The sequence below is a fragment of the Symphalangus syndactylus genome, chromosome 2 (genome assembly GCF_028878055.3).
Source record: "Symphalangus syndactylus isolate Jambi chromosome 2, NHGRI_mSymSyn1-v2.1_pri, whole genome shotgun sequence".
Classification (NCBI taxonomy): Eukaryota; Metazoa; Chordata; class Mammalia; order Primates; family Hylobatidae; genus Symphalangus; species Symphalangus syndactylus.
In genome coordinates this window covers 122,080,612-123,163,692 of record NC_072424.2, presented here as the reverse complement: position 1 = coordinate 123,163,692, position 1,083,081 = coordinate 122,080,612, and the positions used below count along the sequence as shown (strand labels likewise).

The following is a 1,083,081-nucleotide window of genomic DNA, read 5'->3' as shown; positions in this document are numbered from 1 at the left end:
CATTCTTGCTTCCTGATTTTTGTTTTGGTTTTCAAATAATGCTCTCAGGAATCTAAATTGCATGCTAAAATCTATGAGGGATGCATGATTTATTTATTATATCTACTGTTATGACCAAACTACTCTAGTTCTTCTCACAGAGGCAATAATATTCTTAGCAACAATCAAATTAATAGAGGAAAATGGTAAGAAATCACTATTTAAAAATATAGTTTATTCCCAAAGAAAGTGTCTCAAGTGTGTGTGAATATATAATTACTCACCTGCCAAGATTGCCCATAAGATGTGTGGTGAAAATTAAGAAAATGACATCTCTAATGAGATAAACTCCTATGAAAATATTCCCTGACCTTAGCATTTTCATTGGGAAGGTTTTGCTAGTAAAATTCTTATTGATGGAGTTTATGTGACTTTACCAGGCCAAATTTGATGATATTCATATCATTAAAAGTTTAGAGTGATTGCTCTGTCATTAGACCTAGAATTGTTATAAGGCAATGATAGAAAATGCAGAGAAGAACACCTAGTAGACTTGTTGTAATCATAAATTTTCAATGTCCCTCTCCTCTCTGTTGGGAATTGAAAACCATTTTCCAGGCTGGGTGCAGTGGCTCATGCCTGTAATTCCAGCAATTTGGGAGGCTGAGGTGGATGGATCACCTGAGGTTAGGGGTTCAAGACCAGCCTGGCCAACATGGTGAAACCCCGTCTCTACTAAAAATACAAAACATTAGCTGAGCATAGTGGTGGGTGCCTGTAATCCCAGCTACTCGGGAGGCTGAGGCAGGAGAATCGCTTGAACCCGGGAGGCAGAGGTTGCAGCAAATCGAGATCACGTCATCGTACTGCAGCCTGGACAACAAGAGCAAAACTCTGTCTCAAAAACAAAACAAAACAAAACAAAATAAAACAACAACAACAAAAAAGGAAAACCATTTTCCTTGCATAATTTAATTAACTTGTCACTTTATTTTGGAGGCTTGCTAATTCACGATCCAAAAGGATTAATTTATGGAGCATCATGAGAACAAAAGCTAGATGCTGAATAGAATAGAATTAAGCAGCCTAAGAATAATATAAGAATAAAATTATTTCTGAATTGGCATCAATTATAAAATGAGTTCAAGAGAATATTTACTGCTAAAGCTGGAAAGTCTGTGGTTTATTGACCTGAATTTTTTTATCTGACTAGAGCTTCCTGTTACTTCTTACAGAAGAATTAAAATAATATTAAAAATAGCAATAGTAATCCTTTAATAATGCTGATTATTTAACAGATATAATGCAAGTTTCCATACATATTTTTCTATTATATAGTATATATATTATTCCATTTTATATTCTCACAGAAAATCACCAAATAAAAATTATTAATGATGATCAAACTATGTTCAGGGAATGCTGTCATTCCAACTTAGTTTGCAAAATTTGTTATGATACAAAAAAAAATGAACGTTGTGTGCAGAGGAATGGCAAAACAACCACATTTGGCTTTGAGAGACTCTATTCTCCAAAATATTTTAAGGACTAAAATTTGATTGAGAATGTCTTAAGTATCAGTCTCTTGAACAGTAGCTAAGAGATACCTTCTTTTAGAATATTAGGAAGTTATCTTAGAAAATATAAGAACACATGTCTTTTATTTTATTTATTTATCTTTTTGAGATGGAGTCTTGCTCTGTCGCCCAGGTTGGAGTGCAGTGGCCGATCTCGGCTCACTGCAAGCTCAGCCTCCCGGGTTCACGCCATTCTCCTGCCTCAGCCTCCTGAGTAGCTGGGACTACAGCTGCCTGCCACCACACCCGGCTAATTTTTTTGTATTTTTAGTAGAGATGGGGTTTCACCGTGTTAGTCAGGATGGTCTCCATCTCCTGACCTCGTGATCCGCCTGCTTCGGCCGCTGGGATTACAGGCGTGAGCCACTGCACCTGGCCAAGAACACATGTCTTTTAGTATTGAGAATATTTATAAGTGAATATTAATAAATTAATATTGGGAACATTTATAAATAAAAGGAGGAGACAGTGACACATGGAGAGGAAATGTTGGCACTGAGGGAAATAAAGGTGTAACTCTCTTGGTGTTTGAATGGTGGTCCTTTTCTTATTAGGCTTTTGGGGCTGGATTGTGTAGAATGGAAGCCTAGCATTTGAGCAGGAGTTAGTAGAGTGAAAGATGGATGGTCAATGGAGTCCTTTTGCACACTCCAGAAAGTTCCAGTGTTTTTGGTGTTCTTGCAAGAGGTCATTATGGGTAAAGTTAAGGGGTGAGCTACAGGTAGGTAGCCCACACAGTATGCTAAGGAAATTACTGGGATGGTGATATGGTTTGGCTGTGTCCCCATTCAGATCTCATCTTGAACTGTAGCTCCCATAATCCCCATGTGCCACAGGAGGGACATGGGAGGTAGTTAAATCATGGGGGTGGGTTTTTCCCATTCTATTCTCATGATAGTGAATAAGTCTCACGAGATCTGATGGCTTTATAAAGGGCAGTTCCCGTGCAAAGGCAAAGGCTCTCTTGCCTACCAACATGTAAGATGTGCCTTTTCTCCTCCTTCGCCTTTCACCATGATTGTGAGGCCTCCCCAGCCGTGTGGAACTGTGAGTCCATTAAACCCCTTCTTCTTTATAAATTATCCAGTCTCAGGTATTTCTTCAGAGCAGTATGAAAATAAACTAATACAGATGGTTAGATTCTATTTACACACAGCCTTTATCACTCTTAGAATTAGGAAATAGACATCCCAACCCTTGCCTCCACCTGACACCCACATTACTGAGAGCCCCTCTCCTGGCCCCCCTAGAGTAGGAGTTTGTGGAACTAACACCGCATGGTCACCAGAAGCCCAGACCCTCCTCCTTCAAAACTGTGCTTGGATACCCAGGAATTGAACATTCCTACCCAGTGTCCTGAGCCTGTTTCCAGGGCCCTATGAGTCTCTTCCAGGGTCTATTCCTCTGAGTATGGGAACCCACTCATGGGATCGCCTTTGTGCCTAGGAGATAACCAAAGGAGGGGCTGTATGCAGGCATGATGGCAGAGTCAGGGCTTGCAAGCATGTCAGGCACCTCTTGATGTGACACAAAGCCAAGGGTGAGAAGAAAAGCCTACCCCAGCTAGGGGCTGGGTGCTGGGACAGGCTTTTTCCTCACCTCTATGTTCCAGCACAGGATTTCAAGAATTCTAAATAAGATTCTGTCCTGGGGCATTATGAAAGTATATTTGTCAAACTAGGAGAATAGAACATATTTTACTTAACAGATTGTGAGCTTGGCCTATAACATTTAAAAATTCAGACAACAGCCTGTAGACTTCCATTTGTACTCCTGCCCCAGGCCCTGCTGATGTTAAGGGTGGGTGTGCTGAATATTCTAGATGAAAGTGTTTAAGTTTATATTGCATGACAGTAGAGGCTCTTTAATGCTTAGCATCTAGTGCAGTACCTGACATAATAGTAAATACTCAATTAATATTTTGGGAACGAAAGACTACATTCTTTTATTATTAATCATATATTATTTATTATTTATTCATCCTATAAGCACAGTGGTGAAAAATCGTATCTCTGGAACACAAGATCCTGGAATGGGAAGAGACAACATTTTCTACAACAACAGAGAGTAGATTATCTGTGTAGATCACTTAGCAATATCTCTGTCACTTAGTGAATCTACAGTAAATATTACTGACCCTTATTAATGATACAGTCTATAGATCATGAATTCTGGGTATTTCATCAGTCGACATTCAGTAAGTGTAGTTTGTGTAGTTGCTTTAAAATGTGTGATCAATTTTCTGACATCATGAAAGTATGAAAGTACCCATGAAAAGATGTCTTGCCACCTAAATAATTTAGTATTCATCCTAATTGGTGACTTCCAGGACTTGTCAAACTATTTATTTGATTAATGTCTAGAGCAGTCACATCGTCAGAGTAGATATAAATTTTATTTTGTGCTATCTTTTAAATGAGAGAGTTTTATTGCCTTCAAATTCTAATGTGCCTGTTAATTTTTTCCCCGTATTTGATTTTTTTTTTTTTGGAGCACTCATCAATTCATACTCAGCCTATGAATCCAAAAGCACTCATTTAGGATTTTTAAACATACTGCATGCTGAGACCATTAAAGGGTTTGATTAAGTTACAAGAATACTATATGTATTTGCTCAGTGAATATTATTTCTTAAGATAATCTGTCCAAAGGATACAGCATCTATTTATGAGTTTGTCTAAGTTTATCCGTGTATGAAAGAAAGTGACCCTAAAAACAGCTGAGCCATAATTATTTCAGGCCTCTACAAAAAACAAACAAAAACCCCTTGACTGGGTTAGAATCTTATATACTCCTTGCCTTTTAAAAAGTTCAATACCGCATTTGCCTATTTGAACAATGTTTCTGTAATAAAACAAGGATTACAATGACTCCCCTACGTTTAGTTTCGGAGAAACACTTGCCTTTCCAGAAATATTTGTGAGGCAGTGTTGAGGAAGAGTTTATTGGAATGTTTGACTATGTAAACATAAGTAAACCTCTTTTTATTTAGTGAGCCAAGATAAAGCAAGTCATATCACTTTCCAAAGAATAGTGATTGTATTAGCTCATTGGAGGGGGCAGGTAAACAACTATACATGTGTTTTTATTGTATGGTTTGTCATTTTTATTTTTAATTCTTCTCTTTCTCTCTTTGTTTCTCTTTCTTTCTTTTTACTTTGGCGTTAATCATACATACTACTCAAAATCCTTTTGGGAATAGGCAGGATAAAAATACTATGGAACCCGTAGTGTAAACTCATGAAAGTTGCTGTGTGTTTTCAGTACCTGTCTCAGGGTCTGATCCAGTGTGCAGGCAATATGTACATAGCCAATAAATGAATAAAATAAATAGAACATTTAACTATTTTAGAAGGATCCCAGATTCTAATAGCAGTTTGCAAAACCCACATGAAACTATAACTTGACAGGGAGAAATTATACCCTGAGCAAGAGAAATCAAATTTCAGCCTCCTAAGCCTGTGCCATCTAATAGCCTTACTGATTGAGTCAAGCTGGCTTACTTTGCTCGCAAAGCCCATTGCTTGGGCACAGGCATGGAGGATAACAATAAGGAGGCCAATTTTCTGGAAAGTACTATGTTCCGTGCCCTTTCTGCCACCATCTCTCACCAAAGAGGTGTTTAAATAGTTAAGGGAATTCAGTTCTGGATTATCACAATATTAATTTAAGCCAAGTGGGAAAAGCCCATTTGCCTCAATTTTTCCAGATGTTGTTCCTCGCAGCCCTAGAAAAACACCCATTCTCTCCGTATATGTTCTTCCATTATTCACAGGAGGGAGTTGCATTCTTGCTGCTCTGTTGAGCCATGTTGCCTCAGTGAATGACAGCTTGGCATCAGTCAGTTGGAAGAGCTGTTCATGGGCAACTGTACCATGCTCAACAACCTGCTGTCCACTGGTCACTGCAGCCCCATGGGACTATATTGACAAACCAGTAGCCCTTCTAGAATTGTTAATGTATGTGGGTGGAAAAAAAGTTGGGATTGTGACAATAATGCTATAAATATATATTGGTACAATACTGTATTTATACCTTTCATCATATTTCATTTGATCGTCACAATATCTCTGTGAGCTAGAAAGAATAATTATTAGTATATTCATTTCAGAGCTGAGCAAACTGATACTCAGAAAGATTCAGTAGCTGGTTCAAGCTTCATTGCTCACTTTGTCAGTAAGGCAGAAATGTGGCCCTGGGCCATGCTGTCTAGCTGTGTCCTATAGGACACAATTAAAATGAAAATTAGCCATAGGGAGAAAGGAGAGAGAGGTGCTTAGATTGCTAAAAGAAGATATTTTTCTGAAGATTCTGCAAGGATGAAAAAGAAGCTCCAATTTAATTAAAATCCTTAGTATAAATATCATCCAAGGCTTCTCCCAATTGCATAGTGTTGGAATTTGAAAGCTTACTTCAAATTGGATGCATTACATATATCATATGAACCAGTGCTACCGTAGATTAGATGAGTCCTTTTGTCAATAAAATAAAATAAAATAAAAAGCCTCCGTTTCAATGGAAACCAGGAAGAAAAGTAAAATTATTTTTTTATCTCCCTCCAAAACTGTGATCTCATTTTAGTAATGAATAGCTAAGCTAAGCTTATTTGCTGCTTCAGGTACTCTTCTATATATTTTAAATCACTGAGTCTTCACAATAACCCTAGGAACTTAGTCTGATAATTATGCCATTTAATAGATGAAGAAACTGAGGCATACACTGGTTAGAAAGTGCCTGAGGTCACACCGCTAGTGACTAGCAGAGGGAGAATTTGAACCTGTCCCACATCCTTTACTTTTAACACTAGGTTCAAACATCTCTGAAATAAATGGCAGACTAACATTTCTCTGGTAGAAAACTCATACATGATACAAATTCTTAGAGGATAGCTTCCTCTCACAAAAGTTACTGCCAAATATGAAATGCAGCATTTTATTTTGCATGCTTTTCATTCCATCAATAATAAGTGCAACAGTATGGTCATTGTGATTTCAGGATCAAATACAATACAGAAACACCAAAGTGTTTATTTTCACTTGAACTCGCAGGCACTCCAGATACTATTACCTATTGTTCTCTCATATATTTTTGATGTGAATCTCTAGAAGGAGACAAAATAATGATGAGATCATACTGACTGCCTGTGTTTTAGGTGAAGTGTGTCACGGTTTGTTAAACCCCTCAAAAATAGGGATTAAATTATCTATACAAGAAGTCACCACTTTCATCCAGAGAATGACTCGAAATTGTTCCATGAAAACACACACACACAGAAGCAGTATAATGTTAAATGTAAAAATAAAAGGTCTGAAAGAAAGTGTATCAACATAAAATAATAATTGTCTGTAAATGGTAGAGTGGCAATGAATTTAAAACAATACTAATGTTGCTTAAAAATCAAAATTAAGTATGTGTTGCTTTGCAAATTATTTGAAAAAGCAATATATATTACTTAAAAAATTATAGAAGATACATAGGACAATTAATAACAACAAAAAATTAATTACTATATGGAAACTTGCCATAAGATGACATGCGCCACCATGCCCAGCTAATTTTGTATTTTCAGTAGAGATGGGGTTTCTCCACGTTGGTCAGGCTGGTCTCGAACTCCTGACCTCAGGTGATCCGCCCGCCTCAGCCTCCCAAAGTGCTGGGATTACAGGCATAAGCCACCGTGCCCAGCCATAGTATAATTTTATAATTTGGGTTTGATTACTAACCAAGACTTAAGACATAGAGAATCAACTATTTTTTAAATGTATAACAACAACTATTTTAAACACGTATAACAATGGTCAGCAAACTTTTTCTGTAAAGGGCCAGATGATAATTATTTCAAGTTTTGCAATCCATAAATTCTCTATCACAACTATTCAGCCTGTGTAGCATAGACACAGTCATAGACAATATAGAAACAAATGAGCATACGTGTGTTCTAATAAAACTTTATTTACAAAAACAAGAAGCAAGCTGGACTTGGCCTATGGCTATAGTTTGTTGAGCCTGTGAAAAAATATTATTTTCCAAGTCATAGAGTTACAGAAATATTAATGCTAAAGAAAAGTAAAACATCCTCTAAACTAAACTTTCTCAATTTTTAGATTTTTCCTGGAGAAACAGAAGCAATATTGCCGAGTGGCAATAAGTAAGAATTTAAGTTTCAAACAGACATAGGCTTCAATTCTAAATTACTGAGTCTCTTTAAGCTTTAATTTCCTCATCTATAAAGTGAAGATTACAATAACATCTCATAGGATTATTGTATAGTCAGGTAGCAATTTAAGTTAATTGCTTAACTCAAAATCTGATGTAAAAGTATTCATTAAATGTTAGCTAGTATTAATATCTCTGATCACATGTTAAATGATGGCAAAGTCAGGCATTTACATCAAAGTTGCTGGAACTTCCTGACATGGCTTCAGGGCTACAAAATTAAGCCCTGGACAAACTGTGGAGACTAGAACAGATGAGCTCCCTGCTCTCATAGCTCTTACTTCATAGCAAGAAGACAATTGAAAATAAACATGTAAACAAATGAAAAAAATGAGATCATTTCAGATACTAAGGAATACTATGGATAAAATGAAACAAGGCAATAAGATACATAATTACTGCTTCGGGAAACGACTGGATTGGGGTTTGCTTTAGATCTGTAGTGATCAGTAAGGTAGCCACTAGCCACATGTTTCACACGCGTCCCTGTGAAGAGACTACCAAACAGGCTTTGTGTGAGCAACATGGCTGTTTATTTCACCTGGGTGCAGGTGGGCTGAGTCTGAAGAGAAAGTCAGCAAAGGGTGGTGGATTATCATTAGTTCTTATAGGTTTTGGGATAGGCAATGGAGTTAGGAGCAATGTTTTGGGGGCAGGGGGTGGATCTCGCAAAGTACATTCTCAGGGATAGGGAGAATTACAAAGAACCTTCTTAAGGGTGGGGGAGATTACAAAGTACATTGTTCAGTTAGGGTGGGGCAGAAACAAATCACAATGGTGGAATGTCATCAGTTAAGGCTATTTTTACTTCTTTTGTGGATCTTCATTTACTTCAGGCCACCTGGATGTGTATGCGCAGGTCACAGGGGATGCGATGGCTTGGCTTGGGCTCAGAGGCCTGACATTCCTGCCTTCCTATATCAACAAGAAAAATAAAACAAAATAGTGTTGAAATCTTGGAGTGGCGAAAATTTTTGGGGGGTGGTATGGAGAGAGAATGGGTGATGTTTCTCAGGGCTGCTTCAAGTGGGATTAGGGGTGGTGTGGGAACCTAGAGTGGGAGAGATTAAGCTGAAGGAAGATTTTGTGGTAAGGGGTGATATTGTGGGGTTGTTAGAAGAAACATTTGTCATGTAGAATTATTGGTGATGGCCTGGATATGGTTTTGTATGAATTGAAAAACTAAATGGAATAAGAGAAGGAGAAAAACAGGTATAAAAGGTCTAAGAATTGGGAGGACTTAGGACATCTGATTAGAGAGTGCCTAAGGAGATTCAGCATAGTCCTGCCAGCAAAGATTATTTATTTATTTCAAGAGTTAAGAGTGGCAGTTTGGGGATAGCACCAGGAGATACCAGCTGTGATGGCTTGGAGAAACAGTGTAAACCAGCAGTGTAAACAAGAGCAGGGCATGTATGAGTAGTTGAGAACAGAGAACAGGAGTATGACTAGACAGAAAATAGTAGGGATGACAGGTTTTTTTGGGGCACAGACTAAGTTGGTCCGGTGTCTGGAATGAGACTGGGGCCTAATAAAAAGGAGCTCAAATGGGCTGTACCTTGTAGCATTCCGAGGACAGGCCTGACTTCTGAGAAGTGAAAGTGGTAAAAGTATTGTCCAGTCCTTTTTAAGTTGGTTGCTGAGCTTGGTGAGGTGTGTTTTTAAAAGACCTCTAGTCCGTTCTACTTTTCCTGAAGACGAAGTACTGTAAGGGATATAAAGGTTTCACTGCTGGTCTGTTATCAGACTGTACAGAGGTGGGAAGGCTAAATTGAGGAATTATTTCTGACAGAAGGGAAGAAATGACTGCGGTGGCCTTCTCAGACCCTGTAAGAAAGGCCTCTACCTATCCAGTGAAAGTGTCTACTTAGACTAAGTGGTATTTTAGTTATCTGACTTGGGGCATGTTGAGTAAAGCTAATTTGCCAGTCCTGGGTGGGGGCAAATCCTCGAGCTTGATGTGTAGGGAAGGGAGGGGGCCTGAATAATCCCTGAGGAGTAGTAGAATAGCAGATGGAACACTGAGAAGTTATTTCTATGAGGATAGATTTCCACAATGGAAAGGAAATGAGAGGTTCTGAGAGGCGGGCTAGTGGCTTGTGCTACAGCATAGCCTGCCTTTGCTGGTGTGTGGCGATTAGGCCTGGTGGAACTGCCATCAATAAATCAAGCATGATCAGGGTGATGAACAGGAAAGAAGGAAATATGGGGAAATGGGGTGAATGTCAGGTGGATCAGAGAGATACAGTCATGGGGGTCAGGTGTGGTATCAGGAATAATGTGGGAGGCCAGATTGAAGTCTGGGCCAGGAACAATGGTAATTGTAGGACTTAACAAAGAATGAGTACAGCTGAAGGAGCCAGGGAGCAGAAAGTATATGCATCAGGTATGAGGAAGAAAATAGATCTTGGAAATTATGAGAAATGTAGAGAGTGAGTTGAGCATAGTTTGTGATTTTTAGGGCCTCTAAAAGTATTAAAGCAGTGGCAGCTGCTGCATGCAGACATAAGGGCTAGGCTAAAACAGTAAGGTCAAGTTGTTTGGACAGAAATGCTACAGGGTGTGGTCCTGGCTCTTGTGTAAGAATTCTGACCGCACTAACCATGCCTAGGAAGGAAAGTTGTTGTTTTGTAAGGGATTGAGGTTTGGAAGATTAATCGGACATGATCAGCAGGGAGAGCACGTGTGTTTTTATGAGAATTATGCCGAGATAGGTAACAGATGAGCGTGAAATTTGAGCTTGACTGAAGTAATGGGGGCTGTCTGTGAAGCCCTGCAGCAGTACAGCCCAGGTAATTTGCTGAGCCTAATGAGTGTCAGGGTCAGTCTAAGTGAAAGCGAAGAGAGGCTGGGATGAAGGGTGCAAAGGAATAGTAAAGAAAACATGTTTGAGATCCAGAACAGAATAATGGATTGTGTAGGGAGGTATTGAGGATAGGAGAGTATATGGGTTTGGCACCATGGGGTGGATAGGCAAAACAATTTGGTTGATAAGGCACAGATTCTGAACTAACTTGTAAGGCTAGTCTGGTTTTAGGACAGGTAAAATGGGAGAATTGTAAGGAGAGTTTATAGGCTTTAAAAGGCCATGCTGTAGCAGGCGAGTGATAGCAGGCTTTAATCCTTTCAAAGCATGCTGTGGGAAGGGATATTGGCATTGAGTCGGGTAAGGGTGATTAGGTTTTAATGAGATGGTAAGGGGTGCATGATTAGTCATCAAGGAGGGAGTAGAGGTATCTTATACTTGTGGGTTAAGGTGGGGGAATACAAGAGGAGGACGCAAAGGAGGCTTTGGATTGGGAAGAAGGGCAGCAATGAGATGTAGCTGTAATCCAGGAATAGCCAGGGAAGCAGATAATTTAGTTAAAGTGTCTCGGCCTGATAAGGGAACTGGGCAGGTGGGGATAACTAAAAAGGAGTGCTTAGAAGAGTATTGTCTCAGTCGGCACCAGAGTCGGGGAGTTTTAAGAGGTTTAGAAGCCTGGCCGTCAATACCCACAACAGTTACAGAGGCAAAGGAAACAGGCCCTTGAAAATAAGGTAATGTGGAGTAAGTAGCCTCCGTATTGATTAAGAAGGGGACGGACTTACCCTCCACTGTGAGAGTTACCTAAAGCTCGGCGTCCGTGATGGTCTACGGGGCTTCCGAGGTGATTGGGCAGCGTCAAATCTTCAGTCGCTAAGCCGAGAAGGAGTCAGTCAGAGAGCCTTGGGCCAGAGTTCCAGGGGATCTGGGAGTGGCTGTGAGGTGAGTTGAACAGTTTGATTTCCAGTGGGGTCACGCACAGATGGGACATGGCTTAGGAGGAATCCTGGGCTGCAGGCATTCCTTGGCCTGGTGGTCAGATTTCTGGCACTTGTAGCAAGCTCCTCGAGGAGGAGGTTCTGGAAGAACGCCTGGCCACTGCAGTTCAGGCGTTTGGAAGTTCTTGTGTGCTGGAGATGTGGCTGGGGTTCGTCTCACAGTGGAGGCAAGGAATTGCAACTTCTTTCTATTATTGTACACCTTGAAGGCGAGGTTAATTAAATCCTGTTGTGGGGTTTGAGAGCCGGAATTTAATTTTTGGAGTTTTATTTAATGTCGGGAGCAGATTGGGTAATGTATATTGAGAATAAGATGGCCTTTTGACATTTTAGGGTCTAGGGCTGTAAAGCGTCTCAGGGTTGCTGCCAAACGAGCCGTGAACTGGGCTGGATTTTTATATTTGATGAAAAAGAGCCTAAACGCTAACTGATTTGGGATAAAGAAAAGGGAGCATTAACCTTGACTATGCCTTTAGTTCCAGCCACCTTTTTAAGAGTAAATTGCTGGGCAGGTGGGGGAGGGCTAGTCACGGAATAAAACTGTAAGCCAGACCAGGTGTGAGGAGGGGAGGTGATAAAAGGATTATAGGGTGGAGAAGCAGAGGCTGAGGAAGAATTGGGACCTAGCTCAGCCTGGTGAGGAGGGGAGAGGTCAAATGGATCTGTAGAAAAGGAAGATTAGAAAGACTCAGCAACGCTTGGGGTTGGGACTGAGGGGACAGGTGGGAGGGAAAGAAGGAAGATTTGGGATGAGTTGCACTGGGCACAGAGACTAGGAAGGGACTGATGTGTAAAAGAATGCCTAGATGTCAGGCACCTCAGACCATTTGCCTATTTTACGATGAGGATTATTTAGATCTTGTAGGATGGAAAAATTGAAAGTGCTGTTTTCCGGCTATTTGGAACTACTGTCGAGTTTGTATTGGGGTCAAGCGGCATTGCAGAAGAAAATAAGACACTTAGATTTTAGGTCAGGTGAGAGTTGAAGAGGTTTTAAGTTCTTAAGAACACAGGCTAAGGGAGAAGGAGGAGGAATGGAAGGTGGAAGCTTGCCCATAGTGAAGGAGGCAAGCCCAGAGAAAAGAGTAGGGAGAAGGGGTGGGGGATTCTTGCCTTCCAGAAAAGCAGAGAAGGGATTGAGGCACAGAAATAAGGGATTGGGGCACAGAGATAAGAGGTCAGGGTGTGGAAATAAGGGATCGGGGCGCAGAGATATAAGAGGTTGGGGCGCGGAAATAAGGGGGCGAGATGCAGAGATAAGACATCAGGGTGTGGAAATAAGCGATTGGGGGTTCTTGCCTCCTAGAAAAGCGGGACTTGCTGCTAAGGGTGAAGGACCAAGGCAGGCGTCCCTGCGTGGTCTGACACCTTTGAAACGTGGGTGAATAATCGGAGAGGCATCTCTGCAATGATTAAACACCAAGGGAAGGCGTGACCGGCGCCGGAGTTTTGGGTCCACAGATGAAATGTGTCTCCTTTGTCTCTACCAGAAAAGGAAAGTAATTGAAATTAATAGAAGGGAGAGATTGAAGTGTGGCACCAAGATTGAAAGGAGAAAGAGGTTGAGGGATAGTGAGGGAGGTTGGAGAAGAGCGTAAAAAGAGGCCGCTTACCGGGTTTGAAATTGGTGAGATGTCTCTTGGGCTGGTCGGTCTAAGGACCTGAGGTTGTAGGTGGATCTTTCTCATGGAGCAAAGAGCAGGAGGACAGGGGATTGATCTCCCAAGGGAGGTCCCCCGATCCCAGTCATGGCACCAAATTTCATGCGCGTCCGTGTGAAGAGACCACCAAACAGGCTTTGTGTGAGCAGCAAGGCTGTTTATTTCACCTGGGTGCAGGTGGGCTGAGTCCGAAAAGAGAGTCAGCAAAGGGTGGTGGATTATCATTAGTTCTTATAGGTTTTGGGATAGGCAGTGGAGTTAGGAGCAATGTTTTGGGGGCAGGGGGTGGATCTCGCAAAGTACATTCTCAGGGATAGGGAGAATTACAAAGAATCTTCTTAAGGGTGGGGGAGATTACAAAGTACATTGATCAGTTAGGGTGGGGCAGAAACAAATCACAATGGTGGAATGTCATCAGTTAAGGCTACTTTTACTTCTTTTGTGGATCTTCATTTACTTCAGTCCATCTGCATGTATACGTGCAAGTCACAGGGGATGCGATGGCTTGGCTTGGGCTCAGAGGCCTGACAGCATGTAGCTATTTAAACTTAAATGGATTAAAATTAAATTTTAAAAATTCAATTTTTTAGTCATACTAAATATTTCAAGTGCAGTCACCACATATAGTTCCTGCCACCGTATTTTATAGCACAGGAAAACACTTTTATTATCCCAGAAAGTTTATTGGCTGGCATAGCTATAGATCCAGATATGACTGATAGATATATGATAGATAGAAAGATAGATTGATGGATAGGAGGGTGGAACAAGATGACCAAAAAGAAGTCTACACTGTTTATTCCCACCCTCAATCCTGCAGATGGATGGAGGGGTGGATAGATTGATAGATAGCTAGATAGACAGATAGATAGATAATAGATAGATATAGATAGATGACAGATAGCTAAATAGAGATAGATGATAGATATGGATGATAGATGATAGATAATAGGTTGAAAGAGAAACAGGATAGTAGTAGAGAAAAATATAGAGCTAGAAAAATATAAAGATATAGAAATAGACACACGAGTGACTGATTCTCTGAGGAGGTGATATTTGGTCTGAATAATGAGGAGATTACTATCTTCTCATGAAAAATACTGTGATAGAGAGTTCCAGGGAGAGGCAGGAACAAGCATAAAGGCTGAGACCTAGAACAAGCATAGTGTAGGAGAAGGACAGAATAGAGTACAGGACAGGGAAGACTTAGAGGAGACAGTCAAGGGCAGGTCATACAAGTTCTTATAAGTAGTTTGGATTTTAGGTTAATGCCAAAGAAATTCATTGGGGTGTTTGAAGTAATGGAGACCTTATTCTGATTTACATTTTTGACAGATAACTTTGGTACATATGTGGAGAATGGACTGTTTGGTTGGCAAAGTTAGAAGTACAGCATTCTTACAGAAGACTATCATAGTAATCCAGGTGAGAGATAATAGTGGCTTGGACTGGAGGTAGCAGAGAAGATAGGAACATGTTTAGATTAGATTTTGAAGGTAATGTCAACTAGATATGCTATTGAATTGGATGAGTAGAGAGAGGAAAAAAGAAATAGTAAGGATCACTTCTAGCTTATTTCTTGGAAATGGAAATGGCAACTAAGAAGAGAATAGGACTGGGGAGGAACCCGAGAGCTCTGCTTTAAAGCAGGAAACTAAGATGCCCATTGGACATATACATTAGATGTATTTAAAGATGCCCCTTGGACATATACATTAGTTTCCTAGGGTTGTAGTAACCAATTCCCACAAACTTGATGGCTTAAAACAACAGAACATTATTCTCTCATGGTCTTGGAGGCCAGAAATACAATATCGATTTCACTGGGCCAAATGCAAGGTGTTAGCAGAGACAGACTTCCTTTGGAAGCTCTGGCAGAATTCATTTCTTGCCAATTCTGTCTTCCAGAAGCTGTTAGTTCTTTTTGGCTCCGTGGTCACATTTCCTTCTCCTCTTCTTTGTGTCTTTTCTTCTGTCCATGTGAGATTTTGTCAGCCTCTCTCTTACAGGGACATATATGATTGTATTTAGGATCCACATCGATAATCCAGGATAATTTGCTTTTATCAAGATCATTAATTTTGTCAAATTTGCAGACTCTTTTTCCAAATAAAGCAACATCCACAGATTCTTGGATATCCTTTTCTCGGGGGTGAGGGTAGGAGGAGGCATTTTTCACTGTACCTCAATATCCAGGGGGAGTTATTGAACTGAATATGTGCATTTGAACTTGAAAGAAGAGAACAGGAACTACATACATGAATTCAGGTGTGGTATATAGATGGCAGATAAATAAATGGCAGAAGTGTAATCACTTAAGATGGGATGGAAGGGAAGGTTAAGAACCAGCCCCTACGGCAGCCCCAAATGTAGAAGTTTGACAGAAAAAGAAGCGTCTGCAAAAAAAGACTGAAAAGGGAAATCTAGTGGGATAGATAGAAAAACAAGAAAATGTGGTGCTTCTGACTCCAAAGTAGAAAAACTGTTTTAGAAAAAAAAAGGTTATGGAGTATAGCATAAAACAAATTTTATACAATTAATATCACAGAATCCATTAACTTTAATCACAGTACAACTAAGGTAGACATCTCTGAAACAAAATATCTATCTGGAAATTAAAAAATTCTTCTAAATAATTCATAGGTCAAAAAATAATCATAAGAGAAATGTCAAAATACCTAGAAGTCTTCAGAAACAAAAATGCAATCTAGCAACATTTTTGGAATAATAGATACAGCAATACTTAGTGGACTGTTTGAAAATTTATAAGCTATTACAAGGAAGAAAAGCTGACTAATCACTAAGAAAATAGAATGAATAAAGCAATAAAGTACAATAAATGAATTTGAAAACAAATATACATAGAATGGATCAAAAAAAAGCCAAAGCAGTTTTTTTGAAAAGGTTGAAAAAGTACTAAATCTTTGACATGGCTGAAAAAGGAAAAGCAAGAAATACATATCTGAAATGAGGAGGTCTGTAACTACACATGAGGGAGAAACTGGAAAGATAATAAAGAATGCTAAAAGAAGTTCAGGATAATAGTTGTGAAAACTAAGAGGAAGTAAATTTTTTCTAGAAAACTATAACTTACTAAGGCTAATTCCAAATAAAAATTGAAAAAGGCTTACAATCATTAAAGATTTGAATAAGCAACTTTAAATCTACCCATAAAAGCACCCAATACTAAGCCTTTTATTGGTGATACCTACTGAACATTCAAGTTATATATAATTTTAATCTATTCAAACCCTTCCAGGGAATAGAAACAGAAGAAACAGTCTGTAACTCATATGAAGTTGGTGAGTCTGATTTTCTAACAGAAGCTTCCCTAAAGAGCACATGCACAGGAAAGGAAATCACATATCATCACATTTATGAGTATAGATGAAAACATTTTATCAAACTAAATACACAATGTTTTTAAAAATAAATTCAATATAGCCTAATTGGGTTTATTCTGAGAGTCCAATAGTATTGATCTACCAAAAAACACCTGAGGCAAACTTAATATAAATAGAGAGTTGATTTGGCCCAAGCTTGAGGATTGCAAACTGAGAACACAGATCCAAATTGCCCTGAATATACACTCTGATTAGCATGAGTTGTAAGTGGATTTATGAAGGAAAAAGGGCAGTTTCTAAATTTTTTACCAATAATTTACATTAAAATAACATAAGCTATTGATTGGCTATACATCGTTCTTTGTATCACAAATTCCAGGACATAAAGCCAATGCAGGAGGCAGCTGGTGAGGAACAAAATGCCTTTAAACTACCCGCCCCAGGCATGGGTGTGTCAGGGAGGGAATGATTGAAGTCCCAGACTGATGTTTCTCTGGGCCTGATACATTTTGCTTACCTCACATAGCTCAGACTGCTGTGAGCTATTTTTCTTTTCTCAATAGGCAAACATTAGATTAAATAGTGTGACATGATAATAAATTAAAGGAGAGAATCCATAAGATCGAAATTGTTTGTAATAGGAAAAAAAAACCTCCACAATAACAACAACCTAAGGTCCATTAATAGAAGAATGAATGAATCAAATGTGGTGTATTTATTCTATGGAACAATGTACAACAAATGAGAATGGTGAAATGGTTGGAAATAGGTCCATATACCAACATGAGTAAATTACATAAACATAACTTAGATCAACAAAGACATTTCACAGAATATATACAGTATAAAACAATTCTTATAAAATCTAAAAACATGTTAAACAATTTTATATATCTTTAGGGAAACATACATATGTATTAAAAGTAGAACTGTATACTTGAAAATGATTTTAAAAAGATAATTTAAACATGAAAAAATATTCAGTATTGTGGTTACTTTGGAGGCAAAAGGGGTAGAAATGAGATCAAAAAGGAGTTTCATATTTTAGTTCAGATAATGAAAAAATGGATTTTCAGCACATTAATCTTTTTTCATCTTTTATGTTCGAAATATTATTACTGTAAATATTTTTTATGAGCGAGGAGAGGTAACAAAGAGAGGAGTAAAGGGAAGTAAATTTGATACAGTTGAGAGGCTGTATGTCCCAAAATGTTTGAAAGTTTTTTGGGCTAGCAATAGTAGAAAAAGGAAGCTAAAAATGTTATCGACCATGGGCTGTTAGGCTCTCAAGCAATAGATACTGAATTTATATGAGGCCAAAATTTTCCCAGACAAGGCTTTATTGGGGCTTATGCTTGAGCACAAGGGAGTCAGCATAAGAGGAAAAATTATCCGGCTGGCTTCCCAAAGGGAGCTGGAAGGACAGTATAAGAGGGGCTATAGCAGGAAAGGAGAGATGTTTTAGCATGCAGAGGCAGGATCTATCATCGCCTGTGCAGTTGGATAACATGCTTCTTCATGTGTTGCATGCCTCACTGGCATGTTAAATCTCCATCCCTGGATGTGATTTTTAGTATTATAATGAAGCTAGGGGTTAGAATCAGTCACTCTCAGGCTTTGTGCACATGTGAGCAGTAGGGGTACCAGCAAGAGGTGGAATTTAGACGTTGGATACCTGAAATTGAGTTTCAGAAATGCAAAACTTAGAGCAGTAACAAAAGTAGTAATGTATCCATGGAGTGCATAGTTTCATATGGAGTAAAAGATCATTGCTGTTGAAGAGGCCACAGAACTAATGGGTCAGTGTGTTAGATAAATTATCTACCTGGAATTTGAAATTGCCCAGAATTACAGCAAAAATAACAATGGAGAAGACAACAGTGGTCCAGTGTTAATATATAATGGCTATGTTCTGGAAGCCTCCACTGATAGCACGGAGGAGGGGCAATATGTCAGTCTGATTTTCAAAAGGCCTGGTTTCTTTCTTTGTTCTTTTTGTTTTGTTTTGATAAATAAGGAAGATAAAAGATTTTAAAACGTAAACAGAGAGCAAAGGGGTCATAAACTCAGCTGCTGATCCTGGTACATGGGTTAAGAGGTGAAGGCACGTGGAAGAGGCTTTATTTGGTAGTTTTTTTAGCAAGGCAATGTCTCCAGGAAGCAGCCAAATTCAGTTATAGCTAGATGATGAATGAAGGTAATGTTCAGAAGAGAGATTGAGGTTTGTTAGAGGCAGTTATTGTTGACTTACTATGTTCTACAGAGAGCACAATCCAAGCGTGTGGGAAAATGGCATGGGAGGGAGATAGATCAGGTCAAGTTAGGTGATACGCTCAACAAGATATATATACAGGTTGAGTATCCTTTATCTGAAATGCTTGGGATCAGAAGTGCTTGGACTTGGGATTTTTTTTTTCAATTTTAGAATATTTGCATTATGCTTACCAGTTCAGCATCTCTAATCTGAAAATCTGAAATTTGGAATGCTCCAATGAGCATTTCCTTTGAGCATCATGTCAGTGCTCAAAAGGTTTCAAATTTGTGAGTGCTTCAGATTTCAGATTTTTGAATTTGGGATGTTCGACCTGTACTGGGATGATGGAGAATTATCTGGGAAATTTGGGCTTCTAACAATCACTATAGGGCATGATGAGAACAGCTGTGGCAGTGTCTTATGGAAAGAGAGGAGACTGGTTTAAGTTAAACCTCAGAGTACTTAGGTCCAGAAGGTAAGCTTTGTCAGCTCACAATCCAATTTTTTTCTGCTTTCCTCAGTTCGCCTGTCATCATTCTTCAGTATGAACCTCCATTCAGATCAATCCACTCTCTTTTTGTACTTTGTTTCGGGTATTTCTTTCTTATCTGTTTTGTTTTCCCAACAAATTGTGACATCTTTTAGAGCTTGGTTTTTCTTTTGTATTCCTGATTCACCAAGCAAAGTGCTGGATACACAGTGCATATTTAACAAAGATTTGATTGAATGAGCTGACATTTCGTTTGTCTAGGTTATAATCAGTACTCAGACACTCAAGGTATGGCGATAAATTGGGAAGCAAAGGATTTGCACTTTAATTAGAAACATTTTCCGTGTTTAAAAGAAAATCTTGGCTTATAAAGATTTTGCCTTTACTCTTGCTTCCTCCCCATTTCATTGCAATCTGAGATTTACAAAAACATAAGTAGTTGCCGTGGAGACAATTGCTGGGCAATAGAGGAGCCATTTGGGAACAACAGCAAGAACAGCTATAATAGTCAACAGCAGAATTTTACATTAATCTTTTTGCTTTCAATAGTGGAAATGAAAATAAAAGACTAAAAAAAACCATTGGATACTGTGAACTCACTCTCTTTGCTGCAGGACTCATAAGCATCTGGTACATATGAGTAGACCCCACCACTTGTTAAGATATTGAAATGATTCCACACTGGTTGGGAAATAATCATTATCTCTCAGATTCACCTGAGTGCCACTCCATGGCCCCAGCTCCCCAGCCCCTGTCCCCACATCTTCCATAGCTCCTCATTATCCAGCAACTGAAGTTTAAGCCCTGGTCAAGCAGGGCCCAGCTGCTAAACATCGCGAATCTACCAGCGCTTAAATATAGTGAATACAATTTCTAACTATATTTATCAGACATCACAAACAGGTATCCTTCAGGCATGATTTGTGAGGCCTTCTCAGGGTTTTACATTCTTCCAAAATTATCAGGTAGCATTTAAAACTTCCATGGATTCATCTCATTTTTAGCTTCTCTTGAAAAATTGGAGGTCCTGACTACACTGGGCTTTCATTCCAAAAAATCAATGGAGCAGAGCAGCAATTGACCCCTTTGGACACTCCATGTGCTCTCTGTGCAGCGGTCTCCACCACTTATTGTTCACCCAAATGACTGCCTCTTTTAATGTGACTACTCTTATCCCTGTGGATGTTTAAGTTTCTGTGCCCTGCACTATCATATTCCAAATCAAATACCTGGGAGCTGTATTTGGTTCTAGACTTAGGGGTCATTTGATGTGACACAGGCTCAGTGTGGATCCACTCCTGCTCTGTCTCCTTTCTCACCTGTACATCATTTGCTTCTAGAAGTTACAACAGCAATTCAACCACCTTCACTTCTAATTCAAGAAGGCATTTCTTTGCAGACAAGAAAATCTTGTCAATGCCTATATTCCTGAAGTTTCACTGAAAATAATCTAGCATTAGAAGGAGCACGTACACTGGTCTTGATAGTAACTACCAATAAAAGATAGAAATGAAATTGTGACCTCTGCTGTATATATTTGCACAGTAAGTGAAAAGAATTGTGTCTTCCACAGGAAAACTGCTGGTGCCAATTATGCTGCTATTTATGGGAAGGAAGTGCTTTAGGAGTGACAGGTCCAGGGTTTCTACCTGCTCAGCTGCTATTTTCTGTCTTAACTGTGACTGCTACCTGGCCAGTTTGTGAATTCACAGCTACTTCTGATGATAAACAAGAAGGAATGATCTAAAACCACATTTAATCAGAATGCTTGGTTCAGTTCTCTATTGCTGCAAAACACACCATCCAGAACTTAGTTGCTTAACATAATGCAATTGATTTTCTTATACTTCTGTGATTTAACAATTGCCAAGTCATTCATGCCATTGTAGGCATCTGGAAGTTCAACTATGGCCCCTCTCACATCTCTGGTGATTTGCATAGGATGCAGTCAGGGAAGCTGGCTTCTCCACCACATGGCCATACGGTGTACCTTGACGTGGTCGTCTCAGAGCAGCATTCCAAGAGGGTGAGAGCAGAAGCTTCCAAATTCTTACAGTGTCACTTCTGCCACATTCTGTTGGCCAAAGCCAGTCACAAGACCAGCCCAGACTCAAAGGGTGGGGAAATAAGTTCCAACTCTCGATGGGAGAAGCAGTAAGTCACAGGAGAATACATGCAGGAATGAGAGGTGTTATTACCACACTGTGTAAATAATCTGCCACATTCCTGAAGCCAAAACTGACAGAGGGTTGGGCTCCACTAAAATAGAAGAGAGGAATTATGGTAGACAAATCCTTAAAATGTATTGGAAATCTTATACAGAAATTAGAAAGTCTCTAATGAGTGGAAACTGTAAAAATGAGGAAGATAGAGGAGGAGTTCCGATTTGGAATTCACTGGGACAGCTATGACGGTGGAAAGAAAGAAAGGAGGAGGAAATGGGGGTAGGAAAAAAATAGTGAGAGCCGAAGAGTCTGGGAGGAAAAAGCCCTGATGGAAGGACCCTCTTCCTGAAAGGGTTCCCTGCCTGCTGCCACAGCATGGCCCAGTTGCATTCCTGCCCTCGTTCAGTCCTCAAAGCCAGGGCTGTGTTTGCTGACCCATCCCGTCTACTCTCAATCCCAAGGGCAGGATCTCTTCATCTCAGACCTGATTACTATGATATCATCCAAACAATTCCTCCAGGTTTCCTTTTCTGGTGCGTCCTGCATATCACATCTGCTTGATTTGTTTTTTAAACATTTTTATTTCTTTCTGAATAAGTAAAATATGCTCACATTATACAATTTTAAAAGTATGAGGCTGGGAGGAATGGCTCACACCTGTAATCCCAGCACTTTGGGAGGCTGAGGCAGACAGATCACTCAAGGGCAGGAGTTCAAGACCCACCTGGTCAACATTGGTGAAACCCCGTCTCTACTAAAAATACAAAATAAATTAACCAGACGTTGTGGTTCATGCCTGTAATCCCAGCTACTTGGGAGGCTGAGGCAGGACAATTGCTTGAACCTGGGCAGTGGGGGTTGCAGTGAGCCAAGATCGTGCCACTGCACTCCAGCCTGGGTGACAGAGTGAAACTCTGTCTTAAAAAAGAATAAAAAAATAAAAAGGTATGAAAGGTACACAGACAGGAAAACAGATTCAGAGAGGTTAAGCAACTTGCCTCCTAAGAAGTGGTGGAGCCTGGACTTGAATGCTGGAGGACCGTATTCTTGGCCACAGCACTGTTGGCTTCTGGAATCAGGTCTCCTCATCTGCCCTGACCACACAAAAGTTTGAGATTACTTTTCCCACCAACTATCAAACCAGTACATTGACTTGGGTTAGTAACTGATAACTGTGGATCTGCACAATTCTTGGCTAAAAGAATAGAGACTAGGACAGCCTTATAAGAAGTCAGTATTATCACTGTCACAAAAATAATAAGTCATATGAAACAGACACCAACACTACTTGTACTATGACATAGTCATGATGTATTAATTTTTGCAACACTTGGACACCTTGTTATGCCAATAAATACATTGAAATTGAAAGCAGAAATTTAAAACTAGATGTCACCTGCATCTATCAGTGACCCAGGAGTCAGTAAGGAAGATGGAAGACAAGGGTTTTTGGGAGATACATAATTAGCACTCAGGAAGGAAGGAAAGTTCTGTTGCTTCTTGCCTCATGTCTAGCTTCCTTACTTGCAAAGTAACCTCAGGAGAAAGACCTTTTCCACTTGTGTTTCACCTTCTTGATTGAGAAAGGGTACATAAGAAGAAGCATGATTATTTAGTTTCTAAAACTCAAACCCACGGTGTTTGTATGATATATCTAAATATATTTCTGCTACAGTTGCAACATGGGCTGTGTCTGTTTGTGTATGATCATGAGGCATTTGCAGGGATGTGCACATTGGCCAGAACACATTTACCAGAAATACCTTCCACAATGTATACCTGCAATGGCCCACTGGGTTTTAAACACTGGTGTATGACATCGTGGAAGAGGAAGGTCATCTTTCCTACTGGGCTGTGCATAATTCCATCCTGCAGTCAGGTAGACTATCTGAAGCTGGATGTTCCAGCCATTCTTTACTCAGTTAAACCTCTGGCAATACCTTTCTACTTATCACACAGCAACCACTTTCTTAAAAGATCATTTGCACACTTCTGGCCATTCAGAGGCATCCTATAATAAGAAATGTTTGCACTCAGAAAGATGGATTTTACCCATTTCTTTGAAAAATCATTTGGGGCATTTTCTCATGCTACCTTTTTATCAGCTACCTAAGCCACCCAGACTTGGCAGGGGTAGATTGATCTTCCTGCTCATTGATGAAAGGAATGTTCCTCTAGCCACCACACACCCATGCCAGCCTGGACGTTGGGATTTTTAAACAAAAATATTTTTACTTATATAACAATAATTATCAAAGCTGCAGTTTGAGTCTTTTCTCTCTTTTCAGAAGAGAATTCTCTTTTATTTTCTCCCTTTCCTTGCATTTTATAAATAGATCAGTCTCAAAGCAAGTCTTCAAGGGGCACTCAGGTGAAGTTAATGGAGATTAATCCTTTTTTCATATGCTACACAAAATCCTATGATTCAACCACCAAAATATTACCTACCTGAACACCTTGAGTTCCACCCATTAGGGTAGATAAAGGGAAGGACATAGATAAAAATGAAATTTCTTCTTACATATGAGAAGCTGCCTGGATTCTTGAAAATACTTGGATACCTTACAAATTCCAGATTATATGCCTTCATAAATCATTATTCCATTTCATAGGATCAAGTTTTCTGGAAAAGATGTATGTACAATATTTGTAAAAATATAATTTGAATCTATAGGCATAAAATGTTATACAAATTAATTATATTAAAGTAAGAAAACTTATACCTATTGTTTTAAGTATTAGGCAAGAACAGTAAAATTGTATATTGCCTTTCTTATCTGTGTGTGCATATGCTAAAAAAATACAAGGGAAATAAAAATAAGGGTGAAAGGGTAAGTCTCCTGTTTGCATTCTGGGGATAGAAATATACCTTCTGTGTCTTTAGCAATAACAATCTGACCATGAAGTGCAAGAACATGACTCCCAGTGTCCTTTTTACAGTAACAGGACCATCAAGACAAGGGCAGACAGGTCCTAGAGCCAGGTACCTTGTAATCACAGATCCAAATCAAATCCCCTGTAAAGGAATATAAATCATACCTATTTATTTTGTATGCTGCAGTGTTACAGTGGCCTTGCGTTATGACATTTTTCTAGTACACAGGTGCTCAACAGAAGGCAAGTTTCTCAAACCAAGCATAATTTGAAGCATAATTTGAATGAGGGTGGTGGATTGCGAGGGAAGCTGGCCTCTTCCTGACTCTCGGGTCCCTCTTTCACAAGCCTGCCTTTGAGGCAGGTGATAGAGATGAACACATTTCTGGTAAGTCATTTCCAGTTTGGAGCACCACAGAGCATACACCATTTATAACCAAACTACTGAAGTCATCAAGGACAGTGGTTTGTGGACTGGGAGACAGCAATAACTCTCCTCTGATGGTCCCTTCTGGTGAGACCACTAAGATTGCTTTAAAGAAAGTCTAGGTATCTTTCAGAGAAGGGACAGGAGCGTGTACAAGCGAACTGCTTTGAACAGGTCTTTAATTAGTACCAACACCTGCCACTCCAATCTACCAGATGATTCCTACCCTATTTGCCAAATATATATAATTTTCTTTGACATCTTCAACTCACATATCAAGCTGCAAAGACCTAATGAAGTCTTCAGACAAGCAAACGATGAGGCTCTGCTGAAACCCTGGGAGGAGAAGCACCTGTTTGTCTCTATTGCTTCAGTGTGCAAAATTGCTTCCCACTGATCACCTCATCCCTGCTCTCAGCAAAAGCTCCTTTCTGGAACAATAATCTGGAACCAGTGTCAGAAGTTAATCCCCACTTAGCATGAGGGATGAGTTTAAAAGACCTGTTTCAGGAATCAAGATTCCCAGTACCCTTTTAGAATAAGGCTTGCTATTTACAGAGCACATTTCCCAAATGGGACATCTAGTTATTTATAGAAATGCCAGACTGAACATGTGTCTGGGTTACTTTTGTGACTGGCATATTGTGGGGAAAGTTGGTTGCATCAGTCAAGAGATGTTTATGGATTGTCTACTCTATGTAAGATAGTGCAAAAATGAAATTTGTACGTAAGATAGTGCAAAAATGAAATTTGTACACAAGCTTTACTTAGACTCTTGAGTAAAACAGAGGATTTGAAAATCGAGCTGTCTTTAAAAACCTGCATGATCACCATTCTAACTGGTGTGAGATGGTATCTCATTGTGATTTTGATTTGCATTTCTCTGATGGCCAGTAATGATGAGCATTTTTTCATGTGTCTGTTGGCTGCATAAATGTCTTCTTTTGAGAAATATCTGTTCATATCTTTCACCTACTTTTTGATGGGATTGTTTGATTTTTTCTTGTAAATTTGTTTAAGTTCTTTGTAGATTCTGGATATTAGCCCTTTCTCAGATGGATAGAGTGCAAAAATGTTCTCCCATTCTGTAGGTTGCCTGTTCACTCTGATGGTAGTTTCTTTTGCTGTGCAGAAGCTCTTTAGTTTAATTAGATCCCATTTGTCTATTTTGACTTTCGTTAACATTGCTTTTGGTGTTTTAGTCATGAAGTCCTTGCCCATGCCTAGGTCCTGAATGGTATTGCCTAAGTCAGGAAGGAACAGGTGCTGGAGAGGATGTGGAGAAATAGGGACACTTTTACACTGTTGGTGGGGCTGTAAACTAGTTCAACCATTGTGGAAGACAGTGTGGTGATTCCTCGAGGATCTAGAACTAGAAATACCATTTGATCCAGCCATCCCATTACTGGGTATATACCCAAAGGATTATAATCATTCTAAGATAAAGACACATGCACACATATGTGTGGCACTATTCACAATAGCAAAGACCTGGAACCAACCCAAATGTCCATCAATGGTAGACTGGATTAAGAAAATGTGGCACATATACATCACGGAATACTATGCAGCCATAAAAAAGATGAGTTCATGTCCTTTGTAGGGGCATGGATGAAGCTGGAAACCATCATTCTGAGCAAACTATTGCAAGGACAGAAAACCAAGCACCGCATGTTCTCGCTCATAGGTGAGAATTGAACAATGAGAACACTTGGACACAGGATGGGGAAGATCACACACTGGGGCCTGTTGTGGGGTGGGTGGAGGGGGGAGGGATAGCATTAGGAGAAATACTTAATGTAAATGACGAGTTAATGGGTGCAGCAAACCAACATGGTACATGTATACATATGTAACAAACCTGTACATTGTGCACATGTACCCTAGAACTTAAAGTATAATAAAAAATAAATAAAAATTTAAAAAATAAATTTAAAAAACCCTGCATGATATGGTCTTTGCATATCCACACTGTGTGTCAGAAAATGCTATTGAAACCTGTTGTCATAAGTAAAGGAGTGAAGACAAAAAATTAGTGCAAAATATATACTATGCCACTGTCATTCAAATAAGCATTTGCTTTAAAAAGTACACAATATGATATGAAGTAAGCACTAGACTAAGACTCAGGACTAGATACTACTTTAATCATGACCATTAATACACTGGACGACCTGAGCAAATTCCTCTTTGAATCTGAGTTTTGACTTCCTAATGGGTAAAGCTAGGCAGGTAGAACAGGATGATATGTTAAGTCTATTCCAGTATTGAAATTCTATGATTTTGTAATTCTACCTCAGTCACTCTTCCATTAACACTGAATTTCTTTGAACACAAAACATATTAAGCATCAAAACAGCAAAATATTCATTTTGCCTTTCATCGTTAATATATGTCTCAAAGCTTTTGAATCTTTAGTTCACCAAATTATATCACATAATTAATGCAACATCTACTGGTATTAGCCACAAATGCTATATTTTGTCAAGAGTCACTGTCAAGGAGTAATTAAAAATTCTGAATATTGAATTCATTACAAAGTACACTCACCAAACACTAATGATGATTCATTTTTGTTTTGCTGTGATTAACTCACCTTGTGTCTCATTATGATAATTTGTTCTAATTCCCTCATTCTTCCCTAGCAGAATAATCTCCAACAAACATTTGAGGGGAACATAAAAAAAAAAAAACTGTTATTTTTATAAGAAAAGACTGAGATGCACTTAGTAATTATTTTCCGGAATATGAAGCCACAGATTATGATCAGCTATTTTTCATTTACACGAAGGAGAGAAAACAAATCTAAGCAGGAAGCAAGGTTGTGATTACCAAAGGAGTTTTCGTCATCGTTCCTCTCTGGAATCTGATGCTAAAAACAATCGGCAAACCTATTGTTCTAGATGCATTTCAGAATATGGGAGATACATTTGTGGTGCCTAATGTTTTTTTCTTGTTTGAGAAACAGGGGGTAGGGGGTTGGGGGAAGCACCAATATTTTTCACAAGTTCTGTTTTATATTTTCCAGTATCACTTCACTACTTCCTACCTTCAAACTACCTTTGAATATTTAATAGGTAACCAAAAACAACTTTCTATTTACTTCTACAAAAGTTAAGTCTCTGCTGCTGTCTGTATCTTAAATAAGAATATTAAACATAGTTTCTACTAAGCTATATCTAAGCTCAGCCATGTGACTCATGTAAGCATTCCCCCCCAAAATTTGGAGCAGACCTATCTCTGTTTCAGTATGCCCATGGAAAAGATTTCTGAAAGATTTTGGTCCTTCTTTAGGGTTTGCTAAGTGCAATACAAATGATAGCACTGTTATCCATGATCAGCGGTCATTGCAGGGGGAGGATAACAGGATGAGCTAAAATAGATCTTTATAATATTAAACAATAAATTAATACAAATGACTGCTATATTCTCCCAAACCTTGCATATTCTCTCATATAACCCTCACAACAAACCCAAAGCCATATTCTCAGAAAAATTTACTTTCCTAGAGTTGCACAACCTATATATAAGAAGATGAGTAAGAATTTGAATCCAGGTAAATTTCTTTATGTTTAAAAGTGTAAAGAAAAAATCTATATGGACAATATTTTCAGGTAGATGATGTCCAGTTTGAAAGATTTTATCTGCAAGTTTCAACTGCATTCACTTACCTGACTCCATTAACCTGGGATCAATAACTGTTAGAATTTCAAAATAATGAAAAAATTATTATGTATTTGTTAATAAATGATATTGGATAGTCATCCAGGAGGGAAAAGTCAGTCAAATTCTTACTTATTGGAATCAAATTGTTCAAAGATTTTAATATAAATAAAAAATGAAACCATAAAAGTACTTAAAGAAATATGGGAAAAATATTGAATAATTGCGAGCAAAGAAGGCTTTTCCGAGAATGACACAAAATTCAGAAGATGTAATAGAAAAGTATTATAAATTAGATTACTTTAAAAATAAATTCAACATGGCAAAACCAACATAAGCAATATGAAAAGAATACAACCTCTCAGAAAAAAAGATTTGGTATTTATATGATAATTAAAATGTTTCCAAAATATAAAAAATCTAGAAATTAATATAAAAATACCCCACAGCAATTCAATAGAAAAATGGACAGTGGGTATGAAAAGGCAGTTCACATTTTTAAAAAAATGAAAATACTTAAGTTTAAGATAAGTATTTAACCTTACTCATAATAACAGAAAACAAATTATGGGATCATAATGATACCAGATTCTGTATATTAGACTGGCAATGATGAAAGCTCTTGTTAATACCTTATTAATACATGTTGAAAAGTGTGTGGAGGAATTGGCCTTTTCACAAATTTCTTAGGAGATTGATATATGGGGCAATTTGGCAAGATCTAGCAAGATTTTCAATGCACATACTCTTTCACCCAGCAATTTCACTCCCAGGATTTTATCATTTCATATTCATGACATTTTGTATGTACAAAGTTATTCATTTTTGAATGTTAATGTTTGTTACATTTTTGCAATAGGAAAAGATTGGAAGCACCTTAAATGTCTATCAATAAGTGACGATCTAACCAAATTATGACACATTTATAATGTTGAGGTTATGGGGGGATGTTATTTCCACTCTCTTTTGCTTCCATCAGGAAGGGGTTTTCCTAAACATTCTTATATTCTTGCCCACTGTTTACTAAACTGGGTTGCCTAATTTGTGAGTTTAGTGAGAAACTCTGTCCAGTACAGCTGAGCCCCCTTGTCCAGATTTTGCTTGGGATCTGCCTGCGGCGCATTCAGATCTGCTCCACCAGGTCATGAGCCCTTTAGGGAAGGCATCGTGTAGGAAGGCCTGTGGCTATTTGAGCTGCCTATGTCTGGGTTTGTAAATATGCCCAATTTGAGGGCTCAGTGTTAGGAAATCATTGCATTGTGCACCTGGGCTTCGTTCTCCAGTATAGGCTTTAACAGTAATACAAAGATTTTTATTTTCATCTTCTTTGCACTTAATCTAATCTCTCAGTTAATGCAAAACACAGGTGAGAAAAGCATCAGCACCACTTACTTTGCCTCTCTTAATACCAATATGCACATTTGAATCCTATTTACCCACAAAAATAAGAAATATCTCTCCTGGTACAAATAGGAAATCACCTCCAAGTTTAATCACTGGGAGAAAACATCAAGGTGCAGAACATTATCTGAAGAATGCTACCACTAGGTGGAAAGGCGGGAGAGAGTATATGTTCACGTGTATCTGCATAACATGTCTCTACAGGGAAATATTGGAAGCTGATAACATTGGTTGCCTCCAGACAGGGGAAGAGAGTGGCTGGGGATAGAGAGGAGGAGATTTTTTGTAGAATTCATTTTTGTACTTTTGAATTGTGAATCCATGGGGATGTATGATTATATGAGTTCATTACTTCACAGTACATTGTACATGTTTCTAAAATTACCTATTCTTTCCCTTTCTTGCTTCCCAGGAAACTTATATTTCATTAGTGCTGGTGTCAGTAAAACAACATAATTGCAAAACAAATAATATATGATTACTCTTGGGCTTTCTTACCTGTGACAACCAATGACCTTCCTTACTCAGTCTCTCCTTGGCCCTCCTCCTCCATGAAGGACTCTTTCCCCAGGGTTTAAATTTAGGCTTTCCTGATGCAACATCAGGAGACAAGGAGGAGGATAGTAGTAAGCTAAACAGGGAAGAAGCTGTAGAGACAAATTCAGGTTTTTTTGAATGTGACTGGTGCACTCCTATGCAACACAGTATTAGAAGTCCTTGCTAGTGCAATCAAGCAAGAGAAAGAAATAAAAGGCATCCAAAAAAAAAAAAAAGAGAGAGAAAGCCAAACTATTCCTGTTTGCAGACAACATGATCCTATATCTGGAAAACCCCATAGTCTCAATCCAAAAGCTCCTTAAGCTAACAAACTACTTTGACAAAGTCTCAGGATACAAAAACCATTTGCAGAAATCACTAACATTCCTATACACCAACAACAGTCAAGCTAACAGCAAATCAGTAGTGAACTCCCATTTACAATTGCAGCACAAATAAAATATAATACCTAAGAATACAGCTAACTAGGAAGGTGAAAGATCTCTACAAGAAGAACTACAAAACACTGCTCAAAGAAATCACAGAGGAGACAAACAAATGGAAAAAAAACATTCCATGCTCATGGATAGGAAGAATCAATATCATTAAAATGGCCACAGTGCCCAAAGCAATTTACAGATTTAATACTATTCCTATTAAACTACCATCGACATTCTTCACAGAACTAGAAAAAACTATTTTAAAATTCATATGGAACCAAAAAAAAGCCTGAATAACCAAGGCAATCCTTAGCAAACAGAACAAAGCTGGAGGCATCATGCTACAAGACTTCAAACTATACTACAGAGCTACAGTAACCAAAACAGCATGGTGCTTGTACAAAAACAGACACATAGACCAATGGAACAAAATAGAGAGACCAGAAATAAGGCCACACACCTACAGACATTTGATCTTTGACAAAACTGACAAAAAATAAGCAATAAGGAAAGGACTCATTATTCAATAAATGATGCTGGGGTAGCAGGCTAGCCATATGCAGAAAATTAAAATTGGACCACTTACTTACATCATATACAAAAACCAACTCAAGATGAGCTAAAGACTTGAATGTGAAATCCAAACCTATAAAAAGCCTGGAAGCATTCTGGACATAGGAATGGGCAAAGATTTCATAATGAAGACATCAAAAGCAATTGCAACAAAAGCAAAAATAGACAAATGGGATCTAATTAAACTTAAGAGTTTCTGCAAAGCAAAAGAAACTATAGCAACAGAGTAAACACATAACCTACAGAATGAGAGAAAAATTTTGCAAACTATGCATTCAACAAAGGTCAAATATCCACAATCTATAAGGAATTTAAACAAATTTACAAGCCAAAACAAACAATCCCATTAAAAAGTGGGCAAAAGACATGAACAGACATTTTTCAAAACAAGAGAAACATGCAGCCACAAGCATACAAAAAAAAGCTCAACATCACTGATCATCAGAGAAATGCAAATCAAAACCACAATAAGATACCATCTCACACTGGTCAGAATGGCTATTATTAAAAAGTCAAAAAATAACAGTTGTTGGCAAGGTTGCGGAGGAAAAGGAATACTTTAGTTCAACCATTGTGGAAAGCAGTGTGGTGATTCATCAAATAACTAAAAACAGAACTACCATTTGACCCAGCAATCCCATTACTAGGTATATACCCAAAGGAATATAAATCATTCTATTATACAGATACATGCATGCATATGTTTATTGTAGCTCTAGTCTCAATAGCAAAGACATGGAATCATCCTAAATGCCCATCAATGGTAGACTGGATAAAGAAAATGTGGTACTTATACACTGTATTAGTCTGTTCTCACACTGCTAATAAAGGCATACCTAAGACTGGGTAATTTATAAAGGAAAGAGATTTAATGGACTCACAGTTCCAGATGGCTGGTGAGGCCTCACAATCATGGCGAAAGGCAAATGAGAAGCAAAGTCACGTTTTACATGGTGGCAGGCAAGAGAGCATGTGCAGGGGAACTTCCCTTTATAAAACTATCAGATCTTGTGAGACTTATTTATTATTACAAGAACAGCAAAGAAAAGACCCGCCCCCATGATTCAGTTACCTCCCACGAAGAAGTTCTATTAACTTATATAAATATCATGGTTTTTGGGCTCTGAGATAGGACAATCTGGGTCCCAGCTATAATGGACTTAACAAGTATTATGACTTGGTGCTGAAACCTGAGCCATGATGGTGCCTCGCTGCTTCAGATGGCTCTCAATACCACCATTCAGCAGACACATAAAACAATTAAGGAGATTAAAATCCTCCCACAGACAGGCTTTTCTTCTACTGATTCATTTACTATAGAGAGGCATCACCTGCTATCTAAGCTGCTAATGAGTCATAAAACTGGCATCTGGTTTTTTTTTTTTTTTCGCCTTTCTGAAGAATATAATGGGGATACCAGTAGCCTGTCTTCTGGGAGCTCCTAATAAACAGTTTTGCTCATTGTTAAATATAAGATACATGCACTGGGCAGTCACTGTGGGCACTGGGCTAGTTTATCCAACACCTCCATGTTGTCATGTTGCGAGGCCCTGCAGAGGAGAAGGAAGTGAAGCACAGGCAATTCCCTCTGGCCGGGATGAGGGGAGGGTTCACTCAGACCTCTTTCCCAATTCTGCTGACTCTATAATCCATATCTCTCCTGCCCCTGACTTCTTTTCTTTCTTTTTGTTTATCTCAGAATTGCTTAGTTTACCTATTCATAAAAGATGTATTATCATTGATAGAACTGGCTTATTTTTACATAAAATATAATACTACACAGTTCATACATAGATCATTAAGGTGTCAGATTGTCTTTGTTACGAATTTTCTTCCGTCTCAATATGAAATCCTGTTCACATATTTTTGGTTGTCACAGTTTGTGGCTCACAAACCTCATAATTTAAACACACACACACACAGACACACACCCCAGAGGGAACCCTGAGCTTCAGTGTGATTTAGTAATACAGACCCCCTCTGCTGAGATTTGTTGGGATGTTTGTCAGGGTCCTTGAACTGCTGGCGTTATCATTTGTTTCTACAATGATGACAATGATGGGAAATAATCACTGGCAGGAACTCTGATCCCCTCGCCAGAGAGGTTTGGAGTATGAGGAGAAAGCAGCCTAGAAACTTGATTTAAAATTCTAGAAAAAAAAATTTGTTCGCAACAGTAAATGTTAACTGTCATTCAGATACCTAAACAGCAGCAGAATTCCCTACAGGACAGAAACTCTTCTGAAATACATAACAAAAAATCATTCTTAGACATTTTATTACTATATATGACAGCAAGAAGAACAAAGGCAGCAAAAAAAGGATGTGCTCTGGCTGTCTTTCAATGCTCTCCTTGTATAACGTTTTCAGCTGTATTCTCCCATTCATGGAAGTCAAATCATCCCAGCTAGATTCTATTTTTGTTTGGGAATATTGCTTACATTAGGAGGTTAACATCAAATGTATCATATATATATATATATATATATATATATATATATATATACTTTCAAAAACTGATTTCATTTTCCTACATTTCTAAATCACCAAATATTTCTTTCTTAATGGAATCATTAATTCTTTGAATCACTTATTAATTAATAAATATATTAATCTGCTTACACAGAACTGTGTTTTGTTTAAAAAAATATCACAAGCGAACTATCCCCTGTTGATATGGTTTGGCTGCGTCCCCACTGAAATCTCAACTTGAATTGTATCTCCTAGAATTCCCACATGTTGTGGGAGGGATCCAGGGGGAGGTAATTAAATCATGGGGGCCAGCCTTTCCCGTGCTATTCTTGTGATAGTGAATAAGTCTCACTAGATCTAATGGGTTTATCAGGGGTTTCTGTATTTGCTTCTTCCTCATTCTGTCTTGCTGCCACCATGTAAGTTCCTTTTGCTCTCCGCCATGATTATGAGACCTCCCCAGCCATGTGGAACTGTAAGTCCAATTAAACCTCTTTTTCTTCCCAGTCTTGGGTATGTCTTTATCAGCAGCGTGAAAACAGACTAATATACCTGTGTTCTCTAAACTTTAGTGAATTAGGGTGAATGACTGGGCAGATGGTCGCCTCTTCTTTTTCTTCAGTGTAGCCATAACACCATGCCATGCATGTGATGATGCACATCAGAGCTACCTCCTCTGATGCAAGGGAGAAGAAGGAGCCCTTACCTGGACAGAGCCCTATAGCCTGGGAATCCTCAAGATTGCCACCAGTGGAGAAACCACACTTCCTCCATATGCCAAGTAATCCAGAGCAATGGGAAGAACATTCCAGATTTGTGGCCAGAAAGGCAATTCTGAGAAAGATATTCTACAGCTCCAAGCTATTACAGTCAAATACTCTTCTGCCCAAATTCTACCTAAAACCTTCAAATCTTTCTGTCCTTCTCCCTTAGGACAATTGCTCCCTTTCTGCTGAAATTTTAAGCATTTCCATTGACTAGCATCATTGCAGCCCTTGAATCTCAGGTCATGGCTTCAACTTGAAACCTTGGTAGGCCCAACATTTATGGGAGTTAATCAATACCACAAGTGGGTTTTACTTATCAAACTATTGGAGGCAAATTTATTTCCATATTCTCAGGTGGCATCTAATTGCTGCCATGGTGTAGACAATATGTGGATTGATTGCAAGTGTGACTCAGAAAAGGAGGAATGTGTGCTAGTGGTAGCTACTGTAAAGAGATGCTGGTCATAATCAATCTTGGTTCTATTTTCTTTATGATGAAATATTAGACCAACTAAAATTATGACTCTTCTTTTTAGTTTATCCATCTGATTACAGAGTATTTGATGGTTCTCTTGTATTCTCCATCATTACCAATTTCGTTTTCCATTCTGGGATTTGACCATTACATTGTGTGAAAAGGACAGGCTGCAGGTATTTTCTCATACCAACCACATGGTTAAGAGTTGAATAATCCTCATGTGCTATTTTGTTGTCATAAAATTGTATGCATGAATAATCAGCCAATGAGGCCCTGCACTTAAAAGATCAACAACCTCCTAGCTCTTGGGTAGAAGACTGAAGCCATAATCAGTCTCTGCTTAATTTGGCTGCAAATGATTAATGATTACAGCAAAGTTTTATTACTCCAAGTGCAGGTCACTTCTTAAAGTTATGGCTTCTAGTAATAGAAAACTACTTTCCCACTGTATTTTAAACAGTAAGATTGCAGTCCTACTAATTAGGGTGATGGCAGAAATACTCTGAGATTTGGCAACCCAGCTTGCAGGCAAAATGAAGAGTTAAAAAGAATCTACATGACTTCTGTCTCTACATGAGTCAGTACACCACAGCAGCAGTTAGATCCTACCTGAGAGTATGGAAATAAATTTGCCTCCAATCATTTGACAAGCTAAATCCACTTGTGGTATTGATTAAGTGTGGGAGCAAATGCTAAGAGATTACAAAATAGGTGGCTGTGACACTTCAGTAAAATGTGATCTGGTGCTAATTTCAGAATTATTAGTCAGACTCTTTGAAGATGGTAAGAAGCAAAGACCTACTCAGGTTATCTCCAACAGTGAACAGTGATCATAAGAAATCACAGGGAAGGAAGTCAGGAAACATTCTCAGGAGCCTCATAACCAGGGATTAGAGAGCCCAGGAAGCTGCTGGGGATTCAACAGGGGCTTTTGTCTGAGACGTGACCCAACAGAATCTCTTTCTCCAGAATTGGAAACCCTTGGCTCCATCCTCCAAGCATTGCTACTGAGATGAATCTACAATTCTCCATTCCTGCTTCTTTTACTCGCAGCACTACAGACTGAGTTTACTCTCCCGTTTATCTGGTAGTTTCTTCTTATTTAAGGCTTTGCTGCCTCCCGACTTCTGCTCCTCACCATTCCTTCTACTGCCTCCTTTTTGCTGCCGTTGACCCAATTGCCAGACTCCTTCTCTTTGTGTCTCCTTCAAATGCTCCATGTGAGAGGATCTAAACAGGTTGGCAAAGTCACTGGTGCCCAGTATCATCTTGGAGAGGAGTCGCATATCAAGCTACCTAATAGGCCGCTGACCAGCACAGAAATCTCTGCCTTTGGGTTACAGGCCCATTAATTCTTGTTCTAATTAGCTGTAGCCAATGTAGCAGGAATGTGTAGTACAAAAATGATTCGCTATGTGTAAGGAGCATCTCAGGAGGGTGCAGCAGGCCCTCTAATGATAACTAGAGGACCTTCTTCCATGGCTGATCCAGTACATTAGGAAATCAGGGCAGAATTGTAACTGAGAAAGTGGAAGCCTAGTCTATTGTATTGTGCTGTGTGAATACAGGGATTCCTAGAGTGTGAAAGAGGAAATCCCTAATACCAGTGGTAGCCTATTCATTCTGCCCAGGAAAGAGCATGCCCCAAGCATGCCCAGATAGGGAAGCTCAGGTGTCAGTCCATCTGAAAAGTACATTTATTGCAGAGATGTGCTATTGTCATCAAACTCATATATTAACCCTCCTTGTTCTGAGCCCATGCAGGCCAAGCAGGCTTCGCATAAAGCCACTCAGTGTTGTCAGCCTACTGGGCAGGGATGTATGGCTCTGTCAATGTGAGTATGCCTGTCTACCTGATAGCCAGTCACAGTTGTCATTATAAATAAGCATTCTGGTATATATTTGCTAATGTAAATACATCCCCGAGAGAGAAGAACTCACAAAAATCAAGGTTTCTGGCCTTGCAAAATTGAGGACCAGCTCTGGAATGTGATAAATGCCTCCAAGGTAAGTTTCATCTTATGGGGCCCTAGCTTAGTTTCTGCAAACCTTCCCTGTACTTTCTCCTCTGCACCACCATGAATAATGAGCAATATATTTGAAACTTAATACAAAGTACTTTATTGACAAGTAAATCCCATTTGTATTCACTCAGCACTTAATAAGCATCAGTTTAATTTAACCAGATCATTGGCCATTGGAGAGCACGCTGGGTTCACAAAATGTTTTCCAAACTGAACCATGAAAGACAGTTAAAAGGAAAAAAAAGGTTTCTAATATGTTTATAAGAACAATCTAAACGTGAACAAATATACTATTATTTGAGGAATTAATTAGGCTCAAATGTGGCCTCTCAGCATCATCAGTTCTTAACCTTCATTTCTGCCTCCCTCCTGTTCATGGGGTCAGTGGACTTCCATTACTGACACCTGTCACACAAATACTGAGTTTCAACAAAGTGACATTCACATAGCTGAGGATCATTCTTTCATTATTCTGTATTACTGAAAGCTTCAGGGAGCACTGGCCACATTGTCTTCTATATGAATGGTACCCAGAGTTGCACAGTGTAGAACAACATGACCGCAGGTATTGATGCACACTTGCGTGTGGTAATATTAACTCTCTAATGTATAAACGTGTCTTCATAGGCAAAGAGTATGGATGAGAGACAGATGCAGATAATTTAAGAAGCAATACCCAACTTTGATATATGAAAATACTTTTCTGAAATACGACCATTACCAGATAGCTGGTAATTAAATTATTTAAATAATTTGGTTCAAATGTTGTTAAGAAAAGAATCTGAGTGTTAGGAGTAAAAGAAGCATTACTGAATTGAACAAATTGAATATTGAGTCAGGTGACATGAAACTTTATGTTTTGAGAACTATGTGCCATTAAGTGATTTGGAAGTAAAAGATAGTTTTGCTGGGGAGGGGAGCATGAGTTGTTTAAGTAACTAAAGCTTTCATATACGTGTTTTTAAGAAGCTTTGTCATTTATTTTATTTTCTTGTATTTGATTTATACACAGTCTAGGTTTAAACTACTGCTGTCTTTTCACTTTGTCTTTTAAGTTCTTACAGTGTGTGAAAGGGCTATAATTATGGACAATTAGGAAACAAAAGTCTCCAATGTACACACATTTATTAAGAACAATCAGTGATGAAATGTTAAATGTTCCAACTTAGTAAAAACCACAGGGCTAGGGGGCTTGTTTACAACATTCTTCAAGGTTTTGAAAGAAATAAACTGCATAAGGAGGAAATATTGCTTTGTGTCTAGGGCCAATGCTTGAGAAATGAATATTAAATGCAAGAAATTGCTTGAGGTGTTTCACTGTGGTCAATAATTCCAGAAAGCACACTATATCTTCATTCTCTGGAAACTGGCTTCCATGAAGCTCCTGTGTGTGTGTGTGTATGTGTGTGTGTACGGGGTGGGGGGGGTACACTTAGTTAAATTTGGATAGGCTAGTTATATGCAAGAATGTCTCACTTCCTTCAATCAGAAAAATCATTCTGAATAGAAATTGTTTGATTGCAGGGGTAGTTATGGGATCCCTTCAGCTTAAAAGCAGCAATTCTCCACCCCATTAATTCCTTATTCAAATTCTTCACTGTTTAAACACTGCTGTTTGTCTCTTGCCTCAGAGTTGCTGATTTGGAAAGAATCCTGTGATATTCATTACCCAATGAAACATCCAAGGCTCTTGTTGCATTATCTTATTAAATGAGTAGTTGTTTTTATGATGCATCATTAAAAAAGCACAAGAATTACTTCTTGTTATGAAAACCACACTGATTTAAAAATCAAATCCAGCAAGATGGCCTCAAAACTTGTTTATGCCAAATTGATGATGACTAAAAATTTTTAGGATTTCTGCAAAATAGCTTTAAGATGAAACACCACCAACGACTACTTTTGCTGAGACACAAACAGTACTAAGCTAACTAGTATGAGAAGAAGAACCTGGCAAGGTGAAATGGTCTGTATCATGTGCCTTAGTTTTGATATGCCTTGAAGGTTTTAAGGTAGTGTGAATTAGAGAACTAAGGAACTCAATACGAGCAAAGTAAACATGTCTCTTACTTGCTTGACTGGATTAGTCCCCCTTCCTCTAATGTCTTCCCGCCAGTACAGTCTCCAAATAACCAAAATGTTCTTTCTTAGATTTGAGTCAATTAAAACTCCTAAATATTTTCCTCCTGTGTACAGATGAAGTTCAAGCTTTTTAGCATTCTACCTGTTACCCTTATTATTTTTATTTTTCTGTCTCTCTGGATGACAATTGTCTCCTAGTCTCATTTCTACCAAAGGCTCTTGCTATCTCTGTTTTATACTGAGGCATAGACTGTTCTTTCTACCTAGTATGCACTTCCATCCTTGGACCCTCAAAATCAAATTCAGACATAACTCCCAACTGGGTTCTTTCTCGGACACTTTTCCCTCTTTTAAATCTATCGTTGCACCTATAACCCTGTGACGGAGGGAGAGGAGACATCTGGCAGACAGTTTGCTTGAAGTGGGTATTTGGAACTAGGATAATTACCTTTAGGTTGTAGTTGCTTGGCAAATACATGGACTTACCTAACTTATCTAAATTGGGTGATCATTTGGGTGGTTTAGAGATGCTGCTGGAGATTTTGCACTAGGGCCCATTAAAGCCCTCTAAGCCACCCTTTGTTATCAAACTGAACTGGGATCTGCTCGCCAGGCACAGTAAGGCCAAAACATCCACACTGAGGTTTGCAGAAGACAGGAGGGCATTTGTTTGCAGGGTGCCAAACAAGGAGAATCGGGCACCTCTAGTTTAAATCCCAAATGCCCTGATGGCTTGCATGTAAGGGTTTTTAAAAGCAGGAGTAAATTTCAGGAAAGCAGAAGTTATAAGCAAAACCATACATCAATATATAGGGATTACACATTGGTTTGACCTAAAAGGGCAGGATATCTTGAAGCGGGTGGCTTACAGGTAATAGATAGATTCAAATGTTTTCTGATTTGCAATTGGTTAAGAAGGGGAAGCTTTATCTAAAAATTTGGGGTCAGCAGAAAAGAACGTTAGCTCTGGCTCACGGGTGTGACCTTTTCCAGGTTCCTCAGGAAGAAATTTAGAACAAAGAACAGTGGTCAGAGTTCAATCCTCAGCTTCCCCTTTTCGGAGGTCTACGTGCCAGCAGATCCATTTGGCGGACATCCGGGTTTCTGAAAAGCAACTGAAAGACATATGTTAAGATATCATCTTTAGTTTCTGTAGGGGAACATCCTGTGATTCTAACTTCCTTGACTATTGCTTTAACTTATCAAGTCGTTTATTTACTTCTCAGGGCTAACTATGTGCCTGGAATCTTCCTTGAAGGAACTAAAAAATTTTCTTTTTTTCCATGCTTGAGGGGGCCTGCAGGCCCCTAGGAGAAGTTCCTCTTCCATCTTACCTTGGCACACCACAAACTGTACATGTTTCTTTACGTCTTCCATCTGTATCTGGATTTGTGTCTCTTTGGGCAGAAGCTTTTTCATTGCAGCATCCTACTGGCTAGCAGTGTTAGGCACCTCAGGAAATGCTTATTAAATTTTTTAGTCAATTGAAATAAATATATTATGAATAAGTCTTAATGAACAAAGTCATAACATCCCTGAGAAAATAAAAATAGCAAATAATAAATGAACCACTTGGGGATTTATAAGGATCTTGATGCATATTTTATTTAATCCACACATAACTCGATGAACACAGTTGAAGGCATAACAAAAGCTCATCCTCAAACACACCTGAGAGATTAATAGCTTTTGCTTTGCCTGTTTTCCCTTACTCTGACTTCATGCCTTTCATACCACACTGCCATCAGGCAACGGTTGTGTCACAACTGTGACAGGCTGATGGTGGGCAGCCAAGAATTCTCATAAAGTGACTTTTATAATAGTAACTTTGCCACAGTCAAAGGCCTAGTCCTTATTCTTGAGGGTTCAGAAATTCAGTTACTAACACTTCATTAGTATATTAATATCTCTCCTCAAGAAGGCTTTATCTGAATTCGGAAACATGGACTAGGTACCCTTTCTAAATGGTCCCACAGGAGTCTGTGTTTACCTCTGTCTAAGTGCTTAACTCTATACTGTTAATATCCATGATTGTCTTCCTTATCAGATTATTGATATCTGGAAGGCAGGGCTGGTCCTGTCTCATTATCTCTTCCTATAAGTAGGGTGATGTATAGAAGGGAAAAATTGCTTCCCTGTACCTTCCTAGATCCTTTGGCTAGTCTACAAATTAAATGGACATAAAACAGATTAACAGGAGAATAACAATTTACAGGTATGTAACTTGTAGCATGTTAATTCATACACAACAAGTATTATGTTAGTTATGTACTTACAGATGGGAATCTCACACACAGAAAAATGACACTCAAAGAAACGGCCAGATGATTGAAGGCTGTACACCATCCTGAGCTAGGAGTTTGGGGCTTCTGGTGGGTGGTGGAGACACATTATGGGAGTGTGAGGGGAGGAAATACGTGATAAGTTAGGACTGCCTTGTTATGCAGATAAAAGTCTCTCAGGTAGGCCGACTGCAGTGGCAAGCACCTGTAGTCCCAGCTACTGGAAATGTTGAGGTGGGAGACTCACCTGAGCCCAAGAGTTTGAGGCTGCAGTGAGCTATGATGGTGCCACTATACTCCAGCCTGGGTGACAGAGTGAGACCCTGTCTTTTAAAAAAAAAATAAAAATAAAAATAAGCCTTTCAGCTGATAAAAGTTCCCTCAGAGTAGCTCTCTTCCTGGTCCAGATACCTTTACTAATGAAAATTTCCTTTAAGTGTATGTTTCTCTGTATAAAAGGGGTTTCATACTTTATCTTAGGCAGTTGAGTGGGAGGTGAAGAGCTTTTCCTGTGTTGGCTGGTTCTCAATGTCTTTTAGCTCAAAGTAATCAATATGCCAGGGTGGCATGCTTTAGGGTGGTGTATTCTGAGCCTCCTCAGTGTCAATAAGTGTTTAATAAATAATGAATGAATGCATGCATTCACTTCGAAGATACTTCATCTTGTTAAAAAATGTCACGAGATTCTGAAACCTAAAACCATCTTGTCAGTTTCATAGTTTTACATTTGGAAATGTCACTGTCATGTTGCAGCACCTTCACTTCCTCGGTCACGAGGGTTGTGGCATCTGATCTGCCTGTGTCCGAGATGATCGCCTGCCATTTCCGCATTTAGTCCTGCAACTCTCCAGTTTCTGCTGGCTTTGCTGACCAGACCCTTGTTCTCCTGAACACATTATTTTCCAGTCAAATTCCTGTTGATCTTAGCAGTTCTGAACTCATCCTAGCTTCTAAAGATAGCCTTTATATTTCTCCCTGGTCCATTACACACTGATTTGTAATTTAACGCTCTAGAGGAAATCTCTGGGGACAAACCAGCTTTAACTACTCATTGTCAACCCATATAGTAGGTATAATTACTCTCTTATTTTAAAGATAAACAAGACCTAGAAAGGCCTTATTAATCAAACAGGTTATATAACTTTTAAGGGACAAGATTTGGGCTAAAATAAATGTCTTCTGCTTCCTAGTCCATGATGCTTCTCTCATTTAAAGAAAAATACGTGTTGTTGAAGTATAATATACACAGAGAAAACTGCAAATATCATACTGTATACCTAGATGAATTTATACAAATTGAACAAATCCATGTCATCACCAACCAGACTCAACATCATCACATTCCCAGCACCCCTGAAGGCCCTTTCAGTCTCTCCTCCAGTACTACACAATCTCCACCCAAAGTACATACACTATCCTAACTTCTAAGAGCATAGATTAGTGTTCCTTAATTTAATATATTATATCAATGGGATCATACATTATGCATACTTTTACATCAGGCTCTTTTCACCCTTTATGATGTTTATGACGTTTATCCATATATTTGCAGTTTGTTCATTCTCACGATAATATAGTATTACATTGGATAAATGTATCTTATTTTTTAGCCACTGTTCTTGATGAACATCAGATGACTTCTACTTTGGGGCTGTATGAATAGGACTGCTGTTAACATTTCAGTATCTCTCTTTTTGTGAATATCTGTATTCATTTCTATTTTATAATTGCTAGGTCATAAGGTACATGTATATTCAGCTTGTGTAGATATTACCAAACAGATTTCCAAAGTGATTATATCAATGTTATGAAAGTTAATACTGAGTGTCAACTTGATTGGATCGAAGGACTGATCCTGGGTGTATCTGTGAGGGTGTTGTCAAAAGAGATTAACATTTGAGTCAGTGGGCTGGGGAAGGCAGATCCACCCTTAATCTGGTGGGCACAATCTAGTCAGCTGCCAGCAAATATAAAGCATGCAGCAAAACATGAAAAGGAGAGACAGGCCTAGCTTCCCAGCCTACATCTTTCTCCTGTGCTGGATGTTTCCTGCCCTAGAACATCGGACTTTGCATTCTTCAGTTTTGGGACTCGGACTGGCTCTCCTTGTTCCTCAGCTTGCAGACAGCCTATTGTGGGACCTTGTGATTTTGTAATTAATACTTCTTAATAAATTCCCATATATATATATATATATATATCTCCTATTAGTTCTGTCCCTCTAAGAGAACTCTAACTAATACAAATGTATACTCCTAAAGCTATGGAAAAGGGTTATCCTTTCCTTTCCTTTCTTTCTATCTCTCTCTGTCTCTCTCTCTCTCTCTCTCTCTCTGTGTGTGTGTGTGTGTGTAGGGAGAGGATAGATAGATAGATAGGTAGGTAGGTAGATAGATAATGTGATTAGAATTGTTTGAATGAATGCTTTCTGGTTATTAGTAAGGATACATCCTGGCCATTATCTACCAATGGTCATTCAACAAAGATTAGTTGAGAGCACATTATATGCAAGATACTATGCTAAAGACTAGAGATGTGGCAAAAGCTGGACATTAAAAGGTCTCTGCTTTCATGGAGCTTATAGTCTGTAAGGGCAGACAGATGATCTACAAATAACTACGTAAAGTTAATTAATTAAATGTATAATAAATATGATAAACGAAAAATATAGTGTATGATAAAAGTATATAGCAGAAAAGTATATATGCCTTAGTTAAAGAAGCAGGTCAAGTTCTGGGCCTTAGCTAATAGAAACAAGAGAAATGGACAGTACAATGACAACATGGGTAGAGGTGACACACTTAAATTGCAACCGAGGTTAACTAAGAGTCTTCATTGTTTGCAGATTGTTCTACAGATTATAAAAGGTTCCAAATATCTTGGGGTTTTACTTCCTGTTCCTCGAAATCTTGATTGTGCACATCAAATGATGTCAGAGATGAAAACATAAATCCATGGCAGAATGAATCAAGCCATGCTGTGATCTAAATTTTTCTAAATGTTTGTGTTGCCACCGAAACTCATATGTTGAAATCCTAATCCCAAGGTGAAAATATTAGGAGGTGGAGACTTTGAGAGGTAATGGAGTCATGAGAATGGAGCCCTCACGAATGGGATTAGTATTCATAAAAGAGACTGAGAGACCCATTGTTCATTCTACCACATGAGGACGCAGTGAAAAGGCACTATCTATGAACCAGAAAGTGGGCCCTCACCAGAATGAATATGCTGGTGCCTTGATCCTGGACTTTCCAGGCTCCAGAACTGTGAGAAATAAATTTCTCTTGTTTATAAGCTACCAAGTATATGGTATTTGGTTACAGTAGATTGAACAGACTTAGACAAGCCATTAATTCTTTTTTTTTATTATTATACTTTAAGTTTTAGGGTACATGTGCACAATGTGCAGGTTTGTTACATATGTATCCATGTGCCATGTTGGTGTGCTGCACCCATTAACTTGTCATTTAGAATTAGGTATATCTCCTAATGCTGTCCCTCCCCCCACACCACAACCATCCCCGGAGTGTGATGTTCCCCTTCCTGTGTCCATGTGTTCTCATTGTTCAATTCCCACCTATGAGAGAGAACATGCGGTGTTTGGTTTTTTGTCCTTGCGATAGTTTACTGAGAATGATGGTTTCCAGTTTCATCCATGTCCCTACAAAGGACATGAACTCATCATTTTTTATGGCTGCATAGTATTCCATGGTGTATATGTGCCACATTTTCTTTTTTTTTGAGACGGAGTCTTGCTCTGTCACCCAGGCTGGAGTGCAGTGGCGCAATCTTGGCTCACTGCAAGCTCCGCCTCCCGGGTTCACGCCATTCTCCTGCCTCAGCCTCTCTGAGTAGCTGGGACTACAGGCGCCCACCAACACGCCCGGCTAATTTTTTTTGTATTTTTAGTAGAGATGGGGTTTCACTGTGGTCTCGATCTTCTGACCTCGTGATCCGCCCGCCTCGACCTCCCAAAGTGCTGGGATTACAAGCGTGAGCCACCGCGCCCGGCCTCACATTTTCTTAATCCAGTCTATCGTTGTTGGACATTTGGGTTGGTTCCAAGTCTTTGCTATTGTGAATAGTGCCGCAACAAACATACGTGTGCATGTGTCTTTATAGCAGCATGATTTATAGTCCTTTGGGTATATACCCAGTAATGGGATGGCTGGGTCAAACGGTATTTCTAGTTGTAGATCCTTGAGGAATCGCCACACTGACTTCCACAATGGCTGAACTAGTTTACAGTCCCACCAACAGTGTAAAACTGTTCCTATTTCTCCACATCCTCTCCAGCACCTGTTGTTTCCTGACTTTTTAATGATGGCCATTCTAACTGGTGTGAGATGGTATCTCATTGTGGTTTTGATTTGCATTTCCCTGATGGCCAGTGATGATGAGCATTCTTTCATGTGTTTTTTGGCTTCATAAATGTCTTCTTTTGAGAAGTGTCTGTTCATGTCCTTTGCCCACTTTTTGATGGGGTTGTTTGTTTTTTTCTTGTAGATTTGTTTGAATTCATTGTAGATTCTGGATATTAGCCCTTTCTCAGATGAGTAGGTTGCAAAAATTTTCTCCCATTCTGTAGGTTGCCTGTTCACTCTGATGGTAGTTTCTTTTGCTGTGCAGAAGCTCTTTAGTTTAATTAGATCCCATTTGTCAATTTTGGCTTTTGTTGCCATTGCTCTCGGTGTTTTAGACATGAAGTCCTTGCCACGCCTATGTCCTGAATGGTATTGCCTAGGTTTTCTTCTAGAGTTTTTATGGTTTTAGGTCTAACATGTAAGTCTTTAATCCATCTTGAATTAATTTTTGTGTAAGGTGTAAGGAAGGGATCCAGTTTCAGCTTTCTACATATGGCTAGCCAGTTTTCCCAGCACCATTTATTAAATAGGGAATCCTTTTCCTGTTGCTTGTTTTTGTCAGGTTTGTCAAAGATCAGATAGCTGTAGATATGTGGCATTATTTCTGAGGGCTCTGTTCTGTTCCATTGATCTATGTCTCTGTTTTGGTACCAGTACCATGCTGTTTTGATTACTGTAGCCTTGTAGTATAGTTTGAAGTCAGGTAGTGTGAGGCCTCCAGCTTTGTTCTTTTGGCTTAGGATTCACTTGGCGATGCGGGCTCTTTTTTGGTTCCATATGAACTTTAAAGTAGTTTTTTCCAATTCTGTGAAGAAAGTCATTGGTAGTTTGATGGGGATGGCATTGAATCTATGAATTACCTTGGGCAGTATGGCCATTTTCACAATATTGATCCTTCCAACCCATGAGCATGGAATGTTCTTCCATTTGTTTGTATCCTCTTTTATTTCATTGAGCAGTGGTTTGTAGTTCTCCTTGAAGAGGTCCTTCACATCCCTTGTAAGTTGGATTCCTAGGTATTTTATTCTCTTTGAAGCAATTGTGAATGGGAGTTCACTCATGATTTGGCTCTCTGTTTGTCTGTGATTGGTGTACAAGAATGCTTGTGATTTTTGTACATTGATTTTGTATCCTGAGACTTTGCTGAAGTTGCTAATCAGCTTAAGGAGATTTTGGGCTGAGACAATGGGGTTTTCTGATATACAATCATATCATCTCCAAACAGGGACAATTTGACTTCCTCTTTTCCTAATTGAATACCCTTTATTTCCTTCTCCTGCCTGATTGCCCTGGCCAGAACTTCCAGCATTATGTTGAATAGGAGTGGTGAGAGAGGGCATCCCTGTCTTGTGCCAGTTTTCAAAGGGAATGCTTCCAGTTTTTGCCCATTCAGTATGATATTGGCTGTGGCTTTGTCATAGATAGCTCTTATTATTTTGAGATACGTCCCATCAATACCTAATTTATTGAGAGTTTTTAGCATGAAGGGTTGTTGAATTTTGTCAAAGGCCTTTTCTGCATCTATTGAGATAATCATGTTGTTTTTGTCTTTGGTTCTGTTTATATGCTGGATTACATTATTGATTTGTGTATGTTGAGCCAGCCTTGCATCCCAGGAATGAAGCCCACTTGATCATGGTGGATAAGCTTTTTGATGTGCTGCTGGATTCGGTTTGCCAGTATTTTATTGAGGATTTTTACATCAATGTTCATCAAGGATATTGGTCTGAAATTCTCTTTTTTCGTTGTGTCTCTGCCAGGCTTTGGTATGAGGATGACGCTGGCCTCATCAAATGTGGGAATCAAAAAAGATTCCCTCTTTTTCTATTGATTGGAATAGTTTCAGAAGGAATGGTACCAGTTCCTCCTTGTACCTCTGGTCGAATTTGGCTGTGAATCCATCAGGTCCTGGACTCTTTTTGGTTGGTAAGCTATTGATTATTGCCACAATTTCAGAACCTGTTATTGGTCTATTCAGAGATTCAACTTTTTCCTGGTTTAGTCTTGGGAGGGTGTATTTGTCAAGGAATTTATCCATTTCTTCTAGATTTTCTAGTTTATTTGCATAGAGGTGTTTGTAGTATTCTCTGATGGTAGATTGTATTTCTGTGGGATCGGTGGTGATATCCCCTTTATCATTTTTTATTGCATCTATTTGATTCTTCTATCTTTTCTTCTTTATTAGTTTTGCTAGCGGTCTATTAATTTTGTTCATCTTTTCAAAAAACCAGCTCCTGGATTCAATTTTTTTTAGGGTTTTTTGCATCTCTATTTCCTTCAGTTCTGCTCTGATTTTAGTTATTTCTTGCCTTCTGCTAGCTTTTGAATGTGTTTGCTCTTGCTTTTCTAGTTCTTTTAATTGTGATGTTAGGGTGTCAATTTTGGATCTTTCCTGCTTTCTCTTGTGGGCATTTAGTGCTATAAATTTCCCTCTACACACTGCTTTGAATGTATCCCAGAGATTCTGGTATGTTGTGTCTTTGTTCTCGTTGGTTTCAAAGAACATCTTTATTTCTGCCTTCATTTCGTTATGTACCCAGTAGTCATTTGGGAGCAGGTTGTTCAGTTTCCATGTAGTTGAGTGGTTTTGGTGAGTTTCTTAATCGTGAGTTCTAGTTTGATTGCATTGTGGTCTGAGAGACAGTTTGTTATAATTTCTGTTCTTTTACATTTGCTGAGGAGAGCTTTACTTCCAACTATGTGGTCAATTTTGGAATAGGTGTGGTGTGGTGCTGAAAAAAATGTATATTCTGTTGATTTGGGGTGGAGAGTTCTGTAGATGTCTATTAGGTCCACTTGGTGCAGAGCTGAGTTCAATTGCTGGGTATCCTTGTTAACTTTCTGTCTCATTGATCTGTCTAATGTTGACAGTGGGGTGTTAAAATTTCCCATTATTATTGTGTGGGAGTTTAAGTCTCTTTGTATGTCACTCAGGACTTGCTTTATGAATCTGGGTGCTCCTGTGTTGGGTGCATATATATTTAGGATAGTTAGCTCTTCTTGTTGAATTGATCCCCTTACCATTATGTAATGGCCTTCTTTGTCTCTTTTGATCTTTTTCTGTTTAAAGTCTATTTTATCAGAGGCTAGGATTGCAACCCCGGCCTTTTTTTGTTTTCCATTTGCTTGATAGATCATCCTGCATCCCTTTATTTTGAGTCTATGTGTGTCTCTGCACGTGAGATGAGTTTCCTGAATACAGCACACTGATGGGTCCTGACTCCTTATCCAGTTTGCCAGTCTGTGTCTTTTAATTGGAGCATTTAGCCCATTTACATTTAACGTTAATATTGTTATGTGTGAATCTGATCCTGTCATTATGATGTTAGTTGGTTATTTTGCTCATTAGTTGATGCAGTTTCTTCCTAGCCTCGATGGTCTTTACAATTTGGCATGTTTTTGCAGTGGCTGGTACCGGTTGTTCCTTTCCATGTTTAGTGCTTCCTTCAGGAGCTCTTTTAGAGCAGGCCTGGTGGTGACAAAATCACTCAGTGTTTGCTTGTCTGTAAAGTATTTTATTTCTCCTTCACTTATGAAGCTTAGTTTGGCTGGATATGAAATTCTGGGTTGAAAATTCTTTTCTTTCAGAATGTTGAATATCGGCCCCCACTCTCTTCTGGCTTGTAGAGTTTCTGCCGAGAGGTCAGCTGTTAGTCTGATGGGCTTCCCTTTGTGGATAACCCGACCTTTCTCTCTGGCTGCCCTTAACATTTTTTCCTTCATTTCAACTTTGGTGAATCTGACAATTATGTGTCTTGGAGTTGCTCTTCTCGAGGAGTATCTTTGTGGCATTCTCTGTATTTCCTGAACCTGAATGTTGGCCTGCCTTGCTAGATTGGGGAAGTTCTCCTGGATAATATCTTGCAGAGTGTTTTCCAACTTGGTTCCATTCTCCCCATCACTTTCAGGAACACCAATCAGACGTAGGTTTGGTCTTTTCACATAGTCCCATATTTCTTGGAGGCTTTGTTCGTTTCTTTTTGTTCTTTTTTCTCTAAACTTCCCTTCTCACTTCGTTTCATTCATTTCATCTTCCATCGCTGATACCCTTTCTTCCAGTTGATCACATCAGCTACCGAGGCTTCTGCAATCTTCACGTAGTTCTCGAAACTTGGCTTTCAGCTCCATCAGCTCCTTTAAGCCCTTCTCTGCATTGATTATCTTAGTTATACATTCATCTATTTTTTTTTTCAAAGTTTTTAACTTCTTTGCCATTGGTTTGAATTTCCTCCCATAGCTCGGAGTAGTTTGATCGTCTGAATCCTTCTTCTCTCAACTCTTCAAAGTCATTCTCTGTCCAGCTTTGCTCTGTTGCTGGCAAGGAACTGCGTTCCTTTGGAGGAGGAGAGGTGTTCTGCTTTTTAGAGTTTCCAGTTTTTCTGCTCTGTTTTCTCCCCGTCTTTGTAGGTTTTTCTACTTTTGGTCTTTGATGATGGTGACGTACAGACAGGTTTTTGGTGTGGGTGTCCTTTCTGTTTGTTAGTTTTCCTTCTACCAGACAGGACCCTCAGCTGAAGGTCTGTTGGAGTTTGCTAGAGGTCCACTCCAGACCCTGTTTTGCTGAGTGCCAGCAGTGGTGGCTGCAGAACAGCGGATTTTCATGAGACTGCAAATTCAGCTGTCTGATAGTTCCTCTGGAAGTTTTGTCTCAGAGGAGTACCTGGCCAAGTGAGGTGTCAGTCTGTCCCTACTGGGGGGTGCCTCCCAGTTAGGCTGCTCGGGGGTCAGGGACCCACTTTAGGAGGCAGTCTGTCCGTTCTCAGATCTCCAGCTGCATGCTGGGAGAACCACTACTCTCTTCAAAGCTGTCAGACAGGGACATTTAAGTCTGCAGAGGTTCCTGCTGTCTTTTTGTTTGTCTGTGCCCTGCCCCCAGAGGTGGAGCCTACAGAGGCAGGCAGGCCTCCTTGAGCTGTGGTGGGCTCCACCCAGTTCAAGCTCTCTGGCTGCTTTGTTTACCTAAGCAAGCCTGGGCAATGGCGGGCACCCCTCCCCCAGCCTCGCTGCCGCCTTGCAGTTTGATCTCAGACTGCTATGCTAGCAATCAGCGAGACTCCGTGGGCGTAGGACCCTCCAAGACAGGTGTGGGACACAGTCTCCTGGTGTGCCATTTTCCAGGCCCGTTAGAAAAGCGCAGTACTAGGGTGGGGGTGACCCGGTTTTCCAAGTGCCATCTGTTACCCCTTTCTTTGACTAGGAAAGAGAACTCCCTGACCTCTTGCACTTCCCAAGTGAGGCAATGCCTCGCCCTGCTTTGGCTCGCGCAGGGTGCGCTGCACCCACTGTCCTGCACCCACTGTTTGGCACTCCCTAGTGAGATGAACCCGGTACCTCAGATAGAAATGCAGAAATCACCCGTCTTCTGTGTCGCTCACGCTGGGAGCTGTAGACTGGAGCTGTTCCTATTTGGCCATCTTGGCTGAGAACTGCCATTAATTTTTAAAATGTTTGTTTAACCAGAGAATGTCAAGGGTGGCATAATTTGATTAATACAATAATGACATTGAAAGTGTAAAAGGGGAAAAAATGATCATCTAAAGAGATACAGAATGTTTTCCAACAAAATTTACTTTCTAGCTCCAATTAAAATTCTTAACAAACTAAGAGCAAAAGGAAACTTTCTTAACATGTTAAAGGTCTAAAAACGTCTTACAGCAAAATGATACTTTTTTTTTTGAAATGTGGAAAATCCTTCCCTTTAAGATCTGGAGCAAGACAAGTTTGTTGTCTCTCATTACTATTCGTTATGCTGAAGGCCTTAGTAAGCACAATGAAATGTGAAAGAATAATAATAATAAGTGAAAGTTGCAAGGATAATGCAGAGAACATTTTTATCAAAAATGATATAATAAAACCTGTACCCATAAAATATTAAATGTAATTAAAATTTAACAAGTTTACCGGATGCAAAAAATTCTTTAAAAAATCTACTCAAACTCAACACATTAACAAAGACTGTTCAAAAATACAATTTAATTAAAAGGGTAGAATTTATATCGTATTTTAAAAATGAAGTATTTAAAAATAACTGCAAGAAAAGAACTCTTAAAAATTAATTAAAAAGTGACAGGAAAATATTGGCAAAAGTCTTATAGAAGCATTGCATTGAAGAAGCCTCTGTAGTATAGAAATAAACATGAGAAAAGATGTTCCATCTCATTAGTAAGCAAAGAACTGCATGGAAATTAACTACAACCCATTTTCTTCCTACCTTATGTGCAAAAATTAGATGTTGTCAACGTTATGGAGAAAATAGTACACTTAAAAACTGTCTGTTACTGTGTAATCACTTCAGAAAACAATTTATCAGATAAAGTTGATTTTTGTGCACTGAATGCAACTCAACCATTTCAGTCCTGAATGTATGCCCTAGAGATACACTTCCGCACATACCAATATCTATCCACAGTAGAATGGAAAAATATGGAATAATCATATGATGGATTACTTTATAAAGGGGAAAGAATGCATTTCAGATGCCTGTAAAAACATAGATAAATGTTAGCGACATAATATTGAACAAAAAAAGCAAAGTTGAAGATGATACATATATAGCATGATTCAATTTATGTAAAGTTTGAAAGCAGGAACAACTAAACAATATATTATTTAAACATAGACATGTTTGATTAGTCTATAAAGCAAAGCAAGGAAATGGTAAACACAAAATTCAGATTAGTCATTACTAATTAGGGAGGAAAGAATGGGATAAGATTTGAGAAAGATAGACAGGGAACTTGAAACTTAACAGCAATGACCTTTATTTTCTTATCTGCATGGTATCCAAGTAGGGCTGATATTCACCCGGCATAAACTGGTAGATCTGGGCTAATACATTCTTAAATTGTAAAGAGCTGCTTCTCTAAAACCTCTGATTGCTCTCAAAACCACTGGAATTGCCCCAACCTTGGGTTATTAATGTATTTACTGATATAATTACATTACATTAATGTAATTACTGATGTATTTGGATTTAGACCAATTATGTTCATTTATTTTCTACTTGTTTTCCCTATTTTATGTTCCTTTGCTCCTCTCTTCCTGTCTTCTTTTGGTATTCTTTATCATTTCTCTTCCATTGTATTTTTTTTTATTCTTTTGCTATACGTGCTTGTATTTTCCTCGTTGTGGCTACCCTAGAGAAAAATGCATGCATCCTTAACTCACCATAGTATACATTATGTTAATATTTTATCACCCCTGAAACAATGCGGAGAACCTACAACAGTTAACTGGATGGCAAACTAGAATGTTAAACACTTTAAGATGGAATAACACACAGCAAAAGCAGTTTGATACTTGTAAAATGTGTGCTTTCTCGTAAAAAATGAACAAGGGTTGCAAATCAACTCCTTTAAAATGGCCGAGTCAATCAACTGGAAGAAACAGTATCAGTGATGGAAGATCAAATGAATGAAGTGAAGCGAGAAGAGAAGTTTAGATAAAAAAGAGTAAAAAGAAATGAACAAAGCCTCCAAGAAATATGGGACTATGTGAAAAGACCAAATCTACGTCTGATTGGTGTTCCTGAAAGTGACGGGGAGAATGGAACCAAGTTGGAAAACACTCTGCAGGATATTATCCAGGAGAACTTCCACAACCTAGCAAGGCAGGCCAACATTCAAATTCAGGAAATACAGAGAATGCCACAAAGATACTCCTTGAGAAGAGCAACTCCAAGACACATAATTGTCAGATTCACCAAAGTTGAAATGAAGGAAAAAATGTTTAGCGCAGCCAGAGAGAAAGGTCGGGTTACCCACAAAGGGAAGCCCATCAGACTAACAGCTTATCTCTCAGCAGAAACTCTACAAGCCAGAAGAGAGTGGGGGCCGATATTCAACATTCTTAAAGAAAAGAATTTTCAGCCCAGAATTTCACGTCCAGCCAAACTAAGCTTCATAAGTGAAGGAGAAATAAAATCCTTTACAGACAAGCAAATGCTGAGAGATTTTGTCACCACTAGGCCTGCCCTACGAGAGCTCCTGAAGGAAGCACTAAACATAGAAAGGAACAACTGGTATGAGCCACTGCAAAAACATGCCAAATTGTAAAGATTGTTGATGCTAGGAAGAAACTGCATCAACTAACGAGCAAAATAACCAGCTAACATCATAATGACAGGATCAAATTCACACATAACAATATTAACCTTAAATGTAAATGTGCTAAGTGCTCCAATTAAAAGACACAGACTGGCAAATTCAATAAAGAGACAACACGCATCAGAGTGCTGTATTCAGGAGACATATCTCAAGTGCAGAGACACACATAGGCTCAAAATAAAGGGATGGAGGAAGATCTACCAAGCACATGGAAAACAAAAAAAGGCAGGGGTTGCAATCCTAGTCTCTGATAAAACAGACTTTAAACCAACAAAGATCAAAAGAGACAAAGAAGGCCATTACATAATGGTAAAGGGATCAATTCAACAAGAAGCGCTAACTATCCTAAATATATATGCACCCAATACAGGAGCACCCAGATTCATAAAGCAAGTCCTTAAAGACCTACGAAGAGACTTAGACTGCCACACAATGACTTTAACACCCCACTGTCAACATTAGACAGATCAATGAGACAGAAAGTTAACAAGGATATCCAGGAATTGAACTCAGCTCTGCACCAAGCAGATCTAATAGACATCTACAGAACTCTCCACCCCAAATCAACAGAATATACATTCTTCTCAGCACCACATCACACTTATTCCAAAATTGACCACATAGTTGGAGGTAAAGCACTCCTGAGCAAATGTAAAAGAACAGAAATTATAACAAACTGTCTCTCAGGCCACAGTGCAATCAAACTAGAACTCAGGATTGAGAAACTCACTCAAAACTGCTCAACTACATGGCAACTGAACAACCTGCTCCTGAGTGACTACTGGGTACACAACGAAATGAAGGCAGAAATAAAGATGTTCTTTGAAACCAATGAGAACAAAGACACAACATACCAGAATCTCTGGGACACATTCAAAGCAGTGTGTAGAGGGAAATTTATAGCACTAAATGCCCACAAGAGAAAGCAGTAAAGATCTAAAACTGACACCCTAACATCACAATTAAAAGAACTAGAGAAGCAAGAGCAAACACATTCAAAGGCTAGCAGAAGGCAAGAAATAACTAAGATCAGAACAGAACTGAAGGAGATGGAGACAAAAAACCCTTCAGAAAATCAATGAATCCAGGAGCTGGTTTTTTGAAAAGATTAACAAAATTGGCAGACCACTAGCAAGACTAATAAAGAAGAAAAGAGAGAAGAATCAAATAGACGCAATAAAAAATGATAAAGGGGATATCACCACTGATCCCACAGAAATACAAACTACCATCAGAGAATACTATAAACATCTCTATGCAAATAAACTAGAAAACATAGAAGAAATGGATAAATTCATGGACACATACACCCTCCCAAGACTAAACCAGGAAGAAGTTGAATCCCCGAATAGACCAATAACAGGCTCTGAAATTGAGGCAATAATTAATAGCTTACCAACCAAAAAAACTCCAGGACCAGATGGATTCACAGCTGAATTCTATCAGAGATACAAGAAGGACCTGATACCATTCCTTCTGAAACTATTCCAATCAATAGAAAAAGAGGGAATCCTCCATAACTCATTTTATGAGACCAGCATCATCCTGATACCAAAGCCTGGAAGAGACACGACAAAAAAAAAAAAAAAGAGAATTTTAGACCAATATCCCTGATGAACATTGATGCAAAAGTCCTCAATAAAATACTGGCAAACTGAATCCAGCAACACATCAAAAATCTTATCCACCATGATCAAGTGGGCTTCATCCCTGGGATGCAAGGCTGGTTCAACATATGCAAATCAATAAATGTAATCTAGCATATAAACAGAACCAAAGACAAAAACCACATGGTTTTCTCAATAGATGCAGAAAAGGCCTTTGACAAAATTCAAAAACGCTTCATGCTAAAAACTCTCAATAAATTAGGTATTGATGGGACATATCTCAAAATAATAAGAGCTATTTATGACAAACCCACAGCCAATATCATACTGAATGGGCAAAAACTGGAAGCATTCCTTTTGAAAACTGGCACAAGACAGGGATGCCCTCTCTCACCACTCCTATTCAACATAATGCTGGAAGTTCTGGCCAGGGCAATCAGGCAGGAGAAGGAAATAAAGGGTATTCAATTAGGAAAAGAGGAAGTCAAATTGTCCCTCTTTGCAGATGACACGGTTGCATATTTAGAAAACCCCATCATCTCAGCCCAAAATCTCCTTAAGCTGATAGGCAACTTCAGCAAAGTCTCAGGATACAAAATCAATGTGCAAAAATCACAAGCATTCTTATACACCAATAACAGACAAACAGAGAGCCAAATCATGAGTGAACTCCCATTCACAATTGCTTTAAAGAGAACAAAATACCTAGGAATCAAACTTACAAGGGACCTGAATGACCTCTTCAAGGAGAACTACAAACCACTGCTCAATGAAATAAAAGAGGACACAAACAAATGGAAGAACATTCCATGCTCATGGATAGGAAGAATCAATATCGTGAAAATGGCCATACTGCCCAAGGTAATTTATAGATTCAATGCCATCTCCATTAAGCTACCAATGACTTTCTTCACAGAATTGGAAAAAACTACTTTAAAATTCATATGGAACCAAAAAAGAGCCCGCATTGCCAAGTCAATCCTAAGCCAAAAGAACAAAGCTGGAGGCATCATGCCACCTGACTTGAAACTATACTACAAGGCTACAATAACCAAAACAGCATGGTACTGGTACCAAAACAGAGCTATAGACCAACAGAGCCCTCAGAAATAATACCACACATCTACAACCACCTGATCTTTGACAAACCTGACAAAAACAAGCAATGGGAAAAGGATTCCCTATTTAATAAATGGTGCTGGGAAGACTTGCTAGCCACATGTAGAAAGTAGAAACTTAATCCCTTCCTTACATCTTATACAAAAATTAATTCAATATGGATTAAAGACTTACATATTAGACCTAAAACCATTAAAATCCTCCAAGAAAACCTAGGCAATACCATTCAGGACATAGGCGTGGGCAAGGACTTCATGTCTAAAACACCAAAAGCAGTGGCAACAAAAGCCAAAATTGACAAATGGGATCTAATTAAACTAAAGAGCTTCTGCACAGCAAAAGAAACTACCATCAGAATGAACAGGCAACCTACAGAATGGGAGAAAACTTTTATAATCTACTCATCTGACAAAGGGCTAATATCCAGAACCTGCAAAGAACTCAAACAAATTTAGAAGAAAAAAACAAACAACCCCATCAAAAAGTGGGCAAAGGATATGAACAGACACTTCTCAAAAGAAGACATTTATGCAGTCAAAAAACACATGAAGAAATGCTCATCATCACTGGCCATCAGAGAAATGCAAATCAAAACCACGAGGTACCATCACACCAGTTAGAATGACCATCATTAAAAAGTCAGGAAACAACAGGTGCTGGAGAGGATGTGGAGAAATAGGAACACTTTACACTGTTGGTGGGACTGTAAACTAGTTCAACCATTGTGGAAGTCAGTGTGGTGATTCCTCAAGGATCTAGAACTAGAAATACCATTTGACCCAGCCATCCCATTACTGGGTATATACCCAAAGCATTATAAGTCATGCTGCTATAAAGACACATGCACAGGTATGTTTATTGTGGCACTATTCACAATAGCAAAGACTTGGAACCAACCCAAATGTCCATCAATGATAGACTGGATTAAGAAAATGTGGCACATATACACCATGGGATACTATGCAGCCATAAAGAAGGATGAATTCATGTCCTTTGTAGGGACATGGATGAAGCTGGAAACCATCATTTTGAGCAAACTCACAAGTTTGCGCATGTTCTCACTCCTAGGTGGGAATTGAACAATGAGAACACATGGACACAGGAAGGGGAACATCACACACCGGGGCTTGTCATGGGGTGGGGGAAGGGGGGAGGGATAACATTAGGGGATATACCTAATGTAAATGATGAGTTAATGGGTGCAGCACACCAACATGGCACATGTATGTATACATATGTAACAAACCTGCATGTTGTGCACATATACCCTAGAACTTAAAGTATAATCATAAAAATAAAATAAAATGGCATGTCCCAATGGTCTGGCAAACTGGTAGATTTCTTGAGAGCAAGAACAAGGCCTTGGATTTTCTTTAACTCTCTGTCACTGCACGGTCAGCTCATCATATATATGGTAGGAGTTCACTTGGTATCTGTTGTAAATATTCAAAACATTGAACGTTAACAAAAATTTCTATGCCACTTCAGAACATTAATGAATAAATGAGTGTCATCATCCACTATTTAGAGTAGCAATAGAAGCCCAGGAATGAGACTGCAGCATATATACATGTAAGGAAGAGAAATTTTCGGTTGCATCAGGTAAAACTGTTAAGAATGAGTACGCAGCCTCTTAATACACAGCATGGGTTCTAGTGCCCTTCTATAAGAAAATTCCAAGAAAATGTGGTTTGGATAAGCCACTTACTGAATATAATTTTAAAGACACTCAACACAAACAAGTTTTAAGAGAACATTGTAGTATTTGAGGGGAAAGGCAGGTATAAGTCATTAAAACTAGCTGATGTAACAGGCAAACTGAAATTACAAAGCCGTAATACAATAAGGAATTTTTTTTCTCAGTCAGTCAAAACCTAATATGGGCTGCATATCCCACTTCATTCTGAGGCTATGCTACCCAGGACACATGACCTCCAAGGCCACCAGGATATGACCAACTGGACTGGAGGAACTAGATGTTTTAGAGGACTGCCATCACTTTGTTCATTTTCCACTGGTCAGAACCCAATCATGAGGCCCAACCAACTATAAAGAGGGTCAGAAATCTAGAAGAGGAGCTGTATTATAAATTACTAAAACTCCATATTTTCCCAATTTCCCAACATTCCCCATCAATAGTCAGTGAGCACCTCAACCAGGTGACCAGGTGCAGTAGTGTGATAAGGCTGGTCCCTGTCACAGTGTGATAAGGCTATCCCATTCTTGCTCTCCCCGACTGTGACCTAATGACATTAAAACACACAAGTGAAATCCCCTCAAACCTTTTGCTTGTGTCCTCCACCAGTAAAGGCACTTGCCCACAGGTCCTCAGTCTCTCTCTTTCTCTCTCTCTCTCCTCCGCACCTGCTTGGTTGAGCTTGCTCACCAGGAGTTCCTCCCATTTGGCTGGCTCCATGTGTGGCAAGCCTTGCCATGCCTCCTGTCTCTGGGTCCTGTGAGTATAACATACGCGATATTTTTAAATATCATATGCCTCTCCCAGTGTCATTTCTGTGACTATGTTGGAGCGATCTGTAAAGACCTCAACAGGAGGACTTCCTTCCCCATTTACAACATAGGGACACATGGGCATTTGGTGATTGTAACAGTCTCTGTGAGAGGAGGAAGAGGAGAGGATATCTATGCTATGTCAAATTTATGTCAAATGTATTGCTTGGCCTGGATTTTTCACTCTTCTATTATTGGGTGAAAATAGAAACAGAGAATTCTGACAGTGGTGATAACAGAGGTGTAATGGTTAATTTTATGTGACAATTTAACTAGGCTACAGTGCCCAGATTTGTGGTCAAACTTTATACTAAATGTTTCTGTGAAGGTGTTTTTGAATGAGATTAGCATTTAAATTGTTGGATTTTGAGGAAAGCAGATTACCCTCCATAATGTGTGGATAATTCATCCAATCAGTGAAGGCCTGTCTAGAACAAAGACTGACCTCTCCCAGGCAAAAATGAACTCAGGCAGCAAACTGCCTGTGGGCTTGAACTGCAACTTTTCCCTTGGTCTCCAGCTTGCTAGGCTATGCTGCAAATTTTGGATTTACTAAGCCTCCACAATCACATAAGCCAATTCCTTAAAATAAATCTCTCTCTCTATATATATATATATATACGTATATATATACACACACACACACACACATCTCCTGTTGGTTTTGTTTTTCTGGAAAGCCTTGACTAATACAAAGAGTTTTAGAGGCTTCTAAAGCAAATATTTCTCCTTTATTCATTTAATAAGGTGTATTACAGAACTACTATATGCATCCACCACTGCAATATGATGAAATAAAAGTAAATGTTTTCCTCAAGGAGCAAGATGTCAAAGAGGGAAGATAAAGACATGTTGCAAAATGTCTACCCATTTACCATTTCTTGTATCTGTCTCCCCAAACTACTGGGTTTTTTTTTTTTTTTTTTCGTTTCTTAACAAAAGTAACCAAAAGCACATAAACATGATTTTGAGTGCTTCATTTTCTTTTTAAGTTAGAAATTATATTCTTGTCTGTATCTGCAGGCTGGATGAACAGTTGTCAAATTAGTGTGAAAAACATGAATATAGGAAGCTGTAATAATTTTGTTTTAATGCGGGGAGAGCATGCTGCCAGACATCAAACACTGGAGTTTTATTTTCCTTTTGCAACTGTGACCTTCATGAAGCCAGCTCGACCCTAAGGTGTTTGATTTTCCCACGTTAGGTGAATATGTTCTCCAATTTGTTTCTCTTTTCAGATTTGCTTTCACTATTTGTGCATTCCTCTTCCCTCCCTAGTAAAATAAGTTTCCTCTACTTCTGCCCATGAACCCCAGCTCGTGCCCCTGATGAGTTTGACGTCTCCAAACAAAGGCCCAGTCTCTGGACTCTGAATCTTCCTGAACCTCTTCTTGCTCTGCTTCAATGTTGTCTTAGTTCATTCAGGCTGCTATAACAGAATACCATAGACTCGGTGGTTTATTTTATTTTATTTTATTTTATTTTATTTTATTTATTTATTTTGAGATGGAGTTTTGCTCTTTTTGCCCAGGATGGAGTGCAATGGCACAGTCTCGGCTCACTGCAACCTCTGTCTCCTGAGTTCAAGTGATTCTCCTGCCTCAGCCTCCTGAGTAGCTGGGATTACGGGCACCCACCACCAAGCCTGGGTAATTTTTTCTATTTTTAGTAGAGACAGGGTTTCACCATGTTAGCCAGGCTGGTCTCGAACTCCTGACCTCAGGTGATCCTCCCACCTCAGCCACCCAAAGTGCTGGGATTACAGACATGAGCCACTGCGCCTGGCTTTATTTTATTTTTTGAGATGGGCTTGCTTTGTCGCCCAGGCTGGAGTGCAGTGGGGAGATCTCAGCTCATTGCAACCTCCGCTTCCCAGATTCTCCTGCCTCAGCCTCCCAAGTAGCTGGGATTACAGGCACCTGCCACCACGCCTGGCTAATCTTTTATATTTTTAGTAGAGATGGGGTTTCACCTTGTTGGCCAGGCTGGTTTTGAACTCCTGACCTCAAGTGATCCGCCCACATCAGCTTCCCAAAGTGCTAGGATTACAGGTGTGAGCCACCGTGCCTGGCCAACTGGTTGGTTTAAACCACAGAAATTTATTTCTCACAGTTCCAGAAGCTAAGTAGTCTGGGATCAGAGTACCAGTGTGGTCTGGTTTTGTTGAGGGCTCATTTCCTGGTTTGCAGATGGCCATCTTCTTATTGCATCCTCATGAGGCAGAGAGATGATCTCTCCGATCTCCCATCTTATAAGGACACGAATCCATTCATGAGGGCTCCCCCTCTCTCCACCTCCCTCAGGTTCCCAATACCATCATATTCGGGATTAAGGCTTAAATGCATACATTTTGAAAAGATATGAACATTCAGTTCATAGCAAAGGTATACCTGTCCTGTGGCTTATTCTCTCAAGATCCATTTTCTATTTCTAGACACTTAACTATTCAGTTAGATAAACTAATATGCACCAATGGAATAAAGAACCTGTTGCTTCTTTCCTATAGTAAGTAGCACACATGTAGGGAAATTTGTAGTTTTCTGGGGAAACAAACAAACAAACAAAAAAACACCTCACAAAGAGCACTGTTAAGGGGGCAAACATCAGGCTTCTTGTCTGATGAGTGGCTGAGAAGAGTGAAGCACCACCTGATTAATTAATTGTCTGTTCCAGTGACATAGAATAGACATGTCACTAAAGCTATTAATATTTGCTGTGGATAATTTCACAAGAGAATATGTCTTACTACATCCCCTCTCTACAATAGCACCACTCTATTTAGGCAGTCTTAATATCTTCCAAACTATGATTGCACTGATTATGTAATAGTGCATAAGGAAAAGGTGTTTAAATCTTATCAAATACTTTTTCATGTGTAAGGAGCTGATGATATACTTCCCTCTTCTATTTCATAACTGTGCTAAATTATGTCAACTGAGTTTTGAATGTTATGCCAAACTTGTATCTGGGAATAAACCCAACTTTTTATGATATATTACCCTTTTTACATATTCCTGAATTTGATTTGCTAATATTTTGTTTAGGATTTTTGCATTTGTAATTTTCCTTTCTTGTAATGTCTCTGAAAGTTTAGTATCTAAGTATCAAGTTATGCTGCACTCAAAAATAGAATTAAAAAAATTCTTCTATTCTCTGGAAAAATTTATATATATTTGGTATTATTTCTTACTGAAAAGTTTGTAGAATTCATTGCTAAAGCCACCTGAGAACTTTGTTGAATGATTTTTAATTACATATTTCTTTTGATTAATGTCTATTATTAAGATTTTATGCTTCTTGTCATTGTTAGTAAGCTGTATTTTCTTGAAGGAAATTTTTCATTTCATTTACATATTTAATTGACTAGCATAAAGTCAGTAATAATATATGTTTTTATTCTTTTGATATATAAAATATCTATAATGACTCATTTTTTATTCCTGGTATTTGTAATTTATATCATGTTCGTTTGTTTTTGTTGATCAATCTTCCCAGGAGTTTTTCATTATCATTAAACTTTTCAAAGAAGCAATTTTTGGCTTAGTTAGGTTTTCTCTATTGCATGGTTATTGCTTTCACTGTTTTGGATTTAGTTTGCTATTATTCTTCTGATCTGTATGAGTGCTTCGAGATTTGATTTTTAGTCTTTTTTCTTTTCTAACATATGCATTTAGAGATAGAAATTTCTAAGCATGGCTGTTGTGGCATCACAGATGTTGATACATCATATTTTTATTACCATTTAATTTAACATATTTTCATTTTTTATTTTCTTTTTTTTTTTCTTTTTTTATTATTTAGGTTTTAGGGTACATGTGTACAATGTGCAGGTTTGTTACATGTGTATCCATGTGCCATGTTATTTTGCTGTACCCATTAACTCGTCATTTAGCATTAGGTATATCTCCTAATGCTGTCCCTTCCCCCGCCTCCCACCCCACAACAGTCCCCGGAGTGTGATGTTCCCCTTCCTGTGTCCATGTGTTCTCATTGTTCAATTCCCACCTATGAGTGAGAACATGCGATGTTTGGTTTTTTTGTCCTTGCGATAGTTTACTGAGAATGATGGTTTCCAGTTTCATCCATGTCCCTACAAAGGACATGAACTCATCATTTTTTATGGCTGCATAGTATTCCATGGTGTATATGTGCCACATTTTCTTAATCCAGTCTATCGTTGTTGGACATTTGGGTTGGTTCCAGGTCTTTGCTATTGTGAATAGTGCCACAATAAACATACGTGTGCATGTGTCTTTATAGCAGCATGATTTATAGTCCTTTGGGTATATACCCAGTAATGGGATGGCTGGGTCAAATGGTATTTCTAGTTCTAGATCCCTGAGGAATCACCACACTGACTTCCACAATGGTTGAACTAGTTTACAGTCCCACCAACAGTGTAAAAATGTTCCTATTTCTCCACATCCTCTCCAGCACCTGTTGTTTCCTGACTTTTTAATGATGGCCATTCTAACTGGTGTGACATGGTATCTCATTGTGGTTTTGATTTGCATTTCTCTGATAGCCAGTGATGATGAGCATTATTTCATGTGTTTTTTGGCTGCATAAATGTCTTCTTTTGAGAAGTGTCTGTTCATGTCCTTTGCCCACTTTTTGATGGGGTTGTTTGTTTTTTTCTTGTAAATTTGTTTGAGTTCATTGTAGATTCTGGATATTAGCCCTTTGTCAGATGAGTAGGTTGCAAAAATTTTCTCCCATTCTGTAGGCTGCCTGTTCATTCTGATTGTAGTTCCTTTTGGTGTGCAGAAGCTCTTTAGTTTAATTAGATCCCAAAATGTGTCAATTTTGGCTTTTGTTGCCATTGCTTTTGGAGTTTTAGACATGAAGTCCTTGCCCACACCTATGTCCTGAATGGTATTGCCTAGGTTTTCTTCTAGGGTTTTTATGGTTTTAGGTCTAACATGTAAGTCTTTAATCCATCTTGAATTAATTTTTGTATAAGATGTAAGGAAGGGATCCAGTTTCAGCTTTCTACATATGGCTAGCCAGTTTTCCCAGCACCATTTATTAAATAGGGAATCCTTTTCCTGTTGCTTGTTTTTGTCAGGTTTGTCAAAGATCAGATAGTTGTAGATATGTGGCATTATTTCTGAGGGCTCTGTTCTGTTCCATTGATCTATGTCTCTGTTGTGGTACCAGTACCATGCTGTTTTGGTCACTGTAGCCTTGTAGTATAGTTTGAAGTCAGGTAGCGTGATGCCTCCAGCTTTGTTCTTTTGGCTTAGGATTGACTTGGCGATGCGGGCTCTTTTTTGGTTCCATATGAACTTTAAAGTAGTTTTTTCCAATTCTGTGAAGAAAGTCATTGGTAGCTTGATGGGGATGGCATTAAATCTATAAATTACCTTGGGCAGTATGGCCATTTTCACGATATTGATTCTCCCAACCCATGAGCATGGAATGTTCTTCCATTTGTTTGTATCCTCTTTTATTTAATTGAGCAGTGGTTTGTACTTCTCCTTGAAGAGGTCCTTCATATCCCTTGTAAGTTGGATTCCTAGGTATTTTATTCTCTTTGAAGCAATTGTGAATGGGAGTTCACTCATGATTTGGCTCTCTGTTTGTCTCTCATTGGTGTACAAGAATGCTTGTGATTTTTGTACACTGATTTTGTATCCTGAGACTTTGCTGAAGTTGCTAATCAGCTTAAGGAGATTTTGGGCTGAGACGATGGGGTTTTCTAGATATACAATCATGTCATCTGCAAACAGGGACAATTTGATTTCCTCTTTTCCTAATTGAATACCCTTTATTTCCTTCTCCTGCCTGATTGCCCTGGCCAGAACTTCCAGCACTATGTTGAATAGGAGTGGTGAGAGAGGGCATCCCTCTCTTGTGCCGGTTTTCAAAAGGAATGCTTCCAGTTTTTGCCCATTCAGTATGATATTGGCTGTGGGTTTGTCATAGATAGCTCTTATTATTTTGAGATATGTCCCATCAATACCTAATTTACTGAGAGTTTTTAGCATGAAGGGTTGTTTAATTTTGTCAAAGGCCTTTTCTGCATCTATTGAGATAATCATGTTGTTTTTGTCTTTGGTTCTGTTTATATGCTGGATTACATTTATTGATTTGCGTATATTGAACCAGCCTTGCATCCCAGGGATGAAGCCCACTTGATCATGGTGGATAAGCTTTTTGATGTGCTGCTGGATTCGGTTTGCCAGTATTTTATTGAGGATTTTTGCATCAATGTTCATCAAGGATATTAGTCTGAAATTCTCTTTTTTGGTTATGTCTCTGCCAGGCTTTGGTATCAGGACAATGCTGGCCTCATAAAATGTGTTAGGGAGGATTCCCTCTTTTTCTATCAATTGGAATAGTTTCAGAAGGAATGGTACCAGTTCCTCCTTGTACCTCTCGTAGAATTCGGCTGTGAATCCATCAGATCCTGGACTCTTTTTGGTTGGTAAGCTATTGATTATTGCCATCATTTCAGAGCCTGTTATTGGTCTATTCAGAGATTCAACCTCTTCCTGGTTTAGTCTTGGGAGGGTGTATTTGTCGAGGAATTTATCCATTTCTTCTAGATTTTCTAGTTTATTTGCATAGAGGTGTTTGTAGTATTCTCTGATGGTAGATTGTATTTCTGTGGGATCGGTGGTGATATCCCCTTTTTCATTTTTTATTGCATCTATTTGATTCTTCTATCTTTTCTTCTTTATTAGTCTTGCTAGCAGTCTATCAATTTTGTTGATCTTTTCAAAAAACCAGCTCCTGGATTCATTAATTTTTTGAAGGGTTTTTTGTGTCTCTTTTTCCTTCAGTTCTGCTCTGATTTTAGTTATTTCTAGCCTTCTGCTAGCTTTTGAATGTGTTTGCTCCTGCTTTTCTAGTTCTTTTAATTGTGATGTTAGGGTGTCAATTTTGGATCTTTCCTGCTTTCTCTTGTGGGCATTTAGTGCTATAAATTTCCCTCTACACACTGCTTTGAATGTGTTCCAGAGATTCTGGTATGTTGTGTCTTTGTTCTCGTTGGTTTCAAAGGACATCTTTATTTTTGCCTTCATTTCATTATGTACCCAATAGTCATTCAGGAGCAGGTTGTTCAGTTTCCGTGTAGTTGGGTGGTTTTGTGTGAGTTTCTTAATCCTGAGTTCTAGTTTGATTGCACTGTGGTCTGAGAAACAGTTTGTTATAATATCTGTTCTTTTACATTTGCTGAGGAGAGCTTTACTTCCAACTATGTGGTCAATTTTGGAATAGGTGTGGTGTGGTGCTGAAAAAAATATATATTCTGGAGGAAGATCTATCAAGCAAATGGAAAACAAAAAAAGGCAGGAGTTGCAATCCTAATCTCTGATAAAATAGACTTTAAACCAACAAAGATTAAAAGAGACAAAGAAGGCCATTTTGTCTTTGGGGTGGAGAGTTCTGTAGATGTCTATTAGGTCCACTTTGTGCAGAGCTGAGTTCAATTCCTGGATATCCTTGTTAACTTTCTGTCTCGTTGATCTGTCTAATGTTGACACTGGGGTGTTAAAATCTCCTATTATTATTGTGTGGGAGTTTAAGTCCCTTTGTAGGTCACTCAGGACTTGCTTTATGAATCTGGGTGCTCCTGTATTGGGTGCATATATATTTAGGATAGTTAGCTCTTCTTGTTGAATTGATCCCTTTACCATTATGTAATGGCCTTCTTTGTCTCTTTTGATCTTTGTTGGTTTAAAGTCTATTTTATCAGAGACTAGGATTGCAACCCCTGCCTTTTTTTGTTTTCCATTTGCTTGATAGTTCTTCCTCCATCCCTTTATTTTGAGTCTATGTGTGTCTCTGCACGTGAGATGGGTTTCCTGAATACAGCACACTGATGGGTCTTGACTCCTTATCCAGTTTGCCAGTCTGTGTCTTTTAATTGGAGCATTTAGCCCATTTACATTTAAAGTTAATATTGTTATGTGTGAATTTGATGATGTCATTATGATATTAGTTGGTTATTTTGCTCGTTAGTTGATGCAGTTTCTTCCTGGCCTCGATGGTCTTTACAATTTGGCATGTTTTTGCAGTGGCTGGTACTGGTTGTTCCTTTCCATGTTTAGTGCTTCCTTTCAGGAGCTCTATTAGGGCAGGCCTGGTGGTGACAAAATCACTCAGCGTTTGCTTGTCTGTAAAGTATTTTATTTCTCCTTCACTTATGAAGCTTAGTTTGGCTGGATATGAAATTCTGGGTTGAAAATTCTTTTCTTTCAGAATGTTGAATATCGGCCCCCACTCTCTTCTGGCTTGTAGAGTTTCTGCCGAGAGGTCAGCTGTTAGTCTGATGGGCTTCCCTTTGTGGGTAACCCGACCTTTCTCTCTGGCTGCCGTTAACATTTTTTCTTTCATTTCAAATTTGGTGAATCTGACAATTATGTGTCTTGGAGTTGCTCTTCTCGAGGAGTATCTTTGTGGCGTTCTCTGTATTTCCTGAATCTGAATGTTGGCCTGCCTTGCTAGAGTGAGGAAGTTCTCCTGGATAATATCTTGCAGAGTGTTTTCCCACTTGGTTCCATTCTCCCCATCATTTTCAGGTACACCAATCAGATGTAGGTTTTGTCTTTTTACATAGTCCCAAATATCTTGGAGGCTTTGTTCATTTCTTTTTATTCTTTTTTCTCTAATCTTCCCTTCTCGCTTCATTTCATTCATTTCATCTTCCATCACTGATACCCTTTCTTCCAGTTGATCGCATTGGCTATTGAGGCTTCTGCAATCTTCACGTAGTTCTCGATACTTGGCTTTCAGCTCTATCAGCACCTTTAAGCCCTTCTCTCCATTGGTTATTCTAGTTATCCATTCGTCTAATTTGTTTCAAAGTTTTTAACTTCTTTGCTATTGTTTTGAATTTCCTCCCATAGCTCAGAGTAGTTTGATCATCTGAAGCCTTCTTCTCTCAACTCGTCAAAGTCATCCTCCATCCAGCTTTGTTCCGTTTCTGGTGAGGAACTGTGTTCCTTTGGAGGAGGAGAGGTGCTCTGATTTTTAGAGTTTCCAGTTTTTCTGCTCTGTTTTTTCCCCATCTTTGTGGTTTCGTCTACTTTTGGTCTTTGATGATAGTGATATACAGATGGGTTTTTGGTGTGGATGTCCTTTCTGTTTGCTAGTTTTCCTTCTACCAGACAGGACCCTCAGCTGCAGTTCTGTTGGAGTTTGCTGGAGGTCCACTCCAGACCCTGTTTGTCTGGGTGTCAGCAGCGGTGGCTGCAGAACAGCGGATTTTCGTGAGACCACAAATTCAGCTGTCTGATAGTTCCTCTGGAAGTTTTGTCTCAGAGGAGTACCTGGCCGAGTGAGGTGTCAGTCTGTCCCTACTGGGGGGTGCCTCCCAGTTAGGCTGCTCGAGGGTCAGGGACTCACTTTAGGAGGCAGTCTGTCTGTTCTAAGATCTCCAGCTGCATGCTGGGAGAACCACTACTCTCTTCAAAGCTGTCAGTCAGACAGGGACATTTAAGTCTGCAGAGGTTCCTGCTGAATTTTTGTTTGTCTGTGCCCTGCCCCCAGAGGTGGAGCCTACAGAGGCAGGCAGGCTTCCTTGAGCTGTGGTGGGCTCCACCCAGTTCGAGCTTCCTGGCTGCTTTGTTTACCTACGCAAGCCTGGGCAATTGTGGACGCTCCTCCCCCAGCCTCACTGCTGCCTTGCAGTTTGATCTCAGACTGCTGTGCTAGCAATCAGTGAGACTCTGTGGGCATAGGACCCTCCAAGCCAGCTGCGGGACACAATCTCCTGGTGTGCGGTTTTCCAGGCCTGTTTGAAAAGTGCAGTATTAGTGTGGTACTGACCCGATTTTCCAGGTGCCGTCTGTTACCCCTTTCTTTGACTAGGAAAGGGAACTCTCTGACCCCTTGTGCTTCCCGAGTGAGGCAATGCCTCGCCCTGCTTTGGCTTGCACACAGTGCACTGCACCAACTGTCCTGCAGCCACTGTTTGGCACTCCCTAGTGAGATGAATCCGGTACCTCAAATGGAATTGCAGAAATCACCCATCTTCTGTGTTGCTCAGGCTGGGAGCTGTAGACCGGAGCTGTTCCTATTTGGCCATCTTGGCTCCACCTGAATTTAACATATTTTCTAATTGTCATTGTAATGTCTTCTTTGACCCAGGGTGTGCAGAAAAGAGTTAACACAGCAAGCTTGAATGCTATCTTTTGAAAATCCTAAATACAAGGTTGACCCTTTGAAGATTTACTAGAACTTGGATTTGGGGAAGGATCCCCCCATTCCCACAACTGATAAGAGTGGCTCACTATGCATAAACTGTACAAAGAATATGATGTATGCTGAATACTTGCTTTCCTTCTAGCAGTCTGAAATTTTGGCACATGCCAGGCAGAACCTGCCTACATGACCAGCCTCCAATATAAACCCTGGGTGCTGTCTTTAATGGGTTTTTCTGTTTGGCAACATCTCACATGTGTTGTCACAACTCGTTGGAAGAAATAAGTGTATCCTGTGTGTGATGGGTAATTTTATGTGTCAACTTGACTGGGCTAAGTAATGTTCAGATCGCTGGTAAAATACTATCTCCAGGTGTGTTTGTGAGAGTTTCTAGAAGAGGTTAGCATTTGAATCAGTAGACTGAGTAAAGAAGATCCCATCTTACCAATATAGACAGGCATCATCCAAACTGTAGAGGGCTAGAATGGAATAAAAAGGTGGAGGAAGACTGAATTCTCTCTTTCCTTTGGTGGGGGCATCCAGTTTCTCCTGTACTTGGACATCAGATCTCCTGGTTATTGAGCCTTTGAACTCCTGGACTTACTCCAGTGTACCCCTGCTCTCCAGTTCTTGACTCTTCAGCCTTGGATGGGAGTTACACCACCAGTGGCTCCCCTGATTTGTAGGCCTTTGGACTGATACTGGACTACACCATCCGCATTCCTGGTTCTCTACCTTCAGATGGCATAATGTGAGACTTCTAGGCCATAATCATGTGAGCCAATCCTGATAAGTTTCTTCTTATATATGTCTATATGTATTCTATTAGTTCTGTTTCTCTGGAGAACCCTAATACAATGTGTGACCCTCTCTGGGAGAAGATTCTGGAAGTTCGTACCTGTTTTTTCCCCTAGACTTCACCCCATCAGTTTTTCCCGTTGCTGATTTTACCTTCGATTTGTAACAAATCATAGCCATGAGTATGACAATGTGACGAGTCCTGTGAATCCTCATAGCAGATCACTGAACCTAGAAATTGCCCTGGAGACCCTCAACAAATGTAGTCTTAAGCACTTAGGAATCCCTCACTTTTTTGTGTGCATCTGTTATGCTTAATTCCACTGTTGCTAGAGAACTACACTGAATAATTCTAGTTAAAATATGTTGAAACTGACTGCATGAAAATCCAACTTTAGTAAATGTAAAATAAGCAATTTTAAAGGAGGTGTTTCTTGAAGTTGTGTGCCTTATTTATACATGCTGATTAGGTCAAGTTTCTTAATTGTATTTTCAAATATTTGTAATATTTAGTGATTTTGTCTGTTCCATCAGTTACTCAGAAAAATGCATTAAAGTGACGTAAAATAATTGTGAAATTTGAATATTTTTTCTTACTAGTTCAATCCATTTTTGTTTTACATGTTTTGAGGCCATATTATTATTTGCACTCAATTTAGAGTTGATACATCTTCCTGGTAGATTGACCATTTTATTATAATGAAACATCACTTCTTGTCACGAATTATATTTCTTGCCTTAAATTCTACTTTAATTGATAGTAACTGTGCAGCATTCATTCTGGCATATGTGTGTGCATGTGCATGTGTATGTGCATATGTGTTTTACTTAGGTTTGTATGGTATATTTCTGTGTCATTATATTTGGGTATATCTCTTGTAAACACCACGTACTTAGCATGTTTAATTCTTATTCAGTCTGAGTATTACATTCAATTGGATTACTATTTTTTAATTTAAGCCTACCATCTTGCTCTTTGTTTTCTACTTCTTCTACAGGAATAAATTTAAAAAACCTTATGGGAAAGTATGGCTATTCAAAAGCTATATTGACTGGAGGAGGTCAGTTGTGTCTTCAAGGGAGGATTGACACACTTTTTCTTATAAAGGAAGATAATTAATATTTTACACTTGCAGTTCATTCAGTTTCTAGTACAACTAGCCAACTCCACTGTTGTAATCCAGAAAACTTCTTAAATAATATGTAAATGAGTAGAAATGGCCATATTTCAATAAACTGTATTTACAAAAATAGGCAGCCTATTTATAGATTATGGTTTGTCTATTTTTGTTCTGGAATCAATTACTTGTAATTTTATTTGTGCCACATATGTTTCTTGCATTTCCTTATATATTTTTGCTTTTTTGTTTCTCTTTGTTGGGTCTTACTATATCCTATTGAGTTGTTTTCTATTTCACTAATCTTCTGTGTATCTAATCTTCAGTAAAACAATTTATTGTGTACTTAATTTCAAGTTTTTTTGTTGTTGTTGCTACATTTTGTTTTGTTTTCTTTCCTTTTTGAGATGGAATCTTAAAAATTGAATTGCTGAAGTGCAATGGTGCAATCTCGGCTCACTGCAACCTCTGCGTCCCAAGTTCAAGCAATTCTCCCACCTCAGCCTTCTGAGTAGCTGGGATTACAGGCATGTGCCACCACACCCAGCTAATTTTTTTTATTTTTAGTAGAGACAGCATTTCATCATGTTGGCCAGGCTGGCCTCAAACTCCTGACCTCAAGTGACCCACCTGTCTCGGCCTCCCAAAGTGCTGGGATTACAGGCGTGAGCCACCGGCCTATTGATACATTTTCTATTTAATGTTTCTATAGATTCCAATTCTCTGGTAAAGTGCTCCATCTAATCATCTCTTTTCTTTAACTTATTGGTCACGGTTATATTGAAGTCCATTTCTGTTAACACTATCTGAGTGGTCTGCGGTTCTATTTTTAATTATCTTTTCTTCTCCTTGGTTTTCAGTCATTTGTTTCTGTTTTCTAGTCTTCATGGTAGGCCAATAATTATGTATAAAAAGATGTGGAGATAACTGCAGGCTGAATCTAATTTTATGTTTTTCCAGACAGAATTTAATTTTGTTTTCTGTTAATTTTGTTTCTGCAGATGTTCAGAATAGGGGCATGTCACCTTAATCCAGATTGGGCTATAGCTAGATTAAAGATAGATTTTAATCTTTTGTATATACCGGTTAATTTCTTTGTAAAACTTAATCCCAGTGTACAGATATTCAAGAGTTCTAACTGGAAGGGTGGCCCTCGTCCCCTGACAGGCTTTGGTTCCAAGTTAGTACCATCACCTTTGTGAGACTGTTAGAAACTCAGTTGTTTCCCAGCTTCTTAGCCAAACATTTCTGCTCTGCCCTGTAGCCTTTGGTTCTGCTGTTTAGGAATTGGAAAATGCCTCAAGGAGAAAAGCAGTTCAGATTATTGGCTCACCTGAGTATGTTTTTCCTTTTTCTAACATCTTTTCTTAAGCCTTGATTGCCTTAGTAGCCCTGCTTTAGAGTTTTAGGTGAGACTTTTGAAAGATTTGCTCAAGATCTCAGCCCCCTATCTTCACAGATTCTCAGCTTTATAGACTTTTGTTAAAATGGCTCAAGGGGAAGGATTTCACAGAACTCCCGGTCTATAACAATTCATTTATCTTATTTCTTGAATCTTGGTGGTAACTCAAATCGTGACTACTTAAAGAGTTTTCCAATGTTTTCAAACAGGTGTGTGTGTGTGTGTGTGTGTGTGTGTGTGTATGGTGTGGTTCTGTTCATTTGTAAATTATTCTCTTTGAAAGGATTAGTCTGTAATAAGCTATGCCAACTAAAACAGGCAACTCAATGTATTCATTTATAAATCTAAGACTTTAGATGTTACCAGTTCAAACTGCAATGTGAGCTTCGTTTACAATGATTGGAATTCTGTCCTTCTATTAGTAAAATCTAAATGTATATTAGTTTGAAAGCTTCTACTCTGCCTTCTTACATTGAATCAGCAGCATGTAAAACTGGATTTTTTTTTTAAATGAGCAACTACTGAGCAGTGTTCTTACTAGTGTACTATATTTCTTTACATAGAATTGTATATTGAAATTAGGTCTTGTTAATTTAAATAATTCTTATTTATGGTAAAGAAAAATGAACCAAAATAGTAATTAAAAAGTTATGTTTATTTCATATTTATATTGAATTTCTTGATAAAACCATAAATCTTCCATTTTTGTTTTTTATTGCTTTTAAGAAAAAGTTTAAAGCCATATTTTAATTCCCTTAGCAACTCACTGAAAATTTATTCAGATGAAAGAGTGTGACTAACAAGTCTCAAATCTCCTTACACCTAATGGATAGTGCCTTTTATGTGGTAGATCTACTGAATTTTTCGAAGTTTCCGTTGATTTGGGTTTTTAGCTTTTTCTAATACTGTTATTATGCTCTATGCCCTTCTTGTATAATCATTGCTGGTTACATCACTCTCTTCTATTATTTAAGTGTCCTTTAAAAGTACAATTTTTTTATGATGGCTATAAATTCTTAGATGCCTCCTTTTTTCCTCCATGAATCTTTTTTTATTAGATTGCAAAGTTTTCTTTTTGAAAGATTTTCACAGTCTTGGGCTACTTCCCTCTCCAAGCCTGGTCATTGGATTATTTTTTTCCTGAGAATATAGATATATGCCTATCTAAGCTTTTGTTCACCTGTCTGTCCAGGCTCAGCATTCCCTTCTTTGGATACGAAAACTCTAAGATGAAAATGGTTCTTCTTTCTGAATCTAGCCTTACCTGGGTAGCATCAAACATCTTTGTTGATTAGAATTAAATATAAAAGAATAGCTCAGATTGTTTTATCTTTTCAAAAGAAAGAAAACTGTCAATAGAGTAAATCAAGAATTTATCAGACAGACTTCTTTGAGCAGAGAGAGATTTTCAGCAAATATGCAGCTTGTTGGATTAAACACAATTCTTAGTAAAACTTACCTCTTTAATAGTTGCTTGATTTTTATTAAATCACAAAATTTCAGCTTATGAAACAAACATGGGAATTTGCCAAAATAGAAAATCAAATCAGGAAAAAAAAAATGAAAAACAATTTTGCATACAAATGAGTAAATGGAGAAAAAACATAAACATATGTGAGCTTTAATTAGATGCTGATTTTTTTCTAAGTTGCACATCTATGATCATTTATTTAAACAGAAAACTGAAAATACTTAATAAATGATATTTAAAGAAAACAGAATGGGATTTAAGTAGAAGTTGACTTCAACTTTTGCACAAAAGCTGCAAAATCGAGAGGGAAAGAAGGAGAAACATCTACAAACTCAGCCAGCCAACTTATTCCAAAAGATGTACCAAAGTTGGGTACATAACTGCTTACTCTAGGCCAATGATGTCTGTACTTTCAGCTAGCCAACTCCAAGCAACAAAGGGATAAAGCTAGGTGGAACGGCTGCCTCCAGGAATTGGTCAGCTACCTCAAGACACATTCATATAGAACTTGGATGTTAATGGTTTTGGCAGTTAGCACAAAATTTTTAAATAAATATTTCTATTTCAGTTTGATCTCCAAGGGCCAGAAACTTCTTCTAAGGAGGCTGCAAGCTGTGCTGCCTGCCATTCACTTCAGGGTACAATGGAACATGCCATCTTGAAGTTGGCCAGATCCTGTTTTTTGGCTCTCCCTATGGACTGAATTTCACTGTATTTTCTTTTCCCTAAGCAAGTCTGGAACCAAGCTGAAATTCAAGAATAAACAAAGATGATCAAGTTTTTTTTTTCATCAACATTTTGTACGTCAGATTCTGTATGGAAATGATAGCTAGCTGTTCCCCCAAACATTTGTGTTCCCCTTCCATGATGCCGTTGTAGCTGAGAAGGGACTACCTAGCTCCACCAGTTGTTTAAAGTGATGTCATGGAACTATTTCTCACCAATGCAATATAAGCAGAACGGCAGGCGCCACTTCTAACTTGAAGTGGCTAGGATATAGGTAGGCATATTCTACTGTGTGTCTTATCCCATCTTCCGGCTAAATGCTGTTGCCCAGGGAGACCTCAGTAGCGCCTTCTTGGACATAGAGAAGTCTCCTCAGGCTGGGTTTCTAAATAAGTACAGAAAAAAACTGTGTCCTCTCCCGCAACAAAGAGAAATGCATTAGACTGCTGCAGAGCAAGAAAAATTTAACGTGTTAAATTACTGAGGTTTGTTTTAAAGATGTTTGTTCCAACAGCTAGCATTACTCTAACTTATAGTGCCTTTGTCTCAGTCATACACACACACACACACACACACACACACACAGAGGGAGAGAGAGAGAGAGAGAGAGGACTTTTCAGCAATTTATCTCCAGGGTCTCTTAGACCAGCTGTATCAATCAGGATTCAACTGGAGAAGCAGAACCAGCAGGAGGTATATATACATACATATTCACATGCATACATAAGGGGTGTGTGTGCATGTAAAAGATTTCTTACAGGAGTTTGACCTTGTGCAATTGTGAAAGTTAAGCAGTGTTGGTAAGGCTATTGTCTTTGCCACTGATGCTGGAGCTTGAAGTCTAGTGCACAGACTGTCAGAGGAAAGATGGCTATAGAATGAGGGAAAACTGGGACAAGCTAGAGCCCACAAGCAGATACTAGAACCCACAAGGACACACTGGAACCAGCCTCAGTTCTCAATGCTTCCCAACTTGCAGATGTGAGTATTCCACAGGGCACACCAGCACCCTTCATCATGGATTGACATACAAGCTGGAGAAATTCAAAGCGGATCTGGGGACAGGTGAAGCAGTTTCTGCCCTGGCTGCCATCTCATGTCAAGGAGGTGCAACAGCAGATTAGCAACAATGTTGGTGAGCTACAAAAGCATCTGATGACCTTGCCTCAAACTTTTGAGCGCTTAAAAGCAATATGGCTTCTGCTTCCTCTCTGCCCTCTGAAGCTTATACAGAATATTTCTCATGGATCACATGAAAAGAAAAATTTCAGAAAAAAAGGGAATGTTGTAAACATAGGTCAGTGTGGCCAAGTTGGCACATTACAAAACCTCCATACTAGTTCACTGATTAAATAACCAGCCAATTTTTGTTCTTTAAAAGGTTACTACTCATTTATTAAATGTGCGTTCAATTCTACTTATTTTCTAGCATTTAGGAAAGTACTAGAAATAAAAATTAAAATGTGAGTAAATATAGCTTGAATCTTTAGCAATGCACCATCTATTGGAATGAACAAACCTATAAACAGAAAAGTATAATATAATACTGTCATTGCAATGCTACCGCTATTCAAAGGGCATTGTATGAACATTGTCTGAGGAGGAGCAGTGCAGGCTATTGATGTTAACAATTACACCAGACTGCTCTGCCCACACCTACATTTACAAATACCTGGAAAACATCCTACTGCCCCAATACCAACCTCCAAGTCAGCTTTTTGCTGTCAGCAACATCCCCTACTGCCTTCCTAAGGTGTTAGATTGACAGTCATAAGTGTAGAAACAGGGAGCCTCATTTTAGCTTCAGAAGCCAGAGTTGAGGCTAAAAGCAGTCACCAGGAGAAAACAATGTCAATTGTTTTATTTTAAATGTAACATAATATATAGGAGAGGAAAACAAAGAGTAAACAAAGATTGGTAGACACTGCATAAAGTCATTTTTTCATATACACTTCACCAGGACTACACCATGGAAGTACAACAAGCCTGCAACTGACAAGAAATGAGAACTGATCCGTCCTTCTAACTCTGATGAGTAAATTCTGTATAGGTCCATCATCAAGGCATGGAACATACAAAGTGTTTTTCTCAAATTGTTGAAGGCATTTCACCAGCATTCTCTAAGCAACATATATCAAGAAAATAAAAAGCCAATTATTCTTTCACTTCTCAAGTGGGAAAACCGATGGAAAAGACACATTTATTCAAGGTCAGGAAGAATTTATGACAAAGCAAGAAACAGGGGCCGTATCTCTGACTCTTTTTCAGGATCCACATTGCTAATCTCGATCACTGGACAGTAACTGAAAGGCATTGTATAGTTCAGAGTACTTGTGTTGCACTTGAATTTAGTTGTTATTGCCCCCATTCTCCCCCACCCCAGGTATGACTGGTTGTGTTTATTCCAACTTGTTTAGACAAAGTGAAACATTATTTCCTGAGGACCCAAGTATGAGAGGTGTAATTTTGTGGGTCCCAGAATGAATTAAGCCTGAAAGTGACCCAGGGTCTGAGAATCTTAAATCTTCAATTCACTGCAGTGTCAGAGAGATTTTGCCTGTGATACTAGAAATTTTTTAAATCAAAAATACAGAAGATTAGTGATGAAGACGTATTTCACTAAGTGCTTAATAGTGCACATGGAAGGAGAATGGCCATAACTTATTATCCAAACTGGGATACTGTGAAAGTGAAAGGGTCCTGGTAGTTATTATGCCCAGAAAGTAAGTGGAAACCAGCACTCCCTGGACAAACTGAGGCACACCTTGTCAATCTATACCTCCCACATATTTAGTGATGATTGCAATATACCCTTTCATTAACCAATGTGTGGAGATGTTCGACACCATTGGTCAAATACCCACATCATGTATTACTGGTTTGTCTCTTCTATATGCTCACTGGCTTCTTGCCCCTCACTCCAGAGATTTAAATTTAGATAGTGTATTAGTTTCCTAGAGATGCTGTAACAAAATACTATTATACAAATTAGGTGGCTTTAAACAGCAGTAATGTATTCTTTCCCAGTTCTGGAGGCCAGATGTCTGAAATCAAGCTATTAGCAGAGCCATTCTCTCCCTGAAGGCTCCAGGGGAGAACTTGTTCCTTGCCTTTCTCTTAGCTTCTGGTATTGCTAGAAATCCTTGGTATTCATGGCTAGGAAAGCATCACGCCAATCTCTGCCTCTATTGTCATGTGGTATTCTCCTTGAGTGACCCCATCTGCCTCTTTCCTCTTCTTATTTATTATGTATTTGTTTATTTATTTATTTATTTTCGAGACTGAGTTTCACTCTTGTCACCCAGGCCGGAGTGCAATGGTGGCTCACTGCAACCTCTGCCTCCCAGGTTCAACTGATTCTCCTGCCTCAGCCTCCCAAGTAGCTGGGATTACAAGCACCCACCACCATGCCTAGCTGATTTTTGTATTTTTAGTAGAGATGGGGTTTCACCATGTTGACCAGGCTAGCCTCAAAATCACGACCTCAGGTGATCTGCCCGCCTCAGCCTCCCAAAGTGCTGGGATTACAGGTATGAGCCACCACGCCCGGGCCTTTTCTCCTCTTCTTATAAGGACATTAGTCATACTGAATTAGGTCCCACCCTAATGACCTTATCTTAACCTGAGTACATTTGCAAAGTTTACTTCCAAAGCAGGTCACATTCACAGGTACCTGGGTTTAGGACTTCAGCATATCTTTTTGGGATACACACTTTAACCCATAACAGATAGCTGTGGTATTGAGGAGCACATATTTAGAGTGAAAAAACAGTATCCCAGATGTTACAGCCATGGCATGGTTGCCTCTGGAGTGTACTTTTCAGTCCTTACTATTATTGCCCTTTCTTGAACAAGGGAACCTCTAGAGAGGCCAGAAACAAGTTATTGAAAGGGGACACTGGAGAACGGCAGAGCACAGAGGAAGTTATTCCACAGCATGATTCAATCCATCATAGAACAAATAGTGTTTAAGAATACAAAATGCCTTCAATAAAGGCATATGCCTTTATTAAAGAATATTCTCCACCCCTGCCCTTGAATAGAGAGCCTCAGTAAATTCAGGCAACAAAACCTTTTAAATATTTCTTAGTTTCTGTGGTAGAAAAAAAAAAGTCACATCTGTTTTAAAATAGCTCCTGGAAAGGCTAGTGATCGGATGCTGGTGGCTGTGAGCTCCAGTGATGCAAGAGGATCACTTGTCCCTGCACTCACTCACCTGCACAATGCACAGCTAAATGTATTTGCTGATGTATTTGATCCATTATTCATGTGATTTCTTTCAAAAAGCAACACTACCATTTAATGCTCATCAGATTTACTTCCTCCTTGCCACATTCTTTTTTCTTTAGACAAACACCTGAGAGAAATCATTACTATGTCTTCCTGAGGTATTGTTAGCAGCTCCATGCTGTCATTTCACAGAAATAAGTTATTTGTTACCCAGAAATAAGTTAATTGTTAGCTGGAATGAAATACATGGTATGATACAAAATCAGAGCTGAATTGTTATCTGGAAAAGTGAAAATGAATGAGGGAGAAAATATTCCTGCTTTCAAGCATTGTGTTTATGTTTATAGAGGTTTCACATTTTATTGTTCAAGTTTCTTCCACCAAGACGCTTTAGGTTTTGTTCCTGTAACTCATAGAATAGTGCATTTCAAGACCATTTGTTTATTGACGAAGAGTGACATATAGAAACCTTTCTCTCAAATGCCATTATTAAAATACCAGGGTGTGAGACCATTGTAGATTCATCATATTTTATTGGGAAAGCCAGTTATTATTATAAGCTCCATATATACAACTATTATTCCATAATATTTTTAGGTCTCGTTGAAATGGAATCCTCTTTCTTTTGACCAGAAGACATGCATCACACTTCCAAAGGATTTGTTGACTTAATGCAATGCAAATGGTTTCTGTATACTGCATGGTGATGTCTGAATGATGCATGCCTTCAACATCAATGGGCTTCTTGCCTTCGTACAGTGAGATTATATTTTATCTTACATTTTCACGTGTTTCCTTGCAGACATCCAGAGATAGATTAAGAACATTTCAAATGGCCGGGTGCGGTGGCTCATGCCTGTAATCCCAGCACTTTGGGAGGCGGAGGTGGACAGACCACCTGAGGTCAGGAGTTCAAGACCAGCCGGGCAACATGGTGAAACCCCGTCTCTGTTAAAAATACAAAAATTGGCCGGGCGCAGTGGCTCACGCCTGTAATCCCAGCACTTTCGGAGGCTGAGGCGGGCGGATCACGAGGTCAGGAGATCGAGACCATCCTGGTTAACACGGTGAAATCCCGTCTCTACTAAAAATAGAAAAAATTAGCCGGGCGCAGTGGCGGGCTCCTGTAGTCCCAGCTACTCTGGAGGCTGAGGCAGGAGAATGGTGTGAACCCGGGAGGCGGAGCTCGCAGTGAGCCGAGATCGCGCCACTGCACTCTGGCCTGGGCGAAACAGCAGGACTTCGTCTCAAAAAAAAAAAAACAAAAATTATCTGGGCATGGTGGTGGGCACCTGTAACCCCAGCTACTCTGGAGGCTGAGGCAGGAGAATCGCTTGAACTCGGGAGGCAGAGGTTGCAGTGAGCCAAGATGGTGCCACTGAACTCCAGCATGGGCAACAGAGTGAGACTGTATCTCAAAAAAAAAAAAAGAACGTTTCAAATTAAGGGATGGGGCACATATGAATTATTATAAATTTGAAAAAGGAAAATTTAGGGAATCTGATTAATAATAGAAACAATGATGTGGTTTCAGGTACTGCCATGACAAGTAAAACAGACAGTAATGACCTAGGCTAAAATGGAATGCCTAAAAATTGCAACAGACATTAATCTTTAAAAATCATCAAATGTCACACATTGTACTTAATTCATATTACAATTCCTTTACTCCTAAATGGCTTGGCACTTGTGGCAAAATGTATATCTCATTTTTTTTTTATTATACTTTAAGTTCTGGGTTACATGTGCAGAAGGTGCAGGTTTGTTACATAGGTATACACGTGCCATGGTGGTTTGCTGCACCCATCAACCTGTCACCTACATTAGGTATTTCTCCTAATGCTATCTCTCCTCTAGCCCTCCCAACTCCCGACAGGCCCCAGTGTGTGATGTTTCTCTCCCTGTGTCCATGTGTTCTCATTGTTCAACTCTCACTTATGCGCGAGAACATACGGTGTTTGGTTTTCTGATCTTGTGATAGTTTGCCAAGAAAGATGGTTTCCAACTTCATCCATGTCCTTGCAAAGGACATGGACTCATCTTTTCGTATGGCTGCATAGTATTCCATGGTGTATATGTGCCACATTTTCTTTATCCAGTCTATCATTGATGGACATTTGGATTGGTTCCAAGTCTTTGCTATTGTGAATAGTGCCACAATAAACATACGTGTGCATGTGTCTTTATCGTAGAATGATTTATAATCCTTTGGGTATATGCCCAGTAATGGGATTGCTGGGTCAAATGGTATTTCTAGCTCTAGATGCTTGAAGAATCACCACACTGTCTTCCGCAATGGTTGAACTAATTTACACTCCCACCAACAGTGTAAAAAGCCTTCCTATTTTTCCACAACCTCTCCGGCATCTGTTGTTTCCTGTCTTTTTAGCGATCACCATTCTAACTGGAGTGAGGTGGTATCTCACTGTGGTTTTGATTTACATTTCTCTAATGGCCAGTGATGATGAGCATTTTTTCTTATGTCTGTTGGCTGCATAAATGTCTTCTTTTGAGAAGTGTCTGTTCATATCCTTTGCCCATTTTTTGATGGGTTTTTTTCTTGTAAATTTATTTAAGTTCTTTGTAGATTCTGGATATTAGCCCTTTGTTAGATGGATAGACTGCAAAAATTTTCTTCCATTCTATATGTTGCCTGTTCACTCTGATGATAGTTTCTTTTGCTGTGCAGAAGCTCTTTAGTTTAATTAGATCCCATTTGTCAATTTTGGCTTTTGTTGCCATTGCTTTTGGTATTTTAGACATGAAGTCTTTGCTCATGCCTATGTTCTGAATGGTATTGCCTAGGTTTTCTCCTAGGATTTTTATGGTCCTAAGTCTTACATGTAAATCTTTGATCCATCTTGAGTTGATTTTTGTATAAGGTGTAAGGAAGGGGTCCAGTTTCAGTTTTCTGCATATGGCTAGTTGGTTTTCCCAACACCATTTATTAAATAGGGAATCTTTTCCCCATTGCTTGTGTGTGTCAGGTTTGTCAAAGATCATATGGTTGTAGATGTGTGGTGTTATTTCTGAGGCCTCTGTTCTATTCCATTGGTCCATACATCTGTTTTGATAATAGTACCATGCTGTTTTGGTTACTGTAGCCTTGTAGCATAGTTTGAAGTCAGGTAGCATGATGCCTCCACCTTTGTTCTTCTTGCCCTGGATTGTCTTGGCTATGTGGGCTCTTTTTTGGTTCCATATGAAGTTTATAGTAGTTTTTTCCAATTCTGTGAAGAAAGTCATTGGTAGCTTGATGGGGATAGCGTTGAATCTATAAATTACTTCGGGTAGTATGGCCATTTTCATGATATTGATTCTTCCTATCCATGAGCATGGAATGTTTTTCCACTTGTTTGTGTCCTCTCTTATTTCCTTGAGTGGTGGTTTGTAGTTCTCCTTTAAGAGGTCCTTCACATTGCTTATAAATTGGATTCCTAGGTATTTTATTCTCTTAGTAGCAATTGTGAATGGGAGTTCACTCATGATTTGGCTCTCTGTCTGTTATTGGTGTATAAGAATGCTTGTGATTTTCGCACATTGATTTTGTATCTTGAGACTTTGCTAAAGTTGCTTATCAGCTTAAGGAGATTTGGGGCTGAGACGATGGGGTTTTCTAGATTATAGATGGGGTTTTCTATATACAATCATGTCATCTGCAAACAGAGACAATTTGACTTCCTCTCTTCCTATGTGAATATCCTTTATTGCTTTCTCTTGCCTGATTGCCCTGGCCAGAACTTCCAATACTATGTTGAATAGGAGTGGTGAGAGAGGGCATCCTTGTCTTGTGCCAGTTTTCAAAGGGAATGCTTCCAGTTTTGCCCATTCTGTATAATATTGGCTGTGGGTTTGTCATAAATACCTCCTACTATTTTGAGGTACATTCCATTGATACCTAGTTTATTGAGAGTTTTTAGCATGAAGTGTTGTTGAATTTTATCAAAGGCCTTTTCTGCATCTATTGAAATAATCATGTGGTTTTTGTCATTGGTTCTGTTTATGTGATGGATTATGTTTATTGATTTGGATAAGTTGAACCAGCCTTGCATCACAGGGATGAAGCCAACTTGTTCGTGGTGCATAAGCTTTTTGATGTCCTGCTAGATTGCTTTGCCAATATTTTATCGAGGATTTTAGCACCGATGTTCATTAAGGATATTGGCCTGTAATTTTCTTTTTTTGTTGTGTCTCTGCCAGGTTTCAGTGTCAGGATGATGCTGGCCTCATAAAATGAGTTAGGGAGGATTCCCTGTTTTTCTATTGTTTGGAATAGTTTCAGAAGGAATGGTACTACCTTCTCTTTGTACTTCTGATAGAATTCGGCTGTGAATCCATCTGGTCCTAGACTTTTTTGTTTGGTAGATATTACTTACTACCTCAATTTCAGAACTTTTTATTAGTTTATTCAGGGATTCGACTTCTTCCTGGCTTAAACTTGGGAGGGTGTATGTGTCCAGGAATTTATTAATTTCTTCTAAATTTTCTAGTTTATTTGCATAGGGGTGTTTGTAGTATTCTCTGATGGTAGTTTGTATTTCTGTGGGATCGGTGGTGATATCCTCTATAACATTTTTCATTGCATCTATTTGATTCTTCTCTCTTTTCTTCTTTATCATTCTGGCTAGTGGTCTACCTATTTTGTTGATTTCTTCAAAAAACCAACTCCTGGATTCATTGATTTTTTGAAGGGTTTTTCATGTCTCTATCTCCTTCAGTTCTGCTCTAATCTTAGTTATTTCATGTCTTCTGCTAGCTTTTGAATTTGTTTACTGTTGCTTTTCTAGTTCTTTTAATTTTGATGTTAGGGTGTCAATTTTAGATCTTTCCTGCTTTCTGTTGTGGGCATTTAGTGCTATAAATTTCCCTGTAAACACTGCTTTAAATGTGTCCCAGAGATTCTGGTACGTTGTGTCTTCATTCTTATTGGTTTCAAAGAACATGTTTATTTCTGCCTTCATTTCATTATTTACCCACTAGTGAAACCCCTGCTCATTCAGGAGCAGGTTGTTCAGTTTCCATGTAGTTGTGTGGTTGTAAGTGAGCTTCTTCATCCTGAGTTCTAATTTGATTGCACTGTGGACTGAGAGATTGTTTGTTATGATTTCTGTTCTTTTGCATTTGCTGAGGAGTGTTTTACTTTCAATTATGTGGTCAATTTTAGAATAAGTGCGATGAGGTGCTGAGAAGAATGTATATTCTGTTGTTTGGGGGTGGAGAGTTCTATAGATGTCTCTTAGGTCTGCTTGGTCCAGAGTTGAGTTCAAGTCCTGGATATCCTTGTTAATATTCTGTCTCATTGATCTGTCTACTATTGACAGTTGGGTGTTAAAGTCTCCTACTATTATTGTCTGGGAGTCTAAGTCTCTTTGTAGGTCTCTAAGAACTTGCTTTATGAATCTAGGTGCTCCTGTATTGGGTGCATATATATTTAAAATAGTTTGCTCTTCTTGCTGCATTGATCCCTTTACCACTATGTAATGCCCTTCCTTGTCTCTTTGGATCTTTGTTGATTTAAAGTCTGTTTTATCAGAGATTAGTATTGCAACCCCTGCATATTTTATAGCCTTTTTGACTCACTTTCCTCTTACAACCTTTCTGCTTTAATATAGACTGAAGTATGAAGAACTGGCTAATTGGTGAAAATGTCTAGTTAATGAATCATTGTTTTTAGAATTCTTTCCTTTTTTATTTTTGTTTTTTTGTGACAGAGTAGGATTCTGTCACCAAGACTGTAGTGCAGTGGCATAATCTTGGCTCATTGCAACCTTCACCTCATAGGCTCAAGTGATCTTCCTACCTCAGCCTCCCTAGTAACTGGGACCACAGACGCACACCACCATCCCCAGCTAATTTGTTATTTTGTTGGTGGGGTGGGGGGGGGTTGTATTTTTGGTAGAGACAGGGTTTCACCATGTTGCAGATGCTGGTCTCGAACCCCTCAGCTCAAATGATCCACCTCACTCTGCCTCCCAAAGTACTGGGATTACAGGTGTGAGCCACTGCGCCCAGCCTTAGTAGTTTTTCTTTCTATTAATTTATATTTATATATTTATTCTCACCAAAGCCTCTTTAACTTATAGAGGTCTTTATGCCAAAGAAGACCACCTCAGAATGTTCCGCTAGAACATCTGTTTTGTTCATTTGCCAGTGTAGCAAGTCAATAATGACTTAAGCAAGGTTCAAGTGGAGTCACTGAAAAGAAAACTTTTTTACATTTTGCTAATTCTCTTTAACTAGCCTTTTCTTATGCCCTCTAATGTGAGTTCAATCTCTCAGGCAATTATTACATTAAGATCTACTGATAGAGGGGATGAGGGAAGGAATGGGAGTTCTGCATTAGGTTACAAAGCCACAGGGTTTGGTAAGGTGATTTTCACCATGCTTGTATTTATCCAGAGATTTCATCTGTACATGTTTCATAATGCTATGTAGATAACTTTAAGCTGTGTCATTTTTCTTTTGGTAACAACTCTCCTTGCCTCAACTAGAGGACTGTTCCATAAGCTGTTAACCCAAAGAAACCAGATCTCAGTGTAACCTGGCTAGGATTCCTACTATGAGCTCAGGATGTTGCATGTGAGTAATTATAATCAACTATTAGGCAGGAGGATACCTTTAACCCGGGAGGTGGAGGTTGCCATGAGTCGAGATTGCACCACTGCACTGCACTCCAGCCTAGGCAGCAGAGTGAGACTTTGTTTAAAAAAAAAAAAAAAAAAAAAAAAAGCAGAAAGAAAGCTACCATGAACAACCTCAAGCATGATGGTTGTTGTATAGACTGTCCAAAATCTAATGGTCTCTCATCCCCTGTCCATGAGGCCCCACAGAGGTTAAACATGCTGTGTATTTACAATTATCCCAGGCCAAAGGGATTCAGAAAACATTTGACCAAGCCTATAAAAATATATATATATATATTTGTTTATCTTTCTTCAGGAATTAATCCAATTCCTGCTGAGTTCAGAGTAAGGAATGAAGACAAAGATCATAGCATCTGAGAAATTAAACATTTATTAAAACTAGGAATGACCATTTTAAGTAAATCAGCTTTGCTTTTTACCCTGGAAAATAACCTGTAAATCAATGATTAGATTTGTCTTCCAAAATTTCTTGCAGGCTATTGAAACAATGCCTTTATATACATTATGATATGGTAGCTCAAGTGATTTTGTAAAGCGGAATCCTGGGAGCTCTGTGCACAAACGCTGTTGTTTGCTGACAGGCTGTGTTAGCGGAATCTCCAGAAACTACCTCAGACAAAGGCCTGAGGACCAAAACGCATTTAAAATCACTCTGTTCCCATTGTACGTTTACTTCCTTCTACTCTCTCTTCTTATTTGTGAAAATAAAAACCTGGACTCTAGCCCCGGAATCTAAATGCCTGAAATTAGGTACATCCTCAGGCTTCTGAAATGTCCTGTTTGTCCACAGATTTGTTGGTAGGTGCTGTGTTCTGAATGTTCGTACTCCTCCAAATGTCAACTGTTGAAATTCTAAAAGTGGTGGTGTGAGGAGGCGGGGCCTTTGGTAGGCTCCACCCTCAGAAATGGGATTAGTACCCTTATGACTCCAAAGAGCTGCTTTCCTCTTTCACCATGTGAGGACACAGCAGAACCAGGAGGGGGCGCCCTCATTTGACACCAAATCTGCCAGTACCTTGAGCACAAACTTTCCAGCTCCTAGAATTGTGAGAAATAAGCTTCCGTAGTTTGTAAGCCACCGGTTTATGGTAGTTTGTAACTAAGAGATTAGGGCCTTTCCGTGAGCATATTATTTCCAAACATAGGCTACGTGAGGAATAACCACCCTCCACTCACCCACACACCATGGCTAAGGCACATCAGACAGGTGCACTTTTCTCCTGCAAACCAGAGGAGTGAGGGAGACACTGTGGTAGACACTGAGAGGCACCGCCTGCTCCTTCAAGGAAGACCCACTGAGAGCCCAGGAAGGGTCACTGCCAACAGCCTGTAGCTGTCAGACCCTTCAGAGTTGCCTTCACCTGCAGGGAGCATCCTCAATCCAGGGCCACAAGCTCCCCTGAGGCAGCATCTGGTGGCTGGTGAGGAGAGTGTCTAGAGATGGCCCATTTCCACCCAGCACAGAGTGACTATCAAAGGAAATGTTTATGGCCGGGAGCTGTGGCTCACGCCTGTAATCCCAGCAATTTGGGAGGCCAAGTAAGGTAGATCACTTGAGGTCAGGAGTTCGGGACCAGCCTGGTCAACATGGTGAAACCCCGTCTCTACTAAAAATACATAAATTAGCCCGGCATGGTAGTGGGCACCTGTAATCCCAGCTACTCAGGAGGCTGAGGCAGGAGAATCACTTGAACCTAGGAGGCGGAGGTTGCAGTGAGCCGAGATCGTGCCATGGCACTCCAGCCTGGGTGACTGAGTGACTCTGTCTCAAAAAAAAGAGGAAGAAAAAGGAAATGTTTACTTTAAAACACAGCATGGCCAACATCTCAGTTGAACTTCTTCCCTGCTTCCTTTCACAGGTGTCGATCCTCAATAAATGAATGCATCTGATGCAAATTCCATCTCAGTATCTGTGGAAACACCTAACATGTCTGCAGCACTTACTGTGTATCAGAAAATCCTCCAAGATCATCTTACTTCTTTCTACTAACAATTCTACAGATTAGGTCCTATTATTACCCCACATTGCAAGTGAGAAAACCAATTTGGAAGTCACAGATTTAGAATTTGAGGCCAGGCTGCTTGACTGCAAAGCCTGGGTGTTTAACCATTGATTTTATTACCTCGATTTGAGGCACATTCGTTGTTTGCAGGTAGCTTGGGTATACAGGCTATACCTAAAGGGCAAGAACCTGAAGAAAGTTGATGAGGAAAGCAATTTAAAACTCAAAAAAAAAAAAAAATCTGAGAGGGTAAAGATTAAACTAGCAAAAATTCAGTACATCAGTACAAAGATGATCTTTTGGAATCTGTAGGGGAGAGCAAAGTTGTGAAGATTCCTGGGTTTAGAAACTGGGAGGATAAAGCAACCAGCTCTCAGTGTCAAGAGGCTATTTGGGAGATTTACTAGAAACAGATTGGGACCAAATGGGAACATAGTTGACATTTAGGTGAATTGGGATGGAATAAAGAAAGCTTCCTGAATATTGAACATTGCAACCCTGAAGAGTCAATAATTGCCTCCTTAAACACAGTTTGTAAGCCCTGAGATTTTCCCATACTTTTTGGCTGTCAGTGGGATGAGGTGGTGTACTACTGTGAATCAGAAAAAGGAGGTCAACTCTTGCCACTGGAATGTTTGAGCAGGGTTAATTAAAACCTGCAGTCCAGGGTCAAGAAAACCAAACCTGAATTGAAAGAGCTGTCACAAATAAAAATCAGGTTAACATCTGGGAACAGAAGAACAGAGATCCTGGAGTGAGAACTGCAGACAGAAATTGAAATTAGGAATAGAATCAGAGGAACCAGGCCAAAGTCAGAGCACAAAACAGAGAGTTTAGGTGAGAGAGTCTGCCAGCCACAGCAGTCATCCCTTAACCTTGGCTGTCCATTATAATCACCTGGGAAGCATTTAAATAAAAATACAGATACCTAAGGAACACCTCCAATGGAGATAGGCCAGAGCATCAGTAGTTTTTTTGGTGCATAATCAGGATTCTGATCTAATGAGCTAGAGCCAGAAAGTGTCACAAAATAACCAGCGTTCATACTTAGGCTAAAGGAGAATTGCCAAAAGAGTGGCCCCAGGGCAGCTTGGAGTAGAATCTCACCATCCTTGGATTCTGCTGTTGATAATGAGGCAAGTGGGTGTCTAAGAATTTCATCAGTCACCATACATTCAGTGTTTTGAAAACAGTTTAGGGTAGGTTATATAAATTAATATGTAACAACAAATATTTTTAATAGAAAAATCAGAGAAACATAGGAAAGCAAAATTAATTTAGGATAAAGTTACCACTAAAAATATAAAATACATTTCTATATAACTAGAAGCAATTTGCCCCCAAACCACTGATCTTTACACACCATCTTTACCCATCCAACATCCATTCCTCTGCTTCTTCCTTAATGCAAAATTTTGGGTTTGGAGGCAGAGTTCTTTAATCTCTGGAAAATTAGGTCCTTCCTCAGCCTTCTTTAGAGCAGAAGCAAGAGGAAGTTGGCTGGAGTGACTCAGAATATTTTTCTTTCTAGCCAAGAAGACAGACGGTGCAGAAGGAAGAGATATCCTTTGTTTTTCCCTTCTTGTCTTGAGTGGCAGGCACTAGAGCAGTGGTTCTCAAGCTTGGGTCAATAGTGGAATCATCTAGGAACCTGGTAAACATATAAGAGGCACAGGCCCTATTGTCTTTCAAGGAGCATGGGCCTCTGGGCACTTCCTCAGCTCCCCAAGTGGTTCTGTTGCACACTGAAGTTTGAGAATTATACCTGGAGCTGCAGCAGCCATCCTGTGTCTGAAAGAAATTCAGAGACATTTGTCCTCATATGAGATGTTGAACTAACCCCAGCAGTCAGTTACTTTTAGACTTGCTTGCTACAAAAAAAATAAAAAATTCACTTACCTTGGTTATTGTAAGTAATTGTAGCTAAAAGCATTCTCAGTAGATACATGGCCAAAGCAAAAAAGGAATTGCAATCAATTACAATATCCCCAATGCCTATAGAATCAAAATGTTCCAGTTGTTCAGAAGAAATTCAAGTTTATGCCTGAGGACAAAGACAAAGTACTTTCATAGGCCTGCACAAAAGAGGCAGCCTGCTGTGGTGAGCAATACCTTCAACAATATTCCTACACGAGATTAAAAGAGAATATTTCATAAATCTCTTTATAGTATCTCAATGCAAAATAGCAAAGCACAGTCCAGTAAAAGTGATTCTTGGCAATAAGATGCAACTTGCAAGGGACCTGACTTAACTCAAGGATAAAATTTAGACCATCTAGATGATGTGTTGCATAAAGTAAAAAGGTAAAAATTTAGAAGTAATTCTAAATATTCCTTAATTCATTAGCATAGGCTTCTCATAATTTGGTTTGACAATCTTTTCTGACTTATGATACCAACAGGAACTTCTAATTTGTTCATAATTACCCAGTCTTTACCAAATGTATGTAATAGCTTTACCTTCTTCACTTTATCACTGAAGTATAAATTAATTTCAAACTCAGCTTGTTCCAGTTGTAGTTTATTTTCACTTTGCATCCCCAGTTGTCTTCTCAGACTGTATGCTCACTTCTCTCAACAGCCTCCAAAAAGAGTTGGAAGCATTGCTGTTTTTAAAGAGTAGAAGCCACCGCAGCAGACCTTGGTCAGAACTGCTCATGGAAAGTCAATGGAGAGCAGCCATGCGGGGAGAAATGTTGGGCCCTGCAATGCAGATTCAGGAGAAGGAAGATTGCTCAGCACTGGACCAGCGATACTTACAAGGCTCAGATCTTGACCTGGTCTTGAAATCTTGCTTCAATACAAAAGTATTGACCTACATAGTCATATACATTCTGCTTGATGCTGACATGGCTCGGATATAATTCTCATCAAACCCACAGTTCTATGAGTCTCTGATCAGGCTAATATCCCCCTCTGTCTAGGCTGAAGGGGAAACACTGCACCCAACACTAGGTGCATTTCCATGAGACTCTTAGGATCAGCTACTTTAATTATCCTCCCCTTCACCTTGGATTTCCTCTGAATGGTACCCATACTTTCCACTGTTCATCCTGTCTCAGAGGAAAAATTACTTTGTCTTTATGTAAAATAATTATTCTACTTGTTATCTTGATGCCTTTCATCCTTCTGTCCTCTGGAACTTTGGTGCATCAGTCATCCCTGTTTCCTCATCCTCAATCCGTCACTTTCCTCTTGTTTCTTCTCTTCTGATTACAAACACGTTTATATATTCCCTATCTTAAAAATTCCTTTCTTGATCCTGCCTCTGCATTAAGCTACTGTCTCATCTTTTCCCTTTAATAAGGGACTTCCTAAAATAATAGCCTATGCTCAAAGACTTTACTTCATAACAGCTGTCACCCTCTACTTCAGTTTGCTTTCCAATGCTTTGAAAATGAGATCTTCCCTTAGCACCCTAATTTATCTTTTTTTAGAATGACTTCAATAAACAATTATCCAAGTCAATTGCATTTTACATTGTTATCTTTCTCTCCACACCATCTAACGGTGCTGATTATTCTCTGCTTTTGAAATGTTCTTCCTCCTTGGTGTCCATCATGACCCTCTACTTTTCTGGTTCTTACTGGAACTTCTACTTTCCTGACGATTTTTAACAGAAAAACCTATTGCTCTTCCACCTTCTTGTACACACACAGACACAAAAACACACAGAAACACACACATGTTCTCTAAAGCTGCCCATGGGAGAATGGCACCTACCTACTCTTGCCCGCAACTGAAATTGACTAGAGCCACCAAGTGGCAGGCTAAGTTAGTGGAGTAAATGGGGTGGGCAGGACATGGGGGTTCAGATTCCCCTAAAATATAGGCAAACTCAATAGCACGATTCTATTCCTGGGCCCATTCATTTCACTATGTTGATTAATCATAATTTCTATATAGATTATATTAACACCTATTCACATTTAGCCCTGCTTACTCTATGCAGACTCAGACCAGAATGTGTCTAATTGCCTGTTATACATAACCATCCTGACAACCCTTCAAATGCTTCATATCCAAAGCCAAGCCCATCCTGTTCACTCACAACACCCAGCACCTAATATAATCCTTTGTGAAGTAATGGAATAAATGTCTGTTTAATTGAATATATATTTTTATAGAATGTAAACAATTATATACCATTTAAATACGATTAATTTTTGAAGCATATTTGTGCAAGCTTCGACTAGTGGCTTATAATTTTTAAAGGCATGGAGAGGTTTTACCATTGAGCAGCATAGAGTGACAAGAGCCTAAGGTGTTTCTGGTTCTTTTCATTATTTCTTAAATATGTAATTTTCAGAGCCTTTAACAGCACAGCTGTCCCTCTCTGGCCAAAGTCTATCTTGTTAATGTTCTTTTTTAAAATATGACTCCAATATTGTTGGAATGAATTCAGGACACTCTTATAACTATGTAAGTTTTGTTGACACAGCTAAACCTAATAACCATTTCAACCTGCAGGTGGCTTTTTGCTTAAATTTTAAGTAATAACTGGAATAGCATGGACCTTCTTATTACCCATGTGTGAAGTGTGTAAGGTGGGTGTATGTGTGTGCCTGTAGGGGGTATATGAATGAAATAAAAAGTGAAGGAAGAACAAGAGAGTGAATTTGCTTCTTGTTACCTGTCCCAAAATTACCTTCCACGATAATATACGAGCCTTTGAAAATGGATCTATTGTTTTGTGGAAACAGATTTGGAAGTAAAATAAGTCTTTCTTTTAGCTGTATAAATGCTCTTCTATAATGCAATGATCAAGCAACAGATGGACAAGCACATAAACACTAAATAAGAAATATGTGCTAAATCCATGTTCCTGCATTTATTCATGAGCCTATGAAACTTGAAGACTCATGTGCAGATATGCATATTTATGAAGCTCAAAACAATGGTATATTATTATTTCCTAATCTACAGCCCTCTTCATTTTATGTGTGCATAAAATGACTATAATTTTGAGAGGCAATATTTGATGGGTGAAAGAGAAGAGCCCCAATGTCATACAGTTTCATCTAGAATCATGAAGTTAAAAGTGAATGCAAGACCTTATTTGACTGTTGGACATTACTCAGTTCTGCACTATTTGCTTTATTAAAGAGTTTAATGATTTCAGGTGGTCTGATAAGTCCCCACTAAAGGCCACCAAAGCCAGTATTGCCCATATGAGAAAGTGAGTTCAAGCTAATGCAGCAATAATCAGGTCTTATATTATCTCACAGTAACTCAGTGGGGTGAGATAAAAGTTGAACTGATTTCTCATATTGAATATCCAAATAAAAGTGACAGCAATTAACATTAAAGTGTTCCTATGCACCAGGCATTGTTCAAAGCACTTTACATGTATATTCATTTTAATCACACAATAACCCATAGAGATGGGCAATTATATTATTCTCTTTATATGGATGAGGAAATTTGGGCACACGGCAGACACATTGCTGGTAAATAGTGGAGCCAAATTTCAAATTTAGGCAAAAAATTTCCAGAGTCAACATTTAACTTTTTTGTTGTGTTGCCTCTTTTCCAAATAAGTCCAGCCAGCATTTTAATATAGTTCAATGCTATACATATTTAATTCTCTCATGAATCCATTCATACACTCTTTTATCTTCATAGCTCTGTTTAAAACTTTAACATGTTAGCATTCACTATCTGAAAAGTTGAAAGCAAGGGATGCCAATATTTCATTTTGCCCCAAACTCCCCTACCTCACAAAGTGTTTCAAGGAAAATATCTCAGATTTTCTGGGAATTGCCTCATGATCTCAATCCATAGATCTTAAACTACAGCAGCACTTTTGTAGCATGACTCAGTCACTAGGGCCACAGATTATTCCTGGGATGGGTGCATGATTTACACTGAGCCATGTGATCCTTGCTTTGAGAATTTGAGAACTGGGACTCTCCCTGGGTTCTTCAATGATGACATATAATACGTGGATTCTTTTTAAAAGTTATACTCCACTATGTGGACTTGGGGGCAGCACAAGGTAAGAAAAAAGTACATTTACATTCACAGGGAAAAGCCTAAACAAAAGATATAGAAGGAAGGTTTCCCAAGTTTCCACAAGGGCTCCATTTTTGTGGCCTATTTCTGAAGCCCAGTGGACTTTATACCCTCTGGATTCTATTACACGCTTTGGTGTTTATGTACATTTTGGGATAACTTTCTGATGTCCTTTCTCTTTTTGCTTCAGCTGGTTCCTATTGTGTTTCTATTACTTGCAACAAAAGAATCCTAGCTAGTTTGTAGAAAGATGCCATTATATTTAGAAAGTTTTTCTATATTTATGATATTTGTTAAGTAGATTTGGAAATCACTTTTTAAAAAGTTTTGCTGAAAGATTTGTTAAACACTTTACCAGCTAGATGAATCGCTGACAATTAACCCTCTAAAGGGAAAGATGAGAAATAATAGTCTGATTTTACCAGGCCATCATTGAGCTAAGTCCTTTATAGCCTTGTGCCCATGAGGGCATATAGTTTTTTTCATGTTTATAACTTAGGGTCATGAAATAGAATACTGAATGCACCATGTTTATTGTTGATCTCTTTATTTCCAGCTCCTGAGTCTAATGTCTCCTGATTTGGATATCTTTCCAACCAGGAGGTTGGCTTCTTGGCAGACAGAGGCTCTGAGACACTGGATGTGAGCCAGGCCTAAGAGGGGCAGAGTAATAAAACTGGCAGACAAATGAAAGGCCCTGCCCAGCTCCAAATCTTTCTCTCAGATGCCTTTCCGAGGGAGTGCTTTCATGAGAAAACGGAAAAAAGTAAGACCTCTAAACCATTCTACCACTGAACAACTATTCTGGTCAAATAGCAAGTCAAGAATAAAATGCTTGACATAGAATAAAAATGCTATAACTCAAATAAGCAGTGATTAACATGGTACATTGACTGAGTAGTTCAAAATTAAATCTGAGCCAACACTGTGGCATCAGTGCAGCCTGTATTTTACTTAACTGAACTATTCTCAAGATAGAAGTGGTACTTTATTATCAGGAGTCTGGTAGCTGGGATGTAATACTGGTATTTCATTTAATGAGAATATCTACTCCCTAATAGCTAATGAGTGCTCGGTGTTTGATACAAAAAAAAAAAAAAAAGAAGAGAAAAAAATTATCATGGCTAATCTAATTTTCAAAAGACATCATCGCAATTACAATTTGGCTGAACAGTAAGTTGTTCTCTCAAATATTTGAGAAAAATCATTTGCTACTCAATTTTATAGGTCCTGCCTATTTTTCTCAGGGCTCCTATATTCCTTGTCATAGATGCAGATTTAGAGTTTATCTACTGAGTGCTGACTATACGTTTACAGGAAAAATATGATGGAAAGGTTTTTGAAATCAGATCAGTTTTGTTGAAAACTCAGTAAATTTTGTTTGGCTCTTCACTTGTTTGGGTCATGAACAAGTAATAACCTGGGATTAATTTTCCCACTACTGGGATAACACAAATTTTATTTCTTCATTCCTAACAGCTTTAGTCGTGGAGTCAGAAGAATGTTTCCATGTTGAGGTGACCTGCATTTCCACTGTGTTGGTGCAAGGGATTCTCCAGGGTTCTCATGGACCAGAGGGAGCGAAAGGCTCTTCCATGTTAGAGGAATTCATCATGAGCCTATTCCAGATGACTGCATAATGAGCAGAGCAACAAAAGCAGCCGGAACCCGGAGGTAAGCGCCAAATTGCTGGGAAAAAAAGAGTCCTGAGGGCCTCTCAGAAATAGAGATGCTTTCTCTTGAGTCAAGAGAGCTGCAGGACAGAGGGCCCAGCAGAGTCCTCTGAAGAGCCAAATAAAGTGCCCCCAAGAGTGTCACCTGTCCACCGGCCCCAACAGCACAGGCCTATGTATAATATTAGTTCCAGCAAGACCTTTCCTGCATAGTTATCACTCCTCCCTCTCCAACTGCAACATGTGAAGTGTTAGAAATTGGGTAGTCAGCCAGGGAATGGAAGAAGAGTACAATGCAATAGAAAAGTTATCACAACTACATTTTCCACTGAAGTCTTCTACCCCAAAGCAGAGGCTGGGAGAAGACTTGACATTATATCATGTTGAGAATTTTGGTTATTATCTGGGAATAGGCCACCTAATTTCTGAATGAGAATATGTTTACAACTTAAAGTGATTTAGGTAGTACTCAATTACCTAACAATGAACAGAAAAGTCAGGGGCCTGTGAAAATTCCAACTGGGGGCTAGGAATGAATACGTTTTATGCAATGAAAATGGGAGAACTCCTTGTCCAAAAAAAAAAAAAAAATGTTGATTTCAAGTATTTCCTGAGCTTTTCCTGTTCACTAACTTGGTAGAATAATTATTATTTTCCAGGCAAAGTGCTAAATCATTTACGTGTATTATTTTATCTTAATACTCACAACACACTTACAAATTAGGTATAATTGTCTTTATTTTGCAAGTGAGACAAATGAAGCTTGCAGAATTTCAGTATTTTGCTCAAGGTCACAGATCTGGTAAGTAGAGGAGCTGGGATAATAGTCAGGTCTGTCTGATTCAAAGTCCATGTTCTTAACTCCTCTACTTTCAACCATTACCATGTACTGTTGGCAGAAACCATCCATAATTCATAATTCAGTAAAAAGCTTTGAGAGAAAGATATTTTATGAAACAGCATGCAAAATATCCATTTTGTAAGTAAAATATATATATATATTTCTATATATTTACATAAATGTGTGTGTATTACTATGTGTGAAATATTTTTAAATTGTGGATAAAATCTATTATTTTTAATTGGTGGTGGGAGGACAGTTCCTTCTACTTGCCTTTGCTTCTACTTTTTTTTACTATATATTGCTTTTCTAGCAAGAAAAGTAAGCATTTATTTTTTGTTAGTTAAAAAAAATTTTCTCTGTCTTGTGTTTTATTTCCTTAGGCTTAATTATGTGACTGGTGTGGAGTATTTCTATCACTGAACTTGGTTTTAATTGGTAAATTCTGCCCTCCCAGGCAGTCCACCTCCCCCAGGTCTGCATGTTTGTTTACAGTGCAGGTAGCTCTCAAAATAAATTCTTCCTGGTTAAGGATGACAGGTTTCTCTTTCAGGCAAGAATATCTGATCATTACAGAACGTATTGCAGAAAATCTACACATTAATTATGCTGTATTAAAATATTACTATTAAAATGACAACAAAACTGCATGACTTTATTTACAATAGATTCAGAAAAGGCAAAACCAGAAGAATAGAAAAGAGGTCAGGGTACAGTGGTATGCACCTATAGTCCCAGCTACTCCGGAGGCTGAGGCAGGAAGACTGTATGCGGCCACGAGTTCAAGGCCAGGCTAAGCAACATAGCGAGAACCCGTCTCTAAAAAAGAAAAAAAGAAAGAAAGAAATCAGTGATTGGCAGGGTCTAAGGGTGGAGGAGAGAGGTTGACTACAAATAGGAAGGCGGTAGTTTTTAAGGGGGTAACTACTATATGGTAGTTACAAAACTGTGTTTGTCAAAACTTGCAGAACTAGACACCAAAAAGAGTCCATTTTACAGCATGTATATTATATTTTAATTTCAGAAAGTGGGAAGTAATACAGTGTAAATGCAATCATTATTCCATTGTCAATTTTGTTTTAGTCATATGATAAAAATAAGATTCGATGTAAGATCTTATTACTCAAAACTATTTCCTCTTATCAACACCATTATATGTATTTTTTCTACTCCTTTTGGTCCCTTTTCTCTTTTCACAATTAACAAGTTTACTAAAGATAAGTATTATGGCCACACACAGGTAAAGGATTGCCCCTTACCACCAATCCCCAGTCTCCATGTATCCTGAATTAAAGATTATTATTTATTTTAACCTATGTTTTAAATGGTTTGCTCAATCTCTTAATTCTGCTGTGAGGATAAATAACCTTTATAAATGCTTCATGTTATTATCCTATTCATGCTGGAGGACATCCAGAGAAGTGGTTGTCAACCTTGGCTTCCCAGTGGAATCACCTGGGGAGCTTTATAGAAAGCTCTGGCTCCAAGGTTCTGCTTCCGGGGACTCACACATATTGTTGGGGTGCAGATTTGGTGCAAGGATTTAAAAATCTTCCCAGATTATTTTAAAGTGCCACCAAAGAACCACAATCTGAAGTTTCTAGGATGAACCTTTTCTAATAGAAACTTCTTTATTCATAGCAATTCTTTAAGAAGTAAATGCTTATAGTTAGAAAAAAATAAAAAACAAAACAAAAAATAGATACAAAAAGCCATCACGCTGTCATTTTTTCACCCCGATGAAGTTATCTGAGATGGTGTTAATGACTAATGAGGACTCGACATATTTCCTTCCCAGGTGACATCTGTAATCACACAGAAGCCTCAGCAGCACCTCATTTTGGTGTCTAGACTAATCAATCAAGGTGACGGGGTAAGACAGTGGGAGAATTGGATCATCAGATTTTCACATTGTACTTGGTGGGCAGCTACCTATTCCACTTGTACATAAGACTAACATGTCACATGGAGATCATTATAAAATCAGTCATAAAAGGGAACACAGAATCAATTCACAAGTGGGAATAAGAATAAAAACTGAACAGCCAACATAGTTTACGTTCACTAGATAAAAGGAAAAGAAATATGCACTCATTTTATTTATGAAAATATGTTTTGTTATTGGTGTCCAGTCCAGAATCATGGCTGGTCCTTTCCTGACTAAATTCCCCAAGGCTACACTAGGCATCCAACCAAAATAGACACAGATCTTTCTAGGAAGGTGGAGATGTCAAGTATCCATTGTGTACTTTTGATATTTATTGATTGTGAGTCCCTACTATGAGAGGTAAAATTATGGGCTGGACATAAAAAGGCATATGCAATGCTCCCACTCCAGCTTCATGGGTGAATTATGTGATTAAACTATTCTTGGCTTTAGTTATCACATACATCAAGTTACTCCAAATACGTACTACATCCTTCATGGTTCAAACTATCATTGCTTAGATAATAAGACATTATATTAGTGCTATAAAGTCAAGGTATTATCACCTCCATGGCGACCTCTTATTTCGACATGCAGAGAGTCTCATAATGCTTGAGCCCTCCACTATCGCGCTGATACTTCGGGTGTCCTTGCCACTGAAACCTCAATTTCTATCACTGAGGGCCCTTGGTCTGGGCCAGCTGATACTTATCAAACAAGGTTTCAGGAACTTTGCATGAGACTTACAGATTGTCCTGTGCCCTGGATCCTTAGTTATCTGAGTTCTGGATGTTTCTTCTCTTTCTTGAGTCCATGTCCTCATATTTTAAACACTAACATAATTTCTTCTGAATATTTGCACTATCTTACTCTCTCCAGTCCTCATGGGCTTTAAAACTTTGGTCCTGGAAATGTGTGGTCAGCCTGCCTTGAATTCTATCAGTCCCATGATTGGAGCATCCCAGGTTTCCCAGTCAAGTCCAAACTAATTCTTCTTCATTTCTGGGCTGACCTACCAAGGCTTCTCATCTTACCACCTATGCGCTAAGAACAGCTGCAGCCCACTGAGATTTTCTGAGGGCTAAGACCTGTGCTAGACACATTAGAAAGGATAATATTGTCATTGTTATTTTATATCTGAGGAAGCCGAGGCTTGGAAATCAATCTTTGTATGTGACAATGGCGTTTTGGATGAATAAAACTCAGAGGACTCCAAGAGTCTTGAAATATTTCCAACCCAATCTAACACTAGGCAAAATAAACCATCAAATAGGAAATCCAGAATTTAGGGCCCCCTATCAAAGTGAAGTCAGTATTTTTACTTGTTGTACAAACTTATTAGTCAGAATTAAAGAAAACTTTGGATTATTACAGGATAGTCATTCAACCTCTCTGGCATTGCATGATCACTAAAGAGTAAATAGTCACATAAACCTCAAGAACTCCTGGCACCAACTAGACAATTTTAAAAGTGTTTTTATGGAGAACTATAAAGGTAGTTAATTATTTTCTATTTGGAAAAATTTTTCATTTAGATTGAGCTGCAATCATACTTAGACCCAATAGATTTGCCTCACTCATTTCTGAGTTCTCACAGCCCATTCAATTTTTCATTTATTTACTATATGTTTATGGAATGCTTATGATGTATCATGAGCTATATTGGGGCTAGACGGGCATTGGTGAGAAAAACAGACATAAGTATAACCGTCTTGACACTTACATTGAGTAGAGGAGAGAGACAATAAATAATTTTGGATCATTAAGAATGGCTATTGAAACATAACCAAGGTACTTCACCAGAGATAATGGGTTAATGAAAGAAAGTAGAAATGAAAGAAGCACTGGTACTTTAGGTAGGATTATCAAGGGAGGTATCTCCAATGAAGAGGCATTTAAATTGAGACTAGAAAAGTGGGAAAGATCCAGTCATGACATGCGAAGCATTGGAGGCAGAGAAAGAGTGATTCCAGCCTAGGAGGTCAGTGAATATAAAAATACTGCAGCGGCCAAGATTTTGATGAGTTTCAGGAGCAGTCAGACCGGTGCTGTGGTTACAATAGAACAAGCATGTGGGAATACGGCCTGAGGTGAGGCTTGGAGGAACATGACCTTATGGATCATGGGTAGGAGTTTGAATTTATAATCAAGTGTTTTGGGAATTTGAAAATGGATTTATAATGGTTAATTTTATGTGTCAATTGACTGGGCCACAGGATGCCCAGCTACCTGGTAAACATTATTCAGAGTGTTTCTATGATGGTGTTTTTGAATGAGATTAACATTTAATTGGTAGACTAATTAAGCAGATTGCTCTCCCTAATGTGAGTGGGCCTCATCCAATCAGTTGAAGCCCTGAATAGAGCAAAAAGCCTGACCCTTCCCCAAGTAAAAGAGGATTCTTTCTTCCTAATGGCATTTAAGTTGGGACATTGGCTTTTTCCTGCTTTCAGACTTGAACTGAAACCTTGGCTCTTCATGGGTCTTGAGCCTGCTCAGCTTTAAACTATTAACAGAACTACACAACCAGCTGTCCTGATTCTCAGACTTTCAGAACTAAACTATTGGTTCTCTTGGGTCTCCAGTCTTCTCATTCACTCTGCAGATCTTAGGACTTGACAGCCTCCATAATTGTGGGAGCCGACTCCTTATAAGTTATCTATCATCTATCTATCTATCTGTCTATCTATCTATCTATCATCTATCTATCTATCTATCTATCTATCTATCTATCTATCTATCATCTATCTATCTATCATCTATCTTTATACACAAACAGAACTCCTTGATTCTGTTTCTCTGGAGAACTCTGACAAATACAGCATTGAATATTTGAAGGTTTTTTTAAAGGAGAGAATTGACATAATTCAATTTTATTTTAAGAACATCTCTGATTACATTGTGGAGAATAGGTGATAGAGAGAGGTTGTGGTAAGTATATTACTATTTTAAAATACTTCTTGGCCTTTTTTGTAAAAAGATACACCTCCTACCTATTGGCATCAATTGTGGCCCTCTGACCTACCTTGGCCAATAAAGTATAAGCAGAATAACTGATGCCACACTGGAGTGGCAGTGCAAAGAGCCATCATGGTGTCTTGCCATTATTCTTTCTCCCTTGACCATGAGAGCAGCACAACTCCAACAGGAGCTGCTCCTTCAGCCCAAGTCCTTCAGTAAAGATGTAACATTGAATACAGCCAGAGCCAACATGTAAAGTGTGCAATCAACAAAACCTTACCAACATAACGCACTGAGATGTAAGGTTTGCTTGTTACCATAGCATAAGCCAAAGTATGCTGACTGATAACAGAGCAGGTAGAATACTGTTGCATTTGTCCAGGTGAAAGAAACTGATTGTTTAAAAAAGAATAGCAACAGTAAAGATAACGAAGAGTAGAGAAACCTGAGATAGTTTGCATATTGTGATGATTAATTTTATATGTCAACTTGGCTAGGCTATCATGCTCATTTGTTTGGTCAAATACTTGCCCAGGTATTGCTGTGAAGGTATTTGTGGATGTGTAATTTACATCTATAATCAGTTAGCTTGAAGTCAAGCAGATTACCCTGCATAATGTAGGTGGGACTCACGTGGTCACTGGAAGGTCTTAAGAGCAAAAATCAGAGGTTTCCTAGAGAAAAAAGAATTCTGCCTCGAGATTGTAATGTATAAATCCTGCCTAAATTTCTAGCCTCCTAATCTACCCTATGGATTTTAGACTGGCCAGCCTCCACAATCATGTGAGTCAATACCTTAAAATAAATCTCAGTCTCTCTCTCTCTCATTCTCCCTCCAAAAAAGAGAACCAATGGGATATATATGTTCTCTGGAAAATCCAGACTGATATGGATACGAAGAACTGACTTGCAGAGCTGGGGGTGGATTTGATGTAGGCAGGTGTCTATATCTCTAGGTTTCTGTCTTGTGCACCACTGTGGGTGGGTACTTAACACATAGTACATGTCAGTGAATAGTATTTGCATTGGGTGGAATAAAATTGAATCTCTAATTCTAGAATAGCCTCAAACATTTTTGCTGCTCAAACTCTTAAACATTGCTTAAGAGAAGATTTGACAGCCAAAGGAATTTTATTGATAAAAATAAAAATGGCAACAAAGTATTATTGGTCTTTCTGAGCCTTATGGAAAATAAAGTCTGTGCCAGAACTGTGAGCACTGCAAGAAAGCCTTGTGAAATAAAGCAGTTCCTTGAAATGGATATTGATTTTTCACATTACTTAGTAATACACGTCAAGAGCTATTCATGGCATCCTAGTCACCTTAAAATACTACTTTTAAGATGGTAAAGGTGGAAGGAAGCCTTCAGGATGTGCTGAGTTTCAGAAACTTGCTGCAAAACAGTTGCATCCTCTCTGTACTTTGTCCCATCATACCATCAGCCAGGCGGGCCAGAAAGCCAAGGAAAGCCAACATCTGAAAAGATGATTTACAGCTCTTGGTGGCTGAGGGAATAACACAAAAAGAATTCTTTAAAGCTCTCCCACTGGGGCGATACTTCACTATAAACACCAGGAGCGCACAGCCGGTATAAACCAGCAGCCCTCATGCAATCACAGTGCAAAACATCGTAGGTCTAACCATGAGGCCAGTATAAAAGGGCACCAGGAAACCCTGGACAGAAAATATTGGGGCTCAAAAATTGTATGCTACCCATGCACTCCTACCTGAGAGTGACATTTCTGCTATGTTGAAGATAGAAGGCCACATGTACTATCAAATTGATTAGTTCAATGCAGTCCAATTTTCACAGGCAAAGGCAACACAAAGCTTTTCTTGAAAGGTGTACCTATATTTACAGTTGTAAATATTTATGATAACAACAATTAGAGACTAATTGTTCAACTTTACTCTAGCTTCTCCTGCTAATTTTTTGTTATCATTGTGGCCTTAAATCTTTTTAAAAAGTAAGGCTCTCTTGTAGCATCCACTTGACCTTTTTTTTTTTTTTTTTTTTTTGCACTGAGCTTCAGTAGTTACGTGTTCTTGTTTTGACAGTTCAGCAGCTCCCAGGAACCTTATCAGTAGAATTGTACTGGGACCCATTTGTTGTACTCACTTCTGCCAGTAGAAAGGGTTATTTATTATTTCAATGAATGGAGATTTTCATTTTTGGCTTTCTTTTAAAATGTGATGTCCAAGAATACTAGGCTTTTTGGAAAAAAAAAAACAAAAAACGGTAAATTTGATAGTGGGGACTAGATGTAGGTTACTGGTCCTTCCTTGATCTACAGGGATTTCCTTTTTCTTTTCCCCCATCCCAATTTAGCATGCAGTTTTTTTCTTTTCCCTTTAGACTTTTATAGTTTCTCCCACAGGGCTAGAGCTGCACTGCTGGCCAATCTCAGAATACCAATGCATGAACAAAAAAAACAGTGGCAGAGACCAATCAAAACAGCATCCAATTTATCTTTCTTTTCCCAACAGTTTCGAGATTGAATAGAAAACAATATAGAAAGAGGAATTTAAATGCCCCCTCCTCACCCTATAGCTGGAAATAACTCAGGGAAGTTCAATAGTAGAAACTGAGAATCACCAAGGAAAAGACTATATGTGGCATTTTAGATTGTTAGGATGCCATTTCTCTTGCCTCTGTGGACTCACCTTTCCCACAGTGTCTCCTAGGTTCCCAGGAGATAGGATTCAGGGAAAACCTCAGGCAAAAGGACTCTGTTTGTGCAATGCTAATGCTACTCCACAAAATCTCCAAGTATTTTCAGGAGCCTGAAAAAAAATATTAATAGAAAAGTAAAATCTTCAAAACTTCAAAACTCTCTTTTCCCCAGGGCTATACCCCCTCCCGCATTCCACACCCTCCAAGTTCCAAACATTCTCCTGAGCAGAGGACCCTCTTCCCCTCAGATACAGGGTCCCGGTTGCCACCTAGTAGAGAAGCTTGAGGAAGCATTTGGAGAAGGAGAACTTAGCTCTTTTATCCTTCTGTAGATGACTCCACTGCTACGCTGACCTGCTCTCACCCCATTGAACAGGGGTCTTATGTTTTTCTTGATGGTTCCCCCCACTGAAAGGGTTGCATATTGAAGGAAATAGTATTTAAACAGTTTCTTGGCTAACATCATAAGGTTGAAGCCTACCTCAGTAGTTTGGGGTGGATTCTGTTTCTATTCCCATCTTGTTACACAGATCCATCTGCATCCCACACAGGGAAGGAGCTAGTAGGAAGATGCCCCTTATCTCTCCTGCCTCTTTGTTGTGAGTAGGCATGCACTTTGAGAATTAATTTCAAGCTGGCAGCTCAGCCACCATAAGCGTAGAGGCTTTGATCCATTTCCTCTGTTCCAAAGGAAATATTAAATTGACATGTAAAATACAATCCTGAGCAAGGCAAGCAGGAAGATAAAGGGAAGGTGAAAAGAGAATTGTTGAGCATCAATTCTTTTTCAATTTTGCCATTACCTTCAAATATATTATCTCGTTAATCTAAAAATCATCCTGTAGACCAGGTATTAATACTCCAGGTGTGGTGGCTCATGCCTGTAATCCCAGAACTTTGGGAGGCCGAGGTGGGCGGATCATGAGTTCAGGAGATCGAGATCACCAGGCTAACGTGGTGAAACCCCGTATCTACTAAAAAATACAAAAAGTTAGCCAGGTGTGGTGACACGCACCTGTCGTCCCAGCTGCTTGGGAGGCTGAGGCAGGAGAATTGCTTGAACCTGGGAGACGGAGGTTGCAATGAGCTGAGACTGCACCACTGTACTCCAGCCTGGGTGACAGAGCGAGACTCTGTCTCGAAAAAAAAAAAAAATTCCCAATTTTAATATATGAGTAAAACTTAAGCTGACTGGTTATTTCCCTAAATTTAACTCAATGCCATGTGAATGATAGGATTTATTCACAAATATCCATTGTTTCTGACCAAACACAGTATCTTCCAAAAACGAGATACAGCAAAGGAGCACGGGAGTTTATAAAAGAAGGAGAAATTAACAGAGTCATTTTGCTGGCAATGTAGGCAACTCTTCAAGTGATTTCATAGGATCTGGCAATGCACAGATGATGTCCGTGGACAAAATTCCTCTAGTTTGATATAATCTCTTTATCTTAAAAATGATTCCTGTTTTTATGAATAAAAATCACAGAAAAAAGTACATCTTAAATAAGTTTTCATCTGTTATACTTTCACTGAAGGAATCCCCCAACCTCTGAAGAAGACAAGCTACTTTTAATTTCCTCCAAAGCTGTGAAAACCTGAAACATTTGGAACTTTTCTGCCAGAACTGTCTTTGGGGCCGATTTGTCAACCACACAAGGGTATCTGTTTCATTACATGTATTCACATATTTTTAAACCCATTTGTTTATCTGCTTCTTGTATTGGGCCCTAAATAACTTTTAATGATTTCCAAAACTAGAATTCAGTATGAAAGGGTAAAGATTGGCTACTTTGGGAAGAAAATTTTAAAAATTTATGTTAGATTCTGAAGACAATGCCAAACACATTTTGTGTAAAAGCAAAAAAGAGTGAAATAAGTCAACGACTTCCAAGAAGTTTATTTTGAAGGGGCCCAAACTTCTCTGATTGCAAAAGTGAGGATATGTTTGTGATCATTTTCATTACATTAAGAATAGCATTTACTATTTATAGCATACAATTAAAGAAAAATAAAAATCCTCTTCTTTCCCAGATTTAGGAAGCTGGACATGAACCTGTGTTTTTACAGAAGTACTTGGAACACTGCTTTCCTGTGGTATGATCCTTTGCCAGTGTGAAACTTATATGAAATGAAGGAATAGGTGTACTCAGAGGAATCTTGAAGGAGAAGAGGTGAGCATTACATAATCTGTAAAAATCCAAGAATGAAACAATCAAATGGTGCTGGAATCCTCACCTACTGAGATCTTATCAAACACACAGACAACCCAATTCATTAGTTGCAGCAGACGTTGGCAACACATAAACACTAGAGCTAGAATGTTCACCCAGATAGCATGGGACTGCAGCCCAAGAAAGAAGGAAAGATGGAAGAAAAGAGATCACCCCAATACAGTACATGTTTGAAAAACTATTGAGGTTGTTAAGGTCAAAACACAGAAGCAAGAGATCAGTGCCTCTGTACCAAGATTGATTTTTTAAATAAAGAAAGAAGGAAAGGAAAAAGAAAAGAGTGCTTATTGTTTGACAAGAGAACTTTGTGGAAACTGACAGGCAAACTAAATATTTACCCTTTGGGCTGTTAAAAATAAACATTTAGGACCTTATGTGCTCAGAACTACAGAAGCAAGTCCATAGTGGGAGACAAGGCTCAATAGTTCTCTCATATTTCTGCTGAAATGCACTGACAATATTTTGTTCTGGACTGTCTTTTCAAGGATGTATACAGAGCAAACAGATTTTTGGAAGATACAGTGTCTCTCTCTAGAGCAAAGGACAGAATTTTTTTTTTTTTTTCCCTGCTGTCCAGGATAACAAAGATAATGTCTCTCTGGGGCAAAGTTTGAGCATGTTTGCTAACAGCCCTTGTAAATGAATGGGTTTCCTCAGCTCAGGTTCATCAGGGCCAAAGACCTGCTGTGTGTGCAGCAGTCTGGGCTGCTCTTGCTGCCCTGCTTGGGACTAGGGGGACGGGGAACCGATGGGAACATGAAGCCTAAAAGGCCTGTTGTGCTGTGAATAACAAAGTCTTTCTTTTGTCTCTGATCCAAGAGTCTCATTTCTTCAGCTGGCATCCATGAAGCTGTGGTAGGCTACCCTTTTAGCTTGCACACAGGGTAAAATTTCAGACCTTTCATGGTTCTTGACACAATTTTGACAACTTCTAAAAAAAGAATCACGTAGAATCTCTTGATAAACTCTTCAAAGTAACAACTTTTTATCTGCTAGATGATAATTAAAACAGACATATTATCACTGAGAAAGACAGATAAAAGCACAAGGGGGTAAAAACACTATCACACGCAGAACAAAAACCATATTTTAGATGACTTAGAAATGAAGATAAATAGACAGATTTGTGGATAGATGACACGGTGACAGAGAGAGAACAAAGTGCATATTTGGAGGTGTGAGTGTATATGTGTATGTGTGTGTATTCATGTGTATGTGTGGAGACTGAGCTATGCACTATTATGTAAGTTCAGAATGTATGCACATAAGAATAAAAGCCCATTTGTAGCTCAGAATTTCTATTTTAAAAAGAGTATTTCTCAGGTGAGATATCAAGCCCTCCCCCTTCAATGAGATGAGTTGAAGGTGAAGTAAGTTGTTTTTCTCTTCGGTTTCTATCTTTGGTGGACCTTCAGGAGAAATGATGCTGTATGAAAATTAGGTTAAAAATTGGCTCATTCATTTCAATTTTATTGCTTGTTCCCTAAAAGAAAAATGGAAGAGCAATGAATGATCTCTTGCCTCAGCATTATCAATTTGAATTCACTGTGTTTTATATCTCCCATTCAGACATGGCTGTGTCCTGACCTTCCTTTTAATTTAGTTCCAATATATTGTTAGCATTTTATCTCATGGTCGGTCTCAAACACTTCTGGAGCATTTCACAGCTTTCTGAAGTTACATTTCATGAATACCTCAACCACTTAGTTTAGTTTTTTCACTCCACACCTAATCATAATAAAAAGTGTTGGCTTCATAGACTTCGGATAGTCTTAGCATAGTTCCCTTGGACTTTGTGCTTCTTCAGAAAGTTTTGCACATTAGCACTTACCTGGACAAGGAAAATATCTTGAGGCAAAATGTAGGGTATATCTAATCTCTAGAAGCCATCTCAGTACATGCACTAAATGAGAAAATCCTTAATCTCTCTTAAATCATTGACTGTACAAACAAGGCTCACTGCCTTTGAAGGTGCTGCATGTTTCAGTCGGAGCTCCAGAGATGAGCTTCCCATGGCACCCGACTCAAAACCTCCAACATGTTTCATCATACTCTCGTGGGTTTCTAATGCAACTTCTCCCACTTGCTTTTATTTATTTCTTCTGTTAACACTAAGTCTAGCAATGGTAAGGGCATTGGAAATCCATTTATCCTCCAAGTAGTCAGGGTTCATCAAGAGTGAGGTCCTGACATCCCTCACCACATCCTCTTTCATTCTTCATGCTGCAAGAACACCAAGCTATTTACATTTGTTATACCACCCTCGCTTTACTATAATATGCATACCTACATAATATAGTTTTAATTTTTTAATTAAAAAAAGTACCATGCTTACATTTCAGGTGGACAGTTGATCTCATTTCTAGCATGAAACTTCTTCAAAAAAAGATTGTTCTTTTTTCACTTTTCACTTTATTACTCTTTATTTAATGTTGGGTCCAGTTACATTTTCCAGAATAAGTGTTTTTATAAGTGATTGAAAAGAAGAACTATTTTGCTTTGCTTCATAAGAAATAAAGTTAAAATAAAAATTTTGCACAACAGAAGTCTTCATGTAGAAGAATTGATCACCCTTACTGGTTTTGAATTTCTCCTAACAAACAGTCTGTTTTCTGTTCTTTATAGATGCTCAGCTTTGGAAGCAAAACAAATGACAGACTGTCTTCTGGAGTTCATTAAGGTACAGCCAACTATCTCCAACATCATATCTCCACTTAGGGAGTATCCAGTCCTCTTTACTCTTTCTTTTCTTTAATCCTTTTTTCTTCCTACTTTGGATTATCTGCTTCTTTTCCCAAGTCCTCTGGGTTGCAATGACACCTAAAGCTTCCTAGTTTTCCTAAATGATAAACCCTTTTCTTAATCCAGTTGTCAGCTTTGTCACCTTCCTGAATGTTCCTTTGATGACATGTCCCTAAGGTACATGGACTTCCAGGAATCTATCATTGCAGTTTTGTCACGGAACTATTTTAAACATACATTAAGAGCATGCATGCTTTTAATTCCTTCTAATTCTTCACCATGTAATGTTTTCTTTAGGCATGCAATAAATATATCAAGTGTTCACTATGCACTAGATAAGTTGTTATGCATCAGGAACATGGAAATTCATTAGACGTGGTTCCTGCTTTCTTTGAGCTTACAACCTCTCAGATACATAAACAGATGTTTTCTTTTGTTGCACATAATCGATTACTAATACTCAAGCTTTGAAATGTCAAATGCATTAATCTATTCGAAGCTCTTTTCAACTTATCTATACTGCACATTTGACTGCATAATTTACATAAATTAAATAAAACTCCTTTAACTTTAACTTTTTAAAAAGTCTAGATATACCAGCCTCTTAACAGATTTTAATACTATAAGCTATTTAATAAAGAATCATCCTAGAGTAGAAATGAAAGAGCTCTGAGCCAACATTGAGAATGTCTAGGCTTTGTCACACACACACACAAAATCTCATGGCTTCAGAAAAGCCACTTAACCTTTTGAATTTCATTGCTATCATCTGTTAAATGATGGATGGGAGTAAATGTTCTCTTAGCTTTCTGATCTAAAATTCAATGATTCTAAATGTAAAAGTATTTCAGGTATGAAATACTGCTCTAAACACATTTTTCATGGAAATTCAGTGAAATGTGAAAATTCAGCCAGCGGATGCATGCAAATTTCCTGGATAGAGAGGCCAGAGGTTGCACTGAAATTCCCTGCTACAAACAGTCTAGGAGGCGAGCCAGACTTGTCCATGGGCATGGGAAATCAGCTCTCAATCTGCTCCATACATCAACCTCCTCTCTCTGCAAGGTCAGGCTCAGTGCCATCAAAGCATTATGAATGTGCTGTGGCTTTTCTTCTATATCTGGTGATCATCTTTCCAAATTTATCAAAATTTGGAATAAATTTTGTTGGAACAAAATTTCCAACAAAATTAGATGGAAAGAACTATTTGTGTTTGGATATGCATGACTATCACCTTCATTAATCAGATTAAGACAGAGGGGAATCCATATAATAATTATGTGCATATGATGAAAATTTATCTTTCCTGCATCCTGTGGGGATCTGCCATTCCAGTGACATAGTCTGCAGAGGGCCAAAAAATTAAATGTGGATTATAAAATCATAACATTTGCAATGCTGATGACTGTAGTATTGCCTCTCCCAAGGACAATGAAATGAGGGGAACAGTAAACATTTTCTCTATCCAATCTTAAATTTATATTGACTTAAAGAAAAATGTTAATGCATATAATTTATTTTCATGCAAAATTATCTTGGAGATGGATTTCTACTATTCATTTAATGATGAAATATATTTTTGGAGATGGAGTTCTACTATTCATTTAATGATGAAATATATTTTAGATGTTTGTTCTAAGAAAAAATATGATTTTTTTCTCTTTAAATAATCATTTTTGTTTATACTGGAGTTGTTGTTAGCAATTTATTTTTAGGACAAGCTCTTCTCAGCCTTTGATACTGTGCCTGCATACCACAATGCTGATATTTGGTTTGTTCCTTATTTTGTAATGGATAATGTCATAGCCTTGATATGCATACTAGTGTCTTCTGACTTACTTAAAGGACATAGAGTCAATGACAGATCTCGTTTTCTGGGTTTTTTGACAACACAAGAGTTTTTAGAATCAACAAATTTACCTTTATTAAACCTTGACCAAATGTGAAACTATGTAACAAATTATCCACAGACATATATGCTGTTATAAAATAATGCCACAGAGTAAGGATTACACTCATTTTCTACATTTTTCATGTTTTATTTAGCAACATAACACTATTCATCACAACAAAAATATGATTTAACTCACAACATTCCCAAAACTGTAGTCCCAGAAGGTGATTTCTAATGCTTTTACTATAAATGCATATAAAAACACTGCTTGTATTTAATATGTGTATTATCACACTTTGTTATTATTTCAACCTCTCAGGGGCAGCCCATAATGCTGGAATGGCTAGAGATGTACAGACTATCCATATCAAACAACAACAGCAATTTTCCTGGATGCTATGCAAGCCAAGTTAAAGAACACATTGGATAGAAATAAACCACTTTATTTTCTTTTTAGTGTTCTAATTACAAAAGTAGAATCAAGCCATGGTTATTAGGTTTCTACAAATTTAGTGTGTCGCAGTAAAGCAATCTAAAAGGGCAATAAATATTTATGAGTGTCTAAGTTAAATGAATATGTTTGCGTGTTTCCAATTTTTATTTGTTATGCAAAAAAGACCATATTACTTTAAGGTCATTTAAAGTTATCTTAAAATTTTGTTATCTGTGATTTCTCTTTTTTTTTTCCAAAGCTGTCTTTTCCTACTCCAGATCTCACACTCTCATAAATGTCTACTGAAAATTGCAGTGTGCTTACATAACTCATCTTGTGGATTGAGGCCATAAATATTAACAAATTAGCTGCAACAGCACTTGGCACCTTAAAGTTGTATCTCTCTTCTTCAAAGCTTGCTCAGTCAGAGCCCCTCAACTGATAAAGGTCAGTCAGGAGATATGAACTAATAACAAATTGTAATTTGCTGATTAAGGAAGGAACACTTAAGAATGTACAATGTATGCTTGAAACCAGTGGATTTTGAGAGATATATTTTTCATTTACACTATCTCTCCTGTCAAGAATGGCGATGTAATAGCTGGTATGTATCTCTCTAAGTCAACCAAAACTGGAACTAATTGGGAACTTCTTGATTTATTTTCTGCTAGTGACGACAGGGTATTAAAGCAGAAAGTGCATCTTGGGTTATCAAGTATGTATTGAAGTACATTGGTCAGAAACTATTTGGAAGAAGAGTCCATTTGTCTCCATTGGAAAGGAACTCCATTGAGGTAATTTGTCAGGGGGATTTGGCAAGAATTTGACTAGATAATCCTGTTTGAAGACATGATGTTTCTGTTAGTTGTCGTCCTGAAACCCCAGAAGTGCACTGTAATTTTGTCACTTGCAGCAAGTTTGGGGAATTTAAGAACTTATCGATGTCATAACAACTGGTTTATTCGGTCATATGTTCCAAACTAAACATTCAATTCATTATAAAACAAACAAACATACAAAATGATGCCAAACTATATTTAGTGAATAATTCAACTGAAAGAAAATTTTGTTTTTTTTTTTTTTAATGGAGAATTCAGGATCCTGTGTTGATATTGGTTAGATATGAATTACATAATGTCTCTAGATGGAGAAAATTGAAGAAATGATAGGGGTATTATTATTAAAATTTTAAAAATAGAATGATAAGGAATTAAAGCATTAGATAAAGAGGAACTATAAATGGCATTATACATATATAAAGCAAAAGTAGACATATATAAATTATGATAATCTAACTTTATATGTGTTTTTATCCATGGACTTTTAGGAAATCATGCTAAGTTTTGCACTATAAGAAAAACTTCTTAGTAACATCACACAAATTGATGCTTCTTATTTTATGTTTCAGCTATCCACAATATTTCAGCGATTTTTACCTGAATACACAACTTCAAATAATTTGACCTATGTCAGTAATGTACTCAAATTAAGCTGAAAGGTAATCATATCATTTATAGAAGTCCACTGGGGACTTCTGTATATAATGTATATAAAACTGTAAAAAATATAAATTTGGGCATAATGCTGAGATAAGTTTTAAACATTTTTATCCATTCTTCTTTGTGCCTAAAACTTTGATGTATATGGATATTACATTCATTTTCTTATTTCTCATGAACTATGCTTGATTCACACATTTTCCAATAGTGATTTTTTTTTCATAAAAATAGCTGTATTTATATTAGTCTCTATTTGAGGTAATAACAAGAGAAATAAGATGTCAAGTGAGAACAAACTTCTGTTGTAAAATCTCAAGGAGATATCTACATATAAAGGTATAATATACAATTTGGTCCTGTGTTGAGGCAAAGCATGGCTCAGACTCATCTTTGGAATTAATATTTATTCTGATTATCAGGATGTGAATGGCTTAAAATTCTAAGCCATTCTTGGTCCTGAATAATTTGTAAGCTTAATTATTATATTTTAAATTCATTATTTTTAGGTAGAACTTGGATTATTGTTATTGTTTTTGTAGAATATCATCTTTTCTTCCAAAAAAATAAAAGACTTCACATTCAACTTAGGTAAATTGAACTAGGAATTTTGATCTTATACAAGCAACTCAGTAGAATATAGTTCTTGAGTGAAGCCTTACACTAAGATTTTCAACCCAGTTGTAGGTTGGTGCCCAGAAACATGTTTTTTAGATTCTATCTCAAGGTAGAAGTAAAAAATTATGAAAGACAGAAATTTAGAGTAAGGGTTCCTAGACAGGAGAGACATTTCTCTGACTGAATTACTGGGGCGACCAGAATCAAAGGAAGAGTTGAAAGACACTACAAAGAAGGATCTCCTTGGGCTTAAATTCAACCATCCCACAGGTTTGGGTGTTTGTTAGGCTCACAAACCAGTCATTCTATGGGACTGATTGATAGGCATCTTAAGCACCTAATGGTTGAAGTTTTCATTTCACTCTCATGGAGAGATTTCCCCCATGAGCACCTCACCCATTGGACAATGAAAGTCAGTGGAAGATAAAAATTCTCTTTTTAAAAATCACTTTGGTGTGTATTTTGCAATTCAAGTAATAAAAAAATTAATACCTGTATGAGGGTTTTCATCAGACTTGCTTGGGCTGATGTGGGAGAATGTGTGCCTTTCCATAGTCCTGCTTCCTTGGAAGCTGCAGCATAAACTTGGAATGTCATCTCCGTGGAACTACACTTGGGCTGTGGGAGCCAAAGGTTGGCAGGCCTTGGACCTATGGGACAAGAACAATATAAAAGATATATGGGAAGCTCGGCTACTGTCTAGGGACACTGCAGATACTCTCAGTGGGGAAGGAGACAAAAAGAGCTGTGTACTTAAGTATCTGCTGATCCCCATGGGATGATGATGATGTGCCTGCTAAGGTTCCTGCCCTGTATCCTTCTATAAAGCTAAGGAAACACAACATTAAAGCTTACTTGCATCTTGTGGGTCTGATTGCCAATTCAGACCTCTGTGATTACATTGGTGCAATGCATATGCATTTCTTCCTATATTCATCATCCCTTCCACTCTGTTCCCCCAATCCTGCAGAGGCAGGGAATACCAAGAGATAGAATAAAATAGAATGCAACCCAATGAATATTTATTAAGTGCCTGCTATTTGAGAGGAGGAATGGGATTTTCAGCAAAATCTCCAGAGGAAGCTATTTTTCTTCATAAAAAAATGTACACACAGCTGCATTCTTACAGACATGCACATAGCCTATGTGTCGTCTCTCTGCACTGAGGCATAGTAACATATCGGAGAAAATGTCATTTATTACTCCAGGTTGTGACAATCACTGAAAAAATTTACTGCAGGAAATTAGCCAACAGTATTTCAGCAGGAGGTCCAAAAATTATCTATCAAAGATTCAGAGACTTGTGGAAACATTTCACTTCATTTATTCAAATGCTCTGGGCAAATAAAATTATGATGAAGCATCCAGCAACCTCTGCCCCATGCATTTTGACAAGCTTACTGCTAATTGATTGTTTGGGTCCTGCTCACACTGCAAGAGAAATAGATTACTATTGATTTTAGCTGACATTTCATATTAGCGCATATATTTTAATTTATTTTTATGAAACTGAAATCAGGCTCTGTAACATCACAGGAGGAAATGGAGGTGTCAGAATTTGGCTCCGTCCTGTGGCCTTTAAAAGAAAGGGATAAAGTAGCCATCCCATTAACAGTACCATAAATAAACAATTGATTTAGCATTTGTAAAGCAATGATGTTAATATTACACCATCTTAAGCAAGGCAATCATACTTGGCATGGAGAGGATGTTACACAAATAAGGACACAAACAAATTCCCAAATCAGTCTATTCTAGCATACCCACTCTCAACACCCCAGTTGGTCACTTCACCCTTCTTGGTCCTCATGAAACTTAAATATATTTTAGGAGATAGATATAACAGGCGCATTTGTAAAGAGTTCGTAAGGGCTCCCTACGTGCATCGGCTTTTAATGCACTAATAAAGCTATAATCTGGACGGCATATTACATCAACATAATCAACTGTTATGTTCACCAAACACTTATTGAAGATTTGCTGTTATCCTATGCTAGGCCACATGCAAACAACTCCACATTAGAAACAGACCCATCCTCAAAGAGTTCAAGTCTACTGAAGGAGGACAGATGAATAAAATCAGTAAAATGTGGTAAGGTAACAATAACAGTAAGCATGTGCTATGTGGGAGCTCCTAAAAGATATGCCAAGCCAATTTGCTCAGACCTGATTTCCTCAAGGAGGTGACTGGAGAATAGTACCACTGAATTGCAGAGTATCAAAACCAAATGGGAATTTGAAGGTCATCTAGATTAGTATCACGAGTCTCAATGTCAAATGAGGTGTGAGTGAGAACTATGTGAGGAGATATACATACTTTTAGAAAGTATTTTATGGGCTTTCTCAACATACAGAAAGGGATGACATTGCACTAGAGCCAGGGAAGAAAATTATTCCTAACCAGAAGACATGCTCTCTAGGAAGCCACTTGTGAGCTGAGGTCAAGAAGCTGAGAAACACTGATCTAGGCTTTGGTTTTACAAATAAGAAGACTGGAGCCAAAGAATAATAAATGTCTTTTCAGAAGGCATTTTCACTGAAACTTTACTGAGCTCCTACTACATGCACGAAGGCATTTTACAGATTGGAATTAAAACACATAGTTAAATCCATTCCATCCAAGGACAGTGAGAGGAAAAATTTGCCTTCCATTTTAAAGGAAGTTATTATGGGTGAGTATATGAACAATTAGACAAAGGAAAAGGAAGTTTTGATGGAAAAAGATAATCAGGTCATTCTGTACAATGGAGGAAGTCAAAAAGGAAGGAATACCAAATGATGTTCAAACAAACAGCACAAAAAAGAACACATATTCCCCAATGTACTGCTATGCAAGGCAAGCCAGATGATGATCGCTGCAATACTCAATGGAAATAAACACCTGAGACAGAAGGAGAGAAGAACTGACATCCTCTACCCAGCCAAGGCCTGTGGCCTACCAATGGATTTTTTGGTATCAGTTACCTCTTGGTAATTTTTACTTAGCTTATTTATTTATTTATTTATTTATTGAGACAGCATCTTAGTTGGTCACCCAGGCTGGAGTGCAGTGGCATGATCTTGGCTCACTCCAACCTCTGCCTCCTGGGTTCAAGCGATTCTCACGGCTCAGCCTCCCTAGTCGCTGGGATTACAGATGCACACCACCACGCCTGGCTAATTTTTTTATATTTTTAGTAGAGACGTGGTTTCACTGTTGTTGGCCAAGCTGGTCTCGAACTCCTGACCTCAGGTGATCCACCCCCCTCATCTTCCCAAATTGCTAGTGTGAACCACCACGCCCCAACATTTGCTTAGCTTCTTGAAAAGAGGCAAACACTTTAGCATCATGAAACACATCCCATTTTCCTTGTAAATGTTTTGTAATAAATGGGAAACTGTACAGCAGTTAGTTCAATATTACCTATGCAGGATGAATCCTCTGAGCAATTACCTTGTTTCCATGGCAACAGCCTATCTGCCCATCCTTCAGTGCAATACTGGGAAGTCACCAAATTGGGTCTGCCTAGTAATGCCAAGGAAAACTTGGGGGAGGAATGCAAGAGGATTGTAAATCTGATGCTAACTGCGTTAACAAACAAACCACTATCTGTACTATTTATTTACTGGTTCGTTTGAGGAGCTCAAAACAATCCACAAGGGAAGACCAGCAATGTTGGAAAACAGAAATGAAAAGCAAAATCTGTGGAAGAAAAGGAGGAGGAAAATGACAGCTAGGCTGTCTAGTGTCCTTGCCCCCACCTACTTTCTTGGCGGGAGACCTCTGAAGAATTCTAGGACATTGAGTGCAGAATGGAAACAAATCTCCAATAGACTCCTGTGTGGACCTCACACTCCATCCAGAGTCTGCCTGGGCCCAAAGCATGTACTTTTTATTTTTTAGAAAATCCTGAATAAAGCAAAAGAGGCCAGTAAGTGTGCCTTGGACATCTGTGGAAAACTCATTCTCTTATTTTGGCTGCTACACTCCAAGGAACTGCAAGAAAAAATAAACCAGAAGAATCACATCATGCATACCGAGGCATAACTCAAGTCCAAAAGCAGAGGAAGCTACTTTAGAGCAAGACTGCCAGGCCCACTGCAGCTACCTTCATAGAGGGGGGTTTAGACAGAGATTTAAAGTTGGAAATTAAAGATATGTTCCTCAGGGAAAAATGGACATTAAAACAATGCCGTGCTCCCTGTTATCACTCTTGATTATAGGCTCTCATGGGAGCTAGCTCCCAGACAGTTTTAGAAGTAGGATGTAATTTGGAGACATTTCCTTGGTAGGGATCATAAGGGAGGCTCTAAAAAGGGAGGTGGGAAGAGAATGTGGGAAAGGTCTAGGGAGTAGAGTAGCAGAATCATGACCTGAAATACTACTGGTTGATGAATATGACATGTAATTACATCTAATTACAGGCATCCCTTGGAACCTGGACCACTGGGTTGAAGATAATACCTGGGAGAAATACTCAGACTAATATAATAAAGGTCTTTATTCTATTTAGAAGGATAAATGTATTCATGTAAAATTTCTAAATCAAATGATTATGCTTCTGAGAAATTTGCTTATTGAAAATTAAAAGGACATAGCAATCTGGGATATTAAAGGGACAAAGAAAATAAAAATACTCAAGGGATTATTTCATTTTACAAACCACTCTGCTTTTAAAGTGCTTATCTTGAAGCAACTTGAAAGAAAAGTTAAACAAAAGGATAGAAAAAAAATCTCTGAATAATTAAGATAGACATGCTTTAAAAATTATCTTAAAAATAGGATCATAAAATAGTAACTATAATGTGGCCCGCAAACTCTGCTGATCTCTGTTCTACATAGGCTCATGGGAACAAATTATTTATACTTGATAGATTATATATTTATATTGCCCCATCAAAATTCACCAAGATTCTCAGCAATTATACCTATGAAAGTAATATTCAAATAAAAAATTTGAAAATACTGTTTTTCTATTTATAAAATCATATAGCTCATGTTTTACAATTAAAAATCTTATTGCTTGATTTAGTGTACAAGAAACAAATATATTTGATAACCTATGTTAGTGTAAACCCTGTAATATTTCATATAGAAAAACTGGCTAGCCATATGTAGAAAGCTGAAACTGGATCCCTTCCTTACACCTTATACAAAAATTAATTCAAGATGGATTAAAGACTTACATGTTAGACCTAAAACCATAAAAACTCTAGAAGAAAACCTAGGCAATACCATTCAGGACATAGGCGTGGGCAAGGACTTCATGTCTAAAACTCCAAAAGCAATGGCAACAAAAGCCAAAATTGACAAATGGGATCTAATTAAACTAAAGAGCTTCTGCACAGCAAAAGAAACTACCATCAGAATGAACAGGCAACCTACAGAATGGGAGAAAATTTTTGCAACCTACTCATCTGACAAAGGGCTAATATCCAGAATCTACAATGAACTCAAACAATTTACAAGAAAAAAACAAACAACCCCATCAAAAAGTGGGCAAAGGACATGAACAGACACTTCTCAAAAGAAGACATTTATGCAGCCAAAAAACACATGCAAAAATGCTCATCATCACTGGCCATCAGAGAAATGCAAATCAAAACCACAATGAGATACCATCTCACACCAGTTAGAATGGCCATCATTAAAAAGTCAGGAAACAACAGGTGCTGGAGAGGATGTGGAGAAATAGGAACACTTTTACACTGTTGGTGAGACTGTAAACTAGTTAAGCCATTGTGGAAGTCAGTGTGGTGATTCCTCAGGGATCTAGAACTAGAAATACCATTTGACCCAGCCATCCCATTACTGGGTATATACCCAAAGGACTATAAATCATGCTGCTATAAAGACACATGCACACGTATGTTTATTGCAGCACTATTCACAATAGCAAAGACTTGGAACCAACCCAAATGTCCAACAACGATAAACTGGATTAAGAAAATGTGGCACATATACACCATGGAATACTATGCAGCCATAAAAAATGATGAGTTCATGTCCTTTGTAGGGACATGGATGAAACTGGAAACCATCATTCTCAGTAAACTATCGCAAGGACAAAAAACCAAACACCGCATGTTCTCACTCATAGGTGGGAATTGAACAATGAGAACTCATGGGCACAGGAAGGGGAACATCACACTCCAGGGACTGTTGTGGGGTGGAGGGAGGGGCGAGGGACAGCATCAGGAGATATACCTACTGCTAAATGACGAGTTAATGGGTGCAGCAAACCAACATGGCACATGGATACATATGTAACAAACCTGCACATTGTGCACATGTACCCTAAAACCTAAAGTATAATAATAAAAATAAAAATAAAAATAAAGAAAAAATGCTCATCATCACTGGCCATAAGAGAAATGCAAATCAAAACCACAATGAGATACCATCTCACACCAGTTAGAATGGCATCATTAAAAAGTCAGGAAACAACAGGTGCTGGAGAGGATGTGGAGAAATAGGAACACTTTTACACTGTTGGTGGGACTGTAAACTAGTTCAACCATTGTGGAAGTCAGGCAATTCCTCAGGGATCTAGAAATAGAAATACCATTTGACCCAGCCATCCCATTACTGGGTATATACCTGAAGGACTATAAATCATGCTGCTATAAAGACACATGCACACGTATGTTTATTGTGGCACTATTCACAATAGCAAAGACTTGGAACCAACCCAAATGTCCAACAACGATAAACTGGATTAAGAAAATGTGGCACGTATACACCATGGAATACTATGCAGCCATAAAAAATGATGAGTTCATGTCCTTTGTAGGGACATGGATGAAACTGGAAACCATCATTCTCAGTAAACTATCGCAAGGACAAAAAACCAAACACCGCATGTTCTCACTCATAGGTGGGAATTGAACAATGAGAACTCATGGACACAGGAAGGGGAACATCACACTCTGGGGACTGTTGTGGGGTTGGGGGAGGGGGGAGGGACAGCATTAGGAGATATACCTAATGCTAAATGACGAGTTAATGGGTGCAGCACACCAACATGGCACATGTATACATATGTAACAAACCTGCACATTGTGCACATGTACCCTAAAACTTAAAGCATAATAATAATAAAATAATAATAAAAAAAGAAAACTACAATGTAAGAAATCTATGCCACAACTCACTGCTTTAAAATTATTCACATAATATTCAGTCTGTCCAAAATTAAATTAGTTCAGATATCTTACCAAGATATAGCTAAAGATATAACATTATCAATGGAAAATATTAAATAAATGTTGAATTAATGAACTAATAGGGAGTGCAAATAATCAGTTGTTTTAATTCACCATGTAGTTTGGGATCACAGGCATAACCACAGGTATCTCTAAACTGGGCGTCATGTATGAAGGGCCCTTTCTCTCTACTGTAATAGCATTCTCTCTTCTCCACCCCAAGCTCCCTAAGCAGGTTCTCCTTAACTTCCCTGGAATTATGGAATCCATTTTCATTTTCCATTTTGTTACCTGCATCCTGCACAGTTTGCCAGTCAAGATTTCCTTTGCTTTAGTGCATTATAAAATGCAAACACGGCCGGGCGCGGTGGCTCATGCCTGTAATCCCAGCACTTTGGGAGGCCAAGGCAGGTGGATCACGAGGTCAGGAGATCGAGACCACGGTGAAACCCCGTCTCTACTAAAAATACAAAAAATTAGCCGGGTGCGGTGGCAGGCACCTGTAGTCCCAGCTACTCTGTAGGCTGAGGCAGGAGAATGGCGTGAACCTGGGAGGCGGAGCTTGCGGTGAGCCAAGATCGTGCCACTGCACTCCAGCCTGGGCAACAGAGCGAGACTCCATCTCAAAAAAAAAAAAAAAAAAAAATGCAAACACAACAGATTTACTTAACATCACCTCTGTGCCCAGTGCTATTCATCACTGTGAGGTTTGGGCACGATTGCCATCCTAATCTACTGGGACAAGTAACACAGACAGATAAATAATAAAACTACAGTAAATTATTGGATAAGAGCAAATAAGTGGTACATAGCCAAAAATTTTTTGGTGGCTTAGAAAAGGACAATGGAATGGAATAGATAAAAACTCCGTAAGTGGAGAGATAAAGGGAAACTAGTATTTCGTAACAACTGGTTTTTATCAGGCCCCATGCTAGAGAGTTCACATGTATTATTTTATTTATTTCTCACCTCAACATGTTGAGATGTATCTCTGATAGGGACAGCAGGCAGAAAAATTCTGGGCAGAAGAGAGCAGGTCCCCAGTGAGGGCCCTACCCTCAAGCTGAAAAGCCTGGCTCCACAACCCAAAGTGAGAACCTACATCTCTGTTTTCCCACTCCAACGTTGCCTTTTCCAAAACCACCCATGGCCTGCCCTTCCCCCATCCTATGCCCATAAAAACCCAAGGCTCAGCTGGCAGAGAGACGAGAAGGAACTGGACATCTGGGACTATAGTTGGATGCGCAAGAGAAGCCGCTTGACTTCAGATGGACAGCTTGATGGAACAGCTTCAGAGAAGAGTCTGTCCCTGGCCAGACTCCGGGGGAAGATTACCTTCCCACACGGTCCTCTTTTCAGCTCTGCTTCCAGCTGAGAGCCACTTTCACCAGCAATAAAATCTCCTGCATTTACCAACTTCAATTCATCCAAGCAACCTCTTTCCTCCTGGATGCCGGACAAGAACTTGGGTGCCATGAGTGTCACAGCAAAAGGCTGTGACACTGACCCTCCAATGAGCTGTTAACACTTAAGCCATCCACAGACAGCAAAGCTAATAGGGCACTGTAACACTTCCTCTGGGGCTTCTGGGATCTCAGGCACCCTTCCCTAGATGCTGTCGTGGGGCCAGTATGGAGTTCGCTCTTGCTGGTGCCCAAAGGTTCTTGCCGCAGCTCCTGCACCCACTCACCTGCACTTCTCCTCTCATGAGGGGTGGAATTCATGGAATTCACCCCTGCTGGCATCCATGCACTCCAGTTCCTGCCTGCAAAAGGGTCAGGGAAACATCCTGCTTCATCTCTTCATAATTTCACAAGATATGAGGCCCAGTAGGGCTTCAAAACTTGCCCAGGACTATATTGCTTGCAGGTCTCTGAGCACACATTCCAATTCAAGTTAATACTATTTCCATTCCAGCCAGAAGGAATATGAGTGTGCACTAAAGCACCAAGCTAACATTATGCAAAGGTGTGTTTGACAGATAATGATTGCAGCAATCACCTAGAACAGAACATCAAAGGGGAGGCCATGAGTTTGCAAACAGTATATCTGGAGACACTCAAATTCTTTAACATGGCCTATAAGGCTCCATGTGATCAGGCCTGGCTTGTCTATCCTCATCAGAGCTGCTCACTGCTTTGCTCACCTCCAAACTCCAGCCACGCTGGGCTTCTTTCAGTCCCCCATTCTGGCCACCAAGCCAAAATGCTCGCCTATCAAGCTGATGCCTGGCTGACCTTTATATTCCATTAGGTCTCAGCTGAAATATTGCCTCCTCAAAGGCATCTTCCCTAACTATGGAAAGGCAGGTCCTCCCATCTCATACCCTCCAACTTTATCATTTTATTGTAACAATGCATGTTCTTTCATTCAATGTGCTGATCACAATCCTAAACTTTACATTTATTTGACTGTCTTGTTTACGATGGGTTTCCTGGCTAACAGGATTACCTTGAAGGCATTAAACTTGTAAGTTAAACTTAATCACAGTTTAACCAGAGCCCAGAGCTATGGCTCACACACAGAAGTTAGGCAATAGATAATTGTTGAATTAATTAAAGTGATAATAAATGAATGATTCCTTTTTTCAGTTTTAGTTTTAGCACAATTTAGTAAATTGAAAAGAATGTCCACTCCTATTAATATCTGTTGCTAAATGAATGTTGAATTTGTGACATATCTATTTAAGAATGGCAGGTGTTCACTCCCAGAGGATGAGAACATATGGCTGTTGATAAAAACAATAACTGTGACACATTAAGAAATTGTAATATAAGAAAACATGGTGTTTTGAAAGTTAAACGTGGCTGAAATCCTAATTAGCTGAGCAAGTAGTAAGTTACCATTGTTATTAATATTTACAGACATCAGTAACTCTAACGCTGGAGTTCTGAAATGAAGAAATGTTTGTTTCTCTGCCCTGTGAAGGATCTGACGCTAACAGAGGGTCTAACTGATCTTCAATTTTGGGTTCTTGTTCAGCTCTGGACTCAGATTAAACCTATCTCCTTTCCCTACAGATTATTTAAATCTATGCTTTCCCAGTGCCTATGATCCTTGCACTAAATAGCAGAATTAACATCAGGGTCACCAGCACTAACAGCTACAACCACCCTCAATGTGTGCATTGGGTGTGTAGAAAAAGAGCCCTCCAGAGAAATATCTGCATGGCAACAGCAGTTGCAGTTGGATGGTGGGGCTATGAGTAGTTTTAGATGCCCCTTCCATTCACTGTTTTCCAATTGGGAAAATAAAGTAAAATAGCTTTGTAATTAAAAAATAGTAATAAAGCCAGCATGATCTTTGAGCTCACTTATTGAGAAAATGAGCCTCCATAAGGCCAATTTCCTCACTGTTAAAGCTAATAATAGTGATGAGTGAAAAGAATAGACTCACGAATTACCCTCTTGATAACGCCAACCAACAGTATTACTAGTAGAAGCAGAAAAGTTCATTGTTGGTATTATATTGTCATATTTAGTGAGCAATTACTACATCAGGCACCATGCCAAGTGCTTTGCATAGTACTATCTTGTTTAATCTTTGTAAAAATCCTGTAAGGCGATTAATCTCATTATACTCATTTTGCAATAAGGAGAATAAAACTAAGAGAAGTGAAATGATTACATTGGCCCAGTGTTCAGTTTGACCTTGAGATATCCAATCCATGATTTTTATCTAAATCATTCCCTAATACATCCATTCGATGACACTATTAAGCATATATTATGTGACAGGCACTGCCCTTGCCATTGTTCTGTCCTTGGGTATTCAGATCAGTAGAAGAGACGGTTGTATAAACAGACAAATCTAAAGTTATGGGCTTTTACCAAATAGCTTAATTGGAAAATGATGAATGTGAGAACATTTAATATAGGAGGGTCTGAACACAGGCCTGGGACAGGAAACATCATGACAGATAAGAGGAACGGTGTCATGAGGAAAGGAGCAATAAGAAATGAGATGGAGAGACAGCAAGGATTTAAAGATGAATGAAATGTCATGTTTACATTATAGAGATATGACTTTAGCATATATTGAATAATTTGAGATAGACAACACAAAAGAGGCTAGAAGGTTTGTTGGGAAGCTGCTGAAATTTGATAAGCAACAGAAAAAAAAAAAGGGCCTTAATCAGGGTAGTATGGCAGAGACACAGTGAAAGGAGAGGAGTTGAGAAATATTTAGGAAATTAAACTTGCAATTTTGATTCGCAACAAAAACAAGGTACAGAAAGAAATAAAAAATAAATGAGTGTTAGCTTAAAACGTTGGGGAAATAAATGTTGGCACCCTCTGTCCCCTGTAGAGATAGAGAGAGCAGGAATAGAAGCTAACCAAGCAGGGCAGAGATGAACTCAGTTTCAGACTGTGGAACAATGGAATGAAATAGTCAATGTGTGGCTATCCTTCAATATTTGGAGTTTATAGATAGCTTTGAGCTGGGTGTAGATCTTTCATGATCTTTAGTATATTAGTAGCAAATACCTCACCAAGGAATTTGGTGAGATAGCTCAAGGAGAGTGGAAAAGATAGAATCTTGCACACAAAATACAGGAATTTTGGAGGTAGAAGCAGGAGAAGAATTCAGTAGGCAATGGGCAATGACAGAGCCTTTGGAAAGAGGCATCTTAAGGATGTACCAAAGACGAGGAGCACACAAAAAACACACAGGTAAGGGTCCATCGTAAAAGCATACAGAGACTCAAAAGAGAGTGGTGCTATGGAAGAGAAGAAGAAAGAGATTTTTCAGGAACTGGGGAGAAATAAACAGCAACAGAGGCAGATGCATGGCCCAATTAGGTAAAATTGAAAACTTAATTCATTTGGGAATTAGGTGATCATTGGTGACTGGGTGAAGTCAGTAAATTGGTAGGGACAGAAGGCAAGTTGCAGTTGTTAGATGAGTGAATGGAGAGGAAAGAAATGAAAACAGATAGATAGATGGAGGCACTTTCTAAAATTTTGATAAGAAGTAAAGAAAGAATGGAATTGCTAGATAGAATTCAAAGTTAAGAGTTTAGGAGAGATGTTTGTGTTTTTTAGTGAGGGAAAGAGAGAGATATCAGCTACATCTGAGAAGGTTTATGGAGTAAAGGGTAGAAAGGGGCAGGTTGACCTTGGGAAGGAAAAGAAGCCCATCCACTAAGACTGTTGGAAATAAGGAAGACTGGGTGTGTGTAGATACATTTGTTAATGGAGACAGAAAGTTGAATAATAAACATGCCCAATGACTTCTATGTTGTAAATGGGGCAGAAAAATCGTATAATAAAAGGCTCATAAACATATCAGGGAATAATAGTCCAGTGAGAAATCTTAAAAAAGTAAACAACAACAACAACAGAAAACAGGGGGTTGGTTGCTAGTGCCAGGACACCTATTCTAAAAAGCACTGACCTTTGAACAAAGATTATTAGAAGCTAAGGGTTGATCTACAATACAGAATTTTATATCAATGTCAGAAATCTTCAGTATGGAAGTTGGGCATGAATACCTATAACTGACCATTACAAATAAATTTAGATAAGAAAAAGAAGAACACCTTCCTACATCTTATCAATGAGACCTTTGCACTTGACTCAAAATGTTTTTCATTGGAGGAAGCTTGTAAATTCTTTCTCATGAACTACCACCATTTTGTGGCATTTAAGTCAACATCATAGCCCTTGAGTCTATCCCTATGTCCGGTATTAGCAGATGAGACATATATGAAAATTACAGAGATTTCCAGATATACATGTATGGAAGAAATTTTATTCACCGGAATTCATCTTAGTAAGGGCACTGCATTGTTTTGAATACTTGTATATACCATTTCGTACATAGGAAAGGTCATGCAGAATTCAAAAACTGTGCTCGCCAAAAGACAATATACATAAAAAGAGGAACTTATGCTTGAGAAATAAGTGGGGGAAGGAGTTCAGGGGAGAGACGTAGAATACAAAAGAGAGTCTGAAGAAAAAAAACAGCAAGATTGTTTAAAGGTGTGATGTCTCATAACCTTCACAGCTTTGGTAAATTCAACTAAATTCAAAAATATTCCAGTTCTGTGGAAGTACTTGAGAGAGATGTAAGGAGTGTGAGTTTATTGCCTGTACCCAGAGGATGTGTAGAAACCAAATATGTCACACAAAGATCCAGGGGGCAGAAAGTGAGATGAGTGTAGGATTCCCCCCAACTCCCAGGTATAGTTAGAACTGGAAGGAGAGGGCTAAGCTGTGGACTTTCACATGCTATGGAAGTGAGGATCTGAGCTCAATCTAACCACCTGCCCTGGGACAACACTGCCATCCACCCCACTCTCCCCAGCTCACATCTGCCAAGCACCAATATTCACTAGGGAAAAATTTAGGCAAAATATTTAGACAGAGCTGTTTGGTAGATAACCAGTAGGATGACAGAAGTGTAACATTGTTTACCCAGAGAACATAATGGGGAAGAAATATTAACTAGAACAGTTTTGACTCCAAACATTTGACAATTAAGCAGAGTCCAAAATAGACTTTAATGTGAACAGATTGCTCATAGAAAAATAAATACAAATAGCTCATAAACACATGAAAAGATAACCTTACTCATAATAAGAGAAATACAGATAACACTAGTGAGATGCCATTTTTCATTTAGCAGATAAACAGGCACCTCATTACTAGGAGGAGTATAAATTGGCACACCTTTGTGGAAAGTTACTTGGTGATATTTATCCAAATAAATTTTAAATGGTCATACACTTCAAATCAACAATTCCATTTCTAGGAATATCTTGTGGGCAGCTAGTATTCGTAAGAAATGACATATATGAAAAGTTTCTCATGAAAGAACTGTCTGTGACAGCCAAGAGTCCATCAGCTTGGGAGTGATAAGTTAAAGGTTGATGTAAGCAGACAAGGAAATATTATACAACCATCAAAAATAATGAAACATATCCCTATTCACTAATGCAGAACAATCTTCAAATTACAGCGTGCAAAGTAGGATGCCAGGCAGTATCTCTAATGTACTATCAAATGGTGTATACACACATATAAATGCTTAAAAACTGTTTATAGACACATATACACAAATCTATGTGCTCATATTTTACAGCATATTTCTAGGTGGATAGATAAGAAGTTTAAGACAGTGAGTATCTTCTAAACTGAAAACTGTCTATTGAAGGGAGAGATCCGAGGGAGACTCACTTTTCATTACACCTCTTTTTACCTTCAGAATTTTGATGTTGTTTAAGTTGAGAATCAAGATATGAGATCAGCCCAGATAATCGAGTTGGGGTCTGGACTGAGCAAACCAGAAAAACACCTTAGAGGAACTGATAAAATGTGACAAAACTGCAGTATCAACAGCCTGGAGGTCTCTAAGATACCAAAAGCAGCCACAATGGAGGATGAGGGTGGTAGGGTATATATTGGACAGTGAAAAGTGTCTGATAAAGCAGTTTTCAAGTGATGACCTGGTGCAGGTTGAGAGTGGCTGATTGCAGAAGAGATAAAGCTCACCTGAGCAAGGAGATCAGGAGTTGTGTTTTAGATGTTTGCAAAATTCATAAAAACACTGCATCAGTGGAAACTTTGTTTTTTTGAGACGGAGTCTTGATCTTTTAGTCTTGATATGTTGCCACGCTGGAGTGCAGTGGCGCAATCTCAGCTCACTGCAACCTCCGACTCCTAAGTTCAAGCGATTCTCCTACCTCAACCCCCCGAGTAGCTGGGACTACAGGCACTTGCCACCATGCCCAGCTAATTTGTGTGTGTGTGTGTATTTTTAGTACAGACAGGGTTTCATCATGTGAAGCAGGATGGTCTCGATCTCCTGACCTCATGATCTACCCACCTTGGCCTTCCAAAGTGCTGGGATTACCAGCGTGAGCCACCATGCCCAGCCGGACACTTTGTTTTCATGAATGTTGCAAACATCTAGAACTACTGGCAAAAGGTACAAAGGAACAGTCTATGAACCAGGACGCAAAGTTTTCTTTGATGGAGAGTAAGGGGTTGATCCTGGGGCTAGCATGTGATGGGGCAAGGATGAGGGAGAAGTTGTACAGTCAAATGACATGAACCCACAGGTTCTATAAGATCCAGGTTTCATTACCTCTAACCTCGCTCCTACCACTGTCTCAGAGTCACAGTTCTAGAGCCACACAATGAAGTCCTCTTACTCCCTGGAGAACTCTACCTTATAGCCTTGGCACTGGTCATTCCTGCTGCTTGGGGAGCTCTCTGTGGGTAGCTGCAAGTTTCCCTCAGGTTTTTGCTCAAATGTTACCCTCTCAAAGATGTCTGCCTGGACTACCCACATATAAAATAGTACTCTTTCATCAGATCTTTTTCCTTGCTTCCTTTTTACCCATAACACTTATCATGTTCTTAATCTTCTCTGTTAATTGTTTTCATTCTCTGGAATAGAAGCTCCTTGAGGGCAGGAAATGTATCTGGGTTTTTTTGTTGTTGTTGTTGGATCCTCAGTGCCTAGAACAGTGACTGGCAATAATATATACTCAATACATATTGGTGGAAAGAGTGGAATTCGTTTTTACATAGGGGTAAATGGATAGTAATCTCAAATTACATTTATTTTCTAAGATGTGTGCATTTAAACATAAAGTGCTTTGAATGACTCACAGATAAATCTCTTCTGTTTCACCAAATGTTTATTGAGCACTTGCCAGGTGCTAAGTAAGCACTGTACTGAAAATGCAGATAGAAGAGTCAGACAAGTTTCCCAGTCTCAAGGCTTTCATCAACTTGAGGGGGATATGAAGACATATAACCCCTAATAACAACTCAAGGCACAACCAAATAAGAACAAAGTACTGCATGAATCCAGAAAAATACTTTATTGGGTTCCAAAGTGGGAATTAAGCAATTCCCTGCCACGTGTGATCACCCTGGGGGTCGGGAAGGGATCATGAGCAACAGCATGAATGGTGTTGATGACTAACCTGCTCTCAGCACTTCGTGGGATTCTTTGCTCCAAGCACATTATAGACGTATCCAGTTCAACTCTTGTTAACCCCATGAGGGAGTTAACAAGATGAGGACATTGAGACTCAGAGAAGTGATATAACTTACTCAATAGGACTTCATTCTCTAGGCAGTGGAGAGCTGCATCATCTGTCTTATGTTTCAAAACAATAACTGATAGCAGTGTGAAAGAAAGGAGAGGGTGAGCGCCTACATCTGTTCAAAGGAAATGGAAAAGAGGGCCAGGTTGGAAGTATTTCAGAGGCATAAATGGTGAAACTAGATGAGGCCATGATGGGTTGACATATGAGTGTTCTATACAATAACTGATAGCAGTGTGAAAGAAAGGAGAGGGTAAGCGCCTACATTTGTTCAAAGGAAATGGAAAAGAGGGCCAGGTTGGAAGTATTTCAGAGGCATAAATGGTGGAACTAGCTGAGGCCATGAGGGGTTGACATATGAGTGTTCTATTCACTAAGAGGCAGCATGGAGGAGATAAACAGAATTATTAGAACTAAACAAGTTTTTATATTCACTTGTGTCAATCCTTACTATCCAGCAGCAAGGATAGGAACTGTAAGTATTAGTTGTTTCTGGGGAAGATATGGAAATTAAATATTCTTCTTCCAGCCTAACAGAGATTTTACCACCTACTGGTAAATGCGATTTATCAAATCCATTAAAATAACTGTAGTAAAAGGTGTGCATATGTTTTCCTGAAACTGTTTTAATGGCTTTTGGAGTTTTATGGAGATCTTTACCTAGGTCTAGGATTACAAATGGAAATTTTCACCAACTTTCCCTCTGATATTTGTCCCATAAAAGAAAAAAAAACTACATTCTGATAAAGTTATTTTTAGTTTCAATTTTTTATACTAAAATATTTAGTCCTCTGGATTTGGCTCACTTTTCCTTGGACTCCCAATCTCAACTATACACATCAGTGTAAGAGTCAGCGGGGATCCAGCAGATGCAGTGGGGTGAATGCAGCCCTGGAAGGCAAGAAGTGGATTATATGTCCTCCAAGCAAGGATACCTTGAAAACATTACTACAATCCTTGGAGACTATTTCCTCATCCGGAAATGAAGGCAGTGAATGAGACACTCTAGTGTTCATTCATTTCCTCATTTAGTCATGTAAGTACTAAAGGGCACACGAGCCCCCAAAGTGGGGCTTAGTCCAGGAAGATTCTTGGCTTTGCCCAGGAAAGAATTCAAGGGCGAGTTGGTGGTGTTAGACAGCAACTTTTTTTTTTTTTTTTTTTTTTGAGTTGGAGTCTCACTCTGTTGCCCAGGCTGGAGTGCAGTGGTGCGATCTCAGCTCACTGCAAACTCTGCCTGCCAGTGTCACACCATTCTCCTGCCTCAGCCTCCCAAGTATCTGGGACTACAGGCTCCCACCACCATGCCCTGATAATTTTTTGTATTTTTAGTAGAGACGGGGTTTCACCGTGTTAGCCAGGATGGTCTCGATCTCCTGACCTTGTGATCTGCCTGCCTCGGCCTCCCAAAGTGCTGGGATTACAGGCATGAGTCACTGTGCCCAGCCTAGACAGCAACTTTTATTGACGCAGCAGTGTATAGCAAGAGCAGAGGTACTGCTCCTTGGGAGCAGGGCTACGCCATAGGCCTTGGGCCCAGAGTAGCAGGGAATTGCTTAATTCCCACTTTGGAACCCTTTTTTCTGGATTCATGCAGTTCTACAGTCATATTTATACCCACTTATAATTATATGCAAATTAAGGGGCAGATTTTGCAGACATTTCTAGAAAAGTGGTCATCACTTCCAGGTATTCAGGTGGTTTTCATGGAAAGGGGCGGTAAATTCCAGGTGCTGCCATGGCAATGGTAAATTGATATGGCACACTGGTGGGCTTGTTTTATAAAAAGCCGCTTCCACCCTGTCCGTTTTAGCTAGTCCTCAATTTGGTCCAATGGCTGAACTCCACCACTGGGTGTCCAAGTCCCCACTCCTACCTCACAAGGATTCAAGAAACATACATTGAATGTTCATCATATGCAAGTCTTAGAGAGATACAGAGCTGAAAGAGCCAGATCCAGGTCTAAAGGAGTTTTCAGTTTAAGAATCCCAAGCTAAGCAATTCTGATTTTAAAAATTAATATAATATTTTAAAAGCTACAATGATATCTCAAGGAAGTGATCTCTGCATTGAAGCCAAATTAACCATTCCATTGAAACACGTTCAAAATTGTTGATATTTGTTTCCTAGATAATTTATGTTTTAGGCCTTCTTTCTAAAAATTGAATGACTCAGGGAACCAAGGGAACAAAAGCCAGACTGGATGAAGATTTGCTTTCTGTCTTCAGTATTGTTGTAACATACTTGTAAAAAGAGGTCTGAATCCCAGAAAGCAATGTGGAGATACTAGGAGACTCCCAGTTTTCCTCCAGCCCTAGCTTTTGCATTTGAAAAAATGAATTATTTTCCATCAGGTGTCATCTGGAGCAGCCTGTATCACTGGGAAAAAAACCTGTGCTTCTGACCCCATGCCCTCTATTATCCACTGTCTGCAGACACAGAGAAAACGCAGGCCTCCTGTGGAGCATAAAGGGTGTTTTCTATGAAACATCGCAGGAGGGCTGCATTGGCACGGATTCTCACAGCCTGCCTTACATGCATTTCCTTTCTTTCCTGGAAATGCACCGTTTCTAGAAAAAGCGTGTCTGGGGTCTGCTCCCAAGCACAGCCGTGACCACGGGAAGCCTGCTCGCTCATAACAGGAAAGTGCTCACTGTTCCCATTGACACGCAGGTCCACAGCTGTCAGCACAGTTCAGACAAAAATGCTTCTTCCTTTAGAGCTTCAGGGATCTGTGCAGAGCATCATTCCCCTGGGATAACACGACAACCAGTTCTATTGTGCTCTGTTTAGCTTACACAGAAAGAACCAAGATTTTCTTCAAGGCTGCTTCTGAATATGAATGACAGCACAGAAGCCAAGAGTCAGGGCTTCTGATTCATGGCAGCTGAGATTTGTCTTTTACTATCAACTAAGTCCAAGACTTGGAAAGTTGTAGATGCTTAATAAATATTTGTCAAATTAATTATGTGGTGATTTAATAAGCTAATTAATTTATGGGCCTAAGTCTAGCACAATGCCTGACACATGCTCAGTGAATGAACCAAGAGCAAAGTCTACAATGCAATTAAGTACTGGGCTCCAGGGCCAGACCCAAGGCAACATTATGAAATGGATGGCACTATTCCAGACTCTCCCGTCCTCACTTTCAGCTCCTGCATACACTTACCAGGGCCTGCATGGTTCACTCTGGATACAACTAACCTGTATTTCATTCTTTTAGAGTAATAAACAAGGTTTTAGACCCAGAGAAGAAGGGAAAATGGCAGATGCTACATTTACTTGTTTAATTCATTTGCTTAGAGACTTCCAGAAATATTTGTTGGGGGAAATTATGTGTAGTGGTTCCCAAAGTGTAGTCCCATGACCAGTAGCGGCATCATCTTGGATCTTGCTAGAAATGTAAATTCTCAGCCCAACCCCAGATCCACTGAATCAGAAACTCTGAGGGTGGACCAGTAACTTATATTATAATAAACCCTCCATGTGATTCTGAGGCACATTAAAGTTTGAGAACAACTGCTTGGACTTTTGTTTTTCTTTTTGTTTTTCTATTTCCAAATAACTAACCACATGAGACCCACCCAAGAGTGCTCCCTGAACACACAGTTTGGTCTCTCCCCTAGATTTTTATCTCTAGGATTACAGCCAGGGAATCTGCATTTTGAACAAATGATTCTTTTACACAATAGAATCATTTTCCTGGTGCTTTGCTTTCTTTCCATCATCTATTAGTTGATTAGTTTCAGCAAAAGTTTATAATTGATTAGATTTATTTTATTACCTTAACAAAGTGACAACCAGGGATGTTTTAATATTTGACAGATAACTAAAGGATCCTCTGTCCTAAAATCAAAATAATCACTAATGATGGAAATTCAGGTCCTGCTACAAGCAGCACAGGATTATTCTAGACTCGGGTAAGGGTCTCCCCTTTAAAATAAACAGCATCGATGGTTTTCTGTTCAGCAAAATGAAAGGGGAAAGGAGAAAAGTGGATTACATATTGGCTATTATGTTTTTAGAATTCAGCTATTAAAAAAGTTGAAGGCCACAGGCAAAATTCAGCCTGCATATATGTGGGATATTTTTTAACCATTAAAACGTTATAAACAAAAAACTGTTACTACTATATAAAAATCTGAATTGCCAGAATCTCTTGAAAGAATGAAACCTCTGGCCACATTGGTCATCTATTCCTACATGGTAACAATTAACTAGATCTGACAAGTTGCTGCTTTTTTAAATTCACCACAGTTGCCATCATTCCCTAGTGCTTCGCATAATCTCTCCAGTTTATGATAAATTGCTGTTCTCTATAGGTATTTGATTTTGTGACTTCTGCTTTACATGGATTCACTACCACATAGCCTCAGAGGGAAGCATTTAGGGAAGAACTGGAATTCCCTAAGGAACAAGAGAAGGGACTACAGCACCAGTATCCCAGTCACTCCACAGTTCTGGCTAACTCACTTAAAACAACAAAAAAGGCCCTGCGTGGTGGATCACGCCTGTAATCCAGCACTTTGGGAGGCTGAGGTGGGTGGATCACGAAGTCAGGAGATTGAGACCATCCTGGCTAACACAGTGAAACCCCGTCTCTACTAAAAATACAAAACATTAGCTGGGCATGGTGGCAGGCGCCTGTAGTCCCAGCTGCTAGGGAGGCTGAGGCAGGAGAATTTCTTGAACCCAGGAGGTGGAGCTTGCAGTGAGCCGAGATAGCGCCACTGCACTCCAGCCTGGTGACAGAGCAAGACTCCCTCTCAAAAAAAAAAAAAAAAAAAAAACAAAAAAAAACCAACGTAAAAGCTGCTGGTGCTACTGTTGCTGCTCCCTGTCGGTCAGGTGTATGTTCATGCAGTTTGATAACCATTCGAGTTTTAATGTGTTTTTCTTATCTCCTCATCTAGGTCAGGAGGATTTGCTAGCTTTCCAGTCCATTGAGAGTTCTTGACAAACATTTTAATGAATTTTGTCATATTGCGATATTTTTTCAAAAAAATTAAATAAGCCTTTTATTACAGACACTTTCATGTTTTAAAATTGCATCACAATATTTACTCGATTTGGTATTCATTCGATTATAAGAATGGTCATTTTTAACCAAGCATATAATCAGGCAAAACAAATTATAGCTGGTCCACTTAAAAGCATGTCCTCACACACCTATCAGAAATATTTTATGCCTTATACTGTTATTGTACTATGTATAATGCATGAATAACTAACCTTATACATTTACACTATCTGTCCTTACTACAAATAATTTCCCCCCAACACATATTTCTGGAAATACCTAAGCAAATGAATTAAACAGGTAAATGTGGCATCTGCTATTTTCCCTTCTTCTCTGGGTCCAGGACCTTGTTTATTGCTGTACAGTTATTTCATTAGCAATCTGGGAGTGAAAAGATTTAAATTCATGAGCTCCAGTAGCCACACAAAGTAGAGGTTAAGAAATGTCTTGCTCATGATAGAATAGGTGGATTGAAAGATATCATACTTTTTTCCAGCCTGGCACGGTGGCTCAAGCCTGTAATCCCAGCACTTTGGGAGGCTGAGGCGGGCGGATCACAAGGTCTGGAGACCGAGACCATCCTGGCTAACATGGTGAAACCCCATCTCTACTAAAAAATAGAAAAAATTAGCAGGGCGTGGTGGCAGGTGCCTGTAGTCCCAGCTACTTGGGAGGCTGAGGCAGGAGAATGGCGTGAACCTGGGAGGCGGAGCTTGCAGTGAGCTGAGATCACGCCACTGCACACCAGCCTGGGGAACACAGTGAGACTACATCTCAAAAAAAAAAGAAAAAAAAAAGAAAGAAAGACAGCATACTTTTTTCCAATGCTGATTTTTACAAGGTAGCCATTATTTCCCCCAGTGCTCCTCCATGTGGTCTTATGCTAAAATAGAAAAATGTTGCAGAGGAAGAAGAGTATAGAGATTTGAAACCATCCACACCCATACAAGTTACTGTCAACTTTTAGCAAGATTGTACTATTCCCTTGACTTCATCAACAGGGCTTTACTATTCCAAGAAACTCTGGCCCACAAAGATAAAAGCTGCAGATAACTTCACTGCTTATTTCAGAGACTTCTCCAAAATCCCACTTAATTTATTATCAGACTGCCCAACTTTTCAATAAATAGCATCAAATGACTGTTAACTCTCCGAGACTCTTGGAAATCCTACCCACCCATTTTAAATTAGTATGATTTTCACCCAATATTAACCCTTATACCATACCCCCAAATCTTATAAATATTCCAACTTTTTCTTCTCTTCTCCTTGACTTTATGAGCAATAAGCTTGGGTTTGCCTTATCATCAGGTATTTTAATGGTATTGTTCAGGGAATCAGCATTAAAACTCCAACACACCAGATCCATCAACGACTTAGTTAATATTTTTACCAACAAGCTGTTTTCCAAGCTCAATTTCACCAAAGTTTCTTACTCTATTTCCATTTGTTTGGTTCTTTCCTGCCGTGATGGGAAGTTGTTTCGAATTGGATTCCAATTCTGAAGCTTCCTACGCCTGCCCACGTTTCTGGTCCATGATGGCTCTCATTTCCATTTTAGATAGCATTTTTATTTTCCTCAGCTTTAACTTCTACTGAAAAAAGTTGCTTAGTCACAGAGTAAACCTAATTTTGGCCTCATCCCACAGATACTTCAGCCACACATTACTCACTGTTTTCATTTCCAGAATGTAAATCACAAATACAAAGCAACACTCATCTCTGGACCCTTAGCAGAATCCAGTGTTGTGATGCACAAGTCCAGCTTAGCAGGTTTATCCAAAGCCAAATCCCTCCGAAGGGAGAAATCCAACCCACAGCAGTTCTTATGCAAATGTTAAATGCTTTAAATATTTTATTTTAAAGTTTCTTGTAAAAATTGTAGCTCATTAGTCCAATGTGTTTTTGAAAAAGTACAACATAGATCCCAGAGAGGTCTTGGGTTCAGCCTTGGGGAATAGTGAGGAACAAGCTCAACATACTGTCTTCACCATGGAGCTCAGTCTAATGATAAGCAGCTATGAAGCGAGCATTGTAAAAATAATTGCTTGCATTGCAATTGTGCAAAGTTCTGTGGAGGGGAAATACAGAGGACTGCAAGAGTATATCACAGGGAACATTATGGAAGACAATGTGGTGATTCCTCAAGGATCTAGAACCAGAAATACCTTTTGACCCAGCAATCCCATTACTGGGTATATACCCAAAGGATTATAAATCATTCAACTGTAAAGACACATGCACACGTATGTTTATTTCAGCACTATTCACAATAGCAAAGACTTGGAACCAACCTAAATGCCCATCAATGATAGAAGGGATAAAGAAATATGGCACATATACACCATGGAATATGATGCAGCCATAAAAAAGAATGAGTTCATGTCCTTTGCAGGGATGTGGATGAAGCTGGAAACCACCATTCTCAGCAAACGAACACAGGAATAGAAAATCAAACGCCCCATGTTCTCACTCATGAGTGGGAGTTGAACAATGAGAACACATGGACACAGGGAGGGGAACATCACAAACCGGGGTCGGGGGGTTGGGAGCTAGGGGAGGGAGAGCATTAGGACAAACACCTAATGCATGTGGGGCTTAAAACCTAGATGATGGATTGATAGGTGCAGCCAACCACCATGGCACATGTATACCTATGTAACAAACCTGCACATTCTGCATATGTATCCCAGAACTTAAAGTAAAATTAAAAAAAAAAAAAAAAAGAGCATGTAACAGGGGAACCTAGACAAAACTGGGAAGCTGGGGAAGCTTGTTCTATGAAAGTGATTTTAACTGAGACTTAAAATTATTTCACCCCATTTGTCTCCACAAGGAGGTGTTGAATATTAATGACATTAACTGAAAGAACAAAACCTTTAAAAGGAAAATATTAGCTGTTTCGGTTTGGTTTGTTTTGGTTTGGTTTGGTCGAGATATGTGATATGATAAAAAATTTGCATATCTGAGAAAAAAGAGAAATTTGCTATGTTGTAAATTGACAGGTGAGGCTGCTTATACGGGTTACTGAACCTAAATGTGTCCAGTTATTACTGATGACTGCTTTTGGATTTTTATTTGCTTGTTTGCCAATATAGATATTCATATATACATACAAGACATATTGTGGTAATCCTCAAGTTTCAGGCCAAAGTTTTCTGTTCATCATCTGAAGTATTATAAAATTAAGTTTAGAAAGTAAAACACGACTTAGTAATTCCTTCTAATTTCTGTTTATCTGAAAAATAGTCTATTCAATTTTATTTATAATATTTTTACCTTTCATATACTGTTTTCCTTTTACTTATATTGGAGAGAAAATGTCACATGACAGGGCTCTAGAACTTCTTGGAGAGGTTAGACAGATTGTATTATATCTGTTTAGAAAGCATAAATGAGAATTCATGAATATAAATTGGTGCTTTATTTTTTCTAGTGTCACATAGAATAAATCAATTGCCTGACAAGTGACAGTGAAATAAACAGCAAAACATCTCCTCATTTCTATGCAAAAATACAAGACTTAATAAGATAAATAAAAGAAGTATTTGAAACTCAAAAGACAAATATTCTTTTACGTCTCTTAGAGCTGCAGGTGAGGATGGGTAACAGAGGAGGAGGCTTTCATTACTGTGTGATTCCCAGCTCACTATGGAAATCGAGCAATGCTCCTATTCAAGCCTGGCTTAGAGACAGTGGGTTTCACAAATATTTTGAAAGCCAAAATATTAAAATATTATTTTTGCTGAGTCAGTCTTATAATTCCCACCCACATCAGGCAAGCAATGTGACAGGAAAGAAGGAGGGAGGTAGGGAAGGAAGGAGGGAAGGAAGGAGGTAGTTGGGGTACAGCTTGGTTTTATGTATTTTAGGAAGGCATGAGACATCAGTCAAATACATTTAAGAATTACATTAGTTTGGTTTAGAAAGGCAGGACAACTCAAAGCAGGGGCTTCCAGGCTGTTGGTCAATTTACATATTTTGTGGTTGACAATTGGTTGAGGTTGTCTGAAGACCTGGGATCTATAGAAAGGAATATTCAGGTTAAAGATAAAACGATTGTGGACACGAAGTTTTATTGTGCAGAGGAAGCTCTTAGGTAACAGGCTTTAGAGAGAGCAAGTTGTAAATTGTTTTTTATTGGACTTAAAAGGGTGCCTGGCTTTTAGCTGATTATCTCCTGGATCTGGGAAGGGAGGAAGGAAAACAAAGAGGGAAGGGGATTCTCTGTAGAATGTGGATTTTTCCAAGAGATGTTGCAGGGCAATTTTAAAGTATGACAAGGAAATATATTTTGGAGTTAAATATTTTTTTCCTTGTCTCATAATGTTATGCCAGAGTCAGATTGAAAAGTAAGCCACAATATACAGGGTGAAATAAAACCCATCTGATGAGAATTTACAGTTTGTAGGGCATGACTCCCTAGACCCCTTAGGTAGGAATTTGGGTAAGATAAAAAAATCAGAGCTTAGTCCTCAATTTCCCAATCAGATACATTACCTCAACTTTAACATCTTCTATTTTTAAAGTTTGAATAACATTTTGCAGATGAATGCTAATGAAGAATTTTTTTTTTAAGAAAACACTAAATTGAACTCCGAGAAATTAAAAGAAACAATTTCAAAATGCCAAGATAATTCCTTTATCTCTTAACTGCTGCAATAGTTTAAAATGAGAGCCTAACAATTTTATCAAGGGACAAGGTATTCATCAGAAAAGGCTAGGTCCTCAATCCTGTCCAGGATCTCAGCCAGCTTCTGGGAAACGTGACTGAACACATTTCAAACACTCTCACCTTTGTCAGATTTCCCATAGTTCTTGAGGTGTGCTTGCAGCTAGAAAGACTGAAATGTCATTTTCCAAAGACACATAAATGATGGTAAACTTAACTCATTGCCCTGGAGCTGTATGGTTAGACCCCCTTTTCAAAGTTCATTGCCTTTTTTTTTCTTTTCTTCTTAAGATTCTACAAAGATTTTATCATAACAAATGAATTAAGTTCAATCATTTGCCTCTAATAAATTTGTTGTTGTTCTGTCACAGAATATAAAGGAATAGAGTAAATGCACGCTTCTGAACCAGTAGCCACAGGCACATGTTGCTATTTAAATTTGAATGTATGCGAAATAAAATTAAGTTAAAAATTCAGCTCCTCAGCCACATTAGCTACATTTCAAGTGCTCAATAACCATATGTGGCTAGTGGCTTTTGAATTGGCCAGTACAGAAATAGAACATCCCCATCTTTGAAAAAAGTTACATTGGACAGTGCTGCACTAAATGATTAAAGAAATTAGGAAATTAATTAGTGTCTTAACTGGCCTAAGATTCTTTTCCATAGTTGTTGGACTTTTTGAGGCAGGGTCTCACTCTGATGGCCAGGCTGGAGTACAGTGGTGCTACCTTGGATCACTACAACCTCTGCCTCCAGGGCTCAACTGATCCTCCCATCTCTGCCTCCGAAGTAGCTGGGACTACGGGCATGCACTACCATGCTCAGCTAATTTTTGTATTGTTTTTAGAGGCATGGTTTCACAATGTTGCCCAGCTGGTCTCAAACTCTTGAGCTCAAACAAATCACCTGTTGGCCTCCCAGAGTGCTGGGATTACAGATGTGAGCTGCCATAGTTGGCCTCAATGTATTTTTTAACTTTTCACCTCCTTTAGAATAAAGGCATGCTTTTGCAACCATATAGCTAGACTAGTGTCCAACTTGAGAGTTTAATTCAGTGTCCATTAAGGAGTTTATCAGGCTACATGAGCAGACATAGAAAGATGTCATTCAAAGAAGGACCAGTTGAATCAGGCTGTTGATCTGGAAGATGCAGGAAATCAGGTGATCAGTGGTCTTTTTCTGAAGCTGAAACCATGGAACAAGTCAGAGGACAGAACACTAGTGTTGGATGTAGATCATAAGGGAAGTTAAAGGCAAATTGCAGCTGCTGGCAAAGGAGCACAGAAGGATTCACAGATAATAGTTAGAGCTCAATGTCAGAGAGTAGTGATTACTGACAAATAAGGGCAAGTTGTACTGTCCAGACCATGTCAGCAGACCCCATCTTCCTTTGAAATAGACACTAGAATTTCTAGGTCAGCTGCTCCTTGGATCAAAGAGTCATGGTCATGCCAAGCTGAGAATAGACTGAACTAAGTACAATTAAAAAAAAATCCAATATCTGTGAATAGATGGCCCTTCTGGACCCTCGCACTTGAACTCTCTTCTAGTTTGTTCCCACCCTGTCCTCACAGACTCTTCTAATCACTAGTTGCAGTGTTCAATATGCTGATGTGTACCTGAAAAAAACCCTAGCTCTCTCAATTGTTTATTGTAATGAGACTATACACACACATACATATATATACACACACAGATACATTTATATATATAATATATATTATATATTTTATATATATTATATATTTATATATATTATATATTATATATATAATATATATAAAATATATATTATATATATATATGTCATTGATTCAGGGCTATTGTGCTATTGCTCTTTTCTCAGCAATGTTGCATTTTGCCCTTGGATGCTGAGTTAAATAAAAGTAGAGGTCATCTCGTTGACTGTTTCTTTGGCTTTGTTAAAAAATAAACTTAGCCACATTAAAATTTTAAAGTTTGTTTGAGCAGTGATTCAGGAATTGGGCAGCTCCAGACAGCAAGTGGTTGGGCTCCATCAGAGGGGTGTGAGGAAAATTTTTATACTGTATTCCCAGAAGAAACAGAAATATATATTGAGTCTGTTAAAGTGGAAAGTTGCTAATTAACAAAGAAAATATATTGGATTGGTTAAAGTGGAAAGTTGCTACTTAAAGGTTAGTTTGGTGGTTTCTGAGCTTAAGTGCTGTTTTACTGTTTACATTGAGCTGGGCTTTTGTTTGCTTATGTAGGAATTCAAAGTATTGGAGCCATTTCAGCCTAATGACCTCCCAATTAATTCTTTTTAACAGTTCCCATTGGTTTGTTGATGAGGTGTCTATTAAAAAAAAAAGTACTTACTCTTTAAGAGAATAATAATTTTTGTCCTTGTGAGTTTTTCAGAAATATAGATCAACTTGAATTCCCCAAATTCCAAATAGAGATTTCAGTCTTCTCAACTACTCACAACTTTTTTAAAAAGCTTTTTTAAATAGCCAGACATTTTACTATATGTTTCTATGAACACTCAATGAAACAGAAGAGAAGCATCCAAGATTTAAAAGAAAAGGAAATGGTCAAACTCAGGTAGGACCATTCTAAGCATAAGAGACCTGGAGTGATCCACTCAGTAATGCCCCCACACCAAAGCTATTTTTGTGTAGACTCCAAAGATCTTGCTTTATTCTGATTTTTCTGGACAACTTCTACATTTTTATCAGTATTTTCCTCTGTAGTTCTTCACCACCCTCCTCAAATTTGATCACAGGAATCAATCATTTGCTAAGCTAAGCCAATTGTTTTGCATTTTATTTCCAGGAGTAATTTTGAAACTATTTCCACCTTTCCTATTTAGGCTTCCTTCTCTTTTTGTGACCTCATAGTTCACAGGATAGACTGTTATTGGTTGAGTTTATGTGTTGAATTGTGATGTTTCCTGAAATTAAACCCAGTACTTGTGAGTGTGGCCTTATTTGGAAATAGAGTCTTTAAAGATATAACCAAATAAAGATAAGGTCATACTGGATTAGTGCTTTGGTCTGAATTATGTGTCTCTTCAAAATTCATATGTTGAAATCTTAATCTCTAAGTGATGGTATTAGGAGGTGGGTCTTCGTAGAGCTGATTTACGTCATGAGGGCAGAGCCCTTATGAATAGGATTAGTGCTCTTATGGAATAGACCTAAGATAACTCATTCACCCTTCCCAGCATGTGAGAACACAGCAAGAAGTCACCATCTATGAATCAGCAATGAGCCCTCACCAGGCACTGAATCTGCTGGCACCTTGCTCTTGGACTCCCCAGTTCTGAAGAACTTGGAGAAATAAATTTCTATTGTTTGTAAACTACCCAGCCTCTGGTGTTTTGGTTTTGCAGCATGAATGGACTAAGTCCATTAGAGTGGGTGCCAATCCAATGACTGGTACGCTTATAAAAGGAGAGAAATTTTGATAAAGACACACACACACACAAAAAAAGAATCCAAAAAGAAGAGAATAAGCAGACACGACCCTTGGACTAACTTGAGCTAATAAAGCATCCCTAGGGTTGCTGTTGTTATCACAAGAGAAAGATCTCAGACAGAGAAAAGAAACACTCTTACAACATGTAGGATGATGAAGGCAGAGATTGGAGTGGTGCATTTACAAGCTAAGAAGCACCAAGTATTGTGAGCAACCATAAGAAGCTAGGAAGAAGTGTATTAGTTCATTTTCACTCTGCTGATAAAGACATACCTGACACTGCATAATTTATAAAGAAAAAGAGGCTTAATGGACTTACAGTTCCACGTGGCTGGGGAGGTCTCACAATCATGGTGGAAGCTGAAAGGCACGTCTTACATGGAGGCAGGCAAGAGACAGAATGAGAACCAAGTGAAAGTTGTTTCCCCCTATAAAACCATCAGATCTTGCGAGACTTATTCACTACCGTGAGAACAGTATGGGGGAAACCAACCCCATGATTCAATTATCTCCCACTGGGTCACTCCTACAACAGGTGGGAATTATGGGAGCTACAATTAAAGATGAGATTTGGGTGGGGACACAGCCAAACAATATCAAGAGGCAAGGAAGGATCCTCGCCTAGAGCCTTCACAGAGAACATAGCCCTGCCAACACCATGACTTGAGGCTTCTAGCCCCCAGAACTGTGAGACAATATATTCCTATTGTTCTATGCCATCTGATTTGTGATAATTACAGAAGCCTTGGGAAACAAATACACCCAAGTACATGTTACACTTCATTCCCATTTTTGGAAGTGGGTCAGCAGAGAATACATCTTAAAAGAGACCAGGGATTGCACCATTTTACTGGAGTACCAGGTCAGTGTTGAGGTACATGCTCCGTTTAAGGCAGACTACTTTGCAATAGACAACATAGATGTTAGGTTGGCAGGACTAGCTGAGTTTTAGTGATCCCATATGGCAGCAATATAGTGAAAAACACAACAGTAAACAGGCCTTATCCTTGGACTATCTTGGGCTAAAAAAGCATCTCTGGAATTGCTGCGGTTATCACAAGACAAAGATCTCAGACGGAGAAAATAAATACTCTAGCAACAGGTAGAATGGGAGTTTAACATCATCTGATGTAAATACAAAAAGAGAATATGACGTTATTTGGTATCCCAGGCTAGTAAAGCAAGAAGTATTGGCTGCAGGAACAAATTCTCTTCTAACTAATGCGCTGCACGCCTGGGTGTTAAGCCCATCCCAGGGACATGGGGAGAGGATGTGGACTTTACTTTTCTTTAGGATCAAAAGGAGTAGGAACAAATCTAGAGGCCATTATCCTAAGTGAATTAACACAGGAATAGAAAACCAAATACTGCATGTTCTCTCTTATAAGGAGAAGCTAAACATTGAATACACATGGACACAAGGGAAGAACAGACATGGAGAACTACTTGAGGGTAGAGGGTAGGAGGAGGGAGAGGATGGAAAAACTACCCATCGAGTATGATGCTTGTTACCTAGGTAATGAAATAATCTGTACAACAAACACTCACAAAATGCTATTTGCCTATGGAACGAACCTGCCCATTTATCCCCTGAACCTAAAATGAAAGTTGAGGGAAAAAAGGAGTAAGAACAAAAAGCCAATATAAAGATGCTGTTTTAACTTACGCTAACAGTCATATTTCACTTTCTCTACATGTAATTTTTATGAGAAAGTATATAATTAATATATTCAAATCATTCCATAATAGCTGTATCAAAACAGTAGTTCTCTGGTAGCTACAACCCTGACCTAGATGCCGGCATCACCATCTGTCACTCAGGACTGGGCCCCTGGAATGTAGGTACTTGGGACATTAGGAGGCCTTCCAAGTGAGCAACATGACTCTGGAGATACTCCTGGGAATTCAAAAAGGAATGTTATCCTATGGGCATCAAACTAGACCTCCCCATCTACCCCACCTTCATAGTCAGAACCAGCCTCTGTGGTCTTCCACTAAGGTCTTTGGTTTTCTGTGACATTCTAGTTCTCTACAGGATTGGAGACCAGCCCTGAGGGCTCAGTTAGCAGGCTTGTGGGGCTGAGGCGCTTGGGCCTTTCTTCTTCCTGCTTATCTCTATGAGAACTCTTCTCACAGTTCCCTGCATCGGCTTGCACCATCTTTCATTATTAAGAACAAGGCAGGCTCTACTAACCCTGAAAAGAACTGTTCATAAAGGGAGTGAAGCTATGCAACAGCCTCACTCCCAGGACTGTGACACCTGAGTAGGAATTCCAGGTTGCCACACATTCATAGACTTGGTCTCCTGGTCCCTTCCCATGAGTGAGGAAGGAAGCAAGTAGCTTTGCTGTCTTAATCAGATCCGTACCCTGCCACCCAATATTCTGCCTCAGCCCACAGTCTTGTCCTGGTTTGCTTGTTTCTTCCCTAGAGGTTCTCCCATAATACAGCACAGCAGAGGGTCCACCATTAGTAAAAATGACAGGGATCTATTCTGTATGCGGAAATTATTGTTTAAATTAAACTATGTGTTTTGAAGGTATTTTATTAACGCTGATATTTCTCCTTTGTTTTAGTAGTTGAACAAAAGTGTCCATGATTAAGCATGTAAAGCCACCAATGAAATCTTGTACCTCCAAATAGTTAATGGTTTCTTTTATTTAATGCACTGAGATCTTAAAAAAAAAATCTGCAATGTTTTTGGCCAGAAAATTACTCATTCAAACTGAAGTGACAACAAGAATTGCATTTGCCCTGGAAATATTATTGCCATACTGAGGGATGATATTTCATATTTCATGTGCCACTCATATGTTTGAGTAGTTTTTAGAATATAAAAATATTCATCTTTCCTATTGTGATGTTACATCAACTTGCTCTACACAAGTCTCCCAATTCCAAGGTATAGTAATGTAAAACTACATGGAGATTATCTGAGACATCTGAAACCTCCAAAAATATCTCCACTAAAATTCAAAACTCTTCTACAAAATTCTTCTACAAAGCTTCTATAAAATTTCAGCTGCCTATCCAATGCATTATATTTTACTTTTATTCTAGACTACTGGCTATTTTACTTATTTTTCACCTTCTTTTTCCTAGGCTTCAATATCTGGATACTATTTCAGGTATAAAATATTTTTGTTGCTAATGTGGTCAAATAAGATAACTTTTTCTTTAAAACAATACACCTGGCCATCATAATAGGGTAAACTTTCCTGTTACACAATGACAGAATATTTCTGGCAGAGGTTCTGGTTAAATTAATCACTATTTTCTGCACAACAAAATCAGAAGTGATATTTCTGAATCCCTCTCAATTGCACTTCCCAGAACTTGACCCCATACTTCTTGTAAGCAATGTTCAGAGCACAGGGTATGACTACTGTTATGTAAAGGCTGACCTTAGTATCAAAGTAGAAGGTTAAAGAGTCATCCTCAGAAACTGAATCTAACAAATAGCAAGATAAAATGGATGCTGGTTTCCTGTGGAATTCTTTCTAGAAAGGATCCTATTCTAATAGATATTTTCTTTTAAAAGTATTGCTGATGAGAATAGGGTGTCTTCCAAAATCCATATGCTAAGACTTTTATACAATGAACATAAAGAAAGCTAAGCTTAACTATTTGATATGTGACTGCCATTAGATAAAGTTGGAGTAATAGGTTCTTTTGCTAGAATGTTGAAAAGAAGTAAGTTGGTTAAGTGAATACTAGTAAGTATCTACTGAGCATCAGCCAAAAAAACAAAAAGAAAATTCTGAATTGTTGAAGCACTAGTATTCTGATCACTAGTGTCTTTTTTTACCATCTTTTCTGATAACATAAGAATATCTCTTAGGAAGAAATGGTCCTCAAAACAACCACCTTATGTTCGCTTCAGAGACATGAGACATTAGCAGAGGGCATGAATATCAGCAAAGGACATTATAATTGATTTGCTTGAGAAAAGAATTGTAACGTGTGGGATTTGTGCCCAAAAGCAAATAGGAAAGATAAGTAAAGAGGAGTGAGAAAGGGAGGATGAAGAGAGGAGTAATGAAATCTCCAGGGATAGGATGGTCTAGATCTCCATTACACATGTTTTTCCCAGTGCTATTATGTGACCCTCTTCTCTCACTCATTTCCAAAAATCATTAATAAAGTCTACCAGGGCATGAACACTTTGTTTGAGAGTGTGTGTTTGTATGGGTAGGTGGGTGCTAAACTTGAAGAAGAGGATGAATTCCATACCTTGGTCATTGTGGTTCATAATCGAGGTTGCCAATGTGAACAAGAAAGAGAGAGGAAGAAAAGAAAGAAGGAAGGAGAGAGAGGGAGGGAAACAGGAAAGGAAAGGAAAGGAATACATTTAAAATAAAGTATCTATTAGATTAAGATTCTTTCTAGAAAGAACTCCACAGTAGACCAGCATTCATTTTATCTGGCTGTTGTTAGGTTCAGTTTCTGAGAATGGCTCTTTAACCTTCCGCTTTGATACCAAGGGCAGCCTTTACATAACAGTAGTCATACCCTGTGCTCTGAATGTTGCTTACAAGAGTAATTTATTCGGTCAAGTTACTTGGAAGTGCAATTGAGAGGAGAGAGGTGGTAAAAGGAAGGGAGAAGAAGGCAAAGGGGAAGGGTGGGAGGGGGAGGGGAGGAGGGGAGAGGAGAAGGAAAAGGGAAAGGGAAATAAAAAAGGAGAAGGAAAATAAAGGAGAGGAAAAGAGAAAAAGGAAAGTAGAGAAAGGAATTCAGAGAAATCTTGGGGTGTGACTTCCATAGGCTGAGAAACTGCGACCGGGTGCTGGGCTAATGTTATTTAGATCTCAAAATACAGGTGGCCCCCACAGATACCTCACTGGCCTTAGGAAGAGATGCTCTTTGTGAAGTTCAGTTACTTTCCTAAACTTTTCTAGAATCTCACTATTATTATTCAACGTCTCTTGCCGTGATGCTGACAGACCCTGCCTTGCCTCCCTGCCTTCATCTTTGACAGTTGCCCAAAGTTAGCCATACTGATGAGCAGGAAGGGTAACAGCTTTGTTTCCATCACACAGCGGGAATTGGAATTCAATGTCGGGACTTGGAACAGAAGCACCAGGGACTACCCTTCCCTAATAAGGGATGGCTCAGTGCACAGAGCTCCTTCTGAAAGTACCCTGGCTCCTCCGTTCCATGTTGCCACTCCTCCTCTGTCACTGGAACCAGACTCTGAACCCAATGCCATTTTATCACAGGCATGGTTTAATGTCTTGAGAGTTCCATTTTGTGAGGTAAAGGAAACTAAATTCTAGGATTTTCTACAATGAGAGCCCTTCTGATACTGCAATGATCCAACCACCAAATTGAGACCCCTGGTAATGCCCTAGCCTGATGAGTACCTAGACAGCTACTTCTCTGGGGCCCTGCTTCCTGGGGCACACAGCTATAATTGCTGGAGTCAGCCTTAGCATCCTGTGATGTTTTCCCCAGCCAGTATCCCTTGCCCTTGAGCTGAGTATTCCAGAGTCAAACTAACCTGATGACATTATATTATCTTCATTTCTCAGGGGAAACTGCAGGTTAGAGCTGTTAAGAAGTTGCTCAAGGTCATCTAGCTAAATGAAGTTCTCAGAAACTCTTTGGTCTAAATCTAGACCATATGTTCTCTCCGCATTGCCACCCAGCCTTCCATTATTTATATTCTGAACTATTCCACAAAGAATTTGAGGCTTTAAAAATTAATAACTGAATTCTAAATTATAAGTAACCTCCTGTGCATTTGGATAACATAAATAAATTCCACTGAGATTTATCCTCGTGAGAAGCTGGTCCTCAGTATTACAAATACAGAAACTAGACCAATGGTGAATTCACCAAAATGCCAGCCATCTCCATAAGGCTACCTGAAAGAACCCTGTGGTCTTTCCCAAGTATGGGAACTACTGAGGAAACAGCTGGGCCTTCACAGGTATCACCACAGATACTGGGGGTGATGCCACTTATAAGACTGTTTAGCACTGAGACTTGAGATCCAGTTGCAATTATCCTCTGCTCTTGACAAGTCGCCTTAACAGCAAATTGAGTTTAACGATCAAACCTTATCTTTAAGCTCAGAACAGCTGCACCGGGATGGGTTGAATGAGTCAGTCCTCCCAATACATTCTCATCTTAACCTGCCTTATTGCAGCGCTACCCAGCTGCTAGCACTGACATACCACCATAATTCTCCTCAGATTTTTTCGGCTGGATCTTGATTTTTGGGGGCCCAGTGGGTATTTTATGCCTAGTTTCCTATTTTCAAAGTGATTATTGCTGGGTTCTTATTAAAGAAAATTTTGAAATGTTCTTCCTTTTTGGTGGGCCCATTTTATTGGTTTTCTACCCTGAGAATGGCCTTTGGCAGCCTGGCTCCTAACATGATGCTTCAGCTGATTTAGCATCCCAAGCCAATATGTCAATTTCACTAAAAAGAAGGGATATTTTTTCCAAAATGGCAAAGGGTTTCTTTACTCAGCCTGTTCTTTAGTGCCCCAGTGGTTGGGATCTCTGGATTTACAACTGAGTGAAAATGCCAGCACCAGCATTTACCAACTGTGTGGTCTTGGGCAAATTCTTTAATCTGTCTAAACCTAATTCCTTGATCTGTCTACACCTAATTAGTTAATTCATTCTAAATCTCAGACTTTTTCAACCCTGTGATGATTAAGAAAATCTATATAAAGGCACTTAGAATACCCTCTTATGCATAATTAAGTGTTCAGAAAATACTATTTTTATTAAAATTATTGTCATTCATTACATAAAAAGTGAGAAAATGTGAATTACTCCTTGGAAGGTAGAGTAGAGAAAACCATTTGTGTATCCAAGATATTTATATGAGTTCATGGATTAGGGTTCCATTTAGCTTTAAGAGGTCTGTCTTCAACTTTTTCTCTATATGAATAATATATTTAGCAGGCAACTGACAGAGTAATCTCTCTAAAATTGAGCACTAATCTGGTTGCACACCGTTTAAAAGACATCAATGAATCATCACTGTCAAATAATTTAAACACATACTCTGTCTTGACACCCCTACCCTAACCCTACTTGAGACATTAACTATAAAGAGTCCAGAAGAGGGTTTGAAACATAATTAGTACTCATTAAGTCTCACTTTGCCTTCCTTTCCTTGAATATTATTGCCCAACTCAGCAATAACTCCCTCTACACTCCTGTGTGTAAGGACATTTCAGTGTTTCCTGAACGCAACCAGCATTTCCCAGTTCCCTCTATTTCTCATCCTATCAGTCAAAACCCCGCTTTTCCTCCAAGCTCAGGTCAAATGTAAACTTGTTTATAAATCTTTGCCTGTAAATTCTTATTTGAGGGAGCTCTGTGTGTGTCTGTGTGTGTGTGTGTGTGTGTGTGTGTGTGTGTGTTTTAGAATAACTTTATATTCTTGTATATTTTACTGCAGTCCCAGAACTATCCAAATATTCCACACCACTTTGGAAATGCTAGAAAATTCATATGCCACCAGAGAAAATGATGCTGGGAGGATGATCTATTAGGAATCCAACATCCTTCCAACCTTAGGACTTAGGCTTGGAGGTGTGAAACAAAGAGCGTAGGCTTCAAGGTTCAGCAGACCTGAGTTTGAATCTCATCTCTAGTATTTAATAATTATTTGGCCATGGACAATTAGTGAATATCTATGAGAATTAATCTGCTCTAATAGGATCATTAGTACCCACTTTTGAGGTTTTGTTCTGCAGATTCTAAATAATATAAATGAATTTCAGTGCCTAGCATGAAGTGTATGCTAAGTAAATGGCAAATTTTATCATTATTTAGTCAACTGGCAAAAGTATTGGCTCTGGTGGGTGAATTATTCAAGCCTAATCCTTACTTAAGCCTGTTAAACTGCTCAAGAAGTCCACTGAATTTTCCTAAGATGTAGATGCCATGTTTCAGTCAAGGAATTCAGTTCAGCTATGCCTGTGTATCCAACCCAAAATGGTACCTTGCTTTGAGAAGCCCAGTCAGATTCTTCCAGAGGAATATGAATTCCTTTCATAAATATAATAAACCACGAAGGGAATTGCTTTGACTCAGTGCCATATCCACATTTCCTTTTGAGAGAACAGAACTTAATAAAAGATGAACTGATCCTATGTCTTATAATTTAAGTATGAATTGTAATTGAAAACAACTCATTTTGTAACTGAAAAATGTGAGGTGAAAGCATTAATGTGTGTATTTTGTCCAACATCTCAAACCTGTTCAATGACAGAACTAGATCTAGAAACCAGGTCTTCTAACCCCTAACACAGCATAACCCACATGAGACTCATGAAAGGGCCCAGTACGTCAGTAGCATCCATTATAAGTATTTTTTTTTCTTTTCACCGATTCCAAGCTAAACCTCTACTAATTACAGTGCCTCCAAACTTATTTCAGTTGGGAAGTTTTTTGGGGGAGATCTAAAATGATGGCTATAAAGTGCTTTTTCCCATGGTGAAGTTATGTGCTGCTCATGCAATGGAACCAAGTTGGCTAATGATTGTAAATTGTTATTTGTTTAAACGCAGTCTCACTCTGTTGCCCAGGCTGGAGTGCAGTGGTGTCATCTCGGCTTGGCTCAGCTCACTGCAACCTCTGCCTCCTGGGTTCAAGCAGTTCTCCTGTCTCAGCCTCCCATGTGTAGCTGGGACTACAATTGCACACCACCACGCCTGGCTAATTTTTGTATTTTTAGTAGAGATGGGATTTCACCATATTGGTCAGGCTGGTCTTGAAGGAAATCTCTTCCTAGTGGGTAAGAAACAGGCATTCCTTCCTTTAGCTTAGAGAAAATTGGAGTACAAGGATAAAAGCTACGTCTAAAACCTATCAAAACCTTTTAAACTTGCATCTGGATGTTTTTGACATCATGTAGAGTCGATCAAAGTAAAATTCTGCAAGTCTTAGAAAATCAAAGTAGATGAATAATGAACAAGATCCAGAACTGCTGGGCCTCCTTTTTCATCACTTCATTAATTCAGCAGCAATGCTTCTGTATTCCTAATTGTTTCGAAGTATATCTATAGTTTTTTCTCAAAAATCACAGTTGCTTTGGAAAATGTTTATCATCTTTAAAGTCAATAGATTGCTTCACAAATTAATAAATTAAATTTATTCTTTTTTTCAGACAAAGTGGGCAATCATGTTAGATTACAATTTCCTCATTGACGAACATTCCAGGATGCCATTTACCAGTACCCACATGCTTGTAAAAAAAAAAATGTAATATTAGATCATTGGTGTTTGTGCAGTTTTTGATGAATTAGCATTTTAACTAGACATAATTCAGACTCATATTTTAAAGCCTTAGTAGGGGTAATCCACATGTTTCTCGAAGACAAGGAAACCCTCTTCTTTAATATTTCATAGGTCAAGATTAGGTGAGTCTGGACAAATACAGTCTGCACACTAGAAAGGCCTCAGCCATTCTATCACAGACAACCACTGCTGCACTCTTTCTTTAAAGTTTACACCAACAAAAAGCAGAGATTGCTGTAGAAATTATAGGATTATTATCAAGGTCTATGAAGATCCAAAACCTAACTAGGTTAAAACTTTGTATGTAGATCTGATGTCTTCAATAGGAGTCAGTCCATCAGCAAAAGCCCTCCATTGATTGCAGGGAGGAGAGCATGTGGCAGACACTCTCTTGCCTACTAAATACCCATTTCCCTTTATTCCTTACAATCAGAACCCCTATTGTTGCTGTAATATCAATGTTTCCAGATTAAAAACCAAAATCTCAGCCCACCTTGCAGGTGGGCATAGACAGTGACATCCTTGTAGCTAAAGATATGTAAGTGGAAGTCATGAAGTGTGACTTCTCAGAAAGTTATTTGAAAGCAGAATGACAAACACTTTTGGCCCTTTGTTCTTTCCATTACTCTTGCATGGAACACTGATGTGATGCTAGAGATGGAGCAGCCATTTTTCAACCTTGAGGAGATATGATTATGAACAATCTAGTCACAAGCTGAGTGGAAAGGTAGAAAAAGCCAGGCGCTCTGAGGCATCAAGGGGCCACTTGACCAGTTCTCAACTTTCTATCTCATGCATTTGTTATTCTAGAAGACAAACAAAAACAAAAACAACTTTAAAGGCTCTAGCTGGATACATCACAATAAATCGCATTTTCTGTTTTGTGCATTGAACTTAATTATTTTTCTCTTGAATGGGAACTTCATTTATCCTGTGGAGAAGAATATTGAAAAATAACATGGCTTCTTCCTGGTGAAGTCATTTTATGACAGGAATAGAAATCTTAATTTATCAGCAGCACAGATATTCCTATATTGATCATGCCTACCCTGGAAATGTCCACAACCCAAATTAAAATAAGAATTGTTTACTTACATCAGATCCAGCAACAGAACTGATTAAGTCAGCATCTATTTTACTGCATCTATTGAAATGCTTTATATTTTAGACTGTTAACATGGCAAATAGCATTGATTGATTTTTCCAGTGTTAAATCAACCCTGTATTGCTGGTAAATTTCACATGGTTCTGATTCATCCTTCTTTTAATATATAGTTGTATTTGATTTGTGAAAATTTTGTAAAATTTTTGTATCTATCTTTATGAGAAATATTGATAAGTATTGCTCTCTCTTTTAGTATTGTCTTCAGTTTTGGTATCAGGGTAATACTGGCCTCATGGAGTGATTTGGAGTCTTCCATTTTCAGGAGGGGTTAGTGCAGAATTAATATTATTTCTCCCTTAAATGTTTGTTAGAAATAACTAGTGACATTTTCCTGGCCTGGAGCAAGCTTTTGTAATTTGTATTTTACAAGAAACTTGTCTATTTCAGGTAAGTAACAAATATATTTCCACAAAGTTGTTCATTTTATTTTCTTATCATCCTTCTAATGTTTGCATAATCTGTTGTGACATCCTTTTAATCAGTCCTGTTATTGGTAGCCTAAATCTCTTTTATCTTCATCAGTCTTCCTATAGCTTTATAAATTTTATTGAACTTACAAATAACTAATTTTGGGTTTTATTGATATTCTATATTCTTTTTGTTTTCTACATCGATTATTCCTCAGATTTATTAATTCCTTCTTTTGGTTTTGGGGATTAATTTGTTCTTCTTTTCTTAAGGTAGACACTTTTACTATTGAATTAAGACTTTATTAATAAAGTACTTATTGCTGTAAATTTTCCTCTAACCATGGCTTCAGCTGCATCTCACAAATTTTGTTATGTAGTGCTTTCATTTACTTCAAAATATTTTTCATTTGACTATGTAAATTTTTTCTTTGACCCATGCTTTATTAAAAACTGTTTTATTTAATTAGCAAGTATCTGGAAATGTTTCTGATGTCTATTTTCCATTTAATTTTGTTGTGATGAGAGAACATACTTCTTGAGATTTCAATCCTTCCAAACTTCTTCCATCTTGTTTTGGGCCCCCCAGAAATGTGCATTCTGTTGTTTGGGTGAAGTGTTTCGTAAATGTCCATTAGATTAAATAGGTTGATTGTGTTGTTCAAGTCTAATGCATTCTTACTGGGGTTTTTTTGTGTGTGTGTCTTCCTCTTCTATTAGTTATTGAAATGGCATGTTAAAATTTCCAAACATAATTGTGTATTTGTCTCTTTTTTTTTTTGTTCTGTCTGTTTTTGCTTCAAGTACTTTGGAGCTCTCCTTTTAAGTGAATACACATTTGAGATTGTTATATCTTGATAATTTAACACCTTTTTTAATAAGAAATGCCCCTTGTTATCCCTGGTAATATTCCTTGCTTTGAAATGTATTTAATTTGATATAGTTTTCTATTGATTAATATTTTACGGTACATAATTTTTCTTCTTTTTTTCTATTAAACTACCTGTTTCTTATATTTAAACTGCGTTTTTTTAACTTTTAGTTTTAGATTTAAGGGTACATGTACAACATTGTTACATAGGTAAACTATATGTCATGGGGGTTTGGTGCACAGATTATTTAGTCACCCAGGTAATAAGCATAGTACCCAACAGTATTTTTTAAATCCTCTCCCTCCTCCCGACCTCCACCTTCAAGTAAGCCCTGGTGTCTGGTGTTCCCCTCTCTGTGTCCATGTGTTCTTGTTGTTTAGCTGCCACCTGTAAGTGAGAACATGTGCTATTTAGTTTTCTGTTCCTGCATTAGTTTGCTTAGGATAGTGGTCTTCAGCTCCATCCATGTTGCTGCAAAAAACATGATCTCCTTCTTTTTTATGGCTGTATAGTATTCTATGATGTATATGTACTATATTTTCTTTTTCCAGTCTATGATGATGGGCATTTAGGTTGATTCCACATCTTTGCTATTGCAAATAGTGTTTCAATAAAGATACATGTGCATGTGTTTTTATGGTAGAATAAACTATATTCCTTTGGATATAGACCCAATAATGAGATTGCTGGGTTGAATGGTAATTCTGTATTAAGTTCTTTGAGAAATCATCATCTTGCTTTCCACAATGGCTGAACTAATTTACATGTCTACCAGCAGTGTATAAATGTTCCCTTTTCTCTGCAATCTTACCAGCATGAGCTATTTTTTGACTTCTTAATAATAGCCATTCTGACTGGTGTGAGACGATACCTCACTGTGGTTTTCATTTGCATTTCTCTATTGATTAGTGATGTTGAGCATTTTGTTAATATGTTTTTGGCCACATGTATATTTTCTTTTGAAAAATATCTGTTCATGTCCTTTGCCCACTTTTTGGTGGGGTTTAAAAAAATTTTTTTAAGGCCATATGTATTAGTTCGCTCTCACACTGCTATAACTACCTGGCCAGGCGTGGTGGCTCACACCTGTAATCCCAGCACTTTGGGAGGCCGAGGCAGGTGGATCACCTGAGGTCAGGAATTCAAGACCATCCTGGCCAACATGGTGAAACTCCATCTCTACTAAAAATACAAAAATTAGCCAGTCATGATGGCAGGCACCTGTAATCCCAGGTACTTGGGAGGCTGAGGCAGGAGAATCACTTGAACCTGGGAGGTTGAGGTTGCAGTGAGCCAACATCATACCATTGCACTCCAGCCTGGGCAACAAAAGTGAAACTCCATCTCAAAAAAAAAAAAAAAGAACTATCTGAGACTGGGTAATTTATAAAGAAAAGAGGTTTAATTGACTCACAGTTCCACAGGCTGTACAGGAGGCCTGGATGGAGAGGCCTCAGGAAACTTACAATCATGGTGTAAGGGTGAAGGGGAAGCAAGCACATCTTCACATGTTGGCAGGAGAGAGAGAGAGGGACAGGTGAAGTGCTACATACCTTCAAACAACTAGATCTTGTAAGAACTCTCTATCATAAGAATACAGGGGAGAAATCCATCCCCTCACGATCCAGTTGCCTCCCACTTGGTCCCTCCCCCAACATTGAAGATTACAATTCAACATGAGATTTGGGGTGGGGACACAGAGCCAAACCATATCACCATATAATTGGATCTTGCTTTTATATCAGTCTGACAACCTCTGCCTTTTAGTTATACTGTTAACCACTTATCTTCATAGAATTATTCATAAAGGAGGGCTTAAATTAACATCTGGTTATTTTTTATTTGTCCCATCTAATTTTGAGGGTTTGTCCCCCCTTTTCCTGACATTTTGATACTAATTGAGTGTTTTTTAATATTTCATTTTACATCCATTGTTGGTTTATTAGCCTAGCCTCTTTGTAGGTTTTTTTGATGGTAGCTTTAAGGTTTACAATCTATATTGTTAACTTGTACATTCAAGTAATATTGCACAACTTTATTTATAGTATGAGAACTTTACAACGGTATGCTTGTTGTAGTTCCATGTCTCTGCTTCTGGCCTTGGTGCTATTTTGTCACAGTTTTACTTTTACATATGTTAGAAATGCCAAAACATATTATTATTCTTTGCTTATAAAAGTCTATTATCTATTAAATTGCTCAAAAATATTTTCATAAGCTTTAAATTTACCCATATGTTTACTCTTTCTGATGCTTTTTATTTCTTTGTGTAGTAAATTCAAATTTCTGGTACTATTTTCCTTTTTCATGAAATATTTAACCTTTTTTGTAGTAAAGATCTGATGGTAATACATTCTCTTAGCTTTTATTTATCTAAAAAAGTCTTTATTTTGATTTTATTTTTGAAAACTATATTGTCTGGATATAGATTTAGTTTTCTTTTTCTTTTCAGCACGTTAAAGATATTTATCATTTCTTCTTGCTTGGGTGGTTCCTGATATCACATCTGCTGCCATTCCTCTGTACTTGACTTGTCTTCTATCCTCTGGGTGATTTTAACATTTTCTCTTCATCACTGATATCAGCAATATTACAACAATGTGCCTTGTGGTGGTTTTTTCATTTTCTTTTTTCTGCTTTGGGTAATTTGGGAGTAATTTAGCTGCAATATTGAGACAATAGCTTCCTAAGAACTCTACCCAATGCCCTGTACATAAAAATATTTCTCCACTCTGACCACTGGAAATAATAACTATTTCTGATCCATTAATGAGCATTTCGGATTGTTCCGCCTGCTCCGTTCCGTGATTCTGTGATGTTTTCCCTTGAGTCAGGTAGTTTTCTTACCTGCAAGCCTGCATGACTATTTCACCAAAGAGTTTAGAGGATTACTTTGTATCCTCTGAAGATGCCTACCTCGATGTCAAATAGATAGGTAGACAGATGACAGAGGGATAGATTGATGATAGATAGATAGATCTAGATCAATATAGATATCATATATCTAAATATAGAGATAGAGATAGAGAAAAAGATAATAGAGATAGAGATATATGAAGTGTCTGTCTCTCTGTTCCTCTGCCTTGCAATGCTATCTTCCTTGGATTTCCAAATACCAAAATCTTTCTTCTTCCTTCAATAAGATCACTGGACTCTAGCCATATTTGTTTAAATACGTTACATTTGTCACTTTCCTAACTTATTTTCTAATTTCCCTTACATTTCCAGCCTCTTTTTTTCAGGCCTTCAGGCCAACACAGTTCCAGTATTTTCCCTTTACGTCCTCAGTGTATGATTTTAAAAAATATGTAGCCGTAATCATAGTATGATGGAGTATAGGGAAGTAACAATCTAAGCCTTCCAGGAATCAAGTTTCTGTATTCCAAAATTATCTAGCCCTCTCCCTCCAGCCCAAATCCCTCTTCCTTCTATGATAGATTAGAAAAAAATCTGGACCAAATACAAGAGGGCAGTAGTTAAGAGGGTAGGCTCTGGAATCAGACTCCCTATGTTCACATCCCACCTCTGCTTCTCACTAAATGTGTGACCATGGCAAGTCACTTAGTTACTCTGACCTCAGTCTCTCTATTTGTAAAGTAGGAATAATTATAGGTACTGTTAGAAGGCACTGTATGGATTAAATAACATCATCCAGTTAAAGAATTTAGGACTGTGACTAGTGTAAGAAATGCTGTAATGATATTAGGTGCTAGCATTATAGCTCAGTATGTAACTGATGAACCTCTTGGCACTTTCAAAAGACACTTTTATAGTTTTAGAGGGTGTTTATTAGTCCAGATAAACTCCAAATTGTTCAAATATATGACTATTTTTCCTTTGTATTATTCCACTTTCAAACAGCATGGATAGGGAACATTACATGGCAGGTCAATTTCTCCTGTATATCACTATGTTGCGTGTGGGGCCCAAGACCACAATCTAACTTGATGATTTGCTAGAGCAGCTAACAGGACACAGCATATAGTCATGCTCATGGCTATGACTTATTATGGTGAAATGATACAAAACAAAATCAGCAAAGCAAAAAGGCACTTGGAAAAATCCAGATGAAACCAAGCACAAGCTTCCAAGACTGGAGTCACACAGAACACACTTAATTTCCCCATCTTTGAAATGGGACAAGACGTATGTACTAGGCAGCCGGTTGAAGATTCAGTGTCCAAGGCTTTTATTGTAATCTGGTAATAAAGGCATTCTCTGCCTAGCATGTACCAAAATTTCAGATTTCCTTAAGGAAAGCAGGTGTTCAGAATAAATTGTATTGTTCATATAAATAACTTAGCGAGTAAGCACAGTGAGCCACTTGTTTCATTTAAGGAAGTTTTATTAGTGTAGAAAGCTGTTTGCCAGTCAAGTTCCCTGATACCAGACAAGGCTCAATCTTTCAAACAGGCCTTTCCAAGAAAAGGAGTATCAGGTCTACTATGTTAATTCTTTTCTCACATAGTCACCCTCTTCAAGCTTTTAAATCAACTTTTCAAGGCTTCCTGCCTAGCTTAAAATTCTCCCAAACTTCCAATGGTTTCAATGACAACAGGCTTTCTAATAGAAGGCAATGAAAGGGGAGAAAAGGTATAATGTCCAGGATTATTGGCACTATTTTTTTCATTATAATTCCAGATGAATACAATGTTTTTATGAACCATAAATTGCTGCAGATATATTGTATAATGCATTACTGTGTTAGGAGCAAGGTTTTAAGATAAGGCCTACTGAAATAAGATCATAATTGGTATTCAAGAATAATATTTTGGCTAGACAGCCTCTTTCTATCTCAATTGTATTAACTATCAGAACATGTTTATTTTTATAATTGCTACTAGAAATAAAAATGTTTACTGCTCAGATGATGAGTGCACCAAAATCTAACAAATCACCACTGAAGAACGTACTCATGTAATCAAATAACACCTGTTCCCCAAAAACCCATGGAAATAAAAAATTAAAAGAAATAAAAGGCCGGGCGCGGTGGCTCACGCTTGTAATCCCAGCACTTTGGGAGGCCGAGGCGGGTGGATCACGAGGTCAGGAGATCGAGACCACGATGAAACCCCGTCTCTACTAAAAATACAAAAAAAAAATTAGCCGGGCGTGGTGGCGGGCGCCTGTAGTCTCAGCTACTCGGAGGGGCTGAGGCAGAATGGTGTGAACCCGGGAGGCGGAGCTTGCAGTGAGCCGAGATGGCGCCACGGCACTACAGCCTGGGCGACAGAGCGAGACTCCGTCTCAAAAAAAAAAAAAAAAAAAAAAAGAAAGAAAAATGGTATTATGCTAATCACCTGAGGTTGAATATTTAGGCAAAATAACACCTTCATTTATTTACTTGTAAATACCACTACAGAAATAAGTTTTTTCTTTACCTTATTGACATACGATGAAGAAAGATACTTATATAATACATATATTTATTAGAGGGTTAGATCTTTGTCCATAGCCCTGATAGTAATACATATCTCTCTCTTACTGATTAAAGATGGGAAAATTGTAAGGAGTCATCTTACGCAGCACACTGAGATCTGTAACTTAACTAATGATGTACTAATTTGTATGATAATTTATCCCATGAAAATTCATTTAGAAAAAGAATATACATATTCTTGGATACAGCTGGAATCACATTCTGGTGGAATACAGTGGCATACCAACCTAGGTATTGACTTAGAAATCAAAAACAACAACTACAAACCTTATTTTTATACTTCATATGTATGGAAGTTTAAAACTGGCAAGTTTAAACAGTTCATAAGTTCAACTCAAAGCTCAAATTATTAAAAACGCTCAACTAAATAATACGTTAGTCAACATACGTACACACACGTGTGTGTATGTGTTTTAATTACTAAAAACATTGTAAATTGATACAATAATCCTGTTTTGTTCTGTTGTATTTGGGTTTTACTTTCAGTAGCTTATATTTTAATTTTGTTCCACTTTCTTTAATTTCCAAGGTTTCTACTTTTTCAATATATGTTTTAAGGCTCTAATATTTCCTCTAAATACTATTCAAAACTTTGCCCTATTTCTTCCAATGTTTAGCATTTTCATTAAAGTTTTGTCACTTTTATACTTTTCTTATGATTTCTTCTTTGACCTAAAAATTATTTAAACATCTGGTGGGTTTCACATTTTCATTCATATAGAGCAGTAAAATAGATTAGCGATTTCTGAATTAATTGCATTATGATCAGGACATTTTGTCCAATTACACTAGTTCTTTTAAATTTATTGACACTTGCTTTTGACCTGAATATATGGTCAATTTCATCCTCAAATTGTACCTTTCAGAAATACTGACCTAGTTGCCATCCCCTGAAAGTGTCAAGCTCTCCCACATGGAATTTTTATTCTTTTGCTTGAAATTGTAGACTCTCTTTTGAATTCATTCCTTCTCATGGTTTACTCCTTATCAACTTCTCTGACTCCTAATTGAATTAAATACACTTTCTTTATGTTCCCTTATACCTTGTGCTTACCTACTTTTATAACATCCATTTTTCATATCAAGTTTTCTTGTGTGTTTTATGTCCTACCACTTGTATCAGGATTACTTAAAATACTTCTGAAAAATACAGGTTTATGGCTTTACTTTTAGACCTATTGAATCAGAAGTAATTTAATTGTTTCAAGTAATCAGGCTCTATTAGAGCCCAGGAATCTACCAATTTATCAAATATTGCCAGTGATTTCTATAAACATTCAAGTTGAGGAACCACTAAGGTATGCTGTAATCATTTGTTTATTTCTACCTTCCTAATGTTGTTTGCTGATCTATTGTTTATGACTATAACTCCAGGAGCTAACAAAGACTCAATAAATGTAGATAAATAAAAGAAACATGTGTGGTATAAATTATAAGTAATAAACCAGGCAGTTGCCCATATGGCATCATTTAAGGAAAGGCTAATTGTTCAATCTAATACTAAGTCTGGGAAATTCTATCAGCTTTTAGTGCCCTGAATACAGTATTAACAGTTGTAGAGGGTTTTAACTGGTCAAATTCATTTAAATTTAAATTAATTTATTCATGACTTCATAGAGTCTCAGAATTGTAAGAGAACACTGAACATAAACAAGTCAATCCCTGAAATTATACAGATGTGTAATATGAGAATGAAAAGTGAAGTTGCTTTCCCAAGATGTTTAGCAGGAAGAGCACAAAACTGCGACCAGATTCTTCACAATTTGTTCATAAAAGAAAAAAAGGAAACTAATGTAGGATACTTTGGGAGAAAGGGAAGCTGAGGTGAGGAACGGCAAGGAAATTTTAGCTAGTTTGTCTTGGTTTGTTGAGATGTTAGATAGACCAAACTGTAGAACACAGATGAGAGAAAGAATCAAGCCAAAATCAGGCTGATTCACTAAGGGATACAAACAAACAACATTAATACAGAGAATCAAAGATAAAGAAAACGTAAGAAAAAAATTTTCTAGTTTTTTAGGTTTTTCTGACATTTGTCTTCATGTCTAAACAATCAAATATGAATTATAATCAGATTAGCATTGCCTCCTATGTTGGGACAATAAATTAATAACTAGACAAAGAAAATACAATTGAAGCCCATGTTTTTCTTTGGTTCAGATTAATCTAAGTTACATATGGGCCCAGATTAATTTTACATGGCTCCAGGTAAACCAGTATACTGACTCAGTGAAGAAATTTTACCTCTTTAGGTATTTTTAATGTTTTTTTTTTTTTTTAACTAATCTAGTTTCTCTTTCTCTCTCATCTCAAATATTCCACCAGGTGGCAGTAAATGCACCACCTATTTTTTTAAAAAATGGCAACAACCTGCTGAATTATATCAAATTTATCACTAAGTATTTTGCAGGGTTAAATTTTCACTGGTAAAAGAAAAAACTTGCAGAAAAAAAATGTGGGTTGGATATTTTGTGTGTTAAATTAAGGGTATAGTCATAAGACTAATGATGAAGAAAAAAAAATCAAAAGAAGAACTGAAATAGAGAATACAAAACACTGACCTTTGTAAAAAATCTATAAATTGAGCCACTAAAAGTGAAAAGGCCAAGTCAGCCACATGTTGAATATGTTTTAGTAAAGTTTTGCCCTTCTTTACTTAGTATTATGTTGTCTTTGAATTAGTTTCAAAGATTTCACTTGTGGATATTTTTGCTTTTCTGTAGTCCAACCAGAACACTTCAAATAGATAACAAAAACCATTAAAATTAACGCACATCTTCAATCTACTTGAACGGACTGAAACCAGTCAACAAAATTAAACTTCAATTCTACTCTGTATTACAGCAGCACATAGTAATTTATTTGACTAAACTTATTCTGGGTCAATAGCTTCTAAAGCTGTCAAAATGTGCCTGTACAATCACAGATTGCATCATTGGAAGAATAGGATTCAGAGCAAAAGAGGGGATCGTTCAGTTCTTTAGTTTACATTGGTTGAAACACCCTGGGATGTTAGGCTTTGGGCCTATGACTTTAGGGTAATTGAAAAACTGAAGAGCATCTAAAGAATGGCAACCACACTCCATCTCTACTGGACCTTTTCGGTGATGTCAGAATATAGCAGAAAGACCAGCAAGGAGAAATTACACTGAGAGGCCCATGTTAGTTCAATACAAAGCAGATGTTCTTTCACTGTCAGTTCTTACATTGAGAATTGAGATATCAAGTCACTCCTCCTACTATAAACAACAGAAACATGACATAAAACATAACTGAAAAACAAAGTAAATATAAATAGGCCTGTAAGAAGAAAGAAAAATCTCCATGGGACACAAATGAAAAAGAAAAGAATGCAACCTCAGGTGAATCTGAGATAAGCTGGAGAATAGAAGTGTTAGACCCAGAAATTGGCCCTGACAGCCAATGGCTTTAACCTTGAGGTGGTCATGAAATTTAAGATCTTGGGCTCCAAAGAGCCAGGGAGTTTGAACAGGACACCTTGCATAAAGCAGACCCTTGGAAAAGCTACACCCTCAGTTAAAATGTGGCTAGAGAGAACTCTGCCCATCAATTCAGAGAGAAGTTTGTCTCTGCTCTGGTGGAAGAAAACTCCTCCAGAGCCCCAGCTACCCAGACTTCCCAATGAAAGACTGACTTTTCTCTCAGCTGATATTTCCCAGCAATTGTATTTACTGCCATTTGTACTATGCAACAGGTGAGTTGGTGAGCTTGTAACCATTTGTACCATGGAAAGAAATCAAGTGAACAATAGCTTGAGCAGAGTCTTAAAACTCTAATCAGAATCTGGCAAAGAGAGACTTTAGATGGGATCCTTGAAACACATTCATAACTACACTTTTTAGTTTCTGTCACATCACACATCCCATAATATACAGAAGCTTTTCAAATTGTGTTAAACCTGTAACACTGCCAGAGTCAAAGCCTAACTTCTAAAGAAAAGGGAACAAAGCCAGGAGTCAATGGTCTGGAACATTTTTACTGTATCCTATTTTAAGCTGCACGTGTTACCCTTTGTAAAAAGAGGAACCTGGCTTTCAGGCCTACCTTGCTTTTAACTAAAGGCACTTTGAAGTTATGGTAAGTAACTTATTATCTTCAGCTTCATCTAATTAATTATGCCATAGTTGTAAAAACACTAACAAAAACAGCTCTCAGGTATTGAGTGAGATCTTAGTATGTACCAAATGTACCAACAGCACTTTACATAGCTTTTTTCTTTTTGTTTTTTTTTTTTTGAGACCGAGTCTCATTCTGTCACCCAGGCTGCAGTACAGTGGTGCGATCTTGGCTCACTGCAACCTCCACCTCCTGGGTTCAAGCAATTTTCCTGCCTCAGCCTCCTGAGTAGCTGGGACTACAAGCACATGCCACCACACCTGGCCAATTTTTGTATTTTTTAGTAGAGATGGGGTTTCACCATGTTGGCCAGGCTAGTCTCAAACGCCTGACCTTGTGATCTGCCAGCCTTGGCATTAAAAATTGTATTCTCAGCCAGGCACAGTGGCTCACGCCTGTAATCCCAGCACTTTGGGAGGCCAAGACCGGTGGATCACCTGAGATCAGAAGTTCGAGACCAGCCTGCCCAACATGGTGAAACCCCAACTCTACTAAAATTCAAATCTCTACTAAATCTCTACAAAAATTAGCTGGGCATGGTGGCATGTGCCTATAGTCCCAGCTACTCAGGAAGCTGAGGCAGGAGAATTGCTTGAACCCAGGAGGTGGAGGTTGCAGTGAGCCGAGATCACTCCTTTGCAATCCAACCTGGGCAACAAGAGTGAAACTCCATCTCAAAAAAAAAAAAAAAATTGTATCCTCAGAAAAACACTGTGAGGAAAGTATTATTAAAATGATCATTATGTATATGAAGAAGTTAAAGTTTAGAAAACTTGAAAAAGTTTATCCAAGGCCACAATATTAAATGGCAGCCTTGAGAAAGAGGAAGCAGGCTTGTAAGAGACTTTTCACTATCCAACATTGGAATGGAATGTTCCACAAACTAGTGGTGGTCACCCATTCCTTGACATACTCAAGAGGTAGCTGGATGACCATATTTCGAAATTAACTTGAAAAGGATTCTTGTAGAAGGTTGAGCTAAATAATCTAATTCTAGAAGTGTCGTCATTTTTAAAGAAATTGCACATTCTTTATAGAACATTTGCTATGGGCGAACTGATTAAATCACATCTCTAGTGGCTTTAATAGAATTAGTGTTGTCTAGTCAATGAAGCAATGGCATAACCAGATTGACTGCTTAAATATTCAGAGAGAGTCAGCGAGGGCTCCCCAGGATGAGGGAATTCTGCATCCCATTTAAACATATGCCCCATGCTAAATGAGTCTGCAAATTTCATTTCAATCGTTTAGCCATTTGACTACCTGACTGAAAAGATATCATAGGAGAATCACATGAACACCATTTGTACTTGAAAAAAGGTAAAACATTTAAATTGTCTATTTTTAAAGCAAATACAATTAAATGCTTATTAACACGTCATATTTCATGTGTTGGTGGAACATTGTCATATTACGTCTATCCTTCTAGGAGCATATTCTCTGTGTATGACAATGAAAATAAATGATTTGCAACTGGAGATATATGCATAAAAATCAGGATAGTCCATAATGTAAACAGTAGATGTTTTTGCATTTTATTTGCTAATGAATGAGTGATTGATTCGATTTTTGCAAATTGGGGTTTTTTATCAGTGATTTGAAGGAAATGAAGTCACTCCACTATAATAAACCTAGTTGTGCTACTTTGTTCAAAAACTGAAAAATTTGTGGCTGATCTTAGTTTCGACAAACACCTCTCAACAGACTTATAAGTAGAATATTGCAGTGGGATAAATTGATGGGGTTATACAAAGAATTAATAGCAGAACAAGGAGAAAATGCTAGGTTTCCAGAGCCTTATCTCTGGATAAATAATGCCTGTTATATTCTTAGTGAGTGGGTCTAATCTTTGTTTTTAAAAACTCTGGCTTATTTAGTATTTAATGTTGAGCCAAGCAAATAGAAGGCACCAAAATGTCACCAGTAAGAGTCAAAGATCCTAGTGAGGAAGACAAAAGAATATCAACAGTTATCAAAGCTATAAACTGTGATTGTTGGGACACTCTGAATGTGCTGGGGATGTGTTGAAGGACTTGGAAGAGAACAAAGGATTAGAGGTAAATGAGCTCCGTGAATGCACAGATAAGTCTCACTCCAGTTTGTATCTTCAAAATACAGGGAAACAGCAATAACTTGATACTTTTTTTGAGTAAATAGATGGACGATTATCTATTATTTATAATTTAAATGAGGAATAAAATACTTGGAAAAGATGATTAGCCAAGAGAAAAATTCAGCTGTTTATTAATAGAACTGAAACTGAAGGGAAATATTTTAAAACATGAAACGAGCATTTTCAGCAAAATGAGATCTTGCACGAGAGAAAGAGGAGCCAAAGTATGGAAGCAGAGAGAAGAGAGATATCAATTTCTTAATTTTTTCAGGCTATTTAAAAAGTTCAAAGTTATGACCTCTCTTCCCTCTCTAGTCAAATTAAAATAACCTTAAAAGAATGGACATCTTTTGAGGTACGGTAAGTCTGTAACTCTTTTTACACTAAAATTATATTTTCATTTCCATACTATTTTCAGAGGACTATGAATTCAGATTCCTTGAATCTGGGTTTTTGTTTTTAAATAATAAGCCTACCAATTTAAAATAAGTCAAATAAAATGGATGTAAATAAAATAATGAATTTGGAAAAGACAGTTTATAAAAATTTGACAAATAATGAAAATGTGTATCATTTCCAACTTGTTCTTTTCAAATGTCCATTCTATATAATCAATTATGTCTATAGAAGCACTATATCTTATCTGTCAAAATTGGAACAAGATTAGGACACACGCTAATAAATGGAATGGAGTATTTGTCAGACTTTCTATATTTGTTCTTTTTGCCATTGTCCAATGCCAATATCACATTGAACTAGACCATCCCAGAAATCAGGTACTACTAATTCAGAAACAAGAACCTTAGCTACTCGAGGACCAGGAGGTAGAGGCATTTGGATTCAGACTCTATTAACTGAATTTAAATATCAGTTTAGGAATTATTTGAAGTAAAAACTGAATGAATCAAAAAGGTTTTTAATAATATTCACCATCTATGAAACATGATCTACATAAGCAGCTTGCTTCCTGTTTGGAACAGCTCAGACATCTAGAGTTAATACCCCACAAAGTTTGAGATGGACGGGTGAGCTGAACCCTGCCCATTCTCTGTGTCCTCTGATCAAAATAGTTAATACATTCATGCCTGCACCCTATCAAATATAACCTTCAAGTATTGCCCCTCTTTGTCTTACTACGAAGTGAGACTTTTTTCCCATCTTCAAATTCTGCCAGTTTTAAAAACAAAAATAACAGTTTTTTTTTTTTTGTTTTTAGTATTTCCCATGTGTCAGGCACTGTGCTATGTATAGTAAATGCATGACCTCATCGGCTCTCCTCCCTTTAGCACTGCTCATAGATTATTGTCCCTGTTTTTCTGAAGAAATTGAGGCCTCAAAAGACTGCTATTTGTTTACTTGCCAGCACCTGTTTTTCTTTCCAAAATAAGTTTTGGGGATTGGTTTAGACCTTGGGAAATGTCTGTCTCTCTAAAGGAGAGTAGATTTGGTTACAGCAGAATAGACTTCATCCTTATTACTAAATAAGTCAACCATTTGACTTCAGTCTTGAAGGTGATTTGGCCCTCTCTTTACTGACTGTTCACTCTAGCTTATTAAGTCAAGCGTGGGTATACTTTAAAAACCAGAGTTCAAGATCTTTAGAATAAATATCAGAAATATAAATCTGGATGTTATACATTTCTCACCAGAATGGGAAAAACAAACAATATTTATTTCCATTTCACAGAATCAAGAATGTATCTGAAATCTCAGAAAGACAGAGGCAGAGATTACAGAAGCAACATGAGCTAAACCAGCGTCTCTCATTGCGGGGAGGTAGGGGCAGGACAGAAATGACAGGCACTATAACTTCCATTGTTATATATTGTTGATATGGCAAAATTACCTTGGATTTTAGGTTATTCCTCTCTTCCAATTGGAACTTTTTCATATTTGCTCCATGTGCTTGCATGTAGAGCTTAAGAATAGCATGTTATAATGGCAATGTGCAGGATAGGATGAGGGCTGAGGGATCAGGTCAAGAGACCTGGGACCAGTCCCGGGTCTGTAACTAAATAGCCTGGGAGACTGAGCAGATAACAAAATGTTTTCTATCTATCCGTATCTATATTGTTCTTGGATCTTACTTTTTCACAAATCAGTAAACATTACATCATCTTTAAGGTTCTTTCCAGATATATGACTCAAGAAATACATGGTGCTTGGATGGTATATATCAAATTGCTATCTGCTTTTACGCTGCTAATATTGGAAATGGTCACACATGTTGTGCTCACAGACCCTAGGAACTCTAAGACATATACCAATATAAAATGCCAAATTTTGCCACATATATATAGACCATATGAATGCATAAATTGATAGTAGACTAACAGTTATTAACTTGAGAATATTTCTTGGTTTATAAGCCATATCTTATGATTTCCATGATCCTGTGGAGTACATATTATCCCATTACCTAAATGAAGAAACTGAGGCACAGAGAGATTAAATTAAAATGCCCAGATTATTTAATCAATGGAGAATTCTTCTATTTGTTGAGCCATATTCTTCTTTTTTGTTGTTGTTGTTTTGTTTTTCTGAGATGGAGTCTCGCTCCATCACCAGGCTAGAGTGCAGCGGCGCGATCTCGGCTCCCTGCAACCTCTGCCTCCCGGGTTCAAGCGATTCTCCTGCCTCAGCCTACCGAGTAGCTGGGACTACAGGCGCATGCCACCACGCCCAGCTAATTTTTGTATTTTTAGTAGAGACAGGGTTTCACCATGTGGGCCAGGTTGGTCTTGATCCCTTGACCTTGTGATCAGCCTGCCTCAGCCTCCCAAAGTGCTGGGATTACAGGCGTGAGCCACCGCGCCAGGCCTGTTGAGCCATATTCTTCTAACCTAACAAATTCATCTTCTTTCACAACAGCATGATGCGTTTCAGTGGAACAAACATACGACATTTATTGAAATTTGGATGCAAGAGTGAAAGCTAGAAGAAGGGGACATGGAAGTTGTATTTCCAGGTTACATGAAGCCAGAAATTGTTTGCAGCCTGTGATCAGGGGAGGAAAGTGATGAACTTAAACTGGTCATCAAAAGGGTTTTCAAAAAAATTTTTTTCTGAAATAGCATACGATCCCTACTGGTAAAAGTTGGACTTATTTCCAACACAGTCTAGATAATAGACATTTCTGCTTTTCCCTGCTAAGACCCCAAGTGAGTGGTGAAAACTAGAAGATCTAAGAATGTGATGTTAGTGACACATTTATTAGTACCTGTTTAGAGTCCATCACAAGGCAATGAAGCAAGATGAAGGGGAAGCAGAAGCTCAATTAAGAGAGGAGATGAGGGAGGTGCCGACTGTTCAACAATAGAAAAACAACTGACCCACAGGGAAAAGCACATGCTGGGAGCTAAGAAATTCTAATTGCCACACCAAGCATCCTCTCACCCATCAGGGGCAAAACCAGCCCAGCAGATGTAACCCATTTAAAATGGTTGCATTTGCTTTCTCTTGTTAATAGCTATAAAGCAAAGTGCATTGCCAATCTTTCTTTGGAACTTTAAGAGCTACCAAATTTAAAGAGAAAGAGTATCCCTGTTAAATCTCTTCTCTGATCATGGAGGTTGGGTTGAAGTTGCCCTGGAAAATTTTGTAAAATAATCTCAGGAAAGGACACCCAAAATGTAGGTGGCCTGACCGCAGCAGACATGCCTATGAGTATCAGTTCACCACAATCACATTCTTTTTTTCTCACTGTTTCAGACAGAATTTTGGTGATCAGATTTATTTTTTCCAAGAAAAGGCAGAAAGACAACAAACCAAGTTAAGATGATGCAAGAAAAGCCCCTAAAAAGCTTCATAACTACAAAATTGGTCACGAGGAAGAAAATGTTGCTTTAAAAGTCCTGCATAGAGCTTCCTAGCTTGGGGCTATCTCATGGATGGAGATAATCACCTCCAGCTGACCCATAATTACCTCATTTGGACTGGATCCACTCCGATTATGTACCAGCAAATGGATTTCACTGAAATTCAGATTTTTCTAAAAATAAAACAGCCAAAGACCCAGAGCAAGTAACAGCCTCTAGATGATTCATCATAAAGACTAAACTTAGCAAGATTACGACGTCCGCTTGCCAGAGCTCTTGCTGTCTTGTTTTTGTAGACATGAAATCTTGTCTTCCTCTAAAATGCTTGAAAGTCAGTAATTCTGTTGAGAGCCACACGTACCTGGGAGACTGAAAGATGGCTCTCTGAACACAAACTGGCCCTGTAGCCAGGGGCTAGTGCTATGATGACAGCAAGCCGTGCAGATAGCAGATGAGGTCACTCAGCTATGCTACATTGAGAAGGAAAAACACCATTTCACTAATTCACAAAAGACTATTACCCACCAGGCGGATGACAGCACTTACTGATTTACCACTGTGTGCAAAGACTGTCAAATATGCCGGGAGGGAAAGTCGCAATATTGAAGATGCAGCCCTTGCCCTGAAGGACCTCCAATGGTAATTGAAAGGGCAAGGAGAATGGAGGAAAGTGTGGCTGTGAAAAGAGAACTAGGTGGAGGCTGTATCCACTACTTTCCTGCTGAGTGAATTAGGACAATTTACTTATTGACAAGTCTCAATTATCCCATCAATAAAAAGGGAATCATATTAGAGTAATAATATCCTTCTTAAATGAGAATTTCTTTCATAAACTATGCAAATATGAGTTTCTACTTATTTGAAAAGACGACAGAAATGTTTACTCAGGGCTTGAAGTCTCCTGTGTTTGAATTTCTTTTACTTCCCTCTCTCCTGGCCAGTTTCCTTTCCCTTTACTCACTCTTCCTCAGTCCACATAGGATAGAAGCATCTATTAGGGTGCCAAAAGGATCACAGTTACCAAAATAATGTCCTGTCTAGAGCAAGATGGTTGAAACCTTAAAGCAAACACGGTCACTAACAGAAGTGTTCTTGAAATGCATATACAGTCATTCTGCTCCTAGTCACTTGTGCTGACTTCCAAAAGTAAGGGGAAATGAGCAGATTTAATGAACAGGTGCTTGCATCAGAGACGAGAGGAGGAGAAGGATCTCAGTTTGGTATGCTGCCATTGCATTAATGGAACACAGCACACCTGCCTGCACTCACTGACCCAGATATGTCTTTTCAAGAATGGCCATCCTTGGTGAGAAAGTTCACTTTGCTGTTGAACCAAGGTTGAGATTAGCTAGCCAGTCCCTCACTGTCACAAGTAATGAGCTGACATCTACAAAGCTTGAGAGGAAAATCTCTCTAAAATTTATGAGATAAAGACCTAGAATAATGGAAAAAAAAACAAAGGTTTGTTGTAAGACAGAGGTTGTTTGTAAATAATCCAGTTATATATTATCATTTTATTGTCAATTTCCATATGTGAGAAGTAATAGCTTTCATTGCAAACATTTTTTGAAGTGGATTTCCAAAGCAAGGAACCACCTCTTACTTGGCTTAGGCTTTCAATGTCTAGAAAGATAACTTCTGAATCAGGGACAATTCTCTTCCACTTTATACATTTTTGTGCTTGAGATCTCACACAATCATGATTGTAATAAATAAACATGTTGAATCTGGTTGTTTATGTTAGTGGAAAACTAATGTAGTGGGAAGACATGGAGCTAAAACTCAAGTTGTATTTTTGCCTCTGTCAGTTACCCTATGACTAACAAATATTTACAGACTTATCAAGTATATCTTTAAATTACCTTAAACAAGACATGTACTCTTTTTGAGCTTCAGTTGCGACATTTATATGATGATGACAGTAATATTTATTCCATTCTTCTACCGCACAGGGCTGTTGTGAAGACAAATAGGAGGATATTTGAGAACACAATGTCCTTCAGAGTAAATGTTTTACTCTGAAGTGTAAAAAACCAAGTTTTGCAAGATTTTTGGTATAAAAAATGTGGTGTCTATCACAGGTAAAGGAAGCCCTTAGTCCGTCCTAGCCTGATTTTTCCAATTTGATATGCTTCTAATGTAGTAGGGAGGAAATGCAATTAAAAAATAATAAGTTCTTCTCTGAGAGCTCTAAACAATAAGCCAAAGGCTATGTGACCTTTCAGCCCTTGCAACAGCATGAGGAAAGGCCATTTTATAAGGAAAAAGAAACACAGTGTCACAAGTATATGAGTAATGACAGAAGCCAAGGACGTTTTATTTTCAATGGCACCATGTGCTCTCTCTGCTTTAGCAGAGGCCTATCACTTATCACTCTAATAGACTAAGTGAATTATTCTGCAAGACAGAACATCACACTGACATTTCCAGGAGGCTACAAAATGTGCAAGACAGAAAACAAGTAAGAAAGGCCCGGCCGGGCGCGGTGGCTCACGCTTGTAATCCCAGCACTTTGGGAGGCCGAGGCGGGCGGATCACGAGGTCAGGAGATCGAGACCACGGTGAAACCCCGTCTCTACTAAAAATACAAAAAAAAATTAGCCGGGCGCGGTGGCGGGCGCCTGTAGTCCCAGCTACTCGGAGAGGCTGAGGCAGGAGAATGGCGTGAACCCGGGAGGCGGAGCTTGCAGTGAGCCGAGATCGCGCCACTGCACTCTAGCCTGGGCGATAGAGCGAGACTCCGTCTCAAAAAAAAAAAAAAAAAAAAAAAAAAAAAAAAAAAAAAAAAAAAAAAAAAAAAAAAAAAAAGAAAGGCCCAACGTCTGAGGTGCCATGTCAACATAATTTACTGTAAGACTAATTCACCCTCCCCTTGACAATAACCAGGATACAGAGCTATATGTCAACCCCCTGTAGCTACCATTTCCCTGTTCTGTTTTTAAATGCCCAGGACAGTGCTGGAACATAGTAGGTGTTCAATTAAAACTCATTGATACTAAACCTGTCTTCTTCCACTCTTATTAGCCTTCTTCTTTGTGTTGAATAACCACTCTGAAGGATAAAATTTTGCCTCTCATTCAAAAAAAAAAATACATGCTAGAAAGCTGAGAATATGATAAGTACAAAGGGCATGAAGTTAACAGATTTGAGCCTAGAAATGACCTGTGTTATGGAAAGAAGAGCTGCAAACGGGAGCACTTCATCAGTCTGATGCTTCCACCTTATATGGAAGAACTTCTCTATGGATCTGAAAGAACAACCAGGAAAACAGTGCAGCTTCCCTCACTTCTCAAAGCTCTGAGGTCACAGTTCTTGACCATCCAGCACTCTGTGAGGACTGGGAACCTGCTGCGATCATGACCCCAAAATAGAAGTAGCAAGTGCCTCTGGGCGAGATGTAAAGCTGCTTTTTCTGGGTTAAGTATGCTCTTCTCAACAAATGCACAGGTCTTTCAGTTAGTTCAAAACATTGGCTTTAAAAATATATACACTTTGATTATTATTTTTATTTTCAGACATGGTCTCACTCTGTTGCCCAGGCTGGAGTGGAGTGGCATGATCACGGCTCACTGCAGCTTTTGACTGCGGGGGCTCAAGCGATTCTCCCACCTCAGCTTCGAAGTAACTGGGACCACAGATGTGCACCACCATGCCCTGCTAATTTTTTTTTTTTTTAATTTGTAGAGATGAGGTCACGCTATGTTGCCTAGGCTGGTCCCAAACTCTTGGGCTCAAATGATCCTCCTTCCTTGGCCTCCTAAAGTGCTGAGAGAACAGGCATGAGCCACCATGCCCAGCCTGTACCTGGATTTTGTTTTGGGAATTTTGCTGTTTTGCTGTTTAGTTGTGTTTTAGTTAGGTGCCATCTCTTATATTAATGATTTAATGAAATGACCATCTCCATGCCTTCTTTTTCTTATCAGTATACATGGTTTATTATTTTGAGTTTCGGGGTACTAATGGACATCAAAAATAGATTTTTCATAGAAAATTTCATGGTAACATCAAGTTCTGATCTTGATGTAAATAGAGAAGAGTGATCTCCAAAATCCGCAATGACATGATATAATTTGTCGGGGTAAAGTGTGAGATAACTATTCAAAACTTACGATAAATAAAGCACCAAAATGCCACTGCACTGTAGTCAGGATTCATTTGCAATGCACCACGGGCTGAGCTGACATTAGATGACCTTTCTGAACTGGCCGTCTACAACCCACATGCATTTCTCAGAGTGTCAAATGAAGATTAATAAAAATCACTGAGAAAATAGGGAACAAGACTTACCACTGCTCCTCCGTGTTTGCTAGCCTAAATAAAACAATGATATATTGGACAATTTAAGAGGTTGCTGCAAGTGGATCAGTGTGAGTAGTGGTAGTGACCTTGCAGTTCTCAGGAATCTATGGGTTGAAATGGGAATACTTGAACAAATTACCATCAGCATTTGACAAGGTGAGGAAGTGGGGTCTTGCTTATAAACCCATTTAAAAAGAAATATTCCCCTCAGTGTGCTATCACTACCTACTTTTATCCTATATTTCCAATTTACACTTTGATGGCTTTAGAAAAAGACAGTAACAGAGCTCTCCCTGGGAGACATAAGAAGGGCGGCCATGGCTCCAGGCTGCATCAGTTTTAACCTGGAGGTCCAAATAGCTCTCCATGCTTCACTTTTCCATTTTTCTCCCTGTTTTCCTGTTTATTTTTCTGAGCTACTTCTTTAATATCCCACTCTGTTAGATTCCTTGCCCTCTCTTTCCTTCAACCAGATGTTTACTGAGCACCTACTGTGTGCCAGGCACTGTATTAGACTCTGAGGCATAGAAAGGCGCAAATGACAAAATCCAAGCCTTCAAGAAGACATGGTTCAGAGGTAATGTTATCTTCTTTAATCCTCACCATAACTCTGGGAAAAAGATATATTTTTTTCATTCACAAATAAAGAAATGGGAGGTCAGAAAGTTTGGGAAATGTGCCCCAAGTAGCACAGCAAGGATGAGGCAACAGATGAAGCTGACCCAGGGGCAAAGCCCTGAGCTTCTCCACCAGGACTCAGCCACATGGATTCTCCTCCTCAGTCTGCCCTCGTTCCTCACTTGGTACTTCCCCAATCTTCCTTCTATTTTCTAACTACTAACAACTGCCCTTAACTTCTCCACTAGGAGAAAGCGATTATTTTTTTAATTGATAAAAGTTCGTTAGTTTCTAACAAAGTTATTGAAAGCCCAGTGAAAAGAACATGACTCGTTTGTCCAGCTTTCCACAGATGATGACGAAAACAAGACCTTGAAAGGAGTTAGAGAAAATTATATCCATTCCTTAAAGGACAATTTCTTGATTTTCTTTATGACTATCTGATTATTTTGAGGTTTATGCGTGTGGGGATTACCCTGAGTCCTAACCCAATGCTCTCCCACCTTGTGGTATCTTCTATGGCCCCATTATAAGAACTGAAATATGTTCTCCTGTAGCAAAGCTGGGAAAGAAGAAAGAAGAAGGAAGGAGAAGGAAGGAAGGAAGGAAGGAAGGAAGGAAGGAAGGAAGGAAGGAAGGAAGGAAGGAAGGGAGGGAGGGAAGAATGAAGGAAGAGAGGAAAGTAGGGAGGGAGGGAGTGGGGAGGAAGGAAGGAAGGGAGGGAAGAAGGAAGGAAGGAAAAGAAAGGAGGGAGGGGCTACCTTCCCCATGCAAAGAAAACCAGAACACCTGCTTTCATGTACCCTGCAAGTTTGTTGTTAACCAACCACAGTGTATTATCACTAAAATAACTTGCATGAACAATTTATCACTAAAAACAAGAAAGCGGGGGGTGGGGGGGGAACACAGAAGAAATGAATTATTTGCCACCAAATTACTATAGTAAATAAATAAATATAAAATAATAAAATAAAATAAGATCAGGGTACAATTCCAGAGGAAGGACAGGGGGAATAAGTCAATATCTTTGAATCAAACTGCATGAAAAAGCAATCCAGTTGGAAATAAACAAGCCTAACAGAAATTGATCACTTGGGAAACAGGACAAGAGGAAAGAGCAGAAACCAGAAAAGCTTACAAATCAGTGGAATTGCCATGTAGGGTTAACATTCAGGTCATCAATACCTAACAACTCAGATTAATGACACCCCTGGCAAGAGTCTAACTTTTCCATATCACTAATGCCCAAATGGGAAGGATGTGACTATCAATCAAAACAAGATAACAGTGTGAAACAATCAAATCTTGCCTATTCTCAGTATGAAATAAAAGGAGTTTATAGACAGAATTGGTGCCTGCCCACTCCTTTCCTCAAAAAAAAAAAAAAAAAAAAGCATTAATAAGAGTTAACCTGTGACACCTTCCTGCCAACATTTACAAACCATACTACAAAACAAGACTTTCTACCTAGAAGCAAAGAAGTCTAGAGGTGGTTTAAAAGAAAAATGCAACAACAAAATTTTACCTCTCATTCAGTCTGCAACTAAACAAACTATATAAATATAATACTTATTATAACAGATTGCAAAATTTTCCCCATGCTGCATAGCTTTTTAAAAAAATCATTGCTTTTCTGGCAAGTACTCTAATCTGATTATATATCTTTTATTTCACTTCTATTTGGATTTATCCTAATTACATTTATAAACAAATACAAATCAATCCATTTTATAGTCACAAATGATTAGACTAAGACGTTCAAAATTTTTAATAATTTTGATTCTGAAATATATTTTTGGTTAATAGAATTTGCAGCAAATTATACTTGGAGAGGAAAAAGTACTTTATCTCCATCAAATAATAGAAGCACATCCATTTGTTATTTTTTAAATGCTGACAGGAAAATCAATTCTTAGGGGGGAAAGGAAAATGAGATTCTGAATTTCTCACCATACCTCTAGTTCCCCTTGACACACTAATTAGTCTCCCGCCCTTCTTTTTAATGCCTTACAGGATGTTTGCCTGGAGGAAAAATGAAACTGGCAAAACAGAAAAGTGGCAGTGACTAATGAAAAGGACAATAGAGAAGTGACAATTTTTTTGAATGAAGCCATTAGCTACAACGTGTTTCCGCAGCTCCAGGCCTCAATAGTCAAGCATTTCCAGTGTTTACAAAAATTCCTGTGGAGGGGTATAGACTGTATATGGCCCCATCCTTGACAGTTTGGTATAGTCATGTGCTGCTTAACGACAGGGTTGCATACTGAGATTTCATCATTGTGTAAACATTATAAAGTGTACTTGAAGAGTGTACTTCATAGAGTGAACTTACACAAACCTAGATGGTATAGCCTTCTACACAACTGGGCTATATGGCATAGCCTATTGCTGATCAGCTACAAATCTGTGCAATATGTTGTGTACTGAATAGTGTAGGCAATTGAAACACAATGGTAAAGATTTGTCCGTCAAAACCTATTTAAACCTAAAACAGGTACAGTAAAAACACAATCTTATAACTTAGGAATCCACTGACGTATATGCATTCCATCACTGACCAAAATGTCATTACGCTGTTAATGACTATATTTGTACAATTAAGGAGGGCATATCTTTTTTGTTTTGCTTTTCAAGATTCTTACAGCTCTTCTCTGGAGACTTAAGAGGAGATTACTGTAAAGGACAGTATCAACTTACTACCGTTACGTTGTAGAACTTAAAAGAAATTTTTTTAAGTGTGAATATCAAGTATAGATGACAGTAAAATTCCCTGAAAATGATAAAAAACTGTTATCTGCACAGTGTGTGGCCAAAATTCAATATTTTAAAATGTATAAAGTTTGAATTTTAAATAAGGGGGATTATTTTAACACTTGTATTTTTAGGGAGTTTTTGACACAGTACAGAATTAGAGTTGGGATTTTACTAGAAATCACACATCGAAGAAAGCATGTGACTGGATCCAAAGTCATCAAGAACTAGTAAGTTACTAACACACGAGAAATGCCTTCATTATTGTACTGTTTCAGGCATGATACACCCTATCATACTTTTATTCAAATGCCCTGTTATACCTCTGAGAAAAAATAAAGAAGATTTAAAAGGAAAAACAACAATAAAATGTCTTTTAACTCTATTTTTATCATGTATTACATCTTCCAAAATGGACTAAGAAGTGCTAATTATTTATTTTTTCACTACAGTGAGGTCTGAGGTTATCCATATCTGTTAGAATTCCAAAATATTAGAAATGGTATTAGACTTAGCTAAGGTATGATTTTAAAATTTAGAGTGAAAACATCAAATTGACATTTAGGGATTAAGCTCAGGGGGGAGATCCTGTTGCTGTGGAAACAAGTATGAATCCGTCCTCTATATAACTTAAGTTTCTCTGTATCCAAGGGCTAATTCTGATTTAAGCTAATCATTGACACATACAAACCATTTATCCTGAGGGCACAAAACATAGCGCCCTTAAGTTAAATGGTTTGTGTGTGTAGATGCTTACACACTCACAAACCTAGTCTTTTCAACACAGATTGGGTTGAGAAGCAGCTTCTGTAGCTGAATTAGTCTCCAAAATATGCCTTTCTGGCATAAAGATTTTTAGGCAGTTATTATGAGACCCTTTTGCTAGGAAAAAAAAGAAATCAAGTGCAAGTAACTTCCTAGAAGAAGTCCCTTACCTATTCACCATATTCAAGGATGGTTTCTACTAGTTGGGAAAGAGGGGTGGATCCTAGAAGCCAATTCATTTCCTCAGGGAGCACCTGCCTGTGGATAGTCCTGTCTTCATCAAGAGCTTCTCTTGAATCCTCCCGTCCATGGCCTGTAACCCTCTAAAATTTAGGTGAATTCCACATGGGCAGAGGAAACACCAAGAACAGATCTAAACTGCTATAAAGATACCAAGAGCTGACAAACTGATTATGCATCTTGCCTTACCAACTTCATCTATGATAATATTGATGGACACTTTATTTCTCTCTGTACAGTTTTCTGTCTATAAAATTGGGGAACATTATTTTCCTACTGGGTTTAGTGTGAAAAACAGTGACTAATTTTTGTTAGATCTTAGAAATGGCTTATTAAAATTAATCCTGTTAACAGATGAGTTCAGCTGTATAGAGAAGGCAACTGAAACATAGTTCTTCCTTATTCAGAGAAAGTGCCTACAAACATATCTTTTAAATGTTCTTTTAAATATCCACATACTATGAATGTGTCGATTTTATTCTGACATGCAGATTAGAATAGCTATTTGTAGTGATACGGAGTTCGTTGCTTAGTTTACATTGCTTCTCTGTAATGAAAGAGTTGGGGGTCTCTTCTTACCAGAACAAATCAATCCATAAAGTGCTGCCTTATTAATTTCTACAATACCCTGGTTTCTCCAAATGGCAGAAGTAGAAAATCTAACATCAAAATACTCTGATCTTGTTTTGCTACGTGTTTATTTAGTTCTTTCCTTGTATGAGCTTCGGTTTGCTTTTAGTTTCCATTCTGCCTTTTCTATCCAGACAACAGATGAACAAATTAAAACAAAATACATTTCCATGCAATGGAGAATTGCTAATAAAAAGATATTGAGTTTTAACTCAGTATCTTTCTTCCTCACTTACTGGCCAGGTCTCTCAGGGAAAAATGTCAGTTAAAACCTATGTTTTGAAGTTTATTTATTTTTTTATTTGAGATGTTATACTGTGTCAGACAGAAACTGGACTGGGTGCAGTAGGGAGGTCTCCAGTGGGTAAGATTATAAGAAGACAGGGGTCATGGATTCATCTGGATCCAAGAAGTCTAGAACTCCTCCATGTGGAACTCTAGCCAATTTCATCTATAAGAACTATAGATCAAGAATATATGCTTTTCTAGAGAAATTGATGAAATTTACCAAAAGCAGCTCAAGAGTCACATCCACCAGAGCATGAAAGTCTTAAACTAGATAAAATTGTTGACTTGCAAGGTGTGCTAGAATAAAAAAAGGGATTACAAATGACACAGAAATAATGGAGAATGTGTGTTTGGCATGCAGAGCTTCTAAAAGACTAAATGAGAATATATGTATTCTCCAAAATCCTTACAAAAGACAAAAGTGTAAGCAATTAATCGATTAGAAGTAACAGTATATTGACTGACTTATCTCCAGCTACACTTTCTATTCTTCTCTGCCTACTCTGAATCTACTAACCTTTTAGCTTAGTTACCTTCTCACCCTAAAAATAAAAAGAAAATTAAACAAGTGCCTTACAAAGTTAGGCCTTTAGAACAGTCAGGTGTGCTTCTTTAACCACCTGTTTGTGTTGATCAAAATCTTGAGCACAGAGAAAAAGTAAAATGTTTTCCTGCCCCAAAGGAAACCTTCATAAAATTGCCAAGAAGTTTAGAATTCTTGTTGGAGTATATGATCCAAGACTATGACCTTTGGCAACTTACATTTACATGTTGCTGGGACCTGGTAAACCCTGAAAATAGATGGCTAAATCCAAATGGGAGGTACTGAGAAATATATCAAAGATTCAATTACTTAATCTTCCAAGATAGACAAAGTAAAGGGCTAAGAAAATAACAACCTCTTAAAACCCAAAGTACTTCCTAAAAAACTAAACAAACCCTAACTGGTCATTCAATCTTGTGAAAAGAAAAAGGATGGGCCGGGCTCAGTGGCTCACGCCTGTAATCCCAGCACTTTGGGAGGCTGAGGAAGGCGGATCACGAGGTCAGCAGATCGAGACCACCCTGGCTAACATGGTGAAACCTCGTCTGTACAAAAAATACAAAAATTAGCCGGGCGTGTTGGCGGGGGCCTGTAGCCCCAGCTACTTGGGAGGCTGAGTCGGGAGAATGGCGTGAACCCGGGAGGCGGAGCTTGCAGTGAGCGGAGACTGCACCACTGCACTTCAGCCTGGGCGACAGAGGGAGACTACGTCTCTCAAAAAAAAAAAAAAAAAAAAAGAAAGAAAAAAGAAAAAAAAAAGGATTAACGTGTTTCTGACTATAAGTAAAGGTTAGAAGCATTGTTTATAAAAGATTCTGGTCTATCCATGCTGAGTCCAGGAATAGAAAATGCTCTGTTTGCCCTACTTATTAATGAGCTCCATCCTGAACTCAGTAAGCTAGTTAAAGAAACACAGATTGGGTTAAGAAGCAGCGTGTGTAGCTGAATTAGTCTCCAAAATATGCCTTTCTGGCATAAGGACTATTTCAGCCAGTTACTGTGAGACCCTTTTGTTAGGAAAAAAAATCAATCTATAAAGAAAATCTCCATTTGTAAGTGTGGATCTCTCTCTGCACAAGAAAGGAAAAAAGGGCTAAATCACTAGAAACTCTTAGACTGGAGAGGTATCAGCTTAAATCTATAGAACAAACCTTACCTTTGTTTAAGTTGCTTTTTTTGGCCATCTTATTTTAACTGGGCCTTTACCTACGCCATTCTTTGTTTCTGAAAATGATGGTATTAAAGCACAGGTTTAAACTCTGCATTTGAGATGCAATTTTTTTGCCTTGTCTTACCTAAGAGCCATTCCTGGAACCCACATGTACAAAAAGTCAGCCCTCCATAGGCATGGGTTTTGCATCCCAGGAATACTGTATTTTTTATCTGCATTTGGTTGAAAAAATATTGGTGTATATGTGGACCTCCACCATTCAAACCTGTGTTGTTCAAGGGTCAACTGCATTTAAAAACTGCCAAATAAAAAATCTTAAAACCTCTTTTCACAAATAGTAGTAGAAAGTGTTAGCTATCAATGAAGAAAGTCTTATTTCATTGGCCAGAATAAAATTCTGATTCATATATTATTTTATAAACTACTAGTGAGTTTTTTATTATTGTACATGGTACATGACATAAATTTTAAAACAGAAGCTGATATGGTTTGAATTTGTTTCCCCACCCAAATCTCATGTCTAATTATAATCCCCAATGTTGGAGGAAGGGCCTGAGGGAGGTAACTGGATCATGGGGGCAGATTTCCCACTTGATGTTCTTGTGTTAGTGAGTGAGTTCTCATGAGATCTGGTTGTTTAAAAGTGTGTGGCAACTCCCGCTTTGTTCTCTTCCTCCTGCTCCAGGCATGTGGAACATACCCGTTTCTCCTTTGACTTCCACCATGATTATAGGTTTCCTGAGGCCTGTGCAGCCATGCTTCCTGGACAGCCTGCAGAACTGTGAGTCAATTAAACCTCTTTTTTTTTTTTTTTCAGATGGAGTCTCACTCTGTTGCCCAGCCTGGATTGCAGTGGTGCAGTCCATCAGCTCACTGCAACCTCTGCCTCCTGGGTTCAAGCGATTCTTCTGCCTCAGTCTCCCTAGCAGCTGGGATTACAGGCTTCCACACCATGCCAGGCTAATTTTTGTATTTTTAGTAGAGATGAGGTTTCACCTTGTTGGCCAGGCTGGTCTCGAACTCCTAACCTCAAGTGATCCACCCACCTTGGCCTCCCAAAGTGCTGGGATTACAGACATGAGCCACCACATCTGGCCAAACCTCTTTTCTTTATAAATTACTTAGTTTTAGGTAGTTCTTTATACCAATGTGAGAACAGACTAATACAGAAGCTATATGATATGTATTTACTTCTGTCTATGTGCTTATGCACATCTATGTATGTATGAAATCTACATGTGATATTCTTCTACCTCCAGATGGTATTGACAAAATTAACTTTTAAAAGAGCTTTATTTAATTGGCTTAAGGAAAACTAAGAGATTATATAAATTAAGTACAGTCATGTGTTGCTTACCAACGAGGATACAATAAGTTCTGAGAAATGAGCCATTAGATGATTTTGTCACTGTGCAAATGTAACCAGTATAGTCAGTTTGCTAGCTTTCTCTAAAAGTAACCCTTCCCTCCCTTCATGTAACCAGTATAGTCAGTTTGCTAGCTTTCTCTAAGTAACCCTTCCCTCCCTTCATGTAACCAGTATAGTCAGTTTGCTAGCTTTCTTTAAAAGTAACCCTTCCCTCCCTTCATTTCTTGCTACACATATATCTAACTACTTGTTCACTGGAGAACTCCAAAGGCTAATCTTAAAACAATCCAGGCAGGAAGCAGAGATGGCAGTTGCACAGTTGATCTATAACCTGATACCAACCAGGCCTCTGAATAGTCCATTACTCTAGATAGCCATTGGATGACAAGCAGATCTATACCCTACACCACTCATACACATAGTTTCCATGCCACTTTTCCCCTTAAAACCCCTTTAGTTAGCCTGAAAGTTTGCAATGGCTTTTTGAGACTAGAATATGGCTGTTTCCCAAGCAGCTACCACTTGAATAAACCCGCTTTCCTTCCACCAAACGTCACTTCCAGTGTCTGGCTTTCTGAGCAGCAAGCAGCCAAACATGAGTTTGGTTACACAAACATCATACAGTGTATTTACACAAATCTAGACAGCATGGCCTGTTACATACCTAGGCTATCTAGTGTAGCCAATTGCTTCTAGCCACAAGCCTATATAGGAGGTTATTGTACTGGATGCTGTAAGCAATTGTAACACAAAAGTATATAGAAAAAATATGCTATAAAAGATTTTTTAAATGGGGCTTTTGCATAGAGTACTTACCATAAATGGACCTTGCAGGATTGGAAATTGCACTGAGTCAATGAGTGAGTGGTAAGTGAAGGTGAAAACCAGGTCATCATTGTGCACTACTGTCGACTTCATAACACTGTACACTTAGATTACCCTAAATTTATATAAAACTTTCTTCAATAATAAATTAACCTTAGCTTACTCTTTTTACTTTATAAACTTTAAATTTTTTTTTTAACTTTTAGACTTTTATAGTAACAGCTTAAACCACAAACACGTTGCACAATGGTTCAAAAATATTTATTTTTAAAATCTTATTCTATAAGCTTTTTTCTATTTTTAAATGTTTTTAAACTTTTTAGATTTTTGTTAAAAACTAATACAAAGTACATACGTTAGCCTAGGCCTACACGGGGCAAGGATCGTCAAGATCACTGTCTTCCACCTCCACATCTTGTCCCACTGGAAGTTTTTCATGGTCAATAACATGCATGAAGCTGCTGTCTCCTATGATGATAAGGCTTCTTTTGGAATACCTCTTGCAAGACATACCTGAGGCTGTTTTACAGCAATTTTTAAAAATAAGTACAAGAAGTAGAGTCTAAAATAATGATAAAAAGTACAGTTGAGTATAGTAGGGAAGTAATGTAACCATGCGTAAGAAGGCAGGAACTAGGGAGGGGCAAGGAAGAAATCCACCTCATTGAATGTGGTGATCTGGTGAGTTTCAGGTATTTGATACTCTTTTTGAGAGGCCTGAAGGTTGTTTCCTGAGGAAGGGACTCAGATAAAACAAATATAAGTTTTAAACTTTAAGACCAGAAGGGTGGATTTCTATGTTTATTAAAAAAAAACTATGGAACTATTGGGTCAGTTTCCATTTATGATCAGTATCATGCATTATGTACTGTATCATGCATTATGTACAGTATCATGCATTATGTACATCAAACAATTATGTACATAATTGTTTGTGCTATAATTTACATGACTGGCAGTTCAGTTGGTTTGTTTACAAAAACACATAAACATGTATCATATAAGCATATGAATAATGCATTGCACTACAAACTATACTACAAAGCCATTAAGCAACAGTACTTTTTCAACTTCATTATAATCTTATGAGACCACTTTTTATACACAGTCCCTCATTTACTGAAATGTCATTTTGCAGCACGTCAATACTTTTCTTAAACTTTTGGAATTATAGAAACTAACCCAAAATGTGTTTCAAGTTCTCATGACTGGTAAATCTTTGGTAAATAAGATTAGTTTAATATTGTTGATTTATTAAAATAGCTGTGGCCAGGCGCAGTGGCTCACGCCTGTAATCACAACACTTTGGGAGGCCAAGGCAGGCTGATCGCCTGAGGTCAGGAGTTTGAGACCAGCCTGGCCAACATGGTGAAACTCTGTCTCTACTAAATATACAAAAATTAGCCCGGCGTAGTGGTGGGCTCCTGTAATCCCAGCTACTTGGGAGGCTGAGGCAAGAGAATCGCTTGAACCCAGGAGGGAGGCGGAGATTGCAGTGAGCCAAGATTGCGCCACTGCACTCCAGCCTGAGCAACAGAGTGAGACTCTGGCTCAAAAAAAACAAAAAAAAACAAAAAAAAGCTGCACCTTCTGAGTTATCAGTTTTAGGTATAATATGAGCTTGATATTTTTATTTTACCTGGGTTTACTAGTCAGATACATTTATCTCTACTAGATATTTAATATTATAAAGAAAATGTGTAAGTGACATGCAGTGTGCATTACTAATATATTTCAAGCACAAACAAAAAAAAAACAGTGTAGTTAACTTTTTAGGACTCTTGCTTTCATGATGGCTGCCTAACATGTGCATACAGTGAAAATACCTATAGGGAAATAACTTGCTGATGGCTAGCTTTGTTTGATGTTATGTCTATTTGAAAAGAGTTTTTGAAATCTCTTTGGTAACTTATTCCCTTGGAGTTTTACTCAGTTAAATTAAATAATGAATATTAAATTTGAATATCTAAATCACTTTCCAAATCAGATAAATACTGAAACATTAATTGTGGAACATAAGTTTTTCTATACTTGGCTTCTAATTACAGAAGAAAAAAAGATATTTGGATCTGTTAGTAAACATGAACTGTGCCACACTGAAAGAGAATAGGCAAAACTGAATAGATATAAGAAAGTTGGGCTGGCGGTGGCTCATGCCTGTAATCCCAGCACTTTGGGAGGCAAAGACGGGTGGATCATGAGGTCAAAAGATTGAGACCATCCTGGACAACACGGTGAAACCACGTCTCTACTAAAAATACAAAAATTACCTGAGCGTGGTGGTGTGTGCCTGTAGTCCCAGCTACTCAGGAGGCTGAGGCAGGAGAATTGCTTGAACCTGGGAGGCGGAGGTTGCAGTGAGCTGAGATGGCACCACTGCACTCCAGCCTGGTGACAGAGCGAGACTGTCTCAAAATAAATAAATAAAACTAAAAAAGAAAGTTGTAGGTTTGTGGAAAAATAATTACATAATCTTAGGAAAGGAATTTTATCTGTGGTCAAGGTGGCTAAGATTTGAATGGATTTGTTTATAAGTTATTTAAAAATAAAATCAGCCTTAATATGAAAAGTCCACTAAACTACAACCAGAATTTGATCTTCTCTTTTAAACTGATTGTGAAAGTTTTTTCTTTGCCTTTAAGTAACTTGCTTGGGAGAAAAATTCTGTGTTTTATTAAAATAATTTCCTGTGCTTCATGTTGTTAGGTCTTCAAATACTTAAGAAAACTGAGTCCTCTTTATTCAAACAGCAAAGGGATATTTTTCCCTAAAACTATGTAACTTTCTGCAATTGCCTTTGAAGTCTTTTAATTATCACTCTGGTTAAATTAATGACTATTGTTTCAAAGTGACGTGTGATTGTCTTTTAATCAAATGTTTTAAACCTTTGATATTTTTTATAAACTTTACAAAATTAAGTTCTAAATTAAGTATTTTTGACCTTGAACTAACTTTGAGAATTTCCAGGGATTTCTGGAATATATAAAAATTATTTTTTCTCGCTCTTTATAAAAAGAAAGGTATCACACTAATTAGACTTATTTGATATGTTAAATTTGCATGGGAAGCATTGTCAAATAAAAAATGTTGTTTAACCTTCTTTGAATTAGATTTACATGGATATGTTATGAATGTCACAGAAATTACATAAAATTTCTAAAAATTTGGTGTGTCCTGACACTTTATCAGGCATAATTTTGGTATTGTGTTAAAATGTTGTATGCCATAGAAATATCCAAATTTCCTTGTCAATTTTATCATTATTATAATGAACTCTCTCATCAGATCTTTAACCATGTCAATTTTAATCACTGTTGTCCATAGATGGTTACTTGTTTTACTCTGAAAGCTTTTGCAAGCATCTGTAGTCCTAAAATGTTTTGTCTTCAAGAAGATTCATGAAAAAGACTCTGACAAATACAGGTTTCCAACTTTAAGTTCACACCGTTGAACTAGGTAAATAATTTCCAGGACTCTAATGAAGAAAATGATTGGTTCATAAAACTGCTAACCCAACATCAAGCAGAACAAGAATTAATTACATGGGACTGAACAAATAGATTATTAATTTTATGGCCTTTTTGTTTGAAACATTGCTGGCTCTTTAGTGTTTTACTTTTTCAGATTTAAGGAAACAGTTTTCTTTTCCCTTAAGCTATCTATAACTTACAGCGATTTGATAAAGTATACCTCTGTGTAAAAAGATGAAACAATTACTTTTTCTTTTTACCTGATCCCTCTAGAATTCAAAAGCTATCTGTGAGTATTCTTACTTTATGGCAATATCATTATTTGCATAAATGCAATAGGAATCTGCTTGCCTTGTAACAGGAGACAACTGGAAACTTTGGTTATACAGTTATTATCAGGGCTTTGAATGCAACGTTACATTTGAGAATGTACATAGAATCAGATATGATCAGACAGTTTTAAAAAGCTAAGGTTGACTTTACGGAGCCAATAAAGGCCCTTGTAAATAATTGGCCTGATATCTGGCTTTAAAGGTTCCCAAGCCTCATGAAAGAAGGCCCAAGAACCTCAAAAATATTTCGAGGTTCTTAAGAACAGAAGAATTTCCCTAAATTTATAGATATTACAGGCAAATTCAGATGGCAAGTCTTTGGCTTACTAGCAGGGAGAACACTTTTAAAAGTCTAATCAGAGATTCCTTTTTAAAAGCAGACTTAAAAGGGCCTATATGGTTGATCACTGTTCTTGCTACACTTATGTAAATAATCAGGCCAAGTTTAATGAGACTAGACCTGTTTTGCAAACAAATTGGTCTTTCTCTGATTATCTGTGGCAGAAATGTAGGCATCTGTGGAGATGCATATTCATATAATCTTTTAAAAATATTGCATATTGTATAGCTAAAGCAAAGACTATCTTTTAGTCAAATAATCTAAATAGAAAAATTATAGTATTTGATGGACAGGCATCAATAAATATCCATTTAAAGAATAAATGAATGAGAAAGTTTTGACTTTTTTTAAAGATTAATAATTTTCCAAATTGCAAATTTAAGAACCACAAAATATATTTTGACCAAAAGTACTAAAACATTAATATTTTAATTTATGTTTTGACCAGAAAACAACTTTTTTAAATGTATTCTTCATTGAAATAAAATCATTTTTAAAACATTTTTATTATGAAACATATACCCATACTGCTATTCCTGAATTGTGTCTTTTACAACAAACTATGGAATGTAAATAAAGTGTTTTCCCAAGTTCTGTGAGCTGTTCTAGCAAATTATCAAACCCAAGGAGAGGGGGGTAGAAGCCTCTGATTTACAGCCAGTCAGTCGAAAGTACATGAGACCCAGATTTGCAGTTAGCATCAAAAATGGTGTTAGTCTTGCGGGACTGAAGCATTTAACTTGTGTGATCTGATGCTAACTCTAGGTAAATAGTGTCAGAATTGGATTAAATTGTGAGACACGAAGCTGATATCCAGAGAGATATAAAACTGCTTCACGTGGAAAAAAAAGCACATTTGCTATCAGAAGTGTTGTACGTGTAGAGAAATGGTGTTTATTTCAGCTATATCCCTCGGAGTAGTTGGGTCATAGGTCATGTGTGTACTCACATATTAGGTAATGCCTATTTTCCTAAAATTTATTATTTATTTATTTATTTATTTATTGAGATGGAGTTTCGCTCCTGTTGCCCAGGCTGGAGTGCAATGGCACAATCTCGGCTCACTGCAACCTCCACCTCCCAGGTTCAAGCGATTCTCTTGCCTCAGCCTCCCAAGCAGCTGGGATTACAGGCATGTACCACCATGCCCAGCTAATTTTTTGTGTTTAGTAGATACAGGGTTTCACCATGTTGGTCAGGCTAGTCTAGAACTTGTGACCTCAGGTGATCCGCCTTGGCCTCCCAAAATGCTGGGATTACAGACATGAGCCACTGCCCACGGCCCCTATTTTCCTAAAATTTACACCACCTAAAGCGGGTGAAAATTCTAATTAATCAATATCCTCTCCATAAATCTGACATTATTAAATTTTCATTTTTGCCTAATCTGATGGTAATGAAATATTATATTATAATTTTAGTTTAATTTCTCTTAATAAGCTTGAGCATCATGTTTCGTTAATCAGCTATAAGTATTTCTTCTTAAATAAAATACCTGCTTGTTTTAGTTCCCTACTGCTGCTTTAATTATCACAAATGTAATAGCTTAAAACATACATTTGTTATTTTATAATTCTTGAGGCTAAAAGTTTGAAATGAGCCTTACGGAACTTTGTGATATTATAATAATAAAAAATATGTGATATTATAAAATATAATAAGAAAAATATATATGATTTCTATGTACCTGTCCTCTTTTTTTTTTTTACACATAGCCCCTAAAACCCTGGGAATCTCTAAAGTGATTTGTGTCTTTTTGTATGCTGGGGGACTAGCTGGAGGATCCTGGATAGTCTCCTGATAGGACTTGTCAGGGGAACCAACCTAGTGAAGAAAGGTTTGCAATTTTCAGCCTCACTTTTCAACCTTTGGGGAAAGAAGAGGAGCTGGAGGCTGAATTAATTACAAATAGCCACTGATGTAGTCAATCATGCTTACATAATAAAACCTCTGTACAAAACCATAAAGGACAGGGTTCAGGGAGTTTCCGGGTTGCTGAACTCCTGAAGGTGCTGGGAAGGTGGAGCACCCTGAGGCATCATGGAAGCTCTAGGCGCCTTCCTCCCTATCTTGCTCTTGCATCTTTCATCTGGCTGTTTATTTGTATGCTTTTATAATACACGGGTAAATGTAAGTAAAGTATTTCCCAGACTTCTCTGAGCAATTCTGGCAAATAATTGAACCTGAGACGGGGTCATAGTACCTCTGATTTATAGTCAGTCAATCAGAAGCACACGTTAAAACAACCTAGGATATTGGCTGGCATTTGAAGTTGGGAAGGAGGCAGTCTTCAGGGTCTATTCAGGGACCACTTGGCTCCCTGGTTTCAGCCCCTTTTCCAGGGGAGTGAAGGGTTCTGTCCCAGTGGAATTCCAGGTGCCACTGAAGTACGAAAAAAAATCTCCTGCAGCTAGCTCAGTGTCTGCCCAAATGGCCGCCCAGTTTTGTACTTGAAACCCAGGTCCCCGGTGGTGTAGGCACCCAAGGGAATCTGTTGGTCTGTGGGTTGTGAAGACCATGGGAAAAGCATAGTATCTGGGCCAGAACGCACTGTTTCTCTTGGCACAGTCCCTCACGGCTTCCCTTGCCCAGGGGAGGGAGTACCCTGACCCCTTGTGCTTCCCAGGTGAGGCAACACACCACCCTGTTTCAGCTCACCCTCTGTGGGCTGCACCCACTGTCTAACCAGATCCAAAAGAGATGAGCCGAGTACCTCAGTTGGAAATGCAGAAATCACTTGCCTTGTGCATCGATCACGCTGGGAGCTGCAGAGCAGAGCTGTTCCTATTTGGCCATCTTGCTAGCCACTCCTCTCTAACTACCTTTTCATACCCATTGACTATCCCCACCTCCCTCTGCCCCTGCTACCCTACTTAGCTTCTGGTTTCCATCCTTCTGCTGTCTATGTCCATAAGTTCACTTGTTTTGATTTTTAGATCCCATAAATAAGTGAGAATATGTGATGTCTGTTTTTCTGTGCCTGGCTTATTCACTTAACACAATGATCTCTAGTTCTATTTATGTTTTTGCAAATGACAGAATTTCATTCTTTTTCATGGCTGAATAGTATTACGTTGTATATATGTACCACATTCTCTTTATCCATTCATCTGTTGATGGTCACTTAGGGTGCTTCCAAATCTTAACTATTGTGAGCAGTGATGCAAAAAACATAGGAGTGCAGATATCTTTTTGATATACTGATTTTCACTCTTTGAGGTATATGCCCATCAGTGAAATTGCTGGATCTTATGGTAGCTCTAATTTTAGTTTTTTGAGGAACCTCCAAACTATTCTCTACAGAGGTTGTACTAACTTACATTCCCACCAACAGTGTACAAGGGTTCCCTTTTCTCCATATCCTTGTCAGCATTTGTTATGGCCTGTCTTTGGATATGAGCCATTTTAACTGGGGTGAGATGATATTTCTTTGTAGCTTTGATTTGCATTTCTTTGATTATCAAAGATGTCAAGCACTTTTCACATGACTGTTTATCATTTGTCTGTCTTCTTTTGAGAAATGCCTGTTCAAATTTTTTTCCCAGTTTTTGATCAGATTATTAGTTTTTTTCCTTTAGAGTTGTTTGAGCTCCTTACATATTCTGATTATTAATCCCTTGTCAGAGGGGTAGTTTGCAAATATTTCCTCCCATTCCATGGGTTGTCTCTTCACTTTGTTAACTGTTTCCTTTGCTGTTCAGAAGCTTTTTAACTTGATGTAATCCCATTTGTCTGTTTTGGCTTTGATTGTCTGTGCTTGTGGGGTATCGCTCAAAAATTTTTTGCCTGGGGCAATGTCCTAGAGAATTTCCCCAACGTTTTCTTGTAGTAGTTTTATAGTTTAGGGTCTTAGATTTAAGTCTTTAATCAATTTTAATTTGATTTTTGTATATGGTGAGAGATAGGGGTCTATTTTCATTCATCTGTATGTGGATATCCAATTTTCCCAGCACCGTTTATTGAAGAGACCATTTTTTCCTCAGTGTATGTCCTTGGCACTTTCATCGAAAATGAGTTCACTGAAAGTGTGTGGATTTGTTTCTGGGTTCTTTATTCTGTTCCATTGGTCTATGTGTCTGTTTTTGTGCTAGTACCACACTGTTTTGTTTACTATAGCTCTGTAGTATAATTTGAGGTCAGATAATGTGATTTCTACATTTTAGTTCTTTTTCCTCAGGATAGCCCTGGATATTCTTTGTCTTTTGTGGTTCCATATAAATTTTAGGATTGTTTTTTCTATTTCTGTGAAGAATGTCATTAGTATTTTTATAGGGCCTTGCACTGAATCTGTAGATTGCTCTAGGTAGAACAGACATTATAACAATATTGATTGTTCCAATCTGTGAACATGGAGTATTTTTTTTCATTTTTTTGTGTCTCTTCAATGTTTTTCATCAGTGTTTTATCATGTTTATTATAGAAATCTTTCACTTCTTTGGTTAATTCCTAGGTATTTTATTTTATGTATGATTATTGCAAACAGGATTACTTTTTAAATGTCTTTCTCGGATTGCTCACTGTTGGCATATAGAAATGCTACTGATTTTTGTATGTTCATTTTGTATCCTGCACCTTTACTAAATTTGTTTATCAGTTATAATAGCTTTTTTGTAGAGTTTTTAGTTTTTTCCAAATAGAAGATTATATCATCTGAAAACAAGAATAATTTGATTTCTTTCTTTCCACTTCGAATGCCCTTTTTTTTTTTTCTCTTGTCTGGTTATTCTAGCTAGGACATCCAGTACTATGTTGAGTAACAGTGTTGAAAGCCAGCATTCTTGTCGTGTTCCAGATCTCAGGGGAAAGACTTTCAGTTTGTCCCTGTTCAGTATGATACTAGCTGTGGGTCTCTCATATATAGCTTTTATTGTATTGAGGCATATTCATTCTATACTCCATTTTTGGGGGTTTTTATTATGAAGAGATTTTGAATTTTATCAAATGATTTTTCAGCATCAATTGAAATGATATATGGTTTTTGCCCTTCCTTCTCTTGATATAATGTATCACATTGATTGATTTGCATATGTTGAAGCATCCTTGCATCCCAGGGATAAATCCCACTTGGTCATGGTTAATGATCTCTTTAATGTATTGCTAAATTTGTTTTGCTAGTGTTTTGTTCAGGACTTTTGCATCCATATTCATCAGAGATACTGTCCTGTAATTTTCTTTTTCTTTGTTTTGAAGTGTCTTTGTCTGTTTTGGTATCAGGGTAATATTGGCCTCATAGAGTGAGTTTCAAAGTATTCTTTCCTTCTCTGTTTTTTGTAATAGTTTGAGTAGGATTGGTATTAATTCTTTAAATGTTTGGTAGAATTCAGCAGTAAAGACATCGGGTCTTGGGCTTTTCTTTACTGGGAGCCTTTTTGACAGTTTTGATCTCATTACTTGTTACAGGTCTGTTCAGGGTTTGGATTTCTTCCCGATTCAATCTTGGTAGGTTGTATGTGTCTTAGAAATTGTCAATTTATTCCAGCCCAATTTATTGGTATGTAGCTGCTCATAGTAGCCACTAATGAACCTTTTAATTTCTGCAATATCAATTGTAATGTTTCATTTTTCATTTCTGATTGTATTCATTTGGGTCTTTTCTCTTTTTTTCTTAGTCCGGCTGAAGTTTGTCAAATTTGTTTAGCCTTTTTAAAAAACCAATGCTTTGTTTCATTTATCTTTTGTATTTTTCTTATTTATCTCAAATTCATTTATTTCTGCTGTGATTTTTATTATTTATTTTCTTCTGCTAATGTTGGATTTGGTTTGCTCTTTCCTAGTTTTTTAAGAAGCATCTGGCTAGGTACGGTGTTTCACACCTGTAATTCCAGCACTTTGGGAGGCTGACCTGAGGTCAGGAGTTCAAGACCAGCCTGACCTACATGGAGAAATTCCATCTCTACTAAAAATACAAAATCAGCTGGGCATGGTGGTACATGCCTGTAATCCCAGCTACTCGGGAGGCTGAGGCGGGAGAATCACTTGAACCCAGGAGGCGGATGTTGCAGTGAGCCGAGATTGCACCATTTCACTCCAGCCTAGGCAACAAGAGCGAAACTCTGTCTCTCAGGAAAAATTAAAAAAAGAAAAAAGCATCTTTAGATTGTTTATTTAAAGTTTTTTCTCTTTTTTGATGTAGGTACTTAGAGCTATGAAATTTTTAGCACTGCTTTCGCTGTATCCTGTAGGTTTTGGTATGTCGTGTTTGCATTACCATTTGTTTCAAGAAATTTTTCAGTTTCCTTCTTAATTTATTCATTGACCCACTGGTGTTTTTCTAGTTCTTCAAAATGTATCATTAGGTGACATTTTCTATGTTTTTGAGGTAGGCACTTACTGGTATAAGCTTTCCTCTTATAACTGCTTTTGCTGAGTCCCATAGGTTTGGGCATGTTGTATTTTCATTTATTTCATTTATTTTCATTTATTTCAGTAAAATTTTAAATTTCCTTTTTAATTTATTCATTGGCCCACTGTTCATTCGGGAGCATATTGTTTAATTTCCATGTGTTTGTATAGTTTTCGAAATTCTTCTTTTTATTGATTTCTAGTTTTATTCCATTGTGGTCAGAGAAGATACCAAATATTATTTCAATTGTTTTGAACTTTTTAATATCTCTTTTAAGGCCTAATGTATAGTCTGTCCTTGAGAATGATCCATTATTCTCCTGTTGAAGAGAAGAATGTGTATTCCCAGCCATTGGATGAAATGTTCTGTAAATGTTTATTAGGTCCATTTCGTCTACAATACATACTAGGTCCAATATTTCTTGTTGGTTTTCTGTCTGGTTAATCTGTTCAGTGCTGAAAATGGGTTGCTGACATCTCCAGGTATAACTGTATTGGGGTCCTATCTCTTTCTTTAGTGCTAATAATATTTGCTTTACATGCCTGGGGGTTCCAGTGTTTGGTGCATATATATTTAAAATTGTTACATCCTCTTGCTAAATTGATCACTTTATCATTATGTAATGAAATTCTTTGTCTCTTTTTATTATTTTTGTCTTAAAGTCTGTTCTATCTGATATATATATATGCTACTGCTGCTCACTTTTTTATTTCCATTTGCATAAAATGTCTTTTTCCATCCCTTTATTTTTCATTCTATGTGTGTTTTTATAAGTGAAATGTGTTTTTTGTAGGCATCAGATAATTGAGTCCAGTTTCTTAAATTCATTCAGCCACTGTCTTTTGATTAGAAAGTTTAATTCACTTGCATTCAATATTGTTATTGATAAGTAAGGACTTAACTCCTGCCATTTTGTTATCTGTTTTCTCTGGCTGTTTTGTGGTCTTCCCTTTCTTTCTTTCTGCCTTCCTGTCTTCCTTTTTCTGAAGGGGATTTTCACTGGTGGTATGTTTTAATTTCTTGCTTTATGTTTTTTGTGTATCTGTTATAGTTTTTTTAATTAGAGGATATCATGAGGCTTGCAAATAACATCTTATAACTCATTTTTTAAACTGATGACAACTTACTTAATTCTGCTTGCAAAACAAACAAGGAAAGACAAAGGTAATAAAAACTCCACAATGTAACATCATCTCCACTCCTGCTTTTAATCTTTTTGTTGTTTCTATTTATATCTTATTATACAGTCCATGCCTTAAAAAGTTGTTGCAGTTGTTATTTTTGATAGGTTTGTCTTTTAGTCTTCCTAGTCAAGATATAAGTAGTTTACACACCACAATTACAGTGTTATTACATCTGTATTTGTCTGTGTACTTACTGATACTAGTGAATTTTGTACCTTCAGATAATTTCTTATTGCTCATTGGGATTCTTTTTTTTAGACTGAAGGACTCCCTTCAGTATTTCTCACAGGTCAAGTCCGGTGTTGGTGACAACCCTCAGCTTTTGTTTGTCGGGGAAGTCTTTGTTTCTCCTTAATGTTTGAAAGGTATTTTCATCAGATATGCTATTCTAGGGTAAACGTTTTTTCCCTTTGGCACTTTAAGTATGTCAAGTCACTCTCCCCTGGCATGTAAGGTTTCCACTGAGAAGTTTGCTGCCAGTTGTGTTGGAGCTTCATTGTATGTTATGTGTTTGCTTTCTCTTGCTGCTTTTAGGATCCTTTCTTTATCCTCCACCTTTAGGAGTTTGGATACTACATGTCGGGAGGTAGTCTTAATTAGATTAAATCTGCTTGGTGTTCTATAACCTTTTTGTACTTAAATATTGATATTTTCCTCTAGGTTTGGAAAGTTCTCTGTTATTATCCCTTTGAATAAACTTTCTACCCCTATCTCTTTCTCCACCTCCTCTTTAACACCAATAACTCTTAGATTTGCCCCTTTGAGGCTATTTTCTGGATCCTGTAGGCATGATTCATTATTTTTTTCTTTATTCTTTTATTCTTTTTTTCTTTTGACTCTTCAGCCTATATTTTTAAATAGCCTGTCTTGAAGCTCATTAGTTCTTCTTCTGCTTGATTAGTTCTGCTGTTGAGATTCTGTTGCATTCATTCTTCAGCTTGCCAATCGAATTTTTCAGCTCCCAAATTTCTGCTTGATTTTTAAAAATTATTTCAATCTCTTTGTTAAATTTATCTCATAGGATTCTGAAGTCCTCTGTGTTATCTTGGATTTTGTTGCATTTCCCCAAAATAGCTATTTTGAATTCTTTGTCTGAAAGGTCACATAGCTCTGTCACTCCAGAGATGGTCATGATGCCTTATTCAGTTTGTGTTTTGAAGTCATGTTTTCTTGGATGATTCTGATAACATGTGGATGCTCATCTATGTCTGGGCATTAAAGAGTTATTTATTCTAATCTTTGCAGTCTGGGTTTGTTTGTGCCCACCCGTCTTGAGAAGACTTTCCAAGTATTCAAAAGGAATTGGGTGTTGTGATCTAAGTTTTTGGTCACTGCTGACTTATCTGTATTAGGGGTCACCCCAAGCCTAGTAACACTGTAGCTCTTGCACATTCATAGAGGTACTGCCTTGGTGGTGTTGGATACGATCTGGGGGAATTCCCTGGATTATCAGGCAGAGTCTCTGTTCTCTTTCTTAACATTCCCCCAATCAAATGGAATCTTCCTTTTTTTTTTTTTTTTTTTTTTTTTTTTTGTGATGGAGTTTCGCTCTTGCTGCCCAGGCTGGAGTGCAATGCTGTGATCTCGGCTCACCACAACCTCCGCCTCCCAGGTTCAAGTGATTCTCCTGCCTCAGTCTTCTGAGTAGCTGGGATTACAGATGCCTGCCACCATGCCCAGCTAATTTTTGTATTTTTAGTAGATACAGGGTTTCTTCATGTTGGTCAGGCTGGTCTCGAATTCCCAACCTCAGGTGATCCGCCCGCCTCAGCCTCCCAAAGAGCTGGGATTACAGGCATGAGCCACCGCGCCCAGCTGGAATCTCTCTTTCTGTGCTGAGCTGCCTGGAGTTGGTGGAGAGTTACAGAAGCACTCCCATGGCCACCACTGCTGGAATGTATTGGGTCACATCTGAAGCCAGCACAGTATTGGTTCTCATCCAAGGCCTGTGGCAACTATTTCCTGGCTATTACTGATGTTAATTCAAGGCCCAAAGGCTCCTTAGTCAGCAGGTGATGAATCCTGCCAGGACTGGGTCTTTCCCTTCAGTGAAGCAGGTTCCCTTCTGGTCCAGGGTGTGTCTAGAAATGCCATCCAGGAGCTAGGGCCTGGCACGGGGGGCTTTAGGAATCTACCTGGTGCTTTATTTTACTGGGGCTAAGATGATATCCAGGTTGCAAGACAAAGTCCTCTTTTCTTTTTCCTCTCCTTTCTTCAAGCAGAAGGCATGTCTCCCCGTGGCCATCGCAGCTGGGAATGTGCTGAGGTCAGCGTGCTGAAGCCAGCATGCTACTGGGTCTTACACAGTTGCCCATGGCAACTGCTGCCTGGGTTCTGCTGATGTTTATTCAAGGTCCAAGTGCTCTTTAGTCAGCAGTTGGAGAATTCTCTCAGGACTAGGTCCTTCCCTTCAGTGCAGTGGGTTCCCGTCTGGCCCATGGTGGGTCTAGAAATGTCATCTGGGAGCTCTGGCCTGGAATGGGGGCTTCAAGACTCTGCCTGGTACTTTATTTTATGGTGGCTGAGCAGGTATCCAAGTTGCAAGACGAAGTCCGTTTTTACCCTTCCTTCTCCTCCCAGAGCTGTGCTTTCTGAAGGGGGGAGGGGTGATGCAAGTACTCCCTTGGCCACCCCATCTAGTGTCTCACTGGGTTGCATGCACCCCAAGTCCACTGGCTCTGAATACATCACAGCACCAGGACTTGTTTGGGAATTGCAGTCCTTGTGGCGTAGACTGCCATTGCATTTATTTAGGACCTCAGAGTGCTTTAGTCCATATTGATGAGGCTAGCCAGAACTTAGGTTCCAACCACTGGGAGGGATGATTCCCCTCTGGCTAGGGCTGATCTAAATGCTCTCTCCATGGGCACCAGCCAAATTCTGCCCTGTATTGCTTTGCACTGTGACAGAGCAGCACTGAGTTCCGCTGCAAAGTCCCATGGTAACTTTGCTTTCCCTTCCCCAAGCACACAGATTCTCTCTCTATGCCACATAGCATTGCCAGGGGGCAGGGGAGGGGTGGTGTCAGCAATTCAAGACTGTGTTTCCTACCCTCTTCAGTGCCTCTTTCCTTGATACCAGGTTAAAACCAGGTACTGTGATTGCTCACCTGATTTTTGGTTCTTATGAAAATGTTTTCTTGTGTAGATAGTTGTTAAATTTGGTGTTCCTGTGGGTGGGTGATGATCACCAAAGGGTTCTATTTGGCCATCTTGCTATACCTCTCCTAGTTATTTTTTTAATAAGCTTTTTATTTGAAATAACTTTAGATACATAAAGAACTTATATTATTAGGGTCCAGTATTTTACATATTAAATATCACTATTATCATTACTATTATACATTTCATGTTTGTTTATACTTACCCACATATGCATTAATATATTTATTCATCTTTCATACATTTATTTTAAACACTCAACCTAGACATATCTTCCTTCTTATTGAAGTCGTCCTTTAGAATTCCTCTAGCATCCTCTGATGATAAATTCACCAGCTTTTGTTCAGCTCTGAAAAGTCTTTATTTCATCCTCATTAATGAAAGAAAGCTTTCCTGGGGATATAATACTAAATTGGCAGTGATTTTCTCTTGCAATGTTGAAGATGTTATTGTGCTTTCTTCCGGCTTCCATTGTTGCCTTTGAGAAGTCAGAAATCAGTGTAATTTTTGTTCCTCTGTAAGAGGTCTGTAGTTTTCTCTGTCTGCTTTAAAGATATATTTTTTTGTTGATATTCAGCTATTTCATGATGGTGTGTCTGTCTGCTGATTTTTTGTTTCTGTAAGTAAATCATTGGGTTCTCTACATCTGAAGAATTGTGCCTTTGTACTTTTCAACAATTTTGGTAAATTATCCTCCACTATTTCTTACACATGGCCTCCTCCATTTTATTTCTTTTAATTACCTCTGGAAGATAGATAGATAGATTAGATAGATAGATAGATAGATAGATAGATAGATAGATAGATTATAGATTATAGATTTTTACATAGATTTATATATAGAATATATGAGTCACTCCTATCCTTCATAAGCATAGGAGTTAATCTGTCTTCATTTCTTTCATCTTGCCTTTTTGGATGAGTATACCAAATTTTTTCAGACCTATATTCCAGTTCACTGAGTTCCTCTTCAGTGTATCCAATCTGCTATTTAATTCATCCATAAAATTTTAAATTTTGTTTGTACATTTCTGATTTCTAGAAGTTCTATTTGATTATTTTTCCAAGGTGTTAGGTTACTTTTTGTAATCTCTTGTTTGCCCAAAGGGCAAGTAGATTTTCAGTTTATTTAGGCATATTCCGTAGTTCCATATTTCATACTTCATTTACAATTCAATTTCTGATAATACCAGAAGTACTTGCAGATTTGTTTTCATGTTTCATCTCACTTGTTCTCACAGGACCTTGTGTGCTTTGGGATTTTCTACCATGAGCCTATTCTTTTTCCTTAGAATTATTTCAGTGAGAATACTTTGAGGCCTGGGTTGAAGTTAAGTTTCTCCAGAGGGATTTTATATTTGCTTGTGTCACTACCTTGGGGTCACTTTCAAACATGGACCAAACTAAATTTGCTGCTTGAAGTTTTTTAGACCACATAGATAGAATGAATCAAGATGATGTATCTTCATTAAGGATAAATTTAGTTATAAATTCTCAGGTGGGATTATTTTTTCCTCCAGCTCACATCAGAGTAAAAATAGTTAAGTCTTCTTGCTTTCCTCTACTAAGGTAAAGACTGTAATTCTCTGGAGTCGCAGCTTCAAATGAGTCTCCTGTCAGGTTCTCCATCGTATATACTCTTCAGGCTTCATATCCATCCCCTTTGCTTGTACAGCCTTCAAAAGGAAAGTTCAAGGTCTCAGTGCAGATAACCCCAGAGTAAATGCCAGCATCAACATTTGCTTGGCCCCCAGAATTTCTGTTTAACTTCGTTTTTGCCTCTCTGTCTTTCTTCCTTTTCATCAGTGTACTTAAAAAGCTTTTCAAAACATACTTTATCCAGAATTGTACCTGTTTTAGTCAGGAGAGTCATCAAGGTATCTAATTTGCTATATTGATGGAAAAACAATTCTGGGAACAAAAGTGCTTTAGTTCTATTTTTAGACTCTGTTTTGCTTCATGGGGAAGTTTCACAAGCTCTGTTACGCAAGTTCGAATAATATGACTCATGAATGTCCTACTCTGGTTTTATTTGTATTACATAATGTGTATAAACTGATGTCTGATATACAATAACACACAAACAAAGTGAAAAATATAGTCAACTAAAAGAAGCCCTGTAACTAGCCTAGCCAATTGGAAAGACTGCGTCACTGAGTCCTCATCAATCACAGGGTAGTGCCAGGACTAACGTTGATGCTATGCATATAACTTGTTGTCAACCCCAAATTATGTGCAAATTACTACAGCACTACCTGGCACAAAATTATTTGGAGTAGAATAATGGACAGAAATTGAGAGTCAGGCAATGCTAGACAGTGCTATAGTTAGCAATGCTATCAATGGTGTGCCTATATAATTTTATTAACATTATGTCCTTGTATTTTGGGTATTTATTTTTTAACATTATTTATGAAATTACACAAATAAACTTTTTATTTTATAAGTTTTCTGAATCAATGGCCACTTTAAATTACAAATTTTTTAGTATAAAATTTTTTAACTTTATGCCTAAACATCAGTGATTAAGCAGTTTGCTATCTAGTCTTATCAGTACTATTCTCTTTTTTTCCATTCTTTAAACCCATCTTCACTTTCAGCAACTGCTGACAACAGTTAAAAGTTTTCTTTTAAAAGTAAAGATGCTCAACTAAAATTTAAAACTCTGTTTCAGGTACTCTTTTAAAATGAAAAAAAAAAAAAACACTTCCTTGATAACCCACTGGTAAGTCTGCTCATAATTTTTAGCGCATCAGTAACCCTAGAACTGTGTGAACTATCTCGAAAACTCATGAAAGTGAAATTCTGGTCTTGTTGACAACAGATTTTATCATCTACATGAACCACTAATAGCATTCTAATATCTGCTCTCTGCAAGCTTTATTTTGCCTTGAAAACTAAAGTTACCAAATGACATTGAACACCTGGATTTATTTTAGAAATTAAGCATTAGCATATATAAATTGACCATAGGCATCCCACACTTAACTTCAAAATATCAAACACTTTTTTAAAGTAAGCCTATTTATTGAGTGACACTATAAGAAAAAGAGAAAAATACAGAAGCAGCACCAATCAGCAAGGCTGTGTTCACTTATTCTTGGTGTAAGATATCTTGTTCCTTTGGTGTTCTGCAAAATAACGTATCTATTAAGCAGTTTGATGTTGATGACTTCTCTGAACTATGATTTGGTGACTGTTGAGCCATTTTTCTAAGAGATGTTTGACCTTAGCACAAAGAAGATATAATTACTCAGTTGCGCCATTCTGAGTTAACTCCTTATTGGAAGCAGGCACAGTCATGAGTTGTCCATCTTACCTAAAGCTGGTTCTTTAAAAAGAGGGTTATTTCTCATTGATTTATTTTTTTCTAAGACTCACTCAGAGAATGAAGTATAATAATATTGGCTCAATTAATTTATAAAACTTAAGGAAAATCAAAATATTCTTCCAGGATATATTACTGGTATCACTGACTAGTAAGTACTATATTTGATTTATTGTACTTTTAAGCCAAAATAGGCTCAATATCTAATGTCAATTCAGTCTGCATTTTATGACTTTTTTTCTATAATCTTAACAATATTGAATGGAATTCTCCTTTACCTGATGAGAAGATCACAAACAGATTTTTAAGAAATCTATTTGAGAATGAAAAAGGCATGCAAGAAACCTAGAATGACTTGGAGATTTCAGACCCAAGTGACAAGATCAGGTGGAACTTTTTTTTTTTTTTTTTTGAGGCAGAGTCTGTCTCTGTCGCACAGGCTGGAGTGCAGTGGCACGATCTCCGCTCACTGTAAGCTCTGCCTCCTCGGTTCACGCCATTCTCCTGCCTCAGCCTCCCCAGTAGCTGGGACTACAGGCACCTGCCACCACGCCCAGCTAATTGTTTATATTTTTTAGTAGAGACGGGGTTTCACCATGCTAGCCAGGATGGTCTTGATCTCCTGACCTCATGATCCGCACGCCTCGGCCTCCCAAAGTCCTGGGATTACAGGCATGAGCCACCGCCCCCAGCCCAGGTGGAACTATTAATAGAAATAAGGAAGTAAACAGAAGAAAGTGAGTCTGGAGAGAAGGGGAAGAGGAGAAATTTTTTTTTTTGGCCTATTGATTTTGAATTAGAAATGCAGAAATGAAAGGAATCAGAGATCTCTATGTAAAACAAAATGAAACCAATACTGGTAAGTAATACAGTTAATTAAAAATCCAGGAGCAAGCTAAAATATTAATAAATCTGACAATCTAACCATGAAGACTTTTGAATGACAAGAGACACCACAAACAAAGTCTCACGACAAACAGAAGATTGAATATAATATTTTGGCAACTTATAGATAAGACTAATGTCATTTAATATATGCAGAACTTTTAAAAATTGAGAACTTCTTTTTAAAAAGCAACACAAGAAGTATGATTAAAAATATAAATAGACAGTTTACAGAAAAATTAATTCAACTGGACTTTAAACATAGGAAACAATATTTAGCCTCACTCATGGTAGGACAGATATAAATGTTGGCTCACTAAGAAACTACTTTCCACTGATCAAATTAGCAAAAAATCCATACTTCTCATTGATAAAACTGTGGATAAACAAGTACTGCCATGTATTGTTGGTAGAATGCAAAATTATATAACACACATGGAGGAAAATTTGATAAAATATAACCAAATTACATGTGTATTTATTTTCCATTGACCCAGTAATCCCACTTCTAGGACTCTATCTCAAAGATTAAGTGGGGGAAAATTTTATATATATAAGCTATGCATGAAAGTGTTGTTCATCATAGCAAAAGACAAGAAACAGCCAAATGTCCAGCAATAGCAGTCTTACAACAATCTTGTTAAATTAACTATGTTATTCATGTTCACTCAAGGGAGTACTATGCAACAGTAAAAAGGGACAAGGAATCCATCTATATGCAGGTAATTTCTAGGATATATTGTTAAGTGAAAAATACAAGTGGAGAATAACATTAATAGTTTTCTAATTTTTGTATAAGAAAAGAGAGAATCAAATTTTCATACATAGTTTTTAATATTTTCACAATGATTTAATGAAAGAATAAGGCTAAGATATGGTTACCAATGAAAGGAGGATAAGACAGGAATGAAAGCAAACTTTTCTGAATTTATACACATAATTTTGGCTGGAGCCATACACATTTTTAATTTATGTAATTTAAATAATAATTTAAAAGTGATTTTTAAAAATCAAAACCAGACCAAAGAAAATGAACCTACTGCATATGACCTTAACAGCACAATCAAACAGGGAAATAAATTACTTCATGAGCTTTTAAAACATAGTACCTTAACAGCAAATCTCTAATGGAATATATCCCATGAACCAAAATAACTGCAATAAAATTTGAAAGATTTTGTAGACTTGTTAACAAAACTTTGAAATTATTTTCAAATCACTATAGATGCTTTCAATGATAAAGAAAATAATTAATTATATTTATTTTCTTGTACACCAATCACAGACAAACAGAGAGCCAAATCATGAGTGAACTCCCATTCACAATTGCTTCAAAGAGAATAAAATACCTAGGAATCCAACTTACAAGGGATGTGAAGGACCTCTTCAAGGAGAACTACAAACCGCTGCTCAATGAAATAAAAGAGGATACAAACAAATGGAAGAACATTCCATGCTCATGGGTTAGAAGAATCAATATCGTGAAAATGGCCATACTGCCCAAGGTAATTTATAAATTCAATGCCATCCCCATCAAGCTACCAATGACTTTCTTCACAGAATTGGAAAAAACTACTTTCAAGTTCATATGGAACCAAAAAAGAGCCCGCATCACCAAGTCAATCCTAAGCCAAAAGAACAAAGCTGGAGGCATCATGCTACCTGACTTCAAACTATACTACAAGGCTACAGTAACCAAAACAGCATGGTACTGGTACCACAATAGAGACATAGATCAGTGGAACAGAACAGAGCCCTCAGAAATAATGCTGCATATCTACAACTATCTGATCTTTGACAAACCTGACAAAAACAAGCAATGGGGAAAGGATTCCCTATTTAATAAATGGTGCTGGGAAAACTGGCTAGCCATATGTAGAAAGCTGAAACTGGATCCCTTCCTTACACCTTACACAAAAATTAATTCAAGATGGATTAAAGACTTAACATGTTAGACCTAAAACCATAAAAACCCTAGAAGAAAACCTAGGCAATACCATTCAGGACATAGGCGTGGGCAAGGACTTCATGTCTAATACACCAAAAGCAATGGCAACAAAATTCAAAATTGACAAATGGGATCTAATGAAACTAAAGAGCTTCTGCACAGCAAAAGAAACTACCATCAGAGTGAACAGGCAACCTACAGAATGGGAGAAAATTTTTGCAACCTACTCATCTGACAAAGGGCTAATATCCAGAATCTACAGTGAACTCAAACAAATTTACAAGAAAAAAACAAACAACCCCATCAAAAAGTGGGCAAAGGACATGAACAGACACTTCTAAAAGAAGACATTTATGCAGCCAAAAAACACATGAAAAAATGCTCATCATCACTGGCCATCAGAGAAATGTAAATCAAAACCACAATGAGATACCATCTCACACCAGTTAGAATGGCGATCATTAAAAAGTCAGGAAACAACAGGTGCTGGAGAGGATGTGGATAAATAGGAACACTTTTATACTGTTGGTGGGACTGTAAACTAGTTCAACCATTGTGGAAGTCAGTGTGGCGATTCCTCAGGGATCTAGAACTAGAAATACCATTTGACCCAGCCATCCCATTACTGGGTCTATACCCAAAGGACTATAAATCATGCTGCTATAAAGACACATGCACACGTATGTTTGTTGCGGCACTATTCACAATAGCAAAGAGTTGGAACCAACCCAAATGTCCAACAATGATAGACTGGATTAAGAAAATATGGCACATATACACCATGGAATACTCTGCAGCCATAAAAAATGATGAGTTTATGTCCTTTGTAGGGACATGGATGAAACTGGAAAACATCATTCTCAGTAAACTATGGCAAGGACAAAAAACCAAACACCACATGTTCTCACTCATAGGTGGGAACTGAACAATGAGAACTCATGGACACAGGAAGGGGAACATCACACTCCGGGGACTGTTGTGGGTTGGGGGGAGGGGGGAGGGACAGCATTAGGAGATATATCTAATGCTAAATGACGAGTTAATGGGTGCAGCAAACCAACACGGCACATGGATACATATGTAACAAACCTGCACATTGTGCACATGTACCCTAAAACCTAAAGTATAATAAAAAAATTATATTCATTTTATTAGAATTCAAGATTTTTAGAATAAGAGAAGAGATTCAAGTATCAAATCCAATAATTTGAGTAGCAATCATGTAATCTTATATTTAAACTGGAAATATCAGTATAACTCATATTTTATTCTCTTTAAAAGAAGGAGGGTATTTTCTAGTTCTTTCCATCGAAAAGGCTGAAGTAATGACGCAGTAGAAAGAAACACTCCTACAGCTCACATTATGGTCTCTAAATACCAATTCTCTCTCAAGGAAACCAGGACTCCTTGATAAAAATTGCTTCTGGGTCTGATCAGGAAATATACAGGATTTGTTCAGCACATACCATCATGCTAGAAAGCTAGCACAAACAAATGGGATCATGTCAAAGGGGCACAAAAGCCCATTTTAAGAGAGGACCCCACAGCCTAATCTGCAACAATATGAGCAGCATAAAGATTAATGACTGCAAGGCTGGTTGCAGTGGCTCACACCTGTAATCTCAATAGTTTGGGAGGCAAAGTGAGTGGATCCCTTGATATCAAGAGTTCGAGACCAGCCTGGGCAACATACAAAACTTACCTCGGCATAGTGGTGCATGCCTGTAGTCCCAGCTACTCAGGAGACTGATGTGGGAAGATCGCTTGAGCTCAGGAGATAGAGGCTGCCGTGAGCAGTGGTCATGCCACTGTACTCCAGCCTGGGCAAGAGTAAGACCCTGTCAAAAGAAAAAAAAAAGAATGACTACAAAGAAATGAATGATATCAGATATTTTTTAAGAATTATGAGAATGTAATGACATGGACTCCTTCAGAAAATAAAACAAAATTAAAAATTTCGCTAATCAGTATTGAAGTTTGCCAAGGCATCAACTAATTATTCTGAAAATTCATAAATAAAGGAAACAAATCAAATATGTATATGGTCTTTCTTGTATGAACTGTATTTCAAGGTAACTAAACAGTTGATCAAGGAAAATTCTTATAAAATTCCAAGTAAATAAAGACAAAATAATATAATAAGGATTTTTAACCCCTAATGAAATAGTGGATTTAAATAAGGATTATCAAAGAGTGCCAAAATCGTTAGGTTGATGGTGAACTTGACAATGAATAGATCAGATTGGTGTAAATAGAACCCAACAATCAATATTAGCATTAATAACATAAGTTATCATGTGCCTAATTATGTGGCTCATTAGAAAATACACAGCACTGTCTGTGTATGATATATTCCTTCCTAATATAATTGAACTTGGATCCGGTATATGTAAAATCAAACTGGCAAAATATTGACAAGCTAGGTGATAGGAATGTGGAGATTCATGGTATTATTCTTATATACATATGAAATTTTCTATTAAGCAGGTTTTATTTAAGGAAATGTAGAGGAATATCTTGAATGAAAGTAATACCTATGGAAGCCACCTTCACATGAGTGAGGTAAAGAGACAAACCAAGAGATAAGAGATCCTTAAAGAGGTCGAGAAAAGAGAGAAGAGAGTCAAAGAAAAAGCTGCAGGGTAATACTGCATTAATGTCTGTTAGAAGAAAATGACCTAGAGAAATTAGGGAGTGAGAGAGACCCAGCCAGGAAGAAGGTGTATTACAGACGCTTAGATAAAAGGAAACAAGCCTAACTTGAGAAGGAGAAAAGAAAGAATGGTTGTCGCTGTTAAAAGTGGGCATTTCAAGGTGACTAGAATGGGAAAAAAAGAAGCTCAAGTTGGAGAATCTCAAATCTCTCAGACAATAGGAATCAAAGGCATCTCCTGAGACTGGGGGGTCCCAGGGAAGAATTCTTCTAAGTCATCAAAAAAAAATTTCATTTTTTTTCTCTGCCTGGAACCAATAAATGAGCAGCTTCCCTGACACTGAAGCATGAGTATAAAAATTGAGAAGAAACTAGTTTCATTTGACATGACAAGAAAAGCCATATCATTGACACAGAAATTCCCTTAATGGAGTTTTTATCTCTGGTAAGCAGACACACAAACTACAAAATCTGCCAGAAGAGGAATGGTTGATGGTTTAAAAATATCTTGATGAGAATATAATATCCTGCACTGAGAAAACACCATTTCACATTATACTCTACTGTGAAATGTACAACTAATACCCATTATGCTCCTTAATTCTTAGTCTAACGATACAAAAAATTCAATGTCTTTTTTCCAATTAGTGGAAGATTTTGACTTTAGGTAGCTCCTGGGTATAGGTACTAGAGATACAGGGTTGTGGAAACATTTTTTTAAAGGAAAAACAAAAACAAAAACCAAATTTCTCCTTCTTGCTTCATCCAGTTTCTTTTACAGTCAGGCAGCATTACCCCTAACACATTCCAGTTATACAGTGTTCTTTACCCAGCCTCCCAGGAATGAAATCCAGGCTTCTTATTGCTGAAACCTACCAGAAATATTAATTCCCAACATATTGCCTTGTATAATACATCTGGGAAGGCAAGTTACTCATGGCCATAATAAAATTTTGGCAGGATTTTTACTATCACACCATTAGTGCTTACGAATGGGGAGAACATATGTATTAATAATTAGAGAACTCTCATGTGAGATGACATCATCTACATATGAACTGAAGTGTATTCCCCTATAAAATTAAGCCAAATATTTTTCTGGCAGCAACCTAACTCATTAAGAATCCTAAATCATGTTGCCTGAAAACTTAAAAAAAAGTTTTTCCAAAAGCTAGCATACAGGTCAGCTTCATTAGTTCTCAGATTTGCTCATATTCCCTGTGGCGCTATGCAGTGTGAGGGTGTTTTAATACGCCACCAACAGGCCCAAGCTTCTGGTGCCCCAAGGATGTGGCTTTTATATATTTTGAAGTATGTTTGGTGGTTTAAGATTGAAGGTATTTCTTGGGGTAGGAAGAGGTCAAGCTGCAAATATGGGGGGAATTCCTAAATATAAAATATATCTCACTAGATGATAGTAACAAAATCAATCTGATTGCTGTTCCAGAGTAGATTTTAGACAGGACTAATTTGGTAATATAGGGTAAAATGCTTGAATTTTACCAGTTTGCTCAAATGTTGATCATACACCAAAATTTGAGTGCCACCCACCTTCAAACCATGGTAAAAAGAGAATACCCTTAAACCATAATAGCTTATGAATCAAAATTCAATTAACTGATCCAGTCCATCGCTCAACCAGTAAATTCCTTAGATGCTTGTGTTTCCATAGAGATGTGGGTAAAGCATGTGAGAAGAACACTGCAATTAGTCAAAAGATGTAGCTATATGATGTTGAGCAAGTTATAGTGAACCTCTTCATACATCCTTTCCGCTGTTGTAAAATGAAAAAACTACCTCACAGGATGAAATGAGTGAATGTATATAAACACTTTCCTCTATTCTAAACCAGTTGTTGACCAGAAATTTAGGCTTTGGGACCACTCATTTTCCTTCCAAGATGTTGACTCTTTTGTCATCCCCATTTCTTTCTACAGAATTGCTAATTAACTTGAAAATAATTTTGTTTAACTACATTTCATATTTTATTTACCTACTTCTGGCAGTTGCTTAAAAGTTAGTTCTTAGAAAGCTGTATCAGTCTATTCTCACACTGCTAATAAAGACATACCCAAGACTAGGTAATTTATAAGGGAAAGAGGTTAAATTGACTCATAGTTCAGAATGGCTGGGAGGCCTCAGAAAACTTACAGTCATGGTGGAAGGGGAAGCAAACACATCCTTCTTCACATGGTGGCAGCAAGAAGAATGAACAAAAGGAGCAAAAGCCCTTTATAAAACCATCAGATCTCATGAAAACTCACTCACTATCATGAGAACAGCATGGAGGTAACTGGCCCCATGATTCAATTACCTCCCACCAGGTCCCTTCCACGACTTGTGAGGATTATGGGAACTATAACTCAAGATGAAATTTAGGTGGGGAAACAGCCAAATCATATCATTCAGCTCCCAGCTCCTCCCAAATTTCATGTTCTCACATTTCAAAACACAATCATGCCTTCCCAACAGTCCCCTAAAGGCTTAACTCATTCCAGCATTAACAGAAAAGCCCAAGTCCAAAGTCTCATCTGAGACAAGGCAAGTCCCTTCTGCCTAAGAGGTTGTAAAATCATTAGGTGATCATTAGGTTACTTCCTAGATACAATGGGGATATAGGCATTGGGTAAATACACTAGTTCCAAATGGGATAAATTGTCCAAAACAAAGGCCCCATGCATGTCTGAAATCCAGCAGGGCAGTCAAACCTTAAAGCTCCAAAATGATCTACTTTGACTCTGTGTCTCACATCCAGGTCATGCTGATGCAATAGATGAGCTCATATGGCCTTAGGCAGCTCTGCCACTGTGGCTTTGCAGGGTGCACCCCTGCTCCTGGCTGCCTTCATTGGCTGGAATTTCATGTATGTGACTTTTCCAGGAGCACAGTGCAAGCTGTCAGTGGAGCTACCACTCTGGGGTCTGGAGGACAATGCCCTCTTCTCACAGCTTCACTAGGCAGTTCCCCAGTGGGTACTCTGTGTGGGGACTCTGACTTCACATTTCCCTTCAACACTTCCCTAGCAGAAGTTCTCCATGAGGGCTCTGTCCCTGCAGCACACCTATGCCTGGACATCCAGTCATTTTCATACATCCTCTGAAATCTAGGCAGAGGTTCCCAAACCTTAATTCTTGTCTTCTGTGCACCCACAAAACCAACACCACATGGAAGTTGCCAAGGCTTGAAGCTTGCACACTTTGAAGCCACATCCCTAGCTACACCTCAGACCCTTTTAGCCATGGCTAGAGTGGTTCACATGCAGGGCACCAGGTCCCAAGGCTGCACACAGCAGGGTGTACCCTGGAACTGGACCATGAAACCATTTTTCCATCCTAGGCCTCTGGGCCTGTCATGGGAGGAACTGCTGTGAAGGTCTCTAATATGCCCTGGAGACATTTTTCCCATTGCCTTGGAGATTAACACTTGGCTGCTCATTACGTATGAAAATTTCTGCAGCCAGCTTGAATTTTTTCTCAGAAAATGGGTTTTTCTTTTCTACTGCATTGTCAAGCTGCAAATTTTCCAAACTTTTATGCTCTGTCACCTCTTAAATACTTTGCTGCTTAGAAATTTTTTCTGTCAGATACCCTAAATCATTTCTTTCAAGTTCAAAGTTCCACAGATCTCTAGGGCAAGGACAAAATGGTGCCAGTCTCTTTGCATAGCAAGAGTGACCTTTACTCCAGTTCTCAACAGATTCCTCATCTCCATCTGAGACCACCTCAGCCTGGACTTTATTGTCCATATCACTATGAGCATTTTTGTCAAAGCCATTTGACAAGTCTCTAGAAATTTCCAAACTTCCCACATTTTCCTGTCTTCTTCTGATCCCTCTAAACCGTTTTAACCTCTGCCTGTTACCCAGTTCCAAATTCACCTCCACATTTTTGGGTATCTTTACAGCAGCACCCCACTCCTGGTACCAATTTACTATATTAGTTTGTTCTCATGTTGCTAATAAAGACATGCCTGAGACTGGTAATTTATAAAGGAGAGATGTTTAATTGTTTCACAGTTCAGCATGGCTTGGGAGGCCTTAGGAAACTTACAATCATGGTAAGAGGGGAAACAGACATGTCCTTCTTCACATGGCAGCAGCAAGGAGAACAATGAGCAAAAGGGGGAAAAGCCTCTTATGAAAACATCAGATCTCGTGAGAACTCACTCACTATCACAAGAATAGCATAGAGATAACCACCCCCATGATTCAATTACCTTCCTCCAGGTCCCTCCAATGACACATGGGGATTATGGGAACTACAATTCAAGATGAGATTTGGGTGGGGACACAGCCAAATCATATCAGAGACTTCTCTAAAAATAGCCATACTCTTTATTTTTTCCATGTTTAAAAAAATAACTTTTAAAATACCTATAGGATGGTTTCCTCATTTCTCTTTTAGAGTATTTGGAATTTATTTAATTATATAAGGGGCTTAAGCCCAAGCAATGAAAACTAATTGTAGGAATGTAATAGGCTGATGAGAGAATGATTTGAGATTAGATGGGCTTTTCTAGTGAACATAAAATAATTTTTATCAAACTTAAGGTTAAAAATACCTCTGAGTATGAAAGGCATGCATGCTTAGCTAGTATCTCAAAAGAAAGTTCCCCACAAGGAAGAATTATTTAGATCTGTCCAATATACTTTCTGTGATGACCAGTGTTCCATATTTGCTTTATCTTAGCCCACTTGGACTTCTATAATGGAACACTGTAGACTGGGTAAGCTTAAAAACAACAGAAATTTATTTCTTATTGTTCTGGAGGCTGGGAAGTCCAAGATCAAGGTGATAGCAGATGTTGGGTGTGGGGGTTGGCCCCCTTCATGGTTCATAGATGGCCATCTTCTCACTGTATCCTCACAAGGTGGAAGGAGTGAGTAAGCTCCCTTGCGCTTCTTTTATAAAGTCACTAATTCCATTCATGAGAGCTCCACCTTCCTGACCTGATCACTTCTCAAAGGCCTCACCTTTGAACACCATCACATTGGGAAAATTCATTTGGAGGAGGACATAAATATTCAGTGTGTAGCAATCCTATGCCAGTTATTTAGGCATTAAATTATAATTTGGTTGTGTGTATATGCCTTAACTCCCTAAATTCATCATAAGTTCTTGATAACATAATATCATCTTTTTTTTTCTTTTTTTTTTTTGAGATGGAGTCTCACTCTGTCACCCAGGCTGGAGTACAGTGGCACGATCTCGGCTCACTGCAACCTCCACCTCCAGGTTCAAGCGATTCTTCTGTCTCAGCTTCCCAAGTAGCTGGGACCACAGGCGAGTACCACCACACTGGCTAATTTTTTGCATTTTTAGTAGAGATGGGGTTTCACCATGTTAGCCAGGATGGTTTCAATCTCCTGACCTTGTGATCCACCCACCTCAGCCTCCCAAAGTGCTGGGGTTACAGGCGTGAGCCACTGCGCCCGGCCCAACATAATATCATCTTTTATTTTGCTTCTTACAGTGCCTACTATTTTCCCAGACATATAGTTGTTCAACATATTTTTGTTCAGTGAATGAGACTTTTTAAAAGTCAATTGGGTGAAATCTAACCACTAGACACTATTATATCATTTTAAAATCACTGTTTCATTTACCTGTTTTCCAATGCCTCCATCTAAGGTAAGGATAGCAGTGTTGGTGCCAAACAGCCTCATGATCCTTCTCAGCACAGCTAGCCAGGCAGTCAGTCTCAGTCAACCTAGGCTGCCCTCCTCGATCCAAGCCAAGAAACCAACATCAGAGCTACAAGTAATGCAGTAGAGGCACAAATATATTCCACATTCTCTCATTCATAAAAATAATTTTATTTAAATTATTATTCTACTTAAACTATAACCAACTTGCACTATCTTGCCCCCTTCACTTTTAGTCCCTCCAGAGTCAAACTTCCTGTAAGAATTACATACATACACCCTCTGTCTCCACTTTGTCCCCTCCCATTCTCTCATCGACCCACACCAATCTAGCTTCTTCTCCATTAAACCACTCCGTGGATTTTTGGCAAGGTCCACCAATAATCTCCAGGGAACCAAATCCAATAGACAGAGTTCTGGCCTCATCTCCCCTACCTCCCTGCATTACTAGACACAGTTGACCATTCTCTACTACTTGAAACAGTTTCTTTTGATCTCTATGACACATCTGTTTCCAGTTTCCCTTATATCAGGTGTATTAGAGTTCTACAGAGAAAGAGAAGAAGTAGAATTTATATACATAAATTGAGAGTCCCAGGGATTCATTATTAGAAATTGGTTCACATGATTGTGGAGGCTGAGAAGTCTCAAGATCTGCAAGCAGGAAACCCAGGAGAGCCCATGGTATAATTCTAGTCTGCTTCTGAAAGCCTGAGAATCAGGGGAAACAGTGGTGTAAATTCCAGTCTGAGTTCAAAGGCAGGAGAAGACAAATGTGTTAGCTTGAAGACAGCCAAGGAGAGAGAATGACTTGTCTCTTGCTCAGCCTTTTGTTCTATTCAGGGCTCCAACAAATTGGATGAGGCCCACCTACACTGGAGAATGGCAATCTGTGTTATTAAGTATACTGGTTTAAATTTAATCTCTTCCAGAAACACCCACACAGACACACCCAAAATAATGTTGAACCAACTATCTTGGTACCCTGTGGCCCAGTTAAGTTGACACATAGATTTAGTCATCACGTCACTCCAGCTACTCCATCTCGGTTACCAGTTCCTCATTTATGGGTGTTAGTGTCACTCAGGGCTTAGTCCTGTAAACCAAAAAGTATCTGAGACAGGCCTCAATCACTTTAAAAGTTTATTTTGTCAAAGTTAACGACCTACCTAGAAGTAATAAATTCAGAGTCACAGAAACAGTCTGTAGTATATGTGTTTCTCCAAAGATGATTATGAGGGCTTCAGTGTTTAATGGAGAAAAGCAGGCTGGAGGGGAAACAAGGAGGGAATGGTAATCCACATGTTCCAAGAGAAAAGGGGCAGGTAGGGGAATAGACAACTATGTATTCATCTCATGCTCAGTAAATCAGCATTTTACATAAGATAAGGTGAACATAGAGAAGCTACCTGTGGAGATATTTCACCTTTTATCTGTAGCTATCTGCTTACGAACAAAAGGAAGGCAGCTTCTTACATGACTCAGCTTCCAGCTTAATTTTTTTCTTTTGGCATAGTGAATTGGCATCCCAAGTTTTTATTTTCCTTTCATCATCCTGGGCCCTCTTCTCTTATTCACTCTCTCCCTAACAACATGTATATGGCAGGTGTATATGTGTATGTATACACGTGAATACATACAAACACATATACATACTTGGACACACATAGCTTACATTATCTATATAATGAAATTTCACTATATGAAATTTCACTATATAAATTTTACATATATATGTATGATTATAGATATATATATAATTTTGGTATATGTGTACATGAAATATATAAAATATATGTGTATATTTCAAATACACATATACCAAAATTTTATATATATACATATAGTGGAATAGAAAATATCAAAAAGAATTACATAGACTCATAAACTATTAATGTGTGAAGCTGCTAATTTCAGTATGTGTGTTTATACTGAATATGTGAATTTCACACTGAATATGTGAATTTCAGTATACACATATACTGAAATTAGCAGCTTCTCACAATAATCATTTATGAGTCTATATAATTCTTTTTGATATTTTCTATTCCACTATACTATATTCACTTCTACTCACTTTTTAAAAAATTTTAGTCTCAATTCACAAAAATGATGTAATATCACTAATGGATTGTGACTCACAGTTCTAAAAACATTGTTTTTCTCGTGACTTTAAACAACGTCTATAGGCTGAGGATTCCTAAATTTATCTCTCCTCTCAGCTACAGCCTTGTAAATCCAACTGCCTGCTTGCCACATTGTAAGAAAAGCAAATGTGACCTCATAAAAACTGAGGTCTCCATTTTGCCCACAAATCTTTACTTAGCAAATGACACTATCTTGCACCCAGTCAATGGAGCCTGAAAACTCTGTGTTTTCCTCATTTTCCCTCTCACTTTGGTTCCCATCCTCCCACCCTCACTCACACAAAAGCAACCTATGATTAGGTCTGGTCAATTCTACACAGGGTCTAAGACAACAATTAGGATCATTGTGACAACTGGGTTCTGATGCCAAACTGTAACTTTTTACGCGGAGTTATGCGAGGCCATCCTCACTTCAGTGTCTTGGGACAGCTGCTTAGTACCAGGTCTGTCAGGGAAGTCCTGCCCAACTTTCTTGTAGGTCAGGAGTTAATATGTTCCTCTCTCCATGAAGCCCCTGAGTCTGTTTCTGCTACCATTCTCTCTGGAGGGATGAAGAAATTCAACTGAGAACGCTACTGACTTGTAGTCCTCCAAGCCTGTGCGTTTAACTCATTCCTTCCTTCCCAGTTCTGAAACTGGCCTTTAGTCAGTATAATAGTTTGGTTGTTTTAAGAAAGAGAGGCTACAGTGTCTCACCCCAAATCTGCATCTAATAAATAATTCACTGAGCAGCAATGCACTCAAAGATCAATTCTTCAAAAAAATCAATTTTCCATATTTACATATATGTGTGTGTGTGTGTGTGTGTGTGTGTATATATATATTTTTTTTTTTTTTTTTGAGACAGAGTTTTGCTCTTGTTGCTCAGGCTAGAGTGCAGTGGTGCAATCTTGGCTCACTGCAACCTCCTCCTCCCGTGTTCAAGCCATTCTCCTGACTCAGCCTCCTGAGTAGTTGGGATTACAGGCATCCACCACCACGCCTGGCTAATTTTTTGCAGTTTTAGTAGAGATGGGGTTTCGTCATGTTGGCCAGGCTGGTCTGGAACTCCTGACCTTAAGTGATCCAGCTGCCTCGGTCTCTGAAAGTTCTGGGATTCCAGGCATGAACCACTGCGTCCGGCCGTTTTAATTCTTTATACTGCTTATAATATTTAATATCAACTAGACTGGCAGGGTCTAGGAGAATTATGGGAAGCTACAGCTGCAGGGTTTTGGAGCCTTCACACTGTCTCTCTGTCTCAGTCCTACTCTACTCTAAGGCTTCTCCTTTCCTGCGACTGGCAGCCTCCATCTTTTTACCAGCGGGAAGTTCCTTCGCTTTGCCCAGCTTCCAATAACTGAGGCAGCAGGTAGTCTGAACAGATGCAAATTGAACATTCTTTTAAAAGTTGTTATGAGCAGACCAAACTAATCTAGAGAGATAGAGGTCAGAAAGAGGTCTGAGATGGTTAAGGACTGGAAAGGGAGAGGGTCTTCAGATGCCGAAAATATTCTAGATCTTGATCTGGTTCAACAGGCATATATATATGTTAAAATCCATTGAGTATACCCTTAGCATTTATGCATTTTGCTGTGTTTATGTTATACCTCAATATGCAATAAAAATACCAAAATCCATGAAAAATGTTACAAATATTGCATGTCATACTAATTGTTATAAACTTTCTAAATAGTTAAAAGGATTTTTTTTATTAATTTGATAAATTTGGTCATTACACACACAGCAAAACCTGAACCCTAAAAATGTCAAAATACAAGACAAAAAGTGATTTCAAAAGAATTGTGAAAAAGAAGAGATTGAAACTGAAAACTTCAAAACAAAATTTGAAATGTTTAACTTGGGATGTTTCCTTAAGAATAATTTGTTTAACATATTCAAAAATAGTTTCATGAATATATATAAAGGAAGAATATATACATAATAAGGCTAAACTACCCTTAGCTTTTAACAAATTAAAAATCTCTTAAAATTTTGCTAACTATAATGTATTCCTATAATATTTTCATTGAATATATTCAAGAAAAATGCATCATTAACAGATTCATAAGGATACATTCCTATCCATTGCATATGTTTAAGAAAATTATTCTTTTAAAATGTTTTATAAGGTTATTTTTGTATATTCAAACAATTGTCATTCAACCAGTGGATGCTTCAGCAAATTGTTTTTTGGAGAATTGCTTTTTAAGGAATTGATCTGTTTTTGATTTAGATGTAAGACTGATTTTTTTTTTTTTTTTTTTTTTTTTTTTTGAGACAGGGTCTCACTCTGTCACCCAGGCTGGAGTGCAGTGGCACCTTCATAGCTCACTGCAGCCTTGACCCTTTTAGGCTCAATCAATCCTCCCTCAGCCTCCTAAGTAGCTGGGACTACAGGTGTGCGGCACCACACCAGCTAATTTTTGTATTTTTTGTAGAGACGGAGTTTTCCCATGTTGCTCAGGCTGGTCTCAAACTCCTAGACTCAAGCAATCTGCCCACTTCAGCCAAACAAAGTGCTGGGATTACAGGCCTGAGCCGCTGCACCTGGCAAGACTGATTTTTAAAGCCAGAAACTACTATGGTTGAGCAAAAATTAAAGCCAAATTAGGTAAAGGTAAGTGGCAACAGGTAACAGCAAAACCAATGGGTAGCCTCAAAGCAATTGAACAATTTTGAAAGAAGAGACTACAGGGAAAGAAAAGTAAAAAAAGGGGAGGCTGGACACCATCCTATCTAACACTGCTTAAAAATTTAAAAACAATAAAAAGAAGAAGAGCCTCCAAAAGACATAAAAATAAACCGTGTGATAAATTTGGGAGGGAAGGATCAATGGGAGATGCACGGAAGAGAGTAGCCTGGATCAAGTCAAGTAACAAATGTGGAGACCTCTTCAAGACCAGGGTTTGTAGGTAAACTTCTTCAGAAATTAATGAAGATACCCTGCTGTGGGACTGTGTTTCCATCTCTCTTCTGCACAGGTACAGGGCTTCTGCTTCATGCAAATACCTCTTCTCCTTAGGGGAACTCCCACCACAGGCTATCTGTTCCTGCTGTTGCGGACCTGGGATTTGCTCTGTTTCCCTCAGAGAGATGTGAAGAGCCAGCACTTTCAAATATAGGAGTCCTCTCTCTGTTTCCCTCCCCACACATTCCCTACTCAATTTCTGTTTGTTTTGGCAGCCCCTTTACTTACTTTGTATTCAGGTTTCACTTGGAATTTGTGCTTTTGTTTCATATCCTCCTTATAATATTTGTGTGATTTCCAAGAAAAGAAGGGGAAAATTCCAACTTCATCATCATTTTTAAGCCAGACATGGCTAAATGTTTGGTGAATTTTAATGAAAATGTAAAGTCAAAGGTAATTGTTTTTAATCTAAGGTAGCTTTTAATTTCTATAAAATAGACTTCTATGAGGGGAAAGCATTCCATGTTAAAGCAAGCGAATAAACAAACAGAATACCTGTTAAAGTTCGAGTGAAGAAGATCTGTAGGAGGAACACCTCCGGCAGAGGGGCAAGCGCCTAGTGAGTCTCCCTAGGGGCTTCTCTAACATTTCCTCTTCCACCCTCAAGCCAGGACCTAGGAGAGCACACCACCCTCCTTTAAAACCCTGCTCCTAGCTGACCCACCCTCTTTTCAAATGGGAAGATTCCAAAGATATGAAAGAAGCCCTGAGCAGGAAAGGGTATCTCATCAACTGAGACTGATGTCCCCTAAAGAATGAAACCCTGAGAGGGTGTCCTAACGTGGGGGACTGTGAGTGAGAGTGGGAGAAAAGAGGAGGCCTCAGAGCACGGACTCTCTGTGCTGCACTAGTGATTCAGGACGACTTGACTTACTCAGCCAGTTATCAGGACACACAGGCTAGACAATAGTTGGCTGATGGGTTCAAGCACTCTGAAGATATGCTGTGATCCATGACTCTGGAAATTTTCCAAGAACCTCTTAAGAATTCAGAACAGAGTAGACCGATGAAACTGACATATCATCCCTACAAGGGGACCAGCCTGTATTTTCTGTAAAAGGTGGGGAATCTGAAGGCTGGTCAAACTGGAATAAAATCTCCTCACTTTGGGAAGACATGTAATCCTCTGCAACCTCACCTCTCAGTAGCTCAACAGCGACTAACCTTTTATTTTTAATGAGACTTTGCTGTTTCCCTTTTAAAAGTTGTGGGGCCCAGCAACATGTCAAGTGATCAATCAATCAATAACACTGGCTCGAAAGTCACCAAATCAAAATTTTCCTTGTTCCCCTTAGCATAATTGAGAGAAGAATTTTCCAGAAGAATGTTATTTTAAAAAGTAAAGGAGCCCCAGATAAATTAAATGTACAAAGAAAACACAAAACGCATAAAATACCATGCTTCAGAGTGCAAATTTCTAATCCTGTGGTAGTTAACTTCCTAACAGTATCCACTCATATGTATGTTAAGCCTGATGAAGTGCCCCCCAACCCACACAGACGCACACATCAACACACATTATGTAGCCAACTGTGTTCACATTCATACTCTTGTGTTCTAAATTATTTTCCTCTATATGAGCAGGGCTGTCAACCTGGTTTTGACTTCTTGATTTATTTCCTTTCTCAGTCCTGCACTCAGCTCTCACGTCGGATTCTAGTCACTGACCACTGATCAGCTCCCTCATCAGACATGAGCCACAATTTGTCTTCAGATAGCAGAGCTCTCAGATCTACAGAAGCACCAGGAACCCGTCGGTGGTGTTCTCATGGCTTAAATTTACCTTGCAAATCTTGGAAGTAACCTAAACACATTCTGTTCCTTCTAGAAAATGTCAATCCTGAAATTTAAATAATCACCTGAAACCTTTCTACTCCATTCATTCCCATATTGCTTTCTGAGCCCTACCAAATTTCTTGCATTCCTAGCAGAAACAATGGAGTGCAAATGAATCAATGATTCTACCCATGTGTTATAAAGAAATAGTCAAAGCATAGAGGCTTCTCCCTTCCACTCTGCCAGCTCCCCCCTCTCCCTACCCTACCACTGGCAGAGTCAGGAGATTTTTCTTTCCCTGCTGCACAGTTGCAAGAGCAAAATGCCGTATAAAGTGAGCACTGGAAAAGCCCTAAGTGTAGTATTTATTAGGGGTTACATTGTTGGGTCTGCATCATATCTACTATGATGCTTCTTGAAAGTACAATGGAATCTAGGGGGGAAAATCATTGAAGGTGCATATAAACATATTTTCTCTTAGCATTTATTAAATTCATACTACATGCCAGAAACCACTAAGGATGAGGGATTCCAATAGGGAAAAGAAAAATTATCTGCATTTAAAGAAACCAGATAAAGGCACAGGTAATTAAAATAAATATAATAATAAATATAGGATTATAGGAGACAGAATAATTAATTTTGGTATGTTGGAGTAAGAATAACAAAAATTGTTCAGTATTTGAACTGTACCTTGAAGATAGGATAGAAATTGCATGAATTTTCATATTAATACATGTAACTAATCTGTAAAATGATATCTGTCTCAATTTTCTTAAACTATATATTTATATATGTAGTACTTAAATATATATGTTTAAATAGAAAAAAAAAACTTAAAACTACAGTACTCCTGAGAATGCACTGAAAAGAAGATTTTAAGGATAGAAGTAAATTCAAGTAAAAAGCCAAGGAAGGCACCAGGACTCACATCTGTTATACTAAAGAGGTTTGTCTACTGCCCTTCAGGGCACAAAAAGAAATATTGACCAGAGAGATCTATTGTACAGGACACTGGCCAAGGAGGTAGGTGACATCTATTCTCAGCTCTACAACAAATGTGCTCACTGACCTTGGGTAAATCTCTTGACTTTCTTTTGTTCTCTGATTCTCTGTCTGTTCCACTGACATTTAGTTTATTTTCTTTACGGGTAGCCAGCATCATGGATGTATCTTCAAAGTGCTCTCATTTCTTAATCAAAATGAAAAACACACATTCAAATGCTTTTGCCCAGAGTTGCATACCAAGTTCGAGAGACTCTAAGTCTGTGAAATAAAAATAGTTTCACTAAAGGATAACTAGTGCAATCAGAATAGATTCAAAAATCCCATGATGAAACCTGTAGAAAGACTGACTTTTAAGTGATGAATTTGGATACTCCTTGTTTTAATAGCAACAGTCTTCAAAGGGAACAAAACTTTAGAAAAAAAGAGAAAAAGAATGGATAGGTATAAAAAGGTAGTGAATAGAGCAGCCAAGATAGGTATACAGGAAATGCAAATGTAATACACAAGGGCCAGCTCTTGTTCGCATGAGAGCCAGGTGGAGCAGAAGAAAATCTTGAGCTGTGATGCAGGAGCAATGACAGCCTTGTCTGACTGCACTGGGTGCCCTGCAGCTACAATGACTCATCAGAGTTGTCCCATGTTGAACCAAAATGCCCTTGGGATATAACTATCCTTAAAGTACAAAGGGAAATTACCCCAGGCTATATTGACATGGTGCAAGTATTTTTATGGCAAATATTCTCTGGGTGTTTTCCTTACCATGAACTTGTATATGATCACTCATATGTCCTCTGCACATGGCTGATCCATCCTCATTCCTAGGTTTAGCTACAATTAGAGTAATAAGTTGGCATTCTTAACAATAAACGCAGTTCCTTGTGAGTCTAAAGAACTGTCTAAATTGATGGAAATAAGTTTCTGTGCCTATGTTCAGAAGACTACTACTGCTGGGCCATGTAAAAGGAAACACCCCCACTGCCCTTCCTGGGTTCATACAGCAGCCTTCATCACCCCAGTTAGCCAGGGACTGATGAGGCAGGAGATACTCTAGAGCTCTGTCTTTAACCATGACTATATTTAGGATCTATACCATATATCTACGCCTGCACAGGTCCAGATCTGGGTCTATGGCTGTCTCTCTGTCTGCCTACTTATCTACCTGTCATCCTTCTTGAAACACTTGCATTAAAAGTGATGGCAAAGCTTAGATGCAGATTCATGACAGCAAGTTATCTTAGAGTGTGACTTCTTTCTTTAGAAGGGGCCCAGAATCACTCATAGTCTTATAATTATGAAAAGAATATTCACTTAGTACTGTTGGGCAAACTAAAATGAGGGTACAGTAATCCAAATGTGTATGACTCAGATTGTATCATTAAGTATTTCTGATGTCATGTAAGGCCTCTTAGAGAATAAGCACAGTTCAGGGAGATGGGATTTTCAAGCTGCAGCTAGTCTGCAGGAGGTGAGAAAGCAGATGGGATGGAAACAGTGTAAGTGAAGAGGCTGAGCACTGGAGAATGAAAGGACAGCCAGCAGAGGTGACATGTGGTCAGAATGACAGATATAGAGTTCCCAGACACTGAGGTCTTGCTGTCTTGCATGTGGGCACTCTTCAGGGACTAGACATATGGATTTTGCTCACTTTACTTCATACTTCTTCTACTATACCGTGGTTCAATCTGACAGATTGGAGAGATGAGTGTGAAAGTAGAACAAGAATATATTGATTACATATTGCATGACTTGCTATATTTTAAGGAACAGCAAATGTACTGAATAGAATTATTGATTCTAATTTTTAATGCAATCATTATTATGTGGATAAAGGGATTCTATGTGCTGATGAGATGCTAAGGCTGTTATAGAATACTGCTTAAAATAAATCCTGGAGTAAGCATTAGTGTAAGAAAGCACTAGCATATACCCTACAGAAAATAAATAATAATAATTACTGTTATCCCACATTTTACAGGTGAGGAAATAAGGCTTAGAGGGATTACACAGCTTGCCCAAGGTCTCACTTCTGATAAAAAACAAATTTTGTTCTCTTGATTTACGCTCTTAATCATTATGTTCAAATGTATTCAATAAACTTATCACAAAGGAAATATTTTAGCCAAAAATACAATTGAAGAAATGCAGAGATCCACAAAGAAAGAAACGGCTTCAGAATCTTGTTTTCAGCATCCTTTCTCATCCCTACTTGCATGGGCCCAGCACGTAAGAACAGAACAAAGGAATCTAATCTATTAGAAAGTTCCCAAGAAAACTGCCATTTGTCTTCTATCCTATGACTTAATAGTTAATGGAGTTAACAGAGTCATTAATTAAAAACAATATTTTATGTGGTCATTTGCAATTTACAAAATGTTTTCATGGACATTATCTCTTCTTTCATCTATTTATGTTTAAATCCTACAAAGCTTATTAGTTCAACTCTGTCTGCATGATTCTAAATATTGGGTAAAATGCTTAGGATGAGAGGAAGTGTGAAAATTAGTCATTCAATCACAGCTAGATGCACATCCACATACATATGATTGACTGATTTTTCCCATTCTACCAGGATGTTTTGTTATATGCCTCAATCTAACCTTTAAAAAAACTTGAAAATATATTCAATATTTCTCATCTGGCAGGTTTCCCAGATATTTCAATTATATTTTATTTACTAGCATCAGAAGTTAAAGTAGGCTGATTCACAGTGCTATGCCATTCAATCACTTTTTTTTTTTTATCTATTCCTACTTGCCTTTTGAAAAACTCATTTATTCATCTGCCCAGATTCATATCAATAAAGACACATACATAGAAATACACACACACACACACACACACACACAAACACACACACACACATGCCTATTTTCCAAATATATAAAATACAGCTTGTCTTGGTGTAGTCCATATGATTCATTGATAAATATTCATATAGAAATCATGAGCTCTGATTTGTTAAATATAAAATCTATAATTGACATACTATTTGATTAACACAATTCATTTTATCACTATGCCATTAAACATATATTGATTGTTTTTTATCATCAGTATTGCAAAATCAAGTGGCTAGAAATTAGATAAAGGACATATCACCTGTCCCCAGCTTTCAACACGATGACTCTTAATCCCTCTGTTTCCACCAATTTGAGCATCTCAGAAATTATTTTTCTCACGTCTTGTAAGGCCATTCATGAAAATTAAAGCTGCTTATGTTACTATGCAACTGCAGAATTAAGTGTTTTAAAGCATTGGAAAGATAATTGTGTTTAATAAACTGTTATGCTTCCTTTCATGTTGTCTCTACCCTTGTGGTTGACATAGAGTTATGACATCCACAGTTTCTCTGTACCCTGATTCTCAGAAGAATCAGAGCTAAGTGTGGCCTCCATTAGCATCTACTGCTCTTCTTGATACTGATCTTAGGCTGGGTGCTTTGGGGACATATCCTTTACTATTTTTTACTGAGCTCCTACGTTTTATATTATAAAAGCAAGTGGTTCGAAATTTTTTTAAAGGTTCCAATATCTCAAGAGTGAATCTCTGTCTCAATTCATCCCTAATACATATAAAAATTCTGAATTTCCACAGAATTCCAAATTCCTTAATGAATTACCTTCCCATCCTTGAATGCAGGCTCTATGCATCCTGGCTGTTTCCTTCACAGCTGTGGCCATGGCTGCCATGACCACCTCCACTGGAGTCCCTGGAAGTTTACACAGCAGTACGGTCCTATGAGCTATTCTCACAGAGTGCTTTTCAGACACAAAATATCTACCTGAACATAAGGGTGGCATCTGATGCTCTTGCAATAAGTTAATGGCTCAAGAAATGCTCATGTCAGAAAGATGCCCCAAATATTCACTATTCAACCACCTCTGAGGCCTTGCAGTTCACCTCAGGGTATGCCAACTATTTGCCCACATTACAAGGCCCTGTAGGGGCTGCAATGCTCTTCTGGCTGTAGGTGAGGTCAGACATTCACTGTATCTCAACTGCCACTTCAGAGCCAGTGTCCTTTTTCCCAGGAGTGGAGTGATGTTGGGCGTTCCATTCCCCAACCTCTCTACCGACTTTGTTCAGAGGTTTAAAGGAAGTCTTGCTTTCCCTCAGTCTCCCCTTATTATTTATTAAATGGCCATTGACATTATTTTCTAAGCCTTCCAGAGAGTAGTCATAGCACAAGGCCTATCCCAATTTAAGCTGAATGCCAGGCAATCTCTCAATGGTACGCACCTGGCAAAGTGAATCCTGAGAGAAAGACATTTTGAAATAAATCCAACCAGAAAGGGAGAAGGAGGTTTGATTTAGGCAGCAAGACCACATCCTAGAAGTCTTTTTATAATTCATATTATCTGAAGGCAAGGATAACTGAAAAATAAGCCCAGTCATCTATTCTAGCAAACTAGTAAGATGATTTTCTTGAGGTTTGAAAAGTTCTGAAACAGGAAGCTAAATTTCTATTCTTACGTTTTTCAGAAACGGCATCATCACAGTTAGTCAGACCATCCTTTAAGTTATATTACAATCTTGAAGATCAGGACTTTTGATTGTAAGGAAATTACATTTCAAATGGAAAAATGAAAGAATATACAACAGAAAGCAAAAATCATACTACATCGTGAAGGGATCTCACAAATAACCCACTGAGAAAATAATTGGTCTTAGAGAAGCCTTGAAGGACATCAAATATTTCAAAAAAAATTTAGCCAATGACTCTTTTATTGACAAAAATTACAAAACAAACACTATTACTATGCCAACAATTTTGAAAAATTTGTAAGACTGAACTGCATGGCATCATCGCTAAGAGACAAGGGTTCCTAATTTTAAAGAGTTTCACTGTGTGCCTAAGTTTACTAATTATTTCACCAGCCAATTACACAAACTAGCAATTCAAGAGATTATAAAATCAATGTAAGATGAGAAAGGGAAGGAAAAAATGGTGTTTTTTAAAATGTACACAATTATTCATAAAGGACACATTGGCTATTTTCAGTAGAACATTAAATACATTTCTTTTGCTTATTGTAAAAAACTTAGTTAAAAACATCTGCCACTTTGCGTGAACCCAGGAGGAGTAGGTTGCAGTGAGCCGAGATCGCGCCACTGCACTCCAGCTTGGGCGACAGAGTGAGACTCCATCTCAAAAAAAAAATCTGCCACTTTGTTTTATTTGTTATGTATTTTTACGTGCTATTGTTAAACAAAACCTATCTGTTTAAAGACTTTGCAATTTCATTCTCATTAACTCTATATTATAGTATGAGCAGTTTTTATATTATCAGGTATATATAATCATCCCTCAGTATCTCTGGGGGACTTTAAGACTTCCTGTGGATACCACAATCCACAGATGCTCAAGTCTCTGATGTAAATATATATATGTATACATGAATAGTTTTTCATATAACCTGCACACATTCTCCTATATACTTTAAATCATCTTTATATTACTAATAATAACCAATATGATATAAAGCCTATGAAGTAGTTGTTATACTGTATTGTTTAGAGAACAAAATAAGAAAAAAAATCTGTATATGTTCAGTGCCAAAGCAATTTTTTTGAATATTTCCCATCTAAATTTTGTCGAATCTACAGATGCAGAACCCACCATTGACTGTACCCAGAAATAAGCAGGCAAAGGCAAACTGGCAGAAATGAGCAACTTGGGCATGACTGTCCAGCTCATCCCTTAGGCAGTTGAGTATGTTTTTGTTCTGATTTGTTCCAGGGTATCTTTAAGTGTTAGCTCCATATGATCCTGGCTTTAGAAAATTCTTTTATACCTACTGTCAAGTGCTAAATTAGGGGGAACATACAGCTAGAGGAATCAGACAGACCTGGGTTTATACTCCAGCTCTGCCACCAAAGGTCAATCTAAACAAATCATTTAGTGTTGGGAGGCCCAGCACCCTTATTTGTAAGAAGAATTAGCAGTGTCTGGCTGGGAGGAGTGTTGTGGAATCAAGTTAGTGTACTGACACATCCAGCTGTAGTGTCTCTCACAGACATGGTGCCCAATAAATGGTAGATTGTAGCAGTAAACATTGAAACAGGTTGTTCTCCCAAATTTACCTAGTTCCTTCATTCTAACTTCCCAAATGGTTATCTAAAATAAACAATTCTTCACCAGTCTCCTCTTGGCTTAGTCTCTTTCTTTTTAAATGAATGATATTATATGGGGGTTCCACACATGCATGGCCTGTGAACAAATGAATAAATAGAAATGCTGTTACTCGTACATTAATCTGAGCTTTTAGTATGCCCTTTCTCGAGTTCTTTGCCTCTAGCTTTTTGTATCGCTCTACTCACCATCTCGTTTGGTAATTCTTTATCCATTTGGATAAAAAACAAATCTGTATTCTTATTGGAGTCACCCATTACTAAATTATTTATGCATATTTCTTGTAAGTGCAAGAAAATGTCTTTATTTGGTGTTAATTATTTTAAAAATAGTTATTGTTATCCTCAATGATTTCTTGGTTATGTTAGAGTCTTTCAGCAATGAGATGATATATGTAAACTATCCAAGAAAGCGTGACACAGATTAGAAACTCAGGTGACAGTGAGTTGGTCCCTTCTCATGCTCCCATCCTACTCTACTAAATGAATTCTTACTCTGTACTTTTTTTTTTTTTCGGCTGATATTTCCTCCAATAGATCATGAGTTCTCCCAGGGCAGGGTCTTTGCATTTAAAGAGCCCAGAACAGAATCTAGCTCATATTAGGCTTTCAATACAAATTTGTTGAAAAAATCAAATGTTTTACCAACATTTTAATTACTATCCCTTTACTAATTTTACAAAAAAAAAACAAAAACAAACAAAAAAAAAAAAACAAGAGGAAGAAAACTCACTTCTGCCTCTCATCAGATTTCTAAATATCTAAACTGACTAATTCTACATTTGGCTGTTTACATTAAATTGATGAATCCCATTCATATACAGAGGTGAAACAAGATATTCATGCTTGGTCTAAAATATTCCACTTAATCAATGTAAAGGAGTGGTCACCTGGCCATGTCCAGCCTGAAAGAAAATTCATTTATTGTTATTTTAGTCAAGTTCAAAGCCCTGGGATTCACGACTCTCTGTATTCTGTCAGCAGAGGTAATTGCCCACTAAAAACAGCATTCCTACTGAGCTGCCTTTGGTGATGCCAACAGTGAAACTGGGGGAGTCAGCACTTCCCAACTGAACTAGTCCAGAGAACTTAGGTAAAAAATTAATTTAGAGAATCCTCAGTGAGCTGAAATAAACCAGGCAGAGTTAGGAGATCCATCCCTTTGGCAAAGGAGCAAACAGCCTCTGCCTTTTCACCTAGGTCCAAGCTTCCCCACCAAATAGAATCCCTGTATAAAAAATCAAATTTTGACCTAATGCATCAAATATTCCAGTAACACTAGAGCTGATTATCACCTAGCAACCGTGTGCACTGCAAAATAAATTACCAAACAGGCTGTTCTTGGGGATCCCTTCCCTACTTACAATACCAAATAACATATTTAAATGTATTTAAATAAAGCTCATTCTAGAATGAATTTAAGTACTGTACAAAAAGGCTATTTCTGTGATGACTGGCAGATGGACAGTTGTAACAATGCTTTACAGATTTGTTTCCTTGCGCATAAAAATTTTGTTCAATGACACTTTCTGATGAACCATTATCATAACTACTTCCTGACTATGTCAGAATTGGTCTCTGGAACGAAGACAATGTTTTCTTTCCTTCTCCTGATTTTATTTATTGCAAAAGCCATATTGTCACAATGGAAAAGAACACTATCAAATTTCCTTTTGGGAAGAGAGAAAAAGAGTCCTCGTGGCAAGTTTATATCAAGGTTTTCAAAAGGTCATGGTGTGCATTTTGTGGATAACCTGAAGAATCAATTGTTAGAAGGTAGAGGAGAAGTGATTAACTACTTCTCTGGAAGGAGTGAAATTGAGACGTGCCTCAGAGGAGGGCTACGAGAAAGTATCTTCCCTCCCACCACTTTGTAGAGTAAGTTGCATTAAAATGTTTCCTGACAGGCAAGACATTTTATGAAATATAAAACTAAACTTTTCAAATGTTCATGAAGTGAAGCAGGAACTTAGCATTTGTGAATGTTCATGCCCAGGAAAGGCAGTGTATCCTTCAAACAAACATTTATTGAGCATCCACTGTGTGCTGAACATCTTAGTCCCCGTGAATACATAACCTTGTGAGGAATATGCGAGCAAATACTGACAATGAACTACACCACTGGCAATAGAAGAGGTACATACGAGAGGCAATGGAATCACAGAGAAATTAACGCTTCAGGTTGCCCAAAGTAATTAGAAAAGATATTAATGGATTTTTGATGCAGTACTTCTTTTTTTTCTGTGAAATCCTGACAAACAGCTTGGACTCATATCTGTATAATCCTTGCCACCACCAAAATCATTTTGCTGTACCCTACATGCAGACCAATTCTGTGATAAGTATCGGGGTGGATTCTCCTCCTGCCTCTTCTTTTCTAGTCACTCCACGATAAGGACTCCAGTCCTTATCGTGGAGTGACTAGAGGCTTAACTCTCTGATTAACTTTAGGGCCTAAGATGAAGGGCCAAGGATGTCACTAAGCTATTTTTAGTGTATGCCAGAGGCCAAGGCCATCAGCGCATCTTTGCCATTCATTTATGGCCTAGCCCAGACCCTAGCCATTTGAGATCAAACTATTTTATTTGTCCTTTCAAGAGATATTTATTGAGCTCTTCCAGTGCTGGGCTGTATTCTAGGAGCTGAGGATAAAGTAGTAAAACTAACAGAGAAAGCCCCTGCCTTCCTAGGAAATTGAGGTGGAGATAGGTGAATTTATTTGCTGAAAGTCAGATTGATGTCACTGGCAGAATCAGGCTTAGCCCCCCTAGGTCTCCTAACTTACAGAAATCATGGAGGTATTTTTCTACTGTTATAGTTCTGTTACTTTCACGTTGATCTTGAACACTCAGGATCCTGAAAGTGTGTGTGTATGTATGTTTATGTATATTTGTATATGAAGGAGAGAGAGAGCACACAAGCACATGTGGTATACGCCCAGCTTCACGGATCCTGCCAGGCTTATTCAGTTCAGCCCATTGCTGATCATAATCTTATGTATGAGATAGTCTATGTCCTCAATAATAGTACCTTTAAACATAGTAAGTCCTTACTAAATAGTTACAGAATAAATGAATGGACACATGAAATGTGAAATGCCTGGGTAACAATTTACCATGACTATACTAATTGTGCAACATCATCCATTAAGATAAACAATTCACAAATGGTGAAGAACCCCAGAATGAGGATATGAGAAAGTCAACCCTCTAATTTGGAAATGTTCTATTTCCAAAACAGGCTCCCTTCTAGTTTTTCCACCAATTATTGAATTGGCTTGGCATAAATTGATATTGTTCCCAAACCCATTTTCAAATTTAGCTAGAGTTTCTCAAAGGCTGCTAACGCTCATTGTACACAGCAAGTGCACTCTCACCCCAAATGCCTGGACTGCTGCACAGCAGGAGACTCAATCACTTCAGCTGTTTAGCAATCAATGTGAATTACTCTCTGCCATCAGTGCTGATTTGGAAAGTGGCTGAAATGGTCGGGACTCATGCACACATATGCTCAGCCCAAATTTGCATATATTTTCCCTCTCAACGTGCCTCTCAAAGCTTCTTTGTTATTAATAATTAGTCTTTATTACAATCTGAGAGATTTCATGTGAAAAAATTTATTCCACTTGCTAAAATAAGTGCAATATTTTGAATTTCTAATACACTCTCCGTGGCATTTTTTTCCTCTCCTTGCCATGGTTCTGGGGCTAAATTATTTCTGTGATGTCTTATTTCTCTTGGGCCTCCTTTACTCATAAGCAGGCAAGCTTTAACTCAGACATCCACAGTGTATATTCAAGCCACAGTGAAAACTGTATCTAATTTATTCTCTGAAATGTAGAAAACAATATTGGGGAAGAAGCTAGAAATCAAAAGGTAATAAGGTCCGAAGAAAAATTCTGCCATGGCTGTCAGAATGCTGATAAAAGGCAGACTCTCTTCATAATCAGCCCTTTTAAAGTCAGAAGAAGGAAGAAGACAAGGGGCTAGTCCTCTACTTTGTTTTCCCAGTGACTGAAAGGAAACTCTAACAAAGAGACAGACTGAGGCTTCAGTGCTCAGGATGAAGGTACCTTTGTCATTTGTGATAAACCTCATGCTTAAGTGTGAAGAATTGGCATCCTCTTGAAGATCAGAGCCAGAGCCTCCACCATCCCACACCCTCTCAAGGATTTCCCTAATGACTGCAGGGCCTCACTGGAAGCAGGGGAAGAATGCTTCTGAAAAAATTTTCCTATGGTGAATAGTACTTGGAACAGAGTCTTTAACGCATTGGTGCTTTTGATAAAACATTGCACTAAATAATCTTTATAAATCCAAGGAATGTCCTTTTGTGCAGCAATCAGTAGAAACTTTTAACTTTATATTATTTAATTTTATTTGTTTTATGCTTAATATGTTTTGAACTATATGTTTATTATACTTATTGTATGGTTATTAATAAATATATATATTTATTATATATATATATTTTTTGGGGGTTTTTTTTTTGTTTGTTTTGTTTTTTTTTGAGACAGAGTCTCGCTCTGTCGCCTGGGCTGGAGTGCAGTGGCGCAATCTCGGCTCACTGCAAGCTCCGCCTCCCGGGTTCACGCCATTCTCCTGCCTCAGCCTCCGAGTAGCTGGGAGTACAGGCGCCCGCCACCGCGCCCGGCTAATTTTTTGTATTTTTTAGTAGAGACGGGGTTTCACCGTGGTCTCGATCTCCTGACCTCGTGATCCGCCCGCCTCGGCCTCCCAAAGTGCTGGGATTACAAGCGTGAGCCACCGCGCCCAGCTATATATATATATATATTTTTTATAGAGACAAGGTATTGCGTATTGGCCAGGCTGGTTTTGAACTCCTGACCTTAAGAAATCCTCCTGTAACACCAAAAGCAATGGCAACAAAAGCCAAAATTGACAAATGGGATCTAATGAAACTAAAGAGCTTCTGCACAGCAAAAGAAACTACCATCAGAGTGAACAGGCAACCTACACAATGGGAGAAAATTTTTGCAACCTACTCATCTGACAAAGGGCTAATATCCAGAATCTACAATGAACTCAAACAAATTTACAAGAAAAAAACAAACAACCCCATCAACAAGTGGGCAAAGGACATGAACAGACACTTCTCAAAAGAAGACATTTATGCAGCCAAAAAACACATGAAGAAATGCTCATCATCACTGGCCATCAGAGAAATGCAAATCAAAACCACAATGAGATACCATCTCACATCAGTTAGAATGGCCATCATTAAAAAATCAGGAAACAACAGGTGCTGGAGAGGATGTGGATAAATAGGAACACTTTTACACTGTTGGTGGGACTGTAAACTAGTTCAACCATTGTGGAAGTCAGTGTGGCGATTCCTCAGGGATCTAGAACTAGAAATACCATTTGACCCAGCCATCCCATTACTGGGTATATACCCAAAGGACTATAAATCATGCTGCTATAAAGACACATGCACACGTATGTTTATTGCGGCACTATTCACAATAGCAAAGACTTGGAACCAACCCAAATGTCCAACAATGATAGACTGGATTAAGAGAATGTGGCACATATACACCATGGAATACTCTGCAGCCATAAAAAATGATGAGTTCATGTCCTTTGTAGGGACGTGGATGAAACTGGAAAACATCATTCTCAGTAAACTATCACAAGGACAAAAAACCAAACACTGCATGTTCTCACTCATAGGTGGGAATTGAACAATGAGAACTCATGGACACAGGAAGGGGAACATCACACTCCGGGGTCTGTTGTGGGGTTGGGGGAGGGGGGAGGGACAGCATTAGGATATACACCTAATGCTAAATGACGAGTTAATGGGTGCAGGAAATCAACATGGCACATGGATACATATGTAAGAAACCTGCACATTGTGCACATGTACCCTAAAACCTAAAAGTATAATAAAAATAAAAAATAAAAAAATAAAAAAAGAAATCCTCCTGCCTTGGCCTCCTGAAGTGTGTTAATATATTTTTATATTAAAATATAAGAAATACATTGGGGAAAGTGGATTATTTTACATTGGGTTCTCCATAGGCAGAGCCAGAAACAAGGATTTGAGTGGAAATAGTTTATTTGCAGGGTGGTTCTAGGAATCACTGGCAAAGCAGTCAGAAAAGAAGACTGGGATAGGGAAGAAACCAATATGAATAGGTTAATGAGCAGGTACCAGTATGGGCAGCCAGGGCTCTGACTCCAAGGAATCCTCTAAGACACTTTGGAAAACATGGCTTAGAGTTCTTCTATTTAAAAGTCAAGGAAGTTGGGGTACTTACCCACCAACATCTCTGTTATTGGCAGAAGGATGCTTCCAGGGATATTAGCACCAAGGAAATTTGGATCCAAATTTCATACAGACTGAGTACACTCCTGTAGCAGAAAGCAGAAAGTCAGAGGTGCCACAGTAAGAAGCTGTGCGTGTGCATAGAGACATGAATACTAGGGAGAGATGGGCTGGGCATCAGTAGCATCCCCACAATAGGCTGGGTCCAACTCCTGGTTGGAGAATCATTTTCTGCAGGCCACTGACTGGATAGTACAGGAAAGGAAGAGTAAGAATTCCATCAAAGGATCAGCAGGACTGCAAAATTGCAACGCTCTTGTCCTCTGTCTTCTACAGTGATTATAAAAAGTGTGTCCCAAAAAAGAAAGAAAAACATTGACAATTGCATGTAAATAACAGAAATGCAAAGGCATTCTCCCAATATGTCCTGCAGACAACTTCCAGTTCTGCTGCCTTCCCAAGCAATTTGGCCCTAGCTCATAACAATAATGTATTGTTTTCTACCCTTTTACTTTTCAAAGTGTTCTCACTCTTATTAACTTATTTGACCTTGAGGGGGCAGTCTGGTCATTCTCATCTACATTTTCACAAGAGAGAGCTAAAAGCGTATAAATATCAAATGAATTTCTCAATAGAGCCGGGCTTAGAACTTCAGTCCCAATGAATATGTATGGAGCATCTATATTCCAGAAACTGTGCTTAGTTTGGGAGACATGGAAGTTAATAAGACATGGCCCTCATTGTTGAGGAAGTCACAGTCTACTGATGAAAACTGATGTATAAAGAATTTAATATAATGTGGTATTCACAAAACAGATGTTTATGCTTGTATTTATTTAGTAAAATGCTGTGTGAACACTGAGTTAGCAGGTAAATCTTCCAGGAGGAGTTAGGTATGTATTATCAGAGAAGGGATGCCTTGTATACTGTTGGTGTGGATGTAAATTAATACAACCACTATAAAGAACAGCTTGGAGGTTCCTCAAAAAACTAAAACTACAACTGTCATACCATCTAGCAATTTCACTGTTGGGTATATACCCAAAAGAAAGGAAATCAGTCTAGTGAAGAGAAATCCGTACAATTTTAAATAACTAAGAGTATAATTAGATTGTAACACACAGAATAAATATCTTAGGGGATGAATACTCCATTTTCCATGATGCGATTATTGCATGCCTGTACCAAAATATCTCATGTATTTCATGAAATATACACCTACTGTATATTTTATGTATTTTTATAAAATATTATAAAAATAAAAAAAGTTAAAGATAGAGGAAAAACTGGAGGTGAGGCCTAATAATAAAAGGCTATGTTTTCAGTGGCATCCAAGATAACTCTATTTGGAACTTTTGTCATCACAGGCCTAATTAGAAAATTGCATAGTATCAACTCAATTCTCTTATCTGTATTTTGTTTAAGCATCCTAGAGGAAGATGCACATTCTAGTGTGACTAAGCTCATAATTCAGTGGCTTATTGAGTACCATCATAGTAATGAGAGCAGCAGATATAGCAGGTCCTCTATAAAGAGAAGTGACTTGAACAAAATTATCTATTTATATTTCTTTCCTCGCTATACTATGAATTCCTCAAAGACAATGACTATTTCTTATGGACCTTTATATATCTCTAGGGCATAACCCAGTGCCTGGTACATTAGATGCTCAATCAATGTTGATTGAATGGAGCTGAATTGACCAATAACTACTCACATGTGATAATTGGTGCTACACCAGCCTATAAGAATTAACACATCTTGCCATTGCAGGTATAGATTTCTGTATAGTACCCAATTCAACCAAGTGAAACAGATCATTTGTTTGAAATATGTATCTAAAATGATAAGGGAGACAAGCTCCCAACTTGGTCTACAAATAAAATCTTAGCGAATGAGTACTTACAATCAGGGAGGGGGGAGAAATCTGTCTGCCCTAACATTCTCGGGCTGATTAAATATATTACTCTAATTCAGCTGCAAGCAGCACCCAGCTCACTTGCAGGAAAGGCATAAAAGCACCTCTTGTTGATTCTGGCCAGCCATTCTGCTGAGGACAAAGAGCCTAGAGTGTTGTTTTCTAGGGGCGACCTCATCCTTTTCTACCCAAATCCTGCACAAGTACCTTTGTGGGGTTGCCTTTGAGCCAAATACCCAATCAGGTAGCTATGCTAGATTTAACATCATCATCCTATGACATATGAATAGATGGAAACAGAATTCTCCAAATTTAGTAAATATATCTTTGGTGGCTCATTTTGTTGTTTCTCATGAATGTTTCTAACATTTTTGACTTCTATGCTTATTATATACCACTATCCTTAACACCTTTTTTTCACCAATCTACCAAAATCCTGTTGATTTCACTCAATTTTTAAGATTTTCTTTACTGTTTTCTTCTTCTACTATCACCACCACACACCTCCAATCTCTTCTTTCAGCAAGAATATTTTAAAGTTAAAATCTGATTATGTCATTCCTCTGCTGAAACCCTTTCTATGGTTTTTCAAAACCATGAATACAAGCCACAAGACTCTTGCTGTCACTACTGCCTGGGTCACTCACTCACCAACTTCAACACTCCTACCACAGATCACCACCTATGCTAAAATGCTTTCCCCTCCAACCCCAAATACACTTCCTTCTTTTGCCTTCTTAACTCCTACTCTTCCTTTGGATTTCTTGAATTTCATGTCTGTATTAGTCTGTTTTCACACTGCCGATAAAGACATACCCAAGACTGGGCAATTTACAAAAGAGATTTATTGGACTTATAGCTCCAAATGGCTGGGGAGGCCTCACAATAATGGGGGAAAGCAAGGGGCAAGGAGTAGCAAATCACATCTTACATGGATGGCAGAAGACAAAAAGAGCTTGTGCAGGGCAATTTCCATATTTAAAACCATCAGAGCTCGTAAGATCCATTCACTATCATGAGAACAGCACAGGAAAGACCCACCCCCATAATTCAATCATCTCCCACCAGATCCCTCCATAATGTGGGAATCATGGGAGATATAAGATGAGATTTGGGGGGGGACACAGAGACAAACCAGATCATTCTGCCCCTGGCTGCTCTCAAATTTCATATCTTTACATTTCAAAACCAATCATCCCTTCCCAACAGTCCTCCAAAGTCTCAACTCATTTCCGCATTAACTTAAAAGTCCACAGTCCAAAGTCTCATCTAAGACAAGGCAAGTCCCTTCTGCCTATGAGTCTGTAAAATCAAAAGCAAGTTAGTTGCTTCGTAGATACAATGGGGGTACAGGCATTGAGTAAATACAACCATTCCAAATGGGAGAAATTGGCAAAAGCAAAGGGGCTACAGGCCCCATGCAAGTCTAAAATCCAGTGGGGCAGTCAAATCTTAAAGCTCCAAAATTATTTCGTTTGACTCCATGTCTCACATCCAGGTCACACTGATGCAACAGGTGGGTTCCCATGGTCTTGGGTAGCTCTGCCCCTGTGACTTTGCTGGGTATAACCTCCCTCCTGGTTGCTTTCATAGGCTGGCATTGAGTGTCTGCAGCTTTTCCAGGTGCATGGTGCAAGCTGTCAGTGGATCTACAATTCTGGGGTCTGGAAGGTTGTGGCCCTCTTCTCACAGCTCCACTAGGTGGTGTCCCTATAGGGACTCTTTGTGGAGGCTCCAACCCCACATTTCCCTTCTGCACTGCCATAGCAGAGATTCTCCATGGGGGCCCTGCCCCTGTAGTAAACTTCAGCCTGGGCATCCAGGCATTTCCATACATCTTCTGAAATCTAGGCAGAGGTTCCCAAACCTCAATTTTTGACTTCCATGCACTTGCAGGCTCAACACCTCACGGGAGCTGCCAAGGTTTGTGGCTTCCATCCTCTGAAGCAACAGCCCAAGCTGTACCTTGGTCCCTTTCAGCCATTGCTGGAGTGGCTGGAATGCAGGGTACCAAGTCCCTAGGCTACACAGAGCAGGGGTGCCCTGAGCCTGGCCAACAAAACCATCTTTTCCTCCTAGGCCTATAATGGGAGGGGCTGCTGTCAAGACCTCTGACATGCCCTGGACACATTTTCCCCATTGTCTTGGGGATTAACATTCAGCTCCTCATTACTCATGCAAATTTCTGCAGCCAGCTTGAATTTCTCCTCAGAAAAAGGGATTTTCTTTTCTATTGCATACTCAGGCTGCAAATTTTTAGAACTTTTACGCTCTGCTTCCCTTTTAAAAGTGAATGCCTTTAATCACACCCAAGTCACTTCTTGAATGCTTTGCTGCTTAGAATTCCACCAGATACCCTCAATCATTTCTCTCAAGTTCGAAGTTCCACAAATCTCTGGGACAGGGGCAAAATGCTGCCAGTCTTTTTGCTAAAACATAACAAGAGTCACCTTTTCTCCAATTCCCAACAAGTTCCTCATCTCCGTCTAAGACCACCTCAGCCTGAACCTTATTGTTCATATCATTATCAGTATTTTTTTGTCAAAGCCATTCAACAAGTCTCTTTGAAGTTTCAAATTTTCCCATATTTTCCTGTCTTCTGAGTCCTCCAAACTATTCCAATCTCTGCCTGTTACCCAGTTCCAAAGTTGCTCCACATTTTCGGGGATCTTTTCAGCAACACTCCACTCCTGATATCAATTTACTATATTAGTCTGTTTTCACGCTGCTGGTAAAGACATACCCAAGACTGAGTAATTTACAAAAGAAAGAGGTTTATCTGACTTCCACATGGCTGGGAAGGCCTCACAATCATAGTGGAAGGCAAAGAGGAGTAAGTCACATCTTATGTGGATGATGGCAGGCAAGAAGCTTATGCAGGGCAACTCCCATTTTTAAAACCATCAGATCTCATGAGACCCATTCACTATCATGATAACAGCACAGGAAAAACCTGCCCCCATAATTCAGTCATCTCCTCGTGGATCCCTCCCACACCAGGTGAGAATCATGGGAGGTACAAGATGAGATTTGGGTGGAGACACAGAGCCAAACCATATCATCGTCACACTCTATATATCCTTGCGGATGTCTTTCCTATACACTCTCCTCAACCCTCAGACAAATTTACATCTCCCCGTTATCTCCACAGCATTCTGCACCTTTTCCTCACAGCCCTTAGAATTCTATTGCTGTGATTCTGTGAAAGAAATAGGAGGAGGACATGATCTGGGTCTATTTTTCCCCTATTGTATCCCCAGCACCAGGCATGAGGCCTGACCTTCAACATATGCTTGTATCATGTTGAAGAAATGAAGAGAGAGCCTCCTTGTTCATGAATGTATATGTGGAGTACATGAGGAGGTGAGAGAACAAGGCTCATTAAGGGAGCCTGCCTTATATGCAAACCATTTCTAGCAAGTTACTTTTGCTATTTTAGGGATCATTAGCCCTATTTCAATTTCCACATAATATTAAATTTTGAAAATCCAGGGTAGAATGTGAATGCACATTATTTATGGAATTTAAATTAGTTTTACATTGACCTTCCTAGTTGTATTTTTATTTAAAAGCTAATCCTTTTTTAACAGCCAAGTAAAAAAAGTACTATGTTGAATATCTCTATGTCTTCTCCTTCTATGTCTCAATCCATTGCAATCTGACTTTAGACTTGATTTTCGCATTAACCAATTCTTCTCAATTTCCCTTGCTAAAGATATTAATAACTTTCAAGTAGAACTCATTATAGTTATCTCATTGGACCCCAAAGGAGAATGTGACACAGTGAACCAAACTCTCCCCCTGCCAGGTCTGAGGCCCATTCTCCAACTCGTCTCCTATCATTTGACCCATTTGATCATGACCTTATCTCCATTTACCTGCTAGCCTCTTTATCTAAACTTGCACTTTAAAGTCCAGCACAAGGAGAAGAAAAAAGCCTTATAGATTTCCCAAAACACATCATACTCTTTCACATTTCTATTCCTTTGCACATACTGCTTCCTTTTCCTGGAATTCCATTCTCCTATTTGTTTACCATGGAACCTTATTTCATTCCTGCCTTTTAGGAAAGTCTTCCTCAACTCCCCAGGCATTCCATTGCTCCTTCAGCAGTGCACTCATTGCATGTTTTCTATTTCCCCATAGAAGTCGTTTTCTTGTTGTTTGTTTGCTTATCTCTTTCCCATTCTTTACTGTTAGCTGTGTGAGAAAAAAATCTGAGCTTTTCATCTTTGTCGCTGTAGTACTAGCACAATTCCTAATATGTGCCATATGCTTCATGAAATATCTGTAGGTTGACAGTTTAGGAGTACAGCTGGAGGATGGTTTTTTTTCTTGTATTGTAATTTAGATTCACATAGTGGGAGCATCTGGGGGATGTTACAGGATTAGAAAATGATTGCCCCAAAGCCAAGACTATGGAGAAGAATGAGTAGTCCCAGCTGCCATGTCTATGACCCTGGAACCACGTTGCCACATGTTTTACCTTATAAGGAATCAAGAATGATAGATTCTAGCTCTCTGTCACTAAGTATTTGTAGCATTTGACCAATTACGAGATTTCTACTTAATCTCTAATATTTTCCCCAGCTCAGAAGTTATTTGAGGAGGTGACTTATGCCTCTTGTGTGATAGAATATCTGAGTCAAATCAGCCTTCCCAATAAGAACACGTGTAAAAACTAAATAAAATGTTTTAAAAATAGCAGTTTTAAAAAAATGGGAGAGCAACTAAGGTAGCCAACATTTGAGACTGACAGATCCTGGAAAGAAGGGAGGCACATTGAGTGGCTTCATTTGCCCCACCATTTTTTCTTTCTGGGTATTTGTTGATTCATATGTAGTGTAATAGTCAGAAGCTGAGCAGAAACTTGTGGTTTTAGCTTTTGGAAGTCAAAAGTTTAAGTATACAAAAGCATTCAGTACTTGAGCAGCCAAGATCCTTAAGAAAATATAATGTCAGGCCGGGCACAGTGGCTCACACCTGTAATCCCAGCCCTTCGGGAGTTGGAGGTGGAAGAAACACCTGAGGTCAGGAGTTTGAGACCGGCCTGGCTAACATGGTGAAACCCCATCTCTACTAAAAATACAGAAATTAGCTGGGCATGGTGGTGTGTGCCTGTAATCCCAGCTACTTGGGAGGCTGAGGCAGGAGAATCACTTGAAGTTGGGAGGCGGAGGTTGCAGGGAGCCAAGATCGTGCCACTGCACTCCAGCCTGGGTGACAGAGTGAGACTTCATCTCAAAGAAAAAAAAAAGAGAGAGAGAGAGAGAATATGTAACCTCAAAAAAGTGAGCCTACACGCTGAACCACATTTTCCCTTAAGACATTAGCTTGTTTTTGAGCTGCAGGTGATAACTACGGAAATTAGATATTTTACCTAAATAATAAAGAAAAACATGACACAACATAGTTCATGTGATGCAGCTAAAGCCATATTTAGAGGAAAATGTATAACCTTAAATGCATATGTTATAAAAGCAAAAAATCTGAAAATTATATAAATACCTATCTCAAGCAATTAAAAAAGAATGGTAAATTAAATCTAAAGAATGTAGAAGAAAATAATGATGATAAGAGTAGAAATAACTGAAATAGAAGCAAATGTATAATAGGAAACAATTAACAAAACCTAAAGTTAGTCCCTGAAATGAATAATAAAATTGGTAAATCCTAATAGGATAGATAAAGAAAAAATAAGAGAGTAGGAACAAATTATAAATGCTAGTAACAGAAATGGTACATAATTACAAAGCTTATGGACATTAAAAACATAAGGAGATTGTACTATAAGTATTATGGCAATACATTTGAAAATGTAGACAAAATTTCTTAAAAACTACAAATATCAAAACTGACACAAGAAATATATATTTACATACATATGTGTGTGATATGCATATAAAATTCTTAATTTAAAACCTTGCCCTGTAGTCCCAGATACTTGGGAGGCTGAGGCAGGAGAATGGTGAACCCGGGAGGCGGAGCTTGCAGTGAACCCAGATAGAGCCACTGCAGTCCATCCTGGGCGAAAGAGCGAGACTCCATCTAAAACAAACAAACAAACAAACAAAAAAACCTTGCAACAAAATATTCAAGACTCAGATGACATCAGAAGTAAATTATTTATGACATTTAAGGGAGAAGCCACACCATCTTACAGAAGAAATCCTTGCAGAGTAGAACAAAAGAGAAAATACTTCAAAGCCAATTTTATGAGGACAGCATAACCTTGATACAAAAAGCTGGTAAAGATATTACAAGAAATAAAAATGTAAAGCCAGTCTCTGTCATTAATATAGATGCAAAATTTCTAAATGTAGAATTAGCCAATTGGATCCAGTGGTACATGAAATACATAATACATTATGATCAAATTCATGTTTTTACAAGAATACAAGGTTGCTTCAACATTTAAAAATCTATTAACTCCTTAATTTATTTGAATAAAACAGAAAGGCCATATGATCATCTCAGTACTTTCAGGAAAAACATTTAATAAGTTATTCTAAGTGAAGTAACACAGGAGCAGAAAACCAAAACTGTATGTTCTCACTTATAAGTGAGAGCTAATCTATAAATATGCAAAGGCATACAAAATGCTATAATGGATTTTAGAGACTCAGAATCGGGGTATGACAGGGGCCTAGGGATTAAAAAATCTACAGTTTAGGTACAAAGTAGACTACTCAGGCGACAGGTGCCCTAAAATCTAAGAATTCACTATATAATTTATCCATGTAAGCAAAAAAAACTATTAAAATAAACTTTTTAAATTTAACATTGATCATATTTTTAAAATAACTCTCAGTAGACTAGAAAAAAAGAAATTTTGTTTTATCCCAATAAAGATCATTTACAAAATAATCTCACCAAACATCATGGTTAATGATGAAATACTAAAATCTTTCTACCTGAGTGATCAGAAACGAAACAAAGATGACCCATCTCCATTTCCTTTAAACACTGTACTAGAAATCCTAACCAAAGTACTAAGGCAATATTTAAAATTTTTTAAATATAAGGACTGAAAAGGAAAAAACTAAGTGGTCATCATTTGTAGAACACATGATTCTATATGTAAAAAAATTCAAGGAAATCTACTGATAAAAATAGAAGTTAGTCATGTAATCAAACACTACCTGTTCCCCAATAACCTACGAAAACAAAAAGAAATTACAGTAGTAAGTTAATGTATTAGGCAAAACCAATCTATGGTGATAGAATTCAGAATAGTAGTTATACTTTGTGGGGGTAAGCTATTAAAAGTAATAAGTAAAGCTACTAGACTTAATAAGAAAGGACACCAGATACATGGTTAAAATTTCTACATTGTAGCAAAAAAACAAAACTAAAAATTTTTAAATGATATCATTGATAAGACAACTTTTTAAAATAAAATAATTATGCGTAAACCTAATGGAAGATACCCAAATACTTTACACAAAAATTATAAAACAGGATTGAAAAAAATTGTTAACGAGCTAAATAGTCATGTATATTGCCAAGAAAAGGCAAGACAATTTTGAAGTTGAAAAGTTAGAAGAATTCCGTAACAGATATCAAGACTTTTATAACAAAGCTTCTTTAGTTAAAACAGTGTGGTAATTGCTCAAATATAGACAAATAAACAAGTTTAACAGAATAGAGAACCATATATGATCGTTTATTTATAAGAAAGTTGACAGAGAAGTGTAATAGGGATAGAATGGTTTTTTCAATAAATAGTAAGTATTCCACTGGATATCCATATTATAATATCAGAATCTTGACCTCTACTTCACAAAAATATGATTTCCACACAAAAATATTATTTCCATGTAGACTGAAGAATGAAATATGAAAGGTAAAGCAATAAAAATTCCAAAGCAAACATAGAAGAATATCTTCTTTATTTTGAAATAAGCAAAGTTGTCTTAACAAAGCACAAGAAACACTAACTACAAAGAAAAAGACTGATAAATTAAATGCTATTGAAATCGAGGTCATCTACTCATCAAAAGATGCAATTTGGAGACTGAAATGGCAAGTCATAGAATGGGAGAAAGTATTTGCAATATATACACCCTGAAAAACTTTTGTGTCTAAAATATACAACTTTTCTAGAGGCCAATAAGAAAAAAAGTCTAATTTCAAAAGGACTACTGGCACTCTCATACACCTGTTGGGGGTATAAATTGGTGTAATTACTTTGGAAAACTGGTAGTGCCTGTCAAAGCTGAATATACATAGAACCTACAACTCAGCAATTCCACGTCTGTGTACTATGTGCTCCAAAAGACCAACAGACATGAATGAACACTTCACAGCAGCATTAACTGTGTAAGCCAACATCTAGAAACAACTCCATTTCCATCAACAGAGAATAAATAAGTGAAATGTGAAATACGCATATAAAAGAATATTCTGTGGCAATGATGAATAAATTATTGCTATACAATGTTTTAATCTCACAAGGAAAAGAGGCCAGACACCAAAAAATACACACTACATAAATCCAACTATGTAAGTTCAAAAATAGGCAGAAGTAATCTATAAAAAAGAAGTCACAATAGTGGTCTCCTTTGGTGGAGGGGATGACTGGGATGGATCATGAGTTAAGCTACTGGGTGTTCGTAATGCTTTATCTATTGATCTGAGCAGTGCTTACGTAGCTATATTTACTTAGGAAGAATTAACTGAGGTAAGTGCAACTTATGATTTGTGCGCATTTTCTATATGGATGCTACATTTTAAGTTTAAAGAATTATACTTAAAAATAATGTGATACTATTTTTCTATTTAGTAGTACACACAATCAAATGCAGAAATTTGGGACAGAAGGATGAGAGAAGCAGAATGGCATTCAGCTACTGAAAGCACTGAAATAGCTCTCCTTCATCAGAAGGTAACCCTGGGTTACCTGCTAGCCCCGTCTACACATTTTACGCCATTGTGTATTTGAGCAAGTAGAGAGAGAGCAGCCAGGCAGGCCAGCTAGACCAGTCTCCAGTGTAGACAGAGTATGTGGCCATATTTTGGCACCATTACAGTTTCCTGAAAACCCTCTGCCCACCCTGGTTAAAGCCTACTTCCCAATAACCTGCTACAATATCTGAAATACATATCGGTAGGTCAAAATAGCAGTTTTAAAATGTGAGTTTGAGGTTTCCAATCGAATTTTCTAACTTTGTTGTTTCTTAGATGTGGATAAAAATCTTTGAATAGTCTGTCATTATAAAGACTGTTACTCTTTTGCAGAGACTTTCTTAATAATTTCTTAAACTTGTGTTTGTGAATATATTGAAGTCAAGCTGCATAATTTCCAAGGTTCAGGCAAAACTTTTTACCTATAAAAAGACTATCTCTAGAATGCTGCAGCTAACATAAAAACAAAAAATTAAGTTGTCCAAGAAGGATAATTCCTTAATTATTAGCACTTATTATTAGCTTAGGTGAGCCAAGAGGACGGGTGAGCAAATTATTGTCCAGGGACCAAATCCTGGCCAATGCCTGCTTTTTTTTTCTTTTGAGACACAGTCTTGCTCCATCGCCCAGGATGGAGTGCAGTGGTGCCATCTCAGTTCACTGCAAACTCCGTTCAAGCAGTTCTCCACCTCAGCCTCCTGAGTAACTGGGATTACAGATGTGCATCACTGTGCCCAGTTAATTTTTGTATTTTTTGTAGAGACAGGGTTTTTCCATGTTCGTCAGGCTGCCCTCAAACTCCAGGCCTCAAATAATCTGCCCTCCTTGGCCTTCCAAAGTGCTGTGATTACAGGGGTGAGTCACCATGCCCTGGCCCAGTGACTACTTTTGTATATAAAGTTTTATTGGCAAACAACCATTCCCATTCACTTACATATTGCTCCTGGCTATTTTCAAGCTACAAGAGCAGAGTTGAGTAGTTATGGCAGAGAAAAGTTTCAGCCCACAAAATCTAAAATAGTTACTATCTAATTCTTTACAGAAAATGTTTGCCAACCTTTGGCCTAGATTTATATATGATCTTTCTCATCTCAGAAGAAATAACAGTCCTATACAAATAAAATACAGGATAAGTACCTTTTCCTAATGGCAAGATTAATTAGGTTGGCGATGAGATAGAGAGCTACCAGAAAGGTCTAGACAGAACAAGCAGTACAGCAAAGGCACTGTTCACATGGAGATCAAGCAAACCTGGTGGTCATTTTTTATTAGAAAGGATTGAGGTTCCTTTGCAGGTTTTTTTTAAAGGCACTGTCAAACAGAAGTATTTCCTAAGGGTATTTCCTCTAATGCCTTAGCTAGCATATTGAACAGGACAACTAAATGCAATGTATGATTTTTAATAGGATCTTGAATTAAAAAGAAACTGTACAGAATATTATTGAGATTGATGTGTAAATGTTAATATGGGCTATAAGTTAAATAATATTAATCACGTTAAATATATCAACTCGATCACTGTATTATAGTTTTGTAAGAGAAAGTTATTGTTCTTAGAGGATATTTATTGAAATATTAAGGGCTAAAGTTTCATGATTATCTGCAACTAACATTAAAAGGTATAATCAAGTAGTCAGAGAGACAGAAAGCAAATGTGGCAAAATGTTAACAGTTGGTAAGTCTAAGTAAATGACATATGGGTGTTGATTGTACTATTTTTGCAAATTTTCTGTAGGTTTGACAGTTTTTTTTCAAACTAGACTGTCAGAGGAACATTTTAAAACATAGATATTGAAAGATTTTTGGAGAAAACATGGAAGAGATAAAACAAAGAAAACTCTTTTTTTTTTAAACCGAGAAGCTAAACTCATTAGCAGCTAATTTATCTAGATATTCCTACACAATTATATTTCCTTCTCTCTTTGTGAGGTTTTATTTCAGACCTCTCTGCATCCCTAAAACTCTTCATTTGATTTTCTGCACATAAGAAAAAATTGTGTTGCATATTTTCCCTAGGAAAACATTATACATATTACACATGAGTATACCTAAAATCTGTGTTATAACCATATGCTTCAAATAAACATTTCCTCCCAAAAAACAAACCTCAGTTTCAAAATATTTTGCAGAATTTGCCACCTTGTATGATACAAAATAGAAGATAAACCAGGTTCAAAGGGATCTCAAACACATATCCCTCATTGCTTCTCGGAAATATGGCACCATGTAACCTTGCGAGATTGACGTAGTCACAGATGACAGTAGAGAATTACCAAGGGACCTGCAGCTCTGCCTGGCATCATAATATATGTTGTTGGTAACTGTTGACAGATATTCCATGTGGCATTTAGATATGAATCTTGAAGTGTATTTGAGAGTCTACAGCTCTGAGAAAAAGAAGAGGACTTTTCCCTAAGTTCTTCAAAGCAATTCCTAAATGTTGATGTGTCCACCAACATACGACAAATGTGTTTCAGCACCTTCGTGGATGCCATTCGTCTGTGAGAGGACAAGGCTAGTGTCCAGCTGACTCACACTCCACTTATCTTGTTACCAGGTAAAATAATACAGGGCCTCTGATTCCCACATCCACATCTGGTATGAAAAGCCAGGCCCCTCTATCTAGGTTCTAAATTTGAATTCATTTGTCTTGTGTGAAGGGATTTTACTTGTCTGACTTACAGAGTGGATCCCTGTATGTGCTAGTTCTAAGTTTCTTTTTTTAATTTTTTTTTTAACCCCAGGGCTTTTCAGCAGGCACCACTTTTCCTTAGAGTTCATAGTTGGAGCAGGGTCACACAGCAGCATTCATAGAGGAGGTGAAGACAAATTGTTACTGGGTGGCGGGGGGAAGGAACAATGGCAGAAGGGGTTTAAAGCGGAATTGAGTGTGTAACAAAAATTCTGTGCTTATCTAATAAGGCTGAAATTGAGAGGTTGCTTGAACACATCAAGTGAGCTAGTATATCAGAAAAACAAACTCTGTCCTGTCCTGTGTTATGACTGCAACACGGATAAATGGGGCCACAGAGTCATAACATCAAACTACCACAACGATATATAACCTCAAAGATATGATACTTCTCAGTTATCGTTCATGTCCCAAATATGAAATGAGCAATAATCCTAATGATAAATACCATTTTGATGACGTGGTCAGCAATGGGTATCCTTTCTGGGTCAAAATAATGACAATAATTCCAGGCAATTTACTCATTTTTAAGACAAAAGGATCAATCCTTGATCTTAAATATGAAGCTTGTGAATATTTTTTATACCTCCTAAATTATGTAGGTGAGATCTAAATGCTGATGATATGGATGTAGGTAACCAGCCAGGATAATTATAAAAGAGGCCATGTAACTTCAAAATTTTAGCTTATGCACCAGTTACACTGCAGGAAGAATAAAACAATGTTGGTTTGGAGCTCAGAGTTAATTCAAATAAGCCAAAAAATTATGTGGCTTTTCCAAAGTCCACATAGATGTCACAGTAGTTGAATACTGACTGCTCTTTTAAAATTCAAAAGAAAAAACTCTGTAAGTCAGATGGACACTAATTAGGAGAGAATCATAGAATATCATCACCTAAGTTTTCTTGCTTACTTTTCCAGTCATAATATCTAAGATAAAAAAAAAACCATTCCCCATTACCTCTACCTTGCCTCTTTTTGAAAAAGAGCTTCCAAATAGTGAATATTGTTTTATGGGTTTTAAGAACAAGCAATGAGATTAGAAAATTAGTCTGAAAGTCTTGGGAAAGCAAAAGAGGCAGGATATAAATGAAGCCCTTATTTTTCTAAAATGAATATTTTGAAACAATTGTTACCTCACTCAAAGAAATAAATATGAAATATGAAACTGTAAAATCTACATCAAAAGCATCTACACCAGAATGGCAGAGTTTGTCAGCAGCAGATGAAAGATCAGACCAAAATCTATTTGGAACTGCTTGCAATAGATAAATGTCTACTTCAAGCTAATTGTTCTCACAATTGGAGAGCAAATGAGAACTACCATAAAAAAGAAAACTGCAAAAAGGAGAAGGTTGGATTTTAGGGGTGGGCTGACACTGACTTACTTAACAAAATATTCTGTATGTTGTTTACAACCCAAGCTGATAGTGAAGGTTTTATGTTAGTGGCTTGCCACATGAATAACATTGGCTGCAGAATTCACCCACCCACAATATTCATACTCCATGAGACCATAAACTTCCCAAGGGCAGAAATCCTGTCGAATCTAGCATAAGCCTTGTACATAGTAGGCACTCATGAAATGGTTTAGTGAATTAAAGTGAGAGAGGAGTGAAAGTATGAATGAATTAAGAAACAAATACCAAGCTGATAGGAAATATGAAGGCTTGAGCAGAATCACTCACATTAACAAATTTCACAGCTTCTTTACTCATAAAGACTCGGATTCTCAATCTGTGAACTGTACAGCCATTTGCAACAGGAAGATTAATTGTGCCTGGTATTTTTTAAAATACATATGTTTTGTCTAGACTTCAGAAAAACACAGCTCCGGAAGCTGTGTGTATCATTGCTGTCAGTTCAGAAATTGCCTTGAGCAAAATCGAATGAAAATTTTCACAAACATTCATGAAAAATTTGGTTTGTATGACTAACCTGTCTCACCAGGTCAGATCATTGCCCTTGACATCCAAAGGCAATGCCGTGGGCATCATGCTCTGTAGAGAAGGCTGCTCAGATCAGAGAATGAATTCCATTTGCTACGGAATTTTTTATTTGGGGTGTTGCTGTTGTTATTGTTATTGTTTGGTTGTTTGGTTGGTTGGTTTGGTTTTTTACAGAGCCTTTTGTTCTTTTGGTAACCGGTGCTGATATTTTTGTCCAAGGTATCTTAAAATAGTTCCTACAATACTTTTTTGCAGCAATTTGCATTTCTCATCCTGAGCGTTGTCTGGTATCTTTTTCTTTGCCTGGTTTTTTTTTTTGTTTTGTTTTGTTTTTTTTGTCAAAGAAAGCAATCCCACATTCTGGTAAGCTGCTTAAGAAAAATAACTGAATTATCAACATTTTACTTTAGAGAATATACATATAATCAAATATGTTTTTGTATGCAATTTGGAAGAGCACTGCATCCAGGTAAGAAGGCTGAGGAACTCAAGCCTGAAGCTCTCACATCTTACATCTTTCTGACTTTGATTGATAACTTATTCTCTTGGAATCTTCTTTTCCTTCACTTCAAACATTTAGGACTGGTGAGGAGAGAGGAGGTGGGTGGCAGCTAGTTTCCTGCCTTATTTGTTTTCAGGGACTATTGTAGACAACAAGTAAACTGTGAAAGGGTTTCAAAAACAGGAAAAGTCCTTACCAATCTCAGTGGGGTTGGTTTCAGCTGTCAAGCCTCATTTGCTGATTGTCATGTCTTCTCAATGCAAAGGCCCATTTCTTTTCCTGTCCTAGACTGTTTATAGCACCGAAAAGGAAAGCTAGTGCCTACTGCTGCCCATCCTTTGCATTCTTAACCAGTCCAAATAGCAGAAATTCCCCCAAATTCACAGAGTGTCAGGCAGCAAGTCAGTAGCTTCTTTACTGGTCTGTGTTCTTACTTGAAGGGATAAAGTGAGGCCATGGACAGAGGTGGGCCATCTTAGAATGCCCTCAATAAGAGCCAGCATGTAATATTAAAACCCAGGTATGCAACTAAGTTTTGTGACTTTGGCAAAGGTTTTTTTAAAGCCCATTTATGACTTAATTTCCTAATCTTAATTCAGAGCCTTTCTTACTTCATTTTGGATGCTATAACAAAATATCATAGACTGGGAGGTTTATAAACAACAGAAACTTATTTCTCACAGTTCTGGAAGCTGGGAAGTCCAAGATCAAGGCACCAGCAGATTGAAAGTCTGAGGGGAGCCTGCTTCCTCGTTCATAAGGTGGTTGTCTTTTTGCTCTAACCTCACATGGCAGAATGGATGAGAGAGGTCTCTGGGGCCTCTTTTATAAGGGCACAAATTCTGTTCATGAGGTCTCCACCCTCTTGATCTAGTCACCTCCTCAAAGCCCCATCTCCTAATACCATGACACTGGAGATTATGTTTCAACATAAAGATTTTGAAGGGATGCAAACATTCCATCTCTAGCAGAACCTTTCTCATGGGGCTGCTGTTGTCATTAAATCAGATAACAAATGCAAAGCACTTAGAAGAGTGTCTGGCTATAGAGTAAGTGCTCACGGAAGGATGTGAACTTATGATCGTTTTTACCACTATTATTAACACCACTTGGGTTGACTGGCTGATGTCCTGCCCACTGTCTTCACAGGAGAGACTGAGAAATTGTTTTCTGAGACCAGCAACGCTTATGCAGTTCACAAATGGCTGGGTTTCCCAATGCTTATCTGAGGTACTATATGCAATAACTGATGAATGTCTGTTTGCACCTGCTTGCTTTCATAGCCAGGTACATTTAACTTGATTTCTCTCTGGAGTGAGGTAAGGGATTTGCTCACCCATGCATGCATGCATTATGCTGAAAATATTCAGAGTCCTCCTAGGCTCCAGGAGCTGTTTCAGCTGCTGATGATATAGCACAATGGCTGAGATTCCTGCCCTTAGGGATTTCTTAATGGGAGAAAGACAATAAACAAGTACATTTTAAATATGACAGATATTAGTAAGTGTTACCAGAAAATGAGACAGTAAGGAGAATGGAGATTGAAATGGGAGCAGGAGCTGTTTTAGTTTGGGCAGCACAGGCATCTCTGATAAAATGATATTCAAGCAGAGACCTGATTGAAGAAGGTAGGGAGTGGAATTCAGCTGACTGTGAGAAGTGTCTTCCCTGCAAAGGAAGCTAAAGTCCTAAGATGCATGGCTATGTGGTGTGTTCCAGGCACATCCAAGAGACCAGTATGGATAAAACTCAATGGGAAAGGGACAGAATAATGGAGATGAGGTCAGGGATCAAGAGGGGTCAGATCACTAAGGGCCTTCAAGTCTATGATAGGGACTTTGGATTTTATTCTGAGTGAGACAAAAAGTCATTGGAGTGTTTCCATTGGAGAAGGGACTGTTGTAAAAGGATCTAGTTTTTCTAGATCTGTTTCAGTTTCTAGAACTGTTGGGAGTTCTAGCTGTTGGCAGGAGAGTACAGCAGGGCAGAGGTGAGAGAAGGGAGGTCGGGTAGGAGGCACAAATCCAGGGGAAAGTGATAGTAACTAGAAATATGGTGGTCGTGCTGGAAGTAGTGAGAAGTGGCAGAATCCTGGATACTCACTGAAGAAAGAGCCAACAGAATTTGCCAATGAATTGCATTTGAAAGAAAGAGGAGGGTCAGCAAAATCATCCATTCTAAGATGTCTGTCAGAAATGCTTGTTCTTCAGTGCCATAAAGAAATAGCACTTGAACATTAATTTCTTCAGCAAGGCCATTGTTTTACTTTCTGCAGAAGGGGTACACTCGCCAGCAGTTTTGCCATGACAGTCCACTGAACAAAGGAGACAGGGTCATTTATAATTTGACGTGTCCACCTTACTGCTGTGTCCAGTTTCCATTGGCTGGAACAGGACCTCATATTCTGTATTTGTTCTGATGGGCTAGCAACTTAGAACTTTTTAAAAGAGGCAAAGGCAGAGGAGAACAAAGGAAGGAGGAAGTAACTTGTGGAATGCTGAGAAAGGTAAAAACACCTTCAAATAAGGAAGAGGAACAGGATGACCTAATGCTTGTTTGGACCAGTATAAGCATGCCAGGGTAAATATGTAGGGCTAAACTGTGGGAGCTAAGAACATAGAGTCATTGATTTCTTTATTATGGCTAGCAGATATTTAAGAATGTTAGCACAGGTCTTTGAATAAATTTTTCTTCTACAAGAAGTTACTATTTAGTCCTAATCAGATGGGGAGGAAAGTCTTTGAAGAGGAAACTCTACCTTACTTTTTACATGTCTAAAACAAATATCCCATTAACAAGTCTTCTTGGTTGCAAGGGATAGAAAACCAAGTCAAACTAACGAGTTTAAAAAAAGAAGAGAGAGTATGAAACCAAACTGAAAAGAACAGGAGTGATACTGGTTTCAGGACTATTTTCCAGTCTCTTCCATTTAGGTCTCTCTGCGGTCAACTTGTTTCTCTCAGAGTAGTTTCTCCAAATGGGGGTAGAGGGGCATAGCTACAGGCATTTCTGAGCCCAGGTTCTCACCCTTGTCACCTGGAGAGGATAGGAATGTCTTGGTTCTGCCGGGTCTGGAGAATCCTGGAAGAAGAGTCTTTCTGTTACCACAAAGCAGGCCCCCATCAGACATTGAATCTGCTGGTGCCTTGATTTTAGATTTCCCAGCCTCTGGAACTGTGAGAAATAAATTTCTGTTGTTTATAAACCTCCCAGTCTATTGTATTTTGTTACAGCATCTCAAACGGAATAAGAAAGGCCCTGAATTATATCTATTTAAGACTAGGAGATTAAGTCACAAATAGGTTTTAAAAAACCTTGCCCAAAGTCACCAAACGTAGTTGCATAGCTGGGTTTCAACTATTGCATGCTGGCTCACAAATTTAGGTTGTTAACCACACAGCCTTAAACTGCAAATGTTCTTTACCTACAGTTTGAGATACAGTTCTCATTGCCACTTACTGTATACACACACAAAAACAACAACAACAACTAAAGTAAAAGCTTTGTAAAACAATACTTTGCCCACTAATGAATTGTGATCAGCACTTCAAAAACTACAGCAATGGGCCCTGTTTTGAGGTCCTTTCTTCTGCCATTCACACCTCCACCCTCAATCCTGCCTTTTAAAAAAGGTTCTGAGGTAAATTACACTCAAGTTTCTGTTGACTGAAGGATCTTATTAGACAGCTAACTCTAGAAGGAAAGGGATGTCTGGGAGCAGCCATCTAGAGAGAGAGAGGGAAATGTGGAAAAGAGAAGGTGAACAACCAACACCAGCTTCACCTACTACACAATTTCACCTAAGGCTAGCCCTGCCCTTCAAGTTGGAGGATTTCTGCCCCTCTGCAGAACCAAAGGTGAGTCACTGCAGTAAACAGAATGCCGGAACCTACAGAGGCTTATTAACATTCTGCTAGTCTCATTCAGCCCAGCTCCCTTTCTGCCATTCAGAGGGCAATGTCATTATCACCTGAGGTGCCCTGCTGGGATAGGAAGTTTCAGCTATTTTTTTAACTTCAGTTATCTAATTGTGGGGTTTTTTTCCTGCTGTTTTTAGCATTACTACTAGACATTGAAAATATTTGTCTTTTTATCCCTTTTATTTGTGCCTTAATGCAGAAAAACACTGTTAAAAATATCTGAATAAATGATAAACCTCTAAATAGAATAACTCAACTTTTATACAACAACCCCTGATTTTCACTCATACTGTCATCATGTTCCCCAAGGTAGTTTAGAAGTTTGGTTCTGCTGGTTCTAGAAAAAAGAAGATTATTTTAGGATGTTTCAAGAGTAACATAACACACTTTATTTGTATGGCAGCTGTAAATGAAAATATTGGAACAAACTAGTTGTCTTTTATAATTCACCACCTAAAGCCCAACCCAAAAAATCAAATGCAGTTGAATCTGCTTGGACAAGTTTTATCTAGTTGCATTTATGGGTTCTGACCCATTTTCAGCTGATTTTGTAAAACTGTCACGGGACCTCCATAGGCCCTACATCCTGATTCTAGGTACTTTCCTAATGCTTCACCACCCATTTTTACATTCCCAGGGGCCTTTTTGGAAAACCAGTCCAGTCCAGGATGACCACAGCTCAGGGCTTGCCTCTGAGTTACAATTTACAATTACAGGCACCCTGGGAATCTAATCCTAAATTTAATTAGTAATTTCCACTGTGAAATGCAAAGCCCCTTGGAAAGTTTCTTTGGAAGCTCTAGAATTAGCCTTAAATTGTTCCTCCTTCTAAAATAGATCTTAGCACGCACAGTGAAAACTAAACATCTTAGCAGCACTAAACTGAGTCAAAGTTTGTGGTCTTGGAAAGAATGATGCTTATAATATCATAAAAACAGAATTAATGGCCGGGCACAGTGGCTCACACCTGTAATTTCAGCACTTTGGGAGGCCGAGGCAGGTGGGTCATGAGGTCAAGAGATCAAGACAATCCTGGCCAACATGGTGAAACCCGGTCTCTACTAAAAATACAAAAATTAGCCGGGCATGGTAGTGCATGCCTGTAGTCCCAGCTACTTGGGAGGCTGAGGCAGGGAATCACTTGAACCTGGGAGGCAGAGGTTGCAGTGAAAGGAAAAAAAAAACAAAAAAAAAAACCAGAATTAACATCCGAAATCTAAATCTACTACTTATGAGCTATGTGAGTTCTGGCAAGCCCTCCGGTCATGATAAGCCTCACAATCCTCATCTATAACATGGAAGGTGACAATACCTACTTCATTGCCATGATAGATATTAGCAAAATTGCATACAAGGCATCTGTACATGGTTGTCAGGCCTCTGAGCCCAAGCTAAGCCATCATATCCCCTGTGACCTGCACGTACACATCCAAATGGCCAGTTCCTGCCTTAACTGATGACATTCCACCACAAAAGAAGTGAAAATGGCCTGTTCCTGCCTTAACTGATGACAATGTCTTGTGAAATTCCTTCTCTTGGCTCATCCTGGCTCAAAAGCTCCCCTACTGAGTACCTTGTGACCCCCACTCCTGCCCGCCAGAGAACAAACCCCCTTTTTCCTTTACCTACCCAAATCCTGCAAAACGGCCCCACCCCATCTCCCTTCGCTGACTCTCTTTTCAGACTCAGCCTACCTGCACCCAGGTGATTAAAAGCTTTATTGTTCACACAAAGCCTGTTTGGTGGTCTCTTCACCCGGACGCGCATGAAATTTGGTGCCATGACTCAGATTAGGGGACCTCCCTTGGGAGATCAATCCCCTGTCCTCCTGCTCTTGGCTCCGTGAAAAAGATCCACCTACAACCTCAGGTCTTCCGACCCACCAGCCCAAGGAACATCTCACCAATTTTAAATCGGGTAAGCGGCCTCTTCTTACTCTCTTCTCCAACCTCTCTCACTGTCCCTCAACCACTTTCTCCTTTCCACTCTTCAATCTCTCCCTTCTCTTAATTTCAATTCCTTTCATTTTCTGGTAGAGACAAAGGAGACACATTTTATCCGTGGACCCAAAACTCTGGCGCTGGTCACGGACTGGGAAGGCAGCCTTCCCTTGGTGTTTAATCATTGCAGAGACGCCTCTCTGATTATTCACCCAGGTTTCAGAGGTGTCAGACCATGCAGGGATGCCTGCCTTGGTCCTTCACCCTTAGCAGCAAGTCCTGCTTTTCTAGGGGAGGGTGAAGTACCCCAACCCCTTCTCTCCATGTCTCTACCCCTTCTCCACCTTTCTGGGGGGCAAGAAACCCCCAACCACTTCTCCTTCACCCTTGGCAAGTCTTGCTTTTCTGGGAGAGAGGCAAGTACCCCAATCTCGTATCTCTGTCCCGATCCCTTATTTCCACGACCCAACCTCTTATATCTCTGCACCCTGATCCCTTATTTCCATGCCCTGACCTCATATCTCTGCGCCCCAACCCCTTTCCTGCTTTTCTGAAGGATAAGAACCCCCGAACCGCTTCCCTCCCTTTTCTTTAAACTTGCCTCCTTCACTATGGGCAACTTTCCACCCTCCATTCCTCCTTCTTCTCCCTTAGCCTGTGTTCTTAAGAACTTAAAACCTCTTCAACTCTCACCTGACCTAAAATCTAAGCATCTTATTTTCTTCTGCAATGCTGCTTGACCCCAATACAAACTCGACAGTAGTTCCAAATAGCCAAAAAACAGCACTTTCAATTTTTCCAACCTGCAAGATCTAAATAATTCTTGTCGTAAAATGGGCAAACGGTCTGAGATGCCTGACGTCCAGGCATTCTTTCACACATCAGTCCCTTCCTAGTCTCTGTGCACAGTGCTACTCATCCCAAATCTTCCTTCTTTCCCTCCCACCTGTCCCTTCAGTCCCAACTCCAAGCATTGCTGAGTCTTTCTAAACTTCTTTTTCTACAGACCCATCTGACCTCTCCCCTCCTCACCAGGCTGAGCTAGGTCCCAATTCTTCCTCAGCCTCTGCTCCTCCACCCTATAATCCTTTTATCACCTCCCCTCCTCACACCTGGTCCAGCTTACAGTTTCGTTCTGTGACTAGCCCTCCCCCACCTGCCCAGCAATTTACTCTTAAAAAGGTGGCTGGAGCTAAAGGTATAGTCAAGGTTAATGCTCCTTTTTCTTTATCCCAAATCAGATAGCGTTTAGGCTCTTTTTCATCAAATACAAAAATCCAGCCCAGTTCATGGCTCATTTGGCAGCAACCCTGAGATGTTTTACAGCCCTCGACCCTAAAAGGTCAAAAGGCCGTCTTATTCTCAATATACATTTTATTACCCAATCTGCTCCTGACATTAAATAAAACTCCAAAAATTAAATTCCGGCCTTCAAACCCCACAACAGGATTTAATTAACCTCACCTTCAAGGTGTACAATAATAGAAAAAAGTTGTAATTCCTTGCCTCCACTGTGAGACAAACCCCAGCCACATCTCCAGCACACAGGAACTTCCAAACGCCTGAACCACAGCGGCCAGGCGTTCCTTCAGAACCTCCTCCCCGAGGAGCTTGCCACAAGTGCCAGAAATCTGGCCACCAGGCCAAGGAATGCCTGCAGCCCAGGATTCCTCCTAAGCCGTGTCCCATCTGTGCGGGACCCCACTGGAAATCGGACTGTTCAACTCACCTGGCAGCCACTCCCAGAGCCCCTGGAACTCTGGCCCAAGGCTTTCTGACTCCTCCCCAGATCTTCTTGGCTTCGCAGCTGAAGACTGATGCTGCTCAATTGCCTCGGAAGCCCCCTAGACCATCATGGGCGCCGAGCTTCAGGTAACTCTCACAGTGGAGGGTAAATCCGTCCCCTTCTTAATCAATATGGAGGCTACTCACTGCACATTACCTTCTTTTCAAGGGCCTGTTTCCCTTGCCTCCATAACTGTTGTGGGTATTGACGGCCAGGCTTCTAAACCTCTTAAAACTCCCCAACTCTGGTACCAATTTAGACAATACTCCTTTAAGCACTCCTTTTTAGTTATCCCCACCTGCCCAGTTCCCTTATTAGGCTGAGACACTTTAACTAAATTATCTGCTTCCCTGACTATTCCTGGATTACAGCTACATCTCATTGCTGCCCTTCTTCCCAATCCAAAGCCTCCTTTGCGTCCTCCTCTTGTATTCCCCCACCTTAACTCACAAGTATAAGATACCCCTACTCCCACCTTGGTGACCAATCATGCACCCTTTACCATCTCATTAAAACCTAATCAGCCTTACCCCGCTCAATGCCAATATCCCATCCCACAGCATGCTTTGAAAGGATTAAAGCCTGCTATCACTCGCCTGCTACAGCATGGCCTTTTAAAGCCTATAAACTCTCCTTACAATTGCCCCATTTTACCTGTCCTAAAACCAGACAAGACTTACAGGTTAGTTCAGGATCTGCACCTTATCAACCAAATTGTTTTGCCTATCCACCCCATGGTGCCAAACCCATATACTCTCCTATCCTCAATACCTCCCTCTACAACCCATTATTCTGTTCTGGATCTCAAACATGCTTTCTTTACCATTCCTTTGCACCCTTCATCCCAGCCTCTCTTTGCTTTCACTTAGACTGACCCTGACACCATTAGGCTCAGCAAATTACCTGGGCTGTACTGCCGCAAGGCTTCACAGATAGCCCCCATTACTTTAGTCAAGCCCAAATTTCATCCTCATCTGTTACCTATCTTGGCATAATTCTCATAAAAACACACGTGCTCTCCCTGCTGATCGTGTCCGATTAATCTCCCAAACCTCAATCCCTTACAAAACAACAACTCCTTTCCTTCCTAGGCATGGTTAGTGTGGTCAGAATTCTTACACAAAAGCCAGGACCGCACCCTGTAGCCTTTCTGTCCAAACAACTTGACCTTACTATTTTAGCCTAGCCCTCATGTCTGCATGCAGCAGCTGCCACTGCTTTAATACTTTTAGAGGCCCTCAAAATCACAAACTATGCTCAACTCACTCTCTACATTTCTCAAGACTTGTAAAATCTATTTTCTTCCTCATACCTGATGCATATACTTTCTGCTCCCTGGCTCCTTCAGCTGTACTCACTCTTTGTTAAGTCCTACAATTACCATTGTTCCTGGCCAGGACTTCAGTCCGGCCTCCCACATTATTCCTGATACCACACCTGACCCCCATGACTGTATCTCTCTGATCCACCTGACATTCACCCCATTTCCCCATATTTCCTCCTTTCCTGTTCCTCACCCTGATCATGCTTGATTTATTGATGGCAGTTCCACCAGGCCTAATCGCCACACACCAGCAAAGGCAGGCTATGCTATAGTACAAGCCACGAGCCCGCCTCTTAGAACCTCTCATTTCCTTTCCATTGTGAAAATCTATCCTCATAGAAATAACTTCCCAGTGTTCCATCTGCTATTCTACTACTCCTCAGGGATTATTCAGGCCCCCTCCCTTCCCTACACATCAAGCTTGAGGATTTGCCCCCGCCCAGGACTGGCAAATTGGCTTTATTCAACATGCCCCGAGTCAGATAACTAAAATACCTCTTAGTCTAGGTAGACACTTTCACTGGATAGGTAGAGGCCTTTCCTACAGGGTCTGAGAAGTCCACCGCAGTCATTTCCTCCCTTCTGTCAGACATAATTCCTCAGTTTAGCCTTCCCACCTCTACACAGTCTGATAACACACCAGCCTTTATTAGTCAAATCAGCTAAGCAGTTTTTCAGGATCTTAGTATTCAGTGAAACCTTTATATCCCTTATGGTCTTCCATCTTCAGGAAAAGTAGAACAGACTAAACGTCTTTTAAAAACACACCTCACCAAGCTCAGCCACCATCTTAAAAAGGACTGGACAATACTTTTACCACTTTCCCTTCTCAGAAGCCAGACCTGTCCTCAGAATGCTACAAGGTACAGCCCATTTGAGCTCCTGTATAGATGCTCCTTTTTATTAAGCCCCAGTCTCATTCCAGACACCAGACCAACTTAGACTGTGCCCCCAAAAAAACTTGTCATCCCTACTGTCTTCTGTCTAGTCATACTCCTATTCACCGTCTCAACTACTCATACATGCCCTGCTCTTGTTTACACTGCCAGTTTACACTGTTTCTCCAAGACAGCACAGCTGATATCTCCTGGTGCTATCCCCAAACTGCCACTCTTAACTCTTGAAGTAAATAAATAATCTTTGCTGGCAGGACTATGCTGAATCTCCTTAGGCACTCTCTAATCAGATGTCCTAAGTCCTCCCAATTCTTAGACCTTTTATACCTGTTTTTCTCCTTCTCATTCCATTTAGTTTTTCAATTCATACAAAACCGTATCCAGGCCATCACCAATAATTCTACACAACAAATGTTTCTTCTAACAACCCCATAGTATCACCCCTTACCACAAAATCTTCCTTCAGCTTAATCTCTCCCAATCTAGGTTCCCACGCCGCCCCTAATCCCGCTCGAAGCAGCCCTGAGAAAAATCGCCCATTATCTCTCCATACCACCCCCCAAAATTTTCACCATCCCAACACTTTACCACTATTTTGTTTTATTTTTCTTATTAATATAAGAAGACAGGAATGTCAGGCCTCTGAGCCCAAGCTAAGCCATCATATCCCTTGTGACCTGCATGTATACATCCAGATCGCCTGTTCCTGCCTTAACTGATGACATTCCACCACAAAAGAAGTGAAAATGGCCTGTTCCTGCCTTAACTGATGACATTGTCTTGTGAAATTCCTTCTCCTGGCTCATCCTGGCTCAAAAGCTCCCCTACTGACCACCTTGTGACCCCCACTCTGCCCACCAGAGAACAACCCCCCTTTTTCCTTTACCTACCCAAATCCTGTAAAATGGCCCCACCCCATCTCCCTTCGCTGACTCTCTTTTTGGACTCAGCCTACGTGCACCCAGGTGATTAAAAGCTTTATTGCTCACACAAAGCCTGTGTGGTGGTCTCTTCACAGGGACGCGCATGAAAATGGTACAGTAGGGAAGCAAAAATATACTTTTATTCGCTACCCATCTGTAACTGAGGCCCTGTGCAATTAGATTGACAAAAGACAGATTAATAGGAGAAAAACAAATGGAAGTTTGTAACATGTGCATTGCACATATGCATGAGAGATCTCAGTGATGAGTAACTTGAAGGAGTAGTTAGAACTTGGGCTTTTATAGCATCTTAGCAAAAGAACAATAAATTTTAGAGAAGTGATAAGACAAAAGAAAAGGACTTTGAGTGTTTAGGGCAGCAAATTATGGAAAGGTAAATATATAGGAGTAACCAATGGATGATTAGTAAAGCTGATTAGTAAAGTCTTTTAAGTAAATTCCTCTGAGCTGTTAAGGGTTGAGAGTTTGTCTCTGGTGATTCACTTTCTGTCCTTCTTGATAGAGAGGGGAGTGGGGACAACTTTACAAATTTATGTCCTGCTTTTAGGCAAATGAGGAAGGACAGAGAGCTTTTCTTGTATCTGCTTCTTCTCACTTATGCTCAGCTCAGAATAATCACTACCTGGAATTGACATATTTGGGGTGGCCTCTTCTGCCACCAGTCATTACCCTGTAGATGACAGAGTGAAAGGTAGCCTAGTGGCTAAGAGGACAGGTTCTGGAGCAAGTCCAAGTTTGAGCTTCCTCCACTACTTAAAGATAGTAGAGCCTTGAACAATTATTTAACCTCTTTTTACCTCCATTTCTTCATCTATATAATGGAGATAATAATAATAAAAGCATCTCCTTTATAGAGCCTTTTTACTAAGAATTTAGAACATTTTTAAACATTCAAAATATTTTAAACAAATGTTGTCACATAATAAACGTTAAATAAATATTAACTATTAGATACTAATAATGGATAATGAATATCCCTTGATGTCTTCCAGGGACAACTTGAGGGGCTTGAATATTTTCTTCAAGATATAGAAATTGTATTTTTTCTCCCCAAACATGGCATTGAAATGAAAAACACTGAAGGAAAATTTCCTCCACATCTTGTTTATGTGCTTGTTTACTGAACATAAGGCCATTACAGTCATTTAAGTTTATAGAACATTAAAACATATATTAGGCCAAGGGAAATGCTGATGCTGAAAACATTTGCTTTCATTGTGTTGCTGGTTAAATAAAAGGCAAATCTCACTTGGCCAGTGAAATACTGCTTTCTCAGAGAACATGAGGAAGATTTACTACCCAACTGCCCTCAAATGATGCCTCTGCTCAAATCCAGCATATCCTAGGGGCATAACTGACAGCAGAAACAAACAAACAAACAAACATTCTGGCAGAAGCTGAGGTTAATGTGTGCTCTACCTGGCAATGAATAATTTAAGTAGTCTTCCAATTTGGGGGAAATATGAGAGGAAAAGTTTTATTGTGGGTTTGACAAGGTGTAGTCAAGCATGAGTGACAGCCAGAAATAGTTTCTCCTTTGGCAGTGATGGAAGTGTCTTGGGTTAACTGATTTTAGAACAACTGCGGGGACCTTTTTGTATTTGTGTACTAAATCAGCTTCACTTCCATCAATACAGTATACATTTAGGACTTATAAAATATATTGTGCACTGGCACGTTTTTGAGTAACAATAAATATTAGAGGAATCAAGCAAAGCTGAGAAGAATAATCTGCTGATAATACAATTTAAACTACTGCTCCTATGTGTTGTCAAATTATATGCTCACTATTATTAGAAGCACTATTACCATAAGTTGAAAATGACTAGACGCTGTGTTATAGACCAATATGCTGTTTCAACCTCTGTGTAGATTTGGTAAAAATTGCTTCAATCCTATGTGGAGCCCGTGGAATGGACTACATGATTTTGGAAAGTTTACTCCTGGCCCAAGCAGCCATTGCTCTTTTTATAATGATCAAGTTTGGAACCTAAAGAACAATCTGTGCATGAATGTTAGTCACTGCACTAGGGAAAGCCAACTGTGTCCTAAGCGCCATCTACCCTTAGAAAGCTATCCACAGCTATTTCCCACAGCTGCCTCCACACTGGTCTCAAATACCCTGCCACTTTTTCAAATATTTAGCAGAAGCATCTCTTCAGACCTGTCCTTGTGTACCTAATGATATAGCTGATACAAAGCTGAGACATTTGAGTAAGATTTTCTTAAAATCTCAGGCATAACCGAAAGAAAAAAATACGTTCTTACAGTGACATGACAGTAGATATTACTGCTAAATAGATGTAACCCATTTGCTGGGCTCACAGTATCAATATAATATTGTGATCTTACCACAATATTAATTATATATTATCAATATAATATTCAGATCTTAAGGACAAATTGAAATGATGTATGGGGAAGTACATTATTTATAAAGTACAAATTATGGCATGAATAGAGGCATAACATTCTAATTTTTGGCATATTATACACTCCATGCCTTAAATTTCAATATGTATTAACCATGACTAAAAATATGTGGAGGGTAAACCCTAGTGATTAAAGAAATATGACTTAGCATGATACACTTATGGTTAGCTCATGAAACTTTGCACTTTTCTTTAAGATGAGAAAGCTTTCACTCCAGATTGTGGTATACAGAAAATACCATTATATGATTATTAATACCACATGTACATGTGGTATTAATATGATTATTAATACCACAAGGGAAATGCGGAAATAATTTGAGAAAGAAAGCGGGGAAATGGGGAGAGAGGAAAAAAAAGAAGAAATAAATTCATAAGCCTTCTAGATTTGCTTCATAATTGAGGTATATTATTAACTGAATTGTAGTTTGCAGTCATCCCTTATTACTGCTTTGGTTCATTTATTTCTCGTTCATTTGCTTGTCATAAATTCTAGAGCCCCAGAGGTACTAGAAATGCATTGCTGAATAGCATCTTGCCCCCGTAACCTTTTATTTCACCACTTAAGGAATATATTTTATGATGCTGGTTTATCTTGGATAACATCAAGTAATTCTGACATAATGCAGGCTCAGTAGCACCCATTGAACTTTGTAGAATTCAGACAACTTCCTGCCATTGGCCCCACATTCTCCCTAAATCTACCACCTGCTCATTTTCTTTACCACCCCTCCTTGCCTTTCTTTGTCACCAACACCTTCCTCTGACTTGCATATTCCTTGGAGACAATGAAACTTACAATGTTCAACCAGAAAGAGAATGCTTGCTCATTTCCTTCTTCTGTTCCTCCTTCCCTTCCCTCTTCCTTCTATCTATCTTTGCTGCCATGTTCTTCATGCAATAAACAGTGAGAACTTCATTCAATAAACAGTAATATGACAGATACTATGCTATGTCTAATAGATACAGATATAACCATGATACAGTCCCCCAACCATCCAGGATGTTGCAGTCTGATGGAGATGACAGACACTCCAATATGTTGTTACATGAAAGTGAGAAATGTGTGAACATGGTGCTGTGGGTGCAGAGACACTGGACACACACCTGGAGAAAAGGGAGACTGCTTCCCAGAGTGTGGGACATTTGAGCCTGTAGAATAGATGAGGCTGACGTGGAGACCAGAACAAGAGCAAGGGAAGATCAACTGTACCAAGGAAACGAACTTCACCCTGTGGACGGAAGTCGGCAAACTAAGGCCCCAAGACCAAATCTGCATTCTGCCACCTATTTTTGTAAATAGTTTTATTGGAACACAGCCATGCCCATTAGTTCAGTGCTGTCTATTGCTACTTTCATGCTACAATGGCAGAGGTTAGTTGACACAGAGACCATATGGCCCACAAAGCCTAAATCTTTCCTATCTGGCTTTTTACAGAAAAAAAAAAATGCCAGCCCCTGCTGAAGAGCAATATTTTCCAACTGTTTTCCCCCACATCGTGGCGTATGAAGAAAATGATAACATCTGAACTGCAAGTTGAGTGAAACAGAGATTCTGTTGCTGGTCAGAGGCAACTAGACCCAGGGCCTGAGCTATCTAGAGCCCTATCTGTAGGGCCTTGGGCTGGGATGAGGGTCAGAATTTCAGTATGCCAGCATCCATCTTTAGCACATTGGTTGGCAAAGAACTCTCTGATAAAATAAGAAGTCACTGGAGAATATTTTAATCAAGAATTTACATATGTAATGTTTTAACCAGGAAAAAAAAGCACTGGAAAATACAAAAGTAACTTCCTTAGGGAAACCAGAGGTTTAAAGATGTATAGTTCTAAGCAGCAAATTGACATCGATCAGGCAAAAAAAAAAAAAAATCTTTTTTTAACAACTTTTATCTGGAAAATACTCTGCCAGGTTCTGATGGGAAATAAAGACATAGGTCTAATCATGGATCTGGAGTCAACTTGGTAGAGAAGATTGTGTAGCCGAATCCAAGCCCATACCACTCACCACACCACAACCAGTAAGTCAAGAGACAAGGTGTTGAGGCTAAGAAAGTGGTTTTATTCAAGAGTCAGCTGTTGTAGGAAGTCAGGGACCCTGAATGGAGGGACGGGCTGGAGCCATGGCAGAGGAACATAAATTGTGAAGGTTTCATTTTAACATGGACATTTATCAGTTCCCAAATAATACTTTTATAATTTCTTACACCTGTAAGAAATTACAGATTAATCTCTTAATCCTGTTGTCTTTGTAAACTGAGGATGTACATCACCTCAGGACCACTGTGATAATTGTGTTAACTGTACAAATTGATTGTTAAACATGTGTGTTTGAACAATATGAAATCAGTGCACTTGAAAAAGAACAGAATAACAGCGATTTTTAGGGAATAAGGGAAGACAACCATGAGGTCTGACTGCCTGCAGGGTCAGGCAAAGTGAGCCATATTTTTCTTCTTGCAGAGAGCCTATAAATGGATGTGCAAGTACAGAAGTTATCGCTAAATTCTTTTCCTAGCAAGGAATATTAATACCCTGGGAAAGGAATGCATTTCTGATGGGAGGTCTATAAACAGCCGCTCTGGGAGTGTCTGTTTTATGCTGTTGAGATAAGGACTGAGATACGCCCTGGTCTCCTGCAGTACCTTCAGGCTTATTAGTGTGGGAAAAGCTCTGCCCTGGCAAATTCGTTGTCAGACCAGTTCTCTGCTCTCAAACCCTGTTTTCTGTTGTTTATCAGTAGTTCTGCTTTGCCTTTGTCCTGTTCCCTCAGAAGCACGTGCTCTTTGTGCTGCTTTTTGCCCTTTGAAGCATGTGATCTTTGTACCTACTCCCTGTTTTACACCCCCTCCCCTTTTGAAACCCTTAATAAAAAACTTGCTGGTTTGAGCCTCAGGTGGGCATCATGGTCCTACTGATATGTGATGTCACCCCCGGCGGCCCAGCTGTAAAATTCCTCTCTTTGTACTCTTTCTCTTTATTTCTCAGCTGGCTGACACTTACGGAAAATAGAAAGAACCTATGTTAAAATACTGGGGGCAGATTCCCCTGATAGCCAGCAAACCAAGAAGTTGGCAGATGAGTGTCCTAAAGAACTGTCTTAACACGAATTTTAGGCTCCTTCTAGGTTGGGGGAAGCAGGAGAAGGGAGGGGATTGAGGTTAAGAGGTGACCAATGACCAGAGACATCTGGGCAGCAGTAAGGATCCAGGGGGGTTGAGAAATTTCTTTGTCCTTGATCAGGTCACATTGCTCCTACAGATATTTAATGTAACATAGTTACTTGTGTGTACATCCTCCTTATCTCCTTGGGAGCTAGTTTGGGGAAGGGACTATTATTATCCTCACTGCAAACTATAAACTAAATTCCTCCCATAGTTAGCTTAGCCTACATGCAGAAATAAGCAAAAGTAACTAACCAAAAGAGATCATTACAGAGGGTTGGGGGGTAGGAGCAAGATGGAGTTAGTCATGCTAAGCCTCCTTTTCACTGTTATAATTATTCTGGAGAAGAAGGGTGATTAGACACACGTGGTGGTATCAGCAAGGGGCCAGATTGCTGCTGAGTATCTTAGCATATGCTTTCCTCATAGGACTGGAAAGCGGGGCACCCTTTGTCTGGCCCTGGTTTACTCTGGAGCAGAGGAGAGCTGGTGGCAGCTGTGGCAGCCTTCTGTGACTGAATGCCCTGGATTGAGATAGAACCCAGAGTCCTAGAAATGCAGGAGCCGCCTTCTGCTTACAAACAATAGACAGTATAGGACATGACTTCCTCATTGCCAGGCAAAGCTAGCTGCTCCTCTTCCTGATGTGATGCACCACCCATCCTGTTGCCAGAAATTCTGTTATTAGAAGCTCTAGCTTTAAGAATGTCTTATTGAATTGTAAACACCTCTCCCTCCAGAAGTGACTAAGGCTCTTTTATCTAACATCTTATTGAAGCTTCCTTCACTCATGAAAGATTTATTGAGCACTTTCATGATTCCAGGTGTGGGGCTCTGTAGGAATAAGGCCCAGGACAGCTACAGGAGTTGGGGGGTGGGGGTGATGCACGTGCACGTGTTGGGAGGATGTTGGGGAGATGACAAGGACTTTAGAAGAGGAACAGAGGCAGGTGCAGAAAGATAATGTGATGACTTTTAGCCACTTCACACATTTAGTCTCAGGCTGTCCTTGTAAGAAAATTTCTTTTGATAACACAGGAGAAGCAGTACCACCCAAGCCTCATGTGTCTGTATGAAGTATTTACATATTTGTTTTCGTTTTATTCTCAGATGGCCACTTGCTAATTTTCCATTTAAAGGACCTGCTCATTTGGAGAACAAACCGGGAAAGCAACAGACACAAGAAACAGGTGCTTATCAGAACCAACTGATGCACAAAGCCAAACTGGCATTTTGATTGATAGCTGCCATGCTCCTCAGTGATACAATGGCCTTGGAGATACCCTTCTTCCTCCATCAGATGACCTATGACTATCTTTGATCCTTTTCACCTTTCCCTACTCCTGGTTTCAGGATGATCAAACTAAGCTGGCCCCCAAAAAAATAACTTCTCAAAGGATAATATTTCAGTAAGTTTTTTGAACAACCATTTGGAGACCTCAAAAATAATGTGTCAAATAATCTAGGGCACACTTTATTCAAGTCTTTTCAACTTTATCTGTTTTCATTCTTTCTTCACTGTCACAAGGCACATAAGATGCATTTTGATTCCCAGCCCATTTCTTTGTTGGGAATAAATCTGGTGTCACATTCTTAGCAGGTGTGGGTCATTAAGACTAGATTGTTTTCAGAATTATTTACCTGATAAATGACTTCCATCATACCCTAGCAATATAGCCAGTCCTTTACATAATTGCATGGTTACAAAGGGAGCAATTTAAAGTCCTTGCCAGCCTGGGAGATCATCCAGTTCAATGACTAAATTTATTCTATTAATAAGGCAAAGAGTGAAGCTTGGAAATGTCATCTGGTCTTAAGCCTTAGCAGATATGATCACATCTGATTAATCTGATGGGTACATTGTCCTATGCTCAAATGCTGATAGAAAATTGTGATGGCATTTACCTGTTTTGCAAATTGTTCTTGAGATATTGCTACTCTGTGGGGAAAATTCACTAAACACTCATTTCTGAGAACTTGCTTCTAAATATTCTAGTCAATTCAACCCATACTCTGGAGGAAACTACTATATTATGTGCCGGGTATTGGACTAGCCACTTGGAAGCCAGTGGTGAGCAAAATAGTCCTACTTCCTACCTTCAGGAAGTGCAGAAAAAAAGAATGAGAAGTCTGATAGAATTGCTATACAGAGGTTGCTGAATATTCTGTTTGTGTCCCCTCCCTTCTGATCCTCTCTCTACCTTTTCCAACCCTCCCTGCCCCTGAATGCTGACCTATGTGGATATTGCCATGGTTAATTTTATGCATCAACTTAGATAAGAATGGTTGCCAGATAAGAATGGTTGCCAAGATATACAATATCTAGATATTGCGATTGGCGAAGGTAGTTTTTTTAGATGTGATTAACATTTCAAATAGTAGACTTTGAGCAAAACAGATTATAATGTGGGTGGCTTCATCCAATCAGGTGAAGGCCTAAGGAAAAAGACCAGAATACCCCAAGAAGGAAGGAATTCTTCCTTAAGATTACCTTTAGACTCAAGACTGCAACCAGATTGGCAGGCTGCAGACTTCAGACTTGCCAGTCCCCACAGTCACATCAGCCAATTCCTTGAAATCTCTCTCTCTCTCTCTCTATGTGTGTGTGTATATATACACACACACACACATATATACACACACAACACACACACACACACACACACACACCCCATTGGCTCAGTTTCTCTAAAGAATCCTGAATAACACAGGCCATATTCATAGGCTCCCTTTTCTCTGGCTTTAGATTTGATCAATAGAAGGTGCAGAAAGGAGCTCAGAGAGAGGAAGGAGAAGGTCCCCTCTTGTGGGGCCATAGGTTAGCAATGACTGCATCCCTCCTGCTCAAGGCCATAGCACCTGTCCAGTGGTCCTTTCTTATGCTAATGTTCTAGGTCTCCCTCTGTGTACTGGTATCCACTCTGTCCTCTTACCCTTCAGTCCCAGGGTAAGGGACAGTTCCTAATATTGTTTATTAGGATGTCTACCATACCTAGTTGATATTCTTTAATCCTACATGTGTCTATGTAAATAGTTATTCCACCTAAGTTCTCCTAAATGTGTCCATTTGAATGTGCCAGCTATTTCCCATTGAGACTGTGATTCTGGTTCATAAACATTCAGCAAAACACCCTATCTTCTACTTCAACCAAAAATAGTTTGAGAATACATAGAATACTTGGATAGAGTAAGTGGATCACTTTTTCCTGGTGTCTATGAATTATTTAGGCAGAGGGGTAAATTCTCTTCAGTGTGACCTGAACTTGTTTACAAAGAATTTTTTTTTTATTTTTAGAGCTGAAGGGTAATTGATTAAACATCTAGTTCAGCCCTGATCCAATCCTATTTTCACACTGAAGAAACTAAATGCAAAGAGAGGAAGAGACTGCACAGGATTACACCAGTAGCAATAGAACTGGTTCTAGAACCCAGGAGAATTTAAAATTGTTAAGGTGGAATTTTATGACTCAGACCATGATTTTAAAAGTATCTTAGATAAGGAGAATTATTCTGAACAAACTATAAAACAAATTATTTAAAAGTTATTCTGCAAATTAAAAAGAAAAAGACCCATGGAAGAGCTCCTGCTCACTGGATAAGCCAGCATTGCACTTTATCCTCAATTTTCTCTAGTTATGGGTATTTACTCTCCAAAGCATTGGTGGAATACGTTCGAAGCATATATTTATCTGCACAAACACTTATGACTCTACCTAAATGCAGAGGTCTTTTCTTACTATGATAAATTCTATCAACAGATAATGCAACTATGCCTTTGATGGCAGTCAAGGATTAATGAATTAGTAAAACCACCCAACCGGTTTCCGTCTGAGCAAAGATCTGTGCCTTTTCTTACTTTAATATTGTTTATCATTATCAGAGGCTATCTTAACATTTGTAATGACCCCATTTCTGATAAACTGGATAAGCCTATCAAAATAAAAATTTGTTTATAAATACAGATCTTAATATATCAATAATAGTTTACATTTGGACAATTATCCCCCATCAATGTTTTTAGGACTTTGGAGTAAACACATATGAAACTATAGCATAGTCAAGAACCAAAAGTAGACTTTTGTAGGCTTATAAAAAGTGTGTCCAAAGGAACTTAGCAGCTACCCATATTCAATTCTCATAAGCCACTGAACAGCTGACAGGCATCCCTGAGATATTTCTAACTAGCTTGCCTGGATCCAACCTACTGAAGCTGAAGCTGCTGTGCTCCACTTGCTAATCCCCTGAACCTTGCAGCTCTCCCATACTATAGAAGAGAGGTCCTTTTCTGGCTTCCTGCAGGCTCCAGGGGGAAAAAGAGTTCATTTAGGTTTAGGAAGGCTGGGAATCCACCCGAGCCCCAACACCACAGCAGGCTGTCCCCAGCCAAGGGCTCAGTCATCAGTTCAGCATTTAAGTGCTTCTTGGAAAAGGAGCAGAAACTCTACCTGAGCTAAAATATTGCCTCTTCTCCTTCCTTCCCACCTCCAGGACCCTACCACTCCTGCCACACAGTTTTAAAATATAGATTAAAATTTTGTGATTCTATTTTTAGTTAAACTATATTTTGTCAGCTCCAATGTGGTTTTCTCCCAGACATCAGTGTGGAGGTGCTTGCGATTTATCATCAGAGTCACAGGAGAGCAGGAACATGAGTTTCTGAAGCACACCCTCTTCATCACAATATTTTAATTTGTTTTCCTGGGAAGAAAACGCACGTTCATTTAACATACGGGAAACAGGCCTTTCCCTTGGCATGTTTATCCTCAGACTCCACAGGAAATCTACCACCATAGGAACATGATTTGCCTGGATTGTGCAAAGCCCAACAGGTGTTCTAGAAGGGCAAAATCCTGTGCAGTTTCAAATGCTCTCAATCAGCCAAGAAGGAAGGGAAGGAAGGAGGGAGAAAGGGAGGGAAGGAGGGAGGAAGAGAGGAAGAAAAGGAGGAAGGAAGCTCACATTTCCATACACTGCATTTATCCAGCCTTTATCAGATTAATTGACCACTAGGTCAGGGTCCACCATATTAGAAGGGTGAGGGAGTTAACATGTTTTTGTTGTGTGCTGAGTCCTTTACGTAGTTTTTAATAAAAATATTAGTTTACCCTTCTTAAGCGCTTATGTCAGGCATTATGGAAAGCATTTTCTGTGCTTTCACTCATTTAATGCTTATAACCATCCAGAAACTATTTTTATTCCTGTTTAAAGAGGGGAAAACTGATGCCATCCTAGGACTTCAGTCAGTGCCTGAGCTGAAATTTGTACATGGAGCACTGCAAAATCTATCCTCTTTAATTTTTAAAATTCCTCACTCACTTAAAGTTTAAGACTGTTTTAAAACTAGAAAACTGAGATTAGATGTACTTACATAACTTGTCCAAAACTGGGCTTCTATTTAATGGTGGGCTTTGATGCCTAAAGCCCAAGTTCCATCCACAGCACCTTCTTACCTCTTGGCTTCTGACTGAAATCAACATGTTTATAGTGTTAACAAAAGACCACGAGATCTGTGAAGGAAAAAGGGAGAGAGCTTTGTTTTCTTAAAACAAAACAAAATCTAGAGATAGGGAAGACACAGCCTTTGGTGTAAAATGGAAGTGCACTCTAAAGAGGGGAGAGGAAGAACTGGCATTTATGTCTTTCAGGGGCTATCTTAGATGTGTATTTAGCAGGTTTGGAGGAAGTCTATGAATATTTATGATGGAAGTCAACCCCTGTGGCAGTAGGCAAACATACATAACAGAAATATTGTGCTTATTTTTGGGTGGAGTTTTAACATTAAAGAAAGGTGAAATTTTACGTCAAAAGGTGAACTAAATAGCATAAAGAAGTTTGCACATTCTCCATGAGCTGGCTGAAACTGGGTTGAAGTTTGTGGCTGTTTATCAGGCAAGAATGTTTGTAAGGTCAGTCTCCTATCCAATTGGAGTTGCTAGTGGGGCCACAAGGAGGGGTGGGGGCAGTTCAGTTGGCTGGAGCTGGGTGGTCCACCCAGATCAGCTGGGAAACTCCCAGTTGTAGCTGTTTTGATGGTGTTTTTAAGTGCTAGTTTTTGTTCAAGTACAGGAAAGAAGACCTTATGGCAGCTGGTAATATAGGGGTACCTGATCAACCCTTCTCCCTGCTGTGGGCATTTGATTCCATTTCTGGTGTGTCTCATTTTAGCCACAGGGTGTTCATTTGGTCTGTCAGCTGGGGTATATTTTAACAATAATAATCTAAACAGTGCTGGGTAGGTGGAGCCTTTGAATCACAATTTCTCTGCCTAGCCACTTTGCACCACTGCCACTCTTATGCAGTAGTCTTCACAGGAACTGAACTTCACTCTCATCAACACAGCTCGCACATGGTCACCATCTCCCTGCCTGTGTTCCTGCTAGTAGCCACACTGCAGCCTGATTACCAGGATCCAAGAAGGGAAGCTTCCATCAGTAATTCAGCATTTTTGCCCTACAGTAAAACTTCAGACATATAGCATTCTTGGCATTTGTTATGCATTCATTCTGCAAACATTTATTAGTATTCCAACATGAACGATGAATGCTGTTAAGTTTTTAGAGATGTGCATACTTCAGTGAGAGTCCTTATCCACAAAAATCTTAATATTGATATGGACAGGAGGCAGGGAAATACTGGGTAGAAGAGGGCAGTTCCCCAGCAAAGGCCCCACCCTCGAGCCTGGAAACACGTGGCCTTAAATGAGAACAGGCATTCCTGTTTTCATGCCCGTATGTTGCCTTTTGGCCCACCATGGCCCCCAATCGTGTGCCTGTATAAACCCCAAATCCCAGGCTCCATAAGCAGAAGAGCAGCAAAGCAGCAGAGTAACAGAGCGGCATGGTAGAGAAGGAGAGAAGAGAAGACGCATCTGAACTCTGAGAGGAGTTCAGCTGGGGATGGTCAGACAGAAGATCAACTGCAGGATAGCTGAACTCCAGGGGAAGATAATCTTCCCACTCTATCCCCTCTCCAGCTCCCCATCCCACTGAGAGCCACCTCCATCACTCAATAAAATCCCCATATTCACCATCCTTCAAGTCTGTGTGACCTGATTCTTCCTGGACGCCAGACAAGAATTCAGGGCACACTGGGTGCAGGAACCCAAAAAGGCTATCACACTGACTCTTCACTGAGCTGTTTAACACTTAAGTTGTCCCCAGACAGCAAGGCTAAGAAAGCATTGTAACACCCCTACGCACTGCCATAGGGTCAGACCCCAAAAGCGCTCACCTTGGCTCCTACACCTGCTCACTTGCATGTTCCCCTCCCATAAGAGGTTTGAGCATGTAGAGGCCAAATAAATGAGCCACACCCCTGTTTCACATCTCGCAAGGGGGTCAGGGAACTCTCCTGTTTCAATATCTATTGTGGAAATAGATATGTCAATCAAACATTTATAAATAAATTCCCTAGGGCCTTTAAGTTGAGATGCTATTAGTAGACTAGAAAGAAGTACCTAAGTTTTCTTAGGGAGTCCCAAAGGAGCTAACAACTGACCTGAGTCTTGAAAGAAAAATAAGTGTTTGCCAGGCCTAAAAGCTGGCACACTGTGCAGAAGCCCTAGCATGAACAAAGGAAAAGTGGGCAAAGAGCTCAGCAGATTCTGGAAACTCCACATAGTTCCATGATGGGAATAGAGGTGTAGGAAGTGTGGGAGATTTTGTTACGTAAAAAGTTTTGCACCATATTTTATAGGCCTCTGAGTCCTGAAAGAATCTAAGCTCCTGGTTGCAGTTCAAGCTAAATCCATGGCTTGCCTGGTTTAAGGGCTTGACGTTGGCTCCATTAGATTGAATGCTCAGTTGTCATGTCCACTTCATCTCCCTCAGATCTAAGCTGATGGAATGGGACCAGACTTTCTGTGACCTCCTGTCCTTCCAATATGGTTAGAACATCTCCAGCCAATGTGCTCACAGTCTCCCTGGCTCTGTGCTCCTCTCTCTTCCCTCCTCCCAGCAAAGCTTTGAATCTAAGATAAAACCACCTTCTGTCTTAGTGAATAATTACAATAATAATGGTGTTTCTAAGAGCTTTTTGTCTCTCTCTCCTCTTCTGTCCTGCGGAGGCCTCAGGAGACTGATAAACTCAGCAAATGTTACATGAAGTGGAAACTAAATCACACATCCAAAAGCTTCCTAATGCAGTTACGTTGGAAGGGAACATTACCCAGAAAGCAGAAATCAAAGTGCCAAGAGGCAAACAATATTCCAATCATTGCCTTTCTGATATCCAAAGCCAAAGGAAATCCAAGAGGACCAGCAATACTTGAAGTTAACAAAAATCATAATACATTCACAGAAAGCTGATCATCACACAGGTGAGAATATGAACAGGAATAATCCTTTACATTTGCAGAGCAGCATAGGACTCAACTTTTCCCCAAAAGCTTTCATAACTATCATCTCAGTTGAGACTCACATCTGTCGTGTAAAGGATGGATGCTCAGAGAAACTGGGGGCCAGGTGTTTGAATAATTCCCATGGCCATGTGACTCACAGGTGGTAAAGCCTGGAGAGAACCCAGGGCCTCTGTCTATGGTCAGTATTTACATAGTAAGCTGAATTTGACTTTTTTTCCTGGAAGAAATTTATATTATTTCACAAATATATGTTAGCATTGATTATGTACCATTCCACATTCTAAATATTTAAAGATATTGACTCATTTAACGTTGATACTAACCCTGGAGGCACAGAGGAAATAAGTAACTTGCCCAAGTTGCCACAGCTGATAAATAATAGGGCCAGGATTTGAACCCCTGATGTCTGATTCCAGAGACAAGGCTCTTAACCATCACATGCTGCTGCTGCCCTAAGTTCATTGATACATTCTGTTCATACCTATACTTTTAAAACAAAGAAAAATTATTCATCTCTGATCTGTATCTACTGACTTTCTAAAGACTGATTGACTTTTTAGAAGCTCACTCTTTAAATTTCTTTGAAGTCAGTGCATATCATTGGTGTAAACTGGGGGTTCTAATATCTGACACCTGGAGGTCTTCTTAAAGCCCTTTCAGGGGATCCCTGAGATTAAAATCAATTTTATAGTAATAGTAAGACATTATTTGCCCTTTTCACTCTCATTCTGTCACAAGTGTGCAGTGGAGTTTTCAGAGGTTACCTAATGTGTAATATTGCAGTGGATTAAATGCAGAAGCAAATATAATATAGCCCTTGTCTGTTAAGCCAACATTAACTTGCAATGGTACAAGACAATCCCACTCTTCTCATTAAATTGTTTTATTTAGAAAAGCAATTATTCTTTATTAAAAATATTCCAACATGTAATGGGCTTATTATTTTCATTTTAAAATAAGTTAAATATTTTAAGTTTTCCATTTTTAATTTCTAATAAGTAATTATCAAAGGCTATAACTCACATAAACAATAGCTATTTGGGGTCCCCAGTGATTTAAAGAGTGCATAGGGAGGGCTCCTGGAACCAAACTTTGAGAATTCTTGCCTTAAACTATTTTAAATCTAGCATAGAACCTAGCAATGATGAGCTCTAAGGTAGAATTCCAGAGATGCTAAATATTGTAACATTTTGGAAGTGACTTCTTCAATGTCATGTCCACTCCTACTCAATTCTTTATTAATAAGTCAGAAAACTGAGGCTCAGATTGAACATTTTAGTTTAAAACTAGTACCAGAACCCATATTTTCACTATAAATTAAACCGAATTTTACTCAAACTTTTGTTGAACAAGCTTGAAGACAGAATGGGAAATTAAAAATAATGATAGATAAAATGCCACATATTGATAGTATTTTAGAGTTTTCAAAGTGCTTTCATGTTCATAAACTCTGAGAAATCTTGCACTTGGAATGTGTGATTCCTAGGCAGGGTAGATATCCCCATTTTTATAAACTTAATTTTTATCAAATAAATATGAGTATTTAACTTTGAAAGTTAAATAGTGCTATAAGAGTTACAGCTAAGATCAGTGATCCTCTGTCTCACCTGTGCTTACCCTAGAAATCTTATTCTCTAGGAACAACCACTTTCATGTGTTTGAGTTTTTCTTATATTTTGTAGTATTTCCAGCTATGTTTCTAAACTAATATGCTTATGCTTCTATTTCTTGAGTACTTTATTTGCTGTTTTTTGACTTTCAATTATGAAAAATAGGAATTAGTACTTGTTTGGCTCCCCTATTGCTTTATAAAAATAGGTCCCAAAACACAAAAGCTTAAAACAACAATTAATTATTACCACTTCTCACAGTTGTGTGGTTCAACTAGGTGCAGCTAGACACGTCTAGCTGTCTCAGAGTTCTTCGTGTGGCAGCGGTCAGACAGTGGCTGAGTCTGGAATCTTCTTCAAGACTTCTGCACTCACACATCTAATGTCTGGACTGTGATGACTCAGATGACCGAGTACTGAAACAGCTGAAACCTGTGGGCCTTTATGTGGTCTTTCTCTGAGTGGTATCTCCAGCACTGTGGTCTCAGGGTAAACAAATTTCTTATGTGACAGATGAGACTCTAAAAGCAGGAGTTCCAGGAGAAACAGACATAAGTTGCAAGGCCTTTGCTAGCCTAGCCTCAATAGTCACTTAGTGTCAGCAACAACTAGGTCAGAAGCTTAGTCTAGATTCACCAGAAGTAAAATTGGACTCCATCTCTTGATGGGAGATTGATAAGGCCACATTAGAAAAGAGCATATGGATGGGAAGCATTGATAGGCCACCTTTGGAAAATACAATCTGCCATGGCACTCTTTGTTCAACCTGTACATCCACACTTCCCTTTCTCCCTCTTTTCAATATTCAGTGTTTACATCCTTATTACCTTGTAAATATTTTACATATTGTATATTATGCTGAGCCACATAATATGCAATGACAACATCATTTTTCTTTTACATAGTTTTATTTTTCTGGAAGTTAGGGATTGTACCTTCTCTCTCTCTCTTTTTTATTTTATTTTTTCCTTAATTTCTGTGTGTTTCTATCACTAATTCTTTACCAAATCTTCAACAGAATTGTAAAAATCACCACATCAGGAAATCTAACTACTATGTTTTGATATGATTTGTTTGGGCCTGCCAATTCTCATGTTGAAATTTGATGCACATTGTTGGAGGTGGGGCCTGGTGGGAGGTGTTTGGATCATGGGCGTGAATCCCTCACAAATGGTTTAGTGCCATTCTTATGGGAGTGAGTGAGTTCTCACTCTCAGTTCCCTAGGGAGCTGGTTGCTGAAAAGAGTCTGGCACCTCCTCCTCTCTTTCTTGCTTCCTCTCTTGCCATGTGATCTCTGTACACACTGGCTCCCCTTTTCTTTCCTCCATGAGTAGAATCAACCTGAGTTCTTCACTAGAATCGGAGGCAATGGAAGCATGCTTCTTGTACAGCCTGCAGAACGGTGAACCAAATAAACTTCTTTTCCTTGTAATTTACCGAGCCTCAGATATTCCATTATAGCAACACAAATGGATTGAAACACTAACATATCCATTTTTTTCTTTCTAGAAATTCTTCCTGAAAGCTTTGTCCTCCTGATCCAATGTGTGCCATCTAAGCCAGCTACTCTCTCTCCTTTATAACCAGGTGTCTTTAGAATAACTTCCTTTGGTCATTAGCTTTTTTTCTTTCTCTATATTGAATCCTCTGTTTTATGGATTTTATTTTTTTCCTTTTTATTAATTTATCTATTGAGCAACGGTTCTGTCAGCTTGATGAGAAAAAATGTGTGAAGATGAGGTAAAATTTTTGAAGAGCTTACCTATATGAAAATGAATTTATTCCAGATTTACACTCATTTATCTAGATATAGAATCCCAGGTTGGAAAGAACTTTTCCTCCACATTTTGAAGACATTATTTCATTATTTTCTAGTTTTAATGCATTGTTGAAAAGTCTAGTGTTAATCTGATCCACAATCTGATCACACAATCATTTGTGTGTCTCTTCCTTTCCTTAGTTCAAGGTGGAAATTACATGATGATGGAAGTTCCTCCTCATTGTGCTGGACATGCAGTGGGGCCTTTTGATATGAAGTCATACTTGATATTATCTCTTGATAGCCACCCCTAACCATCATCATTTTATTTATTGTTTATTTTTTAAAATTCTGCTAGTCAGATATTGTGCCTTCTTTCTTGTTCTTCTAATTTTTTCCCTCTTGCTTTCCACCTCTTTGTACTTTACTCCTACTTTCCAGGAGATTTTATCAAATTCTGTGTTTCATTTTTCTATTTATCTCTTTGAAATTTATACCATCATGTCGTGTTTTTAATTTTCTAAAAGCTCTTTCTATTTTCGGTACCAATTTATAGCATTCTCTTCTCAATTAATGGAGACAATACTTTCTCAGAAGAATATTATGAATGGGTTTTAAATGACTTTAGTTGTTTTTCTTACCTTTTTTCTCTCTGTTTATTTTGTTTATTTCATATTGGAAGCTTGCTTCAAATATCCAGGATGCTTAGTGTTTCATTCATATTTAATAATGGGGCACTAATAGTTTATTGCTACTCTATTGGTGATTAAGAAGAAATCAGACTGTTTTGGGTAAACTATCTGAACGACGACATCTGTTGGTCCTTTCTCCTTGGCCAATCAAGAAAAACTGAAAGTTATAAAGTTGGTAGCTAGCATTTGGGCACAGAGAAGGGGAGATGAGGTAAGAAACTCAACGACTTTTTTAGATTTTTACATAATCCTTTGGTTTTTAGCACTTTGCTGCTGCCCCTTAGTGTTTTTGGTGCTCCAAGAATACAGTCCTTCCAGTTACATTTCTCCAGAGGAGAAGCCGCTCCCCTTTTTCCAGGAGGAAGAGCAGTAGCTAACTGACTACATGGCATGTGGGATGGGGTTGGAAAGACTTGCCTGCTCTTTATACAACTTGGAACTGATTTTTCTGTTCTTTGCACCACCACTCACCTTCACCGTCCAGAAATGGATCATTCTAATTCCAATGGGATGAGCATGTACCTGCATCCTCTTGGTGCCCCATCCACATTTGTTTAGGTTTCAGCTGATTCTACACTGCTAAATTAGAGACTGCACATTCACATGCTTTTCTTTCTCTAGATAGTTGCTTCCATATCGATCCTGCTGTACTTCTTCCATTTTATTTGTCTTTGTGGGCTTATGCTTTATTTATTTATTTATTTATTTATTTATTTATTTATTTATATGTAAGTTGGCCCTCTGTCCCCAAAGATTCCACATCAGTGGATTCAACCAACTATGGTTGAAAAATATTTGGAAGAAGTCTCACAAGCAAAACTTGAATTTACCACACCCTGAGCCCACTTGAATGAAGCAATGTGTAGGCACTGTATTAGGTATTATAAATAACCTAGGGGTGATTTAAGTACACAGGAGGATGTGCATAGGTTATATGGAAATACTATACCATTAAATATAAGGGAATTGAGCATCCTCAAATTCTAGTATCCAAGGGGGTCCTGGAATCAATCCCCTATGTATATCGAGGGGCTCAGAGGGTTTAGAAGTTAATGAGGGCATGCGTTTATTCTTCTGGAATATTTAGTTATAAATTCTGTTTCCCCTTCTTTTATCTGATATAAAGAGTCATTTTTCCAAAGTCATAAAGATAGAAACTGGTCAAGTAGGTCCCAGAGACTGATATTCTATTTCATTCAGAATAAGGGCCACATCCATAGTCATTTGGAATCACATTCCAGTTACAGATTTCATATTTTGCATTTCTAAGGATCATGTGCAAGTTTAATTCTTTCTTGCAGAAATGTACCCCAGGTTAACAAATTATAATACCCCATTTGATATCATCAATACAAAAGGCTTATGTACCTTGAGAAATGATACTAAAGACTTAGCTTTATTTTTATTTCCATATGTTCCTGAATTAGTTGATGGAAATCTCTCAGCATCATAGGTCCAGACTTACCTGTGATGAAAACAACGTGTCAGGCAAGTGCCTATTTCAATTAATTAGTACTTTCCAGGTACTATGCTACTACTTTTTAAAATTCTTTTTATTTTCAGGGTTTTTTTTTAACGAAATGGTGTTTCACTCTGTTTCCCAGGCTAGGGTGAAGTGGCATGATCATAGGTTACTGTAACTTTGAACTCCTGGGCTCCAGCAATCCTCCCATCTCAGACTCCTGAATAACTAGGACTACAGGCATGTGCCACCACACTCAGCTACTTATTTTTTATTTTTTGAAAAGACATGATCTCACTATGCTGACTAGGCTGGTCAATATTTAGAACTCCTGGCCTCAAGTAATCCTCCTGCCTCAGTCTCCCAAAGCACTGGGATTATAAGTATGAACCACCTCACCTGGCCTGCTACTTCTTTTGTATTTAGTTTGGAAGGGTATTTTCTATCTTTTGCTTTTTTATGCTTGGTTTTTGTTTTTCCCTTGACTTATTCTTCAGATCAAATACACAGCTTTTTTTTATAAGAAAATAAATTTATTTGGCTCATGGCTCTGGAGGCTGGGAAGTCCAAGAACAGGGCACCAGCATTTAGTGAGGGTCTTCGTGCTGTTTCATGTTTCATGCAACTAGAAATAGTTTTAAATTATGTCAATTAAGTGCCCAGCAGTTCTAAGTAGAGATAAGAATTTGCTTGAATGAAAAATGTCACAGAGCTTGCACCTAAGTGATACTCTCATGAAACCAGGATGATAGCTAGTCAAACTAATGGGAAGATTTCTTTCAGAAAAGGGTTGCTATTGTTTTTGAGCCTAATAAATACCATTCTGGAAGAGCCAGATGATATAATGTGAAAGGCTATAGACAACACCAGCTTTAAGGGATAGGAAATATAGTATTTACAAGAGATTTTCCTACCAATGACTAGCAATAATCCAGCAGCTGAGTTGTAGCCACATAGCCAATTAGCCTTTGGTTCTATTTAATAATGTTCATTTGATAATATAATTATTTCTTTACTAAGCAGAAATTATCTAGCTGAGAAGTGGGAAAGAAAGAGGCATGAAATCAAGCATATTCATGTTTTATTTAACTATGAGGATACATTCTGAGAAATGCATTGTTAGGTAATTTCATCATTGTGCAATCATCATATGGTGTATCTACACAAACCTAGATGGTATAGCCTAATACACACCTAGGCTAAATGGTACAACCTATTGCTTCTAAGCTGCAAATCTATATAACGTGTTACTGAACTTAATATTGCAGGCATTTGGAGTACAATGGTATTTGTGTATCTAAACATGTCTAAATGTAAAAAAGGTACAGAAAAATACAGTAAAAAAGATTTTAAAAATGTATACACCTATATGGAGCACTTACCATGAATAAATATTGCAGGACTGGAGTTTCTCTGGTGAGTCAATGAGTGAGTTGTGAATGAATGTGAAGGTGTAGGACATTACTGTCACTACTGTAGACATTATAAACACTGTACACTTAGGTTACACTGAATTTATTTTTAAAATAAAGTAATTGCACTACTCTGTCACTAAGTGATAGAAATTTTTCAGCTCTACTATCATCTTATGGGACTATTATACATGTGGTCCATTGTTGACCAAAACATTGTTATGGGTTGCATGACTAGATTATCCTCTCTAAATACTGAGTTTGTTATTAGTTTTAAAAACTAGTTTTATTGAAGCATACCATACAATAAAGTACACTAGTTCTAAGTGCACAGCTCAGTGAACTTTTCATGCGTGTATGCCTGAGCAACCACTATGCTGTCAAGTTAGAGAACCCCAGGAAGTTACCACATGTCCCTTTCCAGTCAATACCTCACTCACGGGTGATTACTGTTATGACTTATAAATCTATAACTTAACTTTGCCTACTCTTGAACTTTATGAAAATATAATCATACAGTTTGTACTCTTTTGTTTCTGGCTTCTTTCGCTCTCACATTATATCTATGAAACTGATCCATTTTATTACTGGTAGTTGCAGTTTTTCTTCTCATTGTTTTTTCCTTGTTCCATTATAAGAATATTTCACAATTTATTTTTCTATTCCAACTGATGGAGATTTGGGTTGTTTCCAGTTGGGGCTGTTGTGAATAAATATACTATGAACATTGTTACACATGGATTTTTGTGGGTGTATGAACTCATTTCTCTTGGGCATAGATCTAGGAGTAGAAATGCTGGGTCATAGGTCAAGAGATCGAGACCATCCTGGCCAACATGGTAAAACCCCATCTCTACTAAAAATTAAAAAATTAGCCAGGCATGGTGGCAGGCACCTGTAGTCCCAGCTACTCGGGAGGCTGAGGCAGGAGAATCGCTTGAACCTGGGAGGCGGAGGTTGCCGTGAGCGGAGATCATGCCACTGCACTCCAGCCTAGCGACAGAGCAAGACTCTGTCTCAAAAAATAATAATAATAGAAATAAAAAATAAAAGAAATGCTAGATCATAGGTTATATATGTACTTAGTTTTAATAGATACTGTTATATCATTTTCCAAATGCAATTGCTATGCTCTTCACATCTAACTATTCACAAATTCCTAAATCAACTGACATTGCTCCATAAAATTTAAACTAAGACCAATTGACTGAAATGTCTGGTTTTAGGGATTATTGTAGAACAAATCTTCCATAAGGTACCATTCACTCTGACTGCTAACGTTACTTCTAATTCTTCCTACATGACTGGTAGGGCTTTTTCTAGGTTCTGGCACTTTCTATTCCCTCTTAAGCCATTTTCAATTTTGCTGTTAATTTCCTGAAGTATGCTTGAACACTTTCACTTTATGCTTTTTATAGAAGTGCCTTTTGAGACTGACTCACAGTCATCAAATCTAAATCACTCTTTCTTAACAAGCAGTTTCTTATTTACTTGGTCACCAAGGCAAATTTTTAAGTTGATTCAATTACTCGAAAGAATACAGAAGAAATTGTAATGAATTGCCCAAATGAGAGTATATAACTCAGGTTCACAGAGTCTCATCACACTCAATAGGATTGTTTAAATATTAAAGGGGAATCATTCTAGCAAAAAGAATTCTGCAAATTAAAGATCTGTTCTATTATCTGAGAGGGATTATCTAGTCCATGTCCAAATCTGTCTTGTCATTTCCATTGCCTTTTTTCTTCACTTTACATGTAAAGTTATAAACCTGAATTTGACTTGGAAGAGGCTGATTCTTTTCATTTTTTATTTAGGTTGGATGGGCTCACGAAGAGAAAGCAATTACCTGGATCAAATTAAAACTTTAAAGCATTATGTAGAAAAAAATTTTTGTTAAAGGTGAACTACTTTATCTTTTTTAGAAAGTACATTTCATTAATCTACTCAACATGTCCAAAATGGTCACACGGGTAATACTTCTTAAACCTATGTTAATAACTGTAAATATTGAAAGGAAAATCTCATGGCAATATCAAATTGCCACCAAAAAGTGGGCCTGGCTGTGTCTTTACAACGGCCCAACTAACTTGAAAAAATGTAATATGGCCCAGTTTGTGATGGTAACTTTTAAGTTCAGCAACTTGATTTTGTCAGCACATAGCAAATATGTCCATCTCTCAGGATTAATTCATAATAAAGCAAGCTCACAAAAGACTTGTGCACAAATCGGATGTATAATTTATTAATTAAAAATAAGAAGTATAACTCTTTCAATGTCTAGAACACACTGGCACACTGGGAGGGGATATGAGGAGTCTTCTGATATACTAAAAATGTCCTATCATGGTGTTAGGTCAATGAGTGTATCTGTATAAAACATACGAAATTCAGCTGGGCATGATGGCTCATGCCTGTAATCCCAGCACTTTGGGAGACCAAGGCAGGTGGAGGATCACTTGAGGCCAGCAGTTCAAGACCAGCCTGGCCAACATGGCAAAACCCCATCTCTACTAAAAATACAAAAAAATCAGCCAGGCATGGTGGTGCACACCTGTAATCCCAGCTATTTGGAAGACTGAGATATGAGAATCAATTGAACCCAGGAGGTGGAGGTTGCCATAAGCCAAGATTACGCCACTGTACCCAAGCCTGGGTGACAGAGCAAGACTACATCTCAAAAATAAATAACAACAAATAAATCAATAAATAATTTTAAAAATATAAAATTAAATATAATATTCACTGTATTAAGTATAAATGAATATTGTGTATTAAGTATAAGTGAATACTGTATATTCACTTAATACAGTGAATATTGTATTTAAGATTTGTGCACTTGATGTATGCTATAACTCAATTTAAAAATTATAGATGATGTGCAGAAAAAATATGATTAATTTGTAAGGGCTGGATGTCACTTCATCATGACCCTATATTTATTATTTATTCCTTGCTAAGTTGTTAGTGTTTATTTTCCCATTTGCCACTTTAATATGAAAAAAGTAAGTCGTGGAACATCTTTGGGTACATACCTTTTTCCATGGGAGACATTCTTGGAAGTGAAATCACCAGGCCAAACATGCTGAACATTTTTAATATCTTTCTGACCACATGGCAGCCCCAGAATCACTCAGAACCCATTCTGGTTCTGGGGACTACCTGTTCATGAATTATTCTTTGCTCAATTAAATTCTGTTAAATTTAATTTGTCTAAAGTTTTGCTTTCAACATTGCCTAAATGACCATATACAGTCCCAATGTTTGTTCTTTGTTTTTTTTTTTTTTTTTGAGATGGAGTCTCACTCTGTCGCCCAGGCTGGAGTGCAGTGGCGTGATCTCGGCTCACTGCAAGCTCCGCCTCCCACATTCATGCCATTCTCCTGCCTCAGCCTCCCGAGTAGCTGGGACTACAGGCGCCCGTCACCATGCCTGGCTAATTTTTTGTATTTTTAGTAGAGACGGGGTTTCACTGTGTTAGCCAGGATGGTCTCGATCTCCTGACCTTGTGATCCGCCTGTCTTGGCCTCCCAAAGTGCTGCGATTACAGGCGTGAGCCACCACGCCCGGCCAGTCCCAGTATTTAAAATACCAAGTTAACTCATGAGTTTTTTCCTCCAGGATTGACCACTCTTCGAAACTTCCTATTCAATTTTCCAGTGGCAACCTAACTGTGACACTAAAGAATCTTGAGCTTCAGTATCTTTTCCTTTTGCAGGCCCATTTAAAGAGCCTGTGTGACATATATCCAACTTGTCATCTATTTTTATAAAATGTGCAGAGTAATATATTTTACCTGTGGTTGTTTAATAAACCTATCGCTTTCCACTTCTCCTTCTCATCTGTCATACTTTCTCTTCTGTTGAATACAGTTGGAATGACCAAGGGTTATTAGGATGACCTTGTCAAAACAGAGTTAGTACTGAGAGAAATTTAATGTTTAGTTGAATACGTTTTTGTCATTTGCAGTTACTTGCAGATACAGTTAAGGTATTGCTAGCCAGCTTCATTTAGCAGTAACTTCCAGGAATACTCCTAATGTCCTGAGTGCTGACTCCCCCAGTCATTACATAAAGAGGTAAGACCACAGATAACATGTTTTACAGGCAGCTAGCATCAGATATATTTGGGTAGTGGAGGAGAAACAAGTTTGGAAATGTGTAGAGACAGCACACCCACTGGAATGACTAAAATATAAAAATACATCCAGTTGAACAACTGGATCAGATACATTTCTACTGAGAGTGGAAAATAGCACAACCACACTGGAGAACGATTTGGCAGGTTCTAGTAAATTTAAAAATACAGCCACCTTATGTTTTACCAATACCACTCCCAGGAATTTAATTAAGAAAAATGAAACTCTCTATCAAGAACAGTACTTGTACAAAATACATATAGATGCTTTATTCATAATAGCCCAAAACTGGAAAAATCAAAATGGCCATCAAAAGGAGAATGAAAAAATAAACTATGGCATATTTACACAATGGAAAATTACTCAACAGTAAAAAGAAAAAAAAAACTGCTGATACACACAAAAGACATGGATGAATCTCAAAAGCAAAAGAAGCCTGACACAAATTCCACACTGTGTGATCCCTTTTATAAGTTACAGAACAGTGAGAGTTAATCTAGAGGGATAAAATTCAAAGGAATTGTTGCTTCTATAGGGGTTATTGACTAGAAAGTGGCATAAGGGAAGTTTTTTGAGTGATGCAAATGTTCTATATCTTATTTTTAATAATGGTTTACAGGGGTGTATACATTGGTCAAAACTCATCAAAATACACAATATGTGCATTTTATTATCTGCAAAAAAAAAGCAATGAAAGACACGCATAAAGCCATCAGGCAGTCTATGGAAGAGCCTTCCAATTATCAAAATTTTAAGTGCAGGGTTGGTTTTTGTTGGTGTCTGGTCTCAATGAAAGTTCTTTTTTACCAGGAAAATCCTTAATTATGCAGTATGTATAACTATAAATGTATCATACTTTTTTTCTTTACTGATAGAAATTGTACAAATGAGAATTTATCAGAATTCTTGTATTTCTAAGACAAACTCTGTAGTACTACAAATAGGAAGTTCCTCTGTATTTGTGTATAAAGTTGCATGACTTATGCTTCCAGACCTTCATTAATGTTTTTAAAAAATTGAATTGAACATACTAGAGGAAAAAATTAACTGAAATGTTACAAACAAGAGACAAGGAAATACTGGGTAGAAGAGGGTGGTTCCCTGGCAAAGGCTCCACCCTCAAGCCTGGAGACCTACAGCCCTAAGTGGGAAGAGACTTTTCTGTTTTCATGACCAAAAAGCTGCCTTTTGGCCCACCACACCCCCCATCCTCTACCCATAGAAATCCTGAACCCCAGGCTCCAGAAGCAGATGAGCAGACAAGGAGGAAGCAAATGAGGAGACAAGGAGAAAGCAGATTAACTGTGCCATGGCAAAGCAGAGAAAGAGAGAATATGAGCATCTGAACACTGAGAAGAGTTTGGCTGTGGACAGTTGAAAGGAAGTTCGGCTGTTGGATGGTCAAACTCCAGGGGAAGATGATTTTCCCACTCCATCCCCCTTCCAGCTCCCCATTCATCCCACTGAGAGCCACCTCCACCACTCAATAAAACCCCACATTTATCCTTCAAGCCCATGTGTGACCTGATTCCTCCAGGACTCTGGGCAAGAGCTTGGGATACAGAAAGCTGTCACACTGGCCCTCTGCCCTTGTAAAAAGGCAGAGGATTAATTGAGCTGGTTAACACTTAAGCCGTCTGCAGATGGCAAGGCTAAAAGAACATTGTAACACTGGGGGCACAGGCACCCAGCCCTAGACACTACTACAGGACCGGAGCCCAGTGCACTCGCCCTGGCTCCTGCACCTGCCCATCTCTGTGTTCCCCCTCCCATCAGGGGTTTGAGCAGGAGCAACCGAACAGGCGAGCCACACCCTGTCACACATCCTGTGAGGGGGATCAGGGAACCCTCCTGTTTCAACACTATTTCATAGTTTCTAAATGTAGTGATATTTTGGTATTTGTCAGCTTTATAAAGTGTGAGGTTCATTGTGATTTATGTTCTTATTCTATGAAAGTATTTATATTTTTCTGCTATTTTTCATTTATAACTTAATATTACTTTTATTCAATAAAGCACCTCACATTGTCCAAAGCTTTAGATCTCACAAAACCTAAATCGACCTTTGCAACTGCCAGTTTGATATCTCAATGTGGAAATGTAATAGGCACTTCAGATTTCACATGGCCAACTCAGTACTCTTCCTGCCTCTCCTTCTCCAAAACCTGCCCATTTCACAGAGTCTCCTTTCTAGGAAAATGGCACCACTAACCCATAGTTGATCATGCCTCAAACTTGAAGTCATGTTAACTGTTCTGTTTCTCACACACCCACATCCAATCTATCGCAAATCCTGTCAGCCCTGCCTTCAAAACTACTCTGAAATGAATCATTTATAACCATTGCTACAGCTCCACCTGTGGCTTAAGCCACCATCCTCTGTGTTCTCGAATATTAAACTCACCCCCTCAACTAATGTCTCAGCTCCTGCCCTTGCTACACCCCAGTGCTTATCATTTTCTGGTTTCCCAGTCACACCCATGACAATACCCAAGTCCTTACATTGACCCATGAGGTCTCGTATAATCTGACTTCTGGCTTCCTTTCTAAATTTACTCATCACTCCTTTACTCACTCTGCTAAAGTCTGGGGGTCTTCATGCTGTTAGTCAAATATATTGAGCACATTCCTTCCTCTGGGCTTTTGCTTTAGTTTTCCCCTTAGCCTAGAATATACTCCCTTCTTCTCTTCCTCTCTCCCTTCCTTCCTCCCTCCTATTCACTCTTCCTTCCTGCCTTCTTCCCTCCCTTCCTCCCTCCTTCCCTCTTTTTCTTCCTTCCTTCCTCCCTCCCTCCTTTCCTCCTTCCCTTCCTCTTTTTCTTCCTCCCTTCCTTTCTCCCTCCCTTCCTTCCTCCTTTCCTTCCTTCTTCTCTTCCTTCCCCCCCTTCCCTCCTCCCTTCCTCCCTCCCTTCCTTCCTCCACTCTTTCTTCCCTCTCTTCCTTCTTTCCTTCCTCCCTTCTTCCTCCCTCCTTTCCTCTCTTCCTTCCTCCTTCCCTTCCCCAATCCCTTCCTCTCTTCCTTCCTGCCTCCATTCCTTCCTCCCTCTCTCTTCCTTTCTTCTTCCCTTCCTCCCTTCCTTCCTCCCTCCCTTCTTTCCTCCTTTCCTTCCTTCCTTCTTTCCTTTCTTCCTCCCTTCTTTCCTCCCTTCCTTTCTCCCTCCCTCCTATTATATAATTTGGGGCTTGGCAAGGAGAAGAACTCTTTGGTATTTAGACAAAAATAACCCTTCTTAAAACAGCTATTTTCTCCTATAAATTCTTCCTAAAATCGTAGAAAGAATTTATAGGAGAAAATATAAAAAGAAGTTATATGAACTTAAATTATACTAATGTTAGGTTAATTTAAGAAGAATTTATACCTTTAAATAGTGAGTTCTTCCATCTAGCTAAAAAATACTCCAATCTTCTTTTATATCTTTCTTAAGCTTTTGTCCTTTTCTTCATATAGAACCTACATATCTCTTTTTATGTTGGTTCATAACTAGCTATGGTTTGGAGGTGTTATAGTAGATGGATTTTTTTTTTCCATTACAATTGCTTACCAACAGTCACTGATATAGAGAAGTATTGATTTTTGTGCTTTTCTCTTGATTCAGGTACTTTTTGAACTCTCATTAATTTAAAATTCTTCAGTGGATTCATTTGGATTTTCTAAGACACTTTCAGATGCATTGACAAAGAAGGTAAGTCATTCTACCACTATAATCCTTGTTCCCACACCCATATTGAACACAGGTATGCATGTATACACACAGTCATGAAAAACCAATGCCCAAGGCATTTACAACATGACAATGTCAGGACTGTCCTTCATCCTCCACCATGACCAGTCCAGAATTCTTCTAGATGATGTAGTTAATGTGGGAAAAGTGGTTATTCCATTTAAAAGATATGAGACCGATTATAAATGGTCCATGATAAATAAAGCCAACAATAGTGACCTGGCTTTCAGGTTGTCTGCTTTACACAGTTCCAAAGCCTGAATAAACTATGAGCAATTATCTCAAGTATTCTAAGCACAAGCTGTTTAAAAGTATTTAGATGCCATTGTTTCTGTCACAGGTCATAAAGACAAATAAAAATGAAGAAAAGTCATGATGTTATTTAATATTCTTAAAATTTTAAACATTAAAATGCTTGAAATGAGTCATGAAGCAATTAAACAACATAGCTCACTTATTCTCATGTCTTACTCATTCCTAAGCAGTTTGTAATCCCTGCCACGTAAGCTCCGGGAGTTAGCAGGATGGAGCTAATTTTGTTTTCTTAACATCAGGTGCAATATCAATATTCTGGTTGCAAGAAATGGAAAATCCAACTCAACTTGTTTTAAACAAAAAAATAAATATAATGGCTCATTGAACATAAAAGCACAGACATAGGATCCAGCTTTAGGTAAAGCTTAGTCTAGTAGCCCCTCAATATCCCAAGGGCCTGGTCTCTCTGTGTACTCTGCCACAGCGTCTGCTTCACCCCAGCCTGCTCTGCCCCACCCCAATACACCTACTCCATCCTTTAGAAGCTCCAAGTTTCCTTCTGTGGAAGCCAAAACAAGAACCAATCAACACAAAATAAAAATAGTAACAATAAAAGACGCCATATTAGTTCTGGCCCTTGCTTCCTTACATTTTTCAAAGAAGAGAAAAAGAGGACTTTCTTCCTTATAGAAGAAAGAGGGAACTTCTTCTTCAGGGCTGCCCCAACAGACTTCTTCGAACATCTAATTCGGTCCACTGGTGTGACATGCTATCTCTGATCCAGTCACTCTGACTGAAGGAGAGAGACCCATTTATGGACAGTCCAGACTCATCCCTTGAGAGCGCAGTGAGGTCAAAGCCATGCACCCAGTGACTGAGAATGGGGAATGGTGGCCAAAGAAAATGTGGGAGGGGGAATGGGTGCTAAGAAGCAAGCTGCACATACTCACTAGTGATGGTAGGTGCTAGCTATGGTTTTGTTTAATTCCTGTGTTCTGAAAATCTGTACCTACACAGTTCACATGGTGTTAAGGCAGAGTCCCTTACAAGGATTAAAGTCTCCAAATTTGTGTTCAACCAGCATGAATTCATAGTTACTGCGATTTCAAACTAACCAGTCAAAATATTATGGTGTGTTTATAGTTTTCAACTCCTGTCTCCCCTCTTCTGGGGAGCTGAAGACAGACGACTTCATAACTATGAAGCCTGTAGATTTCCTCTATCTTAAAGCCTCAGGCTAAAGCACTATCCCTGGATTGCTACAGGCCTCAAAGAGCCTGGGAGGCAGAGGACAAATAATTCAGTGTAAAGTCATCACTTACTACTGAATTCCAAACTCACAGACATAAATAACCACCCTCTCCCCTACTCCTCTAAGAATATCTTTAGTCGTAAATAGGGAATTTGCTTTTAAACAAGAGTGCAGGCTTGATCATACTCATGCTTGATTTCTGCCACTACCCCAGAAGCTGCCTCCAGTTCCATCCAGATGCAGCTATTCTGTCTGTGACACAAGCCCCCACTCCTATGTGGACCCCACCTCATTTCCCATGAGGTGATGGAGCTGATTCTGGACAGGCCTTATCTCAAAACCCTTGCCTGATTCACTCCACAATCCTTTTGACTCTGCTATAAACATTTTATGTACTCAATAAATATTTTAATGACTTGATTAACTCAAAATCATTTTGCTGTGAGAATTTTATTCTTTTGGAAGAATTATATACCCCTTGAAATGGAACAAGGCAAGCTGAGACTGCATGTATAAATACACTCTTATTTCACATATATCTCTCATATGAGCAATGTGTCAGTAAACTCCCTTTTAGATTTTAGTATACAAACTTGACAAAACACATGTATCTTTCAACACACACACACACACAAAACAATGTTTCTCTGTTAACAATAAGGAAAATTTTTATATGAATGTCACCAAAACTCATTACAACATCGTTAACATCATGTGCGGATAGAAGTCTTAAGTTATACTCAAAGTACAGCATCACCAAGAGTATAAAGGAGCTGTGAGTGTCTCGGCTGTTACTGGTGCTGAGAGTAGACCCTAAGAGAGGATCAAACCACAGTGAATCATGCAGAGGCAGTGACAAACATTACACTGAAACATATTGGTGATATGACAATATTTCTGTTTAAAACTTTTTCTTTGAAGTAAGTAAAGTTGTTTGCTTTTAGCATTTTTTCATCCTAAAGCCTCAACCAGCTCCGCTGCAGATTGATCACAACCTCTTGTTCTGGAGCTTTTCAAATAGCCTCAGGAACATGGTGCCTCTTTATCAGTTCCTCTGATTCTGAGAGTTTGCCTAAAGTTGTCTTGTTGTTGCTGCTGTGGTCTGAATATTTGTGTCCCCCCAAAATTCACATGTTGAAATCCTAACCCCCAAAGTGATGGTGTTAGGAGATGGAACCTTGGGAGCTGATTCAGCCATAAGGATGGAAACCTCATGAATAGGATTAGCGTTCTTATAAAAGAGGTCCCAGAGAGCGCCCTCCCTACTTCCACCATGTGAGAACACAGTGAGAAGGCAATATCTAGGAACCAGGAAGCTGGCCTTCACCAGACACTGAATCTGGACTTGTCAGCCTCCAGAACTGTAAGCAATAAATTCCTATTGTGTATAAGCCACGCAGTCAATGGTGTTCTGTTACAGCAGCCCAAGGGGATCAACACAGTCACCCAGGCACAGCAACCCCTCATACCACCTCCTTCCATAACGCTTAACAAACCACTGCTTCAATCCTTCTCCCCAGCTCCATTCTCAACTTTTTTCAAGCTGTAGATGACAAAGAATTTATTACAAGAAACTAGCTTTTTATTGTAACTTTTTGTTTTTTCCCTAACAGCTTTATTTATTGATGTGTGTTTATTTCTATGCCTTGTCATAAACATAATATTCATGATGTGGCATAAAATCTGTACATGTTACTGTATACACAGTCATTACTAACAGCCTAATTAATTGGTGATTAGAAAGTGATGTTTAAGCTTTTTACTCCTAACATGGTAGTTACTTCTACCTAGACATTTTACTAGGTTTAGTTATCTTTTAGGAAATTGGTAGGTTGTTTTGTGTTGCCACACAAAAAATTGGTAGGTTGTATTATATTCTTTATCCTCTTCAAACAGTGGGCAAGAGGCTCTGGTTAGCATTTTCATGAAAAAAAGGCCTGATTTTCAGAAACACACTCTTGTAACTATCATTTCATTACATTAGACTGAACAAAACAATTTATTCAGCATTTATGAAGTTTCTACTGTATTCAAAGAACTGCACTAGGTGCTATAGAGAAACCAGGATGATCATTCTGTGATTCTCCACCCTCAAACAGCCCCAGAATAGTAGGGGAGATAAACGTCTATTCACCAGATCACAATGCAGGTCTAATTGTGGAAAGCAATAAAGTCCAGGCAGAAACAAAGCTCTATGTGAGCAGAGATGCAATCATTCCAATTGCAACAGAGGATGGGGACTTCACAATGAAGCCTGAAACCATCAAGTTAGAAAAAGAAAGTGTATAAGCACTTGCAAATGTGTTGATACATATTAATGACAGCATCAGAGTTCTAAAGACGACAGCAAATACATCAAATCCTTACTGATCCCAGCAGTAGTAGGGATGAGATACAATTCTGCAATGCTGGTGAAAAGGCAAGTTTATTTACTAAACAAATAGGTTAAATAAGAACACAAATGAAACACCTATTTCCTAAGCAAATGACGTCCTTGGATTATTTTTAAATTATATATTAGTCATATGATCTTGAGCAAGAACTTAACTTCTGTTGGCTTCATTTTCCTCATCTGGAAAACTAGGACTTGAATTAAGTGGTATCATAAGATTGAAAATGCTGTAATTATATCATTTGCATACAATTCACCAAATTTTTGAGTGCCTGCCCTGTATATAATGCTGTGTACACTGGAAAATAAAAAAGTACTGTAATGCATAGCCTCTGACTTCAAGAAACATAATCTTTGTGGAAAGGGCCATCAATATCAGGCAGTCTGTGCCTAAGTGTTGAAAGGAAAGGTCCAAATAATCAGCATTGTGGGAACTGAGCACATAGGGTCTAGGAGCCAAGGAAGGCTTCCTGGAGAAGGAAAATCTTGAAATATAACTCAAAGGAAGTTAAGATTTGAATAGGATATCCGAGGTGGAAGGCAACCACCATCTTCACCCATCTGCTACCCCCGGCCGAATGCATCTCCAAGTGGGTGTGCAGAAATCAATTCGGGCTCCAAATCACTGTTTGGAAAATGTTGTTATTTCATTTCAGCAGTTACCCACTAAATGTCAATATCTAGGCCATGCATTGGAGCAATTAGCAGAGACTGGTTTTCCAGGCTTTTGTAATGGATTAACTTACAAACATTTTATTACTTCTGTTGGCACTGTTCTTAGTTTTATGTAGTCATCAATTTGAACTTTGAAAACAAATCTACAATCTGTGCAATAGCAGTAGTGATGAAAACCATGTTACCTTATTCACAGAGTTTATTATTAATGATAATAATGCCTGTTCGATGATTCATCCTCCTTCCTCCCTGGAGTGCTCATGGCTGCTATTATCTCATCGTCACAGGTATTGTCACTGGGCATAGTATTCTATGAAGTGTAATGGTCTTGTGATTATTATATTGTGGCATATGAATAATGTACTTCATCAGTTTATAGACTATCCTTTGTGAGAATATGTTACTATTGTTTTGACTAAGATTTCTTAGGAAACAAGAATGAAATTTCAATACCAGAGATGCTTTCAGTTAAATACAATGACTCACTCACAATACAATCATCATACATAGCCAGTTGGGAAAATTAGAAAAAATGTAAAATTATTTACATCACTTTTTGTTTAAAAGATCGATTTTAAAACATCAACCAAAAAGGGAAACTAAATTATGCAAAGGTTCTGTAGGCTTTATACATAGTTACAAAGATAACCTCAATGCCATATTTTTTTCACTCACTGCCTATGTGGCCAGCTCCTTTGTCATCCTTCCCAAGATGCTCTATATACTTATGACTTATTCTTTCCTGTTAGTCCATCTTTTTTTCTGACTTCCTAAATGATCATCATTACACATACCTCTTGAGATTTGTAAGGTAAGGTAGGTTTTTATCATTTTTAAAGGGTTCTGAGAGCATTCACCTGTTCATGTGAATATATTACCATGCACTGTTTATGTCCAGTGAAATACATCAAATTCTACTTTGAGGGAATTTGTACCATGAGAACAATTCTGGCTAATGTCTGGATCACACTAAACATCATGACAGCTTCCCTCCAAGCCCTGAACTTAATTCAAGACTTGTTCCTGATTTTGAATCCCCAAACCATAAATCCACCTTAGGCAAGGTAGAAACTGATAACGAAGACTTCAAATGAGTGTATCCCTACTCCATCCCTTTATGGCAAGGATATTAAAAAACTCCAATACATCAAGGACTTGACAGCATCCTTGGCCATACTGTTTAAGGAATCTGTGTCTCATAATTTCCCATTTGGAAAGAAGCACTAAAATCCCTTTCTGTGCTAAAAGGATGAAGCTTGAGGACTAATGAGAAATTTGGAAACAAGATGCCATTTGTCAGAAATGCAAAAGCATTGTCAATTAATGCATGCTTCATTAAGATGGGAGGCTAAGGGTTGCCTGAAAAAAAGGGGAATCATGCTTTCGTATATAATACGGCCAAATTTTTCACTTTCATAAAAAATCACAAAGATTAGTTTTTTAACAATAGGAGTAAAGAGGAGTGTAAACACTGAGAGTAAGCATTTCTTATGTAAACTAAACTTGGGAAACTTTTGAAAGAAAAAATCAGTTATCATGGTCACCATACTATTTGTGTCCAGAATTTCTAGAAAAAAATGAGACCACAGCTCTGTTATTGGGCCAAGTTTGAACAAGAGAACCTTCCGTTATCTCAAACTCATCTTCCCTACGACCAGAAGGCCCCTTCAGCCATGAGGAGACAGTACCCGTTAGAGCAGACAAAGCTCTGCTGACATCCAGTCAAGCTACCTGAAGACTAGACTGGAAGTACACATGGGACTGAGCAAAGACTCTGGCGAGTTGGGTGTGTCCAGAGAGAGATGGTGGAAACACTGAATAGTGAAGGGTTAAAGAGGATTGCATGGGAGGGGCTATAAGAAGGATTGTTAGGAGAAGGCTAGCATCATGGAAGGCAGGGACATCCACCTGAGTCATCCTCTGAAGGAAGACTCACCACAGGAGAACCTATGTTCTACCAGGACTTAATTCCAGATACTCGAACTCTGCTCTTGTTCAGGACACTTAGAAAGAAATCAGTGAAAGGGCAAATTACACTTCCTTTGGAGACTAGTGTGTACTTACTGGAAGAAGATGGGAAAGGTAATAGCTCTTTGGTCCATGGTCATCTGAAGGGCACTTGCCAACTCCAAGTAAAGGAGTATGCCAATCTGTACCCATCTAATCAGCCTGGGAGATTTTGAATCTGATGCCCCAAACTCCTCCTCTTTCCCCTGCACAGAGGAGCTAGGAGCTACCTCCAAACTTCAAAAGCCCTGCTAAGCTGAAGTAACGTATCAGTCTATTTGGTGGTGTTTAAGCAAATCTTAAAACAATCATGTCTTAAAATGTTTTAGAATAAATTCACACAGTGGTAGGAGTTTGAACAGGAGAATTTATTTGAGTAACCATTTTGTAACTTTACTGGCAAAATTCAGGGTCCTCATCAGTATCTCCATTTCAGAAAAAAAAGAGGGGTAGAAAGAGGAGAATCAGGAAAAAACAAAGATAGGGAAAGAGGAGAAAAACACAGCAGACAATATAAGAGTTCTTTATGCAGCCTCAAAAAACCCCAGTGTTCTAAAGCCTATAAATATTATGATTTTCTTCTCCAGGCAAGATGGTATTTTGACTCTTATTTATTGCACTGAGCTGGAAAAATCCAGAGTACCACGAGATAGCCATAAGGGTTTCACTGGGCCTTTATTTCCTATTAGATGCAGAGCCAATTAATATCCAGACAAAACTTTCACTGCTTCCCACTGCCTGAAGATTGGGTTCTGTAATTTTCCAAAACATCTTGAACCCACTTAGGGAATCTTCCCACAAATTTGATACAAGGGATAGCAAAAGCACCAGCAGTCTCTTTCCAGAAATCTTTCCTAAGTCCAGTGTGCTGTCTTAACTGGCTTTGGTGGCTTGGAAGGAAGGATAGCAATTATTTCTTTCCTCTGTACCTCTCTCGACTGTGGTTCTGTAGATGACTGAGTCAATTTTAAAATAAATGCCACATTTGGGTGCTGATAGGTTGTCACAAAACGGGAAATGATAGGATGTAGAAATGTCTACAGCATCACACCCTCACCTTATACATTTGGAAATACCGTGTTTCCTAAGGTAAATGGCACTGGCACCCAGATTCCCCTGAGTCACTATTGGCTAGGCCTTTGTCAATGAATTAACACAAGTGTTCACACTGAAGTCTCCACGCAGGTTTCCTATGCTGCCTCCCTTCAAGGTCATGATTCTTAATCTTGTGGTGAATATGACAAAGTAATCAACTTGCTATCCAGAAAAAAAATGAACAGATGCACAAATACTCAGTATTTCTGAGGGTTCCTGGACCCCATGAAGGCCATACACTGATCCTTATGGGCACATGGACATGGAGTTGCAAACTCCTACACAACTGAACCACTTCTGGACTTATACCATGAAAATCTCTGCAGTTGAGCTTTTAAAATTAATACCTCTGACTCATTTTAATAACTTCAATCACTCGCCTTCATGCAAATTTTGAAATGAAGGAATGACATTCCCCTAGAGAATTGAGTGAAATAGCCCAAAATGCCAGTAACCAAACTTTTAAGAGTGGCATATAGTATCACAAAGATCGAGTGACAGAACTGCAAAAGGATGCATGTCCAAATAATTGAGAATAAATTTAGATAAAGTCTATTGCCTTATGAGCAGACAGCTTCCATATACTTTACATCATTGGAATTCTCAGGAATTACAAACATTTGTCGTATTTCAGACGCTGAAAATCTGTGTTTCAGAGGGTTTCTCGGTTCCCTGAAGCCCATGCACTGCCTGCCTAGGGGCCCATGAATATTTAGTTACTACATCCTCCACAAGTATATTGCCTCTGGGAATGCTTACACAATTTAATTCTCAATGTGAGAGTTATGAGTATCATACATTAAGCGGCCAGTGTAGATAAGGTTTTGATACAACTTTTTTACTTTAACACTAATTCTCACCTTATAAGAAGAACATGATACTTAATCCCAATAGCAAAACTTTAACAATAATTTTGTATGATATTGACATTAAGCAACAAAGTCAATAACATATTAAATAATATCTTAAGTCATTAACAGCAAGAGTACACACAAACAATAAGAAAAGATAGCACAGTGAGTCCAGAAGGAGAAAAAAGAAGCAGAAACAGAGAAGCATGGAACTCTATCTTTAGATGCTGAGAAAAATACAGAAATAAGACATGAAAGAAGATTTTAAATACAGATTTATATAAACTTAAAAAATAGAAACTTTCAAAAAGAGAGAGCATGGAATATTCCAAAGTCAGGAAGGTATGACACACACAAGGACAACGCTAGCTTGATCCCCCAAAAATAAACCCTATAAAATCATTAAAAAGTTTGAAGAATTTTCCAGGAGAATCAACTTAACCTGAAATCTAAGGTGAAGTTTAGAATTGAAGAAAAGCTGACAACCAAATTTTTTTCTGCATGTTGGTATCAAATTTCATATCTTTTTAATGAAGAGGACCATCTGGCTTTCTTTACTTATGTATACAGTCTTTGGAGATGTGGCACTATTTACTTCTGCTTAATTCTGTAATAGTCTCTTTTCTCTTTTTATAGCTTTCATTTCAAGCATGCCTTAGAGAAAAACATTCTCTAGAAGACTGCTGAATTGCATGACTTCTGAGATTCTTGGGAAAACATTTTGTTGTTCATGCTATGAGGAAATCTTTGAGGGAAGTTATGAGTATAGTACATTAAAACAATAAATATTTATTTAAGTGTGTAGGAAGCTGTACATTTTTGTAATGTTATACAAGATGCTATGGTTCTAATGTGTAGGTTAGTATTAGAGTATTATGAATTTGATTATATATTTACATTTTTCAGTGAATTTTATTCTTTCATATGTTTTCATGTTACTATTAGGTTGGTGCAAAAGTAATTGCGTTTTGCCATTAAAAGTAATGGTGAGAATTGCAATTACTTCTGCACCAACCTAATAATTAATAGCCTTTCTTTCCAGCTTGAAGAACTCCCTTTAGCATTTTCTGTAAAGTAGGTCTAGTGATGGTGAACTCCCTCAGCTTTTGTTTGTCTGGGACAGTCTCTATTTCACCTTCCTTTCTGAAGGATAGCTTTGTTAAGTATTCTTCATTGGTAGTTTTTTTTTTTTTTTTAATCACTTAGAACTTGGACTCTATCATTTCACTCTCTCTTGGCCTGTGAGGTTTCTGTTGGGAAATCCACTATTAGCCTTACTGGCGACCCCATGCAAGTGATAACACTAATATGCGTAGGTTAGAAGAGAGTTTTCCTTCTTCAGGGGGCCTGCAATTCAGCTTTCAGACAAAACATAATAGATATTAAATTCAAGGCAGTATAGAACCAGATCAAGTAAACAGTACACACAAGTGTACAGAGAAAGCAGGGGATCATGTGAGGTTGGGTGATCATGAAAAATTTCAAGGACCGGGTAAAAATTGACTGTTGACTGCATGGACACCTGAATCAGATGGAGCTGGATGAAATATGCTGATTGTGATGACAGAGACCTTGAACTTCATTTCTTACTCATTTTCCTGGTGAAAACAACGTGTACTCCTAGTGGACAGCTCTATGTATACAGAGAACCAACTGTGAATCAAATTTTAGGAACTGAGAAGTCATATTTAGATTAAAATCAATCTTATACCTAGTTGCTCACTAGAATGAACACAACTTTAAAGTGGGAAAAACTTAAAGGATTTAATAGTATATATTTAATTGTATTCCATTGGCCATTTTTCTCTTCTTAAGTGATGTTAAGTGGTTTTGGGAATAAAAGATTATAATAACATAGGTTTTTTTAATTATTCAATTAATGTTGGTGATTAATTACCATGCTTTCTTACTATTAGTGTGCTAGTACTTTGAGACTCAATGAAGACATAATAGTTTTCACCTTTACAATATTATTATGTGACAGAAGCATGTGTTTTAATGCCCGTATTTCTCACACAATGGCAGATTACCTAACAAATGAGTAATGACTAGAAATGGCTCTGGATAGAGAATATTTTTAAAATCTCGAAATATTTATGAAGACCAAGAAAATGGGAGAAGAAGCAGATACACTTTCTGTGCCCTGCTCTATTTCCTTTCAGAATTTAAATTCTTTTGGGTAATTTTTGATCCAGATTGTATGCAGCTGGTCTAATTAGCAGAAGAAAATGGATTTAGACCACTCAGTAAGTCAGGAGATATCTGTAGTCTCCTTGTACCAGGTGTATATTCTAGTTAATTTCCAATAGAAATATGTCTATAAAAAAAGTTTTGGTTAAAAGACCAAAATTTTGATTACCTGTGATTAAATGTGATTAAAATATTTGTCCCAGAAAGATTTTTTTTTTATCATTCTTATCACAAAAAAAATTCACTAAGTTTCAAGAGGATGCATGGACAAACAAGGTGCAATCATTTAAACCAAGATCCTAACTTGCATTTCCAACCCCACATCTCCTTTCCTATCTTTTACCATCTGGCCCCTGGGCAGAAACCAAGCAGTGTAAACCTCAACGGATACCATGAACTACAAACTAACTGTGGCTGAGGCAAAGAGACTCCAGTTTTCTGGAATCCACAGGCACTGAACACATATAAGCTATATTCACAAGATCTGAGGCAATAGTGCTTCTCACAACACTACAACAATCTGGAAAAAGAAAAACAAGAAACTTTAGAAGCTGACAGCCTAAGTCAATGGGATTCATAGGACAGTATTTTTGGTAGTTTAGGGTTTGGGGCATGTAGGCCAGGTCCAGGTGGGGCAGTAGGGTATTTCTAACAAGTTGTCAGATGCTGCTGCTGTTGCTGCTCTAGGGGCTTCACTTTGAGAAGCACTGGTCCATCGTTAAACTCCTTTCTTCCTGTCATCCCTACCTATGTGGCAGTTTCCAGGCACACTGAATCATGCAGAATGCCACTGCTCCCTGTCTGCAAGAACGACCTCTTAAATGGTGGCACAACATCTAAAATAACTTCCCTTATTTATTTTTGAAATGATGCAATACCCTTCTTCAAATATCACTAACATTTTTTCTACAAAGACTAATTTTTGAAATCAGAAGCGATTAATTTATCAGAGTTCTAACTATACATTTTTTCATATTAAATAGCATTAGTATGATTTCTTTCTTGTTCCCTCTCTGCCCCAACTCCCCATCTTGCCCCTTTGTAAAATGGCTCGGTAGGGAAAATGAAGCAGCTTTTTATTCTCATGGACTTCTTGCTCTAAAGACATTTAATGAAAGAAAAATAATGTGAATGTTAATTCTGTCCTAGTTCTATTTCCCTTGCTAGGCCAAAAATTTAGACAACACAGTATTGGAGTGTTCTCCATGGGGCACCATCTGACTAATACAAATTTCAATTAACTTCCGTTCTATGCATCTAAAACATTAGCTCAGAGTAGTTTTTATATGAATACAAAAACACATGTAAAAACAGTTTCAAAAACTAAAGATACTATATAATCATTCTAGTCAAGAATCTTGGTTGCAACCAACTCCAGCTAACTAAAATACAGCAATCTGTTTGTATACATCTGGGAGAAGTGGGTCTCTAATTCAGTGGAATATTAAGGAAGAACAGTTGGGACAGTTCACTAACTACAGATGGAAAGCAGAAACTGGGAAGGCCAAGGACGCTCTCAATCTCTCTTTCTCTTTCTCTCATGGCTTCTTCTCATAAATGACGCATTTTTCCCCTCTATCTCCCTGTCTCTAATTCCACCAACCTTAACCCCATTCCAACCAAAAACATGCTCTACACAACCTCTCATCTTGGCTCCCCATGGCTTAACTCCCCCAGCTCCTCACAGTCCAAACTTTACATTTACAGGAAAGAAGGGAAAAAAAATCTCAATTAATTCAGCTTTTTTACACAGGCTGGATTTTCTTCCCTTGGCAGTGGGGTTTGATCACACATAGCAAACCTGCTAGCCTAGGCCCAGTCTTGCACAGGAATTGGGAGCAACACCAGTGTAAGAGGGGGCAGGATGCAGGATTATGCAGAGGGAGAAGCAGAACCCAATGCAAGCCCACCCTTAGCCTCAGTCAGCCCATAGCAACCATCCAGAATTGTTGTCCCCAGTTGGGACAAGGGGCAGGTTCATTATAATCCTTAACTGACAGTCACTGGACCTGACCGAAGCTGTCCCTGGAAAAAAGAAAGTGACCTTGAGTGAGTCAGTTTTCTTCAGCTAAAGCAACTCTCAAAGAGGGCTGACCACTGAGCACCATCTTGGGGCAGCACTCTCAGCAGCTGGGGAGCAAGTCTTTCATTCCTGACAAGACACTGGGGCAGCACACAACACCATTAACTCAGCTACCCTAGCACCATATGGATCAATTCTTCCTGTAGATTCTGGGAGCAGCTTCTCCAGAATTCCAGGGTACCTCCTAGGTGAAGCTAAGAAGAAGGCCAGTGAGAACCATATCCAGCAGGGCTGGAGTTGATCTCAGGGCCACATCTGACTCATTGTGTCCCTCCTTTACTGACCGGTCTGGATTCCTCCCACCCACAGCTCAATAATTTACCAGATGTTGTGACTCACATCCTCATCCCTGGGATCTAATCACCTTGACTTCTCTGACTGGGGTGGTTACATTTGTCTATTTACAGTCAATGTAGGGCAAACGAGTACCAAGAAGTATGCACGTGGATCGCTGGGGTGCAAGATGTACTACTCCTCCATGTCCCCATGTGTAACAGCAGTCCTATACCTGATGAGAATCAGTTATCTCTGCTAAAATGAAAATGGCATCTTCTTGTTTGCTATTCTTTGGTACAAGTAGTCCAAAGTGCCCAGAGAGCAGCTTTAGCTTATAGTTTAGAGGGACTTTGGCGGCGTCACCTGAAAGAAATGCTTCCCCTTTGAGAACAAGGATCTCTAAACTCACAGAGATGGGAAGCACAAATTTCCCAAGTAGATCAATGTGAGTAATGGCTAGCAAGGTTAACGCCTTCTTCCTCCACACTTGTTTCCTCAATCTATATGTTCCACCTGTTGGGAACACAGCACCATTAAGAGATTTTTTTATTTAAAATAATTTTTGGCTGGGTGCGGTGGCTCAAGCCTGTAATCCCAGCACTCTGGGAGGCCAAGGCGGGCGGATCACGAGGTAGGGAGATCGAGGCCATCATGGCTAATACGGTGAAACCCCATCTATACTAAAAATACAAACATAAAATTAGCCTGGCATGGTGGCGGATGCTTGCGGTCCCAGCCACTCGGGAGGCTGAGGTAGGAGAATGGCGTGACCCTGGGAGGCGGAGCTTGCAGTGAGCCAAGATCACGCCACTGCACTCCAGCCTGGGCAACGGAGCGAGACTCTGTCTCAAATAAATAAATAAATAAATAAATAAATAAATAAATAAAATAATTTTCATTCCAGAAAATGGAGCCCCATCCCGGTACAGTATTACCTTTGAATCAGTCTTTCAACTGTGTCTTCAATAAACTGTTCTTCCATTCTATTGTCTGGCACTACTGGGTATTGTAACACACAAACAGTGAATTTTACAGACCTGGATTCCCATCTGTACCTCCTTTGCTGGAAAGTGTGTCCATTGGTCTGATGCAGTGTGATTTTTGCTTGGGAATCAAGCACTCTCTTGGCCCCTGCTAGTGATGCTGGTGGGAGCCCTGCTGGCAAGAAAGGCAAACCACCCATACGTAGAATATGTGTCTGTTTCTATAAAAAGGAATCACTCTTCCTTTCAGGGTAGAAGGATTCAAATGTAATCAACATGCCACAAATAGACACTGGTCTTCCCAAGGGATGCTATTGGTGTCTCAACTGTATTGGTGGCTCAACATTGGTCTCTGCCACTGGCAGTTTGAGAATGCATTGTCAGCTCAGTCAGCCTTCTTGGGCTATTGGGCCCATGCAGAACTTCCACAACTGCAGTCATGCCTATTCATTTCATGCATCTGTGTGATAGCACTGGAGTAAATAGAACAGAACCTGGCTGATTTCAACTCTCTATTTGGTTGTCCTGTGCCTCCTCCAGGGCGTATACTCTTTGGTGTTTATATCAAAGGTCCACCCACATGCCTCTCCTTCTAGTTCTCTTGGTTCCCGGTCTTCTAATCTTTCTCCTTTCAGGACCCAGGCCAGTCAACCAAAGCATGAACCTCCACTCCTGTGTTTGTATGTGTTTGATCCTTGAGCCATAAGGAATACCGGATGCGCTGCCTGAAGCTCTACCCAGGAACATACCTGAATTGTACTGTAGTGCAGCCACTGTCCATTTTCAGCTAAGCCTCCTAGGAACTTTGCTCGGGCTTTTTCCTCTTCTATCAGCTTGTATAAAGGTTTTCCCTGTTACCACCAATGCAGGCTGAGAGGGAAGCACTGAGCCTATAGTGGCAGAGAAGTGGGTGTCCAACCCACATGCTCATCTAGCTTGCTCATGCTCCTCGTTATGTCTATGAGTTATCCCAGATGAACATCCCCTATCCTTTGAAAAGTTAGCTGCTGGATGTGCCTGACCTGGACTTAGTGGGTCTGCACAAATCTAACTGATAATGGATAATTCTGTCCACATGAGTACTTGGTGCCCATGGTCAGGTGTTCTGTTCTACTAAGGCCCAGGGGTATCACGAAGTGTTTTTCAAAAATTGTGTTTCTCTTTTTTGTTGCTCCAAAGCCCTGCTCACATGCACTGCAGTTTCCCTAGCAGGGGCTTACCATAATACTCCCTGTGGCATGTACCCTCCACCAGTATCTCTCACACCACAGGGCCTGCCCACTCACCTAGCCCATGTAGCAGAGCAGCCTCACCCACTTTTTGCTGTCAAAGCTTTGCACTTTCTGCATTTAATGGTGTTTTCAGACAGAGGCCTGTTCAATGATTGTTAATGAATCCTTTCTTGCCCTGAGCCTAACTCAAATTTGGCAGCCTTTTGTGTCACCCACTATGTAGACATGTCAGAGCAGTGTTCCCAAGTGTGGAATATGTTGCAGCTAGAGTCCAAACAGGCCTGCCATGCACTGGCCTTTCTTCTTGATGGTAGAAGTTGCAAAATGAATAATTTGTCTTTCATTTTGGGGGAGATGTGCTGGTGTGGAGAATGTGTAGGCTCGCTAAATGTTTGCAGGCTTGATTGCTCATTCTCTGGAGAATGAGTCCTTACAGAGTTCTCCATGCTAGCAATTTCTTGCGTATCCATTCTCTTCAGCATGATATTATCATTACAGAGACCAGGGTAATGTTCTACAGGACGTTCATCTGGTCAATATTTGACAGCTGGAGGAGGAGCTGACATAACATTGGAACAAAATGGCAAATACTAACTTCCATTTAAAATAAACACAAACTCTTTCTGTTCCTCTTTTTGGATAGAGATGAAAATAATAAGAATACATGTAACTGATCAGTGGTCAGATATCATGCACTTGAAGCTCTGTTAGTCTAATCTTGCAAAGATATGTCTTCAAGCACAGTATATGCGACTGATCAACTGCTGAGTTGAATTTGCAATAATCTGTCATCATCCTCTAGGACCAATCTGGTACTTGCAGGGGCCAAACTGGTAAGTTAAATTAAGTTAAATGGAGATATGGTGGGATCAAGACAACTTTAGGGCTTTAAGAAAGGCACTCATTTCTCCCCTATACCCCAAGATAAGATTTTTTTTCACAGTATTTATTATTGTTAAGGAGGATAGGAGAACATCTTAGGGATTTTCACCTGACCATCCCTACTATAATAGTTTTGCCCCATAGGCCAAAGATGAAGTTGGGTTGAGTGGAGGATTATGACAATTACCCAGTGTGTCTATTGTACCTCTGGGTCCCAGGAAAATAAATAACAGGTTCATCCAAGGACCCACTGAACCTATCATAAGCTGCACCAGATACACATAATGCTCCCACTCTAACAGGTTTCAAGTCTCTAGGAAGCAACTCAGATCCTTGTCCATCAGGCCTCAAAAGGTTTGGGTGTTGCTCTTTCCTCAGTACACAATTACTCCCACAAATGGCAGTAAGTACCATTGGGGAAGGATTAGGAAAATCATGACTAGGTACATTTGGCCAGTATTGCATGGTCTGTCCCTCAGGGGACCTAGCCTTTCTTTCAGTCAATAAATTCTGGGTTCAAAAACTGTTTCAGGTCCAGAAACCAGGTAAGGAATTGTGACATTTTATTGAATTAGTTGCTTATAGCTTCCTGATTACCCAATTTGATTTCCATTGACTGTACAAGTTCAAGTACACTTGTTGGCTGCCCATCTATTTTGCCTGTAGGTGTGTTTAACCATCTTGATAACTCTCTTTGAGTCAGGCCCCTTTGCTGCCACTACTTATGATAATTGGGTCCACTTGGCTTGAGAGGGTGACATGCTACTATCTGAATTCATTTTTTTTTTCAGGATTCTGTGATTGCCATTGCCATTTCTGAGCCCAAATGTATAATAGGATCTCCCATTACAGATGGAAGACATGACCCATAATGATGTCAGCCCTGAGCTTCTCGGTGATGTTGCCTCCATTCTCACCAGTGCGTTCCTCATGGCTATGGCCAATGGCGTGTCCCTCAGGCACATCCACAGAATATAGGCATCAAGTGGAATTTCCAGAACTACATATTATATCCTCTCTAGCAAGCCTATTTTTCTGAACCTTTTAATTTCTCCTTTCATTGTCTGCTGTAGGAATTCTGGCATTTCCATCTCTCTCGGTGCAGACCACAGCATTTTCTATACTTCTCGGAGCCATCTGAGAAGAACATTCACAGCATCTCCAGATGCTTTCAAGGTGCTAAATTCTGTATCCTGAGAGAGTGCTCTCTAATGATAAGTCCTCTTTTATCTAAATTTCTGTTGTGCCACCTCTTGGCTATCACCCTCAGCATACAGTCGCACATGTGCTTTTCTAGCTCCTGCTAGTACATATTGTCCAGGAATCCCATTTTCTTCAGGGATTACTCCCTTTCCTCCACTAGAGGACCCTGCATAGCCCTGTCTTTGACCTAATTATTGCCCTAGTAGCCAGGAAGGGAAGATCCTGAGGGAGCAGATGATGTCTTCCAAAAGAGAGGCCTCCAAATGCTCTTCAAACAAGAAAGGAGTCCCAGCCTTTCACTTCTGTAGGCTCAGGGGAACTTAGTGATACAAGATTTACATGCACATTCAACACGTAAGTTTCCATCCTAAATGTAGGGTCCTATTCTCTTCTGATCAGTGCTTTTACTTTGACATAGCAGACCAGTCTTTTTTTTTATTATTATTATTTTTTGAGACAGAGTTTCACTCTCTCGCCCAGGCTGGAGTTCAGTAGCATGATCTCACCTCACTGTAACCTCCGCCTCCTGGGTTCAAGAGATTCTCCTGCCTCAGCCCCCTGAGTAGCTGGGATTACAGGCATGTGCCACCATACCTGGCTAATTTATTTTTAGTAAAGATTAACTTATTTTAATTTATTTTTAGTAGAGATGGGGTTTTGCCATGTTGGTCAGACTGGTCTCAAACCCCTGACCTCAGGTGATCTGCCTGCCTCGGCCTCCCAAAGTGCTGAGATTATGGGCATGAGCCACCACGCCCGGCCAGATCCCCTCTGTTTTTTTGAGACAGAGTCTCGCTGTGTCACCAGGCTGGAGTGCAGTGGTGTGATCTCGGCTCACTGCAACCTTCACCTCCCAGGTTCAAGCGATTCCCCTGCCTCAGCCTCCTGAGTAGCTGGGATTACAGGTGTGTGCCACCACATCTGGCTAATTTTTGTATTTTTTTAGTAGAGACGGGGTTTCACCACGTTGGTCATGCTGGTCTCGAACTTCTGACCTCATGATCCTCCCACCTCAGCCTCCCAAAGTGTTGGGATTACAGGCGTGAGCCACCGCACCTGGCCCAGACCCCCCTTCTTTTAGAGTCCAACCTTTTTGGAACTTTATGAGAAGACAGGGGTTGGCCTTCTGATTTCTCTGCTGTTCCACTGAAGGAAATGAGAACCTCTTTATATGCTGCTAAGGAGGCCCTCTGGCTTTCAAATTTGGCTTTTTTCAACAATTAATCACTCTTAGTTTTGAATTATCTTTTTTCAGAGTGCAATATTATCAATAGCTGCCTGATTTAACAATCCATATAGTTCCCAAATTCCTGACACATGGCACCAACTAATGGTACAATTAGCTTTCATCAGTATAGCATCCCATTTCATCACCAGTAAACATTTAAATAATTTCACTGTTAGTGCCAAGAGCTATCAGTGTTCCACACACCAATAGTTCCATGTTCCAACTGGACAGTAGGCCATCCAACTCTAAAATCCCTTCTCAGCATCCACTTTCATCAATCTGGTACTCAGCTTTGTAGTTTGAGTCCTCTGGAACATAGACTTTGGCAGGAAGATGGATGTGCACAATGTTAACTAAGGAGGTGTCTTGGAGCCAACACCTGTGCAAAGGAACAGAGGAAAAGAAGACTCGCAGAGGAAGAGAGTGAGCTGTGACGAAGTCCCAGTGAATGTTTTAGCTGACCTCCAGTGAAGCTCTAGAATTTGGATAGCCCTTTAGGGGTGTCCCAGGTTGAGGCTAGGGGATCAAGCCTTTACATTACTGGGTTAATTACTCATCAATGTGGGCTGTCCCTGGAAAGAGGTATGACCTTGAGACAACTCCCAAGTGAGAGTGACAGCTGAGTGTCATCTTGTGTCCGTCCTTCCAGCAGCTGCAAATAAGCACTCTAATCCTTCAGGAGGAATCTGGGCAGCACCACAAAACATGTCTATGAAATAAAAATTAAGTATTCTAAGAATTATGGATACAAAAATGTAGAGAGAATAAGACCTACTATTTGATAGCACAATAGGGTGACTATACTCAATAATAACTTAATTGTATATTTTTAAATAACTTAAAGAATGTAACTGGATTGTTTATAACTCAAAGTATAAATGCTTGAGGGGATGGATATCCCATTCTCCATGATGTACTTATTTCATACTGTATGCCTGTATCAAAACATCTCATGTACCACATAAATATATACACCTACTATGTACCCACAAAAATGTAAGTATTCTAAAAATCGTGATTATAAAAATTATTATCAAAATAATATGACTATGGGACACATTACTAATCATGAAGTACTTTGACTAATTATGTTTTTCCTCCCAAAAACCCTGTGAGGTTATCAGGTTTGGGTATTATTATCTTTAATATACAGATTTTTTAAAAAAAATTTAATTTTTAATTATAAGTTTAATTCCTTATATTAGCAAAATCGTCACTCACTTATGTTCGACATTTGCACGTTTGATATTTGTATAACTATAAAATGATGAAAAAACAATGTAATCGGACTTCACGTTAAGAATGCTTTCCACTGTACCACTGAAGATCTTTATATGATAAATAAGAGATCCAATAATAAGAGGATAACATCAAACTTCCCCTCTAGAGTATGTGAGTGAAATTTCTCAAACTTTTTATTACAGCTCTGATCTTTTACACCAAGGAATAATTATAAGAACAGACACTCGAGAAATAGGTTAATCAGTGAATAAGAAAAGAGATTATTTTTAAATATAAGAGTTCTTAGCAGTTCTTGTAGGCTGTAGGGAGGCATCTCTCCAAACTCTGAAATAAATTTCTTCCCTGAGAGTTAAACTTAAAAATCAGAGCTTAAAGATTTGAAAAGAATAAAGCAAATTCATCTTGAAAAGACATACCTAGGCCCACAAATTTTAACTACCGTTGAAATATAAATACACTTATATTTAAAGAAGAATAATGTGCCATTTTAAAGGGGCTTAGTCATGGCAGGAGAGAATCAGCAGCTTTGGCAGCAACATTGGCATATTCAGGCTAACCTTGCCACTAGAAAATTGTGTCCAGCGTAGGAACTGCCTGCCCAGGTCTGGTGGGAGGAATACGCAAAAAGTAAGGTAGATGCATTAGATCACCTTAGCTTGCAATCATCAAACATCTTTACAAAAATGAACACCGGGCTATTAAAATTCTATTACCAGGGCTCCTTGCACTCCCTCCTCCCCACAAAGGGATTATGGCATCATCATGCCCTTTTTGCATGGCAGTCAAAACATTTGATGGAAATTCCCCAGCCACTGAATTTTTTTAGACTCTCAGTTTTTACACTCAGTTTGTTCTTGGCACCTAGATATGAGAAGCAATAACTATCATGAGGCCCATATGGCAGGAGAAGGCCATTTGCTTTGCACGGACTGATGGCTGGGCTTATTCCAGAAAGCTTCAATTTCTAGGAGGAGTGACAAGCCAAAATCTGTATCATTCTTTTCTGAGGAAGCCAGAATTTCTTTAACAATACCCAACCTTTACAAAAACCCTATTGTAGGAAGACCACGTGCTCACCACTGGACTGTCCCCAGAAACAGTTAAGTCTGCAGAGACAGCTCTTCCTCAGAAAGCTCTCCTTCCATCCCAGCCCTGTCTATGATTCTCCTATTTAAAGCTGACAATAGTGAATTTTTCTTCTCATCAGGGAAATTTCTATTAAAAGAGAATAATCAACTCAAAGAAAAACTGTTCTTAAAACTGCTGAATGAATATATAAATACATTGATACATGGTCTGGCTGTGTCCCCACTCGAATATCATCTTGACTTATAGTTCCCATAATCCCCACGCATCGTGGGAGGGACCAGGTGGAGATAACCAAATCATGGGGGCAGTTTTCCCCATTCCGTTCTTGTGATAGTGAGTGAGTTCTCATAAGATCTGATGGTTTCATAAGGGGCCTCCCCCTTCACTGGGCACTCCTTCTTCTTCTTGCTGCTGCCATGTGAAGAAGGACGTGTTCGCCTCCCCTTCCACCATGATTGTAAGTTTCCTGAGGCCTTGCCAGCTCTGTGGAACTGTGAGTCAATTAAATTTCTTTTCTTTATAAATTACCCATTCTCAGGTGTTTCTTCAGAGCAGCAGGGGAGAATGGACTAATACATATATTCATATTAATAAAACATTTTGCCTTTACAACTCATTTAAAGGAGTCTGTAATGCCACTCCCATGAACTGGAGGTGGCATATCCAGAAGTAGCAAGTCTTTCTCTTGGAAATGGAGGGAAAAGAAGAAGAAAAGGCCACAGACATCTTCATGACTGTAGCATCCTTTATTGCTTTTTAGATGTAGGTTGAGCAGTGTCAAAGGATGCACTCCAGAGGCAGTCACTCTATCTAATGAGGCTTCGATGCTCTCCACAGTCCTTGGCTTCTTCAGCTCCAAATTAACATAGCTCTCCTGTGAAATGTATTAGAACCCTAAAGTCCACTCCAACATTCTTCAACAAAAATGAAGTAAAGTAATACAATCATATAATCAATAAAAAAGGAAATATGTATTACTCCCTTTTTTGCTGCCTTATCTGTACCTTTTACTATATAACTCTACTGCTTTGTTTATCTTAGTGTATGAAAATTCTATATTTAATACTGTTTCTCCCCACTAGGCTGTGAGATCTGTTGAACAGGTCATAATTTGGGAGGCCATTAGACTCCTGCACTTTAAGTTTCTATGTAAGCAACCCAAAGCCCAACATAGAGAGTAAAATGAAACCACAGACTTTACCAATCAGAAACTGTCAGAAACTGTCAAGTTGTAATCCTAGCACTTTGGGAGGCCAAGGCGGGCGGATCACAAGGTCAGGAGATGGAGACCATCCTGGCTAACATGGTGAAACCCTGTCTCTACTAAAAATACAAAAAATTAGCCGGGCGTGGAGGCGGGTGCCTCTAGTCCCAGCTACTCGGGAGGCTGAGGCAGGAGAATGGCATGAACCCAGGAGGTGGAGCCTGCAGTGAGCCGAGATGGTGCCACTGCACTCCAGCCTGGGTGACAGAGCAAGTTCCACTCTGACCAGTCGAATATATTTTCTTTGTGTTGCTCTGCAAATGTCATATAAACATTTCTCTATCACTTCATCCCTGCACAGTGGAATGCTAACCTGCTTGCAGTCTGGTACAGCATAACTCATGAATCATTAAATGTTCAAATAAATTCTTTAAAATTTTAATATACCTGAGTTTACCTTTTAACGATTCTGGTGTCATAAGTGAGGACCAGGTTGCTGATGGAGACCCTCAGAGTAATGAACAAACAAACATAGGTACCTAGGAATAGGAAGACCACTGTGCTTACTTTTTTCTTGCTGCACCAAAGGTCACTCAGTAAGCACCCACTCTCAGATACAAGTTCCACAACTTGGGTCAAGCACCAAGCACCCGTAGTTTATCTGATCATTTTTAATCCAGACTAGATTTGAAAGTCATATTGGGTTCAACATCAGATTGGGTCTAATGAAACCTGAACTGGGTCCAGTAAGAGGCCTCAGGCAGGAAAGATCATGGAAAGATATCTAGGAAGATTCCGAGAAATAACTAAGAAGATTTAGATAATGGGTTTATCCAAATCCAGAGAGTTGGGATTCCTCCATCTTGGAACTTATTATTTTCTAGAAAAATAGGTAAACGCTGCCAAAAATAATTTAGAATTTCGGTGGCCACAGTGGGAAAGTTTTAACCTAATCAAAATTGCTCATCTGCAGAGTTCACTGAAGGAAAAGAGGGATCCCAAATGCCTCAGAAACAATGAGATGTATTTTTAATTACCATGCACAGGTTTCTAAAAGATGAAATAAATTAAAAGATGCCTCCTAAAGACTCCTTACAAAGTGCAAATAAGAAATCTTTAAGATCTCCTTTACAAATATTAGTCAAAAGTTTTAGATATTAGGACAGGTAATTTTGTTCCATCTGCCAGAAACAGAATTCATATCCAGATATTTACTTACAAACTAGTAAGTTTTGCATGACTGTACCTGGAACATACTAAAATTTCAGAATAAAAACTATAAGATTTGCTTCTGTTCATATGTTCATGCATGTCTATGTATGTTACACATATGTGATACATTTTTCTACCTCTGTATGCTAATGCCAAAATTAATTTATTAAAAAGCTCTATTTAATTGACTTAAAAGAAAAAGTAAGCACTTAGATATTGTATTCTTTAACCTCTTAGAAAAATGAGAACTAACCCAAAATAATTTAAATTTACAAGCCAAAATTGACAAATGGGATCTAATTAAACTAAAGAGCTTCTGCACAGCAAAAGAAACTACCATCAGAGTGAACAGGCAACCTACAGAATGGGAGAAAATTTTCACAACATACTCATCTGACAAAGGGCTAATATCCAGAATCTACAATGAACTCAAACAAATTTACAAGAAAAAAACAACCCCATCAAAAAGTGGGCGAAGGACATGAACAGACACTTCTCAAAAGAAGACATTTATGAAGCCAAAAAACACATGCAAAAATGCTCATCATCACTGGCCATCAGAGAAATGCAAATCAAAACCACAATGAGATACCATCTCACATCAGTTAGAATGGCCATCATTAAAAAGTCAGGAAACAGGTGCTAGAGAGGATGTGGAGAAATAGGAACACTTTTACACTGTTGGTGGGACTGTAAGCTAGTTCAACCATTGTGGAAGTCAGTGTGGCGATTCCTCAGGGATCTAGAACTAGAAATACCATTTGACCAAGCCATCCCATTACTGGGTATATACCCAAAGGACTATAAATCATGCTGCTATAAAGACACATGCACACGTATGTTTATTGCAGCACTATTCGCAATAGCAAAGACTTGGAACTAACCCAAATGTCCAACAATGATAGACTGGATTAAGAAAATGTGGCACATATACACCATGGAATACTATGTAGCCATAAAAAATGATGAGTTCATGTCCTTTGTAGGGACATGGATGAAACTGGAAAACATCATTCTCAGTAAACTATCGCAAGGACAAAAAACCAAACACCGCATGTTCTCACTCATAGGTGGGAATTGAACAATGAGAACTCATGGACACAGGAAGAGGAACATCACACTCCAGGGACTGTTGTGGGTGGGAGGAGGGGGGAGGGACAGCATTAGGAGATATACCTAATACTAAATGATGAGTTAATGGGTGCAGCACACCAACATGGCACATGGATACATATGTAACAAACCTGCACATTGTGCACATGTACCCTAAAACTTAAGTATAACAATAATTTTTAAAAAATAAATAAAATAAAATAAAAATAAATTTACATGATCTGATATAATCTTCAGTAAATAAAAGCTAAAGTATGTTGGTTTAATTAAATGTAGGAATGTCTTCAGAGTGTTGGCATTATATATAATGCAGACACACAACTTTTGTTTTACACGGATTTATTAATCAAATGCATTTATGTTATCTCTACTAGATGTTTAAGATGCTAGAACTATAAATAACTTCTATTGAAGAACAATTGTGAAAATGGATGCAATGTTTATTACTTCATATATATCCAGCACAGGTACAACAAACAAAAAAAAAACACACATATTTAACTTTTTAAGGATTCTTGCTTTCATGATAACTACTGCCTAACATGTGTACGATGTAAAAATAGTTATCAGGGAAATAACTTGAGATAATAGCCAGCTTTGTCTAATGGCTAGCTTTTGTCTCATAAATTTTAATGAGTAATCCAAGATAATTGTTAAATACAAGTGAATTAAATAACCATAAGAGAAATAAACATTTATAAATAAACTTTTCAACAATAATTATGTTTTTAATATGTCTGCTAAAATAATTTTCCAAATCTCTTTCATACCTTATACCCTTAGAGTTTTGCTAAGTTAAATTATGAATATTTATTAAATTATCTAGATCATTTCCAAATAAGGTAAATTACTGAATCCTATTAATTACTGAACATAAGTTTAACCTTATTCACATTTGGCTTATTATAGAAGAACTAAAGATATTTGAGTCAGTTAGTAAACATTTCCTGTGCCACAATGAAAAATTGTACTATGAGGAAGCTGACACTTCTCAAAATCATAAAAAATGATGCTAATCTACTGAATGCTAATGTGACAGAAAGTTGACAATTGCTTACTTCCCAATTTTTACTAGAAATTAAAGCTACTAGAATGTAAGAATTCTAATTAATATATTAATTAAAAATAGAATTAAGGGAAATGACTTTTGGGTCATATTAAAATAATTAATAATTTTTGTCTTTTTCCAGTCTTTGATTACTTCAGAATAAATACTGAGTCCTCTCCATTGAAAGAGCTAGGATTTTCTACAACTAAGTAACTTTCTGTGTTTGCTTTTAAGGTATTTTAATTATCACTCTGGTTAAATGAATGACTCTAGTTTCCCAGTAGCCTATGATCCTGCTTAATAAAGTATTTAAACTTTTTATTTAGTTTAAACCAAGATCAAATTCTAAATTAAGTCTTTTTGACTTTGAACTAACTTTGGGAGCTTCTAGAGGGGACCCAGAATATCTCAAAATACTTTATTCTCTCTTCTTATAAAAGGAGAGTTGTTAAACTAATTTGAGTTATTTGATGTGTTAAATTGCATGGAAAGTATTGACAAAAGATAAGTGATATTTAACTTTCTTTGAGTTATATTTATATGGATGAGTTATTAATGTGTTCCAGAAATTGCATGAAATTCCTGAAAATCTGATAGTCTTGATATAACTTTCAGTCATAATTCTAGTTATTATCTTAAAATGTTGTATGTCACAGAATTGATAAAATTTTCTTATCAATTGCATTGTAATGAACTCTTATCAGATATTTTACCATGGCCATTTTAAATCTTGTCATTCATAGACAGTTTTGTTCTGGTATTTTACTGAAAGCTTTTGCAAACAATTATAATTTTAAAGTGTTTTGTATTCAAGGAGATATATGAAAAGGACTCTGACAAGTACAAGCTTCTAACTTTGAGGATTTTGCCATTGGAATGAGTAAGAATTTCCAGACCTCTAGTAAAGAAACCAATTGGTTCATGAAACTGCTCACATCAAGCAGAACAATAATTAATTACATGGGAGTGAATGAACAGATGAAAAAAAATGGGTTTTTATGGCCTTTTTGTTTGAAACATTGCTAGTTCTTTAATGTTTTCAAGATTTAAGAAAGCCTTTTTCTTTTTTCTTAAGCTACCAATAGCTTACAGCAATTTGGTAAAGTATACCTTTGTAAGCAAAATTGAAGCATGTACTTTTTTCTCCCTACCTGAGCCCTCCAGAATTCAGAAACCATAAAATATTCTTATTTTCATGGCAATATAGTTATTTGCATAAGTTCAGTAAGAATTAGTTGCTTTTATAACAGGACATAATTGGAAACATTAATTATATTACCAAAGCTTTGACTGGAATGTCATATTTAAGAATATGCATAGTTTTAGATATGACCAGATAGTTTTAAAGAACTGAGATTGACTTTATGGAGGCAAAAAAGTTCTTGGAAAAAATTGGCCTACGATTTGGCTTTAAGGGTTCCCTGGTTTATTAAAGTAAGGCCCAAAAATGTAAAAAATATTTTAAAGACCTCAAGAGAGAAATTTACCTAAACGTATAGGTATTGCTGGCAAAGTTTGACGACAAGTTCTTGACATGGCTTGCTAGTCTGAAGAGGCTTTTAAAATTCGAATCTGAAAATCTTTATTAAAAGTTCTGGCAAAGCACCCTGAAAAGGAGGCTATATGGTCAACCACTAGACTTGCTGCACTTATGTAAATAATCAGTCCACGTTTCATGACTTATTTCACAAACAAATTTGTCTTACTGTGATTTTCTTTGTTGAATACAGGGACAACTGTAGAGAGAAAAATAATGTTTCAGTAAAAAACTATGATACACCCTCATAGATATCAGATTCATCTTGTTCATTGTTCTTGAAATTTTTTTATACATGAACTTAACTTTTCACAAAACCCTACAAGCTGGAGCAAGACTATTCAACATAAATTTCACAGGACAACTTTTGGGCCTGATGTTACGTGGCCCACTCAGGGAGTTCACCAAGATACCTGATGCCATAATCAGTGACATTCAGACTGCAAACTAGGAAAATATGCTTTGAGCTCAAATCTAAACATTTTCTTGACTAACTGCCTTCTGAACACACAGACTAAGTTATATTCATTAGCCTGTTTTTTTGTTGTTGTTGTTGTTTTGTTTCCATAGAAATGTTAGCTTGTTTGGTTTCTGGAAACCTTGGCTAAGCAGTATACTCCAGTCTTCTTGGATTTATCTTCCTGATAGCCCTCATTTAATCTCCCAGGTGCACTGTGTTCTCTCAAGGATTTTAAATGCATGTTTGCAGCCATCAACAGTACAACAGATGGTCTCCTTGTGATTAGTGACAAAAAACAAGATGAACAAAAGGAATATTTCTTCAATGAGTCTGATGTCATGAGTTATGAGTTCCATGCTGAGACCAAGACAAAGCAGACATGATTGTGACAGAGAGGTGTGCTTATGCTCAAGTTTTGGCCAGTCTCTCATAAGTGAGTGTCAGACAAAAGGAGGAAATTGTTAAAAATATTTTTTTTAACTATGAGGCCATTAGACTGGGGCAGTCAAGTGCTATAAGTTCCTACATAAGCAAACTGAAGCCCACTATAAATGGTAAGATGAAACTAGAGAATTTATCAATCAGAAACTGCCAAGTAATCTCTAAGGACTTTCTACTCTAATCAAATATGTTTTCTTTGTCTTTCTTCCACGAACATCTTATAAAAGACTCTCTCTTCACTCTCACACCAACCCTCACCTCTACAGTGAAGTGCTAAACCATGTGCAGTCTGGTGCTTCTCGATTCATGCATTGTTAAATGCTAAAATAAAATCTTAAAAATTTTAATATGCCTAAGTTTATCTTCTAACAGTTCCTTGAGGGGCTATGGAAATAAACAAAGACCACCACTCGAATGAGAATAAGCATGAGTTGTTTATTCAGAGCTTACTGCAGCAAGGGAGTCAGCCGCCATCACTTGCATTTAGCAGAGACACAAAGGTAGGCAAGGGAGTGGAAAAGCTTTATAGTTCCAAAAATAGAAAGTGTCAGGTCTGCTCTGATTAGCAGTTATTAGCATGGGGAAGCTAGGAGTGAGCTAAATGGAAGTGGTGCCTCTTATGTGATAGGGGTCTGGAGAGCATATTGGGTTTTCTGTTTGGTCTTGAGTTGAAAGCAGGGCCAAAAACTAGGAAAGCTGGCAGTCATAAGCAATGGTCTGACCATTCTGGGCTGACTGCTGTAGAGGCTACTGTCTGGCTTCCTGTGCTGTTTGCTACAGAGGTCGTGAGTCAGTGTCCTGTATATGCTCTCACCATTACCCATTCGTACATTGAGTCTCTTGGGGAAAATCCTACATCTTGTTTTAATCTTTCTCACTTGGTTCTAGCCCCAGGACTGGTAAATAATAGAAGCTTAATAAGTATTTGAGGAAGAAGAAAGACAGGGAAGGAATTAAAGGGTTCAAACAGCAGTGAACCCTGGTTAGGTATTGTGAGCTGGTACGGGAAGTGTTCACGTAAGAAGTATGATGAAGTTCCTCCAGAAAGCCAGGGGCAGTGGCTCACACCTGTAATCCCAGCACTTGGGGAGGCTGAGGCAGCCAGATCACTTGAGCTCAGAAATTTCAGACCAGTCTGGGCAACATGGCAAAACCCTGTCTCTACAAAAAAATACAAAAGTTAGCTGGGCGTAGTGGCAGCTACTCAGGAGGCTGAGGTCCCAGCTACTCAAGAGGCTGAATGGGAGGATGGCTTGAGCCTAGGGGGTCGAGGCTGCCGTGAGCCATTATTGTACCACTGCACTACAGCCTGGGCAATAGAGCGAGACCCTGTCTCAAAAAAGAAAAGAGTTCCTCCACAAGATCTCAGGAAGCACTCCTTCAGGTGGTGTTGCTTTGCTTAGCTATTGCTTGATCAGAAACGCAAGCAGACCGCTTATGGATGTGGTGTGCAGCAATCTAAAAGGAGGTCACTTAATCAGAGCAAAGCTACCTGGCAGCCACATGCAAATGAAAAGAGTCACAATGACTGGCCAACAATATTGTCCTCCCCCCCAGCAAAAGGGATAATCTTTGAGGTAGTCCCGTGTGGGACCAAGTGCTCCAGTGTCTTTTAAACCAACTTTCCCTGAATAGTGAGCCCTGTCAGAAACTTCTGAAATTCAATGAAAGACGGAGAGACTATCTTCTGTTTAGACTGCTTCTGGATGAGTACTTTCTATTGCTTTTACAAGCACTTAACCTAAAGAGGACATTGCAGATCTGTTTGTCCAATTTCTTTGCTTTTTATATGCACCTGCACACATGCACATAACCACTACCCCACACACACATAAGAGCCAGAGAGAATTTAAATATGTTCAATGTGATCAGAAGGAAAGAGTGATAGGTTCTTTAAAAAGGAAGCAAATGGGTGCATGAGGTATTTGTGAGAGCCCTACTTAAGAAGTGACAAATAAGCCAAGGGAGGTTAGCAAAGACATAAATTGTATGTTAATTTCAAATTAGCATTTACACCAGTTTCAGGCTTCAAAGGGCAAGAAGCTAAGGAAAAGGTAGAAGTCTGTGTAGGAAAATTATTTGTCCTCGCTGAAAAAAAAACAGTCTTGAGGGATTCACAGTAGGGAGTCAGGTACTTCGGATCATTGTCATCTGCCTGCTGTTTTTAGCTGAGTTGCATGGAGCAAAAAGCCATTTCCTTTGGCCTGAAACTGAGAAGCAGGGAGGCACTGCAGAGCAGGTGATGGTCAAGGGCATCAGAGACTTGAGGTCATAACTCAGAGCCAAAAGAAAATTATGAAAGTTTTGATACCTGATGTCAAGAGCTGTCTTCGGGGCACCAGAGCTATGGAGATAACCACGAAAAGTCTAGAAAGATATGGAGTGAGAAATTCTATAGGTCTTGCATTGGGTTAAATAATTTCCCTCTTCTTATAAAGATACCAGTCATTCTTTTAGAGCAGGCAGATAGCTAGACATGAGCAGGGGCAGGGAGGCCCTGAGAAAAGTGAGGTCTGGAAAATGTCACACCCCAGAGATCACCTGAAACATTCATGAGTTGAGACAAGGGGAAGTACCTATGCAGAAGGAAATGCTTCTTTAAATACACCAGTGATCATTCACTCTGCAGTTAAAATGTCAGAATGTTGTTAGATACATGCTAATAAGAAAGGAAAGAGAGCAAAAGGGAAAATTCCTGAGAAATATGCTGGCACCATAAGTACAGTTCAGGGCAAAGGGGAAAATCCTGAGATACTCAGGTGCAATAAGTATAGATCTGACCACTATACAACCTTCCTGGGGTGGCAGTAGTGAGCAATGCAGCCATTAGGTAGAATTCAGCTCCAACACCGGGCCCATGTATGTGCACCAACTAATAGTAAGTGAGGATCCCACAAGCCTGGAGTGGAAACTAGGCAGGGAAAAGCCAGGGACTTAAGGCAGAAGAGGGAAAACTAGACAAAGAAAAAAGACAGAAACTTAAGACAGAGGTGGGAACTTGAAGAAAAAAAATCTGACATCATAATTACCCAAAGCAGAACTGTTGGGCAGCTGCGGGCTCATACTCTTTATCAGCAGCCTGCTCTGCCTCATCTTTCAAAGTGTGCTGTCCCTCTCTAAATAAACTCTCTGCTTTCTATTTTCCTTCAATGAATTCTCTTTCATGGAGGCTAAATTGTCTCTTGGTAGAATTCTTTCTCCCAAGTAAGACCAGGAACTTCCCGGTAACAATTCAATCAGGGCCCACCCAAACCGGTGACTTCATCCTAACTCAAGTACTTCTGCAGAGGCCCTATTTCCAAATAAGGCCACATCCACAGATCTTGGGTAGACATGATGATATGGTTTGGCTGTGTCCCCACCCAAATCTCACTTTGAATTGTAATAATCCCTATGTTCCAGGGCAGGGTCAGGTGGAGATAATTGAATCACGGGGGCAGTTTCCCCCATACTGTTCTCATGGTAGTGAATAAGTCTCACGAGATCTGATGGTTTTATAAATGGGAGTTCCCCTACACAAGCTCTCTTACTTGCCGCCATGTAAGACATGACTCTGCTTCTCATTCGCCTTCTGCCATGATTGTGAGGCCTCCCCAGCCATGTGGAACTGTGAGTCAATTAAACCTCTTTCCTTTATAAATTACCCCATCTCGGGTATATCTTTATTAGCAGCATGAGAACAGACTAATACACATGAGTTTTAGGTGGATCCTAATCAAATGACTGGTATATTTATAGGAAGATGACAGACACAAAGGAGAAGGCCATGAGAAGACAAAGGCAGAGATTGGGGTGGGGCAAGAGTGGCCAGCAACCCCCAGAAGCCAGGAAGAGGCGAGGGAGCATGGCCCTGCCAACACCTTGATTTTAGACCTCTAAGCCTTTACAAATGGGAGAAAATAAATTTCTTATGCTTTAAGTCACCTAGTTTGTGGTAATTTTTTACAGCAGCCACAGGAAACTATTGCAGGACTGAGGAAAAAAATTACATGAAAAGTTCAAAAATGGATGCCAAACAACCTCAGTAGCTATTTATTGTGTACTTGCTATGCCCCAGACTGCAGGTGCAGAAAATATAAGGATATCTATGAACCTATTCTGCTTTTGAGGAGCTTAGAATCAGGTAGGTTTGCAAAATAATTTAAAAATACAATTATTTTATGATAATGAAATAGCCTTTTTTACCCATCAAATTGGTGAAAGTTTTAAATATTGTAATATGCAGTGTGGTAAGCACATAGAGAAATGGGTGATGACAGGAATGCAAAATGGTACAGCTGATTTTGAGAACAACTTGGCAGCATCTTCGAAATTTTTAATCTAGCTTCAGAAGTTTATACTACTTACATAAGTGGACAACAATATTTTATTCGTTGGCCACATGCCTTTCATTATGCTAGGAGCTGGAATGACTACAATGAAAAAGAAAAATACAGTATCTGACATCAGAGCATTTATATTCCAGTAGGAAGATGAGAAAACAACAAATGAATAGACAAATATTTAAATCAACGAAAGGCTGAAAGATAAAATTGAAGCATTATTTGTACTGGTGAACCAACCTGAATAGTATTAGAAGAATAATTGTATAAACCATGTAGAGTCAGGCATTGATTAATGACAGAAATACATTCTGAGAATGCCCCATTAGGCAATTTTGTGGTTGGGTGAACGTCATAACGTGTATTCGCACAAACCTAGATGATCAAGCCAACCGCATACCTAGACTGTGGTACAGCCTATTGTTCCTAGGCTACAAACCCGTGCAGCATGTTACTCCACTAAATACTATAGGCAATTGGAACACAATGGTAGGTATTTGTGTATCTAAACAGATTTAAACATAAAAAAGGTACAGTTATAGGGTTTTATAATGTTACAGGACCACCATTGTATATGTGGTCTGTTACTACCTGAAATGTCATTATGCAGCACTTGACTGTACATTCCTACTGTGAAATATAATGCAAGTGTTAAAAAAGATGAGGTGTACTTTCTGTTATGGATTGAATGTTCTTCCCCCCACCAACAAAGATTTCTTGAATTTATTTGGAAATAGGGTATTTGCAGATATAATTAAGATGAGGTCATATTGGCATAGGGTGGGCCCTTAAACCAATATAACGGGTGTTTTTATTAGAAGAAGAGAAGGAAAACAAAGACAGACATACACAGAGAGGAAAGCTCTCCATGTGAAGACACAAACACGTAGAGGTGCACGGTCATGTGATGACGCGGTCGGAGATTAGAATTATGCAGCTGCAAGCCAGGGGATGCCAGTGAACACTGCCAATCACCGGAAGCTAGGAAGGAAGAGCATGGCCTTGCTGGACCTTGATTTTGGAATTCTAGCCCCTAGAAGAGAAAGAGAATACATTTCTGCTGTTTGACTCCATTTGTGGTGCTTTGTTACGGCTGCCCTACGAAATGAATACACTGATAGAAACATTCCCGTATCTAAACATCCTCAACATACGTAAACACAGAACCAAGACAGGAATCTCATTCAAACTATATTTTTAAGAATTCTCTTTTCCACGGGTATTGATAACTAGCATTTTTTTTTTTTTTTTCTGAGACAGAGTCTCGCTGTGTTGCCCAGGCTGGAGTACAGTGGCGAGATCTCCACCCACTGCAAGCTCCGCTTCCCAGGTTCACGCCATTCTCCTGCCCCAGCCTCCTGAGTAGCTGGGACTACAGGCACCCGCCACCACGCCAGGCTAATTTTTTGTATTTTTTAGCAGAGACAGGGTTTCACCATGTTAGCCAGGATGGTCTCCATCTCCTGACCTCGTGATCCAGCCACCTCGGCCTCCCAAAGGGCTGGGATTACAAGCGTGAGCCACCGCGCCCGGCCGATAACTAGCATTTCCACTAACATGAATAGTGTGTTTTATTAAATATTGGGGCTTTTATATGAAAAATCATTGACTAGATCTTGTTCAACAATAAAACACTCAGATTTAGCCCCCAACATGAAAGGGAGAGGACGGCCAAGAAAGGAGTTCATTGTTCAGACTACAGAATTAGAGCCCAGGCTCCGCTGACATTCGTCTGAGGCCAATTTACCCAAATGCAGGCACAGTGCTGCCAACTGCAAAAATAAGCCCCACCACAAATCATTGTGATATCATTTGCAATGTTTCTGTTTTTCATACATCTGACTGATTTACCTCTACTTCCCCAGTTCTCAGACTTCACTTTACCTAAGAGTTGTAGAATCTTTAAACAAGTCTTTGAGGTTCTTTTCCAATATTACTGAAAATGGTCCTGCAAACGAGGGAGAAAGGCATCTAAGTCTGATCGCACAATGAGCAGCCTGAGCATGAGCACACTGGATTGATTGAACTGACTGCCTCATCCCCAAATGTTCTCATGGTTACAAAGCTTCCACTGACTTTGAAAAAAAATATTTTTTCTCTTCCTTTAAATAACCCTGTCAGGTTAGCAACCTAAGCCACAGAATGAGACAACAGGATCCAAGCTGTATGTGGCATGCAATATTGTGAAAAGACCTGTAAACCACGGCAGAAAAATACATGCAACTCTAGAAAAATGAACTTTCTGAACCACTTTGCCTACCTAATGCCCATTCCTTTCTCTTCAGTAATAAAGAAGGCCAAATTTGAAGTAGCATGAGAACCCACTAATACACCAAGTTTTACTTTTTATTGAATTTTTTTTCACTGTAAAGTTGATAATCCTACTAGGGTTGAGAGATTTCTGAAACAAAGTGGGATTGCTACTGGAGGTCACCTAAAGCCACATTCCTTAAGTGAGGTGTCGACAAACTATGACCAGCAGGCTAAATGGGTCAGCTGCATAATTCTAACCTCCGACCACGTCGTCACATGACCGTGAACCTCTGCGTGTTTGTGTCTTCACATGGAGAGCTTTCCTCTCTGTGTATGTCTGTCTTTGTTTTCCTTCTCTTCTTCTAATAAAAACACCCGTTATATTGGTTTAAGGGCCCACCCTATGCCAATATGACCTCATCTTAATTATATGGAACACATCTATACTCCTGCATTTACATATTTTCTGTGGCTGCTTTCACACTGCAAAGGCAGATTAAATAGTCATGACAGAGACTGTATGCCCAACCAAGCTGAAAATCTTTCCTCTATGGCCCCTTACAGAAAACAAACTGCTGACCTCCACCTAATGGAGTCAGACCACACTGAGAAAGGTTGCTAACACCATAATTAAGTAATCAGTTCTGCCCAAAAGAGTTTCCGCCTATATGGCAGCATGCCATAAGATCTGATGCTTGAAACTCTTTTCTGTTTTGATGGTTCAAAATGAGACAAAAATTACTATCCTCCAATGGGAATTAACCACTGGAAGTTCTATGTTAGGAATCCTCTCTCCAAAACGCCTTCTGTTAATCAGAGTTGAACACCTAAAAAAAAACTACATTGGGATAATTTTGGTGGGAAAATAAGAAGATGGAAACTTAGTCTAAGCCTCGATTACATTTAATAACTGAGACAAAACTCCAGATTTGGAAATTTTTGTAACTAAATCTAAACAACAATTTAGTTGAAAAAAGAATAAAGTTCCTGTCTCTTTTTACCACACTAGAAGGAAGCTATGTATTGTGGTACAGTCAACAGCAATATTTTTTCCTCCTGCCCTCTTTATTTATGTTTTTGTGGTAAAAGCACTCTTATAAGATCTACCATCTTAGCAAATTTTTAAGTATACAATGCAATATTTTTACCTATAGGCACCATGCTGTAGATGATAACTCTAGGATTTAATCATCTTGTGTAACTGAAACTTTGTACATTTTGGCCAATACTTTCCAAATTCCTCCTCCCCCTAGCCCTGGGCAACTATCATTTTATGCTCTGTTTCTATAAGTTTGACTCGTAGGTTTCTCAAAAAATTAGGATCATGTAGTATTTGTCCTTCTGTGTCTGGCTTCTTTCACTTAGCATAATGCCCTCCAGGCTCATTTGTGTTTCCCTAAGTAGCAGAATTTCCTTCCCTTTTTAAAGGCTGAATAACATTCCATTATATATATTTCTCACATTTTCTTTATCCATTTGTCTGTTGATGAGCACTTATGTTGTATTCATTTCTTGACTATTGTGAGTAATGCTGCAATGAACCTGGGAATGCAGATATAGCCTTAAGATACTAATTTTATTTCCTTTGGATATATACGCAGAAGTAGGATTGCTGCATCAAATGGTAATTCTATTTCTAATTATTTTTAGGAACTTCCATCCTGTTTTCCACAGTGGCTATACCAATTTATATTCCCACCAACAGTGTACAGGGTTGCCTTTTCTCCACATCTTCTCCAACACTTCATTTTTTAAATAATGGCCATCCTAACAGGTGTGAGGTGATTGCTCATTGTTATCTCAGTTTTCTGATGACTGTTGATGTTCAGCACCCTTTCACATACCTGCTGGCTATTTATGTGTCTTCTTCGAGAAATGTCTATTCAGTTCCTTTGCGAATTCTTTAACCTGGATATTTCTGACTTTTAGCTATAGGGTTGTAGGAGTTGCTTATATATTTTGGATATTAACAGCAATATTTCTGAGCCAAATCTGAAACCAAATAGTAAGTACTTAGTGTTAATATGTGTTAATCAAAGTAACTATTCTTGATGGTTTGCTCCATTTGTGGAATAAGAAACAAAGGATGGAAAAATGAGACCATGAGATGTTAGGCCAGAAAAGCTACTCCTGGTTCCTCACACAAAGACATTTTTAAAAACTAAAATAAATAAAATACATTTCCTCTAAAGAATAAGAGAGAATGGTGTTCTGTTAAAAAGACAGCTTTCTCATATTGTTTTTTATTTGTTCATAGCCACTGCCACAAGTTCCGTGCATTTTTCCTCTGTGTGTTGGGGGGGTGTATACTGCTAGGTCGCATACATTCTGAATGATGTTAAGCTTTCACTGACTTCCCTTAATTCAGGCATCAATAAAATTTGCCACCCAGTTAAAATTGTCACATTCCCTATGGAAAGCAATTTGGAAAAACATTTTAAGATACACAGAACGTTCAATAGTCTTTGATCCAATTTTCTCATTGCTGGAAATTTATCTTAAGAAAATAATTCAGAAAGAAATTATGCAGGAGAATAAAAATTCTTATTAACTACAAAATTATTTATAGTGGCTAAAACTCTTGACATCCAAAAATAAGGGAATTATGATACGTCAACCATAAGAGCTGTTATACAGCCATTAAAAAAATTATGAAAACCAAGTAAACACAGAAAGTATTTATGGCATCATGTTAAGAGAGAAAAGTAGAACGTAAAATTTTATCTGCTTTGTGATTACCATATGAAAAATGACATCTGCATATGAAGTAGGACTGAAAGAATCACAAAAATGATTTATTGGGTAAGTCAAAATATAAAATTATTTATGGTGGTCTGATGAATGCTACATATTTTTCTTTAAGAAATGTTCATTTTTATGGTATTGTTTATAAGATTAAAAATGAAGGAGAACATCTCATTTTTTTCTCTTTTCTTTACTATTTAAAATAATTTAGTAATGATATCAGTCATGGTCTAGTCACAGAGAAGATAAAACTTTTCCAAATACTTTAAGCGGAACAGAATTTATTACAGGATCAAGACAATTTATTATAGAATGAAGACCAAAAAAGTTAGACTCTCAGCTGAGTTTGTAGGGATGATCCTCAAGGATGTACCACATATATTTGGACCACTGAAATAATTGATTCTCCTGCCATAACCAAGCAGCTTATGAAACAGGAAAGTTCTGCTTACAACCTGTTAGCTGCAGAAGAGCATTGCCTTTGTAAGGTCTGCACCAGTAAGATGGAGTTTCGTGTCCTCTTTTTCTATGTAACCCAGTTCTGAATTTCAGTCTTGAACAAGCACATCAGACTGACCGTACTTAAATCACACGCGAAATGCCCTACGCCTTTCCATGTCGTGGGAATACACCAGAAGGAGGTTGAATTAAATAGTGAACGAGCCAGTCTGTAGTACCTGCCATGTAGGATTGCCAGATAAAACCAAAGACACCCAGTCAAATTTGAATTTCAGGTTAACAACAAATAATTCTTAGTATAAGTATTTCCCAAATATTGCAAGGGACATACTTATACTAAAAAACTATTCACTGTTTACTTGAAATTCAGACTTAGCTGAGTATCTTGTATTTTTATTTGCTAAATATGGCAACCCTACTTCCATGAAAACTAACAGAAATTGAATTATTCCCAATTCATACAAAGCTTTAGTGATATTTATTCTCAGATAAGGATTCCTGCAATACAGTGGCCCCAAATATCTAATGGAAGCATTGTTGTTTTTTTAAACCAATAAATATTCTCTGATTATTTTAAGGTTTCTCCCAAAATAGGAAGCAGACAGGTGTATGTGGGTTAGAGTCTTATAGCTGATCAGAGGGTATCTATGCTGGATGAGACCCTAGAGAGAATGCATTCCTTAGAGATAATCACTTTCATCCCTTTCATTTAACAAACAAGAAGTCAAGTTTGTATGCAGTCTCAGAGTTAGAACCCAGGACGCCCAGATTTAACCTTTTCTAGTTGGGTGCCTCCAAAAAGATAAAACTTCCTATTTCAGTTGTGGGTTAAATTCAAATTTAAGTTATTACCAAAATGTAGTGTCTTTATTAGCTTCTCACAATTACTGAGTGCTAAAGAAAAATGTGAGTTCAACAATTGCAGTAGAAAAATCTCTGGGCCAGGGATGGCCTGGATTTTAGCTCTGGAAGAGTTACTAATACACTCAATGAATTTGGATATGTGATCATTCTTCTGAGTCATAGTTCCCTTGTCTCTAAAATGAGATCATTAGTACTTTTCCTGTCTCCCTTATGAATTTGCCATAAGGATCAAATAAGTTCAAATCTGCAAAGTTTTCTAAAATATAAGAGGTGCTATTTAAGAAGCTTTGTACAATTTCACAATTGAAAATTTCTAAAGCTTTAAATATTCACTATTTCAGCTGTTGTCCTTTCCAGGGGTGGGGTGGAAGGGCTTATTTGTGATAACTTTAATTCTTGCTTATTTTACTCTTGAGCAGAACAAACTTAAAGTAGTGATGAAAAGCCCAAAGTAGAAATGGTTTAAATAAGATAAACATATATTTCTTGCACAAGTAAATGAATTCTAGAGGGAAGTGACCATGGGATTAAATGATCCTTAAAGGCACTGGTTTCTTCTGTGTTGTTTCTCTGCCATCCTTATCACATAGAGTCTACCTTATTACCCAACACGGCTGATCAAACTCCAGCCATCACTTCTGCATTCCAGGCATTGGGGTAGCAGGATGGAGGTAGTTTTGAAAAGAGTATCCATCCTTCCTTTGCATTGTACATGCTTCCTGGAATATAAATACCATTTTCACTTATATCTTGTTGCCATAACTTCATCAGGTGACCACACTTCACTACAAAAACTAGAGAAATGAAGTTGTAATTTCAGGTAGCCATGTGTTCCTCTACAAATCAAGACCTATATGGCTAAGTTGGTTGGCAGTCTTTGCCACAGTAGGTAAACTCCAAATATCTTCTCATATGAATTAGCTGGTAATTCAATTAAAAATAATCTTTTTTAAAAATGGAGACACAGCTGGAAAAGCTAAATGAGGGTTGCTTTAATTATATAATTAAATCACTGCTAGCTAGATTATAAATGTGATATAGCAATAGCACAGTATCTGCCACATATTGATAGTTTATAAATATTTGAAGAATGAATTGAATAAACATCTGTTTAAGAAGGAAGAATCTCCCATCCTGGATAACATGGTGAAACCCTGTTTCTACTAAAAATACAAAAAAATTAGCCAGGCATGGTGGCGGGCGCCTGTAGTCCCAGCTACTCGGGAGGTTGAGGCAGGAGAATGGTGTGAAGCTGGGAGGCGGAGCTTGCAGTGAGCCGAGATCGCGCCACTGCACTCCAGCCTGGGCGACAGAGCGAGACTCCGTCTCAAAAAAAAAATAATAAAAATAAATAATAATTAAAGAAATAAAAGAAGGAAGAATCTCATATTTTATCTCTGCAGAATAAAACTTCCAACAATAAAATTATTCTGCTATTGAGAACTGACATAGAATCAACTTGCAAAAGTGTCCTCTGACTCACAAAACAGGTAAAGTATCCCAAATCATTAAATGGAAGCAAATTATCTAAGATCACATTTTTCATTCCATTCAGACATACGTTCCAAGATAAAACCACAGATAAACCGATCTAACTTTTCCCGGATTCATAAGCCAGAATTCTGATTGTTCAAAAACACCCGAGTTTACAAATTCTGACCAGTATCTCAGAAGACCTGCCTGTGATTAGCTCCAGCCTACAAGTAATACTGTCGCCTAACTCCCTCTTTTCTGAAATACCATACAGTAGCCTTGGTATGTGTTAATTACATTAATGAATTTAACTTTGATACGCCTGTGTTCCTGGTGTTGCTGGGCTAGTAGTCACAGTATTAATTACCTTAACAAAAGATGATGAACATAATTTCCAGGCAATGTTTTATTAAATGCTATGCTCATTGTTAATGTCTGATTTCACAGAATATTTAAGGAACCGACATGTCTTCAGGATGTATATTGGACAATTCAAATCCTTTCCGGAAAAAGGTAGTGGAAATATAGATAGATAATCAGTGTGAGAACTAGAGAAGTTTTTTTCCAACACAAATTATGTGTTATCTAAATTATCCCTGGTAAAAGAGAGAAGAAATTGGCTGAAACATGGTATCTGTTCAAAAAAAATAATGTCATGAGAGGCATCAGGTACAAGAAAGAAATATTTTTGAATCACTAGTCAACAAAATAGAAAATCACTAGTGAACAAAATAGAAAAATTTTCCATACTGAAAAATATAAGTCATCTAGATACATTTATCTTACAAAAAGTTATTGCATTCCCCTGCTTTTTGTCTTTTCTACAAGCCTTAAAGGCTAATAACTAGGCAGAAATTGACACCAGCTTTGGATTCAGAATGTATTATTACACATTTTAATTTTGCTTCTTATATGACTTGGGGCACCCTTCTGAGTTTTAATAATCTCTTTTGTAAAGTAGAGATATTATATTACATTTAACATTATATGTTTAGCCATATGGCTGCCTTTTATGTAATTAGAAAACACTGTAAATTTTATTTTACATCTAGACACTATAATACTATATAGTCATCTGCATGCATCATGTACTGGTGATATTCATAGTTGTGTACTGTGTATGATTCTATACACAAAATCATGTTTATTATACCTTATGAGCAATTCTAATAATTTTTCACAGATAGTTCTGAAATGTCTGGAAATAAATTGTAAAATAATTTTTTATTCCACTGTAAAAACTATAACACAGATGAGTGGTTAGGAACATTAAAAGAAAGTGGTAAAAATGTCGACGCACAATAAGTTCTCCTTTTTGTGGGCCAATACTGAGTTTTCATTCCCTAAGCCTAAGACAAGCATATTTTAATGATATAAACAGCAAAAGGGTAACATCTTATAGCAAAGACAATGACTGTATTAATGATAGTCACCTAACTACACTGAAGGCCACCAGAAGATGGCAGTCTCATTTCTTCAAGGAATAGAATGACTCTAAGACAAATGAATACAAAGATGACAGATAGCACGGGAGACAAAATTGTCAGGTCACTACTGGATACTGCCTGTCAGCATAATTCTTTCTCCAGGTAAAGCCAATAAACTTGCTTTAACAGGAAGTGCCAGAAACTAAAAAGCATGACCATCAATGCTATAGATTTCGCCAAAACATCATATATACAGAGAGTGAAAAAGAGTTCACTATTCATCTGAAACTTTTTCACCAATGGCTTTTTCTCATTCGTCTTGGCACATTCCTTCTCCATGCTATGTCAGAGTACGTGAATCCTGAGCTAAAACGGAGGGCACTCCTTTGTTGTTTCTTCTGGATTCATTTATTTAAAGAGAAAACACGTTTACTGTGGTCAAGAGGTGACACTGAGACCAATTATCTAGTCATTCCCATGTCCTTTAAAAAAGATAATCCAACCTAAAATACATTTAAATCCAAAAATATATATTGTCTTGCCTCTTTCCCAGCGCTGAGAACTTAGGCATTAAGGAACTGGACATAAGGAACACATTGGACCGTCAGGCTGTGTGCCTCCTAAAACCCTCTCCTATTGAGCTTTGTGACTTTCAGATGTACCACAAAAGAGACACGCTGGGCACAAAAATTCAAACATTCTAAATTGAAGTTCTATAATAGTTACCCTGCTCTTTTATTTCCCGTCTTTTTGATAAGCTGAATCTCTCCAACCTATGCATATAGAACAGAAACAATTTAGTTTGCCCTTCAAGAATCCCTCCCCCCAACAAAAAAGAACACTGACGATATTCACATTTTCCAAATGTAGATTCATGTAATGCCATTTTTTTAATTCAGTTTTGAAAGCTTGAAGAGAGGTGAAAGCTCACATTAATAAGCATAACCATTTAATTTCCAAAATTAATGAGTGCAGCTCAACATACTGAGCGCATTGCAGCAGAATATTTGATGCCTTTGGAATTGCAGAGAAACAAAGAGAGATTATGATGACCAAATGGTGCTAAACTAATGATGTTTTCATAGTAGGATAGAAAAAGAGAGACATAAATATTGTAGCATGCATACACAATATTGTTTCAATTTGTTGATGACAAAACACATTTCATCTCAATTAGCAAGTAAACTTTGTTATGCAGTGCTAGCCAGATTGCTAATAATTAAAAACCCAATGTGTCTTCAGTCATTATAACAGCACAATGATGAAAGGTTGTGAAAAGTATTTGAATTCTGTTTGCCATCCTTATTTGGGGAAAGAAAAAATTCCCTATCTTCCTAATGAATTAGTTAATAGTCCCTATGATTATTCTGGGTCTTCTGGAAAAGTTAAGATATCATTTCTCAGCGTTTTCCAATGATGATACCTCAATATAGAAATTGCGTCCAGAGAATCCCAGGATAGTTCAAATAACCACCCACCCCCTAACAACTAACTTCCTGGCACTTGCTCCACATACCTGTGTCCCCAATATCTTTGATAATACTCACTTTTGAAAGTTAGTAATTAACAGTTTACTCAGATACGTATGCTTTCTCCTACTTGGGGTTATACTCCTTCTGGGTAACTGGCCTACATAGCCAGTTTTATTTTTGTTTGTTTGTTTTGACTTGGGCCACGTAATTGCTTTAGCATTTTGTGTTGAGATTACTTTAGCTACCCATTTTCTCCTTCCTTTACCTGCACCTTAGGCTCTAGACATGATTTTCTGCATTCAAATTATCACCAGCATCCATGTTTTAAACCCAAACCAGCTTAGGGTCCAAAGATGTCAGTTTCCAATATATTTTATGTTCATGCCAATTGCTATTCAGCTTCAGTATTTACTAAGGACCTCTTTCACCCTAAAATTTTGAAATAGTGAGCTCATGCCCTGTAGTAGTGTTTGCCGTTTCAAAGTCCATGCGGTCCTGTGGTGCTGTGGTCCTGTGGTCCTGTGGTGCTGTGGTGCTGTGGTGCTGTGGTCCTGTGGTGCTGTGGTGCTGTGGTCCTGTGGTGCTGTGGTCCTGTGGTGCTGTGGTGCTGTGGTCCTATGGTCCTGTGGTGCTGTGGTCCTGTGGTGCTGTGGTCCTGTGGTGCTGTGGTGCTGTGGTCCTGTGGTGCTGTGGTGCTGTGGTCCTGTGGTGCTGTGGTGCTGTGGTCCCGTGGTCCCGTGGTCCCGTGGTGCTGTGGTGCTGTGGTCCCATGGTGCTGTGGTGCTGTGGTCCTGTGGTGCTGTGGTCCTGTGGTCCTGTGGTGCTGTGGTGCTGTGGTGCTGTGGTCCTGTGGTGCTGTGGTGCTGTGGTCCTGTGGTGCTGTGGTGCTGTGGTGCTGTGGTCCTGTGGTCCTGTGGTGCTGTGGTCCTGTGGTGCTGTGGTGCTGTGGTCCTGTGGTGCTGTGGTGCTGTGGTGCTGTGGTCCTGTGGTGCTGTGGTCCTGTGGTGCTGTGGTGCTGTGGTGCTGTGGTCCTGTGGTGCTGTGGTGCTGTGGTGCTGTGGTCCTGTGGTGCTGTGGTGCTGTGGTGCTGTGGTCCTGTGGTCCTGTGGTGCTGTGGTCCTGTGGTGCTGTGGTGCTGTGGTCCTGTGGTGCTGTGGTGCTGTGGTCCTGTGGTGCTGTGGTGCTGTGGTGCTGTGGTCCTGTGGTGCTGTGGTGCTGTGGTGCTGTGGTCCTGTGGTCCTGTGGTGCTGTGGTGCTGTGGTGCTGTGGTCCTGTGGTGCTTCCGTTCCTGCCTGGACTTGAATTCACCAGGATCAGTGGCAACAGAGACAGTGAACTGGACCTGCACATGGTGCCCTCAATGCCAGATGCTGTGCACAAGGAGCTAAAAAATGTGCTTTTTGTCCCCTGGGAACTTCCTTTTTGAGACTAATTTGATCTCAAGTAGGATTACAATATGATTATTCCTGTCTGAAAAATGCAGACTGAAATTTCTGGCACAAATATGCCTTAAATTTATTTTGTTTTATGCCGATCCAGAGCCTCATCTTCTTACCAAAAAATTGAAGCGTTCAGCAAATGTTAAGGATTTTTTTTTTATCAGAGTTAGCCATTCTATTTAGCCATTATATTTTCTTTTATATTATATGCACTGCCTTAACCATTTTATCCCAAATACAGACGATTTGCCAATAAGTGATTCTTCTTGACAAGAAAGGTCAGACACTAGATTTTCTATCCTTATGCTTATACTTAATACAAATGAGTGAATAACTCATTCAGATCATAAGATTTGAAACTGCAATAATAATCATCACAGTTCAATTCACATGGAATTTTCATTTAAAGAGTCCAGAGTATTTTCCTGTGTTTTGCTTTATTTTCCCTAGTGTCCTAAAATGTAATAAGAAAAAAAACGCATTTTATTTTGATTTTCATTTTTCTGACTGGACTTATATGGTACAATTTGGTTTAGTTGACTTGCAGTGGTCATTCATTCACAACGCAGTATTCAATCAATATTTACTGAGCACTTATTTCATGCCAGGGATTGTGCTACATGCCGGAAATAGAACACTAAGGCAAAACAAACACAATCTCCACCCTTGAGCTTTCAGATTCTTTTATAGCCAATTTGAAGTAGACTCTAGAGATTCAATATCTCAATTTCCTGTTTACTTCTTTAATCAGTAAGATATGATTACCCAACAGATTTAGTTATTAAATTTAATTTAATAATCTCATATTTCCTCAACTCTCAGTAGAATGTTTTGGCAGAAATTTTTCAGATATCTTTAATTTAGTAGCAAAAATGCTATGAAATGTGATGATATTATGAAAGTATAGTTCTAATCTTATAACATTTTCTTAGCTTTCTTTATGGAATCTTCTTAACTGAATAAATAAAAATAAGAAATTTCTTAAAGAAATATTAAGAAATCATTATTGACTCAAAATTGTTATTTTTTTTTGAAAGTGCAGGTCTTTTTTAAGAAATATCTTGCACATGACAGCCAGTTAGTGAATGACTTTTTGAATGAATGTAAGCTCCATGACAACAGACTTGGCCACTTTTGTTCACTTCTCTATTTCCAGCACATTGAACAATACCTGGACCATAGTAGGCATTCAATAAATGTTTGTTTAATGGATGAATATGGCCTAATTGGTAGCAAATGCCAATTCTTACTATTGAACTGAAAAAGAAAAAAAAATCACATGAAATTCCTCTGTAAAGAATGTTTTTGGGATAGGTTTTGTCTACCAACAATGTGCTACAATGTTTACAGGAGGATTTCTTTTTAAAAAATGTATATTGCTTAGGACTTAAGTCTTGTTTTGTAGATTCATATATTAGTTTTCAATTCTGGAAAATTCTCACTTATCTCTTTAAATATTACCTCTCATTTTCTCTATTTTTCTATTTCTGAATACATGTTAAATCATGTTAAATGTATGTGAGAGATTCTTTTTTTTTTTTGAGACAGAGTCTCACTCTGTCGCCCAGGCTCAAGTGCAATGGCACTATCTCAGTTCACTGCAACTTCCGCCTCCCAGATTCAAGCGATTCTCCTGCCTCAGCCTCCTGAGTAACTGGAATTACAGGTGCCCGCCACCATACCCAACTAATTTTTTGTATTTTTAGTAGAGACAGGATTTCATCATGTTGGCAAGGCTGGTCTCAAACTCCAGACCTCAGGTGATCCACCCACCTCAGCCTCCCAAAGTGCTGGGATTACAGGTGTGAGCCACCATGCCCGGCTGAGAGCTTCTTATTCAGTTTTCTATCATTTAATCTCTCTGTCATGTGTTTTATTATTTTTATCTCTTTCTGCTGTATTGTGTTAGATTTCATTGTTTCTAGCTTTTAGTTCACAATTTCTTTACTGTGTCTAATCTGCTCTTTAACCTATAAAGTGTTTAATTACAGCAATTGTATTTCTCATCTTCAGAAATTGTATTTTTATTCTTTTCCAAATCTATCTGCTTCACACCATAGTATCTTATAAATTGATCATATTTTTATTTCATCTTTTATTTGTCACTGTTTGTATTATGTCTCTAAAGAAAATAATGTGAACCTCAGGAATCTATTATTTGAAGTCCTGGGGAAACGTAAATTCATATTTTGCAACTTCCAAGGACATTTATTCATGGCCTGTGTAGAGAGCATGGCCCTGCTGAAATAATTTCCATTTGTTTCTGCTTACTGCCTCCAGGGGACTACGCTAATGGGCATTATCACCTCAAGTTTTCTCAGTAGGTAAACATTATCTTTTCAAAATACTTAATGAAATGAGGCCAGGCCTATGGTTACAAATTCTTGGAGGTGACTTTTTTCCTTCCATTCACCAACAAGGTCGTGACAGATAGTTTTACCTTTGCTGGTAACTATAGATATATATATATATTTTTTTCTCAGTCCCCATCTTTTCACTAAGTGTTATCATTGTGGTTTTCTATGCAGTTAGTTGATTTCCCATTTTATGGAGTCCAGGTTTTTGTCTCCCCCAAGGGCAATGAAAACCTGGTCACTAAATCTAGCTAATGCCCCTAAGAGAGCTCAGCTATGACTTGCACCTTCCTAGTTGTGCAGATTTTCCCTTTCTATCTTTGAAACTCAGCCATGCAATCAAAGTGTCTTGTTAAATTTTGCCTAGCGACTTTTTTTTTTTTTTTTTTTGGAAGAGAGGGTAGTGGAATACCTGGTAGGTCATATTACTAAAAATAAAAGTCTTACAAGTTATTTTTAGCTCTCCTTTATTATTTTGCTCTTGGTCCTGGCACACATAATTAAAAGCTGCCATTTCCATCTGAGTTGAAGGTAAAGAAAAGATGACAGATAAACTCTCCTTTTCCCAGGGTGCTGGGACATCTGCAGTCCTGCCAGAAAATACTTCAGCTTCCAGAAACTTCCTTCAAAAAGGTGCTGATGCCTGTGCTGGAGGGTATGCTGAAGTGTCATCTCTTCCTAAGTGTAAATGAATGCTGCCCGTCAGTCTGGGTGAAGGTTACTGAATCTTTATTTCTTCTCTGTTTTCACATTGCAGTCTGCTTTCCTGATGTCCCCTTGACTTGGAACCCTCTCTGAGTCAAGGACTTTCTTCTTGAGAAAAGAATCATAACTCATCTGATCCTAGCAGCATAGAAATACCCATTATGAGGCTACACCCACAAATGAGGACAGACTCCTAAATCTTTAAAAAAAAAAAAAGACAATGCATCCTTGTTTTCAAGCACTTATTTCCCCCTCAATCAATTTCCAGTTAAAAGCATGTGGGGTTTTTTGTTGGTGGTGGTTAAATGGAAGCTATGTGTGTTAAAGATAGGAATAGAAGTGAAAATGAGAAAAATCAGTCCTTAAAACATCTTCCTGAATGGAAGGCCCCCACAGCATTCAGAAGCCGTTCAGTGGTCCTGACAAGTTAAATCAGTGGCATAATTATTCTTGCAGAGGAAAGATAAGTCGTGATTTCAAAAGAATATGAAGAATGCTTACAGAAATCTGCATATTTATCTTATTCTTAAACCTACTCTTTTCAACTCCCACTCTCATCATATTTATGGACAAAGGAAAGGGTGAAGAGACAATTTAAAAGGCCACATGATGTGCAGGCTGATTAAAAATGAAAGCCGGATCTGCTGACAATTGACAAAAGATCACGTCATCATTTATTTAATTGGACTCTGAGTGACAAGAAGAGGAGATGATTATCGAAGAGATGACTCCTTTATTCCAGCCTCACAGTTTAAGTCATTTAAAATAGACAGGGAACTTTTTCAATTTCTCTGGGACATCAGCCTGAAGAGGTTTTTCAGTTTTAATCCAGGTAATCAGGATCAAGAATACTATTTGCCTCCCTTACAGAAAGAAAAGATTATGGGCCACTGAAATGGAAAGGCTAGGAATGAGAAGGTATTAACTCCACTGCATGTCAATGAGACACAGGGAAGTGAAATCAGTCTGTGCAGTTTGACTCTTCCATTTTTATTCAGTGGCATAAAATTATGGCTCAAAAGAGAAACACTCAACTTCCATCCTGTTGCCAGTGTAACCTATGGAGGAATTGGAATTTACAGTTTACAACTGCTAGAATTCTGACCCAGGAGTATGAGTTCTGGTACAGAAATCTGGATAATGGGGGCAAATGTTTTTATTTTCTTTGCATTAGATATATGAGAAAGAAAGAGAAAAGAGTTAAAATTTACTGATTATCTAATATGTGAATATGTGTGAAGCAGTGTGCAAGGCACATTAAATATTTTATTATATTATTTCTCACAATAACCCTGTTCTAAGAAGAAAATATCTTAAATCTTCATAAGGCTGAAACACTTTGAAAAAAATGACTATTTACATCTCCAATACTTTTGTGTTTGACTTAAAGGTAAAAATGAAATAAAGAGTCAGTTTCATGACAGAATGATGCTGTGTTCTCTGTTTAAAGCTCAAGTATTGGCCTCTCCAAGGGAAAATGGCCTCCCTCAAGAGAATATCAAAATGTCCTTAAAGCAGACTGTATCACTAGTAATTCCCAGCAGCTAAGGGGTACTTTCTGAAAAGGAGGAAGCAGTGACCTATACGGTAACCCCTCCTTGTGACAGGTGGCACTTCTCACCGTGCTAGGGGAATTCATTTCCATAGTTGTAGGGTTGGATTTGATCCAGATAGGCTAGAATCAGGATAAAAGCAAATGGAGAATTTGAAGATTGCTGCTGGTGTCAGATTAAATTTTACTTACACAAGTAATGCATGAATACAGGGTAGTCTGGAGAAGTGGGTAAGAATGCTGTCAACAAGCCTTGGGAGACGACAGTGGTATTGTGCAGGCTGAATGGAAGCAGCTGGTGTCTGGAAGGCCACCTTCTATTCACCAATTTTCCCTTCCCCTGCCGTTCCAGATGAGTATAGCTCTGGAAAGACGTGAGCCCGTGAGGTCACCTCTGGAAAGACGTGAGCCCGTAAGGTCACCTCAAGACCAGTGTCAGCAGGAGAGAGGAGAATTCTCAGATGGTGGCCTCATTAAGGCAAAGGCACGGAAGAGCTCTCCATAGAGGAAGCTTCTCTACAAGTAGCCCATTAGGGCATCTGCAGAAAGTGGAGGGCCAGGTGGAACTGCACCACAGTCTCTGCCTGTCACTCAGAGAATCTTATGTTAGACCCAGAAAGGGAGAATATCCACTGTGCAGGATCCAATGGCTAGGGACCCACTGGGCAGGGAGATAGACTCTGAGCACAAATTCCAGAGACATCTTTCTGTTGATCTCAAAGAACCTCTTGCTATGCAGTATATTGATATGTGATTCCTAGAAGGGAGGAATAAAACGAGCAAGCTATGTTTGAGAAAAAAATTACAAGTGTGTGCAAAGATTTTCCAGCAGACAGCAATCTTACCAGGATGAACCTTGAAGAACACAGGAAACCTTTGGGGTGCAGTACAGGCAACATGTCAGACCAGCAAGGAGCTGGTCTGGGCTCCTTGATCCTGCTGGTCAAGGGCAGGGCATTGATTAGTTATTTCTCTATTCATGCCTAGAATGGAGAGGCCTTTGCTGAAACTGAAAGTAACTTTACACAAAAGTCTACCAATCCCAAAAGACTGGGAATACAACCTACAACCTGTCCTGGTAATTTCATCCTTCAGCGCTTTCCTGAGACCATCTTCGAATCAGATCCAGGCAAACTAACTCTTGCTGACTGCTAAATTAGATTGAAAAGCTCTCTGATCTCTCACTTTATAGGTTTCACCTGATAACAAAGTAAGCAAGCATTTTCCAAACTATATCCCATGGAGTTTCAAGTGTTTCCTGAAAGAAAAACTTCTACATCAAAATAATTTTCAGAATTCTGAACACAGTATCTCCCTCATAGAAAGTCACATGTATTTTAGGATATTAAAAGTTCTGAGGAATCCAGCAATAAGGGAATCCAGTAATATTTGTTTAATTCAATGATTGCTAAACTTATCTGACCATTGGACCCTTACTGAATCAATTAATAAAATCTCTTGGAACTTCATTCATCATAATTGAATAGACAGTGATCCAGCAGGTGAGATCATCATTCAAATTCTGTAGACCAATCAGAACAATCAACTTTATTTCATTGTCTTATGGGTTCTGCTTATCTGTTCATTTATAAAGTATTTATTCAGAGCAATTTATATGACCCATATAGTAATAGTTGCTGGACAATATGTAAATAAATAGAAAATACATGCATCCAGCCATTTGGGGAGGAAGGGAAATCAGACAAGAAATAAATACTACAATTACTAACAGTAGCAAGTGCTGCAATATAAAAAAACATGGTCAGAAAAGACCTGAATTGGGGCCTAGCCTTGAAGAATTAAATGATGTCAACCATGAGAAAGCTAGGATCAAAGGCTCACAGCAAAACAACTAAAGCTGTGTGCCCTTGGAATACTACTTTTGTTTTTCACACAATAATGAAAGGAACTTCTTAAATTCAAGAAATTGCCTTCTTCTTATTCTACCATTCTAGAAATAAAACGTGAGATATTACCTTCAATATAAGTTCCTTACATTATCTTGCATTTTTTTCTCATACTAGTCATTAAGTATATTTCCTGTTCCATAAGCATCTACTTTGATTGTCTACGGTAAATGAGGGCAAAGACCACGTCTGTCCTATTCCCTATCCTGCCATATATTAGACATTTTAAAACTATTTGTTCCATGAATAAAATATTTACCTGGCTGGGTGCAGTAGCTCACGACTATAATCTCAGCTCTTTGGGAAGCCAAGGCGGGAGGATCACGAGGTCAAGAGATGAGAATATCATGGCCAACATGGTGAAAGCCTGTCTCTACTAAAAATACAAAAATTAGCAGGGCGTGGTGGCGCGCACCTGTAGTTCCAGCTACTAGGGAGGCTGAGGCAGGAAAATCGCTTGAACCCGGAAGGCGGAGGTTGCAGTGAGCCTAGATAGCACCACTGCACTCCAACCAGGTGACAGAGTGAGACTCTGTCTCAAAAAATAAATAAATAAATAAATAAATAAATAAATAAATAAATAAATATAAAAATAAATTAAAATAAAAAATGTACAAATAATTGCCTTGGTCCTCAAGAAGGAATCAGGGTGACCCATCACAGAACCTACTACAAATATCTTCCTTTGGGTAATATAATCTTTATGTCCAGGGTATTTATTGTACTGTTTTTAACTAGAAAAACTTTTAGGTGTCATTAATTTGGCACACACAATCTGAATAGATACAGAGGTTCTTTACATTATTTTGTATCTAATAACAGTGGGTTGAAGAGTAGGGAGATGTTGATCAAAACATACAAAATTTTAGTTAGACAGAAGGAATAAATTCAAGAGATCTATTGTATAAAATGGCAACTTTATTAATAACAATTCACTGTATTCTTGATAATTGCTAACAGTAGACTTTCAGTGTTCTGAGAAGTATGTGACTATGTGAGGTAATGCATATGTTAATTAGCTTGATTTAGTCATTTTACAATGTATACATGTTTTAAAACAACGTGTTGTATACAATAAATATATACATTTTTTACCTGTTGATTAAAATAAATAAAAACTGAACAAAAAAGTAGATATATATCTAGCAATATTTCAAAAGCTGAGGTGATACTCTTTTATTTAATTAGAAAAAAAGTAAGGTGATTAATATGCATCAACAATCATTGGCATAAAATTATACCTGCATTTATGTTATGGCTTAAGTTTTCTATACGTAAGATTATAACATTATTCAAAGAAGGACCACAGGGGAGGCAGCACCTTTTTTTCGACCCATCTTAGCTTCAGGCCAGGGCTCTGTAACTCTGACTACCAAAAGACAGATGAACAGGATAAAGGCATACACACTTTACTTAGTAATTTTCACATATACGTGGGAGCCCTCACAAGAGAAATGAAGACCCAAAGAAGCAGTTAGAGTCAAAAGCTTACATACCAGGCAGGACAAAGGGTAGTAAATTGTGAAAACACAGACTAGAAAAGGGTTTGGGCTGGGGCCGTTAATTGTGGAAAAGTAACTAGAAAGATAAGGGTTGGTTTAACAAGAGTAGTTTGTATGGATCTCTCTCACCTTGACCCCCCATCTCCAATGATAAGAATACCTTCCTTCTTCCTGGCACAGGAGGGACACACCTTTCACAGGAGAGTTTTGTCTCCTGCTTTCAGGAAGAAAACGGAAAGTCAGAATGCCCTTTTTGAATCTGCTATTTTTTTTTTAATGCCATTAACTCAAAATACTTCTTACGTCAAAGTAGCATATTTTGGGATGGCATTTCTGCTGCCCTATGGAATCAATGATGGAACAAGACTCATGTTTTGGAGAGAAAGGAGAGATAAGCATAAAAGTAATGTAACTCTGAGTAATTTTAAAGTTGTAATTTCAAGGAAAACAAAGACAAACATTAAAAAAAAAATAGAAGAGGAAACTTAATAAGAAAACCAGATGACTTTAAGCTAAGAAAACTCTAAAGAGACCATTTGGGCCCTTTTGTTCAATGGCTCTCCTGACAGAATGAGTGCTTCTGAGCCATGGTCTGAGGTTGTAGCAACTCTGTTGATAAAGACTTTTTTAGACTCATTTGCTTGACTCACACTTCACAGGAAGGAGCCCTCTCAGATCCTCTGAATAAAAGAAACCTGATAATGTCTTGACTCTGTGAAACAGACTGCCATCTCCCCAGAATGAGATTTTGTAACACAACTGTCATCTCGAAATCAACAGCCTTCCGGATAAGGAGGGCTTGGGAAAACGAGGCAGAGATGTGATGCGTGTAAGGATGGCTCTGACTAGGATGTGACCAGGAGAGGCTGAAGCAGTGTGGTGGGTTTGGTGTTTTGTCATTGCTGTCTTCTTTTTTAGATTTCCACAAAATTCACTGTAACTCACAGGATAGGAAAGCAAATAGGGACATGGGGTCATAAATAAAGTATTTGCAAACTGCTAAAGCCATGCATGAGCATATGCTTGGGTGAGGCACAGACATGGACAGGGCAAGGAGAATATCGACTGTGTTTATGTTGCCTTGAAAACTAACCTAAGGTATTCACAGCCAATTTCTGCAACATTTCTCCTCAGCCAAGTAACCAAGTGAATAATCAAAGAATGAATGAATGCTTTGTGGAAATGATGTCTAATAATTAGCAAATCACTCAGACATATTATAATTAAACTATACTAACTGATTTAAATGCTGGCATTTTGTAAAATCTAACAAAAGTAAAGCAAACATGTTTGTGAAACCAGCCCAATTGTCCCATAGAAATGATATTTAGATTTTTGAATAAACATAGTGGTTGACCCTTCTGGTCTCAAAACTTGAAATTTATGTGTGTCACATCTGAGTTCCTCCCTCAGGAAACTGATCCTCAGGCCAGGGACTAAACCTCACCAGATCACCACATCCAGACAGTGATACACCAGACCTCATTCCCTATGATTGCTTCCTTACCCCTCCTTAATTCTTACTTTACATTCCTTCCTCACTATATAAACTCCCCAATTTTAGTTGGTTGGGGTGATGGATTTGAGACGGATTTGTTCTCAGCTGCAGCACCTGGTTAAAGTCTTCTTTCCTGGCAATACTTATTGTCTCAGTGATTGGCTTTTTGTGAGGCAAGCAGTGGGCCCTAAACCAAATCCCTGACATTTGGGTAACATTTGGGATTTTTTTTAAGTTGCTATAAAATAGACAGAAATAATTCTGACAAATATCCTAGGCCCAGAACTACTTTTTTGGTTGTGTGAATGTGTGTATATATGTGCATATTTGTATATTTTATATGTATAATTGTATATATTATATATGTGTATGTGCATACATATGTGTATGTTTGTATAATTTAATGATGCCTCAGACACTGTTGTGGCATTCTATGTGGCTCAAATTACATATGATTTGTGCAATCTTTTGCCTTCACTTTTACCACATGTTGCGGTCACCATTTTATCCCTGAATACCATGAGATCCACAGTTGGAGTGCAGATGTAAGATTTCAAGTGCATTTAGATAGTAATATGTCCTGGAAACCCAGAAATGAACGAGTTCATTCTTAAAAATCATCTGCCCTCCTGACATGCCTCTTTAGGGAAGTCTGTATAAGAAACTAAATCTGACTCAAAGTATGACTCAGTCATTCCAGTAGCTGAGTCAGTAACTCCCAGTAGTTGTCCCCCACAGAGCAAGGCTGGCTGTTAACAACTGTGCTGAGCACACAGCTTAGACCCTGAAGACTAAGTGTGGTCATTCACTACCTCCCTCTAAACCTGACTCTTAGAGTTTACCAAGGGCATTTATTTCTGCAAAGAGAGAGATAATGGCTGACCTGCCCAAGGTGAGCCAGTCTGGCCCTGACTAGTCCTCTAACCTGTGACAGCTTAAAGAGAGAAAGCAGGAGAGACAGGCCTTGGAGAGAACTAGAAAACCTCCTTGCATTATTTAACACATAACAACTCTAATAGCCAGTTTTAAAAGTGGCTTGGAATACCCACTTTGGGCCTAATATTTTTCTCCATTAGGAAAGCTGGCAAAATGCATGTGCTTGCACAGGAAAAGCACAGGAAAGATTTACAAATAAATTTTTTTTTTTTTTTTTTTTTTTTTTGGAGACGGAGTCTCGCTCTATCGCCCAGGCTGGAGTGCAGTGGCGCAATCTTGGCTCACTGCCAGCTCTGCCTCCCGGGTTCACGCCATTCTCCTGCCTCAGCCTCTCCGAGTAGCTGGGACTACAGGCGCCCGCTACCACGCCTGGCTATATTTTTGTATTTTTAGTAGAGACGGGGTTTCCCTGTGGTCTCGATCTCCTGACCTCGTGATCCGCCCGCCTCGGCCTCCCAAAGTGCTGGGATTACAAGCGTGAGCCACCGTGCCCGGCCACAAATAAAATATTTAAAGTGACTCTCTTTTGGTCTTGGGTTTATATTTACATTTCATATGTTTTGTACTTCTCTGTATTTTCCCAGTGGGCATATATCATTTTTATAATCAGAAAAAAAACTTTTAAAAAATGCTGCCTTTTAATATTGGTTTTGGCTTTCACGGTCATGTGAAGATGATAGTCTACAAATTTCAGGAAACATATTATGGCTTTTTTACTGGAGTTTCTACTTTTGATTTGGCAAGAAAAAATTAATTCTTTAGTTCAGTATTATTAATGTAAATCACTCATTAGCACATGAGTTCAAATTTTTTAGTCATATCAGTAGTTCCTGGTTATGTTAACACAAAGTAGTCTATATTTTAAAATATTTTCCTGGAAATAAGAAAAAGAATTCAAAATTCATTTTTTTATTCATTCCAGCATTGAACTTATTTATTGGCTACTATACACAGAGTTTACAGAAATGAGCGAAACACAGTCCCAAACTCAAGGCATTCACAATCTAGTGGGAAAGACCCATAAATTGACAATCATAAATAATTACACACATATACATCTACACACACACATAACGTTAGAGAAAAACTAAAAATAACTCTTTCCAGGGGAGGTGATATTTGAGTCTTGAAAACCAAACAAGAGGTAAGTCAGCATTCCAGAAGGGAACACAGGGAAAGAGCTGCAGAGTCCAAGTAATAGTATTTGCAAAGCCATGAATCTGTGAAATACTTAGGGCATTCACTACACTTCCACTAACTCAGAATGGTTGGAATATGGAATATATGAGCATGACAGAAGGTGAGCATGGGATGTGGATCACATAGGTTTTATAAATTCACTTTGAAGAGATACGATTTAACTCTTTGAGCAATGGGAAGCCAGTAAACATTTTAAAACTTACAAATGTCAAAGTCACTTTCAACTCAACATATCCAAACCCAGTACATCTAGTTTCCCTCCAAACCTAGCTCTCACCTGGTGCTGCATATTCTGGTGACTGTTGCCATCATCTGTGCTATTTCATAAAGCAGAAATATATGCAGCATTTTTGACATGAAATCTTCTTAATCCCCATACTCACTCTGTCGACAGATCGCTACTAAAATGTCTCTCCAGTCCCTCAGTTTACCTCCTTTTCAACAGTCACCACCCCAGTCCAAGTTTCTAGTACTTCTCATCTAGATTATGCTGATAAAGTACTGGCTGGTCTTCCCAAATCTCTGGTTTTCCTCCAATCTGATATTCACACTGAAGCAAAAGCTAGTAAAAAGTGCGAATCTAATTCCTTCTTTACCGTATTTAAAACCTGTTACTTTGCAATGCTCTTATGATGAAAACTAAGGACCTTAAAAAGTGCCTGTAATAATTTGCATAACTTGGCCCTTGCTGGCTTTCCCAACTCTTCTCCCCTCACTCTCCGGGCTACGGCCATGCTGGTCTTGTCTCAGCTCCTCAGATATATGCTGGGCCCCCACCCCAACGCTGTTGCACTTCTGCCTTCTCTGTCTAGATTAACCTATCTACCCTCCGTAGTTTCCACCTCTATCCGCCATTGTCACTTCCTCAGGCTAACCTTTTCTGACATCCCCAGTAGGTCACGTACTTTTGTTACATATTTACATGTTCTTCAGTGTCATTATTGGTACTTGACTGTGTGTCTTTCCCATTGAACTCTCTTTTTATCATTATTGTATTTCTGGCATCTAATGATGCTCAATAAATCTTTTTGAGTAAATGAAGATGACATTAACAATTTGTGTTTTAAAAAGTTATTTTTGATAGGAATATGAAAAAAACGAATTTGCATGAACATGATTAAAAGTAAGGATCGAATTAAAAGATAAGTTTGATAATCAGACTCGAGATGGTGGTGGTTTGAGCCAAACATGGAATAAAGATTAGAGAGAAGAAGGCAGATCTGAGCCCTATCAAATAGAAGCATCATCTTACGTAGCTAAGATTTCCTTCTGAAATCAGAAAATAACCTATCAGTTTATAGAAACTGCTGGATGGCTGTCACAGTGATATTTAGATGCTTCTAGGTCTTTGGGCCAGGAACTTTTCTTTATAGCAGAAAGTTTAATTGATTGTTGATGCATAGGTTATTTTAAACAAGTACAAAGAGGTATCCTAAGATAAATATAAGTCGTTTCTATTTTAGGAAGGGGTCAGTGGGGAAGTGAGAGAGATCCCAGAACACATGTATTTCAAAAAGTTTCCTATGTGAAATTGACATAACCTTTACTCCTACTACCACCCTTGTTATTGGCCCCTGATATTGACTCCATTAGCGATGGGAGATGAGCAGTACCACGATGCTACCTACAGCTTCAAAAGCCTGTCAACTCTGAGCAATCAGAGCTTTTTATGTTGTAAAGAGTTTATACTAGATGAATAGAATACAATTTTGGCTCATCTATGCATGAGATGCCTTAGAAAAAACTTAGCCACTGTGGTGTAGTCTTAGGCCACAATGAATTTCTGAGAAAATATGGCAGTGCCATAATTTATTTCAAAGCACTTGGAACAGAAAGTCATCTTTCTAATTTTCAAGGAAGAAGTTGAAGAGTTGAATGTGGCAACGCCATGTTTGCTCTTTCAACCTCCAAATGTATCCATTCAGCTCTTACACATACAACTCTAGGAGTCTTCAGTGTGCTTTGTCACCCATGAATGTGCCTATTACAAGACATTTGCAGAAATTTCTCTTTCAGTTAGTGTGCTTCCCTGTGAATGGGCTCATCTTTTTAAACGTGGAAAAACATTAGGGCCATTCAGCATCCTCTGCAAGATGTCTATTAGGGATGCAAATGTGCAGATATGGACAAAAATAGTGGTCCCACTTGTAAAACATCGAGTTTGGGAAATTTAACTTAGAGAGAAAGCACTGCTACTTTCCATTTGAGCAAAATTTTTTAATTCTTTGTATCTACATATTCTCAGACTTCATTTCCTCTCCACTCCTCAGATATGGTCATACATTTAGTCCTTGGCATTCTAACTTTCTTGTTCTACATTTTTTTTATCACAAAACTCTCATACAAATTCTTAGCTTCACTATTTACATCTGCTACTCTGAGATTTAGTCCAACACCTCCAACTGCCTGCTAGACAATTTTACTTAAACTTAAGATGTCATAAGCCAAGCTCATCATCTTTCACCTACCCCACCCACAGAGACATTATGAGTGCAATAGACTAGATGTCAGCCTTCACTTAACACTTTCTGTGTTGACTGGTTCAAATGGTAATCAAGTGCTGTTGGCCCTTACCATGCCTACTATTTCACAAACCTACCCTTATCCATCAACATTCCTTTAATCTTACCCACCAATTGTGTCTCTGCTGACACCACAGTTCATGGATTTTTTTGCTCTTTAACCTGAACCAGGCTCTCAGTACTGCTCATCAACATTTTATTTATCTGTAGTTGAATTGCTGTTTAAATCCTCACCACAGCTATTCCTCACATCCTCCCATGGCTCGACACCCTCATCTCCACAGTCAAGCCAGGCTACATATCACAAGCTCTCTAAGCTTGCGTACGCTCCTTCTCCAATGTATGTTGTTATATTTATATCTGTTACTTTTTATTTCCAAACACGTATTTTACATTTTGCCCAGTATATCCATTTCCCAGTGTCCTGAACCCAGTTTTATTCATTTTCCCTGGCAATTTATTTCAACATTCATCCTCCATAGTTCCTTCATTTCTGTTCACATAATATCCATTGGCATTTTTTCTCTCATCTACAAATATATATAGTTGTAACATTTTCTTAAAAATAAATTTAGAAATACCTATGTTTCCTCTTCTAGCTGCTATACTAGCTCTATCTTCCATTTCTTGGGGAATGTCTGTAATCAAATTATTTCTGTATACTTTTAATCCTAATTTCTTCTCTACCTACTTAATGATTTGGCAATGCATGATCAGCCATTACACTACTAATAAAATCACACTTTCAAGGTCATCAGTAACCTCCTCATTACCAAACTCAGTAACCCTTTTCAGTCTTCCTTTTCCCTGACTACCTTGCATTATCTAACATTTAACTCTTTTCTCTTCATTATCTCTCTTGCCTAGTTTCCGTGAGATTACACTTACCACTAAGCAGATTCTCCCCCTAACTTTGTGACAAATCTTTTTAGTCCTTTATTGGCTCCTCAATAGTCTCCCTCCACAGCTCCTCAGGCTTCTCTCCATGTCCTTTTATTTTCCTTCATCTTCAGTACATTCTTCCTTGTTATTATCATTATTATTATTATTATTATTATTATTATTATTTGAGACAGAATCTCACTCTGCCACCAGGCTGGAGTGCAGTGGCATGATCTCGGCTCACTGCAACCTCTGCCTCCCAGGCTCAAGGGATTCTCCTGCCTCAGTCTCCTGAGTAGCTGGGATTACAGGTGCATACCACCACGCCTGGCTAACTTTTTGTATCTTTAGTAGAGACAGGGTTTTACTATGTTGGCCAGGCTGGTCTCAAACTCCTGACCTCAGGTGATCCACCGGCCTTGGCCTCCCAAAGTGCTGGGATTACAGGTGAGAGCCACCGCTCCCAGCCCCTTATTAATTTTTTCTGTTGCTATTGCCTTTGCTTCAGTGCTCATTTCTTAGAAATGGATCTCAAATTCTGTATTTCCAGTTTCAATGCCCAACCCTCTTCCTACACTTGAGGCAATTATCCATTACCACCATATTTTCAAAAATTCTACACTTTAAAATAAATCTCATTGTCTTCACCTAAATGCCTCTACCTCCTGCATTCCTTTTGTTTTTTATTTTTTCCAGTTCTCCATATACTAAGTGTATTCATTCCACATTTACTCTGCTCATGCTGTATCAGTTTAAGGATCCAAACAGAAAACTAGAAACCACTAAAAATACTTTAAACAGAAAGAACTTTCCACAGGAAATTGGTTCACAAGTGATGGAAGACCTGAAAAGCAAGACAGGATGTCTCAGTCCATTTCTGCTGCTATAACGAAATTCAGCAGAATGGGTAATTTATAAATAATAGAAATTTATTTTCCACTTTTCTGAAGGCTGGGAAATCTAAGATCAAGGCAAGTTCAGTGTCTGGTGAGGGCTGGGTCTCTCTGTTTCCAAGATGATATCTTGGAAACACTTTGTCCTCCAGAGGTGAAAAACAGTGTCCCTACATGGTGGAAGGTGGAAGGTAGAAGGTCAAAGGGGGCCTAAGCTAGTTCCCTCCAGCCCTTTTATAAGGCACTAATCCCTTGTTCAGAGCAGAGCCCTCATGACTTAATCACGTCCCAAAAGGTCCCATCTCTATGATCACCACAGTGGGGATCAAGTTCCAATACATCAATTTTGGGGGGAACATTTAGATCATAGCACAAGGGATGGTGAGGCAACACATAGATTAGCAACTGCTAATCTTAGCTAGAAGGATGAGGAGAGGAAGTTTTGTAGAAAGCTCAAGATTTAAGTTCACTCAGAAGAAACTGGAACTATGCCAGAAGCTATAGCAACAGTAAAGATGCAGCTGTTCCCAGAGAAGCTGTTCAAGTCAGGAAGAGAGGGTAAGAAGTACCCTAGATCCTCACTTCTTCTTTCCGCCAGTCTCCCCTAGCGCCTTCTACTGACCAAACCAATCTGGAAGCCAGTGGTGATCATAACCTGGGAAATGCAATCTACAGAAGTCATCCCTCCCTCCCTCCATCCCTCCCCAACTCTGCTATACAGACCAGAGTCAGAGGAGAGTGAAAACTGGATGTCACAGCAAAATAGGCCAAAAATGGATTATTCTGTATCCATTTTTACTATTCAGCCATCTTTTCCTCCCATGCAACGTCACCAAGCTTCCACCTAATATGTTGTAACTATTCTTTGTAGAAAGTTGTTCCTGTGTGCTCCTAAAGAAAGGAGATACAAACCTCTGTGTCTGTCCCTATGTCTATCTCAATAATTCAGGGACTCCTCATGATATGCAGTTATTTACATCTATTTCAGATGTAATTTCTCATTGGACTAGTGACTGTGAAACTCAACTGTAAAGTTAAGCGCTGCCAACATCCCTTTCATTAAAAAGTAGAGGAAAGAAAAAGTAGAGGAAAACCTAATGTCCTTAGCAGCCTCAGTCCCCATTTCTGTAACTGATGCCAAGACCATAGCTAATATTTTTTAACATAAAAGCTTTTCCGAGATGTAATTCATATACTGTACAATTCATCAATTCAAAATATGTAATTCAATGGCTTTTATTATCGTCAGAGTTGTGCAGCTATCACCATAGTTTTAGAAGATGTTCATCACCCCCAAAACAAACTCTGCGTTCATTAACAGTCACACTCCATTGCTGAAGATCCCCCCTCTCATTTCTTTGAAGATCAGTTCAAGACTTAGCCACCTAGGCTTTCGGGCTCTTCTCCAGATTCTGAAATCTGTAGCATTTACTGTCTGGACAATTCATTTGGATTCCCCCTAGAGTCATTCATCTTTTTATGTATGTGCTCTGTCTCTCCAATTAGATTATAAGCTCTTAAGAAAAAGACCCTTGTCTTAATTGAAGAGATAGAAAAAATATTTAGAAATGTAGCTGCTTCATCAAATTTAATCCTTTTTCATTTGTGTTTGATTAATTCATATTACTGTGCGCTCTTCTCCTAACAGAGATTTTCTTTCTTAATCATTTTCCCAGAGAAAATAATTCAAAACTGCCGGAACTGACTTAAACAGAAAATTTAAGGTGTTCATTAAAATGCAAAAATGGAACAGATCAGAAAAAAAAGCAGAAATAACTTGTTATTCTCATCTACTGTGAATATATATTTAAGATGTGCTGGAAATGCTGATGTTTCTTTTATTCCAGTATTAAAATAGTGCCCATTCACTGTCGTATATAACAAAGCGTGATATTAACCAATGGGAGAATAAAACACATTCATTTCCTCTAACAAATACTAAATTTGCAAGTTAAAGTTGGTGTTAGATCTAGTGGACTTGTAATCAATTCTTTCAAATGTATAAATATTTATATATGTTTTTAAATATGTGTAAGGATACCTTGAAGTGTTTCTTATGAACTGGAACACCTGTACCTGTTGTTTATAGTTTTCTTTTTCCTCTCCTCTCTTCCCTTCCTTCATTCTTTTCTCATACTTTTCTTGTTTCTTTCTTATATCCTCTTGCTTCTTCTATTTCTCTTAAGAAGACTTTGGTACAACTTCTTATATTTGTTAGGAGCAATCTCAAAAAGCTAAGAAAATTAAAATAACTGTATAAGAGGAAGTTCTTATAAAATTAGTATGAAGTTTTTTCCCTCTCTAAATCTTATGGTCACCATAAAAATAGCAACAGGTCATGTATCCTTTATATTACACTCTAAAATGAATCCTTGCCTTGAAAACTATTTTGGAATATACCAAAAATTTTACATCAGACAGCATCAGGTACATTTTTATAGTGCTTATTTTGTGTGTGGAATTGCATAAATGGATGGGAATGTTTTATAATGTACTAGAGAAAGACATAAAAAGAAAGTAATCACAAGGTAGTGAGGAAATGATGTCTAAAATGTGATAGGAGCACTGAGCCTTGTCATTCAGTTTACAAGTAATTATGAATGCCCAGTTGGTGCAAGGTACTACTCTAGGTGCTGGGGATACCAAATATTTTCCTTCAAGCAATTCATGGTTAACACATAGTGACCTTACAGTATGATAATCCACCTGAAATTTAAAGGTGAATACAGAATGTTATGTGGAAACTAGAGAAGGAAGTCAGGACAGGGAAAGGAATTTCAGGAGTGTCAAGAAAACTTTTGAAAAGAATTTACTTCAGACTGGGATCTTGCACAATGATTAGAAGTAGAACATACTCTACCTTGTAGAAAAAACAAAAAAACGGTGTGTGGAGATGAAAAGGACAAGAAAAGTGCATCCATGCAGAAGGGATAGCACAAGATTGTCTTCATCTACGGAGGCTGCTTTAACAAAGTACCATGAACTGGGTCACAACAGAAATTTATTTCTCACAGTTCTGGAGGCTGGGAAGTTCAAGATCAAGGTGATGATAGACTGGGAGACTGGGAAGGTCCTCTTGCTAGTTCAAAGATGGCCATCTTCTCACCGTGTCCTCACATGTGGAAGGAGTGAGTAAGCTCCCTTGGACTTCTTTTATAAAGGGACTAATATCATTCATGAGGGCTCTACCGTCCTGACCTCATCACCTCCCTACCGCCCCAGCTCCTAATTCATAGGATTTTAACATATGAATGGGGGGCAGGCACAAACATTCAGACCATAGCAATGACCTGTATAAAGAACAAAGTATTGTCTTTCAATGACCACAGATTGGTATCTCTGAATTTCCAGGTGCTCCTGAGGAATTCGCAGGAGACAAGACTGGGAGGCAAGCAAGCAAGAATCAAGCCATTGAACCTTTTTGTGCCATGCTAAAGTCATCAGATTTCATTCTGAACACAATAGGAAGCCACTAAGAAATTGTTAAGTAACATTACTATCAGGTTTATGTTTTAGAAAAATCAGTCTACTCCAGTGACAGGATATGCTGGCCAGCTGAATGTTGGAAGAAAAGTATGGAGGATAGAAGGAGATTCGTGAAGAATCCCCATTGCAGTTCTACAGGTGGGAAAGTATAAGGGCCTGAATTGAGGCTCTGGCAGTGGGCATGGAGAAGAGAGTAAGAAGGATAGAGAAAGTTAGTTTAGAAACAATAGTACTTAGTACTTCTAATTGTATAGAGAGGATAGAAGAGGAAAAATTGTTGTGGCTTGTGCAGCTTATAAGGAACTAGGCAGAGGAATATTTGAAGAAGAAGAAATGAGTTAAATTTTGAACATACTGTGCTTACCATTCGAAGACAACGTTAAAATATTCAGGAGGCAAGCCAGGCACGGTGGCTCACACCTGTAATCCCAGCCTTTGGAAGATCAAGGCAAGCAGATCACCTGAGACCAGGAGTTTGAGACCAGCCTGGCCAACATCGTGAAACCCCATCTCTACTAAAAATACAAAAAATTAGTTGGGTGTGGTGGCAGGTGCCTGTAATCCCAGCTACTCGGGAGGCTGAGGCAGAAGAATCTCTTGAACCTGAGAGATGGAGGTTGCAGTGAGCCGAGATCATGCCATTGCACTCCAGCCTGGGTGACAAGAGTGAAACTCTGTCTCGAAACAAACAAAAAAAAATTCAAGAGACAGTTGGAGGTATGGATTGATGTTTGAGGAAAGAGGTCAGTGTTGGCTGTGTGTACGTGCAACAGAGAAAGGGTGTGAGGGGAGAGATACGAAGTTAGGGGGGAAGAGAAGTCTTAGACCAAAAGGAACACCAGTACTTAAGCATCCTGCAGATGAAGAGAGAAGTCATAAATGGCAGATAAGCAGTTGGAAGGAAAACCAGAGAGAGTGCTAGAACCACAAGAGCAGTTTTGAAAAGGAGTAGGCAACCGTGTCAAATACAACAAAGATATATGCACATTTACTTCTTTATAATTTTCCATTTTCTAAAAGTTTTCTAACCTTAGTTTTTATTTTAATAGATAGAAAATCTCATACATAACCAACATCACTCCATCTTTACTCCATCCTGAAAATTACTTCATTTGAAAAAAATTCCATTTTTAAAGCCCTGTAGGATGACCAAATTTGTGTTTCAGAAGGTCATTCTAACTGAAAGTAGTTTAGAGGCTCTAGTAATAGTTTCAGAGATGACAGAGAGAAAGGGATGAATTCAGGCAATATATTTATTATTGAATTGATGGAATTCTATATTTAAATCAGAAAGGAAAAGTGAAGGAGATGAGAGAGTCATGGTTAACTTAGAGGTATCAGGGCTGAGCAACTAGACAAAAGATGGCCCTATCTGAGAGGTTTTAAAAACTAGGTACTGAATCAGGAAAGGTGTATTAGCCAGGGTTCTGCAGAAAACAGAATCAATGGAGTTTTAAGAGATATATAAGAGGAAATTCTTTATGGAAATTGTCTCACAAGATTATGGAGACCCTGAAGTCCTACAATATACAAGCTGGAGAACAAAAAAAGCCAGTGGAGTAATTCAGTCTGAGGCTAAAAGCCTGAGAACCAGCGAGTGTGGTGAGTGTTAGGGGATGCTGGCGTAGGTTTTGAAGCCCAAAGACCCAAAAACCAGGAGTTCTGATGTTCAAAGTCAGGAGAATATGGAAGCCCTGGTTTAAGAAGACTGAGTAAATTCACCCTTTCTCCACTTTTTCATTCTATTTGGGCCGTCAAAAGATTTGACAGTGCCTACCCACATTGGTGAGGATGATCTTCTTTTCTCAGTCTACTGATTCAAATGCTAATTTTTTCTAGAATTACCCTCCTAGACACACCCATAAATAATGTTTACCAGCCGTCCTGTGTCATCCCACAGCCTGCTCAAGCTGATACATAAAATTAACCATTATGGAAGGGACAAGTAGTAGATAACAAAAGGCAATCCAATGTATTCTCCTAGGTAGTGTATTCTTTTTGCTTTCCATTCTAGACATAACTCTGGTGGTGATTGGTGTTACTTATTAAATATTTCCTGCCCTCCATCTCCCTGATATGTGGTAGAATTGCATTTCTTCTCCTACTTCTAAATGAGTGCACCTGTGATGAGTTTTAGCCAACAAACTGTGAGCAAAAGGAACTTGGGCCACTTGAACACCAGAGCACTTTCTTGCTAATATGGGGCCCTCCACAGCTCTCTTCCCTGTGACACTGTAACTGTCCTTGTTTGAGTTGATAGCTGGACAGGGAGCCTGGGTTCTTGAATGAGGACAATGAGCAGAATTCCTCTTCCTGACCCACAATGGACACATGTCATGAGCATGAATTAAACTTTTGTTGTTTAAAGCCATGAAAACTTGGAGAAGTTATCTCAGCATAACCTAGTCTTTCCTGACAAATATATGCTCCCTGGATAATTTCATAATCTCCCTTATCTTCAGTTGCTATTTATGCACTGATGAATCCAGATCCACTGCTCCAGCTCTCACTCCTGAAATCCAGACCCTTATTTCTAGAACTACCTGTAGAATGTCACAAATGTTTCAAATTGACCAGTCTAAAATAAACTCGTCAGTAGTGACTGCATTTTTCCTGAGCACTAACTCTGTCCCAGGTACTTGTCATAACTTTTATATAAATTATATCATTTCATTCACACGATAACCCCAAGAGCCAGATACTATCTATGTTCCTGTTTCCAACCCTAAATCCCAAGGGGAATAGGAGGTGGTAAAGAAGATAGTGAAAGTACAGCTAGAGAGGTGGAAGGAGAACCAAGACAGATAAGCAAAGAAGAGAATCACAACTAATAATTAGTAATACAGAGAAGTTAAAGGAGGCAAAATAAAATCATTTTACTGCTTTGGAATTAGGAAATCACTAGTAACCTTAGGAAAAAACACCCATGATGCAGTGAGGTAAGGTGGAGAGAGTGAATATGGAAAACTCCAGAACTTTGGTGATAATTAGGAGAAGGAAGGAGACAAGTATTAGCTGGAAGTAGGCTCAGGATTTAAAGATTTAGTTTGGGAATTGTTTTTAAAGAGACACAAGCATGTTTATAGGCTAAGATGAGAATGTAAACATAAAAAAGAATGTGAGAATAGTTGATGAGGTAAGCTCCAGAAAGAGCTAGACAGAAATGGAATCATGACACAGTTGTAGGATTTAGAGTTAGGCAAGAAAAGAGCTTTCTATTCTTCTAAAGTTGTGTAAGAAATGGTAATGGTACAGACAGGCTTAGAGGTACAGTTAAGATTTAAACCAGTTCATGTCTGATGTTCTCAAGAATCTTTGTAAATATGGCAACGCCATCTGCCCAGAGTTCAAGGAGGATTGGTCACAGGGCATGTTTAAAATATTTATTTGAACTTATAAAAACAATGAGCTTAAAAAATTCAATACTAAAAATGCAAATTGGAAAACACTTTTTAGAAAATAATAAATCCCATAATGAGTGAAGAGTGAGTACTGATTATTTGTCACAGCTAACTTCTATTTAATCATTCATGAAGCTCTGTGTGTTGTGATGATTGCCGCTTACAAGTAATCTCAAATTTCATTGTTATCCATCATTTTAAATTCCTCTAGGACTAAGCTTTTTACTAGAGCAGTTGACTCTTGTTCCTAATGTGTGATTTAAGTGGCTTTTCTTTTTTTTTTTTTTTTGACAGAGTCTCACTCTGTAGCCAGGCTGGAGTGCAGTGGCACGATCTCGGCTCACTACAACCTCCGCCTACGGGGTTCAAATGATTCTCCTGCCTCAGCCTCCCGAGTAGCTGGGACTACAGGCCCATGCCACCACACCCAGCTAATTTTTGTATTTTTAGTAGAGATGAGGTTTCACCATGTTGGCCAGGCTGGTCTTGATCTCCTGACCTCGTGATCTGCCTGCCTCAGCCTCCCAAAGTGCTGGGATTACAGGCGTGAGCCACTGTGCCTGGCCTTAAGTGGCTCTTCAAATTAGGAAGAAGACCTATAAGACAGAAAGATAACTGACCAGGGAATTAGCAGGCCCTGCCTCCAAACCTAATTCTACTACCAGCTCACTGACACCTCCCAAAACTGCCTCTCTTCTCCATGTATGTAATTACACATGAATCCACTCCCAGTTCTAATATCCCAGTTCACTCTAATATGGTTTGGCTTTGTGTGCCCACCCAAATCTCATCTCGAACTATAATCCCCACATGTCGAGGAAGGGACCCGGTGGGAGGTGATTCGATCATGGGGGTGGTTTCCCTCATGCTGTTCTTATGATAGCGAGTGAGTTCTCACGAGATCTGATGGTTTTATAAGTGGTAGTTTCCCCTGTTCTCTCTCTTGCCTGCCACCATGTAAGACATGCCTGCTTTTCCTTCCACCATAATTGTACATTTCCTGAGGCCTCCCTAGCTGTGCAGAACTGTGAGTCAATTAAACCTCTTTTTTATATAAATTACCCAGTTGCAGGATGTCTTTATAGCCGTGTGAAAATGAACTAGTACAACTTCCTTCTATTTCAACTCCTCATCCACCCATATTCATGTATAGCAAGAGGGCTGTTGACCTTTACAAAGAAAGAAGACTCAAGAGAGCAAAGTATTTTGGATAAATCCCAAACTGCAATATCAGTCTGTTAATCAATAACTTGTTCTCTTAAGTATGACTATCCCCTCGATGATCCAGAGCATCATGGATATAAGGACCTTCTGGTGCATGTATTGGCACAGCATAGAAGTCCTTGAGGCTCCCAGTGAGGCATAAGAAAATACGTGTGTTTTATGTATGTGTATGTGGCTGTGAGTAGTATGTGGTGTGTGTGTGTGTACAGGTGGCATGTGCATAAGATATATGCATTAGTGTGATACTAATGCTATAATAATACTAACGCTATAATATACTAATACTAATATACTAATGCTATAATAAATAAATCCTACAATATAGTAGCTTAATAAAAAAGATGTTTCTTTTTCTTGTGTGACAGCCCAATGTGAGTGTTTCTGGGTGGTGGAAGTTTGCCTCTTGTGCAGTAATTCAGGGACCCTCACTCCTGCCATCTCATGGCTCTGTATTTCCTCAGATCTCAAGTTTACTATGTCCAGTCAGAAGAATAAAGAGAGGGCAGAGAAGGCATGCTCACTTCTTAAACCAGAAATGATACACATCCCTTCCTTTCACATTTTCTTGGTGAGTACTGATCACATGACCACAACTTGAAACAGCTGAGACTGGTAATGGTGGCCCCTGGCAAGGCACCATCTCCCAGCTACAATATGGAAAGGGAAGTACAAGTATTTATTGGCATCCAGCCATCTCGGCCACAGCCTGCCTCTCTGATATAGCCTTCTTCCCACACATAAAGCACCCACTTTATGCCTCACCACCTCTCCAAGGATGTTGACCTAAAGTCCCACCCAATCACTGTGCCTGGTGGTGTAGAATGTTCTCCATCAGGGACAGATGTGTGTGTCATCTCATGGGCCACTGACCTATATTCCAATTAAAGGGAAGAATGGGAGCTACTTAGCAGCCATGGTCTGCAGCCATAAGAAATCTTCCCAGGAAGAAACAATATAGACCCCTTGCCTTAGCAATGGAAGACATCCGTTGCTTTGATTCTGCTTCGGCTTTATGTATCTTGTCAATAGCTCTCTGTGGCCCCTGGCTCTGTTCCCTGGGAGTTTTCTATTATCTTTATATTTGAACTAAGCATTGAGAAGTGTTCACTCCTTGAAGCCTACATAGCTTTTTCAACCCGTGTTCTGCTGGTGTCATTTGGGAGCCTTCAGGCTGATTTATAAATGCCACTTTTTAAAAATCTCAGCTTGTGATGACTTTATCAATACAATTTACTAAAAATCTTAATAGATTTCTGATTCAGTTGATTCTATTCACCTCCATATGCCAGGATCCTTTGACGAACAATTCAGTACTGCTTAATTTCATGGCTTTCTCGCCCTTATGACTCTTTTTCATTTTTCTGGTGGTTCCTTTGTGGCCATCTAAAAATTAGACCAGAGTGGGGAGGAAACATCCTTTATGTGTTCTTTGCTGCAAGAGTAAGGTTCCTGTTTAAAAATTTCAAATGTGTCCTTGTTGTTTGAACTTCTTTCTATTATTGTTAGTGTCTCAAGTTCAAAAACGTCTGCTTTTTCCAATTCTAAAAGTTCTCAAATTTCAAGATTCTTCAAGTCTCTTTCCTATTATTTCTGCTCCAAGTCTCCAACTCTTGCCTAAGCTTACCTAAGCTTTCAGACTCCTGCTCAAAGAACCCAGCTCTTCCTCTACTTTCCAATGGCTGCCAGGATTCCTTGGCTTCTGGCCCCATGACTCTGGTCTCTTTCTCTTCAGTCACATTGCCTCCTCCTCGTGTATGTGTGTGTTCCCTCCCTCTCCTTCCTCTTATAAAGATATATGTAGTTGCATTTAGGGCCCACCCAAACTATTCAGGATAGTCTTCCCTGTCTCAAGTACCTTAAAGTAATCACATCTGCAAGAACATTTCTCCAGATAAGGTAACATTTACAGGTTCCAGGATTTAGGACCTGACAACTTTTTTTTTTTTTCTTGAGACAGAATCTCGCTCTGTCACCCAGGCTGGAGTGCAGCGGTGCTATCTCAGCTGACTGCAACCTCCACCTCCTAGGTTCAAGTAATTCTCCTGCCTCAGCCTCCCAAGTAGCTGGGATTACAGGCGCCTGCCACCACTCCTGGCTAATTTTTTGTATTGTTAGTACAGATGGAGTTTTGCCATGTTGGCCAGGCTGGTCTCAAACTCCTAGCCTCGAGTGATCCACCCACCTCAGCCTCCCAAAGTGCTGCGATTACAGGCATAAGCCACTGCACCTGGCTGGACCTGACATCTTGAGGGTCTTTATTCACCCTACCATCATTAGGGTAGTGGATCATTAGCCACATCTGAGACAGGCTATGGGTGGTTGTGTAAGTGCTATGTATGATATGGTATGTTGGGAGGTATATTACGGAATATGTATTGTGGGGAATGTGTAGGAGATAACCACACTGTGGCACATAGTGGAGTGAGTATCTTTGTATGTGTGTCATATGTGTGGCATAGAGGTATGCTTGGGCTTGTGATATGTGTGCCCGATATTATGCAATGTGTATATTTGTAGTGTATTTGAGTGTACTGTGTGGGGGTGTGAATCGTTGTGAATGTGTATGTTTGCAATCTGCCTTGTGTTTGTGCACATGGGTAATGCGTGTATTTGTAATATTGTGTAGCATAAGTGTGTTTGCACCTATGTGAATGCATGCATTTGTGTTTTGTGGGTGGTTTGTGTATACGTGGTATGGCTCTACATGCAGATAGTGTGTGTGAGATGTGCATGTGCATAGTATGTGTGTATATGTATTTGTGTGTGTGTGTGTGTAAGATTCCTTAGAGCCTCACATCAGCATTTGTTTCACTCCCATTATGACTAATATTTGATCATAAAAGCCTAGGAAATGCAGATTTGGCAACAATCAAAACACATAACTTAAAATGCTGAAAGGAAAGGGAGACTCGGAGCTTCCAACTACGAGGCTCCAAGTCCTAGAATTCCTCTTAAACACAGTTTCCTATTTTCTTCTGCTGCATAAGGGATCTTCTAGTCCTCCATGCCTTGGTGCCCCCTTGAGGGCCTTGAGGAATCTATCAGACAAAATTGCTCACCTCAGCCTCCTACTAATAACTCTGAGTAAGTGGAGTTGGGGGGATGAAGTCTGAACTGTGTCCTAGAGTGAAATAGACAATGTCATCCCAAACTTGTGGCTACCTTATTAAGAGCAATGTGAAGGAGGGGGTTGGAGCTCTGAAGGGAGGGGAATGGGGAAGACACTTGTTCCTTGCTCTGTCAACTCTACTTTGGCAAAGCAAGGAAGAGCCAGGATTTTCATATACATGAGGTTGTCTTTGTTGTAGCATCTTGTCAAATAAATTGAGTCTTTAATGTGCAGTGTGTTTCCCGCCCTCTCCCAAACCTTCACTTTCAAGGAGACACAGTATAAAAGGATGGCACGCACTCAATTTCACGAACCAATAAACACAGCTTTTGCGTTAATTACCATTTTCAGCTCCTTGGAAAACCATGACGAGAGTTATCAGGAAGATGTTCATTATTGCCAGGCTTTATCTGATGGAAATGGATATCCAGCTTGTCACAAAGTGAAGATCCCCAAATGAAAACCAGCTATCACTTGTGGGAACAGGTCTGGCTGCCCTCAGAGAGTTTTTCAACAGTTTATTAGCAACACTGGGCTACAGATAAAACTTCTTTCTGCAGCCTTCTCTTCACTGACTGCCTGGCTCAAAAGGATGTCAGCATTTCCAGTTCTAGCCTTGCTACTCTGTTCAACCCTCTGCTGGTCAAGACCGTACTATGTCACCCTGTGTCTTGGGCCATCAGTGGAGAATCCAGGCAAGGTTTCCATCTTGCCCAGGCTGGATCAGTCAAGAGTCTCTCTCCTATACCTTACTGTGAGACCTGGGGACTGATTTTTACTAGAACTGAGTTGAGTTCCTGAGTTTGACTACAGAAGACATTAATTTCTGCTGCTGAAACCCCAGAGATGTACAAGGACCTTTTCTTCTACTCGGAGTTTGGAAGGAACTCCAAATTCTCCCTGTACTTTAACAAACTTCCATAGTATCTTTCCAATGAATTCCTTTCTTCTTTAAGCTCAGAAGGGTTGGTTTATGTTTCTTGCAACCCAAAGAATTCAAATTAATATTTCCTTTGGGAGGTAGCTTAGAAACCAATGAGTTAATCATATTTTCAGCATGTTGCTGAAAATGAACCCTAAATCCTCCTGGAGAACAGCCTCAACATTTTTAGTAGCTATATTACCTCCCTCACTCTTTCCTCACTTCCCCCAGATTCTAAAAAAATCTTTAAGGGACTTGAGAATTTGTCACACTCTACCCAGGGACTTGACCTGCTTCTTACCAAAGTGTAATTAGAACTAGGGACATTCTTGAAGGGAAACTAGAAAGCGGGATTAGAGACACTCCATTTTTAAGTACCCAGAAGCTTCCCCTGAAACCCTTTCAGGCAGCTTTATAGAAAATTCCCCTGGAACCTCAGGCAGTGGATTCCAGCAAGTTCTGCAAGCTTGGCACCACAGTGAGCTCTTTGCCATCCAGTGAGCCACAGCCCTAGAGGGCTCCTTTTCAATGGCATCTGGAGCTCAGCCCTCTAGAGGTCATTTCTTTGGGCTATCTCAGCCCTAGGGGCAGTGGCTGCTCTTCACATCTATTATTCCTGTGTTCTACAGAGTTCTCTTCATATCCTATTAGCCAATCCCTTGTTGCATCAATCCCCTGTTAGAGTTTATAACTGTATACTAAACTTCTCCCTTAAAAATTCCTGGGGTGGAGCCAAGATGGCTGAATAGGAACAGCTCCAGTCTACAGCTCCCTGCATGAGCGACACAGAAGACGCGTGATTTCTGCATTTCCATTTGAGGCACCGGGTTCATCTCACTAGGGAGTGCCAAACAGTGGGTGCAGGATAATTGGTGCAGCACACTGTGAGCAAGCCAAAGCAGGGCGAGGCATTGCCTCACTCGGGAAGCACAAGGGGTCAGGGAGTTCCCTTTCCTAGTCAAAGAAAGAGGTCACAGGTGGCACATGGAAAATCAGGTCAGTCCAACCCTAATACTGCGCTTTTCCAACGGGCTTGGAAAACGGCACACCAGGAGATTGTGTCCCGCACGTGGCTTAGAGGGTCCTATGCCCACGGAGTCTCACTGATTGCTAGCACAGCAATCTGAGATCAAACTACAAGGTGGCAGTGAGGCTGGGGGAGGGGTGCCCACGATTGCCCAGGATTGCCTAGGTAAACAAAGCAGCCAGGAAGCTCGAACTGGGTGGTGCCCACCACAGCTCAAGGAGGCCTGCCTGCCTCTGTAGGCTCCACCTCTGGGGGCAGGGCACAGAGAAACAAAAAGTCAGCAAGAACCTCTGCAGACTTAAATGTCCCTCTCTGACAGCTTTGAAGAGAGTAGTGGTTCTCCCAGCACGCAGCTGGAGATCTGAGAACGGACAGACTGCCTCCTAAAGTGGGTCCCTCACCCCCAAGCAGCCTAATTGGGAGGCACCCCCTAGTAGAGACAGACTGACACATCACCTGGCCAGGTACTCCTCTGAGACAAAACTTCCAGAGGAACTATCAGACAGCTGAATTTGTGGTCTCATGAAAATCCGCTGTTCTGCAGCCACTGCTGCTGACACCCAGCCAAACAGAGTCTGGAGTGGACCTCTAGCAAACTCCAACAAACCTGCAGCTGAGGGTCCTGTCTGGTAGAAGGAAAACTAACAAACAGAAAGGACATCCACACCAAAAACCCATCTGTACATCACCGTCATCAAAGACCAAAAGTAGATAAAACCACAAAGATGGGGAAAAAACAGAGCAGAAAAACTGGAAACTCTGAAAAGCAGAGCACCTCTCCTCCTCCAAAGGAATGCAGTTCCCCACCAGCAACAGAACAAAGCTGAATGGAGAATGACTTTGATGAGTTGAGAGAAGAAGGCTTCAGACGATCAAAGTACTCCGAGCTACGGGAGGAAATTCAAAACAATAGCAAAGAAGTTAAAAACTTCGAAAAAAATTAGATGAATGGATAACTAGAATAACCAATGCAGAGAAGGGCTTAAAGGAGCTGATGGAGCTGAAAGCCAAGTTTTGAGAACTACGCAAAGATTGGAGAAGCCTCGGTAGCCGATGCGATCAACTGGAAGAAAGGGTATCAGTGATGGAAGATGAAATGAATGAAATGAAGTGAGAAGGGAAGTATAGAGAAAAAAGAATAAAAAGAAACAAACAAATCCTCCAAGAAATATCGGACTATGAGAAAAGACCAAACCCACATCTGATTGGTGTACCTGAAAGTGACAGGGAGAATGGAACCAAGTTGGAAAACACTCTGCAAGATATTATCCAGGAGAACTTCCCCAATCTAGCAAGGCAGGCCAACATTCAGATTCAGGAAATACAGAGAACGCCACAAAGATACTCCTCGAGAAGAGCAGGTCCAAGACACATAATTCTCAGATTCACCAAAGTTGAAATGAAGGAAAAAATGTTAACGGCAGCCAGAGAGAAAGGTTGGATTACCCACAAAGGGAAGCCCATCAGACTAACAGCTGATCTCCCGGCAGAAACTCTACAAGCCAGAAGAGAGTGGCGGCCGATATTCAACATTCTTAAAGAAAAGAATTTTCAACCCAGAATTTCATATCCAGCCAAACTAAGCTTCATAAGTGAAGGAGAAATAAAACACTTTACAGACAAGCAAATGCTGAGTGATTTTGTCACCACCAGGCCTGCCCTAAAAGAGCTCCTGAAGGAAGCACTAAACATGGAAAGGAACAACCAGTACCAGCCACTGCAAAAACATGCCAAATTGCAAAGACCATCGAGGCTAGGAAGAAACTGCATCAACTAATGAGCAAAATAACCAGCTAACATCAAAATGACAGCATCAAATTCACACATAACAATATTAACTTTAAATGTAAATTGGCTAAATGCTCCAATTAAAAGACACAGACTGACAAATTGAATAAGAAGTCAGGACCCATCAGTGTGCTGTATTCAGGAAACCCATCTCATGTGCAGAGACACACATAGACTCACAAGAAAGGGATGGAGGAAGATCTATCAAGCAAATTGAAAACAAAAAAAGGCAGGGGTTGCAATCCTAGTCGCTGATAAAATAGACTTTAAACCAACAAAGATCAAAAGAGACAAAGAAGGCCATTACATAATGGTAAAGGGATCAATTCAACAAGAAGAGCTAACCATCCTAAATATATATGCACCCAACACAGGAGCACCCAGATTCATAAAGCAAGTCCTGAGTGACCTACAAAGGGACTTAAACTCCCACACAATAATAATGGGAGATTTTAACACCCCACTGTCAACATTAGACAGATCAACGAGACAGAAAGTTAACAAGGATATCCAGGAATTGAACTCAGCTCTGCACAAAGTGGACCTAATAGACATCTACAGAACTCTCCACCCCAAATCAACAGAATATACATTTTTTTCAGTACCACACCACACCTATTCCAAAATTGACCACATAGTTGGAAGTAAAGCACTCCTCAGCAAATGTAAAAGAAGAGAAATTATAACAAACTGTCTCTCAGACCACAGTGCAATCAAACTAGAACTCAGGATTAAGAAACTCACTCAAAACCGCTCAACTACATGGAAACTGAACAACCTGCTCCTGAGTGACTACTGGGTACATAATGAAATGAAGGCAGAAATAAAGATTTTCTTTGAAACCAATGAGAACAAAGACACAACATACCAGAATCTCTGGGACACATTCAAAGCAGTGTGTAGAGGGAAATTTATAGCACTAAATGCCCACAAGAGAAAGCAGGAAAGATCCAAAATTGACACCCTAACATCACAATTAAAAGAACTAGAAAAGCAAGAGCAAACACATTCAAAAGCTAGCAGAAGGCTAGAAATAACTAAAATCAGAGCAGAACTGAAGGAAATAGAGACACAAAAAACCCTTCAAAAAATTAATGAATCCAGGAGCTGGTTTTTTGAAAATATCAACAAAATTGATAGACTGCTAGCAAGACTAATAAGGAAGAAAAGAGAGAAGAATCAAATAGATGCAATACAAAATGAAAAAGGGGATATCACCACCGATCCCACAGAAATACAATCTACCATCAGAGAATACTACAAACACCTCTATGCAAATAAACTAGAAAATCTAGAAGAAATGGATAAATTCCTTGACAAATACACCCTCCCAAGACTAAACCAGGAAGAAGTTGAATCTCTGAATAGACCAATAACAGGCTCTGAAATTGTGGCAATAATCAATAGCTTACCAACCAAAAAGAGTCCAGGACCTGATGGATTCACAGCCAAATTCTACCAGAGGTACAAGGAGGAACTGGCACCATTCCTTCTGAAACTATTCCAATCAATAGAAAAAGAGGGAATCCTTCCTAACACATTTTATGAGGCCAGCATCATCCTGATACCAAAGTCTGGCAGAGACACAACCAAAAAAGAGAATTTCAGACCAATATCCTTGATGAATATTGATGCAAAAATCCTCAATAAAATACTGGCAAACCGAATCCAGCAGCACATCAAAAAGCTTATACGCCATGAACAAGCGGACTTCATCCCTGGGATGCAAGGCTGGTTCAACATATGCAAATCAATAAATGTAATCCAGCATATAAACAGAACCAAGGACAAAAACCACATGATTATCTCAATAGATGCAGAAAAGGCCTTTGACAAAATTCAACAACCCTTCATGCTAAAAACTCTCAATAAATTAGGTATTGATGGGATGTATCTCAAAATAATAAGAGCTATCTATGACAAACCCACAGCCAATATCATACTGAATGGACAAAAACTGGAAGCATTCCCTTTGAAAACTGGCACAAGACAGGGATGCCCTCTCTCACCACTCCTATTCAACATACTGCTGGAAGTTCTGGCCAGGGCAATCAGGCAGGAGAAGGAAATAAAAGGTATTCAATTAGGAAAAGAGGAAATCAAATTGTCCCTGTTTGCAGATGACATGATTGTATATCTAGAAAACCCCATTGTCTCAGCCCAAAATCTCCTTAAGCTGATTAGCAACTTCAGCAAAGTCTCAGGATACAAAATCAATGTACAAAAGTCACAAGCATTCTTGTACACCAATCACAGACAAACAGAGAGCCAAATCATGAGTGAACTCCCATTCACAATTGCTTCAAAGAGAATAAAATACCTAGGAATCCAACTTACAAGGGATGTGAAGGACCTCTTCAAGGAGAACTACAAACCTCTGCTCAATGAAATAAAAGAGGATACAAACAAATGGAAGAACATTCCATGCTCATGGGTTGGAAGAATCAATATCGTGAAAATGGCCATACTGCCCAAGGTAATTTATAGATTCAATGCAATCCCCATCAAGCTACCAATGACTTTCTTCACAGAATTGGAAAAAACTACTTTAAAGTTCATATGGAACCAAAAAAGAGCCCGCATCACCAAGTCAATCCTAAGCCAAAAGAACAAAGCTGGAGGCATCACGCTACCTGACTTCAAACTATACTACAAGGCTATAGTAACTAAAACAGAATGGTACTGGTACCACAACAGAGACATAGATCAATGGAACAGAACAGAGCCCTCAGAAATAATGCCACATATCTACAACTATCTGATCTTTGACAAACCTGATAAAAACAAGAAATGGGGAAATGATTCCATATTTAATAAATGGTGCTGGGAAAACTGGCTAGCCATATATAGAAAGCTGAAACTGGATCCCTTCCTTACACCTTATACAAAAATTAATTCAAGATGGATTAAAGACTTACATGTTAGACCTAAAACCATAAAAACCCTAGAAGAAAACCTAGGCAATACCATTCAGGGCATAGGCATGGGCAAGGACTTCATGTCTAAAACACCAAAAGCAATGGCAACAAAAGCCAAAATTGACAAATGGGATCTAATTAAACTAAAGAGCTTCTGCACAGCAAAAGAAACTACCATCAGAGTGAACAGGCAACCTACAAAATGGGAGAAAATTTTTGCAACCTACTCATCTGACAAAGGGCTAATATCCAGAATCTACAATGAACTCAAACAAATTTACAAGAAAAAAACAAACAACCCCATCAAAAAGTAGGTGAAGGACATGAACACACACTTCTCAAAAGAAGACACTTATGCAGCCAAAAAACACATGAAAAAATGCTCATCATCACTGGCCATCAGAGAAATGCAAATCAAAACCACAATGAGATACCATCTCACATCAGTTAGAATGGCCATCATTAAAAAGTCAGGAAACAGGTGCTGGAGAGGATGTGGAGAAATAGGAACACTTTTACACTGTTGGTGGGACTGTAAACTAGTTCAACCATTGTGGAAGTCAGTGTGGCAATTCCTCAGGGATCTAGAACTAGAAATACCATTTGACCCAGCCATCCCATTACTGGGTATATACCCAAAGAACTATAAATCATGCAGCTATAAAGACACATGCACATGTATGTTTTTTGCGGCACTATTCACAATAGCAAAGACTTGGAACCAACCCAAATGTCCAACAATGATAGACTGGATTAAGAAAATGTGGCACATATACACCATGGAGTACTATGCAGCCATAAAAAATGATGAGTTCATGTCCTTTGTAGGGACATGGATGAAACTGGAAAACATCATTCTCAGTAAACTATCACAAGGACAAAAAACCAAACACTGCATGTTCTCACTCATAGGTGGGAATTGAATAATGAGAACTCATGGACACAGGAAGGGGAACATCACACTCTGGGAACTGTTGTGAGGTGGGGGGAGGGAGGAGGGACAGCATTAGAAGATATACCTAATGCTAAATGATGAGTTAATGGGTGCAGCAAACCAACATGGCACATGGATACATATGTAACAAACCTGCACATTGTGCACATGTTCCCTAAAACCTAAAGTATAATAATAAAAAATAAAATAAAATAAAAATAAAAATAAAAAAATAAAAATTCCTGCATAGCTTCTGTCTCCTAGGTAGCCCCTGACTGGCTGATATAGTTAGTATTCCCATTTAGAGATAAAGAAGCTGGGGTTAATGAGGTAAGTAAGACACCTGTGGACAAGGAGTTACCAAAGGGAAGAGAAAGAACTAGTATACCAGTTCTGTCTAATGACAAAGGCTGTTCTCCATGACCTGGAGATTCTCACAGCCTACAAGATTCCTGGAGACATTCAGTAGTTTAATAGGATGATTGCAGGCAAAGCCTTTAAGCATAATGTCTTTTAAACCAGTGCTATTTCATCTAATCTTCAGACTTATACCACTTTGCAAACTGTTTGTTACTGATGTGCAATGAGAAAAGCACAAAAATTGAAAGGGTACAAAATCTCAATTGGAAGGAAAAAACTTTTTTATTTAACGTTTATCGCACTGCATGGTGATTTATACAATAATAGTGTATTGTACATTTCAAAACTGCTACGAGTACATTTCATATGCTCTCATCACAAAAAAAAATGATAAGTAAGAGAGGCCAAGTGGGGGCTGTGGAGAAAAAAAGGAGAAAGAAAAATAAGTGATAAGTATTTGAGGTGATGAATATGTAAATTAGCTTGATTTAATTATTTCATATTATATTCATAGATCATAACATCACTTTGTATCCCATAAACATATGCAAATATAAATTGTCAACTTACAATAAAATCTTTTAAAAAGAAATTTCACATTATGACAACATTCAAATTCATTTTTATTATATTTTACAAAAGTAGTACAGATCCACAACAATTTAAAAAGAAAAGACAATGCTAATTCCTGTACTGTGGACAATTTTCTAAACCTTAGGACAAGATTAAGCATAAATATACCTCTGCAGTTGTTGCTGCTTTTTGAATTATAAGTGGAGAATCACTTGAGCCTGGGAGGTGGAGGTTGCAGTGAGCCAAGATTGTGCCATTGCACTCCAGTCTGGGCAACATGAGTGAAACTTCGTCTCAAGAAAAGAAAAACTTATTATCAGGGTGGAGATAAGAAGAGATTATAACTAGTATAATTATCACAGGACATAGATGTGCCGTAGAGAACATATAAAATTAATCATCTTTGCCTAGTGTTTGAAAGTATACAGATCTATAGAGACTTTATAGAACCCTTTCTAAACTTCACAATGTTTTGCCCATGTTAGTGTGAGCACCAGTGTAGTTCTTGACATCTCTGTTAATAATCAGTTAGGGAAATTTCAAGTAAGCCGTCTAGATAAAAAGTAAATTGATATATTTAACCATATTAAGTTATTTTTTATTCAAGGTATGGTATAATATGTAAAGTTATTCAAAATATGATAATGTGAATATCATATATGTCTTCAGTTCTCCATACATTTCCTTATTTGGTTCCCTCTTAAACTTACATTGTAATACATTAACTGGTGATCATACATTTACTGACTAGTAACTGTGTGCACAGATCTGAGCTAGTCTTTGTGGGTGATTCAAAAGTATTGTGAGTTACCCTTGTGTTGGTTATAATCTGAACCAATCTCAGTGCTATGAATAGGAGAATGGAAAAGCTACAGTGGAATCCAGTGGCTAACAATGAATTAAGTTCTGTAGCATAAATTACAAATATTCCAGAAGATAAAATATGCAGACATCATTATGAGTGAAATAACCAAGTCATGGAAAAAGAGGCTTTGAGTTGGTCCGTGACACCCAAGACTCCTTATGCTGTAGCTAAGATGACCTGATTTGAGAAACAGTAAAAAAAGTAGCACAAAGCCATCGAGATGTAGAAATACTATAAACCAGTAAAATGCCTGAGAAAACATATTGGGGTAGCTCATGCATAGTGCAATTTAGAAAATAAATGGTAGTGTCTGCTTTGATCACTACCCATAGCACATAAATCCTGCCTTTCTTGTAGATTCTAAAGAATGTCACCATGGAAAGAAGAATGAATATTCTACATTTTCTTCTTTGGAAAATATCAAATAGGCCTGCAGCTTTAGTCTGGTAACTTTTTCTTTGGCTGCTTCTCCTTGACTCCTAAGTAGAGGCGTGATTATAGAAGAGAAAAGGAGATTTTGGGGAGAGAGCTGTGATAAATTTATCTATAATCCTATGTCTCTTACAAACATATTTCACTTAACAAAACTCCCCAGCAGAAGCAAAGAACTACCCATATAATGACAGTTTCTTCTTAAATTTCGTTTTAAACATGTTTAAAAGAAAAAAAAAATTGACACGTTACACACGTCTTGTCTTCTTAATCAAAAGGTGCTAGATATAATGTTACATTTATGGAGAAGAGAATCAAACAACAGTAAGGTTTATGCCCTACGCTTAGTAGAATGAATGAGATTATTTTTTAATGTTTGCAATTTAGAATATTTTGCCACTTTTCTTGCATCAGGCTCCAATTTTTCTTAAGTTATAATTGGAGCCTTTGCTTTCACAACTGCACGTTCTTTACCCTCTACTGCCTACTCCTTTTCTAGTGAAATGGGCTAACAAAACAAATAATTCAATGCACTAAAATGGTGTCTAGAGTAAAGGTAAGTAGATTTTGAGTGAAAATATGTATTGCTCTTTAAGAACTGGTTTTTGTTGTTGTTGTTGTTGTTGTTTTCCCTGAGACGGAGTTTCCCTCTTGTTGCCCAGGCAGGAGTGGAGTGCAACGATGTGATCTCGGCTCACTGCAACCTCTGCCTCTGGGTTCAAGTGATTCTCCTGCCTCAGCCTCCCAAGTAGTTGGGATTACAGGCATGCACACCACACCCAGTGAATTCTGTATTTTCTTTTCCTTTTTCTTTTTTAGTAGAGACAGGGTTTCACCATGTTTGTCAGGCTGGTCTCAAACTCCTGACCTCAAGTGATCCACCCTCCTTGTTCTCCCAAAGTGCTGGCATTAGGATTACAGACATGAGCCACCGTCCCCAGCTGAACTAGGTCTTTGACATATATTCCTGATCTTGACGTTTTAATTATAAAAAGGATACAATTTTTTCTTCCATTTTTAAAAATTTTTAATTATCATGGATACATAATAGTTGTACATTTTCATGAAGTACATGTGATAGTTCGATTCAAGAACGCAATGCATAATGATCAAACAAGGTAATTGGGCTATTCGTAACCTCAAGCATTTACTATTTCTTTGTGTTAGGGACGTTCCAGAAATTATAAAAATATTTTCATAATAGGAAAGTTGGAAAAAAAGTAGCAAGTTTAAATAACTGTAATGCCATTTGATTGAAGACAATTTGATTTCTGTGTCTCAAAGAAGCTGAGGTTGTCAAACTGGTGGACTTCGGTAGTATGGTCATCTGGATCAGTCACAGCTCACTTAAGACAGATTTTAAGAAGAAACTCTCCTACTCGCAGGAAATCCGACTCCCCATTCCTGCAGTCTGCAACTTGACCTCTTCCTCATAGATTCTATGCTATTCATAAGTCAGCTTCTCCTAGCCCCAGAAAGTCCAAGTTTATAAGGACAATCATACGTAGAGAGGTACACCCTTTTCCTTTGCTGATCCCACACTAATTTGCTGTTCTTCAAATTTTGGTACTTTTCAAAAGCAAAAAGTCACCCTCAGTTTACATAAACACACGTAAAGAAATGTCGTTACTTTCAACCTTAAGAAATCAGTTGGATTACAACCATTTTCTGGTCAGTGGTTCCAGTGGAAATCAAATTATTTAGAAAAAAAATTACTCAGCCTTTGTTAAAATTAAGAAAAAATGTAGCACCCGATAGTATCTAATAAGCCTTGAAAGGAAGCATCCTGCTGACATAAATCTATTATAACTGGGTTCTAGAAAGAGAAAGAATAAAAGATGAGAAAATAGGAACATTCCTTGAAAACCGGATCACAGTGAACAAAGGGCAATGATAAAAGATTATCCCGGTGAATAAAAGGTCTCTCAATTTATACCTGTGTGGTTATGTCTTGCTATCTTTACTGAGAGCAAGCAGTGTGCTGAGATTTTTAACTGTTAACCATAAAGCTTCTGTTTAAAGTCTCAGGAATATAATCCTCAACCACAAAGCATATAAAAATCAGAACACTCATAAAAATTTTGATTTATGAAATAAAATTCATTCCCATAATTTGTAAAAGAACACTCTACGCCTTATCTCCAATAACCCTTTTTATTTGGCCATCAATCACTACCATCTGTTAATCAGATAAACTTACACCTTTCTGTCCAGTTTTTTTCCTTGAAGATGCATGAAATAAAAGACGTCTGCAAATTCTAATCCAAATACACAACTGGAAGCCCATTTTCTCCCATCCTCCTAAATATTGGTCTGCAAATAAAGTTTCTTTGGTCTGTAAAATCCTGGGGAAAATGCGGAAATGGCATGTCTGTTCAACAGATTATTATTGAGCACTATCATGTGCCAGGTAAACATAGTCAACTCTTGCTCCCAACATAAATTTATTTCACTTTACAGACTTATTTAATCTGGTATTATGTTTTTCTTGGTGTTTGGGGGTTAAAATATGGTGATACCAAATGATAATTGGTTGTTTTTAACATCCTTACTTGGAAAAATAAAATGTTGGCCATCTGATATCAATCCCCACATTTATTTTTGCAATTTTACTCTCCATGAAATCCTCAAAGTCTACAACCACTGAGTTTGCTCCTTCCTTCACTCAAGCTGTCTATCCATTACTATATATCCAGCACCTAAACCCATGGCTCCTAATTTGTGATTACTGAATAAGTAACTACTGGATGGATGGATGGATGAATAAACCATTATGTTCACCTATCTGAGACAATTTACTGATTAGAAAGAGCCACAGTTGTACTAAATCAGGAAGCCAAGATGTGCCAAATGTGCCTGAATGTGCCACCATCCTTTATTGGTAACATTAGTGTGTACTATCACAGCTCTAAGAACTTTGTATTTGCCAAGTCATTTAGACCCCAAAATGAATTCCTAAAAGAAAGTATCTTTATAACATCATTTTACAGGGGGAAACTGGGTCACAAAGAAAATTTTAAAAAGTGCTTAAATGGAGACATCCCAGACTCTGTTCTTAATGACGACATTATGCTGCCTCTTATTTACAAAGAGAGCAGTAAGAAAATGAACCAGAAAGGAGTATAGAAAATTCACCTGCGACTTCCAGTCGACACACACCAACCTTATTCGCATGTAGCATGTGCTACAAATTCTAATTCATAGTAAGGCTATTCCATATTAATCATAACATCAAGTAATGCCTATAACTGTTTTAAAAATTTAAGCTGTTATAGTTTTAGGCACGTATGTTCATGTACATTCTATCTTCTGCAGAGCCTAGAATTGTGTCATGCTCATAGTAGGCACTCAAAAATATTTGTTGGTGATGTAGTTTGGCTCTCTGTCCCCACCCAAATCTCATGTTGAATTATAATCCCCAATGCTGGAGATGGGACCTGGTGGGAAGTGTTTGAGTTATGGGGATGGTGAGTTACTGTGAAATCTGGTCATTTAAAAGTGTGTGGGCCAGGCGCAGTGGCTCATCCCTGTAATCCCAGTACTTTGGGAGGCCGAGGAGGGGGGATCACAAGGTCAGGAGATCAAGACCAGCCTGGTCAACATGGTGAAACTCCATCTCTACTAAAAATACTAAAATTAGCTGAGCGTGGTGGCACGTGCATGTAGTCCCAGCTACTCTGGAGGCTGAGGCAGGAGAATTACTTGAACCCGGTAGGCGGAGGTTGCAGCAAGCCAAGATCACGCCTCTGCACACCAGCCTGGCAACAAAGCGAGACTCCATTTCAAAAAAAAAAAAGAAAAGAAAAGAAAAAAGTGTGTGGCACTTCCTCCCTCTCTAGCTCCTGCATTCCTCATATGATGTGCCTGCTCCTGCTTCACCTTTTGTCGTGATTGTAAGCCTTCTGAGGCCTCCTCAGAAGCAGATGCTACTCTGCTTCCTGTACAGCCTGCAGACCCGTGAGCTAGTTAAACTTTTTTTTCTTGTAAATTATCTAGCCTCAGGCATTTCTTTATAGCAATGCGAGTATGAAGTAGTACAGTTGGATTCAGTAAAATTATTTCAGAGGTGCTAAGATTTGAATCTCACAGGTGCAAACTGCCAACCCATACGACTGAAGGCATTGAGCATGAGCTTAAAGCACAAAGTAGCAAATGAACAATTTCTGACATAAGGAACATCTTGAGGGCTTTAAATAAATACCTATAGAAATCACCTGAAGTTGTGAAGAGTCAATCAATTATGTCACAAAAACCAGAGAAATATACCACCCCAACAAAGCATTGAGCAGAATCCTCATCAGGCAGTGCTTTCTTGGTGCGCTGAAATCTCACCATTCACAGTACATACCAATGGCTGTTCAGTCATACAAATTATTGCCATGACAACTATTTCTTCAGCAATAAAATTATGAAAACCACAATTTCCCTGGCAGGCAGAAGGAGCTTATCATTTTCTATGCAGAACGAGTTTAATGTTTACCCCTCAGCACTCATCACATATAAGACACCTGTCTAGTAATGCAGGCACTCACCAGTGTAAAAACAGGTGCACCAGAAGAGTATGGACACTGTTTGGATTTCAGGGGGAATTATCCCCTAGAAGCAAACACAGAAATGATGTCGGAGTTCCACACTAGCCCACAGATGCCTAAATAGCCCATATGATAGCAAAAATGCATTACATTTGAGGAGGGGGAAGGATAATATAATATTGCTATATTCATAATTAACAAAAAAAGCAAAACAGAAAAGAAAGTTAATCTGGAGAAGAACCACTGGAGAGTGTTAAGGGCTTCAAGGCTGACAGGATGGCTTGGTTGCTTTGCTCTGTTGAGGAACCTTGTCTCTTGCTGCCTTCTCTACCCCTCTCTGCTTCTGCCTCACAGACTTCTTGTCTTTCTCAACCTTTTCAGGCTCTTCTGAGCTCAGGGTTTCTGGACACACTTCTTCATCCGTCTCTAAATCTCCCCCTCCTACACCCAGCTTCTCCACATTACCCAGGCCCCTTTATTCATCTTCACAACTTCAGACCAGAGGGCTCTCCTCTTTGGGTAGCATAGTGCCCTGGGCGTTCATGCATTTACCTCAATCCTAATTCTTGGTCATAGTTGGGTCACTTGTCTGGATAGCTCTTTATTCCTGTCTCCCCAACTAGATTATAGGCTTCATGATGTCTCTGTCCTGGTCACCTCTATGACCCCATTACCTACCACTGCTTGTACTAAATATTTGTTGCATAAAAGTATTTTCAAACCAACTTTCTCTTTTCTTGATGAAAATGTAGCCTTTACATGATTCTTAAGCCATGCAGTATTTTGAGGATATCATCTCAGAAACACAACAAAGGAAGAGAAAAAAAGGGACTGATCTAAGACACCTGAAAAGAAGGAAGGTTAGATTTTCCACAGCAAAATAAGTGTTGGGGAAAAATCATTAAAAAGAAATGGGCAAATACATCCTCCGCATACTCTCATTTCAAAGGATAGAAGGAATTCGGAGCAAAGAAATATTGCATCATACAATTCCCAGAACTGAGCAGAAGGGAATATCATGTGGATAGGCAAAGGCTGTCTGAATCAGGTAGGGGCAGAAGAGAATAAAGGCAAAACACAGCTCACAATTCATCTGTCTAGTACAAACACAACTTAGGGGTTTGTAACTCAAGAAATGCCTTTTCAGGGAAGTATCACTTTAACTTGATAAACATAGTTTAGTTTAGCTTCACTTATTTTTTATCTTTTCTTCATTCATTTAATTCTTTTGAGCCCCTGCTGTATACTAAATCCCAAGCTAGGTCCCAATGATACAAGATTAACAGGACAAGAGCTGATGAAAAACTCATAATTAGGAAACTGGATGAACAACTATGAGCCAATGTCGGAGTCCTGTGCCAAAACTGATTTAAATAAATAAATCATTGCATGGGCTTGCCAGAGGGAAAGACGAAGGATGAAATGTGAATAGCGCACCGGGCAGAGGCAGCATTTAAGCTGAGACTTAGGGTGAAAGGAGTTTGTCTCTCCAACAAGGGAAGAAAACGCACTCGTAGTGAAGGAAGAGCATGTGCAAGGCAGAAGGGAGAGAGTGTGGCATGTTTGAGAACAGAGGAGCAGTTTTCAGTGGCTGGAATAGAGGATGCTTATTGCGGGCTGGCAACAGTGAGCCTGCGACAGAAGTTGGACTAGATCTTAAGAAGCCTTGGAAGTCATGAGTTTAAAATGTCTTTAAGATTAGTGATTTTCCAAATCCTTAAGACTAGCAGCTTCTTTCAGACAATCTTATATCATATCAAAGTCTAGCATATAAAGTAGAAAAAGACATAGGTTTTCCAGGGGCCACCTGAGCCCCCACTTCCAACCTCCACACTTAGCCTAAGGTTCATCTTTAAAGCTAAGACCTTTGAAATCTACACTTGTGGACAGCACAGTGTTGTGCAGGCAGAACAGGCACCCAATAAATAAATCAACAAGTCACATGACCAAGTAAGACATTCATTTAGTTCTTTAATTTTTGCTTTAGAGATTACTCTGAATGTCATGGCGAATGAATAGGAGATCAGGGAGCTGGCAGAGCAAAGGGCAGGCATCTGAGTGTGGCACAATGCAACATGGAAGTGTATTTTCCCCTCACAAATATTCTCACAATATTTTCTACTCCCTTCCTTGCATTCCCCCCAATCTTTTGGTCTCCAATGCTCTAGAGGACAAAAGTATCATTACCTCTAGAACAGAAGTTGCCTTCTGGCCTTCTATCGTTGGCTCCAGGCAAGAAGGAAAAGATCCAAAGAGGGAAAATGAAGAGACCTTCCCAAACCAAAAGGAAGCCTAAGATTAGAGCAGGGACAAACCAAAGGTTTCATGGGTCTGAACTGCATACCATTTAAGGAATCCTTTTTTAAAAAAATACAAAGTTGTGAATACAAAATTAAGGAGAAAATTGATTTAGAAGAAAAAAACACAACAAATTACGCATTTTAAAGGCATTTAAAAATAGAAAGCATCATAAATCCATAAGTAAATTATAAATATTTTATTTATGAATGGCCCTACCCACCTATATGATACTATTTTTGCTTACGTTTATTATCTGCACACTCTTTGATAGCCTTTTCATATGACAATTGTTAATTTTCTATAGCAAAGGTAGAAAATCTTTCTTCTAGCAGAGTTCATTGAATTTTGATGTATTATTGTCTTTAGTTGTTATTTAAACTTTAAAACATTTTCTTTCAGCTCTATAAATTATTTTGGTAGTATCATGCAAATTTTTTGAATTGTCAAATTCAGGAAAACTTCTATCAAGTTTCTTTTTTATGTGAGCTGTAAGATATCATGTCATTTCAAGTTTTCTTGGGCTGCAATCAATCTTAAACACCATTTCAATTAATAACACTCATTGACCAGTTTGTCATTGATGTCGTCATTGTAGTATTGTATTATGCGTTTATAATATGATCATTAAAGTCACTATTTCATCTTAAAGTGGCAAGAAATTTAAATCTTTTTCTAATGTGTTCATACGAGTGGCTTCTCTTCATTAATTGGATTATTAAATAATCCAGGGGCATATTCAGTAATTCCACTTATCACTTTTACATACAGAGAATTTTTGGCTGGTGAAATATTTAAAAGTCGTTCATGAGGTTTCAGTGAAAACAGTAGCACATGATAATAACCAGCTAATCACATTTGTTGTAGATGCTATAATAATATAGTAATTTTTGGTGTCTGGTTTACCTGATTTAATACTTTATATGTTTTCCCATTATTTAATTCTAATGAATAATTTGGGATAATTAAGGCACATTTGGTTATTCATTTTGAAATTTTTTCCAAGAGTTCACACAAAAACAAATCAAATGTAGCATTTATTTAGTAACTCCCATTATTTCAATAATTATCATTACTTGAAGAACACCATTTTTCATTGTGTTCTCTGAAAGGGAAGGCCTTCACTTAAAAATTTGATAGGAAGAATGACATCAGAAAAATGGCAGAATAAGATGTCTCAAGCTCCACACCCTCTACAGAAAGTTTATCTAGCAAATATCTATAGACTAGAACATCCTTTTGAAAACCCCAACATTTGGCAACAAGCCGAGACACCACGTTTTCCACAGAATTGAATGAAATTTTAATTAGAAGGATAAGAAGAACAGTCTCATACTGATTGTGCTGCCCCATCCCTCTTCCAAGTCTACATGGTGCCAGATTGAGAGGATTTTCTTGGGCCTGCAATTTCTACAAGGGGAAAAGAGAAGCTGAGAAAGTCATCCAGTTTTCCTTGCATTCCAAGATGCTTTCTGGGCAGCTCACTCTAGTCTCATTTCATGGGGAAATGGCATGAGTAGACAAGATGGAGTTAGGTAGAAACAAAGAAAGAAGGCAGAAGTCATAGTGACCAGTGCACAGATCTTGGTAGTACCTCTGTGTTCCTGCCAGCTATTCTTGCCAAATCAGAGATATCTGCAAACCTCATAGCCCACCTACAAAGCCGAGCTGATCCCCTTCAGAAGCATGATGGGAAATACAACCTAGCTTGAGTTCCTATACTGCTAGTCTCCCTGCCTAGTCTCAGAACCCTTCCCAATGACCACACCCAGGCAGGGAGACTTCTACCTTCCCACATCTCAGATAAGTGTATGAGATAGACCAGCTTTACTTTAGAAGTCGAGCAGTGGCTCCACCCAGCCAAAAAGCCTGGCAAACACGCTGCCCAGGCAGAGAGACTCCCACTTTTGTGGAATTCAGGAAAGCAAAGGGGCTAGATCTGTTCAACTCAGGAAGTCAGGCAGTAGCTCCACTCAGCCAAAACGCACTCCCAATACCCTTCCCAGGCAAAAAGACTTTCACCTCACTGATCTTAGAGAAGCAGAAGGGTTAAACATGCTTGACCCAGTAGGTCAAACAGCCAGTCAACTCAGCTGAAAGCTCACCACACACATCTCCACCCTAGCAGTGAGACAATCCTCAATCATGCATTTCCAAGGAGCATAGCCTCTGATACTACCTGTCCTGAGCAACAATTCTACCTAACCTCCAAGCCTAGCCTGCAGACCTGCACAACTGTAGATCTCAAAGAGCAGAATTACCCAGCCTGGAAACACATCTTGTGACCAACCCGATAAGAATCCCTCACAATTCCCAGCCAGCAGCTCCACTTGATAGCAATACCCAGCCAGTAATCTCAACATACAGTGGAGCACAGTCAGCAGCCCACCCAACATCAGAACAAAGGCAGTGGGCCAGTCAACTAGAGAATTCACAACAAGCTCTGTCCACCTAGTGTCATTACCACCTGGCCCTTCCAGAATCACAATCTGAACTAAACAGTGAAAGTATATCCTCACCGTAGAACACCTGTAAAGGCCGGAAAAGGAGGCAGTCTCCTCAAATGTACAGACAAAAACACAAGGACACAAAGATCACAAAATTCAGGGAATCCTGACACCTCCAAAAGAAACTAATTAAGCTCCAATAACAGACTCCAAAAAGTGGGGAGCTATGAATAATATTCATAAAGAGTTCCGTGAACTACAAGAATATGCAGATTGAAAATTTAAATGAAATTTGAAGGCAATACAAGAAAAAAAAGTGAGAAGTTTGACAAAGAACTAGAAACAATTAAAAAAGAGCCAGATAGAAATCCTGGCAATGAAAAATACAGAGGCTAAACTGAAACATTAATTGAAAGCTTCAGTGAAGACTTGATCAAGCAGAAGTAAGAGTCAGTGAGCTGGAAGACAGACACTTGAAATTACATAGTCAGAGGAACAAAAAGACAAAAGAAAGAGAATGGAGAAAGCCTATGAGAATTATGAGACACCATCAGGAGACCAAAGCTTCACATACTAAAAATCGCAGAAAAAGAAGAAAGAGAAAGGGGGCAAGAAAATATATCAAAAGAAATAATGGCCAAAAACCTTCCTAATCTGGGGATAGATGCCAACACCCGGGCACAGGAAGTGTAAAGGTCTCCAATCAATTGCAACCCAAAGAGGAGTACACCACAATACATAATAATCAAACTATCAAAAATCAAAGACAGGCTGGGCATGGTGGCTCATGCCTGTAATCCCAGCATTTTGGGAGGCCAAGGAGGGTGGATCACGAGATCAGGAGTTCAAGACCAGTCTGACCAACATGGTGAAACCCCATCTCTACTGAAAATACAAAAATTAGCCAGGCGTGGTGTTTCATGCCTGTAATCCCAGCTACTGAGGAGGCTGAGGTAGGAGAATCACTTGAACCTTGGAGGCAGAGGTTGCCGTGAGCTGAGATTGCACCACCACACTCCAGCCTGAGCAACAGAACAAGACTCCATCTCAAAAACAAAAACAAAAACAAAAAAACAAAAAACAAAACAAAGAAAAAATTCTGAAATTAGTAAATAATAAGAAACACATCACATACAAAGGAATTTGAATATAACTACCAGCAGATTTCTCAGCAAAACTCTGCATACCAATAAAGAGTGAAATGACATATTCAAAGTGGTGGAAACAAATCCTGCCAACCAAGAATACTTTATCCCTCACATCTGTCTCTCAGAAACTAGGGAGAAATAAAAATTTTCCCAGACAAACAAAAGCTAAGGGAGTTTGTCACCTTAAACCTACCTAACAGGAATTACTAAAAGTTCTTCAAACTAAAACAAAAAGCGGGTAATTAATAATGTGAAACATGAAAACACAAAATGCAATGATATGAGTAAAACAGAGCCATATTCAGAATATTCTAGAACTTTAAAGATAGCATGTAAGGCAATTGTGTCTCTAGTACAATGGTTACAAAACAAAACTATTAATAACAAACATATCTAAAATAAATTATCAAAGTATGCACATTGCAAAAAGGTGTAAATTATGACATGAAAACATAAAATGGAGGGATGTAGAGTTGTATGCAGTCAAATTAGTTGTTACAAGCTTTAAATAAGCTGGTATAAGTACAATATGGTCTATGCACGCCTCATGGTAACCACAAAATGAAAATCTTGTGGAAGTACAGAACAAAAATAAAAAGGATTCAAAGCATACCGCTAAAGAAAGTCATCAAACAATAAAGGAAGATGGCATGACAGGAAGAACTAAAGAATCTGCAAACAATTAGAAAGTAATTTTCAAAAAGTAGTTTTACCTATCAATAATTACTTAATGTAAATGGATTAAATTCTCAATATAAAGATATAGAGTGACTTAATGAATAAAAAAGTAAGATCCAACTATATGCTGCCTGCAGGAAAACTCACCTAAATTTCATGGATACACATAGACTGAAAGTGAAGGGATAGAAAAAGACATCCCACACAAATGGAAACCAAATAGAACAGGGAGAGCTATGCTTGTATCAGACAAAATAGACTTTAAGTCAAAAACTGTAAAAAGAAACAAAGGAGGACATTATATAATGATAAAAGGGTCAATTCATCAAGAAGATACAACAATTTTAAATATATACACTTCACACTGAAGCATGCAAATATGTAAAGCAAACATTAAAGGATCTGAAAGCCGAGATAAATTGTAATAGGAAAATTTTAATACCCCACTTTAAGCAAAAGACTGTTCATTCCAACAAAAACAGTAATCAGGAAAGATTGGACTTTAATTACAGTTCAGACCAAATAGACCTTAAAAACATATAAAGAACATTCTACTGAATAGCAACAGAATATGCATTTTTCTCAAATGCACATGGAATATTCTCCAGAATAGATTACATATTAGGGCACAAAACAAGCCACAGCAAATTTAAAGAGATTAAAATTATATCAAATATTTTCCAAACAAAATGATATAAAATTAGAAATCAATGCAAGGAGGAATTTTAGAAAATTCACATATAGGTGGAAATTAAACAACATAATCCTGAACAATCATGGAGTAAATAAAGAAATTAAAAGGGAAATTTAAAAATATCTGGAGGCCAGTGAAAATGGGAACACAGCATACCAAAGCTTATGTGATAGATCAAAAGAAATACTAAGAGGAATTTCTATAATAATAAATGCCTACTTCAATAAAGAAGAAAGATCTCAAATAAACAACCTAACATAACACCTCAAGGAACTAGAAAATAAAGAACAAACTAAGCCAAAAATTAGCAAAAGAAAGGAAATAATGAAGAACAGAGCAGAAATAAATAAAGTTGAGATTAAAAAAAAATACAAAAGATAAATCAAACTAAGAGTTGGTTATTTGAGAAGATCGACAAAATCAAATCTTTAACTAGACTAAGAAAAAAATGGTAAGAAGAATAAAATCAGAAATGAAAGAGGAGACATTATCATCAATGCCATAGAAATACAAAGGATCATGGGACTTCTATGAACAATTATAGGCCAACAAATTGAATAACCCAGGAAAAAATGATAAATTCCTAGAAACATACAACCTACCAAGACTGACTCATGAAAAAACAAAATCTGAATAGACCAATAACAAGTGAAGTGCTTGAATCACTAATAAAATGTTTCCCATCAAAGAAAAGCCCAGGGCCTGATAGCTTCATGGCTGAATTCTACCAAGCATTCAAAGGAGAATACCAATATTTTGCAAACTCTTGCAAAAAATTGAAGAGGGAACACTGAACTCCTTTTATGAGGCCAGTATTAATTAACCTAATACCAATGCCAAAGACATTACAAGAAAAGAAAACTACATACAAATATCCTTGATAAACATAGATGAAACAAATCTCAACAAAAGCTAGCAGACCAACTTCAACAACACATTAGAAGAATCATCTATCACAATCAAATGAGATTTGTCCCTGGGATACAAAGATGGTTTGACATATGCAAATCAATAAATGTATTATATCACATTAACAGAATCAATGACAGAAATCAACTTATCTAATTAGATGCAGGAAAAGCAATTTAAAAAATGCACATCTTTTTATGATAAAACTCTCACCAAATTAGGTCTAGAAGGAATGTATTACAACATAGTAAAAGTTACATATGAGAATCACCAGAGCTAACATTATACTCAATGTTGAAAATTTGAAAACCTTTTTTCTAAGACCTAGAACAAGACAAGGATGTCTACTCTCACCATTCTATTCAACATAGTATTAGAAGTCTATTGTAGACTTCCAAATAAGCAAAATAAAGAAACCAAAAGCATCCAAATAAGAAAGAAGTGAAATTGTCTGTTTGCTGATTAGATGATCTTACAGAGAGAACCCTACTCAATACATCAAAAAGCTACTAGAACTAATAAACAAATACGGAAAAGTTGCAGGACACAAAATCAACATGCAAAAATCAGTAGCATTTCTGTACACTCATGCCAAATTATCTGATAAAGGAATCAAAAGAACAATTTCATTCTCAATAGCTACAAAAATTAAAATACTTAGGAATAAATTTAAGCAATTAGGTGAAAGACCTGTACACTGAAAACTATAAAACATTGATGAAAGAAATTGATATGATTTGGCTGTGTCCCCACCCAAATCTCATCTTCACTTGTAGCTCCCATAATTCCCACATGTCATGGGAGGGGCCTGGTAGAAGGTAATTGAATCATGGGGGTGGGTCTTTCCCATGCTGTTCTCATGACAGTGAATAAGTCTCACAAGATCTGACAGTTTTACAAAGGGGAGTTCCCCTGCACACTGCACACACTCTCTTGCCTGCCACCATGTAAGACATGCCTCTGCTCCTCCTCTGCCTTCTACCATGATTGTGAGGCCTCCCAGCCATGTGGAATTGTGAGTCAATTAAACATCTTTCCTTTATAAATTATCCAGTCTTTTGTATGTCTTTATTAGCAGAATGAGAATGGACTAATAGAGAAATTAAAGACACAAATATGTGGGAAGATATTTCATGTTCATGGATTAGAATAATTAATATTTCTAAAACATACTACAAAGCAGATCTACAAATTCAATGCAATACCTATCAAAATTTCAATGTCATTTTTCATAGAAATAGAAAAAAAATCCTAACATTTATATGGAGCCACAAAAAAATAATAAATAAAATAGAGATAGCCAAGGCAATCATGAGAAAAAAATAAAGCTGGAGGTATCACACTACCTGATTTCAAACCATACTACAGGCTATGGTAATTAAAGCAGCATTACTGGCAAAAAAAAAAAAAAGACACATTGACAAATGGAACAGAATATAGGGCCCAGAAATGAACCCATGCATTTGTGAACATTGGTTTTTGACAAACGTGCCAAGAATATGCAACAGGAAAATTATAGTCTCTTTAATAAATGGTGATGAGAAAGCTGGATATCCACTGAAGAAGAATGAAATTGAACCATTATCTCAAACCATTTACAAAATTCAACTAAAAATGGATTAAAGACATAAACATAAGGCCAGAAACTATAAACCTACTAGAAGAAAACAGAGTGGAAAAACTACATGACATAGATCTGTGTGATGATTTTTTTGAGTTTGACCTCAAAAGCACCAGAAATAAAAGCAAAAATAGATAAGTGGGATTTCGTCACACTAAAAAACTTCTACATAGTAATGGAAACAATTATCAGTGTGCAGAGATAGCCTATGGAATGAGAGAAAATATTTTCAAGCCATACCTTTGATGGGAGTTAATATTCAAAATATGTAAGGAGCTCAAACAACTCAATAGCAAGAAAAAAAAATTCAATGAAAAGATTGATACAAGGGACCTGAATAGACATTTTTTGAGGGACCTCCATACAGTTTTGTATAATGCCTGTACTAATTGACATCCCCACCAACAGGGGACAAGCATTGCTCTTTCTCTATCTCCTTGCCAACTATATGGAGGTCTCTCAATAAACTAAAAATAGAATTACCCTATGATCCAGCAATTCCACTTCTGGGCATTTGCACAAAATATTTGAAATCAGTTTGTTGAAGACATGTTTGCACTCCATGTTAATTGCAGCACTGTTCAAGTTGTGGAATCAACCTAAGTGGCCATCAACAGATGAATGAATAAAGAAAATGTGGCATGTACACACAATGGAATACTATTCAGCCTTAAAAAAGAAGCAAATTCTGTCATCTGTGACAACATGGATAGAATTGGAGAATTTTTTTTTTATTATTATACTTTAGGTTTTAGGGTACATGTGCACAATGTGCAGGTTTGTTACATATGTATCCATGTGCCATGTTGTTTTGCTGCACCCATTAACTCATCATTTAGCATTAGGTATATAGAATTGGAGAATATTATGATGAGTAAAATAAACCAGGCACAGAAGGTGAATACCAGATGATCTCACTTGCATATGGAATCTAAAATGATCAAATTTATAGAAGCAAAGAGTAGGACGGTGGCTACAGAGGCTGTTGGGCGCATGAAATAGGGAGATGATGATCAAAAGGTACAAAATCTCAGACAGGAGGAAATTTTTTATAATTCTATTTCACACCATGGTAGATATAGTTAATACTAGAGTATTATACATTTCAAAATGCCAAGATAATAAATTTCAAATGTCCTCACCACAAATAAGTGTTATAATGTATTTGATGTTATGAATATGTTAACTAGCTTGATCTAATTATTCCACATTATGTTCATAAATCGTAACATCCCCGTGTACCTTATAATGTTGATACAATTATAAATTGCCAATTACAATAAAAAAAGGCATAATCACTCTTTTAATTGTTTAAAAACAATACTAAACATTAATAATAAAACTGACTCTTCTCTGTTCTTCAAGGGGGCGTCTAGTGCATTTCTTTTTGATTGATATGTAATTCCAGTACCTGCTTGTCTGTGGAGTATTCCTGACTTTCAGGAAGTTATGTTTGCCTATTAAAACACTGTCAATTATACAATATATACAACATCTTATCTTGGACTCACTAGCTGGGATCTCAAAGCGTTCGCACATTTTTCTTTTGGTGTTGTTCATAACACCAACTTTAAAGATATTTCTATTGTCTGTTGTATATTTGTTAAACTCTCTAATTATTACTGGCATCGTAATTTGAAGAGGGAAACAAATTTCTTTTTTGAAACAATGCTGGAGTACATTTATCAGGACAAACATGCTACTTACCAAAGTCAATTTTCCCCGTAAAGCTGTTATTGAAATTCCTTCATGCACTGGTAACTATACAAATTATGTTTTTCTTTGCTATTACTTTCATCTTCCTTCTACTTTTTGTTCACAGGGTGGGAGTCCATTTATTTATCTCTTCTGTTGTCATCCTTATACTCTGTTCATGTTTTTGTTTGTTTTGTCTATCTTTTTTTTTGTGATTTTGACCATCGGAATTTTTAGTTTCAGTTACAGTAAAAGAGTTTTTGACATGTTGCCAAATTTTGTCTTTTTGTGCCAAATTATCTTTTGCCAAGATTGTCTTTAGATTACATTTCCTGGCTTCCATTAGAATATTCTCTTCACATAGAATGTGGCTTTTTTTGTAGTTAATAATTCTGGATAACAATGTACAAAATTAATTTGAATTTAAGGTATGTACAAAAAGTTCAAATTTATTTTTAGCCTACTGCCATATTGTCGTGAGCTCCATAGTTGTGTAATAATAATTTTCTAATATTAAGTATATTAACATAATAATAAATATGTATAGCACATCATTGGACCATTTATTTTTTCAGGGTGTTTTGAAATGTTGATGGTAATTTTGAATGTCAATTCATCTGGGAACTCCAAATTACTTCAGGACAATATGCCTCAGATATACTAAGAGATGAACTAATTTGTTGGGATGCATAAAACATGATTTCGCACTTGGAAGTACTTAATATTTATGGCACTGCTATGTGAAAAGTATTTGTATTGTGCTACCAATACAATATTCTAAGTAAAAATATTTTCATGCTTTTAGCTTAAAAATAAAAATATATGTGATATTCAAATAATTGTATATAATGCATTAACAAGTATATTCTCTATAGAGAATTTCTTGACTAATTATCAGCAAGAATTGCTTCAGTGCTAAACATCTGGTAACTGGAAGAATTTCCCATAGACTGGCCTCTGGCTCCAAACTTTTCAAACCTGATTTTTTCTTCATTACCCACATATTTCCAGTGCCTTAGGATCTGTTTATATCACAATCAACCTCTGGTCCTGCACCATGGTTTTCGACACTGAGCTAGTCATGGGAGCATTTCTGGAAACCATTCCTATACTCACACGAAGAGCAATAATGTAATCACACACAGAAGGCACCCAGCATGACCTCAGCAAACTAAATATTTCCTTGATTCAACTTCCATTTAGTATGATTTCCATAATGCCAGCAAACACTCTAAAGCCATCTAACATGAAAAGAAATCAGCATACACGTGCGTGTGTCTTTATAATAGAAAGATTTATATTTCTTTGGCAATATACCCAGTAATGGGATTGCTGGGTTGAATGGTATTTCTGTCTTCTGGTTTTTGAAGAATCACCACACTGTCTTCCACAATGGTTGAATTAATTAACACTCTCACCAACAGTGTATAAGCATTTCTTTTTCTCCATAACCTTGCCAGCATCTTTTATTTTTTGACTTTTTATTAATAGCCATTCTGACTGGTGTGAGATGGTATCTCATTGTGGTTTTGATTTGCATTTCTCTAATGATCAGTGATGTTGAGCTTTTCTTCATATACTTGTTGGCCACATGTATGTCTTCTTTTAAGAAATGTCTGCCAAGATGCCCAAATAGGAACAGCTCCAGTCTGCAGCTCCCAGCAAGATTGACACAAGAAGGATGATTTCTGCATTTCCAACTGAGGTACCTTGTTTATCTCATTAGGACTGGTTGGACAGTGGGTGCAGCCTACGGAGGGTGAGCCGAAGCAGGGCGGGGCATTGCCTCACCCAGGAAGCGCAAGGGGTTGGGGGATTTCCCTTTCCTAGCCAAGGGAAGCCGTGACAGACTGCACCTGGAGAAATGGTACACTCCTGACCAAATACTGCACTTTTCCCACAGTCTTAGCCACCGGCAGACCAGAAGATACCCTCCCATGCCTGGCTCAGCAGGTCCCACACCCACAGAGCCTTGCTCACTGCTAGCATAGCAGTCTGAGATCAACCTGTGACACTGCAGCTTGATGGGGGGAGGGGCGTCCACCATTGCTGAGGCTTGAGTAGCTCACAGTATAAACAAAGAGACTGGGAAGTACAAACTGGGTGGAGCCCACTGCAGCTCAGCACAGTCTATTGCTTCTACAGATTTCACCTCTGGGGGCAGGGCATAGTAGAACAAAAGGCAGCAGACAGCTTCTGCAAACTTAAATATCCCTGTCTGACAGCTCTGAAGAGAGCAGTGGTTCTCTCAGCATGGTGTTCGAACTCAGAGAACGGACAGACAGCCTCCTCAAGCGGGTCCCTGACCCCCGTATAGCCTGACTGGGAAACACTTCCCAGTAGGGGCCAATAGACACCACAAACAGGCAGGTGCCCCTCTGAGACGAAGCTTCCAGTGGAAGGATCAGGCAGCAATATTTGCTGTTCTGCAGCCTCTGCTGGTCAAACCCAGGCCAACAGGGTCTGGAGTAGACCTCCAGCAAACTCCAACAGACCTGCAGCTGAGGGGTCTCACTGTTAGAAGGAAAATTAACAAGCAGAAAGGAATAGCATCAACATCAACAAAAAAGACATCCACACCAAAACCCCATCTGTAGGTCGCCAATATCAAAGACCAAAGGTGGATAAAATCACAAAGATGGGGAGAAACCAGAGCAGAAAAGCTGAAAATTCCAAAAAACAGAGCTCCTCTTCTCCTCCAAAGGATCACAGCTCCTTGCCAGCAAGGGAACAAAACTGAACGGAGAATGAGTTTGATGAGTCGACAGAAGTAGGCTTCAGAAGATCGGTAATAACAAACTTCTCCGAGCTAAAGGAGCATGTTCTAACCCATTGCAAGGAAGCTAAAAACCCTGAAAAAAGGTTAGATGAATGGCTAACTAGAATAAACATTGTAGAAAAGACCTTAAATGACCTGACAGAGCTGAAAACCATGGCACAAGAACTTCATGATGCATGCACAAGCTTCGATAGCCAATTCGATCAAGTGGAAGAAAGGATATCAGTGATTGAAGATCAAATTAATGAAATAAAGGAGAAGACAAGATTAGAGGAAAAAGAGCAAAAAGAAATGAACAAAGCCTCCAAGAAATATGGGACTATGTGAAAACATCAAATATACATTTGATTGGTGTACTGGAAAGTGACGGGGAGAATGGAACCAAGTTAGAAAACACTCTTCAGGATATTATCCAGGATAACTTCCCCAACCTAGCAAGGCAGGCCAACATTCAAATTCAGGAAATACAGAGAACACCACAAAGATACTCCTCGAGAAGAGCAACTCCAAGACACATAATTGTCAGATTCACCAAGGCTGAAATGAAGGAAAAAGTGTTAAGGGCAGCCAGAGAGAAAGGTAGGGTTACCCACAAAGGGAAGCTTATCAGACTAACAGCAGATTTCTTGGCAGAAACCCAACAAGCCAGAAGAGAGTGAAGGCCAATATACAACATTCATAAAGAAAAGAATTTTCAACCCAGAATCTCATATCCAGCCAAACTAATCTTCATAAGTGAAGGAAAAATAAAACCCTTTACAGACAAGCAAATGCTGAGAGATTTTGTCACCACCAGGCCTGACTTACAAAAGCTCCTGTAGGAAGCACTAAACATGGAAAGGAACAACCAGCACCAGCCACTGCAAAAACATGCCGAATTGTAAAGACCACTGATGCTGTGAAGGAACTGCATCAATTAACGGGCAAAATAACCAGCTAACATCAAAATGACAGGATCAAATTCATACATAACAATATTAACTTTAAATGTAAATGGGCTAAATGCAACAATTAAAAGACACAGACTGGCAAATTGGATAAAGAGTCAAGATCCATCATTGTGCTGTATTCAGGAGACCCATCTCACATGCAAGGACACACATAGGCTCAAAATAAAGGGATGGAGGAAGATCTACCAAGCAAATGGAAAGCAAAAAAAAAGCAGGGGTTGCAATCCTAGTCTCTGATAAAACAGACGTTAAACCAATAAAGATCAAAAGAGACAAAGAAGGCCACTACATAATGGTAAAGAGATCAATTAAACAAAAAAGCTAACTAGCCTAAATATATATGCACCCAATACAGGAGCACCCTAATTCATAAAGCAAGTTCTTAGAGACCTATAAAGAGACTTAGACTCTCACACAATAATAATGGGAGACTTTAACACCTGACTGTTAATATTAGAGAGATCAATGAGACAGAAGGCTAACAAGCATATCCAGGACTTGAACTCAGCTCTGGACCAAGCAGACCTAATAGACATCTACAGAACTCTACACCCCAAAAAAATAGAATATACATTCTTCTCAGCACCACATTGCACTTATTCTAAAATTGACCACATAATTGGTAGTAAAACACTCTTCAGCAAATGTAAAAGAACAGAAATCACAACAAACTGTCTCTCACACCACAGTGCAATCAAACTAGAACTCAGGATTGAGAAACTCACTCAAAACCACTCAACTACATGGAAACTGAACAACCTACTCCTGAATGACTACTGGGTAAATAAAGAAATGAAGGCAGAAATAAAGATGCTCTTTGAGACCAGTGAGAACAAAGACACAATGTACCAGAATCTCTGGGACACATTTAAAGCAGCGTGTAGAGGGAAATTTATAGCACTAAATGCCCACAACAGAAAGTGGGAAAGATCTAAAATCGACACCCTAACATCACAATTTAAAGAACTAGAGAAGCAAGAGTAAACAAATTCAAAACCTAGCAGAAGGCAAGAAATAACTAAGATCAGAGCAGAAATGAAGGAGATAGAGACACAAAAAATCCTTCAAAATATCAATGAATCCAGGAGCTGTTTTTTTGAAAAGATTAACAAAATAGAGTGCTAGCAAGACTAATAAAGAAGAAAAGAATCAAATAGACCCAATAAAAAATGATAAAGGGGATATCACCACCAATCCCACAAAAATACAAACTACTATCAGAGAATACTATAAACACCTCTATGCAAATAAACTAGAAAATCTAGAAGAAATGGATAAATTCCTGGACACGTACATCCTCCCAAGACTAAACCAGGAAGAAGTTGAATATCTGACTAGACCAATAACAGGTTCTGAAATTGAGGCAATAATTATTAGCCTACCAACCACAAAAAGTCAAGGACCAGACGGATTCACAGCCGAATTCTATCAGAGATACAAAGAGGAGCTGGTACCATTCCTTCTGAAACTATTCCAGTCAGTAGAAAAAGAGGGAATCCTCCTTAACTCATTTTATGAGGCCAGCATCATCCTGATAACAAGACCTGGCAGAGACACAACAAAAAAATTGAATTTTAGGCCAATATCCCTGATGAACATTGATGCAAAAATCCTCAATAAAATACTGGCAAACTGAATCCAGCAGCACATCAAAAAGCTTATCCACCACAATCAAGTTGGCTTCATTCCTGGGATGCAAGTCTGGTTCAACATATGCAAATCAATAAACATAATCCATCACATAAACAGAAGCAATGACAAAAAACACATGATTATCTCAATAGATGAGGAAAATGCCTTTGACAAAATTCAACAGGCCTTCAACAAAACTCAACAGCCCTTTGTACTAAAAACTCTCAATAAGCTAGGTATTGATGGAACATATCTCAAAATAATAAGAGCTATTTATGACAAACCCACAGCCAACATCATACTGAATGGACAAAAACTGGAAGCATTCCCTTTGTAAACCAGCATAAGACAAGGATGCCCTGTCTCACCTCTCCTATTCAAAGTAGTATTGGAAGTTCTGGCTACGGCAATCAGGCAAGAGAAAGAAATGAAGGGTATTGGATTAGGAAAAGAAGAAGTCAAATTGTCTCTGTTTGCAGATGACATGATTGCATATTTAGAAAATCTCATCGTCTCAGCCCAAAATCCCCTTAAGCTGATAAGCAACTTCAGCAAAGTCTCAGGATACAAAATCAATGTGCAAAAGTCACAAGCATTCCTATACACCAATAATAGACAAACAGAGAGCCAAATCACGAGCTCCCATTCACAGTTACTATAAAGAGAATAAAATACCTAGGAATCCAACTTACAAGAGATTGAAGGACCTTGTCAAGGAGAACTACAAACCACTGCTCAATGAAATAAAAGAAGACACAAATAAATGGAAGAACATTCCATGCTCATGGATAGGAAGAATCAATATTGTGAAAATGGCCATACTGCCAGAGGCAATTTCTAGATTCAATGCTATCCCCATCAAGCTACCACTGACTTTCTTTACAGAATTGGAAAAAACTACTTTAAAGTTAATATGGAACCCAAAAAGAGCCTGCATAGCCAAGACAATCCTAAGCAAAAAGAACAAAGCTGGAGGCATCACACTACCTGACTTCAAACTATACTACAAGGCTACAGTAACCAAAACAGCATGGTACTGGTACCAAAACAAATATATAGACCAATGGAAAGAAACATAGGCCTCAGAAATAACACCACACATCTACAACAATCTGATCTTTGACAAACCTGACAAAAACAAGCAATGGGGGAAGAATTCCCTATTTAATAAATGGTGCTGGGAAAACTGGCTAGCCATGTGTAGAAAACTGAAACTGAATCCCTTCCTTACACTGTATACAAAAATTAACCCAAGATGCATTAAAGACTTAAATGTAAGACCTAACACCATAAAAACCCTAGAAGAAAACCTAGGCAATACCATTCAGGACATAGGTATGGGCAAAAACTTCATGACTAAAACACAAAAAGCAATGGCAACAAAAGCCAGAATTGACAAATGGGATCTAATTAAACTAAAGAGCTTCTGCACAGCAAAAGAAACTATCATCAGAGTGAACAGGCAACCTACAGAATGGGAGAAAATCTTTGCAATCTACCCATCTGACAAAGGGCTAATATCCAGAATCTACAAAGAACTTAAATTTACAAGAAAAAAAACAACCCAATCAAAAAGTGGGCAAAGGATATGAACAGACACTTCTCAAAAGAAGACATGTATGCAGCCAACAGACATATGAAAAAACACTCATTATCACTGGTCATCAGAGAAATGCAAATCAAAACCGCAATGAGATACCATCTCACGCCAATTAGAATGGTGATCATTAAAATGTCAGGAAACAACAGATGCTGGAGAGGATGTGGATAAATAGGAACAATTTTACACTGTTTGTGGGAGTGTAAATTAGTTCAACCTTTGTGGAAGACAGTGTGGTGATTCCTCTAGGATCTAGAACTAGAAATACTGGTTGACCCATGCATCCCATTACTGGGTATATACCCAAAGGATTATGAATCATGCTACTATAAAGACACATGCACATGTATGTTTATTGTGGCACTATTCACAATAGCAAAGACTTAGAACCAACGCAAATGTCCATCAATGATAGACTCGATTAAGAAAATGTGGCACATATACACCATGGAATACTATGCAGCCATAAAAAAGGATGTCTTTTGTAGGGACATGGATGAAGCTGGAAACCATCATTCTAAGCAAACTATCACAAGGACAGAAAAGCAAACACCACATGTTCTCACTCATATTTGGGCACTGAACAATGAGAACACATGAACACAGGGTGGGGAACGTCACACACTGGGGCCTGCTGAGTGGTGGGGGGCTGGAGGAGGGATAGCATTAGGAGAAATACCTAATGTAAATGACAAGTTGGTGGGTGCAGCAAACCAACATGGCACGTGTATACCTATGTAACAAGCCTGCATGTTGGGCACATGTACCCTAGAACTTAAGGTATAATAATAATACTAATAAAAGAAATGTCTGTTCATGTCCTTTGCCCACTTTTTGTTTTTTCTTGTAAATTTAAAGTTCCTTATAGATGCTGGATATTAGACCTTTGTCAGATGCATAGTTTGCAAAAATTTTCTCTCATTCTGTAGATTGTCTGTTTACTCTGTTGATAGTTTCTTTTGCTGTGCAGAAGCTCTTTTATTAAATTAGATCCTATTTGTAAATTTGCTTTTGTTGCCATTACTTTTGTCATCTTCATCTGATGAAATCTTTTCCTGTGCAGCACTATTCACAATAGCAAAGACATGGAATCAAAGTAAATGTCCATCAATGGCAGACTGGATAAAGAAAACATGGTACATAGACCCCATGAAATATTTTGCAGTCAAAAAAAAAATGAGATCATGTCCTTTGCAGGGACATGCATGTCATTACTACTGCTATTGCTACTGTTTTCTAATTAACTGGGAACTTCCTAGTCCCCTGTAATGTCCCCAGCTTCTCTCTCATTAGCCTGACAAGAGGTGGATTCAGAGTAGACTATTTGACAACAAAGAAATGTAACACATCTTGCATGCCCAGATTTGAGTTTGTGATTGCAAATTCATGCCCTTATAATGTCAGTATTCCATATGAAATACTTGCTATTTCTGAATGCCACCCCAATAAGCAGAGAGGGTAATAATAAATATATGTCATTATAGACAAAGGCATGATACTAGCTAAGGAAGTTATTAAGGACATTATTTTCATTGAGAATACTTTTTTTTTTTGAGACAGAGTTTCACTCTTTCACCCAGACTGGAGTGCAGTCGTGTGATCTCGGCTCACTGCAACCTCCACCTCCTGGGTTTAAGCAATTCTTCTGCCTCCGCCTCCTGAGTAGCTGGGATTATAGGCACCCGCCGCCACAACCAACTAATTTTTGTGTTTTTATAGTAGAAATGGTGTTTCACCATACTGGCCAGGCTGGTCTCGAACTCCTGACCTCAGGTGATCCACCCGCCTCAGCTTCCTAAAGGGCTAGGATTACATGCATGAGCCACCACACCCGGCCCATTGAGAATACTTTCAAAGGGCAGTCCATGACACCCCTCAATATATTTATGCATATTCTTCTTTTCATAACACTATAAAAAGTGACTTGCTTCTAGTTAAGTAGGTATATTTTGTTTTCATCATTGTTAAAGCCAAAAATCAGAGTGGAAATACTTTAATGAAAAAGAATAGTGTTGTGTCTTGCACTTGGGTTTTTTTAATGCCTCCTTCTGCACCATAATCAGAAACCCATGGTTAGTCTTGAAGCTCCATGAAAATTTCTGGATAGAATCATCATGTTTAAAATACTCCCTAGGTCTCCGACAAGCACTCAGAGAACAGTGAACATGGCACTCACAGCTTTTGCAAAGAACACTGGAAACTACTTTTATAGAAACTGCTGCCTGACAAATAATCAGGGATCTCATGAATTTAGCTCCTGGCACTAAATAAGAGATTCTGTGTTTACTGACGAATCTGAAACACAAAATACTTTGCAATTTTGCAACACTTGTGGAATCATTTCGATCTGCCACTAGTTTGACACTATGAATAAGTGTAACATTGGGTGAGAGGATGATGTGTACACATCACTCCAAATTCCTGGAGGAAAAACAAATTCTAGGTGCCTGAACAAAAATTGATGGCACATAGAACAGGATGTCAGCAATGATCATTTTGAAATGTAAGTCCCAGTTCTATTCTGCCACAGGATAAAATATGTTGATTTTCCCTTCAGGTTAAAAGAAAAGCATGAGTGCCCTGTTATCATTTAAAGGAGGATGACATTGTAATCTTTTCATCTCCCAGGGAGACCTGCCTCTAGCAGCTCTAAGAAGTCTGGGTCCTTACAAATGTTTCAGTCACTCTGAGCCTGTAATATTATGCTGCATAAACAGGGGTCTAGAATTAACTGTCGATGCCCAGCAGCTGAGGTAAGAGATAGCATGGGGTGGATCCCTCTGCTCATCCTCACCTGGTATCACAGATGCCTTGGGCTGAAAAAGTGCTGCACAACTGGAACAATTTTTCTCAAAAAAAGAATGTTACTCACTTCTCTTTCAGGCTCATTAACTTGAGGTCAAGCTCCTCCACCAAGAAGGAGTTGGAGTACACAGTTGGAGCTGGGTCTCCTTGAGGTTATGATGCTATTCCAGTGCTTAAAGTGGACCATTTCTCAAGAACTAGGCAAAGTGGTTAAGAATGGCTTAGTCTGAGTTCAACCTGAGTTCTGTCTCCTTGTGATTTTGTAAAAATGACTTGTCCTCCTGAGTCTCAACTTCTTCCTCCGTCCTATAGAGATAATGCCAGTACTTTCTTCTGACGTTAGGCAAGATAATATATGTAAAGTGCCTGACTCATAATAAACATTCAAACAAAAGGGGGCTAATATTATGTTCAAACTCCAAATAGAAGTCCATTCAGTTTTCAGTTTTGAGTCATCCATTCAGTCATTCTAAATAATAATTACAACATATTCACTAAATATGCATTGAGCACCAACTGTGTGAGGTGCTAAAATGGGCACTGGGGATATAGCAATGGGCAAGACACAGTCCTTGCTTACTTCCCTGCCCCAAAAGGCCAACTCAAGGCATGTCTGAGCAGGACAAACTCTTGACATGGTGTGTGCCTCGCTCTCAGTCATAGCGACTTCCTCAAGGAGACCTAGAAGGCAATCATCAGAAACAAAGCACACACTTGTAATAATTCAGAACCAAATAGATCAAACTGCTTTATTGATTTTTAAACACTGAAGACCATAAAGATCATACTTCACATCAATAAATAAACACATCTTTTGAAGTCTTAACACATTTCCGCAACGGTCTTCATTGTAAGGCCAGGTCTTGCCTCCGAACACTATTTCAGAAGCACTGCAGACGTGCATTGCATGATGATGCCATTAAATATGCAACTCATCAAATCACTCTGGATTCTGAATCTGTGACCCTCATTGTCATTTGCTTTCCCAAGTGCTTAACTACAGACAGAGAATCCATTCCCCATGCAGGCCCACATGCTGCCCGTAGCTTGGACATCCTTCCCTCCATCGACAAGTTTTCCTGAATGCCTACAATGTGTTAACTGATGTTCTAGATGTTAGAAATACGAGAGAGTGAATAAGACAGATTAATTTTAAATCCTCTAGGAGTTTACATTCTGATTATCAGGAACAGTAGTTTTTCCATTCTTCAAGGAGCTGGCTACGGGACTCAGATGGTGGTATGAAAAAAAAAACACTGAAATATTGAATTATCCTATTTTATCAACTCTACGATGCACTTTTTTTTTTTTTGCTTCGTAACATCTATGAAATCCAGGTACAATTTATAATCAATGAATTCTACAGTCATTGTTATTTGTGTCATAGTTTTATAAGGGAAAAAATACCTTGGTTATTCTAACAATAAGAAGCAAGCCCTCGCACAGCAACTGCTGTTAACAAGTAAACCTCAAGTTTCTCAAGCAACTCAAAATAATAAGTCTATTTCTCTCGCAGCCCAATGCTAGTGTTCCTTTTTGAGTAGCTCTCCCTCGAGTACTAATTCAGGGACTAGGTTCTCAAGGAATACCCTCCAATCAAGGACTGTCAGAGTTTCTCTGTGGGTCTTTTCCTTTGTCCAGGCAGAAGGGAAAGCATGCGTAAGGTCCTATACAGGAAGTTTCTGTGGGCCAGGCCAGAAAGTGGTCCACAGGACATCTGCCAACATTCCATTGGCCAGAACCCAGTTGCATGGGAAACAAGGTTTAGCTACAGGTACAGGAGGAAAGGAGATGAGTCTGTTGACCAGTGAGCTGATCTTTTCCACTGGCACTTAAAATGATTCTCCAGAAGAAGCAGCTCTGTCTCTTCTATGTTTTCAGGAGCGTGAAGTGCTTGGTGAAGTGTTTGCTGATATTATTTCAGCATTCTTTCCCTCTTTTTAAGGAGTGGAAGCTATCAGGTTTTTTTTACAGCACAACAGCAACAAGGGTAGTATCAGCATTAGCAGGACAGCCCCACTGTCAAATTAGAAAGGGTCTTATTTTCCCTCCAAACATAACATTTAAACCTGCAAATCAATCATTCAACCAGTAACTATTAATTATCTAATAGGAGCCATGTTTATCCTAGATTCTCTCAAAGATGCTGAAGACCTGAAGAATTAATCAGTGATGTTCAGGAGCTGGCAATATGGCCACAATTTAAAAACTGACCTACAGGAAGCAACCAAGAAACAATTCATTAAACTGTGCAATGTTACCTCTAAGTTAAAATGGTGTTTGAAGAAGAGAATGGTTAGTGTAGGATGAAAGAAATTATCTTCATTATTTCCAATGTGGGAAGGCTTGAGGTCACCTTCTAAGCAGCAAGCTCAGTCAGCTCTGAAGGCCATCTCTCTTCATTCTTCTCTTCTTTTTCCTGTTTCTCTCTCACATATGACACACCTAAGCATGTAAGTTTCAAGGTCTAGATCTGGGCTAGGAAATAGAATTCTCCACTCCAGCCTAGTGCTATTCCAGCCATTATCAGAGCTCTGGATGTTCACATGTGCTTTCCCAAATGAATAAAGCGATGCTTCCATTCCTATTTATTGTTTTTTGTGGGGTTTTTTTTTTGGTACCCAAACTTAATTGGCCAGAATCTTCATAGAGAGGAGTTATAGATGGCACCTTCAAGCCCCTAATCATACTCACAGAAGTCTTCTTTCAAAAGATGTGATTTGAGATGGGACTTTAGCTAAGAATACAGAAAGTGAGAGTGGCAAAGAGAAGCTAGATATTCCACGAGGTGGGTAGAACATGCAGAAAGATTTGGAAGCAGGAATGAGTGTGGTGTGGATGAAAGGTAGTGGAGAGCTTAGCCAGAGGAAAAGGAAAAAATATCTTGCCCATTTTCTTGGCTGAACCCTTAATAGAAAGTGCAGTATCTGCATCTGAGAGCAAGAATCAGGATCAGCTGTAAGAAGTCCACAAATCCTTGTATCTTTCAGACACAGAGCAGGAGGATAAGAAATAGGAAGCTTGTCTAATAGGTTACACTTGCTAGTATGTTTTAAAGCTCTTGTGTTTTCCCTCTCATTCACTCCTCAAAATAGCTTTCTGAGATGGGTAATTTTTTTGCAAACGAGGGATGGAAACACAAAGACTGAGTGATTTGCCTGATTCTATATGGCTGATAATTAGGGTGACCACCTTATTTATCTTCTAAACCAGGATATTTTTGAGAATGAAAGGGGGCAGTCTTAATAACTACACTTGAGAGCAAGTGTAAATTGGGCCAATCCTGGGCCACGTACTGGTGGGATGTATTTTCCACCAGTACATGGGACAGAGTATGAACTGAAGCATAGAACTCCAGCCCACAAATCTGATGTTCTTCCAACTATACTGGATCTGGTCTTTCAGTCCAGTTGAAACTAAGAAATTCATGTGGAAAATAGTTCTTAGTCCATCCAAGAGTACTATATTTAAAATAAGCCTTTAATGATTACAAATAATATGTTTGCAAAATTTTAACGAATCTCAGAAACTGTTCAGTAAAAGTCACAGGCATTTAATCCATACAAATAAGATAAACTGGGCTTTAATTGCAGGTAATTTAGTTTTATAGTGAAAACCAAGGGGAATATAGATTCGATCAATTCTGTTTTGCACAGGAGGAATGAAATTAGGCATAGGACTCCATGCTATGACCTGTGATTCATGTGAACAAAGGGAATCTGCCACCAAGGGGATATGTGTGAGGGAGAGAGCTTTTCCCCTGGACTTGTGAATAAGAGGGACCATGTAATTTGTCATCGAAGCACTTTTGAGAGTGAAGGGGAATTCTACTTACAGATATTTCAGGAAAGCAAGTATAAATGTGTACTGCCACCTCAAGCAAACTGAGATGTATGATCATTGCCTATAAGGAAAGAAGATTCTTTTTCTTATTCATGCACAGCAAATCGTACTTAGGGAGAAATCAAGAGTCATGTCTACTTCACTGGTCCACGTTTATGTTTAGAAGAAAGTTTCAGTTAATGAGGATTTTCCCAGAAGACGCAATATTTTATTTTCGCTAAATTAACATGCTATCCAGAAACTTCTCTGATTTCTGTAATTGTAGGAAGAACTCTAAAGCAATCATAATTCCTGGAAACATTTTTTATTGTAAATAATGGAAATGTTTAATTTATTTATTGGTAAATGTTTGCTTCTTTGTATTATTAATAATATATCTGCCCTAGACTATAACAATGTTACATAAAACTGGCTTCTTCATTCAATAATAGTGCTGAAAAATTCTTTAGAAATAAGTAACCAACTACTGAGGAAAACGATAGTTGTTCTATTAAACCAGTAGGCAGTAGGCCTTTTTATCCCACGGGTTAATCCAAACAACCTTGTATATAACCAAGCCCACATCAGTACCTACTTTCCTAGTCTTTCAGTTTCTTAAAAAAAAAAAAAGTGAAATTTTATTCAAAAGCCACTCAACAAAATATCAGCAGAGAACCGCTTGTAGAAAAGACAATTAATTTTGATATTGTTACAACTGTAGAAACTGGGCATCCTTTGCACATTTTTCTCAATACATAGTTCATAGTTCACTTTGTTTTTTGTTTTGTTTTGTTTTGAGATGGCGTCTCGCACTGTCACACTGTCGCCCAGGCTGGAATGCAGTGGCGTGATCTAGGGTCACTGCAACCTCCGCCTCCCACCCAGCTAATTTTTGTCTTTTTAGTAGAGGTGGGGTTTCACCATGTTGGCCAGGTTGGTCTCAAACTCCTGACCTCAAGTGATCTGCCCACCTTGGCATTCCAAAGTGCTGGGATTACTGGTATGAGCTACTGTGCCCAGCCTACATAGTTCACTTTGGTTAGATCATCCTGGAAGCCTGAAAATAGAAACCCCCTACCCGCAGAATGATTTTCAACCACAGTTGGTCTAACACAATTTCCTGGGTCTGATCATCCCAGGAAGAGGAACAAAGATCATGTGGGTCTCACTAATCACATTTCTAGTGTTCTCTGGGGAGCAATCAGAGAGATGAGCCCTTTGACTCCATATGTGATCTGGGCCAGGTGTGATCATTGCCTGTGTTTCACATTGCCATTGGACACACACAAATGCTACTCTGAATGCCTGCTACCATTATGTATCCAAGACACGCAGAGACTCAAATGCAGATAGGATAAGAAGATACAGAAATAACCCCAAAACACTCAGTCTCAAGTGTTCGTAGCATAACAAGATATAGAAATAAGCCCTAATCAACACAACGGTAAAAATAGGAGCCTGGGACCTTTATTATAAGGATTATAGTAATAACAGGGACCATCTTCATTCTTTGTGTTGATGTTTCTTGTAGCAACTGTAACTAGAAACATTAGGCCATTGCTGGTTTTCTAAGAGGTTGACTCTCACTCATGGATCTATCACTTCTCCTCCAGAAGCCAAGAACCCAAGCAATTCTTCCTTCTGAATATACAGAGCAAGGATGTGATAGTGATTTTGCATATACCAAAGGCAATCAAATGTTTATATTTGCAGAGATGCTTCTTTGGTATGTATTCCAGTTATGTATGTCTTAAAACAAACACCTGTTAATTTAGTAACATACAACCATGACAGTTTTATTATGCTCACAGATTTTGTAGGCAAGGACTTAGGAAAGTGCATAGTAGGGACAGATTTTTTTCTGCTCTACATTGTCTGGAGACTCAGCCAGAAAGACTTCCGAGGCTGAGAAGTGAAGCAGCGAGGGTGAGAGGAGCCACTTCCAAAGTGGCCTCTTCATTTGCATGTCTGGTGCATGGGCTAGGGCGAGTTGAAGGCTGGCTTGACTGGGACTGTGGACAGAACACCAGCAAGTCATTTCTCCATGTGGTTTGAGTTTCTTGTGGCATACAGACTGGGTTTTGAGTGGGAGTGTCCAAAAAAGAGAGCACCAAGGGGACAGGTAAAAGCCACACAGCCTTTTCTGACCTATCCACAGGGAATCACCACCTGACCCATGGCACCAGGGGTCAGAGAAGTTACAAATCCAACCAGATCCACAGGGAAGGGATGTGGACCCCATCTGCTAGTAGGAGGAGTGGCAAAGAATTTTTAGGCCATGTTTAAAACTGGCGTGTACGATAGTAGCAAGTGGCCCTTTTTCCTTCATCCTTATCAGAATTGCATTTGGGGGCTAACTATTAAAACCACAATAGTAACAGCTATAATGAGCTGTATTTTTAAAATATGAAACAAGCTAAAAGATAATTTGTAAAATAAAAATAATATTGTTGCCAGTAGTTTTGCCACTTTGAATGTGGCAGTGGGGCTGAGAGTGGAAACAAGGAGTAGAGGAAAATACTAAATTCAAATTACTTACTCAGGACAACAATCAAGGCAAGCCCATGCAGGACATATTACGGGCCATTGCTGGACAGGTTTGTACTCTTTTTCTTGTCCACGCTGCTAACAGTGGAGGTTCAGGTGGTCAGAGCCTGACCTGCGGAAACATTACTCCACGTGCAACTACAGACACTCCTCAGCTTCTCAACTAAACCCTATCTTTAGTCTTACAGTCAGCAGTCATTTGTCTCTGTTTCTCTCATACTGGTTTTTGGGTAAAAATATGTTCTATAAAGAGAGATAGTTGTGTGGTTCCAGGAGATTGGATTGAGGGAACTGTGATTAGAGTCTTCAGTCTTGGTGTCTTGGCCCCTGGAGTTGATAACCCTTTTGTAATTCATAGTACTTTGTTATTGCTGGAGGCAGTGGTTGTCTTAGTCAGAGTAGGTTGCTATAACAAATTACCATAGACTTAACAAATGTTTGGTTGGGTGGCTTAAACAGCAAACATTTATTTCCCACATTTCTGAAGGCTGGAAGTCCAAGATCAAGCACTGTAGGGTGTATGTTAAGGACACTCTTCTTGTTGGCAGAAGGCATCTTCTTGTATCCTCCCATGGTGGAAAACAGGGAGACATTCCTTTTTCATAAGGGCACAAATTGCACATGAGGTCCCCCCTTCATGATTGAATCAAACCTAACCACCTCCAGATACCATCACATTGGGGGTTAGGGTTTCAGCATATACATTTTGAGGAGACACAAATACTCAATCCATAAGAGTGGTGATGGTGGTATTTAGCCCAGTGTTTTAATGGTGGTAGAAATAGTGCGTCTGATCCCCTTTTTCGTGCTGGTTATAGATAAAAATATTCCAGAGAACTAAGGACCACTCTCTTACCCACCCAACCCCCTTTGCCTTTCTACCCTCCTCTCACCAGGAAAACTCAATGCTGTTCTTGGTTCCAATACATGGGGAGCTAATGGAAGGAATCATAACTATGTATATTCATGATTCAAAAGTTTATGATTTCTATGAATTCCAGCTCTGGCCTTTGCTTTGTGTATTACCCTGTACAACAGTTTTCCTATCTCAACCTGTTTCCCTATTGTTTTCCTTTCTGAAAATTGGTGAGAAAAGTATTTTATGTGGTGGTTGTGTAGTTTAAGTGAAATTATACATGTAAAGTGCTTAGCATATTATAAATATGCAGGAAGTCAGTACATATTAACTGTTCTTAGCTACTATGACTCCAGTCCCAGCTGGAATTGATGATTTTAACTTTTCCCTCTCCCATTTTACATAATCATAAGTTTCAAACTTTATTTCTCCCCTAGAGCTGTATCATTTCATTGCTTCATCTTTGATTGCCTCTGAATTTACAGAGAGTATTTTTCTCTGAGGGTTACTCAGACATCCCAAAGCTCACAATTGCCTTAAAGTCTTAGAGTCCTGAGTTGCGGGATATAACTTCTCAACATCTCCTTTCTTCTCCGCCCAACTTCCACTCCCTACATACACATAACACGGAGTATGGCACGTGAGAAGAGACGCTGGCCTGGCATTTCAAATCTTACCCTCCTAACAGCCCCCATCAAGAGCTTCCAGTCCCCTGCCACCATTCCCCTCAAAAGGGCCCATGTATAGTAGAGATGCTTTCTCAGTGATTCACACCACAGGCACCTGGGAACCAGATCAGAACTTACTCTGGTGATACAGTCTCCTATTCAAACAGCAACACATCAAAGTCCACACTTATCAAGGACAAGTAATGAACAAGATGATCCCTCAGAGCCATGCCGGCTCGAATTTCCCATGATGATAATATTTTTAATACTCATGAGCTATGGCCAGTGGTGCACTGCAGCCCACTTACACTGATTTACAAGAGCCAGTTATTAACTTTTCAGGATTTTCATGAGTCAGTCATTAAATAAAGCCATTATCGAAAGTTAAATTATATATACTTATAATCAAATGAATTATTAAAAATAAATATAACAATGTACAACTATTATGTATCCACAATAATTTAAAATAAAAAATTAAAAAGCAAAGACAAATACCTCCAAATTCATCACATCTTAATTATTTAACTACATTTTCCTATTGTCTATGCCTTAGAGGTTCCTTATGTCTAGTATATCTGTATGGGAGGAATAATATATGCTGATGTGCTATTGTGTATCTCTTCACAACTCTGCAATCAGTGATGTTATGTTGGTAGCTTTAAATTGGCCATGGTGGCTACCAATCAGAGCTTGATTTACTCTTTTTCTGATAGTCTAGACATGAGAATGTGATGACAGACATGTTAATAATGCAAATTAAACTTATATGTCTGGTGCCGTTACAATGTGAAGAGTACAAAAATATTGAGGACTATTCTCCCAGTATTTGAAGCAAAAGAGTTGCTCACATCACTGACACACTAAAAATTCTGGCACACATATTTATTTTTTCATTTCACTTTTGTCTTACTCATTAATGCCTATAAAAATATTAAACAACATTCATATCAGAACTACCTTCATTTATCAATTGCAACCACAGGTTGCCTATATAAGGATAACAATTTCAGCAAATATCAACTAAAGCATTCTATGAAAATCAATTTACAATGAAGAATATGTGTATTTTATTATTTTTTGTCAGTTGTGTGCTATACACACAAATAAAATATACATATAAATAAAATTTGTGATAAACTTTTGTACATATATGTATGTATAGTTTTGTTTGTTTTTCAGAAAGCCTGTTGTGAAACATTTACTAGACACCACTGATGCAGTGACACTTTCTACTAGTTCCTTATAGAAGGGTCAGACAAAGCTTAGAGAATGTGTAGAGGATTCCAGAATTCCTAAGGTATAGATCTTGACTTCTTCAAATACTTGTGATGGCTTCTTTGCCTTATAGCATGACTATGATGTAATGAAGCTGATTTGATGACAACAGCCCACAGCTCTTGCTTACCCTAAGGAAGAAGCCCTGGTTTCAGGATACAACCAAAGCTCCAGGAGGCACCAGTTTCTCAGCATCTGCCTTTTTGCTTGCTTGTTGGTGAAGCATTAGGAAAAAGCAGCAGATTCTTTGCAGGATGTCCTAGGGAAAGAAGGTGCTGGATCTTCTGTCTCCCAATAACTCATTAGGCCAGACCCAGGGACACAAGCAGCTGTTCTTGCTCCCAATATGAAGAGGCAAAGAACCTAGTAAGTTCCATCTGATCTGAGATCATGTCTGATGTAAGCCCAAGGTGTAAGAGGAGACAGGGCTACAAGTGAGTGCAAAAAGATTTTCAGGTGCACCTGATCTCCCCAGTAACCTGGCCAAGGTGAGTAATAACAACCCCCTGGAGATGCAAAGGACCGCCCAGAATGATCCAGCAGTCAAATGAGATGGCAAACAAAGAGCCCGGGAAAGCTAAATTTATGTCATAAAAGGAGGAGACCCAGAAGGACATGGCTATAGCCTATACATTCTTTCAAGGTACCAATAAAAATACAAAAAGAGAATTGTTGGTAGCATGGGTTAGTGGGAAAAAATGGAGATAGCATTTGATGCAAAGAAAGAAAACCTTTGCCTTTGGTTATGGAAAATAGGAAAAAGTAATTCATAAGCTGTCTTCTAAGGTAAATAAGTTGAGTCTTTTTTAATGAATATTACATAATGGGTTAAAGGATTACATCACAGTGGGAAAATTATAATGCAGAACTTTCAAAATGAATGATGCTTTTACAAGAGAAGTTTTAACGATTCTATGCCAATAAGTTATATAAATATGTAAGCTAAGATTAAAACTATAACTTTATTTCATAAATTTGTCTGTGATCATATTTTTCCTAAGGACATTGTTTGCACAATAGAAATCTGCATTTCCTGTTTCCTATTTCTCATGATGACAAGCTCATCATGTATGATTTCACTGAATCACCTAACTGGGAGTACAGACTGGATTTCATTATGATTGTTTGGGTTGTAGGATATTAGATTTTTACTCAGTAACTACACATCTTAAAAGGAACACTGTATTTAATGGCATGTACATTTATGATTTCTAAAAGTCTGGGCTCCAGAAGACTCTCTGAAAGGGTATACCTATTTCTAAGACTTGCAAATAGGCACCTTGTTCCCAAATGGAAATGAATAAAACGTTTAATGATTTTTAAATAATTTGTTACAAATTAGCCTCTTGATTTTAATTTTGAATGTGCAAGTTATCATGAATTTCTTTAGGAAAAATGGTTCAGATTGAAAACATTTAAACCCAGGTCCTAGTTTCAGCTAAAATGAGAGATTTGTTTAATTCTCTCCACACGCACAAGTGGAAGGTGATGGAGGAGCAAACCAGCACTTCACAGACCTTGCTACACCACAAACTGGAATGTTTGTGGAATATCAGTACTGTCCCTGCTGTAGTGGATGTAGTGGAGCTTGTCAGATGAACTTCCAGGGCCCATTCATTTGCCCTTTGTGACTTATATGCCAGCATCAAAACCAGAGTGCTGCCTTTGCTATACAACCAGTCCTGGCATGAGAGACTTGACACTCTTTCTTAGCAATCCTTATTTAAATGTGTTCTTATTTTGTCTAATCTAAATCTTAGATGCCATATTTTATACTTAATTATTTGGCTTTATCCATATGAGATATGAAAAGAAAGAGAAAATTATTTACTCTTTGCTTAACATTTCTTCCTGTATTTGAACTTCACCAATCTGTCTCTTCTGAAGAGGCATAGTGTGATGGTTAATTTCATGTGTCAACTTGAGTAGGTGGTGGGAGGGGGGATAGAGGGGTATTGTTTCTGGGTGTGCCTGCGAGAGTGTTTCTGGATGAGACTAGCATTTGAATGGGTAGACTCAGTAAAGTACTTTCATAATGACATTTCAGTCAAGGATGGACAACATATTAAATGGTGGTCCCATAAGATTATAATGGAGCTGAAAATGTCCTATTGCCTAGTGACATTGTAGCCATCATAAGGTCGTAGCACAATTACTTTTCTAAAAACTTATTAAAAATAAAGTTGAATGTGAAACAGCTTCAGGCAGGTCCTTCAGGAGGTATTCCAGAAAAAGGCTTTGTTATAGGAGATGACAGCTCCATGTCTGTTATTGCCCTTGAAAACCTTCCAGTGGGGTAAGATGTGGAGGTGGAAGACAATGATATTGATGATTCTGAATCTGTGCATGCCCAGGCAAATGTGTGTGTTTGTGTTTCAGTTTTTAACAAAAAATTTTAAAAGTAAAAAAAAATTTAAAAATTTAAAAATAGAAGAAAAAGAATAAAAAATAGAAAAAAGAGAATAGGATATAAAGAAAGAAAATACATACAGCTATACAATGTGTTCATACTTTAAGTGTTATTACAAAAGAGTAAGAAAGTTAACAAAATTTGGAAAGTAAAAACGTTACAGTGAGCTAAGGTTAATTTATTATTGAAGAAAGAAAACTTTTTTTCTTTTAGAAATGTAGTGTAGTTTCAGTGTACTGTATTTATACAGTCCACATTAGTGTACAGTAATGTCCTAGGCCTTCACACTCACTGACTCACCCAAAGCAACTTTCAGTCTTGCAAGCTCTATTTATTGTAAGTGTTCTATAAGGTATACTATTTTTATCTTTTATAACTTTTTTCCCTGTATCTTTTCTATATTTAGATATGTTTAGATACATAAATACTTACCGTGTGCCACAGTTGCCTACAACAGTCAATACAGTAACATGCTATACAGGTTTGCAGTTTAGGAGCAATAGGCTATCCCATATAGCCTAGGTTTGTAGTAGGCTATACCACCTAAGTTTGTGTAAGTACACTCTATGATGTTTGCACAATGACGAAATTGTCTAACAATTCATTTCTCAGTATCCTCATGGTTAAGCAATGCATGACTATAGATCATCCTCCCAAATCTGAGTGGGCATTATCGAGTTCACTGAGGGCCTAAATACAGCAAATGGTAGAGGGTGAGGAATTTGTTCCTTTTTTCCTACCTGCCTGCTTGAGCTGGAACGTCTCTTCTCCTGACTTTCAACTGTGATTTCCCGTGGTTAGTTTCCCAGAGTCTCAGGCCTTGGAACACAGACTGAATTACACCACCAGCTTGCCTGGATCTCCAGCTTGCAGAGGGCAGACTGTGAGATTTCTCAACCTCCATGATGATGTTAGCCAATTCCTCATAATAACTCTCCGTATACATAGATGGATAGATGACAGATATAGATAGATAGATAGATGATAGATGATAGATAGATAGATAGATAGATAGATAGATAGATAGATGATAGATGGATAGATAGATGATAGATAGATGATAGAGAGATGGATAGATAGATGATAGATGGATAGATAGATGATAGATAGATGGATAGATAGATGATAGATGGATAGATAGATGACAGACTGATGGATGGATAGGTGATAGACGGATGTCTTCTTGACAACTGCATGGACTAGGCCTAACATTCTCAGTGTGTGTACAGAGGACCATTTACAAAGCCTTCACTTCAGACATTTCCATGTTTCACAGGAGCCCTAAAGTTTAGTTGTTTAGGGACTTAATTTATTTCATGTGAGCCTAATATTAGTTGTGCCACTGTAGGTTAGAGCTTTACACAACCTCAGAACCAGTCTCCAAACAGTGAATGTCAAAATTTTCTTTTAATTGTAAGATGTGGAATATCAATTCCCAATAAATTATTCAACTCACCACAGTTAAATTTTCTTTAAGCCCATGGGTGTTATCTACATGCAGGCACATGGCCAAGCCAAAGTTGAACTATTAGGTTGGTGCAAAAGTAAGTGCAGTAATTGAAGGTTTTGCCATTATTTTCAATGACAAAAACTGCAATTCCTTTTGCACCAATCTAATAGATTAAGAGATCACTGAAAGTGACCTAAGATAAAACTTGAATAAATAGTTCCCCTGCATTCCTATTCACAGGAAGATAAGAACTTCTTCACAACTCCCAACAACCTTTAGTGTTATGTAAAGTAAAATTCTAGCAAGGATCAAGGCCATGAGTCATTGTCTGAATTCCCCCAAGCTATATTTGCAGTCTCAGAGAGCATTTTTACTTGAGATACCATACTGCCTAACCAAAAGGAACTGGTGAGCATCTTAGGCAAATGCTAGAAAAGTTTGTAGTGGGTATTCAAATCGTCATTATTTAAACCAGCAACAATCCCTTCCCACCTAAGCTATTCAGAACACCTTTTGTTTATTTAAGGTGTAACATGTTGAAGGGACCCTGGTCATGAGGGCTTCTCAACAGAAATAAAATAAATTGATGTAAAGTTCTTTTCAAAAACTTATTGGAAGAACATGTAACAATACTTATTGAATACAACAGGCACAGTTGAGGGTACAGAGAAAAAAAAAGAATCTTTATTGTTTCTCATGTTGGCCTTTCCATCTATTTCTTGGGCAGATTTCATAGTTTCTCTGGTGCCTTTCACGTAATAATAAACAGTATCATCTTTTAAGATAAACAGACTAGTTCCGTCTAATATCAAACTTCACTCTCAACCGATTTAAAGTTTTTCTGCCTCCTGACCTGAGCCTGCAGAAAGGAAGGGATAGGCCCTGCTTCACCTCGGAACTATTTCTTCACCGTCCTCCTTCCCTCCTCCTTCCATCTCACTGTGCTACCTCTGGTGTCTGGGAGGAGGGGAAACAGAAGAGGAAAGAAGGAAGGAGGGCCAGATGCGGTGGCTCATGCCTGTACTCCCAACACTTTGGGAGGCCAAGGAGGGTGGATCACTTGAGATCAAGAGTTTGAGACCAACCTGACCAACTTGGTGAAACCCCGTCTCTACCAAAAATATTTTAAAACTTAGCCAAATGTGGTGGTGTGCACCCGTAATCCCAGCTACTCGGAAGGCTGAGGCACAAGAATCGCTTGAATCCAGGAGGCAGCGGTTGCAGTGAGCTGAGATCATGCCATTGCACTCCAGCCTGGGCAACAGAGTAACACTCTATCTCAAAAAAATAAAAAGAAAAAAATAGAAAGAAAGAGAAGGAAGGAGGGAAATGGCTCCCTTAACTAGTATCATGACAAACTATCCCCACAAAGTCCTCTGTTACACAGTTGGTTCTGTCCTTCCTCGGACAATTCCAAAAAACACTTTGGCCCCCTCTTTACAGAGACCTCTCACAGCTAGTCTCTGTGACCTATGTAGTCTGTGGCTGGACCCCTAGCCAAACCCCTCATTGCTGCTGCCAGTGTGTACCCCATGTAGGCGCTGTCTGCTGGGGTCCTTCCTGGGATCAGCCCATTGGAGTGGGACCCGTTTCAAGTCTGACCCTTGCTTTGTTCTTCTTCTGGCTCTCAGGAAAATACCCAGCCCCTTTGCCTGCCAAATCAGAAAATGCAGGTGGCCCTCTCCTTTCATGTTGCCATCAGGGGCAATGTCAACCAGCTTCTTACCTTTGCCCTTTCCAGATAAGGACCAGACATAATCTCTGAAACTCTAGCTTAGGAGGCACAAGGAGAACAGGACACAAGTTCTCCAAGAAACTTCTCTCAATTCTTTGCTCTGATCCTAGGGTCATCCCCGAATGGCATGGGGCCTCCAAGTTTTGCATCTTAATGTAAAGGGCATGAGAAGAAGACTGAGATGGCAGTCTCCTCCCTGGAAGACATCCCTCCCAACTCAGAGAGCATCTCTGTAGGCCCTCAGCTCCCCTCTTGGTGGACTAGCAAGCAATCCAATACCATCCTCTCCCAGTGAGGGCAATACAGCCAGCCATTCACTTATTTCAAGGAAATCCTCATCTTCTGGGTACATCAAGCACCCTCTTTAGAATGTGGGGTATTTGCCACTTACTGCTCTTAGCTCTGAGGCCTCAACCACAAGTAAACCAGCAAGAATAGTCTCATTTACCATCCTGTTACAAACGTTTGCTCGATTCTGACCCGCCTTCCCTTGTCTATCCCTCCGGAGGATCTACTCAGAGTCTGCATTCTTATTACGTGGCTCACCTTCATCTCCAATTACCTGAGGTTGAAAGCAATGTCTTTCAATGCCAGCCACATTCTTTCATGGCTGCTAGAAAGATACCACAGGTCATAGCCAGCGTGTGGCACACATACCAATCTGATAAAAAAATATATATATATATGGGTGGGGGAGTGTCCACTACCCTTAGCTCAAAAACAGCGCTGCTTTCCTTAAAAATCTGGAAATATGCCCCAGTAACGCTGAGGCTGCTGGCAGAGGTGAAAAGATCAATTCCCAAAACACAAAATGGTGGGTAAAACAAACTTATCAAGCATTCACCAAGGGAAATTTTACTTTCTGTAGGTGTATAATAAATACAAGAGGGAGGGAGAAAGAGACATACACAGTAGGGGAGGAAAGAGACCCAGCAATGGTGAAATGAGACTTTTGGAGGGAGGCAAAGTGAGGACTTTTTTAAAAAAACACAACCATCCTTAGACTTGATCAGAAAAGCTGAGTGAGGAAGGAAGGTGTGTGCACACCTGCTTAGACAAGGGAATACTTTGAAAATAAAGAGCCAGAATTTGTTTTGACCAGAAAAGGAACTCACCAACAATAAAGTGGGGAATGTTTTAAATCTTGTTAATTCTGATAAACATATTCACTTTCACATGACATGATTTTTTTAAAATAATTTCAAAGGCAGAGCAGAATTGGTTGATGGTGAGCTGGGCTAGCCTGAATACTATAGGTAAGGGTCTGACTTCTGGGATGATTTTACTCAAACATTCTCAATGAAATCATATATCGAATTCTCCAGTTGAGTTCCTACCATGTGCAAAGCACAGTACCAGTAGAGGAGATAATTAAGCAAAATACAAATGCTATAAACATCAGCTATGGGGAACTTGTAAAAAAGCTATTATATTAAGAATATTTAATATTTGCCTTGTTGTCTTCAGAAATTTCCAGTTTGCTATTTAAGAAAAATTTCCAGCTTGCAACTTTACCTCCTGATCATTCTAAATCAAGAGCTTTTGAATATATTTAACACTTTTTATTTTAAAGGGAGCTGGAAAGGAAATATAGAAATGAGATCAACAAATAGATTCAATAATTTACCATCAGAAGTTTCCTCAAAGCTGCCAGTAAATCCCTTGCAAAGTACACAATTAATATTCATGAGGGAGACATGTAGGTCTTACATCTGCCATTGCTTGGTAATTCACTTAATTTCTTTATGGTTCTATTTTCTTAGCACTATGATAGAATCAATCTACCCCACTCCCTTGAGTGAGGGGGATGGGATTTGATGTTAAAAAAAGTAAAGACTTGAAATTTAAAAAAAAATAATCTGGGTTGGGTCATCCTTCCTGGACGGCAAAGATAAACCAGTTTGCACCTAGTAGAGGTTCTTGTAACTTGATCCAAGCTCAGGACAGAGTCAAAGCCTCTTACAATAATGACAGAGTTTATTATTCTTCAAGGGCAGGGTGACTATTCTATCTCCATATGATATTTGGCTGTACAGTCAGTCGCCATATCCACAGGTTCCACATCCACAGATTCAACCAACCACAGATAGAAAGAGAGAGAGAGAAACAAGAAAGGAAAAGAAAGGAAAGGAAATGAAAGGAAAGGAAAGTGGGAGGGAGGAAGGAAGGAAGGAAGACAATACAGTAATTTAAAAGAATACAAACGAAAACATACAATATAACAATTATTTACATAGTCTTTATGTTATATTAGGTATTATAAGTCATCTAGAGATGACTTAATGTATGCAGAAGAATGTGCGTAGGTTATACAAGTTAACAAAAAAAGCCAGACTCTAAAATATTTGAAGAGACTTGTTCCATGACAAATATGAGTGATCACTGCCCAAGACAGAACCTCAGGAGATCCTGAGAACACGTGCCCCAAGTGGTTGGGTTACAGATTGGTTTTATACATTTTAGGAAGACAAAAGTTAGAAGCAAAGACATAAATCCATACATGTAGGCTACACATTGGCCTGGAAGGGTGGGACATGTCAAAGTGGTGTGGCAGATGAAGGCTTCTAGGTCATAGGTGGATTCAAAGATTTTCTGATTTGCAATTGGTGAAAGTTAACCTTTGCCTAGAGAGTTGAAGTCAGCTTAAAGAAATGCTTGAATTAAGATAAGGGGAGCTGTGGAAGCCAAGGTTCTTGTTATGTAGATGAAGCCTGCAGGTAGCAGGTTTCAGAGAGAATAGATGGTAAATGTCTCTTTTTGAAACTTAAAATGTGTCAGACTCTTAGTTAAACCTCCTGGATCAGGAAAAGACCTAGAAAGGGAAGGAGATGCTCTACAGAATGCAAATTTCCCCCGCAAGAGATGACTTTACAGGGGCATTTCAAAAGATGTCAAAGAAAATATATTTGGGGGTAAAATAATTTCCTCTAGAACCTGCTATCTTTCACATGATGCTATACCAGAGTCAGGCTGGAGTTGGTTATCTTATTGCTACAAAAAGTCTGTTTTTTCTTATGATCTTTATTTTAATGTTAGTGCTGGTCAGTTGTGCCTAAACTCCAAAGGGAAGAGGGTATAAGAGGCAAGTCCAACCCTGTCTTCCTGTCATGGCCTTAACTAGTTTTTCAGATTTTCTTTAGGATCCTGTTGCCCAGGGGGTGGAGGAGTCCATTCAGTTGATTAGGAGCTTACAATTTTATTTTTTATTTATGTATACAAACACTATGCCATTTAATATCAGGAACTTGAGCATATGGGGATTTTTATATCCATGAGCTGTGGATACTGAGGGATGATGGTATTATCCAGGAGAAAGTAATTTTGACTGTGACAGTGTGTTCTAGCATCCCAGGAAAACTTGTGAGGAAATTTCCCTGCCTATCTCTGGTGGGGAGACTAAAGAGAATTTGAAATTCCTGTGTCCATCATCACTTGCAAGACTATGACTTGCAAAATTAATGGCTGAGCAGAGAAGAATCTTCAAAATTAGTGTTGTACTAAAGTTTCAGGCAGGAGAAATGGTGGTAGAAGCATCTCCATGTGGAGACTAATGGAGATTCTCAAGGAAAGATGTTGGGGATGCTGGAAAAGTTGTTGAAGGGGGAAGTGGCCAAGAAAGGAGAGGGGACTGAGATGAAAGAGTACAGGAGAGGGATCTCATGTGCATCACCCAACTCTGGAAGGCCAAGTTTTTAGGTGAAGCTACAATCTCCTCTGAAGTCTGAGCTTTTAGCAAAATTTGTTTCCAACTCCATCCTGATTGAGTATGTGTTGGGTTGGAGAAGACTCAGAATGAATGGAAGGAGGAGGAGGTGCCCAGGGGAAAGATGATCACCTGTCACTCTTATTGCAGAGGTTTGATCACAGATACTGAAACCACTTTTGAAAAATTATGACTGAGACAGTGAAAGAGATCTAATTTAATGGACTCCATCTTGCTTCTAACCTCCTAGCTGTCCTTGTTCATTCCTGGGTGTAGGCTGAACTTACATTGGGAGAACTTTAGTTTATACTTTATAGTTTAAAACAAAGATAACAACCCTTTCCCAAAGCAGACATCCTTCTTGCCTGAAGACTAGATTGCCTTTGTAGAACTAACATTAGCCACAAGTTTAGAAATTATGGTTTAGGAGTCATGCAGCTGGAGGCAACAAGATTCTCACCCTTCCTAAACTGCTCCTAAGATCAGTGATTGAGATATTTTGCAGACCCTGCACTTGAAGGATCAGCTGGCACCACCCAGGTTGATAAACTGGCTCATCTGATCTTGTGGTCCCTACCCAGGAACTGACTGAGCACAAGAAGACAGCTTCAACTCCCTGTGATTTTATCTCTGACCAATCAGCACTCTGGCTCACAGGCTTTCCCCCACCCACCAAGTTGTCCTTAAAAACTCTGCTCCCCGAATGCTCAGGGAGACTGATTTGAGTAATAATAAAACTCCAGTCTCCCACATACCTGGCTCTGCATGAATTACTCTTTCTCTATTGCAATTCCCCTGTCTTGAGAAATCGGCTATGTCTAGGCCACAGACAAAGTGAACCCATTGGGAGGTTACAATAGAATGAAGAAGGACCTCCTCCATCTCTACCCCTGCCTCACCCATGTCCTGGGGATTTCTAGGCAGAGCTGCCAGCGACCCGTGGAGTGGGGAGATACACAGGCCTGCAACAGCAGAGAGACCTCACTGGCCCACATGGCTGCCTGCCTTGAGTAAGGAACAGTCTTTAAGACTGGGAACAATAAATCTTCAAAATACACTGTGAGTATCAAATTTGACAATTTAAATGAAAATACTTTTCTATCTATAAAGTACTATACAAATAAAAGTATTATTTTTAAGTGTGTACTATTAACTCAGTTACATAGATCTTGACCCAAAGTGTTTGGTCTGTCCTTCTGTCTCTAATATCAAAGTAATTTTTTTAATGCCTACATATTAGCATTCTGGGTTGAAAGCCACCTTGAATCCAGTATAACCTCTCTATTGACTCTATTTACCACTTGGCTTATTCCCAAGGTAGTCTGGAACAGAGTGTGAATACACATCTGTAGCCTGGAGTACAAATAAGAAGGCATTGAATTAATTCACTGAACTGTTTTGGAACATCTACTTTGTCCTAGGCAGTGTGGGAGATACCAAACAGAAAAAAGAAAAAACAATTTGTACTCTAAGGAGATCTTAATGTAGGGGAAGAGCTAGACAACAATTCAGTGGAATTTAGGACAGGATGTCCTATGATAGGAGCATCACTCTTCTTAGAGACAAATCAAAGAGAAGCATTATATTCTAAGGAGCTGGCCTGGTACATTAACAGTGGGGTTAACATAACACCTTTTACAAAATGCCTACAAAAAGGGAGTTTAACTTGATTGCCTAGTGATTCACACTGGTAGATCTCTAGATTTGTTATGAACTCTGGGTGTTGCCAAGAATATAAACAAGAATATGGTGGGCTGTGGGGTGTGAGTAGTAGAATAATAATAAACATGGAAATGCAGAGGACACATCGCAACCACATAGAGGTAGTATCCCATGGTCAATTAGAGTCTGGGCTCTAAATAATTCTACCACATTTGAATTCCAAGCTCTACTCCCTAATCACTATGTGATCTCCAGCAAGTTAATTTAACATTTCTTGCTTCCATTTTCTCATTTGTAAACTGAGATTAATAAAAGTACCTACTTCAAAGAATAGCTTCACAAATGAAAAAGAATATCCTGGAAAAACTCTTAAAACAACTCTGGCAAAAAGTGAGGGCTCAGTAAATCCATTATCAGCGTTATATTTTTCAGCTCCAGGGAAAGTTAAATGGCAAGAATTATTGGGAAAAAAATCAATTTCAGATAGGCAGGCCTCATGAAGTTTGCAATATCATGAACTGATAAGTCATTGAGAATCTGAATAGTGCTAATGCTATTTTTTGTTTCCAGGCCTCCCTCCTACGGGCTAACCCTTCCTCAGCTATAGATCTGTTTGCTTTCACCCAGCTTTTGCCACTACTGTGCCTCAGCTCTTCTCCCTGATGCTAGGTTTACGGCTTCTTTCTTGACTTCACTGCTGCTAGCTTTCTAGTTTCTTTGGGCTCATGCTGCCTCCTCTCTGTGTGGCACTTAATTTCTGCTACCATCACCTATGTATTGGTCTGTTTTCACACTGCTATAAAGAACTACCTGAGACTGGGTAATTTACGAAGAAAAGAGGTTTAATTGACTCACAGTTCTGCTGGCTTAACAGGAAGCATGGCTAGGAGGCCTCAGGAAACTTACAATCATGGCAGAAGGCAATGGAGAAGGAAGGCAAAAGTCAAGTCATCTGAAAATATCTAGATTTTGTTTATGTATGTAAAGTAATATATTTTATGCACAAGTGAATTCCCACATCATGCCTTAATGTAAAATGAAAGAAAGAATACCTTTAAGTTTAAACCCATGGAGGCTGCCCCAGGACAACAAATCCATTTATCATAGAATGAAATGTAAATTAAGAGAGCCAAGAGAACAAAAATATGCTCTCTTCCCATTAGAATATTTCAATACAACATGAACATTCAACTGAGTCCAACTTTACAAGCACATATACAAACAAGGTGGAGTATTCATTATTCTCCCTTATGGTATGGAATATTATTGAATTTTTATTTTCTAAATTAAATAACAGAATTTTTATTCTCTAAAAGAATATATGGAAGGCAAAATGCTACTCACTTTTAAAAGAAAAATTTACATCTACTAAAGCCACCCTTGGTAAAAGACAAAATTTTGTCTAACTGCCAGAACTATTGACAGTAATTTTGAAATCTCAGAGAAGTTCTGCAAATGGCAAGTTTACTGTGTTTTCTGGGTGACACACAGGTGATCTCTATACTTGCCAGCCCATTAGACCACTCACCTCAGCAGTCACTAAGGGACCCTTGACAGTGAGCTTGGTTTTCTCTATATGAATTGCCAACCCCCTCCTCAAACAACCAGTAAACTAAACCTTTAATCTTGGGATTGCTGAGACAGATTTGATAAAATGTGTTTGATAAATATTTACTGAGTGTCTACTTTATGATAAGCAATATTCTGGCTCTGAGAATAAAGCAGAGAAGGAAACAGGCAAAATCTCTACCTTTGTGGAGTTTACATTCTAGTTACGGGACACAGAGAATAATAAAATAAGTAAGTAAAATATATGGAATGTTAGATGGGATGAGTGCTATGAAGAGAATAAAGAAGGGAAGGAGGATAGAAAACGTTGAGTGAGAATGGTTGCAATTCTTCATAAGGCAATCGGGGAAGGACCTACTTAGATAATATTATACTTGTGTAAAGACATACGTGAAGTTGGTAAGAAAATAAGATGTGCATATTTGTGGAAAGAGTATTCCAGGCAGAGAGAACAAGAAGTACAAAGAGCCTTTATTAATTATTAATCAGATGAAAGCTATTCTTCATAAGGAGTTGTTTAGGATGAAAGAACCACATGCATACACAAAACCAAAATCTGTTTACAAACCTACTTCTCAAACTCTATAAAAATTTTTGCATCCTAAACATCAAAATACTAGGTGAATTTGGTTTTGGAATTTTTTTTATCCTGCATCTATGTTTAACTAAAGAAAACTCAACTTGATAGAATACAGTAGGAGGCATAGTTGAAGAGTTAGTTATTGTATCTGTTAAATTTATGACAAGATTTCCCACTTCAAAAAAATAGAACTCAAATTGGGTGACTTACTCAGTTGGAATTTTCTGGCTTTTAATTTTAGAGGGAATAAATAAATTAGGAGAAAATAAGCTCATATTAATCATTAAAGGGGCAAAACTAAACTTTCAGATTATGCCCTTGGGTCTTTAATATTTATTCCAGTCTTTTGCAGTTTTTGTATTTGCAATTATAATTCTAGAAAATCAAAACTAATACTCATAAGGAGGCATGAGAAAATTTCAAATGTTCCAGGAAAAATAAATTATCTTCATAGTATTGAATTTACTAAACAAGAAGTATATACATGTTGATATCAGAAAGATCTCTATCTAATGTTGATACATTAATAAACACTAGTATATTATATATTTATGAGCATATAAAATATCATAATCTGTATCACGTCTCTTCATGAGTCTCAGAAGAACTAATCACAGATATTACTAAGGGTCTTAGTCAGTTTAGCTGCTATTATGATTACCATAGACTGGGTGGCTTAAACAACACAAATGTATTTCTCACTGTTGTGGAGGATGGAAGTTCAAGATCAGGGTGTTCTAATGATCTTGACCCAGCATGGTCGGGTTCTGGTGAGGGCCCTCTTCCAGGTTTGCAGACAATCACTTTCTCACTGTATCTCCACATAGCAAAGAGAAAGATCATCTCTTTCTCACATCTCTTCTTCTAAGAACACTAAGCCCATTCTGAGAGCTTCATTCTCATGACCTAATTACCTCCCAAAGGCTCCACCTCTCATACGATAGCATTGGGGGTGAGGATATCAACAGGTGATGCACAAACATTCAGTCCATGGCACTAGGATCCTGAATTCTAAGATGATAAGGGCCTTTTCTTCCTCCCCACAAAGACAGACTTGGGTCTCCAAGTGGTGGGATGAGGAAGCATCTCTGATGTTTGCCTCCTTCAGCAGATGGAAGAGTTCTACCTTTATCAAATTTAGGAACAGAAACTCTTCTCCTCAGAACTCCAAGAGGCTTAGCAAACAAAACACTAGGATATGAACCTAAAAGTATTGGCTATTCAGAAGGTGACACGTTCTGGATATCTACCCTTCATACTAAAATGTGAACACAGAACAGCCCTGCTTTTGGAATATGATGGTGCCCCCTTCTTTATGGTGTCACTTAGAAGCATACTAGACCACATCCAAGATCCTTTGGAGGGAGATAAGTGAATTCATAATTGTAATACACTGATGGATGAGGCAAGAGGGAAACATCTTTCAGCTTACTCTGAAATGGTGAGTTGCTTACTCTCCGAAGCATGAGTAGTGAATTCTCCTTTCAATTTTATTTCACTAGAGTTTTACTATTGCCTGTTTACATTAAAAAGAAATAGTAAAGTCCCTTTGTTAAGCTTAAAATACCTTCAGAGAATCTTCCAGCAATGCATGTTTGGTATACCATTCCCATATCAAACTAAAATGACTAAGGTCATGGTTGCAAATAATTCAATCTTCAGAAAGAATTTCTTAACTTTTTTAGAACTTGTTAACTGCACCTATTTTGTGCCAGAGCCTGTGCTAGGAACAGAAGCTAGAGTAGAGTCTAGGACAGAAACAGCTCCTCCCCTCATGGAGTCTGTAGGCTCATCTAGGAGGATCTAGCAGAATAATTACAACTGAGATGATGGGTTTGAAAATGCACAGGGTGCAATAATTACAAAACCTCAGGCACCCAACTTTCAGGGATATCAGGCAAGGAGTTTCCTCTCAAAGTGCCAATTAACCTGATAGGTGAAGAATGAGCAGAAATTAATCTTGGTCTTAGGAGAATGAGGGGAAGAGTGTGCCAGGGAAAGAGGCTCCCAACAGAGGGATGAGCAGTTAGTGCCATTCAAGCACCAAAGAGAATGTCTTTTGTGACTTGAACACTGTAAGAAGGGCAGCAGTCAGGTCCTGTAGGACTTCAGAGGCCCATGGAAGATTCTGAACATTACTGTAAGAGTGCTGGGAGGCTTTAAGTGTTTTAAGCAGGAGAATTAAATGACCAGGTTTTAAAAGTTTGAAAGATTGTTCTGTGTGTGCATTAGTCCATTTTCACGCTGCTGATAAAGACATACCTGAGACTGGGTAATTTATAAAGAAAAAGAGGTTTAATGGACTCACAGTTCCATGTGGCTGGGGATGCCTCACCATCATGGTGGAAGCCAAAAGGCACATCTTACATGGTGGCAGACAAGAGAGAATGAGAACCAAACGAAACGGATTTCCTCTCATAAAACCATCAGATCTTGTGAGACTTATTCACTACCATGAGAACAGTATGGGGGAAACTATCCCCACGATTCAATTTTCTCCCACCAGGTCCCTCCCACAACACGTGGGAATTATGGGAGCTACAATTCAAGATGAGATTTGGATGGGGATACAGCCAAACCATATCAGTGTGCAATCTGAAATTTGTCCTTAATGCTTAGAGAAAACAAACAAGCATAAAATGCAGTCTCACCCTAGCCTGCATAAGAGAGATTGGGTACATATGTGGGCTCATGATGGGGCAGCCTTTCCTAGCTATTAAGAAAGCAACTTCTAAACATATGCTCTTGTAACTGCCCACAGAGTCATGGCCGGGCACGGCTCAATGTCCAACAAGAACAGAAATCTTACTTGACCTTCATTGACATTGACTGGCAGTATGGATATAATAAAATTCTCCTCAGAGGTTTTAATGGTCTGTTATATAGCTCAGGTCATAGCCCATCTTGCTAATAACTTTGTCAAAAAGCAAGCACCAATACATCATCAAAAAGACTGTTTTCCTTTCCTTCATTATTTGAGGAGTACTGATTTCCTCCAAGCTCAGAGGCTAATGTTTGGTTGTGGCATTAATTAGAGAGCATGTTTGGGAACTTCATGTTGCACTCTGGCTAATACACTGTCTGAGGGAAGAGGTGATATTCTTTTTTTTCCATTAACCCCCAGTGCCTTGTCTCATCCCTACTCCTGGATTCAGCAGGATACCAAAAAGCCTCGGGCTATTCCAGATTTAGTAATAATCCCAAAACTCAGCCAATAGTCTCTAACATGTGGCCTCAATCTGCATTTCCCAGATTCAAATTTGCTTGACTCCATCTAGAACTCAGCAGCCCGCCTTTCAGAACACCTGAGAAAAAGGTCTGTGTTTTGTCTTCCAAGATATAAATGTCCTAGGAAGGTGTTCACCAAGCTTGAGTTCTACATGTTCTTTTGGGGCCCAAGGTCAGGATGAGGCAGAGGCTGGCTGAGTCCTTCCTTCATGGAGCATACCTCTGCACAGTCAGGGATCATGACAAAGACAGATCAAGTTTAAAGTCTTTTTTGGCTCTGGGACTCCATTTCACCTAGCCAGCCTTCCACCTTAAACATTTTTATGTTATCAGATCAGAGAGAAGAACTCTGAGTGGATAGCTTTGAGATATCAGGACTTTCCAAAATGAACTTCACAGGAGTCTGCTACACCGGATAAATGAAAAATCAACTCAAGAATAGGCTTCTCCCTGGGAGGATGAGCGCCAAGGCCATTTAATACATGAAGGTTGAAATGACACTTTGCAGTCATTTCTAAATTCACATCTTCATTCCACTCTTTTCCTCCCTTTATCCATCCATGACCTTACATTAGAAGAATACACTGCCTTTGTGAAAGACCTCTGTTTTTTCAAAAAAAAATGTATAGTTTCTTAAAGAGTAATTTTAGATTTATAGAAAATTTGAACAGAAAAAAAAAAAATCAGAGAGTTCCCATATTCTCCTGAGCTACCCGCCTTCACCAATTTCCCCTATTGTTAACATCTTGCTTTAGTACGGTTCATTTGTTACTTTCAGGAAATAATATTGATACAATATTATTAATTAAAGTTCATAGATTACATTAGGCTTTACTCTGTGTAGTAGGGTTCTATGGGTTTTGGCAAATGCATAATGTCATGTATCTACCATTATACTATGATATGAAATACTTTCACTGCTCTAAATCTCCCCTATGCTTCATCAGTCCTTCCCTCCATCCATTATGGCTGAAGTAGAGACAACACAGAGGAGAGCAGTAGGGGACAAAGAGAGAGTTAGTGAGGAGCCAGGCTATCCCAGCCCTCAGAGGCCATTGAAAGGACTTTGGCTTTGAAATAAGGAGCCATTGCAAGCTCTTGAGCAGAGGACTGACATCATCAGGATTATGTCTTCACAAGATCTGCTGCCTGTGGAGAATAGACTGAAAGGGGGCAAAGGGCAGAGGCAAGGCCCAGTTAGAAGCAATCAAAATAACCCAGGTGAGAATTGATGGTGAGCTGGTCTACAGTGATGAGTATAAAGATAGTGAGAAGTAGTTAAATATTTTCCACGCATTCTGTATTTGCCATCTGTGCTATCAGTTCACAGCAAACGAAATTAATTAATCAACAAATAAATATATTAAAATGTTACTAATAGGCCCAGATGATGATACACAACTGCTGGATAACATAGTAGTAGGTTCCCCCGAGGAATGCCCAAGGTTTCCAAACTCAATAGTATGACCACCTGCCAGAACCTCTGACACCCCTGCCTGGGGGAGGTAAGAGTTTTAGGAGTTTGGGTTTGGCCACAGAAGGCACCAGACAGATAGACAGAGAATGTGGAAGTTGTGAGACTGCTGTGAAAGTGTCTATGGGGCCATTCTCTCTCCAAAGTTTGATTATGCTTTCAGATCATCAAGCCCTCTCCTGGGCCATTGTGAGGTGATTGCTGAAGGGCAACAGGCTAGTCAGAGATGACACCAGTGGCAGCCAAGAGATCTTTATTGGAGAGGTAGAGGTCAGGTCACATGGGGGAGAGAGAGAAGAGAAGAGAGAGAGGAGAAGAGAAGAGGAGAGAGAGAGAGCTGCTGGTGTGCTGGGTTTTATATCCCTTGGGCCTACATGGGGCAGGCCCAAGGGAAGGCGGGAGATGCTTCTTTCTGATTGGCCCTCCTTTGGTGGGTTCAGACAGTGCCCGGTCAAGGAGAGGAGAAGAACCCGGAACCGGCGCCATTAAGATACCCCTGTTACCTAACAATTGCTATGAGTGCAATTCAGAGACAGGTCAAAGGCTACAGGTATCACATAGATACTGTCAGTTTGGGCTTGGAGCCTGGAATCTTGGGAGAAAATGTAGAATGTGGAAAACACAGTACCTTATTCTACTCCCTATTAAAGTGCATTATCTGGCCTTCTGGGAGAGTCACGCACATCGTTTTTCATTTCTGTCTCTTTAATATGACGAAGGTCTTTGCTCTGTGTGAAGTCCATTTCTTTTATGTCTTTTTCTCCTAAAACACATTGTTTCAATCATTGCCACTTTTAAAATGTCTCTTCTCGAAGTCAAAAGGGTGTTTTTCAGCTATCTCAGACAGAGAGTTTCCACGCCCTGCAGCTCTTATGAGATGGGAGAACTTTCTTCCATGTGTTGGGTCACCGAATACTCTCCCTGGCAGACCTAATCTAATCCAGTCCACTGAGGCCCTAAACTAACCAGCCAGTTGTCATCACTAATTAAAGAGATCATTTTAAAGTCATCTCATGAATGATTCACAGACACATCTCAGTGTCCTTCATATTTCTGATGGCATTGGATCACAGAAGTAAATGTACTTGAAAAATATCCCAGGGCTAACCAGTAACTACTTCAATCAATATTTCCTATTTTAGTTGTCTTTGGCCCTGTCAGGGGCCTTGAATTCTTGAAGATTTTTCTCCCATTTCAAAGAGTTTGCTTCTTAGTAGATCATCCCTTCACCGTTTTTTCCCTAAATCCCATGATTTCTGCTTTATTATTTCTATGTTCCTGAATTCTATGGTACATCTTTCCAAACCTTTTACCTAAGATTAACATGTCATAATTGGCCATCATTAAAGACTTTTACAAAATAGTTTCTAAAAGTATTTTTTAAACCTCATCATCAATTCTAAGGTCAATGAACCAAGCCCATAAGGGGTTATTAGCCAACTGAAGAGAAATTCCTGAAAATCACGATCCACTGGGTTTCCATAATTTTTTCTTAGTCATAATCCAGAAGGCAAAACAAACATTTGGCAGCAAGATTGACAGTTTAATTTCAGCACTTTCTTCCAAGAATGACCTCAAGATTCCAGCCTGTTTATTTCTAATGCTGGAAGACAGCAGTGATTAGAAAGACCCTTCCTTTACTTGTTTTGAATTCCGTACTTCTCAAAAAGCAACTCTACAATGAAAGTAAGAATGCCATCAGCTGCTGTTTGTCAGGCATCTGCTTGACTCAGCCTGGGCTGACAGACGGGTTAGCACTCCGGGTAATCCCTTCCAGCTTACCTGATTTCCAGTGCTAAAAGGAATCAGTACAGGCCTTTGGTATACTCTGCCTCAAATAAAAGTAAACATTTGCTTCCTGAACTAAGTCTTTTTGATTTGGTCCTTGATGTCTGGGGTGGATGCCAGGGCCAGAGACAGAACAGACCATGCCAGGGAAGCTCAGGTGCTTTGCTCAGCAGTCTTTCCTCATCAGCACTGTCTATGTTGTGATTCTAGAATGTGTATTTGACAGTTTTTACAGGCATGGCAGGACAAGCAAGAAATAAAAGAAAAAAGAAGGATACAATTTTATTAATATGCATTAAATACATAAACTATCTTGAATTATCAATACTGATAGTATTCGCCAGCCCTTCTTTAGAGTATAGTTATGTCAAATCTACAAAGAGCGTGAGATAGAACAAAATAATAACAAATGGCTTTTTTTCCTTAAGTCAGCCAGCCAGGGATTTTCTGTCCCAGAATTAGATCTCTAGAATTGTGGAGCTTTGGGCTGTAATTTTATCAACTAGACCAACGAGCTTTCCAGGTTCTATAGAAGTAACTGGTAGAAAATAAGCCTGCATGACAGGCTAATAGTTTGTGAAAAATAAACACCCAACAAAGGGCTTCAGTTGCAGGAGGACAGCCACCACAGAGAGAGGAAATGGAGAAAGACAGGTAAAGGTGGGAAGAGATTTAGTTAAAGAGGGCACTTTCTTCTAGCATTGCTGAACCAAAAAGACCATTTGAATCTGTTAAAATAAAATTAATGGTTCCTTAATCAAAACCTAAAGCAATGTCTTTAGGTTTCAGCTGAACTTTTCAAATGCTTTGCTCACTGTTCTGACTCATCCCCTTCTCCTGCACTCAAACATCCTTCTAATACGGAACTACAGTCTGGAGATGGTTTCTTTATGCTGTGGCACTCTTAGTCTGGAGATTATTATGCACATGTGTCTGGTTAAAGAACAAACATTTGGGGTCAAAGTCAATCATATCTTTTTATACCCCCTCCAAATGAGTTCAACTGATGAGAAACTGAGACTTAGGGGAGTTAAGTGATTGGTCTAAGTTTACACAGCCACTAAGAGCCAGGATCAGACCTAAGGCTAGCTCTAGTTGAGTCCAAGTCTCAAATGTAGCAGTGTGTCTTTTGCAAAGTCTGGTCAATCAATATCCTTTGGGTGATAAGAGAGTGAATAAAGTAAAAAAAAAAAATTATAATAACTCTAAAACACTAGAACTTTGAAAAGAGCCTTTCCATAATACCCAATTTCATTTTCCCATTTTTTAAAAAAGATATGGGGATGGGGTCCAGGATTGGATAGAAGAAGAATAAGCATTTCTTTTTATTTCACCAACAGCTAAGAGATCTCTTTTGGCAAGTCATTTAATCTCATGTGTTTTGGTTTCCCTAAAGAAAATGAAGACACAGTACCTGACATTCAGTTACATTTCCCAATTAGTTTAAGAACTTTAGATGACCTGCAATGCATGAGAATAGTGACTGGAATTGAAGACCATGCATTCCAAAATTCTTGATTATTTGTTTTTAAAATACATGAATAAGTAGAAAAAGCAATCACAGGGCATCATCTTTCCCACTTGAACTGATTCCCAATACTCACTGAAGGGTCTTAGCACAGAGACCCAGAAAGATCTAGAAGTCCACCTGCACCCTGACTCCTTTCCCAGTTTCCTCAAGAGATGAAATTTGGGGCCTGTTGAAAGGCAGGCTGTCAGTCCTGACCCCTACACAAAATCTGAGTGAAAATGGCTGATACGAGGAGAAAGACATTTGCTACCTAGACACAGAGCAATTTATGACCATTAATTCAATTATACTAAAGAAATATTGATTGAGTGCCTCCTAAGTGGCAGGTACTGTGCTCTGTGCTATGTATACAGTTACGAACGAGATGAGGTTTTGCCCCCAGGAACCTCACAGAAAGGCCGATTGAATCCCAAATTGACACAATGATGTCAACAGAATAGAGTAAGAGCAAAAGGAGGAAGAAAAGAGTTCTGCTGGCTGGGCACAGTGGCTCATACCTGTAATCCTAGCACTTTGAGAGGCTGAGGCAGGTGGATCGCCTGAGGCCAGGAGCTTGAGACAAGTCTGGCGAACATGGCGAAATCCTGTCACTACTAAAAATACAAAAATTAAGTGGGCATGGTGTCAGGTGCCTGTAATCCCTGCTACTCTGGTGGCTGAGGCAGGAGAATCACTTGAACCCAGGGGCGGAGGTTGCAGTGAGCCAAGATCATGCCACTTCACTCCAGCCTGGGTGTAAGAGTGAAACTCTGTCTCAAAAAAAAAAAAAAAAAAATTCTGCTAGAGAACATCCTGAGACTTGAAAGGTGAGCAGTGAGTAGGAAAAAGACAGAGAAGCAGTGGGGACAACATGCACAAAGGGTCAGGAGCATGAAACACACCGTAGGTTTGAGGAAAAACAAATAATTCCATGAAGATAAAAAGAGCTGGGTAGTATTGAGGAAAAAGGACACAAAGCAGTGTCTGAAGAGGTAACTTTGAGGAGGGGCATAGAGATGATATCGTGAAAGACTTACTAGCCTGGCAAGAAATGTAAGCTTTAACGTGAAAGCCATAGGAATTAAAGATATTTCATCATGAAAGGGCATACAAAAACATTTGGCCTGACAGAGTTGTGGAAACAAATAGAGTGTAGCAATTGTCCATGCTGGTTTTGGGGGCCAAGACAGAGACTATAATAGAAGGGATTGAAGTGTGGGCTAGACATCAACATGTTAAAATTTACACGATTTAGAAATCAGTTGAATATGGGTAGATGGAAGAGAAGTAAATTAGATAGGTGCGAGTTCATGTCAGGTGCCCGGCTTGGATAGCAAAATGATAGATGATGCCAGTCACCAAGCTAGGCAAGACGTTAGTCTATCAGCTTATATGCATGTGTGCTGGGGTTAGATAATGAGCATTAGACATATCATGTGTGTGGTGCTAGTGGAATGGAAATCTGAGTGAAGATGTCCAGGGTCTTGAACACACAGAGGCCCAGGTTATTATAGGTCTGCAGTTAAAACTTTGAGATTAAGTGATATCATTTAGGGAGAAAATATAGAGTAAAAGGATCAAAATTCGAAGACAAAAATGCTCAGAAATAAACAGAAACAAAGTATCAAAAAAGAAGAAAGATATCCAGGGGAGAAGGGTGATATGGTTTTGCTGTGTCCTCACCCAGATCTCATCTTGAATTGTAACTCCCACAATTCCCATGTGTCATGGGAGGTACCCAGTGGGAGGTAATTGAATAATGGGGGCAGGTCTTTCTTGTGCTGTTCTTGTGATAGTGAATAAGTCTCATGAGATCTGATGGTTTCATAAAGAGGAGTTCCCCTACACAAGCTCTGTCTCGCTCTCTCTTTGCGTGCTACCATCCATGTAAGACATGACTTCCTCCTCCTTGCCTTCCACCATGGTTGTAAGGCCTCCCCAGCCACATGGAACCGTAAGTCCATTAAACCTCTTTCTTTTGTAAATTGCCCAGTCTTGGGTATGTCTTTATCAGCAGCATGAAAACGGACTAATACAAAGAGTATCCTAGAAGTCAAAGGAGAAAAGGATCTACAGGAGGAAGGGGCCATCAACATTATCAAATCTCACAGAACAGATGAGAAAACAGCAATGTGTCTGTCAATTAGAAGGCATGAACAACCATTTCTAGGAATGTGAGGAGTTGATGGGCTCTGAATGAATGAAGGCAGAAAGTGCAGACTACTTTTTCAATATTCTTAGTTTTAATGGGGTGCCTTGATACAGGGCTTTGGCTGAAGAAATATAGAGGCCTAGCAGAGGAGTTCATTTACAATGAGAAAGCTTTCTTATGTTCACAAGGTGTTGAGAAGTCAGTGAAGAGGAAAAAGTTTAAGAATACTAAAGAGGAGTAAATATAGAAGTGATAGGAGAGGATGAATGAACTTGAGATCGCCTGTAAATTGAAGCTTCTTTTTCTAAGGCTACAGAGGAAGAAGTGAAGATGTGAGTGAGCCTGGAGTTCATCCCACTTCAACTTCAATTATCTTTGGGACATGAACAACAGCCTTGGCAGCTAAGAGAAGAAAGTGCAGGGGTGGAATAAGAAACCTGATCAGAGCAGTTAAAATACATGATACCTCTGGGGTGAATGGCAGAGGAAACTGGCCAGAGGCAGACAAAGGTCTTGTTGAGTAGTTTAAATGGCCCATCTGAAGCCAAAGACCATTAAAATGATCCTGGTACCAAGAATCCAGATGTGTTATTTTCTCTACTATTCATTAATTCATCTGTAGAAGGAGAAAGAAAACCAGTTAGATTAGAATGATTACAAGATTTGTGTGGTAGAAAAATGGAGGAAACCATTGAAAACATAGGGAAGAATTGATTGAAGTAACTAATTGTGAAGTCTGCTCTGAAGAGGGAAGAATGTTAAATCATAAAAAGAACAAACAAGGAGAAAAAAAGAAAGGATTAAGGAACTAGAAATCTCAATGATGGTGAAGAATAGGGAAGTGTACTGGACATGTAACATGCAGGAGGAATGGGATGAGTTCATAAAAGGAACTTTACTTTTGGCTCCCACTTACCCTTTAACCTTGCTGGGTAGGGGCAGAGGGTAGAATGTCTTCTGTTTCTGAATGAGCGGGTTCTCAACTCCCCCTCTGGCCCTTTCAGGTAGCAAAAATTTCTTCAGATCCTTTAATTCACAAACAATTCAGTAGTAAAAAAATGTCCGGTTCAACATTAACCCACAATTCAATCCAGCTTGGAAGGTAAGCCCTATCACACCATCCCTTGCTCACCCTAGATTAGGGCCAGGCATACGTAGGCTGCCTGCCACTTGGGGAGGAGGATGGTTTCTTCTCCCCACTGAACTGACTGCTATTTCAGACTTTGCCAGAATGGAAGCAGAGTGTGGGAGGAGAGGTAAGGGAGACTTGAAAGTTCTTGACTACTTCTACTTTAACTTGCCTTCATTCTCTCTGAATCTAGCAAATATTTAAAGCTGATTCTTATCTCCAAGGGCTATTTTGTGCCTTTGTTAGAGACTCCCCTTCAGGTACCCCCTGACTGCAATTATCTTGATTCACAGAGTCATCTTCTCTAGCTAACCACCCCTGATTCACTCTGAGTTTCTGTCCCTGCTTTTTGTTGCTTGGCCCCTTATCTGGCAGTCCAGAGTCATCTTTAGAGAAGAAAAGAGAGAGAAAATGTGTGTGTGTATGTGTATATATACACATGCATACACACACACACGTGTGTGTATATGTAATAAATATATATGTATATCTGTTTTATACATATACATTTGCATATTTAATTTCTTCCTATCGATTTCAGTCACTGTCCAGTATCAGTTCCTTCAGCCTGAAAGAGTCTCTTAAGTATTTCAAGTAGGACAGATCTGCCAGCAACTAATTCCCTCAGTTTTTGCTTATCTTGGAATGTCTTTGTTTCACCTTCAATTTTAAAAAAGGAGAATGAACAGGGAGAAAATACATCATTGAATACATCATTGGGTATAGGATCCTTGGTGAATAGTTTTGCTACATTCAGCACTTTGAATACATCATTCCACTGCCTTCTGGACCCCATTGTTTTGAATGAAAAGTCAATCATTCATTGTTTGTCATTCCCTTGTATATAATGAGTCACTTTTTTTTTGCTGTTTTCAGTATTTTCTCTTTGTTTTTAACATTCATCAATTTCACTATGATGTCTAGAAGTGGGTCTTTTTTGTTTATTTTACTTGATATTTTTTCAGCTTCTTGGATTTGTAAATTGTTTTTGTTAAATTTGAGAAGTTTTCAGGCACTTGCTTTTTCTTTTCTTTTTTTTTTTTTTTTTTTTTGAGACAGGGTCTGACTTTGTCTCCCAGGCTGAAGTGCAGTGGCACAGTCTTGGCTCAGTACAACCTCCATCTGTGAGGCTTAAGCAATCCTCCCACCTCAGCTTCCTGAGTAGCTGGGACTATAGGCACATGCCACTATGCCTGGCTAATTTTTGCAGGTTTTTTGTTTTTTGTTTTTTGTTTTTTTTGGTAGAGACAGGGTTTCATCATGTTGCCCAAGCTGGTCTCAAACTCCTGGGCTCAAGTAATCCACCCACCTCAACCTTCCAAAGTGCTGAGATTACAGGCATGAGACAGTGTGCCTGGCCACCATTATTTCTGAAAACATTTTTTCTTTATTTCCTCTCTTTCTGTGAGACCTATTATATATATATAGATACACTTGATGTTGCCCCTCAGGACTCTAATGCTCTGTTAATTTGTCTTCTCTCTTTTTTCCCTCTGTTCTTCAGATTTATCCAACTTCAAGTTTGCTATTGTTTCTTTTGCCATCTCAGATCTGCCCGAGTACATCTACTGAATTTCTTATTTCAGTTATTGATCTTTTCAAATCTAGAATTTTTATTTGGCTTTTTTAGAGCCTCTACTTCTCTCATGAGGTTCCCTATTTATTGAGTCATTGTCACAATATTTTTCTTTACTTCTTTGAGCATATCTATGAGAGATGACTTGAAGCATTTTTCTACTAAACTTTACACTTAAACCTATTCTGAGTCTGTTTTTATAAACTGGGTTTTGGGTTTTATTTTAGTATGAGTCATGCTTCTCTGTTTCTGTGCATGTCTTATAATTGTAGCAACTATAGATTCTGTTTTATTTTTCCAAGTGTTACTTTTTTATTAATTTGCTTGGACATAAACTCCAACGTCTGTCTCCCCAAAAATATGTACCTACTGATGTCTCCATTCTGTATTCTTTTCATTTTTCTATTTTACCCTGGCTTCCTAGGTGTTATTCTTATAACTGCACAGTTTAGCAATCAGACAATAATGTAGATTGAAGTTGTGTTCAAACCCCTCAAGCCCATAAGTTTTCCTCCTTCTGTTCATTGATCTGTATATGGGCTGGGAAGTACATTCCAAGTTGCAGCAAGTTTTCAAGTGTCCCTTAACTCATACTTTATGCTGGGATAAAGCTAGGATAAATGTAGTTTCCCAGGAGGCCACAGATATATGAAAAGTATATCTTAGGGCTTTCATAGCTCTTTCTCTTCCAAGACCTTGTTATTAAATTTTTACTAGTTCACTGCTCACCCTAATCAGGACCACAAACCTAGACAAGCAAAGCTACAGGTCCTCCCCATTTGTTTTCTACAAAGTTCTTTAGTTTTAGCTGTCACAGCTATGGGGTTTTGTCTTTTTTCTCAAATTGATTCTGTCCCCTCTGGCAATAAAGCTGCTGGGTTTTGTAGACAGCACCACACTGGTAAAACTATACTTCTTGTCAACTGTCCTGCGGCAGGAGGGAGGATGGGAGCAGCCCAAGCGAAAGGGCATAGATGTCTGCCTTTCCTTCCCAAAGCACTCCAGATTTTTAAGAATATATGATTCTCAAATTGTGGTTTACACACTCTGGGCTGTATGGTCCAGTGCTTGGAAATATTTCATTCTTTTGACAATTTTGTTCAGTTTGGCTAAAAGGATTCACCAATGTTTTTATGCTGCCATAACTGAAAATCCCTCCAAGACAGTTACTTTTAAAATGAGTTAAGGCTGACATTACTAGTGTGGTTCCCATATCTGGTCCTTAGGAATCATGCCCATTGGTCTGCAGTTGGAAGGAAGGCAGGGCTATCACAGACAGTTCACTCCGAAACCACAAGCTACTGCAGCCTTCTTAATCATGAGCCAAGCCCCATTAATCTGATTCAAAACCTACAGAGATTCCATAGCAAGTTCTCAATGTGATCCCATTGGAGTTTTTCATGCTAGACTTGGGATTAGGGGCAATTTCCCCCTTTACACACACTCTCTCCTTTCATAGGTTGAACTCAACAAGATAGCTCACTGCAAAGAAGTCCTCTCCAAATTCTACTTATCATGCCCAATACTAGCCACTTTTTAGATCGTTAAAAAGATCTAAAAAAAAAATCGTGTGGCTTGAGAGTCATTCAATTAGTGACCTGACTTACAATTCATTTTAGAAGGTGGCATCTAGTGTCTTTGGCCTCAACTGAAAGACAGGACCAGTCCCATTTTAATGTCCTGTTATACACGTAACCTAATGAAATATTTGCACATACATAGGTTGAGGTTAGATGGCAACAAGAGTGTTGTAACATAGGAGCTTCAATAGTGACAGCTGGCTTAATCCAAATAGAAAGTGATTCTTCTAATATAGGCACCTTCAATTTACCTCACCCTTAGAAATGAATTGACATTATCCTTTCCTGTGTAAGAAAACAACGGCCGTCATGCACTGCTCATGCAGACAGCTAATTAAATGAAACAAAAGTTGCCACAAACAGAAAGTTTCATTAAGAGGCCCCTGTGGATGATTCAAGTAATTATGTCTGTCAAGGGAAGATATTATAGGAAGGATGTTGTGTTTGGAGAGCACACAGTGTTACTAGTGTTATATTTTGGCAGTCTGAGACATCATAGCATCCTTTAATGTATCAGTGCCCTTAAGAAGATCAAAGGAGAAGAAATCTCTCTGCCTGCCTTTTTAAGATTTAAAATAGATTGGCAGAGCTTGGCTGTAATACAGTAAGCAAACAACAACCTGCAGGTATCTAGTGATTCCTGTTTATAATTAATTAAGTAAAAGACAAAAGTCATCTCTCTCAGAAGGCAATGCTTCAATACTGCCAATGTAGTTAAGAAAGATTTTTTGGTGTCTCCAGCCTCCTTAGGGGAATCTTCAATAAGAAAAAAAGAGATTTCAAATGCACACTCATGTATATATATGTGGTGAGGTGTGAAGGGGTATGCACATTTATAATAAGTGCGTTCATTTTCTATATAGAAATGCAGCTTCCTGCTTAGGTATTTTTGACATTCACTAAAAACATTAAGCATGCTGTTAGACAAATTACCTCTCAAGGTCTCAGTTTCTCCATCTGTATAATGAAAGGAATCACAGATGGCAAATAAAATTTTCCTGCTGAAACAAAATGGTAGAGGCTGTATACCATAAAGAAAATGATTTTGAGGCTATTGAGGGCTTAGTAGACAAATGTGCTCTGGTAAATAAGTAATGTCTTTCATGGCCAAAGGATAGAAGAGTGTTAATTTAATTTGCAATTTTGCCATCTCTGGACAATATATCTAAGGATTCTTTAACATCTTACAAATCTCTAACTCTATGTTATAGTCTGTATTATATCTTCTACAGCAAGTCAGTCTAGTTCATAAACAGAAATAGATCTGAGGTAGGAGACCAGCAGGACTGGTTTTCTGGACACAACCCTGCTAACCAAATCAGGGTCTGGTCCAGAGAGGATAAAGTGAAGAAACCAGCAGGAACCAGCAGATGGCAATGAAAGCAATCTCTAGTGCCATGACTATTTACAAATGCCATGACAGCAACTGAAAAGTTAACCCCTCTTTCCATTCCAACAACCCCTAAGTTACTGTCTCTTTCTTAGAAAGTTCCTAATAACCTTCCCCTCAATTTGCATTGACCTGCCTCTTAATTCACACGTAACTGAAAGTGGGTTTAAGTGAGTACAAATACAGTTGCCAAGAGCCCATACATTGATAAATCTGGGTGCACTGCCTATGATTAGAACTTCTCTGCAAGGAGCAGTACTGTTCAACAAAAGATTACTGTCTTACTGGTGATCCAGCTTGCCCTTAAATTCTATCCTGGGTAAAGCCAAGGACCATTCCAGATTAACGCTCAATTTTGGAACCCATCTGTCCTGCAACAGATTCACTCCAAAGAAAATTGAGGATGAAACTGATTTCATTGCTAGGTAGATTGGTCGCTCATTTATATGAAGAGATTTGGGGAAGTAGAATAGACAGAAGTTCCCTTGCATCATTAACAACAGAAGTGTCTTTCATGGGCCAAGTATTTTCTCTACAGTTTATATGCAATCACTCCTAGGAAATTAACTCACCACAGTAAAATGTCATTGAATAATATCAATAAACACTTATGTTTTTATTGCTATATTCACTTTATAAAATGCTTTTACATTCATTTTTTTCTCATGCATAGTTGTTATTTCATAAGTCTGTAAGGTAAATATCTTTATTCATATTTCTGCTGAAGAAGTTGATGCCAGTGAGGTTAAGTGAATCAGTTGCTCAAGACTCCCTGGCTATAGAGATAGTAAGGGTTAGAGATGGGACTTGAACCCAGAGTACTTAACACTAAGTCCAAAGAGTTTCTTTTTGTTGTTTGCTTGTTTGTTTTTGAGACAGAGTCTTGCTCTGCTGCCCAGGCTGCTGTGCAGTGGTGCGATCCACATACAATAAAAATGTATGTGTTTATTGATATTATTCAATGACATTTTAGTGTGGTGAGTTAATTCACTGCAAGCTCCGCCCCCAGGTTCACACCATTCTCCTGCCTCAGCCTCCCGAGTAGCTGGGACTACAGGCGCCCGTCACCACACCTGGCTAATTATTATCATTTGTATTTTTAGTAGAGATGGGGTTTCACCATGTTAGAGGCATGGTGGTGAAGCAACATGTCTGGGAACATTTCTGGTTCTGTTGGCTCTTCCTCCTGAGGTGTGTGCCCTACATAAAAGCTGGCCAGAGTGAGGCTGCATGAGAAGCAGATGTTGGGCACACTCTCAGCCACAGCTGCTACTGGAGACACAGTCACGCTTTGGGAGGAGCATCTATAGCAGGGCAGCCAGATAAAAGACAGGATGCCAAGTTAAATTTGAATTTCAGATACACAATGAATTGATTGTGGCATAATAGGACAAATAATTCATGAGATACATATACACCAAAAATTAATGTGTTGTTTATCTGAAATTCTAATTTAACTGAGTGTCCTGTATTTTTATTTGCTAAATCCGCAACCCTAATTTATACACTTATAAATGGGCACATGTAATAAATACAAGGGAACTACTGAATGTACATATCCCCAAATATTAATCAAGGATAACCTGTGTTTTTGTCAATTTTTAAAAATATATAAATCCCTGTGACATACTGGTTTCCCATTCAGATACCATAAAAATACAGCACTGACGGGCATGTGCCAAAACAATTAAGTAACACATACAGGCATAAATAGGATTCACTAACTAAATCAATACTATGTGGAAATTAAATATTAACCAAATGGAAACAAGCAAAGGAGTCAGCCACCATTGCTCATGTTTTGGCAGAGACTCAGAGGCAGACAAAGGGGTGGAAAAGCCTGGAATAGAGAAAAGAGGTTTCAAACGTGCCCTGATCAGAGACTGCAGGCCTGGAGTGGGCTAGCTCGTCATGGAGCACGTTATATGGGTGCGTATTTGGCTTTCTCTGGTTGGTCCTAAATGAGAAGTGGTGACAAAAAAATAGGGGAGCTGTCAAGTATTATTGAAGTCCTGGTCTTTTTTTGCTAAATGTTACAGGGGTGATTGGCTTCCTGGATTGTTCTTAGAGGTCTGACATCATGCAAACCTGACGTGGCTTTTTCCTGGGCAGGTCGCTATGTGTAATGGGTCAGAGTTCTGTTTTTATCTATAGCGTGGCCATGGTCTGGATATTCAGTCCATCAGGTGTGAAGCTGCACTATCCAATCCGGTAGCCACTAGCCACATGTGGCTATTTAAATGTGAATTCATTAAAATTAAATTTAATTAAAAACTCATTCCCTCAGTCAAATTAGTCATATTCCAAGCATTCGGTAGCCACATGTGGCTAATGCACTCTTAAATTGGATAGTGCAGATACAGAATCTTTCTGGCATTGCAGGAAGTTATATTTGACAGCGCATGAGAGGACAAAATGCTTTTAAAACTTTGTTCATTAGACTTTCAAACACCTCTAGGAAAATACAAGCACCATTATCACCCCACTGCTCTGCCTTCTCCATTTTCCCTCTGAGTCTCATTTATTCTGTTTTTCCACAACTTTACATTCCTCATTCTCCTTCTTTATTACCAGACTGTGCCTTTGCCCTGTTTTATGCTTTTCTAGTTTGCTGAGTTGATGGTCTCTTTTTTTCACAAATAGTTTTTAAAAGTTACTCTAGTGAACTATTAAATTGTCTAATGATGCTTTTCTAGAAATGACTTCCTTTTCTGCTACCCACAAGGTTACTCCAGAAGCTGACACATTTCTATAGTGTGACACCCCACCCTCAAACACCGTGGTCTCATTGATTCAATGCCTGAGACAGCAATCAGTCCCTGTCCTGGGAATTGGGAAAGCAATTCTTTAGCTTGAGAGAGCAAGAAATCTGCTTCCCACCGGGTCACTAGTATGCGATAAGTAACTGTTACCTGGAAGCACGAGGTACCAGCTGTTTTATACAAGGCCATAGAGCCTGTAAGAAAGCAGTGAGAGTCATGAAAGAGATGTACAGAAGAGGTGGAAATGAGAGATGGAGAAGGACTCTAGCTTCCTTACAGCATTGCAATCTTTACTTTGGTTCCTAAGGTCTAGTTGCTTCATGCCCTCAAATTAATGACATGGTCCATGATCTGTCCAATAAATTTTCTTTTTTCTTGTTTTTTTTTTTTTTGCTTAGAGTAGTTTGAATTGATTTTTGTTATTTGCAAGCAAAAGAGTCCTAATCAATATAAACTACAATCAAGGGAAATTGGAAGTTGCATATTTAGACCCTTTTTCTTTCTCAAATTGTCACATGTAATCATCAAGCCCTTCTTTACTGCTGGCTGAAGCTAATCTCATGAAAAGAAATGAAGAAACACAGGATAAAATGTGGAAAGTGGGATACACTTGTTTTTAGAATAAAGTAGCTCAATTAATAATGCTTACTTCCCAAGTTCTACCAATAAAAATAGAAATAAAAAGAGGTGGTATTTTCTGTAATATTATTTAAATCATTAAGGTTCCATAATCATTTTTGACAATACAAAAAACCTAATTCTTAACTTTTTATTCACTTATTTATTTATTCAATAAATAGTTTTTGAACATTTTTATGTGCTGGGTACTAAGAACATTGGGATCTCTAAAAAAAAAACTTCTGAAGTCTGAAATTCTGGCTTTTGCATAATTACAAAACAAATACATGTTAAAGATTCTATTCAACTTCTTAATAAGAGAACTGTCAGAAGGTAATCCACTCTCTGTTACTTAGTATTCCTGCAAAGTATGTGTCTCCTTAGCATAGCAATTGATATGCTATAATGACAGAGAATGCCTCCTTTTTTCCCTCCCCCGAGCATTTGCTTTTCAAATATTAAGGGTGTTCTTCATGGAGTTGTTTGTCTTCTTTATGATGAAGACACTTGCTCCCATTCCAAGATGAATAAAATATTTTTTATCTCTCCCAGAACCACATATTTATTTTCCAGGGTAAAGACTTTCCCCTCTTCCATGACAAGACTTGTTTGTGTTCTGAGTAACAGATAACCAAGTAAAAACTAATATCTCTCTCTTTCTCTAGAGAGGAAGAGGGGGTGGATGTTTCAGCTTCTGTATAAGCTCCAAGCTGCTTCATAATTTTGCAGTTTCTCTCCTGTGGTACAACCCCTTGTAACCCAGAGGTATAACCATCTGGCTCTCATTGCACCATCTAATATGATGCTGGGCATGAGAAACCAGTGCTACACTGTTATTGCTGTGAATAGCAAAGGTTTAATATCCTACCTAGAATCTGCAAGTTTCTGCAAGTAAGGCAACATCTCAGGTCCTTCACACTTTCTGACTTGGGAAGTAGTAAAATATTAAAAACTGGTTCAAAAGAGAATTTGTAGAACAGATACACAAACACACACCCACACACAAAATCAGAAATGCTGAAATAAATTCGTTAATAAATATAAAGCTGGTTAATATCCTTTATGACAATTTTGACCATTATCTCTTTGATAAAACATAAGCTACAAGATAAGACCTTGTCTTTGCATTTCTATGCATGGCTATCTGTTTTCTGTAACTTCTATGCACATAAAACTATAAGATAGCTCAGTCAGTAGAAAAATTATCAAAGATGCAAACTCTTAGAACATTGTTAATGCTAAGATAGATACTTAGAGAGTGGAGCTGCAAAGGGTCCACTAGACCAGTGGTCCCCAACCTTTTTGGCACTAGGGACTGGTTTCATGGAAGACCATTTTTCCATAGACAGGGAGGCAGGTGATGGTTTCAGGATGATTCAAGTGCATTACATTTTTTGTGCACTTTATTTCTATTATCATTACATTGTAATACATAATGAAATAATTATACAACTCACCATTATTATCATAATTCTACAACTCAGCATTATTAACTGAGCTACTTTATTGTAAAAACAAGTGTATCTCACTTTCCACATTTTATCCTGTGTTTCTTCATTTCTTTTAATGAGATTAGCTTCAGCTATGACACATCTTGTGCCAGCCAGCAGTAAAGAATCAGTGGGAGCCCTGAGCTTGTTTTTCTGCAACTGGATGGTCCTATGTGGGGGCGATGGGAAATGGTGACAGATCATCAGGCATTATATTCGCATAAGGAGCGTGCAACCTAGATTTCTCATATGCACAGTTCACAATAGGGTTTAGGCTCCTACGAGAATCTAAAGCCACCACTGATCTGACAGGAGGGAGAGCTCAGGTGGTAATGCGAGTGATGGGGAGCAGCTGTAAATACAGATGAAGCTTCAGTCACGTGACTGCTCCTCACTGCCTGCTGTGTGGCCTGGTTCCTAACAGGTCATGACCAGTACTGGCCCCTGGCCTGGGGCTTTGGGAACTCTGCACTAGACAGTGCCCAGTACTCTAATGAAAGGATACCCAGAAACCTCTTGCCTATCTTTAAGGCTTGGGCAATTTTTTTCTGGTAGGATAAAAAGAGCAAAATACATGTGGTCTTGACGTTTTGGATCTTATAGCTTTGTGAAAGAGATTGATATTAATTAAATAATCATAAGGATATGTTTTTAACTTTTTTATTTCCCTGTTCTGAGTCTCCAATGTTTATTATACCACTCTGCATGCCTTTGCATACCTATAGCTTAGCACCCAGTTATAAGTGAGGAGACAGTGTTTGGTTTCCTATTCCAGAAGTTACTCCTCTTAGGTGTAGCAGTGCTATTGATTTTGGTATATTGCTTTTGTAACCGTAACATTACTGAATCCATTCATCAAATCTAGGAGTCTTTTGGAAGAGTCTTTAGGGTTTTCTAAGCATAAGGACATATCATCGGCAAAGAGAGATAGGTTGACTTCTTCTCCAATAGGTTGACTTCTGCTCCAATTTGGATGTATTTTTATTTCTTTCTCTTCTCTGATTGCTCTAAGACTTCTAGTACTAAGTTGAACAGAAGTGGTGAAAATGGGCATTTTTGTCTTGTTCCAGTTCTTAGGGGGAATGCTTTCAACTTTTCCCCATTCACTATGATGTTGGCTGTGGGCATGTCCATATGTGGATTTTATTATTTTGAAGTATATTCCTTCTATGCCTACTTTGTTGAAGTTTTTTTGCATAAAGAGATGCTGGATTTTGTCAAATGCTTTTTCTGCATATATTCAGATGATCATATGATTCTGGCTTTTAATTCTGTTTATGTGATGAATCACATTTATTGACTTGTATATGTTGAACCAAACTTACATCCCTGGGATGAAACCCACTTGATCATGGTAAATTTTTTGATGTGCTGTTGTATTCAGTTTGCTAGTGTTTTGTTGAGGATTTTTGCATCTATGTTCATCAGGGACATTGATCTGTACTTTTCTTTTTTTGTTATGTCCTTTTCTGGCTTTGGTATCAGGGTGATACTGGCTTCATAGAATGAGTTGTGTAGGATTCTTTCTTTCTCAATCTTTTGAAATAGTTTCAGTAGGATTGGTATCGATTCTTCTTTGAATGTCTAGTAGAATTCAGCTATGAATCCGTCCGGCCCTGGACTTGTTTTCGTTGGCAGATTTTTTATTACAGATTCAATTCACTGCTTGTTATTAGTCTGTTTAGTATTTCTATTTCTTCCAGATTCAAACTGGGAAGATTGTACATTTCCAGGAATTTTTCCATTTCCTCTAGATTTTCTAGTTTATGTGCGTACAGGTGCTCATAGTAGTCTGGAATGATCTTTTGTATTTCTGTGGTGTTAACTGTAATGTCCATTTTCAATTCTAACTGCACTCATTTGAATCTTCTCTCTTCATTTCTTGGTTAATCTAGTTAGTGGTCTATCAATTTTGCTTATCCTTTCAAAAAGCCAACTTTTCATAGCATTGATATTTTGCATTTCTTGTTTGTTTCAATTTCTGCTCTGATTTTTGTTATTTCTCTTCTTCTGTGAGTTTAGGGTTTGATTTGTTCTTGTTTCTCCAGTTCCTTGAGGTGTGACATTACGTTGTCAATTTATGATCTTTCTGACTTTTTGACGAAGGCGTTTAGTGCCATAAACTTCTTTCCTCTTCGCACCTCTTTTGCTGAATCCCAGAGATTTTGGTAACTTGTGTTACTGTTATTATTCATTTCAAAAAAACTGTTTTAATATCCCTCCTGGTTTCATTGTTAACCCAAAAATCATTTAGGGGCAGATTGTTTAATTTCCATGTATTTGTGTAGTTTTAAAGGTTCCTTTGGGAATTGATTTCTAGCTTTATTCTGCTGTGGTCTGAGAAGATACTTGATATGATTTCAATTTATTAAAGTTTATTGAGACTTGTTTTGTGGCCTATCATATGGACTATCTTGAAAAATATGTTATGTGCTAATGAGAACAATGTATATTCTTCAGTTCTTGGGTAGAATGTTCTGTAAATATTTGTTAGGTTCATTTGTTCTAGAGTGCAGTTTAATACAGTGTTTCTTTGTTGACTTTCTGCCTCAATGATCTGTCTAGTGCTGATCACTGAGTGGAGTGTTGAAGTCCCGAACTATTATTGCCTTGCTGTCTACATCTTTTCCTAGCTATAGTTGTAATTATTTTATAAACCTAGGAGGTCTGGAGTTTGGTGCATATATACTTAGGATTGTTATACCCTCTTGTTGAATTGATCCATTTATCATTATATAATGAAAAAACAAAAATTTTTAAAATCACAAAAATAGTTGAATAATTGAAAATTAATAAATAAAGATATGATATACAATGACATGAGAACATATGGGGAACCTGGTATGGTTGATGGTCAAAAAATAGTCCTTAGCAAAACATTGTCATAGACCAAATTTTTCTATAAAATAATTACTTTTTGTGGCTTTTTTGTGATTAAATGCAGATGGTACAAAATTTCAAAGGCACCAAATGATATACAGTGAAAAAAAAATTTTCCCTCTAACTTCTAATACCCAGTCATCCTGTTCCCCTCCTGGAAGAAATTAGTGTCCAACAGTTTTTGGTTTATTTATTCCATCATACTCTAGACACAATGTATGCATTCATGCATACACACATACATACACTTTACACAAATAATAGCACTATTCTGATTTGCTTTTTAAAACTGAATAGTATATCTTTGAAATTATTTTATATTGGTATATATAAAGTGCTTAATTCTATTTAATGATTACAAAACTGCCCATTAAATGTATGTACCACAGTTTATTTAAAAAGTTGGACAAATTTTTAATTGAAGAAAAATATTTATGAGTATAATAACTTTAACTAAACTGTATATATGTTACTCATGTCATATGTAAGATTCACTTCTGTCCAGGCTATAATTATCTATCATGTTTGTGAAAGAGTATTGAGTGAGTTTGTTGAGGTGTCAGCCCCCATCTTGGCTCTGGTACTTATCATGTGTAAGAGTTTAAACAAATTGCTTAAATTCAGTTGTCTGAAAAACTTGAATTAAAAATGCCTGCCCTATGTAGTTTGAAGTGTAGTGGTAAAAGTATATATCAGTGGCTTTGAAGTTTGATGTATGCAGCTAGAAATGGCAGAGCCCTTAGTCCACTGAGACATAATTTCCTTCCCACACTCTACCATACACACGTTAACCTGAGCATCTCAGCTCTTTAATCTGAGCATCTCAGTTCTTTAATCCATTCATTTATTTTAAGCTTCTGTATTGGCTCATTTTCACACTACTAAAAAAGACATACCTGAGACTAGGTAATTTATAAAGAATAAGAGTTTTAATGGAATCACAGTTCCACATGACTGGGAGGCCTCACAATCATGGCGGAAGGTGAAAGACACATCTTACATGGTGGCAGACAAGAGAGAATGAAAGCAAAGCAAAAAGGGTTTCCTCTTATAAAACCCTCAGATCTTATCTACCATGAGAACAGTATGGGGGAAACCACCCCATGATTCAGTTATCTCCCACCGGCTCCCTTCCACAACACATGGGAATTATGGGAGCTACAAATCAAAATGAGATTTGGGTGGGGACACAGCCAAACCCTATCAACTTCCAAGTAAGAGGTTATTTGAAGGCAAAAAAGAGAAAAGTGATTTTTTAAATTTTCAAATATATGGAAAATTATCTATAAAACAATGTATAAACGTATTATTGTTACTATCCTGTTAGGATAAAAAAAAGAAACATAAAGAAAAAAGGGAATGAATTAAGGTACCAGCAAAGCTATAGGGCAAGTAGTGTAGCAAAACTCAGCTCCCTTGAAGTATCCTTTTTTGAGAGTAAGTCATTTTGGAAAAGGCAATCTTCTATTAGAAGCAATTGAAAGGGATCATTTAAGGAAGAAAACAGCATTAGGAAACTCAATCTCAGTTTGATGACTTCAGAACAAAAGCTTGAGAGAAGGCTCCAAATGAATGACTAAGTATGGAGTTCACATTCAAAGCATTAAAGGCCTACACAGAATCCTTGAATAGGTATATTTTCAGTAGCCTGTAGGCCTGATGTTATTTTGAAGTACCCATCTACTCAGCCTTTTCCAGAGAAAAGTACATTTCATCACACACAAACCCAGTATCCTTGGCTTAAAGATTCTGCAGAGAAGTAGTCTCCTGAGTATTATAAGTTATCTTATTTTTAGAGACAAAATCCCAAGGTGTGACTCTTCACATATATACAGCACCACAAAAAGCACTTTTTTTTTTTTTTTTTTGAGACAGAGTCTCACTCTGTCACCCAGGTTGGAGTGTGCAGTGGTGCAACCTTGGCTCACTGCACCTCCGCCTCCCGGATTCAAGCAATCCTCCCACCTCAGCCTCCTGAGTAGCTGGATCTATAGGCATGCGTCACCATGCCTGCCTAATTTTTGTATTTTTAGTGGAGACAGGGTTTTGCCATGTTGGCCAAGCTGGTCTCGAACTCCTGATCTCAGGTGATCCACATGCCTAGGCCTCCCAGAGTGCTGGGATTACAGACATGAGCCACTGTGCCTGGCCACAAAACACTTTCAATATATTGAGTAAAGTGACCAAATATACAAACATAAAAACAAGTACACAAAAAGTCTTCCTCTTCTGAGCATCAGACAGTCAACAAAGAAAGATATGACAAGCTTTCTCCTATGTGCCCAACATTGTGCTGTGTTAAACACTAAAGCTACAGAGATCAATGAGATACAGCAAGAGCTTCCAAAAACTGGAAGAGCTGTCTTTGTGGGAGATAACTAAGCAGATACTAGGGAGGGCATTCCAATCAGAAGGATCTGCTGGCGTGGGTTATTAGAATTAACCTGACTAAGCTCCTGCTTCAAGAAAAGGAGTCTAAATGCAAACCAATCATAGAATAAGTAATTGAAAACATTCCAGTGTTTGGCTCTCTCTTCTGGTTTCACTTTTCCCCTTGTGGTGAAGTTAATCTTTTTAAACCCTCAGCTTTGCCGCAGTTTAGACTGGCTCCTGAAAATGACTCATATATTTTTTATAGTATTGTTTTTTCATTATATTTTTTACTTATTAATGGTATAAAGAACCGTTATTGAAGTTTGTATATTGTTGAGCTCTCTCTTAGCCCAAAGAATTTTCCCATTTATTCTCTTAGTTTGTTGCTTAAGAGACGACAACATTTTCAAACAACGACAGTTTTACCTCTTCCTTTCCAATCTTTATACATTTCATTTTATTTCCTTTTCTTATTGAAAGGACTAGGACCTATACTTTAATAATAGGAAAAGCAGACATCTTGTTTTATTCCTAAATTTAATGGAAATACATTCTAAGAGTTTACCATTAGGCATCACATTTACTTTTGATACTTGATATATTCTTTAGCAAATTAAGGAAGTTTCACCCTGCTCTTAGTTTGCTAAAAGTTTTTATTTAGCAGATTCATCATAAATTGGTGTTGAACTTTATAAAATGCTTTTTCCTGCATATGGCTCTTCTTTGTTAATCTCCAGGTAATATGCAACATTATATTGACAGCGATTCTAAAGTTGAACTGTCATTTCATAAAGCAATAGATCAATTTGGTTATGATGATTATTTGTAATACATTGTTATATTCAATTTCCTGGCACACAATTTTATTTTCTTGTACTTTTTCCAGTTTTTATAAAAGGGTAATAAAAATGTGTCAGATAGCTTTAGCTCTTTTTATATTTTTAGGAACTTTTAAAATAATATGTGGTTTAACTATTCTTTGAAAATTTGCAAAACTTTGCCTATAAACAGCCTACTGTATTTTTTGGGTGGGTGAGTAGGTGAGGAAGAAATTTTTGTTACTATTTGATTTCTCTGATGGTCATTGGTCTATTCAGGACTCAATTATGCTACTCTATTATTTTCCTTTAAAAAAGTTCATTTCATGTAAGTTTTCAATTTTTTGATGAAGAATCTGGTCCATGAAGAATCTGGCCCTTGTCTTAACATTTTGCTCCCAAGTGCTTAGCAGATGTTGAACTGTAACAATTAACCATTTCAATTCTCTTTTTGCCTAGGCCCAACATTAACCAGCATGGGCTCACTGCCTTCTAAGGGTGGTATGACACATTGATTCCTTCCAAGCCTGTCAATGAATCCTGTGTAACTCAACAGTTGTGCTGTGATTTGTAACTGTAGCAAGAGAGCTTCTTTGGGGTGATTTCTAGTCTTCTACTACCAAAAGAAGCAGTGTGGCTTTAGCACAAAAAAAAAGTTATTTTTTCCCACTTCTGTGTGTTGTATTTGCAGTTACTTACTGATTCTTGTGAGGCAGGACAAAGGGAAAGTCATATATCTTACCAATAAAATGCAGATATGCAGCCAAGCTCTTCTTTACATGCTTTACTTTGAATTTTATTTTGGATTTTATAAAGAATAGGGAGGTTTTAACTACTTTTGGGTCTCTCATTTGTATGACACAGTTAAAAAGAATTGTGGCCTTAAAGGAATTATAATCAATGAGAAGACCATACAAAAGTTTTAAACAGACCCAGAGAGAAGCACTTCACTTAGAATATTTAGTTCATGGAAGCATCCATCCAGAACAAACAATAAATATGTGCCTAGATGTTGTAAGGCAGGAGGTCCTTTTTCCTTTTTGGAAACAAACCACCAAAATAAAACAAAAATTATTTCACCTGCCCCTTTGAACTGCATGTCAGCTGACTTCAAAACCCCTGATCACTCCTATTTGCCTCATACATGGTCTCCTGATCTTTCCCCCTTGCTTCAGCACTTGCTTTGCTGCCTAACCCTCCACCATTCATCTTGGCATTATTTCTTGTGCTACATCCATTTTCAACAATTTTTCAGGTTCTTGGTGTTTCTCAGCCCCAATTATTATTCTCTCTGCCCTGCCTCAGCCATGCAACTCATGGCCATATCTTGTCATCATGAAGGACTGCATATATATAAACTATCTTTTGACTCCCCTCTCCCTGAGACTCAATTTCAGTATTTCCAGTGTAACCTAGTAATTCCATTCCAGTAAGGTTCTGACCTCACTGCAACCCCCAATCATATTATTTTTCCCTGAATAATAAGCCTTTAGCGTACGCATTTTCCTCTGAAGTTATTTGGGATTCAACATAGAGCAAATACTCTTAACTTCCTTGCCCCTCTTTCTCTCCTTTTAACCCCCTTAGCAACACCTAGTTCTGATAGTACCTAAGTAACCACTCATTCTTCACCTTTGCCAAATCAGCTGAATGCTTCTGGAGAAAATCAGATTCCTGTGCTGACTAGACTCACCTTAATCTTTTTAAACTACAAATAGAAATTTGACAATTAATTTGGCAAAATAGTGCTACTATAGACCCTTAATAAATTTTATCTGCCTCGCTTCAAAATGATTATTTAATAGCTTCTCCTCTCCCTTGACAAAGCCTCTCCTTGACCAAAGTTTAGTGAGTTGCCCCTAAGCCCTTTTTTCAACTAGGCCTTGTCCTTGGGCTTTGTCTTCAGGCCTGCATAGCCCAGTTTCAGCAAGAATCACGCAAAGTCAGTTCAGTAAGAATCATTCACTCTTGATATCTGTTACCTTTGGTATCTGATCAAATCCTCATTTCCCTACTATTGCCCAAGTGATATCTGATCACCCTGGCCTGCCTTCAACAAGGATCCTGTTAGATCAGTTTAGCAAGAATTCCTCCTACTCTTCCAACCTTTGAGATCTCTATTTTTTTTTTCCCCAAGATGAAGTCTTGCTCTGTCACCCAGGCTGGAGTGCAGTGGTGCAGTCTCGGCTCACTACAACTTCGGCTTCCCAGGTTCAAGCTATTCTCCTGCCTCAGCCTCCCGAGTAGCTGGGATTACAGGTGCATAACACCATGCCTGGATAATTTTTGTATTTTTAGTAGAGAGGGTGTTTTACCATGTTGGCCAGGCTGGCCTTGAACTCCTGACCTCGTGATCCACCCACCTCGGCTTCGCAAAGTGCTAAGATTACAGGCGTGAGTCACTGTGCCCGCCAATGTCTCCTCTTAGTAATTTTCCATCCACCATCCTTGCTCAGCTGCCACCCCAACTTGCTCCTTGGCTATAAATTCCCACTTGTATTTGGAATTGAGTCCAGATCAATCCTGAGATCACTTTTCTCCTATTACAATATTTCCTACATAAAATCATTTTTCGTTCGTTCTTTCTTTTTTTGAAACAAGGTCTCACTCTGTCACCCAGGCTGGAGTACAATGGTGTGATATTGACTCATTGCAACCTCTGCATCCCGGGCTCAAGTGATCCTTCCACCTCAGCCTCCTGAGTAGCTGGGACCACAGGCACATGCCACCATGCCCAGCTAATTTTTTTTTTTTTTTTTTTTGTAGAGATAGGGTTTCACCACTTTTCCCAGGCTTGTCTTGAACTCCTGGACTCAAGCAATCTGCCTGCCTCAGCTCCCAAAGTATTGGGATTACAGGTGTGAGCCAACGCACCCAGCCTAATAAAATCTTTTTACCACTTTAACTATCTGGCTCTGATTTTCTGTAACATCCCTCCAATTTTAACATCTTATCCCCACTCCATGCTTTCAGCTGATGATAGCTCTGGTTCACACATAATGGAAAAGATAGTAGCCATCAGTGTAGAACAGGGTCTGCAAATTATAGTTTCAACAATTGGGGAAAAATTCTTTTGCAACACATGAAAATTCAAATTTCAATGCCTATAAAATAGTTTTTGGAACACAGTTACATTCATTTATCTATGTCCTGTGTGTGACTGCTTTCATGCACCAGTGGCAGTTGAATAGTTGCAACAAAGGCAGCATGGCCCACAAAGCCTAAAATAGTTACTGTCTAACCCTTTAGAGAAAACATTTGCCAATATCTGGCCTAAGACAACCTCATCCTTGCACAAAGGTGTCCGTGCGTGGTCCATCCTTTGACTGCTTTTCTGTTACAATGAGAGAACGTCCCTTCTCTAGCTAAGGCTCTCGCTCTGTTTACTTCATGCACTCTTACTTTCTCAAGAATTTCACTTGTACAATTAACCTTTTTTATCCTTCATTATCAATATATTCTTCTCTACTGGATTATTCCCACTGACATCAGAATATGCCTTAATATGACCCAATTCTTTAAAAACCTCCATGATTTCATGTCTCCCTCTAGCCACTATCTATTTCTCTATTCTTCATGACAAAATTTCCCAAAAGAGTTTCTGGCCACACTGTTCCCAACTCCTCTCATCTTTTTTTCTCTTTCATCCACTCCAATAAAGACTTTTCTATTTACCATTTGCCTGGAGCAGCTCCTCTTAAAGTCAGCCGGGACCTACCTCTTGCCAAAGCCAAGGCGAGGTCTCTGTTTTTTTCCCATGGAAGTGTCACTGTTGATCTGTCCAACAATACATTTTTGCATTTGCATTTTATTCTATTCTGTGGCCAGTTGTGGGCTTGACATAGCAACAGTGTTTCATAAATATTTATATTTGAATCTAGAAATAGAAATTAGGGAATGTATTTAATGTCTTTTGTTAAGGGTGGCATGTAATAAATTTCCTGAGTAATAGTATTGTAGTAATTTTGGAAAATGTCTTTAGGAGAGGCGTGCTAAAATATATAGAAGTGTAACATGGTTATAAATTACTTTCAAATGGTTGAGAAAAAATACAGCCAGGAATGGTGGTGTGTGTCTGTAAGCCCAGCTACTCAGAAGGCTGAGATGGGAAGGTCACTTGAGCCCGGGAGGTCGAGGCTGCAGTTAGCTGTGATTGTGCTGCTGCACTCCAGCCTGGGCAACACAGCAAAACACTGTTCCACATATAGATAGATAGATAGATAGATAGATAGATAGATAGATAGATAGATTAGATAGATGTGTGTGCGTGTGTGTGTTTATGCAGAGAGAGAAAGACATCAAATATGGCAAAAAGTTCACAGATCTGCATGAAAGGTATATGGTTGCTCACTGTACTACTGATTTTAACTTTTCTATAGGCTTGAATTTTTTAAAGTAAAAACTTGGAGGGAAAATGAGGGAAAATTATGCCATAGTCAATTTGGGTTCATCCCCAAAATCAAAATATCATTCAGCTTTAGAAAAACTATCAGTGTTTTGATGGTTTAGAAAAATTCTTAACTTTAGAAAATTCAAAGTTTAATGGAGAAAAAAGTAGTGATTTTAACACATACAGTAAAATCATGTAATAAATTCAAACCCATTTATGATGGGTTCCTAAAGAGAGCTTTTAGGAAATTGAGTTTAGAAGAGAACTTTCTTCATTTGATTAAATAAATTTACCCAAAATCTATAACCAATCTTATTCTGAATGATGAAATTACAATTAATTTCAAGACTGGAGGTTCTGGCAAATTAAACAAGGAGAAAAAATACACATATCCTTGAAAGGAAGAAATAGAACTATCATTCGATGCAGAAAATAAGATTATCTACATAGAAAACCCAATAGACTCATTCATTTCTGGCAACGCAGTATGCCACCAATAACTGGAAATACTCTCTTCCCTTACAAAACACTAGAAATTCTGGAAAACATAATAAATTTCTCCCAAGAACAGTAATTTCCCATGGGCCAGAACAAAGAAGATACTTAAAAGCAAGCAGCAAGCAGAAGTTGATGCCATGGCTGCGTGGCGTGAAGGTGCATTGTCTGGTTTTCAGGGGGCTTGGGCTCCAACAGCCACACAGGAATAGGAATTAAGGCCTTGAGCTCATGTGAGGCAAAGGATTAGAACCAACGACTTTCTCATGAAGCCATGACTCTTGATGGGCTCTAGCTCCCATAAAAGGGTGGATTAGAAAAACCTTGTCCATCAGCCCAGAGAGATGACAATACATCTTGTTTGCCTAAAGCTAGTATTTTGGTGAAGAAAAAAATTCTCCCCTGAGAGCTCATGCCTGTGTTCACACAGTTTAGAGATTGAATTTACACTACTAACATCATCTGAGAACCCAGAGGGAGAGAAATCAGCATACAAATAGTTCCAAGATGGTGATAATTCATACGTAAGGAGATGGATATATTCTCTGGAAGAATATACCATCTTCAAATTACACAAGGTCTCACAAATTGTGCACAACAAAACATGAGCTCCCAATTCTGAAATAAAAGACACACAAGGAAAGAATTATTTATTAGTCAAATCTAACAGACACAATCAAAAGTAGACTTAATACTCTAAGAACCTGAGAAAATAAAATTAGCAAATATAGGTTCAATAGTTAAAATTATTAAATATTTATGGAAGAAATGTAAATTCATCTATAAAATTAAAATCTAACTTGATAAGCCAAAGAGTAATTAGGTACAGCAAAAGAGATAAGTAATAAAAGCAAAATCAAGCTCAAGAATGTAGCCCAATTCATCAAAAGAATTGAATAAGTAGAAAATATGAAAGGGAAATAATGAGACAGAAAGGCTATGAGAAGACGCAACTTACATCTTTTTCATGTTTAAACATTGTTTCAGTAGGAAAGTATACAGACATTGGGAGGAGGTACTATTTTAAGATACAACTGAGAATTTTCCAAAATTAATGAAAGATATGAACCACTAGAATAAGGAATCTTTGAATTTGTTAATCTAAGACAAAGTAGATAAAATAGATCGACAGCTAACATAATTAGTATGTGGAATACTGAAAATCTTGGAAGAAAATAGACATAAAATACTGTTTGTTAACGTGGAGGGAATAAGACTAACCATGCATAGATCAATGTCAACAATTAAAGTAGAGAAGAATGAATAATATCTTCAAATCACTGAAAGAAAACTGTATATCTAAGATCATATACTAACCAGCAAAGAATGAAGACAGAGTAAAAACTTTTCAGATAGACATAATCTAAAAGAACTTTCTTTAACAGACCTCACTTGAGGATGTACTCCAACAAAAAAAGAATATACACCCAGAGCAGGGGCCATTAAAAAAGGCCTTCACTGTATCTGTGATTTTTTTTTCTATTGAAATGAAACAAATACAATAAAATAGTAAGCATTGCTAATGCTGGGTGGCAGGAATATAGGTATTTGTTGTATTTTTTTACTGTTTAAAAATTTTTTAATTTAGGAAAATTTATATATGGTGGAGAACCATCAATAAACTCTCATGTGACTCTCCCACAGTGAAGCTGACAATGTTTCTTTGTGAAATTTTTAGGAAATGAAATATTTTTGAACTTCCATTTATTTAAATATATAGCACAAATGTTTACCATTTGTCAGACATGCTACCAGACATGAGAGACAAAGGTTAACTATTGTCATGGCCCTGCCTCAAGGAGCTTAAAATATGGTAGGGAGATGAAAGTAGCAGACAGATAACTCTCATTCTACAATTATAATTTAAATTAAATACCTGAAAAAGACAAAATCAATAAGCAAAAGAAATAGCAAAGAAACAATTATTACTTTCTCTATCTTTACATTATTACTGGAAGTTTTAATGTTTGTAATTTTCAAATTTGATTTATTGTCTATGGCCAAAATATAACTTATTAGTCCCAGAAAATCATAGGTAAACTATGAAAATGAAGCAACTTTGCCATTTAGAGACTGCTAGGAATAACTCAGTGTGCCTTTTTTATAGGAAAAAAAATAACTTCTCTTTTTTTTTCAGGTATATTTCTGAGATAACTGGAGATGAGCCATTGACAAAAGATAGGAGCTAATATGACCATCAACTAGTAAAATAGGGAGAAAAAAGCATTTTTTGAATAGAATCTCCAAATCTCATACTGCAAGTGATTTGCGGGCAGACTCAATATGTTTTTTGTACCTGGAATGCTTTCTTTCAATCCAGACCATTGAAAGTATTTTCAAACTACACCTTACTATTCTCACATCATATTCCAAGTTATAGGCAAAGGGAAATTATAAGATTGTATTAACCCTTAGAATAGCTATATGGACATAGGTTTATACAGTCTTTAATTATTATATTAACAAAAGACACAATTTTGACATTAGATATAATGTTAGTACGATTAATGACCTGATTATTTTAAAATTTGAGTGTAGCAAGATGTAAAATATATACAGACTTTCTATGCTGAAGCTGGAATCCCCACTGTTTTTCTAGGAGGAGTCTCCGCGTGGCTCCTGTAAGTCATTGCTCAGGAGCTATGGCATGAGAATGGAGGCCTTAGAGGAGTATTTGGGACCAGAACAGGAGGAAGTCTCAGGAGGCATAAAGGAAATTATGCTAAGACGTGAGACTCCTTTTGTGTGAGCATCCTATCAGAGCCTTCAATAATAGAATCAAATAGTGGTATCTGTACAATAGGAAACTGTTGCTGAGGGAAGAGTGATGGCTTTTCCTCCACAAAGTGCAAAACAGGAGATAAACAAGAGCCCATGGTTTTGTTCCCTTTTCAGAATTTGCTGGTATCAATATGACATAGTGGAAAGAACAACACTTCTGAGCATATCTGATAGGAGTTTAAATTCTGCCTCTGCTTGTCACTTAGCCTGGGACCTCAGCAATACTTTATCTCACTATTCCTGCCTCAGTAAAATGGAAATTTGACTGTTTCCCTCTTAGTATGGTTATTGGGATTAGAAATATTACATATATAGTATCTACCACATAGCAGGCACACAATATATGGTAGTTGTGATAATTAATTTTTGTTAATAATGTCCTTCCAATTCCTTTGAGATTATAGTGTATCATTCATTCTACATGCTGTGTATTAAATCAAATTACATATGGTGCTCCCTGGATAGACAGACACATGAAATATGAGCAAGAACAATAAGACAACGACTATAAAGGGTTAACTGTTGGCAATGGTGGTGTCTCTTGGAATACTTGGGGACAATACCTGCTCTTTGTAGGCAGGAGGAATGGAAGCTAATGTGTTGTCAAAAGGACTGACTTAAGTGTGAGATAGTGCATTCTCTCCTACATTTTTAGGACTCAGATCCTCAGACACATCATTGAATTTTCGCATTTGTTTGATGCAGTTCTTTAAGTCAAATATTCTCTACTTCCTGCTAGAAATCTCTAAAGTCATGGAGACAGAGCTCTTGATTTATCAATTTCAGGGCCAAGTAACCATTTAGAGACATCTATACTAAAGAAATTAGTTAAAAGCTGAAGCCAAACTATTAATCATGCACTAAGTAAAGAAAGCAGTAGGAGAGTTGTGCTTCTGGCCATGATAGAGTAACTAGTAATAAAATTTCTTACCCTCGTAAACTACTTAAATCCTGGATAAAACATATGAAACAATTACCTTCAGGCACTAACAAGCAGTGTAAGACTGTGATGCCGGAGAAAAGGAATCAAACAAGGTGAGTGCTACAGTCACTCTGGAGTTCTGCTTGGAGGCACTTCATGGATTGACACACAGGGAGAGAAAACAAAGAAAATAGCAGTCTCATTACATTGAGCAGATGAAGAGCTTTAGAAAAAAAAAATCAATGACTTGAAAACATGGCAATAGAAACTATGCAAACTAAAGCACACAGAGAAAAAAGAAAAAATAATTTTTTAAAAAATAGCTCCTTAGTGACTCTGGAACAATATCATAGTCTGATACACATGCAACTAAAGTCCCACAGGAAGGGAATGGGTGTAGGAAATTATTTGAATAAATTATGAATGAAAACTTTCCAAATGTAATGGAAACTATAAGTCCACAAATCCAAGAAAATGAACAAACCTCAAGTAGAAGAAACAAACAAAAATCACACCAAGACACATCATAATAAACCTGCTGAAAACGAGAAAATTACAAAGCAGACAGAGGAAAAAAGAACGACTATAGACTTTATATCAGGGGAATAAAAGCACATTTGAAAACAATGGTATAATATTTTCAATTTATGCAAGAAAACACAGCCAACTTGGAATTCTACAGCTAGCAAAAATATCCTTCAAAAGTAAAGGTAAATAATGTAGAATTAATCTCAGGAAAGCAAGGATGGTTCAACATATAAAAATCAATCCATATAATATATTGTATTAAAGGAATGAAGGAAAATAAATAAACAAGATTATCTTAATTGGTACACAAAAGCATTTGACACATGATAAAACCACTTAACAAACTTGAAATGAAAGATAACTTCCTCAACATGATAAAGGACATCTATGAAAAACCCATAGCTAATATACTCAATGGTAAAAGACTGAAAGCTTTGTTCCTAAGATCAAGAAAAAGACAAGGATGCCTACTTTTGCATGTGTATTCAGTATTAGATTGGGAGTTCTAGCCAGAGCAATTAAGCAAGTACAAGAAATGAAAGACATTCACTGGAAAGGAAAAAAGTCCATTGAGAACAGCATCAAAAAGAATAAAATAATTAGGAATAAATTTAATCAAGGAGGTACAAGACATGTACAGTGAAAACTACAAAATATTGCTGCTGAAAGAAATTAAAGAAGACCTAAAGAGAAAAAACATCTATGTTCATGAGTTGAAGTACTTAGTTGTCAAGATGGCAATATTACCCAAAGCAAACTACAGATTGAATGCAATCCCTCCTGTAATGCCAATAGCCCTTTTCAGTCATTAAGGAAATGCAAATCAAACACAACAGGATATACCACTTAGCACCCCCTAGGATGGGTGTAATCAAAAGAATTTTTTAATCCCACCAAGTGCCAACACTGCAAGAAAACACTGCCAAATTGGAATTCAAGTGCCAACATTTGTTGGGATTTAAAAGGATATGGAAATATTGGAACCCTCATACATTCCTGGTAAAAATGTAAAATTGTGCAGCCACTGTGGAAGACAATTTGGTGGTTGTTCAAAAAGTTAAACATAGAATTACCATATGGCCCAGCAATACACTTCTAAAATAATTGAAAACAGATATTCAAACAGATGTACACAAATATTCATAGCAGCAATATTTACAACAGCCAAAAGGTAGAAACAACCCAAATGCCCATCAATGGATAAATGAATGAATAAATAAATTGCGGTATATCCATACAATGGAATGTTATTTAGCCGTAAAAATGAATGAAGTACAGATATGTGCCATAAAGTGAATCAACCTCAAAAACATTATGCTAAGTTAGAGAAGCCAGACATGGAAAGTCATATATTGTATATTCTACTTACATTAATTATCTAGAATAGTTAAGTCCAATTAGTGTTTGCCAGGGACTGGGGGTATGAGAGAATTGGGAGTTGCCTATAATTGCTTAATAGGTACAGGGTCTCCTTTGGGAGTGATGAAAATATTTTGGAATTAGATAGAGGTGATGGTTGAATGACATTGTGAATGTACTGTCTCACTGAACTGTATACTTTAAAATGGTTAATTTTATGTTACATGAATTTCACCTCAATATAAACACATAAATAAACAAGTAAATTTGATTTTACTCAATTGCCAAAGAAAATGAAGGCAAAATAGACATTTTAGCAAATCGAATCTGAGAGAACTATAAAAACTAACCTAAGAAATACCAAACCTCTGTGTGTGTGTGTGTGTGTGTGTGTGTGTGCATCAAAGAAACCTACAGTTAGCTTCATACTTAATAAAGGCTAAATTCTTTTCACCTAAAATCAGGAATGAAGCAAGGATTCTATTCTCACTACTTCCTATTCAAAATAGCACTAAACAGCCTAGTCAATGCAATGAGGCAAGAAAAGAAATAAAAAGCATATGGATTGAGAAGAAAAATATAAAATTATCTTCAGATGGCATAATCACAGATATAGAAAATCCTTTAGAAACCACAAGTTACAAAGAACTAATAAGTGAATTTAGTAAGATCCCAGGATATAAGATAAATATACAAAAAAATCAATTGTATTTCTAAATACTATGGAAGAACAATAGAAAAGTAAAATTTTTAAAAATACGAAAGTTTATTTCAGAAAAGTATCAATAACATGACCTACTTGTGGATAAATTTAACAAAATATGTGCAAAGCCCACATAATAAAAACGTTAAAACATTACTGAAAAAATTACTAATAACATAAATGGAGAAATATACCATGCTGACGAACCAGAAGATTCAATATTGCTAAGCTATTCATTCCCCCCAAATTAATCTACAGATTCATCACAACTTCATTCCAAACCCCAGCAGGCTCTTTTATCATAGAAATTAGTAATTGTATTCTAAAATTTTTATCGAAATACAAAGTCTGAGAATTAAAAAAAATAAAAAATAAAAGAATAAGGTTGTAGGATTTATCCTACTTGGTTTTGAAGACATGTAATAAAAAATCAACAACAATATGTTTTTGGAGTAAAGATACAAATATAGGTCAGAGTAATAGAAGAGAGTCCAAAAATAGGCATATACTCATACACAGTCAACTGATTTTTGAAAAAGTGCCAATTGGGAAAGAAAAGCCCTTTCAAAAAATATTGTTTGCAAAAGTAGACAATTTTTTTTAATGTCAAACAAAGAACTTCACCCCTACTTCATATTACAAACAAAATTAATTTGAAGTGTTAACCTAAACATAAAAGCTTAATTATAGGCTGGGCACAGTGGCTCACGCCTGTAATCCCAGCACTTTGGGAGGCCAAGGCAGGTGGATCACCTGAAGTCAGGAGTTCGAGACCAGGGTGGCCAACATGGTGAAACCCTGTCTCTACTAAAAATACAAAAATTAGCTGGGTGTGGTGGTGGGCACCTGAAATCCCAGCTACTCAGGAGGCTGAGGCAGGAGAATCACTTGAACCCAGGAGCCAGAGGTTGCAGTGAGCCAAAATCACGCCATTGCACTCCAGCCTGGGTGACAGAGCAAGACCCTATCTCAAAAAAAAAAAAAAAAAAAAAAAAAAAGCTAAATGATAATACTTGTAAAAGAAAACTAAACTGTTAGAAAATAATAATAGGAAAATATCTTTGTAACCACGATAGGTAAAAACGTCTTAGATAGAACACAAGAAACACAAAGGATAAAAGAAAAATTGATAAATTGGACTTCATTAAAATTAAAAACCTCTGTTCTTTGAAAGATAACACTAAAAAAAGGATAAGGTAAGCTACACACTGGCAGAAAAGTTTTACAATACATATATCTGACAAATAACTTATACCTAGAATTTATTTTTTAAATGTTGTAAATGCAATTAGAAGAAAAATAACCTAATAGAAATGGGAAAAATGTTGAAACAAACATTTAAAAATGACTAAAAAGCACATGAAAAGATACCCAACATCATTAGTCATCAAGAAAATCAAAATTACAACTGCAATGAGATAATAGTATAAACCCACAACAATGACTGGAATTAAAAAGACAATATCAAGTGTCAGTGAGAATACAGACCAACTGGAACTCTCATATACTGTTGATGGGAATGTAAAATGGCACAACCACGTTGGAAAATAGTTTGTTGGTTTCCTGTAAGTTAAATTACTCTTGCCACACAACCCAGTAATCTCACTCCTAAATATTAACTCAAGAAAATAGAATAAATTACATACCAAGTAATTACCAATATTACATATCAAGTAATTATTTTACAAAAAATTAATAGAAGTATAAATAGATAAACAGATGGTATTACCTTTGTACAATGTAATATTACTCAGTGATAAAAAGGAATAAATGTCTGTTACACATAAGACATGGATGAATCACCAAATAAAATTTTTAAATGCTGAGCAAAAGAATCCAGACCCCAATGATTCCAGAACCCCTGCTTTATTTCATTTACATAAACTTCTAAACAAGCAGAACTATAATTGCAGAAAGAAGATTCATTCTTGCCTAAAGCTGAGGTTGGGTGTGGCCATTAATTGCAAAGCATGAGAAGGAAATTTAGGGAATAATGGTCAGACTTTCTACCTTGACTGCGGTGACGTTTACATCTTTACATTTTACAAAACTCATTAAACTTTTTCCTTAAAATTACGCATTGTATCTTATGTTAATTATACCTCCATAAAATTGCTTTAAAAAATAAATGCATAAGGAGATACATATTTAATATTATTTATGATATAGGGCTCTCAAGAATGTGTATTTAACAAATATATAGAAAGAAAACTTGTTTTTCCATGCTGAGTCTGTTGCTTTTCAGAGAACTCAAGGCACATTTCCTCCTGGCAGACAAATAGGAGTAGAAAGGCGGGGAAACTTCCCTTGTCATAAAAGCCGTATATCGGCTGATTCCCAGTTAACTCATCAATTAGAAGAAACTTTCAGGAAACTACCAAGAGCAGAGATCAAAGTCAGATCCAAGAGCAACTTCTAATTCATCATGAAAGAAAACCTCAGAAAATCTGTTTTGGCTATGACAAGAAGTAGTGCGCAAGGCCCTGAATCATAGATTTAAAAATCAGAGTCACTAAGAGCATCTTTTTTGAATATTTTAAATCAAAGATGAGGCTATGGCAATTCATGAAGAAAACCTCTGACTCACCCATGGAAATAAGAGGTGCTGACCACAAAGGGCTTTGACCTTCACAGAGCCTCAGAAATTTCATGACTGATCCGTAAGAGCTTTGAAACACACCATTTGATCAATGGAATCCTAATGGTATCAGGATGAAAATACGGAATTCCTCCTCTATGCTTCTTCCTAAAGGAGGTGAGAAATTTACGTCACCAGAAAAAGAAGAAATTATTCTATCTCCAATTGACAAATCAGTTGATTTAATACACTTAGGACCGATAAGGCTACTTTCTCAAAATATGTTTTTTAAAGGTCTGACGTGAGCCTTCAGGAGGCTAAGAAGAAGCGTTATTGATTCCAATTGATTCTATAGTTGACTATGGGCTACATGGGGTAAAGAAAGGAAGGCTGGGCTGAGTAAGAGGTCCGAATCATGGCTCTGTCACTTGCTGGAAGGTGAGCTTGGGAAAGTCACTTGATCTCTGTTGTTTCGTTTTTCTCATCTGCAAACCAAATCTTCCTGGGCTAGGCTCTATGGAGAAGGAACTGGAGCTCTGCAGGCCACAGGAGGCCCATCATGCAGGAGGTTCAACTTTGAAAGCCAAGTTCATGGGTGAAGGCAAAACCAGCCCAATTGCCCCATAGAAATTATGTTTACGAGTTTTTGAATAAACATAGACATTGGCCCTTCTGGTCTTGAAACTTGTAGTTTACATTTGTCTCATCTGAGGTCCCCCTCAGGCAAGGGACTGAAACTCATCAGATCCCCGCATTCAATGAGATGCCAGACCCCTCTTTCTTCATAATTGCTTCCTTACCCTTCTTAATTCCTGTTTTACATTCTTCTCCCACTGTATAAACTCCCAATTCAGTTGGTGGGGGAGATGGATTTGAGACTGACTTTCTGTTCTCCTTGGCTGCAGCACCAAAACAAAGCCTTCTTCCCTAGCAATACTCATTGTCTCAGTGACTGGCTTTCTGTGTGGCAAAGAACCTAGACAAAACCTTTGGTGTTTTGGTAACAAAAAATTAAGCTGTAGCGCTGGAGGGGTGTGATAGTTAATACTGGGTGTCAACCTGATTGGGTTAAAGAATGCAAAGTAGTGATCCTGGGTGTGTCTGTAAGGGTGTTGCTAATGGAGATTAACATTTGAGTCAGTGGGCTGGGAAAGGCTGACCCACCCTTAATCTGGGTGGGCACCATTTAATCAGCTACCAGCACGGCTAGCATATAAAGCAGACAGAAAAACATGAAAAGGCTAGACTGGCCTAGCCTCCCAGCCCTCATCTTTCTCCCATGCTGGATGCTTCCCGCCCTCAAATATCAGACTCCATGTTCTTCAGCTTTGGGACTTTGACTGGCTCTCCTTGCTCCTCAGCTTGCAGACGGCTTATTGTGGGATCTTGTGATCATATGCGTTAATGCTACTTAATAAACTCTCATATATATATATACACATATATACACGTGTATATATGTGTATATATATACACGCGTGTATATATGTGTATGTATATACACGCATGTATATATGTGTATGTATATACGCGTGTATATATGTGGATATATATAAACTCTCATATATACATATATGTACATATATACATATATATGTATATATATACACGTGTATATATATACATGCGTGTATATATGTGTATATATATAAACTCTCATATATATATACACGTGTGTATATATACACATATATATACACGTGTGTATATATACACATATATATACACATATACACATATATACACACATATATACGTATATATACACACATATATACACGTGTATATATATATACACATATATATATACAGTTGTATATATATATATATATATACACACACATACACACACACATATATATATATATTATGAGTTTTTGAATAGACATAGACATTCTCCCTTCTGGTCTTAAAACTTGTAGTTTACATTTGTCTCATCTGAGTTCCCCCTCAGGCAAGGGACTGAAACTCATCAGATCCCTGCATTCAATGAGATGCCAGACCCCTTTTTTCATAATTGCTTCCTTACCCCTCCTTAATTCCTGTTTTACATTCCTTTCCCACTGTATAAACCTCTCAGTTTGGTTGGTCGGGGAGATGGATTTGAGACTGACCTTCCAAAATTCATATGTTAAAAGTGCTAATCCCTCTAATACCTTAGATTATGACTATATTTGGAGATAGAGCTTTTAATGAGATGACTAAGTTAAAATAAAGCCATTAGGGTAAACCCTAATCCAAAATGACTGGTGCCCTTATAAGAAGAAGAAATTTGGACACACAGAGACACTAGGGATGCACACGCACACATATATATATGCCCATATATATATATATCCATGGATATATATCCATATATATATCCATGTATATATATCCATATATATATCCATGTATATATATCCATATATATATCCATGGATATATATCCATATATATATCCATGGATATATATCCATATATATATCCATGTATATATATCCATATATATATCCATGTATATATATCCATATATATATCCATGTATATATATCCATATATATATCCATGTATATATATCCATATATATACCCATGTATATATATCCATATATATATCCATGTATATATATCCATATATATATCCATGTATATATATCCATATATATATCCATGTATATATATCCATATATATCCATGTATATATATCCATATATATATCCATATATATCCATGTATATATATCCATATATATATACATGTATATATATCCATATATATATACATGTATATATATCCATATATATATACAGGTATATATATCCATATATATATCCATGTATATATATCCATATATATATATTATATATATATATAAAATCTGTCCTATTAGTTCTGTCCCTCTAGAGAATGCTGACTAATACAAGGGGTGAAGTGAGAGGTACTGTAGCTCAGAAATGATGTTAATTCCCAGAAAATTTTTATTGACACTCCTGTGGGTGAATCTATTGATTGTTTGATCTGGCTTAAAGTATCTGACTGGGTAGACAATCAATAGTACCATTCAGGATCATGGTGAGGATTAAAGAAGAGTATAGGTGCCTATTGCAGTGGCTGGCACAAAAGGAATTCAAAAATAAACTTTGGTATCAGTAATGCGCTGAATTATGTCCTTCCAAAATTCATACCTTAAAAGTGCTAATCCCTCTAATACCTTAGATTGTGACTATATTTGGAGATAGAGCTTTTAATGAAATGACTAAGTTAAAATAAAGCCATTAGGGTAAACCCTAATCCAAAATGACTGGTGTCCTTATAAGAAGAAGAAATTTGGACACACAGAGACACTAGGGATGCACACACATAGAGAGAAGACCACATGAGGATATAATGAGAAGGTAGCTGGCTGGCTGCAAGCCAGAGAGGCCTCAGAAGAAACCAAACCTGCAACAACTTGATCTTGGACTTTCAGCCCCTAGAACTATGAGAAATAAATTTCTGTTGTGTAAGCCACCCAGTCTCTGGTAGCTTGTTATCACAGCCCTAGCAAAACTAATACCGTGTTCAATTTCAATTTAATTAGTTGAAATTGATTGATTACCGTTAAGCTACATATTCAAGCAGTGAGGAGTATGTATTTGTAAGAAACGGGAGGCACCAGAAAAGCAACTTTCTAATTGGCTTTGTGGATTCTGTAACAACAAACACATGAAGGAACATTAACTGATGTTCCTATCAATAATATGCTAAAAGACATGTAAAATATCATATTCCTTAGAGTGTTTACAGGTAATACCCTAAAGTTAACCTTTCTGGAAGTAGTCTGAGTTGCAAAAGACAAGAATGGAGAATGAGATCCAGATATTTTTTCATGATATGCTCATGATGTCCTAGAACTCTCTAGAAGCGGTCAGGGTAAACCTGAACTAATCGCCTATGTTCCAATGCACTTCCAGGCCCAGAGCTGAGACCAGATTTATTTAGTGGCCCAAAAACAGATGCTGGATGGCTTTAGGCCAGCGACAGAGCAGGAGAAGCTTAAGTGTTCTTTCCATCTTCATTGACGGAATAGTGAACACAGGGAGTTCTGCCTGAAGAATCAAGAAAACAGAGGGAGATATCAGAGGAACGCAAAATAAAATGCCCCGCTTTTATTTAGAGAAAGAAATAAAATGGAATGTGAAACTCAAAAGCAGGTAGATTTCGTGTTGCTTCCTGGCAATCTCTTAAAACAGAATTAGTTCTGCTTTGAATGCCAGGCTTTTAAAAGAGAACAGGAAGAGTAAACAGGGCAATTAGGCAGAGAAAGACCCCGCTGAGAAAAGTGAAAATAACAGACTGGAAGCCTCTTTGCTCCAAGGTTGCAGCTCTGCCAGGTTTCTCTCCAGGAGGGTGGGGAGCAGAAAGGACATCACAGATCCCAGCATGATGGCAGTCTTGGGTCACTGGAGACAGCTCTCTTGGGGGAGAAACGTCTGCTTTTTGTACTCCTGCTCTGAGCATGCCCCTGGCTTTTTAATCACGTGCATCAACACATCGGTGGAATAGTGAAGGCATCTGGCATTTTCCAAACCTAGCTGGGCTGGTGAAAAAGCCACCTATCCATCATCCATCCAGCCTATGGGATAACTAATTTCTGTGAACCCAAGGGATGTTCCTTCAGTGTAATGCAGGTGACAGAAGAATATAAATTACGTGTCTACAGATGTCAGTACCTAGCACAGTAGCCGGCTTGGTGGACAGCGTAGAAACATTGACAGATTTTAATATAATGCTGTCTAGCCATGGGAATGTGTACACAGACTCACAGAATCATCCATGACCTTGGAGGGGTGTCTCCTTTGTTCTTCAGTCTTCAAACAAGATAAACTTTAGCTATGTAGAACAGAACTTATCCGTCATTTTTTTTTTTTCACTCTTCTGCAACAGTGTTTGCAGAGAGCCAACTCTGTGCCAGGCACAGAGCCACATGCAAAGGGTTGGAGTGTGAATAATTCCAGCTACTCCCCACGTGGTGCCTGAGAAACCGCCGACTTATCTGATGACCATAGCGCCTTAGGGACAAAGCAGGAGCATCTTCCCTTCATAGGAAAGGGAATGAGGCAGATTTATGAAATCTGAGACATCTCATTTTAAAACTTCTGGAGAGGGAGAAATCGTATAATCTTCATGAATACTATAGAAAACCTGGTCCCCTGGGGGAAGTAATCCATTTCCTTTCATTCTCTCTTCAGTGGGGCCATCCTGAGACTCAAAACCATCCTCTTATTGGCACCTCTCAACAAGCACGGTATTTCCCTGATGGGTAAGACAGTACATCTCTCTTTTAACCCCATCCTGCTTAATAGCTTCTGGGAAAGGAGAGGGGGTGGTGTTAAAGATGAGATAGGGAGAGGCTTACCCTTCCCAGCCCTGCAGAACAGAACAGTGCAGACAGGAAAGAAGCAGAGGCGGTGGGGTATGAGAGAGAGTGATGCCACAGAGCCAGTGTCACTGCTTCAGGTTTTGGGCAAGAGCATAGAAGGTGGTTCAGACACATTGAGGCCAATGACTTGAGCAGTGGACTTTTGAACAGAAATTCAAATCCTATTTGGATTCTGAAACAGATCATCTAGAAGCTGTCCTCTCTTCATGGACAGGTAGCAGAACTTCTTCCTGCTCTCTGGTGTCATGGGAAAATAGCTCAAGCAGCATCACAGGGCCTGCATTCAGGCTATCTTGAGGTAAGAGAGCCAAAGAAAGAATGTGCCAGAGACTCAGAAGGGTCAGGAGCTGAGGGGAGCCCAATTAAACAAGGACTCTGGCCAAGGCAGGGAAGACGTAACCCTGAATTATACAAGCCTCCAACTTCAGCTATGAATGGTAGCAGGAACTAGGGGTAAGAAACCATGCTGCAGAGACTAGAGGAGGCAGATCTGAGGCCCCCTTCCCTCTGCTAGGAAGAAGTCCCAGGAAGTCTCTTTGTGCATCCAGATAGCATTGCTTTGAAGAGAAACAGAGGCAACAAGATCTGAATCCAAGCGTTCAACCCAGATAGACTGTTCAAATTACTGAATCAGCAAAAGGATGGTCAGCAACATGTGCTTGGTAGCTGCTGAAGAATGGCAGAATTTCAAGTGATTTTTACTTTCTTCTTTACTCTTAGGTATCATTTGGATGTTCTACCATGAGCCTGAATTATTTATATAATCAGAGAAATATGCTACGTTTAGCATACTAAGACTGCTGGATTGGATTAAATCAATCCTCCCCCCTTACACACATACATCTTATCCCTCCTGCTATTTAGTGAGCAAGGGGTCTAAAAATGATCACTAATGCAGGGAGAATAAAAATTACATTTTCCCTGAAGTCTCAGCTTAAGGCAAAGAAATTTGCAACCACCTCCTACATGCCACCCCCACAGCCATGTCTGGAACTTCAGACTCCATGCCCCTCTTTGTTGACACACCACATCTTTTGTCTCTCAGAAGCAAACTATTCTGTGATTTTTGATTTCCCGTAGCCCTGACATGCTCTTATATTTAGTTATTTATCTTTCCCACCCTTTGCCGGTCCTCCTTGTTGAGATAAGGCTTCATAATGTCTATAAAGACAGACAGAGAGAGAGAGAGAGCAGATTCAACAATTGTTTCCTTTGTTTTCTTTCTTTTTTTTTTTTTTGTAATATTTGTGTGTACTCAAAGACCTAGTTCTTACTCAACATCCCAAGTAACCTTTAACTAAATTGCCCACGCCATTCAACAAGCACAAGACAGGACTCCAGACAAAGAGGTTGAGCAAATTAAACATAAAGGTCCAATTCAATACCCTCTACATAGACTTAACAGGAGTCAGTCAGCCCCTTAATGTGAGCAAAATGATCAGGAGAAAGGAACAAAGATGAAATGGGCCAAAGTAAATTTTCAATGTACAAATAATAATGACAAATGGAAGAAAAAGAAGAACATCCCCCGCGAGAGGTGGGGTGGGAAGAGTAGAGACCAGAAACCGTCTCAGCCACAGGGCCCTGTTTTCTCCAGGCTGAATTTAGCGATCCATCCAAATCAGGCAATCTCAGTCCCCTCTTCTCTAGCCCGAGGAGCCTACCTTCTCAGCTCCTGTGTGACTGTATTTCAATCACTTCCCCTAGGTTTCTAGGGCTGGGATAGCAGAGGCCTGTTCAGCACAGTCTCATGACCAGGATGCAGCCAGTTTAGACCCACAGGGAACCTTCCAATTTGCCATTAAAAATGACCTCTTCCACACCCCAAATCATGATTGCCTCTTTGCCACTTGCTTTTTGCAGTTGAGTCTGTTCTCCTCTGATATGCCATGCTCTTACCCTGCACCGTCACATTCACGTGTGTGTTCCCCATTCTAAGGGAGTGTACTTTGGTTTTCCTAAGTGCCCTATCTTTGGCTGGACCTTATTGAACACCAAGCTGTTTGCTTCTGACCACTCTCCCTAAGTCCCCAAGATCCTTTGTGATCCTGTTTTTTAAAATGCCACTACCACCTGCCTCTTGCTTCCTTCACGGCGTCCCCACGCTGAGCACTCCTCTCCATCACTAAGCCTCTAGAAGTTCTCAAGTGGGAATGATTTTGCCTCCCAGGGGACATTGGCTTTGTCTGGAAATATTCTGGGCTGTTACAAAACTGGGGATGGGAGAGTTGTTACTGGTATAGAGTAGGTAGAGACCAGAGATGCTACCAAGCATCCTGCAATGCCCAAGGCAGCCCTCACAGCAAAGAATTATCCAGCCCAAAATGTCATAGTGCCAAGGTCAAGGGACCACTACCTGGAGGATGATTCAGCCTTCAAGGACCCTGGTAGGTCTCTCCGGCGGGGCGGCGGCGGGGAATTCCTTATCCCACCACTCCCCCTCCAGCCCATCAGCCAGACATCTTTCTTCCCCATCCCCCCCTTTTTTTAAGTTATGGAATTGAAGAACACAAATGTTGAAATTGTCTCGTTTCACAGATGAGGAAGTTGAGGGCCCAAGGGAACATGCACCTCTACCAAGGTCAAACAGTGAAGCTGGACTGTCTGGAATGTTCACTTACGGCAAACTCCCCACTAATCTATCTGGCAGGCATTTTATTCAGAAAAGGAAGCTAGGTCAGTCTGACAGGACCCACTCTTGACAATTCTACTCTGTGTTCTTCTGTTGTCTCCAAAGGACATTACAATGTCATTCTTCAGGCAGGCTTCTGAATTATTCTTAAATTATTTGAAGTCTCTGTTTCCCTGTATTACGTATTTAAAAAACACATTGGTGTAATTTCCAGTGTGTCTGCATTGCTCTTAGTTTACTTATTGCACATTGCCTTCCAAAGCTACACTTTCCCTGGACTGACGTTTACATACTAAGACATTCAGTAAGACAGTATGTCACCATGATTATGAGATTCCGTCCTGTAGTGACACCAATTTGGATTCAGCATTTTATGAATCTTCTTTTCAGTGGTGGTGACAGAAGCTCAATTCAGACTATCTTAAACCTAAAAGGGGAATTTTGGAGTTCATTTATTTGGGAAATTCAAGGTAATGGCTGGCTTCAGGAATGGCTGAATCTGGGGATTCAAACGATGTCAGGGGGATTTATTTTCCCTTTGCCCTCCATTTCCCCCTGCTTTTTTCCATGGGTTTTCTTTAAACCAACACTCTCTACGTGGCAAAGAGGACCCTCAATGCCTCAACAGCACTAGGCTCTCAGGAGCTGGGCTCTCTTCCTTCCAACATCAGAATCAATCTACAAAAAGGTCTCTAGTGGCCAGGCGCAGTGGCTCACTCCTGTAATCCCAGCACTTTGGGAGGCCGAGAAGTGATCTCCTGATCACGAGGTCAGGAGATCCAGACCATCTGGCTAACACAGTGAAACCCCGTCACTACTAAAAATAGAAAACAAAATTAGCCGGGTGTGGTGGCGGGCGCCTGTAGTCCCAGCTACTTGGGAGGCTGAGGCAGGAGAATGACGTGAACCTGGGAAGTGGAGCTTGCAGTGAGCCCAGATCGCACCACTGCACTCCAGCCTGAGCAACAGAGCGAGACTCCATCTCAAAAAAAAAAAAAAAAGGTCTCTAGTGAGCCTCACTTGGCAGAGAGGTTGAGGTACCCCTTTGATTGTCAGGCTTATCAGAATCCTGTGAAATGGGAAGGAGAAACTTTACCAAAAGGAAGCATTTAGAAGCAGAGAAAATATTAACAACCGTATATACCGACAAATATATGTGCCAGGAAACCATCACCACAATCAAAATCATGAACATATTCTTTTCCGCCAGAAAAGTTTGCTCCATAGTCCCAGCAACGCTTGGTGCAGTCAGTCTTTTTAATTTTCGCTATTTGAATAGATTTGTAAAGGTATCTTATTATGGTTTCAATTTATATTGTTCTAACGACTAATGACGTTAAGCTTCTTTTCACAGACTTGTTTGTCATCCATATACCTATTTTAGTAAAGTACTGTTTCAAATCTTTTGCACATCTTTATTGGGTTTTGTTTTGTTTGTTCCTATTACTGTGTTCCTAGGATGCTTTTGTTTTTTCGAGACAAGGTCTTGCTCTGTCACCCAGGCTGGAGTGCAGTGGCACCATCTCAACTCACTGCAACCTCCACCTCCCGAGTTCAAGTGGTTCTTGTGCCTCAGCCTCCCGAGTAGCTGGGATTACAGACATGCACCACCACACACCAGTTAATTTTTGTATTTTTAGTAGAGATGCGGTTTCACCATGTTGACCGGCCTGGTCTCAAACTCCTGGCCTCAAGTGATGTGCCCATCTTGGCCTCCCAAAGTACTGGGATTACTGGCATGAGCCACCATGCCCAGCCAACTAATCGTTTAACTAATATGAGAATCAGTTTACTTGCACCGGGCCAGGATTCTTTATATATTCTGGATACAAGTTTTTTTTTTTTATCAAACAGGTGATTTGAAAATACTTTTTTTCACTTTATCACTAATGTTTTCATCCTCTTAACAGTATGTTTATAAGAGCAGAGGTGTTAATTTTGATAAAGACTATATTATCAATTTTTTCTTTTATTATTAGTGTCATATCTAAAAAACGAATTGCCTAACCCAAGGTTACAAATATTTCTTGCATGCTTTTTTATAGAAGTTTCTAGCTTATGGTTTTACTTTAAGAATTATAATTTATTTTGTGTTAATTTTTATTTACAGTGTTAACTTTTTTTTGCATCTTCATATCCAATTGTCCCATCATCAGTTCTTGAAAAGACTATCCTTTCTCCATTGGATTGTCTTTGCAATTTTGTCAAAAGTCAATTGCCGGCTGGGCGCGGTGGATCACACCTATAATCCCAGCACTTTAGGAGACCGAGGCATGTGGGTCACTTGAGGTCAAGAGTTCGAGACCAGCCTGACCAACATAGTGAAACCTTGTCTCTACTGAAAATACAAAATTAGCTGGGCGTGGTGGCGTATGCCTGTAATCTCAGCTGCTCGGGAGACTGAGGCAGGAGAATCATCTGGATCCAGGAGGCAGAGATTGCAGTGAGCTGAGATGGGCCCATTGCACTCCAGCCTGGGCCACAAGAGTGAAACCCCATCTCAAAAAAAAAAAAAAAAAAAGTCAATTGCCCCCATATGTTTGAGTATATTTCTTGACTGGATCCAGTTCCATCAATCTATTGAGCTATCATTATGCCAATACACACTCTCTTGATTATTATAGATTTTATTTTAAGATTTGAAATCAGGTAGAAGTCCTCCAAATTTGTTCTTGCTTTTCAAAGACGATTCTGTATACTTGTCATTGCGTTTCCACATTAATATTAGAATCAGCTTATCAATTTCTACAGAAAAATTGTGCTGATATTTTGACTGGGATTGTATTTAATCTGCAAATTAACTTGAGGACAATGGACATCAGAAGAAAATTGTCTTCTGATTTATGAACATGGGATATCACTTAAATCATTTAGGTCCTCTGTAGTTTCTCTCAACAATATCTCATTCTGTACATGGTTTCTTGCACAACTTTTGTCAACTTGATACCTAGGCATTTTATATTCGTTATGCAATGTAAAATGATACTGCTTATACATTTTTTCAAATTTGTTTTAAAATTGCTTTCAATTGTTTGTTACTTGTTTATAGAAATACAGTTAATCTTTGTATGTTGATCTTGTACACTACAACCTAGCAAGGTTCACTTTTTATTTCTAGTTGCTTTTTATAGGCTTTATATATTCTTCATAGAGGATCATGCCATTGGTGAATTTTTTAAAAATCAGTTATCATCTGGAGATTCAACTGGGGAAGAATTTGCTTTTGAACTCATTCAGACTGTTGGTAGAATTCTCTTAGAGGTCATTCTTATCTCTCAGAAGTCAACTGCAATTCCTTGCTATGTGGTCTTCCTTGGCATGTCTGCTTATTTCATGATGTCCACAAGGAAAATCTCTGGATACAGTCTTCTTGAAAAACAAAGTCTTAAGGTAATAGAACCACAGAAGTGATATCTTGCAACCTTTGCCATAGCCAAGCAGTTAGAAACAAGTTACAGGTCTTGCCACATGCAAGGGGAGGGATTACACAAGGATGTGAATACTAGAAAGTGATCACTGGAAATCACTTAGTGTCTGTCCACCATAAATTCTGTCATAGGGTAGCAATATTCTGGCTTCCAAGTGTTCTGTGCTTAGGAGTAAGAACAGGTGTGTGTGTGTGTGTGTGTGTGTGTGTGTGGCTTTTTGTTGGCAGAGAGAGAACAATCAGCCCCTTTTGAGCTGCAGTCACTTCCATTTACAATTTTCATTTCCCTGCTTCGTCAGTCATTATATGTGATGATTAGTTTTATGTGTCAAGTTAGGTAGGCTACAGAACCCATTCATTTAACCCATTTATTACTACAGTCTAGGTGTCGCTATGAAAGAATTTCATAATGTGGTTAACATGTACAATCAGTTAGCTTTATTTTATTTTATTTATATATATTTTTTGAGACAGTCTCGCTCTGTCACCCAGGCTGGAGTGCAGTGGCACAATCTCAGTTCACCGTAACCTCTGCCTCCCAGGTTCAAGCCATTCTCCTGCCTCAGCCTCCTGAGTAGCTGGGATTACAGGCACCCGCCACCACTCCCAGCTTGTATTTTTAGTAGAGACGGGGTTTCACCATGTTGGCCAGGCTAGTCTTGAACTCCTGACCTCAGGTGATCTGCCTGCCTCGGCCTCCCAAAGTACGGCAATAACAGGTGTGAGCCACTGCCCCTGGCCACTTTAAATAAAGGAGATTACCCTTGATAAAGTGTGTCAACTTCATTCAATCTGTTGAAGGTGTTAAGAGCAAAACCTGCGGTTTCCAAAAGTAAAAGAAATTCTGCCTCAAGACTGCAGCATCAATTTCTACCTGAGTCTCCAGGCTGCTGGCCTGCCCCATAGATTTCAGACCTGCCATTCCCTCTCAATTACATGAGCCAATTTATTAAAATAAATCTCATAACATATACATAGGTATCCTATCGGTTGTGTTACTCTGGAGAATCCTGGTTAATAAACCATACATTTGTTGAAATATTTCATTGGCTGGCAGCTTTCTTTCCGTTCTTTTTACCTTGTGGGTTTATAGCTCTTTAAAATCTCTTTACTAATATTTTACTGGAGTCTTTCAAGGGAAACTATACAACCGTGTGCTCAATCTGAAAGCAGATGTCAAGATAAAGATTACTTGGCTGGGTAAGACTTGATCCTCTAATTGCAAATGTGTTACTCTCATGGGTTTATTTTTAATTTGGAAGTTTCTTTAAAAGTGTCTTAAAATAATACTATTTATGTGGAAGATGTAAAAGAGAAAAGCTAAGGAAAAATACAATTAGAGGCACCATCCCATTTCCAAATAAATTTCTTGAATATCTACTTAGGACCACAATTCATTCTGAGTGGCCATCTATCACCAGGGAGAAGCAGATGGCCACTTCAGCTGGATTTGATGTGCTGCCTAAGGAAATCTCTTTTTATTGACTTTTTTATAAAAAAACTAAGGATTTTTCAGCAGCTTTTCTGTATATCTAATGTATTCACAAGTGAGCATGAATGTGTTAAAAAGCAAGGCATCAACTGGACTAAGCAATTAATTGCTAGTGAGCAAGCAGGGACAAGAAGGAATTTGATAGTCACCATGGAAAAGTGGACATGATGGAATAATGGCCGGAAGACTTTAATGTTTCAATTGTATGTGTTTTTTCTCTACCTGCTGAAAAATAAAAATGTATATGTAAGTCCTTTCACTGCATTAACACAGAGAAAAGAAAGCATTTTTTATTACATAAGACTTCCCTAGGCAATCATAACAGCTATAATAGGAATATTTGCAGCATAGAAAAAGTCATGCATCTATTTCAGGATTACACAGATATGCACGGTAGCCAACAGGAAAAGAAATAGCTACCTAAGTACATAGGTACATGTTCACAAAAAAAATGAAGTCTAAAAGTCTGGTAATTACTGAGATACTGACAATTTAGTGCAATATTGATAATAACTAATATTATTATGTTCTCCCTAGATGCAAGGCACTGTTCCATATGATTTTCATGTATTGTGGTGTCTCCTTACCTCTGACATTTTTTCCTTCAGACTGTCTCTAGCACAAGTGGTCTCAATAGACTATGCTTATCAGACCACACCAGGCCCCCTTCACTGGTCCGGCTTCATTTCTGCTGCTTCATGATCTGACTCTCATTCTCCCACTGAGCTTTTCTTTTATCTTAAGCTTTGATGAACTCTGTCCACTTGAGTTCACACTTCTCTTTTGCTCATTCAGCTTCAGACTTTTCGAGCCTTCATTCCAATCATTTTCTGACGGATCCCCTAAACGTCAACTTAAGTTTTCACTTACTACTACAAAAAAAATCACTTTTAATCACTGCCATTGAACTTACAATTACAGCAGTAGCCCTTATAACTCGACTCATGGTGGCTCACACCTATTCCTCTGTTGATTAAGGATTTCCTGACTGTCTGCTCCATGTCCAGAATATTCCTCTTCTCTGCAGTGAGTAAACATGTGTAAGACTTGTCTCTGTCTGTGCTGAGTTTAACATAATTTTCCCCTTTGAAAATCTTCCACTGCCACCTCTACTGACACCTGCTCCTGAATTTCAGCAGATGATTTTTCTCCTCCTGCTCCATTCTTGTATTTGTGGATTTTTCTGCCGGTGCCTTCCTCGTCTTGCATTTATTCTGTTCAGTTAGGCAAGATATGAAATCTTGTCAAAGTAAGCACTTTAGTGGCTCGGCACAGTAACAAACTCTCAGTAAATGTCTTGAGAAGGATTTGAGGTACAATAATGATGGAGCTGCATCCTTAGTTCCCATTTTTCTCTTTGGAGTTTGCTTGAGCTCATAGAACAAGGGGGAGAGAGAGAGGAAGAGAGAGAAGCTAAAGCTCATTCGTGGTAAGCCCACCTGGGTGGTGACTGAGTATTCTGCAGGAACAATATATGGATCAGGATTTTTTACATTATTGCATCACTATTCCCTTTTTCTGAACTTCATGATGATGTTTGAAAGAACAGCACTTAGATAACAGTGAACATGAAGGGCTTGGAGACTTAGTTAATATCCTTAAATACACCAATATGCTTTAGTAGTACAGTACCTGAAAATCTAATGAAAGTCTAATAGGTAAAATATAAACATAAATAATTATAGTCCCTCCCCTTTCACATTTCTCCCTCCTTACACACTGAAATGAACATGCCATATTACTTAAGATAATGACGTTAGACTTGTATTTAATTTTTATTTGGACCATAACACCCTTTCCTTTTTTGGTGTTAATCGCATTTAAGAGAATTTAAATAGACTTGCTCTTAGCATAAGGGAGATGTATAATAACTATACTAAATATGCCAATATTCCTGCTCTGCCCTCAGACCTCTTCTGAAGACGGAGAGGTGAAGGCTGATGGGGTCAGAGTGGACCCTTGACCTAAGGGCTACCTGGCCATAGGCTATGCAGGAGCAGTTCAGAGATGAAGAGCAAAAGGTGCTGCTTAGGCAGGTCATGCAGACTGTTTCTACATAGAATTGCATGGGGAAGTAAGAGAGAATTAACTAGTGGGTGGAGGGGGCTAGTGAGAGAAATAAAAATAAAATACACAAAGACAAGCAGAGAACAAAAGAAGCATAGTCACCAAGGCGGAATAAATTAGGCCAGCTGGATCGCCGACCTGCCTTGGGTCTTCAAGCACAACTCTTGTGTTTTTCTGGTAGTTCAATCTCTCTTTACGCCATTGGTCTTATGGTAACTCCATTGCTGGAGGTAGCTATAAGCTGTTGACCACCAAATTGCCTAACCCAATACACCATTTCCTATTATCTTTTATTGTTCTGCTTGATTCTCAAATATGGTAATAACTGAGAAGTAGAGGACAAAATAGTGCATATTATTAGTCACCACCTGGCATCTATTTCCTCCTGCAGCCTTCTTTATTTACAGAAACTGAGATGCAGCAGAAAATCCTCCAGGGAGCTTCTAAGAAGTTTTCTTGTTCCTAAGAAAAAGCTACAGGAAGTCACATTCTCCTTTTCTTCTGGTTGCTGCTAGAATGAAGTTGATGCTGAAGAAAGAGAAAGAGAGGGAGAACAGCCTGACTCATGAAATCAACCTGACGTTCCTCCACTCCTGGACTTGCCATTATTCACATTTTTAATGTCTTTTATATTTCAAACTGCTTGAGTCGAGGTTCCTTGGACCTTGTGGAACCCGTAGTTGGAAAGCATCATTTCCTGTATTTTCTGCTGAAGATTCCTTGTAATGAAGATGAGGGGAGAGACTGGGCACCACTGGAGTTTTTCAACAATAGGGGAAGATTTTAAATAGGGGCTCTGGCATCCCACATCCAGGCCTGGTACTTCATTCGTAGTCTGCCAGGAAACACAGGTCAGTTTCCCAGTCCATACCTTGACCTCTGGCCTAAGGCTTCAGGGCAAACCCGAGGCGGAGAGCTGATGTTTAGGGTCTGCTTACTAAGGAGCAGCATCCACTGCATCTTTCTTGGTGCCTTGCCACTCACTTACGTCTTCTTCACTCCTGAGCATCATGGCAGGGATTGTGTTAATTTAATTCAAGCAGCATAGCTCAGGGAAAGGGGACATTTCAAGATGATTTACAATTTAGTATAGGCAAATTTGAGATATTTTCTTTAAATTGTGTCCTCATATGGAAGAGAATAAACAGAAGGGAGAAAGAGAAGGAAATAAAGGCTCTTAAAAAGAGAACGTGTTAGTTTGCCAGGGCTACCGTAGAAGGTATCACAGACGTGATTCTGATGATTTAGACAACAAAAATTTGTCTTCTCACAGTTCAAGAGGCTTGAAGTCCAAGATCAAGGTGCCAGCAGGGCTGGTGTCCCCTGAGGCCTCTCTCCTTGGCCGGCAGGCGGCTGCCCTTGGGCCGTCTCTGCACATGGCCATCCCTGTGTGCACACACAACCCTACTGGCTCTTCTATCAGTCCAATTTCCTCTTCTTAGGACACCTGTCGGGTTGCATTGGAGCCCATTTGAATGGCCTAATTTTAACTTAATCCTCTCTATAAAGGCCCTATCTCGAACACAATCACATCCTGAGGTCCTAGGGGTCAGGGCTCCAACACTTGAATTCTGGGGAGACATAATTCAGACTCTAACAGAGAAGGAGGGGGATGTGGTACCAGTGAAAACTATCCTTTCCTGGGCTCAGGACGACCGCTGAGTTCCTACAGCATGTTGGAAATTATATGTTTTGTAGGTGAGGTGCAGAGGGCCCCTCTAAGGAAGGCCCTGGCCCCTGGTGAGCTCTGCTTTCCTCACTGCCTGCCTTGTTCACAGCACACCCCACCTTCCTGATTCTCCTGAAGGTCAGGCTGTGGCTCTTCCTGGGCAGTTGCCGGCCCATGCAACCACATTCACGACTTGAACCCTTCAACAGATGTCCTGGGTGGATGTTCTTGAGCTTGGCAGCCCAGCATCCGCTGGCTGCTTTAAGCAATGCTGCCTTCGCTCTCAGCCCTTCCTGCCAGCAGTCAGCCCATTTTCTCAGAACTACCTGAATTATTTTTAACTCATGATTTTGAGCCCAGGTGTGGAGGCTTATGCCTATAATCCCAGCACTTTGGGAGGCCAAGGCAGGAGGATCACCTAAGGCCAGGAGTTTGGGACCAGTGTGAGCAACATAGCAAGACCCTCATCTCTATAAACAAACAAACTAACAAACAAACAAACCCATGGTTTTTAAAAACAGCCACCAACAAGGCTTTCTGGATTTCTGTGCCCATGGGTTTATTCTCTGACCGACCTGGCTGAGATGCTGAACTCCTTTAAAAATGTCAAACACTGAGAACTCCAATGGTAAAAGTCAAGGAGGCTTTATTTCTACATGCTGGGCAATGTTGTTTTCCTGAATGTCTATCAAAGTAGATGAGCAATGCCCAGTTGCATGTCTCCTTCTCGTTTGAAAATGTCTGTCTTTTGTGTCAGCTAACAAGCAGGGATTGAAAGAACAGGCATTCTTTCAAGCACAACAGGCCGACCTTGAACTGCATGAGTTTTAGGAAAAGAGTGGGGTGTTTCTTGTTGGCAAACCACAGTAAATATTTCCAAAAGCTGTCACCTTCCATCACAATGACACTCCTGGTGCTGTCTCATGTCATCTGTATCAGGCAAAACTGGTTATTGGTCATGTACGAAACCAGTGAAGGTGGAGTACTATGTTTCTATGGATTATTTTCCTACATCTGAACATTTGATTTTGTTTTATCCACATTATATTTGCCATGCTTTATTTTCCCTTTCATATTTCCAATAAAGTGTTTACTTCTCAGCATGGCTGGTTTTTACTCAGTCCAGAAATCCTGGTCCTATCGATCTCCAGTGGCGGAGTAGAGGAGAGATCAAGAGCATCAGAGGTCAAGGGAAGGGAAGTCACTGTGGGCTTCCTCCAGTCTCTGGATTCTGCCTCCCCGATCCTGTTTTGGGTCCCTCTGACATTGTGCCTGTGAGCCACACACAGAGCTCAGCCACAGTCTCCCTTCTTTTGGCCATGATGAGATGTTTGATAGATGGTGACCAATTTCACTATGAAACCAGCCTTTCAACATGATCACAACTTCAGTAGAAAGAAGCCAGTTACCAGAAGGTTTCTGTCTGCCTAGCTCCAAATTAATGCCTCCAGAGGTTTCTGCATATATTCCCAGTGCTTGTGTCTGTCGGAAAGATAAAGCCCTAATGTATTCGTTCGCCTCCAGGGAAGAATTGTCTCTCTCCTAGCCCCTTCCATCTTTCTGTAAGGGGACACTGTGATAAATATATACTAGGTGATGGCCCTAAAGGGGAAAGAAAAATCCTTTTCCTCATAATTTCTATTCTAATTTCCAATTAAGTAAACTTAGTGAAGGGTGGAGATGAGACTGTAACAAAACGAGAAGACTCCCTGGGTACCTCTTGTCTCCTGAAATGGAATCATAACACTTGTGTGCCAATGAACCTGAATTGCTTCATATCCATTTCTGTCACAACTAGCCTTGGGTTTCTGCCTCCAAGGGAGTGTGTTCATTATAGTTAAGAGAAATGTGAAACAGAGGCAAGGAAGTGACATTTGTATTCAACCCCAAGTCTTGCTCCATCAAGTTTTCACTTTTTTTTTCATATCTTCTTATGGAAAAATTGATAGGAGCTGTAATTACTCTTGGAGAGAAAGAGGTCAAACTTTTTTGCTTGCAGAGAGGTCTGCAGAGATGAGAGGTGAAAGAAAAGCATCTAAACAGAGACACTGCTTGCCCCTCTGTACTACTATATTGGATTAAAAGCTGGTCAGGACCATCCACCAGGAGAGGCACAAAAAAATAAATGTCAGGAGTCAGAAAGATTGTCTCTGTTCTTATTGGTAGCTCAGTGCAAGACTACCAGCCCTACACCATCTCAATCCTTCGTAATTCTATTTTTCCAAAGTTTAGAATGATATCACCATTTAAAAATCATGTCATATTATACACAGGAAGAATCTGCACTGAAGCCTCAGAAAATTGCTGCCAGCAAAGAGTGAAGGCAGGATGAAAAAATCTAGGAAAGTGATGCATCATCTCAGACCGATAGCCAGTTGGATCCAATATGTCTGAATATGGTGGATGATTTTGTGCGTGCTGTGGCTGCAGGGCAGATGAGGGATTTCTTTTTCTTTTTCTTTTTTTTTTGTTTTCGAGTTGGAGTTTCACTCTTATCACCCAGGCTGGAGTGCAATGACGTGATCTCGGCTCACTGCAACCTCTGCCTTCTGGGTTCAAGCAATTGTCCTGCCTCAGCCTCCCACGTAGCTGGGATTACAGGTGCACACCATCACGCTCTACTAATTTTTGAATTTTTAGTAGCGGTGAGGTTTCACCATGTTGTCTAGGCTGGTCTCGAACTCCTGACCTCAGGTGATCCACTTGCCTCAGCCTCCCAAAGTGCTGGGATTAGAGGCATGAGCCACTGTGCCCAGCCCAGATGAGTGATTCCTTAGCTCTGCATGCAGAAGCCACTTGGAGCTTTGAGAGAGTATTTTACCTGACAAATGATGGTCACCCCTGCCAGCTTTATAGCTGCCTACTACAAGTCAGGCTTCCTGTGTCATTATTTCCTGCATCTCTGTGGCTTTCTTAGTGTCCCTTTCTGCAGCCTAACATGGTTCTCATCCCTCACTTTGCCTCTAATGGACTCAAACTTCCTGGGAAAAACAACCAGGTAGATGCATAAAGCTCAGGGTGAGAGATGGGGTTTGGTTGAAAATATTTTAGTGGGGACATTCCTCCTCACTCCATTCAGATGTTTGAAAAGTGTGGAACCACCTGGCTCTCTTCTATTCCTGTGGTTTGAATGTTAGCAAATGTCCTTGCAAGTCAATTTGATGTAAGTACTAAATTTTTAAAGACCTGTGGCAACCTGGCACCCTCACCATGAATTCTCCTGATTCTTGATGGCTAACTTGCCTCGGGCACCTTCTGTCTCCACCACCACGACAACATGAGCTGCCTCAGTCACTGCCCAGGCACAAGCCTCACTTTTCACCTAAGTTCATAACAGATGCACTCACACCATACATGTGGGGATGTTAATTTCCTGAAAATATAAGGAGTCTTAGGGATGGGTCCTATCACACCACATGCAGCCATCGGCAAAACCTCTCATCCGCCTTCTTCGCCTTCATCTCTTCTTCTATCTGTCACCTCCCTCCCCACCCCCTTTCCAGAATAAAGGACATATTTGTCTCCTTGTCTCCCACTGAATGGCTGTATTCCCAGCAGCTCATGACATGTCACTGGCTAAGGCCAAACCCTGATGGGGTATTTTTCCAAACACAAAACCAGTTCCCTTCTTAAGGGGAATTCTGGTGTCAGATGCTTATCTAGTAACACTGGCTACTTTTTATTAATTATATTGGCAGCTCCAGAAATGATATTTATGTCCACTCATGCTAAAGGAGGTATTGAGCCATGAGACATCAAAGGGGGAACAAGGACCTTAGTGAATTAACTGCCTGCCATCCAAACCAACATTTCTCAGTTCTTATGTTTTCCTGTTCTAGGTGTTAGAGAGAGCAACAAATAGATTTTCCATAATTTTGTTGCTGTGGAGCACATCCTAGGAGGAACAAGTGTTGAGACATTGGGTCTGGTGAGAGCTCCTCTCTCTTTAATGCTTCACCACTCTGCTGTCACATGCAGCAGAACCGGCAGCCCTGATTTGTGGCTGTCTTCCAAAAGTGCCATCTAGCACACATTAAGTAAAATGAAATTAATTTCATAGTGGGAATGTCTTATCACTCCAGAACATTTCAGGGTTAGGAATCATACTTTTAACAGTGTTTACTTTTGGTACAAATGATACACTGCAGAGGAGGGTCTGTACTGTCATCTGCTCGGGCTGCCATAACAAAATACCATAGCCTGAGTGGCATATTTTTCTCATAGTTCTGAAGGCCAAAAGTCTAAGATGAAGGTGCCCTCGGGGTTGCTTTCCTGTGAGGGCTCTCTTCCTGGCTTGCAGACAGCTTCCTTTTTACTGTGTCATTACGTGGCTTCTTCTCTGTGAGCACATGGAGAGAATGAGCTCTTATGTCGCTTCCTTTTCTTATAAGAATGTCAGTTGTATCAGATTAGAACTCTGTGATCTCATTTAGCATTTATTACCTCCTTATAGACCCCATCTTTAAATGCAGTCCCATTGTGGGTGAAGCTTCAAAATATGAATTTTCAGGGGACTCAGCTCAGTCCATGGCAGCCTGAAATCAGACTTCTACATGGAACATCTTCAAAAAGTGGCCACGTCAAAACAACCATCACTTTTTATAGCACAGATGATTCCTGAGATAAAACCACACATGTGAGCTTTATAGTTTTCACTATTTTATGAGCAGCAAGACAGGTAGCATTATCCTCGTTTTTAGATGAAGGGATAGGCTCACTGAGGGTAGCTCGCTTTGAAAATGTCTTGGCTGGGGAGGGGCAGAGCCACGACTGGATTCCCCGTTCCTGACCCCAAGGGGGTTCTAGTGCAGGGTTTATGCCTCACGGTGAGCCCTCAGCATCCTCACACTTGCACAGAAACCACAGTAAGCATTTTCAGAAACACATAAAAGGCTGACATGAGACTTGCCTTAATGGTAGGGGGAGGAGAAGGAAAGTGGATAATGGCAAAAAAAAAAAAGGGAATTATCAGACAGATAACAACAGGAGAGGAGTCTGGCGCCAAGCTGGGAAACAGGGTGACATGAACCAGAGGCTATGATTAGCTCAGCCCTCCACACCTGTGGAACAGAGAAAAGTAATGACTCGATGCCCAGAACGTCCCTGATGTGAGAGAGTTGGGGACAGTGATAGAAATACTCATATTGGCTTATCTAAATCTGAACCACCTTTTTGTAACAAGTATGAAGGAAAGTATGGAGCTCTCCTAAAACGCTTATTCCCAAAATGTACTTCGTGATGTCCTTGCCTCATTGGAGTTTTAACTTGATTGATGTTAGTTAAACTATCTGTGGCATACTTGCTCCTTTGAGAGGCTGGTTTTTGAGGTGAGAACACAGCTTTGGAGTGAAATATATTTGGGTTTAAAGCCCAGGTTTACCTGTTACCTGCTCAGGAAGTAGCCTTGCTGAGCAGCTTCTCTCATCTGCAAAATGGGACCGTAATAGCCATCCTGCAGGATTTTAGGAGAAGTGGAGTAAGGTATGTAATGGGTCTAGAACAAGTGTTTAAGAACATGGCAAGTGTTGAGTAAAGACAAGGTTTATTACTTTTATTTCTAGTAAAGTGCCAGGGAAGAACACACTGAGGAATCTGGAAGTGATAAAGTGCATCTCCCCAGTGTTTGGACAGCCACAATGCAATTAATAAACACCGTATTTAAGGACAGATTTTACCTTGGGGAAGTCATATATGAAAGTATAAGAGTGAAATTCTGTAGTTATTAAATATCAGCTATAATTAAATGTATGTGTAAGAATTCAATAGTAATAGGTATGTGTACTTTTTAAAACTTTTTCAGAAATTATGTTGTTAAATGAATTATCGCATGATTCCCCGAAGAAAACACCTAGTTCTTGCTAATCACAGAGGGAATGGTGACCCTAGACCAGGCAACAGTGAAATATTGCAGTCCTGTACTGTGCAGTGGTATTTTACTAGATGTTTTAAAAATTGATAATAGGAAAGTTTCTTGTTCATAGGATCACAGGGTGTTCCTTGTTAGGAATGGAAGAACTCCTTCCTAGTTTAAAACAAAATTACTTGCTCAATATTAAAAATCATCATTTTCCCCTCCTGTTTTTCATGAAGCTTAGTGTTAAATGATGACCAAGTTGGTGTGATTGCAGGCAAATAAGTGTTGTAATTTTGGGGTGGCTTTAAAAAATGTTTGGTCAATTAGACAATTAGATCTATCTCCCCTTTGTCCTTGAGTTTTGACTGTGTGTGTGTGTGTGTGTGAGAGAGAGAGAGAGAGAGTGAGAGAGAGAGAGGGAGGGAGAGAGAGAGAGAGAATGAGAGAGAGAGGGAGAGAGAGAGAGAGAGAGAGACCAAGATTGAGACAGAAGCAAGAAAAGACTATTACTGGTGGACTGGATATAGGTCAACTATCTGAAGAGAAACTTTGAGTTTTCAAAGTGAAGTTTCACAGATGCTTCCCCCTTTGTTAACTGCCAAGTAAGCAGATACTGAACTCTCTTAAATTCTATGTTCTTCTTGGGTATCATGTGGATTGATGGAAAGAGAATATTAAGATTCCAAATGCAGTCTTTCTTGCTCTTAGGTTCACTTCTTCTCCCTTATCTTGGCACTTTTACCCTGCAGGCCAGAACCTTCTGTGATATAGACCACTCCATTTAAAGGGACATTGCATGCCTCCATGGCTTTTACCACATTTCCTTTCTCTCTCACAATTATACTTCTCATGAATTGATACAGATAATACTAACTAACCTCTTTATTCAATTAGTCTCTTGTGATCTGTATCGCCCCCAGTACTTCTACTAAAAAATGTACTTTCACAATAGTTAAAAGGTGGAAATAACCTAAATATCGATTGAAGTATGAATGGATAAGCAAAATGTATCATAAACATATGATGTCATATAATTCAGCCTTAATAAGGAATAAAATAGTCATACATGTTACAACATGGATGAACTTTGAAGACAAAGTGAAATAAACCAGACATGAAAGTGCAAATGTTTATGATTCCACTTGTATGAAGTACCTGGATTAAGCAAATTCATAGACACGAGTAGAATAGTGGTTTCCAGGGTCATGGGGGAATGCAGGATAAGGAGTTAGTGTTTAAAGGGTACCCAGTTTCATAGTTTCAGTTTGGGATGATGAAAATGCTTTGGAAATGAATGTGAATGTACTTAATACTACTAATTGTACACTTAAAAATAGTTAAAATGATACATTTTGCAACATGGATTTTACCACAATGAATTTGAAATACTTTTCCAATACTTTTGTAAGTTTCTAATGATTTCCTAATCAATTTTTATACTTTGTCGTGGCCTACAAGTTCCATAAAAGGATTGGATACCTATCTACTCTTTTGTGTCTATGCCTTCAGAAAGCTCATGTGTCTGAATGTTTAACAATTGCAAATCTCATCTTGACCTTGTTACTTTTTCTCCAATCTGACAAACACTAGTAAATGTGGTTTTTAACATCTTACTAGTACTTTAACTAATTTAAGGAGTAAATCTTTAAATGTTCATTTATATTTGTAAGTGAGTCACGATTTTACCTTTTAAAAAGTATTATCACAATAGTTTTCTAAAATGTATGGGGTCTCAATTAAAAATATTTGTATAGTTAAAAATATTTGTATAGTAAATTTGATAAAATAGCACAAACTCTCTCAGCCTCCATTGACTTTCTAATTGGTTTCTTCAGTTCCTGTAATCTTTGAGGCCCAAAATATTCAAAAGAATATTCAAAAGAAGCTTGTTATCTGTGTATCAGAACAACAGGATTCTACCCTAACATTAAGAGATTCTCAAACTGGATCCTATACCAGGGCTGTTAAAGCAAGATTGTTGGGCCAATCCAAGAGTTTTTGAGTCAGTAGCTCTGAAGTGGGGCCCAGAATTTGTAGACCAATAAGTTTTCAGGTGATGCTAATGCCGATGGTCCCAGAAACACACTTGGATAATCAATACTTGAAAGTAAGCAAAACTGACTGACTATATTGTTAAGCAGGATTATCTGATCTTGGTCAGAAGACTCCACTTTACTGATATTAGCTCTCTTATCTCATAAAATTTGACAACCACTTTCTCAGTCGATTAATGATTATTAGGATTTTTCTTAAATATATTAGAACACTCCTCCCACCCACTTCACCAAAATTCTTTTTATCCAAAAGTAACTCAAACAAATGTGTGCACTGCATTTTCAGTTTCGGTTGCTAGCATAATACAATACCCCCAATCCTTGCGAAATAAATTAGCCATGACATGAGGCTTCCTTAGACTTATAAATATCACAATGTAATTTTCAGTGAAAATTTGTGATGTACAAGATGAAGTTATAATGAAGATAAGTATTATTTAAATCATAGTAATTGCATGTTTGCTAGATTTTAATATTGACGTCTCTAAATTTGCAGTCTATTTTCATCAATAATATGACAATTTCATATGCAATACTAGGATAATTACATTTTGTGTATATGCAATTCTCCAAAGGAGATAAAATATATAAATATATATTAAAAATCTACCTACACATAGCTGTCAATGTTAACATGATTTTACTAACATTGCTTTAGCATTTTACTGTCTTTGTCCACATGATTTTACTATCTGATAATCTCTTGCCCAGGAAGAAAAAAGTTGCAAGTAACTTCATTGTTTATTCCAGGAACTTCCCAAAACCCATAAAGGGACATCAAATTGTTCAACTTTACCGTTGATAGCATCACACATCTGTTCACTCTTCATAGTCTTAAGATTTTGCCTCGGAATTCTTGCCCTGCTAAGCCTATAAATTCTAAACTATTATAGTATGACCCTCACCCACTGCTAATATTGAAAGATCCTGTATTGAAAGACCCATCTTAAACCAGAATCCAAACCTTATATGTATACATCCTGTCTTTGCTCTCCTCATTCAAGACTGTCAAGTGGTACTTTATTACCAGCTTCATCTTATCAATAGGTTATTTTGGTGTTTTGTTTTGTTTTCAGGAAATCAGTGTTTGACATGCTTAGAGCTCCCACTAGGATTCCTGCTCAAGATCCTTGACTTAATAATAGATACTTGGTGGCTTCTTGAGCCCTGGGACAACTTGTTAGAAATGCAAATTCTTGGACGGGGCGGGGGTTGGGGAAGAGCATCAGGATAAATAGCTAATGCATGTTGGGCTTAATACCTAGATGATGGGTTGATAGGTGCAGCAAAGCGCTATGGCACACATTTTCCTGTTTAACAAACCTGCATGTCCTGCACATGTATCCCAGAACTTAAAATACAACAAAATAAAATATTGAAAAAAGAAAGAAATGCAAATTCTTAACTCCACCACTGTCTCAGAAACCAGTGGTGAGTTTTCTATAAGCTAAGTTTAACTCTTAGGAATAAAGAATCCATTTTAGAAATTATTTGTTCTCTGATCAGATGTGGAAAACTTTTATTCATGGCGCAAACTGCCTTAGTATTAACCACTTGTTTCTGTCTCTCCTTGTCACTTTTTGTGGTGTATTTATAAGAGGAAAGTTCATAGGAAAGAGGACAAGCAGAGGTCCCACATTCCTTCACAAACTGGCTCTATGAATTGGAAAGGTCAAAAGATTTCTTCTCAGAATTTGTAATCACCCAAGGGGTTCTTCTTGCCTGCTGCACAGATACACTCAATTCACTAAAACAGCATTATTGCAGTAAAGAAACAATTTAACTAACATAAGGCTGGGCAAGCCAAAGGACTGGAGTTATTACTCAAATCAGTCTCCCCAAGAACTCAGAGACCAGGGCTTTTATGGATAATTTGGTAGGCAGGGGGCTAGAGAATGGGTGCTGCTGATTGGTTGGGGATGAATCATAAGTGTGTGGAAAATGTCCTTGCACTCTGAGTTCACCTCTGGGTGGTGGTTGTGGGTGGGGACAGGAACCATTGAGTCATGAGTCACAAGTCCCGATGGGGTCAGTCAGTTGCCAGAATGCAAAAGTCTGAAATACATCTCAAAATACTGGTATTAGGTTCTACAATCATGATGTTATACATAGGATCAATTGGCAAAGTCACAAATCTTGTGACTCTGGCCACATGACTATGAGCAGTAAGGGATTGTAGAAAAGCAAGTTAGGAGACAAAGCCTAGTTATTATTTAACTACACCTACATTTTAACAGAATTCAGGCCCTTTCCTAATCTTGCAGCCTTTAATTCGTTTTACGAAGGGAATTTCAGTCCCTGAACAAGGAGGGGATCAGTTTTAGGGAAGGTCTATTATCATCCCTGCTGTAAAGTTAGACTAGAAACTAAATTCCTCCCATGGTTAGCTTGGCCTATGCCTAGGGATGAACAAGGACAGCCAGCCTATGAGGGTGGAAGCAAGGTGGAGTCAGCCACACTAGACTTCTCTCACTGTCATCATCTTTGCAAAGGTGTTTTCAATTTTGTTGTTTGAACAAATGTCCCAGATCACTACCCAAACCTTATGAGAACTTTCCCTAGTCTCATCTTGTTTTGTCCACAGAAGTCTGATTCTGGAAAAGATCTTTTCTCCAAGCCTTTCCATATTCCCTTATTAGTCAGGTTTGCAGTCAAGACAGTCTGGCCTTTAGGCTGGGAGGCTTGAGCCATGAGATACACAAACCACACTTTGACCAACAGTTCCAAGATTCCCAGGGTTTGTCTCAGTCACGTATTGTCTGTCTGCATCTCATCTGTGTCAGAGGCATACGAACCAGAGCAACTCCATCTTGAATAGGAGCTGCATAAAATAAGGCTGAGACCTACTGGGCTGCATTCCCAGGAGATTAGGGATTTTTTTTTTTTTTTTTTTGGCAGAATCTCACTCTGTCACTCAGGCTGGAGTGCAGTGCTAAGATCTTGGCTCACTGCAGCCTCTGCCTCCCAGGTTCAAATGATTCTCATGTCTCAGCGTCCCAAGTAGCTGGGACTACAGGTGTGCATCATCACATCTGGCTAATTTTTGTGTTTTTAGTAAAGAAGGGGTTTCACCATGTTGGCCAGGATGGTCTTGAACTCCTGACCTCAAGTGATCTGCCTGCGTCAGCCTCCTGAAGAGCTGTGATTACAGACGTGAGCCACTGTGCCTGGGGTAGGTAAGGCATTCTTAGTCGCAAAATGAGATAGGAGGTCAGCACAATTTACAAGTCACAAAGACCCTGCTGATAAAACAGGACATGGTAAAGAAGCCATCCAAAACCAAGATGGTGATCAAAGTGACCTCTGGTCATTCTCACTCCTCATTATATGCTGATTATAATACATTAGCATGCTAAAAGACACTCCCACCAGTGCCATGACAGTTTACAAATGCCATGGCAACATCCAGAAGTTACCCTGTATGATCTAAAAGGGGGAGGAACCCTCAGTTCTGGGAATTGCCCAACTCTTTCCCATGAAAACTCATGAATAATCCACCCCTTGTTTAGCATATCATCAAGAAATAACTGTAAGTATACTCAGTTGAGAAGACCATGCCACCGCTCTGCCTATGGAGTAGCTATTCTTTTATTCATTTTACTCTATAGCCTGGCCCCAAATTCTTTCTTGCACAAGGTCCAAGAAACTTCTCTTGAGTTCTGGATTGGGACCCTTTCTGGTAACATCTGGGCCAATTCTGTAGTTTGAGTGTAAGAAAACTGCCTCAAATTTCTTACACTCCAACTTCAAATAATGAGTTTAGTTTTCAAAATGCCATAATTCCCCAAGGATAATTTATCATTATATTTGTTCCTTGGTCTGTGGGGGTTGATTCCAGGACCCCTGCAGATACAAAAATCCACAGATGCTCAAGTACCTTATTTAAAAGGGTCTACTATTTCATATAACCAATGTACATCCTCCTGTATAATCTTAATCTCTAAACTACTTATAATACCTAATATAATGTAAATGCTATGTAAATAGTTATTATACTACCCACCTCCCAGGTTCAAGTGATCCCCCCACCTCAGCTTCCGCAGTGGCTGAGACTACAGATGCACACCACCATGCCCAGCCAATTTTTGTACTTTTTGTAGAAACAGGATTTCACCACATTACCCAGGCTGGTCTCAAATTCCTCAGCTCAAGCAATCCTCCCACCTCAGCTTCCCAAAGTGTTGCTATTACAAGTGTGAGCCACCACTCCTGGACTATATTAATTTTATTGCACTTTTTAATGCTATATTTTTCGGATATTTTCTCTCTGTGGTTGGCTGGATTCACAGATGTGGAACCAACAGTCTTGAAACCTGTGGGTATGGGGGGCAGACTGTACAATGGTCATTTTGGGAGAAGTTTGATATAATCAAACTTGTTCATTTGCAAGCCACCTTAGAATTAATGGGAACCAAAATTTCAAACATCCAATTGTCTGTAAATTTTGATTAGTATAAGGAAGCATTTAAAAGGAATTCCAATTTCAAAATTGTTTGCCTAAGAACATTCTTGGCCAAAACATAAGAAAATGTGAAAAACATAAAACAATCTCCCGTTTTGATACTCTCAAATCACATGATGAACCTAATGCCTTTATCATGCCATTGCTTTTCTACCACACTACACACCCCCATTTCCCTCTGCTCCTATCTCTCCCTCTGACACACTGCCCTTCCCTCCCAGGTGGCCAGAAACCCCCAAAGCTCAACTAGCTCTTAAATTTTTCCACAGAAAAGGGAAAGCTTCTGTTGGGCCAAGAGAAAATTTCTCCTTCACCCTCTGAAGGCTTGCTGAAAATCAACTGACAAAAGGCAGATTGAAAGGAGAAAAGGCATGCAAATATATTAACATGCGTGGGGGAGGACCACAGAGTGATTACCAACCACATAGCCCAGTGGGACCCAGATACTTATATAACCTTTTACTAGAGGGCAGGGAGTAGAAAGGGAATAAAAGTAATGCTGATGAGGGTCAATGAATGATTACTAGAGAGAATGAACGGGCTGGGGAACAGAGGTTAATTTATAAATGGTTCTCTTTGAAAATTGAATAAGCCTGAGAGACAGACATTATCTTGTGAAAGAGTCTGTCCAGGTGTGGTTACATTCTTCAGTCTCCTTTTCTGAAGGAAATAATGAGATGAAATAACAAGGAGGGGGAAGAAAAACAATTGTCCTCCTTGGTTCGACCCTCTGATCTTTATGTAGATGAGCAGAAGTCTCTTCCAGCATCTGTTGATCTTGAAGGGTCTTTATTTATTTATTTTTGAGATGAAGTCTCACTCTGTCTCCCAGGCTGGAGTGCAGTGGCATGATCCCAGCTCACTACAACCTCTGCCACCTGAGTTCAAGTGATTCTCCTGCCTCAGCCTCCTGAGTATTTGGAACTACAGGCATGCACAACCACGCCCAGCTAATTTTTTTGTATTTTTAGTAGAGATGAGGTTTCAGCATGTTGGTCAGGCTGGTCTTGAACTCCTGACCTCAAATGATCTGCCCATCTGGGCCTCCCAAAGTGCTGGGATTACAGGCATGAGCCACCACTCTTGGCCTTGAATGGCCTTTAATCCAAACACTCACTATACCAGGAAGCCACATTTTGGGGTGAAATACTTTGGTTTCCTTCACTTCTTGTGGTTGATTTTGAGTTCTGGTCTCAGTCTGAGCTGACAGCCATTTTCAGAAAGTTTCTAAAGCCCAGAAATTTGCAGAGGAATATAGAATAGTTTTAGAAACAAATAAGCCACTGTGTCCAGTTCTGTACCAATTAACTAAGTCATTAGTGGAAATTCAGATGCAGAAAATTAAAAGAATAGGCAGAACAGGAAGATCTCCAGGGTAACCCTCAAACAGCCTCAATTGCATAGGAATCTGGAGGGTTTTTTAAAAATCTAGAGGTGTTGAACACAGTCTTTTGGAGGCTATCCCAAAAAATTTCTTGTGAAAATAGGCTGGACTCTGATAGTCTTGTAGGCAGAGAAAGGATAAGTTTATTTTGTACTTCAATGGCAGTTTCTTTACCATCTTTAGACAGAATGCAGGGGTATATTCCAAGGTAGATGTCCATCAGCTTTGTGACTGTAGGTGGTCAGAAAATGCCACCCTGAAGTATGACTATAGGAGATTAGAATATACCACCCCCAATGCAGACAGTCCCTGACTTAACATTGGTTCTGCTTATGATTTTTGGACTTTACAATGGTGCAAAAGTGATACACATTCAATAGATACTGTACTTCTAGTACCCATATAGCCATTCTGTTTCTCACTTTCAGTACAGTATTCAATAAATTACAAGAGGTATTCAACACTTTATTATAAAATAGGCTTTGTGTTAGATAATTTTACTCAACTCTAGGCTAATGTAGGTGTTATGAGCATGTTTAGGTAGGCCAGGCTAATCTATGATGTTCAGTAGGTGAGGTGTATTAAATGCATTTTTGACTTAGGACATTTTCAACTTACAATGAGTTTGACGAGATGAACCCCTATTGTAAATCAAAGACCATCTGTATGCCTCTTGACCGTAAGGGTTATTTAGAGCTGATTATTTTTAGAAAAGTTAGACACAGGAGAAGCTCTGAAAATAGAATTATCAGTTACCCCTTGAAAGGAAGATTTACATATATAAGTAAAATCTCCATATCTAAGCACGTTTCCCTCTCTGTACCAGGAAGAGAAGTATAACCTACATCACAAGAGACTGTCACCGATGGAGAAGTCTGAGACTTAAATCTGCATAACAAATCTTACTCTTGTTTACCATGCCTTTTCTGGTCATCGTTCCAAAACTTGCCTCCCTGAAACCCATCTTTCTTTGTTTTAGCTAAAGATGATATTAAAGCCCAAGTTCTAAACACCTCTTAGAGTTACTCTTCCCAGACTTTGTCCCATGTATGTATGCAATACAGATGTAAACAAACCTTGCTTGGTTTTTCTCTTGTTAATCTGTCTTTTGTAACAAAATATCCAGCTGAGAACTGAAAAATGTAGAAGGAAAGATTTTTCCTCCCCTACACTCCCCACTTTTTGTCAATAGTCTTAAACTAGAGCAAATCAAAAATAAAGTTCTAAGACCCCAACCAACTTGAATGGACCCCTCCTCTCAGCCAAGGGCATCCTAAAGTAAACCTGAACACTACTTCAGGCCATGATGGGAAAGAAAGCATCAGTATGTCTCATTACATCCTTCCTCTGTTTGAATTCAGGCACAGCTGATTAGCATTAACATTAAAAGAGACCTTAAGACTGGCAAAACAGACTCTTTGTAGCAATAAAATACCAGTATGACAGATAGCAGGCCCTGATAGAAATCAAAGTATTTTAACGCCAAATATATTTATTTGACATATTTTGAAATTGCCCTGCAAAGCTGTCTCTTGTAGGGAAATTTTACATGCTGTAGAGAATTCCATTCCCTTTCCAAATCTTTTTCCTGATCCAGGCGAGAATTAACTAAGAGTCTGGCATCTTTTTAAGTCTGATAAGAAATTTTTACAATCTATTCTCTCTGGAGACTTCATCTGCATAATAAGAACCATGGTCTCTATAACCACTCATCTTAACCCCAACAATCCCTTCTATTGATTCTAGGTCTTTAGATAAACTTTTTCAACCAACTACCCATCAGAAAATCTTTGAATCCACCTATGACCTGGAAGGCCCTGCTTCCAGTTGTGCTACCTTTCTGGAACGAACCAATGTACATCTTACATGTATTGATTGATGTCTTATGTCTCCCTAAAATGTGTAAAACCAATCTGTTGCCTGACCACCTTGAGCACATGTTTTCAGGATCTCCGGGGGCTGTGTCACAGGCTGTGGTCACTCATATTTGGGTCAGAATAAATCTCTACAAATATTTTACAGAGTTTGACTCTTTTCATCAACACTAGAAACAGGGGATCTAATCTGAAAGCAAAAGTGAGACTGGGAAATAGTCCTTTTATCAGGCTTTCAATCCCTCATTGAACATTTTGAAAAAGGCTTACTCCAAAAACAGAATAATACTCAGGATAAATTTATGGCTTTACAGGAAAAAAAAATACATCTAGATGCTCCTATACCCATCATTTTATATGGGCGAAGGGAGCTTCTGATGAAGTCATGGGTAGCTACTGTAAGCAGAAAGACATTGGAAAAAGAATTGTTTTGTATTTGCTAAGAAACTATAGGAGAAAAATAAAGTGGATGATCAATGAGGGTACTCCAAGGAGGAATCAAACACTCAATTTCCTGTTTTACCCTGAAACTCACAAGGAGAAATTTCTCTAAACATTAAAGGGAAACCTTGCAATTTGTTGTACTGATAGAGATGCTGCTATTAAACTGAAACCCTGTCTCTGTTATGCAACCTCACTTTTGATGTGAACAAACTACTCAGGTGGTGGGTGTCTCTAACAATTGTCAGACATTCCTTGTGTTCCAGCCCATAACTGTCACCCTCGGATGTATATATACACATAGGTGTGTTTGTGTGTGTGTGTGTGTGGTGGTGGTGGTGGTGGGGGGTGGCGTGTGTGTCTTCTGGGTTTTTAACAGGGACGATAAGAATATTATAAGGAATGCTACAATGTACGATAAGTCCTTTCTCTCTTAGGCTTTTGACTATTGGTTATAATCCTTCTTCGATCTCTGGTTAAGAGGATATTGTACAAGTTTGAGTTGAGGTTTAAATGGGGCAGCCTTAACCTTGGTGGGCTCAGCCCCAATAATGTTATCTACAAATGCTAGAACATTTGTTGATAAAAGGCTGATACCTCCTTCAGATCTGCAATGTGGACTTGGTTGAGATACACAGACATTGGTAAATCAATATTCAAATTAGCTATGCAATTATTATGAATAGGAGGACCCTTGGGGATACACACACACACACACACAATTTATACACATATATGTATACACACACATATATATACACACATATGCACACATACACACACATATATATACACACACACAAATATATATACACATATTTGTTGAAGATGTCGGGATAGTTATTCCCTGTTACCTTGTAGTGGCAAACTCAGATACTATTTTATTTTACATGGCTTCTGAGGCTAACAATTTTACAGTAGCAAATCTGTGTTCTGTTTGTTTTAGTGTCCCTTTAGGTCAAAATAGTCAGTACCTGTTTGGTTTCTCCTGGAAAAAACAACAATACTCTAACTATTGTGGCCAAGGGAGTTATTGAGACACCCTCCTACTCTTCACAAGTCTTCAATCACAACCTCAATGACTTTAAATGTTCCTGTCTTTTTTTTTTTATCCAACATGTAATCACCTGATGGGTTCTTCCTGCCCAGTACACAGAGAAAACCAATTGACCGATATCATGGTGTTGCAGTAGAGAAAGAGTTTAATTGATACATGACTGGCCCACATGGGAGAACTGGAGTTATCACTCAAACCAGTCTCTCTGAAGGATCAAAGGTTAGGGTTTCTGTGGACAAGTTGGTGGGCAGAGGGCTAGGGAATGGCTGCTACTGATTGGTTTGGGATGAAATAGTAGTATGGCAAAGAGTCCTCATGCACTAAGTGCACCTCTGAGTGGGGCCACAGGACCAGCTGAGTCATAAGTCATGAGTCCAGTGGGCTCAGTCTGAAAAAGATCTCAAGAAAATCAATCTCTGGTTTTCTGATGTTATCTACAGGAGCAATTGAGAAAGCTACAAATCTTGTAGCCTCTGGACATACGACTCCTAAGCAGTAAGGGATTATAGAAGCTACACTTACATCTTATCAGAATTCAGGCCCCTCTCATATTCCTAATATTGTGGCCTCTCATTAATTGTTACAAATGCAGTTTAGTTTTGGTAAGAACTGTTATCATCCCTGCTTTAAGGTTAAACTATAAACTAAATTCCTCCCAAAGTTAGCTTGGCCTACACCCAGGAATGATTAAGAACAGCTTGGAGGTCAGAACCAAGATGGAGCCAATGATGTCAGATTTCTCTTACTGTCATAATTTTGCAAAGGTGGTTTCAAATATGTGGTTGACCTTTTGTTTTTTTCTAAGGATGAGGTGGGCTCTAAGATTGATTCCATCTATCTGCTTGCTGTTTTCAGAGAGGGCATACGTTTTCCAAAGACAAGTTACGATTTTGTCAAAGTAAATTACCTTGAATATGTCTTTTGTCAAAAATCATATTACCTCGAATATGACTTTTCTCAAATCCTCTCTTAACAGACTTAGCCTTTCAAAACTTTTCCAGAATGAGTAACTAAGAAACAAGAGGATTCCTGGATCTCGCTGGATACGAGAGTTACCGGCTTTCCTAAGATCCCACTTCATTGTATGGCTTAACCAAATCCTTGATGTATTAGTCTGTTTTCACAGTGCTATAAAGAACTATCTGAGACTGGGTAATTTATAAAGGAAAGAGGTTTACTTGACTCACAGTTACACATGGCGCAGAGACTTCAGGAAACTTACAATTATGCTAGAAGGTGAAGGAGAAGTGAGGCATGTCTTACATGGCAGCAGAGAAGAGAGAAAGAGAGAGTTGAACTGCCAAACACCTTTAAACCATCAGATCTCATGAGAACTCACTCACTATCATGAGGACAGCATGGGGGAAACCATCCCCATGATCTAATCCCTTCCCACCAGATTCCTCCCTCAACTCATGAAGATTAAAATGAGATGAGATTTGGGTGGGAACACAGAGTCAAACAGTAACCTTCCACCCTTGGCCCCTCCCAAATCTCATATCCTCACATTTCAAGACACAATCATGCCTCCCCAGCAGTCTCCCAAATTCTAAACTCATTCCAGAATTAACAACAAAGTCCAAGTCCAAAGTTTTATCTGAGACAAGGCAAGTTCCTTCCACCCATGTGCCTGTAAGATCAAAAGCAAGTTAGCTACTTTCAAGATACAATGGGAGTATAGGCATTGGGTAAATGTTTCTATTCCAATTAGGAAAACTTGGCCAAAACAAAGGGGCTACAGGCCCCATGCAAGTCTGAAATCCAGCAGGGTAGTCATTAGATCTTAAAGCTCCAAAATGATCTCCTTTGACTCTATTTCTCACATCCACGGCACGCTGATGCAGGGGGTGGGCTCCCAAGGCCGTGGACAGATTTGCTCTCTGGCTCTGCAGGGTACAGCCCCCACAGCTGCCTTCATGGTCTGGTATGGGGTGCCTGCAGCTTGTCCAAGCACACAGAGCAAGCTGTCAGTTGATCTACCATTCTGGGGTCTGGAGAATGGTGGCCCTCTTCTCACAGCTCCACTATGCAGTGCCTCAGTGGGGACTCTGCATGGAGGCTCCAACTCCATATTTGCCCTCCACACTGTCCTAGGCGAGGTATTCCATAAGACTCCATCCCTGTGCATACTTCTGTCTGGACGTCCAGGCATTTCCGTACATCCTGTGAAATCTAGGTGAAGGTTCCCAAACCTCAACTTTTAGCTTCTGCACACCCACAGGCCCAAGACTACATGGAAGCCACCAAGACTTTGGGCTTGAACCCTCTGAAGCAATGTTCTGAGGTGTACTTTGGCCCCTTTTAGTCATGGCTGAGCTAGAGCACCTGGGACACAAGGCACCATGTCCTGAGGCTGCTCAGAGGAGTTGGGCCCTGGACCCAGCCCATGAAACCATTTTTCCTTCCTATGCCTCTGGACCTGTGATGGGAGGAGCTGCTGTGAAGATCTCTGACATGCCCCAGAGACATTTTCCCCATTATCTTGGCAATTAACATTCAGCTCCTTGTTACTTATGCAAATTTCTGCAGTGGCTTGAATTTTTCCCCAGAAAATGGGTTTTTCTTTTCTCCTACATGGTCAGGCTGCAAATTTTCAAAACATTTATGTTCTGCTTCCCTTTTAAACATAAGTTCCAATTTCAGATCATCTCTTTGTGAACACATATGATTGTACACTTCAGAAAAAGCCAAATCATTTCTTGAATGCTTTGCTGCTTAGAAATTTACTCTGCTAGATACCCTAAATCATCTTTTTCAATTAAAATTCCACAGATCTCTAGGGCAGGGGCAAAACGCCATCAGTCTCTTTCCTAAAGCGTAGCGAGAGTGAGGTTTACTCCCGTTCCCAATAAGGTCCTCATCTCCGTATGAGACTGCCTCAGCCTGGAATTCATTGTCTGTATCACTATCAGCATTTTGGTTACAACCATTCAACAAGTCTCTAGGATTCAAACATTCCTCATCTTCTTGAGCCTTCCAAACTGTTCCAGCCTCTGCCTGTTACCCAGTTCCAAAGTCACTTCCACATTTTCAGGTATCTTTATAACAGTGACCCACAGTGCTGGTAACAATTTTCTGTATTAGTTTGTTTTCATACTGCTATAAAAAACTACCTAAGACTGTGTAATTTATAAAGGAAACAGGTTTAATGGACTCACAGGTCTGCATGGCTGGGGAGGCTTCAGAAAACTTACAATCATGGCTGAAGATGAAGGGGAAGCAAGGCACATCTTACATGGCAGCAGGAGAGACAGGGAGGAAGTGCCAAACACTTTTAAGCCATCAGATCTCATGAGAACTTACTCACTATAATGAGAACAGCATGGGGGAAATCTTCTTCATGATCCATCACCTCCAACCAGGTCCCTCCCTCCACATATGGGGATTACAATTCAAGATGAAATTTGGGTGGGGACACAGAGCCAAACTATATCTCTTGGTAACCAAAGCTCTTCTCTGAGAACCCCAACAAAAACACTCCTTTCAAAAGTTAAAATTAACTCTTCAATAACATCTCATTCTATGCCAACCTAATTATCATAAGCTTGTCTATTCATACATAATGTGAGAGATTTGAATAAGCTCTGTGTGTTCTAATTCAACTTCTTGTGAATAATCAGAGACCAAAAGCTCATTACAGTTTCTCTCTTATCCCAGTGGCAAAAGTCTACTCACCTTGCCTAAGGGCGATAGCCACAGCAGCTAAACTAGGGAGGCTCTGTTCACTTGATTTTTACAATGTTCTTTAAACTTGATGGTCCCTCCCAATATCTGGTCTTTGTCTCTCACTGAAAATAAATGATAACTATCAGTAAGTAAGCTTACCTCCTAGAAGTTCTATCTCTCTCTCTCTTTCTTTGCATATCTCTATTAATTACTGAATTTTGCAACTCTTCTTTCATTTTCTTTAAAACAGGGACACCTATGACTCTCTAACTTCTCTTTTCAAACTATCTATTCCCTGAATAGATATGTGAGAAACTACACTAGAAAATCAAGATTTAGTTTTGTTTGTTGATGGATCATATCTTAAGACTAAGCAGAAAAATATAATATTAGATAAAATCTACTGTAACAAGTCTCATATTGTTCCTAAAATATGACTCCTTGTAGAAGCAAAATCTACCAGGTGCTAAAACTTACTGCTGTCATCAGAGCTTGTCAGTTAGCTAAAGATAAATGAGCTAAAATACACACTGAGAGTGGACATGCTTTAGGAGTAGTTTACAATTTTGGAAGGCTGTGCAAACAAACAGGGGTTCTTGACTTTTGTAGAAATTTCAAATAAAAATGCTCAGCAAATTAAATGAATTTTGAGTGTGCTAATGCTTCTTAAAGCAGTAGCTATAATAATGTAGGAACTTGTACAAAAGGAGTTCAGGCAGCCTTCACAAGGATCCTACCCTAAGAAACCAAATCTTTGGGTATGTTCAAAGAAGCTATTTCAGAACGCTAGGATTTGACTCCAGCATAAAGAAAGCATACTGGGAAATATGTAATTGCAAACTTCCCAAGGGTGATTTCAGGCACTCTAAGAATGGCCCTCAGTAGCAAAGGAAGTTTGCAAAATTTTACTTGGAATTACCCACCCTAGCAAGGACATATTTGCCTCTACACTCAGTCAACATCAGCAGCAAAACTTTACCAAAATGGTCAAGGGTCCTCTGATATGTCTCATATATCAAGAGCACAATTCTAATAAAAGCTATAAAGATGGGACATGGACAAAGCCAACCTTCAGAACCCTTCCAAATTGATTTCATATATATGCATTCTGTGATGACTTTTGTATATGTCCTGATCAATATCTGTTAATTTGTAGTTGGATTGAAGCCTTTCATCAGATATTTACAGCTCTAAGAGTAGCCCAAAATAATTTTTTTTTGATATTGTGTTCCCAAACCTGGGAATTATTTATCTATCACTTTAGTGATGGAAAACCCATTTTACTGGGGCTTAGCAAGAGCTTTGAAAAGCTCTGCCACTTATTCAGGAGTGTATGTGTCCATATGGATTTAGGAATATGTCCACACGATTGCAAGCAGCCATGGCCAAAGAATGCTGGGGATTCAGGCAATACACTTAGTCCTACTACGAACAGGTGGGAGCTGTCTTTCTGCCTCTTAAGTTATCTTTACATGAACTGAAACCTAGAGAATGGGTCTTCTAGAAATGATATCAGAGAAAGACAGCCCTGAAACCCTGATGCACAGTACCCCTTGAGGTACTGTTAACAATTAGCAGGACAGTGAAGATCCAAGGGGTTTATTCTTGGAGCCATGTCTTTCAGTCAAGCATAAACCATCCCAGAAATGGAAGATGAAGTCCTCTGTGAAGACCTCAAGTTAACCTCTATAAACAGACTTTTGGAGGAAATAGCTTCCACCAAGACTTCTGAATTCACCTTGGATTCATGAAACAAAGCCACAGACTATCATGCTTTAAAATGAATTATTTTGTTATTTTCCTAGCTATCTTGTTTCCTCTTTTGCTTGTTTCAGTTTGCCTTTAACTATGTTTTCTATAAAGCACCTCTTTCTAATTTTTTTTTTGCATTCTTAGTCACTCTTACGTCTAAATTCAATATCTATCTAGAATTTCCTTGAGAACTGGCATACAACCAAATGTACGGTTTCATTTGTGCAAGATCCCTTTGGGAAATATTCTGCTTCTCTTCCTATCATTTCTTTGTAATGAGTTAGGTGACTTCTTAGGTACTTGGATTCAACAATAAGATAACTTTTTAGATGCAAATACCACAACAGGACTGATCACTGGAAATCTAAAACGCTCATCACATTTGTATTAGTTAGGGTTCTCTAGAGTGACAGAACTAATAGGATAGATGTATATATGAAAGGGAGTTTGTTAGGAGAATTGACTCACATGATCACAAAGTGAAGTCCCACAATAGGCCATCTGCAAGCTGGGGAGCCAGGGAGCCAGTCCAAGTCCCAAAACCTCAAAGGTAGAGAATTCGATAATGCAGCCTTCAGTCTGTGGTCAAGGGCCCAAGAGCCCCCGGCAAATCACTGGTGTAAGTCCAAGAATCCAAAAGGTGAAGAACTTGGGGTCTGTTGCTCAAGGGCAGAAAGCATCCAGCACAGGAGAAAGATGGAGTCCAGAAGACTTAGTCAGTCTACTCTTTCCATTCCTGCTTTTATGCTGGCAACTGATTAAATTATGCCCACCTAGAATGAGGGTGGGTCTGCCTCACCCAGTCCACTGACTCAAATGTTAATCTTCTTTGGCCACACCCTCACAGACACATCCAGGAACAATACTTTGCATAATTCAATCCAATCAAGTTGACACTCACTTTAACAGTAGACATCCAGGAGGCTGTGTGTGGCCCTTTCTTTGCAGGTCAGCCACTCACCTGTGGCTGAGTCTGATTTTCCACAATTTCAGCTCTTTCTCTAGAGGAGATAAGACTCTGAGCTTGTGTCTGATTTTCCACAATTTCAGCTCTTTCTCTACAGGAGATAAGACTCTAACACAGGGCAACCTTAGCAGATTTGAGGCTCAGTATGTGCTTCTGGAACAGGGAGTTAGAATCCCTGAGTTCCTTGTTTTCTTTCATCATTTTGCCTAGCGAACTTAGGAGCAACCAACCAACTTCATTATATTCCTTGGTTCTCCACATATAGTCAAAAGTGTTATGTATAGAGTCACTAAACTCCTTGCCTCTCACAAGCAGTGAATTAGGAGTATTGAATGCATTTATTTGGCATAACTCTCAAAACAGTTCATGCCAAGGACTGTAAGTGTTCTCCAGACTATTAGAAGTTGAGTCCTTAGCATTTTGGGGTCTAATAATATTAAGCAGCCACCTCCAGAAACCCCAAAACCAACTAAATAAATTCATCCTTAGAATTCTGTTCCTCTAGAACTACTCCTGGTACCAATTTACAGTATTAGCCTGTTCTCATGCTGCTAATAAAGACATACCCGAAACTGGGTAATTTATAAAGGAAAGAGGTTTAATGGACTCACAGTTCCACATGGCTGGGGGAGGTCTCACAATCATGGGAGAAGGTAAAGGAGAGGCAAAGTCTCAAGAAACATGGCGGTATGCAAGAGAGTCTGTGCAGGGGAACTTCCATTTGTAAAAACCATCATATCTCATGAGACTTATTCACTATCATGAGACAGTGTGGGGGAAACCATCTTCATGAATCAATTATCTCCACCTGGCCCTGCCCTTGACATGTGGGGATTATTACAATTCAAGGTGAGATTTGGGTGGGGACATAGAGCCAAAACATATCAACATCATACCTAGAAAGGTTGGTTCCTACCCCTGCCAAGACTATATTCAGGGAACTTTCATGAAAGCTAGTCTTTGTCACTGAACTTTCACAGAAATAGAACTTGGAAACAGAGGGTATATATTTGGCAGCTGTCTTAAACTTTTGCAGCTCTTAAAAGGCACACTTTCCCTTTTCTTTATCTCTATCTAATGATATCAATACTACAAATTTCATTGCCTGGTGTCATGCCACTTTTGATGAATTGTATGAAAATTGTTCAAAATTGCTTGGTAAGGGTTCAACATTGTTTCATAGGGATATTTTGGCTAAAAAAAGAAAGAAAGAAAGATTATTGGATGGTCCCCCAGTGACAAGTATTGGATTTTTGGCTACTGCCTGGATTAGGGACGCCTTGTGTTGTTAAACTGATGCCCACTTTCTGGATAGTCTCTGACATCAATCAGAATATATTTTGCCCAATCAGTTTTTTTCTTGGACAAAGAGATTGTTTGATAACCTTTCAAGAAGGATAAAAATTTTGACTTGATTTGGAGCCATAACTATTCGAGGAGCATTCTGGATTACTTTCTTCTCTTTTCAAGAGAGAAGTCCAAAAAATTAAGAGAATCATACCTACTATATTTCATATACTAGCAGGAGAGTTAGACAATATCACCAAGGCTGTAGAAGTCCTGGCCTGCGAGGTTCATGAAATTGAGCAAGTGGTGGTTGAGAATAGAGCTGCTTTAATCAGCAGCTCATTTTTATAGCAGCTCTTTTTCTAGGTTGTAGAACTTGGATTTGTGATCCCCAGCATTTTGCATACTCTGTGCAGCCATTGTCCCATGTAACAGTCCAACAAATAAATGATCATCCAACAAAAAGAACAGGAAAACCTGACACTTACAGTGGTTGAAAAGACCGTCCTGGGAATATAATACATAATCATGACTCTGCAAATTGCAGTGAAGGTGTGGCTTGATCCTGCCTCCAGATATTAATGATTTATCCTTTAACTCAGGCTGAAGAAGCTGAGAACCAAAAGCGTCTTACACCCACGCAGCTTTCTCTACATTGACATGACTTTATGCATTCATTATCTTCACTAACATAGCTTTGATATTCCTCTGTCTTCAACATCATGACTACATTGTAACTTGATTACCTGTTCCCAAAATTTTCTAAAACTTCACTTGTATGAACATCAAACTGTTAAATTATTCAATAGCATCACACAGCTGTTTTCCCCAAGATTCTTCAAAATCTTTGCCTCAAAACCTTTGCCTTGCCATATCTCCCAATCTTCAACAATTACAGCATTCTCCTTATGCAATCCCAGTTAAGCTGTTTCCCCTCTGAGATGCCACAAAAACTGTCAAGGACTGTTCTCTTATGGCTTTTAAAAATAGCACAGCTTTGTACCATCAATAGCTTATTTTGGTGGCATTTGTCTTTAACCAGCAGACATATATAACACAGATTCCTAAGCATGGTCCATGGAGCTTCATATTCAGTATTTTTGGGGACAGTCTACCCAGACTCCAGATGATTCTGGGGAGGATGCTATGAGGACCACAATTTACTGCTCTAATATAAAGCTGTGTTTAAACTTGCAAAACCAGTTAAAGTTAAAATAACTAAACAATTTGTCTCTGAGGCTAGGACAAATACAGTGACATACACTCTGGTGTCCTCATATGTATGGGTTTGGTCCTAAGCTGTTCTGATTCAGGAACTCCACTTAATTTATCTACGCATGGTGATAAAACTAAAGAGAACTGATACTTGATGACTGTCAGGCCTCTGAGCCCAAGCTAAGCCATCATATCTCCTGTGACCTGCACATACACATCCAGATGGCCAGTTCCTGCCTTAACTGATGACATTCCACCACAAAAGAAGAGCAAATGGCCTGTTCCTGCCTTAACTGATGACATTGTCTTGTGGAATTCCTCCTCCTGGCTCATCCTGGCTCAAAAGCTCCCCTACTGACCACCTTGTGACCCCCACTCTGCCCGCCAGAGAACAACCCCCCTTTGACTGTGATTTTCCTTTATCTACCCAAATCCTATAAAACAGCCCCACCCTTATCTCCCTTTGCTGACTCTCTTTTCGGACTCAGCCCGCCTGCACCCAGGTGAAATAAACAGCCTTGCTGCTCACACAAAGCCTGTTTGGTGGTCTCTTCACCTGGACGCGCATGAAATTTGGTGCAGTGACTCGGATCAGGGGACCTCCCTTTGGAGATCAATCCCCTGTCCTCCTGCCCTTTGCTCCATGAGAAAGATCCACCTACGACCTCAGGTCCTCAGACCGACCAGCCCAAGAAACATCTCACCAATTTCAAATCTGGTAAGCGGCCTCTTTTTACTCTCTTCTCCAACCTCCCTCACTATCCCTCAACCTCTTTCTCCTTTCAATCTTGGCACCACGATTCAATCTCTCCCTTCTCTTAATTTCAGTTCCTTTCATTTTCTGGTAGAGACAAAGGAGACACATTTTATCCATGGACCCAAAACTCCGGCACCAGTCACGGACTGGGAAGGCAGCCTTCCCTTGGTGTTTAATCATTGCAGGGATGCCTCTCTGATTATTCACCCACGTTTCAGAGGTGTCAGACCACGCGGAGACGCCTGCCTTGGTCCTTCACCCTTAGTTGCAAGTCCCGCTTTTCTAGGGGAGAGGCAAGTACCCCAACCCCTTCTCTCCGTGTCTCTACCCCTTCTGTGCTTTTCTGGGGGAAGGGCAAGAACCCCTCAACCCCTTCTCCTTCACCCTTAGTGGCAAGTCCCACTTTTCTGGGGGAGGAGCAGGAACCCTGACCTCTTATCTCTGTGCCCCAATCCCTTATTTCCATGCCCCAACCTCTTATCTCTGTGCCCCAATCCCTTATTTCTATGTCCTGACCTCTTATCTCTGTGCCCCAATACCTTATTTCTGCACCCCGACCTCTTATCTCTGCGCCCCAACACCTTATTTCCATGCCCTGACCACTTTCCCGCTTTTCTGGAGGGTAAGAACCTCCGAACCCCTTCCCTCCGTGTCTCTACTCTCTTTTCTCTGGGCTTGCCTCCTTCACTATGGGCAACCTTCCACCCTCCATTCCTCCCTCTCTCTTAGCCTGTGCTCTCAAGAACTTAAAACCTCTTCAACTTACACCTGACCTAAAACCTAAATGCCTTATTTTCTTCTGCAATGCCGCTTGACCCCAATACAAACTCAACAGTCGTTCCAAATAGCCAGAAAACGGCACTTTCAATTTTTCCATCCTGCAAGATCTAAATAATTCTTGTCATAAAATAGGCAAATGGTCTGAGGTGCCTGACGTCCAGGCATGCTTTTACCCATTGGTCTGCTCCCTAGTCTCTGTTCCCAATGCAACTCGTCCCAAATCTTCATTCTTTCCCTCCTGCCTGTCCCCTCAGTCCCAACCCCAAGCATCCCTGAGTCTTTCTAATCTTCCTTTTCTACAAACCCATCTGACCTCTCCCCTCCTCGCCAGGCTGAGCTAGGTCCCAATTCTTCCTCAGCCTCCGCTCCTCCATCCTATAATCTTTTTATCACCTCCCCTCCTCACACCCAGTCCAGTTTACAGTTTCACTCCCTGACTAGCCCTCCCACACCTGCCCAGCAATTTACTCTTAAAAAGGTGGCTGGAGCTAAAGGCATAGTCAGGGTTAATGCTCCTTTTTCTTTATCCCAAATCAGATAGTGTTTAGGCTCTTTTTCATCAAATATAAAAATCCAGCCCAGTTCATGGCTCGTTTGGCAGCAACCCCGAGATGCTTTACAGCCCTAGACCCTAAAATGTCAAAAGGCCGTCTTATTCTCAATATACATTTTATTACCCAATCTGCTCCCAACATCAAATAAAACTCCAAAAATTAAATTCCGGCCCTCAAACCCCACAACAGGATTTAATTAACCTCACCTTCAAGGTGTACAATAATAGAGTAGAGGCGGCCAAGTAGCAACGTATTTCTGAGTTGCAATTCCTTGCCTCCACTGTGAGACAAACCCCAGCCACATCTCCAGCACACAAGAACTCCAAACGCCTGAACCGCAGCTGCCAGAGGTTCCTCTAGAACCTCCTACCCCAGAAGCTTGCTACAAGTGCCAGAAATGTGGCCACCAGGCCAAGGAACGCCCACACCCAGGATTCCTCTTAAGCCATGTCCCATCTGTGCAGGACCCCACTGGAAATCGGACTGTTCAACTCACCTGGCAGCCACTCCCAGAGCCCCTGGAACTCTGGCCCAAGGCTCTCTGACTGACTCCTTCCCAGATCTTCCCGGCTTAGCGGCTGAAGACTGACGCTGCCTGATCATCTCAGAAGCCCCGTAGACCATCACGGACGCCGAGCTTTAGGTAACTCTCACAGTGGAAGGTAAGTCCATCCCCTTCTTAATTAATGCGGAGGCTACCCACTCCACATTACCTTCTTTTCAAGGGCCTGTTTCCCTTGCCTCCATAACTGTTGTGGGTATTGACAGCCAGGCTTTTAAACCTCTTAAAACTCCCCAACTCTGGTGCCAACTGAGACAATACTCTTCTAAGCACTCCTTTTTAGTTATCCCCACCTGCCCAGTTCCCTTATCAGGCCAAGACACTTTAACTAAATTATCTGCTTCCCTGACTATTCCTAGGCTACAGCCACACCTCATTGCCACCTTTTCCCCCAGTTCAAAGCCTCCTTCACATCCTCCCCTTGTACCTCCCCACCTTAACCCACAAGTATAAGACACCTCTACTCCCTCCTTAGTGACCAATCATGCACCCCTTACCAGCCCATGAAAACCTAATCACTCTTACCCTGCTCAATGCCAATATCCCTTCCCACCATACGCTTTGAAAGGATTAAAGCCTGTTATCACTCATCTGCTACAGCATGGCCTTTTAAAGCCTATAAACTCTCCTTACAATTCCCCCATTTTACCTGTCCTAAAACCAGACTAGGCTTACAAGTTAGTTCAGAATCTGTGCCTTACCAACCAAATTGTTTTGCCTATCCACCCCATGGTGCCAAACCCATATACTCTCCTATCCTCAATACCTCCCTACACAATCCATTATTCTGTTCTGGATCTCAAACATGCTTTCTTTACCATTCCCTTGCACCCTTCATCCCAGCCTCTCTTCGCTTTCACTTAGACTAACCCTGACACCCATTAGGCTCAGCAAATTACCTGGGCTGTACTGCTGCAGGGCTTCACAGATAGCCCCCATTACTTCAATCAAGCCCAAATTTCACACTCATCTGTTACCTATCTTGGCATAATTCTCATAAAAACACACGTGATCTCCCAGCTGATCATGTCCGATTAATCTTCCAAACCTCAATCCCTTACAAAACAACAACTTTCCTTCCTAGGCATGGTTAGTGCGGTCGGAATTCTTACACAACAGCCAGGACCGCACCCTGTAGCCTTTCTGTCCAAACAACTTGACCTTACTGTTTTAGCCTAGCCCTCATGTCTGCATGCAGTGGCTGCCGCTGCTTTAATACTTTTAGAGGCCCTCAAAATCACAAACTATGCTCAACTCACCCTCTACATTTCTCATAATTTCCAAAATCTATTTTCTTCCTCATACCTGACGCATATACTTTCTGCTCCCTGGCTCCTTCAGCTGTACTCATTCTTTGTTAAGTCCTACAATTACCATTGTTCCTGGCCCAGACTTCAATCCGGCCTCCCACATTATTCCTGATACCACACCTGACCCCCATGACTGTATCTCTCTGATCCACCTGACATTCACCCCATTTCCCCATATTTCCTTCTTTCCTGTTCCTCACCCTGATCATGCTTGATTTATTGATGGCAGTTCCACTAGGCCTAATTGCCACACACCAGCAAAGGCAGGCTATGCTATAGTACAAGCCACGAGCCCGCCTCTTAGAACCTCTCATTTCCTTTCCATCGTGGAAATCTATCCTCATAGAAATAACTTCTCAGTGTTCCATCTGCCATTCTACTACTCCTCAGGGATTATTCAGGCCCCCTCCCTTCCCTACACATCAAGCTCGAGGATTTGCCCCCATCCAGGACTGGCAAATTGGCTTTATTCAACATGCCCCAAGTCAGATAACTAAAATACCTCTTAGTCTAGGAAGACACTTTCACTGGATAGGTAGAGGCCTTTCCTACAGGGTCTGAGAAGGCCACCGCAGTCATTTCTTCCCTTCTGTCAGACATAATTCCTCAGTTTAGCCTTCCCACCTCTATACAGTCTGATAACGGACGAGCCTTTATTAGTCAAATCAGCTAAGCATTTTTTCAGGCTCTTTGTATTCAGTGAAACCTTTATATCCCTTAAAGTCCTCAGTCTTCAGGAAAAGTAAAACGGACTAAAGGTCTTTTAAAAACACACCTCACCAAGCTCAGCCACCAACTTAAAAAGGACTGGACAATACTTTTACCACTTTCCCTTCTTAGAAGTCAGACCTGTCCTCAGAATGCTACAAGGTACAGCCCATTTGAGCTCCTATATAGATGCTCCTTTTTATTAGGCCCCAGTCTCATTCCAGACACCAGACCAACTTAGACTGTGCCCCCAAAAAACTTGTCATCCCTACTATCTTCTGTCTAGTCATACTCCTATTCACCGTCTCAACTACTCATACATGCCCTGCTCTTGTTTACACTGCCAGTTTACACTGTTTCTCCAAGCCATCACAGCTGGTATCTCCTGGTGCTATCCCCAAACTGCCACTCTTAACTCTTGAAGTAAATAAATAATCTTTGCTGGCAGGACTATGCTGAATCACCTTAGGCACTCTCTAATCAGATGTCCTGGGTCCTCCCAATTGTTAGACCTTTTATACCTGTTTTTCTCCTTCTCTTATTCCATTTAGTTTTTCAATTCATACAAAACCGTATCCAGGCCATCACCAATAATTCTACATGACAAATGTTTCTTCTAACAACCCCACAATATCACCCCTTACCACAAAATCTTCCTTCAGCTTAATCTCTCCCACTCTAGGTTCCCACACTGCCCCTAATCCTTCTCGAAGCAGCCCTGAGAAACATCGCCCATTATCTCTCCATACCACTCCCCAAAATTTTCACCATCCCAACACTTTACCACTATTTCATTTTATTTTTTTTATTAATATAAGAAGACAGGAATGTCAGGCCTCTGAGCCCAAGCTAAGCCATCATATACCCTGTGACCTGCACGTACACATCCAGATGGCCGGTTCCCGCCTTAACTGATGACATTCCACCACAAAAGTAGTGCAAATGGCCTGTTCCTGCCTTAACTGATGACATTGTCTTGTGAAATTCCTTCTCCTGGCTCATCCTGGCTCAAAAGCTCCCCTACTGACCACCTTGTGACCCCCACTCTGCCTGCCAGAGAACAACCCCCCTTTGACTGTGATTTTCCTTTATCTACCCAAATCCTATAAAACGGCCTCACCCTTATCTCCCTTCGCTGACTCTCTTTTCGGACTCAGCCCGCCTGCACCCAGGTGAAATAAGCAGCATTGTTGCTCACACAAACCCTGTTTGGTGGTCTCTTCACCCGGACGTGCATGAAAATGACTAATCTCAAGAGAATTAGTTTATATTCACAGGGCACATTTCTAATAATTGCTATATATAATTCCTTTTGTTATCGATATTATGAGAAATAAATTTAAGAATTAGTACATGCTTTCTCAAAACACTAAAGGAATGGAGTTATAAAATATTTCAAATAGACTGTGACGATCTACAGCATTGTTCTTCTTAAAAAAAGAAAAAAAGATCTGAAGAGAAATGTGAGTAAGCTTTTACCTGCATGCAAAAGAGCCAGACCTTCAAAATAAAAGAGGGGTTGGAAGAGAAAAAATAAACGGTCCTTACAGTTCTATTTATTACATGGCAGTCACATTCCAACTGGATAATATTTTATTTTTTTTAGAGATAGGATCTTGCTCTGTCTGGCTAGAGTGCAATGGTGTGATCACAGTTCACTGTAACCTCAAACTACTGGGCTCTAGTAATCCTCGCACCTCAGCCTCCTGAGTAGCTAGAACTATAGGCATGTACCACCATATCTGCCTAATTAAAACAAATTTTTTTTTTTTTTTTTGTAGAGACAGGGGCTTCACTATGTTGCACAGGTTGGTCTGGAACTCCCAGCCTCAAGTGTTCCTCCTGCCTCAGCCTCTCAAAGTGCTGAGATTACAGGCATGAGCCACCATGCTTGGCCTTGGATGTTTCAGTCAGTTATAGGAGAAGCTGGGAAATTCCTATTCTTAATTAGGCAAAGAAACAAACAAAACATTTAAAAACCAATATTTTAATGCTTTTGAAAAATGGCCCTAGAAAAAATATCAAGGACTAAGCGTAATTACATCCCATGGCAACCTGGAAACTTCTCATTTAATTATTATGATGGTTGACTTTATGTGTCATCTTGACTGGGGTAAGGGATACCCAGATAGCTGGTAAAATGCTATTTCTGGGTATGTCTGTGAGGATGTTTGTGTAAGAGATTAGCATTTGAATTGGTGCACTGAGTAAAGAAGATTGCCCTAACTAATGTGAAAGCATCATCCAGTCCACTGAGGGCTGGAATAGAACAAAAAGGTCGGGGGAAGGGCAGATTTGGTCTTCCTGTGCGAGCCTGGAAGCCCGTCTTCTCCTGCCTTCAGACATCAGCACTCTGGGTTCTCAGGCCTTCGGGCTGAGATTGGGACGTACACCATTGGTTCCCCTAGTTCTCAGGTTTTTGGGTTTGGACTGAACTTCACCACCAGCTTTCCTGGGCTACCAGCTTTCCTGGGCTTCCAGCTTGCAGACAACAGATGGTGGGACACCTCAGCCTCCACATTCATGTCAGCCAATATTTCATAATCAATCTCTTTGTACATATCTATATCTATCCTATTGGTTCTGTTACTCTGGAGAACTCTAATACAATTACAAATTCAAAATTTGTGATTTCTGGTCTGAGGACAGAGCTAAGCTGAAGGCAAATTGTCAGTTCATTTCTCCTAATTACCCACAAAATTCAAAACTACCAAAAAAGAAGCTGTCTCTAAAAGAATATCTGAATTTAAGCATATGTGTCAACTGCAAATACTCTAAAATATGCCACAATTTGAAGGCCTCTAAAATGAGAGATTAGAGCTAAATTTGTAAGTTTATGCAAAGTGCAAATAAATTGCATGCTTTTAAACATGCCCCTTGGGAGGGGCACTGTATCACATGTGACCTACTGATTTGGTCAAAGTGAGGAGCCTCCTACATGTTGTGTGTTCTTCCAGCTAAAATTTTTTAACAATTAAACCTGAACAAAGGTTCATCTGAACAGCTTATTGTAGCATCTTTATTCCATTTCTCACGTAGTTTTTTTTTTTTCTTTCCTGTTTTTATTTTTCCTAATTTTAGTATCAGTTCTGAGATCTTCTTCTCTTAGGACTTTGGGCACAGGCATGCTAAATTTTCCTACTTTTTTCTTTTGAAATTGCTTTGTTAGCTTGGAGTGAAAGTGCTGATTTTTTGACCTTTGTTTTAAAAGAAGCCCCTGTAAAGAGGCTACTGCCTTTTCCTTCTACTGGAGCAGTGGACATGAAGCCTAAGGAAATGGATACTTTATATTCTGGCTCCAAGTTCTCCGCTTTGCCTATCTCAAGGTTTACATAATGAAACCTAATGGCCACCAGTTCATTATGCTCTCTATAGCTATACCTATCCTTTATCCTTGACTTTTGCAGTTTCTCTTAGTACAGACATGAAATTTAATCCTCATACCAAGACTTGTAATTTGCTGTGACCAACAGAATTTGGCTGAACTAAAGATGTGCCACGTTTCAGCAAAGGCCTCCTTCTGCATGCCCACACTTCTGCCATTGCATGAGAACATCCCTAGTTTAGCCTGCTAGTGGATCAAGGAACTCATCCGAGAGTCCCCAGTCAACCTAGGTTAACCATGCCACATTGGTCAACAGCCAGTCAGCTCCCAGACCTGGGTGCAACCAGCCAATATCAGCAGAGCCCTCAAGTGATCCAAAGCTGGCCACAAATGTGTGAGCAAGTCTAATTGAGATGAGAAGAGTCTTCCCAGAGTAGCTGAACCCCATATACCATGAGCTAAAGAAATGCTTATTATTAAGGTTTTATGGCTCCCATGCAACATGACTGTAGCAATAGATAACTGATACCACAGGCAGTGGATGCAATGTAATTGTGATTATCTCCTGCTCTCTGTAGCAGCCTCATTCTGGTCACTTAATTAACCTCACAAAAACACAAGCTGACATTATATGTCAGTGAAGCTTTTGGACCCTACTCATAGGTTTAAGTAGTAGCGTTAGTGGTGGTTTACTGTATTATCATTAAATTCTCCACTAATGAATTTAGAAAGGCCTTTGAAAAAGCTGGCATACTGAAACAGTGAATGTGGGTGGGAGAAAAGATACCCAAGAGCAAACTACAAAGATTATCTATCTGTCTGTCTATCTATCTATCATCTATCTATCTATCTATCTATCTATCATCTATCTATCATCTATCTACCTATCTCTCTCTCTCTTTCTCTATGCTTTCACAGTATATATAGTATACTGTGCCTTGATTGTAACATATATATAATATATATGTGATATATAACAACCTGAAGGCACAGTATAAAGACGTATGTCTTTAGTCTATTTTGTGTTGCTATAACAGAATACCACAGATTGGGTAATTTACAAAGAAAAGAAATTTATTTCTCAGAGTTCTGGAGGCTGGGAAGTCCAATATCAAGGTGCCAGCATCTGGTAAGACCTGTCTTGCTGTGTCCTCCTATGGTGGAAGGTGACAGGGCAGAGAACATGCAAGAGAAAGTGAGAGAACCCAATGTGCTTTGGTAATAAACCCACTTGAGATAGCAAACACACTACTGTGATGACATTAATCCATTCATGACCTCTGACCTCATGATCCAATCACTTCTTAAAGGTCCCACACCTCAACACTATGGAATTGGGGATTAAATTTTCAACACATGAACTGTGGGTGACACATTCAAACCACAGCAATATGAAAGCAAAACTTGTTCATTTGTTCTTACTTCTATTTTCAGCTACCTAGTCAACAAGTTGCTGGAAATCAACTGTTTTCTCAGGAATGTTTAATGTCAGCATTACTTAGTGGTACACAGGATGTTTAAAATGTTTGTTTGTCAGAATGTATCAGTTTTCCTTATTTTAACAAATTATATTTTAGATGATTTTTCTAGTTCATAGATAGCTTTTAATTTTAGAATCAAGCAACATGATTCTCAACATTGCTTCCCATTGAATGGCTTCAGAAATTGATTAAACCTACCACAGTGGTTAAAATCCAGCATACGGATAAAAAGCATACAGTATTTGAGAGCATGAAACTAAAAGTAGATTTGAAAGGAACTTAATGTCAATAGCATCTAGTTATTAAAACACTCAACAGGTTTTATGTACACATTTTTCATCCAATATTACTTTTCTCTATCAATAAACCTTCTATATGTAAAATAAATTGAGAATCATATAATTATATGTATGTGTAAGAAATAGGGGAGAGAGAGAGAATGAGAGCAGCAGGAGACTGTATTAGTGTGTATGAGAGAAACTGCAGGAAAAAATGTAGATGGATCAGGACACAGGCTATCTCCATACCTTATTTTCATAAATGTGCATTCAAAACTCAGATTCTATCAGTGAACCCAGCTGAAGAATATCAAAGTCATCTTGTGTTAAAATCACTTTTATTCAGGATGAAAAATACAATATGTAACCAGATTAGATGATAGTCTGTGATTAGTTCTTTACCACATATTTCAAAAGAACTACATACTTACTTCCCATTGTTGTTACTGCAATATATTTCTTTTTATTTATTATTACTTAGAAGGTTACAACGTAGTGTTTTACGTAGCTTTTCTTTAATAGCAGATAGAGGACATTTTGCATACAAATACAGGCAGAAAAAAAATTAACACATGACTTTTTAAAGTAAGAACAAGGAAGACACCAAATCTACAACTTGGAGTTGAGAGCTCAGGGAATTGTTTTTTCTTTAAATAGGTGCTTTCTTGGGTATGACATGGCCTGATAAAAGCTCTAGACTTTGCAGACTGCAGCAGCATAAAGCAGTTTCCAATGCAATGGATGAAGATGGATCTGAGGTAGAAAGGTGGTCATGGCTTTCCTTTTATATAAAACAATTTTCTTCTTTTCAAAATATCTCTGCTGCAAATAGACACCCTTGCCCCCCAACCCACCCAACCTATTCTAAAATCATGGCAATTTCAAACTTTAAGCCTCCTTCTGGCCAGATCCCAGCTAAAGAGAACCCAAAGTTAAAATGTCTTTATGTTTTCATGTCTTTATGTTTGAATCAAAACATATTGTTTTCACCTTTTTTTGGTTCCTCTACATTTGGTAATTAAGTAACATGTTTAAACTGAATCAATTAAATGTTAAATCAGAAGCTAAATCAAAATACATAATTGAATGCACTCAAAGATGTAGGTGGAGGTACCATCACCTAAGCATTAATTTCATTCTTCTGTAGAAGCAGTGACATAGACTTTTGATAAACATTCTTTCCAAATATATTGATCAAGTGAAAGGTATAAAAACATCTGATCTTTCACTCAAAAGGTAAAATAAGCCGTGCACTAAATATGTGTCTGCTTTCAGTAAGAAAACAACTAGGAGTTTCAAGAACTATTAAGGACATGAAAATACAAAACAACAATAAAATTCTCTTTGAAGGGAACGAAAGACAGTGATGTGTTCCGGTATCACAATAGGTAAAGGTCTGCTGTGCATGTAATGATGAAAATCAAGACATGGAAACTAGGAAAGGTTGTACTAGTTTTTGTTTCTGTGTCAAAATGAAAATATGCTTAAGTGGGCAACCTTTGGTAATATGATCTTTGAGATTATTATAATGTAGTCTTCTTTATCAAATAGATTAAGACATAAAATAAATAATTAATTCCTACTTATATAAAAAGGGAATAAAATGCAGGAAAAAATATCCCCAGAGAAGTGCCATTTAGGCCTATAGGATTTTTATTACAATTATCCAAGTGGTCAGCAAAGAAGTAAGTGGGCAACATCAAATAAAGTTAAATGGCATACACAGGGCTGTAGCTTAAACCATACGTGTGTATATATAAGATATTTGATTGAAATTTATGAATTTATTAATGTGGCCAAATCATGGAAAACAAATACATGGATCTATTTGGCATCTATTTGGTTATATGGCTGATAAATTATAAATAACCACAACATTGTGGTAAAAGAGTCAAAGAACTAACGAAGTTATTGTGCAGGGTTAATATGAACAGCAGAAGGAATGTAAAAACGTAAAGTGGTCTTCTAATTCTTATGTAAGCTTTGTCATAGTTACTAAACAGACGGCATCATATTAGAAAGCCCCCACCCACTTTCCCAATGCTGTATACATTATACAGATCCGTGACAAATGTATTACCATTTCCAAATACCTCTCTGCTCATTAATTTACACTTGCATAGAAAGGGAAGAAGAAAACAACAATATATGGTTATTATAAAAACAAAATATCCATTTCTCTTTGGATAGTCAGTGTTTTACTCTTTCAGTAGAACACACAGTCAGCACTCAACACCGTGGGCCAAGGAGCCATGGAGCTTCTGATTAAATGAAACTTGGAATTGGCATTTGCTGAAAAGGGAAACACTGTACGTCAGGAAACATTGGTTGGCCGGATGAATACTTCACATTGCCTGTGGGAAGGGAAAATAGCACTGTCAGAAATTTGCACAAAACATTCCAGGAAGCAGAGATCTGTCAATTCTTCAAGAAAATAAAAGTGCTTCTTTCAGGAGTCTTAACTCCCATATGACTTTTGCTTCCTGCAATGAGGTCCCTCCCTCTCATGCTGAAGTTACCTAGTCTGCTTTCTATCACCGTAGCTGATTTACACGGAAGTCTGAAAGTCTTTTCTCTTGGCCAGGCTGGAAGCTAAGTTAAAATGGAGAGGACTTCATTTCTTTCTGCTGGAGGTACCAATGGTGAGTGAATGAGGCTGGTGAAAATATCCCATGTCTTCCTGGGGGACTGTGGGAGGTCATCTGTAGAGGGGGTACCCTAACAGTGCCAACCCATCTTGATTCCAAGCTGGAGTCCAGAGAAGAGGAAGAGAAGGCAGGAATCATAACCTAAGGGTGTGCAGTGGTGCCAGTTAAATGTCCCAGGTCAGAGACAATATAAATCCAGGCCACACTCATGGAAGTGGTATCAACCTTTTGAAGGGAGGGTCAAACATTTGGTCTTCCAAAAGGATTTTGAAATTAGAAAAAAATAAAAAAAATTCTAAAATGAAATCATCCAAACTGGTCCATGCCTCATAAATCATAAAAGGCCTTTCTGGACCCTCAGGAAAGATACTCCGTCTTTCCACCTTATTTTATGTGGGACTTTATCCTGCTCCCTGGAAGCACTTTCCTAATGAAGCCACTGGAAAAGCTGCCCATGGAGCCCCTCCTTTTCCCAGGTATGCTGAAAGCAGCAAACTCATTTGACTCTGGCCTAGAGCCTATTCTCCATGACTATTCAAATTTGGATTCCTCAGACACTTGCTTCTCCATTTTGAACATTTGATTGCCATGTTAGAGGGAGCAAAAATTCAGCAAACACTGATGGGTTTCAGGCATTGTACTGAGGGGAGGCCCTCCTACGAAGCAGGTGTGGAAGATATCTCAGCCAGGCAGCCTCATTCAATTCTAATATGAGGTAAGTGCTGGCCATAGTAAATTCAAAGTGGTTTGAGGACAGAGAAGGGGAGAGATTAACTCTATATGAGAAAGGAATATTTTGTTACATACTAACATTGATAACTGAAACTCTGGCGCTGATTCATGTTGAATATAAAGCCAAGAGGATTTTTGAATTATGTCTATATACTCCATTATCCTTGAGAATTAGATGTGTCTATTAATTGGACACACAATACGTCTCCTTTTAGGTATCAGAATTCTAAAAATTTAAGATCATGCTATGTAAATATTAGCCCAACCCTCCAGGTGAAAATATATACTTTTCATGAATTTCCATTCAACCCAAGACATGAAAAGTGAAGAAAAGAGAAGAGAAGGAAAATGCTGAAGGGTAAAGCAAAGAACAAAAAACACATGGAGAGGGAAGGAAGAAAATGGGAAAGGGGCCTCTTGTATTGAGTTGCATGTTTGCTCCATCCACTAAGTTGCTATATAACCAGGAACCATTTAGCTCTTTGTAAACTCAATTTCTAAAATCTAGAAACAGAGTAGGAGGAGAAGGCCTCCTAAGATCATTTCTCGCTTTAAATTCTGAGCACTTATATCTGAGGATTTTAAAAGATTCTCTCTTCCCTCCTTGCCTTTGTCATTCACAGCCTCATTCCACCTGGGGACCATCAGGACTAACCTCGTTGTACCCTTTATCCTTAATTTTAATGGGCCACCCTAAAAAGCTCTAGACTCCTGTTGCCCTTCCATCATCTGTATTCCGGTCATATAGTGATCTGCACACCCCTTTCTGTGTCCTCATGCTTCACCCTTCCTAGCTCTTGAAACCTGTCATATAGGTCATGTGGCCTGTGATCCACAAAACCCGTGTTCCCAAACCCTTCTCTGAATGCTGCCTGCATCTACTTGCTCTAATCAATATCTGCATCTACCTGAAGACACAGCTTCCCTCATAACCCTCTCACATAGGACTTCCCCTCCCCACCCTCCCCCATTCCTCATACACTGCATGAGTCTTCCTTGGTCCTCACTGAGGCCTTTGGGGTATCTTCTTTCTCTTCTCCCTAAAAACACCCAGCTTTGAATCTCATGTCATCAGACTATACGAATCCATTATGCAGTCATCTACTGACTCCGTAGGTCATGTTCCTTCACTTCTTGAAGTAAAAAATGGCTCAATGTCACCCACTCTAAAGCTATTTTTAAATATTAGTGATTTCAACACCCATGGAAATGATTCTTCCAGCACTCTGGCTTCTTGGTTCTTTAGGCTCTTTTCCTCCAATGGTCCTGTCCTCCAACCTTCTTAGCCATTCACACAAAGGTCCAAATATGCACCATTACCAGTACTTGCAACCCCTCTAATTTCAATATCACTCAACCCAGCTTCTGACAAACACCTCTACTTCCACAGCTTACTTCCCCTACAACTGCAAATTTATCCATCCTTTGATAAAGGGATCCATTGATCCTCCCATCTTTATTTCTGTCTCCTACACTGGACATTTCCTCATTCCTTTCGCTACTGAGCTTAAGCATCTGGTTCAATCATTATAATCACTTCTTTGCCTCTTCCCTTGAATCACTGTACTCACTTTGTCAAACCCCAACTTCAACTTTTTAAATGCCAATACTCAGCCCACTCTGGTGCCTGTGCTCATGAACGTGAATACGCCTAGAGGGCAACTTACAACCCTGCAGAATGGCCTCATGTTAAATTCATGAGTGGCACCTTTAATGTTGCTTGTAGTCACACTCTATTTCCCAGGCCATCTGCTCTTCTATTCTCCAAGAAGCTATCACACATCCTCCAGTCACTCCTCGCACTTCTGACACCTCCTCCCCAACCTCACTCCCTGCTAAAGTCCCGGCTTCCAATTCACTTAGACAACAGAAGCAAGCAGGAGAGAACACCCACAGCTTGCCACACGCCTAGTCTACTTCACATACCCTTGTCTTTTAGTTAAGATCCCAGCCTTTCTTGCCAATAAGACATCATTCAGAAGGTTCATTGTTTCAAAAAGATTAGTAAACAAGTTCATGAAAGAAAATGTTCTCCAAAGCTGCTGTGGCTTTGTGGCACATTATTACTAAAAGTATGTGATAAGAAAATGTGAATGGAAAACAAAATCTCAGGATCCCTAACTCACTATGCTAAAGGGAAGAATTAAAAGTGGGAACTGAGTCACACAAAAACTACCTTCCTAAGCAGATAGTTGCAAAGATAGAAGGCCAGCGACCTCCCTCACAAATTGCTCACAAGGAAATTTCTCAGGGCCCTCAAATCTTTACTCTAAAACAGAGTTTTGTTGAATTTCACCCTGTCAACGTGAATTAACAGCTTATCTTTACAGGACAAAGGCAGGACTAGAAGTCATCTCTCCGCCCACCCTGAGAAAAATGCGTATTTGATTGCTTCTTCTACTCTAGGCATACTTTATCTTAATTATATAAAATGCAGATTTACTGAGCGTGAGACAAATGCATAATAGACTGTTCCTCCACCACTCCTGCCTGCTCTCCTTTTGTGAAGCCCTCAAAATCCTTTTTGGGAAAAAACAAAAAAACAAAAAACAAAACAAAACAAAACATAGCCTACAAATCCTAATGAAACTTGTCTCTCTTTTCCTCAGGTGTGTCCTCAACCTTGGCAAAGTAAACCTCTAAATTAATTGAGACCTGTCTCATACACTTTTTGGTTTATAGAAAATACTAAAAGGCATAAGGCTATAGCTGCCAAAACTTCACAGCAATTTTTAAGTACAAAATTGAAATATTTTCCCCTACAAAGTAAAACCACCTCTGTGGTACCAGTCATTTTTTTTTAGGTCAATGTTCTGTGATAGCCACCTTAAGCAGACATTTGAGAGAGCAGTGGTGGTCAAATCTATCTAGAGTGACTTTATGTAGCACCTAAGACGCCATTAAAAAGCTGTTAGAACACAAAGGATCAAACACGTGGTATTTTTGGTATCTGTGGCTTGGGAGCCACCCCCCACCCCCAGACTGACAAACTGTTGTACAGAATCAACTAACATTTAAATGTCAAGTAAGTTTACTTATTTACATGGAGAATAAAGTAGGAATAAAATCAGTGGTGGATAATCTGCTTACTCTAGGTTGGGATCAGTAACATAGAGCCAACCAACGCATTAACTCTTACCTGTGGCCTGCTGGGAACATTTGCTGAAAGAGAAAACAAAAGAAATCACTTAATGGCAGTCCTGTTACTTTGTTGGTTCCAACTTTCAGGCATGCAAATGCTTGGAAAGTATCACTCTACGTAGGGTAATAATAGCCCAGTTGTTAAATGGATGCTAATAGGAAAAACAAGAAACACATTTTGTTTTTTTTTTCCTGGCTTAATGCTTTAATAAGGGCTAGTTTTCCTGGTTACTTTCTCCTATCCCATGTGATTTAAGATTTAGTGCATACACTAAAGCATTCACTGAGCACTTAGTCTTGCAAACAATCTCATTTCCTATTTAAATGATACTGTGTATTTGGTTTATGTATCAGAACAGAGCACATCTACTTACTTTGTTGAGTACTAATTCTGACCAAGGGACCACTGGAGGCGTAAGTCTTTGGTTTCTGCCTCCCTTGACCCACCCTTGACACACCCTGGACCCTAAAGCCCAGGAAAATAGTGGCCAAGTACTTGCATCAAGGAAAGCGCTGGCCTAATCCTGTGTCCTTCTGGATACTTGGGATAATAATAGTCCCTTGGATGGGCCCAGTTAGGAACAATGGAGAAGTTAGAATAGGGCGTTTAATTCTCCTTGCCACACAGATAGCTCAATTCCTTTTTGGTTCCAGAGCCCATGACAGTGAAGACGATCTGGCGGGCTTTGCAGGGGCAGCCACTGCCGTCTCTTCTCTAAAGCATCTGCTTTTCGTCCCCCCTTTGCTACATGATCATCTCGTTCTCAATGCTGGGAGAAAAAGAGGAGATCTGTCCCCCAATAACGGCAACATCTGTTCTTGGTCAAATAAAAGTTGTCCCTAATCATCTAGCATGCTGCACTCCTTCCACCTCTCACTGTTCTATGCTGAGTGGGAGAAAGGACATCAGTGACCATGTGCTGTGTGCTGGGAGCTTTGTGAGAAAAAAAGAGCAGGCATGAAGAGTACCCTTCCTATAACGTCTGGAGGGAAAGTGTGAGGCCCAGTATTTGGGGGAGAAATCAGGCTAAAAGGAGCCTAGTTCTACCAGATCTGTAAGTTACATCCAGGAGAAAAGAGTGGCCCTCCACAGTGTCCAAGGGATAGCTGAGTTGAATTATTATTAAGTACACCATAGGTTTACACACTCTTTTTAAAACAGACAGAGTTATGCTTCTCTTGCAAGTAACAAATATAACAAATAGCCAAACCCTAGACAGAAGTCTAATCCATTTTGCTCTAAACCAATACTTTTAACCTTACAGCCTTTTATCAAATAAAATGCTATGGGTATTTGCCTGAACAAATCACACAAAAATATCTTAAAAAGGAAATCATTGCATTGCAGTGGGTTTTGAGTTTTTGATGAATGCCATTCAAGCTTAATAAACATAGGCAATTCATAGTAAAAATATGCCTGTGGGTCAAAAATAATTTTGAAAGCATTTCTTGGTCTATCAGCAAAAATTAGTTGGCTTACTGCCAGTATTCCATACATTTGAAGGACATAAGTAAAAAATGGACAAAAAAAACTTATACCAAAAAATAAAAATGGTTACTGCAGTCAGTGGGAATTTTAGTATGTACACTTGTTAATTGGCAGTACATTTAAACCCTTTTCCTTACCTCCTTGCCAGGAAGTGAAGGAAATGCCTGCTTCTGTGCTCTAAGACTCAACATAAATAATTTAAAAAAGACTTTAAAAGGCCATAATTCAAGGATGCTATCAGGATCAACTGGGATATTAATTCAGACAAAGGAGTTCTAAAGTGTTATGTGCAACAATGTGTAGACACAGTTAAAAAACGGTAATGTTAAACTAGGCAATTCACACAATTAGGATTTATGAATACAGAGTCTCATTTTAATTCCAAGATTGCCAAGAGTGGAAATTCATTTGGGGCCATGCTAATTTTTAATCCACAAAGGATCAAAAGTCAAGATTAACATGAAGATCAATTCATTGTATGCTGGCAACAAGCATTTTTAAAGTTCTCATTAGTTACAGGGGCTCAAGGGATTGGCTTGACATTGGGAGGGTGCCAATCTGATTTGTTTAGATAAATTCACCAAAGGTGGTTGGTAAGCTTTGGGAATCACAAAGGCTTATTAAAATATTTGCTGGCTGAGCAACTTTAAAGGGACAAAAGAACAAATGAATCCTACAAAACGTTCTGAGTACTATCTAGGAATGCTACAAGGAAACCTTCCCAGCTAGAAAATGTAATCATTCACTCAAGTCAGAAACATGTATTGGGGCCGGGTGTGGTGGCTCACGCTTGTAATCCCAGTGGTTTGGGAGGCCAGGGTGGGTGGTTCACTTGAGGCCAGAAGTTTGAGACCAGCCTGGCCAACATGGTGAAACCCCATCTCTACTAAAAATACAAAAATTAGTTGGGCGTGGTGGCATGTGCCTGTAGTCCCAGCTACTTGGGAGGCTGAGGCACGAGAATTGCTGGAGCCTGGGAGGTGGAGGTTATACAGACCCAAAATCGTGCCATTGAACTCCAGCCTGGGCAACAGAGTGAGTCTCTGCCTAAAAAAAAAAAAAAAAAAAAAAAAAAAAAAAAGAGAGAAAGAAACATGCACTGGGTACCAAGTCTACCTCCCATGCTGATTTCTATTCTGCATCAATTTTCAAAAGGTTTAATAATTACAGGCAGAATATGAAAATATGTATCAATTTTATAAATAAGTAAATTCAGCTTTTATTTTTAAGGAAAGCTGTCCCTATCTTGTATATGTTTATAATACCAGAGAAAAAATACAAATAGCAGAACTTTCAGAAGCCAAAAATTAAAACATGGAGATTTCAAAGGATTCTAAAATACACTTTTCATCATTTCATACATGGATGTGCTTGAATTCTTGAAAAGAAGACATGACTAGTAATGTTCATTCAGAAAACTATGGCTATTATAAATATTTGTGAATGTGCATAGTTAAGACTATGAGAACATGAAGCCAGCTGCTCCAAACCAATACTTTTAAACCAACAGCTTTTTATCAAATAGAAGGTATGGGTATTTTACATACAAACATATTTAAAAGGAAATCATTGCATTTCAGTAGGTTTTGAGTTTTTGACGAATGTGATTCAAGCTTAATAAACATTAAGGAATCTCAGGGCTCCATAAACCACTCTCTGAACACTGAGAATGACATTGGTGGAGGGGACCAATGCAGGGGAGAGGATGAATCTCTGTGATGTGGGTCCCATTGAAGGTACTGTGTATACTCCTGTCAGGAACCAATATCAATGAATAGCTAACAAGATCCCCAACCAATAGGAATTTTATACTTGCCTTTAAAGGGAGGCCATAAAAAGAGATACATTTACCTCTTACAATTCATTTTTGCTCTAAATTATGATTATTTATTTTTAATAATGTTCTGTTTTAAAACCACATGGGTCCATCTTTTGTAAAATCTAGATGTCAGAGTATACTTTGAGAAAAATTTAAGAGTAAATTCTTTAGGAAATGGAACTTGTAAAAAATCCCACATTTTTAGAGTAAAATTTTTAATATGGGAATTATATATTTTATATTTATTATAAGGTACATATTGAAACACGTTTCCCATCCTGGCTGTCACTGCTAACTGACTTTTACAATTGAAAAGTCCATGATATTTAAATAAAAACTTCTAAACATGCTTTGATGTACATGATTTTTTAATTATTAAGGTTATTTAGGTATAAGCTGAACTAAAAAGTAATTTCCTTTAAGAATTTAATTCTGGCTCATAAAGACTATGATGAGGTTTTATCTACTCACTAAGTAACATACAACTGAAAATCAAAACCTCTAAATAAATTTGACCTTGAATTATAATTAATAAACTAGTTTTAATCAGTTTTTCTATTACGGTGGTTACAGAGCCTAGAAAATAAGCAACAATCTGGCAGCATGTGAGCATTCAGTGGCCCTCTTAAGCTTTTGTGAGACTCTACAGAGCCGAAAGTGTCTCTATATGTGTGCACATGTGTGCGCACATGCATGCATGTGCTTTTGGGGGTAGGGAGGTGGGTGTGGAGATTGACATAGTGTAAATGCGATTCTGCAAACTTTGAGAAGCATTATAGTAAATCTACAAATGAAAACCTGAGAAACAGCACACTGGCAAAATACAAATAGATATATTCATGTGCTGGTGGAAACCATAATATAATCTTTAGGCAAATATTCCTGAAAATTCACAAAGAAATATATGTTTGTTTGTTTGTTTGTTTATTTTGTTGTTGTTGTTGTTGTTTTGAGACAGAGTCTCACTCTGTTGCCCAGGCTGGAGTGCAGTGGCATCATCTCAGCTGACTGCAACTTCAGCCTCCCGGGTTCAAGCGATTCTCATGCCTCAGCCTCCCAAGTAGGTAGGACTACAACTACAGGCTTGTGCCACCATGCCTGGCTAATTTTTTTGGTATTTTTAGTAGAAATGGGGTTTCGCCATGTTAATCAGGCTGGTCTCAAACTCCTGACCTCAAGTGATCCACCTGCCTCAGCCTGCCAAAGTGCTGGAATTACAGGCATGAGCCACCACACCTGGGCCAGAAATATATTTTAAATAGCTGTTTTCACATTCTGCTAATGATGGTATTTTAAAAATTACAAAGTTGTATAAAATAAACAATAATTTTTAAATGAAGTCAATATATCTTATTTACCTACACTCCTGACAATTGATAATCTCTTTTTCCTCATTTCAGATGGCTTTCTTTTTTTTGGAGAGAAAGTCTCACTCTGCCTCCCAGGCTGGAGTGCTGTGGCATGATCTCGGCTCATTGCAACCTCTACCTCCCAGGTTCAAGTGATTCTCCTGCCTCAGCCTCCTGAGTTGCTGTGATTACAGGTGCATGCCACCATGCCCGGCTAATTTTTGTATTTTTAGTAGAGACGGGGTTTCACCATGTGGGTCAGGCTGGTCTTGAACTCCTGACCTCATGATCCACCAGCCTCGGCCTCCCAAAGTGCTGGGATTATAGGTGTGAGTCACTGTGCTCAGCCTGGGATGGCATTTTCTAAGGAGATGACCGACAAGGGTAAAATAAGAGGCTATGCTTTACATGAATTCTTATTTTAGTGACTGCCCTGGATTTAAAATCAGTTTGAGAGTAAATCTCTCTAAAATTACAAATAATGTCTTCAAATCCTTTCAAAGATTAATTGAAATATAATTATAGCACTAAGTAATTTATATTTATATATTTGTGTGTGTGTGCATATATATATACACCGTATATATATACAGTTTACTTGTATATATATGTGTATATATAGTTTACTTGTACATATATGTATATATATACAGTTTACTTGTATGTATATATTCTGCTAGAAACACCAGAAGTGTTTTAGGTGAGAGCTCAGCCAAAATTGCAAGGTGGCAAGGTGCTGAAGACAAAACATTTGGAAAAAAATGAATAAGTAAGAATTATTATATAATTTCCCCCAGAATTTGGTTATTTTCTGGCTCTTGGTTGTTCAGATGGAAACTTCACAGAGTCCTAATCTATGATGCCTTAAATTGTTTGGCCTTTATACAATGACTATTTTATTCCATGAGAAAAGAAACCAGCAGGAAAAAAAAAGGAAAATCTGAAAATAATCCCTTTCTGCACTAGAGTCTGATGACATTGGAGAACAACATTTGAAGAAAAGAGAGGGAATTACACTAGCAAGGCTATTTTCATGCCTTGTCTGGCATGCCACTGAAAGCTCTTCTTTGAACTAAGATGTGTTCCTTACGATAGCTTGCATCGAAGAGGATAATTTCTTCTTAAAACCAGACTTATTACTTTATTTGCCTTCATTTTATCACCCATCGGGCATATTGAAAAATCTCAAAGAGCAGAATTGGATTGCAACTGTACCCCCGTGACTTGATAGTATCTAGGTTGAGCTTCATTTTCTTATATAATGTTTCCCTTATTTTCAAATAATATTCAGTCCTGTTTGTAATAAGGTTTTTGTTATCTTAAGGAAGAAGGCGAAGGGCCGCATGCAGAAAAAGAGAAAGGGAAGGAACAGGCGCAGCTGTGGTGTTGCGATCTTTCATACTCACGGCAGCAAGATGGAAACGTGCTGTGAATCTGCTCCATGACCTCCGTGAGATCCGTGCTGGTGTCGTGCGGTGGGGCCAGCAGGTCCTCTCCCGCTGTGACAGCAAATAAAGAGAACAACAAAGCTTCTCAAATTAATGTCTAGCCTTCCACTAAAACCCAAATTCAGGAGGAAGTACTCCTACCAGCCTCTAAATATCAATGTGAAAAGAGTTCCCACTGCAGAGGACAATTTTAGGGGAATACACCCAAAACATTTTTGCTTGAGTGTTGGTAATATAATTTTACATAATTAACATGTACTAGCTGTTTGTTTGCATAGAAAGAATGCACACACCAGGGGACTGAAAAATATGAGAGTGAAAAACAAATAATATAGTCTTATTATTTCAGTGTTTGAATGAGAAATCTATTATTTTTGCACCACAGGTATGTTTTCACACAAAAAAAATTCCACCAATTTCTTTTTCTGTCCTCCTTTCTTTTTGGAGACTTCAGCTTAGGCCAGCTTATCCTGCCACAAAAGTAAAGGCATCTTATTTAAGATACCTTTAACTAGGATGTGTTTTTATTCTATAATCCATAGTCAAAATAATTCTCTTATTTAAAAAATATGAAAATAATCTTAATATTTTAATATATATATTTTTTGAGACGGAACCTCCATCACCAGGCTGGAGTGTATTGGTGCTATCTCACCTCACTGCAACCTCCGCCTCCCGGGTTCAAGTGATTCTCCTGACTCAGCCTCCCGAGTATCCGGGACTACAGGTGCGCTCCACCACGCCCGGCTAATTTTTGTATTTTTAATAGAGATGGGGTTTCACCATGGCCTCCCAAAGAGCTGGGATTACAGGCGGGAGCCACCACCCCCGGCTGATATTTTAATTTTTTTCTGGTTAATGTACCAAAAGTTATCCCACCAAGAAATTAATTTGGTTACAATATATAGTTCTCAGTAAAATTCTAGAATTTTAATTTAATTGATAACAAAATGTCATTGGTTAACACCTAGTTTACTGAGTCCTTCCTAGCATCGTGACAGGTCCTCATTGTGACCAAGGACGGGCTGTGTGGGGCCTCTGCCTCTGATGGGACAGGCATGACAATGTCTAAGGGGATTAGGATGAAGAACAGTGAATAAATGAGTTTCCACGCCTTGGCAGATACAACCATAATGTTTGGTATAATATTATTAATCCTGAATATGTACAATATAACATTTTAGAGACAGAAAGTGTACTAAAAAAATCATTCACAAAGCAAATAATTTAATTTCTTGCTCATTCTAAAGGGCAGAGGAGGCTTTTTCATCCAAAATTCAATCCACTTCTACAGATTATATAAACAAGTGTATTACAGCTTATTTGAAATTGTTTGCTTTTTGATATTGTTGAAATGGATTTGCACCTATTTAAGACCAAATACAAGAACTCTTTTACTTCCTAAGGCACCACTGTGTAAGAATGTTACTTAACAGGAAACACAAACAAATGGCAAAGCACAAAGCAGACTCAGCAGAGGAGCTGTGTGTTGGGGACACCGACCTGCCTGGTGGAACTGTGGGCCGGAGGCATCTGGATCAAGCGAGTAGCTCAGTGCAGAATGCTGAGGAGAAGCCCACGGGGAAACACCGTTGATTCGGGAATCAGATTCGGGCTGGAACCACATTCAGAGGTTAAAGCAGGGAAAGGATTCAAATAATCATAAGGAAAAACATTTCCTTTTCAACTTCCCCGCCCTCACCATGGATAATTAAATCATATAGAAGTCTATGCCTTCAGATGTTTTCAATACATTTTTAGCATCAGCTTGGTGGGGGCTTTGGTCCTTCTCTTTCCGCTTGGACACCTTGAAGAACCCACTTGGTTATGCTGCAAGATTCATTTATCAACACCATTTTTTATCCCTCAATTTTTCTATTGTTTTAATGTTAAGTGAATTCATAAGCATAGTCCACTCATATTTTAAACATCAGCACTGGGTTTCTAATACAGTAAATTTATCCAATTTCAAAATCAGCTCATATTCCAAGGCAATATTGGGAGAGTGGTTAGAAGCATGATTATGGATTTAGATTGCCTGGATTCTAATTCCCACTCTGCCACTCATAAGCTGTGTAATTCTGGGAAAACTGTAGAACCTTCCATGCTTTAAGTTCATTATTTGTAAAATGGGGAGGGTAATGATAGTGCTATGTTATAGGGTTTTGTGAGGGGAGTGAAGAATGACTATTTCTAAAATGGTTAGAACAGCCTGACACTTAGTAAATACTTCATAAAAGCACTCACACAAATCTTCAATACGGATACGCTGAAATATATATGGTCAAATTAGAACGTGTGAGCCACCATATAGGGAATGCAGATGTTGCAAGTTTTTCATGCATATTTTTCCATTAAATCTATATTAGTTGAAGCCTGGTAGTTCTGCCAGTTTTTACTATCAGAGTTGAATTTTCCATCTACTTCTAGCATTCATCATCCTAAATTGTTTAGAAGAGATAAGAGCTCTGCAGTCTGGGATATAGAGAGCCATTTGGATATCAGCTATCTCTAAAAGCATTACTGTGTGATTCTCAAGGCACATGAGCCATTAGACAGCACTGTCTAATGGGATGGAGGGAGTAGGGGAAGGCAAGGGTGAACAGAAAAGCCTTTTGCTCTCCTGTGAGCATCAACCAGCCATGGCAAATAAAGGTTTTGAGCACAGCTTCCTTCTGCAGCAATTCCATCTATGCACTAAGTTGTTAACACTAACACTTCATATTCTAAACAAGAGATTGCAAGACAAAATCCATCCCTCACACAGCACCATTCAGAAACTTCAAGTTCACAGAATGAAAAATGTAACTTTTTCAATGCATGTGGCTGGCAGTAAGTAAGACTCAAACATTCCGGAGGGCTTCAAGAAACCCACGTCTTGGGTCACTCTTGGGAAACTCTTACTTTCCAAATATGTGGGATTGGGAGGCCCCGAAGTAAGCCTTCCACTGAACAGCCTCACTCAAATTCTGAAACACTGAGAGACATAGAGGAAAGTGTATGGTCAAGTTATAAAGAGTGATCTATGTGTAGGTAAAGCAGAAATGACACTGTTTTGAATTACTCTGGTAAGTTGAAAAGACTGAGAGCAACTGTGAAAGGTAGTTTTCTAAAATTTGAGAGAATCACTGGAGAGAAAGTTGTTCCTGCTTTGAGTCAATAAATCATTTCTGGAGAAAGGCACTCCTATTATACCACATAGGAGCTCCACACAGCACAGGCTAGAGAAAAAGACAAAAGATGACATGCATGTTGATGTCAGGGATTCTTCAAGAGAGAGGAGCTCTTGGCCCCTGTGCTGGGACTCTACGCTCCCTGCACCTGCTGCAAAGGTCTCTCCATCACTACTTCAGAGACATCACTCCTATTCCTAACTACTGTGTGCCATCAAGCACTTAATTCCCTACAGTGTGCTGTGTCTTCACATATGAAAGTATGTTGCTGTGATCTCTAACAAGACAGCAGGCACCAGAAAGGCAGAAACTGTATTGATGCTTCTTTTATATCCCACTGATGAGTTATTGAATCAATTTAGTAGGTCCTGACCAGCATTAAGAAAGAAAAATAGAAGGAAGAAAGGGAGGGAGGAAGAAAGGGAAAATAGAAAATAAGAGCTGGCATTTCTCTATAAGGGCAAGTATTATTTTGTATTCTCCATACATGTATGTATTCATCATAATGTAAATTGTATTTCTTATCATCCAGAAAGCTTGCAAGCAACTCCCATAAAATATGGTCCAGTGTTAGGAAATAATAGTAGCAAATTAATAACCTTCTTTAACTCAATTTCTTGAAAATAGAAAATAATGATTCTTGGAGTCAGCATTCTTGTCTCACTGGAAGAAAGCTTTAGAATGCCAATTTCAGGTCTCTTGCCATTCCTTAATACAGATGCTTCCCATGTATAATTTAGGAAGATATATGTCATAGGATATTTTCTCTCAAACAGTTCAGAGCTGAGGCGGACTTCATTGTTAAAGAAGACTGGGAAATTCCATTGTAAGCTGGGCAAACACATTTTTGTGTGCCAGTGAGGATTTATATGCTTACATGTAAAAGGAAATTTCTAAGCCAGTCTAAATTAACTACGGAGGTAAAAAATTGAAAGTGGACTTCTCTGCCTCTCCTGACACCTGGACCATGTCCCAGGGCAGTCGACACGTGGCCTGGGGAGGTGTGACGCTGAATTCTACACACCCTACCTGCTCCAGCAGCTGTCGGAGGCGGTGGAGCTGAGACTCCAGCTGTTTATTGTGATCTTCTAAAATCTGCATCCTAGCCTCCAGCCGACCTTTGTGCTGCCTGAGGAGTTTTGCTTCTGCTATAAGTTCTGAATCCTCAGACGTGTGATGGGGAGATACAATCGACTCTGGCGGTGAACCGACAGGGAGCCCCCTTCGGAGGTGCTGGTCCTTCAGCTGCTCGTACTCCACCTGTAGATTTCTAATACAGAAAGAGGGAGAAACAGAATTACTACCATGTGCATTACCTTCTCTCCAAAATTGTCTGTGAGGTTCAAATTTAGCTCATGCTAGTTCCTCTTATATAAAAATGTGTATTAATAGTAGGATGAGCATGCATGAATAAAATTGTAGTTTTAAGCAAGTGTCCCAGTAGACATCATCAATGAACCCCCAAATGCTGCTGTATTGCAGCCAGCATCCCAGTTTGTTAATATCCTCTAAAATTTTCACTCCACTGAGATTTCTTAGACAATAGTCTTGAAAAAGAGAATAAATGGGGGCTACAGTGAAATTCATACAAAAGAAAGGATGACATATTTCCTTCTCCCAGGCCTAGCACACCTTTGTTCTTCCTCCAGGTCAGCAATGATCCTCTCCAGTTCTCCACGTTCTTCCCTCTCTACTGACTTCAGGATCTGAGCTGGGCTCTGCGGCTGGCTCACCGGGGACTCTCCTCCGAGTGTTTGGCAATACTGCTGGATGAGGGCGTGCTCGTCTTCCCTAGCAAGACAAAGGAAACAGACCCAGAGGCTCACATCTGGATGGTGATGTTTTTGGACATAAAGGAAGTAGAAATAATGATGGACAGGATAGTGGCTGGGCCAAGTTTGTCTCAGAGCTCAGTGTCTCCATGACCTCTTAAAACTCTAGGAAGGAGTTCATCTAGCAGAGCATGTATATTCTGTGAGTCAACATTTCAGGCTTTTCTTTCATCTAACAGCTCTATCTCACAAACTTCAGAAGAGACATCTTACTCAGCAGAAAAAAACAAAAATAGGGAACAACATTTAGTGTAAAAGATAATGTAGACAAAATCAATTACTCCATGCCTAAAGAGTTGATTAAAAGACTACTGAATTAAGAATCATCTGACTTCACTGTCTTTAGAATTTGGTTGAAAGTAATTTTGAAATGCTTTGTAACCCATATGACAAGGTTTATAATCCTTATGTTCTTTTATTTAAATAGCTCAGCACAAATTATAATTGTAGATATTTATAATGTCTCTACAGATATTTTACTTTATATTATTAGCAGGTCATTTTTAGGGTTGATCACTCTGCTTTAGAACAAGAAACTACATTTAATGCATGCGGGTTCTCCTATTTATCTAACTACTTGTCTAATGAACTAGACATAGCAGTAACATGGTTGAATTAGTAACTGACATAAGTGAACGTCTAACAGAGTTGATATATTTATGGCAAGAAAATGCTTTCTAGCAGATTCGGAATTTCTTATCTTCTTTTAACAAGAGAGATCCAGTGAGATCTTATAAATGTGCAAATACCAGATCTCCTGGCTAATGCTAGCAGGGCAGTCCATTAGCAGATGGCACCTGGTCTGTTTTGATGGCTTTTGGTAAACAAGTCCTGGAATCGATGGCTTTACAGGATAGGGCAGCAGGAAAACCTCATGTCAGTTATGTAGCTATCAGAGTATCAAATGGAGCTATCTCATGACTGAAGCAGCTCCTTCCTGTGTAAGCGATGGGGGCTGCAAACGTCTCTTAGAGACTTCTTCTGTTACTCCGGAGTCAGACAGCATCCTATTGCAGCCAGAAAGAACCTGGTGTGTGGTGCTGGCAGTCCTGGGCCTCTCTCAGCTTCACCAGAGCCTTGAGATTACCTGTGCCCTTGAGCTGATGAGTAACACTTGATGCTGGGGAAGACCTCTGGTACTTGTAATTTCTGATTTGAAAATTCATCTTGCTGTTACTGCAGTTTACTCTAACAAGGAATGGACTTGAAATTGTATCAGAAAGTTGGTGAATTCCTATGAAAGGTTTGTCCTAAGCATTGAGATCAGAGAGATAGATGAAGCAATTGAGAAAACTGAATATTCTGGTATTGTGCTTGTCAAACAGCCAGAGCAAAAGTTCAGGTGTGCCACTTGTTAATTTATTTTGCTTTCTTCATCAATAAACCCCCTCTCTTTTTCTCTCTCTCTAGAAATATATAGATATAGATATGTACATGTGTGTATGTGAGTATATATATATTTAAATAAAGGTCATATACTTTGGTTAAGACCACAATATAATTATAAGTACCTAATCTGACCTTATTGCTTTTATCAAATAAATTTTAGAAGAGGGTGGGGTGGGACCTTTACAACACAGTTAGAAACTGGAAATAAGGAACATCAGTGGGTTACAGATTGAAGTAAACTGTGGCATCATCCTTTGATTCCCTTTCCTGAGAAAATGCAGCATCACTGAGGAACGAATGAAGGAACCTCTAGAAGAACCCCATGCTTGTTCCTGGGTTTAGAAGGATGAGAAGAAGAGGGTATGGGTACTGCACCACTGCAGAGAGGAGCATTTGAAAGCAATCCAAAAGCTCCTCAGTTGCCCATGTAGCTAAATCAAACAGAAATCTGGCAAAGAGATATGGGTCTGTGTATGTGTATATTTTCCTCATAGGAAGTAAATGGCCAACACCCTAAACCTAGCTGTGTGTTATCCGGGGCAGAAGCAAGCTGTGGGACACCAACGAGCTGCAGTCAGTGAATTACATAATGCAAAGTCAGTGATGCCTGGAGGCACCTCACCAAGTTCATGTGAAGAGAGAGGTGATAAAAGATGACAAAAGAGCAGCTCTAACATATGGATAGGACAAATGGACAAAGCGTAAAGATATAGCAGATATAAAATAAAACAGCAAAATAAGAGTTCAGCAGAACATCTTGTAAATATTTCTCATTTCTCAGGATGAAAAAGATCTGAGTATAGAAACTAAAAAGACAGAGTACCCAAAAATAATAATAACAAAAGAAGCACATTCATATGTATCCCTGGAAAATGTCTGTAGTTTAAAGTATCACAAGCAATCTGCCAGAAATCAAAATAAAACAGTAAATCATGTTCAGAGGTGGAGAAAGGTTTAGCTTCCCATTTTCCATAATATTAAATGTCCAAAGACAATGGAGCAATATCTACGGTCCTAACCTACCCATTCATATGACCAGGCAGGTCATTCACGTGTACAGGCAAAGCACTTTGTCCACATAGCAAATGAAAGAAAGAATGAGCAAGGGTAATGCAAAATGGAACTAAAGTAGATGGTAATCTCAGGTGTTATGATAAAAAAAGAGGTAAACTTATTCTAATATTAGTTAAAAAAACAATTAGTTGGCTGGGCATAGTGGCTCACGCCTGTAATCCCAGCACTTTGGGAGGTCGAGGTGGGCAGATCACTTGAGGTCAGGAGTTCGAGACCAGCCTGACCAACATGGTGAAACCCCATCTCTACTAAAAATACAAAAATTAGCTGGGCTTGGTGGCGGGTGCCTATAATCCTAGCTACTCGGGAGGCTGAGACAGGAGAATCGCTTGAACTGGGGAGGCTGAGGTTGCAGTGAGCTGAGATTGTGCCACTGCACTCCAGCCTGGGCGACAGAGCAAGACTCTGTCTCAAAAACAAAAACAAAACAAAACAAACAAAACAAACAACAAAAAATTAGTTCTATGACACCTATCAATAACATACCTAAAAGAAAATAATAAAAATGGAAAGAAAACACTTAAAATAACTAATATAAGGACAACAAGAATTAAAAGAAAACTTGGATCCCCTAAGCTACCTGGCTGATCTTGTGGCCATGATCTGACCACAGATCCTGGCATAGAGTTCCTCCAAGATCACAAGCCACCATTATGCCCTCAGAACATTTACTACAGCACCTGACCTCATGGATTAACTTCGGTGCTTAATATTAATACCAAGTAAATTTTTGTTTTAAAGATTTGGAGACTGACTATCCATAGTGAAACCAGCCAAAATTAGATTTGAGATGTATTTTTGTTGTCAACAAACGTACAGATTCACTTCTCTGGGGAAGCTGATAGAATTTAACATATTATTTTAATTATCATCCCCACTATCATTGCATTCTTTCATTATGGTATCTGGAAGAGAGTTAAGGCAGTTTTCACAAAAAAAGAATTTAACAATCATTTATATAAAACATACAATTTTAGTTTTAAGTGTTTTTCACAGATTATTAGGTCTAAATGTTGAATATAAAAATAGATACATTCTAGTTCTTAATTACATATAGTAAAAACCAAGAACAAACTCTTTAAATGCAGATAGAACATGAGGTACCAGATCAGGGACATTAAACATCAATCGTATGTCTTGTGCTAAAATAGAAAATGTTGCAAAAATAATAGGTTTGCACCAAGGAAATACCATTAGATAGAATATAATTATACTACAGTTAAGTCACACATAGTAAACACTATCTAGATTACAAAATTAGTACATATCAGATGACAAAAAACTATGATTCATTCAATGAGCTTTTGAAAGTAGACAAGACATAAATAAAAATAATAATTTTCTTTCTTTTAAGGATTGTTCTGTTCTAGGTTTCAGATCTGCAAACTGCAATGTCTGTGTAAACCACAGCCAGCCTCCCCATTCTTTCTTTCCAGTGTCACCCAAGGGCAGATGGCAGATGGAGTGAGACATCCTGATAGCCATGGCCCAAGGAATTGTCATCCTTGAGTTCCCGCTTCTGAGATTCCCCAGAACCGTCATGAGTCCTATCTTGTCCTGAGATGTCATTGCTCAGTTTTTCCTTCAAAGATATGTAGTATTTGTAACATCAATTTCCTTTTAAATTGTCCAGAGTCAATCGAACGTACTCATATATCTAATTGTAATAGATATATGGGTGATCATGGACATGTCGTTTATCTTTCTGGATGTCAGTTTCCTTGTTTATAAAATAGGACTCATAATAATGCTATGAAACCCTACTAGGGTTCATAGGAGATTATTTGTTTCCTTGCATCATCTAGCACCTTGAGGTCACCTGCATTCCCCATTGTCAAAGCCAACACGGCAGCATCTGCAGATCCTCTCTCTGACCTCTGCCTCCATTGCTACGTCTCCTTCTCTGACCCTGGCTCTCCTTCCTACCCTTCATGAGGACCCTTGGGATTACACTGGGGCCACCTGGATTATCCACGATAATCTCTCTATTTCAAGGTCCTTAATTAAAAACCTGTGGCAAGGTCCCTTTTGCCATGTAAAGTAATATATTCACAGGCTTCAGGGATTAGGATGTGGACATCTTTGGGGGGCCATCATTCTGTTTACCACAAATGCCTTCATCATGTTTAGCCTATAAGATTCATGGAGACAGTATCTGCATCTGTAGACCTATTGCAGTATCGGGTGCATGGCGGTCATGAGTTGGTAAATGTTTAACAGGTTCTCCAACAGAAAAAGACCTTGATTTGTGGCATTTGCTACTTCTGTGGTTTAAATACTTTGATCATGGCCAATTTCAAGTTCATGACTTCACTGAATGTGTAACTGGGAAAAGATACACATTTGCACACCACCTGACAGAGACAATGAATCAGGAGTATTCAATCTTTTGGCTTCCATGGACCACATTGGAAGAATAAGAATTGTCTTGGGCCACACATTAAATACACTAACACTAATGATAGCTGATGAGCTAAAAAAGCAAAGAAACAAAAAACAAATCGCAAATAAATCTTATAATGTTTTCAGAAAGTTTACGAATTTGTGCTGGGCTGCATTCAAAGCTGTCCTGGGCCACATGTGGCCTGTGGGTTGCGGGATGGTCAAGTTTATAATAAATAATCCCAAGGGCATAGATATTAGTGAAATGAAGTAAAATCATTAGGGTGTGATGAGTTTTGAGAATTACTTTTGTTTTTGTTTTAATCTAACTTATTTAATTGTAACCGTATACACATGTACATAAATTATTTTTAAAAAGGCTCTGTTTAACAAACAGCTTACAAACATCCTGAAAATGTAACAATCAGCTCTCACAATTGGCTCCAGCACACCATTACATGGTAGGTATATATTAATAACAACTATCTGTTGGATGGGTGAATGAGTTAATATATCTAATGACAGTATATTAAAATGTATCTGACTGCTAATCTTTTGACTTTTTTTCTTTTCTTTTTAAAAAATGTCAATCTTTTCTGAAACTGTGCTAAATTTGAAAATAGTATTTATTCCTATTTGAAGATACAATATACTAAATTTGAGCATTACCTTTACTGTGTTCACAGGGCATGACAAAACATTTTAAAGAGGTAAGATTTTGTTCTGAATTATTATCTTTTATTTCCTTTAACGCTTTGGCTATGGTCAGCCTTGAGGAAATTTGTTGATTTAGGAGAGATTCAAGATACTTAACTACTTTACATGAAATGCACACTAGTAGGTTAAATATGAAACAAACATTATGAATACACCCTTATTTTGATTTGGGAATTGTTCCACACTCATAGTACATGAATGACAGTGTATAAATCTCTACTACATTACGGTCAAGTATTAAGATGCAATCTTTGAAATTTGAAATTGAAAAACCTCCTGATAACTTTTATTTATAAGCATAATAATAAATAAAACAAGTTTTAGAAAATATGGAAAGAGAACATTCTATATTTGAGCACTTAAAGTATTTTAACCAAGCACTCTCCATAGTTTTTTTTTTTTAAGTGAAAACACCCAGCTACTATGTTTGACAACTTTTCTGTCTACTTTACAGCTTCCCGTCAGATCCAAACCACAATAAAGCTTTGTAAGTCACATAAGCTTGACAGTATTAGTCTTTTAGATATTATTCAGAATTAAAAATGTGAATTCCAGGGCACAAAAAAAAGAATGAAAAGTTCCAAAATAAGATGACACACAATAGTGGGATAATCAGTGATAAAATATTTGCTGAGAAAGTTCCACAACCAAGTGGAATATGTACATATGGGGAAATCAGAAATAAAATAATTGGCTAGAAAGCTTTTTAGTATATAATATCTTTTTTAGTATTCTAAAGTCAATGAGGCTTTTCTTAGTTGCTAATAAAATATTGGCAGAGGAGTTAACAGTTTTCAATAAAGGGTAGGAGTATATATCTAAGCATGTGTGGGTCAGACTTGCTAAATGCAGATATTATGGAAAAAATGTTAGCTAGTGGAAGGAAGAGGATTTCACAGAAAGGGCACATATTCTGTCAAATTACCTTTGTTAAATTAATAAGAAATATGACAAATGGAATGAATATATACACCTGTTATTCTAAATAAAACAATCTGATTTTCCTGCGGTATATAAGTTGACAAATGTAAGATTTTTTTCATTAACTTATATGAAACAAAGTAAATAAACATATTGAGTTTACACTATCGTGGCTTGAAAGCATAAAATCTACGTAGAAATTTTTGGAACCACACTTAATAATTTTTATTGGGATCAAGATTCAGAGCCACGTCAGTGAAGATTGTTTCTGACAGCCATAGTACAAGAACTAGCCTTCCCAGGCAGCACTAATTTCATGATTTACTTACACACTTCCTGTGGTGGAGCTGCTATCAGTGAGAAAAGACCCATTAGTCCTTTCCATCTGGGCCAGTCTGCAAAATAAGAATAAGGAGATTAGACAACGTGGCCATATAGGACATGGTCAATTGGACGTACATCCTTAATCATTTTTAAATTGTCAAAATTCTGACAGAACATGGAAAGATCCAAATCTCCTAACACGATTGTAAAACTAAAACGTTTCATGTTGAGCTACCTTTCTATCACCACTGCCTTAATGCCTGTAGGCCTTTATCTTATGCCATGTTGTAAAGTCTCCTAACTGACGTAATCTTCTAATTGAGCTCCCAGACCTAGGCTCTCCTTAACCCTCTAGTTGGTTTTCATCGAAGTGAGGGTTACATTCTCAAACAAATAAAATGATGTTCCTCTCATAATAAAAACTCTCCATGACTTCCCTTTAACTAAGGACATGATCCAACTCTTCAGTGGCTGGGTTCTTCATTATCAGACCTCAACTTCTGTCTCTTCACTTTCTCATCTATTTCCCTTTCCCCTACCTGCAGTTCAGTAAACAAACCATGCTCTTTCCCAGCTCAATGCTTTTGAGTATATTATTCCATCAGTCCAAGACTTTCCCCTAGAAATTCTAGTTGGCCTAGACCCAGTTCAAATGTTACCATTTTTATGATGCTTGAATTAACCTCTCTAGGCATAGCTAGTTACTAGAACCACAGACACCTAGTATATACCACTTTTCTGAAAGTTTGTGCACACCATCAAGATCAGCCTATATATTACATTATTTATAGACTCTAAAATAAACCCCTGTCCTAAAGCATTAGCATAAATTTAATTACATATTGTAATTCATATACGCACCATCTCCTGAGAATACCTGCAATCCCACTTTCATTCACTGAAACTTGGTTACAGTATCTAAATCCTGCTTGTACAGTGTTGGATTCTCATTAGCTGGAGAATCACATTCTGTTCACGTTTACTTTTCATAGAATATATAGCAGGTGTTTGGTAAAGTGCAAATTGCATCATGAAAATACGAGAGCCCAAATTCCAAATATAATGGAATCATAACTCCTGCAAAACTGCATTCCTTAAATCAAGGTATATTAATTAGATTAATTAGAAATAGATACATTCTGGGTGGCAGTGCAGTGGAGGGCTCTGATCAAAGTTTCTTACCGTGTGGCATATTGTTCTATTCTTGAATGGGTGTCATCATGAAACAGTTGAGGAGATTGTGAGGGGCTTTAAAGGAAAAAACAAAGCAACAATTTTATGCCCAAATATTGATAGATGTTATGATTAGAAATGTTAGGTTACTTAAGTAATGAATTTGCCATGCAAACAAACCACTAGGATTGTTACCCAGAACACAGAAGTATTATTTTAGACCAAGAGTTTAGTAAGACCCCCATGCTAGTACCACTGATCATAACACCTCTCCTGCACGTGGGCTATGAATACTCACTCATAGTGCTCTGGCCACATACTGATGAGTGTGATAGGACTGCAAAGAGGGGAGAGGGAGACAAAAGTCACAGAACAAACACTTTAGAGCAATTTAAGACAAAAGCAGTGGGGGTGTGGGGAGATTCTCAATTATCTTCTGCTCATATATGTGGTTGCCCTGAGAGCCACCATGGGGAAATCAAAAGTAACAGAAGTCACAGTGTATTCTAGAGAAGTCGCTGTGTATTCAAGAGTCTGCAGGGGCCTTTTCACAGATATTACAGGATATTTGTTCCAGGATAGCAAACACATCTTTAAACAGTCATACTGGGGAAAAAACCAGAATGCTCAAAAATAACTCAAAATTATAGAATAATTGTAAAGACAACATTCTATAATATACCAAGGGGGGATGCAATCATATTTTTGTGTTTCCTAGAGAAGAAACTTGGTTAGAAAGATGAAGTTAAAAATGAAACACTACATTATATGTTGATGGCAGAGGTGCAGTAAAATTAGATTTTTCTGTTCTTCATCTAATTTTAAATGTAAACATTCAAACCCAGATGTACCCAAAGTACCTCAACCTCACAGACCCATTGAACAAACATGCAACCTAGATACCACCCCTAGACCCCACCAAAAATGTCACATCATAAATAACACTGAAGGCAACTTCCTGAGATCATGATACATTTTCTTCAAAAAAAATGTTTTTTAGAAGTTTAAACTATGAATTGATATAAGAAAACTTGTTCTGCTTGACTCAGGGGCTTGTGTCTGGAGCCAGATCATTCAGTGTCACTCTCAATGCTGGTGATATTGCATACTGCCTAGGAATTCCCAAGTCTCCATGAAATACTTTTGAAAACAACGGATCCTAATTAAAAGCTAGTTTCAACCCTAGCTTTTTGAGGAGGAAGGAGAGTAAATGAATGAAGAAAATTTAAAGTACAAAGAAAATTAGCTATTTAATTAAATAAAGTCTGCAAAAGCTAATAGTGTTTGAAACAAAATTATTCCAAAACTCCTTGATTCTCCTATTTCTATTATACATACCTACTTAGAAAAAGAAAGTAGATATGTATAATGCCTACTTTTCTCTTCATCTCCTATAGTGAAGTGCAGGTTGATGCCTGCACAGCAAAGACTTTTGAGCATTACCTTATTGAGATGAAAAACTAAGACTCTTCGGATCTATTTTCAGAACCAGGCATTTATCCACACTGTTTGTCAGAATATCTATACTGTCAGTAAACTTAATTTATATATGTGTAAAATAGAGACAATAACAATAAAACAACACAGTATTAGTCAATACTATTTCCACGTCACTGTTCTTCATTAACCCTGAAATACGTTAAATGTCAGGTGAATGATATGCTATATACTTTCTAAAAACAGTAACTGCTTAAGAGATTATTTCCAAAATTCAAGTTAGCAAAACATATGCCATGAACTTCAAATAGAAGAAAAGTGTGTATTTTTTTTTTTGTCTTAATCAACCTTGGAAAGGCTCTGTCAAATTGCTTGACTGGTTCTTGCTAACTTAATTCAGTTAGCACAAAAGTGATCCACGACCTAAGATGAGAATGGCAAGGGTAGAGAGCTAAACTGAAGGGTTTTTCAAGTTTTGTTATATATTTGAAAAATTTCTAAAAAAAGAAATAGAGATAAAAAAGTCAAACCTTGGGCTTCATTGACCAGAGAATTTTGATTTGTAGAAAAAAAAGATTAAATGATAAGCTTTTTCATTTAATTCTGAAAGGAGAAAATAAGAAACTGCATAGTTACAACCTATCATTAAAAAGGCTTGGAAATAAGACCAATGTGTGTGTTAGCCCAGGCTTCAGAATGCAGCCTATCCCTGCTCTCCAGCATGGGGGCTAAACAGGTGATTTTGTCAATCACACACTAATATTCCAGAAATCAGACTCTACTACAAATACTTAGATATTATATGAAATGTAACCCAGGCCAGGCTCAGTAGCTTGTGCCTGTAATCCTAGCAGTTTGGAAAGCTGAGACAAGAGGATCACTTAGTATCATGTAAAATGTAACCCAGGCCAGGCTCAGTGGCTTATACATATAATCTCAGCACTTTGGGAGGCTGAGGCAGGAGGATCACTTGAGCCCGGGTGTCTGAGGCCAGCCTTGGTAACATAATGAGACTCCATCTCCACAAAAAATAAACACATTAGCTGTGTGTGGTGTCATGATGACTATAGTCCCAGCTTCTCGGGAGGCTGAAAATTTTATCCAGAAGTTTAATTTACAAACTGATACAAGAAAACGTGTTCTAGGCCGGGCGCGGTGGCTCACGCTTGTAATCCCAGCACTTTGGGAGGCCGAGGCGGGCGGATCACGAGGTCAGGAGATCGAGACCACAGTGAAACCCCGTCTCTACTAAAAATACAAAAAATTAGCCGGGCATGGTGGCGGGTGCCTGTAGTCCCAGCTACTCGGAGAGGCTGAGGCAGGAGAATGGTGTGAACCCAGGAGGCGGAGCTTGCAGTGAGCCGAGATTGCGCCACTGCACTCCAGCCTGGGCGACAGAGCAAGACTCCGTCTCAAAAAAAAAAAAAAAAAAAAAAACGTGTTCTGCTTGACTCACAGGTTTGTGTCTGGAGCCAGATCATTCAGTGTTGTTCTTAACGCTGGGGGGACACCCCCTCAACTTCGCATACTGCCTAGGAATTCCCAAGGAGGAACGCTTGAGCCTGGGAGGTTGAGGCGGCAATGAGACAGTGAACTGTGATTGTGCCACTGCACTCTAGCTTGGGAAACAGAACTGGACCCCGTCTCAAAAAAATATATATATATATGATATTATATTAATATATATACACACATATATATACATATTTGTATATGTATAAAATATGTGTGTGTATGTATATATATATAAAAAATTGTTTTATATATAAAACCCAGACTTTGAAGAACTTAGTGACCCTTTTAGTGCCTTAAATTGTCATTAGACTCTTCCTTGTTCTTTGTCTTCTGCCTTCTTCAATCCATTTGCCCCAGAGCAGGGTAAGTGGGATCCCTGCTGCTTTTACTTAAAGACCCCCAAAGGCTCCCCACTGCTCTCAGAATGAACTCCAAACACTTTGGCATGGCTTAGAAGGTCCTTCATTATATGGTTCCATCTTTTCTCTCCACTGCCATTTCTTGCCACTGTGCTAGTTTTCCACCCCTGTTTCTGAAACTGTCTTGCCTCCAAGCTTTTGAAAATGCTTCCTTGGACCAGAAACTCTCCCTATCAACCTCCCACATCAAACACACAACACTTAGCCCTATTAATCTTTCAGGTCTCAACTTAGCTGTCATACTTCCTTCCAGTCGGGTGTTAACTGCAACTGTAGTTAAACTTATATTGTATTTGTTTCTTGCTATAGCAAAGGCTTTAAAAAAATCTTTAAATTCATTTACTCCCCTTAAACCAATACCAGGGAGAGGTGTCTATTTTACCTTTTTTAATCTTTAGGGAAACCAACCTATCTCTTTAGCCAATAATAATTCTCACAACTCTTGAATTACTTTTGCTACTATTTTAGCTTGTTCCTCAGGTTTATTTTCAATGGAGTATTCTTTAATCAAACTCTATTCATTTATTGATTTATTTTCTGAAAAATTTTACATAGTTATAAAATTAATCGAATAAACCTTAGCATGGATTTGTTTACTCCCTTTTAGTAATAACTCATTTTCCCCATAAATCCCCTCCTCCATGCATGCATGTGTAATTACTGGGCAGAGGATAAAACGTTGTATTTTGCAAAGATGAAAAAGAAAGAAGCAAAAGAAAATTCTAATTAGCTTCATAAATAACTTCAACACATTTGCCACTTCGCTGGTTTTTCTCCAATGTTCTCCTCCCACAAATAGGAGAATAAACAAAATCAAACTTTTTTATTGCCCACTCACATAAATTGTTACACCAGAAGATTAAGCGGCCCTGTACTAGAAAGGGCTCAGCCGAAAAGTGAACTATATCAAATCCTGAGAGCTTGGTCTAGGATTAAAAAAAGAAAACCTGCCCACTATATCCAGTAGTTCATAAATCTTTCCAATAAGGATCTTGGAGCATCTGATGCAGGCTTACACTCCTTCCTTTTTTTCTCTTGTTTTCCTCTCACTAAAAATGATCATAAATTCATTTTCAATTGAATGAATTGAGGCGAGGCATTTTCAGAATTACACCCCAAAATCACAGTACAAAATTATTTGGCATGCTTTACTTTTAATTTTTGCCTAATAGAGTCACTCAGAATAGGATGACTGACACCAATGATTATTTTGACATTGAAAGGCAAATTAAAAATGTTTTAAAGGAGTATAAAATATGCATCTATATGCATGATTCCTGTAAAGGGTGTAGATATTTGTGATGCAAAATGCCAATGGTTTAGCAAAAGATTAAAAGGCACATTGCTTAGTTCAAACCTACCAAATTATCCCGTAAATTAAAGCACCAAGTAATAATTCTGTGCCTCAGAATTATCCATTCCAAAGGTTAATTGGATGGGATACAGAAAAAAGTACAATTTTGTCTTTATCCTAAGGCATCAGCACAGTTAAACATATATTAGATACTAAGACAAATAAGAATCTATTATCACACAACCTTTTGAAGGAAAGGACAAAAACATACCCACGAATCAAAAAGAGGACCAAAGGTCTACTGTTCCTGAATGTATTCGAATAGCTCTCTTTCAGTTGAAATTGCTTTATTAAAACTTTTTCTAAATTGTACTATGCAAAAGAATGTTTAGAAAGACATAGATCTTAATTGTACACGGTTTGATATCAAGTGTAAAGAATATATCTTAAGTGTACACAGTTTGATATCAAGCATAGTAATCATGAAGTTGAAATTTTTTCTTACATTCTGTATGTGTATGTGTTATACATGGACCTATCTAAATATGCATTTGCATTGTATTTCTTTCTGCATACACACACATGACATTACCTATAGAGGGAAAAAGGTATCCCCTATGCTTTGGCTTTGGTCTTTCTTCTATTTCTTAGACGTTCCACAAATAAAAGAGATAAACTGGTACATAAATTTAGCAAAGTTTGAGGTCTACAGGGATTTTTAAAAATCTATTTTGGTCTGCAGACCAAATACTGTATTCTTCTATTTCGACATGTTTGAGACATTGACTATCACAATGCACTAAAATATTACTATTCCCTGATTTTCTCTCATGTACAAAATAAAATGAAATATGAATTTGAAGGTTAAAGTTTCATTTCACAAAAATTGCACTTGACATTTTTTGTACTTCTTATTACAATTTTCTCTATTTTTTATAAAGTAGAAAACGTCACACTTTTGAGTTTCTCTTCTCTAGTCATCTGAGATGGTATCTTTCTCTGATTAGAACTTCATTATGCTATACAACTAGGCACTCTGTTGATGATTAGTAATAAAAGTTCATTTTCCTCAAGATTCAACCACAAGAAAACGGCCTTAGCAGGAATATTTATGCTGACATATGAAAAAGCAATTCAAAGATTTAAAATCTATCTATTTTGATCTTAACACATAATTGTTTAGTACCTTAAAATTATTTCTTTGCATTTTTTCTGGGTCATTAAAAAACATTTTTTTTCTTTTCACTTCAGGCCATAAATTCTTATTCCCTTTGCTTTATAATCACATAGTAATTTCACCATCTTGAAACTTTCATCTATGCTAACCAACTCAAATTATACACTTGGAATAAATTTTTTCTATTTTATGTAATATATAAAGCTATCTCAGTTTGCTGTCTTGTCAATAAAAAATAGATTAGAAACATAATGTGACATTTTAGAATTTTAGCATAAATATCTGAATCAACAAAGTATTATTAATAAATTTATATTAAAGAGATGCAAAAAGAGTATAAAACATACTCTGAGAAACAGTAAAACACCCCCCATAAGGGGAAAAAAAGGAAAATAAATAAATAAATAAAAGAATTAAAGACTGTATAATGCCACAATTTAAGTATTTTTAAAAAGAGATGAGCAACAAAAGAGATAACCAGTGTGTATTAAGGTTGACATATTAATACATATTTTCCAAGTTTAAAGACACGTGCAAAGTTAAAATTGAAATTTTTTCTATTTTATGTAATATATAAAGTTATCTCAGTTTGCTGTCTTCATTTTCAATAAAAATAGATTAGAATCATAATGTGATATTTTAGAATTTTAGCATAAATATCTGAATCAACAGATTAAGTATTATTAATAAATTTATATTAAATATATGCAAAAAGAGTATAAAACATATTCTGAGAAATAGTAAAACACCACCCATAAGGGGAAAAAAAGGAAAAGAAAGAAAGAGAAAGAAAGAAAGAAAGAAAGAAAGAAAGAAAGAAAGAAAGAAAGAAAGAAAAAGAAAGAAAGACTATATAATGCCACACTTTAAGTATTTTTAAAAAGAAAAGAGATGACCAACAAAAGAGATGACCAGTGTGTATTAAGGCTGACATATTAATACATATTTTTAAAATTTAAGGACATGTGCAAGGTTAAAATTGAAATTTTGGCTGTGACATTGTCAAAAGTGAATAGTAAAAATTCATGTTGTGAAGACTGATTCCAAGTTTAATTTACCTCCTCTAAAATGTAATTGGTATTAAACAATTTCTCTTGTGTTACTAACATAAAAAAGACAACATCAGATATAAATGTTCACACTAGATTTAATATTAAAATCAAACTTACGTCTCTAAGTTGTCACCTTCAAGAACTGTCTGGACAGGCAGGTAACCAAGTCGAGGGTGTTTGGCAAAGTACTTCTTTGACCTGAACTTGTTCTTAAGCACCTTTGTAAAGTCTCGTACATCTTCCCCAGACGTTGTCTATAAGGTTGAAAACAATTACACTTCTCTCAGTAAAATGGAAGGCAATAACTATCTATAACAAAATCAGAGCAGATGTAAATTGATGCAATTAAATGTCAACAGTTTTGGTAGTTTTATGCATTTTTGAAATAAAGCACAGTCTCATGAAAACACTTGCCAATAAGAACTCATCACTAAATATATCCAGTGACAAGTTTATAATTTTTCATTCTCTGTTGAAAATAAACCATAACTAGTTCATTTCCCCAATATTTTAAAACTTGGGCCAAAAAGTAAAATTAGTTTTGAAATTTTTCCAAACTATTGGCTGGTTCTTATTACTAAAAAAATTTTCAATTTGCTATTAATTTAGTGATGACAGAGTATTGTGGCTATTATATGGTTTTAACGAAGCTGAGTTAATGGAAATTAGCCATAGAGCCGATGCTGGCTACACACAAACCAGCATATATTCTAGTGGGGAAAAAGACAAGACAATAAATAAGCGAGAAAGAGCAGAGCCATATTGGTGCTCTGTTTGGGAAGGAATACTGTCGATTTCTTTGTCCTTTCCCAACTAGGTAGACCTATAATTATTTTACCTGAACTACATTTTTAATAGTGCTATAAAATGTCACTGTTCCATTAGGTATTTTTAAATGATTCGTTTGATAATCATTTAGGGTGGTATGGACTAACACTACCCCAACCCTACCCACCCCATCATCCTATCCCATGAACTATTGTTCTCCAAGCCCCAGTTTTCTACTGTATATCACAATTCTAGTTTCTATTTGCAATACAGATATCAACTGCGATCCTTCTGAAGATGTATTTAAAATATTTGCATTATCTGCATAGAACTTAATGAAGCCCATGATCCTCTGGCTCCAACTTGGCTGCTCAACCTACCACTCATTATACCTCACTCCCTCTTCTTAGAGACAGAAAGAGAGAGGGAGGAGGAGGGGGAGGGGGAGGAGGAGGGGAGGGGGAGGGGGAGGAGGAGGAAGAGGGGAAGGAGAGAGAAACTTTCTTGTAATCACAGACACTGAGTGATAAGTATATTTGCTTATCTGCTGCCTGCTCCCTGTCCCTGCCCTTCAGCTTTTCCTTCACAACATGCATGCCCAGGACTCACAGAAACTTGTTTTGCAGACAGAAACTTTTTTTATTTTTTTGAGACAGAGTCTCACTCTGTCACCCAAGCTGGTATGCAACGGCGCGATCTCAGCTCACTGCAACCTCTGCCTCACAAGTTCAGGCAATTCTCGTGCCTCAGCCTCCTGAGTAGCTGGGACTACAGGTGCGCATCACCACACCTGGCTAATTTTTGTATTTTTAGTAGATGGGGTTTCACCATGTTGGCCAGGCTGGTCTCAAACTCCTGACCTCAAGTGATTCACCTGTCTCATATTCCCAAAGTGCTGGGATTACAGGTATGAGCCACCGCACCCAGCCAAAAATTAAAAAAAAAAAAAAAACAACTATTTTTGAAAACAACTAAGTTCTGAGTCAACCCTTATATAGTTTTGCCACTTTCTATCCATTCCCATTCTATCAAAACATGTCTGCTTCTAGTAAATAATTAAGGGAACTTTTGATTCTTTCGGCTTGCAAAGCAGAGATGAGGCAAGATTAAGCCGCAGCTACTTATCATGTAAAATTCATCAGTTTTTACATTGACAAAACAAACAACCCGCAACAAGATGCCAGCCCCATCCTATCACCAGGCCTTGCCATCAGATTCACAATGACCAATCTTTTCCTGAATAACTGAATATTAACTACATAATAATCTGCAGTTATATGGATATAGGGCTTCCCAAATGCACAGCAAAAGTGCAGAAGAAAAAGCTATTTATGAAAAGAAAAAGAATTCAAGGAAACCCTGTGGAGGAAAAAGGGTTGTTATAAGATCTGACGGTTTGAGAGTATTCAGCTCTTACCAGGCAGAAAAGGAAAAAAAAAAAAAAAACAGATTGTAGTTGGGAGCAAATAAGGAAACTTTTAGAGAAGCAATATCTGGGTCTCAGAATAAAGCCAAAATGATATATCATCTACTATAAACGATTTTCACATCTTTTGCAATGGTTATCACAACTGCAGATAATTTAGTTTAGAGATATGCTTAACCTAAATGTCTTGGTAAGGAAGGAAAAAAAGAAGTTTCCATAATAGAAATGCATAAAGAGGACCTGTGTGTAAGAATAAGCATTTATGACCCAATTTATTTCTTTGTCTGTTCTTAGTACACTGTTAATATAGAGAGAAATACTTAATGAGCAATGGACTCCAGCTTTTACTTGGGAGTAAACTCCATACCTAGCAATGTAAAAGTTTTGATCTCTTAGGCCAGTGGTTTTCAAGCCATATCCAGGTCTTCAGTTCACAGCCCTGAGTGGAGTGAGTGGGTGGGAGAAAAGGCCAGGTGGGCAAGGCATCAGGCCCCTTACCCAGTGTGCCTCAGAAAGGGTATGGTACAGTTTACACTGCAGTGGTTTTCAGTGAATTCATAAAGTTAAAAAAAAATCACCACTATCTAATTACAGGTCATTTTCATCACCCGAAAGAGAAACTCTGTACCCATAATCCTTCTCCTCCCACAACCCATGGCAAGCATTAATCTATTTTCTCTATGAATCTGCTTATTCTGGACATTTCATATAAACAAATTAATATAATATATGGTCTTTTATGACTTGCTTCTTTTACTTAGCATCAGTTCTTCTAGTTTATCTATATTTGAGTTCCAACACGAACTCTTGCTTGTGAAAAAAAGACACATTATTCAAAAGTGCCAGTCCAATTCCACAGCATACATTCTTTAGCTAAATATTTTCAAGACATGAAAGACCAAAGCAAAACCAACCAATAAACAAAAACAACCCCTTTCTATCCCATGCACAAAATAATCAACAAACAACTACTTGCTGTCCCAAAAAGTTATAGTAGTTACTGAAATCAGTTTCTAATAGCACTCATATTTACATGTTTTTAAAAGTTAGTACACACTCACATAGAAATAGCTTATTTTTATTTCTTTGAGGAAAAGCTAGCACAAAGAGTTGTAATCTAAGAGCATTAACTCACTATTGCCATACACTTTATGCAATATTAAAAGAAAAAGTGAAAAGTAATTCATCCCAAGGAATTAGGGATTATATTCAGGTTATCAGAGTGTAATTCTTCAGCTGGGATAGAGCCAATAAAGTGAATTTAACCCATTTTGCACCAAAAATGTTAAAACATTTATACTTGGTCCGATTTTTATTATATAATGGTAGTACCTAATATTTCTCTATTTTAAAATGCTAAAGTAATGGTTTGGTTTAGAAAAAAAGAAAAAGAAAGAAAAAAGAGAACCACCCACTTACCATAAAAAATATAACCAAACTCAACTCTATCTTTACACTAGGTATAATACATTTTTCTTTTTTTTTAAGCAAATAACTTTTGATATTATGATAGAAATATAAAATTGAAAGGAACAATCATTACTACACAAATTATCCAACATTTTAAATGCATTTCTTGGAAGATTCGGTTTCTGTTTATTTCTGTAAGAACAGAACAGATTTTGCAGATCCCATTAGATCAAACACAAGGGTAACATGTTAGCATCGGACCTTGTACCTTATAAATTGCTTTCCTTCAATCTCATTTAACCATCATGGCCTCTGAGGAGATTATCATCAGGTTTTTGAAGCCTAAGTAAACTCACACTAAGCCTTTGATGGACTCCAACCAAGTTCAGTAAGGAAACAAAATGTTCTTGAAAACCTGAGTCTTTTTATAAGACTACGTCATTGCTTCTAGAAAAATGGAACTGTTTTAAGTTTTGAAAGAGAAAGAATCCATAGCCATTGACTAAAATATCTAATATTGCATCCTAAATTTTTCCTTCATTTTAAATAAAGTACTGATTAGATGCCATGTGGTTGGTTTTTTAAAAAATTATATTAAAATGTCATTTTCTAAATAGGCTGGATGCAGTGGCTCACACCTGTAATGCCAGCACTTTGGGAGGCAAAGGAGGGCAGATTGCTTCAACTCAGGAGTTCGAGACCAGCCTGGGCAACACGGCAAAACCCCATCTCTATTAAAAAAACTAAAAAAAAAAAAAAAGAAAAGAAAAAGCTAGGCATGACAGCACGCGCCTGCAGTCCCAGCTACTTAAAAAAGATTTAAATGGTGTCTATAACACATGTTTGGTATAAGTACAACTAGAAAGAAAAATAAAATATAAATGAAGGAATAAAAACAAAATAAAGATTGCCAGCTATTTGACCATCCAGAGATAGCCATTTGTAACATTTTGGTGACTAGACTGATTTATTTTTATAATTCTTTTTATTTTAAAGTCAAACAAAATATATACACAGAAAAATGTATGGCTTAATGAAATATTATCAGTCGGAAAACAGAACACTGCTGCACATTCAAGAAGCCCCTCCCAGGCACAACGCTCTTCCCCTCTCTATTATTACAATCAACTTCATTTTTTGAAGTAGTACATAACTTGAATTATGTTTTAAAAATAGTTTTATCACTCCAATGTCTATCCTTAATTGGTTTTGCTCATTAAAAAAAAAAAATCTGATATATTTTAAATCACTTTTAACTTACAGGTCCCTCCTCCACACCTGCCATTTCCCTACAGTTTGTCTGTTGGAAAACTCAGACAATTTGACCTGCAGAGTTTTCCAGAGTCTGGATTTTACAGAATGTCTATTTTTGGTACAGTTCAACACTTTCATCTGTCCTCTTGATAACCTCCTACAAATCTGCAACTTGATCCAGATAATGCATCAGACTTTTGTCAAGACAATTAGTGGTATTTGGCAGTGTTATAGGAGGCACATAATAGCTGTCATCTCTCTTATGTGATCTTAGCAGCTGTTCACGCTAAGTGTCCGTATCCATTCATTGGGAATTGCAAAACGGTGTCATTCTATCATTCATTTTTCATTTATTACTTGGAATACTTTGTGATGGTTAATATTGAGTGTCAACTTGATTGGATTGAGGGATGCAAAGTACTGTTCCTGGGTGTGTCTGTGAGGGTGTTGCCAAAGGAGATTAATATTTGAGTCAGTGGACTGGGAGAGGCAGTTACACCCTCAAACTGGGTGGGTACCATCTAATCACTGGGCACCATCTAATCACCTGCCAGTACAGCTAGAATAAAGCAGGCAGGAGAAGATGGAAGAGCAGACTTGCTGAGTCTTCTGGCCTTCATCTTTTTCCGTGCTGGAAGCTTTCTGCCCTCGAACATAAACTCCAACTTCTTCAACTTTTGGACTGTTAGACCAGTGGTTTGCCAGGGGCTCTTGGGCCTTCGGCCACAGACTGAAGGCTGCACTGTCAGCTTCCCTACTTTTGAGGTTTGGGTACTCGAACTGGCTTCCTTGCTCTTCAGCTTGCAGACAGCCTACTGTAGGACTTCACCTTGTGATCATGTGAGTCAATACTCCTTAATAAACTCCCTTTCATATACACATCTATCCTATTAGCTCTGACCCTCTAGAGAACCCTGCCTAATACAAACTTTTATAAAGAAACATCACCACGTCTAACATTTAGGTACTCTGTGGTACAGTTCATTTACAAAAGTCAGGATAAATGTTTGACTGTGTTGACTAATTTTCAATATCATGAAATGGTTTCCTATCATTTTCCAAAGATGTTCAATGCTTTTGTTCACTTTAAATATCATGAGGAACTCAAAGATTTTAATGTATTTGATGGGGTTCAATCTATTGCAATTCTCATTACTGAAGGTCAAGTTCAGTTGGCAACTTTTAATGTGACTCTAACAGTCTTCAACAGCTTCCTTATTAGCTACTATTACAAGATGTTCCAAGCACACCTTTTAGGCCTTTTCAGTGTTAACAGGCTTTTTCTTTGCACGGAGCTGGGAAATATGCATTTGAAGGTAAAATTTATCTTGAAGTTACATTGATGATTCCAATTCAAATTTCTGATTTAAATTAACTTGCTTTCTAATACACCTCTATCTCCTTTTTTCAAAACCAAAAATCTGGTTCTCAAGGACACAAGAGATAATAGACCTAGACAATCCCATAATTATTCATTTGCTTTTTATCATATTACGTACATAATAGTCTTAGAACACTAATACCAATACTACCACCCATATGATTAGTGAAAACATTAAAATATAGATTTACTTTTCTATTTTCCTCCCATTCATAAGGTAGTTACACTGGCATGCTTTACGTGTAGTGATATAATTTTGTTCCTTATCTCTTTTTCTTAAAATTGCTTTATATGAGATTTGGTCTTGATACTTTTGTTGCTCTTTTTTTTTTTTGGTTGTACAATTAATTTTCCTAAACCTTTATAATGAAGTGAGGTTGGGGAAAGCTTTTCTAACTTCACAGAGATTCCTCTTCTTTTGCTTTTGTGTAGTATTTACAATTACAGTTCGTGTCTCAATCTATTCAGTCTGCTATAACAGAATACTATAGACTGAGCAGCTTAAATAAAACAGCAGAGATTTATCTCTCACAGTTCTGGAGACTGGTAAGTCCAAGATCAAAGGATTGGCAGATTTGTTGTCCAGTGAGTCTGCTTCCTGGCTCATACACAGCCGTCTTCTCACTGTGTCCTCCCATGGTGGAAAGGAAGAGAGAGCTCTCTGGGGTCACTTTTATGAATGCACTAATTTCATTCATGACAGCTCCATCCTCGTGACCTAATCACTTCCAAAGCCCCATCTCCTAACACTATCACACTAGGGATTAGATTTCAACCCATGAATTTTTGGGGGACATAAACATTCCATTCATAGCAGTCCTTGAGTTTGGGACTTTCTGGTCCTGTTCCCCCATACCCTCTACCAGCACACAGGCACATTTTGGACTAGGCCCTCTCCTTTCATTTCTGTTGCCTTAAGATGCTCCATATTGATTCTATTCCCAGAGGTTTTGCTCAGTGTGAGACCTTCTTTCTAGAAGGAAGCTCTGATGGGTCCAGTCTGAGAGCTCACAGCAGGCAAGAGCATTCTAGAAATGTCACACCTTTTTACCCTAGTCTCTGTGCATGGCAAAACCCTTCCAGGTTTAGCTCTGCTCTCAAGCCAGCTTTCCATTAAATATCTGTCGCCTATTTTGGGGGCTATCCAGTTCTTAGGCACCCTCACTTCCTTTTCTTTCATCTCATACAGGCAGTGATGTTTTGTACGTTTTGTGGCTGGTGGTGGCTTATCGCCACCTGGATTTATTTTGGATCTCTCTTGTTATCTAGTTTGGTTGCAAACGCTGCACATTTTAGTTTTGCTGTCTAGTTATTCCCTTTACAAATGTCTCTTTATGAATGTAATTACTTTACAAATGGAAGGAAAATGGCAAAGGCAAAAGACGTGGAGAAACTCTGGGCCGGGCATGGTGGCTCATGCCTGTAATCCCAGCACTTTGGGAGGCCAAGGCTGGCGGATCACAAGGTCAGGAGATCGAGACCACCTGGCTAACACAGTGAAACCCCGTCTCTACCAAAAATTCAAAAATTAGCTTGGTGTGGTGGCACATGCCTGTAATCCCAGCTACTCAGGAGGCTAAGGCAGGAGAATCACTTGAATCCGGGAGGTGGAGGTTGTAGTGAGCCAAGATTGCACCATTGCACTCCAGCTTGGGCAACAAGAGCGAAACTCCCTCTCAAAAAAAAAAAACCCAGCAACAACATAAAAACTCTGATGCCATGCTACCACCATCTTCCCCAGATGCCTCTGGACTGATTTTCAACAAGCACATCAAAATTCACATATACAAATTAGGGCTGTCCTTGAAATTGTCATTTTTGGAAAGCTAATGATGGTGACTCACTGTGAAAAACATTTTAGAACTGAACCTACACAGATAAGTAGGCATGTGAATTCTGAAAATGTACTTTACTCCACTGTACTGCTAATAAGTCGCCGTAAGACAATGAAAAATTACCTGTATAATAAGAATTAATCAATTTTTTACTTATTCCCCACCAACTAATATAAATGAATAAATAAAATATGGAAACTATCACTGAATTATAAAATGTACCCTGTGATACATCTATCTGTAGCAAAACCCTAAAGAAAATCACTTGTAAGGTGAAATCAAATAATTTTTTACTTTTGAGATTGTATTTTACCAACCAAAATAGTTAGGAAATTTTAAATTTTCTTCTATTTTATCCTTGATAGAGAACAAATATAGATATTTCACATGGAACATAATTTAGAGTTACTCTATCTTTTGCTTGAGTTTGTATATCTCTATATGAATGCATGTGTATCCTTCTATATGTCCCTGTTCATATTGCAAACTGTACAATCTTACTTTATGCTGAAATCTATGCATTACTGAACTTCAAAAGCATTAATATATGGCTGAAAGTTCCCTTTTCACTAATACGTACCACAAGAAGCAGCAAGGATAAAGTACAGAACAATCTAGAATGTAGAAAAGCTAACCACCCCCCCCACCCAGTATTCATAATCAAGTGATCCTTGAATAAATGGCTTTACTAGGTCAGCTCAAAGGACTCTTACTATTATCCCCAAGACCCACAAAGCAACACACAAACGGAAGCTATTTACAATACTACCAAATAACCTAAATCCCATAACACATAACTTCTAATTACCAATTTAAACAAAATAAGATAAAGAACCACAAATAAAGAAACAAAACAAAACAAAAAATATTTGTTTTAATTCTCCCAACAACTTTTTTTTGGGGATCACTTCTTAACTTGATATATCAGTATTAACTAATTCCTTAATGCTCCAAACGGTGGATTTAAACTGTTAATTACAAATATGAATAAATTACAGACAGACGAAAACAAGGATTTACAAAGAGGTAAATCAAGGTTATATATTAAAAAAAAAGTCATTTGGCACGCAGGCAGAATAATTAAACGTTATCATTTGGATCATGCACAAGTGCTAAAATCATTGTTGAACAGCACCCTCATTAGCAAAAGTTACTTCTTAAATATAGAAATCAGTAGTCCCAACTGGTATATGCATACTGCTAAGCGGTACATTTCATTATCACAAGACTTATTTTAAAGACATTCTTAACAGGTTTTTTTTTTTAACTATAAAACAACCTCTGAATTTTTATTTAAGTTTCAATGATTTCAACAAGTTGAAATTCAGACACATTCGAATGCCATGGATAGGATGCAATCAGTAAGAAAAGCTCAGATTTTCAAGTCCTAACGAAAAAATATGAAGCTAAAAAAATTAGCATTAGCAGAATCACCAAAGAGTCAAGAATCAGTAGGATAATAAGTCATCCAAAGTAAAATGGATTTTGCCCAAACCTCACCTTAAAAGCTAATGACAAATCTAAATGCACTGGACCTACTGGAAAAACAATGTAAGGTGAGCAGGAGCTGAAACACCACTTCAGGATGCTGAGGTCAGAGAAACAGCCGTGATGCTGCGTTTTCAGTATATTGGCAAACACCCATGTCACATCTGAAGAGACAAGACTGCCGAAAAACAAACTACCCTAACTCAAGGTAGAGCTTTCCGAAGAATGAATCAGCATTTTTAAAATATTTGATTTTTATAGTCTTACGAAGTACATTGATGCTGGCAGGGGTGGAAAGGATTGGTCAAAACAACTGCTTCTAGATTTTTTTTCTTTGTTCTTTTTGTTTTGTGTGTGTGTGTGTATGTGTGTGTGTATGGGTTTTATTTTTGCCAATGGCATATAGTTCATAAAAAAAAGGCACAATTTATCTTTTAACTTAAAAAAGAAATTCGATATTTTTTACTAGAAAATTGTAATTCTTCTCACTGAAAATATGATTCTTCCCATGGAAAACGTAATTTTGGTTCATTTCCCTATATATTAATCAATATCAACAAGAATATGTTTGAACCTCTTGCTTTAAAAACAACTGTATTTGCTTAAAACCTGCAATATAAATCTGTTTTGAGTGGTATTAATTTAATAAGCTATTTCTCATCGAGGTATTTTTTTCCTGTCATCGCCTCTTCTCACTAAACTCATCAAAGCTACCAGTACAAACTAGTCCTATGTAAAGCTCAGCAACTAAACTATGACATTGACAATGAATCTACCCTTGCAATTGAAATGCTAGAAGTAGCTGATGCTGTTGACCTTTCAAGCTACAAAATTTTGCAAATATCCTGTCTCTTCTCCCTGAGCTAACATGTCTCTAAAACTACCTTTCTATCCTGGCTAACCTTTCTTTGCTTATTTCCTCCTTTCCTTTTACTATTTCCTCCATTACCTTGCTCTATTTCACATTTTCTCTCCATGGATGCAGTTACTGTGCCTCACTATATGCATACAGCCTATCTACCTTTCTTTCTCCATTACAGTGGATTCTGTGTTCTTTTACACATTACCTTACATCTTGTTCATAATTACTATTTCAACCTATCTCCTTGAATCAATCCCGAAGCTCCCATGATAATGCCATCTCCTGTATCATCTTTTTCATTCGTGGCCATATAATCTCTCTTTCATAAAAACCAAGGGAAAAGGATGTTTACACTTGGCAAGGGTTCAGGACACACTAACTCCAAATATGGCACATTGGCAGTTGAGAAAACAGCAGACGTAGCAAGATCTCTCTGACCTTCTCTCACCCTTCTTCCCTAAAGGGTCATAAGACCCTTATTTGAGAGGTGCCCTCCTTATTCCTGGAGGGAAGAAACATCCTTATCACTGAAAACAGAAGGACACAGAGAAGAATCTGAACAAACAGGCCTTGCTAAGTTCCCCTAGTTCATTAGCATTAGGTCGTATCTTCTTACTCAATCATACTTCTGCACAACTGTCCACTCTTCATCAAACCTAGGCATAAAAATACACAGGCTTCCATGTTTCTTTGGGTCTTCTCTTCCTGATGAAGGCTTCCATGTAATGTAAAATTTATATTAAATCAATTTGTATGCTTTTCTCTTGTTAATCTGTCTTTTGTTACAGGAGCCTCAACTATGAAACTAACATGGGAAGAAGATATTTTTTTTCCTCTCCTACACACCCTTTTCCCCTTAGCTTCATCTACTAAAGCCAATGTGCCCTTCCCCTCTCCTTTGATAGCACAACGCCAGACAGGGCTACCATCTGTCACTTCACTTCTAGAGATGCAGTGATGACCTTCTAAAAGCCATCTCATTTCTAGAACCTTCTATGTCCCACTTCAGTCACACACTGGGGTATGGCCATACCCCAGGCCTCATCATAACTTAAAACAGCTTTTAGTCCAAAATCTCTAACTTGAAAAAATCTTTCACTGACTGGAATCTTCTGACTCTTCTTCTCACTTCTTATATTATAAATAAACCTCTTCTTTCCCCATCATCTTGATGTCTAGCCCTTTATCCCACCTTGGGATTTCTTCAGCATGAGGATATCTCAAATCAACCACAGTGTCATTAACACCTTTGAATTTTTCACTCCCTTGGCCTTCAAATATACTTTTCATCTTTTAATTCCAAAGCTGCTGAGCAATGATGGAGTCACAAACTACAAATCCTTGCCAATTAACCTCAGCTGCACTCTAGTGGCAAGGTAGCAATTAGTTTACTCATCTCTGTGTGACTCAAGATTGACCCTAGTAGCTATTCTAAACATTTTCCATTCTCCTTAGTATTTAACCCTATCCAATTCTCTCTCACTGTCAGCAATTGTATGAACTTTTATAAATCATGTGAAATTTAAAGAACTCTCCAATTTAAAGAACTATCTTTGGTTCAGTCATTATGAAAAACAGTCTAAAGGTTCTTTAAAAAATTAAAAATAGAACTATCATATCATCCAGTAATCCCACTTCTGGGTACATATCCAGAGAAAATAAAATCATTATCTCCAAAAGATATTTATACTCCTATGTGCACTGTAGCATTATTCACAATAGCCAAGATATGGAATCAACCTAAGTATCCTACAACAGAAAAATGGATAAAGAAAATACAGTGAAATATATCCAGTCATAAAAAAAGAAGGGAATCCTGTCATTTGCAATAACTTAGATGAGCCTGGAGGACATTATACTAAGTGAAATAACCCAGATATGGAAAGACAAATACGGCATGATCTCACTTATATGTGGAATCTTTAAAAAAAAAAAAAAAAAAGTCAAGCTCATAACAGCACAGAGTAGAATGGTAGTTACCAGGGGCTGGGGGGTGGAGGAAAAGAGAAGAGACTGGTCAAAGGGTATAAACTTTCAGTTATATGATGAATAAATTCTGGAGACCTAATGTACAGCATGTGGCTACAGATAACTTGAAATTCACTAACAGAATAGATCTCATCTCAAAAAAAAAAAAAAACCACACGCTATCTTTTATATGCTCTAACAACATATGAAAATGTTTCTAATTTGAATTAAATTTTGGTTACTTACCACAAAGATGATTTTAAAGAAGATCTGAGTAGGGTAATTTTCACGATGAAATTAAATCATCATAAATAAAAAATAAATTAAATCTGAACATCTTTAATATAAGATATAATCATTTATTTAAAAAAATGATAATACCTGCATTCAAAGGTTTAGTGCATGGATAATACGAAAAAAAAATTGACTATTGTCTTGATTCATAAGTTTAATATTCTAAAAAATATTACAGTCTTGTTGAATTTCTCCACATAGAGATATTTTTTCTCCTTCATGAAATTTTCTCTGTATTTCCAACTCCTAGCAAAATGCCTGGTATGTAAAAGGGTATTCAACAAACGTAATATTCCAGCAAGGATACACATAAACCCCTATTTTCCAATGTGCTAACTGTGTGTGTGTGTGTGTGTGTGTGTGTGTACTTCCCTAATGGAGTTAAGTCACTAAATCCACGCCATTAACTTTGCACAAACCGCTTACCTTCTCTAAGACTTAATTTTTTCTTCAAAATTAAGATAAGTTAGATGATCTCTTAGAGCTTTAATTCCAGCTTTAATATCCTATAACTAGTATTTATAAAGTCAGATATGAGCTCATTTGGCTTTTATGAGGCAAATTTAACTAACACAGGGAGAAAAGTATAAAAGTCATCCCAGTCCTCAAGGAGGTAAAAAGATAATTGAGAAGACAAAAACCCCGCACAGTTAGAAAATGATACAAGGGAACATAGAATCAAATGCTAATTGGTAAAGTAGAGGCTATTGGCAAAGGCCCCTGAACTAAGTGCTTTGATGAGGGTGAAACTGGAGGAGCTGGGAGAGATTTCACACACAAAGTGGGAGTTGAGCTGTTTTTGTGAGAAGGTGGGATTTGGACATATGGAGACAGAATGATGACAGGCATTAAATATCATCTGTGTCATGCTGTCTCTTGAAGATCAACTCTTATTAAGCCTAATGAAAGAATTCTTAAATGTACAAATTTGGATTATAGAATAGTAGGGAGAAATAAGACAAAAAAATCATTTCCTAGAGAAATAAAAATTATGCTACATTTCTTCAGATACTTTATATATATATAAATTATCAATATCATAAAATACTTTCATGAGTCATGATAGTTCATTCATATACCATTAGTCTTCTTACAGCTAAAGGAAAACATTATCATAAATCATAAGCAGATATATTGGCAAAATATTTAGGGTGCTTCGTGGATTTAAAATAAGGTTTCTAAATTGTGGAAAGCTCTTAAAAATAGAAACATTCAGAGTCAGCTGTAAAGGACTTCGAAAAGGAAAGAGATGAAGTCAGTAAGGTGACTGGAGCATCTTCTTAACTAAAAAGGGAGATGCAGTCTGAAGAATGAAAACATCAAGGTCCATATGGGAAGTTCTGATCCATTTAACACTCAAGTGGTGCTTATTATCACTGTACCAAACAAATTCATACTTGAGTTCATTTTCTAAGGCAGACATGAAATGACTTTAGGAAATGTTGAGTAAAAGATGGATGAAGCATAAATAAAACTTAAAAGAGTAGAGCAAATGTAAAGAATGTGGGTGAAAAGAAAGAAATTTCAGAAAGCAGTTAAATCAGGTCATTCATTGCTATTAAATGCAAGTATCTTTTTAAAGATTCAATTTACATATATTTCTAGTTATTTTACAAAAAGTTGTAGGATCAAATGCAGAAAGTGACCTGTCACACAGATGATTTATAAGTAGGCTGTTGATAAGATCACTACAAAGCCTCAGAAATGGGCAAAGGATGTCTTGAAAAATGAAGCTATCCTTGTATAATGCAGGATAAGCTGCAATCTTGGAAATGATAACAGTGACTTTTGAAAGACTATGCAACAAGAACAGTTTTGGGTAACTTACAGATTTCATTTAAAATTGGTAGTTGGAGAGTGGAATTCACATGTGTATCAGTGATTCTTAAGTATGTACCCACTGGATGACAACTGTTGAAGATATGTGGGTTTCAAATTGTTTAGGTATTTTGTAAAGCCATTAAGAATTATTATATGTTTAAGACCAAGAAAAATAGTAATTTTATATATCTTTACTATAACAACATATATTTACTTTATGATATTTTGATAATAGCATTTTATAATCAGCTTCTAAATTTCTATAATAGCTATTCATGTAAATATTACTATGATATTTTTCCCCAATCCAAATTCCTGACAATGATCCGCAGGGTTCTATACAATCTGATAGTTGCCTTTCTTTTTAATCCCATCTCCTACTATTGTCTCTCTTTTGTCAAATTTGTCCTGGTTTCTTTCTGTTCCCTGGTTACACCCACCTCTTTCCCAACCTCAGGGTGGGCTTCAAAGATATTGGACCTATGCAGTTGCACAGGGCCCTACAATCAGAAGGGCCTTGAACTTGATTTACCCCTCTGATGTTGCCACCTTGGAAGTCTTAATAATTGTTAAACAAGGGGCCCCCCAGTTTCATTTTGCACTGGGCACTTCCAGTTGTGTAACCAGTGCTCCTTTCCATGCATCCCTTGGGGAACAGGCTCCACTTTCTGTAGCCCAATCACGCTAACCTTTTTTCCATCTCAGACAACTGTATGTTTTGTTTCTTCTTTCTGAAACATGCTTCTACTAGTTCTTTACAGGGCTGAATCTTTCTGAAACTTTGGTCTCAACTCAAATGTCAATTCAGGCAAAGCTGACTGATTTCTTTATCTAAAGTGTCTCTTCTAATCATTCTATCTCATTATCCATTCATTTCCTTAAAGGCACTTACTGCAATGTATAATAACCCCATTTATTTGTTTCCTTGTTCATTCTCACACGATCTTCCTCCTAAAGGGAGAGTAGCAGGAAGTCCACAATCTTATCTTTCTGGGTATACTCTGGTACACTATCAGAGCTGAAATTACTGACAAGGATTCTCTCCTTGACCAAATTTGTGTTGGCCTCCTGTAAGCTCTGTTGTCTACTGAAGCCTTGGCCTATAAAAGCTGCAAATTTTCAGCACAAATCATTTTGTCCATCCCCTTCCACCCACTTCTCCATTAAAAGACTTAAACAAACATGAACATAATTTGTAATAGTTCAAGGCCACATCCCTAGGATGACCCTTAAAAAAGGGATTATTAAGGCATCTGCCCCCTTAAAGCGTCTGCCTGAAAAACAAACTCCAGGCTGCCAAAAGAATTTACTGTTTGCTCTAGCCAACACCTGAAGACAGGTCCCTGCTCACTCTTTCTTAAGGCATTTACTGAAAAGGGCTTACAATGGAGAATCCTTCCTCTGTCCCTTTGAGATGTGGATGTATCTCCAACAACTCAGGAGTGTCTTTCTCAAGGATCTGAAAGCCATTTCTTTGAAATGTAATCATCAGGAAGGATAGGATCCCTGTCTCCCAGTCTCTCTGGAATGGTAGAATCCTAACTCTGACAATTGCCAGCTCACAGGCACAGCTGGTCTGATGGAACTGATGCTGACCAATGCTTTGTCATTTTTCACTTCCTTGCCTCTGCTCAAGTCCCTCTTTTGTTTCCCCAGTCTATTCCCTCCTGAAAACACCCAGTCACCTCTGTACAAACAGAAGCATATGTGCATAATCAGTATATTATTGATTGAAATCTGTCCTTACCACTTTAACTAGTGTCTGGTTTTGTTTATCTTTGACAAGAGGGCCTGACACCTGCAAAATGTTCAATATTAATTTGTTGAGTGAATAAATAAGTTAATAATAGTAATAAATGATGTCTCACAAATTTTCTTGGGGAGATTTCTTTTTCCTGGTTAAAGCTATTATGTGATATGGGCACTTCCTCCATTATAATTCAGCAATATTTTCTAGAGATTTCCTCTCCATACACAGGGCACTTATTTATTTGAGATAAGATAGCTATGAGTGTGAGATTTATATGTGTATATTTTATAAGTATTGCAGCCTTTCTGTCAATTTATGATCCAAAAAAGTAACTCAATTCCCTAAACCAAAGAAAATAGACAGCTTGATGAATACATTTGGGCATTATTTGGATGGAAGTAAAAGAATAGCTATTAATAGAACATGAGGATAACTTCAGGAAAAAATAGCTGTAAATCAAAGGAACAAGAACTTATGTCCAATACTGGTGGGGCTATAGTAAAATTGAAACTTTATCAAAGTGTGATAATAATGTCAATTGGGATAAACCTATTTTGAAAAAAACCTTGACATCAAGTATTTTGACCATAAAAAATACTCATATTCATTGACTCAAACAACCTACTTATAGGCTTTATTCTATTGCAATGTAATTTACATAATATCTGGAATGAGCTACCTTCACAAAGATCCTTGTAAGAGTGTTATTTATAACATCAGAAAATTGAAAATAAACTAAAGGTCAAAATTTCAGGGAATGGTTAGGTAAACTGTAGTAATTCACTCAATTAAAAATTTTGTGACTAAAAAAATTATACTGTGTGACAAAATGGAACGTTGAGTGAAAAATATCAGGAACAAAGATACATAAATAAAAATATAAATAGAATCTTAAAACCAGGGATATGGAAAAATTAGAAGGTAGTTTATTCAGGAGCTAGAGTTAGGAACTATATTTTTAATATCTCCATTTTCTGTATTTTTGCTAATATGAATATGGTATTTAACTATGAAAGCATAAACATGTCTAAAAGAAACATGATTTTTCATTACATAGTATCATTTTCAATGTAGGTCAGTATCAGCTCTTAAAAGAATTTGCTACCAAAAAAGTTTAAAATCAAAACACAGATGTTAAAAAAAAGTTAATATTTTTTACACTAATTAATTCAACATAAATGAGTTTACTTAAAAGAAAACAAAAAAATCTTCAAAGTGATATTTTTTCAAAAAAGATTAAGTCTAAATAAACAATAAAATTTTAGATACTAGTTAATTCAATGGCAATGTATTAAAAACAAAACAGTGGGTTAGTACTCACAGGTATACAATATTCCACCATTGGGTAATGTAATTTGTGACCTTTTGCTGTTCGACCCGAAAAGAAACAACTCTGGCAGACATCGTAGTTAAAATGCTTAAGGCTTCTATACCTAGAAAAAAGAAAAGAAATGTATTGGCTTGCATTACTATTATTTGGTCTAAATTTGTGGTAAGAAATTTCATTCATCCAAATTACCAAAAAAAAAATAAAATAAAATTTTGGAGTTCAAGTCTCTGAAATATGCTTCTAACTGTTTATATATGAGAGGGAGACAAATATACATGTCAGGAGATTTCTTTTAATGCTTGAATATGAATGGAAAATGATAAACAAGAAAAGAATTGTATCTATTAAGTTGAAACATCAAATTTTAAAATATCAATTATACCATCAATAAGAAACGAATTTTAAAATTCCCTCACAAAGATACAGTTTTTAACAATAAGCACTTTTATATTTGGTTTAAATTAGTCACTAGAAAAAAAAGAAATCAAGAAATACTGTGTAACAAAGGAAAAACTAGATAAAGCCTTGATCACAATGCATCCTTGAATGGAAATGGTGTTTTAAAATCTCTGGCATAAGAATGACACTGCACATTGACTTCTACTTGCAGAATCTTATTTACAAAAGCAAAACCTTAGATGATAAGTTTCTATGGGTCTGAGTGGAAAACATCTTGTCCGAAATCTATTCTGTCAGCATTGCTGGTAGAACCAAGAACATAAATTATACCCACATCTACAGAAAAAAATTAAATGATAGAACCAACAGAATGAAAATGGAAGCAAAATTTAAAGGTTGTGTGGCTGTAAACTACTAAGTGCTGAGTAGCTTCTAAAATGACCTGAAAAATCACTTGCAAATCAATCTTAAGGAAATCATTCTGCATATACTACAGCCAGCTTACTTTTGCCAAGGAGGCTATTGGTTTGAAACAAACACATACATCTCTTAGCCTATCAGCATGGCTTGACAGGTATGATTGACATCTTCTTTCTAAATGAAATTTTGTTTTCTGCTGAATACTCCCTTGGCAGATAGCCATTCTCTCTTTTTCATTGGTAACATACCCTTGTACTGTTAGCACATTTTAGCAATGAGCCTTGAGAAAATTACTGTTTCTTAGCCTCTCTTGCTGATGTTGGTGACCAGTGTAATACAAACCAAAGTTATTGGGTAGGGGTTCTAATTGGAATTTCAAGGGACTGACTCAGCTGGGAAGAGGCATGCTACCTCTTCCTCCCCACTGGAAAATGGATCTGACATCCAGAAGAGTCACTTTGTTAGCATGAAGTGGCTTTGAAGATGGAAGCCACATGTTAGGGATGACAGTGCATGAAAACAGAGCTAAGGGACCAGGTGGTCATAGAGAACAGTCTTGGATTACCTACCTTCACTTTGTTTACAAGAAAGAAAACTAAAGCTCTAATTTATTTATGCAACCACTATTAAGGAATTGTATATGATTCTAACTGAAACAATTCCCAGCTTACAAAACATTCTGTAAATCTAAGATTTCATTAACATTTTATTTGGAAGTAATTAGTGAAAAACTCTAGCAGTATTTATAAAAGTTCTGGGAAAATGAAATATATATATATATATATATATCTTGGGTAGAAGCTTGATAGAAAGACAGTCTGAATGAAGTTAAGATTATTCTATAATAGACATATTCCTCTATCTTTATTTCTGTACTTGCCTTTCCATTCGTTCTCTGAAGCCACAGAGAAAGATGCATCTCTTTACAACTAAGCTAATCAGACCTATTCCAACTGGACCCCATTTTACTATTGGAATTGTTCTTATATTCATTCCCTTCATGCGTAATCTTTGTGCAATAATTAAGTCACCATTAGCTTGAAGAAACCTTTGCTTGCTCAGTCTTGTGCCTAAACCAGGTATCAAGTCTGGACATATTTCTCTTTCGTTCCAAATACAAATTTTAGATGTACTATATTCTCAATGTAGAAAACAGGAAAAATATAAATGCAAGTAAAAGTAAGACAATATATCACTTACCATCTTCCAATTTTCAATATCCTGACATATTTTAAGTTATAGCTAGATTTCTTAAACAAGTTGTTTGCACATATTAGCCTATATATTTTCCTGAGCCATCTTTACAATGACACGGATAGAATCCTCTCTAAGATTCCTAATGACTTCTCCTGATTCAAAGAATCTTTCTGATGCACTTAACACCTCTACCATCTTGCTAAAGCCTTCTCTTTGACTTCCACAACACTATGCTTCTTTATTTCTCTGAAGAATCCTGTTCTCTCCCTTATTATACCTCCCTCTAATCTTGCCTTTTACTGAGCAACACCAGGTTTTTCTGGCATTTCCACTTCATGGAAATGCTCAACAACACACTCATAGGTTTAGCTACTATCATACTAATGATGTTATTGGTAGTAACAAAAACAGCCAACATTTACTGAATGCCTACTCTGTTTGTGATAAGAACTGCCCTAGACACTTTCATGTATTAACTATTCCTATGAGGAAACACTCATAGAATTTAAAGTTGAAGAAACTCAGGTTCAAGCAGGCTAAGTATCTTATTCAAAGTCTCAGCACCAAACAATAGATCCAGGATTGAAATCCAAGTAGCCTGAGTCCAGAGCTACTTCTCAATACACTATCTCCTGAATATCCTCCTATAACCTTAATCTCTGACCTGCTGGTCAACTTCACATCTCTATCATAGAGACATCTACAGGTCAATTTGATAGTACTAGCAGAAACTTAAACCCTTGAAATTTAACACTTCAGGTTGTTCACCCTTTATAATTGCTCTTTCATATTTTTCTTATTAAATATTTCAAGTTAATTCAAAAATAGGGAGAATATAATAAACATCCATGTACCCACAACTCAGTTAAATCTTAATATTCTGCAAAGTTGCTTCAGGTCATTTTTAATTTAAGAAATGAAACTTTAAAGGTCATTCAAATATGTAATGTTTTTAGAGTATTTTGTCCTCTCCTTCACTCTCTACATCCATCAGAAGCTGAGAAATATGGTCCCTCATGGCATCTCTAGGTTATACCAATGGCCACATATGGCAGATTTTATATATATATATATATATATATATATATATATATATATATATATATATATGGCAGTCTCTTCCCAAGTCAATTAATCTGGATATTTCCTGTGGCTTCACATTACAGTTTATATCCAGAGTAATATTTTTGGTCTAATAATTAGTGCCTTAAATCAATTGCTCTTTTCAATACCATTTAATTACTTCTTAATATTAAATCTCTCCTCTCCTAAAAATCTAATCTGCTTTTTAAAACCATCTTGATTAAGAACACAAACTGGAGAACCAAAGAGTTCTGGATTTGAATCCTAACTTTGTCTCTGCACAATCGGCTGCCTGGCCTTGGGCAAGTTGACTAATCTTGGAGTCTTAGTTCCTTTATGTGTAAAGTAGAGGTAATACTCCCAATCTTACAGAGTTGTTATGAAAAGTGACTAAAATAACAAATATAACACCTCTTGGCACACTGTCTGACATAAACAATAAATAGCAGTGATTATTAGCTTTGATGGCTACATCTCTCATTTGAATTATCTTCCCAGTAGTAGACTGACCTTGCCACATTCCAGCTATTCCCTCTCCCGTACATCTATGTCTACCAGATACTCCAAATGTAGCCATTCCAAGAACCCTGCTGCATTTAAACTGTGACTTTACCATTTTTCTTCTTCCAACATTTGTGCTTTGACTTCCACTGGAAGTCATCTATTACCCTCGCTGTCTGCCAGACTAATGCTCATTCTACTTCATACTACCTACCTGTCTTTTCATCCTCTTAGAATGCATGGCAGCAAGGCCCTCTGACCTCACAATACTTTAGTCTTCCCAACTACACCATAATGCATGAGAGTAGAGAACTTTTGAATTTCCATTTCTTATGTTAGCCATCCACAGAGAATGCAACGATATGCTTTATACAAACTATTATGCTGATAAAGTCAGTCAAATGAAAGCAATTCTGTTTAATTCAAGATACTAATACTGATACAATATACAACAACAACCAATCCCAGCCCTCCTGATTTGACTGTTCCTCAGAGAATCACCATATTGGTACTTCGTCTTCTGGTACGAATAAAAGATACACATAGGGCCAGGTATGGTGGCTCACGCCTGTAATCCCAGCACTTTGGGAGGCCAAGGAGGACAGATCACATGGTCGGGAGTTTGAGACCAGCCTGGCCAACATAGTGGAACCCAGTCCCTACTAAAAATACAAAAATCAGCCAGGTGTGGTGGCATGCACCTGTAGTCCCAGCTACTCAGGAGGCTGAGGCAGGGAAATAGCATGAACTTGGGAGGCAGAGGTTGAAGTGAGCCAAGATCATGCCACTGCACACCAGCTTGGGTGACAGAGTGAGACTTGGTCTCAAAAAAGCAAAAAAAACCCAAAAAACAAAACAAAACAAAAAAATTTTAAAAAGATACACATAAAATCTTGAATTTCCCTACTGAGTAGGCTTATGTTGTTTCATAATAGATTTCCAAATTAAACTGGGGCTATTTTCCAGATTTCCCCCAGACGAGAAATATAATATATTCAAGAGTCAAATGTATACCTATGTTAAGAGGAGTGGATCAGGATGTCCAAAAATCTCCACCTTAGGACAAACCATAGACTCTGCACTGTCGGCTTTGGGGTCACAAACTGAAGAGTCTGACACACTGATTACATTAAAGTATGGCATTTTGCAGTGCCTCTCACGGGAAGAAGTCAGGTTAATGTACTTCACATCAAACTTGGCAGAAATGACACGAAGTAATTTGATTACTTCTCAGCTGGTAATTAAACATTGCTTCCTGCTTACTAAGTTTGACCCCAACACCTCAGAATATTTACCAAATTCCATCAGGGTTATATATTTATAATCAGCCATAGAATTTTCATGCATGAATCATTTCTGTGACCTAAATAAACAGACATTCATGAAAATCTCTGGTTCTGATCCAAGTAGTGTAAATGACAATAATAATAGCAACAATAATAAAATATGCTTTATGTAGTAGTTATAAAAAGAAATGCTACTTTTAGATAGATGAGACATACTGAACATACCATTTATTTAGAAGGCAAACCTCCAAATGGGAATGAATGGGAATGGAGGATGGACATACCACTGAGATTACACAAAGGGAACAGAAAATAGCCTCCTCCAGCACTGACACGCCTTACCTGAACCCGACAATTGGACATTCTTTACAGATGTTGCATTTGGCCTGATGTTTTGCAGTCTCCGCTGCTGCCACTCGATGTAAAACTGGCAGCCAAACCATGGACTGTGGTTCCAAACGCATCCAATCTATAAACTCTTTCACACTTATTTCTGGTTTATTGTTATTCTGGTGAAAAAAGAAATATATTAAAAGTGAAGAAATGCCTTCATTTAAACTGTAGCAAGTGTTGTTGCTTCATAATCTTCTGAAAATTTGTGCAGAAGAGGAAACTATATAACTCTTTCCATGTCAGTTAAGTCACAATGCTTTAAGGTCCTTCAAGTCAAGAAAATTCTAGAACTTATGAGTAGAAAAAGCAGAAATTGTCACATAGGAAGAACTAAAAAAATACCAAGACTTCAATATACTCAGATTTTGAAAGAAACAAAAGCAAAAACCAAAACCACCCAATTTAAAGTCATCTTTTTACATAAATAATTCTGTAAAACTCATTTGGCCGGGTGTGGTGGCTCAAGCCTATAATCTTAGCACTTCGGGAGGCTGAGGCAGGCGGATTGCCTGAGCTCAGGAGCTTGAGACCAGCCTAGGCAACACGGTGAAACCTCGTCTCTACTAAAACACACACACACACACACACACACACACACACACACACACACACTTAGCTGGGCCTGGTGGCATGCACCTGTAGTCCCAGCTACTCAGGAGGCTGAGGCAGGAGAATTGCTTGAATCCGGGAGGTGGAGGTTGCAGTGAGCCGAGATCATGCCACTGCACTCCAGCCTGGGCAACAGAGCAAGACTCTATCTCAAAAAAAAAAAAAATTTCATCTAAGACAGTAAAAACTTGTGAAAGACTCACCGATAATTTTACAAACTTGAAGGCCATTATAAATGCTAAATAAAAGCTGTCATTTTTGTGTGTCCTGCTGTAGTCCCATTATATCATCACACGGGAAGCATATTGATATGGATGTACTTTGCAGGATTCTCAAATTTATCAGGATAAATTACATAAAACTTCCCAATCCCTCTTCAATTCCCAATACTAAGTAATTTTCCTATGTGCAAAGCTAAATTTCTACCAATTTTATCGTCCTGTTGCTGTTGAGGTCATTCTGTGAACCTACATGTATGACTATAAATCATATTTAGAATTTGCATTTGATATTTTTTGTATTTCTAAAATAAGAAAAAGGGCCATTATAAAATGTAATAACCCATGACATCAATTCTCCTCAAAGACACGGTGTGAGCCTTTTTTTTCCCTAGCAATGATAAATCACTGGATATGCCTTGCCAAAATATCTGTAGACTTGTACTTTATGCATATGTATAACATCAATAGTAACATTTCTAAAATGTCTTTATATGCAGTAAACATTAAAAAGAAACTAAAGTGCTTTCTCAGTTTAAAATTAGTAACTTAGATCAGTATAAAACTTTGTACATCTTTCTTTTGTATGCATAGTCTCAAAGAAAAAAACTGACAGTTTAATAACATCTTTAATGTATATATATTTTTAAAATCTTGTCTTAAAAAGAACTCAGGACATTTTAATTCAGTTATTTAGCAGATATTTATTAAAGTAGTTATGATGTTCAAGGCACAGGAAATGTAATAATCTGAATGTTTTTGCCCCCCCAAAACTCATATGTTAAAAACCTAACCACTTAGGAGATGGTACGAGGAGGTAGAGCCTTCAGGAAATGATTAGGTCATGAGGGTGGAGCCCTCTTGAATGAGGTTAGTGCCCTTATAAAAGAGGCCCAGGATCTTAGAAATAATGCCACACATCTACAAGCATCTGATCTTTGACAAACCTGACAAAAACACGCAATGGAGAAAGAATTCCCTATTTAATAAATGGTGTTGGGAAAACTGGCTAGCCATATGCAGAAAACTAAAACTCAACCCCTTCCTTATATCTTATACAAAAATTAACTCAAGATGGATTAAAGACTTAAATGTAAGACCTAAAACCATAAAAACCCTAGATGAAAACCTAGGCAATACCATTCAGGACATAGTCATGGGCAAAGACTTCATGACTAAAACACCAAAAGCAATGTCAACAAAAGGCAAAATTGACAAATGGGATCTAATTAAACTAAAGAGCTTCTGCACAGCAAAAAAAAAAAAAAAAAAAAAAAAACAAAAACAGAACAACAAAAAAAACACCTATCATCAGAGTGAACAGGCAACCTACAAAATGGAGACAATTTTTGCAATCTATCCATCTGACAAAGGGCTAATATCCAGAATCTACAAAGAACTTAAAACAAATTTACAAGAAAAAAATAAAGAACCCCATCAAAAAGTGGGCAAAGGATATGAACAGAAACTTCTTAAAAGAAGACATTTATGCAGCCAACAAACAGAAAAACAGCTAATCATCACTGGTCATTAGAGAAATGCAAATCAAAACCACAATGAGATACCATCTCACACCATTTAGAATGGCGATCATTAAAAAGTCAGGAAACAACAGACGCTGGAGAGGATGTAGAGAAACAGGAACACTTTTACACTGTTGGTGGGAGTGTAAATTAGTTCAGCCATTGTGGAAGACAGTGTGGCAATTCCTCAAGGATATAGAACCAGAAATACCATTTGACCCAGAAATCCCATTACTAGGTATATACCCAAAGGATTATAAATCATTCTATTATAAAGACACATGCACACGTATGTTTACTGCAGCACTATTCACAACAGCAAAGAGTTGGAACCAACCCAAATGTCCATCAATGATACACTGGATAAACAAAATGTGGCACATATACACCATGGAATACTATGTAGCCATAAAAAAAGGATGAGTTCATGTCCTTTGCAGGGAAATGGATGAAGCTGGAAACGATCATTCTCAACAAACTAACACAAGAATAGAAAACCAAACACCACATGTTCTCACTCGTAAGTGGGAGTTGAACAATGAGAACACATGGACACAGGGAGGGGAACATCACACACTGGGGCCTGTCAGTGGTTGGGGGACTAGGGGAGGGATAGCATTAAGGGAAATACCTAATGTAGATGACGGGTTGATGGGTGCAGCAAACCACCATGGCACGTGTATATCTATGTGACAAACCTGCACGTTCTGCACACGTACCCTAGAACTTAAAGTATAAAACAAACAAACAAAAAAAGAGGCCCAAGAGAGATCATTCACTTCTTCCATCACATGAGGAAACAGCAGGAAAGGTTGCAATGAACCAGAAGGTGGGCCCTCAGCAGATACTGAATCTGCTAGCACCTTGATCATGGACAGCCTCCAGAACTGTAGAAAATAAATTTCTGTTGTTTAAAAGCCACCCAGTTTATGGTATTTTGTTATAGCAGCCTGCACGAACTAAGAGAGGATACAACAGTAAAATGATAGCCACAGTCCTTGTCTTCATGGAGCTTGGGTTCCTAGAGAAGAAACAAATACTGAGCCATGAATTATATAATTCAGCGTGTAATTATAATTGTACTGAGTATGAGAAGGAAGAGGTGGATGATATTAGGTGAATATAATAGGAAAATATGGCATTATCTGAAGAGGTCAGAGAAAGATTTTCAGAGGATGTGAGAGTTAAAGCTAAAATCTAAAGATCAAATAAGGATTAGGTATGAGAAGGGAGTTAGTGGGCAATGGGGAAGGAAGAACGTCTAAACAGCAGACACAGGTCCAAAGGCACTGCTGAGGCAGCAATCAAGGAAATACAACAGTGCAGTTGGAAAGCGGAGAGCAAGGAGAGGAATGATAGGAGAGCAGGCCAGGAAGAGGGCAGGACAAACAGCAATCTAATGGCACAGGTTAAAGATTGTAGATTTTATCAAAGAAAAACAGCAAGTCTGTTTGCAAGGGTTGCTAGTTTTTGAAGCAAATGAGCCTTAGGAAATAAAATACACCACTTGTTGGAAGGTACCCAAAGTCTTCCAGTATTTGGCTCTAGCCCGAGTTCCCTATTCCATGTCTCAGAACATCCTCAAAACCCTTCCCCAACACATCCTACACACCAGTGATCCTTCATGCTTACCTGTTGGAAGCAGCTGCGAACACTTGGCTCTATATTACTGCCTCCAAAAGCTGCTACTTCACCTAGCTGCCGGGGGATCTGGATGGCATCATGAAGTAACAGGCCCAGCTGCCTCTGGTCACACATTTCTGTTGGCCCTGCCACTTCCTTAAAGAGATCTGCAAAGAGAGGCAAGAGGTTAACTTTCATCTGCCTACAGTGTTCTTTTACTTAAAATAAATCTTTGGTAATGAGGACTGAACCATGCAGATTAAAAAAATTTCAAAAGGACATGAATCTGATTAGTTGTCTCCTGAATTCCGATGACCTTAGTATTCTGATCTTAATATTCTGCATTACATATGATATTAGATTATTTTAAGAAGCATATAGTTAACCCGTTCCTGCAAGAATGGGTTACATACACATATAAACATAAATCATGCATATATAAATCAATAAACACAAATTTCCTTTTTAAAATGATACAATAAACTCATATGAATTAATTTTATGATCTTCATAAGAACTTCCCTTCTTATTAAGAATGAATGAGCCAAAACAAAGCTTCCTTCATGACTTGTCAAAGGAATAGGTGTAGTTAGGTGCTGTGGCACATGCCTGTAATCTCATCTACCGGAGAGGCTAAGGCAGGAGGATCACTTGAGCCAGGAGTTCGAGACCAGTTTGGGCAACATAGCAAGACCCCAACTCAAAAAAAATAAAAAACACAAAGGAATAAACGTACCTTAAATAACAAACCTTTAAATTTTAACAGATTTGTTTATCAACTTTTTGTGTTCACTCATAAATTCAATATTCTACTAAATGTATATATATTATAACTTATTTTAAAGACTGTTATACTCACATCTATTTTATGTAAGAAACACTAAAAAGTACAAGAAGGTACTTTTTCTCCTTTGGACCAGTCTCCCATTCCTTATTAGCTATAACCACTATTTTTGTTTTACTTCATGTAATGAAATACATTTAATCAAATTTAAAAATTTGTGCATATTTTCATACAGTTTTTAGGATTTTCCATTCATTAAAAAACTGATTTGTTTTATAATTTTCTTAATTCAGTAAAATTAAAACTCTTCTATTTTGTCCACTCTTGGTTTACCTTTTATTCACCATATACAATACTTTGAAGATCAAAATTATTATATTATTTTCAACAATAAAGCTAATAACCTAAGATAATTTACTTTTGGAATAGGAAGAAATTTCAAATACAAACAATCCACTTCATTATATAAATTAATACTTTTTGGAAATAAATTTTCAAGTTCTAAAAATTCAAAAGCACTTAAAATCTAAATGCTCGTCGTGACATTTTCCAAGAATAGAAGAAAGTGGAGTAAATATTTATTGGATTCTAAAAATATTTTCAAACAGTACCTGATATCAGATCAAAATGCATCATTTTCTCTCTCTCTCTTTTTTTTTTTGAGATGGGGTGTCATTCTTGTTGCCCAGGCTGGAGTGCAATGGCATGATCTTGGCTCACTGAAACCTCCACCTACCAGGTTCAAGCAATTCTCCTGCCTCAGCCTCCTGAGCAGCTGGGATTACAGGCATGCACCACCACACCCGGCTAATTTTGTATTTTTAGTAGAGATGGGGTTTCTCCATGTTGGTCAGGCTAGTCTTGAACTCCCGATCACAGTTGATCTGCCCCACATTGGCCTCCCAAAGTGCTGGGGATTACAGGCGTGAGCCACCGTGCCTGGTCCATTCTCTATTTTTATAAGGAATATAATGCTAGATCTAACACTGTCAATGGTGAAATTTCAAACTGAACCAAGCTCAGTGATATTGACACAGTAATTATAATGAAGTATGGCTTTAATTATAAGCATACATAGGGAAAGCAAATTCAATGAAGATAAATTTGATTTTTATTATAATTTTTTCACTTAGATTTGGTTAGAGCTCTACTTATTTCTTTCCATTAAAAAAATTAGACTATCATAGACAAAAATATTTATTCAGCAGTCTTAGTATGATGTTTATTTTAAACCAGTCCCTGGGAAGAGGTCTGTTAAGTAAATAAAAGTTGATGCATATGTATAATAATCTTTGCAGAAAAGTGCACATTTTCAGCAAGATCAACTATGCCCAACTTTCCTCTTTTGAGGCATATGGCTATACCACTATGCCACTATTAAGGTAAAACTACTCACAAAATATAAGGACAAAAGTGTCCTTAGACATTTTGACATATTTCTATAAACCCTTATAAAAGTTCCTACAAAAATTCACATTATCAACATTATAGTCAGATATAAAAAGCAGTGTCAGGGTAAAGGGGCGGGTAATAAGAAAGTCATAATCTAAAAACTCAAATTCTAATACATCAGCACAGAAAAGATACTAATGATAATTTACAAGGATGGTTTGAAAATGTGTACTTTTTTTTTTTTAAGGTCTCGCTTTGCCATCCAGGCTGGAAGTGTGGTGGTCCGACCATGGCTCACTGCAGCCTCCGATTCCTGGGGCTCAAGTGATCCTCCCACCTTAGCCTCCCAAGTAGCTAGGACTACAGGGATGAGCCACTGTGCCTGCTCTGTAAATGTGTTTTTGATGAGGCAAAGAAGCTAGCCAGCTATAAGCATAAAGGCCAGCGCACTGTTAGAACCTAAAAAAAGAATATTCTTAGGAAAGGACCAAGAGAAGAAGGTGTTATGGGGTGAAGACACTGACACTGGGCATTGTATTAATAAAATCAATGTTCAGACAGACACCAATGATCCTGAATGGTGGCCCTGCCATTGCATTTGAAGAGCAAATTGTCTTGAATATTAATTCTAATAAAGGAAACAATAATGATATCACGGGGGAAATAAAAACTGGAATCAGAGTGGTGAAGGTCCTCAAAGTAAAAAGCAAAACAAAACCCCAGGACATTCCAAAGTCTGGATATCCCAGTAAAGATTTAGATTAAAGAGTAAAACCCAAGAGATTTCTTATTTAATTAGTCCTAAAATGGCATACTTCCTGGATTCAATTAAATATCAGAAATTTTACTGTAGAGCCTTCTGCTTCCCCTGCCAAAATCTGAAAGTTAATGTTGAATTATCCACAATGCAAGCTTTGAGGTTGAATTTGCAAATATTTCAGAGTAAGCTCCACACTGTAACTGTTACTTTCAGAGAACCCTAATTGTTTCAGAAGCACAAGAAACCCCAAATCAGAGATGATAAAAAATCCATTTCTAATTTTGTAATATTGATGTTTTCATTAACATTTTCCTTTCCTGATCATTATAAAAAGATAACGTTTTCAGCTTTTGAAATTATATCTTTTCATGATTATGATTCTGAAAACCACTTAAATTCTGGATAAAGTGCCACAAAGCAAAAGCCTTGGGCAAAGCGTTCTTCTGCATGGCTAACTAGGCTCTCACTCCGTCATAGCACCCTATCTCCTAATCCTACAATCAGCTTTTCATTTTATAAAAATCCACATTTCTTTTCACTGACATTCTTGTCAAACTATGTAGGAAAAACAAGCCATCATGGTCTAGACCTGAAATTCAAAATCCAATAACCTCACAGAAATCCCAGAAAATAAAACCTTTTAAAATGTATGCATGTTGACATAAGACACAAAACTAAGTTTACAGGGTCTATAATCAAAATATCCTATTGTTTTTTAGTATCTCTCCATTCACGGAATATCCCTAAACCTCTCCCACAAATGTATGGATTTCTCTGTAAAGAATCATCTGGGAATATGCATGGTGGGATCAAATTCACATTTTATAGACAAAAATAAATCAAAAGATATGTGATAGTAGTTAAGGGTTTGGGGACTCAGTGGCAATTGCTACCATTTATTCAACGACTGCTATTTCTAGGTACCTTAAACATTACTCCTAATTCTTCTCCAAGCAGGAATTATTAGCTTCATTTTTTCCGTTGAAGAAAATTTGCTAAATTTCAGCTTCTTGAACTGTAAAATGGGAATGCTATTACCTTTTAGTTGGCAATATTCAATGAAATCACATAACCTGCCCAAAGACACTCAGCTACTACGTGGTAGAGATTTGAAGACAGGTCTCCTTGGCTCCTGAACACAAGACTTTGCCAAAGCCAATATACCTTTCATTAACTGACAGGTAAAGGAACACTGTTGATTTATTTGGTAAATCCAAATACAATAAAAATTTAAAAATCATGTTTTATTTTGTCACAACTGTAAAACATATTTATTTAAGATTATTGTCTATGTCTGTAAAGGTTCTAGTTCATCTTTTTATTTTAAGCATTGGAAGTATAAAGAAATAAAAAAAAATTTGGGCTTTGGAGTCAGAAAAACTTAGTATCTAATTCTAGCCCCATCCCTTATCAGCTCTGCAGTCTTAGACTAGATTCTTAACCTATCTCAGCATTAATTTTCTCAGCCAGAAAATGGAAATCTCAAATGCCTACATTATGGAGGGATTATTCTAAGAATTAAATGAAATATAGTTTGTAGTTGGGTCTCACTCCATCCTGGCACCTCACCTCTTACTTATAATCAGCTTTCCATTTCACACAAAGCCCCAAGTCTTTGCACTGCCACCTTTTGTCTAACTTGGTATAGGCACAGTAAGGGTTAAAAAAAGAGAAAGAACTATTACTACTAACAAACTATATAATGTAAGTTTCCAATAAATTGTTATAATCATTATTATTACTAAAAACACTGTTGGTATAAGAAAGGTCTTACATACATCTGTATTTTTCTTCCAAGAGACCTTTGGAGAGAGACATTAATCCAATCTTCAGACTCTGCACTCTAATTTTTCCAGTTCGACCCCTAAAATTATAAGAATGTTAATGTGTTAGATGCATTTAAAACCATCTAGAGCATGTTAATTGTTTCTGAATATCTATTTTCTTGGGGGTAAACCATCAAAAATAATTGTATCTTAAAGATGCAACTTTTCTATTAACTTTTAACAATTAATATTAAACCTATTCTATAATTTCACGACATATATTAACAGAGTGTTTGGCCAAGTCTAGAAGAATACACAGCTTGAAGTCACTTTGCACACAACACATGAACTAAGAACGAATTAAAACAAAATGAAAATGATTATAAAGCTGAAAAGACTTCACCTTTAAAAATACTATGAATTGGCCGGGTGCAGTGGCTCACACCTGTAATCCCAGCACTTTGGGAGGCCGAGGCAGGCGGATCACCTGAGGTCGGGAGTTTGAGACCAGCCTGACCAACATGGAGAAACCATGTCTCTACTAAAAATAAAAATACAAAATTAGCCAGGCGTGGTGATGCATGACTGTAATCCCAGCTACTCGGGAGGCTGAGGCAGGAGAATCACTTGAACCTGCGAGGCAGAGGTTGCAGTGAGCCGAGATCATGCCATTGCACTCCAGCCTGGGTGTCAGAGCGAGACTCCATCTCAAACAAACAAACAAACAAAAAAGGCTATGAATTAAACCTATGCGTTAATAATTATAGATGCAAGATTCAAAATAGCTAGAGCTACACACACTATATATGTGACTTCATACAGCAAGAAAAGTCTAGTGATATATCTAAAAACAAGAACACAGACTAGAAACTGAACTATATACTAAGAGCTTACAACTTGCTGAATACTAATTGGTAATTAAGTATTAATTAAGTATAAATATTGGTATTTAAGTATTCAGCAAATTATGAGCCCTTAGTATATAGTTAATTTTATGTCAATGCAGTTTTTATAAATTACTATTGCAATTTTAATAGTCAGTAATCTTAGACAGATGTGAAATCCCTATTTGGGGAAGTATCAAATTATAATTAAAACCAGAATATATTAATTAATCAACATTAGAACATAGTTTTACACAACGCTAAGGATAGATCATTTCCATTTCACTTATAAGTCGACCAGATGAAACATGTTTTTTTATCTTTAAAAGCACAGAGTTTTCTTAATTTCATTGCTTATCAAAGAATTACTGAGTAATCTACCAAATGTTAGTCACAGTAGTCCCAGTCCTAGGGATTGGAAGATAATTACAAAAATTAATAAGATATTATCCTTCCTATGGAATAACACATAGCCCAGAAAAAAAGCCTTTATTGTTATCTTTATTATTGCAGATTTAGGATCCGTTTTCATTTTAGGTTTTTATTGTCCATTTTCTTATATGTTTTTAATACACAAGTACAGCACACTGAAAACCTATGACTAAAAGTTTACATAAATATATTAATGTATAAAAGTTAACAATTTGTGCTATTTTAAAAAACATAAATATTTGTATCTTGTAACTTTAATTTTAAGCAGCCTTCTTGCCAAACTATATTTAATCATTGATTCTATTGATATTTTTACTACTTATACTAATTGATATTCTTCCATTCTCAACTGTATGTACTGAAGGAAGTTTCTGTATGCATATTATGACATATAAAATATGCAATAAATAAGAAAGGAAATCGTGCTTAGGGATTGGTACAATGTATTTTCAAAGTACTCCCTCAATAGGCTAGAGTTTATAATTTATATTAAATCATATCTAATAAACTTACTGAACCCTTAGTTTGTAGGTATATGACATTCAGAATTAACCTATGAAGTGATTAATACTTAATATTAAAATAAACATAGCCCTTCTAAGCAGAATTTCTAAATTAATATAATCATTTCTCACAATTACAGAAACACTAGTTTCACATTAACCCTACAGACAGCCATGCTACAAACTGTGTTTCTACTTTATATTTTTTAGAAGTTTCCTAATTATCACATGAAACAGACAATGTTTGCTTCCTTTCAAAAGCAGGAAATTTTTACTCTCTGGACCCAGTCAGACAACAGACTTGCAGAGGATAACAGAAGGCTTTGTGAATGGGCTGAGACAAGCACATGAATGTGGCTAAGGATAAAGTGATCCCTGCAGGGAAAAATGGTCAAAATAATATGCATTAAAGCATGACTCCCACTCTACTGTCACAACACAAGAAAGGAATATCATCAGGAAGACAATTGACACTGTCAATCACCCATTCATCACACCATCACCAGTTACGAAGGCTTACTGTGATCCTGGCATTGCTCTGTGTACTGTTGGGACCAAGAGAAAAGCAGAAGACATGATTCCTACCCCGATGAACTCACACACTGGCTGAGGAAGGTAAGATAAGAATACAACTAGAAAACATATGGGACAATCCTTTATGTATGGAAGTCAAAAATCAAGTACAAGATCATTGTGGCTGCCTATCATTAGTGATTTAGTCTAGGTAGTCATTAGTTTCACAACAAGTGACAGAGAAGATAAACCTGAAATCAGACATAGATGGTATGTCATGGCATGACTGTCCCAAGTAGGAGAAAGTAGAGTATCACAGAGAAAGCCTGAGCAAAGGCACAGAGACAGGGGTGTGAGCCTTGGAGATAAGACACATTCAGGCCAGGCGTGGTGGCTCACGCCTGTAATCTCAGTACTTTGGGAGGCTGAGGCGGGTGGATCACGAGGTCAGGAAATCGAGACCATCCTGGCCAACATGGTGAAACCCCGTCTCTACTAAAAATACAAAAATTAGCTAGGTGTGGTGGCGCGTGCCTGTAATCCCAGCTACTCAGGAGACTGAGGCAGGAAAATCCCTTGAACCAGGGGGTCGGAGGTTGCAGTGAGCTGAGATCACGCCACTGCACTCCAGCCTGGCAACAGAGTGAGACTCTGTCTCAAAAAAACAAAAACAAAAACAAACAAATAAGATGCAGTCAGGTGGGTCAGAGACTTGCATCAAGGTTAACTGGTTGACCAAACTGTACAGGTTATGTGGGACCAGAAAATAAAGGACATTGATGTAAATAAGCTTCCTGGATGTGAGAGACAAGAGGGAGACAGTAACATATATTAGTGAGTGACATAGCCCAGTGTTGACATATTTAGTCTCCTGATAGTTTTCATAGGCAACTCTTTAAATTGGTTTAACTATAAAGACATTTACTTTATAAAATTATACCATCTTTGGAATAGTGGAAAAAATGACACTGCAGCAAATGAGGTTAATATTTTTGGTAGGAAAAAAACACATTTAAACCTAGTACTCCAGATTATTGCTTTATATCATGATTTCAACACTTTTGATTTCCATTAAATCCAGAAGGAAGATTGTGAAATTAAGCCCTTTCAATCTGGGAGGATGACTTAGGCTGCAAATTCATAAATGAAATCAATTTTATCTTTATAAAGTACTTTTTACATATATTAGTTCATTTGCCCTTCATAATCACCTTTTGTGTGGTAAGCAGAGTGGATATTTTTGTTTCAATTTTTCAGATGAAAAATTAAGATGCCAATGTTAAGTAGCTGCCAACTCACACAGCAATCAGAACCAAAAATTTGAATTCTTGTCATCCATGACAGATGAAAATAAATTCTTTATACAAAGTTCAAAATATCAGGAGGTGGGTACATGTTAAAATTGGAAAAAAACCGTTCACTTAAAATAAAGTATGTTTCCTAGATATGGCAATATAGTAAGAATAATCAAATGATTATCAAAGGACTGAACATTAGTTCTTTAATTACGACTAATATGTAATAGGTAGATAAATTCTCCTGTCTCACTGGGTAAGGTTTTCAATTAGTAAAGAGAAAAGGGCAGAATTAAAGATCCCGAAATCCTTCTACTTTGAGAATTCTGTGATCTGTGTTTGCATCACTCATTGTCAAGAGCTGGCTGAAGCTGAAAACACCAGTTCTGGCTGTATCACACGACAGGAAGGAAGGCAGTCACTGATATATGATTAGTGAGTGAATGTCAGGATGGCTGAATGAATAGAAGTGTTAGAAAAAGGTACCATTCCTCAGATTCACAGATGTATGAGTCTGTAATGTCCTAAGTGGAGGGTAGATAGTAATTTCTAACTGATTCTCAAAGAAAATTATTGGTTGAAAAGAGTTAATAACTATTATTGAGATTAATAAATAAATCATGGTTGTTAGAGAAACCTGGGCAACCAACTCTGGCCGTCTGACATTACTGTCATAAGAGTAACTGTTTTTTCCATAGATTAATCCCCAATACTCCTCTCCAAGATAGAAAGCTACACTGCATGGGCACCATTCTGATCCAGCATGATCTTTGCCATCTTTCTTTTGCATAGATGGGAGATTAGTCCTGAAAGATTTTTTTTTCCTTTAAAATGAAAAATGACAAATTTCAAGATATTGTCTTTCTAAATGAGAAACAGTGGCAAAGTGTAGCATTTCCCACATATTCCCATTTGATGGTGGCAAGTGGAACTGTGCCAACACTTAACTCCCTAGAATATGAATCACGCCATTTCACACACTGCTTCCTCCCAACCAAGTGGCACTATTCCCTTTGGGCTGTCTGGTGAAAAGAGCATATGTGTGCATTATGCACTGAAGAACTGTGTCTCCTAAAATTTATAGGTTAAGGTCCTAACTCCTAGTACCTCAGAATGTGACTGTATTTGGAGATAGGGTCTTTAAAGATGTAATTAAAATGAGGTCATTAGAGTGGGTCGTAATCTGATATGACTGGTGTCCTTAGAGGAAGAGGAGATGAGCACACATCAGACAAGGAAAAATCATGTGAAGACACAGGGAGAAGATGACCATATGCAGACCAGAAAGAGTGGCTTCCATAAAGACTCAACCCGGCCAACACCTTGATCTCACACTCTTAGTGTCTAGAACTGTTAGGAAATAAATTTCTCTTGTTGAAGCCATCCAGTCTATCATTCTTTGTTATGGCAGCCCCAGAAAACCAAAACACTGTGTCAGAGTGATGGACAACAGAAGGCAACTGAACCTCTTCTCCAGTTCTTCCTTAAAATGTAGTTCAAGATGTACACCTCTACCATATTCTATAGGACAGAATGGAGTTCCTAAGTATTCTATTAATTTAGCAATTTTCCTGGGATGTAAAAGTTAAGTTACAGGCTTTGTAGTTAAAACATCTTTGACCAACGATTTTGGTGAATTTACTAAGAAAAAGTATCTTCTGAGGATTTAAATTATTGAAGAGCAACTTAATGGTGGATTAAGGCTAATGGTAATATTTTACCCTAGGAGAACTTAAAATGTGCATTAAAATGAAATGTATTAAAAATATCAGACAGGGATATCACAAATCCTGTATTCATTATGGTAACTGAGACTCATGCTTCAGTGAGCTTCTTAAGAGCCCTCAAGCACACAGTGGCTGATTATTTAGAAAGACTTTGTTATGATATTTGTGAATGCTGAAAGATAAAATACTTTTCTAATTAAAAAAATAGAGGAGGATAGGGAAAGTTTCATTAATTGGTACAAAAGTACATATAGGTAGGGGGAATAAGTTCTAATGTTCTACAGCACTGTAGTGTGAATATAGTAAACAATAATTTATCTCACAGGTTCAAAAGATAGAAGAGAGGATTCTGAATGTTTCCAACATAAAGAAGTAATGAATATTTCAGGTGATGGATATTTTAACTTCCCTGATTCGATTTTTACAAACTGTATGCATGTATTGAAATATCACTGTGTACTTTATAAATATGTACAGTTATTACATGTAAACTAAAAGGAATAGAAAAAAAACCCCCAAACTTTAGTCAGTTCATTGCTAAAGCTATCATCATCATTATTTACTTCTTATACAGAACCAATCAGCTCCTAAATGTGTGCATTTATGAATGATCATCTATCTTCTTTATCTCTAAATCAAAGGTTGGTAAATACAAATTTTCATGTAGCTAATTAATAGACAATAACTTTTTGGGTATGAGAGGCAAAAACAACAGTTCTAGTTTTCTTTTCTTTTTTTTTTTTTTGAGACAGTCTTGCTCTGTCACCCAGACTGGAGTGGAGTGGCGTGATCTCAGCTCACTGCAACCTTTACCTCCTGGGTTCAAGAGATTCTCCTGCCTCAGCCTCCCAAGTAGCTGAGATTACAGGCACCTGCCATGATGCCTGGCTAATTTTTGTATTTTTAGTAGAGACAGGGTTTCACCATGTTGGTCACGCTGGTCTCAAACCCCTAACCTCAGGTCATCCGCCCACCTCGGCCTCCCAAAGTGCTGAGATTACAGGTGTGAGCCACCACGCCCGGCCCAGTTCTAGTTTTCTTATTTCATCTTTGCATACTTTAACTCCCTACCAGAACAATTAGTAATTCCTAATGTTTCAGAAATATCAGCCCACAGCAGGTCTTTCTAGAACTATTTCACAAATGCACTGTCGTATTCAAAAGGGCCAAGTTAATGGCAAATGAGTTATGCTGGGAGTTGAGTGTGCTTTATGAACAGTGAGTACCTAACTAAATGACAGATATTAAAGTGTCCTGTAGCATAAATTATTTAAAACACCATATATGTATACACACACACACACACACACACACAACCACTATGCAAATAAAGCGAGTATTAAAAGACTATCTCGTTCATGGCCATTCAAATCACTCTTCAGTTGGATTACAAAGATTGTAGAGCAGATTATTATGAGCTAATAAATTATTGTAATTCATAACAATAAACAGAATATTTTTTATTTTGAAAAAAGAATACTGTGAGACATTATGAAACAAGAAGAAAGTAGGACTCAGTTATACTGTTTCACCTAGCTTCTTGGCAAAGAATACTATAAATCTGACAGTCTTTGTAAATTGAAGCAAAATTTTAAAATGAAAGATGTACATTCTTTTCTGTTCTATTGTTTGTTAAGAAGCTCAGTGACTTGTAAAATCATTCATTTTCAACAACAAACATAAATATTTCCACTGGGAAAGTAATTTGAAAGCACTTATTAAAAAATTCACTTAAAAATCAGACATTTTCTATTAACATATTTCATTCAATGATTGTATTTTAATGAGAAAAATATAAACTTACGTGTCATAGACATTGAGCAACCAATTGAGACACATATCAACACAGAGTGGAACGTTGACCAGGTCCTTATGCATTTGCTCAAGTCCATCATAAGTTGTTGTCAGACAGTTGATGACATCTGGAACACTGAGGAGCTGGTCATTTTGGTTCAACTTGTGCTGTTTGAAAATTTCATTTGTTGTACTCAACTCTAAGAGATCCACTAACCAGGAGAGAAGAAGGAATGTGTACAGTCATTACATTACATTACATAACAACATCACAACAAAGGCATTTCTAGTCTCAAGTATTTAGCTTGATTCTTCAATTTAAGAATCTATCCTTGTTAGCTAAATTTCAGCTTTTAAAGAAACAAACACATTTCTATTCTTACATTTTACCACACTTTCATACTTTTGAATCTGAACTCTGTCACTTCCCAATCTTATCTCATTTTTTGCTCTTTGGAATATTAATTGTTCCTACCTTCTTTTTCCGGCTTTCCCTTTGCCGGGCTCTTTTTGCTTTTAAATGTAGCAAGGCATAAATCTCTCGCTCTACTCCAAATGGCAACACATATCAAATATTACACTGCTCTCCTCATCTTAACTCCTGCAAACAGCCTGTGCACTGTTCTCTTCATTCTTTGTATCACAGCCAAACTAATTGTTCTTAAACAGTTTTTTATCATGTACATCATTACATACAAAGTTTACTGAAGATGCTCCATATTAAAAAACAGGTTTTATAGAAAAATAACAGCTCTCCACTGCCTGCTGAATCAAGCCTGATCTATAAGATTGTCACAATCTGGCCCTAACCTGGTTTACTTCCAATGATGCTCTGACACAGAGGTGACCTGTAGCTAAGAAGAAGTACTAGAGCAGTCAGTACTCTAGACACAGAGGTGACCTGTAGCTAAGAAGTACTAGACAGTCCCCACATCCGTTGGTCTTCACAGATTTGTTCCCATCCTTACTCTTCATGTGTACAACATCTATGGTAGGCATGGCTGGGGCTAGAGCCAGGAGGGTGTGCACAGGAGGCAAAGGCAGAGCCCCTGCTCTGAAAAACATACTGATGGCTTTACTAAAAGGAGGAGTAAACATGCCCTATGAGAAGAATATGCAAATTTCTGCTAGAGCTACTACTTCTAAGAGAGGAAGGACAACTGGAAAAGGCTCCCTGGAGAGGTGCAATTTGAAATGGGCTTAGAAAAATGGATAAAATACAAGAGATCCACATGAAGTGAGGAAAGAATTCCAGGTTTAGAGAAGTGCTTGAGAAAAGGCAAGAATTCACTCAAGCCCAGAGGCTCTAAGGAATGGTGGACTGCAGTGTGGGTGATGCGCGACTTACACACGAGTGGTGTTTGCCTACAGTGAAACAGACAGGAGAAATGCATGATCCAGGCACACACTGCCCAAGGGGAGGCCTGCAAAGGCCTGAAGGAGGAGTTTAGATGAAAACGACAAAATTTTTTTTAACTTAATCAATTTTAAGTCATTCATTCACTAACTGAAAACAAAGAGACAAAGCAGATTATCAAACTACCATGTATCTATCTATACATTTATTGAGTGTGGAGATGACTCTTCTAAATTTAAACATCTGGGTAAGGAAAATCAGAGCCCACATTAATTTAAGGTCTGCTCATAGACATCAGTTTTTATAAAATTCTTTCTCTCTGTATTTAACCTTTTAGCATAAAAAAATTAGACTAGAAGAACTCTAATCTTATTTTTGCTTATTTTTTTAACTTTTTAGCATTAAAAAATAAGAGGCAAAGAGAAAATAGTTGGTTATTTACATATATGTTATATATTTAACTTTTAGAATTAAAAATAAGAGGCAAAGAGAAAAAATAAGGTTATATACATATAAAACCAACTTCTTTCTCTTCGCCTGATGCAAAAACTGTTCTCTCAAAAAATATAACATATTTTGACAGTTAACTAAAATGAACAAATAGTATTTGTATTTATCCATTTGTAACCATTGAATAACTAATAATTTTGAATTTTTAAAGACATATGAAATGTGTCCATGCTAGCTGTCTGAGTAACACAGAATTATTTATTTTTTAAGTTATCTACAAATTAAAAGAACTGCTTTAAACGCATACAGAGTAAAATGATTTCAAAAACAACTCAACAGGGAAGACTTTTTTTTTCTTTTTTTTTAAAGAGATAAACATAAAACATACAAGTCTGGATAACGAACCAATCCATTTCCTTCAGATGTCAAATGTATCACTGGTAAACTTAAGCTAATAACAAAAATAAGTCAAATAAGCTTCATATGAGTTAGAGAAGGTGTCAGAAAAAAACTAAGAACCATCTGGAATTTTCACTGTAATTCTTACCTCATTTCTTTGCCCTGTACAGTTGACGCTTGAACAGCGCCAGTTTGAACTGTGAGGGTCCACCTACACGTGGAGTTTTTTCAATTAAAGTTAAGCACTGAATGTGCCTGCCTCTCTTCCCTCCTCTACCCTTTCTGCCTCTGCTACCCCTGAGACAGCAACACCAACTGCTCCTCTTCTTCCTCCCCCTCAGTTTAATCAACATGAAGTCAACGAGGATGAAGACCCTTTATGATGATCACTTCCACTTAGTGAACATTAAATATATTTTGTCTTTTAATACTTTCTATTTTCTTTTCTCTAGCTTACTTTGTTGTAGAATAAGAGTATATAATACATAGCATATCAAATATGTGTTAATTGACTGTTAACATGTTAAGTTTTGGGTGTCAAGGGTCAACTGTAAACAGTTTTCAATTGTTAACCTCTAGAGGGCAGAAGCAAAATGCCTGACAAAGGAAAGTGTTTAATAAAGGACAGTAGCTGGGGAACTACAGCTCCCCACAGACACCAAGGAACATATTCAAATATGGCCAAAAGGCTCTAAGTTTTCTGAATTCCAACATTAATTATGCCAGTAACACAGCACTGCTGTTGGATCCCCACATGGCATCAGGTGACAACAGACCAAATTCCAAAAAGCCCATTTCCTGCATCAGGCTGTCCTTGCATTTCTTTCTGAAGTCTCCCTGGTTATACACTCTGTAGCTGTGACACTAATTTGCCACATCCCACAGACTATCATGTCTTCAATTTTTAGTGATTTACTCTGACACTTTGTCTTAGTGCCTAAGTCAAGCATAAATCCTCCTGAAATGTGTCACATTTAGGTACCTTTAAAGAACTGACTACATTTAAATCATAGAAAATTATGATTAAGATTTTCTCATTTCAAAGGGAGAAAAATGACAAGCTCAGTCATGAGGCAAATGAAACAAACAGCAGAATCATTTTCTATCCAACTTTCTGATTTTTTCTTTAATCCCACATACAAGACACAGGGGATGGAATAGAAATGCATCATCATTCTCCTGTTCTGCAAAACAATGAACACTGTTAAGCACCCAATCTTGGGTTTCTGTGACACTTCTCCAGGTGTCAAGCTATGTGGCCATTCTTTTTTTTTTTATTTTATTATTATTATTTTTAGCATTTCCCCTATCTCCTCTTCCCCAGAAATATAGGCAGAGCTCAAGGTTTCACATCTGGCCTTTCACTCTGTGAGCCTGAGGCCCTCACTCACTCCCCTTACTTCTGTTATTGCTTCTCTTTGGATGGCTCCAGATTCTCTTTTCCCCTGCTGATCTCCTGCCTCAACACTTGACCCATGTCCCATTGCTCTGATCCCTACAGGAGCTACATAATTCTCTTTTAGGAACCTCTGCCCATAAAGGCCTGGCCTTCTTGTCATGATGAAATCCAGTCTGCAAACCGTGAAATACCCTAACATCCTTCCTTCTTCTACCCACCACAATTTACCAACTACTCAATACCCCCAGTCATCAGTTCTTCCTCAGGCAGCCTTAAAAATCCAGACCCTCATCTCCCCTCCTACAACTCCCAGCCAGCTCAGCCTTGATCATCCTTCGCCTGAACTATTTACCCATTCTCTGTTCTCTGCCCTTTGGTGTTTCTTAGATATTCCCTAAAGCATAATTCCACCTCTGGCCCTATCTCTAAACTCCCACAATACAGAAAATGCCTCATGGCTCCCCATTCTATAACGAAAAATATCCAAACATGAAATACAACACAATAAGAACTTGAGGAACAAAACAGAAAGGAATTTCAGGAAAGAAATGACCTTCAAATTGACCTAAACTAACTTTAAGGAAATTTCTGGATATTGGACAAAATAGCTAAGCTATTCCATACAGACTCTATAACTTGATGTTCCCTGAACACCATCCACACCTTAATTCTCACACAGATAACTCCTTCCCTTCTTATCCCCAATTAACTGCCCCATGCCTAAATCCCAGGTGCCTTTTATAGCCTGGCTCATATGCCCACTAATCAAGGAAACCTGCCTTCTTCTTCATAATGAGGGGACTCTCTCCCTCCTCGGAACATATTTCCCTTTTGCTTCTCTGCTATTATCTATCACATAAAGTTTCAAAATCAAAATACAAAGGAATACAGAAAATACCTATGTGTGGTCTAAAAGAAAATAATAGAACAAACACCCATTAGTCCATCACACAGCTGAAAAAAACAGAATGTTACCACTATCTTGGAAGCTCCTTGGGAATCCTGCCTAATTACATCCTCTTACAATTACAGGGGTAACCATTAACCTTTGTATTTCACTTTCAGTTTTTAAAAGTGTATATAGTGTTAGTTTTGCATGGGTTTGAACTACATATAAATGGAACAGAGTGGTACACATTTTTTTCTGCCATTTAATTTTTTCATTTAGTTTTATAGTTCTAAGATTAAATCATGTTGATGCTGATTAGTAGCTCATTGATTTTTGCTGCTGTATTATATTTACAAATACGCCAAAACTGAGTAAGTTTTACTATTAAAAAGTGCTGCTATAAATCTCCTTGGACACATCTTCTGGCGTACTGCTATACAACCTTCAAACTCAAATCATTCACTCAATGTGTCCTAAGCAACCCTGCTCCGTGCCAGAAATTGTATGAGGTCCTAAGTAGAGATGAACACAGACTGATCCCTCCCATGATGGAGAAGGAAACAATAACTAGTAAACAGAATATTAAAAATTACGACTGACACTTTGCCTTACTGCCTAAACCAAGCACCAGAAGTGTCATGTAAGGAAAAGAACAGTTCTATGAGGCGCCATCGAAAACCTCATTAAAAGAGAGGTGATCAACAACATTGAGACCTACAGGAATGAGTGTACCAGCCAAGGGAAGAACAGAAGTATTAAGTTGGTGCAAAAGTAATTGAGGTTTTTGCCATTACTTTTAATGAAATATCCTAACTTACTTTTAATGGCAAAAACAGCAATTATTTTTGCACCAACCTATACAAAGCGCTAGGACAAGTGCTTTTTAGGCAGGAGGAATGGAATACAGCGTTTGCCATTTCTATCACTAAGTGGATGGTGAAATGGTGATGCCCCAGCAGAGCAGAGGGAAGGAGGTGGACAGAGAGGTGAGCCAGGCAAAGACCATTCCATTCTGAGGGCAGCAGCAATCTTTTGTAAGCAGGGCACTGGGTCCATGTGCAACGTTCTCCAAATATGAGTTCCTTCAGTGTGAGAATCAAGTCTCTTTATACTGTTTTATCTCCTGCACAATCTTGGAGCCCAACAGATGAATGAACAATGACACTGCCCTCTGCCTTATGCTGGGTGGGGATTTGCACATAATGAGAGACAGCCATGACCTAAAGTAGTTCACAGTGGAGACGGGACAATCCACCTAACATTATTCGAGCATACAAAGGCAAGCACTTGTCACTAAGGTGAGAGAACCTGCTATTACAGGCAATCATAAACTACTGGGAAAAACGTGGAGACGGGTAGGATTAGCTTGTAAATGTTTCCAAAAGAGGTAAATCTTTAACAGTATTTGGGAGGAAAAAAGGGTTACAGGCCATTGCAGAGAAAGGGTCAGGGTATTTCTAGTAAACGGAAAGGAAGGGAGAGGAAGAAGCAGATTAATAATAAACTGGTGAGCTCCAGGAGTAGCCCACAGGCCTTGGCTGGAGGGCAGTGGGAGAAGGCTATGGGAAAAGTGAAGGCCAGTTGGCTCTGAAGAAAGTACCTCATATACTTGAAATCCAATACAATCTAGCCCTTTTCTAGCTGTCATTTAGTTGTTTAATTGTCATTACCAATCTTGTTTAGTTTAGAAGTTGGACGAGCGTCCCTTCTGTTCCTCTCAGGTTTGAGGGGAAGAGCTGAGGAGGGGTTTTTTTTCTTTAGGAATCCAAAGAACCAAGAGAAGAAAACACCAAATGTGTTAATATGTTTATCCACCCAGAAGTGTTGTTGAAAACTGGGACCGTGTTCATAACAACAAAAAGCAGTCTTCTGTCAATGGAAATTTTGTGGCTGAGTCATTTGTCCTCATTTTATAGCTCATCAGGCCTAAGAAGAACTTCCAGACCCGTCAACTGGATCCTGGATGTGCAGCTGAGCTTCTTTCAAAACTGCTGTCACCATGGACTCCTGCGCAGACCAAATATCCCTTGTGTGTGTTCATAATTTACCTCCTATTCTCTTTTTGCTCAACATACTGATCAGTAGCCAGCGCGTGGTGGCTTTCTTTGCTTTGTCCTGGTAATTCTGCAACACTTGCTGCAACTACTACAACCTGCTAATTATCTTAGAGGATCTGTGGATTATGCAAGAGTCAAGGTCATCTCATTCTTCCTTGTTGCCTTATCTGGAGGTGTCTTTCAGCCCTGTAGACTTCTCTTCCATATATAGCTTAAGCTTTTCTTATTTTCAAGCTTTGCATTCCTGTTTTTTCTCAATGACGTTATACCTCTCTTAACTCTTCCTGCAGCCAGCTTAAAATTTATTGCTAATTTCTATTGACTTTCAAGGAGCAGATTTTTCAACTCTAACGTATCATTTTTCAAAGCATAATTTTCAAAGCATCACTGAACTGCCTACACGTATATTAACAGTTAACAAAAGGTAGCAAACAAGAATACTTGAAACTTTTCAATTTACCCTATCTTAAAAGAATAGGTAAATATCACTTTCCACATCAATTATCTGACAAGGCCTAGGGTAGACTCAATCATTAGAACTAAAACCACAAATAGAATCCAGATAGCATAAATCTATATGCTAAGTATTCACACTGCTACTTAATTTTAGGTTATTTTGCAGGGGGAAATATCCTTTTGATGAAAGGACTGTCACAGAATTCCACTCTGAACACATCCTCCACAGGAAAAATGCAATGATAATACTAAATGTCTCAAGATATATTTAAAAGAAAATAGAGCATTTTATCTCACTTGTTAAGGTGCCAGTTCAATTTTAGATCAGGAATGTGATTTTTTAGTGTTTCTTTATATACAGTTATATTGAGACAAACTGGAACTCTACACTTCCAAATGGGCAAAAGGTACTGAAAACACATGACTTAATACTTTCTTTGATTTAATCCTTTTAAATTGGGTGGCAGCACAATTTTTGAAAAAGCTTTTTACATTACTCTTGTGTTTTGGTTAATTTTGTTCTCCAAGTAAGAATGGCATGTGTTCAGTACTGCACACTGATGGGGCAAGTAATAAAACATTTATAGAAACAAAACCAACTCCTTGAGTGAGGTACACTGAAAACCAGATTAACTCGGCAAACACTCCATCCTCTTCATTTATCTTTCTCTTGGAAAAAAAAAAAAAAAAAGGCAATTCAAGTAACAGATTGATTAACTTTGGAAGAATAACTCACAACATAGTGCTTTTTGTAGTCTTCGGATTTTGATTGCTGTACGGTAGGCAGAAAAACGTACGTTATTCAGGTCAGCTGAAATAGAAAAAGGAAGAATTCGAAGATAGGCTTATTATTAAATATATATTGAATGCCCAGAATGTATCTGGTTATTTTGGATGATGAAAAAATATTATGTCTGCCTGAAATAAAAAGTCTTCTCCCAAATTCCCCAACACGTATTTAAGAAAAAAATTAAATGATCATTAGCACCATGTTGAGATATATCTCAAAGCAGTGCTACAGAGAAAATTCTAAGAAAGTATTTTCAAACAGGTGTCAGGGCTCAGAACATGGTGGGTTGAGTACTTTGAAATGAAAGAGACTGGCAGGCCTCAGAAGTAAGGTCTCTCTGACCTCTGGGTCTCTTGTCTCCTGACCCTCTTTCTCCTTCCAAAGTGATAAATAGAAACCAGAATTCCTCTTCCCCAAGGTGGGTCATAAAAACTAGAACTTCTCTTCCCCAAAGCAAGCCATAAAATCTAGCAAGTTCACTGTGACCTTCTCCCTTCTCTCCTGAAGATTCTCCTGTGACAGGTATCCTGTCCCTGGAGGAAAGGAATACGCTACAGGGAGAAGCCAAGAAGAATCTGAATAGATAGGCCTTGCTGGAATTCCCTTCTCCGTCTATTATCATTAAATTATACCCTTTCATCCAATCACAATTCAATGCAGTCATCCATTCCTGACTCAATCTAAGTGTAAAAATAGATACTTTTCCCTGTTGTCTTTGAGTCTTCTGAAGGCTCTCGTGTCAGGTAAAACTTTGATTAAGTAAATTTCTTGTGCTTTTCTGGTTGACCTGTCATTTGTTACAGGAGTGTCACCATGACCCTTATGATGGGTGAGAAAAGGTACCACCCCTTTCAGCCCTTTGGTAGGAAAAAGAGGAAGGTGATGAAGAGAAAGCACAGCTGTCATATGGCTTATTAAATGCACTGCACAGTAGGCAGAGGGCCCTTCCTTTTTTTCCCGATAAAGGAGATTTTCCTCCAGGGGCATCTCCCCCAAGGACACTTCATTTTCTTCCAACCACACTGTCCAGCTCACTATTCATGGAGCTCATCTTATTTCTATGCTCCTCCCATCCTGATTGATTTGGTTTTTCTGCCCTTTTGCAGATCTGGTTAAAATGATCCTATAACCCATACTCAACTCTTTGGAAACAACAGATATTGTAATTTCTTTCTTTGTCCCCTAAAGACAGAGTATCAGAGATTAGTAGAGTTAAAGGAAAATTCAGATATCATCAAAATTTGCCCCTTCATTTTACAAACTAAGCAAACCAGTTCTATGTCTTTTGTTTGTCCAATTTTTGCAGGCCCCTTCACACACCAAAAAAAAAACTCACACAGAAGCCCAACATTTAAAGAGATTAAAAAAGGGGGCATCCCTTTTATTGAAATGGGAGAGGGAGGCTTCAGGTGCTGCTCTTCCCTCCAGCATCTCCTTAGCTACCCAAAGAGAAAACTTAAAAAAAACCACTGGACCAACCAGAGGAAATAGGTTAAACAATAAGTTGAAAGCCACATTGCACTAGAAATTAAAACAAAATCGGAATTCTTGTCTGTGTTTTCTTGCATTTTTATATAAAAATGAATTTAGCTTTTAACAATTTAGACAAATTTAAACTAGGTGAGCTAATTTGATGGCATGTACTAAATAAAAAGTGAGCCAAAAGCAAATTTAAGGCAGTGGATTAAAGTTGGCTATATTGTAATTGTATATCTATATATATTTTTTGTGTGCAAAGCTGAAGGTTAAGATGACTCAATACGAAGGAGGTAAAAACTACAATTACATTCCTCCCTGTAAATCAACCCTTTTTGGCTCACATGATTTCAAACCACACAATTCTCCTAAGAAAGGCAATACCTGTTTACTGCATTGCCCTTAGAAATTTAACTGCTTTTAAATGTCAATGACATGATTCTTTTAACATTAATATGCCATGTAAGAAAAGCTGGTCATTAGCTCCTATTTAACAATATACAGTTCTCAGCCGGGCACAGTGGTTCACGCCTGTAATCCTAGCACTTTGGGAGGCTGAGGCGGGTGGATTGCCTAAGCTCAGGACTTCGAGACCAGCCTGGGCAACACGGTAAAACCCTGTCTCTACTAAAATACAAAAAATTAGCTGGGAGTGGCAGCGGGCGCCTGTAGTCCCAGCTACTCAGGAGCCTGAGGCAGGAGAATTGCTTGAATCCAAGAGGCGAGGCAGAGGTTGCAGTGAGCCGAGATCACGCCACTGCACTCCAGCCTGGGCAACAGAGCGAGAATCCACTCTCCTCCCCGCCCCAAAAAAAGAATACACAGTTCTCAGTTGTTTAGGTTAATTTATTACTATTAATAACACTTACCAAGGGATTGAAAGAGTTCGGTCATTTTAGGATGGTCCCAACAGGTGGTCTGTGTTTGATGGCTGGAAAAAAAAAGGTAAACTTTTAAAAATAAACAAAAAATCAAAAAACTTCACACAGGCCAAAAAGGAAATACCCAAGTAGAAACGATTTTTTTCAAATTTTTAAAAATACATGCAAAATTATCCTCATTATCAACCATTCAGAAACCCAATGCCCAATTATCACTTAATATTTGAAACACTGGCCGGTGCAATGGCTCTTCCTGTAATCCCAGCACTTTGGGAGGCCGAGGCAGGTGGATCACTTGAGGTCAGGAGTTTGAGACGAGCCTGGCCAACATGCCGAAACCCCATCTCTACTAAAAATACATAAATTAGCCAGCTGTGGTGGCGGGTGCCTGTAGTCCGAGCTACTCAGGAGGGTGAGGCATGAGAATCGCTTGAACCTGGGAGGTGGAGGTTGCAGTGAGCCGAGATCGTTTCACTGCACTCTAGCCTGGGTGACAGAGTGAGATACTGTCTCAAAAAAATAAAAAATATTAATAATAAATTTTAGCCAGGTGTGGTGCCTCACATCTATAATCCCAACACTTTGGGAGCCTCAGTTGGGAGCCCAAGAGTTTGAGACCAGCTGGGCAATATAGCGAGACCTCATCTCTATACAAAAGTTTTTTATAAAAATTTTTTAATAATAAATTTCATTTGAGCAACTACATTGTAAAAAAAAAATGAAATCTTTGCTTTGCCTATTTCAAACAGAACTGAAACTAAAAATTAAAACCTAGATATAAAATGTGACTGTCATGAATCCTTGGGCCCTGGCTTGATGTGGCCAGATCAATGCAGGCTCCAGAATAAACCCATATCTGTTAAACAGATGTAGATTATCATTCAGAACGAATCCTCCAACAGCAGAAGTAGTGCTGTGAGAGTCACTACACCTTAAAAGTCTCGTCATATTTCCAAAGACTGCAGAAACAAGTTTAACTCTGAATCACATCATCCCACAATCTACGGAGCCTCCCTCCTCTTCTACCTTGAGTCGAACTTTCCTCAGTGCAAATCTACCCTTTCTTCTCTTCATGTGTATCTGGATTCCCCACTCCCCTCAGGCAAGTGTCTCTTGCCATTTTGACTCTCTGTTCCTCTTCTCAGCTTCCTCCCATTAACCAGTATTATTATTTTCTATATGTATTAAATTGTTTTCCTCATGTTCTTCACTTTAAAAGCAAGTTTTATACTTTCTCTTTTTCTGTAAATTTCAAAACTAATTCATATGTGAGATGGAAGTTTTGGGGTGATAAGTTGAGGTTAAAACATAAACGGAATGCTTCAATTAAGTTTCTTAGGTAAACAGTTCATGACTTTGGTGGGTCAGTGGCCTTACATTTAAAAAGAGTTAACTGCCCCTTATCTAGGTCAGGGTAGATTAATAACATTTAACAGTGCTCCAAAGACTTCTTAAATGACACCTAGTTCTTATAAAACTATTTAGTAAGCTAAATGAACCAGCCTAGTACCTAGGAGGGTGATATTACAACATTCATAAAATCAAATTCAAGAGAAATTATTTTCCAAGCCTATGTAAAATATCAAAAACTGGGGCATGTCACTGGGAAAAGAACATCATCACTGTTATATACACACAGGTAACAAAAACTCCAAATAACTCATACTTACCTTTGAAAAATATTTAAAGTGTGTATTTGCAATTGGGTATGTATCCTGGAAATATTAGCAATTGGGTATGTATCCTGGAAATTTCAAGATCTCAAACAAAATAATATAACTACAATGTGAACATCTGTCTTAGAAAGAGATGGAAAGTTGTCTGGCTCCTCTACCCAGATTCTTGACTCCAATGCAGAGACAAATACTTCTACTTCATGGTCCACTACTGAACATCAACAAAACCATTCCACCCTTTTGGTTTGATGGTAGTGATACTCTCCAAATTGCTCCAAAGACCATGGAGCAGGTACTGAAGTTGTTTGACCTAAATTCTTACTATTCATCATTAGACTCAGAGCTTTACAGAAATGCAGAGTCTCAGAAAGAATTTCCTCCCTATCACCAACAAGTATGGAAGGATTTGCTGAGGAGGTAATGCAACTCCAGTAAGGCATCATGGGCTCCCAGTCTGAGAGAAGCTACTAGGGTTCATTGATCTCTTGTCTTCCCTTTCAGGGAATTTCAATCCCCATGACAACAGCACTGTCCAGAGACAGACATCCCATCATGATGGAGCAAACCAAGGCTCAAGAACCAAACTAAAGCCATCGGTAATGTAGAGCCAGACGTTACACTTAAACAACAAATATGCTTTCTCTTGTGTGGGTCTTCACCTCACACAACCCCTATGGAATCACAAGAGGAAAATACCACTATTTCTCAGCCAGGCGGAGGACTGAGAATTCAAGGTGAACACCGCTTGCTAATGGCTCTCTTTAGTGAAATCACTACTGACAGCTGAGGGAACACACACATTTGGCAAACAGATGGAGGGAGGGAACGGGCATCTCCCTTTATGAATTCAATACCAGTTGATTCATTAGGCAGAACTGCCAACACAGAAAATAAATACAGCCTCTGGTTACAAAAGTATAACTGCTGCTTACCAAACAACAGAAATAAAAAAAAAAAACAGGCGATGCAGTTGGCTGCTGGTTTTTTTTTTTTAAGTGGGGGGAGAGGGTTAAAGGAAAATCCACAATGAACCCAAAGGCTTAAAGTATTTGAACAGCTGCAGATAGCTCAGCTCCTCTTGCCAAAATGCCTAAAGTTCTCCCAGAGTAGGCAACCAAAACAGAATAAAAGTAGCATTTTCCCCCAAAATAACAACAGCTTGGGTTCTAATTAATCTCAAATATGAACAGGGAGTGGGACTTCATATTGTGCAGCTTGATAAGCTCTAAAATAAAATCATGATTTTATTACTAAAAATCCTCTTTTTAAAAGGCAACAGCCATGGGAATCTATCCAAGAATAAAATTTAAAAAAAAACAAAACAAGAAAACAACAACAAAGTAGCAATTAACAGTTAAGTACAAAATCACATGAAGCAAACAATAGTGAGAACATGTGACATGTAACTAGGCTGGCCAGCCATCCAGTTTTGCCTGTGCAGGGAAAAATTGTGAAGGTCTTTGTTGTGGGCAAAAAATTAGTGGGTATCCTGTAAAGCTTAAATTATCTCTGAGCTATTTTAAACTCTGCAAACTGAAGAAAACAGATAGTAATGCAAATGATTTCTGTCCATATAAATGCAAATTGTGCCCAGTGGAATGCAATTGATTATTTTCCTGTGGATATTGACCAGTTTGTCAGCTTTGCATCCAGAGGTAAATTCATTTTAGCATCCCTAATCTGACTATAAATAGGTGACACTTTGTATTAGCTTTGAAACCTATTATAACTTCTTACTGGTTCCCTTATTATGAGTTAAATGAAACATGCTCTTTTTGTATTTGTATAACAGTTAAGATTTTTGCCTATTTTGAAAACTATCCTTCTAGCAGTATAAATCCTGCTTTATACTAGACTGTATACAGGAATTATACATCAGCATTCTGGTATAATTATTAAAAGTGCCCCCTTACTCTGAAGTGCCCCAGCTGGGATAACATATAATCTCTGCATTTTATGGACATTATTAAAATATTAAGCCAATAAGGTTAAGAAGTAGTATATCCTTCCACCTATTATTATTCATAACAGTATACACTGATAAGCCACAGAAAGTAAAACACAAATAATATAAGATTGTAGCACTAACAAATAAAATAAAAAAAGTTTGCTGCAATACTGCCTAATATGTAATACAATGAACCAACAGCAAAGGACATGCACTTTTGATAGGCTGGTAAAATATTGATTTCTGGGCAAATGACTGCTCTGGGGAAGATACTTCTTAAACTCATTTGTCCTCATTAGAGTGGTCTCATATTTTTCCATGAAACCTTAAAGGATGATGAGAAGGCAACTTGTTTGTCCCAAAACTGACACTTACCCAAATATACTTATTTGTTACTAGCTATCCAATTTTATGCTTATAACTGGATTTTGTGAGGTTTGCTATATATCATTCCATTTCAATTATAACTATAAAGGCATATAACAGAACAAAACTAAAGATAAGTAAAAATACAAATGTGGGGACAAGAACTATGTATATTGCTCTGAGATAAGACAATCAAAGAAAGAAAAATATTTATTCTTTGCTGTGCAAAGTAAAATATACTAGGTCAGGATGTATATTAATCACAGTAATAACATGCTATTTGAGTGCTGAATTTGTACCAAGTAAACTTTTTTGGATAAACTTTTTCTATGTGTAAATTCAATTTGGATTATAATTCTATGACTTGGGTGACAATATTGTCTCCATCTTACAGATGAAAAAACTAGGGCAGAGAGTGCTTAGATAGCTTGTCTGAGGTCCTATAGTAAGTAATAGAAATGGGATTTAAACAGAGATAGTCTCATTTTAAGCTAAGCTCTTGATATGGAAGTATATTTGCATAATTAAGGTTTTAAAATATTTCTTGATGAATCTGTCCAAATGTGAGTCCATGGTCTATCATTAGAATCATTACAAATAACCTCATCTCCCTTGCGTCTTTCTCACCCCTTGCAAATCCTGGGCCTGGATCAGCTCAATTACTTGCCTACTCTGGACCTGAGCAGCTGTGGATAAAAACAACTGGAGAAAATCACTCAACAGACAGACTCATCTTACTTTAAAATATGTGATTTCAAACCTCAAATGTCCAACTCCTGGCAACTGCGCTATATTCCCTAATAAACTTGCTTTCCCAAACTCCAAAACAGAAATTCACTACTGCTATCTCTCTCCCCAAACTGGTTTCTTTCTCTGCCTTAATATCATTTTACTTTATCTCACGCTTCATTGAAAACCTAAATACTACTAGATGAGGACTCCTTTCTCTCTCCACCACCAACTCAGGAAACCTCCCTCCAACTGCCAGTTTGTTATCCTCTCTCCCCTTTAACTAAGAAATTGTCCCCCTTCTTATTAAAGGCCAATTCTTCCCGATGATTTCTTAAAAATTTCTTGTGCTGCACTGTCAACCCCTCTCTCAAGAAGACTATCCTTTGTAGAATATAAATGTTTACAGACGTGCCATTCTTAAACATACACACACACACACACACACCCCTATGTCAAATCCACATTTTCTGCTAGTTATCACCTTTTTTCTCTCCTTCGCAGACAAAATACACCAATGAGTAGTGTACCATATCTACTTCCTCATGTACCATTCACCACTCAAGCCACTTCTGTTTGGCTTCCAACTTTTCTCCTGAACTCAAACTGGTCCTATAATTATTAGCAATGAACTCCATGGTGCCAAGTGGAGTGGCGATGCCTCAGGATGGGGAAAAATAAGAGACGAGAAACACTGTAAGTAAGTTATACAGTGTATTAGAAGGTGGGAGGTGCTATGAGAAAACCAGAAGTCTCCAGAAAAGGAAGTTGACACAGGCAAAATACAGGTTCTGTTAACATTTACTTTATGTACACTTACAGAAGTTGCATATATATAGCAATCAAGCACGAGCTCCCAACTAATCGATTTTGCGTTCAGCTGCCTAAAGTATGAAGAGTGAAAACAAATGTTGGCAATCTGATATGACATCATTTATTTAAGTAACACCTTCTTAAAGATCTGAGAGGTGGTGTACTTACTTTGGAATTTATCATCTTTTCAGTCCTTGTTTCACCCGAGACTAGAATATAGGAAGAATGTGGAGTACCCCCATCAGTCACATTGATTCTCACTCTGTGCCCGTGCTCGTGTGTGTGGGGGGGTGTGGGGGTGTATGTGTGTGTCTGTGTGGAAAAGCCCCTGGGGAGAGGATGGAGGTAGTGGGTGAGAAAGCTACAGGAGTAAGTTATATATTCCTCAGGTTATATTCAACTTCCTCATCCACTCGCAAACACTGTCTACTGTCCTCTAAGCTTTTAAAGGCAGAAAATCCAAAGATATACTTTTAGAAACAAAAAATTAACTTAAGAGAAAAGAAGTGTGGAGGTCAGGATTTCAAGAAAAAAAAAAAAACATTCTGTCCAAAATTCAAATAAGACATATGATCCTATTTGATAATAGGTACTGTAAAAGTTTAGAGTCTTCCTTAAAAAATGCCATTAGTATCTCATGATAATGAAGACAGGAGGCAGGAAGACAACATTGTAAATAACGAATAATTCTGTAGGATTTGACTATAAAATGCATTTAGGCTGGGCACAGTGGCTCATGCCTGTAATCCCAGCATTTGGGGAGGCCAAAGCAGGAGGACTGCTTCAGGTCAGGAGTTTGAGACCAGCCTGGGCAACATAGCAAGACTCCATCTCTAAAAAAAGTCCAATTAGCTGGGCATGGTGGCATGTACCTGTAGTCCCAGCTACTCAGGAGGCTGAGGCAGGAGGATCACTTGAGGCCAGGAGTATAAGACTGCAATGAGCCATGGTTGCACCACTGCCCTCCGGCCTGGGCAACAGAGTGAGACCCTATCTCTGTAACAAAATACACTTAAAGTAATTTCACACTTAGAAGTAGATTTAAAGATACAAACATGGAAAGGACTATATAGAAATAAGCTACCATATCATACACCCCAAAATACAAGATGTCAATATTGCATGTATGACTAAGAGAAGATTTGTTACAAAACAATAAGACACGGTTTATTTGTGTTTGTTCTTAAATAAAGTAGTAGAATTAATTACCAAAACTGATGTGCCTACATGCGAGGGGAGAGACAGGTGATAATTGTCTTGAGGGTACTAGATTGTCTGGAAATATAAACATGCAAATACTCAGTAAACCCAGGGGAGCCGCTAGCTTTCTACTAGCTGCTATATTTCCACATGAGCCCAGAATTCATAGGGACCCCGCCTCCTACCCAACCCTACCCTCATCTCCCTGACTCTCAAACTGGGGAGATTCAGACCATCAGCCAAATTCCTGTAGGTCATTCGTTGTTGCACTGGCCCTGGGGAGCCTCGTATGCCCCCATCTGAAGGTGTTAACACCAGGACTATGTTCCCACAACTGTTGAGGGGATCATTGTATCCTTTAAGTTTGCTTTTAAAAGCTGGAGTTGTAGCTTTTAGCTTTTTATTTAAAAAAAATTACTACTTTATCTCTTTCTTTTATGTATTTTTAAAAGCAGGGATTAATTCTAATTTTTTCTATATGGTTATATGAAATCTTTTACTGTATTATTTTACTTTATAATCAGCATATTTCTATTTATTTTACAATTTTAAACATTATTACTTCTGTACTTTTGCTAATTGCAATGGCAGTTTTAAAAATTTAATCTTTATAAAGTATAGATATCTTTTTTCCTCTCTAAATGGCCCCACAGTGATCCTTCCTATACTGTATGGTAGAATTTTACTAACTGCATCCCTTACCCTAAAAATCAAATTGCCCAGTAAGGCTGATGGTGCCATTATAATGCAATAGAGTTGGGTAATCTAGAAGATTCCAAGCCAAAATGCTACTTCTTGGCCCAACAATATGTAGATTAATGGCAGTGAAGGTGATATTTTAAGTCCTGAACTACCTAATGTCTCTCAAAGACAATGTCAATTCCACCTAAATTACCTCAATTAACTAGGACACCAGTAATACATAAGATTTCTTCCCAGTGATGGTTTGCTGGCTGCTGCAGGGCAGACTTTCTGCTGTTTAGATTTTTAGTTAGCCAAGGTATGCTTATGCTCATTTATCTGAAGCCCCTCCAAGCCCAGGAGTTTAGTGATCCTAAGGTACTTACATTCTTTCATAAAGCAATTTTGTTCTTACCTCCCCATCAGCAGAGTTGGCCCAGTGAGTTTTAAATATTTATTTTCAATAAAAACAGAGTCACAGACTATTAGAAAAACAGACTCTCCTGTACATTTTTCTTATGCTTCTGTTTCATTTACTTCTTTATCATTAAAACCAAAACCACAAGCTCCAGTTCTTGAAAGAGATTCAAAGTGTGGCCCAAGAGTTCTTTACTAAAAAACTGGAACCAAAAAGATACCATCCCTCATCTTCACGAAAGGGGGAAGGGAGAAATAAAGACTGCTGTAGGGACCCTTTCAGAGACAGCTATGTTTATTTTTCATTGTTATTTATACCTTTGTTATGGGTTTATTCTCTTCTGGGATAAGTTTTCTATAACTTTTAATGATAAAATGCTTTATGTTAATTCTTCGTTGTTGCTGTTACACACACTTTATTAGCTTTCATTTTCCTGTTAGGCTGAGTATTTGGAGATTGCCTTGCTGATACTCCTCTCTGCCCATATTTAGGGAAGGACTATTTCTCCTGTATTGCCTAAGCTGGCACACAATTCTTCTAAAGAAATATGCATGAATTCTCTCCTCTAGACGGTATATGTAGTTCTGCCAAGACAAGTATATGTAACCTATGCAAATGAACTGTATGACTGCGATAAAGATCAACTACTCGCTCCCCAAGATTTTACAACTATTACAAACTTCATTTCCTTTCAGTTACTGAAGGATTAGTGCAGGTAGAGGGTGGCCTTGGGAAATGAGAGGGGGTCTAAAAGAGCTTTGCAGGATTATCAATAATGGGCACAAGAGTGGAAAATAAAAGTACAAAGAGAGATATAATAAATTGAGGATAATCTTCATTTGGTTCCACTCAAAGGGGGAGTTAGAACAAGGGAAAGAAATGTAAGACAGCAAATTTTATAGATATAGACAAGTTTATGCTGGTCAATTTCTTGCAATATTGAGGAATGTCAGTTTTAGAAAATGTGACATGCATGGTATATATAACCAGAGATTACTAATATGTTCATAATCAAAGCTGTGTGTTGTGTGATATTGTACATTATATTTAGGGTTCTACGAAGAATTAACATCTGCACTTCAGACTCCAGTGGGAAAAACCGAGCTATAGAATTGTTAAATTGTGATGGTGACACCTTGTCACAAGAACAGAATAGTCATCTGTAGCAAAACTAAAGGCTTACTGAAAAGTCAACAACTCAGGCTTTAGAGAAGATGTCATAAGGAAAAAGGAAAATCTTATTTCCTCACTAAACTTTATTAAATTCTATTAAATACTGCGACTTACCAACAGGCCGGATGTATAGAGAACCATCTGTGTTTCGAGTCCCTTAGGACTTATAAGCCAGCTTTGTTGGCCGTCTTACAGATACTTAAATCTACCCGTTGACAGAAATCTTCGGATCATGTGAATGGGGAAAGATAGAGGAAGGCCAAAGAGTGTGTTTCCCCACCTCAGTGTTCCTCTCAAGGTCCAACTGGCAAGGACTGTGGGAATGACATCTTCCTATCTATGAAAAAGCACCTTTGTCCATTACCAGACCACAGTGTGAAGCTTCAAACATCTAGAAAATAGATCCTCCTGTAGAAATTAGCCTATGGAAAAGCCTATACGAGGGCAGTGTGGAGTACTGGAAAAAGCATGGGCTTTGTCCTTGGACAGCTGGGCTCAGTTGCTGGCACACAGGAGGTGCCTAGTAAATGGTAACCGTCTATGGTATGAAAGAAAGGACGTTTGCTCATATTTTCCCCACTACTATCCTCCTTCCTAAATATAATCCTTCATCCTATTCAAAGTTTCCATGGGACTAAAAACTTCCGTCCTCTGACTCAACTAATACTGGGGCCAGGACACAGCACCACATAGTGATCAGGAGTTCAGGAGCTGTAGACAATCCCCGGGTTTGAACACTAGTTCTTCTATTTACCAGCTGTGTAATCTCAAGCAAGCTGTAAGTGTGCTTATTAATTACTTTTAATGCAGTTATTGATAATTCATTAAGCCTTATCTGTAAATGGGGGTAATTATAGTACCTATACTTCACTTGGCTAATGAGAGAATTAAAAGAGATCATCTATGCACAAGATTCAGCACAACACCTGGCAAAGGACTGTTCAAAAATGTAATTTATTACAATGATCATTATTATTTCCCACAGCAACTATTTATTATTATTATATGTTATTATTATTTCTATGGCAAACTGAGAAGTAGTGAATTTTACATGGTTAATGTGATGCATTAAGAAAGTTCAACTGAACCCAAAGCTTTCATTCCTCTTATCCCTCATACTCCCTGGAAGTTAACTTTTAACTGAGGAAATGAACAACTTGTGCAAAATACATAACCAAAAATTTGCAATTAGAGATATCTCGCTTTTATAGCAGATTTTTGTATATTGTGAAGGCAGCAAGAACCATTTTAAATTTTCTTTCTCTCTCTTTTTTTTTTTTTTTTTTTTTAGGAGACAGAGTTTCACTCTGTTGCCCAAACTGTAGTGCAGTGGTGTGATCATGGCTCACTGCAGTCTTGACCTCCTGGGCTCAAGTGATTCTTCCACCTCAGCCTCCTGAGTGCTGGGACTATAGGTGCATGTTTCCATACCCAGCTAATTTTTTGTAGAGATGGGGTTTTGTCATGTTGCTCAGGCTGGTCTCGAATTCCTGGGGGCAAGCAATCTACCCACCTCAGCCTCCCAAGCATTAGGATTATAAGCATGAGCCACTGCACCCGGCCCCATTTTAAATGTTCTTAAACCCTGAATACAATGAGCTCTCATTGCACTATACTAGGAAAAAAGAAATAACTAGATCAGTTTCAGAAAGTCTACCTTAGAGGCAGCAAATAAAATTTTCAAATGTTAATTTTAACTTAAGATATTAACAAATAGAGAGGTTTATACTATATAGACTAGTTTTAACTTAAGATATTAACAGAGGGATTTATACTATATAGACTACTTTTAACTTAAGATACCAACAAATAGAGGGATTTATACTATATAGACTCTTTCAGTTCAGATTTATATTCTTTCATTTTCTACAAACACATGAGTCATGGAGCCACCGCAGTGCACTTCAAAATATTAATAAGGAATTACCTAGAGAGACAGAAATGCAGTGGGAAGCCATCAAAGTGGGCTTTAAGTGATCTATAAAATTAAAATATGACATAAAAATAATTTGCCTTTCCCAGTCTCCTTTCAACTTTCTGGCCGTATTCTAACAGTGAATACATAGATGATATACTTAAACATCAAAAACATTGAATATTTCTACCTGAATACTATTTTTTGTTGGCCATATACATTCTAATTTGCTCCAGGAAATTCTCATCGCATGGCAATCATGTGAAATTTGTTTTAAACATTTTTCTTCTACTTTTGAAGCCATGCAAAGGGAAGTGTATATTAAAAGCTTCTTCATTCACCATTTGCTTAGTTATTAATTTGGGAATTAAATTTTGTTTTGACAACAATTCTTCACACATAAATACTGGCTTTTATAACTCTACCTTCAGAATTTGATGTTCCTTCTTCATGAGGAAATAAACTGTTAAATTACACAATGAAAGATCCTGGTTAAACACGTTTTGTGAAAACGGGAATTTGCTATATACAAATGAGCACATTTCTAAAAATTTGAAAGACTTAAAAGACATTTAACACTAAAACTACATATATTTTAAACAATCCGATCTTCTACTGGCGATGGAGATTTTTTAAAATGCTACAGTCCTAAACGTTATTATTTAAAATACTGGCCATCATTATATTATATCTATTTTCCAGCGCTGGCAATAGTGCTCTAGCCAATGGGAAGCCAGTTAAAACTAACTTTTATTCTACCAATCTGCCCCATAAGAACTCTGCCCCATAAGAACAAGAATACAATCCTACCAGATCCTTCCAAAATTAAAAACATTTTGAATTAGAGAAATTCTGATTTAGACAATTCTCAGTCATATATAATTAACTTGAACATACAGAAATTCATTTTAAAAAAAGAACTAAAATTAAGGATGGACTTTAAAAGTGCCAAACCACACAGATAATCATGATATAAACATAAAGCAAGATATTTAATATTTTCTTTATTTAGTAAAACCCAAAAACTAGATCCAGTTTGCATTTTTTAAAAATCAGATGATAAAGGACCTAAGTCAATTCAATAAATTAATCAATTTCAATTAATTTGCATGAACTTCTTGATTTTTGTATAGTACATGTATTAATTTTCTACTGCTGCTACAAAAATGTTTCCCTGGGATAAAATCAAAGTTGATAGGGCTGTATTCCTTCTCTGGAGGTTTTAAGAGAGAATCCCATTTCTTTGCCTTTTCCAGCTTCTAGAAGCTGCCTGCATTTAAGGATCATGTCCGCTTCCTTTACCTTCCAAGCTAGTAGCTAGCACTCTCAAATCTCTCTTTGTCTCCTCTGCCACTTTTAAAGGCCCCTGGGATTACATTAAGCCCATCAGGATAATCCAGAATAATCTCCCTAATTAAAGGTTAGTTGATTTGCAACCTTAATTCCATTTACGACCTTAATTCTCCCTTGCTATGTAACCTAACATTAGGATGTGGGCATCTTTTGGGGGTCGGGAGCAGTTATTATTTTGCCTACCACAGTACATCAGATTTATATCTAAATTTGTAATATTAAATTCAAGTCAATATTCACCCAAGCAAATTAAAGTTCTCTAATACTATTACTATTATTATTGTTATAGTGTACAATAAAAATGTAAACAGTTTTAAATGTTTTCAGTTAGATAATCACATCTTCTTTCGCTAGAGACATGCCAACTTATCTAGCGTCTGACCTCTTTCCATTCTTACTTGGGCAAATTTGACACCAATCAACTGCTTTAATACCTTGTTCTCAACTCAGTTCACTACTCAGTGCATTGTAGGTTACACACTGATAAAAATATTAAACTCCCATAAGCTAATGTAACATATATTGCTTATTATGTTTATTATATATTATGCAAACCTGTTTTTTACCCTCAGCTTACATCTCAGACTGTAATAAATTATAAAAAAAGACTATTTCACTAACATGGACTTCACACAACGTTTTCAGGAAGTATATTGAAAGAGCAGATTATTAGCATTTGCATAGATTTTGGAGATACCACACCCCATGTTAGAAATGATAAAAAGGAAACTTGGCCCAGAGATCTTCATCTGACTTACCTGAGGTCACACAGCTAACCTGAGACACAGCTGTCTCCTGACAATAAATAAGTGTTGTCATGATTATGATGCTGTTCGTCTGACACATAAAATAGGGTCAACTATGACTCATCACTAGAGCATATTGTAAATTAATATCTTTACTAAGTTACACTCCAAGGGACTGTAGAAGTAGTATTTTATCATTCTGTTCCATGACAATATATATCTCCAAGCCAAGGATCAAGGCCTACTAAGAGCCTGTGTAAATTATAGAAAACTTGTAAAATGTCATATAAGAAGAAGAAACAGTATGCAAGAAGGAGAAACTAACTGGACAACAAAATCAAAGAATGACGAGCCTATGCTAATAATGCAGATAACTTCTCTAAGACAAAGAAAAACTTGACAGTATTTAACTTTTTCATGATAAATCATTATTTCTTTTCAGTGGAATAAAATGACAAGAGTATAAGATATTTTTATATGGATTGTCTTAGAGGAAGAAAAATGGCTTAGAATTTGTACAATTTCACAAATATCATTATGTCAAGAGTATTTTGAAATTCTGTCATTTTCTCCAATTTTTTTTTTTTTTTCACTTTTTAGAGACTGGATCTTGCTTTGTTGCCCAGGCTGGAGTACAGTAGAGCCATCATAGCTTATTGTCTGTCTCCAAATATTTAAATCTCTACTTTAAAATATATTAGCTAAACACACCTATATCCCTAATCTGATAAATGAAAAATATAATTCTCATGTTAAAACTAGTTTCTTTTTAATATTAAATATATCACAGCTTCCTTCAGATAATAGGACTGAATTCCATTTTTAAAAGTTATGGGGGGAGAAGCCTCTTAAGCTATCAATAAAACATGATTTTCTTGGTATCATAAAGGAGAATTAAAATCAACTTACTTGATGTAATAGGGCACTTTATTATGTGAAATGGATCTTTGCCACGGCAGCTGGACTGATGCTGAGGAAACAAAGGGAGATGATTGGAAACGCTGGAAACCAAAAAGCCTTACACCTTAATGCAAAACAACCGAACATTTTATAGCAAATTCAATGAACTGCTCTGGTTTCTGAGCTGGATTCCTATAATTATGAGATCCACTGGGCCAAACAAAAAATGGCTTTAAGGATTCATTTGAAGTAAAACAAGAAACAATACAGGTTCAAGGTCTAATGCCAACTAATCTAACCTGTTGATAAAAATACTTTTAAACTTTCAAATGGTGTTGTTTATAAATACTACAGTTTAAACCTTAGTGCCATCTGGAAACTGTACTCCATATGTATTTTTGATAAAGTTAAAACCAAAATTAATTTTACCTGGTATATCCAGATTAAAAATTAGATTTTTCAAGACTGAATTTTCCAGATGACTAATAACATTCTTTACTTTGCATCATAGTCACAGGAGTAGCTATTTAGTACAGATGGCATTTAAATAAATTCAATTCTATAAAATTTAAAAAGAAGGAATTTAAAAATAGGCAAAAAGTTGTGAAGAAGCAAGGCAATCATCTAGGCAGAAAAATCCCAATTTCTTATTTTCATCTGAAACACACACAGAGCCCAGTCTCCTACTTTTGCACTAGACCTTACTATGATTGAGATTTTCTGGGGTTTTTAAATTGAGGTACTTTTTTTTTTTTACAATTCTAGTTACTTCTTACTAATAAAAAATATATTATTCCTACATTAACCAATTATTTTAAGACTTATTTGAGAAGAATAGTACATGTGAATTTAGTGCCATAAAAGAATTTTGCTAAATGAACAAATACAAAAATTCAAATAATACTTTGAATTTTCATACTTTGCAAATATCATCAGATCCTCATGTAGCCAGTTGTCACCAATACTTTTTTCTCAATTTCATGTCACATTAATATCTTACAATTATTCAGCATTCTAAACTTTGCCAAGCATTTTCAAATATATGTTCTTGGTAAGGAAGCCAGCAAGATACACATTAAAGTTCCATTTGATAGATGAGGAACTAAATGTGTAGAGATAAAATAACTTGCCCAAAGAGTGATAGCCAGTAAATAAACGGTCGAGCTCAGATGTGATCTCAATTTCTGAACACCAGTTGAGCAATTTTTCTACTCAACAATTCTTCCTCTCTTTATAAAAGGCAAGCACTCTGTTCTCAATCTATGCCCACCAAAGTATAAAAAGGGATGAAAATGGGGAAGTAGGTATGTTACATTTCTCATTAGAGCCAACCTCATTTCAGTGTTGGCACCAGGCTAATACGTCAGTTTTTATTTTGTGCCTAACTAAACAGGCTTCTTTTATAACCATGGCTGAAGTCCAAGAAATATAATAAAGCCAAAGATTCCAAGCAGCAAAGGATAACAATTATTAAATTTATTAATTGGGACTTTGTTTACACTTCCCCACTCATTTTAATAATTGTTTTGATTTGAATAGCTTCCACCTCCTTGGATTCTCAGTGTTAGATAATACAAGGCCATGTATTTGACTTTTACAAAAATGTGTATAAATTTCACAATATTTTACTTCCAAAAGAATATGTGCTTGATTTCTACTATGAGAGTGATTGCTAGGTGAAAGTGTAGCATTTCATCAATATTAAAGATAACTGATAGTTAGAACTGTAAAGACAGTCTCAATTATTTTGTAAATTCCTCTTTCATTTGGTCTTGGTACATAGCTTTACATTTTGAAAAACTGAGCTTTAGAAATCTGGAATAATAATCTAATAAGTATACAGCAAACCTATTTACTTCATCAACATTGATGGTATCCAGACTTTAAAAATGTGTCCTGGCATCTAGGTACACGGTATATTCCAGGAAGGCCTATACCAAAGATTAACTACCTAAGGTCTAAGATTTGTGAAACAGAAAAACTGTATGGAGTTGAGGTAGGGGTGGGGGCAGTGAGGAGGGTGAGAGGTAGAGAGGTATAGGGCAGGAAGGGGCAGAAAATGACTGATTAAGATTCTTGAAATTGTAAAAGAAAAGCTCAACCTTTAACTGAGGTAAGGCAGTTTATCAATAGTGACAAAAAGATTAAGAGGAAATATAAATGTAATTAATTTAGTTAGAAGATACAGTATTTTTTAGCTGTTTCTATGGTTACAGTTGCAAAAAAACTGTCATAATTGAGAAATAAGCTTTGCCCTAAGTTTTAAAGTTTACTTAAATTGAATTAAATGAAACAAATTGCTTTCTTACATATTTTTGCCAAAAGAAATGAAAGGAAAGGAATTAATATTTACTGAAAGCATTTGTGTCAAGAACTGTGCTAGGTGCTTTGTGTAATTGGATATGCCTTGTCATTGAGTTCTCAAAACAATCAGAGGAAATAGGTAATATGGTATTTTAAGACAAAGAGATCAACCTTCAGAAATTCACAGGTCTGGTAAGCGACAGAATGAATGTTTAAACTCAATCTGGTTGACTATAAATCCGACATTCTTTAGTATCCTCAGCAGTGAATGATAAAGTAGAAGCTCAAATTGTTTATGCAAGATCTCAAGAATAGTCCATAAATTTAAAAATTCCAGTTGAAAAATATTACATAAAATTCTACATAGGTGGTTTGGCTACATACGCAATACTTGAATAGAAGAAAAACTAAATATAATCGCAGTGAGCCTAATAAATCAAAATCTTCCCACTTAGAGATTTATGGGGAGTGATTCTTTTTACTTTGAAAGTTGAAGGTGTGTTTTAAATAAGCACTTTTTAAGCAGAAAAATTAATTTAAAACCTTAAAATATAAAACTGATTTCTTTATTGTGAAAAAGTTCATAATCTTTGCCTATGACAAAGCAATGATGATATGATACTATGTTAGTTATAGTAGACGTTCCAATGAGAAACCACAGCTAAAGATGAGTTCATTTCTGTTCCACCTTGAAGACTTCTCAGTTGTCACTACATTATTACAAATAATAACCATTAAGCAATACTTTCATTGATGTTAGTACCTCCTTACATGCATCTATCTAAATAAACATATTTATAGCAAGGAATACGGCTTCTTCAACTAAAGTGAAAGAAAATGCTAATTCATTCAATTAATGCGATCGGTCCAGTTTATTAGTACTTACTAGAGAGAAAATGCTGAGAGGATGGTCCAAAATCTCTGTGGGCTTCCTGAAGCTGTTTAAGGCGATCATCCACAGAAACCTGTACACATACACATGCAAGTCAGAGGAAATCATTTGATTCCAAAACAATAACTTTAATAATATTTTTGCTTTAAAGACTATAATAAATGATACTATTGCCCAGGATATGATTGTTTATATAGACCCCTTAGACCCCTTCTCTGTCTCTGGTATCAGAGTAATGGTAAAAAAAAAAAAAAAAAAGTCTCCTTCTGACCTCAAATAAGAGTAAACAGTGCCAGGTACTCTTCTAAGCAATTTATAGAAATTAACTCTTTAGTCGTCACAATAACTGTAAAGGTTATTTTTATCATCATCTTAGAGATTAAGAAACTAAAACACAAAGAGGTACCCAAGGACATAAAGCTAGTGAGTGGCAACACTCCTGTTCGTATTCTGGTCATACAGTGCCAGAATCGGTGCCCTAACTGTTGCTCTGCATTGCCTCTAAGGCAGTACATTGTTTGTAAAGCCTCTGAAGTCAAAATGTGGTCATGGGATCAGTGACCACTCATCTCTCTTTTGTAAGGAAGATGGTAAAAAGTGTTATGGGGAGCAAATGAAAAAGAAGCCTAGGAAACTAGATAGTTAGATAGTTAGATAATAGATTATATATATATATATATATATATATATATATATATATGCGGAGAGAGAGAGAAATAGACAGTACATAGATAGTGGATAGTTAGAAGGATAGAGTGAGTGAGGTGGTAGAAGTTAAACAGAGAATGAAAAGACACGTGAGTATGCAACATCTTATTTTCCTCCAAATTTGTATCTGATCATCTCTACTTCAGGTTGAGATAAATATTTAAGTTTGCACAGGCATATTAATGTACTCTGCATATTTTTTAATATACATTTTTGGTTTGGGTTTTGTTTTGTTTGTAAAGACAGAGTCTCTCTCTGTTGCCCAGGCTGGAGTTCAGTGGCACGATTATGGCTTACTGCAGCCTCGACCTCCTGGGCTCATGCAATCCTCCCACCTTAGCCTTTCAGGTAGTTGGGACTACACGCATGTGCAATCACGCCAGGTTAATTTTTTGTTTTTTTGGTAAAGACAAGGTCTCACTATGCTGCCCAGCTTAGATACTCTACATCTTTTATCCACATCTTTGTTTTTGTTTTATTTTTAGAGACAGGGTCTCACTCTGTTGCCCAGGCTGGAGTGCAGTGGTACAAACATAGCTCGCTGCAACCTTGAACTCCTAGCCTCAAGTGATCCTCCCACCTCAGTCTCTCAAGTAGCTAAGACTACAGACGCACACCACACCACACAGGTAATTTTTTAATTTTTATTTTGTAGAGACAGGCTCTTCCTATGTTGCCCAGGCTGGTCTCAAATTTCTGACCTCAAGTGACCCTCTCACCTCAGCCTCACAAAATGTTGGGATTACAGGCAAGAGCCCCCATGCCTAGCCTTTTTAAAATACACATTCTATAGTTAGTTCTCTGCATTATGAAAATGTAAAGGGTTACTAAACCGAGAAACTACATGCAAATCAGTAACAACTGCACACAGCCTACTGACATTTCCATTTCCTTTTTCTAGCCTTGGTCATGTAATGCTAGTTATTGTTCCACTTAGACGGACAATCTCATTTGCAGCTGTCCTTAAATGAAACTGTGTATGTCTGGTTCCCTGGACAGCACTAGTTCCTCCTGGTTAGCTATTTAAACTGTATTAGTATGCACTTTGTTCATTAAGGCCTAAAAGCATTCACATGCCACACTTTATGAGTAAAGAAAATATTACTCCTGCAATTCAACAGTGTTGCCCACCAGCATAGATTTTCCTCTTCTTATCCAACCAGCAACTAACATCTGAACTCTGGAGGTTACCAGGACCATAGATAAGGATGACAGAATATACATCTTCTTCCAAGTATAACATATTCCCCAACTTCTAATCTTTGGAAATGGTGATAACAGAAATAGAATGGGAAGTAAATCAAAATGGACCATAAGAATCATCACATGAAGATAATGAATTAGAGAAACAGAGCAGAAGAAAAAAAAAGAATAAAGAGCAAATATTTCTGTGTTCCACCCACTAGAAAAACACATATAAATTTAACAGATTTTGCTTTACTAATCCTAGGTTATTAACACTCTTTGCAAAGACTAAGATTGTAAAATATTGTACACTGATTCCTTACTTCTTCAGTTTAAGAAATATGAACCACTGAGTGCTTTGATATTAGAGTTAATTCAGCAAATCTATTATATGATAAAATATTATATCTCTCAAATGTTTTTATGCGCTACATCAAAATTGCATATTTAAATAAGGTCTAGAGTCATTAAACCAACTGCATTAGCTAAAATCTAACTAAAGGCAAACACAACTGGTATAAATGTGCTATCTGGAAAAAATAAGGAAGATATTTAAATAGCAAGCAGTTAGAAGAACAATAATAGAGACTTTCCTAATTTTTCAAAATGAAAAAAAATACATGATGAAAGTAAGAAAAATGACTCCTTTATGAGCCATTATGTGAAAAATGTTTCTGTGACCTACCACAGATTTCAATTACTGTGATTTATTTAACCTTTTGCAATTTTCTACAAATATCATATGAATAGTACATCAAAAAATTAAATTAAACTCTATAAATAAATGAAGCCTTTAGGTTCAAGATACTGAAAGACAAATACCTGATGTAATCACATGCTAAATTCATTATCAAATACCATCAGTAAAGAAAGAGAAAATGGTGAGTGGTAAAATAGTGAGGCAGGGTTTAAAGACCACCCAAGGTGTAAGCCTGCATTATGAAGGGGAATAAACTGATACCTGTAAAAGTTTCCATCGCATATTAAGGTCATCTAGCTGGCGAGACATCTTTAGAGAGGGATGCAGGTCAAGTGGAGACAGTTGACTGGATAAATCATTCACTGTTTTAACTTTAAAGTTGATTGGTGCAATTTCTTCTCTAAATGCCTACAAGACAAGAACCAAAAATTTATTATTGGAAAAGAATACAACAAAAGCTAGTACAGTTGATCCTTGAATAACTTAGGTCTGAACTGCATGAGTTCACGTATGCACAGATTTTTCTCAACCAAACTGCCTGGGTCCATTTATGCACAGATTTTTTTCAACCAAACATATGGAAAATACAGTATTTGCAGGATGCAAAACCCATGTATATATGGAGAGCTGACTTTTCATACATGCAGGTTCCACAGGGAAATGTGGGACTTGAGTCTACATGAGTTTTGGTACATGGGGGGTCCTGGAACTGTACTTCCAAATAAATGGCAAGGCCAGCTCAGAGGAAATCAACTACAGTTGCCCACTCAACAACAGCTGACTTAATTCAGGTCTTCAGTAACTTGGATGAAGAACCAAAAGGTCACTGTTTATTACCCAAAGAATATAAATAAGTGTGTGAAGAGAAAAATTATAATTCAAACTTATTTAAATGATTATGTATTTCCTTTCATGCTTTTTATTATATGCAGTTTACTCTGGAAAATGTATGCCATTATTTTCCACTTTACTGATATCTAATGTTGATTCTATCTTTGGTTTCTATTTGTATTTTCTTTTTGTTTCGTTTTAACATAGCTACCTTAATATTTTTTCACCAAATGGAACAACTTGATTTTAACATGTTTCCACTTAAAATTAAGTTAGAAAGTGGCCAGTAGAAACAACATTCCTAACCATGAAACCAATGCCCAATTACAGACTCAAGAGGTAAGATCTATCCCTGTCAAAACAATTTATAATCACTGTCTGTGGTTAGGCCTTGGGCAGGAGGAGTGGAGTCTACAGGAAAAAAGGTAAATGAGTCTTAGAATTGACAAATGCCACCTCTGAGCAAGGTCTAGAATCATTAAAACAACTTACTAAGAGCACTTAGAAATTGTAATTATGAGCATCCATATTCTTGATGTCCCCAGTAAAGAATGGAAGCTGCTTGGGAATAGACCCTCACTATTCAGCACAGGACTTGCAATCCAAGAGAGACAGAATTAATTTCTATTGACAAAGGCCCACAAAAATGATATTTGAGCAATATTAAGCTAAGACAGAATGGATAATGGAACTGGGATACTAAAGGAAAACAGTTTAAGTTGAAATTGGCCACAAAATTATAGTTAATAATGTACCAAACTTGATTTAGAAGTAGTAGGTGTTGTAAACATCCCATTAGCTTTGCCCTCAGGTTTCATCATTTCTACATTGTCCACTCTTTAAGTGGGGAGGCTCTTTAAGTCTCTTTAAGAGACTAGAGTCAGGGTGAGAACTATGAATGTTGGAAGTTTGAAGTCAACATGTGTAAAGTAAGAAATATCACCAAACCCTGCAGCTACCTACATTTCAAAGACAGGGTAGAAGAAGGGAAGCCTACAAATTCATGGGAATTGCTGCAATATGGAAGAAGAAAAAGAGTTGAGATAGTTTTTTTCCATTGCAGCAGATTTGGCATTTTAATAGATGACAGAATGTGCACACACAGACAAACACACAAATACAATTAAATAAGCCAAGAGCAGTTGTATGGTAACAGAAGCATTATAAGTGTAAAAAAATTCACAATTAATACAGAAGCACAGGGAAGGAGGAGGGGTGGGTTAGAGTGGGCAAAGGGATTTTTCAGTCTGGACTTTGAAAAGGCCTGGGTCCCTCAGATTCAGTTTCAGAACAATTACAGAATTCAAATCCTTCAAAGTTTCTTCAGTCAGGATTTTAACTATATGCATTAATATTCTCTCCATGGGTAGGTACCTTGGAGGACTCAAGAACTGTAATTAGCTTTTAAAATCAACATCTTTTTATTTTTTATCTATTAAAGATTAAAAATGAAATGCCAGAAAATGTTTTGAGATGCATATAATTTCAAATAATAGCCTATTTTATTTCAAAAGATAGTGAACTTTTAAAAAATAGAATATAACTTCAAGACAGGCTTTAAAAATCTTTTGCAACAAAAAAGAAATTTAAATTTTTCCTCTCCAAAAATAATGTTTCTCTATATAAGCCACAGGTTAAAACATTTAAAAAGCTTTGACAAACAAGGTCTTTGGTTTTTGTTTTTCTTTTTATGGTCAGGTGTTATATGGCAATGAGGAGTCTTTCTATCAAGAAAGTTTATCTTTTGTTTTTGAAGAGCTTCCAAATTAAGGGGCTTGAGATAAAGCAAGTTTTAAAATGGTTTCAGAACTGCTGTGTGTTCTAGTATAAAGAACCTATTTATCATGTTATGACTGCACTTTCCTATAACAGAATAAAAGACTATGTGGCCTTCCTTGCCATAAAAACAGAACATCTGCTAGTATCAAAGGTGCTAACTGGCAGTCTGTTGGCAGGTGTGACTCCTAAGCCCTTCTCCTGCCAGAAGGTGTGTATTCTGTAAATAAGAACGATTAACGATAATTTTAGGGAGTTAACATTATTTGATTACCCCTAAGGATTTCGTTTTCCAGTTGCTTTGACATATTTAATAATATTTAGCAAAATTCAGTACTTATTTTTATCTGACTACACTGTCAATGGGATTTGGGGTATACTTTAAACCATCTCTTACATCTCTTATTGTCTAAATTTTATTAACTTTTTTTTCAGGAGATGTTCTAGAATATGGGGACCAAAGAGGATGTAACCATAAGCCTAACAGCCATAGCTCTGGGCAATTCCTGACTACAAACAGAATTTATAGCTAAACCAATTCTTCATTAATATACAATAAGTTACAATTTATAGATAGAGTTCCCAGTAAAAGAGTGTGCTTTTGATTAAATCTCTATCTCCGTCCACCAATTTACAAGAGATACCGAGTAGAGAGGAACCTGGAGACTATACCATATGGACACAACTCTGCAAAATCCAGGTTCTGGGAATCAATACAAAACAAACAATTCAGTGTCTTTAACAAATAAACTGAAAAGGAAAAAGGAAGAGAGGGGAAATCTAGAGATTAAAAATATTTTTTAAAAACAGGTAAACCTAACCTGTATTGTCTAAAGATGCACAGCTGGATAAAAAATAAAAATAAATGTAAATTATCAAAAAAGTTGCATTAGTTGTTATTTGGGCGCAGGGGGTTCCAATGAACCCCAGTGAGGGTCATATGGAAAGCACCTGTCCTGACTCCTGATGGGTGGCGTTGCAGCGGTGTTGGCTTTGTAACAATCTCTTATAACAATTTATATATGTAGCTCTCTTTATTTGTGTTATATTTAACAAGAAAACATTTCTTAAAAATCCTTCAAAGACAATGATGCTGACCATGATTTTTTCAATGTGATCCTGCAGCGAGTCAATGAGTAAGTCTCCCACGGGCTTCCAGCCATTCCGCACGGACTCTGCCTCCTTCATGTCAGCATCCAGGTCGTCCATAGCTCCTTGCAGGTCTCTGAGTTTCTCCAATGCCTTGTCCACTTGCTTTTGCCAATTGCTAGTTACAGCATTTAGACTTTCCCATTTTTCTTTGACTTCAGAAGACTGTTTGCGCATGGCTTTGGCAATCTTTTGGGCTCTCTCCTCAGGCGTTAATTCTGTCATTAAAAAAAAGAAAAAGAATAATTTGGATGTCTGATTGTATATTCTTAATAGCCAAGTGTGAGTGTTACCATCGTTACTGAGGAATACAGAGAAAAAGTAAGAAAAAATTACTCCAGGGTAAAAATTGTCCAGGGTAAGAAAAAATTTCTCCATACTTCATCCATGAATTCTCTGCTATATCTAATCATACACTCAAAAGGAGAATAAAACAGTTACTGAGATTAATAAATTGACCCAGTTTTTGAATTTTAATATATTTGTAAAGCCACTGAAATGTAAGAAGATAACACAGGAAATAAACCAATTTTTCTTTATCATAAATTTAGTTACACAAAATCCAAAGACACTTTTTCATTTCAGCATTCTCAAGAGAAATGGTAAGTATAATTAATGAAGAATGACTATAAATTATAAGCAAAAACTCTCAGAAAATACGATTAATTTATTGTGTTCCTAAAAATAAATAACTGAAGACAAATAACATACCTTAGATAGTGATCATCTCTCTAAGGCTGTTTAGCAGTTTAGTTTTATTAATAAAGGGCATCATCTGCAGCCCACAAACATTTTAGCAGGAAGATAACAAGATTTCAAGGACCATCCCGAGTTTGTAATAGAGCAAGGGGGCTTCCACAATGCCTGAAATAAACTTAAGAGTTTCAGATAGCAGGCATAACACATGGACAGGCCACAGGATGTGGGCTGGAACAGTCCAGAGGAGAAGCAAAGGATACAGACAGAAATCAAAGTCAAGTTCAAAGCCAAGTGTCAGAAATATAAGAGATGGGGAGCTGGTAAAGCAAGGGCAGAGGAATGCAGTCAACACTGAGGAGAAATTCTCAAGACAGCTTAGAAAGGTCTCCAGCATGGCTCCATACTCCTGGGGCCTCACTATCTTCTACACCTTAAAACACCTCCTTTCTTATCTAGCTGGTTTGATGGTGGTATCCAACTGTCCAATGCAAATAAAGAGGCAGTGCAATCGACATAAACTGTACATTAATTTGAGACAGAGAACACATTCTTCTTTGTGATAACATCTCATCTTTCAGTACACATCACATTAGCAATTTCCACTTCACCTCAAAATGTTCCAAATCACTTGGAAAATGATCATCATAAGATGAACTTCATCATAAAATGCACAGAAGCAAGCTCTCCTAAACTGTAACTTTCATCCTCAGTGTAAATTGGTCTGCCTGACTTTATTTAAATATTATATAAAAGCCAAGTCAAAGGTGACAGAACACATATGTTTGTCTCTCTAAATTTCAAAAAAATTCTAGACATTGATATTTAGCAACCACAGAACTACAAGTTGTGCTGCTTAAGTGGTGGAAGTCTACAGGGAAACTTCAGAAATCTCTTGGCAGCTGAACTGAAGGAAAGAAGAGAAAACATCACAATCGGTAGATAGGCTGAATATACCAGTACAAGATAAATAAAGAAAATAAGTGAATTAGAGGCCAGGTGTGGCGGCTCATGCCTGTAATCCCAGCACTTTAGGAGGCTGAGGTGGCTGGATCACCTGAGGTCAGGAGTTGGAGACCAGCCTGGCCAACATGGCGAAACCCCATCTCTACTAAAAATATAAAAATTAGCTGGGTGCTGGTGGGCACCTGTAATCCCAGCTACTCAGGAGGTTGGGCCAGGAGAATTGCTTGAACCCAGGAGATGGAGGTTGCAGTGAGCCGACACAGTGCCATTGCCTGGGTGACAGAGTTGAGACTCCATCTCAAAAAAATAAAAATAAAAAAATAAGTGAATTAGAGAAACAGGTTCAAGTAACCGTCTAGGAGCCTAGAGAAAAGCCCTACAACATGCAACATGTCAGGATTGCAAAGGCTTCTTGAGAAAGCAGCTCTCTGAAGGCCAGGGTATCATTAAAAAGGCAAACTTTATTTAAATCCTTATACCTTCAAGATATCTAGGCTGGGTGTGGTAGCTCATGCCTGTAATCCCTGCACTTTGGAGGCCAAGGCAGGTGGATCACCTGAGGTCAGGAGTTTGAGACCAGCCTGGCCAACATGATGAAACCCCATTTCTATTAAAAATACAAAAAAATTAGCTGGGTATGGTGGCGCACGCCTGTAGTCCCAGCTACTCAGGAGGCTAAGGCAGGAGAATTGCTTGACCCCGGGAGGCGGAGGTTGCAGTGAGCCAATATTGTGCCACTGTACTCCAGGCTGGGCAGCAAGAGCAAAACCCCATCTCAGAAAAAAAAAAAAGATATCTAAAAAATGATAAATATATAATATTTATATTGTATATATTTTATATAAATATAAAATGCTATGTCTACGATGAAAAAATCATTCTTAGTCTCATGAGAGGTGGTAACTTTTATGATTAAACACCTGTGGTTGTTAATAAGTCACTTGGGCTTTTTCAAAAATATATCTTAAGCATTGACTACTGTAAAAAAAGAAATACACTACTCATTTCAGAACGGACAACTTAATTATGGTAATTTTCCTCAGATAAAGTAAAAACTCATTCTGTCAGACATTAAATAACCTGGCATGGGGAGGCCCATGGGTTCTTTGTCTTGTGACAAAACATCATCTGCTGCCTCTGACGTTTTTATCTTTCCTTAATGTAAAAATCTATTGATTGAGCAGTCCTTGTGCAGTATTTATTACATAATCCCCACTCAAGCAGCTACTCAGAAGAAAAGAAAAGCTCTATGTTCAATTCACCATCTGTCTGCCAGAAAGGAAACATATCAACGAATCACTTTTGAGTCAAAATAAGTTTCCCAGTGCAGCAACAATCTCAGCTGAATGCATACTTTAAGCCAAGCACAGAGCAAAGTAAAAAACAAAACAAAAACTTTCTAGAAGTCTGTGAAATACATAAGAAGAAGCAACATGTGATATATGAAGGTATGACTATTTGGAGTAAAATAAATAATAAATAAGTTCAAACATCTGAAAGGCAGAAAAAAGGGAAATGATTGCATTCTTAAAAAAAAAAAAAAAAGTCCTGTCATTTGAAAATCAAAGGACAAATGTTACTTGAGATTTTCTGAATAGATATTTGTGGTAACTGCTAAAGCCCACCTACAAGTAGAAGTACAGGATCTTCTCCACCAGTGAAGAACCCCGGTGTCATATTAGAAATGACCCTCACAGTGAGGGACTGAGTGAGTTTTTAAGGCTGTTAATCCAGGAACCCTCCACCAAAAGGTACTGATTTCCCTGGTAAGCGTAAGGTCTGGCATGGACAGATAGATGCCAAAGCTCCCCAGGTGGTTCTAACAGGTTGTCAGGATGGAATGCAGCTAGCCTACTGGCATATAAATTGATTTCTCTGGACCATGTAACTGAAGCTCACGGGATATTTTCACACCATTGGGTTCTTGTGTCAACGCAGAGCACGGTCACTAAATACTGGAGGCCAGAGAGCAAATGAAGCTCAGTGATAAGAGGGTAATCTAATTTGCATTGGGACAGGCAGTAATAGAGGCTAATGCTAGAGACAGAGGAAACAGCAGGAGAAAACCAAATAAATTTGCTAGCGATTCTGAGACCAGAAGACTTTTTTTTCCTATGTCACTTTCCTACTCTCTAAAGTGTGTGTGTGTGTGTGTGTGTGCGTGTGCGTGTGCGTGTGTGTGTCTGTGTATGCCCTGTCACTCTCCATTCTCCTCCCTTCGGGTCTTCCCATTGAACTGGCCAAAATTTGAGGGTAGAATTATATTACATACATATACACTCAACTACTCAGAAGAAAATATATATATTTATGTATAATATACATAAGTAAAATTACATATATATTATATATAATTTTTATATGTTTATATTTAAAAATTATATAGATATATAAACTATTTTTTTTTAGTCAGCATCTCGCTCTGTTGCCCCAGCTGAAGTGCAGTAGCATGAGCATGGCTCACAGCATCAAGCTCCTGGGCTCAAGTCATCCTCCCACCTCAGCTTTCTGAGTAGCTGGGATCATGGTTATGTGCCACAGTGGCCAGTTAATTTTTTTTTTTTTTTTTTTTTTTTTTTTTAAGGGATGAGGTCTCACTATGTTACCCAGGCCGGTCTCAAACTTCTGGCCTCATATGGTCCTCCCACCTCAGTCTCCCAAAGGGCTAAGATTACAGGCATAAGCCACTGCACCTAGCCTCTTACTTGTACCTTTATATTTATTTATATTATATATTTATATATTATGTATTATAAATATTATACTTATTTTATATTCATATTTTATAATTTTTAAATACCAATTTATTTATTGCATTACAAAGCTACTTAAGGGAGCACAGATAACTATCTTTTAGAAAGAAGAAACAAGAAGAAGACAAAGGAAGAGAGGAAAAGGGAAAGATCAATCCTGACGTTTTCTGTCATCCAATTACCTTTACTTCTTCAAATATGCAAATTAGTGGCACAGCATTTATGCCACGCTCTCCTTTATACCATGAGGAAAAAGACTATAATACACTTCCCTAGAATGCAGGTGAAAAACCAAAGCCAGACCAGGAACAGAGACTAGGATTTGGAATCAGTCCTGCTCCCATTTTGCCCACTGCCCCTAGGCCAGTTACTTGACCTGCCCAGCCCAGTTTTATCAAGTGCAAACCCTATTTTCTCATGCTAGAAAAATATTTTATTTCAAGAGTCTATTTTACCTCAATTCAATTATGTAAGAAGGTTGAGCCTCTGTACATCTCAAAGAAATCTTAATAGTAGAGGAAAAAAAGCCCTTCCTTTGAGTGCTTATGCAAAGCTATTTTTTAAATTTTAAAAATGAAACTATGTTTCTCCCATGAAATAATGATAGAAATTTATTAGAATTCACCCAGTGTTATTGTTTAACAAACACTTCCCATATGTATTGTATTTTTTCTCAATTATGATATCAACATTTATAATCTCCATTGTGGCTTTTCTACTCTTAGGTTTTAAAGCCCAATGTCATGAATGTTTTCTTTCCTTCCATATTGATTTTATAGTAGCCAGTCTAGAGATTGGTATGTCCTCAGTATATAATTACTTAATTGAGTTGGACTGAATAGAATTTTTAGTGCTCCTTTTTATTGAGAACATTCAACTTTACAATTTTAAGTGGACATATTTTCACTTCATTTTTCTTCCTCCTCACATCTGTGTAAAGCACTTATAAAAAAAACTATTGTGAAATGGATCAACCTTACAAAGTCATTTCAAGTATGGTCATTCCAAATACCTTATTTATACTATTTGCTTTTTTGCATGTATCTATAATCTTACTGTTTTATTCTACCAAAAGATGAAAAGGAAATATTAAAACAATCAAGTAAAGAAAAAAAATTAACAACCGGCATTTTTACTGCTGGACAATTGGGTAGAAGAAAAGGTTAGGAGATTGTATGCCAGTTCCAAAACTAACTAGTTACATAATCCTAGATACATTCCTTATCTCTTTCAACCTCAGTTAATATATAGAAAGCTACTGGCACATGTGTGGCACACAGTAGGCTCTTGAGGAAGGTTACTCTTTCATTCCTTTTTACTATTTTATAACTAGCTCTGGGAGGCTTAGATATCTGTAGAGATTTTCACATAAGCAAACCACGTTGATTAGCCAATAAGAACTCAAGGGAAAAGACTTGACTTGCTCTCTCTCAATATCTCTCTCTCTTTACCCCCCCCATTTCTCTCTCTGTCTCCTCATGACCAAAAGATGTTTCTGATTAAAATATTGGGAAATACATTATTTCCTAATTTTCTGATTAAGTGATTAAGATCCATTTAATAACTCTGAAATGTTCAATCAGTGTTTGAGAGGGCCCTGACCATTTCCTACTCTGTACAATAACTGATGACAACCACTCATTATGAGCCAGATTACAAGTACATCAAGTGCCACGGCTGATTAGTGCTTCTAATTATGTCCATTTAATAAATTATAAGGATGACAATAACAAGAGGCTACTCAGAGCAGATTCACCTGTTAATATGTAGCCTAAATCTTTCAATATGGATATGATAAAGATGGCATGGATTCATCCATGCTGCCGGTGGACTTCTCAAATTCTTTTTTTTTCTTTTTCTTTTTTTTTTTTTTTTGAGACGGAGTCTCGCTCTGTCGCCCAGGCTGGAGTGCAGTGGCGCACTCTCGGCTCACTGCAAGCTCCGCCTCCCGGGTTCACGCCATTCTCCTGCCTCACCCTCCCGAGTAGCTGGGACTACAGGCGCCCGCCACCACGCCCGGCTAATTTTTTGTATTTTTAGTAGAGACGGAGTTTCACCGTGGTCTCGATCTCCTGACCTCGTGATCCGCCCGCCTCGGCCTCCCAAAGTGCTGGGATTACAAGCGTGAGCCACTGCGCCCGGCCTTTTTTTTCTTTTTTTAAGAAAAGAGAACATAGATATATTTAGGGAACATCAAGACCTCAAAAGTAAATAGATTTAGGGACTACCTTCCACAAATATTAAATGCAAGTTATTAAGAGAGGGGACACAAATGGAGGGGAACTCAGAATACAAAACACGCTGTGGAGGGAGCTACATGGCACCACTGACCTGAAGTCAATAGAGGCAGAACTGGAGTCTAAATACATTCAAGGTTTACTCTTCCTGTGAAGTGGCCAAAGTAAATAAGCCCAGTGTTGAGTGGAGGAAGAAGCAGGGGCCAACCACTAGACAGATGCAACTCCAAGGAAAGAGGCAGGAAGAGCAAAGAGACCCTGGAACAGACAACCAGGGCCTCGCTAAGCAACCTGAGATCTTTCCATTTTCTTCATTCAGGAATAATCCCTGAATTTCCTCCAAGTAGTGGCAGTTTTGTGATTTATTCAAGTTAATTCCTTTGGGCTAGACATCAACAGATGGGTCACTGGGGGCAGGCAGGTGGCAATAAAAGAGAAGAGGAAAAGCTGAGAATGCTTCAGGAGGAAAAAAACATCTGTTTTGCCCACTACTGTATCCCGAATAACTAGAACACACCCCTTGTAAATGGTAGGCACTCAAAACGTACTTGTTAAATGCATGAATCAACCTCTGTACAATATATTTAACTAGAAAAAGAAAATAAAAAAGAAAATTCTCCCCTTTCTCCTTCAAGAATCAAAGGACAGGAGTTTTAGATTCAGTCTTTTATTTCTTGCCACACGACTGCCCATCTCTCCCCAGGCTGCTTCCCAGCTAAACACAGCCCCTAGTGATTGATCGAGCTACAAAGAAGTCTGGAGCTTTCTATCCATGCTCTGCCATTCTTATAAGTTAAATATGGCTTATGTTTATGTACTGCCAAAATAAGTGATGAGTTTAATTGAAGAGGAGAATTTATGCCTGTGCTAGGATTATACTTCTTAAAAAATGGCAAAACCTCTAATTCTTGGAAGATTCCAGCTTTCTACTAAGAACAACAACAATCACAAAAAATAAGTACACTATACCACGCTAAAAGAGCCTTTTATCCTCCAGTCCTTTATGTTTAAATCAGAAAGTAATGTCTCAGATGCTGATTATAATAAAATACACGCGTGTAAATTATTGCCATCTTTTTATGAGGCAAATGTGATTTACGAATGGCTGTAACACTGATTAGAGAACATAACAGATGGTAAACAATTAATTGAAAATGCTATGTCCATCAAACAAACCTTTATCATATAATTCTTCATGAAGACTGTTGTTTATTTAAATGAGATTTTATTACTATGGTAGGAGTCAGCATGAAAAACATTTTCCAAATTTTTACCCAATTGATGGGCTTACTCAGCTGGCTCGTTGAAGAAAAGTTGAAGACTAGATGCATTATATTCATACAGATATTATAGAACTTTAATTTGTGAAAAATCACATTACTGCTCTGTAGTTAAGAACACCGGAAAAGAAAGTAACACTATATTTTTCTGTGCTTTTTCATGCATTACAACTTTACTAATCTAATTTGGACTTGAGAAGCGAATGAAATTATTGTCGTGGTCTATAGGCCTGAAAGCAATTACGTATACTTCAAATTTTTATATGAAAATTAAAAAGACAAAGTCTAATATTGCCTAGACGCCTTCTCCCTCGGTGTTAGGAAATCGGTGAACTGTTTATGATTCCATTATGCAGTGTGGTATTTCAGTGAAGAAAGAGCAACAATAAAAAAGCAAACAGTTATAAACATATTCAATTACTGTGTGAATTATTTTAAAATCGAAGAAAATAGAAAATAAAATGTTTCTATTGAATATCTACAAATACTAATTATTATGGAAGTAGTTTAAGATAGTACACTATGGCAGTTAAGGGCATCAAGTTTTGTGACATAAGCCTTAGTTTGTATTTTGGCTCTGTCACATAGAAGACAGTATGCCTCTAAGCCTCTCAGACTCTCAGTTTCCTCATCCGTAGAATGGGTGCTAAGTATTCACCCTTCAGGGAATTATTATGAGAATGCAATTAAACAAGGCAGGTAAGTTTCTTGGCACAGTGTGTGGCACATGGTCAGCATCTGTGAAATGCTGGCTTGTTGGGAATGTCTGCATTTACTACCATTTTTCACTTTCCCCTTCCTTTATGGGATTGGATACTTCCTCCATTTAGCATGATATTATGAAGAGGGTCTGCCAATCCTAGCAGACCCTGAGTCCCATGTTACTCAGGCCAAGTCAACCAGAGCCCTCTCCTGGAATATTCTGAATCTAAAGAAGGGTGAGCCCTTCCTGGTATGAGGTTGTGAGCTATACAATCATAGGAAAGCTAAGAAAATGAAAACCTGTGCAGAGAAGCAGAGAAGAAGACATGGAGAAAAGCCTTCTGGGTGGTATTCCAGTCCCTGTGGTCAGCTATGTCTCTACCGTGGCTAGGTTATGGAGGCCTATGCCTTCCCCTTCATGCCTACACTTAGGGAAGCTGTGTGCCTGTCATTTACAATGAATGAGGCTCCAATTAATAAAGTTGTTATGAGGAAAACAAAAGCCCTGGGAGAAAACACCCATTAGTTTTACTAGCCCAGTTACTTCTATTAACTAATGTGTAATTTGTCCTCATTTTATTATATACAAGAAAATAATGTTGTAACCTTAAGTTATATGGAGAATATAAAAGTAACTTCTACTAAACCATATAATAATTTCAAATCTTCACTTATTTAATAACTATGAAATTGTATTTGCATAAGTTTGCTAATACTGGCATAAAGTGGACTGACATAGTGGAATGAATGTCACTTATCAATTCTTTGTTATATCACAAAATATATGAGATTTTACAGGGAAGAAAAATACTCAATACTTGGCTTTCTAAAATATCAGGAAATATTTAAAAATTAAACAGTATACCCTGAGTTAAATATTACATACTACTAAATATACATAGCCATCTGTCAAAGGACCAAAGAGGAAAACGTTAACCCATACATAGTTTTTCATCTGAAAAATTATTATTAACTATTCATCACATATACATTCATACACAACTATATGAAGTTGTATATGCATATACACACATACGCAACTATTCCCACTATACTCAACTATGCATGCACAAATAGACTAAATTAAGTAATAGCTGGGTTTTTCTATGATTATTAATATTTAAATTAAGCAAAATTGACTGCTCCAGACTGAAACGGAAATGATATTCAGGCAGCTTAATTAAAATAGTAGTTGTAGTAACAGTAATGCTTTAACTGGAATAATTTTTAAAGACGATTCCTGAGGAACCTGGTGAATAAAATAATACAATCTCTTTTTTAATCTAAAAATATCAAAAGCAGAGGACGGGTGTTTTCTCCATACATATGTATACAATGAATTCTGTAATTTTCTAAACACATTTAGAGGTGAAATAGCCTATAAAATTGTTAGCAGTTTTATTTAGTGATTGATACCTTAGCTTTAAATCATAAAGTATGTTTGCTGGGGGGTGCTTGCCTGCCTGCCTGCATCTGTATGTGGTGTGGAGAGAGGAAGACCAACAGAAGGCTCCAACTCCCCTGTGCAGATCTGACTTATAAACTGAACTGAAGGTAATGAACAGGAGAGAAGGCACAAATATTTCCTAATTCCCTCTGGAGCTTTGGGGGTAGGGGTGGGTGAAGGCTGTTGTCTTGCACAGCTTCACTGTGCAGCAGTGTGGTTCACACAAATTCTGATCTGGGACTGAGAACAGCCAGGGGAGGTTGGCAGCACAAGGGAGAGACCAGAAAACATGGATGCAAGGTTAAGAGGCCCTAGACATTGAGATCAAGGAGGAGCTAGGAAGTTAGGGGCCAGATGGCCATCAGTGAACACAGATAGAGGAGATAAAATTGAAAGGATGAGTCAAAAGCCAGCCAAAATCCAGAGGTTAAGGAAGTCATTGTCATAGATGCATAGGGCTCTGTTCTTGCATCTACCTTTCATTAGCTGGATGACTTTGGTCAGCACCATAATATCTTCTTGGCCTTTGTGTTTTTATTTTTTAAAAAAATCATACTGTATGATCGGCTCAATTCATTGGGATAGACAGGAGATTGAATATGAAAGTCGCTTGAAAAGTACAAAGAACAATGCAAAGGATGAGAGATTGACTGTTGTACTGTGATACTTTCTAACACATACAAACTAGCGATTAAAATCTAATGAAAAACAGTTCAATTGCATTAAAAGGAAAATGTATACATTGACATGATACAAATTAAATGAAATTAAATATTTCCATATTGCTCAAACAAAAGTCAGGGACTACTGACAAAGTTGTGAACTTGGTAAAATTTCTACAAGGATTCAGATAATTTCAGTTCAGCTAAAAATCATATTTACTTAATAGCCATTTATAAGCAGAAATCTGAGTAGTTGAGTTTTCCAAAGAGCTACATTTTACCCATTTAGCCCTATTTTTTTTTATGGTTACCATTTTGGAAGAAAATTTACTAAAATATAATATAAATTCCTATGCCTTCTCTTAACTGATTTATATTCTGTCTTCGGAAATACACACACCATAATTCACAGGTTCAGTTTTCTCTTACTGTTGAAAGTCCCAAAGACTACCTGGTTTTGTTTCATTTTAGGATTCTTGCATATCTTTTTATCATTTCTTTCTCCTCACTGCTGTCAGACAGCTGGAGTCATTTCTCACCATTAAATCTCTGTCCCTGTCCTGTCACTTCATTTTGCTACTTACCCATCACTCACCGGACATCAAGTTCATACAGTCGCACCAGTGTCTACAGTAGAAGTTAATACCTCTGAGAAGTACTTCAGTGGCTTTCCCATGATCTAAGAAAAGGATCTGCGCTATGTTTTCCATACAATCTCTATCCTGGCTGCTTAGATCATTTTTTTACACTCTTTCAGATTCTCCATCAATGAGGGTAGTCACTAAAAAAAGAGGGAAGAGCCAAGCTTCAGACACAGATATTGGAAAACACAGCGAGAGAGGCCACAGGGTGCCAGGGAATCATGGCAGAGAGCTCGGGAAGGGAAAGCGTCCAGGAAGACACAAAGCCCCAGCAGAGCCGGCAGGATGACCAGCAGCTGCGTGGGCAAATGAGGCGAGCGTTGGAAATCAGGTCAGAGGACCTACAGGCAGAAAACAGGGATGGGCAGTGGGGCAAAGGCAAGGAAGACCACTACCTGCAGAACGTCGTGAGGAGCCTGGCTTCCAATGAACCTCAAGAGTGGAGTAAAGAGACACATGAGGTGGGGCCGGATGGAAAAGCTAAGGCCAAATTGCTGTGCAGCCTTCTGTGTCAGGTGGAGGAGCTCAGATCCCATGGCATGCACTACGGGCAGTTTTTATCCCCAGGAAACCTCATGCCAAGTTTGTGCTTTAGGTTTATCATTTTAGGATTTATGTTAATGGAGAAATGCCAATTAAGAATATATTGAAATAGGCCTAGCATAAGATTGGTATGGAGGAACCTAATGTGGAATGGTCAATTAATAGTGATTTTTAAATACTTAAAAATACATACAACACTGTAAGATAATTAGTAATAGAAAAAAATTTTAGAGGAAGTGGAAGAAAAAAAGGCATTGGAGATAAAAATCATGGAGGAAAGTGTTTTCTAGAATGGTTACTTAAAAGAGGTGACTCCATCTTAATATGTCCTTATAGCATGGTGCACATCACATACTCACAAAATGCTTATTAAGTAGAACCGAAAAAAATCACTTGATTTCTTCCTGATCTAACCTCTCCAACATTGAGTACTTTGGCATCAAACAGGATAACTAATGTTCAAATGCTTGCTACTTCTAATAGCAGATATACATAAGTCATGGTAAACAACAAAAGTATAAAAGCTATTATGGATAGCTTTCTTTGATTTATTTTTAACCAGGAAAGGAGGCAGTATGAAAATTGCTAATTATAAACAAATAAAAAAAAACAAACAAAAAGTTAAATTGACATGACTTATTTTTTCTTGCCCCCCCAATGTAGTATTAAAAACATGAGGCTTAAAATATCGTGAATGTCACAGTAAAATAATAACTCAAAAGCCAGTATCTTTTTTTTTTTCTGTGTATCTTTCTAGACATTTTATTAGGGATTTGAAACATGCATGCCCAAATGTACAGACTTCGTCACCAACACTATGAATGATGCATGACTAGAATGTTCATGAAACTTTTTTTTAAATTATACAATATCATTTTAACACTTAAATGTCTGATCACTGAGGAGAGTCTAGAATAATGTGGAGTTTTAGTGATTTAACACTTTGTACTGCTTTAAAGTAGCTTTTTATAAACTTTGCAAAGTTCTAGGGAAGCAAGGAGACAAGAAAAGCTGACTGAAAGTAGATTTTAAATTGGATAAGATGAGACAAGTGAACTTCTTATTGTTTCCCCCAAGCTTAAAAAAACGAAACTGTACTAGCACCTTCTTTCTTGTTGTATGAAGTTACAATGTTCTGCCTGACTTTCCAGGTCCTCTGCAGTCTGAACCATTCAGCACATACAAGCATCTCATCCCCATCTGCCGTCCAGGCACAAGACTCTGGCAACCAGGCCAGGCTGTCTACTGACTCCCCAAAATACAGCTGCTCTTTCCTTATGGCTGAGCTGTTCTGCTAAGGATCCTGTCCCCCAGCATGGTCATTCGTCTTTCCCAAACTTAATCACTTCCTACCTGTCCATACCTCTAAGACTAGCTCAGGAATCAACCTCTCCACTCTGATCCTCAGAGTCCTTCTCTCCTAGAATGCCTGCATCACTTCGAATCCTCAGGACACAAGCATGAGTATGGACACTTTTACATTGCTTGCTTTCTCACCCTCTGTGCTAGTTTTGATCTCCTACTAAATTGAAACCTCAGGAACATGTCTTATACTTCTTTATCCATCTTGGACAGTGCTCAGCTCATGCATGTATTCATTCAAACACTATGTAATAAGCACTTACTATGTGCCAGATAGTATTCTAAATATTACAAAATACAGCAGTGAAAAAAAAAATAACCCTCTGTCTTCAAGGAGCTTACATCTACAGGGAGTGGAACGAAAGGGACAATAATAAGAGACCAGGTCAGAAACGTAACATGGCACCCCCTGGCATAGAGTCTGTGAGCCATTATAAGAATCTGACTTCTCTGAGTCACGTGACATGACTTATATATTCAAATGGTCCTTATGGCTATTGTGCTGGAAATCTCTAATAAGGGAGCAAAGGCAGAGCAGGGAGATGAGTTGAAAGAACCTACAATCATCCAAGGGGTAGTGGGGGCTTAGACCAGGAGAGCATAGTAGACATGGTGATAAAGGATCATATTCTAGGTACATTTTGAATGTAGTGATGACAGGACTTGCTGACAGAATGGATTTGGGTGACAAAAGGACAAAGGAGCCAATAGAGGCCCAATGGATTTTAGCCCGAGCAACCCAGAAGATGGAGGCGCATGAGGTAAGATGCAAACGCTGCAGGAAGAATGGACTCAGGGTGACGGGAGGGGGCAGGGGTTTCTTGACAGATATAGGAAAGGAATTTCGTAAATGTTGAGTGCTTATTCTAGAAAAGCTGGGATTTATTTCCATTTCATCTTAAAAACCAATAATCCAATTATTCTACTGCGGATAATATCAGTTTCTCCCATCTACAGTTATTCTTTATAGACTCGAGATTGTGAGGAAAACCAAGTATTGATGAGTTCAACTCTTCCAAAGAATTCTCTACAGTTTGGGCTTGTTTCCTTTTTTTAAAAATTTTTGTGGGTACACAGTAAGTGTATATATATTTATGGGGTACATGAGACGTGGGCTTATTTTCCTTGTTAAATATGGTGATGGTGGTGGGGGGAGGGGTGAGAGAGGAATCATTGTTAAGCATCTAGCTCATAAAAATGTTCTTGTAATAGGTTGTATATAAAGTCAGAATAATAAATAAATGGATTTCTTTATACCTCTTATTTACTCAGGCAGTCATGTACTCTTCATCAAACTTTTATTGAGTACCTGATACATACAGGCATTGCATAGGTTGTAAAATGATCAAAACTGGATTCCTCAACTTAGGGCAAGTAAGAAAATTTTAACATCTGAAAATCAATACAAATAAAAGCTGCATATGTTAGATATCCAACAGGACTGGGCTGAGACCTGAGCAGTTCATTTTTCCTCGATGGACCTCAGTTTTCTCATCTGTTAAGTGAGTAGCCTTGGACTAGTTCATCTCTAAGGCTCTTAACCCTTCTAATATTGTATATGAAGGACATAAGCAAGACTTAAAATGTTCTTTTGAAAGAACTTCAAAAGATGAAAGAAGAGAAGGTAGCACATCCATGACAAGACAGTTCCAAAATCTTTTAAGGAAGTAGATAGTATAGATTGGTTATGGAACTATAAAAATAGTAGTAAAAAATTTGTTGAAAAATCAGGAGGGCTTCAATTACAAAGTTTTTTTTTTTTTGAGATAGAGTTATGCTCTGTCACCAGGCTGGGTTGCTATCTCGGCTAACTGCAATCTCTGCCTCCTGGGTTCAAGTGATTCCCCTGCCTCAGCCTCCTGAGTAGCTGGGACTACAGTCATGCACCACCACGCCTGGCTAATTTTTGGTATTTTAGTAGAGACGGGGTTTCACCGTGTTAGCCAGGATGGTCTCAATCTCCTGACCTCGTGATCTGCCCGCCTCGGTCTCCCAAAGTGCTGGGATTACAGGCGTGAGCCACCGCGCACGGCTGAAAGCAGTATGTTTTCAAAACGGCAGTAATGTACAAGGATTGTGTTCCATTTGATCAAATGTGCTATATTCAAAATAGCCCTAAGCTCAGCAAATGATATCTTCAGAGTGCAACATATGTGCACAGAAATCACATTTGTGTATTTTAATCAGTAGTCTCAATTATACGCCTAATTGCTGCATGTTTGTATTCAAGGTGATGATCCAAAGACTTTTAAAATAAATATTATGCTAGGCTGGGCACGGTGGCTTACGGCTATATTCTCAGCACTTTTGGAGACCAAAATGGGAAGATGGCTTGAGCCCAGGAGTTCATGGCCAACCTAGGCAACACAATGAGATTCCATCTCTACAAAAACTTTTAAAAAAGATAGCCTGTAGTCTCAGCTACTCAGTAGGCTGAGGTGGGAGGATCGATCACTTGATCCCGGGACACCGATGTGCAGCGGGCCGTGATTTCACCACTACACTCCAGCCTGGACAACAGAGCAAAACCCTGTCTCAAAATAATATATAAAATAAAATAACATAACATAACATAACATAAAATATGTCATGCTGGAGGCCAAGATTTTTTTTCAGTACACAATGGAAAGTCAAGAAAGATATATAATCAGGGGAGAAACATGAATATGATTATATGATAAAATTTACTTATCAGTAGTAGACTAAAGTGGAAGAGACAGAATATATGGGCAAATACTACGTGGTACACACAGATGACAGAACAATGCAATAGGACCGATGCTACCAAAAGTAGCAACGGATTCTGCCTAAAACTATTCCAAGTCTACACACAAAAGGCTGATAATGTGGAATTAATGGCAGTATGTGTGTGCACATGAGTATGTTGTGTGTATATATACGTGTGTGTGTATACTATATATATATATATATTATATATATATATAACGGAGTACTCAGATGGAATAATTCTTCAAAGATAGAAATAACAAATATAAGGCTGAGTGCAGTGGCTTACGTCCGTAATCCCAGCACTTTGGGAGGCTGAGGCAGGCAGATCACTTGAGGCCAAGAATCCGAGACCAGCCTTGCCAACATGGCAAAACCTCGTCTCTACTAAAAATACGAAAACTAGCTGGGCGTGGTGGTGGACGCCTGTAGTCCCAGCTATATGGGAGGCTGAGGTATGAGAATTGCTTGAACCTGGGAGGCAGAGATTGCAGTGAGCCGAGATTGCACCACTAGGCTTCAGCCTAGGTGATAGAGTGAGACTTTGTCTCGAAAAAAAGAAAAAGAAAAGAAATAATAATTACGAATGATTTGTAGACCACTGGATTTGGTGAAAAGTGGAAGACTCAACAATGACTTAGCTTTCTAGGAGGCTAACTGTAAAGACAGTGATACCAACAGCAGAAAACAAAAAGAAATGCTAGACAAGTTAAATGTGCTCTGTGTGTGTGTACGTGTGTGTATACATACACACACATACATACAACTAGTTTCAGAGTCAAAAAGATTATGGTCTTGATGGGAAATTTACTCGGACTGAAGAAGGTTCCTTGAGTAAGATTCAGTAGGAAAATGGCTACCTGTCCATATGTCTGATCCAGTTCCAGTTATAGTCAAAGAAAGCATTTTCCAACTATGCTTCCCTTACAAGTAATAAATGTTCATGATTTATACTGCTGGACACAGCATAAGGCAATCGTTCAGGTTTGCTGTTACTATGTGAAGTGAATGATGAGAAACCATTTTGAATGGTATGTTTATTTAAAAAAATGCATCAGAATGATTTTATTGTCAGCAGTGAAAAATCACAATACAGATATATATAGGACCCAGAATTCATTATGCATTTTCTCTTAAGTTTACTATGTGATATATTGCTATTTGTTAGTAGGGTAGTTACCGTTTCAACTTTAAGCTAAAGTATATAAATGTTGCAGGTTATTTTTAAATTAAACAAATGTAGGCCGGGCGCGGTGGCTCACGCTTGTAATCCCAGTACTTTGGGAGGCCGAGGCGGGCGGATCACAAGGTCAGGAGATCGAGACCACGGTGAAACCCCGTTTCTACTAAAAATACAAAAAATTAGCCGGGCGTGGTGGCGGGCGCCTGTAGTCCCAGCTACTCGGAGAGGCTGAGGCAGGAGAATGGCATGAACCCGGGAGGCGGAGCTTGCAGTGAGCTGAGATTGCACCACTGCACTCCAGCCTGGGCGACAGAGCGAGACTTCATCTCAAAAAAAAAAATAAAAAAAAAAAATAAACAAATGTTGTTGTTTGCTTGTAAAAGTATTTTGGTGTCTCATTTTTAAAAGTAACCTTACATATAGATATTTAAATATTTTATATATTTACTATTATATTTTAATAAATTTCTTCTACTTGCAATTATTTATCACATAACATGTTTAAATATAAGAAATTTTTTTTTGCTAGTAAGGTAGTTATTGTTTAAATTTTAAGCCAAAGTAAATAAACACTACAGGGTATTATTTTTAAATTAAAGAAATGTTGTCTGCTTGTAAAAGAAAGGACTTTGGTGTGTCATTATCAAAAGTAATCTTACTTATAAATCTTGAAATATTTTGTATATTTACTATATTTTAATAACTTTCTACTATTGCAATTATTTATAATGTAACTTGTTTAAATATAAGAAATATAAATTTTTATTTCTTATAGAAATTATGTTTATAGTTACAGTATACTTTTTAGACAATCCATTTTTCCTGCAGTTAATTTCCTTTAAAATTGATATTGAGGTATACAAAAATTTTATTTTCTTAATTTAAGAATCTAGATATGTGTTAATTAATGACATATTTGAATAAAGTGACACTTAGAAGAAAAGATTTAAATATTGGATCCTAAAATGCTGTAAGGAAATTTCCTACTTGATTTTGGGTTTTTTGTTCTCCTAGCATGTGTTTTTATGATGTAGTGGAGAAACCAGTCTCACCTGTTTTTGATTGTAGGTTTCTTCTTGGTTCTTCAGGGGCCTCAATTGGCTGATCAGCCAAGAAAACTCGGGCCTGGTCGACAGCATTCAGGACGGAATATTCTTTCTCCTTTAACTCCCGTCTCAGGGCCTTTCAAAAGAGAAGCAAAGTTGAGTTTGTAACTCACGTGTTCACCAAATTATGGGACATCTTCAACTATACCACTTCTGACCACACTTAGCAAGAAAATGACTAACAGCAAGCATTTCAGCTAAGTTAAAAGCCAAAATGTAAATTTTACAGATATGAAGAAAAATACAAAGGAAAAAAGATAATTTCTGTAAAACTTAAGTATACAAAAAAAGAAACAGCTTTAAAATATTCACCTAAGGGAAATTGTTACAGTGTATTTGAATTTACACAAAATGTACTTTTAGGCTTTTCACTAATGTCAGACTGATAAAATCTAATAGCCTTTGCTAAGATACTTTTTTCTTGTAAGACTGACTGACAAAAAAATTACTTCCAATGATACAGAGAAAGGTAATTTCACAAGTAGCAATAAGATCCTCAGAAGGGTTTTACATTATTTAGAATACATTAAGAAAAAAATGAAGTGACAGAAACAAAGTACATACATGAAATCAAAACTAAACCAATGAGGGCACATACAACACAGTCTCCAATTATCTTAAAATATGTTCCATCTCTCATGCTGAGGCTATTTTTCTTTTGTGAGGTTTTTCATGCAAATCTATGATTCTCAGAATAGTTTCTCTTTAGCACCTTTGTTCTTTGAAGTGGAGCTAAACTTTCACCCCTGCACCTATAAAAACAACAAAACTTCTTCAGTGACTGCTGCAAGATAAGAGTAAATGAAGATTTTCTCAGGTGCAATTTTAATGCTGTTGCCAAATGGAATTTGTTAATATTGTTATCTTCTTAAACACGTAACCACCTACTGGCTCTAATATTTTGCTTTCAGTGTAGTTCCCTGGCAACCTATTATGAAAAGTCAGACTTTTATTTTCTAAAATACTGAACTTTCATTATATTTTAGAATGAATAAAATCTTTCCTTTTGAAGACAACTAAATTTTTAGTAGTATTTGACATCACTATGTTGGGATGCTGCAGTATTTGAAGGCTAGATCCTTTTCTTCTGTAGTCAATAAAAGGTAAGAATGAAAAAATCTAGAAATACCAGAATAGTCACCTTATATAAAAATATGGATCTAAGCAACACACACACAAAAAAAGCACTGATAATGAAGCTGACAGAGACTAATGGGCTACATTTTCTATATCCAGAAAATCTCATGATAGCCTTTAGGAAATCTAAAGATTCAAGGAGGATTTAGCAGTAAATCAAGAGTAAAGTGCTTGACTGAATAAGGCAATGAAGCATGCACACGCCACCCGTCACCCTCCTCAAGTACTACTCTAGAAACCACTATTACTGATAATTTTCCTACACGTGTATAGAGGAAATAAGTCATAACATGGTAAGCGTACTGGAAAGTGCGCTTGGACTAACCAAAGTGTAGCTTAACCTCCACAGGTGGGGAGGGATGAGAAGAGCTGACAAGAACTAGTGAGAGATGGAGTGACAAAAATGCTATTTTTTGTTTGTAAGCATTGTAAATATTATTTGACTTTTAAACTATACAATTATTACTTTGATAAAAAATTTAAAATGAAAGAGCAAAGTGAACCAAAAAATCCACAATTAAGATATAGTGATGTAACACAGGATATGGGATAAAATAAAACTTTCTCTAAAATGCGAAGGTACATTTATATGTCCTTCCTAGATCCGTAAAACCAAAGACTGACAGCGAAGCAAGCACAAATCAACTAAATTCGCACAGCAATTATCACTGATGAGCATTAAATGACTATGTTCCTGGGTGGGGGGTGGGGGGTTGGGGGGGATAACAAACCTTCCATCATCTCCTATTTAACAAACGCAGCTTGTGAAGAAATTGCAGGATGTGACATTCAGGAAATTAAAAAAAAAAAAAGATTATATACATCTGGCACTTAAAGTTTTAACATATGGAAATAAAAAGAGATACAAAAAAAGATTTTTAATCCAAAAAAATACACATTTACAAGTCTTGAGCCAGTTCTTTAACTTAGATTATTATGTTGTTAGAGCAAGAAGCTCTAGAGGAATAAAAATATTCCTAACATTTACTTCCAAAATCACCTAAAAATATATAATAATGACATGAAAAATCATGTTACTTAAAAAATAGTGAAAAACAGTTGGTAATATAGCAATTTTTTTTTTAATTTTAGTGGTCAAGATATTTCCCAAACCCAAATCTAATCAGTAAATATGGGAGCTATAAACATTCTTTTTTTTTTTTTTTTTTTTTTTTTTTGAGATGGAGTCTCCCTCTGTCACCCAGGCTGGAGTGCAGTGGCGTAATCTCGGCTCACTTGCAACCTCTTCCTCTCAGGTTCAAGTGATTCTCCTGCCTCAGCCTCCCGAGTAGCTGGGATTACAGGTGCCGGTCACTGCACCCAGCTAATTTTTGTACTTTTAATAGAGATGGGGTTTTACCATGTTGGCCATGGTCGGCCAGGCTGGTCTCAAACTCCAGACCTCAGGTGATCCACCTGCCTTGGCCTCCCAAGTGCTGGGATTACAGCTGTAAGCCACCACACCCATCCAGGAGGAGTTTGTTTTTTTTTTTGTTTTTTTTTTTTTTGAGACAGAGTCTCGCTGTTGCCCAGGCTGGAGTGCAGTGGCACGATCTCAGCTCACTGTAACCTCCGCCTCCACCTCCCAGGTTCACGCCATTCTCCCACCTCAGTCTCCCAAGTAGCTGGGACTACACTAGCAGAGAATGCAGGAGTGTCACAGTGTGTGCCCTCAGGGAACTACAAAAACTTCAGTACTCAGAGAGTGGTAGCAGCTGAAGCTGAAGGTGTGGGCAGAGGTCAGGCCACAAAGACTACTGCACTGCTTCCTATGCACTGAGACTCACTCAACCCAATCATGGGCTATGGGAAGCCGCTGACAAGTTGAAGGGTATTGTCAGATTTTTATTTTTGTTTTTTATAATACATAATTGTCAGGTCTCCTGGATTCATTAAAAGCAAGTCTGAGTCTTAGATTGTATTTTGCTTCCTAACCACATTAAACTCCAGTGCTTCAGAAAAAAAAAAAAAAAAGAAATCCTCTCTGTGCAGGGTGCTGGCTGGAGAATGTCTCGTGAACTCCTTTGATATGCCAATGTAGGGAAGTACAGGAGGCAAGCCTGGGCAGGTGGGAACCACGCCAAGTAAGTACAAATATGGGGTTCTGGCCCTCATGCCAATGCACCACCCAAATATCCTACAAAGCAGCATACATATGATAATTTCCATTCATATCCTATTTTGTAAATTTAATTTTGTTATTCAATTTGTCCTATTTCAATTATATTTAATTGTATGTCAGAAATAGATTTAACTTTCAACAGTTTTATACATATAATTATTTCACACTTTAACTCTCTCAATTAGACATAAAAGAAAACCTGCATTTCCCAACCACCTGGTGAACATTAATGATAAGATCATTAGACTCCAATGAGCTGTTTTGTACACAGAGCTACAAAGTGGCATTCAGCTTTAAGTTCTAATATCACGTGACTGATATATGGGCCACCTTAAATGCATATAACATAATATAATTGGAATTTTTCTGTTTTAATGAGTTTATATTTTCATTCAAAACAGTTCTGTTCCAGATAATAACAACTTTTGGTGAGGATGTGAAGAAACAGGAACCTTGATGCTTGTTGGTGGAATGGTAAAATTGCAGCCTGTATTTTAGTCCATTTTCATGCTGCTAATAAAAACATACCTGAGACTGGGTAATTTATAAAGGAAAGAGATTCAATGGACTCATAGTTCCACATGGCTGGGGAGGCCTCACAATCATGGCAGAAGACGAAGGAGGAGCAAAGGGACATCTTACATGGCGGGAGGCAAGACAGCATGTGCTGGAGAACTCTCCTTTATAAAACTATCAGCTCTCATGAGACTTACTCCCTATCACAAAAACAGCATGGGAAAAATCTGCGGCCATGATTTAATTACCTCCCACTGAGTCCCTCCCATGACACGTGGGGATTATTACAATTCAGTGAGATTTGGGTGGGGACAGAGCCAAACCATATCACAGCCACTCTGGAAATCAGTTTGGCATGTCCTCAAAATGTTAAACACAGAGTTGTCAACATGACCCAGCAATTCTACACATAGGTATATACTGAAGAAAAAGGAAAACATATGTCCACATAAACACTCGTACATGAATGTTTATAGTAGCCTTATTCATAATAGCCAAAAGATAGACACAACCCAAATATCCATCAACTGCTGCATGGATAAACAAAATGTGATATATCCATAATACAATGACATCTTATTCAGTAATAAAAATGAATGAAATACTGATATATGCTATAACATGGAACAATTTTAAAAACATGCTCAGTGAAAGAAGCTAGACATGAAAGGCCATAGTGTAAGATTCCATTACCATGCAACGTCCCAAACAGGCAAGTCTATAGAGGCAGAAAGTAGACTACTGGTTGCTTAAGTCTAGGGAACTGGGGAGGGACGGAGGGATAGGAGTGACTGCTTATGGGTATGGATGTTCTTTTTGGAATATAAAAAAGTTATGGGCCAGGCGCGGTGGCTCATGCCTGTAATCCCAGAACTTTGGGAGGCTGAGGTGGGAGGATCACAAGGTCAGGAGTTCAAGACCAGACTGGCCAATATGGTGAAACCCCATCTCTACTAAAAATATAAAAATTAGCCAGGCGTGGTGGCAGGTGCCTGTAGTCCTAGGTACTTGGGAGGCTGAGGCAGGAGAATCACTTGAACCCAGGAGACAGAGGTTGCAGTGGGCTGAGACTGCGCCACTGCACTCCAGGCTGGGCGACAGAGCGAGACTCCATCTCAAAAAAAAAAAAAAAAAAAGTTATGAATCTAGATAGCAATGATGGTGCACAATTCTGTGAAAATACTAAAAGCCCCTGAATTGCACACTTTAAATGGGTAAATATTATGATACAGGAATACTATCTCAATAAGGTTATTATTAAAATAAAACAATAATTCTGTTTTTTACCCAAAACAATTCTCTAGGTAATTTGTTTGTTTCTTTCTTTTTTTTTTTTTTTTTTTTGAGATGGAGTCTCACTCTGTCACCCAAGCTGGAGTGCAGTGGCATGATCTTGGCTCACTGCAACCTCTGCCTCCTGGGCTCAAGCAATTCTGCCGCCTTAGCCTCCCAAGTAGCTGGGATTACAGGCATGCGCCACCATGCCTGGCCAATTTTTTTTTAATATTTTTGTAGAAACAGGGTTTCACCATGTTGCCCAGGGTGGTTTTGATCTCCTGAGCTCGGGCAATCCACCCACCTTGGCTTCCCAAAGTGCTGGGATTACAGATGTAAGCCACTGCACCCGGCCTAATTTGTTTATTTTCTAGTCTTTATCCCCAATGCATATGCAAAGTAAGAGCTCATTCTGTGTGTTCAGTATGTGCAATAACAAGGTGGCTGCTCCCACCTCAGTGTTTCTAGAGCACTTCCTATTCCTCTAACAGAGCTTGTACTGTGTTAATGTGCATATATTTTGACCATGCATCTGTCCGTTCCATTAAATTGTGAGTTCTTGCATGGTAAGGTTCAGGTCTTAATCATTTGAAATCCTCTACTGTACCTGCCTAGACATATACAGAAAGCACTCAATAAATGCTTGAGCATAATAAATTATGGAAGAAATGCTCTCAGAATTGAATACTATGTATTTAATATTACAAAATATGTCAGAGCAAGATATAACAAAGTCACCCAATCTGTTCATCTTAAACTGAAATAATGGATTCCAGTTAGTTCTGTATTTTTAAACTATCTACTTTGCAAATTACTGGTAATAATTTTTTGATGTAAAACTAAGTCTGTGCTATTAATAAGTATTTCAGTCTGCTGTTGGTTTTAATTTTAGTAATAGCAAATATCCTTTTCTCTTTTTAAATAAATAAGAAACTGATCTGACTGTCATGGATGGTATGGATTCACTCCGTCTTCCTCATTTTGTGACATCCTCACCCATGAGGTAACTCCTTAGGGCATGGTTTCCAAATTGCTGCCAGTCATTAGAATTGAAGGGTGTTTCCATTATCATGACTGTGTATCAAACCTATATAAAACTTATACCTTAAAACAATGACAATTATTTTTCATGATTCTATGGGTTGGCAATTTGACCTGTTCTTTGGCTGGTACCACCTGGGATTACTAGTGAGGTTATAGTCATCCTGCAGCTTGGATGGGGAGGGCGGGACAAAACAGCCTCACTCACATGTCTGGAAATCATCACTGCCTATTGTCTGGGGTACCTCAGTTTCCCCCTATGTTGTCTCTAATTGCTCTCCAATATGGTACCTGCTAGTCACATATGGTTATTTAGTATCTGAAATATGACTAGAACAGCTGAGGAACTAAATTTTAAATTTTATCTAATTGTGATTTAAATACAAATGGTTACATATGCCTAAGGGTTCCCATGTTAGACAGCAAAGCTCTAGAGTTTGCCCATCACGGTGTCACATTCTATTGTTTGAAGCATGTCATGAAGCCAGAACACATTCAAGAGAATGGAAAAATGCACTTTATCTTTTGATGACAAAAGCAAAAATTTCCCTCTGCATAGGAGTGTGGACACAGGGAGGCATGATTCATTATTATAAAAATCTACCACACAGGATAAGTTGGAGAGAGATGGTGGGTTGAAGATGAGGGTTGGTAATATTTTGTGTAAGTGGTCAGGGAAGGCATCTGAAAGATAGCAATATTTAAAAAAAAAAAAAAACTGGAGGGAAGTGAGGGAGCAAGCCATGAGAATATCTGGCAAAAGAGCAATCTAGGCAGAGAAAATGGAAAGTGCAAAGGCTCTGAGGCAAGTGCATGCCTAGCTTAGAGACTGGTGCTGTCAGAGCTGAGTGAGTGAAGAATGAGGGTGATTGCTTCTGTTAAAATGTTTTCTATCACGGAAGTTAGGGAAAGAGTCCTTGTGGTTGATGGGAGAGACACCTAGCAACCACATACTTCTCTATGCAGCAGACATCTGGCTACTTGCTGACTCGAGGCTTGGCCATTGAGCTAAAAGTGCTCTTACATGACAACCTGTCACAAAGCTTATGTATTTTGCATTCTACAGGTTGAGCATCCCTAATCTGAAAATCCCAAATCTGAAATGCTCCAAAATCTGAAACTTGAGTGCTGAAATGATTCCACACCTGATACTCTTGGTTTCTGATGGTTCAAATGTATACAAACTTTAGTGCACGAAATTATTTAAGTATTCTATAAAATTACCTTCAGGCTATGTGTCTATCTGAAACAAATGAATTTCATATTTACACTTGGGTCTCATTCACATGATATCTCATTATGGATACACAAATATTCCAAAATCCCAAAAACTCGGAATTTTGAAACACTTCTGATCCCAAGAATTTTACACAAAGGATGCTCAGCCTGTAGTAGATATGTGAAAAGACCTTCAATTCCCCTCCCAGACAAACTGTATAAAGTGAAGTTTTGGCTTCCAAGCAGTTGACCACCATCAGTTAGAACAAGTAGGCAGATACAAAATAATTTCAAAAAGGAAAACTGAGGCTGGCTGTGGTGGCTCATAACTGTAATCCCAGCACTTTGGGAGGCCAAGGCAGGAGGATTGCTTGAGGCCAGAAACTTGACACCAGCCTGGGCAACATAGCTAGACCCCATCTCACTAACAACAACAAAAATTAGCCAGGCATTGTGGCATGCACCTGTAGTCTCAGCTACTCAGGAGGCTGAGGCAGGACTGCTTGGCTCCAGGAGTTTGAGGCTACAGTGAGCTATGATGGTGCCACTGCATTCCAGCCCAGGTGACAGAGCAAGACACTGTCTCAAAACAACAGCAGCAACAAAGGGAATACTGAAATCACGTTTTAGAAGTTGCATGCTCTGAGGTGTTTAGTAGAAGGAGATATAATCCCAAATACCTCAAGAGTCAAAAATAACAACTGGAGAGCACAATGATTATCTTGTGTCCAAAAGAAAACATTCAAATTTTCTCCCATCCTTAGGTGGCATTAAAGTATGTAATGGATTTTTCAACAACGATTTCCACCAAAATAAAAATTTTAAAGTACAAATATATACAATATATAAAAATATGCTAGGCATAAGAGAAGGCAACAATCAGCTATAAACCCAATCTTTAAGAAACTTATAGTCTAAAGGGGAAGAGAGAACAATACTAGCCCAGAACGTGGTTAAGTGCCACAAATCTTTGAAAGAGGTACACATAGGGTACCGACGAGCCTCATTATGAATAAATACACAGAGGAGGGAGGGAAGTCAACCTTCTCAAATACACATGAGCTGTGTGTTGAAAAAAAAATTGTAACTAGCTGAAAGGTAATAAGGTGGAAAGCAACTCAAGAAAACAAATAGAATAAACACATTTAAGGTAATGTAGACTCTCATGGCTTTTCCGATTGTGTACCTTCCACATACTTACTTAAACTAAACGAAGCCCTGAAATGGCAGATTAATAAAGACCTGATTGTAAATATCAGAATGTAGCTACTAAAAATCACAGTTTCCATTCTCAACACAATTTCCAAGAGCCCGAATTCACTTTATTGAAGACACCCTTCCTCCTGTCCCACCTCTCCGACTCCTTCGAACTCAGGGTGCTCTTGGATGCTACTGGTGCGCTTCTGAGCGCCAGGCAGCCGAATAAATTGCTGCTTATTCAACTTTAAATGTCTATAGAGAGATTCCCAATTATCCTCCTTTAATGGTCTGGGACCATTTCTCCCCACCTGCTATAACTTAGTGAGAAAGACAAGGGTTTAAAAGTTAAGATGGTATAAAGAAGTGACTGCGGTGGCTTAGGGTAGAAATACTTGGAAGTCAATCAGCTGCTCTTCATTTTCTTCATGAGCATGGCATCAGTCACCAGAATGGCTGGGTTGCTGACATCACTGACAGAGACGGGATCCTGAAAATCTTTTAATAAGAAAACAGGGTCTAACAGAACTGGAGGGAAGAGGGGAATCCCTGCTAACCCCTTCTGTCCTAAACTAGCAGTTGGTCATATGGACTGAGCTAAGAACAGAGAAGAGCAAACATGTGGGTGTGAACTAAATCCTGGGGTCACCCCCCTTCTTTAAATAGCAACTCTTTCCTAACCTTTCTTCAATCTAAAGCCATTATCCAAATTGTCCGTGTATCAAGCACCAAACTTTGCTAACATGCACTTTTCTTAAAATTTTCTAAATTACAAAATTTAAATGATAGATAAATCAGATCCTGTCTTCTGTTTAAAACCCTCCCATGGCTTCCTGTTCCACTTAGAATAAATTCTAAGCTTCCTACCAAGGTCTGGACCCTCCCTGCTCTCTGATGTCATCTCCTAATACACCCTCATTTCTGGCTTCAAAGTCCTTATTTCTGTTCCGAGAACATGCCAAGCTATTTCCTCCTCATGGTCTTTGTAATTCAGAGGTCTTTGCTTCAAATTTTCTTTCTTTCTTTCTTTCTTTTTTTTGAGACGGAGTTTCGTTCTTGTTGCCCAGACTTGAGTGCAATGGCGCCATCTCAGCTCACCACAACCTCCGCCTCCTGGGTTCAAGCGATTCTCCTGCCTCAGCCTCCTGAGTAGCTGGGATTACAGGCAGGCGCCACCATGCCCAGATAATTTTTTGTATTTTTAGTAGAGACGGGGTTTCTCCATGGTCAGGCTGGTCTCGAACTCCTGACCTCAGGTGATCCGCCCGCCTCGGCCTCCTAAAGTGCTGTGATCACAGGCACGAGCCACTGAGCCTGGCCTTGCTTCAGATTTTCAATAGCTCTGCTCCTTCTCATTAGATTCTAGCACTCAGTATATTTTTGGGATTAATGAATGAAAAAATGAATAAACTGGCATAAAAGAAAATGTGGAACCTCAGGAGGCCATTGTTAGAAGGGGATCAAGGAAGGAAAACACCTGAGAAACGGGAGCATTTCACACAAAGCAGGTCTGTGGAAGAAAGCAGCATGCAGCAACTCCGCAGCAGAAGGAAGTAGTCCTCCCCTTCCAGCCCCCATAGAAGACATTATTATCTCAAGACAACATCTGTGTTGTTTTGCTTTCTTAATAATCTCATTGACCCTCACTGGTGAAAGTCAAAGAAATCCACAGGGGTCACCCCTTTTGACCCTTTAGGGATCCAGCTCCAATTCCACCTGCACCACCAGCATGAGCTACAGCATTCCCTCACGGGGATCCAGCATTCACCACACTCCCTCACCATGGCCTCTTTGCAAACCTGACTCTGGTGCCAGACTGAGCCCTCATGGAAGACTGAAATTTGTGCCATAGCAGGTATAGTGGAAAGCCAATAAATTTTTGTATGAATGAATGAGAAGATGTTAAAAATACTGTTCTGTGGTAAAGTAAAACCAGACAAAGATTTGCAGCCAAAGCCTTAGGTATAGTCCAGTCCATACCACACAGGCACACCCTTATTCACCCTGCGCCCATGAGCCCTTACTTGGGTTTGTCCCTTAAATTCTCTGCGTGTTAATCATATCTCTCATTTTACTAACTTCACTGGTGAGACAGTGAATGAAAAGATATTTTGAAACTATTCAGTGCTGTAGAATAAAAAATTACTTTTCTTAAGAGACAGGGTCTCACTCTGTTGCCCAGGCTGGTACGCCATCAAAGCTCACTGCAGCCTTGAACTCCAGGGCTCAAGTGATCCTTCTGCCTCAGCCCCTTAAGTAGCTAAACTACAGTTGCATGCCACCATACCAGGCTAATTAATTTTTTTTTTTTTTTTTTGTAGGGACAGGGTCTTGCTATGTTGACCAGGCCAGTCTTGAACTCCTGGCCTCAAGTGATCCTCCTGACTCTTCCTCCCAAAGCACTGGGATTACAAGTGTGAGCACCACACCCAGCGATTATTATTAAAATGATGCTAATCTAAAATTCTGCCATGTTTCTCAGCTCTTGTCTCAGACTGAATTTCTTTCCAAAGCCTCTGTTCACTCTTACTTGTAGAGGAAGGTTCTAGCCATTTTACCTAGAGCTTTGGTTGACCAATGCCAGAACAAAGCCCTCTGTTTGCAGGAACATCTGAAAGCAGATGACTTAACTCTTCTAAGGGATAAATTATTTAATTATGAAAAAAAATGGGCCAGGCGCGGTGGCTCAGGCTGGGTGCAGTGGCTCATGCCTGTAATCCCAGCACTTTGGGAGGCTGAGGCGGGCGGATCACAAGGTCAGGAGTTTGAGACCAGCCTGACCAACATGGTGAAATCCCCATCTCTACTAAAAATACAAAAACTAGCTGGGTGTGGTGGCAGGCACCTGTAATCCTAGCTACTCGGGAGGCTGAGGCAGGAGAGTCGTTTGAACCCGGGAGGCGGAGGTTGCAGTGAGCCAAGATCGAGCCATTGCACTCCAGCCTGGGCAACAGGGCGAGACTTGTCTCAAAAATAAATAAATAAATAAATAAATAAATAAATAAATAAATAAATAAATAGAAAAGAAAAGAAAAGAAAAAAATGGAATTATGTGATTCTCCAAGATGAAGCCAAAATGTTTCATAAGCAGAAAACTGTGTTGCAAGACTCTTATATCAGTTTAGATTCTTAGGAAGCAAAGAAATAAATGTAGTAGTTTTTTTGTGAACCAATTTGTTCCAGAATAAAAGGGAAAAGCAATTCTCTAAGGAGGTATAAATGGTCAGCTAGATGTCATCACACACACTAATTTCAGATAAATATAAATTTCTTCAATTAATGTGTTTAACAAACCATGGACAGCTTTACTCCTATCCTTTTAGGCATGACTAACCCAAACATCAAACCAGTTCTCCTCTTCCTCTTTGTGGAGAGAATCTTGACTCAGGTGTCTGATATTCCAAAATTGTTTTATAAATTTCTATACATCTATGAAGTACTAGTATTTTACTGCTAACAATACAAGGATCACTAAAAATAGAACAAAAATGAGAAATCACAGGCCAAGGTATGGTAAAGCTTCACTTTCACACATTGCTGGAGGCAAAAAATTGGTTTGATCATTTGGGAAAGTAGGCTGGCAATCTATCAGAAGTCATTACTATGGTCATATTGTGTGAAAGAGGAATTTCACCTTTGGAAATATATCCTAAGAAAATTATCCAAAAAAGCTACAAACACAAAAGTGTTCATTATAACATTATTTATGATTTTTAAAAAATTGAAAGAAACTTAAATCTCCAACACCTGGAATATATTTAGGTTCTATGATACGGCCACACTAGAGACCATTATGCAACCTTGAAAAGTTATTGTGATAATGACCACATAGCAACGTGAAGAAATAGGCATGACATGTATCTAAGTGAAAAAGATAACATGAAAACACTGCACCCAAGTAAAACTATGCAAAAAGTAAGTAATGCAAAATGAAAAGGGTTGTTATGGTGATAAAATTATGGCCATGTTTTTATTCTTTATTTTATAAACTCTGTAATATGTTATTATTTTTATAATTAAAAATTATACTTTTAAGAAAGGAATGCCCACTAGAATTGAGCTCATTTAGCACTGAATAAATTATTACTTTCAAAGAACAGCATTATTAAGAATTACAAATGTGTTTTAGAAGCCCATTTTTTATATTTGTAACAATCATGAAACTTTCCCTTTATATTTTGCTTCAATGACCTGGGGCTAGATTTATTTATAAAATATGATGCATGACACCATAGTCACTGAATGAGAGACTCCATATGTTTAAGCTTCTCCCTGCGTTTGTTAAGAATCTCAACTCATCTAGTGTTCAAAGGTATCAAATTCCTACAACAGAGAGAAGCACTAACACTGGAAGAATCAAAGCTAAAAAAAAAAAAAGCTATATTTTAAAAGCTATCTCAACAATTAAAGGTATGCCAATTAATTTTCCCTTGTAGAAAAATATTTCCCGTTCTTGAGTTGAACAATTTAGGCAGTATTAAGACAGAGAAAAGATAACCTCTGAACTGACTACAATATCAAGGCATAAAGTGCAGTTGTGTTATTTAATTTGCTTACATTTCAAATATGTCATGTCACTGAAATGATTTCTAGCTCTTGAGAGAAGATTATTGCTTACACTTCTATGTCAGCTATTACCTTTATTAAATATTTGGCTATTTAAAGTAGAAATATTTTCAAAATGTAATATTCTTTAGAATGCAAATGAATAAAAAGAATTATTGAGAAATAAAGAGACAAAAGGAACATTCACACCAAAGGACATGTTCCCTTTGGGTATAGTTCTTTCAGTCAACATTCAACTTTTATCGAGCATCCAGAGTACCAGGCATAAAAAAAAAAAAACATAGAAAATAAGTCATTGTGTTAGATTCTGATAAATGCTATAGAAAAAGAAAGAAGTAGAAAAGGGTGAGGGGGGGAGAGAGACAGAGAGAATGAGAGAGAGAAGGAATGCTCAGAGGGAGCTGCAGTTCAAGTAGAGAAGTTGAGTAAAGAAGGGGCATTTTGGGCAGAGCAGACAGCCTGGCACTGTGACTGAAAGCTCAGCAAGGGACCAGTGTGGCCGAAACCAGTGTGTCAGAGAAAAAACAGCAAGAGAGGAAATGAGCAAGGTGTGAGTAGGGGGTAGGTCAGATCAGGTAGAGCCCTGCAGACCATTCCGAGAACTGTGGCTTTTCCTCTGAATAAGTTAGGAAGCCCCTACAGAGTTTGATTTATTTTAATAGGAACATTCTGGTTGCTGGACTGATACGTCCAGAGACAGAGGAGTGTGACAGGTGGTAGATTTAGATTCTATATTTTGAACAGAGAACCAACAGGATTTCCTAGCAGACTAAAAATGAGAGAAAGACAGGACTGAAGGTGATTATTATTTGTTACCTAAGCAACTGAAATAATATTCCTACAACTGAAATGTGGAACACTGGGTAGAACATGTTATAGGGGCCAATTCAGGAAGTCAGTTTGGTCATATTAAGTGTGAGGTGTTTATTACACACTCAAGTAGAGATGACATGTAAACGGATATATCTTTGGGAGTGCTTGGCATATAGATGGCATTTTTAAACCCAAGAAGGAGTGAATATAGAGAAAGTGACATGGCCTGACAAGTGACACATCCCAATTTTAGGAGACAGGGAAGAGAAGGAAGAACCAGGAAGGGAAATTGAGAAAGAGCTACCAGTGAGGTAAGAAAAACATCAGGAGAGTGCGGTGTTCTAGAAGTCAAGTAGAGTGCGAGGAACAGTTAATAAGTCAGCAGGAAAGGTGACGTCTTGGAAGGAACCCCTAGTCAAAGCTCAGCCAACACTAACAAACAGAGACATCACAAATTACAACAAGGGGCATGTAACTCAGAGAGGGGCTCAGGATGGCTTCCTTACCTAAGGAGATGGAAAGACGCTTGAAGCAAGTTTTAAGAGGCATTCAATATTGTGTTACATGTGTCAGAATATATATGTTAATGTTCTTCGCAGTGCAAGCAGTCTGGCTATGTGATTGCAGACCTCAGTGTGACAGGGCCCCTTGTCCAAACATTACTAAGAATCTCAAGATGGCAGCAGAAGAACATTAAGCCAAGTGCAGAAACCTCGTAAGAGCAGAGCCCTGTGTGACTGCATGGGACACCCGAGAAGCTGGCCCTAAATGCAGGGCAGCTGAACTATAACAAATAGAGGCATTGCTGGTACAGCAGCCTTCTTTAGCTTTTGGTTTCAAAAAAGCAGTTAACTGCTTACTGGAGAATATAAGCAGAAAAAAATAAATGATGCAAACATGAGACAAATCTGCTAGAATGTAATTTACTTTTTTCCCAACTTGCTTTCAAAGCTAAATCAGCATATATGGATCTGAAGTCATTACAGAATGACAGCAAAAAAGGGCAAAGCACTCATTAAATTTGATAGCACTAATAAAACTACATGAAAAAAGAGACAGAAAACAGGCTTACTTTCCATTGGTATGCAGACAAAATAAAAAAAAAATCCCCTACATAGGGCCTTGAAAGTTTTGGTTAACATCCCTCAACGAGCAGTTAATATACAAAATTCATTTTGGTTCCACCCCACTGACATCAAAAATAATGCCTGAATCAGAATACTAAGTATCAATGTTAAAAATGAGACAGAAATTCTTTTGCTTTTCATAGTAATAAAATAGTATCCTTCCCTGTACTTTTTTTTTTTTTTTTTTTTTTTGAGACAGAGTTTCACTCTTGTTTCCCAGGCTGGAGTGCAATGGTGCGATTTCGGCTCACTGCAACCTCCTCCTCCTCGGTTCAAGTGATTCTCCTGCCTCAGCCTCCTGAGTAGCTGGGATTACAGGCATATGCTACCACGCCTGGCAAATTTTGTATTTTTAGTAGAGACGGGGTTTCTCCATGTTGGTCAGGCTGGTCTAGAATTCCTGACCTCGGGTGATCCACCCACCTCAGCCTCCCAAAGTGCTGGGATTACAGGTGTGAGCCACCACGCCCTGCTTTTTAATTATTTATTTATTTTTTTGAGACAGATTTTCACTCTTGTTGCCCAGGCTGGAGTACAATGCCGTGATCTTGGCTCACTGCAACCTCCGTCTCCCAGGTTCAAGAGATTCTCCTGCCTCAGCCTCCCATGTAGCTGGGATTACAGCTATACACCACCACACCCAGCTGATTTTTTTGATTTTTTTTTTTAGTAGAGATGGGGTTTCACCATGTTGGTCAGGCTGGTCTTGAACTCCTGACCTCAGGTGATCCACTCGCATCAGCTTCCCAAAGTGCTAAGATTACAGGCATGAGCCACTGCACCCGGCCCCCTGTACTCTTTAAAATACATGCAAACATAAATGTATTCCTTCATCCAGCTAATATATGCAATACAGGTTGAGTATCTCTAATCCAAAATCTAAAATACACCAAAATCCAAATATTTCTGAGTGTCAACATGTTACTCAAAGGAAATGCTCATAGGAGCATTCTGAATTTCAGATTTTCTGATTAGGGATGGTCAGCTGGTAAGTGTAATGCAAATATTCGAAAATATGAAAAAATCTGAAATCTAAATATTTTTGGTCCCAAATATTTCAGCTAAGGGATCCTCAATTAGTACCTATTCTAATGTGGCACTGGATTAGGTGCTGAACTTGTATTTTCTTCTTTCAGCCTTATTCTAAGTATCATCACAAAAGGAGGTAAGCAGCACCCCTTACTCTATTGCATACTCCAAAACATGCCATGGCTAATTTGGAGGATTTTCTCCCTAAAGCATTTTGGTAACACCCTTTAGTGATTTCTTACTTATTCCAAAGCATCTTTCAGCTCAAAAGCATCTTGCTCTGTGGAGTCTTTCCCAATCTTCCCAAGCACAAATAATTGTGATTCATGTCTCCTTGGCTGTGTGTCCATGCCTGTATTACAGCACTTTTGATATCTACTGTAGTTACTTGTTTTCAAGCCTGCATCACTGCTAGACAGTGAAGTGAGCTCCATGATTGCAAAAATAGTCTTACAAACTCATGCATCCTTGGGACCTAGCAACGTATGCAGCAAACATCAGGTACAATATAGAAGTTTCAACCTGAGTGAATACATGAACTGCTAGATAAAATAAATTCTCTCTGGGCTAAATATGTGCAGACGCAGTAAAATGATTGTTTTGTAAAAGGGTTCATTGGTTTTACAGGCCTCTGTTTCTTGCCTACATTTGTAATCCACTCTAAATTTTACCACCAGAGAGTGACACCTATGAGGCTGTCTCACCTCTCCCTCTAAACATGGATATTCTATGGCCCTTTGGGGTAAAGTTGCAATATTACATATTATGATTAGGAGACAAGTCCAGGTGCAGACAACTAAATGGGGTGTGGCAGGTAGGTGCAGGCTCACTGAGAGAACTGCTGCTTCAGGCCTGCACACAAGCAACAGCTTAACAACGGGCCTTAGAGAGCTGAGCGTTTAATAAGGAGGAAGTCAACATAGATTGGCAAAGGTTGGAGAGGAACTTGGAAATTAATTTTTTTTAATTTCAGAAAAAGACAAGTTTCCCACTGTAGGCAACCTTCTAACACAGCAAGACCTCAAAATTACAGAATTGCAGGCAGAGTCTCCGATTACTTTAGTAGGGAAAAAAAATTCTACCACACCTACGTGCGCGCGCGCACACACACACACACAGCCTAAATTGAACGGTAGGGTGTTGTTGTTTTAAAGACAATGTTAGAATTTGTTATTTTAATGAGCAAGTTTGCTAATGTTTCTTGGCAATTCAGCTTAAGGCCAGATATGTTCTGAGTTCTTACATAATAAAGCTTGAATACAGGAATTAAACTGGGTTAAGCAAAGGCCAGAGTAGCCCTGAGGGAAAGAACACACAAACAAGAAATTATACCTGAATCATGCACTTTCAATTATTCTAGATTTGCTTTTCTGACATCAAATATGCATTCTATTGGAGAAAGGGTATTAGAGCTCTGATAATTGCTCTACATAATGTAATATTTACATTGTTATGAAAATGAAGTGCAAATTGAACAGTAAAATCTGCATCTGCCATTTTATCCACTCAAGAGCATTTGACTAGAGTAAATCCATAACATTACAAACACTATATACATTGTAGGTGCATTGTTGACTGAATGATAAGCTCACATTCTTGAAAGGGAAGTTGCATATAAGTGACCTCAGCTTCTTCAAAACTTCAAAAATGATACTAAAAATTCGATTTAAGTCATTAGATGGGAAGATTCAACTTTACCCATTTATCTTATTATTTATTAGTAAGTTAGTTTTTTTCTTCTTCTTTTTTTTTTTTTTTTGAGACAGGGGTCTCAATCTGTTGCCAGGCTGGAGTGCAGTGGTGCGATCTCGGTTCATTGCAACCTCTGCCCCCTGAGTTCAAGCAATTCTACTGCCTCAGCCTCCCAAGTAGCTGAGATTATAGGCACCCGCCACCACGCTTGACTAATTTTTATATTTTTAGCAGAGATGAGGTTTCACCATGTTGGCCAGCCTAATCTAGAACTCCTGGTCTCAAGTGATCCACCCGCCTCGGCTTCCCAAAGTGCTGGGATTACAGGTGTGAGCCACAGTGCCTGGCCTATCCATTTATTTTAAAACAGTCCTAAAAACACTATAACATATAGTAGCATTGTACTTACTATACGTAAGTAGCAATTTACGTTAATATTTGAGGGAATTAAACATGTACTTACATGAAAAATAATATGAGTGTGCTGTTTACCAAACTGATACTTGCAAAGACTAGAAGGTGACCCTTGTCTAATTTGACAGGTTAATCTAGATAGTAATTGAAAGCTAGTTCTGTTGGGTTATACTAGGTGGTAAATAACAGGTATTAATACAGTTTTATTGTTTTATCAATATAGTTAAAACTGCTCATGTAGCCTATATAGTTTTAAACAAAATAAAAATGATCAAAACTATCAGAAAAGACTCCCAACAATTATGGGAAAAGATATCAGCCACCTTTTACTGAGTGTTTACTATGTGCTAGGCCCCAGGTCTCAAATGTTTATGTATTGTTGGAGCACTGAACAAAGTATTTATTATTGATGTTGCTGAAAATATATCAATGTTCTGAGACACTGATTAAAACACCCCAGAAAGTATGCACATTTAATTAAGGATCAACAATACACTGATGTTTCATAATAGCAGTGCCTGGGGCATTTACACTATGGAAGGAAAGGATGCCAATCTGTGAATCACTCATTTCCACGTGTAAGAGAAGGGTTTTGAGCTGAGTCTTTGCTACAGGGCTTCCTGCCTGCTCATCACTAGGGTCTGCTACATTTTTCCAGCAGCATCGACATCAATAGCTAGTTTGCTTTTCTGCTTTGTTTCTGGTGTGTAGAATGATTGTCATGTTTTGGAGCCCACAATGCCATGTTTGGTTTTCTGTTTTTTATATCTGATCTATAACTGCTAGGTGTTTGAACATAGGAGATGCTTTAAAGCATTGCTTTATAGTACCATTCTAAGGGGAAATCGCAGAGCCATCACCTAAACATTTAAATGTGAAGTATTCCCTCTGGATACAGCCAACAAATCACAAGCACAGGGCTTTTAGTAATAGGAATTATTAAAATATATCACTGAGGTGCAGAGGCTATACCTTATTGCTCTTCCCACAGAAGCATCAACTTTAACATTAAGGCATTTGGTGAATAGTGTGGATAGGTGGGTGGATGGATGGATGGATGGATGGGGAATGAAATGATTGGCACCACTATTATCAAAGAGTAACTATGAAAAGGAGTCATTAAGTCATTTATGTACATATAAAGGACTAGAATATATAAAGATAGGAATCAGAAGACTCAGAATATATGAATTTCTATAAATCAACCCCTAAATAAACGTTGTATATAGTGGCATTCAAAACTTGTATTTATGAGATCATATCTTTTGGAATAATTAAATTAGTGTTAAGTTCTTTGTCTCTTCACAAAATTCCATCTGAAATTCTTTAGACATCTTAAATTAGCAGTGAGAGTTTATGTCATATTAATCAGTATTGTGTTGCTTGAAATAAAGTAATTCAAACTATTACCTTAAGATTAGAGAATGAATTAGAAATCAAGTATAAGGTCCCCTTCTTTCTATGGGAACTTTTAGGGAATAAAAAACCTTGGCTAATATTAGTATCAAACCATCTGAGGGTTGATCTTGATTGATTCTAATTATGTACTTCTGAGCTGTAAGACAAGAGTTCTTTGTAGCTAAAAAGATTTTTAAACTTTATTACAAAAAGGAAAAGACCTAAAAAAGTAGGAAATCAGAAAAAATGCTAACAGAATTTATAATAATAGACAAGACTAAATGAACAGAGAAGCAACTTTATTTCAGTAAGCTAAAACATATCTGAAAAAATTGGTTTTAAAAGTTATTTTATGTTCTGTTTAAAGCTACATCATAATGTTATAATTGAAAAGAGTTCTATATTCCCTTAAAGAAGAGATTGGAAATAAATGAGTAAATGAACTAAAAGCTTGCCTGAATTGTAACAAAGTGCTATGGTTTGAATGTCCCCTCCAGAACTCAAGACGAAATTTAAGTGACACTGTGCTGATATTAAGAGGAGCAGCCTTTAAGTGGTGATTAGGTCATGAGGGCTTGACCTTCATGAATGGACTAACGTCATTATCACAGTGGGAGTGGGTTAGTTATAGAGGGAGTGGGCTCAAAGGATAAGTTCAGCTTCCATCTCCTCTCTGTCATGAACACTCTCTTGCCTTTGTGCTTTCCACCATTGGGTGACACAGCAGGAAGACCCTCATCAGATATCGGCCCTTGATTTGAACTTCCCTGCTTCTGGAACTGTGAGCCCAGCCTCCAGAAGTGTGAGCCAAATAAATCTCTATTCTTTATAAATGACTCAGTCCCTGGCATTCTGTTATAGCAGCAAAAGACAGACTAAAACACCAAGGGAGAAAAGTTGGGGGTTACAGAAGTGGATGACTGGGCAAAGACAACCTGAGATTTGGGATAACAATGTGCAGTTCAAAGCTCAGCCATAACCTTTTGAGGAATGATTTCTCAAAACACAGAGAACAGGAACTCTAAGTTTAAGGATAAGCAGAGGATCTCCCTTGAATGTAAATTTCATGTAAACAGGGACTGTGTTTTTTTCTATAGCACTACCTCTCTGGTGTCTTAGATCCTAGAAGAACTCAGAGGGGATGAAGGCGTGAGGAGTCAGAGGCCCGAGGAGTTAGAGCCTCTAGAGAAGAAAGGAAAATATGAGAGGCCAGAGGCAAAGCCTCTAAACACTTTATCTAAAAAATGGCACTCTTTTTTATTGATTCAGTTTTGGGACTGGAAAATACAGAAGACTTCTTGGTTTATACACGGTCTTGTAAAAGAATCAGTTCTTATAGCACTGTTGCAATTCCAAGTATTGAAGCAATTGCAGAATTACCTTTGGACTACAAATTTACAAGATTCTCTTCAAGCAATTCAAAAACAGCTGGTTACTATCCAAACCTTCCATTGGTCTTATCAAATGATGAGACACTGATAACCAAATAAGTTATCTTTACTGAAAAATGAAGTGAAGACCCATATATGCAGCTAAAAAAAAAGTTAATTTTCAAAAAAATACTGTAAAAGGCTTTAAGAAACGAGTTTTTAATGAAAATTGACCAAGAATTTGATATTTGTCCATAGGTCTCCATTTTATAAGCCATCTTGATGTTTAACAACTCTTACTATATTAAAATCTTAGTATCCTAGAATTTAAAAGAACCTTATTGAAATTTTCTATACGAATAGTTTTGAGATTAGAATTCACCTGGGGACACACACACACACACACACACACACACATTCACTCTTACACAAATGCCTAGTCCAGCAGTTCTCAAAGTGTAGTCAATAGACTAATAGCATAACATTACCTGAGGACTTGATAATGCACATTTGCGGCCCCACCCAAAACCTGCTGAATCAGAAGCTCTGAAAGTGGGGCCTACCAATCTGTGGCTTAACAAGCCCATCAGGTGACTCTGATTTACACTATAGTTTGAGCTCATATCCTCCAGAGACTGGCTTAATTGGTCTGGGTAAATATAACTGAGCATTGATATCTTTTATATGCCCTAGGAAAGTGCAGCAAGAATTGAAAACAACTGATCTATACCAATTATTTCAATTAATAGCCTCACTGAGTCCAGTGAGATTCAGTGATTTTTCCAAGCTATTAGGTTTTATGCTATTCCTGTGTTCTCCCAAACAAGAAAATAAAGAGACATGATTTCTTCCCTGATCATACAGCAAGTATGGAACAGAGATGGTCTAGAAGTCAACCATCTCAACCTCCATTGTTACCCATTAGGTTTTTTTTCTCTCTAATAATGTTAAAGGCTATTTAATTTATTTCATCAACTTTAACCCTTACATTCTCAACTGGGAACAAAAATTGGTACTTGGGGTGAAAAAAATCTTAGATATGGATTGTGACCTTCCAAAATCATCCTACCTAACAAAATCTTTTGTATTAATTTCTCTCATTAGGAAGAAATTTATAGTTAAAGCTATTTAATTTAATTTGAATTTAATTTTTGTAATTGAAAAGGAGGGTAATGATAAAAAGGTTGAGAAAAAATGCTTTAAAGGGTTTTACAGGTATACTACAATCCAGGATTGCTATGTTCTATGTGCTATGTATAATCCTATTAGTAGCTATTTGTTGAAAGATACTTGGAGCCAAATAATGTTTATAGTATAGGTTCCTGGCTACTCTTTATGCTGTAATTTCACTCTGTCTGTCATGGGCAGTATTAGAAAATACACTGGTTTTCACACACTATCATTATTTTACCGGGATTGTAGTGGAGAATTTAGCATATTGAGGCATGCAATGGAAAAAAAAAGAATTTTGTTAAAATTTGTAAATGTTCAGAAAAATCCCAGATATACAGTGGGATGAGCATCTCTGGGTAGGTAAAAAAAATTACTGAAAATTTTCCCTCAAAGTCAGTAGCTTTGTTTGATATTTACCAATAAGTATATGATGACATACTTGAAATGTATTTCCAGAATGTCATTGGAATATTATAATGAGAATACATAATCAAGTTTAGGACTAAATGAAAGATGCTGTCTCATGTATGCTTTAAATAGAGAATCGATTTCTTTTCAAAATAAAGCTATCTTTCCTTAAAAAATAAAATAAACTGCCAGGCATATAGTAAGTAAATGAAAGTAAGAGAGGGAAGGAGGGATGAAACCTCAGGTTTCCTTAAACTGCACTGTGCCTCTCATGTTCCTCTACCATAAATAAGAGGACTGGATTCATATTTCTTAGGGTTCTTTCAGTCCAGTAATTGACAATTCTAAATTATACATGCATATACACTAAATAAAGACTTTTCCTGATCAATAGAATATGACAGCAGAGGAAAAGTACATTTTCAAGAACTTAAAAAAAAAAGTTGCCCTGAAACATAGAGCAATCTCTTACATATCCATAAGAGATTTTGATTTTAAGAAAAGACTCAGGATAAGTTAGAGACTTATGTTTATGTTCGAACACTGGCCAAAAACTATTAAATAAACTCTTAGGAAGGGAATTCTTGGAAGCAAGGCTAAGGTTAAACTATGCTTAGACTATTCAATAATTATGACTGATGATGTTCAGTAAGATAAATAATTACAGGTAGGTACCACACTTCTTCAAATATTGCTCTAAATCTACAAATGCATAATCATTAGCCCTAATTGTAATAATGTAGATTTATATTAGTATGAATTAATGTTAATTATATATTTTATATAATATTTATAGTAATGTAATTTTAAAACATTACTCTTGGCAATTGGTAAAGAAGGTTGCTTTTGACAGAATATACATAATTGAATAAAATTATATACTGCCCTTCAGCACTTTACTTTTCCTAAATTACTTTCATTTCCACTATTTCATTTGATTGTCAGAACAATTCTGTGTAGAAATGGAACTACTTGCTACAGTTTGAATGTCTATGTGTCACCAAAATTTACAGGTTGAAATCCTAACTCCCATAGTGATGGTATTGGGAGGTGGGTCTTTGGAAGGTGATTAGGGCATGAGTGAGGAGCTGTCATCAATAGGATCAGTATCATAAAAGACTACCTTCCACTATGGGAGGACACAGTGAGATGACATCATCCATGAACCAGACAGTGGGCCCTTAGCAGACACCAAATCTATTAGTGCACTGATCTTGAACTTCTCCACCTTCAGAACTGTAAGAAATAAATTTCTGTTGTTTATAAGCCACCCAGTTTATAGTATTTTGTTATTGCAGCCCAAAGGAACTAAGATACTACTTATTTCCATACACTGAAGCTTGGGTAAGTCAAATGACTTTTTCAGGGTCACCCTGGTCATCAGTGACAGAGCCAGCCTTTAAATAAAATATTCTCATTCTAGCTCAGTGCCTTTTCTACTACCAGTACCTCACTCACACCTCTAACCCAAATTATCACACCTATGAGGAGCCAACAACCCTCTTTACCTGCCTCTAGTGCACCCTAACCCATGGCCACACACAATTCACAGTAGATTATCTACATTACAGATCTCGTGTCTCACATTAAAAAATGTGACACTGGACTTTCAAACCTTTACTCACAAAGCAACAGCAAATGTCACAACCTATAAAGAAAATATGAAAAATTCATGTTTTGGGGTTTTTTTTTTTGTTTCTTTGAGACGGAGTCTCACTGTGTCGCCAGGCTGGAGTGCAGTGGCGCGATCTTGGCTCACTGCAACCTCTGCCTCCTGGGTTCCAGCGATTCTCCTGCTTCAGCCTCCCAAATAGGTGGAACTACAGGCACACGCCACCGCGCCCAGCTAATTTTTGTATTTTTAGTAGAGGCGGGGTTTCACCATGTTGGCCAGGAAGGTCTCAATCTCTTGACCTCGTGATCTGCCTGCCTCAGCCTCCCAAAGTGCTAGGATTATAGGTGTGAGCCACTGCGCCCAGCCATAAAATTCATCTTTTAAGCTTTTATTTCTTCCCTCGAGTTTTTCTTTTCTGTAGGGGTAATGTCAAACATGATGACAATTAACATACTTATTAATACATGATGGCTACCCTGGAAGGAATCATGGAATCCTCCAGCCCTGTGACTTCAGCAATGACCTACAAAGAATGCTTACCCCAAACCCAGCACACCTTTCTGTATTGTATCATGTTCTAGAGGAAGCAGATAACTGGAGGGTTTTTTCTATAAACTCTGTGAATCTATTTATTCAGCTAATCTATACCGAGTACTAATTTAGCAGAAAGCTAGCATTATACACTAAAATATTAGTTCTGGAGAATAATATGTTAATATTCATTTCTTTATTGTCCATTTTCAGAAGGCAGCTAAAGAAAAAGATAGGGTGAAAAGGTGGCTTCATATTCTTTCATAAACTAAGCTAGGAAAGTGACATAATAGAGCAAAAAAGAGGGAACAGACTCAAGTAAAAACAAAAACAAAAATGTGAGGATATATCTCCAGTGCTTAGAATGGTGCTAGGACATAAAAGTTATTCGGTAAGTAGGTTTTAAATGGATGATGAATATATTTGGAGCCAGACAGACCTAAGATCCACCGCTCCACTTGTGCAATGGGTCCCATCCTGTCACTGTTTGAGCTGGTATCCTCTCTCCTGCATCACTGATTCTTCCCACTTCACAGAATCATTCTTACCAGCATAGAACATGCTGAATAATCAATTAATATTAATATATTATTTCATATTTCACTACTCAGCAATGAGTTATAAAACCACTACTTGACCCTACATTCTTTCTTCAGCTACTACCTGATTTTTCTGTTATCTTTGTTGTAAAAGTCCCTAAAATGGTTTTCTGTACTTTTGTTCATATCCTCTCTTGAATCTACTCCAATCATGCTTCCAACTCCATCGTGCCACTGTAACACCTCTTGTCCAAGATCAACAAGATGGTCTCGAGATGATTAATTTTCTGTCCTCATCTTATTTAACCTCTCAGCAATATTTGATCCTTGTGGTCACTCCCTCCTTCCTAACACACTTTCCTCCTTTGGCATCTTGGACTCTGTTCTCTCTTGGTTCTTCTAGCCTTCTGGCTCTTCCTTCTCAGTTTCCTCATTTTCCTCTGAAGTTGTGGCTTCTCGGGGCTCATTTCTTGGAATATTTTTTTTCCCCTTGGTACAATCTCATACAATCTCTCCCTATAGGTGATCTCATCTAATCCCAGGGCTGATATACAGGCTGACAATTTTGATCTCTAATCCTGATCTTTCTTCTAACTTCAGATTTATACATCCAACAGCTTAAACATCTATAAGCTTAACATGTCAAACATCGAGCTCTTACATTTCCTTCCCAGACTGCTCCTCCAGCAGTTTTCTTATCTCTCTAAAAGGTACTTCCATTTTCCATTTGGTTTGTCCAAAAATCTTTGAATTCTGACATCTTTGGCTCTTCTTCTCACATTCCACACACCCACTCCACCAGCAAATTTTGTTGATTCTTTCCAAATGTCTTCAGAAAGCAGTTACTCTTCATCATCTCTCCTGCTATACCCTTTTCCAATTCACCACCACTTGGATTACCGAAATAGTGCTGAACTCCTCTATATTCTACTCTTCATCATTTACCTATATTATTACATAATATTAGATCACAGCACTATAGATACCTACATCTTCCATGGCTTCCTCTCTCAATGAGTAAAATCCAAAGTCCTTAAGAAAGAATATTCAAGGACCTAAATGATCTGAATCCCTTTCTCCCACCCGCCACCCCAGCTTCATCTCCTATCTACCATATTTAGCTAAATTTTTTCAAACATAGTGGTCTCCCAGCTATTCCTCAAATATGTCCCAAACACTGCAGGCTCTGTGGCCTTTGTGCTCTCTGCCTCCTTTCCCTAAATGTTCTACTTCCAAGAGGGGTTGCTAAGTGCTTACTACATCACTCCAGGTCTCTGTTCAAAAATCACCCAATTTGTGACACTTTCCTGACCTTCTCCATATAAAATAGCACCTTGGCCTATAATCCCACATCCTCCTCTATCTTCTTGACCTTGCTTTATTTTTGTTATTACCGTAGGACATATATATTTATTGCCTATTTGTCTAGTGTCCATCTCTCACAATCAGGTAAGAACCTGGTTTTGTTCATTATTGAGTCACCAGTGACCAGAATATGCTGGTTCGTATTAGGCGCTCAATAAATACTTGCTGAATAAATGAACCAATTGTATTACCATCATTATCAGTATTATCTTCATTACCCAAAGGCTTAGGTCTCAAAGACTGAAGCAGAGCAACTGCCTGCAGTGCTCTAAATCCAGGTTACCTTGCTGGGAGGGAAGCCAAAATACAGCCAGGACAGACTGAGAGGCTGATATGTACTTTATGTGCTAAGGCCAGAAGAGGAAAATCATTTCATACCTCAAGATTTGGATTTCAGTAAACACTATTAGCATATGGCCATAAGCAGCTTGTATTCCTTACAGAGCACATCTATTAGAAGAGCTTTGTGTTATTCTGTTTCATCCCTAATACTGTAACCCACAAAAAGGGACTACTGTATGAATAATTAATAGAAGCAAAAGTTAGAAAAAGTTAGGAAAGAATGTGATTTTCTTAAATCGGTCATTTTAAATCTTCTATTATTATTATTATCTTGCATATCATACATCAACAGTGTTTTCCTTTTTCTTATCTTGGAGCTATTTTCTCTGTCATATTCCTGCTTTGAGTAGAAAGAAAAAAAATACACCCAAATGGTAATTTTAATAATCTAGTCACAAGGGTTCAAAAATCAAATAAATAAATTTCAGGGTCTTATCATTTTGTATTAAAGCAACTTATTACATAAATGACATTTTCCTTTAGGAGATGTGTGCATTCGTGTTTGTCATTTTTAAAATGGAAATAGAATCATAATGTCACCTTAAAGTGACCAGATTTAGAATGAGAACTTTAATTACACGGGAGGAGTAAAAAATACAATAAAATAAGATGATATGTATATACAAGAAAATGGGCATAAAGAGATATTAAAGAAATCAGTGGAAAGTAAACAAAGCACAAATTTAATCACACAAGGATCTAAGGATTAATGTGTCAGTTGATAACATTTCAGCATATCTTTTTGCTAATCAGAGTATAGATTTGCATAGGAACAGAAATTTGAGCAGAATAAAAATGTAATCAAAGAAAAGGCTTGGCTCAGAAAAGTAAAACACATAAAATGATTTTAAATAGTATGGTCTTCATCTGCATTACCTTTTTTTTTTACTACAAGTCCTTATTTTTCACTTTTATTAAACATAAACAAGACAGTTTGTAATTCTTTATGACTCGATGACTTTTGAATTTAAGATTAAGTTAATTTGTAGTTTAAAAATTTTCTCAGGTTGGGTGAGGTGGCTCACACCTGTAATCCCAGCACTTTGGGAGGCCAAGGCAGACAGATCACCTGAGGTCAGGAGTTCAAGACCAGCCTGACCAACATGGTGAAATCCCATCCCTAGTAAAAATACAAAAATTAGCCGGGCATGGTGGCACGCACCTGTAGTCCCAGCTACTTGGGAGGCTGAGGCAGGAGAATCGCTTGGACCCAGGAGGTGAAGGTTGCAGTGAGCCGAGATCATGCCACTGCACTCCAGCCTGGGCAACAGAGCGAGACTCCATCTAAAAAAAAAAAAAAAAATACAAAATACAAAATTAGCTGGGTGTGGTGGCAGGCACCTGTAGTCCCAGCTACTTGGGAGGCTGAGGCAGGAGAATCACTTGAACCTGGGAGGCGGAGGTTGCAGTGAGCTGTGATCATGCCACTGCACCCCAACCTGGGTGACAGAGCAAGACTCCGTCTTAAAAAAAAAAAAAAAAACAAAGTTAGTGAGGTATGATGGCAGGCACCTGGGTCCATAATAAGCTAAAAGCAATATTATACTTTAGATACTGGTAGTGTTTGCAAAAAATTTAGTTAAATGTGAAGATAATACAAATGGAAACAATGTATGCACTTTAAATGTCTACTGACAATTAAAAGCAGACGGTGGTGGTGGGGGGAATCCTGTGATAATTGGTTCAACTCTGATACTTATCTATAATTTTCTTTCAAATATCTACCTCACTAGAATTTGAATTCAGTGACTCACTATAGGTTATCCACTTACCTTACAATGGTCATACTGGAGCTGTAAGGCTGGAACATCTCCTCCAATAGGCATTTGTTTCTTAAGCTCTTCATCTTTCATATTCAGCCATTTGATCAATTCTTCTAAAGACATCAGCAACCTGTTCCACTTCTCAGCACTGGCCTCCAAATGGGCCCTGTTGAGAGATAATAATAATAATAATAACCACATTTAGAAATGCAAATTACATTCACAAAATTATCTACCTTCCTTTAGCATAATAATCTTATCTGACCAAGTAATGTTTACTTCCACAAAAGAGACTGACTCCTTGTAAATACATATATATGTATTTATAATATATTATACATATATATGTATAATATACATCTATACAATATGTATATTACATAAATATATATATATTTACACATATGTATACACACATATATCCATTTCCTGTAAGAAACAGCTATTTTGAATAGGCTATAATATTCAGAGGACTTATCGGTAATAACTAACAAAATTTAAAACACAGACCTATACAAAATGAAGGCTTTCAAGAAGGATGTCCATGATAGAATGTAAAATTATAAACCAAGTTTTGAAAGTTTATGTATAGTATATATGCACATCCAAATATATTTTTTCTCATTTTCTCTATACATGGAGAGAGAGAGGAAAATAACCACTAAGAGCACAGTAAATACCTAATTTTATCTATTTTTACACCATTTAAGGATTTACAACAGATTCATAATATTTTTCTTTCCAGAAAAAAAAAAAGCACCGACTAATTTTTTTTTTTTTTTTTTTTTTTTTTTTTTGAGACAGAGTATTGCTCTGTCGCCCAGGCTGGAGTGCAGTGGTGCAATCTCGTCTCACTGCGACCTCCGCCTCCTGGGTTCAAACTATTCTCTATTCTGCTGCCTCAGCCTCCTGAATACAGCTGGAATTACAGGCATGCACCACCACGCCCAGCTAATTTTTGTATTTTTAGTAGAGACAGGGTTTCACCATGTTGTTCAGTCTGGTCTGAAACTCCTGACCTCATGATCCACCCGCCGGGGACACCCAAAGTGCTGGGATTACAGGCGTGAGCCACCGCGCCCGGTCTTGGTTAACTTTTTTAGGAATGGAAATTACTGATGTGTTACTTTCTCTTGTAACCAAAAACTCCTTCTCTTGTAACCAAAAAGCAGAACAATAGCAACGTTTACCTCAAAAAGTTGGAAAATAATCAAGCATTGCTTCAACAGGATACGATTTGGCTTAAGGTCGACCAATGTCTAGTGACAAATGACCAGTGTGAATAGAGAACAGTTGGGCAAAAGTTACTGCAGTACTTTATACTCTCATTTAAAGGTGAGGTCTTTGTTTCAATAATAATTTCTGCATTTAACACAGAAATGCACCTTCAGATTCTTAGATTATGAACTCCATAATCACAGATATGTTTAGGAAATACATTTTTATGTGGTTAAGGTTCCAATAAGAGCAAAGGCCCTCGAGAATAGGAGTGTAAATCTATGCACATGTTCCTTTTTTGCTCTTGTTAGCCTCAGGCCCACTGGTGGGCTGGATTTGAAAATATGGGTCAGTCAGAAACAACTCCAGCGACTCAAGGAATCGAACTGGATTTGACTCAATCCTGCATCACCCCAGAGGGCAGACTGTGAATGTGGGCTTATGCCTCAACTTGGGGAAATGGAATTACTGTGACTGCCCATGATCTTTGAGGTTTAGAGGTGTAACAAGGCACATGTCTGCCTTTCATTAGCATATTCTGATTAAAAAAAGCTAAATGTGAAATAATAAAAAAAAGTTTAAATACAGAATGAAGTTCAAAGCATTTTGTAAATCTCTGAGAACAGTATGATTAGAAAATTTATTTTCTTGTATTTACTATCAGTTCTATTTATTCCACAGGTGCTACAATTGAACGCGTTTTACAAAACTGTGGTTAACAAGGTCCTGATTCTGCTTGGGCTCCAGCTTTTCTGTGTTCATATTGATAAACTTTAGGCCAAATATGTAATTACCTTTCCCTGATAACTAATAATTTCATTTGTCACAGAGCAGAACTAAATAATTTCAATTATATTAACTGAAAATTCTCTCTGTAGTTCTAGGGCATTTTGCAGCAAGTAAATTTGACTGAGCTACCGCAATTTCTTTCCAATATTTTTAATTGCAAAACCAGCTAGAAATCAGATGTCCTCAATCAAGAAGCACTTGAGTGTCTCCGTGTGCAAAACATTTATACGTGTTCCCTGCCCTTTTATTTCAGATGATTCGATCCTGCATCTTCAATGTCTGTAGTTTAACTCAATAATCAATAACTAAACACACATTATATTCCTTTGAAATTGAGTTGCAAACACTTATTGTATTGAAATGCACACAAACATATTTTCCAATGCAGTCTTCTTTGACTGCACAGAAATAATGAAACTGATTACTGAAACTTACAGTATTTAGAATCTGAAGAACTATCTGTTAATTATAAGGATGAAGACAATATTTTTTAAAAGAAATGCTGAAGTGGCTTTGAAATAAAAACGAAAACATTGGTATATGTCTGCTTCTCTGCATCTTTGATTTTCCACAGTAAAAAGCAAGTTGATCTGGCAGAATCTTTGTCTGGCAAATCTGCTCTGGTTATTCTCAAATAGATTATAACTATGTGTTTAGTGGATTACTACCATATGCCCAAATAAATGCATGCTTCTGTAGTAGCCTTCAGTGTTCTAGTTTCATTTTAATTCTTTCATCTTGAAAGATGAAAGCCTTTTCTTGGGCAACAGGTTGAATGCTTTGTAAGAAGAAACTTTAAATTTGTGTTCAGCTTAATGGTACTTTCTCAATTATCCTATAAACATTTTAAAACTCAAATTTCTCTAAGACTATTGATAACTAGTGATCAACCAGATTTTCAAAATCTTCACATAAAATATTTCTTTATCAAACATATCTGTGGGCATTCATATTTTTAAACAATTGACTTATTCTAACATCTCGGCTGCTTCAGTTCACTCCTTTAGTACTTTGATATGTACAAAGCAATAAACACTTTTATTGACTGTATTATCAACCTAGGATGATGTCTACTACAGAATATCTTTTACACAAGTTACCCCTTTTAAAATTGAATCATTTTTTACAACTCTATAAGCATTTTTAAGTGACCAGTTATTCTTAAAAAATGTAATGCAAAAACGTGTTAGAAGGTAAAGAGACCCATAAAAATGGTACTTCATCATTTAAGCATAGTAGAAAGGAATTATGGAAGTAACTACAAACCAGTATCTGTTTTAAATCAGCAAAAGCCTCCACCTTTCAAACAAACTGTATCTTCAAGCAAGTTATTATTCCTTCTCCCAGTGTACAGATATAAAAGGAAATAGTGTGAATGAGTGTGAGAAGGAGCATTGGTTAAAATAAAATACAGTTTTTCATTTACTCAGTACAAGCAAACATTTACGGAGCACCCACTCTGGCAGAGATATCCCATCCTCTGTTGTGTAATGACTACCCAGAATCAAATGTCCAATTCGGTATTCTTACTACAAAAGTATATATATATTTTTTGGTTTATGGTAAAATCTCCAAACTATAGGGTTATAATGAAAGAAAATACCTTAATTAGTCCAAGAATAACAAGTAACTTTAAAAGACTGTTCCTGCTCCCAGGAAAGGAATTAAGACGTATTAGGAGAAAAGAGTCGAGTCTTCAGAATTCAGTCTGACTGTGCTGAAAAGAACATCAAAGCCGTGATTCCAATATGGTAGACATCAGCAGCATGTGGCTATTTAAATTTTAATTTAGGATAAATAAAATGAGTACATTTTGAAATTCAGATTATCAGTTGCACTGGTCACATTGCAAGTGTTCAGTAGGCCACATATGGCTAGCGGCTATTGTATTAACCAGGGTAGATATAGATAATTTCTATCATTGGAGAAAGTTCTATTAGAATGTGCTACACCAGAGACACCAGAAAAAAAAAGAGAGCAGTTGAATCTTCCTCTATTAGATATGGAAAAAAAATGGTTAGGAAAAGCAACTATCTAAGGCTAAACATAGTGTCAATGACATTGTAAAATGTGGTAACATTAGATTTAAATGATGATGTTAAAGGTTAATCTTCTCTAAGGGCTTTTAAAAAGGTGCCCTGAATTTTTAAGAGACTCATAAAAGAAAGGGAAGATAGAATTTTATCTTTGAACTCTGTTTTCATTAGATTTGACAATTTTACTGGCCTTTGAAACCATATGTTAATAACGATCTATATTAAACATCATTATGCTGATAAATGGATATTTAATTAACACAATCTCAAATTAAATAAGTTTAACATGAAAATTTAAACCCATGTCATCCACAGCACAGAACTTATTAGTGTATTTCCAATTCACATTTTTCCAGTGAGTAAAAAATATAATCAAAGTTCCTGATAGCCTGTCTTCTAGGTGACATTTCAAATCATTAGCATTCTTCTCTTGTACAGATTGAAGTGAAATTTATCATTGTATGTATTGTTTTAGATGCTAAAGAAGATGTAGAATGTTGGATTTTGGTATATAAAAAGTTTAGGCCGGGCGCAGTGGCTCACGCCTGTAATCCCAGCACTTTGGGAGGCTGAGGCGGATGAATCACGAGGTCAGGAGTTCAAGAGCATCCTGGCCAACTCGGTGAAACCCCATGTCTACTAAAAATACAAAAAAATTAGCTGGGCGTAATGGCGGGCGCTTGTAATCCCAGCTACTTGGGAGGCTGAGGCAGGAGAATCACTTGAACCCAAGAGGCAGAGGTTGCAATGAGCTGAGATCATGCCACTGCACTCCAGCCCTGGCAACAGAGTGAGACTCTGTCTCAAAAAAAGAAAAAAAAAAGTTTAATCATGGCTATCCAAAAAGACTGAAAAATAATGTTCAAGATATTAACCTATGGTATTGAGCCACATATTATTACATTGTTCCAATGGCTGCACCATGGTCAAAGAAGGTAATACCTGTAAAACACTTAGGATAGATCTAGCATATAAATATTCAATAAATATTAGCTGTTATTATGATCTTGGCAGACATTTTCTTTTTAAAAAATTATGATAAATTACAGCAAATGTTCCCTGCCATGACATTTTATGCTATAAAAACTTTAAGTCAACTTTAGCACAATAAAAGCATAATGTGAAATACAGAACCAATGCATATTAAATACTCCAATTAGCATAAAGAGTATCAATCAGATGGCCTCATTCTCAAAACAAAACAAAACAAAATGAAGGCCACCTGCAGAGAGAGAATTTGGGGACTAAAAAGGATCAAAATCTTTTAAAATAGGCATGGCAATATCAGAGCAGAACTGTAGGAGACTGAGACACAAAAACACCATTCGAAAGATCAACTTATCCAGGAGCTGGGTTTTTAAAAAAAAAAAAAAAAAAAGACTGCTAGCAAGACTAATAAAGAAGAGAGAAGACTCAAATAAACACAATCAGAAATGACAAGAGGGATATCACCACTGATCCCACAAAAATACAACCATCAGGGAATATTATGAACACCTCTATGCACATAAACTAGAAAATCTAGAAGAAATGGATAAATTCCTAGACACATACATTCCCCCAGGACTGAACCAAGAAAAGACTGAATCCCTGAACAGCCCAATAATGAGCTCTGAAATTGAGTCAGTAATAAATAGCTTAGCACCCAAAAAAAGCCCAGGACCAGATGGATTCACAGCTGAATTCTACCAGTTGTACAAAGAAGAGTTGATATCATTCCTAATGAAACTGTTCCACAAAATTGAGGAGGAAGAACTCCTCCCTAACTCATTATATGAGGCCAGCATCATCCTGATACCAAAACCTGCCAGAAACACAACAACAACAAAAAAAACTTTAGGCTAATATCCTTCATGAACATCAATTCAAAAATCCTCAACAGAACACTGGCACACCAAATCCAGCAGCACATGAAAAAGCTAATCTACCACGATCAAGCAGGCTTTCTCCCTAGGATGCAAGGTTGGTTCAACATACACAAATCAATAAATGTGATTCATCACATAAACAGAACAAGACAAAAACCACATGATTATCTCAATACATGTAGAAAAGGCTTTCAACAAAATTCAACATCCTTAGGTTAAAAATTCTCAACAAACTAGATATTGAAGGAGCATACCTCTAAATACTAAGAACCATCTACAACAAACCCACAGCCAACATCATACTGAATGGGCAAAAGCTGGAAGCATTCCCCTTAAAAACTGGCACAAGACAAGGATGCCCTCTCTCACCACTCCTTCAACACAATATTGGAAGTCCTGGCCAGGGCAATCAGGAAAGAGAAAGAAATAAAGGGCTACCAAATAGAAAGAGGGGAAGTCAAACTATATCTGTTTGCAGGTGACAAGATTCTATATCCAGAAAACTTCACAGTCTCAGCCCAAAAGCTCCTTAAGCTAATAAACAACTTCAGCAGCATCTCAGGATAAAAAAATCAATGTGCAAAAATCACTAGCATTCCTACATATCAACAACAGTCAAGCTGAGAGCCAAAGCAGGAACACAATCCCATTCACAACTGCCACAAAAAAAAATAAAATACTTACAAATATAGCTAACCAGGGAAGGGAAAGATCTCTACAAGGAGATATATAAAACACTGCCCCAAAAAATCAGAGACAACACAAACCAATAGAAAAATATTCCATGCTCATGGATAGGAGGGATCAATATCATTAAAATGACCATACTGCCCAAAGCAACTTACAAATTCAATGCTATTCCTATTAAACTACCAATAATGTTCTTCACAGAACTAGAGAAAACTATTTTAAAATTCATATGAAACCAAAAAAGAGCAAGATAGTCAAGGCAATCCTAAGCAAAAAGAATAAAGCTGGAGGCATCATAATACCTGACTTCAAACTATACTACAGGTCTATAGTAACCAAAACAGCATGGTACCAGTACAAAAATAGACACATAGACCAATGGAACAGAATAGAGAACTCAGAAATAAGGATGTATGCCTACAACTATATGATCTTTGACAAAGCTGACAAAAATAAGCAATGGGGAAATGATTCCCTATTCAATAAATGTTGCTGGGTAACTGGCTAGCCATATGCAAAACATTGAAAGTGGACCTCTTCCTTATACCATATAAAAAACTAAACTCAAAATGGATTAAATACTTAAATGTAAAACCCAAAACTATAAAAAAAAAAACCTGAAAGCAAACTGAGGCAATACCATTCTACACATAGGAATGGGCAAAAATTTCATGATGAAGACACCAAAAGCAACTGCAACAAAGGCAAAAATTTGATAAATGGGATCTAATTAAGCTAAAGAGCTTCTGCACAGTAAAAGAAACTATCAACAGAGTAAACATACAGAATGGGAAAAAATTGTTGCAAACTATGCATCTGACAAAGGTCTAATATTGAGCATCTATAAGGAATGTAAACAAATTTACATGGAAAACACAAACACCATAAAAAGTGGGCAAAGCACATGAACAGACACTTTGCAAAAGAAGATATATATATGCAGCCAACAAGCATATTAAAAAAAAAATCAACATCACTGATCATTAGAGAAATGCAAATCAAAACCACAATGAGATACCATCTCACACCAGTCAGAATGTCTATTAGTAAAAAGTCATATTTAAATATAACAGATGCTGACAAGGTTGAGGAGAAAAAGGAACACTTTTACACTGTTGGTTGGAGTGTAAATTAGTTCATCTGTTGAGGAAGACAGTGTGGCGATTCCTCAAAGATCTAAAAACATAAATACCATTTGACCCAGCAATCCCATTACTGGGTATATACCCAAAGGAATATAAATCATTCTATTATAAAGACACATGCACATGTATGTTCATTGTAGTACTATGCACAATAGCAAAGACATGGAATCAACTTAAATGCCCATCAATGATAAGACTGGATTGAAAAAATGTGGTACATATACACCATGGAATACTATGCAGCCATGAAAAAGAACAAGACCATGTTCTTTGCAGGAACAAGGATGAAGCTGGAGGCCATTATCCTCAGCAAACTAATGCAGGAACAGAAAACCAAATACCACATGTCTTCACTTATAAGTGGGAGCTAAATGATGAGAACACATGGATACATAGAAGAGACCAATAAACACTGGAGCCTATGAGAGGATGGCAGATGGGAGGAGGGAGAGGATCAGTAAAAATAACTATAGGGTACTAGGCTTAATGCCTGAGTGATGAAATAATCTGTGCAACAAGCCCCCATGACACTAGTTTACCTATATAACAAACCTGTACATGTACACTGAACTGAAAATAAAAGTTAAATAAAATAAACATGAAATCTAAATAATAAATAATTTAAAAATAAAATAGACAAGGTGGTGAATATAATAGAAAATCATTGAAAATCACACCAATTGTAAGTAGAAAGTATCAAATTATAGCAGGATCAATGTTACCATTTTTCACTTTCTAGTGCAACACTAGGCAGAATCCAAGATTAAAGGCAAGGGATAGAGAGGGTGTGGACATTGGAATGTCAGAGACTGGGAAATAGAAGAAGTTAAAAGGGAAAGGAAATTCAAGGTCCTGACACTGCTGAAGTATCTTATGATGGGCTCCAAACTAAATAGAAGGGATTAATAGAGTCTGAAAAGAGGAAGGGTTTAAGCAACTGAAGATTAGAAGATGTGAAAATTCAGGAAAAAAAGGAATAAATGTTTAAAAGCTGGAGAATGTGACAGTTGAAAATACTGGAGGATGTACATTTTAATATAATCAAGTTGGGGTCGGGTGCAGTGGCTCACACCTGTAATCCTAGCATTTTGGGAGGCCGAGGAGGGTGGATCACTTGAGGCCAGGAGCTCGAGAGCAGCCCAGCCAATATGGCGAAACTGCGTCTCTACTAAAAATACAAAAATTAGCTGGGCATGGTGGCATGTGCCTGTATTTCCAGCTACATGGGAGGCTGAGGCATGAGCATCCTTGAACCTGGAAGATGGAGGTTGTAGTGAGCCAAGATTGCACCATTGCACTCCAGCCTGGGCAACAGAGCAAGACTCTGTTTCATAAATAAATAAATAATCAAGTTGAAATATTGTAGATCTAGCATATAAACTGAATAAAACTTTTTTTCCCCTAGATGGTGAACTGGAAGCATTGTTAGCACGCCTCTTCCACTTGGAAAGACAAAATAGTGTGTAAAGATTCATACTGTGAACTTATTTCCAAGAAGCAACACAGGAACTTAACAAGAAAACTGACAGACACCACAGACCCTTTGAAAGAAGCAGCAGGCTGCAGTGTATATTATGAGCCAGGCCAAAAATTGTAAGTCCCCAGAGTGTGAAAAAGGGAGAAACTGTCTACAGGATATACACACCCACTGGGGAACCTGGCAATCCAGGTCAGGGGAAAGGCCTTAACCCTACCCAGCTCCGGAGCTGATGTAGTGAGCAATGGGGAGTAGATGAGAAGGAACCACATTGGGATGTGCTGTGTGTGCACTCCCAGTCTCCAGAGGGATGAAGGGAAGTCATTCCTGATCCTATGTCACAGGAGACCTCGTGGAAGTCAGCCAATTAACTCAGGCACGGGTCGCAGGTTAAGAGAAGCTCCCAACTGAGATTCATGATATAAACTTGAGTGGGCATAGGAGCTGGGTGCCCCTGCTTCATGGGCAGATGAGGATGGGCATGGCCTGAAAGCCCTGCAGTTTCCATCTCCACTGGAAAAGCTTATGATCTGGGGCAGTTTTGAGTTTGAGTGCAGACTGGCTGGAACTTTGCTAGCTGTTGCCGCTAGAGAATGCTGCAGATGGGAGACCTGCCTTGCCAAGTGCAGGGAAGCTAGGTGGGTCTTATTGCGCCAGCTACACCCCACTCCTCATTTGCACTCTTCTGTGCAGCAGAGGCAGCTGTGCCCCTCCTTGGAACCCTACCCCAGCAGCCAGCAAACTGTCCTCCAATCCCACTAGGGCTGCTGCTTGCGTCTGCCTGTAGAGAGCCAGAGCATGGACTTGCCTGATCCACCTCCCTCCTGGTTTTGCCCCTTCACTCCTCCTGGTAGCTGAACACACACACACACACAAAAAAACAGAAACTTTTGGGAGCTCTATGGCCCCTCCCATTGCTTGGGACACCAGAGTACCTCCCCTGGGTAACATAAGGCAAAGCATAAATCCCACCAGTACCACCACAGCCAGTGCCCTTTTCCAAGTGCCACCTCCTAGCTGGAGGCCAACTGACACAGTCCATGATAGCACCTGCAAGGAGAATAACACCGCACCAGGAAGGGGAAAACTTGGTGACCTTGGCCATCACCATTACCTGCATCACCCTGGCTAACCAGGAGGACCTGAGTCTGCCCAGGGGACCCGTTCATTACTATTACACATGGCATGTGAGAAAGCCAACACACTAAGGCTATTTATAACCAAGGAATATCACAGAGTCTACATCACTCCTCTGCAACCCCCCTCAGAGCTGGTGCTGGCACCCACTGCTGTGAGACTTCGGGACAGGTCACATCACTGGATCCCTTGCAGACATTCCCCCCGCACCAGCCTGGACTGTGGCAGTCCAAATTGGTTGCTAGACCGAGTGGAGCGGCAGCATTCACAGTAGTCTGGCCCTCAGGGATTCCCACTCCTGGGGGAAAGAGGGAGTGCTCCAAATCAAGGGAGCAACCTGTGGGACAAAAGAATGACAAAAGAATGAAGACGGCAGGCCTTGAGTCCCAGACATTTCCACCTGCGGGAAGTTTCTTTCAGCAGAGGCATGGGTGTAATGCTGGGCTCAGTGGAGAAAGTCTGCAGCTCTGCCCCAACAGTCAGGCAGCCCTGGTGCTCATGAAGGGTCTTGGAGGAGGGGACTTCTCTCCTTCACTCACCATTGCAGACACACCTGGGGCTGCTCCCACAGGAGCCTGGCGTGGGTGCACCTGTAGACAGCCATTCTAGAACAGTGGGGTGACTGCCTCCCCACAAGGGAAGTGCCTTCCAGGTTCAGGCTTACATGAGGGGTAGAGTCACAGTCCCTCTCTATATGTAACATCAGCATTCCTACAGATGGAAAGAGGTGCCTGTGTCATCTGAATAGCCAGGAAACTGGGTCAGGGGAGTGACTGGGTAGTGGGGCTTTCTTGCTGGCCTGACAGGAGGGCTGAGGTAGCTTCCTCCCTTTTCCCTGAAAAGACCTCAGTTCATTTCCCTGAGAAATCCCCCAGCTGCCTCTGTCAAGGCTGGGACCTCTGTGCATCACTGGGTATTACATTACCCACCTGTTTGGTTTTTACTCATGGACACCTCCACTGTTGGCCTGAAACCTGAACTGTTCAACCTAGGAAATGAAATACTGGATAAAATAAGTAAGTGCACACCACTGGGGAATGAGATAACCTTCACGAGACCACTGCCATTCCAATGCCACAGGAGACAGTGAACCTACTCACACACCAAGCACATTACTACTACAATAAGTATCTGAGAAAGCCATCATACAGACTCTATAACCAAGGAACTCATACAGAGTCTTCACCCCTGAACACATGCAGAGCTGAATTAGGTTACAATAAACCAGAATCATTAAAGTCACACCCTCAAGGAGAGAAAAAGAAATTTAAAAGAACACATAGTCAAATCAAAAATAAATTCAAAAATAATTAGAATAAATAGTCTTCTGCAATGAGAAGGAGCCAGAAAAATAATTCCAGTAATATGACCAAACAGGGTTCTTTAACACCACCAAATGATCACACTAGCTCTCTAGCAATAAATCCTAATCAATATGAAATCTTTGGAAATACCAGATAAAGAATACAAAAAGGATGACTATTAAGTTACTCAAGGAGATACAAGAGAAAGGTGAAAAACAACACAAAGAAATTATAAAAACAATTCAGGATATGAATGAAAAATTTTCTAATAAGATAGATTTAAAAAAACACAACTTCTGGAAATGGAATACATATTTAAGGAATTACAAAACGCAGTGGAAAGTTTTAATAGATTAGACTAAGTATAAGAAAGAATTTCAGAGCCTTGTCAAAATTCTGTCAAAAGCCTGTCAAAAGACAAGGCTTTCAAATTAACCCAATCAAACAAAATTAAAGAAAAAAGAATGAAATGAAATGAACAAAGTTTTCAAGAAACATGGGATTATGTAAAAGGGCCAAATCTAAGAATCACTGGTGTTCCTGAGGGAGAAGAAAAACCAAATAGTTTGGAAAACTTATTTGAGGAAATAACTGAGGAAAACTTCTCTAGCCTTGCTAGAGATTCAGACACCTAAATACAAGAAGCACAAAGCAGTCCTAGGAGATTCACTACAAAAAGGACATCATCAAAGCGTATGGTCATCAGGCTATCTAATGTCAACATGCAAGAAACAGTTCTAGGAGCACTGAGACAAAAGCATCAAGTAACCTATAAAGAAAAACTTATCAAATGAACAGCAGACTTAGCAGACTGCTAAGTCAGACTCAGTGGAAACCTTACAAGCTAACAGGAATTTGGATCCTACCTCTAGCCTCTTTAAACAGAAAAAAACCGTCAGTCAAGAATTTTGTATTCAGCAAAACTAAGTTTCATAAATGATGGAGAAATAAAGTATTTTCCAGACAGCCAAATGCCAAAGGAATTTGTCATATGTATATATATTTAGGATTATATCTTCTTGTTTGATTATTTCATTATTATATAATAACCTTCTTTGTCTTTTTTTGATTGTTTTTACTTTAAAGTCTGTTTTATCTAATGTTAGAATAGCTACTCCTCTTCACTTTTGGTTTTCAATTGCATATATTTTCACCCTCTTTACCTTGAGTCTATAAGTATCCTTATGTGTTAGGTGAGAAAGAGAAAATTTTCTCTAACTCATTCTATGAAGCCATTATCACTGTGATACCAACACCAGGAAACAATATAACAAAAAAAGTACAGACCAATATCCCTGATGAACATAGATGCAAAAATCCTCAACAAAATACTAGTAAACCAAATCCAACAGCACATCAATAAGATAACTCACCAAAACCAAGCAGGTTTCATCCCAGGGACGCAGGAATGGTTCAACATATGCAAGTCAATACAAGACCAGCCACACAAGAAATGCTAAAAGGAGTTCTCAATCTTGAAACAAAAGGTGATTATGCCCCAGAACAGAACCTTCTGAAAGCATAAAACTCACAGGGTCTATAAAACAATAACACAATAAAGAAAACAAAGTGTCTAGGTGACAATCAACATAATAACTGAAACAGTGCCTCACATCTTAATAATAACATTGAACATAAATGGTCTAAATTTCCCACCTAAAAGACATAATGGCAGAATGGATAAAAACAAACCAAAGTGTCTCTTCAAGACACTCACCTAACACATAAGGATTCTTATAGACTCAAGGTAAAGTGGTGGAAGAAAATATGACATGCAAATGGCAACCAAAAGTGAACAGTAGTAGCTATTCTTATATCAGATGAAACAGACTTTAAAAGCAACAACAGTTAAAAAAAAGACAAAGAAGGTCATTATATAATGACAAAAGGATCAATCCAACAAGAAGATACTACAATCCTAAACATACATGCGTCTAGCTCTGGAGCTACCAAATTCATAAAACAATTACTACTAGGCCTAAGAAAAGAGAAAGACTGCAGCACATTAACAGTAGGGGACTTCAACACTATACTGACAGCACTAGACACATCATTGAGGCAGAAAGTCAACAAAGAAACACTGGACTTAAACTGCACTCTAGAACAAGTGCACTGAACTGCTTTTTACAGAACATTCTACTCAAGAACTGAAGAATATACAATCCTCTCATCAGCATATGGAACATTCTCCAAAATACATAAGGCCACAAAACAAGTCTCAATTAATTTTTAAAAATCAAAATTATATCAAGCATCTTCATAGACCAATGAAGCAGAATAGAGAACCTAGAAATACAGCCAAATACTTACAACCAACTGATTTTGACAAAGCACACAAAAACATAAATTGGAAAAAGGACATGCTATTCAATAAATGATGCTGGGAAAACTGGAAAGTCACATGTAGAAGAATGAAACTGAATTCCTATTTCTCACTATATACAAAAATCAACTCAACATGGATTAAAGACTTAAATCTAAGACCTGAAACCATTAACAATTTTAGAAGAAATTCTAGGAAAAACTCTACTGAAAATTGGCCTAGGCAAAGAATTTATGACTAAGACCCCAAAAGCAAATGCAAATGTAGCAAGAACAAAAATAAATAAATGGGACCTACTTAAACTAAAATGCTTCTGCACAGCGAAAGAAATAATCAACAGAGCAAAAAAACAACCCACAGAATGGGAGAAAATATTTGTAAACAATGCACCCAACAAAGAACTGATATCCAGAATCTACAAGGAACTCAAATTAGCAAGAACAAAAACAAATAATCCTACTAAAAAGTGGGCAAATGACATGATTAGACATTTCTCAAAAGAAGATATACAACTGGGCAACAAACATATGAAGAAACACTCAATATCACTAATCCTCAGAGAAATGCTGGTAAAACCACCTTACCCTGACCAGAATGGCCATTATTAAAAAGTCAAAAAATAATAGATGTCGATGAGGATGTGGTGAAATGGGAATGCTTATACACTGCTGAGAATGCAAATTAGTACAATCTCTAAGCAGATTCCTCAAAGAACTAAAAGTACATCTACCATTTGATCTAGCAATACCACTGCTAGGTATCTACCAAAAGGAAAAGAAGTCATTATGTCAAAAAGATACTGGAACTCATATGTTTATCACAGCACAATCCACAATTGCAAAGATTTGGAACCAACCTAAGTGTCTATCAATCAATGAGTGAATAAGGAACATGTGGTATGTGTATACCATGAAATACCACTCAGCCATAGAAAAGAATAAAATAATGTCTTTTGCAGCAACTTGAATGGAGCTAGAGGCCATTATTCTAAGTAAAGTAACTCAGGAATGGAAAACCAAACACTATATGATCTCACTTATAAGTGGGAGATAAGCTATGGGTATGCAAAGGCATATGGAGTGATATAATGGACATATGAGACTCAGAGGTCAGGGAGGTTACCAGGGCAGTGAGAGAGAAAAAAAAAACTACCAAATGGGTACAATGTACAGTACTCAAGTGATGGGTGCACTAAAATCTCAGACTTCACCGCTATACAATTCATCCTTGTAACTAAAATCACCTGCACCCTTAAAGCTATTGAAATTGTAAAACTTTTAAAAAATAAGTAAGTAAAAAATAAAAATGAACTGGATAAAACTATAAAGTTAGATAACAGTAGATAGATAGGTCCAGTATATAATAAGCTAATGAAGGAAGGCACCCCCCTGGATAGGACTCATAACTTTAATGTGAAGGAGAGCTATTTTACTGATGAGGTTGTAAACAATTCTTACTTGATTTGATACAACAGAGGGCTCTTCACTAACTAATAGGGGAAAACCAATTGCATTCGGATGCACATGGCCAGGTCGAATGTAATAAAATAAAATGTGTACTCTGGAAAACAGTCTGCCCTTGATCTCCTGGAGATTATCTCAGGGATGCCAAGATGACAGGAAATGTTAACTGAGTCCCAGTGTGACAAGATCTATGGGACTTAGAACAGGGATAAAGGCATTTACAGATAAAGTAAAAAGAAACTTGGAAATCAAAATATAAAAAGTTATGAATATGGATATTGGCACCAACAATAATAGCTGAGAAAAGGATGGAGAATAAAAGGTAAATGGGGCTGGGCATGGTGGCTCACGTCTGTAATCCCAGCACTTTGGGAGGCCAAGGCGAGTGGGTCACCTGAGGTCAGGAATTTGAGACCAGCCTGGCCAACATGATGAAACCTCGTCTCCACTAAAAATACAAAAATAAGCTGGGTGTGGTGGCAGCCACCTGTAATCCCAGCTACTCGGGAGGCTGAGGCAGGAAAATTACTTGAACCCAGGAGGTGGAGGTTGCAGTGAGCCAAGTTCGTGCCACTGTACTCCAGCCTGGGAGACAGAGCAAGACTCTGTCTCAAAAAAAAAAAAAAAAAAGTAAAGAGACACTTGAATTAACGAGGAATGTAGAAGCGTGTCCTATATATAGATCAGGAAGAAGCAGAAATAAGATGATGAAAGGTTAGGATAATGGATGCATTCACTTCTAAGGAGATGTTGTTGAGACATGGAGAAGCAGTGCTTAACGAGTCACAATGAGGCTGGCAATTGTCCCTCTTATCCCTGTGTGACAGGGCTCCCTTTTCAGCCAGTGTTTTCTGGCACCACATTTGATGTTTATGGCTGGTATTCAGGCCGTTTGGTGTCCATAGCAGTTGGTAAAGATTCAGAATATTCTCATTGGCTGCTAGGTGAGGAAAATGAGGAAATTAACCTCTATTGAAAAGAGTTTCAAGCAAAGTAGGCAATTAAGGGGAAACCCAACATTTAGAGAGAAAAGTGATGGAAGAGTTTCGAGAAATATTTAAGACATAGGAGAATGTGTTCACAATAGAAGGCAGTATAAGGGGCAGATTGTGCATTAAAGGAATGAGAGGAAAGAACAGAGAAGTAGGGCTGAACAGTGTGCTCCACAGTGATCACTTTCAGTAGGCAATGAAGGAGTCAGGAGCCTGGGAGGTGGACTGCCTCTACAGATTTGTTATGAGAACACTCCTCCCACTCCTTGGGGAGGGATTTTCTCACTAAACACACTCCGGTCTCTTCTCCACCCCTGAAACAGTCCCTGAAAAGGTAGAGTGACGAATCAGATCTGTAAATTCAGGGAGAATAATTGGGCATGCTTAGCTCAGCCCATACGGTCCACTTGACAACAGGCCATGAAGATACTGAGTTCTTTTCTACTCTTCCATGTATGGTTTCTCACTTGGGAAGCCACCTTGCCCAGTGACTGCTGGTGATTCTGCCTCATTCTGGAGTTTGGTTGACAGCCCCACTCACCTTCACTCTAAGTTACCACCTCCAACCTGGCCTCTATTAGTAATTAACATGGCATTTGAGTTCTCTATTGGCCACATGATGAATGCCCCTTGAGCGCACTTTGTTTCATACTTGTTCAGAATCAAGCCAGCAAGGGGGGAAGCTGTTTTGGGAGACCTTCTCAGAAATCTCCAACATTACCGACCAAGAGAGAAAAATATAGGGTAGAGAGAATTCCTATGTCTTTTAAATTAGTGCCAAACAAAGAGGTAATCAATGAGAATAATAATAGCTAACAATTACTGAGCACATACCATGTGCCACTATTTTTGGCAAATGTAGAGGCTAAATTAAATAACAAACCATTTTATCTTTTATAAATATCCAAGTAATAACAAACATGTTATTTTAATTTTATCATTCATTTTTTAAAATATAAAGATGAAGAAGAGATCATTTACGTCTTTAGCTGAACATACCTAATCTAGTTAAAAATGGCTTTTATTCAAAAGTCAGGCAATAACAAATGCTGTCTAGCATGTGGAGAAAAAGGAACCCTTGTGAACTGTTGGTGGGAATGTAAGTTAATATAAACATTATGGAGAACAGTTTGGAGGTTCCTCAAAAAACTAAAAATAGGGCTACCATATGATCCAGCAATCCCACTGCTGGCTATAAACCCAAAAGAAAGGAAATCAGTATATCACAGAAATATCTGCACTCCCATGTTTGTGGCAGCACTGTTCACAATAGTCAAGATTTGGAAGCAACGTAAGTGTTCATCAACAGATAAATGGATAAAGAAAATGTATTTATACACAATGGAGTACTAGTCCACCATTCTGTCATTTGCAACAATGTGGATGGAAGGGGAGATCATTATGTTAAGTGAAATAAACCAGGCACAGAAAGACAAACATTGACTATTCTCAGTTATTTTGAGGATCTAAAAATCAAAACAATTGAACTCATGGAGATAGAGTAGAAGGATGGCTACCAGAGGCTGGGAAGGGGAGTTGGTGGGGCAGGGGGGTGATGGGGAGGAAATGGTGATGATTAACAGGTATAAAAAATAGTTAGAAAGAATGAATAAGATCAGTATTTGATAGCAAAACAAAGGTGATTATGGTCAATAATAACTTAGTTGTACATTTTAAAATAACTAAAAAAGTATAATTGGATTGTTTGTAACACAAAAGATAAACGCTTGAGGGGATAGATACCACATTTTCCATGATGTGATTACTATGCATTGCATGCATGCCTGTACCAAAATATCTCGTGTACTCCACAAATATATACACCTACTATATGCCCACAAACATTAAAAATAAAATTAAAAAACTTTTTTAAAAGCCATACCTAATCTCTGTAAAAGCACGGACAGGTTAATATAGATATAGATACAGCCGCCAGCTGTTATAAACTTGCAATACTATCAACTATAATAATATAGCAAATGCATTCTTCCCTCCTCTTCCCTTCACAGATGAGTTCCTTGAGATAATGAGACTGAGTAGACTCAGTTCTATTTCCACGTCCTCACCTCCCCTTCTGTCTCTTTAGTCCTCTGCAATCAGATTTCTCCCTCAACCGAAAAAAAAAAAAGGCCCTGGCAAAAGGCCACCAAAGCCCTTCTAATTGCTCCTGGACTCTGCAGGCCTGATCTTACTCCACTTCTTCAAGCAGCTTGCACCATTACTTACGCACTAATTTTAGAAATCCCTCTTTCCTTGGCTCTTGACAACATTCCTGGATCTCGTCCCTCTTCAGAATAGGGACTTCTCAGTTTCCTTGCTGCTTGCCTCTCCTTCACCATTCCTTATGTATTAGACCTTCTTGGACTTCTTTGCTTTGCCCTCTTCTAATGTTTCACCCTCTCTAATAACTAACTCACAATGGTTACCTGCCACCTGTCTCTGGACACCCCCTCCCATCTGTCTATTTCACCTACTGCTCTCTTTTGAAGAGCAGATCTCCATCTAATGGCTTTGGCTATCTTCTCCTGGATGTCTCACCAGTGCCTTAACAACGTGAACTAATTATCTACTCAATCTCTCTTCACTTTCCTAGATGCCAAAAGTGTCTCTTACCAGGTCTCCCCTCTTCAGAACAGGCTCATCCAAGGCATCCTCCATAGTTGTGTGAGGGATTCTTCCAAAGCCCAAATCTAATCATGTCTCCCAATTCCATCCACAGTGGAAGGGAGCTTGGTTACATGTAGGTGTGCATGACTTGTCTCTTACCCCTCTGTCTTTTTGCTAACCATAGTCTTTTCCCCACAACACCAGCAGCAAACTGTATTCTCAGCCAGACTTAATGTATTGATTTTCATATAAACACAGAGTTATTTCAAGCCCCTAACTTAGTTACCCTTCCCCAGTCATCACCTAGACTATCTGGGGAATAACTATATATGTTTCAAGGCTCAGCTAAGGAATGATCTCTTTTATGAAGCCTTGTTTGATCATCTGAAGTGAGAGCAACCACTCTCTGCTTTGAGCCCTACCTTAATCTGAACAGATTTGTGAACCTCTAGGGTTAGGGACTATATCTTATTAATAGCAATGCCTTAAGCACAGAAATAAGTTTTTATTACATGCTTGAATAAGTGCTTGAATCTCTTGAGGTGACTAATCAAAGTAAAAGTTATTTTAATTCATTATCACATTAATTTATTATCACATTTTACTGGAATGTCTGATCTACCTAAATGCAAAAGTCCACTGGCACAAGCATATTCTCCCATCTTCTAAAAATAATGTTAACTTACTTATTACATAATATTCCAACTGTAGTTTATAAGTTCTTTCTCTCCAGGTTAAAAAAAAAAAAAAGTGTCATGATAGGCTTAGGCAATAACTCCCAAGAAAGACCAAACATTTTTTGTCTGTAACTTTTTACTTAGAATGATCTGTTTATGATATAGGTCTTCATTAAATTATTCTTCCTAAATAAGTCATTCTCTAACCTCTGAAAATCCCAGCACCATGTATACCATCTTCACTAGGGCCAGCTCTGGAATTCTTAGGTTGTTGGCATAGATGACTTTGTTGGATGCTCAGTGAATGCTTTCCACTATTAACATTTTAAATATTTGTATTCATATTTATGAGGAATGGAAAGTTGCAACTTGATGGGATCTAGGCAGTTGAAAATTCAAGTCTTAAACAAGTATAATCCCTCACTACATAGTACTCCCTAATTTTCTTCTCTTATTAAGAAAAAGTGGCCAGGCGCGGTGGCTCACGCTTGTAATTCCAGCACTTTGGGAGGCCGAGGCAGGCGGATCACGAGGTCAGGAGATCGAGACCACGGTGAAACCCCGTCTCTACTAAAAATACAAAAAAAAAATTAGCCGGCACGGTGGCGGGCGCCTGTAGTCCCAGCTACTCAGAGAGGCTGAGGCAGGAGAATGGCGTGAACCCGGGAGGCGGAGCTTGCAGTGAGCTGAGATCGTGCCACTGCACTCCAGCCTGGGCAACAGAGCAAGACTCCGTCTCAAAAAAAAAAAAAAAGAAAAGAAAAAAGAAAAAGTAGTTGGCCAATGCTGACCTAGTATATTTTTTAATGGGAACTTTACACAGAGCATCCATGTCCATGCTACATTGCTCCCTTCCTCATATGTAAGAGGAACTACAAATTCCACTCTCTGAGCTCCAGAAGAATAAAAACCTTTGAAAACATCTTAGAAAAAAATTTTTAATTCATTCATGATAAGTAATCATTGAAGATTCTGTTCTCCATTAAATCTTGAAACCAGCTGAGGCAGATCCACTGAGCCCCTTTATGTATAAAAATATTTAACTAGATGCTTTCTTAGGCAGGATTTACATAGATTAGGGAACTATCAAATCATTCCATTCAATCTTCATAGCAATCATGAGTGTTAAATATTTCTATTTTGATTTTGTAAATAAAATAATCTAAGGCTCAAACAGGCTGAGTAGTTTGTTCAAGATCAGAGAGTAAATAGTAAAGTCTGAGTCAAATTCAAGACCATTTGGTTTAATGGCTGTACACATGGTACACGGCAGAAAACAAAACAAAACAAAAACTGATCTAGGACTTCCTGCCAATGTTCTGCTTTCAGATTTTTGCCCAATAACATATTTTTCAGCCAGTATTCACTAAATTTATATATAATTAGGATCTGTCCACTATCTATTAAATACGATCTTAAAATATTCTTGACCCCAATAACACTAATCATACTGTCTCTCTGGATAATTTTCAAGGTATTTTCCTAGTCAGAATTCTGGTCCTAAGGTTCATCCTTCTTTAATTTTACTCTCTCCAAATGCAGACATGAATCATCAATTTTCCATTTTAGTGTCCATAAGAGATATTTAATTTCTATAAATACATTTTGAATGAAGCATACAAACAGGATGATTAAGCAAAACATGTTCACTGCCAAGAGTCAAAAAGATCTAGATTCAAATTCTGGCTTGGCACTTCTTAGCCCCAAAACTTGGCAAGTTTCTTATATTCATTAAACCTCTGTTTCCTCATAGAAGAAAGAATGTTACCACCCACCTTACTAGGATTTTTTGATTATGGACTAAAGTAACATTTGTAAAGATCCTAACAAGTACTTAGTCAAGGTAAACACTCAGTAATTAGCAGATGTTGCTAACAGTATTGTTACTAGTATTGTTAGGCTTAAAATATATGAACATTTGTGAATAGTCTAGAACAGTTGGCAGAGAGTATTGGACACAAATAGAGCTTGAACTATATAACTCAAGGAAATAGGCTTTGCATTAAAATCTTAAACTATTTCTGATGAAGTAGCACTGGTGGTAAGGCTGCACTTTCTCTTTCTGATATACAAAAATCATAAGTATCTACCCCTTCCACCCCATTATTTTTATTCTGATATTGACTATTCTGACCTGATGCTAGCAGATTTTGCTTTTAAGTCATTCCATCTTTGGTTCATATCATCCAGTCGATGTTGAAGCATAGTAGCCTCTTCAGAATTTCCCAAAGCTTTTACCATCTTCTGCCTGTTTCCGTCAATGCTTTTAAATATGTCATTGTGGGCATCAATTTCTGCCTGGATGTCCTAAACAGAAAAAAGCAAATAGATAATGCAAATGTTAGGAATCGGTATATCTTTATATTCACAGATGAGTTGCTCTCAAGCAAAATAGTTCATTTCACCTTAAATTATAAGAAATTCAAGTGCTTCCAAAATTCTTATTATTCTGAAAATTATAGTCTTTAAATCTTCAATACCTCCAGCTTTGTTCTTTTTGCTTAGGATTGTCTTGGCTATACAGGCTCTTTTTTGGTTCCATATGAAATTTAAAGTCATTTTCTCTAGTTTTGTGAAGAAAGTCAATGGTAGATTGATGGGAATGCACTGAATCTATCAATTACTCTGGGCAGCAAAAGAAACTATCATCAGAGTGAACAGGCAACCTACAGAATGAGAGAAAACTTCTGCAATCTATCCATCTGACAAAGGGCTAATATCCAGAATCTACGAGGAACTTAAATTTACAAGAAAAAAGCAAACAACCCCATCAAAAAGTGGGCAAAGGATTCGAAGAGACACTTCTCAAAAGAAGACATTTATGTGGCCAACAAACATATGAAAAAAAGCTCATCAGCACTGGTCATTAGAGAAATGCAAATCAAAACCACAGTGAGATACCATCTCCTGCCAGTTAGAATGGTGAGGAAACAACGGGGTGCTGGCGAGGATGTGGAGAAATTGGAATGCTTTTACACTGTTGGTGGCAGTGTAAATTAGTACAACCATTGTGGAAGACAGTGTGGTGATTCCTCAAGGATATAGAACCAAAAATGCCATTTGACCCAGAATCCCATTACTGGGTATATACCCAAAGGATTTTAAATCATTCTACCATAAAGACAAATGCACATGTATGTTTACTGCACCACTATTTACAATAACAAAGACTTGAAACCAACCCAAATGCCCATCAATGATAGACTGGTTAAAGCAAATGTGGCACATATACACCATGGAATACTATACAGCCATAAAAAATAACAAGTTCATGTCCTTTGCAAGGACATGGGTGAAGCTGGAAACCATCATCCTCAGCAAACTAACACAGGAACAGAAAACCAAACACCGACCGCATGTTCTCACTCATAAGTGGGAGCTGAAAAATGAGAACACATGGACACAGGCAAGGGGACATCACACACCGGGGGATGTCGGGGGGTAGGCGGAAAGGAGAGGGAGAGCATTAGGACAAATACCTAATGTATGCAGGGCTTAAAACCTAGATGACGGGTTGATAGGTGCAGCAAACCACCACGTCACATGTACACCTATGGAACAAACCTGCACGTTCAGCACATGTATCCCAGAACTGAAACTGAAATTTTTTAAAAGGCGTTCAATACATTGACTCCTCAATTTTTTTAAAAAATGTATTATAATCTATATTTCATGTACCAGGGAGTTAGATGTTGGTATATCAGATTCAATTAGCAATTTTTGAAATTTTATACAACTGTTGTTGCCAAATCATTGAACTTTGCTTAATATCCAACAGACTCTTACTCTCCCCTTTTCACATAGGTAAAACTTCCCCTAAAATATTACACCTTACAGAGGTCACTAAGATATTACATAACTATAACTAAAGTGTTTTTCACATTTTGAAACATTTACTAATAGTTTGTCCTTTCAGTCTTATAAAATTTATTTCTAAAATGTTAAAAGAATATTTTCATATACAAGTTCATCATCTTTAAGACATAAAAACTAGTAACGATGGTTTCATCACACACCGGGGCCTGTTGTGGGGTGGGGGGCTAGGGAAGGGATAGCATTAGGAGAAATACCTAATGTAGATGACAGATTAATGGGTGCAACTAACCACCATGGCACATGTATACCTATGTAACAAACCTGCACGTTTTGCACATGTATCCCAGAATTTCAAGTATAATTAAAAAAAAAAAAAATTTTTAACTTGTCAGCAAAAATACTTCCAAAAGCATAGAATAACTGATACATTCAGGCTTATGCACACACAAAAACAGAGAAAGAGGGAAGAGTGAAATTTTGACAAGATCTAGCCCTTATACACATATTTAAGTGATGCTATTTGATTTAAAATGGTTCTTAAATTTATCAGCCTAATTATTTTATTATTGATGTGAAAGATCATTCTTGGGAATAAGCACTAAAAACATATATTTGGCATGTAAATAACAATCTAATTCTTCTGTAACAGAAAAATTTCTGGCTAAGTATAAAGAAAGTACAAAGAAAGTCAGTCTCCCTAACTTTACTTGCCCTTAATCTATTTTGATAACTAAATATAAAAGAAAATATTATCCCACTGATTTATCCAAAATGATTGCATGCATTATCTGGGAAATTTCAATAATTTATTTCTATCCAGTATTAAATGAAAAAGCCAAAAAAAAGAAAAATAGTTTATAAAATACATTTGGGGGCAGTTTAAGTAAAATTAGAATTATTATAAATTTTTTAAAAATTGGTTCAGATTTTGGGGAAACATTTGGCAATCTATATCAAAAGCCATAGACTTAAAATTCTTTTGAGGAAAATGGCAGATAGGAGACAGGTCTAATGCACAGCTCCTGCCTAGACAGACAGAACAGCGTCTGGAGGCTCATACTGTGAACTTTCGCTCCAAGAACCACTGCAGGAACATACCAGGAAAACCAAAAGAATTCACAGACCCTTTCAAAGAAGCAACTTGCCACTGCAAATGCCACAAGACAGCATAAGCTCTTGGGAGTTCTACAGCCTCACCCATCACCTGAGATGACCTGAGTACTCATCCTGGCCAACATAGAGCAACATTATACCATCCTTCTACTACTGCAGCTGGCGCTCTCTTGAAAGCACCACCTCCTGGCTAGAGGCCAACCAACTCAAGTCATGACAGCAACTCATAACAGAACAACCCTGCTCCAAAGAAGGAGAAAACAACAGCTAATTCCACTGCTTACCACACGTCAGCTTAACCACAAGTCCTGAGTCTGTTCACATGACAACTTCACTGCTAGCATAACTGGCATTCGAGAAAACCAGAGCACTAAACCAAACTACAACCAAGGATTCCCACAGAGTCCACTTCACTCCCCTGCAGCCTCCACTGGAGCAGGTGCTACTATCCACGGCTGGGAGACCTGAGGACAGATCACATCACAGACTCTTTGCAGACATTCCCTAGGACCAGATTGGAGCCCAGTAGCCCTGCTGGGTGGCTAGACGCAGAAGAGCATAACAATCACTGCAGTCTGGTTCTCAGGAAGCCCCATCCCTAGGGGAAGGGGGAGACCACTACATCAAGTGATCATCTTATGGGGCAAAAGAATCTGAACAGCAGCCTGTGAGTTCCAGATCTTTCCAATGAAACAGTCTATTCAAATAAGAAGGGGAACTAAAAAAGCAGTTCTGGTAATATGACAAAATAAAGTTCTATAACACCCTCAAAAGATCACATTACCTTTCCAGCAATGGATCCAATCCAAACCAACAAGAAATATCTGAATTGCCAGATAAATAATTCAGAAGGTTGATTATTAAGCTACTCAAGGAGGCACCAGAGAAAGGTAAAAACCACCTTAAAGAAATTTAAAAAATGGCCAAGTGTGGTGGCTCACGCCAGTAATCCCAGTACTTTGGGAGGCCAAGGCAGGAGGGTCACTTGAACTCAGGAGTTTGAGACCTGCCTGGGCAACATGGTGAAACCCCACCTCTACCCAAAATACAAAAAAAATAGCTGGAAATGGTGGAATGCACCTGTGGTCCCAGCTACTTGGGAGACTGAGGTGGGAAGACTGCTTGAGCCTGGGAGGCAGAGGTTACAGTGGGCCAAGGTCACACCACTACACACCAGTCTGGGTGACAGGGGGAGACCTCATCTCAAAAAAAGAAATTAAAAAAAGAACACAGGTTATGGATGAAAAAGTCTTCAGAGAAATAGATACCATAAATAAAAGACAATCACAACTTCTGGAAATGAAAGACACACTTAGAGAAATGCAAAATACACTGAAAAGTTTCAAGAGAATTGAGCAAGCAGAAAAAAAAAAAACTTCAGAGCTCAAAGACAAGGCTTTCTAACTAACCCAATCTGACAAAGACAAAGAAAAAATAATTTAAAAAAAACAGCCTCCAAGAAATTTAGGATTATGTTAAACAACCAAATCTAAGAATAATTCATGTTCCTGAGGAAGAAGAGAAACCTAAAAGTTTGGAAAATTTATTTGAAAAAAAAAATCAATGAAAACTTCCATGGTTTTGCTAAAAATCTAGACATCCAAATACAAGAAGCTGAAAGAACACCTGGGAAATCATCACAAAAAGATCATCACCTAGGCATACAGTCATCAGGTTATCCAAAATCAAAATGAAGAAAAGAATCTTAAGAGCTGTGAGGCAAAAGCATCAGGTAATCTACAAGAGAAATCCTATAAGATTAACAGCAGATTTATCAGCAGAAACTCTGCAAGCCAGAAGGGATTGGGGTCTTACTGTTAGCCTCCCTAAACAAAATAACTATCAGCCAAGAATTTTGCATCCAGTGAAACTAAGCTTCATAAATTAAGCAGAGATAAAGTCTTTTTCAGACAAATAAATGCTGAGAGAATTCACCACTACCAAATCAGTACTACGAGAAATCATAAAAGGAGCTCCAAATCTTGAAAAATGCCTTGAAATACACCAAAATATAATCTCCTTAAATCATAAATCTCACAGAACCTATAAAACAACAACACAATTTTTTAAAAAAGGGTATTCAGGCAACAACCAGCATAATGAATAGAATAGTACCTCACATCTCAATATTAACATTGAATGTAAATAGCCTAAATGCTCCACTTAAAAGATACAGAATGGCAGAATGAATAAAAATCCAACAACCAAGTATCTGCTGCCTTCAAGAGATTCACCTAACACATAAGGACTCATAAAAATTCAAAGTAAAGGATTAGAAAAAGATATTACATGCAAATGGAAACCAAAAGCAAGCAGGAGTAGCTATTCTTATATCAGACAAAACAGACTTTAAAGCAAAAACTAAAAAGACAAGAAAGGATATTATATAATGATAAAAGGATTAGTCCATACACCTAACATAGGAGCTCCCAAATTTATAAAATAATTACTACTAGACCTAAAAAATGGGACAGATGGCAACACAATAATTGTAGGGGACTTCAATATTCCACTGACAGCACTAGAGAGGTCATCAAGACAGAAAGTCAACAAAGAAACAATGAACTTAAACTATACCCTAGAACAAATGGGCTTAACAGATATTTATAGAACAGTCTACCTAACAACTGCAGAATATACATTCTTTTCATCAGCACATGGAACATTCTTCAAGACAGACCATATGATAGGCCATAAAACAATTCTCAATAAATTTAAGAAAATCAAAATTATATCAAGTACTTTCTCAGAAGACCACAATGGAATAAAATTGTGAATTAATTCTGAAAGGAACCTTCAAAAGTATACAAATACATGGAAATTAAATAATCTGCTCCTGAATGATCTTTCAGTTAACGAAGATATCAAGATGGAAATTAAAAAATTCTTTGAACTGAACAATAATAGTGACACAACCTATCAAAACCTCTGGGATATAGCAAAAGTGGTGCTAAGAGGAATGTACACAGCATTAAATGTCTACACCAAAAAGTCTGAAAGAGCACAAACAGACAACCTAAGGTCACACCTCAAGGAACTAGAGAAACAAGAGCAAGCCAAACCCAAATCCAGTGGAAGAAAAGAAATAACAAAGATCAGAGCAGAACTAAATGAAAGTGAAACAAACAAACAAAAAACATAAAAAGTAAGTGAAACAAAGAGCTGGTTCTTTGAAAAGATAAATAAAACTGATAGACCATTAACATGACTAACCAAGAAAAGAAGAGAAAGGATATAAATGAGCTCAATTAGAAATGAAATGGGTGATACTACAACTGATACTACAGAAATTCAAAAGATGATTCAAGGCTACCATGAGCAATGTGAACACCTTTACACACATAAGCTAGAAAACATAGAGAAGATGGATAAATTCCTGGAAATATACAACCCTCCTAAATTAAACCAGGGAGAAAGAGAAACTCGGAATAGACTAGTAACAAGCAGCAAGATTGAAATGGTAATTAAAAAGCTACCAAAAAAAAAAAAAGTCCAGGACCAGATGGATTCACAGCTGAATTCTATCAGACATTCAAAGAAAAACAGGTACCAATCCTATTGACACTATTCTATGAGACAGAGAAAGAGGAAATCCGCCCTAAATCATTCCACGAAGTCAGTATCACCCTGATACCAAAACCAGAAAGGGACATAACAAAAAAGAAAACTACAGACCAATATCACTGATAAACACAGATCCAAAAATCCTCAAAAACATACTAGCTAACTGAATCAAACAGTGTATCAAAAAGATAATCCATCATGATCAAATGGGTTTCATACCAGGGATGCAGGGATGGTTTAACATACACAAGTCAATAAATGTGATACAACACATAATAGAATTAAAAACAAAAAATCACATGATCATCTCAATAGCCACAGAAAAAGCAATTGACAAAATCCAGCATCCCTTTACGATTAAAACCCTCAGCAAAATTGGCATAGACGAGACATTCCCTAAGGTAATAAAAGCCATCTATGATGAATTCACAGCCAATCTTATACTTAATGGGGAAAAGTTAAAAGCATTCCCCCTGAGAACTGGAACAAGACAAGGATGTCCACTTTCATCACTTGTATTCAACATAGTACTGGAAGTACTAGACAGTGCAATCAGACAAGAGAAAGAAATAAAGGCATCCAAATCTGTAAAAAGGAAGTCAAACTGTTAGCTGTTCAACATAGTACTGGAAGTCCTAGACAGTGCAATCAGACAAGAGAAAGAAATAAAGGGCATACAAATCTGTAAAAAGGAAGTCAAACTATTATTTGTAAAAAGGAAGTCAAACTGTTAGCTGATGACATGACTGTATACCTAAAAAACCCTAAAGACTCAACCAAAAAGCTCCCAGATCTGATAAATAAATTCAGTAAAGTTTCAGGATACAAAATGAATGTACACAAATCAGTAGCACAGCTATACACCAACAGTGACCAAGCTGAGAACAAATCAAGAATTCAACCCCTTTTAAAATAGCTGTAAAAAAAAAAAAAATACTTAGGATTATACCTAACCAAGGAGGTAAAAGATCTCTACAAGGAAAACTATAAAATGCTGCTGAAAGAAATCACAGACAACACAAACAAATGGAAGCACATCCCATGCTCATGTATGAGTAGAATAAATATTGTGAAAATGACTACACTGTCAAAAACAATCTATAAATTCTACATGATTCCCATCAAAATACCAGCATCATTCTTCATAGAACTAGAAAAAAAAAACTCTAAAATTCATATGGAAGCAAAAAGGACCCCACAGAGCCAAAGCAAGACTAAACAAAAGGAAGAAATCTGGAGGCATCCCATTACCTGACTTCAAACTATACTACAAGGCTATACTTACCAAAAGAGCATGGTACTGGTATAAAGACAGGCACATAGACTAATGGATCAGAATAGAGAACCCAGAAATAAAGCCAAATATACACAGACAACTGATTTTTGACAAAGCAAACACAAGCATAAAGTGGGGAATGTTACTCTATTCAACAAATGGTGCTGGGTTAATTGGTAAGCCACATGTAGAAGAATGAAATTGGATCCTCATCTCTCACCTTATACAAAAATCAATTCAAGATGGATCAAAGACTTAAATCTAAGATCTGAAACCATAAAAATTCTAGAAGATAACATCAGAAAACCTCTTCTAGACATTGGCTTAGGCAAAGATTTCATGACCAAGAACCCAAAAGCAAATGCAACAAAAACAATTATAAATAGACGGGACTTAATTAAATGAAAAAGCTTCTACACAGCAAAAGAAACAATCAGCAGAGGAAATGGACAGCCCATAGAGTCACAGAGTGGGAGAAAATATTCACAAACTATGCATCCAGCAAAGGACTAATATCCAGAATCCACAAGGAACTCAAACAAATCAGCAAGAATAAAAACAAATAATCCCATCAAAAACTTGGTTAAGGACATGAATAGACAATTCCCAAAAGAAGATACACAAATGGCCAACAAACACATGAAAAAATGCTCAGCATCACTAATTATCAGGGAAATGCAAATCAAAACCACAATGTGATACCCCCTTACTCCTGCAAGAATGGCCATAATTTAAAAATAAAAGAAAATAGATACTGGTGTAGATGTGGTAAAAAGGGAAGTTTTACACTGCTCATGGGAGTATAAACTAGTACAACCACTATGAAAAACAGTATGGTGAGTCCTTAAAGAACTAAAAGTAGAACTACCATTTGATCCATCAATTCCATACTTGGGTATCTTCCCAGAAGAAAAGAAGTCATTATATGAAAAAGACATGTGCACAGGAATGTTTATAGCAACACCATTTGCGATTGCAAAAATATGGAACCAGCACAAATGCCAGTCAACAAGTGGATAAAGAAAATGTAAACATATATGTATACACACACACGCACACACACACACACACACACCATGGAATACTACTCAAGCATAAAAAGGAATGAAATAATGGCATTCACAGAAACCTGGATAGAGTTGGAGACCATTATTCTAAGTGAAGTAAGTCAGGAATGGAAAATCAAACATCGTACGTCTTCACTTGTAAGTGGGAGCTGAGCTATGATTACAGAAGGTCATAAGAATGGTATAATGGACTCTGGGAGCTCCAGGGGAAGGGTGGGAGGTGGGGTGAGGGATAAAAGACTACACATTAGGTTCAGTGTACACTGCTTGGGTGATGAGTGCACCAAAATCTCAGAAATCATCACTAAAGAATTTATGGATGTAACCAAACATCACCTGTTCCCCCCAAAACTACTGCAATTTTAAAAAGCTATAAAAATGTTAAAATTATCTAACTTAAGAAGACTTATGTATAAAAAATGTTTTAAGACACTGATTGTTTTTAGAGTAAAAGAGTGGAAGCTATCATAATATATTAGTGGTGATATAACATTTTTAAAAACAGGATATAAAACTATATATTATGAAAATTTCATTTTTAAAAGTACGTATTTTAATTGGCATATGCATTTGTGTATAATTTTACACATACACAATAGGACTATAAAAATAAACAAAAATAGTGTAACCTCTATAGAAGAGGATTACAGATAAGTTTAGTTTTCTTCTCTATACTTCTCTGAGTTTTCAAAAAGTTAAACTCAGTTTCTTTTCATTAGATAAATCTAACAAATTTAAGATAGAGTGTCTATCCAATTTTTTTCCTACTCTTCCCTTATAAAATTGTCAGCATAATTATCCATATTAGTTTGACAATTATCTTTTCCTCCTGAATTTAATGGAAGCAACCTAATTGTAGCTAACTCTGGTGTGACAGCCACTAATGTACCATAAGTAAGTGTGAATTTAGAAACAGAAAAGCAGGCACCAGAGTTGGGTATGAAGATGTGGTGTGAGTCTCCATGGCTTTCATTGGTAATGAACAGTAAAACAGCTCACTGCAGAAATAGAACACTTTCATTTCAGGCAATGAATCTGAATTAGTAAATGAGAACAAACTCCTAAACACCGTAGTTCTATTGTCCTTCTACTCTGAAGCTTTTCTTTATAAGACTCTGCTGTAGTCTGAATATTTGTGTCCTCTCAAAATTCTTTTTTTTTTTTGAACCCCTAACCCTGACAATAATGGTATTAGGAGGTGGGGCCTTTGGGAGGTGATAAGATCATGGCTGGAGCTCTCATGAATGAGATTACTACCCCTGTAAAGGAAGCCCCAGAGAGCTGCCCTTCCGTTGCCATCATGTGAAGACCCACCTGGAAGGTAACACCTATGAACCAGAAAGCAGGCCCTCACTAGAATATCCAATCTGCCAGTGCCTTGATCTTGGACTTCCCAGTCCCCATATCTGAGAGAAATACATTTCTGTGGTTTATAAGCTACTCAGTCTATGGCATTTTGTTATAGCAGCCCAAACTGACTAAGACAGCCGCACTCATCGTAAGTTTCTCTTGTTATAAATAAATAAGCAGGGTGAAAATTGACACAGGAATACTTTAAATACTCAGAATGCTTTTCTTCATTTAAAATTCACTCCTAGTAAGCACACCCATGCACTCTACCAAGAATCCAGGCTTAGGGACCAGCATCTAAGTGATTGTTTTTCAATCACCCATAGACCTCCACTAACCAGAAACACCCATGGAAGGGCCTTTTACACCTCACTACTCCAATCAGCATGTTAGGAAGACGTCAGTTACATGAGGTGAATGGGCAGCACTGACCTAGTATTATTTCTGATGGGATTTGAGATGTCTAACATGACAATAATAGGGTCAGATTTGGAGACTGGGTGAGATGAACACAAAGTTTAATAGACAGCTCCTGCAAGATTTATGGTCCAAATTTGCAAACCCATTGATCTCTGAGGTTATCTGACCCAAATGACAAAACCAAATCCCGTCCAATGCACAGCGTGGTTTGCAGTTTGCAGAATTAGGCCTAACCGCTGAATAAAGACTCTGAGGTTGTTGAATCTTTTGCATTTCACTGGCAGTTCTATCCCAGAGCAGTGCAGAACAGAAGTGAATAGGGCAGCCGGGAAACAGAGCCAGATAATGATTCAAGGTTCTCAGGCTGTGCAACATTATGTATAGAAAATTGCAGTCTCATTATAATCATAGTTTGAGATGTGCCAAATAGAAATTCTCAGTGAAAAAAAGAAAAAGGGAAGTTCCGCTGAAAAGTTCTTTGGTGTCATCTCCTGATACAACTGTTCTATTTTTGTGTCCTGAAGTGCATTTTAAGACATCTAAAGAGACATATTTAAAGGTGTGCAGATAGTGTTTTGCAATGATTTTATGCTTATGCTATATATCTGTATGGTAGCCATCTTTCTCAAGAAGCTCAATGACACAACAAGCAAGGCACCTCTTTGCTCTCTATTGCCAAGGAGAACCTGGCTTCAAATTTCCTATTTAAGTTCCTATACATCATTATCGATGAACCACACCTAAAATCACAAGACAACTTCAAACCACAACATCCTGATGTGGTTTGACCTATTTGATTCCTTTCATATTGAAGAGAAGCAAAAAGTAAAAGGCTGGGCACAGTGGCTCATGCCTGGAATCCCAGAACTTTGGGAGGCTGAGGCAGGTGGGTCACCTGAGGTCAGGAGATCCAGATCAGCCTAGCCAACAGGATGAAAACCCCATCTCTAATAAAAATAGAAAAAAATTAGCTGGGTGTGGTGGTGCATGTCTGTAATCCCAGCTACTCGGGAGGCTGAGGCAGGAGAATTACTTGAGCCCTGGAGGCAAAGGCTGCAGTGAGCTGAGATGGTGCCACTGCACTCCAGCCTGGATGACAGAGGGGGATTTCTTCTAAAAGAAGAAGAAAAGAAGAAGAAAGAAGAAGAAGAAGAAGAAGAAGAAGGAGAAGGAGAAGGAGAAGGAGAAGGAGAAGGAGAAGGAGAAGGAGGAGGAGGAGGAGGAGGAGGAGGAGGAGGAGGAGGAGGAGGAGGAGGAGGAAGAAGAGGAAGAAGAAGTAGTAGTGGTGCATTAAGATGCATAGTTTTCTAAGTTTCACAAGAGCATACGCAACATCAGGACATTTGGGTGCCAAGAACATAAAGAAAATTCGCCTTCTCACATCAGATCAAGCGATGTGTTTTCCAACCCAGCTACCATGACGAATGGGAATGAAACAGGACTGCATAGCTGGCCCAACCAAGGATGATAAGCAGTTCCACAAAGCTTTCTTTAACTATGCTACCAGTGATTGTATGTTCATGTTGGAATATAATTTTCAGTATGTGGAAAACCCTTCCACACATGATTATCATCAAAAGTTGGGAAGAAAATCAACAACCACACATGATCAAAGAAAAGGAAATCCGCAGACGTTATTTTGTTTTATTTGACATTTGGTGGCATATTAACTTTGCCAAATAGACTTAGAGCTCCTCAAAACAGAAAATCATCTTAATAGTTCTTCTGTATCCTCACAGTCTCTGTTACATAGAAGGACCCTGATGTAAACAGAGTAGATAGATGACACATAGATACACATACCAATGTATGAGTGGATTAATAGGTTTATCTTGATTGACTGGCAAATTGGCCACTATAGTGCTAGGAGAAAACCAAACAATTGAAAAATTGGAAGGAAATGTAGTAATCATTTTGTGCAATTTCTTCACTTAAAAAGTTTAATGGGGGAACTTAAAATAATTTAGAGGCCTGCACTGCAAAGTCCTGGCTAAGCTTGCACTGAAAATTTAGAAATAAATGCAGTTAATGAATCACGTTTCTTCATAGATCACTATGCAATGATGCACTGATTTGAAACTCAGGATGTCAGCATGGGAGGCTGTCAGATCATGACCCTGATGTGCCGTCAAATGCTACAATAAATTAAAGTTCCATGAAAGAGGGCTGACTCTCATTGCACAGCTGGGAGACTTGGCCCTACTAATGCTTACCTCTGTCACCTGCAAGCCCTTCTGAACTTTAAACAGCACAAAATGGTTACCGATAATTAGTTATGGGAATGTAATCCAACTTGAAGCACAAAGCAATGCTCTTCCAAGCATTTAACATAAGCCGGTCATGTGCACAGAGGGGCCACGGGAAGATATTCAAGCAGTTGAACTAACGTTTGAAAACAGGGCAGAAGCAATGTCTTAAGGATTCACTTGAAAGGTATTTTAAAACAATGTAAGTATAATGTAAAAGGTTAAGAAAAGCCAGGAGTTAGAAAAATAGGACTACACACTTTAAATAAAACACCATCAAAAGCATAAGACGCAAACCCTCAGAACAGCCCTCCAGAAGATGGCTACAAAGCTCACAGAGGTTCACTGATAAGTGGTTAGTCTTTCTGTAAACAACACCCGCTATTCAGATCAAGATAAACTTCACAAATACAGGAAAACATCTATTTATTTACTTTATACTTATTTAATAATTAGGATTTTAATACAAGTTTTGCCCTTAACTGGGCATTTCTCTAATGATATAGCCCACAGAGATAGAACTGTAAACACTTTATAATGTATATCACATAACTTGTTTATAATGTTTCATAGTCAAGCTACTACTTGATTATAAAGCTACAAGTAGTAGCTTGATTATGAAACATTATAAACAAATTATGTGATATACATTATAAAACAAATCAATAAAACATCATGAAAATAAAACATATTTTGCTTAAATATGTAAGCAAAAATATTTCCTCACATTATAATAAACAGAACTGTCTGAAATCTCTGACAGGAAACAGCGATTTAGAACAGTACCACCAGGAAGTCTTCAACAACTAAATGGGTACTAGACTAGATTCATCCTTTTTGGTCTTGTTAAAATAATTTTGGTTTATTTTTGCACCGCCTATTTACTTAACCTTATGCGGCAACAGTGATGTTTTTTCTGAAGGAGTTCTGACCCCTTTCCTGAAGGTGAAGAAGAAATGAGGTTAGAACAACTTTGCTATCATGTCCCAAAGCTAACTAAACAAAGTTAATCACTAGAGGAAAATAAATCCACCATTCCTTTCGAAAGTCAGATTGGATTTCAGAATTGATTATCAGGAGCTCGGCAGGATTACTGCCAGAGCTTTAGGTTTTGAAAATGAGGAATCATGATTTTAAATATATATATATATATATTACTTAAATAATAATAGAATAAGCAAATAACATCATCTTCAAAGGTTATGTCATATATAAATATGTTTTGAAACAGTTTGTGAGGTTTCTGGGATAGTGAGTAATTGTCATTAATTATTCAATTAATTTATTGATTTTAATTATTATTCTATAAATTTTCTTCCAACAACTAATCTCACAGATTTTAATCACTCTATTGCATCACATTTTTGACTGACAATAGAGGTGGTATCATCAGGTCTACAGCAGCATTTCTGAATTAAGAAATCGGGTCGGGCACGGTGGCTCACGCTTGTAATCCCAGCACTTTGGGAGGCCGAGGCGGGCGGATCACGAGGTCAGGAGATCAAGACCACTGTGAAACCCCGTCTCTACTAAAAATACAAAAAAATTAGCCAGGCGTGGTGGCGGGCGCCTGTAGTCCCAGCTACTCGGAGAGGCTGAGGCAGGAGAATGGCGTGAACCCGGGAGGCGGAGTTTGCAGTGAGCCGAGATCGCACCACTGCACTCCAGCCTGGGTGACAGAGCGACACTCCGTCTCCAAAAAAAAAGAAATCGATGCTAATAATGTTCTTTTCCTATTATCTGTGATGACAAATATAGGTAAGACTTGAGGTGGGTGGATAGGTTGAGCCCAGGAGTTCAAGGCCATCCTGAGCAACACAGCAAGTCCATGTCTCCAAAAGAAAAAAAAAGTAAGACAACAGAGTAGAAAACAATCAAATTACTAAGTGGAACAAACTCAGATAGTGTAATGAAAACTGAACAAACAAATCAGATTGTGTAATCAAAACTGAACAGGTCAGAAAACCCAGAGAAAAATTACTGCATTTCAATTGTTTAAAACTACACGCCTGGGGCACACAGCTTCTCAACTTCTGACCCGTGTCAAAGCAGTCCCTGTTACCCTGAAAGCTCCCAATTTCTTCCCCTGACACAGGTCCACCCATGGGCCACTCACATGCGCACACATTGCTATGTAATCTCATTTCCTTCCTTCAACTTAAACTCATCTGTTAAGTCTCAGTTTAAATGTAATTTCTCCAGGAGAGACTTCACAAGTACTGAGATTAGGGCTAGTATTACTCTTATAATTTCATCTACTTTTGCTTAATTATGCAGTTGTCATTGAAAATGTTCTTGTCTGTATCCTCCCATTCAGCCATTAAGATCAATGTCTTCTCCATCTATACACTTAAAGACTAGCACCTGGTACATACTTCACAAATATTTGCTAAGTAGGGAATAAATGAGTAGACTTTGAAATGTGTTTACTATATCTTATTGAGGACACATTTGTTTTAAAATGAGATATTGCAAACTGAGCAATACAATAGAGCTTCAAATTGTAATTTTAAAAATCAGTCATGCGAAAGGAGGTAAATGCCATAAAGTTCAGCACTGAGTGGTTTCTCTCTGTGTTGTTATGATGGGAAGCATCTTTGCCCAAGGAGTCACCAAGAGAATGGTACTGACACACACAGCAGACACACACATTAAAAAATCCCTTAGAGAACTAAGATTATCATTAACCATCCAGTAGCAGATCTGAATAAATTAATAAAAGGCAACAGTCACTCAAAATGTCACTGAGCTAAAATTGGCCATTACACTATCCTCTGTGACTATTAAACAAAAGAAATACAGTACACAGTGCAACAAAGAAATACAGTACACAGTGCAAATGGCTTAAGTATGACAGTATGTTTATAGTCCCTAAAGTCATGAGATACATCCTTTAGGAAGTACTTGCAGGGAAAAAAATTAATTAAAATCAGGGTGGTAATAAAACTACCTATTGGCCGGATCTCAGACAGGTGTGTTGGTGGACTAGTCAACTTTGAGTGTGAGCTCTTCCCATAGTCACCCTTGAGCCCGTGGTCACAACTTCTCATCCCTTATCACTTCGTTAGATGATTAGGACCTGCTTGCTGGCAGGCACATCTTGCTACGGGGTCATCCTCCCCTGGTAAGAAGTTCTTTCTCTTTAGGTACCACTCTGGAGTTGGCATGGTTCCCTCCAATTGGGCCTTCGTAATCTGTAATGAGCTGTCATCTTATAGGAACAGAATATTTCCTGCCTGCAAGAGACTCCCAGCCTTGCCCTTTCTGGTTCTAGAAGACTAGAAATGAGTACCCAAGGTTAGAAATTGCCCATCCTGCCTGTGCTGGGAAACTACAATCCCAGCATCACACACGCTGAGACAAGGTGCTCAACCACATGCCAAACATTCTCATATGAGTGGATATCCAGTAAAAATCACAAAGCCACTGGATGTCTCCAAAATTCAAAAATATCAACTAAAATATCCCTTTCAATTTACCTTCACAACAAAACTGCTGTCTTAAAGTTATGCTGAAGGTCTGCTATCACCTGGGAATTTTAATGATCTGATTAGCCACCATCGGAAGGCCTACTGCTCAGCTGTTGGCCTCAACTACTGAGCGTATCAGGATTTGAGTCTACTAGTCCAACAGTGGACGCTCGTTTTCTTAAAGCCTGAAATTCCTTCAGGAATACAGCCAAATCCCCTTTCTACTGTGGTCACCTAAACTTCAGACTGAACAAAGACAACTGCTGATATGAAAAGTGGTACATCGTTAAGGCTAGTATTCTCCCTAGAAACAGGTTACTAATACTGAGGAAGAGACCGGACTGAGAATTGAAGGTAAAAGGACTCTACCTCTGCGTGTAGAATAGCTGTTGCTCAGCTTCTGAAGGGAACCTGTGGCTTCTGCATTATAGCAGTAGGCCTTGGTCTTTCCCTAGAAATGGCATTATTGCTTTGTTGGGGGAAGGTGGTTAGTTGTATTTGAGAGGTGTGAAGTTCTGATACTTTTCCATAATTCCAGTTTTCCTGCCAATAAACCAATGAAGCAACGTCTCAATATATGAGACAGATTTTGTAAGAATACACAAAGGATTTTAACACTTAGGAAAGAATACATTCACGTACGACAACTTCCTATAAGTAAAATATGGCCTAAGAGATCAACTTTCACATAGGTTTTTATAAAACTGCCTAACACAAAAATACACATATATGGAGAACTTCAGATGGAGAATTACATCAGGACGGTTTCTTTGAGTTTGCCTTTGTCTCAAAAATAAATAAATTAATTAATTAATAAATAAATATAAAAATCCCAAATAAAGCCTTTGACAGGAAGAAGCCAGTAGATATCTTTTACTGTCAATTCAACTGCTAAAATAGGAATAAGAAATAGTCAAATACTAAGGCTTCGGAGTTAAAACGGGAAACATGCTAATATAACCAGAACTTCTAACTCTGCCAATAAAATGGTTTGAAGGCAGAGGCAAGTTATGAACCCCTGGTATCTGACCTAGACTTTTAAGACTAATAGCAGCAATTACAATACAAAAGTCCAGCTATTGCCCACAATTACTGCCTCTCAGGGGGTGTAAGTAATGAATTATTCATGTAACATAGGCTCTATACCTTTTAAGGAAGAAACAGACAAACTCTACACAAAACAAGCTAACAGACCTCTTTATGGTCATAAAGTTTGTCACCTGCTGTTACCAGCTGCCATAAGGAAGATATTCCTTGCCTTCCCCGCCCCTTCTAAGTGGAGAGCAAGCTGAGGGAGAACCGTCTTTTACTCTCAGGAATTTAAATGCTTAACGACATATTAAAGCGAGAGGTCGAAGTCCGCCCTGTGTTACAAGCCTAATCCTTACATTACAGTAGAGGTGCAGAGAGCGACTGGGAGAAGCGACTGTGGCCAGGAGGGAGCACCCACCAAGGAGGAGCTAAATTCTTCTCTCTCCACACTCGTCCCACCATAATGTTCCTATCATCAAAAGGCAAGCAGTGACTGCAATTGTTTTGTAAAAGCTTCCAAACTTTTCAGATGGCATGATGTTGCATCTTTTCCCTCTGGCAATTGTGATTTGTAAGAAAAAGCCCATTATTCTTTTAATGACTCAATCCAGTCTCGCTTCTACAGTATTTGTACTTGCAATGAACCATGGGGCATTCACGGTGAAAGCCACTGAGCACGGCTTTTTAAATATTAATAATTGACTTACATACCAAGTGAGGGAGGACTTCACCCCTTTCTGCCTTTCTTTTTCTTTAAAGACTGGAAATTGGAAGAAGATTGGTGTTTGGCATCCAAAGGCTAAAGAGGGCAGGAGCGCATACACGCATGTGGAGGTTTTCTGTTTTAACTATAAATGTAAGGTAGTATTTGGCAGGCTAGACTCCATCTAGAATGTGCCAGGAGCCTTCCTATGGAAAAAAGAGCTACACGCACATTTAATAATCCAAGCATTAAAGCTTCACAGTGCATGCAAGCACTCCATGTTTAAAACAGACACGCTCAGATAAAAAGCCGGAGGTCAGATGTGCCACTGTCACTGTGAAGCGACTTCTGCCACTCAGAGCTGAGTCCGCAGGCAGAGGGCTGTACAGGGCAGTGCACGGCAGGCAGTGGCTGGACAGATAAATCTGAGGGGTATGGGGAACAGAACCCATGCCTACGAAGTCAGACTTTGGCACCAATACCCAGTGTTTGTTGCTGGATTTTTATTTTATTTTCATTTTCTTTTTTTTTTTTTCTCCAAAGAAGTTTCAGTTAAATTACCAGCTGACTTGAGTACAAAGAGTTTCTTCTGATGTGGAATTCTAAAAGTGACAAGCATCATGAGAAGCCCTCCTGACCAAAGGAAGTAATTGCTAATTAGCCCTTTACTTGAAAAACATCTTTAAAGGAGAGAGCAAAATCGAATATTCTTTATAAATTATACTAAACCACCAAAGAGTCAATAGAATATCTATCTAAATGTATAGTGAAAAAAAAAAAGGCAAGAAAGAAAGGAAAAAAGTACATTCATGAAGTTTGCTTTCTGCATACCTTTTCAAATTTTGTCAGCAGTTCCCGTAAGTTGAAGTTCAGACCAATCATTGTCCAGTAGCCCTTGAAGCCTACATCTTTCCGGCAAACTTCCTTCAGACAACAGCGTTTAACTTCTAAACACCGTATCTTTTCTGGCTATACTTTAAAATCCTTTGTAAAATCCTTTACAAGCCTTGCCCTTGAGCTATGGTCCATCAGCAGCAGCGGCAGCTTGCGCTGGGACATTTTAGCCACCCCACTGTGGGTCCGTTTTTTCATGGACTTCGGAGTTCGCAAGGAATAGACCTGCTTCTGTATTTCCTGGTAGCTGTGTTCCACGAGGCTGGCATGGTCTCCTCTTTCTCTGGGAAGCCCAGGATTCCCTTCTGCTCACCTCACTAATGACCTGCAGGCCACAACTGTTCTCTCCTGGGCCCCAAGCTTAGAGTTTGGTCTCAATTACACACAGCAAAAAAAGAAGCTATATCCTGGAAACTTGCATGAGAGAAGAAAAAAAAAAGCCAAGTATTACCAACTTCCTCCATTCAGACTGATTTCAGAACGAAAAAAAAAAAAAATCCTGGGTAAAGAGCCAGTTTTCAAAGAGCATGACTTATGTAGAGTTCGAAGGAGGAGTGTACTCTTAGCTGAAGAAACACCAAAACACAGGACAAGAGGCCACCGGTTCTCACTCTCCCAGACACCAGCAGCCTGGGTTGCTATGGTAACCACCAAGCTAGTTTCAGTCCATTTCCCTAGGTCAGCCTGGCCTAAGGGATGTTGTCAATGCAACAGAACTAAAGTTGTTTTAAAAGGTGTTCTGTCTGTCCAGAGAAAAGCTCTCGCAGCAAATCTCCTAGTCCCTTCTGCCGGCTTTGTGGCAGGGGAGAGCAGCCTCAGTGGGCTCTGGCAGCTCCCCTGGCTGATCTGACAGCAGTGTGGTAATCAACTTCTCTTTCCAGCAGTTGTTTATTATTTTAATCAGCATCCTCCCTTTCCACCACCCCTCACACGGTTTGAAGTGAAAGCTCACTCCCACTTCCTGGAGGCCTGCCTGCCCCAAAAGTCAGTTCTCTATCTCTTACATTGTCTCAATCTTGAATGGATCACAGGTTCCATGTTCCAGTTGGGAGCCAACCCATGAAAAGAAAAGGGAGTGAATGTACAAAACAATACAAATCACAAAAGGAAATACGCGTTGATTAATTTTATTTTTCAAAAAGGTGTTAGCAGGAAACTGATGAAGAAAATAGTTTTAAAGTGTTTTGATCTCTTTGATGCCGCTGAAAGTCATTCAGACTGTTTTCTTATAGGGAATTTACTTGTTTCTGACATAAAACTTAATGAGAGAAACTACTGTACTCAAAATGTGAGTAATAACTACATTGAATGTGTCTTCCATTTTGATGTTAAATTACTACTGGCACTCAGAGAAACACCATCTTCCAGGAAGTTTTAAGTGTCATGGCTTTAAAGAAGAAAACTCCAATCCAAATTATAAATTCTTTGTAGTGATATTACGGATATCATTCCAAGGCAAATGTGATTTTGCCTTTGCATTACATAGCTATACTGTATACCAATAAAGTATAACAGAAATGTCCATTTGAAACATGTTTCTCTAGTTGTAGGCAGAATTTCATCATAAAGATGCAGTGCTTATAATGGTAACACTATCACAAGTAGAATAATGTAAATTTTAATATAAGTAAGTTTACTTTTTTGCATCAGGGCATAGACCAAAGCAGGGGGAAAACCCTAAAATCAGAATATGCATCTCCTAAAAGGCTAATGAGTTGCTTAAATATCAATACCGTTAGCACTTATTTAATCATGGGTCATAAGAGATACCATTTAACACCAGAAAAACTATAAATCTATCAGGGAACAGTATACAATGTTGGTATTATTTTTTGGATTTGCAAATCATTTTTCTTTCTATTTCATTCCTAACTTATTTTCATATCAGTATTTAAATAGCATGTGTTTTACATATGCCCATCTATACAAATTTTAACAAGCTTTTAAAATATTTTCATTATTTTTTCATAAAAACCTGCATGTCCCCAGGGGCAAAATGGCTTTATGAGTTTTCTAGCAGAACGTGTTTCACCTCAACGCACATTTGATTTCAAAAACAAATGTGTTAATTTAATGGTTATTCAGAAATTCAAAGGTAAAAATAATCTACAGTTTGGATCAAAACAGCACTGACACCAGCATGAAAACCAACCATCAGAACTGTGGTGAAGAAACTTACAGAGAAAGTGGCCACAGGGAACCTGGTCTGTAAAGACTCTGGGGCCACATGCTGAGATCTTTCAAGAGCAGCAAATAAACTTTTTACATAAATACAAGACAAAAGAAACCACCAGCACCAGCACCATCACCACCACCACACAAAAAAATAAATAAATAAAGAGGGAGAGAAAAAGAACAATCTTTCTCAGCTGGGCAAACTTCCAGCTACCACCCAGGGTGCTGGATGGCTGGGATCAGAGACATGTGCAAACACGCCATTCCATTCCCCCGTGCACAGATCAGAAGGGTGAATTAAACAAAAACTCCGTGGAACAACAGGGAATACCATAGTCTTTCTCTAAAGTAGACCCTTTCTGTTTAAAGGGCTCTTATAACAAGACAAGAATGATATGTTATTATTAGAGCCCCAAATATCTTGTATCCACACCCAAGGCTAAACACAAGGCATAAAGATGAGGGAAAAGAAAGGGTATCCTTTGTATTAGGCCTTCTTCCCAAAAGATAAGAGCAAGGGAACTTTTATCAGCCTGATAAGTACCTGAGTCCTGGACAGGAGAAAGGAACAAGAGTATGTTCCCCTGTGGAATTCGAGAGTAGAATATCCAGAAACTGTTGCCTTTGTGTCAGCTACCTTCTCAGAACTGACATCCTCTGCTAAGGTAGAAATGAAGACACTCACTGAAAACTCCCTTATATACAGTTATGCAGCAACAAAAACTAAGATATTGACAAATCTAGCTATGATGGCAGCCTTTTTTTTTTTTTTTTTTTTTTTTTTTGAGATGGAGTTTTGCTCTTGTTGCCCAGGCTGGAGTGCAATGGTGTGATCTCAGCTCAGCACAACCTCCACCTCCTGAGTTCAAGCAATTCTCCTGCCTCAGCCTCCCGAGTAGCTGGGATTACAGGCAGGCGCCACCACGTCCGGCTAATTTTGTATTTTTAGTAGAGACGGGGGTTTCTTCATGTTTGTCAGGCTGGTCTCGAACTCCTGACCTCAGGTGATCTACCCGCTTCGACCTTCCAAAGTGCTGGGATTACAGGCATAAGCCACTACACCCAGCTGATGGTAGCTTCTTTAGAAGAAAGAGTACAAAACTCAGTGGATACATATTCAAAAACGGATCATCGAAAGAATATGGGATCATTCAAAAGATTTTTTTTTAATTCTTAACTAATTTTAATTACAGGGTAACTATACTCTCACTAAAACACAAGAAAGCAACTAAAAATGTTTTTTAAGTGTTAAAGTCAAACAGATTATTCATGTAAAGATCCAAAGTCATTCTGTGAAATTCAAATAGCTAAATATCTAATACATTACTCAAAAGTACTGCACTCTTTGATAACTGATACATTAAAAGACTTGTAAATGGGAGTTGCTTTTATAAAAGTGAGCACATTTCATCATGAATTTGTGTTTGATATCTATAAGATAAAGTGTACTTTCCATTACCCAGATGTAGTGGCCCATGACGATAATCCCAGCTACTTGGGAGGCTGAGGTGGGAGAATCACCTGAGCCCAGAAGGTCAAAGCTGTAGTGAGCCAAGATCGTGCCACTGCACTCCAGCCAGAGCAACCAGAGTGAGACTTTGTCTCACTTTCTTAGTTTAAAGTCAGTACACAAAATATCATCTTGGTAATATACCTACAGTTCCACAGTCCTTTTTTATCAACCACCTCTTTGATACATTATCATCTGTAATCCTGTAATTATTAAAACAAAAAATAGATGCCTCCAGTGAAAGCAATACATCACTAGAGAGACTTAATAAATTAGATGATGACATTTGAAGTAGTTGACATTTTCCCAATTTAAGCCAATGTGCAAATAAATTGTTCAGTGATCCTCAGTAGGTGGAATATGCTTGACACTACCAATCCCTGTATCAGATCAACACTGAATAACCCAGGAACCTCTAGCTAAATAAGCCATGTTTCAAACATAGACATAGAGTTTCATGAGAAAGCAAAAAGGTTCCAGAACCACATAGAAGCACAGGAAAACTCAGCAATGGACTCAATAAAATCTAAATCTAAATTGTTTAATAAAAACCACATTCCGATGCCAAAATGAAGAGAGCTACACGTATGGCTTTGCCAATAACTTTCAAAGGGTAGGACAATTTACAAATATTTTGTACTTAAAAACTACATTTCATATAATTTGTTAAAAGATGACCTATTTAGTAATTTTATTAAGACAATAAAAGATTCTTTACAGCTCAGTCAAATAAGAACTTTACATCTCACTCCTATAGTGGATCTTAAGGCACCCTTCCCACTAAACACAATTTTTAAAACTGTAAAGATCAAGTATGTTGTCTATGTAAATTCTAACAGGTTTCTCTTTATATTGGCCAATACAAAGAACAAAAAGAAAAGAAAAGAAGAAAAGCTTCTTAGGAGCCTCTAAAGTGAAGCATATGGAAGGTCAATAGGTGATTACACATAAATCGCTACATCATGGCTTATTCATTACTAAAATGAGGAGCTTCTGGCATGGGGAGAAAAGTTTATTTGTTGTAATCCCATTCTGACTCAAAGAAAGATCCAGCTTATTTCTTGTGAAAGAAATACACACAATTCTCCTTTTCATAACCCTTCTAACTTGGGATTTAGAATTCAAAAATAAAATAGCTTCAAGACCCTAATCGTGATCTGAGTTTTCAATTCATTGTCTTCTACCACTGAAGTTCCATTAGGGAGAGACCACTCCATACATTTCAGCTTTCGAGTTAACATCAGCCAGCAGCGAAGTGTGTCAGCTGGTAGCTATTTAAGGTAATATACAGCCCTAAAGGGCAAAAAGTTCAATCTAAGGATGGAGGCCTGAGTCCCCTGATGAAACGGAAAACTCTCCTTTTATCCCAGGAAGTTCAGGCACTGTGCTTTGTACACAAAGAATTATTTTTAATGTTTGTCTCTTCAATATAATGCCAACTACTTTGATAATTTTACAGGTGGTCATGGAGAAATAAAAATTAGGATTCATAAGAAAAAGATTCAATACTTAATATATTTTCTATAACACATAACCAAAAGATTCCAACAGATATTTAAAGAGGTACAAAGAGCTTTTTCTTCTTCAGGGGAATGGGTGGGTGGGGTGGGGTGGGGTAGGGGTTCAGGAAGAGAAATACCAGCTGATTTGCTTCTGAATTAGCCAACCAGGTGCTGGAGTCAGCCTTCAGCAACCTTCTAAATATTTAATAATTCAGACAGCACTTTATTAGGTGACTAAAAATAATGCCAAGACAAGTTAATGCTTCCAAACCATATTCTTCCTAAAAAATATGCATCAGACAAGAGGGAAACAATTTCAGGAGGCCAAGCCTCATATTCCAGATGTCTACTGACAGCACAAGCCTGTAGGATATGCAACTAAATCCACAGGGCTCTGGGAAAAAGGCTCTTAAAGGTTTTCAAAAGGTTTTATAAAGGTTTCTCCAGTTTTCTTCAGCCATGAAGATTTGGCAAATTAAAGCCAAAATTAAAATACAAATTTTAACAACAGCAACTAAAATGTCAAAACAAATCAAAATTGAAAGTGCTGTTTTCAGTCACAAGTTAAAAGCTGGTACTTTCCCCAGGAGGGCATTGCTCCTATAATCTGAATACATATTTAAGGAACTGAACATTGGGTAAACACAGAGGAAGTTCAAACTAACCCCACGCGATCAGCTATACTTTTGTGTATAATACTAAGCAGTGGGATTTCTCTCATGCTTGGAGGCTAATCCATTCATTGTGGAGTTACTGCTTCAACTCTGAACCATGTCCCTGTCATCTTCTTACTTAGGAACCCATTCCGGATTCTCTGCAAAATCACACTCTAAACCTACTTCAACTCCCTAATCATGATCCATCTTCACTAATATCACCAATAACCAGTTAATACTTAACCACATGAACCACTCATACTTACAACTATGGTTTCCCACGAAAAGTCATACATCACAATCATCCTTTTTTTTTCACCTCCAGTCATATTTACTTTCTGTACCTTTATCTCTCTTCCTTCATTTGTTTGCTCTGAGCAATGAGTCCTACATAGACAGTGAACACAGACAATGTATTATGCAGCTTACATGGAAATCAGTAGGCTGATTACAAAATGAAGAATTCCTTTACGTTAAGCCATTACATTTCCTAGAGATTATTAGAATCTGCCAAATTTGAAGGTAGGGGATAATTTAACAATGCCCATCAAATATTGAAATGCATATAACATTTGACTCAGAAATTCTATCACTAGGAATTTGCAAATATGTTTACAGACATATGTATAATGATACTCAATAAGTCCTACTTGACTTATTGAGCTGAAAACAATCTATATGTCCATGAAAAGGTAACTGGGTAAACAAGTTATGGCAGACTCACATAATGAAATGCTGTACAACTATGGAAAAGAGAGATAATTTCTCTTTCTTTTTTTTTTTTTTTTAAGATGGAGTCTCGCTCTGTCACCCAGGCTGGAGTGCAGTGGTGCGATCTCCGCTCGCTGCAACCTCCGCCTCCCGGGTTCACACCATTCTCCTGCCTCAGCCTCCCAAGTAGCTGGGACTACAGGTGCCTGCCACCACGCCTGGCTAATTTTTTTGTATTTTTTAGTAGAGACTGGATTTCCCCATGTTTGACAGGATGGTCTCGATCTCCCGACCTCGTGATCTGCCCGCCTCGGCCTCCCAAAGTGCTGAGATTACAGGCGTGAGCCACCGCGCCCAGCCAAGAGGGGGATACTTTCTAAGAGCAAATAATTAATCTCTAATATGTATGCACATACATATCCTATGTATATGCCAAAAAGGGGCTGAGTGATACGTAGTTATGTACAGGTACAATCTATGAGATATAGATAACATTTCTGTAAGGATCTATAATATAGCAATAATGGCGACCTCCGAGGCAAGACTGGAGAGCTGAGTGTCTAGAATGAAACACTTCAATGTTAAATCTTTTATACTGTGTGAAAATTTCACCACAGCCTGTGTTTCTATTTTCATACAAAATTAAATCAATAGACAGAAAATACCCAAGTAAAACACATTTATCTTCCTGGGTAGATACCTATTCCAAAAAGGGTGTCATCATTACATTTGAAAGCTAATGCTACTGGAGACAATTATTTTTGCCTCTAAAAGTTTCAGAAGTTTTGAGGTGCCAGATGGTCTAACACTACCAAACCAACCCTCAATAGAAACAAGCCTTCTGCAGCAGTAGGCTGGTCAATGGTAAGCTTTTCTAAGGGACACATCGAACAAAGCCTTTTTGTTCTCACAAGTTACTTTATAACTAGTAACTCCTGCTTACTTAAAGGACAACTTTGTGTCTAAACAGGCATTATATAACTCAAGCTATTCTCTTCCCAAGGAAATGAGTATCCCTATTGTCATCTAATACTGTGATACTACGGTCTAAAGTTTATTGGAATGTTTATAAAAATCCATTGATAACACTTGAAAATGAATGTCTGGCCTGATTTGTCCAGGCAATTGAAGCATCGCTTTATCTTTCAAGTAGGTTTAAGTGATCCTACCTAGACTGTGGCAGAGTGAAAGCACCAGAGTCTACTAGTGTCTAAAGAGATGCTGCAATGTGAATAGCACCTTCGTTCATGGATCTAAGTTGCAGAAGTGAAAAAGAAAATTATAGTTTAATCATGAGGGCAGGTCTTTCCCGTGATGTTCTTGTGATAGTGATTAAGTCTTATTCCCTGGACCCTGCTTGTGAGGTTCAGAGACAGGAGGCTTTATGTGCCATGAAGGTTACTGTAACAAAATACTAAAGGAAACGAACATCCACAGGTGAAGTACCATCTGACACTGACATCAGCCACGTTCTTGTTTAGGGATAAGTTAAGCCACAGTAGGAGGGACTTTGCAATGTCTTGTCATCTCAAGCTCTGCATTTGAAATTGCTAAACAAAGGAATTTAAAGTACAATTTCCATCTAGAATTTGATGTAGAGAGTGTTTTAACTTTAAAATCAGAATACGGAATAATTAGGAAGTAATAGAGCCTTTAAAAGTACAACACCATGGGGACTGAGGGGAAAGTTGGGAGGGGGGTGAGGGATAAAAGACTACACACTGGATACAGTGTACACTGCTCGGGTGATGGGTGCACCAAAATTTCAGAAATCCCCACTAAAGAACTTATTCATGTAACCAAACACACTTGTCCCCCAAAAACCTATTGAAATAAAAAAAATACTGTAAAGATAATAAAAAGGCAAGACACAAACTGGAAGAAGATATTTACAACACACAAATTGACAACACTACACATTGGTATAGAAAAGACTATATATGGTTCAGGATGATAAGAACTTAAGGCATCAGAACATAACTTCCTCACTAAAAATTGAGTCAGATCATTCTACTACGATGATAGTCTGAAAAGCAATAAAGAAAACGTTTTAATTGTATGAGAAAATATTCATTGATGTTACATGTAAACTAGATTACTTATCTGTATTATTTCATCCTGGCTCTATAGTATATATTTCATGGGATAAATAAGAAAGAATAACACTCTTGAAACCAAACGACCCGTGTCATGATTTCCTTTATGACACTTATCTAGCTGCTTGACCCTGGAACTCTTGTCTGAACCTTGATTTTTCTGTGTAGAATGTTCCTCTAACACTTGAGCAAACACTCTTATCAAGAAAGGCATTCACTAGTACTATATAAGTGCACATTTGTTTCAACAAAAATTTATTGAGATTTAGGTAGTTTTAGTTACAGGACAATTAAGACTTTCTTATTATTATATGTATACCAGAAACGCCTGCATTGACTTTTTCAGAGGTGAGGGTTCCACTAGTTTTCATATATTTCAAAAAAATTGATAAAAACTCTAAAAATATATTATTATAGTATATTATTTCGGTTGGTTTAACAGCAAAAACCGTGATTACTTTTGCACAAACCTAATATTTTGAGAGAAGCTAAGTGTATGGTATTTTAAAATATTTCTTCATTTTTTTACCACAAAGAAAACTTGTTAACATTGGCTATTATTAACAACAAAATTTTAAAATAAAATATAAATAGGTTACATGAAGATTTATCAATGACCAGTAATTATTATTATTATTATTTTTTGAGACAGAGTCTTGCTCTGTCACCCAGGCTGGAGTGCAGTAGCGCAGTCTGGGCTCACTGCAACCTCCGTCTCCTGGGTTCAAGCGATTCTCCTATCTCAGCCTCCTGAGTAGCTGGGATTACAGGCTCGTGCCACCACACCCGGCTAATTTTCATATTTTTAGTAGAGACAGGGTTTCACCACGTTGGTCAGGCTGGTCTCAAACTCCTGACCTCGTGATCTGCCTGCCTTGGCCTCCTAAAGTGTTAGGATTACAGGCGTGAGCCACGGCCTATGACCAGTAATTATTAAAAGCCACATTGAATAATAAAATATTCATCACATCAGTGAAGCCATTCCTAAAATAGCAATGCTTTATTGTATTCATTGACGTATCCCCAGAAATTACAACAGTCTCTAACATATAGTAGACAACCAAAAGTGGTTATTGAATTACTAAATTATCTCATACATATCATCTCAAACAACTTCGAAACTTTAAAACAAGTTGGAATCACCAATTAATACACCCACATATACACACTACTTAAATATCAAAATACCTTAATATTTTTTGATATTTCTTGCTTCTCTTCTCTTTCACCTCCTGATATGGTTTGGCTGTGTCCCACCCAAATGTCAACTTGAACTGTAGCTCCCATAATTCCCATGTGTTGTGGGAGGGACTTGGTGGGTGGTAATTAAATCATGAAGGCGGGCCTTTCCCATGCTGTTCTCATGATAGTGAATAAGTCTGATGAGATCTGATGGTTTTATAAAGGGGAGTTCTTCTGCACAAGCTCTCTTGCCTGCCGCCATGTAAGATGTGCGTTTGTTTCTCCTTTGCCTTCTGCCATGATTGTGAGGCCTCAACAGCCATGTGGAACTGTGAGTCCATTAAACCTCTTTTGTTTAAATAAATTACCCAGTCTTGGGTATGTCTGTCTTTATTAGCAGCATGAGAATGAGCTAATACATCTCCTCACAGGATTTCTTCAAGCCATCATTCCTGAATCCAATCTCTCTGTATTCTCAAGTTCTGTATGCTGCATGACAAACCTAACTGAATTCGAAAACTAATGAAAAAGTTACTTCTTTTAGCTCACCTTCTATTTCCTCATTAAAGCTAGTACACTAGTAGCTAATTTAAAATCAAAATTAAATATGACAGTTTTTAGAACACTTATACAAAATGCTTATACCTGGCAAGTTCTGTTTATGCTCCATCAAAAACACTTAACATTAAAAAAAAAGAAGTTCCCGGCTTACAGATTTAAAATTCAAACATTCTTTATACTGTTGTATCATCCCCTGTTTCTTTAATGATTCTCCATATTCCAACCCCAAAATAACTAAACTGTGATGCAGTGCTGTCCAATAGAACTTTCTGTGATAATGAAAATATTCCATCTTTGTGTTGTTCAATAATAGGATGGCTATTAAACATCTGAAATTTGGCTAATGATGTGACTGGGGAAATACATTTTGATTTTAATTTTAATTCATTTAAATTTAAATAGTCACATACAACCAGCGGCAATGGTATTGGATAGTGCAGCCCTGATTCCTAACTTTCAAGGTGCCACAATACAGCCTTATCCTACCTACCAGGCATCATTCCTACAATATTCTAAACAACAGGCTTTTCTAGCATGCCCTGATGCACTTTGTACTTTTTCTCTGTTGACAGGATTCTATTTTCTTAAATAATTGCCTCCTCGTGTTTTGTTTTGTTTTTAATCTATTCAAATTTTATCCATCCACTGAGGACCAATTCAATTTCCACCTTCTACTCAAAGCCCTGCGTGATAATCCTAATTCAACAATTTCCTATCCAAATCGGCCATCTCCATTATGCTGTACTGTTACCCTATACCTTATTTACATGTTGCCTTGGCTTGTTTACAGGTTGTTTTGCCAATGTGCTTTCCCTTCCTTGTCACCCCAAGGGAGTTAAGCTCTTTAAATAAAGAAGAAAAAAGTTAAATTTATTTGTCCCTCAAATGACCTATAGAATTGTAAACATAAAACCACTGCTCAATAAATACCTTTTATTTGATAAGAGCAAAACAATTTGAATATATTAAAATGATTCACTCTTCATGTTTTGCCGTAATAGAAAAGAAAGACATGATCTTGACAGACTTTTACACATTTACGAAGTTACCAAAATAGTCCCCAAATTCAAATTGCAAGTCAAAAATTCTAGGGCTTGATTTTAATCCATTGTTCCATTTTCTAAGGATCGCAAGTTACCCTGCAGATCTGCACTCATCTTAACTCATAAATTTCCCCCAGGACAGAGAGGCTCCCATCTTCCTGGAAATCATTCAAGCTTCACTTCATGATGGAAAACGTTAATTTGATTGTATTTTTTTAGTCATACTTTAAATTTTAAAAGAAAGTGCTGCCCTCTTGTGAAATGAGCTAGAAGATTTATCATTTCACTGACAGTTGTGTAAATACTACAAAGGGATTAAAAGTTAAATTTTAACATTAAAACAAAAATAGCGTTTGTCTCAAAGTTGTATGTGTTTCCCGTGAGGTCTCTCCCCACTGCTTTTCTGCTCTGTTGGTGAATTTCCCAACCAAACGAGAAATGGATATTAGGGTAAACTGCTCGTCCTTGCACTATAATTGAAAAATAATGCATGAGTGGTGTATTTTCACTCTATTGGGAATGAAAAGCTGTAGTTTCTTTCTTTATATTACTGAAGAGATAAAGGGAACAAGAGCCAGCAAAGGAGAAGATGCATCAGCGACAACATGGGAAGACACAAGTCAACTCACTGTCTGACCTTGGGCAAGAGTTTAACCCATACGTGCTCTACTCTCTTAGCCATAGAGTGATTATTTCAGTAATATTCCAAACTGTGTAGAGTTGTGTTAATGTTAAGTAAGAAGTATAGGTGACATAAATAGCATAGTGTTTACCATCACACAGTAAGTGCTTATTATAAGTCATTTAAACAATAGGGTCGCTAAGAAAATCTAACAACTGTAATATATGTGGTCCTTTATTCAGGCATTCACTATGTGGCACAGGTACTAGATACCATGAAAAAATACATATAAAAGTATTATTTTGCAGGAGCTTCCATTCTGAACTATCCATGTGTAAAAGTTGTCGATACCAAAATGGAATCAATTATGTCAAACCGTAGCAAATGGAGTTGGAAGGTCATGAAGGGGGAGCCCTCACTCACAAATGCCTGTAAAGGCCTTATAGTAGACATTCCTGCATTTACTGCACCTTTGCCTGTAACAGGACCTTTAGCAAGGAAATTCCCCTAGACTGCAAAGCTCCAGATAAGCAGCTTGCACAAGGACACCTGTCTTTAACAATGATTTGTCGCCAACTCTTACAGCAAGCCCTTGTAACCAATGATCTTTCTGGTTTAACAAACAGTTTATGAAGACTTCTCTTTGTCTTTAAAAAAGTCTCCCTTTGGTCCCAATCTCCTTGATGTGCCTGTGATCTGGCTCAGGACACATTTTCTGGGTTACAATCCTCTGCTAAAATAAACTCCTCTGTTCTGGAGAACCTAAGTTCCTTTCAGATTGACACATGAAAATACAGGAAAAATTATTCCATAGTTTCATGAAGAACAAGTATGAGCAGATTCACAACGGACAGAAATGGCCAGTATAAATCCTATGGGCTTTAAGGATCTAATTAAATATATCAGTTCACTCAAAACCTACCTGAGTGACAAATAATGAATTATCTCAATTCTAAGGGTATAAGAACTAGACAGGAGACAACAAATCCCAAACTGAGTATTATTCAATAATGTTTTCTTTCTTTCCAGAGTGTGTTTTTTGGAATAAGATTTTGCTTTTACTCCTATCCTCTCTTCTGGAATTAGGATGAAGGGAGGATGAGAGATTGGCTGGACAAAATAGCATAGCAAGAGCAGACTGAGCTATTTTGACTATATCTCTAACATCATTAACAAACTTGAGTAACTCACACACTGGTTTTCATTTACCCACCACATTGGGTCTCACATGTAAATAGGTCCATTTACATAAGAATATTAGGAACAGGTGTGCCCATTTTAAAATGTGTTTAAAATGTAGAACATTCTTTGATTTTCGGTACACTGAGGGAGTTGTCTACATAAAGTAATCTTTAGAAAAATTCTTTTGTAATGTGGGAGATCTTTTGTCAAATTAAAAGCCGCCCCCTGATACATTTGCTTTCCCAGTTTGAATTTTTATGTGTGAGAGGTTTTCTTTACTTAGGAAAACCTCCCATTTCTTGATCGGTATTATGATAGGGAATAAAGGAATGTTGGCATGGTGAAGTGAAAAAATGCCTCAAGGAGAGTATGGATCTTATATTTCCTTAATATAATATGTATTTTCTCTTTTTAAACAAAATCTCTTTTTAAAAATAACCTGTAAGAATGGAGGAATGACAGTCATGTTGTTCTGTTTTTCTAATTAGTTGCTTGTCTGCTCAAATAGCAGACAGCCACAGAGGAACCTAGTAACATTTTGGTGAGCTAACTGTGGGAAAAAGTCTCCAATTAAATGCTAAGAAAGGAACTTAACATGCACACATTTTAAATTAAATAATACTTTGACTTTACTGGAGTCAGGCAAAACCAATGTTGACTCATCATACACTTAAGGGAATGCTTCTAATAAATAAATGAAGGTTAAAAAGGTGGAAAAACATGCCTCAATAATTTTTCAAGACGAATAGAATTGCATGACACTGTAACCACTAATTTTCTTAATCTTGTAGAAGGGGTAGAAGTCTGACAAAGTGAACTGTTAAGTAAGTATACAGTAAAATCGAAGGAGTAGACCTAGGCCTTGTTACCATTTATTTAATCAGGTAAAATAGAATCTGTTTAGTGACCCATATGAAAGATCAACAAGAAAAGGATTTCAAGTTCAGAGAATAAGAGAAATGAACCCCTAGAGTGTGTGCTAAATAATATGTTTTCAATAAAGGTGTGTTGATTCAATGTGATGGACCACTGAATACCATTTTGACATAAATTTTTTTAAAGAGTTGCTTTCTCCCCCACTCCCATTACAAGCAGCCAACTCTGCTCTGACCTCCCACTTTTTGCCAGAGTCAGAACCAAGCTTCGAGAAGCCCATAATACTTGCATCACCAACATGGCTTTCTCCATACCTCCTGCCACTTTTAAAATTTGTTCTCCTTGAGCCTCTACAGCCCCGTTATACAACACAGATTTCTTGATCATCACCTTTAAGGTTGTCTTCTCCAGATCCTTTTATTTTTTCAGATTCTTATGCATTTCCTCTAACCCTTCAGATTCTGTCTCTTGTTATTAATCAAAAAACTAACATCACCTGTATATTTGCTAACTTGTTAATTTTGCAAAGTATTATTTTATGACGTGAATCCTATTTCCATTATTTACCTAAATGTTTGTGTTTTCTCTGTTCCTTCTAAATTGAACTAAGAGGAAAGCCCAAGGAATAATGCAGAAGTTATCTTTGAAGCCAGTAAATTTAAAGACATCTTCAAAACAAAATACTTTATAACAAAACAGTATCTAAGGACTATAACTATTTTAAAAGGTACAATTCTATTGAACTGAATAAACAAAATTATTTTTAATAATTAAGGCAGACACAAATAATTCCTTAGAGTGTCCTCAAGAACAAAAATTACTTGGGAATAGAATCCAATTTAATCCCTGGCATGGATATACCTCCAAGACTTTACAAAATTCTATGCTAATCTCAACCTAAAATAAACAATAGAGGGACCAACTCTCCACAACAAAGAGTTTATTGAGAATAGCAAGAAATTGCAATTCGGGTTATGCTTGCTATGGCCCACCACAGGTGCATGCAAAGAGGCTGAAGCAAGGGGAAGCTTTTGAAAGAAAAAAAGTCCACATGAACTGTTTTGAAACAAAGACCACTGGTTCCAGGAGTTTGTTACAGGAATCCACATTAGCTCACTGATGAAGGCAGCTCTTGTTAGGCAAACGTCCTTGTGCAAGCAGCTTATCTGGAATACTATGGTTCTGAGGAATTTCTTGGGATAAGTTCCATCATAGGCATACAAGTGTGTGCTCCCTTACTTCATGGCCTCCTGGCTCCATTTTATTACTGCTTGGCATAAACCACGCCATTTTGGTACTGGCAACTCTTACATCAACTAAATTCTAATTTATTATTACTCTTTAATGAAGTTGAGATAAAGTTGGTTTCTCTGACAAACTAAGAATTACAAAATGATACAGTTTTTTTTTTTAGAAAAACTGTGGAAAAATGTAACTAAAACACTGCCAGGGAAAAAAAATATAAATTAGGCCCTAAAAATGTATGACTAATATATAGCCAAATATATAATTCCATATACTTTATATTTTATGGCTGCCATAATTATCTCCATTTTTAGAACTTCTTGAGATTATTATGATATTAACAGTTTGTAAAACTAAATAATATTACATGTGTAATAAAATATTTATTTTTACTTCTTAATGAGTCAGATAAAAATCATTCATTTTGAATACCCTGGTATTTTATTCAAAAACCCTAATTCAGTTTAGAAAAGTATTCAACCTATGTATGAAGCTCTTATATTTTGCATCTCTGGATCCAAAATGACATGTAAGCATCAGCCATTTGAACAAATCAGGGAGACTTTTCCGATACTAATTTTAGAGTTAATTTAAAATGGCATAAGAGGATAAGGATTAGGAATTTTTACTTAACAAGCATTTAGTTCTGTGCATAAGGTTTCTACATAGGCCTACATAGGGTTTTGCTTTTCCTTCACATGTATTGATTTGCTTTAGCAATTGCAGATTCACGCCTCTTATTCACATATTTCCCTGCTTTGCAAAGGTAAATATAAATTAGTCATACGTGACTCAGTATTAAGAAGAAAAATTTCCCATTGATTTTGCCTTTTTCAGGAAGATGATGAAAATAATGAACTACATTACAAATGTGACACGACAGAAATATCATGAACTCAAATGTGCAGGTAAAACAATTTTAAAAAACATGTGTGCATGTTTCTAGAAGAATATAGTGCTCCAATTTTTGATCCAGTCTCAGGACCACCTCAGCAAAATTAACACAATTTTTTTTTTTTTTTTTTTTTTTGAGATAGTGTTTCACTCTTGTCCAGGCTGGAGTGCAATGGCGTGGTCTGGGCTCATTGTAACCTCCACCACCCAGGTTCAAGCGATTCTCCTGCCTCAGCCTCTCGAGTAGCTGGGATTATAGGCGCCTGCCCCCACGCCCGGCTAATTTTTGTATTTTTAGTAGAGATGGGGTTTCACCATGTTGGCCAGGCTAGTCTTGAACTCCTGACCTCAGGTGATCTGCCCACCTCAGCCTCCCAAAGTGCTGGGATTGCAGGCGTGAACCACCGTGCCTGGCCCAATTAACACAAATTTTTAACAAAACAAAATTATTTACAAAATAAATAAAAATCTGAACATCATGACTATCCAATACAACCTACTCTCTTACAGGAAAACATTAAACTCTTTTCTTCTTGTTTTACTCAAAAGTAATATTTTAAACCTTAACTTACACTTTGGATACTTATAGTCTCCTTAAAATACATTATTTTCCATTCCTCTCTGATAAACCAAAATCTAAACTTTCACCTTTAAAGTCCCCCCTACCAACTTCCATGACTTTCTCTAGTTTTAAAATGATAACCACTCATGTATGTTACTTTCTAGTCTCCATCATTTTCTGATACGGACATGAGCCGTTGACTACCCAGTACCTTTAAGTTTAGCCTTGAACTTATCTCTGATGCACCAATAAGTTTTCCAGGACAATCTACTATAAAATAGTAGCTATATAGACACTATAAAATAATAATAATAACTCCAGGAAAAATATCCTGAAGATCAGGATGAAAGGAAGACTGAAGCAGAGGATTTGGGATTCTGATAGACTCCATGGAAAAACAAAAAGTTTATGAAAACTCAGAAGGAGCAAAAAAGTATTAAATTAGGCTCATGGTCAAAATTTCTCTGATTATGTAAAATCTGTTTGAGAAGCACATCCAATAATACATTTTACAGTCATAAATATAATCTACCTAGGGAAATCAATATTTAAAAAACCATACCAATATTTATTCCCTCAATTCTAGGGAAGACTATATATTCAAAATAAAACAACTGCCCTACTGGGAAAAAAAATCTCCTCCTTCTTGGGCTGGGGAGACTGTGTCACCATTTTGTAATTTCTCCAAAATAAAGAAGGCATTTCAAATTAAATAGATAAGAAAACGTGACATTGTAGAGTCCCCTGAGAGAGTAGAGGAGGTGGGCAGATTTGTGACATTTTACCTCTAGACGAACTTTCCTGTCACTAGTACAAAACAGGAGGAATGGAGCCATTTGCAGCACAACTTATCTGAACAAGGGGAAGGCAAGCACAAAACTTCTCAAAAATCCCTCAAAATATATTACTTTTGCCTCTTGGGATTAGAGTTAGAAAACCAAAGATTGCAAACACAAAAAAAGAAGACATTAAGGTGAGAATGAAATCAGATTAGCAGAAAATGAAAAAGAAATGGCTTGAAATAAGATCTAAACATGACTAGGACAACTAAGACAAAAAATTAGGCTTTATACAATGAGCATTATCTCTGTGGACCCACACATATTAAATCCACACCTATTAATTTTGCTGGCTCTTAATACTGGGTATTTGTATAAGTAGTCTAAATTAAAGGAAAATTAGCCATAATAAAAAGAGAAGTTCAGACCACGCTTTTGCAGCTTTTTAACTAGGTCGAAATTGGCCAGCCCAAACACAGACAGTAATTAAGAAAATATCATCATCGTTTCAAAAAGGGACATACACTCTATGCCTTGTTTGAGATCTCATTAACTTGGAATAAGTTCTAGTCAAAGACAAACAGGTTTTACATACCTTACTAGATTTTAATTATAGCTAAACATAGTTGCTAATTTCATACTCATGTAAACACTTGCATTGCCTATGTCAAGATTCCTCAGCGATATTTCTGTGAACTGAAAAGCATAAAGTCAACCAATCACTACTCAACTGCTTTATTCATGGCAATATTATTCGGGTCTTGAGTATTTTTTTCCTTAATAACGAGTTCTACTCAACTGAATCTCTGAAAGCATAAGAGAAACTCAAACTCTAAAAGCAGCATTTTGGTATCTTACTTAATATAAGCATGGCATCCAGAATCTGTAATTACCTTAGGGCCAAGGAATCATTTCCATAATGGGTTATGTAAACCCAAAATAAAACTCTACATGCCTCCCTAACCATCTGAATGGACCAATCCTCTTGGACAAGGGCATTCCAGAGTTAATCTGAAAAACTAGTTCAGGCCAAGATGGAAGAGGGGGTCAACATGCCTCCTTACACCCCTCCAGCATTAACATCAACACAGACTTTCAGTCTGACATGAAACATCTGTAATCTGTTCTCTCTGAAGCCTGCTACTTGGAGGCTTCCCCTGCAGGATAAAACTTTAGTCTTCACAACCCCTTATTGTAACCCAGACATTCCTTTCTACATTGAATAATTCTTTCAACCAATAGGCAATCAGAAAATTTTCAAATCTACCTATGACCTGGAAGCACCCGTCCCTCCATTTTGAGTCATCCCACCCTTCCAGATCGAACCAATGTAAATCTTACATGTATTGATTGATGTATTATGTCTCCCTAAAATGTATAAAAGCAGGCTGTACCCCAACTACCTTGGGTACATGTCCTCAGGACCTCCTGAGGCTGTGTCATAGGTGCATCCTTAACCCTAGCAAAATAAACTTTCTAAATTAATTGAGAACTGTCCCAGATATTCTTCGGTTCAGAGTTATTATCATTGGTAAGAATGAGTTAGGAACCCTAAGATACAATCTAGTGTACAGTTTGTATTATTAATAACTGATCTTCCTCAATTTCAAAGGAAAAAAATCTTTTATTTCACTTTTACTTATTAATCTGAAATAAATATTCTTTGTTCAGGAACTTCTGGTCTTCAAATGCGACTGATAACCAAAAGACTGCTGGCATTAAAAACTATATCAACTGCAAAAATTAAAAATTAGTATATTTTAGACATCAAAAACAATGAGGATCACAGTTGAGAAGCAGTTCTTTTCAAAACATTTTAATTTATAATATAAATATTAGGACCAAGTTGGCAGACTTTCATACAAACCCCTAATAATAACAGTTGTTAAAACAAGCATTTATATAGCAATTTTCATGAGATCAGAGCTTTGAATAAACAAACATAAACTGTACTCCTGATATTATATACCTCCCTGCTCAAATCTGTAAGTTGTAAGATACTCTTTAAGGGATAAAAATTTAACACATTTTTTTTTCTGGCAATTTCTCAATAAACTCTGAATTCATGATCTTAGTACAGAAATATATAAATTGATTGTATGGTATCAGTTGAGGAAGATGTAAAATAGAGTTTAGACACTGTAAAGCTTTCGGGGTTCTTCAGTATTATACTAAGGGATACACTTAATGTATCATGTTTGGGACTGGACTCTGGTGGTCCACTCTAATCTACTCTTTACAATAATTCAATTTCATCTTTAATATGCTGGATAAGTATATTCCAATTTCTCTTTGAGCATCTGACACAATGGGGAACTACTTCTCATTAACATTAGATTCTACAATTTGTTCTTGATATTAAGGTGGAGGGGGGGGATGTTTCCACAATATGTCTTAGCTTCCTCTTGTATCACAGAACCAACACATTTTCAAAAGATACTCCTTCATCTATTTGACTATAACTATCATGATCCCTTCGTTTCTTTCTCTCTCTCTCTCTCTCTCTCTCTCAATCTCTCTTTCTCTCTCAAAACCAAAAACACTTCGTTCACTGAGCCATTTTTTCAAATCTTAATGTTGTCTGCATCATCTCTGGCACATGCTGGAGCCATTCCTGGGACTAGCCTCCCTCTCTCCTGCCCCTGATAATGCCTCATGGCCCTGTGGCCAAGATACTATCAACACATTCTTCAGAATTATCTGCAGATGCTCTTCCCTGGAAAGTCTGCTTTGGCATCTCAAAGCTTTGTTAATGCCCCTCTTCCATATAGAAACTCCCACAGCAACATGGCACAGACAGCCCTAACACAACACAGATCACCTTGTCTGTTTATACAGCTTCGTGATTCAAAAAAATACTGAAAATAAAAGCAATAAGATAAGAAATAAAAGTAAGAAGCAATAAGACTGTGTATTTGATTGATCGGGTGTGGAAAGGAAGAGAAACAAAGTATTCAAGAATGATACCTAAATTTCTGGCTTGGGTAACTGAGCAAGATTAACAAACAAGGGAATATACTAAGGGAAACAGATTTGAGTTTTAAAGGGTCTGTTGAATCACAAACTTGTATGTCCAGTGAGCAGTTGCATGTAATAATTTAGAGCTCAGGAGAGAGTTATGGGATGGAGACAAAGCAAATAGATCGTACAGAAGCCTGGGAAGAGTATATCCAGTGAAAATGAAAGACATTTAAGGACAGAAATCTGGAAAATTAGTTAAGTATGGAGCAAAGGAAAGTGAACAAAGAAAAAAAGTGAAAAAAAAAGGACAAATGTAGCAATAAAATTAAGAGTATATGACAAATCAAGAGGTGAGGACACTTGAAGGAGAGTATTGTCAATGTACAATGGGACAGGAAGATAAAATTATGTAAAATCTGGGGAGAGGTAAGCAGTAAGGTCATCAATGATCTTGGCAATGCCCATGCTGTTGTCATTGATGCAGAATATCATTGCCTTCCTTTTCTTTTATTTTTATTATTTTATTTTATTTTTTAGAAACAAAGTCTCATTCTGTCCCTTAGGCTGGAGTCCACTGCAGCCTTGAATTCCTGGGCAATCCTCCCACCTCAGCCACCGAACTAGCTAGGACTACAGGCGTGAGCCATGCCTGACTAATTTTTTTAAAAAATTTCTTAGAGATGGGGGTCTCGTTATGTTGCTCATGCTGGTCTTGAATTTCTGGCCTCAAGTGATCCTCCCACCTCAGCCTCATTGAGTAGCCCCATTGCCTTCTTTTTTTTTTTTTTTTTTTTTTATGAATAGGTTAGTTTATTTTGAGAGAGAGGAAGACATCATTTGGGTTGAGTAGCCCCATTGCCTTCTAAAAGGATCATAAGCGGGCCGGGCGCGGTGGCTCATGCCTATAATCCCAGCACTTTGGGAGGCCGAGGCGGGCGGATCACGAGGTCAGAAGATCGAGACCATGGTGAAACCCCGTCTCTACCAAAAATGCAAAAAATTAGCTGGGCGCAGTGGCGGGCGCCTGTAGTCCCAGTTACTCGGGAGGCTGAGGCGGAAGAAGGGCATGAACCTGGGAGATGGAGCTTGCAGTGAGCCAAGATTACGCCACTGCACTCCAGCCTGGGTGACAGAGCGAGACTCCATCTCAAAAAAAAAAAAAAAAAAAAGGATCATAAGCAATAACTACAATTTAATATATATCATTCTATAATACAAGAAAAAGAAAATACACATAAAGTACATGTGCAACTTCCAAAATTAATTTTAAATACCACTGGTAACTCAGAGCACTATTTAGTAACTTTGATTAATTGAAAATCAATTCTGATGTAATTTTCCAAACAGATATATCCTAGACCTAACTCTTCCCTAAGAAAATGGATTTTGTATTACTATGAAATTCTACATACAGTGACAAAGACAGAACTATGACAGACCTATGTCAAGTGACTTCTTTCACTGTTAAACAAAAATTCTAGTGATTTACTACCTGTGAATCTCTATTTAAAGGAAGCATCCAGGCCCTAGAGATAAGCAGTCCCAAGAGTAATAAAACCAATTTCACCACATTGAAAACAAAACACTGCAGTCTGAAAGAATGACAAAAACATGAACTATTTTTTCTATTTAAATATATTTCAAAGAATAAAAACAGTATGAATACATCAACAAGGATGACAGATGCGCAAGAGCTTATCTTCTGAGTATAATGAGCACTGTTTTAAAGAAAAGTCCCCTGTACTTCAAAATTGTTTCAAATGTTTCAACTAGAAAATCATTAGTGGTTTTTTTAAAACAGTGCTCTCATTAGATAAAGAGCTTTTCGGAGTTTATAAACTACATTAACCATTTGGGGTATTTCAGAACTAACTAACGTGTTGGAAAAGAAAATTTCCTAAATATTATCTTGATATCTAGAGCTTCCAAACACTGAAGTTATACAAATACAGCGTAGTGTCTAACAATGTCTGATGCATAAGCTTAAATATGTCTCTTCTATGAGCCATAATTCCTGAATCCTCCTATTCACTCAAGTTGTTTAAAAGGCTCACGTAAAGAAGCCATAATAAAACTTTTTTAAAAGATTTTTTTTTAATTCAGAAAAAGAAGAAAATTAAATCAGAAAGTGGAGGCTATGGTAGGCAACTATAATTGAGCACAGGGGTCCCAGCAAGTGTAAATGAGCCTGGAGCTCCCTGGCTGCCAAAGCAAACAGAAAAGCAGAAATTAGTTACATCATTACCCAATGTCAATTAGGGTGCAGGGGAAAAGGCAAGCTGTTGAAACATATGCCATGTACAGAAAAACACCATTTCTTTTTTTTTTTTTTTTAAACAACGTATATGTGAATACAAATGCTTGTATAAAAATACATAAAATTTTCTGGAAAGCTGTATAAGAAACAGTGGTTATTCTGGATGTGGTACTTAGGAAGTGAAGAATCCCAGGGCAGGAGACATTTCACATTATAACATCTATCTACTACTATAGTTGCTCTTTCAAGAAACGTGCATTATTTCATAGTGTAAAAATCTATATTAGATTTATATACAGTTTATATTAAACTATAATTTTATTTTATAATTTAGAAGTATAATATAAATGAATGTAAAATAATAAAGACGACAGTACAGGGCAGAGTAATCTAAAGGCCACATAACTACACTAGATTCTGAACATCACAATATGATAGAAATCAAGAAGCACTTGGCTGGGCAGAGTGGCTCGCGCCTGTCATCTCAGCACTTTGGAGGGACGAGGCAGTTAGATCGCCTGAGCTCAGGAGTTTGGGAGCAGCCTGGGCCACATGGCAAGACCTTGTCTCTACCAAAAATACAAAAAACTAGCCGAGTGTGGTGGCATGCACCTGTGGTCCCAGCTACTTGGGAGGATGAGGCAGGAGGATTTCCTGAGCCCAGGTAGCAGAGGTTGCAGTGAGCCAAGATCACACCACTGCACTTCAGGCTGGGTGTCAATGAAGACTCAGTCTCAAAAAACAAACAAACAAACAAACAAAAATCAAGAAAGAAGCACGATTTCAATCACCTCATCACAAAATAGTTACCATTAAAAAAAAAAAACTCAAGGCTACTCCGTCACAGTTTGTAATCAAACTTAAAGATAGCTCAAAGCAGAAATCCAATCATGTTCTTTCACAAGACCAGTGAGAGAGAGAATGAGAGTTCAAGAAAGAGAGAATGAATAAAGAAAAAAGAATAAAGAAGATGTAAATGCTATACTGCAAGCAACTATAATCCCAATTTATAGCACTGGAGTGAGCTATAAAGATGACTATTAAAATGTCTGCAAATATGTATTAAAATGTCTGGAAATATGAAGAAAGAATACTTCTGCTGCTAAAATCTATCTTCTTTGTTATCTTCATTATCAAAGAAAAACTTTCTTAGAGAAACCAGTTTAAAACTATTTTTTTTATTATACTTTAAGTCCTGGGATACATGTGCAGAACGTGCAGGATTGTTACATAGGTATACACATGTCATGGCGGTTTGCTGCGCCTATCAACCCATCATCTACATTAGGTATTTCTCCTGATGCTCTCCCTCCCCTAGCCCCCCAACCCCCGACAGGCCCCAGTGTGTGATGTTCCCCTCCCTGTGTCCATGTGTTCTCATTGTTCAACTCCCACTTATGAGTGAGAAAATGCAGTGTTTGGTTTTCTGTTCCTGTGTGAGTTTGTTGAGTATGATGGTTTCCAGCTTCATCTATGTTCCTGCAAAGGACATGAACTCATTCTTTTTTATGGCTGCATAGTACTCCATGGTGTATATGTGCCACATTTTCTCTAATTACAGGCATAAGAAAGTATGAAACAAATTATGACAGCTTACACTTCAATGGAATAGAAACTTTTATTAAAAATTTGAAACATACTATATCTTAAAAATTTCCACTTTTAAAAATACTATCACTATTACACTCAATTCTAGGGTACTTAAAATTCATACATATAAATTATAAATAAACACCCAAATACAGTGTCAAAAGTCATCACATTCATATATTTTAAAAAATAATAATAATTTTCTAAGAAGTCACAGCCAAAGGAAAGAATGATGAGGTTTAAATATTTCAATAATGTGAATTATTAAATTTTTTTTAAAGGCAGCAGGGGGGCCTAGGCTGGGCACGATGGCTCACACCTGTACTCCCAGAACTTTGGGAGGCCAAGGCGGGCAGATCACTTGAAGTCAGGAATTCAAGACCAGCCTGGCCAAATGGCATAACGTCATCTCTACTAAAAATACACAAATTAGCCAGGCGTGGTGGCGTGCACCTATAGTCCCAGCTACTCAGGAGGCTGAGGTGGGAGGATCTCATGAACCCAAGAGGCAGAAGTTGCAGTAAGCTGATATCGTGCCACTGCACTCCAGCCTGGGTAACAAAGTGAGACTCCCTCTCAAAAAAAAAAAAAAAAAAAAAAAAGGCTAGCTGTTAAATAATACTGAGAAGTCTATGAATTCAGAAAAGGACATTGCAGGCTGGGCATGGTGGCTCATGTCCTTAATTCTAGCACTTTGGGAGGCCAAGGTGGGCAAATCACTGAAGCCTCAGAGTTGGAGAGCAGCCTTGGTAATGTGGCAAAACCCTGTCTCTACAAATAATATGAAAATTAGCCAGAGGTGGTGGTGTGTGCCTGTGGTCCCAGCTACTTAGTAGGCAGAGGTGGGAGGATCGCTTGAGCCCAGGAGGTCAAGGCTGTAGTGAGCCCAGATCATGCTACTGGACTCCAGCCTGGGTGACACAGTAAAACCCTGTCTCAAAAAAAAGAGAAAAAAAAAAAAAGATATACAAAAGACTAAAAACATATTAACAGGCCTAGCAATTCTACTCAAGAGGAATAAAACCACACAAAAACTTGTGCATAAATGTTCATAGCAGCATTATTCGGAACAGCCAAAAAATGGAAACAATCCAAATGCCCATCAACTGATGAATGGACAAACAAAATGTAGCCTATCCACACAGTGGAATAATATTTATCAATGAAGAGAAAGGAAAGCTACAACATGAACAAACCTTAAAAACATGATCCTAAGTGAAAAAAGCCAGTCATTAAAGCACTATAAACTGTAGGATTCTATTTATATGAAATACTCGGAATGGCAAACAGAAAGTAGACCCAAGGTTTCCAGCAGCTAGGGAAAAGTAGGGATTCGGAGATAATAGCTAGAGGGTGGTGATGGTTGTACAGCTCTGTAAATACACTAAATACCACTGAAATGCACATTTCAATGGGTACATTATTTGGAATATGAATTATATTGCAATAAAGCTTTTACAAAAGAAAACACATATTATCAAGTCAAGATTCTCTTCTATGGTCTCCGTTAATCTTAACCTCATAAACCCTAACCCCGAGCCAGTGCTGCCAGAAACAGAAAGAATCTACGCCATCCCAGCCATGCATCTGTGGGGGCATTCAAGTAAAGTCTCCTAGTTGTCACCCACATGGCAACTCTAACCAGGGATGGCCAAAAGATGTCCCTGATGGACAGTCACAAGGTGGCAGCTCATCTGAAGGGCCCCCAACTGATACCGGGACTTCTTCACTCAAGCTCCTCAATTCAAGACACTTCAGGGTAGCCCAGCAGTTCAGATTTTCTAAACCCAAGTTCTCATGAGCTATTTACTGGGCTCTAAAATCCTGAATTCTTGATCACTGCGAAGGCAGCACATCCACACATCCCATGCCTGGACTGTCCATGTTCTCACTGGGCACCAGCATCGGCTCGGACACTGTGCTACTACAGCATGATCTTATAGTTTGCCTGAATGGGGCTGAACAATAGGAGTTCCCCTGGGCAGCCTGTTCTGACTGCGAGGTTGGGCTTTTTTGCTCAGCTGTGCAGCTAGACATTTAAAAGCAGGCAGAATGCCTATTCCTGCACATCTAATCGAAAAACCTTCTAGCTCATAGGAAACACTATACTAATCATGCTTGAGATTACCAGTCAAATACTGAGGAAATATTTTCTGACAAACTGCAAAATATTATTTTTTCAAGTATTTCCAGTTTCCTGCAATTGAATAAAACCATTTTAAAAGAATTTATTATACCGAAGGGAAGGAAAAGAATGAAAACTAGTCTAACAGATAACTAAAAACATGCAGTCAATTCATCAAATAGAATATTAGTGTAGTGCAGCCCATTAAATGGTACTTACATTGCTTTTCCTTTTGATGACTACTCTGGTGACTATCTGAAAGAAATTGTGTGTTCACTGAGATAATGTACTCACTACAAAACAATAGATCATTCAATGCCACACTTCTGAGGAAAAAATACTTTGTGAACAAAATGGAGAAGCAGGTCGGGCGCGGTGGCTCACGCCTGTAATCCCAGCACTTTGGGAGGCCAAGGCGAGTGGATCACGAGGTCAGGAGATCGACATCATCCTGGCTAACACGGTGAAACGCCGTCTTTACTAAAAAAAATACAAAATATTAGCCGGGCGTGGTGGCAAGTGCCTGTAGTCCCAGCTACTCGGGAGGCTGAGGCAGGAGAATGGCGTGAATCCGGGAGGCGGAGCTTGCAGTGAGCCGAGATCGCGCCACTGCACTCCAGCCTGGGCGACAGAGCGAGACTCCATCTCAGGAAAAAAAAAAAAAAGAGAAGCAGTGGGTTATATTTCAAGTTTCCTTACTCCTTAAGAAATGTACTATCTGACGAAATAGGTAAAATAATTATAAATATATATGTCCAATTTATTTTGTTAAATGCCTCGTTGCACATAAGCAATGAAGCATTGGCAAAATACTAAATTATGCCAAATACTATTGGTTGTTTAAAAACATACTTTAAAAAGGTAAAAGTTGGGCCAGCCACGGTGGCTCACGCCTGTAATCCCAGAACTTCGGGAGGCCGAAGTGGGCAGATCACCTGAGGTTGAGAGTTCGAGACCAGCCTGACCAACATGGAGAAACCCTGTCTCTACTAAAAATACAAAATTAGCCAGGCATGGTGGTGCATGCCTATAATCTCAGCTACTTGGGAGAATGAGGCAGGAGAATCGCTTGAACCCGGGAGGCGGAGGTTGCAGTGAGCCAAGATCGCGCCATTGCACTCCAGCCTAGGCAACAAGAGCAAAACTCAGTCTCAAAAAAAAAAAAAAAAAGGTAAAAGTTTAGAATATAAAATTAACTCTATTCTTACACAGTATTTCTAACATTTGTGAAAACAAATCGTGGGTATGCTCTTGCTGTTAAGATATAAAAATTAAATAAGACCGCAGGTAACAGAGAAAAGAGTTTCTGCAGTTCAAGACTGAGGACAATATTTTACAAAATTGTACATCTCTGCTGTCAAGAAAGACAATTTATAAAGGTCTGAGTCATGTTTGCTATTATTTCACTTCTCATATTTCTGAAATTTTCAGAAAAAAAAAGTAGAAAAAAAACTGTACCTCAATCTGTCTGTAAGTTTCTATTACTTACTTCCCAGATCTTCAATTTGAGGAGATGTCCCCCATCTTACTGAGACTCTCCAGCCATATTCACAAATGTTTCTCAGTTTTTGATTTCTTTTTCAGTGTCAGTATATTTATAAAATATATTTTAACACTTGGATACAATTATAGAACAGAATATAGACAATATGAATAACCAAAAACCAAATGTTAAAAAAAGAGGATCCATTTTCATAACTTAGTGCAGTTGAGACTTAAGTTGTTTTCACATAGGATGGAACTAAGAGGAAACTGGGTTTTCTCAGTACAACTTTGGTTCCCTCAAGATCATCTAAAAGCTAGATGGTCCCACAGAATTCAGAAAGCTTTCGGATATGCACGTTCTAATAAATGTCTTTACATTTTTGATGGACCCTGGCGCTTCCCAGGTCCCTTATAAGCCAAGGTATCTGAAAGACTTTTTCTTAACATCTAAAGGGTAGCAATGTCAGTCTTTTACAATTACTCAGAAAAGGTCAGAATTTCTTCACCATGGAAAATTTAGCCTCCATTCCCTCTAAATTAATTTTCCTTCTTTTTCTTTCTTTCCAGAGCATTAGTATGCCTCAGTGAAGTATGACATTATTGTGTTCCCAATGCCAAGTGGAATAACTTGTAAAACTTTTTTTTAATAGAAGGAAATAGAAAATAGAGCCCAAAGCCCTCCCAAATAAGAAATGTGAAAAGAAGTAAACGAGAGGAGAACTGATCCACAGTAGACAAAATGAAATAAAATATTCTACGCTCTTTTGAAATGATGACAACCACCTCTCTCAACATCCTTGATTACTTGTTAAGTTACCACGATTTTCCAATACATACGCCAAACTCTCAGCACTCCCTGCTACTCCTTTCCCTCACAAAACCTTTTCTTCCTTAATTATGTATCCCCACAAATTAGTCATTTTTGGAATTTAAAGAATGATGAGCCAAGAGTACTTTAAAAGCTCTCTAAACTAAAATTTCTTTCCAAACTCCCTCTCTTTCCTCTAATATTTGGAATATAAGCTATACAATAAGATATCCTAAGATCAGCACTGCTGGAGTTGGCCAGGTGAAATAAGTGAATGCCAGACAGAAGGTTACTTAGGAATAGTTGCATGTTATCTTCAAAAGAATAGTTATACACACACACACACACCACACACACACACACACACTCACTCTCTCTTCCTCTCTCTCTCTTTTGGTTTTACCTTCAGCAATGCAATCTCAAAAACTTGTCCTCCATCCTCATACTGGAAGGGAATATCACTTAGTAGGTTCAGCTACAGACAAGGACAGAGAAGGGTCTTTCCACTGCAACTGATATGACACCCTCTGCTTTGCCTCAACCAAGGTCAGGGGACATGACCGCTAATACCACTGCATGTATGAAGGGAAGGCAAAGCAGGGAACAGAGAAGAACCAAAACCAAAATAATAAAAGTATCTTCTTTCTTCTTCTTTTTTTTACAGGCAGATGAAAAAAAATCAGAAAAGTCTTCTTGGGGTGGTTATTGTGAAAGAGCACGGCTGAATGGGGGACAAGGAGGGTTACAGTTGCAGCACAGGACACATAAGCAGATAAATACTGAACTCAAGCCTAATCTTCAGGCCTACAAACCAAGGAAGCATATTAATGGTATGCAGAGTAACTTAAATATGCATATAACAAACTCTCCAGCTCAATTCTATTCAATAAATATTTATTAATGACCTGTTTTATATCAGGATGATATGGTTTGGCTCTGTGCCCCCAACCAAATTTCACCTTGAATTGTAATAATCCCCACATGTTGTGGGAGGTAACCGAATCATGGGGAAAGGTTTTACCCATGCTGTTCTCATAATAGTGAATAAGTCTCATGAGATCTGAGGGTTTTATGAAGGGGAGTTCCCCTCACATACTCTCTGGCCTGCCGCCATGCAAGACGTGACTTTGCTCCTCCTTTGCCTTCCACCACGATTGTGAGGCCTCTCCAGCCATGTGGAACTGTGAGTCAATTAAACCTCTTTCCTTTATAAATCACCCAGTGTCAGGTATGTCTTTATTAGCAGGGTGAGAACAGGCTAATACACAGGCCCTCAGCAAACCATGAAAATTAACAAGACTAAGCTCTCCTTTTGAATGTTAATCCTTCCCATAATATATATGCTTCGTAACTCCCAATCAGAATGCCACTTTATTTTTATTTATTTATTTATTTATTTATTTATTTATTTATTTATTTATTTTGAGATGGAGTCTCGCTCTGTCGCCCAGGCTGGAGTGCAGTGGTGCGATCTTGGCTCACTGCAAGCTCCGCCTCCTGGGTTCTCGCCATTCTCCTGCCTCAGCCTCCCGGGTAGCTGGGACTACAGGCACCCACCACCACACCTGGCTAATTTTTTTTGTATTTTTAGTAGAGATGGGGTTTCACCATGTTAGCCAGGATGGTCTCGATCTCCTGACTTCGTGATCTGCCCACTTCAGCCTCCCAAAGTGCTGGGATTACAGGCGTGAGCCACTGCACCCAGCCAGAATGCCACATTTGAATGCTTTAAAATTTTTTAAACTGTCTTCCATATTCTAGATCTCCATTCTACATTAGCAGGTATGCAATATGCCTAAAATGACACAAATAAATTAAATTACAAAGGAGATGGAATTATCTTTCACATATCTAAATCATGCCATGGCTAAAGCAGAAACAAAGTTTCAGCTCAGATGAGGAGCACAGTGATTACATGAAAACATCTACATTGGAGTTCAAAAGCACCAGAAACAATCCAACAATGCCTAAAGGAATTAGTCTCTAGACTTAAACACTTAGGCATTTAGGATGCAACATCCCTGCTTCCTTGCTGGACATGGAATCACAAGACTCAGAATAGAGGTTACTTTTTGAGAGAAGAAGGGGGATCTGATCAAGGAGGCACAGACAGCTTCTAAGGATCAGCAATAACTTGGAATAGTGATTGTTTTAATTATGATTCTTTATGCTGTCCACGTATGTTTCACATACTTTTCTGTATGTATGCCACACTTTAAAATAAAAGACAATACAGCAAGTATCTCTGGAAGAGCACACAAGAAACTGGTATCGGTGGCTGCCTCTTGCAAGGGCAATGACAGCCTATGGTCATGATGCATCATTTAGGATGCAGTACACTAGATTTTTTACTACACATCTTTTTGCTTTTTTAAAAAAAACTAAGAATATGCAGCACCTTCTGAAAAATAAGTAAGAGCAAATAAGTAAATATGCTAACACTTTGCCCACGCATGATATTAAGATTCAAGGTAAGCAATGAAGATTTGTACGTCATGGTCAAAGGGAAAGATTTTCAAGAATGTAGATAAGTACTGCTATTGGCCATGCTCAGAATAAAAGAAAATTTCATAAAGAGAGCTACCAATGTAATAACCAATTTTCCATACACAGGGTAATCATTAATCAAATTTAACAGTTGCAGAACCTTATTCCTCCAGCCCAAAGATCTGTCATATTTTACAGGTCCAATGCCACACAGGTTAAATGCCCTGATCAGTTAAACCAGTCCTCAACTCCAGAACCTCCTAACTGCCCGGATAGTTTAACTCTGTAACAATGACCAATGTATCCCAAAGAGATGAGAGTTGTGAATTGTCAGATCTATCATCCTCAGCCTCAGGGAGCCCTCTGAGGAATCTGAGATTCACCATACTGTAAGAACCCTTAATAGTCACATACCAACCAAAATGGAATCAACAGAATGTTTCTATGCATTCTTTTGGATGATTCTATTTAGGATATGAGTTAGTAAACCATGAAATCTAGTTCACAGAACAGCTCAGAATGAAGGAGCTTTAACTAAAGCATATCTATTAGAGAAAAAGTCAAGGAAAAGCTGAAAATGTTGGAAGTTCTAAAGAAACACAGTTTAAATAGCTCAGTAGGGCTTCCAAAGAGAAGCACTTCAGTGGAATTCTTGTGGGATAGAAACCAATGGTTTCTGGTGGAAGTTTTAAGCACTGGAGTTCTGCACACATTTCAAAAAAAAGGGGCTAACACCCTCCTCTCAGGAGTACAATAATAAAAGAATACTATATTCATACAGATTTTTCAAAGGAAGTGAACACTGGAACAAGAGCTTTGAGGGGTGAATAAAATATCTGATTAAAATGTCATGTTTATATAGACCCCAAAGAAATGAAAGCAGAGACTAAAACAGATACTTGTATACCAATGTTCATAGCAGCATTATTCACAATAGCCAAGAAGTCAAAACCCAAGTACCCATAGATGATAAAGAGATAAGCAAAATGTGATATATGCATAATAATTAGCCTTTAAAAAGAAGAAAATTGGCCAGGCGAGGTGACTCACGCCTGTAATCCCAGCACTTTCGGAGGCCGAGGCGGGTGGATCACGAGGTCAGGAGTTCCAGACCAGCCTGACCCACATGGTGAAACCCCGTCTCTACTAAAAATACAAAAAATTAGCCAGGAGTGGTGTTGCGCACCCATAATCCCAGCTACTCAGGAGGCTGAGGCAGGAGAATCGCTTTAACCCGGGAGATAGACGTTGCAGTAAGCTGAGATCATGCCACTGCACTCCAGCCTGGGTGACAGAGCAAGACTCCATCTCAAAAACAAACAAAAAAAAAATGGAAGGAAATGCAGAAATGTGCTACAACCTGGATGAACCTTCAGGACATTATGCTAAGTGAAATAAACCAGTCACAAAAAGACAAATATTGTATAATTCCACTTGTTTGAGGTAAGAATAGTCAAATTCATAGGTACAGAAAGTAGAGTGGCCATTACCAGGCACTGGAGGGAAGGAGGAAGTGGGGAATTACTGTTTAATGGGAACAGAGTTTCTGTTTGAGATAATAAAAAAATTCCAGAGATGGATAATGGTGATAATAGTAGCACCACTGTAAATGTTTCTAATGCCACTGATTTGTATACTTAAAATGGTTAAAATGCCATTATATTTTACCATAATTTTTAAAAAGATCATATTTACAGTCACCGCACGTGCGCACACACACAAAGGTAGGGCAAAAGGTTACTGAATGGGGCCTAAAACTAAGTGAGTGTTTTGTTTGTATAGATCGAATCTTACTTCTCAATAATCTACAAAGACATAAGATATGAACCAGAGGCTGCAAACTGAAATGCCTAAAAGAGACATGCAAGTAACACAAACGCAGACTGTGATTTGTGTATAAGCAAAGCCACAACACCAGGCGGATCACAAGGTCAAGAGATCGAGACCATTCTGGCCAACATGATGAAATGCTGTCTCTACTAAAAGTACAAAAATTAGGTGGGCGTGGTGGCACTTGCCTGTAGTCCCAGCTACTCGGGAGGCTGAGGCAGGAGAATTGCTTGAACCCGGGAGACAGAGGTTGCAGTGTGCCGAAATTGCGCCACTGCATCTCTAGCCTGGGCGACAGAGCGAGACTCCGTCTCAAAAGAGAAAAGAAAAGCCACAACACAAACTTGCTACAGAGGCAACAATCTCAGTGTTGGGGGAAACTGAGTGGCCTGTAGGCAGCTGTGGACATGTGCAAACCCACTGTAACCAAATCTCCCGATTTTTCTGCCTTAAAAGAGGAATTATTTTTAACTCATGAAGGTGGAGTAGAATTGGAGAAGTGCAGAAAGGCGGGGAGGAAAGTGGATTCACGTTTGAGGTCGGAATGTCATTTGGGTTCTTCTCTAGTCTGGCCCTTGACCAGTTGCGAGAGGGAAACTGATTTAAAGGAGGTTAGAGTGATACTTTGTGCCCAGAAAACCTGCAGACGTTTCTGAAAGCCATGCTTGGGATAACGAACTATTTATTACTGACCCTGTGATAAGGAGAGTTTTTCAGATGTTTGTTGAAATAATTTTTGCAGTACCATGGTAAACAAACTGAAAAAGTGAGAGATAATAGACTAGTTTAAAAAGGTAAATCAAGATTTGCATGAATTCTTTAAATAAACACCCACCACTGCTTAACATATTTTTAATTAATAACTATACAAGTCCATATTTGCTTTCTTTGAAAGTTTGAGGCAATGAAAATAAACTACTGGTCACTCTCAGGCCCTAATTTCTGTGATACAGCTATAGAAATATTGTCTGAAAGAAAACTGTTTGCTCGGTCCAGTGTCAACAGAAACTTTTCAGCCAGAAATTGATTTTTTTTTCCTTCTTTTCAAGCTTAGAACAAGGCTTTATAAAATCTCCAGTTTTGTTTATGTTTTCAAAACAATTAAACATCATTTGATGTTTCTCAGTTATTTCTGTCACATAAAAGGAAGATGAAATATATTCATTTGGCCCCATGAAAGCAAAAATAATCTTAGTAAGGCTGTGCTTTAGGTTTACTTCTGTGGTACAAAAGGTAAAGATTCTAATAAGTAATAGAGAACTAAGGGGCCCTGGGGTAAATACGTAGAGCAAATCAATTCATAAGTATTTGCATTAGCACATTCCTTCATAAATTTGCCAGCTTCTCACTGAACATAGCACCAATTTAACTCAGTCCTCCAGCTTTTCAACCACTTCCTTTGAAAAATCTAAATGAATTCTAATGGTTGTGATTTTAGACCAGTATTCTTTACATGCCAAAATAAACAAAATTCTTTCAAGTTTTTAATTCTGAAAACCAACAAAGTCAAGAAGTCGCAGGTAAGTTAAGGAATCAAATATACGGATAAATACCTCACAAAGAGATTATCCTATCAAATTTCCATGGAAAGCATAAACCATAAAAATCCAACTCAAAATAGTATAATTACATAGCTTTCCATAAGACAAGTAGCCAGTAAGGGTATCTGAAATATTGATGAAGGCAAAAGACAGTTATTTTAACAAGAAACTGACTCTATTAATTCATTGTTGACCTAGAATTACAGAAGTCTGCTGTGGCTGCTCCATATCTGAAACATTACATTCACTGGTTTCTTTCCAGGGGGCATCACACTATTTCTTCCAGACATGTGGATATTTTCTTCCTAATGAAAGTACTTCATTAGGGCCTTTATTGCCAATCCAATAATTCAATGTTAGTAGCCATTAGAGTGCTTTAATTTCAATTTTAGCCACTGCTGTGGAAAGTGAAATGGAATTTCAGAAGCACTATTTTCCTCTGTTATAATGTTCATCTTGTCCTCTCTTCTGACTCTGCCCTCAGAGAGAAAACACATTCCACTCTTTTTTCTAAAATGAAATCTCCCAGTCTCATTACTCGCTCAATGTATTCATGGTATTTGATTTCACTGTCAAAAACTATCTAGACTCACTGCCTCATCAAGCATTGATTTTTAATCTAAGTTCCTAAGGCTATTTACTGAAATGCTCCCGTAAAGACCTGACTTCCTATCCTATCTTAGTACTGTATCACCACTGCCTGCTGCACATTTCTAGCTGGAGAGCTGACTTAGCTGCCAAGATGTCAATGAAGCCAAAAAGAAACTCCTCATCTCCTTCCCATTGCCCCTTCTGCCCAGCCCCAGTCAACCTTATCCTCACTTCACTCTTCCTGGTAATGGCCCCCGGCCACCCTTCTGATCTTCTGAACTGAAATTTTGGAAGCATCTCCAAATGTTCCCTCTCCTCTCACACACCCATGATAACCAGGTATCGGTGGCTATTTTCTACCAATCCAAACTGCCCACATCTACTCCTGCTTTTCCATTTTTAGTGACATTTCCATTCTTTGGTTGTTGGCTGACTCTTGTCTAAGCTCTTACTGTCATCATGCCTGGTCTCCCTCTTCTTTCCACCTATTACTTTTCTGTATTACCTTATAAATTGTGGCCAGATTAATCTTTCTAAAGCACAGTAATGCTCTCCCTTGCTCAAAAACCTTCAGTAATATACTCAAATCTAGACTCAAGTTCATATTCTTTGACAAGAACTCAAAATCCTGTATTATCTGACCTAATTTTACCTTTCTGTCCTAATTTTCCCAATATGCTCCTTTTAACAGACACTACTTGGCAACACTGGCTTCATCCCATTCCCAAGCCACTAATCAAGCTGTCCCCTCTGCCCTCAATGTCATTTTCTTTCTTTCACACCATTTCTACCTTTAGGAACCTAGCATAAAACATCTACTTGGTGGTCAGTTTTCCCAAATAGAAATAATCTCCCAGATCTGAATTACTGTAAGACTTTGTTCCTCTCTCTCAATGATTACTTTATTCTACTTGTCTTCTTTTATTGCCCCAGAGATATAGTTTTATCTGCCCTCTAAAATTCCAAAATTCAAAAATCAAAAATTATTAAAGGTATCATGTATTTTTCATCTTCCTGTCTTTTGGTTCCCTACCAATGCAGGATAATTTTCCCAAGATGTGCTATAGAACCTGTTGTTGAATGAAAGGAAAAAATTCTGTGAATAATTTTTTAAGCACTGAAATCTAAATACTAACAAAGCAAATAGTGAATTAGAAATATTAAAATTAAATACATTTTCTATCTCTATAACTTGCAAAGCTCTAAGATATTTTTACACCAAGACTTCCAAACAGCTGACTTAGTAATCTATCTGAAAGAGGACTACCATTTTTCTTCACTAAATTCTGTGTGCCATAATGAAATTAAAAGCAATCTTCAATCTTCCTCAGTGTTCCAAAGGGGATCTATTTCAATGTATGAATGAAACAGCGCAGTTAAGAGTAACAAGTACTTAGAATCATTTAAAGTCATTTACAAAATAGCCTTAAACATTAACTCTTGCTATCACTGTCATTTGCAAATAAAACACTTTGTAAAAAATTTCCAAAGGTGAATTAAAGGTGTATTTTATATCTAAGTTCCTTAAATGATTGAAAAAATGAATTTATATACACAAGCTTCACTGACATCACTAATATTTCTGATTGACAAAATGTATTGCTAAATCAATTATTTCGACCTTTCTCGTATTACAGATGAAGAAATTGAGGCCCAGAGAATCTAAACGACTTGACCCAATTCACGCAGCTAATTACAAAATCAGGACCCAAACTCAAGTGTTCAGTCCTCTATTTACAGAGCTACTACTTAGGCTGATAAAGTAACACCAGTGGGAAAATAAGTTTATCTAGGAGATTCCTTTATAATTTTCTGGAAGAAATCTGGCTGATTGGGAGAACTGCCACTGTAATTCTTTAAAATGCCATGTTGCTAGCACTGTCTCTATACTAATATTAATGGAGTTGCCAATAATCTTGCTCTTCTGTTAATTAGTTTTGTCTCATTTTAAAAACAAAGGTGATCCAGAACGAAACAGGTATCATCTGCAACAATCATTGTCCAATACGAGAGTGACAGTCACTTTCCAAAGCAGATGGGAGTTCCTACAATCCTTTCCTGTTTTCTAGAGCTAAATTTCCTCTTTGTGAGAAAACATATTTTAAAAACCCATTTATAAATAAAAGCCTATAAATGTTCATGCTTTATTTCCCCTTGGATAAAGTAAAACATTACAATACAGATGATTTCTAACATACTTGTAAAGATATCAGAAAAGACACATTATTATTCCATCTAAAATAGTAAACCAGTATATTTTTCTTATCACATGATCCCACAAATATATAACTGGCTGTTATTCTTAAATTTGATATCATAAAAATACTTATATCTTTTCTTGATTAGAAGATACCATCCAGCCTGGCACAGTGGCTCACACCTGTAATCCCAGCACTTTGGGAGGCCGAGGCAGGCAGATCACTTGAGGTCAGGAGTTAGACACCAGCCTGGCCAACATGGTAAAACACCATCTCTAATAAAAATACAAAAATTAGCCAGGTGTGGTGGCATATGCCTGTAATCCCAGCTACTTGGGTGGCTGAGGCAGGAGAATTGCATGAACCTGGGAGGTAGACGTGGCAGTGAGCCAAGATTGTGCACTCCAGCCTGGGTGACAGAGCAAGACTCCGTCTCCAAATAAATAAATAAATAAAACACTCATTCAATGGTATATTTGAGAAGAGTAATATTACACATACGTATAAATAATAGAAAATATTCAACTGTTTATTAAAATTTCATGAAGAATGTGATAAAACATGTCATGAATACAATGAAGATCTATTTATATTAAGGATGAGCAAAAATAAGCAGGAGCTTTAAATAAACTAACTATAACCAAAAAAAGGAGAAGAGGTAGAGAGAGAAGGAAGAAAAAGGAGGACAAGGAGGAAGAGGAGATGGAAAAGGACAAAAGGAGGAGGCAAAAGATAAAAAAGAGAAGGCGTAGGAAGAAGAATAAACATCTTTTCCATAAACCAAACAGATCAGCTTAACAATTCCCTTGAGCATTACTAGCAAATGAATCAGATAGTTATTACACTCTTATACTGGGGGTCTCATATGCAAGGTAAAAGATATGGCAGTGATTGAGGTGTAAGGAGAGTCTGACTTGTGAACACAATGAGAATCACTATACCTTTCCTAATCAAGTATCAGCAACATCCACCTGTTTCACATACGCAGGCTACATATGTTGATTATTAAAACTATAAGAAGACTCTGCATTGCCATCAAGGAGAGAATATACAAACCTGAGAAGAGAATTGCACCACAGTGAGATAAGTGCTAGATTAAAAATAGTCATTAAGTGCTATGGAGCCCAAGATAGGGCATAAACTCATTCTGTCTGAAAGGGTTGAGAGACAATTCACTGATAAGATAACATTTGATATGGGCCCTGAAGGATCAGTAAAACTTTCTAGAAGAAAGGCATCCAAGCAAAAGGATAGGTACAAGGTCAGAAAAAACACATGGTTTCTCTGGAGAACCATAAAAAGTTTCATATGGTTTGTTCACATTAGCAATAAAACAACTATCGTTCTCTAAAATGGTTCGTAATCAATGTTTATAACTCACTGAAATTGCTATTCCCACTTCTAATAATAGTTATTAGTAAAAATGAATATTACAAATAGGCATTTTTCTAAGCACTTTTCCTGTAATAGCTCATTTAATCCTGACAACAACTCTAAGAGGTAATACCACTATTAATTACTCTCATTTTGTAGATGGAGAGACTGGGGCCCAAAGAGGTTAACTAGTTTGTCCAAGGTTACAGTCCAACTTCATGATACCCTTAGATCATACACTCAATCATTAACCCTACTAATACCGCACTGGAGCTACTCTTACTACGCAAACTCTCCTCACTTACACCTGGCCAACCTAAGCATGCTGTGAAGAAAAAGAATGGGAATCCCAGATATCTTCATGCCTCCTTAGAATCCTTACCATGCCTCTTCTGTTCCTTCTTCTTCCTCAGTGTTTCAGACCTCAAAGCTGCTATTTCACTTTACAATAATCCTTAATTCCCTCCTCATTCTCATAGTAATATCACCAAGAAGGCAGCAGGATCAAAAACAAAAAAAGGAAAGAGTTTGTCTGTAACAGGTAAATCCCCAGAGCTATCTTGTCCCCAGCTCACCACACCTTTATTAGAGAAGGTAGGTTTTCAAGAAATACAGACATAGAGATGTACAAGAGATGGAAAAAAAGGAGTAAGAAAACCAGTATTATCTTGGATGCTGTTTATCATTCATTACATGCATCTCAGCAGAGTGATGGCAGAAATTTAACATCTCCCAAATAATATATTTTTCAAGAGTTCTGGTTCTTCTTTCCCTTGAGAAGCTATGCTTTTTTTCAAAGTGATTTTTTGAAATAAGAAAGGCCTGTAAGTCTACCAATTAAGCAGATGGAGCCTTTATTAGAACAGGAGCAGAAGCTAAAAGGGCAATGGCATGCACACCCCGATTAATTAACCCAGGCATCAGAGTTAAAGGAACCGGCTCTGGAGCAAAAGCATATTAGCCAATAAAATGCAAATGGAGGGTTTAGCAACACAGGTGGGTACTTAAAAATGATTTAAACAAACTGGCACATAGTAATGACATTTTCCATTCTGCAATCATGGCCATCACAATGATCTCATTAAATTTACAAGCTAACTCCAAATAAGCCAGGCTCAATATAAGCAGAAGGCATCTAAAGTGATGCAAGAGGAATCCAACATGTAACTCTCCATTTGCATGCTTAACAAAAAAGATAGAGACACATTCACGTAGACACACTGGATACCTGGGAGAGAGCTCCAGAAATATCCACACTTACACATTACATGTGATGTGGTACTCTAGGTTTAAAGACCTTTCCTATTACAGAAGGAATGCCCTTCCTGGGTGGTCTAGTGTTGAATCACCCACCTGGTTTTAAAATGCTTCCTTATTTCTAACTCAATTGCAATAGAAACATTATTCACAAAATTTCACTTTCAAAATGGGGGCAGATATTAAGGCATCATTTTTAAGTCCTCTTCTCTCCTATGGAGTTCATCTAACTTTGTCTTCTTCTTTGTCATCTAATTTTGTCCATCTAACTATGTGTTAGAAAATTAGTAAAACGGGTATACTTCACATTTTTGACACATTTTGACAAACCCAACCAAATTCCACAGCAACTTCATAAAGATTAATGGAAATCTCCAGAAATAAATCACATAGAATAAAAAATGTATTCACCATTGAGAAATTTCACAAGGCACATTAACACCTTTTTCTGTGTAGACACCCAAAAGTTTTAAAGGTAAATTGGGCTTCTCTCATATTCTGGTTTAAGAGGTTGTAAAGTTGTATTCTGCTTCAGTAACTATTCTGCTTCATTCTATAATGAGTTGCATTTCTAGACTGACCAAATTGATAGGCAGAGTCCTCGAAGGATAATGGCATCATTTAAAGCAGAAGGCACTGCTTAAATGCCAAGTAATCCTGATGGCATAAAAAACAGCTGTACTTTACTAATGAATATGACATTGTGGTCATACTACTACACATTGATTTAAAAATTAATAATGATAGTCTGGCACAATATTAAAAATGTGTTTATCGACCAATTTGATATGAATTTTGTTGTGCTTATTTAATCACATAGATACCAAATTCATAATATACTACTAAGACCTCGAGGGAGTCATCTATGACTCTAAACTTACTATGATCACAAAGAAATTATATCTAACATGATGGGCTATTGCTAAGTGTCAACCAAATCAAATGATTCTATTTAAAACATCAAATAGCTTAATCACATCAAAGTTATGCATGGTCAATTTAATCCTTATTTTTAAAAAGGCTCTTCTTGAAAGAATATAGATTCTGATGCAAAGAACATAAAAGGTGTTAAATGTTATACCTAAATATATCATTTTAAATATGTGCATGTAAATAAAACATATTTGGTGTGTTCTAACTTTATTTGGCTGTTATCGTTGTGTTTAATGATCAGCACCATGCTTAGCTTTAACTAATATAGCATATAATATAGAGTATTTTAATTTCCAAACTTTAAACAATAATAACAGAGTAAAAGAACTGGGAAAAGGTTATCATTGTGCCAAGTACATAGTAGGCACAAAAATAAATATCTGTCAAATAAATGAATAGCTAGATGGGTAAATAAAATGAAAATGGGGCTCATTTTTTTAAAGTTTCTTGATTACTGACTACTAAGATTCTTTGAAGCAAATAGATTTTGAAAACCAACTCTAAAGTCTTTTAGTCTGTAACCAAAGTACAGTTAGTGCATGTGTAATAAATAAGCATGTGTTTTGTACATGCCTAATTAATACATGGAAGATTAAATTCAAATGTCAAGCTAAAGACTGGTTTGTGGCAAAATATTCAAACAAATCGAAGAAATATTTATTAAGGAATACACTCAAGGAAGCACTGTACTTAGTAGTATCATCAATAAATAGTAAATATAATTTTTAAACTTGAAAGAAAAAATTTCAGCTGAATAAATTTCCAAATTTCGTGTGGCATTGTAGAGGAGAGGTAAAACCTCCAGTGGATATCCCAAAGCTTCCATTTTCCAGTGTATGACAATGACATTAAAAATTATGACCCTAATTATAACTTTCAAATAGTGACAGATGGCTTCTCTGAATGGTCTCTGTACCTTTTAATTTAGTTTGCAAAAAAGGTCCATCTGAATTACAATGTAAGTGCATTAACACTCACATGTATTCTCTTTTTAAACACCCAGGTGCAATTTAATCAAAGCAAGTTTTTAGAGAAACAATACAATACAGTCAGAGGAAAGGATTTCTCAATGTTCTGCTAAATCGAGGGATGGATTTTTTGATTATCTGGAAAAATAGTTGAACTGCGTATTTCAAACAATCCTCTCTGAACTCCCAAGCAAGCTCTGCAAGGTACTGAGTGGGTGGCAGTAAATTTGAGATTATGCTCCCCTGCAAGCATACTCCCCAGTAGAACAGTAGCTCTGTGCAGCTTATTCAATGCAAGGTGATCATGCTTCAACAACTTGGCTATGCAGAGCAAAACTGATGGACATTTACGAAGAGCTGAAAAAAAAGAACACCTTCCTAAAGAGAAGTCCACCTCAACTCTCCTGAAATGATCTGAAGAAGTACAGGGGCCAAGTTCACTCAATGCAAACCCAAGGGCAATCTCCTGCAGTTCATCAACAAAGCACAGCCACAATGACTTTAGACTGGAAGATGTTCAAAGCAAACGTAAATCAATACACATAGTTCTGGTCTCCATAAACATAACCTCAGCAGGTCTAGTATTAAGAAATATAACTTGCTGAGGCTGCCAAGAGGAATTGATTGCCAAATGCAAACCTGGACACCAAATTGAGGTGACTTAGAGTTATACTACTTTAAATAGAGGAAATATCATGTGAAATCATGATGATGGTTTCAGAATCGTTAATTGATAGCAGGGATTGGATGGGTAGGCCAGTGGGTGATTAAAAACATTCTTAGTTATGTTTCTAAACATATCATTTGTATAACACAGAATGCTTCTCTTTTTGCTCACCAGAGTGATGGTATGGTGGATATAATTCAGCCAAAAGTGGCATCAAATCATTAAGAACTCACAATGTGCAGACAGATGGAAGACAGAACACATTCCTGACTAATCCCAATGAAAATTATCCACTGATATCTCAAGAGATCATTTCTATTGACCCTGAATGTAACCAACTACAGTATAACAGTATTATGGCACAAGTTCTGCTTGAAAATCAATAATGCAGGGTTTGAATTGAATTCATGGGACTTTATTCAATAATAGATTTCTGCTCACAGATTCAAAGGCAAAGGATAGTCAATAAAGGCCACAAATAGTCTTCCTGTATTCCTAACAGATTTCTACACCAGGTGGTAGAACGCTATGGCGGGCTGGCTGCACTGATGCCCACCTGCGCCTGGAATAGAACCTGGAACAAGAAACACAGGCTCACAATTTATAAGAGCAGAACTGGCATAGACTTCAAAGAGACTGTACAATGAGCCAGTGGGCATAGGATTTGGGGAGACTAAAGAATTCTTTTCTTGAAAAGGAAGTGGTAAGCCATTCTGGGTATTTTTAGAGGATATTAAATAACTATAATAATATACATAAAAATCAAAGTAAAAGGCTACGAAAGATGTTCACTTTGGTTAATTTTAGATTGTGTGAAATTCACCTTTATTTTGAAAATCTTTTTTAAAAAAGGGCTTTTCAAAAAAAAAACTATCAGACAAAACACAAATTTCCGAAGTAACCACTGATCCATGAGTGCATAGGAAACAAACTGACTTATATTTGTCACTAGCATTACAAGGCTTGCTACTGCAAATTATAATGGCTTGTAGCTTAATCCAAAGGATTTGCTAACAGTTATTTCTCTCATCTTTATTATACATTTCTATAAATTAAAGGTATCCAACAAATTGTCTTTAAATTCTAGCCACAAACCCTGCTTTATTAAGTAGTTCTTAAGCAATAATGGTAATTATAGTTAACTATGTGAATTATTTAACAATAGTTCAGTGTCAATACTTGTTAAATTATTCAAGATTTCACCTATATGCTGTTAAGGCCCACTGCTTATCTAATTCAGAGTAACTGAATTTAATTACAGTATAAAACATTGTACATCCTTAGGGTCCAATGCTACTTCCGAGAAGGAGTTACAACATGGAGATCAGTGAAAACTGTTTCAAGATAATGAGATACTAGTGCAAAGGTCCTGTGGTAGGAATGCTTGGTATGTACAAGGAAGAGAAAAGAGCCAAATACAGTGGGCCAGGGGACAGGAGTGATGTTTAAAAATTTAAAAAATGTCAGAGAGACAAATGGCCCTGCCTGATCATGCAGGACCGGGTGGGGCAGCGTAAGGGGTTTAGATTTTATTGTAAGTGTAATGGGAGCCTTTGGGTTGTTTTCAAGCAGAGAACTGACATGACTTGGTTTATGTCATGTTATGTATTTGTTTACATAACTTATTATGTTATGTATTTGCTTCAAATACTAGAAGCCAAAAGAACACTTAGATGGCTACTCCATTTGTCCGGATAAAATGGCATGGCTTTGATGGATTAACCATGAAAATGAAGAGAGACAGATGATTAAGAATATACTTTGGAGGCAGAGCCCAATGTGCTAGCTGAGGTGCACCAAATAGGAATACACAGGGTAGGTGAAAAAATGAGCAATCGAGCATGACTTACAATGTTCTGGTTTGAGCTAAAGGATTCAGAAACTAACTGAAAGAAAAAGTCAGGACAGGAAAGGGTATTATATGAGCACAGAGAAACTCCTAGTCCAGATGTCTAAAGGGAAAGGCAGTGAGACAGGCTTCCCAGGAGAAGTAATGCCTGAGATGGCAACTGAAGTTAGACAAGTGGACTCCTAAAGAAAACAGTCTAAACAAACAGAGGAAATCATATTTATGAAGGCTCAGAATTAAAAGATCATGTCCAATCATTTATGAAACTGAATTAATAGTGATTATGGCCAAGTAATATAGGAAATGACTTCTAGGAAGCTGCGCCATTGAGAAGTGTGTCATTTTATAATATTATAATATATAATACTGACTCTCCACTGAAACGACAGATCTACTGCTTTGTGGACATTCTTTCAATGTAAGTATTTCTGAACAGTTACAAACTGTTTTAAATAAACTAAAATGTCTGTAATTGATTCGTAACAATGTTTCATGAAATTTAGTATCTTTTCTGTATCTCAACTTTTCTGTCAAATATTTTATACCCTATAAATGAATATCGGGAAAGAGGGGGTCTGTTATTTAAACTAATGCTCTAATTTGTGCCTTTAAAATGTTCAGGGTTTCTTAAAGATTCATATATTGAAAGCTACACGTTATCTTTGTTTAAGGTCAAGAATTGCTTCTAAACTTCTTTAATTATCATGTAAATAACTTTCCTGAGAGGAGAACAACTTAGAAAAAGCCTGTATTTCTAACCCTACATAGACTCCATAGCCCAAAGTACAAGAAAGAATTTATTCATCCACATATTTAACACCACTGTGCAAAAGCACATTTGACCTCCTCATTTACAAGTTAATTCATAGGGATCATTCTAACTGAACTGCTGTTGGTAATGGAAGCACCACAGGCCAAAGGAAGCTGGGCAATGTTCAGGGAATACCTAGCTCCTTTTGTTTATTCATTCCCTTGTTCATTCATTCATTTACTTTGCTTGAAGAATATGATGCAACTGACATGTAAGCCATCACATATCTGAGAAAACCTTACAATTATTTTAGAATTTGTACTTAATTAGGAAGATGAGCTGAGACTAAAAGGATGTATTTAACCTAGCAGTTAGGTTCAAAAACTCCTTCCCAGGAATCTGTCATTGGGGGAAGGTCCTGGGACTCTTGTATTTTTTCCTATGATTTGGTAGCCACTCTTTTCACTCATGTTTCTCCTTCATTTGCTCTTTCTAGAATCAGCTGGATCTTTTCTCCATGCTTTACTGTTTCTGTTTTAAGATAATATTTGAATTTCTCATTCAACACCTCCCCACAGCACCTTTTAGAAGCAGGAGAAAGCATTACATACCAGTATTATACCTATTCTTTCAGGCTATACCTGCGACCATTGGTAAAATTAATGACAGGCAAACCAAGCTGCTGAGACTTCTAGTGTTGAGTCGTTACTAAAAATTCAGAAAAGGAAAAAAAGGCTCTGACTCATAATGACAGAATCATTCTTTCCCACAGTCACAGGTGAGAGGAGGAAAGAAGAAATCAAAAACATATATATTTTGAAAATATATGTTTGCATATATGCATTAGAATATATTTTAATGTGTGTATATATATTTAATTTTACAAAATACAAGAGAATCATATCACTTTTTTATAAGTTCCTTCCTCAGTTTTCTTTGGGGAGGGGTTTCTTGTCAGCTTTACTGAAGTATAATTAATTTAAAATAAAATTTTAAGTACACAATTTGATGAGTCGTGGCAAATGTATACAGTAGTGGGACGACCACCACAATCAGGATATAGGTCATTTTTAACACTCCAGAAAGTCCTTTCAAGTCCCTTTGTAGTCAATTCTCAAGCCCCTGTCAACAACTGAACTGCTGTCGATAACCATAATTTTGCCTTTCTAAAATGTGATATGAATGAAATCATACAACATGCTTTTAGTGTTTGTTTTTGACTTTGTTTTGTAATTGAAAAACCATAGCGGTACACATTTATGGGATACAATGTGATACATGGATACAACAGGGCATGATCAATCAAATCAATTAACCGATTCATCTCCTTGCTTACCTGTCATTTCTTGATAAGACATCTCAAATTTATTCTCTTAGAAATTTTGAAATATATAACACATTATTGTTGATTTGGTTGGTAGCCACTTTTTTCACTCATGTCTCTCCTTGGTTTGCCATAAATCCTCTTATCTATCTGAACTTTGTAGCCTTTGATCAACAATTTCCCCTTCCTTCTCTCCCTGCCCCCCCCACCAAGCTTCTGATAACCATAGTTCTACTCTCTACTTCTATTAATTCAAATGTATTAGATTCCATAGATAAGTGATATCAGACAGTATTTATCATTCTTGACAAAGGACTTTTATCTCTTTACATAATGACTTCCAGGCTCATTCATGCTATCACAAATGACAGGATTTACCCCATTTGTAAAGGATGAATAGTATACCATTATGGAGATATACCACATTTTCTTTATCCATTCATCTGTTAATGGATGTTTTGTTGTTGTTTCCATATCTTGGCTATTGTGAATAATGCTACAATGAACGTGAGAGTGCAAATATCCCTTTAACACTGATTGCAGTTTCTTTGGATATAAAGACCCAGAAGTGGGATTACTTGGTTGTATGTATTTCTATTTTTACTTTTTTAAGAACCTTCATACCATTTTACATAATGACTGTACTAATTTACATTCCCACTCACAATATATCAGTTCTTTTCCTTTTCTCTGTATCTTCTCCAACACCAGTTATCTTTCATGTTTTTGACAACAGCCATTCTAACTGGGGTGAGGTAATATCTCATTGTGGTTTTGCTTTGCATTTCCCAAATAATTAGTGATGCTAAGCACTTTTTCATGTACCTGATGATCATTTCTATATCTTCTTTTGGGAAATGTCTGTTCAGGTACTTTGTCAATTTTTAAATCAGTTTATTTGTTTTCTTGCTGAGTTGAGTGCTTATATATATTGGCTATTAACCCCTTATCAGATGTACGGTTTGCAAATATTCTCTCCCCTTCTGTAGGTTATCTCTCCACTTTGATTGCTTCCTTTGTTGTGCAGATGCTTTTTAGTTTGATTCAATCCCATTTGCCTATTTTTGCTGGTGAACAGCCATATTCAAAAAATCACTGCCTTAACCAATGTCAGGAAACTTTTTCCCCATGTTTTCTTCTAGGAATTTTACAGTTTCAGGTCTTGTATTTAAGTCTTTAATCCATTTGAAGTTGATTTTTGCCTATGGTTTAAGATAGGGGTCTACTTTCATTCTTTTACATGTGGATATCAAGTTTTCCCAACACAATGCATTGAAGAAACTGTCCTTTGCCCATTGTGTGTTCCTGGCACCTTTGTCAAAAATCAGTTGACTACAAATGTGTGGGTTTATTTGTGGGTTTTCTATCTTGTTCCATCAATCAATGTGGAATTGTATGCCAATTTTATGATAGTACTATGCTGTTCTGATTACAGTCTCTTTATAACATGTTTTATAACCAAGGAATGTTAGGCTTCCAGCTTTGTTTTTTGTTTATTTGCTTGCTCCAGATTTGTTTTATCTATTTAGAATCATTTGTGGATTCATATAAATTTGAGGATTATTTTCTATTTCTGTAAAAAATGACACTGGAATTTTAACAAAGATTGTGTTAAATATGTAAATTACATTGGATAGTATGGACATTTTCACAATATGAAGTCTTCTAATCCATTAACACAGAATATCTTTCCATTTATTTGTCTTTAATTTTTCCTCACCAGCATTTTATAGCTGTCAGTATATAGTCATTTATCTCTTTATTTAAATTTATACCTAAGTATTTTGCTGTTGTTGTTGCTACTGTAAATGGGATTGTTTACTTAATTTTCTATTTGGATAATTTGTCATACGTATATGAAAACACTGCTTGCTGATTTTTATATGTTGACTTTGTATACTGCAACTTTATTAAATTAATCAGTCCTAAAAGTTTTTTGGTGGAATCATTAGGGTTTTCTATACAGAAGATCATGACATCTGCAAACGGAGACAATTTCATTTCTTTCACTCTTATAAGAATGCCTTTAATTTCTTTCCCTTGCCTAATTGCTCTGGCTAGGACTTCCAGTACTATGCTGAACAGAAGTTGTGATAGTGGGCATCCCTGTCATGCCCCTGATCTTAGAGGAAAACCTTTCAACTTTTTACCACTGGGAATGATGTTAGCTAAATGTTTGTCTATATATCTTTACTGTGTTGAGGTACATTCCCTCTACAGCTAATGTGTTGAGAGTTTTTATTATGAAAGGGTGTTGAATTTGGTCAAATGCTTCTAATGCTTTTTCTGCATTTATTGCGATGAACATATGGTTTTTGTAATTCATTTTGTTACAGTGATGTATCACATTTACTGATTTGCATATGTTGGACCATCCTTCCATCCTGGGGATAAATCCCAATGATCATGGCGAACGACTCTTTGTACGTGCCCCTGAATTTGGTTTGCTAATAGTTTGTCGAGGGTTTTTTCACCTGTGTTCATTATGGAGTTTGCCCTATTTTTTTTTTGTTTGTTTTGGTTTGGTTTGGTTTGGTTTTTTTGAGACAAAGTCTCACTCTTGTCCCCCAGGCTAGAGTGCAATGGTGCAATCTCGGCTCACTGCAACCTCTGCCTCCCAGGTTCAAGAGATTCTCCTGCCTCAGCTTCTCAAATAGCTAAGATTACAGGCAAGTGACACCATGCCCGGCTAATTTTTGTATTTTTAGTAGAGATGGGGTTTCACCATGTTGGCCAGGCTGGTCTCAAACTCCTGACCTTAGGTGATTCACCCACCTTGGCCTCCCAAAGTGCTGGGATTACAGGCGTAAGCCACCATGCCTGGCCTTGTCTAGCTTCTGTATTGCTAGTTTTGTAAAATTAGTTTGGAAGTATTCCATCTACTTTGATTTTCTGGAAAAGCTTAGAATTGTTATTAGTTCTTCATTAATATTTGGTAGATTTCAGTAGAGGAGTCATCCAATTCTGGGCTTTTCTTTGGTGGGAGAATTTTTATTACTGATTCAATCTCCTTACTTATTATTGGTCTGTTCAGGTTTTCTCCTTCTTCATGATTAATCTTGACAGGTTGTGTGTGTCTAGAAATTTATTCATTTCTTCTATGTTATTCAATTAGTTGCTGTATAATTGTTCAGTTCTTATGATCCTTTGTATTTTAAGAGTATCAATTGTAATATCTCCTTTCATTTCTGATATTTACTTCTTTGGGTCTTTTTTTTTTTTTTTTCTTGGTTAGTCTAGCTAATGGTCTGTTGATTTTATCTTTTCAAAAAAGAATCTCTTAGTTTTGTTGAATTATTTCTTTTATTTTTCTAGTCTGTATTCCATTTATTTTGGCTCTGATCTTTGTTCTTTCCTTCCTTCTGGTCACTTTCAGATTAGTTTGTTCTTCTTTTTATTGTTCCTTGAGGTGTAACATTAGATTGTTTATTCATGATATTTCTTCTTTCTTGATATAGGCATTTATTGCTATAAATTTCCCCCTTTCTGCTAATTTTGCTGCATCCATAAGTTTTGGTATGCTGTGTTTCCATTTTTCTTTGTCTGAAGGCATTTTAAAATTTCATTCTAATTTTTTCTGTGACCCAGCGGCTGTTTAGGAGCATATTGTTTAATTTCCACATATTTGTGTATTTTCCAAGATTTCTCCTGTTATTGATTTCTGGTTTTATCCCACTGTGATCTGAAAGGACACTTGATATGATTTCAATACTCTTAAATTTGTTAAAGTTTGTTTTGTGGCCTAACATCTGATCTATTCTGGAGATTATTTTATGTTCACTTGAGAAGAACATGTATTCTGTTGCTGTGGAATGGAATGTGCTGTTAGGTCTATTTGGTCTATACTGCAATTCAAGTCCAAAGTTTCTGTACTGATTTTCTGTGTGGATAATCTGTCCACTGTTCAAAGTGGGATGTTGTGGTCCCTTGCTATCTTAGCACTGCAGTCTACGTATCCCTTCAGATCATTTTATAATTGCTTTATATATTTAGGTGCTCTCTAATGTTGCATTCATATGCGTTTACAATTATGTCTGTGAATTAATACCTTTATCATTATGTGATAGCCTCCTTTGTATCTTTTATGGTTTTTGACTTTAAATCTATTTTGTCTGATATAAGTATAGCTCCCCTGGCTCTCTTTGGGTTTCCATGTGTGCAAAATATCTTTTTTCACCCCTTCACTTTCTATGTACATGCTTAGTAGAAAGCAAGTCTCTAGTAGGCAACATGTGGTTAGATCTTCCTTTTTCTTTAATCCATTTGGCTACTCTATATCTTTTTATAATAGAGAGTTTAATCTATTCTTTATTTCCCCATCCATTGAGCCAGTCTTTGTTATTTTATTGAAGAATTTAATCCATTTACATTCAAGGCAGTTACTGATAGGTAAGAATTGCTACTGCCATTTTGGAATTTGATTTCTAATTTAGATCGTTTGTTTCCTTCTTCTTCTGTACTGTCTTCCTTTGTGGTTCTTCTGGTTTTCTGTGGTTGTATGTTTTGAATCCTTTCTTTTTATACTTTGTGCAACTACTATAGGTTTATGCTTTGTAGTATCAAAGTTGCAGATACCAAGATGAAATTACTCTTCTCAGATCCAAACAAATTGGAGCTGGCAAAGCACATAGCGGGAGAGGTCGTGTGTGGATGTCTGAGATAAAACCTATCTCAAGTACTGTCTAAAATAGCCACACAAGAACTTTTTCATGTCCTTCACATATCTCCCTCCCGCAAAGGGTCCCAAAATGGCGAGGAAATGGAATATCCTCCTCTAATTCACTTTTCCCACTGTAGAAACCATGGGTCTAGGGAAATTCTCTGTGTGTGCCACTGTGCCAGCTTGGGGGAGGGGTGGTACAGTCAAAGAAAACTGTTCCGCTTATTGTTCAGCCACAGCTTTTCTCAGTTGTGTGGTCAAGTGGATGTCTCAAGTTCTGGGATATTCACAATGGTATTCTTGCCTGATGATAGTTGTTAGTTGAAATTTCTGGGAGAGTGGGGAACAGCGAATGAGGCCAGATAACTCCTATTCCACCACCTTGCTGATGAGATTATTTTAGAAAATTGGCTCACATGATTGCAAAGGCTTGACAAATCCAAAATCTGCAGAATAAGCCAGCGGACTGGAGACCCAGGGAAGAGCTGCTCTTCCAAGTCCAAAGGCTATCTGCTAGTAGGATTCCCTTTTCTTCTGAGGAGGTCAGTCTTTCTCTATTAAGGCCTTCAGCTGATTGGATGAGACCCACCTACATTATGGAGGATAATCCGCTTTACTAGAAGTTGACTGATTTAAATGTGATTCTCTTCTCTAAAAAATAACTGCAAAAAACATCTAGTTTGAACAAAAATCTGGATACCATAGCCTAACCAAGTTGACACATAAAATTAACCATCACAACATTAGTGTGGAGAGATAAAAGTGAAATCTGGGGAACACAAGATTTGTGTTAGAAGGCAGTAGAGTGATTGACCATCCTGCTTTATCTGGGACTGAAGGGTTTCTCAGAGCAAGAGGATTTCAGTGCTAATGCTGAGACAGTCCCAAATAAAATGAGCTCACTCTAAAGGTTATTTCATCAGTCCTTGTTCTTGTTTCAATCTCTTCCATTTTATCTCTGACCTTCTAAGTCATACAGATTCATGGGCACAACAGTCTTTGGACAAGAAACTACGAAAATAAGTGAATAAATGTACTGTAGTTTATACAAAAGCTTCTGGTGAATTTTGATCATGATGATGAGTGTCCATCTCTAAGTGTACTGATAAAGTCTAGTGTCCAAGCCCACCAGGATAATGTCTGATATCAAAGTTACAAAGTGCCCAAAAAATCAGACAACTAGCCTTTACCCAGTGAAACCTATGATCCTTTTTGCAAATTTTCTCAAACAAGATTATCAGTGAAATGTTGGTATAACAGAAACAGCATTTCCTAAACTTATTTCCATGGTAAAAGTTGGCTCAGGAGAAAAGAAGATGTTTAGAAAATACTGAGAGGAACAAAGTTAAATAGCAGAACTTTTCATAGCCTTAAAAATATAATGTGCATCATGCAGCTCCAAAGGAAGACATAATTTGCAGAATTTTCCAAATTGGGCCACAGAAATCACTTTCACAGTACACACTATTTCCCAGAATAGGGTTCAACAGAGATCCAGTTTGTTAAAGACAGGATTAACAAGACATACATAGAAAATATTTCAGCTCACCAAAATATTTGCAGAAACATAATTTCTGGTTCAACATTGATTCTCATAAGCAATTTTGCAGACTCCAAATTTGTTTATGTATCTTAGTAAATGATTCAAATGTTGATTCACTAGTGAGTTTTACCTTTAAAGAGAAAATTACTTCTCTTCTTTCACTTTAACATATTTACAAACCAGCAAATAAATGGGTAAAGGATGTACAATGAGGCCAAGGACATCGTGTGGTGGAGCCACAGCCCCTCACTTGTCTCCTCCTTACAGGGGCTCACCTGAGGCGTCCTAGATAACAGATCTCTCTCTGAGTGAGGAATCGCAGGTCACCTGTAAAATTATTCTAATTGACTTACACTTTACTAAATTTTTAAAGTTAATATTGGCACTTAAACCTCAAATAGAAATTCCAGGATAAAAACTCAAGAAAGCTAAGTCAATGAGACTTTAGGAAAACATGTGTTGCAGGCTATGGAGAATGTCTAACACAGTATCTAAATCATGTAAGATCAAACTTATAGAATCCAATTCAAGAGTGCTGGATACTATATTTCTAAGAGTTTGCATCAATGCTACTTTGACCCACTGGAAATACTGCTTTAAGACCCAGATCAATTTGAGAGAAGGTCTGAGAAACATTTTTAATATAATACAAGGCATTCATGCAAACTTGAAAACAGATACTTACTGGAATGAGAAAATGCAAAACTAATGAAAATATTGAAAATGTCAGTACATTGTGTAGCACTTAAACTGAGCATTAGCTAATTTTAATGATTGCTTTTTCCTGTGCTACTGCCAATATTGTCAGCAACAGATGTTGTTACTGAAAATGCTAATTATTATAGGTCATAGACACCCTCTAGCTCACTCTCTCTTTCTTGCTCTCTCTTTTGGTTTGTATTGGTAATTAGTCTGTGCATGGATAAGCTGCATATGATTTGAAGTTATGTTTTGTGTAGGATGATGTCATCACATCAACATAACAAAGACATCAGTTGTTTAACTTCCCAATGTCAAACACTGTTTTACAAATAGTACTGAATAAAACTAAGTTCATCTATGATCACCGATCACTGCATTGTCACATTTCAGGTCGACAAGGTACAATTAGAATATATTTCCATTTGGTTATAACAAGCAAATAACCTCAAATTAAAATGTTAAGACATGAAAAAAAATCACAAAACATATACTACATTAAATTTCCAAGAAAGAGTTTTTGCAGTATGGACATAAATGCCAGTAGGACAGGTACACAACTTGAAAATTATTTTTAGTAACTCAAAAATGCAAACATTTACAAAGAAAGATAAGGAGAATTTAAAATAAGAGTAAAAAGCTGTCATAAAATCCTCAAAATACTTTCTTCTGCTTAATTTCTAAATATCCTAGATATCAGGAAACTTAGCCTGCATTTATACTATGAAAACCTGAAATGAAGATTTCTTACTTTATACTTAAGTATTAAGTTCAGTTGTTAGATACAAAACATGAAATACCAAAAAAAAAAAAATTGGCACCCACACTGAAGTTAACAAATTCTGAGATTAGCTGCAAGAAACAGGACTGTAGCGTTTTAAAGTAGAGATGACACAATAAACAGAATATTGATTCACTTCTAAGTAATTTTATACAAATAATTGACAGGTTATCTCTTGCCAAAACTGAATGGTAATGGAAAAGTTATTCGGTCACAATGAAATAAGAGTAGGAACAGACCTGGAATTGGAGTTTCATAATGAAACAGCAAAAGAAGTTCTATTATCAATGCCCTGCCTAGCAAACTGGTAGTTCTATTCTATCCTAATTAATCTCATCAAGTATTCTTGAATACCTATTATATGCCAATGCTGGATATCAGGGCTGTGATTCTGTGTATAGCAAACCTTTGGCAGATGTGCTATAAAATTTTGATGCATGAAAAATTTAATTTTGTTACAAATTTTGTACCATGTTGTTTTGGATATATAACTGTCAGGGAAAAAAGGATTAACTGAGAAGGTCCTATGACCTGGTACAAAGGTGATGCCATTAGCCTAAGATCCAAGGGGTAATGACCAAGACATTCCAGAGAGAAACCTGTGTTCATTAGTAATTGGAAGAACTTTTTCAAGGCAATAGAGTTTTACTCAATAGCAACAGAGAGTTGCAGGGAGGCCAACGATATATAGTGAGAAGTGGATCCTTCCAATAAATATTATATGAGACTAGGCTCAGACAAAATATTTGCAAACTTTAGTGATTTTTTTTGTCTTTTATTTTTCATTTATTTATTTATTTATTTTGAGACAGAGTTTCACTCTTGTCACCCAGGCTGGAGTGCAACGGTGCAATCTCGGCTCACTGCAACCTCTGCCTCCCACGTTCAAGTGATTCTCCTGCCTCAGCCTCCCCAGTAGCTGGGATTACAGGTGCCTGCCACCATGCCCAGCTAATTTTTGTATTTTTCAGTAGAGACCGGGTTTCACCATGTTGGCCAGGCTGGTCTCAAACTCCTGACCTCAGGTGATCCACCCGCCTCAGCCTCCCAAAGTGCTGGCATTACAGGCATGAGTCACCAGGCCTGGCCTTTTTATGCTATCAAACTTTAATATTCAAAATTGAAAAAAAATTACAAAGTATTCCACATCTTGTACTGGGGAGACACATGACAGAAAAAGACAACTTCTTCATGATAGAAAGGACACACCATTAGTTGAATAATAATAATTCATTTATACAAAGCTCCTGAGTTTAAAAAATTATATTTGTCTAAAGTCAGTCTCATAATCTTACAGATCAGCCTAGAATTTTATGAAGTATAGTAACAACATGAAATTTTTAATTCTTTAAAGCCTTAAAATCAGCTAATTGATTTCTTCAGGCAACATCATTCATAATTGAGTGGAAGTTGCCCCACTTCACACTCTTCTTTTTCTCTCATAATCCTATATGGCTTTTCAGAAGGCCATAGGGAGTATAACTACAGCATATAGGGCACACATTATACATGTGTAGGCAGTGTGCTGGGTAAGACCTGGTTATGCATGGTTTACCTTACAAGCTCAGAGATATGAATTACTGTTCCTACTGCCTAGATGTGAAAAGAGCTCATAGACCTCGAAAGTAACATAATCAAATGTAAAACAGTATCTAATTTTAAAGCCCAATGGATCTGGAATTACAAGGAAGCAGAAAAATGGAGACAGGATACAGAGGTAGAATTCATATTCTGGAAAGCATCATATTTCAAACACACCCCTATAATTCAAACATTTTATTTGACGGAAATCATATGAGGCTCTGAGTATTGATATACCATTGCTGTGTCAAGAGTTGACTAGACCATTTCTGAATTAATTAAAATATAAAAGTAAATACTAGTTATTTAAATACTAGTTATTTAAATAATGCTGGGGCCATTCTTGTAACTTCTGCTTTCTTTTTAGGAACTAATGGATATATCAATGACTAGGTATTTTTAATAAATCATTGGAATGTCTACTTTTTTCATGAAATATCAAAAGTTTTTACAATAAAGACTGAAATTTTGTTCTCAAATACTTAGGGAAAAATATACCTCATTACTTCGATGACAGAACTTCTTCCTAGTAATTGGCATTTCTTAACATCAAAGAGATGGTAACCACGTGTTGAAACATCAAACACATGTATACCACCTCAAAGGAAATAAACAATTTATCATGGACAAAGGGTCAATAAATATAAGAAAAAATTCTTACAAGTAATCACTGATTGATGCATAAAATGCTCAAATTAACAAAGATTTAAAAATTATAAAATTCGAGGCTAATCAGAGTATGGAGGGATGAGTGTTCTCATATGCTATAGGAGTAGACATTGGGACAGCCTTTCTGGAAAGCCACCTCGCCTCGCGATGTATAACTTTTGATCTAGCACATACACAGAGAAACCTATCCTAACAAAACACAATCATTTGTTACAGTAAAAGATATGCATAAAGAATTCATTGCAACCTTATAAGATCAAAATCAGAAAGCTATTTGTCCAGAACACAAAATGCAACAGAATGTTTACCACTGCCCTAAAAATATGACATAAAATAGTTAAAGAAATATAAAATGCTTATAAAGTACTATTAGGGAGAAACAAAAAAAATTCATAAAAACAAAAGGAATTATATAAAAGACAATTCCAAATTTGTAAAAAGATGCTTTACATGTATACAGGCATATCTTGGAGACATTGCAGGTTTTGTTCCAGATCACCACAACAAAGCAAATGAGTCACACAATTTTTTTGGTTTCCCACTGCATAAAAAAGCTATTTTACACTAAACTAGTCTATTAAGTGGGCAATAGCATTATGTCTAAGAAAAATAATACACAGCAGGTCCTAGAATAATGTTGTTTCATTCAATGTCATTTAATTCCACATTGTTTCATTATAATATTGAAGAGAAAAAACAATGCTTCCAGTCAGGGCCCCTGTCTGTATGGAGTCTGCACTGAAAGTGTTCAGTGTCCAGTGAGTAGTTCTTGTTTGTGATTGTTTTGGAATTGCATGGTGGGAGGAGGCGATACTGAGAATTTTCACTTTGCAAACATTTGTTCCTTTATTAACCTACTCCCACCACTATGACAGACACCACTCATTGATTCACCTAAAACTGGGTAAATAAGTATCTCACTTGTATTTACTAATCTTTCTTAAATGTATGCATAGCTTACAATTCAATGTTTTAGAAGTATTTTGGTCTTTATTTAGAAGTTTGGTGATCTTTTGTGATGAGAAATATGCTGTAGGAGGCCAGGCACAGTGGCTCACGCCTGTAATTCCAGCACTTTGGGAGGCCAAGGTGGGCAGATCACATGAGGTCAGGAGTTTAAGACCAGCCTGGCCAACATGGTGAAACCCCATCTCTACTAAAAATACAAAAAAAATCAGCCGGGCCTGGTGGTGCGTGCCTGAAGTCTCAGCTTCTCAGCAGGCTGAGGCAGGAGAATTGCTTGAACCTGGGAGGTGGAGGTTGCAGTGAGCCGAGATCGTACCCCTGCACTCCAGCCTGGTTGACAACAGAGTGAAACTCAGTCTCAAAAGAAAAAGAAAAAAAAATATGCTGTAGGAATTTAACTCTTCTTTATATCAATTGACTCATGATAAAACTGGTTTTCTTATATGACATTTTGCTTAAAGTCATAGTTTCCAAGAACCTATCAACAATGTTAAGGAAGGACTTACTGTACATACCTTAATTTTAAAATATTTTATTGCAAAAAAAGTGTTAATGATTATCTATCTGGGCCTTCAGCAAGTCATAACCTTTTTGCTGGTAGAGGGTCTTGCCCTGATTTGATGGCTGCTCAGTTAAGGGTTGACTGACATTTTCTTAAAATAAGACAGCAATGATGTCTGCTCCATTCATTGATTCTTCCTGTCTGCCCCATTTATTGATTCTTCCTTTCATGAAAGATTTCTCGGTAGCATTTTGTCCACATTAGAACTTGTTTCACAACTGGATTTGTTCTTCTCAAGCCTCTCAAAGCCACTACTTTACTAAGTTTGTGTAGTATTCTAAATCTGTCATTGTCATTTCCATAATGTTCATAGCATCTTCACCAGGAGTAGATTCCATCTCAAGAAACCACTTTTTTTGCTCATCCATTAGAGGCAACTTTCCAACCATTCAAGTTTTACCACGAGATTGCAGCAACTCATTCCCATCCTCAGGCTCCACTTCTAATTCTACTTCTCTTGCCATTTCCACCACAGCTGTAGTTATTTCCTTCACTGAACTCTTGAACCCTGCAAAATGATCCATGAGGGTAGGAATCAACTTCTTCCAAACTCCTGTAAATGTCACTATTTTGACCTCCTCCCATTAATCAAGAATGCTCTTAATAGCATCAAGATCAGTGAATCATTTCAAGAAGCTTTTCAACTTACTTTGCCCAAATCCGTCAAAGGAATTACTATCTATAGCAGCTATAGCTTTATGAAACATATTTGTTAAATAATAAGACTTGAAAATCAAAATATCATCTCGACCCATGGGCTGAAGAATGGATACTGAGTTAGTAGGCATGAAAATAGCATTACTCTCCATCAGAGCTCTTGGTTGACCAGTACATCGTCAATAGCAGTAATATTTTGAAAAGAATCTTTTTTTCTGAGCAATAGGTCTCAACATTGAGCTTAAAATATTCATTAAATCATGCTGCAAACAGGTGTGCTGTCATCCAGGCTTTGTTTTTCCATTTATTGAGCATAGATAGAATAGATTTCACATAATTCTTCTTTCTTTTTTTTTTTTTTTTTTTTTTTTTTGAGACGGAGTCTTGCTCTTTCGCCCAGGCTGGAGTGCAGTGGCGCAATCTCGGCTCACTGCAAGCTCCGCCTCCCAGGTTCACGCCATTCTCCTGCCTCAGCCTCTCCGAGTAGCTGGGACTACAGGCGCCCGCCACCACGCCCGGCTAATTTTTTGTATTTTTAGTAGAGACGGGGTTTCACCGTGGTCTCGATCTCCTGACCTCGTGATCCGCCCGCCTCGGCCTCCCAAAGTGCTGGGATTACAAGCGTGAGCCACCGCGCCCGGCAATTTCACATAATTCTTAAGGGCCCTAGGATTTTCGGAATGGTAGGTGAGCAATGGTTTCACTTTAAAGTCACCAGCTGCATTAACCACTAACAAGAGAATCTTGCCATTTGAAGCTTCAAAGTTAAGCACTGACTTCTCCTCTCTAGCTATGAAAGTGCTAGATGACATCTAATTGAAAGCTGCTGTTTCATCTACATTGAAAATCTGTTGTTTAGTGTAGCCACCTTCATCTATTATCTTAGCTCCATCTTCTGGATAACTTGCTGCAGCTTCAACATCAGCATTTGCTGCTTGTTATTTGTACTTTTGTGTTATGAAGATGGTTTCTGTTCTTAAACTTCATGAACCAACCTCTTCTAGATTCAAACTTTTCTTCTGTAGCTTCCTTAACTCTCTCAGCTTTCACAGAATTGAAGAGAGTTAGGGCATTGCTCTGGATTAAGCTTTGGCTCAAGGAAATGTTGTGAGTGGTTGGATCTTCTACCCAGACCACTAAAATGTTCTCACTATCAGCAGTAAGGCTATTTTGCTTTCTTATTATTTGTGTTTTCACTGGAGTAGCACTTTAAATGTCTTTCAAGAACTATTCCTTTGCATTCACAACTTGGCCAACTGTTTGATGCAAGAGGCCTGCCTGGCTTTTGACCTATCCTGACTTTGGACAGTCCTTCCTTGCTAAGCTTAATCATTTCTAGCTTTTTATTTAAAGTGAGCATTGTGCAATTCTTCTTTTCACTTAAACACTTGGAGGCCAATGTAAGGATATTAGCTGGTCTAATTTCAATATTGTTATGTATCAGGGAATAGGGAGGCCCAAGAAAAGTGTGAGACAGGAATGGTGTGTTGATGGAGCAGCCGGACCACACACAACATTTATCGATTAAGTTCAGCATCTTTTTTTTTTTTTTTTTGAGACGGAGTCTCACTCTGTCACCCAGGCTGGAGTGCAGTGGCGCAATCTCGGCTCACTGCAAGCTCCGCCTCCCGGGTTCACGCCATTCTCTTGCCTCAGCCTCTCCGAGTAGCTGGGACTACAGGCGCCCACCACCACGCCCGGCTAATTTTTTTTGTATTTTTAGTAGAGACGGGGTTTCACCGTGGTCTCGATCTCCTGACCTCGTGATCCGCCTGCCTCGGCCTCCCAAAGTGCTGGGATTACAAGCGTGAGCCACCATGCCCGGCCTAAGTTCAGCATCTTATATGGGTGTGGTTTGAGGTGCCCAAAACAATATCAATAGTAACATCAAAGATCACTGATCACTGGGTAAAATAACATATAATAATAATGAAAAAGTTTGAAATATTGCAAGAATTACCAAACTGTGACACAGAGACACAAAGTACATGCTGTTGGAAAAACAACACCGATAGACTTGTTTCACAGAGGGTTGCCACAAACTTTCAATTTGTAAAAATGCTACAGCTGGAAAGCGCAGTAAAGCTATGTGTGATAAGATGGGGGTATGCCCGTGTACACACAGAAAAGAAGAGTGAAATGAAAGTAAGAGATTAATAATATTCCCTTCTGAGTAGTATGGTTAACTGGTAAGTTTTATTTTCTTCTTCCTTCCTTTCTACTACATTTACAAAATGTGTACTTTCTTTTTAATATATTCAAGAGTAAAAATGTAAATGCTATTTTAAAGCTAATGAAATCTATTTTCATTTGCCCAACAAAATTATAAGTGATTTGCTGTATATGCATATTCAAGCTGTCATTATACTTGACATTCAGAGGTTTTTCTAAAAAACATTTTTTATACCTTACAAAACCAACTTAGAGATTTAAAAAAAAACAAGTTTCAGCACAGTTGACATATCCATTTCACTCCACACAGTTAAAGGTATGTCCAGAATGATAACCTTCCACCTCCAACCCAGTGTGCCCCTCACTGCTTCGTTAAGTACCTTAATTATTTGTTTAACCTCTCAAAGATTTTTTCAATATAAAATAATATCATGAGAACTATTTAATTGAGTACTTTTCCTTACTTTCTTCCAGCCCTAACCAACCACTCCATTTCCCCAAATACACCTGTACTAAATCAGGTATACACCAGGAAATATAGGGGCTGGTTAATTCCTGGTCTTCAATTTCTGTCCTTTATTAGTAAAGAAAACATTCTACTGCTTTACACAGTGCTTTGTGCCTTAAATGAGATTTCTCCTAGACCGCAATAAATATTTGCTAATTTTGATTTAATTTAAAGACGAAGGAGGTTAATCAAGAGCAATTATTCAAGAGCACAAACTAGATGTCATAAATAAATAAATACATTTTAAAATTCTCCAACAACCTTTGAGTTATTTCTAGTTTAGCAATATTCATTCTGATTTGGAAACCAAAAATAAAATTCTGTGGCCCCCAACCAACTGAATGGATCCCTCCTCTGGGCCAAGGGCATTCTAAAGTAAACCTGAAACACTAGTTCAGGCCGTGATGGGAATGGGTGGTTGGACATGCCTCATTATAACTTCCTCTTTTTGGAATTCAGGCACAGCTGACTAGCATTAACATTAATACAGCGACCTTATGATTGACAAAACAGACTCTCTCTAGTAACAAGATATCAACATGACAGATAGCAGGCCCTGAAAGAAATATAAGTATTTTACCCCAAAATATATTTCTTTGACATAGTTTGAAATGCCCCTGCAAAGCTGTCTCTTATGGGGAAAATCTACATTCCATAGAGAATCCCCTTCCCTTTCCAGGTCTTTTTCCCTATCCAGGAGAGAATTAATTAAGAGTCTGGTACATTTTTATGTCTGATAAGAAACATTTACAATCTATTCTCTCTGAAGCCTGCTAACTAGAGGCTTCATCTGCAATAATAAGAACCTTGGTCTCCACAACCCCTTATCTTAACCCAGACACTCCCTTCTATTGATTACAGGTCTTTAGATGAACTCTTTCAACCAACTGCCAATCAGAAAATCTTTGAATCCTCCTATGACATGGAAGCCACTTCAAGTTGTCCCGCCTTTTTGACCAAACCAACATACATCTTACATGTATTGATGGATGTCTGTTTTCTCCCTAAAATGTATAAAACCATGCTATACCCTGATCACCTTGGGCACATGTTATCAGGATCTCCTGAGGCTGTGTCATGGGCCATGGTCACTCACATTTGGCTTGGAATAAATCTCTTCAAATATTACAGAGTTTGACTCTTTTCGTTGACAGATTCATCCTTGGAAGCCAGAATGATATATGTTGTTCCATATAATTTTCAGTAAATAAAGAACAACCCTATGTTTCTTTTTTTTTTTTTTTTTTTTTTTATTATACTTTAGGGTTTTAGGGTACATGTGCACAATGTGCAGTTTTGTTACATATGTATCCATGTGCCATGTTGATTTCCTGCACCCATTAACTCATCATTTAGCATTAGGTGTATCTCCTAATGCTGTCCCTCCAACCCTATGTTTCAAACATTGTAATTCCTATCATTCTTTCACCAGATAAGCAGGAGAAAATTCAGGTTATCTGGCAATGTAAAAATTCTAGATATAAAGAGGTTTAAAATGTAATGATTTAAAAACAACGGTATGTGTGCTAAAAGAATCACACCGGCCGGGCGCGGTGGCTCACGCTTGTAATCCCAGCACTTTGGGAGGCCGAGGCGGGCAGATCACGAGGTCAGGAGATCGAGACCACGGTGAAACCCCGTCTCTACTAAAAATACAAAAAATTAGCCGGGCGTGGTAGCGGGCGCCTGTAGTCCCAGCTACTTGGAGAGGCTAAGGCAGGAGAATGGCGTGAACCCGGGAGGCGGAGCTTGCAGTGAGCCGAGATTGCGCCACTGCACTCCAGCCTGGGCGACAGAGCGAGACTCCGTCTCAAAAAAAAAAAAAAAAAAAAAAAAAGGATCACACCATATGTGATTAAGTCAAATTATAAAGCACCAGCTTTAAGTAACGACTCAGAGAAATGAGAAAAGCAAAACAAAAAGGTATAGTTATGAATGGGCTTTACAATAACTTATTATGAGTAAATCATTCCTTTGACAAAGTTTATGCTTCTTTCATAGATAAAGACAAGGATAGTTCTAGAGCTTAAGAATAGAAACTTGATAACTTTCTACCAACCTTGATGAATATGAAAGACAAAAAGATATTATGTCAACACCAAAAGAAGGGCCCCCATGCCTGTCTCAACAAAAGTTATCAGTTGCAAGCCTTGTTAAATAAGGTTACACACCAACTTTCCTATTATATTGAATTTTAGAGAATGACAGCTTTCATAAAGGACAATTTTGTTGCTCATCTCTACAGGAATTAGTAAAATATAATAAATGAGGGTATCAACTCTACATATTTCATGGTTTGAAAAGCTGCAAACTTTTATAGTAGGCATGCCTAGCTTTTGCAAAAGGAAAAAATGAGTTTTTAAATGTGTTTCACTTAAATGTAAATGAGCTAAATGAATGAAAGCTGCAGACTCAATAAATGTTTATTGCCAGGTAAGTTAAGGCACTTTTTTTTTTTTTTTGAGACAGAGTCTCACTCTGTCGCCCAAGCTGGAGTGCAGTGGTGCAATCTCGGCTCCCTGCAACCTCTGCCTCCCGGGTTCAAGCAATTCTCCTGCCTCCGCCTCCCCAGTAGCTGCCCAGTAGCTGGGACTATAGGCATGTGCCACTACATCCTGCTAATTTTTTGTACTTTTAGTAGAGACAAGGTTTCACCATGTTAGCCAGGATAGTCTCAATCTCCTGACCTCGTGATCCGCCCACCTTGGCCTCCCAAAGTGCTGGGATTACAGACGTGAGCCATTGCGCCTGGCCAAGGCACTTTTAAGCCATTTTGTACTTGTCATCATCTGAAATTGAAACATGAAGAATACAAAAAAAAAAAGCATTTCAAATTCTTTTATGATGCTCAACAGTAAAGTATGCAAGGGTTCAAGTAATCTGACCAGCTTTTATTAGAATAGGGTTGTTGTTACCTATAAGACATTTTATCATAAAAATATTCAAGCATACAGAATAATTGAAAAAAGAGTAAAATAAATACCCATATACTGACAACTAAACTCAACAGCTGTTAAGATGTTACCATATGTGTTTTATCTAAAGAGATACATTTCATTAATTAATTTTTGGAACCACCTTCAAGTAAATCATTTACTCCAACTATTTGATTCATTTGGTGTCAATAGTCCAAATTAGAAACATATAAAATACACTTTGGTAGTACAGTCCCATGAAACCCAAAAATGGAATATATCCATATCATCGCAGTTTGGTCATTGCCACCACTAATTAATCCTACAGGACGAATTACTTAACTATCTTAAGCTTCTGTCTCCTGATCTTGAAAAAATTAGGAAGCTAAACTTGAGAATATCCAAAGTCACCATAGGTTATTAAATGTTATCATTTCAATACCCACAGGAAAACTCTACTCTCACTGCCCTGTTTGATCTGCATATGAAACTCAGAAAAACTGTAAGACACCTGAACAACAGCTGGCCAGAAGCTGCCCCGTACCCTAACCCGCAAGGATGTGGACACATTTCTAGAAATCACTCCAGCTTTTAAAGTAAGGATGACATTTGGCATAAGTAAACAATTCAATTATTAAGTTATCTAATGAGGTATTGATTCTCAACCACATGCAACTTCCTGAAATTTTGGTTTATATGATATAATTTCTCCAATCTTTCTCTAGCTTCCTATCAAGCTTACTGCTCAGCTTTTAGAAATAAGCATAATAGGTCATTAGGCTTCCATTAGAAGCAATTACTTCAAAATAGAGCAAATGTTCCCCTTTCTTTACCACCACACCCTATAAGGATCTTCCACAAAGACAGGCCATGTAATGAAGCAATCTAGGTTTTGTTTCAAGAATTAATGCAAAACAGCACTCAGTCATTATGGTCTTTAATTGAGGTTATTCACTACCTATCAAAATCACACTCTCAAAAAATATATTATGCAAAAACCATTTGAGATTTACCAGAATGTGTAACTATTATTGAAATTCAAGAAAGATCTTCCTTCTTCAAGCCTTCCCAGCATCTAAAATTACTAATGTATAGATTTTTAAAATTATGGCTGCCCTAATTTTGGATTGAATGAAGACTTCGAAATACTTCATTTGACTAGATGCTGCAGACTCAGGGGCTATTAGTCCTGCTCTGAAGACATGGACCCTTTTATGTAGCCCCAGTTTGAATCTAAGTTGTTTGGAAATAGTATGATTTTACTGGCAGAGAATGTACCTCAATATGAAAGGTGGCTGTGTGCCCCAGGAAAGAAGAAAAATGAACTGACCCTGCACTGCAGAAAGATCTCAGGTGGTTAGTATTCAACATTCTTCCACCTCAGTTGAGACACACAGAAGTTTGAGTTAATCACTGTTTCAAAACGCATTTCAGCAGTGAATGGTGAGAAAATCAAATGTAGGTAAATATTGTCATTGATTGTTATTTGTTGTTTTTATTTATAGGAAATTTAATATTTCGATTTCCATAATACTCTAGCTCTGCATAGCAAATTCATAAACATTAATACACTGGTCCTATAGCAGCTTTCTAAAGTATCTGGAATGCAAATTATTCCCACTGTCTAGAAGACAAAACTGAGGACTGATATGTCACTTGGGCATTACATAAGATCAAACAAGTAAGGACTCAAATCTAGATCTCGTGATTCCAAATTCAGTATTTTTCCCATTATACTTAACTTGTACTGTATTCTAAATAATTTCCATTAAAAGTACATTACTGTGCATATTTTATAGATATGATTTACATATCATTTAACATAAGCTGCCCTAGATAGTACTAAGAATTAAAACTCAAAACTATCAAATTCTCTAAGATAAAGTAGTAAATTTATCACAATGAATTAGAATTATATTTCCATGACTTTTACCTAATCCCATGGTTTCAAAATCTTACTGTCAATCTAATATTAAAAAGAGAAAGTGTTCAGGGTTGCCTAGGGCTGGGGCAGTGCGGTGGGAAGAAATAGGGAATGACTACTCATGAGTATGAGGGATTTCTTTTTAAGAAGAGACAAAAATGTTCTAAAATTAGATTATATTGATGGTTGCACAACCCTGTGAACATGCCAAAAGCATTGAATTGTACATTTTAAAAGTGAATTTTACATGAATTATATATCAATAAGACTATTTCAAAAAGAAAAAAAAATAGAGTCAAAGTTTATAGAACTTCTGCTTTACCGTATTAATTTTTAAATCTAAGAAAGAATTGAAATTTGGGTTATTTATTCAATATTTACAAATACTGTTTTGTTCACAGAACTCGAAAACAAGGTATAGTCCCAAATTCAAGAGTTTACAATTCAGGGGGTCAAAAAGAAATAAATAGCTAATTATAGTACCAGGCAAAGTTAAATACAAATTCCGCAAAAATAAATGCACATAAGATGTAGTGAAAGATACTAGAGTAATCTCCGGGGAGCTTAAATACGGAGTACCAGTGGGCTGTGTGACCTTGGGCAGCACAAAAAAATATATTAAAGCACTTTAAGAGCAAAGCTCTACATAGATGTTAAGGCACTGCATCCCTATTTATAAAATAAGGGAACTGGTCAAGTCATTTCTACAATTTCCATAAACTCTAATGTTCTACAAATCTATAATTTAATTCTAGACAGACTGACTTCTACTGTGAATTATTTTTCATTTTTGCTTGAAATATTGTGTAATTCCCTCATCAACTAAGTCATAACATAAAAGTATAACATTTTTGTCACTCCCATACCAAACTGACTTACATCCAAAAGAAGGCTGTTTCCTTTAAAAGAGGCATTCTGAAGAATTATGTCCTTATTTTAAAGATACAAATATTATGCAATTTCTTTTTTTAGAATTCCTTTTTGGAAATGCTGTCTGTGTTTGAGTATCTCCAATATTCACAAATATTTTTCCTTTGAAAATGAACTAAATTTTGGAAACAGTCAAAAAGATCTGGCATACATAGCTGGCAATCAAAAGGGCAACTTTTTTATTAATATAAAAATGTAAATGAATGAACTTTGTAGACATTTATGATGGACAAGTACCCAATGTTCTCGGAATACAATCAGCATACTTTTGTGCTCCACGTCTGAGGCAGGAGAACAGTGTCTGGAGACAGGGATTCTAAGGCCAAGCCATGGCTGAGTTCTTGGAATTGGGCCAAAAGGAAAACCCCATCTCTCCATGCCCTAGTGACAAGAGGCCAGAGACTCCTCTCTTTACAAAACCCCTCTACCCTACCCTACAAATGGGAAATGCCTCTGATTGATCGCAGGCCAAAGCTTCACTTCAGCCTCTGACTGGTCGCAGGCCAATAGGGTGTTGTAACCAATTGGAGGCCTCTAAGGGTACCTAGGGGTGTCACCAAATTTTTTTAGTTTAATAAAATCCCTAAAGAAAATTGCAATCAGGGCTTTTGGGCCACCTGCTCAAGCCCATTCCCACTCTGTGGAGTGTACTTTTCTTTCAAAAAATCTGTGCTTTCAATGCTTCATTCTTTTGTTGCTTTGTTTGTGTGTTTTGTTCAATTCTTTGTTCATTGCACCAAGAATGTGGACAGCTTGCAGTCAAGACTTTGCATCTGGTAACATGTTTACTCATTCAGTCTATTCCCAGAGTTTTCTGCTCTACTAAAATTCTATCTACTCCTCAAGATCCATATTAGTACTACATTTTCTCCAAACACTGCCCTGACATTTTAAATTCAGATTTTACTGCCCCTTCTTCTGTGTTCAAACAACTTCTAGTTTTATTATACTGTATTTGTTGCATCTCATTTTAGAAACTACAGTGATTGGGTTCTCAGTATCTGAAATTCAGACAGTTCTGGGATAGAATATTTGATCCTACACAGGTAAATCACTCAATTTGACTAGGTTTCAGTTTATATTCTACAACAGGATTGTGATTTTCATCTAAAAACTTCATAAAAATATTTTTAATTGGCATTGCCTATTGTCTGTAAGGGTACAAGAAATAAGGCATTCAAGCTGGTAGTGGTTATGTAAACAGGTGCTACCTTGCAAGATGGAAATCCAGCAATAAATATCAAAAGCTTTTCATTGGCTGGGAGCAGTGGCTCACGCCTGTAATCCCAGCACTTTAGGAGGCTGAGGCGGGAGGATCACGAGGTCAAGAGATCAAGACTATCATGGCCAACACGGTGAAACCCTGTCTCTACTAAAAATACAAAAATTAGCTGGGCATGGTGGTGCACGCCTGTAGTCCCAGCTACTTGGGAGGCTGAGGCAGGAGAATTGCTCGAACCTGGGAGGCGGAAGTAGCAGTGAGCTGAGATTACTCCACTGCACTCCAGCCTGGTGACAGCAAGACTCTGTCTAAAAAAGTAAAAAAAATAAAAAAATTTAAAAAGCTATTCATTGTTCTGGTACTTTCGGTCCAGTTATGCTATTCTAATAATGTACCCTGTACATAATCATGATGCACTTAATGATGTATAAGGATGTTCATCGTGGGATTATTTATCATGAGAACATTGGTAACAACCTAGTTACCTAACCATAGTGGGTTCCCTGAATAAATTATGGTGCAGCCACTCAATAGAATTTTATTTACATTGTTTTAAAAAAATCACAATATACGACATTAAAAAAGCATTCATGATGTACAAAGCATTCATGATGTGTAAAGTGTAGAAGGGAGGTTATAAAATCTTAGAATAAAGCTACAGAGCAAATAGCATTTCCCATACTTGTCTATCACAATGACCCTGGCCTGTGGGATGCCAGGGGAGGTGCAGCTACACTCTAGTCTTTTAAAATTCTGAACCCAGAGTAAATACACGATCAGATAATGTTTTCAACTAAAAAAGTTCCCCCTTTTCTCTACCTCTTTAACTCTTGCAACATTTACCCTGAAAAAAAAGGAAAATTCATTTTATAAAATTTTTGAGCTAAGAATCAAGAGCTTTTTTTTAGGGCAATAATTAATACTAGACTTATACTAAGGATACTAAATTCAGATTTTGGGGGGTGAGCTTAGACTCAAAACTGATGGCACCAAAAAGCATAATTCTTAAAATGTACACTTTTCAGATGTACATTTAAAATTCTCAGTATTTCTTTCCATCCTCTACTAAGCAACCATATTTGTTTTTCCCCTTGTATCACCCAGAGTAAAGACGACTTCTTTCCTTTGCTTTGTTTAGTTTCTGGCAATGGAATAGGACTTCTTTTTAATATGAGGTTTTATGTCAGTCAGCATTATATCAGTTTCTTTGTGGGTTAACTAGATTTTTAGGGGCCATCCTAGAGCCTAATCTATAATCCAGAAGAGGCTTCATAAATTGAGGAGCATCCTACAGGATCTTCTATCACAAGCCCCACTGGTCAAGGGAAGATTTTCTTGCATTTCCTCAAGCTGAAATTCACAGAAAATAACAACCCCAGGGAAAATTTCAAAGATTTGTTTTTTCCTTCACTGTTGAAAGCAGGAGTTTATGGCATCTTCGCAGTCGGGTGACCAGGGTGCATCTGAACCCCAGTGAGTCAAAGTCTGCAGGGGCATGAATCCTTTGGAAAAATTCTCGGGCAACTGTAATGTGAACATCCTTGTTAAGATGTAAGGGTTACTTCAGAGATAAAGATAATAAAGATGATGATACCATCACCACACCCAAGAGACATGAGACTGGGCTGGGCATGTCAGGTGGATCATCTCATTTGATCCACACTCAATCAAGGTGGGAGAATAATCCTACCAATAGTGGTAACTGTAACAACAGTAGCCAACCCATGCAGCAGTTACGTGCCAGCCTTTGTTTTTACCATTTTATCAATATTGACTTATTTAACTCCTACAACAACCTTATGTATGTGTGTGCGTGTGTGTGCGTGTGCGTGTGTGTGTGTGTGTGTGTGTAGATTGAGACAGAGAGAGACTAATTCCAACCCTATCTTCTGAAAAGGGAACTGAAACACAGAGATGTGGAAGGATTTGCCAAGGTTACATAACTGGTAAGTGGCAAAGCCAGAATTGTTTGAATCTAGTCTCACGCTAGACTCGTGTGAGCGACTAAAATTCCTCAGAACAACTTATTTGTACTTCCTTGTTTCCCATGGAAAATGCAACACTGCATTTTACATTTATGCTGCTTAGCACATATCTTTGGTGCATGACAGCCATTCAATACATGTTCTTTGAATTAAATTTTTAAAAATGTATATATATATTTGTTATTTTAAACAGCTCAGTCTGTTAAGTTAGTTGACTCCTTTCAGTTTCTTTCTTGGGAGCTATTATGTGCTTTTAAATACAATGATAAAAAACTACATTTGGGTATGGATAACTGGGTTCAATGAACACATAATTTAACATTTGTATTATTAAGAATCAAACCAAATTAAGTTATAAATCAAAAACCAGAAACAACTATATTAATATGGATGGAAATGACCCAATCCATCTTTCTTACGAAAGTGCAAAATAAACTCATTTTAAAAAATCTTTATTTCCTTAACATTATATAGCCAATACTTGAACATCAAACATTGAAATAGTTTTGAAAAGAATATTATTTCCTTACTTTTAAACTTCTAGGCAAACAAGTACAAAGCTACCTGCTCAAAACTGTCAGCAACTTTGGAAGGCCGAGGCAGGCAGATTGCTTGAGCTCAGGAGTTCAAGACCAGCCTGAGCAACATAGTGAGACTCTGTCTCCACAAAAAAATACAAAAAAAATTAGCCGGGTGTGATGGCATGATCCCAGCTACTCGAGAGGCTGAGGCAGGAGGATAGCTTGAGCCCAGGAGGTCAAGGCTGCAGTGAGCCATGATGGCACCACTGTACTCCAGCCTGTGCGACAGAGACCCTGTCTCAAAAAAAGAAAAAAAAAGCTGTCAGCAATCAAACATCCATTATAGACTATCTCTGTTTCCTTACGTCCAAAATTAATGGTTGAATCAGATGATTTCCAACATTTCCTCATTCTCCAGAATTCCATGTTTTAAAGGAACATAGAATGTTCTCCTCATGCTCCAGCTCGTGTTTTAAAGGAGACTGCAGACTAAATTTCTTTAGACAAGGAAATGCATATGGAAATAATTCAGAACAAAACAATATCTATTACTTAGTTAATGTAATCTCTCTTTCTATATCTTCTATACTGAATGACCCATTTTATCCCAATATAATTCCTAAAACTATCTTTCTAAAATTACAGGTAGAGAGACACTGGCTATTGAAGCAGAAAATCTATGTTGAACACAAGCTGCACCGCATACCAGCTGAGCAACTACTGGCATGTTCCTTCACTTGCTGACTTGCAAAATAAATTTCTTTCCTATCTATCTCCTAAGGACACATGATAATGTAATATTGTTAATATTATATTTATTAATGATGTAATATATGAGAAAATACATTGTAAACTCTAAAATACTAAAAATGTAAGGAAACTGTACTAGCAGTATCAAGATATTTTCCCATCATAACAGCTAATAGTTATTCTATTGTTGTAGTCAACCATTTTTCTCTCAATTCTGTTAAAATAAAAACAAAATAGCTGTCTATTGTGCAAACAGTTCAACATCTTCTTCCATTTGATGTTTTTCCAAAATTATTGCTTAACTTTACGAAGCCATATTTTCACATAAGCCTATTATTTATTAAGCATTAAAAGGCACTGTCTGCTTTTATAAGTGACCTTTGTTATAAATTAATCTTTTAAAGTTCCATAGTACTGAACAAACTAGAAGATGAAAAATGAAAAGCAACCCTCTGATGCACTTCACATCCTTTCCAATTTCAATTATTTGGACTCATTTACCTTGCTCAGAAATGAATAAGCTTTGTGAAACTGAGAAAGCTACCATGGCATAACATTTTCTACATTCTTTTATCTCTGTGGTAGGAACTCTACTAATTGCTTATTTTAGAGAACTAAAAATAAACTACCAAATATACTAAGAGAAGTTGGTAGTGATCACAGTTAAGAGTAAGAGGAAGGAGCTATGTCTGCACATTTAAAATCTAGCTAGGAAATTTCCACTAGAAATTTAATAAGCTTTGCCTCTAGGAAAACACAAATCATCAACCCTTTAAGTTATAATTATCAGGTAATACTCTACAAATAAAGGAGACCTTTTATCCGTATCCTTAATACTACTCTGACTCCCTCTCAGAAGGACTTTCTATTTGTTCCAGATTTGTACTAATATTACACTTCTAGACATACACCAATGATAATGATATCTTGGCTATAAAAGAATTTTAAAGTGCTATCTTGTAGAATGTATTAGTTATTTTTTAATTGAGTGACAAAGCATTGCATCAGATCTAATTATACTGCTTTTATCTAATTATATTGACTTTAACCAAGTCATTGATAGCATGAGTTTTCTGATTAACAAAATGTTAGTTAATTGGATAACTTTTTAAAAACATAATTTTGACAACACATATCAACTTGGGGAACTACAGCAAAACAGAGGTCCAAGAGCCTTCTAAAATAGCATTTGTGCTCTTGAAAGCCACAGGAATCATATCTGATAATGGCAGGCAGAGGTGCAGGTGTTTTCTCCTTGATCCCATCTCACTTTTGTCTGTAATCTTGACCTGACTAGGAAGTGCAGAAACAGAGGCAGAGTAGAGAAAGCAGTCTGTGTGGGTATCCATACAGCTCCCAGGAAACACACCTACGGCATCCATAGAGAGGGTTAGATGGAGGCAAACCCATCTACATATGCCATTTTTCTCCATTAAACCTCAACCTTCACACACTTTCTGAACTAATCCAACCAAGACTTTCTCATGAAGCCAAGAAGAGACAACTCATATGCTCAAGTGGGAATTCTAACTTCCATACTAGAGGGTCATGACTCTGAGCTCCATGGTTCAAACAATCTATGTATGAGTTGGTTATTGAGAGAAACTGAGGGAATCCAAGAGTTGACCTTAAAATACATACATCTCAACAATCAGATCATGATAAAGTAAATCTCCATTGCCCTAGATCACTTCAGGATTTAATTGTTCAAGGAGAGCAGGGTTCTCCATGTGAAAAAAAGGTGGGAAAATGTTTGAGAGCAAAAAATACAAAATTCAACCTGTCAAAAATACACCATTCTATTCCGTGTCTTCTAAAAAACCACATACTCAACCTTAAGTACCTCTAAATACAGGGAGCTATACATGTAGATGAAAAATAATGTGTGACCTTACTTCATCAGTGAACCTAAAAACCCGCTGAGAGATTAATGTGCCTTTATGTTCATTATCTATTACTCAATAGCACTACAAGCAACTACATAGTTCTGTGTTGTCCACGTCCACACATGAAAACACACACACATAGCCACAAAGCAAGCCTTTTGTAGACATCACTGGTCAATCGTGACTTGCTAGGTGGAATCTTCTTGTCTCTTTCTATTTTTCACAGAACATTCAGAAGTAGTTGCTTTAATACCACAGAAGACACAGTTTTCCAGGGAAGACTTTGAGATCAGCACCACACCAAAAGCTCAAGCCCACCAGAAGGCCAGGCTAAGAATAGCCATGGTTTCACTCTGTATGTAAATGACTAGTCACCAAAATCATGCTGTGTATACCACATAGAGAAAAAGAATCAACTGGGGTACAAAAAGGCAACAGTAGAAAGTAAGAACAAAATTATACACTACCAATATTTAATACATGATTTCACCATGGCATATGTGTATAATTTTTAAATGAATACACATCTATATATAGCTAGATGTTTAAAAGATTTTTGCTGAAGAAATATGATCAGAATAGTTGGGGGGGTGACTAAAACCACTTAAACTAAAATGATTTACATATACATTCAAGCAAATAGAAGTTATATCACTTAAATCAACATTTTCTAAAATGCCTGAGTCACGAAGAACTCAATTTACAGCACTAAATATTTTTAAAATTTTCTCGTTTTTCTATAATGTTCATATCCCAATCTACTTTGCAGGCAACTGCTTTTTACCATGCCCTCAATTGCTAAATATTTTACAGAAATTGGCACTAAGAAAAAAATAAGGAGGACTTATAAAAATTTCTTCTAATTTGACATTAACACAAACAACCCATTTCTAATCTAAAGATTTAATGATATTAAACACCCCAAAGTAATCACATAACAATAAAAACAAATTAAATTCAATATTATTTTTCAAATCATTTACATCAGCTTTGTTTCTACTGTGCTCTATTAAAAGAAAAATTATTTTATAGGCATGAAAATTTTAAAGAAACTAAGCAAACAAAACCATATCTGAGAAAATTAGCATCCAGTGTAGGGTGATTTTAGGTCATCAGGGCAATTTCAATGCTGCTAATTATATCTCCAAGTAAGCAGCACTTACGTTTTTGCTTCCTGCTCAAATTTTATTGGATGTATAACTGAGAAGAAATATTTTTAAAGGCAAAAAATACACGTGAATGTGTAAATAGATTGTGGGAGGGGAGTATATTTTAACTCTGAGAGCTGTGACATGCCTTTTTTCATTCCTCTCTTCTCTTTGAAACATACAAGAAAACCCACAAAATGAGAATATTCTACACAAATATCTACTCGTGTAACACACACACTATCTTCTGACAAACAAGAGAAGTATGAAAATAAGCAGAAAAGAAGAGCTGCCACAGAGGGAAAAGTCTAACAAAAGACTAAACAAATAATACATAAAAAGAATGATCCTCAAGAGGAATTTAAAAGAAGATAAAAATATTCAGACACTGAATTTCAAAATGCCAATATGAATTTTAAATAGTCAAATTTCCCTCAGATTATGCCACATTTTATTCTCATTCATTTTGGTCTCTAAATGTATTTACAATAGACTGTTTCTATATTTTTATGGAGAAACACAAACTTAAAGCATTTTTTTCTAAGAAACTAAATTTAGAGAATGTGGGAGGAATAAGGAGAAAGTCAAGACAGCATTTACAATTTAATGGCAAGGGAATTTACAGTGTTTTAAAGCAAATAAATGTCAAACCTATTTAAACTTTTAGGTATGACACATGGACTATTGATAATTAAAATACAATTAAATATTTTTGGTTGGTATAGCTACCTCTATCAATATTTGAGATGGCAACTGTTAATATTTAAGTCTACAACTAAATTTTCATTTCATTAAATTAATATAGCTCAATAACTTAGATCAGTTTTCAAAATATAACCACACAAATAAAATTTATCTGTTACTAGTTTTATTTCATAGTAATTGTGCCGCTTCCTAATCTGGATTTCCAGTTCTTCAGGCAAAATCTCCTATGTCACTGCCTTATACTGACACCTGCTGGAACGTACTGGAATTGTACATTTTTCATTGCGTTATCCAGGCAGTTAATTTTGTACATGGGAAAGAATACGTGGAAGATAGTATTTCAACAGCAAATAATGGAAATTTTAATTTTCTAAATGAAATAAGTAACATTTATTCTAAACATTGAAATTTTCATGGTATCTTTAGGAAATTATAAATCAAGAAGTCTTCCTAAAAAGCACTTCTGATGGTAATTTATCCAATGACCTCAGTGACTTAACTTGTGCCTATTTGCGGTAGAATTAGGAAACTAATTAGCAACTTTCTCCAACACTTGACTTTTGCTGTTTCATACTTTGCATTAACTTAATACCTTGGACTTTAGAAAAATATTTGGTTTTGTGAAAGTACACACACAAACAGATCAGGAAAATGACCCTGCTCTTAAAAAAAGAAGGCTTTATATATTCATACTGGTAGTTAAAAAAATTAAATAGCATAAATTAGTGAATGAGCTTTTCTTATCTATTATCAAAATTGCCTTTTCATGAAAAACATAAATGTTTTACTAGAATAAACTTATCCATTGAAGTGGAGCAAAACACAACACACTGAAATAATTAGGTTTACAAATCTTTGTAACTGAATTAAGTTCCATTAAGTTTCAATTAACTTCTTATGCAAATAAAACTCTTGTAAGTATTTCTGAAAAGAATACCCCACTACCTGAATCTGTCTCCCAAAACTTCCGGAAAAAAAAAAAGTTTCCAGACAGCAATATATCTAATCGGCCAAATTGTAAGAAATTACAGTGTGATATAATAAAGTTAATGGAATACTGCTTCCCACCTCAATCTGCTGCCATATAAGCATCATCTAGATGCCTGGACATGCCATATTGCATATCATCAGAAAAATAATATTTTCTCAGAGGCAGTTGTTTTGATCACAAATGAGTTTGGGCAGCTAACAGAGCAACAAGATACATTCTTGAGAACGGTACTAAAAATATGATAGGAAGGAGGAATATAGTACTGCGGTAGTGTAAAAATTGCTATTATAACTCTCTCCTTTTACATCAAAACACTCTAATTTTGACAAAAGTAATGACATAGTATCAACATAGTTTGAATAAAACAAAACTATGATCAAACATGTAACAGCTGACTTAAAAAAATACAGCAGCTGATTGAATGCTTTATGTTCAGGATGACGTAGTATTAGAAATTTGCAACTGTCAAACAAGTTGCCTCCTGTAAGTCTACTTAATTCACCTATCCAAATGAAATTAAATTATTCAAGTGTAACTATAATATATGGAGATTCAAGAATATAGGGGATGTTTTATGATGAAATTCAGTCTGATCATTTTTTAAAAATGTGTTTTAATTGTTTTAATTGAAAAAGCAATTAGCTATAAAACGATGGAACATTTTTTAAAAATCTACTGAAAGATTATTTGGCATTCTTCTTTTAATTTTACTAAAATTTACATAAGATTAATGTGCCATTCAATATTAAGATACTGCAAAGTATCAGAGAGGTAACAGGTCTTAATGAATGTAGTAGTTTTGCTATCATATTTTCTCCAAACATTTCACTAGCCCATCTCAGAAGACAAGATTGTGTCAATTGCAAAATAAACTATGTACTAAAACTAAAACCTGTTTTAGATTTTTAAACAAAATGTAACTAATGCAATTCACTTTAACAGCTTTCCCAACCAGTTACTAAGAAAGGGAATCTTTCCTTGATAAGAACCTGAAAGATTAGTTTTTAAAGCCTGAGAAACAGTAGAATTGTCAGACACCGAGATCCTTATTTTCAATCACTCAGTTACCTTACAGAGCTTCTGATACCGAGGAGAAGAAACTGCCATCCTTTGTAAACGATGCAACAAAACCACAACTTTCTGCAGAGACGTTCTCACCACAGCCATCATTTTAAGTTTACCACACTTCTGGAGACACCTCAGAATTTGCATTATAAATGAAGAGCAACGATCATTTCCTCCCGGTCACTGGACAATGATTTGTCAGTTCTCTGAGCATGCTCGTTTCCAGGAAAGCATTTGAAAGATACAGGGGGTTAGGTTCTAGGAAAAAGGAGGCTAGTATTCCTTCAACTTCTCAATTTAAAAAACACAGACAAACGCCACAGAGAAAGCCCCCCAGCAGATGCTCACAGGCAGCACTTGCTCAGCCCGGCATGGACAGAAATGAAGGAAGTTGTCGAGCAGCCAAGCGCTGCCGGCTGCGGGAGAGGAGTGTGCTCAGTAGCCAAAGAGGATATTAAGTGAAACATTAAAGCTGCAGATAGAAAGCGGACATCCCCTGGGAACAGGGATTCAGCATATCACCGCCACCACCATGGTGCATGCCCTGTAGCTGGTTTCTATTAAGAGAGAATGGAGCATTCACCCTCTCTAAAGAGGGATACGTTCACTACCCAATAAATGCAGCTCTAGCTGTGCTCTGTCAATTAGTGAACAGGAGACCCTGTTATAAATCTTGAGAAGAGCAGAAGGGTACACCTGACTCTAATGACAACAGCCCATACATTAAGTGCTAAAAAATCACCCCCAGACAGGTCTCAGCCCAAGATCACCTAAAACAAAACAAAACAACAACAATAAAGCAAAACAAAAAAATACTTGCAGGGGTTATGTGACTAAGATACCCTAAAAGCAGAGCGATCCAGTGGATTCTCATCTGCCTGCCTAGAAGGAAAGCCATTAGAAATGGAATAGGTTAGGATTTGTCTAATTAAACAGCTAAGTTAATAAAAAATGAAAAGTCTGTAATTGACTACTGAACATTCCAAATTGCCACATTTCCCCTTAGACAGCATCTTCATTATCTCATTTCATTTGCCATAAAGCTGTTTTAATTTTATGAATAGGAAATATGAGGCCATAATTATATCATATAAAAATCCAGTACAGAATTTTGGGGTTTTATGTGTATATACACACACTTGAGACATATTCTCTACTGCAGCCTGAATACTATTACAAATATCAACTGGGGTAAAGTAGTATCAGGAGATGTGCAAAATAACCCTGGGTGATTAAATGACTGGGTCAAAGAGCACAGCCAGAAATAGAACCCAGATGTTGCTCATTATCAGTGTCCTGCTCAATCTGGTAACTGGGCTAATGCTGCAATTTCACCTCTGTCTAATGTTGTCATGATTCTTTAAAAGAAATGCAGTATTTTCAAGTATTTGTTTTTCCTCCTTTACTTCATTTGCCTTTCTTAGTCCTTCATGTTAGAACGATTTAAGATCCTATATTGTGTCTTACAGAATGGTGTTTATCAAGCAGTGCTTTGCTGACTTTATTGGGTCTTATAGAACTGTGTTTATCAGGCAGTGTTCTGTGGACGTCTGCCTGTATCTTTTTTCCCTGCAGGTCCATACTGAGAATCTACACTGCCTCCCTCTGGTGAGGCTAACATTGCCACCACATCTGTGTAAAGCCAAAAGTGGAGAGCATATTCAAAGGATAGAATATAAAATGTTAAGGTATTTGGCAAATAGATAGAAATAGATTAGTGATTGTTCAGAGGGGAGGGAATTGGCGGGGAGGAATGGGAAATTGCTAGTAAAGGGAAGGGATTTCTTTTTGAGGTAATGAAAATATTCTAACTTGATTGTAGTGATGGTTGTACAACCGTGAATAGACTAGAAACAAATGAATTGTAAAATTTAAATGAATGAACTGTATAGTATGTGAATTATATGCCAAGAAAGTTGTTGTTAAATAAGTATGAAGCTATAATTCCTGTCCTAGAACCAGCAGATGAAGTCCCCATGAGATAGGCACTCACCCCTCAAACACAGTGCTAAGCATGGAGGTGAGCACAGGAGAAAATCTAAAACAATCTATAATCAAAGTTGCATCTATGGAACAAGAGGATGAAAATGAGGCTAAAAGCAAACATAGGAGATAAAAGTGTAATAATCCTAAAACATAAATTATTAGAGAGCAAAACTAGCCACCCATGACAACACCACTCCAGAAAGGCAGCAGGAACTCAGGATTTTACCCAGGAAAGAATCAGAGCATCTCAATTAATTGGTAATGCCAAATGTAAAGCTAAAATTTTTAAATATAATTAAAAGAATAACAATCTTTTAGAATATGAACATGCACATTAAGAATAAATGCACTTGAACTAATAAACTAGTTGGAAGTCAATAATGGGCTTTCATACAAAAGCAAAAAATAAAGTTTCTTCATCTTTGGCCAAATACTCTTACCTGAATATAGATTCACGGTGACAACTGCATGCCAGGTATCTCCTCCTGGATGTTATCCAATGCTTCATTTCAACAAAGTCAAAATGAATGAAATTCACCATCCCCCACACATTTCCCGCTAACTTGCAACGCTGCCCTGACATTTTCTTCTATGTTCCCAGTCTTAGGCTCTAACACCACTTGGCAATCTGACTTTCCCCTTCCTTAGTCTATGTATACTATTGAGTCATTAGATCTACTACCCCTGCCATTGTCTCCTTTCTGGTAATTATCACCTGTAGCCTGGATAGCTACATGAGTATCCTAACAGGCCTCTCTTCTGTCACTCTTGTCTAGTTCAAGTCCATTCCTCATACCATCAGCTAAATTCCTATAAAGCAAAAATCCCATTGCATCACTCTTGTTACTATCCTTTATGACTTCTCTTCATTGCCACTGGGTTAAAATATAAATACTTGCATAGCATTTAAGACCCTCTATGAGCTGGACTGCTCAGTTCTCAAGGAGCTTGTCTCTCCTGCAGGTCTCCAAAGAATCGGCTTTTCTCTTGCCAAAAGGCCTCTGCTGGGGAATAAATCCTAACAGCCTTGCAGCAGGGCAATGAAACATAGATGCATAAATCCAAATCATCATCCATCCTTAAAAGAATGGCATGTATCATAGCATACTCCCAAAAGTCAATCATCTTCCATGTGCTTTAGAACTATCCTTATCAAAATTCACCCAAGATTCACCTTCAACTGAACATAGAATAAACTGCTTTATCTTCATGAAATTCTCCCATGGCCTTGGATCTGGTTGTCACAAGACATGAAGCAAGTATAAGCAGTGAATGCGTCAGCTAAGCAGTTCTACATACACATCCTGTGCATGCAGCAAAGATACACCAAGCTCCTTATTCCATTTTCCTTAGTGCACAAAGACTGTGCACCACCACCACCACCACCACCACCACCACTGCCACCACCGTGCCTCTAGAACTTTTCTGTTATGGTTTGCCATGCTTTTGTACAGTCATTTTCTCCAACAAACTTGTCTCCATTTCCAAAAAAGTTTCTACTTTAAATGTCTGTTCACTCATACAAAACGAGAATCATTAATATACAACATCATAAAAAAATTAAAATTCTCTTGCCTCAGAAAAACTCAGTAAAAGGTACTAAATCTCTAACAATCATCTATCTACAAGGTGCTGAAAATAAAGCCATAGAATTTTTTAAAAATAGAATGGAGAGAACACTTTAAAATTAAGAGCATTTAATAACAAAGCAAGGGAATGAAAAATCATGCAAATTACCGTAATGTGAATCATTCTAAACATAAATGTACATGTTTATCTTTAAACAAAGGAATTTTAGTAGACCCTTAGTAAATGTCCTCTTTATTACTTTCTACCAGCCAAAAGAGACTATTTTTAGCAACACTAAAGTAATAATGTATTATATTTTATAAAGCATTATAACATATTTTAATATTTTTATCAGCAACCTTTCTTTCTTGATGCTGTTTGCCATAAGTAATCCTGTGCTTAGTTATTTTTATTTTGAAAGATTTTAAACATTTCTATTTACATTTGTCTTCCACTGTTTGAATATTCATTAAATATTGAGAAGAGTCTTAGCTATGGTGAGAATATATCCTAAGATAAAATGTGTCAGAAGACATCATTAAACTCTAGAACAGGCCTGTGTTTTGCTGGTGCTCATTACTAGGGTTCATTTAAAGCCTCCTTTATTCATTGTGTATAAACTGTTACCTACTCAAGTGCACAGCCTAGATAGCTACTGAAGTTAAAACCATTGCATAAATTAACTGTGAGCATTTATAGGTCAGGCTTTTTCTTGTTTAAATCATAAAAAAATAAATAATCTAGCATCTAACCACACTTAGAGTCCTCTATGACCTCCTAAAATACAGCTGATGGCTGAATATTTTATCAATTAACATTTATAGTGACCTCATAAGGCTCGAAAGTGTGAGTCAAAGGAACAGATTTAATTTTGATACTTGCCTGGTCACGCTCTTTAACAAGTCACAAAATGTATTGTGCAATGAATAAGATTCAAGCAGCAATGTATTTAAACAGAAATTTTCAACAAATGAATCTTAAGAACTGAATAGTAAAACACCATGAGTTTTCATGCACAGGGACAATTTATAAATAAGCTCATTCCAAAAAGATCTGTTTTTCAAATTGTGTAACTTTTCAGTGAAAATAATTTCAAACTTAAAGAAAAATTGTAAGAATCAGAGTAGTTCAAAGAAAGACTCTGTATCCTTCATCCAGATCCACACATTTGTTGACATTTTACAAAACGGTCTTTTGGATGTTTTAAGAGAAAAGGGCTCCTAAGAACGGATTTAAAAAAGGTTTCAATGCTGAGTTTCATAACGGTGAGTCAAGGTCCAAGGACAGCAGTCAGTATTTACTTAGGATTTGCACACAGGGCACTGCGTAGGCAACAATATGGATGATACAATATCTGCCCTTGAAGAACCATGTGACCAACTGGGACAAGTGGAGACATGTATCAAAAGACAGTGGAGGCCAGGCGCGGTGGCTCAGGCCTGTAATCCCAGCACTTTGGGCGACCAAGGCAGCTGGATCACTTAAGGTCAGGAGTTTGAGACCAGCCTGGCCAATGTGGTGAAATCCCATCTCTACTAAAAATACAAAAACTAGTCGGGCATGGTGGAGCACACCTGTAATCCCAGCTACTCAGGTGGCTGAGGGATGAGAATCGCTTGAACCCAGGAGGCAGAGGTGGTAGCAAGCTAAGATCACACCACTACACTCCAGCCTGGGCAACAAAACAACAACAACAACAAAAGACAATGGAACACGTGTTCACAAGTACATCAGAAATAATAGTTGTCAGACTGATGTGAGCATGGCATGGCACAAAGTAATCAGATGTAATACTATGGTTGACAAGGAGACTTCCCCATTGAAACAGGTTTTTGTTTTGTTTTTTGGGGGAGTGAACAGACAGTCTCGTTCTGCCACCCAGGCTGAAGTGTAGTAGCGTGATATTGGCTGACTGCAACCTCTACCTCCTGTGTTCAAGTAATTCTCATGCCTCAGCCTCCCAAGTAGCTGGGACTACAGGTGCACGCCACCACGCCTGGCTAATTTTTGTATTTTTAGTAGAGATGGGGTTTCACCATGTTGGCCAGGCTGGTCTTGAACTCCTGACCTCAGGTGACCTACCCACCTTGGCCTCCCAAAGTGCTGGGATTACAGGCATGAGGCACCACGCTCTGCCTGAATCAGATTTTGAACGGAAGGTTCAAGAGCACTAAAGCAGAACTACTTGAGGGCAGAAAAAGATTCAGATGTATTTCATAAGATTCCTCATAATGTTTGTAAATGAAAAGTTTTATATTAGCACATTTTGTGTAGAAGAAATATTTGAACCTCAGACTACATATACAATCACAGTTATCAAGCTAATGCCATAAAAGTAATACCATCAAGCCTACTATTCTTAGTTATAAACTAAGCCATAGAGCTTTTGCAGCTTTTATATTAAGTATGTATAATAAATGGAGAAAGAAACACTTCACATTAAGGGAAAATGCCCTTATAATTTAGGATTCAATAAAGCTAACCATAATAGGGATTAAAATGACAAAAAGCAGAATAGCTGTGAGCCTCTAACTCTAAATAAACAATTATTACTCCCATAAAACAAGGTGGGTTTTTTCCCTCTAACATTAAGTAAAAATATCTAATAGAGCTTATTTCAAGAAACCTATTATTCACAGGAGAGCACGGATTTCGTAAGAGAATAAAGTGACAACCTCACCTTTTAAGGGTAACACATTTGCATGCAGAGGGATCAAAAGCGCACAGGGCAAACACAAGTACTGGTGTGGTTTCCCATGCACTTACCTGCATCTGCTGTTTGAGTTCCCTGGCCAAGATACTATCCTGAAGAGCATTCTCCCGATGAGAGGCATCCGCAAGCACATTCACTGTGGTCTCTGCTTCTTGGATCCACTTTAGGAAGTTTTCCAGATCTCTGCGAGAGGCTTGCACCGTCCTCCACTCAGCCTCCAAGGCGTTCTGTCTGTCAGCAATACTGAAAGTAACAATATGACAGCATGGCTCCATTACTTACGGTGTGACATTCCACATCACGCATCCCCTACATAAAAAATTAACAGGCAGCCCCCAAAAGACCTTTTATTCAAGTCACCATAGGTAACTGGGAGATTTATTTGTATGTGTGTCTTGAATAATCCTTAGTGGGGGGGTCATGTGAATTCTGAGAAGAGTGAAAGGGGGAGAGCCATAAAAATATTAAAATCACATCCATATCATAAAATAATTATAACTACATTTTACAGCTCATAATTGTAAGTTAAATTATTCCCCCATATGTTGTAGGTCAATACAAAAGGCCATTGTATTCATTCCGTCACTGAATCCTACCACTCCTTTAAGGATTAAATATTCATACAGTCAGTGATTATATGAATATTTGTTGATACTGCCTTTATGTAAGTCAATAAAATTGCCTTTGTGTTGACTTACATAAAGACAATATCAACAAATGCTCATACAGTCAGTGGCTAAATGAATTCTAGGAAGAAATAAAATCTGAAGAAATATTTCAGACAAAATAAAAATAATTGAAGCAGCTGACTTTATATATTTTAAACAATTCATATCTATACAAGTTGGTTTCTTATTTAGTAATATTTAGAATGCATTGGACAAATAAGCTTCTATAAACCCTTCATTAAATCTACATCAAAATTAGAACACAGAGCTATCTTGGAGTTATATGAGTTAAGAGATACACACACCTGTAAATTCAACATTTAAAACTTTATGTTCTTCAGAGCTCTATAATAAGAAAACAACTCAATTTTAAAAATTAGTATCGATAATTTCACTCCTAGGTATTTAAATCTAAGAGAACTGGAAATATTTCCACAGAAAAACCTGTACACAAATGTTTGTAGCAGCATTATCTATATAATGGCCAACTAGTAGAATCAACCTAGATTGACAGAGAAATTAATAAACAAAATACACTATATCTATACATAGAATATTATTCACCCACAAAAAGGAATGAAGTGGCCTGGCGCAGTGGCTCACGCCTGTAATACCAGTACTTTGGGAGGCCAAGGTGGGCGGATCACGAGGTCAGGAGATCGAGACCATCCTGGCTAACATAGTGAAACCCTAACTCTACTAAAAATACAAAAAATTAGCCGGGCATGGTGGCAGGCGCCTGTAGTCCCAGCTACTCAGGAGGCTGAGGCAGGAGAATGGCGTGAACCCAGGAGGCAGAGGTTGCAGTGAGCCGAGATTGCGCCACTGCACTCCAGCCTGGGCGACAGAGCGAGATTCCGTCTCAAAAAAAAAAAAAAAAAAGGATGAAGTACTGACACGTGTTACAATGCGGATGAACCTTGAAAACACTATGTTAAGTGAAAGAAGTTAGACGCAAAGGGCCACATATGGTGAAATTCCATTTATATAAAATTTCCAAAATAGGTAAATTCATATATAGAGAGAAAGTAGATTAGGTGTTGCCTAGGATTGCACGGTGCAGGACAATGGAGGCTGACTACTAATGGTATGGGGTTTCTTTGGAGGATGATACATTTTCTGAAATTAAGAGTAGTGATGGTTACCCGACATGGTGAATATACTAAAAATCCTGATGAATTTTGTGATACAGCAGTCCCTCCTGATCTGTAGGGGATACATTTCAAGATCCCCAGTGAATGTCTGAAACCACAGATAGTGCCAAACCTTACAAACACCATGTTTTTTCCCATGCATCATACCTATTTTTACATTATAAATTAGGCACAGTAAGACACTGATGATCATAACTAATAATAAAATTGAACAATCATAACAATATACTGTGTAAAACTTCTGTCAATGTGATCTCTCTCTCTCAAGATTTCTTTTTGTATATACCACAGGTAACTGAAACCACAGCAAGCAAAACCATGGATAAGGGGGGACTACTGTATACAAATTGTATCACAGTAGACATCAGCATATCTAATACACTTTATTTACATGTATTTTTTCTCTCTGTCCATCCATTCATCCATCTATCCATCTGTCCTTCTATCTGTATATATACATAGAGGGAGAAATGTCTGGAATATTAACTTAATATTCAAACAGCTATTTTTGGGTGCTGGGATTTAAGTTGGTTTACTTTCCTATTTGTACTTTTTGGCATTTTTATTTTATTTTATAATGATGCAGTATCTTTTTTAACATATTTTTAAAAATGGGCAAAAGATTTAAACCTATACATTACCATAGAAGATGTTTAGATGACAAGCAAATGAAAATATGCTCAGCACATTAATCATTAGAGAAATGTAAATTCAAACCACAATGAGACATTGCTTCATGTTAAAATGGCTTTAAGAAAATGACTATACCAAGGGTTGGCAGGAATATGGAGTAACTGCAACTCTCATACGTCACAGGTAAAAAGTACAGCCATTTTGAAAAACAGCTGGCAGTTTGTTATAAAGTTAACCACACATTAATGATACAACTCAGCAATCTTACCCCTAGGTATTTATCCAAGAGAAACAAAAACATATGTCTAGGTGGGGCACAGTGGCTCATGCCTGTAGTCCCAGCACTTTGGGAGGCCGAGGCAGGCAGATTACTTGAGGTCAGGAGTTCAAGACCAGCCTGGACAACATAGTGAAATCCCTTCTCCACTAAAAATACAAAAATTAGCTGGGCATGGTGGGGCATGCCTGTAATCCCAGCTACTCGGGAGGCTGAGGCAGTAAGAATTGCTTGAACTCAGGAGGCAGAAGTCGCAGTGAGCCAAGATTGTACCACTGCACCCCAGTGTGAGTGACAGAGTGAGACTGTCTCAGAAACAAACAACAACAAAAAAACACCACCATATGTCTATATAAAATCTGTATGCCAGTGTATATAGCAGCCTTATTGGTAATGGCCAAAAACTGAAAACAACCCAAATACCAACTGGTATTACATACAGATAGACAAAGTTTTGTACAGGGATACAATGGAATACTATTCCACAATAAATATAAGCAAACTTCTGATACACGCAACAACTTGCATGGAATCTCACATGCATTCTGCTAAGTCAAAGAAACCAGACACTAAAGACTACATACTAACATTCTGTTTATATGACATTCTTGAATGTCATCAACCTCAGCCTAGCACTTACTTCTTAACCTGCAGAATCAATTCAAATTTCCTCGCCTGGAATTTAATTTCTTCCATAATTGATCCCAGTTTACTTCTCCAACTTTATCCCCTAGTTTTCTTCAATACTCTGTTTAGGTAACAGTGGTGTGCCCCTTTTTCTCTAGGATATTCTTAATATTGTGTCCACAAGAAAATGTTATATCCATATAAAAATGTCCTGCTGACCCTCTCCATTTATCACAATCCTACCACAATCCTACCACTCCTTTAAGGGTTAAGGACTACCTCTTCCAGAACATTCCATCCCAGTTTGGTTTCCTTGTTATGAGTTAGTAAAAGGTCAATAATCCTCTTCAAACAACGATTAATCACATGAATCCTGGAAAAAGGCCTTGAATGATGATCTTGTTTCATTCTTAAATTGTATTTTAACTACATTCTATAGTTTTCGTATCTTTCCACCCATTCTAAAACTGCATTTCAGCAGAACTTTTTATACCTTCATACTTTTTATACCTCCTATTTATACAAGTATTTACAAAATGACAATCTTTGCATAATATTCCTTTATTTTATTTTATTTTATTTTAGAAACGGAGTCTTGCTCTGTCACCAAGGCTGGAGTGCAGTGGTGTGATCTCAGCTCACTGCCACCTCTACCTCCCAAGTTCAAGTAATTCTCCTGCCTCAGCCTCCCAAGTAGCTGGGATTATCGGCGCCTGCCACTACACCTGGCTAATTTTTGTATTTTTTTAATAGAGACAGGATTTCACCATGTTGACCAGGCTGGTCTCAAACTCTTGACCTCAGGTGATCGGCCCGCCTCAGCCTCCCAAAATGCTGGAACTACAGGCATGTGCCACCACGCCCAGCAAATTTTTGTATTTTTTTTTAGTAGAGAAAGGGTTTCACCATGTTGGCCAGGCTGGTCTCCAACTCCCGACCTCAAGTGATCTGCCTGCCTCAGCCTCCCAAAGTACTGGCATTACAGGCTGAGCCACTGTGCCTGGCCATGCTATGTATTTAAAATTAGCTCCTACACTTAAACAATTTACAAGAAAAAATCAAACTACCAAATCAAAAAGTAGGCGAAGGATATCAACAGACATTTCTCAAAAGAAGACATTTATGCAGCCAACAAACAGATGAAAAAAAGCTCAAAACCACAATGAGATACCATCTCACACCAGTTAGAATGGCAATTACTAAAAAGTCAGGATACAACAGATGCTGGAGAGGATGTGGAGAAATAGAAATGCTTTTACACTGTTGGTGGGAGTGTAAATTAGTTCAATTATTGTGGAAGACAGTGTGGTGATTCCTCAAGGATCTAGAACCAGAAATAACATTTGACCCAGCAATCCCATTACTGGGTATACACGCAAAAGATTATAAATCATTCTACTATAAAGACACATGCACATGTATGTTTACTGTAGCACTATTTACAATAGCAAAGACTGGGAACCAACCCAAATGCCTATCAATGATAGACTGGATAAAGAAAATGTGGCACATATACAACATGGAATACTATGCAGCCATAAAAAAGAATGAGTTCATGTCCTTTGCAGGGACATGGATGAAGCTGGAAACCATCATTCTCAGCAAACTAACACAGGAACAGAAAACCAAACACTGCATGTTCTCACTTATAAGTGGGAGTTGAACAATGAGAACACATGGACACAGGGAGGGAAACATCACACACCAGGGCCTGTCAGGGGGTAGGGGGCAAGGGAAGGGAGAGCATTAGGACAAATGCCTAATGCATGTGGGGCTTAAAACCTAGATGACGGGTTGATAGTTGCAGCAAACCACCATGCACATGTATACCTATGTAACAAACCTGCACATTCTGCACATGTATCCCAGAACTTAAAGTAAAAACTTTTTTAAAAAACTAAAAATAATAATTGAATTAATTATAAAAAATAACTCCTACATACCATTTTTCAAGAAGCTTCTAGATGTCCCCCACAGAACTCAGTTTGCAAATCAAGAAGGAGGAAGATACAAGAAGCATAAAAAAGAGATCCAACCCAGGGAGAAGCAAAGGGGCTCTCCTGTTAACGGTGAGAGGAGATCACAGAAAAGAGGGTGTGAATCCAAACTGCAGCACGTATGGGCTGTCTTCAGCGTTGCCACCACTCTGTATTCCTGTTTTAACGTGACAAAACTTACAAAGGTTACACTCAGACAAAATGAGGAAATCTCCCCAAAGAAGAAAACAAATAAATCAAAAAAAAAAAAAAAACAAAAAAAAAAGGCAAAAACAAATGAATAACATGAAACTTCCATGAGATCCAAGAAACAGGGATTCTAAACTAGGAGCAAAGCAAATACCCAGCATGATGGCTGTGTAGCAGGCCTAGAGAGCATGTCTCCAGAAGAGATGTCACCAAGGACCAAGGAACAGTATTAGAAGTGATAGCCTGCTTAATGTGACTGGCTTTGTGGAAAATTGTACTGTCAGGTCACTGGAAAATGTGGGAGGGATTAGCAATAGATGCAAAGAAAATTAGGCATATAAAAATAAGGCAATTATTAATTTCAGGTAAAACAAACACATAGGAAACAAAATTACAGTAAACCTCAGTTTTTAGCTGGTAATAATGTTTGGACAGGCAAAATAATGTCAGCACTGTATATGTATTTACCTAAAACTCAATGACGAAGCAGGGAAAAGAACAGTAGCATCCCTAAGCAACTTCCTATGTATTTACCAAAATAGGATGTCAGCAGACAATGTCTAATACTGAAGAATTGAAAGATGATGGCATACCCATTTTATTTAGAATATGGAAATGTAAAAATGATAGAAGAAGGTAAGGAGAATAGTTGCCTCTAGGAAGGGGACTGCAGTGAGTCGAGAGAAAAGAACTATATTCTGTTATAAGCCTTTCAGTGCTTAGTGGTTGTTGGTTTTTTTGTAATCATAGGCGAATATTTTTTTAATTTTTAAAATTTAGAAGTTACCCACTAGAATTTGAGTGGTTGTTGTTGGTGGTGTTTTATCCTTCCCCAAACCCTGCCCATATTTTCTATTTTTAAAACATCAACAGAAAAAACATTAAGAATAGCCAAATGAAGGCTGTGCTAAAAAGGCACTAGAAAACAAAGATTAAAGGAGTGCACATATGCAATCAATCCACTACAAACAGACAATTCTCCTTTAAGAACATTCAATATATAAAATTTAGTCATTAAAAAATTTAGTAAGGTCAAACACCTTCATTTCCTATAATCAGAATTCTCTTTTATTATTTAAGAATATTCATATGCACATAATAGGTTATATGGCAACAGCTAATGTAAAAAGAGATCATTACAGATTAATTCTATTAAACCCTGAGAATGTCCAAACTAGGGAAAAGGACGCAAATGTCTAAGAACCCTAAGGGTAAAGGCAGATGATTCTCTTTATATGACAGATATTTAGATACCTAGCAAGTATAAAGGATGAGGCTAGGAGGGGAGGTAGACAAACTAAGGTCATGCTTCAAAGGAAAAGTGAGCTAAGAGGACCGTGAGCACTTGGCCTCAGACAGTATTCCACTGCGTACAGTAACTTCAGCAGCACACTTTGGTGACCAGTGGAACATTCTCATTCCAGAAGTTAGACCACCTATTGACAAATTATCTACTGATCATCAGTGGGAAAAGAGATACTACTTTAAAAATATTCACTTTGTAGGAAGCTTTCGGAAAAACAAATTTTAGTTGTTTTGTAAGAGATGTCTACTTTGTTGGTTATATAAGTAAAAAAATATGGATTTTGGTTTAAGGTAGACAAAGCTCCATCGCTCACTAGCCACGAGTGCTTGGGCAAGGATTGTCTTCATCATCCCTAAACTTTGCCTGATACACACAGGTTTTCCATGATCTGACTCTGGCTCACCTCCCCAGGAGGCATCTCCCCACTCCATACTTCATATGTTGTTTATCTATAAAAATGAACCAATTATTAATCCTCTGAGCGGTCACTACCTCTGTCACATCCAGAACTCTACATTTTACTTTTTTTATCTTAAATATCCTCCTGCTTCTCTCCTCCAGCCTCCACTAATTTTCCCCATCCCACCTGGTTAACTTCTACTGACCCTCCAGACCTGGGTGCAAACACTTTCCAAAACCATGGTACCTTCCCCAAGGCATCCGATAGTTTCCCCTACCATGGCTGTTGGTGTTTCATCACTGCTATCATAAATAACCATAAACTTTGTGGTATAAAGCAACACAAGTTTATTGTCTTACAGTTTTGTAGGCCAGTGATCAACACGGGTCTCCACTAGACTAAAATCAGTTATCAGCAGGGCTGCATTTATTTCTGGAGGGTCTAGGGGTGAATCTGGTCCCTCTTCTTTTCCAACTTCTAGAGGTTGCCACGTTCCTTGACTCATAGCCACGTCCTCCACCTTCAAATCCAGCAACAGCAGGTAAAGTCCTCACATCACATCTCTCTGAACCACTCTTCTGCCACCTCCTCCACTTTTAAGGGCTCCTGGGATGAAATGGGGCTCACCCAGAAAATCCAGAATAATCTCTTTGGGGGACACTTTTCTGCCTTCCTCATTGTATCTCTGATCATGACAGTAAGCAATTGTTTTCTTGCCTGTTTAAAGCTGTTGCTCATCAGTGCACCCAGTAGGACCAGGACCTACATACAGTAGCAACTCAACAAGTATTTATGGAATAAACTTATACGGCAATAGGAATAACATCTCCATATTGCAGCAATATTTTAAGGAGAAAATGAGGCATACACATATAAATGTATCAAGATATAGTGAATACTCAGTAAATATTTTCCCTAACCTCATGTAAGAATTTGGTGAAATACTAGGAAATTAATTTTGCTTATTGCATGCAAATGTGAAATTTAATGATAAGTGTCCTGGAATTTTTTTTAATGCATATATAGCTGGTATCAAATTTTTATCATAAACTTAACTACTAAACATAATGACTATACTAAAAGTCAAACCCTACTTATAGCAGTTCAAATTGTCTTCATATTATTATAATGAATGTATGTGTTTAAATTTAAAATCATAGCTTATGTTATTTTATATTCTGATTTTTGAAATTAATATAATTTATATAAAATTTCTAATAGACTATAGCTTAGTTGTTTCCTCCACCTCCAGTTTATTTTTTCTTACTTTTAAAAATTAGACCCTAGGCTAGAGTATGGTATACTCAATATTACAAGATTTTTTATCCATTCTCAAGGAATTCCACATGATTTATCATAATATCATAAGTCAATAAAATCACTGAAATTAGAGTCTCAGGAACACGTATTCATACTTTATTACACAGGCTAATATACCCCCTTTAATGCCATTTGTGTACACTGCTCTCAGAAGACAATGACCTAATTCTATCACCTCCACCATTTGCTAGCTGTATGGTTTGGGGTAAATCATTTCAAATCTCCAATTTATTTATTTCATCCTTAAAATAAGGGGCTTGTACTGGATCAGTAAATTACCCTTTTCAAAATCTCCAGAGATCCTTTTAAAACTACATAATCCATCACAGAAATCACAAAACCTACTAGAAGTGTTCCTCCACTCTCACCTCCATCCCTAGTTTCAAATTCAGCTTCATTAAGAATCGCTGCATGTAAACGAAAGGTGACCGGCGGGAATAGATGAGTAGTGTGCCGATCGCAAAAAAAGGTTGGGAAGCATTAATGTGGAAGAGTTCTAAGATCGCATCCAGCACTGAACTTGCATTCGTCTATGATTCTCAATGTAGATTTTATATTTGGCAGTTCTGACTGCTACGTCTCAAGAAAGATCAGAACACAGCTAGAGGACGTATTGAGAAAAGTAACGAGATAATACAAGGGAAGGAATGCTGTTACAAGAAAAGAAATGATTTTAAGATTAGGAATTTGTGGCTAGAAGACAAAGGCAAAGAAAACTTTTTTTAAATCTTTTGTTAAATCTACAAATCACAAAGAACACAAGCTGAAAACCTAAAGATACAACATTTTAAGTTTAGAAGGGTAACATTAGCAGAAATAATTTTTTTTTACTTCAAACAGAAGAAGTAACAGACTATAAAAGTCTTTACTGCAAGAAATGACACCAACTAAAAATATAAATAGCTTCCCATAAAAGATTTAAGGACATCCACGGGTGACAGATTTATAATACTTTACATTAAAGGAAAGTAGGATTTTTTTAAATGTAAACGCTTAGCTTTAAAAAGATATTTTTGTAATAAAAGCAGCTAAGACACCCTATAGCTTATAGTCATTTTGTAACACAATAAAACATGACATACTTGCCTTTTTAAAATGTTATTTTAAAGATGTTAAATAATACTTGATATTTTAAGCTACAAGATATATTATTTAATCAATTGTGCATTTACTTATAATTGGTCAAAAGAGTATTTGAACATGAGTAGATATGTCTCTCTTTTTAAAGAGTTTAATGAAAAGAGCATCTCAGGAAACCCATCAATGTGTGTTGCCAAATTTTGGTGTGCTCAAAAGGTGACCTTTACATTAATATAATATTTAAATACATTTATCTCTTTTAGAATGAAAAACAGCAGCATCAGTAGTTTGAGTGGCAGGTAGAAAACTTACAATGAAACAATTCCTTAAACTTTTCAGTGAGCACCTTCACAAGGTAATTTTGTTCTTTTAAATAATATTCACCTGGGAAATACATTAAAGCATGCTGTGGGGAAAAATGCAGTTGAAATGAAGAATCAGTCACTGCACGTATTTCCAAAGATCTATGGTCTTTTAGTGACCAATCCTGGTTACGTAGAGGATAGATCGTCATCATGATATTTGAAAATTCACTGCATGGGACTCAAGGAGACCCCGTCCTAAGCTGCTAGCCCCCACTGACACTCCCACCACAATCCCCTGCTGCTACCCCATGACCCCTGCCCACAGCCTTGTGAACCCAAAGGAGCATCTCTCCCGGGGCTGTGATTGTCAGGAAATAAATAGTCAACACCACAGAGCCATTTCCTTGAGAGGATCTCCCTCACCACATCCTATTTCCCCTTTAGTTAAGTCACTACCAGATATTTGGTCTTCATTAGTCAACCAATATTGAACCATAACTCCAATACCTTCCCCAGTCTGCTCCAACACACTCCCCCAACCCTTCTTCCACCATGCTCTAGAGCTCCTCTTCTAGGATCGGCAGACTCTGCTGTAACTTCCATCTCCCCAGACCAATCCCTTTTTGTCTTCACTGAAACTAGTTTCCATAGGGCCATTATTTCTCCTGCAAACTTTTTGGTTTTTCCAGAGTCTGGTTCTGTCACCAAGGCTGGAGTGCAGTGGTGTGATCATAGCTCACTGCAACCTCCACCTCCTAGGCTCAACCAAACCTACCACCTCAGCCTCCCTAGTAGCTGGGACCACAGGCATGTGTCACCATACCCAGCTGATTTTTGTATTTTTTGTAGAGAAGAGGTTTTGCCATATTTCCCAGGCTAGTCTGGAACTCCTGGACTCAAGCGATCCACCTTCCTTAGCCTCCCGAAGTGCTGGATTACAGACATGAGCCACTGCATGGGGTCCCCTGCAAACTTTTCATGAAGTCTTTTCCTTTTTCTCTCAGATCCTTTATGCCTCAGTTTGAGAAGCTGGAATAAGAGTCCTCCCTGCTCCCCACTGCTACCTCCAGGTTATTGTTCACCCATCTTCCAGGCAAAATCCCGCTGTGGAAAGCACAACACATGTATCCACTATGTTCCTATACTGAGCTTCAGGTTCAGGAGCACTGTACACAGAGGTTGACCGCTGCCTCAGTGAGGAAATGAAGTTTGAAATCCAACTCAAGGTCTGTTTGCCAAGCCATAGCTCTAGTGAGGGACGACACTACCCAGAGAAAGGGACACATTAGACACCATTATGCACCAGAGGCAATCCTGTTCTCCTCTCATTTCCAAAGATCTTACTCTTCCCTGCTCCCTCTTTCTCCCACTTCCATCTGCATACTTCTTCATTGCCTCATTGAGTAGATGAATGCTATTAAAGAGTAGTTCAACAGGGCTACCTTTCCTTACATTTAATAATATAAACCACAAATAGGCACTCATTACTGCCCAGCAATACCATAAATTTACCCTAGAAAACTCTCTATCCCACTCACAAAGATCTGATCTTAACACTCAATCCTCTCTCTTCCAACTTCTCTTAGTCCCACCTCCAACCTCACTGACAATGTGCTTGATGGATCATAAAGCTCAGTTCTTGCACGGAGAACCTTTCATCTTCCACCATTAATGGCCTAGTTCATGTACATCTAAACTCACCTTCTCGTTGCCTTTTCTGGTCATAATGAAAAATGCATTCCAGTTCTTACCAAACCCAATTCTCTAAATCTCACTTTCTTATCTTCTCAAAGCCTTCCTGTCCTTTCTTTGTCCCCTCTGCATTTAATCACCAGTCTCTCATCTAGTGGGTCATTCTCATAGGCACACAAACATGCTTTACTATAATCCATTTTAACAGAAAAGTCAATCGAGTCTCTTAACCCTACAGCCCCCACGCTAAGCACTACCTAATCTCTCCGTCCATCTTCACACAAACTTCTCTAAAATTGTTTCCATAAACTGTTCCTACTTCTTCACCTTCATCTCACTCTCTAGCTTCCGGCCACATTACTTCCTCCAAATTGCTCTTTCCACAATCACCAGGAATGTCCAAGCTGTGGAATTCCCAAAATCGTGTGCTGTGTCATCTTATTTGATTATTCAGTCCAATTCAGTCCAGTAGATCATTCTTTCTTAGAAACATTCCCCTCTCTCCATTTCCTCTAAGAGTTATTTTCCTCCCTCTATTTCTGAACACGACAATCTGCAATTTTTTTTCCACTTCATTGGAAATTTTTTCTGAGTCCCTTTTGCTCCTTCCTCCTTTTTTGCTCAATCACCAAACCCTAGGCCTTATGGACTCAGTTAAGCATACCCCTCTCTTCTTCATCTTCACTCCCTCCCTGGTGATCTCATCCAGTCCCACATGTTCATGAACAACCTCCAAGGTGAATGCTGAGAACTCTCAATTCACATCTGAGGTCCAGAACATCTGAGTTCCAGATTAATATACATAATTGCCTATTTAACCTATATACTTAGATATCTAACAGGCATCTCAAACTTATCAAAACCCAACTTGTAATTTTTGTTCTTCCAAAACTCCCACATCCTTTCCCAATTCGGTGAATAGTACCACCACTCATCCTTTTACAAAATACCATCTTGGATTGTTTCCAAGCCCTTAAGGCATATATCTAATCCACCAAAATGTCTTTTCTACTTCCAAGGCATATCGCAAATCTACCATCTTCTTTCCATCATTGCTGGCATACAGTAGCCACAGGGACCACCATGTCACAGTTGGACCACAGCCATCACTTCCTTTCTGGTCTTCCCAATTATTCTGCTATACCCACTAGCAACCTACTGTCCACATAAGATCCAGAGAGATTAAATTTTAATATATATACACATTAGACAGTGTCACTCCCTTTCTTAACAATTCCAATAGCTTTCTATTGTACTTTCAATATCCAAACTCCTTCCCATGTGATATGATTAGGTTTTGTATCCACACCCAAATCTCACCTTGAATTATAACCCCTATATCCCCATGTGTCAAGGGAGAGACCAGGTGGACATAATTGGATAATGGGGATGGTTTGCCCCATGTTGTTCTCGTGATAATGAGTGAGTTTTCACAAGATCTGATAGTTTTATAAGGAGCTCTTCCCCCTTCACTCAGCAATTCTCTTCCTGCCGCCTTATGAAGAAGGTGCCTTGCTTCCCCTTCACCTTCCGCCATGATTGTTAAGTTTCCTGAGGTCTCCCCAGCCATGCTGAACTATAAGTCAATTAAAACTCTTTCCTTTATAAATTACCCAGTCTCAGGCAGTTCTTTATGGCAGTATGAAAACGGACTAATACACCGTGTCTTACAAAGTTCAGCATGATCTGGCCTCTGCCTTCCTCTCCTACCACATCTCAAGCTCTTACCATCATATTCATTATATTGCAACCACATGCTGTGCTCTTTCCTGCCTCATGACTTTTATATTTGGTGTTCACTCTGTAATTTTCTTCAGATGGTTCCCTCGTAATGTTCAGAACCAGCTCAAATGCCACCAAGTTATGCTTTCTAAATTTGCCTCAGTTAAGTCCCTCTCTTACATAGCACCTCTTTAATTTCTCTCGCCTCCAAAACAATCTCCTATAATTATGTATTATTTTCCTATTTACCACTTACATACATTACAAGGCTCCCCCTAGGCAATGTCAGTTTCCTGGGAGCAGGAATGAGGTGTATTTATGGTTGAATCTTTAGGGCTGGTCACAGAGCTTGGCAAATAGGAAGCTAAATAAATACTTGTTTAACTAGTTGATTAATCAATTAATGGAAAAAGAAGCAAATGAAAAAAAAACAAAGACTGTGGGCATTGTTTCTGTGGGCATTGGCTCTTTAGTTTGTTTGATATGGAGCTAAATGTGCTGAGAAAATACCCGCATGCTTGAGTTTGATATTTACAAAATGAAAACATTAACATTCATAGGCATTTATCACAAAGACATTGTTGGCAATTGTTTTTTAAAAAAAGTAATAAAATGATACTTGAAATATTAAAACAACATAACGGAAGAGGAAAATATAGAAGACTATAATTTTTACACTTCTCTTTTTGGCCAGCTTTATTCCCAACTTGGAAGGGAAAACTAAAAATCAAATGCTAGCAAAGAAAATAAACAAAACAAGTTGAAAAATAAAGGTGACTTTCAGGGAAAAAGTAAGCTTCTGAGAGGATAAATCAAGTTGACTGACCCAAATCTCCGAACCTCATATTGGTGGACATGCTAGGAGGATAAGGCTACCTGTACTTTTCACCTAAGCCCATTCATTCCGGAATGACAGCTGCTACAGCATTCGTTTTTAAGAGCTTGAAGATTGAGCCTGGCTGATATCAGGCCTTATGAAACAATCCAAAAATGAGTATCTTCTATTGATCACTGTTAAAAGGAATTGACCAAATTGGACAAAGAATAAAAGCTGAAAAAAACTTCATTTTTATTAATCTATAGGGACAATAAACATCATTACTGAAAAAGTAATAACAGATATAATAGAAGCTTCCAAATATACAACAAAATTAATTGGAACATCAATCAAAATTAAGTTTTTGAAACTTAACCTGTTTTCAGAATAGTTACAAAATCAGTCATTTTTTTTTTTTTTTTTTTTTTGAGATGGAGTCTCGCTCTGTCACCCAGGCTGGAGTGCAGTGGCGTGATCTCCGCTCACTGCAAGCTCCGCCTCCCGGGTTCACGCCATTCTCCTGCCTCAGCCTCCCGAGTATCTGGGACTACAGGCGCCCGCCACCACGCCCGGCTAATTTTTTTGTATTTTTAGTAGAGATGAGGTTTCACCGTGTTAGCCAGGATGGTCTCGATCTCCTGACCTCGTGATCCGCCCGCCTCGGCCTCCCAAAGTGCTGGGATTACAAGTGTGAGCCACTGCGCCTGGCCTGAAAATCAGTCTTTACTATACACAATATTTAAATAACCTTTTGAAAACTATATACATTCCACATGTCTAGCTGGCCATTATTAATTAATAAATATTAATGAGAAAGATAATACCACTTCAAAAGAAGAAAATAAAGTTATCTTACTGGATAAATCTGTATTTGTGCCTCCTACATTAAATAATTGTGTCTTATAAACAGACACTTCTCAAAAGAGGACATTTATGCCACCAAACATGAAAAAAAGCTCAACACCACTGAGCATTAGAGAAATGCAGATCAAAAACCACAATAGTATACCATCTCATGCTAGTCAGAATGGCAATTATTAAAAAGTCAAGAAACAACAGATGCTGGTGAGGCTGTGGAGAAATAGGAAGGCTTTAATGCTGTTGGTGAGAATGTAAATTAATTCAACCATTGTGGAAGACAGTGTGGCATTCCTCAAAGACCTAACAACAGAACTACCATTCAACCCACCAATCCCATTACTGGGTATATATCCACAGGAATATAAATCATTCTATTATAAAGATACATGTATGTGTATGTTCATTGCAGCACTGTTCACAATAGCTAAGACATGGAATCAACCCACATACCTATCAATGATGGACTGGATAAAGAAAATGTGGTACCTATATACCAAGGAATATTATGCAACCATAAAAAGGAATGAGATCATGTCCTTTGCTGGGACATGGATGGAACTGGAAGCCATTATCCTCAGCAAACTAATGCAGGAACAGAAAACCAAACACCACATGTTCTCACTTATAAGTGTGAGCTCAACAATGAGAACACATGGACCCAGGGAGGGGAGCAACACACTGGGGCCTGTAGGAAGAGGGCAGGAGAAGGGAGAGCATCAGGATATACAGCTAATGAATGCTGGACTTACTACCTAGGTAATAGGTTGACAGATGCAGCAAACCACCACATTTACCTATGTCATAAACCTGCATGTCCTGCACATGTATCCTGGAACATAAAATAATATAAAATAAAATAAAATAAATAAAATAAAATAAAATTTTTTTTTAAATAAATAATTGTGTCTTTTTAAATTCTGTACCTTTTCTTCCCAGGATGGTTGGATTTTTGCTTTGACAGAAAATGCTTAATTGCAAGGTAAATTCAGCAACTGTGATAATTCTGCAAACCAAGGAAACTACATTTTTTAAGAAATTTCATCTGTTAATAAAGTTTTAGAATATCTATACTGCACTCAGAAAAGCAGACATTGAAGTATTTTATCATTAATTAAAGTAGAAAGAGTTCGAAATGACTATGGACAAACAACTGATAATGGCTCAACCTTCTGCTAATTTAACCCCAGAAAGTACTGTGCATTTGACTAAAGGCAGTGGATTCATCAGAAAGACATTATATGAAAGAGTATATGATGACAGTTTGGGCAACTTTTTCTTAAGCATATACTACCTACCAACAACTTTTACACATAACTTTTGATATCACAATAACCCTACATATTAGACATGTTCTCCACTTTAGAATCAAGGAAATGGAGACTCGGTGAGTTGAAATAACTTCCTATAGGTTAGCACAGAAGACAAGTGCATAAGATGGGCGTCTAACCAAGGATTGCCCCATATACCTTACACACTGTGCTTTCTGTTCTGCCTATACAAACCTAGAAATACCTTAACATAGGCAAGGTAAAATGCAATAAGGACAAGGAGAAAAAGACAGAGTAATTAGTGATTCCTAAGAAACTGTTTATAGCACAGTTATACTGTCTCATTTCCTTTACAATACTTTAGTGTAGATAACTATGTGTGTATATACATGAGTGTGCATATATATACATACCTGTATATACATGCATGTGCAAACACGTCTATACAGTTATATGTGTGTGTATATATACACACATATATATGTGCATGTGTATATACATGTGTGTTATACATGTGTGTATATGTGTGTGTGTGTGTGTGTGTGTATATATATATATATACACACACATATAGAATGTTATTTTAGCCCTGGAGTGCCAAAATATATACAGCTAAAATAGCATTTCAGACCCAAATCAGGCATCCACACTGACTGTGCTATAAACACATTTCAACAATCACTATCTCAACTGGCACTAGAAAATTTGTTAATTAGCATTAGGAGATGGAAGGAAAAAAAGTTACAAGTAAAAACAGTAGTGGTCAGGATATATAGATTAGTTAGAAACATTAGAGACAGGCCTACTGTTCAAAGAATCCAAAAAATCAGGACTCAGTTGTGTTTCAGAATTAAGATTTTTTTTGAACATTAGAAAACTAATATTATGAAAGTAACTATATTAATTACTACCCCTGAACAGGGTCTGGGAAAGCAATCAAACACATTAATATTTCTGCAGCAAGGAACAAGGCTATTCACACTAACCAGAATAAATAAAGACTTTAATAAACAGCTGCATGGCAATTCAAAGATTTCTGTTATCAAAGCTGTTTTTAGATTTTGTAGAAATTGTAGCATTGTAGATAAGGGACTGTGGACTTATAATTGTGAATAGCCAAATTATTTAGGCTAACTGCAATTCATACAAAACATTTCCTTTGAAAGCTGATATTGAACTTCACACATTATGCTGCACAGTATTCCATGTGCAAGTATAACAACCCTTCACCCCTCCAGAATTTGGCTGACAATGATGTATATACAGAACAGGCTGGAAGATAAGAGGGCAGCCATGGTAAAAGGCCTCTCAGCAGCCATTAGACGGGGTGTGATGGCCACGTACTGGAGTGCATTACATTATGCATAAAAAAGGCCCCGTATCTTTCATCTGATATGGCTTCGAAACTCAACACAGATAAGAATCAGTAAGCGGAATTACAGACAGAACTGAGAGGCGGGTACACAAAGCAGTCACCAAGAATGTCAGCAACGGCTGACAGTCTGATTCAAAGAAGAAAAATGAAACTGTTTTTAGAGACGATAAGGGCCTGACTTGCCAGTCAAGCTTGAATTACAATCCCAGCTCTGCCATTATAAGCTGTGTAGTCTTGAGTAATTCCTTAACTTCTCTGTACTTCAGTTTATTCATCAACGTGGGACTGATGAAAATGCTACCTCTCTCCTGCGGTTGTTGGGAAGATTAAATGAAATTATGTGTGTGAAGAGCTTAGTACAGTGCCTGACAATGAGACGATACTCAAAATTTATATGCACAAAACAAAGCCCCAAATCTCACATAGTATAGCAACCTGAATAAATTTACTGCCAATTCTTCAGAACTCACAGCATGAAGAGCATTACCATTTAGTATAGAAAAATATCATCCTGACTGTGTTGCATGACTTTGAACATGTCACTTAACTTCTCTGAGCCTGAGAATATTAGATTAGACCATGTATTCTCAACAGAGGTAATAAATGGTTATTTCTTTTCAGGGGGAGGGTGAAAAAATGTACTCTTTTTATGTATAAAGCACAACCATACAGTACATAGTATATCATGGTATTAAAATTTCATGGGGAAGATGAGTCTACAAAGGCTCCTTAGGGAAACGATAATGTAAAGAAAGGTTGAGAAACACTGGTTCAGAAGAACTCTAAGGTCACTTATATCCATTAAAGTTCCTTAATTCTATCTTTGCAACAATAATACCAAGAATTCAAAAAAAGTTAAATATACATTCACAAGCTTTAAGAAGGCAAAGAAAGATTTATATATTCTACAAAGATGTCCATTTAAAAATTGAAAATATCACTGTGTTTAAAAGAGAAAACTCTTTTCATACAGAAGCCCTAGTTGTCATTCATGAAGGGATCCTATGAGCCAGTTTTGCTCTGTTTTCCCTGCTTTATAGATAACAACATATCTAAATCATGTCTAAATATTAATATAATTACTTATTTCCACCCCCCCCCAAAAATGCAGAGAGAAAACACAATAAGGACAACCACTTGTAACTACAAAGAAACTGGAACGTTGTGATTGTCTTAGCTATGATAAATGAAAAATCACCTTGCAATATAATTCATTTTTAATTGCCTCTTCCATCTAATCCAACTACTGCTGTAGGCCATCTTAAAATATTTACAAAGTAAAAGCAAAAAAAAAAAGAATTGGAGGTGCTAAATAAAGCAGGCCACACATTCCTAAGGGATCAATTTTTTAAGTTTACAAGGAAAACAAAGTCCTAATTCTTATACGTGGATTTTTTGGAAACACAAAGACAAAGTATATTCAAGGGCTATATCTCTTAAGATTAAAGCTGTTTTTAATTCACCTTCTTCCCCGCCTGAGTTATGATATCCTTACTATATCCAAATAACCTATTATAAAAAAAGAGAAAAGTTGTAGTAAAATGTTAGAAAGACCAATACTATAGCCACTCTGCTTTAACCACTTGTGAAGTTTTGTCTTTGCTAACCCAGTCTTATTTTCTCCAGTATCCAAGGCATATCTAACAACACATTCAGCCTCACATGCTGCCTTCGTAACTCTCCTCTTCGAGTTTTCAGAGCTTCAGAGATTATAACTAAAAAGAACATTCTGGAAATGTATAAAACTTATCCATGTCAAAATGTTATTAAATGCTTGGCCATACTTTATTATCCAGAATATATCAGGAATATAAAGTGCTCTAATACCCATTTTATTCATGTCAAAATAGATGTGTTTTGATATCAAATTGGTTTTAAGACAGTTGCATTTTAATAAAGATGTGCGTAATTTCACTTAGACACAGGCATTCCCAGTACTATATGCATGATGTAAACATCTTTTTTTACTAATGATGAATATAAATATGCAATCTTAAAGAGATGCTAATCACTGTTTATAGTTTCTCAAATTCTAGGTGTTCAAGTGACAGAAAATTCTCTTGTAAACACATATTCTATTTTGGGCTGTTCCAAATACTCTGACTAGACAAAGTAATGGGAAAAAAGATAGCAAATTAACTAAAATCCTAAATGCACATAGAATATTTCAGGGATCTAGTGTTGGATCCATGTGTGTCTGGTCCTCAACTTAGGATGCCCCACCCAAATAACACGCTATTGCAATTACCTTTAGGGATACCATTACCCTGATGCATCTGTAAACACCTGCACTCCTTACCATCAGAAGACTACAAAGTGTATTCTAGATACTACTGAGAGCGTAAGACAATCAGAACATGTAATCACTGGCAAGGTTTAGGTTGATTTAAAAAAAAAAAAACTCCATTGTAAAAATTCAAATACATACTGTATAAGCATACATTCTGTACTAAGTATGATAATACTAACTCAGCACATCACAGTATAAAAATAAAAAAAAAATAATAAAATGTACTTGTAGTAGCCACATGTTTGGCAGGTTTCCATGAGAAAGCCAAAGCAATCAAATTCTCAACTTGACAATATACATTTACCTGCCAGGGCCTTAGAGTTACCTTTGTTTGAGATTGATCCATGATGTTTTTAAGTACTCTGTGGTTTCTTTCACATTTCTTGTGTCATCACTCCCATATTCCTCCAGAAGTTTCTGCAGGACGTTATCGAACGCCATGACGATACCATCTCCAGGACCCAGTTCTTGAAGCAGTATCTGAGGTGCAAGTGCAGGTCTGTTTGTTAGACTTGGTCACTCAATAATTAGTATAATCAAAACAACAGTACTCCCAGCAGATTTTGACATGCTTTAGATACATATATCACAAGATGAAAACGGACCAGGGGCAAACCCTTTCTTATATGTAAGCTTAAACCAAAATTAGTAGAAGTGAAAAGAAACATGTCTAAGAAAGTGATCAGGTACATAGATGACAATATTACAAGATTATTATCGTTTTCTTTTTGAGATATTTTCCTTCCTCAAACCATTTGTCTTTTTTATTCCTTCTGCTGTACCTCTGATCCTTACACGGACATGCGTCATAAAGGACTGAATACAGAGAGAGTTCCCGCATACATGCCTGGAGAAATGTGAAGGATCAACAACGTGGACGTCTTCCATCTCTTGCCCCTGGATCACAAGGTGTGTTTACAAAGATAACCGTTGCCAAGCAACGTTTACTGAGAGTTTGCTTGATTAGCCAAACTGATGCTGAATTTGTCCACTGGCATTGGTCCTTTGACATAGTTTTTCAGCCTCTGAGAGTCTCTGGATCAAGATACTCACCACGAAATCTAAATGACAACTGAAACCTTTAATATAATGCTTTTTGTAGCAATTGGGAAGATTTTAAATCACCCTAAGGTTTCAGAAGAAAAGAATCACACTGCTGATTAAAAAATAATGTTCTAATATGATAACTGAAACACTGACATCACTTTTAATTGTATTCCTCTAGTTAAGGGGCCAGGGACTTCACTATTACTTGGGAGTCATTTGGTGGAAACAGTCAGCAGTATCACAAACACAGAGAATGATCCAGAAATGCGTATAACTGGCCACTTGCTTTTAAAACTGTAACCAAGTAAAGTCTGCATTTGTGGAGAATAAAAACATACTTCCACATTTTCTATTGTTTTCTACATATACTCTCTTAAATTCTTCACAAATGTACACTTCTATCTTAGGCTAGCTGAAGGGCAAATAAATGTTATACCAAACTATAACCTCACAACCAAAGTCTCCAATTCAAGAATATTTTATAATTTTATACAGAGAATCCTAAAACCACTTTTAAAAATACCATAGTTGTTCAATATTATCAACTCTATAACTGAACTGATAAAAAAAGATACTTGCTATTATGAAATTGATAAAACACTTTGGTTAAAAAGACATTAAAGGAAACTAAACTTACTTATCTGATTTGTTCACTATATTAGCCCTCAAATGAAAGTCTTGGAAAATTTTATTAATAAAAATAACCTTCAGGGTAAGTAAGTAATATGGTTTGGATTTGTGTTCCCACCCAAATCTGATGTCCAACTGAAGGAGGAGTCTGGTGGGAGGTGACTGGATCATGGGGATGAATTTCCCCTGTGCTGTTCTTGTGATAGTGAGTGAGTTCTCACAAGATCAGATGGTTTAACAGTGTGTGACACTTGAGGGCCGAGGTGAGCAGATTACTCGAGCACAGGAGTTGCAGATAAGCCTGGGCAACATGGCGGAACCCCGTCTCAACAAAAAATACAAAAATTAGCTGGGTGTGGTGGTGCAAGCCTGTCATCCCAGCTACTTGGGAGGCTGAGGCAAGAATCGCTTGAACCCAAGAGGTGGTGGTTGCAATGAGCTGAGATAGTGCCACTGCATTCCAGCCTGGGCAACAGAGTGAGACAATGTCTCCAATAAATAAATAAAATGTGTGGCACTTCTCCCTTCTATCTCTCTCTCTCTGTCTTGCTGCCTTGTAAAAAAGGTGCCTGCTTTCCCTTTGCCTTCCGCCATGATTTTAAGTTTCCTGGCGCCTCCCAGTTATGCTTCACTACAGTAGCCCTCAAATGAACTATGAGTCAATTAAATCTCCTTTCCTCATAAATTACCCAGTCTCAGGTAGTTATTTATAGCAACGTGAGAACAGACTAATACGGTACAAAAGGGAGCAAAAGAGGGTTCCTGGAATCTTGAAAATGTTCTCTTTCGAGATGCTGATTTAAGGGTGTGTTTCACTTGCAAAAAGTCAGTGAGCTATAAATCTAGGAGACATACACATTCTTACTTGTTATGCCTCCAGAAATTTTTCAAAAAATCTTCCAGAAAAAATTCTTAATATAAATTTCAATATATACTCTAAGAACTTAGGAAAAAAACACGACAGGGTCCTATTACTAAGAATTACAGTGAACAATAGAAAAAAAGTATATCCAATAAAACAATACTGCCAAAAAAAGATCTGATGAGTCTTACTTGGTTATCAGAAATTTGTTTGGTGAGTGGATCCCGTCGGGCTTGCTGAAGAATATAGAGTCGAGCCTCATATTTTCTCATCAGTTCTTCAGTCTCCTCCCTATGGTCATCCCACTGAAGACTGTCAATAATCATGTCCTCAAGCTGCTGCTGTCTTAGCTCAACGCCATGCTGGGTGCCATCCCACTGGTTCTTGACCCTTTCCACTGAGGGTAGCATTATAAAAGAAAAAAAAATCCCAACATGTAACTCTCAGGAGAAAGAAAAAATGCCATATATCAAATGTATCAGAAATAAGTCTATAAACAGAAAAAAGAAAGAAGGCGAGCTGATAAACACATTTTGAATGAATTTTAATACACATCTGCCATCCTATACAATTGATATATTTCTGAAACGGTGTTTTGAGAAAAAAAAATTTTGAACTCTATTTTCACTGCTCTAAAACAACTCCCAGAAAATATCTACTATTATAAACTGATATTGCCAAAAAATTATAAAGAAAATAATTTTCTATTTAATTTTGTATTTACAGTTGTATTTATAGATCTGGTTTGATGAAGGTAGGGTTTAACAGTACTTCATGACAGAACTTTAAGACAGAGAGATAGTCACTTGTTACCCTCAAAGGAGAATTTTCTAAAGCAGTCTTGATTTTAGAAGAAAATGGACTGTGTAAGAATTTTTTTTGCATTTATTTTACTGTAGCACGAAAACTCTCTAAAAGGAATTTTATATGTTCAAGTTCAAGGGAGACACTAAAAGTAAAAGAGACTCATGTACTGTGCACCCAGCAGCTCTTCATCATAAAAATTCCATACTGGCTCTTGTCCTTCCTCTTTTATTGTTGTTCATTCCTTTCACACATTATCACCTTCTCTCTCTTTCCATTTATCTTCAAGCTTCCTCTCTTCTCCTTTCTCTATTTTTAACAAGGTTTTAAGGACAGAGAGATCTAAGGAAACTTTTTTTTTTTTTTTTTTTTTTGAGAGAGAGAGTCTCGCTCTGTCGCCCAGGCTGGAGTGCAGTGGCACGATCTCGGCTTTCGGCTCACTGCAACCTCCACCCCCAGGTACAAGTGATCCTCCTGCCTCAGCCTCCCATGTAGCTGGGACTACAGGTGTGTGCCACCACACCTGGCTAATTTTGTATTTTTAGTAGAGACAGGGTTTCACCATGTTGGCCAGGTCTCGAACTCCTGACTCGTGATCTGTCTGCCTCGGCCTCCCAAAGTGTTGGAATTACAGGCATGAGCCACCGCACCCGGCTGGAAACTTAAATTTTTTATTAATCACTTCAGAGTTAGTTCATAATCTTGAACTGAGGTACTAATAAACAATAACTTAGAATATCTGCAAGAACCTGCTGATAATAAGTAGGTAGGATGTTAAAACCACACTGCTGGAAGATGCTTTGGATATCAGACAAAAAGAAAGGCTATAGTTAAGTACCAGGCCCACGAGGAACGTAACTACAAGATAACATTCCAGCTGAGTTATCATGGAACACTTTGGCAAAGTTCTTGGGATAATATATGGTTACAGTGAAACATAAAAGCTATCAACTGGCTGGGTGCAGTGGCTCACACCTGTAACCAGCACTTTGGGAGGCCGAGGCAGGTGGATCACCTGAAGCCAGAAGTTCAAGACCAGCCTGGCCAACATGGTGAAACCCTGTCTCTACTAAAAATACAAAAATTAGCTGGGCGTGGTGGCAGGTGCCTGTAATCCCAGCTAATTGGGAGGCTGAGGTAGGAGAATCGCTTAATCCCAGGAGGCAGAGGTTGCAGTGGGCCAAGATTGTACCATTGCACTCCAGCCTGGGCAACAAGAGCGAAACTCCATCTCAAAAAAAAAAAAAAACAAAACTATCAATTTAAGGTTGTTCAGGCCTTAAGTTATACCTATATGGCATCATTCTTTAAAACTTGCTCAATGAGACAATCTGTTTTATTCTGTCTTGGCTGTTTAAATAAATTGCTTAAGTTTTAAACTTAAGGAAGAGAGGCCAAATCTATCATAATGTTCTCGTCAGTTAAAAAGTTACATAAAGTACTTATGACCAATTCTATTACTAATAGAATCCTTTAACATTAAACAAATGAAACCAAAGACATCAAGCGAGAGCAAATATCACAGGTTTATCATAAAAAATAAGCAAATTATCCCACTCATTGTGAGTTAAGCCCTAAAACCAGGTTACTATTGGTAGCAGTACATTCCCCCGAGAAGAGTTTTTCATATAATGAGGAGTGACGAAGGCTATAGAACCTCTACACACACAGAAATATTTATATAGAGAGAGAAAATAGAGTGTGTACATTCAATGGGAAAGGGAAGATATTTAGAAGAAGTCTTGTAAAACAAAAAAACAAACACCTGAAAGAAGTTTTGGACAAAAAGAGAGGAGATTAAAAAAATAATAATTAAACAAAAACATCAAGATGATAGAAAAAGCAAACTGGAAATGGCTTTGTCAATAGTTTGGTATCACTACAGCAGAGGAGCTCCCCTGTGATGTGAGGGAAACCGGCTCACTCCAAAGTTCCATAATAGGCACAATCCATCCATTCATAAAAAGAGAAAAGAAGGAAAATCATGTATTTAGTAAAAATAAGCCAACACTGTTAGACATTAAAAGTTCTTTTCTAATATATCTCCTATAATAACCTTGTTGCTACCATGACTATTTTGAAATCAAAACATACTTTTTACAGGGAGAGTAGCTAACGTTCTTCCCTTGACAAATATTAGGCTTTATCCTTCCAGTTTATATTTTGCCACAAATATTAGGTAGTTAATTTGTATTGGCACTGTTAAAGGCCCAAGGGCAGAAAGACGGATATTCACAATCTATGGAAGGGAGAGACAATTAAAGTAGTTGTAAGATCTATAATAAAGCAATGGGGGGAAAGGCCATAGAAGGAACTAAAAATAGAAATTAACATTCACCAGGGACCAGAAGAGGAGGGAAAGACATCACAAAGGGGATGATATTTTAGCTGCTGCATAGAATTTCACCTGGGAAGAAAAGGCCAAGAGAAAAAAAATAATGCAAATAAAGGTAAGAAGACTAGGAAATGTCAGGATATTTTAAGGAATAACAGCATAATTACAGGCCAGGCCGAGGGCTGAAGTGAGAGAAGGGGTAGTGGCAGCAGATTGTGACAATCCCTAGGTGTCACTCTTGAGAATTTAGACTTCGTCTGCTATTGGTAGTACATTCCCACTAAGAAGGGTTTGTAGAAGCTAGATACTTCTGAGCTAGAACGCAAACCCCAAGCAAGGATCTTTGTTTGCTATTGTTTTGTATGTTTATTTTTTGTTATTGTTTTCTCTCATTTTTAACTAAAGTATCCCCAAATTAATGCCAGTCACATAAGCACATAGTAGTTGCTCAATAAATATTTGTGGACTGAATTTTGGGTTGAGTTAAAAGACATAGTAAGACCTAATTTTAGAGAATAAAGTATAATGAGAGAAAGGATTTGCATTCTTGTGAGTTTCTCTAACCTTTTTTTATTCCTCTAAAAGAAAGCCTAAGTTAAGAGAAGAAAACCCAATGTGTAAGTAATTACTTAAGAGTCGTGATGTTAATAATTAAGGACTTCATAAGGTTATTGTAACAATGTTCGCAAAATATAAAAACAAGGGAAAGCTACATTTCTGTATAAATAAAGAGTAATATTAAACACTATTACTTTCTAGTTGAATAATCTTTGAAAATGTGTTTGCGTGTGTGTGTGCATGTGTGTGTGTCTGTGTGTATCACCATTTGCAGGGAAAGTGGATGATGATACATAACTATTTTTAAAAAACTTACATTTTTCTGTAATTGCTGTTCTCACATCTGAACTGGAAGCTTTATTTTTCAAATTCTGTGCCAATGTAAAAACATAATCCAGCTGAGGATGGCGCTGTTCTAAGTCAGCCTTTGTAATCTGTTAAGTGGAAATGATTATTCGGATAGGTTAATAAGCCATATGAGAAGAATAATAAGCAAAACAGTTGTGCTGACATCAAAGTTGTCATTGTTTTCCTCCTCCATGGCATAGTGAGGCATCAGCAATGCGGCAGAAAATGAGTGCATGATTTAAAGTCAAAGATCCTGCATTCAAATCTCAGTTCTTCCATTTAGCACCTGAGTCACCAGGCAAGGACCTTTACCTCTCTGTGTTTTTGTTTTCACAAAAAAGAAATAATAAAATACTGACAGCTCAATTATATCCAGTCTGAGGACATTAAATAAAGAAAATCCCTTCAAAAGCTGAAAAATGCCCTGAAAACATTAGCAGTTATTGCTGCTGATGATGCCTTGCGTATCTGTTCTGTGTCAGGTACAAACACAAACTAATGTCATAGGGTTGGGGGTGACATAGAAAAGTGCTAAGAGGAATAACTATAAATTAAATCCTCTTAGACATGGAAAACTGCTGCTGTAGATGGTTGGTCTCTCAGTGCTGATAAATATGGGAGAAATGGTAACAACATCAGGAAAATCATGTGTTTTCAGTACAGAACTAATGACAGTCATAGAGACTAGAAAACAATTTACAAAAAATACAAATAGTGGCAAATGACTTTTTCCCAGTCCTTCCTCTTTACAAATTCACCCATTTTGTAGATTTCAGCTACTCCTCTGGTGTCAAATATTACTTCTAAATGGATTGCTCACAACTTTCAATCCTAAATCCCAGGGCACATGGTAATGAATGCTGATCACTTCCTTTTAAATGCCATAAGGACTCCTCACCACAACACGTCTGAAACTAAATCACTCAAACCCACATTCACACTCAATTTTTTCTATTCCTTATTTCTGCTAATTGCAACAGCATCATCTTAGTCATTTCAGAAAGGGCTCTTTGCCTTGATTTAAGCATTTCTTGCCTCCAATCCATCCTAGTCTTCTACTAAAGCAGAGCATGGTTATCATGAGTTCATAGACACAATTTTAAAAAGAAAAAGAAATGGGAAGAAAGATGCTTACCAATTGCTTACAGACTAAAAATTCAAAGGGCTTTGCACAGCCTGCAGGCTCCTTCACAAAGGGAACTTGAGCTGCTTTTCCTGCCTTGCTTCACACTGTATTTCTTAATTGCTCAAATGTTGGCCCTACTGTCCTTTGTGCCTCCTGTACCACATGACTTTATTCACTCTGTTCCCTATACCAGGAATGTCACCACTTTATCCCAGATGCCAAAACCCCACACAGTTTGCTTTCCATCACTGGAGAAGGGATCCCCTTCCTCATCCTGGCTCCCCCAACAGGTTGCCTGTACTTCTCCTGAGGCTTTTTTTAAACTCTTGCCTTGCCACAGTAATTTGTCAACTCATATGCACTCAGTGCCTCTGCCTCGGTGTGGGCTTATTTGTAATGTGGGGATAAAAACAGTACCTATCTCACAAGATTATTAAACAACTGAATGAGATAACATGTGTAAAATACTTAGAAAAATGACCAGCACACAGGAAGCACTTAATAAAAGTTAGCAATAGCTGTCATTATTATTTTATTGTAGATTCCCAATTTCTACGTAGTATATTCTTGTCAGTATCCTTGTACCACTCACAGCCCAGACCTTACCACACACTAAATAGGGAAAAAGAATTTTACAAATTAATATTAGATGGTACATGTATAGTAATAAAATTATAGGAGATATTCACTTTTAAAATCAGAAATTAATCTCATTATGAAATGTAAGTTGCAAAGGCACTATAGGAGATTATCCTACATCACACAACAGGCATGAAATGTTAATGCCAGCTTATATTTATACTAATGTACCTAGCTTTATGGTATCAGCTTTAGATTTTAAAAATGCACTGGGTCTTTAGTTTAAGTCAGTAAACCTGATCATATCACAACAGTATAAATGCAAGAAAATCTCTATGCCCTGGATGGTTGTTTGACAGATACAGAATTTTTTAAACCTCATTCTCTCATAGTTTAGGATAAACAAAAGGGATTCAAACAGATCTGGTCTACCTCTGGATTGTGGCGTTTCCATGACAAGCCTTTACACTATGCACCTACTTTCATTCTGGAAACGGTCTTATTGATCTCTTCTACATCCCCGACAGTGACAATGTTGGACTTCAGCATCTGGTCGATTAATACCAGCCAATCGGCTAGTTCTGTTATAGTTTTATCAAGATCAGCAGGAATTGAAATTTCCGAAGTACGATGAGACTGAACAGGAATATCTGACGCAGATGATACTAGCACCACCTTTTGGACACTAGGATGAGCTGAAATGAAAAATGTAGCAAAAGAGAAATCAACAGGATGTTTTAATTACGGTGGTGTCATGGTGACATGTGTATGTGTATTTAAATAAAATTTAATTTAAGTAAAAAAATTCTAAGAGGTTATTTTTTCATACTGAAACGGCTATGGTATTACCTGTAATATCCATATGTCTTTGGTAGCTATCAAGCCAACAAAACAGTTTCGCAACATTCTAGAACATAATCAGCACTGACCCTGAGAAAAACTAAAAGTACAAATGTCGGAGAATTGGAAGTATTATTTTCTTTTGGCAAGATGATTTTAATTATAAAGCCAACTTATTCAAAATTTTTTATTCTTTTTTCATTTAACTTAATGTGAGCATATTTTATTCTTAGGAAATACAATTATGAATACCTATGTAATAACCTATACCCACATTCACTTTTATTTAACCCTTGGATATTCAGATTGCTCTTGAAATTTTATTTTAGTTTTTAAAAAACTTTCAAGGAATATCTTTTCGTGTAGAGTATTTTGCACATTTCTGTTCACTATCTTAGCATAGATTTCCCAAGTAGAATTACTGAGTCAGAAAATACAAAAACAAAGTATGTATTTAATATTCATTGCCAAATTGATTGGTTTTGATACAATAAGTAGTTGATTTAGTAATTAAAACCATCTGTAACTACTTCAGGTATGATATATTAGATGAGGCTTAAATAATTTTCTAAACTGTATAGCCAATCTATAAATTCAGCACAAGCCTAATAAAAATCCCAACAGGCTTGAATGTAACTTAACAAAATCATTAATTCAAATTTCTGGTTATAAAATTAATATAGACGAGAAAAGGACAAAAAACAGTTAAATTTTTTTTGATAGAGGAATATGCCCTCCCAGATATTAAGTTATATTATTTAGCTAATAATTATTAACTCAGTATATTATGGACTGAGACATTTAAAGAGACCAACAGAAGAGAAGAGTCACAGTGTGTAGGTGGCAGAGAAATCTGACCTTGGCAGAGACTGAATTACAGATCAATGAAGAAGAATTTACTGTTCAATAAAGTGGTGACCCACGGCTGCAGCAGGGAAATGATGGGACTGACTTTAACCTCACATGCACCATAGAAAAATTAATTCTTAGTGGATTAAGGACCTAAATATGAAAAACAAAATTGTTAGTTAAAAATATGGAATATTTTTATTACTTCAGAGGACCGAAGCAGCTCTCAAACAAAACACAAAAAAAGGGAAGCTATTAATAAACCATTAATGGTTAAGAATTCCAAAGAGCACCATAAGTAAAGATTTTAAAAGCCTTTGAAACATGAAAGGAGATGGTATTTGCAATGCACATTGCAGACAAAGAACTCATAGCCAAATACTTTTTCTAAAACTTAAAAAATCGTCTAAAGACAATCCACAAAAGAGGAAATAAAAAAGGCAATAAACATAAAAATGTGAAATAAATGTCCGACCTCTTCTATAACTGAGATAGTACAAATTAAAATGAAATACCCTATATCCACTGGACCACCATCAGAAAAGTGACATCTGAGAAGCTCTAGGTTTCTAGAGGCCCTTCCAAGGGTCAAGATGCCTACACTATTATCATCAGCACATTATTTGCCTTTTTAGGCTCAGTCTCTCCCAAGTGTACAGTGTGTTTTATCTAAGTCTACATAACATGTGACATCACAAGAGACCAAATGCAGAAGCAGAAATAAGAATACAGCTGTGTTCTACTATACTAGACATTTAAGAGATTTCAAAAAATATAAAACTGCAGCTTTTCCAGATTTTTGTTTGTTTTAGAAAATAGAGTTGTCTGTTTGTTTGTTTGTTTGACTGTTTGTTTGTTTGCTTTTTCTTTGAGATAGGGGCTCACTCTGTCACCCAGGCTGGGAAGCAGAGGCACGAACACAGCTCATTGCAGCCTCAACCTCCTGGGTTCAAGTGATCCTCCCACCACTGCCTCCTGATTAGTTGGAACTACAGGCCTGCATAACCAAGCCTGGATAATTTTTTTTATTTTTAATTTTTTGTAGAGATGGGGTCTCCCTATGTTACCCAGGCTGGTCTCAACCTCCTGGGCTCAAGTGATCCTCCTGCCTCAGCCTCCCAAACTGCTGCAATTACAGACATGATCCACTGTGTTCAGCATCTTATGCTAATATGTTACAAAAAATGCTATTTTTGTTAACATATAATGGCTTTATTATTGTTATTTTTAAACAACTTAATAAATGAATTAATGGAAATTTTTTCTAGTTAAGTCAATATGGATAAATACCACTCACAAAAGCAAAAGCTCTTTGAGGGTCCTCAATAATTTTTACAAGTGTTCAAAGGGGTCCTGAGAACAAAGTGTTGAGGTGCTGGTAATGCTGTAGAACAATAAGAACCCATCACACACAGCCAGTGTCAGTGTAAACTGGGCCAAGTAATCTAGACAGCACCCTAATGGTAGCTAGTGAAGTAGAAGGCACCCATATGCTAAACCCAGTGATTCCATCACTAGATATACACCCTATAGAATACCTCACACATCCTTCTGCCCCATCTTAACTTTAACTTTGTTTGTAGATAAAAAAAAAAAATTCATTGTTTTAGTTCATCAAATACCTATTAAGAACCTATTCTGTGTAAGGGGCTATTCTAGATGCTGCAGGCATGAGTGTGTGCAAGACAAAGTTCGGGCTGGAGTACAATGGTGCGGTCTCGGGTCACTGCAACCTCCACCTCCTGGGTTCAAGCGATTCTCCTGCCTCAGCCTCCTGAGTAGGTGGGATTACAGGCGCCTGCCACCACACCTGGCTAATTTTTGTGTTTTCAGTAGAAACAGAGTTTCACCATGTTGGCCAGGCTGGTCTCGAACTCCTGACCTCAGATGATCTACCTGCCTCGGCCTCCCAAAGTGCTGGGTTTACAGGCATGAGCCACCGCGCCCTGCCAGAGCTTGCATTCTATCAGGAAAATGGATGTGTGTTACAAAGTAAAATCAATGCAAGAAGACAAAGAGAGACAGGGTGTATCTGAGATATTGTGGGCAAGAAAGGGCTATCCTAGAAAGGGATATTTGAAGGAGAACTAAAGGAAGTGAGTATGTGAAACATGAAAATATCTGACAGAAGAACATTTGGGGAAGATAAGGAGGAACGGCAAGCACAAAGACCAGAAACGATTATGTTCTTGGCATGTTTGAAACAGCAAGAAGACCAGTGTATTTGAAACAGAATGAACAAAGGGAAAAGTAGTAAGAAATGTGATTAAAGAGACAGGCAGATATGCATGGTGTTCTGGACTAAGGCCAGACTTTGGAACTCATTTATGTGGATGGAAGTGATTAAAAGACTGTGATCAAAGAAGCGACACAATCAAACTTATGTTTAGAAAGCATCACTCTATCTGCTATCAGAGGAATAGGTCATGGAGAAGTACTAAGGCAAGAATAGAATCAGGGTTATGAGTTAGGAGCATATTCCAATAATCTAGATAGAAAGATGAGGGTGTTCAAGACCACAGAAGTAGGTGGAATGGAACATGGAAATGATGCTACTTGCTGACGGATTGAATATTAATTCCAGAGAAGAGTTGAGATTGACTACAAGTTTATTGGCCTAAGGACTCGGTGAATCATCTAAAAAAAAAAAAAAAAAAAAAAACTCTACAGTTCTGGGACTGTTAAGCATAAGTACAGAAGAGAATTTAGAGGATTATAGTACATCCAATGTTATGTAATACTGTACATCAGTTTAAACGAGTAGACTAGAGCTACATGCATCAAAAGGTATGGCAATAAGGATGATCTAGTAGCTATCAGAGAAAGAGGATACGTAAGCAGCCCAGAGAATATGGGATCCTATGCATAAGTGGAGGAGCTGGTCTTAGAAAGGAAAAGAGATAATAACCCTTTCGCTGAATAGGAAGGAAGTGTGTAAAGTATATGGGTACAGCCGCAGGTAGCTTGATGGATTCTCTGGTGGGAAAACGAAAAAGTTTTTTGTTTTTTTGGTTTTTTGCTTTTTTTTTCTTTGATGAGATGAGGTCATTAGTTGAGAAATGAGTACCAAGGAGTACTCAGAAGAAAGTACGGTAGGACTGTCTCTTAGTGCTGAGTGCTTATTTGAGATGAATAGTCATAGCTCTGAAATGAGTACAGTTGGCAAGGTGTTGGCGAGGATGAACCTCAAAAACATTATGCTAAGTGAAAGAAGCATCGTATGATTCCATTTATATGAAATATCCAGAATAGAGAAATCCATGGAGACAGAATGCAGATTGGTGGTTGCCAGGGGCTGGGAGTAGGAGGGAATGGGAAGAAACTGCTTAATGAGTAAGAGGTTTTAGTTTGGAGTGATAGAAATATTTTGGAACTAGATAGAAATAGTGGTTGTACAACATTGTGAATGTATTAAATGTCACTAAATTGTTCACTTTAAAATGGTTAATTTTATTTTCTAAATAAAATGTTAAAAGGAAGAAGGAACTGAATTAAAACACTGCGTAGGAGGAGAGAGACATACTAAGATTAGCTTCAGGTCTCAGGCCTGTCCCAAGGACGAATATCCTGTTGAAAATGAGCCATCCACCTAATGGAAGTTGTAGCTTTGCTGTTAGCTTTTTATACTTCTAAATATGTATTCAAATTTTCCCTGCTCCTTTACCATATCGAGGTTTTAAAAAGTAAGATAACCCATGACGATTTTATAAAATGCAGCAAATTCTTTCCCTATGATTACGGAGTTGAGCCTGTATTTGCAAAGCAGCAGTACCCAAATGTCAACTCAAGTGTTCTGAATATTAATCAAGAAACTTGATCAGGCCCCAGGTATTTTTTGTGCAAATTTCCAGAAATACAAGTAATAAAGAACACAAACTTGGTCCTCAATTAGCTTGCAATCTCAAAAAATGAAAAAAAAAAACTTGTCTCTCATTACTTTTTTCAAAACTTGAGGGGGAGGAGAAGGAAGACAAGGAAAAGAAAAGAAAAATAAGAGGAATAAGAGAAATAAAAAGGACCCCCCAAAAAAAAGAGGTGGAAGAGGTAGAGGTGGAGGAAGAGGGAAGTAGTAGAAAGGAGAAGGTGGACATGGAAGTCAAGGAGAAGGAGAAGGACAAGGGAGAAGAAAAAAGCGGGGAGGAGCAATAAAAAGAATCAGCAGAAGCAGCTGGCAGGGAGTGAGTGGACAGTTAGAGTTAGTCACATTTGGGGTTTTGCCAGGTGACTCAACAGAGGAAGAGCAGGGTATGATGGTTCAGAAAACCTGCAAGGCAGTGGCAACAGTGGCTATGGGGCAGGACTAATCTGGATAAAGAGAGAAGGAAATAGTGAGAAAACATTCTTCTTTCTCCACATCCAAATGAGAAGTGTTTGTCTCCAAGGTTGGAGAATGCTTCTAAATATCCATCTCCCACCTGCTTCCCAGGATATCTAAGCCTTTTGTTCTCAGTCATGATCAGGGTCTAATTACATAAGTTAACCAAGCTCATGTTAACACAGCAAGTTATAGCTGATTTCCTGAAAAGCTGCATGGACCCAGAAAACTAGTCCCCAGTTTTTGCACCTAGCCTCTCATCTTCCCATCAGCAGGACCTGTGGATGCCCAGGTAGCACTGGAGTCCAGAGAAAGGCCAGCCTTATCTGCCGCGAGAACGAATGCCTTACCCACACTGGGCAGCTAAATGTGTCTTGGGTTTAAAGAAGATGTTCTTTTCAAATCATTGAAAGTTGATTAAACAAAGAAAATGGCACGATGTTTCTAAATGAGTCTTTCTAATTCATATATGAGGCTCATATCACAAAATTTTAATATTTTTTTAAAAAAAAACCTTGTTAAAGATAAACTGTATCTTACCAGCAATCCTTGTCTGTGAAACAGAACTGGGCTCCTGGATGCATTCCTTCAGGGTGGTAGGCACTTCTCTCCAAATCTACCGCATCAGGACAAACAGAAAGAGAAGAATACTATATAAATAAAGATGACTGTAGTTCAAAAGAAGAGGTGTTATTCTGAATGGCAGCTCTGCTACTTTTCTTCCCCTAACCACCTAAACTTCTGGCTCTACCTTCACTCTCCACTGCAATCTCGTTTGAGCCCCTAACTCCACTGACATTGCTATCAAAAACACCAACCAGTCCCTAGCTGTCCTGACCCCTGTGCACCAGTTAATGCTGTCCACTCCCCCTCCCTTGAATTCTGTTATTACTCTGCAATTCTGGCTTTCCTCCTACCTCTCTGGCTGGCTCTCCTGAATTTCCTTCACCACCAACTCCTTTTCCTCTGCCCATCCATCAAATACCAATATCCTCCAGGGTAGGTGTGTTACTCTTCTTGCCCTTCACCCTGGGCTCTCCCTGAGTCCTGGTTTCCAAAGGTTTCAGGAATCAAATGGAGTTTTGAGAGGCTAAAGACTGCCCAAAACATATCTTCAGTCCAGCCCTCTCTGTGAACCAGATATTCAGATATGTCCAAATCTGAATTCCTTATCCCTATCTTCCCCAACACCCATTTCATAAACTCTTCTGAAGATTCTAACTAATCTTTCTATATCAATTCTTAGGATCACTCCATATATCTCTGTAGTAAAGCTATAGCAATATTTCAGAAATATGACTTTCCTCTGCTTGAAACCCATCAATAGCTGCCCACTACCCTCAAAGTGGTAGATTGTTTGCAGCATGGAGCTCAAATTCCTTGTGATGCACAGCGAGTCCTCCAGGATCTCATCTCTGAGAACATCCCTCAGCCTTCCATTCTATAGTGGGCTACTTCCTGGACCTATATACACTGTGCTCATTCTCTGTCTCTTCTAGACACTTTCATTTGCCACTTCTCTCTACACTGCCCTTTCCCTCATTCTTCACCTGACCAATACTTATTCATCCTTCATAAATTAACTGGAATGTGGTATTTTCAACAAAACCTTCCAAAGCTACACCTCAAAGCCAGGCAGGTGCTCCACCTTTATGTGCCCATCACTACCTGGATGTTATAATTGCTTGTCTGCTGGTCTCATCCATGATAAGCTCTTTGAGTTAGAAGGAATGCCACACTCTTTAATGCATTCCTATCTCTTACAATGATACCTGGCAGAAAGTGAGACTCCAATAAAAACTTATTGAGTGAATGAATGACTGTATGAATGAACAAAATATCCCATGTTAGAATTTCCCAAATTATGTTTGTTGAGATTTTCTGCACAATGAGCATTGTTGGTCTCAGACATTCATAATTCACCAAAGTGAATTATATTAAAATCTAGATGAAATCCTGCAATAACCAAAGCTCTAACTTTGTCTGACATAGTGCACCCAAATTAACCACTGTGCCTTTTTCTGCAGAATACCCACTGATACCCTTCGTGTTAAATAAACATGTGTGCTCCAACTGAATATGGACAACCTTTCTGGCAAGTGACACAGGGCCTAATATGTCTGGAAAGGAGTGTAGGGGACAGAGAGCAGCGGATATTGTAGGAGAGATCACAGGACACCAGGCCATGAGAAGCCTTGTAAGCCAAAAAAGCATTTTGCCTTTCACCCTGAGCAAGATAGAAAACCATTGGTGGACTTTGCTCAGATAAGTCACTTGATCTGAATTATGTTTTAACCAATCATATTGGCTGCTTTGTCTAGAACAGAATAACAAAGGGCAAAGGAAGAAGCAGGAGAGATGAGTGGGGTGGAATTTGTAGTCATCAAGACAAGAAATGATGGCAGGCTTGAAACAAGTTACTGGCAATGGGGGTTGTGAGAAGCAGTCAAATGTATGATGTTTTTTGACCTAAGAAGAGTTGAAAGAATTGTAGAGGAAATATCTATGTGCCCTCTGACATCTACAACTGTCAAACTTCTGCTACATTTGCCTTATCACACGTAGCCATCTGGATATCCAATAAACCATCCATCCAGTAGATATGTATTTTGAAGGAAAAGCTGCTAATGCTGACTGAGGTATATAGTTTTTGGTTTGGGGTTTTTTTGTTTGTTTCTTTCTTTTTGTGATAGAATTCATATACCATAGGACTGACTCCAGTGTTTCTGACTTAAGTAATAATAAGGATGAAACATCCATTGACGAAGGCGGGAGATGTACATGAAGGCACAGAGGGGAGAGGGATATCAAGAGCTCGATTGTGTATGTTAGTTTGAGGTGCCTATTAGACATTTAAGGAGAGATGCTGGGGAGGTAGTTGCATACGCAAGTCTAGAGTATGGAGAAAGGTCCAGACCAGAGATACACATGTGTGAATCACAGTGACTCAACAGGCAGTGATTCCCAATCAGAGAGACCAGATCAATAAAGCACCTGCATCATTAGCTATAGGATAATGGCTACCATTTAAAGAGGATGAGAGAGAAAATGACTGATATGGAGTCCATCCAAACCAAGGACAGAGACATATCCATTCAATGTGCTATATAGACCTCATACTCTGACATGGTATGTACCAGGTCAAACAAAAAAGATATCTATGACTTTATCTACTTTTAACCGTTTCAATGCCAAAAAAAATAATGGTAGGAGGGAAAGATATCTTAGTTGTATTTGTAGTCATATGCCATTACATTTCACTGGAAGCTAGTAAATATATATTTAATGAAAAAATTATTGAAAATAAACATAGATGTGTGAAAAGTCATGTGCAAACTCAGGATGCTATTTTCTTTCTTTTACTTTTTTTTTTTTGAGACAGGATCTCCCTGTCTCACCCAGGCTGGGGTCCAGTGGTGTGAATGCAGCTCACTGCAACCTCCACCTCCCAGGTATAGGCAATTCTCGTGCCTCAGCCTCCCAAGGAGCTGCAATTACAGGCGTGTGCCACCATGCTGGGCAAATTTTTGAATTTTTAGTAGAGATGGGGTTTCACTGTGTTGGCCAGGCTGGTCTCAAACTCCTGGACTCATGTGATTCCCCCTATCTTGGCGTCTCAAAGTGTTGTGATTACAGATGTGAGCCAACACACCCGGCTCAGAACGCTATTTTAAGGTCTTCATTTTCAGAATATAATCACTGGAATTTTCTTACCTAATTCCAACATATATTCATTATTTAATGTTGTATATAATGTATACATCCCCTAGGCCAAAGAGTTCTGTATAAAATAAAAAGTATTCTTCTAGAATATATGCCTCTGTCTATGACAGATAAAAAATATAAACATTAGTAAGCTTTAGTAAAGTTTGCCCCATTTGGATATACTTGAAAGTAAAGCAGTTACATGATCCCACATCTCTGACAACAAAATCAATAAATATGAGAAATGTGTGACAGTAACTTTATACACACCTTATTCCATGTCATATTTACAGTCCTTAAGCTTTCTGAAATTTTATCCCTTTCAGGTAAACTCAGACTTTTATCCGAAAGCATCTCCAATTCAGTTCTATTCAGCCATTTGAGTTTTTCAGCCTGTACTTCCATTTCTTGAGTTAAGTCCTGGAGAAGTTAAAAGATAGGTGTGGTTAGAAGGTAGTCAGATAAGGGAAAGTTCAAGAATTGTATTAGAAACGTTTTTTGGTATTATTACAAATGTAAATTTCTAATTTGTTAAGTGAAAAAATAAACTTATAAGAAGCTTAAGCTCATGCTAACAAATGATAACTAAGAAGGGAGTGAGCACATGCCTTCCGTGTGTATTTTTGCACTCCTGTGCACAAACACGCTCTCTGGTACTCACTGTCTCTTAACTGGGTCATATATTATTTTTACATTGCTAATTTAACATTGTTCTTGTCTCCTCCTTGCTACTCCATCCTAATATACTGTCCCACATTTTCCAACTCTCCTCAAATTGTTTACAAAAGAGACATTTCCAAAAAAACTATTGAAATTTTTAGATAAAAACGGAAGCTTGTTAGATATTGTCACATTTTAAAAAGAAAACTTAATATATGTTTCACAAAACATTTTTCATCATTATTCAATGTTTCTTTCTCAAAATGCTTCAATCATACTCCTTTATAGACAAAATCTCTGAATTAGTAAGTAACCTTTCACATACACTTTTATGCTTGTACATGTATGAATACACACTCATAATTTCTTTTTTTTTTTTTTTTGAGACGGAGTCTCGCTCTGTCAGCCTGGCTGGAGTGCAGTGGCACGATCTCGGCTCACTGCAACCTCCGCCTCCTGGGTTCACGCCATTCTCCTGCCTCAGCCTCCCAAGTAGCTGAGACTACAGGCGCCTGCCACCACGTCTGGCTAATTTTTTTTTGTATTTTTATAGAGACGGGTTTCACCATGTTAGCCAGATGGTCTCAATCTCATGACCTTGTGATCCGCACGCCTCGGCCTCCCAAAGCTGGGATTACAGGCATGAGCCACCACACCCGGCCCACAATTTCTTTTTTTAAATAAAAATGTGAGCACACTATGCTGAGTGTTCTGCAACAAGTATTTTAATTCTTAACACAAAAAATAAATATTTATGAATATAAAATTTATGGATATTTGGATATATTTATACATCTATATATGTATGAATTTTTATAGATTATATACATATACAACTATAAACAATACTTGTTAGTTGCAAACCAACAAAGAAAATCTGATTAATACAACCATGACACTAAACCTATTGCAAGCTGCATTTTGTTCCTCAGCAAGTCACTCCGATAATTACTGATTATTATCTATAAAGTTGAGTTTTGCAGCTTTATAGATAATAATCAGTAATTGTCTTCCAAATCTAAAAACAAAAAACGATATTTCATAGCCCTATTGTATTTTAAAATGATAAGGTCAGTTTACAATATCCTAAAAACCTTTGGTCTAATACTGACACCATAATAGTTTGTTCTTTTTATATAAGTGAAGTTTAAGCTCTGCAAGACCAAAATTATAACTGCTCTTTAAAAAATAAAAGATATTCCTCTTTCAAATTCACCACATTTACCAAAAAATACAAAGTTTCTTTTCCCTTTTCTTCTTCAGACATGCAGTATGTGATTCTGAAGTATAATGTTCGGGCACCAAAAGGCATATAGACAGAAACAAACAACTTACTCTTAATTCTTGCAGGTTTTCTCCCAATTCGGTGGTTGATCTCTTTTGCATAGCACGCTCAGCCTTTGTTAACCAACAGATAATCTCATCTAGCTGATGCCTGTACTCCATCACCTGCTTACTTTCTCCTTTTAGCCTAAAAGAATATATTATTTAAAAATATTGAGGAAAAACTGCCCAATTAAGCAGAACCTTACATATTTGCTTTGGATATCCTGACTAAATATTTCCCAAAATAAATAATTTCTAATAATTATTTTAATATATATTTTTAAGTGAAACAATATATATATCCTACAATATAAAGATTGCTTAATAATAGGCCAAGAAGCTTTTTTCCTTAGTTAAATTCAAAGCCATTGAAACTAAAGAATATTATCTTCCCTCATCATAAAAAGTTATGTAGAAATTGAATACAAAAGCCTTTTTTACAGTTAGATACCACTCTCCAACATAATGGAAATTTTTTAAAACATGAAAAATGTCTTTATCTAAAATAATAGGGAAAAAGCATAATTCTCTTTGAGTGTTTCATGAATATTGAAAGGAATCATTATATGACATGTTATCACATTAGGTGGTAACTATTACTCTACTTTATTCATAGGACAGAAAGAATAAGAACAAAGCAAGGTATCAAGAATGGGGGAATCTTACAAGTATTAGGGAAGACAAGAAACATGTGAATTTGGCTTGTTTATTAAAATAACTATTATTATATTTGAATATAGCACTAAGTTACAAAAAGAGATATAGAAAAAAACAAAGCAAAAATTTTAAATGATGCAAGGAAAACAGTCAAATGAATATAAAAAAGGAACTGCCTCAATTAGATCTTTATAGTGTTATAAGAATAACATTTATAAGAATATAAACCATCTGTCAGAAGAGAGGAATATGATTAGAATTCATATGACAAATAACATTATGTGTTTTTTAAAAGGATTTGAAAGCTATTAAAAGCCTGGTGGTATCTTTACTTTTATAGCTGCTATAATTAACTGCTGGTTTAAAAACTGAATGCAATTTTTAAATAAATTGTATTGTATCATTCCTAATAAGAATTTATGTTTCTATGGCTATAGGGGTTTTCATTTTTAATCACAAAAGGTCTAATATAATCTTGCAATACATGTAATAAAATATTAAATAATATTTCTATATTTAATAAACAGTCAATATCTGATGTATAATGTTTTAAAAAATGAAAATCACTACAAAATCATAATTTTTAAGTACCCATTGAGAAAGACTGCTCCTTTAAGATAAAAAATAAATAAATACAGCAATAGCACTAATTACTAAGACTAAAACAGGTAATCTAACCTCCACAGTGAAAAGTATTTAACTTAAATAACAACTTTGGAAACACCCAAAATACTATTATAGGCCTTTGTTTCTAAAAAAGGGTTGAAATTTCACTTTCCAATGTTTCAAGATCACGACTACTTTAGTACTTTGAAAACAGAACTATTATGGCAACTAGCATTATAAAGTGATTTCAATAAGATATATTTGAGTCACCCAATATTTTCATCTGCAAGTTAGCTAAATATAATCTACATTTCAAATGTTATCCCCAAGAGTAAAAACAAATTATAAATTCATGTTCTAACAGAAGATAACAATTGCTCACTAAGGAATAATCCACTGGGCTTGGTGGCTCACGGCTGTAATCCCAGCATTTTGAGAGACTGAGGCAGAAGGATCACTTCAGCCTAGGAGTTGGAGACGGGCCTGGACAACATGGCAAGACCTTATTTTTACAAACAATTTAAAAATCAGAAGATGGCCGAATAGGAACAGCTCTGGTCTATAGCTCCTAGCGTGAGTGACGCAGAAGACAGGTGATTTCTGCATTTCCATCTGAGGTACTGGGTTCATCTCACTAGGGAGTGCCAAACAGTGGGTGCAGGACAGTTGGTGCAGCGCGCCCTGCACGACCCGAAGCAGGGCAAGGCATTGCCTCACTCGGGAAGCGCAAGGAGTCAGGGAGTTCCCTTTCCTAGTTAAAGAAAGGGGTGACAGAAGGCACCTGGAAAATCGGGTCACTCCCACCCTAGTACTGCGCTTTTCCAACAGGCTTGGAAAATGGCACACCAGGAGATTGTGTCCCGCACCTGGCTCGGAGGGTCCTATGCCCACGGAGTCTCACTGATTGCTAGCACAGCAGTCTGAGATCAAATTGCAAGGCAACAGCGAGGCAGGGGGAGGGGCGCCCCCCATTGCCCAGGCTTGCTTAAGTAAACAAAGCAGCCTGGAAGCTCGAACTGGGTGGAGCCCACCACAGCTCAAGGAGGCCTGCCTGCCTCTGTAGGCTCCACCTCTGTGGGCAGGAAACAGACAAACAAAAAGTCAGCACTAACCTCTGCAGACTTAAATGTCCCTGTCTGACAGCTTTGAAGAGAGTAGTGGTTCTCCCAGCACACAGCTGGAGATCTCAGGACGGGCAGACTAACTCCTAAAGTGGGACCCTGACCCCCAAGCAGCCTAACTGGGAGGCACTCCCCAGTAGGGACAGACTGACACCTCACTCGGCCAGGTATTCCTCTGAGACAAAACTTCCAGAGGAACGATCAGACAGGTGAATTTGTGGTTCATGAAAATCCGCTTTTCTGCAGCCACCACTGCCGACACCCAGCCAAACAGGGTCTGGAGTGGACCTCTAGCAAACTCCAAAAGACCTGCAGCTGAGGGTCCTGTCTGTTAGAAGGAAAACTAACAAACAGAAAGGACACCCACACCAAAAACCCATCTGTACATCACCATCATCAAAGACCAAAAGTAGAAAAAACTACAAAGATGGGGAGAAAACAGAGCAGAAAAACTGGAAACTCTAAAAAGCAGAGCACCTCTCCTCCTCCAAAGGAACGCAGTTCCTCACCAGCAATGGAACAAAGCTGGACGGAGAATGACTTTGACGAGTTGAGAGAAGAAGGCTTCAGACAATCAAACTACTCCAAGCTACGGGAGGAAATTCAAACCAATGGCAAAGAAGTTAAAAACTTTGAAAAAAAATTAGACGAATGTTTAACTAAAATAACCAATGCAGAGAAGTGCTTAAAGGAGCTGACGGAGCTGAAAGCCAGGTTTCAAGAACTACGTGAAGATTGCAGAAGCCTCAGTAGCTGATGCGATCAACTAGAAGAAAGGGTATCAGTGATGGAAGATGAAATGAATGAAATGAAGTGAGAAGGGAAGTTTAGAGAAAAAAGAATAAAAAGAAATGAACAAAGCCTACAAGAAATATGGGACTATGTGAAAAGACCAAACCTATGTCTAATTGGTGTACCTGAAAGTGATGGGGAGAATGGAACCAAGTTGGAAAACACTCTGCAAGATATTATCCAAGAGAACTTCCCCAATCTAGCAAGGCACGCCAACATTCAGATTCAGGAAATACAGAGAATGCCACAAAGATACTCCTCCAGAAGAGCAACTCCAAGACACATAATTGTCAGATTCACCAAAGTTGAAATGAAACAAAAAATGTTAAGGGCGGCCAGAGAGAAAGGTCAGGTTACCCACAAAGGGAAGCCCATCAGACTAACAGCTGATCTCTCAACAGAAACTCTACAAGCCAGAAGAGAGTGGGGGCCAATATTCAATATTCTTAAAGAAAAGAATTTTCAACCCAGAATTTCATATCCAGCCAAACTAAGCTTCATAAGTGAAGGAGAAATAAAACACTTTACAGACAAGCAAATGCTGAGTGATTTTGTCACCACCAGGCCTGCCCTAAAAGAGCTCCTAAAGGAAGCACTAAACGTGGAAAGGAACAACTGGTACCAGCCACTGCAAAAACATGCCAAATTGTAAAGACCATCGAGGCTAGGAAGAAACTGCATCAACTAACGAGCAAAACAACCAGCTAACATCATAATGACAGGATCAAATTCACACATAACAATATTAACTTTAAATGTAAATGGGCTAAATGCTCCAATTAAAAGACACAGACTGGCAAATTGGATAAGGAGTCAAGACCCATCAGTGTGCTGTATTCAGGAAACCCATCTCACGTGCAGAGACACACACAGACTCAAAATAAAGGGATGGAGGAAGATCTACCAAGCAAATGGAAAACAAAAAAAGGCAGGGGTTGCAATCCTAGTCTCTGATAAAATAGACTTTAAACCAATAAAGATCAAAAGAGACAAAGAAGCCCATTACATATTGGTAAAGGGATCAATTCAACAAGAAGAGCTAACTATCCTAAATATATATGCACCCAATACAGGAGCACCCAGATTCATAAAGCAAGTCCTGAGTGACCTACAAAGAGACTTAGACTCCCACACAATAATAATGGGAGATTTTAACACCCCACTGTCAACATTAGACAGATCAACGAGACAGAAAGTTAACAAGAATACCCAGGAATTCAACTCAGCTCTGCACAAAGTGGACCTAATTGACATCTACAGAGTTCTCCACTCCAAATCAACAGAATATACATTTTTTTCAGCACCACACCACACTATTCCAAAATTGACCACATAGTTGGAAGTAAAGCTCTCCTCAGCAAATGTAAAAGAACAGAAATTATAACAAACTGTCTCTCAGACCGCAGTGCAATCAAACTAGAACTCAGGATTAAGAAACTCACTCAAAACCACTCAACTACATGGAAACTGAACAACCTGCTCCTGAATTACTACTGGGTACATAATGAAATGAAGGCAGAAATAAAGATGTTCTTTGAAACTAACGAGAACAAAGACACAACATACCAGAATCTCTGGGACACGTTCAAAGCAGTGTGTAGAGGGAAATTTACAGCACTAAATGCCCACAAGAGAAAGCAGGAAAGATCCAAAATTGACACCCTAACATCACAATTAAAAGAACTAAAAAAGCAAGAGCAAACACATTCAAAAGCTAGCAGAAGGCAAGAAATAACTAAAATCAGAGCAGAACTGAAGGAAATAGAGACACAAAAAACCCTTCAAAAATTAATGAATCCAGGAGCTGGTTTTTTGAAAAGATCAACAAAATTGGTAGACCGCTAGCAAGACTAATAAAGAAGAAAAGAGAGAAGAATCAAATAGATGCAATAAAAAATTATAAAGGGGATATCACCAGCGATCCCACAGAAATACAATCTACCATCAGAGAATACCACAAACACCTCTACACAAATAAACTAGAAAATCTAGAAGAAATGGATAAATTCCTCGACAAATACACCCTCCCAAGACTAAACCAGGAAGAAGTTGAATCTCTGAATAGACCAATAACAGGCTCTGAAATTGTGATGATAATCAAGCGCTTACCAACCAAAAAGAGTCCAGGACCTGATGGATTCACAGCCGAATTCTACCAGAGGTACAAGGAGGAACTGGTACCATTCCTTCTGAAACTATTCCAATCAATAGAAAAAGAGGGAATCCTCCCTAACACATTTTATGAGGCCAGCATCATCCTGATTCCAAAGCCTGGCAGGGATACAACCAAAAAAGAGAATTTCAGACCAATATCCTTGATGAACATTGACGCAAAAATCCTCAAAAAAATACTGGCAAGCCGAATCCAGCAACATATCAAAAAGCTTATTCATCATGATCAAGTGGGCTTCATCCCTGAGATGCAAGGCTGGTTCAACATATGCAAATCAATAAATGTAATCCAGCATATAAACAGAACCAAGGACAAAAACCACATGATTATCTCAATAGATGCAGGAAAGGCCTTTGACAAAATTCAACAACCCTTCATGCTAAAAACTCTCAATAAATTAGGTATTGATGGGACATATCTCAAAATAATAAGAGCTATGTATGACAAACCCACAGACAATATCATACTGAATGGGCAAAAACTGGAAGCATTCCCTTTGAAAACTGGCACAAGACAGGGATGCCCTCTCTCACCACTCCTATTCAACATACTGCTGGAAGTTCTGGCCAGGGCAATCTGGCAGGAGAAGGAAATAAAGGGTATTCAATTAGGAAAAGAGGAAGTCAAACTGTCCCTGTTTGCAGATGACATGATTGTATATCTAGAAAACCCCATTGTCTCAGCCCAAAATCTCCTCAAGCTGATAAGCAACTTCAGCAAAGTCTCAGGATACAAAATCAGTGTGCAAAAATCACAAGCATTCTTGTACACCAATAACAGACAAACAGAGAGCCAAATCATGAGTGAACTCCCATTCACAATTGCTTCAAAGAGAATAAAATACCTAGGAATCCAACTTACAAGGGACGTGAAGGACCACTTCAAGGAGAACTACAAACCACTGCTCAATGAAATAAAAGAGGATACAAACAAATGGAAGAACATTCCATGCTCATGGGTTGGAAGAATCAATATCATGAAAATGGCCATAGTGCCCAAGGTAATTTATAGATTCAATGCCATCCCCATCAAGCTACCAATGACTTTCTTCACAGAATTGGAAAAAACTACTTTAAAGTTCATATGGAACCAAAAAAGAGCCCGCATCGCCAAGTCAATCCTAAGCCAAAAGAACAAAGTTGGAGGCATCACGCTACCTGACTTCAAACTATACTACAAGGCTACAGTAACCAAAACAGCATGGTACTGGTACCAACACGGAGACATAGATCAATGGAACAGAACAGAGCCTTCAGAAATAATGCCACATATCTACAACTATCTGATCTTTGAGAAACCTAACAAAAACAAGCAATGGGGAAAGGATTCTCTATTTAATAAATGGTGCTGGGAAAACTGGCCAGTCATATGCAGAAAACTGAAACTGGATCCCTTCCTTACACCTTATACAAAAATTAATTCAAGATGGATTAAAGACTTACATGTTAGACCTAAAACCATAAAAACCCTAGAAGAAAACCTAGGCAATACCATTCAGGACATAGGCATGGGCAAGGACTTCATGACTAAAACACCAAAAGCAATGGCAACAAAAGCCAAAATTGACAAATGGGATCTAATTAAACTAAACAGCTTCTGCACAACAAAAGAAACTACCATCAGAGTGAACAGGCAACCTACAAAATGGGAGAAAATTTTTGCAACCTACTCATCTGACAAAGGGCTAATATCCAGAATCTACAATGAACTCAAACAAATTTACAAGAAAAAAACAAACAACCCCATCAAAAAGTGGATGAAGGACATGAACAGACACTTCTCAAAAGAAGACATTTATGCAGCCAAAAAAACACACGAAAAAATGCTCATCATCACTGGCCATCAGAGAAATGCAAATCAAAACCACAATGAGATACCATTTCACATCGGTTAGAATGGCGATCATTAAAAAGTCAGGAAACAACAGGCGCTGGAGAGGATGTGGAGAAATAGGAACACTTTTACACTGTTGGTGGGACTGTAAACTAGTTCAACCATTGTGGAAGTCAGTGTGGCAATTCCTCAGGGATCTAGAACTAGAAATACCATTTGACCAAGCCATCCCATTACTGGGTATATACCCAAAGGACTATAAATCATGCTGCTATAAAGACACATGCACACGTATGTTTATTGCGGCACTATTCACAATAGCAAAGACTTGGAACCAACCCAAATGTCCAACAATGATAGACTGGATTAAGAAAATGTGGCACATATACACCATGGAATACTATGCAGCCATAAAAAATGATGAGTTCATGTCCTTTGTAGGGACATGGATGAAACTGGAAACCATCATTCTCAGTAAACTATTGCAAGGACAAAAAACCAAACAATGCATGTTCTCGCTCATAGGTGGGAATTGAACAATGAGAACACATGGACACAGTAAGGGGAACATCACACTCCCGGGACTGTTGTGGGGTGGGGGGAGGGGGGAGGGACAGCATTAGGAGATATACCTAATGCTAAACGACAAGTTAATGGGTGCAGCACACCAACATGGCACATGGATACATATGTAACAAACCTGCACATTGTGCACATGTACCCTAAAACAAAGTATAATAATAATAATAAAAAGAAATCAGCTGGGTGTGGTAGCACACACTTGCAGCCCCAACTACTCAGAAGACTAAGGTGAGAGGATTGCTTGAGCCCAGGGGCTCAAGGATGCCGTAAGCTACAATTGCACCATTGCACTCCAGCCTGGGTATCAGAACAAGACCTTGTCTCCAAAAAAGGGAAAAAATAACTCCGCAGGTTGCTGAACTATGCAAATACTTAACCACAGGCACTCAGTACAAAAACAATTTGAACTGTGTGATAATTCTCAATGACTTTGTTAACAATATATATACAATCTACCCAAAATGGTCCCAATTTAACATAGATTACAAACCTAAAGTGAAGTTTAGCATTAATTTACGAAGACAAATACTGTTTTAGTTAAAATACAAGCTGTTGGGGAAGAGATTCATTATTCTTTTCACTTCCTAAATATGAGTAAAAACATGTATTAGCCTCACCTTGTTAGTTTTAGGAGCTGTAATTACCACACTCCACATAGATCTATCTTAGAAGAATTTCTGCATTTATTGTTAAAACCCTCCCAGCAGGTACATGTTTTTCCTTAAAAAGGTCTAGGAGAGGATAGGCACAGTGGCTCATGCCTATAATCTCAGAACTTTGAGAGGCCAAGGCCAGCAGATCAACTTGAGGCCAGGAGTTTTAGACCAGCCTGGCCAACATGGTGAAATGCCATCTCTACTAAAAATATGAAAATTAGCCAGGCATGGCGGCAGGCACCTGTCATCCCAGCTACTGAGGAGGCTGAGGCATGAGAATTGCTTGAGCCCAGGAGGCAGAGGTTGCAGTGAGCTGAGATCATGCCACTGCACTCCAGCCTGGGCGACAGAGTGAGACTCTGTCTCAAAAAAACAATAAAGGTCTAGGAGATAAATCGTTTCAAGCTAAGACCCTCCGTGCAAACTGAATAGCATGACATATAAGATCTTATGGGAACTCATTTTCCAATCCTTCCCCTGGTCTTTGAACCCTCCTCTCCTTTCAATCCTTTGCAGATCTCTCACATGACGATGCCATTCATGCCTCCCACCTCTTCTGTTTTACTTCTTCTGCCTAGAAGGCCCTCCCTAGAAGAAATTTATAGGAAATTGCTATAAATGCTTTAAAACTCAGCTTTGGCATGCTTCCTCTGTGACACTTAAATTCCACAGCCCATCATATCTGCCTCTGTGACACTTTATCTTTTTAATGATGTTTTCTTTCATCATTTTCTTCTTCTTAAAGTTTCATAATCATACTTGTATCTTCAGTGCTAAACACAGAGCTCAATAAATATCGATCAAGTCAGTAATCAATCATTGGCAAAATTCAGCAATATGCTTAGAGAATAAATTCTTAGCTAACTTGCTTTCATAAGAAATAGATACTTTAAGTGTTTACTATGAATAGTCAAGGCATGTACATGTTCCAAACATGATTGCATTTAATCCTCATGACAATCCTCTGTGGTGATATCATAGTTCTCATTTCCAGAGGAGGACACTTTGGCCAGAGAGTTCTGTGCTCTTTCCAAGTTTGTATAGCGTAATATTGAGAGCATAAGACAGTATGATCACTTACGTTCTATGAGATCTTGGACAAGTTACTTAAGCTCACCTCTCTTAGCCTCAGTTTCTAAAGCTGTACAAGGCTTAACAGTCCCCTAAGAGGTGAGTCATGACTCCTAGACAAGGCAATGTGTGCAAGGTGCCAAATACTGTCTCTGCCATGTGGTAATCTCTCAACCAAAACACACAAATTATTATTTGTCTCTTAACAAAACACACAAAATAATAGATTTTTTAAATGGAAAGCAACTGTGGGTCACATGATACTTGAATATTGTAGGTTGCATAATAATACTGGACCTGATAAAGTATTAGATTGGCCTTTCACAAAATGATAGCTTATCACTAAAATAATACTTCATCAACAGAGTTAAAATTAACAGAAAAAAATATCGTGGAGTTTTTAACCCTAAACTACCAACAAGAAACAAACAAACAAAAAAGATCATTAATGACGGAATATATGAAGCAAAGTAGAAATCATTCATTAAATCTTTACTGTCTCAGAAAATAATGTCAAATAATTTTAAATATGGAAAGTGCCTATAGTGTTGAGCATTATATTTCTTGGTAATCAAACATATTTGCAACTGGAAGATGCCCAAATAAAATCTGAGTCGTAACATAATCTGACATAAAAATTATTAATACTATATTATATTATTATATTACATAGATGAAGAACTTTATTATTTGCAAAGCACGAATAGAACACAACATTTGACACTAAAACAACTTAGTGAGACAGATTACTAAGGTAGGTTCAGTAGGAAATAAGCAAAGGGAAGGTCTGATGTTGAACCCAGACCTTCAAACCTAAAACCTGGAGTTGCAGTTATTTCAGCTACTTTAAATTCCCATCATAATCACCATATCATAATAAGCAGTCATAAATAAAAGGAATAAAGGTGTTTGGTTTTTACATATGTAGTATTTGAGTAGAAAAGTGAGACTTTACGGACAGCCTAAAAATACAGGAAGGGGGAACGTGGGCAGCGGAGGTCTTAAATGTCAGTAAAATTCCTATTACAATGTCAAACAATAAAAGAACTCATTGGATTGCATCTTAGAAGATTTTATCCAAAATATGTTCACTCCTGTGCCTGCAAACAATCATAGCTAAATCACCTTGGCTGCCTATCCTTCACTTCTGCAACAATTGCATCCCAGCGTTGGTTTAAACCTGCCAGTTTGTCTTTCAAGAAGCTTCCATCTGCCTGGGAGAGTTTCTGCACAATCCCATCCCCAGTTCGGTTTAGCGCTGCAAAACTGGGCTGGTGACTGCTGATGCCCTCCTCAAGTTCCTGTAACAGAGCACAACTCAAGATTAATTTCACTAATAAGTAAATGATTCTGATGCAATGAATCCACCCAAGTATTGTGGTACCAATTTAAGTGTGAAAGAAACAAATTCCTGGAAAGATATTTTATGTTAAGAAAAGGCATTTTAAAACAACTTAATTACATTTCAATGAATATGCTAAATGAAATTTATTTTGAAATCTAACCCACCCTCATGAATGTCATCAGGCAAAATACAAGGAAATAGGGCAGCTTCATAACTAAAATGAGTAATAGCTGTTTACATTAAAGCATAAGCATCAATCATGTTTGATGAAAATTAATTGCTCATCTTCTTTCAAACAAGTGCTTGAAGGCATTGCTTTAAAAAATTATATACCCCAATATATCCTTATATCCTTGTGTCCTACCATATACAATAAACCTAAATGTGCACTTTACTAAGATATTGCTTCACTGGTTGATGTGGTTTGGTTGTGTCCCCACCCAAATCTCATCTTGAATTGTACCTCCCATAATCCCCACATGCCATGGGAGGGACCCAGTGGGAGGTAATTGAATCACGGGGGTGGTTACCCTCATGTTGTTCTAGTGAGAGTGATCTGATGGTTTTATGAGGGACTTTTCCCCCACTTTGCTGAGCACTTCTCTCTCCTGCCACCATATGAAGAAGGACATGTTTCTTTCCCCTTCCACCATGACTGGACGTTTCCTGTGGCCTCCCCAGCCATGCTGAACTATGAGTCAATTAAACCTCTTTCCTTTACAAATTACCCAGTCTCAGGTATGTCTTTATTAGCAGCACAAGAACAGACTAATACACTGATCTACAAATGTTTAAGTAACAGATTAAATGGATATTTTCAAGTCAAATTTAAACACTTATCTGTAACTCCAAAAATAAGAAAAATGCATTAACACATTTACTTATTTATTTATTTAGAGACACAGTCTCGCTCTGTCACCCAGGCTGGAGTGCGGTGGCACGATCTTGGCTCACTGCAACCTCTGCCTCCCAGGTTCAAGCAATTCTCCCGCCTCAGCCTCCCGAGTAGCTGGGACTGCAGGTGCATGCCACCACACCCGGCTAATTTTTTGTATTTTTAGTAGAGATGGGGTTTCACCGTGTTAGCCAGGATGGTCTCGATCTCCTGACCTCGTCATCCGCCCACCTCAGCCTCCCAAAATGCTGGGATTACAAGTGTGAGGCACCGCGCCCGGCCGCATTAACACATTTATAAGAAAAATAAATGAATTATCTTTAACTTGTCATGTCCTTCTAAATAAAATACATTTAAAAAATTTAATAAAAGAGAAAATATTTTTATCAATGGTAGAATTGAAATTGTGTGTGCTTTCTACACTTATTTTTAAAGACCTATTGTTATCAGCAGAACTAACTTTGTGTTATATTTTCCCAAGACTGAATTAGACTTACATGAGCAGCTGCCCCACTGTCACTCCAGAATAATTTACTTTATGATAATTATCAATGATACAAAGAAAAATGAGATGCCTAAGTGTTTAAGTACAAAAAGCAGAGGTGAGGCATGCAAATATTTTTTCTGTTCTTGGTATAGTCTTAGGCATAACATTTTACAAATTTTATTCTAAATATAAAATTGTTTAAATAAAATTGTTTTTCACATTAGCCACTAAAGAGTATTTTTATTTAAATTTCTTTGAAATCTTGATTGAAAAGCGTGATTGGCCAATTTCTTAAACTTTTATAACTGGTAACAAGAACTGGAGCAAAAATTACAAATTGTCCATTGACTTCTGAAAAATTAATATATTTTGTCCCTACTTCTGAAATCTGTCTTAACAGGCATACACTCACCATATGTGCAGTCCCCCTCCTCTAACAGAAAGCACTCACCTGCTGATGTATCCTGGCTTTCTCTAAGTCCAGGCTGCCACCTGGAGCACAGGTGTCAACCAGTAATTCTTCAGCCTCTGTTATCCACTGTGTGAGGTCATTAAGGTCACAATGGAACTGTCTCCATTCTTCCATAGCCCTATCAAAATAACTAGAGGACAATAAACAAAATAAAATAGGTTTCCAAATTTTCCAGGACTGCCTAGAGCCATTTTTCTAAAAAAGAAAATCAAATTTCATTTAAGCAGAAAGACCTCAAACAACTAAATTCACAGCCTATTGCTCCACAAAACCAATTTCCATAGTGGGATACAGGTAATAGTTCCTCTTAGAGATATAGGCATCATACCAAGGGCAAAGCAATCTGCTCACACCATCAGCTACCAAATCCTCTCTCTCATACATACACACATGCACACTCACATACACATGAACACACTCATGCACACACTCGAGCAGCTTTTTAACTAAAAAGACGTAGCCTTTTCTGGCTTGAAAAATCAGGATCGATTAGTTGTAGGCATGTTAACGCATCCAACTTTATACATTTAACATTTAAATACTGCGAAATATAAAATATGATTCATTATTTTCTTGGGGAAAAATATGTTGTTTTACTACCAGAACACTTAGTTCCTGGCAAGAATAAAGCACAAAAGGCCAAAACACTTCAAAATGCCCGTATACTCCTCTATCTATATGTTATATACTGAATTGTGTCCAGTCAAAATTCTTATGTTGAAGCCCTAACCCCACAATGTGACTGTACTTAGAGACAGAGCTTTTCAAGACACAAATGAGGTTAAATGAGGTCATAAGTGCGGGGCTCTAGTCTGAAAGGACTGGTGTCCTTATAATAAGTGGAAGAGTCACCACAGGGCTCTCCCATGTGAGGACACAGCAGGAAGGTGGCCATCTGCAAGCCAGTAAGAGAGACCTCACTAGACATCAACTCTACTGGCACCTTGATCTTGAACTTCCTGCCTCCAGAACTGTGGGAAAGTAAATGTCTGTTGTTTAAGCTACCCAGTCTATGTTATCTTATTATGGCTGCCTGAGCAGATTAATGTACTTCGGGTAATCACTGGTCCTGAGGGTCCCATTTACCTAAATACAGCAAAGTATGAAACTGCATGCAGAGCCCAAATTATGCAATGAGACAGAGGGCTATTGAGATTTCTGTTTAAACCAAACTCTTTTAAAGATGGCAAAGTAAAACCCAGTGCTTGTCATATTCAGGATACATGAAATAAGTATAAAAAGGAAAAGCTTTACTGGACTAGGATCCTAAATAATTTTTTCTCCTATCTTTTTGTTTAGAGTAATGGAGCTGAGTTTTAGAAGTGATCTCTGAGATCTTAACAATATTAATAAAATTTATATTTTATGTAATAAAATATGTATTATTTTTTAAATAAAATGACTCCTAACATCAATAATCCCTAAATAATGTATATATTGTCTTTTTCCATGAAAATTACTTTTAAAATTTTGCTAATACTCCCTACAGTAAAGCTATTTTCTATTGAGCATGGAAAAAGAAAAGCACTTAAAAAAAAGGCACTATGAGATGATATTAAGACACTCATTATCATTTGCAAAAATTTACAATGACTACACAACAATCACAATTTCCAAACTCGAGATGCTATAAGACTGTTTCAAAGATCTAAGGACTTTGAAAATACAAACATTAAACTTAGAATGTATCATCAGTGACAGAGACAAAAAAAAACGATGGATAGGAGGAAGGACTAACTTGCAGCTCCCACTCAAACAGCAACAGCAGCGTGTGCAGACACATAGTGGACTTTTGTTCCAAGAACTACTGCAGGAACATACCAGGAAAACAGAATCTACAGACCCTTTGAAGGAGGTAGAATGCTGCTGCATGCTGCATGGGAGAGTCAAGGAACTGGGGATCAGCTTGTGTTCTCAGCTGGGAGACTTGTCCCCTGGCGCAAGTTCTCAACCCTGCTCACCAGCTGCCTGGAAATAAACCCAGTGCTGTTGGGTCAGTGGGGCTGTGGGGGTGGCGGAAGGGGGTCCTGATAGGAGTGAGACTGGCCTTTTGGGCCGTGGGCTGCATGGAAGCTGAGTGAGGCCTGCGGCTCAGGCTTTCCTCCACCTCCCTGGCGACCTGTGTGATGCAGCAGAGGCAGCCATAATCCCCCTGGGAACATAACTCCACTGGCCTGGGAACCACACCCCTATCCCCCATAGCAGCCACAACAAGCCATGCACAAGGAGAGTCTGACTCAGATACACCTGACCCTGCCCAACCTGATGGTCTTTCTCTACTCGCCCCCGTAGCCAAAGACAAAGAAGATAATTTCTTAGGAGCTCTATGGCCCTGCCCACCGCCTAATCCTCTCTATACTACTGCAGCTGATGCTCTCTTGTAAGCACCATCTCCTGGCTGGGGGCCAACCAATAGAAACGCAGTGAACTTAACCAAAATACAACCAAGGACTCTCACAGAGTCCACTTCACTCCCCTGTTACTTCCACCAGAGCAGGTGCTGGTATCCACAGCTGTGAGACCTGAAGACTGATCACATCATATCACAGGACTCTTTGCAGACACTCCCCAGTACCAGCTCAGCACCCAGTAGCTCTGCTGGATGGCTAGCTTCAGAAGAGAAATAATAATCACTGCAGTTCAGCTCTCAGGAAGCCCCATCCCTAGGGGAAGGACGAGAGCACTACATCAAGGAAGCACCTCATGGGACAAAAGAATCAGAACGGCAGCCATTGATTCCCAGATCTTCCCTCTGACATGCTCTACCCAAATGAGAAGAAACCAGAAAAACAATTATGGTAATATGACAAAACAAGGTTCTTTTAAAACACCCAAAAAGATCACACTAGGCTGGGCACAGTGGCTCATGCCTGTAATCCCAGCAACTTGGGAGGCCAAGGCAGGCAGATAACCTGAGGTCAGCAGTTCAAGACCAGCCTGGCCAACATGGGGAAACCCTGTCTCCCCTAAAAATACAAAAATAAGCTGGTGTGGTGATGCGTGCCTGGAATCCCAGCTACTTAGGAGGCTGAGGCAGGAGAATCACTCAAACCTGGGAGGCGGAGGTTGCAGTGGGCCGAGATTGCACCATTGCAACTCCAGCCTGGGCAACAGAGTGAGACTCCATCTCAAAAAAAAAAAAAAAAAAAAAAAATTCACACTAGTTTACCAGCAATGGATCCAAACCAGGACAAAATCTCTGAATTGCCAGAAAAAGAATTCAGAAGGTCGATTATTAAACCAATCAAGGACACACCAGTGAAAGGTGAAGTCCAACTTAAAGAAATCAAAACAATGACACAGCATATGAATGAAAAAATCTCGAGTGAAATAAACAGCATAAATAAAACAACTTCTGGAAATCAAGGACACACTCAGAGAGATGAAAAATGCACTGGAAAATCTCAGCAATAGAATCGAACAAGTAGAAGAAAGAACCTCAGAGCTCAAAGACAAGGCTTTTGAATTAACCCAATCTGACAAAGAAAAAGAAAAAAGAGTTTTAAAAAACGAACAAAGCCTCCATGAAGTTTGGGAATATGTTAAAAGACCAAAGAATAATTTGTGTTCCCAAGTAAAAGAGAAATCCAAAAGTATCTAAAACATATTTGCAGGAATAATTGAGGAAAACCTCCCAGCTTTGCTAGAGATCTAGATATCCAAATACAAAAATCTCAAAGAACACCGGGAAAACTCATCACAAAAAGATCATCGCCTAGGCACATAGTCATCAGGTTACCTACAGTCAATAAGAAGGAAAGAATATTGACAGTTGTGAGGCAAAAGCATCAGGTAACCTATAAAGAAGAACCTATCAGATTAACAGCAGATTTCTCAGCAGAAACCTTACAAGCTAGAAGAGATTGGGGTCCTATCTTCAGCCTCCTTAAACAAAACAATTATAAGCCAGGAATTTTGTATCCAGTGAAACTAAGCTTCATAAATGAAGGAAAGATAGTCTTTTTCCAACAAATACTGAGAGAATTTGCTGCTACCAAGCCAGCATTACAAGAATTGCTAAAAGGAGCTCTAAGTCTTGAAACAAATCCTAGAAATACAACAAAATAGAATCTCCTTGAAGCATAAATCTTGGCCAGTTGTGGTGGCTCATGTTTGCAATCCCAGCACTTTCGGAGGTCAAGGCAGGTGGATCACCTGAGGTCAGGAGTTTGAGGCCAGCCTGGCCAACACAGTGAAACCCCATCTGTACTAAAAAATACAAAAAAAATAGCTGGGCATGGTGGTGGGCACCTGTAGCCCCAGCTACATGGGAGGCTGAGGCAGAGAACTGCTTGAAGCTGAGAGGCAGAGGTTGCAGTAAGCCGAGATCATGCCACTGCACTCCAGCCTGGGCGACAGAACAAGACTCTGTCAACAACAACAACAACAAAAAAGCATAAATCTCAAAGAACCTATTAGCAATAACAAAATGAAAAAAAAAAAAACAAGGTATTGAGGCAACAAATATCATGATAAATAGAATGGTACCTCACATCTCAATAATAACATTGAATGTAAATGGCCTAAATGCTCCATTTTAAAGACACAAAATAGAAGAATGGATAAAAATTCACCAACCAAGTATCTTCTGTCTTCAAGAGACTCACCTGACACATAAAAACTCACATAAACTTAAGGTAAAGGAGTGGAAAACAACAGTCCATCCAAATGGACACCAAAAGCAAGCAGGAGTAGCTATTCTTATATCAGACAAAATAAATTTTAAAGCAACAGCAGTTAAAAAAGACAAAGAGGGACATTATATAATGATAAAAAGACTAGTCCAACGGGAAATTAAATCCTAAATATATATGCACCTAACATTGGAGCTCCCAAATTTGTAAAACAATTACTACCAGACCTAAGAAATGAAATAAACAGCAACACATTAATACTGGTGGACTTCAATACTCCACTGATAGCACTAGACAAGTCATCCAGACAGAAAGTCAACAAAGAAATGATGAAATTAAACTACACCCTAGAACAAATGGACTTAACAGATACTTATGGAACATGCTATGCAGCAACTGCAGAATATATATTCTATTCATGAACACATGGAATATTCTCCAAGATAGACCATGTTATAAGGCACAAAACAAGTCTCAACAAATTTAAGAAAACTAAAATTACATCAAGTACTCTCTCAGACCACAGTGGAATGAAATTGGAAATCAAGTCTGAAGGGAACCCTCAAAACCATGCAAATATATGGAAATGAAATAACCTGCTCCTGAATGATCATTGGGTCAACAATGAAATCAGGATGGAAATTTAAAAATTCTTTGAACTGAATGATAATAGTGACACAACCTATCAAAACTTTTGGGATATGGCAAAAGCGGTGCTAAGAGGAATGTGCATAGCATTAAATGCCTACATCAAAGAGTCTAAAAAAGCACAAATAGACAATCTAAAGTCACACCTCAAGGAACTAGATAAACAAGAACAAACCAAACCCAAACCCAGCAGAAGAAAAAAAATAACCAAGATCAGAGCAGAGCTAAATGAAAATGAAACAAACAAACAAAAATACAAAAAAAAAAAAAAAGAAACAAAAAGCTGGTTCTCTGAAAGCATAAATAAAATTTATAGACTATTGGTAAGATTAACCAAGAAAAGAGAGAGGATCCAAATCAGTTCAATTAGAAACAAAAATGGGTGATATTACAACTGATGCCACAGAAATACAAAAGATCAAGGCTATTATGAACATTTTTACATGCATAAACTAGAAAACCTAGAGGAGACTGACAAATTCCTGGAAATATACAACCCTTCTAAATTAAACCAGGAAGAAATAGAAACTCTAAACAGACCAATAACAAGCAGCAAGATTAAAATCATGATTAAAAAATTACCAGCAAAAAAAAGTCCAGGACCCCATGGGTTCAGAGCTGAATTCTATCAGACATTCAAAGAAGAATTGGTAGCAATCCTATTGACACTATCTAAAAGATAGAGAAAGAGGGAATCCTCCCTAAATCATTCCATGAAGCCAGTACCCTAATACCAAAACCAGGAAAGGACATAATGAAAAAGAAAACTACAGACCAAATCCCTGATGAAGACAGATGCAAAAATCCTCAACAAAATACTAGCTAACTGACTCCAATAGCATATCAAAAACAGAATAAACCATGATCAAATGGGTTGCAAGTGGGCTGCATACTAGGGATGCAGGGATGGTTTACATACACAAGTCAATAAATGTGATACACTACATAAACAGAATTAAAACAAAAATCACATGATCATCTCAACAGGCTCAGAAAAAGCATTTGACAAAATCTAGCATCCCTTTATGATTAAAATTCTCAGCAAAATTGGCATAGAAGGAACATACCGTCAGGTAATAAAAGCCATCTATGACTTTTAGCCCATAGCCAACATTATACTGCATAAGGAAAAATTGAAAGCATTCCCCCTGAGAACCGGAACAAGAAAAGGATGCCCACTTTCACCACTTGCATTCAACATAGTACCGGAAGTCCCAGACAGAGCAATCAGACAAGAGAAAGAAATAAAGGGCATCCGAATTGGTTAAAAGGAAGTCAAACTGTTACTGTTTGCTGATAACATGATCATATACCTAGAAAACCCTAAAGACTCATCCAAAAAGCTCCTAGAACTGGTAAATAAATTCAGCAAAGTTTCAGGATACAAAATTAACGTACACAAATTAGTAGCACTAAAAATTAAAAAATGAAAATAAAATTGAGATGTAATCTATCACTATTAAATTGGCAAAGTTTTTTTTAAATAATAAAAAAAAACTGTCAATGTTAGTAAGGGCTCAAAAAGAAGGACATTTTTACAAATACTGTTGGCAGGGGTATAGTAACCAATTTTATGATATAATACAGAGGTTTAAAATGTCATTATTTTTAAAGAAATTTGTCTTCATCTAAGGATCAAGCCTAATGAAATATAAGTATGGATAAAGATGTATGTAAAAGAATGTTCTCCAAAGGTACAAAGAGAAAATTTGTAAAATCCATATAAAGGAAGATACCAAAGGCCACTAAAAGCTATCTTTTCAAGGATTAGTCACATTGAAATATGTGGGCTAAAATAGAAAAAAAGACAAGGAACATGATGCCTAGTTTTTGTGCGTATGTCTCTCAAGTTACCCAATGTATTATTCTGTGCTCCCTTTCCTCTTATACAGCACTTTCCATTGGGTTATTTCATAACTTATTTGCCTTTCCATCACATCCACAGCTACTGGCAAAAATCTTACCTGTTTTCATTTCTACCTATTAATAGGCCTGGTCAAAATCTAGTAAGAAGAAGGCTCAAAAGCATTCACTTAAACAGAAGCCTATAAACAAGAGTTTGGTATTATATATGGATTCTAATTATCTGTAGCTGCCTCTGTTCTTCACTCACATTAATCATCAAGTGTGCTGAGAAAGTGAACATTAATGAAAAATTTCTTTAATTTTTTTAAACAGAATGGACACTAGATACTAAAAATTAGAAGTGCTTCCATATCATTATTATGTTATAAATGGTCATCTATACATGGTCACATTCCTCCTTTAAGGAACTATACTCATTACAATTTATTAAACAGGGCATACGGCCGGGTGCAGTGGCTCACACCTGTAATCCCAGCATTTTGGGAGGCCAAGGCAGGCGGAATGCCTGAGGTCAGGAATTCAATACCAGCGTGGCCAACATGGTGAAACCCCATCTCTACTAAAAATACAAAAATTAGCCAAGCGTGGTGGTGTGCGCCTGTAATCCCAGCTACTTGGGAGGCTGGGGCAGGAGAATCGCTTGAACCTGGGAGGCAAAGGTTGCAGTGAGCCAAGATCGTGCCACTGTACTCCAGCCTGGGTGACAGAGCAAGACTCCTTCTCAAAAGGAAAAAGAAAATAATAGGGCATCCTACAAAGATATGAAACATGTTCTCATTAATCTCGGTGTCCACATGACCTTTTTCATGGCCCATGAACTTGCAGGCATTTTTTTTAATTAAATATTAATTTTATTTACACATACCCTTTCCGATCATTGTACATTCTATTAATTCTGTCCCATTTTGCATTCAGCTGAGTAAGTGTATCTCTGATCTGAATGGCTTCAGGTCCAGAGGCTTCAAGGATGACATCTGGCTGTTTTTCATGGATTACTGCAATCTGCTCTCCAAGTTTGTCCAGTTGGTCTTTGATATTCTAAAAATATATTGTCATAGATTAACAAAATCCAGCAAAGTAACAAAAAAAGGAATCACAGATGACCAGATATTTATATTGTAGAACACTCATTTGAAATAATAATAAGACATAATCATTGTTAATCATGAAAACTGGAAACTTTTTTTTTAAATGATACCCTGTTTTGGCCAAAGTGTGTGGAATATGCTACATAATACACTCAGGGCAGGAAAAAAAGTCCTCACAATAGTAGCATTTGTACAGGACACATGGAAAGCTTCAGTAACATTCTCTATGGGTAATGAGGCATTTGAAGCTGGAAATAGTGATATTTTCAAATATCTAATAATGTTAGTTTAAATGAGAGGAATGCACTATCAAATCCATATTATCAGTGAATTTATTGTGACTTTATATATAAATGCAATCATGTTACATGAAAATGCCTTGCTAGAATTTACATAATATACTCAGGGCAGGAAAAAAGTCCTCACAATAGCAGCATTTGTACAGGACACATGAAAAGCTTCAGTAACATTCTCTATAGGTAATGAGGCATTTGAAGCTGGAAATGCTGATATTTTCAAATACCTAATAATGCTAGTTTAAATGAGAGGAATGCACTATCAAATCCATATTATCAGTGAACTTACTGTGACTTTATATATAAATGCAATCAAGTTACATGAAAATGCCTTGCTAGAATTTAAAAGTTTAATTAAATTACAATCAAGATGTCATTCCATACCTCAACAACTGGCCAATTTTAAACCATTATAGATTGCCTGATAAATGCTGACAATTAACATCAACTGACAATCTAGTTTATAAGACAGGAAGGTGGTCTATGTCTCTGTTTAATTTTAAACAAGGCTCTAATGTTGCAAATAATTTATAACTGTGCACATTTAACAATCCATACCCACTTTTTTAAAATTCAAAATTTATTATATTTTCTTTGACAATATAGGAAAGCTTTACTAGTCATACATATTATTAATCCCCTGGCACAAGCTGTAAAAGACATAGACCATCTAACTAGGCACAAGAACAAATTTCTTCCTCTACTTCTACATTAACTGTGGCCATTCAAACACAGTGCCCAGAGGTCTACCTTCAGAGAGTCTTCCTGAAAAGAGAAGTCTTCGTAGATAGCAGTGTTGAGCTCTGGAACATTAAGCGATAATTCAACATCATCCATGCAAAGTAAAATTTTGTTAATTTCAACCAGATAATCTGTAGGAAGAAGTGATGATCTAATTCCAGAAGCAAGTTGACCCATTTTCCTCTGTTGAACAGGGATTGCCTACAAAAACAGCAAAAAAAAAAAAAAAAAAAAAAAAAATATATATATATATATATAAATATATCTCTCTCTTAAAATACCCCCACAATGAATAATAACAATACAAGACTATTGTGTGAAGGAATGCAATATTATGAACTAAATTTTTAAAACTTAGTTTTAATGTGTTATATCATAAACCTACCTTGCAACAGAAACCCTTAACAATCTGTATTCTAATTTTCATCTACAGCATGCTATTAAACAGTATAAGTATGTTATTAATTTGACAGGCTTTAAGATCTATGTCATTTAAACTCAGCAAACAAAAAACATAACAATTCCTTTCTTGAGTTGTTGAAAGAATGAGAATATCCTGCCAATCATAAAGTTTTGTATGAAATAAAACATTTTGATACCATTATTATTTCACTCTTTTAAAAATATCACAATTTTAAAATTGGACCTCATTGCTAAAAATATAAACAAATTAAACATGTTTCCATAACACAACATGAAATGCACAAAGGGTTTTGATTAAAATAATATCCAAGTAATTCAGTATGTAATCTTAACTTCTGAGAATAATATTACAGAGCAGGAATATCCTACATTAGAAAATAGATCATGAAGTGTCATATTTAGACAGACTTGAGGCTCTATGGACTACTCATCTGCCCTAATATAGATTTTCTGGATCCTCTTCTCAGAGCTTTCTTCTTCATTTTTCTTTTTGGGGCTGGGGGACGGGACAGAGTGTTGCTCTGCCTCCCAGGCTGGAGTGCAGTGGTGTGATCTCGGCTCACTGCAACCTCTACCTCCCAGGTTCAAGCAATTCTCCTGCCTCAGCCTCCTGAGTAGCTGGGATTACAAGCATGCACCACCATGCCCAGCTAACTTTTGTATTTTTAGTAGAGATGAGGTTTCACCATGTTGGCCAGGCTGGCCTCGAACTCTTAACCTTAAGTGATAAGCTGACCTCAGCCTCCCAAAGTGCTGGGATTACAGGCATGAGCCACCATGCCCAGCCCTCTTCTCAGAGCTTTCTAAACAATAAAGTGCTCTCTGGGATGGACCGCCAGTCCTTCAGGAGTTCAAATCCTTTACTCCTAGATGGCCACAATTTAATAAATGCTGTCTATTACCACTTGCAAAGGGCCAAAGTGCAGCTGCTCATGAATTAAGGTACCCTCCTTGACACTTTCACTTCTCCTATGTTGAACTTCTAAAAAATGATAATCATCTGTAAATTCAAGATGATAGTTAAAATGATCACAAATGCATGTTAATTCAGTTAGTGATCTTGAAAATGGTTACAATCCAATCTCTAAATGAATCCAAGACTCATGACTAAAATCACTGAGTGGATAACATGGTGTTGAACCCAGAGGACTGCATTATTGCTGCCTAGAATTTGTTAAACTACTGCTTCCATCAATTGAGGGTAGTTCTGGATGGCCAAGTTAGAAGCAGGTCTATACATTTCTTGACTTTAACAACAGAACTAATTACACTTGTCTCCAAGATTAATTTTATTATCCTAATGCAACATGTTTAAATTTTGGTCAGAAAGCATTTCTAGATATTTACTCATATGTCTAAGGAAACAAATTCTGTGTTTTAAGCAAATATAAAAGAATGCTGAAATAAATAACATATCTACCCAGAAACCAGTTATGAATAAAAAGATGCTAAGTATTTTTTAAGAAAAGAAAAATCAAAAATAATTCTTTTGGATTTTCATTTCAAATAAGCCAGTGTTTTTATTTTGGAAGATCAGAAAACTAGGCTCAACTGTTCTCCCTCTTAACTTTAAGGAAAAGAAAATAGCCCAATGAAAGTATTTCTAGGTTGAGTAATCATGTCAAAAAAGTAAAACAGGAAACTGGGACCCATTTTCCTTCTTGGCTTCCCATCCATTAACCAAGATTTTGCTGAAAGGTCATCAGTTTTCCAAAAGACCAAAAAACTCCAGACATCCAACTACTTTATTATGCTTGTAGGGACATTTACCTTTGTAGTACTTTCCTCATTTAGCACCACATTTGTTTTTTAATCTGCTCCATTAGGTAAATGTTGGGAGCTACTTTTATACCTCAGCTACTACTACAAGACTGGAATTCCTGTGCTGCTTCTTCAGTTACATAATGGATTGTCATTCTGCAAGACCACATGTACCTGAAGCTTTAGAATAAACTAGGGAGGTTAGTAGGTATCATAAAGTTCCAAGTTTAAAAAATTCACATTCATTAAGACTGCCTCTTTTTCTTTTCAGACTATAGGACAATCCAGGATTTTTCTGAGCCTTCACACTCTTGCAGAAGCAGCAAGGCCGTTCAAGATTTAAACATGTGCTTTCTGTATTCCCAAAATAGATTTTTTTTTCCCCAAGAGAGTGATCAATCAAAATGCCCTAGGACTAAAAAAATGTCCTCGAGATCTGACCGAGACTTTACTTCTGGACAATTTTATTTTTAAAGAATTCTCCTAGGACACAGAAACACAAATATACTAGAGGTCAGTACTGAAATGAGACAGTGTTACATGATGTAGCTCACATCATATAGCAAAGTCCAGATTAAAGAGATTTTTAAGTGAGTGTTTTATTAAATTTCTAAGTTTTATTTTTACCAAACCATAGGAAAAACCTGGAACTAAACAGAATTGAATATTGATCAACTTTCTGGAGGATAAAAACTTTTTATATCCCAAAACAGAAACCCCTGAAAAATCACTAAGGAAAAACATAGTCACCTGTGGCTAAACAAAAATTTTAAATGGTTATATCTTAAAGGTAAAATAATTAGAAGATAAATATCAATAAGGTAATATTTTATAGCAATTATGGCAAGTGATTAATATCTTTATAAAGTGCTCATACATAATTTAAAAACAGTAATACTCTAGTAAACAAATTGGAAAAGGTCACTTAACATATATTTCAGATAAGACAATGAGTCCTGTAAACTTGTGCTTCTCAATCCTAATTGTACATTAAAATCATCCACAAATGTTTTGTGTTTTGTTTTTGTAAATGCCCACACCTAGGTCCAACCTGAGAGATTCTGATTTAATTGGTTCAGGAATTAGATTTGGGCACCATAGTTTTTTTAATTCTAATGTTCACAGTTAAGAATCACATCAGTTTGAAAACTATAGATTTGAAGTTTGTATCATAGTTGGCCTACCAATGTTAGTAAAGCCAGAATGAAATTAGCTTATATAGTATGTATTAGTACTTTTAACAAACAAATTTATTTATGTATTAAAAGCTGAAAACTTATTTCTATTTTGTGCCAGTAACAATTTCTGATTTCAGACCCAAAGATGAAAAAGATATGGCCTAGTTTGTAATCATGGAAAAATAAAAGCATATATTTTCGAAAAAAAAGAAAAAGATATGGCCTAAACTTGGAGAAGCATTAGGGAAGAAAGATATTTTAAAAAGTCGCAATAAAGCAGGGAACTATAATATAATCTGACAGAAGTTAGAAATAAAAATGGAGCTGAGTCTTAAAAGATAATGCATTTTTCAGCTAACCTAAAAAGATAAAACTCACTCTAGGGAATGGGAATAAAATTAATAAGTTCCCAGATGTGCTAAGGCACATGATGTGTTTAGGAAAATGTAAAGAAAACCAGCATAGCTGTACTACATGGGAAGTGACAGCAAATCAAAGACATAAGGAGCCAGGGGTCAGACTGAAGACTTTGTATGTCGTTATATTGACAAGCCTTGCATTTAAAGCTTTTTCTGTATTTTGCAATATTTTCCTAAACAGTTTCTTCGATGAAGGAATGACATGATCAGCCATGACTTCGGGGAGAATAACTGTGAGGAAGATACAAAGGATGTGCTAGAGTGAGAAAAAACAGACATAAGAATATGTCCATGGGATATAATATCATGGGAGAAAATCATTAGTCTAAATTATGGAAAGGATAGTGAAGTAAAATAAGCTAAGTCACTTTCTCATGGTCATAAAACAAGCAGCTGGTACAGCAATATCTAACTTCAGGTTCAAACCTGTATGTTGCTTCAAGCAGACTCAACAGTTTTAATGCCTACTCAGTGTGATGTGAGAAGATATGTGGGGAACAAGAAATAGTTAAGAAGGATGTTGAGGCTTCAGCCTTGAGAGAATGGCTAGTTTTTGAAGTATAGTCATGCATTGCTTAATAACAGGGACATGTTCTGAGAAATGTGTCTCTAGGTCATTTCATTGTCATGCAAACATCATAGAGTGCCCTTACACAAACCTAGATGGTGCAGCCTCCTGCACTCTTAGGCTGTGTGGTATAGTCAATTGCTCCTAGCCTAAACCTTTACAGCACATTATTGTACTGAATACTACAGGCAATTCTGAAACACAATTGGAAGTATTTATGTATCTAAACATATCTACACATAGAAAAGGTATAGTAAAAATACTGTACCATAATCGATCTACTTAATTTCCAAAGTCATCAAATAAAAATCGTTCTAGAAGGAACTACCAAAGAATGGACCCCAGGGAACAACAGCACACTTAAAATGCAGCTAGCAAGATTGCCATTTTAAAAAGAGCTGGAGCTGGGTATGATGGCCCACACCTGTAGTCCTAGCAACTTGGGAGGCTGACACAGGAGGATCACTTGAGTCTAGGAGTTCAAGAGCAGCCCGGGCAACATAGTGAGACCCCATCTTTAAAAAACAAGAAAAATATAAAGAAATAAAAAGGGAGCTGGTAGTGAATCTTCACTAGAATATAAATTATATTACATCACTTTCACAAACTTAGTTATTTTTAAACTAGAAACTTTTTTTTTCACGTAGCCAAGACCTTCACAAATAAAATATGGAATTGGAGGAAGCCACTTCTGAAATAGATAGATCTTTTAGGTTTGATAACATAATCAGAAATCCAAAAGAGATGGCCAATAATAAGGTTTTACATTTCTATTTTGAGCTCTGTGCCATCCAAAAGTATGAACACATCTAGTAACACACACTAGAAAGGAGAAGATGATATTCCAACTGGTGTGTTTTAAAGCATCTGTGATGCAGCATCACACATCTGAATGGCAAGAGTTAAGTAAGGTATTTAAATGCAACAGAGACTCTCCAGTCATAATACCTTAATTTTGTTGTATCTTGTATGCAAAAGTAATAACTGCAAACGGATCTTTTCTTTTTTATTATCTTCCATAGGTTGATGTAACATTTCTTCTCCTCTTTGTAGAACTTCCTCAATCTGGACTCTCTCCTCATCCATCTAAATTTTTAAAAGGAAAAAAAAATGACTCAAAAGAAAAATGCAAAAGGTCACTTCCTATCAGCTCATAAGGAGGAAAATTAACTTACTTAGTATAGTGTAAGTCAAGATATATTAACCTGAATGATCAAAAAATTTATGTTTTTTTAAAGATATTTTACATTTGAAGATAAAATATCTCAAAGAGAGTTTAGCAAACATTAGATAATACTAAGGATTATGTCTGGTTCAGAAACTGTGTCTATTTTCTTTTTAAGCACATAAATCATGTGACTTACATTGACATACAGAAAAAAACCACATTTGAATCTGTTTCATCATGTTTGACAGATTATATGGGTAAACATCACTGACATAAAAATAAAATTAATAGAAAAGAAAAATGAGAACACCATGGTTTTGAAATCTCCTTGAACCAACCTTTCCATCTTCATCACTGGATTCCAAGTGTTTTTCCACAACTTTTAACATATTTTCTAAGTCATTTTCTAATTTTTCCAAGTCAGAGAAAGGCACACCAGTTTCAAATGTTTCAGTGGTGACCAAACATTGGTATGATAATGGTTCCTGAGCAATTAGCAACTGTAGAAGGAAAAGAATTCTCTGAAAATAAATTTTTAATTTGACTTCCCATCATTAATCAGAGAGATGGGGTGTCAAGAGAGAAACTAACATTTTTTTAATTGACTTTCCTATTCAGCTCAGCTAACTTCGGTTTCATTCATTTATATGGCAATGATTTTACCAGTTCAGACTTCTCTGAATTACCCGTTTTCTCCAAACTCTAGCCAGGGATGTGACATAGTGTTGCAATTCATTGTGGCTGCCGGGAGTGTTGTGGCGTGGATTTGGAGACCACATGCGAGCACAGCAGGAAACTACGGCCATGATCCAGAAACTATCCTTACCATGGCCACAGAAAGGAAGAACAGCCACCCAGCCCCCAGCGCAGGGACACCTCACAGAATGTCTCCCAGTTAAGTTTCCTCAGTAGAATTCCCCTTGGATTTTCATATACAAATGTCAAAGAAGTGCATATTTCTCAATGTCATCTTTTCAGATAACATCTACATAGAAAAATTTTATATTTGTTTAACTAAAACTCAATAAAACAATTTAAATAAAATTAAATGCAGATAAATACCATCTGGGGTTTGCTAAGTATGGGAAAAGTAGCACTCTCTCATAAAGCTCCTATTTATTACCCTGTTAATTAAACGTCTAAAGCTCTTTTTTAAATTTATAAAATCAGGTAGTACTTTCCTACATTAGGATTAAACTGTGAAATTATCTGTAACTTTTAGATTTGTCATCATGTAAAACACAAAAAACAAGTTCTGTGGTGTGTGCAATGTGAACACATACATAGAGTGTGACCATAAAATAAAGGGTTTAATATTCATCCGTAGCTTGGGAATTAGTTTCATCATTTCATAACCAATTCTAACCTTTGACTGAGTCTTTGAAATCTTTTCTCAAATAGGTTATTTTCTTCAATACTAATTGCTTGTTTTCTCTCCTTCGTACCCACAATCACAAATAAATACGGACAAATGCTCCATTCAAAGAAAAAGTGATTAAAAACATTTTAATTTAAAAATTGTTGGCTGGGTGCAGCAGCTCACACCTGTAATCCCAGCACTTTGGGAGCCAAGGCGGGTAGATCACTTGAGGTCAGCAGCTCGAGACCAGCCTGGCCAAGATGGTGAAACCCTATCTCTCCTGAAAAAAATACAAAATTTAGCTGGGCATGGTGGCAGTTGCCCGTAATCCCAGCTACTCGGGAGGCTGAGGCCCGAGAATAGCTTGCACCCAGAAGGCGGAGGTTGCAGTGAGATCATGCCACTGCACTCCAGTCTGGGTGACAGAGAGAGAAAATAATAAAATTAAAATAACAAAACAAAAATTGTTGATGTATGTACTGTATGACTATCATTTAGATACATACCCATAGGAAAAATGGTTTACTCTAAAAACATAATTACTCACTTTGGCACTTTTGATATGTTGAGACACCTTTTCAAAGTTCCTATTCAGCTCAGCTAACTTTGGTTCTACAAGCTCCCTGCTTGAGCTTCCACGGGCATTCATCAAAATAAGGGCTTGATCGCGGACATTTTCAACCTGGAGGCTGGCATCATCCAGCTCAGATACTAAACGCTAAGTATAAGAAAACACAAAATTATCTCATGGGAAAAATCAAACCCAAACATGAGTGTGATGCTTATACAGAATGAAACGGAGTTTAAATAAATATCTGGGATCCCCAGTAAGAGATTTCAGCATAATCAACCAGGTGAGAGCTGTTCACATAGGACTCATTGGAGAACACAGAGGTAAGTAACTCTCAGTGGAAATACAGAAGTGAGACTCGCTAGAGAATACAAAAGTATGTAAGACTCATTGGAGAGTACAGAAGTAAGACAGACTCATTGGAGAATACAAAAGTAAGTAAGACTCACTGGAGAATACAGAAGTAAGCAGCGCTCAATGGAGAATACAAAAGTAAGCAAGACTCATTGGCATCTTATGTGAATAGCTCTTACTCTGGTTGATTGTGCTGAAATCTCTTACTAGTCTTTCAATTTCAATTCAAGTTCGTCTGTTATTGAGTTTGTCTCTTATTGTCTCAGTTTCTCTCATCAAAATAAATGTTAATGAATCTAATGCTTGGGAGGAATGAGAGCGTAAGTAACTTAGAGCATTCCACAGGAGAAAACATGACAATGAAACATTCCACTCCCAAAAGTGTTACTGATGTCTCTATGTTTGCTACCTTCACAATTTCTTCCCGTTTACTTGCTGGTTTCTTTTCAATTTCATCCAATAGAGCTTCAGCTTGATACAGCCAGGTACTTATGTGAGCCACATTTCCATCAAATATTTCTAGCTGGTTCTGATGGTTCTACAAAGGAATTAATAAAATGCTTACATAACCATATGAAATATTTAAGATGATAATCTTAAAAGACATTTAAAAGACCTTCAAAGAGCAAACTGTATCATGAATTTAAAGAAGAGCTTTCACCTTCCTGCAGGGCTCTTCTTCAGTGAATAAATCTCATTCCTAAAAATGCATAACTATGGTGCTTAACACTTTTTAAATTTATTTGATTTACACCTCAACACAATAAAAAGTTGAAGCAGAATAAAAGGTGAAAGTTTCTTTTTCAATTTCAATGCAAGTTCATCTCTTATTCCTTATTCTTATATTACAACTGATCTGATTTACCCTCTTCAATCTTTTTTTTTTTTTTTTTTTTTTTTTTTGAGATGGAGTATTACTCTGTCGCCAGGCCGGAGTATAGTGGCACAATCTCAGCTCACTGCAACCTCCACCTTCCGGGTTCAAGTGATTCTCCTGCCTCAGCCTCCCAAATAGATGGGACTGCAGGCGTGCACCACCACACTCAGCTAATTTTTGTATTTTTAGTAGAGACGGGGTTTCACCATGTTGGCCACGATGGTCTCGATCTCTTGACCTCGTGATCCACCCGCCTCAGCCTCCCAAAGTGCTGGGATTACAGGTGTGCACCACTGCACCTGGCCCATATTTTTTAAAAACTCATTTAAGGAATAATTTTTAAAAATGATGAAAATATGAATTGAAAAAGATTCTGTATGCTCTGCTCAAAGGACAGTGCCTTTGTCTCCTTACCTCAGTATCACCAGCCCTTAATATTACATCTGGCACAGACCACAGCAAGATGTACTGAAACAAGACATGAAATGTGCTTGACAGAACACATTTGAAAACAGAAGCAAGAGTTAAGCAGATTATGACTGGGAAAAACAGTTAATCTAAGGCAAGAAGTTAGAGTGTGACCAAAAAGGGTAACAAGGCTTATGATGAAATTAACCTTTAGCAATTATATTTTGTGAGATAAAAGAAACTGGAAAATGCTTAGACAGTAAAAGTTTTTACAAAGAAAGAAATTATTAATCTATATGAAAAATAGTTGAAAAAAGAAAATGTAGGCTGGGTGTGGTGGCTCACGCCTGTAATCCAGTACTTTGGGAGGTCCCGATGGGAGGATTACTTGACCTAAGGAATTCAAGACCAGCCTGAACAACATGGTGAAACCACCCTCTACAAAAAATAAAAAAATTAGCCGGGTGTGGTGGTGCATGATGGTAGTCCCAGCTACTCGCAAGGCTGAGGTGGAAGGATCACCTGAGCCTGGGGAGGTCGAGGTTGCAGTGACCCATGATCATACCACTGCACTCCAGCATGGGTGACAGAGTGACACCTAGCCTCAAAAAAAAAAAAAAAAGTGAACAAATAAACGATATAAAAATAAAAGAAACTTGCACTTGTACCCCTGAACTTAAAATAAACATTTAAAAAAAAGAAAATGTGAACTAATAAATGATATGAGAAAATATCAACAGTGATCTGGATTCTAAGTAGGTAGAACTGATGAGCGCCAGACTTGTTTACCCCTATTAAGCAGGTAAATCAAATGTTCTAACAGCACAAGAAAGATACTGCTTGAATGGAGAGTCTGAAAGGTATAGACTGAAGAATACAGAAATAAGGGCCATAAGAATGTGAAATAAAGCTAGTAATTAAAAATTAATATATAAAATATTTAATGAGCATATTCTTGAGCCAAGAATCTCATATTCACTATTATATTCAATATTTAACAACTCTGTTAGGTATATACCTTTGTTCTCATTCTGTACATATGGAAATTGAAGCTTAGTAACATTAAGTAACTTAGCTAAGGTTAAGCAGATAATAAGTCATGGACTGTGGATATAAATCTGTTAGGGATCATGAGCAAAGCCCATGCTCTTCATTGCCCTACACACCCTGATGAATTTAAATAAATATTCAAACACACAATAATGTATTTTTGATGTCTCTATCCATTACCTAGTAATTCTATAAATTTGATAAAAGTCCTATCTCAGGTATTTCAGAATTAAAAAAAAATTTATAAATGACAATGCCTTCCTCAGCAGAGGAGGGTGGGGTGGCCATATATTCACAGTTAGTATCATAGGAACATAAAACCACTATAAAAATTAAGTGGTAACTATTTCCACGAGATAATTTACAGAGTAGTGGCATAACCAAAGACTAACACATATACAATATTTAATAATTATAATCATAGCAAAATCTAAAATTGGTTGTTTTGCATATAGTTATTTAAGAGCACTACATGTTTAAGGCTCATAATTAATCATTGCAAAACTGTATGAGATAGATATAATAATGTCCATTTTACAAATCAAACAACTGAGGTTTAGAGAATGTTTAAGTAACTTAACCAATGTTACTGAGCTAGTAGTGAAAATTTTTACATAGGCCATCAGATGCTAGAACCTGTGCTCTTAACCAGTAAGCCATTATTCAAACACTATAAAGATTATATATAAAAATAGCTTCTGATAGTATAAAAACCAAATACAATATGAAATCATTAAAATAAAACAAATAAGGTGCATTTCCTAAAATATGAAAGTACCTCATTCCATGCAGATCATGAATATTTAGAAACACTGTAAATTCTTTCTAGTTATTACCTTTCCAAAGAAAAAATAAAACCTAGTCTAATGAAATTAATTCACAAGCAAAACATCACTGTGACACACAGTAAACAGGATTTGAAATTTAATCACAGTTGTATCCATTTAAAAAATAACTAGAAGAGAGGAGAAGATTTCATCAACTTTTTCCTGAGACATACCATCAAGGTATTGCACCAATCTTCAGTCCAGGTACGAACTCGGCTCCACCCAGCATTAAGGACACAGAGCCTCTCTTCTAAAATAGGCTCACTGCCCTCAATCAAGTTTTGCAGGGCAGCACTACTCTCTGTGATGGTATTTAAATCAGCTTTTCTCTTTTCCAGATCCCTCAGAACATTCTAGAAAATAAAAACACCAAGACCTACTTGATCTTCAGAATATTGTAAGAGTGTATGCAACCTTAAATTATTAAAAACTTTTCTGCCACATATACAAAGTAGTCCATGATAGTCCATGACTCCCTAGATAATTTACAATGTCAAAGTTTACAAAATTCCCAAACTTATTAACATAGTAAGAATTCTTAAGTTCCAAATGGAAAACAAAATGTGTAATTCAACACATACCAATGAGTGTAACACACTCAGCTGTGGGAAAGCAATTATTTCATTTATTTAAATATAAATCCATTTATTACATATGAATGCCAATTACCTTCATCATCACTCTAAATGCAAAGGCTCAATTTCATTTTCAGTAACTACAGGCTGGCAAAGCAGAAGGATCCTAGAACGCACAACTTAAAAAAATTCACAATGAATTTTTCTCCTAGATTACCAGAGGAAACTATAGATGTGTACTATAGGTACTTGCAAGGATAACATCTTATAGCTGGGTGATTTCACATATAATATGATGAATAAACATTACAAAAAAAATTTCATGTAAGTAATTCACAAGAGAACAGCAAGTCTAAGCTTTGGTCTTACAACTGTCATAAGTGCAAAGATAATACTCTGGATGGTATGCTCTTTCAATCAAAAAGCAATATGCATGTATCTACCCTACTGCTACTATTATTGACTATTTTTTAAATCAATATTTAAACCAATCATTTTAAGGAGCTCAAGTTTATATTTCTACATTAAATCACACCTTGGAAAGCATACCAATTACAAATTCACAGGTGAGTCCAGGTTTAAACACTCACTTGGCCATGTCAATTACTGGTATATTTATGAAGGAACTGAAATACTACTTTCCAATGTTCTTCTCTAGCAAGGGGAGAACAAATAAAGGATACCCAATAGCCATGCTCTCAGCAATTATTAATAAGAATCTTTCATTTCTTCAGTGGGTATGTAATGATTGACTAGAATAGCATTTAAGAACTATAAAAAATAAAGAACTACAAGTAATTATATCTAAATAGTACACATCCTTTTTTATAGTAAAAAAGATTACATTGAAAATAGTGATATTTAAGTTATGGAATAAAAACAGTATTCAGAAATGAAAATATTATTTAAGGTTTGCATTGAAAATAATTTTACATAACCTTTAAGTGCAAATATATTAAAATGTTGTGAAATCTTAATGTTCCTTAAATCTGAAAAGACAATGATAAAAAGATGGTGGTTATGTTATTAATACATACTGATGTTTCATTTGGTTTAACCTAATGAAGAGAATGTGCTGTGAATTTGTGACTTGTATATATCATCTTTATTATTTCAATTCTGAAATAAGATTAAATGGAAACTTGAGAGCATATTGTTCCAAAAGAAACAAATTTTTCATTTCTTTCAGTCTTTACCTAAAAAAGCTACGAGAATCAGCTGAAAAACCAATTGAATTTATGAGTACACAAACATGGATGTTTAAAAATTAAATATATAAAATCAATATCACCTATGTACCAACAATAAGCACTCTGTAAAAAAAAGAAAAGTATATTTTTACATAGCAATAAAAACAGATGTGTAGGAATAAACTCCTGTGCATATACGAATAATGTTTACAAAGAAAAAAATCAAAACATTATGTAGGAATGCGAAAGAATTTAGGAGAAAAATGAGACATATATGTTACCAAACAGAATTAATATTAACAAACATATCAATTCTGCACTAAACAAATGTATGAATTTAAGGCAATTCAAATCAAAATTTCCAATAGAATTTAAGAATTTAACAATAAAAATTCTAAAGTTCATATAAGATATATACCAAAAATGAAGCATAAAGAGAAGGAATCCATTAACTGCAGTTAAAATATACTATAAAACATGGCTAAACAGTCTAAAAACTGGTACATTTCATGGGGCCAGATCAGTGAAGCAGAGAACAATGAAAGGCAACAGGAAAATAAGAATTTATGAACTTAGCATGTCAAATCCATGGAGACAAGGTTAATTACTCAACCAATAGTGCTAAGATAATTGGTTATCCTTTTGGAAAGATGGTTAGAGCCTTACCTCATGAAATACACCAAAATAAATTCCGGAAAGATTAGTGCATTAAAGGTAAAAAGATGAAACTATAAAAGAGTTAGTAGAGGAGGTGGTTGGCAAGATGGCCAAATAGGAACAGCTCCAGTCTGCAGCTTCCAGCAAGACCAATACAGAATGCAGGCGATTTCTGCATTTCCAACAGAGGTACTTGTTTCATCTCACTGTAACTGGTTAGACAGCGGGTGCAGCCCACGGAGGGCGTCGCTTCACCAGGGAAGCGCGAGGGGTTGGGGAACTCCCTCCCCCAGCCAAGGGAAGCCATGAGGGACTGTGCCGTGAGGTACGGTGCTATCCAGCCAAGATACTACACTTTTTTCAAGGTCTTCGCAACCCACAGACCCAGAGATTGCCCGGGTGCCTACATCACCAGGGCCCAGGGTTTCAAGCACAAAACTGGGTGGCTGATTGGGGAGACACCGAGCTAGCTGCAGGTGTTTTTTTTTTCATACTGCAGTGGTGCCTGGAACACCAGCAAGACAGAACCATTCACTCCCCTGGAAAGGGAACTGAAGCCAGGGAGCCAAGTGGTCTAGCTCAACAGATTCCACCCCCATGGAGCCCAGCAAGCAAAGATCCAACGACTGGAAATTCTCGCTGCCAGGACAGCAGTCTGAAGTTGACTTGGAATGCTGGAGCTTGGTGGGGAGAGGGGCATCTGCCATTACTGAGGCTTGAGTAGGCAGTTTTCCCCTCACAGTGTAAACAAAGCCTCCAGGAAGTTCAAACTGGGCAGAACCCACCACAGCTCAGAAAAGCCTCTGTAGCCAGACTGTCTCTCTAGATTCCTCCTCTCTGGGCCAGGCATCTCTGAAAGAAGGGCAGCAGCCCCAGCCAGGGGCTTACAGAGAAAATTCCCATCTCCTTGGGACACAGCATGTGGGGGAAAGGGCAGCTGTGAGCAAAGCTCCAGCAGACTTAAACATTCCTGCCTGCCAGCTCTGAAGAGAGCAGTGGATCTCCCATCACAGAGCTCGAACTCGGCTAAGGGACAGACCTCAAGTGGGTCCCTGACCCCTGTGCCTCCTGACTGGGAGAAACCTCCCAGCACGGGTCAACAGACACCTAATGTAGGAGAGCTCCAGCTGGTATATGTCGAGTGTCCCTCTGGAACAAAGCTTCCAGAGGAAGGAGCAGGGAGCAATCTTTGCTATTCTGCAGCTTCCACTGCTGACACCCAGGCGAACAGGGTCTGGGGTGGACCTCCAGCAAACTCCAGCAGACCTGCAGCAGAGGGGCCTGACTGTTAGAAGGAAAACTAACAAACAGCAACAACATTAACATCAACAAAAAGAACGACCACGCAAAAACCCCATTCAAAGGTCACCAACATCAAAGATCAAAGGTAGATAAATCCACAAAGATGAGGAAAAACCAGCACAAAAATGCTGAAAATTCCAAAAACCAGGATGCCTCTTCTCCTCCAAAGAATCAGAACTCCTTGCTAGCAAGGGAACAAAACTGGATGGAAAATGAGTTTGATGAATTGACAGAAGTAGGCTTCAGAAAGTGGGTAATAACAAACTCCTCCAAGCTAATGGAGCATGTTCTAACCCAATGCAAGGAAGCTAAGAACCTTGATAAAAGGTTACAGAAACTGCTAACTAGAATAACCAATTTAGAGAAGAACATAAATGACCTGATAAAGCTGAAAACACAGCACGAAAACTTCACGAGGCATACACAAGTAATAGACGAATCGATCAAGTGGAAGAAAGGATATCAGAGATTGGAGATCAACTTAATAAAATAAAGTGTGAAGATAAGATTAGAGAAAAAAGAATGAAAATGAACAAACAAAGCCTCCAAGAAATATGAGACTATGTGAAAAGACCAAACCTACATTTGATTGGCGTACCCAAAAGTGACAGGGAGAATGGAACAAAGTTGGAAAACACACTTCAAGATATTCTGCAAGAGAACTCCCCCAACCTAACAAGACAGGCCAACATTCAACTTTAGGAAATACAGAGAATGCCACAAAGATACTCCTCCTCGGGAAGAGCAACCCCAAGACACATTATTGTCAGATTCACCAAGGTTGAAATGAAGGAAAAAATGATAAGGGCAGCCAGAGAGAAAGGTTAGGTTACCTACAAAGAGAAGCCCATCAGACTAATGCAGATTGCTTTGCAGAAAACCCACAAGCCAGAAGAGAATGGGGGCCAACATTCAATGTTCTTAAAGAAAAGAATTTTCAACCCAGAATTTCATATCCAGCCAAACTAAGCTTCATAAGCAAAGGAGAAATAAGATCCTTTACAGACAAGCAAATGCTGAGATATTCTGTCACCACCAGGCCTGCCTTACAAGAACTCCTGAAGGAAGCACTAAATATAGAAATGAAAAACTAGTACCAGCCACTGCAAAAACATGCCAAAATGTAAAAACCATGGACACTATGAAGAAACTGCATCAACTAATGGGCAAAATAACCAGCTAACATCATAATGACAGGATCAAATTCATACACAACAATATTAACCTTAAATGTAAATGAGCTAAATGCCCCAATTAAAAGACACAGACTGGAAAACTAGATAAACAGCCAAGACCCATCAGTGTGCTGTACTCAGGAGACCCATCTCTTGTGCAAAGACACACATAGACTCAAAATAAAGGAATGGAGGAATATTTACCAAACAAATGGAAAGCAAAAAAAAAAAAAAAAAAATGCGGGGCTTGCAATCCTTGTCTCTGATAAAACAGACTTTAAACCAACAAAGATCAAAAAAGACAAAGAAGGGCATTACATAATGGTAAAGGGATCGATGCAACAAGAAGAGCTAACTATCCTAAATATATATGCACCCATTACAGGAGCACCCAGATTCATAAAGTAAGTTCTTAGAGACCTACGAAGAGACTTAGACTTCCACACAATAATAGGTGGAGACTTTAATGCCCAACTGTCAATATTAGACAGATCAGTGAGGCAGAAAATTAACAAGGATATTCAGGCCTTGAACTCAGCTCTGGACCAAATGGACCTAATAGACATCTACAGAACTCTCCACCCCAAATCAACAGAATATACATTCTTCTCAGCACCACATAGCATTTATTCCAAAATTGACCACATAATTGGAAGTAAAACACTCCTTAGCAAATGCAAAAGAATAGAAATCATAAGAAACAGTCTCTCAGACCACAGTGCAATCAAATTAGAACTCAGGATTAAGAAACTCACTCAAAACCGCACAACTACATGGAAACTGCACAACCTGCTCCTGAATGACTTCTGGGTAAATAACAAAATTAAGGCAGAAGTAAGTAAGTTCTTTGAAACCAATGGGAACAAAGACACAACATAACAGAATCTGGGACACAGCTAAAGCAGTGTTTACAGGGAAATCTACAGCACTAACTGCCCACATGAGAAAGCAGGAAAGATCTAAAATCGACTCCCTAATATCACAATTAAAAGAACTAGAGAAGCAAGAGCAAACAAATTCAAAAGCTAGCAGAAGACAAGAAATAACTAAGAGCAGAGCAGAACTGAAGGAGATAGAGACACAAAAAACCCTTCAAAAAAATCAGTGAACCCAGAAGCTGGTTTTTTGAAAAGACTAATAAAATAGATAAGCCACTAGCCAGACTAATAAACAAGAAAAGAAAGAAGAATCAAATAGTCACACACAAAAAAAGATAAAGGGGATATCACCAATGATCCCACAGAAATACAAACTACCATCAGAAAATACTATAAGCACCTCTACAAAAATGAACTAGAAAATGTAGAAGAAATGGGTAAATTCCTGGACACATACATCCTCACAAGACTAAACCTGGAAGAAGTTGAATCCCTGAATAGACCAACAACAAGTTCAGAAATTGAGGCAATTAATAGCCTACCAACCAACAAAAGCCCAGGACCAGATGGATTCACAGCTGAATTCTACTAGAGGTACTAAGAGGAGCTGGTACCATTCCTTCTGAAACTATTCCAAACAATAGAAAAAAAGGGACTCCTCCCTAACTCATTTTATGAGGCCAGCATCATCCTGATACCAAAACCTAGCAGAGACAAAACAAAAAAAAAGAAAATTTCAGGCCAATATCCCTGATGAACATCAATGTGATAATCCTCAATAAAATACTGGCAAACTGAATCCAGCAGCATATCAAAAAGTGTATCCACCATGATCAAGTTGGCTTCATCTCTGGGATGCAAGGCTAGTTCAGTGCAAATCAATAAATGTAATCAATACACAAATCAATAAATGTAATCCATCACATAAGCAGAACCAATGACACAAACCATATGATTATCTCAATAGATGCACAAAAGGCCTTCGATAAAATTCAACACCGCTTCATGCTAAAAAAAACACTAAATAAACTAGGTATTAACTGAACATATCTCAAAATAATAAGAGCTATTTATGACAAAGCCACAGCCAATATCATATTGAATGGGCAAAAGCTGAAAGCATTCCTTTTGAAAACCAGCACAAGACAAGGATGCCCTCTCTCACCACTCCTATTGAACATAGTATTGGAAGTTCTGGCCAGGGCAATCAGGCAAGAGAAAGAAATAAAGCGTATTCAAATAGGAAGAGAAGAAGTCAAATTGTCTCTGTTTGCAGATGACACAATTGTATATTTAGAAAACTCCATAGCCTCAGCCCAAAAACTCCTTAGGCTGATAAGCAATTTCAGCAAAGTCTCAGGATACAAAATCAATGTGCAAAAATCACAAGCATTCCTATACACAATAATAGAGAGCCAAATCATGAGTGAACTCTCCTTCACAGTTGCTACAAAGAAAATTAAATAGCTAGGAATACAACTTACAAGGGATGTGAAGGACCTCTTCAAGGAGAACTACAAACCACTGCTCAAGGAAATCAGAGAGGACACAAATAAATGGAAAAACATTCCATGCTCACGGATAAGAAGAATCAATATCGTGAAAATGGCCATACTGCTCAAAGTAATTTTTAAATTCAATGCTATTCCCATCAAACTACCATTGACTTTCTTCAGAGAATTAGAAAAAAACACTTTAAATTTCATACGGAACCAAAAAGAGCCCATATAGCCAAGAAAATCCTAAGCAAAAAGAACAAAGCTGGAGGCATCCACCTGACTTCAAACTACACTATCAGGCTACAGTAACCAAAACAGCATGGTACTGGTACCAAAACAGATATATAGACCAATGGAACAGAACAGAAGCCTCACAAATAACACCACACATCTATAACTAACTGATCTTTGACAAATCTGACAAAAACAAGCAATGGGGAAAGGATTCCCTATTTAATAAATGGTGTTGGGAAAACAGGCTAGCCATATGCAGAAAACTGAAACTGGACCCCTTCCTTACACCTTATCCAAAAATTAACTCAAGATGGATTAAAGACTTAAACATAAGACCTAAAACCATAAAAACCCTAGAAGAAAACCTAGGCAATACCATTCAGGACACTGGCATGTGCAAAGACTTCATGATTAAAACACCAAAAGCAATGGCAAAAAAAGCCAGAATTGATAAATAAGATCTATAAACTAAAGAGCTTCTGCAGAGCAAAAGAAAGTACCATCATAGTGAACAAGAAACCTAGAGACTGGGAGAAAGTTTTTGCAATCTATCCATCTGACAAAGAGCTAATATCCTGAATCTACAAGGAACTTAAACAAATTTACAAGAAAAAACAAACAACTCCATCAAATAGTAGGTGAAGGATATGAACAGGCACTTCTCAAAAGAAGACATTTATGTGGCCAACAAACATGAAAAAAAGCTCATCATCACTGGTCATTAGAGAAATGCAATTCAAAACCACAATGAGATACCATCTCACACGAGGTAGAATGGTGATTATTAAAAAGTCAGGAAACAACAGATGCTAGAGAGGATGTGGAGAAATAGAACACTTTTACACTGTTGGTGGGAGTGTACATTAGTTCAACCATTGTGGAAGAGGTGATTCCTCAAGGATCTAGAACCAGAAATATCATTTGACCCAGAAATCCCATTACTGGGTATATACTCAAAGGATTATAAATCATTCTAATCTAAAGACATGCCCACGTATGTTTATTGCAGCACTATTCACAATAGCAAAGACTTGGAATCAACCCAAATGCCCATCAATGTTAGACTGGATAAAGAAAATGTGGCACATATATACCATGGAATACTATGTAGCTATTAAAAATATGAGTTCATGTCCTTTGCAGGGACCTGGATGAAGTTGGAAACTATCATTCTCAGTAAGCTAACACAGGAACAGAAAACCAAACACCACATGTTCTCACTCATAAGTGGGAGTTGAACAATGAGAACACATGGACACAGGGAGGGGAACATCACACACTGAGGCCTGTTGGGGGGTGGGGGTCTAGGGGAGGGATAGCATTAGGAGAAATACCTAATGTAGATGACAGGTTGATGAGTGTGGGAAATGACCCTGGCACATGTATACCTATGTAACAAACCTACACGTTCCGCACATGTATCCCAGAACTTAAAGTATAACAATTAAAAAAAAAAAGCTAGTAGAAAAAATAAGTAAATAATTAAATGAACCTGGAGTGGAGGTGGTCTTTCTAAGCACTAAAGGCAGAAATAATGAAGAAAAAGATGGATTTTGTTCATTAAAAAATATTCAGAAGGGTTTACTTTTTTCAAAAAAAAACAAAAAAGGAAGCTACAGTAATAAAAAAATTTGTTTGCAATCAAACACAACTCACTAAGCATTGATAATCAGAAGAGATAAAAAGCTCCAAATTAAAAGACCAATTTGGTGATAAAAAATGGCCAGAATTAGAGGAAAAAGCGGTATTTTTAACAGCGCTATAGAAGACCTATAAACTTGTCAAAAATGTTCTAATTAAATAACCGAAACATGATGTCAAGTAGAAATTCTCATTCGCATGTGGTGGGTGCACTATTTCTGAAGGACAATTGCATAATATGTATAAGACTTAAAAATGGATATATTCCTGTCCCTTGATCAATACTTTTAGGGTTAAGAATTTATCCTCAGGAAATAATTATGAATGTATGATATGGCTTAGTATATTCACCACAGCATTATCTATAATAGTGAAAATCGTAATAATTTAAATGGACATGAATAGAGAAATGAGAAAATAAAAAAATTAAGAATGAAATACTATGCATATCTCTAATATGCTATACAAAAACAAGTACAGGTAAAGAAAAATGCTAAAGATGTAAGTTTTTAAAAGAAGGTCAATAAATGCTAGTTACAACAAAATCTATTTTTAAATATATGCTTTTGCATGTGCACATCGAAATGTGCCCAAAAAAATGAAAAAAATAACAGTATTGTTTGATTATAGGTGATTTTTGCTCCTGTTTTTTTGTATTACACTACGCAAATTTCATTCAAACAGCTCCTATTACTTATGTTACTAATAAAAAAAAGTAATGATTTTCAAAGTATACTGCACAAGGAAGATAATATGTCCTTGAAAAACTTAAATTTAACAAAAATAAAGTTTGGTGTCTTTGTTTTGCATTCATCCACAATACACTGATGACTTGCAATGTTCATTTCCCTCATACATTCCTTTCTTCACTTGCTTTACACTTACACAGCTCATGGCATGATCACGCTTTTCATGAGCTTTTTTCTAAACTGAGAATAGTCTTTCCAGTGTCTACTATCTTAACTTTCTCCCAGCTGTCATCTCCACAGAACATTCAAAGTAAGCAGGAGTTGTGTCGCCCCACAACCTCTCAGCACCTTCTCCTCAAGGCCCACAGCAAACATGTAGAGCTGTAGAGGGTGTCAAACTGATACTTGTGGCTTTATATAAACATCAGTCACAGTATTGATCATTTATATTCAGCACTTCCCACTAGTATACTTGCTTCTTTCTCAGGAAAGAGATTTAGGAAAACAGAATGCCTTGTTAAAAGAACTACTCGTGTTCCATTCAATTCTTTGTCTACTGCAGAAGCCAGAACCAGCAAATCAACTTTCTAATCTGTGATTTCAAAGTACAGGGTTAAAGAAAACTCTTGTATTGATTTTTTAAAACTCTATTCTTATGTTCTTTACATCTGTAAGTTTGCAATAGAAAGATTAGTTATTGGTTTTAAAATGTTATTAAAGAGGAATTAAACTTAGCACAATTCTTTGTAAATACTCTGTAAATATGTGTCATTGATTTTGAAGATGGTGAATTAGGCTTTTAAGTACTATATAAATATAATACCTATAAAGGCCTTGATGATCCATGAATGTAATGCTTTTGGAATCAAGATAAAAATATCTTATTAAAAGAGCTGTTTTACAAATAACCTCATTAAAAAGTGGGCAAAGAAAATGGACACTTTACAAAGACATACTAGCAGCCAACAACACATGAAAAAATGCTCAACATCACTAACATTAGAGAAATGCAAATTGAAACCACAATGAAATACCATCTCACACCATTCAGAACGGCTATTATTAAAAAGTCAAAAAATAACAGATGTTGGCAAGGTTGCAGAGAAAAAGCAACACTTTTTTTTTTTTTGAGACGGAGTCTTGCTGTCGCCTAGGCTAGAGTGCAGTGGCATGATCTCGGCTCACTGCAGGCTCCGCCCCCCCAGGGTTCACACCATTCTCCTGCCTCAGCCTCCCGCATAGCTGGGACTACAGGCGCCCGCCACCTCGCCTGGCTAATTTTTTGTATTTTTAGTAGAGACGGGGTTTCACCATGTTAGCCAGGATGGTCTCGATCTCCTGACCTTGTGATCCACCTGCCTCGGCCTCCCAAAGTGCTGGGATTACAGGCGTGAACCACCGTGCCCAGCCAAGGAACACTTTTATACTGTTGGTGGGAACGTAAATTAGTTCAGCCTCTGTGGAAAGCAGTTTAGAAATTTCTCAAAGAACTTCAAACAGAATTCTGATTACTGACCCAGAAATCTGATTACTGGGTATATAGGCAAAGGAAAATAAACTGTTCTACCAAAAAGACACATGCACTCATATGTTCATCAGCACTATTCACAACAGCAAGGACATGTCATCAACCTAGGTGCCCATCAGTGGTGGACTGGATAAAGAAAATGTGATACATATACATCATGGAATACTATACAACCATAAAAAAGAATGAAATCATGTCCTTTGCAGCAACATGGATGCAGCTGAAGGCCATTAGCCTAAGTGAATTAATGCAGGAATGGGAAACCAATCACCACATTTTCTCGCTTACTAGTGGGAGCTAAACATTGGGTACGCAAGGCCATAAAGAAGGGGAACGATAAACATTGGGGACTAGTAGAGGGGCGAGAAACAGAGGGAGGCATGAGCTGAAAAACTACCTAGTGGGTACTATGCTTACTACCTGGGTGATGGGATCATTCATACCCCAAACCTCAGCATCACACAATATATCCATGTAACAAACCTATACGTGTACCCCTTAATCTAAAAGTAGAAATTATAAAGAAAATAAAATATAATCATTGTTTTTAAATATTTTTTCTTAGGAGAGAGAAGTGGAAAAACAATGCAAAAAAGAAAAGGCTAGATTTAATATGAAATGGAGGGACATGGTATCCAACCAGGTCGCCCAGAACAAATGCCATGTTACACTGGCATCATGCTGGTGTGTCATCTGAACTACAACTTACTTTAGCCCAGGAAATTTCTGTATCCAAGTCACCAAGCAGACGTTCTGAAGTGGACTTCTGTACCAATTCAGTTTCAGTAGCAGAAAGCCATTCAGAGAGAGAAGCAGCCTCTTTCTTCATTTTCCGGGCCAACTGTGATGCTCTTTCCAGATCCTGTTTTCCTTCTGTCACCTGAGATGGAGAGAGAGACAGGGAGAGACTGAGACTGAGATGGGAATGAACATAAAGGAGAATGAATCAGAATGTTAACTAAAGATCCAAACTGATTCATATATAACCCCCAAGACATACATAACCTTTGTCTGTAGCACCTTAGAATCCTCTAAGCTTGCATTTCTGCAAGGAGGCAATATACCGTAGTGGTTAAGTGCCAGGCAATCCTGGGTTTTCATCTTAGCTCTATCATTAATTTCCTAAGTGACACTGGCAGAGGTATAGCCCTCAAATGATTGGTATGAGGCTGGGCACAGTGGCTCATGCCTATAATCCCAGCACTTTGGGAGGCTGAGGCAGGCAAATCTCTTGAGTCCGAGAGTTTGAGACCAGCCTAGGAAACATGACAAGACCTCATCTCTACAAAAAATACAAAAAATTAGCCAGTGTGGTGGTGTGTGCCTGTAGTTTCAGCTGGTCAGTAGGCTGAGGTGGGAGAATCACTTGAGCCCAGGAAGCTGGGGCTGCAGTGAGCCATGATCCTGCCACTGCACTCCAGCCTGGGCAACAGAGCAAGACCCTGTCTCAAAAAAAAAAAGATTGTTATGAGTATTAAGCGAGAAAAGCACACATAAAAGAGCAGAAAATAAAGTTAAAAAATCACTAGTATCTATTATAATTTTGAACAGAAGATATCTTAGAATCCTCTCCATGAAGGAAAAATACTGTATTATAGTAACTTGATGGGAAAATAGCACCATTTTCGCAATTACATGTTTTATAATTAACCACTTTAACTTAAAATGCAGTACATGACTATACAACCTAAACCTTATTATTATTTTGCTCTTATTGTTGTTGACAGAAAACAAATGAACTTAACTAACATTTACCAAGCTCTTAATACAGCTTCTGTGTTGTGCTAAGGAATCTTACACATGTATGCAATAAAAATTCACAAAGCCTCTTTCTACTTTATGGATAATGAAAATGAAACTTAAAGAGTTTAAGGCCAAGGCCAGGGTGATACAATCTTTGGATTGAGCCATGCCATTCTGGCTTCTACCCCCATCACTCCCAGACATTGCCCTTGCTAAGTTCAATAATGACCCCAGTGGCAACTGATCTAATGAATATGTTTACCTGGACATCATATTTAACTTTCAGTAATATCCAAAACAGGTAAATACACTCATTCTCAAAATACCATCTTCCCCTGGCTTTCCAGACCTAGTACTCACCTGTGTCACTACCACTTCTTGCTACTTATATTAGTTTCTTTTGCAAGCTCATCTTCCTCAGATTTCTTACCAAATGATGTAATTCTTAAGACTTGGTTGAGGGCCCTCTTCTTTCACTATATCCTGTTCCTAGGAAATCTATCATCCCCGATTACTTTTATTACTACCTCTATGCAGATGACTCATAAAATCCACCTCTTCAGTCCAGATATATTCTCCAGACCTGAATAATCACGTGAGTACCCGACATTTCCAATTAACATTCTCAAAGTTTCTTAAAATGTCAACATGTCCAATACATACCTGTGATTTCTGCATGCTTCTACCTTTTTTTTCTTTTTTTGAGACAGAGTTTTCACTCTTGTTGCCCAAGCTGGAGTGCAGTGGCACAATCTCGACTCACTGCAACCTCGGCCTCCCAGGTTCAAGTGATTCTCCTGCCTCAGCCTCCCAAATAGCTGGGATTACAGGCACATGCCACCACACTCAGCTAATTTTTTTTTTTTTTTTGAGTAGCGACAGGTTTTTGCCATGTTGGCCAGGCTGGTCTCAAACTCCTGACCTCAGGTGATCCACCAACTTGGCCTCCGAAAGTGCAAAGATTACAGGCATGAGCCACCATACCCGGACCTCTATCTTTTCTTATAGCACCCATCTCAATGGCCACACCATCCACATCATCAAGCCAGAAACCCAGGAGTCATCCTTCATCTCTCCTCCTGGACCAAGTCCTGTTGATTTTACTTCCTACATATGTCTGAAATCAATTCACTCACTCCATCGCCACTGTCCATCCTAGTTCAAGGTACGACCATCTCTCACCAAGAGTACAACAATGACTTCCTAACTAGTCTCCTCACATCCACTCCAGCCTCTCTCCAATTCCTCTTCCAAAATGCAGTGAGTAATCCTTTAAAAGACATATCTGAGTATGTGATTTGCCTACTAAAACCTGTGCAATAACTGCTTAAGACACAGATTTTAATCTGTAACACAAGATTGACATTGGCAGGATTTCATCTAATCCTATCTCCCTAGCACCATGTTCCCCACACTGGCTCTCTCTGCTCTAGCCACATAAATGTACCACACTGCCTCCTGCCTTAGAGCCTTTATATATACTGTTTTACCAGTCTCGAAATCTCCTCTGGTTTCACCCAGGTTACTCATACCCAGACTTCAGATCTCAGCTTTTGCATCACCTCCTCAGGGAAGCCTTCCTAACACAAGACTGGGTGAAACCCCCCTTTACCTATACTCTTAAAGAACCATGTACATTCTTCATAACTCTTCAGACTGATAATGTGACATCATTTCATGTAACTACTCAATGTTTTCCTCTTTCACTACCCTAAGTTACATTAGACAAAGAGATAATTTATATCTTTCCTCACCACTGTCTCCTTGTATAATTCCTGACACAGAGTAAAATCTCGATGGAGTGAAACTTTAAATGACAAAATTAATTAATATTAAAATTATAGTCACAATTGGAGAATTAGTGCAAAAACCAGCAATACCATTCCATTCATAAAATGCCCAGTCAGTGAATAAATATAATAATATTTAATGAATAACCAGCTGTATAATTCCAAAAAGAAGCTCTAAGGTATGTGTTCCAGACATGTAATGCATCAAAATGTATCACATCAACAATCTAAGCTTGCAGAAGTGAGATCAAAATCACCCAGAAAAAGTATAAACTGGTCATTCTGATTTCAATTGAAAACAAAATTTAAGCTGTTTTTCTCTGAGATTATGTAGAAACTTCAATATTACCTCAACTGGAAGTAGTTAATATTTCCTAACTGAAAGAAGATCCAAAATACTACCAAACATGGGTTTTCAATATTACCTATTAAGGTTTCACACTTCCACACATTCTATGCTCTCCTGGTTTCAGGGCAAAGATTCAGTCACTCACAGTAAATGCTCAACAACTCCTGCATGGATTCACTAAAATGCCCAAATTAGAGATATTTCTTGGCAGGATTTCAAATCCTGGTAGATTAATGTGAACTTCTTGCCGCTGGTTATTTACTAGAGCCCTGATGTTTTAACATTTCTCGGTAGACTACTCAATTTAGAAATCTAGGGAACAACAACTTGAGTTTTTACAGGGACTATTATTTCCCATTTTTCCTACATGAAATGGGAAAACATCAGGACTAAAAACAGAATGTTTCTCACAATTAAAATTACACTTAGAAAAATCTTACATGTTATGACTAGAAAAAAGCCAACACCAGCTACTGCTATCCATTGAAATTTGGAATTATTAACATTTATTTTTTCCCTTGTACTTCTCTGAAGTACTAAGTCTACCACAATGAACATATATTACTTGTAGTTTCCTTAGAATAACTTATGGAATATCAGTAGCCATTGAAAGTATAAATATTAGCCTGAATTAAATATTAAAAATAAATTGTTTTTGAAACAGTGTCTCACTCTGTTGCCTAGGCTGGAGTGTAGTGGTGTGATCTCAGCTCACTGCAACCTCTGCCTCCCAGGTTCAAGCAACCCTCCCACCTCAGCCTCCCAGGTAGCTAGGACTACAGATATGCACCACCATGGCTAATTTTTTTTTTTTTTTTTTTGGAAATTTGTTTTGTTTTTGGAGGTTTTCATTTGTATTTTTTTGTAGAGACAAGGTTTCATCATGTTGCCCAGGCTGGTCTCAAACCCCTGGGCTCAAGCCATTACCCGTCTCAGCCTCCCAAAGACCTGGGATTACAGGCATGAGCCACTGTGCCTAGCCAAAAATAAATTTCTGTGTAACTATGAATTACTGTAATATTAGCACATACATTTAAAGAAATATAACAAAACTTATTACAATAAATTGAAAACACGTATGAATCTCATAATTTTCAAACATGCATTTTCCAAAAAGTGAAATTTAAAAATACATGAGAGAGAATGAAAGAGAGAGAGAGATTGAGTGAGAGAGAGAGAGAGTGGGATGAGTTGTAGGGCTGCTCTCCTCACCTGTGCGCCCAGGTCATTGTAAAGGACCTTCAGGGAAGTGAGCTGCTCATCCATCCCTTTTGGGTTGTCTGTTTGCTGTTTCTGGACAATATGTCTTCCTGTTTTAATTACAGTTTCCACTTCAAGTTTGACTTCACTCAAAGTTTTATACAGTTTCTTTAAAACAAACAAAGAAAAAGACAAATTACACACTGTGGTGACAACTTGCCAACTGGCATCATGTCAGAACACAGCTTACATAGATTGACAGCTAAGACCTAACTATGGCGATCAAAGGCCATCATCTTTCTCAGATTTGGTCTGAAGGTCGAGTCAAATGAAATCAGGCTTGTAATAACTTCTTCAAATCTGACAAGAAAATAAACTAATAGAGTTTATGCTCATTCTTTTGAAGTCTCAGACAAATGTTTTAAATGTTTATGAAAGTACTTGATAATATAAATATTTTTCCTACATAAAATGGGAAAACATTAGGACTAAAAACAGAATGTTTATCACAATTAAAATTACATTTTAAAAAAATCTTGCATGTTATGACTAAAAAAAGCCAACACCGGCTACTGCTGTCTGTTGGATTTGAAATTATTAACATTTATTTCTATTTCTCGGAAGTACTAAGTCTACCACAATGAGCATATATTATTTGTATAATAAAAAAAATACAAAACTCGCCGGGCGCGGTGGCTCACGCCTGTAATCCCAGCACTTTGGGAGGCCGAGGCAGGTGGATCACGAGGTCAGGAGATCGAGACCACGGTGAAACCCCGTCTCTACTAAAAATACAAAAAATTAGCCGGGCGCGGTGGCGGGCGCCTGTAGTCCCAGCTACTCGGAAGGCTGAGGCAGGAGAATGGCGTGAACCCGGGAGGCGGAGCTTGCAGTGAGCCGAGATCGCGCCACTGCACTCCAGCCTGGGCGACAGAGTGAGACTCCGTCTCAAAAAAAAAAAAAAAAAAAAAAAAAATACAAAACTCAATATATCAAGATGTATATGACTATAAGTAAACAGATTTCTGATGCAAATCAAAACCACAATAAGATACTATCTCACACCAGCCTGAATGACCATTATTAAGCAGTCAAAAAACAACAGATGCTGGCAACGCTGCAGAGAAAAGGGAACACTATACACTGTTGGTAGGATTGTAAATCAGTTCAGCCCCTGGGGAAAGCAGTTTGGAAATATCTCAAAGAACTAAACATAGAATTATTATTTAACCGAGAAATCCTATTACTGGGTATATATGTAAAGGAGGATAATCGTTCTACAAAAAAACGCTCCCGTGTTTATCACACCACTACGCACAATAGCAAAGACATGTCATCAATCTAGGTGCCCATCAATGGCGGAATGGATAAAGAAAACGTGGTACAAATACACCATGGAACACTACACAGCCATAAACAATGAAATCATGTCCTTTGCAGCAGCATGAACGCAGCTCAAGGCCATTATCCTAAGTAAATTAATGCAGGAACAGAAAACCAAATACTACATGTTCTCACTTATAAGTGGGAGTTAAACACTGGGCACACATGCACATAAAGATGGAAAGCAAAGACACTGGGACTCCAAAAGGAGGGAAGGAGGAAAGGGGCAAGAGCTGAAAAACTACCAGTTGGGTACTACATTTATTATTTGGGTGATGGGTTCAGTCGAAGCCCAAACCTCAGCATCATACAATATATCCATGTATCAAATGTGCACATGTACTTCCTGAACCTAAAAGTCTTCAAAAATTAAAAATAAAAATAAATTTAAATATAAAAAAAGAAATTGGAGTTCTGTAGGTCAAATTCAGAGCTGTCTTCATCCTAGTTACTTGAAACCAAAAAGCTTTATTCTAAACAGCTTGACACTGTACATCATCATCTCAACATCTCACAGGATGCTGTCATATAACAGACCCCTGAACTATGTTCCATGAAGTCAAAGACAGCACTTTCTCTGATTACCATTATGTCACAATAATCAAATAAATACTTATATACATGCACATATATATTAAAATTTATCCTTTGTTTGGAAAAGCACAAAGAACTGCCCCTATACCTCCCTTATCCTAAAGAGTCTCATCTTAAGTTCTGTGATTCTCAAGCGGAACACTAATTCTAAGATTGTGTCCCTTAGCTACATTATTTTTAAATTTCTATTCAATTGAATTATAAAGTTCAAGACTAAAAAAGTAATAAGGTCTTATATATCGTTTCTTCTTTCCTGTCTTAAGGTTTAAATTTCCATTTAAACTTTTATTTTCCTAGAAAATGGAATTTTTATGATATCCATTCTAAGTATGGTTCTTCTAGCTAACTCAAATTTATCCTTGAAAACTTTGCTTATTAGTCACATTTTGCTGAAGCCTTCCTAACTTCATACGGTGATTAAGACGTGTTTCTTTTGTTTTGGTTTTTGTTTGTCATCACGTTACATACATGTCTATTCTAGTTTCCTTAGCTATCTCTCTTATTTCTTCTAATTTCTTTGGAGGGAAAAGACCACACTTCTTATTTTTTAACACGTTTTCCATCATCAATCCCTATGTTTAGCACACTGTGGACTAGTGATCATTGGACACACTAGGCATGTATTTGCTAAACCAAGCCATAACAGCTGCTGAAAAAGCCACTGGATGTGTCAATCACCCAAAAGCCTCACCATACACTTGTCCAGGTGCGTCTGTATGACGTCAGGGTCTACGTCCTTCACATTCAGAACATGAAGCTCTGCTTTCACGCCATCCAGCACACGCTTGCAGTCCAGCATGCGCTGCTCGAAGTTAGCAGGCTTCTGGAAAAGCTGGAACTTTGTGGACACCTCTCGGAGTTTCCTCTATTTGCAGAAATGAAAATATGCAATTCCCATCAGGATGATTATCTCTCTCATCATGAGCATAACACATACTACTAAAAATTTGTACCATAAAGTACCAAAAAAGAATTCAGAAATATGACCCCCAAAAAAAATCCTAATGAAACTTGGTGAGGGTACCCTATCGCTTAAGTGAACTGCATAGCCCAGTGTCAAAAACTACAACACTCAGTGTCTCAATCTCAGAAGTAATAGATTTGGATAAGAAATTTAGATAAAGCTGGCCTCACTGGAATTAAAACTTCATGTTCAAAAAGATAGTTCAGGAACCTAGAACTCAAAATGCCCTTCATCACAAGTTCAGAGTGAAAGTTAATGTCACATCAATCATGAAAGAACTAAATGATGCTGCATCCAATTCATGCTCAGTCTGCCCACAGCATCAGCCACACAATACTGACAGAGGCTCTGCATTAAAGAAAAAGTGTATATAAAGCTAACTTCTAAATCTGGCTCACTCTCTTGTTTCTCATCTCAACTATCAAAATCAGATTTAGTATTTTTCCACCCATGCAACAATTTGTTTCTGCTGCCCTGGGATGCAACCTTCAACACATCTCTCCCATCCCATGGTTTACATCACAAAGAATACCAACGGTGCCCAAGTAATCAATTCTTTCTCTTTTAAAAAAAAAAATTCCCAACATGTTGAAAAGTAAAAGGAAGCTCCTCGCCCTCTTTACCTGTAGCACATCCATCTGACTTCCTCCTCTGGCAGTCCTACTCTCTGGGGAGGTCATGGGCTGAGAACGCATATTTCTTCTCAACTCCTCTAGGGTTAGCTCATGAGCTGAGATCTCTGCTTGGATTTTCTAAAAAGAGATAGGAAAGGGGAGAGGATGTCCTTTTTTTTTTTTCTTAAGTATAAAAAGAGACAATACAAAAGTTCTATATCGTTGTGTAATACATGATATTGTATTTTACATAATGTTGACCTCCACAGAAGCTTTAATAAGTTTTTGTAGGCCGGGTGCGGTGGGATCACGCCTGTAATCCCAGCACTTTGGGAGGCCGAGGCAGGTGGATCACGAGGTCAGGAGTTCAAGACCAGCCTGGCCAAGATGGTGAAACCCCATCTCTACTAAAAATACAAAAATTAGCCGGGCACGGTGGCGGGCGCCTATGATCCCAGCTACTTGGGAGGCTGAGGCAGGAGAATTGCTTGAACCCATGGGGCAGAGTTTGCAGTGAGCCAAGATCGCACCACTGCACTCCAGCCTGGGCAACAGAGTGAGAATCCATCTAAAAAATAATAATAATAAGTTTTTGTATAATAATAATAATAATATGGCCCACTGCACGGTATGACTATTGTACATGACGCACATGCTAAAGGTCTTTGCATTTGTTGTTTCTAATGTTCACAACTTATTTATAAGGAAGGAATTGTCCCAACTTCACAGCTAAGAAAACTACAATTTAAAATATACAGGACTTTTCAGCCAGGCACAGTGGCTCACGCCTGTAATCCCAGCATTTTGGGAGGCTGAGGAAGATGGATCACCTAAGGTCAGGAGTTTGAGACTAGCCTGGACAATATGACAAAACCCCGTCTCTACTAAAAATACAAAAATTATTGGGAGGCCGAGGCAGGCAGATCACTTGAAGTCAGGAGTTCAAGACCAGCCTGGCCAACATGGCGAAACCCTGTCTCTACTAAAAATACAAAAAATTAGCCGGGTGTGGTGGCGCATGCTTGTAGTCCCAGTTATTTGGGAGGCTGAGGCAGGAGAGTCACTTGAACCCAGGAGGCAGAGGTTGCAGTGAGCCAAGATTGCACCACTGCACTCCAGCCTGGGTGACATAGTGAGACTCTGTCTTAAATAAATAAATAAATAAATAAAATAAACTATATAAGACTTTTGCCAGAGTCTCACATAGAAAGCAAGAGAACTCCAAAACCCAAATGCTGCCCTGTAAGTAAGGTCAATCTTTCCCATTGACTCTCGGTTTTGGATAGCAGGAGGGGTTCTCTTACAGTTGAGGAGGCAATTACATAAGCTCTCTTTACAGTTCAAAAGCCCTCAAATCCACGGCAATACCTGAGCTTCCTGTGGAACTTGGAAAGCATCTATCCTGTCAGTCAGGTACGTGGTGAGCTGTTTGTCCAGCTCCCCCAAGCTCTCTTGCAAGACTTGAAGCATCTGGTCAGTTTCCCGCAGGACCTGGAGTTGCTTTTCCAAAGAAATCTGCTTGCTCTCTGCCTGCACAAAGGAGAAACTGAATCATTAGTTGCCCAACACAAATATAAAGAGCAGAATATATATATTCTGGCCACTAAGAAAAGACTATAAAAGCTTTCATCCAAGACTTTAGCTTTCTTTATAAATAAATAATAATTACCAATGATAACAGTGAAAATGTCCCACTAGGATCTTATGTACCATGCAGCTGAATTACTAATTATTACTTCTTTCTACATATAATGTTGAAATACAAAAATGTAAAGGTTTCCCGTAAGATGCATTAAACAGAAGATAAAAATGTGTTATTTATTATAATTTTAAAGCATTTTTAGGAATCAGCAATGTCTGCCAATAAGAATATAAAACATAAGAAAAATGTCTATCAATACATAAACATCAGAGTCTCTTTTTTTCCAAAGCCTAAAACAAATTCTATAGGTGTACATACGTATCGAACTACTATTTACAGCACTTTTGGGTTAAGCTTGATGTTATTCATGGGCTGAACATCAACAGTTATTATTTAATATGTGTTTGGAAGCACCTAATATTCACACTCAACCTTCCTATAAAAGAAGTGTTCTTTCTCTAATTTGTGATACGAATATGTATCTTACAACCTGGATATGAACTAAGAGACTATGGCTTTCATAGCAGCTTATGTCAAATATCATGGCCCTAATATTTACTAGGATAGTGTGAGTTGTTGTTCTCATATATAGCTATCATATGATCCTTAATGAAAATTAAATAGTTTGTAAGTAGAAGTAATCTCAAAAATAATTATTTTAATCATCAAGTTCTGTCTTAGAGTGTTAGATCTATTCTTCCTTTCTGAATATTTCAATACCCTCAATGCCCCTGTTAGCATTGGTTACCAACTTTAACCAACATTAAAGATTTTTCCAACATTAAAGCTCTATGATATGGAGTTTAGGGCCAGCTCCACTTCATCAATACCTAATCAACACCCATGCATGTCCCAACTCTTACCAGGTGACTTAGATCTTCATACCGGCTGTTGAAAGCCTCCAGTTTCTCACTGATTATATCATCCAAGATCCCCCCATCAATAAGAGTCTGGCCAAGCTCTCGAATCTGGGTGCGATTATCTGCCGGGTGGCGCAGAACAGATTCCAGAGACTGGAATGGAGATGGGAAAAAATAATAATAATGCATTTACTAAGGCAAAAGGTATCAAGGATCCCCAAAATGTCTGTTTGTTAAACAAGTAATTCTATTTTCTAAAAATCTACCTAAGGAACAGGACCAAAAGTTAAGTAAATTACTAATTCACAAAAATATACATCATGGGATTAAAAAGTGCATAAAATTGAGAAATTAGCACAAGTGATATATGATGATATAATTTCACAAAAATAATTTCAACTATTATTAATTATGGGAGGGTGAGGCAGGAGGATCACTTGAGCCCAGAAGTTCAAGGCTGCAGTGAGCTATCATAGCAGTGGACTCCAGCCTGGGCAACAGATCGAGACTATGTCTCTAAACAATAAATAAATGAATAACAAAAAGTTAAAAGTAATTATTAATTATATGGGGAAATGCTCATGATATGACACAAAGTTCAAAGGCAGAGAACAGTACTATACAAGCAAAATTATCTCAACTTTTATTAATTATATTACTAAAAATAAGTAGTCATTTTCCGACAATATATGCAGAATAAGAGGCATTGTTTTATATACACACTTTTTATATACATAAATCTAATTAACCATATGGGCTAAATAGCATTCCCAGTTTACAGATTGGAAAACTGAAGCTCAGAAAGGTTAAATTACTTGCCTACATACACACAGTCAAAAGAAAAGCTAAGATTCCAACATGGCTCTAAGGCCTTTAAGACCCCAAAGCCCGGCAAGGTGCAATGGCTCACACCTCTAATCCTAGCACTTTGGTAGGGCAAGGCGGGTGGATCACCTGATGTCAGGAGTTCAAAACCAGCCCGGCCAACATAGTAAAATCCCATCTCTACTAAAAATACAAAATTAGCTGGGGTGGTGGCACACGCCTGTGATCCCAGCTACTCAGGAGGCAGAGGCACGAGAATTGCTTGAACTCAGGGGGTGGAGATTGCAGTGAGCCAAAATCATGCAGTTGCACTCCAGCCTGGGCAACATGGCAAGATTCCATCTCAAATAAAAAGATAAATAAGTAAATAAAAGACTCCAAAGCCTTTGATCCAATATACTACCTTCTAGTATGCATACATAAAAGATAATAATTAGGAAGAAATCTACAAACTGTTTTAAAATGTTTATCTTAGAGTTTGCTTTATACTTTTCTTTATTTTCCATATTTCAAGAATATATACGTATTTGCTCTTATATTAGGAAAAAAAATTTAAGCTTTTCATATTTTTCATTCACTCCATCTCTCACTCTGCTATATTTGAGAAGTGACATCTTTTCTCTAGCAGAACATCCATCTCCTGGAATGTAAGTGCCACATTTTACTCATTTCTGACCTTTAATCCAGTTGTCCACTCAGTTCCCACATGGTACCATGACATTTTTAAAAGGATATCTACCTCCTTCCCTTTTCTTTTTTTGTTAAGCAAACCTATCCTCTTTGCATTGTATTTCATTTAAGAAATGGTTATTAAGTTAACGTGTGCTACACACTGTGCTGGGAACTGAGGAATAACAAAGCATCGGGTACATTTCTTGGCCTCAAGGAGTTCAAAGTCCAGGCTTGAAGACAAGCTTCTATGACAAGATCCCATGCCTCAACCACTGTCTTTTAACTTCTAACATCTGAAGGTAAGAGACAGGAAGCCCCTGTAAACCGTCAGTGCTGTGTTTAGTGAGTAAAAATAACTTGTTGACAAAACAAGACAGCAGTTGTCCTAATAACATATGGCAGAGCTTTGTCCAGGGCCTAGTAAAATAAACTGGAAAACCACTAGAGTGCTTCAACATGTCTAAAATGTACAACTTGTCAAACAGCTAACCACATCTTGAGGCTGATATAGTGGGTCACCAATCATCTAAATACACATGATCGTATAAACACTTCAGGCTATGGAAGAAAATGCAAGTGACATTGAAAACCACTGAGGAAGCAAATGCATTTGCCTGGGTAAAGCATTACATTCCTCATTGTAATACACGTGTGGCCTCATCACAACAAAGAGAAATGCCACGGAGACCGCGGGTTCCAACCTCCAGGGCTTCGTTGACAGCATCTGTCTTTTCAGGCAGGATCTCTGTGCTTTTCATCCGCTCTTCCAAAGTGTTTAACCAGGTGGTTTCAAGATCCAAATAGTGAAGCAGCTCAATCCAACAAGACCAGACCTCCTAAAGCATGAAAAATTTTATATTAGACAAAAAGCCATTTCACACATCGTATCGCTAGTGCTACACATTCTCTTTAATCGCTAATAATTTCATTTGGATGTGAGTATATCTACGAATTCAGAAACTAATGGAGTTGAAACTTCAAAAAAATAAAATAAAATCGGCCAGGCGTGATGGCTCATACCTGTAATCCCAGCACTTTGGGAGGCCAAAGCAGGCAGGTCATGAGGTCAGGAGATCAAGACCATCCTGGCTAACATGGTGAAACCCTATCTCTACTAAAAAAAAAAAAAAAAAAAAAAAAAATACAAAAAAAATTAGCCAGGTGTAGTGGCGGGCACCTGTAGTCCCAACTACTCGGGAGGAGGCAGGAGGATGGCGTGAACCCGGGTGGCGGAGGTTGCAGTGAGTCAAGATTGCACCACTGCATTCCAGCCCGGGCAACAGAGCAAGACTCTGTCTCAAAAAAAATAAAATAAAATAAAATAAAATAAAATAAAATAATCCAAAAAATCATGTTAGACCAGTTGGTGAGGGGTGGGGAGCAAAGAGTGGGCAAGAGGCTGCCTCACTCTTTAAAATAAATTCCATGATCTGATTTAAATGTCAAAAATACAACTATATAGTTAGTAGGAAAAACAGGAGAGAAACATTATTTAGTTTGTTTCTTAAAGACCAAGTGCAGTGGTTCACACCTGTAATCCCAGCATTTTGGGAGGCCAAGGCAGGTGGATCACCTGAGGTGAGGAGTTCAAGACCAGCCCGGCCAACATGGTGAAATCCCATCTCTACTAAAAATACAAAAATTAGCTGCGCATGGTGGCAGGCACCTGTAATCCCAGCTACTCAGGAGGCTGAGGCAGGAGAATTGCTTGAACCTGGGAGGTGGAGGTTACAGTGAGCCCAGGCCATGCCACTGCCCTCCAGCCTGGGCTAACTCCGTCTCAAAAAAAAAAAAAAAAAAAAAGTTTGTTTTTTGAACAAAAGGAAAAAATTGCTCCCAATTGTAAATTTTTAAAAACTAATTTCATAGAAAATCGAAATCTCCTGGGCCCTACCCAATTCCAACTCAGAGCTAACTGATGTAAAAGTTTGCAATGTAGCCTTCCCAACTTTTTTCTAAATTCATGAGGACGTGTCAATATAAGAAGAGAGTTACACTGTTCTTACTATGTTGGTTTTGATCACTCATTCCCCTCTAAGGTTTCCAGAGCAGGGACCCAGGGGTTGTGTAGTGGGTGGATACATTTATAAATTTATAATCCCTTATCATAAGAGCAACTTATTTGAGTGGTAAGTTTAGGAGAAAGAACTCAGCTGGATGCCTCCGGGCTTGTCGTCTTGAATGTACTGAATGAGTGAAGGCATCTGCTGGTCTACATAAATGAGTGAAGGCACCTGCTGGTCCACACTCCATATGAAGTATGCTTATCAGATCAAGGGGCAGTATATTTTTCTACAAAGGGCCAGAGAGTAAATATTTTAGGTTTTGGGAGGATACATTTGCTTCCCATCACAGATTCTTCTTGGAGGGGGTATGTGTTGTACAACCCTTGAGAAATGTATAAACTATTCTTATAGTTTATACAAACTACAAGTTAGATTTAAACCCTCAGCCAGTCCGGGTGCAGTGGCTCCTGCCTGTAATCCCAGGACTTTGGTACGCCAAGGCAGGAAGATGGCTTGAGCCCAAGAGTTCAAGACCAGCTTGGGCAACATAGCAAGACCCCCATCTCTACAAAAAAATTAAAAAATAATTAGCCAGGTGTGGCATTGCAAGGCTAGAGTCATAGCTACTCAGGAAGCGGGGTCAGGAGGGTCACTTGAGCCCAGGAGTTTGAGGTTACAGTGAGCTGTGATCACACCACTGCACTCCAGCACAGGTGACAGAGCAAGACCCTGTCTCAAACAAAACAAAACAAAACAAAATCCTCAGCCATAATTTTCCAACCACTGAATTATGATAAAAAAAAAAAGAGTTTCTAGTCCCCCGATTTCTACAAGCAAAAAGCAGACCAAAAATCTGCTCAGATGCAAGCACGACCTCTTTTCTTATGGGAAAGAAAAGATGACTCAAAGAAGACCACTTCCAAGAAGCAGACAGATCCCGAATCAAGTAGCTTTCTTACTAACTTGCCTCAATGATACATATTTATCTTAGCACAAAATTGGTTTAAAACAAGCAATGAATGAATTTACAAATGAATAAATGATCAAAGTAATGAATGAATTTAGGTTAAATATTGCAGTTGCCATTTTTTACCATTTCAGGATTTGCCACAATACAAATATTTGTTTTATGTCAAACTGAATGTAAGTTAAATTGTTGTAAATTGAAAGCCTTCTTAAGTCTTCCAACAAGCAATAACAAAAGTCATACTACTATAAAAACGAACAAGCAAAACCTTACTCTTAGTTTAAAAAAATTTCATAGACTCATCTACATTTTACGTGCAATGGCCAGGGAGAAAAAAAGGTATTTTATCTAAGACCCAGTAAGACAGTCACATATTTAAGTTCTGTTTTTCCTTCAGGTGACTCTTGAACTTTAGACACCACTCAAAAGAAAATAATTCCTCTCTGTGTACTCAACCAGGCAAAACAAAACAAAAGAGAGGTTTGCAATGTGCTCTGCAATTTTGGGATTGGAACAGGCCCTACAGATAATCTGTTACATGAAAATCTGGATTGCACATATAAAAAAAGTAAAGTTTTAATATATAAAATGACTTGCCCAAGAACCTTCTAATAATTAGGGACAGATTTTGGTCTCCTGTTTTTAACCCCTCTTTCATTTTTATCGAACTATTTCCCAAGAACTATTTTTCCTTTGTGATCCAGAATTTGAAAGAAAAGTGAAGTTTTCTCCAAGATTTGAAAATGGCCAAAACATTACAGAGTTTGGATCTCAGAAATACATCACTGAAAAAAATAATAATAATAATAACGTACCTCTAGCGTGTGGCACTTTCCTCGAATTCTATTACAAAGAAGTTGGTAATTCTCCAGCACAACATTCAGCTCAGACGTCAACTCCTGGCCACCAGAGGGCATCTTGGCAGCTAATAACTTGATGTTGTCCTTGAGAATCTTCACTCTCACCTCCTTCTGCAACACATCCTCTTTTGCCCTCTGTTCCAAGAAAGGATGGATGAACTTGAAAAACATCTCCCTTTCTCAGTAACCAATTTCTTTTCTTTTTTTTTTCCAAGTATTAAACCAAAGTTAAAACAACTGGATGATTCTAACTACCAAAATAGAACATTATTTAGGTAACAGTGAATGGTTCTTTGTGGGGTTTTGTTTTTGTTTCTGTTTTTGTTTTTGAGATGGAGTCTTGCTCACTGCAACCTCTGCCTCCAGGTTCAAGAAATTCTCCTGCCTCAGCCTCCCGAGTAGCTGTGATTACAGGCGCCCACCACTACGCCTACCTAATTTTCATATTTTTTAGTTGAGACGAGTCTTCGCCATGTTGGCCGGGCTGGTCTCAAACTCCTCACCTGAGGTGATCCACCCACTTCGGCCTCCCAAAGTGCTGGGATTACAGGCATGAGCCACTGCACGCAGCCCAGTGAGTATTTTTGAAATAAGAATGCTAACTCTGAAATTTCACTCATGCATCCAATGTACTCAGCCCCCACAAATGTGTTCATTTCATAACAGCAGTGTTAACATAAGTTATCCAAAGTATGTTTACTGACATGAAGTATTTTCAAAGTCTGGGTCCAAGATCAGAATTTAAGTGAGTGAATTTTCATTATCACTGGAGAGCTGAGCAGATTACACTGCGATAAATAAATTTTCACAAAAATTGAGGTACACTATGGTAGAAGTATCTTCAAAAGTTCTCTAATTTAAACTTTTTTTTTAAATTCTAGAACATAGGTACATGTATCATTCTGCTAATTAATAGCATTTCAGTGGTAAAGTTAGACTGAGATGATCTGATCCAGAAACAGCTGTTTCTCAGTGCTAAGATAAACAATCTGACATTCAGGAAAATCAATCTATCAGGTTGGTGCAAAAGTAATTGCAGTTTATGCCATTACTTTTAATGGCAATAAATAAAAATAAAACAGTCTTTCACTTTCCCCTTTACTTTTCTCTACTACTTAATGGTTTGATCTTCCTTAGATTGGGGGAAAGTAATTATGTGTAGTGGTTTTGTAAGTCCTAATGGCTGTTTGAAAGAATAAAAATAAATAAAATGCTGCCCAATCAAATATTTAAATATCATTTTTCTCAAATCTCATCTATAGCAACTTTTAAAATCCACAGAACTACAATGCCAATAGTGTAAAGAAAGATAATAAATGAGACAATTCTTAACATGGTAGCCTATTTTAGAATACCTTATGTACTGAGTATTTTTAAATCTTTCAAAAAGAGCTACACTAAAAAAGATGTTTTAGTGAAAAAACAACTTCCAACAAGTCTCCTGTCATTTACTTTGATTCATGTATAATAATGTATGAATGTCATACAATCCCTTTTTTGAAAAAAATCTGCACAGATTTTTGCTTGAGTTACACTTCTAGGCAAGTTAACTTTGAGGTAAAACATTAGTCACTATGTTGCTTAAGCTTACAGGCAACAAAAGCTTTGAAAACACGATCTCTTTTGACTTGTTGAAGCTATGTTAGAAATTTGGGAATGATGCCCAGTTCTTTTATTATATATAAAAAGAGAGTGTTCAAGACTATCGACACAGGAGTACAAGTTTACAGGAAATGTATCCAGTGGATCCAATGAATATGAACTCCCCTGATGCATTCCTACCGCTACTCCTACCTGCTCTAATGAAACGTCGGTGTTCACATGTGCCATATGTATTAACTGGAAGATTAGTACGAGGAAAATAAGAATAAACCTCAGACAACTTGGGAGGTCTCTTTTGTTCCCCTTACAAAAAATAACTCTTCGTGAAAATTTTTGGAAATAGTGATGAATGCAATTAATGCCACTGGATTGTGCACTTAAAAATTAAACTGACCAATGTTATATGTATTTACCCCAATTAAAAAACATGATCATTCTTCCTCACGCCCACTACCAGAGGTTTTTAAGTCATTCTCTGTAGCCTCCCAAAGGTCTAACTTAAGAGCTTGTCTCATGGGCCCTCATGGACTCAACTCATGGGCCAAGCCAAACACGTGGACTCCTGGCTTCCTTCCCCTGCTAAAATCAGAGCAGCTACCCTGTTATGTTTTTTTAATTCAAAAACCTACTGTGAAAGATGCTATGTGCACATAGTGCTTGACAGCTAGAGAGATGATTGATGGGCTGGTTTTAAAGAGAGGAGGGAGGCATGAAGTCCGTTGACACTGCTTGTCCCCGCCTCACCTTCATCTCTTCCACAGCACTCTCAAGCTCTTCTGGTGACTTGTACTCAAAATCCCGCTCCAGGTATTCTTCCTCAGCCTGGGTCATCCATTCCTGCATCTCTGCCAAGTCTTTCTTCAGGTTCGCAGCTTTTTCTTGACTTTCAGACAACCTACTTTTTTGAGTAGCGATCTACAAAGGAAAAGCCATTCCCCCAAATAAACAAATGTTAATGTGTTCAATGTCAAGTTTTAGCTCTTAATATTTAAAGGCACAGTGATAACTTTCCACAACGAATTGCATGCTTTAAAATTCAGATAAAATCTCATACATCTCATGCTAACGCTGTAGAATATAAGCAATAATGAAAATAATCTTAAGACTGGGATTCCACACCACATTTGGATAATACCCTTATCTCAAAATATCTATTATAATTTTGAAAACGTATAACTGTTGACTGTAATCCCAGATGTAGGAATCTAATCTATAACAGTAAAAGTACATATATGAAATAAATTTAATGTAGCACTACTTGTAATGAAAAAAAAAGCAAAAACAAATAATCTAGAAGCCAGTCAGGCTTGGTGGCTCACACCTGTAATCCCAGCACTTTGAGAGGCCAAGGCAGGGGGATCACCTGAGGTCAGGAGTTTGAGATCAGCATGGCCAACATGGCAAAACCCCATCTCTACTAAAAATACAAAAACTAACCAGGCATGGTGGTGCACGCCTGTAGTCCCAGCTACTTGGGAGGTGGAGGCAGGAGAATCGCCTGAACCTTGGAGGCAGAGGTTGCAGTGAGCCGAGATCGCACCACTGCACCCCAACCCGGTGAACAAAAAAAAACCTAGTAGCAACCAAAATGTCCATTTTCTTCTTTTTAACTGCACTTCCCATTAAGATTTCACTTTTAAAAAGCAGGGAGGGAGAGGCTGCTATTAAAGATGTCATAAGACACCACTCTGTAAAATTTTGGTTTTGATATCTACTATATTTGTATATGCCACACAGACACCAAAAAGTTACAGTAAAAAATAGATAGTTGTCTGATTCTGATTCAGTAACGTAGTTAAAAATTTCGGAGAAGTCTAGAAATATTTGCAGAGCACTCCTCCCCATAATGACAAACTGACTTCTACTGTGAGAGAAGGCACCATTCTGCAGTCACAGTCCAACCCCTACTTGGCAGGTTCAGCCTCATGCTCAAATTAAATGCCACAGTAGTGGCCACCCTGCCAGGGCCTGCTTGGCTGCTAGGTTGATAGTAACCAAAGGCCAGCACAGGAACTGGATGGTTCTCACAGAAGTTGGAGATAAGCAAGAGATAGAGGCTTTCCCAGTCCCTCCCTCCAAAGAGGATCTCTGGCATAAAAATAGGACCAAACAAGAGCTTTTCTTCCACTGTCCCCACAGGGTAACCAAGGAGCTGATGCCAGCAACACTCACAATCCCATTCCTCAGCCTGGCTGATCATCAGGTTAACCTGGTAAGCTTTTCATTAAAATACATGCACACACACAGAAAGAGAAAGAGAGAGATTCTTGGGCCCCACTTCCAGAAAATTCTCTGTATGTGTACTTTTTGAACACTAGTCAGCAATATAATTTTCACAGATCCAAAAAGAAATGAAGAAAATAAAGACACTATCATAAGCTTAACAACAACAAAACACCCTCAAAATTACCTTTAATTATCCTGAGAATATATACTTTCTATTTTTTGGCATTAAAATGTTCCTTTTTTTCAGGATATCATGAATATAATAGATGAAATAGACTATCTTTGTTTGTTGATCTGTTTTATATGCCTGTTCTTTTTAGCAAAATGAAAATTTGGCAAAATTATGTTTGTCCAAAACTATTTCAACATTTGTACTAGTCAATGCAATGCAATAGTCTGGAAATGTTCTAGATAATTATTCACACATGTGGTTACCTCCCTCCTGAGGACACTTTAAATTTCCCATATATTTATTCCTGTATTTTGAATCAGTAATTCACAATGAATTCTTTGTCGTCATATGTATGTGGATGGATGGATGGAGGGATGGATGGATGGATGGATGGATGGATGGATGGATGGATGGATAGATCGATAAATATACAAACTTCTAATTATCACCTTCCTTGATCTTCATTGCCACTTCCAAACCATTTTCTATTTATTTCCTCAAAAACCCCAGTTCCCTAAGGCACATGCCATCAGACTATAGCACATTGAGAAAAATGTGATTTTAGCTAGGATAAGAGATGAGAGTATAACATTATTAGTTTCTTAAGTGTGATCACGGTATTGTGGTTTTGCAGAAGAATGCCTTCATGCTTGGAGAATCATGCTAGAGTATTTAGGGGTGAAGTGTCATGATGTTTTCAACTTCCTGTTCAAAAGTACCAAAAAAAAAAGGGTGTGTGTGTGTGTGTGTGTGTGTGTGTAAAGAGAAGGGCAGAGAGAGAGAAAGCAAATGTGGTAAAACATTAGCAAGTCTCTGAATGGATGGATATATAGCTGTTCCTTTTTATCATTCTTTTAACTTTTCTTTACATTTGAACATGTTCAAAATAAGTTATTGGGTAAAACAACAAAAACAAAGCAAAATATTCAGTTATGCAAATATAAATTTTTCTGATACAAACATTAGCCAAAAGCATTTCATTAAGAAATACGTACTATTTACGTGACCGTGGGGTATGCCTATATTTCACATTGACTTCTATTTTTCACTGCTTTGTCACTCACTTCAGCTATACGTAGCCTCACTATTATTCCACTAATAAAAATCAAAGCAATCGGGAGAGAATACCTCCCAGTTCTACCGTTCCCATATCATTTCCTCCCTTCCATTACCACGGAGAAACCATATCTCATAGCAACATCTTCACTTAGATGGTGGATCTCATCCTCACATAATCACAGACTTCGCTTGATAAATTCTCCTATCTCAATCTCTTTCTGCACCATCATTTATTTTTCTAAAGTGAGGTCCTCTCATTAATGTCTCTCATTTGATATCTCTCATTATTAAAAATAACAAAACTACCTCTTTGGATTCCCATCACCAGCACCCACCCATTTCTCTGCTCCCCTGAAGAGAGAAATTTCTCAAAGTTAGTTAGGCTTGGTGTCCCAGTTCCTCAGTTCTCATACCCTCCTCGACACTCTCCACTATGACTTTTTTTCCCACCAGTTCACTGGCCCTACTTTCTCAAGGTTATTAAATGCCTCCTTCTACCAAATTTAAAGCTTGATTTTCTGTTTTGATTGGCCCCTACAATCTCAGCATTAGGCACCGTGAAAAGTTTTCTCCACCTAGCATCTGGGATCCCACATTCCCTGTTACTGATTTTTCCTCCTTAGCTTCTAGCATCAAATTTAACCCTTCCAGAATGGTAGTCAGCATTTCACCTACACCCACAAAAGCTTCTCCTTCATTATTGCAGTAAATGACACCACAATTCACACAAAGTGGAAGTTTTGCAGAAATCCTGAGTCATGCTTGACCATTCACTTTTTCTTCTATCACAATCCAATTCTTTCCTAAGGTCTCTTCTTTATTTTCAAACCTAATATTTCTCATGCCCTCCATCACTACTTCTCTAGCCTTCCAAGTACGTGGGGCCATCCTCTCTCTCCAAGACTGCAGTAACCTTATAAGAATTCTTTCCGTTTTCATTCTTGCCTTCCAGAGCAAACTATTCGCATGAAAACCAGAGAGAGGCCGAGTGCAGTGGCCCATGCCTGTGATCTCCACGCTTGGGAGGCTGAGGCAGGAGGATTGCTTCAGGTCAGCAGCATCTGACCAGACTGGCATCTGGTCTCAAACTGCTGACCTCAAGCCACCCTTTTGCCTCAGCCTCTAAGAACCCCATCTCTACAATTTTTTTTTTTTTTTTTTTTTTTTTTTCCCAGACAGGATCTGGCTCTTTCGCCCAGGCTGGAGTGCAGTGGTGCAATCTCAGCCCACTGCAACCTCTGTCCCCTGGGCTCAAGCCATCCTCCCACCTCAGCCTCCTAAGTATCTGGGACTATAGGCGCACACCACCATGCCCGGCTAATTTTTGTAGTTTTTATAGAGAAAAGGTTTTGCCATGTTGCCCAGGCTGTTCTCAAACTCCTGAGCTCAGGTAATCCACCCACCTCAGCCTCCCAAAGTACTGGGATTACAAGCATGCACCACTGCATCTGGCTCAAAAATATTTCTAAAATTATCTAGGCATGGTGGTGAATACCTATAGTCCCAGCTACCCAGGAGGCAGGAGGATTGCTTGAGCCCAGGAGTTCAAGGCTGCAGTAAGCTAGGATTGTGCCACTGCACTCCAGCCTGGGTGACAGAGCAAGATACTGTTGCTAAAAAAAGGAAACAAAACAAAAAGCCAGAGTGACCTTAAAAGATCTATATCATATGTCACTTTCCTATTCAAAACCTTCAAATTGCTTTCTGTGTAATATCATACTTGAAATACATCCCAAGTCCTTTCCTCCAAGGCCATAGCTAATCCATCCTCTGCCTACCTCTAACCTCAAATATTCCCATTCTCCAACTCACTAACTCGTCTCTGCTCTATTCTAGCTACACTGCCTTCATTCTTTATTAAAAAAACCAAGTTCATTCCCACCACAGAGTTTTAAAGCTTGCTATTCTCCATGCCTGAATGTTCTTATTGAACCTTACAAGGCTCATCTCTTACTTTACTCAGTTCTTTATTCAAACGTCCCCATCTCAGAAAGTCCTTCCCTGACCATCCTATTTGAAATAACCCATCTAGCCCTAACTCCTTGCTACTCCTCCATGATATTATTCATTATCCATCTGCCTCACTAGAATGTAAGCTCCTTAAGAGGAGTTTCTTCTTCCTTGTTCAATGCTGTACCTGCAGTGCCTAGAATGATGCTTGACAGGTGGCAACTGATTAAGAAATATTTGCTAAGAAAATAAATGGTCACATTCAAATGTTTTAGGGGTAAAGCAAGTATCATAAAGGTGTTTCAAGCCAGATTTAAGACAACAATGGGTAAGCCCTGAGCCAAACTGGACAATCAGCACCCTCTCTTAATTTAAAAAATGATGCCTTTTTTTTTTTTGGCCCCAGCTCACTACCCATGCTAGAGTTATTCTAGACCATTGTTTTTCAAACTGGATGGGTCATAATACATTTAGTCAGCTGAGAGAAGCTACAGTCTACATCTCTTGAAAACTATAGGTAGTAACGTTGAAAAACTCACCTCCTTGCTAAGTTTCTCCAGCTGGGTTTGGTAGTCACCTAGTCTTGTCTGCACCCAAGTTTTTATTCCAGCAACTGGACCACTTCGAAGATTAGTCTCTATTTCCTTCATGTTTTTCAGAGATGATTCAATTGTTTCTATTTCATTAACAAATGCCTAAACACATAAAAGATGCATGTTGAGTTCATTACTATATAAGTGGATGCCACAATTATAGTTTGTCTGCTTATCTCCCTGCAAATATTATACAAGCAGACTGCTTAAGAGTCAGTACTTCTAACTACTTAAGAAATACTGTGCCTTAAGAAACTCATTTCACCTGGGTGCTTGATATAGCCATCTGCCAAATTAGACCAGAAATACTTGACTCTCAGCAAGGAATAGTCTTTTAATTAATATAGAGAAGCCTGATGATTTCACCAAATAAAAACTGCATGCACTATTACTAGCAAATTCATTTGTTGTTTTTTTTGTTTGTTTGTTTGTTTTTTATACTTTAAGTTCTAGGGTACATGTGCACAACATGGAGTCATTGTGTATTGCTTTTCTTGTGCCACATGGTGAGGATTTAAGAAAAACATACTTAACAAATGAATTTGATGAACAGACACTTCTCAATTTCATTTGTTAAATATGTTTTTCTTAAATCCTCACCATGTGGCACAAGAAATGCAATATACAATGACTCCTAATGAACCAAAATTGTTCTTGTTCTCTATTCTATAACCTCTCAAAATTCTATAATCATGGCCAGAAATAAAAACATGAAGAATCTGTCATTCTTTTATTAGCTATAAAGTCATAAAAGCTTTATGATGAAAGATATTTTATCTAGATTTAATGCTATGTTATATTCTCACAATTTTAATAATAGCAGCAAATAACATAGAAAAAGAACAAAATGTTATTTATGACAAGTTCCCCAGATCAGCAGAACTCACAGAGCACTGGTCTAACTGCCTCTGTAGACCTGCATCGTCTCCTTGGGCAGCCTGCTGTTTCATTAAGAAGTCTTTCACGCCATCCATCCACTTCTCAATGACTGTTGAATCAGCCTAAATCGAACATGATAACAGAGGGGGATATTACTCCATGACGTTCAGCCTACTACATCTCAAGATCTGCCGCCACTGGAACAAAGGCAACTTTTTAAAGCTCTGATAGCATCGCTTTCATTTATTTTATTTCTTTTTCTAAACCTTCCAAATGTGAAAATGATTATTTTCTTCATTCTTGACTAAAATCCTTAAGAGATGACAGGTTAGTAACCATTCTAAAAATTTCCAAACGCTAGCTCTTTTTGCTTACATGCAAGCAATAGTTATGATTTAAAATGCAAATCACAGGGAAAAAATGCATTTCTAGGTTTAATCAGCTACAAAATACTTGGCTCTGATATAATTTAAAACAATTTTTCTCTAAAGTTAGTAACTCAGAGCAGGAATAAACAAATAGCATGGTGTAGGGAATACAATAGATAGTTCTCATTTCTGCTATTGGATGCCTTTTTATCTGAGAACTCAGGACAGTCACCACTCAGCTCCATTCTTTCATTCAACATTTATTAAGCACCTACTATATATATAAAATCCAGTTACTGTGTATGGTGATAGGGGTTCAAAGACAAATGTGAAAGCAAACATTTTGCAAAGAGAAAGAGACTTTAGAGAGAAGGTAACATTAGAACCGGGCCTTAAAGAATGCAAATAAGGGCCAGGCACAGTGGCTCACGCCTGTAATCCCAGCACTTTGGGAGGCCCAGGCCGCGGATCACAAGGTCAAGAGATCGAGACCATCCTGGCCAACAAGGTGAAACCCCGTCTCTATTAAAAATACAAAAATTAGCTGGGGGCGTGGTGGGGCATAGTCCCACCTACTCGGGGGGGCTGAGGCAGGAGAATAGCTTGAACCCTGGAGGCAGAGGTTGCAGTGAGCCAAGATGGCGCCACTGCACTCCAGCCTGGCGACAGAGCAAGACTTCTGTCTCAAAAAAAAAGGAATGCAAATAAGTAGATGCAATTCTTTCCATAGGTGGGCAACTGCCATGTTTTTCTCCAGTCTTCTACTGATTACATGTTCCCAATTCCTTCCATGATGTCTGTAGGACATGATATGATATTTAGGTATTGCTCACTACTCTGATCAACATGCTCTGGAAACTACATCAATTTTTTAATGTCCTTAAAATATGCCACCCAGAACCAACTATTCTGATCCTTATAATGTTTGAATTGATCACAAAGATTTAACTAGTTTATATAAGGTTATCAGAGATTATCTCAAATACTTTGGTGTAATCAAGACTTGCCAAGAATGTTCATTTGTGAGCATTATTTGAATTAAATGAGAAAGCATCTTCAAATGTGAGATGTTATCACTCTGTGCATCTAATAATCTAGTCTTCCTCCTCCAAAAAAAAACAGAAAAAGAAAAGAAAGTAGTACTTAAAGGAAATGAGTCTGGGCAAGGCCTATTAGTGGTATCCATGTTGATTCCTGGTGACCACCACATTCTTTCCTAAGCACATATAAGATCTCTAGTTGGTTATTTATCTTACAGTTTGGCTAGGAACTGACATCAAACTTACTTTAAATCTTCAGCTTCTAAAAACTAATGTTTCCTCTTAATTAGGACATTCCTCCATCTCCATTTTTCTGGTAATTTCTCACAAGATTATGACGTGAGTGACCCTGAGATCATGGGTAAAAATCCCACTTGGGATGCAGATTTATGCATCTGGAGGAGCTCTGAGTGGTTTTGCTTGTGGTCCTAAGTTCAGGCTCTAAAGCACTCTCAGTAATGACTCTTCTATACTTTCTAGTTTTGAAGGTCATTCTCTGATGAAGATGGCAAGTAAAAAGTGCTTCTCTAGCTAGGTTTCTCTGTGTCCTCCATTAATATTATACCATCCTATCTAAGCACTTCTGCATCTCGTTTATTCTTGGCACAGCTTTGAAAGCCATTTCAGTCCCATTGCACTTTCCCCAAGCTGCCTCCTCCTCTCTTCTCCAGCCTGTCTGACACTATTCCCACAGGTCCATGCTACCCTTATATATTTTCAGTTGGTTACAGGTCACTTCTGTGTTTGCTCCAGCATTCCAAGATCTTAGCATAGAAAGCTTCTTGGGAAGACATGCTCAGGACGGGTAGAGTGGGGCATCCAAAAAAGACAGAAGTGCAAAAAGAGAGAAAGTGTGAATATATTCATAGAGTTCATAAAATATGACTTTAAAAATTCTCCATTTAACTTGTCACCACAGATTCTTGCACTGCTAATCTCCATTCTGCACTTTTAAAGAATGCATTACTGCTGTATAACTGGGAAATTCATTAACTCTAGTTTGAATAAGGAAAACTGATAGTCTCCTCAGCCAAAATTTTCAAAATTTATATGGAAGCATTATATTTCAAGGAAGTTTTAACCACAATTAGCTTTGACTTGAGTAAGTGGCCTTAACTACTCCAGTCACTGGCATATGAGGAAGTTTTATGGCCTCAACCGCCTTCCTTCCTCCCTCCTTCCCACCCTCTCTCTGATACACACAGACCCATGAGGGCACACGCAATTCACATGTATCTGTTCCTTCTCTCCCTCTGACATGAGAAAAAAGAAAGAGAAAAGAAACAGACAGACAAGCCATGTAGGCCAATGGATCATCCCAACAGCAACAAAGGGAGTAGAAGGGAACCTGTAAAGCCACACTATAATATTTTCACTACTAAAAATCCTGCACGTAATTCTGACCACGCTGTGTTCTAAAAGAGACAGTGTGCCCATATAAAGAAATGCTAAGGTCTGACTACCAAGCTCAGCACCTGCCTTGAGAAACTAATTTTTCTTTGAGCCTTAGTAACTCATCTGTAAAACTGGAATCATGACAACTATCTTGTCTGGTTGTTCTGAAAAACAGAGACTCCCACATAGAAGAATGCACTAAATGCGTTATTATACTAAGATCTACAAAACCAACTGCTTTATTATTACCAAGATTAAGACCATAAAAGAGTTACCACATCCAAGATTTGGTGTTTATGTCCCATCAGAGGCACCACAGGAATGAACAGCCAGGATGAGTATGTGTTTGCGTAAGCATGGGTTTCACTTTTTTAATTGCTGCCAACATTAATGCTTGTTCTATCCTGTAACTGTTTCAAAGTAACTGTTTCAAACGGCTACTGCTTATACATCTGGCTAGACCTGGCCAAACACAGCTCATGGGAAGGAATCGGTACAGAGGAAAGGCCCACCCTTTAGAAGTTCCTGGCAGCAGCAGATTCACTTGGCGTTTCCACCTTGTGGCACAATGCGCGGGAAGGGTTATCAAGTCCCAAAGATCAATGCTACCTACCACCCTGCACGGATGAAGGCAGGAGACAGGCAGCTCTACTCTGCCTTCCACTGTCCCTATCCTATCTCCTCTTTCCCTGAGCAAAATATTGTCACAATCAACCTGTTGCAGATGTTTCCTGTGCTTTTCAAACATACCAAAAGTCTGCTCATCTTTAAGTCAATTCCACCACAGCAAAGAGGTTGATTACAAAGATCGTCAAAGAGCTCACATGAAAATAGTGTTTCTCTGTCCATTTAAAAATTACTCAGCTGATGCACTTAAAAGTTTCTAATCTACAATAATGACGATTTTTTTCTTCACCCACATCTGCTTACAGAATACACACACACACACACACACACACACACACACACACACACTTCTTTAAGGGACTTCAGTTCTTACAAACCAAAACAAAATATAAAAACTGCTAGTAAATTTCTAAAGCAAATGTCATTATTTCACATGCAAAAAAAATAAACTAAGTACTAATCTGGGGCAGCCATTTCTCATTCCTATTTTTACTCACAAATATTCAAATAAATATAAAATTAAGAATACAGTATTTTTTGAAAATCAAAATATCAAATATTCTAGTTTGGAAGGGTCAAAGTCTACACAGACCATCACTGCTCAAAAGCAATGATTTCTAAGCATTTCAGATGGGCAACACCCTGCTATGGGATCACGGAAAAGGAACGGCAAGGTCATTAAAACAATTCCTCTGACCCTATCTCACCTCGTTTCCCACCCCCATCCTGTGAGCTAAGGATGGAGGTAATTTAAAGCTTGGTAAATCTGGATTTAAGACAGTAAGATTCCAAGGTACACAACTACCTCCGGAGACTTGATTACAGCTAAATTCTTGGCATTTTCTTTTGCTCCTCCCCCATCTGTTGGAATGTCCACAGCTTTTTAAGACATAGGCCAGAAAAAGAAAAAAAATACTGTGAAGCCAGAATTAAAACAGTAATTTAAGGTAGCCAGGTTCCTATTTTGTTTCACTTTATAATACTCAATAACCTCAAAAACACGATCTTGAAAATGTGCTCTCTCACTTAGTAGGGAAGACAAACAATGATACTGCTACTACACTTATTTACCAAAAACTAATAAGGTTCTTAAATCTAAGGAAGGGAATATATGAATATTCCCTTCAGTAAAGTAAAATGTATTCACAAATAAGAAAAAAAAAAACCCAAACCCTTATGAGATAATTATATCAATTGTATGTTATCTAAAAAGGGTTAAATCATCCATACTAATATTACTCTTAGAAAGTATTGTATTTTTACCCTAAAATGCTTTCCAAAGTACTCTCAAAACCTGGTTCTGCCTGTTGGAGCTCCAGCACTCCCCCTTCCAGATTCCAGGTCAGAGCAAGTCCATTTATGTGTGTCTTTGACTGTTCAACAATTGAAGCAAGAGGCATGACTACACAGGTGTCCTGCCACTTAGGGTAACCAGGCATTTAGACTGTATAAATCCACTCTCACTAGAGAGGCCGGACACATCAATTACATTCACATCTGCTAACTTGCTCTATGCCTGACAGGGATCCAACCCTCAAAGAGCTCATGCCTCGTGGGAGGAGAGACACACATTTCTCACCATAATAAAAGATGGCCTGAGATGGGTCATTGTGAAGGTATAAACGACACACAGTCGAATCACAGAGGAGGGAATGATTATCTAGCTGTGGGTGTAGTGATGAGCTGGGCTGAAGACAGATGAGCAGAGAGGAGGAGGAGGATGTGAATTCCTAGCAAGTACGTGACATTTCCGGAGAAAGGCAATAGTCTAGGGTGGTCTTTGGTGACCCACCGTATTCTCCCTACCTGACTCAGCTCACAGTGGAGTTGCAGGGAGGGCTTCAGGGCAAGAAAGGGACATTTTGTATTAATGGCACTTTGTATTAATTTGTATTAATGGTGAAGACAACCAGATCCTTTCAGAAGTACAATTCTGGTATTGGTGTGAAAGATGAATTCCAGAGAGAAGAGACAGGAAGTGGGAGTCGGATTTAAAGGGTAATGAAATTGTCAGGGCAAGAGACTGCATGAGAGCCTGAACCCAGGACGAAGGGCCTGGAGGAGCAGCCTGAAAAGGCAGGAGCGCTGGAAAATATAAGACAGTTTTGTGTGTGCCTTGGGGACATCTTTCATTTCCCAGTTATACACACGGCAGGAGCTCTTGAATAAGGAAAAGGAAATACATAATATGAAATACTTTGCAGCCCCTAAATCCAAAGATATTACTGCTGGTGAGGAGAGATATATAAGAAGCCTCTTAGGATTTTATAATATTTTATCCCCATGATTCACATGAAAATCCAGTCAGTAAAATCAATAATGGAAAAAAGAAATATCCATTTCATGTATTTTCAAATGTTTTGTCACCTGGAAGGGGTACAGTAGTTTGTAAAAGTAACAATGAATATTTTACCTCGTAAGTACAGGAATGGGGGTTATTGCTTTGGCATAGCACAAATAAAAAGAATTTAAGAATGTATTTGGGCATGACACAATGAATAAGAATATGGCAAGCTCTACATGCACAAAAGGAACCAGCTATGGAGACAAAGGAAATGCAGGCAAATGAGGAAAAGCACTGCAATGCCAACAAATAACAGAAACCTAAAATTTGCACACAACTAACAGCCTCTTACAAATATTGAAGGATAGCAGAAAAAAGCAAGCACATAGCCATGGAAACACTTTCAAAGTTTAAATGTGCTGTATCAATGAAAGATGTTATTAAGTAGTGGGATTCACTTCCAAACTCTATCTGAACTATGGATTTAAATGGCCCTCACAGAGTTCCAATATCATTTGTTTCCATAGTGTGGGGAAAAATGATTAGAATTAGCAATATTTGTCAATTTTTCTTGTCTAATTTGAATGTACAAGGATCCACTGTTAATATTAGCTGCCCCCAGGAAAGAAAATGGTATTGGGGAAGAACAGAACTCTAAATGTTCACTGGAAGTATTTCTGTGGTATTCAATTTCTTCACAATATGTAGGCTTCAAGTACTACTCATGTAATGAAAAATACATTTTAAAAATAAACGAGTTAACTATTTTGTTCCTACAAAACATTATTATGAATTGGCATTGAATATAAAACCTACTGTGCTTCATGCCTTAAAGACAAAAATAATTAAATGCCTAAAAAATTATATATCAGGTCATTGAAAAGGGGAAAACAATGATAATCTGCAAATAAATATTTATTATAATTAATAATTTGAGGGTGTGGAATTTACAGTTTTCCCAAGTAAATCATGAGTAGTTAAGTAACCAGCAATTCCTACAAAGCAAAAAAAAGTTTTCTTTTGAATTTAAGATAAAACATGTATTTCAATGAAGCAGTTACACAATTAAGAAATACAGACACTGTATTCCTTAACTACAATCTTGCAGTTAGTACACAAGAAGCAAATAAAAAAATTACTGGACATTACAAATCTGCTACTGTAGCAACAAACACTTAAATATCCAGACACACATATTTGATGTTGGATATTTTTAATGGAAATAAATATTTCCAAGTGACCACTTTTGTGCCTGGATTTGCTACATTAATAGCAACAACCCACCAAAGCCTAAAGCTGGATTACTATAACCACAGGACTCTTTTGTGTTTTGGGAGAATATTTATTCTCTAAGCTCCATATTGAAATAGTAGCATACATTTAGCTAACCCTAAGATATATTTTTAAGAGTCAAAAGAAGACTAATTCTGAGGTTAATCTCCATTTACACTTTGGACTTAAATCTGAAAACAAAGGGATGATCTTTTGAAAAGATGGGGATTGTTTTATCTGGCATTGCTGAACTTTGGCACTACTGACATTTGGGGCCAGATGATTATTTTGTTGTGAGGCTGTCCTGTACATGGTGGGATGTTTAGCTGCATCCCTGGCCTCTACCCACTGGAAGTCTTCTCCCACAGTTCTGACAGCAGAAATGTCTCCAGAAATTAACAAGTATCCTCTGGAGGGTAAAATCACCCCGGTTGAGAATCACTAATACAATGCTGGGGCCATAACCAAAACCTTTAAAATTATAGAAAAGGTCAGCGCTCATTTTGAAAGCTGGGAACAATTACAACTCATAATACACAATGAGAAGTGGGACCATCACAAAATAAAATGGGCCAGGCATGGTGGCTCATGTCTGTAATCCTAGCATTTTGGGAGGCCGAGGAGGCCGGAACACCTGAGGTCAGGAGTTTGAGACCAGCCTGGCCAACATGGTGAAACCTCATCTCTACTAAAAATAAAACCTTAGCCGGGCGTAGTGGCATGTGCCTGTAGTCCCAGTTACTCAGGAAGCTGAGGCAGGAGAATTGCTTGAACCCGGGAGGCTGAAGTTGCAGTGAGCCAAGATTGCACCATGGCACTCCAGCCTAGGGCAACAGAGCAAGACTCCATCTCAAAAAAAAAAAAAAAAAAAGTGGTCGGGCGCGGTGGCTCACGCCTGTAATCCCAGCACTTGGGAGGCCGAGGCGGCAGATCACGAGGTCAGGAGATCGAGACCATCCTGGTTAACACGGTGAAACCCTGTCTCTACTAAAAATACAAAAAAATTAGCCGGGTGCAGTGGCGGGCGCCTGTAGTCCCAGCTACTCGTGGGGGCTGAGGCAGGAGAATGGCGTGAACCCAGGAGGCAGAGCTTGCCGTGAGCCGAGATTGCGCCACTGCACTCCGGGCTGGGCGAAAGAGCGAGACCCCGTCTCAAAAAAAAAAAAAAAAAAAAAAAGTAAATGAGTCAAAAACACTAAGCCACACAAAACACATTTCTCTCCATAATTACTGGTTTATTTGAATGAGATCTCCATCTAGAACTGCACTTACACCTAGAGAAAAACTACCTCCTGTCACTACCATCACACACAGCTACCCACACATACACACAACCCCTCCATCTGTATTTTCTGCTGATCATTCATTGGAACTACCCATTAGTTCCTGAGTCAAAGAATGCCCCTCCAAATTCAGTGGTCCACTCAGAGAATCTGGCTGGATCCCTTCCACACTAATCTGTGAGTTCTTCCAGCTCCTCTTCTACCACGTGTTCTCTGACTTTGATTTTCAAAACATACATTTTCATTAACTTTTGTCTTCGCTTTCAATCTTTTCACTTTTTGGGGGCAACATTCCTGGCTTAGCATCTAAATCCAAATCTATATATATTTAGATCTAGATCCAAATATATGTAGATATAATATTTAGATGTAGATCCAAATATATGTAGATATATATATTGTATCTACATATATTTGGATCTACATCTAAATATATATAGATTCGGATTTAGATTCTCTCTATATAAATATAGATGTATATGCATATATACAGAGACATCTCTCTATATATATAGATATATCTACACATATTCGGATTTAGCTTCCAAGAGAATCTATCTATACATATATATAGATAGATATACAGAGATATATCCAAATCTAAATCTCCTATTGCTAATTTCATTTCATTCACTGAAAAATATTGATTGGATGCCTTCTCTGTGCCAGGCATTGCTCTAGTTAAGAGTACATCTTGGTATACAGCAGTGGATAAGAAATTTAAAAAAGACAAAGATCCCTGACTGATGGGGAAAAAAAAAAAAAAAAAGAAAAGACCAAGGTAAGGAGTCACTGGGAGGATAGGAAGCCTTGCGGGGAGAGAGTGTGATTGGTTCATTCTCCACCCAGAACTTTCCTATTAAAATACCAGGTGACCTGAAACTCTGCTTCTCCATCTTTCTCACAGGCAGAGTGTTAAAATCTGACACTGACTTCTATTGACATTGACTCTCTCCTTATACGTCCTCACATTTATCCTTTCCTCTTAAACTTTATCACTGCTGCATCTGTCAACATTTTCAGGTGTAGTGAAGGATCCTGTTTCTGAATTTTCATGTCCCTGGAACGAATTGCCTTCCCACTCTGACACTGTCGATGGCCTATCTCTGACTTTTGACTTCAAATGTCAAAAACCTGCAAAAAGTTGTTTCATGTATTCAGCAATTTACGACTACCTGGGCTATTTCTACCACCCCAACCAAGTTACTACTACAATCTAATCAACAGTCTGTATTTCACACAGGCCCTCCATGCCTGAAACATTATTTTGACCATTTTTAAGCAATTTTCTCTTATCTTCAAGGTCCAGTTTACTCTACTTTTGACTTTGCTTCCAGGCAAAAGGAAATAAATGTGCTCTCCAGCACATTAAAAGCACATCTTTGATAAGTGCCAACTTAAATACATAATAAATGTGGGTCTAGAAAGAATGTAAAATATTTAAATAATAAATATGTGAATCTTACAAGATAATTACTATTTACCCTGTAATAAACTTAAACTCCCAGTGGCCTCTGGATTTACCTCAAAAGCTCTGAGTTTGAGAGCAATTTCTTCAAGCAAATGCAGATCTTTGGAAACCAAGACCTTTAGCTTGTTCCACTTTCCTTGCACATCATCAAATTCTTGCTTATATAATTTTTCTACATCAGGATGAACATTTTTCTCCAGAGCCTTTGTTTCTTCTGCAAGTTTATGTAATGCAGGTTTCTGATTCTCAAGGATTTCATCAAGGGCCTGGAAAAAGTTTTAAAAGATTAAAAATATGCACACAAATTTGTCTGCACAGATATAGTAAAATGGGCTATATAAAGTCAAAAGTCACTTTAAAATGCATTAGAAAGCATTTTTATCTAAAAAGAACAGTGAGTGGGAGTGTAAATTAGTTCAACCATTGTGGAAGACAGTGTGGTGATTCCTCAAAGACCTAGAACCACAAATAACATTTGACCCAGCAATCTTACTGGGTATATACCCAAAGGAATACAAATCATTCTGTTATAGAGATATACGCACACTATGTTCATTGCAGCACAATTCACAGTAGCAAGGACAAGGAATCAACCCAAATACCCATCAATGATAGACTAGTTAAAGAAAATGTGGTACATAGGAACCATGGAATACTATGCAGCCATAAAAAGGAACAAGATCATGTCCTTTGCAGGGATATGGATGGAGCTGGAAGCCATTATCCTCAGCAAACTAATGCAGAAACAAAAAAAAAAAAAACAAATGCCGCATATTTTCACTAATAAGGGGGAGCTGAATAATGAGAACACATGGACACATGGTGGGGAAAAACACACACTGGGGTCTGTTGGAGGGTGGGGCATGGTAGGAGGGAAAGCATCAGGAAGAAGAGCTAATGGATGCTGGACTTAATACGTAGTGCAGCAAACTACTATGACACACATTTACCCATGTAACAAACCTACACATCCTGCACAAGTACCCCTGAACTTAAAAGTTGGAAATCAAAAAACAAAACAAAACATGAAAAACTCATGAAAAAAATAGGCATAATGATAAAAATTAAAGCTTTTTCTTCATGAATTGTGTGTGGGCAATACAGTGTATTCTCAACACTAAAAACCAAGGGAACAGCACACCCAGTGTGGGCCAAGTGTGCGGTGCTCAATGGCTACTCTCCTTTTCATCTGATAAAATAGCGCAGAGCCATAAGGCTACTCAACTAAATGACCAGGGAAACATTCCTATTCGATGCAGCAAAAAGTATACAGCAACACGTCAACTGATAGTCCTCATTTCATTAAAGATATTTTAGCAGATTTTATGAACAAGTTGAGAATTTTAAGCTAATCACAACAGAAGGAGTAAATATGCTTTTCTTCTATGAAAAAATATTTAATAACTGTATTTTCTTTTACATGAGGTCAAACTAACCCTCAAATCATAAACACATTTTTGGACCAATGATGAACAAAACTGACCAACTTTTTTTTTAATCTCTGAAAAAAACATTTCAAAATATGTAAGAGGAGGTATTAGAAGAAGCACTAGAGTTCTAACATGGAAAATATATGTTACCTTTTTTTCTTGCAGGGCCTTCTCCACCTTGGCAAGATCATTAAGGACATTCAGAGACGCCTGGGCCTTATTTTCTGAATCATTTAGCACATCTTTCAGTGTTTTCAATGTTTCCAGATATGCATGTCCAGGTTGGCCCTTCAGTTCTGTTTATTTAAAAATATTTAGTTTGAGAAAATTATATTAGGAACCAATATTTTTACATAGACCATTATCCTAAATGAATTCCAATACATGGCAAAGGAGACCCCATGATTAAAATGTAAAAGGGTCTCTGTTAATTAACAACATAGATCATTCCATTGGCATTTCTGAGAGTCAGACAGTGACTTCATGCCTGCGGATGTTGACGTTTGAAATATTAACTAACCCACTATAATTTTTCTTCATTTCTTCATGATGAAATGTCCCTCTGAAGATGGAACGACAATGTCCCTTTTGTCCCATATAATCTCCTCTTCCTTAACAGCTACACAAAGAATAAAAGAAAACAAAGATCCCCTCAACCAGTCTTGCTGTAAGCTCCACCGTGTAGACAAACCCAGGTCCAGAGTGGAGGAGATTATATGGAAATACTGCCACCATCCTGCCCAGGTATCCTGAGAAATAATGACTGAACAGCCAGCTGGAACAGTGCCTACCTCAGTCACTAATGTACAAATCTCGTAGAAGTAACACTTGTGTGGAAAGGAAGTGACTCTCTTGAAGCACAAAGTGGTGAAACCAACCAGCAGCAAAAGTTAAACTGCCTACTGATCCTTGTCAAAAGTGAAAGCATAGCTTGTACCAATAAGTGGAGAAAGACGTACCCTCAAAGATGTATTTCACATAACTGAAATCAAGGAACAAAGACATGCTGTCCAGAAGCACTTTCAGAAGAAAGGCAACACGACACATTTGCCTAGCATGCACACATACAGACACTTCCATTCAACACACAATCTACAATTGCTGAAGTTAGGCTGGGTTACATGTGGAGCGTTTCAGTGTGCACTACCCAAAATAATAATGCACAATGCAACACAGTTCCTAACTCAAATGGCAGCTAGGAAGTAAATAGTGTAATGTACAAGGGATGAACTTTCAAAACCTTTAACAGTGAACCTTCCAAAACCAAGAATATTCCAAAAGAACTCTAAAATTTTTCTGAATCTGATAGTGGAATATGATTTCTTTTAAAAGAGAGTATGGGACTGCTAAAACTTTAACTATTTTGAGGAAACAGAAGTAAGGGATCATTCATTTTAATCCTCCTAGCAATGATATTAAGTGGCCTCCTCAACCAAAGGAAGAAATTGCACCTGTTTCTCCAAAAAAAAAAAAACTCTTTAAAAATCATTATATCCAGGTCAGATACAATGGCTGACACCTGTTATCCCTGTTATTTTGGGAGGCTAACATCCGTTATTTTGGCTAACACCTGTTATTTTGGGAGGCTGTTATAAAACCTGTTATAATGGCTAACACCTGTTATTTTGGGAGGCTGAGGTGGGAAGATCACTTGAGCCCAGGAGTTCTAGACCAGCATGGGCAACATAGCTAGACCCCGGCTCTACTAAAAATAAAAAACCAGCCAGGCATGGTGGTGCATGCCTGTAGTCCCAGCTACTCAGTAGGCTGAGGCAGAAGGACCACTGAAGCCCAGGAAGTCAAGACTGCAGCTGTGATTGCACTACTGCTCTCCAGCCTGGGTGACAGAGTGAGACCCTGTTGCTACAAAAAAAAATATATATATATATATTATATCCTACTGACACAATTTCACAGCATGTGAAACTTGTTTGTATGTTTACAAAAAGGTGTGAATCTGGAAAAGAATCTGAATACAGGAGACTTTAAGGCTTTGAACAATACAGGCACAAAGGAAAATGGAGAAGGCTGGTGCAAAGCAAGCAAGTGTACTCAAGTTCTAAATGTTGGGAGTCATGTTTTCATTAACGCAAGCTGAGAGAGGAGATATTAAAATCGTTGGGTTTACCATTCTCTAGCTGTTGCTGACGATCCTCTAAAGCCTGTTGTACAGCTTGGTAGCGGCCCAGAAAGCTATCGAAGCCCCGCTGGACAAAATCTGGGGCAGAAGGCTGAGACTTCAGGGCCGAGCAGCTTGCACGAGCCATTTCAATTTTGGGGTGGAGTCCAAGAAGATTTGTCAATTCCCGCTAAGGAAGAGAAAATATGGTCACACAACTCACTGAAGATGAACATCCTCACAGGAAATTAATCAGGGCAGCAATAACTTAAAATCCATGATACAAGAAGCCCTCCTTAACTCTGGGAATGCACATAGAATTCCTCCATGTTCCAGACGGTTGGCTCCTTACCTGACAGGAATCCTTCAAGCTTGGCAAGGACTGCCGGGAAGATTCAGAAACGGAAGTGTGTTTTACCCACTCCTCCTTTGTCTTGATGACCTTTTCAAGCTCATCAAGCTGCTTGAAATAAGCGTTTATATCTTCCTGTAGCTGAATCTTTCTTTCCAGATCTTCCAAATGTTGAGATACATTCTTCCATTCTGATAAAACCTTCTCCAGAACATTTTTTATTTCTTCAGTAGGAAGGCCTTCTATGCAGACATGAAAAACAAGCAGTCTATATATTACAAAATGTGTCTTGAATTTATTCTAAACATTCTAACATTCAGAATAGTGAGGGAATGTCACATATAATGATCACTTTCTTAAGTCCCTTTTAACACAACAACAAAAATGTATAATGATGCGCTTAAAAATAATTATGTTTATTTCATTTCCTTGACCAAAGAAGAAAGACATTTTAAAATAATGATTCAGGGGCAGTGCGGACATTGCAAAAGGCACATCAGTAGAACTTCAGCCACTGCCTTTTCTTTCGTTTTTTTTTTTTTTCATTTATTATTATTATTATTATTATTATTATACTTTAGGTTTTAGGGTACATGTGCACAATGTGCAGGTTGTTACATATGTATCCATGTGCCATGTTGATTTCCTGCACCCATTAACTCGTCATTTAGCATTAGGTATATCTCCTAATGCTGTCCCTCCCCCCTCCCCCAACCCCACAACAGTCCCCGGAGTGTGATGTTCCCCTTCCTGTGTCCATGAGTTCTCATTGTTCAATTCCCACCTATGAGTGAGAACATGCGGTGTTTGGTTTTTTGTCCTTGCGATAGTTTACTGAGAATGATGTTTTCCAGTTTCAGCCATGTCCCTACAAAGGACATGAACTCATCATTTTTTATGGCTGCATAGTATTCCATGGTGTATATGTGCCACATTTTCTTAATCCAGTCTGCCTTTTCTAGATAATATATGTTTCCATCCATGCCATGCTTCTACTCTGCTAGTTTATCACCTGAACCAGTGAAATAAGATCAACTACCTTGATCTGTCTAGGCCCGACTTCAGAAAGAAGACCCTTTGTCCTAAGAAAAAAAGACAGCTGGCTAGAAAAACTAGGAGGCAGCTCAGGTCTTGGTGACCAAAGCACAGTGTCATATAAATTAAGAAATGAATGGCGAGGATGCCTTATGCTGGGAAGCAACCTAGTGAGTGCAGGAATATTAAGCCAGCAGCCAGGCTCTAGAAGCATCAGCAAGCCCACTGGGGACCTTGCACATAAATAAGCAAATACCAAAAGACTGAGGCAGCAATAAGATGATCTACTTTAGAAACACATCAGGGAAAACAATGCCACCATTTTTATTACTGAAATCTTATCATTTTATTTGTCCGATATTTTTGAAAAGTAGAGAATGTTCCTAAAAATAATAAAGTCATATATAATAATAGATTTTATCATAGTACTTCCCTTAGTCTAAAATACCTTCAAATCCTCTAAAATGACTATGAAAAAATATGGGAAATCTTCAAATCAATCTTTCTATTCGGAGGAGAACATGCATACCAAAAGGATGGCTTCATATTTTTATTGAGTAGGAAAGCAATAAAACAATCCTGCTTTATAAACATATATGATCAAAATCCAGGATAATGAGAGCTTGAACTAAAAAAAAAGGCATAAAAACAAAAAATCATGTACGATCCACAGACAATGCAACTTTGAAAATTTTTATAATACACTGTGTCCACTGAAAATCATAAATGAGGGCATATCATGCTGTCATTTGAATGTGTCACCTATGTCAATTGCAGAAGTTCACTATTCACCACCATCTCTCGGGTAAGAGAATATGAGACATAAGCAAAGCATTCATACCACAAGCCATGCTGCATTATCCCTGTTAATGGGGAGAGTATACAAAACAAATCACCATTTCCTAACAATATGAACAATGGAGATACGGGTCGTGCCCCTGCCCCATCATTTCTATTCTAGGTAGGCAAAGGAATAGTAACACCAGCCACATTATCTTTATGTTGGACAATTCATACTAATCAAGGAAGAAAATTAAGTAGGTAAATAAAATTTCTGAGATGGAAAATTTCACTACTCATCTAGAAAACTGGAAAGAGGTGCTCATTTCAAGAACAAGGGCAGTTAAGACAACTTCAGTTATTTTTTCACTGACAACGTCTTACAAGCCATTCATTTTGCCTCTTTAAACCAGTTTTAAACATCTGAATCTCGCTTTCTCTAATCCTGAGATACTGCTTGTTACAGTGATGTCCGATAATGATTCAAACACAATTTACATCTTATAAAAGGAAAACTGCACATTGTCTTTAGAAACAGTTGTTTTACTCCCAGAGATCCAGAGTTTAAAATTTTCTATTTCTATAAAACACAGAGTTCTTAGAGATGACTAGTCAAAAGGCAAAATCAACAGCACATCACTTTATTAATTGTCTAGAAGAGAGAAAATAGAACACATTCCTGCCACTTAGTGTCACTTGACTTTACACTTCTCAGTCTATCACTATTGGAATCAAGGGAAATGTTTACAAAACACAGGACCTTCACCAAACTTCATGGGCTTATATGCTTAGACAACCACAGTGGGCATCGATTCATAAAGCCACGTTACCCAGATGCCCAACTACTGCATTTTGTTAGATGAGAATCTCTAGGAACAAGATAAGCTAAATGAAGAAAACCAAGTACATCAGCTATGAAAGTCAAATGAAACACACTATTTTATTTTATTTATTTTTATTTATTTATTTTTATATTATTATTATTATTATTATTATTATTATTATTATTATTATTAATTTTGAGACAGAGTCTTGCTCTGTCACCAGGCTGGAGTGTAGTGGTGCGATCTCAGCTCACCGCAACCTCTGACTCCCTGGTTCAGGCGATTCTCCTGCCTCAGCCTTCTGAGTAGCTGAGATTACAGGCACATACCACCATGCCCAGCTAATTTTTGTATTTTTAGTAGAGATGGGGTTTCACCATGTTGGCCAGAATGGTGTTGATCTCCTGACCTCGTGATCCACCCACCTCAACCTCTCAAAGTGCTGGGATTACAGGTGCAAGCCACTGCGCCCCGCCTCACACTATTTTATATTCTAAAAACGTTTTTATGCTCTATGGGATACCTCAAAACTTATGTAAAATGCATTAGGCAGGAAAGACCTATCAGAATTGGCTATGGTGGGCTTTCTGATGGAACTGGTTTCAGAAAAACAGTGACATGATTATTCAAACTTGGGTTTTACTGAAGAATTTGACATGCCTCCCTAACTGAACTGAAACATACAGACTTTATTCAGTTCAGCTCCCCCATTCCTCAGCTTCCCACTGTTGTCCTAAAAAAAATTTTTAAACAGATGCATCTTTAAAACAAAAAAGAATTAAGGTCCTCTAATGAATGAATTTCTAATTCCACCAATGCTTGAAAAAAATGGTAATACAAAATATAAAAGGTTTCCTATGAAATTGGACAAGTATACATTAGGTGACAAAAGCCCCATGTCACCTATTCTCCAGTGTTGCCTTTGGCCTTTTGCAAGTAGCACTTTCATGTGAATTCAATGTCCAGAATGTGTCTATTTAGGACCCGTTTACGGTAAAATTTTATGGACCAAAGCCTATAGTCAGCTAATAACCTAATAGTCACCTGATAAACTAATAGCTAAGAGTCAGCTAATAAACTCCCTCACTTTCCAGACACCAAGGCAAAGAAACACAAGGGTTCCAAGACTTTCCCAAAGATAAGAAACTAGAAAAGGACAGGAGAATCCAAGTTCGCCCATTCCCCCAATCACTGTTATTCTCACTATAACATCACCTCGCACCAACTTCTCATCTACATCAAATCTCCCCCATCTTCATAATTCTGCCACACTGCTGAACACCTGACAGAAATGGGAGTAAATTCAGTACACAGATTCAAGAAGTTATCCCATATTCACATCAGATAAAGCCAGAGTCACCAGGTACAATGCTGAGGTAGAAGTAAAAAATCTACGCTTGTAAAGGAAATAAATTCAACATCCAATGCATTATAATTATTGAATGAACCAGCATCTCAAAGGAAGTTATCATCTGTTTGTGTCTCTGGACCTCTTCAAGTAAATACTGGAAAGAGTAACCTCCAGGTGGGATGCCCACAGGTGGGACAACTAAGAGAGTCTGCTAGAATGGATTTTGAAAGAAAATATTAAATACTATTCTATTTAATTTATTTAAAGAAAGAAATTAACCTTTATTAATAATATATGGATTGATAATACATTTGCATAATTTCAAAATAAATGGACATACACTGTCCACATGATATACATTCCATATTTTGTGTGTATGTGTATATATCTATATATGTTTCTGTGTGTATATATGTTTCTGTGTGTTTATGTTTGTGTGCGTGTGTGTGTGTATACACATATCCAGTATACATACTAAATAAATAAACATATTTGTTAAAGGCTGGAGGCAAAATAATCTAAGGTCAAAACAACATGAACAGTTGTTTTCCGGAGGGAGGAAGGTGACTAACCCAAAAGAGAAATTTCTGGAAAGGTAGAAATTTTCTACATAGTGATGTGTGTGTGTAGGTTACACAGGTTTATCTATTTGTCAAAACAGCACAGCTAAGTCATGTATTTTAATGTAAGTAAATTTTACTTCCAAGAAAACTGTAAAATAGTAATAATTGAGAGGCTGAGGAACCAGTAAAGGTAGAGATAATTCAAGAATGGCAGAATGTTGTCAATTATTGAACTAGGTAACTGACAGAAGGAAGTTCATCATAGTATTCTATTTGCTTTTATATAGTTATATTTTCAATAACAAAAAGTCAAACAATAAAATATTAAATGCTACTGCTTTGAAGATTCTTGTCAAACTAATATTCCTAATTCTGTACAGGTATCTGTACGGGTGTGAAGGAGAGCTACAGCAGCCTTCCGAAGTGCTTACCATTATTAGACCAATGTACATGGAGTGCGAGAAATGTCTTTCAACATTTCTCTAGAACAAAGAGACATTCATATGCAAAACTGCACACCAAGAACATTAATCTTTAGCTTATTCTAAGTCACTGGGAGCTACAGTGAAAAAAAAAAGTCTTGGGAGCATTTAAAAATTTCATATATAAGTAACACCTTATCAAACTTAACTATAAAAATACTGTAGTAAACAAATATAATGCATTAAAAGTTATCAAAAATCAAATACCCTTAATGAATTTAATGTAACTTCATTTCCCAAATGTTGCCAAGTAAAGTTTTCTTTTGGCACCACCCTGCAAAACAAATTCCCAATATATAAACCCAAAGGATACAGTTTTAAAATATACTATGCTAGTGGGTTTTAACTGTTCTGCTAATCAGGGTGTCCAGCCCCGATCCCATATAAAATCAGAACAACTTTGCTTTTATCTGTTTTTTTATAATCAGCTTCAGAATAAAATTTCATTTTTAAAGATTCTGCTGCCTAAAAACATTTTTGAAAACCATTTATCTAGCCAAAAGAGGATTCGAGTATTAAAGCAAAATATTTAATAGGGCAAACTTTAATATTATTCGATGCCACCATCTGAAAAATATGGGGAAAAAAAATCAAGGATCTTACCTTTTCTCATTTGCTCCACAAGGATTTGCCCAGTTTGGTTTAATTCATCTGCTCTGGGGATTCTTTCTCTCTGTTCTTTTCCTAATGCCTGCAAATGAAGTCCCAACATAAGAATATTGCAAACTTTCTTCTCAATATAATGTTGCTGTTTTAAATGTTTAAGTTTACTGTCCCTCCTACATTCTTTTTAAATCTGAAAAGGTAAATTCAAACGTAATCATAGCAACGAAAAAGCATTGGTTTCTTTTATAAGAAAAAAAAATGTAACTGATAATTATAAGCTCCTATCAGAAGGAAATAATTAAAATTATGTTTTAGATCCAGGATATCTATTCACATATATACCCTGAGTATGACACGCCATAAAAATAATGGTTTGAGTCAAAAGAATTGAATGTGTTATGACAGAAGTTGCTGAACAAAAATCAACTAACAAGAAAAAAGGATAGGCTGGGCATGGTGGCTCATACCTGTAATCCCAACACTTTGGAAGGCTGAGGGGGGTGGATCACTAGAGGTCAAGAGTTTGAGACCAGCCTGGCCAACATGGTGAAACCCCATCTCTACTAAAAATACAAAAATTAGCCAAGCGTGGTGGCGCGTGCCTATAATCCCAGCTGCTCGGGAGGCTTAGGCATGAGAATTGCTTGAACTCGGGAGGCAGAGGTTGCAGTGAGCTGAGATCGCACCACTGCACTCTAGCCTGGGTAACAGAGCAAAACTCCCATCTCAAAAGAAAGAAAACAGGAAAAATGGATAGAAATATTTTGAGGCTCAGTATTACCTGTTTGCATTATTTTAAGTCTAGGGTTTAACATAAACTTCAAGCACAATCATATTTCATATATGATTTTTAAATAATGAAAATAGAAAATATGCTTTAGAACCCAAACCAAACATTTTGTTCTTTTTTTTTTTTTTCTTTGAAGCAGGTTCTCACTCTGTCACCCAAGCTGGGGTACAGTGACACAATCATGGCCCACTGCAGCCTCAACCTCCTGGGCTCAAGGGATCCTCCCATGTCAGCCTCCCGAGTAGCTGGAGTTACAAGTGCAAGCTCATGCCCAGCAAATATTTTTTTTTTTTTACTTTTTGTAGAGACAGGGGTCTCCCTATGGTGCCCAGGCTGGTCTCAAACTCCTGGGCTCAAGCAATCCTCCTGCCTTGTGCTGGAATTATGAGCGTGAGCCATGGCAAGCCCAGCCTGCATTTTGTTCTTTATGTTTGAGGAATGGCTCTTAATTTCATTATTTTTTTTATCTCTATAGTTTGATATTCCCAAGACAAAATTCTTTCCAGAACTAGTAAGAATGAAGCAAGTAAAATCATGTATACACACACAAACACAAGTATATGTGCACACAACTCAGTATTTGAATTTTCTCCCATTCCTCCATCCCCAACTGATTATTTATATATTAACTATTCAAATGGTATCCATCATAACACAATCAAAACTTCTGAGCAACCCATATTACTTCAACCAGACAATCCAGAGAAGATTGTAAAATTCTTTACATCTAAGTGCTATCAAATAAATTCGGCTATCCTACTTTGATTTTCACAAAGTTTATTGTGACTAGATAGAACAACCTTCTTATAGTCAAAGATCAAGGAATATTAGCAAGAGATTCTAAGAAACACCATTACTTGTGTCTAACTAAGGATCAATGTAAAAGTCACTATCAAACTGGAGAAAAAGGCAATTGTCCACTTTTTACAAGTTGATTTTTTGCTACCTCTTAAGATGGCAGGAGACTAGACTACGGATTCTCCACCCAGGTAATTCATCTATTGGAACAAGATACTCCTTCACTAAATAACAATAATAATAATAATAATAAGTTGATCTTTCGTCAGTTTGCAAGAAAAATAAGGGATTAGAGTAATGCTGACATTTTCTTTGTTTTATATATTTTTTTCCAAATCTTTGGCATCTATTACTACTTGTCTGAAGCAAAATAAATGAACTCTTAGATAAATATTAAATGAAACACAAAGGAATGCCAGTCATGCCTTACAAACTTTATCCCCCCAAATGTAGTGACAGTTTCTGCCAGTAAAATTGTTCCTGGGTCACAGGATAGACTTTAACTTATCAATATTTTGTGGGACTTGTTCCATGAAGATCACTGTTACTACTAAATTTTCTGCCACCTGAATGTCTTTGAGAATTGAGTGGTCAGTGATCATTAAAATCATCTATCCATCTTTCAGAACTGTGAGAAGCATATGAAATGATGTAACACAGGCCCCACTTCTGGCTTTCCCAAATCTCTGTGCAGAGAAGGCTCTGATAAAGGTGCTCCCAGCTCAACCAACTTCCCCATTCCCCCTGCCCACCCAGAATCATCACCCTCCTCTTCCGTGAGCCACAAGAGCTTTACCAAGTGCTGAATAAAAAAGGTGCAATGGAAAATTATCTTCAATTTCTAAGCCCGCACAGGCAGACACATAAACAGGCAGACATATAAACAAACAACAGCATAAATGCAAGAAGGGTTTTCGTGGAGATATGGCCAAAGCCACATGAAGTCAAAAGATTAATCACTGAACTCTTTCTAGTGAGGCTAAGGAAAGCCTCCTGGAGTGGGGACATTTCAACCACACAGAAAGGTGGGCTTAATGGAGGGTTATTATGGACAAAGAAAACAGCTCCCTGTGCTTGGTGTGCCCTAAGCCCTCTTGCAAGTTCGAGCTCAGACCACCTCACCCTCTGGATTTTGCGATTGTAGGGAAGACACCAACAATCCCAGCCTCATCTCAATTCCCATTTCACTCACCACTTTCCAACTTAAACCTTAGATATTTATGCACATCTTGTTTTTAAAATATCCTCCAAACTCTTTAAAATAAAACTCCACTGCTGATACAAAAACCATTGCAGACTTACACCAGGTGCCCAAATAGTTAATGCAGTAATGTGTAGGAGATGTATGAGCACCAAGGACAAAAAAGCTCTGCAAGCTCCCATCACACTCTTCAGAAACACACATAAGCATGGAAAGCGGCAGGGCTAAGATCTCACACCTTTTAATTGCATTTATTTTTTACAACTCTAAAGAAAATATATTGAAGACACTTTTTGATTTAAAATAGTTTGTTGTATTCCAAAGGCAAAACATCTTCAGCATAATGTTAATATAAAGTCATAAATTATTAGATACCAGATTAAGGGTGATTTAAACTAACTAAAAAGTAGTACCACTAACTGGATCACCACAAGAAGTATTACTCACTGTACATCTCAATGATTGACAAAGAGGAAAAAAAACCCTCCTCCAAATAGGGATCTGATGACAGCTAGCATGAATGGATTCAAAATTCACTACAATGTACTAAAAGCTACCTTCTGCCTACATTTATTTTACAGGAGGCTTTTGAATTCCATAATGTCTTTATGCCAGCAGAAAATCCAGCATGATGAACTATTTTATGCACTAGGATATATGTGGTTTATGTTTTTTACCTTCAACTTCTTTTTCATTTCGGAAGTGTCTTGCATCTTCATATACTCTTTTATCTCTGTGGTCTGAATGGCAGTTTTCGATTTCAAAATCCAGTTCAACAGCTCTGCACTTATAGCATCAAACCTGTTTGAAGATTCAGAGGTAACCATTTGTCATGTTTTCTTCTATTGTTTTACTTGACTCCAGAAACAGCAACTCAAATGCTTATCAGAAATATGTTTTTTTATCACTCCCCCAAAAACAGCAACCCAGAAATAGGGTAACCATGCAAAATAAGATCATATATTTACAATTAAAAGTATGAAAAGAGTAATAATATTATACGGTTAATAAATAATTGAAGAAAATAATTAAATAATTTGCTGTTGTTGTTGTTGTTTTTTCGAGATGGAGTCTCGCCCTGTTGCCCAGGCTTGAGTGCAATGGCATGATCTCGGTTCACTGCAACCTCTGCCTCCCGGGTTCAAACGATTCTCCTGCCTCAGCCTCCCAAGTAGCTAGGATTATAGGTGCCCACTACCATGCCCAGCTAATTTTTGTATTTTTAGTAGAGACAGAGTTTCACCATGTTGGCCAGGCTGACCTCGTGATCCGCCTGCCTCGGCCTCCCAAAGTGCTGTGATTACAGTCATGACCCACCATGCTCAGCCTTAAACAAAAATTTTTAAAACTTTATATATTAAAACAATTTTTACCTTTATAAAGAATCACTTGTATTTTTATAAATGCTTGTAGATAATAAAAACCAGATTTGGTTAGATAATCAGCAAAGAACAAGTACAGACATTACTAAACTTAACATCTTCTTTTGTTCAATATGTAATGACTGAGCCTTACTAAATGTCAGGCATTGGGCTGGGCTCTTGATATGAAAGTGAACCAGATACAAATCTCAGCTCCCAAGGAGCTTCTAGTCTAGCCTAGTAAGCAATGGAAAGTAACAGGCAATAACAAAAGAATTTGCTAGGTGCTAATCCAGGAATTCACAGGAGTGGCTTCTAATCCAATTGGGGCATGGATGGCTTCCTAGAGAACAACAGCATTACACTGAGGAGTTTCCCTTGCCAAGGAAAAGCAAAGAAAGGGAAGATCACATTTTGCAAACTGCAAGTATTAGTTAGGCGTGTCTGGAATAATGAGTACTGAACTCACAAGGGAGGGACAATTGACGATGTGGCCAAGAATCACATGGACCAGCTACGGGAAGGCCCTGCAGGACATATTAAGGAGTTTGGACTTAACTCAAAGGCAGCTGAGAGCCAAGGGAGAGTTCTATGCATGGAACTGACATGATTCTATTTATCCTATTTATCCTTTAGTGTTCACCGAGGAGAAGGCATTAAAGAGAGACAAGAGCCGAGAACAGGCTGTGGAAGCAACGGGAGTCACAACTAAGATAGTAACAGTGGGAAGGAAGACGAAAGGACAGGTTTGAGAGGAGTTGAGAAGGCTGGTCAAAACCAAAGCAAGGAGGAACAAGAGGAGCCACGATCACTGATTGCTGGCCTTCTACCCGGCCGCTTTCTAAGTGTTTTATGTCTATTATTAACTCAAGGAATCCTCACCAGCACCCTAAGAAGTATACACTATTATTATCCCCTTTAGAGATTAAGGCACTGCGCTCACAGAGGTTTTCAGTAACTCTCCCACGTAACAAAGCTAACAAAGGGTGAGGCTGGGATTCAAACCAAGACTGTCTGTCTTCTTAACTAGTACCCTCCCTACAGAGCTTCTTGGTACGTTAAGCAGTGGCACAAGTCGTTACTGCTGATTCTTGTGAGAAACTTTGCTTAAAGTGTTTCTGGTGAATTATGAATATTTTATCTTTTCATCAATATAGATTTTCCCTGTGATATGTGAGGGATTTTGTGATGCTCTAGATAAATATCTGGGGTCAAGGTATTGCTCAAACAGGGATATGTTCCTCCCGTCATCTTAACAGCAGCTTTCTATTTAATATTTCAGAGAAGAGACAGCCATCTAAAAATCGCACGTTTACAATGACCTTGGAGAGTCAGTCAGCATCTGCTCTCAATATGGGCAAGAGTGACGCAACGATCACAGGTCACAGGAACAGGTATCTACATTCTAGGAAATGACTGTCCCGCTGTACCCTGAGCTGGTAAAAACCACCACCACAGCAGCACCAGGGGAAGAGAAGTAGAAATGAGCCACCATTTTTTAAATATATATTTTAAACTAGGCATTAAGCAGTCATTTAAGGCCCTTGATTATTGGGGTAGTCCATTTTAAGTCCATTTAAGTCCCTTTTAAGGCAAACTAATAGTGGTTTCTAGAGCAGATAGAAGATATAAAAGGGTCTGGAAACCATGTTAATAAGAATGGTTAAGGATCCCCTGCACTTTATGACAATAAAAACTGGGATATAAACACTATCTTCAAAGACTGAGGAGGTCACATATTGAAAAAGTGGCTCCATATCCCTCCAAAAGAGCTAGCACATGTAGGTAGACTTAGACGGGGCAGAATGTGAGCATAAAAATGACCTTTCTAATAATGAGATTTAACTGTAATGAATGGATGTATTCAAGCCTCTATTTGTCCAAGAATTCACTGAAGGAATGTCTGCCTCAGTCAAGTGATGGAGTCGATAACTGTAGTCCTCGCAGCTGGTTGCCCACACGACAGACACCCCCTCTCCATAATTCTTCCTTGCTGTTGCAGTCCCCAAAACACAACTACAGAGACTCGAAAGGCCAGATAGTTTCAACTTCCCATGCACCCGGGGATCAGGGACAGCAGGGCAGGAGTCTGCTAATAAGACAAGGCTAAGGGTAAAAGCCTTAGAATGACAAGAATGACAAGAGACTGCAGATGGGGGGTTGCTGAACCACACCCTTCCATTAAAACAGACCTTCCCTACCTCCAGAACTTTTGTAATATGGGATCACCAATGATCTCATTGTTTAAGACACTTTGGGCACGGTATTCTCTTTCTTGCAGCACAATGTACCCTATACAATACAGTCGTGTTTAAGATTTCACAGTTATGTACTCTAGTCTTTGACAATCTTCTGTGCTTCCAAATGCACAAAGTCAGTATTGGAGAGACACACTGCCAGATATACCTGGCAGATAATATCCACTGAGGAAATGTGAGATCTATGCTCATATTAACATTAGGAGCATTTTTTTCCTGTGCTGTCTTGGCTCCAAAAGTAAAGGTTCCATAGCTGCTGCTTGCAACTCGGAGGTACACTGGTCCTACAAGGAGATGCTATTAAGAGGCAGAAACACAGACTTATTATCAAAATAAAAACCATCTGGTAATATTGGAATGCTGCTTTGTCTAACAAAAGCTAAGCTGGAGAAAGCATATAATTTTTATTCAGGCCCAAAATAATTGCCAATTTACCCAAGCATGAGATTCTACTGTAAGAGGGAGAGAATAACAGTACTACTCAAAGACTGTTTTGAGGATTACCTGCTGTAGTTATGTCAGGTACAGTACCTGCACACAGTATAGTTGAAGAGAATAGCTGACATCAATAAAAGCTCAATATATGTCAGCTGTGATTATTCTTCTTCTAGAGATCCTGAGTTTTCTTTTGAATCAATAAGACTAAAAGAAATATTTTATGACAAAGATGGATCTTTAAGCCAAATACAAAGAATATGTTAATTAATCTGACAAAGAAAATAACAAAGGAAACAACAAAACATGAAAAAGAATAAGGGAGAAAGGGGAGAAAAAAGGACACTAGAAATGAATTATTTCCCTAAATTAAGTACTTTTTAACAGTGAGAGGAGGAAAGAGATTCACCAAGAATACGGATGTCTACCTAAAGCAAAATTGTCAAGTTGTGACAGTGAAAGAAAGAATAAAAAGACAGTCATGGACAATCATATCCTTCCAAGGAGAATGACGGGAAAGAAAGAAAGAAAGGTTCAATCACAAAGTTCTCCCAATTGAACATAGGATAAAAACACAAAATCATCCAAGAAAATTTAGATGCTTAGCTAGTGCCAACTAGAATATTCAGAAGATAGGGGCAGTGAGTGGTTCAGTAGTTGACTTTTAATAATAATAATTATTATTATGTCTAGATTTGCCTATGATTAATGATTAGTACAAAATAGGTACCAAGTAGAAAATACAGTATGTGCAATATTGGATTGAACAATTTCTCTATCTCTTCTCACTTTTTCTTAACTTCAATATCCACATGGATCTGTCTCTTCTTTGGGGGAGGAGGAGGAGGCAGTTCCTGCTTAGATTTTTTTGTAGTTGCTTGTTCTCTTACACGAACAGTCTCCAAAAGGTCCTTCTGAGGAATCTGAGACATCCCCAGCTTTGCTACAGCCTGAGTCACCTGAAATAAAAGCCATCCAAAATTTCAATTTTTGTAACCGCTTCACTGAGATATAATTCACATGCTATAAAATTCTTTCTTTGAAATATATAACTTAATGGTTATTAGTACATTTATACTGTTGTATAATCATCCTCACACTCTGTCTCCAGAACATTTTATCACCCCAAAAAGCAATCTCATACCCATAAACCATCACTCCCCATTCCCCACTCCCACCAGTGGCAACCACGCATTTACTTTCTGTCTCTGTGGATTTTTTCCCTTGTGGACATTTCCTATGAATGGAATCATAGTGCATATAATCTTGCGATTGGCTTCTTATACTTAGCATAGTGTTTTCAAGATTCATCTATGTTGTAGCATGTGTCAATACTTCATTCTTTTGTATTATCAGATAATATTGTATGCATACACCACATTTTGTTTATCCATTCATCTGTGTATGGATATTTGAGTTGTTCCACTTTTTGGCTATTATAAATAATGCTGCTAAGAATATCTGTCTACAAACCAATGTTTTATGTTTGACTAATTCATTAAAATATTTTTAAGATTAATAAGATTACTTAAGATTGAAGATGTTAAGATTATTGGCTAAGTGTAATCAGTTACTATGAATTAAATTACAGGATATTAAGACAATCTATTAAAACTTACTTTAGAAAACTGAAGGTGATTTTCATGTGTCAATTTTTCATCAGGTATAAGGAACCAACTTCTTAGTTTGTCTACTACTCTTTTATTTCATACAAATTAAAACTAACCTGAACATTTAAACTTTAAATGTTTACTTCGTGGCACAACATATGATCCAAATCAAAAAGTACCTGGTTGGAGGAATCTTCTAGTCTCTGAACCAAAGAATCCCATCTTTGAGTCAGTTCCTCTGAGTCACTGTTGATCTTCTTAGATGCCTCGGAATTATCAAGTAATTGTCCCACATCCTGGCCAATCTCACTCAGCTGATCTAATGTTTGACGCTTCATTTCCATGTCTTCCTTCAAAATCTAGTATTTCAGATATTTATTAGATGACTCTTTTTAACAGGACTTTATCTTTCCTTCCCCAGCCAAGAATTTTAAACATGTATATTTTATAGTAAAATGTACATGCTTTGCAGTTCACTATGCTAAAAGGTAAGACTCGTGGTTCCAGATTGTTACAGGGCAGCAGTCTAATGCTAGGTAATGAGCTGTAATCTGCATTCACTAAATTGTATTAACCATTAGCTATAAAACATTAAGGGATCATAGGCTTACAACACATATGCTGACAACCCCAACACTTACAGCCAGACGTCGAACACTGACACTTAGTTCCTTTTGGTCTTTGAAGTTGCTTGTCTGGACTTTATTTAAAGCCTCTTCTTTTTCGGTTAACCAAGCTTTCAACAAGCACTACAAGTAATAACAAAAGTTGAACTTTATCTGCAGAATCATTTGGTAATTCAATTAAATCATGCATCCAAATTTCTAACTTTTATTTTATTAGAGGCTTCACCCTTACCTGGGGATAAGAAGGCCTTCAAACACCTAAGTCTGAGGGACAAATGACCCAGAAAGATACCTTTCTTTAAAATATTTTCCTTCTCAGATTTGTAACAGAACAATCTGACATTAGCCTCATACCCAGGGAATGAAACCTAATTTTCAAGGAGATAGGTGGAGGGAAAAGGGAAAATCCAACTACATAAGTCTCCAAAGGAATTACATTTTAACTTTCTAGAGGCAGAAGAAAGCTCAGAGATTGTCTTGTCCCAGCACCTCATTTTAGAAAGGAAGGAAAGAGAAGTCAAGTTACATGTCCCAGATCACTTGGCTAGTTAATGGCAGAGCTGGGTCCAGGGTCCACACTCCAAAACCAATGGTCTTTCCATGGCATCATGTAGGAAATCCACACTAGCATTGAAGGTTCAACAGCAGTTATGATTAAAGGAGGGAGTCTGAAGATCGCCCAAAGCCCATATAAAGATTTTTAAACTTCATTGGCCAACAATGCATGTCTTCTAAGCAGAGGATATTCAATCATGTAGAGAGATAATCCTGAAGAAGGGATGGAAAACAACTGTAGCTACACTGTGATAATTTTTCCCAAAATGTAGCATTTAGGGCAGAAACCCTTTTCTATTTAGTAGGGAGGAAAAAAACTTGGTTCTGTATTTGCAATGGAATCAATTCTTTCTCAGTGATATTATTTATCAATTAAATATTTAACAACTATTCCTTGCCTCTATATTTCACCCCCCAATGGATATTGTCCTCAATCTAGTGAGGCTGGTAAGATATGCACATGAATAATGATGCCACAAGACAGAACATGTAGATACTACACACACACACAAAAGGTGTAGTTAAAATGTCAGATCATTGTAGAACATGATGAAAGGTCAGTTTAAAACCTAAAGTGATACAAGTGACTGAAATACTAGTACTCTATTTTTAAACTATTTTTTATCATCAAATTAAAATTATTTCCAAATTTGCAATTAGTTTACTGGATAGAAGAGTAACACAATGGTTTTCTATAGCAATCAATGTCCTCTACTGCAATTATTACTATTACTATTATTTTTATTTTTTGAGACAGAGTCTCACTCTGTCACCCAGACTGGAGTGCAGTGGTGCCATCTCAGATCACTACAACCTCTGCCTCCTAGGTTCAAGCGATTCTCCTGCCTCCATAGCCTCCCGAGTGGCTGGGATTACAGGTGCCCACCACAGGCCTGGCTAATTTTTTGTATTTTTAGTAGAGACGGGTTTCACCATGTTGGTCTGACCTCAAGTGATCCGCGCGCCTCGGCCTCCCAAAGTGCTGGGATTACAAGCGTGATCCACTGTGCCCAGCCTTTCTCCTGTCATTACTGAAGTAAAATTTTAACTATTCTATGAGACTTTTTGGCCTAAATACAAGGTTCACAATAAACGTAAATATTTATAAAGTGAAATGTAAATATTTGTAAAGCGAAATGTAAACATTTCAGAAATCAGAATCAGGTCCCTTTTGTGATTCCTAAGAAGAAAAATATGACCACAGATTGAGGGAGGGGGAAGTAGTCATTAACAATTTATATTTGGACAAATTCTGCAACCTACTTTTTAAGATGTACTATCTGCCACCATATATAGTAAGCCACAAAACATCATACACTTGAGTTTTTTCCCCTGAAGAGAATATAGTTGCTTCTTATAGATGGAAATAAAATGCATTTAAAAGAATAAAAATGGACACTGAGAGATGTGGGAATAGAGTATTTGCTTTTTTTTTTTGAGAGAGAGTCTCACTCTTGTCTCCCAGGCTAGAGTGCAATGGCACTATCTCGGCTCACTGCAACGTCCACCTCCTGGGTTCCAGCAATTCTCCTGCCTCAGCTTCCTGAGCAGCTGGGATTACAGGTACCCACCACCACGACTGGCTTATTTTTATATTTTTAGTGGAGACAGGGTTTCACTATGTTGGCCGGGCTAGTCTCGAACTCTTGACTTCAAGTGATCCACCCGCCTCAGCCTCCCAAAGTGCTGGGATTACAGGCGTGAGTCACCCTGCCTGGCCAGTATCTACTTATTTTTTAAAACCACAATTGCTTGGCATTTGGGGAGAAAAGTTTTGTATTTTGTTTCAATGGTTGCTTTTCTGGAAAGACAGAGAATGGGCAAAGAGCCACCACTCCTATTGAAAAATTAAGGTGGCAGCTTTTGTACAACAGGTTCATTCGCTGTGATGACAGTGAAAAAAATATGCAATTAACCCAGTGTTAAATCAAAGGTGTTGCTAAATAATATTTTCTCATTAATTTCAATACTTGTTAAAAATCAAGAAAAAATCTAGGGAATTAAAGTTCACAATATGTTGAGTGGATTCATTACTCATTATTTACTGAGCACAAACTATATGCTAGGCATTGTGTTGATACAAATTCAAATACATCACCCAACACAAATCTACTAATAACTATAATGTCAAATAAATCATGAAAATAGCATATCTAAGTACTAACATTCCAAGTAATTGAAAACAGGTCAAATTAATGGAGCCAAATGACATAATCTCTGTGAATAAGCTTCATGATCAGTTATAAACTGGATAGAAATTTGATCTTTAAAATAATTATTTATATATTTTCCTTTCAAAGAAAAGTAAACAAGGCAAATTTATTCTAATGTCACAATAAAAGATGGGTTACTTTTCACCATTTATTTTGCCCCTTATGGAAAACAGTTTCATACCTGTTCTTCCAATAATTCCTGCCACAATATATTGATTTCTTGTAACCTATTCCAGCGTTCTTCAGTCCAACGGCATACTGCTGTCCAGCGCTCACCAAGTTTCTAGAAAAAGGAGAAACCACCCTTTGTCGACACAGCCTTAAGAGAGAGTTACCACAATCCTTGAAGAAATTCACGATTTCCATTGTTCTTTATTATAGCATAACAACTTATAAAAAGTATTTTTATAAAAATTGCTTTAAAATAATACAGACTAGGCCTAGAAATGTATGAATCAGAAAAACTAATTTCCATAGAATTGAACAAATGATTTTACATAGCTAGAAACTAACATAACTAGAACTCTATCCTCTGAATCTTTGACTCCAAACCTGCTCTTTCTATTTCATTGTGGTTTTTATGAGAATATGACATTTTTACATATTATTAAAAAATAAAACAAACATATATACTTTTTGTGCTTCAAATTTTTCAAATTTTTAGCTAAAAAAACCAGCATGTCTGTTATATTCCTTAACTCTCTTTTACATGCCAAGAAAATTTTTATCTGTAGTACCAAAATTATGAAAAATGTTTAACTTATAAAAACTGTTTTGAATAAGAGAATTTTTACAAGACTATAAAAAAATCAAATGATTTGTTCTGTTTACATTATGTGATCCATAAAAAAATTCCCCATAAGTTACATAAACTAGCAACAGAATCTTACTAGTATCAGCAATACTAAATAAATTTTATTAATTATAAAAAATCACTCTTCATGATTATTTTCTCCCAAAATCATTTTATTACAATTTTATAAATAATGGTCAACAAATGTTAAAATTTATTTTTGTACTATATACATGTGAACAAGAATTATTTAATTCATACTATACTATTTTGATACTTAATATGAGAATAAGCTTTTCATAGTACAAAGGGGGAGAAAACTTAAGAGCCAGAAGATAGATTTCCAGTCTCAGTATGATAACTCATTGTCTATTTAAATCTCAGGAGGACTACTTAACCTCTCTGAATCTCAGATTCCTTACTGCTAAATAGTCAAGGCATGAATACTTAGCTCTCAGGTTATAATAACTAACTACTGCATATAAGTCTTAGTACCACTGGCTGACCAAATATTACAAAAGCAAAAGGACCTCACGTGATGAAATTACAGTTTGGATTTCCTCACTTAATGAGGCACCATATTTAAATAAATTGGCAACGTCTTACCAGAAAATCCAAGTATTGTTCAAATGAAATACCAATAAATTTATTTGTTAAAGACTTGTAAAGATCCGCTATTGCCTTTGTGCAAAAAGAAGCAATTATGGGAGGTTTCCAAAACTGTTGTTGAAATTCACATATTAATCTACCAAAAACACTGAGATATTGAATCCTACTAGGTGAAATTCTCAAACTTTACTATGCACATAATTTTTCTCACATTGCAAATTCACTGCATCCCTCCCTCACCTAGATTTAGGTAGTGGGTAGAGCCTAGGAATCTACATTTTAACAAGCTCCTCAAGTGCTTCTGAGAAGAAGTCAGTGGATCACTGAATAAGATCAGTTCCTGTGTGATATGGTTTGCCTGTGTCTCCATCCAAATCTCATCTTGCATTATAACTACCACAATTCCCACACTTTCTGAGAGGAACTTGGTGGGAGGTAATTGAAGCATGGGGGCAGGTCTTTCCTGTACTGTTCTCATTATAGTGAATAAGTCTCATGAGATCTGATGGTTTTATAAAAGGGAGTTTCCCTGCACAAGCTCTCTCTCTTTGCCTGCCACCATGCATGTAAGACATGACTTGCTCCTCCTTCCCTTCTGCCATGATTGTGAGGCCTCCCCAGCGATGTGGAACTGTAAGTCCATTAAACCTCTTTTTCTTCCCAGTCTCAGGTATGTCTTTATCAGCAGCATGAAAATGGACTAATATAGTAAATTGGTACCAGTAGAGTGGGGTGCTGTTGAAAAGATACCCCAAAATGTAGAAGTGACTTTGGAACTGAGTAACAGGTAGAGGTTGGAAACATTTGGAGAGCTCAGAAGAAGTCAGAAAAATGTGGGAAAATTTAGGGTACCTGTGGAAGAAATTTCTAAGCAGCAAAGCATTCAGGAGATGACTTGGGTGCTGTTAAAGGCATTCAGTTTTATAAAGGAAACAGATCATAAAAGTTTGAGAAATTTGCAACCTGACAATGCAATAGAAAAGAAAATCTCATTTTCTGAGGAGAAATTCAAGCTGGCTGCAGAAATTTACATAAGTAACAAAGAGGCAAAAGTCAATCACCAAGACAATGGGGAAAACATCTCCAGGCATGTCAGAGGTCTTCACATCAGCCCCTCCCATCACAAGCCCAGAGGCCTGCGAGGAAAAAATGGTTTTGTGGGTTGGGCTCAGGGTCCCCATGCCTTGTGCGTAGGTACTTGGTGCCCTGCATCCCAGCTGCTCCAGCCATGACTAAAAGGGGCAAAGGTACAGCTCGGGCCATGGCTTCAGAAGGTGCAAGCCACAAGCCTTGGCAGCTTCCATGTGGTGTTGAGCCTGCAGGTACACAGAGGTCAAGAATTGAGGTTTGGGAACATCCACCTAGATTTCAGAGGATGTATGGAAACACCTGGATGTCCAGGCGGAGGTTTGCTGCAGGGGTGGGGCTCTCATGGAGAACCTCTGCTAGGGCAGTGCAGAAGGGAAATGTGGCCCAAACAGAGTCCCTACTGGGGCACCACCTAGTGGAGCGGTGAGAAGAAGGCCACTGTCCTCCAGACCCCAGGGTGGTAGATCCACTGACAGCTTGCACCGTGCACCTGGAAAAGCCACAGACACACAACACTGGCCCATGAAAGCAACCAGGAGGGGGCTATTTCCTGCAAAGCCACAGGGGCAGTGCTGCCCAAGACCATGGGAACCTACCTCTTGCATAAGCGTGACCTGGATGTGAAACATGAAATCAAAGGAGATCATTTTGGAACTTTAAGATTTCACTGCCCCACCAGATTTCATACTTGAATGGGGACTGTAGCCCTTTTGTTTTGGCCAATTTCTCCCATTTGGAACAGATGTATTTACTCTTTGCCTGTACCCCCATTGTATCTAGGAAGTAACTAACTTGCTTTTGACTTTGCAGGCTCATAGGCAGAAGGGACTTGCCTTGTCTGAGATAAGACTTTGGACTGCGGACTTTTGAGTTGATGCTGAAATAAGTTAAGACTTTGGGGGTGGTGTTGGGAAAGCACGATTGGTTGTGAAATGTGAGGACATAAGATTTGGGAGTGGCCAGGGGCGCAATGACATGGTTTGCTTGTGTCCCCATCCAAGTCTCATCTTGAACTGTAACTCCCACAATTCCTACATTTCAAGTGAGGAACCCAGTGGGAGGTAATTGATTCATGGGGGCAGGTCTTTCTCTTGCTGTTCTTGTGATAGTGAGTAAGTCTCATGAGATCTGATGGTTTTAAAAAAGGGAGTTTCCCTGCACAAGCTCTCTCTCTTTGCCTGCCACCATCTATGTAAAATGTGACTTGCTCCTCCTTCCCTTCCACCATGATTGTGAGGTCTCCCCAGCCTCATGGAACTGTAAGTCCCTTAAACCTTTTTTTCTTCCCAGTCTCAGGTATGTCTTTATCAGTAGTGTGAAAACAGACTAATACACTGTGCTTCCAAATCTTGTCATTATGCACAAGGAAGCTGGGGACTGCAACCAACCCCACTCATTCACCCCAAGAGCTGAAGTAAAGGAATCGATACTTGGGTACTCCTGTAGCCCACACACTGTAGAACCCCAACTGGGAAGTACAATCAAAGGTAGGTTTTTCTATCCTTCTGGATAAAGAATGAGAAAGGACATGAAGAACAAGGGCAATATGTAATTGGGTCTCAGACCACAGGTCCCTCAGGATTATCCAACTTTACAGCACCCTTACCTGTAACTGGTCTTCTAGGATAGCTGTAGCACTCTCACCACTGTTTTCATCAACAATGACCACCATGTGAGTTAGTGAATTTACTTTCACCTGTTCAGCCTCAAGATCACTTTGCAAACTCTAGAGAAAAAAATTAAGATAAACCATTATTTCTACTTTCCCATTTACCTATTTAAAATGCACTCAGTTGTCAATAGTAATTAAGGACAGTTAATGAGGCATCATATTTAAATTTCCAATCATTACCCTAGGTGTTCTACTAATGAAACTAATCCTACTATACATCCTTATATTCCATTATCAACAAAGGCAGTTTGAGGATGCAGTGTTATAACAGACTGCAAATGGAGATATCACCACTTTTATTCGAGTTCTGGCCCTCCCTCAGAATTTATAGCATAAAGGAGTTGAGTGCCCATACTAGGAATTAATACAAAAATGTAGAAGTGGTAAAGCAAAAAAGTCCAGCGCTTAAATAAACCAAGTCAGAGATCATTTTATCTAGTGTAGGACAGTATAAAGAGATAAGTAGAATGCTACATGATAGTCAAAAGTTACTCTGATTAGCTACCCAGTAAAGCAGTTAAGGAACTATGGACACCTTAGATTCTCTCACCTTTTCCATGGGAAGAGCATAGTCAATTGGATACATGTGTACAGAAAATGTATAGGCTGGGCGTGGTGGCTCACACCTGTAATCCCAGCACTTTGGGAACCCAAGGAAGGCAGATCACTTGAGTTCAGGAGTTCAAGACCAGCCTGGCCAACATGGTGAAACCCCAACTTTACCAAAAATACAAAAAATTAGCTGGGCATGGTGGCACACGCCTATAGTCCCAGCTACTTGGGAGGCTGAGGTGGGAGAATTCCTTGAACCCAGGAGGCAGAGGTTGCAGTGAGCTGAGATTTTCCCACTGCACTCCAGCCTGGGTGACAGAGCGAGACTCCATCTCAAAAAAAAAAAAAAAAAAAGAAAAGAAAGAAAATTTATTTAAACACTATCAATAACGTTCTCAAATGCTTCTCAGAGTTGTGTTTAATGTATCCCTAAAGTTTTACATATCAGTTACCTCAATGTTTCACTGATCAATAAAAGTCTTCAATTTACAGAGAGCATATTTTATTCTATCTTTCCTTATCTTGACTATGAAAAGTTTATCTCCTAAACTTGTGACCAAATTAAATTGCCCACCCAATTTTGGTTCCTAACTTTAAAGCCTGCCGCTTTCCTGGATCAGAGACGAAGAATTTGCTCTTCACCCACACACCACGTGAACGACAACATGCTTGGGTTCTCAGCCACTTACAGGGTCAAAAGAACCCTTCTCCAGTTGTACGAAAGCTACGTACTTTCATAAGAAAACTGCATATCACATATAAAATTTTACCCTGCCCTTTTATCCCTGGCTCAGAAAAGTCTCATCCCCATCAATTCCACCCTGTGAGCTGCTAAATGAAGAGAACCCTGAAGAAGTGTCCCAACTTCATGTTAATGATAGACGTCATCAGCCTTTGAGATGCTAAGTGCTGCTCTTTCATATTTGATAAGGTATAAAAGAAATATGAGACAGATTTACTTTATGTTCTTCTAGCAGCTTTTGTAGAGATTTTACATCATCGTCCAGGGGGCAAGTTTCCATCTTCTGAATGCGCTCCTCTGTGAGTGTTAACCAGGCAGAGAGCTGCTGCAGTTGCTTCTTCTGCAGTTCCATCAGCACGTCGTGCAGCCTGTCCGTGGGGAGCACAGCATTATTCCTATAAGCCTTTTCCCTTTGCAAAGTCAAATATACATTCTGGGCACCGGAGATACAGGGCAAGGGAAGACACCTTATCTAAACATTCAAGGTAGCATTTAGTCTTTAAATATAGAAGCCAGGAAAGTAAACTTTTATTTTTTCCTAAATGGAGTTCCTTAAATGCAGACAAAGAATGCAAATAGCAGCACCCTGTATTCATATCAGAATCATTGTTTCTTCAATCAGGAATTCCTGCTTATTAAATAGGCGGAAGCGGCAATGAATGCAGTTTGCTCCTTAAGACACAATACATGAAGTAAAATAAACCATGAGAAAGCTTTAAAATAAAAGTCACAAAATGGAAAAATAGATCAATGCTACATAGTCCTGTCTTCACACCAAGTTAATGTTTAGCTGATTTTAATATTGCAAATAAGTAACTGCCCATATGAAATGCCTTTTCCTTTTTTTGGAAACAGTCTCACTTTGTTACCCAGGCTGGAGTGCAGTGGCTGAATCTCAGCTCGCTGCAATCTCCATCTCCTGAGTTCAAGCGATCCTCATACCTCAACCTCCCAAATAGCTAGGATTACAGGCGTGGGCCACCATGCCCAGCTAATTTTTGTATTTTTAGTAGAGACGGAGTTTCGCCATGTGGCCCAGGCTGGTCTCAAACTCCTGGCCTCAAGTGATCCACCCGCATCGGCCTCCCAAGTGCTGGGATTACAGGCACAAGCCACCACGCCTGTCCTCTTTTCCCTTTTTGTTAAGTTCTGTATTCCAACTTTTACCTTTTGGTATGGCTAACATATCAAAGGGGAAACAAAGATCATGCAGAATTCCAGCAATATTTCCCATAGAGTCTTACTTTTCCAAGGCAAGTTCTGTAATCATCTTGCTTTCACAGACATGCAGACATCTACTAGAGCTCAACTGCGCAAAGCAGCCTGTGGAATTAAGTGCATTTCTTGGCTTTCCACTCACCGGGACTGTCTGTCCATACTCTCCACCCTAAGAGCCTCCCATCTAGCATTCAGCAGGGTCATCTGTTCCTGAATCTCAAATTCCTCTTCGTCTGACAGAGTTCCTTGTGTTATCAGTTGGTTGCCTGCCTGCAGGACGCTGCCCACACTGCTCTGGTGTGCAGTCAGTTCCATCATAAAAGCCTAGAAAGGGACATTGTTATAATTTGTGAGCTACTCAGTGCAAAAAAAAAAAAGAAAGAAAGAAAGAAAGAAAGAAAGAAAGAAAGAAAGAAAGAAAGAAAGAAAGAAAGAAAACTGAACAAATTACTAATGCCTAACCTAAATGCCAGTGATGCAGAAAAAGGTAGCCTAGTAGAGCGCAAATAAAATAGACATTGACCCCATTTTTTAAGCTCTGAAAATAGGAATAAACACCTGCCATAAGTTAAAAGAGAAATAGCTCAAAGCAAGCAATGTTGCATCTGATACTACCAGCTATTTTAAAGTAAATGCTGACTATGCTACTCATCGATCATGAACATGGAATTCTAAATAAATATAATAAATAAAAGGCCAAGTGTGGTGGCTCACACCTATAATACCAGCACTTTGGGAGGCTGAGGCAGGTGGATCACCTAGGCCAGGAGTTCAAGACCAGCCTGGACAACATGGTGAAACCCCGTCTCTAACCAAAAATACAAAAAATTAGCCAGGTGTGGTGGCACATGTTTGTGGTCTCAGTTACTTGGAAGGCTGAGGCACGAGAATCGCTTGAAGCCAGGAGGTAGAAGTTGCAGTGAGCCAAGATCGCGCCACTGCACTCCAGCCTGGGTGACAGAGTAAGACTCTGTTAAAAAAAAATTATATATATATATAATATATATTATATATATATAAAAAATAAAATATCATACTCACCCAAGAGGAACTGTTTAAAAGATATTACCACTTATATTATTTTCTATCCAAAACAATAAATAATATCTGTCAATTAACATACCGATACAAAAGAAAAATTTAACGAAAAGAAATCTCCATATAGTGAAATTCACTATGCTGCAATATAGTATGTCCTCAAAGGGGCAGGAAACTTTTATGATATAAAAAAATACAGGAACCCTGGGTATGACATTTGTTTAATCATGCAATTAAAAAGAATAATCATTTCCTAGGGAACACTCAAATCTTAAAGATTTGGTGTATTGGTTCACTCCTTTGCTTTTGAAATATAACAATGCACTTCAGAACTGAGCAGTACTATGCAATGATTTTCATCAGTGGCTCTCCAAAACACACAAGGAGACTAAAATCTAAAATCTAATTCTGAAGCACAGTTTAATCACCCATACCAATTTTGTAACAAAGCACTATTTAAATATCACTGTTCCTGAAATAAACCATTGACCTTTCCAAAGAACAGAATTCGGCAGATAACAAATAGGAGAGTAGAGTCCCTGATTAAGGCTCAGGTCCCATAGGGGACACACCCTGCTAAGAAACTACAGATATTTACTTCATGGGTTGCAAACTGGTCTTTGACTTCTTCAACATCATCAGAAATATCATCCTGCTCCTGGAAAGTGTCCTCGGCAGAAAGCAACCAGGTCAGCACCTCCTCCAGTGCTATCTGATAGCTGTCCAGATCCATGTCAACCTCAGTGACAGTGCTGGGGGTTTCAGCTCGGGGACTCTCATGCTCCTCCTCGGGTGCTGTACTCTGTAAAAACGATGCCAAGAAAAACCCACACTTATCATGAAATCAAGAGGTGTTCAGCAAACTCACAGTGTATGGCGAACCCAAAGTAGACACCACTCTGTCTTAGGCACTAATCCAATTCTCAGGAGCCAAATGGGCACTGCCATGAATGAGTCAGAAGCATGCAGTAACTGCGCTAGGGTAGCAAAGAGTATAAAAGCAGCATGCACTCATGAATTCTGTACTCAAGGAGATTCTAATATAGTTAGGGACAGAGAACCCACATGAATCACTTCTGAACAGAAATTGAAAAACAGCTATTAGAAAAGTAAATGCCATGGTCCCAACAAGGCATGATATTTGAGTTCAACAAAGGCTAAAACAGTCAAGAAAGTTTCGTAGAGGAATTGGAACGTGTTAAGACTTTCCTGTAATTTAAAGAAAAAGAAAGGTGAGAATTCTGCTTTGACCCTTAGGTAAATTGCTCTTGCTGAACTGCATTTTAGCATTGCATTTTAGACACTAAAAGACAGCCACACAGGCTGTTGTACTGATTGTATTTTTCTTAGGCAGTTGCCCTCTGGTTTATCTGATGGCCTTTTAGGGCTCATGGAATAAATTTCTTTCAACCTCTTTCTAAATAACTGAGTATTTCCATACATACTTTAAGAGCTTATAACCAAATTGACTCTCCCTAGTTCTTTTGTTCCCTTTCAGAGCAAGACTTCTTTAAGACTTGCCTACATTCTGTCTCTACTTTATCAACTCTCATGCATAATTTTTGAGTAGAATATTTCAAACGTACAGAAATGTATAGAGAACAATACAAAAAATGCTCAAGTATTTAACAGCTACGGTTTGGTAACATTCCCTTTAACTTCAACTTGCTATTTGCCCCATGACTCAACTGAAAAGGCTTTTACCAATGTCATCAATAACCTTCCCATTGCCAAACGGACCTTTCTAGCATCATCTTCAGGGTAACCATATAATTAACCAACAAACTAGAGTATTTTTGATGATAACTGCTCGAACAACAAATCTAAACCAGATTTGTAAGCCCAGAGAGCTGGCCACCCATGTTCCTTGCTTCAGCCCTCAGTAGCACTCCTCAAGGCTGAGCAACTTCAGCTTTCAGAAGCTTCTTTCCCTGCTTCTGTGACACTGCCCTGGTTTCCTCCTGGTTCAACAGCAGCTGCTGACTCATAAGTAATGAATCTCCTCAAAATTAAGTTCTAGGCTCTTTTTTCTCCCCTCTATATACTCTGTCTGAGTAATCTAATCTACTCCTATTGGATTTAAAGATCCATCTAGAACCACCTAGGAGTCTGGATTCCAAACTCTCATATCCCCACTTTTTCACATCTCCACTTCAGCGCCTCCTAGCATATTAAACCATGTCCATATTCAAACCCTTCACTTTCTTCCAAAGCTTGTTCCTCCTCAGGCTTCTCCATCTCAGTAGATGGCTCCTCCCTGCAACTAGGTACTCCAGCTACCAACCTGGGAGCCAGCCCCGGCTTCTCTCTCCTTCATCTTCCACATGTACTACGTAAGTTAATTTTGACCTTCCTTCAAAACTTATCTCAAATCCATCCAGACCTTTCCATTTCCACGACCACCTACATCCATCTTCTGAACTGGAATACCTGCTAACAAGTGTCTTTACTTTCCTGTTTTCCCCCACCAAACACTCTCACCTTCACAATCCACAGTCCATTTCTCACACAGCAGCCAGAATGATCTTTCAAAAATGTAATCCCATCATAAGATGTAGTACCTGCTGAAAACCTTTCACTGGCTTTCCCAGTGCTCTTAAGATACAATTTAAAATTCTTAACACAGCTTACAAAAATACTGTGATAGTAAGAAACCAAGACAGAGTGACAGAGTGACAGAGAGAGAGAGACAGAGAGTTGTATTTTGATAGATTAATCAGAAAAGACTTCTCTGAAAAGGCTCCATTTAAACTGAGGAAAAATGTGCAGCCTGCCATATAATGGTGGGTGGAGAAGCATTTAACAGAGGGGAACCTGCACGAACAAGAATCTTGGGGGACAAGTGGAAAAAGTCCACTCTAACTGCAGAGCAGAGTAGCAGAGGTAGGCCACATCTTGTAAACTATGGGAGAAAATGAAGTCTTTAATGAGTATGAAGGCTGGAATAAAATGAAAACACACACAAAAGACATTTTGGAGGAAGACTTGAAGAATCCAGGAAACTGAATATGTGAGTTAAGAAATGAACCAATCAGCACAGAGTGGAAACAGTGGATAATTAAAAGACAGATGGTGCCAAAGACAGAGAAAGAGAAATGAGTTAAGTTATGGACCAAAAATCCTAAAACTGTAGAGCTAAAATAACCCCTGGAGATCATTTAGCTCCAAACCTCTATACTATAATGAGAATATCTAAGAACAAGGAAAGTTAGTGACCAGCCAAAGGTCACTGAGATAGGCACCAGCATCCATGAGGTTGAGAAGGAAGGCACTATCTAAACACAAATGTTCAGACAGTATTAATTCAAACACATAAGAAAACTTTCAACTCATGGATATTTAAAGAGAAATGCAGCAATTATTCACTGACCACCAGCGTATGTTTGTAGAAAGAACAGGGCAGAAGAAGTCTGGCTATTAGAAGAGTAGCGGATGGCAAGCTATGTCAGAGAGATGATTAAAATTTGATCACATTTTAGTTTTCAATTAACGTAATTCAGTCTCTAAGACACTAATGAAAGCTTGCAAATGAAGAGGTTGGTGTTAATACACTTGCACTTAATCAAATAGCAAATGCTTTCTGAAGTTCTTATCATGACACCCTGAGCCCTAAACAGAAGTGATTATTTTATGAACACATCATGAAAAGTAAATGAAGTCTCCTTCCTTTTTAAGAGAGAAGGTCCTTAACTATAAGAACTAAATAAAATATCTCCCCCTTCTAACAAAATGCAATAAGGAAATGAATCTAAAACCCTGTAACAAACTCAGAAGATCATCTGAGCCAACTAAAAAGGTGCATCATTAATGTAGAATAATAACTACACTTTTAGAGGCAAATGCTTCCTAGCATTTTTTTCAGTTATAGTAAATTAGGAATTTTCCTCAGCATCATTTGATATTCACTACAAAAGAGAGCCCTGGGTTCACAATCAGGCCTCGTTTCTCAATCCTTTCTTTTCAATAAATTTTTTTCTTTTTCTATAAATCATGCTATTTTTGAAATGGAGGAAATAAAAGGATTGGTACATATTACCCAAAGAAAATTTAAAATAATAAGTAAATTCTCTGAATCTCAGAGGAAGGAAAACAAAGATGCTATGTCAATTCAAGACTAGTATCATAATATGGGAATTAAATAATATTTTTTGAAGAAATCTGTTAAATGAGAATGCCAAAACAAATCAAGAAGAAAAATGATAATAATGATAGCTGTTGCTTGTTGAGTATTTATTAATGTCATTTTAGACACTTTGAATTCATTATCTTTATGAAGTTGGTGATTTTAACCACATTTTGCAGACAAAACTGTGATTGAGAGTTTAAGTAACAACCCAAAACAAGTAGCAACAGGATGAATTTAAGGTCCAGAGCCACGCTTTCTTTCTCTCTGAAATGTAGTTCTTATAATTTTGAAATCTACATGTACGTCTTGGTTGCTTGGTCACTAGAATGTTGAATCAAGTGACTTCTAAGGTCCAATTCTTAAGATTCTCTCATCTTATGAATTATAAGGACTGGCTAGACTAAAACAGAATGAGATTAAATATGGTTTGGTTCAAACAGTATAACTAAGGAAGAAAATAAATTATGATTTTATTTCTCTCTTTAAAAATTCATTTATATCCTGATGAATGAAATCATCATAATCCCTTCATGAAAAGCTCACCAAGTAGTTTACCACACATTACTCCTCCTAAAGGAAAGGGAAAATAAGGCTTACATTTTGATAGCCCTTGTGAGATACATAATGGAAAAAAAATCTTTTTTCAATGGCAAAAAAAGAAAGACAATTAGTACATAGAAAAAAACTAGGCTGATATGAGAAAAACCATCTTTAGCACATGACAGAAATAAAAGCTGGCAACCAGATGATGTGAAAACATAGATTCTCAGCATGTCATGCAGCAGCATGATCAACAGCCCAGTTTTGCTGGGTGAAATAAGGTATTTTCCTTCTTAATAAAGTCCATTGAGTTATGTTTTTCTATTACACATATGTGACAGAATGCTAACTGCTAAGCTGAACTTCTTATGCAAATGTAAGCTGAGAAACCAAGATGTTCTCAGTCAAGAGAAAAACCCTCTGAAAGTGTTTTTATCTAGTACCTAGGAGAAACCAAATATGGCAAGCCAAACACCTTAATAAAATGTTACCTGTACCGGTATATTAATTGCTTCTTCTTCACATTCTTTCTTATATTTCCTTGGGAGTGTCTCTACCTCACGGATGGCATCTATAGTGACTTGCTGAGGTAGCACCTCAAACAAAGATGTTAAATACATAATTATGGATTTCTTGTCAGGAAGCTGAACGGCAACATCTAAAAGTGGAAGAATATAAGAACCAGCTTAAATTAGGTGTCCAAAATATGTGAATTGCTCAATATTAGATATAAAATAACTCTCCTTAGTACCCATAAACAATACCTAATATATAATTTTTGCAATACCAGTAAATTGCCACTTCATAATATATGAGACAAAGGCAAAAGGGATTACTTATTTTTGTTCAGTATCTCATTTTTTCAAGTCTTCCCTAAAAGCCTCCCCAAAATGGCCAAAGATAAGCTACCATATGTTACCATTTAAGATAAAGATACAGACTTTATTCATACTATGAAAATAAGTCTAGAATTCAATCCTGCAACATTTATAACTAAAGTCTTTACATCATATGCAAGAAGCTTACATAAAAACGCATTTTAATGGACTAACCAGATACTGAATTTATCTAATAATTACATTTTCTTAAAACTTTAACTCTTACTTAATTTAGATTAACTATTGTCCAGTGCTGTAGTTAAATTTATACCGAAAAGATCCTACAAATTGCTAAGTACAAAAGTATTAATAACTGTCAGTAATAAAATGACTTGCACCTATACTCCAAAAAGGAAAAGGTTCTTCAAGTCTCATAATTCATTTTAAAAAGGACAAAGAAACACTGCTTTTCAAGAATGCAAAATCGTAAAGCAAAATCAAGGTTGAAATTAAACACTGAACAATACCTTCAGGATCTAACAGCTTTTCAATCCCCAAATAAGTCTGAGCCTTGCTGAAGGCATGTTCAAGTCTCTCAATGGGTGACATTTTGACAACTTTATCCCAGCTGAAGAGATCAGGTCTGAAAACCATGCAAATAAAATGCAGTGAAGATGAAATATGTGGAAACAAAGTAGGCATCGTTATAATCTAATACATTTTAGTTTTAGATTATTTTTATTTGTGAGGTTGAGTTTATTTTTATATCCCAAAGGCTTGTCAAATATATACTTGAAATTAATTCACAAATATGAAAATAACAGATAATACTTTCCAAGGATCTTGTATTAGCTAAATAGGACTGCTATTTTCTGTGGTAACCATTAAGACTCTAAGTAGTATATAATATTTCCCAAGGAGAAGAAGAAAAGGGGGTAAGGGGAAACCTATCGATACAAAAAGAGATAAGAAAGTAAAAAAACAGAAAAGAGAAATAAGCAGCTCACACTATGTGGTAAAAATGAATCTAAATATATAAATCATCACAATCAATGTTAACGGACTAAATTCTTCAATTAAAAGATCAGGATTAGCAGAACACAAAATCCAGCTCTCATCTGTTCTCAGGATATTCCTAAAACAAAAGCCTTGGAAGAGTTTCCCTCCAATCCCCCGCTTCTATGCTACTATATTGTCTAGTACTGTATTTCATTTCTATCTTGATTTTCTCTTAATCTCACAAATTGGACATTATTGTTGCTTTGACTTATCCAAAAGTTAATCATTTTCTTTATTCTGTGTCTGTTCTTGCATGTTAGACCCATCCACCTTCTGAGATGCACTTCCCCCACTTCCCTCCCTGAATTCATCTCCCACTACTCCCCCAACTCAGGTCACTGCAGCCACTGGCCTCTCCTATGCCAGGTGCCTCCTCTGCGCTTGTCTGATGTATTTGCCTTCAGTGTGTGTACTATTTCTATATACTACACAACTTTATTATTGTCTGTCTCCCTCTGTTGGAACATAAGCTCCAGGAGAACTAAGATTTTTTGCCTGTTTTGTTCTCTGCTGTATACCCTGTGTCTAGCACATAACACCCCACACATATTTGTTGAATCAATTAATTAATAAACGGAAAGGCATATTGGCTAAAATTCTACAGTTTCTTGATAAAAATCCCTTAACCAACCAGAAACCTAGGGCAATCTCCTTAAACTAACAAAGAGGAGTGGGTGAATACTGGCAGGGAGGGATTCTTTAACCTCATAAAAAGTGTACCAAAAAAGCTACAAAAAATATCATTCTTATGGTAAAACACTAAAAGCACTCCTTTTGTTATCAACAACAAAAATTCTACCCACTATCACCAATTCAAATCAACATTGCATTGAAGGACAAGGCACAATAGAGAACAAAAAAGAAAACAGAAGAAATAAAAGGATCATAATTCTAGGACATTCTAATCCCTCCTCCCCCAAAAAACCTACAATCTACAGGGACAAACTCACTAAAATTTGTAAGAACTGATTAAGTTTCCAGATACACGATGCAGAAAAGTCTATTGCACCTTTATATACCAGCAAAAAAACATAGAGGAAATGAAACTTGAGAAAAGTAATCATTTACAACAACAATAAAACATAACAAATTTTGCCTTTGGCATTTAAATCCCTGATCCATGTAGAAATTATTTTTTTTTTTTTTTAGTGTGGTGAAGTAAAGATCCAATGCATTTATTTATATATGGGTAATCAATTGTCCAAACCATCTATTAATCTGCAATGTCAGCTCAAGCATATATCAGATTTTCCTGTGTAATGGAGCAATTTCTGAGTTCTTAATTTTATTAGCTTGAACCATACGAAAACACCATTCTTATATAGCAAAAACACTCACGTATTGGCAATTTCATATGGTTCAGCTTATATTGGTGTGTATATTGATAGTACTGCATAGTCTTAATTAATATAGCTTCATAGTTTTGGTTTCTTTTTGGAAAGTAATTCAGCCTGGTTCTTCTTCAGAAGTCTACTGGCTATTCTTGGCCCTCGTCTTTTATATAATTAGAATCTGTTCACAAGTTTCATTAAAGACAATTTGGCTATTTTTAATTGGGAATGCATTGAATTTACAGTTTTACTTTCGGTATGAGAAGAAAAGCTAACACAATTTTTTTGTATACATTCTCAGTGCTGAATGAGTGGGGTTGAACTATGTGAATTATTTCATATTTTTTAAATTCATAAATATGCAAGAGAAACGATGGACCTTGTATTGTGGCATTTAAGTCCTAAGGAAATAAAAACTTGATGGGTAGTTTTCTTCCGTGATTTTTTTTTTTTTTTTTTTTTTTTTTTTTTTTTTTTTTTTTGAGAGGTAGTCTCGCTCTGTCGCCCAGGCTGGAGTGCAGTGGCGCGATCTCCGCTCCCTGCAAGCTCCGCCTCCTGGGCTCACGTCATTCTCCTGCCTCAGCCTCCCGAGTAGCTGGGACTACACTCAAGTGCCACAACGCCCGGCTAATTTTTGTATTTTTAGTTGAGATGGGGTTTCACCGTGTTAGCCACGATGGTCTCCATCTCCTGACCTCGTGATCCGCCCCCCTCGGCCTCCTAAAGTGCTAGGATTACAGGCGTGAGCCACCGCGCCCAGCTGGTATTTCTTTTCTTAAACTTTTGGTAGAACATGTGCAGAAAGGAGAGCAGTGGGACTCGAGAAGGGGCTTCAGGGAGTAGTGGTGGCAGCAAAGGGACAGAGAGGAGACACGAATTTGTAAAGCCCACTTCTAGACAGAGTAATGTCTCACTTATGTCGGTGGAGGACAGCATTAAAGGCGAGTCCATCTGTCCAGCTGGTGGTGAAGTTGAGGACATTGACTTGGCTGTAGGGCCTGGTGGTCTGACGCACCCAGCTGAGCAGGATCTTCTCACTGTTCGTCTGCTGCAGGTCCGACATGACATCCTTCATGACATCTTTCACCTATGTAAGGGAAACCAGGTCTGTTTATAACTAATACTTCAATAATTTACTTCAATTTACTTCAATGAAGTCCTTGAAAAAGCAATATTGCACTAATTAACCATTATGGATCAGGTAACTGGCATTCATTTTACTTCAGATTTTTCTGTAGACACTAGAGCAAAACATTTTAACAGTGATTATTTTGGGGGACTAGAATTTGAGGTGATTTTTAACCTCCCTTTTACACATTACTGTGTTTTCTGTATCTTAAGCAACACTTGTACTATGTTTGGTTACAATGAACATAACTTTCATAGTCATAGAAAGTCATATTTTAACTGTGTTTACAAAGACCTTTTCAATTAAAAAAATTTTATTTTCTAAAAAAATGAGAAAGGAAAAAGTTTTGAGTGACTACAAAATAAAGTATCTTTCCTGATTGCAATCACAATTATACTCTAGAACTAACATTTTATATTATTATTCTAAATTACTAAATATGTTTTATGAAAGTGCTCAAAGAATGACATAGATCTATCTAAGGGACACAGGAGCCAATTTAAGGGGCTCACACTGGCCAAATCTAGGATGACTTGAACACTGAAATTAGTACTAGTAAAAGACTATAAACCTATGCAAACGTCGATGAATCTATACTGATAGACAAATGAATAAATGAATGGAGAGAGAGATAAGATAGAGAAACAAGAAACAAGGGGAAGCTCTTCCTTACAAGTAGAAAGCCAACTAATGTAGAAAGATTAATGAAATTAGAAAATCATTATCTATCAAGCATCATAATAATAGCTGGTCCAGGCAAAAATTATGAATGGGTGCTAAAACTAATGAATAAAAGTTTGATAAAAACTAAATATTTATACAGTCTCAAAGTATATCCCCACCTGATACTTTTAATAACAAAGGGTAGTCAATTTACAGGGAAGAAACTTGGTAAATACCACCTTAGCCAAACAATCAAAGTTAACACTGCCAGAAAAAGAACTAATAGACATCACCTGTCCCCGATATGATGCACTAAGAAGAACTCACGTCACTTTTGTGATGTCCCTGACAAAAGTGAACAACCTGAACTTAATCATAAGGAAAGCTCAGCCAAGCCCAAGCCCACTGAGAGAGACATTCTACAAAATAACTGGCCAGCACTCTTCAAAAATATCAATATCATGAAATACAAAGACTCAAAAACTTACAGATTAAAGAGGACTAAAGAGACATGAAAAATAAATGTAGTGCATGATCTCGGATTTTCTTTTGCTACTAAGGATATTATTGGGACAACTGACAAAATCTTAAGATCTGTGGATTACATAATTGTATTATTTCAATGTTATTTTCTTGATTTTAATAATTATATATTAAGTTTTCATATTTAATAATCAATAAATGGCATTTTAAATATCAATATTTTATAATTCATATTATTATACCAATATGCTACTGTGTTTACATAAGAGAGTCCTTGTTTTTAGGAGAGTGCCATGGTTTTAGAAAATACACACTAAATATTTTAGGCAGATTGGGAGAGAGTACAAATGAAATATAGACAACTGGTAACATTTAGGAAATGTGAGTGAAAGGTACTTGGGAATTCTTTGAACTATTCCTGCAACTTTTCTAGATATGAAATTATGTCAATTTTTGAAACTTAACATAAGAAAGGTAGGTACTTTTTTTCCTGTGCCAGGAAAATAGGGCATTTTGTCAGCCTCTTCCACTGAAAATTGTTATGAGTTGAATTATGTTCTCTAAAATTAATATGCTGAAGTCCTAACCCTCAGTACTTCAGAGAGGGGCTCTATTTGGAAATAAGGTCTTGCAGATGTCACTAGTTAGAATGAGGTCACACAGGAGTAAGGTGGGCCCTAAATCCAATATGACTGATGTCCTTACAAGAAGAGGAAATTTGACAGATACGCACACAGGGAGAACACCACGTCAACACTGGAGCTATGTTATCACAGGCCAAGGAACTGCAAAGATTGCAGACAAACCACCAGAATTTGGGAGCAAGGCCTGGATCAGAGTCTCCCTCAGAGCCCTCAGGAAAAACCAACCCTGCTGTTGCCTTGATCTTGGACTTCCAGCCTCCAGAACTGGGAGACAACAAATTTCTGTTGTTCAAGCCAAACAGCTTGTGGTACTTGGTTACGGCAGCCTTAAGAAACTAAAAGACAAACAATACATTTTCCATCTCTATTAAAAAGTGACTGGAAATTTCCCCACCTGCCAGTGCAAAATGATGCTCCAAAGTAACCCCAAAGTCAGTTTATGATTTCCATCCACAATGTCAGTTCCCCCTATATTCACTAATTCCACCTATTAAGACAAAACAAAAAACAAAAACACTTTTAAGACAATTCCTTCACAGAACTCCAGGTTTTTATTTTAGCACATTTGGACAGCAGTATAAGTGAGAGATAAGAGAAATTTCATTGAGGTAAGCTTAAATCTCAAAAATGTATTATTTATACCACAGATCAAATATAGCCATCAGAAAAAGCACATGACCGTTTCTTCACTCACAGAAAAAGTTCAACATTTCTCATAAGAAAAAATGTTTGCAAGAATCAGTGGATGCCAATGCATCAAGCAGTTGGTGAGTTTCACAATAAATAATGCAGATGGCAGCACAGACCCCCAAAACTCACATTACATGCTTACATTGTTCTGATGTAAAACCTGCAGCACTCTGTTGACGTTATTTAAGGCATGTACCCTTGTGGAACCACGTTCCTTTGGCTGGAAAATAAAATACAAAAGCAAGTAAAACTGATTGTCCCTTCATATGCCTGACTAACACTAACATTGAGATACACATAGAAGTGCAGCTCAGCATGCAGGGCCCCTCAGAGGCAAGAGCTCTGGCTGAGGTCTCAGGTTACCACCCTGGAAGCTGGTGTTTACAGTATGAAAATCCCTCCACTAACAACATCTTAAGATACCAGTTCCCTAACTTGCATGCACATTGAAATCTCGTAGGTAGCTTCATAAAAACACCAATCCCTCTGTCCAACCCCACCTCCAAAGAGTGTGGCTTAATGGGTCTAGAGTGTGGTCTGGACTTGGGATTTTTAAAAGATTGCCTGTAGTTCTAATGTGCAGACAAGTTTGGAAACCAGTGCTCTATGAACAAAGCTTCCTTTCTCTCAACTGGTCTGGCTGCAGAAGGATTTTAGAGAAATTGTGTCCTCTTTATTCTGCACAGATGTGAACAGAGCAAGGAGGATTCAGAGGCACCATCCCAGGCTCCAGGTAGCATTGCAAGAGCCCTCAGAAGGCAGAGAATTCCCATCTGGGGAAAGATAACCTATGCAGCTTCTTTCTACTTCACTGGCCAGGGAACCTTATCTGAGACAGGGATCAGCCTGTCTAACAGTTGTCTACCCACCACCTGGAGGGCAAAGGGAGAGAATGACATCCCACACTTCTGCAAGAAAGAAATTCATCTTCAGGAGTGCATCTCTCTGTACTATGATAGTAATTCTACCTCTAGACTTAACATTTGTTCCCATAAATGCATCCTCGTCATTGGCAGTTTTTTCTGCATGAGTTTGGAGTACCCTACACATAAAATAATAGAGTTGTATTTAAAAAATAAATCAACAAAATATAATCCTGAAAATCTGAATAAAAAATAGATGTCACAGTTTTTAACAACTTTTTTTTTTCTTTGAGACAGAGTCTCGCTCTGTTGCCCAGGCTGGAGTGCAGTGGTGCAATCTCGGCTCACTGCAACCTCCGCCTCCTGGGTTCAAGCAATTCTCCTGGCCTCAGCTTCTTGAGTACCTGGGATTACAGGCACATGCCGCCACGCCCAGCTAATTTTTTGTATTTTAGTAGAGATGGGGGTTTCACCATGTTGCCCAGGCTGGTCTTGAACTGCTGACTTCGAGCTATCCGCCCACCTCGGCTTCCCAAAGTGCTAGGATTACAGGCGTGAGCTACCGCGCCCAGCCTTAACAACTATTTTAAAAAATATTTAACTTTTAAATGTGTTTGTCTCCAGACTCTACTGTTCCAAACATTGTGTCCTCTCTATAAATCCATTCTTTTTTGTAATTCTCTCATCCTGGGCTGTCTCAGAGCAATAAACATTTAAGGTAATTTTATCTTCAATAAAAACAGAGCCCTCATAAGAGCCAAAATGTTGTTGTATCAAAGCACTCATTAAAATGCTTTGTTAAAAATGTTCCCAATTTCAGCCTTTACATTTGAACATAAAGTAAAATGGATACTTTCACTTTAATGGGTACCCACAGTGGGTCATCAAGTATCAGTAATGACTGGAGCCTCCATTGTTTACAAAGATGACTTGCTCACCAGTGATGTTCCTGTGAGGCCTTCTAGAAGATCCAATAGCTTCCTTCCATCTTTGAGGTCTGTGAACATATCATTGATGGGTGGTTTCCCACTCTGTAAAAGAAAAACACAAATAAAATATGGGGTATGCCAACAGCAGAAACTCCATATATACCTGGCAAATAAATGAGTGGCTTCATTTTTTGTTCAATTAAAATGTTGTGGATGATCTGCAGACTATCCAAATTTGTCTTTTGGGGTTTTTAATTTTTTTTTCTTTTTTTCTTTTTTTCTTTTTTTTTTGAGACAGAGTCTCACTCTGTCGCCCAGGCTGGAGTGCAGCGGCGTGATCTTGGCTCACTGCAACCTCCGCCTCCAGGGTTCACACCATTCTCCTGCCTCAGCCTCCCGAGTAGCTGGGACTACAGGCACCCGCCACCACGCCCAGCGGATTTTTTATATTTTTAGTAGAGATGGGGTTTTACCATGTTAGCCAGGATGGTCTCAATCTCCTGACCGCATGATCCGCCCACCTCAGCCTCCCAAAGTGCTGGGATTACAGGCGTGAGCCACCACTCCCCGGCCCAAATTTGTCTTTTATAGAAAGAACAAGTACAAATACAGAAATTTTCAAATCCCATAAAGAATATTTTAAGCTGAAATAAATTGCATTTTTCCTTACAAAGAAAGCAAATCAAGCTGTTGTTAACATTGATAGGCCTTCAGGCATCATGGTTCATGCCTGTAATTCCAGCACTTGGGAGGCCGAGGCAAGCTCAGGAGTTTGAGACCCGCCTGGCCAATATGGTGAAACCTCATCTCTGGTGGTAAGCACCTGCAATCCCAACTACTTGGGAGGCTGAGGCAGGAGAATTGCTTGAACCCAGGAGGTGAAGGTTGCAGTAAGCCAAGATCGTGCCACTGCAGTCCAGCCTGGGCAACATAGCAAGACTCCATCTCAAAAAAAAAAAAAAAACTACAAAGTCTGGACATAATTTCACACAAATATACAGTAAAGTGGAAGAAAGAACAATGAACGACAAAATAATAGGCCTTGAGTATGGTATATGTTCCTGAGAAAGCAATGATAAGGAGATGCATTAAAATGTAAATGAGCCTACAACATCCGGGTGTAGAGGCCAACTAAAAGTATGAGGACTGTCACTTCATCACTGCATCTCACATCACGGTATGACAATGTCTTCCAGCCTTTCCATTATGGGAGCACGTGATTTGGTCATCAATTTCAGGGCTGAGGTGTTCAGTCTGTATTTCTGGTTATTAATTTCTTAACACTTAAGGCACTTTGGGCTTAACAATTTAATACTTTTTGTGCTTAAAACTAGTACCAGTCCAAGATTTTAACTGATAAAGCTTATAGAATTCCTAAACTCTTGTCCCGGATAAATAGCATCAACTCCCACAGATAATCCTGCTCTAGTGTCTGATGCCAGAAAATCTCACTCCATTCACTGTAAGTTTGGTAGATCCTTGCCTGTCTGTGATACGATGAATTATTATGCAATGGGGTGATCACCGCATAGAAAATCAGGAAGCCTCGGCTTTAAGTCCAGTTTGACCATTAACTACCTGGTGAACCTGGCTCAGCTACCTAACCTTTTAAATCAAAGGTCACTGTAAAGATCAAATAATAGAATATTATAAGAAAATGCCCTGAGAACTATAGAATACAATGTAATATTTAATAAATGTTGTATTATCTTGTATCAAATTACTGCCTTGTATAATAAAATCTCCACAAAGATTAACAGTCCCACTTCCTGTCAATAATAGGTATTTTTTAACCAATACTTCTTTTACCTTCTTCATTTCTCACTTTAAAAAATACATACATATCATTCATATGAAGCAAAACTTTACTCTGAGTTTGAAATGGAGGAGAGGGAAGAAGGAGCCATTCTGAAGTTTCCTAAAATTTGGCATTACTCCTTCCTTCCTTCCTTCCCTCCTGATTCCTTATGTTTTTATTGTGTGTGTGTGTGTGTGTGTGTGTGTGTGTGTCTGTGTATGCACACGTGCATGTGCCTGAAGAGATCTGAATTACAAAGATGAATAAAGATTCCATATTTCTGCACACTCAACAGCTTACCATTCAGTGGAAGAGATACTCTTTTTTAGAAAATAATAATTACAGTGCCATGTGTAAGGTCTGGAATAGAAAAGTGTGCTAGTGCTATAGGAGCATACAGGAGAGAGAGACCCCAAGACCACTGCAAGCCAGGGAGTGGGCAAAGGCTTCAGACAGGAGTTGACCCTTGAACTAGACTTTATTTAGTTTTTTACAAGGCATAATTTACTTATCTTTTTAAAAATTTAGATTCAGGGAGTTCATATGCAGGTTTGTTACATGGGTACGTTGTGTGACACTGAGGTTTGGGTCTCGAATGATCCCATTGCCCAAGTAGTGAACACAGTACCCAGTAGGTAGTTTTTCAACCCTTGTTCCCTTCCCTCTATCTGTTTTTAAATAAGTATTAGGTATAGCCAACTCATAATTTTTAGATGTGCCTTTTTCATTGTTCATATACTCCAGATGAGGGAAAGTGCAGTAAAGTTTTCACCACAGAATCAGTAAAGAATAGATTGTTACTTATTCATATCTGAAACAAAACTGCTTTTCTGTTCCCAGCTGCGTTTTTCACAGGCAGCGATGGATTCAGGGACAAAGAGATTTTCTCCATCAATCAAAATAATACAGAGATGTGCAAGATGCAGGGGCCACTTTCCAGAGGCAGAGCTTCAGGAAGCCGGGTAAGGGGTAATTTCCCCTTGAGGGGAAAGTCCCCTGAGGACTTGCTACCCACTGTCATTAAAAGCAATGGGTAGAAGTGGCCTTTGTCACCTGCCTACCTCTAATCCCCCTCCCCCACCCAACCAGAAGTACAGTTCTGCAAAATAGCCAACAAATAACCAAATTCACCTGCAGGTCTTAGGCATAGCAAAAATATATCATATAGGTAAAGCGCATGGGAGAAACAAATGGGGTTATATAGGCATAGAAAGGATCTTAGAAAATACTGATGATGGCAAGGGCAGCTAATATAACACCTGGGCAGCCTGTAACCATTCTCAAATCCACTCTCCACTTTCCAAAAAATAATATAATATAAAACAACTGGCTGGGCGTGGTGGCTTATGTCTATAATCCCAGCACTTTGGAAGGCCAAGGCGAGAGGATCACTTCAGCAGGAATTCAAGACCAGCCTGGCCAACATGGCAAAACCCCATCTCTACTAAAACTACAAAAATTGGCTGGGTGTGGTGGCACACACCTGTAATCCCAGCTACTTGGGAGACTGAGGCAGGAAAACTGCACTACAACCTAGGCAACACAGCAAGACTCTGTCTCAAAAAAACAAACAACAACAACACCAAAAAAAAAAAAAAAACAGCATTATATAAAAGAAATATAGGCCAGGCACAATGGCTCATGCCTGTAATCCCACCACTTTGGGAGGCCGAGGCAGGTGGACCACGACGTCAGGAGATCGAGACCACCCTGGCTAACACAGTGAAACCCCATCTCTACCAAAAATACAAAAAAAAAAAATTTGCCGGGCATGGTGGCGGGCGCCTGTAGTCCAAGCTACTTGGGAGGCTGAGGCAGGAGAATGGTGGGAACCCGGGAGGTGGAGTTTGCAGTGAGCAAAGATCGCGCCACTGCACTCCAGCCTGGGTGACAGAGCGAGACTCTGTCTCAAAAAAAAAAAAAAAAAAAGAAATATAAATATTTATTCATATTATAAATAATTATGGATGTCCATCAATGACCTCATCTGTAAACAAGAGGCCTCTTATTGGCCATAGAATTTTGGGCAAGTTACTTGGCCTTTCTGCATCTATTTGTTTACCTGTTAAAAACTAAGATGACAGATGTTCATTAAATGGTTAATGTGACTATATCACAAGCATAACTTTAGTGTTTTCTATTGGCAGAAAAGTGTAGTAAAATATCAGCAATATCTGAAAGGACTGAGACAACAACTAAGCACTTCTTCATCTCGGGCAGGAAGGCAAAAGCAGGCCCTGAACATGATAACATGGTAGTGTCAATTCACAGAGAAAGATCTCACAAGTCTCAGGTTTCATTAATATGTCATATGATGACCTGCAGGAACATATCTCATTCAAAAACAATTAACTACCTTTTGTTGTAAAGTAAAAGCAGCCATAGACAATACATAAACAAATAAACCAATTGGAATGACTACCTTCCAATAAAACTTTATTTGTAGACACTAAAATTTGAATTTCACATAATTCCCACATGTCACAAAATATTACTCTTCTTTTGATTTTTTTGCAACCACCTAAAACTGTAAAAACCATTCTTAGCTCATAGGCCATACAGAAACAGGCATTAGAAATATGAAATGTTCTTAGACATAATGATAGCAAGCATTTACTATGTATCAGATATGTTCTAAGAGACTTATAAAGATTTAGTTGTATTATTTAGATGTATTATTTATTTCCTTTTAATAGTATTTCGAGAAAAACAGCATCATCTTCTTCATTCTACAGGTGAAGAAACTGATGTGGAGGTGACTTAACAAATGAGAGGCAGAACCAGGATCTGATACCACAAACATAGATTTAGGATCTGGCTCTAAATCTATGCTTTCAACATCTGTGCTATACTGCTACTAAAATTATGAAGGCACAGGACTAGGACAGATAGGGAAGAAAATATTTCATCACTGGACTGGGATATGTAGGGAAAAAAATATTTAATCACTGGAGTGGGTGGGATATATTTAGTAGCCTCCCAAAGAGAGCAACAAGATATATACTATATTTTGATGAATTCAAAATGCAGACTATTTTTTCCTAGTACCCACTTTAAAGCGTGTCTGGTGCTTTGGTATCACAAGCTGTAAACTTGGGATCCACTCTGCGAAACAGCTTGGAAATGTCAGAAGTCATCTATGAATAAAAATAAAAACTGATTCATCCTGACAGTTAACCTCTTATTTCGATTTTGAACTCTTTGCAAAGACTCATTTGCAGAGACTTCTCTGACAAAGAGAATACAGTTGAATAATGCATTTGGACAAATATTTAGTGAATACCTCCTTTGTGCTTGGCCCTGCAGAAATGCCAAGTTCAGGTCATTCTCCTTATTCTCAAGAGAGTTTCCATAGTTTTTCAATAAATACAAAATGGTATAAATGAGTAGTCTTGAACTTGAAGGGTATATAAGCCTTGGGTCACATTTAACTTTAAAAAAATTAAACAACCACATGACACGACTCTAGATGACAGATACTACAGCCCTGGTGTGGCCAGCTTTGGCCGTCCCCAAGTCTCATCTCCCTCTACCATCACCATTTTGACAAGTGAGACCAGCATTCATACTTGCAGCTGGGACACTACTGCTGCTGGATTTTAAAATGTTAGAGCGCAAAGGCAAACGGTCATCACAATGCACGGAGAGAAGCCAGGGGGGTCTAGCGGGGAGCAGGGGCTGCAAACAACTGCAGTGATGACACATTTGAGGGAAGCAAACCTGATGGGCCCCAGGCACATCTGGAGAATCAGCTGGCTCTGCAGGCTCAAGTGGCAGCTCCTGCTCAGTTCTAGCTAAGGGCGGCCATATGGGAATTCAGGTTCACTGTGGGCAGAACTTCTCATTTTTAAAAAGAAGATGGAAATCTGAATTTATATGTATAATCTCCTGATAACTGTAATTTCCTAAAACACTGTGCTAAACAAATAGATCTTGTCTACAGGCACACCAGGTCATAGGGTAACCAATGAGCAATTTCTGCATAGAGCATGACCACATATAGGTGAAATATAGGATTAATCAAAGAGGAATGCCTTAGGAACTGGTCAACTCTGGAGAAAGGCCACACACAAATATGCACGCATATACACACACACACACACACACACACATCCACGGACTACAGAATATGATTAATTGCAAATACATCATATGTCAAGAAATAATGACTCTTGCTCAGGCCAAAAACAAAGGAGTCATTCCTGATTCATTTCCTTTCACTTCTCCACCTCTAACCCACCCACAAGCCCTGTCCTTCCACTTCCAAAAACACATCCCAAACATGACCACTTCTTACCATGGTCATTGTGTCAACTCTAGCCCAAACCGCCATTATCTATTGCCTGAACTCCAGCTCCAGCCAACTGATCTCTTTGCTTCTACGTAAGAGCCAGAATAATTCCAATTTTAATGTGCAGACCACATTGTGTCATTTCCCTGATTTACCCTAATGGGCGTCCATTACAGGCAAATCCAATCCAAACTCCAAATAAAAATCTTGTGAGATCTGGTCCCACCCTCTCTCTGATCTGATACTGTATTTATTCTTACCCTACTTCAAAACTCCCAAAGCACAGTTATTAATATTTCTATCACAGATCATGTTTTTCAGCAACAGTGGTAGTAATAGAAAAAAATCGATAAAAAATTGAATAAGAAAGTAAGATTTAGAAAGTGCAGTTTGGATTTCTTAAAAGAGTGAAATTCTAAATCTTTGTATCAATAACAAATCAGAAGCAGAATTGGGCCTTAGATTTTCCAGTAGAGAGATAGATCAGTGCCTACTTTCTGTCATACAGTATGCGAAAACCAAGGCTGGTGAAAGCAGCTCTTGACTTCACGGCACTCAGACTCCAAATACAGTCATGAGTCACTTAAGGGCAGGGATACATTCAGAGAAATGCATCCTTAGGTGATTTCATCATTGTGCAAACATCATAGAGTATATTTACACAAACCGAGATGGAATAGCCTACAACATACCTAGGCTAGATGGTATAGCATATCACTCCTAGGCTACAAACCTGTAGAGCATGCTACTGTACTGAATAATGCAGGCAACTGTAACACATGGTAAGTATTTATGTATCTAAACACAGAAAAGGTACAGTCAAAATATGATATAAAAGATTTTAGGCTGGATACAGTGGCTCATGCCTGTAATCCCAGCACTTTGGGAGGCCAAGGCGGGTGGATCACCTGAGGTTGGGAGTTGGAGACCAGCCTGGCCAACATGGTGAAACCCTGTCTCTCCTAAAACATAAAAATTAGCTGATTGTGGTGGTGCACACCTGTAATCCCAGCTACGCAGGAGGCTGAGGCAGAAGAATCGCTTGAACCTGGGAGGCAGAGGTTGCAGTGAACCAAGACTGTGCCACTGCACTCCAGCCTGGGCCACAGAGAGAGACTCCATCTCAAAAGAAAAAAAAAAAAAAGAAAAGATATAGTACACCTGTATAGGACACTTAACATGAATGGCACTTACAGGACTAGAAATTGCTCTGGGTGAGTGGTAAATGAATGTGAAGGCCTAGGACGTTACTGTATACTACTGTTGACCTTATAAACACTGTACACTTAGGCTACACTAAATTTATTTCTAAAATATTTTTATTTCTTCAATAATAAACCTTAGATTACAGTAACTTTTTTACTTTATAAACTTTTCAATTTCTTTAACTTTTTGACTCTTTGATAATAACACAGCTTAAAACACAAACACATCACACATCTGTGCAAGAACATTCTGTTTCATTTTGTCCTTATTCTATAAGCCTTTTTCAATTTTTAAAACTGTATTGTTTTAGTTTTTAAACTTTTTTGTCAAAAACTAAGACACAAACATACACATTAGCCTAGGCCTATACAGGGTCAGGATCAACAATATCACTGTCTTCCACCTCCAGATCTTGTCCCACTGGAAGGTCTTCAGGGGCAATAACACACTTGGAGCTGTCATCTCCTATACTGATGCCTTCTTCTGGGACACCTCCTGAAGGAACTGCCTGAGGCTGTTTTATAGTTAACTTTTTTTTTTTTAATGAGTAGGAGTACCCTCTAAAATAATGGACCAGACACAATGGCTCACACCTGCAATCCCAGCACTTTGAAAGGCCAAGGCGGGCAGATCATGAGGTCACGAGTTCGAGACCACCCTGCCAATATGGTGAAATCTCATCTCTACTAAAAATACAAAAATTAGCCAGTCATGGTGGCACATGCCTGTAATCCCAGCTACTTAGGAAGCTGAGGCAGAAGAATCGCTTGAACAGGGGAGGTAGAGGTTGCCGTGAGCCATAATTGTACTACTGCACTTCAGCCTGGGCAACAGAGCAAGATTCCATCTCAAAATAAATAAATAAATAAAATAATGATAAAATTATAATAAATACATAAACCAGTAACATAGTTGTTGGTTATCACTACCAAGTATTATGTACTGTACATAATTGTATGTGCTAGACATTTCTACAACTGGCAGCACAGTAGGTTTGTTTACAACAGCATCACCACAAAAACCTGATGATACGGTTTGGCTGTGTCCCCACCCAAATCTCGAATTGTAGCTCCTATAATTCCCACATGTCGTGGGAGAAACCCAGTGGGAGATAAGTGAATCATGGCGGCGGGTCTTTCCTGTGCTGTTCTCACGATAGTAAACAAGTCTCATGAGATCTGATGGTTAGTTCCCTGCACATGCTCTCTCTCTTGCCTGCCACCATGCAAGACGTGACTTTGCTCCTCCTTTGCTTCTCACTGTGGCCTCCCCAGCCATGTGGAACTGTGGGTCAATTAAACCTCTTTCCTTTATAAATTACCCAGTCTCGAGTATGTCTTTAGTAGCAGCATAAGAACAGACTAATACACTTGAGTAAATGGCACTGTGCTATGCCCTTATAACAGTTACAGCATCACTAAGCTATGGGAATTTTTCAGCTTCATAATCATCTTCTGGGACCACCATCATATATGTGGTCCATCAATGACTAAAACATCCTTATGCGACACATGACTGTAGATTTAAGCAAAAAACAGTACTAACATAATATGGCAAACACGTTAAGGTGAATTTGCAAATCTAGCTTGGTGCTGCCAAAATTGTACAAAGAAACAGATATAGCAGGGAGACAGAATCCATCCTATGACTTACCTAAACCCATTATAAGCAATCAAGTTATAACTGCATATAATAAAAACAGTTGGAAGATAACAGATTTTAAATGCTTTCAAAAGTAACATGTCTGCTGAGTGTCATCTTACAAACGAATAACAAATTTGAGCCCTTTGACACTGATTATTTATTATTTATTTACACCCTATTTTCAAAACAGGATTTGAGACACTCTATTTAATTCAATTACTAGTCCCTGGCCGGGCACAGTGGCTCACGCTTGTAATCCCAGCACTTTGGGAGGCCGAGGCGGGGGGATCACGAGGTCAGGAGATCGAGACCACGGTGAAACTCCGTCTCTACTAAAAATACAAAAAATTAGCCAGGCGTGGTGGCGGGCGCCTGTAGTCCCAGCTACTCAGAGAGGCTGAGGCAGGAGAATGGCGTGAACCCGGGAGGCGGAGCTTGCAGTGAGCTGAGATTCCGCCACTGCACTCCAGCCTGGGTGACAGGGCGAGACTCCATCTCCAAAAAACAAAAACAAAAAAAAACAATTACTAGTCCCATTGTTTACTGTGTGTGTGTGTGTGTGTGTGTGTGTGTAGTATATATATATACATATATATATACACAAACATATATAGTGTATATACCATAATATATTCACACTCTCCTCAGATTAATCTGAGATTAATCTGATGCCCCGATAGTTCAAAATGATGCCCAAGCATCTAGTAACATTGTAAATTTTATGGTCTCTCTCTCCCCCTCCTCATCTGTTTTTTGCAAGAAGTTGGTTAATTTAAAAATTCAAAAAGAAATAATTTAATGCAACATTTCTAAATCTTTTCAAATTAGAATCTTTAACTCATGAACCCCAATCTCAACACTGACACAAATGTAGCATCTTTGACATTCTTGTAATTCTTTGATTTCTTAATAATCAATAATGCATCAGTAAGCACTATGTACATCATCTTAGTTAATGATATTTATATGATAATACATTTTTAAACCATTATACAACAAAATGCTACACTCTTTCTCTTGGTGGTGGAATTAAAAGTAGTTTGAACAATTTTCTTTGGATTTACTGATTTATCTAATTTTTACAAAGTTTATGTATTATTGCATAAAACAAATAATAGATGTTTTAAAAAGAATGCTGTCTCTAGTCAAGATTAAGTAAAACGATAAAATTAGGCTCATCTCAATTATAAAATGTGTAGCTTAATCAATGAAATGAAGACTGTACGATATTTAGTATTTACTTTCATGATTCAACTCTGTGGTAAAAGAACAAACACAGCATTGCTTTCCACAGAGAAGACTGAAAGCAAAATGAGGGCACTGCAATAATGCCTAATGAGTTCCTTCCACACCTCGACAACAGAAAACCAGCAAAATGTGCTCCAGTCACTTAAACAATTAGGGAGTACAGATCTCTCAGCCATTCTCTTTAAGAATTCTAGGTGATCAGCACAAGTTGCTAAGAACTGAAAAAGATTCCATTTAGAAGCTTGCTTGGAAGGAGGGAGGGAGAGAAGAAGAGGAAGAGAGAGAGACAAGAGAAACAGATGGTGCCGGTCATCACAGAGTATGCCACATTAACTACAGAGCGATGATTTACAGTGTTTACTGTAAATGTGCAGAGAATACTCCGAATCAGTAAATGTGCACCTACCTTCAGAACTATAAAATACTGTAAAACACATGCCAAACCAAGTAATATCTTTCAGGGAATCACAAGTCATACAGACATGTAACAGAATGTTTACCTTGATTTTGGTAAGTTACTGGTATAGTAATGATAAAATCTGGGATGATAAGAAACCACTGTGGGGCTCAGATACCTGGCGGCCAGAGGCAGGGGCCGCTAGCGTACTCCACGGACAATCAGGTGAGGTCTGGAGGCTGAATAAGCTCTGACTCCAAATTAGCAAGTTAAAAAAAAAAATGGTCTAAGGACATGAACAGACAATTCTCAAAAGAAGATATACAAATGGGTAACAAGAATATGAAAAAATGCTCAACATCACTAATGATCAGGGAAATGCAAATCAAAACCACAATGCGATACCACTTCACTCCTGCATGAATGGCTGTAATCAAAAAATCAAAAAACAATAGATATTGGCAAGGATGCAGTGAAAAGGGAACGCTGCTGGAAATGTAAACTAGTACAACCACTATGGAATACAGTGTGGAGATTCCTTAAAGAACTAAAAGTAGAACTACCACTTGATCCAGCAATCCCATTACTGGGTATCTACCCAGAGGAAAAGAAGCCATTATACAAAAGATGCTTGTACATGCATGTTTATAGCAGCACAATTCGCAATTGCAAAAACATGGAAACAGCCCAAATGCCCATCAGAGGTAGGCATTTGGAAAAGGAGCCATTATACCAAAAAGATGCTTGCACATGCATGTTTATAGCAGCACAATTTGCAATTGCAAAAATATGGAACCAGCCCAAATGCCCATCAATCAATGAGTCAATAAAGACATTGTGGTGTGTATACACCCACCCACACACACACACACACACACACACACATATATATATATATATATATATATATATACACACACACACACCATGGAATATTATTCAGCCATCAAAAAGGAATGAAATAATGGTATCTGCAGCAATCTGGATGAAACTGGAGACCATTATTCTAAGTGAAGTAACTCAGGAATGGGCAACCAAACATCGTATGTTTTGACTAATAAGTGGGAGCTAAGCTGTGAGGATCCAAAGGTATAAAAACGACACAATGGACTTTGGGGACTGGGGATTTGGGGGGCGGGTGGGAGTGGGGGTGAGGGATAAAATTTTACAAATTGGGTACAGTGTATACTGCTCGGGTGATGGGTGCATCAAAATTTCACCAAATCACCACTAAAGAACTTACTCATGTAACCAAACACCACCTGCTCCCCCCAAAACCTATGGAAATAAAACAAATAACATAAACAAATAAATAAAAAGCTCTGACTCCTTATGCATACCAGGCAAGGTCTGTAGGCAAACTCAGGAAACAATACAGGTTATTCCATGTATACACAACTGGCAATACAGTAGAAATGTTTGAAGAACGCAGTCCTTCAAAAGATAGGCTTCCGTGAGACTAGGGTGAGGCACTGGTAATAGCACTGATTACGATAGTGTAAAGGTAAATAAAATCAAAGTCCCTTTGTTCAATATATATAAAGGAGAGGCAGCTACACTGCTCCTTCCCTTCCCGTAGGGTGTCTCCTTAAAACAAAATAGACCCAATTTTTTGGTCAGGAAATAGATAAATCCAGTCTCCAGTTTTCCAAGCTAAGTTAAACAGAGGAGTTGCTGAGAAGGTGGACAAGAGACCATCACAACAAGACACATCTAGGTGTCTCTCACCGAGACACGTGTTCATTGTTCTTTCTCCCACTTTACTAAATATTTGTGTGAAATTCTGTCCAGACTTTGACGTCTTTAGCCAACTGCCTGCATGCACTTAACCAAACATGCACACTTAGTTGTAAATTGTGTTTTCTCTGTATTCCATGTTGGTATCCAGGGGTACCAGTGTTGGCAGGATTTTTTATTTCTCCAACAGATAATAACAAAAATAAATGTCAGCTTCCCCATAAGTGTGACTCCCCTCATGGCTGGTGGATGGTTACCTGTGGCAATTGCAGCTAAAAGCTTCCCAGGCCAGATACAGCTGGAAATGGGTCCAGTGTCTCCTTGCTGTGTGTAATAGGTAGAGCTTCTCTCTCCCCTCAACCACTACCTCTCAGCAATCCCCTCTTGATACCTTACTTCCCACCCTGGGATAAGTGCATCCTTCCCTGAACCATCAGAGCCTATCTCTGAAGCTAGAGATGGTGGGGCCACAAGAGGCTGAATGGAAAAGCACAAGCAAGGTGGTCCTGCTCACTCCTTCCTAGGTGAAGGGTGAAAAGTCATTTCCTCCCAGTTGATCAATTTCTAAACTGATTGTCAATTACAAAGACTACCAAATTTGCTTCACAATTATAAATACCAATAGGCTGAATCAAAACCGTTATTAAGTACTCATCAAAGCATATCATATTAAAAAATACTTAACAGTTTTAATTTTAGTCACTTGTTTTTAGTTTTAACCAAGGTGAAGTTCATTTTGCAAATATAATTTTGAGACAAAAATCAAATTTTAAAAAATCAAATTGAATGAAAACAAAACAAACAGCAACAACAACAAAGCTTGCATAAGTATAGCCAAAGTGTATCTGGAAGCTGGTGTTTAAGAATATGGAGTACATTTTATTGTTTTCTTTTTAGAGGTATTAGTGAATAGACACAAATTCACATTTGTTTTTAAGGAACCACTTGAATGTGTATGGCTCCTAAAACAATCAGTTGAGTTGCCATATGCATGCTCATGAAATAAACCAATGGCAGACCCAATGTGTAACTCTTCAAGCTCAAGCCTCTACTATAGATGGTATTTATCTTCACACAGGAAGCCTGTCAGCCTCTTTACAGTACTAAAGAGAAGATTGAACATCTAGAGGTGGAAAAGGGTTTGGGCTCCTTTTATTGCACCTCCTGTAAATCTCCCTCCACATCTTTTCCCACCCCTACTTTAGTGATTATTAACTTCCAACATGAGAAAAGTAGAAAAACAATATCTAAAAGCAATGTCTCACTGTCTCCTAAAGGAAAACATCTTAATAGCTCCCCATATTGGAATCCATATAAAATGCTTCATGGCTTTCCTCTCTTACATTCTGTCAATTTGAATTTCAAGTTTGGAATTGTAACTTACATGAAAACTTGGCTCATCTGTGTCTTAGAAAAGAGAAAAGCAGGGATTTGCACAAACTCAAGTTCAGCATTTTTAAGTTTGCATATTTTCTACCTAACCTTTATTTGTGAAGCCTCTTTAGAGAACCATCTCACCAAATGGATAAAAGAACTTCTGCAATTTGTATGTTTTCAGCTCTGCCAGATGAGCAGCTCTGAAAGTCAGCCAAAGAAAATGCAGGCTCAAAGTCAGAGCAAATTTCCCAAAGCAAAGCAATGAGGCCTTTGCTGCCTCCCTTGGGAGACCGGCCGGCTAACAAGCCAGAGGCTCTGAAATTTAGAAGGGGCAAAACACTCAAGTCGTACACACCATACAATGGAAGAACGCGGGCTTAATGAGCCAATGATTTTTCCCTTTTCTGTTTATGTGTGGCATGGATCCACAGATCAGGACTATCACAAATTCGAGGTACCTGATAGGGTTTTTATTTTGCATTCCTAAGTAATTATCATCTCCTATACACTTCTCAGCAATGCCTCAATATTTCTTCACGATATAAGGAAGGTAATAATGATCAATTGTATCTCATGGCTATAGAAATGTAGACAAGGTGACCTGAAAAAATTGACTAATAATTTGCCTGAGGTCATAAATAAATGAGCAGGATATCCAGAAATAAGTGTGTAATTTCCTAATTTTTAGCTTTTTTTAGATAATCACTTTTTCTGAGCTCTTCATAACTTTTAAAAATCCAAGAGCCATAATTTACTCTACACTATGACTTCTCAGGATCCTTGAATTCCAAAGCACTGTATACTCTATGATATGTTCACAAGGATTTGCAGCTAAAAGAATACATATTTTGAGTGAGCACTGTCTTGGTTACTATATATTCATATACAGTTACAAATTAAAAGATGGTTTTAGACCGATATTATTCTCAAGCTCTTTACCAAATCCCTTATCAAGAAAAGAATTATGCTGGCTTTAAGTTTTAAGTCTTATTTTTCTTCACAGTGAATTTAGTAGTTAGATCCTATGTGAAGAATTGTATTGGGTAAATAAAACAATAATATGCATTAAGTCCAAGTGGTTATTTAACAATCACTGCAGCATAACTCCAAGAAATCAGGTAAACGGGGAAAGTTTGGATAGCTGGATTTGTTTATTTTTGTGAATAATGCAGCAAAAGCCCTGATGCATTGTATTCATATCCAGGACATAGCACAATTCATGCCATGTTGCACTCAGTCCTAAATTCTACTCCTGTCTCTTTCCAATGCAACCATCCCCAAGTGGCTTATGAACATATAGAATTAGGCATATTCAATGTATGTCTACGTCATTGTCATTCATTTATTAAGCCTACAAATACTTTACTGGATACCTACTAAATGCCAAAAGATATGCCAATGAGCAAATAGACAGTCCCTGCACCTACAGAGTTTATGTCTAACCTAGGAAAAAAGACTAGCGACTATTTAAATTACAGTATGGTAAGTGCTTCAAATCATAACACTTTGAGAGTATACAGCTTATCTACCCTAGTCTGGGAGCTCAGTAAAGAGATCCTTGAGGAAGCAACATTTAAGCTCAGACAAGAACAACGGGGCAGGAGCTGGCCAGGAAGAGATAGAGAAAGGACTGTGTGCAAAGGCCAGGGAGGGCCCACCGGGATGGTAAGCACAGGCCGTGTGACTGCAGCATAATGAGGGAACGAGAGGAAAGTAAAATAAAATTAGGAGTAAATTGGGAGGCAGCTATTTAGAGCTTTAATAACCAAGTAAGACCAAAACATCACACTATATACCAAAAATTATACAATTTCAATTTTTTATTTTGTTTTTTAAAGAAAGGACAACGGGCACCCAATGAAAAAGCTTACAGAAGAGGAAAAAGTATTCAGGTTTACCCTTTAGAAACACCATAGATACTCTCTTGAAAATGGAAGGGGAGGCAGAGCACAGTGGCTCACGCCTGTAATCCCAGCACTTTGGGAGGTTGAGGCAGGCAGATCACTTGAGGTCAGGAGTTCGAGACCAGCCTGGCCAACACGGCGAAACCCCGTCTCTACTAAAAATACAAAAATTAGCCAGGCATGGTGACATGTGCCCATAATCCCAGCTGAGGCAGGAGAATCGCTGTAACCTGGGAGGCAGAGGCTGCAGTGAGCCAAGATTGCACCACTGCACTCCAGACTGGGCGACAGAGCTAGACTGTCTCTCAAAAAAAAAAAAAAAAAGAAAGAAAAGAAAAAAAAAAACGGAAAGGGAGATGGAGAAGGTGGAGCATGGAATGGAAGAACAAATTAGCAGATTTTCACAGTGGTCCATGTATTCAAGGATAATTTCCAAACAAGGTAAAGTCATGACTCTCAAACCAATGTGATAATAATGTGTGTCAAAGACTTTATTTAACTCATTAATTAATGAGGGGCCCAGTAAGGTGTTACAACCAGTTCAGGGGAAAATTTTAAAAAAACACATGTTTTACACAAGAAAAATGAAAACTGAAATAGATTTGCAATAGATGCAAAAACTGGTCTATCCAAGGAGTAATAATTAACTGCTTTCCAAATAATTTTCATTTTTATGGATAAGAATCATTTGCATACCTATTTTCCACAACTTACCTAGTTGTAAAGTAGATCAAAAATAATTAAAGGCAGAGATAATTCAGATGCCTGAGCTAACAGGATACCCACTAGTTTTTTTGCCCATTGTAAAGTCTCTCACCATTTTTCCTAACACCAATAACAATGACTTGGAAAAGAGATGTGTCACTCTACATAGAGTAAGTGGACAATTTTGACTATACATAGGTATTGGAATTAACAAGACTCGATGTTTGATTGAGACTTTTGATGGGGAGGAGGCCACAAAGGAAATATCCAGACAAACATCTGTTTTAAAACAAATTTCTAAATATTAGAAGGTGCCATCAGTGTCTGTTTGGATTTCTCAGCACAGGGGCCCTGTTGCTCTGTTTAGGAACCCACACTGTAGGGAAGTAGTGGACCCATTGAAAAACTACATTGTAAAACCCACCACAATGTACCAAAGGACATGAATTTTTAAAAAATGAAAAAAAAAATTCATTCCCTTCAACGGGATTTTTTTTTTCTTGTTCTAGCCTCTGCATTACCCTGTAATACCAGGCATGAACACAGTCTTTCCCCAGCTCAGCAAGGGTTAAGCCACATGGGAGTCTACGGAAATCTCCCAGTCTAGAAATGTGTTACTCCCTCTTTCACTATCCTCAATTGGAAGCAATCCAACTTACGGTCTTAAGACAGCCAGAGGAAAGAAAAAATAATGTGGATGTTTAGTGTCACTGCCATGAGCCTCCCATCTCCAAATATTCATAATTTCTCAGACAAATTCCTTCTAGGTTTTATTTCTTGCTAGATGAAAATAAAAGTTTTCAGAGTCATCCCACTTTTGGTAGTTTTTCTCCAAACACCATCTCCAAACACTAACACAGAAGCTGAGCTTAGAAACTACCATCTCCAAAAACTAACACAGAACCTTTTAGCTAAAACTAACTATAACTTTTACTAAAAATGATAAAAATTACCAAGTCTTTTCTAGTATCTTGGTAAGAAATACAAACATTCCAGGGCAAACAATTTACATGGGACTTAAAGCCCCATTTAATTGCAAAATAATAGACATTATAAATGCACAAATTTAGATATCAAGTTCATTTAATAAACTAGTCTGGTACTACCACATTTTTTTTATTGGAGGTATTTTTAAAGGTGTCAATGACCCACCATAAATATTGAGAAATTTCTTTTCAATTATTCTTTCTCAGTTGTCATCTCTCTTCCTCTACAAACCCTTTCCATGTCCTATTTTACTACCTATTTCTCTCCATTTTCAGAAAGAGGTAAATAGTAACTTACCCAGTTTCAAAAGCTCTCTAAACTTACGTCTACCAAGTTTAATACTTTCAAAACAATCTTCAAAATTAGTTCTAAGGCAATTCTTCCCCAAAGACTAAATTAAACTGCTAAAAACTGCTTCACTTGTTCTATCTAAACAATTACCGTGTTATCCTCGTGAATAACCAGGAAGAATAATCTTACTTATATGAGCAATCATGAGACCACTGGAATAAAACACCTCATATCCAGACTCCCAGTTGCTGAAACTACATTCTCTGGAAAATGGTCACATGCAGATGAATAGTTCAAAAGTTTTTATTCATGTCAAGCCCAAGATGCACATATGTTACCTGTGTCTCTGGAATAAAACAAATTAAAATTTACCAAAACACACCTGCATGTGCTCTACACATATAACTGCCAATTATGCAAGCACCTTTATGTTCTAATTCTCTATATTTTTAACCCTCTGTCAAAGTTAGTTTTCACATTCCTTACATACTCACAGGCAAGACAAAATACACCTCAAGATAAACTTGTAAAGCCCAAAAAGCAGTGAAATCAAATAACCAACTATAAATATTGGGATGTGAAGCATTTTTTAAACTATGCTGCTACTCAAAGTAACCTTAAGATATCCTCATTTTTCCTCAAGAAATACCAATGTTTGTCTCTCTGACCTTTACAACTTTTGAAAAGCAACCAAAAATTTTGAAAAGCAACTCGTCATTAAAATAGCTTTTATACTATTTAAAAGACCACCACAGTGTTTCTCTGAGAAACTTCTGTTTTTCATCTTGCTATAAAAGAGTCCTACACAATCTGTTACCCTGAAAACTCTCCTCCCACCTCAGGCTTAGTGCACAAAATTCCAACACCAATAACTAACAGATAATCATATTAGAACAGATTTGAAAATAGCACTGACAATTCCTCTCTTCAGCGTGCTCTGCCCCTAAGAAAAAATATTGCTCAAAGCATTAATTATGTTCTAAATGGTTAGAAATGCTACGAGCAGATCTTTGGGGTGGGGGGGAATTAAGGAAGTACACAAGAAAAAAAAACCACAAGGCAGATAAATATTATTAGCCACATCCACAAGAATAAAAATCCATAAATATTTCTGACAGAGTAGAAAGACTGCCTGAATGATAATATTTGGTTTTAACCAGGCAAAATGAAATCATCTTCCTCTTAACCAAGAGAACACAAAATTTTTCCCAATGATATATTCTTTTCCAAGAGGTACCCAGGATTCGCAGAATTGCAAGCAGCTAACTGTTGCCTTAGATATCTGGAGAAGGCCAGGTAAAAGTCAATAGCGTCCCATAAACTATGTGCATGAGAATTTCCATTTAAACATATTTTAGGAGAGAATAAAGGAAAAATAAATGTATCTGCATACGCAGAAGACTTCGGCTAGGTGACATTTTCTAGGGAAAATTCACTGCACTTCCAACCAAACTCCTTCAATCAGAATGAGGCATCTGAACCATCGAAGGTTTTGAAAGTCTCAGTTACCTTTGAAAATCGAGCATTTATCCATTTGGTAAAGGTTTTCTTCTGTACGTCATTGTGTTCATCTGTGGAATGGAAAAAGAAAGAGAAGGAAAAAGTATGAGAGTCTGTACCTTTAGTAAAGCACCAAATAAGGTTATCTCTATCCTGGAGGGTTTAAAATAGTCCTATCAGTCGAGCTCCTTGAGCACAATGATGTGCAGCTAATGCAGAATGTGATGACTGCCCGGTTCACTTATGGAGCCCAACACTGCCTACAACAGAGGGAGGCTCGGGCACCTTTCCCAAGGGACCAGGCTGTCTCACCCTAAACCCCGGAGTCCTGCCATCAGTGACCAAATCCAGGTTTATCGGATCAAATCAGGGCCCTACTTTCCAGCTAGTACCCATAGTACTTTCTGCTACATTTTGTGTAAGTAAAATTTCAGCATAATCAAAATGTCAGCATGCTAAAAACAAAAATTAAAGTTATCCAATAAAAACTCAGGAATTCGTGACTTCCTCTCTCTTCATACTGGTCCTACACCCTCTAGAATGACAGTAAAGGTTTATGGTCAACCTTGCAACCCATTTTCCTGTAGTAAGATTGACATGAGGTTTTAATGATCTTGATCTATACAAACTTTTACAGGTAGAAAAATCAGAAGAATTTAAAACCATTATCAATTTTGGTTTTGATTACAAATTCATTTTCTGAGCCATAAAAAAAATGAAAAGTTACTTTAAAAGACTGACCACCCTGAATTTTGAAATACGGGTAGAAGGATTTGGTTACATACAAGGAGGCCGTGTGGCTAACAAAAAGAGAAAAGGACTTTCTCTTTAGAACCAAATAGACAGTGTCCCAGTCCATCTATTGTGTGACCCTGGGTCATTATAACATCGTTTAGCCTCACAGTTCTCATCTGTAAAGTGGGGATAAATAATACCTAGCTTTCAAGAGTATTGTAAAGGTTAGTGAATATAAATGAAAAGCACTTGATGAAGAGCTGGTGTTCAGCTCGTTGTTATAATGATTATAGTAAAAGTCTAAGCAAGGTAGATAAATAAATATCCATGGGACCTCTTCAATCATACACTTCCATCACTCCCCGATTTTCTATTAAAGCCAGTAAAAGAGTCATTGTTGGCTTAAAGCCTACAAAACAGCATTTTGACAATCTCTACCAGTCGTTCAGAAAGCTGTCCAAGGCGTATCTGCAACAGTGCAGAAAGGTGTGGCTCCATCCATATGTGTGTCCTGCCTCCTTTGCCACCTTTTATACTGCTGGGCTGCCTCCCACATCAGAGCAGCAAAATAATAATGGAGGAGGCCCAGGTGTGCTTGGCCCTCCAGCGTCAATTCCACATTGAATACAGACCTGCTCACAAACCTCTACTAGGATCATTAGAGGTTTACCTACCACTTCACCCAGTTTGTGGTCTTTGGTCCTTACTCCCTTGTGGAAGGAGAGTTTGTAATTAAAAGGTCATTCCCAGAATAAATATAGCAGCAGCTTCAGGAAAAAAAATGCACTTTTACAAATCCATAAAGGTAATTGGAGACCGACTCCAAGACACTAAGGGAGCAAGTGGTATAGAAAACAAAACTGCTGTTTAAGAAACTCCTTGATATTAATGGTGTTCAGAGGTGACCTTCCTTTAAGAAAGGACAGCAAAGACAGCAACGATCCCTATTTCAAGCTTTATATTAACTGATCAAGGCCACATAAGCCATCTATTAACCAAGAGAACTTGCTTACACGCTGAATGACACTTTACCATCTTCATATCAAAGAGGGACACAGTAGAGATTATACTCAGAATATAAGGCTACCACCACACATCAACCTGAAGAGGGGGATATACCAGCCTCACCAAAATGAATTTAATATTAAAAAATCAGTGTTTAGGGCATCTGAAAAATCCAATTATTTGTCCCACTACCTTAAAAGGGATTTATTTTTATAAATCTTGTTATACGCAGTTTTATTTAATCCCATGAATAAAAAAATATAGAAAGGTCATAAATAAGTATTAAATTATCTTAATTTTATAACATTCACACAACTTAAGAATTTGTGGCCATAAAAATGGAAAAAAATTCTAAGAGAGAAATCTTACTACATTTTACATTTTCTTAACCTATTCCCGGAGCATTTATCTTTCTTATTTCAAAAACATATTAAAATATCTAATACTATGTAGGTTTCTCCCCAGATATAAAGTGGACAAAGAAATGAGCACTATTACCTTATCAAATGATAATAATCTTTCCATTTTATCACATATGAAATGAAATCAAATTTATGGATTCCCATTCTTATGTTTATAAAAATGAATAAGATAATGTTTCAACAATAGTCTTTATTTTATGGGTCAAGTCAATGTCAGAATATAAGTCTAAGTAACAGATAAATTATTTGTCTGTAAACGATACATTTTCTAACATCCAAATGTTTCAAAAATACTTCAAAGTTTATAAAGACATTTCTGCATTCATTCTCTTGATACAGTTAAAAATGGGGAAAAGGGGGTACATATTTCAAAGACTAGTTTACATTTTCCTTTTTTCAGACAAACACACACATATAAACACACATACGTCTTATTTTCTACTAGACAGGAATTCAGTAAAAGAACAAGAATTTGCCTGTGGCTTTTCAATTATGAGATTGAAATGTAACAAATTTCACACACTTACTAACCTCCACATCACAACAATTAAGGTAAACAATCTTGGCCCAGATATCGGGCATGTAAAAATAGCAGACGAGTAACAGGACAACTAAAACTCCATCATGCTATTCTGATCAGCCATTTTGTCTGCCTAGAAATTTATACAGAACTTCCACAGTCTCAAATTATTTCAATCTTCATTATCAAGCCAATTCGTTATTTTAACTTCTCCAAAACAAAAATGTGTAAGAATACAACAAACGTACACATAACTTGATTATAAATATATATCTATAATATTAAGTGAATGAATATAATTTACACTGCATATACGCCTTCTCTAAATGTATTCTTTCAAGCTCCCAAATTCAAACCGTGTTTTCCTTAGGCCTGGATTTTTGAAAACCATTTTGTTTCTGAAAGCCCTTGCTGGCTTAGCAAATCTTATCCATTAATGACCTTTCTCCATTAGAGGGATGAACACGAGACTGAATTAGAAGAAGAAAAATGTGTTAAATCCCTTAAGGCTGCTTTTCCAAATTCTTCCTCTAAATATTTTGCTCTTCTTAAAATGCTTTTGACATGCTCACACAGATCCAAAGGCCTTCACTGCTGCCTAGCCTGGAATTTTATTTCTGTGACAGGTAAAAGAAGTATAGCAAGACGCATCAACAAAACTGCTTGATAAATCTTCAAGGAAACTGGTTTGAAAATGTTTTCACTTCACCAGCTCAAATGCATATGGAAAATTGTTTTAGCAGAATGTAGCAACATATCTCAATTTAAATCCTAAACTGGAAATGTGGCAGAGAAATTAGGAGTTGTTTCCCCTATGAAAGCACACAAATCACCTCTAAAACTCTACTGTTATCAGAGAGAAAGCATTATCCTCTAGTACACCATTTGAAGCAATTTAAGTGTCCAGTTGGCTGGCACTAACATAACATGAGTTCCCTAAAGCGCAGCTATTCAGAAAAGAAGCACCTAGAACTTTAGCCAAGAAAGAAATCTCTTACTGGATGATTTTAAACTTGGATTGATTTTATTAAGGCTTCTTTCACAAACACAAAATTTAACACACCCTAGAAAGCCAATCTCTCATTAGCAAAGATTATTATTTTGGAAGCAACAAAAGCATTTCAGATCATACTCTCATTTCTTCTTTTTGTGGGCCCTACATGTGAATCACTCCCAATATAAATCTGCCACTCACACTTAGTTATGCCATTATGCTCTCTTGTTTCATCAGACCCAATCACACCCAAACACTAATTCATTTATTCAAACATTATGTATTAAAATGTCAAATGGAAATAATAAATATTATATAATAATCTGTAAAATATTATAAATATGTAGACAAAGAAACAAAGCCAACAGGAGACAGACTGCTCTCAAACAGAAATGTTTAACCTCCCTGAGTTTCTTTCAAAATCTGACATCCTCAGAGGACCTTAAAAAAGCTAAAATTAAAAATGTAGTTTTCAGAATTGTCAAAACTACCTAAGTGTACAAGAAGTTTAGACAATTAACATTTCAAATGATATTTTTGTGAGTTTGCCACATTTAAACATTGAAGTTATTAAAGCTAAAAACCACATTTAAAACAGACTTTCGCTTCACTCTGTAAAAAGCTAAATACAAGTTGATTTTTTTTTAATGATATACTTTGCTTTAGTTTACAATGAACTAGTTGCTTGCGGAATGAATCCGATGGGCAATAATAACACAAGTGGACTATGTCTTCCCAAGATGCTGTGCCACCTCACTGGCTATCAAACCTGTGAAGCCATTATAGTCTCATTTCTTCTGAGAGAAGAAGCCCGCAGGGCAGTGAGCTATTCCTGGTATTTCCTCGATCCCAGGGGCTGGTTCTTCATGCTCTCACCAGCTGTTCCTTTTCTGGAGAGAAAAGAGCAGTATGGAGTACTGCTGTGTATATATCATAGCTCCTGGGTGCTTCTTCATAATAACCTGGCCTGCCATAAAGATAATGATCCTGATATCCAGACTAACCTGAACAATTGAAGTAATATCACTGTCCTGGATAACCAATAATTGGAGGGGAAAAAATGCCAGTACATGCTTCCATGATGTTCTTCAGAGGCCCCTGAGTGTGCATTAATGCAACAAGAATCCCAGCCAGATGCCCAGTGAAGGAAGTCCCTGGTGAGAATAAGTGAAAAGGCACAAGTGTGGCCCAACAAGCAAATCTGTTGAGGACAAGGAAGCCCAAAATGTTGACAAAGCCTCCAAGGCAATGATGGTTGTTAAGAAACTCCAAAGCAAACAAAACTCCTGGAAAAACCTACAGCACAGTATCTTCCGAAGCCAGGTTCATCCAGAAATTAGAGAAGATTGCAAGAGGAGGTACACCACCCCAGAGAACAGGGAAAATGTGGTGATGACACAGGCAAACCATCTACTTCCCAGTCTTCTTTCCAGATTATTCCTTTCCAGAGCATGGACACCATATTGAAATATAAATGCCAATCATCAGCAATTGTGAGCAGGAGACAGCAGGCAATGCTGCCAGTCTTTTTGCTGGCAACTCCTCTCTGCCCTAAGGCAAGGAGAGGTGGAAATGGTGGAAGTGAGAAGAGAAAGGAAAACAACTCCACTTGTCAAAGGACAAGGCTGAGGCAGAAGTTAAATGAATTGTCCAGCATCACCCACCCAGCAAATGCTGGGCCACAGAGAGAACCAGGTCTAACTGATTGTGGAGCCTGTGTTCAATGCACTTCCATGTAGGAGGAGGTTAAAGAGAATTTAATGGAAAAAAAGAAGGCTTTAAAATATATCTTGAAAAATAGATGAAGTACGGTTCATGCAAAGATGGGAAGGGCATTCTAGATAGAATAAGCCTAGTCAATACCTCTTCATTTCAGCCTCAGACTCAATACCTCACAAAAAAGAACATGTTTAATATAATTGTGGTATCTACAAGAAAACACAGAGGGCTATAACATATAATGATGTCAAAATAAGGCTAAGACAATCCAAATTTCAGAAAGTTTTCAATCCTGAAAACTGTTTATGCCCATAAAAGAGAAGAAGGGTATGGAGTTAAGACATATGCTTTAAAAATGTTCTTGTAATAAAATCGAGATTATCTGAAAAAAATCAACCTCCTTAAGCAAGCACATGCTCTGCTAGCATGACCCAATGACCCGTCCACTCTGCCCAAAACTGAAGGCAATTATGTAGCCTTGGGATCCTAGAATGTCTACAGCCACATCTGGACTGCATTTAGAATTTACATCATGTTCAGCATCAGAGGAACATTTTTTTTTTTTTTTAAGACGGAGTTTCGCTCTTATTGCCCAGGCTGGAGTGCAATGGTGTGATCTTGGCTCACTGCAACCTCTGCCTCCCAGATTGAAACGGTTCTCCTCCCTCAGCCTCCCAAGTAGCTAGGATTACAGGCACGTGCCACCAAGCCTGGCTAATTTTTGTATTTAGTAGAGACAGGGTTTCACCATCTTGGCCAGGCTGGTCTCGAACTCCTGACCTCGTGATCCACCCACCTTGGCCTCTCAAAGTGCTGGCATTACAGCCATAAGCCACCACGCCTGGCCAGAGGAACATATTTGTTCCAGCTGAGAACCAACCTAACCCACCAAAACTATCCACCTTACTATCATGGAGCCACAGAGGATAGGAGTAGGAAGTATGTAAGAGGGTGCCTGATGGGATCCTGTCCTGTGACCAGAGAGATCAGGGACTTACCCCTCATGACATGCAGCTGGATGGTGCCATAAATCAAATCAAGATTCATGTCTCCTTACCTAGCTCTCCTCCTACTCACAAGACTGCCTCTTTTTAAAAACCTGTTTTATGGAGGTATAAAATTCACCTACCATACAATTCATCCACACACCTACCATACAACTCACCTACCATATAATTCACCCAATTAAAGTTTACAATTCAATCGTTTTTGGCATATTCATAGATTTTTTTAATTGTGGTAAAATACATAAAAATATTTGTGATTTCAGTCATTTTTAATCATAAAATTCAGTGGCATTAGTTACACCTACAATGTTATACAACCATAACCACTATCTATCCCCAAAACTTTTTCATCACACTGAACAGAAACTCTGCAGTCATTAAGCAATAAGTCCCCACTCCCACCAGCCCCTGGTAATAGCTAATCTACTGTCCATCTCTATGCATTTGCCTATTTAAGATATGTCACGTAAGTGGAATCACACAATATTTGTCCTTTTGAGTCTGGCTTATTTCATTTAGCATAATGTTTTCAAGGTTTCATCCACGTTGTAGCTTGTATCAGAACTTCATTCTTTTTTAAGGGTAAAAAATATTCCATTGTATGTATAAACTACAGTTTCTTTATCCATTTGTCTAAAGATGAGCACTAGTTGACCACTTTTTGGCTATTATGAACAATGCCACAATGAACACTGGTGTACAAGTATCTGTTTGAGTTCCCAATTTCAGTTCCTTTGGGTATAGATGCAGGAGTGAAATTGCTAGGTTAATATATGGTAATTCTATGTTTAGATTTTTGAGGAACCAGCAAACTATTTCCCATAGCGGCTGCATCATTTTACACTTTCACCATAATACATGAGAGTTCCAATTTCTCCATACCCTCACTAATATTTGTTATTTTCTTTTAAAAAAAATGTATAGCCATCCTAGTGTAAGACTGACTTTGCAAACACAGAAACGACCTAACAAAACCCCCAAACTTAGAGACCTCCTGAAGACTTTCTGAATGAGTTCAAGTTTAACAGCATGCTAACCTGAAGCAGCTGGAGTTCAGGAATTGCTTTTTCACATTTAATCCACACCATATTGCCAAATGATTGATTTACTCTCAATTATTTTCAGAATTAAATGTAACCATTAATTCTATCTTCTAATTTTAGTTTATTTACTTCTTAACCTGTTTTCAACAAACTCAAGTTTTTTAAACAATGCATAGAAATATAGGAGATAATGTTTTTCTACTTGCACTTTCTAGAGTGGCTAAACTTAAACTGAAAGAATGTTTCTAAGATTTACAGGCATCTGACACTGTTTGAAACCTTTCCTCTAGAAATATATTTTGCAAAAAAAAAAAAAACTCAACATCTTTTCTATCAACCATATTATATGTGTTGCAAATGCAGAAAAACAGACTCAATTTATGGGGGTAGAGATTGTAAATCTTACATACAAACACTTCACTTTGAATTTTTGTCCTGGAGTGAAGATTTTCATTAAAATTGCTAGAAATGTCATAGAACAAGGAGGGATTATTTAGGACACAGTGAATTAGTCATAATGATATGAGTCACTGTCATGAAAAGCCAACAGAAAACATTTTTTTATTGATTGACAAAAGGCTAAACTTATGAAAGAAAATTTCTATGAAATTAAATTCCTCACTTTATTATTATCAAATAAACATCTATTATGTTCTACAGACTGTCTGTAGAAATCTCAAGAAAAAGCAATTATTTCATTAACATATAATTCTAGATGTATAAGCCTGGAAAAAAAATGGGGAAAACATTTTGAATGTAAAAACCATTCCAGTGATTTGACCTTCAGACTTTCTCATGACAAGTTCTACTTGTCAAAATAGCAGCAAAAATATGTCCTTGCAAGACTGCTAATTATTCAAATAATATTTTTCTCATTTTAATTACTTTATTTCATTATTTTCCTCATGTTATGAGGGATCTTCCTCATAAATTCATAGAATAACACAATATAATATCCAAGAAACAGCAATTTTCAAACAAAAAAATGTATAAAATATCCAAAGAAAAAGAGAACAATAAGTATGCAAATATCTCTCCATATGCATATATAGGAATGCTATGATTTTCTATAGAGCTAATGTAGGAAATCTTTCACTGTATGCCATGTGTCTTCTAAGATGATGACACTGGGTCATCGTAGTCAAATAAAAAATATATTGTGAAAGAATACATATTGATATGGTTTGTCTGTGTCCTCACTCAAATCTCATTTTGAATTGTAGCTCCCATTAATTCCCATGGGTTATGGGAGGAACCTGGTAGGAGATAATTAAATCATGGAGGTGGTTTCCCCCACACTGTTCTTGTGGTAGTGAGTAAGTCTCATGAGAGCTGATGGTTTTATAAGGGGTTTCCCCTTTCCTTTGGCTCTCATTCTCTTTTCCCTGCTGCCATGAGAGACGTCCCTTTGCTCTTCCTTCATCTCTTCATCTTCTGCCAAAATTGTGAGGCCTCCCCAGCCACGTGGAACTGTGAGTCCATTAAACCTCTTTTTCTTTATAAATTACCTAGCCTCCGGCATGTCTTTATTAGCAGCATAAAAAGAGACTAATACACATATATATGATAATTCAATAATAAATTGAAAAGCATCAAGCAGTGAATGAGCATTGTAAAAGCCAATGATAACATTCTGAAGCCAACAACTCCAGTGGATAAAAAGGACTAGCAATACAGTTTGGCTTGCTTCCTTACTTCAATTTAGTCCTCTGTGTGTCAGGGCCCATACAACACCTTGAGATAGACAGGACCCAGATAATAGCAATCCACATACGTTAAAGCACTGACCTTTCCATTCTGCCAGACAGGAGAGTCTCCAGGTAGCATCAAAGAACAATGCAACCTCAAAAAACTCATGGGTCAAAGAGAAAGTGTCCAGCTCATCAGGATTAGACATCTACAAAAGTTTCCATAACCTTAAGGGCCACAATGAACATCCCCTCAAACAAATCGGCCAAGCCTTCTTTACTACACCCCATCATTTGGAGAATCATTGCAGCAAAGACTCTCCCCCTCTTTCTCTCCTCTTCATTTTCAGAACCCACCTCCTTCTGCCTGTTCTACTTTTTTGAACATTCAAACCTCCCTCCATTCTGCATCACTGAATATTCTTTTCCAACGCCCTTCTCTGGACCTGTCATGACACAGGCCACCATCTTGGACTTCTCAGCCACAGAACTGGCCTGCTGTACCACACTGGGCCCCCTGCACCATGTGGGTCAGTCTCTTTCTATCATTTCTCTTCTGGATTGTCTTTTTCCATCTTTTCTTTCTCTTCTTAAAACTTCCTATATAATGTCTATAATATACTTTAGAAGATTTCAACATACAAAGTGTAATATGCTTGTGTTAAACTAGTTTAAGTCAGAAGCTTCAAACACTCTTGTTCATGAACTTCCAAAAGAATTTCCGTGCACATTTTAAAGTTGACAACTGATATTTATCAAAATTTAAATCATTAAAAAGATGCAATTTCTAGCATGTTGTTAAGGAGTTGCAAATTTAGCTCATTCAATTAATAGAAAATGCCTCCTCTGGTACCTAATTGGCAAAACTAGTCCTCACTGTCAAACTAATCAGCCAAAGCAGATTTATTTTCTGACAAGAGGAGTCTGACTTGGTTTTGGATTTAAAAACCATGTTATAGGTGTTTCCAAATAACATCTCACTTCAGAATTCTCTTTCTAAGATAGAGGGATGGATGGATGGATGGATGGATGGATGGATGGATGGATGGCAGCTGGACACAAAGCCTTGCCCTGGATGCAACAAGGCACCAGCCATTTAAAAAATTTTTGAAGGATTACTCTTCATTTTGCATTTTTAAATTGTCCTCTTGTTTGATGCCTCACAGCAATGCAGCACAGTAAAATTTGAGGAGAGTGAGAGGTACGACTTTCTTTTAGAAAGTGGAAAAGAAGAACTATGAAAGGAAAGCTAAGAAAAGAGACAGCTAGAATGCTATCTTGGGTGCCTTAACCACTACAAAAGCTTGCCAAGGTCACAGTAAGACACACATATTCCAGTGTGCAAACCACACTAGAGGCTCATATTTGTCCCAAGCCAGTAAAACATTCCAGAGAAGTTCAGCTATAATTTAATTAGAAGGGCTAAACCAGAGTGGACCACTACAAAGGCATCAGTTATCTTTATTTTCATCAACACCATAGACTTTGTTAATTAATGAATGTGAGAAATGTGCTTTTACTGTGGCTAATAATTGGCATAATTAGAATGTTAGAAATATCCTCCCACTATTGACTTTAGTGTTATTCAATGAACAAGGATTGGTCAAAATATTTTCTAGACATGCCCCACCATTGATTAAACAGAATATAAAAATCTAGTGAGTCTGGGAGGCTAGATCCCTAAAGGTCCTGTGTTCAGCCATTGGCTGGAGGATTTTAGTTATCTGCTGCTGATTATAAGACTAAATCCTCTCCCTAAGACAACATTGTCTAATAAAAATATAATGCAAGTCACATACATAATTTTAAAAGCCACATTAAAAAACAGGTAAAATGAATTTTTAGTAATATGTACTATTTAACCCAATATCTCCAAAACATTATCATTTCAACATATACTCAACATTTGAAAACATCTTGAAAATATATTTTATAGTCTTTTTTTCTTACTAAGCCTTTGAAATCCTGGGTGTATATTACATTTACAGCATTATTTCAATTCAGACTAGCTGCAGTTCAGGAACTCAGCACCCATTGCACCAAATTATACAGCTCTAGAATATTGCTGCATTTACTTTAACTATGACCTTCAAAAGGACACAGAGCTGCCGGGCATGGTGGCTCACACCTGTAATCCCAGCACTTTGGGAGGCCGAGGCGGGTGGATGACGAGGTCAGGAGATCGAGACCATCATGGCTAACATGGTGAAACCCTGTCTCTACTAAAAATACAAAAATTAGATGAGCGTGGTGGTGCACACCTGTAGTCCCAGCTACTCGGGAGGCTGAGGCAGGAGAATGGCGTGAACCCAGGAGGTGGGGCTTGCAGTGAGCTGAGATTGCACCACTGCACTCCAGCCTGGGCGGCACAGCAAAATTCTGTCTCTCAAAAAAAAAAAAAGGACACAGAGCTGCAGCTTACCAACTTTACATGCAGGCTGTATGAACTGTTTTTCAAGCCTATTTGCGAATAATGATTGCTTAATGAATGCCAATGTTCATGGCAGGATTTGGTCTGAAACTTGCCTTTATTATGACCCTTATAGGAAGACAGTGGCATTGGGAGCCAACATTACCAATCAAAAATAAAGCCAAAATTTATAATTATGCATAATCAAATTGGCTTAGGTCATTTTGTAAGACTTCTAGTCAAATTAACGGACATAATAAGAACTGGGGACCAGGCAAGTGGCTCACACGTGTAATCTCAGCCCTTTGGGAGGCCTCCAGGGAGGGTCTCTTGAGCTCAGGAGTTCAAGATTAGCCTGGGTAACACGGGGAGACTCCGTCTCTACAAAAAATCAAAAAAGTATCTGGGTGTGGTGGTACATGCCTGTAGTACCACTTATTCAAGAGGCTGAGGTAGAAAGATTGCTTGAGCCCAGGAGTTTGAGGCTGCAGGGAATTGTGAATGCACCACTGCATTCCAGCCTAGGTGACTGAGCAAGACCTTGTGTCAAAAAAAAAAAAAAGAACTGAGAATATTTCCAACTCTTTGTTATGTTTGTTGTCTTAAGTTTTATATTTTCTAGTCATTTAATAAAAATTAGTTGTACAACTATTTTGTGAAAAACATTGTACAAAGAAATAATAACATTTACAGAGCATCTACTATGTGTCAGTCCCAAAAGAGATCCAGATGTTGCTTTCAAGGAAGCTGTGGTCCGGTGGCCTGGGGTGGGTGGGGAAGGGACTAAGACAACAGAAAATTATAACTAATCTATCAGGTACAGATACATTCATAAATTCATAGAAAAATATGTCCTGATGGAGATGAGAAGGGGATCAGGGAAAGATTTGAGGAACAGGTTGCATTTGAGCTAGACCTTGAATTACTATGTTTGAGGCATGTAAAAATGGTTAGAAAGGCATTTGTAGAAGAGAGAGAACAGCTGCAGCAAAGTCCTAAAAACATGATGCAGACACAACTGTGAAGAGGTTCCTTTGGCTGAGTGGTTTTTTATCAGAGCTGTGATGCCGCTGAATTTTGGAACAGGCTGCAGTTAAATTGCAGAGGACTCTGAAGGCCACAGCAAGGGGTTAAATGAGCAGGCAATGTGGGCCCTTGGCTTTTCCTGAGCAAGAGCGTGACATGATCAGAAGGGTGCTTTAGTGAGATTAACGTGAAAAATGGACTCATGGGGAGGGAGGCCGGAAGAAAGTAAGCCAGTTTGAGGCTTATTAGAATTGCCTGGGCTAGACATCAGAAAGCCTGAAAGAGTAGAGGAGTAATGAGACAAGAAAGGGGCAGATGGATGCAACAGGTATTGAATTGAAGAGAGAAGGTTGCTGCTGGGACTTGGTGAGGTGGGTGGACATGATCATTATTATACAACCTGCCTCCCATTCTATTCTCAATTAGACTCTATGGCTCTTAAGAGACAAAATTTTGTTTATTAGTGCTTTTGCCTCACATATTTACCATTTATTTGTGATGAGAACACTTAAAATCTGCTCTCTATGCTATTTTCAAGTATACACCAAATTGTTATTAACTATAATCATCACCTTGTACAATAGATCTCTTGAAGTTATTCCTCCTGTCAAACTATATTCTTTGACCAATATTACTCCAAGTCCCCCACCCCCATGCTGGGACTAGACTACTGAATTATTATAAGAGTAATGAAGGAGAGGCTGGGCACAGTGGCTCACGCCTGTAATCCTAGCACTTCGGGAGGCTGAGTTGGGCGGATCATCTGAGGTCAGGAGGTCAAGGCCAGCCTGGCCAACATGGTAAAACCCTGTCTCTAGCAAAAATACAAAAATTAGCTGGACGTGGTGGCAGGTGCCCACAATCCCAACTACTCAGGAGGCTGAGGCAGGAGAATCGCTTGAACCTGGGAGACAGAGGTTGCAGTGAGCTGAGATCATGCCACTGCACTCCAGCCTGGGCGACACAGCCAGACCCCGTCTCAGGAAAAAAAAAAAAAAAAAAAAGAGTAATGAAAGAGAAAGGGAAGGGCAAAAACTTCTGACTGGTAACTTAAAGAATGGTGTCTCTCCATTAAAAAATAAAAAGTGCAAAAAAAATTTTTTTAAGCACAGAAAGAAATTGATTAAGGAAAGAAATTCCTCTTTGCACCAAAAAATGTGAGAGATTAGCAGGATACTCAGGTGAACTTATCAAGCGAGCCCAGTATGAAAGGAAAATAAATCTTGGGGCCCCAAAAATCACTAAGCTAAAGGGAAAAGTCAAGCTGGGAACTGCTTAGGGCAAACCTGCCTCCCATTTTATTCAGTCACCCCTCTGCTCGCTGAGATAAATGCATATCTGATTGCCTGCTTCAGAGAGGCTAATCAGATATTCAGAAGAATGCAACCATTTGTCTCTTATTAACCTATGACCTGGAAGCCCCCTCCCCACTTCGAGTTGTCCCGCCTTTCCAGACCAAGCCAATGTTCATCTTACATATGTTGACTGATGTCTCATGTCTCCCTAAAATGTATAAAACCAAACTGTGCTCTGACCACCTTGGGAACATATCATCAGGACCTCCTGAGGCTGTGTCACAGGCACACACTCTCAATCTTGGCAAAATAAACTTTCTAAATTCACTGAGACCTCTGTCAGATATTCAGGGTTCATACCAGGAAAATGCAACATTAGAGCTGACAGGAGAGGGTCTTCACACTGAAGAGCTCAAACTCTCACAGGGGTCTAGCTTTCCCAGTGTCCATCCATGAGAACTGTTTAAAAGTATATTTTCATGCATTAAAAAGGATACTAGCAGGTAGGGCAAGGTGGCTCATGCATGTAATCCCAGCACTTTGGGAGGCCCAAGTGGGTGGACTGCTTGAGCCACTAGCCTGGGCAACATGGCAAAACCTCATCTCTACAAAATAATACAAAACTTAGCCAGGTGTGGTAGCAGATGGCGTGGTAGCACACGCCATGGTCCCAGCTACTCAGGTGGCTGAGGTGGGAAGATCACCTGAATCTGGGGAGGTGGAGGCTGCAGTGAGCCGTGATCACACCACTGCACTCCAGCTTGGGTGAATGAGATCCTGTCTCAAATAAATAAATAAATAAATAATATTAGCCAGGCACAATGGTCCACACCTGTAGTCCCAGCTACTCTGGAGGCTAGAGTGGGACAATCGCTTGAACCCAGGAGTTTGAGGCTGGAGTAAGCTATGGTTGTGCCACTGTACTCCAGCTGGACAACAAAGCAAGACCCTGTCTCTAAAAAAAAAAAACAAAAGGTTAAAAAAAATTATATTCAGGTACATATAATGAATATGTAAAGACATGGAAGGATTTTCACAGTGTATTAAGGGGTCATAAAGCAAGTCATTAAAGAATATACACAGTGCTTCACTTATACATAAGTGTAAGTATGACAGAAAGCCAAGAGCCAAAATGTTAGCACTGTATCTGTACGTCAGAAGATTCTGAGTGACTCTTATATTCTATTATTTGTTAGCCATATTTTCTAAGTTTGTAATAAATACGTAATACCTTCTGTAACATTTTTTCTTTAATGCACCCATCTTGTAAAAGGTGTATTTTTCTCCACTTTAATGAGGACAAGTAGGAAAGGAAGAGAATTCGTCAGCTAAAAAATAAACTGGGCTGACAGAAGGTCTGTCTGTCTGCGGGTCTGTCTGCTTTGGTGGAGGATGGTGAGAATAAGGGAGACTTCTGCATATCTGTATTTACACGCAGACAGGAAGGATCTAGGAGGAAGGGAGATACTGTAGAAGCCAACACCAACCAAAAACAAAAAAAGCTCCAAATCCCAAAGGATGGGAGACAGAAATGTATCAGAAGCTAAGCTCCTAAACTGGATAAAGCCCACATATTTCTAAAAATGAAACTTGCCAGGTTACATGGCTTTATTTGCACCTGCCTGTCCAGTGGGTTTTCCACTTGGAAGTGAAAGAGAGTGCTAATTCTCTCTTCAGAGAGAGAAATAATGTAAAACAACTGTGTTTATGGAGGTCACTTTCTTCCCAGCTTCCAGTCTATTCACTACAGAAACACCACGGAAGAGAGAGCTGAATCATTTAAAATACACCTTTTGCAATAAATTCAAGTATTTTAAGGCAAAATAATTAGTTATTAAAATGGGAAGAAGGCCGGGCACGGTGGCTCATGCCTGTAATCTCAGCACTTTGGGAGGCCAAGGCAGGAGGATCACTTAAGGTCAGGAGTTCAAGACCTGGACAATATGGTGAAACAGCATCTCTACTAAAAATACAAAAATTAGCCGGGCGTGGTGGCACGTACCTGTCATTTCCACTACGCAGGAGGCTGAGACATGAGAATCGCTTGAACCCAGGAGGCGGAGGTTGCAGTGAGCCAAGATCGTGCCACTGCACTCCAGCCTGGGCGACAAAGTGAATGAGACTCCATCTCAAAAAAATAAATAAAATGGGAAGAAAAAAATAGAAGATTAAGGCAAAACAAAATGCTACCAACAGATCACACCAAACTACCTAGACTTTCTCCAAAGCCTAATATTTTACTCACTTTCAGAAAAAGAATCGAAACCTGGGAAAAAATGAGAAGTATCTGTCCTTTGCTTATGTACTTTGATGAAATGCCAACTACTACTATAAATAGCATTTTTTTAAATAAGAAAAAATGGAGTATTTCGGAAGTGGTTTTGGTTTTTTTTTATATTGAATTTTTTTGTCTTTATTTGGAGTGTTTTAATATCTGCCATGACAAGGTAAAAACAAAATGTAAGATCATAAAAAAAGGAAGAAGAGTCATTTTAATAATCAAATTTGTAAAACTGCACGTCCGCTAAAATGCAATCCTTTGTCCAAGATAAATATTTATAATAAGCAGGAAAAACAAGTCAGAAAGGAACACTGCACTCCCCTTCAAAATTCAGGGCTAAAAATTTCTTCCCATGGACTTCACAGTTTAAAAATTGGCCCATAAAGCACAGAACTCTTTGGCTAAAAGGGTATAAATTGGAAGTTAATAAATGAAAAATTGAAAGGTTTAGTCTCATATTGAAAAATACATATTCTTATTTTTAATTTTCATAACTATGAAAAAGTTCACATAAACTACTAATACTTTTTGTTTGTTTGTTTGAGACAGAGTCTCACTCTGTCACCTAGGCTTGAGTGCAGCAGTATGATCACGGCTCACTGCAGCCTTCACTTCCCAGGCTCAAGTGATTCTCCCACCTCTGCCTCCCAGGTACCTGGAGGGCATGCGCCAACATGCCCGGCTAATTTTTGTATTTTTCTGTAGACACGAGGTTTCGCCATGTTGCCCTGGCTGGTCTCGAACTCCGGGGCTCAAGCAGTCTGCCCGCCTACACCACACAAAGTGCTGGGATTATAAGCATGAGCTACTGCTCCCAGCCTTACTAATGCATTTTTTAATTAAAAAGCTTATTCAGGTAGGGTTGGACGAGGGGGACAGATAAAATCCATTGCCTCAGCAAAACTGCAAGAAACTTCATTTACAGGCCACTCCCCTTCCTAATGACTTCCTTCATGTTAACTTCATGTTAACTTCTTGTCACTGTTAAAAATTAGGGTTCTGGGCCGGGCACAGTGGCTCATGCCTGTAATCCCAGCACTTTGGGAGGCTGAGGCAGGCGGATCACCTGAAGTCAAAAGTTCAAGACCAGCCTGGTCAACATGATGAAACCTTGTCTCTACTAAAAATACAAAAATTAGCCAGGTGTGGTGGTGTGCGCTTGTAATCCCAGCTACTCAGGAGGCTGAGGCAGGAGAATCACTTGAACTTAGGAGGCGGAGGTTGCACTGAGCCGAGACCGCACTTCTGCACTCAAGCCTCAGCGAAAGAGCAAGACTCTGTCTCAAAAAAAAAAAAAAAAATAGGGTTCTGCCAGCACTATCTTTATTTAATAGTCTACTGTGAGTCTGACATTTATTTGCCTTTAAAAGAAAAAATTTGTAAATTCAGTCTATACTATCACTGGGTACTGCAAACTTGCTAATTATATCTTCAGTGTAAAATAGCTCTTCCTCTCATTTGTCTTGAACATCTGCTCGTCTTTTAAGCATCAAAAAGTCCAGATAACTGTTGAAGGTTGGAAGAATAAGTTTCTGTTTGCTTTTCTGAAATAATTAAGCTTATAGCTGACAAGTATGTCTTCTTTCCACTTTCACATTTTTCGACTGAAGAGTACTGATCACTTTAGTCAGTTTTACAAAAGTAACAAATGCATTTGCTCCAGGATTTGGATTTCCTTCACTAGAATACCTTCCACTGTTAAATCATTTAAGTGGGAGACCAGAATCTCAGATCGTAATCCATGTGCACAGTCAACATGGCTTTGCAAAGGAAGGATAATGTTCTCTGTTTTCTTTCTTGTCTCCTTCCTAAGGACACCCAAAACCTAGCGTTTTTCTGCATTGCAGCACTGCAATGACATCTTTTAGGAACACCAGAATTACTCCCTTCCCTGAGCCTATGGACTGTATAAAATATAATTTGTGATCACAAATTTTTCTTGGAGGTTAGCAAGAGTGAATCAAACAAAAAGATTTGGATGAATGATCTTTCCTCAAAACTTTAGCATTTCCCTCAAGATAAGAGTAAGCTAACCACCATTACCTAGGGTTATGTCAAGGAGAAACGGGATCTGAGTAAAAGGCATATGCAATGATATAACCAAAAGAACTGAAAGCAGAATCTCAGAGATATGTGTACATCCATGTTAATAGGAACACTATCCACAAAAGCTAAAAAATGGAAGCAACCCAAGTGTCCACAAACAGATCAATTAATTCGCAAAATGTGATATTTACATAAAGTGGAATAATAACCAGCCTTGAAGAGAAAGGAAATTCTGACACATGCTACAACAGGGATGAACATGGAGGACAGTATGCTAAGTGACATAGCCAGTCACATAAAGAAAACTATGGTATGATTCCACTCACATGACGTACCTAGAATAGTGAAAATAAAATGGTGGTTGCCAAGGGCTAGGAGGAGAGAGGAGTGAGGAGTTGTTGTTTAATGTGGCGGTCCCTAAACTTTTTGGCACCAGAAAGGGACCGGTTTTGTGAAAGACAATTTTTCCACGGGCGGAGCAGTGGGGAAGGCAGTGGGGGAGTGGTTTCGGGATGAAACTGTTTCACCACAGATCATCAGGCATTAGTTAGATTCTAATAAGGAGTGTACAACCTACATCCCTCAAATGCACAGTCCACAATAGGGTTCGTGCTCCTATGTGAATCTAATGCCGCTGCTGATCTGACAGGAGGCAGAGCTCAGGAAGTAATGCTTGATCACCCACCGCTCACCTCCTGCTGTGTGACTCAGCTCCTAACAGGCAACAGACTGGTAGCGACCTGTGGCCCAGGGCTTGGGGACCCCTGGTTTAATGGGTATATATTTTCAGTTTTTCAACAAAAGAATTCGGGAGAAGGATGGTAGTGATGGTTATGTAACAAGATGTACGTACACTTAAAATGGCTAAAATAATAAATTTTATGTTATCTGTATTTTACTGAAATAAAACATAGAGGAAAAAAAACAGATGCAATAAACATTTTTCATGTCCATTTCAGTGTTATTTTTTTCAAGAAAAGAGATTAATTTATCTCAACTTTTCATATATTCCCCTATAAGACAAATGGAGAAATTGTACTTGGTTCCAATTTTGTCTTTTAATACTTATATTTTCAACCCATCATTCTTTCAGAATATAATTACAGGTAACCTGAATTTTAGAATCAGAATTGTTTTCACTCTGATCATGCCTCTAGACACGGTATTTAAGATAGAACTATTTGCTGGAACTCACTATGGTACACACTGCTAGTTGCCTACTCAAGCATCCTTTCTCTCCTTCTCACTTACAAGATTAATCCCATTTTTTTTCCTGTAGCAAGGTGGCCAGTTAAAATATTCACCTCACCTTGCAACTAGAGATAACCATTTGGCTCAATTCTGCCAAAAGGAGGGGAGAAGTATATTGGGTGGAAGACCCAGGAGAACTATTATTTCCCTGATAAAATATGTTCAGTCTTGGCTGGCATGAACATCTTGCCCTGGGCCTTCCTGCTTCCTCCAGGAAGACAGAAGCTGCCAGTTTCCCTGAGGAGGTAACCAGCCCTGGGTTGCCTACCTACAGACTGAAGCTTACTTAAGAAAAATGAGTTCTTTCTTAGTTAATCTATAGTAAAAGGGTTTCTCTTACTTGCAGCTAAACTCAATCCTAACTCAATCTGGCGCCACTGAGATAAGTCTGAGGAAAGAAATTCAGGAATATTTCTGGTCTACAAGTTGGAGTTGGATGTTCCAGCTCTGTAAAAGGAATGTTAAACAGGCTGAAATGGGCTGGGCGCAATGACTCATGTCTGTAATCCCAACACTTTGGGAGGCCGAAGCGAGTGGATCACTTGAGCCCAGGAGTTCGAGACCAGCCTTGGCAAAATGGTAAAACCCTGTCTCTACAAAAAGCACAAAAATTGGCTGGGTGTGGTGGCATATGCCTGTGGTCCCAGCTGCTTGGGAGGGTGGGGTGGGAGGATCACTTGAACCCAAGAGTTCAAGGCTGCAGTGAGCCATGATCACACCACTGCACTTTAGCCTGGGTGACAGAGTGAGACCCTGTCTCATAAAAGAAAATAAGATAAAATAAGCCTGAAATGCAACAGTCCCCAGTCACATGTCCTATAACTCTGATCTAAGACGTAACACTGAAGGACAGATGACTGGAATAGTGAGATGCATGCACTGAGGATGCTATCAGAGCCTCCATCCATGAATCATGTTTTCTCATAATAAAACTGACATTTATTAAATGCTTTCTATGTGCCAGACACAGGGCTAACCACTTTGTACACATTATCTCATTTAATCCCAACAGCCTAATAAGGTAAAACCCAGCTCCCAACTACTTTATGGAACTGCTTTTTGACTGCTTTATGTCTTGAACAATTCATTTTTCTCCTATACACAAAGGGGGTAAAAATGCAACCCTTAAACAATTGTTATGAGAATTAAAGATAATAATCAGCATGCAGCAAGAGCCACATGGTTAATTCTCAATAAAACCCAACTGTCATCATGGTCAAAAAGAATAGCACAAATTCCCAGATATAGCGAAACATCAGAATCCCCTGGAGAATTGTCTTAGAATACAGACTCCTTGACTTCAGCCAGGCTTAAGGAATCAGGTGTGGCCCAGTCATCCAGAGATGTGAAGGAATCTGGTCTAAGGGAATACGAACTGCTGTATTCTCAAGATACTAAAAACTTTACCACTTTGTTACACCGAATCATCACAAAGCTCCCTAAGCCACATATAGGAATCCACCCTGTGCCTGCACAACTGCCTTCACAGAACCTACATTTAAAAGTATGCCCTCTGTTTTCCCAAGACTTAAGAACATCTCTGTAGCTTATGTGAAATTGCTTTAAATAAAAGAAGACATACACGTGGCCAAGCATATTTAAAAAAGCTCAACATCACTGATCATTAGAGAAATGCCAACCAAAAACACAATGATATACATTTCACACCAGTCAGAATGGCTATTATTAAAAAGGCAAAAAATAACAGATGCTAGCGAGGTTGAAGAAAAAAAGGAATGCTTACACACTGTTGGTGGGAGTGTAAATTAGTTCAAACACTGTGGAAGACAACGTAGCAATTCCTCAAAGACCTAAAGACAGAAATACTATTTGACCCAGCAACCCCATTAGTGGGTATGTATTAGTCTGTTTTCACACTGCTGATAAAGATATACCCAAGACTGGGCAATTTACAAAAGAAAGAGGTTTAATGGACTTATAGTTCCATGTGGCTGGGGAAGCCTCACAATCATGGTGGAAGGCAAGGAGGAGCAAGTCACATCTTACATGGATGGCAGCAGGCAAAGAGAGAGCTTGTGCAAGGAAACACCTCTTTATAAAACCATCAGTTCTCATGACACTTATTCACTATCACAAGAACAGCACAGGAAATACTTGCCCCCATGATTCAATTACTCCCACTGCATCCCTCCCATAATACCTGAGAATTCAAGATGAGATTTGGGTGGAGACACAGACAAGCCATATCAGGGTGTATACCCAAAGGAATATAAATTGTTCTGTTACAAAGACACTGTGGCACTATTCACAGTAACAAAGACTTGGAATCAATCTAAATGCCCATTAGTGGTAGATTGGATAAAGGAAATGTGGCACATACACACTATGGAATACTATGCAGCCATAAAAAGGAATGAGATCATGTTGTTTGCAGGGACATGGATGGAGCTGGAGGCCATTATCCTTAGCAACCTAACACAAGAACAGAAAGCCAAATACCACATTTCTCACTTTTAAGTGGGTGCTAAATGATGAGAACACATGGATATATAGCAGAGAACAATATACAATGGTGTCTATTGGAGGGTGGAGTTTGGGAGGAGGGAAATGATCAGGAAAAATAACTAATGGATACTAGGCTTAATACCTGGATGATGAAATAATCTGTAAACAAACCCCCATCCCGTGACACACATTTACCTATGTAACAAACCTGCACATGTACCCCTCAACTTAAAATAAAAGTTTAAAAAAGAAATCCTTCAAAAGAAAAAAAAAGAAAGAAAGAAAGAAATTGCTTTAGAGGGCAAGGTGCCTCACTTCTGCTCACTTTGGGGACTAGGCATAAAGCAGGCTGTCTTGACAAAGATCAGAGATCTTCTTTGTATCATTTTGTCTTGGCTGCCAGGAAGTTCAGAGCCAAATGTTGTACTTTAATTTTTCTCAATCAAGTTTTTTTTTTTCTTTTTTGAGGCTCCAGGCTGGAGTGCAATGGCACAATCATACCTCACCGTAGCTTTAACTTGGGCTCAAGTAATCCTCCCACCTCAGCCTCCTGAGTGGCTCAGACTACAGGCATGAGCCACCAAGCCCAGCTAATACTTTAAAAAATTATTTTAGAGATGGAGTCTTGCTATGTTGCCTAGGCTGATCTCAAACTCCTGACCTCAAGCAATCTTTCCACCTCAGCCTCTCAAGGTGCTGGGATTGCAGGCATGAGCCACCATGCCAGGCCCCTCAATAGAGTTTCAACTATCATTATTTTCATTATTTTTCTTTATTTTGGGAGGGGATATTTTCAAACATTTTATTACAAAAGCAATTCCCTGTTATTAAGGAAGATTTAGACAAACCAAAGGAAGGAAACTTAAATCACCCATTTTCCCTCTGCCCAGAGATAACCAGTATTAACAAGTTTATATACATCCTCCTAGACATTTTTGTCTGCTTCTTCCTTACATAGTATTTTATATTTATTTAAAATACATTATAAATCTGCTTTTATTACAGTGCACATTCTTTAATAATGTCTTTTTAAAGCTTCACAGGTATTTTATTGTCTGGACATTAAATAATTTTTTACCAATACCTCCCACTCTGTTATTATGCATTCCTAATGCTGATTTCCATTCTTAATTTTATAAGCATTTCAATAATAATCATACTTAGAATTAAAATTTTGAACATATACATGACATTTATTTATTCATTCTTCATTCATTTAGAGAATAAATTCTTAAAAATGAAAGTCAAATACACATTCCAGCAGGCTTCCACAGAGTAGAACACTCCCTGCCTGAAAAATTCTTCTCATCTTCCCAGATTCCATTTCTGCCTTCTCCTCCACAGCAGATCCTCTACAAGTTAGATTTCCTAAAGGATTAGTCTTGGACCTCTTCACGCTTTTACTAAGTGATCACACATCTACTCACTCCACAGCATCTATGTGCAAAACTCTTAATGTCTTATTTCCAGCTCAAACCTTTCTTCTCAATTACAAAATCATGTGTGGTGGTTTTAAAATGCATTCACAAATTATTTGGTGGCTGTCCATTCAAGCGGGGGGCTTAATTCCCCACCCACTAAGTATGGACTGAAATTGGTGACTTACTTTTACCAAATAGAATATGGCAGAAGTGATGATGTGGGACTTCTGAGACTAAAGGTGTTACAGCTTCTCCCTTGCATTCTTTCATATCTCTCACTCTAGGAGAAGCTCACTGCCATGTCATGAAGACATTCAAGCACCCTAGAGAGAGGCCCACGTGGGGAGAAACTGTGGCCTTCCACCAAGAGCTAGCAGGGAACTGAGACCTTCTGCCAAAAGCCACGTGCATAAGCCATCTTGGAATCAGATCCTCTATCCTCAGTCAAGCTTCAGATGATGGCAACCCTGGCCAGCATCTTGAGTGCAATCTCATGACAGACCCTGGACTGGAATCACCTAGCTAAGCCACTCCCAAATTCCTGGCCAAGGAAACTGCATGAGATAATAAATATTTGTTGTTTTAAAGCACCAATGTTGGGGTGACTTGTTACAGAGCAACAGATAACTAATACAGATTTGCTGCTAAGTTTCATAATAATTTATTATGCAGCAAGAGATAAACACATACTATGTATCTAACCACCTACTTGACATCTCCACTGAGATAGCTCACAGACTCATTTCAACCTTAACCCATCAAAAAACTGAACTGTTGCTCCTCTCTCAAATCTATTCTTCCTCTAGTCTTCCCCAACTATGGGAAAGCACTTTCATCCATTCACTTGTTCATGCCAGGATGCTGAAATGAATCCTTTCTTCTAATACCACAATCTAACCTTTCTATCAACTTTTGTTGGTTCTAATTCGTAAATACAGCTTGAGTTCATCCACATCTCTTCAGTTCCACTGTCAATCCCCAGTCCAAGCTACTGCCATCTCTTGCCTCCAGCCTAAAGCCAATAACCTTCTGACACTGTCTCCTAAATTCTCTTCTTATTCTTTCTAATCAACTCTCTGAACTTTGGAACAACTAAATTAACATGGTTCATAAGGCCCTGAATCATCTGACCACTCCTATGCCAAGCCTTGTCTTGAAACACTCACCCTCTTCAGTTTGCGCCAGCACACTGACCTTTGTGTTACTCTGACAAACCCAGCCCTTTCCTGCCTCAGGTATTGGTTCATGCTGCTATGCCTGCCTCCTTCATCCTGTTCTCAACCTGCTTAATTCAGATGAACATTGCAGATTTAATTGTAAACATCTTCTCCTCAGAGCAGACTTCTGGACAACTCCTCCAGTCTCTAAAGGCAACCTGTTTTCCTTCCTTGTGCACCCAGTACTTATCTTAATTTGATTACATATTGTTTTGGGTAAGCCCAAGAGGGCAAGAAATGTCAACTTTGATCTCTATAGTATATGCAGCTCCCAACACAGGTTGTCAATTAAAAAAAATTGAATAAGTTTATTGAAAGTGTTTATTAAGTCTAAACACAGTGTGTATTCAATCTAGACCTCTAACTTGTCCATTTCAATAAAAAGAACATGAATCTGTTATATCTATTGCCTTTTCAACCTTCTGCAAAATTGCAAGACCATCATCATCAAGATGATCCACTGACTGTCTTTCTCATCTTTTTCACATGTTTAAGGATCCTTTAATTCTTGGCAAAGATGAAAATTGACTTCTAGACACATTAAAAAGAAGAAAAGCTGGTATAATAATAGTCCCTAAAGGCAGACCACAAAAGCAATTCTAAAGTTCATTAGAAAATTAAATTGGCCCCTGATTGATCTAAATAGGAACATTTTATCCTAGTGTTTAGAGTTGTGATGAGTAATCATTTCCCTTTCCAAAGCTCAGTGTTTTATAAAAACAGGGAGGATCATGACTCTGTGCAAGATTATTTTTTGGTGAAGAAATCAGAGACTTACTGATGGAAGAACCAAGAAATACTAATAAGGGCATGCTGAAGCACAGTGTAAATCAACAGTGCCCTGTCTTTTAACTTCCAGTAAATAAGACACTGACTTGTAACCAGAGACAGAGTAGGTCTGGGAGCCAGCCGACTCTGTGGGTTCTGAGGCAGAGCCACACACGGGGAGTAGCGCCACAACAGTGTTCACAGTGACTACACAGAAAAGAAACTGTTAATAATGGCACTCCGGTACAAAAAAATAGCAATGATCCATGCCTCACTCTTGCCACCCGCATTCATACACACAGACTCTCAGGCTAGCACCAAGGCTCTGAATTCAAAGATCATATAGGTTTATGTATATATATGTAATCACACCAAACTCTGATAAGTGGCACAGATTTTAACTTAATAGATTTATGGGAAATACAGGGCGATAGAATATGATAAACTCAACTCTGTAACAAGCACATGTATATTCTTGCACACAAAAATAAATGTTACTTGGTACAGGCTGGGCACCGTGGCTCACACATGTAATCCCAGCACTTTGGGAGGCTGAGGCAGGTAGATCACTTGAGGCCAGGAGGTCAAGACCAGCCTGGCCAACATGATGAAACCCTTTCTCTATTGAAATACAAAAATTAGCCGGGTGTGGTGGTGCACACTTGTAATCTCAGCTACTGGGGAGGCTGAGGCACGAGAATCACTTGAACCCAGGAGGTAGAGGTTGCAGTGAGCTGAGATCACATCATTGCACTCCAGCCTGGGTTACAGAGCAAGACTCTGTCCCAAAAGCAAACAAACAAAATAAGAGGTGACTTGGTATAGAAAAATATATAATAGTCACAGATTTGAAATACTATAGCTTTGGTCACTCCATTTATTGTGACAAATAGGGTGCATATTTTTCTAATCTGTACCTTAGAGCACAGTATTGTTAATATACTGTACTATTAACTATGATTTATTCATTTCCATAAACCAAGTAATAAAGTTAGACCATTTTTACTTTGGTAAATTCTTCAGTTCTCTAGAAGTGAAATCTTGGTAAAAGAATTTAATCACAAGCACCTATAGCAATTTTATACATAATTCTTTAATTTGCAAACTACCAGTAGTCACTAAACTATTTTTTTCTAAGCAATAAAAAGTAAAGAACACAATGCCATAAATGTTTAGGATACAATAATCATTCTAGAAAAATTCTAGAAATCTTTCTAGGAAAATTCAAATCACAATGACACTGGGAAGCCTGGGCATGGTAGCTTACACCTATAATCCCAGCACTTTGGGAGGCCGAGGAAGGCGGATTGCTTAAGTCCAGGAGTTCGAGATCAGCCTGGGCAACATAGTGAGGCCTCTGTCTCTACAAAAAACTTTTTTTTTTTTTTTTTTTTTTTGAGACAGAGTCTCGCTCTGTCACCAGGCTGGAGTGCAGTGGCACGATCTCAGTTCACTGCAACCTATGCCTCCTGAGTTCAAGCAATTCTCCTGCCTCAGCCTTCTGAGTAGCTGGGATTACAGGCACACGCCACCACACCCAGCTAATTGTTATATTTTTAGTAGACACCAGGCTTCACCATGTTGGCTAGGCTGGTATCAAACTCCTGACCTCGTGATCTACCCACCTCGGCCTCCCAAAGTGTTGGGATTACAGGCGTGAGCCACCGGGCCCGACCCAAAAAACTTTTTAAAAAAAAGCAACTGGGAATGGTGGTGCACACCTGTAGTCCCAGCTACTTAGGAGGATGAGGTGGGAGGATTGCCTGAGTCCCAGAGTTCAAGACTGCAGGGAGCTGTGATCGTGCCACTGCATTCAGCCTGGGTGACAGAGTGAAACCCTGTCTCAAAAAAAAGAAAAATGACAGTGGGTATCAAAAATCCACTGCAACTTATAAAAAGGCTGCTACTCTATGTTGGGGTCCCCCCCAACATGCCATAAAATGCCAGGCAGAACATGCTGATTGACAAGAGACCAAGCTGTGCACTAGACCAGAAGAGAGGTGCCCTCAAACAAAGAGGTGGAGCTAGGAAGCAAGGACTCCAACATCTAAGGCCTTCAATGGATACATTCCAACCAGCAAGCAACACCCACGCAGCCACCTGACAGGGCAAGGCTAGATTCCACCAACCAGGTGAATCCCCCCTAAAAATGAATCAGAGTCACAGCTTTATCAAAGGTCAAAGTGAAACACCGAGAATCAGTAGCCAGGCAAAAGCAAACAAGGGTACAGACATATAGCAATCAAAGGCAACTCAAACAAGGCCACATATCCAAACAAAGAGCCTGGGAAAAAAAAAGTCACCATGACGCCCAACCACCAGGAAACTGTGAAGTGATCTTAAGATTGATAATAATGAAATTAGAATACCCTTTAAGCTTAAGGAAAGAAATCCAGAAATGAAAGGTATAGCCCAGATCACTTTTAGATCTGTGCTAGATAGCTAATATGCATTTCCCTAGCCATAATCAAATATTCTAACATGCTTATAAACGCTGAGTTATTAATGTTTACACACTTGCATAAATATCATTTAGCTCTTATAACCATAAAATGCCCCCCAGTCTCATCTGTTAATAGTTCTAAAAGGATCACAGCGCTTAGGATATGGCTGACGCATTTAGCAAACATAATCCAAATGTTAATTCTAGATAACCAACTAAAGAATAGAGTCCATCGGGGACATGTATTTTACGTAAAATATTTTCAAAAAACATTCAAGTGTGATTATGTTACCATAGTGCACTACTAGAAGTCTCATACTATGTAGCTACTGCCCAAAAGAAGGAAAAACTCCTTGTTTAACTATGGGAGAAAACATGGAAAGGATATTTCATCAAGATTGAGGAATTCTAATATTTTTTAAGTATTTACTTTTAGTTACTTTTTTTTTTTTTTTTTTTTTTTGAGATGGAGTCTCACTCTGTCACCCAGGCTGGAGTGCAGAGGCACAATCTCAGCTCGCTGCAACCTTCGCCTCCCAGGTTCAAGTGATTCTCCTGCCTCAGGCACCCAAGTAGCTGGGATTACAGGTGCAGGCCACCACACTCAGTTAATTTTTGTATTTTTAAGGCTGGGCGTGGTGGCTCACACCTGTAATCCCAGCACTTTGGGAGGCAGAGGCGGGCGGATCACGAGGTCAGGAGATTAAGACCATCCTGACCAACATGGTGAAACCTCATCTCTACTAAAAATACAAAAATTAGCTGGGTGTGGTGGTGCGTGCCTGTAGTCCCAGCTACTCAGGGGGCTGAGGCAGGAGAATCACTTGAGCCCGGGAGGGGGAGGTTGCAGTGAGCCGAGATCATGCCACTGCACTCCAGCCTGGTGACAGAGTGAGACTCCACCTAAAAAAAAATAAAAATTGTGTTTTTAGTAGAGATGGGGTTTCACCATATTGGCCAGGCTGGTCTCGAACTCCTGACCTCAAGTGATCCGCCCCCCCTTGGCCTCCCAAAGTGCTGGGATTACAGGAGTGAGCCACGGTGCCCAGCATCTTTTAGTTACATTTTAACATCCATGCTCTTTTCTGTCTCCACTGATTCATTTTTTAATTTTGTTTTGTTATACATATTTTTGTAAGCCACTGAACCTGGAACAAAGTATAGAGTTATTAACAAATGTAAAATATTTACCTTATTCCATGAACTAAACTAAAATTATTCAACCAAAAATAAAAAACTAAAGGAAGATTGAGGCATTCCTTAGCATTATCCTATTCTTGGTTTCTTTGCTTTCTCTCCATCACGGGAGTTGAGAGTACCTAATTATATAAATCAAATAAAAGAAAGTAAGAAGAAAAATCTATAAATGCCATATGATCTGCCAAGAAGTATGTTATTTTATAGTAAGAAGATGCAGTGTAAGCAAATGGATAACACATACACCCACAGTAATTCAAAGGCTTTCCATCCCAGGACCTTTGAAAATATTCTGCAAGCACTGAGTGGCTAATATTTGTGTAATTTGAAGAAAAGAGCTAGAAATAATACAACCATAAGAAACTGATATTTTTAGGAATAATGAATGAAATTAATTTTGTAGTAACAATGAAGATGATGACAGCAGCAGCAGAAATAACTAACACATAGAGTGCTTATCATGTTAGGGGCATGGTACCACCTCCCAACTATTATCCTATTTTTTGTCATTGGGATATAATTCACATGCCATAAAATCCATCCGGATTTCACAGATGTACGATTCTGCGGTTTTTTAGTGTATGCACAAAGTTGTGTGACAATCATCCAATCTTAATTCCAGACACTTTCATCACCCCAGAAAGAAACCCATTAGCAGTTACTCCCCCATTCCCTGCCAGCCTCCCAGCCCTAATAAACCACTAGCCTACTTTCTCTCTTTATGGATTTTCCAGTGGCAGACATTTCATATAAATGGAATCATATGATATGTCACCTTTTGTGCCAGACGTCTTTCACTTAGCATTATGTTTTCAAGGCCCATGCATGTTGCAGCTTGTATCAGTCCTGTATTTCCTGTATGGCTGAATAATACTCCATTATATGAAATGACCATATTTTGTTGATCCATTCGTCAGCTGATGGGCATTTTGGTTGTTCCCACTTTTTGCCTATTATGAATAATGCTGTTATGAATATCCATGCACAAGCTTTTGTGTGAACATATGTTTTCAGTTTTCTTGGGCATAAAACTTAGAAATTACTGAGTTATATGATAACTCAATGCTTAACTTTTTGTAGAACTGCCAAAATATTTTCCAAAACTGCTACACTATTTTACATTTTCACAAGCAATATAAGGTTCTAATTTTCCCACATCCTTGCCAACACGTATTTCTTTCCATTTTTATTACATCCATACCAGTGGGCGCAAAGTAGAAAAATCTCGCTATGGTTTTGATTTGCATTTCCCTAAGTGACTAATGATGTTGACCATCTTTTCATGGGCAATAATTATTAGCCATTTGTTTATCTTTTCTGGAGAAATATCTATTCCTTTGCTCATTTTTCAACTGGGTTGTCTTTAGATTGTTGAATTATAAGAATTCTTGGCTGGACATGATGACTCACGCCTATAATCCCAGCACTTTGAGAGGCTAAGGTGAGCATATCACCCGAGGTCCAGAGTTCAAGACCAGCCAGGCCAACATGCTGAAACACGTCTCTACAAAAATAGAAAAATTAGCCAAAATTAGCCAGGCATGGTGGTGCATGCCTGTAGTCCCAGCTACTTGAGAGGCTGAGGGAGGAGAATTGCTTGAACCTGGGAGGCAGAGGTTGCAGTGAGCCAAGATCACACCACTGCACTCCAGTCTGGGCGACAAAGCAAGATTCCATCTCAAAAAAAAAAAAAAAAGACTTCTTTATCTATTGCGAATACTAGACCTTTATCAGATACATAATTTGCAAATATTTTCTCCCATCCTCTGGACTGTCTTTCACTTGCATTATCTTATTTTAATCCTCACAACAGCCATGAGGTATTATTGTGGCTATTACTGTCCCATTTAACAGATGGGAAAACAGAGCTGACATACACAACTAATAAGAACTGGAGCAGAGTCCAATCCAGGCAATCTGCCCCCAAGCATCCGTAGAATATACTGTCAGAAGCACTGAGCTCGTTAGATGCTACAGCAATAGGCACTAAATAAAATAAGCAGGATTAAAAATGATTAACTTAAAAAGAAACAGTATTACTGGTGCTTTGCACAGAAATACCAGAAGGCCCTTCTTAACTTGAGGAGGAAGAGTGGCTTAAAATAAAGCACATTCAGCCTTAAAGGGAAGGCAAAACTTGGCCTTTAAACACTGTCTATTCTTTTCAATTGTAGGAAACTTTCTTTCTTATTGAGTTATGTAGTTGAAACAAAGGAATTCAGAATACAAATGGTATTTTTGCTGAGATGCAAACATTGTAAATAGTCACAGTGGGTGTTCTGTTAGGTGGAGGCCTATTTCTTAGTCAACAACCCCCTCTTTTCAAAAGGTATGCCTCCCCAGCCCTACGCACCCACTCTCTGAGAAGATGAACAAAGCAGAGTTTTAGCAACTAAGATATCACTCCAATCTGTCACTCCTTCTTCTACCCTTATTTCTGCCACCAGCTATGTGAAATATAAAAGTTAATCTGCAGCTGGGCGCGGTGGCTCATGCCTGTAATCCCAGCACTTTGGGAGGCCGAGGTGGGCAGATCATCTGAGGTCAGGAGTTCGAGACCAGCCTCAACATGGAGAAACCCCGTCTCTACTAAAAATACAAAATTAGCCAGGTGTGGTGGTGCATGCCTGTAATCCCAGCTACTCGGGAGGCTGAGGCAGGAGAATTGCTTGAACCTGGGAGGCGGAGGTTGCAGTGAGCAGAGATTGCGCCATTGCACTCCAGCCTGGGTGACAAGAGCAAAACTCTGTCTCAAACAAATAAATAAATAAATAAATAAAATAAAAGTTAAACTGAAAAGAACTTTAGTATGTCTGTAGAATTAGGTTCATGGTAAATAATGGGTAATAGGGGAATTTAAAAAAGCATGCTAGATCTACTAATGCTGGCATGGAAAGGAATTCAGTATATTCAGCTAAGGAAAAACAAAATCTGTAAACAATATAAATAATATCATCTTGTATTTATTAAAAATAGGCAATATAAATTCATATTTTAATTCTCATGTTACTAAATGCACACAAACAAAAAAATAATCAGTGGGGAGAGAAGACCCTATTGAACTTGACTCTATTCTGGCACAGTGAAGAGACATGAGAGGTGTAGAGTAAGTGGGTGGCCACCTTGCAAGGATGAGTCAGGGGACTGGGGACAGTGCTAGGTGGGGAGTTTGACTGGGGCAGTACACCTGTCAAACAGTAATGCAGGTGTCCTAAGGTGAGCTCAGGGAGGACAGAAACATCCCATGGAGCAGAAGGGCAAAAGCTCACTTGATCTTGATTTTCAGTACGAATACAGGCCCCATGCAAGTCTGAAACCCAGCAGGGCAGTCAAATCATAAAGCTCTAAAATGATCTCCTTTGACTCCATGTCTCAAATCCAGGTAATGCTGATGCAAGAGGTGGGTTCCCATGGTCTTGGGCAGCTCCGCCCCTGTGGCTTTGCAGGGTACACACCCTCCTGGCTGCTTTCACGGGCTGGCATTGTCTGTGGCTTTTCCAGGTGCATGATGTTAGCTGTCAGTGGATCTACCATTCTGGGGTCTGGAGGATGGTGGCCCTCTTCTCACAGCTCCATTAGGCAGTTGCCCAATGGGGACTCTGTGTGGGGGCTCCCACCTCACATGTCCCTTCCACGCTGCCCTAGCAGAGGTTCTCCATTAGGGCTCTGCCCCTGCAACACACCTCTGCCTGGACATCCAGGCATTTCCATACATCCTCTGAAATCTAAGTGGAGGTTCCCAAACCTCAATTCTTGACTTCTGTGCACCTATAGGTCCAACACCATGCATAAGCCTCCCAGGCTTGGGGCTTGCACCCTTTGAATCAATGGCCTGAGCTATACGTTGGCCCATTTTAGTCATGGCTGGGACACAGGGCACCAAGTCCCAAGACTGCACAAAGCAGCAGGGCCCTGGGCCTGGCACACTAAACCATTTTTCCCTCCTAGACCTCCTGGCTTGGAATGGGAGGGGCTGCCGTGAAGACCTCTGACATGCCCTGGAGCCATTTTCACCACTGTCTTGGGGATTACCATCTTCCTGGGAAGCCCTCCAAATTGTCCAAAGCTCTGCCTGTTACCCAGTTCCAAAGTTGCTTCCACATTTTTGGGTATCTTAATTAGCAGTACCCAACTCTACCAGTACGAATTTCTTGCATTAGTCCATTTTCATATTGCTGTGAAGAAATACCCAAGACTGGGTAATTTATAAAGAAAAAGAGGTTTAATGGACTCACAGTTCCACATGGCTGGGGAGGGCTTGCAATCATGGCAGAAGGTGAAGGAGGAGCAAAGGCATGTCTTACACAGTGGCAGGCAAGAGACCACGTGCAGGGGAACTGCCCTTTATAAAACCATTAGATCTCATGAGACTTATTCAATATCACAAGAATAGCACAGGAAAAACCTGCCCTCATGATTCAATTACCTCCCACCAGGTGGGAATTATGGGAGATACAATTCAAGACGAGATTTGTGTGGGGACACAACCAAACCACATCAGAGGGTTCCCCACTAGGAGTAGGGTGTAATTTTTTTTGTTGCTTTTGTTTTTGAGACGGAGTCTTGCTCTGTTGCCAGGCTCGGGTGCAGTGGTGCAATCTCAGCTTACTGCAACCTCCACCTCCCAGATTCAAGTGATTCTCCTGCCTCAACCTCCCAAGTAGCTGGGACTAGAGGCACGCGCCACCACGACCAGCTAATTTTTGCATTTTTAGTAAAGACACGGTTTCACCATGTTGGCCAGGATGGTCTCGATCTCTTGACCTCATGATCTGCCCACCTCAGCCTCCCAAAGTGCTGGGATTACAGGCATGAGCCACCGCGCCCAGCCCAGGGTATAATTTTTATGCGATGAAATGTTTGACTTTTAAAATACAACTACACAATATTGTATTTAAAAAGAAAGAAAACAACTAAGGGTAGCGCTCTGTCAGATGGTCCTACAAACCCTACAAGCCATAGAAATGAATAAGCAAATATGAATAAAAGGAACAAATGAACAGATCTGGTTAAGTTTTAGTGACTTCCCAAACTTCTTAAAGTTATGAGAAAAATAATGCACATCCTCACATATGTGAATTTGAGCACAGGCAGAAATTCTATAACCTCCACATCAATTTTTTTAAAGAGCTCTCAATCCAAAAAAAGTTTATGAACACTATCTTAAGAGAACTCTATAAGGTCTCATTTTATGAAAGGTCAAAACAGAAATTAAAAGATAAAACAAATAAAACAAAATCCCTAGTCAAACACAGTAAAAAGACACCTTGTAAGTCACAAAAGAACCGTCATTAGGTCTCTCTTAGATCCTGATCTGTAATTTCCAAACTGCCACTAAACTGACTCTAATTTTAAAAAATCTTATCTTTTATAATCCTTTTTGTTGTTGTTGTTGTTGTTGTTGTTGTTGTTTGAGATGGAGTTGCCCAGACTGCAGTGCAATGGCATGATTTTGGCTCACTGCAACCTCCCGCTCCTGGGTTCAAGCGATTCTCCTGCCTCAGCCTCCTGAGTAGCTGGGACTACAGGTGTGCACCACCACACCCAGCTAATTTTTGCATTTTTAGTAGAGATGGGGTTTCACCATGTTGGTCAGGCTGATCTAAAACTACTGACCTCAGGCAATCCGCCCACCTCGGCCTCCCAAAGTGCTGGGATTACAGGCATGAGCCATCTAGCCAAGCTTATCATGTATAATACTTAATGGTAAAGATATGTTTCTCTTTCCTTGAGATATAACATGAACTCCTTTCCTAAGGCCAAAAAAATAAAAGGAATCTAGCATATAAAAATTAAGACATTAACATATACAAACAAGTTATTTGGTTCATTGCTTTAAAAAATATTTATTGAGCATCTACTCTGTGCCAGGCTCATTGTTCCTTTAATGTCATATGTCTTTCTGGTTTGATATATGTTACAGTTTTCTTCCACACACTGCAGGATAAAGAAACTGAAGAAATCAATGGCCAGAATTAGGTTATCTTCAACGTCCACGTGATAATTCCCAACAGCCTGTACCATGGCTTTTTATGGGACATGAAAAAGGAAAGTAGCAACAAGCTTATAGGATCTCAGTCTTTAGATCACTAAAGATTATCAGTAATAAAAGAAACAGAAGGCGGGGCACGGTGGCTCACGCCTGTAATCCCAGCACTTTGGAAGGCCAAGGCAGGTGGATCACGAGGTCAGGAGTTTGATACCAATCTGGCCAACATGGTGAAACCCCGTCTATACTAAAAATACAAAAATTATCCAGGCATGGTGACGGGTGCCTGTAATCCCAGCTACTCAGAAGGCTGAGGCAGAAGAATCGCTTGAAACCAGAAGGCAGAGGTTGGAGTGAGCCGAGATCATACCACTGCACTCCAGCCTGGGCAAAAAGAGCAAAACTCTGTCTCAAAAAAAGAGAAAGAAACAGAAACTTCTCCTTATATAGGGGTTTTCACATTCTTAGGATTTTTCTCCTGGCCCCTACCCTACATATAACTGTCTTCTTGAAGATAAGTTTCTCCTTGAAAAATAAAAGCTAGTAGAATTTATCCATATAAAAACAAAAGATTCAGGCAGTATCTAACCTAGTAGGTTACTATGCTATTGCTACATCTATTTGTCTATGACAAAATCCTTACCTAATTCTAACAGTAACTTGAGTTTTTCAGAAATGCATAATAGAAAATATTCTATTATTCTAAATAATTTAGATATTATTTAACAACAATTGCATTGTCTAATAATTGAGGAAAGTCATAAAAAGAACATATTTATAAAATAAAATTCACTAGTTTACAGTCCCACCAACAGTGTAAAAGTGTTCCTATTTCTCCACATCCTCTCCAGCACCTGTTGTTTCCTGATTTTTTAATGATGACCATTCTAACTGGTGTGAGATGGTATCTCACTGTGGTTTTGATTTGCATTTCTCTGATGGCCAGTGATGAGGAGCATTTCTTCATGTGTTTTTTGGCTGCATAAATGTCTTCTTTTGAGAAGTGTCTGTTCATGTCCTCTGCCCACTTTTTGATGGGGTTGTTTGTTTTTTTCTTGTAAATTTGTTTGAGTTCATTGTAGATTCTGGATATTAGCCCTTTGTCAGATGAGTAGGTTGCAAAAATTTTCTCCCATTGTGTAGGTTGCCTGTTCACTCTGATGATAGTTTCTTTTGCTGTGCAGAAGCTCTTTAGTTTAATGAGATCCCATTTGTCAATTTTGGCTTTTGTTGCCATTGCTTTTGGTGTTTTAGACATGAAGTCCTTGCCCACGCCTATGTCCTGAATGGTATTGCCTAGGTTTTCTTGTAGGATTTTAATGGTTTTAGGTCTAACATATAAGTCTTTAATCCATCTTGAATTAATTTTTGTATAAGGTGTAAGGAAGGGATCCAGTTGCAGCTTTCTACATATGGCTAGCCAGTTTTCCCAGCACCATTTATTAAATAGGGAATCCTTTCCCCATTTCTTGTTTTTGTCTATAAATCATGCTGCTATAAAGACACATGCACACGTATGTTTATTGCGGCACTATTCACAATAGCAAAGAGTTGGAACCAACCCAAATGTCCAACAACGATAGACTGGATTAAGAAAATGTGGCACATATACACCATGGAATACTATGCAGCCATAAAAAATGATGAGTTCGTGTCCTTTGTAGGGACATGGATGAAACTGGAAAACATCATTCTCAGTAAACTATCACAAGGACAAAAAACCAAACACCGCATGTTCTCACTCGTAGGTGGGAATTGAACAATGAGAACTCATGGACACAGGAAGGGGAACATCACGCTCCAGGGACTGTTGTGGGGTGGGGGGAGGGGGGAGGGACAGCATTAGGAGATACACCTAATGCTAAATGACGAGTTAATGGGTGCAGGAAATCAACATGGCACATGGATACATATGTAACAAACCTGCACATTGTGCACATGTACCCTAAAACCCTAAAGTATAATAAAAAAATAAATAAATAAATAAATAAATAAATAAATAAAAAATAAAATAAAATTCACAACTGTAAAATTAACCAAAAAAAGTGACAGGTCTAAGTAACATATCTATAATTATCTTGGAAGGATTTTTTTGTTTTTCTAAACAAATCCTTGACTCGTGTATAATCCTTTCTTAAAAATGCAGGTAGAGGGGCCAGGCGCAGTGGCTCACACCTGTAATCCCAGCACTTTGGGAGGCCGAAGCAGGCAGATCACTTGAGGTCAGGAGTTCAAGACCATCCTGGCCAACATGGTGAAACCCCATCTCTACTAAAAATACAAAAAAATCAGCTGGGCGTGATGGCACCCGCCTGTAGTCCCAGCTACTCTGGACACTGAAGCAGGAGAATCACTTGAACCCGGGAGGTGGAGGTTGCAGTGAGCCAAGATTGTGCTACTGCACTCCAGCCTGGATGACAGAGCGAGACTCCATCTAAACAAAAAACAAACAAACAAACAAAAATGCAGGTAGAGATACCATCTCACATCACTGAGAATGGCTATTATCAAAAAGTCAAAAAATAATAGGCACTGGCGAAGTTGCAGAGAAAAAGCAACACGTACTCACTGTTGGTAGGAGTGTAAATCAGTCCAACCATTGTGAAAAGCAATGGCGATTCCTCAAAGACCTAACAACAGAACTACCATTCAACCCAGAAATGCCATTACTGGGTATAAACCCAAAGGAATATAAATCATTCCATCATGATAACACATGCGTGTGTATGTTCACTACAGCACTATTCACAACAGCAAAGACATGGAGTCAACCTAAATGCCCATCAATGGTAGACTGGATAAAGAAAATGTGTTACATACACACCACAGAATATGTGCAGCCATAAAATAGAATGAGATCATGTTATTTGCAGAAACATGGATGAAACTGAAGGCCATTATCCTTAGCAAGCTAACGCAGGAACAAAAAACCAAATACCGCATGTTCTCACTTTTAAGTGGCAGCTAAATGATGAAAACACATGGACACATAGAGGGGAACAACAGACACTGGGACCTACCAGAGGCTGGAAGATGGGAGGAAGGAGAGGATCAGGAAAAATAACCAATGGCTATTAGGCCTAGTACCTGGGTGATGAAATAATCGGTACAATAAACCCCTATTACACAAGTTTACCTCTATAACAAACCTGCACATGTACCCCAGAATTTAAAATCAAAGTTAAAATATATATAGGTAAAAATTTATTGACAGCAACATCTCCCATGGGTATACTCTCCTGGCTTTCAAGTAAATAAACATGAGCTGTACTGCTTTAACACATATTCATGTAATGATGATGCTGTTTATTGTGTCAGAAATAGAATGCAATGCACATAAATCTCTATCAGCTGCCGTAATATTTTAAGTTTGTGAAAATAAATTTCTAGGCCAGGTGCGGTGGCTCACGCCTGTAATCCCAGCACTTTGGGAGGCCGAGACGGGTGGATCACCTGAGGTCAGGAGTTCAAGACTAGCCTGGCCAACATGGCGAAACCCCGTCTCTACTAAAAATACAAAAATTAGCCAGGCATGGTGACACATGCCTGCAGTCCCAGCTATGCAGGAGGCCGAAGCAGGAGAATCGCTTGAACCCGGGAGGTGGAGGTTGCAGTGAGCCCAGATCACGCCACTGCACTCCAGCCTGGGTGACAGAGCAAGACTCAGTCTCAGAAAAAAATAAAAATAAAAATAAAAATAAAACTTCCTTCCATGAATGAAACGATAATTGAATCCACAGATCACCAAAAAAATACGTTAACTAATCTCTGAACTTCTTCACTTTTCATAAAATAGGAGTCATTTAAATCCCATTTTTAGTTTGGCTTCTCATTTTCTTCCCAAGTACATTTGAACACTGTGGTGAATGTTTGTGGCTTAGTAACAATCCTGCCAATGACACTGAGAGAAAACCATTAAATCACATTAACTGGAGCATACAGTTTCAGAATAAAATGTGAAAAGTGGAGAATCCTAAGTGGTTTATGTACATGCTTTTGTCACAAGAAAGTTGACCATCTACTCCTCATGATCTACTCCAGAATTCCAATCTTAGGCTATCCCTAAAGTTGAAAGTACTTGAGTCATTCCTTCCCTTTTTCCCCATCATCAGACAAACATATGCATCATAACACACACATGAACAGGAAAAGCTTCTTCTAACATTATTTTTAAAATTAATTATTAAGTCAACTGCTAAAAGAAAGGGATGAAATTTATTTCAGGAGAAAGCAGGAATGATTGGAGAATTATCCACCCCTCTCAATTCTTTCTGCAGATGCTCTTTTTTAAAAGAAGTGAAAATCAAGAGCTATGCAATGTGGCAAGCAGAACAGTACATCCTCTTCCTCTCCACTTGCAAAAGAGGCCCATGTCCTGTGAGTACCTTAGGTTACACAGCAAGGGGTAAATTGAGGTTGCAGATCAAAGTATTGTTTGCTAATCAACTGACTTTAGGATAGAAGGTTATCTTGGGTTAGCCTGGTGTGCCCAGTGAAATCACAAGGGGCCTTCTAAGTGGAAAAGGAAGACAGGTGAATAGCAGAGCAAGCAACGAGCCACATGAGAAGGACTCAAACCACCACTGTTGGTTTTGAAGACTAAAGAGAGCCATGAGCCAAGAAACAAGGGGAGCCTGTGGAGGCTGGAAAAGACCAGGGAAAGGAGTCTCCTCTGGAGCTTCCAGAAGCAACATGGCCCTGTCAACACCTTCATTTTAGCTCAGTAAGACCCGTGTCAGACTTCTAACCTCCAGAAATGTAAGATACTAAAGTTGTGTTGTTTTAAGCCATCAAATTTGTGCTAATTCAAAACAACCATAAAATGAAACAAATACACTGACTCATCTGCAATGCTTCTCAGTCATTCATCTCTGCCTGTGAATCACAAACTGGGAAATAGAAAATCAGAAGTAAAAACACAAAGCGGGGAGAGCAAAGCTCTAGGTGCCTGAGCTTCTAGCCCCAGCTGGCTATAAGTACATTAGCACCCACACACAAAATTCACACCAGGAGTCATCCCACACAAACCGACCCAAAACAAAGGACATTTGAGCCAAATCACTCCTTTTACCTTTCAGGAGAAAACATAAGGGAGACAGTGGGGAGAAGCAGGTCCCAATCAGAAGCAATTTCTGCAGGTACCAATTGAGTTCCTAATCAACAAACCAATAGCACAGACCCAACGAGAGGGAGACTCTCACACACAAGTTCCTTCCATCACAGTTACACTGAAAAGAAGAGTGAGCTCAGCTTTAAGCAGTGGAATCTCAAATATTGAAATCCATGAAGAGAACTTTGTCATAATTCAATTTAATTCATCAACAGAGCCCAGATATTCCCAGGCTACCAACCTCAACATCCAGGTCCTCAATAGCATTCTCTCAAGGTACTACAATAACCTCCCATACTATCTACCCTTGTATTTGCTTCCTAAACACCTGCGACAGATTCACCTTCTTCTGATCATAAAACATCTTACACTCCAAACCTCCGAACATCACCCACTGCCTTTAAATTCAGACACAGCTATATGCTACAGGGCTAAATGCCTACCTAGCATGGTATTCAGCATGCTTTCTATAGCCACCCCCTATTAATTCTGTGCCCTCTACCTGGAACATTTTCCTCCAGCCCCAATGTTGCCAATCACTATCCACAGCAAATGGTACCCCCTTTCATGAAGCCTTTAGATGGTTTCTCTCCCAGCTCTAAACCCATCCCACCCTCACCTTTTGAATTCATATGGTACTTTATTCCTTATCTATAACAAAATATTGTATATATACATGCCCATATGATCTCCTCTCCCTTTTTTGTTTTGTTTTCTTTTGTTTGTTTTAGACAGGGAAAGACTGTAATGGGAGTTGAGTGAGTTTGTATCTCTGCCCATCTGCAGTTTTTGCTACTGCACAAATTCCTACCAACTGAGTTGGGACCTAGACGCTGTCTTGAGAAGGGAGATGTAAGGCCCAGGCGGAAAATAAACAAATAGTAATAATGCTACAAAGAAACAGGACCGACCAGGCCAAGTCAGTCCTCAACCATCTTACACCTCACCAGTTCTGGAAAACCAAGCTCTCTGTGCATCAATTTCAAAATGATTTTAAAGTTGTAGGTGTTAGGTCACTATACCAATGGACATATGTATAGAAATATTTCAGTGCTTCTCCAAGTGGGAAAATTAAAGATGGACAGACCCTTTCCTAACATCTGACTCAAAAGCCCAGAAAACACATAGAAAAGAAGCCAATAATACAGTTCTGTAACATATTGTGTTTGTGTGCCATGGTTTCTCTATTTTTAGATTTAAATACTATTGTGTGTCCATCAATTATCATGTATGACCATTAAAAAATCTTTTGAAAACATAAAATTAAAAGTGCTAAGTACTGACAAACTTATTCAAAATCATATTTCAAATAGCAAACCATACCCAAAAAATTAAAAATAATTTTTAAAAAAAATAACAAACCAATATAATACAAAACCTAAGAGAAACTGAGCACTTAACAAAATAAGCATAAATATAACACATTACTTAGCATAAAAAACTCATTCTAAATGACCTGGCACACAGTAGGTCCTCAATACACCTTTGTTTTAAAGTCCTGACTCAGTGCAAACTCATCAGCCTCATAGGTCAGATGTAAGGACCCAAGATATTGCATCAAGTGGAAATCAACTTTCACATCACATAAAAAATTGCATGTCATTTTTTTCCTTCTCTGCCGTATTTCTAAAACTATTCAGGTGTTGATGCAGACCTTTTTCCGTGTCTTGGCAAAGTGTAATTTGAACAGGCAGTTTCTCATGACCTTCAAGTCTGTGTTCAACAATGAAATCATTTGGCTTTATATCCCATCCAGTTATTAATCACAAACAACAAAAGAAGAACTTTCACATGGAAAATGTGAAATATGCTGGTCAGCACTCACTCTGGGTCACCCCAGGTCACATTCACTTGTAGCTAAGTTCACTGAAGACCATGCAATGACCTCAGCTATTTAGAAAATACATTCAAAATTTTCCTGGAGAGGAAAAATACAGCTATGTGACTTTAAGACAAGTGCTCCTGGAGGTCAGCAGTCTGAAAATGGTACAATGAACAACATGGCTGGGTCCTGGGCAGATGGGAGGTGGTGTGCACAGGTCACTGGGTGCCCCCAGATGGGCGGGCACATCACCTGTCCTCCCTCAGTTGGCTCCTTCACTAAGTGCCTAAGCAGGAAATTTCTACCCTGGCATGGAATGCCCACACCAGGATCTCAGCATTCCCACCCCACCCATGTAGGAAGGAATCCAGCTATTCTAGCAAGATTTAACTTTATATAAATCGGCTCCAATGAGTTGATATGTTTAATAACAAAGCAAAAATTCACAACTCTATTTTACTCCTTTTCTTTTTTTTGTTGCATTATGATTACTATGATTAATTTGGCTTTGATTTTTATTTTTTTAAGTAAGAAAGTGGCAGCATAATGAAAAAAAAAAAAAATTCCAGGGATTGACCTGTGTCTCTCTAACGAAACAGGCAGTTCTGGCTGGGTGAGGTGTCTCACATCTGTAATCTCAGCACTTTTGGGAGGCCAAAGTAGGAGGATCACTTAAGCCCAGGAGTTCAAGACCAGCCTCGGCAACATAGTGAGACCCCATCTCTAAAAAAAAAAAAAAAAAAGAAGAAGAAGAAAATCAGCCAGGTATAGTGTCACACACTTGTGGTCCCAGCTACTTGGGAAACTGAGGCAGGAGGATCACTTGAGCCCAGAAGGCTGAGGCTGCATGAGCCATGGTCATGCCATTGCACTCCAGCCTGGGTAACAGAGTGAGACCCTGTCTCTAAAAAAGATAAATAAATAAATATATTTTTTTTAAAGAACAAGGGACTTATTTCCTTATCAGCCCTGCAATGCCCCTTTTAGCATCCAGAAATAGATCCACTTGGTCTTCCCTGGAAGATTCTGGACTTCCCTGGAAGACTCCTGGATGGTTTTAACTCAAACATAGCCCTCTGGATTAAGCTCACAATTAAAACTAATATTTCCCTGCCTGCCAAGCTAAAACCTGGAGCATTAATAATTAGCTCAAAATCAAGGACAAAATTAGTAGAGCAACACATAAGGTGTTCTTCCCCCTTCCTAACATCAGCCAGTCTTTTTCGCCACAAATTAAAAGCTAGTCTTTCTGAAATCCAGCAAGTCCCTAAGTCAGACTATGGTGTAAAGAAAGTGGGTGGAAAGTCAGATTAGGCAGGGACATTAAGTGCCATCTTCCATGGCTTTAATCCCATAGTACAATCTGAAGACTCTTTCTTAGGACACCCTGGGCAGCAGCATAACAAGAATATTTACTTGTCCAGTCTCTTGAATTGGTGAAGTTAAATTCATTACTTTTTATACAGACAGGTCTTCAAAATATTTCTATTCTCCTGGTCTGATCTTCCTCTTCTTTCATCAATCAAAGTCAAAAGAAAAGTTGGCTGATAATATCTTAGTTTGGTCCTTCCCCCAAGAAGCAGACCCTGAGACAAGGATTCAAGTATAAGTAGTTTATTTCAGAAGTGATCCCAGGAAACACTGGTAGGGAGTAGAGAAAGGAGACAAAGAAGGAAAGGTGGCCAATAATAAAAAGGTGATTATTAAGCAAGTTACCATTCGATCACAACCCAACTGGGAACTCGGAGATGCAGTGTAAAATGTTCATCTCAAAAGTAGCTGACCTGAGATGCAAGAGAGCTGGAGAATTTATACTACAGCAGCAGTCACTGGCTATGGGTTGCTGGGCGCTGACACTTCCTGCCAGCCCTGAGTGTGAACTTTCCAGCCAGAGAATGCCCTCAGGCAAAGGCATGCAGGTGTGGGCAGCTGGAAGTCTCAGTGCACCAGAAGTACTAACAGCAGGGAGTGGGGTCAACAGCAGCCTCTGCTACAGCTAGGATTGGGGTTATCTCCAAAAAGGTACTTAAACCAGGTCTGGCGCAGTGGCTCACATCTGTAATCCCGAGAGGCTAAGGTGGATGGATCACTTGAGGTCAGGAGTTCGAGACCAGCCTGGCCAACATGGTGAAACCCCATTTCTAATAAAAATACAAAAATTCGACAGGCATGGTGGCAGGCACCTGTAATCCCAGCTACTCGGGAGGCTGAGGCAGGAGAATCCCTTGAACCCATGAGGTGAAGTTTGCATTGAGCCAAGATCATGCCACTGCACTCCAGCCTGGGTGACCAAGTGAGACACAAAGAAAGGAAGAAAGGAAGAAGGAAAGAAAAGAAAGAGAGAAAAGAGAGGAAGGGAAAAAGGAAGGAAGAAAGGAAGGAAGGAAGGCAGGCAGGCAGGCAGGCGGAGGGGAGGGGAGGGGAGGGGAGGGGAGGGGAGGGGAGGGGAGGGGAGGGGAGGGGAATAAAAGGGTACTGAAACCAGAGGCAATCATTTCTGTTATAGGACATATATCACGGATAAAAAGTTGAATTCCTTTCCACAAAATTATCCTTATATTTAAATTTCGGAAGGTTTCATATTATGCAGCAACACTGGGAAAAACACAATAATCCAAAAGGATCTCAATCAATGTTCTACTCAGAGGCTGTTAAACATCAAGCGATGAAATGTAACACAGGCTTGGCTACTGAGGGATGAATTTCAACTTTAACTGTTGAATGGCAGAGTTGGCAGAGTAATTAAAAAAGAAAAAAAAAAGATGCGTAGACAAAAGTTTTTACCAGAATCTTCAAATGTGGCAATGCAAATAAAAAAATATAATAAATGCTCATCATGGCTAGTAATTACAGAAATTGAAGACCAAACAGTATTTTGGGTACTGACAATTCAATACTGGCTGGGCCTCAGAGATACTGACATATTTATATAAACTGCTGACGTTAAACATGTTACAGTCCTCTGAAGGGCATATCAGAAACCCTAAAACTAACCTCTCATCCCATAAATTCTATTTCTAGGAATTTATCAGAAATGAATAATTTAAATGAAGGATGATGCCAACAACAATAATAACAGTAGCAAGTATTTACACTGCACTCATCAGAGCAGTGCCAGGCTGTTCTACTGACTTTATATCAAGGGTTCTCAACTGGGAATGGTTTTGCCCCTGCAAGACACCTGGCAATGTCTGGAGACATTTTTGTTTGTCACCACTGGGGAATAGCAGCCAGGTATGCTGTCCAGCATCCCCAAAGCACAGGACAGCTCCCACAGCAAAATGGAACTGTCTCACGGTGGACAAACCTGCCTTGTATCTATCCCCTCATATAATCCTTACAACAACCCTGGGGTACTTGTATTATCTCCATTTTACAGATCAATAAAGATAATTTTCGCTGTACTATTATCCATAATGTTGAAACTAGAAGTAAACTAAAAACAAAAACAGGAAAACCGTTAAATAAATGATGGTATAACTGCCTAACAGAAAAAAATGGAAAATGCTTATGAAGTAATGTCAAACTAAAACACCAGAACTAAAAATTAGAAATATTACATAATTCCAATTATTTTTAAGTACGAGTATGAGAAAATAACAAATGAAAGTTACTGTTGTATTAACATGGTAGAAATAGAAATGGATGCTTCTTTCTTTTCTAATTTTTAAAATGTTATTGCAATTTTTAAAGAAAAAGCACTCAACAATGAAGATAAGAATACTGGAATCTTCTACTGAGGAGGCTGAAGTGGGAGGATCACTTGAGCCCAGGAGTTCAAGGCCTTGCTGGGCAACATAGTAAGACCCCCATCTCAAAAAAACTAAAGAAAGAAAGAATACTGGAATGGTTTTTAAACAACACAAGAGTTAATAGAATAAGAAGAAGATGGTTAATATTAAGAAATTAGGAATAAAAATTTCCATGGGACCCCATCAAATGTTGGTGCTTTAAATTCTGTAGCCATAACTGTTTCATGTAAGACTAAAAAATCTAAATGTTGTATCTACCTCCTTCTGTATTTTACTTATTTCATGGCTCACTATCACCTACAGCAAATAGGCAAAAAGAATCAAATTTCAATTCAGCTAAACCTGATTCATTTTAGCAGCTCCATTATAAAACGTGTGTGTATATGTGTGTGTGTGTGTATACACACACTGTTATGGTATTTCAACTGTTAAGATAATTTACACTGTTACATAGTTTTAATATATATGGTAATTTAAACTGTTATTCTAAATTTATCAAAAGTAGCAGTCATATTAGTAGTAGTAACATTATCGCTTTTACTATGAGGAACATTTACTGAATGTTTCTTAAATGGACTACTATATAGTCTAATACCCACAATATCCATATAGGATAGATGCTTTTGTTGTCCACATTTTTCAGCAAAGAGCACAGACATTTAAAGTTAAGCAGTTTGCCCAGGTAAAAGTAGCTGAAACCAAATTCAGGCAGTCTGGCTCCAAAGCTCAAGTGCTGGAATCAAACTAGTGTATAAGAATGGTTGGGGACAAGATGGCAGTGAGGGAGCCACAGGCTCCTACCCTTCCTCTCCCTACAGCAAGGAATTGACTATCTCTGTTCTACCACATGTAAAACCTGGCTTTTGATATAAGTTTACTAAGTTGAGTAGACTTAACAATAATTTTACCAGCAGCATCTCACTTGAAATAAAAATAATAATTATTATTATCAACCAATATCAGCAAATAAATGTTTCCAAAAAACACCTAAGTGGATTCAAAGGAGGAAAAAAAACATAAGGCTGTCAGAGTTTCTGCAGGAAGTACTGAGATCAATGATTCTAACGTGGGGGGATTTTTATCTGATCCTCATATCCCACTGACTATTCCGTTCTCGTAGACTTGAGGATTAAAAAACAAAATCTTCATCCTGTTAATAGGAAAATTGTTACCGTAGAATCAGTAACGGAGTGTTTACACAATGTAAGCATCTGTTTCTAGACCACTGAAGAGGAAAGGATAGGAAGACTACAAATAAAACACTATTTGTGGATATTAAATTGTTGGGCTTCAATGTCTCTAAGTCTAGTCTCACCTGCCCAGAGCATATATTATGAAATGAAGTCACTGAAAACAAAATGCTGTGATCTTCTGAGATTCCTGAAGCACAGCTTAACTTAACAAATAACAGGGATCAGAATACTAATAACATATCATCGTGCGGAAATGAGGGGAATTTGGTATGAGCCAAAGTACAGGCTCCTACCCTTGCTGAGCCACTGTCAACTAAAAGCAGGCTACGGGTGAGTGTGAGGAAGTCTGGAAGAACAAGCGGTCTACAAATTCCTCACCCATGTGCTCCAACAGTCTCAAACCTTTCTCGAGGCTGCAGTGTCAGGAACATGGCAGGTGAGGGCAAGTAAAAAAGGCTGAAAATCTCCCTCAAGAATAGAACTTACATTTCTTCCTACAGCAGGCTATGGGTCTCTGACAAATTCTGAGTAAATCTTACAAAAAAATGTAACTTTATTTTTTATGCATGTGGTGTTTTAACTATATAAAGAAATCCTAATATGTCTCGATAAGCAGTATATGCATGTGTGTGTGTATATATACACACACATATGTATATATACACACACATATGCACACACATATATTTATTTATTTATTCATATTGTAGATGGAGTCTTGCTCTGTTGCCCAAGACAGAAAGAATGCAGTGGTGCAATCTCAACTCACTGCAGCCTCCGCCTCTGCCTCCACCTCCAAGATTCAAATGATTCTCCTGACTCAGCCTCCCAAGTAGCTAGGATTACAGGCATTCGCCACCACACCCAACTAATTTTTGTAATTTTAGTACAAACGGGGTTTCACCATGTTGGCCAGGCTAGTCTCGAACTCCTGACCTCAAGTGATCCACCCACCTCAACGTCCCAAAGTACTGGGGCTAAGCAGTATATGTTTAAAAGTTATCAGAAATAACAAATGAAAGATACCAACAACAATAATAATAATGAATATTTAGAAAGCAGTTACTAGAGCAGTGCCAGGCTGTTCTAACTGCTTTCTATCAGGAGTTCTCAACCAGAAGTGATTTTGCAACCTACGAGACATCTGGCAATGTCTGGAGACATATTTAGGACATTTTAGATATCAATAGGACTGACACATTCACCAGCCAGCATCCCTTCTGATTACTTGAACAGCAGTCTTGTTGGTTGAGGCCTATGCCAACATGCCAACCTGTTAAACATTTTGAATAGCACCTCTGCCTGAATATACTATAAGTAATTAAAACAAATATCATATCTAACAAAACCTGACACGTCGATAAGTAATGATTGTCATCATATGGAGTACTACAGATAGATTAAATGAATGTTAGCCTTTGAAAGTAACCTTCCCCCTTTCGAGGTTCCAGAAGGCTACTGACACCTGAAAAACCTGTTTTAGAATCATTCTCACAAGAATTGGTTTACTTGCTTTGTGGATATATTCCCAACTATGACTACATATAAGAATTCAAAAGTTTTAATTCTTAAAATCAAAGAATTCAAATTTTAAAATATTTCTAATTCAAAACTTGGTATGTTCTAAATATTATTTCATATATAAATTTATAAATCTTCAACAATAACTCTTAAAGCCTTTAATAATAACAATACTGATATCAGTTCACTAATTGTGATCAATGTAACATAGTAATGTAAGATGTTAACAGTGGGGAAAACTGGGTAACAAGATGTTAACAGTGGGGAAAACTAGGTAACAGTGGTGAAAAGTGGTAACTGAGGAACTTTACATACCATCTTTGTAACTTTTCTATAAATGTAAAATTATTCTAAAATAAAAGGTTTATTTCAAAACAGGCAAAAATGTAAATAATAAAGATACAGTTTATTTTCTTGGGCAAGAAATAAGAAAAGCTATTTTTGTATATCCATATTAAATTTTAGGCTTCACATAACGTTGATTTACAAAACAATAAGAAAAAATGGGCCGGGCATGGTGGCTCACACCTACAGTCTCAGCACTTTGGGAAGCAGAGGCAGGTGCATCACTTGATCCCAGGCGCTCGAGACCAGCCTGAGAAGCATAGGGAGTCCCCATCTCTACCAAAAACACAAAAACTAGTGGGACATGGTGGTGCATGCCTTTAGTCCCGGCTACTCTGGAGGCTGAGGTAGGAGGATCCCTTGAGCCCAGGTTGCAGTGAGCCGAGATTGGACCACTGCACTCCAGCCAAGGTGACAGAGACTCTGTCTCAAAAAAAAGAAAGAAATGAAAAATGGTCAAAAATCCTTCAAGCGGCTTTTGATCACACTGCTGGATTTGGATTCCACAGGCATACCTGCTTTCCACACATTTTTTAACAGGAATTCTATCTAATTCACCGAACAACCACAAAAAAATTACCGGAATTCTACCTCATTCACTGAACTGCAAGAAAAAATTTGAGCAACTAAAAAACATGCCAGGAGCTAGGGAAGGTTTAAAGATTCAAAGACAAGAACAGGACCTTCTTCAAGCTCATGGTCTAAAAGAGAGGTTCTAAAACATACACAATGACCACCTGAAGAGATTATTAAAAGATAAGTTCCACCTATCTTTCAACACCATGCAGAGATAGACCTCGTTTTCAAAAACACTGATCGGTAACATCTGTCATGAATGTTGTGACAGATAAAGACATCTTAGAATCTCTGAATTTAATCCAAGCAGGGAAGGAGAAAGCAGAGAAGAGGAGCACCCAACCCACACTTGGAAGTCAGCAGAGAATTCCTAGAGAAGGTGTCCTTGACCAACCATAGGAGTGAATGGCTGATGATCTAAGGGCAGCATGAACCACGAGGACAGGCCCAGCATCCAGCAGAGAACTGCCAATACCAAGAGCATTTACCCTGCTTCTGAAAGTCACTGGACACCGGCTCCAAAGTACCAATCGGAGCACTGGAAACCTCCTAACTCGGGCCACTACCCAGCCAGAGAAAGGGGCTTTGTTTTAATCCAGCTGGGTCCAACAAAATATGAAAACAGGATTCTAGAACCTGGTTGGATGCTGCAGCACAGAAAATCAAACAACCCGCCTTAACTTGCATGGTCCTTTCAGTGGAAGAAGTTTTTCACATGCTAATTATTTCTCCAATGTTAGCCTACTTGAGTAGCAAAATACAGCTTCCTATTGACGCAGGGGGCAGAGCTTTGAGACTTGTTTGTTCTGCCCTTTATTTTTTCATCTCCTCTGCAATCAGCCTGTCAACAAGCATGTCGTTATTGTCAGGGAGTCAGTTTATAGCAGCATTCACACCCACTACCTTTCTCATTTACTGCTTTAGATCTAGAAACCGATACCCAAGTATGAAAATAGTTGCAAAATGAGAATCTAAGGCACTTCACTGATGTGCCTGCACTGCACAGGTGGGGACACAAGTGTCCATCATCATCTCTGCAAGGCATATGCAGTGGTTCTAGGCTGCCAGTAAGTAGAATCCTTAAGTTTAAAACCAACTTTAAAACATCCCAGCACCTTCAACAACTACCGCAGCACCCAGCAAACCACAGGTGCTCGATAAATATTCAGAGTCATTTATTTTTGGCTCCTTGGTTTTTTTGTTTTTGTTTTTGTGTTTATTTGTTTGTTTTAGACAGTCTCACTCTGTTGCCCAGGCTGCAGTTGAATGGCAATATCTCAGCTCATTGCAACCTCTGACTCCCAGGTTCAAGCGAATCTTGTCCCTCAGCCTCCCAAGTAGCTGAGATTACAGGCACTTACCATCACACCCAGCTAATTTTTGTATTTTTAGTAGAGACAGGGTTTTGTCATGTTGGCCAGGCTGGTTACTGTTTTCTTATTTCTAATTCCTAGTCATGTGTGGCATAGTTGAAGCTGACAGAAAAATGAGCACTGCAGTAATTAGGAAACATAAATAGCCAGGCACAGTGGCTCACGCCTGTTATCCCAGCACTTTGGGAGGCCAAGGCAGAAGGATTACTTGGGCCCAGAAGTTCAAGACCTTAACCTGGGAATAGTGAGACCTTGCTTCTATTAAAAAAAAAAAATCAGAAGGGCCGGGCGCGGTGGCCCACGCCTGTAATCCCAGCACTTTGGGAGGCGGTGGCGGGTGGATCACAAGGTCAGGAGATCAAGACCTTCCTGGCTAACACGGTGAAACCCCATCTATACTAAAAATATAAAAAATTAGCCGGGCGTGGTAGCATGCACCTGTAGTCCCAGCTACTCGGGAGGCTGAGGCAAGGGAATTGCTTGAACCTGGGAGGGGGAGGTTGCAGTGAGCTGAGATCGCACCACCGCACTCCAGCCTGGGCAATAGAGTGAGACTCCGTCTCAATTAAAAAAAAAAAATCAGAAAAATTAGCTGAGCGTGGTGGCACATGCCTGTAATCCCAGCTACTCAGGAGGCTGAGGTGGAAGGATTGCTTGACCCCCGGAGATCGAGGCTACAGTGAACCTAGATCATGCCATTACACTCTAGCTTGGTTGACAGAGCAAGACCCTGTCTCAAAGAAAAAAAGAAGAAGAAGAAGAAGAAACATAAACAGATGAGAAAATTTAGAAAACTACTGGAAAATCAATGCTGACAGTCTTCCTAACACAAACCCAATATGATAAAAATGATTCATTATAAAACACCAAGCAAATATTATTTACTGAATAACTTCCCAAATTATGGGAAATAAATGTCAATACTTTATTTCAGTAATCAAGACATAGATTTACCTTGAACAACCTTTTATTTTTATTTAGATTTTATTACTCAGAAATGTTGCAGCATAAGGCCTAGTAACAAATTCAGCAAATATACAGAATGCAACCTCAAGGACTTTTTAAAAGAATAGTGCACACTTCACTTAGTCACCAAATAAATTCTCATCATAAAACATAAGATTCTCCTTGCAACAGCAGGAGAAATGCGTAGGAAGGAGGCAGACAGATATGACAGGTCCCATGGGACATGAAAAGGGAAATGAGAACTATTGCCTCAACCCACTTGCAAAATATCCATAACCTCCCACTTTAAATACCATCACTGTGAAATTTTTAATGCATATAAGCAAAGTGAGAATTTAATAATTATTTTAAAGAATTCACATGGGCAAAGGTAAAATATAATAATTCATTTCAAGGTGTTTATTTCTCCTCTATCCCCAAAAGTCCCTTAAACCACATTCGTACACACACAAAAAAGATTCTACTTTTCCTGCTATAACACTCGTTACTCAGAGTTAGATAATAAATACTGAGTAACAATCAGCGGGTCTCAGAGTATTGGCAGATGCTAGATTGTATGGTTGGGTTAGAGTTACCTCACTAGAAAGTGAGTTTGCTAGGGGAATAAATTTCTTCTGTCAAACACAATCTAGGAGCTACTAACACCAGAAAGAGAGTCATGGCCAATGAGTCCAAGGAGAAGCTAAAGGCACAGAATCCAGAAGTCAACAAGAAAATAGGCCAGGGTAGAAGCCAAGAGACTAACTCCGGCAGCAGGTTCCCAGCAAGAGACTGGCTGAGCCAGGAGAAAAGTAGCAGTGTCGGTGTGATAGGAGGAGCTGCTTCTCAGAGCGCCAAGTGGATCGCTATCTGATGAGGTATTTCTACTGGCGATTATGTGCAAGTGACCTGGAAGAATCTGTGCAAGGTGCCTATCTTATAAGTGCCACACAGCCCAGCCTCTCAGAGTATTTGGATCAGCGGCATTCAACTGAAATCTATCACGTTTCCAGACTACTATGACAGTTCACCTCTATTTGGAGAAATAACCTCTCTGCAGACTAAATAAAGCTTTTTATATAAGGCACCAAAGGCAAATAGAGCACAGAATCATAGGGGAGGTGGCTGCGTGCCCTTTTCCTTTGCTTGCCTGCTTGCTTGCAAGCAATAAAAACCTTTCTGAACAAATGATAGCAAACTTTGAAACCAGCAAAACATTTCAGGCACCTTGCCACAAAGACATCCTCCATGCAACTGCAGGCCATTTGCTGTCCTGTATAGCTCTCTATTTCCTGCCATTTACTGGATCTGTGGTTAAATGAACCCAACATAGAATTACAGCTTCAATGCTTTGATGTGAAAAATCACTAACAAATCTAAATTGAAGGACAAGGACACACTGGTAAATTTTCAATATGATGGTGCATATGGGGCCTCATTTAAACTAATGTCTTATCTTCACTTAGCATCTAAATGTATTTTTTCCTGTATTGACTTGAAACACTCTAACACAAACAGCCACCATTTATTATAATCCTTCTTGCAATCTGTCAAGTTATGTTCAAAAAATTTTACAAAGATGTACCTTTAAAGACTGACAACAGCCCCACAACAGGAGGCAGAATAGTTAGGGCTTAATTTTAAGCCTAACTCCACAGCATCTTTCTGCTAACTCCATGTTCCATAAAATATATAAAAATGGTTTTTTTCATAAATAAATCTGGGACTTACCATCAATATGGAAATAATTTATCAGTATATGAAAATGTAATAAAATAGTGTATCTAAATAACTACTAGTCTCAGCACAGTTTGGGATGATGACATCTTCCATATTCGCCAAAAAAATACTATAGAATCTAAGTCCAAAGACTCAAACCTCTGTCCTAGAGATCTGAAAATAATATCTATCTTTTAAGGTAGCAGTTTACCATTTTAGAACTCAAAAGAAATTCAAATAAGTCATCCCAAATCTGCCATTTTGTAGGAATTTCCTTTGGAATCATTAAGAGTATAAAAGTCAGGGATCCAAGCAACAAAAGAAAATGAGCAATGTATGAAAAGCCAAATCACTGAAGAATTTGTCCAAAGAGCCAATAAACATATGCGGAGAAGTTCAATTCCACAAAAAAGAAATGCAAGTTCAAACAACTATAGACTACATTTCATCTCTCTACATGTCATCTGTTGTAGATGACGATTTAACAGTAAAAGCATATTTGCCCCAGCAATTGCCCAAGTAAGCTAAGATACATGTACACAGGTAGTTTATAATAATGTTTTAAGTGGGATGCCACTAAATCAGGATGGTTTCAATTTTGTTTCAAAAAAGAAAAGCCATGCTCACACATAAAGGCATACATTTTTACATTCATAGAAAACAAGGGTAGCAGAAGAAAAAAAACCATTAACAATGGTTTTGGAGAGAGGAAGGAAATGACAATTTTCTACTTTGTAGAATTTTCATTTTGCATTACAGTTTTTTTTTTTTTTAGAAAACAGTCTGATTACTTAAGATATTTTAAAAGACATTTGAACTATATTACTAAAAATTAAATTTGGAGTCATAAATGTATTTAAATGCTCCTTTTCCTTAGAGCAACTCCACACAGAGGGCCACAGGAATTTCTGCCCAGCTCACAATCTAAGTTTCAATACTCTGTAGCTCAGACAGAAAGTTTGGCCTGTGTTCCTTTAGTCCTAGACTAAAATTTCACTTTAGCACAATGGTAGAACTCGGCTATGAGTCATCTTCCTCTGCAAAACAATGAAAGTTCTAGTTCAGTGGGAAAAAAACGACTTGAGTTGCCAGTTCATTGAACTGTTCAAATTAAGGTCAAAATACTGGAGCAGGAGCAAGGGAGTCGCTGTGTCCAGATCCTATCTAATCCCACACCAGTCCCCTGAATGGCCCTCCAACCAAGTCTTGAATTTGCAAACAGAATAGGAAGCACCTGGTGCCCTCTAAGTAGGGGTCAGAGAACCCAAGTGAAAACATGAAACTGGATCCAAATCCAGTTTCATGAGCGTGCCTTTCAAGTAATGCCAAGGAAAAATATACCAAAAACATAATGGAGTGCACAGCTTCAGCTTAAATATATTTCAAGTACCATAATGAATATAATGTTTGATTTCCTACCCTAGACTCTACCTAAAAGAGCTCATTATCAACAGACTAGGGTTTTATAATTTTTACAGAATTTATTACTCCATTTATTTACCTGGAACTATTTCTATAGCTTGCAAAGAACTTTAAAATGTGTAACATCATGAATCCTGACCACACTCTCCCGGGGCATCCTCCCTCGTTGGGAGATCCTGTGATCCTCCTGGTTGGGAGTTCCCTTCTCAGAGGTTCAGTGACTTACCCTGCCGATGGCAGGGGTAATGGAAACCCAGATCTTGAGGGCCAAGTCCCATCCCTTAAAGAACTGCTCAGGGCTGGGCGCCGTGGCTCATGCCTGTAATCCCAGCACTTTGGGAGGCCGAGGTGGGCGGATCACAAGGTCAGGAGATCGAGACCACCCTGGCTAACACGAGGAAACCCCGCCTCTACTAAAAATACAAAAAATTAGCCAGGCATGGTGGCGGGCGCCTGTAGTCCCAGCTACTCGGAAGGCTGAGGCAGGAGAATGGCGTGAACCTGGGAGGCGGAGCTTGCAGTGAGCAAAGATCCCATCACTGCACTCCAGCCTGGGCAACAGAGCGAGACTCTGTCTCAAAACAAAACAAAAAAAGAACTGCTCAGTACCATGTTAATCCCATTTCTCATTTTCTCCACCCAAGATTCTTTCTTTCACATGTCACTCTTTCTACTCTTTTTCTCCCAACTTAACAATTCTCATTCTCTCACCTCTGTAAGTTATAGTTACCTGGTCTTCCTAACGACCTACTCATTTTCTCTATAATTATTAAGATCTGTAAAAAATTCACAAGTCCTAAGACATCTTCCCAGACAAATCTCATTGCCCTGTGATCACTCCAAATTCTGTGTTCCTTTATTTGGATATAGTCAACTGGTGGATCCAGCAATCCCTAACATATGACAAAGATGACCACGTTCCTTCCTTTCAGCCACCAGCAAATCTAGCATTCACTTCACACACCATCCTTTCCAGGTCCTAACCTGCACAGGGGAAGAACCAAATCACCTTCATTTTCATATCCCCATACCTCCCGAGAGCTGAGCATGTGCTAGGTACCTAGCAAATGCTGACTGAATAGATGAGTGTGGTTGTCAACCTCCTGGAGTTCCAACACAAAAGACTTGAGCTCCTTTAAGAGTGAGTCACGGCTGGGCATGGTGGCTCAGGCCTGTAATCCCAGCATTTTGGGAGGCTGAGGGGGGAGGATCACTCGAGCTCAGGAGTTCAAGACCAGCCTGGGCAACATAGCGAGATCCCATCTCTACAGAAAAACTGCTAAAAATTAGCCAGGTACGGGAGCACATACCTGCAGTCCCAGTTACTCGGGAGACTGAGGTGGGAGGACCACTTGAGCCTGGGAGGTCAAGGCTGCAGTGAGCTAAGACTGTGTCACTGCACTCCAGGCTGGGCAACAGAGCGAGACTTTGTCTCAAAAAAAAAACAAAGAATGAGCCATGGTTCAGGAGATTCTCCCAGGAGTGTCCCCACCTGGCCTCACATCCACATTCACACACACACACACACACCCAGCCCCTGATGAAATTCTCTTTCCCAAAGTTCTCAACCTGCCTTGCCTCATAAGGACACCACTGCCCTGGAGCCTTGTCTCTTCTGAGAGGTCTGTTCAGCGTTCCCCCAGATCAGCCACCTGTTCCCCTGTGACCTTTTCCTGGAGTGTCTTCCAAGATGACAGCCACTGTTCAGCCTAACATAGCACACTCTCCTACATCAGCAAAGACCATAACTAAGCCTCTGTCCAATCTTCTTCCAAATTCCTGTTACTCAAAGGAACCCATTAATTCATTCATTCCACAAGCAGCTACTGAGCCTCTTCTGCACATCAGGCACACATTCAGGTGCTGGGGGCAGCAGTAACAAAGCTGCCTCTAGTTCCTTCCATGGAGCTTTCAGTCTAGTGGGGGACGAATACATTCCCCTGTACCCTCCACATTGGACACCCTTGGCTGGCTTTTGACAAGCTACAGAGCAGGGCCTCGGTCCAATCAAGTCACGATCTCTGACTGTGGGGCACCAACATGTTGGTGATTCTAATGGGGGACCCAAGTAGTGAATCTTTTAACCCTTCCATCTAAAAAGGAAACAGCTGACATAGAGTCCTGTTGGCAGGCAAGACAGCAGGAAGGATGGCAAAACGAGCAGGGCTCCCAGGAGTGGTTTCCTGAGCAGCGGCAATTTCCAGACATGAGTCATCTGGGCCTTCATAGATGCCTAAATGGCCAGTCGCGCCTCCAAATTATTCATTTCACATTTTCAAGCTTGTTTTAAAACTTTGGTTTATCTCAGTTATATTATTGTTAACATCTAGTGAAAATGATGATAGAGCTGGATAGAGAGATACATAGATAGATAGATAGATGATAGATAGATAGATAGATAGATAGATAGATAGATAGATAGACAAACAGACAGAGAGATAGTGATAGAGATAGAGATTTTTTTTTTTTTAAACAGAGTCTCGCCTTGATGCCCGGGCTGAAGTGCAGTGGCGCAATCTCAGCTCACTGCAACCTCCACCTCCCGGGTTCAAGCGATTCTCCTGCCTCAGCCTCTCAAGTAGCTGGGATTTCAGGCACACACCACCACACCCAGCTAATTTTTGTATTTTTAGTAGAGACGATGTTTCACCACATTGGCCAGTCTCCTGGCCTGAACTCCTGACCTCAGGTGATCTGCCCGCCTCGGGCTCCCAAAGTGCTGGGATTACAAGCATGAGCCATTGCGCCTGGCTGAAAATATTATTTTTAACATTAAATTTAATGTCCTTATTTCTAACAAGATCACTAAAGAGTCTACACTATGGACACACACAAAAAAATCAGTTCAATAACAACTGATGAGAGGAGAATCTAGGCCCCTGTGAAATTTGAAATCATGTACACATTGGTTTTCTATTTTTATTAAAATAACATGCACTGAAATACATTTTAATTTTAAAAATGCTATTTTCCTAAAGCCTTTTGATTGGTCATAGGGCAGGAAAGAATGTTATCTAAATGTACCAGAACTCAACCAGCACAGCATTTAAATATATTTAACACTGTTGCTACTCATTTAAAAGACTGCTTTTTTTTTTTTCTCTTTTTTTTTGAGACAGAGTTTTGCTCTTTCACCCAGGCTGAAGTGCAATGGCTTGATCTCGGCTCACTGCAACCTCCGCCTCCCAGGTTCAAGTGATTCTCCTGCCTCAGCCTCCCAAGTAGCTGGGATTACAGGCACATGCCACCACACTCGACTAATTTTTGTATTTTTAGTAGAGACATAGAGACAAGGTTTCATCATGTTGGCCAGGCTGGTCTAGAACTCCTGACCTCAGGTGATCTGCCTGCCTTGGCCTCCCAAAGTGCTGGGACTACAGGCATGAGCCACGGCCCCCGGCCAAAGCCTGCTTATTATTTGAAGGTTTGTTTGTACTTTTCTTCTAGCTGTCTTCTGATTTCAACCATTAAGGTTACCCTAGACCCTTTGTAGCAAGACCCTTTGATGAAGACTAGCTGACTACAGGGACTCTTAATGTCAGAGAAAGAGAGAGGATTTAGTGACAATCAAAGGAAATCTTCAAAAGGCCACAAGCCTGCAATTGCTGCCCCTATGCAGGTTTTTGAGACAAGGTATCCCTCTGTTGTCCAAACTGGAATGCAGTGGCATGATCATGGCTCACTAGTCTCAAACTCCTAGATTCAAGCTATCCTCCCACCTCAGTCTCCTAAGTAGCTGGGACCACAGGCATATGCCACCATGCCTGGCTGATTTTTTAATTTTTTGTAGAGATGGAATCTCCCTATGTTGCCCAGAGTGGTCTCGAACTCCAGGCCTCAAGTGATCCTCCTGCCTCAGCCTCCTAAAGTGCTTGGATCACAGGTATGAGCCAACGTGCCTGGCCCACATGGAGTTTTAATTCAGGTCCCTGAGAGGTATTTTGATGTTGTGTTGCGATCACATGGTTATTTAAGAAAGAAGTAACAGTTAATGATGAGAATTGTAGCACACCAGTCTCCTATGCCACTTGTTCAAGAAACCCAATTCACTAAGAAAATATGGGCTGCTCCAATCATTTTGGTTTGAATTTGCTCTACAGAGACAACACTTAAAACCCCTTACCACCTCATTCACTGAAGCTAAGAAGGAAAACATTAAGAGGGAAAGAGTAATTCCACAAGAAAGGAAAACATTAAAAAAGAAAACCAACCAGCCTCAAAGTTTTTTCACAGTGACAACATTCATGCATGATATGTATGATCAAATAAAACACATCACTTGGAGTTTTTTCCCTTCCAAAAGCTCATACAACCAGTACACACATGTATACATTAAACAAGATATGAACGTCTAAACTGATCAGAAAAACTAAGTCACCCCGGAAGTAAACTTCAGCGAGAGAAAAGTGCATGACACTTTCCCTACATGAAGTTATGCATATACACGTCTCATAGACAAGCCTGCACTGAAACAGAAACCCCAGCACTCATACTGTCCCCCAAAGTACAGATGTTTTATTCTCCCCTTTCTCAGGTCGAAACTAAATATTTCAAGAAGTAAAATGCCTTTTTAGCCAACAGAGTAAATCAAATACAATATGGGATGAGGTCTACCAATACTCAAAGGAGGCTTCTTCTCTAGATGGCAGTAAACAGTCAGCACAGAGTAAGCTATTTTGAAAATACAGGGAGGTAAAGTGAAGCACATTTGCTACCACAAATGTAGGGATCCTGGAAGGCTTCTTCCAAAGAAGCTAATAACTCTGGTGAATTATCACTTCCTGAAGAGAAGTGTGAAGCAGACAACGTTGGTCTCTACCCTTGAGGGTCCACAACAGATGTGGCAGCAGGAAGGACAGGCTGTCTGTTCCCCTCACCAGCCTGGTCCTAAGCTTTGTTACTTAACAAAAGTGAACGAGAGAGCCCTGTCTTCATAGACATTTCTTATGAAAACCTCACTGGCTGGGAGTCGTGCAAGTTGACAAACTTACCTGGTAATCGCTTGCAAGCCTGGAGAGCTACATGCCCTGGCAAATCCAATCTGCACTTTTTCCAATGAAACGTGGTGGCTGCCGGGCCGCTCATCACCTACATCTGCTTAGGTGATGAGGAAAAAGATGTGGAGGAAGTGGACAACAAAAGCAGCCTTCGAACTGCACACTGGGATGTCCTGTTTTTTTTTTTTGGTTTTTTTTTTTTTTCGGTGGCTTTTATTTTTCCCATGAGAGGATCTGACTAAACCTAACCCCACCTCCTCTAAACACCAGAGAGGAAGTTACACTTTGTAGTCAGTGAAAACTCCTTAGGTAGGTTTTTTGTTTTTTTAATAGTCACAACTAAGCGCCTCTATTCATGTTCCTATGACAGAGATTATAACTTTGCTTCCTGTTTTGACAGTGTCAGCTGGGAAGGGGCACTCCACCCACCTCCCTACCCACTGCGTAGATAAATAAAGATGTTAGAAGGCATTTGCCCTGGGTATACAACTGGCCTTAGGAGTTTCATTACATATTAACTATACTTCAAAGAATAAATTGGACTTATTATTTCACTGTAGTAGTTATACATACCTTGGGGAAGTAAAACTGAAAAGGATTTCTCCTTCATCCCTTAGAATTTGCTATTAGGGAAAAAATAAACTTAACCATATGCAGCTGTAAGATAAGAGGCCACCATTTAGACTAATTTTTCCAGCCTATTCTCTTTTGTGGTCACCTTGCTCTCTTTATTATCATTATTTTTTTTTCACTCTTGTCACCCAGGCTGGAGTGCAATGGCGTGATCTCGGCTTACTTGCAACCTCCGCCTCCTGGGTTCAAGTGATTCTTGTGCCTCAGCCTCCCAAGTAGCTGGGATTACAGGCGCCCACCACCACACCCGGCAATTGTGTGCGCGCGTGCACACGCGTGTGTGTGTGTGTGTGTGCGTGTTTAGTAGAGACGGGGTTTCACCACGTTGATCAGGCTGGTCTCAAACTCCTGCTGTCACTTCTGCATGTGTCCACCACATACATGCAAAAACCAAGGAAAATCATTATTCATATGATCACATCTACTTTCTAGTCCTTCTCTCATTCTTTTTCTTGCTTGTTGTGAAATAGAAATCTTCTACTTATTAACAAAGACTTTTCATAGAATACGTATCTTTGTCAGGATACACACAGGTTTGAATTCAAAGGCGTCTCTCATCCTGCTACTGTACTGTGATACAGAAAAGAGAAACTAACAGTACTTCCCCTATGCTCCTCCTCCTCATCTCTGTATTTTCCTTAGACTAGTAGCTGTTTGACTCTGGCAAAATACTCTCTCTCTCTCTAAGCCCCAGTCTCCAAATCTGTAAAATGGACGGGCTGACTTCACCTTCTATGACTTCTTCTAGGACTGTCACAGGGAGGGAGACTGAGAAAAATGCAGTGATACAGATGATGTCCCATAGTCAATACCCATTAATCTTTTTTTGCATCAAACTTCATTGATATATAATTCATATATTATACAATTAGCTCATTTACACTGTATAATTTAATGATTTTTAGTATTGTCAAAGAATTCTACAACCATCATCAGAATCGATCTCCATCTCTTAGCCCAAGGCAACCACTAAAATCTACTTCCAGTCTCTATAGAGTTACCTATTCTGTACCTTTCATATAAGAGAAATCATACACTATGTGGTTTTTTGTGACTAACTTATTTCACTTAGCATAATGTTTTTGAAGTCCATGCATGTTGTAGTATGTATGGGTATTTAATTTCTTTTTAAAATATTCCACTGTATCGATAGACCATATTTCATTATTATCAGTTCATGAACATTTGGGTTGTTTTTATCTTTTAGCTAATATCAATAATTCTGCTATGAGCATTTGTGTACAAGTTTTTGATGTGGGCATACATTCTCATGTCTCTTGGGTATGGGGTGTGTGTGTGTGTGTGTGTGTGTGTGTGTGTGTGTGTGTACCCAGAAGTAGAATTGCTGAGTCATATGGCAACCCTATGCTTAAACTTTGGAAGAACTGCCAGACAGCTTTCCAAAGTAGCTGCATCCTTTTACAGTCCCACTAGCAGTGTATGTGGATACCCATTTCTCCACATCCTCACCAATATTTGTTATTATTTGTCTGTTTTATTATTTCCATCCTACTGGGTATGAAGTGACATTTCACTGTGGTTTGATTTGCATTTCCTTAACGGCTATCGAAACCTGTCTTTTATCCATAGCCCAAAAATGTCTTCATTTCTAGAATCAGGACTAAATATTCAAAATACAGAACAGCCAGTGAGGTGTGGGCACCACCTAGTCAGAACGGATACTGGCTACAATGCTGAATGAGGTCCTGAAGGTGTCCATCTTTAACAGTGGCTATTTTCCAATAGGAATCAAAGACTTTCAACATTGTTTCTGATACAGCAGTATGGGTTCATACCAGCTAAATATTGCTGGCCTTCATATTTCTATCTACAGTAAGAGGATGTGAAAGAAGTTGGCCCTGTTTCCTCCACCAAAGGGTTCTTCTGAAAACTGGTAAGGAAATGAAATTCTGAATGTAAATATGACATTTCAATCTTTACAAATCAGTTCTTTCCACCTGTCTTTATGTGTCTTCCTCTGAAATAGAAACAGGCACAATAAAAGCAGCCTTTTGTCAGTAAATAGTCATAACTGTTTATAAGAAGAATTGTTAGACCAGATGTGATTTAAGATTAAAGATCTCAAATTTTGAAGGTAGCCACGGAAGACAAGTCAAAATCTAGACACTAGCAACAATTTCTCCTTTCCTCTCAAAAGTGCAGTACTGGGAAAATAGTAATTATTCAAACAAATCAACATCAAAGAGAAGATCTTTGTTTTTCAGACCTTACTGTGTTTGAGCAAATTCATGTACAATGATGTTAATTATCTTTTTCCTAAAACATTCTATTTTAGGATTTATTTTTTGATCCCCCCCAAAACTAAACAGAACAAAAACTATACAAAGTACAACAAAGAAAATATCAGAAGGCTATTAACTTTAAAAAATAAAAACTTTTTTCCTTATTTTTTGATATAAGGCCTCGGGCCTTGCAACATGTATTAATAATATTGACTCATCCATCTTCTAAAAAATTTCCCATGTCCCAAGGCTATACTCTGTAATCCCTTGTTTTATTTATTTCTTGCCGTAGAGCTGACTATGAAATTGACCGTTGAACTTTCATATGTCAAATAGAACTTTCCATAGTGGGAAACTTCTAAAACATTTGTATTAAGCTAAGTGGAAATGTCGTGATAGCTGAGGAGCAAATAAGGTCTGTAACAGCCAATGTAACTTCCAAACTAGATTCTATGTAGGAAAAGCAAACCATTGAACACACACAAGTGCAAAGTCTTCATTAGAGTTTCTGTAAACACTAATGAGGAGGAAAATCAGAAGCTAAAATCAGTTTATCTGAAGATTCTTCTAAAAAGATCAATAGGGGGGCACTTTTGAAAACTGTTGTGCAATGTCAGGACCCACTCTATTCACAGATCCGTTCTTCTGCTAGATTACACGGTGGCCTCATTTTCTAGTTCTTGTGAAATCAATAGACCATTTATGTTGCAAGTATCTGTCTAGGGTATGCACTTTCTTATTCAATCTGGTGTTGACAGCAGTAATCAAATTTTGTTCATACCACTAGCTCTATTATAGCTCAATAGCAACTGGCTGCCAGCCTAGGTCTACTCTCATCAAAAAGGAAAGAAAGAATTGGAGTGGAGAGAGAATTACAGAACAAATTAGCTGAAACTACAGGAGGTAGTGTCTAAGTGAGAGAGGGAAGCAAAGGAATTCAGATACTAATCCTCTCTCCATGGAGGAAATATACACCCAGCAGCATCAGCACCACAAAATCCAGGCAAGCTGACCTTGGCCATGAAGGGTACACATGTTCTTCATTCTTCCCTGTTATCTGTAAACCCTCTTGGCTTTGAACATCATATTATAACTGTCAGTCCTAACTAATACACCTATATCTCACCCTGCAGAGCTACAAACAAGAACTAGGGCCAAACCACACCCTCCAACACCAGGGAGACTAAATGCAAAGGACAAGTTATGGCACTTCCCATGAGCTCTCCATTTTATAACTCTTCTTTTTTTTCTCTTGAGACGCAGTGGCAATCTTGTTATGTCACCCAGGCTGGAGTGCAGTGGTGCGATCTCAGCTCACTGCAACCTCCACCTCCCAGGTTCCAGCAATTCACCTGCCACAGCCTCCCGAGTAGCTGGGATTACGGGCGGGCGCCACCATGCCTGGCTAATTTTTATATTTCTAGTAGAGATGGCTTTCACCATGTTGGTCAGGCTGGTCTCAAACTCCTGACCTCAAGCGATCTGCCCACCTTGGCCTCCCAACGTGCTGGGATTACAGGTGTGAGCCACCATGCCCGGCCTAGAACTCTTCTTTATACAATTATGCTAGAATCAAGCATTTTTCTCAGATCAGAATATAAAAAGATAATCTTACGATAGAAACCAGGTCAGCTTTTTTAAAAAGAAAAAAGTGGGAGGGGGTGAAGGCCTGACTGAAATTTTACTCTATTTGCACTTCTAGACTTTGAATTCTCCTAGAAAACTAGACTTCTGCTCATAGAAACTCTCTACTTAAAAGCATCATGAATGATACCATTCCCTGATAGGACAAACATCTCTTTTTCTTATTTTTCAAAGTTTTATCTTGAAATAATTTTTAGACTTATAAAAAGAAGTGGTAAAAAAAAAAAAAAAAAAGAAAGAAAAGAGTACACAGAGTTCTCATGTTCCCTTCGTCCAACTTCCCCAAATATTACTATCTTACATAACTCAGTACAATGATGAAAACCAGAGAATTCACGTAGATGTAAAACTATGAACTAAGCTACAGGTCTTTTTCAAATTTCTGCAATTGCCCCCTTTTTCTGGTCCACGATTCAATCCAAGATCACATACAAGCAACACTTCAAAAATTCAAGATGCATCCTTTTCAATAAATCATGCCTATCTAATTAATATTTCTGACCCTTCCTAAAGTTCCACTTCCCTTCAATGTTAATGAGGCAGTGTCATCATTAACTTTTGAGTGTTCCCAAAAATGTTCTTTTCTTCCATAGATTTTGCCTCCATTTCTTATCAGTCAGTTTCATCAACCTTATCCTGTAAACACACGTCAAAGAGTTTCACAACCTCTTTTCCAAAACCCTAGGGCCAGAGGTGCTGCTGAACCAGAACTCTTCCCATTTGAGAAAAGTTATATAGCACAAGTCATATATTACAGTGAAAACAAAAAACAGCAAGATCCAGGGCAATTTCCCCTAATCAAACACATTAATAGCCCTGCAGCAAATACATATGTTTATGAAGGATGCCTGACATACATAAGGACTTTTAAAGAGTCCCAGCTGTTCAAGTCATGCTTCAACACCAGATGAGTTCAGGTCAAACTCAGGTTTTCTTGCCAAATGAACTACAAATAAAACACCTTCTGGTTTTCAGAGGTCTTCTTCAATAGTGTAGCTACAGATGAAGGATGATGAATCTGTACCTATGAAATCCACAGTTTCATCCATCTCCCGCCCACCCTCACCACATCTTCTAGCTGGTCTCCTGGCAGAGCCACCTGCAATGTTCCCTGGGCCTCTAGGGGCTCTTCCCTCCGAATCACTCTCCCACAGAGCCCAGAGTGATCTTTCTATTAACCTGCACCTGCCCAGCTTCAAAATCCTTAAAGGTTTCCCATGCGAGGATGGAGTCTCATCTGCTTCATGCAGTTCACACAGCTCCCTACAATCGGAACTAAGTCCCATGACTATACTGATCAACTACACGGCACCCAAGAAGAATGCAAAAATGAAAAAGGCATCAACTGTCCTCAAGAGTCTCACAATCTAATTAACTCCCCTTAATATCTTCATCAGAGTAATATTGTTTAGAATACAACATCCAATAATCAAAGAGCATGTCGGGTTTTTTTTAACCCATTTGTGTCCAGCTAGGAAATTCTACCTCAGTTCTTGATCACAGTAATGATTATAAACAAAACTCTTCATGTTGACATTAAAAGAATTTTCACATGATTTTAAAAGCACATGTCTAAAAATACTCATTATGCTACTGTTGGTATGTTTCAAAAAATTATAAAAAGCAAAAGCCAATAAAAACTGTTTTAAAAACAAGCAAACCCAAAAAAGTAATGTCAAGGATGGTATTTAATGGGCTGAGTGATTTCTCATGAGATTGTTTTTCCAAAGCATGAAGATATAAATAAAATCTGAAATCATGCCTTTGTTTCCGTATGAGTATACTAATAGAATTGAATGACATTATAATCAACAAAATTAAGTCAGAGAGAGTTAAATCTAAGCCGCCATCATCAAAGAGCTTAGAAAATATTCCAGGCTGGGCGCAATGGCTCATGCCTATAATCCCAGCACTTTAGGAAGCTGAGGCGGGTGGATCACCTGAGGTCAGGAGTTCGAGACCAGCCTGGCCAACATGGTAAGACTCCATCTCTACTAAAAATACAAAAATTAGTCGGGCATGGTGGCGTGTGCCTGTAATCCCAGCTATTCGGGAGGGTGAGACAGGGGAATCGCTTGAACCAGGGAGGCGGAGGTTGCAGTGGGCCAAGATCGCACCACTGCACTCTAGTCTGGAAGACAGAGCAAGACTCCATCTCAAAATAATAATAATAATAATAAAGTATTCCAAACCACACGGAGCCAGACCTCAGAAGCGGACCTTAAATAGCATGCCAATAAAAGCGGGGAAATCATATTTAAGTATTGGTTTCATTTTCTAATGTGGCAACAGACAAAGACACCTACTTGGAATGATGAATTAAAAAGAAAACTCCTAGAAGTTGTATTTCAGGATTAAATTATAACCTTTCTCAAGAAAGCTGCATGCAAGTAGTGAGATTAAAAGGGAGACAGTAATCGCACCGAAGCCCTTAATGAGGAGGTAAAGAGAGGTAGTAATAGGGGCGCAGCTTCTCCCTCCACCAGGAGATAGAAGGAGTGTGCTAAGAGGGGAGAATTCAGGGTTTCCTCCTGGGGTGGCCCTCCTCTCACGTGTGTGTGTGTGTGTGGTGTGTGTGTGTGTGCCTGTGTGTGTGTCTCTGTGTGTGTGTCTGTGTGTGTGTGTTGTGTGGCAGGGTTTCTCACTGACAGTGTTGCTTCTAAACAGAAGTGGCAGCTGTCTGGAACCCGGTGGGTGAGGCCTCCAGTGGCTGACAGCGATCTGCAGGAGAACAGAAAAACACTACATGGAAGCCAAGTGATGCCACCACTTGGTAGAAACTGGGTCCAATCTGCCAGGGCCACAGGCGCAACCCTACATGACCGGCTGCTTAAAGCAGTCAACCCTGGGATGGCCCCTCCAGCTTAGAACTTCTCACTCTAGTGGCAGGAAGGAAGGCCAAGAGTTCTTCAGGGAGGCAAGAATTGTCATTTAAGGCAACAGTGAATGAAATTAATAAAACAACCCAAATACTTCAAAAAGAAAGGAATTTTAAAATATTACTTAAAAAAAAAAGAGGGAGTAATTTTTTTGGACTGTCTCCATAATCTGTTTTTATAAACCAGGTGGCAACCTGCTGGGCTGTGGAACAAAGGTCAGCAAGTGAGTTTTCTTGAAGCACACTTGCTGTCATAGTGAGGAAAATTTTTCTAATTTCTGATGAGCTCTGGAACTATCAAGCTTCATGGGAAGTTGTGAAGAAGAGACACCTAGAGATTATTCTTTGGTGTTGGCAGGAAAAAAAAAACAGGTGGGAAAAGTGACCACGTGTCCTACAGGGCCAGCAGCCTATGAACCCCAATGTGGTCTTCATAATATTTTGCTCCTTGATCACCTACAGTCACAATCTCTACCTCAGAAAACTTGTGCCACTGCCTGTCTTCTGGCTGGCTCTCCGCAGGCGAGTGTGCTGATGTCTCCAAGCCCTGAAGGTTGTTTACTGTCATTCAGCTTGCCCATGGCGATGTCGGAGTCTGGAATGAAGGTCCCACCATATCAGGATCACCCTCTATGAGGCAACACTTCCCCTGCCTACAACCTGTCTTCCACTGGCCACCACCTGCTGCAGCCCAGCAGACACACCTGTATGCATCTCAGCCCTGATCACAGGATCTGTGTGCTTCCTCTTGCAAATGCCCACATGCAAATCTGAGGACGCTGGCCACTCAGAAGACGTGGGTATTAACATGTGTGTCATCTGTAGATCCTGCCGCAGCTGGTACCACACAAAGATAGTCCTGTCTAACTATGGGCACACCCACCCACTCTCATGTGTCCTATCTCTACTTGGGAATGAGACATAATCATCTACTTGTGACAACTTAGAGCCAAGAGTGAGGAGACAATGAAGAATCTAGGTGTTCATTAGACAGAACTGATGCTGAGGAACTGACCAGAGGTATTTCAAATCAGCTCCAGGGTTTCCAAGATGATATAAAGACAGTTCCAGGATGACATTAAGAGGTGGTCAGGTGAGAACTAGAGAATTCAAGTCACAATTATCACTTGAGAGTTTATTTATCAGCCACGAGATTCAGCAATGGGTTCACAGTGCCAGAGTTCCTGGAAAGAGCATTTGAGACAGCCAGGCAGCTGATAGGTTTAAGCAGCGCCTACTCTGTTCCATGCAGTACAGCAGTGAAAGAGCCGGTTCCCAGGCCAGGCCAGGCAAGTACTATAGATGGAGAGTTGAGGCACCTGCCATATCATTGCCTCAGGGATCAGGTGCAACTACGGAGGCAGGCCAGAGCATGCCAAAAGGGGGAAAGGAGAAGGCAGAGGCTGAGGAAACAGGTGGGAGTGAGCGCTGCAGAGGCAAGACAGGCACAAACAACCTATTATTAAAATCCTCTACAGAGTTGCAAAGGAGCAGGTGGCAGATGGGAGGAGGGAACTCAGAAACAATGTCAGAAGGTACAAAGGAGAAAGGGTGATCCAGAAATAAGACAAGAACAAAGCTGGGCTCTCTTATTCCAGGGCAGTGGTGAACAAGCCATTCCTGAGCTTGCAAGTCGGGACCACTTATGTGTCATTTCACATTAAACTTCACTTTCCATGAAATTTTTCTCTGCCAGAGAATGTCCAGTAGTAAATCTGTCTATCTATAAAAGTATAAATAAATTACACATGACAAAGTTGGTTTTAAATTAGGAATGTTAGGCTATCGTAACTTCCTGGAGGTTGTCAGTGAACTATAGTACTGGAACTACGGATGTTCCTACTTGATCATCAGGATATAATTTGGTCTGTATTCGCTTTTAGAGATCTCTGAACTTCAAAGTTCGTTCAATTTATTTTCACTGATGCCTTCAAAATTCTCACAAGTTAAGCTGTGTCAATATTTCAACTCTCACTTGAAAAATGAGGTTACTGAGGTTTCAGGACACAAAGTAAAACATCAAATTCATGCTGTGAGTAGATTTAACCTCAGGGCCAGGTCCCAGCTATTGAGCCGTTCCTTCAGCCATAGCATGCATCTTGCAAAGCAGCTCCCTGGCTTTTGAGAGCATTGCCTGAACCAACATGAAGCCTAGAGATGTCAGAGTTATTTTCACGAAAGTAAATCATACCATGCAATACCTCCTGTCTTTCTCAGTCATAGCCAAACAGCAGATGAAGCCAAGAGGAAATACATGTTCCTCAACAGCAGTAAGGTTCCAGGTATCAGGTGGCGGCAGCAGTTGCTGAAAGCCTGTTCCACTTCACCCCTCCCCCAGAACCCCAAACTTGGGCACAAACCCACACCTCAAACTCTTGAGGCTGCCCAGATGATGAGTCTTTAGGCAACAGATGACAGAGTGACGCAACACTACCACTCCTGGGGGCGCTAAAATCATAGCCTTGACAGAACAGGAAGGTGGTTACTCTTCACAGAAGCTACTAATCTGCCGCCCCCCTGACCCCCCCCAACACACACACACACCGGAAAGAGGGAGGAGAAAAAGGAAATGAAAGCAAGTGACTCTAGGGTCTGGATTTCATATACAAGAATAGCCAGCAACAGGTGCAGTGTTCCGGTGAAATTAAGACACTCAAAACACCATTTGCCTCCACAGCATGAAGAGCCCAGGCACAGAAACCCAACATTAGGCAATGATGTCAGAAGTGCAAATCATCATCATTCTCTAGCCAGTAGCAATTTTGTAGGGAAAAAAATAAAAGGGCATTTGTCTGTTGATACATAATTTCTTTTAATTTAGGAGTCCTCTCTTAAAATAGTTTGAAAATAATCTTAGCATCGATCATCAATATACTTTTTTAATGCCTAGTGACTATCACAGTGCCTAGCACATAGTAGGTGGGTGGATAAATATTTACTGAACGAATGAATAAAATGATATATTTACTGAATGAGTGAATAAAATAAGAGGTAAACAAAAAATTTTCTTCACAAATAAAGATAACCAACATCTACACTAGTACGTTAAGTGTATCTTTTTCCCCATTTCTCCAAGAAGAGAACAAAAGGTTGGAATCAGTAGCCAAGGACACTGGCTTCATCATGTTGCTGATGAACACATCAGGAGGTGCAAACCGTCCACCCCTGGCTGAAACTGAGAAGCCCGATCTGCCACCCCTTGGGTGATCTATGCAGGGAGTTCTCATCTGCAGAAGATCCAATGGGAAAAACAATCACAATCATTTAAGCAACCCACCTTTAGATTTTCCTTTCTTTCAATGTGCCATTTCACATAACATTTTTTTACCTGCCATTATAAGAGAATTTACAAGATAAATGTTGTTGTATAATCTTCTTCAACATGATAGAAATCATCAACTCATAATATGTTATGGAACATGTCTTATGCTGTGTGTGACATGCTATATGAAAAATCCGAATGTGGATAAGATGGTGTAGAAATAAGCCATTTTATGGGCTCTAAAAACTGACAGAATCAGTAGAGAACAAAGAGCAATAAAAATGAGCCCATCAATGGGAGAAGGTCTGTTACGGGAATACTGTATTGAATTAAAAGGTTAATATGAGGCTGAGCTCAGTGGCTCACACCTGTAATCCCAGCACTTTGGGAGGCCGAGGTGGGTGGATCACCTGAGGTCAGGAGTTCAAGACAGGCCTGGCCAACATGACAAATCCCCATCTCTACTAAAAATACAAATACGAAAATTAGCCATGCGTGGTGGCGGGAGCCTGTAATCCCAGCTACTTGGGAGACTATGGCAGGAGAATCGCCGGAACCCGGCATGTGGAGGTTGCAGTGAGCCAAGATCGCACCACTGCACTCCAGCCTGAGTGACAGAATGAGACTCCATCTCAAATAAATAAATAAATAAATAAATAAATGAAAGGTTAATATCAGCTTGAGAACATTACTGATTACATAAGTTGAAAGGTTTCAGTAAGTTAAAAATAATGATATTAATTGTAAGAATAAAGTGTTCAAAGCACAGATAAGAGTAAATCACCAAAATTATCAGGAGGTTTTAGAGAACCGAGAATACACATAAAAAAGTGTCATAAATAACCTTACAAAATTACTATTTAAAAACAGTTTGACTTAATGATACTCTTTGTTCAATTTTTTTAATCTAAGAATTTTTCTTGTGTTTGTAACTTAAGTATTCTGAGTAGGAGTTCTCTCTTCCCTATATATTCAATTTAAAGAGTCCTTAGATTTTTTTCAAGTTAACTTTCAAAGATCCAAAATACTCCCACTTCGTTTTACTTTGAGGTAATACCCAAAGGTCTTGACTACAGTTCTTAATGGAGATCCTAAGTGGCTAGTTAAGAATTACCTCAAATTTCAAAGAATAAACAGGAATAGCAAGTCCATTACAAGTGCTTTTGTTCTTTTAAGTGACTCCGCGTTTTCATTCATTCACTCACTCATTCATTCATTCACAAGGATCTATCATCCCTACAGAACAGGCACTGTACAAGGCACTATGGACACAATCATGAACAAGACAACCTTGGTCCCTGCCCATATGGACAGCACAGTCTTGGGGACCTATCAACACTAAAGTAAACAAACAAGTGAACAAAAGCAATGAGCAATGGTGACAAGTGTGGATGGTGGGGACAATAGCACAAAATCTTCTTCAGGTGGGTGTCAGGACAGGCTTCTCTGAGCAGGTGCAATTTCATCCAATGCCCAATCCCAGAAGGAGGAGAAGGAGATAGCCAAGAGCTGGGGGCCGGTATTCCAGATGGAGGAAAGACACTGTAAACACAGGTTGTTCCCAGAGCTGAAAGCTGACAGTGTGGCTGGATGGGGCAATGATGGACAGTGAGCAAAGAGGTGCATTATACATTTGAAAATGGCATCTCACCATATGATTCACTGAACATTTGCCTTTCCAAACACTTTCTCCTCAGCCTGGAATTCCTCCCTTCCACATTCCTCTCTGCTACCTTGCAAGTCACTTCTCTGGGAAACATTCCTTGACCCTCTGAGGAAGAGCAAAACTCCGGGAGTTTATCCTTCTAACCTGTGGTCCCACGGCACATAGTATGTATCATGAGCACACGTCTTACCACGCTGAATCGCTGTGTTTGAAAGCCTGAAAGCAGAGATCTTGCTTGTCTGCTTCCCAGCAGCCTATCACGTAACTTGGCACCAGCAGAGAGAAATAAATGACAGTGAACGAACCAAGAGATAAATGGACAAATTAAATGGATGCAGGGGCACTAATTAACTACTCAATTGTTGGAGATTTGGAATAGCGCCAAGGTTACAGCTCCTTAACTCATTTACAGTTTAATTTCTACCCCATATGACTTTCATACAACAGACACTTTTGGGCAAATCTTTTTTCATCACGGAGAAGTGATGGAATAACTTTCACAGTGTATCATTTGACACTGGACCCAATCCATTCATACTCAACAAACACGCATTAAGTGCCAGGTTCTGTGCTAGGCTCTGAGGCTGACAGTGGTCCTATCCTAGATGATTTATGAGGCTAGTAAGCAGAATAAATCATATTTAGAAAATGTTTTTAATGACTGACCTCGTTAGATTCTTTACATGCAACTATCTTATTTCATAACATTATTAAGAAAAAATGTTTTTTAAAAACTTCCTAGGTCACCCAGAGGAAAAAATAATTTAGAATCTGTTAACTCAGTAATTTTCACACTAATTCTTGGCGGAGAGTCATGCTTCGGCTTCCTTTCAATGAACAGGTGGACAAAATTTAAGTAACCACATTCTCAATGAGTCTTTACCTGCCTGTGACTGTCTGCCGTCTCCGTTTGTGGATTCAGATCTCACTTCCATTTCTCATCGGCTCAGCGTGTCCTTCACATGTAGTTAAGACTCCCAAACCAACAGTGCATGATTCCTGAAGTCACAAAGGGATGTGTACCCCTCGGCTGGAGAATGTGCTTCGATGGAGTCAAATTGAAAAACAGGGCCAAACAGTATGGGAACCGTGGATAGATGAGTTCCTCCCCAACTGCCCGGACCAGAATGGTCACATTCCTGCCTCTGTGAATAGCCCAATCCTGGTCTGCTCTGTCTGAGCCTCTGCCAGGTGTGGAGCCTGTCGCCTTAAAATCTGAAGACGTGTGACAACACTTATCTGCCTAGGAACAGCAAGGTATGCATTTCTACAAACACCACTGTTGAAACTGCTGGGCATATAGAGAAGCCAAGCACTTCCTCTCTTCTCCTCAGGTTTTCCTTAGATTCAAGCCAAATAGAAATCTGGGTGAGGAAAAATGTTAAGGAATTTAGCATTTACAAAAATTTCTTTTTATGTTTCTAACTCTTGCAAGAGAGCTTGTTCTAATCAAGCTCTCTTTTTATAATCTATTTTTCAACCTACATACTCCAAACTAATTCCTAATGCTTTTAGGGATCCATCCATTAATGCACGAAATAATACATGCCCTCAAACTAAGAGGTAAACCATGCTCCTTCAATCAGGATAAGAAATACTACTGAGTGACATGCAGACTGCATCTTTCTGCCAATTTTCATCCACAGCCCTCTGCTCACTTCACTCCCAATCACCGGCCTCAATCAGGCTTTCTGTGGGCCAAGTTCTGCCAGCTTAGAGCCTGCACACAGCTCTGCCTTCAGCCAGTGCCCTCCACCACCTTGAACTATGGACTTGAATAGCTTCCTCAAGAAGGCCTTCCCTGACCACTCAAACTATCACTCATTCCAGGTCCCTATGAAGTCCCCGAGTGATTTGCCATGACAGCACTGCAGAATGTCTACCTCTAAGCAGTTAAACAACTATTTGTATGCTCTGCAATTTGATATCTGGTTCCTGTACTAGTCTACACACTCAAGAGGCCAGATGCCATCATAGAGCTCATCAGTTTTGTCAACTACACCCAGTGCAGTGCCTGGCATATGGGGCATTCACCCAAGACTACTTTCCATTTAAAATTGTTGTCTCTTTTGAAACACTCTGTGGCACACTGCTGCCACTGCTGAGGTCTAAGGAAACAAATACTCATTTTTTTTTTTTTTTTTTGAGACGGAGTGTTGCTCTGTCCCCCAGGCTGGAGTGCAGTGGCGCAATCTCGGCTCACTGCAAGCTCCGCCTCCCGGGTTCACGCCATTCTCCTGCCTCAGCCTCTCCGAGTAGCTGGGACTACAGGCGCCCGCCACCACGCCCGGCTAATTTTTTGTATTTTTAGTAGAGATGGGGTTTCACCGTGGTCTCGATCTCCTGACCTCGTGATCCGCCCGCCTCGGCCTCCCAAAGTGCTGGGATTACAAGCGTGAGCCACCACGCCCAGCCTCATTTTAAGCCATCATCTTTATCAGGGGTTATTACCAGGCAGGGGGTCCATGAACTTGGACAGGAAAAGCAATTAGATATTTTCACTGACCTCTAACAGAAATTTGCATTTCCTTCCATTGTGATGGCAGATCACAAAACACATTATTAGTGGTAGCTTTGACTGTGTCACCAACAAAAATCATAATCATTTTCACATCACCTTACAACTCTAGCAGGTATCTTGAAAATACCATCTGGCTCGTTGTTATTTCAGAAGAGTAGAGAGGTTAGAGATGCTAGAAGTTCTTACTGAACACACTAATGAAACAGCAAATACTACTCTTTCACAGATTTTTCAGTATTTTGGTAACTATATGCACAGAATGCCATGTACTCTATTTCATGCATTTAAAAATATTTGTCAGGCTAGGTGCGGTGCCTCACGCCTGTAATCCCAGCAGTTTGGGAGGCCGAGGCAGGTGGATCACAAGGTCAAGAGATTGAGACCATCCTGGCCAACATGGTGAAATCTTGTCTCTACTAAAAATACAAAAATCAGCTGGGCGTGGTGGCGTGCACCTGTAGTCCCAGCTACTCGGGAGTCTGAGGCAGGAGAATCGCTTGAACCTAGAGGGTAGAAGTTGCAGTGAGCCAAGATCGTCCCCCTATACTCCAGCCTGGGTGACAGAGTGGGACTCCATCTCAAAAAAAAAAAAAAAAAAAAAAAAAAAAAAAGGCCAGGTGCGGTGGCTCACGCCTGTAATCCTAGCACTTTTGGAGGCCGAGGCGGGCAAATTACCTGAGGTCAGGACTTCAAGACCAGGCTGACCAACATGGTGTAACTCCGTCTCTACTAAAAATACAAAGAAGTAGCCGGGTACAGTGGCTCGCACCTGTAATCCCAGCTACTTGGGAGACTGAGGCAGGAAAATCGCTTGAACCTGGGAAGCGGAGGTTGCAGGAAGCCGAGATCATGCCACTGCACTCCAGGCTGGGCAACAGAGCGAGACTTTGTCTTAAAAAAAAAATTTGTCTGGCTTCACTAAACTGCCAAAGGAGTCTATGGGGGCAATGAAGGGGGGATGAAGATAAAGAATAAAAACTCTGATCTATTAACAGATCACTATCATGAGATATAAACATCTGATGCACCAAGAAACAATTATATTTTGTTCTGAATGAATGTATTTTTACTCATTGTAAAAGGAAATAATATTTCCTTAAAGATAGTGCAAAATAAAATTAATAAATTGAGATACTATTTTTAAAACAAATAAAGATATTATTTCCTTGGTTTTAATACAAAACAACTCTAAAAGAAGAAATTCCCAAGAGACATTAACAAGTTTAAAAGTTACTTAACAGTTCAACTATTAGACATCCCTGACACTCCTAAGAATATTCTTGATTTGATGAAACTTCTGGTAACACCTGGAAGCTTAAAGTCATTTTCCTTTGTTTCATCACCTCTCTAAAAAGTTATTGCTCATTTATTAAGATGCTAGATAAGCCCAGTTCTAACCAACCCTTTGAATTACTCATGTCTGGGTACTCCCGTGTGTACACACTACACATATCTTAATAAACATGTTTGTTTTTCTTTTGTTTAAAAAAAAAAAAAAGGAAAGAAACTTCTCCCACTTTTTTCCAGAAAGACTCGTCCTTGAACCATTAAGGCCCTGGGCTTGCAAAGGGAGGATAGCAGACAGGTGGGGTTGCGATAGTGGACAGTTAGGGTTGCAGAAGGTATTACACTCTGATTTCCATCACAGTGTTGTCCTAGTTCTAGCCTAGCAGTTGGAGATTCAGCCCCATCTAACTTCTGTTGTTTTTTTGTTTTGTTTTGTTTTGTTTTGTGTTTTGAGACAGAGTTTCGCCCTTGTTGCCCAGGCTGGAGTGCAAAGGTGTGATCTCGGCTCACTGCAACCTCTGCCTCCCGGGTTCAAGTGATTCTCCTGCCTCAGCCTCCCGAGTTGCTAGGATTACAGGCAACCACCACCATGCCCAGCTAATTTTTGTTATTTTTAGTAGAGACAGGGTTTTGCCATGTTGGCCAGGCTGGTCTTGAACTCCTGACCTCAGGAGATCCACCCACTCGGCCTCCCAAAGTGCTGGGATTGCAGGCATGAGCCACCACGAGCAGCCCGGCCCCATCTTACTTCTGTAACAACTCTGTGAATATATGCACATAACCACCCGAAAGAGTTATAATTAACACCTTACTATGAACTGCTTTAATCAGCCAACCATTAAAATCCAGGGAAAAAAGAGCTTTGATGAGAGGGGAAAGGCCGAGCCTGGAGGGAGTTAGGCCAGTGGGCAACACCCAGGGGCTGCCTCAGCAGAAAACAGGCTCAGAGAAGACACCAAAACCAAGCTCTGCAGAACCTCAAGGGCAGCCAGCAGGCCCTGGTTGCGTTATGCGGGCTTCTCTGGAAGAATAAATACCACAGCATTTCTTTTACACAAATTAAGACAGGTTCTGACCAGTTCAGTTCAGCAGCTCCAGTTACATGCAGGAGCTTTCTCACTCTCTCCCGCCAAAAGGAAAATGTGTAACAGGAAAAGAAATGATCCTGGCACCCCTCCTCCTTCTCCTCCTCCCATTTCCCCTCTCCTTCACCCCCTCCCTGTTTTCTGTCTCTAAAACTTAGACTCCAAGCCCAAGGTTGGCCTGATCTGTCTGCTTTCATCCACAGGCATCACATCTCTTACAGAATATTCACAAAACCCCCTCAACTTCACACAGCAAACAGAAGCCTAAAATCCCTCCCGAAACATCCCTTCTCAGGTGCAAATCCACCAGACGAGCATCAACAATGGCATGAGATTTGAAGGAAAGTCAGAACTGTCCTTCAGGTCCAGGTGGCCTAGAGAAGCAGAAAGAATGCCAAGTTCAGACCCCTAGTCATCTCATAGGAACAGTTGCATCTTGAGAAAATCATTTTCTCCCTCCTTGAGTGGGATTCCTCAGGGATAGGGGAAAATAACTGGACTGGTTGGCCCCTTAAATTATCTTCCAGATCTAAGATCCTGTGAGGGTCTGTGTTACCACAACAGCCATCCATGGTTGCAAGTGATGGAGAAGAGCAGAAGGAAGCCACTTACTATTAAAAGTGGTTTATCAGCCAGAAAATGTTGGAAAGAGACCATTTCAGCTTGAAAGTCGGCTCACTCCTAGTACTTATTCAGGATTCCAAGTTCCTTGCATTTGTAATTCATTACTAGTGAGCTAAATATACCACAAGTCTAAAATGTCTCAGAGAAAACACTCCCATCATCACCAGCAATATGGAAAATACGTGGCCATCACATCAGAGGAGAAACTTGCCTCAAAATAATTTGGATATTTACAGCCACACACGCAATGTGATGATTTAGTTGATTTCTAAAGCCATGAAGCTTCTCAGGCCTGGCAGAAAGTATAAAAAATATTAGGATCACTGTGCCTAACAACAGCAAGAATTTGGTGCTGAGAAAAGAGAGCTACTAAAAAAAAAAAAAAAAACTAACGGACCATGTTATTCACAGAGCTTTATGAAATTGCCAAAAAAAAGTAACAGTACAGCATTTTCTGTACTATCAATAAAATTTTTTAATAAAACGATTCTACAGTCAGTCTCATTATATATTTCTCAATTTTTATCCAAGTAATAAATACACTTAAGTTTCTTTTCAATAAAATAAGATGATAACACAATGTAGCAGGCTTGGGCATCCCCTTTCCTCTGTTATCTGTTTCTTCTGACAATAGTTTATGCATTTCTAAATACTATGCTTATAAAGCTCCTTCCTGATTGCAGTCAGACATTATTTATAAGACTCTTTTTACTTACCACTTTTATATCCACTCTTCCAATCTCTACTTGAGATCTTATTTCTGATATCACACTTTTAATTTCCAAGATCTCTGTTATTCTCTGATTTTTTTTTATCATATTCTGTTCTTGTTTCAAAGACACAATTATTTTCCTATTTCTCTGAGGATACACGCCACATTCCTGTTTCCCCTAAGTGGCTCCTTCCTTTTGTTTGTGTTAATGTAGGCTCTATTTGTGGAGGCTTTCAAACATCTGCTGACTCCTAGCAGCCCTTCCCATTTCAAAATGAGGCTCAACAATGCATAGGCTTGGGTGTCATCTACCAACTGGCAGGCTCAAAGTAAGGTAATCAATTTACATGCTGTAACTATACTGCACTCCCAGTAAAAGCACTCATTAATTGGGGGCTGATCGGCGATGGGAGGCTGTCTTAGTCCATTCTATGCTACTATAACAGAATGCCACAGATTGGGTAATTTATAATGAACAGAAATTTATTTGGCTCAAGGATCTGGAGGCTCAGAAGTCCAAAAGCACGGCACCAGCATCTACTGAGGGCTTTCTTGCTACATCATCCCATGGAGAAAGGTGAAAGGGCAGGATACACTGACAGCAAGTAAGCAAGAGACAGTCAAACTCACTTTTATAACAAGGCCATTCTCAAGATAACTAACCCACTTGTGCAATAATGACATTAATCCATTCAAGAGAGACAGCAGAGCTCCCATGACCTAATCACCTCTTTTTAGGCCCCACCTCCAAACACTGTTGCACTGGGGATTAACTTTCCAACACATGAACTTTGAGAGACACTTCAAGCTATGGCACACAGCTATAGCTTCAGGAACTGGGGCACCTCCTGGTGTCAGTTAATCTTCCTGATGTCTATTCAGAGCCTTGCCATGCTCTCTGGGCTAAGGATCCCAAGTTGGAGTTCAGTTTTCCCAGAAAAAAATATATAAATCTCTCTTCTCCTGTGCAGGTGAGGAAGAAGGGGAAAGCTCTGAGAGTCAAAGTGTGCTGTTTAAAGATTCTCAACCAAACTCTCAGTTTTCAGCTTCAAACCTCTCCCACTTTCCCCTGACCTAACCTCAAACAATACTGGCAACTTTCAATCAGAGGGCTTGGAAAATCTGTGAGATGCACGAGAAAGCCACTCCAGCATCATCTTTCTTCCCCATCAATGGTTATTTCATTTCCACTTCCCTTTGACCACAGGAGTTTATTCCTTTTTGTTCTCTTATTGTAATTATAGTAGCAACATGACAGCAAGCAATGATAAACACAAATTGCTCTACCACTTTTAACTGTAAGTTCTGCTCTCTTTAATTTATACACAGGAAGACTCCTAAAATGGTCCCATTTCCATGAGCCTGGCACTGAGTTTCACACGGCAGAAGTGTGCAAGCAAGACATGGTTCTCATAGTCTTGAATTCCAAAAGATAGTCTTGATAAATATTTTATGGCCAAACCCAGACTTTGTACAGTAATATTAATAACATCAGCTGTAACTGTCAGTTAATTATTCTCCTTATGATTAAGTCCAATTTGAAATATGCAATGATTTCCTACAGAGAGAAATTTTATAGTCATAGCATAAAATTACATTTCCTTTCCTTTATTTTCAAATGTGGAATTTTACTTTAGACTTGGTAAATCAATACAGCCAAATTACAGTTGCTATTTGGGGACCTCGATGCAGATTTACTTTTACTTTTACTTATGTACTAAAAATCCTAAATTGCATTAATGTTTTATTAAAAATTTAAATAAATTTTATCTCTAAAAATGTGTGCCAAAATAAATACAGAAACTCAAAGTTCACCTATATGTATTAAAGCAAATCTGTATCGAGATATTAATAATGAAATAAAAATACACCCAATGTAAAGGTTTCTAGAACCCAAATGCTCAGCTTTCTCTGACCCATAAAGGTCTGCCTCTAAGTTCTGAAAACAGATAGCAATTCTCATCTTGGCTGAAAGGAAAACAAATGTTGTTGATAGTAATATGGTGAAATACAGAAATAATTTCAGGACCACCTTGTAGACCAGAAAGAACTTCACATCTGATACCAATGTTCCCCACAAAACCAAGTAAAATTGTCTTTGGCTACCTAAGGATGGGGAAAACTTCTCAAGCTAATAAAGGTAAGATTTCCAGCATATTCATAAAATTGCAAGCTTTCGCCCAAATTACTTGACTTAAAAGGGCACATACAGCCAGTTTGATTAATCCCCTGGCAGTCAAGAAGCTTGTAAAAAATATTTTGCCCATATTGTGATATATGTTTAATATATGACCAAAAAAACAAGCAACGGAGAAAGCGAGAAATTTTAATAAAGTGTACTTTCTTTTATTTTCTTTAAACCTTAATGTTTCTGAGAAAGCTTAAGAAAAAGATAAAAGTAATTGCTACTAAATGACTGCAAACTTTTAAGCAAAATAAATATTAATGTTGTGCTTCATGGATTGTGATGCAAGAATATTTAAAATCCCCTAACATTTAAAACAGATTATCACAAAAAGTGATCTCCTTGCTCTTTTCCAGACCATTATTAATTGGAGGGAGGGAGGGCTCTTCCGGCTCTCATTCAAATGATAATAATTTTTCTGTTAGTCTTGATAAGGGGATGGAGATGAATGATGTTGGAATACTCATAAATAATCTTTATAGTAGTTAATCCACCATTTACTTAGTGGTCATGATGATTTAACAGCTTACTGAAGGACGTATAGTCAATCCAATCCCCAAATTTAAGAATTGCCAAAGTTACGCTTCATCAATGCAAACATCTTTGTTACTTAAATGTAAGCATTAGACTCTGAATTGCGAGGAAGCCAAAATAGTGCCACTCTCCACATTTAAACTGGATTTGCCTCTAAAAAGATCAGAATCACACACTCCCTACACATTTCCCTATGTGTATACTGCTCACTAATCCTTTATACATGGATGGAGTCCCCATGTACAAAGCACTGCTCAAGACAGTGACTCACAATGGCCCATGAAATCCATTTTTTTTTTTTTTTTTTTTTGAGACGGAGTATCACTCTGTCGCCCAGGCTGGAGTGCAGTGGCGTGGTCTCGGCTCACTGCAAGCTCTGCCTCCCGGGTTCACGCCATTCTCCTGCCTCAGCCTCCCGAGTAGCTGGGACTATAGGCGCCCGCCACCACGCCTGGCTAATTTTTCATATTTTTAGTAGAGACAGGGTTTCACCAGGATGTGTTAGCCAGGATGGTCTCGATCGCCTGACCTCGTGATCCGCCTGCCTCGGCCTCCCAAAGTGCTGGGATTACAGGCATGAGCCACCGCGCCCGGCCGAAATCCACTTTTACTACTTCTCCTACACTTTACCCACCAGGATGTCAGTTTCATTTAATGAGTCCCTGTGTGGAAGATATTTCTGAGTCAAAGTGTCTTTAATTTCCAAATCCTACTAGCGAATGACAGAAGCTCTTGGTGATGAGTCACAAGGGTAGTTTGCTGGTCAAAATAAATTCGTGCTCCACAAAGTCCCCTGCAGGGCAGCTGAGAAGGGCCACTCACAGATTTAGGGGGATTAGCTGAGCTACAGGTTCACAGATGAGTTTGGTAAATCCATCAGACACATTCAGTGAATGCTCACTAGGTGCTCACCAGTGCAGGACACGCTGTAGGGAGCCACCAAGATCACTTGCTACACAAACACCCAACTAAAATATTTAACAAATGAAAACAGCCAACTCCCAAACAAACATCCATCCAAGGTAAGCAAAAGAAACCAGTTTCCATATGAAAAAAACTGCATCATTTCATAAATTTGCTTTTAATAAAATAACTTTGGGCATATTGTGGTAATTATTTAATTATCATTTGCTTGGAGTTAGAGGCTCAGCACTGAGAAGTACTCCAGGGTAGTGATTAAGCGTATGGGCAGCCGGGTGCTCACGCTTGTAATCCCAGGACTGTGGGAGGCCGAGGCGGGTGGATCACTTGAAGTCAGAAGTTCAAGACCAGCCTGGCCAACATAGTGAAACACCATCTCTACTAAAAATGCAAAAATTAGCCAGGCGTGAATGTAGGCACTGGTAATCCCAGCTACTCGGGAGGCCGAGGCAGGAGAATTGCTTGAACCCGAGCGGAGATCATACCACTACACTTCAGCCTGGGCAATACAGCAAAACTCCATCTCAAACAAAAAAAGGCCAGGCACAGTGGCTCAGGTGTGTAATCCTAGCACTTTGGGAGGCTGAGGTGGGCAGATCACGAGGTCAGGAGTTCGAAACCAGCCTGACCAACATGATGAAACCCCCATCTCTACTAAAAATACAAATATTAGCCGGGAATGGTGGTGCACGCCTGTAATCCCAGCTACTCAGGAGGCTGAGGCAGGAGAATCACTTGAACCCGGGAGAGGCTGCAGTGAGCCGAGATCATGGCACTGCACTCCAGCCCGGGTGACAGAGCAAGACTCTGTCTCAAAAAAAAAAAAAAGGTATGGCACAGCCACTTGGTTTTAAATTCCAGCTCTGTCCCTCATTACCTGTGTTCGGCAAGCTACTTACCCACTCTCTGCCTTGGCTTCCTGATTGTAAAAAGGCAATAATAGAAGTGCCTCTTTTATAGGGTTAATGTGAGGATCAAATGAATGTATATATGTGTGTACGTGCACATATATGTGTATACATAGACAAACACATATACCCAGATATGGGTGCATATGGACGTGTGTGTGTGTGTGTGTGTGTGTGTGTGTGTAAATAGTAAAACAGTTAAATAGTGGCTGGCATAGAAAACCTGAAAACCATTAAGCTACTCTTCTTATTACAATACTTCTTATACATCAAATTATTTCATACAGTGTTTCAGGTTAAAATTAAGCAACCACTAACCATGTGCGACTGTGTTTAATATGATGAGATAGAGATGCTTGAAAACTATCAGCTGATTCCAAACAGCTGTGCCCTTAGAGCCACTGCTGCACAGCGAGCTTGTCTGAGTGCCTGCCACGAGCACCTCCCCCCACTCCATCCCCATTAACAAGGAAAGACTTGGGGAGGTGGAGGCGGGTGGATCACGAGGTCAGGAGTTGGGAGGCCAGGCTGGCCAACATGGTGAAAGCTCATCTATACCAAAAATACAAAATTAAGCTGGGCGTGGTGGCGCGTGCCTGTAATCCCAACTACTCAGGAGACTGAGGCAGGAGAATTGCTTGAACCTGGGGGGCGGAGGTTGCGGTGAGCCAAGGTCATACCATTGCACTCCAGCTTGGGTGACAGAACAAGACTCAGTCTCAAAAAGAAAAAAATGTACTTAAGGCTGGGCACGGTGACCCATGCCTATAATCCCAGCACTTTGGGAGGGTGAGGCAGGCGGATCACTGGAGCTCAGAAGTTTGAGACTAGCCTGTCTCTAAAAAAAGTACAAAAATTAGCTGGGCATGGTGGCATGTGCCTGCGGTCCCAGCTACTCTGAAGGCTGAGATGGGAGGATTATTTGAGCCCAGGAGATCAAGGTTGCAGTGAGCCGAAATGGTGCCAGTGCACTCCAGCCTGGGCAAGAGAAAAAAAAAAAATTACTTAAAATAACTTGGGACCAAAAACTGAAGATAGAAACATACAATGTTTCAACTAAATCTTATGGTATATAAAATTCTACCAGAAAATGTACTAGGCTTCATCCCTTGCAGAAGTGATCATGACGGCAGGAAGCAGAAAGATGTTAGTCAACCAAGTTATTCTGAGAAACAATCAGCTGAATGTCTAGTACCAAGTAAATGCCTCATGAAACAATTTGTCGTTTTATCAACAAATCCTCAAGTGCTGAGGTCTCTGCCAAAAGGCAACACACAAGTACAGAAAGTCTAACATGCCCAAAAACAGCACTTCCAAGGAAAATGTCAGACCCACAACTTAACAGCCTGATTGGCAGACAGACCACCCTGGGCCACAACATTAAAAGAGTAAAATTCATGTACCTTAACTTGGAAAAATGTGAAAGAATAATGAGGAAAAAAAAAAACCTAACTAAATATTATAAAAATTAACTTTAATTCAAAAAAATTTTAAGCAAATTTATTTTTGTTTGTTTTATTTTAAGACAGGGTCTCACTCTGTCAAGCAGGCTAGAGTGCAGTGGCACCACCATAGTTCACTGCAGCCTCGACCTCCAAGGCTCAAGTGATCCTTCCACCTCAGCCTCCCAAGTAGCTGGGACCACAGGTGCAGGAATCACACCCAGCTAATTTTTGTATTTTTTGTAGAGACAGGGTTTCACCATGTTGCTAAGGCTGGTCTTGAATTCCCGAGCTCAAACAACCTGCCTGCCTACACCTGCCAAAGTGCTGGGATTACAGGTATGAGCCAACATGCCCAGCTAGATTTATTTTCAATAGACATTATAGGCCAGGCGCAGTGGCTCATGCCTGTAATCCCAGCACTTTGGGAGCCCAAGGCAGGCAGATCACTTGAGGTCAGGAGTTCAAGACCAGCCTGGCCAACATGATGAAACCCCGTCTCTACTAAAAATACAAAAATTAGCCAGGCGTGGTGGCAGGTGCCTATAATCCCAGCTACTCAGGAGGCTGAGGCATGAGGATCACTTGAACCCAGGAGGCAGCGGTTCCAGTAAGCTGAGATCATGCCACTGCACTCCAGCCTGGGCAATAGAGTGAAACTCAGTCTCAAAAATAAAATAAAATAAAGTAAAATAAAATAAAATAAGCCAGCGTAGTGGTAGGCACCTGTAATCCCAGCTACTCAGGAGGCTGAGGCACAAGAATCACTTCAGCCCAGGAGGAAGAGGTTGCAGTGAGTCGAGATCCCACCACTGCACTTCAGCCTGGGCAACAGAGTGAGACTCCATCTCAGAAAATAAATAAATAAATAAATAAAAATAAAGACATTATAAAGGAATTAAACTAAGCAACACTTTATTTTTTGGCATTCCCTAAATAAACTTGAAGAAGAAAGATGGAATATAATGAAGGAAAATTTTCCCTTGAAGAATTGGTAGTTACAGAGAAGTCCACAGCACTTCATCGTTAACAGTATTATTGTACAGGCTCTTAACAGTGCAAAGTATTTTCAGTATATATCACAGGGTGTTAAAAAAAATCCTACAAGCAGAGTACCTAAGCCAAAAACGAAACTCAAAAGGAGATAATAGGTCAAAAAATGGTGAAACATACAGTCGTGAGGTTTGTCAAAAGAAAACAATCCCATCTGGAAGCTATTTCCAGGAAAGGAAAGGACAGAACAAAGCCCAGAAAGAATGCTTATGTTCAGATTTACTGACTGTGAGAGCAGAAATTTATATAAAGCAATGGAAAAAGTACCATGCAATACGATCAACTATCAAAGGGTTCCTTGACAGAGAAGTCTGAGGACTATTTTAAAAAATTAATTTATAGGCCGGGCGCGGTGGCTTACACTTGTAATCCCAGCACTTTGGGAGGCCGAGGCGGGCGGATTACGAGGTCAGGAGATCGAGACCACGGTGAAACCCCGTCTCTACTAAAAATACAAAAAATTAGCCGGGCATGGTGGCGGGCGCCTGTAGTCCCAGCTACTCGGAGAGGCTGAGGCAGGAGAATGGCGTGAACCCGGGAGGCGGAGCTTGCAGTGAGCCGAGATTGCGCCACTGCACTCCAGCCTGGGCGACAGAGCGAGACTCCGTCTCAAAAAAAAAAAAAAAAAAATTAATTTATAAAAAGAAAGGTTAAGAGAAGGTACTAATCTCTATTACAACAATTTGGTAATTTATCAAGATACCAGATTGGGGCTGGGTGTGGTGGCTAAATGCCTGTAATCCCAGCACTTTGGGAGGCCGAGGTGGGTGGATCACTTGAGGTCAGGAGTTCAAGACCAACCTGGCCAACATGGTGAAACCCCATCTCTACTAAAAATACAGAAATTAGCTAGGCATGGTGGTGGGTGCCTGTAATCCCAGCTACTTAGGAGGCAGAGGCAGGAGAATTGCTTGAACCCGAGAGGCAGAGGTTGCAGTGAGCCAAGATGGCCCCACTGCACTCCGACAAGAGCAAGACTCCATCTCAAAAAATAAAAATAAAATAAATATGTATATCAGATTGGAATGTTTAAATTGGCTCCAGGATTAAGGCAAATCGTTGGTGAACTTCCTGTAATCTCTCTTTTTTTAAAATGATTTTCTGTACTGTAACTGGTTTACAATATGGGATGCCACAAATGAGAGTTCTATTAATCTAGATTATCACATGTAGCTGAAGAAATAGCTTCCTCCATATCATTCGCTGTCCTATTTATGAGGTTCTGAGTTTTGGGGAGCCTCAGGACCAGGAGAAACAAAAACTGCCTCATTTCATCAAATGTATTTGTGAGAATTTATGAATTATGTCAATCTTAAAACTAACCATTTTCTTATTGCTTTGTCTAATATGACATTTTGAGACAAATATGCATCCAAAGTTTAACAAGGGGAGCGAGCATGTTAGAGAAAGCAGCAGTTTCTGTGAACTACCCATGGCCTTATCTTACCAATCCACTCATTTCTTCCTCTCTGAATTGTTGTTGATTTTTGTTTTTTCAAAATCCTACTTCCTATGTGGCTCTCTGTAAAAATTCAGAATTAGGGCATTTTTTAAATATGACAAAGAACTTACTCTAAGTCCTAACTAATAACAAGCATATCCTCATCTATGAAACACTGACAATTATATCTTCCCCATAAAATTATGGTAGGGAGTAAATGAAATAATATATTTGAAAGACCCAACACATACACCTAGCTCTCTGCCTCCCTCTGTTATTTTAGGAAATATTTTCTCCATTTAAAATTAATTTCCCTTATGTGCTCCAAATTAGCAAGCGATCAATTCATTCACACTTTGCTAACTTTTATAGTGAAACTAACTGGTTACAATTTTAAAAGTTAATGTATATCCAGATACTTCCTGTGAAAAACATTGACTTTGGCTAAGACTCCTGAACCCATACATTATTGGAAGTAAAAGTTTAACAGACTATGGTTAATTTTAAATGAAAGTAATGTAAGTGAAGAGACTGCAAACAAAGCAACAGCTATACTACTAATATATTTACCCAGACCCTCTCATTTCCGATGCTTTCTTTCAACATGACAGCGTTTCTCAACTCAAATGGCATCAACATTGTGCCCACTATCACACAAACCACCTGAATGAGAGCGATGGGGTCAGTAAGAGCCACCAATTGCCACATATATCCAAATAGGAACCAACATCAGTCTATCCGTTGTTTTGTTCTTTAGAGAATTTTTTTGTTTTCTTGCAGAGACAGGGTCTCACTATGTTTCTCAGGCTAGTCTCGAACTCCTGGCCTCAAGTAATCCTCCTGCCTCGGCCTCCTAGAGTGTGGGGTTACAGACTTGAGCCACTGTGCCAGGCCCCACTTTTTAATACAACCATGAAAGATGAGAAGGTAGTGCAGAATGAAACAATTGAGGGAAATATATCCTGAAATCCTCTGGCTGCCTCTTCCATTTTGAAGGAGGGAGGTTACAGGGAACAGTCCCATCCAGATAGCAATGGAGCCCTGAGGCGACCGTCAGCAGTTCACAGCGCTATGACGTTCTCATCTGTCAAATCATGGTAATACGTATTCTGCCAGATCGTCACCAAATCATGCCAAGGATTCAAACACATATAAAGTGCTTTTCAGGTAGATTCCTACTAATGCCAAGCTGCCTGAAATCTGTCCACTGCACAAAGGCACGAGGCCAAGGTGGCAAACGAGGCTGAAATCCAGCCAGCACAGTGGCACGGAGGAAAGAACACCTTTTGCTTTGCACAAAGGCACAGCCCACGAAGTAGTGTGTCCATCAGACTGTGTCTCTCCAGAGTGGCGGCCGTTATCTAATTGCCCACACAAAAGGGCTGCCTTGGTCTAAGTTAAAATAATGCCCAGCAGCAGCACTAACTAATGGCAATTTCTAGGTGAGAACAGGAACAAGAGTTTCGCATCGGGCCCTGTCCAACTAGTGTCAGAACCTCAGCCAGTAGCCAATTCCCCCTTCCCTGACCTCTTCAATGCACATCAAGCACCCGAACCTTCCTTCCTCTCTTCCCATCTCACCGCAGTGCTGCCCACACTGCCACTGGGTCCTGGAACAGTGCCCTGACTGACCTACTGCCCCTGCCAGCCCTCCAGGAAGGAAGATAAGCCACTGGTCAGGCCAAGGACCCCACTTCCTGACCCCGCTGGTTGAACTTAAGATGCCTTTTCTTAAGAAACAATGTTAGGATAATTACATCCTATGGCACTTTTACTGCGGTATTGTCTTTCAGCTACCATTAAATGTGAAACAGGATTCTGCAGGCTGGCTTATGTTCCAATGCTTCAAACAAGCAAATTAGAAACTCTTACAGCCCACTAAGTGCCCAGGCCCTGGGTCCTGGCCTCTGATTGCAAAGGAGATCATCTCCTCTTGATCTTGTGTAAGCCATTCAAGCTCATGAAACCTGTTCCCTTAGCTGTTAAATAAATAAATAAATAGATAAGGAAAAATATAGAGAGAGAGGTACATATATATAGGTATATTTGTTATGTGTACTTCAAATGCAATACACGTAAAGTGGCACCAAATAGACACTGAGAAAGCAGTCACCATACCAGGTGCACAATCCCTTATCCACAATGCCAGGATCTGAAAAGCTCTGGAAACCAAAGGCTTTTTTCATAACCCATTTGGCAGCAAAACGTGACCTGCACTGACCTGAGGCTATTTATAACCCTGTTTGTGTTCCACTTAGTGTAAATATTCATACGTTTTGCTGCAGAATTATGAAGATATTGGATGATAGGGTACTGTCCCAAACTCCTCTAGAGGCTTTATGTAACATAGGGCATATGGGCCATAGCCTTTCTGAAATGGGAAAAAGAAAAATCATAAATTCTGAAGCATATCTGGTCCCAAGGATTTGGATAAGGGATGGAGAGTTTTACCATGAAGGAGGTTTGCTGGCCAACCCAAGAGCAGCTTTTTGTGCTAGACTTTCAGCTACATTTCCCATCAACAAGTTGTCATGATGTCTGAGCACAGCAACAGCTACGCCCTGAAGAGGTCAGCATCCAGGTCCTGGGTCTGGGCTGGCCAGCTCTAGGGAGTGGATGGGGTTAGGAGCTAAAAGGCTGAGCAGAGAGGGAATGCGGAAACCAGGCCCGCGCCCTACTTCACTTGCTCTCAGACAACCCAAGCCATCAAGCACATTCTTACGACTTGTGTAGTCATTTTTTTTTCCAGATTTTCAAAGTGAATCTTAGTTTTTATTCCCAACACTGGCTCCCTCTAGTCTGGGCAAACTGCCATTTAATCACAAGGGCCACTCAAAGGTTGTTTTTTCTTTTTTTTTAAGCTGTTGAAAACATTAAGCTAAATAAGTGAATATTCTCCAGCCTCCCTCTCTGAGCCCCTCCCTACCTTTCTCATCCATTAAAACAGCACTCCATTTCATTACAAATATTCTACTCCTAGTGGATTAAAGATATAACATGTATATTATAAAAAGTAAATAAGAATATTAATGAAACAGAAGCATGAGGAAAGGGGAAATTTTAAGAACTGAATCAATGTAACGTTCTCTTTGTAGCATCACCTGTAGACCTAGACAAGCGAGGACCTTGCCTTAAATCCTGACTTTTAGAGGGCCTTACTCTACCCTCTTCCATCCCCATCTCTCCCCCAGAAATAGAGAAATCAGAGGACCAAGGGGATATGCAAGTCCTAAAGTATGGTCTAGAGGCACAGGGTCCTAGTACTCCCTGATCAAATGAGCACTGGGCTCTTTCCCAAGCAAGGGTGGACCACACTAGTGTTTGCAAGTGGGGAAGAGTGGGAGACCATGGGTGCTTGGCCAACTGACCACAAACTTGGGTGCAAAGCCCTTCCCAGTGCCAAACGGAGCCGGCGTGGGCAGACAAAGGGGAAGGTCTGCAAACTGGAGCCAGGGGGCAGCTCTCTCCACCACCATGTTCTGTCATAGAATCTGAGGACTTGGAGAATTCCAAATTCAAACCTGGCCCATGAAATTGTTATAAAAGCATATGCGTATTTATTATTATCCATTCTCCTTTCTATTTTCTTTTCTTTTTTTTTTTCCCAGTATCAGAAACCTGCTCTTCTCCTCCATCCCCACAGTTCTAGCTCAGCACAAGCCGTATTTCTCAACCTCCCTTGCAGCAAGATGAGTCCACGTGGCTAAGCAGCAGCCAGTGGGATGTGAAAAGAAACCAGGAATGCAACCTGAGGGCCATGCACTTTTTAAAAAATTGCTTATTTTTTACTTCTCTTTTTTCTTTCCTCGGACTAGAACTTGGATGTAGTGTTGAGGGGCAAGCCTCATCAAGAAGATGGAACAACACTTTGGAAAGGCAGAACAAGAGAGAAGGAACCAGGATCCCTGAGAGACCATATGAAACGGAGCCACCTTCCCACCCTCCATCACCCACCAACTCTGAACTGTAAGGATAGAAAGAAATAAACTCTGATTTTATTTGAGCCACTGTATTTTGAGGTTTCTTTGGTACACCCATGGAGCTTCTCTGTAATTAATATATTTGCAAATGATCTACATAAACTGGCTGGAAATTAGTTGTATGAACACACTATGGTGATTTCAGCCAAAAGAATATAGTATCCAGCCTCAGCAAGTAAAATAAAATGAAATGGGAGAGGAGAGCTACTGCATGATGCAGTTATTTTTGCAAGAATTCTACCAGAAAATGATATCAAATATATAAACATGGAAGAGAAAAACTAAAAGAATTCCACAGGACAATTAGCCATGAAAAGGCTTAGTCTATCCTAGAATGTCTTGTTATTAAATATAAAGAAGCGGAAAAAGGGAAATTCTGTATATATTTAAGAAATAAAAACAAATCTTCCTAGTGCAATATGATTAAAACTATTTTTACATGCTTATTTTAAGACTGGAAAGAAATAAACCCACATTATAATAATTATTTGTATGGAGGTAATGGCTTACATTTATTGAGTGCTTCTATGTTCCAAATTGCTTTATATATGTTAATTCACTTACTTTTTACAACACGAGGAGGTTGGTGCTATTACTATCTCTACTTTACTCAGGCACAGAGCAGCTAAGCCATTTGTCCAGGTTCACAGAGCTAGCAGGTGGCCATGCTTACACCCACAGCACCTGATACTGTCTGAACCACTCCCTAAAGTATTTCTACAGAAGAGTACTAATAAGATTTTTAAATCCTGCAGGATTTTTCTTATTATTCTTTTCAAATATTGTGTAATCTAATACCATGCCATCCTTGATATCTAACTCATTTTAGAGATAAAAATGCTTATCCTAAATACCATCATATAATCTATATTTCTATAACCCCAACAGCAATATTGCAAGTTAGAATCCAAGTGTGCAGAATATTTGCGAAGATCAGTGTAGATAATATTGAAATGACAGTGATGAGGAAGAAGGTACTAGAACACAGCCCTTCCCGAGCACAGCTCTCACAATTAAGCATTAACAATTAGGTTCTCTGGAGCTTAGAAAGTGATCAGTTCAAGGTCGTCTAGTCCACACTCCATACCTTACAAACAAATCAATTAATTGTGCAGACAGCTTGAGTGACATATTCGAGGTCACACAGCTGGTGATCTGCAGAGCTAAAACTAGAACCTAGTTCCTCTTTGACACTAAGGTAAGCTCTTTCTTTTTTAAATAGGTCATCCCGGTTTTCTACAATTTAGCAATTAAAGCAGTGACTTTTAAATTGTGTTCCAAAAGACATGAAGGACTCTCAGAAGCCTGGGTTGATCTACTCACCTGCCAGTCCCACCCCCCAAACCCTGCTGTATAGAAAGCCACATCCTACCTATCAGCAATGCATCATCACATTCCTAAAATGAGCCTCCACTGGAAGACTTGTTTGCAGAAAGACTTCCAAGGCAAAAATAAAAATCATATAACCAAGTGAAGTATTCGCATCATTACTTTCCAGAGCCCCATAACCTGGGACCTTTTAGAGTGCTTAGTAATCTGAAGAAAGCTTCTTATGCCAGAATTGATCTCATAGGAAGATCCCCATCATTTCACTAAATGGGCATTTTCATGCCAAATAAAAATGTAATATAATCACACAATAAAGGGCAATCTTAGAAGAGGAAAGGCAGTTGGCAACCACGCTGACAAATATCTATACTACACTGACCTCAGTCTGCTCATTTCATGACTGCCTGTTGAAAACAACATCAAGCGATCTGTCGTGAGCATCTGGGAAACACAGTCAAAGGCTGACATGCAGCTAATCGATCAGGACAATAAAGATACAACAAAGATTGAACTGATATTTTTCTCAGGGACTGCACACTTGTTTGTTTTTGGTTTGTTTGTTTGTGTTTGAGACAGCATCTTGCTCTGTTATCCAGGCTGGCGTGCAGTAGCATGATCTCAGCTCAATGTAACCTCTGCCTCCTGGGTTCAAGCAATTCTCGTGCCTCAGCCTCCCCAGTAGCTGGGATTACAGGCACGCCCCCCCACGCCCAGTGATCCCTGTCCCCCCACCTCAGCCTCCCAGGTAGCTGGGACCACAGGCATGCACTACCATGCCCAGCCTTTTTTTTTTTTTTGAGACGGAGTTTCACTCTTGTTACCCAGGCTGGAGTGCAATGGCGCATCTCGGCTCCCTGCAACCTCCGCCTCCCAGGTTCAAGCGATTCTCCTGCCTCAGCTTACTGAGTAGCTGGGATTACAGGCATAAGCCACCATGTCTGGCTAATTTTGTATTTTCAGTAGAGATAGGGTTGCTCCATGTTGGTCAGGCTGGTCTCGAACTCCCAACCTCAGGTGATCCGCCTGCCTCAGCCTTCCAAAGTGCTTGGATTACAGGCATGAGCCACTGCACCCAGACCAATTTTTATATCTTTTGTAGAGATGGGGTTTCACCATGTTGCCTAGGCTCACACTTGTGGAAAGCAATGAAAAATGTGATTTGCTTCTGCACACGTGTATTTATTGAGCAGATACTATGTGTCAGGCACTGTTCTAGATACTAGTGATTCAACCTAGACAAAATACCTGCATTCTAGTGGAAAAAGACAATCAGCATAATCCAGTAAGTGCTATGGGAAAAAATGAAACAGGATAAAGTGGGTGGAGAGTGCTAATGAGGGAAGGATTTGCTATTTTAATTGACTGGCACAGTAGCTCTCTGAGAGGAGGGAGTTAGCCACAAGGTTATCTGCTAGAAGAGGGCTCAGGCCCTGACCTGGGAGGTGCCTGCCTCATATAATGAGCACAAACTAGTAAGGGGAGATGAAGCCAGGCAGGATCAACAGGGCCCTGTAGATCACTGTAAGGTCTTTCACGTTTATTACAACTGGAATGGGGAGTCACTGCAGACTTGGAAACCTGAAGCAACATATCCACTTCTGATTTGAAAAGGATCCCTCTACTGCGGGGTTCAGACCAGCCTCCATGGGCCAAGGGAGGAAGCAGAGAGACGAGTAAGGAGACAATTCCGGAAAAAGCAATGGTCCCCTAGACCAGGGCAGTAGCAGTGGAGATCGTAAAATATAACCAGATTCTGTATAAATTCAGTATTAGGAAAATAGAACCAGCAGGATCTGCTGCATTGGATGTGGGTATAAGAGAAAGAAAGGACTACAAAGATGACTCCAAAACTGGGGGTCTGGGCAATTGGAAGAATCACATTGCCTTTATCTGAGACAAGCAAGACTTTGGGATCGGCTTTGGGGTTTAGGGGAGATCAGGAGTTCAGATTTTCAGATCTGAACATAGAAGATGTGAAGTAAACAACTGGAAATGCAAGTATGCAGTTCAGAGGAAGAGGTCGGGGCTAGAGATAGAAATTTGAACCAGCATTCAGATAGTATTTCAACCAGGAGACTCATGAGATGACAAAGGGCATCAGTGGGGACAGAGAGGAGGTCCAAGGACTGGGTCCTGGGCCCTCCAACATTAAGAGGAAGAATCAGCAAAAGATAATGGGTGGGAAACCAGGAGTGTGTGGGGTGTCCTAGAAGCCAAATGAAGAAAGCTTCATGGAGGAGAGAGTGATCAACAGTGTTGACGCTATTGAGAGGTGGAATAAGGTAAAGGACTGAGAACTGGCTGCTGGATTTAGCAACAAGGAGATCCCTAGTAACTTTGACAAGAGCAGTTTTACTGAACTAGTAGGGGGTCTGCCTGATCTGAGTGGTCTTAAGACGGAATGAAAGGAGAGGAACTGCAAATGTTGGTATATACAATCTTTGAGGAGCTCTTTCATGAAGGGGAGCAGAGGAATGGGGTGGTAGCTACAGAGACAGGTGGGATCAAAGTGAAGTTTTGCTAGAAGAAAAACAATAGCATGTTTGTAAGCGGATCCACTAAAGGGGAAATCATAGGGATGCAGAAGAGAGAAGAGAGGTGCCCTTGAGTAAGTAAAGGAGGATGGGTACCATGTACATGGTTAGGGTGGCCTTGAGTGGGTTCTGGTTGAGAATAGATGTGGTATTGGAGTTTCTGGATTCCTCTTTGGTTTGCTTCAATTTTCTTAGGACAAGAGTAGACGAAGTCAGCTGGGCATGGTGGCTCACACCTGTAATCCCAACACTTTGGGAGGCTGGGGTGGATGGATTGCTTGAGCCCAGGAGTTTGAGACCAGCCTGGACAACATGGTGAAACCTCTTATCTACAAAAAAATACAAAAATTAGCCAGGCATGGTGGCGCATGCCTATAGTCCCAGCTACTCCGGGGTGGGAGGATTGCTGGAGCCCAGGAGGAGGCGGAGGTTGCAGTGAGCCATGCTAGTACCAAGAAAATGGGATGCTTAAATTCAGATGACAGAGGGGCTGCCACCATAAACAATGACCTGGTCTAGCCAGAATATACTCACCATAGTGGGAGACAACATCACTAGAAACAGAACTTGGAGAAATTAAGAGGACAGAGTATTAGAAGGGTCATCAATGTTTACGCCCAAATCACTAAAACAAGAGTAACTTTTGGAGAGAGTGACAGAGCTAAACTCACTGAGAAATGAGAGTGAGTGGTTGGGGGAGGGAGTGACATCTCACCAATGAGGTTGAGTTGGTGAAGCAATCCGATGGCAGGAGACTGCAGCTCGGGGATCTGGTCTGAATGTGGAATGAGGAGCAAAGGGCCACTATCTCTCTCTCCTGTAGAAGGAGAGGGCTGGGAGAAAAGAACCCACACAAAAGGCAGTCACAACAAACATATCTACACTTTGACAAAGAAATTTCTTTTGATGTCAGAAAAAATAAAGCACTGTGATACCCATTCCACCTGAGCTTGATGAAGCCCAAGTTTCATTAATTAAAAAAAAAACCTGAGGCAGACTGTTAATTAGTAATCTATGTCTGATTATTTGCCACTTTTAGCAACAAAAGGGAAAGATTCATCAACAAATACAAATTCATTATATGCAAAACTGGGTCAAACATTATCAGAAATTTTGCCCTTCAAACTTAGTGTCTTCTCACCCTAATTCTAGCAGTCAGATCTTTTGTTTGAGTGGCTTCAAGGCAGTAGAAGTAAAGTAAGGACCAGAATTTGAGTTATAGCAAAAGTGTGAGACCCTCAACTCATGCCAGGGTATTGGACTGCCAATTTAATTTCAGAAAAAAAGAAACATTATGAAGACATAACCCTAATAATATGTCACTCTTCCTCTAACAAGACTTAACTTTTCATTATGTCATAGGTCTCCTTTGAGAATATAATGAAAACTGTGGACCCTTTTTCTAAGAAAATATGCAGAAGCACAAGTGTAAAAACTTCTGCACACATTGCAGGATTTATTGTTAATCTCTTCTCTCCCTCCCCAAACACCCAATCAGGCTAGCCAGAGTAATATCTGCAAGGGAGCTTCCTAGGCCCTTGGGAGATAAATACAGTCAACAACTGTGGCATCAACTAATAATATCTACTAAAAAATATTACAAATCAAAAATCACTTCTTAATTCTTCATCTTCCACTGCCATCATTTACCATCCAGATGTTTATTCTAGGGTCAGTCAAAAATATCTCAGAAAATACAAAGATAAATAAAATATGCAACTGTTTTTGATTTTTTTTTTTTTTTTTTTTGCAACAGAGTCACGCTCTGTCACCCAGGCTGGAGTGCAGTGGTGTGATATTGATTCACCGCAGCCTCCACCTCCCAGGTTCAAATTATTCCCATGCGTCAGCCTCCTGAGTAGCTGGGACTACAGGCACGCGACCCCATGCCCAGCTAATTTTTTTTTTTTTTTTGTATTTTTAGTAGAGACAGGGTTTCACCATGTTGGCCAGGCTGGTCTTGAACTCCTGACCTCAGGTGATCCGCCCGCCTCGACCTTTCAAAGTGCTGGGATTCCAGGCATGATCCACCACACCTGGCCTCTTGAATTTTTAACATTATCTTGCAAAGAGCTCAAAAAATAACTGAGGAAATTACTCAAGACTCCAGCTGCCAGTTTTCAAGGGCAGACCCCAGCCCAAGCCAGTCTCATACATGTAAGAGAAATATATATATTACATATTTTTCCCAGATATCTCCGAGCACCTCAAAACTCAATCTAGAACTTCACTTACTATCCCCTTATGCACTGCCCTCTCCACAAAACCTAGAAAGAAAGGCTTCATTTGTGAGTGTTAAAGTCAAAAACCAGGCGTCTCTCTCCATCCCATCCACTACCCATCATTGGAAGACCACCACCATGTCCTATCAGGTCTGCCTCCTACCTAAAGCTTCTAAACTCTCCCCTCTCCTCCTTCCCAGCTACCTCAGTCTCAGTTTTGGCTTCAATACCTCTTACCGTCTAACTGTGACAGCCACCCAAAGGTCCTGCAGAACCCCAGCCTTGCCTCATCCAGCAGCCACCCCACACCATCCATGCTCCATGTGGCTTCTAGAGCACCACTCAGAAGAACAAATCTGATCAGATCAGCCCTCTGCTCACAGCCTTTCAGAGGAAGCAAGGCCTTCCCAAACCAGGAGTGACAGAGAGGAGGCCATCTCAAGTAACCAAAAACACAGAGAAAAGGAAAAATAAAACAGAAAGTATGTAACCTGATATTACAGCTACAGTTTGTGGTGTGTGGTGTGTGCAGCGTGTGAGGTATGCATGTGTCAGGGAAGTAGTTCGGTGAGGACTGCTCCTAGAAATTGGAAGCTTTTTTAATTTAATATGTCGTATCTTTCAGACATAGAAATAGACAATAATAGGCAAAAGAAAATGGTACAAGGTCCGTGACTGCAGTGAATCTCCTATCCAGATCTGCCTTTCGGGCAGGGCAATGCACAAATTCATTCCCCCAGCAGCTGAGGGCTCATAGCTGAGCATCCCTCCAGGAACTGCCCTTGGCCAAGTTGCCTTGCCCAAATTTTCACCTCACGTCCTTCCTAGGGTCAGCCTAAAGCCTACTGGTCAAGGCAAAGGTCACCAGGCTCAACACATTGCCTCAAGTTGGGAAATCTCTGAAGGGCCATCCCAGCACCAGCATTCCCTATGGATCCAATGGTGGCCCTGCTGTAACTCAACTACACTTCAGCTTTTCCCTGGCCCAATCCTTCTTCCCTCATTTCTTTCATTAACAGGAATTGTTCTCAAGTGCACACAAATCTCTGTCTCAAAGTCTATTTCCAAGGAACTAGGCTTAAGACAATCATCACCCAGTTCACAAATCAGCATTATTTCATATTAGTTTAAGATTCTATTTCTGCCGGGCACAGTGGCTCACGCCTGTAATCCCAGCACTTTGGGAGGCCAAGGCGGACGGATCAGGAGGTCAGGAGATCAAGACCATGGTGAAACCCCGTCTCTACTAAAAAAAAAAAAATACAAAAAAATTAGCCGGGCGTGGTGGCAGGTGCCTGTAGTCCCAGCTACTCGGGAGGCTGAGGCAGGAGAATGGCGTGAACCCGGGAGGCGGAGCTTGCAGTGAGCCGAGATTGTGCCACTGCACTCCAGCCTGGGTGACAGAGCAAGACTCCATCTCAAAAAAACAAAAACAAAAACAAAACCAAGATTCTATTTCTATTTTCATTGAGGAATTAAATATTATAGATAAAACTGCAGAACCTCCTCTCTCAGTATCGCTAAAGAAATCTAGTGTTTATAATTTCCATAAAAATTTTTGTATTTTGCTATATATTTATAATATGAACACATAAACACTGCAGGATAATTTCTGCAGGTATATGAGCTTTATATACAGCACCATTCAATACATTGTGCAACCTGATTTTTGTTTGTAGTCAAATTGTTTTTAAGATTTATCTATGCTGACATAATTAGCTCTTTAAAATACAACCTAAATCAAATATGTCAAAATATTACCAGCCTGGCCAACATGACGAGCCATGTCTCTACAAAACATACAAAAAAAATTAGCTGGGCATGATGGTATATGCCTGTTATCCCAGCTATTGGGTGGCTGAGGCACGAGAATTGTTTGAACCCAGGAGGTGGAGGTTGTAGTGAGCCGAGATCGCCCCACTGCACTCCAGCCTGGGCAAAAAGAGTGAAACTCCGTTTCAAAAAAAAAAAGTCAAAATATTAACAGCTGATAAATTTCAAATGAGGGCACTAGCATATCTGATATATCATTTCCTGTACATTTTTTTTGATTGAATACTTCAGGATTTTAAAAATGATAAATATATAAATATATATATTTTTTAATTTTAAAGCCCTTTCAAAGATTCATCATTATGCTTAGGATACAATCCAAACTCCTAAAGATGGCTTATAACACTCTTCATTAACTGGTCTCAGCTTCATTCTCCAGCATCCTGCTTTAGCCATTGAAAACCTCACAATTCTCACCTCCAAACCTCTTGTCATCAACTCCCTCTGTCTTAACAGCCTCCCCACATCCCCACTCATTCTTTCAGACCTCAGCTTAGATATCCACTCTTCCAAGATGCCTTCCCTGAAGCCCTGGGATGTCAGGTACCCCTCCCGTGAGCTCACACAGCAGTCTGTGCTGTTTTTACTTTTATAACTGTGTAACTGCCTGTTTAATCTCTTTTCTTAAATTCCTGTGTACCTGCCCTCTCCAGGTGACAGACAGTCGACAACTGGAACTGTGTCTTACTCACCATATGCCAATCCACAAGCCTAACATGTTGTAGAGGCAAGGCAACAAAGTACTATGCAAAAGTCTCTTACTGGCCAAAGCAAAAACTTGGGTACCACCAAGAGACAACCCAAGAATGTTTGCAAGCATTTACAAATCAGAACTTTTGTTTTTTCTTGAAGGTTAAGGGAACCACCATTTCTGAAATACCAACATACATAGTAGATTTTAGTTATCCACTGAATGTAAAGAAAGATGAACTTACAAACAGTATGACAATAACAGCCTCTTCTTTCTTCTATTCCCAAAACCTCCACAGCAGAGCATCACATTAAGGAAAGCATCTGTTACCTGAATTAATTTCTGAGCATCCCAGCTTTATTAACTGAACTCCAGGGCCTTTCTACTGAGAGGTGACAGCATGCCGGCAGTCCTCACAGCCCTCGCTTGCTCTCGGCGCCTCCTCTGCCTGGGCTCCTACTTTGGCGGCACTTGAGGAGCCCTTCAGCCCACTGCTGCACCGTGGGAGCCCCTTTCTGGGCTGGCCAAGATGGGAGCCAGCTCCCTCAGCTTGCAGGGAGTGTGGAGGGAGAGGCGCGAGCGGGAACCGGGGCTGCGCGCGGCGCTTGCGGGCCAGCTGGAGTTCCGGGTGGGCGTGGGCTTGGCGGGCCGCTCACTCAGAGCAGCCGGCCGGCGCTGCCGGCCCCGGGCAATGAGGGGCTTAGCACCCAGGCCAGCGGCTGCGGAGGGTGTACTGGGTCCCCCAGCAGTGTCAGCCCACCGGCGGTGTGCTAGATTTCTCACCAAGCCTTAGCTGACTTCCGGCGGGGCAGGGCTCGTGACCTGCAGCCCGCCATGCCTGAGCCTCCCACCCCCTCCATGGGCTCCTGTGCAGCCCGAGCCTCCACGACGAGCGCCACCCCCTGCTCCGCGGCGCCCAGTCCCATCGACCACCCAAGGGCTGAGGAGTGCGAGTGCACGGCGCGGGACTGGCAGGCAGCTCCACCTGCAGCCCCGGTGCAGGATCCACTGGGTGAAGCCAGCTGGGCTCCTGAGTCTGGTGGAGATGTGGAGAACCTTTATGTCTAGCTCAGGGATTGTAAATACACCAATCAGCACCCTGTGTCTAGCTCAAGGTTTGTGAGTGCACCAATCGACACTCTGTATCTAGCTGCTCTGGTGGGGCCTTGGAGAACCTTTATGTCTAGCTCAAGGATTGTAAATACACCAACCAGCACCCTGTGTCTAGCTCAGGGTTTGTGAGTGCACCAATCCACACTCTGTATCTAGCTGCTCTGGTGGGGCCTTGGAGAACCTTTGTGTCCATACTCTGTATCTAACTGATCTGATGGGGACGTGGAGAACCTTTATGTCTAGCTCAGGGATTGTAAACGCACCAATCAGCACCCTGTCAAAACAGACCACTCGGCTCTCCCAATCAGCAGGACGTGGGTGGGGCCAGATAAGAGTATAAAAGCAGGCTGCCCGAGCCAGCAGTGGCAACCTGCTCGGGTCCCCTTCCACACTGTGGAAGCTTTGTTCTTTTGCTGTTTGCAATAAATCTTGCTACTGCTCACTCTTTGGGTCCATGCTGCTTTTATGAGCTGTAACACTCACCGCGAAGGTCTGCAGCTTCACTCCTGAGCCAGCGAGACCATGAACCCACCAGAAGGAAGAAACTCCGAACACATCTGAACATCAGAAGGAACGAACAACTCCAGACGCGCCACCTTAAGAGTTGTAACACTCACCGCAAGGGTCCACAGCTTCATTCTTGAAGTCAGTGAGACCAAGAACCCACCAATTCCGGACACACTACCACTTAAGAATTCCCTAAATGTAAGCTATTTCTCAACATCTGCTCCTAATTTATTTTTAATTTGCATTTAATCTATCCTATTTGTTGAAGCTGAAATTACTAATAGATGATATTATCTTCACAGCATCACATTAGCCTACCCTTCAATTAAAGTTCCTCTGAAGTAGTTTTCCAAACTCTTCTAGTATATAGATTTTCTCTTAGCTGTGCAAGAGTTTTACCTTCACTTTGAGATGAGATTTACCTTTCTTTGCTACTTTTTCAAAGAACTGTTAATAGTATACTGCATAGACATGAATAAACCGTCTCTTTTCTAATTTTCATCAACTTTTTTCTAAAGCATGACCCTTCTTTCAGAATATACATAGAAAAAAATACAGATCCTATTGCAGCTGAACTGAATTTGAAGTTCCCTATATAAACTGACCAAGAGGTACTGTGAGAAAAACAGCAGTAGTCAACTTCAGTAAGAAGTAGAAGTAACTGTAAATGGTTAAGAAATTGATCAAGAAGATTCTAGAGGAAAAGCTAATAACTGAAAGCGTTGAAAATTTGAACTACAGTACAATTTGAAAAACTATGTACCTCATTGAAAACATAAAGCAAATCCCACCAAGGTGAAGTTTACATTGAGGCTTTATAGATACTGTTACTAAAAAGTCCCACAAAGGTGAAATTTACCTAGAGGCTTTATACATACTGTTACTAACTAACAAAATCCCACAAAGGTGAAGTTTACATTGAGGCTTTGCACACCCTGTTACTAACTGCTAACCACTTTTCACATCCTTTCCCCTACTCGGTCTCCTCTTGCACCACTCTGTTCCAAGTCCTTACATTCCTTAACCTCAATTTTTTCACAACTCTTACCTGTTCCCTGCCTCCCCCTAACTCTGCTACCTTCCAAATTTATCTTTCCTACTGCCAGCCAAGTTATCTTTCTGAAAAACAGTTCTGAGCTAGTCATTAACTCACCTAAAATCCTGTAGTGGTTTCTTACAGGGAAAGATCAAATAAACCTTGCTTCAAAAGGGCTTTCGAAATCTGACGCCAGCTTCTCCCATCATCCCCATTACCCCAGCCACACTCAGTTACCAGGGACAGACTTCAAATGCCTTGCTCTTTTCTCATCATCTGCAATGTTCTTCCCACATTGTCCACAGGGCTGCCTCTTACACATCCTTCAAGGCACACCTCAAATTCCTTGCCTCTTTCACGCTCTCTTACTCAAACCTACCCTCATTCCAACCAAAGCAAGAACCCATCCTCCCTCCCTCCATGTTTCCCTGGTTTGTGTGGGGATGTTTATTGATGTCTTTCTTTCCAACTAGCCTGAGAGCATCTTAAGAACAGAGGTGGGTCTTGCTTATCTCTGAGCCCAGCATCTAACAATGAACAATAACCATTTGCTGAATGAATGAGGTATGTATGAAAGCAAGTGTAATTTTTAAAACCATTAAAAGGCATAGCAAGTTTTTTTTTGTTTGTTTTTTGTTTTTTGTTTTTTGAGACAGAGTCTCACTCTGTTGCCCAGGCTGGGGTGCATTGGCACAATCTCGTCTCACTGCAACCTCTGCCTCCCAGTTCAAGCAATTCTCCTGCCTCAGCCTCCCAAGTAGCTGGGATTACAGGTGAGTGCCACCACGCCTGGCTAATTTTTGTATTTTTAGTAGAGACGAGGTTTCAGCATGTTGGCTAGGCTGGTCTCGAACTCCTGACCTCAGATGATCCACCCACCTTAGCCTCCCAAAGTGCTGGGATTACAGGCGTGAGCCACTGCACACGGCCACAAGTCTTTATTAAGCACTTACTGTGTGTGTGGAGACTAAGCTAAAGGCTAGCATCAGAAAGTCAGATGAAAAAAGGCATATGGACATACACAAGCCAGAAGGGCCACAAACAGAAAAGAAGAGTGAACACATGGGAAAGATTGATTCTGGCATGGAGATAGCAGAGAGAGTAGAACACTTGGTGGCACTGATGCTGATGTTTTAAAGATGGAGGTTGCAAAACTGGGGACGCAGGGAGAAGGAAAACAATCAAGCCCAGAACACAAAACAAGCGAAGTCACAGAGGTAAGAAAAGGACCATGGGCATTCTTCACCTGGTGCCCTCTGCCTCCTTCATGGTGGTTTTTGGGGTGAGGGGGAGGGTGGGGCAGTGCTGTTAGAAAGTAGGATGGCAGCCGCGAGCAGTGGCTCACGCCTGTAACCCAGTATTTTGGGAGGCCAAGGCAGGCAGATCACTTGAGGTTAGGAGTTCAGGACCAGCCTCGGCAACATGGTGAAACTCCATTTCTACTAAAAATACAAAAAGTAGCCAGGCATGGTGGCAGGCACCTGTAATCCCAGCTACTTAGGAGGCTGAGGCAGAAGAATCACTTGAACCTGGGAGGCGGAGGGCTGAAATTGAGTCACTGCACTCCAGCCTAGGCAATGGAGCAAGACCCTGTCTCAAAAAACAAAGAAAGAAAGATAGGATGGCATTAGACTTCCCTAAATGTCTCCCTTAGACATATATGCAGAGAGTCCCCCTCTCTAAGCAATCCGCCGTGATGCCAAGGCCCTCAGAATAAGATATGTCTGACGCCAAATGCCCAAAAAGTCTGCCCTGAGACAGCAAGCATATGCGTGTGTTCCGAAAACACCAACACTCTTCTAGTTTACAACACGTTACATATCTTGAAAAAGCGCATGCAAGTTCAAATAATTCAAGTCAACTCTGATTTTTCTACACAAACTATCAAAATGGGAGTTAATATATAATTAAGGGTCTGATATGTTAACATTAGAGAACTGGCCATTGATATCACATGTAAAAACACAAAAATAAACATTTTTATATTTGCTAGTACAGCATTTTCTAATCACCTAAAGGAAGTAGATGAGGTAACAGAGTAAACAAGAACACACACAGTTTTATTTATGAGCCCCCTGCCAAAAAAGCTGGGCTTTAGGGTAAGGCCAGGAGCCTTTAACACTAAATAAGATGGAGATTCATCCTCCCACAGGACTCTGAGACAATATTTACATTTTAAATTTTAAAAGATTTAATTTCAAAACTGGCAATATAACAATCACTTTAAGAAATTGGTCATATACGACTTAGGACCAAATGTTGTTTTAAAGTCTATTTGCTTGGGGGTAGATTTTACTAGTTTTCTTTTGCAGTTTCTTAGTTTCAAATAAATCTGAAAAGACTTCCTCCTGTTTCATAAAAACTTACTCCACATTTGAACATGGCCAACCTTTGCACCAAAGTCTCTGTTCTAATACAGATTACCAGCCCACTCACACCTTTCCAGTGGCTCCCTTTTTGATCCTTAATCTTAAAACTGCCTGAGGAGCAGGGCTCATTAAATTTTGAGATGTGATCTCAAATACCACACAATGATATACAAAGAAGCAATTATGTATCTCAAGTCCCTCTGAAAGTTATTTTATCAAAGAAGAAATAAAGATCCCTTCCTGTATCTTCAAAGAGGTAAAAGATTAAAGCTCAAAAGACAGGTAAATAACCCCAAAGATCTGCAAATAACTCAAGGTCTGTAAAAGGTTTGGGGTTTGTTATTTGGCTTGATTTGGTTTGGTTAACTGAATATAAGGATATCACAAGAGGCCGGGAACCATGGCTCATGCCTGTAATTCCAGCACTTTGAGAGGCTGAGGTGGGTAGATCACTTGAGGTCAGAAGTTCGAGACCAGCCTGGCCAACATGGTGAAACCCCATCTCTACCGAAAATACAAAAATTAGCCAGGCATGGTGGCACACACCTGTAGTCCCAGCTACTCATGAGGCTGAGGTGGGAGAATCACTTGATCCTAGGAGGTGGAGGTTGCAGTGAGCTGACATGGCACCACTGCACTTCAGCCTGGACAACAGAGCAAGAGGAAGACTACAGCTCAAAAAAAAAAAAAAAAAAAAATCACAAGACTTTTGGGCTGTTTTTACAGATCCATAGGGAAAATGCTATGGTGGTCTGTAAGTCACTTAACTCTTTAATTCATCTTCACATAAAAATCACTATTCATCTTTTAAAATTCACTCATTTTAAAGAATGGTAGGCAAGTTATTTCAAAAGCAAGCATAGTTATATTAAATATGTCACCTATTTAGTATTAAAAAACAGAGAGGCAAATATTAATACATATATAATACATTTCTCTAACCCCCCTTAAGAAAACTAGCATAGAGGTTGAATGTGAGGAGTTTTTTTCCCACCATGATTCAAAAACACATGTCTTTGAAATAATGTATTAGAAAATATACACAATACATTTTTATAATGAATGCATCAGCAGACTCTAAGCTGATGCATTACCTAGAAAAAGAGTTCAAGATGTGATGTTAGGCTCACAGCAAGAAGACCTTGAATACACTGCAGCAATAACTAAGGAGCTCAGTGGAGAAATATGTCGGCACTAGATATATTGGTATCATCTTCTGGTTCAATGGGCCAAAATAAGAAATGCACCAGGTTTCATCACTCTCCTGACCCACTTTCCTCACTTTTAACTTCACCCAACACAACCCAAACTCTTCAAAATACAGTGTAAAAGAAAAAATGCCCAACATCATGAAATCTATTATCTTTTCAAATTATTTAAAGGGAAGTGTTTATAAGTAGAAATAATAAACATTGTAGCTTTCCTTGCTCCTCTAAAATGCAGATCATTTTCACTTTGGTTCTATGACTTTTAAACCTGCCTTCCTTGTCTATAAATTAAGAGCACTAAAGAGAATAGCCCAGAGCACTTGTTAAAACTCCAGATGCTGGGACCCCACCCCACATATCTGAGTCTGGACCCAGAAGGGTGGTTCTGACATAAAGCTTGAATTAGGAACTCCATATGTGAGAAGCTCAAAACCTAGTTTTCAAAATAAAAGCATGTGCATAAATCTGCATATTGACTGGATCAATGTTAAATAACATGACTCACACATAGCATTTGAGGGGCAAGTGAACAAATCAATTAGTATTAACCTCAAAATGCTATTTCCTGCACCAAAAATCTTTTGTATATAAATATTTTATACCAAAATCTTAATTAGAGAATGGAGTTGAAGAAATTTGCAAAAATTAAGACTATAAAATTAAAGAAAAAGATCTAAAGAGATCATACTTTTGAAATTATACAGATGTGTTAATTTCAAAGCTGTACCACTTTAGAGACACAAAGTCATATTTTTTATTGGATTCCTCTGCTACATCAGAAATGCCCTTATATGCTTTTTTCTACACTTTGAAAAAGATTTTGTTCCATAATTAAATGTTAAAAGGATTGAACTGAATGTAAGTAGCCACCCATCCACATACCAAAAAAGACTCATTCGAAAATATTCACACAAAAAAATGTGACTCTCATGCTCTGTGTGTTGTTGAGCTCCACTGCTATGAAAGACAGATCTGCATTTTTTTTTTTTAAACTTAATTTCTTAAAAGTGAAGGTCAGGTTATACCACCGTAAACCTTAATCTTAGCTGCCAGACGCACATCCCTTATTAACCGGGCCAAGGGAATGTGCTTCTGATAGAAGAGCCCCACAGGATATTAATAAAACTCAGGTATTTGGTTGTTTAAAGGCACAAATGCAAAGATTGGAGGACCACATGGATGCTGGAAACTTTACCTGCTTCCTGGAATTGACATGTGCAAATCCAGTGTCACAGGAAGTAAAAGTGAAAGGACTGGGACCTGGTTTCAATTTCTCAGTCCACAGGCCATCATCTCGAGAGCAAATATATATTAAGAACTCATACTGCCTCACATTTCAAATATTGAATTAAGTCTATTTTATCATTAAACAGTTAAGGCACATAAAAAGATAAAAATATAACATAGTATATGTCTATGCCTCCACACAATTTAAAGGGAGAAAAAAAAAATCCAGTCAATGCATCTGAAACCACTTGAGCAGAGTACCCTTTCTCCATTGCTTTAGATTAAATTTTAACTAATATTTACAACTGCTCAAATGGTCTTGCATGTTGACTTGTTCCCAGAAAAATCATCATATCAGGATCTAGTTCAAACTTCTGGGTTCAAATAAGGTTCAATAAAATCGAGTTCTCTGTTCTGTCTATATAATTAATGTACTTCCTTTGCTTAGAATCATCCTCAGCAATTCACATTTTCCAGTCGTGAATGGATCTCCTCTAAAAGTTTCACAACCATAGTAACAGGTCATGAGAATCACATTAATACAAAAAAACCTTCTCATCATTGCACTACTTCAGCATAATGAGGTAACAACATGGAGAATATTTTTACAAGCAGGACAAGAATAGCTGCCCTTCTCTGCCAGAGTTGAATTTCCATCAGGGTTACTGTCTATCACTACAAATCCCCAGGGCTCATGGAAAAAAAACCTGCTCAAAGACCTCCCTTCAAAGCACAGGTATTCCAGCCAAGGAAAGCTTCAGGAGAAACAAAAAATGAACTATTTTTTCACAGTCCCTTGAGCTGTTTAGAAAAATCCCCTCACAGATAAGGCTTTAAACATAAAAGAAAGAAAGAGACTGATGACTGCCTAAATACAACTTAACCACTGTCTTTCCTCAAGAAAGTCCTCAGAAAGATAAACAAATAAGGTAATCCTCCTCAGAATTTTCATAAAACTGAATCTTGTTAAGCAAGTTTACTTTCCAAAAATAGCAGATTTTCAGGAGGCTTGCTATAAATGTAACCAGGTATAATATTTCATATTTAATAATTTGTTTTATTTTTATTTCACTGGTCTCTCTTTGCTTCCTTCCCCTACACTCCTCAACCAACACTTTCAGTACCACAGATACCTATCTGGGCATCAGACCAGGACCTATACTGTGCCAAATGTCAGTCCTTATGAAATCCACTACCTTTTTTTTTTTTTTTAACTTCAGCTAATTAAAAGCCTTGAGCAGTAGTCAGAAGAAAAGAGAAAAAGGAATTCACGTCAAAAACACATTATCCATTTCTCTATCTTCCACCCAAAGGACTGTTTGTCCTCCGGTATTTTCCCCTTTGCTAACTCAACAGAGAATGACAGAGTCTAGAGCCAAAAATCAAGAAAGGCTGCAACTGGCCCAGAAGCAGTGGGCTGTGTCTCTTACAATTGGCCTTCCCTTGACAGGGCTCTGAGATGCTAACCTGGGGTCCAGAGGAGCTCTACCTCACAGTCCAGGGTCCCACCCCTGAAAACTACAAAAAAAGAGATAGAAGAGCTGTATAAATACAATTAATACAGTGCAAAATGTGCAAGGGACAGAATTAGGCACAAAATGAAGAAGAGTCACCCAGCAGCAATGGAATAAAATGTCTTGTGAGTTAGGAGGCTGGGCACTCCATAGAGGTCAAATGCAGGGTTTCTAGAGTTATATCATCTGAGTTCAAATGCCAGCTCTAGCACTTCCAGACTCTGTAGCCTTTATCATTGAATAAACATTTATTGCTCACCTATTATGAGCCAGGCATTGGGCTCAGTACCAGGGATGTATTGGTCTCTGCTCTTGGGGAGGTAATTGAAGTGCAGCAGTCCCCAACCTTTTTGGCACCAGGGACCAGTTTCATGGAAGACAATTTTTCCAAGGGATGAGGGGGATGGTTTTAGGATGAAACTGTTCCACCTCAGATCATCAGGCATTAGATTCTCATAAGGAGCAGGCAACCTAGATCCCTCGCATGTGCGGTTCACCATAGAGTCTCACTCCTATGAGAATCTAATGCTTCCGCTGATCTGACAGGAGGCAGAGCTCAGGCAGTAGTGCTTGCTCAGCCACCACTCACCTCCCGCTGTGCCACCTGGTCCCTAACAGGCAATGGACTGGTACCAGTCCAGGCCCTGGGGGTTGGGGACCCCTGTTCTAGTGGGAAGGCTATTAATGAACACACAGTACAAGAAAAGGTACCAGAGAGTGGTAAGAACAACACAGGGAACGTAAATACAGAGATGCAGTCAAGAGTGACTGGGAGAGCTACTTTCTAAAGTCAGCAAAGAAGATCTCAGAAGAGGTGACATTAGGCCTACATCTAAATGACAAGAAGGAACCAGCCAGGCAAAGAGGGAAGAAGAGAGATGTGCAAAGGTCCGCAGGCAGACACACCGGGCCTTTGGAGAAATAGAAAGAAGGCCAGTGCCACAAATCACTTCAGTATGGCTCACATTTATCATCTGCAAAATGGTGGTTGTGAGGATTAAACTGTTAGCACCACATCTGCACACAGAATGTGTTCAATAAGTATAAGTTGCTAGAATCCTCTTCATCATCATCACCAGTGAGACGCCATCACTGGAGGTGTGCAAACAGAGACTGGGTGAGCACATCACAGGCATGGCTGGGTTATAGGGCCTCTAAGGTTCCCTCAACAATTAGATCCTAAGATTAGACAAGGAGAGAAAATGCAAAGGAAGAAATGCTAAAATTGTTACACGCAGGCTTCCAGCCCAAGGTCTCTTAAGGAACACATTGAATTATCCAAAAATGTGAAGCTTGCCCAACTATTTCATTCATCAAACAGTTCTTTCCCAGCTGAGAGTCTATAATCCCAAACTGTCAAGAACTCCACACGGAGCCAGCTGACACACTGTCCTTAGCCCTGAGGTCTACTCTTTCTGTGGAGCTCTGGGATAAAACCACAACAACACTGACAGCAACAGAAAAGGATGACTTATTCTATGTTACTAGCTTTAATGTATGTTAATTATTGAATGAAATAGCAGTGAGGATATTCTTCGATTGTATATGCATCCCAAACCATTTTATTATTTCATGTTTAAAATGTTCCAAGCAGAACTTTCTGCATCACATACTCTACTGGCAATAAATTTCACTTTTTAAAAATTCTTAGTCTTGGCCTATTGTTTCAAAATATTTACTAACTTGTTGAGCTTTCTGAAGCCTACTAATTAAGGCTGTTAATAATACAGTCCTTGATGATGAACTTGGCATATGTGCCTTTAAGTTAGAGAAAGACAGGTCTACTTTTACCCAACACCAAATCCTTGATCATTATAGATCAAATTCTTTCCAGTTCCTTTCTAAAACTCACCCAGACCCAAGGCAAGTATACTACAACCATAAATAAATATATGGCTTTGTATTCATGAAACTACTTCATTACCTACTCCTGACAACTTCCTATTTCTGTTTAGATGGTGGAAATGGCTTTAAAATTATAAAATTTAAAAAAGTATAATATTCACAAATGGCATGAAACAAAGTAATACTAAGGGAGGACAATAAAAATAATCACAATAATTTAACATGAAATGCATAGACATTTTTATTATGCCAATTTAATTATGCCAGGCTTTTGGATTGTCCAAACTCAAGGATTTGGAGAGCAGAAACCACACTCTCCATCCCCCTTCTTTCATCCAATTTCCCCCCAAAAAAGAAACCTGGAAGAGCAGATGAGGATCAAAATTTTCCTATAGGAAAGTATTCCCTTTTAAAAAATGGAAAAGCAACCAATTTGGCATAGAGCATGTAGACATAGGTTCTTTAAAATACATATATGATATGTAGACAATTCCTATGACTTAATCTAAACTAAAAATCTCTTAAAATATGTAAGTTTTAGAGTACCATGAAATATTACCTCTGTATAGTAAGCATTTGCCTTAAAAGAATCAAAAAAAGTCCCTTAGAGGAAGCCAGATTGGGACTAATGGGTCCATTCAAATCCAAATTTATCTACTGGCTTTTGCAACATAATTCAGCCAAAAGAATGTGATTCATATCTGAGCTATGTAACAACTAAATTTTCAATGTGTTTTGAAGTAGATGCCACCACAAAAAAAGTAACAGTCATAACCTTGGCATCTAAACACTCTAAGCAATTTGATAATCTTTAAAAATATAAGAACTCAGTAATGTGGGTTCATTGAAGAACTTTAGAAAATATAAATCAGCAAAAAAAAAGTAATAATCTCAAACGCCAAGATGACCACTATTAACATTTATTGTATACTTCACTAATTTTTTAAAAAACATTTTTCACATAAATGACTTCATATAATACATACTTGTTTACTTACTATATCAAGAACACACTTCCATGTTCATACACACACACACACACACCACACACATCTGTATCACTTTTTATGAATGCTAAATCTTCTACTTTATGGATATACCCTAATCTCTACTGAGATCATGTATGATCTGTTCAGATGTGCTAAAGAAACAGAATAGGTTTAAACAACTATTTTCCAAAGCTGTTTGACCATAACATCCTTTTGTGAATTACACATTAACAGTCCTAGAACTTTTGATCTTTTCAAAATACTTTAGGAAATAATGATCTAACCAATTCCTAATATTAGATTTTCATGGCGTTTACAATGTTTTCTATTATAAATGATACTGTGATCAATTTCTTGAGGGTACCTTTTTATGTATTGCCTAGGGAAAAACTCTAGAAATAGAATTACTCAGTTAATTGATATGGATGTGTTAAAAACATGTTATCATTTTTGCCAAACTGTTCTCCGGTAATATTTGAGGTTCATCAGCCTTTTTAAAAGATAATTTTAAATTAAAATAGTTTGGGAGTTTATATGTTCATTATATATACACAGTATTTCTGAAATTAGATAATTACTCTTTTATGAACATGGCTAAAGTACAAGTTATAAATATCAAAGGTCTTACTAGAATGAAGGTTGACTCAGAAAACTATTTAGGAATATACCTCCTCACAATTTATAGAAAATGACTAGTATGGAGACATTAAATCATCTCTCTTCCATTTTCCTCTGTTATATTTACATATGTCTGAATATGTATTCCGTACTCCTAAGAAGATATTAATAATCCCTTACATTTTGGTAGTACCTTATACCACTAAAACATTTAAAACAAAAAGAATTTTACAGGAAGAGAACATCCTCAAAGCATATTTTAAAACAAGATATTAAGCTATACCTTCAACAGACCCGACAAGCTACACAATAGTTGCTACATATTTACAGCCAATCTATAATAACTAAAATCTTTATCAATCAACCAACACAGGTATCATGGAGGAAAATGTGTATTCTAAGACAGTTAACTTAGATCTTATTTTCACTGTGTATTTCTACAGTTTCACATAATAAGAAATAAGCTCCTAACATAACATAAAGATGGTTCACACAGCAAAAACAGGCTTTGGGTTCCTTTTTTGTCTTTAAAGTGACACTGGATGTAATTTTATACCTCAAAGTAACTTTTCAAAGTTACTTAAGTATAGTGTTCACCCTCAGGGTGGAGTTCTGTGTAATTTTCAAAGCTGAGAAGTGTTCTGCCTGTTCAAAAATATCTCCCCTTTGAGTTTGTCTCAGAATCATATTTGAAGCTTTTTAAAAATACGGAAATTTTTATTCAATGGGTCTGGAATGGAGCCAATGCATCTGCGTTTTTTAAAACTCCCCAGTTGATTCATCTGTACAGCCAGAGTCAAAAAGCACTCAGTTATATAAAAAGATTGGAGGAGGGGGTGGTATCCTGAGGACCCCAATTTAACTGTTTGCGCGAAAACCATGCATCTGTCTGAGTCTGGTTTATTAGATTACCTAGGTGAAAATTTTATCTTGAGAAGACTCATAAAATATTTCAAGGTAGGACACCTGTTGGCCTATCAATGGCTACCAAGAGGGATGTGGGTGAGGATATATGGTAATGAAATTAAACTGTGAAAGGATCTTTCCTACCAGAAACTGTGGCACTTCCTACATTAAGCATATAATCCCTTCAATTTCCAGAAAATAGAAAGAAAAGCGTTCAGCCATATTTTATATTAATGGAGTAGTCTTCCAAATGAACAACCTTTAGCTACAAGCAGCAGTTTCACTAAGCTATGCCAGTCGACATAGTTAGACAAAATTGGGTTGAGAAAGGATAGGACACTCAGAGATATTATACCATTTACATATACCTTTTACCAAATTATAGTCATTTGTCAGAATTGAGTTTCTCAAAAGAACTTCACCTCCAAGAAGTTCTTGCAAGAACAATGCAAATCAATCCAAGAAACACAGGTTTTCTAAATACATAAAAATCCATAACTGTCTTGAGCTTCCTTTACCTACCAGATCTGGACTTAATGATATCACTGAATTCGTTCTGCCCATTGTCAGGACTGGCTTCATGTTCTCCATACTTGGCCATCTTGCCTGAGTTTCAAGATAATCCAAAAACTTTACCAAGTCCTCTTTCTAAGACTTTCAACTTCCTACGATGGTTCAGCTTGACATCAATACCTAAAAGGAAAAGGGAAAGTACTGACTTGAAAAAATATGTTTATATCTTGTATATAGTTATTCATAGTAACTATTCATTCACCAAATATTTATTGAGTGCCTACCACGTGTAAAGCACTGAGCCAGGCAATGGTGTTATGACTATCAACAAGAGACACAGCCTCTGCTATTAGAGAGCTTACACACACTACGCAATTAATTATATAATGAATTATTTCATTACAATACAATACTGATAGACTACAAATCATACAAAGGAGAAGCATAGAGTATTAAGAGCATACAGCAGAGGAGTCTGATCTGCCCTGGGCAATTAGAGAAGGCTTTCTTGAAGAGACATTTGAGCCAAGGCTTTAAAGATGACAAGAATTTAATTAGCCAAAAAGGGAAACAGAAAGAGAAAAGATAAGAGCTTCCCATGCGAAGTGGCATAAAGAATCATGGAGCAGTCAAAGAGTGGAGCACAAGCCAGTGTTTCTGGAAAGAAGACAGCCAAGAGACAAGTGTAGCTGTTGAACCAAGTGAAGAAGCTGGCAGGACCAGGGACAGGACCATGCAGAACAGGTCAAGGGTTTGTGTCTTTATCTGAAGAGCAATGGGGAGCCAGTAGATGGTTTGAAGGAGGGAACCAACATGGTCAAATTGGCCTTTTTAAAAGATCATCAAGGGACGGGCACGGTGGCTCATGCCTGTAATCCCAGCACTTTGGGAGGCCGAGGCAGGTGGATCACGAGGTCAGAAGTTCGAGACCAGCCTGGCCAGCAGGGTGAAACCCTGTCTCTACTAAAAATACAAAAAAAAAAAAAAAAAAAATTAGCCAGGCATGGTGGTGTGCACCTGTAATCCCAGCTACTCAGGAGGCTAATGCAGGAGAATTGCTTGAACCTGGGAAGTGGAAGTTGCAGTGAGCTGAGATCACGCCACCGCACTCCACCCTGGGCAACAAGAGTGAGACTCCATCTCAAAAAAAAAAGACGATTGTGGCTTGTAGGTAGACCACAGTAATATGTGGGGAACCAGTGAAGACTATGGCAGAATATAGCAAAATGCAAATTAAGGAACCTAGGCCATGGGTATATGAATGCTGAATGAAAATTTCTTGCAACTCTTCTGTATGTCTGAGAATTTTTTCATAGTAATATGTTGGGGAAAAATTTCTAATCTTAACCAAGTGATCAAAATTCACATAACCAATCATGGGGAATCATGCGATTTAATGGAAAATCACCACATCATCTACACAATATCCTTGCCAAGATGTTGAATGTGAATCTTCTCATGAGCAGACAAACCTAGACTGTGGCTAGTTTTCAAAACAAATGGCCTGGTTTCTTCAAAACTGTCAGTGTCTTGAAAACCAAAATTACTGGGAGAGGGGGAACTTTGTGAATTAAAGGAGACTAAATAGACATGACAACGAAATGTAATCTTTGATTGAATTAAGAATTTTAAAATAAAACATTTTGAGGATCATTTGAAAAATCTGAATTTGGACTATGCATTAGACAATATTACCATATCAATGTTAAATTTCTTTAACATTAGTTAATGGTATTGTTGCAGGAGAATGTCTTTGATTGTAAGAGACATGTGGTGAAACATTTAGCAATGAAGTGTGATGGTATCTTCAACTTAAGTTCAAACAGAATAGCATATTATCTGTCTATACCGATACATGTATATTTAGGTTGATATATGTATATAGATGTATATATGCATATACACACAGACAGACAGAAAGATGCAGTAAGTATTGTAAAATAAGTGGTAAAACTAGGCCGGGCAAGGTGGCTCACACCTGTAATCCCAGCACTTTGGGAAGCCAAGGCAGGTGCATCACCTGAGTTCAGGAGTTCGAGACCAGGCTGGCCGACATGGTGAAATCCCACCTCTACTTAAAAAAAAAAAATACAAAAATTAGCTGGGTGTGGTGGCAGGTGCCTGTAATCCCAGCTACTTGGGAGGCTGAGGCAGGAGAATCACTTGAATCCAGGAGGCGGAGGTTACAGTGAGCAAAATTGTGCTATTACTCTCCAGCCTGCGTGACAAGAGCAAAATTCCGTCTCAAAAAAAATAAAGTAAGTGGGAAAACTTGTTAAAGGGCATCTGGGGCTAGGCGAGGTGGCTCACACCTGTAATCCCAGTACTTTGGGAAGCTGAAGTGAGAGGATTACTTGAGCCCAGAAGTTTGAGACCAGCCTAGGCAACATGGTGAG

At 38.3% G+C, this 1,083,081-nt stretch overlaps 1 protein-coding gene, 1 long non-coding RNA gene and 1 pseudogene across 6 annotated transcripts; 1 reads left to right on the top strand and 2 right to left on the bottom strand.

Moving 5' to 3' along the window:
* The first annotated feature begins 105,901 nt into the window (after positions 1-105,901).
* On the top strand, positions 105,902-111,578 carry LOC134735887 (uncharacterized). Its single transcript, XR_010119455.1, has 3 exons — positions 105,902-106,025; positions 108,711-108,765; positions 111,414-111,578. It is a non-coding gene; the product is annotated as an uncharacterized lncRNA (long non-coding RNA).
* A 399,681-nt stretch (positions 111,579-511,259) lies between these two features.
* UTRN (utrophin) lies at positions 511,260-1,027,602 on the bottom strand. Of its 5 annotated transcripts, none has more exons than XM_055266343.2 (74): positions 1,027,207-1,027,602; positions 967,504-967,565; positions 948,419-948,511; positions 946,760-946,837; positions 946,322-946,414; positions 943,923-944,095; positions 941,146-941,261; positions 940,292-940,458; positions 935,733-935,936; positions 934,239-934,420; positions 933,096-933,246; positions 931,519-931,638; positions 927,603-927,704; positions 924,669-924,776; positions 924,207-924,386; positions 923,207-923,376; positions 919,041-919,164; positions 915,572-915,659; positions 909,934-910,175; positions 909,591-909,771; positions 907,613-907,758; positions 906,086-906,298; positions 896,301-896,414; positions 895,360-895,515; positions 890,158-890,328; positions 887,767-887,946; positions 884,680-884,814; positions 882,485-882,634; positions 881,348-881,509; positions 879,989-880,117; positions 879,093-879,266; positions 876,437-876,592; positions 872,052-872,222; positions 860,148-860,327; positions 857,222-857,350; positions 856,435-856,605; positions 854,866-855,027; positions 854,308-854,445; positions 849,020-849,211; positions 847,751-847,923; positions 839,717-839,867; positions 837,664-837,839; positions 827,057-827,192; positions 825,332-825,481; positions 821,897-821,972; positions 815,833-816,047; positions 813,616-813,733; positions 809,794-809,999; positions 807,389-807,543; positions 787,136-787,325; positions 684,566-684,738; positions 662,715-662,871; positions 634,001-634,130; positions 615,699-615,967; positions 612,255-612,401; positions 609,395-609,473; positions 606,214-606,274; positions 592,275-592,336; positions 589,876-589,950; positions 582,143-582,344; positions 574,997-575,082; positions 570,292-570,449; positions 566,259-566,425; positions 561,022-561,133; positions 543,561-543,697; positions 536,848-536,886; positions 536,559-536,624; positions 535,382-535,447; positions 528,370-528,528; positions 527,767-528,007; positions 525,068-525,179; positions 523,523-523,615; positions 517,458-517,480; positions 511,260-513,292 (listed from the first exon to the last, which is right to left on the bottom strand). In XM_055266343.2, the coding sequence occupies exons 1-74, from the start codon at positions 1,027,298-1,027,300 to the stop codon at positions 513,284-513,286; spliced, it is 10,326 nt and encodes a 3,441-aa protein (XP_055122318.1). In that variant the 5' UTR covers positions 1,027,301-1,027,602; the 3' UTR covers positions 511,260-513,283. The 5 variants fall into 5 exon arrangements, with proteins under 5 accessions (XP_055122318.1, XP_055122335.1, XP_055122365.1 ...); XM_055266360.2 differs by having other exon boundaries at positions 940,298-940,458; positions 1,027,207-1,027,410; XM_055266390.2 differs by lacking the exon at positions 536,848-536,886.
* LOC129474753 (rhomboid-related protein 4-like) lies at positions 971,924-972,632 on the bottom strand (annotated as a pseudogene).
* Positions 1,027,603-1,083,081: the final 55,479 nt, after the last annotated feature.

Bases quoted from the DNA above. Each gene is read 5' to 3' on its own strand.
- UTRN (XM_055266343.2), bottom strand. From the start codon at position 1,027,300: ATGAGCGGCCCGGCAGCCACCACGTTTCATTGGAAAAAGTGCAGATTG. The intron at 941,262-943,922 runs GTGAGACATTAC...CATGGTTTTCAG, and splicing joins GCTGTCCTCCACCGACATAA to ACCTGATCTCTTCAGCTGGG. The intron at 934,421-935,732 runs GTAAATATCTGT...GTCCCTTTCTAG, and splicing joins ACCAGTTTGCAACCCATGAA to GCTTTTATGATGGAACTGAC.